The sequence below is a fragment of the Nomascus leucogenys genome, chromosome 10 (genome assembly GCF_006542625.1).
Source record: "Nomascus leucogenys isolate Asia chromosome 10, Asia_NLE_v1, whole genome shotgun sequence".
In the NCBI taxonomy this organism is placed as follows: Eukaryota; Metazoa; Chordata; class Mammalia; order Primates; family Hylobatidae; genus Nomascus; species Nomascus leucogenys.
Window position 1 is genome coordinate 26,970,545 of NC_044390.1, and position 1,153,433 is coordinate 28,123,977.

The 1,153,433-nt window shown below is 36.3% G+C and overlaps 1 protein-coding gene, 1 long non-coding RNA gene and 1 pseudogene across 9 annotated transcripts; 2 read left to right on the forward strand and 1 right to left on the reverse strand.

Annotated features, from left to right (window-relative positions):
- The first annotated feature begins 3,937 nt into the window (after positions 1-3,937).
- LOC100601351 lies at positions 3,938-34,995 on the forward strand. The gene is made up of 2 exons (XR_121278.3): positions 3,938-4,504; positions 34,294-34,995. It is a non-coding gene; the product is annotated as an uncharacterized LOC100601351 (long non-coding RNA).
- A 115,369-nt stretch (positions 34,996-150,364) lies between these two features.
- NAV3 (neuron navigator 3) lies at positions 150,365-807,536 on the reverse strand. Of its 8 annotated transcripts, none has more exons than XM_030819929.1 (39): positions 807,132-807,536; positions 428,913-429,030; positions 428,212-428,264; positions 403,066-403,138; positions 400,672-400,855; positions 374,284-374,352; positions 370,688-370,827; positions 357,360-358,386; positions 343,280-343,395; positions 315,441-315,549; positions 314,399-314,782; positions 306,617-306,736; positions 245,313-245,445; positions 243,929-244,199; positions 242,276-242,984; positions 239,797-240,285; positions 234,963-235,004; positions 233,335-233,495; positions 225,127-225,315; positions 222,164-222,216; positions 216,173-216,196; positions 213,643-213,720; positions 203,077-203,160; positions 194,578-194,689; positions 188,050-188,171; positions 187,019-187,039; positions 186,161-186,333; positions 183,796-183,949; positions 182,418-182,592; positions 177,513-177,610; positions 174,884-174,979; positions 174,450-174,618; positions 172,904-173,139; positions 165,691-165,845; positions 164,423-164,494; positions 163,564-163,760; positions 162,507-162,625; positions 158,234-158,437; positions 150,365-152,973 (listed from the first exon to the last, which is right to left on the reverse strand). In XM_030819929.1, exons 1-39 carry the CDS (start codon positions 807,201-807,203, stop codon positions 152,854-152,856), a joined length of 6,921 nt encoding a protein of 2,306 aa, XP_030675789.1. In that variant the 5' UTR covers positions 807,204-807,536; the 3' UTR covers positions 150,365-152,853. The 8 variants fall into 8 exon arrangements, with proteins under 8 accessions (XP_030675789.1, XP_003259630.2, XP_030675788.1 ...); XM_003259582.3 differs by lacking the exon at positions 807,132-807,536 and adding an exon at positions 546,818-547,818; XM_030819928.1 differs by lacking the exons at positions 374,284-374,352; positions 807,132-807,536 and adding an exon at positions 546,818-547,818.
- Positions 231,073-231,884, forward strand: LOC105738317 (annotated as a pseudogene).
- Positions 807,537-1,153,433: the final 345,897 nt, after the last annotated feature.

Below are 1,153,433 nucleotides of genomic sequence, written 5' to 3' on the forward strand. Positions count from 1 at the left end.
GGTGGCGGGCGCCTGTAGTCCCAGCTACTCGGAGAGGCTGAGGCAGGAGAATGGCGTGAACCCGGGAGGCGGAGCTTGCAGTGAGCCGAGATCGCGCCACTACACTCCAGCCTGGGCGACAGAGCAAGACTCCATCTCAAAAAAAAAAAAAAAAAAAAAAAAAACTGATGACTGCTTGCCATTCCTTAAAGATCCTATTCTAGTTGGTCTTTAATATAGCATATAGCATGTGGCCTAGATATCTAGATTTTTTAAAATCTTTCCACTGATTCTATTGTGCAACCGAGGTTGAGAATCACTGGATTAAGGTAACAGCATTAATGTCAGATGTTAATTAGGTTAATATTAATGCAGAAGAAGGTTGGGAATTCATCTAAAATCTTAAATTTAAAATTAGAGAGGGGTCTGATTGTAAAAATATCTTAAGCCACACAGGGTCAGTGCCTGTTACCCCATCAGTAATGAAGTAGCTTCTAAGATTCTGTAAGGTAAAACTAGCCAACAGAATTTTCTTCAATGATGGAAATGTTCTAATCTGCGTTGTCCAATATAATAACCACTTGCCACATGTGACTATTGAGGATTTGAAATACGGCTAGTGCAACTGAGGCACTAAATTGCTAATAGTATTTACTTAATGAAAAATATTATTTTAAATTAAAAATATGATCAAATTTCATTTATATTTAAGTGTAAATAAACATCAGTGGCAAGTGGCTATCTTATTGGATGTTGCAGTCCCAAAATAAACTCAGAGGACATTAAGTTGGAGCATTACCTGATTCTACAGATTTTCAGTGTTGAAAAGTAGGTAGCCTATTTTAGATAAAAATTCCAGATACAACATATATTTGCAAGATGAACATATATGAATCTTTTACTTACAGAAAGAACTAAAGCTTTAATTACTCTTTGCAAGTCTTGGAACACTGAAAAAATAGGTATATAAACAGACTTTCGAAAAAAAATCTGGTTGTAAATATGAGTTTATCTTCTGTTTTTATTTAGGGGATTTTAATTAAATCAACCACTGAATTTTTTAATATAAAAGTATGGCAGTAAGCTTCATGTCTAAAATAAATTCCTATGAAGAGACACATATAGAGTTATAAATTAGGACTCTGTGCCAACAAAATAAGCACGTGTTTCTTTTTCTATCTTTATACTAATAAATTGGACTTGTGTGCTTGCCTACTAGACAATGGGTTAACAGCTTTTTATGCACATTCTTATCTTCACACAACCATCTTTTGAGGTAGGTACTGTTACACACATTAAACATGCAGGAACTGAAGCTCACAGCAGTTAATTTCTTCAAATTCACCCAGCTTATGAATGTTAAAGCTGAATGCTGCATTCTACCTTTATTAGTAGTAATAACTGGCACACCTCCTTATAACTATGTAGGAATAGTGAGTAGTGTTATTTTTATTGCTAGCCGACATTTCAATGCCACTGCTAAAATAAACGCTCTATCAACAGAAAACAATTGGCCACTGTCTGAACAGGTGTTACTTATTTGTGTACTTGTGAATGTATATTTACTTCATTAATACCACTTATATTTCTATAGATCTAGCTCTCCAACAGTAGTTTGAATAAAGCCAAATTCTAGAAGCCACAGTAACAAAATATTTATTACTATTCAGAGATTAGAACAATTCGTTGCTTTTCATTGTCTCCTGTAGTTTTGCCAAGGTAGCATGAACAAAAATAGGAATGTGATTATTACGCATGCCTTTTAAGAGCTATTTGTTAAGATAATTCAGCCAAAATGCACTTCAAAAAGAACGTGCTATTTGCACATTTCTTCACCAAATGACAATGGCATTGAAAATCTAAATTTATAGTAAAGAGGTATCACAGGAGTTTGAAGCAGCAAAGCCATTTCTAGCTGCTGAAGTGCAAGAATGAAGAGACAGAATAATAAAACCTTGGGGACATGTCTAAAAATGTGACACTATACACCGAACATCCATCTGAAGGTGTCTCCAGAAAACCTTGATGTACATTTAAAATGCAGGATACTGCCACAGCAGGGCCTTTTTCAAAATGTGTCACTTGATTTGTATATTTCACGCTAGATTCCACTAGAAAGATGTAGGACTAGCCAAATTATAGTCATCAGCCAGCGAGTTCTTTCAAGGTTATTTTCTGGATACTTTGGAGATGAGTGTCTGCAAGGCCTCATCTCATAGACCAGAGTTGCTATTTTCAATCAGTGTGATGAGACAACACATTTGAAAATTCATATTAGCTTATGCTTCAATGCTTCCTTTATTTCTGGTTAACATAAATGGTTATAATCCTAATCATATTTCAATCTTCAAAAAATTATGAAATCACGTGAAATAAAATCCAACTTCAATAACTGAAAATAGTTATTAATTGAATTTCACCATATCCCAGCCACTTTGTTTAGCACTTTATCTAATGTAATCCTTTACACTTTATGAAGAAAAAATTATTTTCCATAGTCTGCCTATAAAGAAATAGGCTGAAAGTTAAATGACTTCCCAAAAGTAACATAGCCAGTAGGGAGAGGTGCCTGGTAGCAAAGCCCATGTTCTCGATTTTTCTCTTCTGTGCTAAAGTGAGAAAATACCTGGATGTGGTTAATATTTTCTAGTCTTTTCTTGTCTGAAAGTTAGACTATTATGCCTTTCACAAAAAAAAAAAAAAGGCTACCTTGAAGAAACCAAGGACACTAGTCATATAATCTACTCTTCAAAAAATATTTGTACTTTCTCACAAATTATCCAAAAATTCAACAAGAAATTATCCTTCATTTTCATAACATGTTGAAGCCTTATTTTACCAAAGAAAAAATTGAAAATAATAAATTCATGAACTCAGATGTTTATTATTTTTATTCTACACTATGTATTTACTCTTTTCTCACTGAGATCCCAAATTTATTCAGTACAGGAGTGTCACATTGTTACACACAATAGGACAGGTGGTAATTAAGTTTAAAAGAGAAAACAAGACCATATAAATACTAGAAGAAAATACAAGGTCATATCTTTATAGTGTTGGAGGAGAGAAGGCCTTTCAAATTATGACCTCAAATCCAGAATTCATTAAAAGTTTTATAAATTCAACTTCATCAACAGATATAGACAAGACATACAAAACTTCTATATTATTAAAAACACTGTAATCCAAAGCAAATTACAAAACTCTCAAATCATGTACATCACAGAGAGAATATATGGAAGCTCCTTAAAACTAAGTAGTAGAAAACCGGCACCCAACAGAAAAATGGACAAATATGAACCTGATGTTTATAGGTTAAAAGAAAAAAAACAGATGCCCCTTAAATATATGAAAGCATAGTCAATGTCTCTCAGAATAAATCTGATTTGGGGATCAGAACAAAGGAATAACAAACCCAAAACTACACCAAGATATAATTTTTAACCTATAATATACATGACAACCTAAAATTTACAACTCTGTTGGCAAGTTTGTGGAAAAAAAAAAAAAAAAAAAAAGGAACTTCTCTAGTATGTTGCTATTGGGTATAAAATAGTGAGACCCTGTGAAGGCAACTTGAGAATGACCATTAAAATAAAAATGCCTTCACTGTTGATTTATTAGTCTCTACTTCTGAGAATTTATTCTGCTAATTTACATGCATGTATACAGTATGATATATGTAAATGGTAATTCATTACAATACTTTTTTTTATAATAGCAATAGACTGAGAAAACAACAACAAACATCTAGCATTAGGGGCATATTATATAATTGACTATCTTCCTATTGATAAATTTTTTTTCTGTTGTCACTTTTTTCTCAACATAATATGCCCCAGCCTTGTTCTAGAAGGCAAATGACATAAACTGGCCTGTGAACACATGGAATTCCGGGAGTAATACGCAGATAGAGTCACAAATTGTTGCCTGGAAAATATCAGAACAGAACTCACACAACCTTCCTGCTCTCAGGAGAATCTGGCACAGCACCATCACCAACTCAGAGGGAGGGAAGCAACCTTGAGTCAGCTCCCAGGCAGTAATGAGTGTTCAAGGGAGATATAACTCTAAGGAAAAGGATTGAGGTCATGGAATTAGAAGAAACAGATGGAAGAATCATTTGAACCATATCCAGGTCTTCTGAAAATGATGAGACAGAAGAGAAAGAGAAAATTGCTTCAGACAGTTTTGCTGAGAAATTTATCTCAGATAAATTTTGGAGTAAGGTCAGAGACCTAAGATAAGAAAACCCTGAGGCAGAGGTGGGAAAAAATAGAAAAAAGAAAACGAAAAGAGCAAATACATTCTTCCTTCCTATCTTCGAGTTGCCAGAGTAGCTTCACTAAGATGCTGCCTGATTGTTTCTCTCCAGACGCTTTTGCCAATGATCTTAATACTATAAAGGAGCATTTCTGGACTTGATTCATTAATGATTAGAAAGCTCATAACAGATTAGATGACCAGGCTACAGTCTCACCTGCCAGGCAGTGCAGCTGCAGATCTTGGCTGACCGTCAGGTCAGGTGAGAAAGAGACTAATACAAAATAAATGCTTTTATAAATTGCAAGTTAATCTTCTGCTGATTGATATTCCTGAGTAGAATTACTAACATAGATTTGGGGAAGAAAAAAAGAAGGAAAGACAAAGATAGGCATTAATTATATTTTTGTATGTGTCAGGCAAAATGTCAGCATGTTACCTGTGCTTTCTGTTAATAGTCTCATAAATATTAAAAGTTAGGCATTATCCTCCATTTTGCAGATGAGAAAGTTGGGACATAGAAAAGTTTTTAGACTTATCTATGATCACATAGAGGCAGAGATCAAATGTGAATGTGAAATGGTCCGATTCTAAAGTTTCTGTTCCTTCTAAACACATTCTATTGTCTCTATTTCAAATGTCAAAAACTTGGGTTTTACCCTATTTGCAACCTAACAGGTTAGTCTGCCACGGATGCTGGCAGAACCATGAGACTCCTGGGTCAGGGACAAATCACAGTTTATTACTTACAAAATAGCAATAGCTAGTATGTATCATTTTTCTTATATGAGTTCCTCAGGCCCCAAATACCATAGGTGACATGAAAAGGGGGCGGATGATACCTGCACATGCCATGGGCTCTGTTACAGGAGAAGAACACTGAATTTAAGGAATCTAATTGTTTTATAATGTGCAACGGGCATAACTGCCATTTGCCCTGGAGAAACACATTTTTTCCCTATAAACAGTACAAAAGACCATATCTATCTTCCAAGACTGTTATAAAAATATCCTTGAAAATATATCTAGAACAAAGACCATCACTGTTTCTGTTCACAAGGTGTACAGAAGTAAAACAGACCTGTGGAGAATCGTCTCCCAATACCAATCTAATAATCATATTATAGTATTGCTTAGCACAGACTTTATAACAATTTCTCATACTTTCTAAAGGGTATTTGTGCTCTTCCTTTCCAAAATGGTGGTAGAGAAGCAAGCTTGCTTCACTCCCCAGAACAGAAAATCAAAAACAAATACATATCACCATGATTATTACCAGTAATATCCCACAACTCAAATGTAAGAATGAGTAAGTTCCTGGGGACGCAGAGAGGTGAACAAATTCAAAAATGTAGAAATCATACCCAGTGTCTTTACAGACCACATAAAATAAAACTACTAATCATTAATAAGAGGAACCTTATAAACTAGAAAAACACATGGAAATTAAACAACATGCTCCTGAATAACCTACAGGTCAATGACGAAATTAAGAAGGAAATTTTAAAATATTGAAACAAATCAAAATCAAAACACAACATACCAAAATCTGAAAGATAAAGTAAAATCAGTACTAAGAGTGAATTCTATAGCAATAAATGCCTACATTACAAAGCTTAAATATTTCAAATAAACAACCTAATGATGCAACTTGAGGAACCAGAAAAGCAAAAGCAAACCAAAACCAAATTAGTACAAGGCAAGAAATAAAGATCAGAGCAATAATAAATGAAATCGACATTATAAAATACAGAAGAGAGGTGACACAACAAAAGCTTTTTTTTTTTTTTTTTCGGAGGGGGAAGATAAACAAAACTGAAACTTTTTGTTATACTAAGAAAAAAAAAAAAAAAACTCAGAAGACCCAAATAAAGAAAAGCACAAAAAAAGGAAACATAACCACAGGAATACAAAGAATCATTAGATATTATTTTGGACAACTTTATGACAACAAATTGTAATTGCTTTATTCTATGTTTATGTTTTAGGATTTTAGAACAGGTATAGTTTGAGCTCTTTACATAACATTAACTACTTGTACATGATGTAAATGTTTTCCCATTTTATATTTTATTTTTGTTTAATTATGTATCATTAAAGAGCATAGAATTTTTGGAAACATAGAACACTCTATCACCAGGTTTTCATGATTTCTTCTAGTACTTCAAAACAAGCAAGTTATCACATAGCTTGATAAATATTAAATTGTAATTTCAGCTGTTTTCTCATAAAATTTACATTTATGTTAAATGGATTCTATATCAATCTGGAGTTTCTCATTCCTGTGAGAATAAAGGAATCATTCTTTTCAGCTTCCTCCTCAAATCTTCTCTCCTGTAGCATTAACATACCTGGTGCCTTGAATCTTTCCTTCTGTAAGTCACTGTACCATGTAATTTGCTGTAAGCTTCAACATTTGAAATAAAAACTTCAGTCATAAACTCCCAATGAAAGTAGAGTGTGATCATGTTTCATCTCAGTTTGAGATATTGTACTACCATTAATTTAGAAAATGTTCATTTATATTTTAAAGTCTTTTATTGTCAGTTGTTGGTTCTGAACAATCTCTGAGTTTTTTTTTTCTCTTGCCCAGATTCCTATCTAAGGGGTCTGGCGAGTCATAAATTCTCACAAACCATAAATTCTCATCAGAATGGGTTTTATTTAACCCTGTATATCATGACTTACTTTCCAATCTGGCTCTGGCATAACAAGGAAAAACACATTTCTCTGCCATATCTTGAAATGGCCCTGCAAAGCTGAGCTTTGTGGGGGAACCTGCATCTGTAAAGAATCTCTATTGACATAGCTAGATCTTTTTCTTCCAGGCCCTCCCAATCCTGAAGAGGTTAACTAAGAGATTAAGTCTAGCACCTTTTAAAGATCTAAACTGGAGACCGGGTGTGGTCTCTCAGGCCTGTAATCCGAGCACTTTGGGAGGCTGAGGTGGGTGGGGCTCATAAGATCAGAAGTTTGAGACCAGCCTGGCCAACATGGTGAAACCCCGTCTTTACTAAAAACAGAAAAATTAGCCGGGTGTAGTGGTGCACTCCTGTAATCCCAGCTACTCAGGAGGCTGAGGCAGGAGAATTGACAGAGCAAGACTCTGTCTAAAAAAAAAAAAAAAAAAAAAAAAAAAAAAGTAAGAAACATTTGTCATCTGTTGTCTCTAAGGGCAGCCACAATAAGACTTAAAAAGGACCTTGGTCTCTTGGTCTCCACAATATTTTATCTTTACCTGAACATTTCCTTAAGATAGAGTCTCGCTCTGTTAACCCAGGCTGGAGTGCAGTGGTGCGATCTTGGCTTACTACAGCCTCCGTGTCCCAAATTCAAGCAATTCTTGTCTCACTCTGTCACCCAGGCTGGAGTGCAGTGGTGCGATCTTGGCTCATTACAACTTCCACATCCCGAGTTCAAGCAATTTTCCTGTCTCAGCCTCCCATGTAGCCGGGGCTACAGGTGTATGCCACCAAGCCAGGCTAATTTTTGTATTTTTAGTAGAGATGGGGTTTCACTATGTTGGTCAGGCTGGTCCCGAACTCCCGACCTCAGGTGACCCTCCCGCCTCGGCCTCCCAAAGCGCTGGGATTACAGGCATAAGCCACCGTGCCCAGCCTAGACTGATTATTTTAATAGTCTTGCAATATACTATAAAGTTATTACAATGCTTTATGGAACTTGAACTGTAAGAACTGAACTAAATTCATCCTGATTCAGGCAGTGTTATTAAATCATGTAAGACCTTGCCAGTGCACTGCATACAATGTCAGGATCAGACAGGATATTGTAGAAAAGATTAATTTAAACTAAATACAAAAAATATGTAGATGAAAAATAATTATTATAGGGAGATTTCGATAAAATCTTATGCTGGTGCTTAATTAGATGATAAAAATATGGTGACTCAAGTGCTTTGTCTATGAGAAGAGATGAATAGAATCACAACTTGAACTCTTCAATGGTTAGGGGAAAAGGCTTCCCCAGGACCAGAAGCCTCATAGCAAATGGGTGAAGATAGAGGCCCAAGACCAACTTCCTTCTTAGATTTTATGCTGCACTTACAAAATTTCAGAAGTGTCAGATTGTCTATACATCTGCACAGATAGAAATCCTCAGGGACTAAAAGATTTTAAAAGCGAGTAGTCAGAAATGACTAAAATACAACTCCAATGCTTATATATATACCATAGTGTATGCGAGATCTAGAGAGTTGACTCTTCTCGCCCTTCTGATTTTAGAAAATGTATAACCTAATTATCCAGCGGCATTGTTAGTTGCTCTCCAGATAATTTTTAAGAATTAAAATACTGATATGCTAATATTTCATATCTGTGGAAAACTGTTAGTTGTTTCCCAACATTTTTCTGTCTTTTTTTTTTTGTTTTTGAGATGGAGTCTTCCTCTGTCGCCCAGGCTGGAGTGCAGTGGTGCGATCTCGGCTCACTGCAAGCTCTGCCTCCCGGGTTCACGCCATTCTCCTGCTTCAGCCTCTCGAGTAGCTGGGACTACAGGCACCCGCCACCATGCTCGGCTAATTTTTTTGTATTTTTGGTAGAGACGGGGTTTCACCATTTTAGCCAGGATAGTCTCGATCTCCTGACCTCGTGATCTGCCCACCTCAGCCTCCCAAAGTGCTGGGATTATAGGCATGAGCCATCGTGCCCGGCCTCATTTTTCTGTCTTCCATAATAAAATGATTGTATCTGAACATATGACTGCTCAGCTAGAGGCAATATTTCCCAACCCTCCTTGCAGCTGGGCATGCTAATATGACTAAATTCAGAACAATGCAATGTTGAGCTTAATGGTAACTTACTCCTCACTTACTTAAAATGAAATCGATGCCATCCATTTGGTGTCTTCCTCTTCTTTCATGGGTGAACAGACATACACACTACCTTTCAAGGGTGGAGAAACGTGGAGGGAGGACTGGGCCTTCACACCTTCTACAGCAGGTCTACTTCACCAGCTCTGACTGACTGGACTATTAACTGGAAAAAAAAAAAAAAATCCAGTTTTATAGTACTAAGTTGTAAAAACAACTTAGCCTTTATTCTAAGGAATACAACCATCCTCACCCTGTATCAAGTCTGTGAAATTCTTAAAGGAAAGAACTATGATTTATTTACCTGGTCCAGGGCCTGGTTCATAGTAGCTTTCAAAAACTGCACGTTTGTATTTAATAGGTAAGAGTCCTCTGAAAGATTACTCGGTCGTTTGTTTTTTCAGTCTACCTCAGTATCACATCAAGACAATAAAAGGACTTAACATACAATTTGAGGGTAGTAATCATTTTGTTCCTTTCCAGACTAAATGCCAATTATTTTAACCTTTTTTGTAAGACTTACTTTTCAGCCCTTTAATCATTATGTCACTGTCACTTTCTCTGGATGCTGTCTAATTTCTCAGCATTTCTTTAAAATGTAATGATCAAATATGCACATATGCTAAATAAGAAGTGTTTAAATAATGCAAATGAGGATGGAAGAATTATGTTCCAACTCCTACATGTAATATTAAGGCATATTTAACTTAATAGCCTGGTTAATATGGTTAGCTGTTAAACCCAGAACCACAGTAATAATCATATTTACCTAATGATTTACAAAAATGCTCTACTCTAGTTATTTCTTCGCTACTATAAATTACCAACTTTATTATTAAGACTTATTTGTTGATATTTCTACTCCTTTTGAATCCATTATGTTTGTATGGGACTGTATCATTTTTATTATTTACAAATAAAATTATTGAATTTTGATTCATTTAATTAGGTCATCAGTAAAAATATCAAATAAAATAGACAACAGTTCTGCAAACTATCACCTGAATTGTCACTCAGGTTGACCTAGAATCACTGATAATGACCGATACCTGATCTTGCTGAGTATCAATATGTAAATCACTTCAGGGATTGAATGTAACTTCATATAGTAAAACTTTCTTTAATCAAATTGGGTTTATTTTTTTCACCCAATAAAATGTCTAGGAATGGAATAAGGAAATAAATCACGACTGGAGTATCCCCTTCACAAGGCCAGACTTCTGTCTGTTTTTGTTTTGTTTTTGTCATCCTTATTGTGGGTCTGTCATCCTAATGGTTTTTAGATAGCTGCCATGAACACACAAAAGGGTAAAAGGGACATATCAGTATGACTACCATTTTTAATCAGGATAATGGAGATTTTTCCCATAAGCCCCCTCCCCCCAGTAGATGTCTGCCACTCATGCTACCCATGTCACATTGCTACCCCATCACTAAAAAGGAGTCCCAGAAGGCAAATACTTGAACTGGGCATAGGGCCACCTAGAACAAATTTGGAATACGTTAGTAAAAAAGAGGGAGCCATTAACTGTGAGTGGACAGTTTACCATATCTGCTATGTCTTATGCTGGCAGAATCCAGATTATAATTCCTACATTATGGACAAGTATTTGCCGATGGGTAGAAAAAAATGAAATCAATAATTATCTCTTCTTTCTCATTATTTGGCATATGTTTTCACTAATCACACTATAACACTGATCCAGGTTGTAGTATCATAAATGTTTGCTGATATATTGAATATTTACATAGAGCTAAAAATTCTGAAATTTCTGGTTTTATTCCTTATGAAAAACGACAGTATTTTCCCTTAACCGACCCTCTGGGGATATGAGGAGCCTGATGCCAAGAAACATTGAGAAACACAAATGTTTTTAAACTGTTAAGGTCTCCACTCTAAAAAAATATTTTTTCAAGGTCCCCATCCCTCTCCTCAATGGGAAATTGTTGAGAAGAGGATGGATGTAGATTTGTTTTCAATCAGTTGTGTCTATTTAGATAGGCTAGAAATGCCGATTTTGATGCCGAGCACTTTCAGCATGTGAGACTATTAGAGATTTCATATATATATGAATGAATGAGAAAAGGGGAGAGAGAGAGAAAGAACAGATAGATACCACACAGGAATCTTTGAAGAGAGAACAATACAATTTTATGGTGAATATTTTCTATCTTTTTGTGTTGCTATTCAAACTGCTCTGTAATCTAGTGGTTTAAGAGGCAATTTCAATACCTCCTGCATAGTTTTGATTCAGGAGTCCTTTGACAATTTAATAATACCTAAGAAGCATAAGAAACTTCTGGCCATATGGCAGGTATAGTGGGAAAAAGTCCTTGCTTTGCGATTAGACATGCCTGGAATCGAATTCTGTATTTCCTATTATTAGATGACACTAAGTCATTAAATCACTCAGACCCTGCTTCCTTTTCTGGGAATTGGAGTTTTGATATTCCTTTACAGGTTAGGAATTACAATGGTCCTTCTCCATTATTTTCAAACCTCACACTCTACCAGAATGATTTATCAGAACAAGGATTTAATAGCAATTATTTCCAACTTTAGCAAAACTTTACTGCAAAGAATTTAGTAAAAGACATCCTTGACATGCTTTGCACCCCTGAAAATTGACAATCTTTAGGAATGGTACATAAAAGCTATTATTTTCCATCGTGCTCATCTCTAGAATTATAGATCTGTAGGTACACAGTGGCTTTTGTCATTTTTGAAAGTGTATTGAACATTTTGCTAAATATGGTGTACTAAATGTTGAAACGCTGACAGCTAAGAAGATACAAATTGTAATTTCACCTACTCATTGTACTTTCATTGTAAACTCTTTGCCTCACTGATTTGTTTCTGTCTTCTATTTTGCTGCTTTGTTTACCATGTACTTTCAGCTCTTAACTGCCTCTGGTTTTATTATATAAGCTTGAACACTACATTATTTGCAAAGCTTAATGATTAAGTTATTTCAAAATTCTGCAAAGTTTCTATTGAAAGGATGGCATCCTTTATTCACATTATCTGGTGGATATTTTTTAAGGTTTCAGTTCATATTTCACCACAAAAACGTTGATGTCATCGTTAAAAATACAACTGCCCCATAGTATTCCTCAGTTTGTATGAATCATACATAGTTTTGCACTCAGTTATTTAATATACACCTGTACTGCAACCCTAGGATGTACCTTATATGCCTATTTCTTTCATTTTTTATTGATATATAATTGATGTGTTTTGGGGTGCATGTGATAACTTGATACATTCAAATAGGTGCAAAAATCAAATCAGTGTGATTGGGATATTCATCACCTTAAATCTTTATCTTTTCTTTGTGCTAGGAATATTCAAATTATTCCCTATTTTTAAAATGTAGAATAGACATTATTAACTAAAGTCACCCTACTCATCTATCAAATACTAGGTCTTGTTTCTTTACATAGCCTCGTTAATCAACCTCTATTTATCCCCTCTCATCTACCCTTCCTGTTCTCTGGTAACCAAAATCTAATTTCTATCTTCATGAGATTCACTCTTTTAGCCAACAGATAAAATGAGAACATGCTATGTTTGGCTATGGTCATTTAGCATAAATAACCTCTAGTTCTATCCATGTTGCTATAAATGACATAATTTTATTCTTTTTTAGTGGCCGAGTAATATTCTATTCTCATTCTCTGTGTGTGTGTGCGCGCGCGCGCGTTTGTGTAATATTTGCTTTGTCCATTTATCCATTTGTGGGCATCTAGGTTGATTCCCTAGCTGGCTACTGTGAATAGGGCTGTCATAAACACAGGAGTTCAGCTATCTCTTTGATGTATTGATTTCCTTTCTTTTGGTCGCATACCCTGTAGTGGAATTGCTGGATCATGTGGTAGTCCTATTTTTAGTTTTGTAAGGAAATTCCGTACTGTTTTTCATGGTGACTGTACTTACATTCCCACCAACAATGTAGTGAGGGTTCTCCTTTCTCAACAACCTTGCCAGCATGTGCTATTCCCTTTTTGATAAAAGCCATTCTAAGTGCAGTGAGCTATCACACATTGTGATTTTAATTTGTATTTCTCTGATAATTAGTAATGTTGAGCATCTTATTATATATCTATTAGCCAGTTGTATGTCTTTTGTTAAAAAAATGTCTTTTTACATCTTTTGCTCATTTAAAAATCAGTTTGTTTCTTGGCTATTTAGTTGTTTGTGCTTCTTATACATTCTCATAAATTTATTTGTATATATTTATCTCATAAATTACAACATATACAAATTGTTTTTCTCCCATTCTGTGGGTTGTCTCTTCATCCTGTTAATTGTTTCCTCTTCTGTGCAGAGGGTTTTTTGCTTGATGCAATTCCATTATTTTTTTATTTTTGCATTTGTTGCCTATGCTTTTATGGTCTTACACAAAAAACATCTTTGCCCAGACCAATGTCTTGGAGCATTTCCCCAAAGTTTTCTTCAAGTAGTTATATAGTTTCAGGTGTGAGATTTAAGTCTCTAATCAATTTTGATTTGATTTTTTGCATTTAGCAAGAGTTAAGTGTCTATTTTCATTTTTTCCACAGATGATTAGACATGTTTCTCAGCATCATTTATTGAAGAGACTTTCTCCATTGTTTGTCTTTGGTGCCTTTGTAAAAAATGAATTGAAAAAAAAAAATGTGTGGATTTATATCTGGGTCCTCTATTTTGTTCCATTGATCTATGTGTCTGTTTTAATGTCAATACCATGCTGATTTGGTTACTATAGCTTTGTAAGGTGCTTTGAAGTCAGGTAATGTGATATTTTGTTCTTTTTGCTTAGGGTTGCTTTGACTATTTGAGATCTTCTGTGGTTCCTATTAATTTTTTTAAAAAATTTCTATTTCTGTAAAGAATATCATTGGTATTTTGACAGGAATTGCATTGCATCTATAACTTGCTTTGGATGGTACTGTAATTTTAACAATATTAATTATTCCAATCCATGAGCATGGAATACTTTCCATTTTCCTGTGTCCTCTTCAATTTTTTTCATCTATCTTTTATAGTTTTTCTTATATAGATCTTTCATGTCTTTGGTCAAACTGATTTGAAATATTTTATACTCCTTTTAGCTACTGTAAATGAGATTGCTTTCTTGATTTCTTTTCCAGATTATAAATCTAAAAAAGGTGTAAAAATGCTACTTTTTAATATATTAATTCTGTATCCTGCAGTTTTACTGAATTTGTTCATCAGTTTTACTGGTTTTTGATGGAGCATTTACATTTTTAAAAAATATAATATCATTTCATCTGCATACAAGCCTAATTTGACTTCTCCCTAATTTGTATACCTTTTCTCTTGCCTAATTGCTCTAGCCAGGACTTTCAGTATCACATTGAATAAAAGTGATGAAAATGGCACCCTTGTTTTACAGGAAAGGCGTTCAATTTTACTCACTCAGTAGGATGTTGGCTGTTTCTTTTATACCAAGTTCTTCAAGGTTTTTATCATAAAGAGATGTTAAATTTTATCAGATGCCTTTTCCACATATATTGAAATGATATTTCTTTGTTCTGTTAACGTGATGTATCATAGTCAATGAGTTGCATGTATTGAACCATCCTTGTCTCCCTGAGATTAATTCACTTGATTATGGTGAATTATCTTTTTAATGTGTTGTTGAATTCATTTTGCTAGTATTTTTGTTGAGGATTTTTCATCTATGTTCACCAGTAACATTGGCCTTTAGTTTTCATTTATTGTTGTGTCCTTGTCTGGTTTTGATCTCAGGATGATGTTGGCCTCATAGAGTGAGTTTGAAAGTATTCCCTCCTCTTCAATTTTTGTGAAGAGTTTGATTAATATTGGTAAAATGTTTGATAGAATTCAACAGCAAAGCTATCAGGTCCTGGGCTTGTCTTTGATGGGAGACATTTTATTAAGGCTTAAATGTCATTACTAATTATTGGCTTGTTGAGGTTTTCTATTTCTGCATGATTCAATCTTGATAGGTTGTATGTGTCCAGGAATTTATCCATTTCTGCTAGGTTTTCCCATTTGCTGATATATCCTTATTCATAATAGTCTAATAATTTTTATGTCTTTTTGTCTGATTTTGAGTCTTCTCTTTTTTGTTAGTCTAACTAAAGCTTTGTCAATTTTATCTTTACAAAAAAAAAACTTTTTGTTGTGTTGATCTTATTTTTGATAGCCTCAATTTTATTTATTTTTGATTTATTCTTTATTATTTGATTTCTACTAATTTTGAACAGTTTTCTTTTTGCTTTTGTAGTTTCTTGAGGAGTATCATTCAGTTATTTGAAGTATTTTTTAATTTTTGTAATGTAGGCATTTATTGTTTTAGACTTCCTTCTATTGCTTTTGCTTTATCCCATAGATTTTGGTATGTTGTATTTCAATTTCCATTTGTTTCAATAAATATTTAATATTCCTATTTTCTTCATTGATATATTGGTAATTTGGCAGTATATTATTTCATTTTTATGTGTTTGTATAGTTTGTGAAGTTCAACTTGTTATTGCTTTTTGGTTTTATTCCATTGTGGTCACAAAAGATACTTGATATGATTTCTGCTTTTAAAAAAATTGAGACTGATTTTATGGCCTAATATTCGGTCTGCTCTCGAGAATCTTCCATGTGGTGATACAAAAAAATGTGTTTTCTGCAGTAATTGGGTGAAATGTTCTATAAATGTCAGGTAGGCCTATTTAGCCTAGTATATTGTTTAACTCTGATGTTTCTTTGCTGATTTCCTGACTGAATGACCTGTCCATTACTGAGAGTAGAGTGTTGAAGTTTCCGATTACCTTAGTACAGCCTATCCCTTCCTTAGATCTATTAATGTTTACTTTATATACATGGGAATTCTAGTATTATGTGCATAGATATTTATAATTGTATCTTCCTGCTGAATTGACCCCTTTATCACTATAGAGCAATCTTTCTGTTTGTTTAATAGTCTTTGACTTGTAATCAATTTTATCTTATATAAGTATAGCAACTCCTACTCTTTTCTGGTTTCTACTTGCATCAGGTATCTTTTTGCATCCCTTGAGTTTGTCTATGTGTGTCTTTAAAGTGAGATAGGTTTCTTATAGGCAGCATGTAGCTGAGACTTGTTTATCCATTCAGCCACTCTGTGTTGTTTAGTTGGATATTTGAGCCTGTTTACATTCAGTTTTATCATTGATAGGTAAGGACTTACTACTGCAATTTTGTTGCTTGTTTTCTGATCACTTTGTAAACTCTCTTTCTTCCTTTCTTATCATCTTCCTTTGCGATTAGGTAATTTTTCCTGGTAGTATGTTTTATTTTGTTGCTTTTTACATTTTTAGTCTATTATTAGTTTTTTCATTGTTTTAACCAAAGAGCTTACAAAAGTGATTTTACAGTTATAAAAAGTTATTTTAAAGAGATGACAACTTATCTTAGATCACAAAAACTGGAAACAAAGAAAAAAACTAAAAATAAAACGGTACATTTTAGTTTTATACCCCTTACATTTTTTATCAAGTTACATATTTTTATATTACCTATTTTTAATAGGCTGCTGTAACTAATATTTTTATAGATTTATCTTTTAGGCTTTATACTAGAGTCATGAGTGCCTTGCCTACCACAATTACAGTATTGAAATATTCTCACATTATCTTTTACTTAATTTTACCAGTTTTATACCTGCAAATGTATTCTTTTTGCATATTAATTTTTGTTTTCTCTCAGATTGAAAAAAATACCTTTATCATTTCTTGTAAGACAGGTCTGGTGGTGGTGAATTCACTCAGCATTTCTTTGTCTGGAAAAGACGATCACTGCTTTATATTTTAAATAGCTTTGCTGGATACAGAATTCTTGAATGGTAGTTTTTTTCTTCCAGCACTTTGAAAATATCATCCTACTTTCTCCTGGACTGTATGGTTTCCCTTGAGATGTCTGTTGCCAGATGAATTTGAGCTCATTTTTACGCTATGTAGTTCTTTCTTTTGCTGCGTTCTTAGAATCTTCTCTTTGTTTGACCTTTGAGTTTGATTATTATATACCTTGTGGTAGTCTTATTTGGGTCAAACCTGTTTGGTATTCTCTGACTTTCCTGTACCTGGGTATTTATATCATACTCAAGTTTTGAAAGGTTTTTAATTATTATTTCTTTGAATAAGTTTTCTACCCCTGTTCTTCCTCATCTGTCTCTTAAATGCCAATAATTTTTAGGTTTTGTCTTTTAAGGTAATTTTCTCTTTTTTTTTTTAGGTAGTCTTTGTTATTTTTCATTTTTTTTTCTCTCTTTGACGGTATTTTCGAATAGTCTATTTTCAAGCTCACTTTTTTTCCTCTGTTTGATTCAACTAGCTGATGAGAGACTCCAATAAATTTCTCAGTTCAGCAAATGTATTTATCAGTCTCAAAATTTCTGTTTTATTATTTCAATTTATTTGTTAAATATCTTTGGTAAATTTTTGAATTGCTTTTCTGTGTTATCGTGGATATAGCTTTGTCCCTTAAAACTGTTATTTTGAATTCTTGTACGGGAGCTAACATATCATTGTCTCATTAGAATCAGTCACTGTTTGCTAGTTTTGCCCATTTGGGGAGGCCATGGTTCCCTACTGTTATTTCTTGTAGATATACATCTATGTATTTGTATGAAAGGATTAGTCATTTCCTCCAGTCTTCTCTCTGTGGCTTGTTTTTTTACTGTTATGTTTGCTTAGAGATTCTCTGTAATTTACCTGTTGAATTTCTCCCCCCACCCCCCAACTACTAGGGCACTGCTTCTTTTTTGGCACCAGACAGCATCTAAGCCCAGATTTGCCTCCATTGCTGCCTGTCCTGAATGAAGGTGGTCAAAAAGAGAATAGTCCATCAGTGTGGGAAGGCCGGCTAGGGGATTGTACTCATAGGACTGTAGGACATACCTCTTTTATTGTTCTCCTGCTGAACCAACACTCTGATCTGGTGTCTCCTTTAGCCAAGCTACATAGTAATTTCTAGATCTTGGAATGATAGTCCTACCTCTTCCCTTTGTCTCTGATTGTCTTCAGGAATATGTCTCCCTTTGTGATGCTTCCTATGGATTGAGGCAGAGACAGGTCTTCCGCCTTGTAACCCAAGATGGTGAGCAAGCTGATTCTCCACCTCAATCTCACATTTTCCAGTGTAGAAATCATGAGTCAGGTGTCAATTCTCTATTTGCTTGGTGCTGGACAGATTGGAAGGAGGTACATCGTGGCTATGAAGTCTGATTCTCTTACCATTTGTTCAGAATATTTTCACTTCTTTGCAGCTCCAGGAACTGACTAATCCTCATATGCGAGTTCTAGAATATCACTGGTGATAATCTTGGCATTGTGTATTTTTCTGTTGTCCATGTTGGGGAATGAGGCCAGTTTGCTTCTACACTGCCATTTTGGAATCAGAAATTCTCTATAGCTATTTCATAATTAAAAGCACAGTTTAAAGAATTAACAACCCTTGCAATATTTTCTTCTTAACTCATGTAAAATAACAGAGCCCCAGAGATGAAAACCTATGATCTTTCCAGTGAGAAACAGAAGGATACTCAAATTTTATCTGAAGGCTAAGGAATGAGGTTGCATCCTGAATATTTCTAGCCATATTGGGAAGTCATAATGGCTCACATAATTTGGGAAATGTGGCTCTCTAGAATGTCTCTGAAGACAGCAACAATGCTATACTCCTCTGATATGCCCTCAGGTTTCCTGTATTAGTTTGCTCAGGCTGCCGTAACTGAATACGACAGACTTTGTGGCCTAAATAACATACTTTTCCCCACAGTGAAAAAATTCCAAAATCAAGTTGTTGGCAGATTTGGTGGTATCTTTGAAGCTTCTCTTTTTGGCTTGCATGTGACTGTCTGCTGGCCCATGACCTCTCATGGCTTTTGTTCTATGTACCCACATCTCTAGTGTCTCTTCTTCTTCTTACAGAGACAACAGTTAAATTGAATTAGGGCCTTACCATTATAACCACACTTAACATTAATTATCTCTTTAAAGGTCCCATCTCCAAAAATAGTCATATTGCAGGGTAGGGATTCAATATATGAATTAGGAGCGACACAATTTAGTTCATGATAATGTCTGTGCTAGCCATAGTACACGGAAATATGTCTCCTTTGTAGTTCCCAACTCCAACACCTCAATATAGCTTCACTGATGAAGGATCAAAAGTGTCCATCTCTATGGTGGCTATTAATGCATATTGCATGGAAGGGGATGTACAGTAATGGTGAAACTGGTCCCTTGTATGTGCTTTACTAGAAAAACCTCTTTTCCAGTTAAGGTTTCAACAGATTCTTTCTGAATTATAAATAATTCTACTATTATACTGCTTTATATTATTATTCTATTTTATTACTTTATTTTTGGCCATAGAAAGAAAGATCAGTCAGGCACAGGACGTATATTTGCATGCAGCAAATGTGTTTTGAATGCCATTGCTATGTGCTAGCTACAGCAGACACAGTCATAATTAAATGACATTCAATCCATGTATTCAAGACGCTTACATTCTAATAGCTCTTAAATATCTATTAATATTTTTAAGGAGAAGAGAAAAGGTAATTTTTTTAATTTGAAAAAAAGAGACTAAAGGGAGAGAGGAGGATGGGGGTTGATAAACAATTGGTTCAAGGTTTCGTTGGAGAAGGATGAAAGTTCTGTAATTAAATAGTGGTGATGGTTTCACACTTCTGTGAAATAAAACATTGAATTGCATACTTTGAAGGAGTTAATCTTACCACATCTATATTCTATTTCAATAACTGTTATTGAAACAGAGAGAGACTAAAGAGTCCCCTATCTTGGTCTTCTCTTCAGGGACGGTTTAAGCACTCCAAACCACTACTACAGGAATTTGTTTCCTCTGAATTTCATTACACTGATAGTTGCTGAAGTTTATGAAAATACACTTGAAAGAGTGATGGTGCACTGGGGATTTATTCTATAGCTATTAGGGGGCAATATTGTGTAATGGTTAACTCAAATTTAAGAATTAGGATGTCATGTTCAAATTCTGGCTTTACCATTTGCTGGTTGTATAATACATGACAAGTTATTTAACCTCACACATTTATGCACAAAAATTTTAGGCTAAGTATACTTATTAGCCTCATTTCACATATGAAGAATCAGGCTGATCAAGGTCACATGGCAACCGCCAAAAATGTTGACAATGGAAAGAAATAAAATATAGTCAGTGAGAGAGAATACTCTGCAATGAAATAAAATATGACTTAAAATCTTCAAATTTCGGTTCTATGACCTACTCGGTGACTTTTGGCAGGTTACTTAATGTCTTTAGTCCTCTGCTTTCTTACCTATAAGACGGTGTTTCAGGTACCTGTTGCTACGTAACGAACCATCCCAAAACTTGAAGGCTTAAAATGGGTTATTATTGTCTTTCCTGCCTCTGCAGGATGAGTGGGCACAGCTAGGCAGTTTTCTTTTGGGTTTTTTATTTATTTATTTTGAGATGGAGTCTCGCTGTGTCGCCCAGGGTGGAGTGCAGTTGCTGGGACTACAGGCGCACACTGCCACACCCAGCTAATTTTTTGTATTTTAGTAGAGACGGGGTTTCACAGTGTTGCCCAGGCTGTTCTCGAACTCCTGAACTCAGGCAATCCGCCCGCCTCGGCCTCCCAAAGTGCTAGGATTACAGGTGTGAGCCACTATGCCCGGCCCGGGGTTTCTTATGCTACTGCAAGTAGGTGCTGGCTGGGGCTGCAATCATCTGAAGACTCACCTAGGCTGGATTTCCAAGACAGCTGGCAGCTGCTGGCTGTAGGCAGGAGGGTCAGCTAGAACTATCAACTATGGCCACTATGTATGGCTTAGGTTCTTGAAGCATTATGACTGGGTTCCAAGAGGGAGCTTCTCAAACAGGAGTGCTCCCAGAGGCCCAGATGGAAGCAATAATGTTTCTTATAAACTAACTTTGGAAGTCCCTGAATGTTACTTCTGCTGTATTTTATTACCCAAGCAGGTTACTCAGGGTAATCTAGATTTAATGGAAGGGTACATGGATGTGCTTTGGTCAAGCAAGAGGCTGAGGCAGATATCCAGGCCACATGACTCAGCTAATTTGGCATGCAGATGCACACATCCATTTGTTATATCACCTGTTTGTGTAAGTTCATACTTGGCCCTGAGCCACTATGGTCTGTAAAAGGTATAACTGCCCTGTTGAAGCTGTGCACAAGAGACATGGCTCTTGGGGCTCAGCTCGGCTCAACGTGGCTCTTGTGCAGGTGCTGGTACCCAGAGAGAGCATCAAAGAGAGCCAAAGAGGAGGGGCCCAGGACACAGTTTGTCTTCCTCGTGCCCAGAGAAAGAGTTAAGCTGCTGACCCTGAAGGCAGGGGAGAGCCAGCCATGCAACTGCAGGCCCAGGAGCAGCAGGAGCCGCAGAGCCAGAGCAAATAGCCAAGGTAAAGGTGGACAGTGTAAGAAAAGTTGCTCATAAGAGAGCTAGAGTAAGAAAACTATTAATGAGAGCTGCTGCTGAATACAACTATCTTTCACCTGCCTACCCACCACCCTCACCCTCATCCCCCCGCCCCCCCCCCCCGCCTCCAAGTGTTCTTTCTGATCATCCACCCACCCCACTCCCCTCAGACTTCAGCATGGGCTGGACCTGGACCCCGATATCTGACAGGAATTAAATCCCATTTCTTCAGGTAGTGATTTGCATGCACATACCAATGGAGAAGGACTTAGTAGTTGCCATTTTGCAAATTAATAACCATTATCCTGCCCTTCCACTGGCCGCTGTAATCACATTTTCCCCATGTGCAAAATATACTCACCCTCTTTCCAAGAGCCTCAAAATCTCATCACTTAATGGCATCGGCTTGAAATCCAGAACCTCTCTGCTAAATCAGCCCCTCATACAGATGGGGCTCCTCAGGTGAAATTCCACAGTGCAGTTCCGCAAATGCAGTTTGACCGAATCTGAAGACATACAAACCAAAAAGTTTTCTTTAGTTACCTGCTCCCTACACACCCAATACACAAAGATGAGGTAAGCATAGAGTAATGGCAAAATAACTGACTTCCAAAAAGAGGATGAAAAGAAAACACTGAATCGTCACTGGTCCACAGTAGTTAACACCCTCCAAGGTTGACTTTGGTGACCCACTCACATGCTTACATAGCACCATAGGCTTTTTTTAATCTTAAAAATAATCTAATTACATACAATTGCTTCTTCTCTTATCTAACCTGTCCAACATGTGGCAAGAGTTTGAAGAGCAAAGACTATTTTCTTGATCATTGTTCACCTAGCGCCTAGCACTTAACGGATTCTTAATCAGTACTAGCTGAGTTAATTAAGGCCTGAAATATGAACTTGTATTCTGTTAATGTATGATCTCATTTCTGTCATTTAATTTCTTCATTGTTACATTTCCTCATCTGAAAAGTAAAAAGTTCAGATTAGACTCAAAAGCTCTGGTTTGCTCTTGATTCTTCTGTCACTTCTGCTTTGACATCCTGTGAACTCCAGCACCAAAACTACATTCTTCTCAGATGCCCCAACTAGTCAGCATTTATTCCAAAGAGCTCCACTCCCTGATGGGTGCTGACTGAAGAAAATAGAAACATGTGAACAACATTTTCACAAAGTGATGGGAAATTAGGCTCAGGTGCATGCCGAATTGGGCCTAGTAGCCAAGGGCCAGCAGAAGACAATGACACCCAAGTAATGTTTGCATTGCTCCTCAAGTATCTTACAAATTCATCCTGGGGCTAGAGGAAGGGTCTGAGGAACATAATCCAGATACATCACAGTGTATATCAGCAGATGGCAGAGGTGTATGCTTACACTCACCATTGTCACAGTTCTCTGAAGTATTTGAGATTTCTGTATTTGGTTATCCTGTATTAGGATGGAATATGTGGGCACAGTATCTCCTTTTTCTCTGAGTTTTGATTGTTGATTTATTTATTTATTTTTTGTGAGTCTTGCCTCTGAGTTCCTCTGCAATGGGTTGCTAAAAAGACAAGTGCCCACCTTTGGAGCCCTGATTGTATTTATAATTCATTTCCTTTTTATTTTTTTTTTTTGAGACAGTCTCACTCTGGTATGCAGTGGCACAATCTCTGCTCACTGCAACCTCTGTCTCCTGGGTTCAAGCAATTCTCCTGCCTCAGCCTGTGAGTAACTAGGACTATAGGCATGCCACCATGCCAGCTAATTTTTGTATTTTTAGTAGAAATAGGGTTTCACTATGTTGGCCAGGCTGGTCTGGAACTCCTGACCTCCAGTGATCTGCCTGCCTTGGCCTGCCAAAGTGCTGGGATTACAGGCATGAGCCACTGCACCTGGCCTTCTAACTATATATATTTTTTAATTAGCTTTCTCCATGTTTTATATCACTGTTTCACTTTCTTTCTTGGAACAACTCCCACAATAGAATCTGTAGGCTGTTCCCTCTTTCATTCGTTTTATTTATTCTTTGTCTATAAACTCCAGGGACATGGTTCTCAGATTTCAACTTACATCAGAATCACTTGGAAGGTTTATTAAAGTACAGATTGCTGGGTCGCATCCCCAGAGTTTCCAGTTCTAGAGGTGGGTCTGATAATTTGCATTTCTAAATATTCCCAAGTGATGCTGTTGCTGCTTGCACAGGGACCACACTTTAGCAACCCAGTGCTTTAGGGTATGCACCAAAACCCAAGTTTAAAAGTGTTATTTTTTACTTGTGGAACTGAGTTGTTTTTCTGTTTTTTTTTGTTGTTGTGTTTTTTTTTTTTTTTTTTTTTGAGACAGAGTCTTGCTCTGTGGCCCAGGCTGGAGTGCAGTGGCACGATCTTGGCTCACTACAACCTCCGTGTCCTGAGTTCACACCATTCTCCTGCCTCAGCCTCCCAAGTAGCTGGTACTACAGGCACCCACCACCACGCCCAGCTAATTATTTTTTTATTTCATCTTTGTATTTTTAGTAGAGACAGGGTTTCACCATGTTAGCCAGGATGGTCTTGATCTCCTGACCTCGTGATCTGCCCGTCGTGGCCTCCCAAAGTGCTAGGATTACAGGCGTGAGCCACCGCGCCCCGCCAGAACTGAGTTCTTAACCTGTGGAGTGTGCACTAACCCCTGGTAGCTAATGTCCAACTTTTGAAAAAAACTTATTTTTAATTATTAGGGATATATAATAATTGTGCATATTTGTGAGGTACATGTGGTATTTTGATACAAACATACAATGTGTACTAATAAAATCAGAGTAATTGAGGTATCTATCACTTCAAGCATTTAGATTTCTTTGTGCTAAGAACATTCTAATTTCACCCTTAGTTATTTTGAAATATGCAATCAATTTTTTGTTACCTATATTCACTTCACTGTGCTTCCTAACACTAGATCTTATGCTATATAATTTTATTTTGTACCCATTTACCACTTCCTCTGTATTTCTCCACCCCCACTACCCTCCCATACTTGGATAACTATCATTCTGCCCTCTATCTCCATTAGTTCGATTTTTGGGGGGTCCCACATATTAGTGAGAACAGGTAATATTTATCTTAATGAGCCTGGCTTATTTTACTTAACATTATATTCTCCATTTTCATCTATCTCTTTGTAAATGACAGGATTATGTTCTTTTTTATGGCTGAATAATATTCCATTGTGTATATGTACATTTCCTTTATCCATTCATCCATTGGTGAGCACTTAGGTTGATTACATATTTTGGCTATTGTGAATAGTCCTGCAATAAACAATAAAAATGGGAGTGCAGATATATCTTCAATATACTAATTTCCTTTCTTTTGGATCTATCCCCAGAAGTGGGATTGCTAGTTCATATGTAGCTCCATTTTCAGCTTTTTGAAGAACCTCCATACTGTTCTCCGTTGTGCCTGTACTAATTTACATTCCCACCAACAGTGTACAAGGGTTTGCTTTTCTCCATAACCTTGCCAGCATTTGCTTTTGCCTGTTTTCTGGATGAAAGTCATTTTAATTGGGATGAGATGATATCTCATTGTACTTTAATTTACACTTTTCTGATGATTACTGATGTTGAGCATTTTTTTCATATATCTGTTGACCATTTCTATGTCTTCTTTTGAGAAAAGACTATTCGGATCTTTGGCCCATTTTAAAAATTGGATTATTTGTTTTGTTTAGTTGTCTTTTGTTGAGCTGTATATATTTCGGTTATTAATCACTTGTCTGATGGGTAGCTTGCAAGTATTTTCTCTTTTTCTGTGAGTTTTCTTTTCACTACACGGAAGCTTTTATCACTGTGTGATCCTCCTTTGTCCATTTTTGCTTTGATTGTCTGTGCTTTTGAAATCTTACTCAAGAAATCCTTGCCCAGACCAATGTCCTTGAGTATTTCCTCAATGCTTTCTTCTGGTGGTTTTATAGTTTCAGCCCATAGATTTAAGCTTTTAATCCATTTTTATGTGATTTTTGTATATAATGATATATATCTTTTTAATGGCAAACTATTTTATTGCCTCTCACATATAATTTTTGCTAAGAGCACAGATTTTTTAAAGCCTCTTTTGATTTCTCACTTTTTGTGAAAAGTCAACCTGTTAGCCTAATTGCTGAAATTCTTGAATTATACAAAGTAACAGGATAGCTGAACTAATATCTGAGATTAGCTGTCGTGAAGTAAAGTTCCATCCACTTTGAGTTGTTTCCTAGGAACTTTACTCCAAGGGTGGGAAAATAGTTCCTTCTCATTTTTTTGTCTGCCCGTATAAGCATATACTGTTTTTCTTTCCCATAATACCATCTAGAACATTTATAAACACATTAAGATAACTAAATTTAGGATATGAAAGAAAAAGTTTCGTTCTACCAGCTAAAACTGTTTCCCAGCATTTTTACTCATCGATTATCATCACTTCAATCTTAGACTTTAGTAAACAACCATTTTTTTTTAACCTCTTAAAATTTAAGGATCTTGGACACTTTATTTAACCTCATTGAGCCTCAATTTATTCACTCATTAAGTGAGAGTATTGGTACTTACCTTCTAGTATTTTATGAGAACTTTATATATACTATCTTCATTCCCCCATTGAGACCTGAAATTCTGTTGATTGCCATTTCTTTCTTCCTCCTTTGATCTGATTTTAATATCCTATAAAAATAAAAACAAAAATATGGAAAAAGGTGGTCATGCTTTACTATATTTAATGTTTTGTATTGGAGTAGAGCATAATTTTTATAAATTCGGGGCCTCTGTTGATTCAACACTTTTTCATGCTGTTAGTTTCCTGAGTTGACTTTAACTCATTTTCTACTTTTATTAGCATTTAAATTAGGTGTGACTTCATGGAAAAAAAAAATCCTATTTTCCTTTTTGTCTCAATCAATTCCTTTTTCAGTGTGTGTGGCTTTTCTCGATTGTTGACAAGACCTTGAGAGCAGGGCAGATTATGCTTAACAGATACCAATTTACATGTTCCATTTTGTCTTCTCTTGTCTTGTGCTAAAAAGTATGGTTCAGGATTTCTAAGGCTTTGATATAGAGAAATAGCAATAAAACACATTTATTGAGCACTGTTAAGACAATGATACTCTGCTATACATCACCTCCTTTGGTTTTTCACAACTGTTTGAGGTAAGTATATATTACCATTCCAGTGATGATGTAGAAAGTGAGGCACAAATAAATAAGTTGGATGACACACAGGCATATATTCCAGAGCCAGAATTTTTAATCCTGTCTGATCCCAAAGATCATGAGCTTAGTTATTACAAAGATTGCTCTTGAAACTTAGAAAAGCTTGAGACTATTAATACAATTTCCAACTATTATGTAAGAGAACAGTTCCAGAAGAATTGCATCGTAGATAAGTGGGATTTTTACCAAGTGCTTCAAAAATAGTATTGAAATATCTTATTAATATTTGATATTTTAGCTATTTTATTCTGTCAATTTTTGTCCATTCTTAGCTAATAGGCTCCATGTTCTATATACAGTCAAAACTACTGTTAGAACAACTCCATATTATCACCTACCACATATTAAAGTCTAACTTCTGCCACTACTTTTCTACATATAAGGAGACCAAGAATGAAGCCATGAGAATTTATATCCTTATATACCTTCTTAAAGCATTGCAATTACAGATATATCTATATCCCCTGATGTGAAAGCAAACATGAGTAAGCAATCGATTTCTTCTAATTATTTCATATAATGCTTGAGAAATTATATCTGTTGCTATTAAGACAAACCACAATCTCGCTCCTCTTTTCCATGGCCAGAATTTCTCTTGCCTTTAATCTAAATATTCTAAAAAAAAAAAAAAACCCACCCGTTACTATTCAATCAGACTGCTATGATTTTCAGGAGGATGGCAGGGGCTAGCCATCAAAGGCATTGACAATTACCAGGGGAAAAATACACAGATCACTAAAAACAGAAGCAACAGAAGAGACTGCACTGGGCAGCCACCTCTTTCCTATATATCCTATTTGATTGGCATTCTTCTATGATAAGTAAAATCTAAATTTTTGAGAAAAGGACAAAAGTTGCAAGAGGTTTGATTTTAAAGAGTCAGATTTTAGGAAATACAAATAACATTTTATTGGGAAAAAAACTACATTTTATTGACATAAAACCCTGGGATTGATAGTGAGATCAAAGATAGGGTGGGAGAATGTAAATGCAAAGTGGATGTCACTGATGTTGAAATTTGTGTATTCGGAGCAGGATGATGCATATGAGCCAAAGAAGAGGGTCTTCAAAAGCAAACACAAATAACTCAAAGCCACCCTGATGGCTTCCTCAATGTCCAACCAGTTGCTTCTCCTCTGGGGGAGTTATGCTGGTAAAGCAGCAACCACACATTCGAGTCACGTAGTGTGACTGCCGTAACAAATTATAAACTTCGTTGCACCTAAGGCCCACTTCAAACAACAGAAATTTGCTATCTCAGCTGTGGAGGCCTGAAGTCTGAAATCAAGGTATAGGCAGCACTGTGCTCCCTCCAGAGGCTCTAGATGAGATTCTCTTCCTTGCCTTTTCCAGTTTCTGGTGGCAGTGGGCATTCCTGGACTTGTGGCTGCTTCATCCCAGTGTCTGCATATATGATCATATCACCTTCTACTTTTTGTCTGTCTCAAAGCTCCTTCTTTCTCTTATATAGACACTTGTAATTGGATTTAGAGCTCACCTAGATAATCCAGGGTGATCTCATCTCAAAACTCATAACTTAATCACATCTGCAAAGACCCTTTTTCCAAATAAGATAACATTAATAGGTTCTAGAGATTTGACATGGACATATGTTTTGGGGAACCACCATTCAACCAATGATAACATGATTGCATATTCCTTACAAATAACAGTCTTTGAAGAAGTGAAACTCTCTTTTTCTAGTGATGATTCTATGTCCCTCAAATGAGTCTGAGCTCATTCTTCCCTTAATGCGAGCATGGGGAAGAAAGGGGAGGAGTAGAAAGGAATCCAGCTGTATTTTTAAAAGACTGGACCTTTACTGCACTCCATCTCAAATAAAATACTGGCTCTTTGAAAACAATGGTATAAGGATACATACTTAATACAATGGTAATATCAACAGAAATATATGAAAAAAAATTCCATCACCAAAAGCTATCTCCTTACAAGAAACTGGATATTTAGAGAAACAGTACCCTCTTTCAGGTCATCAGGTATCCACTGAGTGTTTATAATAAATGGTCCCAAGTTTGAGCAACCTAGAAGAAAAATGTATAGTCAAGGACCTTGAGGAAATCATATCCTTGAACATCTGGCTTGATGTGCTATTGAAATGTTATTGTCTATCTTTCTGCAATGGGCATACTGTATCATCAACAGGAATATTAGAAGCTTAGTCAGTTTCCCAACAATAGAACTGAAGAACTAATTTTTGGTGACCAAAGAGTTGCTTCTCTATTCTTATCTAACACAATACTTCTCATTTGCTTTCCTAAACCATATGGCTAATGACTTTACGAGTTACAAATACTAATTACAATTAGACTCACAAATTGAGTTTTTAAAAATCAAATTATAAATTATGAAATAAAAGTTATGTTTCTTGGTAAACTGATAGTAGATAAATAGGCATAAGGACTCTGAGATTTTAACTCTTGTAATTTACATTATACTTAGGAGGAAGTAGAAAAATATCAAATAAAAATAGTGACAAGACAAAAACAGCTAAGGCCCACTTGAAAACCTTACTGAATATCTTGAACCTTATTTTTTTCATCACCCATGTATGTATACACTGAGACAAGTAATCAGCAATAAACAAAAACGCACATGGTAAAATTTTGTTCCAGTTTATTTATTTAGTTTTTTAATCTACAGTTGCCTTTCCTTTTAATTCAGGATTAATATCCAGAGTACCTTCTTTATTTTGTATTCACTCCATAACCTTCATCTGTATGCCTCTTTCAAGACAAAACTAACTTTCAAAAGCAATTTGCTTCACTGGAGGGAATAATATAGTGCATATTGATGTGTAAGATTTCCATCTTTAAGGAGTTAACAATTCAAAGACAACAACAAATACTCATCTCTTTCCTCCTACCTCCTCTCTCCCTTGTCTCCTCTGCTCCCTCTTATCCACCTTCCTTTTCTCCTCATCCTTTGTGGTTCCTACCTCCCTGGCTCTCTGTTCTCTGCTTCCAAATGAGAACCCAGCTGTCAGCACTGTGCTGCAATGCGAGGGATGTCAAGGACGTTCTGCCAGGCAATGCACAGGACCATTGATCATTGTTTTTCTTCACTGTTTACAGAGAATCTCTTGGCAAGAGAAGTGTCTTTGCCATGCAGAAAGAATTCAGAGTGCTGCAAGGTTTTGGCTTTTTGGAACAACACATTAAGGTTATTAAGTTTTGAATATTCAGCAGGTTAAAATTCCTGTTTTTCATTATTGCCTCCATAAAATAATATCTGTATTTACCTCCAAAACAAAAATCCAGAGTCTCACTATAACAAATATAGGAAGAAAAATTGTCTCCTCACAGTTGTATATATAGAATCAACACAGTGACAAAACAAAACACTCAGGCATAACAATCTTAGTTTGATAACTGTACTTTGGGGACCAAAAAAAAAAAGTAAAGAACACTCAAATTACCATTCGTGAAATAGCCATGAATTTTAGCATATGGCATGAACCACAGAAGCAATACAATTTGTTCTTTAAAAGCTCTGGATAAGCTTTTAAACTTATGGATCTGCAACACAAATTTAAACCTAGGAAGACATCCTGTTGCCATGACAATATGGTACACTAGCTCCCTGCCATGATGAGTCCCAGGCTTCAGGAATATGATCACGCCCTTGCACTTCAGGGTTCTTTGATAACAATGTGCTGCTTTTAAATCTTATCAACATGTTACTTAGGTATTTGTTTTTAGCTCTAAGTAATAGATATAATATCATAGTAAATAACCTGACAAAAATAAAAAAGTATTAAATATATTTATTTCAAAATGTTATTATCTGATGTTAGTAATAACTGTGAACTTACAACCAAGATGTTTAGATTGGAGAGATAAAGGCTATTGTTCAAAATGAAAAAAGTATCATTTGTAGGAATCACTCATTTTCAGTGCTTCCGTGGAAAAGTAAAGCGGATACTAATTCAAAAGCTTGGAAAAACTCATTGTGATATATTATTCATTACACGGTGATGCCTGCAAACGTGCTTTAAAAACAAAATAGAGAAGCAGAGGACAGGCCTTAACTTGTCACAAACAACATGAGCTAAAAAGAATCTCTTCTGAGGCACAAAACAAACAGGGTGAGAGGTTTCTTTCTGTCAAGGCAGATGGCAGCTTATTATCACCAGTGTCTCACTTTCTTCCCATTTCCCAAGATTGTTCTTGCTTTCTCCTTTCCTTATTATATTGCAGCCGATAAGTAATGAAAGGCTACACTGAGTTACCATTAATTCATTCTCTCAGTAAACATTTAACAAGCCTTCTCTTAAAAAGGCAAGAGAAGAATAAGCTCAGCCTAGCAAGGAGGGCAAATATGAGAAAAATAGACATAATAAAATTCTTAAAGGCCGTAGTCCTGGAATATAAAGGATTCCTTAAAATCACAGATGAGTATAGGCCTCAAACAGTCCCAAGGCACAATTTATGTTTGAGGTGAGCATTTTCCTAGGTAACAAGGGGTGAAAAGGAGAGGAAATATTTCAAGAGAAGGACATGTACAAAGGCAGAGAATTTTGGAGTTCACTATTTTGGGAAATCCCACCAGGCCTGTATGCCTAGAGTGAGGTGCATATGGGAAAGCAGCATGAAATCAGCTTGCCATAATATGAGGCTTGTACTTCGTCCTGCAAAGTACAGGAACCCATAAAAAATTACAGGCCATAGGAAAAAAAAGTCCAAAAATTGTTGTAGAAGAATCACCCTAACAGAATGGGAGAGGATACATTGGATTGAGCTGAGATTGAACACAGGAAAGTCAAAAAGCTCTTATAATAGTTCAAGTGAGACAGATCTGAACAAGGACTGTTTATGGAGAGATCTGGGGAATATTAGAGTGGTCCATTTAACAAACCTTGATAATCTATTCAATGCAGAAATTAAAGAGGGAATATTTCTGGCATGAGTGATTAGGTGAATGCTGTTATAATTTTCCACAGTGAGGAATATGATTTAGTAGACAGGCATGGTGAAAATAGATTAGTGTATTACAGGAAAATTCCAACAACTAAAACTATGAGGGAAAAAGAAGATTGAAAATCAAATGATAGTAACAGCTACATTGAAAAGATATACATAGAGGATACGAGAAAGGAGAAACAAAATAGATAGTTAGAAATTGGCAGGCTTTCATTCAACAAAAGCATTTCGAGAGAGCCCTCCATATTGAAATGCATTTGAATAATGTTTCTAGTGTGATAAAGGCATCCATTAATATGAAAAAAAACTGTATATATTTAACAGTTCATCCTTGTACCATGTAGAAGCATCATTTTATATTTACCACAAATCTATGTGCCTAGATTAGGTATTATTATCCCTCTTATTATTTATACGAAGAGATTCTCATATCGGAGATCTCATTTCTTATAAATAAGAAGAAGGATAATATTTACCACAAATCTGTGTGCCTAGACTAGGTATTGTTATCCCTCATATTATTTGTGGAAGAGAATGCTGAAGGTCAGAGAGGTTGGCTAACTCCCTCAAGGTTACACAGTTGGTAATCCAGGACTGCTGACTCTATTTTCTCAAGATATTTAAATATATTATCTAGTTATTCCTGAGCCATATACAGGGATTTATTTTGTTGAAAGAAATACAAAATCATTCAGTCAATTAAAGCTATTTCACATCTTCTGTAGCTTAGGGATGATTTAAATATCTAAATAGATATTTTGGGATAACTGTCCTAGATATGACTAGAAGCTCGTTTTTACTCTGAATTGGTGGAACTGAGATATGACAGTCATAAAAGGGCAAAAGGAAGAGTAGAAAAAGGTTTCACAAACATATTGTGAACAAGATACTCTTCAGTCAGAGAATAAATGTAATTTTTCCTCTCAAGTGAGTACTGCCAGACTCAAGGTGATATTACCCATTACCTGTTTCAGATGTATAAACAGGATACTCAATTTTAGACTCACCAAGTAATATAGCAATCTCTTAAATGACCCAAAGAATATGATCAAAAGAAAGGGTAAAATTATTCCAAATATTTCCTTAAAACAATAAAAATTGCACGCATAAATTTCTTGCATAGATCCATAAAGGGTAAATGGTAAAACGCTTGGGAAACCTATCTGTTGCCAAAAAGGTGATATAAAAAATGATAAAAACATCAGATTAAGAACTGAAACCAAAGCCACATTTGCGCAAACGTCTTTTAGAGTTGTGATAAATCCATCCAGAGCCACATAGAAATCAGCAGGTGTCATAAGAATCACTTCCATTTCAGTGTGGTCACGGAGAATATCTCACTCTTACTAATACTTTGCAATAACAAAAATTATTATTTTAGAGCATAACTTGCATTCCATTAATAGGTTCTTTACAATTTAAAATTTTTATTTTTAGTCTATGAAACTTCTTTGTGATAGGTAAATAGATATTGTTTCCACCATTTAAAGACGAAGAATGGTGGCTCAGAAAGATCAATATTTGCTGAGTTTTATCAGAAGGAAAAGGCAGAAAGCCAGAATGTGAATTTATGTGTTTTGACTCAATCTTTTATGTGAGATCACTATAACACTCTATACTCCATTTCATAACTTTCAACTTTAATATTCTCATGATAAGGTCCAGGAAATAATCTTTTACAGGGTAGCAAAAATCAAATCATATTGAGATATTAGTTGTCTCATAGCAATTATGCTTTATTAAGTGATTACTCATCTGATACATAAAAAGCTAATTTATTTTTATTCTCTAAACATAAAGTATGTTCACAAATAGCCAAGAGTGGGTCTGAGGTTGCTTTAAGCCCACTAGCGTGTTACTACAGGACTCAGAGACTCTGCATTTTAATTACACGCCATGATTTCATAACTCAGTCCCATGGCAAATCATTATAATAAACACATCAAAGGAAGCCTCATCTTTTTATGCATAATGCAAGCATCAAATACAATGACCTTTCTCATATTTGCACATAAGTAATTTTATTTTTGCAAGGATAATGAATTCCTTTGCTTCTCAATTTATTCTTTGTTTTTGTGAAATATTAATCATCTGGTATTCAGAGTCCTTCTTTAAAGTCAAATTTTGAAGTTTCTTTGATAAATCCAAAAATATAAACACAAAATTCTCAGATAATAATTATGGATTGCCTAAGCTTCTTAACAGTATCTCGAGTAGTCCCAGCTAGAACATGCCCATGAATAGCAAAGAATATTCACTAAACCTCTATCCCTAGGATATTCTTAAGTAATGAAGCAGTTTTGAAAAGTGTTGGGCCTTTCTGGACAGTCAAATGAATTTGTGCATAGGGTCTTCAATATAAGACTTGCAGAATGAGGTGAATATTTACATCATTGTTTAAATTCGATTTGGAATCTGTGAGGTGTGTATGTGTATGTGCTTCTGCCTTTTGTGAGATGTGTATGTGAATAGGTTTCTGACAGTAAGTCTCCCAGAATTGAAGAGACCTGAGTTTAAACACCATCAACAGGTATATTGCCCAAAAATGGGTACTGATCCACATGCCATGATTATACTTATATAACAATTATAATTACTGTTATTTTTTTTCAACAAATTTTAAGCACCTACTATGTGCCAGTCACTGTGCCAGGAGTTGGAAATATGAGGAAGACCATAACTCTTATAATGAGAATACAAGGAAGACCATCTCTCAAGAAAGGAACATCATAAAACATGTTCACTGTCAAGTCCTTGTCATTATCAAAAATATCTTCAGATTGATGTCATTCTGAGAAAAGTGATTTCATATTGAAAAAAATTCTACAAAAGTAATAAAACTTTTCTTCTCAATTTTCAGAACTTGGGTGGGTTGGGGGGCAGGTGTTTTCATCTATTTTCATCCTTGTCCTGGTAGAAATTATTTGTTTGATTAACATTTTGGTGGGGGAAGGTCAGTCTCTAAGGCTACAGATGAGAAGATCAGTTACTGGATGTGTTCCTAAATTCAATGTCAAATCCAAGAGCCTGAAAATAAAGGATGGAAAGAAAAGGAAACAAAGAAAAATTATCAGACAATGTGAAGCCATTTTATGGAGAGGAAGAAAGAGTGAGTGAGCACAGGAAAAATCACAAAGCAGTATATGCAGAAAAGAAAGAGATAACAACAGTTATCAGTAAGTAAAGAGATAATTAAGAGATAATCTTTTCAGTGGCACTAACACCATAGTTTGTCACATCACTGGTCATTAATGATTTGTGAGAAGCAGTGTCTCAACTATGTTTCTGTTACATTAATTATACCTGAAATAAAATCTTTGCACACCTATTGTTCCACATAGTTATGCCTATATCGTTTCATGAAAAAGTTAATAATGAATACTTATTGAATACTTAGTAGGTCCATTCAACATGCTAAATGCTTTATGTACATTAACTATTTTTAATATGCAAACTCCATAAGATATATACTACTATTAGGCCAATTTATAGATACCAAAATTGTATACCATAGGACTTAATCACATTTCCTTTCGTCTGTCCCCCTTCTCCTCCCTCGACAAAATCTTGACATTAGTCTGCAGTTAAGGTAGAGACAGTTTGCTGTGTAATTTTGAATAATTCTCTAAGCCTTCATTCTTCATCCACAAAATAGATAGGACAAAATAGAGTATATGACAGCATCGTTGTGAGGATTAAATAATTCACATAAAATCATTTTATTTATAGCTAAAACAACATAACACTCAATAAGTGAATTAAAAGAATTGTTATTATTATTTTAGATGGCTGATTAGAAGACAATATTAAGCACTTTTTGTTTTTGAGACAGAGTCTCACTTTGTTGCCCAGGATAGAGTTCACTGGTGCGATCTTGGCTCACTGTAACCTCCTTCTCCAGGGGTTCAAGCGATTCTCCTGCCTCAACCTCCTGAGTAGCTGGGATTACAGGCACACGCCACCATGCCCGGCTAATTTGTTTTTGTATTTTTAGTAGACATGGGGTTTCACCATGTTAGGCTGGTCTCGAACTCCTGACCTTGTGATCTGCCCGCCTCAGCCTCCCAAAGTGCTGGCATTACAGGCATGAGCCACTGCGCCCGGCCTAAACATCAGAATCTTAAGAGTGCCACTCATGGTTAACTGGCAGATATTTTATAATACATCAAGGTAGATGCTGGCTTAAAAATGAAATGCTAGAGTTCCAGATCAGATTATGGATTTCTGAAAAAGCTTCTTTAAAAGCATCTCAAATATTAGCCCAGAGCAAATAGCACAGGATTTAATATAATTAAATAAACACCCATAAATACTGCAATGTTTGGCATCACTGTAAATGCCCATAGGCCTCTCTGCACTGCTGCATATGCTGCTCATGCCTGTGGGTTCTGGGAAGAGTTATAAGTGACACAGCAGCGTCATACCTTCTGCTATAGTATAAGAGGCCAATATAATATTACATATATTAGATATATATAATGGTTTTCATGTATGTATAAGTAATGAATTATTTTTGAAATATTAAACAATTTTCCCCTTGTAAATTTCCATTTTTCCGTCTGCTCAGCTTCTGCTCTTCCCTCACAAACCTCCTCCCCGACTTCATGTCATTGTGGTGTTCAGTACTCAGACAGTGGAAAGGAAAGCAAAATGGAAGCCATTTAGCCTTTGATTTGTAAAAGCACAGAAGCCACTTATAGAAAGGGGGAGAATTTTAGGCATAAAGCAAACATTTGAGAGAGGTAGGTTGAAGAGACTCCGGATGTTCCAGGATTAGGAATCACAGACAAAAAAATAGAGGACTGCTGGATCAGGGATCACGTGGCCAGGTAGATGGGAATAAGGCATGTTTTTTAACAGAGACCTGTGTCGACAAGACAACTAAGTCAACTTAATGATCGCCAGCACACTTAGGCAACATGGAAGATCACATGCCTTCCCTCTATAGGGGTATTATATAAGCTCCCAGAATTTACCCAACAATCTAGTGAAGGTCCAAATTGTTAGTACATTTCTATCACATGAATAGAATGAATGCTCAGATTACAAATTAAATTTGCATATAAAAATACAATGTGATTTTCTCACACACCCATGTCAGGTTCATATCCATACATCCTAACTGACTGTATTATGCATGTGCATATTTGTGTGTGTGTGTGTGTGTGTGTGTGTGTAAAACACATATAAAGACATATCAATGTGGCCATAAAGTTATGCATTTAATTTCTAGGAAATTCTACAGAGTAGATACTGCTTAAAAATTTCCCCTGAGAACATATAAATGTCTCAAAGGCAGGAATTCTGTTTTATTCATTTTTATATTAGCAGAGCCTGGCACAGCTCCTGAATTGAATAAGTATTTATAATATCTGTTAAACTAGTAGTCAGTGTGCATGTGTAAGAAAGCAGCATGATGAGAAAATGTACTTTGAAGGACATTAATTTGGAAACCATGAGTAAGATAACCTGCGTGGCGAGCTAGGAGGCTGTTGAAACGTCAAGGAAAGGGTATAAGGTTCTGAACTAGGCTGGTAGCCTTGGGAACAGGAAGGAGGGCATGAATGAGATCACTAAGTGGTAATTGATGGATTGTGGCAACAGTTTTCTATCATAGAACTAGAGCTCTTGTGGGGTTGAGCCCAGAATGGTTTTTATCCCTTGGCCAAATGCTTAAGAGTATAAAGTAAATATTAGCTATCAGTGACAATAGGAACTTATAGAAACAGCTTTTTAGAAAGAATAGTATTCAAGAAGCTCATCCATTAAAATTGATTGCATTTAAATAGTCTATCTAGTTAAAACACAAAATACAACTACTGAAACTTTGAAAATACCTTTTTTATGTTCAAAATCAGGTCATTAATATTGTTCTAAGTACTCATCTTTAAAACAGCAATAATAGTAAAGTCAGTTATTATCTATGTTCAGTGAACAATATATGAGTAAACACATACATGACACAGCTTGCATTTTAAGAAAGATTATATATATGTTCATTTCAAGCTGGAATTGTAACAGTTGCCAGTTCCACACTTAAAGAAATAGGTCAGTAAGTGCAGACATGCTGAAATGCCTGGGGTCCTTATTATCTTTGAGCTTCAGTGAAACAGAATCTAAAAGGAGAAATAAAGAGATTCATGTCTCCATAGACAGATCAAGATGAAAAGTAAACATTTATCATTAGCTCCCCTTTGCCTTCTGCATTGAGTGGAAGTTTCCTGAGGCCCTCACCAGAAGCAGACTCGGGTGCCATACTTCTGGTACAACCTGAAGAACTGTGAGCTAAATAAACCTCTTTTCTTCACAAATAACCCAGTCTCAGGTATTCCTTCATGGCAACACAAACGGACTAAGACAAGAGACAATGTCACCATCCCTGTAAAAAAAAAAAAAAAAATTGGCAATGCCATTCTAAAAAGGTGATTATATGTATGTGTAAGATTAAACAATCCTGATGAAGGCAAAAAATAATTTCTGATTCCCATTTAAAGCATATGTAATGAGTAGAGGAGGAGTCACCCTCAGAATAAAGATCATTTAAACTATTCAAAATACAAAATGGGTATAACTCCCTGTGTATCAGGGGTTGATAATGTAGATCATTCAACTGTTTTCCCCTTCACTGTTATCATGACTCAACACAAAAATTAAAGAGCTTTACTGATCAAGGTCCTGAACTTGGAAGTTCAAAGTTATTACTTTCTCCAAATTTATGCCAGCTTTTTCAATTCCTAGTATTGATATAGTAGACGATATTTGGTGATACCACATCAGTAAATTAATTTGTTCACTTATCAAGAATGGTACAGATTTCTCACCTTTAATGACCTAAATTTCATACATGAGAATTTGCAGAAGTTTCTACTGAATAGAATCTTAGCACTTTTCCCTCAAAAGGTTTCCAAAAGGAGGAAAAAAAACTTCAGGAAATATGTATTATATGAACCAAAGTATTAAATAAACAAATTATCTTCCTTTCTGAATTAATCTCAGACAAAGCAAAATGGCGTTTGTGTTGTTTAAAGTAAGATCAGACTTCGTAAAATGGAAGACTTTCTACCCTGAGATACAGTTTAGGGAGAATAATTGCTTGTCTGTGGAAACAAAAATTCTACCTGCAAGGAAGTATGAACTACTTGAACTCAACATCAAAAGACTTCATAGAGATTTTAGTGTGGTTCTGAGAGCAGTTAAAAAGAGAAACTGCCTTTTTTATTCCTTTTAGATTTTGGTAATCAGAAACTAACTGCAAGAGATTATTTCATGTGGTCCATGAAATAATCGAGTTCAAAGAAAAGAATACCAATATAGGCTTCTAACATGTAAAAATATGTGCTATGATCTAACAGACTCAGATTAGTTTAAATACAAAGTAATCTGAAAAATTAAACAAAGCATTACAAGCAAAAGGTCCTACATATTGAGATGATAAAAATATGTTCCAAAATTCTATTAACATACTTCAATAAAAGACAATTATGAGTATTCTTTATCTTTAATGTATTTTTAAATAAATTGTATTGTTTTGGGTCATACAACATAACATGCTCCTTACAAAAAATGAAAAAGCACAAAAAGCTTAAAGCAAGCAAAAATGAGAATAAATCTAACCATTCAGTGATAACAGCTAACACTTGGCCCATAGACTTTGAGATGACTCTCCAAGCTTACATACTATTAGAATATTACATAAATTTGATAAAACAATAGACACATTCTCTAATGCATTTGTTAAAAATACATTATGATCAGCTTTTAATATCCATAACTATCAGAATATTTATAATAGTTAAATAATATTGCCCTGTGAGATTGTATCATAATACATTTAATCTTATACTGATAAAAATATATTTCTATTTTTTTTTTTACTATGAAATTCTGAGAACATCCAATGTATAACTTTTGTGTGTCAGTCTGATATTTTTTATGGTAAATTTTTCAAAGTAGAATTGTGGTTTAAATTTATCAATTTGAAATTTGAACATACAAGCTGAATATATAATAAAACTAGGACCGAACTATATTCTGGCTACAGGAGAGTCACTTTGCCTATAAGGACTCACGTAGACTGAACGTAAAGAGATAGAAAATAATATCTCATGCAAATGGAAACCGAAAGAGAGCAGGAGTAATCAATATTTGTGCCAGATAAAACAGACTAACTCAAAAAATGTAAAAAGAGACAAAGATAGTCATTACATAATGAGGAAGGGAGGGGTCAATGCAGCAAGAAGATATATCAATTTCAAATACTTATTCACGCAGTGCCAGAGCACCCAAATATATAAAGCAAATTTTATTATATCTAAAGGAAGAGATAGCTTGCAATACAAAATAGTGGGGGACTTCAGCATCCCACTTTTAGCAATGGACAGATCATCCAAACAGGAAATAAACAAAGGAACATTGGATTTAAACCTGCCCTGTGGATCAAATGGACATATCAAACATTTACAGAACATTCTATCTAATAGATGTGGAATGTAGCTGCACATGAAACTTTCTCCAGGATAGATAATATGTTAGGTCCCAAAATAAGTCTCAACAAATTTTAAAAATTCAAAATCATATCAAGTGTCTTTTCAGACCATAATGGCATGAAACTGGAAATCAATAACAGAAAGAACTTTGGAAACAACACAACTACCTGGAAACTAAACAACACACTCCTGACTAACAAAGGGATCAATGAATACGTTGAAAAGGAAATTAAACGTTTCTTGAGACAAGTGGAAAAGGAAATATAACAGACCAAACCTATGGGATACAATAAAAACAGTTCTTAGAGGGATGTTTACAGCTATATCAAATAATTTTTAAAAATCTCGAATAAACAACCTAATGTTATACCTTAAGATATTAAAAATAAATTCAAAAATAGTAAAAGAAAAAAATTAAAATTAGAGCAGAAATAAAATAGACACTAAAAATACAAAAGATTAATAAAGCAAAGGGCTGTTTTTTTGGCAAGTTAAGCAAAATCAACAAACCTTTAGCTAGACTTAATAAAGGAAAAGATTTGTGTTACTTCATTTTCAAACTGCTGATAAAGACATACCTGAGACTGGGCAATTTACAAAAGAAAGAGGTTTAATTGGACTTACAGTTCCACATGGCTGGGGAAGCCTCACAATCATGGCTGAAAGCAAGGAGGAGCAAGTCCCATCTTACGTGGATGGCAGCAGGCAAAGAGAGAATGAGGAAGATGCAAAAGCAGAAATCCCTGATAAAATCATCAGATACTTTTGAGACTTAATCACTACCATGAGAACAGTATGGGAGAAATCACCCTCATGATTCAATTATCTCCCACTGGGTTCCTCCCACAACACGTGAGAATTATGAGAGTACAATTCAAGATGAGATTTGGGTGGGGACACATAACCAAATCATATCAAGATTCAAATAAATAAATCCAGACCTGGAAAAGAAGACATTTCAACTGATATCACAGAAAAACAAAAGACCATAAGAGATTATTATTATTGTATACACTCATAAATTGACAAACCTAGAAGAAATTAATTCCTGGACATATAAACTTACAAAATTTGATTCAAAAGGAAGTTGAATATCTGAACAGAGCAATGGGTAACAAGATTGCACTGATCTACTACTATACAATGCAACCTCTTAAAATACCAAGATTGAATCAGTAACAAAATGTTTCCCATCAAAGAAAAGCCCAGGACCTGATGGCTTCACTGATAAATTCTACCAAACATTTAAAGGACTAATACCAATTATTTACAAACTATTCCAAAAAAAGTTGATGAACAGTAAATTCTTCCAAAATCATTCTACAAGGCTAGCAGCATCCTGATACAAAAATCAAGCAAGGACACAACAAAAAAAGGAACTACAGGCCAATATCTCTGATAAGCATATACGTAACAATCCTAAACAAAACACTAGCAAACTAAATTCAACAGCACATTCAAAAGGTCATTTACCATGACCAAGTGGGATTCATCTGAGGAATGCTAGGATAGTTTAAAATATGCAAATAAATTCATATGCTACGTCATGTTGACAGAATCAAATATAAAAATCATATGATCTTTTTAGTAGATGCATAGAAAGCATTTGATAAAATTCAATACGCATTTATGATAAAAACTCTCCACAAATTGTGTATAAAAGGAATGTATTGTACCTGAACACAATAAAGACCATGTATGACATATCCAAAGTTAAGATCGTACTGATTGAGAAAAAGTTGAAAGCTTTTCCTGAGACCTGGGACAAGACAAAGATGTTCATTCACTTTTACCATGCTTATTTAATATAGTACCAGAAGCCCTAACCAAAACAATTAGACAAGAGAAGGAAATAAAAGGGATCCAAATTGAAAAGGACTGCACACACACACACAAAAAATTAGAGCTAATAAATGAATTCAGTAAAGTTGTAGGATACAAAATCAACAAACCAACTCAAAAATTAGTAGTATTTCTGTGAACACAATCTGAAAAATCAAGAAAGTATTATTTACAATAGCTACAAAAAGTTAATATACCTAGGAATAAATTTAATCTAAAATGATCTCTAACATTGAAGATCTCTAAAATGAAAATAGAATATTTATGTAAAAAATTGAAGAGAATGTAAATAAATAGAAAGATATTTTATGTTGATGGACTGGAAGAATATTTCTAAAATGTTTGTAGTATTCAAAGTGATCTACAGATGCAAAGCAATCTACAGATTTAAAGTAATCTCTCTTAAAATACCAGTGACATTTCTCAAAGTAGAAAAAAAAATCCTAAAATTTGTATGGAACTACAAAAGACGCAAAATAGCCAAAGCAACCCTAAGCAAAAAGAACAAAGCTGGAGGCAATCATGGTATCTGACTTTAAAATACACTACAAAAATATAGTAACTGAAATAGTATGGTATTGGCATAAAAATAGACCAATGGAACACAATAGATAACACAAAATAAATCCATCCACATGCAGAAGAGTGAAAATAGAAACCTGTCTCTCACCAGACATAAAAATCAAGTCAAAATCAATTAAAGACTTAAATGTAAAACCTGAAACTATAAAACTGCTGGAAGAAAACATCAAAGAAACACTTCAGGACATTGGTCTGGGCCAATATTTTTTGGATAAAGAACTCAATAGAATAAGTCACAAAAAATAAAAATAAGATTATATCAAACAAAACAGCTTCTGCACAACAAAACAATCAACAGAGTAAAGACACAACCCACAGAATGGGAGACAATGTCTGCAAGCTATGTATGTGACAAGGGGTTAATATCCCGAATATATATGAAACTCAACTCAGTAGCAAAAAATTAAAAAATCAAGTTTAAAAATGGGCAAAAAACCTGAATAGACATTTCTCAAAAGATATACAAATGGCCAAAAGGTACATGAAAAAATGCTCACCATCACTAATAATCAGGGAAATGCAAATCAAAACCACAATGAAATATCACCTCCCTCAAATTAGAATGGTTATTATCATCAAAAAGACAAAAAATAACAAATGCAGCCATGGATGTGGAGAAATGGGAATCCTCACACACTACTGGTGGAAATGTAAATTAGTATAGTCATTATGGAAAATAGTATGGAAATTCCTAAAAAAATTAAAAATAGAACTACCATGTGATCCAGCAATCTCACTACTGAATATTTATCCAAAGAAAATTATGTTGAAGAGACATCTGCACACCCTTGTTTACTGTATCAAGGTATCAAATAGCCAACGTATGAATTCAACCTAATGTCCACCAATGGATGAATGGATAAAGAAAATGTGATAAATATACATAATATTTACATACAACACAAACAACACGGAATGCTATTCAGCCATAGGAAAAAAAAATGAAATACTGTCATTTGTGGCAACATGAATGAGCCTACAGGACGTTATGTTAATTGAAATAAGCCAGGCACAGAAAGAGAAATAACCCATGATCTCATGCATTTGTGTCATCTAAAAAAGCTGATCTGATAGAAGCATAGAGTAGAATAGTGGTTACCAGGGGTAGGGCACAGTGCAGGGCAGGGGTATGTGGGGAATGGGGAAAAAATTGTTTAATGAGTGTAAGTTAAATAGGAGGAATACCTTCTGGTGTTTTATCGCACAGGAGGGTGACTCCAGTTAACAATATTGTATGTTTCAAAATAACTAGAAGAGAGAATGTGAAATGTTCTCACCACAAGGAAATGATCTCTATTTGAAGTAATGGATATGCTAAATACCATGACTTGATTATCATACAATGTATACTTACATTGAAACATCACACCATACCCCATAAATATGTACAATTATTATGTCCCAATTAAAAATAAAATACAACAACAACAAAAATAAATGCATAATGCCAAACCACTCAATCGGAAGCCTGGAGGTAAATATTCAGGAAAAGTTCTTAACCATAGACTACAAATTTCCCAAACTCAGGGATTGCTACTCTCTTGGATTTTATTCTCAGTGTCAGAAGCATGACTAGCATACAGTAGACACACAATAAATATTAGTTGAATAAATTAATATTGATTAAATTAGATTTAAAGAGTTTAATTTGCATCTAATTAGTTCTTTATTTGAAACCGAGTGCAACCGTTTTTAGAGCTTTCCCTTTAATATAACCATTGAGAAGCTTTTGACTGGGAAATACAGACGGATTGGATTCTCTCTCCTCACACTCTACATGAATTATGCACCCATAGTGCTCTGCCACCACTCTGCATGACCTTAGGCTAATTGATTATTTTTGAGTCTCCCATTTTCCATCTGTAGGACGAGTATAGTAAAAACCCACTTTGCCTGCCTGTCAGGGTTATTCTGAGATTTAAACAATATAATGGGAGGTAAAAGTACTTTGTACACAATAATATTGTCTACAAATGAAAGAGATTAACAATTAAAGACAGGTTTAATGTTTTGGAATGCATTATACACAACTCTTATTAGCCTGAAAAGATTTCTATAAATATGCTAAAGCTCCAGGCTCAGAGGCTACTGTTTCCAATGTCCAAATGCACATGATGTATTATAATAATGATTTCTTTAAGATTGGAAAATTGCATTTGTTTTCACTTTTATCTGCCATATTTAGCTGAACAATGCTTCCTATTGATTTGTGGCATCAAAGTCACTTCCTTTCTTCAAGCATGACATTTGCTATTATCTCTTTGTAGGCACAGAAATCAAAAAGCAACACCATAAAAAAATACAAACCTCCCAGCTTAAGTATTGATTTAAAACACACTCGGTTCATTAAAAGCACTGCTGGGATTTGAAGCACTTAGAGGTAATCTTTTCTTTTCCTCAGCATTAAAAAATATAGTGATTTATAGATCTTAGTGACTCTCAGGAGGAGTTAGTTGTTATTTAAATGTGCATTGGATTAAAAAAAGAAAAAGATTATGAGTTACAATCCAAATTTCCCCTTACTCTATTTAGTACCAATGTATGGCAAAGATAATTTTTCCCTTAATAATACCGACATATGTTGTTAATGTTTGTATAGACTTTTTAAAAAGAGGTTTTATGTCATGTATCCTGTACCTCTGTCTCATCCTGGAATTTCTTGGTCCTCCTCCAAAAGGGACAAGGTCAGGAATGCAGGAGGGCTGAGGCAGAGCACTCACTAGCTTCTGTCTTTAGGGATCTTCCTAGAGAGGGGAAATCTGTGCTCCTGTCAAAAGGAAATATGTGTCCCAATTGCAACCAACAACGTCGTCCTGTTCCTCCCGCCAGCCAGGTGTCATGGTGGTGGGAGGGAAGAGTCGGGAGTCATAGGGTGACCCAGACCCTCTCCCCTCCTAGAAGGGCATTCAGCTAACACACTACTATAAATAAAGGATAATAAAAGAGCTATCAATTGAAAAGGATTCTTAAACTTGCTTAAAACTCTTTAAAATTATTTCATTCATGTGTTTAGCTCTCTATGATTTAAAAAACTAAGTATTCTACACATCAGTGATGTTAATCTTCAGTATTAACATACATCTATCACAGTTTTGGCCACATGCATGTATCCACTATACTATTATCTTCTTGATTATTTTAATTGACAAATGTATTTACTTAAAATGTATTTTAAAGGAAGTTTCAAATCTAATGTACTTTATCAATATAAAGCGATTAGAAGTAAAAATGGAACAAAAACCAAACAAAAATTCCTACTCCTACTTTGTTATAATTGCCTGTGCTAAAGCCATTTCTCTATTTCCTTTTATAAAGTGCAGTGATAGAAAAGTGTTAAGAGCAATAAACAGTATCAAAAATACTTGATCTTGGTTGATCAGAGGATTGAAAGATAATTTAAAATGGAGCTATGCTTTGTCTTTGATGTGTGACCCCTTGTCCATCTACCACCTTAAATATTTCTCTTATATCCAGTGATATTTTTCTCATCCTCTGGGAAACACAGCAGAGCTATATTTTTTGGTCATGTATCTCTTGAGCTGTATAGCCTCCAATTATGGTGCCCCTACTTGAATGCATGAAGCAGAAGCATGACAAACATTTTTATGGTGCAGGCAAAATATCCAAAGTGAGTTTTTAAATTTTTATCCACATTTATAGATTTAGGTATTAACTGTCCATAACTGAAAAACCACATGTAACAAAGGTTTTATGAACATAAGGCAATTTAGACTTTTAACCCAGAATGAACTCCCCCCCCAAAAAAAAGCCTTGGGTGCAGAAGCAGTGTGCAGTACTTCTCAAATTTTTATGTGCCTGTAAATCACCTGCCAATGTTGTCAAAATTCAGATCTGAGTGAGACCTAATATGTTTGCATTTCCAGGGTGCTCTAAGATAATGCAGTCACACTTATTGTTCATGGGCTGCACTTGAGTGGCAACAACTTACAACACAGGTTCTCAATTCAGGCTCTGGACTTATCCACTGAATCTCAGCTTTGCTGTTGTCTACTTGTATGAATAGAAACAACATATTTCAATGCTTGCAGCCAATTTACTTATCTGTTGAATGGTATAAGAAGTGGTGGAGGCTATTTAACTGGATTCTGGTGGACAACAAATGAGTTCCTATATGTAAAGCACATTGAAGTGTATCTAATACTTATAAAACCCTTAATAAATAAGTATTAGTTCTTATGATGAAGCCACAGATGAGGATAACAAATTTTCAGCAGTATTGCATGGTTCTTGGAACAAAAGCTTTGTTACTACATGGGACAAATTTAATTACCAACAAGTCTCAGAAAACACCTGCAGTATCTCATTGCTATACTTTGGATATTTGATCCTCCAAACCTCATGTTGAAATTTGATCCCCAGTTTTGGAGGTGAGGCCTAACAGGAAGTGTTTGGATGATGGTGATAGATCCCTCATGAATGGCTTGGTGACATCCTCACAGTAATGAATGAGTTCTCCCCCTCTTATCAGTTCCCATGAGAGTTTCCCCAAAAGTTGGCTGTTAAAAAAAGCCTGCCACCTTCCCCCCCTCTCTCACCTCCTCTCTCAGTATGTGATCTCTGGATAGTCTTATCATGTTGCTCTTCCCATTATGCCCTGTATCATATATTTTTAAATGAGATATTTACTCTCTTGATTCTCCAATTATTATGTGTTATACATCTTGAGCTGTATCATCAGTACCGGGGAGAACTGTAATTTAAGTGTTCATCTCACTGCTTCACACAGTGACACTGAATACTTGAATTAATGAAACTCAGAAACTGAAAAGATATATGCATGCTTACAATGTCCTTTTTCATTCCTCTTTCAGAAAAATTTTCACTTATCAGTAATATAGTAACATTTAACTATCCAGCACTCAATATATATTAAAGGACTTCTACTTTGAAGAATTGGTAAAAGGATGCAAAATTTATCCATTACTCACAGTTAGTAATTCTCATACAAAATAACTTTATGTATGTCGTGTTAAAAATTTTGTGTACTCTGTTATGTAATATGTCTGTGTTCACATATTTTTAAATAATTTTATATTATTATAAAATAATTTTTCAAAGTTTCTTATGTCTTCCACTAATTAATGTACTTTTTAATATGCCTGTCAACTGCAGAAATATGACGGGAGAAAAACCCACATTGTATATGAGATTGTTATGACAGGGAAATTTCCTCCTTTGCCAATATTTTGAGATAACAAGTTTAATCTTAAAAAACTGTTTCTTACTATTTGAAATTTTATTTTATGTAGTTTTATACTAATATATTACCATTTTGGAAATCAAGAAGCATTTAAACAATCTTTGTCACCTTACGATTATAATTGACAGTATTTTTTCTTTATATTGTGATATAGAACATAGTATTTCTTAAAATTAATGTCACTTTAGACACAGTATAAATTTAGTATATGGGAAAAAATGGCAAGAGTTTTTTACCAGTTGATGAGCAGAGGTTAATGTGATCACGGAAGAGAAATACTCAGAGTACTGTCAAAAAGGTGGCATAAAACAGATCATCACTAAAGGAAATTTTAATGTGCATCTTCTCGTTAGACAATGAAGCTGCAAAAAGTTGCTAAGAGTGTCTAGGACTCACTGCTTAGTCATTTTGACTATCTCATGTAAATATTCTCTAAAGGATTTTTTCAAATGAAGAGGGAAGACTGCCACTTCTAATTCTGGCTGTAATAAACTAGCTTATATCAGTCCAACCCCTTCACCAATAACAACATAAAAAAATGTTGAATATATATTAAAAACATCAGTTTGAAGGCATGGGAAAGCCACGAAGGTATTCAAACTTATAGCCAAGGTCTTAAAGAAAAAATGCAGAGGGACAATCTGACACTTAGTACATCTTTCGTCCTTGAAGCATTCGTGAGCACATTAGTGATGTACGTGCCACTGAGTAGCTTTTAGCAATTTCAAGGGACTTGGAAGAAAAAAAAAATAGAGACTATCAATGAGGTAAGGGCATGGGAAAATCTCCAGATTTTCAGTTGAGATGCTTGAAAGGTTACACCAGAGAATTAATGGAGAGCCAGGAATAGAGAGTCTTTACAATAACAAACTCAACCTCAAAAAAATTTAATCTATGTTTGGCTTACATAATATTCTCCAAGTCTAACTACTGCCAGAGGAAAGGGAAATTCCCCACTGAAGAAAGATAACATCTTCAAAATATTCAAATTATGTATATAACCTTTTATACATGATACTCGGCACTCAATCAAACATTGTCTGACACATCAGCCGAAAATACCAAATTACCACAAACAGAAGTAAAAAAGAAAGACACCTACAAGAGATTCCAATATTGGAGATACCAAGCATGGACTTCAAAATAGCTATGGTTAATATGTTAAAGAAAATTGAGATATATAAGGTTAAGTCAGCATATACCTGGGATCTATGAAGCAGAATTACTGTGAAAACCTTGGAAAATCCAGAGCTGAAGAATACAAAAAATATCAAAAATAATTCAGATAAATTTGACAGCATATTAGACATAGCTCAAGGAAGGATTCACTGAAAGATGGGTTAGTATGCTAGATCTAAAGCATAAACCACAAAAAGAAATCAAAATACAGAAAATAAATGCACACATGAAACTATAAAACCTTATTGTGATATATAATTCATAAATAAACAGAATTTCATGAATTGGAATGCTCAATAATATTAATTTCTACCAAAGTGGTATATAATTTCAATGAAATTTCAGTTAATAACTCAGAATATATTTTTCTTTGCATTTGACAAACTGATTTTTTAAATGATGTGAAGATGCAGGGAGAAAATAGCCAAACAATATTGAAGAAAAATAGTGTATACAATAACCTTAATGTGGGTTACCATTCACAGTCTTTTTTCATACAAATTTAATCTCTCTTTTTCTCAACAAATGAGCCTTTCGAAGAATCAACAAATTATTATATATCCCATGTTTTTCTTTACCAACTAATATATTCTATCATTCTGTAAATTTTCATGTTTTCACAGATATCATTGTTAAAATATATCAAAAGCAAACGTAATGGACAAATAATTCATATTAATATTGGTCTTAGCCTATTGATACTACTATAACAAAATACCATAAACTATGTAGCTTATAAGCAACTGAAACTTATTTCTCACAGTTCTGGAGACTGGGAAGTCCAAAATAAAGGTTTTGACAAAATCAGTGTTTGTTGAGGGCCCATTTCCTGGTGCATAGAGGGCACCTTCTTGCCTTATGTTCACATGATGGAAGGAGAAAAGCAGCTCTCTGGGGCCTCTTTTATATGGGCACTAATCCTACTCAAAAGGACTCTGTCCTTGTGACTTAATCACCTCCAAAAGACACCACCTCCTAATACCGTCACATTGGTAATTAGGTTTCCACTGTGACTTTTGGGTAGACACAAACCTTCAGACCACAACAATGATATAATCCAACTATAAAATACAGTCAAATTCACCACAGTTTGTCATTTATTTTTACATAAAAGTTTCCCACCACATTCAAATCGTAATTAAATAGTATTATTTAGTAAGAATGTTTTTCAGTTTTGCTGCCTCTTTCTGACCCAAAACAGTCTGATCATTTCTATAATAGTTTCATTATATCTATAGTAATAACAACCTAAGAAAACATGCTCATTTACGAGTCTAGAATGTAACCTCCTTATGTAGTTCTACAGCTAACCTTAAAATAAGGTTCAAGCAATTTTTATTTGCTATTTTTGACTGTTGCTATTGTGGTATTGTGCTCTATAAACAATGCTTTTCTTTTTCTATAAAATCTTCTGGTGAATTTCATTTAATTGTCCATAATTATCATGCACCTACTACAAAAGACACCTGAGTTCTGAGCATCCCCAGTTTGTAGCTCTGGATTACGTTAGATTTATGATTGATAAGCCCTATCAGTTAACTAAGAAAATAACCCTGACATAATCCCTTCTGGAGACACTCCTAAATGAATTGGAATAAACGAGATTTGTTACTGAGGTAATTGAAGTACATAAAGAAGGAATTTATTGTTCAGTTCCCACCTATGAGTGAGAACATGTGGTGTTTGGTTTTTTGTTCTTGAGATCGTTTGGTGAGAATGATGGTTTCCAGCTTCATCCATGTACCTGCACACTGTGTACATGTACCCTAAAACTTAAAGTATAATAAAAAAGATGGAATTTAATATTTTAAAATTTATAATTACAGTTTAAAATATTTAAAGTTAACTAACATTCTAAGTTTATGAAAAGGATCAAATGTCAATCAAAATTCCCCTTAAAAGTGATTGTTCATATTTGCTAAACTTACAATCAAAATAGCAATATTTATAAGCTATGCTTAAAATCTTAAGAAAAAACTAGCCTCTTTATTAAATCAACTATAAATATTTAAGATCAAATTTGATCTCTGAATAATTTTTTTGTGTCTGTGAAAGCCACCTTGAAGGCACCAAAAACTCTTAACAATACAAAACTTAAAAGTTAATGAGGTTTCCTTCATAATCACAATTTGCATTATTGGTAATTCTCCACAAAACTTATCAATTATTGTATGGTCTTTATTGTGCCTCTTTTCGGAAAAGAGGCATGCAGTTGATCACATGCAATTGATTACTTGGTGATCTTCACTAGATACGGTATGAACTATGAAAAGTTATTATGCTGGTAATGATAAAGGAGCACACATTCATCAATATGAATAAAGTCACTCAATCTATCTCATAACTGGGGGTCAGATCTTTTCAATGCTATCTTTGTTATACTTAAATTTCAAACATTACATAATACATATTTAAACTTATGTTTCTCTTTGTCGCAATTAGACTGGCTAGAACCAAATGTCTATAGACTGCCCAACCCTAGAGAATGTCTTTCATAATGCAGTTTATACAAATATTGCCACCCAAGATTAGCAGCATGGCCACTATTATTACTATAGTAACTTTTCCATAAACAGTACAGTTTCAAGAAAACTTTCATAAAGTTACCGAACTAAGTGTTCTTTGCTTCCTGTGGTTCATCTGAAATGTTAGTTTTTCCACCTAGAACATTTTAATTTATGAGCACAATATTTTATTTTTCATCTCTCAGTAGCATGCTGTTGTAACTACACATTTTTTTCACAGCAAAGTGAATTTAGGATTCTCTAACGTTGCTTGGTAATGTTGTGAAAGGAATTATAGTCATTTAGGTAATGCACAGTACTCCCACATCTTTCACCTCACTGTGCAGTCAGCCAAATTATATATTTATTAATTTTGTTAAGCTGGCCTCATGAGTCAATAGATTGAATAAAGTCTCTGTTAATTAAGTTTGCTGATGAAATGACTAGAAACTTGGAGAATAGCTTCAGAATTAAAAATGAGTTTAACCAGCTGGAGGGGATTTAGGCATTGGATAAGGATTGGATCAGATGACCTCTGTGGTCTTTTTCAACTCTGGGATTCTGTGAAAGACTGAGAAATCAATACAGGAATAATTTACATGAAAAAAAGTTCAGTGTAAAAAAAAGGTTGGATTAAATGGATTTATTAAATATGTATTTTAAAAATCAAAATCTTAAATGGTTACACAGAGGCATAATAGTTTTATATGCTAACAGAGAGACGTTCTAAACTTGTGTTACCAGGTAAGGTTGATTCAATTATGACACTGAGATGCCTTGCTTTCAAAAAAAGCCTTTTCTATAAAATGTTTTTTATTGTGTGCTAGATAGCAACTAGGTGGTTCAACAAAACCTGTGTTCTCTACTTCCTGCCCAATCAACAAGATTACTTTTTTTGGTAGCTAAAATTCACATAGCCAAATTAAATTTTAATCAATATAATGTGTATGTAAGTTCTGTAAATCAATTTCAAGCTTTCCCTGTAAATATATCCTCATGAGGCTTTCCATTTTCTTTTTTAGCCCGGCTATCATAGACTGATATGCAAGGCAATGTAAACTTGGATTCTCTGTCTTAAAGATGACATATCTTAAAAAACCACATACACACATGCATTATATATATATATTTTTCTTATTGTAAAATTTAAAATGGCAGAAGTCATGAATAGGTATTTCGGAAGAAGATATCAAAATATCCAATAAGGATATAAAAGGCTAGTAAACTTCATTAGTCATCAAGAAAGTGCAAGTTAGAACCTCAGTGAATACCATTACACCTCTGCCAGAATGGTTACAATTAAAAAAATACCTTAGAATGCCAAGTAGTGGCAAGATTGTGAAGCAACAGAAATTCTTATGCACTGAGAGTAACAAGGTAAACTGAGAGTTTGATGGCACTACTAAAGGAAATCAGACACATAACTCTATAACCTAGCAATTCCACTCCTAGATATTTTCCAAACCAACAGAAATTCTTAAATACATTTGCCAGATGCATCTACAGAAATCCTCAAAACAATAATATTGATAATAGACAAAGCAGAAAAGTCTGTCTACAATAAAATAGGTAAATAGTGATATATTTACAATGGAATTTCATAATAAAAAAGAACAAACTTTTTATTCTGAGCTGAATTATATAATATTGAGCAAAGAAAACCAGAAACAAACACCAACATACATAATTTCATTTATATGAAGTTCAAATATAGGAAAAAATAGTTAAGTATAGTAATAAAAACAGTAGCTATGTTGAGTGTGTATGTACGGTAGATATTCACTTATAGGGAATTGTGGGAGGCGTCTGGAATGCTAGAAATGTTGTTTATTTTGATTTAGGTTGTAATTCCACCGCTGAATTTGTAAAAAATTATAGAGTTTAAACCTAAAATTTGTATACTTTCCTGCAATTAGGAAGAAAAAAGTTTACAGGAAGAGTTACGGTCTGATGAGTCTAGGTTAAATGTCCCAAATATATATCTGAGATATTAAAACAGTAGAAATTCTGTACAGTTTCCTTTCTCAAAGGAGATTCAATGGTTTAAATCATGCCCAGAGGCAGGCTGGGAGATTAGATGACTTTTTGGGGTCTCTTTCAGCCCTATGATTCTATGATATTTCCTATAACATGTTGTTTTTCTTGAAACCCCCTTCAGTCTTTCTGTTTCTCTAGTATGAAGTTGTCCTTGACTGAATTTAGTACTCTAGGGGGTTTCTCACAAGGGCACCATAAGTAGAAAGTCTGTTACCTCCCTAATATGTAATATGATGAAGTTGTATCCAGTGGGAAATCTCAGTGGCATTTTGTCCAGCCCTGCTATAGTTGGATGGATAATGTAAGGTCATATACAATTTTCTCTCTGCTCTTGCCTCTGGATATTTTAACATTATTTCTTCACGAGTTTCCCTTCACATTGCATGCTTTGCACTAGATTATTTTTTCGCCAAGAGGTACTAAATTGACTTCCCTTTTGTCAACTTTAGAAGAATTTTGTAAACATTCTCAGTGTGAATATATGGGATGAATAGTGGTGATTTCAAGAAATTTTGTGGAAAATATCCGTGGATCCTTTGTCATTACATAAGCAATGGGTTACATTGATGAAGTATTTTGCTTTGAAACACATTTTAGTGTTATGTGGACACAGCCAAAAAGATATACGCTAGAAAAGAGATTGAAAAAATATTGTATAAAATGATTTTACCATAACCATAGATATTTGAGATTTCACTCCTTGAATATTTTTCATGGGAATTATAAATCTTACTGTCAATATTACTTTAAAACTCTTGACTCAGTTTTGAATATTTATTAAATGAAGCAATTCACACTGCTACAATATAAATCAAATTATTTCTATTAATGTATTGCAACTTTCAAATAAAATTTAATGTTAATTTCCCTTTAGTTTTGGAAGTGTGCTACATATATTTTGCTTGGGCTTCGTTGAATATATATATATATATATATATATATATATATATATATATATATATATATACATACATATAAAAGCCCACTAATGTGTTAGTTTCCTTTCCACATAGACATTTTAGGAGCACTTTTAGTTGGAGAATCCATAGCCTATTATTTCTGGAAGTTCCTCAAGCAAAATATTTACTCTGGAGAAATAAGCTTACAGATTTGAAGACATCTACGTTAATTGACACTAAAACATTTGTTCCTAGACTCTTAAGGCTCTCCAAAGTCTGTAATTTCAGGACGCCCATTCAAACTTTATGCCACTAAATGCTTTGGGGCAACTACAAAAAGCAGCATTCCATTGGTAATGTGCATCTGTGTGTACAGCAATCTCTAAATGCAGCTAATGGAATCTCAGCATGAAACCAGAAAAGATTTTTCCAAACTCATTATAGTTGCAGGTTACTCTAGTTGAAAAATTGATTTTGCACTGGAAAGTGAAAATCTAACTTCACAAGGTCATCAATCATTGGGAAAACATGCAATAGAATAATTATTTCTATGCATTGAGGCCTGGATGCAAACTTATCCATTCACAATTCAAGGAAAATTTTTTTGTTATTCAAGTGCAACCAAAATGTCAATAAATTTGAAAGATAACTTATAGGAATGCAGATAGAAAAATCTATATTTATTATAAAGAAAAAAAAACCTCAGAGCCAATTACTAGATATTCCAGTCCCTGCAAAATTTGTAAGAGTACATAGCAACTAGAATTAGTTTCAACTCAATAAAAACCTCATTCTTCAGATGACTGATGCCAGAGGTAAGAATTCTAAATGATATCCATCCTATTGGAATGCATAACAGACAAATAATTTTCATTTATTCATTCATCTAGAGATTCATTTAACAGGATTTTTTTGGATGCAACTGTCTAAAAGGCCCATAAAAGAGGAGATTTTATGAATCATAATTTTTCTTACCTGGATATTTCAAATTTTATAATCATATGTATGATCTAATTTCCCAATTCCAGTAGACTATCTAGCCTCGTGTTTCTAAAAGTGAAGAATTTTGCTTCTAGTATTTGATAAAAGTATTTATTTAAAGCCCAGCATTTTATGGATCCTTGATTGAAAAGCACTAAGTTAGTTGACTAATGATAATCATGTACTTATAGAGAGTTTTGTAACTGTAATTCCACAACCAGGCCCAGAGCACTGTTGCATCTGTCAACCATACAGTTCTTTATATAGGTCAGAGGAGAATCTTGCTTCATGCCCATTCCATGAATTTGTAAAACTGGTTTATTAGACGACATCTACTTTAACGTGATTCCTAAACTGTAGAAGGCAGCCTCTGTTGACTGCCAACATCCTGCTTCTTGGTCTTTATACCTTGGTGTCTCTTCCCTTGAGTGCGAACTAGGCTTATTGAATCATTTCTAACAAATAGAATATAGGAAAAGTATTGAGAAGGTCCTTTCTGAGATTAGGTTCTAAAAAAGTCTATAGCCTCCATATTGGGTGCTTGTTTTCTCTTGTTCTTTTACTTCTTCGTTCTGAGGGCAGCCAGTTGCCATGTTGCAAGCTGCACTATGGATAAAGCTAGGTGGCAAGGAAATGAGGAAGGTCTCTGGCCAGAGAATGGTAAGAAACTAAGGAAATGAGAACTGTCTCCTACCAACAGCCATCAAGCAATTGAATACTCTGAGGAACGAATCCTACCAATTGACAGAGAAGGAGCATTGCCATCTTGGACAAGCACCACCATTTTAAAGTTCACCTTGATCAAAAATTGCCTAAATCCAAAGGGCATCAGCCTAATGGCTAAGGTCAGCATGACCATAAGCCACAAATGACATCTCTGACCAGAAACATTCCAACCCTAAGATAAACCCCGCCCCTAACCAGAGACATAAAACAAGAAACTTTTGCATTTTTGTAAACATACAAAAGAACATCATATACCCAATATACCCACAACCCAACTTTAGCCATTATCAATATTTTGAAAACATTTATAAATTCAGAGGCTAATCACAAGATGTAATAAAATGACCTCCTCTGAGGTAACCTCCCCTCCTGCCAGAGAGATGTCAGCCCCAAGATAACCTCCCCTCTGACCAGAGACATTCCAACCCTGCAATCAACTTTTCCCCCACGCAGAAACATTCCAAGTCCATGATCAGCATTCTCACCCTAAAACCAGTAAACACCCTTAGTCTGTAAGAGAGAGCACTCCTGACCAAAATCGGCCAGAAGCCCCTCTCAGGTTTGTTATCCAAAATAAGCCTGTCTAACTGTTGAGCCGCTTTTTATGTTTCTTTCCTCTTTAACTCCTACACCAATAACCATGTTAGTGAGTTTGGAAGTAAATCTTCTCCCACTTGAAACTTCAGGGGAGACCACAACTCTGTCTGGCAGGCTGACCAAAATATCCTGAGAGACCTTGAGGCAGAGGCACTCAGCAAAGTTAAACTTAGATCTTACACCCAGGGAAATTGTGAGATAATAATTGTTTTAGATCACTAAGTTTTGCGGCAATTTGCTCTATAGCAATAGGTAACTTACCTTTTTATAACTTGTGCAATTAACTCATTTTATTACATCTTTTTATTAGCCTCTGAGTTTATAAATGTTTTCAAAATATTGATAATTGCTAAAGTTGGGTTATGGGTATATTGGGTTTATGATGCTCTTTACTTTTGTATGTTTACAAAAATACAAAAGTTTCTTAACTTGTTTTATATAATCAGAAAGAGAATCCACATTTTCCCTTCCCTCTATTTCTTCAAATTAAATGTGATTTCCTTTTACATTTCCTCATATGAAATTTTCATCATTCTTTAGTTTTTTCCACATATTTTAGAGCATATTGGTATAATTAGAAACATTTGTCTCACAACAACCAGAAATTTTTTTTAAAAAAATCCTAAAAGATTTTTTTAAATGTAGGATCTGTAGGAGAAAGATATATCCAACTCCCAGGTCCGCATAACAAGTATAAACCTTATTATTAAGCAAAAATGAGTCCAAAATAATACAAGAATAGTTAATATGATTAATCCTTATTTTGTAAATCTTTAAAAATGATTTAATAAAACTTGCCTTATTGGCCTGTGATAGAGTATTAACGTAATATTTGCTACTAGTTGGTGAGTACTTATTATGTAATTGGCAAATAGTTGCCTTGTTTTATCTCATAGAAACCCTAATAAAAGCCAGTAAGATAGAGTCTATTTTTTCTATTTAATAAAGAGAAACTAGGCATTAAGATATTAAGTAACTTTTCTAAGGGCACATAGATAGTAAGTGATGAAGCTGGGAATTGAACTGAGATTTTAATCACTAAACTATACAATACATATTACATATCTAAAACAGTATCTACCACAGAGAAAGTGCTATTGTAATTTTTTCTCTTCATTTTCCTCATGCAAAGATAGATTTGAGAGGCAGTGAAATAACTACCTGCATAGTCAGGTTTCTACTGACATAGGTCATACAGCTACCCCCAAACCTCCATGGCTTAAAACAACTTTCCATGCTTTCAGGTCTTTAAGTTGGCAAGAAAAAGCCTTGCTTTGGACTGGAGATCATGTCCAAAACCTTGTGTTTCTTATCCTAGCCCACTAATACCCATAGAAAATGCTTTTCATTTCAGATGGAAGAATCTCCAAGAAACTTAAGCAAAAGTATTTAATGCTTCTTGAGGTTTCAACTCAGAACTGGCATGTTCTCACTGTACCTTCATTCTATTGTCAAAGCCCAAAGTCAATGGGGCATGGAAGTAACTGGCCCACAACGAATCATGAAAGGGAGAGGACGAAAGGAAGAATTATAGATAAACAATACAGTTTGAAACAGCATTCATAAAAATTGTTATAAAATAAACATTGAATAAATGAGATATTTGATGTTTAAGTTGTATATACTCTAAAATGTTATAGTTTTAGCATAATAAAAATGTTGCTTCCTAGCAATTTTTCTGATCATTCTCATTCAATTTTACTAGTCATTCTGATTAATACATGCATTAACACAAGTCATTTTGTTTGTTTTTTTCCTTTTTTAAACCATTTTTAAATAAGGAAATACAGGGATCTTTAGTCATTCTCAGGAAACTCTTTCATAATTACTCAAGTTAATGCCTAATGGCTCTAAAGTAATACCTGTAATTACTAAATTACTTTAGAAACTATGTCCTTGGTCACCATAAATCACTGTAAATTTAAATGTATTGTTTTCTAGGTACCTCTAGGTAAAAGCTTTCACAATTATAATCAGATTTCCACAGGTAAATACAAATGACAATTTGTGTTTACTAATGCTCTATGTCTCATCTCTTTTTCACTAGGCAACTTAAGGAACATCAAAGGAATTTGTTTTAATTGCCCTCTATTATTAATTATCCATCTTTGATCATCACAAAAACAGAATTGCCACTTTCTCTTATCTTGCAATAAGATAAGATAAGCACTTCCTTGGTGCTTCCATTTTTTACTCATAGTTTTGTTTGTTGGTTTGTTTTAGAATAAATGGTTTATGTATCTGTCTGCTTCACTACATTGTAACCTCCTTCAACGAACAAATTGGATCTTATTTATCTTGGTACCATTTGTGCGTGCCTATTCCATGCCTGTTCCAATCTATGCCTATTAAGTGAAAGTTGGCTGAACAAATAGATGACATAATTATTCATTAGACAGCTGACACTCAAAGTTATAGAAAAAAGTGCTATTTTTTTTTTTTTTTTTTTTGAGACGGAGTCTTGCTCTGTGCCCCAGGCTGGAGTGCAGTGGCGCGATCTCAGCTCACTGCAAGCTCCGCCTCCCGGGTTCACGCCATTCTCCTGCCTCAGCCTCCCGAGTAGCTGGGACTACAGCGCCCGCCAACACACCCGGCTAATTTTTTGTATTTTTAGTAGAGACGGGTTTTCAGTGTGTTAGCCAGGATGGTCTCCATCTCCTGACCTCGTGATCCGCCCGCCTCGGCCTCCCAAAGTGCTGGGATTACAGGCTTGAGCCACCGCGCCCGGCCGAAAAAAGTGCTATTTTAAAAATAGCTTTTGACTAAGAAATATTCCAATTAATTCACTTTTAAAAGAGTTGAATGTTCATGTAGTAAGATTTTAAAAGGCTATCATTTATCAGTGAATCAGACAAAACATGTTGAGATCAAAATGATAAATTTAGAGAAATCTGTACACAATTAGTGGGACCCCCCACCAGTACACCAGGAGGAGCTATAATTTCAGAGAACAAAGACTGTTACATTATGTATACTATCAAGCACTACAGCTACATCCTGAGTTCACAGTAGGTTTTCCAGCTAAATGCAAAGTGAAATCCTAAGAGGCATTACAAAAATATAATTATTATTGCAGTAAAAGAGCAGTCAGTATCAAAAGCTATCAGGATTTATGCCCTAGGTTCACCTCTAGTACATCAGAATCCAAGTCTTACTGTCAACAAATCTCAAAGAACACTCTACTTTAGCAATGAGAAAAAAGAAAATAACAGGAAAATATAGCATTATAATATACCGGAGTTTTTCTAAGAAAAGAACAGGAAAATAAAGCATTATTATATACCAGATTTTTTCTAAGAATTCCATTAAATGTCTGCACATTCATTCAATACATGTTTATTCAGTGTCTACTTGTGCCATGTACCATTTTATGTGCAAAGAATAAAATGAGGCAGAAGAGAGGAGAGTATCAAGTCCAGTGAAAGAAAAGGAATGTCAAACTATACATAAAATAAGACTTTTTTTTTGAGACAAAGTCTTGCTCTATCACCTAGGCTGGAGTGCAGTGGTGCAATCTCAGCTCACTGCAACCTCTGCCTTCTGGGTTCAAGCAATTCTCCTGCCTCAGCCTCCTGAGTAGCTAGGATTACAGGTGCCTGCCACGACGCCCCGCTAATTTTTGTATTTTTAGTAGAGACGGGGTTTCACCCTGTTGGCCAGGCTGGTCTCGAACTCCTGACCTCAAATGATTCACCCGCCTCAGACTCCCAAAGTGCTGGGATTACAGGCATAAGCCACCACACCTGGCTAATAAGGCATTTTAACTACAGTTTGTTTTATGAGAACATAGAACACCCAACCTGAATACAAGGGATAGGGAAAGCTTACAGTAGAGAAAGTGAATTCTAAGTTCAGAACTGGAAGATGAATGACAGTCAGCTAGAAAAACATTCCAGAAGAAAGAAAAATATGAGTAATTCAATACATTCCTTCTATAAGCCACATCGTGGAGTTTGGACTAGAGAAAATGAGTACCTGTTAATTTTATTTGCCATATTGACAAAGGATTCTTATGTCTAACATGAACAGTAAGCAGATATTCCCTCTCCTAAACCTGAATAGCTAGTGTCCTACAATAGATCAAAACTCAGTCAATCTGGGAAGACTGTGCCTGTGACATAGTCCTGACTCCACCTTGTATTCCTTTCATTCCACACATTTTCTGAGCCTTGACTGTATCAACTGTTTGATATTCTTAAAATGAATTCCATTTCTGCTCAAGTTAGCCAGAGTTGGTTTCTCTTATTTTCAACCCAATTCCCTGACAACTTGGTCTTTAAAAGATTTTAAGCAGAAAAGTAGCTGATACATACATGTACTTCAGAACAATCTGTCTAGCTGCAGCATTGATAATGGAAAGCAGGGTAGCTATCTTGGAGTCAAGGAATTTGTTTCTGTGAGTTTACAATCAATCAAACTAGAGATTGCGAAGTCCTCAAACTAGAAGGGTAAGGAGAATAGCCAGCGGGTTTGAGAGGTATTGAAGTAGAATTTACAAATACGTAGGCATTAAAGAGAGGTAGAAATAATGGTTTTCTTCATTCTCATGAAAAACATTTACTGACCAATTTCTCAGTACACATTTATTATATAGACAATGAACTATGTGGAAACACAACCAAAGAAGTCTGAGGACAAAAATATAAAGTAAACCTAAAGAACATATAAGAAAGGAAATAATACAGATACAACAGTTAGAATTTAGGCAAAAACCTACCACAAAATAGCTCAAACGATAAATAACTTTTTGACCTATCTTAGAGTTCAAAGCTAGATCTTTGATTTAATCTAGTAACCGAAGTTAAATCTCCCTGAATTATCTTATCTTTTAAAAATCTTTTTGGGGTGGCTTTTCTAATTAGGATGATATGAATAAAGTTAGCGTAGGTTGGGGGCACAGATTTGTACTAAAAAATGTGCAGAGAAAAGAGTCCATCTCCTTTTGTGTCTGTCTCTTACAGGAAAGGCCACAATTTCCAGAAGCTCCAGAAAACTTGTCTCCCTTAATCATTGCTGTACATTAGGGCATATGTCCGTTCCTGAAATAATTATTGTAATTAGAAGAATTTCACGTGTAACAATCTGAGACTTGGGTTCCGCTAGTAAGACTAAAATGGTATTAGCAATTTAAAGGGTCAATGCAATGACAGTATATTAGGGATTTTTAAATCATAAAAATGTATTAAAAATAACTTTATGCCAATATAACTGAAAACATTAACAATAGGCAATTTTGTAGAATAAAAATAAGTTACTAAAACTGATTTAGGAAATAGAGAAACTGAATAGACTAGTATTCTCTGAAACATTGTATCAGTTGGAGAATAAAAAACTTCCTCTAACAGGCCACAGACCCAAATCATTTCTTAGGTAAGTTTTACCATATCTTAAAAGGCACAGATAACCCTACTATCACCAAAACAAATTTTTAACATTTTTATAGAGGTATAATTGACATACAAACACCACGCATGCAATGCCTGATGTGTACAATTTAGTGAATTTGGACATATGCAAACTCGTGTGATACCATCGCTACAGTCCAGGTCGTGGATATAACCAATACTTTCTAGAGATTTCTTGTGTCCCTTTGTCTTTGTTTTCATGGTAAAAAACACTTGTGTTTTTTGAATGTTTTGTTCTAAGAACACTTTGACATTCAAAATTAAACTTTGAAGTGTGCTAAAGCACTTCATTGTAAACCAAAGACACTATGTTTTACAGCAGATTTCTAAAACTTATTCGTCTAGCACAACTAAAACTTCAGGTCCATGGAACAACTCCAATACAGTTTAGAGGCAAGAAAATTATGGAAAACTATTTTAATCTTATGAACCTAACATAACATATGTGATAAAATTAGACAGCAACAGTATAAAAATTAAATCATTGTTAAATATCACCTTTAAAAATAGATGAAATAAAAATTTTAAAAACAAAAAGCAAATTCAATACAATATAGTATTAAAAAACCCTCAAAAATACCAAAAAAATCTTTATTCTAAGATTGCAAGAATAGTACATCATTTGTTTAAATTAGCAAAGTCATATAAAACGTTAATCTATTAAACTGAATCAATGTATGATTTTTAAAAATTAAGCAGAGAAAAAAATCATTAGAAAAATCTGACATCCCATCATGAAAAAATTCTTAACAAATTGGGCGTCAAAAGGAACATCTTTATTTGATAAAGTGTTACCAAAAATCCATAGAAATATTATTCTTAAAAGTAAAACATAAGAACTATTCCCACTAATGTCATAAATGAAACAAGTGTTTTATTGTCATTCAATTATTGCACATTGCATTAAATGTCCTGGTCAATATTGTAATTCAAGAAAAATACAAGTTATCCATACAAATTGTAAAAGAATTAACAAAATAATTTTTATTTACATAGAAAATCTAAAATAATTATAGACGGCATTCAACCTAAAAGAGCTTAGTACTTTTGCTGTATAAAAAACCCAACATACTGGCTGGGAGCAGTGGCTCATGCCTTTAATCCCAGCACTTTGGGAGGCCACGGCGGGCGGATCACGAGGTCAGGAGATCAGGACCATCCTGGCCAACACGGTGAAACCCCGTCTGTACTAAAAATACAAAAAAATTAGCCGGGCATGGTGGCAGGCGCCTGTAGTCCCAGCTACCTGGGAGGCTGAGGCAGGAGAATGGCGTGAACCTCGGAGGCGGAGCTTGCAGTGAGCCGAGATTGCGCCACTGCACTCCAGCCTGGGAGACAGAGCCAGACTCCATCTCCAAAAAACAAACGAACAAACAAAAAAACCCAACATATTGAAAATGCTACGCAAAATGCAAACATTCACAATAACAATGAAAATTAGATTTATCCGTAGTACCTTTAGGAATAAAGCTAACAAAAACTGTGAGACCACCAAAGAAAAAAATTGTAAGATGTTATTAAAGGACACAAAATGTAAAAAACTGGGGAAATACGTCAGATTCAGATTCATATTTATACATAAAGCAAAACAATAGCGTGTCAATATTGGCCAATTCTGTGTGGTGGGTACACCGGTGTTTGTCATATTTACTGTACTCTCCTGTATTTTCTTTAACTTTTCAAAACAAAGACAAATCAATACAAAGAACTGTGTTTTTCTGCAGAGAAAAATACATCTTCCTTCATGAATCAATGAAATAAACTTCTTAATGCTTTTTCATAAGTAAAAGTTTGCCACAAGTAGTAATTTTTTCGAACCAAAGCCAAAGTTTTTCATGTAGAGTATCTGACTAAAAACATTTGCTGTTTGACAAGGAAATACTAAAGTCTGTCTAAAGTATACAAGCAGAATCATACAGTGAGATTAAAATCCTTAAAAATTACCAGAATAATTTTCTGCTCTCCTTTTTATTAACATAATTATGTCAACAGATACATATCAAGATAGGTATATAAAATTGGGAGCAATATTTTTTCAGTCATTTGGAAAGCAATTAAATAGAGCCATAAGCTAACATGACTAAAAAATATTTATGAAGCAAAGTGAGGTTAATTTTGAGGAAAATAATATGTTTCAAGTATGTTATTGTATTTTCTTTAGCAGTCACTGTTATATTCTTGAATATTGGATTCATATCGACGACACTGAATCATATATATTTTCTATCTGAATATAGTATTAGCACCTTTCAAAGTATCCATAAGGCAGGATTTTTTTTCCATAATTAGTGAGGGATTATTTTCTCACCCTATTTCCAAATATTATTAGATATTTGCCACTTGTGGATGACTTAAATTATTTTTGATTAGCTCAAGATAAGTTTTATCACACTGCATCCTGAATCGAGAAGAGAAAATCACATATTAGCTTTATGTTCTGCCAAGTCTAGACTAAACTAAAATAGAAATAATAATTTTGTTTGTTTTTTAAATGTGTCTTTTGGGTTCAAAGCCGACATATATGGGAATCTTGACTTTAGTTGTTCCCCTCATAAAATCTGGGGACTTTAGAAAGCATTGGTGGTTAAACATAAAATCCACAGACAGCATCTCAATAAACTGTAAATCCTGAATATTTTTCTGTCTAAATTCTTATCACTATTATCACAACTATTAAAATTCTACACATGATTAAAGTACAATTTAAATTTTGTTTCTAAACTGTCTGATCAAAATGAGATATGAAAAGGCCAGGCGCAGTGGCTCACGCCTATAATCCCAGCACTTTGGGAGGCCAAGGAGGGCGGATCACCTGAGGTCAGGTGTTTGAGACGAGCCTCAACATGGAGAAACCCTGTCTCTACTAAAAATACAAAAAATTAGCCAGGCGTAGTGGTGCATGACTGTAATCCCAGCTACTCGAGAGGCAGAGGCAGGAGAATTGCTTGAACCTGGGAGGCGGAGGTTGCAGAGAGCCACGATCGTGCCATTGCACCCCAGCCTGGGCAACAAGAACGAAACTCAGCCTCAAAAATAAATAAATAAATAAAAATAAAATAAAATAAAATAAAATGAGATATGATCTCTACCTGCAAGCCCAGTTGAGGTTTTGTGTAAACCATGCTTAGAATCACACTCTGCTAGATTTGGAGAGAACATTCAGGTGATTTAGGTCAAGCCTCTTTCCAATGAAGAAATGACTTTCTTAGCTAATAATGCTGGCAAATAGTTGGGGCAGCTTTGCCTTAAACCCTGCTAAGTGCTTACAAATTTTGAGACATTCCGTGTGGACTCTTTAATATCCAATTATGATTCTCCCCTTTCTCCTTACTCTCAAGACCAGAAATTGAAGTGACAAATAAAAGCAAATCCAAACTTAGATGAGTAAAGACTTTATTTGGAAGAGAGACTACTGCAAAATGGAGAACTCCCGGATTCCAGAAATCTGCAAGAATCTCAAAATCACAAAGAAAGTCTCTTCTTTTATAGGGAGGACTGAGTGGTAGGTGAGGGGAAGTGAGGCAAAGGAGAGAGTAAGTACCACATGTTTGGAGGTTTGACTAGAAATACATCTTGTTATGGTCAGTCAACTCCCAGGATACACTGATAAGGGGGCATGTTCTGCATTTTAGGGCTCATTCAGGGTTGGGGGCAAGCTGATGTACAGCGGCTTGTGGGAAAGAGAGAAGCCTGACTAAAGTTTGGTCAAGACAAAGCAGGGGTTAAGAAATGGAAAATTGTGAGCTGTTATTCATAAGTTATGATGTGTGTCAGAAGCATGGCCATGTGATATTGTCTTGGCTAACAACATGCAAGCAGATTACTTCTGTCTTATTTTCCTGATAAAGGTGGCCCACTGAATTGGTAAGCAATTTTTATAGACATGATGCCTGGCAGTAGAGCAGCAATATTATAAATATAAAGAAGAAACCACAAATGAGGAGCCAGATCACTTTTGGCACCATACAGTCAGCAGGAAGATCTAGACTACCTCAGACTTCTTTTTTTGCATTAAAAAATAAACTATCATTGGATTAAGTAACAATAGTTATATTTCTATTACTTATAGCCATCTTAACTTATATGAAAAGTATGTTTAACAGTCTTTCCTAAAATTCTGCCAAAAGTCAATATTAACTTACAATTTTTTAAGATACCTGAAATCAGCTGGGTGCAGTGGTTCACACCTGTCATCCTAGCACTTTGGAAGGCTTAGGCAGATGAACTGCTGGAGCACAGGAATTCGAATCCAGCCTGGCCAACATGCCGAAAACCCACTTCTACGAAAAATATTCGAATCTATCTATCTCTATATATCTCTCTATATATAAATATATATGTATACATATATATATATATATATATATATATTTCTAAGAGGTCAAGTTATTGCATGTGAAAATACATAAAATACTACACAAATGTTAGTTAATGTTGGCATATTGTTTTGTATTCTGTCACTGTTTTTTGGTAGATACTCATGAACAATTTTGCATAATTGCATGAAATATCTAATTCTGACAAATTATAAACATTAAGAGGACTTGGAAAGCTCTCACTTAGTTTTAATGGTATTTCAAAATATCACGACTGTGCTAATATCAACATGAAAAGAATTAACTATAACTATGGATATCTTTCTGAAAGTCTTTTTAAGTTAATTTAATTATTTCAATTGCCTTAGAGAAATATTTAGAGAAATCCTGTAGTGAAACCTTTTACAAATACAACAATTATTCCTTCATTCACCTATAATTTATCTGTTGAGTTTGTTTGTTTTAGGCAGACTTTGTAACATACCAGCACTTGCATTGGTGAGTTATATAAACTTTAACCAGGATGTCCAAAAGCAATTGAAATAGTTGTCAGGGAGACGGGAGAGGCAAAAGTTAACTCTGCAGGGGAAAAAAATATATAAGCTGAAACTCTTCCAGTGAAGAATTCTAGTACAAGGTGGTTTTTACCTGGAAGCCACTTGATCTACTGACAAGCATTGCCTAGGGTCTAGAGGCCACACTGCAATCTAGGTCAGAGGTCCCTATCCTTTTTGGCACCAGGGACCAGTTTCATGGAAGATGATGTTTACATGGATGGGAGTGGCAGGGGATTGTTTCAGAATGACTCAAGCACATTACATTTGTTATGCACTTTATTTCTATTATTATTACACTGTGTTATATAATAAGATAATTATGCAACTCATCATCACATAGAATCAGTAGAAGCCCTGAGCTTGTTTTCCAGCAACTAGACAGTCCCAAAGTGTGGGTGATGGGAGACAATGACAGATTATCAGGCATTAGATTCTCATAGGAAGCATGCAACCCAGACCCCTCACATGCACAGTTCAGAATAGGGTTCACACTCCTATGAGAATCTAATGCCACCACTGATCTGACAGGAGGAAGAGCTTGGGCAGTAATGCAAGTAATGGGAAATGGCTATAAATATAGATGAAGCTTTGCTCACTCAACCACAGCTCACCTCCTACTGTGCAGCCCTAATTCCTAACAGGCCATGGCCCAGGGGTTGGGTACCCATGGTCTACGTAATGCTCATCCCCTACGTAAATCTCTCTCTCTTCTGGTTGTTTATGGTCCTCCTTATATCAATGAAGTTTTGAATTTTAAGAACACAGATTCCATTTTATCAGATCCTGCCTTCATGTGGATTAGAGGGTAGTGAAAGATCTGGCAAACGGAGGATCTGATTCAAGCCTTGATACTGCCTAGAGTCCTCCAGGGTCTGTATGGTGTTACATAAGGACAATTAAAATGCATACCAGACAATATAAACTATCACTGTCATAGTCAAAGAAATTTTCTCAAGGGGAACCAAAACAAACCTAAATTGACAGTTTCTTAGTTTTGGTTTTCATCTGGGCCAAGTCATCCTCACAAAACATCAAAATAAGTTTCAAATTTGGTTCTACATAGACTAATCAGTGGGATGCTCAGTGAGGAAGATTAATCCAAATAGGAGAAATGTCAGAATTTTCACATATATCAAAAAATTATATCTTAAATGAAAGGTTAACATGGTCTATTATAGGTTTTTAGATGTATTTGTGTGAATAGGAAAATGGTTTATAATTAGGAAATAAATTATGTATAAGTACTTGATGCTTCCAAAGTTCATAAGGATCTCCAAAAGCATCTTTATATTTTAATTATTTTAGAATATTTTCTTGTCAATCTACCTTGTGGCATTCATTTTGTGTACCAAACTTGTAATCACAAATTGCAAAATTAAGCTTCCTGTTAAGTGCTATATGAAAGACAATATATTCTAAATTAATAAAATCTCAACTTACATGTGTTAAAATGTAAACACCAAATTTTCTATAAATATATTCTATTCATCTTTACGTAAGGACAAAAAAATAGAAATTGGTGGTAAAATTTTAAAACATTGAAACTATCACCAAAGCCATTAAATAAAACTGTCAAATATCAGAAAATTTTTTCTATTGTCTGAAAGGCATTCAATTCTGGGCACTTTTCTGGTACTTATAAATAATTTCCATCGGAAGAGATATGTTTCTTACAAGGAAAGAAAGCACTAGATTTTTAAAGTTGTTTTTATAAGCAATACTCAACTATTATATGGATCATGGTACAGTACTCTTCTGTCCTGTATTTACAGACAGGATTTGTAACCATAAGAATTCTGAAAACCAAGTTTATATAACATTTATTATTGCCAATGTCTGCAGACTGAGTTCAGGGAGGAATAAGAAAAAGAGAGAAGAATTGGAGGGCAACCAAAAACAGAAAAATATATGTAGTACACTAAATGTGAATGTGTTTAACCTGGAAAAAGTAATATTTTTTCTGTCAAATCTATAATATTTTTGTAGTATTAATTGAAAATTATTTAGGAAGAGGGAACATTACTGTACATTTTGATTTCATTATCTTGTATTCTTCTCACCTTTCATAACTGAAAAATCTAGAAAAATATGTCATTTGCATTGAACAGTTACATCAGAGGACTTAAAAGTTTCAACACTGCTTCCCTTGAAAGCTCAGGGTATGTCAAGCTAAACCCATTATGATGACTAATGATAAGGTTCCCTGTGACTGGGTTGGCCACCCTCAGCTGAAGACCTCTGCCATGCTGTCATAATCATGGGCAGTCTTCTGGCTGGCTGACCCCAGCTTCCTACTCTGCAGCCCGTTAGTACTCAATGATTAATGGACTGTAAAATAAAAACCATTCTTTGAACAAGTCAGGATTCCTTCCCATGAGTCCTGAAAGGGAATACAAAGTTTCTTCCCTGAAGTTGTCAAGATTTTATGGGAAAAACTTTGTCTTTTTTTTCTCTCTCTCTAGCTGTATGACTGTTCTGTTACCAGTGTTGAAACCAGGCATTGAACTAGTTAATCAAAGATCTTTTTTTTTTTTTCCTATCACAACCCTAAAGAGCTGCTATATGTTTTTCATCAATGTATTCCAAGTTATTCCAACCACTATGATTCATGATTAGCTCTTTCAAAATTTCCATCTCAGGGCTGTACTTTGGCATCAAGGGGCCTTGTGAAAGAGAAATAATTCAGTGAAGCAAATGTAATTTTAGAGCTGAGAACAGGCTGACTCCAAAGCTTGTGTAACTGAATCAGGAGTGCGTAATGTACATAGCAATGCTTCTTCTAATAATATTGTTTCCATAAGTAAACAAAAAGTCTAAATAAAATAAGAACCATAACTAAAAAGTTCAGGAAAACAGGAAATAAAACAGAAAAATTTAAGAAAAGAGAGATGAGACCTGGTTTAATGCTAGCATATTGATTTCTAGACTTCTCATCCAAATTGCATTTCCTAGCAAATTCTTCTTAAGAATTCCAATTCCAATTGATTTAAGAGATTATGATGGATATTGAGTATGAACAACTAAAAGCTAACTTTAGCCCTCAGTAAATTTGAATTTAGCAAACATTTTGCAATTAAATTCTTCTATGAATAAAATAAATCTCTTCACTTTAGAAACCATGCCTTCTCTGTAGTCCCAGCTATTCAGGAAGCTGAGGCAGGAGAATGGCATGAACCCGGGAGGCGGAGCTTGCAGTGACGGAGATGACGCCACTGCACTCCAGCTTGGGTGACAGAGCGAGACTCTGTCTCAAAAAAAAAAAAAAAAAAAAAAAAAAGCCAGAAACCATGCCTTCTCATTCTCCTTGTTATAGAAAATTAGTAAATGGTAAAATTACACATAATATCCCATTATTATAAACTCTCATAGTTCCATTACTGCTTTTCGAAATTGCATTGGTCAAAAACATATTTGTCATCTTTTCTTTTGTATTATCTTTCCTGGCTTTTGAAATATTTACGCTTAGATGCATTATTCTTGTTGATTATACTTCAAGAATACATGTATTAGTGTTCTTTGATCTGAAAATCAAATTCAAATCACTACAAGGATTCTAACATGAACATTTCTTTCTATTCCTTCAAATATATATTCTTCCTATCAATCTAGCTCATATATGTATGAGATGATATTTTTCTGAGACATGTGGATTAATATGACACATCAGGATAGTTTAGGATTTTGGTAGAATTTGTTAGAATTTAGCACAAACATCAGTTATTCAACGACCAATCAAAAGACTTGAGAAATAGTGGCAAAAAGAAAAAAAGTTTAAAAACTGCAGGCATCAGAAAATGTTTTTGTAAAGTTGCTACTATGAATGTTTCCTAAAAATATGCTTTGTTAACAGACAATTCTTATATTTTTCACTCAATGTGAAAAGGAATCTTTTTTTCCATGAAAGTTTAGCTTTAGATGCTTTTTACAGTAGCTGTAGTACCACAATCATTATCTTCAATTTCTCAAACAATGTAAAGAACGTGAGACTGACAGTGACTGTGAATTGACCCACTTTGGGGCAGTGTGGGTGTTTGGACCTTTTTACACAAACGCTTTTCATAAAAATCAAATGAGTAAAAGAAAAATAGCTGAAGATGCCAGACATACAGTTTTTTCAAATCTGTGTTTTCCTCACATAGGTATGGCATTAGTGTCAGGGTAGAGATGCTCAAAAATGCATAATACATGTCTAAAAGCTTCATAAAGATACCAGATTTTTAAATAATTCTCTCAAGAGATAGAATATAAGAACAAAATTTTAGAAAGCTCAGCACAGTTTGCTATTGTTTTTCCTTTATTTTTGCATGTTTTCTTATAGTTTTTTCAGAGGAAGATGTTCTCCAACAAGAGCACAAATTAGTAGCAGTACTCTAATGACCGAGGGAATGCGGCCACTATGCGAAAAATTCTGCTCACTGGTTGTGTGGCATCATGTTGAGAAAGCAACTAATTGTTTGGCTTCTTCTCTTACTAGCCAAGTACTCCCTGATATAGCCATCAACTCACCAATTCTACATGTATGATAGGAACTACCTATGCCAAAGCAAAGCAAGGCTCTGACAGACAAAAGCAGAAAAATCACAAAAGAGTGACAACAATAGAAATGTTTGCAGTTTTGTTTTTTGGTTTACTTCACTATTCTTATTTGAAAACAAAATCAAGCACATAAAGTTATATACTCTAGAGATTTGTATTTTCCACAAGGATATGTCAAAGATTGGTTTATTGCTACCCTAAATTGGTCAAGGTTTGGGATATATACCTATAAATTCTTCAAAATAGACAGGATGGCCCTTTAATATGTTCATTCATTCATTTATTCAACAAATGTTGATAACATGTTGATTCTTAAGCATCCCTTCATGTGCCAAAAATACAGTGATACACAGGGATAATAATGGTTCCTAACACCAGAAAATTTCCATTGAAAGGAAGAAGATAAAAAGAAACTCCATCTAGAGGATAAAATAGAAAACACATAACTTGGTAAACATAGATGCATAGATTCCATTAGTGTTCTGAATAAAAATGAAACATGACATAATTCAGTGTCTAAGGAAGAGAAACTAGGATATACAAGGAAGGATTTTCTAAGATAACATCATTTGAATTACGACATGAATTCAGTGATAGAACCTGGACAAGCAAAAGTTCAGGTGAAAGCACCCATGAAGAAGGCAAGGGCTTAAAATGGAAACAAAACTGGGGTATTCAAAAAACTAAACAAATTTAATAAGGTGTTGTCTTCCTTCTTTCTTTCATGCCAAAATTTAAAACTTTGCAAAGGACAGAAGACTTAATATGCTTAGAGCCTTTGAGAGACTAAGACCCTGATGTTCTTCTGCGAGTATAGTAGACTTCTTTACATTTTAAAACTGATACATAAAGACTTTTAAGAATCTTCACTTTCACATCAATCATTATTTTGGAAATGAATTCTGGACTTGGACCCTAGCTAAGTGACCTGAACCCAAGCTCACAGCCCATACAATCAATATTTAAGTAGTTTTACATATATAAGCACACGTAAACCTCAGAATAACCTATGTGATTAACATTCTAAAATTTGTCATGAAATTTTGAGAGTGGTTCTTAAATAGCTGAATTGAGGAATATTAAATTTATAAATACATAGGTTCTAAAATACCACTCTTATTTTTATCTCTTCTCTACTTCTATTGCATAATCTACCTTATTTACTTTTCCTTCAAAATGTCTTGCATTTATCTTTTTTTCTTAATCCAAGTAGTATTATTTTACGATTTTTCATCACCTCATGTTCTTCCCTATGTTTAATGCTTTTCCATCTGTATCTTCCTGGCTAAATCTTACATATCTTTCAAAGCCCAGTTTAACTATTTTCATGTTCTTCCTATGAAGTAGACCAAAAGAAATAATACAGTTTACGTCTCTTTGGCACTTAGCACTTGGAGTATCAGCTCCCCTTCTACCTGTGTATATCTCACAGCATCTAGCAAATTAGCCACCCAGAACAAATACTTCTGGAAACGGTGAGGATGGAGGAAGGTGGAGATAGTACTCTATCCCATACTTTTCATATGGAGGAGAGAAAATGTGGGCATTCTAGAAGAGAAAAGCATGTAGTAAAATGCAGGCCTCTCCTTCCCAAAAAGAAAAAGAGACATCAATTGATTAATTAGGGGAAAGGCCTGAAATTGTAAATTCCTGTTTCTGTATTTCTTCAAAGCAGTTGTGTCTCAAGGTGCATGCTTCCTCTGCTTTTCTGAAAGCAGGCTCTGTATCTGTTAATGCCTGCATTTCTGAGCATATACATTTTATTGTACAGGGAAAATATTAGGAAGCCTGATTATAGCTACATATGTGAAACACATTTTCTCACTTCCTTATTAAAGCTGTAGTACTTTTATTTCCATCTTTATGATTCTCTACCTTAAAAACTTTCAATACATACTTGATGAATGAATAAATGAGTGAATGAACACCAAGTAGAGGATGATAACCCACCCACCCATCTCAGTTTTGTATTTTGGCCTTATTAAAAGGCCAATCTTCCAATTACCTTTGGAAGATTCACAAAATGAGACAAGAGTATAAGTAAGTATTCTCTGCAGCATAATTATTTCACTTGGCCCTTGAGAAAACACATCAGTGTAGCAAAGTTATATTTTGAGGTTTCCTTAAAAATTTCTCCAAAATTTTCAATTTCAATTTTAAAGACTAGAAGACTGAATGCTAAATATCTTATCCACCAACACTGATGAGAAGTTGTATCAAATAGAATGCTTTAGACATACATAAAGAGGCACGTTTCATTCACTACTCATCAGCCAAGCACTCTCATTTATTTCAATACACCACTGTGAACTTAGAGACTGGTATTTAGACACTAGGAAATTTACATTTCCAAGAAATTGAAATAACCCCAAATACTGCATAACTAAATAATTATTACATTGAAAATAGTGTCTGTTTTTCTTTCATAAAACTAGAATAGATGCATAACAAATACAGCCCCATTCCTCATGAGGCTCCTGGGAGAGACCCTGCTGTGCTATACTTTAATTCACTATTTGATCCGGGCTGTGGGTGGGCTGAGGGGGGTAGGGGGGTGGGGAGGGGGAAGAAAAAGAAACATTTAACATTATCAAAATTAAAGTTGAAGAAAGCAGTCATAATCATTCTCAGTATCAATGCAATTGTTACCAACAGCTAGTTTAAGACAATTCTCTGCATTCTATGTTTAAACAGAGTACACTACTAAAATAAAAATTGTGAGTCATACCAAAGAACTAGAATTCTGAATTCATCAGCAAAGAAAAATACAAGTGAAAAGCATATTGTCTTTTTTTAAAAAAAAATTCAAATCTTTTCCATTACTTCTCTGATTTAAATGTTTTCTTGTAGTGTTTTTTTCTACAGTGGCCACAATTTCCTCTGTAAAAAACACCAGTTTCTGGGAAGCACATTGTACCAATATCATTCTGCTAGAATATAGCAATTACCTAACAGCTTAACTGTCACCAAAAATATTTTTAACTAAAATTAAAAATTCACTACACATCACATTCTTGTAGGACTTTAATTTATATTTTAATTTATATATTTCACTATTTAGAACCTTTCCATTTTCCTCTCCATGAATTTGCCATTTAGATTTGAGTTCACTGGAGGAGAACTAAAACTTAAGCTGTTACGGCCATGTGAAATAATAATATTCTCCACCAGTACAGAGGTTCACCTATTAATGATTCCCAACAATGTCTGAAACAGAAATGCCACATCACTGGCGTTATTTCATTGAAACTAGGCCTCATTCAGCTGCGATCTCACCATCTAATCGCATTTTTCTCAAGTTATAAAAAAGATAGTGCTTGTTAGGTGGAAGAAGCATCAAACTTTTCCGAGTCTAATAATGTCACCATCAAAGAAGCAGCAATTTATAATTGTTAGCCACTTGTCATTGCATGAATACCAGTCTGTTTAAAATATTACCTCTGTTTGTGTGCAAACTGCTATCCAGTTCATCCAGAGTCCTATTAGCAGCCATCTACTCTACTGCTAGAGTCCTGGCTTTAGAAGAAAGGGATAGTTAGGCAGCTTTTGATGAGAAATAAAAATTAGCCTAAAATTTATCATATTTAAAGGAATTTTACTAAGGAGAAAATTCAGACCACAGATATCTCTCCAACACTCCTACCATACTATACTCCATATGATCTAGGTTTAGCTTTACCCCCTGAAACCTCCATGTAGGAACCCAGCAGAACCCATGAGCTGGTTCACTTACGGGTTTTCACCCTCCTTCATAATGGAGACATATTAGTCCCAAGGCTATTATGTTTTGGTCCTATTTTCTTTATCTTTCCAAAGTCTACATGGCAAAAGCAATGCGTTATCTTCTTCCGGTAACATTATTATCCTCTTTTCTCTAAACCATTATCTTCTTTTCTTCCTACTGTCTACAAGTAAATTAGGCATGTTTTGAATATTTAAATTAAAAAATGCTTAATACTTTGTTAGACTTAATCTTTCAGGCTGGTCTAAAAAACACTATAATATTTTCTGACAATTACGGATGTCTATAGTACAAGATAGACAATGTCTTTTTTTAAAAAATAATAAGACTAAAAGAGTAAATAAATGTGTTTTATTTTGGGGAAGAGATTGGGAGCGATACTCCAATCTCTTGTTTAGAGGACTCCAGTGTGATTAACAGCCTAGGCTGTCTCACTTTCCCCAAGGGATAAATATTTACTTAACTAACCGATGATTTTGCAGTGAAAAACTGGGGAGAACAGTCACTTCCTCTTCTCTTTCATTGTGGAGACAGGTTATTTGAAGGAAAGATACATTCTGCATTACACATCTATGCTCTTACCCTAAGCATGAAGATCTAGCCCCAAGCCATAGTGGCCTGTGGCTGGGTCTAACTGTCTGGTTCTGTGTTAGATATACCATTTTCCTGTAAATATAAGCCACCATCTGCAGTATGAACATCATCAATAAACAATGTTATCTATCCATCCTCATCTGTTTTAGTCTTTTGTCTCACATTTCAGTTGTTCAGAACAGTGTTAGGGAATTGATAGTTTCAGTTCATAGACTCCCTAACCCAGCACGTTTGAAGAAGTTGTATCTTTTCTTAATTCATCTACCACTTAATAGAAGGGATAATCCGAAGATCATCACTGTATGTTTGGAACCATCAAGTAACTTAATACCCATTTTTTTCTCAGGTTCGTTTTTAACCGGTCAGCCTATCAAACAAGTGTTTTGGTATAACAAAGAAATTACATGAATAACCTGCTTAAATATATAACAGAGCATTAGTATTTGCATAAGTTAATTTATTCCAGAGCAATAAGTTAACGTAAGGTAATAAGAGTTAACATATTAAACAAATGATGGTTAATAGCTAATATTTATTGAACACTATGTGATAATACTACTGAAAACATATTGTCTTATTTAATTTTCAAAGCAGCCCTAGGAGAGGAACTATTATTATCTATACTTTAAAAATGTTAAAATTCAAGCTTTAAAACCCCGTGTGAGGACATAGAACTCCTTCCAGGATTGAAAGACAGGTCTGTTAGACCTCAGAGTCCATGTGCTCTGGAACCACACTTTATCTTGTCTTTGCAAGAATTATCTTGTTAAACTAGAACATCATATGGGAAATTAATTCCGTTTCACTCAGTTTGAATTTGCTGGTCAAATCTTACCAATATGTAAAAATATACACAAATTAATCAAGGACGCAGCACTGTAAAATTCATAGATGTTATTAGGAGCCTATTGTCTTTAAACAAAAGATTCGTCTAAAAGATAAATGTAAAATGAGGATCCTTTATGTTTTGACATTTCCAGGAATAGAGATACAGAGAGATTGTTTCAGTTACTTGGGATCCATCTTAAAGAGTTATGGGAAAGTAAAACAAAGCGGAAGCAGTTCCAACTGCCACATAATCAAATCTTAAGGAGAACTGAGACGCTATGCCATGTGTAACAGAAGATCCAAAGCCCAGTTATCCTGTTACCCTTCTCAGCAGCACCCCAATTAATTCAAACCTCTTCTATCCTGCCATAATGGTGACTCAACAGCTTTATTTTGCTTCTCTCTTCATCTTTTTTTCCTATTCTGCTCCTGCTTGCCTTCACTCTTTTTCTATGAATTCTGCTTTCTTCAGATCTCAATTGCCTTACAACTTTTGCTCTAGATGAGCTCAGCTTAAAACATCATTAGCTTTCCAACTTAGACTCAAGCTGTCATAGGCTGATGGTTTATTGTTTTCATGCTTTTGATTTTATCTTACTCCAGTGGTATATACCAAGCAGTTTTCTTCCCAGAGCAATCAGACTTTCCTTTATTTTGAAACTTCGCTTTTGATGTTTCATGTTTTATTCCAATTATTTCAGAGAAAGACAATGCCTTTGATGATATATTTACTTCATTTTCAGGCATACAGTTTCCTATAGGACACAATATGCCTGTATTTAATTTAAAGTTTTTTTAACTTCAGTTTCAACCCAACAATTTTTTGTTTTGTTATTACTGAAACTGAGTCTCGATCTGTCACCCAGGCTAGAGTGCAGTGGTGTGCTCTTGGCTCACTGCAACCTCCACCTCCCAGGCTCAAGTAATTCTTGTGCCTTGGCCTCCAGAGTAGCTGGGATTAAAGGCCCCTGCCACCATGCCTGGCTAATTTTTGTATTTTTAGTAGAGATGGGTTTCACCATGTTGCCCAGGCTGGTCTCAAACTCCTGACCTCAAATTATCCGCCTGCCTTGGCCTCCCAAAATGCTGGGATTACAGGCACGAGCCACCATGCCTGCCCAGCCTTGTTTTATTTTTAATCATCACTGATGATGTTGGCCAGTTTGCTGGTGTAGCACGTATCAGTGTTAGCATGCAGCACAACCATACTGTTGTAAATATATGTTTTAATCATTACTGAATAACAAAATTGGGAGGTATAATCAAAACTGTGGTTTCTTTTCTCTATAGTCACAATGTTTCCCTCCTACCATACTTCTAGTAATGCTTCCCACCTTCCTATCCATAGAAGTGAATCTTAACCATAGTGACCCTTGCCTCTGACCACGGTGAGTGGTTCAGTAATAGATTCATGATCTAGTCCAGACCAATCATAGCTCTTATACAGATTTTATGTAACTGAGGCTATTAGTTCCTTCTTTAGAAAACTCTCTAATAATGTGATTGCAAAGTTGTTCAGCAATCACAATTCTTAACACATGGGGAAAGTTTGCCTTTCATAGAAGAAAATACTGTAGAGCCAATTAACAATAAGCAAAGAGAGCTGGAGGGACTGAGAGAAACAGTTCTGGCTTTGACCAAGTTCAAGTTCGTGTTCCTTAAGCCCCTAGAACTGTCCAAGTCTGAGCTACAGCAATATTCTTCCAATAAATCTTCTTTATTGCTTAAATTAATTCAAATTGGGTTCCTGTAATTTATAACTGAAAACACAGTAATATAGCATTCTTCATCTATCACACATTTTTACTAGTAAAGAATACCCTGATTGTGACTCTCAGTCTCTATTAATCATAGTGTCTTCATTGAACAGAATTCTTATCCAAGCGTACTTGAAAGTACCTCTACTCCACCATGTGTAACACAAACTCATCCTTTATCCCCCAATTACTTTGACTATGTAACTTTCCAAGTATATCAGTGATACAGTCTTGAATTTTGAGAAACACTGCTCAACTTCAGATAAGATAAAAAAAATCTACACTCTACAAATAAAACCCAAACTTTTTCAACTTGAAATTTGAAGCTATTTTTGTGGCCTATACCTACCATTTCTACCTAAATTCTCATTGTTTTCTATCACAAATCCTACAATTATCTGTATAATATTCCCTAGTCACATATTTGTATTTCTATCTCTGCATCATTCATTTTACCGAGAATGCTTTTATTTTCATCTTATTTTCTAAGCTTTGTCTAGCTCAAACACTATCTTCCCCTTGGAGAATGAATTTGCCTGGAGGCAAGCTAAACTAATCAAGAGGAATTGAAACTAAATGTGATGAGGGAGGAGAAAAACATCCCGATAAATATGTAAATCAATTTACTATGGAAAACAGTAGCTATAACATTCAAAGCGGCAAATATTGTGGGTAGTACCAGTGAGTCATATGAGAAAACAATTGAACCCAAAACCAGTGATAATGCTTATAACACCAAATGCAAATATACATTCTTATACAAATTCTAAGTATTGTGAATCTTAAATTTTAGAGAAAAAGCAATTTTTAAGAATGTAGACTTGCTGGATTTTTGTAAAAGATTACAATGTTAGAAGGACATATAGACCTACTAAGAAATAGAGAAGAGTGATATAGAGTGACAAATACTATGTCCACCTAGAAACCAAAGATTCTGAAAGATAAAGATTACTGGAGACTAGGGGATACTTTTTAAAAAAAAGGTTAATCTGATATATTTTGCTATGGGGTTAGAGCTTGTATCATGGTTAGGGTTATTGTGAGGGTTATTCTGGGGGTGAAGTTTAGGATTAGGGAATACCAAATAGGGAATAAGATATTTGCAGAGGGAAGAGCCAAGATGGTCAATTAGATGGAGTCAGGAAGAGCTTCTCCCCCTGGGAGACTAGACCATTGTGTAGACTAGCACACTCTGAACAGATCTTCAGAAAGAAGGCATTGAGGGTGGATAGAGAAAGAATGCAGATCCCAGGACTAGAAGGAGAGGAAGCTGGAAACCCTGCATAGGATTGCCAAGTACCAGGACTCGTTCCTGGCCCTGGAGTGGCTCTCACTGAAAGGATGAGTGAGATAGGCGTGGAATGGCACACTCCAAGCACAAAACTCCAGGATCCTAGCTGCAGAAGACCCGTGATCCCCACAGACATTTGCAGTGAGAACCACCTGGAGAGTTAGCAGAGTCAGAACTTCAGTCTGCATAGAGCCCAGAGGGTTTGGCAAATTAACAAATGCAGTGGAGCACAACCATGGGTGCCTATCCCCTGAGGCTTACCATACTTCTCTCTAGATGGCTTTTGCCTGTGTTAATTGCCATACCTGAAGAGATCCGGGTTGTTTTGCGCATAGGACAGGGCCAATCTTATCTAAACACTCCAATGTCTGCTGGGCTTTCCCAGGGACCCTGCCTAGCTTCACCCACATGCAGCACAGCCTCAGCTGCCCCATCAAAACTATTCCTAGAGACTACCACCATAGCATTTTGCTGGCAGTCCCTGCCTTCCTGTTAGAGCACTTGTGCAGATGGACCCCCACTAGCATGCCCTTCTCCATGGGTGCACACTCACCTACAGACTCCCCTCATTGCTCTATTGGCGTGCACATATCCATGGCCCCTCTGCCCCACATTGGTGTACACATGCATGCCTGCAGCTACCCTCTAATTCCAACCTCCCCCGACCCCCTGTTGGTGCACACTCACCTGTGGCCTCCCACTGACCCACTGGTATGCACTTACCTGCCCCTGACCCTTCCACTGCAGCACATTCCCTCACAGACCATTGCCATGCTGCCACAGTGCTTTCGCTGAAAGCCCCTTTTAAAGGGTTGTTGCCACAGACTTGAAATACCTTGGCCCCTCCAGTGCACCAGGTGCTTGGCCTGCAGGGGCCAGAGAACAATGCCACAAGCCTGGGCTCAGCCCCCAGAGATAGAGCACACAGCAAAGGAGTGCTGAGCTGAGCCTCGGCCCCATGAAAGCATCCAGAAATGAAGCCAACTGACTAAACCCAATGTATTAGTCCATTTCCATACTTCTATGAAGAAATACCCAAGACTGGGTAATTTATAAAGAAAAAGAGATTTAATGGACTCACAGTTCCACATGTCTGGGGAGGCCTCACATTCATGGAAGATGAAAGAAGAGCAAATACACATCTTACATGGCAGCCAGCAAGAGGACATGGGCAGGAGAACTGCTCTTTACAAAACCATCAGACCTTGTGAGACTTATTTACCATCACAAGAACAGCATGAGAAAAACCTGCCCCCATGATTCAATCACCTCCCACCAAGTCCCTTCGAGGACATGTGGGGATTATGGGAGCTATAATTCAAAATAAATTTTGGGTGGAGACATAGCCAAACCACATCGTTCCACCCCTGGCTTTCCCAAATCTCCTGTCTTCACATTTCAAAACCTATCATGCCTTTCTGACAGCCCCACAAAGTCTTAACTCAGTTCAGCATTAACTTAAAAGTCCAGTTCAAAGTCTCATCTGAGACAAGGCAAGTTCCTTCTGCCTATGAGCCTGTAAAATCCAAAGCAAGTTAGTTACTTCCTAGAAACATGGGAGTACTGGCACTGGATAAATAAACCCATTCCAAGGGGGAGAAATTGGCCAAAATCAAGGGGCCATAGGCCCCATGCAAGTCCAAAATCCAATAAGGCAGTGATTAAATCTTAAAGTTCAAAATGATCTCCTTTGACTCCATGTCTCACATCTAGGTCACACTGATGCAAGAGGTGGGCTCTCACGGTCTTGGGCAGCTCCACCTCTGTGGCTTTGCAGGGTACAGCCCCCCTCCCAGCTGCTTTTACGGGCTGGCATTGAATGTCTGACTTTTCCAGACAAACAGTGCAAGCTGTTGGTGGAGCTATCATTCTGGGGTCTGGAGGACAGTGGACCTCTTCTCACAGCTCTACTAGGCAGTGCCCTACTAGGGACTCTGTGTGGGGAGAGCTCTAACCCCGTATTTCCCTCCTGCATTGCCCTAGCAGAGGTTTTCCATGAGGGCCCTGCCCCTGCAGCAAAGTCTGTCTGTTTCCATACATCCTCTGAAATCTAGGTCAAGGTTCCCAAACCTCAATTCTTGACTTCTATGCATCAGCAGGCTCAACACCACATGGAAGCCACCAAGGCTTGGGACTTGCATCCCTGAAGCCAAGGTCCAAGCTGTACCTTGACCCCTTTTAGCCACATTTGGAGCATTAGAGCACCAAGTCCTAAGGCTGCACATAGCAGGGGGGCCCTGGGCCTGGCCCACAAAACCATTTTTCCCACCTAGGCCTCTGGGCCTGTGATGGGAGGGGTTGCCTTGAAGGTCTCTGACATGCCGTGGAGACATTTTTCCCACTGTCTTGGTGATTAACATTCTGCTCCTTCTTACTTATACAAATGTCTTCAGCCAGCTTGGCTTGAATTTCTCCCCAGAAAATGGGTTTTTCTTTTCTACTGTATCATCAGGCTGCAATTTTTTTTCAAGTTTTATGCTCTGCTTCCTCTTGAAAACTTTGCCATTTAGAAATTTCTTTCATCAAATACTCTAAATCATCTCTCTCAAGTTCAAGGTTTCACAGAACTCTAGGGCCAAGCAAAATGCCACCAGTCTCTTTGCATACCAAGAGTGACCTTTACTCCAGTTCCCAACAAGTTCCTCATCTCCGTCTGACACTACCTCAGTCTGGACTTTATGTCCATATCACTATCAGCATTTTGGTCAAAGCCATTCAACAAGTCTCTAGGAAGTTCCAAACTTTCCCATATTTTCCTGTTTTCTTCTGAGCCCTCCCATCTGTTCCAACCTCTTTCTGTTACCCCATTCCAAAGTCACTTTCACATTTTCAGGTATCTTTACAGCAGTGCCCCACTCCTGGCACCAATTTACTGTATTTGTCCATTTTCATACTGCTATAAAGAAATACATGAGACTGGATAATTTATAAAGTAAAAGAGGTTTAACAGACTCACAATTCCACATGGCTGGGGAGGCATCACAATCATGGTGGAAGGTGAGGAGGAGCAAAGGCACATCTTACATGGCAGCAGGAAAGACAGTATGTGCAGGGGAACTGCCCTTTATAAAACCATCAGATCTCATGAGACTTATTCACTATTATGAGAACAGCATGGGAAGAGCCCACCCCTAGGATTCAATTACCTCTCACTGTGTCCCTCCTACAACATGTGGAGATTATGGGAGCTACAATTCAAGTTGACACTTGGGTAGGGACACTGCCAAAGCATATCACCCAACATATACCACTATCAAACCCTCAGGGACATTAAAGAATATAAGAGCAAAAACACCCATCCAAAGGACAGCAACTTCAAAGAGTAAAGGAACATCAGCCCATACAGATAAGAAAGAACTAGTGCAAGAATTTTGGCAAATCTAAAAACCAGAGTGTCTTCTCACCTCCAAATGATCACATTAGCTCCCTAGCAATGGTTCTCTACCAGATTAAAATAGCTGAAATAACAGCATAGAATTCAGAATATGGATGGAAAGGAAGCTCAATGAGATCCAGGAGAAGTTTGAATACATTTCAAAGAAAACAGTAAAATTATCCAAAAGTTGAAATATGACAAAGCCATTTTAAGCAAGAACCAGAGTGAACTTCTAGGAATGAAAAATTTACTGCAGGAATGTTGAATGCAATTGGAAGCGTTAATAAAAGAATAGACCAAGCTGAAGAAAGAATCTCAGAACTCAAACAATTCCTTCAAATCAATGCACACTAACAAATTTTTTTAAGAAGTATTTTAAAAAATGAATAAAACCTGAGAAATACGGGATTATAGGGAGACCAAACCTATGACTTATTGGCATTCCTGAAAGGGGTGGAGAGAGAGAAGCAACCTGTAAAACATATTTAAGGATATTTTCCACAAAAATTCCCCAATCTCCCTAGAGAGGCTGCCATGCAAATTCAGGAAATTCAAAGAACCCCTGTGAGATACTATACAAATGGTCATCTCCAAGACACATAGTTATCAGATTCACCAAGGTCAACATAAAAGAAAAAATCTTAAAGGCAGCTGGAGAGAAGGGGGTAGGTCACACCCAAAGGGAACTCCATCAACCTAACAGCAGACTTTTCAGCAGAAATCTTACAAGTCAGAAAAGATTTGGGACCTATATACAGTATTTTTAAAGAAAAAAAAAATCCAACCAAGAATTTAATTTCCAGCCAAACTAAGCTTCATAAGTGAAGGAGAAATAAAATCCTTTTCAGGCAATCAAATGCTAAGGAAACTCATTATTACCAGACCTATCTTACAAGAGGTTCTTAAGGGAGTGCTAAACATGGAAACAGAAGGTTGATACATGCTACCATAAAAACACACTTAAGTATGTAACCCACTAACACAATAAAGCAATTATACAATCAAGGCTACATAAGAACCAGCTAACATCATGATGACAGGATCAAATACTCACATATCAATATTGACCTTGAATATAAATGAGCTAAATGCCCCTCTTAAAAGGCACAGTGTGGAAAGTTGGATAAAGCAGTAAGATGCAACTGTATGCTGTCTTCAAGAGGCCCATCTCACATGCAGTGATACCCACAAACTCAGAATACAGGAATGGAGAAGAATCAAACAAATGGAAAACAAAAAAGAGCAGGGGTTGCTGTTCTTATTTTAGAAAAAACACACTTTACACTAACAATGATCAAAAAAGACTAAGGGCATTACATAATGATAAAGGGTTCAATTAACAAGAAGAGTTAACTACCTTAAATATATATACACCCAACATTGGTGTACCCAGATTCATTAAACAAGTTCTTAGAGACCTGCAAAGAGACTTAGATAAACACACAATAATAACAGGAGACTTCAACACCCCATTGACAGTGTTAGACAGATCATCAAGGCAGGAAACTAACAAAGTTATTCAGCACCAAATCTTGACACTTGACCAAATAGACCTAAAAGACATTTACAAAATATTCCACCCAACAACAAGAATATACATTCTTTTCATCTGCACATGGATCATATCTAAGACCGACCATATGCTTGGCCATAAAACAATTCTTAGCAAATTTTAGAAAACTAAAATACTGACCACTTTCTCAGACTGCAGTGCAATAAAAATATAAATAATAAAAAGATCTCTCAAAACCATACTATTACATGGAAATTAAACAACCTGCTCCTGAGTAACCTTAGGGTAAAGAATAAAATTAAGCCAGAAATCAAGAAATTCTTTGAAACTAATAAAAATAAAGATACAACATATCAGAATATCTGGGACACAGCTAAAGCAGTGTTAAGTGGAAAGTTTAGAGTGCTAAATGACTACATCAAGAAGTTGGAAATATCTTCAATTAGCAACCTAACCTCACACCTACAGTAACTAGAAAAATAAGAGCGAACTAATCCCAAGGCTAGCAGCAGAAAAGAAATAACCAAAATAAGAGCTTAATTGAATGAAATAAAGTTGCAAAACTCCACACAAAAGATAACTGAAATCAAAAGTTTGTTCTTCAAAAGAACAAACAATATTGACAGACTACTAGCTAGATTAATAAAGAAAAAAAGATTCAAATAAACACAATCATAAATGACAAAGGTGACATTACCACTCATCCCACAGAAATTAAAAAAAAAAAAACTCAGAGACTGCTACAAACTCCCCTATACACACAAACTAGAATACCTGGAAATAAATGGATAAATTGCTGGAAATAATGTCTCAAGATTCACCACCACCACCACCACCACCACCAACAACAACAACAACAAAAAGAAAGAATGAAATGCTGAACAGACCAATAACAAATAACCATATTTGAATCAGTAATGAAAAACCTACCAACCAGAAAAAGCCCTGGAGGCGGATTTCACAGCCAAATTCTACCAAAGGTACAAAGAAGAGCTGGTACCTATCCTACTGAAATTATTCCAAAAATTCTAGGAGGAGGGATTCCTTCCTAACTCATTCTGTGAGGCCAGCATCATCCTGATACCAAAACCAGGCAGAGATACAATGAAAACCACCACCACCACCAACAACAACAAAAAACTTCAGGCCAATATCCCTGATGAACACAGATGCAAAAATCCTTAACAAAATACTAGCAAACCAAATCCAGTAGCACATCAAAAAGCTAATGCACCAAGATCAAGAAGGCTTCATTACTGGGATGCAAGGTTGGTTCAACAAACAAATTAATAAATGTGTCTCATCACATAAACAGAACTAGAAACAAAAACCACATCATCATCTCAACAGACACAGGAAAGATTGTAATAAAATTCAGCATCCCTTCATGTTAAAAACCCTCAACGATGTAGACATCAAAGGACCATACCTCAAAATAATAAGAGCCATCTATGACAAACCCACAGCCAACAACATAGTGAATGGGCAAAAGCTGGAACTATTTCCTTTGAGAACCAGAACAAGACAAGGACGCCCATTGTCACCACTCCTATTCATCATAGTTCTGGAAATCCTAGCCAGAACAATCAGTCAAGATAAACAAAAAAGACATCCAAAAAGGAAGAGACGAAGTCAAACTATCTGATGATATGATTGTATACCCAGAAAACCCTGTAATGTCTGCACAAAGACTCCTAGAACTGATAAACAACCTCAGTAAAATGTCAAGATACAAAATCAGTGTACAAAAATCAGTAACATTTTTTATACATCAATAACATCCAATCCAAGAGCCAAATCAGGAACAGTTTCACACACAGACCAGTGGAACAAGTTAGAGAGCCAAGAATTAAAACCATACCCCTACAATCATTTCATCTGTGACAAAGTTGACCACAACAACAAACAATGTGGAAAGAACTCCTTATTCAATAAATGGTGCTAAAATAACTGGCTAGCTGTATACAGAGATTATATGTGACTGGACCCCTTCCTTTCAACATATACAAAAATTGACTCAGAATGGATTAAAGACTTAAATGTAAGTCCTAAAACTATAAAAACCCTAGGAAAAAACCTAGGAAGAACAATTCTGGACATAAGCCTTGGCAAAGATTTTATGACAAAGTCTCCAAAATCAATTGCTACAAAAACAAAAATAGACAAGTGGGACCTAATTAAACTAAAATACTTAAACATGGCAAAAAAAAAAAGCCCTACCACTATTAACAGATTAAATAGACAACCTACAGAATGGAAGAAAATATTTGCATGCTATATGTCCAACAAAGTTCTAATACTCAGAATCTATAAGGAAATGAAACAAACAGTCCCATTCAAAAATGGGCAAAGGATATGAATAGACACTTCTCATAAGACATACACGCAGCCAACAACCACATGAAAAAATGCTCAACATCTCTGATCATTAGAGAAATGCACACCAAAACCACAATGATATACCATCTCACACCAGTCAGCATGGCTATTAAAAATTCAAAAAATTATAGTTGCTGTAGAGGTTGAGGAGAAAAGGCAATGCTTATACACTGCTGGTGAGAATGTAAATTAATTCAGCCAGTGTGGAAAGCAGTTGGGAGATTTCTCAAGAACCTTAGAACCAACTGACCCATCAGTCACATTATTAGGTACACACTGAAAGAATATAAATTGTCCAACCATAAAGACACATGCATGTGTATGTCCATCATGGCACCATTTACTATAGCAAAGACATGGAATCAACCTAGATTCCTATCAACAGTAGACTGGATAAGGAAAATATGGGACATATACACCATGGAATACCATGCAGCCATAAAAAAGAACAAGATCATGCCATTTGTAGCAACATTGACAGAGCTGAAGACTATTATCCTAAGTGAATCAATGCAGGAACAGCAAACCAAACACCATGTTTTCACTTATAAGTGGGAGCTAAACACTGAGTACACCTGGACACAAAGATGAGATCCTGGGGCCTAATTGATGGGGGATGGTGGGAAGAGGATGAGAGTTGAAAAAGTACTAATTGACCACTTTGCTCACTACCTGGGTGATGAAATGATTTGTACACCAAACCCCGGCAACGTGCAATTTATACATTTGATAAACATGCATGTATACCCTTGAACCTAAAATAAGGAAAAAAAATGATCTGCACACAAGCAAAGTATAGTATACTTAGAGAATCATTTGACTCAAAACAGTTTATGACAAGTTCTCCACATATTTTTCCTGAAAATTTGAAGTCCCAGAGAAGGGTAGGATTTACCACTGGAAATTATTTAGAACCTGATTTTGACCAATAAGGAGGAATTGGATGAAAAATAAAATAAAATACAAAACCCGACAAATGATGTTGAAGTATCATGAAAATGTTAACCTGAAGAGAGCTGGCATGGTTGTATGAATAGCAAGCATACTATGCTTTAAAGTAAAAAGAACAGTTAGTTAAAACAAAAAAAAAAAAGTGGTCTTTACTTATTAATAAACATAATACTTAGGAAAACACATTTTAAACCAGCATATATGCAAGAACAAATAGCCTATAATTAAAATGATTATTTGGAGAAATTAAAAATGTTACTTTCATAGTGGGAAATTTAAAAATAGTGGCTTACATCCCTTTGAATGTATTCATTTAACAAATAGTAAGAACATAAAAAATATGAACATATCAATTACCAAACTTGCTATGATACTACGTATATAGAATCATGCATGCCAAAATTAAAGATTGCACAATTTTCTCAAGTGCATGTGATTCATTTACAAACAATTCTTCAAGCACCAAGCACTAAAATAATTTCAAAAACCGAAAGACAGTTAACATATAAAGCATAGTCTTGAATAATAAAGCACTTCATTTATGTGTAGTTAATTTTAAAAATAACAAAAGGCGGCCGGGTGCAGTGACTCAACACCTGTAATCCCAGTACGTTGGAAGGCGGAGGTGGGTGGATCACAAGGTCAGGAGTTCGAGACCAGCCTGGCCAAGCGGGTGAAACCCCATCTCTACTAAAAATACAAAAAAAAAAAAAAAATTAGATGGGCATAGTGGTGTGCACCTGTAATCCCAGCTATTCAGGAGGCTGAGGCAGGAGAATCGCTTGAACCCAGAAGGTGGAAGTTGCAGAGAGCCAAGATTGTGCTACTGCACTCTAGCCTGGGGAACTGAGCAAGACTCTGTCTCAAAAAAAATAAAAATAAAATAAAATGAAATATAACAACAAAAGAAGAAACACAATTGAAAAGGTGAGCGGGCATGGTGGCTCACATCTGTAATCCCAGCACTTTGGGAGGCCAAGGCAGCAGGATCACTTGATGTCAGCAGTTCCAGGACAGCCTGGGCAATGCGGTGAAACCCTGTCTCTACTAAAAATACAGAAATCAGCTGGATGTGATGGCAGATGCCTGCAATCCCAGCTGCTAGGGAGGCTGAGGCAGGAGAATCACTTGAACCCAGGAGGTGGAGGTTGCAGTGAGGCGAGATCACACCACTGCACTCCAGCCTGGGTGACAGTGCAAGACTCTGTCTCGAAAAAGTTAAAAGAAAAATTTAAAAAGCATTTCTAAATAGATCATAACTGAAAAAGTAACAAATTAGAATAAACTTAAAATAATCAAATGTGAAAATGCTGTATGTTAAAACAAGTGAAACAAGTAAGCATTACAAGTATCCTTCACTATCCAACTTTCTTGATGTGAATAATCAATACGAAGAATTGCAAATATCCAAATTTGCTATCTGAATCGAAACTTCCTATTACAAATATTCATTTATATACCAGAAAAAATGTTGAATTTGCATATGACCCAGGGCCAGAAAATGCAGTATGACTTTAGTCTATTCTGGATTTCCCCCCTAAATAGTATTTTGATCTCGTCATTTTAAAGGATTCTACGTTATCACTATGTATTCCTACCTATTCCCTGGGACCCAGGGTTTGCTGCTGCTGAGGAAATAAGCATAGTACCAACCTGGGTTTGGGTGAAATTAGTATTTTTACTCTACAATTTAGTTGGTTATTTACGTGATAGACAAGTTCTTTTTATGTACATAATACAAATGTCATTTATATCTGATATTGCAGCATTATTTTATAGTAATAAATCATAGAATGACTTTTAATGCTTTCTATATATGAAACACTGATATTAAGAAAGTTTTACTAATAAGTAGAGAAACTGATTGAGAGCATTAGATGGCCTAAGAATGCCATTTGTACTACTTAAAAAGTGAACTATAATAGGCATGTAATATGCAAAAATTTGCTGTTCAACATATTTTCAGGTAAGCATTAAATGTTGATAATAAAAGATGCATATATTTACAATCATTATATAAAAACAATAAAACCTAATAGAAATATTGATATGAACAATTAAGGAAAGAGAAATACTGCAAGAATTGTATTTGTGATCATAAAGATAATCCTAAATAACATATAGGCAAAGAGAATATGTTATTGTACATAAAATAGCATAAAATTAAGGTTTATCTAGGTATGCAAAGATTGTTTAACATTTTAAAATGAAACTAATCACGCTAATGGATGAAAGAAAAAATTAACATCATTACAACAGATAAGGAAAAAGGACTTGAAAAAAAAAATTAACCATCATCAAATGAAAACTTTAACCTGTGAGACTTTAAAAACAAACTACCAGAAAATCTACAGAAAACATTTAACCATAGAAAACAAAACTACATAAAACCATTATGCTTAAGAGCAAAACATTAGAAGAATTACTTTTAAAGTCAATAAAGATAAGGATCTTGCCATCATCACTGTAACAGTTACCTGTTGCTGTGACACAAACTATCTCAAAACTTCTTAGCATTTTATAAAAACAGTGATTTATTAATTCTCATGAGTCTCTGAATTGTTTGGGCAGGACTCAGATGGGATAACTTGTCCATTCTGTTTAAATCCTTTGGAGCTCGCTCATATGGCTGCAGTTTTGGCTGAGAAATTCAAGATGCCTCTCTCACATGTCTAGTTTCTAAGCTAGGGTAGTTGGGTCCTTTATCTTTCTCTTCTTTAGATGTTTATCCTCTAGGAGTTCTCTCCACTGATATTCTTTCATTTACTCAGCTCTTTCTCTCCATGTGGCCTCTTCAGTAGGACAGCTCGTGTTCCTTTACATCGCATCTCAGGGATCTCAGGAAGCCCAAAGTGGAAATTGCTATGTGTCATAAAGCTTAGGCCTTTAAACTCAGACACCATCACATCTACTTTATTCTTTTCTTTAAATCTAGCTAAATTCTAGGCCAGATTCAGTGTGGGAGATTACACAAGGGCATGAATAAAGCGATGTGTCTTTTACTGGGGGTCATTTTGTAGCAATCTATCATAGCCACTTAATTTCAAGTTTGTATTTAAGATTTAGCCTATCATATTGTGATGAGGAAGGGGATAAGAATGATGATAGTGATATTAAGAATTGAGGGGAAATCTCATTTGGGGATTATATGATTGCATATATAGAAAATCTTATAGAATGAAAAATATTAAAATAATGTATGTCAATGATCTTAATATGAGTAGCATATTAAAAATGAATTATATTGGGACAGCATGGTGAAACTTCATCTCTACAAAAAATATAAAAATGAGCTGGACGTGATAGGGCATGCCTATAGTACCAGCTACTCAGCAGGGTGAGGTGGGAGGATCAATTTAGCCCAGGAGTTTGAGGCTGCAGTAGCTTAGATCACGCCACCACACTCAAGAATGGGTAACAGAGCAAGACTCTGTCTCAAAATAAATAAATAAAAATTATACTTCCATATATCATAAACATAAAAATTTAAGATTTTTAAGATAATATGTACATCAGCAAGAAGTCATCTGAAGTATGTTAGAAATGTCCAGCAAAAATGTTCTAGACCTTTATGAGGACATTGAATACATTATATTGAAAGACATTAAAGAAAATCTATATAAATGAGGAGAAATGCAAATGGATAAGAACTCTCAATATCATTAAGTAAATAATTTTTCTACTAGCAATATATAAATTCAATAAAATTTTAAATCAGAATTACAATAAGATTTTTCCTGGAACGTAAAAAGTTAATTCTATAATGTTAAAGTCCAAAAAGCCAAGAATAACCAATACAAATTTGAAAAAAATAAACAAGGTTTGGGGTCTTGTCCTACCACGTATCAAAACTAAACAGAAGTGTTAATTCAGCAAGAAGCACAGGAATAAAGGAAAAGATTGATTACTATATTAACAATTATAAACTTCTGTACAATCAAAGAAACCAACGAAATAGAAGATACAAGCAACAGTTTAGAAGGCATATGCAATGACTCATCTAATACATCACTATCAAAAATATATTTTAATAAAGCCTTCAAATTAATAAGAAAATGAAAATAAAATAGAGAAATGGACAATTACTATACACAGGAAATTGAAGACAAGGAATACCAAAATGATCGATAAACAAATTAAGGGTTACTCACATTTTCTAATGATGAATGAAAACGAATCAATAATTATTTGGTAAATTGTAAGCCATTTGAAGATTCTACATGTTTTTAAGAAGGTAGAGACCCTAATAGAGTGCTCACAGAAGTGCAAATTAGTACAATTTATTTGAAGAGTGACTTCGCAATGATATCCATTTAAAAGTGCCTAGTGAAACCTTTATACACTTAAACTAGGAAAATATGTACAAGAATGCTTTTTCAGTATTATTTATAATAGCAAAGAAATGAAGTGCAACCTATGAGAAAAGCATAAATATATGTGGAATACCCATACAAAGGAATTGTATAAAGCCATAAAAATTGATAAAAGAGACCCATGCTTATAAACACAGATTAATCTTTCAAATATGTTGAGAGGGAACAAATAAAAGTAAGTTGCTTGGGGTCTGTAAAATTTTATACCAGTTTTATAATTTTTTTAAATTTCAGCCAGTCATAATAATGCTCATATATTTTATAGGTATTTGTGTATGTAGTAAAACTATCTTTAAATGAATGAAAACGTATTCAACACAGTTGTTGGCTCAGTTTCAACTAAGCCAAATAAGTTTTATTTTATATTCTTGATGGTAGGCACATGGATATTCATATTATTTATAATTTTGTGTGCATACCCTTGAATATTACAAATGTAAAAAAAACAGAATTATAGTGATTGGGAGGGATTCTGGGAACATAAAACTTAAAGCAAATTATTTCCTGTTTTTAAAAATAAAAGAATAAATTGTTTTTCATTTTTCAACAAATACTTGTTATAATTCCAGGATATATCAGACACTGTGCTGAGTGCTGAAGCAACAGCCAAGAAAAGACAGACCCAGAAAATCCCGTTACTTTTTTTTTTTTTTTTTTGAGATGGAGTCTCGCTGTGTCGCCCAGGCTGGAGTGCAGTGGCGCAATCTCAGCTCACTGCAAGCTCCGCCTCCTGGGTTCACGCCATTCTCCTGCCTCAGCCTCTCAGAGTAGCTGGGACAACAGGCGCCCGCCACCATGCCCGGCTAATTTTTTTTGTATTTTTAGTAGAGACGGGGTTTCACCGTGGTCTCGATCTCCTGACTTCATGATCCGCCCGCCTTGGCCTCCCAAAGTGCTGGGATTACAAGCGTGAGCCACCGCGCCCGGCCGCAGTTACCACTTTCATGGCATTTATAATCTGATTATCACTTAACCTACAAAAAGTGGTGGTTTGTGACAATATAAGTCACAACAGGCTGCTTATTTGAAAGCCGACTTTATTTCTTTGAGGGGGTCCTTTTTTTATTTAATGGCAAAGAGAAATATCATGGAATTCAGCAAATCCATGACAATGTTTAGATTAACTGGTATCAATCTGAAGGGAGTTTTTTTTTTTTTTTGAATTATTGCACTGCACAGTTTTCATCTATTAAGAGTTTATTTGTGCTTAATGGCTTGAAAACAGGTACAAATGATAAAGTTGAGTTTTATTTTTCTACATAAAACTTTGAGAATAGAGAATGTTAATATGCAATATAGTAGTACCTATATACCACATTTACCTGTAATATACCAAAATTCTATTTTTCTCTTTAACCACACTGCCTGTCATGAATTTACAAATACTGTATGTCATGAATATTTAATTCCTATCTTAAATTGTGATTATCAACTGCAATGGCTTAAGTAGGTTGTCCTAATTGATTCTGAAGTATGTTGAATGTTATATGCCTACAACAACTTAGAGGTCTCAAGTTTTCAAATCGTTTTCTCTTTCTAAGACAGCAAAGAGTGGACTCATGCGTGGGTGTCAGCAGAGACTGTGTTAAAAACTGTTGCTTTAGAATACATGATAAATTGTTGCCACCTTTCATTTTGCTTGACTTTTGATTGCAGCTTCTTTTTAAAAACATTTCTACCAAAGAGAAAATTTACCCTTTCAGTTACCAAAATTTCATCAAAAGTAAAGATACATCAGGGGAGTAAATTTTGTCAATCTATAAAATTTTAGCACACATTGGAACACTTCAGGATTAGTAAGAGTATACCATGTAACAAGTTAGGTTTATCCCAGAAATGCAAGCTTAGTTTAACACTGGGAAATCAATAAGTATAATTTACTATATTTACAGAAGAGAAGGGAAAAATCATAAGATTATTACAATAGTGCAGAAAAATAATTTCACAAAATGTAACCAATTCATGCTGAATAGCCTCCACCAGAAACAAAAGAGAATTCTCTTAATATAAGAGTATCTTTAAAACATTTTAGCCGGGCACGGTGGCTCACGCCTGTAATCCCAGCACTTTGGGAGGCCGAGGCAGGCAGATCACGAGGTCAGGAGATCAAGACCATCCTGGCTAACACGGTGAAACCCTGTCTCTACTAAAAATACAAAAAATTAGCTGGGCGTGGGGAGGGGGGAGGGACAGCATTAGGAGATATACCTAATGCTGGATGACGAGTTAATGGGTGCAGGAAATCAACATGGCACATGGATACATATGTAACAAACCTGCACATTGTGCACATGTACCCTAAAACCTAAAGTATAATTAAAAAAAAAAAAGTAATATTAAAAAAAACAGCCACTTTTAACTTCCTGATCTTACTAGATTATTGTTTTAAATACACAGATATCAAAAGATCACACTATACCCCATAAATATGTACAATTAATGTAATTAATGATGTCAATAAAAAAATTAAAAAAAAAAAATTAGCTGGGTGTGGTGGCGGGCGCCTGTAGTCCCAGCTACTCAGGAGGCTGAGGCAGGGGAATGGTGTGAACCCGGGAGGTGGAGCTTGCTGTGAGCCGAGATCGTGCCACTGCACTCCAGCCTGGGCAACAGAGCCAGACTCCATCTCAAAATAATAATAATAATAAAATAATAAATAAATGAAACATTTTAGACCTAATGTCATGCTCAGTAGTGAGAAAAAAAATTGCCCTAAAGTAAGAATACCAAGGATATCTGTTTGCCATTTCATTGATCATTATACTGAAGGTCCTAGGAAGTGCAGCAAGCCAGAAGAAAATTACATGTTGGAAAGAAAACAAAGTAAAATTATCTTTTCATAGATGGTATTTTTGTCCTTATAGAAAATCCTAAGGAATCTCCAAAAGGCTACCAGCATTAATAAATGAGATTAAGAAGTTAGCAGGATAAACATCTATATATTAAAAAAAACTATATTTGTAAACTAGTAAAACCATCTGAAAATAAAATTTTAAAATTACTATTTTCTAGTGCCCCAAATATTAATTATGAAAAATTTAACAAAATAAGTGAAAGATATATACATTGATAAACACTATACATTGCTGAGAGACTTGCAAAAGACCTAAATAAAGATAATGGCCATGTTTATGGATTAGAAGATAAAGTATTATTAAGATATCAGTTCTTCCCACATTGATCTACAGGTTGAAAGTAAACCCAATCAAATCTCAGTAGACTTTTTTAAAAACGGAATTTAGAAAGCTTATTCTAAAATTTATATAAAAAGATAAAATATATTGAGTAGCTAAAACCATGTTAAAGTAGAGCAAAGTTGGAGGAATTATTCCACTGAATTTCAAGACTTAGCATAAAGCTAAAATAATAAAGATTGAGTGAATTTCATGTAAAGGGGATATATATATAATCAGAACAAAGAGTTCAGGGATTGTGCTGTACTTTAGTCAACTGAGGGTGCAAAGGTGCAAAGTAATTCAGTGGGGAAAGGATACTCTTTTCAGGAAATTATTCTAGAAAAACTACCCTTCTTAAAAAAAATATGAAAAATAATCTATATCTCACCCCATGTACTAAAAATAATTTAAAATGGATTATATATCTAAAAGTAAAGCTGTAGCTATAAAATTATTAGAAGAAAATATCTGCAACCTAGGAGATAAACAAGTATGGACATAAAAGGCACTTCCCATAAAGGAAAACAGTCAATAAAGTCTTACAGCCAATAAATTACAGAACTGGGATCCAAACGCACTCTGATTGCCAAGGCAAAGTCTGTAACATTATACATTATATGTTTTCTCTCATATTTGTCTTTTTCTCCCCAATTCATTTGAACTTCAGAATATGCCAGAAGCAAAGCAATTCTCAATTAGAATAAGTAATGACAAAACATTATTCCTACTTCAAAATCTGGTTTCTTTGGATTTCCAGTAAAGTTTTCGTTTGACTGTGAGTCCTCTAAAATGTTTGTCAACACAAAACTGTTGCAGAGATTTCTATACAATAGAACAAGTTCCTAATAGTAGAGAATAATACATATTTGTGCTTACTATGTACCAAGTCCAATTCTAAATGTTTTATGTTTACTAATTCATTTAATCCCAAAAATAAATCTATGAGTGTGGCACTTTAATACTATTTTTATAGATGAGAATAGTTGAGGCAGAGAGAGAACTCACTCAAGTTCACATAGCTTAGTAAGACTTCCAAACAGGATTTAAACTTGGGCAGTCTGACTCCAGATTTTATACTGTTAACCGTGGACCGTGTGCAACTGCTTCTACTGTATAGCTCAAGGCTCTTCAAACTTCCCAGACATACAAATCACCTGGAAGACTTATTAAAACACACATTCTGGCCTACAACCTGAGATTCTGTTGGTCAGAGAATTTGCATTTCTAAAAATCCCTACTGGTCTCAGAGCATGCACTGGTATAGACCATGTTTTGGGATTTTCTTTCTAATGATCTTTAAAACAATAGACATTTTATCAGCCCAGTGCAGTGAGCTATAATCTCACCTCAGGGCAGCAAGATGAAATAAACCCCTTCAAATCCCATGACTATGTGAAATTCTTCCCTAAGTCAATATGATTTACACCTAGAGACAATCAAAACATGATTTATATAATACTAAAAGTATTGTTTGCCAGTCAAAAGGCAGCAAAAACAAGTGCATACTAAGTAGAGAGCTTTTTAATGAGTTTTCTTATAAATGTTCTACAATGAAAGGAAGGTAATAACAGTTAACTCTGAAATCTGCTGGCCTTAAGGGCTAAACTCTGTCCACCATTAGCTTGCAGGTACAAAACTCAGGATCTGATGTTTCAGCCAGGACAGACTTCAGCTCTATAAACAGGATGGACATTTTATAGTAGAAGGTTTGTACATGCCTTTTTTTTTTTTTTGGAAAGAGGAGGTTTATTTAGGAAAAACATACCAGTCTTAGCTCTAGGAATAAAGCAGGGAGAGGATGCTTTGAAAAAAGCCTGAGCATCACATTGGGCATGTTCTCTGGGGCCCAGGCTATCTGTGGAAAGACAGTTGCTTGAATTTAAGCAAACAAAGATTTTTGCAGGTGTTAGTCAATTTGTTTCACAAGAACAATTAACTCATTTACTCAAAAAGTTAATCAACTCCGTATTCTATTTGAGAGAAAAAAAGGATATACTGAGGGTCCCTAAACATAAACAGCAAATATTGGGGAAAATAATTTTTAAATAAAATGCCAGTAGAGGTTGGGTGTAAAACCTCCACCAAGAGTCAGTTGGATATGTCCTAAAAGTGGCCAGTTTGTCAGCTGTCCTCCAGTACATGAGAACTTAATGGTTCATGACTTAAAAACATGATTTTCTGGTGTGCTTTATCTTCTTCTTACTGCCATGTCTTGGGACATAGTGGTTTCTCAGAATGTAGAAAGCGTTTTCGTAATCATTGCTACTTCTTTTCTAAAAAAGAAAAATCACTGCATTTGAGACTCGCATTTCCTCTATTTGCAGATACAATGAAAAAAATATATTTCTTGACATCTCCATTGGCTAAAAATGAAACAAAAGGCGAGATATGTGAGGGGAAAGGGAGTACAAGCATTAATGCCTGCCAGTTCACACTTCATTTCTAGCATGCTGTTGTTAATATTTTGTTGTGTATAAAAAAAATTAGTTTGGACTTGTAGTCTCCAGAACTGTGCAAGAATAAATTTTTTTTCTGGAGGGAAATTTATAGCACTAAATGCCCACAGGAGAAAGCAGGAAAGATCTAAAATCGACACCCTAACATCACAATTAAAAGAACTAGAGAAGCAAGAGCAAACAAATTCAAAAGCTAGCAGAAGACAAGAAATAACTAAGATCAGAGCAGAACTGAAGGAGATAGACAAAAAACCCTTCAAATAAAAAAAATCAATGAATCCAGGAGCTGGTTTTTTGAAAAGATTAACACAATATTGATAGACTGCTAACCAGACTAATAAAGAAGAAAGAGAGATCAAACAGACACAAGAAAAAATGATAAAGGGGATATCACCAATGATCCCACAGAAATACAAAATACCATCAGAGAATACTATAAACACCTCTATGCAAATAAACTAGAAAATCTAGAATAAATGGAAAAATTCCTGGACACATACACCCTCCCAAGACTAAACTAGGAAGAAGTCAAATCCCTGAATCGACCAATAATAAGTTCTGAAATTGAGGCAATAATTAATAGCCTGCCAACCAAAAAGAGCCCAGGATGAGACGGATTCACTACCAAATTCTACCAGAGGTCCAAAGAGGAGCTGGTACCATTCTTTCTGAAACTTTTCCAAACAATGGAAAAAGAGGGACTCCTCCCTAATTCATTAGAAGAAGCCAGCATCATCCTGATACCAAAACCTGGCAGAGACACAACAAAGCAAGAATAAATTTCTATTGTTGCTGTTGGTCTTTAAATGTTTTTATTAGCTCTTAAACAAGAAGAATGGTCTATTGCTTGGTAACCAAAATGTAGGCATACGAAATGCTTATAAATTATATTAATGTATTTGGTTAATGTACATACATACCTCACTAGAAGCCTGCAGAAAAGTTAATGCTAATGGTTAAAGGAGTTTAATGCAGCTATGTACCTAGAAACTCAGCCAAGATTTTTTTCCATTTGATTCCTTAGATAATCCAGAACATACCCAGATGATTCCTTTCACAGTCCAGAGACAAGCCCAGGAGATGCTATAATTCTACAAGTTAAATCTGTTTTAATTTGTCCCCTGTTCCTAAGCATTGAAGCACTATCAGGAGAGGAAAGAATGCCTATTTGCAAAGCACTTGTGCTTACTACCATATCTTAATTGTCTTCAAACTGCTATAACCAGAAGACTCATTTTGTGCTCTACCAGAAGACTCATTTTGAAATAAACATGACAGTTCAGGTTTGCACCTGTGACCCCACTAAATATGTTTTGAGGAGCCTGTGATATTCAGTGTAAACTCTTATATGGAGTCCATAAGAGCTTTATATCCAAAGTGGAATTTTTTTTTTTTTTTTTTTTGAAACGGAGTCTCACTCTGTCCCCCAGGGTGGAGTGCAGTGGCGCCATCTCGGCTCACTGCAAGCTCCACCTCCCGGGTTCACACCATTCTCCTTCCTCAGCCTCCTGAGTAGCTGGGACTACAGGCGTCTGCCACCACGACTGGCTATTTTTGTGTGTGTGTATTTTTAGTAGAGACGGGGTTTCACCATGTTGGCCAGGATGGTCTCTATCTCCTGACCTCGTGATCCGCCCGCCTCGGCCTCCCGAAGTGCTGGGATTACAGGCGTGAGCCACAGTGCCCGGCCGGAAAAAAAATTTTAAGTGTATTATGAGGGCTTCCCTTTCCCCATGTAGCTGTTTTAGATCACGGCAAAAATGGCCACACTTCTATATCCAGTAAGTTTCAAAAAGTACTTAGATGCATATACCTGGTGTAAGTGCTAGAAAAAAAAGAGTCCTAAGAAGCCCCCAGTAGAATTGAACAGGGGCACCTGGCCTGGCAGGGAGGGAGCTTTTTCTAAGGAACTGACTTTCAGCCTGAAGCTTTCTAAATATAGACCAGCTAAGGCATGGGGCCGGTGGAAAGGGAAAGGAAGGCCATGATTCAGCCATAACAAACATTCGGTATGAAGGCCCTGAGGAAAGATGTGGTACAAAGAACTTGATAAACAAAATGAAGTCACTGTGGCCGAGGTGAAGGGAGAAAGAACAAAGATCATCACATGGGGCTGGTAGGGCCAGATCAAGCAAAGCTTTTTCAGCCACCTTGAGGATTTCAGGGTGACAGAGGGTTTTAAACAGAGAGATGCTGTTACAGACTTACCTCTTTGAGAAAATCTCCCTTGCCACTATAGGGAGAATTGACTGACAGGGGAAGAGTTGAAGCAGAGACACGGTGAAGAGATTTTTCCTTTGCCCAGGAAGATGATGATTTCACAGTGCACCAAAGTAGTGGGAGTGGAGATGGATAAAAGTGTTTACTGACAGAAGAGAAATAGATGAATCTGAGCGTTAAGGAAAGAGATAGGAATATACATTATTCTTAATTTCTGGATTTCTAGCAGGCAAATCCAGCTAACATTTAACATGAAAAAGAAAGAAATCTTTGTGTTTAAGCTGCTGAAATGTTGGAGCTATTTTGCTACTGTAGTTAAGTGATACAAAGATTTAGAAAGATTTTGGCTAAGTTTGAATATTTGTGCATTCCACTTTCAATCCTACCTTTAGAACCTAATCCCACATAAAGTGGAACTCCAGGTACTTCAAGGAATTTTCAAATACCCTTCAACTAGAGGTGGGGTCAAATCTCATAATTGCGGCAATGTAATGGAATATCTGCTGCCAGGACACATTATAAATGTTGTTTCTTGTCCTCCAACAAAAGCGGAATGTTTTAACATGGACTGGTCCTAGACCTCCATTCTGACCACTAGCTCCAGTAACTTGTACTGCTTTCTCCCACCCTTTTCTTTATCCCTTCTTGTAGCCTTAACAGCTTATTATAAAAGCTTCTCTGAAGAAAGGAAATAGCAGCAGTAACAAAATCTGTCTCTCTCTCTCTCTCTCTCTCTCTCGCACACACACACACACACACACACACACACACACACACAATCACACAGAGGCATGCATGTACATGCACATTTTTACTATACTTTTGTTTTTCCTGGTCTTGGTTCACATAATGAAAATTCCATCTCCATTTACAGACAAACAGCTGGCTGCTTGTCATGTTTTTAGAGTGGAAATGTGATTTATGCCTTGCACAGGTGTAATGAATGCTCTCTTCATGGAGTTTATGCCAACCATATACTTCTACAAGGTCCTTGTATAAACTGTCCCTCATTCATATAAGAGGTTCTGAGCTTTGCTGAATTTTTTTGTTAACATCAACTAATGTCAGTGCTTTTTGTCAAATTCTCTCTCTCTCTCTCACACACACACACACACACACACACACACACACACACGTCTTTTCATATATGTGCACACACACATATGAGTGAGCCCACAGGCCATCTCTCACTCAATATTTCTGAATATTCTCTTCTATATTTGATGTCTGGTAACTACCATCATGGCCCACCCAGTCCAGAGTGAAGAAGCTTTGCCATGGTGGATCTGGAGCACAGGTGGGGTCACTCAGATCTAGGCAAGTTGCAAAGGGATAAAGTGGCACCAGTGCAACAGACCTGCAGGCCCTGGGCAACATCAGCATAGCATGAATAGCCTGAGATATAAGAAGGACAGAGAGATGACATCATAGGATATTTCTCCTGATGATGAATAAATTATGAGAATGCTAGTAAAACAATAATCACGACCTAAATGAGGCTTGAACACCAATTGTCTCCTCAGCCCTTGATTTTTCTACCACACATACAGTTACATACAGAAATGGTCATAGACATTTACCCAAGAAAGGAGGAAATATGTGAGTAATATTAGCAGTAATTTGAAATTAAACAGTACATCCTAGGGAAATGAGGACAAATAAAATTATTTTGACTTGAACTCTGACAAGCTGCAAATGAGATTTTGGTTCACTGCTTTCCTGGTCATTAAATGGAAAGAAAATGGTTCTTTTCCTTAGCCTTCTCAGTCTTTCTATGACAATCTTGCTTGTGCACTATGTTTTTCCCTTAAAATTTAAACACCCTTTTCTACCCACCCACAGGATAAGATGCCAAGTGCTATTCTCTGATCAGTTATTGATTTTGTGCCATCTGTCACCTATGAAGCATGATTTCAGGGAAAGTAATGGTGTGGCATCTCTTAGCTTAAATTGTTCTAGGCAACCACCCCTTCCAAAGTGCTAGACAGAAACCTGTTTATTCCCTGACTACCATCCTGATTTGTTTATGGTCTTTATTATTTATATCTTACAACTAAATAAATTCACGAAATACAGGGAAAATATGCATTTGAGTCGACAGGTTAAACAGTAGGTTTAAAAACCATTATTTTTCTCAATCAGGAGGTTCTAATGAATATGCCAGACACCTAAATGAGCTTTTCAATAAAACATTCCTTCCTACAAGTTTTCTTTACTTACTTCTGGCAATGCCAAATCTTATACTTCTCTTTGTATTAAAAACAAATGTCAATGAAAAAAACTATATCATTATTCAATTTGAACTTTCACCATTTATTTAAAAAATTGTTTTGTGTTAAAGGATATTCTAATTGCTGGTCAAAATAGAAAGTTGATGTAAGAATCATAACTGCACTTATTTTAAGAAGATATAGCAATGAATGATTGAATATTTTTTATTATTTTACCTGATCCAATTTCTACTTTTCTAAATTATTGGCCTTTCCCTTCTTTGTTCACCTAACCACTTACTTTCACCACATTCTCCCTAATAATCTTTTCTTCATTTTCAAGAAACAAATGTATTCAAGCAAAACCAAGAAAGAAGTGGTGAGGTTATTATAATTAAAAACATGATCATTTATTGGACACTTAGATATAAAATCCAAAGTACGGTTGTATTTAACTGTGGCCATGTCAAGAACTTGCCTCCAGGATTGAGGTAACTAGCCCTTCTTCTCAAGTCAGAGTTGACTACAAATATATGTTGAATGCTATCTATGTGCCAGGCACTGTCTAAGCAGCATAAAATAAATGAGAAATTGTCTCTGCCCTTTTGGCATTTATAGTTTAGGGAAGAACACAGACATTAACATTAAACCAATTATTTAAAAACTTTTGAAATAGTAAAATTGAACACAGGTGATATATTAAATGCAGAACCCAACTAATTTTTAGAGAATAGTAAAGGCTTCATAGGAGAAGGGATGGTGAGGTTGAAATCTTAAGAACAAAGAGAAAATAATTAGACAAGTGCTGCTATGAGCATTAAATTCTTACAACTGTGTTTAAATTACTTGGTATAACTGCGTCATTCTTCCATCAGTCTCTTTTGGCTACTCATAAGTTTTTTTTTTTTGTTTGTTTGTTTTTACAGACCTAGAATATACATGACTTCAAATCTGGAGATTACATAAACATACACATGTCTCTGTTGTTAAAATGGAGAATCTAATTGACTTAGTCTGGTCTTTGGAGGCTTTGGCTTCTATTAGGTGCCACTAATGGCCTAATCAACTTGAGGCAAGGTTTGTTGGGGAGAGGGAGCAGGGAGTATCTTGAAGCAAATGTCTTTGGCTGTGGTCAGGAAGGATAAGCAAAAAGAAAATGTGAATTATAGCAGGTGAACTGATTGGCATGTCTAGGATACAGATGTTTTTGTGCACACACATATGCAGTCAATCCTGGGCAGTATGCCCTGTCACTTCTCATTGGTCATGAAAAGTTTTACACACACTAATCCAGCTCCCTGTGGGGTTACTGGACCTGTAGCTATATCCGAGAAATGGCCAGAGGCACCATTAGATTGTGGCTATAGAAATAAATATGACTCCCTTGGGAAAGATATTTATGACTTTAGTTTGACTAGCTCTGGTCTCTATAATCCCCTATGACTTACTTTTGCTGCATTGAAAATAATTATGTTGTTCTTCGGTTCCAAGATGGCTAAATAGGAACAGCTCCAGTCTACAGCTCCCAGCGACACAGAAGATGCATGACTTCTGCATTTCCAACTGAGGTACTGGGTCATCTCACTAGGGCTTGTTGGACAGTGGGTGCAGCCCATACAGTGTGAGCCGAAGCAGGGCAGGGCATTGCCTTACCCGGGAAGAGCAAAGGGTCAGGGAGTTCCCTTTCCTAGGCAAGGGAAGCTGTGACAGATGGTACCTGGAAAATCGGGACACTCCCACCCTAATACTGCGCTTTCCCAATGGTCTTAGCAAATGGCACACCAGGAAATTATATCCCATGCCTGGCTCAGAGGGGCCTGTGTCCATGGATCCTTGCTCACTGCTAGGACAGCAGTCCAAGATCAAACTGCAAGGTGGCAGTGAGGCTGGGGGAGGAGCATCGATCATTGCTGAGGTTTGAGTGGGTAAACAAAGTGGCTGCGAAGCTCAAACAGAGTGGAGCCCACCACAGCTCAAGGAGGCCTGCATGCCTCTGTAGACTCCACCTCTAGGGGCAGGGCATAGCTGAACAAAAGGCAGCAGAAACTTTTGCAGACTTAAACATCCCTGTCTGAGAGCTCTGAAGACATCAGTGGTTCACCCAGCACGGTGTTTGAGCTCTGAGAACAGACAGACTGCCTCCTCAAGTGGGTCCCTCACCCCCGAGTAGCCTAACTGGGAGAGACCACCCAGTAAGGGCCAAATGACACCTCATAATCCAGGTGCCCCTCTGAGACGAAGCTTCCAGAGGAAGGATCAGGCAGCAATATTTGCTGTTCTGCAGCCTCCGCTGGTGATACCCAGGAAAACAGGGTCTGGAGTGCGCCTACAGCAAACTCCAACAGACCTGCAGCTGAGGGTCCTGACTGTTAGAAGGAAAACTAATAAACATAAAGGACATCCACACCAAAACCCCATCTCTAGGTCACCATCATCAAAGACCAAAAGGTAGATAAAACCACAAAGATGGGGAGAAACCAGAGCAGAAAAGCTGAAAATTCCAAAAATCAGAGCACCTCTTCTCCTCCAAAGGAACGCAGAGCTCCTCACCAGCAACGGAACAAAGCTGGATGGAGAATGACTTTGATGAGTTGACAGAAGTAGGCCTCAGAAGATCAGTAATAACAAACTTCTCTGAGCTAAAGGAGGATGTTTGAACCCATAGCAAAGAAGCTAAAAACCTTGAGAAAAGATTAGACGAATGGCTAACTAGAGTAAACATCATAGAGAAGACATTAAATGACCCGATGGAGCTAAAAACTATGGCACAAGAACTACGTGACACATGCACAAGCTTCAGTAGCCAATTTGATCAACTGGAAGAAAGGTTATCAGTGATTGAAGATCAAATGAATGAAATGAAGGAAGAAGAGAAGTTTAGGGGAAAAAGAACAAAAAATGAACAAAGCCTCCAAGAAATATGGGACTATGTGAAAAGACCAAATCTATGTTTGATTGGTGTACCTGAAAGTGACGGGGAGAATGAAACCAAGTTGGAAGACACTCTGCAGGATATTATCCATGAGAACTTCCCCAACTAGCAAGGCAGGCCAACATTCAAATTCGGGAAATACAGAGAACGCCACAAAGATATTCCTTGAGAAGAGCAGCTCCAAGGACACATAACTGTCAGATTCACCAAAGTTGAAATGAAGGAAAAAATGTTAAGGGCAGCCAGAGAGAAAGGTCAGCTTACCCACAAAGGGAAGCCTATCAGACTAACAGCTGATCTCTCCGCAGAAACTCTACAAGCTAGAAGAGAGTGGGGTCCAATAGTCAACATTCTTAAAGAATATAACTTTTCGGGAGGCTGAGGCAGGAGAATGTCATGAACCCGGGAGGTGGAGCTAGCAGTGAGCAGAGATCACACCACTGCCCTCTAGCCTGGGTGACAGAGCTAGACTCTTTGTCTCAAAAAAAAAAAAAAAAAAAAAAAAAAAATTTCAAATGAGAATTTCATATCCAACCAAAGTAAGCTTCATAAGTGAAGGAGAAACAAAATTCTTTACAGACAAATGCTGAGAGATTTTGTCACCAACAGGCCTGCCTTACAAGAACTCCCGAAGGAAGCACTAAACATGGAAAGGAAAAACCGGTACCAGCCACTGCAAAAACATGCCAAATTGTAAAGACTATCGAGGCTAGGAAGAAACTACACCAACTAACGAGCAAAATAACCAGCTAACATCATAATGACAGGGTAAAATTCACACATAACAATATTAACGTTAAATGTAAATGGGCTAAATGCTCCAATTAAAAGACACAGACTGGCAAAATGGATAGAGTCAAGACCCATCAGTGTGCTGTATTCAGGAAACCCATCTCACGTGCAGAGACACACATAGGCTCAAAATAAAGGGATGGAGGAAGATCTACCAAGCAAATGGAAAACAAAAAAAGGCAGGGGTTGCAATCCTAGTCTCTGATAAAATAGACTTTAAACCAACAAAGATGGAGAGAGACAAAGAAGACCATTACATAATGGTAAAGGGATCAATTCAACAAGAAGAGCTAACTATCCTAAATATATATGCACCCAATACTGGAGCACCCAGATGCATAAAGCAAGTCCTTAGAGACCTACAAAGAAATTTAGACTCCCACACAATAATAATGGGAGACTTTAACACCCACTGTCAACATTAGACAGATCGATGAGACAGAAAGTCAACAAGGATATCCGGGAATTGAGCTCAGCTCTGCATCAAGCAGACCCAATAGACATCTACAGAACTCTCCACCCCAAATCAACAGAATATACATTCTTTTCAGCACCACACCTGTTCCAAAATTGACCACATAGTTGGAAGTAAAGCACTCCTCAGCCAACATAAAAGAACAGAAATTATAACAAACTGTCTCTCAGACCACAGTGCAATCAAACTAGAACTCAGGACTAAGAAACTCTCTCAAAACCGCTCAACTACATGGAAACTGAACAACCTGCTCCTGAATGACTACTGGGTACATAACAAAATGAAGTCAGAAATAAAGATGTTCTTTGAAACCAACGAGAACAAAGACACAACATACCAGAATCTCTGGGACACATCTAAAGCAGTGTGTAGAGGGAAATTTATAGCACTAAATGCCCACAAGAGAAAGCAGGAAAGATCTAAAATTGACACCCTAACATCACAATTAGAAGAACTAGAGAAGCAAGAGCAAACACATTCAAAAGCTAGCAGAAAGCAAGAAATAACTAAGATCAGAGCAGAACTGAAGGAGTTAGAGATACAAAAAACCCCTCAAAAAAATCAATGAGTCCAGGAGCTGGTTTTTTGAAAAGATCAACAAAATTGATAGACCTCTAGCAAGACTAATAAAGAAGAAGTGAAGAATCAAATAGACGCAATAAAAAATGGTAAAGGGGATATCACCACCAATCCTACAGAAATACAAAATACTATCAGAGAATACTATAAACACCTCTATGCAAATAAACTAGAAAATCTAGAAGAAATGGAAAAATTCCTGGACACATACACCCTCCCAAGACTAAACCAGGACGAAGTTGAATCCCTGAATACAAGAATAACAGGCTCTGAAACTGAGGCAATAATTAATAGCCTACCAACCAAAGAAAGTCCAGGACCAGATGGATTCATAGCCTAATTCTACCAGAGGTCCAAAGAGAAGCTGGTGCCATTCCTTCTGAAACTATTCCAATCAATAGAAAAAGAGAGAATCCTCCTTAACTCATTTTATGAGGCCAGCATAATCCTGATACCAAAGCCTGGCAGAGACACTACAAAAAAAGGGAATTTTAGACCAATATCCCTGATGAACATTGATGCAAAAATCCTCAGTAAAATACTGGCAAACCAAATCCAGCAGGACATCAAAAAGCTTATCTATCACGATCAAGTGGGCTTCATCCCTGGGATGCAAGGCTGGTTCAACATATGCAAATCAGTAAACTTAATCCAGCGTACAAACAGAACCAAAGACAAAAACCACATGAATATCTCAATAGATACAGAAAAGGCCTTTGACAAAATTCAACAGCCCCTCATGCTAAAAACTCTCAATAAATTAGATATTGATGGGACATATCTCAAAATAATAAGAGCTATTTATTACAAACTCACAGCCAATATCATACCGAATGGGCAAAAACTGGAAGCATTCCCTTTGAAAACTGACACAAAACAGGGATGTCTTCTCTCACCACTGCTATTCAACATAGTGTTGGAAGTTCTGGCCAGGGCAATCAGGCAGGAGAAAGAAATAAAGGCTATTCAATTGGGAAAAGAGGAAGTCAAATTGTCCCTGTTTGCAGGTGACATGATTGTATATTTAGAAAACCCCAATGTCTCAGCCCAAATCTCCTTAAGCTGATAAGCAACTTCAGCAGTCTCAGGATACAAAATCAATGTGCAAAAATCACAAGCATTCTTATACATCAATAACAGACAAACAGAGAACCAAATCATGAGGGAAATCCCATTCACAATTGCTTCAAAGAGAATAAAATACCTAGGAATCCAACTTAAAAGGGATGTGAAGGACCTTTTCAAGGAGAACTACAAACCACTGCTCAATGAAATAAAAGTGGACACAAACAAATGGAAGAACATTCCATGCTCATGGATGGGAAGAATCAATATCGTGAAAATGGCCATACTGCCCAAGGTAATTTATAGATTCAATGCCATCCCCATCAAGCTACCAATGACTTTCTTCACAGAATTGGAAAAAACTAAAGTTCATATGAAACCATAAAAGAGCCCAGATTGCCAAGACAATCCTAAGCCACAAGAACAAGGCTGGAGGCATCATGCTACCTGACTTCAAACTATACTACAAGGCTACAGTAACCAAAACAGCATGATATTGGTACCAAAACAGAGATATAGACCAATGGAACAGAACAGAGCCCTCAGAAATAATACTACACATCTACAACCATGTGATTTTTGACAAACCTGACAAAAACAAGAAATGAGGAAAGGATTGCCTATTTAATAAATGGTGCTGGGAACTGTCTAGCCATATGTAGAAAGCTGAAGCTGGATCCCTTCTTTACACCTTATATAAAAATTAATTCAAGATGGATTAAAGACTTAAATATTAGACCTAAAACCATAAAAACCCTGGAAGAAAGAAAACCTAGGCAATACCATTCAGGACATAGGCATAGGCAAGGACTACAAGTCTAAAACACCAAAAGCAATGGAAACAAAAGCCAAAATAGATCAATGGGATCTAATTAAACTAAAGAGCTTCTGCACAGCAAAAGAAAAGAGTGAACAGGCAACCTAGAGAATTGGAGAAATTTTTGCAATCTACCCATCTGACAAAGGGCTAATATCCAGAATCTACAAAGAACTCAAACAAATTTACAAGAAAAAATCAAACGACCCCATCAGAAAGTGGGTGAAGGATATGAACAGACACTTCTCAAAAGAAGACATTTATGCAGCCAACAGACACATGAAAAAAGTGCTCATCATCACTGGCCATCAGAGAAATGCAAATCAAAACCACAATGAGATATCATCTCACACCAGTTAGAATGGTGATCATTAAAAAGTCAGGAAACAACAGGTGCTGGAGAGGATGTGGAGAAATAGGAACACTTTTACACTGTTGGTGGGACTGTAAACTAGTTCAACCATTGTGGAAGTCAGTGTGGCGATTCCTCAAGGATCTAGAACTTGAAATACCATTTGAACCAGCCATCCCATTACTGGGTATATACCCAAAGGATTATAAATCATGCTGCTATAAAGACACATGCACACATATGTTTATTGTGGCACTATTCACAATAGCAAAGACTTGGAACCAACCCAAATGTCCATCAATGATAGACTGGATTAAGAAAATGTGGCACATATACACCATGGAATACTATGCAGCCATAAAAAAGGATGACTTCATGTCCTTTGTAGGGACATGGATGAAGCTGGAAACCATCATTCTAAGCAAACTATCACAAGGACAGAAAACCAAACACTACATGTTCTCACTCATAGGTGGGAATTGAACAATGAGAACACTTGGACACAGGGTGGGGAACATCGCATACTGGGACCTGTCGTGGCATGGGGGGAGGGGGGAGGGATAGCGTTAGGAGATATACCTAATGCTAAATGACGAGTTAATGGGTGCGGCACACCAATATGACACGTGTATACATATGTGACAAACCTGCACATTGTACACATGCACCCTACAACTTAAAGTATAATTAAAAAAAGAAAATAATTATGTTGCATGCCACATAATTTGGATATTCACAAAATTACTATCAATATATTAACCTAAATCTAGTATTATATTACTGCATTCTAGAATCAAACAGATCCCAGTTTGAATCCAAACACTGACAATTACTAGCTGTAATAAAAATTACCTAACATGGTTAAGCTGCAAGATTCTTCATTTGTAAAACAGAGAAAATAACAATACCTGTGTCACAGCTAAGGATTCTGTGGAGTAGCATAGAATAAATTATCCAAAATAACAGTGGCTCAAACACATATGGTTTGGTCTTTCTCATAAACTGAGTACAGATCTAAGAAGTCCAAGCTGGCAGAGTGGCTCCAGGAGATCAACCAGGACCCAGGCTACTTCTGTTTCTGCTTCCCCATGCTCAGCACTGGATTCCATCCTCAAGCCACCATGCTGGCAGCCAAATCATTAGGTGTCATTCCTATGTTTCAGATTGTAAAAAGCAGAAAGTGGGATTGGGGGGTAGGTTCAAAGGAAATAACTCCCAACAACCCAAGTTCCACACAACTGTTCTGTGCACATCTCATTGGCCAGTACTCAAATGGCTGCAAGAAGCTCCAAGATACATGTGCAAATGGAGTCTTTGTCACTTTGCGTAACATTTGGTCATAAGGAAGAAAGGAGAAATAGATTGGTAGGCAGCCAGCTATCTCGGCCACAATATTCTTCACAGGATTATTGTGATGATTAAATTAGTTAATACCTCTTAACATCTTAGCACAGTGTGATACATTGTCAGCACTCGGAGGCTACAATTATTATTGTTAAGACAATTGGCAGAGACATTAGTTTCTATTATTTAAAATACACAATCACATTGTATAAAAAGAAATTATGATTCTGGAAAATGCAAATTTCTTTATTCCACTTGGAACTGATAAAATATTAAAGGAAATGAATCAAAAATGGCATAGAAAAAATACGTAGAAAAAAGTTTAAGACAGTAGTTAAAAACTGTAGATTGGAGAGTTTATAAATGAATAAAAAATTGGTTTATTAAATGAAAGATCCAAAGCCAGGAAACTACAGAAAACTACACTGATAGGAAAGGAAAATAGTTCTCTTGAATTCTAGAATAATTCTCAATACATATATTAGAAGAGATGGTAATAGAATATGAGTACTTACTCAACACTTCAGATTTTTATATAGTTCAGTACAAGTGCCTATGTTGGTAGAGATTGAAGGAGAGAGGTGTTCCTGTCTTTAAAATCTTTGGTCTCTGGTTTCTGATTTGCCTTCCTCTATTTTGACCAGCATTTCCTTTTCTTTCTCTTCCTCTTAGTCTCCCTTTTCTGTCTCTTTCCCTTTGCTGTTTTCTCTTTGCTATGTTTTTGAGGTCTGATGCAAATAATAATCAATGTTTTTTATTCTTTTATGGAGTGCGTGTTATCCTGAATCACTGCTTCCAGGCAGAAAATGATGCCAGATTCTCTTAATGCTAATTCTCTTTTAATGCTCTCTCAAATCTAAAATGGAAATATACTGCTGAAAATATAGGAGAATGGGTTTCAGCAACACACAGACCTAGGTGTGTGTCATCTTAGACAATTATTCTTGGCCTCAGTTTCCTATTTCCTAAAACTAGTGTAATAATGGCATATATTACATAAAGGCTTTTCTTACAGATTCAATCTGATGATATATAAACTCTATAGTTTATATGAGTAAGAACATGAAGCAAGTAAATGTTAGCTCTGTTAATATTATAATAAAACTAGATACAAAAGTTCTACAGTTAAGCTTTTGGTATCTACAAAGTATTGTTAAATAATATTTTTAAAATTGTTAAATAACAAGTACTTTACAATGCTGTTAGATCAGTAAGAATTTTCCACATGAAGTAAAACAAAAACTCAGGAACAAATGTTATATTAGATTCATCTGTTGTATAAAATCCACCGCTTGATAGAGTACTGCAAATTGTCCAAGTCTGTCCTTGTAACTGTAGTCCAACAGCAAATACTGTCATACATTTTCGGTATGAAGGACTCTGATGCCTTCCCTCAACCTTCCATCATTTGGTCTAAGAACATATCACCTAATTAGTTCATTTTCTTGGAGCTAGAAGTTTTATTTCCTCATGATTCATTAGCCTCTAGAAAGAATAATGTAGACTTTATCAGGTATTCTATATATGTTAATTCTCACTGAAAACACCGTTAGTCTAGTTAGTCTGTTTGTGTTTGCTTTTTGCCTAGCCATCTGAAATAAAAGCTCCTACTCATTCACTGCCTTCTAAAGCACATATGGTGTTTTTCTAAGTCTTCTTCCCAAGGCACTGACATATCTTGACAGACTTTTCCTACCTCCATCAACAGCAAAGGTTCTTAAATGGTTTTGGCTAATGGATATTTGTGAGAATCTGGTGAGAAGTGCAGCTGAAAATGAATGTACACGTGTACTTGTTCTGTCTCTGAAAAGCAAGTACACATGTACGTTCATACAAAAATTTTCAAGACATTCACAGATAGACCTCCTGATACTTACCAGTTAAATTTTAGAGTTCATTCAGAAGAAGTATATATTTTATCAGTTAATTTGTATATATACCATGAAAATCTAATTGTTATCATATAGATGAAAGTCATAAAAATGTGAAGAAAATTTAGCTTCTCTACAACCCACAACCCGAGTTGGCAGTTTTATTCAACGGAGGCATGTATTTTTTTCTCCTCACTTCTAGTGTTGACATCATCCTTTATTTTAGGAGACTACTTACAACCCTCAACATCTCAACCTTCACAAATGATTTAAAAATAAATGCAGTAATTATCTTTATACTGTAGAACTAAGTAGAAAAAAGCCTTTATAAAATTCATATGAATGCCCACCTTATTTCAAACTACTATAAAGCCAAATTCATTTTTTATTTCCAATCACATTTTTATACCTGATTCATGAAAATGTCTATTAATTCCCTTATACTACCATAAAATAACTTAGTAAATTGTGAGTAAATCTTCTGATAAGACTCCCAAGAGACAGGTTAAGTATAGTTCATAATTTTTAACATATATGTGACTTACTATCTGCCAGTGTCTGTAATATACTCTTATTTTCACTTTGCAGATACTTAGAGCTTAAGGGACTCAAGAGCCATACAGTTCTTAAGCGATGGGAAACCTGCACTGCAATCCATTTCTTTTCAAATCCAAAGTCTAGGTTTTTCCACTGTGCACTTCTACATAGAATATATATTCATCCTTCTGTTTATCTGCTCCTTCCCCAACTTTTGTTGAATAATTGCCATAGCAGATTATTTAAGCAAATATATATTTGATGACAGCCTATGTACATTGAATATATGCAAATTTTATTATATTCCTTTAGTGAGAAACAAAATAATTTGAATAGTTCAGGTGGTTTTGCTCATCATTCTATTCAATGAGGATGTGCCCAGAGAGAGTCTCAAACAAGAGATATGAATCTGTGGAACCCTCAGTAGCTCTCAGTTCTGGCATGCCTCTCATAGTGAAAGCAACTAAGTATGATTCATCATCAAAAGATGGTATTGCAAATCTATATTTTGTACATATATTCTGTTGTATTTATACTGTACTACTACTACAGTAGTGTTTATATATAAACATATTCAAAATCATTGTACTCTGAGCTCATGTACAAATTTAGGGGGTAATTTTGACTAATAATAATTTGACTAATAATTTTCAAGTCAGGTACTCAGGTGCACTAGGAAGATGGTCTGAAATGCAGCTCTAAAATGGGTGTCCAGAGAGACAGATGTTGAGAGTTGGACTTCAACTGTATCCAGGGAAGAGGACATCCTGGCCCATGATACAAGCATCTAGTTAATTTTGCGGTACTAGAGGTAGATGAATCTGCTTATACCATAGTTTGACAACACAAATCACTGAAATCATCCAATAAATGCTCCCCTTACTCTGGGTTTTTTTTGTTTTGTTTTGTTTTTTTTTGTGGTGGAGTCTTGCTGTCACTCAGTCTGGAGAGCACTGGCACTATCATGGCTTATTGCAACCTCCACCTTCCAGGTTCAAGCTATTCTCCTGCCTCAGCCTCCTGAGTAGCTGGGATTACAGACACCTGCCACCACGCCCGGCTAATGTTTGTATTTTTAGTAGAGACAGAGTTTTGCCATGTTGGCCAGGCTGGTCTTAAACTCCTGACCTCAGGAGGTGATCCACCTGCCTCGGCCTCCCAAAGTGCTGGGATTATAGGTGTGAGCCACTGTGGCCGGCTGGTCTCACCATTTCTGTATACAACTTTGTAACTTGATCTTCATATAGATTAACCTATAAAAATAATACAGTTTGTTATTGCATGCAACCGATGTAATTGCTTGGTATTCTGAGGTTTTCTGATTGTTTTTACTTTGTCCAATAGCGTTTTATGTCCAATAGCGTTTTATGAATTTCAATGAAGAGACTCAATTTACCTATGACTCTAATGGCATCTAATCATATAAAGAGAATCTCAAAATATAACTCTAAGCCTTCCAACTAGGAATAAGCTCCTGGAATGTGGTAATCCCACCAAGGAACTATATTTGAGCAAACCTGAAAAGATTCATGTGCCATGGAAGAGGTAGGAAATAGGTCATGGGGAGTTTCAAATGTCATGCTGAGTGTAGCTGTTAAGATGTAGGCAATTGTGAGTCTGGCTTTTATGCAGGAAAGAAACATGTCTGTTTGGTGAATTTGTTTCCGTAGGGTGGGGAATAGAGTTGTGTGTCCTCTGATGTTTTGGTTCTCTCTTGTCTTATTTTTCTTTTGCTTATTCCCCCTTTACCACCAAATTGCCAGGTGGCACTTTCTCCTTTCCTTCTTTGCCTTTCTTTCCTCCTCAGAGCCTATGCCTCTCAACAAAAGATTCTAAGAGCCCTTTCAAATTCTACCCATGTTTAAATTCCTTCCTGTGGTTCATGTTCTTACCTATCAGACACACTTTTAGTTATTTCTAGACCTGCTACTGTAGCCTGGTCTTTCTGGTGGTAGTTTTAGACCAACCTTAGGCTAATCCTAGGTCCCCTCTTCTTTCTCCGTCAATGGCACATGCCCCCTTTTCTCACTGAAGACCTTTCTGTCAGAGGGGATGGAAGGTAGCGTGAGAGATCCCGGGCCGAGTTTGCAGTTTGTTTTGTCAGGTGTTGTACAGTTTATCTTTCTTTGTCTCTAAATTATGGTGACAGTGTGGTTTGGTATAGTTTTATTTTTCCCTATTTGTTGATCTGTGCCTTTTTTTGAGAAAATATTGGCAGATAGGGACATAGACAGCCACCATTGTCTTCAACTATCTGTAATTGCTCAAAGATAATTATGCTACCAGTATAGAGGATGGATTGGAAGAGAGGCTAAAAAATAGACTAAATAGAAGGCTATTTTAATAGTGTAGGTAAAATATAATGGGTGACACAGTTAACTTCATACATGAAGAGGCGAGTTAAGAATTTGGAAAATGTCAAGCAGCAGAAGGAAGAAAGGGTGACCCCTGGGTTTCTGACTTGAGACACTGAATATCATTATACTATAGTAGAACTATTCTGAGATAAAGAAGACAGGATAAGGACTGACTTTGGGAGATGGGAATGTATATAGAGAGGATTAAATAATTTCAGAAATATAAGTTCAGAATGCCTGAGAAATGTCCAAGAGGTCACAGTCACTGGGAATTTTTATATAAAGAGCACCCCCCAAAAATGTTGTAATTAAAGATAAAAATCTGGGAGTCAACAACAAAAGGCTGATAAGAGCTATGTTTATGTTATGTTTCCTTGTAAAACCAAGGAAAGGGGGTTAACAGAAAAAAGTAGAAAAATACACCAGGATAGAACCCCAAGGGGGTTAACAGAAAAAAGTAGAAAAATACGCCAGGATAAAACCCCAAGGGGTTAACAGAAAAAAAGTAGAAAAATACGCCAGGATAAAACCCCATTGATGGTGTAGGCAGAGAGGAAGAGGAGCAAGTGAAGACCAGGGTAAAGGAAGTCAGCAAGGCAGGAGGCAAGCCAGGAGAGGCCTATCTTGGAAGTTTGAGATTAATTCAGTTTCTTGATGTGAGTATTGCTTCATCTTAGTGAATAGGTTATAAAAGAAGTAGTAAAGGGATGTATGAATACCAAATTTCTTGAAGACTGAACATTTATTAAACTTTTCAGCAGTAGGATGTCATTGGTGATGTTTGCAAAGACCATTTCTACAGGTTGGTGGGGGGTGAATATCAGATGATAGTGAGTTGAATAGTAAGGAGTGAAGAATTAGAGGCAAGAAGTATTGATAAGGCACTCGTCTACAGTGCCTCATCCATTGCAGTTCCTGAGGGACAAAATAAGGACAGTGAAGTAAAGTAACATTTTCACAGCATTTACACTCTCGGCCTATATCACTTTTACTATGTTTGTACATGCCTTTTCACCCATTTAAAATGGAAAGTTCCTTTAGGTGAGAATATGTTCCTAGACCATTTTTGTATCATGCCATAGTTTGCACCTACCATGAATTCAGTAAGAATCTGTTGGCCAAATGAATGAACAAATGAAAGATTCAAAAGAGCCAAAACCACCCATGTTCCAAATTCCAGGCACGATAGTTAGTCCCATTGCTTGTAAAAATGTTTAGCCTCTGATTTGAAACAATGAAGAGATGCTGACTCTTTGCTTATTTTATGATCTCTGAATGACAGTCCTGGCAGGCACAGCAGAGGAGCTATTAGGATGCACAGAAGACTCTGGCACCCAGCTGAAGTATGTAAATGGCCACTCTGACAGCCCTCCTCCAAAAGCAGCTTTCAAACCTTAATATGCTTTACCATTTATCTGTCGTCTTACAAGTAAAGAAACATTTTTTCCTGTGTAACTACTCACAGACACTTATTTAATTTTATTACTGCTCTCTGCAGTGCTGTCAGACAAATCTCCTTTGAGCCCATTTTGATTAATAAGGTTTGCATTTCTTGTTTGATTTCCAAGCCCATCTCAAAGCAAGACTCCAGTACAGAACTCCAGATCTTCTCCACATTGGCTCTGTTTTGAAAGGAAGGTTCTGATTGATAGAGGTGTCAGAGAACGCACTGCCGAGAATAAATACAAAAGCAACAGCATGTGCACAGAGCCTCAGAAAGAAAGAAAACAACCCACAACAATGTGCCAGAGCTTAGTTTTTAAGAAGAAAGGTCCAAAGGAAAACTGTCGACTAAAATATCCAATGCAAGATTTCATAATCCTTCTGACTTTCATGCCAGGTATGTCTTCCTATACAGGCCAGAAATTTTTTGGTGCCAAGGGGACAAAGGGGGAGAGAAAAGGAATACATAAAGAAACGTAATAGAAATGTTTCCTGTTAAATTTATAATCCAAACATTTGCCTCCTAGACAGACTTTAATTTCTCCAGCTGGCTGTGGTGGTAATATATTTAATATTTGCATAAAGTTGGCTTGAATTCTTCAAATCCCTTATGATTATTTGGGTAGAGATAGGGTGGGCAAGCTTGCATTTCTCCAGGTTGCTTGAGCTTTATTCTCCATCTCCATTTCAAGGGACAGTTTTTATGTGTGCAGGCCCCATTGCCCCACTAAATCTTACTCAATGCCTTTACTTCCAAATTTCTCCAACTCAAGGCTATGTTTATTTCAGATTGTCCTTAAGAACTGAGAGAGGAGGGGGCCGGGCGCGGTGGCTCACGCCTGTAATCCCAGCACTTTGGGAGGCTGAGGTGGTTCGGATCAGGAGGTCAGGAGATAGAGACCACCCTGGCTAACACGGTGAAAGCCTGTCTCTACTAAAAATATAAAAAAAATTAGCCGGGCGTGGTGGTGGGCGCCTGTAGTCCCAGCTACTCAGGAGGCTGAGGCAGGAGAATGGCATGAACCCAGGAGGCAGAGGTTGCAGTGAGCCGAGATTGCACCATACCACAGCACTCCACCTTGAGCGACAGAGCGAGACTCCGTCTCAAAAAAAAAAAAAAAAAAAAAAAAAAAATTTAGAGAGGAGGTGAGAGGTAAATTTTTTTAACTACACAGGAGGACAAACAACCTAACATTGACTATTGGACACACCTGGCCTTCAAAGTTACCTACCTAGGGTATTTGCGGTGGTAATTTTCCTACTACAATCATAAACTTGCATCATGTTTCTGTCCCTTTTTCTCCTCAGACCAAGCTCACTTAGCTGTATCTCTCACCCAAAGTTTCAGATAATTCCTGCTGCAGAATAGTTGAGCCAGCCCTTCATTAGAAACCATCTGCTCATGCCCAAAGGGCCATATCCTGATATTTATGACTGAAAAGGGCTCCTCTCTCCCTAGGAGGGATTCTGTTTCAGAACTTAAATACATTTTTCTTCCTCCTTCTGCTACTTCAAAATAAAGCTCGTATGCTTTGGACTCGACATGAAAGTAATTGTGTGTTTTTACTGTCGCGTTCTCATGGAAAAAAAAAAAGTGAAGGTATCAAGGTTTATTTTACTTCTTTTATTTTTGTCCCCAAAGGATTTATCCTAATCTTTCCCACATTGGTCTGTTCTATCCTTCACAAGTCCTTGCAAAATAGGGAAGGAAAAGTAGGAACCCTTAGTTGGAGCACTAGCTCACCTCTCACCAGTTCCATCTTGGTACATTACATCCAAAAGGTTTTTTATAACCTCCTCTAAGCAAGCTCTCTCTCTTATTCCAGGATATTCAAAACATACACATTCTTGAGTTCAGAGTCCATTATATCCTCCATGACTTCCTGTCCTGTATTCCTTTCCTTTTTCACACCCCCTCTGCTAAGAGATATCTATTTGTTCCACCTCATTTGCTGAGTGAATTATTTCCCACAATTACCAAACAAACAAAAAAGTCAACCCCCATGCAACATACTTCACTGGGGGAAAAAGAGAAACAAGATAAAAACAGATATATAATATAATGAAAAAGCTACAGAAAAAATTTAAAACACAGAGAAATAGAGTAGAGTGGGTTGCAATTTTGAGTAAAGTTGTGAGAGAAGGGCTCACTGACAAGTTGATATGTGAGCAAATATTGTTGTATTGGTTTACTATTGCTGTTTTAACAAATTCTCACACACTTAGTGACTTCAAGCAACACACAATTATTCTCTTCTAGTTCTGGATATCAGAAGTCTGGAACCAGTTTCCCCAGGAGAAAATCAAGGTGTAGGCAGGACTGTACTTGGTTCTGGAGGCCCTGGGGGAGAATCCATTTTCTTACCTTTTCCAGTTTCTAGAGCTGCACTCCTTGGCTCAGGACTCTCCTCCATCTCCACCGCCAGCAACGTAGCACAGTGCTTCAGTAGTCACATCACCTTCCTCCACATCATGTCTCCCTCTGCCTTCCTTGAAAAAGCACGCTAATCATTGCAATTAGGGCACACCTGAGTAATCCAGGCTACTTTCTTCATCTTAAAACCCTTAACTTAATCACATCTGAAAAATCCCCTTTGCCTTATAACGTATTATTCACAGGTTCTGGGGATTAGAACCTGGATACCTTTGGAGGCCAAAATGGAGACTACTGCAGATAGTAAAAGAGCAAGCCATGCAACAGTGTGTAAGGGAGATAGTTCCATGCCCATAGAATGGCAACTACAGAAGTTTCGAGGATACATTTCAAAAGCACCCATAGATGGGCACTTGCTCAGAAGGAAAGCCAGTGTGGCCTGAGTAAAGCAAGTAAACAGAAAGTAGATGAGGTCAGAGAGACAAGGAAGAGGGTCTAGGGACAGAGTGCATCAGCCAATCAGCTATAGCTTGGAAATCCATTGTAAAGGTTTTGGCTTTTATTCGGAGGTGAGAGACAGCTAATGTGAAGAATCCATTCAGGTGAATGCATTAGAAATGCTAAAATGCTTGATTTCTTTTCCAGACATTGCTACAATCTTATCACAGTGTTATAATTCTTTTTGACTTTTCTCTTTACTCTGCCCAAAGCACATACACCCAGTGAAAAACTTCTCTATTCTAAATCATCTGAATTTGAAGAGCCAAGGTTTCTAGAATGTCTGTTTTTTCCTTTCCCCCAAATGTAGTTTTAAAAGCCTTCTAACATAGACGTTAAGGGTTACACCACTGCTCCCAGTAATGTACCATTCTTATTACAGCGTTATTAAATCTTTGGATTTTATTGTGCACCACATTCTTTTTTGAGCATTTGATGTACAAATATCCTAGGCAATTAAAAAGGGGAGTGAGAAAAGGAGGGGCTGTCTACATGAGGCTATTCAAATACGTGCCCTCAAAGTCTTCAAGCACAGTGGGTATCACCTGGATAAGTACAGGCAGTTTTTGATGTTTGATGTTCGGATGGAAAACTCACCTGCCACTGACAAGAACTGTTAATGAGGCTCTTCAGCGCTGGGAACACGATGCGCTTGCTCAAATGCATTGATGGCCTGCAAGCCTTGGCTTGTATCCCACGCTGCTCCCTGGCACGGGAGACTGATAGTGTTCAGCAGTCTCCCGGTGATGACTATTGTGTCTGATGTGGGCTTGGAGAGCCAATTTGGAAGTCAAAAACTAAACCTTGTCGTTTCTCTCTGCATTCTTGCCACAACAGTTTAATTCTCCAGGCAATGTGCATGCTTCTGACTACCTAGGGAAAGGATCATACACGAGGAAGTATGGGTTCAGTATTTCAATGTATTATCTCACTGCACCGAGCGTCTACATTTCCAGCTGCATTCATTCCCCAGTAAGCAGTGGACAAGTAAAGTGCCCAAACAAGTGAGAGGAGGCAATTTTAATGACTAGAGAGTTGCTACATAGGTGTGTGTACTTAAGGTGGCCATTAAAACCTCAAGAGGGAGTAAAAATCTGTAGTTTAAATTTCACAATTATTTGGTTACTTCTGCTCCCTTGTCCCAAACCATGTTTCCTGCCCCATTACATGCCCTTTGGAGGTATAGATGAATTAACAAAGAAATGTAGATGAATTTTGCTACAGGGCCTAATCCTCAGGATCTTTTTAAGAGAGTTTCCTCGGTCTAATAAATATTCAAAACAACCAGGTTGAGCAAATCCTAAACCACTTATCTGGTTAGTAATCTTAGCTTAACCCCATGTCTTCAACAAAGCTTTTGTTATCATTTGACAGGAAGGTATTTGTCTTTTGGGGCAAAACGGAGGGCATTGAACAGAAGTGAAAAAAATCTAGGTACAGGGAGAGCAAGAAGCTTTAGAAGTGGTTTGTCCAGGTGGTACAGATATCAACCAGCATATGAGCTACTGGCCTGCAATTTCCGCCTGTTTCTTTTTTTTTTCTTTTTTTTTGAGACGGAGTCTCGCTCTGTCACCCAGGCTGGAGTGCAGTGGCGCGATCTCGGCTCACTGCAAGCTCCGCCTTCCGGGTTCACGCCATTCTCCTGCCTCAGCCTCTCCGAGTAGCTGGGACTACAGGCGCCCGCCACCATGCCCGGCTAATTTTTTGTATTTTTAGTAGAGACGGGGTTTCATCGTGGTCTCGATCTCCTGACCTCGTGATCCGCCCGCCTTGGCCTCCCAAAGTGCTGAGATTACAAGCGTGAGCCACCGCGCCCGGCCCCGCCTGTTTCTTGGTGCCCGGAAGATCAGGTGTTTTGCAGTTATAATGTGTACATGAATCACTCAATACTAATTCAACATTTTTCAGCACCTCCTATGGTGCTAGCCTCTTTTCTAAGTTGAGAACTCACATTCTAGTGTTTATGGACCATGTACAATGACTCTGTTATGCAGATCCTTCTCTTCCTCACTAACGTGGAGGACGGCAGCTTGGTGTGCAAAGAACATTTTTTGCTTAGATTGAACAATTCTAGATTCTATTCTTAAACTTCCCTTTAAGCAAGTCTGTTCAATGCATGGCATCTCAATGTCCTCATGTGCAAAATATGCATGTTAGTTCAGCGATAACTTGCTCATAAATGCATTTTGTATTGACTTCTTGCTCTTCCCTGTTTCATTTCTTTACTGCCCTATTGGCGCTTCTTAAGATCACCCCCCGACTCCAAATAAACTACTTAGACACAAGTTCTTATCTCAGGGTTGTCTTTCTCAAGGAACACAGCCTATGATAGATATCTAACTCTATCCATGATTTATAAAACTCTGCCCACTGACTAAAGGTGAGACTATGAGTTACAAAAACTGGAGGATATTGGGTAATTGGTTCTAATAATTTTAGAGAGTTCAAATAACAAAGTTAACAATAAATAAATGGAAGAGTTAGAAGTAAAACCCAAGATTGGTGAATATGACAATATATAATTTTTATTTTCGTTTGCATACACACAAAAACTCACTAAGTCTAAAGGAATTTAACAAACTGGAAGAATTTATCAAAACATATACCACAAATGACTAAAATCCCTAGCACATATAAAACCCTTAAAATTGAGAGAGAAAAATAAAAACCAAAAGAAAATATCAAAAATATTTGAACAAACCATTCTCATAAAAATGATACAAAAGTTCTTTTCAAACAGGAAAAACTGTTCAAAGTCACTTGTAATTAGAGAATTGCAAATAAGACAATACTAAGGTACCATTTTTCACCGATCAGACTGGAAAAAAAATTAGAAACACAACAGAACATTCTGTCATTGGGGCTCTGGGGGAAAAAATTACTCTCACGCATTACTGGTAGGAATGCAAAGTGGTACAGCCCTTCTAGAGGGATATTTAGCAACACCTAACAAACTACATATGCAATTACCTTTCAACCCAACAATCACAGTTTTTGGAATTCACCCTGAAGACACATCCAATGATGCAGAAATACATATGCAAATATGCATCATTCATTGATACATTACTTGCAAAATTTCAAAGTATTGAAACAAGCTAAATATTTACACATAGGAAAATGGTTGAATAAACTAGCGTTTCCACTCAATGGTGTACTGTGCAGCTATAATAAAAGAATGAAGATGATCTCTATAAACTGATAAGGATTTTTAGGATATACTACTAAATTAAAAAAACAAGTATCTACAGTATGCTACCTTCATGCAAGAAAGGGATGAAAGACAATTCACATGCATCTATTAATAGTATTTCGCCAATGTTAATTTCCAGATTTTGATAGTTGCAACACAGCTAAGGATTATAAATATGGGCTGTATGAAAATTATCTGTGCTATTTTTGTAAATTTTCAGGTCTAAAATTATTTCAAATTTAAAAACCTTTTTAAAAAAGGGTGAAGTCTGATTTATCTCATCAGTAGTGCCCTAAAGAATCTAATTGTTTCTTCTTGCCACCCAAAATTTCAAAACTACACTATGATCTACTTTCGGAACTACACTATGACCTACCCTTTAGAAGGCCCAGTTATTCAGCTTTTTCTTTGAGTGTGTACAGCCATCCCACAGTTATTCAATATATTTTTTTTTTCCAAGGCAAATGAAGTTAGTTTTTATTTGAATGTAATCAAAGAAACATAATTGACACTGGCTAGCTTAAAGGATAGACTTTTCAATTCTATTTCAAGGTTTAATGTTTCCATGTTCAAGTGGAAAATGTATTGTAAGAAAAAAGTTAAAATGGGTCCAATGTGATCTTTTTTCTTTCTTTTAATACAAAATGCTGACATCTTATTGTCTTAAGAATTGAAATATGCTTTGAAATTTAGGGAAATTTTTAATTAAAAATACAAGGATGTAGACAGAAGAAGCGGTAATAGAAGAAAACTTTCCTATTTGGTAATAATTGTTACTGCTCTCAATTTTAATGTGCTATGACTCAACTTCTTGTCTCACTCTGCCTGGAAGTCCCTTTTACACCACTCTATCTGAATCTCAGAATGACATCAAACAGAGTGGGAAGTGTTTACTCACCAGCATGTATCTATTTTCTCATTTTAAATCTTCAATGCCGACTTTCTAATTCATTTCTCTCTTCATTCCTTTCTCTGCAGCTTTTGCCATCTATTGTGGCCCCTCACACGTTTCTATCTTCACCAGGGATTTAACAATATTAATTAAAAAAAAAAAAAAAGAAAAGGAAAAAAAAAGCTAAAGTACCTTCACCTTAAATGAGCCTCCAACAAACATTCCCTGATTCGATACGGGCCAATGTTAGAATGCAAATATGTTTGGTGATAGTTAGGACTAGATTAGGAGCTAGGAAAAACTGTAAAGACCAGAATTTGTCCAGGTTTCTTACCCTCCTGGTCGGTTTTCTTTTCCCCAAGAATCATTTACTTATTCACTTAAAAATAATAAAATTGTAAAAACATGGGTAGGCAAATGTGAATACATTCAGTAGGATCTCATACTTTGAGCAAAAGACAGGCACATAAACAAATACAGTATTATATAAGGGCTATAATGTTTGCATGAACCTTCTTTGATTTAAACAACAAAAAACACAGTAATCCAAATAAAGTATGAGATTTAATTTAAAACATCAGCAACAACAGATATGATTGTATAGATCCAACAACCATTAGTTTATACCCTTCATGAATCCAGTTGCAAGCAATTGATCTCTTCCCACAACACTAATTTTTTACCTCTTTTATGCTAAGTATAGCAGTGCTTTGTCCAAACTTTATCTTCAAATATCTGTTTCCTTTTGTATTTTAGTGTATTTTGTATTTTAGGCTATATAGCATTGCCTTCACTCTCAAAATATATATATATATATCTTGTATCTCTAGTATTTATATATGTGTATATATATATCAAATTCATATATATAAATACTAGAGATACATATCTATATCCCTGTGTATATATATGTATATATCCTTGTGTCTCTAGTATTTTTATATATATATATATGTATATATATATACACCATAATTGCAAGTTTCCTGGGGCCTCCCCAGCAATGCTGAACTGTGAGTCAATTAAACCTCTTCCTTTTATAAATTATCCAGTCTCAGGTATGTCTTTATTAGCAACATGAGAATAGACTAATACAATTGGTTTTGAGGGATTTAATCAAAGAAAAATATTGGGTTTTTATGTTAAATGTCCTGTTTGCTCTGATAACATGTCATTCTGTGGTAAACTACAGAGGAACAAGGGTAGTTATTTATTCATTCATTCATTCATTTTTACTCAGTGACACTCATGGAGTGCTACAAGTTGGGGCTGGAGGTAGAGGTAGTACATGTTAGTCTTGTCCTAATCTTAAAAGTGTAGTAAAAGCTATTGATGGCTAATTGAGGGTATAATGGGAATTAGATTTATATTTCCAAAGGATCAACTTGGAGAGTCAATTTGTAAAGTGGCCACTGATAGAGCAGATATTATTATAGTAGTCTAAGCGGACATAGAGAGAAGTGAGTGAATTCAAGAGAAATCTAAAAGATAAAAATTGGCAGGCCTCACTAATGGACAAGACTTGGAGACAGAAAGAAGCAGGAATGAAAAATGAGTCCCACATTACTATCTTGAGCAACTATATTGCTGGAGGTTTCTTTCACAGAGATATGGAAATGGGAGAAATGCACCAGACTTAGGAAGGCTAATCAGGAAGTTGAGTTACCACTGAAATATGGATGAGAAACTGTCAATAGCATTTAACACTATTCATCACATTTTCCTTAGAATAATTTCTTCTTTTGGCATCTACCTGGTATTCTTTATACCTTTTTATATTCTCTTACTAAATATATTTTGCCTATTTTGAACTCTAAATCTTGGAGTCCCCAGGGCTTTGTCCTTGGACTCCATCTCTTTTCTATCTCACTCATTCTCTATATGAGCTCATCCAGTGGCATGGCTTCACACACCATCTACCCTGTGAAAACTCCCACATTTTGATCTAAATCTTCAATGTTGTGTTATATAGAAGCTGGTATCTATCTCACACAAAAATTTTATGCTTTCTTTGATGCACAAGATCTCTCACTACCTAGCTACTTCCCACACACAAATGCGCCCAGGATTGCTTTATGACTCACAAAAGAGGCTGGGCCTTGAACTCACAGATAAACTTTAAAGAGGCTATTTGAAAGAAAGCATTAGTTTGAAAAGTAGTCAAATATACAACTGAAAATATGGGGGAAAGCACAATATTTTTTCAGATCAAAAAAGGATATGAGATTGAACATTATTTAAATGATCAAGATGACCAAGTGATTAAAACAGAGGATCTTTCTGTTATGTGTGATTGTTTTAATGTGTAAAACTGGTTATATGAAACTCTGTTGAATAAAGAGGGCCCCATTTCATAATCTCCAGATGAGACCACTCTCCAGAACTTCAGACACATACATGTAACCTCCACATCTCCACTTCAATTTCAAGTAAGCATCTTAAAATTAATATGTCAAACTTACACTCCTAATAGTACGCACCAGCCAACTGCTTAGCTGTAGTGTCATCATTTCACATTTCATCTTTACATGGCCAAAACCTTTGGAGTTGTATTAGTCAGGAGTCAGGATTCTCCAGAGAAGGCACACACACATACAGAGAGAGGGAGACACTGTGTGTGTGTGTGTGTGTGTGTGTGTGTGTGTGTGTGTGTGTGTAAATACAAAGGAAAAGAGAGAGGTGGAGATTTTAAGGGCTTATCTCAGCAGCAATTGTGGCAGCTGGTAAGTCTGGATTCTATAGACAAGTTAGCAGAGGCTGGAGATTCAGGTAGGAGTTGATGTTTTAGTCTTGAGTCTGAAAGCTGGAAATTCAGACAGAATTTTTATATTCCAGTCTGTAGTCAGAATTCCTCAGTCTTTGCTCTTAAGATATTCAACTGATTGGATGAAGACCACCCAGATTATGGAGGGTAATTTCCTCTAAGTCAACTGATTGTAAATGTTAATCACATTTTTAAAAATACCTGTACAGTAACATCCGGACTAGTGTTGACCAAATATCTGATCACCATAGTCTAGCCAAGTTGACATAAAATTAACTATTCTGGGATTGATCCTTGACTTTCCTTGACCCAAAATCCAATCACTCCCCAACTCCATCCACTTCACTTACCACTCTGGTCTAATTTATCACCATCTTTCTTCTGGATTATTGCAATCACCTCCTACTAGGTTTCCCTCCTTCTACTTTTGCATCCTCTAGGCATGCTCCCAACCTTAGGGCCTTTGCCCTTGCTCTTCTCTCTGCCAGGAAGACTTTAGCCTTGCCTACCCACATGACTGACCCAGCCACTTCTCTGGTCTTAACTCAAAAGTCCCCACCCAGTTCAACCTTCCCTGGCCCTATCTGTCATCTGTCACAACGCATACTTCACTTCCCATTCCCTGCTTTATTTCTTTTCTAACTCTGTGTAACTTACCTACTTAAGTATTGTCTTTCTCCCAGTAGAATATGAGCTCTGCAGGTAAAACTTGTGTGTGTGTGTGTGTGTGTGTGTGTGTGTGTGTGTGTGTGTATGTGTATTGGAGAAGCGAGGGTGTTTGTCATTGTATCCTAGGACCCAGAATCCCAGAATACTGCTTGGCCTATAGTAAGTACTCAAGAATACCGGTTTAATGATGGAAGTAGCTTATGGAATTTAATCAGAATTAAAGGAAGTTTTAGAATTTGGGGTATCAGCAATGTAAGGTTGTTAGGGATTATTCAAGGCAGAGGAAATAACAAAAATAGAATCTTGGCCTAAAACAGATAACATGTTAAGGGGACAGTAAGAGTTCAGCATGACTGAAAAATGTAAAGTTCAGTGTGGACGCAATTAATGTAGAATGAATTTAGATTAGTCTGCAGGAGTTGATTAGAAAATGCCTCATGGGAACTTTATACTAGATAATGGGGAAATATTGAAAGATTTTAAGAAAAAGAGTGACAAGGTCATATTTTCACTCTAAAATCTAATCAGAGACTGCAATTTAGATAATATATTAGCGAGGGGCTAGGAAGAGGAATAGTTGTTTCCAAAATGATCTTGCCTACAATAAGATAACTCTCAGGGTTACTGTGTCTTAAGGAGAGAGAGAAAAGGGATAACAACGTTATTAAAGATGAGAATCTATCCCCTACAGTAAATGAAAACAAAAGTTAGTAGAAAAAAGGTCATCCCCTTATAGGTTTCTACGTCTGTGTTGCACAAAAATAAAGTCATTTTGAAGCAATAAACAAATATAATTGTAACAATGATTCAGGTACATGTGGGAGCCGAGGAACTAATTATTTTCACCCTCTAAAGTACCTACTGCAGTTTATCAAGTTTGCAAGATAAATGTTTTAATTCACTACATTTACATAAATCCCCTTGCAGCACTTTTTTTTTTATCAGTGCACTTACAAAATGAATTGATTTTCTAACGTTCTCCAACTTTTTTCAATTAGCATACTTACATTCGCAGTTTTCAAAATTCATTTTTTCATTACGTAAATACCTTATCAATTTATCACCAAAAATATGGATTTCCAGAATCAATCAAAATGTGAAAATTTAATTTCCTCCCTTATAATAGAGTCCATCTTGTCTTACCTTCTACATAATACTCACCGCTTTCATTAAATCAAAGCTAGTAACCTTGCTGTTAGGTTTAGATGCTAAGCCTTAGAAAGAATTGAAAAAATTAAATTGTGAGTTGGTACAAAAGCTCAGACCATCATGAAAGACTACTAAGTAAATCTGTATTTTTCAACAAAATAAAACTCTTCAAGCGTGAGTTTTTTTATACGAATTGTTCATCCTCTTCATTGGAACAGAACTTTGTGAGGTGATCTGTAATACTAACTATATTACAATCAGAAAGCAAAATTCTACCTTTTATAATGCTCGCTAAATATATTAGAATAACAAGTATCAATACACATTTCTGTGCTTATTATGTTCTTTAAGTACCTCCTAAAAGAGGTAGCATTTGAGAGATGGGAGGAAGAAGCAGAAGGATGTAATTAAACCTTTAAGCACATTAAAGAAAACATTAGAATAGATCTAAGCCTGATCTATTACACAAATAGCTCTTAGACAACCCCAAATATTAGCCTAGCGGATAGAATGACTGCCTTTTCCTCATTTTTTCTCTCTTGGGTTCACAGTAGCTCAGTTCTGATTCCTCAGATTAATGTTTTTGTCTATATCTGAGTCTTTTGGGTGCAAAACTGGAACCAACCAACTGAGGTCAGACCAAGAAGAATGTAATGTTTCTCTCAGCTTTAGACAGGTTAATCCCTGACTACAGGCCCTTGACCTCCCTTTTCTTATTCACTTTAGGAAACTTGCAATTGCTAATTTTTGCTCTATCGCTTTGAAATGTAAATGTTCTACAACCCAGTCATGGTTTTCTCTAAGACCTGGGAAATAGAAACATTAAGAAAAGTAGAGCCCCAGTCTCCAAGTCTTCGTGAGAGAGTAAGAGCCTAACCTGGGGGAAAATGCCAATTAGCAAACACAGATGGCCTAATCATATTGCCCAGTGCCCCATCCTAGGTCTTCAAGTATTTTCCCAATAGATCACTCCAGTGTTTAACAACTCTTCTGCCTTTTGTTTCAGTGGAATTGAATTCATTCTTTCTCTTTATTCCAACAGTCTTGACTACTGTTGAAACAGAAGAAGACTTGATGAAGTCTTCTCTGCCTGTTTAACTGCATCCAGTGCAATTTTTCTTTGAGAAGTCACAGGCTGATATATTCTCCACTGATGGAGACAGTCACAGCCCTATTTGGGCCATAGTTTTAATAATTAGGCCCCAAGGGTAACAAGAACACAAAACTAGAGGGTGTTTGTGTGTGTTTGCATGAGTGTGTGTATGCGCACGCGTGCAAATGCGTTGGCTGGGCAAATTAGACACAGCTTTTCTTTGGATTTACCTTCCTATATGCAGAAGTTCCTGTAGATAACTGTTCCATCCCTCCTCTTCAGGGGAGGAGTGCATTAGCTACTTGGTAATATTGGGAACAATAGATCTGTCTGGCTGTGTGGCCAGCTCAGTGGGGCAGTATGAGACAGAGTAAGCACTGTAAAACTTTTACATTAATTAATTGTGAAATAAATAACTACATTTCAAATTCAGGCAAGAAGCAAGGAGATCATTTTTTAGGTTCTCAAATGCTAATAGTTTGTCGGGCCAGTACTTTAAAAAGTTGAAGTACTTAAAACACCAAATTTAGAAATTAAGCTTAAAATATTTGAGGGGATTGAATTAACTAATTTATTCAAGGAACTAATTGTTTGAGAGTTTAAACTGTTAAACTTGAGCTAATCAAATGTTAACTAAATGTTAACGGTAGAGGGTGTCTAGGTTCTTGGCATCTTGAACAAAGAATTGGACAAAACTCATAAACAAAGCAAGGAAGGAATGAAGGGATCTATTAAAAATGAAAGTACACTTCACAGTGTGGGAGCGGGCCTGAGCATAGTGGGGCTCAAAGGCCCTGTTACAGAATTTCTGGGAGTTTAAATACCCTCTAGAGGATTCCATTGATTAGCTGGGGTACACCCTACGTAAATGTAGAGAATGAAGTTACAAAGTCATTTACAGCCTACGCCCTATGGAGAGGATATTTCCTGTCCTAGCTGAAGTGTGAATCCACCTTAGCTCCTCACCCTATTTTCCTGCCTCCTCACCCTATTTTCCCTGCCTCTTCACCCTATTTTCCTGCTTCATAAAGAGTAAGTAAAAGAGTATAAGTGACTATTCTTTTTCAAATAAAATTTATTTAGATTTTTGAATGACATAAAATTTATAAAATGTAGCTTGAAAACCTAAGGCAAATGTGGTTATTGAATTTGTAACGCTAATAAATTGAATATCAATTTAACTGCAAATTGTAAGAGTATTCATTGCTAAAAGGCATTGAAATACTTACATTAACTATTAAAATAATAATCTATCCAGACTTTCAGGAATTATTTTGAATAGCTTGAGAACAGATGTGAATGTCACTAAAGGATCCATGAAAGGATTTTGAATATTGGTTATGAGGAAATTATGTATATAAATTTCCTTGGATACTTCTTCAAAAAGAAATCAACAACAAAAAGATAAACCCCTTTAAAATAAACTTTCCATATTTTAAATATCAAGGAAAATATAATCTGATAATTTTATAATTTTATTTATTTATTTTTTTAAGACAGAGTTTAACTCTTGGTGCCCAGACTGGAGTGAATGGTGTAATCTCAGCTCACTGCAACCTCTACCTCCCAGGTTCAAGGGATTCTCTTGCCTCAGCCTCCCAAGTAGCTGGGATTATAGGCATGTGCCACCATGCACAGCTAATTTTTTGTATTTAGTAGAGACAGGGTTTCACCATGTTGGTCAGGCTGGTCTCCTGAGGTCAGGATTTCGAGATCAGTCTGATAATTTTAAATTGATGTTTATTTTAGCTAACATATGAGATTTCAATAGGTCGTTCATTACTTAATGACCCAATTCTATACAAATGGACAGAGTTTTATTTTTTAACATTTTAAGAAATAGGAAAGACGTTTGTACAGAAACAAGTATGATGCAATTGTGGCCACTTAGGGCACTGTCACCTCACTTTACTATTTTAAATTACAATCAAGGTAGAAGTCACTGTGCTAAGCGATTAATCTAGAAACAATCTGAGTGTTTCTATTGCAATCGTGAGTGTCACGACATACATACAAAATAATATTTTAAAAGAACTAGAATGAGATAGTATATAAAGTACAGTAAAATTTCATTTCTTCTTGGGTGTCCCCAAATAATCAGGTGTATTTGCTCTAACTCTTACAAGGTAGGTAAGCACTTGACCAGGGATGTGATGCAAATTTGGTATACCTAACTAAATGTTCATTGTCAGATTATGTGACTTCCCAGTCATAAAATTGTTCCTTTGAGAAATATGTTATGTTTCAATGAGATCTAATTTATTCTGATTTTCAGAAAATAATCTAGTGAGAAAATAGTCACTTCCTTTATTCAGACATATGAAGGCAAGCCCTGTTTCTTCTTTGAATGCATATGTCACGAAGATAACATTACCATTTAAATAAATGTCATCAATGGGAAGTCAGTAGCAGTCAGTAAAAAAGCTAATTGCAACACTTTCAAGATGAAAAACGTGAAGAGAGTCTCAGAGAGCTAAAAAATATTTACAGCTTAGTATAATTAAAGAAAAAAACAAATGAAGCAAGGATAAAGAATGCAGAATGTGGGGAGGTGACAAGACAGAGTGGAAGGAAATGGACCTGAGGGAGAAAAGAAGGAAAAGGGTAAGCAAGATTGGCAGTTACTAAAGGCTGTTGGATTGTTCCCATCAATAACAGGGAGAGGCATTTCTCAAGGCCACTCCATGACACAGGAAAAGAAGAAGCTGGAGAAAACAGCAGGTCTCAAAGCCAAGCTGTTTCACTCACAAAGGGTTGATTTAGCTCTGTGCGCTGTTGGAAAGAATTAACATGTGCATAGCTGAGGGAGAAATTCAGACCTTTCTACTTTTCACCCGATTCAAATAAAAATCAGGACACAATCAACATAACAAAAGATATGCCGATTACTTAATATAATTCTACTGCATTCATCAAAAGCCTTTCTCTGTTTAGAAGCCTGTTCTTCACAATATTTAGGTGTCTCACAGAGATAATGAAATGCATCATCAAAGAAGCACTTATATTCACATGCATTAGCAAAAGTGTAGGTGAGGCCACCTACTGGGTATGCTGTGAAGTGCAAGAAGTTCCTCCATTTTAAAATACCTCTTTTACCCGTGTGTCAATGTGAAAGAAATTTCCAACAGGATGTTTCAGATTTAGGCATTCTTTTCTTTGAAGACCCAGGTTAAAATACAAGTCTGTCAACTGAAGGGAAAACTCGACTTCCTCTGTAGGCCTGATCCTTATCTGTAATGGTTAATTTCACTGCAGATGGCAAATTTGGGGTATTCTCCCCAGGTTTGTTTTTTGTAAAGTTTCCCAATTCATATAAGGTGGCATGAGAGAATTATGTATAGAATTATTATATACTGAAGCATGTATAACCTTAAAAATGTATTTGTATTTATAACCACTATGCATCTATAAGATCAAAGGCAATTACAAATACCAGTAAAATTATAAAATTGAGACAAGTCAAATGAAGAGTATAAATTTAACATAAAGAGAATATTGTCTTGCTTAAAGTGAATCGTTGAATGCTTAATGAGTCATGTGATGAATGAATTTTTCCACTACTGAATTTTCACTCAGAGAGCATGCTTGACACCGTGGACTGAATTCATCATACACATTTTAAGCACCTATTGTTTATGCAATGATTCTGACTCTGTTCTTTTAACAATAGCCCTCAACACTTAAGAGTAGCACAGTCTGACTGGAACTCCATTATAAACATAAAAATTCAAGGTCTAAAATCAAGCACAGAAATCAATTAGCAAAACTTGGTTTTAAGATGGCTGTCCAGGCCGGGCGCAGTGGCTCACGCTTGTAATCCCAGCACTTTGGGAGGCCGAGGTGGGCGGATCACGAGGTCAGGAGATCGAGACCACGGTGAAACCCCGTCTCTACTAAAAATACAAAAAATTAGCTGGGCGTGGTGGTGGGCGCCTGTAGTTCCAGCTACTCAGGAGGCTGAGGCAGGAGAATCACGTGAACCCGGGAGGCGGAGCTTGCAGTGAGCCGAGATTGCGCCACTGCACTCCAGCCTGGGCGACAGAGCGAGACTCCGTCTCAAAAAAAAAAAAAAAAAAAAAAAAGATGGTTGTCCAAATGATCCAGAGTATGTTTATTTTAAAAAAAATCTTAAATACTTAAATTCAAAAATTTACCACATTCAAAAATTATTCATGTTTAGTATTTGCATTTGCAGGCTCCAATTTAAACTACATTGCTACAGAGCAATGTTGTCTAACAGAACTTCCTGTAATCAGCCGGGTACAGTGGCTTATGCCTGTAATTATAGGTATTAAGAAGGTTGAGGAGGAAGAATTACATGAGGCCAGGAGGTCTAGACCAGCCTGAGCAACATAGTAAAATCCTGTCTCTAAAAAAAATATATTTTTTTAATTAGCCAGATATGGTGGCACGTGTGTCAATTACTTGGAGGGCTTAGGAGGGCGGATTGCTTGAGCCCAGGAGTTCAAGGTCGTAGTGAGCTATGTTGTGCCACTCCAGCCTGGATGACAGAGCTCTCCCTGTCTCTAAAAATAGATAAATAAAAATAAAGAAAGAAAAGAAAAGCTTTCTGCACTAATGAAAATGTTCTATATCTGCACTATCCAATACAGTATTAACCACATGTAGCTATAGAGTTCCTTCAAATGCAGCTAATGCAACTGCCAAATTGAATATTAAATTTTATTTAATTTTGACTAAATTTAAATAGCTACATAGGGCTAGTGGCTACTGGAATAGTCAGCACTGTTGTATTTTTATTAAACCCTCATTAAATCCTGGCTTTCCAAAATATTACTAAAACAACATGGTATAATAGAAATTAACACAAGTTAGTAACTTAGAACAACAAGCATTTATTAGCTCACACAGTTTCCATAGGTCATGAATTTGGTAGCAGCTTAGCTGGGTGAGTCTGACTCAGGGTCTCTCATGATGCTGCAGCCAAGATGTTTGTGTGGGCTAACAGTAATCTGATGGCTTGACTGTGGCTGAAGGATTAACTCTAAAATGGCTCACTCACAGGATTGTTGGCAGAAGGCCTCAGTTCATTGCTGGCTGTTGCAGGAGGCCTCCTTTCCTTGCCAGGTGGATTTCTCTATGAGGCTGTTCAGTGTCACCTCACAAAATGGCAGCTAGCTTCCCCTAGAGCATGTAATCCAAGCTTCCTCCAGAGTGTGCCATCCGAGAAAGGAAGTCAACATGCTTTTTAAGATATTGTCTCTAAATTCATATCCTGTCACTTTCTTTACTAGAAACAAGTCACTACATCCAACCTACTCTCAAGAGGAGAGGAATTAGGCTCCATCTCTTGAAGGCAAGAATATTAGAAAATTTGTGTGCATAATTTAAATCCACCATAGACATGTTAACGTATCTAAAGCAATGGAACTAATAAGTGGAAAAGCCTGCATCTGAACTTATTTCAGTCTTAGTCTGGAACCAATGTTTTAATTGCAGCTCTCCAGTGCCTAGGAAAACTATATATTCTAATGCATTATCTCTTGAGAGCACATTTAGAAACCAAATGCAATCTAAATGTGAGTATCTACTTTAATTTTTCTTGATTTTAAAAAGACGTAGCATTTCAAAAATCTATTTATAAGTTCCCAAGTGCAATTTGACATTATAGTCTCATCATTTGAAACTTTTCCTCTTTCCTAAGAAATTGGGTAGATATTAAGCTCACAAAGAAAGTAAAGCAACCAGCAAGTTGTTTGGAATTCCAGTATCTATTTCTAGAAATTCCAGTTAAACTTCTCTTTTTTACGAAACCTCAGAGTGATAGCCATGCCCTAACTCCTCTTTGACAGTCTCTTCTATATTCCTGCTTAAGATGTGCCCCACGTAGTTATACTCACGGAAGTGGTACAATCAGGGAAGCACAGTTTGAATGATGTTTACAATCTTTACCTGATCTCTCAAAAAATAATAAAGGTGATTCAAGTACATAGTTGACATGAATTCTTACTAAAATTCCAAATACCAAGGAAACGCCCCAGAGCCTCTCATTGTTCTGAGGAAAGAATGCTTTGCATTCTCTCCACCATTCCATGCCCCACTTTCTCCACCTCTCCCACTCCACCCACCATGTGTGCCTTCACACATCTTTCTTTGGGGCCTGTGAACTGCTCAGAAGTATATTAGCTATGCTTTTCTCCCCACTCTTGCTGAAGAATTTGGCAGTGGAACTGTTGTCCTTTCTGCTTCTTCATGCACAGACTCTTCGTCACCAGAGCCCAAAGCACCAATGACCATAAGAGCAGTAGAAATAGCAAAATAATCTACTAATCCACAACCTTCCATGGCAATTGGAGAGAAGGGGGATCTATATATATGATTATTTTCTCTGCTACTCCAGACATAGGTGACTGGACCAGGAACTGGTATCTGACATAAAGGCAGCCATCTGCAGGATGAGCAGGAATCTGAGAAGTGGTTTGGCAGAAACACAGTCCAGGCTAAGGGATCCAGAGTAAATGGTGACTGAGAAAATCCCTTGCACTCTTTTTTTTTTTTCTAGGAAATTTAACTGTGAAACACTTAGTAAGGAAATAAATGAGTAGAGAGAGCAGAAGCCTAGAGATGAAGACCTACAAGGCAGTAAGCCTTGTGTGATTAGCCCTGAGTGACAAGGAAGAAAACTAGGTTTAAAACAAAGTCTATCTCATTGTGGTTTTGATTTGCATTTCTCTGATGGCCAGTGATGATGAGCATTTATTCGTGTGTTTTTTGGCTGCATAAATGTCTTCTTTTGAGAAGTGTCTGTTCATGTCCTTCGTCCACTTTTTGATCAAAACCACAATGAGATACCATCTCACACCAGTTAGAATGGCAATCATTAAAAAGTCAGGAAACAACACGTGCTGGAGAGGATGTGGAGAAATAGGAACACTTTTACACTGTTGGTGGGACTGTAAACTAGTTCAACCATTGGGGAAGTCAGTGTGGCGATTCCTCAGGGATCTAGAACTAGAAATACCATTTGACCCAGCCATCCCATTACTGGGTATATACCCAAAGGACTATAAATCATGCTGCTATAAAGACACATGCACACGTATGTTTATTGCGGCACTAGTCACAATAGCAAAGACTTGGAACCAACCCAAATGTCCAACAACGATAGACTGGATTAAGAAAGTGTGGCACATATACACCATGGGATACTATGCAGCCATAAAAAATGATGAGTTCATGTCCTTTGTAGGGACATGGATGAAACTGGAAATCATCATTCTCAGTAAACTATCGCAAGGACAAAAAACCAAACACCACATGTTCTCACTCATAGGTGGGAATTGAACAATGAGAACTCATGGACACAGGAAGGGGAACATCACACTCCGGGGACTGTTGTGGGGTGGGGGGTGGGGGGAGGGACAGCATTAGGAGATATACCTAATACTAAATGACGAGTTAATGGGTGCAGCACACCAACATGGCACATGTATACATATGTAACAAACCTGCACATTGTGCACATGTACCCTAAAACCTAAAGTATAATAATAAAATTAGAAAAAAAAACGTCTAACTGAGACAACTCAAGTGTGACTCTTCCTCGCAATGGAGGAATCTTATGTATCTACTAAAAAGGATATAAATTGTGTTTTCTATCTCTCAACAACTTTTATTTAGGGTTTATCATTTATTTCTATATTTATTTACCTCAATGTCAGCCCTAACCTGGTTTCTACAGTAATAATGATAGCTAACATTTCTTGGATGGTTACTAGGCATCAGCACTGTTCTAAGTGGTGAATTATATTAGCATGTCTCTGTTACATTTCTCACTTTATATGAAGATATGAAGACACAGTATCAAACTAACTGGCTTCCTGTCATACAGCTAGTGAGTGGCAGAGGCAGCATCTTTGTCCATTTGCGCTGCTATGACAAAATACCATAAAGTGGGTAACTTTATTTTAATTTTTTGCTGAAAGAACAGAAATGTATTTCTCACAGTTCTGGAGGCTGGGATGACAAGATCAACATTCTGGCAAGTGCAGAGAGAGCGAGCGAGCTCTGGTCTCTTTTCTTATAGTGACACTAATGCTGTTGGATCAGGACCCCACACTTATTACTTCATTTATGCTTAATTACCTCCATAAAGACCCTACCTCCAAATACAGTTATATTGGGGGTCAGAGATTTAGGAAATAAATTTGCAGAGGACACAAACATTCAGTTCATAGCCACTAATATCGTCCTTTTAATTGGAAAGTCGCTGGTAGATTTATCAACTTTGTCTAGGTCCACAAAGCAAATTGGGGTTAAAGAAAAAATTTATGAACAATAGAAATATATTTCTCATAGTTCTGGAACATGGGAAGTTAAAGATCAAGGTGCCAGCAGGTTTGGTGTCTGGTAAGGACCTGGTCTCTGCTTTCAAGATGGCACCTGGTTGCTGCATCCTCCAAAAGGGATGAAGGCTGTGTCCAGAAAGGCAAAAGAAAATGAACACTAGTCCCCTCCAGACAAATTTATAAATTCACTAATCCCTTTCATGAGAGCTCCACACTGTGACTTAACTAGCTCCAAAGGCCCCACCACTTAATACTACTGCATTGGAGATTAAGATTCGACATAAATTTTGGAGGAACACAAACATCCATACCATAGCAGGTAAGGTTTGAAATCACATAGTCTGGCTCCAAAGGCTGTGCTTCTGACTGTTGTATTCTTCTGCTGCTCTAAATGAAACAGTTGCCTCCTCACTGTGAGATAATTTCCAAATGTCTTACCCTGACATGGAAGGCTCCCAGAGTCTAGCCCACAACAATCTTTATCAAATTCCGTTACTTCAATTTTTATAAACCCCAGCCTCTCCTCTCATAGTTCCCTAAAACATGCAGCCTGCAGGCTTTGTACTGCCTCTCTCTGCACCTTTATGTCTCCTTAAACTGGAAAACCTAACTAAAGGTGCGATCACAGTAAACCGACACATAAAAAGCAGCAGGCCTTCCGACTGCTACAGTCACATACATCTGAATGCTGAGGCTGTAGAATCCAACTTTGACAAACAACGTAATCTTTCCGACTGCTTTATAAGTGTTTATTTAGGTTCTCAGCTGAAGAACAAGAAAAATGAAATTTAGTGCCAAGCTGTGTGGACATGGTCAGACTCTTGGATAATTTATTTTTTATGACAGATTCCATTTTCTGCTGCTGGCATGATTACACGGGAAGACATTTGTCCACTGAGAGTACGTTTGTGTCTTTTGAATGGGCTAACTCAGTGGTAGGATTTAATTTGTGCAATATTATTCACTTATTAGACCAAAAGACTAAGTACATCCTCGTCATTACTAAGTTTATTGAAATGTTATTACAAGAATCCGTCTTGAGAGGCAAAAGGAACATCAGTGCTTAGCCTGAAATTTTCTCATTATCTTCGAAGTGCAGATATCATTGAGATGATTAGTTTCATGGATAAATTTAGATTTGAAGAGGTGTGAATATGTGCTCTGTTAGAAATATTGTGTTGCAGTATCGTTTATGCTGTAAGGCTGTTGCTGAAAACTGAAGTACGTAGAGAGTGAACTGGGTGAGTGTGTGTTAACAGCGAATTGCAAACTATTTGAGAACGCTCCTCCGAAAAAAGGGACTGTCACTTATCAGGTTTAGCCAATTGTTGCAATGGTGGAATGTAGCCCAACATTGACAGATAGCTTCATTTTTAAGAAAACAAAATTTTTGGATATCTATATAAAATACCCTGATGTTTAAATGTTGGTAAGTATGGTAGACAGAATTCTAAAAATGACTTCTCTTGGCTGTCTTCCTTGTGTAACCCCTCCCCTTTGAATGTGAGTGGAATTTGTCAATATAATGAAGGATACCACAGATCTTTGCTGGCTTTGAAGATACAGGGGGCTATATCTTCAGCCTCTAGGATCTGAGCACAGTCTGGGGCTGGTAAGCTAGCCAGAAAATGGGGACCTCAATCTCACATCCACAAGGTACAGAATTCTGCCAACAACCAGAATGAGCTTGGAAGTGAATTCTTCCTGAAAGCCTTCAAATAAGTGTTCATCCCAGCCGACATTTTCTTTTTGATCTTGTGGGATTCTGATCAGAGAATCCAATGGAGCTCAACATAAATAACGACTTACAGATTTGTGAGCCAATAAATGGGTATTGTTCTACATTGATAAGTATATGGTTATTTGTAATTTAGCAATAGAAAATTAATGCAATGTATTAGGCTGCTATGAAGAAATACCCGAGACTGGGTAATTTATAAAGAAAAAGAGGGTTAATTGACTCACAGTTCCACATGTCTGGGAAGGCCTCTGGAAACTTACAATCATGGCATAAAGCACCTCTTCACAGGGCAGCAGGAGAAAGAATGAGTGCAAGGAGGGGAAATGCCAGACGTTTATAAAACCATCAGATCTCGTGAGGCTCACTCATTATCACGAGAACAGCAATGGGAAAAACACTCCCATGATTAAATTACCTCCACCTGGTCCCACTTTTGACACACGGAGATTATTAAAATTCAAGGTGCGATTTGGGTGGGGACACAGAGCCAAACAGTATAATACAGTAAGCATTTAAAATAATTTAAAATCTTTAGTAGGAATATTAACACATACCAGTCAATGAAGGATCAGTTTACAATCTTTGGTATAATTAAGGTAAGGTAAGCGTTCAGATGAAAGGGACAATGAGCATTTTTTCATCTTCTAATGTAACCAACTGTGCCATGTGCTTCTCATGATCATCATTTAAAGTCAGTCTGAAATAAATGTTGATTGAATTCCTTTGATTAAATGGATACATTTTGATTGAAATGAAAATAAAGTTCACAAAGCAATGATGGGTAAAAACATAAAATGGTGAAATGTGTAAGAGCATTAAGAGAGACAATTTGCTTTGGGAATATTTTTTGTATTTGGTTATTTGAGGTAATCTAGGTAAATCAAGTAAAAGGAAAACTTTTTTATCATTTTTTCCTAAAAATAATTCCAGTATAATTGTTTCTTTAAAACTCTTTATATGCCTCCATAAATCTGCTTCATTTATTCTTGAGGATGTTTCCTTAAAATATATGGCAAATATTTGCATTCCCAAAGGTCGCCTAGCTTGAATCACATGTAGTAAAAGTAGTACAAGTTCAGAAATTCCAGAAGATATTCTTTCTGTTTTAGTAAACAAACTTCAAAAGATTATTTCTATGGCACACACTTATTCTCATTTCCTTGCCCCAGTAATATTCTTCAACCAAAGTGGTTCTTAAATATCAAAACAATTAATCAGTAAGTACTGTCTCTTGCAGCTCTCACAAGACTCTCTTCATATATTCAACATCATTAATTGAACATCTATTTTGTTGAGGTCACTGTGTTATAAAGAGAATGCTAAGAACAAAGAAGGCCAAAAAGATAGGATGGCTATCTAGCTTTAAGTAGCTTACTATCTTCTTCTCTTTTAAAACTTGTCTATTATAGTTAAGAAGTGGATATGTATTGGCTTTATTAAAGATGCTACTGAGATTTCCTAGCCACCCTTTCCCTTCCACCAACCACACACACAAACACCAATTCGAAGAAGGCAGTTGAACCCACTCAGTTGCAGGTGAAGCTGAGGGTTGGCAAGTTTTCCATCTCCTCCGTGGCTGGAGAAACCTGCCCAGGGATGCTGACTACATAAAAACTGGTAAGCTGGATTACCATTCTGCCCTCCATGGCAGATACATGTGACCACTTGCATGCCTTATCATTCACATAAGTCATTCCTCTTGCTCTGGGAGAGTTTAAGGAGTAGGGCTTCAAGAGCAGAGTAGGGCCCTAGAGAAAATCTGGGGAAAATATGATTAATGTTCTTTACGTGCAATTTTTAGAAACATAATATTTTTGGGCCCTGCGCCCCTCCTTTCCAGAATCCCAGGCCCTGTAATTTGTACAATCCCCTTGCTTTGGCACTAGAGAGGGACAGACAATCCCTCCATGGTTCTTTCCTGATAAGATTTCTATTTCCTATGGCCCAGAGCCAAAATGTTTCTCTTTCATGAGTGCTTATTTGGTCTTTAAAAATCAACCATTTATCTATTCAATGAAATTTAAAATAATGTATGTTCAGTAAATCAAACAAATACCTTATCTTTAGAGGCTACAGATGATTATTAAAATCTGGAAATCCCAAAGCTTATGTCAAAATATAACTAACCCTGTTTTATTTTTTGGAATTTTTCTATTAACTTCCTATATATACTAAATAATGCATGCATTTAACTTTGATTGCACAGTGTATTTACTCTGGGATTACAGACAACTTTTCTTCTCTTTACATACCGTTCTATTTGAATAATAATATAATGTTATTTAATAGACACTTGTGTGTATTTTCTGGAAATTGGTTACAATATTTAGTAGCTATACCTCTATGGTCTTCTTAACATGATGACATGCTAGAAGTTACAATTGCTTAACCACAGTCTTTCATGTTTTTGTTTTTAAAATTAATACTTGGACTGATTTCCCAAAAAAGGAAATTACTTGTGGCATTTTCCTATGATTATTTTCAAACTTCTTTTCCATTCTTGCCTTACTAATGTTGTTGAGATCTGCAACTTGACCTTTCTTTGAAATTAATAGTCACACAGTAACTAGGTCTGATTCTAACAGTATCAATATTTGCTTGGCTGGAGAAATGTTTTCATCTGTTTGCACATGATCTGTTTTCTAGTTCTCTTGAGGTCTCGCATATATTTTGCAATTCATTGTGAGAGAAGGAAATTTCCAGAGCAGACTGCAAATCCATGGTGTCCTGCAGGATTAATGTGGGAGTCCGCCCTCATGTAGTTAGTACACCAGCTGGTCACCCAGAAACTTTCCTCCACTATTGCTCTATGCTAATGGCATAGAAACATTTTATTTTCAAGTTGGCAATGTAGATAGCATTAGTACCAATTATAATATTATTTGATGAGATAATTATTTTACTTAAATCCTAATGCAACTGTGTATTGGGGATATTAATAATTTCAAATTTCCAAGTGGGCCCCTAGTATAAGAGACATCTCTTCCTCAAGCTAGTTCCTAAAACTCTCAGTTGATGCTGAAAAAAAAAGCAAACAGCTAAAGGGCACACCATAAGAAAAAAAAGTCTAATTACTCTGTTGCATTCACAGAGGGATTACTTACAGCCTGTTCTCTATCCTCAGCCCCAAGGCTTCTGCAGATGAGCAAAATTTCTAGTAGCAGATATTAAAGAAAATGTATATTGTTGAGGAAATATGGTGTTTTTGATTTTGGAAATAAATAGCCACTAAATTTTAATATGTAAGGAAAAGAACTTTAATATATAAGAAAAAGCATTACATTTTAGAAGTATCTTTATAGGTTCAGGGGTTCTTAGGAAATCATATTAGCAATTAGAATGTTGTTTGGTGAACAGGGGATGGGGACAAAAGCAGCTGATAGCCCTGTGTGATATTTTATCCAGATGAGGAAAAGTATTCGTTTAATCTGTCTCTTATTTGTCATATTCAGTCTGCATGTCCATTTTAGTGTATATGTAGATTTTTCTCTCTTATACTGCTTTTTAAAGCATTGTCTCTTTATATTTATTGATAAGTCTGCAGTGGTGATCTGATCTTGTTCTGGGAGTCATTATTGCATTTCAAATTTCTTTGGGTAGTTGTGCTTTATATTGTTCCTTTCATTTTTTAATCTAGAGAAGAGAATCACTTTCTGTCTTAAAAAAGAATATTTGAGAAGGGTCTTTTTAATCCAAATGTAGAATAAGTAGGTGCTATGGACCAACTTTTTGTGTCCGCACAGAATTGATATATTGAAATCCTAACCCCACACTATGATGGTATTGACAGGTGGGGCCTTTGGTAGGTGATTAGGCGTTGAGGGCAGAGTCCTCATGGATGGGACGGGTGCCTTTACAAGACAGATCCCAGCGAGCCCTCTTTTCCCTTCACTCATGTGAGGGTACAGCTAGAAGACAGCTCTCCATGAGGAAACAGGCCCTCAACAGACACTAAATCTGCCAGAGCCTTGGTCATGGACTTCCCAGCCTCCAAAACTGACAGAAATACATTTCTGTTGTTTATAACCCCCACAGTTTATGTTATTTTGTTACAGCAACCCAACTAGACTAAGACAGTAGGAAACTTTCGTCCTGGGATTACAGAGCAAGAATATTACATATATAAAATTTTGAGCTTTTCTGGAGAATGGGTGGACATATTTATTATGGAGTCCATGTGTTTTTACCTAATAATTGAAGTTAAAGGAAAATGTTACAAAAGACAGACCAAGGTGATCTTTACCAAAGCTTGAGAATGAAGACGGGTAACAGAATCCCTGCAATAGTTACAATGAACTACTGAAGCCAGCACTGGGTATGAAGGGAAATGTGTCTGTGTTCGGTAAGTTGAAAAACTTCCAACTCAAAGCCTCAGGTTAGCACTTCCAGCTGGGAAGATGCTCTATAAGTGATCGAGAAAGCTGCTTACCAAGTGTGGCTAGAGCTATGCTATTTAGTAGCAATCACTGGCATATGTGGATAATTAGCATTTGATGAGTATATCAATTTAGGAATACAATTTTCAGCCTTATTTCATAGTAATTACCTAAGTTTACATTTAAGACTGATAATTTATTTTAAGTGTATTTGGAACAACCGAAGCATGCCAATCTATCAACTCTAAATATTTTCAATTCTAAATGCAGATCAAATTGTTCTGATGAAAATTTAGCATATGACTTCACAGTAGGTGTAAGTGTAAAATACATGCTACATTTTGAAGTTTTACCACAAAAAGAGAAAAAGAGAGAGCAGTATGTAAAATATTTAAAGGATCTTATTTAAAAGTATTTTAGCTTGATTTTATGTTGAAATGCTAATTTTTTAATATATTTAAGTAATAAAATATATTATTATAATTAATTTTACCTCCTTTTTACTTTTATCAATGTGGCTACCGGAAAATTTAAAATTGCATTTTAGCCAGGCATGCTGATGCATGCCTTTGGTCTCAGGTACTCCTACTCAGCAAGAGGCTTGCTCGAGCCCAGGAGTTCGAGATTATAGTGAACTCTGACTGGACCACTGCACTCCAGCCTGCAAAACAGAGTGAGACCCTGGCTTTAAAAAATAAAATGAGTTGCATATGTAGCACTCATATTTCTACTGAAAGTGCTGCTCTAGTCTAAAATCATAAAGCCTCATGATTGGGGTATAGTTCAGGTGAATTTCCCTCTCTTGAGAAACCACTAATATTGGAAAAGACTCTTCTCTAGCTTTTATGTGGTAGCCAAATTGGAGACTTTAGCTCCAACCACCATGCACCCGACTCTAGCTCTTCATAGTGCTGGCTTTCAGCCTCAGAAGTTCCACCAAAACCTGGCTTCTGTGTAGCATTGCTTCATCACTGAGTCCCTCGCCCCACCAGTGAGAGGCTGAAGAGAATCTCTAGGCCTACATTCTGCCACAACCGGAGGAAGGGCTGAACCAGGAATGTAAGTAGCTTACCAGGAAAGATTTTTGCCTGGGAAGGGGGGATCCCCTGCCCCCTCAAAGTAGGCAAATGGCCACTCTACCACAAAGAGCCTATAAGGGAGTTTGGTCCAGCTTCTACACAGTGAACGTCACCCTGCGAAACCCGCTTATATACTCAGCTGCCTCTGCACAGCATATCAAGTTAGATCAAACTAGACTAAACACAACTGTACTCAAGTGTTTTTGGTTGGGCTATTACCAGATACCTAGAGTTTTTACTCTCCCCCGGAATATCTGATAGATACACATTATTTATATCACAAACAATGTATAGAACCACTCCAGTGACATTGGGTGAATTTTAATATCTGCATCATATTAGGGTATAAAATCTACAAGAACACAAATAGTGGATCAGGTGATTTTTCTGGGAGAAATCACAAAACTTAACTAGGATACAGATTTTTCTGACTCTTACATCAATGGTTTTCCCCTTATATTATATTCCTTTCTAAATGTTGTGTTCAATGTGCACAAATATATTAGGCAAATTGACAAATAATGACTAAAAGAACTATGAAGATTTTCACCATATTCTTCAAGTTCTATTCTCAGTCTTTACTTGGTCAAGGTCTCTCTTGTGGGGGATAATCCCAAAGTGATATTCACATCCTTACTTCTCATTTCTGTGCCAAAGATTCCTATTTTGATTTTTCCAGCCGCCACCTGTCCTCTAGGCTCTAGCATTACATTTCTACTGCTTGGTGTATTTTCTTTGTTCCCCCAGAAAACCCCACACATTTAAATTGCACCATATATAACTAAGTCATCTTTTAAAAAAAACTTGAAAAGCTGAAAGAAAAAGAAAACTTGATAGAAATTATGGAGCACATTATATCTAAAGGGGAAAAAAATTCCCAAGCATGAGGCAGTGCTTTAAATAACACTAGTCCTCAAGTTATCTGCTTCTTCCCTGGTCATCAGTCAGCATTTGAATTACTAATCTGGCTTCCTAGGAAGCTCCACACCTGTAAAAGTCGTTCGTCTCAAATTTAATGCATTTGCTTAACATATACTAAAGTTCAGTTGCTGTCTCCATGTTCAGAAATATTTTTATTCCACAATATTATATGGGATAATTATATATATCAATAATTAAATGTATCTATATATCTGGAATATAATTCCATGTATATGTGTATATATATGCATGTATGCGTATATGTGTAAATATGTATATATACACACACACACATATATATATATACATACACACACACACATATATATATATATATATATACACATATAATTTTTTTTCTGGAAAAGCAAATAAGATAGATTTTTGACCTTATCTGAGGGATCAGAAAGGTTTGTCTAAGGAAATGACATTTGAGACTGTATAAAGCTCTTGGGGTAAGAGAAAGGAAATGACTGTAAAAGAACTACTGTACTAAAGCTGGTCTGGAAAAAAACATGATTTATCTCTTGATGTAGTTTGTAATCTCCTTCACTGAATAAATTTGAATTGTGATAAAACATTTGGGAATTTTAAATAATTATTTAATTATGAGATGATATTTGTCACAAGGAAGGAATTAGTCACACACTCACCTACCTGGCAGTGAAGAGTTTGGGGATGTTTAAATTTTCTTTTATTTTGTTTAATTTCCTTTTTCCATAGATGTCTCTATTTTAAGAGAAACTTTTAAATTGGCCTCCTAGAGACTTTCTACCATCCTGCAAGATTATAACAAAACTTTGACATATGGTCATAGCTACATTGTCTGGAAAGTTATAAAGTTATTGTTGTTATTGTTTCAACTATTACTTCTAGGTTCTATAATTAGGCTAGTGTACCAAAATGGGAGTGGTGGACATGGTGATGAAGCTGAGGGATAAGCAAGATTCAGTTTAAGTACGGAATTGTTGTCCTTTGGTATTTGAGTCTTATTTTTAAAAGCAAAATACAAAAGAGATGAGAGAGATGATCACATTTATATTTTGTAAAGATCAGTCTTTCTATATCAGCATTAATAGAAATATCAAGCAAGCCACAAATATGAGCAACATATTTAATTTTTAATTTTTCAGTAGTAGCCACATTAAAAAAGTAAAAACCAGGCCAGGTGCAATGGCTTATGCCTGTAATCCTAGTACTTTAGGGAGCCAAGGTGGGAGCATCTGTTGAGCCCAGGAGTTCGACACCAGCCTGGGTAACATAGTGAGACCTTGTGTCTACAAAGAATTTTTTTAAAAATTAGCCAACTGTGGTGGCATGTGCCTGTAGTCCCAACTACTTAGAAGGGCTGAGGTGGGAGGATTGCTTGAGACTGGGAGGTCGAGGATGCAATGAACTGTGATCATGACACTGCACTCTAGCCTGGGTTACAGAGTGAGACTGTGTCTCAAAAAATAAAAATAAAAATAAAAAAAGAATCAGATGAATTAATTTTAATATTATAGTTAATATAGTCTAATATATTGGAAATATTACTATTCTTAACATGTAATCAGTGTAAAAAGTATTTACTCTGTTATCAAGTTCAAATCTACGATGCCATTCTGGAATATTAAGGACAAGTGTTAAACATTTAAATGATGGAGAAAGGTTTATTTAATATTAGTATTTTTTTTTTTTTACAATTTCATGAAAAATACTTGGAGAACTTTCATTTTTCTCTAATAAAATTCTAGTTTAGAATGTGTTCTGTTTAATTTCTATGAATAGGTTTTCTTATTGATGAGTTCCTGGGTAATTGAGAGATAATACATACTTTATTTAGAGAAGAGATCCTCTTAATGATTACTTATCCAAATCATATTCACTGAATTAAAAATAATAGTGAATTCACTAATGCAATATTTTATGTATTAATTGGTGTCCCTTCCAAAAACAGAAAACAAAATAAAAACACAATCCAAGCTTTTTTTGTTTGTTTGAGATGGAGTCTCGCTCTCTCACCCAGGCTGGAGTGCAGTGGCGCGATCTCGGCTCACTGCCACCTCTGCCTCCTGGGTTCAAGCAATTCTCCTGCCTCAGCCTCCTGAGTAGCTGGGATTACAGGCGTGCGCCACCACGCCCGGCTAATTGCTAATTTTTGTACTTTTAGTAGAGACAGGGTTTCACCATGTTGGTCAGGTTGGTCTTGAACTCCTGACCTCGTGACCCGCCCACCTCGGCCTCCCAAAGTACTGAGATTACAGATGTGAGCCACCGTACCTGGCCTGAAGCTTCCTTTTAAACATCTTCACTGATCAAAGAAATAGAAATAGACATTTTTAAGGTGGCCTATTATTTATAAAAATAATATTTTTCTTTTTTTAATGTGAAAAATCCAAAGCCTGAAATAAAGATAGTACTTGAATTTCTCCAAATGTAAACAAAATTCACTGGTATCATTGATTCTCTCAGTATCTGAAAATATATCCTGTACAACTATTCAGTGGACTATTCACAGGGCTTTTTACAGTCAACCTCATTGTAGAGAACTTAGGTGTTCATCAAAGAAAGAAGTGAGAGGAACAAAGACTCAATTTTACTAATTGTTTTTTTGAGACGGAGTCTCACTCTGTTACCAGGCTGGAGTGCAGTGGCGTGGTCTTGGCTCACTGCAACCTCTGCCTCCTAGGTTCAAGTGATTCTCCTGCCTCAGCCTCCCATGTAGCTGGGATTACAGGCACACACCACCATGCCCGGCTAATTTTTATATTTTTAGTAGAGATGGGGTTTCACAATGTTGGCCAGGCTGGTCTTGAACTCCTGATCCACCTGCCTTGGCCTCCCAAAGTGATGGGATTACAGGCCTGAGCCACCGCGCCCAGCCAATTTTACTAACTGTTAAATCCTTTAGGAACATAGCCTGTGTCTCAATGGCTCTGACTCCTAGGAAAATTGCCTGGCACATATTAGGTATAACAGCTAACACTTAGGTAACATTTAAGCCAGGACAGAAACTTTTCTGAGTATTTTACATATTTTAAAATATTCATTATTCAAAACAATCTTATGAGTAGATAGATACTATAATAATCTCATTTTATAGATGAGTAAATTGAATCCTGAGAATATTATATTACTGATATTATTCATGTATAGTAACGGCAGTGTTAATATAGAAGCTAACAGTTATTGAGTTTCTTGAGTGATAGCTGTTATTCTGATTACAGATCTAAACTCAATCCTCTCCACAGCCCTATGAATAAGTACTATTTCTATACCCATTTTATAAATGAGGAAATTGAGTTAAAATATATACTTTCAAAACCTTAAAATAAATTTATTTACACCTTATTCTCAAGAATATTTGAAAATAAAATAATAAATATTTCTTACTATTTTGTCACTTAATTGTTGTTAAAGCGGTTACAATTTATGGAGGGCTAGGCACCGTTTAAGGAATTTCCATGTAATAACCCATTTGATCTTCAGAGCAATCTGTGAGAGGTGGATACTATTATTATCATCACTTTATGGGTGAGGAAAATGAGGCACATAGAGTTTGAGTAAATTGGCCAAGGTCACACAAAGAATGACAATGTTGAGATTTATACTTAGGCAGCCTGAAATTGCATTTAGCAGAACTGAAGTTTTGGCTAAATTCAATGTTTGTCTGAATAAGATAAATTGCGGAAATTTCCTTATCTCCCAACTGAGTGAAGGAACAAATGCACTGATTATAATCCATTATGGATGATTGGTCTATTTAAACTAATACCTTTCTTTTTTGCTCTATAACTATTCTAATTCAGAAGTTTTCCTGCTTTTAGAATTAAAATACTACTTATACCATCACAAATATACATTCCAATTACTGAGGTTAAAGAGATTTCCAAGATACTTAGAAGAAATTATAATTTTAAAACAGGTTCTTTTTTCTTTTTATTATCTTCTCTATTAAAATAAATAAACTACCACCCAAAGAATTAGTTTGCTTTAAAATAATCTTTAGAGCTAAAAGTTCAAAAGAGGATTTAATGGAATAAAAACAAAGAAACATTTATTAAGTTAATTTAACTCAGTGAATCTCAACGTTTTATTTTATATTCTTATTTTATCATCGGCTATTTAGGAAAACTATTCAGAGTTTTCTAAAATATTCACTAAATAACTATCATCGAAAAAGATAAACTGATTACCTTTATTTACTTGAAAGCTGAAACCCTTTTTATGTTTATAAAATAGAAATTTGCATACAGTCCTATTGATGGCATATTAATAGTGCAAGCAACATTTTAAAGCTTGACACTTCTTGATGCAAAATTATTCACTTTTTTCCACACGTAGAAACCACACCACGTTGTCAATAAATAATTCCACTTTAATGGCAAAGTAATAATTTAGACAGATACAGGGTGCACATTTGCAAAAAAATATATGCAAGCTGGTTTACAAGCTAGAGGAACAATAAACCAATAGAAAATACATCATCCAGTTAAGTCCATTGACACCAAGTACTTATTGTTGGGGCTTTACAAAGACTACAAAACTTTTCAGATGATTTATTTCACTGTTTCTGCCTATTTACATGATATGTTACATCAAAATGTACAAAATATAAAATGTATACAGACAAATGTTTCACAAACTAGTTTAAGTTGTAAACTAGGTGGACCTACTGGGATGTATTGCAGGAAATTCTGTTTATGCTCATGTTTGGACTGTGTTTCTCAAAATGGCAGGGAAAGATTAGCAATTTTCTTAGGTCACATATTATACAAGGGCAACTAGTCACTCATCCAGCTACATAGATTGATGTTTCAAAACAGATTTGATCCATGTTTGAGGCTTCAAAGTCAGGGTGACAATTCTATGTGCATAAATTCAGTTCGGATTTCCCTTAGGGCAATAGCACCGTGTAAGGACCTATTGACTTTGTGACACTCTGAAAACTGCACAGATGTTTCGTGGTATTGTTGTTCTATAGCAACTGACCCATTGGTGGTCACAGAGAGTAGCACCAATTACACGTCCTAAAAGTAACACATTTTCACACACTCATAGAAGAAGTCTATACCATGGCCTAGCCCTTGGATTTCATAAACCTAAAACCTGTCCTCTGTGTGTGATGGTAACTTCTCCAATGACTGATCAGTTTTCATGCACTCTCTTTAAAGCCTGCCATGACAGATGTACTTTCAGACAGTTTTACTTATCCAAAAATATATTGGCTTCATGTACAGTTTTGAAGCATGCTCACTCTAGCACTGATAGCTCCTGCATAGTCATAACAACTGTAAATACAGGACAAACACACCAGATAATACAGCTTTGAGGGTTTGCATTCTGTATTTGTTTGCAATGTACAGGAAATCTCAGCAAGTGAAACACCTCTTAACACCAACAGGATAAAATACAATTTTGTTTGTGTTTGTTTCGATTTGTGCAAGTTTTAAAAATTATTATTTACAATACCTACCCAGTAGACTGTGCAAATCTAACCTTCTTTTACAGTATAAACGCTTCCTCTTCCACAGTGACCTTACCGCTTCAGTGTTCTTTAATGCTGAATTTCTCATGTACAACAATAGCAATCAAAACAACATGCGTCAAAACTAATTAAAAAAACAAAAACAATAGGGAAGGAAAGCCGAATAGTTGTGCTCATGCTGCATCTAGTGCTTCCAGCCCTGCTGGATAATAATTCAAAATCTCCTGCCTTCTGAAGCTCTCTCACTTAGAACTGGATGGAATTTCGCCACGTCTTAGGTTTTAAGTGACGGTCAAAGAGCATTTCTGGGTTATTTTAATATTTTGGAGGATAGGCAAAGCGATCTATTCACAAGGCTAAAAATACTGATCTTTCTCCTATCCATTTCTTCAAAAAAAAAAAAAAAAAGAGAAAGATATATAGAGATGAGGCTACTGTGTTAACTGGTGTTGCTTGGTTGTAAATGAAAAGACAGTGGAAATTATCAATGGTTTAGGATTTAAACCAACTGTTAAACTGTCATAGAAATCTGTTTTAAGGCAGTGAGACAGCACCATAGGAAATGTTCCTTCTTTCACTGAAAAGGCCCAAACAAATAAAGCCCTAAAAAAGCCTTTTATCAGTGTTGACTAATAATTGGTATAAAACTCTTGTTAAGGGAGTGGGCAGGTGGTTTAAAAAGACCACTGTGGTAAAAACAACCTTATAAAACCAGTGACTCATATACTAAAAAGTTGGTGGAGCACATCGTGAGAACGTGGCAGTTCGAATTAAATTGGCACTTCTCCAGTCTGCCACAGTAGTGTTCTTCTGGTGGTTGCACAATTCCATTTGTGCTTATGGAGGACTGGCCTCTTGGATTTGTTCTGGAACGGGGTGAGCGCACAACACAAACACTACTGAAGCCCTGTGACCAGCACCGTGTGGCACAAAGGAGGTTGGACAGATCAGAAAGATGGACCCTGCCTGGGGAGAACAGCCCCTCAGAGGAAACAAAAGGGACAAAAAATGGTCTGCATTGTAAACTTTTAAAGAGGAAACAAAGAAAGTCCAGTTTGGCTATCCCATGTGCAATCTATTCAGTTGCCCTGTCATTAGGGTCCTTTCCAGTTGAGTAATGGAGCCTTCTATTACTCCACAGATATAAAAAATGCTTAGAAATAAACTAAAGTTAAGCTTCCATTGCCATTTAGCATCTTGGCGGTTCCGACTTAGTTCTGCTGCCTCCTTGGAGACTACAGCTCTGGGTCAGGGCCCTCGACAGGGTGCTTTTATACTGGCAGTGGTTTAGTGAAAATACCTTTCTTTTGAAACATTTTTTTAAAAGCAAAGTCTTTTCCCCTAACTTTTTTCACCCTCTAGAGGGTAGATTCAAGAGATGAATCCAAAATGTCTTCATGGTGGCTGGTGCTTTCGCTGTCGCAGCTTTGTGTGCTCGAGTAATTGGCTGCTTCTTGGAGTTTCATTAGCATATTCATCTGAAGAAAGAAAAAAGACATCGATGTAGGCAATGATGCATTGAGTAAGCCAGCCCATAAAAAACAAGGCCCTGAGCCACACCGAAGAGCTGTCTTATCCCATCCAAGTGACATGGGAAAATAATTTTAGATTTTTACTCGTTGCCCCTGGCTCCTACGCTGTTTCTCCCAAACAGGACTACAACACCAAACCATAAGGACAAAATAGGGCCTCTAGATAACTCTTTTATTTGGGGTTGTGAATGAATACTGCTCCAGCAGGGAGACTGGACAGGAAACTGAATCACAGCTGGACATCTGGGTTCGTTGCTGGAAAGTACGCCAAGCTTCCCAGCTTTTTGGCTGGGAGAAGCAGAAAGCATTGAATGGCAACTGAAAGTCGTGAATGTTCATACACACACAGACGCACACAGAGGCACACACGCACCGTCCCTTGAGAGAAGGAGGGGATGGAGAGGAATGAAGCCAGCTGCTGCACACAAGCACACCATCTGCTGTTTAGGAGCTGACCTCGGGAGGAGGTGACTGAATGAAGCAGACCATGAGTGTTTGAAGAGGGAGAAGGAAAGAATTACTGTCAAGTTTGTGTTGTTGAATTTCTGGCTAAAATATGATTGATATATCACCGAAAACAAAAACCATCATCTGGAACAATAGCGGCTGTCTCAAGTTTCCCAGCCTTATAGGAGAATGGTAATGTTTGTTCTAGTAAAAGGGACATACGCACCTGGGGAGAAAAGCAGCTAGCATTTCCTTGTATTATAAAATAAAGAGCAGTCACATTGCTTGAATTTTTATAGATCTGGAGCTCCAGTGTTAGAGATGGACTTTTTTTTTTTTTTTTTTTGGAAAAAAAGACTGTTTAAAGGCAAATTGTGAATAAATGGTTCAATGATTTTAGAAAGCAAGGAAAAATTGGCACATGTCTTTATGAGGGTAGTGGACTTTTTTTCATATCAAGGGTTTTTATAAATTGTAAAAATTTTTATATTACATAATGCATACTAATTTTATTATTCTATAATCAAAAGGTTTTTTTTTTCCAACTTACAGAAATAGAAAGGAGAAATCCAAAAAACAATTCCTTGGTCATATGTTAAGCTATGCATGCTTGTGTGCTCAGTACAAAAAGTGTGCTTGATAAATGCTTGTGAAATAAATGATAAACTGGTAATCACCAATTTCAGCAAGAATTCATTTCTGACAGAGACTACAGTTACAGCATAATTTGAAGTCATTTTAATAGTCTCAGGAAAATATGTTTTAACCTAATTTTCAATCTGACTCTCTTAATTTATTAAATAAGCTACATAAGGTTATGAAATAAAAGTAGTTGGTGATAACTTTTTAAACCTAGTAAGCCAAAAAGTCAAATGTCTCCTTCAACATAGTTTCTTTCTCTCCCACTCTCCTCTCTCTTTCTCTCTCACCCACACCCCCACCTTCCTACTTTCATGTCCATTCATATTCCTTCTCCCATTTCTTTTATCAATCTGTCACTCATTAGCAGCTGCCTGTATGTTCAAGCATTTGGGTGAAACTGATCTGTAAAATAAAACTGAGTTTTGAGCACCCTAGTGATTTAGTAAGAGTAGAAATGATAAATGATATCTTTTAAAAAAGATACAATTGTATCTTAGGCACAAATGTTTGAAATCACTTGAATGCTGGATGTTGTAAAAGTTTCACTGTGTAATAGTATTGTTATTAAAGTCTAAATTTTTTAAAATGGTGTCATATAGTAAATATGATCCATTATAATACATTCCACATCTCAGATTCATAATAAATGTATACAGTGGGATTTACTTTGCCTTTGCTTAGTATTATTTTGTGCATTCAAATCAAGGGAGATTGCAAGAGAAGATTATGTATGATTTAGTCGTTATCGTGATACATCACAATTCTCCAAAAAGTATTAATATTTTTCCTCTCTTCCACCCCACTTCTTCCCCACACTCACTGCTATGGTTTGCATGTGATAATGTCACTTCCGAAACTCTTGTCGAAATTTTATCCCCATTGTGGCAGTGTTGGGATGTGAGTCCTAGTGGGAGGTGTTGAATCATGGGGGTGGATTCCTCATGAACAGATTAATGACATTCTGGTTAGGGGTCAGTGAATTCTCACTCTGGAGGGAATGGATTAGTTCATGTGCTAGACCAGGTTATTAAAGATTCGTGCTTCTTCTCTCACCATGTGACCTCTCTGTACACTCCCACTCCTCTTCCACTCTCCACCATAAGTTCATGCAGCATGAGGCTCTCACCAGATGCAGCTGCCCAATCCTAGACTTTCCAACCACCAGAACGATGAGCCAAATGAATCTCTTTTCTTTACAAATTGCCCAGCCTCAAATAGTCTGTTATAGCAACACTAAATGGAATAGGGTATCTATAGTCATAAATTTAATGTTTATCATTTCTAACACCTTGATCAAGTCCTTACCATCATTGGTACTTACAAATCTGCTAAGCTTCCAGATTCCATCCTATCTCCTTCAATCTGTCCTCTCTCTACTCTGTTATTAAAGTGATCTTTAGAAACTGCAGATCTAACTAGGAAAATCATGGCTCAAACACCTTTGATGGTTCTCCACTGTCTCTGTGATAACGTTTTAACTTCCTGCAATGATAAACAAGGCTTAGCATGATCTAGCAATTGTATACTTACATAGTTTTAATTCCTACCACCAACTGGTGTATAGTTCCCTAAATGTGTCCTCCAATGTTTCACATTCTATTTCTTTAATTTTGGATGTTCTCCCTGTAACCATATGGTGAACTCCTATTAATCATTCAAGATCCAGCTCAAGCATCTCCTCTGTAAAGCTTTATTCTAACTGCTTCCTCAATGAACGCACAATTTTACCTAATATGTGCCTCTATTATGTTACTGCAGTTCATACAGGTAGAAGTCTCTCTTCACTACTGGATTTTAAGCTTCTTGAGATCAGAAATGATACTGTAGTTATCACCTGATCACCAGGTCTTAGCATTAAGGACATACTTATTAACATTTTCTTTGTTGTTAATGGTGAATACACATTGTATTTTTAATATAATGTGAGATATACCAAAAACTTGCATCCTCATTCAGATTCAAAAAGTCTCTCTCCTCTCTTCTTCCCTGTTTCTTTGCTATACTCATTGCTCTGGGGATTTCTGACACTAAATAGTGGATATTTCTTGACACTAAATAGTGGATATTTTGTAGGATTTCTGATTTAGAATGGACTGAAAATATATGTTGGCTTCATGCTAGTAATTACAAAAATATATAGAAATAAAAACAGATAGATCGTCACCAGTCTAACCAACATAGAGAAACCCTGTCTCTATCAAAAATACAAAATTAGCCAGGCATGGCGGTGCATGACTGTAATCCCAGCTACTCTGGAGGCTGAGGCAGGAGAATTGCTTGAATTCGGGAGGCGGAGGTTGTGGTGAGCCGAGATCGTGCCATTGCCCTACAGCCTGGGCAACGAGAATGAAACTCCGTCTCAAAAAACAAAAAAAAAAAAAAAAAGAAAGAAAGAGAAGAAAATGAAAGTAAAAAAGAAAGAAAAACAGATACAAATATTTATTTTTTTAAAACCAGAGAAAGCCTGCCAAATATTTAGTTTTAGATGATGTCTTTTACCATTTAGCATGTAAGACCTCATACTCCCTGTTTCTTAAGATGCTTAATAGAGCAGCAGGTTAGGAACCAGGAAATTATTTTACTCCAGTTCTCATGCCAGAATGGAAAACCTTGAATTTGTTTCCTCTACTAGAAGACAAGTGCGTTCAGAACCAGGAAAAAAAGTGCTTTATGGGGTGAGCTGACCTGCGCTATGAGAATTGGGAAAGTTGTGGGCATTTCCTAAGGGTTTCATACTCTACAGACTAAAACTGAGAACAAATCTTATAAACACCTCTCCTCATAAAACAGACATATTATATAAAAACTGCAGAGGTAGGACTGGAATTTTTGAGGAATTCAGATTAAATAATCCATACTCATATTCTAAAGTTTATATTTACTCTGTTAATCATTCTATCAGCAATTATTTAGTACATGCTCACAATTATGCTGGATCCAAACCAATTTCATCACCACTGTTGATTCCTAACTATGAATCATCTAAAAGGCCAGGTACCATGTTATAAAAATATAAGTCTGGGCTCTTAAGGAATATATCGCCTAGATCAGAAATCAGCAGGAAATCCCTGGAATCTAAGTAGGTCTATGTATATCTTCAGTGATTTGATGAAACTCTTAAAATTGTATGCCAAATTTTCAGTGTGTATGCATTTTGCTGGGGAAAGGATCTTGAAAGTTTATCAGATTTTCCACAAGAAACTCCCAAAATGTTCAGCTGAGATGATGATGATGATGTGTGTGTGTCAGGGTTGTTGGTGTAAGGGTATTCCTTAAAATATCAAGTAATTTTATATCCTTAGGCATAGTCATAGGTTACGATTTTTAATTATTTATGTTTTGTGTTTGTTTGATTTAAGCAACATAATGCATTTTTATTTCAGTATCTTTTCTTTCTGTATTGGTTGTCAAAGTCCAATAACCTCTATACTCATAGAATGGTGAGTTAATATCACTTCACATTTGATACCAATATATTGAAAGTAATCTGTAAAAATAAAAATAGGTATCAAAAAAGCGTTTTTTCCTAATAATACTACATACTTAATATTTTCAGAATATTCATACTTTGGAGTTTTACAGACTTTCATTTCAATTATTCCACTATTTTAGAAAGTAAATAAGCCATAACTTCCATTTGACTTCCAAGTCAGTTTATCCTTTGCTACAGTAGGCAAGAGAAGACCCATTCTATAAAATTAGGTTAGTCGACATAGGCAAAATATTTTTTAGTTCTCCATGAACACATTATAGCATAAATTTTTGTTTTTCTATTTAAGAAAAAAATTGAGTTTTCTCTTAAATGCCTATTGAATTGAATCATAATATAGAAAATTATATTTATTTAATTATATACACAATTTAATGCATAATAAGAGACAAATTATAATCTAGGAGTTCATTCTGATTGTAGCATTTCTTGATTTCTTTTTAAGCATAGAAGTTTGGTTTTCACTTTAAGATTTTCATCCATGGAAAGCAGGCCAAAGATAATAGGGTTAAAACTGTTCCAAATATTGCTTAGGATAACAAATGTCTTTGCTGGAAATAACTAAATATTAATGACTATACACTGCAGTCAAGATTACATAGGAAGAAACGAACATGTGATTCTTACCAGGGGATCTCCTTCTGTGTCAGTTTGCGGAATGTGCTTTGAGGTTGTGGCTTCCTTAGTGGATGTGCAGCTTTCATACCCAACATCTTCTGGTCGCAGCTGAAGTAAGGCTGGGCTCTCCTGAGGCAGAGACGCTGAGCTCCATGGATATGTGTCAAGCACCCACTTTGAAGGATCTTCCCATGGTGTGCGTTTCCCATACATCTAAAAGTTGACCACGCGTTTAGCGTATATAAAACGCATTTCTATTCAGCAAAAAAGGGGACTACTAATTGGATATGATTTTTTGACATATTGAGTTCTTAAGGGACTTTCAAGAGAATTAAATATCTGTATACAGTTTTCCAGATTTAAAACATGTATCTGTCTACATAGCTCACTTTAAACTTGAAGGCTAGATAAAATAAAGCTGAATATTTGGAATTGATGTCAACCTTTGGGGGAGAATATACGGGAGGTTTATTATAAATAAACATGGACATGACTGCCCACATTTACTTTTACTAGTAATTTGACAAGCCAAAGGAAAACTAAAGGTTGAAAAATAAAAGCTTCAATTATGGAAGATTTTAAAAAATATGCTTGATGTTAAGTAGAGTTCTCTACTAAAGCGTACCTTGGAAAGATGGAAATAAAATAAAAGTAACTTATTTTTCTTTGCCTAATTCACTCTACTCAAACTGTCTTTTAGAGTAAGAAAACTTTCTCTGATAACAATTTTTCTGTAATCAACTTGCTCTTTAATCCCATTGCTTTCTGTAAAAACTCTTTTTAGATGTTTGTGTTTCAGGCCACTAGTAAAAGAGGATAAAAAATTGGAAACTGAATTATCGACATTGCAAGAACCTTATTGTGCAATTTGCCCAATAAGGAAGAGCTGATATAGCCTGGTTAAAGCACTGGCAGTGGAACAGAAGAATCAGATAAATCCAAGAGATGTTAAACATTTCTAAGCTGCAAGCAAAGCTGAACCCAAACTAGAAAGGGCACCGTGAAGAGAAGAATGAGACATTGTAAAAAAAAAAAAAGAAAATAATAAGTATAATATTATAAGGGCACAGAAAAAAAGTGAAAATTAAGAGAAGGGGGCAGTAACATAGGGACACTTGTTCCTTAAATTACTTTCCCTCCCCATTTGACTTGCTTTACCAAGGACAATCCTGTTTAGCAGGTGCCTATTTTGTCTCAGATGACATACTTTGGTTTGTTGTGAGATGGCTGTTTTGTATAGTTTGTTTTGGTTCAGTAAAGACAAAAGGGAAAATGGTGGACATTAACACCATAAAAACTTCATGGACTGCCTTAGAGTTTTCTTTTGAGTTTCTTCTGGAGAAGTTGGACTTACCTAAAATAAAAGGGAGTCTAGGTACTGATATCTGTGCATTTCCTTAGATGATGATAACAGAGGTAACAATCATTATACTTTTTTTAAAAATAGTTATCTTGTTTTAGAGCAAAAGTTTCTTCTCGGTTAAAAACTTACTTTATAGATGTAAAATATAGCATGCTACACAACTTCAACCAATTGAAGAAAAACGTGTAATTCTTGGAAAGCTTAATTATGTTTGTTTGTTTTAATGTAAGTCTAGAATCAGTAAATTCTAGGTTTTTAAAGAACCATCAAGTATAGCAAAATTGGAAGAGACCAATGAAAAGCTAAATGGGCCAAACACTATATTTCCCAGTGAAACACATATTGTAGAAAAATAATTGAACAAAGAGAAATCTAAATATTCAGAATGAGATGAATTGATAGCTGACTTTTTAAGAAACAATCCACCAGAATAAAAATCAAAATCCATTGTATCACCAACATCTTTTACAACTAGAACATCTGGCAGAATGCATTCCCCATAAGGTTTTTCACCAAAAAAATCAGCCTTCATCTGAAGAGATTATTTTATTACTCTAAACTTAAGAGTGTCATTTTTGCTACCAGGCTTTGTTTCTCCACTTCCTTCTCCAATCCAAGATTCTTTGTTGCCAGTAGATCCATGGGAATGGATCATGACAGATTTGATTCCTTTGCTTCTTGCTCCCCTAGAAATATTTTCAACTGATAGACTTTTCTGGCCCAGCATAGTCTTCAATAGCAATGAAAACTGTCTACCCACAAAAGGATTTTCCAATTTTTCCCTTCCCATGTGCTGGATTCCCCTCCCCCAACAAGCCCTAAATCACGGTTGATTCATCTTTCACACTAACCTACTACTAAACATCCTGAACCATAGCAAGAACTGAGACATTTTTATCCCTCTTCAAAAATAAGTTTGAAATATCTCTGTTTTAGTTTGAGAAACTAATCCTTAAGTGATTATACTTTTGCCCAAATGGAAACTTTATAGAATTATAATTCTCCAAATAATGTTCTATAAATAATATTAATTTAAATATGAAAAAAGAACCCATGCACCTTTTGAAATAAGACCTAAGGATGCTAAGCATTTTAGCTATTATCATTTCAAGGTTTTTACAAAGATTCCTTTGCTTTCTATTAGTAAGCAAATATTAAATGAGGAGAAATTTATTTATAAATAGATAATGGTTTATTAAAACCAAAACCATAGCTAGAGAACAAATAATGTATATGAGTTCTAAAATTTTCATAAAATGATTTTTTTTTGGTACAAATAATCAACATGGAAAGATCCAACTTATATCCTATGGTAGTTTTAGAAGAATTCTGAAACACAATATGTTATACTTGAAAAATAAAGACATTTGTATAAGCTTTTATTTTATTGGAGGCACTTGCTTGGGGTAGATTGGCTCATACCCTTAAAAGTGTTAAATTTGATTATTTAAATCTGGAGTAGAACCAATCAATAGCATTATTTAGGATCTTAGCTTTATCTCTGAGGCTTCAGAGTATCCTCATAAAATTCATCATGTTCACCAGAACTGTCATTTTAGTTCCAAATACTGCCATGCCATTCAATAGATAAAGACAGCATGATAGTAAAAGGGAGTAAAAGAGGGAAAAATAGATGGACAAGTTTTTTAGATAGTAAAATAAAGACAACACAGTATTGTAGATGATCAAATGTGGAAAACATAAACTACATCTTAATTCTAGTAGTAGTTGTAAAAACCAGAAATAGAGACATCTTGGCTGAGTTATTGAAAAGGAGATGAGATTCTTCCTCAATAAATTGGGTGATTATGTTACATAAATTTTAAAGAGTTTTATAATTCTACAATTTCAAATCAAACTTAAGGAAATAGCAATACTTATGGAAAAATGACATGTATTTTGTTGGAGAAATAGGGATTTCTTTTAGTGATACATTTTCATCTTTTAGTTAGGAAGGAACAGAAGGGCCTTGGTTGCAGGGCCTCAAGATAGAAGGCACATGAGAGGAAGAGCAAAGATGCTGTGAAACCAATCTGTCATAGATCAAAAGACCAACTGACTCTCTTAGAATTTAGAGTACTCCCTCCAAAATAGTAAAGGATCCTGCAAGTGACATTAAAGGGCTTCCAACAATGAAGTACACTAAAAACAGGAAACTTACAAGCAAAAGCTACTTGTCAAAAATTATGTGAAAAAAAAGGAAAAAACAATTCCAGCCTGAGCAACCTAGCAAGACCATGTCTCTAAAATAATAATAATAACAATAAAAGTAACTGAGTGTGGTGGTGTGTGCCTATACTCCCACCTACTTGGAAAGCCTCATCACTGGAGCCCAAAAGTTCGAGGCTGCAGTGAGCCATAGTTGTACCACTGCACACTAGCCTGAGTGACAGAGTGAGACCCTGTCACAAAAAAAAAAAAAAAAAGAATAAGAAGAAACAAAGAAAGAAAGAGAGAGAGAAAGAGAGAGAGTGGGGAGGGGAGAGGGAGGGAGGGAGGGTGGGAGGAAGGAAGGGAGGGAGGGAGGGAGGAAGGAAGGAGAAAGAAAATAATTAAAAGATAAAGGAAATTATGTGATAAGAATATAAATGGTCAAGGCTCATGTAAACATGGCTGTGTCATAAGACGTAGAACTGTGCAATTAATTAGCTATCTAATAAAAACAATCTTACACATCCATGACAACCATTTGCACTTAAATGTATAGTTGTTGAAATAACTGTACCTTTTGTTTCTCTTACAAATTTGTTCTCAGAACAGGGAAAATATTACAAACTATTTGCTCTTGAAAACTTTATTGCTCTATTTATATAGTTCATGCCTTTAGTTTTCTGCATAAATACCCAGATTTTTTTTTGCTTTTAAAATATTTTTTTTTTGCTTTTTTTAAAAAATAGCAATGAAAATTGAGTACTATACCTGAAGACCCTCTCTCACTGCCTCCAGAATATAAGGTACTAAAGAATAGTTCCAGAGATCCATGAACCATACTCTAGAACCTTCTACATCCATGGGGCAAGGAAGGAATAGTCGGGGACCTGAGAAGAAACAAATAACAAAATATTTTAAGAGTTATATTTAATGATCTAAACACATATCTAGACACCATTTTGGAATATAATATATTTCTTACAAAATTCCTAGAAAATTGTATTATTGGCCAGCTTGATTATTATTAAAGCATGTTTACTGAAGACCCAATATCCTAGCCACTTCTATCTTTTTACAATAAATATTAATCTAGGGCACAATATACTAGAGTTAGGAGAAATGATAAAAGTCATAATGCAGTTATCCTGTTTCATTTTACAAGCAACAAAGCTGTGCTGAAATGAATTGCCAAATATAAAACATGTCATTCTTTGCAGAATTGGGACCTGGCATGAGTGTTCTGGTCCCAGTGTAGAATTCTTCTTCCTAATCTAAACTGTGTTAACAGTGAGTACATTTTTATGATGCATAACAATGTGAAAGAGACTTCTGTACATGCAATTAAAGAAGGAATAAAAATGTAAATATCTTTATGCAAACTAAAAGAGAAATAACTCAAACAGTTTTGTCTTCATGAAAAACACAAAACACTTAAATTATTTACAAAGCATCTAAATTATCTCTAACTAAAATCTTTCCTCACAACTTTATTTGACATGAGCTATTTAGCCAAATTTGTTTTTAGCATAAAAAGTATCCTAAATCGCTACTATTCATTTCCAGTGGTTATCTGATTTTTAGATATTTGTCCATATTGAACTTATCTGATCTCGGTAATATTTTAGTAAAACATAACTGTCAGACAAAATGGATTTAATTGGAGATACAAAGAAGAAGAAAGCAAACTTTCAGAAGGGAAAAAATAAATCTTTGGAAGCTTGAATAAGCATTAGCTTTGCTTGTTATTTTCTACCATCCAATCTGGCCATCTTTACCAAGCACTGTTAGTTCCTGGAAAATGGCATATTATAATTTTGGAACTCACCAATGGTAACGTCAGAAGAACTGTGTGTTTCCAAAAAACTGTTGAGATGATGCCACGTCTTAGGAATCCAATCTATAATTTTGACTAGGTCATTATTGCGAATGTTCCTTTCAATTTCTATCTCTATGAGTTTTCTTCGAAGATATCTGCCTAAAAAGCCTTTCACTGGTTCTGTATGATTTGCACATAATACCCATCTACAAAAGAAAAAAAATCAGACATTTTTATATAAATTAAATTTTACATTCACAGTGATTCTTTATCATTATTATTTATTTTATTTATGTATTCATTATTACTTTCCAATAGAAAGTAATACGCTCTATTGGAAAGTAATAATGTTCCCATTTCAATTGGTGGCCACCTTTTAATGATCAAAGGTGTTAGGAGGTCTACTAGGATGAGAGCTATAATGTAGCTAACTCTACTTTTTGAGCTAAAAAGAAGCTCATGTGCGTCAGAAGTGAGTGGGAGTCTAAATGCTGATCACTCTTCTGTAGGAGAATCACAAATTCTGAAATAGCAACTCTCTTCACATTTCTCACACTTAGAAGGAATATGCTCTACTTTAACCAGGGACATAGTGAACAGAAAAAACATTTACTTTTCTTTTTTCTTTCCTTTTTTTTTTTTTTTTGTTTAAAGAAACACATCTGATTACAGGTTGAAGATCACGAAATGTTTGCTTGAGAAAGTGCCAGAAGTGAGAATTATTTTCACACCACAGGTCATCTCTGGCAAGATTTGTCAAAGTACAAATGGAAAAACAACCCACAAAAACAAACAGAAAGAAACAATGCCAACCCCCTCACCTGCCCCCCCAACACAAAACAAAAAAAAACCTTCAACTTAACTTTACCTGAAATTGTGATGCAGCTCTAGATTTGGTGATGAAGAAACTCCCTGATTCATTGTTCCAATAATATATGGACTAGAAAAAAATAAATAGAAAATTTTAATTTACTGGAGGTAAAAGTGATTAATTCATTAAAATTATCTTGGAAAACTACTAGGATAGATATGATTATTCCATTTCAATATTTGTCTTTTAAAGGGTAATTCTGTAATGGAAAATGCCGAAGATCACTGGACTAGAAACTGATACTTGAGTTTCTAATTCCAGTTCTGGAATCAAGGCAAGGCATTTTCTCCCTCTGAGCCTGAGTTTATTTGTAATTTACATTATTTGAGTAAAGAGTTTAGTTAGTATAATCATAGGGGTTTTGTCCCACTCTAACATCTTATAATGCTTATGATAAAATGTATTAATTTTTACTATTTTAATATTTCATAGTTATGTTAAAGATTATTAATATTGTGAGACAATTTGTATTCTTTCAATCCTTATTTCATGCTGATCACTTAACTTCCAAAAATCTCTAGCAGAGATAATTGGAATATTTGGCACTATTAAAACCAATTATTTTATGTTGATATTCTTATATGTCCTTTCTTTAGAGGCCATGCCACAGTGAATCTTTAGTGGGTTTTAAGATTTTTTAATACCTTACTTTAACCTTTCCTTTTATTGTAAATAGTTAAAAATCATACTCATTAATAGAGGGAGCTATATCTGAATGTATTAAGTTTATCTCTAGAGAAAGGTTGAATTTAAACTTTGATATGAACTGAGAATGAAACCAGGGCTTTAAAGGCTCCAGTTAGTTTTTAATTTCCCTGATTAAAACTATTCCATCATTGATGTTGGTTTCATGAATGTTCATCATGTCTGCAGAAGCTAACAGCATCAAGGAAGTAATGTTTCCATAAGAGTGCCTGGGATATGGTTGTTGAATGAATACATAGATATTCTAAGGAATACATATGAAGTCTTTAAAATTATGGTATAATATTAAAGAGGGTTTCTCAAATTAATGGCAGCCATTGTAAGTCTAAAAATAATAACTACTGAGGTAGTTCATATGTTAATTAGCTGGAGTTAATCATTCTACAGTGTACATTTACTTCAAAACATCATGGTGTACACAATCAATATGTACAGTTTTGTCAATTTAAAAAATAAAAATTAAATATTAAAGAAATTTTAAAAATGCATACAGGCACAAGAAGGCAAATTTGATGATAATTATTTCATATTTCATTATTCAAAATATTTGATAAGCATACCATTTGTTGTATTTACAATTGAGAAAACCATTGAAGATATCACTCAGAGAGCCCACATGATGAAGATTATCAAGAATTATTACAACTGGGAGCTCCACTCCATTATTATCAGCACTGCACTGTTCAGCCAGGTTAGCTAGATATTGTTGCAATTCCTTTTAAAAAATGAAGAAAACAGATACATCAATGACAAATTTATACTAATAGCAAGCAGTTAATATTTTAGGAATAGCACGCTTTGTCCTCTATTCAGTTTCTTTCATTAAAGTCATAGATTATTCAACTGATGTAAAATCTTTTCCTATGAATCAAAAAGCATATATTGCTGACAGAATAATTTTTTTAAATAAAAGCGAGAAAAAGGAAAGCAATAGAAGATCCAGTACCAAACACCTGCAGCAAATATAAAAGTATAAACATGAAGGCATATTTCTAAGTGGCTTTCTCCCTGAAAGAAAAGCCAAAATGAGTTCTGGATATGAACTCTTATGATAAACCACATATATTGAGATTTTATTCTGAGTTTTGGTATGCAATGATAAAAGTAAATTTTAGCAACCTTAATATTTCAAGTATGAACTAAATTCAAAATGGCATTTCTCAGGCTCCACTAATATTTTTAATGTGTTAATTCTAATTCATGTAGATGGGGTATATCTAAAAGTACAGCCATAGGACCTTGATAAAAGTTTGCTTATTATTTATTTAAAATCTGCATGCAATTGCTGTAATTTTAAACAAAGACAAAATTTAGCATCTCTTGAGTTTATTGGTTCTTTTACAGGTATTACTCCTGTCTAATAGCTTTTAATCTAAATATGATAACCAGTTTGCTGATTGACTGCTCTCACAGATGGGTAGGCCAGGAACATAATTAGGTTTCTTAAAATTATCCTAATCAGTAAGAACATTTCCATAATATTTGTATATTTACAACGACATTTTCAATTTGCAAATCGTGCTCAGGGTTATAAAACAATTCCATGATTCTGGTTTCTGGCAGCCAGGTAAATGTGTGAATTGCTCACTCTAGATGCAACCTCTCTCTGTCTGTAACACCACTGCTGAAATAAAAGTAGGAGATAAAACAACAGGCCAGGATTTTGAGGCGTTTAGTAATTTTTATTTATGTTCAAATATAAAAATGTATTAAAGAAATAAAGTACTATTTGTTTTCTATTGAGCTAATCACATAAAAGAAATCTTGCCTAAGTCAGAGAATGCAGAAAAATATGTTTAAAACTGTTGAATATTCTGAAGAATTCTATTTACTTTAAAAGAAAAAATTAAATTTATGTCACTAATTTAGCTACATTAAGTCATTCATTCATTTACAAAATATTCACTGTCTATCTACTGCATTCATAGCCTTAGACCAAGCCCTGGATATACAAAAATAGTCAAGTCTGATTCCTGCTATCAATGGAGTTTAAGTAGGTTTAGCATTTATTATGAAGTGCATCAAGTACTTCTACGGACATGAGGACTAAAAAAGGTAATCAGGCTGTTTTTCCCTGTAAGCTCTAAGAGTTGTCACATTAGGGACTGGAATTTAAATGTTACAAATGATTTCAATATAATATCATAAATATATTATGAGATCTGAGAAGTCAAGGGAAGAGATTTAGCCTAGCTGCTGGGTGTCAAGAATGGTTTTCTGGAGGAGGTAACACTGGAGCCTGAGTGGGGTGGTAGGCACACATGTAAATAATGATGAATTTACAAAATGCAAGGTAAAACATTCCATGAGAGAGGATAAAGGAGGCATGTGGCCTATAGGTGGGAAAGAGATTAATCCCAACTGGAGCATCCTGCTGGCACCAGGGATTTAGAGATAAAACATAATTTCTGTCTTTCAGAAACTTAGAGTTGATAAGCAGAGAAGCAGGTCAGCAAGTGATTCAAATACAGTGTGCTAAGTGAAATGCACAAAACATTATAGGGAGACATAAGAGAGGCATCTAATCCAGACTTAAGGTTCACAGGAAAACAGAGTACAGTGGTTAAAAGGGGGAAAAAAAGCAAAAAGTAATAATAACAAAAAAAAAAAGGATTGAAATCTAAAGAATAAAAAGTGAAACCCGAAAAGTGTAAGTGTATGATGTGTTTTGGGAAATAAGTGTTCTGTTGTTATAGAAGAATATAGTACATGCTACTGGTGGTGGCAATAAAAAAGAAAAAAGACTTTGAATCCATGCAGAAGAAGTTGCATTTTTATTACATAAACAAGTGTGGAACATTGATATGTTTGTTTGCTTCTTTGTTTTCAGTAGAGGAAAGCAATTTACTTATCCAAGAAAACAGAAATGTGAAAGATACAATAATTAATTAGAAAAGGAAATAGCATTTAAGAAGCTTATTACCTTCCTGGAATAGAAGATCAGGCATATACATATATAACTATAATTCACAGTCAAAATAATACATTACTTCAAAAAAGTATAGATCAAAGATTTTGTTTATAGTATGTAAAGATTGCTTGTAGCGTCTGGAAAAGGCGTTGTGGTGGCAGTATTATTTGCTATTATTCCCTTGTTTTTAAGATTGGGTAATATCTTGATGCTCAAACACAACAGAAGAGCTTTCCAAATAGAGAGGAATAACCAGTCAGAAACATGAAAATATGACATCCATGTAGGAAAAAAGCTAAGAATATGTGTTTGTGAAAGGAAATGGTGGTAATGAAATTGTAAAGGAAACTGCAACCTTAAATGATTAGGAAGATCACTGGACATTTCCTTTTGGCAGTGAAGAAACATTCTTCTGGTGACCTGAGTGAGTAGTCACAATGGTGATTTAACATGTGGTGAGCATATTGAAAGGAAGAAGCAAGACCAGCCAAGAGAATGTTGAAATTATTGAAGCCTAGAGATACTAAGGGACTGAACAAGGAACAATGTGATGTTTTTGATCTAGTACAGAAATCTATAAGAAAACATTGAAAAATTTTAATCTGATCCGATTTTAATTATGAAAAGATATTCTATGTTCCATGAGGTGAATGAATATATCCCAAAAAAAGAAAGGGAAATTTAAAGGAAATCGTGTATCGAGCCGTTAAAAAATAATTGTAGAAATCCAAGAAACAACAGAGGAGGATGTTAATCTGGGGTCGAGGGTGGTTTTGTTGGAAAGGAATGGAAGAGGATAAACTTATAATTTGTGTTTGGGGCTGAAATTGTCAATTCTCAACATATATATTTAGTAGGTGGATAGAAACATATGTGTAGGATGATAGAAAGCTTACACATTTCGGAGAATGGGCATGGCTGATAGTGTTTAATTGAAGTCAACCACACAAGTCAACAAAAGTTGAAGCCACAAGAGTCATCCAAAGGAGAATAAAAGTGAGAGAGAACAGAATAGTTCATTATAAAGAAAAACAGTTTCATTTACTGGGAATTGAAGGAAGAGCAGAGAGTGAAAAAAAACTGAAAAGCAATTTACCAGGGAGCAGGAAACAAGGAGAAAATAACATGAACGTCAGAGACAGAGAGAGAGTGGGGAGGCACAAAGGAATTGAATTTCATAATTAGCAGATCACTGGGTCATTTTTGGACAATCAAAGCCTTTAGATTCTAATTGTAATGTGGCTCTCTTTCATCTCAAGAGGGTAGTGGATCCCTTGGGAATCTGATGGTAGGTATGAACCAATGGATGTAGAAACAGGCAAACACAAATATACTTTTTTCATATAACTTAAGAGTTTTTCACAGATTCCCTTGAAATAACTTCATGATACCCACTCTAGCTTGATGAAAATGAAATCTTAGATTGAGGCACTGATGCACTGGCATTAAAAGTCTTTTTTCCAGATCTAGTCAGGTAGAAGGAAACAGGCATATCTACCAGATGGGAGTTGGCAATGAGATGAATCCCATACTCTGAAACTACAGGTGGAATACCACAGTTACATAAAAATGGTAGATCACTGCTTTCTCAGATGCTGACTCCAGACACACTAAAAAGGAATCTATCAACTCCAGTTTTCTGATCTTTTCCAACCTAACATTCCAAATGGCTTCAGCTGGCCATGTATTCTCTACTAAATCCATCTCTAGCCTTCTGGGCCTACTATATCGAATGTCACAAAGTGTAATTGTTTATGTGTACTGCTCTCAATCAAAATATTCCAGCTGGCAGCTTGAGGAAGGGCTTGAAGTGTGGGAAGAGGAACAGAATGTAAAGTGCAGAGGTACCGAAAACATGAAAAGATGTTTTTCATTTGATGATTTGTTGTTCGAGTTTCTTCTTTTTTTTTTTTTGAATCAGTAAGTGCTTTTCAGATTTGTCTCTTCAGTGCTATCTATGGCACAGCATAAAATGCGTCAGCATTTACACAGCTCCAGGTTTTCAGGAACAGGATTTATTATTTCATGCCTCATTAGCATTTTACTTCAGCAAATCTATGCTGTTGGTATCCCTAACACAATCTCAATTTGTCATTCCCTCTTTTTTTATATTTATCCTCACTTACCCTCACTCCCAACTCCCAAGAAAACAGTGGGTATTCTCTGTCAATTTGGCAAAAATTGTCCAAATTTCCTGGCAATGAGTTTGTATTCGGCATTACTGATAGCTTGTTCATATCTTCAAACCATAAGGAATAACATAAAACATAAACATTTTTTAGTTATACTTTGTGCTTTCTTGGGAATGAATGCTATTGTGATTTGTTCAAGAGTTTCTTCCTGGGCTGAGTGCAGCGGCTCATGCCTGTAATCCCAGCATTTTGGGAGGCCGAGGCAGATGGATCACGAGGTCAGGGGATTGAGACCATCCTGCTAACAAGGTGAAACCCCGTCTCTACTAAAAATAAAAATAAAAATAATTAGCTGGGCATGGCGGTGGGCACATGTAGTCCCAGCTACTCAGGAGGCTGAGGCAGAAGAATCGCTTAAACACAGGAGGCAGAGGTTGCAGTGAGCTGAGATCATGCCACTGCACTCCAGCTTGGGCAACAGGGTGAGACTCTGTCTCAAAAAAAAAAATTAATAAAATAAATAAACAAAGGATAAAAAAATAAAAAGAGTTTCTTCCTATGACTGTTTCCTAGCATCATTAGCTCTGCCAGTGCTTGGCAATGCTTTTCCCCTGCCCATTATTTTGCAATAAAGTACTGAACTGACCTAATAATGGCACAAATACATTGTCCTCTGAAAAATCAAAAAATAAGAGTGTTGGAAATATTTCATCAAAAAAGTTAATAGGACACTAACATGTTCTTAACAGAACATCTCTAAGCAATAAACTTTTTTCCTAAGCTGAAATATATAGATAGATAGATAGACAGATAGATAGATAGATAGATAGATAGATAGATAGATAGATAGACAGACAGATAGATATTTTTTAGGGAAAGCTATGTTTTAAAATTAATGGGAATTATCTATTTTGTTTTAGCATGTCAACTACATTCTAATGAAGCTTCATCTCTTTAATTCAAAACTTGATTTTAAGTGATCCTCAACTTCATCAAAATGTCATGGTCTCCTCCAATAAATCTATTTTGCTCTTATTTTCTAAACACTTTATTGTTCCGTAAAAAAAGTACCTTGTAAAGAGTTTCGTCATACCAACATTGAGGAAAAAACAAACACTGAGGATGACTAAGAGGGCTTTCAAACCTTTCATATTTTTTGGCTGAAAATATTTAAAACTGTGCTAAAAGGCTTTTATATAAAGATATGAGGAGACAGAATTCACAGGAAGCATTAAACATGTCAGCTGAAGTAAACAGACAATTGTGTTCTTCCTACTTTTGCTCAGAGAAGAGTCAAATACTCTACCTCAGGTTCTATGTCTTTCTTTAGATGGTGGTTCAACCACATTTGAATAGGTCTGAGTTCCAAGGAATACTCAGAATTTATGTATTGCATTTATTTAACTTCAAGAGATCCCATTGTGCTTTATGTACATCATTGTTTTTGAAGGACACATATAAAACGGTTTTGAACAAAGATGTGTGTGTGTGTGGTTGTACGTGTATGTGCGCACGCACTGTGCATATGTGTGTGTATATTTGTGAGAGAAACCTTCACTGGGAGCCAAGGGCTATAATTAAAAATTGCAAGCAACTCTTATATTGTGCTTGCTACCTGTGCTGTTCTCTCTGTCTATTACACACACACACAGACACACACATGCATACACACACTCATTTATTTAGTCTTTAGAATAGCCCTACTATTTCTCTCATTTTACAGGTGAGAAAATTAATACTTTTTGTTCGTGAAGCTATATGCCTGGCTTATTTCAAGAATCTAATGGGTTTGGGCTGCTCTTGGGAGTCACATTTATTTCTGAAAATTTGCAGACTTAAGGTTTCTGAGAAACTGGGACAGTTTAGATCATTGAACCAGCTTATCCTTGAAAGAGTAATATGACCTAGTATAATTGGGATTCCCTCAAGGTATTGCTTATAATAGTTGCATTTTCTCAACAGAAACTTTTAGGTTTCATTGATTCAAACTTTAATAAATAATTACAGGTAAAACTAGGTTAGTGTTAAAAATATGTTAGCCATCAACTATTTCCTTTTTAGGATTTTTTATTTTACTCAGAAAATAAGAAAGTATAGGCTACGCTGTATCGGCCCTTATGCCTTTTTAATATCTGAGTGTTCAGGCTGATTACTATGGCACATTAGACCTTAGATGGTGGTGAAACTGAATGTTGTTAAGTTTCCTAAGGTTCCTAAACAAAATTTTTAGGGAGATGTGACATAAGCAAATTGCTGCTCCCAGAATTTCTGCTTGGAATATTCTAATTATTGCCAAATCTCCATTGCTGCAAAACCCATGTTATTTCCTACTTATCTATTAAGATCCAACAAACTATTGCCCCTTTATAAAGCTCTGATTCCTCCAAGAAAAGTTATTCTTCCTTGTTGCTCATGCACAGACCTCTTTCTACTGTAACACTTTCTAGGTGGATGTCTAAGAGAAACCATGCCATAGGGGACCTGTCGTATTATTCTGTATATTCCCAATACCTTGGGGAGTACCTGATAACTGAATGTTACTGAAAATAGTAGTCTTGTTCAAATTGATGAAACAGAGTTTGGTCACTCACCAGGTTATAATTCTAGTAAAAAAAAAGATAGATATTCTTTTCCATGTACAACATGGAAGTCTCACAAAATCTTATGATTTGATTGCTTAAAACACTTATGGATAAATTGCAGCTGTTCTCTTAGAATTCTGCAACATACCTTACTTGACTTGTGGTCCACATTAAAAGTGGCAATTGCATCCTCTGTTTTTTTCCTCCCAGATTTGGTTATTACATATTCAGCAAGTTTGTTTGCCAAATAGGTCTTTCCAGTACCACTCGGTCCTGAGAGTATAATTCTGTGATGCTCCATCAACAAGTTAAAGTACCTTTGGGTAATTGGTTTAGGAATCAGCGTATCAAAAACAAAACTGTCCAAACTATTTTCTTCTACCCCTGAAAGAAGAAACAAAAAAAAGAGCATGATTTATTGTTCTACATAAGCTAGAATTTAAAATATCATGCTAAACAGCAACAGCATTGTTAGTCATAGGAATAGAATCCTTGCAAAATAATTTCCTAGATATTTCTATCCCACAAATATGTGTTGCCATTTCAAGGAGGAAAATATATCAGTAATATGGCAGAGTGAACATCTACACAAAAGCAAGCTGTTTCTTTTTCTTCAGGCTTCACTCCACTGTCTACTTCTTGTTTTCACTTATGTTTCCAGAGAGAAATGGAAGCATTATAAATGCTATCATAACATCTTTTATTGAAGATGATTATCTTTGTTACAAATAAATGTGAAGATTATAAGAACAAATGTGAAGAATAAATGTGAAGATTGAACACACACACACACACACCCATATATATATATATGAACACGAGTTCAGTAGAACATGTGTCTTTCTGATTTCTAAAATATTCATTTAGCTTACAGTCTTCCCTTTGTGTATATATATATACATGGGTGTGTGTGTGTTCTTTCTTTTACTTTCTCTTCTCCTCATCTCCTTATTCTCTTCTATCTCTCATTATGCATCCTAGTTGTACAACCACTCAAGCTTTTGAAGAATACAAATTGTTATGTTTGGCAAGGAATTAAGAAAGGAGCAACAGTATCTCCTTTTACGAACTCAATTACCTTCATCATAAAATCAAATATTGACAAATTCCTCTATTAAGTCACAGTTTATATAGATGTATCCTGATTCTTTAACATAAATAAACAAGGAATTACGAAGACAAAGGTGCTTCAGATATTACATTAGCCTATAATTAATCACATCATCTTAAGCAAAGAAAATTATCAGAACTTTCCATCCTTGATTCTTAACTTCTATTCCCTATTCCTGGGGGGCATTTATTAGGCATACACATTTTAAAATCAAAGATATATCAATGAATATGTAACTTTGGAATACACACTAAATGTTTTGAATCCTCCTGTAATGAAAGATGATAATGAAGAAAATCCAGAAATTTGAAATTCCTAAATCACATTCCTTTTTGTGAGTCTTAAATCTTCAAATCCCAGAACCCAAAGAACTTAATTTCCTTAGATTCTAGTGTTTTTAGGAGGATTGTAGCATTTAATAGTTTTGGTATGCAATGAGTCATATTGATTTTTAAAGTACTACAGAGTTTTCAAATAGAAAAAAATTAAGGGAAACTGGCCAAAAAGGGGCGGGGGAGGGGGGTGCAGAATAAAATGTTGCTAAAAATTATATTTCTGCCTTACTTTTCATTTTCATTTTTACCTTTGAGGTTCACAGTGATGATGTTATTATCTCCAACAAGGTATCCACAAGGCAGCAATTCAGGCACTTCTAGGTTATGGGATCTAATTAAGTCTCCTATACAGTAGCTAGCAATGCAGTCAGAGCTCAGACCAAGGCTAGTGGATGTATCAATTCGGAATACATATTCCTACAATGGCACACACAAAAAATAAAGTCAAAACAGAGGTTCAACTCATCTACAACAAATACATAACTCACAGGGATACAGAGCTAGTTGTCAAGAATATTAGAAATGGGTAATATAAGAACTGTTAATATCAAATAGCTCAAACAGAAAGCTTTCCTTATTTGAGGAGAGGAAAAGAAGATGTGTCTCTGCTATTGAAGTTAAGGAAAACAATTAAAGAGAAACATATTTGAAAAGTACTATTAGGGCGTCTTGCACAACATACCTTAAAGAGACGTCTTATTACACCATCTAAGACATCCCACTTGGTTTTTCCACTAACACCAATGGATCCTATCAAATATGCCTGAGACTTTTGATCCTAAATAAGAACAAAATAAAGTAAGATAAAATCCAATCGTGTATCTTTTTTATTACTATGTTTTCTACTAAAATTAGTTAATGTAGTTGTTGTTAAGACTAAACTATTTATTAAGCCTGTGGCTTCTATAGTAACAGAAACACATGGTGGATTATATAAAATAAAACATATTTCAGCCAACTAACCAACCAACCAAATAAAGTAACAGCAATAGCAACAGCAACAAGAAAGAAAGAGATGAGATAAAGCAGCATGTCAAGGAAAACCTGTTCTACAGAAGGCAAAGGTGAAGGAATCTGAAAGAATACTCTTGCATTATAATACAGTGGATACCTTCTTAAAGAGAAGCAGCTTGGTAGGAGGGAAATGGTGACAGAGACAGAACAGAACCATATTATATGAATTCTAGAACTTTATCTTACTATTTTGTGATCTTATTTTTGATAAGTCCAAAACTCAGTTGTTCTATTAAATTTAATCTAGAATCCAATCTCGCTTTAAAATGTGTTATCTATGATAATATAAGGCATTTGCATACCTATAAAACAGGTTCCATTTTGAATTTATCAGAAATTCTATGTTTAAAAGACCTTGCCAGAGAAACCCACAGGATTTGTTTTATCAAGCAAGTAATTATTTTATAATAAAAATAATGGTTCCAAATCTATCTTTTTTGTAGGATGGGATTTTGAGAAATTTCTACATATATTAGAAAGGTAAATAATTCAAAAGGCTCTAGTCTAGCTAGAGCCTCTATTATGATGACCAGAAATGGTTAATGAAATAGTGATTATGATTCCAGTAGATATAATCAGATAGTTGACATATTATAATCCTGGTTCTAGTCACCAAGTATGTTATCATTAACTGGTGGTAGAGTAATCACTGAGTCATGGGTTAGAAGATATGGATTATATAACACGTAATACCTACCACCTAATTAAGAAATGTGACCTTAGGTAAATCACTTAGCTGGCTCAGACCCTCAATTTCTTAATCTGTAATATTTAGCACCATAAGGGTAAATGGTTATCACCATTATTCAGGTATAAAGAATCCAATACCTTTTGCAGAATAAGTTGAGAAATCCACAGCTGACAATTGTGATTTTTGTTACTATTGTTATGAAATGATATTTGTGTCTCCTCAAAATTCATACATCGAAGCCCTAACTTCCAAACCGATGGTATTAGGAGATGAGGTCTTTGGGAGGTAATTAGGATTAAATGAGATCATAACGGTGGGACTTTCATGATGGGATTACTGGGTAAAGTAAACAATTCAGGATTTGCAGTCTTTCTCTCTTCCTACCTACAGACACTGAGGTAAGACTGTGTGAGGACACAGCATGAATTCCACCACCTGCAATGCAAAAAGACAGCCCTCACCAGGAACCAAATCAGCCAGCACCTTGATCTTGGACTTGCTAGCCTCCAGAACTGTGAGAAAATAAATTTCTGTTGTTTAGGCCACCTAGTCTGTTATTTTGTTATGGAAGTCCAGGTAGAATAAGACAAGTACTTTCATGGAAGCTTTTTTAGAAAAAATGTTCAAAGGTATTGTCTGTTAGAATTACTGTGAACAGGAAATCTTATTTTTTGGTGTGTTTATAACCCAGTTAAAATTACTGCTTATGCAATCCCTTATAAAACGCTGCTTTTAAATTAAAGTTAGTTTATGTTTCACTAAGAGTATTACTGTCTCTCACATAAAGACCCACTTGGGAAAAGTAGGTACACATCTGCAGCTCAAGCAGAAAGTTGATGGCATATTGGAATCCTTGGAACATTGGCCTAAGGTAAGAATTCACAAGTGCTATCTTACTTTTCAAACTTAAGTACTTTATTTTAAAATTCGAAAGAATTTTTATTTGCTTGATGTAAAAAAGTTGGATACAAAAAAAATTTGTATTTTTGGCCACTCAACTAAAATTTTAACTTAAAATTTGTTTTTGTTGTTGTTTTAAGAAAGGGATAGAGTCAGAATGACATTGCCAGTTTGAAGGCAATATTTCATTGCAAAAAAATTAAAATACTTGCCTGGTCATCTAGGACCTTGCTTAAATAGACAAGTAGCATCAATGGAATTTGTCCTACCGAGTTCAGTAGAACATGTGTCTTTCTGATTTCTAAAATATTCATTTAGCTTACAGTCTTCCCTTTGTATAAAGACCATATTGATGGCTCTAGTGACTGCACATCATAAACATTACCTATAACCAATAAGTGAAACCAAAAGAATATGTCAGACAAGATGTTTGCCAAAGAAATAACTATTTTTTAAAGTTTTAGAAATGAGGGGCTGTTAATATTGTTTTCAGTGAATGAATGTGAGGTACATGTAAGACACATTTCTACCTCTGTGATGATGTCATCTCTTTATTGTCCCTTTCATGTTTGTATGACATATTAAGCTAACACCAATCCACAATTGTTGTAGAATATTTACCAGATCAAATATTCACACATAAAATACATTTGACTCATGGTAATTCTCATTGTTAGTAATAAAGAGTTTAAGATTAAAGAAGTACCTTTGCTCGACCATAGCCCTTGCTTATGGAGACTATAATTTTCACACTGCGGCCATCTTTATGTCCAGTTGCATCACCAGCATCATCCAGCAAAATATCTATCAAATTTTAAAAGAAAGACATACGCAACAGAGTAACATTAGCCCAGATTTGTTTACTGTCATTCTTTTCTCCCTCATAGTTTTATATCTTTCAATGGGATTTGCTTCCCATTCTAGCCTAACTGATTTGAAAAGCCTTAGCTTTCAAGAAGATGAATTACTGTGGTTGGGCTAAAGTTTCAATCTAAGAATTTATTTCTGCTTGCAAAGATCTTCACTCAAGTGTTGGGCCACTCACTGCCTTTAGATGAGGAAATAAGAGATTTCTTTTTCTATTGCACATAGGTCTGAGTAATACCTGAGTAATATTTAGTCACCATTATAACCATGACAAACTGACAGCCATCTGGTTTTTCTATCCAATCAAAAATATCCAAGCTCAATATCTATGTAATTTATAAATGTAAAGATGCTGAAATTGACTGTCAACTGAAATTATTTTCAAGCATTTGACATAGCCAGCTATATAACTACTCACCTTATCTTTATAATTATTAGGTACTGTTATTGAATTTCAACTGTGGCATTATACTGGAATTATGATTGCTCTCCTGAATCCTTTATGCTAATAGTTTCAAAATGAAAATAATATTTCTAGTAAACAGCTAAGAGTTACAGAAGCATGATAAAGCTAGCTGCCTTTAAAATATCAGCCTTTAAATGGTGATTAAAGGTTAACTTTCAAAATATATTATACCAGATTAATTTCCAATTTGGAGAATTATTAAGGGAAACTATCCCAAATATATGTTTTCCTTTAATAATAATAATACTATCATAGAACCATGCTTAATATTAAGACAGTGTTCTGTGGATAAATGAAACTCCATTACATCCTAAAGAGCACATGTTCCTGGTAAAAAGAGGACTCAACTGCTCTGACAATAAATTTATAGAAAAAAAGGTTATGACTATAGCATCATAGAAATCAATACTTTAATAAGATGGCCTCTGAAAATAGAATGGTTTCTATTATCTTAATAATTAAGCATATGTAATTTTGAAAGTAAGCAATAAAAATACTCTAAGATCATAACAATTAAAAACAACTTTTAGAGCTTGAGAACTTTCAGAGCTTTGCAATAAATTTTTAAATCATCAAAGATAATCTCCTGCACTGGAGTTTAATTATTTTCCCAAGTTAACATCTTAATAGTCTTTCACCTTTTCACCTACTCCACTCAAAAATAAAACTCTTCCTTCAGTGTCATTTTAATTATCTTGCTCCTTTTTTAGAAGTTTAGAGTGGTTTACCATTGGCTATTCACATCTAGACGTCTGGTAGTTCGTGATCAAATTACTTTAGTACTTGGCTTAATTACCCATAAATGCTCAAAAATATTTGACCAATATTTATTAAGCATAAATGGTATCAGAAATTTTGCTGCATATTGGGAATAAATACCAAGATGAGAAAGAAAGTGAATTCCTTGTTTTTTTGGAGTATGTATTTCAGAATAGGTTAAGCACTCTGCTAATATAAACAGGACAATGAAATAGAAGGTAACTGAAGGGAGCCTGCTCTAGATAGATAGGTCATCCTGGAAGGCTTCCTTGAAGAAGTAGTGTTTGGAGATAAGACCAGAAGGCTGAAGAATGCTAGACAAGTGAAGAACCAGGGGAAAAGATTCAGTCAACAAAAACAAGTGCAAAACCCTGAGATGTGTGACCTGGGTATGTTAAAGGAACAGAGAGATGTTTGGGGTAGCAGGAATGTAGAGACAAGGGGAGGGTGAGGAGTGGTATGAATGATGTGGATGGAAATAAGTATGGACCAAATCACACATGGCCAAGTAGTCCATGGCAAAGGAGGTTGGCCTGATTGTTGATCCACATAAGCTGCTTAAATTTGCCTTGGAATATGTTATTCAGTTCATGTCATATTTACTTCTAAAAACCACACTTACAATATGAAATTTCTCCTGACAATAGTAGGATAAATATTTACCAAAGATGAGTGAATAACTATTCTTTGCTTTTATTATGTGGCTATTTAAAGCAAAATTAACACAGTAGTGAAAAGTCCAGGTCCTGGATTCATCCAAGCCAGGGTTTGATTATTAGTTCTGCTGCTTACTAGTTTCATGATCTTGAACAAATTGTTACAGTCACTTTCCTAAGTCTTGGTTTCCTCAGCTATAAAATGGGGCTTTAACAGCACCTTCCTGGTAGAGTTACTGAGAACATAAAAGATAATACTTTCAAAGCACTTCATCCTCAGTGTTTACGAAGTTTTGCTCTTCCAACCATTATTTCTGTTTATTCTAACTCCTTCTGTTGACTGTGGGCGGGTCACATCATGACTCTGAATCTCCCCAGTTCAGAGTATATTGACGGGATGGTCACCTGATGAAACAACTCCAGGAAAAACAGCAAGTTTAATGTGAGAGGCTTCTGTGTTTTTGTTTTGTTTTGTTTTTTACTAGAAAATAAGTCATGGTCCTCTGTCTATATTTTGAAGGAAGAATTAAAGAGGTCTGCCATTCTGACTATAATTAAGTAAAATTCTGGCTAAAAACTAAAGCCTTCTCAAACGTCTGACTTTACTGGATGCATGGAACACGCAATTAATATTTCAGGAACTAGATACTTGCCAATTATCCTTGCTCCTGCCTACTTTCTTTACCTTAAGATTAATCATGAAACCTAGAAAGTCTCTCTGTTAAAAAGCCCCAGCATAGCGTGGATCACGAGGTCAGGAGATCGAGACCATCCTGGCTAACACAGTGAAACCCCGTCTCTACTAAAAATACAAAAAATTAACCGGGCGTGGTGGAGGGCACCTGTAGTCCCAGCTACTCTGGAGGCTGAGGCGGGAGAATGGCCTGAACCTGGGAGGCGGAGCTTGCAGTGAGCCGAGATGGTGCCACTGCACTCCAGCCTGGGCCACAGAGCATGACTCCGTCTCAAAAACAAACAAACAAACAAAAAAAAAAGCCCCAGCATAAAGGCAGTTTTGATTTCCAAGTGTTGAACCCACTACACAAGAGTGAAAGTAATGAAAACAATATTCTGGTTGTGTGATTTAATTTTTTTAGTTCAGACATAAGTATCACTATTGAAAAATAAGGAAACAAGATATATTAAAAATAACTTAGGGAATGGGTAAAAAAAAAAAAGGTATTAAAAAAACGTAAAACTTGGCTCCTCCTAAAAAATTGCCATAAATTCTTAATCATGGCCATCAATGTGTTAAGACCAATAAACACAGAAATTTGTAAATTTAAACTCTTTGATTTTATATTTATCTTTATGAGTTCTATTTTTCCTAGATTTTTTTTATATGTGTCTGTTTTTTCTAAACCACCTTCAGTATTAAACTTGCCTCCTTCAAACCTTATCATATTTTCATAAAATAAAACAGAATTATATAAAAGGCAGTGAAAGCCTACCATTAGTCTGACCTGTAAGGTACTGGCCCTTGTCTTTCCCTAGGAGCCAAGCCTGAGGATCCAGAAATGCATTGGTTATTATGAGATGTAGATCTTACTTCACTTCTCTGTCAGGTCCATCAGCAACAAGCCAACATAGAGGATGCTGTTCAGAACTGTCAGATTCTATACATTTAAATATTTGTGTTCTTTCTTTTGTAGAATATTTTGTTGAGTGTGGATAATACTTTATGTACAATTTACAAACTCAAATTGCCATCCACTTCCATAGTCTTATTTTACCTAATGATCTACGAGTTCACTTAATTCTGAAATCTCTTGCTTTTTACTTGGCTTCTGACATTACTTGTACTTGATGCTTATTCTCAGAATTTATTTTCTTCCTCTAATCTCCACCAGAGGTTTATAAAAGTTGTTTTCTTAAATTACAGGGAGTGCCCACTTGTCTTTTACATATAAGATGAAGGCCATTATTTTATATTATGAAGAGCAGCCATAATAGCAGAATTTTTAACATTCTGTCTTTTTAGAAGAGATGTGATTCATTGGAAATGTAATCAATATCAGCATGCGATGTCATTTCCCTTCTCCTTCTCCTTCTGTATTTTAATATGATTTAAGGCAAGCAGTGTACTGTCTCCATTCTATGATGGAATCTAACGTTGGCTAGAAACATACATATTATTGGTTTCCAAGCGTCATCTGGTGGCCGTGCTTCACAATTACCACAGATCCTCATGTAAATATTACCTAGACTAAATTCTCTATCCTTGAAATGATTCTCTTGACTGAACTGTTCCACAGAAACAGCTACACTTTATGCTTGAATGGTTCATCAGATATTAAGATGACATTATGTCATATGATTCTATTTGCAATCGAATCAAAACTGTACCCTTGTTCCATCACTAGTACTGTGTTCTTTATCTTTGTTGGAAATTTAATAGAGCTGCAGACTGGGTGACAGAGTGGCATTATTATTCTCTCAGAGCAACATCATGCAGGGTCATCGAGTCGAATTTAGAAAATAAAGCCTGCTACACTTATAAATGGGTTTTACACACTTAAAACAATAAAATTCAATGAGGTTATTATTATTATATCCATAAGTACTAATTATCATCACTGAGAGTATTTCTTCATCATCATAATCATGGAGAAATTACTTCCTAGGGAAAAGTGATTTCTTAAAAATATTATGAAGACCATATCTCTAAGATTGACTTTTGGACGGAGAATGTGCTTTTAAAATTATAACTAAGTAGACTAGATTTATAAGATCAAAATAGGACTATTTCTGAGAATTAGAGTGTAACGTTTTTAAGAGTATGTAAAGTTCTCCAAATTCTAGGCTTCCCACCCGTTAACTCATAGGCATGCTGTGATTCAGGCAAGCATGTGCACTAAATCACCTGAGGTAACAGCCTCTGTGATGTTCAAATTGTTTAGAGAAAGTCCTAATGACTGCCTGGAAGATGAAGAGGAGGTGCTGCTTGAGGATTCTGACGGTGGCCGAGTAGGCTTAGCTGTGTTACCAGTTTCTGCCTTCAACCGGTCATTTTCAGCTTTCAGTATTTCAATTTCATTCTGTTACGAAGATGGAAAACATGAAAAAAATTGAGTTGGTTTGATTGAGAGAAGAGCACCAAGTCTTTTATCAGAGTTAATTAGCTTGTTTGTTAAATAAAACATGTTAATATGTTAAATAAATAAATATAAGATATGAAATAGGATTTCCTTCCCAAGAAGGAAATTTAACCTTTTTCTCTCTCACACATTATACATTGCTGAATTCACAAATACAGACAATCCAACCATTCGACATGTTTATCATTATTTTTTAACTAAATCATGTGTTTGAGAATTTTTCCAGGACTTGGTCTCATTTGAATTAAGAAAAATATGATGGAATCATTCATAACACTTCTCATTTTAAAGGTGATGTTAAAATCTTATAAGCATATAATGCCATTTGTAATATTGTTATAAATCCGTGGACAGTTGAAAGAGCAAAACAAAAATAATGTAAATAAAGTGATTTAAAATTACTCCAAAATCATATCTAACATCTGAAAAAGTTTTTTTTTCCTTCCAATTGGGACACTAAGCTCATAAAAAACAACAAAAGCCTTTAGATGAACATATACAGTGGCAGATGAATCTGCTCAGCAATGAGCTTGTCTTATTGCAGTCATCTGTGGTACCAAGTGATTACTGATATACAATAATAAAATGCAAACTTAGTCTGAGCACAGACTGGTTCTGAATTTAGGCTTTAGATGTTTTTTAAAAAAATACAAAAGCTTTACTTTTACAGATGGCATTCTAAATCACTTTTACTTCCGTATTCAGAAAGCTTGTGTTGAATTTCTACAGTTTCCTCATTACTTTTGTATTTCAGTGGAAAACTGGTGAAAGTATGTGAAAATCAGATTTCAAAAGAACAGGCAAAAAGCCAAAATATAAGTAAATGATGGAAAAGTGAAGAAGCAAGAATTGTAGTAGCTTCTCTAAAAACTTAGCTCTCAACCTCAATCCAATCACTAGTACAGTATCCTGAATGGTTCTTGAATACAGCTTGCCAGTTTGCATCCCACTTCCAAAAATTGGATTTGACAAAATTCTCAATTCAGTACTAAGAAATGAGTTGCAAAGACTGAATAAACAAGTACATTTCTATGGTGGGTTTCCAAGTGGAATTTATTCTGTGTTAACCAAGAGAACAGAATAATCAGCATTTTTTTTTTGTTGTTTCTCCATTTTATTCCTTGAAAGTGCTTCAGCACCAACCTGCATCCGGTTCATGGCTTCCCGGATCTGATCAAGATGATGAGCAGAGCTGAGGGCCTCCAGCCGAATATCCGTTAATTTTAATTCCTTTTCTCTGAGCTCACTCTTCAGCTGCAGAATTATCTCTGCCTCAGCTTCTGTGCATTCACAGATCCTGAAGAAGGAAACAAACAGAATCAGTGGCCTGGGGAAGGCAGAGGATTAAGAAAAGCACTGCCTCTTTTAAAGGCTGAACTGCAATATTATCCAGCAGGTACAGATATGGTGTGCTGCTGGCAAAACCTAGAGAAAAGGAGAGAGTTTTACAAACAGTTATGCATTCACAGGTTCAAAACGGAAGTAGCTTTTTCTTTTAATCTTTTTTCTATTTTTTAAAGTTTAAAAATAGTCTACTATTACTGAGTATAAAGTAATCCTAAAAATTCTTTTATTGGTGATATTTATAGGCAGAAAAGTCATAGATTACTACATTTCATTCCAACATTTTCAAGGGACTTAAACCTCTATTTGCAACATGTGACTATTCATTTATAAAAGCAGTTATTACATTCTTAAAATGTTGATTTCTTCTTTTGTAAAATTGTGCAAAAAAAAGCTTTGCCACAATACTGTCTTTAATTACCATAAAAATCCAATCTAAACACTGTAGAAAATAAATTAGAGAGATTACTTTTGGACATTTAAATAATGGGTGAGTTATACAATCTTCCTATTAGGCTCAGCTGATTTAGGAGATCATGGCTAAATCACAGGTTTCAACCCCTACTAGCAGGCTAGCTGAGGGCTGTTTGAAGGAAACATATTGTATTCTTGGGTTGTTTTATTGTATTGTGGACAGCTTTGCAGGAAATTTGCCAAAAAAAATGTTTTATATTAACTAACATATTTTCCATTTAAAATTTGAGAACTAGTTTACTGGCCACAAATGACAGTGACATGTTCTTCCTTTCTGCATAAATCATAAAATTATGTAGGCAAAGCACAGTGGCCCTGTTCTATATGAGTTCTATGCTAGTTGTTGTCATGGGCATACAAGGAAATTGGATTTAAATAGTAAATAACACAGAGAATTATCTCACCAGAACACTTTCCTATATTTGAAATGTGTTCGTTCTTGTACAGTAGTCCCCCACAATTATAGTTTATCCACAATTTTAGTTTCTGTGTTTTAAGTTACCTACAGTCAAACATGGTCCAAAAATATTACAGTATTTTGGGCTGGGTGCAGTGGCTCACACCTGCAATCCCGGCACTTTGGAAGGCCAAGGCGGATGAATCACTTGAGGTCAGGAGTTTGAGACCAGCCTGGCCAACATGGTGAAACTCCATCTCTACTAAAAATACAAAAAATTAGCCAGGCGTGGTGGTGCATGCCTGTAATCCCAGCTACTCAGGAGGTTGAGACAGGAGAATCGCTTGAACCCGGAAGGCAGAGGTTGCAGTGAGCCGAGATCTTGACATTGCACTCCAGCTTGGGTGACAGAGTGAGACTTTGTTTAAAAAAAAAAACAAAAAACAAAAACAGTATTTTGAGGAAGATACAGACTACAATAATATAACTATTATCACAAAATATTGCAGTAATTGTTCTATTATTGCTGTTAATCACTTATTGTGCCTAATTTTTAAATTAAATTTTATCATATGTATGTATGCATGTATAGAAAACAAAAACATAGTATACATAGGGCTCCGTGCTACCTATGGTTTCAGGCATCCACTGGGGGTCTTGGAAAGTATCCCTGGTGGATAAGGGGGGGCTACTGTACTACCAAAAAGTGGGCTATCATAAAAATGCTAGGTTAGATTAACTAATAGAATCAAAGAAAACTGGATTGCAGGTTGATTTTAGGAAACCAAATTTTAGTTGAAAAAACAGAGACGGTATTTATTGTTGAAATGCATGTGAGTGATTTTAGAAAAAGCAAAAGCAAACACTACTTAGGTTAGAACCTGGATCTTTGCAGTTTTCATGCATCACACTCCACTTTACCGAGATCTATGCTTGTAGATCACAGGGCCATTTTGTCGTTTCTTTGGTGGCCAGACAAGGGGTGACCTGTATGTACACATAGTTAGACAGATACATGGACAAATGCCCGTGAAAATAAGTGAGAATCATGATTTAGAAAACTGGAGAATGACATCAAGAAACACTTGAATTCTAACATACGAAAATGAAAAAGAAAAATGAAAATGAAAGAAACCAATGAAAGAAAAATATGAAAAGAGAAACTAATGCTGTCCATCATTCTCAGAAAAATCTGAAAATAATTGGTACAGATATGGTTAGAACATAAATATGGCCTTCATCTAAAATTGTTTTTAAAATATATTTCTGCATTTTGCAGAAGGAGCAACTCACGCTGAAGCAGATTGTGAGGGCTTCATGGATGCTGAGCCACAGTCACCAGCATTATGGGGCAACTTGGGGGATGCTGGAAGGGATGAATCAGTAAGCTCTTCAATGTCGGAATGTGATGAAGGAGGCTTGGTGGACTTTTTCTTCCCAAAGGCTTGTTTGAAAGAACTTCTCAGCTGAAACAAGGACAGAAATTACCCTTCTTGTCTATTTGCACTTGGAGAGCTTTTGCTTTGGGGCGTTAGTTTGCAGATGCCATCCTAGCCACTGCCTGGGGTCAGTATGTACAAGCAGAGTATTAACAATTGCAGCACAGTATCTCTAAAAAAAAAAAAATGATACCGTGTTTTGTGTGTTCATTTTATTCTTGTATTAATCCAGCGCAGCGCAAACATGGAAGGCTTTTAAATAGTGCAAGGTCAAGGGCATGGCTGTCAGAGCACTCATTTAAAACTAAGTACCTTGAAGGGATCTCCATTCCCAATGCTTCTCTCTTCAAGGCAATTTGTTTTAAATGGCCACTTTAGCGCTACAATCAAGTCATGTCCTGCTGACAGTACAAACTTAAAAAGCAAAATGAAATCAAATTCACCTAACACTTCATTAATTGTGATTTTTCTATTCAAATTTTCCAATCCCAGACTACTCAAAACCAGAATTGGTATTCCCTACAGCTCTATTCAGAAAGTGGTTTTACATCTCTTTAAAATTTGAGATTAAAATGAAAAGACACAAAGAAAAGACATAACAAGGTAATCTGTTTTAAAAGGTATAAAAGCCTACTGCCAAAATGAATAGCATTCATGCCAAGGTAGGGTTTTTTTATAGATGCATGCCAAATTGTCCACGGTTTATATTCACCTCACTTCCTCTAGAGTTCACCTTGCAGAAACATGAAAGAGTGTGGAATTACAAATCAAGGGAATGAAGGCTGATCAGTATTTTAAAATATTACCTGTATAAACATTTTTTAAGACAAAAAGATATTTCTTTCATTATTTGTAGAAAGCACTCCAGTAAAATCCTCTGATAATAATGTCTGGATTTCATCAAGAGTTGTATTTACTCAAAATCTACCTTTTTTTTTTGGTATTAAAAGAAATCATTGACTCAATTGTTTTTAAATTTTTTGCAGTAACAGTATCTTCCCCTCGGCTATTTAGCTATTGATCAATATCATTAATTATATCACTAGCAAACTTAAGGTACGGTTCTGTTAAAGTGCATTTCTATATTTCTGCTATATTCTCTTGGTTAAAAACATCAAGCAGACACTAATGTGGTTGATTTCTTTTAGGGTGAAACTATTCACACGGTAACTGTTGATTCCAAAGGCGGAAGGAGAGTTTCATGGTTTCTTCTTTCCCTTTATTAACTCCCGTTCTCCTCCTTTTCCTCCAAGACCACTATCACCATCATCATCACCATCATCATCATCTTTTCACTTTTCCTTCATCTCTACCCCCACAATAACCCCCTGTTTTAAGCCATTTATTCACAGGTGTTATCTTATTTTTCTTTAGTATAACTCTATAGTTATACTATATAGTTTCTATAGTTATACTATAGAAAAATAAGATAACACCTGTGAATAAATGGTATTCACAAATAAATATAATTGCTATTAACTATCTTTTTATTGGTAAGAAAATTCAGGCCCCTCAAAAGGTCTAGATATAGTGATGATTCAAACCCAAGTTTAGTCCCAACATTAAAATGTATGCTTTTCAGTACATGCCACTCCAATCTGGTGATGAGTGTAGCATTTGAGGTGTCAGTAGCTTGAATGGGACACTTTGTAAACTACTGCAGATCACTAAAGCCCCAAAGAAAAAGACCTAACACATTATGCATTAATAAGCTTCTGAATTAGATGAAGGATGGTGACTTACCCAGTTTTTCTTTTTCTTCTTCTTGGAGTCAGCATCATTACCACTGCCAATACTGGAATGGCTTGTGGCACTGTTGATACTAGAAACACTTTCAGAGGAATGCTGTCTTCTGATGCGAAGATCTAGCAATAGAGGAAGAGTATCACATTGGCTCATGAAGAGTCTCGATCTGAACAAATAAGTCTTTTAGGTCTTTTGAGAGGAAGTTCTCTAAAAGGTCAACAAGCCTTTGTACAGATAATTTCAGTGCAGTTTTGACTTTAGAAGTTTAATAAAGTACAACCACATTTGTTTTAATTAACTGAGTTATCTACATTAAGATTTAATGGGAATCTCATATAAGTCCATAGCCCTGGCAGTTTAATGAGTTCTGAGTTTTGTCTAAAATTAAATGCTGTGCTAGTGATTTCTACTGAATACCTGGATCAAGCAGCTCTTCCAAAATGATTTGTTCTGAATGATTAATTTCAAAGAGTAAATGGAAACTCATAATAGAATGAGAATTAATTGTGCCTTTTTAATATTCATGCTTCAAATACAGTTACTAGAGCCAAATGTATTAACTTTCCATTTCATAGAATCATACCATATTAGAGCCAAAACAAATCTTGAAGTCACATAAGCACATAATCTCACAGATGAGGAAACTGAAGTGAAAAGAAGTTAAGTAATTTGGCCAAAGTCAAACAGCCAATGAAAGACAGATCCTCCAAAGAAAGCCTAGGTAGACTGAGTTTGTGAGTTAAACAGAGGACATATTTAAGACAGTGCAATTCTTCCAATGTACTCCTACTGCCTGCCCATGACTTATTATAGAATAGTAATAGTAATACCAATAACAAATAATAATAAAACTAGGTTTTACAATATGCTCGATATGCCCCCGGAGTACCTAATTTTATTCTTAAAGCAAACCACTGAAATGAGTTTAATTACTAAATATAACTTTCACATGGTCACATAGCTGAAAAATAGTGGAGCCAGGCTCAGCCTTAGGCTGATTCTAATATCCATTGTGTTAACAGCCATGTGCACAGCATATGGTATGGCCTTGCTTAACTTCTAAGAGCAAGCAGTGCTTCTTTAGTTAAGATATTTTAAAGAGAGTAGCATTTGATATTTAATCATGTTTAAAGGTATCCGTTTCTTTTATACAAGCAACTTTTAAGATTTATTTATAGTTATTAAAAATAAAACAAACTGAAAATTTTCCTACCTAAAAGCACTAGTATTAAGTATTACTGAGACAGTAAGAAAATTTACAAAATTGTGCTTGAAGTCACATTTGCTTTTAGTCCATTTCCATTAATATACTTATTGGCATCAAGGCAGATTAGTCAAGCAAAAAAATCTCAGTGGAAGTTGTAAGATGTCAAAATTTACTATAAAGCTGACGAAGTTTCCAAAAAACTAATACCATAAAATCAAGCCTCTTCAATTGACTGATTTACTGAATAGTAAAAATGATCCATGGCAACAAAACTATAACTGGTTGCTTTCAAAACGTATAATAAATGAGTATGTATGTATCGATAGACATGTAATATATGTATTTACATACATATGTGTGTATATGTGTATCCTCACCTTCATATACATATATATCAATAAGTCCCTTAATTTTTCTACTGAGGCAATCATGCTGAAAAATTTTATAGGAAGAAACACATAGAGCTTTTTTTTTTTTACAATCCCTAGAATTTGTCCCTTAACATTGTTTTAAAAAGTAATGATGAGAATATTAACTGGTTTTGCATGCCAAAACATTACCAACTCCTAAACCTAAATCAAGGTTTTCATGTAGGAGGTTTTAATTCAACAATAAAGGAATCCAGTATCCTTTAATCAACTATTATGGAAATCATATAAATAGACAATAGAAGAATATGTGTAGGTATATCTTCGTGCTTTAAATTTTTGCTAGGATTGGCCATTAGCTTTTTGAAAAAGAAGTAGCATTTGCTAGCTCGTTCCTAATAATTAACTTTCACAAATAGAAAAGCACAAAGTATTAAAGTATTTCAGAATTTTTATTATATCCAGAATTAATAAATTGTGTTTGACTTCTTTAATACTAAATTTTTAAAAAGATAGTAATCCTAGGTCAAAAGTAGTCCTTGGAAGTATCAGTTACATTCAATTATGACTGCATTCACCAATAAAGATTAGCAAAGCCATAATATTAATAATATTGTGAAATGAAGGAAATGCATTTTACTGCTCCCTAACAATTTCTTTTTAGTGCTTGTAAGTATTTAATTCAGTATACGGGGCATCATAAAGTTCAGTAAAGAATGGCCAACCAAATGAATATCAGCAATCTGAATTAATGGAGAAGCCTATTTTTAAAGTGAAATTTTCAGGTATGTGTTTGTTCACTCGTCATTTTCCATCTCCCATCCTCTGTGTCACCACAGCCCCAGTTCAAGCTACCAACATAACCTTTACAGCAAGTATAGCTATTGAACTTACTCATCTTCAAACCATTCTGTAAACAATAGCTAGAAAAATCTCTTTTAAAAGGCAAACTTCATCATCACTCTCCACTTAAGACCTTCCAATAACTTCTCACTTTAATAAGAATAGATAAAAAAATTCAACTTCTAAATATGGCCTACAATCCCTCAGTAATCTTGTCAGTTCTTAACTCATCAACCGTGTTCTTCTTATTACATGTTTGCTTAGTATTTTCCTTACATTAGTTCCATAAAGAAACTAATTTATTTCTGCCTCAAAGCTGTTTTGAAATACTCCTCCCTCAGTACTTATAAAGTGATTGACAATTATTCCTTGGATATTCACTTAAATATTATTACCTTGGAATAATCTTCCCTGACTATGTAACCTACAGTAGGTACCTTGGTACCCTCCTTCCCTATGGTACCCATTATTGTCCATCTTGGAACTTATAACTGTTTTGGTATACATGTTTAGCTTCACCAATGATCACATACATTCATTTGCTTTCTGCTCTCCCACTAGACTAAAAGTTCTATGGAGACAAAGACCGTATCTATTTTGTTTACCATTATAAATTCCAAACCTTGTATTGCTATACAAGCATATGGCATGTGGTATCAATCAATACATAGTGTGAAATAAATTTGATTCTAATTTTTCATTCAATATAACTGTGTTTGCCTATCACTATTTCTAAAAAACAAATTAGTGCTGACAGAATTTTAATTCATGTGTTATCCAACTATATTTGGTATATATCAAGGAAAAACAATTCCATATTTACACAGAAGTAGTGACTTAGAAAGCGATGGTACATTTTTAAAAATAAAGGTAAAATTTTCTATTACCTTCAACTTTCAAATTTCTTATCACAAATATTATTTTTGCAGTGGATTGTGGGCTCCGTGACCACAGGGTAATTTTTTAAATCTTTGTATTTTAAGATCTGATAATGCCTATACTTAATAGCAGGTGTTTAAATATGTTTGTAAACAAAAATATTTTATTATAGACTCTAGTCATGTATCAAACTTTGTTAATGAATGTGATGCATTAATTTAGAGGAAATAGAAACACAATCACAAATTGGTGTGTGGTTTTGTGATAGTCAGGCCTGTCTATAAAACTGCTGCCTCATTCCAAATATATCTTTTAAGATCATATGTTAAAAATATATATTCCATAAATATTTTAAGGGCCTCTAAAAGTGAATTTCAGTGTGATTTCCAATATAAATTTATACACCATACAATTACCTTAATAACCCACGGAAAGACACATAATCAGTCCAACTGACTGTTTTTTCCATGTAATGTCAATAGTCAATGTGATAAGAATCACTTTGTGATTAAATCATTAAATTTAATGCTGAGTTTTAATATTACAGAAATACAATCTAACTATCCTGTATACATTCAATCCCTTATAACCAGTGGTTTTTGTTAGTTTTAAAACCTAGCAAATTATTTTTTAATATTTCTTGACCAATTTAGATATTAGCTGTTATTTTTCACCTTAAGCACCACCCCTCCCACATTTCTGAGCAAAGGAATTCCAATTTTTCAGTTTCTGTAGATATATTCAGCTACCTGTTGCCTAAGATAAAAGGAATCCTTTCAGCAAGTTTCACTTCGGTGACTTGTGCTGTGTGAAAGTAAGGATTAAGGCTTTTAAAATCCCTTCTGGACCTATTTACGACATGAAGATTTAGAACATAAGCTGCTTTATTATAGCTCTAAGATAAGCTTTAAATATGCAGTAATTTTCCATGCATCACATAAATCACTCCCCCACATGGAAAGTTTCTAAATTCTTGAAAGAAGTAGCCCCTACAGAACTACTTTGTCCTTCAATTTAAGCATATCTCACTTTATATAATTGTTTTCCTAACATTTAAATTGAAATTCATTTAAAAATTACTTTATTCTTCTTTTAAAAATTCAAATAAACCCCTTTTATGTGCAAGACACCATCGTGGGCATCTTGATGTCTTTCAAAAGGGTGAAAAAACAAGCTCTACTATTGTGCATCAGGAAAGACATACCTTAAACAAAAGCCCCATAGTATAATGTAATTTTAAGAAGGGAAGTATTGCTACTTCCAGAAACATATCACAGGGGATTTCATTCAGTGTAGGGGTCAAGGAAGCATATTTAGTTTCACTGCTGCTGCGGTGTCTCAAAAAGTTTTTAGTTTTTATGCTGATCAAACAAGGTAGAATATTCTAAATGGAATGAACACAATTCATAAAGAACTTATGAAGAATTGAAAAAAAATTCAGGATAGCTGAAATATGGAATATGCAATGCAATAACAGAACAAGAAGTCTATATGTGTATCATCTGGCACACAATTGGTTATGAATAAATATTTGCTGAATAAATGAAGCTGGTGAAGAGAGATGATGTCATGTGGAGGAGTCTGTATTCCATTCTAAAGGCAATGGGATACCTGTAGATGTGTTTCTCCATGACTATTCTGGCTTCAGCGTGAAGACTGGTGTTAAAGCAGGATAAGATTAAGAAGAGGAAGGCTATTTAGGGGTTTGTGGTCATGGTTCAGGAGAGAGGCGATGGATCGCGAGAGTAAAATTACAGAAAAGTTAACAGATCCAAGAGATATTTAAGGAGTGGGATCAACAGATCTTGGTAATTTATTCAATGAGGAGAGGAGGAGTTATGAAGAATACTTAGATTTCTGGCTAAATGGAAGGATGGTGGTGCTATCTACTGAGGCAAAGAGCACTGAAGGAGCAGCAGGTCTGAGACAGAAGACAAGTGCAAGTTTGGAGACGTTAGGTTTAAGATGCAAAACAGACATCCAAAGATATCCACACGGAGTTCTCTCTTGGCAGCTGGATATACAGAGCCTGGCCTGGAGACCTAGATTTGACAGTTATTAGCTATTAGCACATTAATAAAAATTACAGCTAGAGTATGAGATGATTTTCTATATATTTTTAAATAGGACGCATAGAATCATAATGGAAGAGAGCTTAGGATATCAACAATTAACAAATGGATACAGAAGAGTGAATTTACAAAAGAAATATTGAAAAAATATTTCAAAGGAGCAGAAGAAAAATCAAGAATGTATGATGTCATGAACATTAGAAAAACTGAATGTTTCACATAGGAAGAAATGAATATCAGTATCAAATGCTGTTTCCATGTCTGTCTAATACAATAAGAATTTTAAATGTTTTACTGAATTTAGTGTCATATAAGTTTCTACTGATCCTGGAGAGCATCGTTTTGGTGGAGTGGAGGGAAAAGGAGCTACACTCCAGTGGTCTAAAGATGGTTGGTGGCTGAAGACATTGAAAGATTTCATAAAATTTTTCTCAGAATTCTTCTGGAAATGAAAAGAGAGATAATAAGGCATTCATGTTTTAGGACAGGATTTTTTAAGCTGGGAAAGAGTTGAGCTCATTGAATGCCATTGAAAAGTGTCGGGAAATGAGTAAATAGAACCAATGTAAAGGAAAAAAATGACACGATATTAATAATGAACATTTCTTCAGTGGTGAACCCAGGGATAGGGGCAGTGGCAGAAATATTTTCATTGTTTAGAATTGCTTAAGCATAGGAATAATTTAAAACAGACCTACCTTTCACCCGTTGTTTTTATTGTTTTAAAATTATCTACAGGAAATGAACCTTTTTATAGCCTCCATCCAGGAAAAGTTGTTCCCAATGCCCACTGCTTGCTATATCATCATATTGACTATTTCATTTTTAAATACAGATCTAGATTATCATACTCATTAATGAGTTTGTTTTGCCTGAAGTCAGATATGCATGTATTAACCAACCACTCCATCTCCATCTCCACTGAATCAAGTAGAGAGATGTGTACACAACTATAGAACCAAATTTCTTAATATCAGTTTAAAAATTACTTGATAATGATAGTCACTGTTCTAAAATTCTAGGATTCTGACCACATTAATACCAACGTATTCATTATAAAAGGCAGTGACACTGAGTAAATGCAGTTTTACTGTAATTAATAAATAAAATAGATGCCTATTATATTGGGTGGAAATGAAATGATTCCTAAATATACCTTTGGGAGGATGGTCTGGACCATTCAGCGCTCCCTGAATAGCCGCCTGGGCAGCAGAATTCTGAGCCTTCAGCATTTCAATGGTTTCTCTTAGTTCTATAAGTTCAGATTCCTGTGAAATAAACAGAGTTTGGAAGCTTTAGTAACCAGAAAGAAAAATAAAATCTCCTTGCTCATAGTTGAATTAAAAAGGTTTGATTTTATGTAGTAACAACTTCCTGGAAGATTTGGATGCTTAGCTGAACTTGTCAAGTTGTACCTAATAACTTCTTTCTTAGCTAAAGTAAAGGAGGTGGTTTTTGTTTGTTTGTTTTTCTTAGTTATTGTCTTATAAAAGAGATATGAATAGTCTTTATTCCTTTCAAAGGGTGGCATCCAGAACTCACCAGTACAAAGTAAAGCAGAATATCACACCACTCATTTCAGATAACACACTTACTAATATTACCTATGATTACATTAGATATTTAGATATCACTATTGCACCGTTGCATTGTATTGTATTTATTGCCAACTGCAAACCTGAAGTTTTGTCAAATGAATGATTTCAGATTTTGTTTGAAGTATTTTGTGCCTGCAAAATTGATTATTCGTATTTAAGTGTAAAACGTGGAACTTACCCCTAATTCCTATTAAATGCCATCTTATTAAATTCTGATGCCATATCAAAGTCATGTTACATTCTGATCCTTTTTCATTCAGTAACTCCTAATGTGGAGACCTAGTCTCACCAAGCCAAAGCAACACAGGGATAAAGTAAATAAAAATATATGTATTATACAATTTTTAAATAATAGTTAAATTACAAACAAAGCACCTTACAGATCAAATTTTAATAAAGCATATATTTTCTTTTTGAATTTAGAGTAATTTTAAGATATGTCCCAATAAAAATATTTGCACAAATTTGAACTTTCATAGTTATTTAAGTGAATTATTTTATCAGAAATAACTCATTTTTGGAAGATAAAATAACTCAAAAAAAGATAAAAAGAACTGAGTATTGTTTCAGTATAGACCATATTTCCATTAGAAGCTCAGTGACAAGGGATATCTTTCTTGATGGTAATATAATCCTAAAAATCAGATCTTTGTCAGCCTCTTAGAGGGAGAATCCCTTGGTAATGTATTTGTCATTCTTCATTGCCTTTAGCATCTTTGGCAGAAAGCCAAAGAATTGGGCCTCGGTTCTTCATTCTCTGGTAAATAATTTCTCTTTACTCAATGTCTCCCAAAATATACATTTTAAAAAGATCATCCACAGCAGCCTTTGCAGAAAATTGCTTCATACATGGGAATATCTGGTGAGTATTCTAACCTTAGACACTTAAAAAAAAAAAGACAGATGATGCTAATTGAAGTGATATCCAAGTTTGAAATAGATACCTGGCACCTCATATATCTATTTTCATTGGATACCTGACATCTTCCAGATAGAAAACAGTCACATTTAAAACAAACAACCAGACCTTCTTATGCACTTTTAGTAGCTTATGAGTGGAAGAATCTCTCATAATGAAAAATCAACAGTAACCTCCTAAATTTATAGATGGGTCTTCAAATACTTGACTGCAATTCATTTCGACTATATTTATTATAAAAGAAGAATATAATATTTGTGGGAAATTTCCAGTGTCATGACAAAAGTCAGACCAAATGCATCATAATGACTCAGTCTCTCCAATTTTTATATTCTGTCCACTGCCAGATTAGCAACAGATTTTACCAAAACTTAATATATTTTCCATTTAAAAATATCCCCCAAGAAATAAAATATTTACTGAAAATTCAATCTGCTCCTACTGGAAATTTATTCAAAAAGAAATAAATGGTACATAGTGGAATCATGGAATGTAAATATTAATTATACAACATAAATACTAGAACGCATATTAAATTCTAATTAAAATCAGATTTTTATCCTTAAATTTAAGATCAATTATGCTTGTACTATGGATTAAAGTCTGTTAAAACATTTGCCTGTGGCTTTAAAGGAAAAAATTGGAAATGAGACCTCATGCCAACAGTGTCAAACAATTAAGCTTAGCTTTGAGTTAGCTGACTTATTTCAGTGTCAAAATGTTCAGCTGTTCACGAGAAATCTCTTATAAAACCTGTTTTCAAAAAGATAAAATGTAGAACGTTCAGGCAATGTTGCTTTTTCAGAATATCATGTTTAATATGAAACAGAAAAATGATCACTTTCTAATATTAATTATCTTTTAAAAAGCAATAGATATTAGCAGGTTAGTTGTTACTCAATGTGGCACAATATATGTAAAAGGAAGAATAACTAGTTAAGAAAAATATATGCTATATAACTTGAGAGAATCATATCTATGAAAAAAATTAGTTCAACCAAATTCATACTGTTATTTCTTTAAAACTTTATGAGTATAAGCAAACACCTATAAAATATTCCATAGTCTTTGATAAAAAAGATAGCCAAATTCTACATTGATTGACATAATCTGTTCAAACTTGCACTAGTTATCTTTCCATATTTGCAAAATTCCTTCCTTCTCTCTCATTTCAGTTAATGAGATCTGCTCTCACCTTGCACTCAAACCACACCCATCTCTTTTCTCTGAGCTTTCCATATAATTTTTCCCTTTATTTAAATATCCTTCCTCACTGTTAAAAGCCATGGTAAAATATCTCCACGCTTGTGAAACCTGTTTTCCTGTCAGAAAAAAAATGAAAATGTGCTTCGAGACTATTTAATGTAGTTTGTTTAGTTGTTGATGAATATATTTTTTCACTTGATTTATGATCTCCATAAATACTGAGATGATTTTGTTGAAATGGTCTGGTCTGTGTTAAACAGATGTGTCTCCCATTGAAAGAATAACATAAAACTTTAACTTTATTGCATATGCCTTTTTTTTTTTGCAGAAGGGTGTCTGATTACCTAGTGAGTGGGGTACCATATAAAAAACATCAAAAATTGTATTATTTATTACAACCAGGAAGTCTTATTTTGGCTAAATCAGTGGAATCACCTCCTTTGGATGAGAACACAGTCAGGTTTTCCTTTCTCTCTTTCCCAATAGTATTATAGAGATAAACATAAAGAATTTTAAAATAAAAACTAAACTGATACATACAAATTTTTCAATAGTTTATTTCTAGTTTTCATTTTTCTTCTTCATAATTATGGTTAGTTCACATTTATTTTTTAAGATATATTTTCTCAGGTTTCTATAATGCATAGAAATTGTAATGTGGCCTTCAGATGCAACTAATAATTTTTATTTTATTTTTGTCCATAGTGGGGAGTTTGGATGAGGTATATGATTAGAAATGAATTCCCGACATAGCTAACTATAAAATCATTAGATATTTAAAAAATATTTTCATACAATTTCTTTACGTTGAAGGGAAACATAGAAGACGCTCAAGTTTTGAGAATCCTTAATAATCACTCAGAAAAAAACTGAAAAAATGTATATGCCATCAAGATACGGATTTAAAGTCTACTCTTCCAATTCAGTCATTTCCAGTTTCTTATTCTCATTAAATACTAAAGAGAAGATTGAGGCTGGGATAATTGTGCAAAGGATTTTAGGAATAAGATAATCAGATCATATTTTGTTACTTCACACTTTTCAAAAATGATAGACATTTTAAAACCTGAGAACCAAACTAAGATTTCATTTTCCTCCAATGAGTTATTCAAGATAATGATGCCCCAACACCTGCTGAGCTTGTAAAGTTCTAGTTTTCCATGAAAGTTTCTCATGTTAAAGAAGCTGAATGGAGTCAATGTCTCTTTTCACAGTTTTATGCATGTATCTGAGGCTAAACAATTCATTCAGGTCAGGCTTGAAATTCTTCCAAATAAAATGATCAAATTTTCTGTCAGAATACTAGCCTTTCCTGGTGGTCTTTCCAACCCAGTTTCTTAACTATACCCAATCTCTTTCCAAATTTCTCACTAATAAAGACTTTGTTGAGAACCCCAAAGCTTGGGACAATCTCATCAAGTGTCATCAACTAACTTGACCTTCTAGGCAAGCCTGTTTAAATTTTCCACCGCATCTGCTTTTTAGGTCCTCACGTTGGCACTAAGTTAATCTCACACTTCCCAGCTCTAGTTTCCTTAAACAGGTCCTCCCTTCCCCACTCCATCATGCATCTGAAGTCTTGCTAATTGTTCTACTGAAATAACCTGGCCATCCCTATTGCGTCTAGTTTCAAATAAATTACATTGACCAAATACCAGTAGTGTAAGTAATTTGAAAATTTTAAATTCACATTATTCTATGCCCTAAAGATTAAGGGATGCATCATCTGACTCCAGCAATATATATTTTTAAAAACACTTCTAGATGGCAAATATCATAATGTAAATTAGGGAGAGTTAATGTAAAAATCATATTCAACTAAATTTTTAGTTGCAGCATTATCTATTTTCAAATATTTGGTTTCAAATTCCCTTATTTTGAAGGTTTCAATTCCTGTTTTGTAGTCACCCAAAAAAAAGTTTCAGAGAGGTAACGAATGAGCAAACTACTAGGCTTTACGATTAGCATAGGAGTCAATATCTGAGCTTCCACTCATACAAGGGGATATTGCTCTGCCCTGCTCTGACCTTCTAACAAGAAAAACCTATCATACCTTAACATATGTTCTAATTGCCTTGGCATGACAGCTACAGGGAACTAATTTGAAAGTCTTCTCAATTTTAAATTCTGAAATATTTAGCTGTGAATATAGCTTTAGTAAATTTGAACACAAGGATTTAGAAGTAGTTCTGTAAAAATGTTACTTATAAAAATATAGTTTGCTGGATTCCTGGAAGTTGAGCCTTTCTCAACTGGCATTCTGTGAGAAAATTAAGCCCTGCACAATGATTTGAGTAGCAATTTCCTTGATTCTGACAAGAGTGATACATAGCTAGTACCATTCTAGATGGTGAGAAAAGAAGTTATTTCAGCACATATAATGGATGCCTCAGGGCATTAGGTTTAATTTTTTTTCATATAATCCTGGTGAAGAAGTGCTGTTGAAGAGACAACGATCTGAAATCAGGATAAAATTCTTGACCAAACTACGCCAATATCACAGTCTACTGAGTCCTAGGTTAGATACACGGTAATGCCTAGAGATAATTTCACTCCCCAGCAAGCATATTAACAATTCTCTTAATTTTTACCTACTTACAGACTTACTATTATATAACATGTCTTCTTTTAGCAGCTATTGCGAATACTGTTTAACTTTCAGAAAATGCTGCCAGATTGATCACTAACTTTTTTTTTTTTTTTTTTTTTGTAATTTTGATTTTTTTGAGACGGAGTCTCTCTCCGTCACCCAGGCTGGAGGGCAGTGGCGTGATCTCAGCTCAATGCAACCTTCACCTCCAGGGTTCAAGCAATTCTCCTGCTTCTGCAGATGTTTCCTTTGAGAATGCACATGACATTGTACTGAATATAATAGCATGATAATTTTCTGCCTTCTGAGTTATTCATACATGTCTTTTCTTTCTTACTAGGCTATAAGTATATAAAACCAGTGTTCTGCCACACAAATTTGGCAAGAGATTCGGTGTTATTTGGCATCTGGAAATAGGAAAAGTGTTAGGAGTGAATCCCTCTCTATTCAAGGGAGTTATTTTGGTCTATAAATCAAACAACAATTTTGATGTAGTTTCAGGCTATTAATGCCATGTGATTGCTGAAAATCACACTGTGAAGCCCAAATACTAGAATCTGAGTCTTAATCTAGTTTATCCATTTTTAAAGTATGTAATCAAGAACATGTAACCACCTTGGCCTTTGTTACTTCGTGTTTTAGCTTCCAACCCAGCTTCTCAGTATCCTCATTCTCAGCTTTACTTTTTTCGGTAGTGCTTATCATCACCTGAAATCCTATGTTTTAATTATATATTATATATATGTATTTTATATATATATTTGTGTATATATATATGTATATATATATTTTATATATATGTATTTTTTTTCGAGACAGAGTCTTGCTCTGTCGCCCAGGCTGGAATGCAGTGGCATGATCTTGGCTCACTGCAACCTCCACCTCCCAGGTGCAAGTGATTCTCCTGCCTCAACCTCCTGAATAGCTGGGACTACAGGTGCCCACCACCACACCTGGCTAATTTTTGTTTCTAGTAGAGATGGGGTTTCACTATGTTGGCCAGGCTGGTCTTGAACTCCTGATCTCAGGGAATCCACCTGCCTCGGCCTTTCAAAGTGCTGGGATTACACGTGTGAGTCACCACACCTGGCCTGTTTTAATTATATTTTTATTATCATCTGTGACCTCCTAAAATATAAACTCCATGATAAAGAGATACATATATGTGATATATATGAGAAATATCAACTCCATGAGGAATATTACATATATGTACAATATGCTTTTAGAGTTCTGGTAGATATGTATGTCTATAGATATAGACCTATATCTATCATTCTATATCTATATTTTCTGTACTGTTTTGTTGTTAGAAGAGCACAAATTCAATATAAACTTCATGAATGACTAAATAGACAAATGAACCTTATAACTTGGGGAAGGGAGTTTAAGAATCTCTGCTCTATACTTCACAAGCCTTTTCTCAGGATTGTTGAATCACCAGAGAGCAATATACCCTTTTATCTCAGCTCCCTGAAGAAATGCCTTTAGTGAAATATGATTAAATGTTATGCCCTTAGCTTTTAGAGAAATGTCCATTTGAACAGTGATTTTGTCTTTTGTTATTCCATGACCCCAATTTAAAAACCTTGGCAATAAATTCGTCCTTGAATTTAGTGCCAAAGAGTTTGTCTCTTCAGTCTAAATTATGCTCTTCTGGCCAGAAAATGAGAATAAAACACACCTAACAATCTCCCTTTGTACCATAGCTTCCTTGAAATTCAATTCAGTTCAGTGCCTTGCAGTAGTAATTATCTAGGCTGAGGTATATTGTTATATACATTATTCTACTGGTTTTAATTAGATTCTGTCCTTGAATTATACCATTTCATATTGCAAATAATTTTATAGGCTTTTAAATATCACTTTGAGAATAGGCAAGTTATAATCTCAAATTAATAAACTAGTTAACCATGATTGTTGTGTGTATACAGTTTGCAATTCAAAAAAAAGTGATTTTATTTTCAGTTAAAAAAGTGATAAGGACAATATGAGACATTCTGATATCTTCTGAGAAAATTTTATAATTTTGGCAATGTTATTTTAAGGATAATGTAGACACATTATAAAATCTCTTATGTTATAGAAATTATTTTTAAATATTCAGGCTTTAATCATAGGCATTATAAGTTAACATACCTCTACATTTTTTTTGCAGTTTCTATGAGAAAATTCACTTACAGATATAACAGGGTTCAAGAAAATATTGGGTGGAAGACAAAATTCTATTAATTTTGGCTTATTAAAGATATTAAGACTTAAATTCTAACACTTGTTTCCAGCAATATGCTTGGTATATGCCCAGTGAGGAATTTGGTGTTATCTTATAATTTTCAAGGGGAAAAGAGAAATGCAAAGGAAGGTAATATTTTTTGGTAGCCCCTAGCATGTGACATGATAACAGTATCTGACTTACTCCTCATGGTGATCCTACAAGGTGGTTATTATAATCTCCACTTCTAAGAAGGTGAATTTGAAGTTCAAGAAAGGTTAGATAAACTTGCTCAAGATTACCCAGCTTTTAACAGACATAGCCAGAATTCTCATTCAAGAATACTGGGGCCCAGTGTTTTTATTCTTTCCCATCAGCTGCTCTAAAAAGCCTTCTAATTCTATTTGCTGGGTTCTTATATTACACAGTGAAGTGACAAGCTGCAGCGAAAAAGAGAGACGGAGACAGAAAAGAAGGAAGGAAGGGTGTAAAGGAGGAGAAAGGAAGGATGGAAAAGAGACAGGAAGGAAGGAAAGAAAAGGAAAAAGGAAGAAAAGGAAGGAAGGGAGGGAGGGAGGAAGGAAGGGAAAGTTTATGTTTCAAAAGGAGTTTGTTAGCTGTGCTAGAACAGATTTTCCAGGAATGGATAATATTCTCTCTCACAGGCAGGGTATACGGAGAATATGAGAGAGAATACAATGTGCTAGTAATACTTGGCAATTATAAGAATTTTCGATTTTCTCTCTTGATTTCATTGAACTATTCATTCTGTGTTTTAAAAATAAACTTTTGTAAAGTGACAAAATTTGGTAATACGTACTACTTTTGTAAAGCTAATCACAGGCCTTACAGAATCTAAAGACAGAACTGAAGCCATTCCTATGGATAGAGGAACACATTCCTGAAAATACCCAAAACTTTTGATATAATGGGTCTCTTTGAGAATTAGATGATCATTTATGCACATTTACAGTTTTCACCCACCTTGGTCTCCCAAACTGCTGAGATTACAGGCATGAGCCTCTGCACTCAGCCTGGAATATTATTTGTAAGGAGCTTCAGGTATTATTTAAGAATCCTATGCAATTTACTGTCTTCTTTCAGTCTCCAGTGGCAATTTCTGAACATACCTTTTGTTCCGCTGTCATAGTTAGACTTTGCAATCGGCCAGTCATATTCCCTAAGCTCTTTTCAAAAGCTGCTACCAGGTGAGCCTGTGAACAGAATGGAAGAAACATAGTTTAAATGTCAGAATCTTACGTGGATGGATGAAAAGCCTTCATTTTACAAAATGCTTAATTTCATGTGTTCCAACTCTTTAAATACTATGACTATCATAATTAGCTCTGACTGGTGACTCTTCTTCAACACACATTTTCATTCATCTTTTCTAAACTTTGTCTTCTTAAAATCAGTGTTTCAGCCTCCTGACATTTAATGTGAGTTTAACTTCTGAAAGAAGATAGTATTTTGCAAGTAATAACTCCTTCTGACTTGCACATCATGTAGAGATTTGACACTCACAATGCCAAATATAAAGTTCTGATCTGCCAAGTTTTTAGACTTAAAGCCCAAAAAGAGGTCACTGAAATGGACAATGGACAAATGTTCCTCATTTTTATACTTTCATGATGACCTTTGCAGATATTGTTAGCTGCTCTATTGTAATGATACGCTCCGTCAAGTGTCAGACATCTGCTGACAGCTAGAACATTATCTTTACTCTTTTTCTACTTACAAAGAATTGAATTGAAAAGAGTTATCTTTACTTTCCAAACTCTTTTCAATAAAAGGGCTTTTCTACTTCATATCCCCTTCAATGAAGGAAATATAGGTAAGCCAGTTAGAAATAATATTCCGTCATATTTTATTTCACAGTAAGCTTTTGTGGCTTTCGGGTTTTATTTTAAATATCATAGAATTATACATATTGTAGTACATAACTATAACTCTTATGATTAAGAAGTATTTGACAATTTTATTAAAGCTCAAAAATAGGCCAGCTTCCATTTGCATGCCCTTATGCAACAACTTGAACCCAAAATATTAAAATGAAGAGGCACTTCAATCTCTCACCATGGCCTGAGTAGAACTACAGGTACATTATCTCAAACTGATAAAATTTTATTGTGTCCCTAAAAGGATATAAGGACTTAATATTTTGCAAACTAAGTCTATAATAAACTATACCTATATATGGGGCAAAATTTGGAAATCTTTGGCCAAAAATTAATTTCTTTTTGAAAGACATGAATAAGATGACTTAAATAAAATATATCTCCATGTACTTATAGCAGAGTTGAAATGCTGAGGCACCTACTATCAAATGGATCACAAAAATCCAAAGAATTAAGGATTATTACTTAATAATGGAAATATATTCCATTATTGGTAACAGTTAGAATGTACATGTTCCTTCCATTAGCATTATGATATAAAGGTGCATGTTCCTAGCTCTGAATTCATCCTGGGATGCCTTTCTTTACCTGATACTGCAATATGGAGAAAAACAATTTGTAGAGAATACATCTACTAAAGTTTAATCCATCAGAACAACTCTTTATTATCTTTTTCCACTCCTTCCCCCTTCCTTCTTTTTCTCCTGCCCCTCTTCTTTCTCTGTCTCACACACACCCACCCACTCTCCACACACCCTTACCCTTGAGATTTATACACCAAATTTGTTAGCAGATTTAATTGAATAAATACCACTAAAAAAAGTATCATAGTTTAAAAATTTTCAATGACAAGCATGGAAAGTGATGATATCAGACCTAGTAACTGAAAAATTAGCATAAGGCTATGCTCATTTTTTCCTATATTTTAACTTTTAATTATTTATTTTATTCTTTTACTCAGTGTCTTGCTGCCACCCAGGCTGGAGTGCAGTGCCACAAACCCTAGCTCACTGCAGGCTTAAACTCCTGGGCTAAAGTGATACTCTTGCCTCAGCCTCCCAAGTAGCAAGAACTATAGGCATGTACCAACATGCCCAGCTACTTTTTTTTTTTTTTTTTCCATTTTCTGTAGAGATAGTGCCTCACTCTGTTGCCTGGGTTACTCTCCAACTCCTGGCCTCAAGTGATTCTTCCCACCTTGGCCCCGCAAAGTGCTGGCTGGGATTATAGGTGTGAGCCACCATACCCGAATTTTACCTTTTCAACTGTGGAAAAATCCACACATATATAAAAGTGAACAAAATGAAAACAGCCCCCTGACTTATCACATAGTGAACATTCATGTATTCACCAGCCAAGTCAAGAAATAGGACATTTCAAGAACCAAGAAACTCTTCTTTGTCCCTCTCTTATCATTATTCCCTCTTCCTTCCCCAAAGATAACCTCTACATAACTTCTGTGGTAATTATTTTCTTGCTTTTCTTTATAGTTTTTCCTACCCAAGCTTACACTTTTAAGCACTATGTTTAGATATGCCTGTTTTAAAAACTACCCAAGGGTAATCAAATGGCATGATTCTTTTGTGGTTTTCTTTTGCTTTACGTGGGTTTTGAGATTCATCCATGTGGTATGTAGCATAACTTAGTTTTTACCGTATAGTATTCGCATATGTGAATTTATAATATACATGCCCATGACGGTCATTTCAGTTTAACCTGTTAGAAATATTCCCACTATGCCCATAAAATTGGTTACTAAAACCTAAAACTAAAATTGTGTGTTTTCTTTTAAAATAAGGAAAATTATGGCAGAAACGCTTTATTAACACTTACTAAATGAAATGTAAGATTTTACTCAATATTTCAGTTTTCATTCTCCTTATAGTGGAGAAATGTAAGGTTTAATCATTCTACTATGAATCCTTAAATGTGAAACTTGAAGAAAATTACTCTCCTTTACCCTTTGTGCATACTTTATCAGTTTAATATGAATTAAAATTTAACAAAGAAATCGGGATTGTAAAGAGTATGCTGTATAAACTATATTACTTACATTTTGTAGCTATAAGTAACCACAAAATATTTATGATTAGAATGGCAGTTTGTAATTATGCACAAAAAACTTATAACTGGTTACTAAAGAACATTTTGAGTCGTGTTGTTTTCAATGAAATGTATGTTATGATTATGTTAGTGAAAAACACCTACAACCATCTGATCTTCGACAAACCTGACAAAAACAAGCAATGGGGAAACCTGAAAAAACAATTAATAAATGATGCTGGTAGAACTGACTAGCCATATACAGAAAATTGAAACTGGACCACTTCCTTATACCTTATACAAAAATTAACTCAAGATGGATTAAAGACTTACAAGTAAAATCCAAAATCTATAAAAACCCTAGAACAAAATCTGGGCAATATTATTCAAGACATAGGTAAGGGCAAAGATTTTATGATAAAAACTCCAAAATCAATTGCAACAAAAGCAAAAGTTGACAAATAGGATCTAATTAAACTAAAGACCTTCTGCACAGCAAAAGAAACTATCATCAGAGCGAACAGACAATCTGCAGAATGGGAGAACATTTGTGGAATCTATCCATTTGACAAAGGTCTAATATCTAGAGTCTACAAGGAACTTAAACAAATTCACAAGTAAAAAACAAACTACCCCATTAAAAAATGGGCAAGGACATGAATAGACAGGATATGAACAGACACTTAAAAGAAGACAGTCATGCAGCCAACAAACATATATAAAAAAAAAAAGCGTAACATCAAAGCCACAATGAGATACCATCTCACAGCAGTCAGAATGGTGATTATTAAAGTCAAGAAATAACAGGTGCTGCGGAGGTTTCTGAGATAAATGAATGCTATTACACTGTTGGTGGGAGAGTAAATTAGTTCAACCAACGTGGAAGACAGTGTGATGATTCCTCAAAGATCTGGAAGCAGAAATTGATCCAGCAATCCCGTTACTGGGTATATACCCAAAGGAATATAAATAATTCTATTATAAAGATACCTGCATGCATTATGTTCACTGCAGCACTAGTCACAATAGCAAAGACATGAAATCAACCCAAATGCCAATGATAAACTGGATAAAGAAAATGTGGTCATATACACCATGGAATACTATACAGCTATAAAAAGGAATGAGGTCATGTCCTTTGGAGGGACATGGATGGAGCTGGAAGCCATTATCCTCAGCAAACTAACACAGGAAGAGAAAACCAAACACCACTTCTTCTCACTTATAAGTGGGAGTAGAATGATGAGAACACATGGGCACATGGTGGGGAACAACACACACTAGGGCCTGTCAGTGGGAGTTAAGGGAGGGAGAGCATCAGGAAGAATAGCTAATGGATGGTGGGCTTAATATCTAGGCGATGAGTTGATCTGTGTGGCAAACCACTATGGCGTATGTTGACCCATGTAACAAACCTGCATGTCCTGCCCTTGTACGCCAGAACTTAAAAGTTGAAGAAAAAAATATTGTCTTAAGCTTATCTCACCTTGGTTTAGTTTATCAGATTAACATTGTTACTTTAGAAGTTATGAGAGGCTAAATTTCTCACTCAATAGGGTAAATGGAAAAGGAGGCAAATAAGGGAAAATTTTTCTACTAATGATAATCTTTATCACCTTAATGAAGAGAAAATGGAAAGTAAGACTGATTAAACTTATAGGGTATCACATCTTGTCTGAGAGACTTTATAAAACGACTTTTAAAAAATATGGATTTTCAGGGGGGTTGTTAATGACAGTTTACTTGGTTCTGATTTTTCCTTTAGCAGTTGCATAATTTTAAGGTCAGAGTAAAATTGTATTAATATGATGATAAATATCCCCTGACTTGTGTTAGGTGAAGTCTATAAAGGTAATAAAATAGACAAGACTGAGTATTAGTAAAGGGAATATCATTTCAATCCATACTCTCTTTGGTTTTGGAATCATACAATGTATTAGGTTGGTACAAAAGTAATCTGAATAGATATGTAAAGAGAATTACTATGATGCCACACAACAAGATGAAATATCATTATACATAATGTCTACATTTTATTCCTTCATATAGATTAGAGACAGCCCACTGACAAATTAAAAACACTCTAGGCATATATATATACACATATATATATAATATATAGTAATATATATACTATATACTATATAGTAATATATACTATATATTATATATAGTATATATTACTATATAGTATATAGTAATATATAAATATATAGGTGCATATATAGGCATATAGGTATACCTAGAGTATATATATTATATAGTATTTTATATATGTATTTTATGAAGGCATATATATATGTGTGTATATATATATATACACACATACACATATATGCCTAGAGCATTTTATTATTTATATGGGAAAATATTTTGTATATCATGTATAAATATATAGTATATTATGTATAAATACAAAACATATATTATATGTAATATATATTTACCCATATAAACTTTATATATATTTAAGACTTTATGTTTTAAAATTAGTAGTTAGTTGAACCAAGAATGATTCTGCAACATAAAGTTTCACATTTCTTTTACATTATAAAAAATTGTCCAAACACTGAAGTGTTTCTCATTAATAATATGTACACAATTGTTTTCTCTTAGAAGAGATGCAAAAAAGCAAGAGTAACTAGCAAATTTTATGAAAATATTAAATAAGCAAAGAAGTAGAACACAATCTCAAAATACTCAAGAGATTTTTGGTTAAAAACTTATCTGCTGAAAGGCAAAAAGTACCTTTTGTTTTCTTACACATTCATTCAGTAATGTCTTTAAAAATGTTAGTAATAACTAGCCTTGTGTCCATTTCCAAATTATGTAATGGCTGAGATTTGTAAAGAAAATACGTTAAAAGACAAACAAAAGCATCCCACCTGACCCAGCTGCCTGAAGGTGTGGGCGAGAGGCCAGAGGCTACCTGGCTTATTGTTTGCTATAACCATTTATTTATTTTTATTTATTTATTTATTTATTTTTTGAGACGGAGTCTCGCTCTGTCGCCCAGGCTGGAGTGCAGTGGCGCGATCTCGGCTCACTGCAAGCTCCGCCTCCCAGGTTCGAGCCATTCTCCTGCCTCAGCCTCTCCGAGTAGCTGGGACTGCAGGCGCCCGCCACCACGCCCAGCTAGTTTTTTGTATTGTTAGTAGAGACGGGGTTTCACCGTGGTGCTATGACCATTTATTTAGTTGCCTTTCCTTGTGTGGCTTCTGTTTTCTTTCTGTTTGTTGGTGAGTTATTGATCAGAAAGGCCAGGCAATAGCACCTGCCAATATAACCGCTCTCCTTTCTAAGGACATGCTAGTAGAATCAGCTTAACGCTTTACCTGTGGTTTTACGCAGCTCTGTTCAGAACAACTTTACAAAAGGGAGGGAAGGCTTAATACACATTCTGCTGAACAGGGGCTTTACTCTGCCAGTCAAATGAGAGGTGAGCTAACTAGATATTCTTTTGACTTACCATACCCCATTTGGGCAAAGGGAAGGAAATGCATTTTAACAGAGACACAGATGCATTTCAAATTTAAAAATTAAAATACAGGTTATTGTTTAGAGTCCATATAAATGTAATTATGCCAAGTTTAAATATGTGATATACCAATTAATACATAAAAAACACCCCAAATAAAGGAAAAGCATGTAAGCTATGGGAGAATGTTTCATATACAGAGTAAAGATGAATATCTGATACTTAAAAACGTTAAAAACAACTGATTATTTCTTAGAAGCAAACTCATTGAAATTCATCCCTATAAATTATAGCTATTCGATTTCTAATATAACAGTTTCTCACTGTGGGGGCTGCACTCACATTTAACCAAAAGGTAGAAAGTTTACTTGTACTGTGAACAAACTAGTAAACAAAGACTTACTTTTACTTTCAAACGGGAACTGTAGATTTAAAAAATCCTTGATTATACTTAAAATATCCTATAAATAAGTAATTTTACCAAGTCCCTATAATCAATTTAAGTACATGCATGTTAAAAATATATGTGTATATTATATACATTAGCAGACATTAACTCAGATGAAATGAAACATTCTGAATGAAATTTAAACACAGCACTTCTTACAACTGAGGAAAAATCAAATATTAACTAAATTATTTGATGGCTGATTATGATGTATGAAATCTAAAATGACATTATAAAGCAAACACAAAGAAAATGAATGAGTTCAGAATGACTTGTAGTTAATAGGTGATTTGAGAGTAATTCAAATTCCTGGATGTGTAAAAATGATTATTTCCTTAAGAACACAAATGGCCAGATATATACAAAATTTTACCCCCTATAGTTATAACAATATTATTAAAATGTTTAAAATATAACTGACATTAAAATTGTTTAATAGTAATTTATATACATTTCCATTTATATAAATTCCCAGATACTGCATTAGTCTAAAAGAGAATTTTAATAAACTTTTTTTAAAAAGTAGATGATAGTGCATATCTTCATTACCTGTACCTTTTGACTCTCATTCAATTTGTACATTTTTACAATGTAAAATATTTTCCTATTTTTAGTCAGTAAATGTATTTGATGGTAAAAAGCTTCGACAGTCCCTATCACTACCAAATAAAGAAGCACTAAAGAGTGGATTAAGGTTGAAACTCCTGGGAAACTAAAAGCAAGATATTTTTTGAAAAGAACTGTGGTAGATCTTTAGGTGATTTATATTTTAGTTTGAAACTAAAATACCCCAAATAAAGAAAAAGCATGTTACATTATGACAGAACACTTCATATACTGAGTAAAGATCAATATCTGATACTTAAAAATATTATTTATACATTTTAATACATTATATCTTTTGTAATTATATACACAAGAAGTTGCAAAGACAGTACAGGAAGGTCCCTTGTATCCTTCATCCAGTTTCCCCCAATGATTATATATCTTATAGAATTGTATTATATGTCAAAGCCTGGAATTCAATATTGATTTACATTAATAGGTTGACATATGTGGATTCATGTAATGGCCATCTCATTCAAAATACAAAACTAAGGATCTCCCTCTTACTGTAGTCACACTACCTCTCTCTCTCCACCATCCTTAACCCTTAGCAATCACTAATCTGTTCTCTGTTTCTTTAATTTTTGCCATTTCTGGAATGTTATATAAATGGAATTATACAAAATTTGACCTTCTATAACTGTCTTTTTTTCACTCAGCATAATACCCCTGGGATCCACCCAAGTTGATGCATGTGTCAATAGTCATTTCTTTGTATTGCTGAGTAGCAGTCCATGATATAGATGTATCAGAATTTGTTTATTAACTGGCCTATTAAGGGATATTTTTGGTTGTTTCCTTTTTTTTGGCTATTAAAAAATAAAGCTGCTATGTACAGGTTTTTGTGTGGATCTGATGTGATTTGAGAAGGTTTCCAAATTACATTAAAAATTGTTTAAAGGAACATAAAATAGGATATATATCAGTCTCCCATCAGTGTGCAAAAATTAATACTAATGGTAACACATACAGCTGAGTGGAACCTAGAGCAATTTGGGCATTTGTCTCCAAGACTAGCACATTTTAAATTAACACAAAGACTAGCATGAATTATCTATTTGGCACTGCTGCTTCTAGTCTGTGTTCTTTATTTTTATTTTTTTTTTAATTATTGTTCCCCTAGGAAAACATTATAGATTTTTTTCCCTAATTGTGCTCTTCCTTCATTTTTTAAAGCCACAGATATGCTGGATGTTCAGTTATGTATTATCTGCATATCTGTGCTTTTCACATAAAAAGAGTACTTAAAAAGAATACGAGAACCTGTTTTCACCCTTTGTTGGTCATATTAACACCCAGCTGAGAATTCATGCCCTAAAGTCATGAAAACACATCAGTGAAAATAGTGTGACATGCATAATTAGAGCAGACGAGGTGGGTAGCCAACTGCTACCCACTAAATTATTCCTCCATTTTCAAACAGCAGGACAGAGTTGACCCCAAAGATTATTCTCCTATGTTAGAATTTAGTTCCGTATGCGTGTGTATGTGTGTGTGTGTGTGTGTGTGTGTGTGTGTATGTGTGTAAGGAAGCTTTTGCACGTGTGTATTAAGTACATATAGACATTAGCATATAATAGAAAAATGTTGAAATGATACACAAGAAACCAATAATCATGAGTAAGAATGAGATTCTCAGAGCAAAAAAAAACAAAAAAAGTGAAATACCATTTCAGTTTTTTCTTTTGAAGACAATAAGCATCATTACATTTTAAATGGAAAGTATCAGCCCATCTTCCACTATGTCTAGCAGCCATTTATTATTCCAATATCTGAATTATATGATGAGATCAACCAAGAGACATTAAAAATAAAATGAAACCCTGAGTAATCATTCAAGACATCTGCAAGTATCCTGACAATCTAATAAATAAGGTCTGCCATTGAGCCTTCCTCATTGCAGATAAACACAACCCAGGAGGTTCTGGCATTTACATTGTTGTACTTCCTTGGGTACAAATTCAGGAACCTAGACAACAATATTTCATACTTCTATACATGTAGCCTATATTATAAAATTTACAGTTGCCTCCAGACTATCTCTTTAAAAACATAATAAGGTTAAATAATACTGTTATTTTCTCATATTGCTTAAACAATTATCTAAAACCTGCTATTATTTTCAGGAATCTCCTAACAACATCTACAAAAAATAAATAGAATAAATCCAAAAATTAATTCAATTCTCCCAAATTTCAAAAAATAAAATCAATTCAAATACAGCGCTAAAATGAATACATTGTGAATGAAATGATACGTATACTTAGAATTTATATTGCACGATGATAACTTTTAAAAAATTTTAAAATTGCTCTTATTCAAGTCTTATACTGTGGGTCTGCACCTGCTCACTCTTGAAATATCATGCTTTGTCTAGGAGACAGAAAAACTCAGTAGAGGAGCAGAGGGAGGGGTGTGCAGGCACAGAGCAGGCCCAAAGCTATGCAGCAGAACTGAGCAAAGGACTGTTGAGTGAGAGAGGCAAGACATATGGCAAAATAGCAGGCATTTCCTTACCCCTCACTGCTGTTCCTAACACCATTGCTCCTCAGGACTGGGAACAATGCCACATTTCTCCTTTATCATTCTGCATCTACTCTGAGTGCTCCCTGACACAGTGGAAGATATTCAGTAAATGTTTATTTAATTGACGGTCATCATTTCTGCCATCCTGGGCTGCTTTGGTGCCAGTAAAAGTGTACCCTTTTAAATTGCTACGAGAAGGCTGCCAAGGTTTTTTGAGCAAACCATAGCTCATCCACAGTGTAGCTAAGCTATCCCTATTTAGACCTAAGTTCATCTTTTAGAATTAACTGGATGCTTAACTAATTGTTCAATACATTGAGATGAAGGAGGCTGGGCACATGAATATTTTATCTTCCAAAGTCAAACACTAACAACCTCTCTTACATTGTCAGAGAATCTTATGCAAGAGGAGCAATAAAAATAGCAAACAAGAAAAGAAGTAACCCATATGGCTGTTACTATTGTTTCCAATCTTATTAGAAACAACAAGCCATTTTAACCATATTGCTGCCTCTCATCAGTTTGGATTTACATTTTATTACTGAGTAGGCAGAAAATGTTAACTTTTTATGAGTCCTGCTAGTTAATAATTTAAGTCTGTATCAGGCACTGAAAGTCTGTAAGTTTTTTACTAAAATGATTCCATTTTACTGTATAAAAATTTGTTGTAATATATTTTAAAAATGAAGTGACTTACATTTGCTGAAAGCTGAGATGTGAGGGTAGCAACTTTTTCTTGTGATGCAACCAGCTCTCTCCGCAGTTTATGGATTTGCTGAATGCAATTAAAAAAAATCAATGGAATACACAAGTAGATTTTTACTTAAAATCAAGAATTCAAACCAAGAAAGCAAATACTGTATTTAGCTCATTCTAACCCCATTGTATCAGCACCAACTCCTGAAAATAAAGGATATGAACACTGACTCCACAGTAACAACAAATGTCATTCAAAAGGAAGGATTATGTGTCAAACTCAAATCTAAAAATCAAAGTATGCTTACTTGCTCCATTTGCCATCCCTCAAATGGCAAATGACTCAAGAGCAGTTTACCCTCTGTATTGATTCTTCTCCTTCTAGAAAAACTGTGGTAATAAAACTGTAGAAAAATATTTTCTTTATAAAAACTGTATACACACACACACACACACACACACATTTTTCTTGTTCTTTTTTAGTAAAAGATACTCCATGATTTTTTTTTTCCAGAAAATCTTAGGTTTTTTTTTTCTTCTGTACATTTTAATTTCTCATAGTTTGAAAACTTCTCAAAAGCTATGGAATATCCTGCAATCACTGAAACTTGGGCTTAATTCAACATTTAATCAGTTCACATTTGAAATGTTATTGGCAAGAGTTTTAATGACTGCAAAGAAGCCTTCACAAATCTGTATCATGACCTTTATTTAGTGAGTTATTATTAGCTCAGAGACGCTTTATAGCTTATCCACATCTTAAAAATCAGGGGAAAAATGCAATGATAGGTGCAACTAATTAGATGAACCAATATAATATATATTCTAAAGTATCTTTTTAGTTAAGTTCACACTCCAATAAAACTGAAACAGAAAAGGGTAAGGATATATTATATCATGTTTAAAGTTTTAATTCAAGCACTTTCTGCAGTTTATTCTGCGTGTCTCATGCTGTGACTAATAAGCATAGAACATTTATAACAATCTGACACTAGGTTCTATAAGTATATATCTGGTCTCAAGGGATTTCAGTTACTTGGATGTTGAACATTCTACTTTTGATGCTTCTCATTTCTTCAAAAACAAGTCTTCTATAGTTGTAGTTGAACTTTTGGAATGCTGTCTCAGTTTGAAAGAGCATTCTTGACATAGTTTATTAACTGTCTAGTTTTTGCCCCTGGGCATTAGATTTTGTTGAAAATAAATGGTGATCAACTGAAACACTCTAACGAAGTAGAGAACTCTAAGCTGGAAACAGATAGTAGACATTTATATAATTTTACCAAATGTGATTCTACTTCATTCCTGTTTTTGTTTCCAAAACAGATACACCCCAGTCTAAAATAACATTTGCTTTACACTTATAAGATAATGACTATGAATAATTTCAGAAAATACAGCGTCTATTTTACTCATAAATGAATCCAAACTCGAAGAGCATTTCTGAAATTAAATAGTCTCTATCACATGATTCCAGTATCTTTAAAATATAATCCAGGAAACTGTAAAGTGATTGAAATTGTTTTTTTAAACCATAACCCATGACAGAGCATCAATGATAATTGATAACTACTACTAAGGCAAATAGATGTAGCATTTCCATGCTTCAGTAGCTACACTATGATCAATGGTAGAAGCTTTGTCATGTCCATGTGATGTAAATAAAACCACTTTGATTTTAAAAAATCATATCCACTCTTTGGTTCAGAGATTATAAAGACAAATTGGTTTAATCAATACTTTTCAAATATTTTTAAACATAGCACAAATTTTATTTTTAAAGTCTAATAAAATAAGACTTCAAAGAAAGGAATACTTTTGCGAAAGCTGTTGTTAAGGCATTTTTTTTTCTCTGTTGTCTGATTGCCTCAGTGTAAACCAATCAAATAGTCATTACCTCACCTTGAATAAAGTCATAATTAAAGTCCTCCTGCTCTCTTTGACCAGGACAAATGTTTTACCAAGGGAAATTAAAATAGTATTCTCTCCTGATTGCAGTTTGATTTGCTCATGAGTGCAACCAAATATGTATTTGTGAAACACGTGATTAGAACAATAGGTGACACACCACACATAAAATGGCAATTAGGGGCAACAAGATAATGACACAAAACAGATAGTCTGAGATGCTGGTATCCTGTGTTGTGGAGGCTTGGTGCCCAAGTTTCAACCAGTATCCTATGCAGATGGCCTCACAGGGAGTGGGGAAAAGACTGTAATAAAATAGGAAGACCATAGGCCTTCATTTATCAATGATTTAAATGAGTGCTTACTATTATAGACAACTTATTAGGTGTTCAGCTAAGACTCAATCTAGAATGTGAGAGGACAGCTTGCCATACAAACTTCCTTTCATTTTATTTTTAATAGGCAATATCAAAGACCATTTATCAACTAGCTGCCTTACTTCACCAGTCCCGTGGAGTTCTGCTATTGTATCACAGAGCCCTCTAGTGGTCACAACACTAATTTCATCATGAATGCAAACTAAAACAGAAAATATTAAAATATTGCCTGTTTTTTTTTTTTACCTCTGAATGAGCCTTTTCTTCAGCCTGTAAAACAATAAAAAGAAAGACTTTAACTATAAAAACTATTTTCAATTAATTCCACAAGTATAAATGAATAAAATAATCATGATGTATTTTTTATTATCTACTATGAGAAGAATGGAATGAAATACATAAAGTTATTAAATTGAAATAGTACAAGCAAGTTACTTTAGAGTTTAATATAAATGTTTCTTAATACATAAACTATAAGGTATTCTTAAAATATAGGTCATTTGATCCATAATATTCCTTTAAGCAAAAGATAGAATTAAAAGACTCTAAGATGTAAATCATAAGCAACATAAACCAAATAGTTATAAAATTATACTCTAAAAAAGATGGGTGCATGTAAACTTAAAATATTGAAGTATCTTTCATACAGATTGTAGGAAACAGACTCCATAAAATTATAGAGACCTCTAGCCAAGGTTTAGATGTCAGAATTTTATTCTGTGATTTACCGATCACAAACAATGTCAAATAAAGCTAGGGTAACATACAGACCTCTACTGATAACCACAGATAATTAACATTATTTACTTCTATTTTTTCTTTCTTTAATGATTATTAATAATTTTGATTATCACAAGTCAGCAAAACACTTAAACACTGAAAACACTGAAATACCCAGTGATAAAAGTGTCTGGCAAACATTTTTGGCTTATGCAGCTTATGGAAAGGAGGACTGCCATAGGAATTTGCAGGGTGTTTTTGACTTGACTTCCAGAAAACTCCTAGCTCTGTTTTTCTTCTTCATGCTGGGCTGCAAAATGCCAGAAAATGAGTTATGTGCACCATTACATTTGGGAAGCTCCCTTATTCTGGGAAAAGCTGAAGAATGCATAATCTTGTTGAATAGTACAAGTCTGCTTATTGCCATAAGCAGATCCAAAGCTGAAAAACAATCTCTTATCTTCTATGTCTACTTTTGGGATAGTTCTAGATTAATTGATACAAAACTACCTGAACTGTTTTTTTACTGCTTTTCTTTCAGAAAACATAAAGCAAAGTAGTCTAACCATCAGGATATATTTTATTTGCCAGCAACTCTTTTAACCTGAGCTTTGTATTCCCTATATTTTCTCTACCTTTAGAAGCAGGTAAACTTAGTAACACAGTGGCTAAATAATAAAGTGGCTAAGTGGTAGAATCCTAATAGCCTTTATAAGAAAACTGTTTTAAAAAGCAATCTTGAAAAATTTACATCTCAATTTTAGATTTTTAAGGAAAGATTTTATTTTTCAGATCCTAATAATTTTAAGGTTTTATACATAGTTTGGTTTTTGAATAAAAAGTAAGCAAGGAATATTAAGATAAAAGTTTCATTGCCTTAAAACATATGGCACAATTAACTACGTAACTATGTCTATTAGTTTTCCCTAGTACTTTGCTTTTGTTTTTGTTGTTGTTTTCTTTTTCTTTTCTTTTCTTTTTTTTTTTTTTTTGAGACAGGATCTTGATCTATCACTCAGGTGCACTGGCTCATTCATGACTCACTGTAGCCCACCGTGCCCGGCCTACTTTTTATATTTTTTGCCAGTTTATTCTGCCCAATCCTGCTTCTAGGCTTCCTAGAATTATAGAAAGCTGGTAAAGATTCAAGAATCAATAAATAATTCATGTATATTTTAATAATAATTTTAAAAAATTAAGAAATACACTCATCGCATTTTTGTTAATCTATAATAGTCTTGTTACATATACTAGTAGCAAGCATAATCATTAAATATCAATTCTATACATGCTGTATAGCATGACTTTTTCCACTACCAGTTTTTCAAAACTGTTATTTGCTTTAACCTTTGCCTTCTTTCATACTCTGTGGTTATTAATATCAGGTGGGTGTTACCACAAAAATAAAGCAATGAGCCAGAATATTAATATTATATTTTTTTCAGTAGCTTAGGTGTGGGATTAATGATATCATGATGGAATTGGATTATTTGCCATTTTTTTTACAATGGTTTTGAGCAAGCCCTATGTCCTGGAGATGATAAAAAATATGAAACACTTGACTGAATAAAGATGCTTTTATTTATTCTGTAAGCCAATAAGTGGCCATTTATCCATTCAAATTTATTCATTAAAAAGTTATAACTTTAGTATTAGCTATTTGTTAGGCAACATGTCAAAGAATCCACAATGAATCAAAAATGACACTTGCTCTCATGAAAATATACAAATTAGAATTCAAATTCAAAACAGGTTAAATAAAGTTTTTAATATACAGTTAATCAAAAAACATCTATTGCAGGGATCAAAAATTTAAATGCCTAATAGGACAAGGCTTATAAAGAATAAATGGACTTGAAGTATTTAAATAGTCACATGACCTTCCCTGGCTGTCTTTTATTTTCCCATTTGACAGCAGTATAAATAGCAAAGGGTATTTCTTTCTCATGAGGAAAGCAACAGCATAGTGCAAACTAGCCACCCAAATTTAGCTTCAGCATCAGGAAGAAAAGCATTGGTGGAGGGTGTGGCTTCCTGAGAGCCCACGCCAACATCTAAAGGGGTCAATTACAGGTGACTGAAAACCCAGAGGAATTTCATCTTAGTATTGCTAGATATTCCATAGATATTCCAATTATTTTTAAAAGGAATTTAAAATTTTGAATTTTTAGATAAAAGCTCCATATCTCACAATATTTCACAGTGTTGGCTTAGATTCCCTCTCCCTCTCCCTCCCCTCTCCCCTTTTCCTTTTTTTTTTTTTTTTTTTTTTTTTTTTGAGACAGTGTTTGGCTCTGTCGCCCAGGCTGGAGTGCAGTGGCGCTCACTGCAGCAGCCTCAGCCTCCCAGGTTCAGGCGATTCTCCTGCCTCATCCTCCCAAGTAGCTGGGATTACAGACGTATGCCAGTACGCCGGGCTAATTTCTGTATTTTTAGTAGAGTCGGGGTTTTGCCATGTTGGCCAGGCTGGTCTCGAACTCCTGACCTCAAGTGATCCACCTGTCTCAGCCTCCCAAAGTGTTGGGATTACAGGCATGAGCCACCACGCCTGGCCTTAGATTTCAAAACAAACACACAAACTATAAGTTTGCCAAAGGTAACACCTCTGCAGATCAGGTTAGGCTTGTGATTTCCAACCAGTTTGCAGACATCCTGAGACAAACGAGATAGATCTAGCTAACATTTTCAAATTTTATTTTATAGGTATAGTCCAAAGAAATCTGGCAACTTGCCTGATGTCACGCAATAATTTCTTGATTGAACTAGGCAAGAATGCAAACCAACTAAGTCTCTATTGAGAGTTATTAAGAAGGCATGAAAAATAATAATAAGTTGCTTTTTCATTTGATAGTTTAAAAAGCATTTTCATAGTATTTTCTCATTGCCAATTAAATCCTAATGCCTGATCATGGAGGACTGGGGAAAGAATGACTCCTCATCTTTTATGATTTTTCTCTTTAGTAGTTCCCCAAATATTCATTTATTTGAATTATTTTACTACAGTTTACTTGTCAATTCAAATATATCATTTTCATCATCTCAAATACAACTCTTTCAATTTTCTAATAATATCACCTTCTCATCACCTAATATCACCTAATCCATTCTTTACTCACTTAACACTAGGATCTACCTTACCTCCATATATTGGCCTATAAATATATATTATATATATATATGTATATATATACATATTCTATTTTAATCTGTGTTCCCATTTCATATTCTACTCTTAAAACAATATTTCTCATGTATGCTTTCTAATTATCCTCATCATTTTGGCATCCCACTCCTATCTACAAATGTACCCCTTGGGTTCTCTATAAATTTGCACTATCCAATCTAGTAGCTGCTAGGCACACGTGGCTATTTCAACTTAAATTAATTAAAATAAAAAAGTCAATTCATCTCTTTGCCAGATATACTTCAAATAATCAATAGCAACATATGGCTCATAGTTACTATATTAGTGTAGATACAGAACACTTTTATTAACACAGACAGGTCTACTGGATACTGGTAGACTAGTAATCTGTTTTTTCTTAAACTCATGATCCTTTTCTTGAGGAATACATTTTTCAAAAAAATCTTTAATATTAGGATACACAATAGTTATATATATTTATGGGGTGCATGTGGTATTATACAAATATACGATGTGTAATGATCAAATGTGGGTAAGTGGAATATCCCATTCTTCATTTAGGAAGAATATCATTTCTTCCTGTTAGGAACATTCCAAATCTTTTCTAGCTATTTTGAAATGTACAATAAATTATTGTTAACTATAGTCACTCTATTGTGCTACCAATCACTAGACCTTATTTCTTCTATCTAACTGTATTTTTCTTTCTTTCTTGTTTATTTTTTTTTAGTTTTTCTTAGGTTTCATAAAGGTAGTTTTATCCAAATACTAAGTATGGTATGTATTTAGAATAATAATGATGCTACATCTTTTGATGTTACACATAGATTTAAATGGCAATGGTTTAAATCAGAATACAATTCCCCAACAAATGGCAGTGCTGGCCCAACAGGAGAAACACTAAGTCTTAATATATTTCTTTTATGTGTTTTTTTCATGCGTGTTTATACATTCCTCACTTTATCCATTTGCACAAAAAGTACATTTACCTAAACACTAATAGTGATTTCTTAATTTCTAGAAGCTATGGGCAATTTTAATCATTGAAAGGAGAGATAAGAAAAATATTACCTCTGCCAATAACAGTCTGATTTTGAATGACTATGTAAGGCAGTAAATATATGAGATTAATTTATAAACAGAAGGTTCAAACAAACATTTGAACCTAATGATAATGAGTGAAAAAATTACTGCCCATGATGCTCAGTTGATCAGTGACAGCAGAGGCTATGAACTTTTCATGAACCTTACAATACAGGATTAGGGCTTATTCATAGTACTCAAGTCCCATTGAGATTCAGTAGGCTGCTTTTAAATATACCTCACTGTTAACCTAGCTCTAAAACGACTCACTCATAAAATATAACTTCCTGTAGGCTACTTAAAAAAAAAAAGATAGAATTGTATTTAACAAACAGAAAAACTCTCCTTGTCGAAAATGAATTATAATTTCACACATTTGCAAAAGAACTGGAAACGCTGGTATTTTTCTCTTAATAAATAAGTTTCTGCCCAAGTGTGCTGGCTTACACCTGTAATCCCAGCACTTGGGGAGGCTAAAGCAGGAGGAATTGCTTGAGGCCATGGGTATTGATCAGTCTGATCAATATAGCAATGACCTCGTCTCTAAAACAATTTAAAAATTAGCTGGGCATGGTGGTGTGTGCCTGTAGTCTTAGCTGCTTGATAGGCTGACGCAGAAGGATAACTTGAGCTCAGGAATTCAAGGCTGCAGTGAGCTATGATTGCGTCATTGTACTCCAGCCTGGATGACAAAGCAAGACCTCGACCCAAAAATAAATAAATAAATAAGTAAATAAATAAAATAAAATAAAATAAAAAGTTAAAAAAATCATACTCTTTCAAAAGGTATATTTGAAAAAAATCTCTCGTTCTTTTATGCTTTTACCCTTTACCCTTACTGCTTTTACCCTTCAATAATCCTCTCAACAGGATAAACTTAAAAATAAAAAATGAGGAGAAAATACTATAGAACAATTAACAGTCATCACTCAGAGAACAAAACATGGACAACTCGTCATTACTAAAATGATAGTATAGCAGACTAGATGGTTTCAGAGACTCCAAGTCATACCTCAATAGGTTTTATGAAATCGAATTCTACACCCACTCATTGATTATGATGAGTGCACAAAAGCCAAGTGAAAGCACATGTAAGTGACCAAAGAATGGCAGGTGGAGCACCTGGCACTTTATTGGGTATTGGGCAGCTTAGAGTATGCCCTTATTTCACTACACAACTCCTGTGTACAAGTCACAGATGAATGTGATCTCTTCACAGTAAAATGATCTATTTCACCATCTGTGTGCATGGCAAAAGCACAAGCTTTTTCTTAACAGCCATTACTTACTGTAGAGTAAAGAGAAGAAGTGCTGGACACCAGTGATAATGAAGAGCCATGAACTGGAGAAAACAAACAGAACAATAGAGTTAAAATAATAAGGTCTACTCAAAAACCCCAGCCTTTACAGAAAAAGTAAAGAACGGGTGGTTAGGGAAATTAAGTAATAACAACTAACTATAAGATTCTGAGAACCAGCCTGCTATAATTTTTTGCCAGTCAGGACGTTGAGACATGGAAGAGCCCCATCCATACTCCCTAAAGTACCTCAGTTGCCAAGTTATTAGACAGAAGTCTACAAGCATGAGCCCTACCAGCCTGTTTTGTACATATTGAAAGCTGCAGTAAATTCCCATATAATAAATAGAATAGCATGGAAACCCAAACTAAAGTTGCCATACACTTTTAAACCTTGAAAAATGTATGTACCTTATTTATTTCATTTGTATCCAACAAAGGTCCACTTTCAGATTTTTTTCTCGATATAATTTCAGGAAAATAAGCACTTTTATCTAATGTGTTATTACAACATTATCTGTGATGCATTGATCATACACTTATAAATGTGGAATTACTGTTCCTTTACTAATTTTAGTAAGAGAAAAATACTTTTTTTTTTCAAGGTGGTGTCTCAGAGAAATTGAGAACGGAAATGTCGCGCTGGCTTTTATCTATTTCAAAATACCATGGTAAACATTGGACATTCTGCTTTATACTCCTATGCTTCCAATGTACTAAACCCAAAAGGTGGATAAAATGGTGCTGAATAATATTTGCAGAAAAGTTCATCCTCTTTTTACTATGGAATAGTATGGTTATTTCTGCTCATTGTGCATTAAACAAACATTAGTTGAGCATTAACAATGTGACAAGCTGTTGCTAGATCCTGAAACTACAAAAATAAATAAGATAAAATCCCAAAAGCTCAAGAAGAAGTTATAATCGAAAAGATATTTACAATAGAGTACTATGATTGCTACTGAGATCAATTATGGTGGGTACTACAAAGACATATGGGAGGTGCTTAAGACCTGATCAGGAGACGGCTGGAATAGCTGCACTAGGCTTGTCGATGAAAACATGGGGATGGACTTGAAGGAAACCAGGAAGAACCTTTTTAAAACTGAGTATATAGATGTGGTCAAAAGAGGAATAAAGAACAACCCCCAGTCTTCTAACTTGGGCAAAGCTATTACTCTATGTGATGTGCAAAATGTTGGTATTTGAGTCAATTATTAAAAAAAAATTCTTTCAATCTCTAATAATACCCTCGTAAACTAAAGTGTTACCCTGATGTACCATAGGAAAGGTGGACAATTAATCAGACGATCTCATTCTCATTCTTTTTGTTTATGACCTTAGAACATGTGGCTCAGTCTCTTCATCTGTCAGTGTGAGCATTAGGTAGGATATCAATAAAGTCCCTTCAATCTAGTTCAATAAGTCTGGAATCTAGATCACCATTTAAGAACTAGAATAGTTCAGTATTCAATACATGAGCACAAAAAAGCCATCTTGCCCACTTAGGCTAGCTTTCAGAAATTTAGATTATTTAATCCTGATACATTGAAGGCCAGAATTTCCCAGTATATAAAAATCACTTTATTTGTCAATGCGACACTCTAGAAAGCCATCTGTATGCTTAGCAAATTATTTTAAAAGTATTATAAGAAGCCTATCTGTGAAGAGAGCAACAAAACCATTTCAGAAAGCAGTGTCCTTACATTTGAGAATAGTTATATTTTGTCTATCTACATGGCAACAATCAGTGGAGTCATTGGATATAATTCACTGTCTGTCATAGTGAACTTAGTGGTTTGGTTAATATTGCAAAAGGCAATGACAACTCTTCTCTACTGATTTAGTGCCAGTATATTAAATCCATAGTGGTGACCTGAAAAACATGAGTCAATTTTCATTGCTGCCTAACCCCTCAGTCAGAAGATACTTTAAATAAGAAGGTAGGAAGGGAAAAGATAATGGAACAGAGTTGTTCTTTGTTCTCATATTTCATCCTTGTGACAAACCTAAGAAGCTACAGATGCAGAACTTAGGGATAAGAAGGTTAAGAAACTTGCCTAAGTTTATACCACAAATAAATGGATGGCTAAAGACTTAAACTCTGGTATGTCTCAAGATTTGGAGACTTTTCTTTTAAACATAATTATTAGGGTTAATAATTTCATTCTAATCAGTTTGAATTTGTAGGTCTAGTTTTATTTTATCCTTAGCTGACATGCTTTATAATATGTATGCTGTAAGTTTTCTTTATGGATACTAAAAAAATTTATTAAATCAAAAAGTCTCCCAAATTATTGTTAAATTTGACATTTGAGCTTCTACAGTTTACAAAAATATATATATTTGAGCATCAACTCAGCTTCCTGAGGTTTTCAAGCTGATTTATTTAGAGTATTTACATAGAACTATATAACTATAAAGATATTTATTAGGTTAGGTGACAATTTTATTGCCATTGGATGAAGAAATAATGACTTATAGAGCAAAAAAGTAGGTACAATATGAATTCTAAAATGATATAATAAAAAATTAGCACCAGAGGGAATTCCTGGGAATAAAAGTCAGCAACATGTGGTATTTTCATAAAATAATGTTTCTGGTTTGCATGTCTTTATGGCTCTTTAACCAAAATGTCAAACAAAACATTTGCTCTGATATTTGATGCACCTGGCAAAATAGTTGCTATGTATATTTCTGTATTGGAAAAGTAGATTTACTCTAAACTCTTCTACAGCCAAGTATTAATCCAAACAAATTCTGGCATATTTCCAAATACATAAAGAAATAGAAGATAACACAGAATAAAACTTCTTCAAGCTTCTAGTTTCCCAAATGATAATTACACTAGTTTATTTTCCTCTTCAAGAATCTTTGTGATGTGAGTGACGTGATGGTTTCCCTCTCAGGGTTTAAATAAAGTGACTTCATCTTTATTCCCCCACAAAGCTTACCTTCTTCCATGCTGTCTCTGAATGAGCCTGAATGACTGATGGCACGAGGTCTTTCCTCCAGAGAAGTGGCACTCCCACAAAGCTGGGAGTCATCATAGAGATCGAAGGAAGACTCTTGGGCTGGGATGCTGTTTGAGCGCATCATGCTGGGCCCAGGAAGGTTAAATTGAGACAAATTTGTTGGGCTCACTGAAAAACAAAGCACACACAGCCTATTACACTGAAGCTTGAAAGATGAAAATAGCAGGTTGATAGAAAGTAAGAACATGATCCCAATTCTTATGAAAACATGAATGTATAGTGAGTCTCTATTTAAGGTAAGAGTCTGCCTCTGAAATGTTCAATAACAGATCCCATTGCGTCCTTTTCCTCTGGCACTTTTATGGCAAGCCTTACATCAATTTCTAAAGCAACAGTACACAAAACCAACAAGTCACCTCTACTGCTCTTGCTAGAAATGTAATAACATGGTATTTTCTGCTACCTGTTATGAAGAAAAGATGGTCTTTCTAGAGTTTTCGGTTTTCTCTTTAAAAATAGTCACCACTTTAATGGAAAAAGCAAAATCAGAAAGAAAGTAAAATATAAAACATCTAAATTTCCCAAGAAGGGCTTTAAATGCTTCCAGGCAAATACTCTCAGCACTTCAAGCTCTTAATTGATGTAAGTTCATGATTAGGACCATCATTATTATCAAAGTTAGGTTATAAGGAAATAGCGTGTAATAAACATTTTTATAACTAAACACAATGTAACATACATGGTATCTGTAGCCCACCATAAAGTTAATTATATGAAATGATTTTCTACTCTGTTTAAGATCAGCATATCACGATGAGATGGTCAAAAGTCACAAACATGTTATATTTCCAAAGAAGTATCTTAAGTCTGTAATTTTTAATAACAATTTATTTTCTTATTGCTTATTGCCAAAGAGTCCTCATCGGGTAGTCAGCAATTTAAGAAAAGATTTGGTTGGTTGTATGTACAACTGCATTGGAAAACAATACAGTTGTGAAATTTGGAATAAAAGCAAAGCAGAAAAATTGAGAAAGATATTCTAAATGCTCTTATTTAAGAAAAGCAAGTTTGTTACTGGTATATGAGAAAGCAGGCAGGAGCCTCTTAAGATATAAAGGGAACTAATGAGTATTTTCAAAACCCTGGGGAATCCATCGGTGGCTTAGAGTTGTTCTGACATCACTTCAAAATTTACTAAGTTTTTTTTTCTTTGACACAGGCACTAAACTTCTTCTTAATACAAGTATGGGCTCTCAAAACAATGTAAAACAGGAAAAGTATACCCAGAGGTAACCGGAGAGAAGTATCCCACATTTGGAAGGCACTGTGCTTGATAATTCTGGTATTAACCGAATTAACACACAGAACAACCCTCTGTTAGAGCCAGTTATTGATTGGAGTAAATGGAAGCACAGGACTAAGAATCACATATTTAAAATGTAATGCAAAAGGAAGAAAATATGAATCTGCAAAGTGCACAATCTATTGGAAAAAAAGAAGAAAGGATGGAAAGGAGAAAAAAGTAAAAAAGGGAGAGGGAGAGGATCTGCCTATCTTTCAAGCATATTTCTTCAGCCTGCAGTGACCATTAGTACCATTTCGGTCTGATTAGTGACAACAGCCGGTAGGTACACTGTAGGACATTCAAGACTTAAAATGTTTACGTTTAAGGTGGCAAGATTGGGGTAAGTCACCCTATTCTTGGTTCACAGTATGAATTTACTCATTTAAATTAATGAAGTATTAAACAAATTTGCAAGTGCATCATTTTAATATACGTATCTATAGGGTTAGGAGGATATTTTATTTGCTTTTTGGCTTTGTTTAATTCTTACCTAAATGATTGCAGAGATATCCAAGTGAAGTGTACTTCTACAATTTCAATACATAATACTTAGCTCTATCAAGATGAAGCATTAATGAGGATTAGGATAGATTTTAAAGGGGATAGTTTGCATTTACAAACACTTTTGATAGCTTCTGCATTGGAAATTACACCCAACTATGTAAGAGTGTTCAATTAAGTTAATAACTACAACAGATCTGCTCTTAGATGTTGTAGTTGAATAGAAGGAAAAATATGACACAGTCTCTGATTTCAAGAGTAGCCAGTAGGGCAGATGTCTGAAGAAGGAGAAAAGTTAATATGTAAAATAGAACAAGAAAAACTATACAATACAAGACAAATGTAAGACATACAATGATAATTTTTCGAATGGAACACAAATTGGTAAAGAGCTTCTAGTGGTAGTTTTGCTTTCCATATGTTTTGGGCAAATAACCCAATCACCACCCTTCAGTTTTTTTATGAATAAAAAGTGGAAGAATAAAAGGCCTATAAGATCCATTCAAAGCCAAGAGACACATAAGAATTTCTAAACAGAAGAGAAACAGATATGGCAATATATTAGGAAAAAGAGGGCTACCAACTTTGTCTTAAATTGCATTTGCATAGCCAAGCCACTAATCTTTTATTAAGATTATATATTTATTTGTAGTAACTTGAGGAAAACAGGATCCTATATAAATGTGGACTGGGTTTTTATGATATTATTAAATACTATTATTTTGAGACAGGGTCTCACTATGTCTCCCAGGCTGGAGTATGCAGTGCCATGATCATAGCTCACTGTAGCCTCTAACTCCTGGACAAGGGATCCTCTTGCCCCAGCCTCCTGAGTGCTGCTGGTATTACAGGCACAATCCAATGTGTCTGGCTGGACTGGGTTTTTAAATAACCCCAAGTCACTCTCTACTTTTGCATCTACAGCTAGACATTAACTAGTGAGTTTATTATATTGTTTTAAATATGAAGAGCTGTCATATGCAATCTAACTTTGACTTATTTTGTAGAATCTGGATATATATAACTAGGAACAATAGGTGAAGATTCAGGAAAATTTTATTTGATCTCTTAAAGAAAGAATTCCAAAAGTGTTATTTCTAGATTTTAGTAGTTTCTGTCATTGGCGGGTTTAAAGAAGTTAGAGATGTCATAAAATTTTACATAAGAGATGAAGGGTTGAACCAGATGTGGTCTCTTCTGACTATGAGATTCTATGCTTCCAAAAGAATAGAAGACAGGAGGTTATTCTGAGAAGATTGAAGGGTGAACACGAAGATGGGAAAGGATTCAAGGTAGAGGAAGGTTCTTGTGTGTCTCCTGGCTTTGAATGGATCTTAGAGGCCTTTTATTCTTCCATTTTTTTATTCATAAAAAATTGAAGGGTAGAGATTGGGTTATTTTCCCAAATGAAGTTTCATCCAAAGACTTTTTGATTTACATAAGTTATATTTTGTTAGTCTTTCTTGAATGAGAATGGTTTCTACTAAGGCTAGCATGCTGGGAGCGACACACGAACCATAGTTTACTGTGGCAGTAGCTCACAGTAGTCTACTAAATATGACATATTGTAGTGATCTTAATTTTCTAATATATGTTGTGATTTTTTACAGTAAAATTTCTAAAAATTTTATACATTAACACATTTTAAATGGTAGAAAGAATAAAGAAAACATGAATACTGCAACTATTGAATATTAATAATAATCCTGTATCTTACTGATTATTCCGAAAAGACAATGGTCAAATCAAAAATGGCTGATGTTAAAAGACAACAAGAGGACATATTTAAGGTAAGTATATATATATATATATATATATATATATATTTAAAATTTAATAATAAAGTAACTTTATTATTGCATTTTAAGAGTACTCATTTTCTTGCCCAATAAACAGAGGTTCAGGTGAACTGTAAATACAATAAAAACTCTTTAAACATTATGTTTTTGAATCAATCGTTTTTTCCACTCTGAAACCATACAGCATAAAGGTCTCAAAATGCCTGATTTGAAGCCATATGTGTTTCTAAGATCTGGAGAGGTACATGAGATTGTGTTGACATGGATAGGAATATCTTCTTTTATACCTTCCAACGGGTGAAAATGTTGAAACATAAGGGAGTTGACAGAGTAAGATCAATTTCAAATCTGCTGTAATTGTCGATAGTTAAAAAAGCTTCAGCAAGGACAATGTCCCTGAAAATGAGAGACAGATGTAGGAGATATTCTGAAGATAAAATCACAGGTTCCTGTCTATTGAAAATGTACAATATGAGGAGCACAGTTTCAAGTAAGACTATTGATTACACGGATTTTGTACTAGAGTAGAGAGAAGGATGATACGTGAAATTATAAGACAAATAGAAGAAAAGAACTTAAGAAAAGACTTTGATTTGAGGTGGTTATATGGTCTAGCACACTGATGGGATTTTAGTTTTAGAGCTGAAAAAGGTCTCAGACAGAAAGTGAAATGTTGATTTGAGAGATTAGAATTAAAGTCGTGAATGAGAACATAGAAAAAGGGTTTAGGATAAAAAAAAGTCTAAAGGAAAAACAACTTGGCAAACACATAAATATAAGGAGGAGATGGAGGATGAATTGCATTGCCCAGGGTTTGCACCTAATACCTGGAACAATTATTAATATAGTCCCATTCACTCTCAAAAATGACCTTGTGTCTACAATAAATGATACAGTTATGTTAAGATGAGCAACCCCAGGAGAAAGAATTGTAGTTGGAAAAGTACGAAGAGAATCAAGAGGGCAGTGTCACTTAAGTCATGTCCTGTCTCACACAGCTGAGAGATCTCTAATATAAACCACAATAGATTAAGGGGGGAAACCCACATCCTAGAAAGGTAAACTTGACCTTTCAGACTCGCTTTCTATAGCAATGAAACGTAAGGGATGTATTTGATCAGTGGTTTTCTAATTCATCGAACATTAAAGCTCTACAGAGAGCTTTGTTGTCAGTAAAAGTATAATTCACATTTCATTTATTAATTGTGTTCTAGCTCTGAAAACTATGTAATAAAATACATTCCCAAATGTGCTACAGAACCATTCATTTTTTAACACATTGTGACCATGGACATGTTGGCTTCAGTTGCCATGTTAACTTTAATTTATGCAAATCTTAGCATAAACTTATCTTTGCACAAATATTTGACATTTGTGGTAAATGAGTCCTTGATAAAAATGTCATGGTTTTGTACTAGTCTTTCAAAAATACAATCTGTGAATGTCTTTTACATAAAATCCTGTGGTTACTGTCTTGTGAATTACTACTCAATTAAATGTAGACAAAGCTCAGGCATATCTGATGAATGCTACTCTATGATAGTGTGAGACATGCTTTCCAATGAAATTAATGATTTGGCAGAATCTATCAAGTCTTACACACTTCTTCATCTTTACATACACTATATCCATCATTCTTTACAGTATGACCTAGGTATTGTGTATCCATTCAAGAGATAAGAAAATTAAGTTTAAACGACTTCACCAATGTCGGACATAGTAAGTGGTGAGTCTTTTTGTTCCTAAGGAATAATGAAGGTGGATTTAATCAGAATAATAATGGTGAGGAAAAATAGAATAAGGAGTCAACTAATCAAATTAAAGTCAATTATGAAAGAATTGATAGGAGACATAAAGTACTTAGAAAGCTTATAGCACTTTAGGTGATTTGGGTGTGTTTTAGATGTTGTATAAAATTATTTTTTTCATATTCCTATGACCTACACAAACATTTTAAATTCATTTTTTGAAGTTGAAGTGTTAGGATTTTTGCTTTTTTAAAAAATCAACTGCAACTTAAAGTAAATAAAAACTATACACTGTTTGGCATTATAGGCAAAGACTCTTATCACTATACGGGTTAGGAAACAAAAACTTGATGTTTGATATGAAATCATTAGCTTATATGAAACCATGACCAAAATAATTGTTTTCAATTGCTAAAAGTCCTACTCAATATAGTGGGAAGGGTTGCAATAGAAAAGACATAGCCTTGAGTCTTGGCCTGGCTGAAAGCTGGAAAGTCCAACTTACTGAAAAATGTCAATCTTCTGTAGGCGCATGACTAGAATTTTTTTTCCAGTGAAAAAAGAAAAAGTAATGAGGCCCTTGGAACCCTCGGGGCCCAGGAGGGTTTGGCCCCTTAGTGTCCGGGCTTCAGGCTTGGGAGAAGGCAAGAAGAGGGAGGCACTTGAGGACCCAAGGTGCTTCTCTGTGGGGATGTGGTCCATGGGTGCAGGAGCCCTTGGAGGCTGCTGCCTTGGCACTGATGCTGGCCAACACAGATGTATTTTTGTCCAAGCCCTGGAAAGACGGCTGGAGTACCTGGAGAAATATAGACCTGAAAACACTGGAGAAGTAACCAATGACTTTCAAAGCAAAGGAGCTATCAGGGGGAAGAAGGAAGTTGTGATTGTGGCTGTGCCAGGCTGTTTTCTCTGGCAAGATGGGGCTGCAGATCTGTCCCCCCTGCAACCCAAGTTGGATAAGCTAGGTGTCTCCCTCTATGTAGTCATTAATGAGCAGGTCAGAACTGACATAAAGTTTTTCCATCCTTGTTTCAAAAGAGAAATCTTCTTGGATGATAATAAAAAGTTCTATGATCTACAAAGACAGAAGATGATGTCTATGGGATTTAGACCTTTGGGAGTATGGTACAACTACCTCCAGCCTGGAATTGAGGCTTCCCTGGAAACCTGGAAAGCCAAGGCTTCATCCTCAGGGGAGTTTTTGTGGTGGGATCAGGAAAGCAGGGGATTCCCGAGCATGGAGAAAAAGAATATGGAGACAAAGTAAACTCACTTTCTGTTCTGGAAGCTGCTAGGAAGATCAAACCAGAGACTTTGGCCTCAGAGAAAAAAATGATCGCATGAAATTGCCCAACTCAGAGACACTAGGGGCATTCATTCACCTGTGTTCATGGAATGTGTTGTCCCCACTTGTGTCCCTAAGAAGTTAGAAACCTGCATTGATCCTATTCTCAGTATGGCTTATTAACTTATTTTAATATTATACTCTGTTGAGGCCCAGTAAGGCAAAATAGTCCCAAAACTAGACTGGCAAAAAGCTAAGAAAGCAGTGAAGGTTATTCAGCTGAAACCTGGAAAACACAAGGCTCAAAATGGACTGTTGTGCCTCGTTACAAATGTATATGGTGTTTGAGTTCTGTTATTTGAAATTATGTTTATTTTCAGGTCTTCAAAAATCTAACAGAAGTTGATGATTAACTTGAAATTTAGAGAATGTAAGGTTTTGGCTTGTGTGTTTTCCGTTACTAATTTTTTATATAATATCAAAGGAGTACTTTCATGATGGAATTGACGTGCTCTGGGATAGTTTGACAAAGGTAAATCATAAAGTGAAATTTCTTATTTCATTGTCCTCTGTCCTAAAATCAGAGATGTGTTTTTCTAGAAGGAATGATTGTCTCTGGCTCTAATAAGATTATGTATCAAAACTCACCTTTATGTACAAGTTTTTCTGATAAACTAATAATAAAAATATTTACCATAAAAATAATGAGAATACTTTATATGTGACTTTATAGAAGATAAATCTATTTTTACAGTCATTGAATCTATTAAATGGTATCTGGTATGTTTAGTTTTCTTTAACTATTTTGTTACTCAGAGTGCTTTTAATGACATTTTATGCAAATAATTTTATATTTCATACAAATGTTGCTAAATACAAAGTAACCCAATGACTAAGTTTGTAATTTATTTTTCATTGCATTTATTTGAAAATGGTCAGAGTATTGTCTTAACAGAAATTCTTGTATGCATTTTAAGGAGTTTTAACTTTAACCATGTTAAAAGAAGTTAACTTGGAGTCATGGAATTACATATTTTTTTCTTCCTAATTGTTTCTATTTTCTACAAAAGATTACTAATTTTGTTTTAAGGATGTTTTAATATTTCAGACAAATAAGGAGATGCCTTCCTGTTTTTTAAGAGGATTCTAAAACGGAATGGAAAGGCCCCTGGGATTAAAGTCAGATGTTCTGGAACTGATTACTGCCTCGAACCCTTAGTAATGGTAAGACTTTCTCAAGTCAAGTGACCTTTCTGAGCCTCTGGAGCCTAGACTAGAAAAAAACCACAGTATTAACCTATGTTAAGCATTTGTCATGAGCAATAAACAGCATAATGTTTGGAGATTATTCTGTGAAGAGTAAACAATGACGCAAATGAAGGTACTGTTAAAGTGCCTTTATCCCTCCCTTTAAATGAAAACATGTTGTGTTATGGAGAGATTCCAGGGTTTCCGTGAGAGTGGGTGGTGAAAGAAACAAAACAAAATCAATATTTTAGAATATTTTACCCAAGTTAGAAAAGTGGTATTTTCCCGCTGCAGAAGATGACATGGCAGAAGGGGAAACCAGAGGTGACTGGTTGCCAGTGTCCTGAAGCCCTCCAGTAGAATGAGAACGCAACCACTCTTTGCCCTCTTCTTGGTTGGCCTGCCGAGATGATGGGGTGTATCTGCAAAACAGCACAGCTATGACACTTAAGCACATCTACAAGGGCAAGGCAATGCCAGGACAGGAAAACAATTGAGAGGAGGTTACTATTCAGAATGAATAACAATTTCAAACAGATTGAATCTAATTATAATTGCTCAGTTCTTCCAGATGATCTTACACCATCTGTTTGAATCACATAGGAAAAAAATAAAGGGATTTGAGAAGAAAATTATGCTTCTATCAGACATGTGGTTGGAAATCATAAGCAATGAGCAGAGAGCCAAGTTAATTGAGAACTCAAAAGCACAGGGCTAGAAAGGATGTAAAGAGGGTGAAAACATGGACTACAAATGGAGGACAATGGAGGGCCAGGGCCAAGGGAAATGAAGTGACGGTCACAGAAGGCATAGGGAAATGGAATACATATTGGCAGCTTTTGTTTTTTTTTTAAAGGAAAAACAGTTCTTTTGTTAAAACTGCCACTTGACATCATGCCTAGATTACAAAAATAAGGAGGGAGATGTGCTCACTTTACTGGAAAATAAATTTCTGGAACAAAATATTAAAATGGAATAATTGCCAGCTATTTGCTATTGCTGAAAAATTGGAGAGAAAAAAAATGGAGAAAGACCTAGTTTCGCCATTATTCAGTGTTTCACCAAACTAAGTATATTCTTTTTCTTTTTGTAAGTAAATTCTTAGCACCAAAAGTAGCCAACTTTTCATATGCATACAGTGTTATACCTCTATTAGTAGTTCATTCGATATCTCTTCCGCAGATAAAAGTACACAGTAAAAGAGGGACATAAGTAAAATTTTTATTTTATTTTTTATTATGGATGGAATAATTATTTTGAGATTATTAAATGATATTAGATTAATTCAGATTTAAATTGATCTGATAGCAGTACCCCTGCAAAATAGAAATTAAAACAATTTTGAGATTTTATCAAAAGGATTCTATAAAAATCATGCCTTAATTACAGTATTTGTCCTGTGATGATGAAAATATGTTTTCTTTGATTTAGATTGTAGCATCCTTCAACCTATCAACATTAACTGCCCACATCTGTAGATTGTATGGGTTTTGAGGATTTGCATGCATATGCCTCCAATAGGCAAAAGTTAGAAGAGTTAATTTTATTTTAATTTGTTGAAGTGAGTTCTGCATTCTACCAAAAGTTGCTGCCCCCAAAAAAGCAATGCCTGGGACAAGTTTTTTTTTTTTTAGTATTATTTATTCAAAATAGTGATATTCACATTGGAATTTATTTAATTTGAGTGACAGCCTCAATCTCTACTAGTATCTCTACCTAAAGGGCTATCTCACCAACTGTTTGGGCCAGAGACACCATCAAAATTAAAAGTGATTTCATCCTCAATGTCATGTGCTACATTGCAAACAAACAAAGAAGGAAGAGAGACAGCACACAAAGTTTACATAACAACAGAGAGAGGTAGCAATTGTGCTGAGAGAAATATATACCTTAGTCCCTTTTTGGGTAGTGTATTTCTGTCAAGCTGCATGCTGTTAAAACAAAAAAAACCCCTAAGGACATAATGTAAACAAAACTTCCAAATTACACAACCAACAAAAATGGTTCTCTGAACTATAAAAAATAATCTTTTGGTAACACACATATAATGCTTAACTCATTGCAAAAGGCCAACTAAAGGTGACAAGATGTCCATTGCCATCACACATACTGAGTTCCTTTCTAATGCAGTACCATTCAATGATAGTTTAGTGATAGGATTACTAGAAAATAGATTAAATCACATTAGGATAATTTTCCTCTGAATTCTATTGATTAAATACTATCTTAGTTTTTCCTTCCTTATGCAACTGATTAGACTTTTGCTATGACATCACATGCAAAATGAGATAGATCTGCTCTGGCTAAGTTAGAGTGACAACTTCCAATTTACAGAGATGGTATAAAACATTGTTTAATACTTATCCTTTGTCTTCAAATTATTTTTAATAAAAAGGCATGTTTATTTCCCATTTACTCATGTGAAGAAAGATATATGAATGGTTGCTTAAAACTTAACTGATTCTAGTATCATTTATTTAAATATTTTAATGAAATTAAACTATACCATCTTTTAGAAATCATAAATTAGGTATTTAAAAGGCTATAAATTTTATCATCTCGATTTTAAGGAATTCACAATTGGTAACAAGAAGGAATGAAAAGGTATGTCTAGAGAAAATAAGAAATGGCCTCTCTAAAAATACAGGAAGAGGATATCAACAACTAAGTGGGACAAGTCTAGGGATTTCTGTTATAATCTCTGGCATGTGGATAAGCAAAGTGTAAAATTAAATTGCAGAATTATAGCTTTCTTCCTTTAGGACCTCAAATGATCAAAATTAAGTACACAGGATATGTATAATGGGGATGGTATAACATGAATGTAAAAAGGCTGACTTAGAATTTGATCACTCAAACCAAAGCTAAAATGTTTTCTTCTATGTGTACTCCATTAGTTAGCACTGCAATCAAAAGCATCCAAAGGCTTTATACAACTTTAACTTCATTGATAATGTCCATGTGAGGTAATTGCTTATACTATGTAGAGGCCAGTTACAGTATATATGTTGACTATAGAAGTTTTCTTAAGTACTATGGATAAACAAACAAAATAAATTATATTGAACAAATACGAGAAATCTCCAAATATGAACCACATGTGCTAAGGCATTTATGTGGTCATAAGTCATTTTAAGGATTATTTATTTCCATGTGTACAAGTTAAAGTTCAATGCCACAAAGAATATGAAAAGTTGGTATTCTTCTGCCAAACTCATCCAGTTGTATAAAAATTATATATTTATATGATGAAGAGCAATTTAGTGAAAAAAATTAGAATAAATACATTTAAAGTTGCCATAATAATTTAAAGCTTTATTTAGAAATATGTTTGAATCTAGAGATTAATGACTTTATACCACAGACAATTTCTGCAAACCACCAAAGGTTGCAAACTCATATGCCAGCAAGGGCCAGATAGGGCATGAAAATGAATGCGGTGGGGATTTTAGTCAACAATCTGAAGCAGACAGGCACTGTCTGCCTAGAGCCAATAGTTTCTGGGCAGAAATGTCAAGGCAGCATTGCCAGATCTGATATTTAAAGACAAACCCGGAATTTGCAAAGTTGGTTACTACAAATTATTTAAAAATTTAGTTGCGTCAGACACATGAAACAAAACCCAAAACAAATACAGACTAGTTATGGCTCAATGGCCACCAATGACCTAGAGCAGCTGCAGAGAGAAAACTGTTAAAAGGTGTATTTTATTATTTTATTTAACGAAGAGGAATTTAAACAAAAATTAAAATCTACAGGAAAAGCTACCGATTTAAATATGAGTATTAAAGAAATCATCTAAAATTGTAGACAAACAGGTAAATCATGAACTTATATACATCTTTATTATATATCACTTATTAACTTGCCTTAAAATATTTACATTAATCATTTTTCTCTCTGGTGTAGCTCTTTGGTTTTCTTAGCATTTCTGACATTCTACTGATTAATTAATCGTAGTGAAGCCAGTATCACCCACTAGATCTACTTTTCTCTTCAGTAGGTCATAAACTTTCTTAAATGTACTTGAAAGGATTAAAGCAATTTGCTATTGCTTGGAGTTCTGTTGTCAAGAAAACAAAAAGCTCAGTGTCTTATATTAAAATTTGTTTTAATCTAGTAATTTACTGGAAGGCACTAATTAATATTAATAGTAAAATTACTATTAATTTTAATACTTTTAATACTATTAAAATTAATAGTAATTTACTGGAAGGCATTAATTAATATTAATACTATAGCTATGTAGTTAACATGTACTTTTTACAGCTTAATATTCATTAATGCATTTTATTAAGGCTCAAGGGCAAAACATATTTATCCAAAATTAAAGTTGATTTTAGAAAAACTCTTTATTTGGTCATTTTAATGTTAGAATACTCCCATTTTAAAAATTGGCCTAGTTCAGGCTGGGTGCCGTGGCTCACACCTGTAATCCCAGCATTTTGGGAGGCTGAGGTGGGTAGATCACTTGAAGTCAGGAGTTCGAGACCAGCCTGGCCAACATGGTGAAACCTCATCTCTACAAAAATACAAAAATTAGCCCAGCATGGTGGTCTGCTCCTATAATCCCAGCTACTCAGGTGGCTGAGGCATGAGAATTGCTTGAACTCGGGAAGTGGAGGATGCAGTGAGCCGAGACGGCACCACTGCCCTCCAGGCTGGGTGACACAGCGAGGCTCCATTCCAAAATAAATAAATAACAGAACATAAATAAAACTGGCCTATTTCAAAGATTGAACATGTACAGTAAATAAATCTGCTTAAAAAGAATAAGAAATTACATATTTTCTAGTGTATTTCTATAGTGAAAATTTTATTGACTTCAGTGAAAATATAGATCAGAGTAAAATATTAAAACTGCATTTGGTTATAGCTATGCAACTATCCAATTTTATCATCTAATTTTGATTTGAGAGTTACTTGGTTATAAATAGTTACCTGACTGTATTTCTGAATCTGGGATTCATGTCTAAATGCTGAAGAAATAGGCTGATGGCTAAACGGCCAACTTGTTGCAGATTATCTTTATAATTAAAAAATAACCAGTATTGTGGAAGGTGGTTGTGGTTAAGAAATGATAACCTATTTGCAGTATGCTTGGTTTGGTTATCAACTTGATATTTAGAATCCTTACATATAAGCATACAATCTAGGATACATTCATTAAAACTATAGGTTGTTTATATATTTTAATATAATTTACTCATTAGAAGTTTTATAAATGACATGTGAAGAGATGCCCATTTACCTTAGAAGTGCTGAAACTAGAATCAAAGATTTTACAGGAAGCCCAACTTTTTAGATGGAAAAATGAACCCTTACTGGTCTTTACGTGTGCTGTCTATAACAGCACATAACAGCAAAACCATAGGGAAATGGTTACATTTTAGTTGCTATCACTCAGCTGTTTGTCTTGGCCCAGTTTTTTTCTTTATGAGGAAAAATGTACTTTGTAATTAGCAGCCCACCATAGGAAGCACCAATATTTTAGTTAGTGCTAAAATTATTTTATCATTGGAAAGCCCCATTTACGTGGCTGTCTCTGTCTCATTGTTAGGCAAGTAGGAAGTAAAGAGGGATAGAAGCAATGTTTTGCTCTGGGTTTTGTATTTTACAAAGTCAAGAGAAAATGGAGAATTTCAAATTGGGACATCCTAGATTAAGGGGAAACTGGTGTAATGCAGAGAGTGCCTAGTTAAGGGCTTTAATTGATGTTTTAAAATATCATTCCGGGAGTAAGGCTGAAGGGCTAGAAAATAAATGCCACCATCAATATCATTGTTAAAAAAATAAAAATAAAAATAAAAAAATAAAAAAAAATCAGGGGAAGATATAGAAAGATATATCAGGTATTTTCCGTGACCAGTATTTCTTTCCACATGTGGCCAAGACCATGTTTAAAGCTTTATTTGTGTCAAGAAATGAATAGCATTGCATTTATCAGGGAAAAAGAAGTAGTTTTAAGACATTTTCCTGGTGGTAAGAGTCAGTACCAGCATAACCAAGAAAGGATCACTTTGAGGAAAAAATTTAGAGTGATTTTGCTCAAAAGGGATGTTTCACAGTAAGCATGTTAGGTAAGAAATGACTTGTTATGTCCTCTACTTTAAGTTTATATATATATAAAGCCAATGAGAAACACTTTGTAATATGATTACTTTTTTAAGTGGTCTATTAAAAATGGTACTGGCACTATAATTTTCTCCAATAATTCATGGCTGACAACTGATTTTTTTTTTTTTACCAGGCCAACTAGGATTTCCCAGCAATCCATCTGCTATTTTTTCATAGAAGTAAAGTGGAACAAATTTAACATATTGCTCTGAGCATAACTGTAGAATAATTTCAATTTGGTCTTTGAAAATGCTTGAGTCATCATAAGGAGCTAGTGTTGTTCTGAAGCTTAAGCCAAATCATTAAAATGTCTTCAGGAGACCTCATTCAATATCTAAATACATGCCTTGAATTTTATTCACATTGCCTACTGGTTATAAATGTATGCATTCACATTAACAAAAGTATCCACTCACCCTACCTTTAATGATTTTATTCCTCTGTAAATTTGGTAATAAGAGCAAATGAAAGGCCCAGTTTCATCAGTCTTACATTCTTTTGCGCAGGGGCACTCACAGTGAAATCAAGGGAATTTAATGGGGTGGGGGTTAGGCATAGTGCAGGGAAGAGGGGGAAGATGTTATCAATGCCTCCAGGAAAGCTCACCTTTCTGAGAGAGTAGATCTCACACTACCCGTTCTCATGAGCAGGCTCTGGACCTCGTGAGTGCCTGTGGTCAGTCCAGACAAGGAGCCATGATGGCTGAGGGGGAGGTCAATGGACTCAGAGCTCGTGTGGAGGCTAGTCATGGACTGGTAGCTCGGAGTATCCTTGCTGCCTGCAGAGGAACTGCTCATATTGGCAGCCCACACGAGACCACCTGATGTGAAAGAGTGAACCGATGCTGGGCTGGAGGCCAACGAGTGACTTAAGCTTATAACATCTGTAGTTAAGTCTGAGGGTTTACTGAAGAGAGGGCTGCTGCTGCCGCTTAGCCCACCAGCACTGCCCATGCTGCCCGTACCGGACGACGGTGACTCCAGACTGCCTTGCCGCGCTAATGTGGTACTAGGGCTGGGCATTACTGAGGAAGATTTCACACCCTCAGTATTAGGTGCAGAGGCAGATTTGCCACCTGCCTTGGCACCAAACAACCTAAAAGAAAAACAAATAACAACTTCAGTTGTTCCAAGAAGCTAATATCCACATTTAATATTTAGGGTTACAGTACACAGAGCCAAGAGTGCTTTGGTGTACTGAACTACAAAGCACTTCCTGTTTCTATGTTAATGAACTTTTATAAGCTTGGACTTCTTTATCAAGTGCAGAAAATCTCTCATATAAGGGTAGGTCAGTACTGAGCTGCTACTAGGGAAAGAGGGGAAGTGGGTGGAACAAAAGTAAGTCAAACATGAAAACCCCTGGTTTTCATAATTTAAATGATCATGAGACTTTCACTCAAATTCAGTAGTTTGACCATACTTGCTGTTACCTATTTACAGAACCATTATAATGAAACAACTTCTACGCATTCGATAGACAACACTTAAATGAGCTCTTCTTTTTTTTTTTTAAATTTTTAAACAGTTTATTCAAAATCTAGAATGAAAGCTTAAGGCAAGTTTAGGGAGTTGTGTTGAGTATCTGGTGGTCTAAGTGACTGTCAGGGAGCACTTGGTTGGAAACAATATTGACATTGTCAGCAACAAGTCAGTTTGTCTGTATTTTCCCCAGCAGAGGCCAAAGGGTTTTATGTCAGTTGCCAGTGCTATTCAAATACATTTTTTAATAGTGATTTGAAACAGAGCTGGTGCTGTTAGATTTTGGAGTTTAGTTCAGAAAACATTTTAGTTTTGTAAATGAAGCAGATGGTGGAATCAAATTTATGTAAATATGGAAATACAATGATATGAAGTAATGGCATATGATTACTAATTAAGTTGCAATGAAATCCATATTTCCTACAGTGAAATATTTTATGACGAATATGAGAAATTGTTTCATAGCTAATGGGCCACAGGAGGGCACTACTGGCTTTTACTTAAGAAACAAATATTTACTCTCCCTATAAGCCATAATTCATTCTTCCCAATGAGAATCAGTATTTTAAAAAGACAGTTCTGCAGCATTAATATTTCTACTGAGGAATAAAACCTTTAGGTTTTTCAAACAATCAAGTATCTGAAATTGCTTTATTGTAAAATAAATGTTTCAAAATCTGTCATTTCTAAGATATCAAAGTTCTGGGTTTAGTCAACAGAATAAAAACAAACATTAAAAATACTGAACCCATAATGAACTATGAACCACACTCTACCATCTTGCAGATGAGAAAACAGACCCAGAGAGGTTTAGATACTTGTCCCCAATTTTTAACTGCATTTATTTTCCTACCCCTTAAAAACACATGGGTATTTAAAAACAGTGATATCTTAGAGCAGATCTTCACATATTTAATACCAAAAACAATCCAGGAACAGAAACCAAGCCATGATCCTTACCAGAGTCATGTCAAAGAAAGCAGATGAAGAGTTAGAAAGCTTAGCCCACTCTTCAGTTGTGATACTGTACCAAACATTGGAATAGTTTCAAATTCTGTCATATCTTGATTGTCTTTAATGTGTCAAGATATGACACTGTATAAATCTGTCCAATGGAATCTGTTACAAGGAAAACAACTTCATCTACATTTACGATCACCAACTCATTAAGAGCCAGCAAGAAAATGACACTGGAAATGAATGCCAAAAGTCATAAAAACCTATTTAGTTTTAATTTTTAACGTGAAAAGGAGGGATGGAAACTTCTAGAAATTTTACAAGCTATTACTTTGCCTTATCACTACGCTTAGGTATTACCATCAGCTTTTAAGTCTCTTAGGTGTTGTTTGTGTTGCTAATATTACAATAACAGTGAAACTTTGAAGTTTGACTGTTTCTCAAAATGAGAACCAATTTTTTTTGCTAGCTGTTTATATGGTAGGCTTCATAGAGCTCACTGTGTACTTTAAAGAATTCTAAGATATATATATATACCTTATACATATTTAAAATATATATATACACACACATATTTATATGTAATGTATGTGTCTAACACATATTTATCCTTTATATTTTTCCAGCATCATTTTATACATCCTTACCTTCGAAATGTGGGTGAGGCAATATCTGGATACTTGGATCCTGGCTGCCTGAGACCTTGTGCACCACAGGCGCTGGCAGAGGTGGGGCTGGATTTGGGGGAACCTGACAAAGAAACACTTTCTGAATCAGAGACTGCTACTTTTTCCTTTTCCTTGTCTGTTTGGTTGACGGTGACAGGACTCGAGCGCCCTGACCCAATTTTAGTTGGTTCTCTCAGTTTTGAGGTGGTGGCCCCAGCAGACTTGCTGCTGACGTTGGAATCAATACTGCTGGTACTGGATCTGTGGCCACCTCGGCCAGGAATGCCACTGGTGCTGGATTTTGAAGGGCGGGGCAAGCTGCGATATTGTAGGGTAGTCTTTGAGCTAACATGCAGCACAACATCATCCTGATTCTGTGAACCGTCCAAACTGGTTTTTCTCCCCGCATTTGACTTCCCGCCAATGGCAGCAGATTTTGGAATTTTACCCAGTGTCGCAGAGCCACTCGTTATGGTTGCTCCACTGCTAGTGATCATGGCAGGTGACCCTACGCCACTTGCTTTCTTAAAGCCAAAGGAGCTGGTGGCAGTCGATCTTCCAATGCCCGAGGGGGGCTTCTTCCCTTCATCTCCACTGCTTTTTCCTGCATCTGAAGGAGACCTTTGTAGAGATGATCCCTTTAGGGGAGCTTTTCCTTTCTCAGAAGCTTTGGCATCATCGGTTTTCCCTAATTAAGGAGAAATACACAAACATGTGTGCCTGTACCGTTTGACATCACCACACTTTGCGAAGCAAGGTGTCAAATGTGAATGCTTCTTTATATTATTTCCCTTCCTAAATGTATTGTCTTAGATCAAAAATCTAATATATTGAGAGGACTGCGTGCATAGCTACAAAATTTTGGCTGTCAGAAGAAACATTATGAGAGATGGAAGAGATAAAATGAAAACATATGTTTTGCTATTTGTTAATATCTTATATTTTGCAACTCTCTTTAAAAAGATAGCACTTAACCCTATCAAGCTAATTCGTAGAAAAAGAATTCATTTGAATATCTGTGAGATGATTATATTTGGAGTACCCTGTTTAATTAAATTAGTGTTTCAGGTGGCGCTATTTATAATTAGGCATTATTTTAAAAATACAGAGAGTCTTTTTTTTAAAAAGTATGGCACAATTTTGAAGAACTATTTCATTCTCTTCTTTCATGAAGTCTAATACACAGACACTGTTTCAAATCTCCACATTCCAATTGATTAGTGTTATTGCTAGTTCCTCTCAGAGGAAACTAGGAAATTCAGTGGCACATTCAGTGTAAAAATTCCAAACTTTCATTAAGAACTCAGGACAACAACAAAAAAAACTTGACTGTTGCTTTAGCAACCTAATCTTATTTCCCCATAACCTGAAATAACTCTGGCAAGGTAAGGCATCCAGTACCCCTAGTTTATGAGAGGGCTCTCCAGAGAATGCCTAGATATAGGCCCTACTTGGGCTTCTATGACGAGTTTGTGAAATGTAGATAGAAAAACTATTTAACTATTTGACTCCATGTTTAATATGGATAAGAATTTGGTATTTTAGAAATGCTATTGTTAGAGGAAACAAAGATTGAATGGAAACAATAAAGTAAAGCACTTTTGCATAACAGCTGCCAAATGACAAGCCTACCAGGAGTTTTGAGTGCACTTGTTCCAGCTTTCTGCCTAGATGGCGCCCCTCCTTGGGCAGACATGCCTCTTCTCCAGGAACCTGTCTGTGAAACAGACAGGGAAGCTTTCTGCCCTGCCTTCTCGGGGTCTTCAGGAAGTCCAGAGGACACAGTCTTCCACTTGCCACCAGCATCTCCATGGCTGTCAAAATCTTCTTCTGGTTTTTTCAGTTCCTCAGGACTATCCCAGGTCTCGTCTGTGGTGGAGCGTTTCTCTGAATCTGTCCTCAGCTATAAAGACAAACATTACAGAAAAACTTTAGGTAGAAAAATTTATAAAGTGTGAATTAAGGCAATGAAATGTACTTTCAGATAACTGGATAAATCCAAAGATTCTATTTTGATCTAGCTTCACTTACATTTTATTAATTTTAGCCACATAATTTCCACTTGCAGATATTAGAGAATGTCAGAATAAATACGTGCAGAAAACACCAATTAAACGCTGCAGAAAGGTAGAAATTTTCTATATCAAATGTCATAAGAAGTAGTAAGACAAGCTAGAACTTAATGATGTAATGTCCATTTTTCATTTTTCATTTATCGTTCACAACAGATCCAGTGATGTATTTCAGAGATCATATAAAATTAATCAGGAACTATCTAAAATTAGACTATGAAAATAATTGTTGGATTTTTAAACAAATATATCAATATTATAAGGAGAGATATAGCAACATAAATCTTTCTGAATTAGATTGTAATCAATTGACTATATATTATATTAAGTATTGATATGTTACTATTATATTAATATATAATTATACATTATATATTAATATATACATACCATATAGCTTGGTGGTGTAGTTATCTATACAAATATAGTAATTCATTATTAATATATTAAATACATAATATATATTCATATAATATATAAAATATATATCTATATATGTTATATATTTTTATATATTTTATATATAAATATCTATTATATAAATATATATTTATATACTATATATAATATATTAACAATAAATAAATATATTTGTATAGATAACTATACCACCAGGCTATATGGTACATATATTACATATATATAAAAATATATAATGTATATCACATATATATATATACATATATGTAAGCTGCTTCTGTTTATTCAAAATTGGCTGAAGTGCACATTGTTGCTCCTCCTAAGGGTTGTGGCTTTAGGAAAGACTAAGATTAAAGACACTTCAGGGTTCAGGAGTGGCAAAGGGAGTCCTTATTATCTCTGCATTTTCCAGTTTCTGCAATAATTTTGGATTAAGGGCTTGTGGCATACCTTAATCTAATATTAAGTAATTTCGGGGAAAAAACTGGCAGAAACACTGGAAAAAGAAAGGCGGTAATTCTCACCTGAGTATTCTTCCTAGAGGGGACGGTGATGTTGGAGTAAGAGCTGACAGAGGATGTGGTGTTCAGGTCATCAGTGCTGATGTTATCAAGGGTGTCACTGAGACCACTGCTCACTGAACTGCTGTCATCCCAGCTAAAGGCAAGACATTCAAGAGCAGTGAATCAAACACAGGGTGCACAATGCAAGTCACCTACATTTCCATGCAACATTAACAATTTATTATTAAGACATTCTTTTAAAAAAAATCTTATGAAAAGTCACTTAGTTCCCATTTTGGGAAAATCATATTTATATGAACTGAGGGTCTACCTAAGAATAACCTTATCTGATATTTGGAAAGAATTAGTGTCTAGAGCAGTGTCCAGGTTCGAGAAGAATGTGTGTGGAATGAATAAAATCACTGATACAAATACTTCATGGTATCAGGAAAGAATAATATTATAGTTGACTTTTTTATCCCTAAAAATTCAACCAGGAATCATAAAGCGTGCACAAATTTATTCTTTGTTCTAAAAATCAAAAACTTGTGCTGTAGTCAGGAACCAGAAAATCATTCCTCATTCTTCCTCCTAGCTTAGGAACTACTTTCAATCATTCACAGAGTCTTATTGGATGAGTCTCATTATTCTTTGATCACCAAGAATATTGAGATTCATTCAATCATAGCATCTCTCCTGCTATCCCTCACATTTCCATCCATGATAACATCCAGTATCCTCTTATCTGGACTTCATGCTTTTGATCTTTCCCAGTACAAATTTATCTGCTAACATGGAGTCACTGATCAAAAATTCACATCTGGCCATGTCACAACCTTGCTCAACATCCTTCAAAGGCTTCTCCTTTCCCAAACAGTGGTTACTAAAATGAAATGCCCCTGTGCCACACAGTGCATAAGAAAATCCATTTGAAATATAAGAGAAATAGCTAAAATTCTGAATATAGGCATGTATTACATATTGTACTAACTGTATTGTTACCTACTGTATTAATGACAGGGACATGTTTTAAGAAATGCATCATTAGGTGATTTTGTTCATTGTGAGAACATCATAGAGTGTACTTACACAAACCTAGATGGTATAACCTAACTATACACCTAGGCTATATGGTATAGCCTGTTGCTCCTAGGTGTACAGCATGTTACTGTACTGAATACTGCAGGCACTCTAACACAATGGTAAGCATTTATGTATCAAAACATATCTGAACAATGAAAAGGTACAGGAAAAATATGTTATTATAATCTTATGGGACCACAGTAATAGATGTGGTCCTTCAATGACCAAATGACTGAAGTGTCATTCTGTGGCACATGACTACATATATATTTTTAATCTAAAGAAGGATAAATTAAATAGGCTGTATTAATATCATGTAGAGGCTAACACAGGCACCTTCATTTAGTGAATGCATTAGATTATGCAGAAATAGTGTTGAATAAGCAGCATAAGCTGAAGGAAAATGAGAACTCCACAATGAAAAGGTGGACCACAGTTCTCTCATTTACTGGCTGGTTCTCAGTTTATTGTGATATATAGTCTTTATTAGCAGCATGAAAATAAACTAATACAGTAAATTGGTACCAGGAGTGGGGCACTGCTGTAAAGATACCCTTACCTGGGCTCTCTCAAATTAATCCATGCACACTGAATAAACACATTATATACAGACAAAAGCTGAGTCTCATAAAATGGACACCTGGATTTAAAAGGCTCCTGCAAATAATCTGTACATTGAAGAGAATATTCATCATGAAAGCACAAACTACAAAGAAATGGTGAACTGATACTTTATCTGCTCTTCTATATATACTTTAAGAGCTACATCATAAGTCCAAAATAATGGTAATGTATTTAGATCACATATGAAGTCAACTAAAATGTAATTATTAGAAAAAAAAGAAAATTAAATTTATAGAATTATTGTTAAGGCTGATTCCTCTCTAGGTGTATATTTTGCTTGAAGTTTTAGCTGCTGAGAGCATTATGCATCATAATTATTAGTGACATTTATAACTCAGATTATCAATAACAATTATATTTTTAATAAGAGCAAAATGGTATTTTGCACTACTATAGCACATATCTGTCATTTGTGGTTGCTCAAATCTTTTAAAAACCTTCCCTGCATCTTAATTTGATAATTTCTCATATCATGACTGACATGGTTTGGCTGTGTCCCCACCTAAATCTCCTCTTGAATTGTAGTTCCCATAATCTTCGCGTGTCATGGGAGGAACTTATTGGGAGGTAATGGAATCATGGACACGGTTACCCTCATGCTGTTCTCAAGAGAGTGAGTTCTCATGAGATCTGATGATTTTATAAGGGTTTTTTCCCCCCTTTTGCTCATTCTTCTCCCTGCCACCATGTGAAGTAGGATGTGTTTGCTTCCCTTCCACCATGATTCTGTTTCCTGAGGTCTTGCCAGCCATGCTGAACTGTGAGTCAATTAAACCTCTTTTGTTTATAAACTACCCAGCCTTGGGTATGCCTTTAGTATCAGCATGAGAATAAACTAATATGGTAAATTGTTACCAAGAGTGGGGCACTGCTGTAAAGAAACCCAGAAATGTGGAAGTAATTTTGCAACTGGGTAACAGGCAGAAGTTGGAACAGTTTGGAGGCCTCAGAAAAAGATAGGAAGATGTGGCAAAGTTTGAAACTTCCTAGAGACTTGTTGAATGGCTTTGACCAATATGCTGATAGTGATATGGACAATGAAATTCAGGCTAAGGTGGTCTCAGATGGAGATGAGGAACTTGTTGGGAACTGGAGCAAAGGTGACCCTTGTTGTGCTTTAGCAAAGAGACTGGTGGCATTTTGCCCCTGCCCTAGAGATCTGTGGTACTTTGAACTTGAGAGAGATAATTTAGGGTATCTGGTGGAAGACATTTCTGAGCAGCAGTGTTCAAGATATGATTTGAGTGCTGTTAAAAGCATTCAGTTTTATGTATCCAGAAAGATATGGTTTGGAATTGGAACTTAATTTTAAAAGGGAAGCAGAGCATAAAAGTTTTAAAAATTTGGCTGGGCACGGTGGCTCACGCCTGTAATCCCAGCACTTTGGGAGGCCGAGGTGGGCAGATCATGAGGTCAGGAGATCGAGACCATCCTGGCTAACATGGTAAAACCCCGTCTCTACTAAAAATACAAAAAATTAGCCGGGCGAGGTGGCAGGTGCCTGTAGTCCCAGCTACTCGGGAGGCTGAGGCAGGAGAATGGCGTGAACCCCGGGGGGCAGAGCCTGCAGTTAGCCAAGATTGCGCCACTGCACTCCAGCCTGGGGGACAGCGAGACTCTGTCTCAAAAAAAAGTTTTAAAAATTTGCAAACTGATGATGCAATAGAAAAGAAAAACTCATTTTCTGAGGAGAAATTCAAGCCTGCTGCAGGAATTTGCATAAGTAACTATGAGCCAAATATTAATAAGACAATAGGGAAAATGTCTCCAAGGCATGTCAGAGACTTTTGTGGCAACCCTACTCATCGCAGGCCCAGAAGCCTAGGAGGGAAAATTGGTTTTGTGGGCTGGGCCCAGGGCCCCCCTGCTATATGTACCATAGGGACTTGGTGCCCTGCAACCCAGCTGCCCCAGCTTTGACTGACAGGGGCCAAGGCACAGCTAAGGCCATGGCTTCAGAAGGTGAAAGCCCCAAGCTTTGCCAGCTCCCCTGGGGTGTTGAGCCTACATTTGCAGAGAAGTCAACAACTGAAGTCTGGAAACCTCCGCCTAGATTCCAGAGGATGTAAAGAAATGCTTGGCTGTTCAGGCAGAAGTTTGCTGCAGGGTGGAGCCCTCATGGTGAACCTCTGCTAGGGCAGTGTGGAAGGGAAATGTGACGTCAGAGCCCCCACACAGAGTCCCCACTGGGGTACTGCCTAGTGGAGCTGTGAGATGAAGGCCACCATCCTCCAGACCACAGAATGCTAGATCCACCTACAGCTTGCACCCATGTGCCTGGAAAAGCTGCAGGCACTCAACACTAGCTTGTAAAAGCAGCCTGGAGGGGGGCTGTACCCTGCAAAGCCACAGACGCAGAGCTGCCCAAAGCTGCGGGAGCCCACCTCTTGCATCATCATGACCTAGACGTGAGATATGAAGTCAAAGGAGATAATTTTGAAACTTTAAGTTTTAACAGTGACCCTATTGGATTTTGGACCTCCATGAGGCCTGTAGCCCCTTGGTTTTGGCCAATTCCTCCCATTTGGAATGTGTGTATTTACCCAATGACTGTACCCCTATTGTATCTAGGAAGTAGCTAACTTGCTTTCGAATTTACAGGCTCATAGGCAGAAGGGACTTGCCTCGTCTTGGATTAGACTTTGGACCTGGATTTTGTGTTAATACTGAAATGTGTTAAGACTTTGGGGAGACTGTTGGAAGGGCATGATTGTGTTTTGAATTGTGAGAACATGAGATTTGGGAGGGGTCAGAGGTGGAATGAAATGGTGTGGCTGTGTCCCCACCCAAATCTCACCTTGAATTGTAGTTCCCATAAGCCCCATGTGCTGTGGGAGGGACCTGGTGGGAAGTAATTGAGTCATGGGGGCAGTTATTCTAATTGTGTTCTTGTGAGAGTGAGTTCTCATGGGATTTGATAGTTTTATAAGGGGCTTTTCCCCCTTTTACTCATTATCCTTCCTGCTACCATGTGAAGGACATGTGTGCTTCCCCTTCCCCCATGATTATAACTAACCTTAGGCCTCCCCAGTCATGTTGAACTGTGAGTCAATTAAACCTCTTTCTTTCATAAATTACCCAATATGGGGAATGTCATCATTAGCAGTTTAAGAACAGAGTAATACAATGACCTTTACCACCCCAAAATAGGATATAAAAAGCTCACATTCCTAGACTCTCTTATGAACACCTATAGCATGCAGCACAGGGACTATCAATCATTTATAGCCAAGAGGTCACAAATGAGAAAAGCAATCTTCTGGCAAGCAAGGTGGCAGAGTCATTTGATTCTTTCCTATTATCTACCAAATTATTCAATTGTTTTCTATCAGCATGGGCAGATGTCTGGCCTCAAGTTTCAAGTGTCAGAGGTGTCATTGGAGGTAGCAGTGAAGCCCTAGTGCTATGATTCACTAATAGCCTGCAAAAAGGCTGGTTCTAAGCATCCTAATAAATGAGAACCTTCTATTATAGTTTAATTCCTTAAATTAGCCAAGGTAGATTATTTAGTTTGCAATGTGGAACCCCAATAAATACATTTATAAATTTAAAAATACATATTTCTTTACTATATCTTTCTTATATTTGTACATGTTGAACAATGCATACAGTAGCTTTTCACAGGAATATATGTATATAAATTATAAAAACACAAATATACACACTTTGATGACCATTGTCTAAAGTAAAGCTCAGGCTCTTTGAAAAAACATATATTAAGAGAATGAGAAGACAACCCACAGACTGGAAAAATTTTTTTCCAAAAGACATATATTTTGGGTGAATAAAGAAACTGAAAACTTGTTTTTTCAATGTGGTTATATAATTGTACATTCTTACCACAAGGAATGGGAATTTCAGTTGCTCCATATCCTTGTCAATACTTGGTATTGTCAGTCTCTGTAAAAGCCTATCTAGTAGTATCTCATTACCATTTTATTTTGCATTTCTCTGATGACTAACGATGTTGAACATTGTTACATGTATTTATTAGAAATTTGAATATATTTTTTGGTGACATGTATTTTCTAGTCCTTTGACCACATTTTTATTGGGTTGTCTTAATATTACTGTGTTTTAAGAGGTTTTCTAATTTTTTGGATTTTAGTGAATTTTGTTTCATTCTATATGGCATTAACATAAACAAGAAGTGGTTCTTATAGTAGTATTGACTTAATGCCTATCCACCTGAGTTAACATTGTCAGTGAATGATACTGGATTAGTATTTTATTATTTTTATTTGTACAAATTTAAATTTTACACGTATATAGTATATAACTGCATAGTGATCAAGTATTTAGGTGTTCATCACCTGAGTATAATACATTTTGTTAACTGTAGTTACTGTACTCTGTTATCAAGCATTGAATTTATTTCTTTTAACTGTATATTTACACCTTTTAACTTCATCTTCCCTCCTACCCTCCACTCATCCTTTCCAGTCTCTGTTTCCTACCTACCTTTCCATTCTCCACCTCCATGTAATCAAGTTATTTAGCTCCCACATATAAGTGAGAACATGTGATATTTATCTTTTTGTGCCTAGATTATTTCACTTAAGATAATGAACTCCAGTTTCAAGCATGTTGCTGCAAATGACAGGATTTCATTCTTTTTAACGGCAGATAGTCTTCCAATTCTATATAACCTATATACTGAAATGGAATATGTATAATGGAATGGAATATAAATATTAGAACATGTAGAAAACATTATATATACATGTATGTGTGTACACACACACACACACACACAAACATATATATATATATATATATATTTGTGGCTTTATTTCTGAGGTTTCTATTCCATTCCATTTGTCTACAAATACCATGCTGTTTTGGCTACTATAGCCTCCAGCTTTGTTCTTTTTTATATTTTTTTGCTTGTAGAAATTGATAAAATCCATGTGCAATTTTGTTACATGCATAGATTGCATAGCGATTAAGTCAGGACCAGATCTGTTCTTTACGTTCAGAATTGCTTTGGCTATTTGGGCTCTGTTCTCATTCCATACAAATTTTACGATTTTTCTAATTCTATGAAATATGACATTGGTAATTTGGTAGAAATTGCAATGAATATGGAAATTGCTTTGGGAAGTATGGCCATTTTAATGATATTAATTCTTTTGATCCATAAACATGGGATGTTTCTCAATTTGTTTGTTTAATCTTTAATTTCTTTCATCAGTGTTTTGTAGTTTTTTGTGCAGAGATCTTTTAGTTCCTTGATTTATTCCCAGGTATTTTAATTCTTTGTAGCTAATTTAAATGGGATCACTTTCTTGATTTCTTTCTTAGCTATTTTATTATTGGGGCATAGAAATGCTACTGGGTTTTGTATTTTGATTTTGTACCCTGAAACTTTAGTAAATTAATTAATCAAATCTAAGAGGCTTTTGCTGGAGTTTTTAGTATTTTCCAGATATAAAACCATGTCATCAGCAAAGAGGAACAATGTTACTTGCTCTTTCCAATTCAGATACTTTTTATTTCTTTTGCTTGTCTGATTGTTTGGGCTAAGACTTCTAGTACTATGTGGATAGGAGTGGTGATAGTTTGCATCCTTGTCTTGTTCCAGTTCTTAGAGGAAAGTCTTTAAACTTTTCCCCATTCTGTATGATATTAGCTCTGAGTTTGTCACATATGGCCTTTATTATACTGAGGTATGTTTCTTCAATGCCGAGTTTTAGAGCTTTTTTCATGAAGAGATGTTGAAGTTTATCAAAATTTTTTTTCTGCATCTATTGAGATGATCATATATTCATTTGTCTTATATTCTGTGAAGATGCTTATCATGTTTATTGATTTGTTTATGTTGAGTCATATTTGTATCCTTGATACAAACCCTCTGGATTGTGGTATATTATTTTTTTGATGTGCTGTTGGATTCCATTTGCCAGTATTTTGTTGATGATTTTTGCATCTGTGTTCAACATGGTTATTGGCCTGTAGTTTTCTTTTTGTGGTGTCCTTGTCAGGTTTTGGTGTCAAGGTGACACTGGTCATGTAGAATGAGCCAGAGAGAATTCCCTCCTCTGATTTATTGTAATAGCATCAAGAGGACTGGTATTCTTCTTTGCATGATTGGTAGAATTAGGCTGTGATTCTATTTAGTCCAAGGCTTTAAAAAAGTTGGGAGATGTTTTTTATTACTGATTCAATTTTGCTAATCATTATTGATATGTTCAGGTTTTCTATTTCTTCTGGATGCAATACGTCGGTATGCTGTAAGTTTCTAGGAATTTTTCTATTTCTCTATATTTTCCATTTTTCAGCATATAGTTGTTAATAATAGTCTCTGATGATCCTTTTTATTTCTGTGGTATCTGTTGTAATGTCTCCTTTATCGTTTTTGATTGGGTTTATTTGGATATTGTGTTTCCTTGTTTACTCTATCTAGTGGTTTATCAATTTTATTTATCTTGTTGAATAGCCAAATTTTAGTTTTGTTAATCATTTGTATTTTTTTAGCCTCTATTTGATTTAGTTCTTTTCTGATCTTTATTATTGCATTTCTTCTGCTGATTTGGGATTTGATTTGTTCTTGATTTTCTAGTTTCTTCAGGCACATTGTTAGGTTGCTAATTTTAAAAAATTTCTACTTTTTCAATGTAAGCATTTATTGCTATAAACTTCCCTCTTAGCACTGCTTTTGCTGTATCCCACTGGTTTTCATATGTTGTGTTTCAATTTTTATTTGTTAAAGAATTTTTTGATTTTCAGCTTAATTTCCTTATTGTCCCAGTGATCAACTAGGAACATGTTGTTTAATCTGCATGTATTTGTATAGTTTCCAACGTTATTCTTGGTATTGATTTCTAGTATTATTCAACAGTGGTCTGAGAAGATATGTGATATGATTTCAACTTTTAAAAAATTGTTGAGACATGATTTGTGGCCTAATATATGGTGGTCTATCTTGGACAGTGTTTCATGTGCTGATGACAAAAATTTCATTTTGCAGTGTTTGGATGGAATGTTTTGTAGATGTCTGTTAGGTCCATTTGCTCTGAAATCTAGTTTAAATCTAAAATTTATTGGTTGATTTTTTTGGCTAGATTATTTAATACTGAAAGTGGAGTGTTGAAGTGCTCCACTATTATTGTATTGCAGTCTATTTCTCTCTTTAGGTCTAATATTTGCTTTGTGGATCTGAGTTCTCTAGTGTTGAATGCATATACATTTAGAGTTGTTATTTCCTATGGCTGCGTTAATCTCATCATTATATAATAACATCCTTTGTCTTTTTTATTTTACTCTTTTTGACTTAAAGTCTGTTTGATCTAATGTAAGTATAGCTACTCCTGCTCACTATTGCTTTCCATTTGCAAGGAATATCTTTTACCATTCTTTTACTTTCAGCTTATGTATGTCTTGCCTGGCAAGGTAAGTTTCTTGTAATCTGCATATATTTGGATCATATAGTTTTATCCATTCAGGCATTTGATAACGTTTAGGTGGAGAATTCAATTCATTTACATTCAAAGTGATTATTGATATGTGAGGCTTCCTGTTATATTGTTGTTTATTCATTGTCTTTTATATTTTTTTTTCCTTTTTCCCTGATTGTTTGTCACTGTGGTTAGTTAGATTTCTCTGGTGGTAACATTTGATATCTTTCTTTAGTTGCTTACCAGGGAGTTTTATACTTTCACTTATTTCCATGATGATAAATGTCATCCTTTCACTACCAGTTTCCAGACCTCCCTTGAGCATTTATTGTAGGTCCAGTCTAGTAGTAACAAACTACCTCAGCATTTTCGTGTCTGAGAAACCTTTTATTTCTCCTTCATTTATGAAGGATAATTTTGTGGGCTATAGTATTTAAGACTGATAGTTTTTTTTTTTCTTTAAGCACTTTGAATATATTGTCCTATTCTTTCTGGCCTGTAGAGTTTCTGCCAGAAATTTGCTGTCAGTCTGATAAGGTTTACTTCATAGGTTATCATACACTTTCTTTTGCTGTTTTTAGAATTTCTTCCTTATCTTTGACTTTAAACAGTCTGATTATAATGTGCTGTGTATAAGACCTTTTTGCGTTTTATCGGCCTGGGGACCATTGAGCCTCCTGCATCCCAAATATCTAAAACTCTTGCTAGACTTGGGAAGTTTTCATATATTATTTAATTAAGTGGGTTTTCTAATCTTTTCTTTGTCTTTTCACTCTCAGGGATATCATAATTTGTACATTTGGTCACTTTAATGTTATCCCAAATGTCATGAAGGATTTTATTATTCTCTTTGAATTTTGTCTGACTAGATTATTTCAGAAGACCTGTCTTTGCCTTCTGAGATTCTTTCTTCTGGTTGATGTAGGATATTGTTGAAGTTTTCAAATGTATTTTGCGTTTTCTTCAATAAATCCTTCAGTTTCATTAGTTTTTTTCAGTTCCATTTTTATTAGTTTTTTTTTTTTTAAATCTATCTGTTTTGTGAATTTCTCATTTATATTCTCAATTGTTTTTCTGATTTATTTGCATTGTTTTTCGGAATTTCTGGTATCTCAATGGGCTTCTTTAAAATCAATATTCTGAATTCTTAATCTGAAATTTCAAATATTTCCTTTTGATAAGATCTCTTGCTGGGGAATTATTGCGTTCCTTTAAAAGTGTCATTTTCCTTATTTTTTCATGTTTTCTGTGTTCTTATGTTGATATCTGCATATCTGTTGTAACAGTCACTTCTTCCTATATTTGAATTCACTTTCATATGGGAAAAATTTTTCCTTTAGATATACCTGTGATGTTGTTTGGATAGGGTACTGTGGCTTTGATTATGGGTGTGTGCAGTAACGTAGTCTCTCTATGATTTCTTTGGCTACAAACAGTGTCAGTGACATTTGTGATTTCCTTGGTAGGTTAGGGTGTGGTTATTAACGGAAGCTGTGATGAAGCTGTGCTGAGGACTGGAATGTCAGGTGACCCAGTCTTCAGGCCCTAGTGGTGGCAGAGGTGGGCTGACTACATGCCTATCTTTGTTCCCTAGGGTAGTGTACAATGGTACCTCTGTTGGCAGTTACCAGGGGGCTGATGGTGGCTTCCCTGGATGCTGGTAGCTGCAGCAGTGGACCAGGTGTGAGGAGTTTCTCTGGCTTCTGGGCAGCTGTCGTGATGTGGCTGACAGAAGAGGCAGTAGTGAAGTAACCTACTGGAACCCAGACAGTCCATGCTGGTGTTGGCAGTGACTGCCTTTTGCATTTCCATTTGAATTATAGAAATAGCTTGTCAGCTTCAACAGAACATCTTCTTGTGTTTTGTTCAGAATTATATTGAATCTATTGATTAATTTGGGAAATACTGATATTTTAACAATATTGTCTCTCAATCCACAAATAAGTATCTTTTCACATATATTGGTGTTCTTTAATTTATTTCAGCAATGGTCTGCAATTCCTGGTACAGGCGATTTCATTTTACAAATTCCTAAATACTTCATGGTTCAATATTTTGATTTTATTTTAAATGGTATATTTAAATTTTCAAATTTCAAATATTTTTTATTAGTATATAAATAAAATTGAATTTTGAATCTTGGCTTTGTATGCTATGATCTTGCTAAATTCACTAATTAGTTCTAGTTGTTTTATTGATTTTTTTGGCTTTTCTTTATACATGTTCATGTCAACTATGAAAAAAGGCAATTATACTTTTTCTTTTCTAATCTGTATGCTCTCTACAATACATTTAAATATATTAATGCATCAAGAAGATGAAAGTCTTTATTAATAGCTAACAGATATTTTTTCCTCTGTGATAATATTATACTAATATTTAATTCTAGGAAAAATAACTTCAGAAAAAGCATTATAAAGGAAACAGAAGAAACAAAAGAAACCTAGATGAGATTATTAAGTAAATATTTGTTAGAAATTTTGAATATCATAAAATATAAAATTAGGATTTACATCATATTCCATATACAATTCCAATGACTTCAGAATGAGTAAAAGAAGAGAGCTATTTCATTAAATATATATTTTGGTTCTCAGGACAAGAATTTTCAAATCACAAAGCAATAAAAAAGATAAAGATACCAACTTGATGAAGAAACTTTTTTTTTTACATTTTGCAAATATTATCTGAAAGAAAAAAGATAAAATGCAGAAAAAGTTTGCTAAAATGTGATAGAAAATCCTTAAAATTCTTACTAACTGAACCTGCAACAAACCAGTAAGAATAATACTAACTTGTCCATAGAAAAATAGACAAATACTCTGCAAGATATTATCCAGGAGAACTTCCCCAATCTAGCAAGGCAGGCCAACATTCAGATTCAGGAAATATAGAGAACGCCACAAAGATACTCCTCGAGAAGAGCAACTCCAAGACATATAATTGTCAGATTCACCAAAGTTGAAATGAAAGAAAAAATGTTAAGGGCAGCCAGAGAGAAAGGTCGGGTTACCCACAAAGGGAAGCCCATCAGACTAACAGCTGATCTCTCAGCAGAAACTCTACAAGCCAGAAGAGAGTGGGGGCCAATATTCAACATTTTTAAAGAAAAGAATTTTCAACCCAGAATTTCATATCCAGCCAAACTAAGCTTCATAAGTGAAGGAGAAATAAAATACTTTACAGACAAGCAAACGCTGAGTGATTTTGTCACCACCAGGCCTGCCCTAAAAGAGCTCCTGAAGGAAGCACTAAACATGGAAAGGAACAACCAGTACCAGCCACTGCAAAAACATGCCAAATTGTAAAGACCATCGAAGCTAGGAAGAAACTGCATCAACTAACGAGCAAAATAACCAACTAACATCATAAGGACAGGATCAGATTCACACATAACAATATTAACTTTAAATGTAAATGGGCTAAATGCTCCAATTAAAAGACACAGACTGGCAAATTGGATAAGGAGTCAGGACCCATCAGTGTGCTGTATTCAGGAAACCCATCTCACGTGCAGAGACACACATAGACTCAAAATAAAGGGATGGAGGAAGATCTATCAAGGAAATGGAAAACAAAAACAGGCAGGGGATGCAATCCTAGCCTCTGATAAAATAGACTTTAAACCAACAAAGATCAAAACATAATGGTAAAGGGATCAATTCAACAAGAAGAGCTAACTACCCTAAATATATATGCACCCAACACAAGAGCACCCAGATTCATAAAGCAAGTCCTGAGTGACCTACAAAGGGACTTAAACTCCCACACAATAATAGTGGGAGATTTTAACACCCCACTGTCAACATTAGACAGATCAACGAGACAGAAAGTTAACAAGGATATCCAGGAATTGAACTCACCTCTGCACAAAGTGGACCTAATAGACATCTACAGAACTCTCCACCCCAAATCAACAGAATATACATTTTTTCAGCACCACACCACACCTATTCCAAAATTGGCCACATAGTTGGAAGTAAAGCTCTCCTCAGCAAATGTAAAAGAACAGAAATTATAACAAACTGTCTCTCAGACCACAGTGCAATCAAACTAGAACTCAGGATTAAGAAACTCACTCAAAACCACTCAACTACATGCAAACTGAACAACCTGCTCCTGAATGACTATTAGGTACATAATGAAATGAAGGCAGAAATAAAGATGTTCTTTGAAACCAACGAGAACAAAGACACAACATACCAGAATCTCTGGGACACATTCAAAGCAGTGTGTAGAGGGAAATTTATAGCACTAAATGCCCACAAGAGAAAGCAGGAAAGATCCAAAATTGACACCCTAACATCAAAATTAAAAGAACTAGAAAAGCAAGAGCAAACACATTCAAAAGCTAGCAGAAGGCTAGAAATAACTAAAATCAGAGCAGAACTGAAGGAAATAGAGACACAAAAAACCCTTCAAAAAATTAATGAATCCAGGAGCTGGTTTTTTGAAAAGATCAACAAAATTGATAGATCGCTGGCAAGACTAATAAAGAAGAAAAGAGAGAAGAATCAAATAGATGCGATAAAAAATGAAAAAGGGGATATCACCACCGATCCCACAGAAATACAATCTACCATCAGAGAATACTACAAACACCTCTATGCAAATAAACTAGAAAATCTAGAAGAAATGGATAAATTCCTCGACAAATACACCCTCCCAAGACTAAACCAGGAAGAAGTTGAATCTCTGAATAGACCAATAACAGGTTCTGCAATTGTGGCAATAACCAATAGCTTACCAACCAAAAAGAGTCCAGGACCTGATGGATTCACAGCCAAATTCTACCAGAGGTACAAGGAGGAACTGGTACCATTCCTTCTGAAACTATTCCAATCAATAGAAAAAGAGGGAATCCTCCCTAACACATTTTATGAAGCCAGCATCGTCCTGATACCAAAGCCTGGCAGAGACATAACCAAAAAAGAGAATTTCAGACCAATATCCTTGATGAACATTGATGCAAAAATCCTCAATAAAATACTGGCAAACCGAATCCAGCAGCACATCAAAAAGCTTATCCACCATGATCAAGTGGGCTTCATCCCTGGGATGCAAGGCTGGTTCAACATACACAAATCAATAAATGTGATCCAGCATTTAAACAGAACCAAAGACAAAAACCACATGATTATCTGAACAGATGCAGAAAAGGCCTTTGACAAAATTCAACAACCCTCCATGCTAAAAACTCTCAATAAATTAGGTATTGATGGGACGTATCTCAAAATAATAAGAGCTATCTATGACAAACCCACAGCCAATATCACACTGAATGGGCAAAAACTGGAAGCATTCCCTTTGAAAACTGGCACAAGACAGGGATGCCCTCTCTCACCACTCCTATTCAACATAGTGCTCGAGGTTCTGGCCAGAGCAATCAGGCAGGAGAAGGAAATAAAGGGTATTCAATTAGGAAAAGAGGAAGTCAAATTGTCCCTGTTTGCAGATGACATGATTGTATATTTAGAAAACCCCATTGTCTCAGCCCAAAATCTCCTTAAGCTGATTAGCAACTGCAGCAAAGTCTCAGGATACAAAATCAATGTACAAAAATCACAAGCATTCTTGTACACCAATCACAGACAAACAGAGAGCCAAATCATGAGTGAACTCCCATTCACAATTGCTTCAAAGAGAATAAAATACCTAGGAATCCAGCTTACAAGGGATGTGAAGGACCTCTTCAAGGAGAACTACAAACCACTGTTCAATGAAATAAAAGAGGATACAAACAAATGGAAGAACATTCCATGCTCATGGAAAGGAAGAATCAATATCGTGAAAATGGCCATACTGCCCAAGGTAATTTATAGATTCAGTGCCATCCTCATCAAGCTACCAATGACTTTCTTCACAGAATTGGAAAAAAACTACTTTAAAGTTCATATGGAAACCAAAAAAGAGCCCGCATCACCAAGTCAATCCTAAGCCAAAAGAACAAAGCTGGAGGCATCACGCTACCTGACTTCAAACTGTACTACAAGGCTACAGTAACCAAAACAGCATGGTACCGGTACCACAACAGAGACATAGATCAATGGAACAGAACAGAGCCCTTAGAAATGATGCCACATATCTACAACTATCTGATCTTTGACAAACCTGACAAAAACAAGCAATGGGGAAAGGATTCCCTATTTAATAAATGGTGCTGGGAAAACTGGCTAGCCATATGTAGAAAGCTGAAACTGGATCCCTTCCTTACACCTTATACAAAAATTAATTCAAGATGAATTAAAGACTTAAATGTTAGACCTAAAACCATTAAAATCCTACAAGAAAACCTAGGCAATACCATTCAGGACATAGGCGTGGGCAAGGACTTCATGTCTAAAACACCAAAAGCAATGGCAACAAAAGCCAAGATTGACAAATGGGATCTAATTAAACTAAAGAGCTTCTGCACAGCAAAAGAAACTACCATCAGAGTGAACAGGCAACCTATAGAATGGGAGAAAATTTTTGCAACCTACTCATCTGACAAAGAGCTAATACCCAGAATCTACAATGAACTCAAACAAATTTACAAGAAAAAAACAAACAACCCCATCAAAAAGTGAGTGAAGGACATGAACCGACACTTCTCAAAAGAAGACATTTATGCAGCCAAAAAACACATGAAAAAATGCTCATCATCACTGGCCATCAGAGAAATGCAAATCAAAACCACAGTGAGATACCATCTCACACCAGTTAGAATGGCCATCATTAAAAAGTCAGGAAACAACAGGTGCTGGAGAGGATGTGGAGAAATAGGAACACTTTTACACTGTTGGTGGGACTGTAAACTAGTTCAACCATTGTGGAAGTCAGTGTGGCGATTCCTCAGGGATCTAGAATTAGAAATACCATTTGACCCAGCCATCCCATTACTGGGTATATACCCAAAAGACTATAAATCATGCTGCTATAAAGACACATGCACATGTATGTTTATTGAGGCACTATTCACAATAGCAAAGACTTGGAACCAACCCAAATGTCCAACAACGATAGACTGGATTAAGAAAATGTGGCACATATACACCATGGAATACTATGCAGCCATAAAAAATGATGAGTTCATGTCCTTTGTAGGGACATGGATGAAACTGGAAACCATCATTCTCAGTAAACTATCGCAAGGACAAAAAATCAAACACCGCATGTTCTCACTCATAGGTGGGAATTGAACAATGAGAACTCATGGACACAGGAAGGGGAACATCACACTCAGGGGACTGTTGTGGGGTGGGGGAGGGGGGAGGGACAGCATTAGGAGATATACCTAATGCTAAATGACGAGTTAATGGGTGCAGCAATACAGCACAGCACATGGATACATATGTAACAAACCTGCACATTGTGCACATGTACCCTAAAACCTAAAGTATAATAATAAAAAAAAAATTATATAAAACAAAGAAAAATAGAGAAATAATTTTATTGGAAAATTCACTAAGAAAAGTTTCAAATATCCCAAAGCATATAAGGAAACTGAGCTTCATTAATAATTAAAAGTGTTAGATAATAAACAAGTAATATAGAGAGAGTCCTTACTAGTGACTAGATACCATTCTTAGCATTTTCTATAGTAATTCGGTTAATTCTCACAGCAACCCAATATGATTGGTACAATTATCCCCACTTTATAGATTAGGAGACTAAGGCATCAAGAGATTAAATAGCTCACCTAAATTCTCACATATAGTAAATAATGAAGATGGATTTTGAACCAAATATCTCTGGCTGTACAGTACAGTCATTTAACCACGATAATAAAATGCTAATAATGATATAACATTTTTGTCCCATCAAATTAGCAAAGAATATTTTATGTATTATCATTAATGTTGTCAGTTGGTATAAGAAAGATACATTTATCCCATACTGTCATAAATGTATATTGGTAAAAAAAATTTGAGATTATTTGGCAATATGTATCAAATATTTTAAAATTATTTGAATGTTTGACCTAGCAATACCATTTCTAGGAAACTATCCTAAATAAACACTCAGCATTGTGAACAAAAACTCATTTAGAAAGATATTTATCCCAGCATACATTTTTTCTTAACAATTAAAAAGAGTGAGCCATTGATACATGAAACAACATAGATTAATTTCAAGTGCATTAAGTTAAAGATGCCAGATTCAAAAGGCCACATAAGGCATGGTTTTATTTATGCAATATTTAAGAAAAGGAAAAACACTATAGCGATTTAGGACAGATCAGTGATCAGGAAGACTTGTGGTAGCAGTTGCATGGCTTGATGCATATGTCAAAATTCAGAACTGAACAATAATAAAACAAATTTTACATGATATTAAGTAATTAAAAAATGTAGCTAGTGAAAATGTTGGAAGATTATTGTTTGGATACACATAGGTTAATTAATGATTCCAAGAAGGAAATAATTGTTGAGGCATGCCTTTTAGTTTTTAGATTTTTAATGTTCAATAACTCGATGGGGCCAATCTTAGTTAATTTGTAGTTCTGGATTCACTCCTGGATTCACAGTTAGGGGCAGGCTTGTTTGAAAACAAATGTGTTATACATTCAAGGTCTTTTGCCTGCTTTTTATGATGAAGGATTCTGAAATATTAACTAAACAATTATTAAAATGAAATTCTGAATATTTAAAATTGATTTGAGGAAAATGCCATTTGTAAGTAATTTTTCAGCACATACCTCTTTTTTGATGTAATAGAACTTCATATAGCAGGTATTCGAGTCATGCTCTTTGATATTTCATGTTACTGGGGCTCAAAAGTCCTACTTATACATGTACATGTAAAACAGATATTTTGTTTACATAAACAACCAATTCTTATACTTCAGTCATTTAATAGTAACCTCAATCTCAATCAGCTAGGCTATTCAAATTTTCCATTAATCGAAGAAACGTGCTTACTACTGAATCTTCTAGATGTATTCTGCTCTCTAATTCAACTACAATCATAAGAATACTGTTTACTAAGGTGATACTATTTTTGATTTCCGTAAAAACACGTTCTCACTTCTAACCTTTTAATGATGTATTTTTTTGTTTGTGTTATTAAAAGCAAAAGTATAAGAAATCCATGTGATATAGTTTGGCTCTGTGTCCCTACCCAAATCTCATCTTGAATTGTATTCCCATAATTCCCATGTGTTGTGGGAGGCACCTGGTTGGAGATCATTTGAATCATGCGGGCGGTATCACCCATACTGTCCTAGTGGTAGTGAATAAGTCTCACAAGCTCCGATGGTTTTATCAGGGCTTTCTGCTTTTGCATCTTCCTCATTTTCTCTTGCTGCCATCATGTAAGAATTGCCTTTTGCCTCCAGCCATGATTGTGAAGCCTCCCTAGCCACGTGGAACTGTAAGTCCAATTAAACCTTTTTTTCTTTCCAATCTTGGGTATGTCTTTATCAACAGTGTGAAAAAGGACTAACAAAGTAAGTTGGTACCAGTAGAGCAGGGCATTCCTGAAAAGATATCCAAAAATGTGGAAGTAACTTTGGGTCTGGGTATCAGGCAGAGGCTGGAACAATTTGGAGGGCTCAGAAGAAGACAGGAAAATGTGGGAAAGTTTGGAGTACAGACTTGTTGAATGGCTTTGACGAAAATTTTTATGGTGATATAAACAATAAGGACCAGGCTGAGGTTGTCTCGGATGGAGATGAGGAACTTGCTGAGAACTGGAGCAACGGTGACTCTTGTTATGTTTTAGCAAAGAGACTGGCGGCATTTTGCCCCTGCCCTAGAGATTTGTGGAACTCTGAACTTGAGAGAGATGATTTAGAGTATCTGGCAGAAGAAATTTCTAAGCAGCAAAGCATTCAAGAGGTGACTTGGGTGTTGTTAGAGCATTGCATTTTAAAAGGGAAACAGCATAAAAGTTCAGAAAATTTGCAGCCTGATGATGCAGTAGAAAAGAAAAACCCATTTTTTGAGGAGAAATTCAGCTGGCTGCAGAAATCTGCATAAGTAACAAGGAGCCAATGTTAATCCCCAAGACAATGGGGAAAATGTCTCCAGGGCATGTCATAGGTCTTCACGGCAGCCCCGCCCTTCACTGATCCAGAAGCCTAGGAGGAAAAAATGATTTTGAGGGCCGGGCCCAGGGTGCCCATGCTGTGTGCAGCCTAGGGACTTGGTGCCCTGTGTCCCAGTCACTCTAGCCATTGCTAAAAGGGGCCAAGGTATAGCTCAGCCTGTGGTTTCAGAGGGTGCAAGCGCCAAACCTTGGCAGCTTCCACGTGGTATAGAGTCTGCAGGTGCACAGAAGTTAAGAATCGAGGTTTGGGAACCTCCACCTAGATTTCAGATGTATGGAAATGCCTGGATGCCCAGGAAAAAGTTTGCTGCAGGGGCAGGGCCCTCATGAAGAATCTCTGCTAGGGCAGTGCAGGAGGGAAATCTGGGGTCAGAGGCCCCACAGAGTCTCTACTGGAGCATGGCCTAGTGGAGCTGTGAGAAGAGGGCCATCATCCTCCAAACCCCAGAATGGTAGATCCACCAACAGCTTGCACCTTGTTCCTGGGAAAGCCACAGACACTCAACGCCAGCCTGTGAAAGCAGCTGGGAGGGGTGCTATACCCTGCAAAGCCACAGGGGCAGAGCTGCCAAAGATTATGGGAACCTATCTCTTGAATCAGCATGTCCTGGATGTGAGACATGGAGTCAAAAGAGATCATTTTGGAGCTATAAATTTGACTGCCCAACTGGATTTCAGACTTGCGTGCCCTGTAACCCATTTATTTTGGCCAATTTATCCCATTTGAAACAGCTGTGTTTACCCAATACCTGTACTCCCATTGTATCTAGGAAGTAACTAGCTTGCTTGTGATTTTACAGGCTCATAGTGGAAGGGACTTCCCTTGTCTCAGATGAGACTATGGACTGTAACCTTAGATATTCATGAGACCATTTCGTGAAAACTTCTGGGTATGCTTCTTGTTTTCAGAGGAAAACTAGGTAACACTTAAAATCAAGGCACCACTTTTAAAACATCCTATCACATTTCAGTATAACTTTTTCCCACATTTTTATGGTAATTTAAATAATACCAAGAAAGAGATATACTTTTTAAATATTATATAAAATATTTTCATATTATTAGGCACAATAATCTTTGCAATAATAATTTAAAATACCAATAATTAACTGTTAGGCTTTGGGTTTTAGTATCAAAATGTTAAGTCAATTATTTTCTCCCGAAAACTAAATGAGCACAAAACCACTTAGCCCTACATCATACCTCTTATATCAGCAAACACAGTGCACTATCTGTCAAGTTTGAGCATTGCAACCACTGAAGTGTAAATTCTGTATTACTTCAGGGTCATTGATAGAAAGCAATAAAACGTATTTCAAGAAAGATTTATTCAGCACTTCCCGGGAAAATGTTTTATTACCATGAAGAAAAGCACAAGTCATTAAAACGGGTTTTAAATGAGAAAAACCTAAGTCTATATAAACACTGATATACTGAAATGATTTTATGTTAAATATATTACTCTTGACCTATAAAATGCATATGTACATGATTTTTATAGCAGTTTAAAAAAGATTCCTTTTACTTTCTAAGGTATGTCATCCTGCCACTGCTCATTAACTGTGCAACCTTGTGGAGCTTGAATAACTGGTTTAGAATCCCGTTGAAATGTCATTCCCTTTATGAATCCTTCCATGATTTTCAAGGACACTTTACCTCTTCCACATCTGTGTTTACTTCTAGTGTGCTTTCATTCTGTAATTTATGTACATTCTGAGTTGTTTCATTTTGTGGTTTATGGTGGGGCAAGCAGATTCTCTTTCAGAGTCTCACTGCCCAAGATTGGCATTTGGCTAAATGCAGTGCCTCAATGTTTGTGGAACAAATCAATAACGAATCCAATCTTACATAGTCACAAACTATAGTCATTACCTGCAATTCATTCCCTCATTCTAACACTCCGAATTGCAAATTACTACAAATTGTGGCAAAAACCAAGGGAATGAAGTGAGAAGAAAACTCCAGAGAAGGACTAGAAGATTTAGGTGAATAAAGAACTGCTTCTTTGAGTTGATAACTTCAGATAACCATTAAGTAGGCAAATGAAGACTAAACATTAGAGGAAAGAGCAATAAAGAAAAATAAGAAATATTTGTAAATATTGTCAAAAAGTGTATTTCACATTTATTGTAAAAATAAGTGTAAAAACCTGGAAGTAACAAAAATCAAGAAACCAGTGGTACAAGTACAGCAGGCAAAAGCAAATGCATAGTTCTGAGTCTGAAAAGGTGAGCAGGGAAGCCCTTAAAGGATTTTATATAGAGTGCTAAGAAATTAGAGTACCTTAGAAGTGCAATAGAAAATCAAATAGTATTGAGCAGTAAAGTGACATAAGCAGATATATTTTTTAAAAACTTTTCAGTGCTACAAATATATTAAAGGTAGAGTGCAAGTGGGGAGCTTAATGAAGTATTGTGACACTCTTCAGTTTTTGATGGGGAGTTACAAGTAAATCAAAAGAAGGGAGTTTCAAGATATATTTTGCGGTAAAAATGATAGGATTTGCTGTTGATTGGAAAGTGATGAAAGAAAAAAAGACTCTAGGTCTCTTGCATGCTTTCCTACAATATAGGCATAAAACAATTTGGGGGAAAGTGTGGGAAAAAAATCCATCAAGAGGACTCAAAGAATAATTTTAACCTCATCTTCTGTTTGTGCTTAGTACCATTATTTTCATATATCAAGGGAAGTCTATATGAGGTTACGCTATCGTAGCCTAAGACTTGATAGTCTATAGCCTATAAACTTCTTGATAAACTAGAAATTCATATAAACATAAGGTTAAACTCTTTCCATTCTTATTGTTTTCAGTATGCACTTAATGCTCTGATTTTATCCATGAAATATTCATAGAGACTAACATTAATACCATATGGGTTTTGAGTAAAGAGAACAACCAATAAACTTTATACACTGACCTTTTTATTTCTTTTTATTTTCTCTAGAATATAAATAATGAAGATTTACAGCTATTCTGTTGTGGCATCAGAAAGGGCTAGGTAAACAAAAAATGGAAAGCTCTTGTTCTTTATACAAGGAAGCCCTAGGTAGACTTAGTTAAACGTAATAAGTGATATTAGTTTAAAAGGGATTTATGCAGTCAGGCACAAATTTATGTTTTAATGATATCGGAAGGAGAGTATAAACATCCTTTTTTTTAAATGGGCTGAAATCACAAAGGAGATAAAATAATTTTATTAAAATTTCTTTTGTTCAAACACATTACTTGAATAATCCGCATGATGGTTGGTTTTGGTAGTTTAATTCAATGCTCATTTTAAAGATGCTGTTATATAGTTGAAATAGGTACAAGTTGATTTAAAAGTCTTCTATTTGTGATAAGTTTAGAATATAACATATGACATACATGAAAGTTAACTCCAGGATTCATTGAAGACCATTTGGTATCTTTTTCTATCTTATATAAATTTAAAGACCAATATATGCTCACTATGGAAGACTGGGCAGTGCAGAAATACATAAAAGGAACAAAGTAAATCATTTGCAATCCCACCCAGAAGTAACCACTATTAGCATTTTGATGATTTCTGTCAAGTCATTTTTAGGAAATATTATATACACACACATAAAAATTTACCTAGTTAACACTCTGCTGAATATACTATCTGTACATTATTCATTCACTTTACATTACCTTATAATTATTTTAATGCTCTTATTTTCTAATTCATTATTTATAATAATGATATAATTATATCATATGGACTATTATATATTTAACAATTTGTATTTTAAGATGCATAAAGCATTTTACAATTTTCTAACTATTGTAAGTAACACTGCAATGAATACCTTTGTACACATATATTGAGATTATGTTTAGAATTATTGTCTTAGGATAAATATACAAAAAGAGAATTGCTGACTCACAGGTTTTGGATATTTGAAACACTGCAGATGCAACTTAATAACTGAAGAAACAACATCACTTCAATTCCTGCCACCCATATAACAGTGCCAATATTATAAAAAAAAAAAACCCTGGATACTTTCAGGCCATTATGGTTTCCTTTAGTAATTCAAAAATTTTGATATGTAAAAATAGTTACTAATTATATTAATGGTTTTCAGTTACATTTGTCAAATTGTGAGACTGAGTTTTCCTATAACTTACTTAGCTAATTTTATTTCCAGATGTTGTCAATGTCCTTTGTGTATTTTTGCAATGGAGTTTAAATAATCCATTTGTATTACATTTTTAAATGTTAAAAAAGTTTCAAATATTTCCCAAATCTGTTTCTTTGTTTTTCCTTTTAATTAATGATATTTTTATGTATAGGATTCAAAAATGTTTCAGTAAACTCTATAAATCTTTCATATTTTCTTCTGTAATATTTTTTCCCAGAAAATTTTATGATATAATTTGATTTCTCCTCCTCTTCCTTCTTTTATATTCCATTTTTACGGTAAGGTTTGAAAGGTAAGAATCCCTTTTTATACAACTATTTCTTTTCTATTTATTCTTGTGGTTTACTTATCAAGTCTTAATATATGACATGTGAGCATTTTTAGTGATTACCAAATGTTTTCCACTGGCCTATTTGTTGATGTTTTATAGTAATATCATGATGTTTTAAATATTACAGTGTGTGGAGAGGTTATTTTTAAAGGCAGACTACAACTTAAAATGTGTACACTTAACAAGAAATTCAAGCCTTTTAAAATATTTTTATATTTAAATTTTTAATTTTTAAAAAACAAAATTACAAAACTTAGCTGTTTCTAAAGAAACATTACCATGAATAGTTTTATTCATGTATTAGTGCATCGAACACTTACTTAGTGACATTATTATGGCAGAATGAGAAGATAGAAATCAGTAAGATGCTATAGAGATAAAACTTTTACCTTAACTTAGAAAAGGTGTAATCTTCACTTTTGAGAATGTACAGGCTGTTTTTTGGATATCTGAGAATTTAGTTATAGGCGTTCTGCTTAATAAATAGCAATCACAGCTATTAAGTCTAAGCTAAATTGTCTCTCCTTTTAAAAACCTTCTTTCTTCCTTGAAATATCTTTGGCATTAGCTTTCTCTTTCAGAGGAATAGAAGTTCCCAAATTACTGTAATTTCAAGGTTAAGTGAAAAGGGGAACGTTATGTAAAAATAAAAAAGCTTAGATAAAGCTCAGCAACTTAGTTACAGAGCTAACTGTGAACAAGGTTGAAAACAGTCATCTGTTCTGTTTTATCGTACTTGAAACAGCTACATTAAAGTATTAATTCAATAAAATATTTCTTATATTTAAAAGGGAAATATTATTAAAAACAAAATTACAAAAATATTAACCATGAAGAAATTGATTTTTGCTTTGAGATATACAAAATGTATTATAATAAAAACATTCCAGATTCTTCCATTTTAAAACATTCAGAACATTGCCTTGGTGAGGAGCATTGCTTTAAAAAGGCACTTCAGTAAGTGAATATCTCTAGATGGGGGTGAAAGATAGTTCAGAATTAGAGAGATGTTTGCCAAGAGATTCACATCCCAGCACTGAAGAACAACAGATGGCAGCAGTAACATTGAAAACTTGCCGCAGATCCTGTCTGGCATGCTTTCAAAATGGCCATTTATATTTTCTAGCACAAACAGCCAACTGCTGTCTCCTTATATTGCAAGCATGGATATAGAAGAGAAGACAAAATGCAAGAATGACACTTGAATCCTCTTAACAGAGGAAAGGGATTCAACTTGAAAAGGGAAGTGTGCTGGTGATATGACCTTGCCTGACCAGATGTCTTAATTTTCTAGGATTTTCCAGGCAGTCTCCTTAGTGCTGATGACCTAACCTATCTCCAGGTCTAAAACATTGCCAGCTGCTCTCAGGCTACTCCCTTACTTCCCACACCCTGGTCTCTGTTTCTGAGCTTTGTTTAGTAACATCCAATTGAATTTTGCTTCCTCCCTAAAGAGGATTTTAGTCCACAGATTGTTGTTGCTAACCTGGACCATCTCTCACCTCAGGTGGGCAAACTAGAGTGAGCGCATGCACACCAGGGTCAGGACAAAGCAGAAGCAAGGCAGAGAGAGGTCACTGAGTCTTAGCACAGACAGGAGATAGAGGAGTTACAGTAACTGGAAAGGCTCAGAACCTCAACAGAATGGATATGGTACCCCGTAAGAAAGAAAGAACTTGATATGGTTTGGCTGTATCCCCACCCAAATCTCATTTTGAATGGTAGCTCCCATAATCCCCACGTGCCGTGGGAGGGTCCGAGTGGGAGGCAATTGAATCCAGGGGGCGGGTTTTCCCGTCTGTTGTTCTTGTAATAGTGAATAAGTCTCACAAGATCTGATGGTTTTATGGAGAGCAGTTCCCCTGCACATGCTCTCTTGTCTGCAGCCATGTAAGATGTGACTTTGCTCCTTATTAGTCCTTCGCCATGATTGTGAGGCCTCCCCAGCCATGTAGAACTGTGAGTCAATTAAACCTGTTTCCTTTACAAACTACTCAGTCTCAGGTATGTCTTTATTAGCAGCCTGAGAACAGACTAATACAGGTCTGATAAATTGGGCAGCCCTTCATCTCAAACAGAGAGCTTTTACATCACTAGAGGAGAAATAAATTTCCCAGGATTTGGTGAGGACAAACAGAGGCGCCTGCCAGAAAGAATGATATAAAGCCTTGGAGAGAAGTAGCTCCTGCTCAAGCAGTTTGTAGCATAGGTTATGATATTCTTCACTGTTCTTCTCCAGAGAAGAGAACTAGATTTTATTTATAGGGGAAGCCATATAATTGGTTGGGACATATCCTAAGAGGTGTTGATTCATGAGCTTGATCTTAGGACTTGATCCTTTTTATTTGCCAAATAGTGAATCTAATACTACTCTGTCTTACCTTCAGGGATATGAAATACTGAATACTCTTCTTGGGCTAATATGAGTCAAAATAATAGGATCAGGAAATAAAATTTATCAGTAGGGTTTATACAAAAGCCACCTCATTTCCTATATTCCATATAGGTTACTTCCAGATCTACCACTAGCGTATGTAGCAAGTGCCTTTATACAGTTCCATGAAGCATAGCTTAGCATGCAGAGCGTCATCTGGATTTCAGCTAGACAGTCACTCTATTGTGCAAATATGGGTGGGATTCAGCCTGTACAACTATATGATTCATTCTGAGAACTATCATGGAAGCACCTACCCAAGACAAAAACCTAGATTGCTCCATCATGCATATTCTCAACCTATATCCAACTGGCCACCAAGCTCAACTGGATCTTTATTTCCTCCATCTGCATGTCTTCATCTATGTTGCCATTGTCTTCAGGAAACACCTCACCATTTCCCAGTAGAGTATTGCTGTACTCTCCTAACTGGTATCTCTCCCTCTAGCCTGGATTTGCAATGCACCCTCAAAGAGCAGGAATAAATTCTGTAAACTTTAGCATGGTACAAACACTCTTCAAAGTCTGATCTTTGCTTAAGGTTTAGCCTCGTTTCCCATTGTTTACCTACTTATAGTCACATTGAGCTACTCTTTACTTCTTCAAGTGTTCTCTTTCTCATTAAACATGTACAAATATGTTTGCACTTTAATTGTGTTTATATTCATATTCTTTCTCTTTTTCTCTCTCTTGCTCTCTCTTCAAGAGTTGAGCTTGAATTGATTGAGAACATTTATAGAAGTCAATTTCAGAAATTAGGTATCTTATTATGGTGCCTACATAACCTGTAAGACATTCTGGTACAGAGGTTTCATGCACTGTGCTTTGGTAGTATACTGACAAAGTAAATGCATTACATGAAACATAACAAATATGCCATCAAGTCAAGATATATATCTATATCTATATCTATATCTATATCTCTATCTATCTATCTATCTATCTATCTATCTATCTATCTATCTATCTATCATCTATATTTGATACAGAGTCTGTGTCACCAGGCTGGAGTGCAGTAGCATGATCTTGGCTCGCTGCAACCTTTGCCTCCTGAGTTCAAGCGATTCTTCTGCCTCAGCCTCCCAAGTAGCTGGGACTACAGGCACGTGCCACCACACCTAGCTAATTTTTGTATTTTTAGTAGAGACGGGGTTTCACCATGTTGGCCAGGATGGTCTCAATCTCCTGACCTCGTGATCCACCTGCCTCGGCCACCCAAAGTGCTGGGATTATAGGCATGAGCCACCACACCTGGCCAAGCCAAGAAATATTTTTAATATTTTTGATGTACAAGGAACTAATGCTAGATATTATTTGTTTTGGATTTATAACCCGGTAATTAAAAATACCTTCACCGTTTCCTCAATGTTCATCATATTCCTTAGTATTTTAAAGAATAACTAAAGTAAATAAAATAGTACATATTTATAATTGTATATTTACAAAGTCTTATAATTAGGTTAAATGCTTTAGGATATTCTTGATTCATATGACAGTCTTAATATCTTCAAAGTTTAAATACACAATTTGCACATCTTAGTAATTTCTTGCATTTTACAAAGTGCAATTTTTTGGCTTGGGAAATTACTTTCTTCTCGTTAAAATGTTACACCATTATATCCATTGACTTATTTCAGTTAAAAATAAACAGTACACTATTTAACAACCTGGACATAGGTTAAATCTCATGCATTTGAAATAAATATTTTCTAGGTGTCTTTTGGTATAAAAGACAAGCTGATTTCAACTGGCTCAATATTTCACAAGCCATTTTTGGTGCAGTGCTTTCAGATAAACTCTTAAATCAATAGACATATAGCATAAACATCTAATCCTCAGATTGTATTCAAAATTGATATGTTAGAAATTCTCCTTAAAAAACAAAATAGGTCAGACATGGTGGTGCATGCCTGTAATCCCAGCACTTTGGGAAGCTAAAGTGGGACGATTGCTTGAGGCCAGAAGTTTGAGACCAGCCTGGGCCACATGGCGATACTTCATCTCTAAAAAAATTAAAAATTTAGCCAGATGTGATGGTGTGCGCCTATAGTCCCAGATGCTGGAGAAGACTGCTTGAGCCCAAGTGTTTGAGCCCAAGTGTTTGAGGCTGCACTGAACTATGATTGTACCGCTGTACTCTAGTATTCCAGCTTGGGTGACAGAGTGAGACCCTATCTCTAAAAAAGAAAAAAAAGCAAATAAAATTATTATTTTTAAGTCTTATCTCTATAAACAACAGTCCTTTGGGATCAATATGTTTTCTAAATTTAAAATTAAAGATGATTTGGGGTAAGAAACAATTTTACTTGGTAAATAAGTTTGTATAATTCATTTTTGTTTTTTTCTAAGAGTTTGATTTTCTACTTAGTACTGTACTTTTTTTTTTTCCCCAGAGTGTCTTTGTTTTGGCAAACTAAAACAGAGGGTTTATAGTCTCTATTCCCTATAGCTTTCCACTGCTGTACAAATCTTTACACCATAGTGTTATGCGTTTTATTTCCAAAAACAGTATCTGGACTTACTTCCATTACAACGTCATGCCCTGAGATTGAAGGGCACTTTGGATTTCCTAACCAGAGATCGAAATGTTCCCTTTGTTCTTGTACTCCATAATTGACTTATTTAGTACCTGCTATACTTCTGGCTCTGTACTAATTGCTGATTATAGAAAGGTAAGTAAAAATTAGCTTTTGTCCTCAGTGAACATATGAAATGTAGAAAAAGATAGATGAGTAATTATCTGTAACTGAGATTCTTAATTTTAGCCTATTTATAACAAATAAATACAAGTGCATTATATAAAACCTACACCTGAATTTGCTTGCTTACAGTAAAGACTGTCACAAATTTTGTCACCGAAACTTGAAACTGTTAATGATTCATATTTATTGCATATTGATAACTCATTCTTCTTTTATTTATACATTCATACTTCAGGAATTTGCTAGGTGCATACAGGGCTTATAAAGATGAACAGAGCAAAATCTGTACACCAGGATTTGACCAAATGAAAATTATTGCAGGAAGTAGACATGGTTTGGTGTGTTTCCCCAGAGGATTTAACCAACCAACCAGCTAATACCTAATATATGAAAGCCAAGTACATACATTGTTCTGTGCTTTGGAGCAGGGAGAGACAAAGTCTACATTTCCTGACCTAAAATAGCCTTAAAATTTGACTGAAGACCGAAGTGAATATGGATGAAACACTTTAGAAAATAATTAACACAGTCGGGCACGGTGGCTCACGCCTGTAATCCCAGCACTTTGGGAGGCCAAGGCCTGCGGATCACAAGGTCAGGAGATCAAGACCATCCTGGCTAACACGGTGAAACCCCAGTCTCTACTAAAAACACAAAAAGTTAGCTGGGCATGGTGGCGGGCGCCTGTAGTCCCAGCTACTCCGGAGGCTGAGCCAAGAAAATGACGTGAACCCGGGAGGCGGAGATTGCAGTGAGCCGAGATCGCGCCACTGCACTACAGCCTGGGAGACAGAGCGAGACTCCGTCTCAAAAAAAAAAAAAAAAAAGAAAATAAAACAATTAACACTTTCAAAGGGTGAAATGAGTTTCTTTCTGGTATTAGAAAAATATTACCATTCTAAGTGTGAGCAAATGTTTAAAGATCTATTATTTTATACACTATGGCCCTCCCTCAACACCAACAAATTATTTTACCTGAGTCAGGCCTCTTCCCACCCCTCCAACATCTTCTCTGTTTGATAAGAAAAGACAGTAATTGAATTAGTTTGTATTTAAACCTGTTATACTTTGTTTTTAATATGTCATTTATAGATTTATTTTTCTTTGCATGCATTTCTCCCAGTTTGCACAGGTACCTGTTTGCAATGTTGAAGTAACCCTGAATTTGAATGTCAACTTCCCAAGGATTCAAGAAATTTTGCAAAATTCTAGGTTACATGAAATCTGTGTCCTGGTTTATCTTGTGCACAGCTGTGTCCTCAGTGCTATATACCATAGGTGTGGATGTTTGGTGAATGAATAATGAATGAATTCTGGGGTAAGAAATATTAGCAAAATTAAATTACCATTTTCGTTCTTTCCATTATGACAACTCTTTAATTTAGAGTGAGTGAGTGCTTTCTTGGGAATGTACTGTGCAGGACAGTGATTCTGTATATTCTATGTTTAAAAATGAAAATAAGAAAAGGAAAAATTGCACAAGAAATGTAGCCAATTAACAGGTGAATTGTATTGACTCTGATTAATACACTGTTTTCAGTTAACATTTGTTTCAAATTAAATTATTGGTCAATTGAGCATGCTGAGTAGTGAATATTTCTCATAGAATCAATTCCTGAACTTTTAATGCTCTACAAATTAAAATTATCAACATTAATCAAAGAGTTATGCCTTTTAGCAAGATAGGGCTAATAATGCACCTTCAAGGAATCCAACATAATTCTATTCTGAAGTCAACATTAAGGACAAAAGTAAGGTTACTACTAATATTATACTCGACTGGGCTTTTCAATCCCAAAACATCAATAGAAATTACAGATATTATTTCTATGATCTTGAACCCTTAATCACACATTATAAGTAGAGTCTGCATTAATTAGCTAGGTTAGCAATCAGGTCTATTTCAAAAATGCATTTTTAAATGTAAACTACATACTTTGGAATTATATTATGTAATTTCCCAGTATCATAATTGAGTAAAAAGCTAAAAATTATATCTATTTGGACATATTCTCACACACACACACACACACACACACACAAACAGAATACAGCACAGCAGAGAAGTACTTCTGACACCTTGCAAAACACCATTCATCTTTTACTTTTATTGTTAAGAGTTTGAAAGTGAAAAAATAGATCCCATGAAAAGACTGTTATGGAATTTTCACATCTTTTTGACTTTTATCTTTGAAGTCAATGAATTTTAGAAATATGAAAGCAACTATTGTAGTAGCTCTTTGTATCACTTTAAAGATAGGTCATAAAGACAGTGGTATGATGTGTCAACTGTAACGGTTTTTGCTCCTGAAAAACTTAAAATATTTTAAAAAAATATATATGGTGTCAATTTCAACCAGAACCTACAAAGGAAGTGCCCAGGGTTACTCTGTAATGAGGTACACAGTATACTGGCAATCAGGTTCTATTTAGCATTGATGGCACCATGATCATTGAGAAAATATTCCAAAAAGCTCATCGCATACTTTACATTAATCTAAGAACTTGGAATAATTTAAGACAAAGTGTCTGTGGTGACATCAGGCATCTTCAGGCAATATGGTTAATGTTAGTAGAAAAGGTTTTAAATTCAAACAAGCTTAAATTAGAATTTGGATAAACTGCTTAACATGTTTGAATTTTTTATTGCTTAGTATTATACCATCCACAATCATTTGTAGTACTAAAAACAAAGAAATATGTGTATAAGAACACTTTCAATTTAATTCAACTTTAATATATATATATAATGTGATATATATAATTCAACTTTATATATGTATAATTCAACCATATATATATATATATATATATGTATGTATTTGGGCAGGGGGAGGAAGCCATATACAAAGTATAGTAGCAATTGCTTGATGCAGGGCATATTGGAGATAAGAGAGATAGATAAACTTAGATAATGATTCTAATTTTGCAACAAGGCAATAGACGTAAATTAATAAAATATGCAAACAAGATCATATAAATGTCAGGCAGTCCAGAGTAGAAGAGAAAGAGCTTAAATCCAAGTTTGAGAGGTAGGTAATTCTGAGTAGATTCTGAAGGGAGAGCAGAAGCGTAGAGATTTAGGATATTAGCCCATCTGGAGATCAAGATTTAAATTAAAGAGGAGTGGAAGATGAAGTTGGATAGATACACTGGATCCTTTGGGATGACAAATTATTCTTTATGAGTTAGACACAGTGTCTAAGGAAGTACTGTCAACAGGATGGATGTATACTGGCTATCACAAGTATCAACTTACACATGGTGAGGAGGCAGAGGGGAATCAACTAGTATCTCATCATACCTTTAGTTCTAATTTCCATTCTTGATCCTGTAACTAACTGGTACATTCAAACTGAATAAACATTACAAAAATCATTCATAATCGTAAACCTAAAAATCAGCATCCAAACTGATAAAAATAACTTAAGTGAAGTTTATTTCATCTTAAAAATAAAGAAAATAAACTTCTACAAAGTTAAATACAGTATATTTTTGATAATCCTAAGTATTTAGGGGCTTTATAGATTAGTTTTTGATAAATCAGAAATACCAGTATGCCTGTTTAAACAAAGTGCTGTGGTTCTCTTAATATGCTAAAATGGTGGCTTTAAAAAATATGTTAAAATGGTCATCCGAATGCTTTCATAATAATTATAACATTACTTTATGGTTTAGCATGTATTTTTTCCTTGTTTCTTCCACCTGCATTCACTTATTTTCTCTACTTGAATTAAAACCTCAGAAAAAAGAAATCTGAACTTACAAATTGGTTGAATTCCATAAATTGACTTTTCTTTGGGAAAAGGGGAAGGGAATGGTGGTATGGAAAAAAATGGTAAAGTGATTGAGTAAATAACAAATATAAATTACCTGACCTGCCATATTTGCAAAGACAGTGCAACGCACAAACATTCCTATTACATTGATTTCACATGTGGAGAACAGAATCCCTTCATAAACCCAAATGCTAAGAGATCAATGAGCACCTATTAGCAATAAACTGTATAGTTCCTAGTGAAAGGTCCAAAGCTAAAATTACTAATCCAAATGCTGATAAGAGAAGATATTTGGGGTTTTAACAAATGTTTACATGTGTCAGTGTTTTCTTGGGTCCTGTCTTTGCTAGTATGACATGTCTATTTTTGGTCCCATTATACAGTGATGTGGGACACACAGTGATTTTCCAGCTCAGACTCTCAGATTCTGGGTAAGCAGCCCATCTTCAAATTCTCTGAGGACCCCTGTAAAAGTATGTATTTGCTGCCTAAGATAAGCAAGACTTAGAGAATTGTTGTGGTCACAAGAACAGTAGGATTTATATAGAGTTCTGGATTAGAGGTTTGCTTATTTTAGTTGTTTCCTGATCTTCTCTCTTAAGAGGACAAAGAGAGAAGAAACAAGTAGAATGAAGATTTTTTTATTTTTCCTTTCAAATGAGGACACTATTAGCAGCATCTGTGATTTTTTACAATAGTGCATGTCAACCAACTAAGGGAAGGTGAAAGTGAAAGGAAAAATTGCAAGACCAATGTGATCACTGGGTCTTCCCTCTTGTCCACTCAGTTGAGATAACACTGTTTGCAGTGATAATCTATTCACACATTCTATAATAATAGTGTTTTATTCTTTGTTAGAAACACATTTGGAAGGAAAAGACAATAATTGAATGAATTTTATATTTTAACCTGTTATATTTTGTCTATGTCATTTATACACTTATTTTTCTTCACATGCATTTCAGAACAATCAACTAATTAATTTTAATGTATTTTATATATTATGTTAATTGTATACTTAAAACAATAAAGTCTTGCTAACAAAAATTATAAAAACTATTATGTTAAGTGAATAAGAAGTATATAAAATTGAATAACCCTCATAAGTTATATGAGGTCATTCATAACATATATCATATATCTCATATATATATATGAAGAAACACTAGAAAGGAAAAGAAAATGGTAGCATCAATTATGCTTGGAAGAGAGGTGTGTTGTTTTTAATTTAGCAAAAGCTTTCTGTGATATTGTTCTCTGATACTCCTTTTGCAATAAACATAATAGTTCATATTAATTATGTGGATTTATAAGTGAATATTCAAATTAATCTGCTATAATTTGCCACTATTATAATTTATCTGTGAAACTGGGACAAATAAATACATCCCTAGTTAAATCTAAAATATACATAGAACCATAAAAATAATTAGCTGGCCATGTTATTTCTAAAACACTGAAGGAATATGTATAGAAAAAAATTCAAAAGAAGAAAATTCACTTCATAACTTACATTTTATGAACCACTATTTCTAGAGAAAGACAAGAAGGTTAGAGCTTACATTTTATAATTGTCTCCTTGACCATTCCTCGATTGTAACTCACTAACATTGCTGTCATATTTTTTTTAAGTCAAATGACATAAAACCAAGCATTAAATCCCACTCAGGTTACAACCTCATCTCTGAAATACTCATTTCTTGCTGTACATTGCAATTTCCAGGGTGGTTACTTTGGTAACATCTAGATGCTTTGGGGTTCCTTCTGAATGTGTCCAGTGATTTTCCCTACTCCTCTGTACTATACAGGACAAAATATACATGTGGATACCAACATAATCTTTAATCCTCCTTTAGGCTGTTGATTTTCAGCTAGAAGTTTGTTTTCTAGAATTAGATCATACATGTCAAGGTCTGTTACAAAATCAGTTCTCATAGATTTATGTATCTTGGCAGCTCAGCAAAGAAATCCTTGATTTCAGTGAGATCAATGGAACCATTTTTAGAAAATCACTGCCAGACCTGAAGCTAATTTTCTCTAATTCTACAACATCTGTAAATCTCATATGGAAGTCTGGATTTTAATCAGCCCTGCAGCATAACAAATGACTAGTGGTGCTTAAAGAAAATAAACACCAAAAACTATTTGACAGGAAAACCACAAAAACAGCATAAAAGGGCAATATGGGCTATAGGCTCTAGAAAACCTATTGTTTCATTGACAGTTTTAAAGACTTCATAGGCAGTTAATTCAAAAATAGCAAAAAGTGTTGGTGTCATATAGGGTGTCTTCTTCACGAAAGATTATTTTTTACTACTATGAAAGAAATCCAGTGAAACCACTGGGATTCCAACACATAGATGAGGACATGCAACGATTGAAAGAAGTGATCATAGAGGAAATAATAAAATGCAAAGTGAATCTGTACCACAGGGGGTGCTGCAGAAATATCGGCAGTAAAATAGCTGTATCTTTCCAAGTCTTTAATTCTAGCCAACTTCCAGGGTTGGCAAAGTGAAAAGATCCCTCAGCAATGATTACTTCCCTTAAATAATGTTTATTACCATATGACTTCTCATTAGGCATACAAATTTAAGAGGTTGCAGGTAAATAGTATCCACATTGTCCAACAAGACTCTCATAAATTCACTGTGATAAAAATATTGGTAGCAATAAGTATGTGTACTGTGCAGCCATACTCTTGCAAGGAACAAGACTTGAGCATTTTGGCATAATGAATCAAAAAATAAATATGTTATTACTTAAAATGCTGCATATGTTTTATAATTGAAATTAATCTTATTTGCATTTTTCACATAATTGCCTAATAATACATATCCTAGACATTCTTTTTGTCAATAAAATTTTCAAAACTAGTAAATAGAGAACATATACTTGAAGAAGAGACTCCTATTAAAACAAATGTAAACAAAGCCAGATTTAGTGTTTTCTTTTATGCAATTTTGGTAGTAATATTACTTATACCAATTCATTACTTAAAATGAACCAGGAACTATCTGAACATTTTATAGGCATAATCTTTACCCTCTCAACAATCCTGCAAGGGTAAACACCATTGTTAATTATTTTGTAGAAAAGGATACAAGCTTGGAGAAATGAAGGAACTTACCTAATCTTCACTAAGATTTACAAAATGGCGGAGCAGGAAGGGAAACCCAGCGTTTGCATTCCTGAGTCTGTACTTTTAATTTCTATGCCACATTGTCTCTGACAAATTTACAGAACTCAAAACCCACTGCTGAATGAGTCTGGATGACTTAGTTGTAGATCATCAATTGGCATTATTATCAAGATGCATTTTACTCAACATTTGAGTTCACGAACCAGCTACTCGCTTTCTTGTAGTTATATCTCCTCATCTTCCTTTGCCAAAATGCTGTGTTCCCAAATAATCTGTTCTTGGCTGTACTCAAAATTTTTAGCTGTCCTTTTTCCTAAGTGCCAGTTTTCCATTTCAAACTGCCTGCCTGACATCTCCTCCTGAATGTTCAGCCCACACGCAATATGTTTCTTACTGAATTCATCTTCTCCCTTCCCAAATCCATCCCTTCTACTACATCTTCTATTTCTGCTCATCATTTTCACAATCACTTTAGAAGGAAAGAAACTAGTGTGAATTGCCACTATAGTAAGTTGTATGATTATTTACAAATATTCTATCTACTTTCCCTTTTTGTGGATTATACATTTTCTATCTCATTGACTTTTGGCCTTGGGCATGTGATGTGTTTTGATCAATGGAATATGAACATACATGGGATATGCCAGAACCTTTAAGGGTTGGTGTAAGTTTCTGCTGCCTCTTTTGCTCTTCCCCTGTCTCAAGAAAAGACATCCCAAACAGGGGTTGCTTCTTCAGTCTGAGTCTAGTAATAAGAAAACAAGTAAAGTCAAGCCACAGCAGGTAATTCACAGCTGTGCCATGTATTGTGAATAAGGAATAGATGCTTTTTACTGTAAGCCACTGACATTAGAGGGTTACTTGTTATTGCAAATACAGGTTTTTGTTTACCCTCACTTTAATATCAAATTAGCTGCAATTTGCATTAGTTCTATATTTAAAATATATCTTCTATACTTTATTTTTATAGGAACACAATCTAATTATGTTGATTATTACCCATCCCTTTGATGATGGCAATTCTTTTTATATGTCTTTTTCTCTTTTTTTATTTTATCAAGATGACTCTTCTTGAAGTGAAATTGTATCATTTTACTCTTCTATTCAAACATCATAAATAATTTTACAAGCGGAAAAAAAAGATCTCACAGAAGACTAAGTAATCAATCATATCAAAGAGTGCTGATAGATAGGCCAAGTCAGGAGAGACATGAAAATTAAACAATGAATTTAGCAACATCGATTTTATATCAATGAAAGCCATTGCTAACCTTAATAGGAAAGTCGTTAATTAGTTTAGTAAAAACAGTTTTAGAAGAGTGATGGGATAAAACAGCGAATGGAGTGGATTCAGAAGACAACAGAGAGAAATTGATGATAGCAAGGTAACTTTAAAAAATATTTCAAGGGATTTATTGCAAAGGAGAGCAGAGAGAGAGAGAAAGAGAAAGAGAGAGTGGTGGCTCAAGGGCAATATGGAATGGGGGGGTGTTTGGGGTTTATTTTGTCTACTTTGTTTATAGTGAAAGATACACTTCAAAATGTTGATGTGCTGATGGGAATGATACAGTAAAGACCACAAAAAAAATTGGTGATGCAGGACAGTTTAGAAATAACTAGAGCTATAACTTTGATCACAGAGAGGCAATGGGATCCAGTGCCTAACTGCAGGGTTTAGCTTTGGATATTTAACTGAGACAGTTCATACATAGTAACAGGAGGTAAGGCTGATATAAGTGTAAACCATCAGTAGGGAGGTAGCTGGGATGATGAGACTGATACTTGGATTTCTTCCATTTTCTCAGGGAAACTGTAAACATGCTAACCGAGAAAGAGAAAGAAAGACTGGAAATTTGAGGAGAAAGAATAGTTGCGAATTATTTGTTAAGAGAATGAAAGAGTGGCGCAGGGAAATGTAGGATTTCTGTGCACACCACTAGTCCACTTGAGATTACTAGTCACGAACATACTATGAAATCAGTCTGCATGATATTTATAGTTTTATCCAATCACATTCAGCTGGACAGGAGCAGAGTAGATAAAATCTTGGTTTTAACTGAAGTTAAGATTTTTCTAGTCAAATAAGCAAAAGAGAAAGGGATAGTGGAGTAGAAAACATATCCAAGCAAGGTTTTTTGTTTGGCTGGTTATTTTCGATAGATCATGGAACCTAATTTGTACAAAGAAATATATGACAACTCGGCAAGTATTTAGGATTCTGATGATTTAAGTATCAATGAATTGCAGGTACTGGTCAGATTATATTATTCTTGGAGCCAGAATAAGAAAGGAAGTGAACTGGAAAAATAGGGGTAGTTGTTAGCATAGTACTCAACCCTGTTTGAATGGAGAAGGTGAAGTTTTCACAAAGGACAAGTTCCAGGGTGTGACAGTGGGAGTGTGTGACTAAAGTACGAGTAGAATGGAAGGCAAGATCATTAAAGGATAAGGTGTCAAGCTTCTGAGAAGCGAGGCTATGGGTCAGTGGATGTGGATATCACAATAAATTAAAATAACGGTAGTGTTAGAAAGTCACAAAATATTAGAGTTAAAATCTTGAATAACCCAGGGACAGAAACATAAGTTTCTTGAAACGATAACTAGGAGGGATAGCAGGTGGTCTATATTGATGGTAGGAACTTTGTTATGGTTTGAATGTTTGCTCCCTCCAAACTCACATTAAAATTTAACCCCCAATGCAGCTGTATTGACAGGTGAGACCTTTATGAGATCACTGGCTTATGAGGGCAGAGCCCTCATGAATGTATTAACCCACTCATAGATTAGTGGGTTAATGGACTAGTGGGTTAGTGTGTGAGTAGGTCTGTTATAAAAGCCAGTTTGGCTCTCTCTCAGCTGCCCCTCACCATGTGATGCCCTGCACTGCCTTGGGACTCTACAGAGCATCCCCACTAGCAAGAAGGCTCTTACCAGATGTAGTGCTGAACCTTGAACTTCTCAGCCTCCATAACTCTAAGAAGTGAATTTCTTTCCCTTATAAATTATTCAGTTTCAAATATTCTGTTATAAGTCATAGGAAATAGACTAAGACAGGCTTCAACATAGGTATTTCCTTCAGAGGGGAGGTGATGATGAAAGTGGACATTTAACCCACCCCCAGGCCCAGGAGGAAAAGAATGTGTACAAGGACTACAGGGAGTCTTCAGGGAAGAGGCAGATTTCAGTGAAAAGAACAAAGGGAAGGGCATGTTTCAAGAAGAAATTACTAATAGAGGCAATTCAGCCAACAGTGGATTATGAATTCTAAGCAGCATAGTAAAAGGGTTTCAGCTATTGGGAAGAAATTAAAAACATGGTTTAAAAGTAGAGAATTTAGAGGGTTTTAAGTTTGTGGGGTTATGGGTATCAGGGATAATCTTTTCTCCTAAAAAGTTGATATATGTCAAAACATACCTTTTCACTTAATTATGTTCTATTGAAATGCTAATGGTAGGACAGCTATATCACACAGTGATTTTGTTTAACAATAGACTAACAGAAATCATACACAGTGTGCTTAAAACCAAATACCAAAATATTCAACACTGACTACCTTCAAGTGAAAACTTGTGAGAAAAATCAGTTTTTAACTGATCTGAAACAACAAGATTTTCTAAAAATACATGCACAGATATTTTCAAAACTAGTCATAAATTGACAAAATAACACAAAATAATTCATCAGCCAATATTTATATTTGAAAATATAATGCATATGCCTGTGTATTAATATGTGCCCTTAAGCCATGTATTAGTCTGTTCTCATGCTGCTAATAAAGACACACCTGAGACTGGGTAATTTATAAAGGAAAGAAGTTTAATTGACTCACAGTTCCACATGGCTGGGGAGGTCTCACAATCATGGAAGAAAGCAAGGAGGAGCAAAGCCACATCTTACATGGTGGCAGGCAAGAGGGCTTTTGTAGGGGAACTCCGCTTTATAAAACCATCAGATCTCATGAGACTTATTCGCTAACACAAGAACAGCATGAGAAAGACCTGTCCCCATGATTCAATTATCTCCCACTGGGTCCCTCCCATGACAGGTGGGAATTATGGGAACTACAAGATGAGATTTGGGTGGGGAGACAGCTAAACCATATTAGCCAGGGAATGAGATCAATGAAAGAACATCCAGGAAAAGATCTACTTAAAAGTCTTGTTTTGGGAATGTTTAGCATTCATATTGAAAGTTTATCTTTGTGGTGTGGGTAGATTCAGAAATACACAGTGTGAGCTGCAGAGGGAAAGGGGCAGTTGAGTGTGGAAGGCTCAGCACTGAGGATCCTTAACTCCAGGGAAGATAATCAAAGCCTTAGGCCCTTAACTTTGAAAAGGGAGAAACTTCATTTCCACAGAGAGAGAACAGCATAACACCTCAGATGAGCCTCTCTCCACCTTCCAGATTTGCCCCTGCCTATGTACATGGGTAAACAGATCTAGGTCAGAATTTTAGGAGAAAAAGCAGCAAAAAAGAAAGTGAGAGGAAATGGTGACAGCCTGCAAGAGACTGCCAGCAAGATGGACAACTGACTCAAGCTGGGAGGAGCATCCACAGCACAGCACACCTCCCCTACTCATCTCTTGACATTCACGTGCTGTAAAGGGTTGCAATCCGCGGCCCTCAAGCCATGCGGAGCACCAAGACCTTCATCTATACTCAGCCTTCACTGGGCTCTCCATGAGCTTTACAGTACCAAACTACAGGTTCATTAGTTGTACCTACACGTGGAGAATCACAAAAGGCGTAAGAGTGCCTGTTGACTCTGACCAATAGAGATTCTTTCAAGAAAAGAACATTCCTGGTAGTCAGAATAATCAACCTCTCTCTCTCTTAACGTATTATCACGCTATAGTTCATAAGATGCTAGAGGTGTTATAACAATAGACCTAACTGAATATTTAATATACACATTACAGAAAGACTCAAAAGACTTATATAGCCTGATAGGCTTTTCTCCTAAAAACTTAATAAATCAAATTCTGACTTCTCTATTTCCTGTCTTATGCCTTTCCTGTTCATACCTGCTAGCTTGTCAAATGGATACAATCTCTAAAACACACTGGACTTCATTTATGATAACTAAATTGCCTGTGGTTGACAGGATTTTGAATTATCCTACTTGTTATTATCAAATGCATGTGCTCAGCTAAATAAAGTCATAAGACAAGCAAGTTTGAGGTAATTAGATGGTGCTGATTGTACCTGCAGTATGCAGTTCACTTTCATGATTAATTCTGCATTGAAGGCTACACATACTATTGTATTCCACAAAACAGAGCATCAAATAAGAGAAAAGAGTCTAGGGTACCTCGTGACTACCAGTGTCAATTTGAACACTATTATCTCACCATGAGTAAATGGTCCAATATCTTAGAAAAACTCCAAAGCAGCAGCAGATCAAGAATTATGATCTATTTTAGACAGAAATTAAACTATAATGGGAAAAAGTAAAGTCTAAAAGTCATAATCAATACTGATACCCACTGTGTTAATGAGTTTCTGTCATTACAACAACAATGGAATCAAAAGGGTAGGAAAAGTATCTCTCGAAATTGTGGTGATTAAGTCTTTAATCCAAAGAGAACATTTATGCAGGTGAAAATTTATTTTAAAAGTATATTTCAAGATAGAAAACTTTTAAAAGTTAATTTAAGGCTCACTCTGAATCTCACCTAGATAACTTAATGTTACAAAAGGGTTTTTAATGATCTTTGGAAAATGAGAGAATGCTTGACCTAGCCTTTCTGTTCTCTTGCCAAAGGGACATGATACTTTCATTTCCCACTTTCTACTAGCCCTTGGTACTTTTATACTTTGTGTCTCAATCAGACCATATGAGTACCTACTATGCAAGAGATAAAACTTTTAAGTTAGAAACAGTGTAAACTATACCCTATCCCCAAATTATTTTTGTCTAAAATGCCAGGTTTAAGAATGTCTAGATGGCAATAATTTAAGATTTTATTGTCAACAGAATGGGTGGGGAAGAGGGTAACAGGTTCATAACATATTAAAATATAGACAAAATACATTTTTATGGTTAATATATTAACTCTCCATGCTTCAGTGGCCTCATTTACACAATGTAGGATACAGTATCTTCGATTATGAACACAAGGCTTAACACAGTATCTGTCATATCATTACTTAAACACATATAAGTGACCTTCACTTTCTTTACTGTCCTGTGCAGGCAAGAGAGTAGCCATTATTTATTTATCATGCATAGAATTGGTAGAAACTCCATTTAGAGGGTAGGCCTAATTATTTGTACAGTGTTCTCTTTGGAGATGGTTCCATTCCAGATATAAGCCCAGGGCACTGGGGTATCCAGCCATTCTCTAAATAAAGAAGCCTCCTGTTTGTTGTCTTACTTGTAAAGAAGTGAGAGTTTTCAAAAATTAACTGATTTCTGATGTCTGCTAATAATTTTTTCTATGAAGAGAAGAAAAAGGATTGTGACTGACACTGTATAATATACTTATGGTGTGCTATCTTATTTAATCTTTATAATCATCCTTTTAAAGTAGGTTTGGGATTGTGAAACAGGTATCAAATACCAAATAAAAATATCAAAAAAATACAGCCTTTTTACTGATAAAAATGTGATCAGCCATGAAAATAATGAATGCATCAATGGCAGGCTAATAAAACTTCAGAGATAAGAAATAATCATGCTTTGTTTTAAAGCACATTTCTTTCAAAATTTATGATTCTAGACTATTTTATTCCAAGGCATTTCCAACTAGCTAAGCTATAAATCTAAGTCTTTATATCTAAAAATCTCACACTGTCTTTTCATTTAAAAATAAAAAAAGACATCTTTAGAATTCTTGTGCTAGCCCATCCTTGCACAGGATGTAGGACTCAATGGCACATCAGTTCTTCATGCTGTGACAGTTCTAGCTACAAAAGGTGTGACACTTTCTGACACCAAGGCACATTCACAGCTGGGGTTTTCAAATAACAGTTTTATTTTGGAGTCAATTCTGAGTGCTGCTAGGACATAGGAGGATGTTATTTGTGTATAAGCCTTTTGATCTATTTAAGGAATCACCAAGTTAAGTGGTTAAAAACCAGCAACATATTTGCTAGAAATATGATCAAAATTAATATTTTTCTTTATAATTTGATTTTTCTAAATACTTCTCTCTTGCTAAAGTGGTTAAGTATTCAGATGGTTTCACTATGCCACATTATCTTCTGGGTGTTTGGAAGGGAGGTGAAACCAAATCTCAGAGAGTCATCTTTGCATGGAGAATTGTCTCAATGCAGTTCTAGTTGTCTATTATTGTGCTGTGAGGTTACTGAGAGAGAAGCTATGGCTTTCAATTTAAAAGAGTGGAAAGAGTGAAAGGCAACTCTCATACTTGTTACTTGACCTCATAGAAATTAGGCCTGATGTAGAGCAAAGAGAATGAGAATGTTATCAGTTGAATTGTGTACCTTCCAAAATTTGGTTGTTGAAACCCTAACCCTAGGCCGGGCGCGGTGGCTCACGCTTGTAATCCCAGCACTTTGGGAAGCCAAGGCGGGTGGATCACGAGGTCAGCAGATCGAGACCACGGTGAAACCCCGTCTCTACTAAAAAAAATACAAACAAATTAGCCAGGCGTGGTGGTGGGCGCCTGTAGTTCCAGCTACTCGGAGAGGCTGAGGCAGGAGAATGGCGTGAATCCGGGAGCCGGAGCTTGCAGTGAGCCGAGATTGCGCCACTGCACTCCAGCCTAGGCGACAGAGCGAGACTCTGTCTCAAAAAAAAAAAGAAACCCTAACCCTAGAACCTCAGAATATGACCTTACTTGGAACTTGGAGATAGGGTCTTTACAGAGGTAATCAAGTTAAAGAGAGCTCATTGGAGTGGGACCTAATCTAACATGACTGATGTTCTTACTGAAAGGAGAAATTTGGACACAGACACACACAGGGGAGACAATGTGAAGACACAGAAAAGTCAGCTAACTACAAGACAAGGAGACAGGACCCCTCACTCGTGGCCCTCAAGAGAAAACAAGCCTACCAAAGCATGGATTTCTAATGTCTAGCCTCCAGAAGGGTGAGACAATATGTTTCTGTTTTTTGTTTTTGAGACAGAGTTTTGCTCTTGTTGCCCAGGATGGGAGTGCAAAGGCATGATCTTGGCTCACTGCAGCCTCTGCCTGCAAGGTTCAAGTGATTCTCCCTGCCTCAGCCCCCCAAGTAGCTGGGATTACAGGCACCCACTAACATGCCCAGATAATTTTTAGTAGAGACGGGGTTTCACCACGTTGGTCAGGCTGGTCTCAAACTCCTGATCTCAGGTGATCCACCCGCCTCAGTCTCCCAAAGTGCTGGGATTACAGGCATGAGCCACCGGGCCTGGCCAATATGTTTCTGTTGCTTAAGCCACCCAATCTGTAGTACTTTGTTATAAAGTCCTAGCAAACTAATACAGAGAATCAATGTTAAACTTCAGAGTCTAACAGTTACGATTTGGATTTGTTTCACCACCATGGGAGTCAGCAAACTATGGCCATGGAAAAAATCCAAATTGTACACTGTTATTTAAGAATGTTTTTTACATTTCTAAATAGTTAGAAAAATTGGGGGCAATTTGTTTTCTTTCATTGTGTAAACAGATACACAATATCTTGATTTTGCCTCTTGGCCCGTAAAGCCTAAAATATTTATTGTCTGATCCTTTATGAAAAAAGTTTGTAAACTCTGGCCCAGGTAGGAATCAAGCTGAGTTGAAATCCAACTTCATTTAGTTATTGAAATTTGGGTTAATTTTATTGTGCTTTCATATTTTTATTTGTAGAACAGAGCTTTCTAACAATTTTCCTTATTTTACAGAATTAGTATCAAGGAGTAAAAAAAAAATGAAGAAATATGAAAAAACTGGAAATATCCATACATATAATTGTATTTTTTTCAGAAAATATTTCTATAAATTACACATAAAACAAATATTAGAAGTCTATCATTTCACTCAACACATTTTCTAAACTCAGAGATGAGTTCTTTGATGTTTTAGACACAATCCAAAGATACTTTCAGCAGAATTTCTAACGTAAATTACCATCAGATATCCTAGCATTATACTTTGCTATTTAAATGTATTAATATCTTGGTCAAAATATTTTAAAATTACCACAATCTAGAAAGCCTTGAATTTCTTACGCAAGCAAAAACAGGTAGCAATATTTTGGATTACATGGCATCTATAGACTTTCATACTTAATAAATTTTCCTCCATAATGATTTCAAATGTTAATACCCTAGCTACATGCTTTCTATACCTGTGTTTTTTTTAAAAAAAGCTCTCAAAAGAAAGCATGTCATTCATTCATTCATTTACATAAACATTTATTGAATACTAATAGTGAATCAGGTCCTGTGCTAGATGCGAAGACTATGAAGTCAGAAAAGACATGAAATAAATACTTTCGAAATAATATGGGAAACATTAAGATGCATATGACGGCATAGGGTTTTGGGACGTCACATGTATATCTTGTTATGAGAACTGCATTTGATTCTGGGAGTCCCTATCTTTGGGTATGTCATAGGTTTCTGGAAAAGACAGACACAGTGCCCTCAATAAAATACGGCGAATTATAAGATTGACACACAACTAGTGCACAGAGAAGAAGCACTGAGTCTATGAGGTTTTGAGGAGAGTTCACAGAGAAGGCAACACCTGAAGTGAGTCTTGGAGGATAAGTAAGAGATACGAAGGAAGCCAGAATTGATATTCCAGGTTGAGTATGGGATTTCAGGCATAAGCAATGCCATGGAATAGCAGGTTTTAGGATGGTGGTGGACATCAACAAATAGTTACACATTTTCATATTGTAAACTGTGGCACCAGGCAAACCAAGAGATAAGGTAAGCCTGTGTGCCAGATGCCAGGATGCTCGGATTGGGAAAACAAGAAGGGAGAGAGCAGAGAAAAAGTGCATTGGGAATTCCATAGAGTAAGCATGTTAGGATGTAAGTAAAGACTTAGGCTGTGAAGATGCTTCTTTGGCTTCCATGATTGTTTCAGGATGTCCTAACCTGTTCAATCCACTTGACTCTTGGGAACCTTGCAGAAGCTTGTTTCTCTCCCATTGGATTTGAAGCTTGAATTATATAGGACTGAGAGTGCATTGTTTTAATCAGAGGAGGGCCTCACATTTCATGTTAGTAGTCATGAAAATAATTAATAAATCAATGGCAGGTTAATAAAACTTTGGAGGTAGGCAATAATTATGCTTTGTCTTAAAGCACATTTCTTTCAAAACTGATGACTGTGGACTAGATTTCCCCAAACCGTTTCAGGTAATTAAGCTATAAATCTAAGTCTTCATATCTAAAAATCTCACAATGTCTTTTCACTTAAAAATTAAAAAAAACCTATTTAGAATTCTTGTACTAGTCCATGTTTGCATTGGATGCAAGACTCCATAACCCCCAAATCCTATCTAGGAAGAATACCACAGCCAGGCCAAGAGATAAAGGTAACCAAATACTGTTCTATTCAGCCACATCCAAATTCATAGTAACTATGGACTTCTCAGTTCTGGAAACAATATGTACTTTTTTTTTCTTAAGTCAGTTTTCATACGATTTTCTGTCACAATCTAAAGAGAACTATTCTTGTAACTGTTAGTTTCATTCATTTTATAAATATAGAAATGAGGCCAGGACAGCTAACTTTCCAGACTCACACAACCAACCAATGGCTTAGATGGGATCATAAACCAGGAATCAAAACTCTAAATCCCCTTTTTATGATTAATTATGTTAAATTATTTCTCACAACACTATGTTTTCTTCATATCTGTATTGCTTACAATGATGTATGGATTTGCAGTCAGTAAGCACGTGACAGATATACGGGGAAAGTAAAGGATCAGTGATAGTCCTCATCAGGTAGACTCACACCAGATTGCCAGGATTACAGGATCCAAGGAGGAAAAAAAGTTCTCTTCAATATTTAATTAACCTGTGTTCAGCCCTCAACTGTGCAGTGTGTCCCATCAGATTACCTTTCTTTTTTCTTTTCCCAAAGGAAACTCTCTAGGCTTTTGCTAAGATAGAAAAGAGATAGTTATCTACTATTTCAAGAGTTGGGTTGGAGACCTGCAGGTCTGACCACTTCTTAAAAAGCTTCTGATCCAGTTCCTCCTGTTTTTACCTCATATTGATCCCTACATCTCAAATCAGAATTAGTAGAATACCGAATGCCAATTGGCATTAGAATACTAATTCTGTCTTGTATCATATCTTCGTTTGTTTGTTTGTTTTCAGACAGAGTTTTGCTCTTGTTGCCCAGGCTGGAATATAGTGACGTGATCTCTGCTCACTGCAACCTCCACCTCCCAGGCTTAAGTGATTCTCCTGCCCCAGCCTCCCGAGTTGCTAAGATTACAGGCACGAGCCACCACGCCTGGCTAATTTTTGTATTTTTAGTAGAGATGGGGGTTTCACCATCTTGGCCAGGCTGGTCTCGAACTCCTGACCCTCAAGTGATCCACCTGCCTTGGCCTCCCAAAGTGCTGGGATTACAGGCATGAGACACCGCGCCTGGCTACATCATGTCTTTTACTTATCCTCCAAGACTCACTTCAGGTGTTGTCTTTTCTGTAAATTCTCCTCAAAACTTCACAGGCTCAGTGACCCTCCTCTATGCCCTAGTTGTATGTCAGTCTTATAATCTGCGATATTATTTTTGAAGACTCTGCGTCTGTCTTTTCCAGAAGTCTATAAAATATCCAAGAATAGGCACCGTGTTCTACTATTTGATCCTAAAATTCCCAAGCCTTTTTGGGGTTCCTGTAGTATAAATTGCCTCCTTCTTGACTTTTCCCACAGAGTTCTCAGTGCTTTTGTGGGCCTGCTAAATCAGTTACAATCCTTCTTCATGTTGCCACTTTCATAGCTTTATTGCTATTATTTCCTTTTGTATTCTGGACTTTACACATTTCTACATTTAAGACTTTTTTTAATAATATATTTGTACAGTTTCAGAAGCAGCGAAGCTAGTATAATATTTGAGTATGAACATATCACTGCTATAAAATCGTCAACTGTTCCAACATATTCCACAAATTTAGTATTAAATTGACATTTAAACAGCATATCTATTAGTTTTCACTAAGATTAACCTGTTCTAGTCACTAGCTTCTGATCAAGAGTGAAGCTGGAAACAATTTCAAAATAATTAAAATATTATTGACGCCATTATTTTTATGCACTTTAAAAAAAAAACTTCACCTGGGTATAAATCCCAGCATCTGGCATTTACTAGTGGTGTAACCTTGAGAAAGTTTTTCAGTCTCTTGTGCATTGCATGCCTCATTTGCAAAAAGGTGTTGATTATAGTACCAAACCTAGAAGGTTGTTATGGGAATTAAATTAATTCGCACATGTGAAGTACTTAGCAATATGTGTGGCACCAACCAACCATTCAATAAGGGAACTATTACTATAAATAATTTTATTTTTACCTAGCAAATATTTGAACAGTCAGGTAGATGTGGCTAGTCCAAGGTGTCTGATGTCAGAGTAAAATACACTCTTAGAGAAACAAATGACAGAGTTTTGTTCTGTAAAAAGTAAGGAACTCCTGGATATTTAATTAAGCTTCATAAAGAAGCATAGTTTCAGTAAAAAGTTTTTATCATCTATCTTGTCAGCAGGAAAACCTAACTGACAAAATATTTCAAAATTACAACAAACTATAATTCCTGATAGTTCACAAATATATACTTGAAATTAAAAATCTAAAATTAAATTGTAAATCTTTATCTCATCAAATGAGTACAGAAAAATTAAATACCAAATGCATATGTATATGTATACATACACATACACCCACACAAACATGCACACACAGATATGTGAGGCATCTCCTTCTAGTAAGTTCAAAATTTGATCTTTTTAGAAAATAAATTCATGAATATAGTCATACAATCAGATCAGAAAAGATTCTGCTAATTGTTCTGCAAATAAATCAGAAATATGATGAATGTCTTAAATTTAATGGTTTATTGCACTAGCTCTTTAGATATGTAATTTATTCCACATAATAGAAGGATATGCAATCATTAAAAATCATATTCAAAAACAATATCTAATACTACACAGTATTATTATATAAATACAGTGAGGAAAGCAGGGTACTATACTATACATATGATGTAACCAAACTGTGTAAATAGAAAGGGTAAAGAAGCCTAGGAGGAAATATCTTAATGCAATATTCTTAGTTGTCTTTGGGATGAGAGGATTATAGATTCTTTTTAGATTCTTCTTCACACTTTTGTATATTCTGTGAATTTTCATTAATAAGCCTAGGAAAGTTTTATAATAAAAAAGATTTAGTTTAGAAAATAAGCACTCATTTATAATGAAAACACTGTCATTTACAACTTATCCTAAAAAAAAATATGGGAGCTCTGTTAGGGCTTTAAAAAAAACCAAGCTTATTGCAAATAACTTTAACTATTTCAAATGCAAATTAAGTCAAGCAAGAAAAAAGTATAAATGAAACCCATATGCCTCTAATAAATAAGTCCATGCCACCCACTCTATGCAGCCGGAGTGAGGAAGATGCAGAATTTATCAGCTGCCAGCCAAACACCCTCAATTTAATGATCCCAAGTTGAAAATCTGAACCCATTAGTTAGCCTATTAAAAAAAAACGAATTCATGCCTAGTTCTGGAAGGGGAAATAACCAAGTGTTTCATGTATAGGTGTAACTTCTTAAATCAAATTAACCATTTAATTAGCTAGGATATCTCTCATCATGAAAAGTAATATCATGTAATATAAAAGGACCAAAATTCCTTTTTCCCTCATATAAGTGCTCTTTTAGTATTTTTCATTTTATAAGCCATATTTCTCCCTCTTCCATTTTTCTATTTCCTGAGCCTGTTAGAAATAGATATTTCAATAGAATTAGATTTCAAGACAATGACAGATTTATATATATATTACATACATTTTATATAAAATATATGTATTTTATACAATTATATGTATTATAAATAATATATATGTAATTATATATAATTATATGTTATATATTATATATAAAAGAACAAAACAATGCTAAATTGCTTTATTGATATTAGCAAGCTAACTAGCTTTTTAGAAGCTCTCACACATGTGAAATGATTGTTCTATTATCTGTGTTTTAAGATCTATTGACAATCTGCAATAGAAATAGATACCATTATACACTGAATTAATTTACCAACTTTTTTGAAGCTAGATTTAAAAAAAACTGTTTATAGTGTAGATACGTTTAGGTCAAGATGGAAAAATTAAATAATTTATGAAGTCAAAATATTTCATCCAGGCATGATAAAAACCTTTATCTGAATTAATAATTTTATGAATAATGCTTAAAACATAAGCTCTAAATTCAAATTCTGCAATTATTATTTATTAAGAAAGTATCTATGGGTAAGCTACTTGATGTGAGAATTTTTTGCCTCAATGGTGGTAATAAAACCTACTTTATAGGGCTATTGTAAAGATAAAGTAAAATAATGTATTTAAGTAATATGGTAATGTTAGCCACACACACTAGGTCCTCAATACTTATGTCTATTATAGCTATTTTTAATATGACAAATTTGACTACTCTTCCTCCTCTTTGTTCTCCTCCTTTTCCTCCTCCTGTTCCTCCTCTTCTTCCTCCTCTATTCTCCTTCTTTCCTCCTCTTCTTCTTCCTCTTTTCTTCTTCTCAATATCTTTACCATCCTCCTAAGATTCATTAGTAAATTAGTAAATAAGCAGATAAGATAAAAAATATACATAAATAAGAGTCCTGGGAACCATCTCTTGTATTGGGAGAATCATTCTATAATGGTAAAGTTAAAAATTGATCAAGTTTAATGTCAAGATGAGTCTTATAAAAAAATAGCATTTAGAGCTACAGTCTACAACTTGGGCTAGTTGTAGTGTCGAAGCATCTTTTGAATTTCAATGGCAATTGAGGTTTAACAATCCCTATTCTAATGCTCTTCTAATATAAGACTCTTGAGTAAAAAGCCCAGCATTGAGCACAGTGATTGGCAGAGAGTAGGTTCTCAACATGTGGATGTGGCATGAATTAATTCCCTAAGGGGCATTATAAAAAAGTACTGGAAGCCTCTGAGGTTATTCACAATGGGCACAGTTAATTTTAAGATTTGAAGAGAAGTCCAGAACCTGTTCATATTCTTGCAATCATGAGCAGATGATTGCAAAGGGAATTTGAGAGGGCATCAATAACAGTTTTTCCAAATCCCTATTATTTTGCATTGGTCTCTCCCTACTTAGAGTAAAGAAATGTGGGCAAAAAAGGCAAGCCATCTGATTATAAGATGAAGTAATTATATTTACTTTGTCTCTTTCCATCTCAGCCTGTTAATCTTTACTGTGTTTGCTTTTAATTACTATGGAGAGCCAGTAAGCTAATGAAGGAAATAGTTAAGACATGGGAATATACTAATTCTGTGATTGTACTGGAACAAATCAACATGGAGAAAATGAATTATTTACACACACTAGTGACAAGCATCATGAATCTGATCCCGGAGATATTTGCTTGGTGGCTTAGAAAAAATCTCTGTTGCCTTTACTTTTCCTAGTTGGAAAAGGCTTGGAAATCATAAAGGTCTCCCACCCTTATAACTGATGCCCCCATGATTTCATGAGAACTGGCATGATGCCCTTTGTCATGGCAATGTAATTTTCTGCACATTGCTAACAATTGCAGACTTAGATATTTAGTACTAACTATGTATTTAGATTTGAACTTAGGCTTGCTTCAATATATGATGAGTTACAATGGCAACCTCAGAGTCATATAAAATCAGGACAATCTTTAATGCCTTTTGGAAACTGTGATTTCAGCATCTGGATTATAGTTTCACAAATCAAAACAATCCATCAAGTAGTACAATATAAAAATAATTTCTATGATGTATTATGCTTTTATACTTTCAATAAAAGCATGATTATATATGAAAATAGTATAAATGTGAAGCTATATTTATTAGTTTATAATTAAAATTAGCAATTACTATATTTAGGAATATAGTTTAGATAACAATGTGACAGACAACCCAAAATATAGGTCGGAAAGGTATCTTTGTTACTACAAGTTGTAGAATTTTGTTCATATTCAATATAATATATGGTATGTGGAGCTTTGCCTTTCTCTCCTTTAAGATTCATTTTGCCATCATATTGACTGAATAGCTACCTGGATGAATCATCTACGTAACCTAATTTTGACTTCTATTATCATTCTACTTCAGTAACCCAGGTTATAGCTTGCAATTTGTTCAACCAGTCAGTAAATCTCTACCTCTCAAATGTGAAATTTATTATTATTTTATTTTATTTTGTGGTAAAAACCTTCTAATCAACCTCTTTGATCCCCCTCCTTTCATTAAACATGCTCAGGGACTTCAAGGTAATGTTTTCAGAAGCCTTTATCAAGGTGCCAGCAGATTTGTGTCTGAAGAGGGCCTGACTGCTGGCTCATAGGCAGCTGACTTTTTGATGTAACCTCATATGGCAGAAGAGGCTAAGGGGCACTTGATAGTGGTTTCTTTTCTAAGGGCACTAATAGCATTCATGAGAGCTCCACTCTTGTGACCCAATCACTTCCCAAAGACCTTACCTCCAAATATCATCACAAGGGGGACTAGGTTTTAACATATGAATTGTGGAAAGGAGATAAATGTTAAGTCTATAGCAGTTCTATAATCTTTTTCCAGATTCTTCTATCTTCCTTAAGACTTATCACCTTATTTTGTCTAGGAATTCACTCTCTGTACCAGATCAAATTCCTTTCTCCCCAAAACAAAACAGAGCAAATCAACAATAATCTTCATCGTGTCCCATTTGTTGACTTCTATCTGATCTCTCTCCTTACCTTCACTGCAACTTTCCTGAAGATCTCCCTTCATTGTTTCAACCTCCTAACTTCTTCACCTTTTCATAACCTAGCATGCTCCTTCAGTATTTCATTGAAAATAACTTTGATGAAGCCACTGATAAGAAACTAGTTGCCAGTTACCAAACATCACTTATCCATGGAATTGGACAGTATTGCATATTTCCTCTTCTCTCCATTTCAAAAAATATCAGTTAACCCTGGTTGTCCTTTGATCTTTGTGTTAAAGCTGATTTCTCTGTTTCTCCAATGGTTGTTCTTCCTTTATTCACTCTTCCAATGCTAAGAATTAATTCTCAGGGCTTGTTTTCTTACTGTACGTCTGAGATACAAATGTTCCTAGCTTGCATAGTGCAGAGTCACAGAGTGGTTTAAACAAAATTTAATTCATTACTGTCATAATCGGCCTCAGGCAGGCAAGAGGCCAGCTCTACTGAGTGATGCTATGGCTGGGAAGCTGACCTTAGATTTGTGCTGTCTTGCATTAAAATCTCCAAAAAGAGCTCAGATAGTTTTGCCACAGTTACCTCAGCTGCTGGGCAGGCTTCTCATGACTGGTGGAATTTTCACTCTGCACAGGTGGTATCATCACCAGCTCTATCTCGGTGAGAAACTTCAAGGAACTAGGACAGTTGCAGGACCATGAGTGCAGTCTTCCCTCTCTCCTGCTTTATATAACTATGTCTGTGAATTTCTAGATTTTTCTCCCACTGAAGAAAGATTTTGTCTTTAACTGTATCTATTGATCTTACGTATCTGTTAGGAGAGTTCTAATGTTTAAAAATTGGGAAACTTCTCATAAGAGTCCAGACTCTTGGCTTCACTTGAAAAAATAATCGTGGGACATCTCTCAAAATAATAAGAGCGATCTATGACAAACCCACGCCAATATCATACTGAATGAGCAAAAACTGGAAGCATTCCCTTTGAAAACTGGCACAAGACAGGGATGCCTTCTCTCACCACTCCTATTCAACATAGTGCTGGAAGTTCTGGCCACAGCAATCAGGCAGGAGAAGGAAATAAAGGGTATTCAATTAGGAAAAGAGGAAGTCAAATTGTCCCTGTTTGCAGATGACATGATTTTATATCTAGAAAACCCCACTGTCTCAGCCCAAAATCTCCTTAAGCTGATTAGCAACTTCAGCAAAGTCTCAGGATACAAAATCAATGTACAAAAATCACAAGCATTCTTGTACACCAATCACAGACAAACAGAGAGCCAAATCATGAGTGAACTCCCATTCACAATTGCTTCAAAGAGAATAAAACACCTAGGAATCCAACTTACAAGGGATGTGAAGGACCTCTTCAAGGAGAACTACAAACCACTGCTCAATGAAATAAAAGAGGATACAAACAAATGGAAGAACATTCCATGCTCATGGGTTGGAAGAATCAATATCGTGAAAATGGCCATACTGCCCAAGGTAATTTATAGATTCAATGCCATCCTCATCAAGCTACCAATGACTTTTTTCACAGAATTGGAAATAACTACTTTAAAGTTCATATGGACCCAAAAAAGAGCCCACATCGCCAAGTCAATCCTAAGCCAAAAGAACAAAGCTGGAGGCATCAGACTACCTGACTTCAAACTATACTACAAGGCTACAGTAACCAAAACAGCATGGTACTGGTACCACAACAGAGACATAGATCAATGGAACAGAACAGAGCCCTCAGAAATAATGCCGCATATCTACAACTATCTGATCTTTGACAAACCTGACAAAAACAAGAAATGGGGAAAGGATTCCCTATTTAATAAATGGTACTGGGAAAACTGGCTAGCCATATGTAGAAAGCTGAAACTGGATCCCTTCCTTACACCTTATACAAAAATTAATTCAAGATGGATTAAAGACTTACATGTTAGACCTCAAACCATAAAAACCCTAGAAGAAAACCTAGGCAATACCATTCAAGACATAGGCGTGGGCAAGGACTTCATGTCTAAAACACCAAAAGCAATGGCAACAAAAGACAAAATTGACAAATGGGATCTAATTGAACTAAAGAGCTTCTGCACAACAAAAGAAACTACCATCAGAGTGAACAGGCAACCTACAGAATGGGAGAAAATTTTTGCAACCTACTCATCTGACAAAGGGCTAATATCCAGAATCTACAATGAACTCAAACAAATTTACAAGAAAAAAACAAACAACCCCATCAAAAAGTGGGCAGAGGACATGAACAGACACTTCTCAAAAGAAGACATTTATGCAGCCAAAAAACACATGGAAAAATGCTCATCATCACTGGCCATCAGAGAAATGCAAATCAAAACCACAGTGAGACATCATCTCACACCAGTTAGAATGGCCATCATTAAAAAGTCAGGAAACAACAGGTGCTGGAGAGGATGTGGAGAAATAGGAACACTTTTACACTGTTGGTGGGACTGTAAACTAGTTCAACCATTGTGGAAGTCAGTGTGGCGATTCCTCAGGGATCTAGAACTAGAAATACCATTTGACCCAGCCATCCCATTACTGGGTATATACCCAAATGACTATAAATCATGCTGCTATAAAGACACATGCACACGTATGCTTATGGCGGCACTATTCACAATAGCAAAGACTTGGAACCAACCCAAATGTCCAACAACGATAGACTGGATTAAGAAAATGTTGCACATATACACCATGGACTACTATGCAGCCATAAAAAATGATGAGTTCATGTCCTTTGTAGGGACATGGATGAAACTGGAAAACATCATTCTCAGTAAACTATCGCAAGGACAAAAAACCAAACACGGCATGTTCTCACTCATAGGTGGGAATTGAACAATGAGAACGCATGGACACAGGAAGGGGAACGTCACACTCTGGGGACTGTTGTGTGGTGGGGGGAGGGGGGAAGGACAGCATTAGGAGATATACCTAATGCTAAATGATGAGTTAATGGGTGCAGCAAACCAACATGGCACATGGATACATATGTAACAAATCTGCACATTGTGCACATGTACCCTAAAACCTAAAGTATAATAATAAAATGAAAAAAAAGTCAAGTGATTTGGCAATCCTTGGCTCTCTTTTCCACACTTATGCATTTCCAAAGGCGGCAATTTACAATATAAATATGCATATATACAATCTAGAGCTTGTATACAAGCTAATTTTGTATACACTCGTATATACGATCTAGATTATATATATAATTATTATACATACTAATACTTTAATCCAGCACATATATAGTGACTGACCTTATATCCCCAAGGACATATCACCTGGGAGTTACACAGGGTTACGAATTGAATTATGTCTCCACCCCCTAATTTATATGAATTGTTAACCTGCAATGTGACTGTATTTGGAAACAGGACTTTTACAGAGGTAATTCAGGTTAAATTAATACATAAGGGTGGAATCCTAATCTAATAGCACTGGTGCCCTTATAAGAAGATAGAGGGACACCAGAGACCTCTCTTTATACAGACAGACAGGCAGAGAGACAGACAGACAGACAGACAGACAGATCTCTCCAGGAGCACAGAGGAAAGGCCATGTGAGAATACAGCATGAAACCCACTCTCTGGAAATCAGGAAGAGTTCTCATCAAAAAACAAATTTGCTGACACCTTGATCATAAACTTCTAGTCTCCAAAACTGTGAAAAACTAAATGTCTATTGTTTAAGCCACTCAGTCTGTGGTATTTAGTTATGACAGCCAAGGATTATCATACACATAGACAAAACCCAAGTTCCTCTAGAAATAGATGGTGTCCCCAGCCCCTTTCCCCACTGCCATTCTTTAGTTAGGTGTTCATCTAATTTACTTTAGTCACTTTCTAAGCACTCTACCTGTCTTTATCTCATCCCTCTTCAATATTCTTACATTGCTGTGAGAGTTCCTTTTAAAATACAATGATTATAGCATGTGCTCTTGCCTTGAAATGAAATAAAACTAATTAAACTTAGTAAAATAGCTCCTTATCACCTATAGGTCCAAACACCCTAGTAAGGCCCCCAGGTCCTTTGTCTCTTGTCTCCCTGTCCACATTCCCAGTGCACTTCAGAATCCCATTACTGGTTCCTCACACCAAACTCCTCTATGCCTTTATGCTCTCACTCCCCACATTCCTTCTGATTTCTCCCAGGCTGGATGTCAAAAAGTTGTATGCTTTCTTTAAGACCCTGCTTAAATGCTACTGCATTTTGAAGTCTTTCCTTTATACTCCCAGGTAGGAGTAACTCTTTCTCTTTGGTGCTTCTAAGGCACATTGTACAGACATCTATTATGAGTGGCCTTTGTTTACATTACTCTCTCTTACCATTAAACTGAGGAACTTTCACCCATATTGTTTTGTTTTATTTTTACCCAAGGTGCTATTATGATGACAGGCACTTAGGAAGTAATCATATATTTGTTTATAAAATATTTGTGATTGTTAGCATAGAAGCTAGAGTAAGAACTATAATAGGAGTTAATAAAGGTCAAAACCACAATCATCCTGCAGTCCCCCAAAATGTACCTTTTAAACGTAGCCCAACACAATGTATAAAACCCACATATTTAACTGCCTGCTATAAATGTATCTGTGAAGTTGCTGGAGAGTCTCCAACATATCTACAAGGATTATACCCATTCTGTAATCTTTTCTTAGTCAAGTAAATACAGAAATGGGGTTGGTGTTGGATTGATATGGAAAGTAAATGAACTGCAATATCTTTAAGCAATAAAATACTTAAAATACACTACAGATGGCTGCTGAAAGTCCTCATTTTTCCTTTGGGGCCTTTTTAATGTGCTGGTAAGAGGAATTCAGTTGTTCTCTATTGTCCATCACATTTTAACCAGAAGTCGATCAAAGGGAAACTATAGCCTTCACTATAACAATACAAACAATTCAAGTCCATTGCTATCCTAGCTAGCTGGCTGGCTGCCATTGTGCTATGACTCTCTGCTTTTGCACTTACACAACTTTTAGAAAGAATAACTAAGAAAAAAAATGCTGTGGATTTTTTTTTCTTTTGGCTTTTAAGCTTTCTTTTCAGTGAATTATTGCAAGCCTTATCATTTACCCATTTACTATAATGAATCAATCACTAATATGTTTCATATTATTTAAAAGACCTTTGGCAAAAGTAGTTGGGAACCACAAAATAGGAAGTAAAAGACCTGAATCCTTATACTATTAGCTGCACGATTCTGGGTAAATAAATATTTCTGAGTTTCTGTTATTATATTGGTGAAGTGAAGGCATTCAACTAAATCAACATTTCTTAAAATGCTACAGGAACAAGTTAATTATTATCATAAGAGAAAAAAGTGAGGGAATCAGTGATGAAAAAGCTCCACTGAATTAAATACAATTAAGCAGATTTTACTTTGAACCTCAAGACTTCTCTGTACCTTTGATATGTTAATATCCATCATTATTCTCTAAGAACAGATACAATATTCAGTTTTTTCAAATGTACACAACCCCAGAAAACTATTTTTGACTTACAATATCTACTATTGTCTCATGATACAAGAAACACTGGAAAAGTCCAAACTGTACAACATCTGAAAGGTCTTTAAAAAAATGGTATAAAAATTTTTTGATATGTATAATTGTATTCTTTTTAAACTCACATTTCTGTATGTTATAAGATGATATGATTATTTCCACAATTTATCTGATATATTTATTGAGTTCCTACATTATGCTAGCTACTGGTGATAAAAAGATGGATTAGATATTATTCTACATATAACTGTTTCATGTTCTATAAGTGAAATAGACATGTAAACATGTAATTACTTATGTGACTGCATAACAGAAAAGTCAACGGCATGCTGCAGGAGCAGAGAGAAGATATGCTTTGAAAATAATCTGAAAAATTGCTATGAAAGACTTTTTGGCCTTTAAAATCTGATTTGCTATGTCGTATGAATATAGCTTTTAGTAGAATAAAATTTCCCCGGTTGACATTTTCTGCAATTGTCTTCTAATTCCTACTATGTCAAATTTAAGGTGCCAGAATTAAAAGGTTGAGACAAACAGACAGGAAACATGTTTTTATATGATCTCAATTACAGTAATTTTTTTTGGGTAAACATGAACAAAAAAGTAATACATCTGTTCTTGCCTATCATACTTGAAATGGATAACAGAATTTAGAAAATTTTTTGAAACAATTTTTCATAGAAGGAAGTATTTTAAATTAACTGAAAGAGTCATACAACTACAACATTTAAGACCATGTATTTTAAAATGATATACATCCCGAGTCACTTCCTGAATATAAGATTTTAAAAGACCATCAGACTTATCTGTAATTTTTTTAAAAACCTTCTATCTCTGCTAATAGGAGGATTTATACTATGACCTTATTGCAATTTAATTTATACAAGCAGCTCAAGTTAAAATTATTCTTTTAAAAACCATTTATACAATCCTCAAAAACTGCATCTACCAAGCTTAACCAATTTATTTCAGGTGTAACAAGTCATTATTTGATCTAATTTAAAAATTAGTGTCATCAGTGTATTCTAACGTCAATATTCTCATTATCTTGACAGAACACAGCTAATAGGGTAAATAATAACTCTGAAATGTCATTTTTAATGTTTAAATATTTATGCTAGGCGTACATGTATTTGTAGGCCTGGCATCTATTTGTTCAACTTAATATAATGATGCTTGAACTTAAGAATCACCTTGAGGGCTAGTTAAAGCTCAGATCAGCAGGCCTTACCTTGAGATATTCTAATTCAGTAAGTCTTGGATGAAGCTGAGAATCTATCTTTCTATGAAGTTTCAATGGCTGCTGCTGCTGCTGCTGGTCCAGGTACCACACTTTAAGAGGCACTGTTTTCACAGGTCCCAATTTATTAGATAGCGATCTAGGTCTTTATGTTGTTCTGAGTTCCTCCGCCAGAGCCCAATCTGGGGCCCTGATGGAGCAAGGAGAGTTGATTATCCCACTGTCTCCAAACCAAAGTCAACTTGTGTTCATTTCTTGGTTCTGCCATCACAACCTCCTTTACCAAATACTAGCAGATATTCCCTCCCATGACGTTTTCTACTTTCAGCTAACAATAATAGAATAATAGGTCATTAGTTTCAAAATGTGGCCCACACTTTGGGATTCTTTCCCTCTTATCACTGTCTCCTATTTTTCACATAACCCATTTTTCTCTTTCATAACATCCTCGTAGTACCTTGGTTCTTTCCGGAGCTCATTTGCCACTCTATTTAATCAGATGTGATTGCCAGCCTATGTGACTATATAGCCTAATTAATAAATAGCCTATATTCATTAATTTGTTCATTCACTCCACAAACATTTGTTAAAACTCCACACGTAAACAATATGATAAAAATTCTGCACTCATGGACTTACATTACAGGTGGGGAGATGCTTCACACACACACATGCTTCACACCCACACCCACACCCACACTCACACACACGAGTATATAGGCTAGGAGAGTAGGATACAGACAGGGTGGGAGCTGAGACTGTTCTAACCATTATGAGTCAGGATATCAACAGCCTGTGGGTAAGGAGAAACTGAAGACTAACATTAGAACTCCCTGGGTATCTAGCCTTTGGAGTTGACTGTACAAAAATGCACAATGAATTGTATACAGTTCCTATTTCAGAATGTGAGTACATTGCACCTTAACCTTTTGTCTTTCTCATAAATGCTGAATTAAACAACCACTCTAGGTATTTAGATATAATAATTCTGAAAATATGCAATCTCTTCCTGCTCAACAAAGTCAAAATTCTGAGTGAAGAGAGAGCAAAATCAGGCCAGAAATGTATATTACAACATTATCTTACCAAAACAATGTTCTTAAAGCAGTGATGATTCTGATAAATCAGCAGACCAATTTCCAGAAAAATAATTAGTTCATAACACACACACACACACACACACACACATCTTTAAGAAATTTGAGGCAATAAAGAAGCAAAAATAAGCCTAAAGTTAGAGTTTTTCTATGTTTACAACACCTTCAAGAAAAGCATCAAGCTTATTATACTAGATGATTTGAAATACGTTTTAATCTTTATATCATTAGCTTCCAGGTAAATCTGAGGATATCTGAATTGAATGAAATTTATTAACCAGAGTTTCTTTCTAACAAGGAAAGTAAGTCTATGTTTATAATTTTGCTTTTACAGATATTAACATTTGCAACTATGTTACCTGAAATTAAAAAAAAAAAATCTCCCCAGCCACACATTTATTTTCGGTATTACAGAGCTAAAATGGCCTTGTAAAGAAAATCATCCTAGTTTTAAAAATATCCCCAAATAGGCCAGGCGCAGTGGCTCATGCCTGTAATCCCAGCACTTTGGCAGGCCGAGGCGGGTGTATCACAAGGTCAAGAGATGGAGACCATCCTGACCAACATGGTAAAACCCCATCTCTACTAAAAATACAACAATTAGCTGGGCATGGTGGTGCGTGCCTGGAGTCCCAGCTACTCAGGAGGCTGAGGCAGGAGAATCACTTGAACCCGGGAGGCAGAGGTTGCAGTGAGCTGAGAGTGCGCCATTGCACTCCAGCCTGGTGACAGAGCAAGACTCTGTCTCACACACACACAAAAAACAAAAACAAACAAAAAACCTTAAATAATTATTTATCAAAATAAAAAGTCCTTTGATTTACACTGTTTAATAGGAGTTTTCTCTTATTTTCTTATTTATAAAATTGCTTCATGCATGCCTCACCATCATATATGCTGATAGCATTACCTGTCTGCATCTACTGTCACATCGTGGACCCCTCTCTGGATGATGTCCCGGGAAGTTGCTGTGTCTGGTATTCGGTTCAGACTTCTAGTATATAGGTTAAGTCCTCCATCTGTCATGTACCTGAAAAGAAATGTCTAATTAATCCACAGAAAATTAAATCAACTCAACTGTACAATTTAACTTAATAAACAAATGGTGTCCACAATTTGCAATAATTACTAAAAAATATTCTATTATCTTGTTTTTTTCTGTATAAACATTCTACTCACCAGGGATAATTAAAATATTTTTTCAAGTTTACCAGGAAATCAATATTTCCTAGTATTTGTATCAATATTTCCTAGTAGTAGTTACTGCAACAAGTAACTAGCCTATCATAGAACCTATTTTTCTCCTTTGTTATTAATATTATGAATAGGCTTGCAGATAATATAACTCTTAAGAAATTAAAAGGAAGAAAATTTCATTTTTGAAATACTGTTTTTGAAGAGGTCATAGGAGTAATGGATCAAAACCTAAACTTCTACCATATCTGCCATCTTCCTAGAATTCTGTTTTTATGTTTAATATCTCTTATCAGCTGCTGTCACTGCACTGTCACAATTAGCTGTGTCCCCACCCAAATCTCACCCTGAATTGTAATAATCCCCATGTGTCAAGGGAGGGGCCAAATAGAGATAACTGAATAATGGGGGTGGTTTTCCCCATATTGTTCTCATGGTAGTAAGTCTCACGAGATCTGATGGTTTTATAAATGGGAGTTCCCTTGCACAAGCTCTCTTGCCTGCGGCGTGCCATGTAATATGTCCCTTGCTTTTCCACTATGATTGTGAGGCCTCCCCAGCCATGTGAAACTGTGAGTCAATTAAACCTCTTTCCTTTATAAATCACCCAGTCTCAAGCATGTCTTTATTAGCAGAGTGAGAACACACTAATATAGCCATCTTCCTAGAATTCTATGTTTTTATATTTAATATCTCATATCAGCTGCTGTCTGTCACAATTAGCTAATTTGTAATTGCATGCACACACAGAGAATCTAAAGTGATCCTCACCACTCCCTTAAAGAAACTCCAGTTCAGCATCTTCCTTTAACGTGGCATAGATAACATTAAAAAATGCCCCTTATATTAAATATGCTAGCTACAAAATCCAGGCTGATAACAAATGATGGCTGTGAACCTTGTTCAAATGATTGTTTGGAAAAAAATCAGGCACCTAGGAGAGAAACCCTTACATGTAGACATGCAGACAGTTTCCTAAGGTCAGTGTGTAAGGATGGTTGAGTGTAGACCAGAGCCAGACCGCTTAGGTTCAACTACAGTGCTGCTACTTACTAGCTGTGTGGGCTCAGGTAAGTCACTTAAACAAGCTATGTTTAAATTGCTTTATCTGTAAAATGGAGACAGCAACAATATGCTCACTTCTTGCAGTGATGGTGAGCTACCAATGAGTATATATATATATATAACATGCATACAGCATTGTCTAGCACATTGTAAGTAACATATAAATACTGACTATCTTTAAAAATACTAGCTATTTTATGCATTAGAATTTCTAGAGTCACTAAAATAGCTCATATCTTGAATATGAAATTAGAGGAAGTATTAAGATTAGGAATCTCTGGTGCAAAAGATGGATCTTTTTAACACAGCTCAAGTAACTGACCTTTCGCACAGTTATGCATACTTCAGTCATCACACAGTTTACTAAATGAGAATTGAGGGAGATCAAGGCAGAAGCAGGATTAAAGTATATCTGCCCCTCACTCCTGTGCCTTATTTTTAATTTTTACTCCACAGAATTCTTAGATTAGTTTGTGTTTGGTTATGCGACTTGAAGTAGAATTTTAGATTATATTCTTGGCCCAACTATTTATTACTGTGACACCTGAAGATAACTTCAATTTCCATAAAAATATGGAAGTTTTATCCCAATTTTCCAGGGTGTTTTTAACTTCATAAATAGAGACTTTCCAAAGAGGTTCATTATGAGTAAAAGGCCTTTCTCTGACTAATTCCTAATTACTGGCAGATTCATATCCCCCAGTATTTAAAGTAAATTCAAAAAGAGGAGAAAGAGATAAGCCTTCGCATGTTTCAATAAATTTTGAATTCTCAGAATGCTTATTAACTAACTTTCTGAGTTACACCTAGAGTACATGGAAAAAATGAAACTTTATTCCCATTTAAATGACTTCATGACATTCTTCGTGGTTACATGAGAAAATCTTAATTTAAACATCGTCATTCATTACTACCTTATTGAGCCTTTTGTTCCTTTAATCTTTAAAACATATTTTTAAACATTTTGAAAAGAGAGTTAACTTTATGATTCAACTTTTTCATGACTCGTAGCATAAATACTTTTTTTTGAGATAGAGTCTCGCTCTGTTACCCAGGCTGGGGTGCAGTGGTAAGATCTCGGCTCACTGCAACCGCCGCTTCCTGAGTTCAAGCAATTCTCCTGCCTCAGCCTCCCAAGTAGCTGGGATTACTGGTGTGCACCACCATGCCCAGCTAATTTTTGTGTTTTTAGTAGAGATGAAGTTTCACCATGTTGGCCAAGCTGGTCTCAAACTCCTGACTTCAGGTGATCCATCTGCCTCAGCCTCCCAAAGTGCTGGGATTACAGGCATGAGCCACCATACCCGGCCAGCATAAACACTTCTAAGCCCCCTTTTCTTAAAGAAACACCATCAAATTAAACTTTTCCTGGGATATCTCCAGCCCTCTTGTCTTTTCACGTTTTAATTCTAGGCTGAGATTTTGGGGCTGCCTCCTACGTAAGCCAACAAGGGCACGCTGCATAAGCTGATGAGCAATAAGTCCAGAACATCCTGGGTATCCTCGCACAATCACCCTTGAGCTGAGACCAGCCCCATCATCTGCTGATCAGATCTTAGCATCTTCCGCACAGGTAAGAGAACTGAGTCATGACTTAAATTTCGGTGTCCTGTACTCTAACACAGGAAAGAACAAATGTATGTGAGTAAACAGGGGAAGTTTCATGTAGGATTTGGGGTATTTTTACTTGTCAACATAAGACATGTAGATCATCGATGCATATTTAAATGGACTCATTTGTGAGACTATCCAAGACTTTTTTGAAAGATGTTAGGGAACAAAAATAGAGGAAACAAGAAGTCTGAATCATGTTTTAAATGAAGCAGAAACAAATGAGAAGGACAAAATCCATAACAGCATTTTTAAAAAACTTAGTGAGTTCAGCAGAGACTAGCCAGATGTCATCAAACCAGTTTCCCTCTCCTCCTGGGCACACAGCTGAACCACATAACCTAGTCTCTTTTACAGTCAGATGTGGTCATGCAGCTGTTCTAGACAAATGAATGTAGGCGGAACTCATATGCATGACTTCCAGGCCTGATACATACAAAATCTTCTCACATCCCGGTTCTTCCCCTCTTTTGCCATTTGCCTGTTGAATATCAATGCCTAGGGTAACACTGGAAATCTGGCTGGGTAACAACAGAATTACCATCCATCTTATTCTCTGAGTGACTACATGGAGTGCACTCCCCAAGTGAAGATCAGAAACACCAGTGAGGGTTTTATGTGAAGAACAAATTAGCTTCTTTGTGTTAAGTTACTGAGATTTTGAGATTTCTCTGTTTTAGAAATTAATGTTAACTAACATAGTTAACATATTATGCATGTATTCTTGCATATATTGCATGTATTCTTGCAAAATATAAAATGCTTCTGAGTACAATATGCCTGTAACATATATTATTATATGCAGAATTCAGTTGCTAAAAAACATTTAAAACAACTACTTATTTAAGAATACTTCTCTGTGTGTATATATATGTATATATACACATATGTGTGCACATTACAATTAATTTACTGAATAACTGGACGGCTACAAAAATATGAAAACACCATCATGTGAGTCACATGTGGGCACATACTATGTCTATATTATTCACTACTGAATGCACAGTGCCTGAAATGTTGCTTGACACATAGGATGAACTCGATAAATATTTTTAATAGACATATACATGTATACATACATATATATATAATTCAGTTTATGATCCCTGTTCTTTCCATATTCTTTTCCCAGGAGCCTTAATGCCTCCCACAATTCCCGCTCTGTTTTATTGAGATGAAATACAATAGATCTCTATCCTGGACAAACAATCTTCATATCCCACCGTCTCCAGCTCTACATCTCTAACTCTAATTTCATCATCTCTCTCTCTACTTTCTCATTAAAAAGTCCTTTCTCTCTCGCTCTCTCTCTTTCTCTCTCTGCCGATTTTCTCTAATGGTATAATTTTCCATCTCCTGTGCTTATGATGTAGGTATCTTAATTCTTGTCTGCCTTATGCTCTCGTGGGTAGTCCATCTCTGGTTCTATAAACTTTTCCTTTGCAGTGCTTCCCCTATTAATTATTTTCCTAATTTTATCCCTACAAATGCCACTACCATATTTCTAATCTTATGAGCTTGAGCGAGAGCTCTTGCACCAGTTCCTGAAATTGAACCCCCGAGCTTCTCCCCTGAATTCGCTTTGCATATTTCCCATAAAGTGGTCTTCAAAAGCCATCACCATCCTCATGCCATGTTCTATGACTATTTAGTAATCTCTAAGATAGAGTATTTTACATAGCTTATAATGTAGTTTAAACTTCTTAGCATAATGATGTTAAGGTCTGTCAAAATAGTGCCTATCTCTAAAACATTATCTTTAAATATTCATGTTCCATGACTCTCAGTTAAGAGAAAAATCATCAATATCATCTAATCCACTGTCCCTTTGATTCTGAAAATTACATTTTATGCAAGTTTACTGAATAATTTATACCTTCTATGTTTGCACTTTTCTTATATATGTATTTTAAATATATTTCCTTTGTCTATAGCTTTTAAATCAGAAAAAAGACCTAAAATGTTTCTTTTTCTTATTCACTCCTTTCTATTTCATGTGATGGTTTAGTACTTTCTCCTCATTCTGAACTCTTAGCTCAATTTTCATCCCTATAAGCCTTTTGAAATTCCCAACATATTGCATTGTAGATGTCCCTTGATTTCTTATTCAAACTGCTCCCAAGATATGCTGTCACTCTCCAGATAAACATTCTACATGAGTGTGAGTATATATAGTCCATCATCATTATTCACAAATTCTATATTCGTGAAGTTGCCTACTTGCTAAAATTTATATGTAGCCACAAAATCTAAACTCATAGCACTTTCACAGTCATTCATGGATATGAACAGAACAGTGAAAAAAAATGAGTCTCAGACGTTTCCAGTTAAGGCTAAATAAAGTGATACTCTGCCTTCTTCTATCAGCTCTAATATCACAACAAATGTTCTTCTATGACCTATTTAGTGCCACGTTTCCCACATTTTTGGGGTTTTTATGCTGAGAATTGTGCTGTTTAAATAAGGTGTCGTTAAAGAGAGACACACGTAAAGCAAGTTTATGTATTGATCAGTTGACAAAAATATTGTGGCGAAATGCTCACAGGAACCAAAACCTGTATCTCTACTAGGGGCAATAGTTCAGTATTCACTAATGCAGTGTTTGTGGTGACTTCATAGAAGAGAAGTACCATGAATAATGACATTGAGTGCACATAGTTATATATACACACATACACATACATATACATATATACATACACACACGTATACATACACACATACATACATATTTATATAATATATATATATTTTTTAGATGGAGTCTCACTCTGCAACCCAGGCTGGAGTGGTACAGTAGTGCAGTCTCAGCTCACTGCAACTTCTGCCTCCCAGTTTCAGGTGGTTCTCTTGCCTCAGCCTCCCAAGTAGCTGGGAAGACAGGCACACGCCACCATGCCTGACTAACTTTTTTAGTAGAGATGGGTTTTTGCCATGTTGGACAGGCTGGTCTTGAACTCCTGACCTCAGGTGATCCATCTGCCTTGGCTTCCCAAAGTGCTGGGATTACAGGCATGAGCCACCGTGCCCAGCCTTTGTATATATATCTTTATATATACTATATAGGTATATTTATGTATATAATTAGCCATACAAATATATTTGAATAGTGAATATAAAATTGAATTCACACATATGTCCATATTTAAGGAGATTAAGAAAAAAAAGAGAAGAGGGGATAGAGTAGAAAGAATGGAGAAGAAAGAAGAGAGAGATGGGAGAAAGAGTGTGCCTTAGACACTCTTGCTTTGCCATTATGTTTTCTGAACTGGGCATTGCCTCCTAGGCCATGTTAAATACATACAAAAATGATAATTATAACTAACAACAATCAAAAATTGGTACAGTTATTAATGATAGTAAATGTAATAGTGATGATAAAGAGGAAGATGATAAATTTATTGAGTCCTTATATCATGCCAAGCACTGTGCAAACTAAAATTTGTGGATGATCCTAACAACTTCATGAAGATGGTACAATTTTATCCTTATTCTAGATGACAAAAACTAATTTGGATACGTTAGGTACCCAAGGGGTCCACAGATAGTGAATGAGAGAGATTCAAACTAGGCACTCTGAATCCAGTGGCAACTGAACAACAACCTATCTTAATTAATCATAATTAGTCTCTATAATTCTAAATTTTTAGGAAGTCAGGTAGGGTGGATACCAGGAATGGACTAGCAGGTATCAGGATATCAGAGCAAAGCTATATCTAATCAAAAGCTATTTTGTACTCTTTTTTAGGTCGTGTCACCATTCAAACATAAGCTTTTCATGAATGAAGGCAGGAAGGGTCATTTATATAGAAGAATTATTTTCTACATGGGTCCTCTCAGATGCATAAAGACAAAGAGTAGGTCAAAATCCAGACTCACACAAAGTTTATAGACAAGGTTAATTGGGAAGCTTTTCCACATATTACTGAGCCTGTGTTTGAAGTCAGACATAGCTGAGTTCTAATGCAGGTCTACGGTTTCCCTAGCGTTAGGTCCCAGCTGGGGCCAATTAGACTCAGTTTCCTTATCCATAGTACATGTATAAAAACATCTACCTCATAAGCATTGCTGGTGGTGGGAAGGAAAAGTAAAATAATATCTTGAAAGCACTTAACAAGAGCATCGTACGTAACAGGAAATGCTAAAAATGCCAATTACAATTATTAATAGAATATCCTATTGCCTCCCTTTGGGCCTATTCTGTGATTATGCCAAATATCCCAAATTGTTAACATACTCTAAGAGTTTTACAATCACAACACGTTTTGGAATGTAATAGGACACAGAAGAAAAACAGGGTCTGAGATGTATTGAAATCTGATATCATCAAAAGAAAATGAACAGAGTGAAACTTTCAACTCCAAAGTGATTTTTCCCTCAAGTTAAATTGGGGATGCATAATTGAAGACAGTAAGAAAATATTTGTTTCTCAAAGCAGTTACAGGCAGCTTCTAACAAGCTAAAAAAGAAAAAAAATCAAGCAAATCAGCAAAACTCCTCCTGTCTCCTTCCCACGTCCTTCACTACAAAATCTGTTACTTAAGAAGCATGTGAAAATCACTCTGAAAAACAGAAGCCACATGTGTTTCTCTCAGCAACAGAAAAACTTAGTGGCTTATAATGAATTTATAGAAATCTTGGATTCTTTACTCTCCATGAATGAGCAGAGGAAGGGCCCTTCAACATTCTGAATAACCTCAGATGTCTCATATTTTCTCATGACTTTCTGGGCAAACTTACACATTTGTTTATAGTGAACGCATTCTAGTAGACCACCTCCCCTCTTCACACAATGCTGATGGAGAACAGGGCCACTTACCCACTGTTGATGTCATCAGTCCTGAGACTTTTCCCAAGGATATCACCATCACTCATATATCCACCCACATCGACTTCAGAAGACATGTCCAGGTCACTGCTTGCTTTCTCACTCATGTCAATCTGTGACATGTTTCCCAGCCTAGAGACAGCAGCTCGACGGAGAGGCGTGGTATACATGAACCTCGAGGGGTCTGTGTGGATGAATCGACTAGTACCACTGCGAGGATAGCCAGCACCCAAGGAGGGAGCATCTCCCGCCTGAAGTCGCGGACATGCCTGGCCCAACCTCCAGGTCATGGGGGTGGGTCGACTTGTCAAGTTGGGTATGGTCCTTCCATTCACTTCTGTTGTCACAGTGCTATCAAATGTTGTCTCCAGGGTGCTGTCAAATAAAATGGAGAAATAACTATACTCTGGTTCACTTAGGGCCATAACCTGGAATGCATGAAGATAGAAAAGGCTAGAGTTGAGGGTCTTCTCTTATAAACACATCATCTTCCTGAAAGTTAAACTCTATGTTCATTTTGAGGTCAAACTGTGGAAAGGGGCATACATTTTATAGCTTTTTGTTTGTTTTCAAAAGAAAGGCCATCAGTACACTTTGGGTAAAACAACATATTGTTTTACATTTTCAACAAATCCTTAACTCACTGTAACCTTCCCAGACCTATTCTGAAAGTTAACTACAATTATGTTTGAATGTCTCCCTACCACCCTGCCCAGATGCATTTCAAGTGCAACTTGTGCCACTGTTTTCTAGGACAGGTATTACAAATCCACTTAACAGTGATGGTGGTAGTTGCAGTACCGGAAATTATACTGAAAAAGACATAGATAGCAGATAGAGATAGAGATAAAAGATAAATAGGTATATACTGTGAATTCTCAGTTTAAGGATAATTACCAATCAATTTGATATAAAACAAGGGAGAAAATAATAAGGGGAAACTGAAATCCCATCTCTGTCATTATAAGAAAAGGTAAATGTTTGTAATTATTTTTTCTTTATTGGCTCAAATATATGCAAAATTGAAAAAAACCTGTGGCTTATCTGAGTCCCACGAAGACTGGACATAGTCTCTTCTAAATTCTGCCTCAAATCTGCTATGTTTTTAACTGTTCTCATTCTTCTTGTTTCAGGGTCTTCACCTAGGAAAGCAACATGATAAATTTGATATTCATGACATTTACTATCCTCAAAATAATTGTATACCTAGATAAGTAAGTCACCTCTTCTTAAAAGTAAAAGGATATGTAATACATTTGAAATAACTATTATTATCTACAAATTATAATTCTTTCTACAAATAAAATGTGAATAGAGACAAACATAGTATCACAAGTAATAATTTTAAGTGGTGATAACACTATAATATTTTGTAGGTTTGACCTTAAAATAAAAAAAAAATCACTTGGAAATGTGCTGTTTACTAATCCATGTTGCTGGGATTAATTAAAAATCTATGATTATGACCTGAGAAACATGGCTGAATAGGAACAGCTCCAGTCTGCAGCTCCCAGTGAGATCAACACAGAAGGCAGGTGATTTCTGCATTTCCAACTGAGATACCAGGCTCATCTCATAGGGACTGATTAGACAGTGGGTGCAGCCCATAGAGGGTGAGCAGAAGCAGGGTGGGGTGTTGCCTCACCTGGGAAGTGCAAAGTGTTGGGGAACTCCCTCCCCTAGCCAAGGGAAGTTGTGAGGGACTGTGCCTTGAGGGATGGAGCTATCCAGCCCAGATACTATGCTTTTCCCACGGTCCTCACAACCTGCACACCAGGAGATTCCATTGGTTGTCTACACCACCAAGGGCCTGAGTTTCAAGCACAAAACTGGGCAGCCATTTGGGCAGACAGCAAGCTAGCTGCAGAAGTTTTCTTTCATACCCCAGTAGCACCTGGAATGCCAGCGAGACAGAACCATCCACTCCCCTGGAAAGGGGGCTGAAGCCAGGGAGCTAAGTGGTCTAGCTCAGTGGATCCCACCCCCAGGGAGCCCAGCAAGCTAAGATTCACTGGCTTGAAATTCTCATTGCCAGCACAGGAGTCTGAAGGACACCTGGGACCCTGGAGCTTGGTGGGGGGAGGGGCAACTGTCATAACTGAGGCTTGAGTAGGTACTTTTCCCCTCACAATGTAAACAAACCCGCTGGGAATTTTGGACTGGGCAGAGCCCCCTGCAGCTTGGCAAAGCTGCTGTAGCCAGACTCCCTCTCTAGATTCCTCCTCTCTGGGCGGGGAATATCTGAAAGAAAGGTAGCAGCCCCAGTCAGGGGCTTACAGATAAAACTCTCATCTCCCTGGGACAGAGCACCTGGGGGAAGGGGTGGCTGTGGGTGTAGGTTCAGTAGACTAAAACGTTCTTGCCTGCCAGCTCTGAAGAGAGCAGCGGATCTCCCAGCACAGTGTTCTAGCTCTGCTAAGGGACAGACAGCCTCCTCAAGTGGGTCCCTGACCCCCATGCCTCCTGACGAGGAAACACCTCCCAGGAGGTGTTGACAGACTCCTCATACAGGAGAGCTCTAGCAGGCATCTGGCAAGTGCCCCTCTGAGATAAAGCTTCCAGAGGAAGGAAGAGGCAGCAATCTTTGCTGTTCTGCAGCCTCTGCTGGTGACACCCAGGCAAACAGGATCTGGAGTGGACCTCCAGCAAACTCCAGAAGACCTGCAGCAGAGGGGCCTGACTGTTAGAAGGAAAACTAACAAACAGAAAGGAATAGCATCAATGTCCACAAAAATACATCCACACAAAAACCCCATTTGAAGGTCACAAACATCAGAGGCCAAAGGTAGATAAGTCCAGAAAGATGAGAAAAAAACAGTGCAAAAAGGCTGAAAATTCCAAAAACCAGAATGCCTCTTCTCCTCCAAAGGATCACAACTCTTCACCAGCAAGGGAACAGAACTGGACAGAGTATGAGTCTGACGAATTTACAGAAGTACGCTTTAGAAGATGGGTAATAACAAACTCCTCCAAGCTAAAGGAGAATGTTCTAACCCAATGAAAGGAAGCTAAGAACCTTGAAAAAGGTTAGAGGAATTACTAACTAGAATAACCAGTTTAGTAGAGAAGAACACAAATGACCTGATGGAGCTGAAAAACATAGCACGAAATCTTCGTGAAGCATACATAAGTAGAAATAGCCGAATAGATCGAGGGGAAGAAAGAGTATCCGAGATTGAAGATGAACTTACTGAAATAAAGCATGAAGACAAGATTAGCGAAAAAAGAATGAAAAGGAACAAACAAAGCCTCCAAGAAAAATGGGACTATGTGGAAAGACCAAACCTAGGTTTGATTGGTATACCTGAAAGTGACAGAAAGAATGGAACCAAGTTGGAAAACACTCTTTAGGATATTATCCAGGATAACTTGCCCAGCCTAGCAAGACAGGCCAACATTCAAATTCAGGAAATACAGGGAACAACACAAAGATACTCTTTGAGAACAGCACAAGACACGTAATTGTCAGATTCACCAAAGTTGAAATGCAGGAAAAAATGTTAAGGGCAGCCAGAGAGAAAGGTTGATTACCCACAAAGGGAAGCCCATCAGACTAACAGTGGATCTCTCTGCAGAAACCCTACAAGCCAGAGGGAGTGGGGGCCAACATCCAACATTCATTTTTTTTTTTTTTTTTTTTTTTTATGAGATGGAGTCTCGCTCTGTCACCTAGGCTGGAGTGCAGTGGCACAATCTTGGCTCACTGCAAGCTCTGCCTCCCGGGTTCACACCATTCTCCTGCCTCAGCCTCCTGAGTAGCTGGGACTACAGGCGCCCGTCGCCAGGCCCGGCTAATTTTTTGTATTTTTAGTGGAGATGGGGTTTCACCATGTCAGCCAGGATGGTCTCGATCTCCTGACCTCATGATCCACCTGCCTTGGCCTCTCAAAGTGCTGGGATTACAAGCGTGAGCCACCACACCCGGCCTCAACATTCTTAAAGAAGAGAATTTTCAACCCAGAATTTCATATCCAGCCAAACTAAGCTTCATAAGCTTCACGTGCAAATACTCACATAGGCTCAAACTAAAGGGATGGAGGAATATTTACCAAGCAAATGGAAAGCAAATAAAAGCAGGGGTTACACTTCTAGACTGATAAAACAGACGTTAAACCAACAAATATAAAACAAGACAAAGAAGGGCATTGCATAATGGTAAAGGGATCAATGCAACAAGAAAACCTAACTATCCTAAATATATATGCACCCAAAACAGAAGCACCCAGATTCATAAAGCAAGTTCTTAGAGACCTACAAAGAGATTTGGACTCCCACACAATAATAGTGGGAGACTTTAACACCCCACTGTCAGTATGAGACAGAAAATTAACAAAGATATTCAGGACTTGAACTCAGCTCTGGACCAAGCGGACTTAACAGACATCTACAGAACTCTCCACCTCAAATAAACAGAATATACATTCTTCTCAGCACCACATCGCACTTATTCTAAAACTGATCACATAATTGGAAGTAAAACACTCCTCAGCAACTGCAAAAGAATGGAAATCCTAACAAATAGTCTCTCAGACTACAGTGCAATCAAATTAGAACTCAGCGTTAAGAAACTGACTTAAAACTGCACAACTACATAGAAACTGAACAACCTGCTCCTGAATGACCACTGGGTAAATAAGGAAATTAAGGCAGAATTCAATAAGTTATTTGAAACCAATGAGAATAAAGAAACTACATACCAGAATGTCTGGGACACAGCTAAAGTTGTGTTTAGAGGGAAATTTATAGCACTAAATGCCCACAGGAGAAAGCAGGAAATATCTAAAGATCAACACTCTAACATCACAATTAAAAGAACTAGAGAAGCAAGAGCAAACAAATTCAAAAGCTAGCAGAAGGCAAGAAATAACTAAGATCAGAGCAGAACTGAAGGAGACAGAGACACAAAAACCCTTCAAAAAATCAATAAATCCAGAGCTGGTTTTTGAAAAGACTAACAAAATAGATAGACAGCTAGCCAGACTAATAAAGAAAAAAATAGAGAAGAATCAAATAGATGTAATAAAAAATGATAAAGGGATATCACCACTGATCCCACAGAAATACAAACTACCATCAAAAAATACTATAAACACTACTATGCAAATAAACTAGAAAATCTAGAAGAAATGGATAAATTCCTGGACACATACACCCTCCCAAGACTAAACCAGGAAGAAGCCAAATCCCTGAATAGACCAATAAGAAGTTCTGAAATTGATGCAGTAATTAATAGCCTACCAACCAAAAAAAACCCCAGGACCAGACGGATTCACAGTCGAATTTTAACAGAGCTACAAAGAGGAGCTGGTACCATTCCTTCTGAAACTATTCCAATCAATAGAAAAAGAGGGACACCTCCCTAACTTATTTTATAAGGCCAGCATCATCCTGATTCCAAAACCTGGCAGAGACACAACAGAAAAAGAAAATTTCAGGCCAATACCCCCGATGAACGTCGATGCAAAAATCCACAATCACACACTGGCAAACTGAATCCAGCAGCACATCAAAAAGTTTATCCACTGGCCAGGTGCAGTGGCTCACGCCTGTAATCCCAGCACTTTGGGAGGTTGAGGTGGGCGAATCACAAGGTCAGGACTCAAGACAATCCTGGACAACATGGTGAAACCCCATCTCTACTAAAAATACAAAATTAGCCAGGTATGGGGGCACACACCTGCAGTCCCAGCTACTCGGGAGTCTGAGGCAGGAGAATCGCTTGTACCTAGGAGGCGGAGGTTGCAGTGAGCCGAGATCGTGCCACTGCACTCCAGCCGGTGTGATGGAGGAACACTCCGCCTCAAAAAAAAAAAAAAAAAAAAAGCTTATCCACCACGATCAAGTTGGGTTCATCACTGGGATGCAAGGCTGGTTCGACATATGCAAATCAATAAACATAATCCATCACATAAACAGAACCAATTGCAAAAACCACATGATTATCTCAATAGATGCAGAAAAGGCCTTTGATAAAATTCAACACCCCTTCATGCTAAGAACTCTCAATTACTAGATATTGATGGAATATATCTCAAAATAATAAGGGCTATTTATGACAGACACACAGCCAATATCATACTGAACGGGCAAAAGCTGGAAGCATTCCCTTTGAAAACCTGCACAAGACAAGGATGCCCTCCCTCACCACTCCTATTCAACATAGTATTGGAAGTTCTGGCAAGGGTAATCAGGCAAGAGAAAGAAATAAAGGGTATTCAGATAGGAAGAGAGGAAGTCAAATTGTCTGTTTGCAGATGACATGATTTTATATTTAGAAAACTCCATCTTCTCAGCCAAAAACTTCTTAAGCTGATAAGCGAATTTAGCAAAGTCTCAGGATACAAAATCAACATGAGAAAATCACAAGCATTCCTATACACCAATAACAGACAAACAGAGAGCCAAATCATGAATAAACTCCCATTCACAATTGCTACAAATAGAATAAAATACTTAGGAATGCAACTGAAAGGTATGTAAAGGACCTCTTCAAAAAGAACTACAAACCACTGCTGAAGGAAATAAGAGAGGACACAAAGAAATGAAAAAACATTCCATGCTCATGGATAGGAAGAATCAATATCATGAAAATGGTCATACTGTCCAAAGTAATTTAGAGATTCAATGCTATCCCCATAAAGCTACCACTGACTTTATTCATAGAGTTAGAAACAAACTACTTTAAATTTCATATGGAACCAAAAAAGAGCCCCTATAGCCAAGATAATCCTAAAGAAAAAGAACAAAGCTGGAAGCGTCATGCTGCCTGACTTCAAAGTATACTCCAGGGCCACAGTTACCAAAACAGCATGGTACTGGTACCAAAACAGATGTATAAACCAATGAAACAGAATAGAGCCCTCAGAAACAATGCCACACATCTACATCCATCTATCTTTGACAAACCTGACACACACAAGCAATGGGGAAAGGATTCCCTACTTAATAAATGGTGCTGGGAAAACTGGCTAGCCATATGCAGATAACTGAAACTGGATCTCTTCCTTACACTTTATACAAAAATTAACTCAAGATGGATTAAAGACTTAAACCTAAGACCTAAAACCATAAAAACCCTAGAAGAAAACCTAGGCAATACCATTCAGGACATAGGCATGGGCAAAGACTTCATGACTAAAACACCAAAAGCAATGGCAACAAAAGCCAAAATTGACAAATGGGATCTAATTAAACTAAGGAAATTCTGCACATCAAAAGAAACGATCATCAGAGTGAACAGGCAACCTACAGAATGGGAGACAATTTTTGCAATCTATCCATCTGACAAAGGGCTAATATTCAGAATCTACAAGGAACTTAAACAAATTTACAAGAAAAAAACAACCCCATCAAAAAGTGGGTGAAGTATATGAACAGAGACCTCTGAAAAGAAGACATTTATGCAGCCAACAAACATATGAAAGAAAGCTCATCATCCACTGGTCATTAGAGAAATGCAAATCAAAACCACAATGAGATACCATCTCACGCCGGTTAGAATGGCGATCATTAAAAAGTCAAGAAACAACAGATGCTAGAGAGGATGTGGAGAAATAGGAATGCCTTTACACTGTTGGTGGGAGTATATATTAGTTCAACCACTGTGGAAGACAGTGTGCGATTCCTCAAGGATCTAGAACCAGAAATACCATTTGATCTAGCAATCCCATTAATGAGTATATAACCAAAGGATTATAAATCATTCTATTATAAAGACACATGCACACGTATGTTTATTGCAGCACTGTTCACAATAGCAAAGACTTGAAACAAACCCAAATGCCCATCAATGATAGACTGCATAAAGAAAATGTGGCACATATACACCATGGAATACTATGCAGCCATAAAAATGGATGAGTTCATGTCCTTCGCAGGGACGTGGATGAAACTAGAAACCATTCTCTGCAAACTAACACAGGAGCAGAAAACTGAACACCACACGTTCTCACTCACGAGTGGGAGTTGAACAATGAGAACACATGGACACAGGGAGGGGAACATCACACACCGGGGCCTGTTGGTGGGTGGGGGGGGTCAAGGGGAGGGATAGCATTAGGAGAAATACCTAATGTAGATGACGGGTTGATGGGTGCAGCAAACCACCATGGCATGTATATATCTATGTAAAAAACCTGCACATTCTGCACATGTATCCCAGAACTTAAAGTAAAATAAAAAAAATCTATGATCATTAGGATCCTAATTATTTCAAGGTGTTCTAGGTGTACTCAGAATACTTGAGGTAAATTTGCCTTATGTAAAAAGTACATATTTGGAATCTGGGGAATAAATTAGAGGCCTTTTATTTTTTTATTTTATTTTTATTTTTAGACAGAGTCTCACTCTTTTGCACAGGCTGGAGTGCAGTGGCGTCATCTTGGATCACTGCAACCTCCACCTCTGGAATTCAAGCGATTCCCCTGCTTCAGCCTCTCAAGTAGCTGATATCAGGCCCTTGCCACCATGCCCGGCTAATTTTTGTATTGAGTAGAGATGGGGTTTCACCATGTTGGTCGTAATGCTCTCAAACTGCTGACCTCAAATGATCCACCCGCCTTGGCCTCCCAAAGTGCTGGGATTTCAGGCGTGAGCCACTATGCCCGGCTGAGGTCTTTTCTTATGGAAGCAATAGCTTTTGAAGTCTTTTATTAGACTCATGGACAAAGACTGACAATATTGAATGGTTTTATTTTTAATTACTTCTCCAGTTTCTACAGTTCTATCAATGATACTAGAGTTCAAGTAAATTCCTAGGCATCTAAACTCAAAATGTTTGTATCTAATGAGCATGAAACAAATAGCTCTGCAAGTATGACTAACGCTGGCCTGATACAATCACCACCTATCAACTGCGGGCAGAAGTGTCCTTAAGCCATTTTGTTTATAGTCATACAATACTTCCCCAAGCTAGTCACCTTCTAAAGCCAGTGAGTCTAGATAATAGGAAGAACATGAAAAGAGAGTAGTGGAAGCACAGTTTTTATTGTGTTCAATTTGGACTGAAGAGGATGTCTAGTGATGGGCACTTTCAATAAAAGTGAAAACAGTAAGGAAGGAGGGAATTGGAATGGATAGATTAAGAGAGGGACAGGGAAGGAGAGGAGACAGAGAAAAAGGAAGTAGATGGGATGGCTGGGAAGGGAATGGAATGGAAAGAGGATGGAAGAAAAAGAAAGGGAACAAAATGAAAAGCAAAAAATAGTATGTATTAAATTACACTATGAAAATTGTCACATAGAGGAGTCAAGATGTGCATCTATAATCTGTTTTAGGAATATAGCTAACTATTTAACCTGTTAATTTACTTCCTTAATACTCAGGTCAGATTTTTAAAAATCTATAACAAATGTGCCCCTTTAACACTTATCATCACAATCATGCAGTTGGTGGGGATTTCAGAGATCGTCTTGCCTTAGCTCTTGGCCACAGCATTCATCTGTCCCACATGGGACAAGGCCATCTGCCTATGCCTGAAAACACCAACATTGGAAAGGCCTCCACCTCACCAGTAAGAGATGGCTCCTTCTAGTAGCAGGTCAAAATATAAAACATTTATGGGGGATAAGCAAAAATTTGTCTCCCTTAAACTTTCACCCCGTGGTTCCAGTGGATCTGAAACCAAATGAACAAATTTACACTGTCTTTACCAAGGCAGCCACTCAAATATTGCAAGACAACCGCTAATTCCTTTACTATATTTTTCAGGCAAACATTACTACTTTGTTCATTATTCCTCACCTTGGGTGGTTGACAAAACAGCCACCATTGTGCTGCCAGCCTGTAAATTTCTTCCCTTGAATTTACAAATCATTTGAACAATTAAAGTATACTTAATAATAACATCATTATTTCAAACATAAAGTACTAAGAAACTTTCCTGAGGTAAATATTTTTAAAGAATAATAAAACACATGTTGGGATTTCATGCACATGACAAACTTTCTCTACACTAATTAAATTCAAACAATCACTAATCCTATAGATTAACGTTATTCTTTTAGAACTCAGAACTGTTAATAACCCTTGAGACTGATCACATTCTTCCTGGAAATTCTTCCCATACTTCTCCTCATACATATAACACAGGGTATTTCAGAGATGGCTATAAAGAAGTCTACCTTTCACTTCCAAATAATCTGAGAGAACTATGAAGAAAAAGAAGTTTTGTAGAGAAAATCTTACAGACTGGAAATAAAATTATTATAGTCAAGGAAGAGACATACAAAGAAGAAACTTATTCAAACTGGGTCAAAATAAGTAGTGAAGGGGACAAAATTGGAGAAGCACTAAACTTAAGATTCAATACGAAAGATTTCATACAGTTATTGGCATCTTAGATTGCAGGTGAAAGATAAAAAGTCATGAAAGAAGGAGTATGTTGAGATGACCTTTTTTTTTATTTTGGTGGGGGGAGGTACAAGTAATTGACCTCACACAGATTCCTAGAACACATCATTACATGTTCCTATCCCTTTCCTCCTTCCCCCAGGAAAACTTTTCAGTTGTAATCCAGCTGCATCTCAATCACTTGCTAACTGGAATATTAAAATTAATATCTCAATTATGTTCCATCTTTTTATATTAATTTTAAGAACGTTGTATTTTCAGACATGCTGTTTCACTAAATATATTTTCACATCTACTTCATTTCCTTTTCAATTTCTTTTTTCCAATCCAACAGGTATCTTAGATCCTTGGATTCTTCTAACTGAATTCATTGTTTATCTGGTTTCTCTCATGTGTTAGAACCAAAGCCTCCCTCATTCCTTAGGTTTTTTTCATCATGACATTCACTTACGACACTGCCCTCCTCATGACAGACAAATGGACCTGAAATTCCCAACACTTATTGAGCAAAACATAACTGCTGCCTTGTTCATGTCATGAAAGATAATAACCAAAGCAAAATTTATTGCAGTAAATGTTTTCAATGACCTACAAAAGGCAAGATAAAACTAAATGTACTTACAAACTCCCTAAGGACTGATGGCATAGTCTTAAATATCCTATAAATTTGTGTCTGAGTGAGGTCCAGAGGCTTTGGGGGAAAAACACAATTGCAAAGCCCAAATATAAAAGCAAAAATAAAATTAAATGTTTAGCAACAATAAAAGTTACCAGAAAAATGCACATGAGAAATGCATTTAATCATAGTAATGTTGTGTCTCCTCCTACTTGCATAGTCTTGAAGTCAACCATTATTCCTGAAAGAGGCTTCCTATATGTCAAACACAATGGAACGGCTTCCACACATTTTCCAGAACGGTATATTCTGAAATCTACTTGAGTTTTTAACATTGGTGCAAAGTGCTTTCTCACTGCTCATAAGGTGTTCTTTAGTAGAGAAAAAAAATAACAGCGTCAATTTGATACTCCTACGTTACTATCTGGTGGCAGACAGACCATTTAATCTGTGATGTTGCTCTTAATTTTTAGGCTTTAATTATACACACACATTGCAATTAACACTGCCAGCATTGCCATCTTTTAATAGGAAATCAAATCTATATGAATAAACCTTATTCTCAGAGAATTATGCCCTCTACCCCATCCATATTACAAATGTTATATAGAGTACAGCTTCCTGATTTATTGTGTGAAATAACTCTAGTTTTGTGGGTGGCCCTACTAGTGATTTGGATGAACATTTTTAAACTCCTCTGGTTAATCTTGACACTTTGGAGAAAAATAGCAAAATATGGCCAAAAGCTTTATAGTTACTTTTAAAATGTGCTCCTCTATGGTTATAGGATAAACCTTAATCTGTCTGATTTAGGGGCATATCTAAGAGTAAAGAATTAACCTCAAGGAACCCCACCTAAAAACTAACTTGGAAGAGGCCATTTTGAGTCGTAAGCAGAACCTACTGAAGCACGTGTTAGAAATTCTGGAATTCCTGTGTGCTGTGGGCGTAGATATATTCAACAACTTAACATGGATCATTATTTAGGGAATTGCATCAGAATGCTTCATTATCTGGAGATATGATTATTCATATCACAGCTATTTGAATAAACTTCCCCTTACTTTTTCACTTGCATTTTTGAATACTGGCATAAGTAAGAAAAAATACTTAAACAGAATAATCACATAAATACAATAAGCAGATGCTCTTGAAAAACCAAGGCATACCAGCTTCTTTTGAGAGGTTACCTTCTGACAAAAATGCTTCAAGTTATTTATGCACAAAAAGGCACATGTCATATATACACCCACCCACAGCATGCTATAATTTAACTGAGTAAGCATCAAATGCTGTCAGGGGACTGCACTCAGTTCATATCTTTGTAAATACTTAAGAGATACTGAGAACAAGATAAATAATACCACTTCAAAAGCAAAAGAGGAATATTATCTGATTCTACAGTTCCAGAGGATCCAAAAAAGAAAAAGCTTCATAAAGATTAAGACTTTCTCTCGCCTTTGTGCTGCACATAGCCCTTTATGAGAAGCAGTTCATCACAGAAATCATACAATGGTGCAAAACTAAATCTTCAGTGATGGAGCACCTGGTGTATTCAGATTCAGAAATCGCTATTCTGACAACTGTGGAAACATTACTCTTTTAAAACCAAACTGACATGAAAAATTGAACAATATTTGCCTCTGCTGTCTCTATAAGCTTTCTTCTTCTAAAACTGGTTCACTAAAAGAATCCAGAAAACCTCATAAAACATCTTGTAACAGGAGGGTCTACATTAAGAGTAAAAACAAGCCTGCATTTAGCATTAGTTTCATGAATCAGAAACAAAGAGATCATTGCCCAGGTTTAATTCCTTTCAATTTCAGGAGCCCAATATGAAGTCTTTTGTGGAAATACACATTGACATAAAATATGATACGGCCAGTAATTTAATACTTATGGAAGAAGGGACTGTATGATGTAAATATATTTTGGTACAACACTGAATTCAGAAATAATAATTAAAATGTTCACATGTTAGCTGTTTAGGTAGGTGGCACAGTTGACATTTAAAGTTTAGTCACAAACTATAGAATCACTTGACCTCTTCTTAGTTAAAGATTATGCCAGAAGTTACTACTGAAACTCATGTTATCAAAAAGGCCTAGTTTCTAAAGTATGAAAACAGTTCATAGTCATCTACATAGTAGCTTAAATACTTATAATATGCACATGCAGAACTAGTTTTAGTCAAACACTGAAACAAAAGAGAAAAGAAAAAAGGTATTTTTGCATTTCTGAAACTGTTACTGCAATAAACAGGGCTTGTCACTGAGGTATAGAAGAAGCCTTCTATTCAGGTAGCAGGAAGGCAGCAGAAGAAACTTAACTCTACAGAAAATTTACCCAGGAGGCCATTCATTATTCATCCCTTATCTGTGATGAGGTCACCTTGAGGGAAGTTGAACAAATAGGCCCCTTTAATGAGTAGGTGAAAAACATGTTTGGAGTTTTAAAATGTTAACCTATTTATGGATGTCTAAAAGGTACTGGACACTAGGCGAGGCTAATAATGCCCATGGCAGATTTCTGGAATTTACTTTCTCCAAATGAACCTTACCAGTGGTGCTCATAGCTCAGTTTTACCAAAAAATTTTAAAAAAATCATTTCGAGAAACAGGAATTTAAAATGTAACCATATATTTTTAAAAATCAGTCTAAAAACATGAAAGCTATTTGGCAAATGCAAATAATTTCATAAGAGACTATGAAATTTCTTAAAATCCCATACATGTTTTTAGGAACAAATTGGACTTACCTAATAAGTCAGTGTAAAGTGCCTGTTCCAGATCACCCAGCATGGTAAGGATCACCTCCTCATCCAGATGAGCTGTCCCTTCCCGCAAACAGCTTTCTCCCTCCTCTTCAGCCCAGCTTCTGCTGATGCTGCTTGGCTTGGAGGACACGTTTTCATCTTCAGACCTACTATCTTCATCACTCTCACCTTCCAAGCCTCTTCTTGCAGACAATTCCTCTAAGTCTTCACTGTCTGACTGGCTGCCCCCAGCAGGCAGGAGGTTCCAGGCTGAGCTGCTGGTGTGATATAGGGACTGCACAGACCGCGAGAGAAACCTGGACAGTGAGCGCCGCTCTGCATAGCTGGCTTCTCTCTGGCTGGCCTTGGCAGCATTTCCAAACCAGTTGGAAATGCGCACCGTGGGTCTCCTCTCCCCATCACTGGTGAGGGAAAGATTGGTCAGAGACTTTTGTTTCTGAAGGCAAGCTCCCTTTCTCCTTACTTCTTTGCTCCGGAACACAGAGAGTTCAGCAGGCCGCTGCATGATTCTTCAGTGGCTCCTTCCTTTCAATTGGACTTCATATTGCCTTTTTACACTGTGATTGTAACTGATCCATTTGATTTTGATTATCACATGCACTTCAATAAAAGCTCAAGCTCACACATTCACAGAAGATTCTAGAGATATAGTATATATAATTATTTGCCCCCAATTTAGCTTGACACATCATTTTACTAATCAGCAGTACTTACAAATATTTTGCTCGAATATATCTGAAGCAGAAAAGAGTTCACCAAAGACCCTCCTCCAGCTGAAAAGTAGTCCAGGAAGCCAACTACGTTTGCCCGTCTTCATCCAATCACATGTCTCAGCAGGAGGATGGGTACACATTTCCCTCTATTGCTTCTGTGTCCCGAAACGCCAGGAGGTGAAGCACGAGCTGAGGTCTCTTGCTTTTTGCTTTTTTTTTTTTTTCTTCCCCTGCCTTTCACCAGCCCTTAACTGACCTAGGTCTGTAACCCTTTACTCTAACGAGCTGACACAGTGCAGCAAGTACAGCCTTCCCATAGGAGCCCAGGAAGAGCAGGAATTAAGCACTGAAGCCCAGCCCTGCACGAGCCTCTTACATTTTAGTATTCCACCTGCATTCTCAGATCTATGGCTCTTCCTTGCTGCTGCAGTGGATGCTGCTGGCTGCCATGGCAGCAAACATCCTGCCAAATTAAAACAGAGGCACGGGAACGGCTGTCCAGCGTAGAATGCCACAGGTTTCAGAGCCAAGCCTGTATGAGATCTTCCACTATTAACCTTATGCACATTTAAATGACTCTCAGCCACCCAATCTCAAACACGGACACACACACTCACACCCTCACATACACAACACACACTCCCCGATGCCGAGAATGACAGACTAATTCTCTGTAGCTGCAGGCAGCTGAAGCAGGCAGATCTCCCTTCTGAATGTTGGGATTTGTGCTGTAAAAGCACAAATCAAATTCAAGAGTGTAAAGGACCTAAAAAATGAAGCATGACACTCTCCACCCGCTAGGAGATAATGCTTTAAAGGGAAAGACTTCCCTCATCTTTTAAAGAACAAAGTCAAAGGCTTTTTATTTTGAATCCTAAAATCCTAATGTGATGATAAAGATTTCTTACAGCCTTTTTGTAGAAACAAAAAGGAAAGAGAAAGAAAAAAAATTACTCAAAAGGGGTTTCCCTTCATATTTTGACTCAAAGCATAAAATTGAAAGTTTATGGTCAAGTGTGTGGAACATAATAATGTCACAGATAACACAAAATGCACATTGTGCCTTTTGATATTGCATTTTTCCGGGTCTATTTCATAAGCCTATCACAGCATAATCAGCTCTTATTTTTTAATGTTTTCATAAAAACAGAAAACCTAAAGATAATTTTCTTGTATTTACCTTGTACTGGTATGTACACTACACCACCATAAAATTCTGATTTTAAGACACCTTTAAAAAACAAATATATAGTATAGCAGAAATCATGGGTACCATTGACAGTTAAGAAGAAGACTATCGACTTTTTAGTATTTAACTTCTGAAGATTTTCTGCTCACAAACAGAAAAATAGGGATTTCTCCTTTATCAATGAGGGAAAGTGGAGAAATATGCAGAAATATTATCTTCATCATTTTCAGAGCTAATGTGGCAAAATTAATTGTGATTTTCTACCTCCTATTGCCAATCTCAACTAGAGGAAATACCCAATCTCATAACTATATATATTAGCATTATAATACGCATTGCCTATAACTTTACACATAATAACCACTTACTTTGCAAAGTTAATTATTCCTTATGCCCCACCTTTCAAGGTAAATCAGACTTAGATCCATTTTATAGATATGAAAAGGAAATTAGATGGAAAGAACAGCAATTACTTGTGACAAAATTCTGCAATAAAGAAATCTGTGAATTATTGATACTCATTCTCAATTCTATACTTTTTAAATACTACTCGTTTATATAAAATGTGCTAAATAAAATTAGAGTACAAATATCAGATAATTGAAACTGACAGTTATGCTCCTAAAAACATAATTTTGTAAAGTATTTTTTGGAAGACCAAAATGACACTCCCCTTAGAATTCCTAAGTAGAAAAGTTTTTTCCTTCATTCTGAGTTATTGTGACTCAGTGAATTTCCAAGTCCTGAGACCATAGTGAAATTTGTTCAAATTATGAAATTTCAACGTATTTAACATTTGTTACACTAGTATATATGCTAATATACCCTAAAGCCTTACAGATTCACAAAAACTGCAATTCTAATGCTTTATATATCAAAAGAGTTGACCTTATTCATCTGTAAATAAAAGCAATATTTATGCCCTTTCCTTATTCAAGACTGCTTATATATATATACCAATCAGTTTAAACCTGTGGTTCTCAAGCTTCGTATGTTCAGAACCACTTGGAGGGCTTATTAAAACACAGTTTGCTGTGCCCCAGCCATATAACTGCTCATTCAGTTGTACTCGGAGGGTCCTGGGACTTTGTATTTCTAACATATTTCCAGATACTGCTGGCTCTGAAAACCCCCTTTGAGAACTACTATGCTGAGATTAGTGGTTTTCAACTGGGGATGGTTTTTCCCCCAAGGGATATTTGGCAATATCTGGAAACATTTTTCATTATCACAACTGTGGGTGTGGTGGTGATATCTAAAGGGAAGTGGCCAATGATGTTGCTAAACATCCTACAATGATAAACCACCCCCAAGCAAAAAAGAATTATGAATTTTACAACGTCCATAGTGCCAAAGTTGAGAAATCCTGACTTAGATTGTTATATTGCATTTACAAATGGTTTAGAAACTTCAGTGGCATTCAATACAAAGATGTACTTTTGCTGACATTAATGTCCACTCTGTGTTTGTTACAGCTCTCTCTCAGGTATTCTTTATTCTAACAACCGTGCTGCAAGAGCAATCCTAGTCTGGGACATGTTGATTTTATGACCAAAAGAAAAGAGAGGTGAGAGATCCAAGCAATGGCTCTTAAGTTTCTGCTCAGGAACATCCCATGTCATTTTTCCATTTGTATTTCATTTGTCAGATTAAATCACATGGTTCTTTCTGATTCAATGAGACAGGAAATTTAATCCCTCTGGGGGGGGTGAACCCTGGAAAGGATGAGCTGAGTCCAATGGAGCCAGCAAGGAGGGGATTGTAGAAAGGGCTTATCAAAAGGGGGTTTCTGTCTGTTTCTTTGTTCAAAGATATTGTTATTAACTTGTGGTTACAGTAGGTTTGTCCCAGAACTACATCAGTCCACATTTACCCTGAGCGACAGTGGGGAACCCACTTATTCCTTCTCTGGAGACAGCCATCCTGCTTGCTTTGGGTGTACATTCATATACAGATGTTTTTATATTTGTTTGTATTCACACATATAGATGTATGTTATACAAGGAAGAGGAGGAAGTCGCACTGCAAAGGAGACAAATACGCCCAGTCAGTAGGAAAAATGTGAATCATTCTAACTACGCCAAGACCTAAAATAAGTTATAGCCATTATAATATGCTGGAAAGGAATGCTTTTCAGCTCTTTAGTAAACATAATTATAATGTGGCGATTTAAGTAAAAGACTTAAACTGATTTGAATTATCTGAGCTTGATCTTCTTGATCTTTATAAACATTAAAAAAAGGCAATTTCAGTGATCATTTACAGAGATTGTAAATGTCAGATATTTCCCACTTTTAATACAAAGTCTGGTAGTCAGTAAAAGCACATGTAACCATTCGCTTATCCTTCTGTTTAACCTAAATTCTTCTTTTTCTAAAATGGTTTCCTGAATTCATCCAATAATTTTAATATTTTTTTTTTACAAATGACACGCCAGCTTTATTGATATTGAGCCAGCTTGGCACCTATGAACATTTTTTGGTTGAATATAAATTCCAGATAAAGGTTAAGAAGTGAATTAAACAAATGTTAAACATGTTGGTGGATAGTCTCATGCAAAAAAAAAAAAAGGCAAGTGTGAACCTATAGAAGAAAAATTGAAAAACTTCCTTGAGTACCAGTGGGATGAAAATTTGGGCTCGCTTTACATTTGGCAGAATCACTTGGCAGATGATGAAAGGGATGTCCTCTGAGGACAAATTCTTTCCGTCAATGAATGTGAGAATAAAACTCAAGCCAAAGCAGTAAAATCTGTACCATTAATTCAGCCAGCTTTGTAATATTGAGGCCATGATATGAATCTTAGAGGAAAGGCAGGAAGCATTAAGCTACTTCTTCAATGGCACAAATTATATAATACACTTCACCTGACTATAATAATTATTGGAGCTACCATCATCAGATTGGGTAAATACAACTAGGTTTCTTCACAAAGAACATAATAAGCAAAAGCAAATTTAACTTATATACTTAAACATTTTGGAGAGGTACACTGAAGACTTATGAAGAATATTCAAATTGAAAAAGTCATTTATCCAGTATTCTACTTTATTGAGTGCCACGCATTTCTGATGTTTATCTTCAAACCATAATTTATCACCTTTTTAAACTTTCATTACCATTTAATGTCAAAGACAATGTTTTTATAACGTCAAGTGAGTTACTGCATTGGTGAAAATTTAAACAGCTAAGCTCTCCAACTAACTTAGCAAATCCTTCTAACACATCTTCATTGCAGTGTGAACCATTTAAGTTTGCTCCTTAATAGTATGGCAAATCTTTACATGTCATACATCTTGTGGGTCACGCAATAGGGATGATTTTCACATTTGTGTAAGCACAAAAAGATTTTTTTCAGGGTTACATAACTCAAAAGTAGAGGAGAAATGGTTTCAGACATGGATTTTTCAAGGGCGCAGTCATTTCCGACAATGACCCTGAATTTGGTCTCTCCTGATTTAGGTTCTGTTTCCTCTATGTTTGTTTCATTTGAGAGTGGAGGTCACTGTAAGCAGGTCTAAGCTTTTCTTTTATTAGTTTTAGGTGTAGTGGAAAAAGAGACCACTTCTCTTATAACAACCTCAGGAAAAGTCTTGAGATTGAGTCTTTTTTGTTCTGATCAAACTTGATTGGGTCACACATCCAGTCCTCAAACAGTCACTGCAGTCAGTGAATAGATTGTTCTCACTGGCTCCAGTTATATCAATTTCAGTTAGATCACATGAGCAGAAAATGCTCCCCAAAGAAAATCAAGGTGCTGTTATCAGAAGATGGGGCAATGGATACCAGACATACAAAACGACACCAGTACTTGCAGGTAGGCTTAATATACAGTAATAGAGCTTAAGCTATAGAACTCCTAACTCACCTAAACCCCTCTCTAGACACTATACATTTTATTTTCTGTATTATTTTCAGGCCTCTGAACATTATATATACTTCATAAATTTATAAAACCTGCATCTTACCCTGCCAAGACTAACTTCCTCAGAATTCTGTATCATGAAGGCCACTTCACTTGGGAAGAAGAATTATCCCTCATTGAGGCCCCTACAGCAACCATGAGCAATAAAAGTTCAACAACAACAATAGTCTTGAAGCTTGGGGTTACAGAAAATCACAGAACTATGGAAACCTCAGTGAGTTTAGGAGAAATGCCCAATTTTACAAAAAGAAACTAATGAAAAGAATAAGTTAAAAAGAATTTGTTTCCCATTATTTTCATGAGGTTGTTTCTACCTAGAATGTTATTCCACAATTTCATCGTTCATTAGAATTCCACAATATGCATGTCTGATCTTCTTTTAGGTTCTGCATGACTCTTTACAGCTAAGTTAGTTGTTTCCATGTGCCTATTTATTCATTTATTTGTGGTGTTAAATTTTACCTATTTGTTTCTTACTTTTTCAAAGGAGAGCTCACTTCTTAGTCACATTTGTTTTCCCAAATTTTGAGATGCCTGGCATGTGTAAGATGCCAGGTGATAATTACTGAAAAGACTGATGGAAGAATAATACCATATCTCACAACAATCTTCTGAGTTTATTAAGTATCATCATAGTCACCACACAGAAAAGAGAATGAGGGAGCAATTCGCAGTGCAGAGGCCAAATACTCGCTAAATAATCGCAGTGCTGAAGCCAAAATTTATTTTTTCCAATTCCTAGAACATTTCTCTTTCCACATGTCAAACAGTCTTGGAAGGGGTATTCTGTGGGCCAGTCTGAGCTAGGACCTGGCAATAAATTCAAGTGCTTATGTGCTTTGTGGTTTCACTAGCATCCAGAACTCAGAAAGAGGAAAGCCAACAAAGGGATGGAGATTCTGAGAAAGAGAGGCATCATTAATATAGAAAACATCTCATGAGCTTTAGAATTCTGACAGATTAATTCTTTTATAGGGTTATTCTATTACAGGCTTAATATCCCTTATCAGAAATGCTTGGGACCAGAAGTGTTTTGCACGTTGAATTTTTTCAGATTTTGGAATATTTGCCTATACATAATGAGATATCTTGGGGATGGGACCCAAGTCAAAATTCACCCGTGTTTCATATGCATCTTATACACATAGCCTGAAGGTAATTCTATACATTTTAAAAAAATTTTTGCATGAAACAAAGTTTATGTGCACTGAACCATCAGAAATCAAAGGTGTCTCCATCTCAGTCACCTAACTGGATTGGACAATCTGTGGTTTTGTGGCATCACCATCATTCCTGACTGAATTTATATGCTACTAATAGGCAATTATTTTATTGCAGTTATTTATACATAAGTACTTACCAGTAAAAAATGTGACATAGCATTAATGCAGTGAAAAAATAATGTGTTCAAGGTCACTAAGCAGCACAGTAGCATTGCCAGAATACCTGTATCAGCTATGAAACAACAGCAACCACAAACAACCACAAGCTTTGCATCTCTACATTCAATGCTGTGTTTGGATTAAAAGGTTACTGTACACAGTCTTTTTTTTTTTAGGTGAGAAGAAACATCAGAAGCAGCTGAGGGACCGAGAAGTGGGCCCCCTAGGGATGAGGCGGCATTCTGCTGTGTAGCTTTTTAAAATGTTTCCCCCAGAGTCATCTGCCTCCTTAACAACAGTTTTTGTCTTAGAAATCTCTCTGACTTTTATCAACTGACATAATTTATTGTTCTGTAATGAATGTACACGGCTCTAGTTCTTCACTAAGATCATCATGCATTTCCATCATATTGTCTCTAGGCACTGTCTCTGCAGTGTTAACATTGTTATCTTCATCATTACTATTATCACAGTCACCTGAATTCAGCACCATTTCGGCTATGCCATCAATGTTCAATGAATGAACAACTGGAGCCTCATTATCAATGTTAAAAATTTCTTTGATATCCACTTTTTCCAGCCTACTTATGGACTCTGAAAGTATTTATTTATTTATTTATTTTTGGAATAGGTAGGGTCAGACATCATTGTTTTTCTCATTTGACATATGGAATCCTTCAAAGTCACCACCCGGTTCATCATCATCACTGAACATAGATTCAGACCAGAGGCTGTGCCAGGCAGATACAACCATGTCTTTAGTCACTGCGTTCCAAGGCTTGACAACAGCATATATGACATCCTTCATGTTAAACTCCTTTTGAAAATCTTCCACACATATACCTCTGTTCACTGCTGCTGGCATGCTATTTAAGGAAGTGTTTTTATATTTATTCTTTATCGACTGAAGGATCACCTGGTCACTTGGCTAAATTAACAAGTCACATTTTGGGGAAAGCACATGGCATAAACATTGTTTTTGATAATAATTTCAGCTAGACAATGAGTAGAATAAATATAATCAAACAAATTCTTGCAGTCATTCAGTCCAGCTTCCTGGCAGTGAGCAAGAATTGCTGATACAAAATGTTTGCAAAACCAACAGAAAATATGTCCCTGGTGATCCAAGCCTTTTTGTTAGCATAATAATAAACTGGTAAGAAATTCACTCCCTGAAAATAGCAGGGATGCAAGCTTTTGGTTATCACAGCAAGTTTTCATTTATGGGTTCCTGCTGTATAAGTACATCCAATCTCAGTTACTCTGTCCTTGGCATCCTTACTTCCTGTAGGGGCTGTCTTATCTTCTGTGTCAGTATCTTTCTGAGGCATCAAAACTTGTGTTGTTTCAGCATCAAAGATTTGTTCCAGAGTCAGATTTTCATTGGCAATGATCTTGGCAAACTAGTCAATGTATGTCTTCACTATTTATCACCACAAATCTTTAAAAATTTAATGCCATTTATTTTCTTAAATTTCCACAACCAGCCTATTGAATATTTTGTTTCCTTCAATTGCCAGTTCATTGCGAAAGATCTTTGCTTATTTAACCATCATCATACCAAGAAGTGACATGTGTACAACGTGACACTGATGGATCCACTCTTTCAATACACAATTGAGATCTTCATTTTTAGCTTTATGCAGTATTTTTCTGTTTTTCATTAATTCTGTTCATCACTTTCAATGGAGACCTTCAACAATTTATCCTTTGGTTTCTTCAGGTCATATATGGTGGTCATTCCAACACCATTCTCTTCCGGAAGATGTTTCCCACTTACACCATGGTCTAGTCTCTCCAACAGCTTGACTTCCTGTGCTATAAATAAAAAAAAATGCTTCCTTTTTTTTTCTTATCACTGTTACCCATAGGGGTATCTTCAGGCCTTTTTGACATTTTCAACAATATCTTTATGCCACAGAATGAAAAATAAGCAAACAAACAAAAACAAAAACAAAACAAAAACCACAGTGTAATGCATATAGGTCTTGACCCAATGTGGGGCACTGTGGGGAACCTGCCATTGGCATGTCCATTCTGCACACATGCCATTATATCACCCTTTGTGGGTGTGCTTGCATGGGGGAATCTGGGTGTGCATGGAAAAGATACATAGCAGCTAAAGGGGCTGACAGACTATTTTTTCCCCTGAGAATGCTGAATAAACTATGCTGTGCACCTGCATTTTGACTGCAATTTGTCACAGGAGGTCAGGTTTGGAATTTTCCACTCATGGCATTATGTCACCACACAAAAATTTATGAGTTTGGGACCTTCTGAAAATTTTGGATTTTTAAATTATGGATGTTCAACCTGTGTTACAAATTTATTCTTCTTCTCCCCCTGTCCCCCCAACTCCCCGCCTTTTTTTTTGGAGACAAAGTCTTGCTCTGTCACCCAGGCTTGAGTGCAGTGGCATGATCATGGCTCCTGCAGCATTGAACTTCTGAGCTTAAGCAGTCTTCTCTCTTCAGCCTCCTGAGTAGATTGGACTACATGTGTGCTATACAGCACCATGCCTGGATAATTTGAATTTTTTTTGTAGTGACAGGGTCTCACTATGTTGTCCAGGCTGGTCTTGAACTCCTGGCTTCAAGCAGTCGTCCTGCCTTGGCCTCCTAAAGTGCTACTATTCCAGGTATGAGCCACAATTCCTGGCTTTCTTCCATTTTATAATGTGCTGTTTTAAAATCCCAGCTCAACAGGGAGAGCTTCTGAACTGTAACATTACTTCTGTAGAATGCCTAAACATTTTCTTATTCATATTCTTTGATTATTCAGTGATGGCATAATGAAAAGTAAATTTTTATTTTCCATTTATATCAACCCCTTCAGTTGAGTATAATTGGTCTTAAGTTCACTGTGATTATTTCCTGAGTGCCTTCCAAAGCCAAAGATATAAGTCCTATCTTTTCTGTTTATTGTTTTCCTCTGAAAATTATTAGGTTCCTTTTTTAGTGTAGTTCTTATTTTAATGCTATATCCATTATATTAATTTCATTTTACATGCATTTATTGAGTGCTATCTATATACTAACCATCCATTGGCGATGCCACTGAATAGACAAAAGTAGAAAAAAGAAGAAGTGGCAAATTCTGGATATATTTTTAAAATGCAATTATTCTAGGGTATCTTAGTACCTTATTTCTTATAGTTAGTTCAATGTTGTGTCATCTAAATTTTTTCAGTTTCTGAATTTCTGAGAAAATAACAAGAGTTCAAGTACTGAGAAATATCCCAAAAAGCTGATTCATATACACCATTTGTTTCTGAGTACAAATAGAAAACAATACTGCTGGAGCCAACAAGATACTATAATGAATAGAATATCAGGACATCAGGTGTGAGGCATTAAAAAGGAGCCATGAATAAGTCTAAGGTTTCAGGCTTGGGCAACTGGAAGGATGAAATTCTTATTAATCAAAATGGAGAAGACTTGGGTAAAGAGTTTTCGAGGGGTACAACTTTTTAGGTTAATATCAGAGGTTCAGTTTGGGATATATTATGTTTGAAATGTCTATGAGATATTCAAGTGAAAAGATTGTGTTGGCAATTGGATATTTGAGTCCAGAGTTCCAGGGAGAGAACTAGAGCAGAGAGAGACATTGGTAAGCCATTAGAATATAGATGAAATTTAAAGCCATGAGATAATATCGATATTAAATCACATTTATAGGTAGAGAAACCTAGAAGCAGAGACCTGGATCATTTAAATCATAAGAAATCGTCAAGAAAAAAGTATAACTAGAAAAGGAAACCAAGAAGGAACAGTAAGGTTTGAGGAAAACAGAGGGGATATATGAAAATCAAGTATCTTAGTCCATTTGTGATGCTATAAAGGACTATCTGGGTAATTTACGAAGAAAAGAGGTTTATTTGACTCATTGTTCTTTAGGCTGTACAAGAAGCTGCTTCCAGCATCTGCTTCTGGTGAGGACTTCAGACGGCTTCCACTCACAGTGAAAGGCAAAGGGGAGCTGTTGTGCAGAGATCATATGGTGAGAGTATAAACAAGAGAAAGTGAAGGTGCCAGGTTACTTTTAACAGCCAGTTTGTGTGGGACCTAACAGTGAAAATTCACTCACTCCCAGGAGAATGGCACCAAGCCATTCATGAGGAACCTGCCCCTGGGATCCAAACACCTCCCATGAGGCCCCACCTACAACATTGGAGATCAAATTTCTTTTTTTTTTTTTTTTTTTGAGATGGAGTCTAGCTCTGTCACCCAGGCTGCAATCTCCGCCTCCCAGGTTCAAGCGATTCTCCTGCCTCAATCTCCCAAGTATCTGGGACTACAGGTGTCTGCCACCACAACCAGCTATATTTTTGTATTTTTAGTAAAGACGAGGTTTCACTGTGTTGGCCAGGCTGGTTTCAAACTCCCGATTTCATTACCTGCCCCCCTCGGCCTCCCAAAGTGCTAGAATTACAAGCGTGAGCCACCATGCCCGACCAAGGGGATCAAATTTCAACATGAGAATTGGTGAGACCAAACAAACTGTATCCAAACTATAGCACCAAGGAAGAAACCTTCTTAGAAGAGGACAAATAGTTGCTGCGAGGTGAAATAAGATAAGGCCTGAGCCTTGAGCCTTGGATTTGGCCATGTTGACATTAGTGGTGACTTCAATAAGAGCAGTTCCAGTGGAGAAGTGGGGCTAAAAGCCTAAGAGACTGTGATTGAACCCTGCTCTTTTTACAGCATGCCGTAAGAGGAGATAAATCACAACAGCACTTGAGGACAAATTTGGGGTCAAGGGAAGTTGTGTGTTTTTTTTTTTTTTTTTTTTTTGAGATGGAGTCTTGCTCTGTCTCCCAGTCTGGAGTGCAGTGGCGCGATCTCGGCTCACTGCAAGCTCTGCCTCCCAGGTTCATGCCATTCTCCAGCCTCAAACTCCCGAGTAGCTGGGACTACAGGCACCTGCCACCACGCCTGGTTAATTTTTTGTATTTTTAGTAGAGACAGCATTTCACCATGTTAGCCAGGATGGTCTCGATCTCGTGACCTCGTGATCTGCCCGCCTTGGCCTCCCAAAGCGCTGGGATTACAGGCGTGAGCCACTGCGCCCGGCCAGGAAGTCGTTTTTTTTAAAATTAAGGTTGGAGAAATGATAGTATGCTATGGCCTAAAATAAGTGATTTGGTTGGGAGGGAGCCATTAAAGAGAAGAGAGAGTAATCTAAGTAAAAGCAGAGTAAATAGGTATTAAGTGGGTATATATGTTTTACTTGGGTAGATGTGATGACAGGGGTTCATGAACTTTTCTTTGTGCTTCACTTTTTTAAGTGAAGTATACATCAAGGTCATCAGTTAAGAGAAAGGATGGGACCAGTGATGTCGGACATTTGAGAAAAAAAGGTATACAAAATAGACTGACTGCCAGGAGCATTACATAGTCACTTGAGGTTGGAGGTCATGAATGTGAAGTGAGCTGCATTGACATGCGATGTGTTTTCTCCTGGTTCATTCATTGTTGGTATAGAATAGGTGGAGATTTAAATGTAACCAGGTCATGATTTCATCAAATGAGTACAATTAAGTGAGAGAGAGGCAATGGAGTTAGGGTATATAAAAATAAAAATACATTCACTCATTACAGGAATTTAGCTGACTAAGGAGAGAAGAAAAATATGCAGAGGTTGGTGAAGAACAGTAAAAAGTGGTAGGATCAATGAATTGGAAATCCTAGTGGAATCATTGCTGGAGTCAGAGAACAAAGGAAGAATACTGAAATGATAGGAGAATGTGACCAGTGAGAGTGCAGTGCATGAAAGTGAGGTCATAGAGAAGTAGCAGTTTCTGATGGTGCCTAGATCTAGGGTATGATGATGAGAATAAGTAGCTCAGGAGGGACTGCAAGACAAAATTATGGGAGGAGAGGCCAAGGTGTTACAAAGAACACCCATGTAGATACTAAAATCACTAAAAATTAAGGCAGAAATGGTTAAGAGAGTAATAGTGACCCATAAACCAAAATCTTAAAATGATGAAGATATGTAATCTAATTTCTCTGTGATAGTCATCTTGTCACTGGCCTGCTCATATTTCCTCATCTAAATTTCTTCAATTATATACTCAATTTATAACTTACTAACTGCAAATAATATCACAATTTTTCCAGGAAGTCTCAAGTTAGCAATGAGAGACATTTTCACTATCCCACTACAGGCTGCATTTAAACAGATGACAGTGAGATTGACATAATTAGATAAGTCTCATTATACCATTTATTTTCTGTTTTCTTTCTTTTACTGAATTCCTATCAAAATCCTAGACTGAAAACTATGATTTTATGTAAATAATTGATTATTGCTGCAAAATGATATTATGCTCTCTGATAAACCCATTAAATTATTACATTAATTGCTAGTTTATATTCACTTTCAGGTATTCTATTAAAAATCAGAATGTTAAAAGGAAATATCAACTGGAAAAATGAAAAAGTGATCAAAGGGTAGACAATAAGAAAGTGGAGAAAAACATCAAATATAGACTATTTATTCAATCAGATATACTGTGATATATTAGTTTCTGAAAACAGTGTTCCTTTGTGAAACTAACATAAAATTGCAATTCAAACTCTACTAAATTCATTTATCCTACAGATTTGAGCTCTAGTGCTTAACATGCATATCGAAGACATTTATGTATAAATATATGAGGCATACACATCTTCATGCCATGCTAATTTTACAAAACATCTGGTCATAGTAGACACATAGCATTATTTTGACCATGGTACTACCCAGAGTTAATGGAAAGTCAACACATCCCCTATGTATTTGAAAAATCTACAATTACTAGCCCTATATCTATGTCTTGGCATTACCATTTCTACCCCTACCTAGTACTGGCCTTTGTTGTCATCTGCATATGAAACCTCTGACACCTAATGTTATCAACTAATGCTGATTCCAAAATGTACCCTTGGGATGTTGTTCTGTAATTGTTGTCAATATCCACTGCAGGATGCTGTAGTCACGTCTAATGCTTGCCAAATGTTTTTCAGGTCTGCTGAAGTGGGGAAGTTTGTTAACCCCCAAATTTGTGATAATGTCACTTGAGCTTCATAGCAATACTTATACTTTGAGTCTTTGGAGTACACAGTAATTTTTTAAAATTAAATAATTTTAATTTTAAAGTTTTCTTCATTTGAACTTAGCTGTGAATACACAAGGCTTGGGCCAGAGATTTCCTAGAACAACAGACATACCACTACTTTCATGCATTATTATACTTAGGAGCAGATAAAGTACTCTTTACTCTCTCACCCTTTAGGGGCAATATATTTTGCTAGGAGGTTACTTGGTTCCTCACGAATATAGATCTATATGTAATGAAATTAAACTAAATGCCTTCCATATATGCTTAGGCTTACCTGGACCCTAGAGAAAACACTGTGCTCAAGCTGAGCATCCCGTTTTATACACACCAAAAACATGATAGCTGTGTCTGGGATATGTATTATTTTTTTCTTACATCATCTATATATAATAAATACTTTCCTTTTCAGAGGTTTTTAGAATGGTCATTTGAAACCGCCCTGTAGAAATGTTTTAAATCGTACAGAATTGATGACAGAGCAGGCTGCATTAGCCATGGAGAATATACATGGCCAATCATTAGTTTATTTTCAATCTCCAAATGTATTATCCAGATTTTCTCTGATTTTATTCAACTTGACTGAGGGCAAAATGACTTAAAGTCTTCACTTCTGAAAGGACTACCATTACTTTTACAGTAATAAAGAGATCATCCTAAGCAGAATAGCCAAATAGCTAACAATCTTTGAAGCATGAGATGTATATAGTCCATTTTTGCATTAAAAACAGTATACCACATATATGATTTAATAAAAAGTCTTATGGAGAGAATACAGAAATTCCTAGGTTTGACCTATGCATCGATGAGGTCACTTACCAGATATCTCCTCCAGGCACTGCTTAGCAGTCTTACTATATGATAAGTCCATCTTTGTAGGACTGGTACAGGAGTCAGCTGATGGTAAAGTGGTACCTTCATTTTCTGAATGTGCCCTGAAATCAACCATGAAAATAGAAAGAAATAGCAATTATAGTCACTAGTCACTCATCAAAGTAGAAGTTCTACAAGAAATATTAATTACAAATTTTCCATCAAGGTAAGTATTTCTTCATGACTGGAATGTTCCAGAGCTGTCTATGTATAGGAGAACTGTGTTATTTTTCATATACAACTTAAGTGGGAATGAGATGTGGAATTAGATTTCTTAGGCTTGTCTAAATTTGGAAGCTTATAACTACCAATAGTTTATTATAATTTGGGGGCAAAATATTTTAAAAGATCCAATTTCTTTTGCTATTTTAGAGGAAATATGGCCAAACTACATTTTTTGTGAGAATAGTGAAAGTATTAAAATCACACCTAAAATTCTTTTTTAAAACAAAACTTCTATAAAATATATTCTAAAATAATGTGTAAAAATAAAAAATAATCTTGTTCTAGGCTATATACATCATGATAATGACTTAATTACCAAAGATTTCAGAGGAATTAAAGTCAACCAGAAACAAATTCTCATTCTTACAATTACCTTTCACATCATCTGTTTCACATTTGTCTATGTATGTACATGGGTATGTATTTTTGTGTGTGGTTAACTTGTAAAGAGTCTCTAATTAAATGAAGCACTCAACAAAGGTCCTGAATACTTTTGATATTCTAATGATACTTCAAGCACGTTTCTTCCCTTTATGCACAGGTAAATATTTTAAGATGTGCTTTCTATTTGATGCAGCTTCAAAATCGATGTATATTTGACACAAACTAGCACAGATTTTAAATGTTCACAGCATGAACTACTAAGACACAGAAGGAGGCAAGCCAATACAGGATTGCACACTGGACTGTGTTCTTTAGAGACATCTCATTTGCCTTACTTCTACCCTTTTATTTCTGGTAGTAGGTGTGGGCCATGACAAGTGATCTTTCAATATTTACTACTTTAAGAATATTTACAAATAATGTTCATATGTGAATAAAAATGTATTATATTTTTGAATCAATGCTTAATTAACATTTTGCTTTTCATCTAAATTTGAGTTTCAAGAGAAAAAATGTAATCATTGATATTAGAAATAGTCAATATTTAACTGACAGGCCTAGAAACTTAAAAGTTCACTTAGGTTTTAAGAAAGTATGGAAAACTACAAGTTGTCTGTATTGATATATGTGTTATATATGTGAATTAATATATGAAAGAAAGAACTGTGCAAGAAAGAAACTTTCCTATACAAAGTTGTGCCTTGGCCTCCAATAATTTCTGACAGACTGTTCCTATTTTATTCTAGCTTAAAACTGAATATAAAGAGCATAAACAAATTAAGAAAGAAAATGTACTATTTAAGTGACAGGATATATACCATTGAGGCCAGAAAAAAAACCTCAAAGTAGCTAAATTTAAAAGATATTTTAGTCTTCCAATCATTTGGTATCTTGGCAGCATTTAGAACAGCAGCCCATTCCTTCCTTTATCAAACTGTCCTACCTTGGCTTCTATGGCAAAAATTCTCCAGTGTGTTTCCCATTTTCTCTGGATTCTACTTTATTCTATTGTTTTCCTTTACCTAATCATTAAATGTTTTGGTTCTTGGTAGTAGAAAAAGAAGTGGGGATACAAAGAGCAGAAATGGGAGTTCAGCAAAGGAATATTCTATTCTTCTTCCAGTTTTTGTCTATAGTCTCTCTAGATGATCTCAATCATATTCATTGTATTGGTTATTATTATTTATGCCTGAATTCTAAAACTCTAACTCTAACCCAGCACTTTACTCTGAATTCCCGATGTATATAAAGACTGTTTAATTGACATTTCTTCTTGGTTGTCACACAAATACGTCAAACCCATCATTTATAGAACTGAAGTCATCATATTTCATTAACAAACCTGGTCCTGATTCATGGAGCCCTCTGGTGAAAACTTTATGGAACTTACAAGGTCTTGCATGGCTGGGTCCCATGCAACCCATGGGATGATGGTCTCCAGCATCATCTCACACAAGACTCCTCCCTCCTCTCTCTACCGTGGTCACAAGAGTCTTCTACGCACTTTCCATAGCTTCCTACCCAAACAGGGTCTTTACACTTGATTATTTTCCTCCCCACTTCATCCAGTTGATTCCTTCCCTCCAAGTCTTAGCTCAAGTGACTATTTCTTAAAAATTCCTCCCTAATTTCACTGATCAGGCAAAGTCTCCAATTATAAGCACTTAGTATTCCCTGGACCTATCTTTTCAGCACTTCATACTCTTGTGATATGAGATTAATGTAATTAATTGATTAACGTTTAACTCCCAGACTAGACCCTATTCTCCATGTTTGAACTCACCATTGTATCCCCAGTGTCCAGTCTTGTATCAGAATATGTTTCAGTCAACAAATCTTTTATAAATATATGAATAAATAATATTGGCCATAATAGTAAAACAAAATTATTGGTGGGTAAAACATATGCAAGAAAGAGTAGCATATGTGTAAATATACTGGGTTTGAGTGTAAAACTTGGCCCCATCACTAATCAGTTATTAACTCATGTGATGTTGGCAAGTTACTTCACCTCTCTGAACTTGTTTGTTCATCTGTAAAAATAAGAAAAAATGCCTGCCTTGCAAAATAATTGTGAAATCAACTGTTATTACAAAAGGACTGGAAATACATTCTCTCTCATGAAATTCTGGTCAATATTAAAAGAGCAAATATATCTGCTCTTTGTGTAGCCTGTTTCTTTCTCTTCTGGACCCCAATTTCTCGCATATCCCCCATTGACTGACAGTCCCTCCCCATTCGTTTCTAAAGTCTACTAAAGTCTGTTCTTCCACCTGGCTTCACCTATTGTGGGCCACTCTACCCCTTGCTGACCTCTCCCTTAACCTATTGTCTCTGAACAAAGGGAAAAACAATCCTCTGAAGTGTTCTAAGGATTTTTATTACTTGCTGAAGAAGTTTAAATGGAGAGTATGTAGTGAAACTGTGGACCTCAGGGAAAGCTGACTGCTGCCTGCGAAGTGTCACAGAGACACAGTACCTTGTTGAACTGGCTGGGAGCCAGGGTTGACCTCTAGTCCTGCAGGCTTTGTATTCACAGATTCATCTTTTAGAAACTGAGTCACATTAAGCATTTCACTGAAATATTTGTCTAAGGCCCTCTGCTAATTGGTTCTTATGAGAACAAGACCAACAACTGTCACAGGAGCAAGAATGTTTGTGGCCATGTTAGTTAGAAAAGATTCTATCTCCGTCTAAGAAAGTCTGGAGGAAAAGAAAACTTGGAATGTATTTTAGCAGTATAGTTTTTGCTCTACTAAAAGCAAACAGCTCTTAAAAAGAATTCTTCAGAAGCTGACTTACAGCTATCTTCCTCAACATGTAAGACTTAATTCCATTGGTTAAGTTCCCACTCCCCCTGTCTGAGAAATGCTTTTCAAAAAAGTGTATTCCCACTTGTGACAGCTCAGTCTTGTCTTGGAAGCCTTTTTAAAATTTTTGTTAATGTGGCAGTGCATATTTTTGGCAGACTCACTTTTTTATGTCTTTTAGTTTAAGTCACAAGAGACTCTTATTTACCTTAAGTTTTCTGGTGTATTTCTCATCAAATTCCCTACATGAGTGATCTACATTAGCATTAATAAGGAAACAGATTGATCAATGAAAGAAAGGAGCATGATGAAGGTAAACTTCAAATCACTGTAAAAAGGACTTAGAAGTCATCCTTGGTTTATATTCACATGTAAATGGGACCAGAAATGTCTACTGATGTTACAAGCCATCCGTTTCTCCAGTATTTCCACCTCACAATTTGTTACGGCAAAATTAGATTTTAACTCCAGTCTATAGAGGATCAATCAATGCCAACTGGTAAAGATGTACCCTTTATGCAAATGATCAAAGAAGTTAAGTTAAATCTCTGAAGACTCACAACATACCCTCTATTTTTATGCATGATTCATACCAGTTAAATAAAAATATTTGAGTTGATTCATGAAATAATTTATAAAGACTTTAGAATCAAGAGTGTTTTCTAATCAGAAAGTACATTTTGACAGATATAGTGAATATTGCAGTGGCACATTCACTGTTTCCCCATAAATTGATAATGCATTCTCTTCCTATTAACTGGAAAAAGGAAAAATATGTATCATAATATTCCTTCAAAATATTCAGCAACATGGTCCTATGTAGACAATCTTACTGTGCATTTACAACATGGTCATCATGTTATGAGTAACTATTGAAACTATAAGATATAGCATTGCAAAAACAGTTTATTTGGATTTCTCTTATTTATTTACTTTCTGAGATAGGGTCTCACTCTGTCACCCTGGCTGGAGCGCACCAGAGCAACCATAGCTTACTTCCGCTTTGACCTTCCTGGCTCAAGAGAGGCTCTCACCTCAGCCTCCAGAGTATAATTTATTTAGAATTCTAATAAGCCAGGTCCTTCATCTGTTACTGAGAGTTGTAGTAATTAAAAATCATGATACCAGTGATTACCATGAGAGCTATTACCTGTTTTTGTGCACTTAATATGTGCCAAGTGTGGTGCTTAGTATTTTCCTAGAGCCTATCACTCAAAATTCACAACGATCTTGCAATGTAGGGGCTGCAGATAAAGAAATTAAGACATCTAGAGGTCAAATAAGTTGCCCTAGGTAACAATTTAGTAGATGCTTAACCAGTACTTGAATCTGGCTACCTGTAAATGTTGATCTATTAACTACTACCTTACAGTTTAACTCCATCAAAATGCCTCTGAACTAAGTATTTTATTGCATTTGAGGTTCCCTTAGCTAACAGACAGCTCAGTCACTCAGTCGTTAAATGTGACATATCCACTGGTCTAACCTAAATGTTATTCTTTATGTACTGATCATTAAAAGGAACTCAGTAATAAATCCTAGATGCTATCAAACCTCTAATCTTTAATGTCATAAACATGAACGTTTGCATATTGATTTATATTCAAGAAATATTTCCCCCTGTGGATCCATCTTGATATAGATATGGTCACAAATGTAGACACAAGTAGAACTGATGTGAGTCAGAAACATTAACTAACGGTATTGTAATTCCCATTTATAACCCCAACAAAAAAGAAAGAAAAGCACATATCTTTCAAAAACCAGTAATGTGCTTGCTTTCCTATTTTCTTCATTCTGGAAAGGCAGACAGGTGACAGCCAGGGCCAAGGCCAGGAAACTGTTGGGGTGAACATAAGTCTAGTGTGGATGGAAGATTTACTCGATTCAGGGGAGTTGAGCAAATAAGAAAACATGTTGAGAATAATGAGAGCCAAGTTTCTCATGGTTGACAAAAGGAGGCACAAGTATGGAAAGAAAAATAAACTCTGTGGTGTTGAGCTGGAATTGGAGGTATTATGAATGTATGTATATGTGAATAATCACATTGAATTATAATAAGTCATATATATATAATATCAAAATAAATGATTCAACGTATGTGTATGTATGTGTGTATATACATACATATATTTCTTGGTTTTGACCACCAAGAAAACCTAGGAGCAATGAGATCTTGGTTTCTAAAATCACTCTATACAAAAAGACATACAAGTTCCTTAAAGAAAAGAATAGGATCTAAAGCCAAGTTAGGGAATGTGCAAGATGAGCTTAGATCACCTTGAGCCATAAAGAAAGAAAATTCACAAAGAGAGATAGGGCATTTGGAAAGGAGCCACAGCCAGCTTGAAGGGGCTCCCAGTGGCCAAATCTTGGAAAATTAAGCATCAAAGTAAGTTGTGATAGTAATGAATTATAAGAAATACAGTAGAAATCTATTTGTCCATATAATTTAAATAGATAGAAAGATCATGGGGAGAAAATATATCTCTTTCTTAAAGTAGAATGCCAGAGAGCAAACGCAGAAGACAGGATGGAATTAGAAAACCAGTTGTCATTTACAATAGCACATTATTAATTCAGGCAACAAAGCTCAATGGATGCTAAAACTTGTGGGTGAAAGTAGATAAAAAATTGCATTTTTACACACAGTCTCAAAATATCTTCCCACAAAAATACCTATTACATACAACTGGAGACAAATTCACTTAGAATATAAAACTGTGGCAGATATTATCTTAATCAAGCAATCAAATTCAACACAACCAAAATGGAAGATATTGATATTCATATCATGAAACACCCAATGAAATGCAACGGGAAAAACACAGTATCATTTCGATGACATTCCAGATAAAAAATACATTTAATATGTATCAAATAACGAGGAACTATATGACAAACCCAAATTAGAAACATTATGTAAAATGCCTAGCCATCAATTTATCAATATCACGAAAGTCAGGGAAAGGTTAAAAGATTGTTCCAGATTGAGGGATATTCGGAAGATGTGACAACTACTAGGTGCAATATTTATCCTGAATTACTAAAAGTGACCATTTTTGGTGAAACTTGGTGAAATATGAATAAGTTCTCTGAGTGCTCTGGGAGAGGTGTAATGAGAGTCACTTGCACAATTCTTGCAAATTTTCTGTAAGATTAAAATTGTTTCCAAAAACATAACATAAAATATGAAGAGAAGGAACAACAATGGCTTGGTTAGGCAATCTTGCCATGAACCTTGTAATCAAGCACAGAAAAGGTAGTTTGTGAATCTTTCTGCTGGGAAAATGGCGGCTCGTGGTAGTATTCTACACAAAAGTGCCTCTTCTAGCAGTGTGTCCATATTCCATCCTAAAAGTACTGCTGTGAGAGGAAATGTAAATCACTACCTGACGTGCGGATACATATCAAACCTAGCAAAAGACAAGCTGGCAAGCCAAGCAATCAATAAGCTTTAGTTTTTACTGAGAGCCAATTATGCCCAGTTCACATAAAACCATTACTGTGGTATATTATGTAGAAGTAGCTTCAGGGCTTACAAAAGCATTACCTGAATGATGGTTAAAGGCTTCACATTTCAATCTTTGTAAACTCACAGTTCCTCCTCCTCCTCACTGTACTGGCTCGACAAATAAGCCAAACTTAAAACCTTGTGAGTAAGCATTTTCAAAACTAATGTTTTGCATTCTTTGCCTTTTGGAAAATAGCATATTAAAATGTCAATTTCCCTGTCACATCCTAGGCAAATCTATAGTCCCACAGAAATATTTTATAATAAAAATCTCTTCTGAGAATCCATGGTGTGGTTGTATAAAGTACAGCATATTATATCAAAAGAAGGAAAAACTCTAAATTCAGATTTTCTTGGCCTAATTTTACAAGTCAAGTGTTAATAGAGGGTCTCTGCTTACATTTAATTAATGGGCTTAAGAAGCATGATACTTTTCTCCTTATGAATAGTGCCTTGCCTTATCTAAGGGTTAGGTATTTTTCTTTTTTGAGAACTGCTCAAAACCCTGGTTCTGCTCTCTTTGCCTCTACATGTTTGCTTTATGTCCAATGCATTGTTTCCTTGGCATTTACTACAAATGGTCAGAAAAGAAACAATGTAGACTTCAAAAAAGCATGTTATAAATCTGGGTAAGCGTTATTTTAAAACTTTGTTGGAGGCTTCTAAAGAGACAGGTTTAGGGAAAACACACAGGTCTCCCTTTTCTCCATAATTAACCAATTACTATATTATTTTGTTTAACATGTCCTTGACAGCATGTAGAATATAGTTGTGATGTAATTAACACAAAAGCAATGGAAGAAAAATGACATATGGGAAAAAGGGAGGTATTTTTTGAAAATCTGAAGGATGTAAGGTAACAATTTTTGAACTCCAGGCAAGAAAAACAGGTTCAAATAATATAGCTCAGGATGGACACCAAGAAAGAGAAGGAACAATAAAAAAGGAGTTTTAAAAAAACAGAATGAAAAAACTATATGGTTCTCCTTTCTCTTCTTTTCTTCCAATAACTGGAGCCTCCTTTGAGATTTAACAAACCTACCTAAGAAATTCAGTAAATTGCTCCTTCATCTATACATTTAACCTGGTTCATCCTACTCTGACCTCTCCCACAAACAATCCATTTTACATACTGAAGAAAGAATAACTTTTCTGATCATGCTTTCCACACACATGCTCATGTGCATGCATGCACACATGTATGCACACACACATATACATACATAAAGTCCAAGTTTCTGACATTCAAGAACTTCTACTACAACCAGGCTCCAATCAATCTTCAATGTTCAAGAGAAACTGACCTACTTGCCGACCACCCTACGTATCTTGTATTGACTTCGTTTGTGTGGTTCCTTCAGCCTTATGTTTCCCTCCCTGTCCCCCTCATCTCTGCATTACCAAATCCTACTTATCTTGCTGGACTCAGTTCAAGTGCCACTTTCCCTGATTCCAATAGCTAAAAGTAACTTTTCACTTTTTTGAAGCCTCAGTATAACAAATCTAGTTCACTCCTGGGGAGCTTTACACTTCCAGCTGCATTTTGTTGTTCTCTTTGAGCTTGCCCCTTGTCTACCACATTGTGGATGATAAAAAGCAAATGACATAGGACGTATGATTTTTCACTCAATTCTTGATGTCTCATGCATAAGAGATATTTAGTAGGTAGTTGTTGAAAGAAGATAAAAAATAAGTGAATGAATGTGCTGAAGAGAAGGTATGGTTTAATTCTTTAAATATTTTAAAGCTGTTTGTATTTCAGTTAAACTCTCCCATTTACAGGAAGTGAGAGACTTCAGAATTTTTTTTTTGTTCCAGTGTACATTTTTGGCAGGTTTGAAAATTCTTCTATAGCAAGTGATTCTAACACAGGATGACAGTGTTTCATTCAACAATTTTTATTTGGTATCTACTGCAGGTAGCCTCTGTACTGGGCAATTATGCTACTAAATAAGAAACACAAGACTCTTAATTTCAATGAACTCACATTACATTAGGAGGTGGCTGAAATCACACCAGTTAATAAGTAAACAAGAAAAGAACAGATAGTAATAAACTGTATGAAGAAAATACAAGAGGATGATTAAACAGAATTCTGAGAAGGCACATAATATATATTCCCCTGGAGTAGGTGGTTGGAGATAGCTGGAGATTAGCAGAGCTCTAATAACAAGACAGGCCTGCAGTGATCTAGAAGACTGTTGTTACAGTCATAAATGAACATATAAGCCAAAGATATGTTCTAAAGCAACATAGGTTGGTTTGTTGAGAAGGAGGATGAAGGCTGAGATACAATGTGCTGGGGGAAGGGGGGACTGCATGTGGCTGTGGGGATCAATTGTGAACAGGGTACTAGATTACTTAGAACCTGGAGGGTCACGGTGCAATGTTTGAGTTTTTTTTTTAATGTAATGGAAATCTAATAGATGGCTTCATTAATTAGAATAAGATATATGATTTACGCTTTTAGAAGGTCAAAATGCCAGCTGTGTGAAGGATGTTACTGCAAAAAGCCCAGAGTGGAAGCTGGGAGACTCACTGGAAACTAGATGAGAATTGGTGGTGATATGGCTTAGATCAGGAGACAAGGGCTGGAAACGGAAAGAAAGTCTGATTGAGGGTATGTTTCAGAAGAAGGGTTGGGAAGACTAGCTGAAAATTTGATGTATGGAGAAGGGGTCATTGAAAGAGAAAAACAAAATTCAAATTATTTCCATTTCTTTTCTTCTTTAGTCTCATATGGTTTGGCTCTGTGTCCCTACACAAATCTCACCTCAAATTGTAATCTGAATTGTAATCCCCATGTGTAGAGGGAGGGACCTGGTGGGAGGTGATGGGACCAAGGGAGCAGTTTCCCCCATGCTGTTCTCCTGATAGTGAGTGAGTTCTCATGAGATCTGATGCTTTAAAAGTGTATGGCAGTTTCCCATGTCCTCTCTTTCTCGCCTGCTTCCATGTAAGACGTGCCTTGCTTCCTCTTCGTCTTCCACCTTAATTGTTAGTTTCCTGAGGCCTCCGCAGCCATGCGGAACTGTGAGCCAATTAAAGCTCTTTTCTTTATAAATTATCCAGTCTCAGGAATTTCTTTATAGCAGTGTGAAAACTGACTAATACAGTCTCTCATTCGTATAATTACAAATCCTAACCATTAGTGCCTATAGCAGTTCCAGTTACTAGCATTTGCATAGCAGCTCACAATTTATCTATTATTTTTCCCATCATGCCTGGATTATAAAATTGTAGGATATCAAATTTGGATGATAGCACAACATTCTTCCCTCCTTGTGACAAACTCTAACTCATCTTTTATGTCTTACCCTTATCTTAACTCCTTGATGATGCATTAGTTGACTCCATTTTGTCAGATTTGTAAAAAACCCTCTTTTTTTCTACATTAATTGTGTATGTTACATACACTTCCATAACAGTAATGGTTTAATATTTTTGATGATATTATTCTTACTACCCTTAGTAGACTGAGCTCCCAGAAGGCAGAGATTTTTTTAAAAAAATCTTTGTATCTTCTATTACACAGTATTTGTAGAATGAGGGATGAGTACATAAATGAAAAAGTATGCAGCAATTTCCCTTTGCCTAAACTGTAATAACTGGTCACTTTGCCACTTTTTAAATAATTCAGATGGTCATCTTAACACTATAAAAAGCAGCCTATTCCAATTTCAGGTAGCTCTAGTTATCAGGAACTTCTTAAACCAAAATAAAATATTTTCTTTAATTCTTGACATTTTGTCTTAGTTATATCTATTTGATAAATGAATAAGAATAACAGCAAATTTGAAACTAATTTATCACTCTGTAGAGATAATTGAATTACTGAAACTATGTACAGAATAATTTATATTAGATAGGAAGTTAGGCTAATAGGAAATCTATTAACTTCCAGAATCCACATTATATTTATAGAACTTTGAACATCCAGTTTGTGACAAAGAGTATTATGAAGCATATAGCAGAGTCTCAGAAGGAGTAAGTACTAACCTAGGATTGAGCTGAGAAAAAAAGTCACCATCAGCCATCAATCTTCCCATTATATAAAAGTTATTTAATTATCTTTACATATCATATATGTGTATCTGTATACATTTATATAATTTATACTAATTAACAGCAATTACCATTTTCAATTGTAAATGAGTTCTGATCGAGAATTTTGCAAGTGTACTATTGGCATTTTCCTAACCAGAATTTTCTCAGTAACAATACCTCTTATTTCTGTCACGTAGATAGAACTGATAAGCAAAGCAAATTTCTACTAGCTTTATGGTCTTAAGAGATTATTACTATTCTGACTTAATATCTCTGCTTCTTCATTTCTGGAAAATGGGGGGTAACATTCTTTCTCATGAGTTCATGATGAAGTTTAAATGAGAAAATTCACATATATTTTGTGACACAAAGATTTTCACTAAGCAAGCACTCAATAAATGATAATACCAACATAAAAGAGTAAATTATTAGTATTATTTCATCAAATGATTAGCAACTCCAAAAATAATTGTCAGGGATTTTATAGGAGGGATTCTTACACGGGGATAGAACAGTGAAAGTCAGAAAGAACATAAAAGGTTACATAATCCAAATGTCATGACTCTATAAACAAGCTTTTACTGAAAGTTGAAAAGAATGAATGTTAACCACTCTGCCTTTTGAGGATTTACTATTATTTGTAAAATTGTTCTGCATTGATTTAAAAACTTTGAATGAATATTACTTTATATATAGACTTCAATGTGAAATCTTATGAGACAGTTTTAATTTATTTATTTATTGTAGAAACAGGGTCTTGCTCTGGTGTACAGGCTGGTCTCAAAGTCCTGGCCTCAAGTCATCCTCCCACCTTGGCCTCCCAAAATGCTGGGATTACAGGCATGAGCCACCATGCTAGCCATGGTTTTATTTATTTTTAACTATCTTATATTGTTGATAATAATAAAAATAATTACTGATATTCATGTAATTTACTCAAAATCTGGCTGTGTGCTGTTTCTGAACAATGGCAACCACCACCACAAGATGCTGTTTCTGAACAATGGTAGAGTAAGACATGTTCTATCGCCCCCTCTTTTTTTTTTTTTTTTTTTTTGAGTTTCCCTCTTGTTGCCCAGGCTGCGGTGCAATTGCACGATCTCAGCTCACTGCAACCTCTGCCTCCTGGGTTCAAGCGATTCTCCTCCTGCCTCAGCCTCTCTAATGCCTTTTTTCTTAGCTACTTGGCTATATTGCCTCACTTTTATAGTCTTGTTGTTAAAGAGGTCAAACAGAAACTCAAAGAGTTTCTCAAAGAACTCATCAGGGTCACACAGCGGATCTACACTGTAACTTCTAAGCTGTGCTGCTGTGCTGCTTCCTGTTTTTGATATTTAAAAGTTACATTTTCAAATGGAAACCACTAAATTTGTTTCCACTGGATATTTTATTGCAAACAATTTTTTTAAAAGCTTGTTGCTACTTATAGAAAGAAGCCTACTAAATTAGCAGTTCTAGATTTACAATTTCCTATGAAATTCACTTGTGATTTTTTGAAAGGATTGATGTTTTTACAGAATATATTTGTAATCCACAAGGGTGCTGAGTATGACATATTTAAAACTTCATGATTTTTTTTTCTCACATTTTTGAAATGTGGATCATGATTTTGACATCTTAAATTCTGCTTTGTCAAATAGGGACCCTGGAGTCAGAAGGAGCTGCAGACTCTCACCTGATCCAAATACAAGTATTTTAAATGAGTTAGTACTACTGAAGTCAGAATAGCAACATTCAATTGTAATGTCCCAAGAGCTTAAATGTAATAATTATAATAATTTTGTTTTGCTGAGTGTATAAAACCTCAGAAAAAAAACACTTAGGTTCCTCATTGAGAAAAAAATAAATCAGTATAAACTGCTTTATTTTAAAAACTTTTATATTAAAAAAACTTAATAAAATTTTAAACTATATAGTTTTGACCCTTTCTTAATTATAGTGGGTCCTGCTTCCTATTCATAAAATTTTCTTTCTGTAGTTAAATTGCCAACCTGCCCGAAGGAGGGACAAAGCAGACATTATTGCTCCTCAGGCCGTCTCCTTACCAACCAAGCAGTGAATAAACTGGGGACACAGCAGTTACTGACATATCTCTAATCGATTAAAACAAATCACAGAACAACAGGCAAAGTGTTGTCTTTACCATTTGGGTGGTAGGATGCATATTTTAAAATGCATAATAATGCATTTAAAAATTTTATATTGTGTATTTCAATGCCTACAAAATAAGAATGCAAAGTAAAATAAATAATAAATAAAAGGTAAAAAAAAACAAATAAGTAATACAGCCCAAATAAGTAATACAAATTATATATGTAACCCCTTTTACCTAGAAACCTATGCCTTGCTGTGGGAAATTAATAAAAATTTACATTGAGAAAGTAATACCTTATAAATAACATTTGAAGAACATTTGCAACACATCAGGATATACAGTAAACATGTTATATGCATGACTGCTGTTAATAGTCTCAACTCTACAAAGTAGTGCATGGTTCCTATTTGACAGCTGAAGAAAATGAGACTAAAGAATGTTAAATAACTTGCCCAATGTCTTATAGCTGAAAAGTGGCAGAACTAGGAATGAAATCCGCAACTTTATCATTTCAGAGGCTGCCTCTTTAACCATTATGGTATACTTTCTCCCAAAGATGACAACAAAAATAACCGTAAACTATGTAAAAGTGAGAATTATTTTAAAAGTCTGCTGCTAGTAATAGAAACAGTATAGTAGTAGCGATAATATGAATAACCACAAGAGAAAGTTGTGGCATCTGGTTTCTAGCTGGCTTTTGATAACAAGTAGTTTAATTTTTGAAGGTCTCAATTTCTGAGAGGGAATGAGAGAGGGAATAAAACTAGATCCTACTGGAAGTTTTTTTCCAGACTAAGATTCCGCACTAAATTCTAGGCCTCTGTCTTTAGCATGAAACATTACTCCAAAATGACGACATAAAGCACCACTTTATCAGCCTTCCCTATTACACTCTGAGTATGTAGGCCTGTAAATATATTTACAACTGTGGATAAGCGGAGCCCACCTTACCTGTAAATGAATGGTGCCACTGTCGCAGTATTCGGGTGGCTATGTTGCTGCTGTTGAGGGAGTTGGACAGCACCATTTCCTGTGCTCTGCCCACTGCTTTGTGCCACTGTCATGGTACAGGAACCAGAAGGAGGAGCTTGGCCAGCTTCCCTTCCTTCCAAAGGGGCAGGACAACTAGATGCACTTGCTTTCTCCATAGTTATAGGCTTAGATAAGGACTGGGAAGGGCTCCCCTTGGTAGTCCTGAATTTCTCAGACTCTTTGCTTGCTGTGCTGCCAGGTGAAATGGTTTGCTTTGCTGTTGGAACTTTAGAGCCCGGTTTTGGAATACCACTGGAAGATGGAATTAAGCTTTCCTTCTTAGCTGCTGTTGTCTTGCTGCCCTTAGGGATCAAGCTTGCAATTTTGGAGGTCTTTTTTGGAGCCATCTCTGTCACCTGATCCTTCTCTTCCTTGATTGTTTTTTCAGTGCAAACTTTATTTTTGTCCCTGTTCTTTTCTTCTTTTTCCTTTGGCTGTAGCAAAGACTTTTTATTGCTGAGATTTTTGCTTCCAGCTTTTGGAGGGGCCAACTTAGGTGACACTTTGGGACTGCTATTTGTTGAGCCACCACTATTCAGACCACTGTTAAAACCTTCCATTTCACCAGATTCAGAAAAGGCATCATCATCCTTGCCACCATCACTAGTTCCTGAACTGGAAGGCTGCGGGGGGCGTAAAGCAGTCCGGGCATTGACTAGCTTGAATTTCTCAAGCATGGATTTCTGTCCTGAGGGAGCAGTTTTGACCCCTTCTGAGACAGGTGGCTTCATTCTGTCTGAAGATGGTGTGGGTGAGGTGGCTGGACTTGACTGCTTTACAGTCAACATGGTGGAGGTGGCACTGTGTTTGACATTCATGGACTTGCTGCGCCAGGGCTTGCTGGCACTTGGAGAAGGGATGGCAGAGGCAGGAGGCTGCCCAGAAGTACTGGGAGGCTGCACATTACCATTTACACCTGAAGACGATTGAGGTCCTTTGGAGGAATCTGGACATTGTTTAGAAGAAAAATAAAGAAAAGGCGATTAATCTTGATCATTTATATTACATAATTGAGAACTTCCAAACTATCGATGGATAGAAGTCTCTCTCCTCTGAACTGAAAAGAGACCGTGGCATCAATCACTTCTCTGAGGTGATTTTTTTTTTTTTTTTTTTACCATATTTCAAAAATGTAGAGTGTTTGAGAGGCATTGATTCTGGGGCGGGGGCGGTGGGGGTCCCTATCTGAGGGACTCCTCAGATAGGGGTCCCTTGTTCACCATCCTCCGTGAAATCAATATCCCGCACAAGAGTGCTACTCTCCTCGCTCCGGGCCTACAACACTTGGGGGTAGCTACAGTGAGCTGTATCCAGCATCTGGTTCTTACCTCACGGCCATGGCCCCTAAAATCACCCACACGTTCCCCTTAAATATGACATTACGATGGATCACGGGCCTATCACCCTATTAACCAGTCATGGGAGCTCTCCATGCATTTGGTATTGTGGGGTGGGGGAGGGGGGAGGGATAGCATTAGGAGATACACCTAATGCTAAATGACGAGTTAATGGGTGCAGCACACCAACATGTCACATGTATACATATGTAACTAACCTGCACGTTGTGCACATGTACCCTAAAACTTAAAGTATAATAAAAAATAATAATAATAAATGTGCTTTATTTTCCCCTCTGAAATTACTCTTACCCAAATAAATTTGCTAGTCACAGATATCCAAAGATGAATAAAACACTATCCCTCCTCTAAGCAATTCTCCGTGTTCTTTTTCAACCACCACTGTAGCCCATACTAGTAAATGGATATTCCACCTTGCCCTATAAAAATATGTTGTATAACGAATGTTGAAAATTGGCTTAAGCTACTAGGAGTTTAGCTAATTGTTTAGTTCATTTTTACCGGATTAAATATGCTTATAACTTATAATTTAGCTTTTTGTTAATTTTAATTTGTATATTATTGAAATTTATGCTTCTACAGATCAGATAATCTATTAAGCAATATACATCTATTTATCTTTATAATAATCCTACAAGGTTTGTATTCATATTATCAACTCTATTTTACAGATAAAGCAACTGAGGCAAGGAGAGGATAACTTCCTCACGGTCAGACAGTCTGTATTTGAATTGATTTCAGAGACTCTGCTCTTAACCAGCACACCTACAGCTTCCCATAATGATCAGAATAAATCAAGCTACTTTTTAAGAGTTATAGGAAAAGAAATCCATTTGTCATATAAGTATTTGATAATGCACTAGTGTTTGTTTACATTCCACTTGGAAGGCACATTATGATGTGAATCTTTAGATGACTGCTCTAATATAATTAATGCTTGATTACAGTCTTATTTTTAAGAAGACCAAACTAAATTAAAGGAAGGATTTTACAATACTGTATAGAATAAAGAAAAAGAACTGAGCTTAGAGTTAAAAGACCTCCATCCAAGTGTTCATATTTGGAAACTGTGTAATTCTGGTCAAGTCATTTATCTTAAGTTTAATCAACCATGAATGCCTCCCTCTTTCTTCCTTGGTTTTTGGGGATAAGGGGATGATTGAATTACACATTTAAGTGGTACTGTAAACATATAGATATTGAAAAATAAATGCAAATCTTTTTTTGATGAAATGCTTAATGAAATGTTATATAAAGATATTATTTTAATACTATTCAGGAATTGGAGCTCATTCCATTTTATTAAATACCTATAAATAAAAAACTACAATGCTTTTATTTTTAAATGTCTTCTTTAAAAAAAAGTCAGAACACATGATAAACCACATGTAATCAAGCCAATTGGTACAGAATACTAGTCTTAACTCATTTTTCGCAAAAAGAAATTGACATACAACAGAAGGAAAGAACAAAGAAGTTAGAGATGGAAAAGAAGTCAAATGGTTACATGAATTTTTGTGTTAGGTTTTATTTTCTAAAAAATGAAGTGTGCCTAAAATAACATAGTTGATATTTGAAATTGATATTAACAATAAAATATTGTACACAAACACATTTATATTAAATTTTCATAAACAAATTGGTAGACTAACAATAACTTCTAATTCTTACTACCCCTCTGCAGTTCCTCATTTCAATTAGCAAAGACTAATACTAATAGTATAATACAAGACTGAGCCTATATATTCTATATTTCAATCTTGCCATTCACTGAAAAGTCGAAATGCTTATAAATTTTAAAGCATATAATGAGAAATTGATCTTTTAAAAATATTCATGTAAAGTCTACTTGTGCTCATGTTTGGAATATTTATGAAAATTCATTAGATTCATACACAAACACTAAGGTGTTCTAAAAAACAGTGGATATATTCAAGTGGATATATAATCAGTGGACTGATTCAAGACCAATCCAACAAGCTTCAAAACATTCAATTACTCAAATACATTCACTTTCTGTGAATGGATTCCAATATTTTGCTTATTATCTATGTTATAAGTACAAATAATTTCAAGATTATTTCACCAACATATCCCTTTCGGAGACTAATAATATTTCCTCATAATTTAAATGATTCTTAGTAGCAGATAGAGTACACTGACTATCGACAGGTAGAAGCACCTTATTCATCAGGTGTCAGCTGCGACCTTACTTCCTCAGGGGGAAAAAAATTACTCCCACACCCACCTTTGACCCCCACAGCATCGAGTCTGAATTAGATGGCTCTTCTACTTTCTCCCATAGCTTACCATTCCCTGCATTATAGTCATTATCACTCTACTGTAACTGCCTATTGCCTCCACAATGCTGTGCATTCCATGAAAGCAAAGACCATGCCTGTATTAATGTTTTATACCATGTATATAGCACCCACTACATGGCAGGCACTGAAGTAAGTGTCTAACATGTATTAACTCAATTAATCCTCCCAACAACAGCATGAAGTTTCCATTATTTCCCCTATTTTAGGTGTGAAAAAAATGAGGCACAAAGAGGTTAAGTAATCTGACCAAGGTTATACAATTGAGCACTGAACTTTGCTTGAATTCTAAGTTAATCCTATCAACCACCATTTTTTTATTATTATTTTTTATATTATACTTTAAGTTTTATGGTACATGTGCACAACGTGCAGGTTAGTTACATATGTATACATGTGACATGTTGGTGTGCTGCACCCATTAACTCGTCATTTAGCATTAGGTATATCTCCTAATGCTGTCCCTCCCCCCTCCCCCCACCCCTCAACAGGCCCCGGTGTGTGATGTTCCCCTTCCTGTGTCCATGTGTTCTCATTGTTCAATTCCCACCTATGGGTGAGAACATGTGGTGTTTGGTTTTTTGTCCTTGTGATAGTTTGCTGAGAATGATGGTTTCCAGCTTCATCCATGTCCCTACAAAGGACATGAACTGATCCTTTTTTATGGCTGCATAGAATTCCATGGTGTATATGTGCCATATTTTCTTAATCCAGTCTATTGTTGTTGGACGTTTGGCTTGGTTCCAAGTCTTTGCTATTGTGAATAGTGCCACAATAAACATACGTGTGCATGTGTCTTTATAGCAGCATGATTTATAATCCTTTGGGTATATATCCAGTAATGGGATTGCTGGGTCAAATGGTATTTCTAGTTCTAGATCCCTGAGGAATCGCCACACTGACAATCTACTCATCTGACAAAGGGCTAATATCCAGAATCTACAATGAACTCAAACAAATTTACAAGAAAAAAAACAAACAAACAACCCCATCAAAAAGTGGGCAAAGGATATGAACAGACACTTCTCAAAAGAAGACATTTATGCAGCCAAAAGACACATGAAAAAATGCTCATCATCACTGGCCATCAGAGAAATGCAAATCAAAACCACAGTGAGATACCACCTCACGCCAGTTAGAATGGCGATCATTAAAAAGTCAGGAAACAACAGGTGCTGGAGAGGATATGGAGACATAGGAACACTTTTACACTGTTGGTGGGACTGTAAACTAGTTCAACCACCATATTATACTGTTCCTCAAATGCAGATGGGTAAGTTCAATGGTTTACCAATTACAACATTCCCTTGAATATAGAAACATAGAAAATAGTAACTATCCAATTAATGCCCTGAATAGAATTATATTAAATGAACTTTGTTTCTCAGGTACCCAGATTCAATTAGAATCTAAGAATTTTTCCTCCAAACAAAATGAATTTTCTCAGGTTCAATGAACTGTGTACATGCCTGTCCACTTCCTACAGTGAGCATGTTTTCCTGATTTTTGTTGAACATATATGGATATTTTTCTACTATTTCCAGGAAAATTAATGTTATTCAGTTCCTACTGTTTATGGAACATGAATCTAGGCACATCATCTGTTAATATTTAGAGTGACTACTCTATTTAAGACATTCCAAGACACATTATAATCTTGTAGGAGGGAAATAAATAGAGTCATAAAAGATAAATGCCACTGTATATATTAAATGTCAGGTGAGTGTCATGTGGGAAAGAAAATGGTAGAGAAGATCAGAGTTGCAAGGGCTCATAGAGAGCTGCAGAATAAGATTAAAACAGATGTTATAAGAGAGGTGTATAGGCTTTTGAGCCAGAAGAACATTTACACATATTTTTGGGGAGCTATATAAAAATTTATTCTATTTTTTAACATTTAAAAATTACATATATATAGACAAAGAGTTGGAGAGAAACATAGTCCCCAAAATCAAAGCCTATTCTGCTGGATGTATTGTTAAGCAGAACATGATGACATCCTATTGAAATCATCCTTACTCACATTGATCTTAAAAGCCATTTGTGGCTGAGCACAGTAGCTCCTGCCTATAATCCCAGCACTTTGGGAGGCCAAGTCGGGTGGATCACTTGAGGCCAGGAGTTTGAGACAAGCCTGGCCAACATGACGAAACCCTATCTCTACTAAAAATACAAAATTAGCTAGGCATAGTGGTGCACACCTGTAATCCTAGCTACTCAGGAGGCTGAGGCATCAGAATTGCTTGAACTCGGGAAGCAGAGGTTGCAGTGAGCTGAGATCTCACTGCTGCTCTCCAGCCTGGATGACAGAGCAAGACTCTGTCTCAAAAAAAAAGTTACTTATGATATTTCATATTCTATAATGAATATAATATGAATAATTATTACAAATATAATTATGCTAACTGACATTTTATTGAAGGTTCTTTAACTGCATTATTTCACAACAGCGCATTGAAGTGGGAAGGGCTCATATTCCTAATTCACATTTGTAGAAACCAGAGCTTGGTAAGCTTCATTCAATGATTTAGGTACCTAATGAGGAGTGTATGGTGGAGCTAGGCTTCGACCCCACATCTTGTCACTCTACAGCCCAAGCTCTATAATTTTCTTGGAATGTCAAACATTCTAAGTGTTTATCACAGTCGTTCTCAAAACTTTAATGACATGACACTTGGGGATCCTGTTAAATGCACATTGTGATTCAGCAGGTCTGCAGTGGGCCCTGAGGCTCTGCATTGCCAACAATCTTCTGGATGATGCCAGTGCTGCTCACACACAAATCATACTTTGAGTAGCAAGGGTTGAGCAGACTCACAAATTCTGAAAACTGTTGGCCTTTTCAGTTTTAAAGGACTGTTTCTTAACACAGTCCCTCAAACTGCTAAATTCATTAAATGTTTCATAGCTATGCAATATTAACATTTTTTTTTTTCTTTGATCGGGAGTCTCGCTCTTTCACCCAGGCTGGAGTGCAGTGGCGCGATCTCGGCTCACTGTGGGCTCTGCCCCCCGGGATTCACGCCATTCTCCTGCCTCAGCCTCCCGCCTAGCTGGGGCTACAGGCGCCCGCCACCTCGCTCAGCTATTTTTTTGTATTTTTAGTAGAGACGGGGTTTCACCGTGTTAGCCAGGATGGTCTCGATCTCCTGACCTCGTGATCCGCCCGCCTCGGCCTCCCAAAGTGCTGGGATTACAGGCGTGAGCCACCGCGCCCGGCCAATATTAACATTTTTACTGAACTTTCAGAACCTTGGCTAGCTCTGAGTTCACTTGGATATTTAGCAGTTTGCTTCAAATAATCTCTAAAACCAAAACAAACTCTTCAGGTTTTCCTAATGTCATTTTTTCTCATCTCTTTGGCCACATACTTGGTATGTATCTTCTGTGCATCTACAACTAGATTAAGAAGTAAGAGTGTGCCTGGGAGCTTTGGTGGGGTTGATCGGAGATGGTAGAAAAGAACCAGTCAGGATGCTTTTTTAAGTGGCTGATGAACAAGGGAAATAAGAGAGGATGCTCTTTCCTTAGAAAAGAGAAACAAGTGGGCCGGGCGCGGTGGCTCACGCTTGAAATCCCAGCACTTTGGGAGGCCGAGGCGAGCGGATCACGAGATCAGGAGATCGAGACCACGGTGAAACCCCGTCTCTACTAAAAATACAAAAAAAAAAAAATTAGCCAGGCGTGCTGGCGGGCGCCTGTAGTCCCAGCTACTCGGAGAGGCTGAGGCAGGAGAATGGCGTGAACCTGGGAGGCGGAGCTTGCAGTGAGCCGAGACTGCGCCACTGCACTCCAGCCTGGGTGACAGAGTGAGACTCCGTCTCAAAAAAAAAAAGAAAAGAGAAACAAGTTGAAGACATTAGCTAGAAAGACTGCTATAGAAGTTCAAGTACAGAAGAGGAATTTCAACATCACTGCACCCAAAAATGAAACAAGAGGGACTCTGAATTATGACATCCACATCCAACCCACAGTAATGGTCATAACAACAGCTGTAAAATCATTCTCAGGTGAGTACACACATATAAGACATTTCCCGAAGCTCTGCTCTAAATCTGTCCACAGCCTGCCCCTATACAGAGGCAATGAGGTGTTTCAGATTTCATTAAGAGGGCAAATCATAGGTTGTTGTGCATCAGGAAGGCACTGGAATAATAAGAGTCTCTCTGGACTCCTCACAGTAGAGACTGCACAACAGCAGCTGAAATGGCAGCACCTGTAGTGTCTACAGAATGAATGTAGTCACAAATTATAATCATTGCCATTTATATATTCAGGAATAAGTAGCCTGGTCTCAATGACATATTTCTGAATGTTGATTACTCAACTTCTGACTATGAATGAATCTCAGCATGGGGAAAATAACAGATTTCTAATGCACATATTTAAAGGCATTCCCAAAATAGATTTGTATCTTGCATTTTTATGGGCTACCTCTGCTTACAGCCTTACCTCTTGTCTACGGTCCCCAAATAGCAATTTGCTTCCACTCTCTCTCTTCTGCTTCCTCTTCTTTTACCTCATCTACATTCAGCATTGCCAACTCCACCATAACCAAATAATATTATTCATCTACTGCTTACTTTATTCCAAGTACTTAATAAGTACTTCATACATGGTATCTCATTTAAGCCCATAATAATCTACAACATACTTATGATCTCTCTTGTTAAAAATGAGAAAATGAAAACTTAGAAAGATAAAGTAATTTGTTTTCAATCATACATATGGCAAAACTTAGAAAAAACAAAATCTAAATTGGAACTCATTTTTATCTGACTCAAACATTTGGAAGATTTTCACTGTCTCTTCTTTCCACATGTTTACTGCATGCCAGAAATTCTGCTGAAATGGCTCTCCAGCAAGCCACATTTATCGCACAGTCAAGTTAATTGGGTAACTCCTTGTTTTCCTTCTTCCTCGGTGAGCAGGATATAAATGGGGAGAACATCACACAAGACACTTTATTCATGTACTATATACCCTCTTCTTTAGCATCTTACTTGCACCTGTTCATGTGAGTTGATGTGAGAATAGATATTAGTTCACACTTGCGAAACATCTAAATTCACAGAACTAATGTCTAGTTATCTCATCTTGTAAATAAACAATATTGATGACTTGGGAACAATGCCAACCAAGGTCTAAAATTAATACATTGATGTAAATGTGGCAGTCACAACAGGCATATGGAAAGTTTATAGTGGGACATTTCTCTCTGGAACCTCAGTTAGCTGTAGAGTTAGCACCACGTTACCAAGAGTGGTATCAGTCTGAGAAAGGACATAGAGACGATTCTTAATGGCTTATCTCTTTTTCCTCACTGAATAGTATGTTGCTTTGATAAAAAAAATTAGGTACCAACTCTGAAATATAAGAAGTGACAACAAAAATGATGACAAAAGCACCATTCATTTCTGAAGTATTTCCTGCATGGCAGGCATTGTGCTCAGTGATATAGATGGTCCCTGCTGAATACAGGATACTTTTAAGCATCACAGATCATGGTGGAAAGAGGAAAATGATTAAACAATATGGCTATGCCACTTATTTTGATAAATAATTAGGACTTTAATTTCACAACAACATACCAAATGCTTTAAAAAAATTAAGTTGAAGAAAAGTGGCATTCAAATCTAAATATGTCTTGGTATTAAGTGGCTCCTCATGCACCTCCCCATACTGCTTTGCATAAATAATTGCTTGTGTATTGCCTCAGTCATCAATTTTATAGTGACTCAACAGAAACATGGGGTGGAGTTTTATAGTGATCCTAGAAGAGCTGTTCATTCTGTACATGCTTGTATTGTACCTTTGCAATCTTAGAGTGCCACTCTGTGGAGAGTTGTACAATTTAGAGAAGCTTACATTCACTCACCAGCCAGTATGTAATTTATGTACAGACATATATACTTTGTGGACACCTCAATATTTGTGCATGTATGCATAAACCAGCAACACATATGCCCAAGTCTATTTAGTCTTATAAATTGATATATACATAGATATAAATATATAGATATAGATATATACATATATTTACATATATGCACCTAGTTATGGTAACTCATGGAAAGAATTCTAAAATCCCTGAAATTATGATGTTAATGTATTTTAGCCTTATATAAGTATTAAGTAATAAAGCTGTAAAATGCATAATTAAATCACCAGTAAAGTAATATAATAACTAAAGCACATTTGCATTGGCTTCAAAAGAAAACAGTTCAGTTCTTTGGCTTTATTGTAATTTCAGAGTAATTAAAAAAAACAAAGTGTTTAAGAGCTAGACATCTATGTTGTAGCTGAATAAGCTGCCCAAATTTAAACACTAATGCGTAATTCTCATTAACTCTGATAGCTGTATAATGTTGAATTAAAATGTTGCTAAATCCTTGGCATCTATCTTATTAATTCTGTGTTGTGTGTAAATAAAAGCCAAAGCTTCCACACCAGAAGATACCTGATTAGAATCTAGACAAAGAGAAAGAAGCCCTGTTCAGTGAGTAAACAGGTACAATGTAAGTCTCACAGGTGAGAAATGGCAAAAAGATGGTAGGTAGTATCCCCTCTGGTGCCGGGGCATGTTTCTTAGCAACATGGAAAAACACCTCTCCACTAAGGAAATCCATCAAATGATTCATGTTTATAGATCATAATAAAGAAACTGGATTCCAAATAAAGCTATGGATAAATCCCTAATAATACTAAGCTTTTTGCATTTTTAGATTTTTTAATACAAATTTTGTAAAACAAGAATGATTTCTTAAGGTAACTTGCTTCAGGCATGCAAAGTATATGTCGAAATGAACCATGGCATGGTTTCTACAAGATTTGATTTACAGTTAACAGGTATTTGATTTTCTTCGGAACATATATCTGTCTAGAGTACTCTCATACAGTTCTGGGCAAATTGACAAATGCTGGTGTCAGAGTGTATTATTCATTGTCAGTTTCTGAATGGCAGGTCATCAGGAGAAGAAACTGAAGGAGTCTCAAAAGAAATGCTTTACAAATGATGCTGTTTTCATTTTACCACTTGTTCTGAGAAATTTGTTTCCACGTTCCACTTCAACATAATGTTCAGATAGCAGTGCATCGCATTGTAACGTTTCTATTTCAGCCTTCTCTGCCAATGATAACCTACTATACTGTGCGCCGATATTTTAATTCATTTAATGAGACTGTAAAATGAGCACAATATTTTTTCAAATTTCATTATTAAAATGATATTAGATGTATCTTTTGAAGTGCAGTTTGTAATTCTCTACTGATTTCTTCTCATTAAGCGTCACATCACTTTAAAAAAGCTAATTTGTTTTACAAATCATACATATGAGAAGCCACTGTACTTTCAACAATTTTTTTTTTTTTTTTTTTTTTGAGACGGAGTCTCGCTCTGTCGCCCAGGCTGGAGTGCAGTGGCACAATCTCGGCTCACTGCAAGCTCCGCCTCCCGGGTTCACGCCATTCTCCTGCCTCAGCCTCTTGAGTAGCTGGGACTACAGGCGCCCGCCACCATGCCAGGCTAATTTTTTGTATTTTTATAAATTGTTTTATGTGTAATATATTATTATGTCGTTTGCTCTTATAATTTAAGATAATATTTTGGAAATATAGCATGACATAATGATTAATCTACGAACACTGTTATTGAATCTATTGACATAAAGTTTTAACTCCACGTTTAATAGCAAATTTCATATTGTATACAAGACAAATTCCAGATGTCTTTATTATATCATATGAAAACTTGTCTAAGGAAATGTGCTTTAGATGAGCAGACTGCATATTACATGACATCTATCTCCACCTTGTGGTTATTATCAATATTGCTACTATCTAATTTTGCACTACCTTCTAAGCATAGGTAGGGAAGGTATGTATGAATTGAGTGGCCATGGAAAAATATTAATGCCTGTATATCATCGGAATTTTACTTTTAGATCCCAGAAATAAGTTAAATAAAATATTTTCACATTACAGAAAAATTCAGATAGATTAAGATATAAAAATGTTAATTCATCAAATGCATTTCTAAGTCTATTTACAAACATTGCTAGTAATTTCTTGCTAGAATATTAATAACGGTGGTATTGTGTTGCTTAATTGGACACTTTGGTAGTCTATTTAACACATCTTTATTTCTAGGCCTGTTAGCTTCCCCCAGAAATTTCCCACATATACAGGAATTATTAGCCTGAACTTGTATAATATTTTTTAGAAAAGTTAGGAAATGAGGGCATTTTTTTTTCTGATGAGGGACTGTCATCTCCCTTAGCCCCAGGAAGAGTATAAGTCTTCAGTAATATTTCTTGTGATCTTAAATCTAAAATTTTATTTTATATTTTAAATAAAACATTCCTAACTTCCAAATATACACTTTTGTTTTTCATTTTCCAGTTAACTCAAGAGCTTAGGATATTGCAATGTTAACACACACTGACCCGCTCTCACGTGTTTAAAGTCTGTCCGCTTTTGCTTTAGGCGGAAGGGACTATTCACACAAAAGAGTGTCTTGCTTCTAGATCACATCTGTCCGTTCACATTTGAGTAAGAGGGAGTTGTCTAATCATTTGCCTATATGAAACAATTCACAATTATCTATTTTGAGCAAAAATGTTCCCACTTGATTGAATTATTCGATCCCAATTTGCCAGATGTTCTACTAACTAAACATTTGTGCCACTTTTTAATTTCATGTGTTTTTCCATGTAGAGCCCAACGCTCTGAAGAAAAGTTTGAAGTTCTATTGATTTGAAAATACTTCCTCAAAATCCAGCAGAACACCCTAGTTCCTCACACAGCCATACGACTTATAACAGCACAAGTCCTTCATTTCCTCATGATTGAGGTGTAAACTGCACATGCTCATCCCCATTCTCTCTGCTACTCAGTGACAAGCATCAAATCAACACCTCTTTAAATGCCCACTTCATACATCACAGAGAACTGTGTGGCATACGATTCATTTATAATATGCCTTTAACAGACACTCTCATTTAATGTCCTTGATTTTGTGATTTGATATTTATATTATGCACTATTTCAAGAAAACAAAACAAATATGAATAATTTGTCTTTTGGGGAAAACTGAGGTCATAATATCTCTGGGATCTGCTGCTTGCAAAGATTAAAAACCTACTGTAATTATGTTTCAAATTTTGATGCTCCAACCTTAACTGCCAAAAACACTTATGGCTCTTACCTTAACTGAAGTTAAGGATTCAGATAAATTCAATATGGCTTTATGATTTCAGGATACATTTTCAAAAAATATAAAAAGACATAAGAAAATGTGACTTCCATGCATTTGTAAGGACTTGTTTTTGAGAAACAGTATTTATACTTGCATATATAACTAACTAATTTAAAATAAATGAGTTTATTTGTTTAAAATGTTCTTCAGATAAGAAAGCTGGCAGTCAGGAGGGGACTGTTAGGAAACAAAGAAACTCCACTGATAACATCTCTAGGCCCAAAGTTGTTACGCTGCTCAAATATTAGATTTAGCATGTAATTCACAAGACTCATGTTAGACTTGTGTCATAATGATGTAACAAACACTTACCTTTTTCGTTTCCATTTGCATAATTTGGAGGCTTGTTTTTGTCAATGCTGTTAAAGCTCTGACTTCTCCTGTTTAAATTAGAGGCTCCCTGGACCTTGCTGCTGCTGCCTGCAGCAGGCACCCTAGAGGGCCCCGGAAGCCTGAAATAGTATAAGAAAAATTACATCATTATTGTACATTACAAAAAGGTAAGAAGCAGGAGGTGCTGAAAGTCAGAAATTTACAACCTATGATGTTCTAAAATCTATTTAGCAGAAAATGGCGATAGATGTGACAAATAAATAGCTAAGCACAATGTTGGAGATCTTCAGAAAAATCTTGTTTCACTTTTCAATGAACATGTCCCTCCAAAATTGTAATAATATAGAGCAATTAAAATAAACCTTAACTTAAAAAGTCATACTCACCCCATCCCTGACGAATAAAACTTTGCCTTAAAAGTACTGTAACAATGATGTGAAAAGTAAAGGAAACAATAACACTTAACTTTATGTTCTCAGCATATTCATCAGCTATTTCAGTTATTAAGCTGTTCTTTTCAATGTATAAGGCATTTGTTTTTATTGTAGGTAGTTATATAGTAAGTTTGCTTGGATATTAACCACAAGAAAGTTACTGAACAAGAAGGAATAGCTAATGCTCACTGAGTATCTAAGTTACTTAGCTACACTAATGAAAACACGGTACCAAGACCCAGGTCATGAGTTAAATTATATTTCACTGGTCTGCCCCACAAAAAACCTTTTTCATTTTCTTACCAAAAATAAGCATCCAGACTTAGCTGGTGATCTCATAAGTTTGGCCAACTGATCACAGAGGAGACATGACAAGAAAGGATGCAGATCTCAGAAGAAAATCACTGTTAGCCGGATGACAATTTAAAATATGCTTACATGTAGTGACAATAGCTTTAGCTACTCTTTGTGTATGAAGGATAGGATATGAGGAAATATGAACAGACTATCTTACAATTAGAGGTGGTTTGACTGGAGGTAGTAACTTACTGCTGCTTTATTTGAACTAAAAATATCAGTTTGGATCATTCATTTCACTCTTAAGCAATTTCCACTTTAAAATTTCAATGACCGATTATGTAATGAATTGTGCCTAAAATGTGCAATTACTAGATTTTGATTTTATACTTCTGACATATATTCTATAGGTATATTTAATCTATAAGTTAAAAACTAGAAATGAAGAACTAATATTGACATTCTTTTTTTTTTTTTTTTTTTTTTGAGACAGGGTGTCTGTCGCCCAGGCTGGAGTGCAGTGGCACGATCTCAGCCCACTGTAACCTTTGCCTCCAGGGTTCAAGCGATTTTCCTGTCTCAGCCTCTGAGTAGCTAGGATTACAGGCACTTGCTACTATGCCTGGCTCATCTTTGTATTTTGATAGAGACGGGGTTTCCCCATGTTGGCTAGTCTGGTCTTGAACTCCTGACCTCAAGTGATCCCATCTCAGCCTCCCAAAGTGTTGGGATTACAGGCATGAGCCACCGTGTCTGGCCAAGAACTAATACTGACATTCTAAGATCTATTTAGAAAATACGATATTGAAAGTTTTGTTTAGTATTTGCTGCCACCATGTGAATGTCACTGTGTACTACTCTGAAATTTTTTATTTGAAAGGAAAACAAGAATTCAAAATCTACAAATATAGCACTATTTTTTATAATCATCTTATAAAATTTTAAAGCAAAGATTATTAATGTCTCTCATATTGGTATCCGATATACCAAAATTTCACAATCCAGTTGTTACATGTTCAACATTTAACTCACCTTTTAATACTACTTGACTATATCATTTTCATAGAATATTAGAAAATCAAACCACCTTCAGGAAATATAAGTGCTTTTATAATAGTAACAGTCATTACAAAATAGAGTGAATATCAGGAAAAAAACAAATACCAACTTAAAAACAAAACTGTTGATTTCTTAGAATGGTTAATAGCTTCAAAATGTGAATTATATTTTAGTGTTTAAATATATATGGCTGATAAATGGTCCCTTTAGCTATTTTGCTAATTGGACACTGTGCCATACAAAATATTAGAATATTTTCCAAATGATTCCAGCATTTAACTTTTGCTCAAGAGAATCTACAAGGGTTTGTAAGTACAGCATAATAACCACAGATGCTAGGAATTTACAGGACCAGTGATTGCACTCTGTTGAAGGAATCCAACTAATGAATTTGGCCAAGTGTCCTAATCATAATAAATCTGAGAACTATTTCTGTAGACATAGGCATAGATTTAGAAAGTTCATTCCAAACTCACACATACAAACAAATTTTGTCACAAAACTTGCCCTGCTTGTAATGCAAATTGACCCATTTCCAGAAAATAATTAAAATATATTTTAATCTTTACTGCAACCCATGAAGTCAAATGATCTTCAGTCCTTAGAAGAACAAATTAAAACAAATTTAAAAATAATTTGCTCTTCTCATTACCCTAATTTGACAGGCAGCCAGAGCAGGCCTTCGGATTATTCATCGAAGTAATAAAAAGGGAAATGAGATGAAGCAGAGAGGAGAGAGAGAGAGAGGGAGAGAGATCTATCAAAACACAGTACTTAAAAATATTTTACATGCCTAAGTCTTGGAGTAATAAAAATGCTCATTGTGCATGGCAGGTCGCTGTTCCTTACCCATCATAATTTATATCATTTATTCTAGTTTTTAATTAAATACCTTTTAAAATTTGTCTTTCCAGAATTATGCTGGCTACTCTGGAAATGAATATAACTTAGAAAGCCAAGGCAAGGGGAAAGACACCTACCTCAAGTCAAAGCATCAGACGCATTCCTTGTGGTCAAACACTACATAATATGATTCATCAGTGGAACAGTAATGAATAAACCACTGCTGGATACTTCCCCAGTGAGTGAGATGACACAAAGGATCACATACTAATCAGAGGTATAAAACTCTTTTGCTGTGGTTTTATTCAGCTGTTCCATGCTACCATCATGCCTTCAGCAACTTAACACTTTTAAAAAATCAAACTCTTTCAAAACATTTTTATAGGTCATTATTTTCCAAACAGTATATAACGCACTGTCATTTACTATAACAGGCTGTCTTTATTATACCTGTGTCATAAAGAAGCAAAAAATTAAACTATTATAGATAGAAGAACAGTTCAGACTGACCTGGTACTAACATCCCCACTAAAATCTGCCAATGTTTTTCAAATCTCCATTAAAATGTGCAATAATTAATGCATGCCCATCTCAAAAAGCAATTACAATTTTGTTGTATAACTTCCAGATTATGTGACTTGGAAGGAATTGGGCATTCAGAGTAATGGTTTTCTTGATTGATTCTAAGCCTAGAACCTAGACTTAGGCCCAGTTATAGCACGACATATAACTAAACTAAAAAAGGTGCCAAAACCCATTTAATTATCTAATACAAACATGCTCATCCCTGAGGCTATGTGTGAAAATCTTCCTGGAAAAATTTAGTGCTCTAAACTTCTCATTCAGAAGTGCATCATTAAAAAAAAAAAGATAGGACAAAATATCACTGGGTATTTACTTGCATATCACTAATAAGCAATAAATTAGAGAATATTAACTGACCTAGTAGGCTTTTTTTGACTGGTTGCAATTCCACTGTGATTAGACTGAGTTGCATATCTGGCTGCCAGACTGTATGAGGAGAAACAGAGAAATTGAATTAAAGAGATTCTTTGAACATGGAAGGAAATCACAAACTTACAAGAAAACTATGAATTAATGAAATGCAATTGGAACACATATAAACATGTATAAAGAACAAATTAATTAGAAAATTATGGTAATGTTGTATGTCCAACATGACCTTTGATTGTGAATGTACTATGAAATAATGCAGTGCACACCTTGTCATAAAATGTGTTATCACTGACTTTACAATTATGGCCGTGTAATATTATTAATATTTAAAAAATACTATTATTTCATCATATAAAAAAATTCAACCTTGTAAATGACTGTGACACTTCAGGGAAACTAGTTTCACTGACATGATGAAAGATCACTTTCTTAAAAAGTTTAAAATGAAAAAGAAGAGTATGAGATGACAGTCATTAGTCCCTTTAGTAAACTCTTCTAATTTGCTTTTTTCAATCTAAATATTATTTTGAAAGCCAAGTGATTAAATAATCTGGTTTCTGTCTAATAAGTTATTGCTGACCTCTAGTACTAAATTGTTTTCAAGGAAGTAAACAATAAAAGATGTTTTGTCTTGGGGAAGATCGATATAAAAACAGAAATTAAAGTGGGCTTAAGTTCTTCATAAACAAACTTAACAAATACTAATGACAACTTCTGGGCATTCTTTTTTTTTTTTTTTTTTTTTTGAGACGGAGTCTCGCTCTGTCGCCCAGGCTGGAGTGCAGTGGCGCAGTCTCGGCTCACTGCAAGCTCCGCCTCCCGGGTTCACGCCATTCTCCTGCCTCAGCCTCTCCGAGTAGCTGGGACTACAGGCGCCCGCCACCACGCCCGACTAATTTTTTGTGTTTTTAGTAGAGACGGGGTTTCACTGTGGTCTCGATCTCCTGACCTCGTGATCCACCCGCCTCGGCCTCCCAAAGTGCTGGGATTACAGGCGTGAGCCACCGCGCCCAGCCTCTGGGCATTCTTGAATTACATTTCTCAATGATTTTTTAAATCAAAATCTTTGTTCAAAGGCACACAGGAAAGCATGATTTAAGCCAAATTTTGAAGAGTAATACTTTACACATAAAATGCACATTTATACATTAAGTTCAACTGATCTCTGCGTTACGTAAGAGTTCTGGAATCAGTGTTCTGAAAGATATAGTTAGACCTGATAAACCCAGGACACGTTCACACATCCTGTGATGGTCATGGGTTGATGCCTAAGTGGAGAATCACTTCTCAGATGAATTGGAATGGCTCGACATGAACCCAGTTGCTGTGCATGCACAGTTTTCAAGGCCTCCAAGGAAACAAGAACAACATGGTGGTGTTGGAATCAGGGTGGGATCACTTGGAGCCTTGCTGCAGTTGATCCAATTGCTTCTCTGCCAAGCAGAGGGTATTTTAGTCAAGGAAAGGATTACTTAGGATGATGATGTGTTTATTCAGTTAACTTTTACTACACTGAGCTAGTCAGTGGTGGGAGCTTGCAGGTCCTTAAAATTGCCTGGCTTGAGGGAAATATATCCTCATATAGAGGGAGCTTTTCAGATTCACAGAGCATATTTGGCATGTGATAAATTGTTATTTGTGTATAACACAATCTGTATTCTAACTACACTGAGCACCAAAACAACTGGCCACAACTGGCTAAACTACCTCAGTAATAATAATGTCAGAAAGTAATTCAGAAATAAAAAACAAACTGTCTCAATTCAGTGAAATAGCATTTTGAAAATAGTAAAGAATAAAAACATGCAAAGTGAGGAAAAACCTTTTGTGAACTTCTCAGTCTACTTGTCAGTTCCAGAGTAAGAGAACTATCTGCTTACCACTATGTCTACCCCACTTTCTCTAAATTGGACACAAATATTAGCAAAATAGATGACAATGAAACAATATATTTTCCTTCAGTGAGTTGAAGCCACCTTATTGGTCCCCCGCCTCATTATTTTAAAGAAGTGCCATAATATAATTCTTAGCAAAGAACTGGAGAAACAACAACAAAGTCCATAAAGTTTGAATGATTTGGCCAAAATCAATTTCATTTTATGGTCCATGTGTGTTTTCCAATTTATTATATAAGAATACTCTACTTTGAACCTGCATTCTTACACCAAACCTTCTCACTGTAATCCCTTGAAAGGTAGCTTCTGTTCTGCTTTCTTGCACTGGTGAAGCTGTTATCTTGAAGGACACAGTGTTTTCTTCAATGCTCACTGTGTTCTAAAGTCTTTGTATTTGACCATGTTGGTCCCTGCCTCTTTTTGAGCCTCTCCTATTCATTGACTAGGCATTATGGCATTCCAGTAAGCTGACCCAATTAGTTCACCATCATTTTTGTCCCATTTTCTCTTTCCTTTTTGGGGTCCTTGTTTCCCCATCTCTTAAAGGCATGATATTTTTCCCTCAAGAGTATGTCCTCTTTCCTCAAATATTTTATGCATTGTTTACTTAGACTTTCTACTAAGATTTAAACTAAAATTCTACTCCTAAAATTAACCTCTGTTCATATTCCCATCCATCGGCACCAACTCAATGAAAGACTTGTCCATTTACGTGAGCTTCAAACTCACCACATCAAACTCTCCATTTTCCTTCTCCTATTCTCCAGCTCTCAATAAACTCCTTCCTTAAATTTCTTTTATTTCTATCCACAGGACCACAATTTTCTTAATAATGTAGGCTGAAAATCTCAACAGTTGACTCTTTCCATTTCCCTTTCAATTATTACAGAGGAGAAATCACCACCTAGTCATACTAATTTAATATCTACAATTCCATCTGTACCTATGTTTTCCATCAATTCCAATGTTTATCACTCTAACTCAAGCCTTGAATACTTCCCACAATACCTCAGACCTAGAGAAATTCAAATGTTATATTGCTTATCTAATTCATACTTCAGAATCAAATATTCGAATTGAAATGAATGTATCTAGGCTTGTGTCTGGATATTACTGTTTGTCTCAAATAGAGAAGTGAAATTATAGGTGAAGGAAGCAAAGGTCAAAGACAGACAATAAATTTTCTAAAACATGTAGCTAATTAGTGAAGATTCAAAGTAAATTTTGATATTCAAGATCCTCTATAAAATATTCATTTCTTTTTTTGAGATGGAGTCTTGCTGTCACCCAGGCTGGAGTGCAGTGGCGTAATCTCAGCTCACTGCAACCTCCACCTCCTGGGTACAAGCAATTCTCCTGCCTCAGCCTCCCAAGTAGCTGGGATTACAGGCACCCGCCATCACACCTGGCTACTTTTTGTATTTTTAGTAGAGGCAGTGTTTCGCCATGTTGGCCAAGATGGTCTCAAACTCCCGACCTCTTGATCTGCTCACCTCAGCCTCCCAAAGTACTGGGATTAAAAGTGTGAGACACTGCGCCCAGCCTTATAAAATATTCTTATGTTTCTATGTTTACGTTCTAGTATCTTTGTCACAGGATAAAAGACAAGAGAGGTTTTTATCTCACTTGTACTTTTCTATTTTTCTGTGCCTTTACTTATGCTATAACTCCTATGGGAATACACCCTACCTGTGTCTATTATACCAAATTCTAACCATTTTTCAAGTATCACCTTAAATTACACCAAGTCTATGCAACATTTTATCACCTTCTAGACACATATTAAATCTCTAAGCTTTCATAACTATGCTTTGTACCCTTTTATGAAATGAAAAAAAATTAATTTAACTTTAGTTATTTAAATTTATAAAAATAATAAGATTTCTTCAAGGCAATCTCTTCATCAAATGTACCAATACTATCATAGATATTGGAAATTTGCCTACTCTTGTCTCTTAAAAAAAAAAAACTAGGCTGGACGCAGTGGCTCACATTGGTGATCCCAGCACTTTGGGAGTCCGAGGCAGGTGGATCACGAGGTCAGCAGTGTGAGACCAGCCTGGCCAACACGGTGAAGCACCGTCTCTCCTAAAAATACAAAAATTAACTGGGCCTGGTGGCGTGTGCCTGTAATCCCAGCTACTTTGGAGGCTGAGGCAGGAGAATAGCTTGAACCCAGGAGGCAGAGGTTGCAGTGAGCCAAGATAGCACCACTGCACTCCAGCCTGGGTGACAGAGTGAGACTCTGTCTCAGAAAAAATAAAAAGTTAAATAAATAAATAAATAATAAAACTAATACATTTTGAAAACATAATATATCATATGTCACCAAACCAGCACCATAAGTGTTGTAACAGGAAGTATATTATTAACACAATTAATAGAGACAATTTTTCAAAGATCTATATTACAGAAATACAATAATAAAAACACAGACAATGGAGCACTCAATAGGACAAATGACCCAATTTCTTCAACAAATAAATTGCAAGAAAAATTATGAAGGGAAAACCTATAGAGTCTTATAAGAACTTAAAACCAATTGTAATGTACAGATGCTTATTTGAATTCGGACTCAAATAAACAACTGTTAAACTTTATGAGAAAATTGAGAAAATTTTAACACTAGGATGTTAAATGAAACTAAGTAATTTATATTAATTTTTTAAGTGTGATAATTATTTTGAATTGTTGAAACTGGCCTACATGTCCCATAAAAATGGTGTTATAGTTTCTTTTGAATAAACATAGAAATTGATCCTCACAGTTTTAAAATTTGAGAAACTTACATTTCTTTTATCTGAGTTCCTTTTCTCAGGAAACTGACCATCAGGCCTCTTAGACAGTATCAAGGAACTGAAACTTACCAAATCACCATATCTAGACAATTAGATGCCAGGCCCCTCATTTGCCATGATTACTTTCTTACTCATTGCTAATCCCTGTTTTCCTAACAGATGACCTATTTCCTGTTGACCAACTTTTCTTCCTTACCGTTCCCTAATTCCTGCTTTTCCGCGTGTAGCCACATTCCTTCACCACTACATAAACCCCCAGTTTTAGTTGATTGGGGAGGTGAATTTGAGACTGATCTCCCATTCTTATCAGCTGCAGCAACTGAGTAAAGCCTTCTCCCTGGGCAATTCTTGTTATTTTAGTGATTGGCTTTCCGTGCAACAGAGAGCAGGACTAGACTAAACCCCTGGTGTTTGAATAACACTGGAAGCATATTAAAAATAAACTCTATCTTTCACAGATATATATTTAATTTGTTTTAAATAAATTGAGGTGAATAGCTGATTTGAAATAGTCAATAGTGGAATTAAGAGCTTGGAAAGGTTGGATATTAATTTTAAAAAAGGTAAATTGTGAGGTGATAATGGTTAAGTCAGATTGATGGGTCCGTGAGAAATTTAAATGGAATTTAGTATGTTTTAAAAAAGCAGAATAAGAACTATTCTTATTTATTATTATCCTCTAAAAAGTAATTTATCTGCCAAGTATAACTGCCGCAAATGCTTAGTATGTCAAAAAGAATATTCTTTATGTTTTATTTATTTATAAAGCAACTTCACCATTCCATGGATCTATTTTCCAGTATAGAGAATAAATATTATTTCACCAATTAGCCCATTGGTCTTATCAATTTCATGATTTTTGTCCTTTATTTTTCATGATCTCAGCTACTAACAGACTACATTGCACCAGCTGCATTTCTTAGAGGCACCTAGTCAAAAGTCACTGGCCTGTTGCTACTTAAGTGTCTACCACTCTCAGATGTTTATAGATCAAGAAGCTTGGACTCCTTGGAAGACCAGTTTATTTTTGTTTGTTTGGTTGGTTGGTTGGTTGGCTGGTTGGTTTTAGCTAGCTCTTTAGCTTCCATAGGAAGCCCAATGGGCAAACAGTTTGGTTGGGCCTAATACCTAATGTTTATGAAATATCCTGTAAAGGTAAAGCACTGTACACACGTATGTATGTGTAAGTTAGTGAGACATTTGTTAATTGCTGGTTCTAATTATAGTATTACTGCCATCCCGTTTTTATGTCCGTAGTAACTACACTTAAATATCTGTTGCCTCTCCTTGTTTTTGTCTTTTAAACCTGAAAAGAAGTCTAAAAGAGAGCAAGCAAGGCTTAGTTGAACGTTTGCAATGTTATATAAAAAATAAGCTATTACTGTAATCTTAAAAATCACTGGTAATCTAGGGAGGACGGAAATATCAAATCTTCTGTTTCAATATGCTTCTACTTTTCTCTCATTATTTTTCTTTCAAATTTTCACATAATCAATCTCTCCCCATTTCTCTCATTACTTGTTTGATCTAACTCAAAATCTTTCTCAATAGTTCCTTTATTTTTCTTAACATTATTGTCTATGCCTCCCTGGACAGCAGAAGAACATTTTATCCTCCACAGTGGTTGTAATACCATTTCCCAGGTTTCAAGTTTATAACATGTTAGTAACAAACCAGGTGAGTAAGCACAGCCAACTTGCCGAGTCCTAGTAAAACAGACACAGGTGACATGTAGACACAGCTCTCAGGCAATGGGGGAAAATAAACTGAGTCAGAAAAGCAGTAAAATAAGGGTTTTTAGATGTCTGAATTGAAGAGGGCATTTTTTTCTGAAATCCTGTATGATCAGACTCCTACTGTTTATGGTGGGCAACAGATGTCAGAAACAGAAGCACAAAAGAAGTAAACATTTTGAGGCTCATTGTGGATCCCACTAAAAGAAGTATGTGATCATCTTTCTAGTAAACTGGAAGATCAAGGGGCTGCTTTTTATTTTTCTCAAACATGGAAGGGAAGAAGAGAAAACTATACACAGTCAACTATTTTTAAAGTATGGAATTCATCGGTGATCAAAACACAGCAGGATCCAAACTGCCAGAGCTTCCTATTTCAGCTTCAGTGTAAATCCTCATGTGGAATTATAAAATCCATTTATTATAAGGAAAGAAAGCTTTTTAAGGTAAACAGGGCCGAATCTGTGGTTACCCATTTTTACTAATCACTAGAGCCTCACTACTCAAAATGTGGTCTATAGACCAACAACACTGACATCACCTGGGGCTTGTTAGAAATATAGAGCCTCAGATCCCATCTCAGACTCACTGAATTTGAATCTTCATTTAAACAGAATCCGCAGGTGATTCCTATGCATAATAACATCGGAGATACTGTGTGCTACAGAGTATCCACAGAATACTCATAGTTTCTAAAGTCAAACAGCATATTCCAAAATCTCAAGCCATGACTGTTCTCTAGATGTCAGCAGCCTCCTTCTTACAGACTTCATCATTTTAGCGTTCCTGACACAACAGCCACATCTCCAGCTGTTACTCTTGCTTCCCAAATACAGGTTCATTCACTGTCACCACCCACAAAATTTCATGCTGTTACCATAAATATTCTAAAAATTATAATCCCAGATATAACCAACTCCTTCGTTCTTTTATAGCAAATGTATATTTCAAACCCTAATCTCAACCCTAAACTTCAGAATCCCCTTTCTGAATATCTCCTTGATATGTCGTGAATATTGTATCTTGATGGTGCAGTAATTAATCAGGTTAAGTATCTGTCTCCTAAACAGACTGTGTTGTTCTCCAGGGCAGGAATTATGTTATGTTAATTTTTTTTCATTCTTAGTTCCTGCCATGGGGCTGGTATATGTTCAATAACTAAATAATTGATTGACAGTTACTGGGTGGCATTTTCAAACGATGGCATGTTATGTCTCTACCTTCTAAGCAAGGGAAATTGTTCCAAGAATAGAATTATCAGAAGTATGTTAAAGGGGGGAACAGAAAGATACTAATCATTATTACATCCTTATTAACTGGCAGCAGTTTGTGTTTATCTTGCTCAATCCTCACAACAGTCCTGCAAAGGTTATGCTATACAACCGACAAATATGAAAAATTAAGTCTTTTAATGTTAACTCATGTGCATTTTACACATTTTGTAAATTAAAGTGCTGAAATTTGAACTTAAATTTGTTAACATTGTATAAGCTGTACTCTGTTCTCTTGTACCATATTGTCTTCATAAATTATCAATTGAAGTATTTTTATTGCTCCATAGATTTGTGAAGATTTCCAAGATATTATAGAATCTGTATACAGAATATGATCTCTGCAAGTATCAAACAAATCTAATTTCAAAATATACCATTTGACAGAAAAATAATATTAAACAACTGCAATCTACTTTACATAGAAATCAAGAGTAAACAATTTTAAAGGTTAAAATAATTATAGTATTTAAGCAACTATTCTCATAGTCTTACAAGCAAGTATTATCATTTAAAATCTTTAGCAATGTTTTATTCAGGGCTAATAAATATGGAACATAATTTATAATTAGCCACACCCACATCCATTACAGACATCACTAATCAATCATGGAACTTTTTTTCCTACTAATTCCTATGGTAGCCTCATAATCCTTGCAAAGGATTCAAACAGCCCTTATTGTTCAACAAGAATTACAATGAGAGTTAAAATGTATTTGTATCTCCTCTCTATGCCTTCATCAATACACAGTTAAGAAAATTTTAATAATTTCATGTAAGATGTTTGTAGACTATTCTATTTACGTTATAGTTATTTTAACAGCAGACTTCCATGCAAAATGTGGTCATATATATGTATATATGACCTCATTCCTTAGTTTTAGTTTTCAACCTCAAGAATCAAATTTGCTTCAGCATAATGCACATACAGAATTCTATAAATCACCAAAACATAATACCTGAACCTCATATAATGTATCAATTTTATCTCTTTGGAGTCTATCAAGCTTCTTCCAAAAAATCTCAGCTGAGGAAGTTGGTATTTGAATTGTTTCAACTTATGCTTATTTATTGTGGTAATTATAAATATTTTAAATTCTCTTATTCATTCTACAAATATTATTATTATTATTATTACTATTATTTGAGACGGAGTTTTGCTCTGTCGCCCAGGCAGGAGTGCAGTGACACAATCTCGGCTCACTGCAACCTCCACCTCTCAGGTTCAAGCGATTCTCCTGCCTCAGCCTCCCAAGTAGCTTAGATTATGGGTGCGTGCCACCACACCTGGCTGACTTTTGTATTTTTAGTAGAGACGGGGTTTTACCATGTTGGCCAGACTGGTCTCAAACTCCTGACCTCAAGTGATCCACCTGCCTTGGCCTCCCAAAGTGCTGGGATTACAGGCATGAGCCACCGTGTCCAGCCCTACAAAAAATATTTTAACACTTAGTTTTTTTTCCAAGTAAGAACCTAGAAAGCCATATCAATTTGCTAAGGAATTTGGTCTTTACTCTGATTGCAGTGGGAGACTACAAAAAAAATTTAATTTCAAAAGAAATACTAAATTCTCAGATAAGATAGATCCTTTCCTTAGATATGTAAGAGTGAGGAAGAAATGAGGTTGGGAGATGTTAACAAGGCTGAAAACAGATCAAATAGGAAATCACGGCTAAAATTCAGGCAGGATTTTATATAGGCCTGAATGAAGACAGAGGCACAGGAAATAGAAGTAAATGATTAAAGTAAGTTAAAATAGTGGACGCAAGAACTGAAAGAAAGGGAAGAATCTAAGACAAATCCTGGGCCTCTAATTTGAGTTGTTCTATGTACAATAAAGTTACATAGAAAAGAGTGTGGGAAAATGAGGTTGAACATCCCTTGTATAGTGTATGAAAAGAAAATTCCAATTCAATTATGTCCACATACAAAAAAAAAAGTAGAGAAAGAAATAGAAAACACTGGGAAAATGGATATTCAGGAGTGACTAATCCCACCTTTAGAGTATTGACAGAGTGAAGAGCCCTCACTCACTGATCTTATTCTAACAATTCACTTATAAAGTATATAAATACTTTTGGATATTGAATTAATGAATAAATAAGAAAGCAGCTTCACATTCCTAAGGTTTTCAAAGTGGCACATAGACATAGATATTGAAAAACTAAACTTAGTTCAGTGTTCCCCTTATTCTGACAAACATGAAGATTCATTTATTCAATTGTCCGATTAATCATTGAAAAGACTTTTATTGACCACCTCCGATGTACTGGCACTGTGTTAGAAAGATTTAATTTGGAAAAATTTGGTTAAAGCATACAGAGATTACTGTTTCATTCTGAGAATTATAACCCCTAAAGCCATGTATACTAATATTCTTCATAAAAAAGTATAGTATGGGTGTGGTGGCTCAGGCCTGTAATCCCAGCACTTTGTGAGGCCTAGGTGGCTGGATCACGAGGTCAGGAGATTAAGACCATCCTGGCTAACACATTGAAACCCTGTCTCTACTAAAAATACAAAAAATTAGCCGAACGTGGTGGCATGCGCCAGTAATCCCAGCTACTCAGGAGGCTGAGGCAGGAGAATCGCTTGAACCCAGGAGGTGGAAGTTGCAGTGAGCTGAGATCACATCACTGCACTCCAGCATGGGTGACAGAGCGAGACTCCGTCTCAAAAAAAAAAAACATAACAAAAAACACACACAAAAAACTATAATTTTATAGTTAATGGAAATCAAATTCAAGTTTGGAAAGAGAATCAAAAGCATTTTGCAGATGTGAAGAAATGATATATGACATTATCTTCTGTGAATTAATATGTTGAAATGCCAGTAGTAAACATCTAATACATTGGTTAATAGCAAAGAATCTACAGTCAGCTGCCCTACCCAGATCTCAGATCAACTGCTTTCTGTGCCTAGTTTCTCATCTGTTAAATGAGGATGACAGCTACCTAAAGGTTTTTATGAGGACCAAATTGCAGATCACTTAGATGGGTGTCTGGTAAAGATAAGTGCTATAAAAGCTAAAAAAAAAAAAAAAATGGATACTTGACAGTCTATGGAGGCACTGTAAATATTCTAATGAATCCTGTGTTAATTTTAGCCACTATTACCCTGAACACCTGCACACCTGCACTTGGAAGTCTTCCTAATACCACATCCCTTGGTTCTCACTTATCACTTTTGATGTTACGTTATTCTTACTTGAAAGCACATAAGCATGGCTCTTTCAGGACAATGGCTGAGCTTTTAACTGTGGCTCTTGGTCTCTCAGTTTAAAATTACTTTGGGAATGTGATTCCTTGAAATCAAATACAATTAGGTCTTATTCTCCTTCAAAATTTTATGGATATTATTCATTATTCTTGTTTCCCAAAGTCAACAACATAAGTCCCACAGGACTTAGCCCAGTAAGAAATCATTAGAAACTGTCCCAATAAGACACCAAAGAACCAGCATTCCCAAAACAACACACACAGGGTGAGCCTTTCAAAACATGAGTCTCAACACTGCACAGAATCCAAAAATGTCTTAAATTCAGGACTTAGTGTTTTGTGATGCAGTGATTAGACGAATATATGTTCAATATAGTTTATTTAATATTTCAACCAGAGTTTTATATTTCATTTGTAATCTAGATTTCAGGAATAATTTGAAAGACAAGAACAAAATGTCTCAGAAGACGAAGTACTTCTCAATAGAAAAACAATTTACACGTAAGAATTTAGCAAAAAGTTACCATAACTCAGTACATTGCAAAACAAAAAGAACATTCTCTCATTCTCCTTGTTTCCTCACTTCACCTGTAGTTGTTTGTGGTCCCCAGAGTTTTGTATTGAGCTCTCCTTTCTTTCCCCTACCTTTATACTCTTTTCCTGAGATATTTCTTCCATTTCTATTGTTTCACTCAATAAAACATAGCTAAGCTAATGTTCCCAGGTCCGTACCTCTGGCTCTAGCTTCTCTCCTAGGATCTGGAGCCACATACTAGTCACCAAAATTCCATTAAAATCTTAAACCTAGGAAGGCCAAAGCTATTTTTTTTTTCTCTCCACCTCCTTCCTCTCATCTGTTTCCACTATCGTATTATATTTTCTGTCTTACTGAAATACATGATATTTCAATTCATCAATGAAAGTAGACATGTGATGATTGTCTTTTACCCTTACTTCCAATCAGTAACCAAATTCATTGTTCCAGTCCGACTTTCACATCTGCAAACATTAAACTGTTCATTCTCTTGCCACCAGGGCAGGGTCCATCCCTATTCCCCTGCCCAAAGCACATCTTTTCTCTACCCTGTCACCAGGGCAATATTTCTAAGTTATAAATAGTCTCATTTTTCCTCTGGTAAAAGTTTCTCAAAGCAATTTTACTTTACATTTAGCAAATAAGTCCCAGCTCCTAGGTATAGAGTTCACAACTTCCACAAACTGACCTCTGCCTATTTCTCCAGTCTTCTCTCTCATTATATGCTATGACAGTTTTAACAAAGGAATACAATGAATTCATTGATGATCCTTCCATTGAGAGGCGAGATCTTTGTGCTATCCACCCATCTCTTAGAGTCTGAGTGGGCTTGAGGCTGCTTTAACCCCTAGAGCTACCATGTGAGAAGTATGATACCACTAAGGCTGCCATGCTGGAGTGGCCACGTGAATTTCAGTTAAGCTGCTAGAACTGTGAGTGAAGAAGTCATCTTGGAAGTGGATTCTCTAACCACAGATATTCTGTCTCTCACCAGTTTGTGACATCCCCGCCATTCCATCCTTCTCCATTGCATGCCCTGGACATAGTGGAGCAAAGACAAGCCATCCTCTTTATGCCTCGTCTGATTCCTTGGCTTACAAAATCCATGAGCATCGTAAAATGGTTACTGTTTGGTGCCATTAGATTGTGGGATGCTTTTGTAAAGCAGCAATAGATACCGAGAACCCATTTCTACTTTAACTTTCTCCTCAGCCAAATAACTATCGTTTCCTGAATGTGAAATGGCATTTCCTTTGTCAGTCCCTTCATATGTGCCCTTTCCTCTAACTTTGATCACTGAGCAACTTGTGCTTTGTTGCATTAATTAACATGTGTATTAAGTGATCTGCTTAAATATTTAGGTGTCTATAAGATTGTGGGTGATTTGAAGACGAACATCACTTTATCTTAGCCACATATCTGATGTATCTCTTGGCTCATGGTGAGGGCCAATTTATTTGTGGAAAGGTCACATATGATCTTTCAAATCACCAGTGGAAAAGAACACAAGGCTCTAATGTAACACATAAAGGATCAATAGCAACAAATCATCTTTCATTAAGCCATATGTTATGCATTGACTCTGCCCAAGTAGACAGGGGCTGGTTCATCAAAACATAAAAATCAAGTAGAAAACAGTAATCTTTAAATAGATGTATTTAATACAAAGGTAGTTGAATAAACTATATCAGAGCAAAATAGAATGTAAAGGCAATCTTTCACATTACATAGGTTTTTATAACTCTTCATCTATATTAAGAAATTTTATAGAAAATCATTTTAGAATCATCCTTTTTTCTGGCCCTATCTATTTACCCTCAGTCTTGGAGTCACATAAACATATCGCAAAAGAAGAAATCTTTATTCGGAATCCCTATAGAGTGAGACATGTAGTACTCTTGATTCCCGAAGAAAGAGAAAAGCATGCTTAATTATGATATCACATTTGTTTTTTCTAAAAGCATCATTCACAAGCAAACAAAGAGGAATATAAAGAAACAAATCTCAAAGTATAAAATAAGGCATTTCTTGGGTTTGAGTTTTAGTGGACAATTTTTACATCCCAATTTTCTCTTCTATAATATAGTATTATGTTAAAAAGACAGAAATTATTTCCTTTCATATTCCACTGAAAATGGCTTGAGAAAAAAATCGAGAATAAAGTACCCAAGATATACTATAATTAAATATATTTTTTTAAAGTTTTATTCTAAGTAATTTTAGACAAAAGAATAAACATTAAAGACAGTTAAATACATTCACTAAGGGTTTTTAAGACTGAGATAGATGGAAATAAATTTCTTTATGTGTCCTATGATTGCTTGGGATAGAAATGAAACCATATATTCAGAATTAAGATTTAAAGAGCTCCTTAAACCAAATTCTTTCTTTAGTATAAAGACTTCTGCAGGATCCTTGTGAACTGCTATAAAATGATAACTAACATGCTATTAGCACTAAGAAAGAGAGAGATATTTAGCCACTTCTGCAAATATAGCTTTGGTACCTCAAAACTATATGTGGTCCTTAAAAAACATTTAAGGCATTTTGCAAAAACTGTCCTCACTGCAGAGTATATCATAAAATACGTTCTCCTTTTGCTAAAAGTTCACTGAAAACAGTTATTGCCTAATCCATAAATAAGTCAGAAACAGCTTTTATCCACATGTGTTTCTTTTTAGTAACCGGGTGGCTGAAATATCATCGGAATTGCATTTGGGACAGGTTACTGTGATAACTTATCCTATTAGTGAAATACGGTATGAAAATATGTTATAACCTCTGTCTTATCTTAAATTTCCACAGACAGTTAATAAGGCCACCTGCATGGTCTACTTTTGTGAGATCTCAAAACAGTAACTAAAGAGGGAGAGGCCTGTGGAAGATATTACAGCATCAAAGTCTCTTGCTCTTTTAGGAATGTCAAACTTCAAGATAAAGGAGAATTCAGGAAATGAGGCTCATATTTCTTTTACAGTATCACCATAAATTAGATTTTCCACAATGCTGCTACTTACACATAGTTCAAAGTACTACGCTACAATGCTGTTCTGTGGATGTTTTCCATTTTCAATTTTTAGTATGGAGTATAATTACATCTCAATACATTCAGAGCTTCATTCCAAAAGTTCATTTGAATGCAACCACCTTAAAAAAATTGGAACTTGAATACTGGTAGAAAACGTTATTTTGTCAAACTAAAAATTTAAACTAACTTAGGCAAAGACCACACAGATCAGTGAAAAATCAGATTATTTAATACTTCTAAATACTTAAAAAGCATTGTAGTCATCATAAAATATGTTGTTATTTCTTAATACATATGTTCAGGAAAATGACTTTTATTACATTTAAAACATGAATACCTATAAAGTATGTGAAGATTTGTGAGAAAATCTAGTCTATCGAGTCCTTATAATTGGGCTGCTCTCCATTTAATGCAAAGCAAATATAATCATCAATACAATCATAATCAAACCAGCCCAATTGTCTCATAGAACTGATGTTTATGGTTTCTTTTGAATAAACATAGAAATTGACCCCTCCAGTCTTAAAACTTGAGAAACTTACGGTTGTCTTATCTGGGTTTTTTTCTTGGGAAACCAACCATCAGGCGTCCCAAATAGTGTCAAGGAACTGAAACTTATCAGATAATTATATCTGGACAATAAGATGCCAGGCCCCTCATCTGTCATGATTGCTTAACTGACCACCTGCTTCCTGTTGACCAACTCCGCTTCCTTATCCCTCCCTCGTTCCTGTTTTCCCACACATAGTTACATTTCTTCCTTGCCATATAAACCCCTAATTTTAGTTGGATTTGAGCCTGGTATCCCTTCTCCTCAGCTGCAGCACCCAGTTAAAGCCTTCTTCTCTGGCAATACTTGATCTCTCAGTAATTGGCTTTCTGTGTAGTGCACAGCAGGACCTACACCAAATCTTTGGCATTTCAGTAACAATATTAGTAAGCAGTGAGTGGGGTCACAAAACATCTCTGATGGGTGAGCATTGGTCTAGAGCCTGCCACGCAGCAGAAAGAGAAGGCTTTTTTTTTTTTCTTTTCACATCTTATGAGACTGAGAGATCAATCAGAAAGAGGGAGGCACTTGGGATGGTCAGAAGTAGAAGCATAGAAAAGGGACTATAAAGAGGTGTATGTTGAAAGTGTGCCTTTGACTAATGGTTAAAGTCTCCTAAGCAAGACTAAATTGCTGAAACATGCAAATCCCCTAAATCTAATTCCATGCTCACCAAGTTATCTCCTGATTTTCCATGTAGACTTGGCTACAGAAAAATAATCTAATGATCATACTGACATAATTATTATAGCTTTTTTATTTTTAGTGTATTTTTTTCTTTCTCTCTCTCTCTCTCTATATATATATATATATGAAATTTGAAAAATTATAAGTAATTTGAAAAATTACTGACTTATAATGGAAAAAAGGTCCATAATTATTAATATGTTTTCTAGTGAAAACTAACCTCAACTTTTTGAGGCTGAAGCTCTGAATGTATTGAGATGTAATTTTACTCCATATTGAAAATTATAATTAATAAAGTCAATAGTTATTTTGTTTAATATCTTATTAGACTGAGAGATCAATCAGGGGCATTTGGGATGGTCAGAAGTAGAAGCATAGAAAAGGGATTATGAAAAATTAATAGTTACTGACTATTAATTATAATTTTAAAAATTTATTCAAAATTATAAATATTGACTTTATTCTGCTTTTTTTAAAGACTAACCTCAAAAAATTGAGATGAGGTTAGTCTTTAGTAGAAAACAGATGAAATTCAATAGCTATTGACTTTATTAAGCTTTGAAAATTTTTAATAAATTTTATCTTTTTGATGTTAGTCTTTAGTAGAAAAGATTAATAAATAATTTCATATAGTATAAAATTGCAAATGAAATAATTACATATATAATCAGTGCTCTATTTGAGAAGAAAGTGGCTCATACATGCCAAATATGTAGTACCTGTGGTTAGAATAAAATTTCTAGTGTTTGATAGAAAATATCTAACTAGGCCATCAAAATGTCCCGTTATAAAATTTTAAATAAATTAATCACAAATTAGTTATCATGAATCACAGCTCTATTATAATAATATTTCACATCTTAAAAAATATTTCATAGGACAAATAATGGCTCACCATTGTTTTTATCTACATATTTATGGCAAAAATTATGTCTTAAGTTCTTAAATTAAGAGTTAGTCTCATACTTTCAAATGTATTTATATTCTCACAATTCTTTTGGAAAGATAAAATACAATTATGATGTTTTTATTTTATACCTAGAAAATTAAGTTTAATTGATTCTGAGTTAAGAAAAGTAAAACTAAGAATAATTTTTTTACAAACAAAACTAAACCAAAACCAACGATCTGAACATAAAAAGCATTTTAAACTATAATAACTGGATAATTCCGGAAAAAAGGCACTGGCACACAGTGATCCCTTGTTTACTTGGACTGATCTCCCCAAACTATTATAAAATGAGCTCTGGCCCTAATTCAAATTATCTACTATTTTATGCATCAATTCAAACAAGTATCAACTTTTACTAGACTTTCAGATAGGCCTTAACTAGGGAAGAATCAGAGTATATTACTTGATTCTGAAAAAAATATATATATATATATATAAAATAGCTCCTATCTAAACACTCTATTGATTTTCAACTTTTAGAATCAACCTATACTAAAAGCATGGACGAATCAGGTACGTGTACAAAATAGATTAATCCTATGAACATTGGTAACAAAAAAATAAAAGTGCCGATAACAGAGATTGGAAATTGTTAGTGGATGGAGGTGAACCAAACCGTAGTTTTAATATCCAGGTTTTACAAAATCGAGCACCAAAAGATACTCCACAAGTGATTGAAAAAGAAATAAAGATGTTATTCCATTATATAAAGGTACAAAGTTAACCAATAAAAGAACTAAAGATACTGGAGTATAACTATGTTAGTAACACTCCTAGAAAGACCTGCCTATATTTGCTATCTCTTTTTTTTAATTGACACATAGAAATTGTATATCTCTCTCTGTAATTCCTCCCTCTCATTCTCTTTTGTACAGATTCCAATCAAGTTATCATAGCAACTACTTCACTAAAAGAGCTCTCATCAAAGTCTCCAGTGCAAAAGTGGTGAGTCAGTTCTCAGTCCTCATCCTACTTACATGCAATATTTCATGTAGTTGACATTCTGTAAATAATGGATAGAAACACAAACTCTGTACTAGATTGCCTTGATTCAATATACAGCCTAGTCTCTGTGAAACTGTGCAATTTAATTGATCTTTCCATTTTCCGTTTCCTTACGTCAAAATTAATATGAAGAATGCAGTACAGGCCGGGTGCGGTGGCTCACGCCTGTAATCCCAGTACTTTGGGAAGCCGAGGTGGGCAGATCATGAGGTCAAGATTGAGACCATCCTGGCCAACATGGTGAAACCCCGTCTCTACTGAAAATAGAAAAATTAGTCAAGTGTGGTGGCGTGTGCCTGTAGTCCCAGCTACTCGGGAGGCTGAGGCAGGAGAATCACTTGAATCCGGGTGGCAGAGGTTGCAGAGAGCCGAGCTGAGATCACGCCTCTGTGTACTCCAGCCTGGTGACAGAGTAAGACTCTGTCGAGAGAGAGAGAGAGAGAGGAAAGAAAGGAAAGAAAGGAAAGAAAGAAAAGAAAAGAAAAGAAAGAAAGAAAGAAAGAAAGAAAGAAAGAAAGAAAGAAAGAAAGAAAGAAAGGAAGAGAAAGAAAGAAAGAAAGAAAGAAAGAAAGAAAGAAAGAAAGAAAGAAAGAAAGAAAGAAAGAAAGAATACAGTATATACATCATAGGATTGTCGTGAGGATTGAGACAGTAAATGTATGTATAAACTATTTAGAATGGTTCAGAAGGGGCTCCATATAAGTTATGACTATTGATCAGTCTCCCCATTGAACACTTTCTGCACCTGCTTTCCAGGACATCAAGTTCTACTTTTCTTCCTACGTGTTACAGGCTAACTCTTTTTGGTCTCCTCTATCAGGTCTTGCCATCTCCTTGATCTCTAAATATTGGTAAGCTCCTGATCCAAGGCCCCAGTTCTCTTCTTCATCTATGTACAGATTTTGGTGACTTAATCATGTGTAACCTCATAGCTTTTTATTGTTGCTATATGCTTATTTTTCCATGATTTTTATCTATAGACTTCATCTGTCCCTTAAACCCCAGTCTTGCAATTCCAATGGCCTCCTCAGTATTTTGGATATATCTCATATATATTTCAAAGCTCACATGGCAATAAGTGAATATCTGACCTTCTCCCTACCAAACATTTCCTCATATTTTTTTCTTCATTTCAGCAAATGGAAACACCATCTTTCCAACAGCTAATACTACATCGATAACGTAGTCTCACCTTTATAGCCTCCTTACCCATGCTAGAGTTTCCTTTCTGTTTACCAATTTCATTACAAGTCTATCAGTTTCTTCTGACACTACCTTCAAAACACGTTTGGCATTTAACTTCCTCTCTGCACTTTCAACATGATAGCCCAAGCTTTTTCCACGACTTCTTGCTACCACCTTTTCCCTACTACACTCTATTTTCAACACAGCAGCCAATGTGACCACTTCATTTATATGCTGTTTATGTTCCTCATGGCACATAGTATCTTCCCCTCGCTCCAGGAATAAAAACCAGTCTTTACAATGGCAACAGGGCCATACTAATTCTTATGTTTCTTTGAATTATATCCTACTCTTCTTCTGCCTCTTTCCCTCTGATCCAGCGCAACTGGGATAGATGTTTTCTCTTCTTGAAGAAAACCAGACAGGCTCTTAATTCAAGGTCTAAGGGCATTTCTTCTCTCAGCCTGAAACTCTCTGCCCTGAGATATTCACCGACAACATTCTCTCATTTTCTTTGCTTAGTGTCATCATCTGAATGAGGACTTTCCTCGGTCCTCATTAAATTTAAATTAGCAAAAAATGGTTCCCACACATCTGATTGGCCCTTTTCTGATTTATTTTTCTCCATCATCAGCTGTCAAATTACTGGTAAATATTTTAATTAATTTTGTATTATCTCCAATCACTAGAATGAAAGCTTCAAGAGAGCAAAGATTTTTTAATCTCTTGTCTTCTGCGTATCTCCAGTGACTAGAAGATTGCCTAGAACATACTACGTGCTTAATAAAAGTTTGTAGAATCAATTAATGAGGGTGGAGAGAAATAGAGAAGTGTGAATCCAATGAAAATGGTCAAATTGATGAATAGAAACTGGTGGTAGGTGCATTCTATTTAGCTATATGGAAGTAACTAATAAAAAATATCTAAACTAATTAAAGGGGTTATTCTGCTTATTTAGACTGGGCATACAAAGAACTGAGCATTATTAAGCTATTTTAGTGGAAATATTATTACTTTAAATTATTTTCATATATTTAATTAAACTTAGAAGTGGAATGGGCAGACTTGATTAGAGAAAGAGAGAAAAGGGGGAACAGTAATGAGGTTGACTTAAGGTTTTTACTTTTTATTTTTTAATTTTTTTTCTGCAAATCCCCCTTTTATTTGTTTTACCTTTTTGTGTTGTTTCTTTTCCATGTACATTGGTTCAGAATTAACTTTTGCATATATTACACTGATTGGTTGTTAAGAAGATAAATTCTCTCTAACAGAATTCTCTGTGCACAGTGTGATATATTTGTATTTTTTTACATCTTTTTTAATGTGAGTCAACGTATTTTATTACACATGTGATACGATCTTCAAGTGAAAGAAGGGAAGATGGAAATAGCTGGTTTGAGTGTCTATTATATGCTGTGTCATGCTAAGTAAGCATTTTATACATAAACCATTTCATCTGGTCTCCTCAACACCCTTATGAGAAAGTTGCCACCATTCCAATATTAGAGGAAGAACACTAGGATTTCAGCAGGTTAAAATCACTTGACCATGCCACTCCGCTGGGAATTGGCAAGCAGGACTCCAACCCATACTTGCTTGACTCTGAAATAACCAATACAGCAAGATGTTTAATCTTTACCCACATAAAATGCATCCAAGAATACTGACATAGCATCCGGGAATGATGGCTCACGCCTATAATCCCAGCACTTTGGGAGGCTGAGGCGGACAGATCATCTGAGGCTAGGAGTTCGAGACCGCCATGGCCCCACAAAAAATACAATAAATAAATAAATAAATAAATAAATAGCTGGCTGTGGTGGTGGGCACCTGTAATCCCAGCTACTAGGGAGGCTGAGGCAGGAGAATGGCTTGAACTCGGGAAGCAGAGGTTGCAGTGAGCTGAGATTGGGCCACTGCACTCCAGCCTGGGTGACAGAGCGAGATTCTATCTCAAAACAAAACAAAACAACAAAAATACTGATATAGATAAAATCTAATTTTATATTAAATATATTTAAGTTTTAAAAAATTGATTACTTGGTTAATCAAGTCTTTATCACTCCAAATATAGCCAAATATTTTCTTGTAATGAATTTAAGAAACTTAAAATCTGAGTCCCACCTTTACTATAATATAATCTTCATCTATAACAACCAAAACACCAGTGTTAGAACATAACAAAAGTGTGTGCATGTGCACACACAAACTTTCTCTTAATATTACATACTGTTGGTTTCCAAATGCAGTCAGTTAAGAATAATTTCTTTCTCTTCAATTATTTCTCTCTAGAGATAAAAAAATCCTGCTTTAAATAATGATTTTATAAATATCCCTCTTCTTTTATGTTTTTGTTTTGTTTAAAGTTTAATCGATTAACTTACTTTTTTTAAAGAGCACACTATAGGCCACAACACAGAACTGAGTTAGGCAACTAATTGAAGCCAGGTTCACAAGGGCTTAAATTACTAGAGCCTTCCTGTCATCTTAAATTAAACTTCCTTATATACTTCTCAAGATTTATAACCTTTGGCCAAAAAGCTGTAAACCATCCCAGTTTCAGAGTGAATCTCCCAGAAGGAAATAATGTTTCCTGGAACATACACGCTGGAAGGCAAATGTCCTCTATGGTAAGAGGGTTCCAAAAGCAATATGTGTGGTAGGGGTCACGGGAACCTTGGAAAGGGGCTGCAAGGGAACAGACAAGCCGTTCAGAAAACATGTACCCAGGGATTTCACAGTTTTACTTGTGAGTCCTGTAGGAGCACATTCATCTTAACTGAAAGTGGACACATTCTTGATTTGCTCCTACAAAATCAAAAGCAGAAGGACATATGATCATCTGCAGAGATCATAAACTTTCAAGTTCCTAAAATAATTTTTTTTAATTCAGAAAGATTTATCACCACTGGTTTTGCCACCTCTATCATCTATCTGCGTAATCTCTTACCTCTACTTTCACATTCAATTTTCTTCTTTTACATGTTTTAATTGTATACTACATAAACTATTCATGTGATTTAATAACCACTATCTGTGAGTTGGTAAAATTCGTCAACTATTTGATAACAGGAAGGAAAATCATTTAATAATCTGGTCAAAAATTAAGATAAAAGTATGTATTTTAAGAAAAATCACGTCTTTTAGAAAAGGTTTTAGCAAATAAAAAAATTTATCTTTTACACGTACTATCATCCTAACATCTTGTATATAACCAGGTCAGTACATAAGAAAAATTAAATTTCACTTTTTTTTTCACTGTAATGTTTTTACCAGATATTCTTAGGAAAATCATGCATTCATTTACTGAGTGTTGTTGGCTGGTATGTGCTAGGTACTGCTTAGGGTTGAAATAGAATTTTCTTTTAGCTTTCCTGCCAACTAGAACTCTACTTGTCAAAATGCAACATGTGAAAAAGTAAGGTTCACAGAAATAGCCTAGGATGAAAATGAATTTTATGAATTTTAAAATTATAGGATTTATTTTTACATTGTTTCCTAGAATAAGAAATAGGATTTCCTTCATCTCCCAATTAATACCTGTGGAAAATAACTATGATACCAACCTTTACATATGATTTTTTTGGCATTTTATATTAAAACACTTCTCATATTTCCCCTCTTGGTTGGAGAGAAGAATTTTTATCTACCTTTTTCAAAATAAAAAGAAAATGAAGAAATATAGAATGAACTAGTTTTATTTCATATATTAAATAAATGCAAATAAGATGCTTAATATTTTGGAATATAGCAAGATATTGAATCTTTACCCACATAAAGTCCATCAAAAAACACTGACATAGATAAAATCTAATTTTTATATCAAATATATTTAAATTTTAAAGAATTGATTACTTGGTTAATCAAGTCTTTATCACTCCAAATAAGCCAAATAATTCCTTGTAATGAATTTAAGAAACTTAAAATCTGAATCCCACCTTTACTTTAATACAGATCCAAGTCCTGGCAGTCTGATTCCAGAGGTAAACTCTTAATAATTAGAGCTCTAGGTGCCACTTGAGCAGGACACACATGCATGCACACTTGTGCACACACATACACTCAAGTTCACATATAGCACATGACCCATGCACCTATAGATACATACACTCAAAGGTGGAGAGGGAGTTGAGAGAGCAGGAGAGCAGAATTTGTTACTCTATTCTTTCCTCTTGGTCCATGTTTTATTTTTTCTCCTGTATATTTCACTTGTTAACCTTTAAATCCAAATTTCTGTTTAAATGAAAGCTATTCAACTTGAGGAAAATCTGGAGTTTTTTTCAAAATAGCAAAATCAAATTAAAAATGATTAATGTATAAAATAAGTGTTGTGGAAATATGTAGAATTATGCCAATTTACTTTAAACAAAGAGAATAAAACAGAAACACTTTCACTGAACTGAAACAATGTGCCCTAAGAAATGTTTATTAGTCTACAGAGAAAAATATAAGAACATTTTCTGGCCAAATATCCAGAAAAGTATAGCAAGTTGACATTTAAACTATTTACTTGGAAAGAACTTTGAAATCAATAGAAACGCATCATAAATCATGATTTATGACTCACACCTCCAGCAAATGAAGATAAATTTGTCACTAGGAATTTTTCTGCATTAATTATCTTAGTTCTAACACATAGATACTACATTATGTTCCTATGTATATTATCATTATGGCCTTTTGAAAAATGTTTTAAAATATTGATTGCTACATGTAAGTCCACATAAATTCTAATTTATATATTAATGTGATACACTAAATCTATATGAATAAAAATAAGTATTAATGTCTTAAATATCATATCCTTTAAAACATGTAAAAATTCTCTAAAAGTAAGACTATTGAAAGTAAGACTTGAACTCTTCTATATTAGGGTCCTGAATACTACTTTTAGTAAAGCTGTTACTCTACAAACATTTATTAAATTATATATCAATTCAAAAAGTAATTAAATCCAATTTAGCAGAGAAAATTTTGCTAAAAGTCTACCACAGCCTTAAAGGACACTGCTGAAAAGAATACTTTTCATAAACTTGTAATGAAAAATTGAGACATCCTTCCACAAAAGAGTATAAAAACCATGAGTATTATACATGGCTTTATATTTTAAACTACCCCATAGTTTCACAACAGCCATGTATATCCAGCAAGAAGAATAGGAAAAGAAACAATTTCCTAAAAGGGTCATAACTACCAAGAAATTCTGGGCAAGAAATTCTAGACAATAAATTTCACATGGAAGATACAGAAAGAGTGAGGTAAAGCAATGTCAAATGATATTCCATATCACTTCCAGAGTCAACATGCTTTACATAAAATAATTTTATTTCCTTTATTTTTTCAGCTACTATTCTTGTGTCTTCTTTATTTAAATTGCTTAAACCAAACTCTAGTAAATATTATTTCTGGCACTTTTCATAATCTATCTCTGTTCCAACCATCCACACACACAAAAAAATAATACATACAACACGATGTCATCCACTTTCTTCTTCTCTATGCTTACGAAAATCCAAGAAACTTATCCTATAGAGATTTATTTTCTACTAAGAGTCTTGTACAGTCTCACTTGATATAACCAAAAGCCAAGATGAGCTTAAAGAGCAGTCAAATATCTGCATTACTTTATAATAAAAATATCCCCCATCACTTCATAAGCTTTATATTATATGCTATGTTTTTAGTAAAACTATAGCTTTTTTAAAATTCATTTAAAAATTCACTGATGAGTGAAAATCTTCCAAAGGGAACAGAATTTACATGGTTGTATAGAGAAATAAATATTGTTTATTATGGAGTAGCAAACAAGGTCCATATGAGGGTTAGTTGATAGATGAAAGAGAGGTGATTTCTGAACAGTTGAACAACTGACCGTAAGTGGGAGGTGGTTCATAAATGTATTTTGGAACATTATTTTAATTGTTTGAGTCATTTATAATTACCAAACTCAAGGTTAACTGAATGTTAGCAGATTTCAAGCTTGACTTCTAAGGTGGACAAAGTTAAATATTTACATTTGTTGACAAGTGTTTATATTTTCAAAGACGATGAAAGGGATTTTCATATCCTCTGTCCTCAAGAAAAATAATCATAACTATTTATGTAATAGAGCTAACTAACCAATACCCCAGTCATTGTTCAGGAACAAATATGGTAGTTTGCATGAAAGTTGTTAAGTGAAACTTCATTCTGTGATCATTTATTTTGATACATAAACTATGTTAGACTATAGTCTAAGTTATTCCTTCAAATACTAATCTAGTTGTTGCTATGTAGATATTTTAAGGATGTAATAAAAGTCTATAATCAATTGCCTTTCAGTAAAGTTTATTTTAGATAATTTGGGTGATCTTGATTCAACTAGTTGAAAGAAAGTTCTTTTGTTTGCTTGTTTGTTTGTTTTAGATGGAGTCTCCCTCTGTCACCCAGGCTGGATCTTGCCTCACTGCAACCTCTGCCTCCTGGATTCAAGCAATTCTCTGCCTCAGCCTCCAGAGTAGCTGGGATTACAGGCGCCTGTCACCATGCCTGGCAACTTTTTATATTTCTCATAGAGACAGGGTTTCACCATCTTGGCCAGGATGGTCTTGAACTCCTGACCTTGTGATACATCCACCTTGGCCTCCCAAAGTGCTGGGAATATAGGCATGAGCCATCGTGCCTGGCTAAAAGTTTTGCTTTTCAAAAGCAGAACTGAGGCTTCCTTGAGAGAAGAAGTTCTGCCTGTGTACTACAATTTCAGTTCATGACAAGAGTTCTATCCTGCCCTTCCAGCTGGGCTGCCCTTCAGATTTCATATTTGCCTAACCAGTATGCGCAATCATGCTAAACCAATTCTTCACTATAAGTCTCTTGTTATATATCGTTTACTTGCTTGACTCCTCTAGTTGAACACTGACTGATGCAATTCTAAATTGGAAAAAAAAAAAAACAACTAATAATGGAAGAGAAAAGGAAGTTGCCATGATTTGGGAGCACTCCACCCAGGTTGTGTCTACATATGCCAAAAGACTCAAGCCAGACAAATAATACATGTATGTGCACACACACACACACATGCACACACACACACACATCAAAAACACTATGTTCCCAAACCTCAAACTCCTACGTTTAACAGACCTGAAATTTCTGACAGACTTAATTAATCAAAAGTATCAATGAAAGATAACTACACGACAGGAGACTAGGACTCAATTGCACATTCTAAATACTAAAGACATTTGTAGAAGAAAGTAGCCATGCCACATTACTTACACCAAAGACATTTCACACTGTGATACAGAACAACAATCTTTAGAAAGCAAACAAAATATGTCACCCAAAAGATGATAGATGTTGCTTGTCCAAGCAAAAGAAGAGTGGTTTTAGTTTGTATTACACAAGTCAAATAATCTCATCACATTGATACAAGTACATGAGTACATTTTTCAAACTCGTGGACAATAATTTGTTAAAAACAAGTTGTATCTACACAAACTAGTTGGAAACACATTCCCTACTTCCTTTCCTTACCTGGACTGCATATCTTGTTGGGTTTTGGCCTGGCTGGCTTCCGATGGAGGGGAAGCGTGGGTAACTCGCTGCTGAAGTTCCACCAAGGACTGGTAGTACTGTTGTTGATGGTGTTGTTGTTGCTTGTAGCGAGATAAACTGAAAAACAGCCCTAGAATGGCTTTTAAGTTTCCATTTCTTATTTCTGTATGAAATGAAAAACACGAAAAAAGCATCATATGTATTCAATGTCCTTTTTAACAAATTCTAGATGCAATCCTCTTGAAATAAATCTATGAAGATACACAACTTAATTCTCTCAGTCACAGTTGAATCACAAACCTGAATTTCTGAAACATGTTAACATTTCCAAATAACTTGGAATTTCAGGGAGAGAATAAAAGGATAGAGGGTAAAAAGAACAAAGCACACTCAGAAGTGATATTCTTTGCTGACCTTGAACTACAATTTTTCTCGAGTTAGCTGCTTCTTAGAAATAAATGAGATCTCTCTTGTGCTAACCATTTGATTTAGCATGTTGTTTCCCTCACAAATATACACAGCCATTGCCAGCATTGCAGTGGCTACGAACTGGAGAAAGAAAGCCACTTAAATGTTGGTTGTCCTGCATTTATAAATATTGATGATGTGGGTGCACCTCATAATACCAACTGGATTTGTTGCAATCAACTTTCTTTCTAAATCACCCACTGACCAACTCATTTATACATATTTATGTATGTATATAGCCTCCAAATATATATCCATATATATCAAAACATATATGTGTGTATGTATATCTTCCAAAAGCAGACATAATATCAATTTTTAATGTTCCAATTCTTTTATTTTTAATTTATGCTATATATTAATAAATAATGAGGATTAGCTTACGACAGATAACATAATTGAATAAGTAGAAATCCTTGTTCTAACAGATGAAATTCCTGTGTAAGATTTTCAAATATTGAATAAAAAAATTCAGTTCACAATGTAGGCTACACATAAGCCTACATTTTTCTCCTGTAGTTATAACTTAAGAAAATAGGAAAAGAGAAGGAAGTAAAGCTTGAAAATAAGCTACACAACCTGCAATCATATTTTAAATAAAACTTGCTGTTGGCAATAAAATACATCCTCCTCTGAGATCAAGGTTTTATGTCCCCTTTTGGAGTTTAGGAAAATTAACGAACTCTTTGGATTTCTTGCTCTCTGATGGTTTATCATATAACTCAAACTATGCAGTAAAATAATTAATATAAAATGACCCTCTGAGTTGTTCTATTTTCCTCCCAAACATTTCTCATAGTTTTCGTCACATTGAAGAGTTGGCTTCATCAATCTGAGGCTACAGTGAGACAGTGTTAATTTTCTCCTATAAACCTGAAAGATTTTGTTTAAAGAGTTTTTAAAAAGTTAGTTTTATTATTTTGCATGTTTAATTTAGAGAGTAAATTTTGAGCATTCATATATTTTTTAAAGATGAATGAAAATCAATGGGCTTATATTAATAAAGGTTTTCATAAGGAAGAGACACAAAAAGTGAATAAATGGCAGCATTTCTAGCCTGCCTTTAACTACTTAGCAACATATTATCCTGGGGAATTTTATTCAAATGTTATTCTAAGTTACAGAACTACCAGTTAGGTTTGAACCTAAGATTCTTGGTCATTAAATGCATAATTTAATTATATATCATAACATGCAAATATAAAAGAAATTTAAATATCAGTGTTCTCAAGTATGGCAAATTTTATCTTATGTGTGGCAAGCTTTTGCAAACTTTTGCCACCTTTATATGAACAAGTAAAATAAACTAAGAAAAAGATCAATGTCAAAATTTGTTCGTTTTCCCCGTTTTGCTCTTTCAATTTTAGTGATGATCTTTTGAATCTTTAATGATTTAAAACGTTTATATATAACAGTGATTAACGCTGTTAGTTCTAATTATTTAAGACTTCATAGTGACTTATTTAAACTTACCAACTATTTTGACTATTTCTACCAACTTGAATATATTACAGAAATGTTATTGACAAAATAATATTTAAGACATAATTAAAATATTTTACCTGTGTTTATGTCATCCAACATTTATCTAATTATCTATTAATCTACTTAAGAAGACTAATTATACTATAAACAAGTAATAACATAAAGATGTTTTGTTGATTCACTCCTCTCCCATACAGTTGGTTATGAAAAGAACAGTTCGGCAAAATCCGGAAAACATTAAAATACTTAAAGCACTTACTAATAACCATTATGTTTATGTTTCAGTTGTCCTGAAGACTTCACCAATTTCCTTTATCATATAAAGGAGCCGTATACTCCAATGTTACATTTCTTACATTATAAAAAATAATTTGAAAATATTGATGCCATTTGTGACAATTCAGTCATTCTTTTTCTTACCTTCAGCAGATAGACCTTGAACATTTACCCCTCTGGCTGCTAGAAAACTAAGGCAGATATCAACATTTTCAATCTGCAACATGAAAAGCAGTGAAAAAGCAACTTAGAGGATTATATTTTAACAAATACATGTGCCAAAATGAAACCAGAAAGAACGATAAAGAATGGTTTACATTCATTTCATACTAGAAGTCTTAACCAGAGTTTAACTAGAATTATTTTGGCTAATTGCAGAATGAATATAAAGCTTTCATTGTCCAGCTGGTACTTACAAACAATTCATAAAGGCCTGATAAAGAATGGCATTCTTGCAGATTAGCAATCCACCTACTTAACATAAAACTGGATCTTGTATTTTGCAAATAAGTCCCAGTGAAAGCATCCATACAGACTGAGATTGTTGCATGTGTGAGTCTTAGAATGTTAGGATGTGGGTAATTTAGATTCAACCAGCAGTATTTGTTAAGTATGTCAAAAGATAGATACATGGAGACAAGTTTGATACAATATGAAAATCAAGCATATTTTCATCCTAAACCTAGCATATCCTTATTTTAAAAATTATATTTGTATTTCTAGAGGTGAATAATCTGCTGATTAAATAAAGGTATTGTCTTTGCTATTTTAAAAGGGTGATTCTCATGGCACTTTTTGTTTGTTTGTTTTTGTTTTTGATTTTGAGACAGAACATTGCTCCGTTACACAGGCTGGAGTGCAGTGGCGCGATTTTGGCTCACTGCAACCTCCCTCTCTCGGGTTCAAGCGATTCTCCGGCCTCATTCTCCCAAGTAGCTGGGACTACAGGCTCCCGCCACCACGCCCAGCTAATTTTTTATATTTTTATAGAGAGGGATTTTGCCATGTTGGCCAGACTGGTCTCGAACTACTGACCTCAAGTGATCTACCCGCCTTGGCCTCCCAAAGTTTCAGGATTACAGGCGTGAGCCACCATGTCAGGGCCCATGGCTTTTAAATGATTGGTTTCAATATGATTACCAGTTTATAATCATTTAGGGTGAGAAGCAAAAAAATATAAAAAATAAAAAATTGAACATGACATTATATAGCAGTGACACAGCTAAGATTCGTAAGAGCATAGAAAGCTAAAAAGTTCCAATTCTTTGTGATCCATCTCCCTGGATTTGGGGGTATTCTATAAATCTTTAGATTCTACAATAAGGAAGAGATTTAAAATTAATAACTTGGCAAGGTCCTATTGTCTGTCTTACTAAATTCTCATTGAAAGCTATGCATGAGGACGCACAGAGTTCTGCCAATGTCCTCCCTAGCTTAGCTTCATAGCAAGGTCAAAATGTCTCTTAAAGAAAATAAAAAGAAAAAAATAGATTCAAGAATCTATCCTTATAAAATAGAGAAACTATTTACGTTCCTTTAAAATAGTAATTTTGTACAAAATTGATAATATACAATGATATGCTTTTTGCTTAAAAATGACCACAGCCAAGATATACTCATTTATTTTGGGGAAAAAAATCTTTATATTAATTAACTTCAAAGTAAGTTTTACTGAAATTATTCTACTGAATAAATAATAGAGTTGAACATGCTGAATACAACATAATATAATAAATCTTATTGTTCTGCCGATCAGCATCTGAATATCCAATGAGGCAATACTGCTGAAACGTCTATTAATTCTTTCCTTTCTTTATATTTCATTCTGCTGCTAGCTATAAGATTATATAAGGAAGGAAAGGAGGAGGAACAATAACAAGAAATGAGGCAAATTCAATGTTCCCTATCCATCCACAGTATTCTTTTAAATGTATTTCTTTCAGACTCATTAAAATTAGTAAAAGAAAGATACCAAATAATTATTGTGGCCTAATATTAAGAAAGATAATGTGATGGAATGTTTTTAAACGTTTGCAAGAGCAGTCCTAAAGTTCTTGATTTCAATGCAATAATATGCCTTTTATAGAAAGAAGGAAGATTTCTGACCCAAATGTGATTTGCTACAAAATGTTAATAGGATATTATTACCTAAAGTTTAGTTACTCATATTATACATGAACAGGTTAGCTCACTGAAAATCCAGAAAAGGCTCATCGAGTTTGTAAGTTTGTAAGATAATTTTTTGTCTACCATTTAACCAGCATATAAAATAAACTGATTCCTAAATTGGGTGTTAGACACAATTCTCTCTCTCAACTTGCACCACAATCAGAAGGGGAATGTAAAAGAGAAGAAGAAGAAAAGGAGAAGGAGAAGGAAAGAAAGAAGAAGGAGAAAGAGGAGGAGGAGGGAAGAGGAGGGAGGAGGAGGAAGGGGGAGAAGGAGGAGGAAGGAGGAGGAGGAGCAGGAGGAGGAGAAGGAAGGAAGGAAGGAAGGAAAAAAGGAAGGAGGGAAGGAAGGAAGGGGAAGGAGAACAACAACAACAAATGATCCATAATACATTCTTTTTTATTTTCAGATCTGTTTATCAGGAGCATTCAACCATTTTTACTATTCTCTTATAGTCATTCATTATGAGGACCAGCAATTTAAGATAGTTAGTTATGTTCCTCATTATTGCCTGAGTAGCTAAGTAGCAGCAACAGAATAAGTACTTGAATACAGTTTCCAATATGACTATTAAAGGCTAGTTCATTAAAGCTCATTTATTTATTCAACAACATTTATTGTTAAAATTAACAATTTACCAAAATTTATTTTCTCACAATGTATCAGCATAATAAGCATGACTTTCAAGAAAATAATACCTTTTCCCCACTTAATTCTAGTCTTTCTATAAATTCAATCACATTTGTTATTACATACTAGGCTATATGTTTAATAGTAAAAAGAAGTGGTTTTAAGATATCTTGTTAAATGCCATTTATATGGTCACTTTCTCACCAGAGGCATACTTTAAGATAATTTGAGTGGATTTTTTAATGATAAAATAAAATTCTCTGGTTAATAATTTTATTTCAAGAAATTATGAAGATTTTATCATTCCTGTTTATAATATAGATTTCCCTTAAACATCTCTCAGTTATTATAAATAGACCTAGTACAAACACAGTTTTATTTGTTTTTTCCATATTTAATGTCAATTTTTTTAAAACTAGAAACCTCTCTAAAACTTTTTGGTAACTTACAAACAGATAAAAGTTATTTTACCATCAAATTGAGCCAAATAATTGTAATCTGTTTTATTTTCCTTCATTATTGTTTGAATCGGATATCAAACAAACTAACAAAATTCAAATCATATTTTAACACCAAAAATTTGGGTGAAATTTTAATTAGAATAATTTTATGTACCTTAATATTTTCTAAAATATCGACTGTGACTCACAGCAAGAAATAAATTGAATAACACAACCCAATATGCATATACATAATTATAATGGAGTCAAAGTTTCACGGAATAATACTTCACCTTACTAAATTCAGGTTACTGTGATGCTTCCTAGTGCACTGTACTGTCTTCTGTTTAATCTATTTAGATGTTGCTTAAAATCTACCAGATGGATTTCAGGGTCCATTAATGGATGGTAATCCACAATATGTAAAACACTGCCCTAAGAAGACCAGAGCATTGCCATGCCTACATTGCCTCTTTTCTGGTGGGGTTTGTGGCAGGTGGTATGCAGTAGGGGGCATATTCAAGTGTAGCAACAAGGTTAGTGAAGGGACAGTGAAGGTGATGAGAAATGGTCAGATTCCAGATGTTTTCTGAGAGAAATTGGTGGGAAGATATGGCTTTTGAGACAAAGAGAAGAGTCAAGAATAACTCCAAGTTTTTGGGCTTTAATCACAAGAAGGATGAAGTCTGTATCCACTGAGATGGAAAAGATCATGAATGGAAGTCGAAGTTTCTTTTTCGACATGTTGGCTGGTCCATCAAACATTCAAAAGGAGAGGGTTAGTAGGCGGTAGGACACACAATCTGGAGTTCAATTGAGAGGTTGGAGTGGAGATCTAAATTCAAAATTTTGGTGATGTGAATGAAGTCTTGAGGGTGGATTATCAACAAAAGTGTGTAAACATAAAAGAAGAGGAACAAACATTGAGCCTTAGGAGATTATCACTGGAAAGAAGAGGAGGAACCAACAGAGAAGAGTGAATAAAGCCACCGGGAAGTATGAGGAAAATCAGGAGAGGATGAGGCACAGAAAACCACCTGAAGAAAGCATTTTAAGCACAAGGGAAAGATGAGCTCTATCAAAAGCTGCTAACAAGTAATGTACGACAAGAGCTAAGAGTTGACTATTAGAATTAAATAAAATTCATGAAAGGTGCTCATAATAGTGCTTATCAAATAGCAAATGCTCAAATATCTAAATTAAATATTAAAGTATATGTCATAACATTATACACACATGAATTAAATATTAAAGTATACGTTACATATTACATGTGTGTGTGTGTTTGTATGGGTGTAATGTATACATAGAGGACCAGCCACAATGTAACCTTCATGATAGTTCTTTTTTATTTTGTCTACACTCTCTCTCCAGTCTACTTTAATCATATATATTACATATATGTAATATACATTGTTTATATTATATAACATATATTACATATATCATATTGCATGTATGTAATATATAATTTAATAATACATTGCATAATATATATTACATATATAGTAATATATATTCAAACATATATATTACAGATACATAATATATAATTTAAAAATATATATTACATATACAGTTATATATTATTAAAGTATATATTATTTATTTAATGTATTCCATATATGTCTTATACATGTAATATATACATATGTTATGTATATATACATCTATTACATGTATAAGACATATGTATACATGTAATATATTAAACATATTTATATTACATATATAATGTATTTATATTAATATATTTAATATATTACATATATGTATATGTGTAATATATACATATGTGTATATTTCATATATCATAGATATGTAATATATGACATACACTTTAATACTTTAATATATTATTACATATATAGTAATACATGTTATTAAAATATATATTATACATATTACATATGTGTCTTATACATGTAATATATACATATGTATATAGTAATGTATATTATTAAAGTATATATATTTAATATATTACATATATGTCTTGTACATGTAATAGATACATATATACATATATGTATATACATGTAACATATATATATATACATATATTACATGCATAAGACATAGGCATGTATACACATAATATATTAAGCATATTTATATTGAATATATAATATGTTCATATTAAATATTAATATCATATTTAATATATTACATATATGTGTGTGATATATACATATGTGTATATTACAAATACCATACATGTATGCATTTTTATTACATATATGTATTGTATATGTATATACTACATATGTATATATCATACATATGCATATATTACATACATGATACATATATGTATGATATATGTGATATATAGCATATACTTTATACATTACTATATAGGTAATAGTATAATCATATATGTAATGCTAATATGTATAAACATTGTTAAAGTATATATAATAGTATTTTACATACATTACATATGTGTTATATATTATAAGTAATATATGTTATGTGTTATTAAAGTCTATATCATATGTGTTACATATATATTACAGTATACATCATGATATATACTTTAATGTGTTATATGTGTATATATGTATTTATGTATATGTGTGTGTGTATATATATACACACACACACACACATACACACACACACACACACACACACACACACACACATATATATATATATATATGACTGGCCAGAATGTATAGTCTCTATTGATTCTTTTTAATTTTGGCTACTGCTCTCTCCCCAGTCTAAATGTATGACTTAGGTGATCTACAAACAATTGCTGAGGAAATAAATGAACTACAGGAAGGATAAAATAGTGTGTTCATGCTTGAAGCAGTCAAATAAAAAAGAGAAATAATTAAACTCTAATTGGAAATAATATTAGTAGTCAAATTCATTATGTCTCCTGAACACTGACCCTGATGAGATGACTTACTTCTATGGCATCCTAAGCCTCTCCTCTGATATATATAAACTCATCTCTGCTGGTGGGAGCTGACATCTCTCTTCTCACATTTACCCTCCTACCCCCGGGACCTCACACCATGGCCAGGCACAATCAATGCTTAATGCATTATTGTTGACTATCTGAATGAATTAATAAATTTAGACATAGCATCAGTTATAATCTGTAATAGCATTTGGCCTGCTATATGTCCAAAACTTAGGTTTTGGTCTTTTTTTTTTTTTTTTGTCGGGTCAGGGAGGAAAATACTACTCTGGGGTAGAAAAGATGTTGATGAGAATAGAAAACCAAAACCTGATCATAACAGGAAAATGAGTGGGAAATGGAAGTGCCAAGGGGTTAGTCAAGTTTTGAGCTTTCAGTTAACATTTAGAAAAGTCAATAGTCCATAAAAACTGAAATGATGTGTGGGGAAAACTTGTTACCATTATATTTTGAGACTAATAGAAATAAATGATTTCAAAAACATTCCATGATGGTGGGGCCCATAATAATCATTTTAGCTGATTTTTTCAATTTAAGAAATAAAAATTAAAAGCAGATAATATGCATAATTACTTAGAAGAGTCAGTTAAATTTTACATGTAAAACACTTAGCACAATACAATGTACATAGTAGGGATTCAATAACTCAAAACAACAAAAAATACCTATTGTTATTATAACAGTTTTTAATATTAATGGAGGGTAACAATGCTATAATGGTATAAATGATGCCATTTCACATCATAGCCTCTTTCACTTTTGGTATTACACAGAGTTTCCTGAGAATTATCTGTATCCCAGTAAACTCAGTTCCCAAATTTTTAATCTAGTATTTCTTAAACTCTACTACACTTAAGAATTAACTGAGGATCTTTTAAAACCATAGATGCCCAATTTACATTTACAAACTCATAAGTTTAATCAGAATGTAAGCAGATAGGAGCCAGTTTTCAGTATACATTACAAATCTGCAGGTGATTCCAATTTGTAGCAAAACTTGTAAATTACAACTTCCAACTATGTTCTTCAAAGAAAGTAACTGCAGATAATTTCAGTTTAATACCATGTCGTTGCAGGAATTGCACTGTTCACACTAGAGTAATACATTATGTTTTTCTTATTTGGACCATAATACTATATAATTCATGTGTTATTCCTGTGATATTAAAACATATATTCCTTTATAGCAGTAATACAAAGAAATTCATTATGCTTTCAACGGACACCACATTTCTCATTTGGCTCAGGTAACAGTCAAATCTCAGGACATTTGTAGCTTATGGACAGTCACTCTCAGGACATTTACTTGCCTATTATTATGTCAGGCACAATTGAATGTCAAGCACAATTTCCTGGGCCCTTCTTTTCTACTTGTGGTTTATCTTTTATTGGCATGGAACACCTACTTTCTCTTTTTCATGTTAAATTTAAGCATGGCTTGATAACTATAAAAATGTTGGCTGTGTAATGAAAATAAAATGAAAAGTTTCTGAGAGCTAGATCTAGTCATTATTTTCAGAAGTATCCAAATGCATGGATACATTGAGCCTTGAGGTTTTGGGATTTCATCAGAATACTTAATCTTATCATAATGCTCTAAAGAAAAACAGTTTTGTTACAGTAATTCTTCAAATGGACTGTTATTTCCTTTATTATAGAAACTAAACAAATGTAATAGAAATTGGTCCATATTTTTAGAATTGAGTAGTTTCGACCTGTATACTTAATATTAGCATCCTGTAACACTACCGTTGTTTCATGTTCTATCAAACAAACCATTTATTCACTCATCACACATTTATTAAACTTATTTTATGCCTGAAAATGTGCTCTGTGCTACAGAGATCAATTTCGAGGCACAGCTACTATTTTCATGTATTTTAAAGAGCACTGAATTATTTCAACTACTCACATAAAAAATGGAACAGAAATTTTTCAAGGCAGAATTTTTCTGATTGTCTATTTTCATAGTTGTATATTTATACTGACCCTTACATACTTGCTAAATATGAGCATGTCTGATTGCTAAATTATAAATTGGGTTTCAGATGAGAAAAGGAAGAATTTTCATCACCTTCATATATGAAAACTCAAGACACTTACCAGTGTATTTTTAACTACAATTATTTTTTTAAACCTGAGAGTTAACATGTGTTCTTGACATATCAACCATAGAGTGTGTATTAGAAACACTGATATTGGCAGGGCACGGTGGCTCACGCCTGTAATCCCAGCACTTAGGGAGGCCAAGGCGGGCAGACAACCTGAGGTAAGGAGTTCGAAACCAGCCTGGCCAACATGGCAAAGTCCGTCTCTACTTAAAATACAAAAATTAGCCAGACATGGTGGCAGGCTTCTATAATCCCAGCTACTCCAGGGAGGCTAAGGCATGAGAATCACTTGAACCTGTGAGGCAGAGGTTGCAGCAAGCCGAGATCACCCCACTACACTCCAGCCAGGGGGACAGAGCGAGACTCTGTCTCAAAAAAAAAAAAACAAAACTGATATTTATTCATTTCAGTGATGAATAAACTATTCTAAAAATGTAGTGCTTTTAATTAGCACAGCTCTTTATTGAATTCATACATTTTAAGCTGTGTTTTATTATGGCCAGCATTTTAGCATTTTTTAATGCAAATATAACCTGTTTCAGGACATGTAATTGGAAGCATCTATCACAATATCAACAAAGTAATATCTTATCTATTCATATTTTTTTACACTTACTTATAGATAATGAACATTACAGTTTGGTACTACATATCAAGACATGATTAATAACCTCCTTATAGTTTGTGATTAAATCTAAACCATGGCACAACACTTAACACTGAGTGATTAATTCATTCAGCAACTACGGACTGTTTATTATGGTCAAAGAGCTCTGCTCAATGGTGAAGGGATATAAAAATGAATGATAAGATCTTTGCCTTTGTGAGCTTGTAAAATAGCTGAGGAGACAGAAAAGATTCATAAATTGTCATAATGAAAGGCATAACATGATAAATTTCAAAGAGAATTATGAACAACTCTGTAGAGCAGCGAGGAGAATGGAATTATCAATTTCCACTACAGATACGGAGAAAGCTTCATAGAAGTGTCATTTAGACTTAAAAGCTAAGTTGGGCCTGGGTGTGGTGGCTCACGCCTGTAATCCCAGCAGTTTGGGAGGCTGAGGTGGGTGGATCACCTGCGGTCAGGAGTCTGAGACCAGCCTGGCCAACATGGTGAAAACCCGTCTCTACTAAAAATACAAAAATCAGCTGGGTGTGGTCGCATGTGCCTGTAATCCCAGCTATCCTGGAGGCTGAGGCAGGAGATTTGGCTTGAACCTGGGAGGAGGGGGTTGCAGTGAGCCGAGATCACGCAACTGCACTCCAGCCTGGGTGACAGAGTGAGACTCTGTCTCAAATAAATAAATAAATAAATAAAAAGCTAAATTGGATTTTATATAAGGTTAGACAAGCATCAGAAGGAGGAACAGGGCATACCAACCAGAGTAACTATAAGGAAAACTGTTCACAAGGATGCTTGAGAACTGATTGCTCCAGTCCTTACCTTGTGCAATTATGCTTATAGAGCTGACTTTGACCTTGGATTTAAAACACTGTGTTGCCCATTGGACTCAAACCCTGCTACAATGGAAAAAGTCAAATAATCATAAACCAGATGGCAGGTATAATACCTCAAAGATTTATTTCTCTCTCCATAAGAAATGTTTCCAAGTTAGGAAATGGCTAAAGTGCTAGATATTGCTGTTGCCAATCATACATAGAGAATGTCTAGACAAACATAAACCAATCCTAACTTTGGATATTTCGGGAAGGTAGATTCTTTTGTGACTTGTGCTATTTTTCATGAACTATGCTTCTCATTTTTCACATTAAACATGTAATACTAGCATCGTTACATAAATTAAATTAATAAATTTTCAATTAAAAAATAGATAAGATGTTTTAGTTTGAGCAAATGCCAATCCTAACATTGAATTCAAGTAATTACATAGAATTTATCCTAAGATTTTAACTAGACATAAATTTTTTCTGGAGAGTTAAAGTAAAATACAGTAATATTTTTGCTTTGGTTAAAATTCGTAGGATGCTTGTTTTCCTTCGTTCATTTAACAATTACTGGTTCATCGAGACATTTCCAAGCCCTAAATATATGTGGTTTTATAGGCAAGGGAGGTAAGTCAAATTTAATGCAGTAAATATTATGATCACGGAAACACAGACTCCTAGAAAAGAATGCAGAAGAGTCTATTTCTTTTTTCTTTCTTTTCTTTTCTTTTTTCGAGACAGGGTTTTACTCCCATTGCCCAGGCTGGCGTGCAGTAGCACAATCTCGGCTCACTACAACCTCCACCTCCTGGGCTCAAACGATCCTCCTGCCTCAGCCTTCTGGGTAACTAGGACTACAGGTGTGCACCACCATGCCAGGTTAATTTGTATTTTTAGTAGAGATGTGGTTTCACCATATTGGCCAGGCTGGTCTTGGACTCCTGACCTCAAGTGATCTACCATTCTCGGCCTCTCAAAGTGCTGGGATTACAGGCGTGAGCCACTGCGGCTGTCCAGAAGGGTCTGTTTCTGACCAGAGGCCAAAAACACTAGGAAAGGAGAAAGTTATTAGTAACTAAGACCTACCTAACCTAGTAACAAAGATGTTATTTTCAAGTTGTCATTACTATACCAATTTATTATAAAAGTGTTGATCAGAGAACTGAATTGATATGCCTAAGGTCACTCAGAGCCCATGTTCCTAACCACATATTTTGCTCCTTTAAGGGAAGCCTGAGTTAGTCCCTGAGAGGTTAGGAAGAGTTTGCTGAAGGAAGGGATGTGGTACGAGGTGAACGCAGGAAGGAGCTATATGTGAACTGGTCATGGTTGAGAAACAGCATAGGTTGAGGGATCTTTAAGAGATCAGAATAGCCAGGAATGTTGAATTGACTCTCATTTAAATCTTTCTCCACAACTTCCCATTGTTTATCATTGTGAAACTGCTCAACAGGTTAGTAGCCTTCAAATCAGTTTGAAGAACATGGATAGAAGGCATCAGGCAGAAGGGGCTCCAGAGCACAAATCCTGAAATCTGGAGAAAGACAGTGGCGGGAGACAAGGCCACAGAAATAAGTAAGGGCTCAATGAGGAACATCCTCCATGCCTTGCTAAGGGTCAGGCTTGATCTTAAAGATCAGAGATCTAAACGTGTGCTTTAATCAAAAAAGGGAAATGATCAGTATTGCAATGAATACATCAATTTAAATGACCACACAGTACATACATAGATTTATTAACACATAGTAATAAAAATTTCACAAATCAATTTTTACTCATATCTGAAATACACTCCGATTTTTTAAAAATCCTATTTTAGTATATTTCATTTTTTAATTCAGTTGTAATACACTAACTCATAAGATACTATGTGAGCAATTTGCAGTTTTAAAAATCCTATCGTGCATGTAAAGAATGGAAGCAGGGAAAATGATTTGGAGCTTCTCTATGTTCTCCTCCACCACTCAACAACCAAGCACAGGAAGGAAGTTTACAGAGTCATAAGCAAGTATGCTATTTACTCCACATACAAAACCCTTTTCATCTTCACTGTAAGTTTTAGTAAAGTCGGTATTATTTTTCTTATTCACTAGAGGCTCAGAGAGAGAGCATAGTTTATATAAGCTTATACAATTAATGAGGAGCAGAGCCAGAACTAAAACTTAAACCTGTCTTTCTGCAATGAGCTTGCTCTTCTGCCTCATTATGCTTACTACCACTATAATTTAAACATTCTCACTAAGCTATTCTCAGCCTCTGACTCAGGCTTACTACACAACTGGCAGATGGCTAGGAAATAGTGCCAGGTACAAACGAAGTAGGGGCTCAATAAATATTTGGTTGAATGTAAGAATGAAAACTGTGTAGTGTAAAGGTAAAGACAGAAATGGGTATGCAAAAATCCACTTGTTCCACACATTTCATAAGTTTACAAGTTTAACTACTCGTATATTACTTCTCAAATATCCAATGCATTTTATATGCTGGTAGATTAACATACAGAATGGTTGATGTGGCCTCAAGCAAAAGAAAGAATGCAGGCATCCACCATAAGCAAGAAAAGGAAAGGAATGGATATCCCCTACAGCCTCTGGAAGACGTACAGTACTGCTGACATCTTGATTCCAGCCCAGTGATAGAGATTTCTGCCCTCCAGTACTGTGAGAAGTTAAATTTCTATTGTTTTAAGCCACCAAATTTGTGGTAATTTGTTACAGAAGCCACAGGAAACTAATACAAGGATCTACTCAGTAAAGCAGTAGAAATCTAAACTTCGGCAAGTCCAAAGCCGAGCAGGGATCATTGTGAGCATGCATAATTCCAGGCCTTTTCCTCTGGAATTGTGATTTGTTGAGTCTTAGTGCTGGGGGCAGAGAGGATGAGAGGTACAGTTTAATTAGTTACTCCAGTGTCATTGCAAAGCAACGCCTTGCAGGCTTTCCTTTCCCATCTCAAATGTGTTTGTGTTGCAGAATAGGGAGAGGAATAGGGGACAGTAATTGGGTTTTGCTCTTTGGTTTTTGTTTATTTGTTCAGTTGATCTGTGATTAGATACAAGGAGTACGTTTATTAATTAGGTCCTATGGTGTAATTAAAAATTTTGCAGTTAAATAAAACTGGATTTGCATCATGGTATTACAATTTACACATTGTAAGAAACTGAGAAGTTTCTAGGCATGTGTGGGTGTGTGTGTATGTATACACACACATATATCCACACCAGAAATGGAGAAGGGTATATTCAATTATTTATACGTATAGATACTCTTCCTGATATGGAGCTAAGCTGTATAAACACATGTATGCTAGAACAGAATTGTGTGTGTGTCTGTGACTAGCTGTATAGACATAGATATGGAAAGTTCCTGAGGATATAATCAGATAAAATCTTTTCTTCAAAACCCTACTATTCTTCTTTAACTTACTTGATAATTGGAGAATTATGAGCATCATTTAATATTTTGTATCAGTTATAGATGATATGAAATCTTCATTATAAGCTATAATTGGCAATAGTGTTATAAATATAATTTATTAAAAATTACATCAGTATTCATTGACCTGAAGATATAGTCTTTTGTTTTTTAATAAATTTCTGCTTTTAAGTTTGTTCCAGAAAACAAAACCAAACAAGGGAATTTATTGTTTTATTATAAAGTTATTAAACTCTTCTAAACCTAAAAACATGTATGTATATAAAGAGCTCAAGTTACATATAACAACTTATTATTTGCCAAATTCATAATTTTACCATAAAATTTATAAATCATTATTTGTCTCACAAGACCACTCCCTCTCCCAGTTTCATGAGAGTTTATATCCCTGCCACAGATAGAAGAAACAAGTGTAATATTGAAGAACAATTCTTATTTATATCGCAAGTTTGGGCATAGGGGAGGGAGAAGGAGAGGAGCCAAATAATTTTTTTTAGAAAGAGCAATCTCAATAAAAATCCAGGAAGTTATTTTGTGGATATCAACATACTAATTTTAAACTTTATATGAAGAGTCAAAAGACCTAAATTGCCAACAGAATATTGAAGAAGTACAAAATTGGAGGACTAACACAGCATAGCTTTATGACCTACATGAAGTAAGTCATGTAACCAAAACAGAAATCAAGACAGTGTGAGGTTGCTGAAAAAATGGGAAAATAATCAGTGGAACAGAATAGAGAGCCCAGAAGTAGACCCAGATTAATATAGTCAATTGATATCTGTCGAAGAAGCAAAGGCAATAAAATGAAGCAAAGATCACCTTTTCAACAAATAGTGCGAGATGAGCTGGGCATCTACATGCAACAAATATATAAATAAAAATAGACACAACACTAAAGACATGATGTATAAAATAAATAATTGATAAGCTGGACTTCATAAAAATTAAAAACTTCTGCCCTGTAAAGCACAGTGTCAAAAGAATGAGAAGACAAACCACAGACTAGCAGAAATATTTGCAGAAGACACAATCATCATCCAAAGTTTACAAAGAACTCTTAAAACTCAACAAGAAAACAACCTGTTTTTTTTTTTTTTAATTACACTTTAAGTTCTAGGGTACCTGTGCACAACGTGCAGGTCTGTTACATATGTATACATGTGCCATGTTGGTGTGCTGCACCCATTAACTCAACATTTACATGAGGTGTACCTCCTGATGCTATCCCGTCCCCCACCCTCTGCCCCATGACAGGCCCTGGTGTGTGATGTTCCCCTTCCTGTGTCCAAGTGTTCTCATTGTTCAATTCCCAACTACGAGTCAGAATATGTGGAGTTTGGTTTTTTGTCCTTGTGATAGTTTGCTCAGAATGATGGTTTCCAGCTTCATCCATGTCCCTACAAAGGACATGAACTCACCCTTTATTATGGCTGCATAGTATTCCATGGTGTATAGGTGCCACATTTTCTTAATCCAGTCTATCACTGATGGACATTTGAGTTGGTTCAAAGTCTTTGCTATTGTGAATAGTGCCGCAATGAACATACGTGTGCATGTGTCTTTATAGCAGCATGATTTATAATCCTTTGGGTATATACCAAGTAATAGGATGGCTGGGTCAAATGGTATTTCTAGTTCTAGATCTTTGAGCAACCGCCACACTGTCTTCCACAATGGTTGAACTAGTTTACAGTCCCACCAACAGTGTAAAACTGTTCCCATTTCTCCACATCCTCTCCAGCACCTTCTGTTTCCTGACTTTTTAATGCTCACCATTCTAATTGATGTGAGATGGTATCTCATTGTGTTTTTGATTTTCAATTCTCTGATGGACAGTGAGGATGAACATTTTTTCATGTGTCTGTTGGCTGCATAAATATCTTCTTTTGAGAAGTGTCTGCTCATATCCTTCGCCCACTTTTTGATGGGGTTGTTTTTTTCTTATAAATTTGCTTGAGTTCTTTGTAGATTCTGGATATTAGCCCTTTGTCAGATGAGTAGATTGGAAAAATTTTCTCCCATTCTGTAGGTTGCCTGTTCACTCTGATGGTAGTTTCTTTTGCTGTGCAGAAGCTCTTTAGTTTAATTAGATCCCATTTGCCAATTTTGGCTTTTGTTGCCATTGCTTTTGGTGTTTTAGACATGAAGTCCTTGCCCACGCCTATGTCCTGAATGGTATTGCCTAGGTTTTCTTCTAGGGTTTTTATGGTTTGAGGTCTAACATGTAAGTCTTTAATCCATCTTGAATTAATTTTTATATAAGGTGTAAGGAAGGGATCCAGTTTCAGCTTTCTACATATGGCTAGCCAGTTTTCCCAGCACAATTTATTAAATAGGGAATCCTTTCCCCATTTCTTGTTTTTGTCAGGTTTGTCAAAGATCACATGGCTGTAGATGTGTGGTATTATTTCTGAGGGCTCTGTTCTGTTCCATTGGTCTATATCTCTGTTTTGGTACCAGTACCATGCTGTTTTGGTTACTGTAGCCTTGTAGTATAGTTTGTAATCAGGTAGCGTGATGCCTCCAGCTTTGTTCTTTTGGCTTAGGATTGTCTTGGCAATGCAGGCCCTTTTTTGGTTCCATATGAACTTTAAAGTAGTTATTTCCAATTCTGTGAAGAAAGTCATTGGTAGCTTGATAGGGATGGCATTGAATCTGGTTTTTAAAACTGGGGTCAAAGACCTTAACAGACACCTCACCAAAACAGATATACTGAAGACATATAAGCGTATGAAAAGATGCATATTTCCACATCATATGTCATCAGGGGAATTCAAATTATAGTTACAATGAGATGCCACTACAAACTATTAGGATGGCCAAAATCCAGAACATTGACAAAACCAAATGCTAGTGAGGATGTGGAGCAGCAGGAATTCTCACGCATTTCTGGTGGGAATGCAAAATAAAACACTTTGGAAGACAGTTTGGTGGTTTCTTACAAAACTAAACAAATGTCATATGATCCATCAATTACACTTATTAGTATTTACCCAAAAGAGTTGAAAACTTAAGTTCACACAAGAATCTACCCACGGAATTGTATAGCAGTTTTCTTCATAACTGCCAAAACTTGGAAGCAACTAAGATGTTCTTCAGTAGCTGAATGGATAAACTGTGGTACATTCAGACAATGGAATACTATTCAGCACTTAAAAGAAATGAGCCATCAAGCCATGAAAAGACATGTAGGAACCTTAAATCCACATTACTAAGTGAAAGAAACCAACCTGAAAAGTCTACATGCTGTATGACTCCAACAATATAACATTATAGAAAAGGCAAAACCACAGGGACAGTAAAACAATCACTGGTTCCCAGGGGTTGGAGCACAGAGGATGTGTAGGGCAGTAAAACTTCTCTGTATAATACTATAATGGTAACACAAGTCATTATATATTTGTCCAATGTACAATACCAAGAGTAAACTTTAATGTGAATCATGGATTCTGGGTGATGCTAATGTTTCAATATATGTTTATTAATTATAACAAATATACTACTCTGTTGCGTGATGATGATATTGGGGGAGGCTATGCATGTGTGAGGGAAAGGGGTAGATAGGAAATCTGTACTTTTCTCTCAATTTTGCTGTGAACTTAAATTTGCTATAAAAAAGTAGTTTAAAAAAAATAAAAAAGGGGAGGAAGTGGAGGAGGAGGAGAAGGAAAAAAACAGCTGAAGATCCAAAGACCTGAATTCCAGACCTTATTTTGTTAAATTTATTTGTTAATAAATCTAAAGATAATTTGGCCTAGACTAAATAAACATGAGTCCAAATCGTAATTTTTCCACTTTACTAAATAAAGGACACAGATCGCCTCAGTGAGACACAGTTCCATTATAGGTTTGCCGTGATGGCTAAATGAAAAGTATAAGCAAAACATCTAGCACAGCACTAGGTATATACCATTGATGTTCAATAAGTAAGTGATAACGACATCATTGAACTATCAGATCTTTCTCTAAAGTTGTATGTTTCTATGTAATGATTTCCCAGTATTTCTTGTTATGTTTGAAACATGGCTAATACAAGTCAGGTGTGAAATATGATTTTTCAGAGTGTAACAAGGAATGTCAATATATTTTCTGTGTCTATCCACACAACTCAGTTTTTAACTGAATTCGTATTAAAATAATTTAAATATAATTTCATGAAGCAACTAGCTTTGGCATATCTACTACATTTCAAAATACTTATCTGATCAAAGATAAATTTTGCATATGATTGCACTGAGGTTAAGTGAACAAGATTTTCCCTATTTTATTTACTCTTTTTTTCTTATTATTGAAATAATTGTAAATATATAAACTATCACAGATTTTTTCAGATAGGAGTATTACAATTCATATTGAAAATGGCCACATATCTTAATATTTTGTTTCCTAAACTAAGATTGTTAAAATTGTCCTACTGTTAAATGTTTTTCCACTGATTCTTGTAAGTGATAATTTTATTAATTTTGGCAGTGGTGGGGGGCAATTGAAAAAGAAGGAGCAATAAGTTCCTTAACAACACCAACTATTAAATGTAAAAAGCTAAAATTAAAAAAAAAAAAAAAAAAAAAAAAAAAAAAATAGGGGGGGGGGGGGGGGGGGGGGGGGGGGGGGGGGGGGGGGAGCTAAAAAAAAAAAAAAAAAAAAAAAAAATTATAAAAGGATTCTTATGAACTATGTCTTCAAATACAATGATTGTATTTTGTGTTTACAGTAATACTGGGCTGCCAATAAAAAACAATTTGTAGCATTTTAAGTACAAAAAAATCAGGATAAAAATATGCCGATTATTTATTAAAGTGGGCAATATTCAAAGATATAGTAGAAATATCAACTACATTTTGCAATAGTTACATATGCATATATAAATTTTAATGTCCTTAAAAATTGTTTCTTCTCTTCAAAAACAAAGAAAAAATCTGTAATTCAAACCGTTACTTTATTCCAATTTCTATTTATCATATTGATTACACAAACAAGTATAAATATTGACAACAATAAGAACAACATTTAAGCTATTTATTCTTTAAAGTTAATGCAACAAGGAGTTCTTGTATTTTTAACTTTTATTTAATTTCTAAATGGCAGACCAAAGAATTCCCACAACGAAATGATTTCACGTTGCTGTTTTTCTTTGTAAATTAGACTTACTAAAACTGAAGAGAAATCATCATCTTTGGCATTTTTTTTTAAATCAAGGTAGCAAATCAGAGTTCCAATTGACTTTAGAGTTTATCTGTCCAATTTCCTCATTGCAGAAATCAGCAGAGGCCTTGAGAATTTACTGAATGCCTTTTCCTGGGTCATATACACAAAATTAGAATTCCAGTTACCTTTGTCCTTTCAACAAAACACACTGCCTCTTAATGCCTCCATGTTATGTCAATTACTTCATTTGAACTTGACTAGTGTGTGGAGCAACCTCTAGAGATAGACAGATTTAAAAATCATTTAAGTGATATTCTAATAACTTAAATATAAATTCCCTGATACTAGTAGTTTATACATATTTTTGCAAAGTTTGAATCTGTATAAAAATAATGAAATCATTAAGAAAAATACAAAGTAAAGATTTTCATTTAGTATTTCTTTATAGATCAGAACTCTATTTGTAGTAAAGCATTTGTCTTCATTAAGCTATCTTTTTCTAGCCATTCCAGAAGATGAATATTTTCAAAGTCAAGGGATCATGTGACTGGACTAACTTAGCAATATTCCACTCCTCTGAGTCATAGTGCTACAATTTTGCAGTGTGCCATATATAAGATTTTATTAAACCTTTAAGAGCATTCCAGTATTTTATCTCTTCCCTATTTGGTTAAGAACCTCATCTTCTTATCTTACCTAAAAAAAAAAAAAAAAAAAAAAAAAAAGAAATCCTTTAAAGGAAGAGTGATTACAAGCAGTAGCTGAAAAAAATAAAACTTTAAAGGACAGGCTACTGATAAAAGCATGGGCTTTTCTTTACTATTAAGAACAGTTTCACTTTCCAGATAAATATAAACAATAGAAATAGGATCAAGAAGTTTCTATCCCAAATGGGATAAAGATGTGAATTCCATAACAGTAATGATGCTGGGAGCCATAACCCTATGGGACATGGAATCAGATAGGCAGGAAAGACTTAAATCTAATGTTCCAGCTACTAGGAGTTAAAAAGGAATAAGAAGCCAAAAATATTCATATCAGCAAACTGTAAACAACATATATGTTATACTAAAAACTTAGGTTGAAGGTTGTGGCTGGAAAACAATTGAGCTATTACAACAAAATAGAGCCAAGAAAGAGGAAGGACAAGCTGTGAAACACATTTGCCAGATCCTTAGCTGTCTTACATAGTCTAATACTTGGTTTGTAACTATTTCACATAATCAGATGTCCTCATTCTTCTGTGCATTTTTGAAGATCCTTAAATATAATGGTCTATTTAAAAAAATTTTTTAAATGTCTTTGAAACAACTTTTACCCTACGTGTCTAACATTTTTGTCTAAGAAACTTGCACTTGTGTCTCTGCATTCTAAGTAAATGTTGGACATATTTTTGCTATTTTTAATTTGCTGGGCATTTGGGACATTCCTGGTATTTATAGTTTACTAATTTATTTCCTCATGTAAGCTCACCAAAGTTGGGACATGCAGTATATATTTTGAATCCTGATGCCGCCCACCTAGGAATTACTCAACAGGTGCCATCCACATTAGTAACTTCATCTTTGGATAAGGTTAAATTTAGTGTTGACTAAGCTCCAACAAACTAAGTTCTGTTTTCCAGGACCAGTTTAGTCTCAAGCTCATCAAAGAAAAATAGTCATGACTTTGAAACTCAAGATAAATATGAACCACAATATCTCAGTAATTATACTAATAAAGTGCTAAAAGGACAAATTCATATTTTTCTTAAATATGTGCTCTTTGACTATGCTATTCAAAAGAATTATTGTTGGGATTATATATACCTGTATTATATACATACACACACATACACATATTATATAGAGAGAGTTAAATTTTCTTCATAAGGTGCACATGCACGCGCGCACACACACACATATATATACACACACATACATGTATATATATAGCAATATTCCACTCCTCTGAGTCATAGTGCTATAATTATATATATGTATATATATGTACATATATGTGAATATATACACCATATATATATATATATATGGTGAATTTTTCTTTATTATAAGGTATCCATGGCCAGGTGTGGTGGCTCATGCCTGTAATCCTGGTACTTTGGGAGGCCGAGATGGGTGGATCACCTGAGGTCAGGAGTTTGAGACCAGCCTGGCCAACATGGCAAAACCCGTCTCTACTAAAAATTTAAAAAATTAAAAAAAATTAGCCAGGCGTGCTGGTGGGCACCTGTAATCCCAGCTACTCGGGAGGCTGAGGCAGGGAGAATTGCTTGAATCAGGGAGGCAGAGGTTGCAGTGAGTCAAGATCACACCATTGTACTCCAGCTTGGGCGACAGAATGAGACTCCGTCTCAAAAAATAATAATAATAATAAATAAATAAAGTAACCATTAAACCATTAGAAAATCACATGAAAAGAAAGCACATTAATATTATCTAAAATTCTGAAGTTGTTATATTAATTTAAATTCCTGTAGTTTCTATTTAATATACTTTCTTTTCTACTTTGAAATTATTGAGTATACTTGATGTACACAAAATAATACATATAACACTTATGTAAGTTGTAAAAGCAGAATAATATAGTGCATTATACCCCACAGAACTAGAAACCTTCAAATAACTTGCCTCTATTTATGTGTTTCTTCCCTGTTCCGGCCACAATCCCTTCAGTGGTAGCTACTATGTAGAGATTTGTGTTTATACAAATATGTTACATACATACTTTTTTCAGTTATCAGTATCTTCACCCCATCATAACCTTTTATGACATGATACAGAAACAAATGTATCCCTATTGTTTTCCAATATCAAATCTTCCACACAGACTAAAATTTCCTCCTCTTCTACTTCCTTTAGGACTTGGTATAGTTACTTAACACTTCATTCCTCTGAACCCTTTCCTTTCCCTCTACTGCTTCCTCCTTCTCTGCTTTCTCCCCCCCTTGCAAAAACTCCCCTCAACTCTATCTTCTTAAGCTATTTATTTTTTTTCTTCTCTAACAGTGTCTTAACAGGACACTCTTAGAAAAACTATTCATGACTCAATGGATATCGGCACTTCTTAGTTACTTCTTAACACGTTATCACTCTACAGAAGATGTTCACATACAGGTAATCAATGCCTATCCAATTACCAAAAATAAATACCACATTCCAGTATACCAGCTATTTAGCTGCATAACATTTGACAGCATGTTACACATTCTGCTCATCTTACTTTGCCCTGACTTGCTGGGGTAGTCCACATATTAGAGCTTCAGCTACTGCATCTTCCCTAAGGATTAGCAGTCCACATCTGTGATTCTGTTCCTCAACGATAGTCTCACTCTGTCAACATTCTTTCCCTTTCCCGACTCCTATACCTCTATCACATAAATATTTATATTTCCTAGAGTGAAAAACCTCAGGTTTCTTCTCCTGTGGCTTTATGCAGACCTCCTGTAAGATTCCATTCTTGTCCATGGTTTCAAATAGTACCTCTTTTTTCAGTATATTCTAACCAATATTATTTTCTGACCTTCAGAAACACATGTTTAATAGCCTTAAGTTTCCTCCAAATTGATGTTTTAATAGATACATCAAGTTCTACATGTTAAAATATGAATTCATCACCTTCCCCCCCACACACCTTTTTAAGAAATTTTTTTCTGCTTCTATAATAATCATCTTGTTTAATGGTAATTACTTACCCATTCAGGCTAAAAAATTGGGGCCATTTTAAGCTCCCTGCACTCTCCATTGCCCACATTCAACTGGACACCAACACTTACTTACTTTATAATCCCCATAAAGCATCTAGGGTGATCTTTAAAAATATTTATATTGGATCATACCACAGCCCAGCTTTAAAAGTCTTCCAAAGTCTCCCTGAGTTAGAATACCATACCAACTCCTTACTTTGGCCCTACGCTTTCAGGCTTCCTTGTTCCCTTCAAACAACTCTCCTTGTGCCTAATCCACAGTGCTCTTCTATTTGTTTGTGGAATGCACCAAACTTACTCCATTCTCAGTCCTTTTTGTTCTCACCTATGTAACTGTTGCTGTTATTTATCTAAACATTTGCTCCTCCAATTCTCAAGTGTAGTTCATTCAAATGTTGTTATACCTTGTACTCAGTGCTCAGTAAATATTGATTACACGTGAATTACCTGGCTACTATGGAAATTTATCAATACATTGTAGATTCATACAACAAAAGGGATCTTCTATTCTTAAAGGCTTAAAATGATTCAATAAAGGGTAGCAAGTTTAACATTTAAATAAAAACAATTTGTGATTAAAAATAGTAGCAGACCTAATTTTACTTTATCTTTTGTTATTAAGCACCAACAGCAACCAAAGGCCACAAGAGACCAGGTATACAAAAAGAGGTGGCCAAAGTAGTCCTGTGAGCAAGTATACCACTCACTCTTACTAATGTAGCACCTCCCAGTGTTATGCAATCAAGGAACAGGCAGCATCCTGTTTGGAGTAGATACATGAAATTCATAAGCCTAGTCATGCTATCATAATTATATTTCCTTTTCATTCTTGTCTCAATTAAAGTCTGGAATTTGTATTCACTAATAGTTCTTACACAAATTCTTAAGAACACAGGCAAAAATAATTCAACCAAAAACAGTTACATTTATTTCATATGTATTTTTCTGAATCAAGATATTGAAGGCATGCCAACTTCAGATTCAAAATTCAACCACATCTTAAAGAAATGAGGATCTAAGTCATTCTTAGTCAATATTTGATATGATTCCAACTAATGCTTTTTGGCTGAATAAACTACCTTTTTGATGGCATTTGCATTTCTCAGACTTTGGCCTTTCTATTTTGTTTTAATCAGAAGTGGAAATATCAACATAACTTGCATAATATCTGTAACATGATATTTTGCAGTTAACAGGAATAAGAAGTAATAAAAAAATTAACAGAGTCTGAAACTCAAGAAAATCTTTTCACAGATCTGTAGACTCTCTAGGAACAGCTGTTTCAGATAAATAGGTAAAAACAGCACCTCTATTAACCATTGTTATGAGCTTTGGAAATTTTTTTTCCATCACTGAGTATAAGCTTCCCTGTTTATTGAATTCTCTGTAATACCAGAATCAAATTGGAATGGTAGCCAAGTAGGTGAGAGTTTCTAGACTTAAAATGTTTAATATTATTCAACACCTCTTCATTGGTAAAAATAATGAAATCAAAAGCAACCATGTTGGGTTTAAGAAACATAATTATGGTTTCAGGGGACTGTTGAGCTTTTTAATTGAAAGCCTTAAAAATCTTTTAACAGGTGTTAATCCATGCATGTGTCCTTTACAAAGTTTGTAGCAATACTATTCTGCATTGCATAATAACATACGTATCTCATTGTCACATTCTAATTAAGATTCATTTTACAGATGAGAAAGCTGAGGCTCAAAGAAGTTACATATTTTTCTCAACATCACACAGCTTATTACTGTATCAGGGTCTAAATGTCTTCTGATTTGGCTTGTTCACAGTAAAACCTCAGAAAACAACTGTAATTAATTCCCACAGAGTCACTTAGAGTAATCAGATCAGGAAGTTTCCTTAAAACCGAAGGATTGTATAGAAATCCTTTCTTTTACAGTGATTTTTTTCACAACCATATACACAGAGTTCATGACATTATAATAGGTCCTGGAAGTAATTATTTTTTATTTATTTATTTTATTGTTTCATTTGATTATTTTATTTATTTATTTATTTATTTGAGACGGAGTTTTGCTCTTATTGCCCAGGCTGGAGTGCAATGGCATGATCCTGGCTCACCATAACCTAGGCCTCCCTGGTTCAAGCGATTCTCCCGCCTCAGCCTCCCGAGTAGCTGGGATTATAGGCATGCGCCACCACACCTGGCTAATTTTGTAATTTTAGTAGAGACAGGGTTTCTCCATGTTGGTCAGGCTGGTCTCGAACTCCCGACCTCAGGTCATCCACCCACCTTGGCATCCCAAAATGCTGGGATTACAGGTGTGAGCCACCACATCTGACCAATTATTTTAAAAATAGACATGACAGTTAATCACTTTTAAAAATAAATTATGTTTATTATTTTGGATTTCAGTTTTCTGACATTAAGTAAAGTAGGTCAGTAGATTTTAAAAGTTTATAGATTTTTTTATTCTTCCAAGTTTCTGACAACTAAGAACTCATTAAATTCATTTAAAATGCCTATTCTGTGCTGAAGAGTTTTGGAGAAAGCTTCATCTTGTGGATTTTGGCTGTCATTCCTGATTATATCTGCTTGATGTAACTTTAGTTAAGGCATTTTATATTTCAGGTTTTCCTATAAAACTAAGTTGTGGCTTTTTAATTAAGAAACATATTTTTATCTCTGTAGTTTATTACTCTTTGACTTTATTATAAAACTTTAAGTTTTTACTGGTCGATAAAGATAAGAGATAGCTAGGAAAGAGGCAGATATCCAGGCTGAAGGCTTTCTGGAAGAGACTACGAATCATATCTCAAAATCATTCACTGCTCACCAAACTTACAGCAGCATGCCTTGAGAACTATTTCCAGAAGTGTTGAAGAGTCCATGTGTTTACATTGGACTTTGTTATGAACAAAGAAAATACTATTTATATATTTTAAAATGCACATGGCAAGGCCTGTTCTTTAAGCCAGTTGTTCAGACAGAAATAATCCACTTAAAAGTAGAAATGAAATTTACTACCATTAAGACCAGTGTTAAATTAAATTATACAGCACGGCAGAACAAAAAAAAAGTCAAGGATCTAATAAGACATCTGGAAATATGTCATGTGTATATAGGAGTCACTTAATGATGTTGATGTGCCTAAATTGAACCCACAAAAATACATATGAGAGAATGGGATCAAATGGTTTCTTAAGCAGGAAGACATGCAGAAAAAAAAATCCATTTACAAATGCAATTAATTCTGGAAGTGAAGATCAGCATTATATATTGAGAATAAATATGATTCTTACCATCTGAGACTGACTTCTAGGACATCCATTGATATCTTCAACTTTTTCATTTGCTAAAGCCAAGAGATAAAATAAAAGAGAGAAAAAAAGAACGACATGCTTAAGCAATGAAGTGAAACACACTCACGAAAACAGGAAAAAAAAATACCAAGCAAAAATGCTCCTGCTACATATATTCTGTCTTCCAAGCAGTGTACAAGAAGACACACTTATTAACAGCCGCCAATTCTATATGCACAAATCAGGCAAAAAAAAAAAAAAAATGAGTGAGAAGGAAGTTGCTGCTAATTCTTTAGCCTGTGCCAAATGATTGCTGACATGAAACCTTTCACAATTGTCCCTGCTGGATCAGGATACAGTTTCAAGGCATCTCAGAGTGTACGAGTTGCTCCAGCTAACGAACTACACACATGGGAGACATATGGTTTAATAAAGCATTCATTTCGGACAGTTCAATTCAAATGATTCAATAAAGGTTAGCAAGTTTATGTATATAAAGATACAGTTCTAGTTATTTAAAAGTATGGCCAAACTGCCTTTTTCAAACATCCTCATATAAACATTTTAATTAAATCAGGGGAGAGCTACATGAATCTCAGAGACACATGGACCAGTTCGGTAAGGTGCTTAACTTAAGTTGTGCTTTACCAAAGAGATGGGAGCAGAGACTTTCATGCTTTCTTTCAGAAGGAAGGGCTTACCAATAATCTGGATGATTTCTGCTAGGAGTACTCCATCTGCAATGTCTTGTTGCAAGTCCTTGATCAGCCGCTTATGGCCCGATTTTGCTAGGTAGTGGTTGGCCCAGTCAGTGTAAATCTGTTGAACAGAGAGAAGGAAAAAGTGAGATGGGGTGAGGGAAAAGAGAGACAATAAAATGCTGAAGACAAATGTGGGATTCAAAGGGAAGCTATTCTGGATCACATTCCAGTTTAAGAAGTCATAGCTCTAAAGGAAATAGTTGTAAAGTAATTTTTAAACAGCTCTTTCCCTGACTTATCTCTCATTTCAAAGGGGATGATTCACTCTCAAAATTAAGGGCTAGTCACTTGTGACAAAGCAAAACTTCCCTCCGGGATGACTACTGAGGAAACTCCCGTTGCAAATCAGTTTGGGTTTTCTCTCTCTTTATTGTTTCTATCATTTTGAAAACAATCTTGCCTGTTCATGTAAAAGAAACCCACCTGGACTGATTTACATAGAAACATTACTATAAAAAATTGTGTTTCTCTGAGAAGACTATTGAATTTGTCATGTGAGATACTGTATGTGACAAGATTTTGGCATCATTTTATGAGATAATTACAAATACCTTCCTAAGATATTTTATTTGGATTATCATCTTCCATTTAAGCCTCTTGAAATGTGTTTATATGAGAGAATAGAGGCAGCAAATGGAGTTATTACACAGAAATTACAATGTAGAATTCAGAAGTGGATTGTAAGGCACAAAATTGACAATTTAACATAGAACACAGGTGTCTCTTCAACAGCAGATCATGATATACAGAAAAGCTGAAACTCTACAAAAAGTTTACAAAAATAAAACTGTTAATTTTTTCAATTGAACAGAATACTTACTAATTGTAAGGGAAAAATAAGCATGAAGATTTCAGCTTCATGGGTGGTACATATGCATATATTAGTGGATTTATTACAAGGCAGACTATGATGTGATGTAACAGAAAAATGAAATATTTGAAATGAGAATAGAAGAAAGAAAATAAGAAATATGCTTGTTAAAATTATTCTTAGAAGCACTGGAATTAGAACTGGAAATAACACAGAACCTAAGCATGAGAAGTGAGGAGAAGGACCTTCCTTGCAGTGGGTATGACACACAGAAAAGCCGACAGGCAAAGAAATCTAGGACACAGCCGCAAAATCTGTAATTGAGGCAGAATGTCTAAAATTAGGGAAAATTAGGCTGAAAAGGTAAGTTGCATTTTATAGTCACGAACACTAAATGCCAAGCATGTTAAAAACTTTTTAAACATTTCCAACAAAGCAAATTCACATTTAAAAAAGTAAAAATAATAAATCAGAAGTATAGAAACTAAAAAGTGAAAGTCTCCCCACAACTTTCAACCCTGTCCATTTTTGAATAATTTGGTATGAAGAGTTCTAGAATTGTGTGTACACCCCACTTCACACTACACCACAGAACACACACACACACACACACACACGAGATGACATTTTTAACCAAATTTGGTTCAAATTTTACATATTATTTTGCAGTTTCAAATTTATATGTAACAATATTTTAACAGCTTTTTTAACAGCCATTTCATGTATGTTCATCTATTTTTAATATTGCATTATATATATCAATCCCCCAGTTGATAGATATTTGACTTGTTTAAATGTGTTTCTATTATATCTAAAGTCGCAAGAGACAGTCTGATATATGTACCTTTCTGAACTCATGTGCTAGTGTTGTTATATGGCAAAAACCTAGAAATGGGGCTGCTAAGTGTTCTGAATGAATCTTGGGTCTAAATATCACAAGATTACAACACAGAAGAAAAAGTGTTCCTTTCTATTAGAAAATACAAATTAGTCCTACTGGCATCAGAAGACTAATACATATCTGGTGGTGATTAAGTTTCTTGAAAGACATAAACAATTGGAGGCATCCCATTGCGTAAGAAAAATATATGTGAGAGCAAAATTGCATCTCCTTTTATTAATATCCATGATCTCTATGTTGAAGATATTGAAGGGTAAGAAAAATTACTTGCATAACTGTCTCCTGAATTGGCACACAAATACATGATTTTTAGGTAGATGCTTTTATTTGGTAATAATTTTTCTCAGTTAAGATTTGATTATATTCGTATGATCATATATTTTTTGGAAGGATTTTATACTGTTTAGAATTTAAAACATTGAGCACTCTCCCCTTCTTAACACATCATTTAAATGATAGAATTGTTTTGGCCTTCTAGTAGAAACTTCAGGTTCAGTCAGACTTGAGTTGTGCTGATCTGTCGATATGCAAAGAGTGGGGCCATGGAATGAAAAAGGATTCACAAGGGTGAGGAGAATGAGTTCTGGAGTCAGACAGATCTGACTCGAGACCACTTACTACCAGTGGAACCCTGGACAAGTTACTTAACCTTCAGATTCCTCTTGTAAAAAAAAGTCTTGTTGTAAAACAAGGAGAAAGATAATACTTACATTATAGGATTGTGCCAGGACTAAATAAGACAGCACTTGTAAAGCATCTGTCACAAAGCTAGTCATGAAAAAACATGCTTGCTATTATTATCATCACATGGCATCTAGTTTTATTTTGCTGTGATAGCTTTCCAACAAATACTTGTTAAAGTTATAATTTCACAAAGGTTAAGAAAATTGAGAAGGCTGGCATCAGAAAACTAAAGAAATTGTAGTAATTGCTTCTGACACTACTCCTATCACTAACTCTGCCTGCCTTGAAATTCACAGGTGTTGTGAATCTGTTTGCCATCTGAACTCAGGGAAATCTAAATAAAAGATTAAGGCTGTCATATTCTCATCCAGGCCTGTAATGTCTCTACTGTGACACCACTTCCATCAAACTGTATTGCATTGGTTTTGTTTTATGATGACATTAATTATACACAAATATTTGTTTAAATAAAAAACAAAATGATATGAACTGAAAGTGAAAATAAGAATACTTTCATTCTCCAAATGCATGTCAATGGTTCCTTAGCCTTTATCCAAATTCATCCTGGGACTTAGGTGAGAAAACAAATGGGAGGCCAGCTAGTTGGCTTCAAGGTACCTTGTTGGTAATACCTGTGTTTTAGCTCACAAATCATTTTTTGTTTGATCCAGAATTTCTTCCAGAGGAATCCCAAGCTTAAGGGCTTTGATATGTCCAGCATCTCTAATATCTGAAACTTTGCTCAGGCCACAGTTCTAACTTCAGCTGCAATCAGTGAGAGCAATGACTATATAAAGAAATTTAATGCAAATTTAAAAATAATTGCTGTACACTTTATTTGTTCCTTCTAATAAACAGCTGTGTCTTCCATACGTAAAAGATACTTGAGACCCTCCAAGGAAATGACAAGAGAGGGAAAACCAGTGCCTTCCAAAAGGATATTATAACCTAGATGGTGAAATATTTCAAAAATTACAAAGTAACATGTAAATATATTGTAAAATATTATATACAAACGTACTTCTCTCTTTCAAAATTGTATATGTGTAAGCTGAATAAAAAGGTGGAAAAATGAGTTGTGTCTTTAAGGAGACTTCAAGCAAAGGACACATGGTATATAAATGTATTTAAAACTCATCAATAAATTTACTGTAATGCTGTGATGAGAGAGAATACAAACAATCTTGTCAACTGTCATTAGAATGTGATCTTTAAATAGATACAACAGGATGGTTAAATCAGGTCCTGAAATTGTATTTGAACTCCAAAATCGCCCTCGGTTCATTATCACAAAAATAATAATCACAGTATTTAACCTTTTAGTTTCAGCTGAATGAGTTACAAAATGTGCAGTAACGTATTTTGCAGGCTTATGCTATGAATTAATTATAGTTTTTTTAGTGAAGAAATTGGTATAATTGGGAACAATATCAAACTACTCATAATTCAGTATTTGGTAATTTTTGTAAAAGGGTCATTGAGGATTTTAATCGTGAATGTTCTGGCTAAAGCTTCCAATATGATTTATCACTAGACATCTGAAGCCAGTCTTCTTCAACAGTTTCGATGAACTTCAACGTGATGAATATAAATATCATCCCATCTAATAATTTTATCTCAAGAAATTCAGAAGAATTAGTGAGATTGCATTTACAAGAGGGCTACTTAGAAATTCTAGTACAATTGCACGCATAATCATTCATTTACCATAATTAAAAGTGATAAAAATCAAAGGTATCATGGTATATTTTACATTTATCAGTATGAATTTTTGGGCCTATTATGCAATAGCATGTATTCTTTGAGGAACAATTCACATTGTTGGAATGTCTGCTCTGCCACTTAATATTCGTGCAGACTTGGATTGAACATTTATTTTCTCTAAATTCCACAGTATTCTCATCTGTAAAATGGCAATAATATTATAACCTACTGATACAGTTTGGCTCTGTGTCCCCACCCAAGTCTCATGTCGAATTGTAATTCCCAGTATTGGAGGAGGGGCCTGGCGGGAGGTGACTGAATCTTGGGGGCAGACTTCTCCCCTTGCTGTTCTGATAGAGTTCTCATGAGATCTGGTTTTTTTGAAAGTGCATAGCACATCCCCCTTGGCTCTCTCTCTTCCTCTGGATCCCACCACGTAAAATGAGCTTGCTTCTCCTTCACCTTCCACTGTGACTGTAAGTTTCCTGAGGCCTCCCGAGCCATGCTACCTTTGGAGCCTGCAGAACTGTGAGTCTATTAAACCTCTTTTCCTTATAAATTACCCAGTCTCAGATACGTCTTTATAGCAGTGTGAAAACAGACTAATACCTCAACCGATGGAATTATTGTGAGGATTTAATGAATTTATACTTTGGAATATGGACTTTCACTTAAAATATGTATTTGCTACATGTTAAATATTATTATTAGTAGCTCACTGCTTTAATATGAAATACATTTCCATTAACCATGAGAATTTTATTAATATTGTAAACCATTATTATTGTTAAACTCTTAAATCGTAGATATTCATCCAAATATAGTTTACCTAACTAATTAAGGAAAATTGCAGGAAGTTGTAATGACCTTGTAGCTGCATCATTTGCCTCTATGATATTTCTCTCACAGTGCTCATTTTTCACTATAAATATGAGGATGAAATAGAAGGCAACATATATGATACCATATTTCTTTTGAGCAGTGAACCTGCTATGAAGAAACAACATCAGAAAAAGATCTACTCTGATTTTCCTTTAAGTCCTAAACATTCGTGATTTTTTTTTTTACTACTGACAGTATTACATACTATCTTTGTCTGTCACAGCAAGCTGCTCCTACATTTTAAAAAATTATTTATTTTAGCATTTGGTTAATATTGTATAAGTAACCTACCACTCAGTTATATAAAAATAATTATAACTATTTTTGTTATTCCATACACTACACAGAGGTAGATGTGTTTCAATGGGATAAAGTAACTTATTTTTAAGGAATCCTAAATAATCGAAGAAGTAGGGAGAAGTGACAGGGGAAAGACTGCCTCTTCATTGAAGTTAAAAGTCTGTTTGAATAAAAACACACTAATCTGTAACCTGATTAGAAAATATTATGAATATAATCAGAGGTTTTAAAAATATTAGCTGAGCTAATTTTAACCCTGTACTTATTTAAAACATTACTGTTTGCCTTCAACATTCAAGCAGTAGCATTACATTTCTATAAGCACTGCTCCCTGGTATATTCAAATTACTGGCTTTGTAAAGTTAAATAGGTTCTTCTAAGCCATAACAGGAATTGTGTTGAAGACCAAGGGTTTCTATGATAATAACTGGACTTCTACATCTTAAAAAGCAGCAAAAGACTAAGCATATAAAGTGCAACCAGAAATCATATCTTAGGGAAGGGTGATCAGTGAGGTAAGTGTTTTTCCCACAAAAAGAAAAACTAGTATAGGGAAGCGAACTGGAAGGAAAAGGAACCCTAGAACAGACTGAAGAGGTTACCTCTCTGGACTGAGTTTCAAAGTAGCATTCGGACCTGCGAATGGAATCACAAAGGACAACATTGACCACAACAGTAAAGGAAAGCATACATTTTTTTTCTAATCCCCCAAGAGCCATATGGAATTTTCTGGAAGAAAGAAGTGATCCTAGAGAGCACTTGAAATCAGGACAGGAAGGATGCATAGAGCTGGTACAGAAAAGCAAGAAGGGCACAGAAGATGTGAGGATAGGTTAAAATAACTAAAGTTATGAGTGACAAGCATCCTACCTTTGGGCACACATCAGACAGCAGCCTTGGTGGGTAGCAATGGCAGTGAGCAAGCTGTGTCACCCCTGGTGCCATGATAATAAGTAACCACAATCAACAACCCTCCCCAGGCTATCACTGCAGAAAGAAAAGGAAGAATCTGGAACTGAATGAGCCTGGTCCTCAAACACTGAGTTTTAAACCGAAAGTGATTATGTTACTTTGAATTGAGAGAAATACATTTTCTCCTACTATACAGAGAAAGAGGCTTAAAAGGTGAAGTTATATATTTTTTCAAAGATATAATTTTGTACACCACAGTTTTAAGACTCAAAAATTCAAAACTGGTAGGCAACATTGGACAAAGAAGGTTGCAAAATGACAGTGTGGGATTAAGACACAGTACATACTACTTTTAGACGTTTTGAAAAGTTGATCACACACTGGATCTGCAGTTGTTGTTACAGAAGGGATATGACCAAAAGATTTGTGAATGAGTCCAATCTCATGACTCTTGCAGGCCTTCTAGAAATCTCAATAGCTCGTGTGGTACAATTATGAACTGAATCCATTAAAAGTTTTGGGTAACATCATATCATCACAATATATGTAATACATTCGCCATCTAGCTAGTTCACCGCAGTCTGTATAGATAGTTCACCTCAATATTCATACCAAGGTTAAAGCTGACACTGTATGAAGTTTTTCAAAAATCTCAACTTTGGAGTTTGATTTAAAAGTGAATATTAATGAGTTGACTACCCCATAAGATCAGTGGATGGTCTATGAAGGCAAGTAAATTATAAAGTAAACATAAAGTGAAGTCTGATAATTTCCTTTTACATTTTTCTTTCATTCTCATTCAATCTCTGACCCCGTGCTGTTAATTTTATCTCCTTAACATCTCTTGACCCTTCCACTCCTTCATTGCTACTATCATTGCCCTGGGTCACTACTCATCATCTCTCACCCAATTGCTCTAACAGTCCTATAAACAGTTTCTGAGTGCAGGCAGGCTAAGTATTATACTATTCTATACACTACAGCTAGTGATTGCTTTAAAATGCAAATCTGATCAAGTAATTTAACATCTTAGTAAAAATCACAAAATAGCTCCCACTTAAATTCAGAAAAAAAGGTCCCTTATGAAGTCAATTTATTCCATTTTTAAGAGAAAATTAGTTTAAACAAAAATAGCAAAAAAAGTAAAACATAACTATGAAGGTTACAGAAGAATGATGATTGAGAAATGACACATAAAAGGATGAGCTTCGACAACCAGAAAGAAGGGGAAAGCACATTCCATGCAGAATATGCAGAAATAATTACATCTACAAAGGAACAGAGCTATGAAATAGCCTCATGATTTCAGATAATTTTGAATAATTCTATTTGGCCAGAGCATGGGGAAGGAGTACATGGAAAGACTAGAGGAAGAGGCCAGGAATCAGGTAAGGTTTGGACAAAAAGCAATAGTATCTAAAGCTAAGAAGGCTTTATTAAGATTTTTAGGTGAAAGTTTATTTTCATGTAGGGAACATGAAAATGACAGCCATGCTGCTGTTACTAAACTTGAACTTGAGTGCAGCTATGGAGTTTAGAGTCAAGTTTAGAGTCAAGAAAGTAAAGAGAGATTACTTACAAGACTTCTGTATTCTAGATGATAAAATAGTTTTCTGCTCTGTATTTACTAAGAAATTGCCCACAGGACAGCAAGAACAAAAAATCTTAACTCAAATTCCATCTTCCATGACCACAGTATATGAGTACGGAAGGCAGATGAAAGAATGATACACAGGTAGCAGAGTAGTAAAGGAAGATAGACCCAGAGAAGCCTGCAGAGGGAGACAGAGTAATGCAAACAGATTTTCCCACAGAACCCCACAATGGCTCAGAAAGTATGAGCATCAGATCCAATGGAAGGTAGGATGAACCAAATTCAAGAGTTATATTACAGCCGGCCTATCCATTCTCGCATCAAAAGCCAGGACATATTTTAGGGAAAATCTGGACTTAGGGTTATCAGAAAGACAAAAGGTAAAGGCATGGAAATGTAAACAAAAGGATTAAATAAAATTATGTATACTTATGTTGAGACCCCAGCAACTGACTTCACTTCCCAGGCACCCTCTCCTTCAGGAATATAGGATTTCATATCCTCCACCCTCACTCCAGTCAGATTTAAAGAATCTGTCTTTGACAAAAATGATCATCCCTAAGATCAACAGATACTGACATTCATGGTACCCAGTGAACTAATCAGCTGGCCATCATTATAGGATGGCCTATAATGAATCACAAAAGACATTAACAATTATGTGCATGCACACACACACACACACAAATAGCTTCCAAGTAGATTATCATTATTATTTATTATTATTATTTGAGATGGAGTCTCACTCTGTCGCCCAGGCTGGAGTGCAGTGGCACGATCTCAGCTCACTGCAACCTCCGCCTCCCAGGTTCATGTCATTCTCCTGCCTCAGCCTCCTGAGTAGCTGGGACTACAGGCCCCTGCCACCAGGCCCGGCTAATTTTTTGTATTTTTAGTAGAGATGGGGTTTCATCGTGTTAGCCAGGATGGTCTCGATCTCCTGACCTTGTGATCCACCCTCCTGGACCTCCCAAAGTGCTGGGATTACAGGTGTGAACCACTACGCCTGGCCACTTCCAAGTAGATTTTTATTATCTCATGCTTGATACAAAGAATTGAGGTTTACCAGGGATTTCATAGAATTATCTGAAATAGAATGGAGATACCAAAATAGACAGATAAAAAGAAGCCAGGATAAAGTACAGACAAAGCCGAAGCATAAGTGAACTTCACGGAAATTAAAATTAATACCCTGGGCTAGAAATGAAAAGTTGCATTCCTCAGAGGATGCAGAAGAAAATGAATGATACATACACACACATGCACGCATGCACACTTACACCCACACACACACAAATACACACACATATATTTGAAGATCTAGGGATTAAGTAGAAGTATGGTAAACTAAAACTATGATTGACTTTTTAAAGTTAAAAGGCTGGAAGGATAAATTGAGAAGGTTTATTGGAAGGAGATCAAAATTGAAAAGGATGAGCAATAATAGAAAAATACAGTCATATTAGAGGATTCAGTAAGTCAAATGTCAAAAAATACCAGTTCCAAAAAATAAGATGAGAAAAAAATTATAGGAAAGAATTTTCAAAGTGTTCATCACAATTAAGAAGATAAAAATTGATAACAATATCAGGGATAAAAAGAATATTCTAAAAGCTTCAGGAGGGTGGGGTACAAATAAACAAATTTTAAAAGTTCAAGTTACCTTCAAAGGATCAGAAATTATAATGACATCACAAGTCTCTACAGTGACATTGCAACTAGAAGATATAGAGAAATTCCTATGAAATTCTGGAGGAAATTGATTTTCAATCTCAAATTCTAAGCCTAGACAAACTTTCCAACAGTTGGGATAATAAAATAAGGATATAGGGGGTGGAGCCAAGATGACCAAATAGGAACAGCTCCGGTCTACAGCTCCCAGCATGAGCGACACAGAAGACAGGTGATTTCTGCATTTCCATTTGAGGTACCGGGTTCATCTCACTAGGGAGTGCCAAACGGTGCAGGACAGTCGGTGCAGCACACTGTGCGCGAGCCGAAGCAGGGCGAGGCATTGCCTCGCTCGGGAAGCGCAAGGGATCAGGGAGTTCCCTTTCCTAGTCAAAGAAAGGGGTAACAGACAGCACCTGGAAAATCGGGTCAGTCCCACCCTAATACTGCGCCTTTCCAACGGGCTTGGAAAACGGCACACCAGGAGATTGTGTCCCGCACCTGGCTCGGAGGGTCCTATGCCCACGGAGTCTCGCCAATTGCTAGGACAGCAGTCTGAGATCAAACTGCAAGGCAGCAGCCAGGCTGGGGGAGGGGTGCTCACCATTGCCCAGGCTTGCTTAGGTAAACAAAGCAGCCAGGAAGCTCGAACTGGGTGGAGCCCACCACAGCTCAAGGAGGCCTGCCTGCCTCTGTAGGCTCCACCTCTGGGGGCAGAGCACAGACAAACAAAAATTCAGCAGGAACCTCTGCAGACTTAAATGTCCCTGTCTGACAGCTTTGAAGAGAGTGGTGGTTCTCCCAGCATGCAGCTGGAGATCTGAGAACGGACAGACTGCCTCTTAAAGTGGGTCCCTTACCCCCGAACAGCCTAACGGGGAGGCACCCCCCAGTAGGGACAGACTGACACCTCACTCGGCCAGGTACTCCTCTGAGACAAAACTTCCAGAGGAACGATCAGACAGCTGAATTTGCGGTCTCACGAAAACCCGCTGTTCAGTATACCCAGCCAAACAGGGTCTGGAGTGGACCTCTAGCAAACTCCAACAGACCTGCAGCTGAGGGTCCTGTCTGGTAGAAGGAAAACTAACAAACAGAAAGGACATCCACACCAAAAACCCATCTGTACATCACCATCATCAAAGACAAAAGTAGATAAAACCACAGAGATGGGGAAAAAACAGAGCAGAAAAACTGGAAACTCTAAAAAGCAGAGCACCTCTCCTCCTCCAAAGGAACACAGTTCCTCACCAGCAACGGAACAAAGCTGGATGGAGAATCACTGACAAGTTGAGAGAAGAAGGCTTCAGATGATCAAACTACTCTGAGCTACGGGAGGAAATTCAAAACAATAGCAAAGAAGTTAAAAACTTTGAAAAAAAATTAGACGAATGGATAACTAGAATAACCAATGAAGAGAAGGGCTTAAAGGAGCTGATGGAGCTGAAAGCCAAGTTCTGAGAACTACATGAAGATTGCAGAAGCCTCAGTAGCTGATGTGATCAACTGGAAGAAAGGGTATCAGTGATGGAAGATGAAATGAATGAAATGAAGTGAGAAGGGAAGTTTAGAGAAAAAAGAATAAAAAGAAACGAACAAAGCCTCCAAGAAATTTGGGACTATGTGAAAAGACCAAACCTACGTCTGATTGGTGTACCTAAAAATGACGGGGAGAATGGAACCAAGTTGGAAAACACTCTGCAATATATTATCCAGGAGAATTTCCCCAATCTAGCAAGGCAGGCCAACATTCAGATTCAGGAAATACAGAGAACACCACAAAGATACTCCTTGAGAAGAGCAACTCCAAGACACATAATTGTCAGATTCACCAAAGTTGAAATGAAGGAAAAAATGTTAAGGGCAGCCAGAGAGAAAGGTCGGGTTACCCACAAAGGGAAGCCCATCAGACTAACAGCTGATCTCTCAGCAGAAATTCTACAAGCCAGAAGAGATTGGGGGCCGATATTCAACATTCTTAAAGAAAATAATTTTCAACCCAGAATTTCATATCCAGCCAAACTAAGCTTCATAAGTGAAGGAGAAACAAAATACTTTACAGACAAGCAAATGCTGAGTGATTTTGTCAACACCAGGCCTGCCCTAAAAGAGCTCCTGAAGGAACCACTAAACATGGAAAGGAACAACCAGTACCAGCCACTGCAAAAACATGCCAAATTGTAAAGACCATCGAGGCTAAGAAGAAACTGCATCAACTAACGAGCAAAATAACCAACTAACATCATAATGACAGGATCACATTCACACATAACAATATTAACTTTAAATGTGAATGGGCTAAATGCTCCAATTAAAAGACACAGACTGGCAAACTGGATAAGGAGTCAAGACCCATCAGTGTGCTGTATTCAGGAAACCCATCTCACGTGCAGAGACAAATATAGACTCAAAATAAAGGGATGGAGGAAGATCTATCAAGCAAATGGAAAACAAAAAAAGGCAGGGGTTGCAATCCTAGTCTCTGATAAAACAGACTTTAAACCAACAAAGATAAAAAGAGACAAAGAAGGCCATTACATAATGGTAAAGGGATCAATTCAACAAGAAGAGCTAACTATCCTAAATATATATGCATCCAACACAGGAGCACCCAAGATTCATAAACCAAGTCCTGAGTGACCTACAAAAGGACTTAAACTCCCACACAATAATAATGGGAGATTTTAACACCCCACTGTCAACATTAGACAGATCAATGAGACAGAAAGTTAACAAGGATATCCAGGAATTGAACTCAGCTCTGCACAAAGTGGACCTAACAGACATCTACAGAACTCTCCACCCCAAATCAACAGAATATGCATTTTTTTCAGCACCACGCCACACCTATTCCAAAATTGACCACATAGTTGGAAGTAAAGCTCTCCTCAGCAAATGTAAAAGAACAGAAATTATAACAAACTGTGTCTCAGACCACAGTGCAATCAAACTAGAACTCAGGATTAAGAAACTCACTCAAAACCGCTCAACTACATGGAAACTGAACAACTTGCTCCTGAATGACTATTGGGTACATAACGAACTGAAGGCAGAAATAAAGATGTTCTTTGAAACCAACGAGAACAAAGACACAACATACCAGAATCTCTGGGACACGTTCAAAGTAGTGTGTAGAGGGAAATTTATAGCACTAAATGCCCACAAGAGAAAGCAGGAAAGATCCAAAATTGACACCCTAACATCACAATTAAAAGAACTAGAAAAGCAAGAGCAAACACATTCAAAAGCTAGCAGAAGGCTAGAAATAACTAAAATCAGAGCAGAACTGAAGGAAATAGAGACAAAAAACCCTTCAAAAATTAATGAATCCAGGAGCTGGTTTTTTGAAAAGATCAACAAAATTGATAGACTGCTAGCAAGACTAATAAAGAAGAAAAGACAGAAGAATCAAATAGACGCAATAAAAAGTGAAAAAGGGGATATCATCACTGATCCCACAGAAATACAGTCTACCATCAGAGAATTCTACAAACACCTCTACGCAAATAAACTAGAAAATGTAGAAGAAATGGATAAATTCCTCGACAAATACACCCTCCCAAGACTAAACCAGGAAGAAGTTGAATCTCTGAATAGACCAATAACAGGCTCTGAAATTGTGGCAATAATCAATAGCTTACCAACCAAAAAGAGTCCAGGACCTGATGGATTCACAGCCGAATTCTACCAGAGGTACAAGGAGGAACTGGTACCATTCCTTCTGAAACTATTCCAATCAATAGAAAAAGAGGGAATCCTCCCTAACACATTTTATGAAGCCAGCATCGTCCTGATACCAAAGCCTGGCAGAAACATAACCAAAAAAGAGAATTTCAGACCAATATCCTTGATGAACATTGATGCAAAAATCCTCAATAAAATACTGGCAAACCGAATCCAGCAGCACATCAAAAAGCTTATCCACCATAATCAAGTGGGCTTCATCCCTGGGATGCAAGGCTGGTTCAACATATGCAAATCAATAAATGTAATCCAGCATCTAAACAGAACCAAAGACAAAAACCACATGATTATCTCAATAGATGCAGAAAAGGCCTTTGACAAAATTCAACAACCCTTCATGCTAAAAACTCTCAATAAATTAGGTATTGATGGGATGTATCTCAAAATAATAAGAGCTATCTATGACAAACCCACAGCCAATATCATACTGAATAGGCAAAAACTGGAAGCATTCCCTTTGAAAACTGGCACAAGACAGGGATGCCCTCTCTCACCACTCCTATTCAACATAGTGCTGGAAGTTCTGGCCAGGGCAATCAGGCAGGAGAAGGAAATAAAGGGTATTCAATTAGGAAAAGAGGAAGTCAAATTGTCCCTGTTTGCAGATGACATGATTCTATATCTAGAAAACTCCATTGTCTCAGCCCAAAATCTCCTTAAGCTGATTAGCAACTTCAGCAGTCTCAGGATACAAAATCAATGTACAAAAATCGCAAGCATTCTTGTACACCAATCACAGACAAACAGACAGCCAAATCATGAGTGAACTCTCATTCACAATTGCTTCAAAGAGAATAAAATACCTAGGAATCCAACTTACAGGGGATGTGAAGGACCTCTTCAAGGAGAACTACAAACCACTGCTCAGTGAAATAAAAAAGGATACAAACAAATGGAAGAACATTCCATGCTCATGGATAGGAAGAATCAATATCATGAAAATGGTCATACTGCCCAAGGTAATTTATAGATTCAATGCTATCCCCATCAAGCTACCAATGACTTTCTTCACAGAATTGGAAAAAACTACTTAAAAGTTCATATGGAACCAAAAAAAGAGCCCGCATCACCAAGTCAATCCTAAGCCAAAAGAACAAAGCTGGAGGCTTACGCTACCTGACTTCAAACTATACTACAAGGCTACAGTAACCAAAACAGCATGGTACTGGTACCACAACAGAGACATAGATCAATGGAACAGAACAGAGCCCTCAGAAATGATGCCGCATATCTACAACTATCTGATCTTTGACAAACCTGACAAAAAAAAGCAATGGGAAAAGGATTCCCTATTTAATAAACGATGCTGGGAAAACTGGCTAGCCACATGTAGAAAGCTGAAACTGGATCCCTTCCTTACGCCTTATACAAAAATTAATTCAAGATGGATTAAAGACTTACATGTTAGACCTAAAACCATAAAAATCCTACAAGAAAACCTAGGCAATACCATTCAGGACATCGGCGTGGGCAAGGACTTCATGTCTAAAACACCAAAAGCAATGGCAACAAAAGCCAAAATGGACAAATGGGATCTAATTAAAGAGCTTCTGCACAGCAAAAGAAACTACCATCAGAGTGAACAGGCAACCTACGGAATGGGAGAAAATTTTTGCAACCTACTCATCTGACAAAGGGCTAATATCCAGAATCTACAATGAACTCAAACAAATTTACAAGAAAAAAACAAACAACCCCATTAAAAAGTGGGTGAAGGACATGAACAGACACTTCTCAAAAGAAGACATTTATGCAGCCAAAAAACACATGAAAAAATGCTCATCATCACTGGCTATCAGAGAAATGCAAATCAAAACCACAATGAGACATCATCTCACACCAGTTAGAATGGCCATCATTAAAAAGTCAGGAAACAACAGGTGCTGGAGAGGATGTGGAGAAATAGGAACACTTTTACACTGTTGGTGGGACTGTAAACTAGTTCAACCATTGTGGAAGTCAGTGTGGCGATTCCTCAGGGATCTAGAACTAGCAAAGACTTGGAACCAACCCAAATGTCCAACAACGATAGACTGGATTAAGAAAATGTTGCACATGTACACCATGGAATACTATGCAGCCATAAAAAATGATGAGTTCATGTCCTTTGTAGGGACATGGATGAAACTGGAAACCATCATTCTCAGTAAACTATCACAAGGACAAAAAACCAAACACCGCATGTTCTCACTCATAGGTGGGAATTGAACAATGAGAACTCATAGACACAGGAAGGGGAACATCACATTCTGGGGACTGTTGTGGGGTGGGGGGAGGGGGGAGGGATAGCATTAGGCGATATACCTAATGCTAAAGGATGAGTTACTTGGTGCAGCAAACCAGCATGGCACATGGATACATATGTAAGAAACCTGCACATTGTGCACATGTACCCTAAAACCTAAAGTATAATAATAAAATAAAATAAATAAAATAAAATAAGGATATATTATACAAAAACATTCTAAAAGAAAAAATTATTTTCATACATCCCTTGTAAGGCGGTTATCAGAAGTGAAAATAATGGAATCCAACAAACAGGTGACCAAATGTAAGAGAGAGGGAAAGACATTTTCAGGTGATGATAAGGAAAGTTCAGTCTAACTGCTATGGAACAGATCTAGAGAGCAATCATTTTACATGGAACAAAGAGACATGATTCTAGGATTGTTGACACTAGGGAAATAATAAAACTGATATACTTTATGAGAATTGGATTATAAGAAAAATTGTATAGGGACAGATTTTACAGATCTGTTGGAAACTGTTAAAAAAATGTAAATGTAGCTATAAAGTCAACATAAATTATACAATAAAAAAGTGAGGCAATTATTAGCTCTATGGAAAAAAACAACAAACTCTGTTTAAGAAAGAGACTTTAATCATAGGATAGTCTTGGTCTGGTAGTGAATAATATTTACATGGGAATAATGAAAACAATATAGATTTCACTGAAAATTATAATGTAGGTATATTGGGCGTAGTACAGAGAAGAAGGGGGTTATAAAGAAGCAAAGTCCTTATATATCATCCTAAAAAGTCAATAGATAGCCTCTAAATTTCATGAAGTAGGATATTAAAGCAAATTACTTGGAAATACAAAAATAATCACCATAAGAAACTGCTAAATGGGTAGAAATTCATTCCTTTTGTTGAAGAGGAGCTAGGGATAGGACTGCTCTTGTTTGTTTACCTGTAGAACTTTACATGTTATTTTATTTTAATAGTCTGATAACAATGAAATCATTCATTTAAAAATAAAGTTTATAGACCAGGCATGGTGGCTCACGCCTGTAATCCCAGCACTTTGGGAGGCCAAGGCAGGCATGTAACTTGAGGTCAGGAGTTCAAGACCAGCCTGGCCAAAATGGTGAAACACCATTGCTACTAAAAATACAAAAAAAAAAAAAAATAGCTGGCTGTGGTGGCGGATGCCTGTAATCTTAGCTACTTGGGAGGCTGCAGCAGGAGAATCGCTTGAATCAGGGAGGCAGAGGTTGGTTGCAATGAGCTGAGATCACGCCACTGCACCCCAGCCTGAGTGAAAGAATAAGACTCCATCTTAAAAGAAAATAAAAATAAATAAGTAAATAAATAAAAAAAAATAAGGTTATAAAAAGAGTCTGAGCGAAAGATGATGAGGTAGGCATACAGAAAACCAAAGGTATGGGGATATAGAAAAGCCATATTTGCAGAGTAGAATCAGCAAGACTTGAAAGTGAAACAGATTTAACTCAGGGCGGATAAATTCAAATTTCTGGCTTGGATTAGCTAGATACTGGTGTCTCCCACTTAGCAGACACTCAGTAAAGACTGGCTGATAGCTTATAGGGTCAATGACATGTCCCTGTCCATGATGCAGCCAGAGCTATGCAATGTGGTGGCTTTGATAGGCTAATGGAATGCAACTCTAAAAATGGAACTCTAAAAATTTGTTTTTAGGTTTTAAGAAAATATACATATCTCCTAATTATTTTTTAAAAAGGTTTGATTTTAGTTGCAAAGAATACAAGTCCTTAATATATTAAAATCCAGGTATATCTAACATATTACTAATGATATATTTCATATGAAGAGATTGGCTATCTTCAGACAAAATGAATAAACTACATTGATATGCATAAATATCATTATTACTGCATTTAACTTTTCAAGTACTCTGAGAGTTATTTCCTACCCAAACAGAGAATTTGCCACAACAGGCTACTGTACTTTTGACCATAAAGCCAGATGAGACAAATAATCAACATCGACCTCCTGAACTCTCTGGCACCTACCCCTACCCATCCCAGTGACACTTTGTTATGCAGATATCAAGTGCACCCTTTAACTCAATTTCAGATTTTATCAGAGCTGAAATTACATTAATATTTTCATTTGCAACTGCATTTATCTGTTTAAAATTGTAGCCACAATTCACTAGCTTAGAATCTAGTTACATATCTCTATTATTAGACTGGAAAAAGGAAATTTTTAGGTCAACAGAAATACAGGTAAGTTGATAGGAAAAGAAAGGGTAGGATTTACTATGCTAACTATAGTATGTTCTGATTTTTCTTTACATGCAGTTTTTTAATAGAGAAAAAAGCTGAGGCCATAACACAAACCATGTCATTCATAGTCAGATCAAACCTGCCAACATTTATTGAGCACTACTGTGCTTGGCACCATGGGCAGTACCAACAAGGATAAGGCATATAGGTTTTCCTTAATGAGGAAGGGAAGGAGGGGGTCAGGAACAGGTCAGACAATTTTGAAATCCTAGTAGGGGTTCTCTGCAATGATGACTGCCTCATCTTTCCTCCATCTTCCTTATCCTTTGGCATTCTAGCTACCTAGTTCGTGTCCAGATCATCATTGTGAGAATCCCTCAGCATTCATTTAAAGTCATATGTGTTGTTCTCTAATCTTTCTTGCTGTTGCAAATGTACTGAATACTTTGGAAACTGAGTCAGCATTTTCCTTCCTCCCGCCCTTTCTCTCTCCTTTTTTTTTTTTTTTTTTTTTTTTGAGGCAGAGCCTAGCCCTGTCACCCAAGCTGGAGTGCAGTGGCACAGTCTCGGCTCACTACAACCTCTGCCTCCCTGATTCAAGCAATTCCCTCCCCTCAGTCTCCCGGGTAGCTGGGATTTACAGGCACACACCACCACGTCTGGCTAATTTTTGTGTATTTTTAGTAGAGATGGGGTTTCACCATGTTGGCCAGGCTGATCTTGAACTCCTGACCTCAGGCAATACGCTCACCTCAGCCTCCCAAAGTGCTGGGATTACAGGTATGAGTCACCGTGCCCGTCCAGCATTTTCCTTCTCTAACCTTTAGTGATGCAGTCATACTGGGCAACCTCATGGTCAATATAGATAGTCAATCAAACACTCTAGCAGAAATAAAATATATAATGAAGAACCAGCTACCCGGTCTTAAATGCATGGGGCCTGACTAACGATCTTTTCTTCTACAAAAAATGATATTATATACATTTTTGAAAAAGGAGTTGGCTATTATAAGGCACAATCTGGTGGTAACTTAACTTTTATTTCACTTTAATTGCATTTCCACTGCTACCAGCAGTATGACAAGAAAGGGCCACATAACATTCTTTCTTCAAGATGTAGTGTCTACTAATAACAGTGTTGAGAGTAAGCACTATTTTAAATACTTCAAATAGTTTAACTCATTCAATCCTTAAAGCTCCCTAAGAGGAAGGTACCACTATTTCATTTTTAAAGATGAAGATTCTAAAACAGAGGGGTGAAGTATTTTCCCAAGGTGGCAACAGTAAGTGCTACATAGAACCCACACTTTCTGTCTCAAGATTTATACTCTCAGCTTATACAAAAGGAAATGTTTTATTTATGAGCCTTTCTTAACTCCAGCCTTCCACCTTATTTCTGTTACATCTTATGTGCATCTCAAAATACGGAGAAAAGTCTCCTTTATTTGACTGCTGCAATATCTAGCATTAACAGAGAGCTCCATGGGGAATTCATCTTAACAGTTTGTGAAGTCTAATAATGCTGGTGACAATATGAGCTAAAATATAAATATTAATACCACAGAGTATGTTTTAAAAAAGTTATGAAAACTGTCCATCTCCACCCTTTTCTAAGAAAACAAGTGAGAATACTTGAGATTCTTTTATCTTCTTCTTGTGTCAGTCTGATAAATTGATGTAAATTGTGCAAGTACATTCAAAGTAAAATCAGCTACCATCCTCCAAAGACAAAGTAACATGCTATAAATATGCATAAGAAAATACTGTTAATAAAACACAAAGTTAAAAGAGAATAAATCTGTTTAAGCCTTAGCAGTTCAGTTTCCAGGCTTCTGACCTGAGTATTTCTCCTCTCTTTCCAACAATTAACAGAGAAAAACTGACTGATGGAAAGATTGGTTTAACGTAGACTGTAGTTCTCAAAATGCAGTGTCTTGACCAGCGCATCAAAATCATCTAGGAACTTGTTACAAATGCAACTTACCAGCTCTACTGAATCCGAGACTGGTAGTGGGGCCCAACAAATGAGTTTTAAAAAGTCTGCCAGGTGATTCTGAACTGTGCTAATGTTTGAGAACCTCTGGCATGGATGGAATACTGTTCACAAATTACAAGAGACTTAATTCTAATACCTTAAACTGTCTTTCAATGTAAAGAATATGGTATTTTAATGTAAGTGAAAAGTAATAAAACAGCCATGGCATATCTCTATCTGTATCTATCTATGTACCTATGTATGTATGTATGTATCTATCTATCTATCTATCTATCTATCTATTATCTATATCTTCCCTTACCTCCCAAGCCTCTCTTGCTAGGAAGAAATGCTTTGTGAAGAGAGGCTTGCGAGGTAAAGGAAGGTAAGAGGCATAAGGTAAGGTAAGCATTGCCTACAACAATGCTCCCTGCAAAGCATTCATTCCTATGTTTTCAATACTTTAAATTGTTAGTGACAAAGATAGATATCTACCTCAAAGTTGTTTCAAGATAGGATATAATTAATTAATTAATTAATTTGGAAAGAAGTGGCAAAGGGATGGTTTACTTTCACTTAGGCTAAAAACATAGAACTTGGAAGCTGAGAGAGAACACACTGCCTGCTGTGTTTAAAAGCCTCTGTGAAAAGTAATTGAAATAAAAATGCAGCGCACAGAGAGTACTAATCCAGCCATCAGTTGACAGGGAGCAGTAGAGAAATTTCCAGGAAAAAGTAAGCAACTTTCAAAAAATATTTGCTTTTTCAACAACTTTCTTTCCTTCCTCTTACACCAACTCTAAGCAAATATTAGACTACTTGGAAGATTCTGTTGATCCCCACTAGAGGGCATCCGATTTTCATAAATACCAGGAAATTTTAAAACTACAATAAATTATAGAAAAACATATTGGTGAGATCTGTCATCTAGTTTGCTATTTGCTAAGGACACTTTGATGGTTTCATTTTGTATTCCAATCATACACAATTACGTATCAGCTTTCTGCAGTTGGTCTCTCTCCAGTGACATGCTGTAGCTCCACATCACCACGGGTAGGAGCTAGATCCACATACCTACAAGACCATCAGCTAACAGTGGCTGCTGCTGCGTAGCCTTGTCAAACCGCAAAGCGATACTGCTCAAATAATGAGCCAACCACATGAGCACTAAGAGAGCATGGAGACTAAGAAGTCATCGCATTAACAGCCACCCTAAACCCCCTCCAATTTCATCCTAAAATCCTTTCATTTGTAATGCACCACAATTGCTGGAATGCACAATTGTTAAAATGCTAAGGATTCCATTTGAATCTCTTACAAATTATTGGAATAATATTAGCTAAAGGAAAATAAAAATAAAAACAGAAAACATACAGACTGCTCACTATATGAACTGATACGGTTTATATACAAATATAAGATAATGAATAAAAGTCAAAGATTTTAAATCAGACCCAAATTTCAAGTTCAAGCCTCTAAACCAAATTTTAGAGAATTTCCCGTCTTATAAATGATTCCTACGATTAAAGTTGACCTTCAAAAGATATGTGAAATATGGTTTAAAACATTCATTCAACATGCAAGACACAAGAAGTAAAAATTCTCACTAGTTAGAGAAGCAGACGTAAGTCAATCTTGTTTTTTGTTCCAACCTTTCACCCTCCCCATCATTCCCCCACCCTTCAAAAAAGTAAAGTTAAATTTTTGAAGGGTTTCAGAAGTGGAAAGTATGGAGCCGGGAGTCAGAAATTCTGGGCTTCCTTCCAAGTTCCACCACTAACTACTGGATCTTGAGTCTTCTCTTTCATGCTAGGATCATATCCTTATCTACCCTGCCTATCTCATAGGATTATTGTGAGGATTAACTGTAATAGAAAACATGTGCAAAAGCAAAATGAGCTATACAATAAAAGTCATCATTATTATAATCAATGGGATATGCTTACTCATGATTTACATTTAAAAACATATTCCCCCAAAACAAATGTGTAGTAATTTCAAATAACCATTGCGCATGTCAATATTTAGATCGACCACTTTCTTTTTAATTGCATTGAGACACAGAAACTACTTTACTTTCATAGAATATCCTTATCTTGAATTTCTTCTTTGTCCATATCTGATGTATTACCTGATATATTACAAGGAACATTATACTTTAGATATCTATGTTGAAAATTAATGACTGTGCAAAAACTACTTTTTGCGAAGAATTGACCCAAGCAGGGATACACTTCCAGCTGCCTCATGCCTGGAAGTCCCCTTACTGCCACCCCCTATCAGAAAACCTATTACATTCTCACTGTTCACCGAAATTTCTGCTCCACCTTCCATAGCATAAAATATTCTCTAGAAATCAGCTTCTCACCAAGGACTTCATTTCCAGCTCTCCTCTCCTTGCATTTAGGTGGATAAATATGGACTAGATATCACCAATGAAATAAGAGCTAAAGTATTATGCACCTCTTCCTACTCTAGCCCATAAAAATATACTCTAACCTATTCTTTGTCTTGCCCACAGACAACCTGGGAGTATATATCCAGGTAAAACAATGAGGCCACACAATGGAAATGTGTGTTTTCATTAGTCTGAGTTCTTGAGTGACTGTACGTAACAAACCATCCCAACTCCGTACCCAACCCCCAGGAAACACTGTGGACTGCTGAAAGTCTACTGGGTACAGAGCCATTGAAATTCAGGCGTTTGTTAGAGCAGCTGGTTTTAATTTAAATTACAGAGATTCTCCTTGCAGCCAGACCCTTAGGAGAACAACTCCCTTATGTACAAGAATTCAATTACAACTCCTATAGAGAGCTAAAAATCCACTCCGCAAATCCCTATTTCCCTTGCAGAGATCATTGTGTTGCACCTACAGTTTTCTGGTTATCTTTTTATTAACTAATTTAATAGCATCTTCTGAGCACATATTGTGGACTCTTCATCACTAGTAACTCTTCTCTTCCTTTTGAAGCTCTGAGCTTGATTTCCCAGCAGTTCCATTCATTTTTTACTGCTGATTCTGGGGTGGTAGTGTGAGCATTTGTTGGTCAAGTTTCCACTGCTGGGGCCCTTGGAACTTCATATAACCTTTTTTTTTTTTTATTAAAATGAACTAGGTACTGAATGTATCTAATATTCTAATTTTGCTTTATAATTTACAAATAGGTCATTTTGTTTGTTATACTCATTTGAGGTATATACAGTAGGTGTTACAGTCCTACTTTACAAATCTACAGAAGAGGTGATACAGATTTAGGTGGGCTGTTCAAGAAAACTAACCATCATTTATGACATTATTTCTACATTAATGATGTTTCCAAATTTCAGTAAAATAGATTTTTAAAAAATTTGGAAGATGATCACTTTCTAAATCTAGCTCGCTCCTATTTTAGCTCTGATGTGTGTGTGTGTGTGTGTGTGTGTGTGTGTGTGTGTGTGAAGTTAAATTCGATAGCTTAAAATGTATTTAAAAACATAAGCAATGACTTTTAAATTCAAAGTTCTTCGCTATCATAATTAAGCTGGTAGAATACTGGAGCGATAGAAAATGTGCTTTTTATTTCTTAAATTGACTTTAGACTTACCACATACTACTATGACATTCCTTTATTCTCTTTTTATGTGAACTGATAGTCCAAAAATGTAATTTATATTAATTATAATATTTATAAATTGGAACTAAAACACCTAATGATAGGGAAATTGTTATTATCGAATTATGGTTTATTCACTCTTCAAAATGTTAAGTAGCCATCAAAAATAAGAGTAAAATGAAAAATATGATGCAAAAAAAGTAGAATAGAAAACCATCTTGAGATGCACTTATAAAAATACTAGAAGCAAATTCAGGGTATAATAGTATTTACAATAAGGGTGATCTGATTTCAGATATTGTTCTTTATAATTAAAAATGTTCTGGATTAATATATTCCTCATAAAATTAAAATTGATTTCAAAGCATTACCTCATTGGTATTCTAAGGAAGTTAATGAGAACAGTTTAAGAGTATTTTTTGGTCTTCTAGAAAAACAAAGGTACAGGGAGACTTAGGATTCAAGTCAATAATAAAAACACATTATTATTCTCAAAGAGAGAACCATAAGTAAGAAGAAGTTTCTGGTTAAGGAACACAAGCCGAGGGGACAAGAGTAAAGTCAATGCGGGACAAAGGTGGGATCCTAAGCTGGAACAGTGGTCTGAAAGGGCAAGGCACTTTGGAGTGGCCTGTTCAGGTCCAGAACATACGAGCAACACCTCTGTAGGATAGCAATGGAGTAAGGCACACAGGAATTGCAAAAGTCTGAATAAATGCTGATGAGGGATTTTCCCAAAAGCAGAGTAGTGGAGGTCAGAGAATAACTAAAAAATAAAGAGATCAGTCAAAAACCAAAACATTCACAAGAGCCCGAATGACCAGAAAAGCTGTTAGGAGATGGAAAAGAAGCACTGGCCCTCCAAAAGGTCAAAAATTAAACAAACAAACAAATAAACCAAACCAAAACAAACAAACAAAAAAAAACCTCTCTGGTTCACAGCTCAAAGATTTCAAAACACAGAGGCAGGGAACCATACCAAGGTAGCTATTCTGGCATCTTCTGGGCTAATATTTTTAATTGGAACTGGTGGCTAAATTGAAGTATTTTCAGGGCTGACCAAGGAGGTAGCTTCTGCTATGCATATGACCAGGTCTTGCACTTCAAGTTCATTGACACAAAGATTCAGAGATACAGCTTTGATATAATTGCCACTGTTTCCACTAAGTCATAAAGGTCACCCTATACAGCATTCTCTGCCCATGTGCTGGGCACTTTACAGATCTTATTTCATTTATCCTCCAAAGGACCTTATGAGATGGGCATTGTTATATTACATGTGAGACAACTGAGGCTCAGATTCATTGACTAATTTGACCCAAGTCATTAAGTAGCAAGTCACAGAGCTAAGTTTAAAATTGCTTCTCTCTCTCTCTACAATACCCATACCTTTTCAGTGGCACCACACTATCTTCTTTGTTGGTATAAACAAAAAAAAGAGAAACACTAACATTTTTCAAGGTGTGTGGCCAAGTACTGCCTTGTATCCTCATAAAAAATATCATTTTAACTCTATTATTTCCACTAGATTTTTCATCTTTCACGTTAGAAATTGTAACTCTCATTTTAACTCCATGGAAAAGGAATTTAGCTATGAGAAAACTTATCATAAGACAATCTTTCCCAAGTCAGTTCCAAACTGCAGTTCTTAACAATGGAATGATTTTCCTGCTCTAATATATTCATTTAATAATAGTCACAATTTGTTGGTTATTCCAGGCTACCAACGTTTATGTAAGTATGGCTACTTCTGGGTTTCAGGATTATTAAGTGAATGGTTCCTACATGGCTAATCCTTGTTCTTGAACATTTCTATCAATAATGAAAATAGAATTTTGAACTGCATCTCTATGACTTCATGAACTATTTCGCAGTTGGTATTACCTAACCTGAAGAACATTTATTAGTCTCAAAAATTCCAAGTTAAAATTTGAGTAAATATTAACATTTTTAGAATTCCATATCTTGAATATGCATATCCTCAGGCACTAGATTTATGAGGACCAAAAGATGTTTCTCATTTTTTCTCAAAATAGTTACCCTAGCTTTAAAGTTAAGCCTTTGACAAAGTCTGTTGAATATTTCACATAGCACTAGACTTAAATTTCAGCTTCTCCACTGGCAGATGAGCCTTAAGAATAGGTATCCTTTTCATTTTCTTATGATGAGCTTGTTAGAAATCCAAATCTTCAAACACAGGTTCAAAATTCTCTACTTGAAAGTACCCACAGCCATTCTATTCCCTTTTGTGACAAGGATATGAACAAATAACTCATATGAATCCAAATGGTGACCTTTGAAGGTCTACTACTATCCACATTCACAGGACGAATCAGTCATCAATCTGACATTATTTTCTGATAATATTTTCTTTCTCAAGACAAGAGGCATCTGCAGAGTAATTTTTTTTCGGATAACTTCCTTTTTTGTAACAAACATTGCTGGTTAACATTTGGACTCACACATGTGAATCAAGTGGAAAGAGATGACAAATATTCACCTACATTAACCAGAAGGTGTTTGAGTATTGTACCTAAAAGTAAATTCAAAGGCTTGTACCTGTTTTTCTGACAATTCTAATTTTCATAATATATATTTACCTAAAAATGTATTTTAATGTTTCACAATAGCAAGTTAATTGTATTTCCAGAAAATTGTCAATGAAGGTTTTTTTTGGTACTATAAAAGTTATATGTAAAAAGGTCAGATAGGACTTAATTCATCTTACAGTTTTGGGGCTTTTTGTTGTGTGTTTTTTAAATCTGACTTTTCCATTTTCTTCATGTCCAATTTTAAGCCACTGTTAAAACAAAATCCATTTTTTCAAACAAAATAAAACTGGTTAATTTTGATAAAGCAACTGAGAAAATTAAGTACAATATATAGCATGATATCCTTTATTCAAATATTAATTATGGGATTTAGAGTACTAATGTTAATTATGGGGTTTAGAACACTAATGTGACTCCTAAAACAACACATTAAAGACAGTTTTATTGTTACTCTTATTTTACAAATGAGGAAACTACAATTTAAAGATACTAAGCAATTTGCTAAATGTCACACAGTACAGAGTGCCAGAACCCGGATTATTAACCAAACCTAACAATCTATAGAGTTCTTAACACCATGCTATATTTCACGTGCAGTTGGTAAATATTGCTTCAATTAGTGGTAAGTTATAAACCTGCCAAATTACAGCATCACTTTCGAAACCAAAATATAAGTGATAATTCAGTCTTCTGGGGAAATCATGAGAAATCACTTCAAACTCCAATTTCAGAGCTCCCACAGTGAAAAAAGGTCACCAAACAATCCAAGCTTGATTAAATTTTCAATAGGGTCAAATAAATAGTGTCCCTTTAAGAGCTCGAATTCTGTTAATCTGATCAACTATTAAGCAAAGGGAGTATAATTGCCACTGAGAGCAGTGTACATGCAGACTGTCTCAATGAAAGCATGCCTATTCTTATAAGAAAACAGATGTTTGCTAAATTAATATGAAGTATTTCGCCTTGAAAGATATAAAGATGTCCTTCAATGGTTGCTAGGTAACATATTTGAGGTTAAGAAATAAGCTAAATTACAGACTTCGGAATACTTTTCTTACTTATGTATTTTAGTAAAACGGGGGATTAAAAAGCAGATAAATACCAAAGAAAATACCTTAATGTGACATGGTATCTTCCTTTCTAGCCCCATGCCCACAGATACGGAGTTGCAATGGTTACTGTGTGAGCATTTTCAGAAGTTAAGCTGGATACCCAACTCTTATATTCCAGTGTAAGAATATAGTAACATACAATTGAGCTTTCTGGCAAGGAAGTTCTAAATACATCAGTTCACGTAGGTTTCCTTCATTTAGTGGGACTAATGTGGAAATTCATGTGGATACCACGTCAAGATTTAACAAAGCAAAGAAATACTTGACCACACTTTGACCTTCACTTTAGATTAATTCATGATTAAGTGCCTGTTCTCAAAGCATCCATTTCTCTGCCCATAGACATAAAATATTTGTTGTTTGTTCACTTTCTGTGATATCCATACCCACTCCAATCCTAAGATAAAGTTTCTAATTCTTCCTCTATCTTGTTTTCTTTGAAAGTATTTTTTTCTCATATTGTCCCTTCAAATCAGCTCTCTGGTTCATTCTTTTCCCTTGTTTGAATGAAATACCTTGCCCATTGTTTATATTCATCACAAGGTCTACTCTTCCTATAATGGTATAGACTATTTCTTCCCATATGATATGGAGTCTATTTCTCCAATCTTGAATTTGGGTTGGTCATTTAGCCGGCTTTGCCCAATGTAACCTTAGCAAACATGATACAAGCAGACCCTGGAAAATCAGTTGTGCAATGGCTTCAGCTTATTCGCTGCTCTAGGAACTCTGAGCTGACATAGGAACAAACCTGAGATATCCTACTGGATGACGACCATATGGAGGGAAGCTCCAGTCATTCCAGCTGTACCAAATAAGACTATCATAAACCAGCTTGCTGAGAGCCATATGACCCCCCAGGAACTATCACCTAGTTGATGGGCAGCCAGCCACAAACTTGAGTGAGCCCGTAGAGCAGCAATGAACTTCCCTGATGAACTAAGCCCAAATAGATAACCCACAAAATTGTGAATAAATGGTTGTTGTCTTAAGACATGGAGTTTTGGGTTTGCATTCTAGAAAAAACTACCTGATACATTTTCCAATAACTATACTAGGTGTGGATGTGCTAAGAAAATCAGTAGCTAACAGTTCTAGACTGGCTGACTTAAAAAGATCCCTCTAATATGAGCTATAATGATACTCAGCCAAGTGGATTTTCTTTATGGATCTAACAGAATGTACTTGCAATTATGCAAGCTAATACAGTTTCTAAAACAAAATAGCCCTGACCATGGAAACTTGCCCAAATGGAGGATCACGAAGCAGTGTTAAATGTATTTTATTTAGGAAGAGCTTTAGTAATGACAGCCAGAAGAATCCTCAGCGTCCAGAGGGAAGAGCGTAATGTCACGGTTAACCATTCCATATGGAAGGAGAGATGTCAAAATATTGTTCTTTAGGTATAAACTCAAGTCTTGACAATTTATTTTGATTAATTCAATTTGGACTTTATTTAATTTGTTGACACTACTGCTGGAAAACAATGCTGCTGACTGTCTGCAGGTGAATTCAAGTTTTTAAAAATGCCATTCCATTTTTCTACCTTTAAGAATAGAAGTTATCAATTGTAAGGATCCTTTTGGTCACTGCCTTTGAATGCAAAAAGTCACTGTTATGAGTCAGGGTCTAGTCAAGAATATAGAAACCTTTCTAGGTATTTTAAATAGAAAGTATTTAATTTGGGGCTATGGGCTGAAACATTTGTCTTCAAACAAACAGTTAATGTTTAAATAATCCAGATTTTAGCAAGAATAAGAAGCCACCATCACCTGAAAAAGAAACACTCTGGCCTTTCTCTGCTTCCTGCCCTTTAACTTTCCCTCAGTTCCATTCATAGCTACACACATTGGCAAATTAAAATATAGCTTTCAAGAGAAGGTCGGTGAATGCAAGGAGGGCAAACAGGCAATACCCAGGCACTTCAAGTAAGACAATAGGAGAAAATAGGACCAATACACATGCAAAACCTTAGACATATTGCTATATAATCTTAAGCAGAGAAATAACCCTCGATACATAAATAATTGAACAAAACTGATGATATAAAAGATGTGTATTTCACCCATTTCTTGTTTTTTTTTTTTTTTTCTTTTTTTTTTGAGACGGAGTCTCGCTCTGTCACCCAGGCTGGAGTGCAGTGGCGCAATCTCGGCTCACTGCAAGCTCCGCCTCCCGAGTTCACGCCATTCTCCTGCCTCAGCCTCTCCGAGTAGCTGGGACTACAGGCGCCCGCCACCACGCCCGGCTAATTTTTTGTATTTTTTAGTAGAGACGGGGTTTCACCGTGGTCTCGATCTCCTGACCTCGTGATCCGCCCGCCTCGGCCTCCTAAAGTGCTGGGATTACAAGCGTGAGCCACCGCGCCCGGCCATTTCTTGCTTTTTTACATGGTGTTTTTTAAAACGTTCTGAAAAGGTTAGCAATAGTAGTTTAAAATTAATACTTAAAATAATGATGAAGAGAATGGGCTCTGGAGTCAGCTTACCTAGGCTGCAATCCTGGTTCTGGTAATTCATACCTTTATAATCTTGGGTAAATTTGATAATTAAGTCACAAATAATAATACTATATGTGCCACTTAGTTATAATGAAGGTTAAAGTACTAATGCAGGCAAACCTCTTCCACAGCATCTGGTTTGGAATAGACCAACAATAGATTTTAGTTATATTATTAGCTTTTATGTGTTGAAATACAAGTTACATAAACTTTATGTCAGATTTTTAAATTGCTAGTTTTATTCTTCATTATGATTTTTATATAATAATGCTCTGTTTATAAGACTAGTTTATAAGACTAGTTAATTTAACACTAAATTAACAGTAAATATTCTATTGATGTGATATTGCCAGAGAAGAGACTGAATTCTGTTTTTTATCTCTCCTGGTATTGAATTCTATCTTCTATGTATTTGGTATTTTTCTAATATTTCATATTAAAAACTTCATCAGTCTGAAAAGATATTTTTTAACACTAACTGTAATCATAAAACAGTGGTGTCCTGAGCATTGCAATGAGATCAACATTTGTATTTTGATTTTCGGTAATTTCTATTGTCTGATCATAATGAAAATCAGCACCTCTTCTAAGTCAACTCAAAAGTCTGATGAAAAACATGCATTTAATCAAATGTGTCTTTGCAAATGCCTTTTCTTTGAGTACTGTATGTAGAATTCCATTCATAGGTTAAAATACCTTTTACTACAGGAAAAAAAAGAAGACATTAGTTAGATCTTGTACTTTAGAGCTTTGTTGAAAATGTACAATAAAATCAATGAAAAACGTGCCATTCCCCTCCCCACATTGCAATACATGCCTAATAGCCTTTCCTCTGCCTCTTTACATCTTTTCTTCTCTTGGTAGGATTAATCATTCCTTCCTCTTTGTTTCTGTTCCTTTTACTTGAAGGGTATAGATGAAGTACAACCAAAAACAGACTTATGTTTAGTCTTTCCTTTCAAAACGGTCCCGGGATTTATTCTTTCCTCCTCTCTGAAATAAATATTGGAGCAGTTGTCCATATTTTCCAATGTCTTTCAAACAATAAATAGTTCCTTTTGTTTTGTTATTTGAAACATTCTGGTGCAATCTAAATCCTAAATAACTCCAGTCCAACTTCAGGGCTTTGCTTTCTCTGTTCCCTTTACTCATAATGCTCTTTCACCAATATCCAAACAGCTTACTTACTCATTTAAGTCATGTCTCTGATCAAATATCACCATCTCAGAGTGGCCTGTCTTAAATTTCTTGATAAAACAACCTCTTCCTACTGCAATTCCATCACTGTCTAACCCATTACATTGCTTTATTTTCTTCAAGTGCTTATCATCACCTAAAACACCATAACTTTGTCTCCTGATTACTTTCACTCATCTCATTGGAAGGTAAGCTTCATGTCATTCAGCACTCTGTCTTGCTCACTGCTCTATGGCCAGTGGTAGGTCACAGGAAATGATCAATAAACATTGATGGGACTAAATGAATGAATGAGGAATTCATGAAGCCACAAAATACACATATCAAAGACCTTACCAATTTTGCAACTTTTTTGTCTTTACAGCTCTACTAGAGACCATAATAACGCAGTGAATTTAATTATTTTGTAGAGATAAAATAACTATCTTCAGGGATATAGAAAATGTACCCTCCTCATCCTGACAAAATTTTGCAGGTATAACATAGCAAAATTACATTAAAATATGCAAATAATATACTATCTAGATGAATTACTTGATTCTGGCTAGAAAATCTTTTTTTTTTTTCTTTTAACATGAAGAGATCCAGTGGGAAATCCCTGGCTTGCCTGTCTGTTTTTGTCAAACATTCAACAATAATTGATAATCTCTACATCTGTTATTTATTTGACAGATCTCTGGAGGGCCATACAAGAAGAAATTTCAGAGAAACCCTAAACAAACTCGATAGCTCTTTGCAAAGCCAGGAAGAATTTTTTCCCATTATATAAATGTTAGGTTTAATTTAATCATTCACACAATGACTACTGATGCATTCTCTTGCATAGCATGTAAAGTGAAATTTGTGATTTGTCCACTATTGTATTAAAAAACAAGAATGAATCACACACTAAAATTAAGCCATTTGAATTTGGGAGGAGGCAAAAGCCAAAGAAAATATGCAGCTGGTCAGGAAGTAAATCCAGGGTGGAGAAATTTTTGCAGAGAAGGAAGAGAAGAAGATCCTAAGGCATGAAGGAAGACATTCAGATTTTGTTAGCATGTTTTCAAGGATCTGACAACTAGAATCTAAAAGATGCAACATATCACTTAAATATATATTTTGTAACTAAACAAAAAGATCTTCAGAAATTAATGGAGCTGCATTTGGCTTGGATTTTTTAAAGCCATTTAAATGACTAATTTTGTAAATAATATGCATACCGAAACACAGGCATTAGGCATAAAGCTGAAAACATCAGATCATTTAAAAAAAAAAAAAAGACAAAGAATCTCTGCATTTCTTAACCTGGTAAAAGGTTTGTGTTTATTGTTTTGAGCTTAAGATATCTGTTTACTGAATCAAAACAGAAATCTGAACATTGATTTTTACAAGCTATTCAATATTAACTTTACTCCACAATAGACTAGACAAAACCAATAGACTAGACAAAACCACATGTATTGTCACTCCATAATCATGCAAGGGGGTGAAAAAGCAAGAAGTAAAGGTTATCCCAAAGAGCACTAGCAAACCCTTTGAGGGAATTTATTCCATGCCTCTGACCATAATTTATTTTAATGGAATCCCCAAAACAAAATGTTGCCCTTCAAATGTGATTTTTAGATAAAAGCAAAATCATTTATCTTGCCATTTCATGACATCGAAACATCTGTAGGAAAACACTAGAAAGCATACCTCACTAAGATATCAAAGTAACTGCTAAACTCAGAGGACAGCTGAAGCACAAGCCATATAAATCATCTGGGTACCTCCAAAAAACATCTTGCACATTCTCAAATGATTGACTGATGGACTGCTTGATGTGTGAATAAATGAATGAAGCCTTCGACAGTTAATCAAAGGCATGATCACTTTAAGTGCCAGTAAGACCAATAGTACTAGTCTGCAAAAGAGATTGTGAGATGATTCTCTCTTAAGGCAGTTTAAAAATTGGCACTGGTACAAAATATAAATTTATGGGAAGCATTAACCAGCTAAACATCTGCTGAAATTTTCATTCAATTAAAAGCAGAGCGTCTCATAAAACCTACACTTGGCTTCCTTAAAATGTCATGGCTCAGAGGTGAGGGGGAACTTCTGCTGTGGATATGATTAAGATCCACAAAGAATAAAGAAAAAAAAGGACAGTCAACATTCAATGAATCTATATTTTACACTCATCACACTGCTTTTAAAAACTTACATGACAAATTCTGAATCCAGATCAGACTGAAAAAGTATCAAGTACAATCATCAGAAAGAAGGGAAACATAACTAAGGAAACATACTTTTAAAATTCTCTGTCTGAAGCTTAGCATAAGCTAAGAATTATGTAAACATTTTAATTAGTTATATTGTGAAGATAGAGCTTAAATGAGAGACTGTAAAAACACTCAACTCCTATTTTGCTTCCAGCCTCTCAACCAAGGATAGTATAGCAGAGTTTTTATCATTCACAGACACACTCTCTGAATTTTGGGTCCAATCTTCCAAGAAACCATAACTTCTCTAGGTCAAAATTTCCTGAATGAATTAAAAAAATAAAACTATGTTAATATAGTATGTAATACAACTCTTAGAGTAATGCCTAGTACGGGAGGTTGCAGTGAGTCCAGAATGCGCCACTGCACTCCAGCTTTTGGGTGACAGAGTGAGACTCTGTGTCAAATAAAAAAAAGAATAATGCCTAGTATATGGTTAAATATTAGATAAATGTTAGCTATGATGATTGGATTATGGAGTAGAAAATTCTAAACAGTTCTAACATTTACTCTTTTTCATAAACTACAAGTTTAATATATTTTTATAATAAGAATAAAGGTATTATATGATCATAGCTAACATTTATCTAATATTTAACCATGCACTAGGCATTATTCCTTCTTTTAGTCTAGCTAAGTGACTTTCCTCTTAGCAAAAGAATTGCTGTGTACATGAGATATGGAGTAAAAGTACGTGTATATTTAACACAAAACCATATAGACCATGTTTTGGGGCCAAGTATGCTAATGTTAAGAATTTTTTCACCATGCATTTTTTTCATGTCACAAGCTGACTTTGGAAGCTACTCAAGCAAAACTGTGTCTCAAATATAAACTGAAAATTATTAACGGTCATTGAAAGAGCTGAACATAAAAGACAATAAAGATAATTATGAAAACACTTAAATGTACATATTACTTATTTCTCAGTTCTTGAAAAATGCATGTAAAACGTCATGGCTCACATCTGTAATCCCAGCACTTTGGGAGGCCGAGGCAGGTGGATCACTTGAGGTCAAGAGTTTGAGATCAGCCTGACCAATATGGTGAAACCCCATCTCTAGTAAAAATACAAAATTAATTTTGTAGCCCCAGCTACTTGGGAGGCTGAGGCAGGAGAAATGCTTGAACCCGGGAGGTGGAATTTGCAGTCAGCTGAGATTGCGCCATTGCACTCCAGCCTGGGCCACAAGAGTGAAACTCTGTCTCAAAAAACAAAAACAAACAAACAAAAAACCCCACAAAACTACAAAGATAATAATACTACTGTAATAATAGTATGTTTTTAAAGTAGAGATTGTTACAATTTTTAAAACTGGGACAAATGTGTATATGTAGATCACTATCTTGAGGTTAATTTATGGAAATATTCTAGTATAAATTACTGAGTAATTCATCTGTGAGCATTTTCAAATTAAAAGATAATTTTAGCAGCTAGACCTTGTTCACTGGGAACAAGTCAACTCAAAGGAATACCATATTTTGTTGTCAGATTATTAGGCCTTTCTTGGCTTGTAGACACATGGCTTCATTCTCTGCCTCAATAGTTACATGTCATTTTCTCTGTGTGTGTATGTCTAAACTTCTCTCTTCTCATAAGGACACTAGTCATTGTATTATAGCCCATTCTAATTCTGTATGATCTCTGAATACACCTGCAAAGACCCATTTCCAAGTAAGGTCACATTCACAGGTGGTGATGGGGTTAGAACTTCAACACAGCTTTTTTAGTAGGCACAATTCCACCCCAAACAGTATTATATTCCAGGAAATTTACATTACCTTGTCTCAAGGAATGCTTGCCATGAACTCAATGGAGTAGGTATCATTCCTTTTTAACTTGGTGAAAAAGAAATCTTGCTAAGGTTAAGCTACTTTTCCAGAATGACACAGCAAATGTGAGGTAAAGGCTTGATTTAAACATAGAACTGTTTGATAATAAAGACTGTGTTTCTGAAACTGGGGTCTGAACGCCCTGGAGTTAAAAATATGTGATCATGTGGTATAAGAATCTTTATAATTAGCATGGCTCAACTTGCTTGAAAATTACTTTAATGACAATGATTTAAAACATTAATTTTATATTAAAATAAACACATTTGGTCATAAAATGCAAAATTCACATAGGGTACTGTAAATAATTGATGCTTCAAATACATTTTTTCAAGTTCAGAAGACTGAGTTTTGGTAAACTCTTACGAGTAATTTTTCAGTCCATCCATCCGTAGGTATTTTTAAGTTAAAAAATTAAAGAAGCATTGCCAGAATAATTGGTGTTTTTGCATATAGAATAGATGATCATTTACCAAGATATTGTGGGAAAAGTCCAACATAGGATGCGATTCTGATTCTTGCATTGACAATAAACCAAAATACTCCATTATGTGCACTTACTAGTTGATCTTTTAACAGAAGCACAGACATAAGATTGAGATTGAAAACCTTGAACATTTCTGGCATGGTGGATCAAGTGCATTATAAATTTACTTGGTGGAAAAATTTTATGCTGGCCAACAGGTTAGATTAATTTTATTAATGACAGATTCTAATCCAGTTCTTTAAGGGAATTCTGGAATTTCCAAAGACTAGGACAGATCATCTGTTTCTGGCCTTCTTTTATCAAAGAGTCCAGAAGCATTTGATCACTTTTTACCTGGAGTTGGCTCTTTACTCCCTCCCCAAACACACTGTGACTTAGTTATTCTAAAGCTAATGTTGGGTTGAAATGGCACAGCACTGCCTTAAGGGTATTCATTCTTCCATTCATACACGATCTCTATAGTACACACAGTACTTCCTAGGTAGAGTACCGTCCTGGCTGGTTGAGGTATAAAAAGATAGCCATTTTCTCTCCCAAATACAAAAGTTTAAAAAGTTTTCCCTCTGCATGCCCATTGTTGTTTGTCTCTACTGATAAGTGTCTGTACTACTTCAGTATCTCACAATATCTTCATGTTTTAGGTTATTGTTTCACCTCTTTTCTTTCATGCTTCAGCTTTCAAGCAAAATGACTTTGGTGGCACACCACCAACCTATTAGAATGTACCTTATTTCTCTGTCTCTAGGGGAATCTCCTGAACATAGAATATAAGGTGCAGCCTGTGTGCTTTCAGCCCTATTTTTCCGCAAGGGCTGACTTGTTCGGATGCCTGGGCTTTCTTTGTCACCAATCTTAGGTACAGAGTAAGTTGTTGGAACTGTAGCTCCTCAGAGATAAGGAATGCTTCTGGTGGCCGGACACTAGTCAATTGCTGAAGTTCAGATCAAACTTAAACTTAGACATAGGCAAAAGATCATTTTTAAATAATGATACCTTTTCAGCAATCTATTACACATAAGTGTTTGTCCCCTCCAAATCTCATGTTGAAATGTGATCTCCAGTACTGGAAGTAGGGCCTAATGGGAAGTGTTTGGGTCACAGGGGCATATCCCTACTGAACGGCTTGGTGGCCTCCCTATGGTAATCGGTGAATTCTAACTCTGTTAGTTCAAGGAAGAATTGGTTGTTTAAACAGTCTGACACCTCCTCCCCTCCCTCTCTTGCTCCCTCTTTCATCATGTGACCTGCCTGCTCCCCCTTCACCTTCCACCGTGATTGGAAGCTTCCTGAGGTGCTCAACAGAAGCAGATGCTGGCACTGTGCTTCCTGTACAGTCTACAGAACTGTGAGCCAAAATAAACCTCTTTTCTTTATAAATTACCCAGCCTCAAATAACTCTTTATAACCATGTAAAATGAAATAATAGACATAATAATACCCCAATTTCCTGTCTAATTAAACTCCCTATGAGACATATTTTAAGTATGCCTTGAGAGTAAAATAGTGCTATTCTGTTAAGACCCTTAACATCAAAATATTAGGAACATTGTAAAGATGTCTCAAACATGACAACAACAAAGACATTTAAGTGATTGCATATATATAATGACATATCTTAGTTCTCTAATATCTATCTCACCATGAAAAATTTATATGAAACCCATTTTTAGACATTCATTTTGTGTGTCTGAAGTAAATTGTGGTACCATTAAGATTTTATGTTCTAACTATAGACTCTGATGCTGGTCTAATTATTTTAATAAAATCTTTAATAGTCATAAAAATTGATATTATTATACTTTATATAAAGCCTCCATGAAGAAGCATTTATACAAGAAAGTCATAAAATAAATTCTCCATTTCCATTGGATCTTATAAGATAATGGGCAATGTATTCGAAAGGTGGCTGAACTTCATCCAGTAGCTTATTTTAAAAGTCAAAAGTATGTTGCATCAGCTAATATTTTAGTAAAGAACTTGTTCTACCTGAAAGATAAATAAGAAGCTAATCTGCCTTTTTTCCATGTGGTACCAGCATGCAGTGCCACAACTGCCTAATAACATATTGTTTCTTTTCTTTTCTTCCTTCCTTCCTTATTTTTTTGGAATTAAAGATTTTAAGTTGGTATTTCTTATGCTTCTTCTTCCTATCAGCATTCACTATGATCACCCTTGATCAGGGTAGAACAGTTGTTACCAGGATAGACGAAGCTCTCCCCAAACTGAACTGATGTTTTAGTAAGATCAAAGAAGAAAAATGTTCCTGAAAGGTTCTTTACTGCATATGTTAAGATACAGATAGTAACTTTTATTTCTTGTTTAAAAAATTATCATCTTTAATTATCAAACTATTATAAAATCCCATACCCAAAAATGTAAATCTAGCAATAACAGTAGCCACATTTTGAGTACTTGTAACATCTAGGACATATATAAGGGGCTTTATATTCAGTATCTAATTTAATCCTTCCACAAAACTATCAGCAAATATTATTATCCCCATTGTACAGATGAAGAAACTGAGGCTGAGAGAAATTCAGTAGCATGAGCAGGGTGAAACGACAAACGAAAGGGTCATGATTTGGATCCAGTCAGCCCATTTCCACATCTATGTTATTTTTACTGAACTATGAAATGTATAGCTTGATTTTAATTACACTACTTAGACTTTTAACTTCTTTAAATACAAACTATACAATCTATTTTCATAGGCAAAAATTAAGTGCCATTATTATAGAGAAGGATCAATCTGATCTATAAATTATGCAAAGCAGAAAAATTTCTTAGAAGGGTTGAATGTTTCTCTGACATATTGAAAATAGTAAAGTAGTGAAAAAAATCTACTCATTAATCAGATATTTTAATGATCTCTAAGCCAGTTATCAAAGAAAGCAATGTGCTTTTTAGATGAGTAATATTTTTGGGAAAAAAAGTACAAAATTCAAACATTACTATAAAACAAAATCAATACAATCATAAAAAACTAGACACCGGAAGCTAAAGAGTAATAGGGATATATTCTTTTTAAATTGCTTTATCTTATCTTAAAAATATCTGTATCATTGTTTTTTCTCCTTCTAGAAAGCACATTTATGTGCATTTTGGTAAGTGATGCCCATTTGGAAACCATTTTATATTCCTTAAATAAGTGAATAAAAGACTTCCAAGCTTTTCAGTGAAAGACAATATATTTAGCCCATAAGAAGTTATAAACCATATGTCAGCTCCAATATTTTCTTGAGGCATATGTTTTTGGCTTCATATTATATTTACAATACAGTTAGTTTAATATTTATGTTTATTTTCCAATATGTAATTAGTAGTCTATGTGACAATAAGCAATTTTGAATATAAGTTGTTTTGGAAAATCATGCTGACAAATAAACATATAATTTGTGATTGCTACTTACATACAATAGCTCATTATGTTTTAAAGTAATAAAATATAGTACATATGCTAAAAACCACTGTAAACCACAACTCTATAGTTTCTACATGGGAGTGGTTTAGTTCCAGCTTTCAAAAATATTATGGAAGAAAATTCTGTGGCAATCACTTTGTGTTTAATATGCATGTCATCAGTTTTATTCAGCCATTTACGCTGAAAAGGAAAAGTTGATAAACATCTACACATCCTTACAAGTATGTGATACACATGTAATGTTATGTAGGCAAGAAATAGTGCAGTGAGTTAACACTTACTGAGCCTGTTCACTGGCTCAGTATCATACATGTGTGGAATATATTGACAAATTAGCTTGCTCTTAGGTGTTTAGTCTTAGGAAATGGTACTGGAGTCTTAGCTTTCTTAACTAAAAATCAGGTGTAATGATACCTCTTCTATAGGGTTGTTAGGAGGGCTCCTACATATAAAACAGATAAATACAATATTGAAGATTGTATAAAAGTCTTTTCTCCTTCCACAAACACATTGCTACTTAGTTATTCTAAAGTTAATGTTTGGTTGAAATGGCACATCACTGCCCTAAAAGTATTCATGCATTCTTCCATTCATATGATAGAGACAGCTAGTGACTCCTGTTACTAATTATTACAAGGAAATAATCAGGAAGTCTGAAGTGGGTAAGTTTTATAAAAGAGATGAAATTGAGCTCAATCTTGAGACATGAGAAGTTTACTAAAAACTCTCACATGGAGGCAACTAAAACTACTTCAGCCAAAGTTCAACCTGTAGAAAGACAAAGAGGAACGGCTTTCCATATAGATGAATAAAACTGGCAAAGACACAGACTTGGGAATACATACATGTTACCCGAATGAGCTCTCATCTCTCCTGATGCCAGGCCCTTGTGCACGCTGTTCCTTCACACCTGGCTTTCGCCACCACCCTGGAACTCCATTATGTAAGAGACTTTGATTTACCTTTGTTTACTGAGTAGCTAGCATGAGCCTGTCACACAGGAAATTCAAGCTGGACAGAGGGTGTCAGATTTGAAATCAGATTTTAGAGTTTTTGATGGATGAGTGACAATCAGGATAGCTTCTTAGAAAGTAGAGATAATAGAGTCTGGGAGGGCTGCTTGAAGGGCACTGAAGCCATATAGATAGACCAGGATGGTGGCAAATAAGTGAAAAAGAAAAAAAAAAGATGTAACTATTAAGTAATGACAGAAGTTGGCAACTGAAATATTTCATATAGGTAAAATATTTATTTTCTTCAAAATTATATAGGGTTAGCAGTTTTACTCCTAGTCAATATAAATGTTAGTAGTTCAACAGTTAACACTTATACAGATTTATTATGTGCCAGACATTCATCCAAACCCTTATATGAATTAAATCATTAAGTTATCACAACATCCCTGTAATGTGGATACTATTATTATTTCCATTTACTAAGGAAAGGAGATCAAGAAACATGTCCAAATCACATAACTAGTGTCTGATGCCACTGAGATTTGAACTCAGACTGTGTGGTTCAGTTGGAGTTTTAATAGTCAGCTAAAATACCTGGAGATTATTTCCTAATCCCTCAAACCTAGTCCATTCCCACCAATATTTTTTTTTCTTTACTGGCAGTATTAATGATTGTCTTAATGTATCATTCAAATATAAAATACAGTGTGTTTTCTATACTGATTGCAATAAACATAAACTCATGCAAATAAAATTTAGGTGAAAATGGAATTTATTATAAAGATTCAGAGGTTCGTCTTTCCTAAGGGCGATCTGCTGGCTCTTTCCAATAAGCTGTTAATTGGAAATTAATTGGCAAGCATTGGGGAACAAAAGCTTGTTTGCTTTCTCTCATTTTTCTTTGTCTCTCTGTCTCTGTCTACCTTTCTGTGTGTGGAAGTGTATGTCTGTCTGTCTGTGTTTATCTCTAATGTATTTCAATCCTGCTTTTCCCTGCTTTATTCTTCTCTCATTGTACATAAATTGGTTTTCTTTGCAAGTTTGTGGCAAATTCAGCTCCTATATATCTGAGTTAATCCATCCAGTACCTGTAGCTCTCTACCTTTCCTGCATGCTCCACAATTTTCAGGGAGAAGAAATGGAATTGATGTAGCTTGGATCAGAAGTTCACCTTTTGTCTAATCAGAAGTGACCAGAGGGAACAAGGTCTAGTGACAGTTAACTACTCAGTAGATCATGGGAACGGTACTCAGGGAAGTGATGGGAGCTGGCAGGCCATCATGCCATGTCCAGTAGTTAACAGCAATCTAAATGTTTTAGTTACCTCAAAATGTTTCCAGTGTACTCAACATACAAAAGTAAATTACTTTAGTAATTTTTGTGCTCATATTGTTATGGGTCTGGTCAGCCATATTTAATATAGATTTTAGCAAACAATAAGATAATTACTATTATCCAACTTACAAGGGATGTGAAAGACCTCTTCAAGGAGAACTACAAACCACTGCTCAATGAAATAAAAAAGGATACAAACAAATGGAAGAACATTCCATGCTCATGGGTTGGAAGAATCAATATCGTGAAAATGGCCATACTGCCCAAGGTAATTTATAGATTCAATGCCATCCCCATCAAGCTTCCAATGACTTTCTTCACAGAATTGGAAAAAACTACTTTAAAGTTCATATGGAACCAAAACAGAGCCCGCATTGCCAAGTCAATCCTAAGCCAAAAGAACAAAGCTGGAGGCATCATGCTACCTGACTTCAACCTACACTACAAGGCTACAGTAACCAAAACAGCATGGTACTGGTACCACAACAGAGACATAGATCAATGGAACAGAACAGAGCCCTCAGAAATGATGCCACATATCTACAACTATCTGATCTTTGACAAACCTGACAAAAACAAGCAATGGGGAAAGGATTCCCTATTTAATAAATGGTGCTGGGAAAACTGGCTAACCATATGTAGAAAGCTGAAACTGGATCCCTTCCTTACACCTTATACAAAAATTAATTCAAGATGGACTAAAGACTTACATGTTAGACCTCAAACCATAAAAACCCTAGAAGAAAACCTAGGCAATACCATTCAGGACATAGGCGTGGGCAAGGACTTCATGTCTAAAACACCAAAAGCAATGGCAACAAAAGCCAAAATTGACAAATGGGATCTAATTAAACTAAAGAGCTTCTGCACAGCAAAAGAAACTACCATCAGAGTGAACAGGCAACCTACAGAATGGGAGAAAATTTTTGCAACCTACTCATCTGACGAAGGGCTAATATCCAGAATCTACAATGAACTCAAACAAATTTACAAGAAAAAAACAAACAACCCCATCAAAAAGTGGGTGAAGGACATGAACAGACACTTCTCAAAAGAAGACATTTATGCAGCCAAAAAACACATGAAAAAATGCTCATCATCACTGGCCATCAGAAAAATGCAAATCTAAACCACAGTGAGATACCATCTCACACCAGTTAGAATGGCCATCATTAAAAAGTCAGGAAACAACAGGTGCTGGAGAGGATGTGGAGAAATAGGAACACTTTTACACTGTTGGTGGGACCGTAAACTAGTTCAACCATTGTGGAAGTCAGTGTGGCGATTCCTCAGGGATCTCGAACTAGAAATACCATTTGACCCAGCCATCCCATTACTGGGTATATACCCAAAGGACTATAAATCATGCTGCTATAAAGACACATGCACACGTATGTTTATGGTGGCACTATTCACAATAGCAAAGATTTGGAACCAACCCAAATGTCCAACAATGATAGACTGGATTAAGAAAATGTGGCACATATACACCGTGGGATACTATGCAGCCATAAAAAATGATGAGTTCATGTCCTTTGTAGGGACATGGATGAAACTGGAAACCATCATTCTCAGTAAACTATCGCAAGGACAAAAAACCAAACACCGCATGTTCTCACTCATAGGTGGGAATTGAACAATGAGAACTCATGGACACAGGAAGGGGAACATCACACTCCAGGGACTGTTGTGGGGTTGGGGGAGGGGGAAGGGACAGCATTAGGAGATATACCTAATGCTAAATGACGAGTTAATGGGTGCAGCAAACCAACATGGCACATGGATACATGTGTAACAAACCTGCACATTGTGCACATGTACCCTAAAACCTAAAGTATAATAATAAAATAAAAAATAAAAATAAATAAATAAATAAATAAAAGCTAAACACACTAATTCTGGATTGCGGGTTGTATTGTCATTTATTCCAAAAACTTCCAAGAGTGAGAAATGCATTAAATTTAGACATAAAATACAGAAGATATAAATATGTAACTTAATATGTAGAAAGAAAATATAAACAGAATATATTTTAAAGTAAATGTGAAAAAGGAAAAAAATACAGTAAGTTATGGCACCAAAGATTCATACTCATAGACAAATCACACTAGGTCTCTGGGTTCTCAACAGTCCTATAAGTGAGGGTCACTGGACTCATGTATTTTGAAGGTCTTCTCTATTTTTAAAATTTATACTAATTTTTTCCCTATATAAAGAAGTTAAGGTAATGATCTAAAATCTAAAGAGAATTCCTTTCAAACAAAATGAATCACTGATGATATAAAGAATGCATAGGAAAGAAAAAACATTTTTCCCACTTAAATACTGCTAGTAATAAATACAGAGGCAATATATTTTGTGTTTCCCCCAAAGCAATTCTATAAATTTTAATACATCTATTCATCTTGAATCTCAAAATCCAAGATTTTGATATTAGAAAAGCCCCAGAACCCTGAAGACATCCTTACCATTTTTGTATGACAAAAGGTGAGTTTTCAATGAAATAATTTGAGATGAATTCAAAGGCATTTGGAGACTACGGGAGAATATACTGACACAAAGCAGTAAATATGAGAGTAACTGAATTCTGCATTGAATACATACCATTTCAAATCGCTTTCTTAATTTTTTTTAAATAAGATACTTCCTCAAATTAAAGCAGCCATATGGCACAACCAGCACTTCAGAAAACAAACACCAACTCTTACACAGATAAAGCATAGAAGAAAAATTAGAGTAGACATAAGTGTAATGAAAAAGTCATGAAAACAACTTTTGGTCTTGAGTCCAAAATAAGATAGGATAGAATTAAAGTGAATCTGGCAGTAGTTCTGAAGTAAATTTAATAAATACTGCTGTGTCCTTCTGTTCCCTGTTAGCTTGGTTTTCACGACCACCTACCTTTTGGAATAATCTTTACTGCATTTTTCACAGGCTCAGCTTCAAAATCGTGGTCTGTCTACACAACATTAAAAAACAAAATAGTTCTTTCTATGAAATGGCTGGTCAGCCAGTCAAACCCCTGCTTTGATCTAAGTGAACAATTCACAGAGTGAAAACAATGAGTCTAGAAACCAATTTCAGGCAAAGCAGCATCCTGATTATAGATGATTAAGAGAGATAATTAAGAGATGTTCCACTACCAATAAAATAACTTGACAACTAAAGTTTCAGGAGATAATTTTTGCAAACAACATATTACAATTAAAATTTAATGTCAGATATGAAAATTATGTATATATATATATCACTGGTTTCAGAGGGAAAGGTAGAGATAATTTTGAGGAAATCATTTATTAAATTCCTATATCTTCTTCCCCGAGTACTATTCAGCATATACATATGGTGGACAACTATTGTTACATCCAAAGGACACCCCTAACATGTTACCCAGAAAAACAGTACTGGGGCATCTCAGAGCTGCACATCCAAGCAAACTTGGGGACTCCAAACAGAAACGAATGAGGAAGAGATGCCTCCTCTTTGAGGAGCCAAAGTAGCTCAGCTGAGACTGGTATCAACAGGCAGCCACAGGTCATACGAAGAAGAATGAAACTGGACCCTTACCTTTCTTTTCTTTTTTTCTTTTTTGAGACAGAGTCTCACCTTGTTGCCCAGGCTGGCGGTGGTGCGATCTCAGTTCACTGCAATCTCAGCCTCCTGGGTTCAAGTGATTCTCGTGCCTCAGCCTCCCAAATGGCTGGGATCACAGGCACCTGTCCCCACGCCTGGTTAATTTTTGTATTTTTAGTAGAGATGGGGTTTCACCATGTTGGCCAGGCTGGTCTCAAACTCCTAACCTCAGGTGATCCACCCGCCTCAGCCTCTCAAAGTGCTGGGATTCCAGGTGTGAGCCACTGTGCCTGGTCTGGAACCTGCACCTACCTTTCACCATATACAAAAGTCAAATCAAGGTGGATTAAAGATATCCATGTAAGAACTCAAACTATAAGAATCCTAGAAGAAAATTTAGGAAATACAGTTTTTTATATTGGCCTTGGGATATAATTTATGACTAAGTCCTCAAAAGCAATTGCAACAAAAACAAAAATTGACAACTGGGACCTATTTAAACTAAAGTGCTTCTGCAGAGCAGAAGAAACTATCAACAGAGTAAATACGCAATCTATAAAATGGGAGAAAATATTCTCAAACTGTGCATCCAACAAAGGCCTAATATCCAGAATCTATAAGGAACTTAATCAAAGCAAACAACAAATAACCTCATTAAAAAGTGGGCAAAGGACATGAACAGATACTTTGCAAAAGAGGACATACAAGGGGCCAACAAACATGAAAAAATGTTCCACATCACTAATCATCAGAGAAATGCAAATCAAGGCCACTGTAAGATACCATCTCAAACCAGCCAGAATGGCTATTATGAAAAAGTCAACAAACGACAGATGCTAGCAAGGCTGCAGAGAAAAGGGAATGCTTTTACACTCTTGGTGAGAATATAAATGCTTATACACTCTTGGTGGGTGCCACTGTGGAAAGCAGTTTGGAGATTTCTCAAAGAACTTAAAACAGAACCACCACTTATTTGACCCAGCAATCTCATTACTGGTTATATAACCAAAGGAGCGTAAATTACTCAACCAAAAGACATATGCTCTTGTATGTTAATCACAGCACTATTCACAGTAACAGACATGGGATCAACTTAGAGGACCATAAATGGTAGACTGGATAAAGAAAATGTAATACACACACACGCATATGCATGTGCACATGCACATGCCATGGAATACTATGCAGCCATAAAAAATAATGAAATAATCACTTAGTTGTAACATGGATGCATCTGGAGGCCATTATCCTAAATGAATTAATGCAGGAACAGAAAAAGAATGCATGTCCTGGCTTATAAGTGGGAGCTAAGCACTGAGTACACATGGATATAAAGATGAGAACAGGCCGTGCGTGGTGGCTCACGCTTGTAATCCCAGCACTTTGGGAGGCCAAGGCGGGCGGATCACGAGGTCAGGAGATTGAGACCATCCTGGCTAACATAGTGAAACCCCGTCTCTACTAAAAATACAAAACAAACAAACAAAAAATTAGCCGGGCGTGGTGGCGGGCGCCTGTAGTCCCAGCTACTCAGGAGGCTGAGGCAGAAGAATGGCGTGAACCCGGAAAGCGGAGGTTGCAGTGAGCCGAGATGGCGCCACTGCACTCCAGCCTGGGCGACAGAGTGAGACTCCGTCTCAAAAGGAAAAAAAAAAAAAATAAAGGATGAGAACAATGACACTGAGGACCACTAGAGAGAGGAGAGAAGGACGGGGGCAAGAGCTGAAAAATTTCCTGTTGGATACTATTCTCACTGTCTGGGTAACAGGATCATTGGTGCCCCAAACCTCAGCCTCACACAATACACCATTGTAACAAGTGTGCACATGTACCTCCTGAATCTAAAATTAAAACGATTAATAAATAAAGTGCTAGCACATTAAGGAAAAAAGAAATATGTATTACTAATAGATATTAAGTTGGTTAAATGATGGGTTTCTCATAGCTAGTGAATTAACAGTTTATTTTTTGAAAAAGGCATACAAACTTTTAAACTCTGGACATGTAAAATATGCCTCATTTTATGATTTAGATACAGGAACACCTTGGAGATATTACACATTCCATTCCAGAACACTACATTAAACCAAATAGTGCAATAAAGCAAGTCACACAATTTTTAGTTTTCCACTGCATGTAAAAGTTATGTTTGTACTATACTGTAGTCTATTAAGTGTGCATCAGCATTACGTCTAAAAATGTAATGGGCATACCTTAATTATAAATACCTTATTGCTAAAAAGTGCTAACAATCATCTGAGGCTTCAGGGAGTTGTAATCTTCTTGCTGGTTGAAAGTCTTTTCTCAAAGTCGACAGCTGCTGATTGATCAGGGTGGTGGTTGCTGAAATTGGGGTGACTGTGGCAATTTAAGTAAGATGACAGTGAAGTTTGCTGCATCGATTGACTTTCATGAAAGAGTTCTCTGTAGCATGCAATGCTATTTGATAGCATTTTACCCACAATAGAACTTCTTTGAAAATTAGACCCAATCCTTTCAAATTCTGCTGCTGCTTTATCAACTAAGTTATGTAATATTGTAAATCCTTTTTGTCATTTCAACAATGTTTACAGCATCTTTACCAAGAGTAGATTCTATCTCGAGAATAGAAACCACCTACTTTGTTCCTCCATAAGAAGCAACTCCTCATCTGTTCAAGTTTTATCATGAGGTTGCAGCAGGTCAGTCACATCTTCAGGCTCCACTTCTGATTTCAGTTCTCCTGCTCTTTTGTTGTTCCTACCACATCTGCAGTTACTTCCCATGGTGAGTCGTGAGCCCCTCCAAGTCATCCATAAGAGTTGGAAACAACTTCTTCCAAACTCCTGTTAATATTAACATTTTGACGTCCTTCCATGAATCACGAATGCCCTTTGACATCTATAATGGTGAATCCTTTCCAGAAGGTTTTCAATTTACTCTGCTCAGATCCATCAGAGGAATCACTATGGCAGCTCTAGCCTTACGAAATGTATTTCTTAGAAAGTAAGAGTTGAAAGTCTTGAAAGCTATAGTAAGCTCATCTATATTTGTCCATGTTTTAGAAAATTATAGTGATTTTTACTGGTAGAATGGACAGCCATTTTGACAGGAAATTAAGTTGATTTTGTCTGTGTTCCTCAACCCATGATGTCAGGAGGCCTATGTTTGTCATCTTCCACTGATCACATCCTGTGCCTAAGACAGTGAATAATACTGAAGGGACACAATCAATAGTTGCTGAATGAATAAGTACACTTTTTAATTCTTTCAATTATTTACTTAAAGTGGCCTATATCTTCATCAAGTTTATTTTTTTCTGAAAAATGTTCAATACCTTATTTCAATTTGTTTGCATCTATATATTTGCTCCAAAATTTATTCATTTTCTCTTATTGTAAACATAGTAGGATCATGTATTATATACTACATTTTTGCCAATTTGAAATATGTTTTAAATATACTTAAGTCTGTGATAAAAACTTATAATGTTTGACAAGTTTGATGGTATTTAAAACAAAATGAAATGCAGATGTATTATTTGAGGCTTTCTCATGCTTGGGACAGAAATCATGATATAATATAAAAAATACCAAATGCCAAAAATCTAGTGTTTGTTCAAGTGTGTGTGATATTAATTTAGGTAGTTAATTTCCATAATCATCCCATTTTTTTCTATAAAATGTGAATAAAAATACCCAAACTGTAATGGTTATAACAAACAAATGAAGTGAAAATAAAAAGCAGCAAATCATCAAACAAATATAGGTGCTTAGAAGGAAAACTCCTTGTGACCCAAAGCCATCCAGCGTGAGTTTAGCTGGGAGGCCAACCACTCGGAGGCAGAGCTGTGAAGAAACAAAAGAATATGAGATTGGAAGTTGCGTTTAACAAGAGTAGAATCCACAGTAAATACAAAGATACACACTCTTGAGGCTTCTTTAGCGTGGTAGCAATTCTCACAATGCTTTGGGTAGCAAGCATGCCAATGAATAAAGGCATATTACAGGTATATACCCCCACAGACAGCTGCAACAATCCCCACCCCTAAAAGAAAAAAAAAAGAAGGACAAAATGGAATTCTAGGATTGGCCAATAGAGACTATAGGTACAACTCATGGAGAAAAAAGTCAAAGAGGGAGCCACAGGAGCCAGATGAGTATGAAGCCTAGGATAGCTTACCAGCTTGCAATTCAAACTGCTGTGAAGTAACTTGAAACTGAAGCCAACAGAAGTATAACCAAGGCCTGGCAAGGAAAAGGCCTCTTTGTTCATGGATATAGGAAATATCAAAAAGCAGAGATGAAGTGAAAGGGCAAAAGAGAATGGGGTCAGAGTTCTAGGATTACATAGAAAATGCCAGTCAATATTCAAAGCTATCGCATGAAAGGAGCCATGTGATATGTGTGCTAGTGTGCACTAATCATTTACTGAAACTGCTGGTAGCAGGTACCAAAGATTTACTTCCATGAGAATTAAGATTTGCTGATTTCTAAAACAGACCAAGTATTCACGATATAGTCAACAGTGGACATGGGAAATCACAATAGAAAATCACCAGGGAAGATTAAAAGTCATGGTCTTTGGAGAAAAATCAACTTCTTCTTCCAGATGTCTTCCTAGACTGGTGCTTGTCAAATGTATTATGAGACTACAAATCATGTGTAGGCTTGTTCAAATGCAGGTTGTGTTTCACCAGGTCTGGAGCAGGATCTGAGATTTGATATTTTTAACAAGCTCTCAGGTGATGCCCATGCCTCTGGTCAACAGACCACACTTTGATCAGGGAGGTACAGAAGGGTGAGGAATTGAAGAGTCTGATGTAGATCTTTTGTGGCTGTTCATTTGCCTCCCACAGGCCACGACCTAAAGCTTTGCTCTGTTTGGCCCAGACAGTTTAAATTCTACATGAGAAAAGCCAGGGTTTCACATCAAAATTGGATTTCCTGGCTCTCTTAAAATACTTAGGACAGCTGGCATTGAGCAGCTTGAAGTTCTACCTGGCAACCATCAACTGGAGCTGAGTGAGAGTTACCCCTTTAGAGGAAGCATTTTCCCTCCACTTCTCCATAGCCACCTTCACTACCAAGTAAATCCCTGACAGAGGCAGAGACCATTTGCTATTCATCATGCGATTGTTATGTTCATTTGTTTAGTACAGAAATATTTTTCCATATTCCCCCAGGTCTTTGTCAAAATTAAGAAGAAACAAATATAGACCAAGTTGGATCATATTCTATATTTTCCACATCAATTATCTATATTTACCTGCCAATCCTCTTTACATTTTTGACTTTGTAACACCCAGTCTTATCCATCTCTCTTTGTCTTTTCCTAAGACAAAGTCTGACATATAGTACTGTGAATTTGAATCTCTAATGTAAAACACATCTAAGGAAAACAGAGACTCAGAATTAAGAGTCCTAGTTTGGGATCCTTTTGTGGTATCCTCTTTGTTACATTAATATTTTCACTATGAAACTGGTTATGATGTGCAGGCAGACCCATGTGCTATCTTACTATATCTACTTACAGTGAACTACAGAGTTCACTGTTAATCTTTAGATTAATTTTGTGGCCTGACAATTAAACCAGAGGATAAGGTAGTAGTGATCTGTCTCTTGAAAATGATTGTGGTAAGTGGTATTAGAAATGATAAAATTAAAAATACATCCTTACTATATTGTTTAATTCATTAATTTTCTAACATTGGCACTTTCTCATTTTTGTAAAAGATTTTCACTGTCTTAAAAATAGCATAAAAGAGTTCTTCCTTTTTTTTTAACTGGAAATTGAGATCAAAAGGCCATAAAAGGCTAGAATATAATTAGATCCCCCTGTCAGTGGTTATAAATTATAATTTATACTTTTATATGAGTTCTTTGAAAAGGACTGGGAAACATGACTCCTTTTATCAGATCTGTGTATTTTGTATAAAAAGGAACATTTGGGTAAATGTTTCCAGACAGGATTAAAAAAAACAAAAAAAACAAGAGGGTACATATATGTGGTAGTAGAGGATGGGGTAGCATGGAAGGAAAACAGATTTGAAACAGTCATGATAACTATTTAATGCAGACACTTTTAAATATTTAAGAAAATAACAAAACTTAGCATGTTTTATACATAACTCAGGAGTAAAAGTTTCCAATTAGAGGAGAACTATTGAGAATATTAACATAGAATCAAAGCAAAAATAATAAAAAGGCAGGTTCTAATCATCATTCTTAGCTTTTATTTAGAGAGTAGATTCTAAGTTTTATATCTTGCTGCATGCCCAAAACTCCAATAATGTTTCCTTTCTTGTTTACCATGAGATGGCTGACCAGCAAGTTTTACAGATTATATCACCCACAATCTACTATTCCCCACCTTCCTCCTCCCCACAAAATAAACACACACACACACACATACACACAAACACACACACACACCATCATGTCATTCTAAACCTATTTTAAAATTGAAATGTCCTTAGACAGACCAGCAATAAATTTTCTGTTGACTTTCTATCTTCCTTTGTTGATTACTCTATTCATATTGAATATCCGCATTTCTGTCAGTAGGGTTATAGGAATGCAAACTCTATATTAGTTGAATCTGTGAGAATATGTTTTTTTTGTTTTCAAGAAACACTCCTGTCCTTTTTCTAGCTCTCTTTCTTCTTTCAGATCTCATCATCACACATCTCTTTTGAATGTGCTTTAAGTTACTAATATTTTAATGAGTTACTCCTCTGCAGATGGGGGTATTTGAAGTCAAGAAAATAGGGATATGGGAGGAATATCTGCTACAGCATGGCAGTGAACTGGATGAAGCTCTCCAAAGATGCTGTATTTGGCAAGCACAGTGTTTCAAAAAGATTTTAGCCAGTTTTTTAAACTTGAAACTTTTACATAAAATTCCAGGCTTCTGGCTTATTTTGAGAAATGAGAAGATCTGTCTACACTGAGTCCACATTCTTGCATGTCAGCAATGAGCGGGAGCTTTCCCTTTCATACAGAGCCTGTACTCTTCAGTTACCCAACTCTCCTCACCACATTCTGTTGCTTCTACTCAGCGCTTTTCACTCGTTTACTCTTCTTCAAGATAGGGATCTTGTCTTATCTTCATAGACATTTATTTGAGTTTGCAACTTCTGTGGTAGCTACTGGCTAGTTCTTTCTAATTTTCCTGGTGGTAGCTAGTGAGGGTTGGTTAAAGTAATCAAATCTCTATAATTTGGTTCTTTCTATTATCAAGTTTCTCTCTTATGTTGTTATTATGGGTAGCTTATTGTTGTTTTTTAAACTCGAAACTTTTACATAAAATTCCAGGTTTCTGGCTTATTTTGCAAATCTAAATTATTAAAATGTTTATATTAACATGAAATATCACTGACCAAGATTTAAAGACTATAATAACAGATGTGCATTTTCTCCAACCTTTATCTTGGGTTATAAACTTTATTTGTAATCTTATTTTGGGGATAGAAATCCCTGTAGGTTATGTTCATAATTGTCATGCTGGGGTGGGAGGTGGTGACAACACCACCATCTTGTTAGTCAATTGGAAAAAGATCTGGGCAAGTGCTGGGCAAAGTTCCAACATCAACAAACGAAAGTCCATCTGCTGTAGTTTCTGGAAGTCAGGAGGTAAAGAGGAAGCTGAAGTTCTGGAATTCAGTAGATGAAATCATGCATTTGAAAGAGGAAACCAGGTAAGGGTCAAGGAGTAAACTAGAGGAAGGTAACTTCACCGATAGGCAAAAATAACTTGTCCTGTGTCATCCTTGGTATTTTCTGCTGAAAATGAATAGACTTTGGTCTTTAGTTTTCTTGGAATACATTAGTGTAACTCGATAGGGGAGAGCAATATATAAGTAGTACACTTGTAGTTTTAACATCAACAGTTAAACAAAAATTCTTAGAGCAACTTGAAGATATTTCGCTGGCTCTTGTCTTCCTTTGATTTAACCACCACTGGAAAAATTCTATATGGAAGTTGCTATAGTCGCTGTTCCAAAGCCTTATTTGAGCAAGTTATTATTCTTGCCAGCTAACTCTACTTATTATTCTTGATTTTTGTCTTTGAGTAAAACTCATCCTTGAAAGTCAGAATAAGCTTGCATACAATTACAATCCCCCCACCTTTTTTTTTTTTTTTTTTTTTAGTTTGGCTGAGTTTTCTCATTAATAAACTTTCTTTTTAATCAATTCGTTTTTAATAAGATGCCATGTATCAAAGTACACATATGACAATGTCAATATAAGTATTCTATGCATTTCAACTCTAATATCAACACATTAGTATTATAAGCTTCAACTGTGTCCTTTTTATTTAACAATCTCAATCTCTTCTCTCAGTTTTATGCTTGAGAAAAAACTTCATATTAGTCAGCATAGCATATTGGTCAGTTACTGTTACTGACTTACCAGTAAACTCCAAAGAAACAGTTTGCTTTGATAGAATGTGCCCTCTATAAACTTTGTGATTAGAAAATTTACAGCATAATGTAACTGTAGTTGGTTATCTACCTCATTCCTGAGGTTCTTAAAAATTCCAATTTTCCTTCTTTGATCCCTTTTTGTTTCTTTGCTTCCTATTTTATATTTATAAAGATCCTTTAAACGCTATGCAAGTAAAAATCCTACAATTAGAGATAGAGGAAATTCTTATAACTAATTCAGTGCATCCAAACTCATGTTCTTCAGAAACCTAACATCCAGTGAGATGTTTAACAGGTGTCACTCAATGGCACAGAAGGAATCTCATGAAACTCATAATTTATAGTAATGCTACTTCACTTAACTAATATCAAAATTAGTTACCTACCAAATAATCATGACTTCTATTTTCTTTTCCCTTTTAATAGCCAACATAAATTTATCACTTTTTACCAGGTACCATACTAAGCACTTTGCATATATTGTATCATCATCATTATACTTTTGAGATCAAGAAAATGAGGTTTAATAGGTTCAAATAATTTTCTCAGAATCTACAGCCAGTAAATGGAAATACTGAAATAAAATTCAGATAGTCTGGCCGGGCGCAGTGTCTCAAGCCTGTAATCCCAGCACGTTGGGAGGCCAAGGTGGGTGGATCACAAGGTCAGGAGATTGAGACCATCCTGCCTAACACTGTGAAACCCCATCTCGACTAAAAATACAAAAAATTAGCCAGGTGTGGTGCCATGCACCTGTAGTCCCAGCTACTCGGGAGGCTGAGGCAGGAGAATTGCTTGAACCCAGGAGGTGGAGGTTGCAGTGAGCTGAGATCATGCCACTGCACTCCAGCATGGGTGACAGAGCGAGATTCTGTCTAAAACAAAACAAAACAAAACAATAATTCAAATAGTCTAATTTTAGGGCTTGCCCCCTCTATGAATTTGAGGAAACCCTTGGTGATCACCTAATGCACAAAGAAATAATTTTCCATCAGCAAGAAAATATAGACAACATTTGCCAACTCACTTTTGCATTGAATGTTTCTACTCAATGATTACAACTATGTCATGGACCCTGTCTTATAACTTCAACATCTTTATTGCACAATAAACATAAGTCAATCTTTGATCATTTATTTCAGCAATTAATAAATTTATGAGTGCATTTGCTTTCTATTTTAATGTCAGTTTGAATTATTTCCACCTGTGAGTATCTTTTCGATATGAGAATCTGACAAAAATAATTATAAAAAGTGTTTCATGTCAAATAAGTTTGAGAAATTTCTGTGTAGGTCGATTTCTCTAAACCCATGAAACTGATAAAGACTATAGAAATGACTTCCCTCCTCCAAAGGCTAGACCAGTGGATGAGGAACCACACCTGCAAGGCTGTTGGTCCTGGAGCAAAGAGGGGAGAGAATGAAGGGTTCAATGACACATTCGAGGTAGAATAAAATGAATGGACAAGGAAGCCAGCACTTAAGATGAGTGGCTCTTCTCTGGAAGGCATCAGAGTATAACACAGAAAAGCATTACATTGGAAAGCAAGACTTTAAAACCATCTCTGCAGCTGTTGGCTTTGGGGTCATGTACAAGTCCTTGAACTCTCTAAGCTTCAGTTTCACTAAACAAGTGCTTGTTAAATTATTAGCCCTGTCTGTGATTTCTATGACTGAGTACATTTTTTAAAGTCACTTTAACTTAGGTTGTTGCTGTTCAAAAAAATGAGTCAAGTCATAAATAGTAGGACTGGAAAGTTATTTAAAAGTATTGAAAAAAAATCTGGATTTGAGAGTAAGAGAAGTGAAATGGCCACTTGTCCAAAAAGACTACATACATTTATCTGCAGAAGATATAAACAAAGAGATATAAAGACAAGGCACTTTTGAGGATATTTTGGGTTCAACATAATATGAAAAAGATGCTCACCATAGAAACATTTACTGAGTTAGTATCGAAGTAATCTTTATAAATTTATATTAAATTATATTATCTTTATAAATTTATCTTTATAAATGTATTTATCTTTATAAATTTATATTAAATCACAGCATAGATACAAAAGGCCCTATCTAAATTACTGGGAAAATTATATTTAATTTAAATTTTTCTTATTTGAGTTTGTTTAATTTGTCAACACTTACAGCAGGAATACCAAGAAAAAGTCCTAATATTTCATCATGAATGCTAAACTAACAGGGAGTCCTACTTATGAAATGGGATAATCTTATTTAAAAAAAAAAGGATGGAAAATATTTGACTAATCGCAGTTTGCTATGGAGAATTACCTTGTATCTAAATTATTATATCATTTACCATACCACAACACTGTGTATGATTCCTCTCTTTGAACTAGTTTCTGCAACATTATAGGCATTTCGGATGTTGCTGTAACTTGAATTTACTTTCAGGAGAACTTGTGCAGCTTTCCTGCAGAGTTTACAGATAGCTGTGTGAGATGTTTAGACATATTCAATGAATACTTATTGTGAAGTACCTACTTTATGTAAGAAGCCATCTACATTCTTTAAATTCTAATTTTATAGTTGTTATATTGCAATTTCTAGATATTTTTCTGAGTCAACATAGAGCAGGCATTTACTCGATGAAGTATTGTAAAAATATCAAAGTAAAAACATGTTCTCACTACATTTTTAAAGAAAGGTGAGAAATAGACATGGAAACAACTATGGATAACCATATGGGAAGCAAATACAAGCTAACATAGAAATATTGTATTTATCATATTTATTTCATAATTCATTTACAATTAAAGAAATGGAAATATGTTGCTAATAGCAGAGTTCTCAGCAAATGCATTCATCAAAAAATTCAACTGAGGCTAGTGCAGTGGCTCATGCCTGTAATCCCAGCACTTCAGGAGGCAGAGGTGAGGGGATTGCTTGCGCTAAGGAGTTTGAGACCAGCCTGGGCAACACGGTGAAACCCCATCTCTACTAAAAATACAAAAAAATAAATAAAAATAAAAAGCCAGGCATAGTGACAGGCAGGCACCTGTGGTCTCAGCTACTTGGGAGGCTGAGGTGGAAAGAGTGCTTGAGCTGCGGAGTGGAGTTTGCAGTGATCAACTGAGAACTAAGATTTGATTCAATTTGAATTATAATTTGTTTAGAAGAATAATTTATAAAATAAAGCTTTATGAGAATAACATAAGATATAATTCGAGAATTCAGTTCAGCTTCTTAGGTTTCCCTCACCTACTGGTTTTGGTGTCAGTTTTGACTGGTTATTCCAGTTGGACTTCAGACAGCTATAGGCCAAGAATGATAACTACTGTCTGTACTTACACAGTGTTCAAACTTATAATGGCTGATCTATGCATACCCTGAAAAATATACCAGATGCATAAGAACATCATAACCATTGGACATATTTTCTTATGCTAATGTGAAGACTAGTATCTTCTTTCACACTATACATATAAATTGTACTTCAGAGTGATATTGAGAAAAACCTAAAGTTATTAATTAATTTACATCTCTAATAACGACTGTTTCAACTATTGAATAGCCATTAATCCTAAACAGAAAAGTCATGAATATGAATGATAAAGTACTTTATGTTCAAAATAACAACTTACAGACTTCAGTATAACATGAATCATTGCAGAGTAAAAGAATATTTACTGAGTTATTATTGAATTAACTTAGAGTAGTTAAAATAGTCACATTTCCATTAATTGTCCAGTATTTCAGCCACAGATATGTCTACCTATATTACTTATGGTTTGTGAGAGAAACAGAACTAATTATGAAGGCTGAAAAGGCCCAAGATCTGTAGCCAGCAAGCTAGAGACTCAGGAAAGATGGTGGTGTAGTTCCAGTCCAAGTCTGAGAGCATGAGAAGCAGAAGAGCTGATGGTGCAAACTGCAGTCCCAGGACAGAAGACTGTCTCAGCTCAAGTAGTCAGGCAGGTAAAGTTCCCTCTTAATCAGCATTTTTGTTTTACTTGGATCTTCAATTGATTGGATGAGGCCCACCAATAATAGGGAGGGCAATCTGCTTTATTCAGTCTACTGATATAAATGTTAATCTCATCCAGATACCTTCATATACACACCCAAAATAATGTTTGACCAAAAGTCTTGGCACTCCATTGTCCAGTCAAGTTGACACATAAAATAAACCATTGCACCACACAAAAGGTGGATGTTAACCATCATGCTGGGCCCAGCAGATGCAGGTTTGGAGGGCATTGAGGTTATTCTGAGATTAAAACACTCAATTGACCAAATCTGCTCTAAAATTTTTTTCAAGAAATCACTTGTCCATATTATATAGATCAAGATGGAGTTCCCCCTGAGTATTTATGTTACTGAGCAGAAGAACCTCGGTCCTATCCACAGTCACACACATATGACTCACCTCTCTGAGAAAACAAAGATAAAAACATTTGAATGCTTAGAACATTCAGTGACTCATGCCAATTCCACATCCCACATACACAATGCTTAATACATACAGGTCATTCTTAATCAGCATAAACTATAGCATCTTCGGATACATATTAGATAATTCAACCAGGAATTGACTCCAACCCAAAGACTTACTTGGGACATAACGTTTGAGGGCAAAACTTAATGAGGCTATTAATTTATGCTTCTCTTCATTACTTTATCTTACTGTATTAAGATAAAGTATTTCAAAAACAAAATCAGCCATTAAGCTCGCTGCAGAAATTATTTAATTATTTAATTGGTTAATTTTTAAAACAGGGTCTTGCTGTGCTGTCCAGGCTGGAGTGCAGTGGCATGATCATGGCTCACTGCAGTCTTGACCTCCTAGGCCAAAACAATCCTCCTGCTTCAACCTCCCCAGCAGCTGGGACTATAGTCACATGCTATTATGTCAGGCTAATTTTTATTTATTTCTTTGTAGAGATGGGGGTCTCAGTTGAGTCTCAAACTCCTGGTCTCAAGTAATCCCCCTGCCTCTACCTCCTTTGGATTACAGGCATAAGCCACCATGCTCGGCCTATTTGGATAATTATATACAATGATAAACACTTAGAGAATGGGTTTAAAATGTACATTTAAATAACTTTCCTAAATCTTTCGCAAAGCCATGGTTAAAACCATCATATTTTACCCCATATTCCTCATTTAAGGAACCATGACCAGAAAGCACCTAAGGAATTCATTCCAGAAAAAAAAAAAAAAAACTCAACAACTTTTGTGTCTTTAGATATGCTTTATTGTTTGCCACTGTAACATTCAATGTATTCCCATTATCTATTTTTTCCCTCTTAGATATCTAAAAACTGAAATAATTAAATGGATAATTATAATAACATGATTTAAAAATTTCTGATAACATCAATTTTATTGCTTTGTTGGATAATGTTTCATATCTTAAAAAGCCTTGTTATAAGCTTCACTGAATTTTGTGGATGAAATGAGGTTTATTTATTTTATAGTTTACTACTTACTTTTAAATTAATTTTTATATATTGAATTATTTCAAAACTCTAAAAAGATTTCACAAAAATATTAGCACTCTCTAAATAAGTCTCTCAAAGTGGAAAAGGGAGATTAACATGGAATAACTCCACTCATCCTTCCAACAAATATTTATTTTCTATTAAATCTTGGGGCTTTTGCAAAATGCTAATCACATAAGAATAAACAAAGTAGATATTGCCTTTGTTATCATGTAGTTTATAATCTAGTGGAGAAAAACAAGTGTCACATAATCCCAAAAATAAACATGAATTTCAATAAAACTTAACCCCAGCCCTAATCATATTGTCACAATCTTTCCCTGGATACTGGTTTTGAAGTTACCACATAAGGCAAAAAGTACTCATACTTGAATTTTCCCTTGAAAATTCTAAGTTCCCATTGAAGCAGAAGATACGTAGTTTTAAGGATTCAACCCTATATAGTTGTGTAGAAATTGAAGCCAACTAAGGGATCCAAGTCTTCCATCTCATGATTACCAAAGAGCAAAACTAAATGGAATGGCGGGCAGAATTTTTTCATAGCATTTATATTATTTTCTCTTTAAGTCTACCCTCATTCTCTCCCTTTCTTATCAGCTCCTATCACTGAATTTCCTAATTAAATGCACCTATGCTGAAAACCCACTGTGAGAGGTTCCTCTGTTTCTCCAGAATGGGTTCTTCTCTAACGCAAGGTCAATATTTGTATCATTAGCTACTAACATTATACCTGGAACCTAATTCATGTTTGTTTAGTGAATATGAGAAACTGTTGTCAAAGTCCCATTTACCTAGGAAAGAATGTTCCATTCCCATATAGCTTGGAATCCACACTACATTAAATGAAAACAATTGAAAAATCTCATACAAAGGCATTTTAAGTTGACTATGATGATTAAAATCAAGGAGTAGAAACCAACCCGATTAGAACCACAATATTATAGCTTATTTCAGCCCAATGATTATTTATTGATAGGCACTGTTCTAGATATTTATGTAAGAAAAAAAGAATTTTTCTAAAAAGCATATCCAAGTCTAGAAAGATTAAGAAAATGACGTTAAACATGGACCAAATTCACCTGCTTTTATTCAGTAAGCTATGGTAGTTAAATGCAAGAATATCAGAAAAAAAATGGGGGCTCTATCTACATCCTTGAGAAAGATGAGTTCAGCAATGAGTTGTCCAGGGGTGGAAACAACAAGATGCTTAAGTGACATTCAAGACCAATTTGCTATAATTTTAAATTGAAATAATCTACAACTATTGAACATATATGAAGATAAGATAGCCCCATCCTTGAGGGATTTATATTCCAACATGTTAGACCCATATGTACGTTCTGTTTAGCATGTTAAGTTTAGCATACAGACTGACACATACATTGTGGTGATAGTGGGGAATGTATGGGAGTTCAAATGAGCTGGAGGGAAATAATTTAACCACTAAACAGCAGGCTGTGTGAGGAGAAGCCATTGAATGTTACGAGAGCGGAGAAATGAGGCTGTAATTGAATGCAGGACTAGGTCATGGCAATTTTATATGCCATGCAGCGCTTTACCCTGTGGCGATAGAGAGCATTCATATGCGTGAAGAATGGTAAGATTTACATTTCTCAGGCAGCAGTTGAAAGATTGGTTAGGAGGCAGTAAGACTGGATTGAGACTATCGACTACCAACAAGGTGCCTTCAGAGAGAGATGATAATAATTGACACTAGGGCAGTGGTAATAGAGGTAGACAAGGGGGGAACTGCAGATTTGATGTTTGGCTTAAATAACTAGATAAATTATGTTTCTTTTAATGGAGAGGAGGAATTGCCTAAAAAGATTGTATTTAATTAAATAAAATTATTCTTATTAGAAAGATTTAGTCACTACCATTATCAAGAAAGGTGAGAAGAATGGTAGAACTGAACATATGTCTCTGGTTGGATTTAAATTCATCTTAAGCAACAAGACAGCGAATAATTCAAATTTCAAATGGGTTATTTTGCTCTAGCAATGTTCTTTTAAGAATGTGAACACGCTAATGTATTCAAGTGCATGTTAACAGATCATTAACTACTCAACAGAGAAACTAAGAGAAGGAAATTGACATACGTAAAGAAATTTAGAAGAATCCTGGAAGTCACTTCCAATTTAAGATCAGAACATTTTCTTAAAATTTTTGATTCATAAAAACACTCCTCTAGGGCAGATACAACCTGTAAAAAGCAAGGAAACTCCATATATGACCAATACAACTTTTATTTTTATGTGGGTGTTTATTGCAACAAACCAACATGCATTTATTGAGTACTTATTCTGCATAAGGTACTACTGGAAACTGCTATGGTTATCTTTTTCTGAAAATAAGAGACATATATACAACACTAGTGGCAGAAAAAAAAGTAGCAGTACAACCTTTGGCAAGCTACTTTGCTTCCTTAGACTTCAGATTAATAATTGATATAATTAGACCATTACATTTTAAGAGTGTTTCCATCTCTGTGACTTTGTGACATAAATAGAGACACTCAAATCACATTTCAGTGTACTAAAATACTTATTAACTCCTAAAAAGCTTAAATTAACATTTTAATTGTCTCACCCATATAGGAATAATTTCACTTTCAAGATAAATGATAAGAAAATGATGAGACTGATTAACCTTAAAGAAATAACATAAAGTTTGACACTATATAGTAGCCCTGATAGATGTTGTGTTCCATGAATGTAGACTCTTCCAACAATAAAGATGAGATTCCAGAAATGCTCCATCCATCATTGATATCATGAACAAAAATTACTCTAAGACATATTTTCATATTTCTGAAAATGGGGGAAATTCATTAATAATTTGGAGTTGTCAATCTTTCTTTTCCTTCCTCTTAAGTGTTACTAAATTAATGGTGAACATTAGAATTGCTGAAACAATGAAATAATCAGGAGTACCTGGGATGGAATTTTAGGTGTCAAGTTGAGTGGATTAAGGAATACCTAGAGAGCTGGTAAAAGCATTCTTTCTGGGTATGTCTGAGAAGATGTCTCTGGAGAGACTGGTTTTTGAATTAAGGGACTGAATAAGGAAGATCCACCATCAATGTAAGTGGACATCATCCCAAGAGCTGAGATCCTGTTTGGATGAGAGAACACAAACGGCAAAGGAAAAGTAAATTTCCTCTCTCTGTCCTGTAGCTGGGACACCCTTTTTCTGCCATTGGGCACCAGAACTCCAGGTTCTCCAGCTTTTGACTCCAGGGAATTACAACAGGGCATCCCAGATTCTCAGGCCTTTAGTTTCAGACTGAAGTTATACCATCGGCTTCCCTGGTTCTGGAGCCTTTGGACTTGGACTGAGCCACACTACCAGCATCTTTGAGCCTCCAGCTTGTAGACATCCTATTGTGGGACTTAGACTCCATAATTTGCATGAGAGAATCCCCAGGATATATCCCCTCTTTATCTATCTATCAATCTATCTATCTATTAATCAATCATCATCTAATCTGTCCATCCATCCAACCATCCATCATTCCCTCCCTCCCTCCCTCCATCCATCAATTCTACTGGTTCTATATTTTTGGAGAATCTCGACTAAAACACGACCATTTTTCAAGAATTGACACTGCTTCTAGGCACCATTCTAAATATCATCCAGTTATTAAATAAACTAACAGGATTTAGGAGCCAGGTTTTCTTCCTTTACTTAAATGAATGAAACATATCAAAGCTATAGTTGGGTGCTGTACCTCCCAAAGAGGTTATTGTTGGCTTTATTTTAAATTATAAGAGGATAATATAAACAAATATTTCATGTGGCCAAATACAGTTCATTTCGTGCATTGCTAATAAAATAATGTCAGGAAAATACAATCACTTTTTTTCTAGGAAAGATTTCCATCTGGACACCTGAATTCCAATTTCCCTGTGGCAAACTGAAAGATAAAAGAGAAACAGAAAAACCAATAGAGTAACAACTGGTGATAGCAAAAACCCAATGGAACAAGACCATCTTCAAGATAAAAGAGGAAAGAACTCTCTTTATCATGAAATAACTAGTTAGTATGCATGTTCTCACCTCACTCTGTCTCTCTCACTCTCACACTCTTTCTCTCTCTCATTTAGTAAATATGTTAGAAGAAAATGGCTTTTTTTCCAAAAAAATTAACTTTTATTTTAGATACAGAGAGTACACGTGCAGGTTTGTTACATGTGTATATTGCATAATGCTGAGGTTTGTGTATGGACCCCGTCACTCATGTAGTGAGCATAGTACCCAATATGTGGTTTTTCAGCCCTTGCCCTCCTCTTTGTCTAACCTATCTAGTGGTCTAGCAGGGTCTATTGTTCCCATGGTTATGTCCATGTGTGCTCAATATTTAGCTCCCAGTTAGTGAGAACATGCGGTATTTGGTTTTCCGTTCTTGTGTTAATTTGCTTGGGTTAATGGCCTTCAGTTGCATACATGTTGCTGCAAAGGACATGATTTTGTTCTTTTTATAGCAGCATAGCATTTCACAGTGTATATGTGTACTTTCTTTAACCAATCCACTGTTTATGGACATTCTGTGTTCTTAGGTTCCTTCCATGTCTTCGCTATTGTGAACAGCATGGGGATGAACTTATGAGCTCATGTGTCTTTTTGGTAGAATAATTTATTTTCCTTTGCGTGTATAACTAGCAATAGAATTGCTGGGTCGAAATGGTTGATCTGTTTTAAGTTCTTTGAGAAATCTCCAAAGTGCTTTCCACAGAGGCTGACCTAATTTACATTCCTACCAACAGTGTATAAGCATTTCCTTTTCTCTGCTGCCTGACTAGCCTAGCACCCGTGGTTTTTTGACTTTTTAATAATAGCCATTCTGACTGATGTGAAAGATCTCATAGGGTTTTTGATTTGCATTTCTCTGATGATAAGCGATGATGAGCATTTTTTCATATGTTCATTGGTTGCGTGTATGTCTTCTTTTGCGAAGTATCTGTTCACATCCTTTGCTCATTTTTAATGGAGTTACTTGTTTTTGTTTGTTGAATTGTTTAAATCCCTTAGAGATTCTAAATATTAGAACTTCATTGAATGCATAGTTTGGGAATATTTTCTCCTATGCTCTAAGGTTGTCTCTTTACTCTGTTGATAGTTTCTTTTAATGTGCAGAAAGTCTTTAGTTTAATTAGGTCCAACTTGTCAATTTTTGTTTTTGTTGCGATTGCTTTTGGGGACTTAGCCAGAAATTCTTATAAAGCCCGATGTCAAGAACGGTATTTCCTAGGTTTTCTTGTAGGGTTTCTATAGTTTAAGGCCTTACATTTAAGTCGTTAATCCATTTTGAGTTAATTTTTGTATATGGTGAAAGGTAAAGGTCCAGTTTCATTCTTCTGCATATGGCTAGCCAGTTATCCCAGCACCATTTATTGAAATAGAGAGTCCTTTCCCCACTGCTTGTTTTTGTCAGCCTTGTGAATGTTCAGATGGTTCTAAGTATGCAGTTTTATTTCTGAGTTTTCTATTATGTTGCATTGCTCTATGTGTCAGCTGGTATTGTACAAGTACCATGCTGTTTTGGTTACTGTATCCGTAGAGTGTAGTTTGAAGTCATGTAGTGCGATGCCTTCTGCTTTGTTCTTTTCGTGTGAGATCGCTTTGGCTGTCTGGACACTTTTTTTTTCCATGTGAATTTTAGAATAGTTTGTTTTCTAATTCTATGAAAAATTCCATTCGTAGTTTGATAGGAATAGCATTGCATCTTTAAATTGCTTCAGGCAATATGGCCAGCTTAACATTATTGATTCTTCCAATCCATGAGCATGTAATCTTTTCCTAATTATTTGTCTCATATCTGATTTCTTTCAGCAGTGTTTTGTAGTTATCCTTGTAGGAGTCATTCACCTCCTTGGTTAGCTGTATTCTTAGGTATTTCATTTTCTTTGTGGCTATTGTAAGTGGCATTTTGTGCTTGATTTGACTCTCTGCCTGGATGCTATTGGTGTATAGAAATGCTACTGATATTTGTACATTGACTTTCTATCCTGAAACTTTACTAAAGTCACTTACCAGTTCTAGGAGTCTTTTGGAATAGTCTTAGGGTTTTCTAGGTAGAAAATCTTATCGTCAGGGAAGAAAGACAGTTTGACTTATTTTCCTATTTGAATGCCTGTTATTTCTTTCTGTTCACTAATTGCTCTGACTAGAACTTCCAATAATATGCTGAATAGGAGTGGTGAGAGTGGGCATCCTTGTCTTGTTCCAGTTTTCAGGAAGAATAATAGCTTTTTAACCAAGTATAATTTAAAATAATTTTGGTGACACAGTGGGAAAGCTGTAAAAGGTTCACTGTTTTTTCTATGAATGCTGAGATATTATCAAATCTGATTCTCATATACAGTTCAAGGGAAAGTTCAGCTGAGCTACTGGCCATTTGCAAACACTATAGTGACCTAGGATTTCCCCTCTAAATACAGAAAGTCAAGTATTAGAGTGGGCTAGAGAGAGAGAGACCAATCTTAAAACAGTTCCTAAGGTCGAAATCATTATGGTAAAAATTCCATTAAAAAGTGTTATATCCATAATAAATTCTTATATTATGCACACTCAAGTTTCAGATCCACTAAGTAAAGGAAAGATGACAGGAAAGAAGAAAGTACACATATCTAGGCATTCTGCCTTACAGACACAGTCATGCTGGGCTAGCTACTCAGGAGGCTGAGGAATTTGAGGCTGTAATGCACTAAGATGGTTCTTGTGAATAGCTGTGCCTTCTAGCCTGGGCAATGTAGCAATAGCAAGACCTCAATTCAAAAATAAATAAATAAATGAAATAAAATAAAGATAAAGTAATGTGTCACTTCATGATGGGGCTATCTTCTAAGAAACGCCTTCTTAGGTGATTTCATCATTTTGTGAACATCATAGAGTGTAGTTACACAAACCTAGATGGAACAGCCCATAACTCAACGAGGCTCTGAGACATGTGCTATTGTTCTTATGCTAGAAACCTGTACAGCATGTGACTAAATATCGTAGGCAATTGTTATACACAGGAAGCTTTGTGTATCAAAACATATCTGAACATAGAAAAGACATAATAAAAATACAGTATTATAATCTTATGGTACCACAATCATATATGCAGCATATCTTTGATGGAAATATCACTGTGCAGTACCTTACTGCAATTATAATATCTCTGGTCACAATTGGCAGAGTAGGTGGAAATAGTGTCAATGAACCACATAACTACAGAAGGCGTCAGTCACTTTTCATTGTCTCCTGATGGCGTCCAGTGGTTAGTCTGAGCAATACAACATTGAGGCGCTGGATGGAGTAGTTCAAAGGATTTCTGCTTACTTGCAAGTTTTATAGGGCCTCTATGAAGTTACTGCATGCTAACAAAATTGTCCATTTTCCTGAAAATCACATTTTACATGACGTGATTTCACTAAAAGACAGCTATTTGCCAAAGAGAGGTTTTCTTCCTCAGGCTTCCTGCTGGTATCTTCCCCAAATGAGAAATAAAATAAGAGAAACAGAATTGTGCCACTCATGACTTCTTTATTACTTGAAAATTGAGGTTCAGATATATTTTTATCACATACCATTTGGAAGCTGGGAAGGCTTGGGCTCCTATTCATTGTCACCTCTTGTTGAAGCATGAAAGGTAAAGTCATTAATCATCACTACTGCCAATTCTTAAATACCTAAGCCAGGTACATTTTTACAAATATGATCACACTAGCTACATTCCCGTAAGGCAGGGATTATGCATGAATAAGGAAAATGAGAGTAGAGAATTTAAGTCATTTATCCAATGTCCTGGAAGCACAAGCATTTGAACTCACATCTGTAGGACATCATTATCACCTGCTGTGTACTACAAAATTATAGAAAACATGACTTTGGCTTAACATGAGAAAGCACTTTTTGAAAAGTTATAGCTAGCCAACATTAAAATAGATTAATTTGGTGGTAGTGAACTCTAATAACAACAAATAGTACTTGTAGATAGTTTTATAGCTGTGAAATAATTTTCTTTTTTTTTTTTTGAGATGGAGTTTCACTTCGCTCTTTCACCAAGGCTATAGTGAATTGGCTCGATCTTGACTCACTGCAACCTCCACCCCCCTCAAGCAATTCTCTTGCCTCAGCCTCCTGAGTAGCTGGGATTTTAGGTGTCCACCACCACACCCGGCTGATTTTTGTATTTTTAGTAGAGGCAGGGTTTCTCCATGTTGGCCATGTGCCAGGCTGGTCTCGAACTCCTGAGCTCAGGTGATCCACCTGCCTCAGCCTCCCAAAGTGTTAGGATTACAGGCGTGAGCCACTGCACCCAGCCTGAAATAATTTTCATATACATGATATCATTCAGCCTATATAGCCCTGTTGATCAAATATTATTTTAATTCCAATTTAATATAAATTCTGTGGACATAAATCTTGTAGTGTGTAAAGAGTTTATTTATATATCTATTAACCAACTTGCTACTCTAAAATCACATGGTTTGGCACAGATGTACAGGAGACATTTTTGAGCCTGGGGAATTTGCAGGGTAGCTATCCCAGCGGGTTCGCAACTCTCCCTTACTCATAAATAGTTCTTGCAGCAGCAGCTGTATTTGGTGGCATAGGGCTACAAACCTCCACTGTGGGTTCCCTATATTTAGAGCTGCTTCTTCTCTGCAAGGGTCAGTAAAAATAAAGAAATGACTGTCTGAGACAAAGTGTGTATAGGCAGCAGACACAAATATGCTCAACTGGGAACTAAAACTTTGCAAATTTGGTTCTCCTTCCTATAAACATCTTACTGGAATGTAATGAGGTTGGTACGAAGGTTAGTTTATTTCAGCTATTCTGAGAAAATAATTCAAGTCCAAATTTGACTGCCAAAGACTATTTCAAGAGGAAAGAGTAAATACGATGGGACTGCTAAAAAAAAAATGATAGAATTAAAACAGAGCAAATGTAATCAACATGTCTAAGCTCACCTGGCACCAGAGACTTCACAATCAGATCACATTAACTTTTTTTAAAAAATAGATCTTTTTTTTTTTTAGAAGTTTAAGCATTACAAAAGATTGAGATGATAATACCGTTTCCATATGCTCAGTACCCAGTGTCTTCTATTATTACATATCTATCTTACATAACTATGGTGTGTATATTATAGTTAATACTGATGTTAATACATTACTGGCTGGGTGTGGTGTTTCACGCCTGTAACCCCAGCACTTTGGGAGGCTGAGGTGGGCAGATCAGTTGAGGTCAGGAGTTTGAAACAAGGCTGGCCAACATGGTGAAACCCTGTCTCTACTAAAAATACCCCCAAAATTAGCCAGTCATGGTGGCACATGGCTGTAATCCTAGCTACTTGGAAGGCTGAGGATGTAGAATTGCTTGAACCAGGGAGGTGGAGGTTGCAGTGAACTGAGATCCCACCAGTGCATCCCAGCCTGGGCAAATGAGCAAGACACCATCTCAAAAAACAAAACAAAACAAAAACAAAATCACTAACTAATTCCATATCTCATTCAGATTTCCTGAGATTTTACCTTATGTCCTTTCTCTTCCCATGTCTCATTCAGGTACCACATTACATTTAGTTGGCATATCCCCTTAGGCTCTTTTTCCTACCGGTTTCTTAGACTCCCCTTGTTTTTGATGACCTTGACAGCTTTGGGGAGCACTGGTTAGGTACTTTGTAGAATGCTCATTTATTGGAATTTGCCTCATACTTTCCTCACGATTTCACTGGGGTTATAAGCTTTTGGGAAAAAGACCAGAGATAAAGTTTCTTTCCTCACATCATATCAGAGGTATATACTATCCATATGATGATATTGATCTTGCTTACCTGCCTGACACAGTGTTTGTCAGGTTTCTCCACTGTGAAGTTATTTTTCGCCTCTCCCTCCTCCTTCCCACCCCCACACCACAGTCACTTCCAATATGATACTGCACGCTTCGGAAGACAGTCACTATGTATAGCCCACACTTAAGGAGTAAGGAGTTATGCTCCCCTCCTTCAGGTGGAGAATTTTCATCACTTATTTGGAATTCTTATGCATGGGGGATTGGTCTATTATCCCCATTTATTTATTTCCTAATGGGAAACTTGACACCAGCCAGTTTCTTGCTTCTATTTAGATAGTCCACTTTTTTGCTCCAGAAGTGTTGCCAACAAAGCTCTGAGAAAAAATATCTATAAACCTACTCTTTAATATCCAGTCAAGCTATGTTACCTATAAATGTAATATAAAATGAATTTTAGACATGAAAGATGTCAAAATATACTGACAGAAAAGCATATTAGAAATAATAGGTAAATAATTGATCTTAGATTTTAAAAATAAATCTATTAAAATAGTTGAAATACTGGTAAGCAAAGCCCATTGAAATTATTAATATAAAACTTTTATTATTTTAATAATAAAATAACTGGGACTAAAATCTTAAATTGTATTGATGTAGAGATGGAATCAGCTAGGTAGGGAAGAAACAAAAAATAAATGTTCTCTTTTTTTTTGTTTTTATGCAAGTTTTGAACTTTTTGTAGCCTAATGTATTTTGACATTTTTTTTTTTATTATACTTTAAGTTTTAGGGCACTTCATGATAAGGCCCAATGGTACTTGAGAAGAATCTTTTTTATTATTATTATTATACTTTAGGTTTTAGGGTACATGTGCAAATGTGCAGGTTTGTTACATATGTACACATGTGCCATGTTGGTGTGCTGCACCCATTAACTCGTCATTTAGCATTAGGTATATCTCCTAATGCTATCCCTCCCCGCTCCCCCCACCCCACAACAGGCCCCGGTGTGTGATGTTCCCCTTCCTGCGTCCATGTGTTCTCATTGTTCAGTTCCCACCTGTGAGTGAGAACATGCAGTGTTTGTTTTTTTTTTTTGTCCTTGCGATAGTTTGCTGAGAATGATGGTTTCCAGCTTCATCCATATCCCTACAAAGGACATGAACTCATCATTTTTTATGGCTACATAGTATTCCATGGTGTATATGTGCCACATTTTCTTAATCCAGTCTATCATTGTTGGCCATTTGGGTTGGTTCCAAGTCTTTGCTATGGTGAATAGTGCCACAATAAACCTACGTGTGCATGTGTCTTTATAACAGCATGCCGCATATCTGCAGCTATTTGATCTTTGACAAACCTGACAAAAACAAGAAATGGGGAAACGATTCCCTATTTAATAAATGATGCTGGGAAAACTGGCTAGCCATATGTAGAAAGCTGAAACTGGATCCCTTCCTTACACCTTATACAAAAATTAATTCAAGATGGATTAAAGACTTCAATGTTAGACCTAAAACCATAAAAGCCTGAGAACAAAACCTAGGCAATACCATTCAGGACATAGGCATGGGCAAGGACTTCATGTCTAAAACACCAAAAGCAATGGCAACAAAAGCCAAAATGGACAAATGGGATCTAATTAAACTAAAGAGCTTCTGCACAGCAAAAGAAACTACCATCAGAGTGAACAGGCAACCTACAGAATGGGAGAAAATGTTTGCAATCTACTCATCTGACAAAGGGCTACTATCCAGAATCTACAAAGAACTCCAACAAATTTACATCAAAAAAACAAACAACCCCATCAAAAAGTGGGCGAAGGATATGAACAGACACTTTGCAAAAGAAGACATTTATGCAGCCAAAAGACACATGAAAAAATGCTCATCATCACTGGCCATCAGAGAAATGCAAATCAAATCAAAACCACAATGAGATACCATCTCACACCAGTTAGAATGGCCATCATTAAAAAGTCAGGAAACAACAGGTTCTGGAGAGGATGTAGAGAAATACAAACACTTTTACACTGTTGGTGGGACTGTAAACTAGTTCAACCATTGTGGAAACCAGTGTGGTGATTCCTCAAGGATCTAGAACTAGAATTACCATTTGACCCAGCCATCCCATTACTGATTATATACCCAAAGGATTATAAATCATGCTGCTATAAAGACATATTTTGACATTTCTTGTAAAACTTAAAATGTAGCAAAACAAGTTTTTTACAATGAGTAACTTTAAAATATTACCTAAAAATTGTTAGTGAATTTTCTGCATAGCTTTAATGGATGTAAATGTTTAAGGAACATATAAAATGTTTTGTGGTATGATTCTTACACTTAAAATCAAGACAATTCTTTAGTACTGTAATTAACAGCACAAAGGTGTCTAGTCTCATAACTTTCAAATATATACTGAGAACTCATGCTCATTCTGACAGAGAGCTAAGGAAGGAAAAATAACTTTTCATTAGAAACATAAAAAGTAGAAAAAAATTTAAGTAAGCAGCCCAGTCTTAAGCCAAATTTTATTCCCAAATCCTAATAAAAAGCCTTGACTGAGCTTGATTAGCAAATTTTACTTTCACAGTAAACTGAAAGACTCAAAAAGTGGCTTATACATCATAAATATTTCTTATATTTTATCATAGGAAATATGAATGAAGCATTTGTTTCAAAATATAGGAGTTTGGTTTTTCTACTGTCTATAGATTCCACTAATTGCAAAAGCACCTTCCTCTTTACATCTAAATGATGTTACAAATACAATTCATCATACTTAGTGACAGAGTCCTGTCAACTAAATTAAATGCATATGTGTATGCAGTATTGACTACCATGATAAACTATTTTTGAATCAGTTAGGAAACTAGCAAAATGAACTGATTCATGAAGAAACAGCCTCTTCATCTATTTAATGAACAATCTCAAATTATTATCCTTGTTCCTCCTACTTCCCATATTCCTGCTCAAGTGCCTTGAGTGCATTAAATGCCGTCAAAAGTTAGAGCTATATAGAAGTCTTATTGCACATTAGCTTTCTCTCATGTTTTCAGTGTTGGAGAAGTGGGAGGACAATGAACGCCCAGTTCATATAATCATAAAATATGGAGGGAATGTTCACTTCAACTTTGGTGATCAGGTGTAAATTTCATATCCAAAACGATTGACTATAAAATCATTTATGATACAATATAATGATATAATACACAAAATCATGGCTATAAAATATTGAGAGAAGCATAAATTAATTATATTTTCAACTCTATTTTCATATTTACACTAATTATTTTGGTATTTAGATGGAAATAAGAACAATAACAAATTTCAGTGTCATTCTCTCTATCCTATGCCTTGGAAAAGGGCTGAGGACCTGAGCCACAAAGTTACTCCCTGAAAATGCTGTTATTTTCTTCAGAAGACTATAAGAGCAAGTAGAAAATATTATAGATCCACTTAAGTATTGCCTATTGATAGATGAACACATGAATAGCACGTATAGACTACTTATTAATAACGTATTTAAACAAGAACATGAGTGGAGACATAAAAGCACATTACAGACTAATTATTGTTAATATATTTGAAATGTATAACCTAGCATTCTATTTACACATAGGCTAAATAGAGTCAACTAAATATGTAAATCATATGAGCAGGAATGTAATAAAAATGCTGTCTATTTAGATAATCAAATTATAATTGTTTTCCTCATTATTTGACTCAATGTATTCATAAATTCATTAATTTAACAAATATTTATTGTTTGTGTTCTATATGCCGGGCAGTATCTCAGGAACCAAGAACACAGTAGTGAATGAAACAATGTCCTTGTTCTCACAGAACTAATATTCTAATTGATAAATTAATTGATAATTATAAAGCATTAAATACAATAAAGAACATTGAAGCAAGATAATGAGAAAGAAGTGATGAGGTGCTCTTTTGAGAAGTGTGGTAAAAGAAGGTCTTTTGGAACATCTGTCATTAGACAGAAGGCAGTATAAAATACAGGGATGACCCTTGTGGATACCTAGGAATAAGGAATGTTAGGTAGAAAAACAGTAAGTGCAAAGGCCCTGAGGCCACTACATATGAGATATTCAAGAATAACAATTTAAACATTTATAACCTGCTGGAAGTTTGAAGGTAAAGAACTTTCTCAAAAATATTTTCTATTAAAAATATTTTCTTTTGCATAAAAGCAAATAAATGTTCAGAAAGACCTCCATTTGGCTTCTACTCATAGCAGCTAATGTCTTGCCACACAAAACTTTAATCTTGTTAATTGGATTGTACTCATAAGCTCAAATAAATGCATTCTTCCTACAATGAAATATAGATTAGTTGTGCCACTTTACTTCATTTCCTCTAAAGTATACTTCTGTACACATTTTATGAAAGATGTAAACTTCAGAGTAACAAATCTATAAAAAAATACAGAATAAAATAATATTTTATTGATCCAGGTGTCTCTGATGCTTAATTCATTGATTCATTATAATAACATATTAAGGATGGTATTATTAACCTCATTTGAAAGATGGTAATCTAGTGCATCACAGACCTGTGAAATTTGGTGCACAAAAGCTCCCTAGTGGTAATTATAATATATAAACACATTCTGAGCTGTTCTTACACTTTACATACATTCAATAATAAGACAATATAGAGTGAAATTAGATTTTTTTTTACTATCCACAAGAAATTGTTTACTAGTAATAAAGCAATGCAAGTAAGTTTAGATATTTTTTAAAATCTATGAATCTCATTTGCAAAGACTAAAAAGAATGCTGGCTGAGCATACTGACTCATGCCTGTAATCCCAGTACTTTGAGAGGCTGAGGCAGGAAGGACTGCTTGAGCCCAGAAGTTCAAGACCAGTCTGGGCAACACAGTGAGACGCCATCTCTACAAAAAATTCAAAAAAAATTAGCTGAGGATGGTGGTGTGTGCCTATAGTCCTGGCTACTTGGGAGGCTGAGGCTGGAGGATTGCTTGAGCCTGCGAGGTTGAGGCTACAGTGATCTGTGATTACAGCACTGCACTCCAACCTGGGCAAGACAGTGAGACCCTCATCTCAAAATAAACAAATAAATAAAAATAAATGGAAAGAATACCAACACTTAGTGTTGGCTAGGTCAGCAGTCCCCAACCTTTTTTGGCACCAGGGACTAGTTTCACTGAAGACAAATTTTTCACAGACTAGGGTGGGTGGGGGTTTGAGAAGAAACTGTTCTGCCTTAGATTCTCATAAGGGGTGCACAACCTAGATCCCTCACATCACAGTTCACAATAGGGTTCATTCTCCTGTGACAATCTAATGCCACTGCTGAACTGAAAGGAGCTAGAACTCACCAGCCTGCTGCTCACCTCCGGTTGTGCAACCTGGTTCCTAAACAGGCCACAGACTGGTACTGGTCCATGGCCCAGGGGTTGAGGACCCCTGGGCTAGGTTATGGAGAAATGCACATTCTTACATGTTATTCTTGAAAAAACAAATTGACACAATATATCTAGAGAGAAATTTCACATAGTGCATATGCTGTTTTATATATATATACATATTTAGATAAGCAAATCATGTATATGTATATATATGCAAATCATGTATATGTGTATATATATACATGTATATATATACACATATACATGATTTGCATATATATACACAAATATACATGATTTGCTTATCTAAATATATATATATATATTTACATATACATGATTTGCTAATCTAAATATTTCCCCTAAGGAAAAGAAATAGTAAAGTCCTTTGCTAAGACATTATAAAAACTGCAGAAAAAGTTACATATAACAGAAATGCTAAATATTAGAAATGTATTGAAATAGTCAAATTATGATTTATAATTTCAATCATTAAAAATTAAGTTCATCAAAATATATGTGGACATAGAAAAATATTTAAGAAATATCATTTCATTACAAAGTAACAATTTGTCACATTTGTTACATCATTTGTTATAAAGTAACAATAAGATCGGTATCAATTGTGTATCTTCACATATATTAAAACTGGACATACATATACTAATATACTAAAAAGTAAATCTGAGAAATGGGTATTGTATTAATCCATTTTCATACTGCTATGAAGAAATACCCAAGACTGGGTAATTTATTTAGAAAAAGAAGTATAAGGGACTCAAGTTCCACATGGCTGGAGAGGCCTCACAATCATGGTAGAAGGTGAAGAAGGAATAAAGGGTATAAATATAAATAAAGGAATATAATGGTGGCAGCCAAGAGCATGTGTGTTGGGAACTGCCCTTTATAAAACCATCAGATCTCGTGAGACTTACTAACTATCATGAGAACAGCATGGGAAAATCCCCACCCCATGATCAATTACCTCCTGCTGGGTCCCGCCCATGACATGTAGGGATTATGGGAGCTACAATCAAGATGAGATTTGGGTGGGGACACAGCAAAACCATATCAGGGATAAAGGTTTGTAAAAACTTTTTTCTATATTTTTCAAATTCTCTAAAGAGTATCCACTGCATTTATTCAACACAATAGAATATGAAAAAAATGACATAAACAGCTCCTCATTGGTTAAAAGCAAAGCAACAGTCATATAGAGTTCTGAAATGTAAAAGTTCACAGAGGAGGAATATTAAAATCTTGGTAAACATGATGTAAATAAAATAATGCGATGCCAAAAGCCTTAATCCATTTTTCTCAGTACTTGCGCCTCTCTTAGACATTTCCCTGACTCCCTGGGATTGCCATGAACTAGTGGTTCTGTCCTAAACCTAGACCTTGGATCCTGGACTCTCCAACCAGAACTTCCCCAAGCATAAAGTCTCCTGCCCAAGACCATGGCCTTCCCCAAACACCAACCCTTCAAGGCTCACTTTCAGTTCTAACTCTTGCATTTCCACCAACTACTGCCTACACCGGTCTCTTCTTTCTCTGAATGCTTTTGTTTTTCAGAAGCATAGCACTTCAAGTGGAGTTAGATGACATTAATGTTTTCTTTTTTCCATATTAGCTGGTCTTACACACAAGCCTACTTTATTTCAGTGTTCAGTTAGAGAAATGGCAACCTGTTCCCATGCTAGAGAAGAAACTTGACCAATAAGTTGCAAGTTAATATAGTATACAAGAATATCATGTGTGTGGTTCTTAAGAAAATTTCAAAAAACCAGCTCCTGGATTCATTAATTTTTTGAAGGGTTTTTTGTGTCTCTATTTCCTTCAGTTCTGCTCTGATTTTAGTTATTTCTAGCCTTCTGCTGGCTTTTGAATGTGTTTGCTCTTGCTTTTCTAGTTCTTTTAATTGTGATGTTAGGGAGTCAATTTTGGATCTTTCCTGCTTTCTCTTGTGGGCATTTAGTGCTATAAATTTCCCTCTACACACTGCTTTGAATGTGTCCCAGAGATTCTGGTATGTTGTGTCTTTGTTCTCGTTGGTTTCAAAGAACATCTTTATTTCTGCCTTCATTTCATTATGTACCCAATAGTCATTCAGGAGCAGGTTGTTCAGTTTCCATGTAGTAGAGCGGTTTTGAGTGAGTTTCTTAATCCTGAGTTCTAGTTTGATTGCACTGTGGTCTGAGAGACAGTTTGTTATAATTTCTGTTCTTTTACATTTGCTGAGGAGAGCTTTACTTCCAACTATGTGGACCGCTAGCAAGACTAATAAAGAAGAAAAGAGAGAAGAATCAAATAGATGCAATAAAAAACGAAAAAGGGGATATCACCACCGATCCCACAGAAATACAATCTACCATCAGAGAATACTACAAACACCTCTATGCAAATAAACTAGAAAATCTAGAAGAAATGGATAAATTCCTCGACAAATACACCCTCCCAAGACTAAACCAGGAAGAAATTGAATCTCTGAATAGACCAATAACAGGTTCTGAAATTGTGGCAATAATCAATAGCTTACCAACCAAAAAGAGTCCAGGACCTGATGGATTCACAGCCGAATTCTACCAGAGGTACAAGGAGGAACTGGTACCATTCCTTCTGAAACTATTCCAATCAATAGAAAAAGAGGGAATCCTCCCTAACACATTTTATGAAGCCAGCATCGTCCTGATACCAAAGCCTGGCAGAGACATAACCAAAAAAGAGAATTTCAGACCAATATCCTTGATGAACATTGATGCAAAAATCCTCAATAAAATACTGGCAAACCGAATCCAGCAGCACATCAAAAGCTTATCCACCATGATCAAGTGGGCTTCATCCCTGGGATGCAAGGCTGGTTCAACATACGCAAATCAATAAATGTAATCCAACATATAAACAGAACCAAAGACAAAAACCACATGATTATCTCAATAGATGCAGAAAAGGCCTTTGACAAAATTCAACAACCCTTCATGCTAAAAACTCTCAATAAATTAGGTATTGATGGGACGTATCTCAAAATAATAAGAGCTATCTACGACAAACCCACAGCCAATATCATACTGAATGGGCAAAAACTGGAAGCATTCCCTCTGAAAACTGGCACAAGACAGGGATGCCCTCTCTCACCGCTCCTGTTCAACATAGTGCTGGAAGTTCTGGCCAGAGCAATCAGGCAGGAGAAGGAAATAAAAGGTATTCAATTAGGAAAAGAGGAAGTCAAATTGTCCCTGTTTGCAGATGACATGATTGTATATCTAGAAAACCCCATTGTCTCAGCCCAAAATCTCCTTAAGCTGATTAGCAACTTCAGCGAAGTCTCAGGATACAAAATTAATGTACAAAAATCACAAGCATTCTTGTACACCAATCACAGACAAACAGAGAGCCAAATCATGAGTGAACTCCCATTCACAATTGCTTCAAAGAGAATAAAATACCTAGGAATCCAACTTACAAGGGATGTGAAGGACCTCTTCAAGGAGAACTACAAACCACTGCTCAATGAAATAAAAGAGGATACAAACAAATGGAAGAACATTCCATGCTCATGGGTTGGAAGAATCAATATCATGAAAATGGCCATACTGCCCAAGGTAATTTATAGATTCAATGCCATCCCCATCAAGCTACCAATGACTTTCTTCACAGAATTGGAAAAAACTACTTTAAAGTTCATATGGAACCAAAACAGAGCCCGCATCGCCAAGTCAATCCTAAGCCAAAAGAACAAAGCTGGAGGCATCACGCTACCTGACTTCAACCTACACTACAAGGCTACAGTAACCAAAACAGCATGGTACTGGTACCACAACAGAGACATAGATCAATGGAACAGAACAGAGCCCTCAGAAATGATGCTGCATATCTACAACTATCTGATCTTTGACAAACCTGACAAAAACAAGAAATGGGGAAAGGATTCCCTATTTAATAAATGGTGCTGGGAAAACTGGCTAGCCATATGTAGAAAGCTGCAACTGGATCCCTTCCTTACACCTTATACAAAAATTAATTCAAGATGGATTAAAGACTTATATGTTAGACCTAAAACCATTAAAATCCTACAAGAAAACCTAGGCAATACCATTCAGGACATAGGCGTGGGCAAGGACTTCATGTCTAAAACACCAAAAGCAATGGCAACAAAAGCCAAAATCGACAAATGGGATCTCATTAAACTAAAGAGCTTCTGCACAGCAAAAGAAACTATCATCAGAATTAACAGGCAACCTACAGAATGGGAGAAAATTTTTGCAACCTACTCATCTGACAAAGGGCTAATATCCAGAATCTATAATGAACTCAAACAAATTTACAAGAAAAAAACAAACAACCCCATCAAAAAGTGGGCAGAGGACATGAACAGACACTTCTCAAAAGAAGACATTTATGCAGCCAGAAAACACATGAAGAAATGCTCATCATCACTGGCCATCAGAGAAATGCAAATCAAAACCACAGTGAGATACCATCTCACACCAGTTAGAATGGCCATCATTAAAAAATCAGGAAACAACAGGTGCTGGAGAGGATGTGGAGAAATAGGAACACTTTTACACTGTTGGTGGGACTGTAAACTAGTTCAACCATTGTGGAAGTCAGTGTGGCGATTCCTCAGGGATCTCGAACTAGAAATACCATTTGACCCAGCCATCCCATTACTGGGTATATACCCAAAGGACTATAAATCATGCTGCTATAAAGACACATGCACACGTATGTTTATTGCGGCACTATTCACAATAGCAAAGAGTTGGAACCAACCCAAATGTCCAACAACGATAGACTGGATTAAGAAAATGTGGCACATATACACCATGGAATACTATGCAGCCATAAAAAATGATGAGTTCGTGTCCTTTGTAGGGACATGGATGAAACTGGAAAACATCATTCTCAGTAAACTATCGCAAGGACAAAAAACCAAACACCGCATGTTCTCACTCATAGGTGGGAATTGAACAATGAGAACTCATGGACACAGGAAGGTGAACATCACACTCCGGGGACTGTTGTGGGGTGGGGGGAGGGGGGAGGGACAGCATTAGGAGATACACCTAATGCTAAATGACGAGTTAATGGGTGCAGGAAATCAACATGGCACATGGATACATATGTAACAAACCTGCACATTGTGCACATGTACCCTAAAACCCTAAAGTATAATAAAAAAAAAAAAGAAAATTTCAAGTAAATTTGTTATAAAGAACTTAAACAAATTTACAAGAAAAAAAACACAACCCCATCAAAAAGTGGGTGAAGTATATAAACAGATACCTCTCAAAAGAAGACATTTGTGCAGCCAACAAACATATGAAGAAAAGCTCATCATCACCGGTCATTAGAGAAATGCAAATCAAAACCACAATGAGATACCATCTCATGCCAGTTAGAATGGCAGTCATTAAAAAGTCAAGAAAGTACAGATGCTGGAGAGGATGTGGAGAAATAGGAACGGTTTTACACTGTTGGTGGGAATGTAAATTATTTCAACCATTGTGGAAGACAGTGGGGCAATACCTCAAGGATCTAGAACCAGAAATACCATTTGACCCAGCAATGTCATTACTGGGCATGTACCCAGTGGATTATCAATCAATCTACTATAAAGACACATGCACATGTATGTTTACTGCAGCACTGTTCACAATAGCAAAGACTTGGAACCAACCCAAATGCCCATCAGTGATAGATTGGACAAAGAAAATGTGGCACAAACACACCATGGAATACTATGCAGCCATAAAAAAGGATGAGTTCATGTCCTTTGCAGGGACATGGATAAAGCTAGAAACTATCATTCTCAGCAAACTAACACAGGAACAAAAAACCAAACACTGCATGTTCTCACTCATAAGTGAGAGTTGAACAATGAGAACAAATGGACAAAGGGAGGGGAACATTACACACCTGGGCCTGTTGGTGGATGGGGATTAGGGGAGGGATAACATCAAGAGAAATACCTAATGTAGATGATGGATTGATGGGTGCAACAAACAATTATGGCACATGTCTACCTATGGAACAAACCTGCACATTCTGCACATGTATCCCAGAACTTAAAGTATAATAAATAAAATTTTAAAAATAGAAAATTTCAAAAGCAATCTTTTACTAAATTTTTTCTTCTTCTTATATGCTGACTTAGCTTTTAGATCTGTATTGGAATGTATTTCATGTAAATTTTGCTTTCTTAAATTAAGTATAAACTACTAGGGAGTAAAGTTAAGCACAGACGTGTTCCCTTGTAAATGCTTAGATTCAAGAGCTGAAATAAGTGGGCCTCCTATGATGGGCCAGTTACTTTCATGTGCTTATTTCGTTCTTCATGTATCTCTGTCTTACGTGTGAGTGTGTACATGCTTGTGCATGCATGTGTGCATTTTTAAATCTCTTTGCCTCCCTGTTGTCTCCAGGAAAACTTTAAGGATAGAACAAATCCTTGGTGTTAAAATGAACAAACGTTTACTTAGGCTTTCACTTTGCTTCTACGTTATAGATGATGACTGCTCTTGGATTTCATGAAAATAACCTGTGCTTTTCACAATTCAATTTAAACCGCCCCCCACCCCCTTCTCAGTTTATAAGATCCTCATGGATTAGATTCTTCTTGTCAGATTTCCCAGTGTCTTTCTTCCTCTTCCCAATTCTCCTTAAACATGTCTCTTTTTCCCACTCTGCTCACTTCCTTTTCTTTCCCCAGTGTGTGGTAGATTCTCATCCACACGTTCTCCAGCATCCATAACAGAAGTAGCAAGACTAATTGATTTTCTGAGTTGTTAAAATCTCATTTTAACCCCAGTATTTCTCTTTTATCCCGATTCCTAAATGTCTAACTAATAAAAAGCAAAATGTTCCAATTTTCTAGGCTTTATTCTGGATACTTCAATCTCTTAAAGCACACCAAATTGTCCCCTATATATTCTTGCTTGAAATTTTAGAGATGTAGCAATTATTAGAAACTTTTTTTTTTGAGATGGAGTCTCGCTCTGTCACCAAGCTGGAGTGCAGTGGCATGATCTCAGCTCACTGCAACCTCTGCCTCCTGGTTGCAAGCAATACTCTTGCCTCAGCCTCCCAAGTAGCTGGCACTACAGGCATGTGCCAACATACCGAGGTAATTTTTGTATTTTTAGTTGAGACGGGGTTTCACCATGTTGCCCAGGATGGTCTCGATCTCTTGATTGAGGCATTGAATGCCTAGTTTTGTAAAAATTATTACTTCCATAACACATTTTTCAATTCAAAATTGTTTTTACTTAATATTTATTAATGATTCAAAAACCTTGCCCCCAATAGAATATTTACTTATTATCTCTTGAGAACTTTATATTATTATTTGATCGAACCCTCATAATAGTTGGGGAATCAAGGGGGTTTCACTGTGTTGCCCAGGCTGTTCTCGAACTCCTGAGCTCAGGCAATCCACTCGCCTTGGCCTCCTAAAGTACTAGGATTAAAGGTGTGAGCCACCATGCCCAGCCTCTAACTTTTTTTTTCTTTTTTTTTTTGAGATGGAGTCTCTCTGTCACCCAGGCTGGAGTGCAGTGGCCCAATCTCTGCTCACTGCAACCTCCATTTCCCAGGTTCAAGGGATCCTCCCGCCTCAGCCATCTGAGGAGCTGGGACTACAGGTGTGTGCCATCAAGCCCTGCTAATTTTTGTACTTTTAGTAGAGATGGGGTTTCACCATGTTGGCCAGGCTGGTCTGCAACTCCTGACCTCAGGTGATCCACCTGCTTCAGACTCCCAAAGTGCTGGGATTACAGGTGTGAGCCATAATACATTTGGCTTGCACTGATCTGCAATGACAGTTTTCAAATCTATTAAAGGGAATCATCTATTTTTCTTTCTTCTTCAAGAGAAACTTTTCACGTATCAGTTTTTTCCTTTTAGCTCAAAGTAAAATAAAATAAGATAAAATAGAATAACATACGTTATTATATTAACAATATTAATATATATTAAGTAACATTTAAGGCACTCATACAATTATTTAACTAGGTTTCATGCAAGGGTTTTTATTGTTGTTGTTGTTGTTGTTTTAGGAGGGCCCATTTTTATATACAGGAACATATGCCCTGATTATTTGTCTTCACACTTGAATCCTAGTAAGCTGCTCCTGTATTCTCAACTTCTTCTTAATTTTAATAGCTGAAGCATTAAAAAAAAAAAAAAAAAAAAAAAAAAGAACAAACAGCAAGGCTTGACTGGAAAAAAATGATTCAAACTTGGCTAAAATCACTTCCACTTTGGTTTACAATAGAACCACCAAATCTACAATTCAGAGCATGTGCCTGAGATGTGGGACGGTATCTGGTGTAAGTCCACTTCCCTTTCTAATCCTCCCTAGTGATTTACTTAGATTCGTCCACACTTGAGGGGCCCTCGCCCAACAATCTACTAGGTCAGTGCAGTCCAGAACTGCAGGTTTCTTACTTTGTACACGGTTTGGAGCCTGAGGCATAGGGTCACATTATTACTCTCTGGTCTACTCTAACACAATGAAAGTGATTTTTTGCTATACTACTGTATTAGTGTGTTCTCACGCTGCTGATAAAGACATACCTGAGGCCAGGCGCGGTGGCTCTCGCCTGTAATCCCAGCACTTTGGGAGGCTGAGGCAGGTGGATCACGAGGTCAGGAGATCGAGACCATCCTGGCTAACATGGTGAAACCCCGTCTCTAGTAAAAATGCAAAAAAATTAGCCGGGCGTGGTGGCGGGCGCTTGTAGTCCCAGCTACTTGGGAGGCTGAGGCAGGAGAATGGCGTGAACCTGGGAGGCGGAGCTGACAGTGAACCGAGATCGCGCCACTGCACTCCAGCCTGGGCTACAGAGCGAGACTCCGTCTCAAAAACAAACAAACAAACAACAACAACAACAACAAAAGACATACCTGAGACTGGGTAATTTATAAAGAAAAAGAGGCTTAATGGACTCACAGTTCCACGTGGCTGGGGAGGCCTCACAATCATGGCAGAAGGCGAAAGGCACGACTTAGATGGTGACGGGAAAGAGAGAATGAGAGCAAGCGAAAATGGAATTCCCTTATAAAACCATCAGATCTCATGAGACTTATTAACGACCACAAGAACACTATGGTGGAAACTGCCTCCATCATTCAATTATCTCCCACCGGGTCCCTCCCACAACACATGGGAATTATGAGAGCTACAATTCAAGATGAGATGTGGGTGAGGACACAGCCAAACACATCAACTACAGTAACTCAAACTAGTTACTTCAGTGTTTTAGCTTTTATTTACCATTGTGTCTACCAAAGTGTTTAGTGTCACAACTCTAGAGATGGCCTCCTTATCATGCTTGGAGCCTCTCACAGTTCATTCTAATACTCTAGAATATTCTACAAGCCTGAATGTGATTACATTAAAGATGAAAGTAAGTATATGTGAGAGGTTTCAAAAATTTATTTTCATTAGGGTTGGATGTTTCATGTTATTTCATGGAAGAATTTGACTATAGATCAAAGCTTTGATTGGATGATAAGAGGATTTATTTCCATTTTAATGTTATTCAAGTTATTCATGAAGTTAAACAAGAACAATATACAGTTACGATATACCATTCATGCTTCAAACATATGAGGTTTTAAGTCCTAATCAAAGGGCATACTTCTTGTAACATTAGCACGGTAAATTTGTTGCAAGTCACTTCTTAAAATTCATGTGTGATTGTAATTAAACTATAAAATCTTATTTATTAGTCTTGATGTGGGATAGGAGGAAATGTTTGGTTTAGCCTTCTGTGGTGGCTGGATCATGTGAGTTTTCTGATTCGAATCAAAGTTACCTCTGTGGCTGCATAGACCAGGGGGCCTCTGGAGTCTACATGAGCCAGCAGGCACTTAAGTTAACACGTTCATGTTGTAGTAAGTTCTTTTTAAAAACTGCATTCTTGTATCCACTAACATTGTATGAACTTTCAAACCCATTCAAATTAAACCTGAAGACTAATGTATTCACTTTCAATTCTTCAACAAAATGTAAAAAGAAAATATTCGAACACCCACTCAATTCCTCTACCACTATTTATATTTTATCAATTTTGAATAATCATTTAAAAATAGTATAGATGCATTCAACAATTATTTTTCTGTTGTAGATTGGGATTTTTGCTTTTTATGAAGTTATTTTCTGCTTTTGAACTATGTGCTTAGAAATTTTATCAATTACTCTTTGCAAAGTATATTTGATAAACTAATATTGGAAAAATGCCATCTCATATTGTTTTGGTGGCTGGTTGAAAAAAAAACGTATCATGTGAGGTCAATGGGTAACATTATCAGAGCAGCAGGCTGTTTTGTCATGTATTTTTTTAAAAGTATGTTGATTACCCACTATGTTCAAAATAAAGAATCACAAATCTTAGGAAAAGCAGGAAATGGCAAAGTTTGTTTCACAGTAGCCACTAAAAAAATTAGAACGACCATACACACACACACACACACACACACACACGTGCATATATATGTGTGTATATGTATATGTAGAGAGAGAGAGAAGCAACCAATTGTTTTATATTATAGGGAGTTATATAGAAACTTTGTTCATTTGTTTGTTGTTAAATACATTATCTTAGAATGTCTAAATACCCTAAATATTATTCGTAACAATATTGTCTTAAATTCTAATAAGTAGAAAACTCAAACAAAATTAATTTTTTAATTACTGCAAACAGCAGTAACCACATAGATTTCAAAGTGGTCAAACATTAATTAATGAGGATATTTTCTTATATTTCGAAGACAGCTATAGTTTAAAAGAAACTCAAATTCTCCCTTTGAAAATATATGTGTAATAACAGATGACTAGACAATAAAAACAAGTTCCATTATGTGTGTTAGAAAAGGGCTTGAAATATGTGGTACCTTATAGACATTATGAGGGTAAAGGAAATCATCTATTTTTCTTTGTTATTCAATAGAAGCCTTTCACATATCAGTCTTTTCTCTTGCTTTAAAGTAAAATAAAACAAAAGTATAATAACATAGAGACACATCTACATAAACTACAAGAGTTCTGAAATGTAGAATGAATAAATTTTAGTAAAATCATCTATTTTTACAGATGAAGCTAATGTAATAAACATACCTTAGATTCCCTCAGCCACTATTTATATTTTACCTGAATTCCTCATTTATTGCCAATACAAATGCTTTTCTCATAGATCTTACAATGTTACATTTAATGCCCATAAGTGATTAGAATAAAACATAAAATATGCCCAATTCCAGGAGGCTAATCCTAGAGAAGAGTAAATGCTCTGTACCTTTGTGGAGATACTTCTGGGTCAGCTCACTCATTAATTCATTATTTGAATAGATATTTACTGACCATTAACTTTGTGCAAGACACTACTCCAAACATTCTAGTGTCAAGAATCAAAAAGAACAAGGCAGGTAACACTTCTTCCCTCATCAAGCATACATTCTTTAAAGAAAAAAAAAACAACAAGGATAACAAAAACAACAAATAAATTAATAGGAGAACTACAGATTGATGTACCTACAATGAGGAAATTATAACTGGGCAACATGATGCATGGTAGATGGACAGGGGGACTTCAAATAGGAAAAGTTTGCTTAAAAATTGAGCAGAGACTTTATTGGAATATATTCCTGAGAGAAGTCTATTTCTAGTCAAGTTAGCCTTAAGAATTTGCATAATCTTTGCTTCTCAGTCATCTCAGAAACTACGCCTCCTTGCGTCAAAGCTCCATAAATATGTATTTACTATGTAGGGTGACATTGGGAAGGCAAGGCCCTACATCCTGTTGCACCAGGGAAATTATTGCAGTGGATATATGCTAGTGTACATGTGATACTTTTAAAGGGGGTTTAAATCAGAATTATTTGACATGAAATGCACCCAAAGCCATATCATAACAAGGTATGTTTTAACAAATTTTACTATCATAGTTAAATGCATTTGTGAATCATTGGGCCCTACTGCTGTGAAGATGAGGGACTTACAGGTTAGGAAAAATATAAGTTGGCAGAATGCAGGAAAGGACTGAAAATGGAAAGAAAAAGAAAGAAAATATAAATAAGGGGTGAAGGAAGAAGCTATAGAACAGTGAAAGTACAAACCAAATTGGGGGTGCCCTGATCACAGGATTTAAATGAATCTTCATGTTTAGGAATTTTTTTTGTGATGTACCAAAACTGTGCACCAGTCTTTCCCCATTTATATTACAATCTCTGCCGTAAAAGTTGTATTTTTACAGTTGCAAAACTGACATAAAATATAGTGTTTGAGAAATTGGAGATCTCTTACTATTAACTTGATTGCCCTGTATGACTCCCTCAAATAACTTTCGTTTTCTGATTTTATAACCCTATTATAAAGACAAAGAATGAAAATAATTTGAGTAAACTGTCTTTAAGTAGCTATTTTTGTCTTAACTCTAGATTTCCCCACCTTTCAAAGGATTATCTTATCCTCAGAGTAGCCTTAAAACATGCCTCTTTGTGGTTATATAGATTTCCATTTTTTTTTTCATTGTAAGAAATTCAAACTTCTTCACTTAAAAGGACTTAGAGATTACAGAAATATTGCTAACTGGATGAATTCCATGAACATTTCTGTCAATGAATCAAGAAATCATAGCAAAGAGAAAATTGCAGTTAGATGTGTCAAGACCCAGTCCAATAAATTTTAAAATTATCTTGCAAAAATGTCCTGTGGAATGACTTATGGTACAAGAAAATATAGGAGGATTTTATTTGTTTTTTTTATTTATATTATAGGAAATAATAGTTGAAATAATTATGAAGACTTCAAAAAGTTGTCCATCAAATAGTGACTATAAAGATGGAAATACTAAGTGGTCAAAAATATCTGGTGGTCTGTAAAAGTTAAACTAGTAGTCAGAAAATATTTGCCTAACATCTGCTGAAGGGACTTGAACTTCTATAATTTCAAAAATAGATGGTTTATTGTAACAATCCTGAGACAAGTTAAAAATCAACCTTTTCATTCAAATATGTATTCTGACCTGCATATCTATGGCAGAATTGTTTATTTACACTTTGCGTTTCCTTTCTGTAATATTTGGACAGTTGGCATCCCCAGCCCTTTCATTTTAAATATAAACTTGTTGGACTGGTCTGAGCAGCTGCAAATAATTTAACAAAGATTTTTAAAACATCAAAATTCCTTAAATATACGCATACTGTTCATCAAGTCATGGACAAAAAGTTTTCATTAACCAAGAAGAATGGGAACTCAGAATGTAACTTGTAGTGTTTAATAGTATAGAAATAATGAAATGGAATACTTAATTCCGTTTTTTTTTTGCAAGATGAGTGAAAAAAGAAGATGAAGCTTACATGACCTTCTAAAATTGAATATGACAGTATCCTCCTTCATCCTTTCCCTATTCAGGTCCTAAAATAAACAGTTGCTTCATCCAAGAAACTTCTGCCTGATTAATATGGAAACATTAGATAAGCTATTGTTTAATCAAAATAATGTTTTAAGAAGAAGGTCACATATCACCACCGATGAAATGATACTTTCCCTTCAGGCTTTCATTTATTGATAAATTCAAACAGAAAGAGAACAATGATGCTCCCTTTTTTATAATTTTTTGTTATCATTTGCTTGGCACACCCATTAGACCCTGCTGAGAAGGATTACAGAAAGGGTTATTAACTTAATAAACGTTTTCTCCTTTCATTCCATCTCAGAACAAAACATCAAGCCAAAGTAAACACTCTCAAATTATTCAACTGATTCTGCAGCCTGGCCGCAGTGGATTCAGCATCAGTTACAGATGATCCTCCAACTTTCCCTTCACCTCCCCCAGAACTCTTCTGGCATTACAAAACTCAAAACAAATTCATCTTGTTGACAAGCAGAACTGATTCAAGAAAGGCAAGATAGCTCATCATCTTTGTCATTAAACTTTAGATAATTAAAACGTCACACCGAACTTCCCTTGAAATAGCTGATTAACTGCTCTTTTCTATATATTTAACTTAAAAACATTAAAAACCATTATTTTAATGATATAGAACATGAAATTAGAGGACTATTACATTATTCAGCACTCTTTGAAGACCCATGACCAAAAAAAAATTCATTTTAATGTGTGTCCCACATCTGTAGAAATCTCAGAACTGCATTTGCCTGTGATTTAAAGTAACTATCACAATATTACCTATTGGAAAAATTAGAAAACATGACAGAAATGAGAAAGTAGAAAAGTATATTTGTGTGTGTGTGGAATACCTTCTTGACTTTTGATAGTATTTATTTTAAAGGTATTTTAGACAAAAAAATCTATATCAATTGACAAAAATGGTTGAAATCCTACCTAATATGTATTCACATTGATTTTAGCCTTGGGGAGTAGGGACTATTCTTCTAGTTGCTCAAAAGAATAACTTAATTTTTATAATTGTGGACTCTAAACATAGGAAATGATAAAATATAGAATAGTAAACCTTCATGAAAATTACTTAAGATTTCAGGAAGTTTCTTTATAGCCTCCTCTAAGATTTCTGTTTTTTCAATAATCTACCCCCTTCCCAGCCCCAACAATTTAAAACCAAATAGGCTTTCATGAATATCTGGACAGAAGGTAACAGCAACTCTAAATTATGCATCCTATTTCTTATGTAGCAGATTGTAAATGTCCAGGGAATTCAGAAGAGGTCATATTTCATTTGTTATTTAACTGTCTCTGCTTCGTTTTTTCACAATACAACGTGACACTCTACTTGCAATGTTGAAACATTGCCTAAATAATGTGCTCTTAAGAGAGATGTATAAGCTGGTTTTATTCGTTCAACCATTCCAGATTTCTTAGCATCTGACCCGAATATAAATGGCATTAATTTAAATCATAACATAGTGTCTTCATGACAGATGCCATATGATAATAGAGAAGAATAGACAAAAACTCACAAAACTTCTGGTCAAGTTTGGCTAAGCAAGAGAGGGTCATGTAGACGGGTGCATATAATCATCTGTACAAATAGAAAAAAAAAGAAGAAAGATACACAGTTCCTCTTTTTAATCTGGTGAAAGATTTTAATCAATTATGACCATGTAAATACCACAGAGCTATATGATTTTGTAGCCACGTGCTAATTTTATCTTTACTACATAGGAGACAATCATGGTTATGGCTTCAAGCTGAACTCTCAGCTGAAGCAAATGAATGCTTGGGACAAATTTCTCTGTGATAAAGAAAGGAATTAATGGAATTTTCCAATGTTATGCTTTTAAGTGACTCTTCTACATGTTTTCACAGACAGACATACACCAAATGAATACTGCAGGGTAAAGCCAAGTAATTCAGGCTAAATTGATCAAGTCTGCCCACTCTATGAAGGATAGTTTTGATCCTCAAGTCCTTTATTTCCCTTTTAGGACAATTAAAAGAGCTTGATTAAGAATTACTGGAATGCTATGTTCATTGCCACTCAAAATCATATGAGAAACTGCCAGCAACCCTGCCCATTTGGCTTTAAAATCATGTAGAGCTCTATTTAAAATTTTAAAACCAACTTTAGGCATTCACTTCTGCATCTATACCCAGAAAACATTAAACAAAAAGGAAATATTATCTAGCAATCTTGTTTAGCAAAAATAAAAAAAATATATAAGCATTAATTGTTTGGATACTTATGATTATCTGCTTTGGTGTAGCACTACTTTAGAGATGGCTATTTCTAAATCAAATATGAAAAGGGTATAACAGTTATTATTTGAACCTCAGCAACATTTTAATAGAGGGTTGCTAATTTTTAATAATATACATGATAAAAAGCCTAAACAATATAAAACAATACAGTGAATATATATGTGTTGTATATTTATATATATATTTCACTTTTGTATACATAATGTATATATGTGCATATAGCATATAAAATTATAAATAAAATATAAACATAAAATGTATGTATATGTATATATTATATATAAAAGTAAAGGAAGCCCATCTCTACCCTTGATCCTTAAGTTTCTTAGTTGTCCTTTGTTTCCTGGAGACAATCACTGTTATCATTTTCTTATATATCCTACCAAAGATGATTTATGCATAAATAGTGCATATGTGTACACATACATACGAATATATATTTTATGTGTTTGGCTACAAAAGTAGAAGCATGCTACTTACAATGTTCTGCCCTTTGCTTTTTCCACTTAATAAATCTTGAGGCTAATTCATTATCATTTCATATATAGCTATCACATTCTTTTTAACATACAGGGAAATATTTTAATTGTGCTTTACTTACTACCAGAAGTTGATGCAACTTGTGATGGAACTAAGGAACAAAAGATAATCAAAATTGTGATGGTGTGATAAGGAGAAAATAAAAAAATAAGAATTATGAGGCATGTCAGGGTTCAAATTCAGGGCAAAATTATCATTTTAAATAATTTCTTGAAAATTAGAAAGACACAGCAAAAAGATTATCAACTTAGTCCTTTCATCACCCAAAAAACTGTTGTTCTTGGAAAGCCACCTCTGATTTCCTTAAGCCTGAAAAATTACTGTCATAAAACCTTTGCCCTGGAGGCCGAAAGCCATATCTCAAAGGACTATATATTTCTCTTAGACAAAACTGAAAAACTTTAAAGTAGGAGTTATGTGTTAGATTGTTTCTGAAACACGTTCACAATAGTAGTTTCCAGGGCCTTACAATATAGTATCTAAGGTGGCAACTTAGGAATTAACTGAATCCTAAGGAAAGTTTATGAATGTGATAAAATATGCTAAGATTTGCATGAATTAAAGGAAATTACAACTGCACTGAAATTTTATTCTCCCCTTTCTAAAAGACTGAAAAGAGATCTCAATTACTTGTGAAACTGACTTCTCATTCTTTGCTGGGCTGACTGAAATTATTTTATTGTGAATGACATACTCTTGTTCACTTAAAAATAAGAGTGAGGATCTTTACTTTTAATAACTGCAGTGAAAGTAAATTAGAAGAAATATCCTGCCAACCCGCAATGCCAGTCAGTCAACACAAAAGGTTTATGAACTTAGGTCAGGGTAAAGAACTTTGCATCTCCCTCAGTAGGAAATCATAGCAGAATTATTTAAGGCAACTTCTCTGCTAAGCACTGCATATCCAGTTGAATAGTTAATGAGACTTTGTTCGATTTTGTTTGGCTTGGGCTTTTGGTAGAACAGTTATTGTTATAGGGATAAGGATGCTTATGTAGCAAGATTTTCTTTTTAAATCTCTTCCTGGGGTTTAACATGAACAAACTTGATTTGTGAACCTTTGCCTTCCCTGAAGAAAAGTGGTCAGACTAAAATGAAAGTGGAGAGACTCCCCTAGTTCTGGAAGTCGAATTCCCACAGTGTGAAAAACCACAATGAGATAGTGTAATAAAATATGGCTGTGAGTTCCCAATCTATCTTCAACAGAACTGTTTTCCCACCAATTCTTCTGGTAAATCTCTATTAAACTATTGTATGTAAATAGCTGGTCTTAGATATTAACTTTAAGTTGGTGGCTATATGCATTCTACCTCCTGAGAACCTGAGGCATTGTTGAAATGCTGGAAATCTCAATTAACTACACAGTCCTCACCAAACATTTCCTGGAACATTTGTATTTTAAGTCAAATTCCTTATCCACATGGAACCCAATTCCGCTTAAACCCCCTGTTTCCCATTTTCATTTTCTTTTCATGTTTTCCACCTCCCATGAACAGTGAATTTTTCAAGCCATACTCCGGAGCTTTAAATATTGTACTTTACATTGTGGATGATGGATAACTTTTTGAAATATTATAAGCGATTGTGTTTTATTGCAGAAGCCACTGCCAAAAGTAAAAATCACAGGCCAGATTCCTAACTCCCTTGGAACTCTCCTATAGAAGTGACCCCTTAAAATTCCTAAGCTCATGAAATAAATATGGATTGTATTTTGTCTCAAATGCAAAAAGTATATTTTTTTCTTGGCAAATTGCATGGATAGCATTTGGTACTCGAAATGAATTTCCTTCTTATCCATGTAATGTGTGCCCTTACAAACATACCAGTAACAAATATGCAAACAAAACAATAAAACTCATCAACTCTGTGTCATAAAAACATAACAAATTCCATGGCATTGTAAATATAAATGTGTTTGGGGGGGTTCACTTTTCACTCATTTTAATCTATATAATGCATATTTTTACTATCCCTAGTTTTCAGACATTATTTTATACATGGATTTCTAGTTTTTTACAAGAACATTAAAATATCATTAATTCTTTTGAGGAAAAGATTACCCAAGGCAGACTTTTTCTAAAATCTTGTTTTCACATTAAAGTAATGTCATATATATATAATTACAGATAATGGTTTAAAATTCAGACAAAAGGAACTGTTAGCAACCAAAATGATAATATTTTAATATTTATCAATATAAATGTTGCTGAATACTTGAAAGAAACGGAATTCATTACATTTTTATTTTAGTTAGGAAAAGCCCTACTTTTCCTAAGTTAATGAGATTTTTTAATAATTTAAACGATTCAAACTTCTTATTCCATGCAACCATCAACACTAAACAACAAAGAAAAATTACAATTATCACATAGTTTCAAAAAAATTAAAACCAAAGTCTTGGAATATATGATAGCTATCATTTATTAAAGATGCATGCTATTCCAGGCACCGAAAAGCCATGTCTTACTCTTATAAAAACTCTAGGAAGTTCATATTATGATCTTCATTTTAGAGACAAAGAAGCTGGAGCTCAAAGAGATTAAGTAACATATTCAAGTGTACTCCCTCATTAAAAGAGAGGGCTAGAATTTGCATGTAAAACAGTTGGATTCCAACTTTCATGCTTGAATTCCCCTCCAAATTTATCAGAAATATGTAGGTTTGAATTTCCCTTGACTAGCGTCTCATTTTTCAGATCAGCTAAATAAATGCATTTGATGTTAAAAGTAACAGATTTATTCAATGCAAAGCCATAAAATAGTTTTAGATATTTGATACTGCTAAATGAAATCTAAAAAATTAGCATTTTATCATTCCTAGCCTTCTGTTGTCCGAAGTAAGTCTAAAAATTTAGATCCACTCAAGATCTGGAAAGTTTATTTTCAGAAAGTATAACTGCTTATTTTGAATTGAAACCATTCAAATTTTAAAGTGCATAATTCTAAATGTCTTGGTAAAAATGTTTTTAAAAAGCCATTTCATAATACTCAAACATTGTTTAGAAATGTGGATAATTAACTGTATTATTTCTCCTTTCAAGTCAACATTTTAATGTTATGCATTCACAATCATTGTAAAATAATTTAATATTAAGAATGTTATTTTATTGTTTTACTTTTTAATTACATCATTTCAAAACTCTGTGGCATTGTTTCCACTGGAAAATTTTCTGAAATATAATATTTTAAAAATTATTTCTGGAGGTAAGATTTTAAATTCAAAGATTGTGTTAAACCAAATATAGTCTTATTCAAATAAATACATATTTCTCATGTATGTTTTTACACATTTGAACATAGGAAACAAATCTTGGGTGTACCTCCTGTGTAAGAAAACACCTCTTGGGGCCCAACAGCCAATGTGCACAATTTGTGAGCAAGTTATCAGTATTTCCTCCTAATTTTTACCTTGTCATTATCATTTCATAAAGCATCATTTACTCTAAGACTTAGATAGCTACATGTCACAAGAACAAATAATAATAATACTCTACTTCCTAGACAGCCAAGAGCTGCAAGTCCTACTTCTCCTGAAACAGAACAAACAGCAGGGAACGAAAGCTCTTATATATATCCATTGGTTAAAAGAATTACCAGTTATATAGTGCTCATCTTCACTCCACAACATATGTACAATTTCTCACATATTGTTCTTAAGAAAGTTTCTTAAAATTATATTGAAGTGAAGATAATAATACTCTACAACCTATATAAACAGTAAATTCTAATAATAGACTTACATAGAAATAAACATTATAGCATTTATTATGAAAGTGCTGTACGAATCTGTATCAGTTAGCGCTTGCTATATAAAATACACCACCAAAAATTTAAGGAATTAAAACAACAATGACTTTTTAGCTCATGATACTGTAGGGTGACAATTTGGGCTAAGGTCAGCTAGCAGGTCCTTCTTCTGAGTTTCGCTGGTCTCAATCACGAATCTGCAATGTGCTGGCAGTCAACGACTCACTCATACATCTGGCATTAGCTAGCTGTTGGTTAGGGCCCTGCATCGTGTGTCATTCAATATCCAGCGGACTAGCTCATGCTTATTTATAGAGAGTGCCCAGGAGCAGCAAGTGGGAAAGCTCTGGGCCTCTTTAGTCTGGGCTCGGAATTCTTACAGTGTCTCTTCAACTGCATTCTATTGCTCAAAGTAAATTTCGAGGCCAGCCCAAATTCAAGATGGATGTGAATACACTTCTCTACCCCACCTTGATGGGAGGAGCTGCAAAGTATTATATAATTCTTATAATATATCACAATGTCATTGAACAGAGACCTTTTGAGAAAATAGAAAAATATTGTGATACCCTTTAGAGATATCACAGATTCACTAAGAATAGATTCTGTCAAACTGACCTTCTTTCATTTTGTAACAATGTTAAGTTGGAAGCCAAAAAAATAACAAAAGCTTAGAATTTTGATTTCAGACAATATTTGATGATTATTTTACTATTTTTGGCAAAAATATATTGAAATTTAGGCTATACCGAACAGTTGGATAACTGTATAAATATTTAGACAATTATAATTTTTAAATGTTGATTAAAAGATCATTCTCCACCTGAATTCTTTAGGACACATGCAAAAGGATGTTAGTCAGCATTTTTGTTTGTTTGTTTGTTTGTTTTTTGTTTTTGAGATGGAGTCTCGCTCTGTCGCCCAGGCTGGAGTGCAGTGGTGCGATCTCAGCTCACTGCAAGCTCCGCCGCCTGGATTCAGGCCATTCTCCTGCCTCAGCCTCCCGAGTAGTACAGGCGCCAGCCACCACACCCAGCTAATTTTTTGTATTTTTAGTAGAGACAGGGTTTCATCCTATTAGCCAGGATGGTCTCGACCTCCTGACCTCGTGATCCGCCCACCTCCGCCCACCTCGGCCTTCCAAAGTGCTGGGATTACAGGCGTGAGCCACCGCGCCCGGCCAGATGTTAGTCAGCATTTCTAAGTAACAAATGCTTACACTTAAAATATTTAGATGGTATACGATCTCATTTAAAGATTTAGAAAAGATAGTAGAAAGAGGCGGCATGATTGATAAGGAAATGAACTTGAAATTAGCATAAATGATTTGAAATTACATGTTGTTTTCTAGGATAAGTGCCACAAATATTCTGGTACATTTATTTCCAATCATTTTAACACACACACACACACACACATACACACAATTGGCTTATCATGATTACATAGCTTTATTTCCTACCTTCTTCAGTTACCTTTTCATCAAAAAGAAAACATAGTCCTATATCATAAAATGTTCTCGGAAAAGAAGGTTTCTAATGATCAGCAAGTTTTGTACATTCGTAAATTAACTGAAAAAGTTGGAGGACACTTGTTTGATAATAATCATAAAAGTACAATTTAGGGGATTTATGCAGATTTATTCAAATTCAAGTTTAGTATGTGAACATGGTATGAGGCACTGCCAAAAATATGATAGAGCTGCTCTAAGCTGAATCAACAGAAACAGGCTGCCTTCCAGTTCTGGAAACTAATGGAGCCATATTGCTGATGAAACATCATGTGGGCTATTGCTTTCTATTAATTTTTAATTTTAATGTTAAATATATCAGTACCTAATTAGGCTATGTCTGAAAATGAATAACCATGATGATAAGGCATCTGAAATTCATATTGTGTGTGGAATAGCTGAAAGCCTTTACTCAAAGAAGAGGACAAAAACGTGAGGCTTTTTCATTTTCCTACCAACCAGTATGACTATGAGCTCTAAAAATGTACACCTGTTAACAGACTGCTTCCCAAAGTCAATTCTGAGTTCCTCAATTATCCCTGGAACTTTTCCAAGACTTAGAAGTCATAGGATTCATATAATATGTGTTGAATAGATAAGCGAACAAAAGACTATATTCGTAAACTAGAACCAATAAGTGGAACTAACAGAGAGAATTTTCACCTCAGTATAAGAAAAATTTATACCTTATGAAATACTAACTCCTGACTTTTAGAAGTCTGTCAAACATTAAGAGTTTTACTGGATTCAGAAATCATCTGACACAAAATGTGACATTAATTTTTTTTAATGGAGATAAGATTATCTCTATTCTGTACAATGACCGATTCTGCCTGTTTTATTGTGTATATTGAAATGTTGCTATCAGAAGTATTGCACGTATTCAATTTTCACCTTGAATAGTGCTTTTTGCATAGAATAGTTTTGTCATTTTTGAACAGTAGAGTTTCTTAAACAAGATAAAAATTGATACACTGGATTACATTAAAATTAAGAATTTATGTTTCCCAAAAGACATTATTAAGGGAGGGAAAACACGACCCATGGAGTGGGAAAAGATATTCACAATATGCATATCTGACAAAGGACTCGTGTGCAGAAAATGTTTAAAAAATTTCTATCAACCATTAAGTAAAGAGGCTCACTACTTATTAGAAAAGTGGGCAGAAAACCTGAATGAACACTTCACAACAGAAGATATCCAAATGGCCAGTTAAATACAGAAAAGATAATCAATTCCATCAGTCATAAGTGTATTGAAGCTTAAAACTACAACAAAATCACACCATATAGAAAATGCTAAGGATCTGTGGCCTCATAACAATGGGGATACCAGAGGGCAGAGATGTAGGGCAACTGAAGATGCATTCAGGTTAGTAAGAAAGCAATCTGGTACAACCACTTTAGAAATGGTGGCAGTAATCATACTCATGAAAGCTGAGTATATGTCTTGCCTATTACCGAGAAGTTTCATCCCTAGGGATCTACCCAACAGATATTGTTTCTTATGTTCGCAAAAAGACATGAGAAGGAATGTTCACAGTGGCATTATTCATAAATCACAAAGCTTATACACTATCCAAATGCCCACATTAAAAGCAGAATAAAAAATAAATTGTGGGAGAATTCATATGCTGGAATAATATATATCTATGAGAATAAGGAATCTAAATTGTAACTGTAAATGTCAGACAGCAATTGTAAATGTCTGTTTCCTATTCTCTACTAGCTGTAAAAATGTGTTCATTTTCTACGAATTCATGAAACATGTTTATGATATATGTACTTTACTGGTATGTGTGTATTATACATCAATAACAATTTTTAAATATTTTACTAGGCCGTTTTCACAAACTTATAATGCATATGTTTTGTTATTCCTCATAAGTATAACATTATTTATTTATTTATTATTTATTTATTTATTTATTTATGAAAGAGAGTCTTGTTCTGTTGCCCAGGCTGGAGTGCAGTGGTGCGATCTCAGCTCGCTACAACCTCCACCTCCTGGGTTCAAGTAATTCTACCACCTCAGCCTCCCTCCCAAGTAGCTGGGATTACAGACATGTGCCAATATGCTCGGTTAAGTTTTGTATTTTTAGTAGAGATGGGGTTTCACCATGTTAGCCAGGCTGGTCTCAAATTCCTGACCTCAGGTGATCCACCTGCCTTAGCCTCCCAAAGTGTTGGGATTACAGGCATGAGCCACTACACACAGTCGGAATAACAGAATTTTCAGAGTTTAAACTGTTATTTTGAAAATCAGTTATCCATTACCACACATGAACTTTATAATGAGCAGGCCACATCTATCCCTACTCTCAAAAACTGCTTTTTATTTCCTAAGGGTCATCATTTTATTTATACTTTTGCTCTGATTCCCTAACTGAAGCTGTTGTTCAATTTCTGCTATTGTAGTAATAGTTCTTACTCCTCCAAGCTTAGTCCATGGGAATTACAAAATAGGCAGTAGCTCGGTCGTCTTTCTCATGTTTCTTAGCTCTAGTTATACTTTAGTTTCCTTATCTAAAAAGTGAAGTCAATGGTAGTACACACGAAGACTAAATGAGAATGCATTTAAAGCACCTCTAACAGCGTCTGGCAAGTACTACTTAATATTAATAAATGATAGCCAGTATTGTTGGTAGTCTTTCATGAAGTTACAGTAATATAGACATTGAAGCTGGTATTAGAGAATGCTTTAAACATTCTAGGAAAAAAATACAATTAGTTGTGAATTTTACCGTATCATAATACATATAAATTTATTATTCTTAAGTAGGAGGGAGTATGCATTTTTCAGATAATAGCATAGCATTTTTTTGGTCCTGTCTCTTAGTTGATCTAAAGTTTCCCTAATGATTAAAATAATGACAATCATTATTACAAGAAGACAGAATTCAGTCTATAAGAAATAATTGATTGCTTAATATTATTGAAAATATTTTTTAAGTTCATTGTGACAAAATAGTCTCAAAAGTTAGATTTCATGGAGCACAAAAGTGTTTTCCAAATTCAAAAACTTTTCTTTATCTATCAAATACAAAATCTTGGTTACCACAGCATACAGTGGCACTATTAACCACAATGCATAGGGTGCAAGATATATTTCAGAGAACCTGTGACAGTGAGGGTAAATAAAGGCTCAAATAGCAGTAAGGAAGCAAGGGGATTCAGAAGGGGTATGTCTAAAGATAAGATACAATTTGAATCCCTGAGAAAGAATCTGGTGCCTCCGTACCCTTGGGACTAGGCACAAGATTAACAGTTACATAAAAAAAATTCAAGATAGGTCAAAGAGCAGGGTGAAAGCTGAAAGAATTTGTGCCCCACTTCTCATTTGATAGCTGGGGGGATCAGAATGCAGGGGTGCTCCTTGCCAACATGGAATAGCCACAGCAGAGGAAAAATGATAAGACACAGTTAGGTAGATATGGCTTGAGACAGCGTATCTGATGTGTATGAATCCAGAAGTTCTTATGTGTCCCAGTGGTGCTATGCAGGAATGCTCTGAGGACTAGTATTCCAAGAGAGCTGGCATCAGGACAGGTGCAGAATATGAGCAATAGTTGCCAACAGAGGGTGTCCACATAGTACTCAAGGCCCAAGTCTCACAGCACATGTCCAGTGACCAGGCTGGATGGGGCCAACTCTGCAGAGACTAGCAAGGACCCAAAGAGTAGCAAGAAAACCAGAGACTTTTTCTCCCTCCGTCTGCCATTATCCTGAGGACACAAAAGCTTCCCTACACACATGTATCCATCCATCTGAAGAAGCCATTTTAAAAATGAGAAAGAGAGAGACTTCATAGAAAAGGAAAAAAGGTTCTGAAAAGAAATTTGACCTTGAAATTTACTAATCTTTTACTCTAATGAGGGTTTCTCAAACCAAAAGAAAATAGCTTAATATAGGTTTCCCCCATCATCACCAACCTCCTTTGCAACCACCACCAGCAGGAAAGAAGATTTGAAAGAAAGCAAGAAGAATATGTTACAGAAAATACTGAGTTACATTTTCTTGTACATTTGATAAGTATCCTGTCTGAAATCCCTGTAAGTAAAACATAGATTACAATGCACTTGGCTGATTTACTATACTACAACGGACTTATGATTACTTAGAAGATCCATATCATACATCACCCTCGACAAGGAAAACTCTATTAACATCCATAAACCTACCCTGGCAATAGAGTATGGATATTGTTACTGAACAGAGGAATTTCACTAGTTATGTTCTGACAAGGAAATCAAAGAATGCCAAAAAACACTTGTAAGTGCTGGAGGATGACTCAAACATGTTCCACCTCCTTACTGATTTTCTAGCACAAGGCTATGGCTGGCTTTCCATAATATTACGAGTCTTGAATTTTATGTTAAAGACATATTTATTTTTCTAAGCAGGTTTGTTAGAGCAACCTAAGCCATAATTATTAACAAATGGGACGCTTAAGACATGGGCATAGAATTTTATAGCCACTTTTTAAAATACAATGGCTTTGAGATAACCCACTTCAATTTGCTGAGTCTTAATTTTAATAATGTACAAAAAGGAGACACTTGTGTTGGAAGATCCTCCACTCTTTCTTCCACATTCAAAAGTCTATATTTGATGAGATAGGTTTGGAGACACACGTGGCCACCATTGGATTGGGGTAGCATCGCTCAAGGTAGACTTAGTATACTCTGCTAAGGCCAAAATTGTTAAGGTTTGGACTTTGGATCACTCATATATAGATTGAGTATTTCTTATCTAAAATTCTTGGGACCAGAAGTGCTTCTAATTTTGAGTTTTCTTTTCAGATTTTAGAATCTTTGCATATACATAATGAGGTATCTTGGGGATGGAAACTAAGTCTAAACAAGAAATTTATGTTTCATATACACTCTGTACATTTAGCCTGAAGGTAATTTTTTCAATAAATAATTTAGTGCATGAAACAAAGTTTTGACTGTGTTTTGACTACAACCCATCACCTGAAATCAGGTATGGAATTTTCCATGTGTGGTGTCATGTTGGCACACAAAAAGTTTCAGATTTTGGAGAATTTCAGATTTTGAATGTTTGGATTATAAATACTCAACCTGTATAGAAATAGCAGAGCTGGCATTTCTATCCAATAAATCATGAACAGTCTCTAGGATGGCTCTTTTTGCAATATAGACATGAGGTAAATCATGAGTCAAAGTAATACAATCATAAAAATAATTATTTTTTATTCAACACATATGTTTAAATCACTATTACATACAACACATTGTGTTTGGGAAGCTCAAGAGATATAAACACGAATCAAATCGGTTTCTCATTAAAGAAAGTTTAAAGAAATTTAATTAAAGAGTTTAAATAAATTTAATTTTAATTACATTGGGGAAACCTTCAATGATTGCCAAGATTATGGCTATGCTCAGGAAGATTAGTTTGCCAACAATGTCTATGAAGGATTAGCTACCAAAATAAAAGAAAACAGCACTATTATGCAGTAATTCCCAAAAGACTCAAAAGCTATGAATTATAAATTTTGATTGACTGGTAAACACAGCACATATCTCTTTCAAGTATATATGAAATTACATGGAATCATGTTGAAAATATTGATTGTTTTTGATCCTCATTAAGGAGATTTCTCTGCTTTCACCTGGGTTTCTTCCTCCAAAAATAAAGAGCAATCATGAAATTTAAATCACTTAGTGTTCCAGATCCTATGGCAAACGTAGCATATATCTTGTTCAACAGATAATAAGGCAGTTACCTCTTTATCCTGCATGCCACTGCCAGGATGGATAAACTGTTCCAAAGTTTAGTAAACTATGTGCTGTATTAAAAATGATATGAGCACATTATTCAATATTTGTAGTGGAGGACAAAGTTCCTGTGTGTCTCCAACTTGACTATATCCAGCAGAGAAAAGGTTTTGATTTATTTGGAGTAAAACACTTGGAATACAATAGAAGGGAGCAAGGACTTCTCATGGATTTTTCCCATTAAGCATTTTTGGGCAAACCTTAGAAGTTACTCTGCAGGATGGATCTTATATTCACTCAGTGGCCTAGCTTTACAGCTAGTAGCAAAATTCATTGCCTTAACCCAGAGCAGTCTTGTTATTTTAACATGGCTGTTTCTATTTATAAAGTTACACAATCCAGTTGGTTCATTCTTCCTCCCTGTCTGAGACACAGTTTACAAAAAGAAACCACAGTCATTACAAAAATACATTGCCAGGAAATCCAAGTGTTGTTTTCTAGTGGAAACTGAAAGATCCACACCTTGACTTATGTCTTACTCATCCTAAATCACATATTTGCAGCACTTTCTCCTGGCTAAAGAATGTGCTCTGAAGTTTTACTACGTTCATTAGAAGGCCATCTTTTATATTCTGACTATTCTTGTTGTGGTTTTATAGGTGTTCTGTAAATAAAAGTCTGCTGTACAACAGGAAGCACCTTCTGCCAAGTCTTTTGGAGAGAGTAGCAACACATCCCCAAGAGAATCCAGGTGGCAAGACATTTGAACAAAAGGTTTACACAACAGCATTCAAAAGAAGAAAGTAAAATACAAGACAGACACGGGAACTCATTCTAACTCTCCTTTCAGCCTCATGGCAGCTGCACCAGCTGGATGTTCATACAGGTCAACATTGTGATAGAGTGCTATATATGGGAACTTTCCTCTGAAAGCTAAAACAAGCTACAGGTGCAGAGAACAAACACGGGGCTAAGACATCAGAGATTTTCTTGCAAGTCCTTGAAATATGAAATTTAATTAAAATTTAACTACCATTTGATCAAGGCTACAGTAGAGAAAGAAAAATAGTGGTGTTTGTAATACTTATACTCTGTAGCATCTTTGCTCATGCAGAATGAATGAGAAAATATTATACAGAATTAATTGTAGATAAAGTCAGCACCTGGGGCACTCTCGATTTATTCTTCCTAGAAGGACTTCTTGCCTGTTGGATCTTCTGCACTGTTGCTTTCAGCTGGATTTCATCTTCCCACCCTTTTCATTTTCTCAGCTTGATTCACATAGATCATACATAAGAGCTAAAGAAAATGTGTTTAGTGCCTGAGGGAATTCATTTTCTGCCTGGGATAACTAGACAAAATGTGATGCAATTCCTCCCCTGAATTTAAAATGTTTTGTTATCTTGAAAGCAATTTTCCTCATCCAATAAAAACAGAGAAGGAAAACGGGTGACCTTAAAAAACATATTTTTGAAATCGAAGATTCTCACACACAGAAATGCCTCTGATAATTTTGGGTGTAGACAGATGCTCTCTTCCTCTTTGTACTCCCCAAACATTCTGTCAATGGCCTATTGTTAAAGTGTGGACTTTCTCCTAGACCACATCCTGTCTGTCTCATAGAAGAGAAGCATACTGTTGAAGTGAAATGAAAGTCTTGATCTCTGTGTGTAGTCTCTGAAGGTACAGAAAAAACAAATTCACTGCAGTACCTCAAGATATCATTATATTCAACTCAAGGCCCATAAGATTTAGGTTGGAAATTTCTTGATGATGAACTCATGGAACTAAGACATGTTTGTTTTATTGACAAATCAAAGCTTTTTTCATAAAAGGGAAGTATATTATTTTCATTGTCAACACTGGTTAAAAATGGTAGGAAAAAGGAATGAAGAGCAAATGTATACATTTGAACCTCATTGAAAAAAGTCATTCTCCTTTGAATAACTAAAATCTACGAAGAAGCTACTTCTAATTTGAAAAATTCCTGTTAAAGAAAGGACATTTTCCATTAAATCTGAAATAGATAATTGACAGCATCTAACAAAGATAATGAATCCTTAATTAAACAAGGCAATAATATATCTAAAAATTGATAAATATGAAATCTCCAACTACTATAAAATTAGAACTAATAATTAGACTATTATAGAAAACTAGAATGAAATCAAGGAGAACTCAAGGAAATTTGACTCATAACTCGAGTAACCAACCATCCCAGTTTGCCTGGGACTGAAGAATCTCCAAAACAAGAGACTGAGCACTAAAATCAGCACAGTCTGAAGATAACCAGTACAGTGGGTCAGCCTATGTGATAACTCATTTCTTCCTCCAACGTTTTCTTATCTATCCTTCAAGAGATTTTTCTATTAGAATTATCTTCCTGTATATATTATCCTCACTATTTCTAAATACCTTGCGTTCATTCATTATGCAAACACAAAATGAATTAACTTTTAGAGAACAAACTCCTGACAGTGGATTCTCAGTTCATACCTAAAGCAATAAATACAAAATCTGAATCTCTATCACTAGATTTTAATGGAGGAGGATCTGACATTACAGAAACTCTGTCATTTAGTACTGGATGTGTTTTTGGTGCTTATCACCTCTTGAGTGAATTCATTTCTCAGCTACATAAGCCTATCCCTTTCTTCTCCAATCTTCATTCAACCAGAATTGGAGATATGACTCAGAGATCAGTAATCTCTATGTGCTTTTTGGAGTGAACTGCATTGTAAAGCTAGTATTTTGGTACAATTAATGTTTAAAGAATCTAATCAGCCAGGCGTGGTGGCTCACGCCTGTAATCCCAGCACTTTGGGAGGCTGAGGCAGACAGATCACCTGAGGTCAGGGGTTCGAGACCAGCCTGAGTAACATGGAGACACCCCATCTCTACTAAAACTACAAAATTAGCCAGGCATGGTGGCATGTGCCTGTAATCCCCGCTACTTGGGAGGCTGAGGCAGGAGAATCACTTGAACCCAGGAGGCGGAGGTTGTGGTGAGCCAAGATCGTGACATTGCACTCCAGCCTGGGCAACAAGAGTGAAACTCCATCTCAAAAAAAAAACCAAAAAGGATTAGCCTAATCAAACTTAATGAAAACATGAAAAAATAGAAAACCTCTAAAAGATATCACTAACATCTAAAACTTCAATGGATGAGAAAATTTCTATCTATTCCACATTGTTTTTGTAATTAACTTAAACATAGGAGGAGAAAACATTCAACAATGGTGAAGTAAAGCGTGATGATTTGTAGATATGCTTCTTTCTGCAATAAAATAAATAAAGTACTTGGGTTCTTTTAAGTGTTGTAGCAAAAATCTGAAATAAAGTCATTCAATATTAGGATGTTATAGGTTCTTAGTCAAAGTCCAAGAGCATGTGGTCCTCTCTTCTAAAGGCAGTGCCAGACTGCACTGATCCCCAATCTAAGCACAAACCCATCTGAGCTCTATCCCATAAATCACTACTAAGATTGTTTTTCTTCAAAACAAGACTGCCTGAATTTGGGAAGTGTATTTGTATTCCACAAGATTCATTTTATTAAAATAGATGGATCCAGGAGCTATTGAATATCATCTATATATATATACACACATACATATTTATATAAAACTGTGTGTAAATTTTTCTCCTTAGTTCTATGCTTATTGATATTCTAAAAATAAGAATAGCCTGTGCTAAAAATTACGTGTTTGTAGGTCTCATCGGCTTCCAAAAATGATAGGTAATGTCTTAACGTTATTATGATGCTATAACAGTACGCTTTTATTTCTGGCTACAATTAGGTGAGGTTGCTATTCTTGTCCTAATCCCAAAGTCGAGAAAATTAAGTAAAAACATGCAAGATTACACAGTTGGAGTAAAGGACTCCAATTCAGGCCACCTGACTAGAAGTTTAGTGATTTCATGTTAACTACTGCTGCTGTAATGCTGTATGCAACATATACTCTACATATTTAGACTACAGGATGAATAAGTATGCTCATGTATCATATGTAGGTATATGTATACGGCTATATTCTTTCTGCCCAATGAAAAAATATTTAATAGAACCATTAAAATACAAATTTAAAACAAGTCCATATAGAATGGAGGGATAAGGAGAGAAAATAATAACTAAAATCTGGAATGAAAATGTTAGTGAGAAAATTTTTATTTAAACTACATTGTATCATCCCTATAAACGCACCTCAAAAAAAATTATTGCACACCTAGAAGCAAGTAAAGTTGTGAATCTCCTGACCAAATATTAGCTCATGCTTTGGGCATTGCTATGGTCTGAATGTGACCTTCAAATTCATATGTTGAAACTTAATCACCAATGTGATAGCTTTAGAGGTTGGGCCTTTAAATGATGATTAAGTCATGAGGATAGAGCCCTCATAGATGGGAATAAGGCCCCTATAAAAGTGCTTGAAAGAGTGGGTTCACTCTCTTTTGGCCTTCTGCTGTGTGAAGACATGGCATTCCTCCCCTGTGGACGATGCAGAAACAATGTGCCATTTTGGAAGCAGAGTTAGCCATTACCAGACACCAAACCTGCCATCACCTTGATCTTAGACATCCCAGCCTCCAGAACTGTAAGAAATAAATTTCCATTGTTCATAAATTACCCAGTCTGTAGTATTTTGTCATAGCAACACAAATGCACTGATTAAAGCAACATCACTCACTTAATCTTCATGTATCAGCAGCTCAACAGCTCAGATAGAAATGTGTAGGCGACCCCTAGCCACTGTACCGAATTGCACAGCAAAAATTTTATGTATCGGCCTTTCCTCTAGCTTTATCCTTTTCTAGTGTTCTTTTCTGCGTATAATCCCATTTAATTTGCATATGTTTTAAAATTTTATATATTTTGTATGTTTCTAATTCTACTAAATCTTTTTTTTTTTTTTCAAACAAGACAGGGTCTAAATTGGTTGTAAACTGGGGCAATGCCCCCTGCCCTTTATGAGATGTTTGGCATTGGCATTGTCTGGATATATTTTTGATTGTCACAATTAGAGAGAGCAAACCTGTTCTAAATTAAACAATTACATCCAGACCTATAATAAAGCTATGATTGTTTAAAATCTGCATTATAATCATTTCTGTGGCTTCTAGGTAATATTAAATAGGAATTTAATATTGAAAAAAATGGATATAAATTCCTAAAAAGAACCTAAAAAGATTCCTAAAATGAATATAGATTCCTAAAAAGAAGAATAGGAATTTAATAATGAAAGAACCCCAGGTTCTTTTTAGGCATCTATATTCAATCTGTTTTTCTAAGTATATTTTCTATAATGCCTATAAGATACACACACACACACACACACACACACACACACACACACACACACACACACACACACACACAATGATTAACAAAGACAAGGAAAGTTACCTAGGGTCTACAGTGCAGACCTGGAAGTGGTAACTGAAAGGGTTTACATTTACTGAAATAGCAGTCTTTTTTTGTAATACAATAGGTCTAGCTGGAATCAGAAGACAATAGCTGAGAGGACATATGTTGGAGATAATAGTAAACCTTGTATTCAGTGGAGGAAGGCAACACACAAGTGTGGATATCAAAAAGCCAGCCAAAGGAAGGAAGAAACAGTATAAAAAGCAGATGCTTTGAAGACAAAAGAAGTGTGAAACAGAATCCAAATAATATACGAGTCAAAATAATAATATAAAAAGTTCTGGCAAAAATATCACCCTGTAGAAATTCAATAAATTGTCCGAAAAAAGGCACAGCAAGTTTATATGAAAGATGTGAGCACTCACAGACAATAAAGAGAAATATATAATTTGTACATTTTTTAAGCCTAAAAAGTGAGAAATTTAACTTGATCCAAGCTGAAATTAAACAGTGAACACTGTTGAAGAGAAGGAGAAACCTGGATACAGATAGTCTTATACCACAGCTAAATCTACAGACAAATTACCTTAGAAATTCACCTTGCATTTAAAAAGACATTGTTCTGTGTAATATTCTTTATATGTGCTTATCATGGTCTGAAAGGATTGTAATATGAGCTTCTTCTTTTGATGCTGAGTTTTCCAGTGATCTGTTCACACATTCCCACTCGGTGCCCCTTGGAATCAATCTGCAATGAGCTGACAGAAGTTTCACAATACCTCCAAGCCAAGAGAGAGGATACCTCCTTACACAACTATGCGGTCACCTATTTGGCATCAGCTAGAATCCTGCGAATGCCTCCTTCTGGCTGGACACTTGACTTCACCCAATTTGTTAAACTTCTAGAATTCAGATTGTACACGGTCTTGGCCTTACTGTTTCCCAGCTCTGACGGAGAGTTTCCAGGTCCAGCAAGAATATAATTCTAATAACAGGGTACTGAAGAAAGTAGAAGCAAGGGTGCAGGACCAAGAGAGACCTGCTTTCAGGATGTGAGACTGGATGAGCAGGTTGGAACAGAAGAAATTAAAAATAGCTAGAAAGATCCTAAGGTGGGAAACAGACCACAGTGAGCTTTTTATACGGTATTTGCGCATATATGGACCTGGTATACTTTTAAAAGCTGGGTTAACTGCAAGATCTTTATTTAGTAACTTGAGTGTCCTTATGGTTCTTCTCTTATTCAGTGTTTTGCTTGAAAAGATATATCCCTGTAATTCTGGACAACTTATTGACAATCTGAGCACCTTAGACTATTTTTTTAAATGGTGAATTTTTGCTTAATCTTGAACATCTGACTAAATAGCCAGTTTCTAGCTAACTATATGCTGGCTAATAGTTTAACACAGTAGAAATTTATTCTTCACTTTTTTAACGCTCTCATATAGTTAGGGGTTAACAAACTATGACCCATAGGACAAATTTGGCCAGGTGCCCAATTTCCTATTTCCCTTAATTTCTGGGTACACAGATACATGATATTTCCTAGTCTGTCTTGAAATTAGGTATTATCATCTGATTGAGTTCTGATCAATGAAATAGAGTGGAAGTGATATGTGGAATTCCCAGCCTCTTATGCAATCCTCCATTTTCTCTCTTTCACTGATGGCTGGCTAGAGGTGAGATGATGAAACCATATGCTGGAGGGAACCTGGTTTCTTTGTTACCATATATATGTGTCAGCAACCATTTTCTATAAATGGCCAGTTAGTATATATATTAGTCTTTGCAGGCCACATAGTCTCTATTGTGACTACTCATCTCTGCCATTATAGGATAAAAGCAGCCACAGGAAATGCAAAAACCAGCGTCAGGGCTGTGTTCCAACAAGATTTGACTTTAGGAAATTGGGCACCTGGCCAAATTTGTCCTATGGGTCATAGTTTGTTAACCCCTAACTATATGAGAGCGTTAAAAAAGTGAAGAATAAATTTCTACTGTGTTAAGCCACTGAGACCTAGGTTTTATCTGTTATAGAAGTTAGCATTACCTTAACTAGTGCAATGCCATTTTGATTGCATATAAAATTTGCTTGGTCACATTTCATCACGAAAAATTTTGAACCTGCCCACCCCATGTTTCCAGTTTTACAAAAAAGTTCTTTACAATATCAAAATACAGCAAAAAGAAGAGATAGCCTGTAGTTTTTATTTATTTGTTTTTCTTTTTCATTTATAGAGGTGGCATCATGTTGTTACACTGGGAAAATGTTACATTTTTACATGACTCTTTCATCTGGTGACTTTTTTTCCAGGCGGAATTGCAACACATTTTAACAAATAATTCTATGATTTGCAGTGGGGAGGTCCTGCATGTAACCAATTAATGAACTCTACCACAGATATCAAATTTCTCTATTGGTCCCAGTTACTAGTAATCCAAAGTAAAACACTTCTTACAGAAAAATGAAGTAACAGTGGGATTTGCAGAGACAGAAGAGTTCAAAGTGAAATTTGTCAAAGATTAATTCAGTGCTCCTGGTAAGAATTTATTATTTTCTTTGTTTTCTTATTATGTGACTCAGTATCCACAAAGACAGTAAAGAATAACACTGATTTTGACTGCTGGTTGTCTATACGTTGTTGTGAGGAAACATCAGGGAAGGGAGACTCAGAGAATAAGGACAGGAGAGTCAAATAGACCTAGGTTGGAATTCCAGCTCTGCCCTACCATCTCTCTGAGATCAGTTGCTACAGCTGTTTGACTGGAGTTATAGCTTGGGTATAACTTCCAGCATGTGGTAGGCACTCAAAAAACGTTAGTAATAATTCTTAATTTTAACTACTACTTGCTACCTGTTTCACACAAATTATCACTTCCAACTAAACTGTACATTTTTGAGTGAAGAAAATGCATTCATCCTCCAAGATACAGAATTTTTGGATTGCTGATGATTAATAGCTTAATCCAAACATCTATAGCCTCTTTTACTAGACTCATCCCTCTTCCGTTGCTCTTGAGCTTGTTACTTTAGTCAAAACCTTGCTCCATCACACTCTCCTCATCTGTATTTTGGAAATGTTCTCCACCCATTTACTGGCTCTTTATATAACTTATTTTGTTGTCAGTTTTCAAAATATGAACTAAATCCTGTCACTTTGATATTTAGCATACTTCTTCCATTCTGTACAGAGTAAGTCCAAACTCTTTACAATGGCATTTAATGCCCATCTTCCCACTGACCTGAATAAGCCTCATCTCTCTTGGTTGCATCCTACATCCTAAGATTGGTGAGTAATCTGTAGGTTTATAAACACAACACACTATTTCATAGCCTGGTAAATGCTATTCCATATAAAATGCTCTTTTTTCCCATATTTACTTGACTAAATCAAATTTATTCTTTTATTACTTTTTTTTATTTTTTAGACAGATTCTTAGTCTATCCCCCAGGCTGGAATACAGTGGCGCGATCTCGGCTCACTACAACCTCCACCTCCTGGGTTCAAGTGATTCTCATACCTCAGCCTCCGGAGTAGCTGGGATGGCAGGTACTTGCTACCACGCCTGGCTAATTTTTATATTTTTAGTAGAGATAGGTTTTCACCATGTTGGCCAGGCTGGTCTAGATGAACTCCTGACCTCAGGTGATCCAAAGTGCTGGGATTACAGCATGAGCCACCATGCCTGACCTTTGAGACCTGGCTGAAATGTTACTTTTCCCATCTATAGAGGATTAATCACTCCTTCCTCTATTCCACTACCAATTATTAATTTTATCCACTTTTATATGAAAGTATCAGATACTTTTATAATATTATAATACTAGTAGGTAATAAGTGTTGACCACCAACTATGTATTAGGCCCTCTGTTGACATATAGTTAATATGCAATATCTCTTTTAATCTTCACAAAAATTCTATGTGCTCATTTACATTATTATCCTCATTTTAAAGATGAAGAAATTGAGACTTAAGTATTAACTGCCTTGCCAAAGTCATTTTGCTAGTAAATATTGGAGTATTCCAAAAGTCAGAGTTTTCCAAAAGTCAGAGATCAAGAAAAGTGAAGCAAATGCAAAGCTTGACAGTGACCATGAACATAAACTGTGCTTTCAAGAAATGTCTCTGTGAAATAGGAAATATGGAGCAATTGATATATGGTGAAGAAAATTATTATTGTTGTTGTTGTTATTACTATGATTTAAGTTAGTAAAGACGAAAGCATTATTGGAAGCTGATTCTAAAGCAGCATTTCTCAGCTGTATTTGATTTTGCCTTTCTCTCAGACTGAAGGATGCCACTGCTACGTAACAGTTTAACTGTGAAACCTGGAGGGTACATGGTGGTTAGAGATAGGCATGCTGCCAAATATCCTATACTGCTCATAACAGACTCCATCCCTATGCCTAATACAGCATTATCAGTTCTAAATGTCGCTGGTGCCAAGGCTGAAATATCCTGGTCCAATGATGCGTTGGGGATGAAGACTTTGACAATATGAGAAATCGCATCACTGATGCAACAAAATCAGGAAGAAAGAGAAAGGGAGGAGATAAAAATGTTACTCTTAGAAAAGTTTTATAAGAAACTATTATCCTCATTTCATTTCATTTTTTAAAAGTACAGAGATCGAAGTCCAGAGAGTTTAAATGATTTACACTTTTAGGAGCTAGCATAAGTTTAATTCAAAATTTGAGCTCCTAATAAAATATTATTTTAACTATACCACTTAATCTTTCAAGTTCAAAATTGGATATGGATAATTGTTGGTGATTTGATAGCATAAATACCAAACATGTAGCAATTATTTTGCCTGAAAATTAACGACATATCTATTGGCTTTTTGTATCTATAAACAATATATTTAGAGTCTTAGTTTTTATTGAAGGAAAGAAAGATGTCTGATACAAGAAAAAAGAAACTAAGAAGAATGTGTTCAGCAAATTGGCATCAAAAATACACAAAATATTCAAACTTCCAAAAAATTAAACAGTTCTATGAAATTTTCAGTAACAGTTAATCATGTAATTAGCATCAACAATTTTAATAATTTCTAGTTCAAAGCATGAAATATAACCCTTTAAAGACACTGTAACGCATGAACTAAAATAACAGACAATAATGTTGATGGTCACGTTTCTACCAATTGTTACTCAAGAGCAATAAATGTACAATAATGAAAAGCTGAGCCTTCTGCCAGTAGAGAAAACGTTAAAATTCCAACATTATTTCAACATTCTCCAACCATTGTTACCACAAAAGCAAAAACAATTAAAATGACCATCACAGTTTAACTGTGAAACCGGTAGAGTTATAACTAGAAAAAGAAATAATCATGTTTCTTTAAATACAAATAACTACATGTGCAAGCACAGCAGAAACAGGCAAGAAAAGCAGAATCGTCTGGGGACCCAAGAGCTGACCTATGCAGCTGTAGGCCTGGCCAGCTCTGGAAATGCTACCATGTGAGCAAGCCAATAGGAGCATTGACAGTCCTCAGCAATCAGGCAACTTCTCCAAGAAGGAAACAGCTGGAGGCCGGAACCAGTGATCTACTCTATTGACATCTGCTGCTATATTTCTATCATGGGGTTCCTTTTATTTGTTTCTGTTACTCAAACAATTCAGTAGAGACCATGTGTCAACTTAATTGTCTTCTCCTGATAATTCTAGGCACTTCACACAACAACTGATTGATTTACAATTCACCAACAATGCTAACTTAATACCTAAAACAAACCCTACTATTAATTAAGTCAAATCAGTAGTCCTCCTTCCCTTTCCCTAACCCCAGGAGAAGTATTTATTGCTGCAGTGTAGTTTATTGGTTAAGAATAATGTCTTCTGTAACCATACAGCCTTAGTTTGAATCTCTATTCTACCGCATTCTAGCACTGGGATATTGGCAAGTAATTTAACCTCTCTAAGCTGCAGTTTCTCCATCTGTAAAATGGGAAAAATAATAATTTCTATGCCATAAGGCTATTGTGAGGACTGAATAGAATACTGTATGAAGTGTTTGGCCCAGTACCTGACATACAGCCAGTCTCTAAACATTAGTTAATATTAGACCTCTCTGCAATGATTTCTCCTAAATATCATTACCAGTGTCATTTGGTCTCATTCTTACATAAGATATTTCTCCATTGTCTACCTGCTGTTTTCCATACATATTATGCTTCATTTATAGTGGTTTACTTCACTTTTGAGGAAAAGTTATGTAAACTTTTAAAGTTTAAACTTTAAAAGTTTACATAACTTTTCCTCAAAAGAATGTTTTTACTCTATATATCTGAGTCCTATCTGCTCATTAAATTTCAAACATTCGGTCTTTTCTGAATGCTCCATTCATATACAATTTCTCTCAGACCTAACATTGTAAAAAGAATTGTCCACATTAGCAATACTATTTATACAATATATTTTCATGACAATATTATTATTTATGCTTATTTTAAATATTTAACTACTGTTTTTGTGTATCTTCTGTTTTCAAAGTGTTAGTGCCAGCCCTGTGTGAACACAACAGCAAGAAATAATTCTTACCCTGGTTGCCCTTAACTAGCAGAGTGAACAGGAATTAAATAAGCATACATTCTACCAGGAACATAAATGCCTCTACTCTTTCAATAAATTTCTTTGGATTGCCCCAAGCAGACGTAATCTCTCCTTCCTTATAGCATCCACACCAATTTGCCTGCACTTTTATTTGACCTTTGAAATAATCTTAAATAGTGGGTAAGATTTGGGTGATAGGGTAAACCTAGAAAAAATATTGCTGTTACATCATTAAGAGAATGTATAAATAAAATAACATAGAAAAAAGTCTTCCTTTGAACAAATTTTAATTCAAATTTTGGATTTTGTTACTAGTTAACTGTGTGATTCTGTGCATGACTCCTACTCTCTCTGTTTATTTCTCTGTAAACGTAGATTATAATACTTTCTTTGAAATGTTTTAAGAATAAAGGAAAAAATTTTCTATAAAATACAAGGCTTGTCCTCAAAAAAGAATTGCTTTCCATAATAATGTAAAACAGAATCTTGAGTTTGCACAAGTAATCTGAGAGGGAAGGAATGAGTGAGCCCAAGACTGGAAAGAAGTTGGAAATGAAAATAGGAGTAAAAGAAAGGTGGCAGACCAAGTTCGAAGGAGACTAGGGATTGAGACGTAAAAGCCAGGAAGTGCTCCACAGTAAGTATGGCCAAGAAACTTTCATGAACAGGGATGTCTAATGCTTAATTGGATGTTGTTTGCTGAGCTATGACAAAATAGAACACTCTTTCTTAACCTTAACCTCCAGAATGTTAAGTAAAGGTTCCAAGGCAAAGTGACTCTGTTCTTCATTTGGGTGTATGCCCAGGAAGAATGGAAAAACAAATCCATATGAGAGAGATTAGAAAATTTGAGATAAGAAAGAAATCAGAACAAGATATAGCTAAGGAAAACATAAGCCCTTGAAATATTGTGGAGGATTTTCCAACTGCATATGACATAGAGTCTGGAACTAGTATTATTTATTTGTTAAAGGACAGTGGGACTAAACATTCTGAAGAAATTGGGACACCCAGGAAGAAGACATCTGGGATGTAGTAGCTAGAAGGAGCTATGGAAATAGAGAAAGTGACAATTGGGAAACAAGAATGCCTGAATGAAGACATTATAAAATATGAGAAGAAAATAAAGTTTTCTTCTTAAGCAGGATGGTGAATATGCTGCATGGATGAGGGTAGAGAGACACAGGAGGAGAGGATACCAATTTGGAATCACTGAAATAATTGATAGAAAACTTTAAAAGGCCACCAAAGGATGGGCAAGTGCAGAAGAAGATAAACCCAAGCTATAATACCGAAGTAAAATTCTCAATTTCTGGCAAGTTATAGGATGTGAAATGGTGATGTACTTTACCAGATATTAGTCTAGGAATTTGGGATTAGATGACTGGAATGATGGCATTTGCACTAACTGAAACAACAGGTGAAGGGAGTGACAACTGAACACACATTTCTGACACTGTCATATGTAAATTTGTTCTCTCAAACCAGATCATAAAACTGTTTGGTACAAGGACTAGCAGAGTACCCCACATAAATGTTTCCTAATGACAGTCATCTACTGTGGGTACTATCAATGGTATCTTTTCCTGGAAATTGAACCCATAATTCTTAGCTGAGCACATGGCTGCCTAGAACAAACACTACATTTTCCAGTCTCCACTGCAGCAAGGTAAGGCCTTGGAACTATAACTAGGCCAGTGTGGAAGAATATTTAATAAAACAGGGTGTGTCTTTTTAATTAAGTGGAGCGCAGTTATCTACTCAAGACTGTGAGGTGTGAGCCACAAATGGATGATGGCAACCAAAATAGAGCCTGGTTCCCTGACAACTTCCTGAAGTCTCCCTACCAGCCATACATGGACTGCTCAACTCCGGATTTCCTTTATGTGAAAATGAAATAAACGTCTATCTTCTTTATGCTATTGTTATGTTGACTTTTCTGCTTTTGCAGCCAAGTCTAATTCTCTCTAATATAACTACCTTGTTCGATTTTGCTATTTACTTCAGTTCTGTTTTTTTTCCCCAAAAGCTAAAATAACTCTACATATACTTCTTTTTAACATTTAGAAATATTCTGAACTGCTGACCAGGCATTCTTTACATTTGTTTGAAAACATTTTTAATCTGATAAGTGGCATGGTGAAAACATCCCTATAAATACAACTTTGCTTACCACAGAGGCTTATTGGGATATCAGATGTTTGATTAATATGTTTGCTAACCAAAGAGATCAACCAAAATTATATTGAAAACAGTGCTTATAGTGCTCAAATCCTAGGCCAAGGTCATTTAGCAAAGTGGAAGTTTCACTAAACCTGCAGAAAAGATAGCCACGGTCAGCAGAGACAATGTGTCTCTCCATTCTTCCCATTGAATCCATACAGACTTGTGGATAGAAGATTAGAATAGAATTTTATGGCATTTCTTTTAACTATGTGCAAAAAGATAAATATTTTTAGTCTTTTGTTGATAATTTACGTTTCCCTGCTTTTTACTCTGAATTGTTCACTTTGAACTGAGAACTATAAACTCATAAAAAATATTTTATTTTAACTGATTTTTCTCACATGGACAATGCTTTGTTAGACATAGAACTCCACAAATCATCCATTCTCAACCTCTTGTTTTATACATAAAATTGATATGGGAAGGGGGCAGGGAAGCGCTGGGTAGAGAAAGATGGGGTCCTTGGCTAGGGCTCCACCCCTGGGCCTGTGCCCATGGACCTAGTGAGGACAGGCATTTCTGTTTTCATGCCCAAATGTTGCATTGTCTAAGACCACCCTGGCCCACGACATCCCCATTCTGTGCCTGTAAAAACCCCGAAACCCTAGCAGGCAGAGACAAAAGTGGCTGGACGTCGAGAGGAACACACTGGCGGAAGAACACACAAGTGGCTGGACGTCGAAAGGAACACACCAGCAGAAGAGCACACCGACAGGCACCTGCAGACACCGGCAGGCCATCGATCGCAGAACGACATGGACCCGAGGGGAATCTAGCCAGGGATGTCAGAGGAGAGTCTGGCTGCTGGGCGGCCCAACTCCAGGGGAAAACCACCTTTCCACTTCATCCTCCTTATGGCTCCCCATCCATCTGCTGAGAGGTACTTCCAACATTCAAAAGAACCTTGCGCTCATCCTCCAAGCCCACGTGTGACTCGATTTTTCCGGTACACCAAGGCAAGAACCCAGAATACAGAAAGCCCTCTGCCCTTGCAATAAGGCAGAGGGTCTAACTGAGCTGATTAACACAAGCCACCTTCATACTGCAAAACTAAAAGAACACACTGTAACACACGCCCACTGGAGCTTCAGGAGCTGTAAATACTCAACCCTAGATGCTGCTGTGGGGTCGAAGCTCCACAACCTGCCCGTCTTCATGATCCCTCTAGAGGTTTCAGCTGCGGGGCATTGAAGAAGCAAGCCACTCCTGCTGTCACATGCCCTGTGAGGGGGACAATGAAACATTTCCTGTTTCGAAATGATTCCAAAAGATGAACAAACTTAACTGACTCCTTCTCAGAATAACTGTTTATTCATTCATTGATTCATTAATTCCTGTATTCATTCATCCAACTACTATTTAATTCCTATCATGCATAAAGCATTGTACAGGGAGCGAGATGGAACACAGGATGATACGAGACCTGCCTTCTATACGTTTCCAACTTAGTGGAGATACAAATAAATTATCCAGATAATTAAAAGAAATTATCCAGATAATTAAAATACACAAGCATTTCTACAAAGAATTGGGAAAGAGGAATGGTGGGGAAGGGATAGCTAGCAAAGACTTTACGAATAAAGTTGCATCTGGGATGAAGCTTAAAGAATCTGAACAGGTGAAGGTGGGATGGGCATTGTAGAAAAAGGAGTGGCTTTCTTTTTCACTTCTAGAGTTGATTTTTATATAAAGGTTTTTTCCTTAAATTATTTTAAACTAACATTTGGATAGCAGAGTAAAACCAAAATATTTCCTAAGAAGCCAGAGATGAGGCTGTGATTTTGGAAAGCTTGACATCATAGTTAATGCTTCATTAAAAACTGATACTTAGTAGAATGATGGTTACCAGAGGCTGGAAAGGGTATTGGCCAGGGGTGGGGGGAGTGTGGGTGGTTAATGAGTACAAAAGTACATTTGGATGGAATGAATAGGATCTAGTATTTGATAGCACAACATGATGATTACTGTCAACAATAATTTATTCTATATTTTAAAATAACTAAAAGAATATAAAATTAGAATGTTTGCAACACAAAGACATGATAAATGCTTAAGGTGACAGATACTCCATTTACCCTGATAAGATTATTACACATTGTATGCCTGTATCAGAATCTCTCATGAACCACATAAATATATACACCTAATATGTACCCATAAATACATGCACCTAATATGCACCAATAAAAGTAAAAATGCACAAAACAAAAGTCATGCTTATCAAGGTACAAATGAATCCCCACGAAGTTCAGCAGCTTCAAGGCCATGCTAGCATTCGTGACTGGAGAAAACGGTTGTAGTATGCATTAGCAACCAAGGGCTATGAGCAACCACTCACAAAATATCATAAATTAAATGACTGAAAAAGATGTCAGTAATAAGTAAAAGAGTAGGGTTTCAGTTTACAAGGGAAAATCCAGATAAATGTGCAGTATCAAGGAAAATAGTATGTCATTTTCCTTCATACTGCAATGAATTAAGCAGCCTAGGATATAAATTTTCAAACATAAATTCTTTGAAATGCAAATGACATTTAGAAAAAAGTGATGGTGTCTATATGAATTATTACAAATAAATGTCTTTTTGAAAGTCCCTATTTTCATACATCGCAGTATGGATGACAAAAGGTTCTCTTTTTCTCACATTTGTGATTGATTGTGGTTATTAGTAATAGAGCAATATCTAGAACTAACTAGGCATTCATCAATAAGTAGTACTAAATGATTACAATAGATGCATATTCAGAAAATTTTGATCATGACTTTTACAACTCTAAACTAAGAATACAGTTTTTACATAAGCTAAATATTCAGCTTTTCAGCCATTATAACTACTTACATCCTTACACTGGTATTCCTCTACTACTCCCCATTTCATAACACGTTTTATAGTGCACTTAAAGAGAAATGTGCATTTTAGCTATGTAAGTCTGCAGGTAACTTCAGCAACTAACCTTGCTGTCTTCTTTCTCCTTGGCTTTTCCTTGGAGGGGTTTCTTCTCTCCAAATTCACAGGTCGATTTTAATGCAAGCTGACAAGAAAGCATGGAGCTCTCTGTTTCAGCAAGTTCCAAAGGTCTTGAAGAACAGTGCTGTGACCCAGTAGTGCCAAGATTTGGTATCGGAAGAGCAGTATGCACAGGCTTTGACCCAACAGCTGGCTGCCTCAGTTTTGAGGCAACCCCAAGAACAGGCATGGCTTCTATAAAATTATCTTCTTGCTGCCAAAGAAAATGCTTCTAACCTCAGTCTGGTAGACTCCAACTTTAGTATTTCCAGAACAAATAGTTTAAACAAAACTAGCAGTCATCCTGATTTTTAAAAAGCTAATAATATAATTTTCAGGAAGAAGCAAAACTTCCCTGCATCTTTAGTTCAGTATCTTTTCTTTCTTGCTGGCTGGAATTCATATTCATTCTCATTCTCATTCTCTCTCTCTCTCTCTCTCTCTCTCTCTCTGTTCAGTGACTCAGTGTCTAAGTAATACTAAATACTCCTTTGGGGAGTAAACTTTTCTTCAAGGTAACTGCTACAAAGCTCCCTCTTAGGATTAAAGAGCTCTTAGTTTTGCTTTTTTTTTCTCACTAAAGCAGTCTGAGTCTGAACTTTGAGAGTGAAAAAGAGGAAAAAAACAAAAGGAAAAGCCCTTCAGTCCAACTGTCAGAGCAGCCAAAAGACCACAACAGTGGAAGGACAGGGGTTCTTCCTGATTTCAGAAATAGCCAGCCTGCATTCTCTTTTTAAAGAAAATTGTATTTCCCCCAGCTCAGAAAAAATAAAAAGAATGGACATGTTAATGGCCAAAACAAACAGCTGTTGGAAGAACTTTTAGCCCGGAAACAATCTCAGCAATAAAGTTGTTTGTCTGATTTCCAGCTATTTTTCACTACTGACAGCCATGAGCCACGATGTTCATTCTGTTGCATCCCATGAAATCAGGCTAAAATCATGCAACAGTGCAACTAGCTAAAGCAGTGAAATCATTCATCCGACCATAGCTGCCTAGGTTATGAAAAGAGAGTAAACACAGGGAGCAGGGCACTAAATATATAGTAATCATTGTTCCCAAATTTAATAAGTCATGATTAGAAAAACATTCAAAGCTAATACTTATGTGGAATGTATTACAGAGCAGTTATTGAGCTTAGCATTTTATGCATTATCACATTTGATCATCAGAATGACTCGAAGTATAGGCATATTTATTTTCTTCACTTTATAGAAAGAACAGCTATGACTTGGAGACACTGAAAAAAATTGACTAAAATGATGAAGCTAGAAAGGGGGAAAGAATGTACGATTTTAGTTTGTAAACCTATCTTTTAAAACGGTTGAAAATAACACTGTTATTCAAGCTTATTAAGTCCAACTTAAAATCCCAAGCTTCTAAAAACTGTCCAAACAGATACTCAGTGAGAATGAATGATGATGCTTCCATCCATAGAATTATTTTATTATAATCATAGCATGTTCTACTTCTGGTTAAAGCATGTCAGGAACTTCAAATAAACAAGGGGTTCAGAACAATAATGCATGGTACATTGGAGAAAACATCCAAGGTACCATGCATTATTGTTCTGAAACTGATTGCACTCAGAAAATGGATACAGAGAGCAATTATATTCACCAAATATAAAAATTAGTAATAATGCAACCAAAGATCTTAGAAAAATGAGTGGTGGACACTTAGTACAGATACAATGAATTATGGAAATTATTAAATCATAACCATTTTTTATAGAAAATGTCTTTCTTTAGTGAAGAAATGGTCATCTTTGGTCTACTGTTTCCAGGTCTTTAAATCACTACATACTTTTATCTAAGAAGCAGTAATTTATAGATGAAAGAGCCAATAACTAAAATAAAGTGTATATGTTCTGCTGATGCAGCATAGAAGACAGGAAATGCAAGTTAAAAGTCTTGCAGGCTTTAAAAATAGTAACCCAAGTGGGCTTTACACAATGGGATAATACAAATACAACACTAGTGGTATCAAAGAAATGAAATAATCTCTCTGAGGAAGTAAGTTATTTTGCAATTTGCAAACCATTCAACACATTATAACTTTCAGAAACTATAAGATAATACAGGGCTGGAGAGGTTCATGTTCGTAAAATGAGGCTTAGTTCATAATAAGACATATGCAACTTGTAATCCTCACAATGCAAAACAAAACAGCACCTAAATGATAGAACTTGTGGGAAAAATTGATTCTAGGAAGATCACTCAAAACATATGCAACTTTGGGAGTATACTGGTAGCAGAAATAATATTGGCACCTCAGAAAATAATTTGGACCACCCAAGGAAGTGACTCAGAATTACATAAAAAAAAAAAAAATGGGTATAAATGCTGGCAACACTTTAACCAGAATTGGCGGAAGAAATCTGGTTGGAAGGCAAACTCCAAGCCAGTAGGCTTGCCATTGAAATGGGTACAGGGTCAGGGCAACTGCAAATATTTAAGAGCTGCACAAGGCCAGGGGCATGCCCTTTTGAAGAGGAAGCCCCAGATGCAGGCATTTATTTTTGTTTTTGTTTTAAGTTTTCTTAAAACTGAGCCAAAAGGGCTCCTGCTGACTATACAACATTCAAACTGAGGGATTCTTTGCCCACCCAAGGTTATAATTCTACTCTGACTATTCTGCCTCCCTTTGCCTAGAATAAATTGTATATAAAGCTATACAACTTCTACATTATACTAGTATAAAATTCCTATTTGCCAATTACAAATGAGCTAATTGGTATTTTAGAAACACACGTTGGAGGAGAATGTATTGTAATTCCTGGAACAATTAGATTGAAAAAAAAAAGGGTTCACATTCAATAAGATGTCTTTTCACTTTGAAATACCTTTTGCATATTAGGCAATATCTTTCACTCTGACTGAAATATAAGATAGTATTAGTAGCCACTGTCAACTAATTTTCTGCAGTAATAGCTACCACCAAAAGCAACAAAACCGAACTAACTTACTATAAAAAATGTGCTTTGTGCCAGGAGTTGTCATCTCAATTTATCTTAAAAGAACCACACCATTTTGAGACCTAGGAGACAAAGGCACTGAGAAAGTAAAAAATTAGCTTATGGTCACTGATACTTTGTAGATGAAGTTCAAAATGAGGTTTTACAAACTGAGTTCAACAAACCAGATGTGATGGTCACCTGAGTGCTTACTAAAATATAGATGATTGTATTCATCTCGAACCCACTGTGTTAGTCCATTTGTGCTACTATAACAGAATATCTAAAACTGGGTAATTTATAAATAACAAGAGATTTGCTTCTTACAGTTCTGGAGGCTGGGAAGTGTAAGACTGAGGGGCCCATATGTGGTGAGGGTCTTCTTGCTGCATCTCCCCATGGTCGAAGGCAGAAGAGCAAGAGAGCACTCATATAAGAGAGACAGAAAGGGCCAAGCTCACTTTTATAACAGCCTACTCTCATGATAATCCCACTACCACAATAACATTAATCCATGTATGAAGTTAGTGTTCTCATGGCCTAATCACCTTTTAATGTCTCCATCTCTTAATATCACTCACAATGCCAACTAAATTTCAACATGAGTTTTTGGAGGGGTTGCAAAAGTCATGTTGAAACCTCACGAGGGAGAGGGAAAGGTCTGAGAGTCATATTTAAGTGAATTGATTCTTCTAAAAACTAGAATTTAAGATCTGTAAATTATAGGATTTGTAGTTTGATAGTTCAGACAATGGGCTGTAAAGTGGGAGTGCTTAAAAGCAAATCTCTGCTTCCTTACTTCCTAGTTATATGAATTTGGAAGTTGCTGTGTCTCAGTTTCATCATCTATAAAATGGAGTAAAAAATAATTATTCTGCCGTCACAGGGGTGCTGTGAGAATTAAAGGAAGTAAATGTATGACGTTGTTAGGATAGTTTTCCACATAGTAAGTGTTCAATAAATGTTAGCTCTAAATGTTACAGGAAATATAGTCATGAGAATTAGAAAGATAAAGTCATGAAGCCTAACATGGTCATGATCATAAGGATTAATAGGACTGAACTCAGGAAAAAATCCTGAAAATTAAAATGAAATAAATTGGTTGTCATTTTATTCCTATCAAATTTAAAAGGAAAAGTGGCAATGACCCTTGAAATACCTTCTAAAGCTAAGCTGGAGTTTTAGGCAATAAGAGAATTCCAACCTGGCTAAATTTTAATATCAGTAATTTAAAAAATAAGTAATAAAATCTCACAAAATGGCAACTTGCAAACCACGATTTTTAAGAAAGAGTAAGAGAAAAAATATTCAACTGTCAACACAAAATCATGCTTGCTGAAAGGAAAAATATGATTTGATAGTCAACTCTGATATTTGCTAAAATTGTAGAAAAGCCACATTACTTTTTTTTTTTTTTTTTTTTTTTGGAGACAGAGTCTCACTCTACCCCCCAGGCTGGAGTAACTATATTCCATGATCTCGGTTCACTGCAACCTCTGCCTCCTGGGTTCAAGCGATTTTCATACCTCAGCCTCTCAAGTAGCTGGGATTACAGGTGCCTGCCACTACACCTGGCTAATTTTTGTATTTTTAGTAGCGACAGGTTTTTGCCAGGGTTTCGCCATGTTGGCCAGGCTAGTCTCGAACTCCTGATCTCAGGGGATCTGCCCGCCTTGGCCTCCCAAAGTGATGGGATTACAAGCGTGAACCACTGTGCCTGGTCTCACATTCCTATTTTTAACAGCTTGATTGAAGTGGAATTTACACATAAGTAAAATTCAACAAATATAAGGAAATAATTCAGTATGGCCAGTATCACTATCAAGATGTAGAATATTCCCTTCATTCAAAATATTCTCTCATGCCTACCATAGAATGTCTCACTGTCAACACAGGCAATGTCTGAAGTGACTTCTAACGCTAGTCTTGCCTTTTCTAGAATTTCATAGAAACGAAATCATTCAGTATTTTTGTTTTTGGCTGTTTTCACTTAGCATAATGCTTTTGAGATTTATCCATGTGTTATATGTATCATTAGTTCTTTCTTTTGTGTGGCTAAAATGCATTCCATTGTTTGAATATGGCACAATTTGTTTCTGCATTTATCTGGTAAAGGACCCTTGATTTGTTTCCAGTTTGGGAAAGTTCTATAATAATTTTTTGGGGGTAGGGAGACAGAGTCACGCTCTGTCACCCAGGCTGGAGTGCAGTGGTGTGATATCGGCTCACTACAACTTCAGCTTCCTGGGTTCTAGCAATTCTCGTGCCTCAGCCTCCTGTGTAGCTTGGACTACAGATGTGCACCATCTGTATTTTTAGTAGAGACAGGGTTTCACCATATTGGCCAGGCTGGTCTCAAACTCCTGACTTCAAGTGATCCACCTGCCTCGGCCTCCCAACGTGCTGGGATTACAGACTTAAGCTACATTGCCTACCTCTATAAATATTTATATCTGTCTTATGTTGATATTTATTTTATTTTCTCATGGATAAACAACTCAAAGGGAATTTCTGAGTCATTTGATAACTAGATATTTAATTGTGTAAGCATGTGCCACACTATTTTCCAAGACATACCATTCTGAACTCCCACTAGCAATGTATGAGGGGTCCAGTTGCTCCACATACTCTGTACTTCATATCTTCAGTCTTTCATTTTAGCCATTCTACTCGGGAGTAGGGGTGTATCATTGCAGTTTTAATTTGAATTTTTCTAAAAATTTATTGATGTTGATTATCTTTTCATGTGTGTGCTTGTCATTCATATATCATCTTTGGTGAAATATCTGTCAAAAACTCTTGCCCACTTTTTGTTCATCTCATTATTACTGAGTTTTCTCAACAATTCTTTATATATTTCGGTATAGGTCCTATCTTAGATATATTTTTGAATAGATTTTCTCCTAGTCTTCAGCTTGCTTTTTGTTAGAAGATAATTCCCCATATATCTCTCAAACTTTTGCAGTCTTGTGAGTGGGGGTCCTAAATGTCCCTTTGTGCTAAACTACTTTTTCAAGGATTTTGATTAGTGTTTAGTGTCGTCTTTTCATTCTTTCAACTTTATCTGTATCTTTATAAAGTGGATTCTTAGTAGGTGACACATATTTCATTTTATTCTTCTGTTTCCTCTAGGATTTATTATATAAACCATTAACTTATTAGAATATGCCTTCAAATTACATTATGCCACTTTAGATATAATTTACAAACCTCACCGTATTTAATTTTACATTCCTGTTCACATTCTTGTGCTAGTGTTAGCATACGTTTTCTTCTACGTATATTAACATAGCACATTATTTTGTTCTATTATCAATTCTGTTTTAAAAATTAAAAACTGAATAATCTTTATATTTATCCACATAATTTCCGTTTCTGGTGCTCTTCTTTCCTTTGCATAGATGCAAATTTTTATCTGGTATCATTTTCCTTTTATAAACAACCTCTTATAACATATTTCAAATTGTATATTTGCTGGCGATTAACTGTCTCAGCTTTTGTTTGGCTAAAAAAGAGTTTGCTTTGCCTCCATTTTTGAAAGAATTATTTTCTGGGTACAAAATTCTAAGTTAACAATTTTTCTTCTTCAGTAAAGATGCCACACCATTGTATTTTCCTTTGCATAGTTTCTAAGGAGAAGTCCATCACATGTCTGATCTTTGTTCCTTTCTATGTATCCTGACTGTATTATCCAACTTCTGATAAGATATTCTTTATCAGTAATTTTTAGCAATTTGATTCTTTTTTGCTTTTTTTTTTTTTTTTTTTTTTTTTGAGACGGAGTCTTGTTCTCTCACTGGGCTGGAGTGCAGTGATGCAATCTTGGTTCACTGGAATCCCTGCCTCCTGGGTTCAAGCCATTCTGCTGCCTCAGCCTCCCAAGTAGCTTGGACTACAGGCACACACCACCACACCCAGCTAATTTTTTGTATTTTTAGTAGATACAGGATTTTACCATATTGGCCAGGCTGGTCTCAAACTCCTGACTTAAGGTAATCCATCTTCCTCGGCCTCCCAAAGTGCTGGGATTACAGGTGTGAGCCACTGCGCCTGGCCAGCAATTTTATTTTTTTAATGTTTTGTTCAGGTTGTGTTATGTTCATTGGCCTTTTTATAGTTTATATCAAATTTTGGAAACTTTTAAGTTTTTTCTAAACTTATTTCCCGCCTCCCTGTTCCTTCTAGGACTCCAATTATGTATGTTGGACCACCCGCTTTCATGCCACGGTTACTAATGCAATTAATTATTCAAGGCTTTAAAAATCTCACTCTCGGCCGGGCGCAGTGGTTCACACCTGTAATCCCAGCATTTTGAGAGGCCAAGGCGGATGGATTGCCTGAGCTCAAGAGTTCGAGACCAGCCTGGGCAACATGGTGAAACCCTGTCTCTACTAAAAAAATACAAAAAAAAAAAAAATTAGTTGGGCGTGGTGGCATGCGCCTGCAGTCCCAGCTACTCGGGAGGCTGAGGCAGGAGAATCACTTGAACCCGGGAGGCGGAGGTTGCAGTCAGCCGAGATTATGCCACTACACTCCAGCCTGGTGACAGAGTGAGACTCCATCTAAAAAAAAAAAAAATTTAGTCTCTGTGCTTCATTTCGCATTCACGTAACTTCTATTACTGTTTCCAAGTTCATTAATCTTTACCTCTATATTATTTAATCTGTTGTAATCCTATCTCATGTATTTTTAATTCACACACTATACTTTTTCATCTCTAGGAGTTCCATTTGGGTGTCTTTTCTTTCTTCCATGTCTCTCCTTATCACATTTGTTTTTCTACCTTCTTGAACATATAGAGCATATTTATAATAGTTGTTTTAACAACAACTTGTCTGCTAATTCCATCATCTCTGCCATTTCTTAAGTATGTTTCCATTAATGGATTTTTTTCCCTCCTGGATATGAGTCATGCCATATTGCTTTTTAACATGCCTGGTAATATTTTACTAGATGGTAGACATTTTGAATTGTACACTGGTATACTGGATTTCAAGTAGTGTTTGATTTTGTAATGGCACATAGTTAAGTAGCTTTTGAGCATTTTAAATAAACTGTTAAAGAAGGTACAGATCTGATTGCTTAGAGCTAATTTTGCACCACTTGTAAAGAAATACAGTTTTGTGAATCTAACACACGCCTCGTGGTCTTTTCACTCTGGCTGGGGAAAATGTCAACTATTCCCAACCTTGTGTGAGTGCTAGCAATTATTTCTCATACTTATTTCTGCTGGTCCTTTCTTTGGCATTTGCTTGTTTCCTCTATAAGTCCTCTGTCAAAGATTAGAAGAAACATCTCTGTAAGTCTCTAGTGTTCATCCTCATTCTCTCCCATCTGTTTGCATCTCTCTCTGTGTCTCTCTGGCTGTTTATCTCATTTTATCTTTCTCTCTCTCTCTCTGTAGTTCCTTCTTTTCTGGTACTTTGGCTCCAAAATTTTAGCCCTTGAGGCTTTCCTAAGCTTTGATCTCTATTTCTAAGAGTCAGCAAAACTTCCGAACTCTATTTGGGTTCTCCATCTCTACTCTGTGGTCTGGATATTGCCTCCAGGAAGTCAACTAGCGCAATCGTAAGCCTTCCCCTTTGATTACCCTTCTTTCAGGAACCATTGTCCTGTATTGTCTGTTGTCCAATGGCTGAATAATATTGTTTTATATACTTTTGTTCAGTTTATACTTAAGGTGGAGGGAAGTAAATATGATCCCTATTAGTCTATAATAGAAGCAGAAGTACAGAGTCAAATTATTAACTGTTCTTTTTTTCCAATCCATTCTGAAATTGAATTGTGCATTATCACTTTCACATTCCACCTTAAGAACCTTCATTTTTTTAAATTATCCTTCATCCAGGTAAGAACTTCCCTTAAACCCCAGAGAATAAATGACTTGTACTAACAAGTTGCAAAATGTTTGAATGATTTGAATAGATTGTCTTCAGGACTAATGAGGAAATTTAAATAATAAAAAATAAGATATGATATACTGAACATGAAGTTAAAACTATTATCCAGGCCTGGCTTCACTGAGGAAATTTAAAGGATAAAAAATAAGATAAGATATACTGAGCATGAAGTTAAAACTATTCTCCAGACCTGGCTTCTAACACATAAGACACTAAGATCTGTTTTAGAATTTTTCTTACCAGTATTCCCACTGAAATCATTTTTTCAGATATCTCAGAAAAAAATGGATGCATAGAGAAGTATTAGGTATACTCTGCTCATACAGTGTATTTGTGGGGGGCAAGGGGCAATATGCCAAGATGTGTCTTTATTGTGGTATTGAATCAGGCAAAAGAAAGGTAAACTAGCTGGCTAAAACATAAAAGCTGGTGATGAGTACAAGGGATTAAATAGTAAGACAGCTAATGGATTTTTAAAGAATGCACACAATGTCCACTTAAAATGAGGAACTTCTCAGGAGAGGTGGAAATTGTTTGTATATGCTATATGACATGCATTTACTACCCCACAGGCTTCTTTACAATATGCTACTGATAGAGTTAGTTGAGCAAATAAAATTTATCAAATTCAGAGGCTCTCTTAACCATAAAGTATAATGAAAAGCAAATGTAGTCAGCTTTGGAATGGCATTGCATGTTAATACCCTTGCTTCAAGGATATCAGCTCCCTGAGTGAAAAAAAATACACATCTGGAAAAAGGACAACTATCCCATTAAAACAAAATCGTTGGATATTCTTGCCAGATAAATTTCAGTGTTCCAGTAAGACAGTAGACCCTTAAAAATCCAAATGAATGCTAAAAAAAAATGCAACTTAAAAAAACAGTTATGCTTGAAAGAACTATTCTTGTTGGAATATGGGTACACAAATATACTGTGTTATAAAAAGATAAAGGAAGACATCTCAAACAAGTTTTAACAGTTTGGTCCTGGGAAATGCGGCCAAAAATGTTGAGATGTAACAATGTATAATAACAGTGTTTTATAAAGGTATCATTTTCACTACTGCTTCTTTGCCAATTTTCTTATTTTCACATATTTTTGAAGGTTATGTACAAATAAAATTGGCTAAAACATAAAAGAGTGGCACACCAAAGCCAAGCCATTCAAAAGGTATAATAAAAATGTCATTTGCAATGGTTGTAACTTGTAATTGTGAAAGATTTATAGGACCACTTAGAACAGTGCACATTTTCACATCCCAAGCACCATGCCATGGACTCAACATGTAACCATTGCTCTTACCCCTTCAGAGTCCACATGTTAACCATCTCCTGCTTTATTGCAGATATTCTGAGGGTGCATTATGTTTCGTTCAGGGATTGAGAGTAAATCTTTTCTTAAACATTTAAACTTTATTCTTATATTTTAACACAGGGTAACACTATAATTAGCCTATGATTTTAATCTAAGTAATGAGTTAAAGTAATTGCTGCCTGTAATCAGTTCCAGTTCCCAGTTCCAGCACAGGTTCTAAACTTCAGATCTAACTAACATCCAGATCCTTTCTAGGAACCACCCAGAAAAGCTACCCCATCAACAGCTTCAAAAGTTTGTCTTTTTCAGATCATGTAGCATTTTACTAGGAACTCTGAGGATATTTCAAAACAGCTGTGTGTGTGTGTGTGTGTGTGTGTTTGTGCGAACATGTGTGTGTGTACGTGTGTGTGACAGGCAGAGACAGATAATAAGAAAGAGAGAGAGGAATATTGAGAGGTTCAGCTAGATACCTCTTTTTCAATCTACCTGAAGTCATAAAAAAGAATAGGAAATTAGAAAGTATGATAATGAAAACATAAGATCTGATTATGACTCTTCTATTATTTTGAGTATTTCAGTCAGTGCTGGGTCTATATTTAGTAAGTATAAATAAAATATAGATAAGTCATTTTAAGGAAATCTTATGGCACCATTTAAGAAGGCAGCAACATAAAATTACATATACATTATTAATATCTACTTATTCCACTGAACAAAAGCAGTGACTCAGAGTCAACAACTACTTGAGGTTGTAGTGCCTTTCACATACACAGTGGCAGAGTGTGCGATCTTCCCAGCTATGCGCAATGGTCATGTGTTTAATAGCCCAGAAATAAAATGAGACCATTAACTGGAAAACCACATCTCTCTGTCAGACATTGCAATGGTTTGAATGTTTTTGTCCCCTTCAAATTTCATGTTGAAACTTAATCCTCAATGCAACAATATTGGCGGTTGTGGCCTTTGGAAAGTGATTGAATCGTGAGGGCTCTGCCCTCATGAATGGGATTAGGTGCCTTTATAAAAAGACTTGATGGAGGGAGGTCGCCCCTCTCTTGCCTTTCCACCTTCTAACATGTGAAGATGCAGCCAGAAGACCCTCACCAGATGTCAGTGCCTTGATCTAGGATTTCCTAGGCTCTAGAACTATGAGATATAAATTCCTGTTCTTATAAAAATTACCAGTCTGTGGTATTCTGTTATAACAGCACTAATGGACTAAGACAGGCATCTAATACATTAGATTCAGAAATATATAGAAACCTACTACAAAAGATGCAAAGTGATCAAAAAGTCTACATAAACCCTTCAAAGTTTTCCTTTCCTTTTTTATCTGCTTCTTATCAGAATAGTGCGCACATACACACACACTTCAATTTATTGACATTTTATTCTCTACTGACCTCACCATCCATTTTCTTTAGCCAATCATTTTTCTTAAAAAATGTTAATTTCCATGTATTCATTCCCCTTTACTTCCATACTATCATAGTCTCAAGGGTTCCTTTTCATGAAATTTCACAATGATTTCTGACAGCAACAGAAGTAGTTGCCGAGCTCTTTCTTGCATATACCCTGCTTATTGGTTTTACGAACCACACATATGTTGCCCTAAATATCTTTCTCGTTCCTGTTTTAAATGTGTGGACCATGAGAACTGGTGAGTGAAAAAGCATAATGTTGAAAAAGCAGAATAGATTTCTGTAAATATGATTTTTCATGTAAAATTTTGTATCATTATCAACATAAGATATATATGAGGAACTTCTTCACTTTTCCTGTGTCCATATTGTCTTGCTAAATATTTCATAAAACATTTCATTTTTAATCCCCTCCTCAATGCTTTCCCAATGTATTTGTAAGATTTAGGGTATAGAGCAAGGGTGAGAGTAGAAAAAAATGGACAACTAAATTTGGCATCTAAAACTTAACTCTTATTTTACTTTATTCACTAGCTACATTTTAGTGAATTGAAGTTTCACAAACTTCAGAGAAATGAGAATAAAGGAAAATTTATAGATAACCTTTAAGTAACTAGTGACATACTAGATTTTCACCTAAAGAAGTTTGAACCCTGAGGGACCTCAGTTTAAAATCCTCATTATTAGTCAATGCTTGTACTTTCACAATGAGTAGCATACTTATATTTTAGTTATGTTAATATTCAGTTGAGATGTGAAGAAAAAGGGGATGAGTGAAGGGTAAACGTGAAAAATCTTATAAAGTTCCTATTGTTCTCATAAAACATTCCCAGTAACACCTATTGCACGCATGAGTCCTCTTTTTCTTAATTTCTACAATAGCTACAAGAAGATTTAAAATCCAACAGTTTCCTTCTCACTGATAGATATATTTTTAGTCATTGGAAGTGTATGTAATGCATTTTAATATTATTAAAGAAAGAAGTTTGCATAGCCAAAATTAAAAGGAATAAAGTTCATCAGATTTGCTGAAAATGGGATGGGCTGAAATCTATCAACAACTAGTATAATTAGTATTACACATAAATGTGTAATATATACAATCTGGGAAATGAGCTATTTGTTTACTTTTAAAAGAATCTGACTTGGTCATTAATTAAAATTGGAATACTAATTAATACATTTATTTTCATATTCTTTATCATAAGTAAAAGAAAATCTCTCACATACATTTCTGGAATAGAAAGAACAAAAATTGCTTTCCTCAAATGCAGAATAGATGCAATATTACATGTGAACGATGAGGGGTAATTTGTTATTCGTTTCCTCCCCTCTAAACACTTTTCTAATGGAGACCATCAGATACTAACCTGGATTATTGTAAATGCATTGATTTCCTCCAGACTTTCCTAACATTTACATGAGGTCATTGAAAGCAAAGTGTGTTAGCAATCACATACCCCTCATCCCTGCAAAGACACTGCCAACTTTCCACACTTCCTGTCAAAAACAGGCAAACCAAACCAAACAAAACAAAAAACTTTGAACAAACATAAATGGAAAGTTTTGTAATTCTAATGTGATGGAATGGATTCTTCTCCCATAAAAACAATTTCCCTGTTTCCTACTAAACATTAAAATTGCTCATTAGAGACTATATCATTTTCATAGGACAGTTTTAAAAATCATGACTTAATGCATGTACATTCTAGGAATTTTATTTCTGCAAACTCTTTCTATAATAATGGTATATTTGCACTATCTATGGTACAGACCTCAGATTCTTATGAAATAAAATATTTGTGATTTATAGGATAATAACTTTAGGGAAAATAAGTTCAATTGCATGGCTTACTAAGTATTGGTTAAATTATTAAATTTGCATTTTCCTTAAATTGTTTTTGTTTATATTCATCAGGAAGAAATCCCTTCCCTCCTCTCTTCCACCTATCCCACCTATCCCTCCAAAAAGCTAGTTTATACATATATTTATATCATCACACTTTAGCTTCTACTTTATTGGCTTATTGTATCTTTTATCTCAAAAGCACTATCTCAATAGCACAAAGTAACTAGGGGCAAAATCAAGTTCTACAGAGGCAGACATTTTCCTTCGTGTTGTTACAGGAACTACATACAAATATTTTCTGACAGGTGAAAGATGCTTAGGAACACATTTATCCAGCTGAATTTACCTTTGAGGATTAAAATTAGATAAATAGGAGACCAGTGGTGATTTTTCCCCAACAGCTTGCATCTATCAGCTGAGTGTTAAGAGCTATCTTACATAACAAGCATATGGTGACCATAAATGCTACAGTGTACATAAACAAGAAAAATAATCAAAAAAACATGCCATAAAAATTATAATAAAGGTGAAATGACCATTTAATTACACATCTGGCAATGTTAAGAGCTTCTGAAAAGAAGAAACTGCTTTGCTAGAGAAACCTCAGGTGAAGTTAACATTTGCATCTGCAGTTTTTTAAAAAAGCAGAGTTTGGTCTTGACAGAGTCACTAGAAGAACTTCGCACAGCATTTTAATCAACAAACGACTCTGTTAAGGAAACTTTAAATTAAAAAAAACTTTTTATATTAAGTAAACTCAGCTATTTCTTTTGAGATTTTTCTCCAGAGGATTTGATTTAAACAAAGCGTCTCTGGCAAAGAGCAGGGCTTATTATTCTGCAGAATATTCAATAGAAGTATAAAATTACAAGTGAATCTTACAGAGGGTGTAGCAATTCCAAACCTAAAATTGTCTGCTCCATTTAGATAAGCCTTGAAGCTTGCTTGCTCTCATTTTCTCTTTCCCATTTATATTTTATTGATGCCATTTCTTCCTCAGCATCTGAGCCCCAGCAAGGATCCTTCCATAAAGTGATCACCAAAGTGTATGCAGTAAGTAAGGATTAAAGGTCAACAAATATCCACCAGAAGATAGAAAGAGGATAATAGATTGGAAAAGAGAATAAAAAGTCAAAATGAAAAAGAACTACCAGAGTTTGATAGCTGCAGATAAAATACCAGCCGTGCAGCCACATCTTTGCCGAATTCAATTTGTCAATAAGGAAGAATTCTTAGAGTTAACATATACATGGCACTTTGCTGCTCTCTCTGAACTGCAAGCTTCAAATGTTCCCTGGAAAGCTTATCCTACCATAGTTTAGGAATCATAAGGATGTTTAGAATTGAGCTAAGACATAAAGTCCTAAACCCACATTATTTATTTCAAGTAACTTTTTGCATTTCTGCATATTGATATACGATTTTTTTTCTCTCTGGTTTAGGGAAGCAGAGGTAAAGGAGTCACAGATGATAAAAAAGAGTAAACATGGAGGTAAATGGCACAAGACATTGCATCCATAAGTGATGTTCAAAGCCTACTAGCTGCAGAGAGGTGGCGGCAGATGATAGCCGAGCACAGGTGGAGTTCACAACCAGGCACCATGCAAGAAGGCTGCAGATAACAATGCTTTTCAGAAGCTACCTGGTGGCTTTACCTGTGCTTTGTCTAGTAATTTGTGCTTGCATTGGATAAAGAACTTCTGGATAGTACTTAATAATTAACTCAAAGGAAAGAGAGTCAAATGACATCATCTCAGAGACTATCTGACACTACGGTCCCAATATCAATCCTATTCAAACTGAAAGCAGTGACTTCCCATTTTCACTTTACTGGAGGCTGTCAAGTGTTCCTCTCTCTAAAAATGCACCTTCTGCTATTACTGAGTTAAAACACTTATTTACACATTGATCATATATGCAGGGTGTTGAACAAGTCTGAAACTATGGATTAATCCATCATAAAATCATGGTCTATGTTTCCAGACCTTCTGTTTCTAGTATTTGCAATAGTCTTCATTCTTAACCCCTTCCAATGAATATAAAGTTTATCTCCCTTTAGCATTCCTTGCAATTATCCATGAATTTCCACCAATCCACCCTTAATTTTTTTCCCATCGGGCTTCTTCCTGCCTTTGAAATTCTATCTTGTATTTCCCAGTACTCCTGTTCTTAGCTCCCTGTCCCCTAAAATCATTTGATATATGATACCAACTTGACATATAATAATGCATTTCAACTTCTAACCCTCCTCTGGTGCATACTCATATGAGGTTCCAAAAATACCATAAAATATTAATATAAAATTACCCAGTTTTCTTTAGGCATTAGATTGTTGTTTTATTGGTATATCTAAAAGTTGCTAAGTACCACACACAAGTTCTCATTTTGATAGATCATACTTGGCAATCTAAAAATTACAGTGTACTGTTCTGGAAGGATGTGGAGATGCAATGTCGGGAAAAAAAAAGATTTGATGAATTATGACATCTCAGTAAGCCATGACCACATTTTATATTACAACTATGATGGTCTAATATAAAGTGGTCATTATAAGAGACTACGATGTAATTTTAAAAGCTTCAACTTATTGGAGATGATACACATGATAATTTGGAAAGGCATTCATCAGGAGCTATATCAGGATTCTTAAATGCATTATATTTAACTTGTTTAATCATAGTAGAGACCCTTAGCCTGCACAAATATTTAGAAAAAAAGTCAATATTTACTGCGTACTCCTGAAAATCTATATGCTGTAATTCTAGTAATGAGAGAAAATAGTAGCATAATATCATAACAGTATCTTCACAGGGCAAGATATTCAAATTTCACCAAGAGGATTTCGAAAGTAATCGCATCACTGCTCACTCCAGTGTCCTTCTGATCAAGACAAACTCTCATTTGCTTCAATATAAACAATATAAGTGACTGTAATCCCATCATTAAGACTATACTAAGTTAAATAGTTTGTCATGACTGAAATTACTATCTGCAAGTTATTTGCTCTTTGCTTTACCTATTTATTCAGCCTAAAAACTTTACTTGGGAATAATGAAGAATGTCTGACTGGTAGTGAATAGAGCCAGAACTAAAATTCAAGGACTGTGTAACCCTTCTGCCACTGGGGCTCACTCGCTGTCTATCAGACTTCTTTACTCTGATGATCAAGATAGTTTCATTTCCTGACAGTTTTCCAAGACTCTTCCATGAACAGTGCCAATGTAAGTGATGGTAAAGTCAGCACGTCTAGCAGCATATATTTCCACTCTTAGGAAAAAGAAAAAAATATCTCTCCCTTTCCTGAAACTGGGGCTGCACGCTCAAGAAGATCTTGAAGTCCCCAACCTCACTGATTAACAGCAGTGTATTAATTAGTGTCTTAAAACCATGGACGAGGTGAAAAGCTTAGATACAGTCTGAACTTGGTTTAAAGTTGGCACATCCAGTATTTTACTTTTTGCTTGTTGTTGGTTTTTAATCGCAGGTGAATGCCACTGATGGGCAATTTCAGTCTAATTAAGGACAAAGGTAGGCCCATGCTATTAAGGGTCACTTTCTCAGTTTACAAACTGCTTCTCCACTGTCCCTCCCAAGGGATGTTTATTTTGCCCTTCTTTAACTGCCTCTGCTTACCACACATCAGCTGTTTTAACTGGCTCTAACCCAGCCATTCCCTTTGAATTCAACCTCCTCTCCTTATTGTTGTTTTCTTGGTGTAACATTTCAAATGAAGATCTCCATGGCTTTATTTATTTCTCTTTTAATTTGCATGGTATAGAGTTTGGTAGAATTACAGTTCAATGTCAAACCACGGCAGAAAAGCAGAATATTTGATTTGAGGCCACATCTTGCCGAATGATTCTTGTGAAATTTGTCATAGGGCAGAAAATGTCAGGAGATGTTGGGATGTTGTATCGACATTGGAGTTTTCTTTTCTCAACATATGAAGGGACATGTGTCTTCCTGGGCAATGATACATTTCCTCCTTTAGGAAATTAGGCTTGTGAGTACCTGAGGAACTCTGGCAGAATATTCGATCAGTAGTCCTTTACTCTTAGTGAATCTCAGAATCACCTGGAGGGCTTGCCAAAACACAGATGCTGGGCTCCACACCCCAGAGCCTCTGAAACAGTAGATGTGGGGTGCAGCCTGAGGATCTGCTTTTCTAACAAGTTCCTAAATGCTGCTACTAATGATGACACGGGGACACTACTCTGTGTATCAGTTTTCTAGTGAGCTACAAGGACAAGAGCAAGAAAGAGGTTTACTTTTTTTTTTTAAGAGTCTTGTATTTTTATTTCATCTGACAAATGTATTTGTCTCTAAATCTAACATTGATAACTGTGCATTTCTGTATATTAGCATATATAGTTTTCTTTAAATTTTAGTTCAGTGTCCTTACATCTAGAAAGCCTTTTCTACCTTTCCAGAAAGGAGTGACCATTCCCTCTTGCAATCTCCCTTGTAATCTGTTTATATTTATGTCATTTGTTGAACTAATTCACAAATATCTCCCTCCTGAAGCTCTGAGCTCTTCGTTTGTTTGTTTTCTTTGTTTGTTTTGTTTGTTTGTTGTTGTTGTTGTTGTTGTTTTATTTTATTATTATACTTTAGGTTTTAGGGTACATGTGCACAATGTGCAGGTTTGTTACATATGTATCCATGTGCCATGTTGGTGTGCTGCACCCATTAACTCGTCATTTAGCATTAGGTATATCTCCTAATGCTGTCCCTTCCCCCTCCCCCCACCTCACAACAGTCCCCAGAGTGTGATGTTCCCCTTCCTGTGTCCATGAGTTCTCATTGTTCAATTCCCACCTATGAGTGAGAACATGCGGTGTTTGGTTTTTTGTCCTTGCGATAGTTTACTGAGAATGATGGTTTCCAGTTTCATCCATGTCCCTACAAAGGACATGAACTCATCATTTTTATGGCTGCATAGTATTCCATGGTGTATATGTGCCACATTTTCTTTAGTCTATCGTTGTTGGACATTTGGGTTGGTTCCAAGTCTTTGCTATTGTGAATAGTGCCGCCATAAACATACGTGTGCATGTGTCTTTATAGCAGCATGATTTATAGTCCTTTGGGTATATACCCAGTAATGGGATGGCTGGGTCAAATGGTATTTCTAGTTCTAGATCCCTGAGGAATCACCACACTGACTTCCACAATGGTTGAACTAGTTTACAGTCCCACCAACAGTGTAAAAGTGTTCCTATTTCTCCACATCCTCTCCAGCACCTGTTGTTTCCTGACTTTTTAATGATGGCCATTCTAACTGGTGTGAGATGGTATCTCATTGTGGTTTAGATTTGCATTTCTCTGATGGCCAGTGATGATGAGCATTTTTTCATGTGTTTTTTTGGCTGCATAAATGTCTTCTTTTGAGAAGTGTCTGTTCATGTCCTTTGCCCACTTTTTGATGGGGTTGTTTTTTTCTTGTAAATTTGTTTGAGTTCATTGTAGATTCTGGATATTAGCCCTTTGTCAGAGGAGTAGGTTGCAAAAATTTTCTCCCATTCTGTAGGTTGCCTGTTCACTCTGATGGTAGTTTCTTTTGCTGTGCAGAAGCTCTTTAGTTTAATTAGATCCCATTTGTCCATTTTGGCTTTTGTTGCCATTGCTTTTGGTGTTTTAGACATGAAGTCCTTACCCACGCCTATGTCCTGAATGGTATTGCCTAGGTTTTCTCCTAGGGTTTTTATGGTTTTAGGTCTAACATGTAAGTCTTTAACCCATCTTGAATTAATTTTTGTATAAGGTGTAAGGAAGGGATCCAGTTTCAGCTTTCTACATATGGCTAGCCAGTTTTCCCAGCACCATTTATTAAATAGGGAATCCTTTCCCCATTTCTTGTTTTTGTCAGGTTTGTCAAAGATCAGATAGTTGCAGATAGGCAGCATTATTTCTGAGGGCTCTGTTCTGTTCCATTGATCTATGTCTCTGTTGTGGTACCAGTACCATGCTGTTTTGGTTACTGTAGCCTTGTAGTATAGTTTGAAGTCAGGTAGCGTGATGCCTCCAGCTTTGTTCTTTTGGCTTAGGATTGACTTGGTGATGCGGGAAAATCATTGAGATGTATTTACACTAGATGCAAGAAAAAAATACTGAAATAAATGAGGGCATTAAAGTATTAGAGTGTGCCACTCTTCACTAAAATATTTTGGATCAGTGACAGTCTCTAATCTTTTGAGTACGTGCTATTAGTCACATGAAGCAATCTAATGCTGACCGTGTAGTTTCTGATCCGTCCTATCCTTTTGCTTCCTTACGAACAACTTTTTCTTAGATACACATTTATTCTGTTTGCCGTAAGCCCTTTTATTTTGATGGGTTTTTCTTTCTCTCAGGTTATTATCAGTGAGATAGCTTTAGGATTTGGGATAGGCCCTCCAGGTGTAAATATAGCTACTGGGAGGTGATGCAGAATTGCACAGAGAACTGCAGGATAAGTTAAATCAATGATATCTGGTGATCTGAATGACAGGAACTAATGGGCAGTTTCTGCAGGGTCTTCTAAGATCAATTCCAGATTTGTTACTCTTCTCAAACTTAACATTCCTGGAAAAGCAATTTGACTCATGAAACTCGGTTCACATCCCTACCCAACAACCTGGAAAGGCAGAGAACCCTGATATATAATTCCACCAAGACAGTAATCAATTGCAGAATGGCTGGTTCTCCAAAGTAAAATGAGTGTGCAATCAGCAAATGAATGAGTAATCAATGTTGGGCTGAGAAAATCACATCGTGTCCCCTACACATAGGCTCCTTGCTTGTATGTAAACTCTAACTAGGCACTGATGGGCTAAGAGTAATCCTATTACCTATAAGAATTTGGTGTCTTTTAGGCCAGGCATGATGGCTTACACCTGTAATCTCCGCACTTTGGGAGGCTGAGGCAGGTGGATCACTTGAGGCCAGGAGTTCAAAACCAGCCTGGCCAACATAATAAAACCCCGTGTCTACTAAAAACATAAAAATTAGGCATGGTGGTGCATGCCTGTAATCTCAGCTACTTGGGAGGCTGAGGCATGAGAATCATTTGAACCTGGGAGGCAGAGGTTGCAGTGAGCCAAGATCATGCCACTGCACTCCAGCCTGGGTGACAGAGTAAGACTCTGTCTCTAAATTAATTTATTAATTTGGTGACTTTTATTTACAAACAATATCTCTGTCAATCCCTGAGATTTGCTCAATGATGAAGTGTGACTGTTATCACATTAGAAATTAAATTCCTGACCAGGCGCAGTGGCTCTCACTTGTAATCCTAGCACTTTGGGAGGTCAGGCAGCAGCACCTTAGGTGAGCGGATCACCTGAGGTCAGGAGTTCGAGACTAGCCTGGCCAACGTGGTGAAACCTCATCTCTACTAATGATACAAAAATTAGCCGGGCATAGTGGTAGGCGCCTGTAATCCCAGCTACTTGGAAGGCTGAGACAGGAGAATCGCTTGAACCCAGGAGGTAGAGGCCGCAGTGAGCCCAGAGATAGTGCCACACTGCACTCCAGCCTGGGCGACAGAGTGAGGCTGTCTCAAAAAAACAAAAGTTAAAAAAAAAAAAGAAAGAAATGAAATTCCTCAGCTTTTCATTGGGATTAAATCTTTGATCTCCGAAATGATAATGAAAGTTTAGAGGAGGGAAATGAAAGTCATTTAATAAACACTATTTTTTAAGTTATTTATTTGTGTTTCACTCATTAATTGGGTTTCCATCAGAGAGGGTTTCCTAAATGCTTTCAGTCCGAGGAGGGCATAAGGTCAATTGAAGGAATAGAAGCTAAAGTTTGTCTCAATTAAATAATCTGAACAGCATGGAGTTTAGCAATAGGATATGGACTGTTGTTTCAAAGTAGAGGCAAGTAAAGGAACACAGTAAAAAATAGAGCACATCTCACTGAGTAAAGAAATCCAAGAAGAATAGAATAAAATTATCTATGCTTATATTTATTCATTTGCTGAATATGGTGAAGAAGTGTCAAGGGTGAAGGTAAATAAAAATATAGTGATGATGGAATCATGGCTGCCAACAGCAGGTTACCTTTTAAGGTGATAAAAATGGGAACTAGTGGCTGGGCACGGTGGCTCACGCTTGTAATCCCAGCACTTTGGGAGGCCGAGGCAGGCGGATCACGAGGTCAGGAGATCGAGACCACAGTGAAACCCCGTCTCTACTAAAAATACAAAAAATTAGCCGGGCGTGGTGGCAGGCGCCTGTAGTCCCAGCTACTCGGAGAGGCTGAGGCAGGAGAATGGCGTGAACCCGGGAGGCGGAGCTTGCAGTGAGCCGAGATTGTGCCACTGCACTCCAGTCTGGGCGACAGAGCGAGACTCCGTCTCAAAAAAAAAAAAAAAAAAAAAAAAAAAAAAATGGGAACTAGTTTGAGTTGGCGAATTCATAATATTGTGAATGTATTAATGTCACTGAATTGTTCACTTTAAAATGCTTAGTTTTGTGTTATGCTGTCTTATTTTACCCTACTCTCAGCAAATGCTTCTCTTCCTTCTTTCCACCTATCCACTTCTTTCCCTTTGTTTAGTGTCAATTTAATGCCATTCTCTTAAGACCTTCCTTGACAATTCCAACCCCAAGTTAACTTCTTTGAATACTTATGTTGTATTTTGTATTCATTCAGTCATCCAGTCAACAAGTGGTTATTAAACACTCACTGTGTGTTGGGCACTATATTCGGTGATGGGAAAGCTTAGGTGAGCCCCTTCTGACAAATGTGGAATATTAAATAAATTAGGTATACAATCAAACTAACAAGGCCTAGTATCAAACTTAAAAAAGTGCTTTGATAAAAAGAAATATTCCTTGAAAACGTACAACCAAATAATCTGATGGAGACTTGATGGTGGTGGAGGTGAAGAAAGGCTTCCCTTAATACCTGCTTTATAATATACTCTCTTAACTATTAAGTCCTATAATTAGTCATTCCAACTCGATTTTAGGGTTCTGGAGGGCAGGGGCTTTTGTATGCTACAAAACCTGGTCAGAAACTATGTAAATTATCATGCTCTTAAGTGATACTGAAACAATGAAAGTATGGTTGAATAATGGGTAGATATTCACATACAATAGGAGTAGATGGTGAAGAATTGAATATAGAGAAAGTGACACTACGACCTATAACTATAATACAACTAAGTTTTAGAATTTGTATTTTAGTATTAACTTTTATTCTTATAGTTTTAACGATCCTTCTGTGTGTTTATTTTGTCATTGAGGAAATGTTTTAAATTTTAAAAGTTAAATTTCTTTATTTCAGAAATCAAATTGCCTTGTATATTTATTACCAGCAGTCACATCAGGGGGATCTGATTACAGGGCTTCTTGTTTTGTTTTCATTACCCTACAAGTTTTGAAATAAGCAAGTATTTTTGAATTTAAATAAGCAAACAGTAAAACTGATTGGACAAAAAGGAAACCTTTAAGTGGTAACTTAAAAAAACAAATTAATTTGTATATTTGCTTTCTTTTATTCAAAGTGGCTAGGCAGAAATATTTGTTAAAGATTGAAAAAAACTAGTATTGAATGAAGAGGCTTAATAAGGAATACATTTGCTAGCATTTTAACTAAAATATCTTAGTTCTATTTTAATTAACATTTTCAAAAACTACCTAATACCAAATCCTAGAAAGAAAATTCTGTTCAATCCTTGGTCTGCAAACTACTGAGTTTTAAAATATTTTTCGATTCTAAAAGTTATCAGTCTACAAATGGAATCATGTGTCAATTTAAACCATTCAATTATTCACTAAGTAATAAAAAATCAGATTATTGATATAAAAACATGTAATGGGGGCCAGGTGCTGTGGCTCACACTTGTAATCCCAGCACTTTGGGAGGCCGAGGCGGGTGGATCATGAGGTCGGGAGATCAAGACCATCCTGGCTAACACAGTGAAACCCCATCTCTACTAAAAATACAAAAAATTAGCCAGGCATGGTGGCGGGCGCCTGTAGTCCCAGCTACTCAGGAGGCTGAGGCAGGAGAATGGCGTGAACCCGGGAGGCAGAGCTTGCAGTGAGTGGAGATCACACCACTGCACTCCAGCCTGGGCAACAGAGCGAGACTCCATCTCAAAAACAAACAAACAAACAAACAAACATATAATGGGTCTTGTACAAAAAAAGTATAAACTAAGTAAATTTCTAAACTTACTTAGAAGATTAGAAGTTTACCAATAGAATTTGAAATTAAACTGAAAACAAAAGGCAAAGCCTAGATCAATCCTGGGGAAAATAGTTTGAATAGTCAGGTGTTTGAGAATCTGGTTGTAATATATACTTAATTTATTATTTTTACAACATCAAAGGTGACAAACCAATAAAAATATTTTACAATTCAATTTTTTTCTGTACTGGAACAACTACGAACCCAACCAAAGGCAGATTTGATACATTAACCAAGTATGTATTTGACAAACACTAAGATCAAACTGATTTGTAATTTGCCAAGAAAAAAGCCATACAACAGTGGTTTTGCTGTAAAGTGGAAATGAGCAATTTAACGCCATTTAAAGGGCAGAATTCAAATGTAACAAATAAATAACATACAATGACGTATGTTTTATTTTGAATTATTTTCATAAGTGAGAAAACAGAAAAGATAGTAACTCATCCTCAGGTTCACTGGGTAAAATGTTAAAAATACAGATCAAGTAGCTGGCAAGATGGCCGAATAGGAACAGCTCTGGTCTGCAGCTCCGAGCGAGATCAGTGCAGAAGGCAGGTGATTACTGCATTTAAAACTGAGGTACCTGACTCATCTCACTGGGACTGGATGCACAGTGGGTACAGCCCATGGAGGGCGAGCCAAAGCTGGGTGGGGCGTCACCTCACCCAGGAAGCACAAGGGATTGAGGAACTCCCTCCCATAGCCAAGGGAAGCCATGAGGGACTGTGCTGTGAGGAACAGGGCATTCCAACCCAGATACTACGCTTTTCCCACGGTCTTTGCAACCCACAGACCAGGAGATTTCCTCAGGTGCCTACACCACCAGGACCCTGGGTTTTAAGTAAAAAACTGGGTGGCCGTTTGGGCAGACACCGAGCTAGTTGCAATTTCTTTTTCATAACCCAGTGGCACCTGGAAAGCCAGAAAGACAGAACAGTTCAATCCCCTGGAAAGGGGGCTGAAGCCAGGGAGCAAAGTGGTCTAGCTCAGCAGATCCAACCCCGCACAGAGCCCAGCAAGGTAAGATCCACTGGCTTGAAATTCTCACTGCCAGCACAGCATTCTGAAGTCGACCTGGGATGCTTGATCGTGGCGGAAGGGAGGTCTGCCATTACTGAGGCTTGAGTCGGTGGTTTTCCCCTCACAGTGTAAAAAAAGCCACCAGGAAATTTGAACTGGGCGGAGCCCACTGCAGCTCCGCAAGGCCAATGTAGCCAGATTGCCTCTCTAGATTCCTCCTCTCTGGGAGGGCATATCTGAAAGAAAGGCAGCAGCCCCAGTCAGGAGCTTATAGGTAAAACTCCCATCTCCCTGGGAAAGAGCACCTTGTGGAAGCGGCGGCTATGGGCACAACTTCAGCAGACTTAAACATTCCTGCTTGCTGTCTCTGAAGAGTGCAGCAGATGTCCCCGCACAGTGCTGCAGCTCTGCTAAGGAATACACTGCCTCCTCAAGTGGGTCCCGGATCCCTGTGCCTCCTGACTGGGAGACACCTCCCAGCAGGGGTCGACAGACACCTCATACAGGAGAGCTCTGGCTGGCATCTGGCAGGTGCCCCTCTGGGACAAAGCTTCCAGAGGAAGGAACAGGCAGCAATCTTTACTGTACCGCATCCTCCGCTGGTGATACCCAGACAAACAGGGTCTGCAGTGGACCTCCAGCAAACTACAGCAGACAGGCAGCAGAGGGGCCTGTTAGCAGGAAAACAAACAAACAGAAAGGAATAGCAACAAAACCAACAAAAAGGATGTCCACACAAAAACCTCATCCGAAGGTCACCAACATCAAAGAGTGAAGGTAGATAAATCCAGGAAAATCAGGAAAAATCAGCACAAAAAGGCAGAAAATTCCAAAAACCAGAATGCCTCTTCTCCTCCAAAGAATCACAACTCTTCACCAGCAAGGGAACAAAACTGGACAGAGAATGAGTTTGAAGAATTGACAGAACTAGGCTTCAGAAGGTGGGTAATAACAACTCCTCCAAGCTAAAGGGCATGTTCTAGCCCAACGCAAGGAAGCTAAGAACCTTGAAAAAGGTTAGAGGAATTGCTAACTAGAATAACCAGTTGAGAGACGAACATAAATGACCCGATGGAACTGAAAAACACAGCGTGAGAACTTCCTGAAGCATACACACATATCAATAGCTGAATCAATCAAGCAGAAGAAAGGATATCAGAGATTGAAGATCAACTGAGTGAAATAAAACATGAAGACAAGATTAGAGAAAAAGGAATGAAAAGAAATCAACAAAGCCTCCAAGAAATATGGGACTATGTGAACAGACCAAACGTACATTTGACTGGTGTACCTGAAAGTGACGGGAAAAATGGAACCAATTTGGAAACTCTTCAGGATATTATCCAGGAGAACTTCCCCAACCTAGCAAGACAGGCCAACATTCAAATTCAATCAGGAAATACAGAGAACACCACAAAGATACTCCTCAGGAAGAGCAACACTAAGGCACATAATCGTCAGATTCACCAAGGTTGAAATGAAGGAAAAAAATGTTATGGGCAGCCAGAGAGAAAGGTCGGGTTACCCACAAAGGGAAGCCCTTCAGACTAACAGCAGACCTCTCAGCAGAAACCCTTCAAGCCAGAACAGAGTAGGGGTCAATATTCAATATTCTTATAGAAAAGAATTTTCAACCCAGTATTTCATATCCAGCCAAACTAAGCTTCATAAGCAAAGGAGAAATGAAATCCTTTATAGACAAGCAAATGCTGAAAGATTTTGTCACCACCAGGCCTGTCTTACAACAGCTCCTGAAGGAAGCACTAAATATAGAAAGGAAAAACCAGTACCAGCCACTGCAAAAACATACCAAATTATAGAGACAATTGACACTATGAAGAAACTGCATCAACTAATGGGCAAAATAACCAGTTAGCATCATAACGACAGGATCAAATTCACACATGACAATATTAACCTTAAATGTAAATGGGTTAAATGCCCCAATTAACAGACACAGACTGGCAAATTGGATAAAGAGTCAAGACCCATCGGCATGCTGTATTCAGCAGACCCACCTCACGTGCAAAGACACACATAGGCTCAAAACAAATGGATGGAGGAATGTTTACCAAGCAAATAGAAAGCAAAAAAAAAAAAGCAGGGGTTGCAATACTAGACTCTGATAAAACAGACTTTTTATCAGAGACCAACAAAGATCAAAAAAGACAAAGAAGGGCATTACATATTGGTAAAGGGATCAATGCAACAAGAAAAGCTAACTTTCCTGAATATATATGCATCCAATACAGGAGCACCGAGATTCATAAAGTAAGTTCTTAGAGATGAACAAAGAGACTTAGACTCTCACACAATAATAGGGAGAATTTAACACCCCACTGTCAAGATGAGACAGATCAACAAGACAGAAAATTAACAAGGATTATTCAGGACTTGAACTCAGCTCTGGACCAAGAAGACCTAATAGACACCTACAGAACTCTCCACCCCAAATCAACAGAATAAACATTCTTCTCAGCACCACCTAGCAATTATTCTAAAATCGACCACATAATGGGAAGCAAAACACTCCTCAGCAAATGAAAAATAACGGAAATCAAAACAGTCTCTCAGACCACAGTGCAATCAAATTAGAACTCAGGATTAAGAAACTCACTCAAAACTGCACAACTACGTGGAAACTGAACAACCTGCTCCTGAATGACTACTAGGTAAATAACGAAATGAAGGCAGAAATAAAGATGTTCTTTGAAACCAATGAGAACAAAGACACAATGTACTAGAATCTCTGGGACATAGCTAAAGCAGTGTTTAGAGGGAAGTTTATAGCACTAAATGCACCCAGGAGAAAGCAGGAAAGATCTAAAATCAACACCCTAACATCACAATTAAAAGAACTAGAGAAGCAAGAGCAAACAAATTCAAAAGCTAGCAGAAGGCAAGAAATAACTAAGATCAGAGCAGAACTGAAGGAGATAGAGATACAAAAACCCTTCAAAATATCAATGAACCCAGGAGCTGGCTTTTTGAAAAAATCAACAAAATAGATAGACAGCTTGCCAGACTAATAAATAAGAAAAGAGAGAAGAATCAAATAGACACAATAAAAAATGATAAAGGGGATACCACCACTGATCCCACAGAAATACAAACTACCATCAGAGAATACTATAAAAACCTCTATGCAAACAAACTAGAAAATCTAGAAGAAATGGATAAATTCCTCGACACATACACCCTGCCAAGACTAAACCAGGAAGAAGTCAAATCCCTGAATAGACCAATAACAAGTTCTGAAATTGAGGCAGTAATTAATAACCTACCAACCAAAAAAACCCCAGGACCAGAAGGATTCACAGCCAAATTCTACTAGAGGTACAAAGAGGAGCTGGTACCATTCCTTATGAAAGTATTCCAATCAATAGAAAAAGAGGGAATCCTCCCTAACTCATCTTATGAGGCCAACATCATCCTGATACTAAAACCCGGCAGAAACACAACAAAAAAGAAAATTTCAGCCCAATATCCCTGAAGAACCTTGATGCAAAAATACTCAATAAAATACTGGCAAACCCAATCCAGCAGCACATCAAAAAGCTTATTCACCACGATCAAGTCAGTTTCATCCCTGGGATGCAAGGCTGGTTCAACATATGCAAATCAATAAATGTAATCCATCAGATAAACAGAACCAATGACAAAACCACATGATTATCTCAATAGACGCAGAAAAGGCCTTTGATAAAATTCAACACTCCTTCACGCTAAAAACTCTCAATAAACTAGGTACTGATGGAACATATCTCAAACTAATAAAAGCTGTTTATGACAAACCCACAGCCAATACCATACTGAAACGGCAAAAGCTGGAAGCCTTCCCTTTGAAAACCTGCACAAGAAAAGGATGCCCTCTCTCACCACTTCTATTCAAAATAGTATTGGAAGTTCTGGCCAGGACAATCAGGCAAGAGAAAGAAATAAAGGGTATCCAAGTAGGAAGACAGGAAGTCAAATTGTCACTGTTTGCAGATGACATGATTGTATATGTAGAAAACCCCATCATCTCAGCCCAAAATCTCCTTAAGTTAATAAGCAACTTCAGTAGTCTCAAGATACATAACCAATGTACAAAAATCACAAGCATTTCTACACACAATACTGGAGAAACAGAGAGCCAAATCATGAGTGAATCCCATTCACAATTGCTACAACGAGAATAAAATACCTAGGAATACAACTTACAAGGGATGTGAAGGACCTCTTCAAGGAGAACAACAAACCACTGTTCATGGAAATAAGAGAGAACACAAACAAATGGAAAAACGTTCCACGCTCATGGATAGGAAGAATCAGTATCGTGAAAATGGCCATACTGCCCAAAGTAATTTAGAGATTAAATGCTATCCCCATCAAGCTACCATTGACTTTATTCACAGAATAAAAAAAAAACAACACTTTAAATTTCATATGGAACCAAAAAAGTGCCCATATATCCAAGACAATCCTAAGGAAAAAGAACAAAGCTGGAGGCATCATACTATGTGACTTCAAACTATATTACAAGGCTACAGTAACCAAAACTGCATGGTACTGGTACCAAAACAGATATACAGACCAATGGAACAGAACAGAGGTCTCAGAAATAATGCAACCCATCTACAACCATCTGATCTTTGATAAACCTGACAAAAACAAGCAATGGGAAAATGATTCCTTATTTAATAAATGGTTTTGGGAAAACTGGCTAGCCATATGCAGAAAACTGAAACTGTACCCCTTCCTCACACCTTATACAAAAATTAACTCAAGATGGATTAAAGACTTAAATGTAAGACCTAAAACCATAAAAACCCTAGAAGAAAACCTAGGCAATACCATTCAGAACATAGGCATGGACAAAGACTTCATGACTAAAACACCAAAAGCAATGGCAGTAAAAGCCAAAATTGACAAATGGGACCCAATTAAAGAGCTTCTGCACAGCAAAACAAACAAACAAACAAAACAAAACAAAAAACTATCATTAGAGTGAACAGGCAACCTACAGAATGGAAGAAAATTTCTGCAATCTATCTATCTGACAAAGGGCTAATATCCAGAATCTACAAGGAATTTAAACAAATTTACAAGAAAAAAAAAAAAACCCATCAAAATGTGGGTTAAGGATATGAACAAGCACTTCTCCAAAGAAGACATTTATGTGGCCAAAAAACATGAAAAGAAGCTCATCATCACTGGTCATTAGAGAAATGCAAATCAAAACCACAATGAAATACCATCTCACGCCAGTTAGGATGGCGATCATGAAAAAGTCAGGAAACAACAGATGCTGGAGAGGATGTCTAGAAATAGAAATGCTTTTACACAGTTGGTGGGAGTGTAAATTAGTTCAACCATTGTGGAAAACAGAGTGGTGACTCCTTAAGTGTCTAGAACCAGAAATACCATTTGACCCAGCAATCCCATTACTGGGCATATACCCAAAGGATTTTAAATCATTCTACTACAAAGACACAGGCACATGTATGTTTATTACAGCACTATTCACAGTAGTGAAGACTTGGAACCAACCCAAATACCCGTCAATGACAACTGGATAAAGAAAATGTGGCCCATATACATCATGGAATACTATGCAGCCATAAAAAAGGATGAGCTCATGTCCCATGCAGGGACATGGATGAAGCTGGAAACCATTATTCTCAGCAAGCTAATACAGGAACAGGAAACCAAACACCACATGTTCTCACTCATATGTGGGAGTTGAATAATGAGAACACATGGACACAGGGAGGGGAACATCATACACCAGGGCCTATTGGGGGATGGGGGGCTAGGAGAGGGATAGCATTAGGAGAAATACCTAATGTAGATGATGGGTTGATGGGTGCAGCAAACCACCATAGCATGTGAATACCTATGTAACAAATATGCACGTTCTGCACATGTATCCCAGAACATAAAGTCTAATAAAAAATGTTAAAAATACAGCAAAGGGGAAAGCTGTGTGATGTGTCGTTATTGAAATGTCATTGAATATAGAATGTCATATAATAGATGTTCCCTTTTAAACTATCCTAAGGTGTCTTCAAAATACTAGGTGCAAGGCCAGGTGTGGTGGCTCACACCTGTAATCCCCGCACTTTGGGAGGCTGAGGCAGGTAGATCACAAGATCAGGAGATCGAGACCATCCTGGCTAACATGGTGAAACCCCATCTCTACTAATAATACAAAAAAAAAAAAAAATTAGCCGGGCGTGGTGGCGGGCACCTGTAGTTCCAGCTACTTGGGAGCTGAGGCAGGAGAATGGTGTGAAACCAGGAGGCGGGGCTTGCAGTGAGCCGAGATCAAGCCACTGCACTCCAGCCTGGGCAACCAGCCTGGGCAACAGAGACTCTGTCTCAAAAAAAAAAAAAAAAAAAAAACTAGGTGCAAAAGAAGAGTGTTGTTTTTAAAGCTGTTTTTGGCTTTGTGTATATAGTTTACTTGAAACACGCTTACATTACTCTAGAATTTATTGCTAGAGAATAATTACTCAAATCTCTCTGGAAGGACTTCTGCTTTTCTTAACTATTTAGGAGTAACAGCAAACATATTTCTTCATTGTCTGTCTTTCCTTCCTAAAAGTCACAGATGACCTTGATTAAGCTACAAATGTAAACCACACAAATAACCTAATATGAAATTCATGATACATCTAAATTCTCAAATAACTTCATGCTTGTGTCTCCTAGAATCAACTATAGTTGAAAGACAAATTGTATTGTTTTAGAAAGTTATTCGTGTCTCTTTTGCCAGTTCCCGTCCAGTAACACCTGAACATCTAAGCTAAGTTGTAAAAGGAGAGAATGGCAGAAAAAGGTGATATATAAAATATATACCAAAATATAAACCGAAATATATACCAAATTTTCTGGGCTATAATTATTTCTTATATTCTTGTATTTATGTAAATACTTTAGGCCAAAGTCTCCTTCTAGAAGATAGCTTCTTTTAAATCATGATTTAATCCATTTTTGTATCTATATGTATAATCCAAAGATGTTCAAAATGGGGCCCCTAAGAGACTACATGATCATTCATTTATTCATTCATCCATCAAATATTTAGTCAGCAGCAACTATAAGCAAAAATGCTATGAAGAGTAGAGAGATGTAATACATGGTGTTTCTCACTCATCAGCTTAGTAACTGAAAGGGAGGCTAAGACAAGAACCATTTTGTTTAGAAATCATTAAAAAATAAAGATGAATATCTCTGATGTACCAAGTCAGTTACAGGCAGAGAGTTAGGGAATGGGGTAGCTAGGACATCAGGAATAGATCTTAATTTTTCCAGGCAATAAACTGGGCATTGCAGGTCGAGTTACAGAAAAAAATTCAGGGTTCTGTATTGGAACAAAACTCAAGAAAAATATTTTAAGTTTTATATACCAAGTTTTCCAATTTGGATGGGGCACACTACTTCTTTAGGGTCGTAGTGTAATAAAATATATTCCAAGTTCCATTTTTATTCACCAGAGAAAGAATGAAAAAGCATATTATTGCTTTGCACATCTCTGAAAATTTGTACTGTAATAACATACTATCTAAACAGAAATTTCCAGAAATCCTGAAATAATGGAAAAAAACAAACGCTCCCCTCTTTCTCAGCATGTATAGTGTGAGAGAGAGATGCGAATAAATGTTAAAAGTATGAATTTTAAAAACAGAAGAGGAAATCAAAATTCATGTAATAATTATTTTTTTAAACGCAGAATGTACCTAAAACTACTGTCAGTTAAGGTTTAATTTTGCTATAAAAGACAGTATATTTAATATATGCTGTGGAATAATGTAAATAGAAAAAGAAACTAATATTAATTGAGCAATTTCTGTGAGATACTCACTCTGCCAGGTTGCTGTCCTATATTTATTTCATTGAACCCTCACCACAACACTTTGAGATAGCTTATCATTATCATATAAGGTTTTTGTTGTGGGAACTGTGAGATTAAGTATTATACCTAAGGTCTATCTGGATTAGAATCTGAATTAGAAAATAATTTTTTAGACTCTCACTCTCAGGTACACAAACCGAAGAAATAGGTATCAGTTCTAGTGAGAAAATATGGTTGTGATATTTTTCCCTAATTACTTCCTTAATAAAATCTTAGAATCTTCTCTGAATAGTTCTAATGTTCTTCAAGGTGATAAAGAGTGTTCTAGATGAATAAAGGACTTGAAAGTAAAGAAAAATCTAATAACTGCTAGCATCCATCTTTCAAAAAAAACATAGAAAGAAATGAGGAGTTTTCTATTTGTGTGTTGTATCTTACAAAACTACATCTCCTAAAGAGCAGATCTTAAAAATATTCCCCCCTACTAAATCATCACAACTGATTCTGGTATAAGCTTACATATATGGGCCAATTCTACAGATGCCAGTGTGTTGTAAAGATGCAGTTACACAATCAATTCTAAGTAGAACAGTAAACTTTAAACAGTAAACTTGTAAACTATAGTAGCTTCTATTGTACTTAAATCCGTAAGAACAAAATGTCTATTTTCTTTCTTTTGTTTGTAAGTATTAAAAAACTAAGACTAAAATGAAGTTATAAATATTTAGTAACTATCAAAAAAATCCACATTCCCCAGGAAGAATGTGAGCACCAAGAACACTGAACCATTGTACAATCGCTAGGATCCATTAACTTTACACTATAGGAAAAAACACTTTCCTACAACGACAGCCTGACTGAAGTTGATGTGATTTGTAGGTTCGAAAGCCCTCAGATCTTTAGCTTTGGAAAATGAGTTTTATGTTCCATTTCTGCATTAGGAACACTTTCATTTCTAAAGCCCACCCATAAACACAAAGTCCCTTCCTGCTCTCCCCTTTTCCCTTTTGGCCTTTACTATGCTTAGCAAGCCAAATGGAATCTTAAAAGTGGCTGCCAAGTTCAAGGCTCAAGAGCGACTTCTTAATACTACCATTGATGTTCCATGACAGGATGAGGCTATTATTATTAAACTATTATTCACTGATAATTTGAATGTTTTCACTAAGTTATATCTTTATGAAAGCAAGTAGATGCTATGGTGAAAATGATACATTTTAGGACATTGATCTAATTGTATAAGTTTTTGTGACATCATCTCCCAGTATTCGCTGGAATTACTGTTGAGATTCTGGGGAATCAAAAACTACAGTAGCATTATAACTAATAAGATAATATAAAAGATTATAACTACATATCTTTATTGAATATTTTATATATATATACATATGTAAAGATATATACATTCACATCCACATATGTAACATTTGTGATATGGTACAGTATAGTGGTCAAAAGTATGTGTTCTGGCATCAAAACAACAGATATCAAGTATCACCACCATCTGCTAGTACATGACCCAGGGAAGTTCATTTGCCTTTTGGTATTTCATTTTCCAATTTGAATTTAAAAAATAAAAGGGCTATGGCAGGAACAAAATAAGATAGTATGTAAAGAATTCAGCACAGTGTGTAACACACATTGGGGGCTCCTTTAATGTTAGGTGTAATCACCATCATTAGCATCATCATCATTGTCAGGGGAGGAATAAAGCCTCTTAATATTTATCACCAATCATAGCTACTAGTATTTGGCTCAGTCACATTCTGACATAAAAGTTAAAATTGGGCAATAATTCTAAATAAGAAAGTACGTTGATTAAAGCTTTAAAATCAGGTACCATTATATGCCCATTTCATGAGCATGAATATTAATGAAAGCATTTCACATAAATTAAAAATTCACTGAAGCGAGGGAGGCTCAAAAGTTATATTTGTGGTAGATTATTGCAATAAAGAACTCCAATAAGTATTTTTTCCTATTATCTACATCTCTGTGTTGTCTCTTCTCACAGTGGCTTCTTCCACACTTGCTTTGGCCAATAGAAAATCAGCAAATACTATACAAAGAGACACCTTCGTGGTGCTTGAACTTTGGGGTATTCCCTCTCTCTTGCTGCTCAGGTTCAAGATAGGCTGCTATAGACATGTGGCCCAACAGAGAGCTAGTACCAACTGCCATACATGTAAGCAAGGTTATCAGAGACCAGCGGCTGACTGCAAATGCATAAGTGCAATCAAAATACATGGAGCAGAGAAAAACCATCCCAGCCAAGCCACAGAAGTATTTCCTAATAAATGGTTTGGGGGTGTTTTGTTCTGCAGCAAAGCTAACACAGTATTTCTCCTCCAAATACACAATTTCTAAATTACTCATTCGGGCGAAACAGTAGTTCCATTTTATTAATGCCTTCACTGGTACATATTTATGTCACATCAACAGTGGTAATAAACGCAGTAACAAACTAAGCCTAATCCTATGTGAATTTTGGCCTCAAGAACCTCCTCATAGTAATGTGAGGTCAGACAACAGGAAGTTTCCTCCAACAATAATTATAGCATTTGTTATAATTTAAATAAAAATAATTTAAAAACTAATGTTTATATATTCAGGCACCGTACATTATTTCATTTAGTCCTCACAACAGCCCATAAAAGAAGTTTTACTCTTATTCTCTTTCCTCACATGAGCAAAGTGAGGCTCAAGGATTAAATAATTTGTCTAACATTATACAGCTATTAAATCAAATATTCTTCATAATTGCTATAAACAGTTTTACAACTTTATACTTTCTATTTATGCATTCCAGCAAGTTTATAAGTGTAAAATTTTATTAAATTATACTTAGTAAATTTATTTATATATCTTCATAACAATGATTTCAAAAACACTAGTGGAAATGCTTCATTTCAGCTTGCCTTTACTCAAATAAATTTAGTTAAATATCCAGTTGGTGTTACCTACTCTGAATCAAGCTTCTTTCTCACTCATCAAACAAAGTCATTTGTTTTTGGGGTTTTTTTTTGTTGTTGTTGTTGTTGCTGTTTGTTTGTTTTTGAGATACAATCTCACTCTGTGGCCCAGGAGGGAGTACAGTGGCATAATCTCGGTGAGCTACAACCTCCACATACCCGGTTCAAGCAATTCTCCTGCCTCAGCCTCCCTAGTAGCTGGGATTACAGGTGTGTGCCACCACTAATTTTTGTAATTTTAGTAGAGACAGGGTTTCACCATGTTACCCAGGCTGGTCTCAAACTCCTGGCCTCAAGGGATCCGCTTGCCTTGGCCTCCCAAAGTACTGGGATTACAGGCATGAGCCACTGTACCGGGTAAAACAAAGCTATTTTTTTTTTTTTTTTTGAGACAGAGCCTCGATTTGTCACCCAGGCCGGAGTGCAGTGGCACAATCTTTGCTCACTGCAACCTCTGCCTCCCGTTCAAGCAATTCTCCTGTCTCAGTCTCTTGAGTGGCTGGGATTACAGGCACACGCCACCACCCCTGGCTAATTGTTGTATTTGCAGTAGAGATGGGGTTTCACCATATTGGCCAGGCTGGTCTCAAAACTGCTGACCTTGTGATCCGCCCACCTTGGCCTCCCAAAGTGCTGGGATTACAGGCGTGAGCCACCACACCCGGCCTAAGCTACTTTAAAAAAATAGAAAAAAAACTTTTAAAGATTCTATGTTTAAGACTTAGGTAAAGAAGAGTAAATAAGGAAACTAATGTGTTTACCAATTTGCCCAAAATATATAATAAAATCTATAATAACAAACTTTTATTAAGTTTAATATATACATACATGAATATATTGAAAGTCACAAATGGGCTCTTTTATATAAAACCATATGTAGAAAGTAAATTATAGGAAAAACAAATGAGAGCCTAAGAACTTGAGTAATACTCTTACTATTTCTGCTACTGGGTAGCTGGGCAATTTGAGCTCTTTGCTTCAGTTTACTAATTAGTAAAATGGAGACAATAATGCATATTCAGTGACAATTTTGTGAGGAGCAAATGAATAAAAAACAATAAGATATACTGTTTATCTACCATTTAGTTCATTTGTGGTAGGCACTGTACACCCATTATCTCCATTCTCACAAATAGCATGAAAGTGGACTATAATTTTTACCAAGGCTACACATCTTAGACAAAAGCAAGACACTGCTCAAATCCAGATATAGGCATACCTCAGAGATTTTGAGAATTCATTTCAAGTCCACCACAATAAATATTATGAAAAAGTGAGTCACACAAACTTGTTGGTTTCCCAGTACATGTAAAAGTCATTTTTACACTGTAGTCTATTAAGTGTTCAGTAGCATTATATCTAAAAAAAAAATCTTAATTAAAAATACTTTATTGCTAAAAGTCTTAACAGTCATATGAGCCTTCAGCAAGTTCTAATCCTTTTGCTGGTGTGAAGTCGTGCCTCAGTATTGACTGCTACTGACTGATCAGCAAAGGTGGGCTGTGGTAATCTCTTAATATAAGATACCAATAAAGTTTGCTGCATTGATTAACTCTTCCTTTCATGAAAATTTCTCTGTAGCATGCAATGCTAATTGATAGCATTTTATCCACAGTAGAATTTCAAAATGGGACTCAGTCCTCTTGAACCCAGCCACTGCCTTATCATCTAAGTTTTTGTAATATTCTGAATCCTTTGTTGTCATTTCAAGAACGTTCACATCTTCACCCAGAGTAGACTGTGTTTCAAGAAACAAATTTCTTTGCTCATTTGTAAGTAGCAACTCCTTATCTGTTCATGTTTTATCATGAGATTGCAGCAATTCAGTCACATCTTCAGGCTCTAGTTCTAATTCTAGTTCTTGTGCTTTTTCTACTACATCTACAGTTATTTACTCTGCTGAAGTCTTGAAACCCCCAAAGTCATCTATAAGGATTGAAATAAACATTTTTCAAACTATCACTAATGTTGATACTTTAACCTCCTCCCATGAATCATAAATGTTCTCAATGGCATCTAGGATGGCAATTTTTTTCCAGAAGGTTTTTGATTTACTTTTTGATTTACTTTGCTTAGATCCATCAGAGGAATCTCTAGCCATAGCAGCTATATCCTTATGAAATGTATTTCTTAAATAATAAAACTTGAAAGTCAAAATGACTACTTGATCTTGACAGGATTATGTGTTAGCATGCATGGAAACAAAATGAATTTTCTTGTACATCTCTTTCAGAGCTGTGGAATTACTGAGTGGATTGTCAATGAGTCGTAATATTTTGAAAAGGTTCTTTTCTTTCTGAGCAGTAGGTCCCCAAAGTAGGCTTAAAATATTCAGTAAACCAAGCTGTAAACAGACGTGCTGCCATCCAGGCTTTATTGTTCTATTTACAGAGCACAGGCAGAGTAGATTTAGCATAATTCTAAAGGGAGTTAGGATCTTCAGAATGGTCAATGAGCATTGACTTCAACTTAAAGTCATCAGCTACATTAGCCCTTAACGTTAGAGTCAGCCCACCCTTTGAAGATTTGAAGCCAAGCATTGACTTTTTCTGTTATGAAAGCCTTAGATGACATATACTTCCATATAAGACTATTTCAATGTACTTATATGCAGTATACTGCATATACATATAATTATACTGCATATACATGTACATAATAATGTACAGTAAATTTCATTTACTGTACATTGAAAGTCTGTTGTTTAGTGTAGCCATCTTCATCAGATCTTCTGGATAACTTGCTGCAGATTGCACATCATCGCTTGCTGCTTCACCTTGCACTTTTACGTGCTGGAGTTTGCTTCATTCCTTACACCTCATGAACCAATCTCTGCTAGCTTCAAAATTCATCTACAGCTTCCTCACCTTTTTCAGCCTTGTTACAATGGAAGACAGTTAGGGCTTTGCTTTGGATTAGGCTTTGGGTTAACGGAATGTTATGGCTGTTTTGATCTATCTAGACCAGTTAAGTTTTCTTCAAATCAGTAATAAGGCAGTTTTGCTTTCTTATCATGCATATATTCATGGAGTAGCACTTTTAATTGCTACTTAATTACTTTAATTTTCCTTTGCATTTGCAACTTTGCTAACTGGCTCAGTAAGCCTAGCTTTCAGTCTATCTTGGCTTTCATTGTGCCTTCTTCAATAAGCTTAATCTTTTCCAGCTTTTGATTTCAAGTGAGAGGCATGTGACTTGTCCTTTCACTTGAATACTTAGAGGCCACTGTAAAGTTATCAATTGACCTAGTTTCAATACGATTGTGTCTCAGAGAATAGTAAGGCCCAAGGAGAGGGACAGAGATGGGGAAATGGCCAATTGGTGGAGCTGTCAGAAACACACAGCATCTATCAATTAAGTTTGCCATTTTTTATGAGCATGATTTGTGCTGCCCCAAAACAATTACAATATAACACCAAAAGATACTGATCACAGGTCACCATACCAGATACAATAATAATAAAAAAGTTGGAAATATCGTGAGTATCACCAACATCTGACATAGAGACAAAAGTGAGCACATGCTGTTGAAAAATGGCACCCATAGATTTGCTGGATGCAGGGTTGCCACAAACCTTCAATTTGTTTTTTTACAAAATGCAATGTTTGTGAAGCACAATAAAGCAAAGCACAGTACAATGAAGTATGCCTGTATCTCTGGCTCTGCTGCATTGTGCTTTGAAAAATATTAAAGTTGATGTTAAAATAACATGAATTTAGACACATAACTGGCTAGATTAGTCTTCTAGATCAACCGCCAGTTGACTGGGATCTTGACTAGGGACCGATAAGGGTGTAGGGATCTTGAAAATGATTTAGTATAAGTGCAATAAGCAAAAGAAGACCCTAAAAAGTTTACTTATTTGATCAAAATGTTACTGACAAATAGAAGACAAGATGGCTATGAACAGATTTCTGACCTCAAATTCAGTGCTTTTCTTCCCTAATATAATACATTGGAAACTATAACATATCTATACCTTAAATAGATGATATAATCTACAAAGAACTTTAAAAAATTTACAAGAAAAGAAACAAACAACCCCAGCAAAAAGTGGGTGAAGGATATGAACAGACACTTCTCAAAAGAAGACATTTACATGGCCAAGAAACATATGAAAAAAAGCTCATCATCACTAGTCATGGGAGAAATGTAAATCAAAACCACAATGAGATCCATCTCATGCCAGTTGGAAAGGTGATCATTAAAAAGACAGGAAACAACAGATGCTGGTGAGGCTGCGGGGAAATAGGAATGCTTTACACTGTTGGTGGGAGTATAAATCAGTTCAACCATTATGGAAGACATTGTGGTGATTTCTCAAAGATCTAGAACCAGAAATACCATTTGACCCAGCAATCTCATTACTGGGTATATACTAAAAGGATTATAAATCATTCTACTATAAAGACATATGCACATGTATATTTATTGCAGCATTATTCACAATAGCAAATACTTGGAACCAACCCAAATGTCCAGCAATGATAGACTGGATAAAGAAAATTTGGCACATATACACCATGGAATACTATGCAGCCATAAAAAAGAATGAGTACATATCCTTTGCAGGGACATGGATGAAGCTGGAAGCCATCATTCTCAGAAAACTAACACAGCAACAGAAAACCAAACACCGCAGGATCTCACTCATAAGTGGGAGCTGCACAGTGAGAACACATGGACACAGGGAGGGGAACATCACAAACCAGGGCCTGTCAGGGTGCGGGGGGCAAGTGGAGGGAGAGCATTAGGACAAATACCTAATGCATGTGGGGCTTAAAACCTAGATGACAGGTTGATGGGTGCAGCAAACCACCATGGCACATGTACTTGTCACCTATGTAACAAAACTGCAAGTTCTGCACATGTATCCCAAAACATAAAGTAAAATTAAAAAAATAAGAGAAATTCTTACCATTTCTTTTTCAAATCTTAAGCAAAATACCACCTTTTCAATGAAATCTTCCTGATCTCAATGTAACATTGCCCAATTTTTTGTAACTATACTGCTTTTTTCTTAAGATTACTAGCTGGAATATTTTTTTATTTACTCATTCACTCATGCCATTATTGTTCATATTTTTTCAACTACAGTGCATGCTCTGTATGTATTTTTATTTGCTGTGTGGGTGGGAGAAGTTTGGTATTTGCAAGGCCTAAGAAAGCTTTTAGCTTCCTGGGATAACTAAGCACGTGGGACCATGGGAAGCCTCTCAGAAGATCCCGTACTGAAATCATGGAATGAAGTAGCCATGACCCAGCAGACTTGAAGGGCCATAGTTAACATGTCCACTGAGAGACATGCTTTTCAGTAGTAATTGTGGGATCAGATTATTTGCTGGCCAAATCTCCCATCTATTAGCGTGGGCTTCTTAGAGACAGACATCAAGATAAGACTAAGTGTACACAGATTTTAAGGCAAACACTCATAAGAGAAAATACAGAGAGTGTCTTCAGATTGTAATACAAGTCTAATCCCAAAGGAACGGAGCAGGAAAGAAGGCTGAAATGAATGTGTCTCAGGCTACTATGTAATCTAAGGAAAGTTCTGCAAAATTTTCAGGGAGTACTTGAACCAAAATTGCCCATCAAAGGAATCCTGTGTCTTCCAGAAACAGACTTGCCGTAGTATCCCTTAGCCATGCTCTATATGGCTGGGAGCAGCCCCTGGAAAGCATGTGTAAATGTGGCAATGGATTTCAGAGCAGGGCAGCAGGTTCCTTGGATGATGCTCCCTGTAGCTTGTGATCTGAGTGACACATACTCATGGCCACCATGACTAACATCCAATGCCTTAGAACTACATGATATTTGGGCACCATGGTAGGTGGGCATATAAGGGAGCCTTTAAAAAGGCTTAGGAATAATTTTCCACCAGCCTGACAGAATGTTGGTTAAAACAGAAAATAAAATGACTTATAAAGCAAAGGTTGTTTTATTTCTTGCCCACTTGAGTTTGTGAACTAAGCTTTATACTTCCTGCATGTAGGAGGATACAGCATTCCAAACAGAGTGAAATGCTTTTTAAAAAATCCAGAGATTTTTTTTTAAAAAAAGACAATTTGGAGGAATTGGAAGAAAATAAGTCCAGTTGCAGCATACAGAGTGAGGAAGGGAATAATCACAGATAATGATGAAAGATTTTAAGACGCCTTGTATTTAACAGGCTTTTAGAATAGTAGTACAGTTGTCACTCAATATCCAGAGGGGATTGGTTCTGGAACCCCCCCAAATACCAAATCCATGGATACTCAAGTCTCTGATATAAAATGATGTAGTATTAACATATAACCTATGTATATCCTTACAGGCATACTTTAAATCATCTCTAGATTACTTATAATAAGTCACAGAATGAGAGTGCTATGCAAATAGTTGCTATATTGTATTGTTTGGGGAATGAACAAGAAATAGTCTGTGAATGTTCAGTACAGATGCAGCCATCATAGGCCTAACTATATTTTTTATCCATGATTGTTTGAATCTACGAATGGGGAGTCCTTGGATATGGAGGGCTCACTATATATACAGATGTGAGGAGTGTTAGGCCCTGCCACATGCCTGAAGTCAACAATGGGATAGTGATTACCCTTTGCGGAGCCTCAGTTCCTCTTCTGTAAAATAGGAAAAAAGATAGCACCTATGCCACAGGGGAGTTAATATAGCTTAAATGAGACAATATGCTCAAACCACCAATATACATTTCTAAGAGCTAAGTCTGTTGGATCTTATCACAGGTCTTGTTTAATAAAGCCACGAAAATGCCCTATTTTATCATTAGGACCTATCCATAAGATTGAGTGAAGAAGAAAATAATAACGAAATAAAAGGGAATTTTTTTTTTTTTTTTTTTGAGACTGAGTTTTGCTCTTGTCACCCACGCTGGAGTGCAATGGTGCGATCTTGGCTCACTGCAACCTCCACCTCCCGGGTTCAAGCAATTCTCCTGCCTAAGCCTCCTGAGTAGCTGGGATTACAGGCACTGATCACCACGCCCGGCTAATTTTTGTATTTTTAGTAGAGACGGGGTTTCGCCATATTGGCCAGGCAGGTCTCAAACTCCTGACCTCGTGATCCACCCACCTTGGCCTCCCAAAGTGCTGGGACTACAGACATGAGCCACCGCGCCCGGCCAAATGGAAAATATTTTTATTGTCCTACAGGAACAAAGAAAGCACCAACTTGAGATCAAGCTTCCTGCTTTGTTGTTGTTGTTGTTTCCTTTTCTTTCTCCTTTGAGGGAAAACACTAAAAGGGTATATGTGGAGTAGGGAGGAGAGAGTAGTAAGAGAGATGCCCTTAAAACCATAAGAGAGGAAAGCGTGAAGGTACATAGACCTCAGTCAGCACAGGTCGCCCTGAATGAAGTGGTCAGGTGAGAGGAGAGGCTCTGGTTTGCACTCCTGAATGTTCTTATATTACCTAGACATTGAGTTGAGAGTCACTGGGACTGCTGACGTGCCCTCTTGATTATGAATCCCAGAGGTTTAGGTAAATGGCCAGGTTCTCAGAGCCAGATAGATGTTGCAGAGTCTGAAAGTCTAGCAAGCCTCCAACATAAGCAAGAGCTAAGAGAAGTCCTAGTAAACCAAGGTACAAAGGTGGGCCCTGATCAAACCATGAAGCCAGATTGCAAATTACACAGGCCATTGATCTCACCTGCAAAGATCAGCAACAAGCGGGACAAGGATCTTCATCCCGGAGATCAGAGGAAACAGGTGCTTCTGTATCCAAAACTAATTCTTTCATGACAAGATTATGAAAATTACTCATTCCATGACACCTTATATCCAGAACAATCTAGGAAAGAAGCCTAAAATGAGGGCAGATGACCTCAAAACCAGAGATTGAATGTCTTCTCTTAGACATGCTGAGTACCACCTAAAGAGCCAGTTGAACATATCATAACTATCTTTTTCTGGTGAGTCAAAAGATGTGAAGTTTTGTGAAGAAAACCAGTTTAGTTTAATATGGCATATGCCCATTGTGCATCTCAGTTGTGGTATGAATAAATTTGTTGCTTTTTAAAATTGTTATTTGTATTAGAAATGACAGTAGGGGCACTGAGAGGCTTATCACTGGTAGTGTAAGCTGCTGTGGTGGTAAGAGAAGTTTCACAGGGGTGGAATCTGCTTAAACAGACTTGCCACGTCTCAAAAGGTTACTGGGTACTCCCCAGGTAGTCACTAGGTAGATGAGGAAAATATATTCTAGACAAGGGTTTTCCAACCTGCATCCCACATTCGGCCCAGGACAGCTTTGAATGTGGCACAACACAAATTTGTAAGTTCTCTTAAAACATTATGAGATTTTTTTTGTGACTTTTTTTTTCTTTTCTCTTTTCTTCTTTTCCTTTTTTTTTTTCTTTTCGAGACGAAGTTTTGCTCTTGTTGCCCAGGCTGCAGTGCAATGGCACGATCTCAGCTCACTGCAACCTCTGCCTCCCAGGTTCAAGTGATTCTCCTGCCTCAGCCTCCCAAGTAGCTGAGATTACAGACACCCACCACCACACCTGGCTAATTTTTTTTTGTATTTTAGTAGAGACGGGGCTTCGTCATGTTGGCCAGGCTGGTCTTGAACTCCTGACCTCAGGTGATCCACCCACCTCCGCCTCCCAAAGTTGCTGGGATTACGGGCATGAGCCACTGCGCCCAGCTGACTTTATTTATTTTTTTTAGCTCATCAGTGATCATTAGTGTTAGTGTATTTTTTACCATCATTCTTCCAATGTGGCCAGGAAAGTAAAAAAAAATGGACACCCCTGTTCTAGACAGTGGAAACAGGAGGATAAAGCCAGGCAGCAGGTAACAGCAAGGAGCTCTGGGGAAAAGAAAGTTCAGCAGTAGGTGGAGTGTCATTGGTAAGGGGAAGGAAAGGCTAACGATTAATAAAGCAAGTGATGCGGGCAGGAGGCAGCTGTTAAGAGGTTGGGAAGAACTTGGATAAAACAATCGGACATACATTCAAGGAAATCTCACTCTGGCAAAGAAGTGGAGAATTTATTGGAGGGATTTTGGATCTGGATAAGGGAAATTGTTTAGTTGGAATAATCCAAGCAAAATAATGATGAAAGCCTGAACTAAGGCAGAAGCAATTGAATGGAAAGTAGAGGATGAAGGATTAGATATGTTAGGTACGTAAAAGAGTCTTTGTTAACTAAGTAGGCTGATTTTGTTAATGAATTACTATGAGTAGGGTAGGAGATAAGAGGAAAGCATCCTGTCGGTTTTCAGAGCTCTTGCTGGGGGAGATGGAGGAGAGGAGAAACTGGTCATGAAGAAATAAGTTAGGGAATGGAAAAGATAGTTGTTAGGAGGCAGAATTAAACTTCCTTTCTGTTTTTATTTTGTCTTGTTTTAACCTAGTACAAGAACTTAATCTTTTGGAATCTCAATTACTGTGTCTTAGAAATGGAAATCCTATTATTTATCCAACATGACAGCAGTACTCATGCCTGGAATCTCTACAAATTCTACATAATAGAAGGAAGAAGGAAGAAAAGGGGGGTGGGAAGGAGGAGGAGGAAACACCTGAAAAAGTCTTTTTTTAGAAAAAAAAAAAGCACCAAATGCTTTTAAGAGTATTCCATGTGTAAAACTCATTAAGTCAAAGTATACTGACAGATTCACAGACTTCCAGAGCTGAAAGACACCGTAGAGATCATGTAATCCAAGCTAGCATTTTTATGGATGAGGCCGCAGGAGTGCGGAGAGGTTACGAAACTTGGCCAAGATCACACAAGGGAGCCCATCAGAGGATTGTTGTCCCAGTGGGCTTTGCTGCTGCATCTACTGGCCACACTTAGCACTGACTTAAGGCAAACACCGCCACAGACGAGAACTAAACGCCGCATTTAAACCTGTTGCACTGCATTCAGGGTCTCTAATTTTACTATAAACATCTCAACATCATTCTAAATAATCTCTCACAAAGGAAAGAAAAATTTAGGTATACATGTTATATACTTCAAGTCCACCATAAAGATGTTATTTGGGTCTATTGATATTCCATCGTCAATTCCATGATGATGATTTATATTTCATAGATGAAGACACCAAGGCACAGAGATGATAAATGTCTTACTCGTGGTGACGGAACTAATAACTTGTGCAGTCAAGACCCAAACACTGGTAATCCAGCACCAGAGACTGTATTTTTTACCACTATACTACACTGTCTCTTAATCACCTTTTTTGTTTGTTTCCAAATAACAGGACTAATAAAACATTGTAATAATAGTGAAAATATTTTTAAATATGCTGCCATTTAAATCTAGACCTAATAATTGTCATAAGTCTGTGAATAATTTTGAAATGTACATATTTACAGATTTATCAGACTTTATACCCATGTTAACTTTTTGATGATCTGCAAAGCAAACTAGGTAAGTCACATTTACACAAAATAAACAGTTTTCCCCATGATATGGTTTGGCTGTGTCCCCACCCAAATGTCATCTTGAATTGTAGTTCCCATAATCTTAGTGGCATGGGAGGGACCAGGTGGAGATAACTGAATCACGGGGGCAGCTTCCCCCTCGCTGCTGTTCTCATGATAGTGAGTTCTCATGAAATCTGACGGTTTTCTAAGGGGCGTCCCTCTTTATCCAGCACTCACTTCTTTTCCTGCCACCATGTGAAGAAGGACGTGTTTGCTTCTCTTTCCACCATGATTATAAGTTTCCTTAGGTCACCCCAGCCATGCTGAACTGAGAGTCAACTAAACCTCTTCCCTTTATAAATTACCCAGTTTCGGATATGTCTTTATTAGCAGCACGAGAACAGACTAATACACCCCACAATTTCTAAATAATAAAGAAGGCTGCTTTTAAAAACTATTTAACTTTGCTCAAGGAATTGTTAGTAGGTGGAAGCTTATGAAATCAGAATCATTCAAAAATGAATAGATCATGAAGTATGCAATGCCAGTAAAATATGTTGGTCACATCAGTGTTTTTACAAAATGACTCTCTAGACATCTAAGCAATAGCTGCTGGTCTTAAAGGACAAGTGGGACAGGTGAGCCACATAAGAACTTCTCTGCTTCTTCCCAGCTGTCATGGCATTTATCCTCTCTTCAACCTTGGGATATCAGATCAGAGGTTCAAGCAGATAGGGGGTTAAAGGGAGTACTTTTCAACGAACTTATAGTAATTAATAATTATTAAACAACAAGGCTCTTTTTCTTGGATAGTGTTAAGTAATGGGGAACAATGGGTGGAATCCGAGCAGAGGAAAGGCATGACAGCACTGGCGATGAGGTACAGCGAGACTAAAGGTCAGGACATCCTGTTGAAGAACAATGTGGGCTTCCAGGCCTTAATTCTCATGGTGGTGGGACGGGGAAAGAGAGATTCCAAGTAGTCAGAAATGAAAAAAGCTGGTGACTACCTGGATATAGGAGTAGAAAAGAGGGTGATTTAAAAATTCAGGGATTCCTTCCACATAATCCTTCTGTCACTCCCACTCTCAACATCAATTTTAAGAATACCTTTTTCAAGTGTCCACCTCATGTCTACCTCCATCTGAACTGCTTCAAAATGTTAAAAGAAATTATGCTTATTGCTTGAGTTACATGGCTGTTGACATGCTGCCCAAATGAACAAAAATATTTTATTTGGCTCACTTTACCATGAAATAGAATGATGTTTAAAAAACATTCCCTTTAAATTATCCTAGTGTTACAAAGACAAAAAAAGTCACTTCAGTTTTAACATATGAACAATATTAAAATGACACATGAAGAATATTAAAATACATGTGTAACAGTCACCATTTGGAAATGATAGCAAGCAAAGGGGTGTATGATGAACAATTCAAAAACATCGAGCTTTAGGAAAAAAAAACAAAATAATATCAGTGTTCTCTTATTTCACTGTAATCAGAATTATCTTATTCTCTGCCATACTTCTCTAAAAGAAATAAATAGTACCACATAGCAGTTAGGGGCATAATAAAATAGACACTTTCAATTACTCTGGAGAAATGACTTAAATAGGGATTTTTTTAAGAGGCACTATTTGGCAAAAATCTTAACTGCAGTGATTTTTACTGGAAAGACTTCATGGGCTCCCCACAGCTTAGGTGAGAGAATTTGATCCCAAACCCCAAGCCAAAATTCTTATAAATCTACACTCATCAAATAAGATCACTCAGCTCCTGCTAAGCCATAACTTGTTTAAGGTTGAATATAACAAACATCTCCTCATCTCACATACATAGGCTGTGTTACTAAGAAATTTGTAACAAGAAGTAAAATTGGAGGAGGGATGACCATAGGTTTCTTGGGTTTCCAAAGCATGTCATTTGCAAATTGTTTCTCATAAAAGCCATCTTGAAATTAATACGGTAGCTCACATTATTCCTTTCATGAGAAAGACCATGAAGTAGGCAGCCCATGCCTACCACCACTCCGAGAATATTAATGCTTACGAACAAGGTAGCAATTATCATAAGACTTTGTGCTTCTACTCATACTTGTCCTGATATCTGCAATGTTCTCTTGTTTGTTCTCTCTTGACCCTCGAAAATCAGTTCAGTTTCTGCTTTCTCCTTGAACCTATTCCTAATACAGAAATTTGTTATCAGTACTGGAATTAATCTCCTGGAAGCTTACTTTTTTGTTTGTCCCTTTACCTTCTTTTGTCCCCTCTCTCCTCCTACTTCTTCATCTTAATGCCTCTTAGGAAGACATCTGGCTGCCTAACATCCAAGCTCTTTCACAATTAGGATCCCAATCTCTGTTTAGGAGACCTCCTGGCACTGTACATTGTCACGGGAAATAGTGTCTCCCAGGAAGGAAGCCAAAGGGGTAATATCTTAATTACCCTGTTCAGGACAGACAGAAGAAACACATGGGCAGAGTCCAGAGTCTCAGAGGCTCTCTGAGAGTCTTTTCAAATGCTGAACAAGTGATGTCATGCTTAATATTTGGAGCACAGCATGGAGGCATAAGGACTACAAGACATTCGCTGTAGTTGCCCTGTTGTGTGCCTGTGGTTCCTGTCTATTTTCCAAGTCTGAACCTCTAGCTTTCCACGGATTCACTGACCTGCATTATTCCTATTAATTTTCATTTTGCTTTTGTGAGTCAGCTTCTGTGGCTTAATGCTAAGATCCCTGACTGATACTTCCCCCAATGTCAACTGTACCCAAATTCATCCTTCCAATTTATTGCTTATCCAGACATACAAGAACCTTAGAAAACACAAAATTCTAATTCACAGAACTGCTTCAGTGACCAAAGGGCTGAATCTGGTGTGGACTGAGTTCTACTGCTGACTCTTACCTATACCTATATCCTTGTCATGCCCTTAGCAGATAACTACCTGCTTTCTATGACAAAATATTAGTTATATTGTCCTTCCTTTAGATGTATTGTCCTGGTTTTGTGTTCCCTGGATGGCCTCACTTCTAATACTTACATATGATCAGCGACCATATTTTCAGATCCTGGCTTTAATGAGGGTATAATCTGATCCTCCAATCATGATGTGCTGTTATTCAGAATGACAATCACAGATTTATAGGAGAGGTGAAGAACTATCCTTCCCCTCTCTCCAAGCCAGTGAAGTGTCCTAATAGATTTTTCCCTGCCCTACCCAAAGCAACAGACTTCTAAAATATCTCTCCCAGATTTGCCACTTCAATGAACTTATTCCAGGCTCAATTTCACAGTCTTTCAATCTCCTTTAGTTTCCCTTTGGCTTTTGGTTGCCTTCTTTCCAGATTCTTCCTCTCTTCATTGATAATTCTATTGTACATTCTACATGACTTTGACGTGAGTTTTTCTTAAAGATATCATTGAAGTCTGTTCTGAGTCCAGTGTTCTAATCCATCTGGCAACCAGCTAGGTCCAGCAGGATCAGTTTGCCTTATCTAGGGGAGAGGGGACATCATATCTGCAGCTAAAGAGAGTGCCTGTGTTGGGATTAGTGGAATTGCTGTCCTCTATAGCATGATCAGAGCTACTGGGTGTTGTTACTGAGTGGCAGGTCCTAACCTAAGCCCTTTGGGTACATAGTCTTATTTGTTCCTCAGAAAGTCTCTATTAAATTAGCATTATTGCTTATCATTTATTGACGAAAAAACTGAAGGTCAGAGTCATTACATATTCATACAAGTTGATATCACTAGGGGGAGGCAGAGTCATGATGGAAACCCATTACTTTGATCCCAAAGTCTGTGCTTTTACCCACTATAATTTTACCCTCTTCCCTGACACACACAGCCATGAAAAAGTCACCAACTTTTATCCTTAATATTTTCGCTCTTATAAACTCCATTTCCAGTCCTATTCATTCCATGTGACCCAGATTAAACATTCCCTTCTCCATGAAGCCTGCCCCATTTCCCCATTTGGAAATAACTGGCCCCTTACTTTAATTCTCATATCGCTTTATTTACTCTCTACGTAGCCAAATCACCCCTCATCCCCAGCTAGATGTTAGTTCCTTGGAAGTTCCCACTGTGGTCTTCTCTTCTCCACATGCCCTCTGTGCACCACACCCTTCCATGGTAGGTTTAACTGTTGGATTCACTTAAGTGAACTTCTGCCTGGTCATATTTCCAGCACATCTTGTGGGAAGAGAATGTGGCTGCCAGATACTGGCAATCAGAGGCCACCAAATCTGCACTTGATCCTCATCTTTCACAGTCACAGTCTCCATGTACTCCATCTGGGAGGCTCCTTGCTGGATCTGGAAAGGTCATATGCTTACATTTTACAAATACAAAGGAGAGTGCTCGCAGTTCTAATAAGCAAAACATCAAACAGCAACTGGAATCTATAGCCAGTACTGGTGTTAATCAGCACCTTTTAAATGGCATTCTTAATACTACAAATTGAAAAAAAAAAGCAATCATATATACAGTTGATGATACAAATGAATTTAAAAAACATGTTCCAAGATGCTTGTGATGAGATGCCAAACAACATAATGAGAAAAACAATTGCTAAGAAACTGTTTCTTCCCATGCTCCCTCCCACCTTCACCTCACCCCCCAGAGAGCCTGTAAACACAGCCTGCGACATTGCATCAGCATATGTTCAATTTTCACACTAAGAGGAAGGGAAAGATAACTTTGCAAAGGAAAAGAGAAAAAAAAATTGTTCTTTCAAATGTGGAAATCCCACATAAGTAGTAAATATTCTAGTATAATAGCAACATGATATTTTTTTCCCATTGCATATGGATACTACTTTAAGCTCACTAGGATTTTCTTAGACTTTCCCATTACAAGTGTGATGATCCCTTTGGAAAAGATATAGCTGTGAAAGACTCAAGGGTATACAGAAGATAAAAACTGCGTAAAAAGGTTTGAATTGTTGTCTATGTGCCTCTGTGCAAAGTAAGCTACCAGCACACAGGCTGTTTGCTCAAATAGGGAATCTAAGTTCTCCCTAGGACAAGTCGCATCATGACTATAACTGGTCAAATTCATGAAGTTAAGCATTAACTCATGAAGCAAGTTTTTAATTTTAAATTTTTATTTGAATCATAAGCTTTTCTAACTAATGTGATCATGATTATTATGTGGTCTAATCCGTTTTTAACTTTTTAAAAGAAATGGAAGACCTACATCAAAAGAAAGAAAGGAAGGAAGAAATGGAGGGAGGGAGGGAAGAAGAAAAGAAGGAAGGAAAGGGAAAGGAAGGGGAGGGGAGGGGAGGGGAAGGGAGGCAAGGGGGAGCAGGAGCGGAGGAGAGGGGAAGAATTTCATGAGGAATCTCAATGTGCTTCTTAGGTTGAAGTTGAGATAGGGACCCAGAGCTCTATAACATGAGAATGCCTACTTCAATCAACAAACTGCTCCAGACGTGACTCTTGTCAGGAGATTCTTAGGAATCTAAGAAAATTATTACTAAAAATATTGTTTTAGTTTGGCAAATGAAGAATGTGGCACATATATTTTTAGAGTGGCTTCAAGTGATCTTCTCCTCCTGCTATTTATATCTTCATGCAAATGCTCCCATTCAGTGTGCATGGGACATGGGACTTGTTTCTAATCAATAGACTATGGCAAAAGTGATGCAGTGTCACTCTCATGATTATTTTATATTACAGGAAACTTGTTCTTGCTAGCCAAACACTTGCCCTAGTCATTCTCTCTTCTCTTTCTCTCTTTGAAGAAGCAGATGCCATGAATTCACTAAATATTGCCAAGAACCATGCTTGTGGGCACAAAGTTGCTTCCCTAATTGAACTTCCAGATTGTAAACCAAAAGTGTCTGGGACAGGCCTCAATCAATTTAGGAAGTGTATTTTGCTAAGGTTAAGGACATGCCCATGACACAGCCTCAGGAGGTCCTGATGATATGTGCCCGAGGTAGGCAGGTACATCTTGGTTTTATACATTTTAGGGAGACGTGAGACATTTGTCAATACATGTAAGTGTATATTGATTCTGACTGGAAAGGCAGGACAACTCAAAGCAGGGGGTGAGGAGGTTCCAGGTCATAGGTAGATTTAAAGACTTTCTGTTTGGCAATTGGTTGAAAGAGTTATTGTCTATAGAAAGGAATGTCTGGGTTCTGATATAGGGTTATAGATACCAAGGTTTTATCATGCAGATGAAGCATGTAGGTAGCAGGCTTCAGGGAGAATAGATTGTAAATGTTTCTTATCAGACTTAAAGAGTGTTTTATCCAGAATTTCGAAAGGGAGGAGGGTATAAAGAGGCATGTTCCATCCCCTATTCTCATTACGGCCTGAATTACTTTTTTCAGGCTAACTTTAGAATGCCCTTGGCTGAGAAAAGAGGTCCATTCAGAATCTTATTTTGGGTTTACAAAATGAAAACCTGGTCCTGGTCAACACATTAACCGCAGCCTTGTGAGATCCGTAGCAGACTTCTAACCCACAGAAACCATGAAACAAATAAACCTGTGTTGTTTTAAGCCAATAAATGTGTGGTCATTGTTATGAAGCACAGAAAACTAATAATAGGGAACCAACACCTAGGAAGTATACTTAAGCCAGAGCCAAGGATACAACCGCTCCTCATGGATACAATTCTCAATTTCCATGCTGCCTCCCAGGAAAAGAATTGTAACCGAAACAGCCTTAAACCTTACCTCAGCTAGGTTAAATTTTAGACAGGTTTCTTCCCTATAGGCCTCTGACCTCCCTTTTCTTAGAGAACTTACTTAAGAAAACTTACTCCTTTGCGATGTAAAGCTTTTTCTGATCACTTGCCAATTTTACAACCCAGGAACCTTTGTGAAGGGCCTGGGAACCATCTTTTTGTAACGCAATCATCAGGAAAGATAAGGCCCCTATCACAGTCTCTGTTGGGGGTTGGGGACCCAGGAGCCTAACTTCAATAACTTGCCTGGTAGCAAACACACTGACCAACATTCTCACCAACTTGCTTCAGGACTTTTTCCACTAGGTCACCTGAGCTTAAAACCTCTCCTGCCTTTTGTTTCAGTGGGGTTGAAACAATCTATTCTGTTGTATAATCTTGACCTTTATTGCAATAAATCTTGACCCTTATTGCGATCATTTTGAATAAAATCTATCTTTCTTGTTGAATATTTTGACATTTGAAATAGTCAAAATAATGAGAAGTTGATTTATAAGAAGATTTTAACATATTGAGGTTCTTAAAAAGAGGGTTCAATAGGGGGAAATATAATGGCTCTTGCCTAACCTGTGAGGGCTCTGGATAAAGGGGTACAAAAGTGCTCCACTTATCCTCGGGATTACTGGCTTTGATTGAGACCAGGGAGAGTGCCACAGAAAATCTCAATGACTAGGTAGTGTCTACGGCACAATAATATTCTGTTCACCGTGCGCCTTGCTCCACTTCCTCTGCAACTTTGTCTGACAAATCCCATATGGCTGAAATCTAGAAATTCAGTAAGTAGAAAATGAAATAAGATAAAAAAATAAAAAGAAAATAAAAAGTAAAAAGATACACAAAATAAAAAAACAAAACACTGCATTCCAAAGAAACTATCCAACAGGAGAAGCAAGCAGGCATGTCGTAATGGGACATGTACCAATAATAGGCACTGTGCCTTCCACAAGCATTGCTTCTTGCAGCTATTCAACTTTTTAAGATGAAAAGAGGCTGGATCAAGTTTAAACGACCACGCTGCCCCTTTCATATCAAATAATTGAAAACCACTGACAACGCAGGCCTCCCCTGCTTCTCCTATCTGCTTATTTGGCTGACAGAGAAAGAAAAGAACTTGCATGTTTATGAAAGAAGAAGCTGGGTGGGATGACAGTAAAATCTAGAATTACAGCCGAGCTGGCCCAAGGTGCCCTGAAGGATATAAAAATACGATTTAATCAGAGCGCCATTTTTTGGTGTTTAACTTATTTCAATTATTGTAATGTACAATTTTTAAATTATATAAATAAGTTTTAAAACCTGAAAAAAAGAAAAAGGAAAACTATGATGCATAGCCCCATGTGTTTGCTCAGTTCCATGAGGGAACCATTCATACTTTACTCACATTGAACTTCATGGAGTTGTACAACATGGTGGCCTACCTGTACATATTAGTTCTTACTAACAGTTTAAAGGAGTTGCAATTTCTCTTCTTCAGCAGTCCTAGATGACCTGAATATATGTAAGCTATATAGAACTCGGTTTTGGAATATGTCCATTTTACTGGAATAGTTGGTTTTATACCCTTTGAGATGTTATTTTAGTGCTGGTTTCATCCAACTGATGTGCAGAAGCCAAAAATTTGATTTATACCCTTTGGGTGAGATTTTTGAGTGTTGTGACGAAATTTCAAATCCAAACCACAAATCTCAGTGGTTTCATAATATCTGTCCCAAACCAATATTTGTAGCAGAAACAAGAAATATGACAGATTGCCACAAAAGTGTCATTACAAAACAAAATTTAAGTATGGATGCCAATAATTTGTTTTCACATTTACAGAGTGGCACAAGGCTTGCAAGTAAAACTTTTTTAAATTTACATTTTCAAATTCCATTGATGTGTTTTCCTTAATAACTTGAGAAAATTACAAATTCCAATACACACATTACATACCACAACTTAGTCATTTGAGACATTCAATCTCAATAATCACTAAACAAATGGATTCAGTTTCTTTTTGTCCCAAAGACAATACTTATCCTCTGACTTTTCAAATTGCATAAATATTCTGCCTTTTACCAAGGAGAATACTTGATGTTTTATAATTATGTGAACATTTATTAGAGAGGATTGACAACTCTTCCCTTAAAGACAATTTTTCATTTGACTAATAGATAAAATTTGTTCTCCAGCAAAGCTCTTGCTGTATTAAAAAAATAAAGTCTCTTTCCCATTGTTAATATAAATGCATTTTCTTTCTTTTTTTTTTTTTTTTTTCCTGAGACAGAGTCTTGCTCTGTCGCCCAGGCTGTAGTGCAGTGGCGCGATCTCAGCTCACTGCAAGCTCTGCCTCCTGGGTTCACGCCATTCTCCTGCCTCAGCCTCCCAAGTAGCTGGGAATACAGGTGCCCGCCACCACACCCAGCTAATTTTTTGTATTTTTAGTAGAGACGGAGTTTCACCATGTTAGCCAGGATGGTCTCGATCTCCTGACCTCGTGATCCACCTGCCTTGACCTCCCAAAGTGCTGGGATTACAGGCGTGAGCCACCGCGCCCGACCTATAAATGCATTCTCATTATGAAATTTGGAAAACAAAACAGGGGAAAGAAAAGAAAGACGAAAGGTAGCAAGGATGGGAGGGAGGGAGGGAGGGGGAAGGAAAGAAGAAAGGAGAGGAGAGGAGAGGGGAGAGGAGGGGAGGGGAAGGGAGGAGAGGGAGGAGAGGGGAGGGGAGGGGAGGGGAGGGGAGGGGGAAGGAAGGGAGGAAAGAAGGAAGGGAAGGAGGAAACTTATAATTTTGCCAAAGAAAATTACTAATATTTCTTTAGGAGGCCGAGGTGGATGGATCACCTAAGGTCGGGAGTTTGAAACCAGCCTGACCAACAAGGTGAAACCCCGTCTCTACTAAAATACAAAAAATTAGCTGGTCATGGTGGTGCGTACCTGTAGTCCCAGCTACTTGGGAGGCTGAGGCAGGAGAATTGCTTGAACCTGGGAGGCAGAGGTTGCAGTGAGCTGACATTGTGCCACTGCACTCCAGCCTGGCGACAGAGCAAGACTCCGTCTCAAAAAGAAAGAAAAAAGAAAAAAAAAGAAAAGAAAATTACTAACATTTTTGGTGAGGTACCTTCTAGTCTTTTCTCCCCTCTCTGTGTAGTATTTGTTTAAGTTGAAGCTATACTGATGGAACTATTTTGTAGTCCACTTTATTATCCTAGCGATATAGTAGTACCCTTTATCCACTGTTTCAGTTTCTGTGGTACAGTTATCCATGGTCAATCTCAGCTCAAAAATCTTAAACAGAAAATTACAAAAATAAACAATTCATGAGTTTTAAATTACACTCCATTCTGAGTAGCATGATAAAGACTTGGCCCGTCCTGCTGTGTCTCACTCAGGATGTTAGTCATCCTTTTGTCCAGTGTATCCACACTGTAGATGCTACACACCTGATAGGTCAATAGTAGCCTAACATGTCACAATGCCTACTCCATTCACTTCATCTCATGATGTAGGCATTCTATTTCACGTCATCACAAGGAAGGGTGAGCATAGTATAAGATATTTTGACAGAGAATGATCACATTCACATGACTTTCGTTATGTTGTATACATATTTCATTATATTGGTATAATTGTTCTATTTTGTTATTATTGTTAATCTCCTAGTGTGCCTGTGTTATAAATTAAACTTTATCAAAGGTATGTATGTGTAGGAAAACAAAAAACAAATATATAGGGTTTGGTGCTATCTGCAGTTTTATATTTCCACTAGTGGTCTTGGAACAAGTCCCCCACAGATAAAGGGAGACTAGTTTATAAGCAAGCATTTTTTTCTAGGTGATTACTAATTTTTTGAAACATCATTTTAAGTTACTATACAATATTTCACTGAATAAATGTATAACAGTTTACTTAACTCTTGCTTTCCTATTAAACTTATGCTTAAGCATCAGAATATACTAAGCAAAATCTCAACTACTGGGCTGGATAGATAAAGATGTTGCAGCCTCCCAAGTAGCTAGGATTACAGTCATACGCCACCAGACCTGGCTAATTTTTGTATTTTTAGTAGAGACAGGGTTTCTCCATGTTGGTCAGGCTAGTCTCAAATTCCCAACCTCAGGTGATCCGCCCACCTCGGCCTCCCTGCATATTCGTTCCTATTAATCACGGTTTGAGTAGTGTAAAACTCTCTAATTTGTTTAGATTTGGTCAGAAACCATGTTTGTCAGTGGTACAATGACAGAGCATGCTTTTCGTGAGCCTAGATGGTAGTGTGTTTTGAGGTACAGGGCAAGAGAGTGCAGATCTTCATAAGATCGTCCTTCTACTGAACAAAAAGTTGAATGAATAAATGAGCTCTCTACAGTTAACAGCTGGAATTTGTTACCTAAAATTGGATAACTTGGCAGAAACTCTATAAAAAAGGATTTGCTTATGGCTTTATGTGTTTTCCTATAGAGGGATCACAGCCTTCGTTAGGTTCTCAATTGGTCTGTGACCAATTAAAATGTATAGAGCTGTTAAATACAGAAAGACTTCAACTGTATCCAAAAAATTTAAGAAGTTTTCATGTGGGATATATCTATCTTATATGGTCTTGTATTCCTTTTATGTAAAATTAAAGCTGATTATTTTTATTTACCTGTTTTTAAAATGTTTTACATTTTTCAAATGTAAAATCAGGTAAATAAACACCTAGAATTTATTCCATTGGCTCTCCATGTTGTTTTTCTTGGTCAGGCATATGTGACAGATGAATTTTATAAATAACACATTAATTGGGCTTCTATGAATGGTCCAGCAGGTTGTGTCTTCCCCAATACTTAATAATTCTTGGCCTGAGGGAGATGGGGGCTAGAATCCTTGCCATGCTCTGAAGACAAAGGCATGAACACTGATCTTGGACTATATCCCTTGGGAAGATAAAACGTTCTTTCTTAATTCATGAAAAGATACTGCCTTAAAGGCTCATGCCAATCATGCATGTGCACAAAGGATAAACTTCTATTTACATGCTACTCCCAGCTTCAGATGTAAATTTACCTTTATCACACTCAAGAACGTGAACAATGGTCCCATTTAGATCTCATAAGAATCGTGCTTTATTATATTTAGTGACAAAAAAGATTGTCATTTGTGACTTACCTCATAGTACACTAATGTGCAACGTCATTGTGAGAAGAAAAATTTTGATCACTACAGATTTTGGAAGTTGTTTTTCTATTTATTTTTAATCTCACCTGTTCCCAAAAGTTCTAACGTGGTATACATACTTATATATAATAAAACAAGATAAAGTAACAGGCTACTATAAGATTTAAAACAAATGAATGAGGAAACGATAAGATAACATCAGAAATGAAATTGAAAACAGAATATATATTGTAAGATGAGCTCCATTGGCTAGATCTTGGTCATAAATTGAGATTAAGTTTTGCAAGATACAGCTTAAAGAGCCAAAAAATGACACACTTTTTTTTTTTTTTTTTTTTTCAAGATGGAGTTTTACTCCTGTTGCCCAGGCTGGAGTACAATGGTGCAGTCTCCACTCACTGCAACCTCCGCCACCAGGTTCAAGCAATTTTTGTGCCTCAGCCTCCCGAGTAGCTGGAAATACAGGCATGAACCACCATGCCTGGCTAATTTCTGTATTTTTAGTGGAGACGGGGTTTCTCCATGTTAGTCAGGCTGGTCTCAAACTCCCAAACTCAGGTGATCCACCCACTTTGGCCTCCCAAAGTGCTGGGATTACAGGTACAAGCCACCGCACCCAGCCAAAATGACACACTTTTAAGTGGAATATCCATGTCTAAAGCAACTAGCTCCTGATATAAAATGGTAACGTCCATGTCTACTGATTTTATCCTTAATACAAGTCAGCCATTTGTTCACAGTGGAAGCACAACCTCCTCATACTATGACCAGACAGAAATTCATCCACTGGGTCCTCATGGGACGACACTATGATACAGAAATATACTAAATGGAACCCTTGGCTTTATAAATCTTTGTCTCCTAATTTCTTCTACACAGACTGTTGAATTCACAGTACAATTACAATTCAAAAAACTGTATTTTAAGAGAGATTAGAATAACACGTTTTGGGTATATAGTCTTTCGCCAGCCCATATTAATCAGAGGGAGATTATAGTGTATTTAAACGTGGGGTGGCAAAGTGCTCATCTGCTTTCAGGAACTGACCTGCTGGAGTATTTTGCAGAGCTGAGGGATGACAGTCCCCTACATAAGTACTTGCTCTCCAGTATGCCACAGGCCACATAATTGCCTTAATTCAATTTTCTTATTTTCTTGGACTCTCTAGTCCTTTAAGATTATAATTCCCAATCTAGAGGGGTGTGTACCCTGCCTCTCTTTCAAGGAATCCTCCATGTATACCCTGTCTCATTTCAGCTTTTTGTAAACATTTTGGAGAAATGACTTCAAAATAATGTCCTCGAGAAGTGCCTTGAATGTAGCTATTGTATATTGCTGACTGAGTAGTGATTATACAGAAAAGTAGGCAGGGATATGATCAGCATCAACTTGTGAAGGCTAAAATGGTCCATCCTACTGCTTCATGGAAGCGGATCAAAGGAAGGCAAGGATTGGATAATGGAAGGCACTTTACTTCCTATTGAGCCTTTCCTAATTTGGGAGAGTATAACCAACTGAGTATCTGAAGATGGCATGTTTATTCTTTCTAGTCTCAACAGCTGGGCAACTTACACATGCTGTTTATATGGGCATAAAATTCACAACTATAAACTGATACTTAATCCTCAAAGGAAACCATTTCATTCATATTACCTCAGTAGTATTAATGTAAAAATATGTAAACACAATCATTTTTAGCTCAGGTGTAATTTCTGATTATGAGTTCATCAGGCAAGGTCAGTATAAAAAACATAATTTTTTGGCACATAATAAAAAGTATAATAGTGATTAACACTAAAATAATCACACTAATGTCCAGCAGCCTCTGTTACAGAAGAGTAGCCTATGAATGCAAGAAATCCTACTGCTTTTTTATCCATTAAATGAACACAGGGATTAGCTGACCTAAAAAAGCAGGAAATAGTGTAATTACACAATTAAGTGGATGAATACATCAAAACTATATATTATGTATGCTGGGAAAATTGCATATAAAGTTGTCAAAATACATATTTGAGGGTTACTCAATGAGATGTACATTATTAAAATTGTAATCCCCATACTCCTCGATAGCATTCTTTTTCTTGCCTTTCCTGCTTTATATTTATTCATAGGTCCTATCATTATCTAATATACTAAGTATCTTCCTTATTTCTCTTAGTTTTTACTGAGTCCATCACTAAATCTTAAATTCCATCAGGACAAGAATTCTTTTTCTACTATGTTGAGCCAGAGGTTGTATATCTCCAGCATGTATAAATGTTCCTACCATTTAGTAAGTACTCGGTAAATACCGGCAAATCATCTGCAGTTGATTTTCCTTAAAATGTATAACAGTCACAAATAATAGGGACATTAGAGTTTTTCCAATGGAAGATGTTACTGTTGATATTGCTTTTCTTTTGAGATTTTAGTACCAACAATCCTAGCCCTTTTGCTTTCGTCTACAATCATTTCAATACATTTTTTATCTGTGACAATTATCACTAGACCAACCAAAAAAAAAACAAAAAAAAAAAACGCAATGCTTTGAGCAAAGGGAGTTCTGAAAAGATGATTCAGTAATGATCAACACTTTTGGGGAAAAACAAAATGTCTGATTGTTTATTACTGAAGGGCATGCCAACCAAATAAATCTCACAGAATGATGTCATGTGTATGTTACTGGATGTCCTTGTAGTCAATGAGAGCACCCATCTGTTTCTGTCATTCAGGATGATTAAAAAATTGGGATGACAGAATCTCAGAACCTAAGCTACTTTTTCACTATGACGATTTATTCACATAATATATATGCTATTGAAATGTCCAGATTTATCTGTTATTCATGACAAGTCATAATGCCAACAATGAAAGGAGAGAGGAACAGCTGGTAGGAAAGACTAGCAATCTGTTTAGTGCGTTAAGTCAGGTCTGAGTGATATCATGTAACATACATGTCCCAAAAGCACATTTTGGCCGTTGACGGTCATCCTAAACCACAACAAAAATTCAACACAGATTCCAACTGCTCGAGCCATCAAGGAATTTCTTTTTAAAACAGGTTCTCGTGTGACCATGAGTTTACCCATAGAAATAGAACCTCTCAAATCAACCAAGGAGAATTTGAAATTTAAAGTAAAAGGATAACCAAACTACAAATTAAGTTTGGCTTCAAAACAAGATAAAAATATAAAAATCTTTACCTGCTAACTAGCATCTCCTTGCTAGTTTTGCTCAGTGAAGTCAGTGTCAGTGGTAGCGCTATTTATCATAAGTCTTAGCGTGAATTTAATTCTGAGCATGAATTTTTTATCCTTATAAAAAGATATATATTCATAGTAGAGTTGAAGTTTATTAATAAAATATTTAATTTGATGGCAAGTCATTGCTTTTTCCTAATTAACTAAAATATTTCAAATTTAATTTTCCTTTATTATTTGAAATAATCTTTATGTTTTATTATTTGTTGCTCAGAGCATACAAAGCATACAAAGTTCTTGATATGCCTTGACAGAATCAGTGTGCCATAGAAATCAGACAGGTCTAAGTTTGAATACTAGCTTTGTCCCTCATTAGCACTGTCACCTGGAACAAGCTACACAACCCTTCTAAGCCCCAGTACCCTCATCTATAAATGGAGTTAAAAATGTTATCAAATTTGGAGCTGACGTAAAGTCTAACTGAAATCCTTTGCACCATGTTTAGTACATTATAAAAGGATGATAAATATTAGCTGTTATTGGTAGATACTAATATCAAATATTATTAATTTTTCATACTTGGTCATATTTTGAAATAACCTAAATCCAAATGGTTACATTTTAGACTTCATATAAAAGCAGGGAACAGCTGGATAAGCTCTAAAAGCTGTGGTGTAGGTGTGCGATTGCTAGTCTATCATAAACTATTCAGAGCTGATGTTCTTGGCAACCACTGGGGCAAGCTGCCTCTAAGGCACATTCAGCTTTCTGGGTCTATTTCTTAAGAGCTCTAAAGAAGTTTAGGCAAAAATCCCTACTTCATAATATTCTTCTGGCTGCCTGGAAGGCCAGCTTTTTTACTGACCTGGTTTCATGACATGCCCAAACTCAATGACATCCATCTCCAAGGCTACTTCAGCAGCAAACCTCTGGGAGGTCTCTAACTCAGCCGTGGAGGTCTCTAACTCAGCCGTCTGTTCATCCAGAAGTGCTATATCTCTAAGATTGCAAGTTCACAATCTACTATCCTGCCACAGGTACCCTAGCTTCCTCATTTGGGATTTCATCCATCACTCCTACAAATATTCTCCTCAGTGTCATTATTCCTTCTCATAAAGTAAAGAACAACACCCCCTAGGTTTTTAACACCACTGGGGGAAAAAAAATGGATCTCTAGCCCCAAGCACTCTGTTGAGCTCTAGCCTTACATTTTCATATGCCTACTGGTATCTCAAATACAACATACCCAAATACAAAGCTACCATTTTTCCTAAAAAGATACTCCTTTCATCTTACTTATTTCTCTAACTCTGTAAACAGAAATGTCTGACCTATAAATTTAACATACCTTTGTGTATTTGAAAAAGAAAAAAAATCCTAGTTATCAAACATTCATTTCACTAAACATACTTATGTATAATAAGTCACTTTCTTATAATAGAAAGTGATGAATTTTTAAAATTAATAATATTCACTGCCTAGTTTACTAAAAGATATCAATACAGGATCTGCTCAAGTACTGTCTAATAATAAAGACCATAACTCTTCACTTCCTTGTTGACAAATCTGACTTTCCACAATGGCAGTTTATTTCATACCTTGGCATCAAAGACATTAATTAAATTACAAAAGTAATCCACTTGAGATAATTACTGAATTATTTTAATGATTCGTTTACTAATTTATAAGTCTGTAACAACTTGTGTTATACAGAATTGTATCTTCAAAAATTCCTATGACTTTGTTTGATACTATTTACTCTTTTAGGATAAAAAAATGTATACAGAAAGCTTACAATGAATGTCTAAGTATTTATTGGGCCAACTTTACAAAACAGATCAACATTCCTCTTTTCAAATACAGTCGCTATTGTGCTATCAGAAAATGCTTCTGACAGATTGCATGACCATTCTGGGAGCTGTACTGTTCTGTTAGCTATTACTGACAAAATGGGCATTTTACATATGTCTAAGGTTATACTAGAAATTGTATTTGAAAGGTTGAAGTCATATTTGGCTGAGCTTTATATCAAATGTAATTTACATCAAACACAGTCTTGACTAAGAATTATTTCATAAACATGCAGCAATTATATTGTAGTACTTAAAAACACACCCTGGAAATGACCTGCCTTGATTTAAATTTGGACTCAGCTATTTACCATAGAAGTTACCTTGAGCAAATTACTGAACCTTTCCACGCCGCAGTTTTCCCAGTTTTAAAATGGCAATGAAAAAATACCTGCCTCCTTGATTTTTTACAAGGATTAAATATATATCAATTCATGTAAAGGATTAATGTATGACTCACTGTAAAGATTTACTAAGTGCTGACTATTATTTTTTGAGGAAGGGTAATGTTGATGAGTAAAATTAATTTAGGGAAGAAGAGAGTAATAAATAGTCATTGATGGCTGCGGTGGCTCATCTGGAGCAGCCGCTGAAAAGACACTGGCTGCAGTAGGGAAGGTGCTGCCAGGGTTGCACACTCTACAGAGCTGGCAGGAACCAGGAACAGGCAGGAGCCCTGCCTGCCTCATTCTGAGATTGCTGGGCAGGAGGCCCGCCCTCCCAGGTGTAGCTGCAGCTCTCCAGCTGTAGCTATGGATCTGGGCACCTGCACTCCTGGCCCAGAAGCCCCCCTACCCCCACAGGCTCAGAAGTGCCTGCTCCCTCTGCCTGGCAGCTCCCCACTCTCAGCACCTCTTCTGATTTCAGAGCAAAGTTGAGGCCAAGCCTAGGTGCTGTTGCGTTCATCCCAGCTGGATGTGCATGTGCTTGGGGCACTGCTGACTCACCAACCCCCTGCTGCCTCAGCCCCCTTCAGTCTTTGGGTGGCGCTAAGCACAGGAGGGAGGCCAAGGGGGCACTAAGGGCAAGTCAGTGCAGGCCTGAAGGCATCCTCTGGCACAAACAGCCTGGGCACCCTGGATGACATGTAAATGGTGGCAGGAGGCAGGCAGGCTCCTGGGCAGAAAGGGTCAGGTGCCTGGTGAAACCCCACCTTCAAGCCAGGGACAGCCTGAAGCCTGGTAGCCTGGCACTCAGTTCCAGATGGAGTCCAGGGCCTGGAGTGAGAACTTATGGTGCTTTTTCCAGGCTGCCCCATGGCCACCCATGAACAAATCAGCATGTACTTCCTTCCCTCTGAAGCCCATGAAAACCCCAGACTCAGCCAGACTCAGGCAGATGATGGGATGACCTACCTGTGGATAGGTGCTACTGGACTCCTCTCCACTGAGGGCTGCACACTTGTCAGAACAACCTGCAAGTCAAAAGGAGCTACCCACTTCAGGTCTCCTGAGAGCTGTACTGTCACTCAATAAAGCACTTCTTCACCTTGCTCACCCTCCAGTTGTCTGCATACCTTGTTCTTCCTGGATGTGAGACAAAACTTGGGACCTGCCAAATGGTGGAACCGAAAGAGCTGTAACACAAACAGGGCTGTCACACACCTCCTTTGCTCACCGCATTGCAGGCAATGAGAAGGAAAAAAGAGCTACAGCCCTTTGGGGATCTCAGAACTAGGTGCTCCCCAAGCCAGGGCTATGACCCCCTCTTTGGGGCTCTGCAGTTTCTGGTGTCTCCAAGCTCCTGGGCGCCACTGTGTTCCCCTCCTCTAGAGGCAGGTGCCCACAGCTGAAGCCACTTGCCATGCATTGATTTAGCTGCAGGCTTACATGGAGCCGGTGTCTGTGCTGGCACCTGGAGCTGCCCGCCCCACCACAGTGGCTAGTGTGCTTGGCTGTATGCAGTGGCCGGACCCCACACTCACCTACTCACACATCCCTTGCCACTCCACCCCTGGCTGCAGTGTCTTCAGAGGCATGGGATCTGGGCTGGTAGTGCTAGCCAAGTGCAGACTACCAGGCCAAGTGGGTAGAACAAGCCCTGTGGGCCCTAGCAAAACTCAGGCTAAGGCGCCACTGGCCACAGAGGTTTCCAGCCGGAAAAGCGACACCCTAAGGATCCTATGACATCATTAGGAATCCATCATACATCACATTTGAACTGCCTGTTTTACAAATATTATCTGACATGATTTTCACAACAATCCTTTAGGAAATCCTAAGTCTATCCATTATGAAAGATCAAAGTTGAGACTTAGTGAGTTTGAGTAACTTAAATAAGGATACAAAACTATCATACAAGTAGACAAGGTTTGGGCCTACCTCTCTGACTCTCTGACTTTCCGTCGCACTTCTTAATAGTCATTTTTCCCTTGTAAAAAAATTATTGGCTGGGCACAGTGGCTCATGTCTGTAATCTTAGCACTGGGAGGCCAAGGCGGGCTGATCACCTGAGGTCAGGAGTTCGAGACTAGCCTGGCCAACACTGCGAAACCCCATCTCTACTAAAAATATAAAAATTAGCCGAGTGTGGTGGTGGGTGCCTGTAATCCCAGCTACTTAGGAGGATGAAGCAGGAAGAATTGCTGGAACCCAGGAGGTAGAGGTTTCAGTGAGCTGAGATCACGCCACTATACACCAGCCTGGGTGACAGAACGAGACCCCATCTCAAAAAAAAAAAAAAAAAAAAAAAACACTTAATTGCCGTTTTTTAGAATCCTAGAATTTTTAAGTTGGACTAAACCCTAGATATGATCTGGTCAAGATCACCATTTTAAAAAATAGAGACTGAAGTTGAGAATTATAAGTGACTTGTCAGATGCCCTGTAACTATCCTTTTATTTTTCTTCAATACAAATCTATCAATACATTTTAAATGCTAAAATTATCTTCTCCTAATATTAAAAACATTCCCTTGGCCATTATCCCCATTAGAGAGCAAGTTGATGAATGTGTATTTAGGCCAAGATGATTGGGAAATAAAATTGGCCAGCCACTACAGAAAGTGTGAGCCAAGTTCTGAGACTTCAGATAAAAAGAATAGCTTTGTTGGTGACTTAGAGTTGCACCAAAGTGGGAGTTAAGTTTTGCTTTGAGAGGAAATGAAGAGAGAGAAAAAGGCGGTGTTCATGTGTGAAAGGAACTGAAAGATTTTTCACACCTTCTTTTAAAGTAATTATAATCTCTTATATCTCCTGTCTCTTCGCTGTCTTCCTTTTCCTTCAGCTCCTTCTTTTCCCTAGTGTGATAAACGTGAGCTAAGTTTATTTTTATTAGCTGGGAGGGGAAAAAATAGACAGCCTGGCTAAGTCTATTTGCCACTTCCTTTCTCTGCTGCATCAAGAAATTTGACCATTCAATATCTCCTCTTGCTCATATCCATTAAATTTCTTAACCGATGGCAATTTCTGCCTCTTTCCCATCCCCATCAGCTGAGACAGATCTTGCTCTGAAATTCAACAATAATTTCACATTTCTCACTCGGTTTCATGTCCCTCATGCAAATTTCACCACTGACCCCCTCCTCTTTTATTATATATATTTTCTTTTTGTTTTTGTGTTATAATTTTATCTTGCTTGTCCCTCTTCTCTCATTTTTAATCTCAGTATTCTTTTTATATCTAGTTGGATTCTTCAAGGCTTCTTTTTCTGACTTCTACTCCCAGTCTGCATGCCTAACTTGAGTGATCTTTCATTTCCTTTTCTTCAACTTTTTACCTTCACTACTTTTCCATTCTCAGTTCTCACCATCCCCCATGTGAACTCTAGGCTCTAGCCATAGTTGTTCTCCAATACCTCCTGTTCCTTCAGGACTGCAGGTCTTTGTTCATGTTCTTTCTTTCATTTGGATGGCCCCTTTCATCTTTGGCTTCCTGATAAGTAGCTTAAAAATCACCTTAACTGAGTGGCTCAGATAGTCATCTGCTGCTGCTTTTGTGCTCTTGTGAGTCTCTGCATCACCTACCATATTCTTTTGTAATGGACTTCTCTTCCAGTAGCATGTGTGCTTCAGTGGCACCTCCTTGAAACTGATCATTCATCTCCATAGCATATGTAACTGGCATGGTACCTAGATTTCAGGGGATCCTTTCATGGTTAGGTTTTGATCAGTGAACAAATTTGGAGTTACGTAGCAAACAGCAGACAATGATATTTTGAGAGGCAATAGAGAACAGAACTGAGGCCAAAGTGGCTGGCAAAGGGTCTCAAAGAGATCAGAGAACCTTGAAGCATGAGGAATTCAGACCTGGTAGCAAAACTAAGTCAGAAGTCTCCTTCAGCCCAGGTTATGAAAACATTATGTTCTTTCAAAAAGATTTTAGTAGAGAAGGAAGTTGAAAAGATCAGGATTTCTGGGGACTTCCCCTTTCCAAATACTATTTTAAAAATTTAATAGCCTTCATAATGTTTTATGATTCATGAAACCTTTTAAGCAGGTTTCTATAACACAACTGATAACACACCATTAAGGGATTTTTACAAGTGGGTATGGAGAGGGCTGCCATGCAGCTACATACCCAGATGCTTCCTGAATGGGATGGGTATATGTTACACGAACTGGGATAGTTTCCAAAACAATGACCTAGACTTGCTGTCGCAAATGTCACTATACACTGACACAAATATACATAAAAATTTATGTAATTAGCTACTCCAGATCTCTTAGCTAATTCACGAGCATAGATCTCCTACAAGAGAGTAAAATAGTTAAGGAATAATAAAATTCAGTGAGGCTAACAATAATGAAACATTCTATTGGCTTTAAAAACACTGCAGAACCAATTTATTAAACAAAGTTCTCTTTTGAAAAATCCTATGAAATAATATAGAAAATTAATTTCCTGTTCAAATCAATGATATATCAATTTAAATGTAGTTGAATTCTATTTTGGAATTTGATTAAAGTGATCTTGAAAGGTTTCTAAATTAAATTTGTCTTTAAATCCCTAAATCAAAATTGTTCAAACCTAGTTTATTTTCATATTCCTTTCAAAATCACCAATGACTGGTACCAATTACAAGATGGCCAGGGTCCTATAAATGAACCTTAAAACATGCAACAAAATGACTATGATTGCCTATGTGGTAACATTTGCATTTGACAAGTGGCAAGCAGGGTGATTTTATTGATTTTGAACAGATTCTATTACTCAGTATATGAATACAAAATAAATACATAAACAATGCAGATGATACAATGTACAGCATAATTAGAAAAGACACTGCCTGTGCACAGATGGTAACACATATAAGAGAACTGCGTCTAAAAATGTTGCTGTACTTCAGAAGGCATTCATCCACTTGTGGCAATAAAGAAGTTGAGAAGGACAAATTTAGTGAAAAGAAAAGACGACTTAGGGCAGACAAGAAAACTGTTTCCACATAATTGAACATCTGTAGCAGGAGTGTCCCCTTCACAACCAGGAAAGTGAGGCCCCTATCCTGGATCTCAGGCCTCAGGGTATTCCATGCTTTGAGCGCCTTACTTGATATATTCACTGTCCCTCTCTGATAGCTGGACCAGCCAAAATCTGTAGTACTATCTGGGTGGGGTGCTTCAAACTCAGACTGGAACTGTGTGGGACCCATTCCTAATTATGTCTAGAGCCCTCTCCAATACTTTATCCCAAGTATGAGGTCAACCAGATGCTCCAAGGAGCTTAATAACACACTTATCTCAAGATTTGGTGACCTTGTCCTAGTTCCAAGAGAGCATCCTGACAAGGGGTCCCTCCGACAGGGCAGTGTAATATTTCCTTCAGAGAACTACACAAAATTAGGCTGCAAAAATGAAGCATACATAATTAGTTTTGACTGATGTTCATTCAGGTTGGACAGAGGATGAGTTCAGACCTCTGCACGACCAATGGTTCATTACTCATATTAGGGTTTGAGCCTCGTGAGTTCACACCTCAGCTCTCACCTGCCCATGTTCTAACCATGATGATGATGCTAGTCTATAGAAGTTGAGGGTAACAAGGGTTGCAGCAGGCATTTTTATTCTGTGAGCCCCTGACCCACAAAAACCAAAGCTGAAACCTCTCCTGTTTTGCAGGTTCTGTGTTAACAGTGAGGAAGTTCTCTGGTGATGACCACATTTACCTACTCCTCAGAGGCCTTTAAAAATCATTTTTTCTTTAACGCTAATGGCCCTTTTGATCAATGCCCTCTCCTACCTTCTGTAATCTGTATGGTTAAGGGACCAATATTCCTTGGATAAATGAGACCACTCTTCTCTCTCCACCCAAGGACCAGTCACCTCTTCTCTCCTGAAGGCAGTATGTAGAAGGCAAGGGTACAGTCTATATTTACAGACATCACATTCCATGAAGGCAGACATTATAGCACAAAAAAGTTCAAGATATGGTTGGAAAATGTGTTATTCTATGTTCATGCTCTAAAATTCTGAATGGGAAACATAACATGACTAGAAACAAATTAAGGTTCACATTTCCCTCCATACTCTGAATAAGTTATCCACGTGTGATTACAATCGTGTGTAGGAACAACCTCTCAGAGAGCCACTGGAAGCCTTTACTGGAGAGGTAAAGTCCATATTGCTTTAATATAAATAGGCTCTGAAGAGTAGTATTGTCGAGAGTAGTAATAACATTACTACCTTTTTCTCACGATTGAAAACCATCAGCCAGAAACTACACATTTAACAACAACAACAACAACAACAAAAAACACATGAAGCCTGGGTGGAAATTTGAGAAGGAGTTCAATGGACGAAATACAACTTTATAACAACGACCCCTGTTTGAAAGTGGAATAGTCATCTTTTTAATTTTTTTTTTGAGGTGGAGTCTCACTCTGTTGCCAGGCTGGAGTGCAATGGCACAATCTCAGCTCACTACAACCTCCAACTCCCGGGTTCAAGCGATTCCCCTGCCTCAGCCTCCTGAGTAGCTGGGACTACAGGTGCACACCACCATGCCCGGCTAATTTTTTTTTAAATTTTTTTTATTTTTTATTGTACTTTAAGTTCTGGGATACATGTGCAGAATATGCAGGTTTGTTACATAGGTAGACAAGTGCCACAATTGTTTGCTGCACCCATCCACCTGTCATCTATATTAGGTATTTCTCCTAATGCTATCCCTCCCCTAGCCCCCCACTCACCGACAGGCCCCAATGTGTGATGTTCCCCTCCCTGTGTCCATGTGTTCTCATTGTTCAACTCATACTTATGAGTGAGAACATGTGCTGTTTCGTTTTCTGTTCCTGTGTTAGTTTGTTGAGAATGATGGTTTCCAGCTTCATCCATGTCTCTGCGAAGGACATGAAATCATCCTTTTTTACGGCTGCATAGTCTGCTATGGTGTATATGGGCCACGCATTTTCTTTATCCAGTTTATCACTGATGGGCATTTGGGTGGGTTCCAAGTCTTTGCTATTGTGAATAGTGCTGTGATAAACAAATGTGCACATGTGTCTCTATAGTAGAATGATTTGTGATCCTTTGGGTATATACTCAGTAATGGGATGGCTGGGTCAAATGGTATTTCTGGTTCTAGATCTTGAGGAATCGCCATACTGTCTTTCACAATGGTTAAACTAATTTACACTCCTACCAACAGTGTAAAAGCATTCCTATTTCTCCATATCCTCTCCAGCATCTGTTGTTTTCTGACTTTTTAATGATTGCCATTCTAACTGGTGTGAGATGGTATCTCCTTGTGGTTTTGATTTGCATTTCTCTAATGACCAGTGATGATGAGCTTTTTTTCATAGGTTTGTTGGCCGCATAAGTGTCTTCTTTTGAGAAGTGTCTGTTCATATCCTTCACTCACTTTTTGATGGGGTTGTTTGTTTTTTTCTTGTAAATTTGTTTAAGTTCCTTGTAGATTCTGGATATTATCCTTTGTCAGATGGATAGATTGCAAAAATTTTCTCCCATTCTGTATGTTGCCTGTTCACTTGGAATAGTCATGTTTTAAACATTTTTCCATGATAAGAGAATTTAAGCAGTGCTGATTAAATATAAACAATGTTGGGAGATAACAGCTGAACTGTGTGGCAGTTTGACATAGATGATCTTTAAAACACTGGCTGGGCACGATGGCTCACACTTGTAATCCAAGCGCTTTAGGAGGCTGAAGTGGGTGGATCACTTGAGGCCACCAGTCTGGCCAACATGGTGAAACACCATCTCTACTAAAAATATTTTAAAAATTAGCCAGACATGGTGGTGAGCACCTGGAATCCCAGCTACTCGGGAGGCTGAGGCAGGAGAATCGCTTGAACCTGGGAGGCGGAGGTTGTTGCAGTGAGCCGAAATAGCACCACCACACTCCAGCCTGGGTGACGGAGTGAGACTCCATCTCAAAAAATAAAAATTAATAAATAAATTAATAAAATAAAATAAGATGCTGCTGAATGGTCTTAAATCTCTTCTCTTTCAGTGAGAGACAGTGGAATTCCTGAAGTGGAGAGACAGCAGAAATAGGGTGGGGTTTCTTTTGCTTTTAAAGTGGTCAGGGATTACTTCACATTAATTTTATTTTCTAGAAATTCAGTTCTCTGTGCAAAATGCTATCACCCAAAACTTATGATGGCCCTGCCTCCTAGTACTCATAGTTGCCTGACTCACACTTGAGCTTGATAAAAGTTTTGAAACATTGTGGCTGAGAGCTTTGATTTTCTACCTTCTTCCCCCTCTTTGTATGCTGTGTGTTGTCCCAGACAGACACTAAAGCCTACCCCGTAAGTCAACACTGAAAAAAGTCACATATGAAGCCTCATATGACTGATAATGTTTCTTTAATTTATACCACGAATTTCATCTAAAATGGAGTTCATTTTCAATGCAACTTCTTCACAATGATGGCTTTGACGTTCTACTTACTGACAGCTAGACTAATATTAAAAACAAGGCTACAGATGCCTTTTCAAACTCTCCAACTGCTACTAGTACAAGTGACACTAAACAATAGCCAAAATCAACAGTGAAGGCTTAGAGATGCTAATGCAGCTTAGCATTCTACTTCGAAATTCACATGTATGGCAAGAAACTCTGTCTCCAAAACAAACTTGCATGCTGCTCTGTGGTTCTCCAGAACTCAATCTTCCCAATCCTACTCCACTTAGGACAGTGGTACCAAGGCCAAGATATTGCCTCAGCATAAAAATGATCTCCACCTGGATGTGGAACTAAAATCCTGACAATTGAAAAATTATTTGGAAGTTTTTACATGGCTACTCAGTGACTGTAAAAACACTACTTGCTTTATACACATGGATATTTCCTGTCATATCTGGATTTAATATTGGTTCAAAATGAGATTCAAAATATCAAGCATATTCTACACCAGAGATATTCTGGTGCTCACAATGTTCAAAAGTCTCGAATAGTCAAATCACCATTGAAAAGATTCCAATTCCCTCAGATTTATAACTGATCCTAGAAAGAAAACACTTATGTATTAACATACAAAGAGGATACTTTAATTCCACTCTTTGGGTATCTGCTGCAAGCAGAAACCCAGTGCATATTGAATCATAACTTCAACCAAAGTTATGATACAGATCTTCAGAATCCAGAAAATGCAATAAGGGGCAGATCAACTACTTTACTAGGAAAAAGTCATTAGTTCTTTTGGAATCAAACTGGGATATGATCCAGAAATGTTAAAAAAAAAAAAAAAAAAAAGAAATCAGACTGTCTTCGCCAATGAGCAACTTTATTTAACACTTGCACATTTGTTAGTAGAGTGCTGAATACCCACACCATGGTGGTCAATATTTGTTCCACCGAACTAACATAACAGGTAATTATATTAATGAAATTTAATCCATTTAGAGCACACTTCTCAGGTTAACTTCAGCTACCTTTGGTGGTGACAATTATTTGATAAGTTATCTAGGCACTGGAGGACAATATTTAAAGCTTTACATGTATTTCGATTAACATAGTTTCATTATCAGATAAAGTTCAATTTATAGTTTCCTGGAATCTCAGGCCTACTGGCCCTACACATATTCCTAAATCAGTCAAAAAGAAAGACCTGAGACTGAATACCAGCTCCACCTTTTAAGCCATGTGAATTTAAGCAAGTTTTGTAACACTTCTGTACCCCATTTTCCCTTTTACATCTTTTTGTTTTTTATGAAGAGCTAAATAATATTTGTAAGGCCACTACTGCAGTTCTAACATACAGGTGACTCTCAAAAAATAACAGTTAAGAAAAATCTTTGTAATGATCAAAAATGTAAATTAAAAACAATGAAACATTGTTTTGTGTATTAAACTTAGAAAAAAATCAATAACCAATATAGGGATTAAGGATGTCATGAGGAAGCATTCATATAGACTGGAGTGGCAGGGTGCAGTGGGACTGTGCTGTCTAGTGTGGCAGCTACTAGCCACAAGCAGCAACTGGGCACTCGGAATGGGGCCAGCCCAAATTGAGACCACATCAGCTTTGAAAGAATAATTATGAAAAAATGTAAATGATTTCATTAACAATTTTGAGATTAAGAACATATTGAAATGATGCTTTGGCTTCAATGAAAAATCCTAGCCTCTTAAATAAAAAATATTAAATTCTCAAACTTTTCAAATATTGCAAAATTATTTAACTTCTTTACTATTGAGTTTATTGCTCTTACTTCAGTTTGGTATTTTCTCTCATTTATTTCCAAAAAAAGAGGTAATTTCTCCCCTATCTCTAGCTCATTTGCCTAAGTGTATTTTATATTTTAGATAGAATAATTTCTGCCTATAACAAAGAACATTTCAAAGACTTTTTTGAAGACATATTTTATGCAGCTCTTTGTGTTATCAGCAATTTCTAGCTATTTAGACTGCATATAACTGGTTACTTGGGTAATAAATGTTTACATGCAAAAATTATGTATTAAGGAACTTTCCTATGATAAATTTGGTGTATGCAGTGATAAAAAGAAGATATGGGGTCCCTGTGCTTGTTTTCTCTGGCCAAACATGTTGTTGATTTTCTTGAGTGACAGATTATATATTTCATTTATTTACTTATCATTTATTAACCACCCACTTAAGGGCCAACTAACATTGTAGGTACAGGCTGTAGAATGAACAAAATAGTCTTTTTTTTTTTTCTTGGAGTTTAAATTCTAGAGGGAAGACAATGCATAAACCAGTAAACAAACAAATATGCATGTCAGGTGATAAGAAATCAAAACAGAAAAAAATATATCCAGGTAAAAGGATAGAGAGTGATGAAAAGATTGATATCTTAAGTAGAATGGTCACAGGCATCTCTGATGAAATGCCATTTATTCAGAATAAAATGATAAAGCAAGACTCATAGATACTTAAGAAAAAATATTCTACTGGGAACAGCAGTGGCCAAGACACCAAGCCTGGACTGTGCTTTGTGCATTTTGGATCATGAAGAAGTCCAAGGTAGTTGGAGCAAAGTAAGCAAGGAAAAGAGTCATGGGGTCAGATCACTTTGAAGTTTGTAGGACACAAAGAGAACTTCTACTTAATTCTGAGTGAAATGGGGTCTCAGAGGGTTTTGATGAAAGTGAGACAAGATACGACTTGCATAAGGCTTTATAATGCATCAAGCACTGCGCCAGGTCGTTCACATATTCTCTGCAATTTAGTGTCTGAGGTTATAATAGTTCCACATTCCTTTGAGGAAACTAAACATCCAAGAAAATTAATAATTTGACCAAGATCACATAGCTAATAAATCAAAGAGTTAGAATTCCAATCATATCTCTCTTATTTAAAAAGTCCAAATCATCTCTGAAATTTGGAATCATAAAAGGGGAGTGAGGTGAAACTTTCAGGGAAAACATAAAAATTATTCAGTATGGGTAGACATACCGCGAGAAGAGTTAAGAATGTCAGTAGATATTTCTTTCAGGTTACAACCCTTGATATTAAAGTTTGTACAATTACTAATTATGTGGCACCTGTAATAGATACTCAATATATGTTTAAGGAATGAACAGGTGATATTGTAGAATTAGAGAGAAGAAGGCACGTTTCAACATGCAAAGACAGCAATATGACGGTAGTGTGGTAAACTAGTTTTGTCTAAATATCGTAGTGCCACCCCTCCCACAGGCCCATTGCTACAGGAAAATTATACTTTCCCATAAAGTTATCTTCAGGCTTGACTATGTGACTAACTTTGGCTAATGAATTGTGAGTAGGAGAGACATGAAACATGTGCCTCCCCTGAGCAGAAGGTGTAAGAACCGATATGCAGTCTCACAAGTTCTCTCTTTCCATCTGCCATTATCTTGGCAAGCCCCAGTTAAGGATTATTCCTCAATTTGAGTCTCAGGATGAAAAAGACTTTAAGAGGATCCTCAAATAATATTTAACATGAGCAAGAAATAAAACTTTGCTTTGATGGGGTTGTTACTGTTATACTTAGCAAATGCCACCTAATAGAGATAAAAGGTGAAAACTGAATAAATTGAAAATGGCAAGGTTTTCTTCTTATGGAAGTAGTAACTAAAATCTTATGCTATGGGTGAGATTAGGGGATTCTAGCAAGTTGAATGACTAAGAAGAATCTGTTTAGCATAAAGGTAAAATCTACTATATATAATTTTTTAATGGCAAGGAATAGTTCAATAAATAACCCAGCTGAAATATACGAACTAAATATAGGTGGATATGGATATTGCATATCTCAGACTTACAAAGTACATTAATATTTTAATTATTAGAAACTACTTTCAAATAAGAAAATTAAAAATAATTTAGAATCTCATTTTTAAACCATGACTAAAATACTCAATCTCAAAAGAAAGTCAACTAATAATCTTTATATAACCTTTAGCCAGAAAATATAGAGTTAGGAATATTTCTTTTGTATATGACATTCCAGGCTCATAAACCACACAGTTCCTGAAGGAGCACGTCTTACTGACATTATTGAATATAACAAGAGAATGGCCAAGATAATCTAGACATTTCCAAGCACCCCTTGATTCCTCTGTTCAGAATAATGAGTAGGACAACAAACTGAGTAGAAAAATAAAAATACATCTCACTGAAAATAGGAGAAGGAATTAAAATTTTAAAAAAATGTATCAGTTAAATCAGCATAGTATGCATAAACTGCAAAAGCCATCTGAGCCATAGGCTAAAGCTTATTTATGCCTATGATTTTCAAATTTTCATAACTCCTATTTCTATAAGGGCTTGCTTTTAATAACAATAATGATAACATTAATAATGATACTAAAAAAAGGCACAGACATTAAGAAATTACCTGGTGGTGGTCTTTGTATATATTATATCATATAGTCCTCACTCACCTCTAGGACGATGATATTTTATTATCTTTATTTTTTAAAGAGAACAAAATGAATACAAAAAGATAAGTGTAATTTGTGCCTAATAAGTTAAGTGTGGGGATTCAAAAGTTGATCTATTTCAAAGACCATGCTAAGTTGGTATTTTAGAACTTTTTCTGTGCTTTCCTACAGGATATTAAGATATTTAAAGTGACATCTTATCTTCAAATATTTCTTAAAATTATTTTGAATTCGACATTATTTTAACCATAGTCTCAGCTACTTGGAAGGTTGAGGTGGTAGGATCACTTGTGCCTGTCAGGTTGAGGTTGCAGTGAGCTGTGTTCACGCCACTGCACTCCAGCCTGGGTGACAAGGCAAGACCCTGACGAAGAAAAGAAAAAGGAAAAGAAAGAAAGAGAGAAAGAAAATAAAGAAAGAGGAAAGAAAATAAAAGAAGAAAGAGAGAGAGAAAGGAAGGGAGGAAGGAAAGGAGGAAGGAAGGAAGGGAGGGAGAAAGGGAGGGAGGGAGGGAGGAAGGAAAGAAGGAAGGAAGGAAGGAAGGAAGGAGAGACACAGGGAGGGAGGGAAGGAGGAAGGGAGAAAGGGAGGAAGGAAGGAAAAGAAAAAAGAAAAGAAAAGAAAAGAAGTTCCCATCAACGTAAGCAGAGGGCTCTGTGCTCCCTGGTATCCCCAGCACACCGTTGGTACAGAGTAGGTATGAGTGATCAAAGAGATCAAAATATATGTGGCCTCCATTAAATTAAAGTCATGTATTTCATTCATATCTCACAAGAGCCATATTAGAAAGCTATAAACTAGAAATTATTAATTGTGATTTAAGAGATCTGTGATCTGTATAAATTTCAGAAATAGTCTTTTTTGAGATTTAAAAAAACAGTAAGCATAAGTGGTTTCAGGAACAAATGAAAAGACTAGAAACATGAAGATGGTGAGATTCATATGTGTATGAAAATGTCCACCTGTAGGCTGAGCTTCATAACTGAGAAAAGAAGGAAAATTAAATTATTCGGGTTTTGGATTTTTTTTAATTCAGCAAAAAAACTTTCCCCGATATTGATAAAAAATATTCAGAATATCATATTTAAATCTTCTGATAAAAGATTTTCTATTCTTGCCAGCAATTATAAGTTTATTTTCTTCTTTCACCAATCATTACCTGACTATGCCCTTGGTTTTAGTATAAGACTGGAGCAAAATAACAGTAGTATAAGGACTATGACTCTGGCAACACTTCTATCCCAAGGCAGAGGAAAACAAAACCTGATAGAATCACTGGTCTCGTGAGAAATCCAGGCAAAGTTTCGCATAAACAGCTAAGCCGTTGGAAGCACAGCCGAAAGGAACATTAACATCTTCGTAAGATTTTCACAAAGTTTCACTAACACTAGTCAATGGGGCTGCCATTCTTCCTGCTTTAGTAGCAGCAAGAAACACAAAATTGTATTAAGAAACATGTTTTCTGCAGCTGTCCAAGTTTTAATGGGTAAGAATGAGAAATTCAACTAAACTCAAATTCTGGGCTATACAGAAATAGAGAACTATAATTCTATGCTATGAACTGATAACATGAAAAGAGAAGACTAAGTAAAGTAGTCCTTCAGGAGCAATGAAGGTCACCATAATAAGCCAATGTGGGGAAATGGTAATAGCCATAGCTTGTATTGGAGTGTAGCTTGAACAGGACTTTGGACTTTCACATATATTGTTATCCCTTTCCCACGTTAGCATACAAGGCGAATTAAGCCAATGAGTAATCTAATTAGTCTCTTCAACACTGGCTCCATGTGAATGGGGCATTGGTATTCCCTAATATCATGCCAATATCAGCTTGAGGAGAGTGGAGCACCTGAGAGTAAATGGCCAAAATCAGAGCTCTAAATGGATGAAGCTGGAAGAAAGGTTTGCTCATTATTCTATGAAATTATGAGATGCCTGCGATTTCTTTGGAGAAGCTATTCAGAAATATGTATAAAAGAACATCAGTGACATGCCTAGTTAATAATTTAAAAGTATTAACTGTTCCCGAAACAAACTTGGGCGTACCTAGATGACCTTTTTCTATATGACAAGACTCAAAATAACAGTCATTTATGTGACATTTAATTGCACTAAAGGTGGCAGTCTGATTAATGTGAAGAAATTTAAATCTTTCTTAGTAAACCATGAGTAGAATGACAAAACATCTTTCATTCAATATTTTTGAACATATTTCAACTTATTCTTTCCTCAATAAGTACCAATAATCTTCATCTGTAAAACAATTTTGCATTAGACAGGAATTTTTCTTACAGAGACATAAATAGTACCACTTGATAAATGGTACCACTTCTGTGCCATTTCTTAAAAACAATGATTTCAGTGCTGTGGAACAATAGTGATGGGCTTCCCTACTTCCCCCTCCTTTTTCTACTGACTGTGGCAAGGGATAACAGAGAATACAACACCTCATTTTTATTGCTATCATCATTCTCAATATGACCTAACCAGTAAAAACTGCAAAATCAGCAGTAGATGTAGACCTAGGGATTGTCTTTAAATAGAGAGATGGAGATGGAACACACATGTGCTGCATCCAAGAAGCTGTCATTAGATTTCAGGATGAAGTTTGCTTTTGGCTACTGCTAAGTTCAACAGTTGCTACTGCCCCACTTTTGACTGGTTATCTACTTTAAAAGAAGTGATTTAGAGAATATTTTAAAGGGAACATTTACTGTGAAAAACATTGTCATAAACTTCAATTGAAAAAAATTTATTAGGTGCCTACAATGTACAAGACAGGGTGCTCATGAGAATGGTAAGTAGTTTTCTTCGCTGCATAGATTCTAGACACTCAATAAATATGAATACATGGATTGATTTGGCAAGTAAAGTTGTAGGAATTCTTTTTTACTTTCTATGTGTTGTCAAGTTTCTTGCTGCACAATTTTTACAGAAGACGGTCTGAAAAACTTCCAAAATATGGATGAACTGAGCTTACAAAACCTAAATTATTCATAAAATATGACTGAAGTTTCACAGCTTAGAGGTTTAGTAGCACCTTCAGGTCATGGAGTTCTTGTTCAGTTTGCCTTATAAAAAGTCTAAGACTGTATCTTTGGCTTAGTGAGTTAGAACTATATGGTAACGAACCCAGAATGCCCAAAGCCTGCTCTTTAAGGGACCCTAACCTGACAGTCTCACCAAAAAGGGATGTAACTTGTGCATTCAATTTTATTGTCACATAGTTGTATATTTTGTGCATTCAATTTTGAGAGATGAGGAAGAGGAAGAGGAGCATGACACTGTCAGTCACTGTATTAAGTCGCTTGCCTTGTTTAATTATTATAAGAGCTCTATAGAGACGATTAATATCTCATTTTACAGTTGAGGAAAAAAAGGCTCAGTGAGGCTAAGTAACCTGCCTAGACATATAAGTGGTAGGGCCAGGATTCAGCCGCAGGTGGTCTGGATGTAAATCCTATACAGTAAGGAGTCAGTTCTGTAGAATTGCAGCAGTGAAAAGCCACTGGACTTGAGACTAGTATCTGTCCTGATTGCTCTGCATTCCAGCATTCCATTAAACTGAGTGATTTTGATGTGTCTTTATCTGTTTTTACCTATAAACTAAGAAAAATTGACTCTTGGCTACTTTTATTTGTCAATAGCCATGCCAACCCTGAACTCGTGGGCATTAGTACATTCAGGTAGTAGTTATGTCCCTATAAAAGCGACACAAACATCCTGTCTATAGATCCCTTTAGAAAATGTCAAACAAATAGTTTCCTTCCCAGCTTCCATGTCAAAACGGAATATGTTTTATGTTTTACACCAAAGACAGGATCTGTGCCAAGTTTAAATTAAGAACAAAAGTCAAAGTAATGGTGCATCAGTTGTGGGTTTGGCAATGGCGAGAAAAGATAGCCTCAAAGAAAACCCTTACCTTTTATGGAAACCAAATATTGACCACAATTGGCACACAGAAAAGTGCACAGACAAACAAAACTGCTGGATAAACAAATCAAAATTACATAGGAAGCTGACACCCATTCTTTACAGTGGAAAACCAAAGATAAAAATGAGTCACCAATTTTATATTCTTGGAAAGGAAAAATATTCACCCATCTGGTAATATGTTTTAAAAAATATCTCCCTGAAGATATCTAATATTTCCAATATTTTCTTAAATAACAAACCAAGAATAACTTCAATGTGTTAATGTCACAGAACAACTGAGTATAAGCTCAGTTATGAAAGAAAAAAAACTTCAATTGCACAATGTGTAAATTGTATTGTGTGATTTAAGAATACAAAATGTATGCTCACATCGATATAATGCTTCTAGATTATAAAGGAACAATGTATGTATTAGTCCATTCTCACGCTGCTAATAAAGACATACCCGAGACTGGTTAATTTATAAAGGAAGGAGGTTTAATTGACTCCCAGTTAGGCATGGCTGGGGGGGCCTCAGGAAATTTACCATCATGATGGAAAGGGAAGCAAACACATCCTTCTTCACATGGTGAGAGGAAGGAAAGCGAGTGAGTAAAAGGGGGAAAGTCTCTTATAAAAACATCAGATCGTGTGAGAACTCACTATCCTGAGAACAGCATGAGGGTAACCGCCCCCATTATTCAATTACCTCCCACCAGATCTCTCCCAAATGTAGTTATGAGAACTATAATTCAAATGAGATTTGGGTGGGGACACAGCCAAACCATATCAATGTGTATAGGTGGATATGCCTAGGCAGGGGTAGATATTGGATTTGAGGAGAAAAAAAGTCCTTTCAAAGATAGCTCTAAGCAAGGCTAGTATTTTTGAAGTAGAAAAGCTCATAAGAGTATAACCCATTAGTCAACTTTTTTGTGCCTTTTGTTATCCAGTGCAGTTACGTTTACCTTGTCCTGACCAACTCCAAACTCAACTTTCACATGCCTAAAGGATTCTAAAGAAATAGGACCCGTTCATTCAAACTAAGATCTATATGTTTGTGAAACTATACGTAACAAAACCCTTTAGCCCAACTCTTTAATAAATAAAACAAAAAGAGAAAAAAAAATTCTCACAGTTAGTTGTGAGACTGCAGGAATCTACAGCAAATAAGAATAAGCCATGCAGCCAGAGGCACCCTCATTTTCAATTCTAAGCAAACTATAGTTTTAAAAACTGCCATTCTGTTAGTTCCTAAAAACTTTGAAAACTGATTATCACTTCTTGTGAGTGCTATGTTCTGCCTTTCTTAAATCATTTTTTGCCAGATTTGGAATGAAATCAATATGAAAGTATTTATCTTTCCCTTTTTAATGCTAACAGCATGCCTTCCCATATGCTATTGTATCACTTGTCACTGTATATCACAATTATTAAAATCCACTTCAGACTTTAAATGGAGCCCCAAGATCCACCCAATTTGCTTTACAAGGCCCAGAAAGCCAAATAAGACAGTCATGTCCTATATCCCTCCCACCTCTGTATTTACCCAGGGTTATCTTTCATATTTCTTTCTTTTTACTTTTTTTTTTAGAGACAGGGTCTCACTGTATTGCTCAGGTTGGAGTGCAATGGCTATTCCCAGGCGTGATTAGAGCGCACTGCAGACTCAAACTCCTGGCCTCAAACAATCCTCCTACCTCAGCCTTCCAAGCAGCTAGGACTACAAGTGCAAGCCAACGGAGGTTATCTTTTTTTTTTTTTTTTTTTTTTTTTTGAGATGGAGTCTTGCTCTGTCACCCAGGCTGGAGTGCAGTGGCGTGATCTCAGCTCACTGCAACCTCTGCCTCCAGGGTTCAAAAGATTCTCCTGCATCAGCCTCCTGAGTAGCTGGGACTACAGGCGCCCGCCACCATGCCTGGCTAATTTTTTGTATTTTTAGTAGAGATGGGGTTTCACCATGTTAGCCAGGACGGTCTTGATCTCCTGACCTCGTGATCCGCCTGCCTCAGCCTCCCAAAGTGCTGGGATTACAGGCGTGAGCCACAGCGCCTGGCCAACAGAGGATATCTTTACTCCTTCCCATAATTTTCATTTATACTGTATTAAAATAATGTGTCATCTTTGACTTTATTGAACAGCAGAATCATCTGAACTATACCTCTCTAGCAGCAGCTGCCCATGACTTCCCAGGGGACTCACTTGAAAGAAAAGAACTCTAGCATCTGTTCCATTGGCAATTCAAATATTTGAGAAAACACCTGGTCAGCCTCTTTTGGACCCACTCTGATATATAGAGAGAGCACTCTCTTAAAATATGGCCCAAAGACAGCAGCACAACCCTCTGGATGTGGTCTAAATATCACAGAATGCTAAAAGTGCATGACTTCTTTTGATCTTTACTGCATTGCTATTATGCCTAAGGCTTTTATTTTTATTTTTAGCAGGCACTTCATATGTCTGGCTCATATTAAACTTATAGACATTTAAAAAAAGCCCACCTGAACCTTTTCAAAAACTATTTGTTATCAAGCTATATCTTCACTATCTTGTCTAAATAGATTTTTAAAAATATTTACATTTAAATTCAGTCTCATAATTTTGATGCAACCCATCAACTTAGCAGATTAACTTGGTGTATGGCCTTTCCCATCCATCGTATTAATACTCACTCTCATCTTTTCATCATCTGTAACATCTTTTATAACTTCATCTACGTTTTAATATTTTTAAACTGTTCTAAATGTTAAGCCCCATTACAGGGCTGAACCCTTCTAGTTTTAATCCCTGAATATCTCTCAACGTAACAGAATTGTTAGAAATGTGACATTGTCCTTCCATATATAATGATATTTCTTTTTCTGTTCACTGGACTCTGTTCTTGTTAGAAATGTGGTTCATATGAAGTAGTCCTTTATCGTGTCTGTCATTGTTGAACAATAACACATCTTTCCAGTTGTTCTGGGTAAAACTAAGGTGGGAGAATCTTCCCTACTTCACTTGGTGGCATGGATAGCTCATTTCCAACAATGTGGATGGTTTCTAGTATGAGTTTGTACATCACACTTTCCTTTTTTTCTCCCGCTTTACTGAGGTATAATTGACAAATAAAATTGTGTACATTTAACATGTGTAATGTAATGATTTAATTCACATATATATTGTGAAATGATTATACAGTTAGACATCATCTCATCTAGTTATCAATTTTATGTTTATTTTGTGGTGAGAACATTTAAGCTCTTTTCTCTTAGCAAGTTTCAAAAACACAATACAATATCATTGACTAGAGTCACCATGCTGTACAGTAGATCTCTAGGACTTATTTATAACTGAAAGTGTGTACCCTTTGAGCAACATCTCCCCATCTCCCCCAGGCCCTAGGCCCTGGCAACCACCATCCTACTCTTTAAGTTGGACTCTTGTAGACTCCACATCTAAGTGAGATTATTCAGTGTTTGTCTTTTTCTGCCTGATTTATTTCACTTAGCATCATGCCCTCAGTTTCATTTATGCTGTCACAAATGCAGGATTTTCTTCTTCATAGCTGAATAATATTCCATTGTATATATGTCCACCATATTTTCTTTATCCATTCATCCATCAACAGACACTGAGGTTGTTTTCATGTCTTGACAGCATTTATCTTAACTTAAAAGTATAATTTAATTTAGAGGGGCAATTTGAATCTTATCCACAATCTTGAAAGCTTGATGTATACATTTATTTTTGTCATATAGAATAATGTAAATCTTGGATTTGACAGCAAGTAAATCAAACCACAAATGGAACATGCACAATGAATGTGGCAACCAAATTGCTCAAGCAGCTTTATAGAGGAACCACTATGACACTGAATGACTGATATAATTTTCCATCTAAAATCACAGATTGTATTTTATTACAAAATCACCAGTAGCAGGAGATAGCACTGGACCCTTCCAGAATACTTTTCTATGATATCAAAATGAATCAAATATATACCATTGTTATATTCACATGCTACTTTCTGATTACTTTTGAAATATAATTTTTAAAACTTAAAATCAATGTTTTAATCTGGCAAACAGTAAAATTTATCTTCTACACTATTTTTTAGATAAACTTCACAAAACATAAACAACAGACTCAAGAATCTATTGTTATGTACATGTATGTTGTAATTCAATAAAATGTTTACTTAAAATTAAGAAGAAAAAGAGTCCATATCAAATGTAGCAAGATACTATTTTCAAGGCCTAAAACATTTTAGGAGACCAAAATCATACCTGTCAAAGTGCAATTGAGTTTGACAAGTGTCCGTCTAATTTTTCATTTTTTTTCCATTTTAATAACTATTCAGACTATACGACATTCAGCAGAACTAAGAAGTAGAAATAGTAATACAGGAAAAATAAGTCATTGTTTCATCTCTCCAAAGAGAGATAGTAGCTGAAATGGCATATGTAAGAAAAGAGTTCCCAGTTGGCTACTTCTTTGAATCACCTCAACTTCAAGGGCAGAGAAATATTCCTTCCTAATGTACTAGCTTTCTATATTCAAAGTCATTGTGTCACTTTTTATCAGTAAATCCACTGTTCAACCATATCAAATTTTACAATTACTTCCATTCCCTCAATCTTCCTTTCTCCACCTCTTCCTCCAAATAGGATGACATTTCCCAGAAGACAGAGATTATTTAATTTCTACATAATTCTCATAGGGCCCAACACAGTATTAGTTATGTAATATAGTATACACATACGTATACGCACACATATAGATGTACTTGTAGGTAGATTGAAAACAGCTCCTTAACCTCCCAGTAGGCCAGGAAACCCAATTTTACAATGCCCTCATCACTGTTTATACCAAACAGGTGCAGCTTGTCTGTGTTGACTTCTGATGGGGATTTCCCACTAGTGTTTCTAGGCAACCACCTGTGGTTTTCACGTTAATACATTTGTGTGTTGTCTAAAGCTTTTTTCATAGAGTACTGTTGAGTAATTGTGACAGAGACCATACGGTTTGCTAAGCCAAATATATTTACTATCTATCCCTGTAAGAAAATGTTTGCCAACTCCTGATGTAGGTAAAGTACACAGCTCAGAGTAGCCATCAGCCAATGGTAGAAACCATACCAGAGAACTTTTTTTTCTTTTGACTGCTATTTTAATACAGTTATTATTATCAGCTTGCTGACTGCATTCAGGTTACCATAATTTACTACTGGATTATAGGATAGACATGTTCCTTTTTTTTTTTTTTACCTTAAGTCTTTAACCAATTTTGTGGGTCTGCCTGGATTTCTAGTCTAAGTTTTTTGTTTGTTTGTTTTGTTTTGTTTTTTTGAGACAGAGTCTCGCTCTGTCGCCCAGGCTGGAGTGCAGTGGCACGATCTCGGCTCACTGCAAGCTCCGCCTCCCGGGTTCACACCATTCTCCTGCCTCAGCCTCTCTGAGTAGCTGGGACTACAGGCGCCCCCCACCACGCCCGGCTAATTTTTTGTTGTATTTTTAGTAGAGACGGGGTTTCACCGTGGTCTCGATCTCCTGACCTCGTGATCCACCCGCCTCGGCCTCCCAAAGTGCTGGGATTACAAGCGTGAGCCACCGCGCCTGGCCTAGTCTAAGTTTTTATAGCTGAGCCTTCTTGACCCCTGTGCCATTTACCCAGATAAATCCCTGGTCTCCTATGCACTTAAGAGTTCACTGTTACTCCATTTATTTTGGAAGTGTATTCTTCTTTGTCCCTCTCTGTCAAGGACTACCAGAGGGTTACAAAGTCATGCTGATTGATTCAGAAACACATGTAACCTCACCGAGGCCTCACCATTGCTCACAAGCCTTTGATTCAGTCCTAATTGACTCCTTATTGCATTCTTCACCACAATTGACCCCAAGCTCTCTTACTGTCATAAAATGTCCTCAGTTTTCCTTCCCTCCCAAGATGCCTTCAACTCATCAAGGAGTATTTACAAAGCAGATGGTCCTGCTTCTTAATTTCCAGAGATTATGGTCCCGGGCATGATATCTTACCATCTCCTTTCTCTCCACCTGAATATCTGGTTATCTTCATATCCATGCGTCTTTACATTCAACCACATTTTCTAAGGCAATATGTTTTATCTGTGTTCATGGCTTACCCTCAATCTTCCCCTAGGCAATCTGTCCTATCAATTGGTCATTGCTCCTTCATCATTGTCTCTTTCAGTCACCAAACTGACTCAAATATTCCCAGTTTTTACAAGAACCAATGAATGCCACCTGGCTAAGTGGTCCAAACTGCTATGTATAAGATGACAAGAGAAAACCTCAGTTGCATGCAGAAAGAATGATACAATACTTACCATTAACAAAGTATTGGTTTTAATGACTAATTTGATACTCAGATATTAAAACCAGCAAAAATTACTGCAACCCTTACGTTTAAACCAAAAGACCACACTTCCATTCTAGATCATTAATTTTTAAGATAACATAAGGCTATATTAGTGTTCCTTATCTCACCTATGTAGCAGCACCTCACTGTCCAAAATGAGACACACAGATAAGGTGATGGCTTACCCTTTGAAATGCAAATATTTCACAGAAAGATAGAGTTATCTAGTATCAAATGATACTCTTATGATGTATTTTAGGACCACTGTACTCATTTAAGTTTACATCTTCAAAAAAAGTTCACTATGACTTCTGATTTTTAAATAAAACACATAAATATACTAAACAGTATTGTTATTAGTTTTCTGACACATCTTCCCCTAGCTTTTTATTAACATATCATTTAAATCAATGAAAATTTAAAAAATGAAACCACAATAAAAAAACTATGGCAAAGAGTCTATCTAGAACATTACAGGAGGTTTGATACTCTCAATCTCCTTAAAATTCGGTTGCAAAAAAGCATTCAGTGTTCTATATACGCGTCCACTGATTAAACAGAAGTAGTTTCCTTGAAAGAAGTTTGTAAAACATGAGTTTTCCAGCTTACCCCTCTACTTCCTGTTCAGAAAATCAAAACCTTGAAAAACTAGAACTACACAACAATTTTCCATCATGTAGATACCTGTAATGTCTTCCTTTACCAGTCTTTCATATTCCATTTGTAGTCAAAGTCCAAGCAGAAAAAAAAGATGGGAAACAAATGTGTATGCATTCTGGGAGCAATAGTCTCTATTAAAAAATAAATAAAAGCTTTTCAATTGTTAGAGAACCATTTGTTGAAAAGTCTTTCCTTGTCTCATAGAGTTGCCTTGGCATCTTTGTCAAAAATCAATGTACCACATCTGTGTGGGTTTACTTCTTCATTCTCTGCTCTCTTTCATTGATCTACATATCTATCCTTTCATCATATCAAACTTTTTTAATAACTGTAGCTTTATGGTAACTCATAATCAGATAATGTATGGAAATAGCTTTCTTTCTTATTTTGAAAAATAAAATGATTTGGTTATCCTAAGTGGTTTGAATTTCCAAATAATTTTTGTCAATTTTTACAAAAAGAAAATAACTTAGAATGTTTATTGGTATTGTTTTAGCTCTAGAGATCATTTCAGTTAAAAATGACAACTTAATAATATTAAGTCTGACAGTCCATGAACATGTGACATTAAGTAATACCATCCTTTTATCTCTACTGATGTCTCCTTACAGTTTCTACCTCTTCTTCTCATATTATACTGATGATGCCAAACAGTGTTTTAGAAATATACTTCTTGTTTCCACAGCAAATGATTACAGAGATATGGTCATTATTTTAATTTTTATTGCATCATTTTCTTATTTATAAGATATGAAAGATTATTAACAACCTTTATTATAATATCTTATAAATATGGAATCATATAGATGTACTTTTTGGTGTCTTGTTTCTTTCATTCAGTATATTTCTCAGGTCTATTTATTTTGCTATGGATATCAGCAGTTTATTCCTTTTTTGTGAGTAGTATTTCATTTTATGAATAAATCACAAATTGTTCATCCACTCACTTATGAATGAACATTCATTTATGCTCTTTCTAGTTTCTGAAAATTCTGAATGATGTATCTACGAATATTTGAGTACAACTCTTTGTGTGGACATATGTTTTTATATCTCCTTGGGTGAATACCAAGGAGTAAATTGCTGTGTCATATGTAGGTATATGTTTAACTTGTACAGTTGACTCGAACAACATGGAGTTTAGGGACACCAACCCCTAGTCGAAAAAATCCTCGTATAACTTTTGACTTCTCAAAAAATTAACTAGTATTAGCCTACTGTCGATTAGAAACTTACCAATAATATAAACAGTCATTCAACACATATTTCATATGTTATATGCATTACATATTGTGCTCTTATGCTAAGGTAAGCAAGAGAAAAGAAAATAATATAAATCGCAAGGAAGGGAAAATACATTTACAGTACTATACTTATTGATACTGTAAGTTTATATTGCCTGTTTACAAAATGAATCATCCGTCTGAAATGGCAAGCAACCCGAACTGCGAAAATCTCAATCTATGGTAAGTATCAAGCAATTCAACATTTTCTTGTGTAACTTTTCCCTGCTTCTTGGGAGCACTTCCAGCATCACTAGTGGCACTTTGGATCCCACGGTATTATTCAGGCTTACAGTATTGTGCTAAACATGTTGATAAATACATGAGAACCATGAGAGATCACTTTTTACTTTTTTTTATTTGCAACTGACTGGAGAGATGAATGGCTCAGGGTCACATGACGTTTTAAGCAAATACTTGCAACATTTGAGCCAATCCCAATAGCAACGGAAGGTAACTACAAAATTATTATAGAAATACAGTATGTACTACAGTTAATTTTATGCAGTTTTAATTTAATACTGCATCTTTATATTTGTTTATTTTTCTCTGGACTCCTAATAGTGCCATGTACAATTTGTATTTGTGTGCACAAGTTTTGATACATTTTAACTGTTTATAATAAATTTGTTTGTGTTTTATGGTAGTAAATGATAAAATAGAGTAGTATCTCCATATATTTTATACATTTATGACATCCCTAACCCTTTCTTACTTTTTTTTGATATTTCTAATCTATGTGGTTCATCTGCAATTTTTTCAAATTGTCACAAATCTCCAAAACATTTCCAATGTATTTATCAAAACAATCTGCATATAAGTGGACCTGCACAGTTCAAAGCTGTGTTGTTCAAGGATCAACTCTAAAGATGTTGCACCATTTTACATTGCCACCAGCAAAGACAATATGCTGAGAGAAATTCAGTGAGGAAGGACTGCAAGGAAACTAAAATTGTACCAGATGAAAAAGGAGCACAACTTATCCTGTGGATAAAACCCCAACATATACATCAAACTTGAAAAACTCTCCCAAAGTTAACAGAAAAAAAAAGCAAAGACCTAAGAATTATGCAATAAGACAACTTGTACAGAGGATGAAGAATGGATCACTAATCAGAGATTTTTAGGTATACTAGTGAAGAAACCATAAAAAATAACCAATAAGACATTATGAACATTAATTGAGTGAATGGTAATAATTAAAGAAAATGCTAATAATCAAAGAAAACTTTGTGAAGCTGTATATGAAGGTCAAAAGAGATTGTTGTCATGTTAAAGGAATACAAATTAAATAAATAAGATTCTAATTACATAAGATTCTCATTAAATGAGATTATATACCCGTAGACATCTTAGATTTTCTTTTGTATAAGCATCAATTAATGCCAAAAAGCATTAAGACAGGAAAAGGAATTAGTGAGCAGTGATAAAACAACATGAATTTGTCATCATACTCATTTGTAAAACTACATTCCTAAGAAAATATTGAGCAGTGTCTACAATTTTAAGGGGAAAATAATTGGACAAACAATAATTGTTTATATTGTGTCACATTTTTATTCAAATATAAAGGTAAGAAAAAGACATTTTCAATAATGCAAATCTTCTATTTATCAAACAAACTATTTGAAAATACACTCCATGTGGTTGAGTAATGAATCAAAATTGACGAGTCTTGAATAAGGAAGTAGGGGCATAGAATACTGGCAGTGAGACTAAAAACTAGTTAAATGAATTGGTCTAAATGTTGTCAATATATCAAATACAAAAACAGAAAACTGAAAGCAAAACACACACACAAAAATGAATGTGTGTGTGACCAGGATACATGTGTGTGTGTGTGTAAAATGTATGGAAAAATTAATAACTTAGTAACAATCTAAATACCAATCCTCAGACTATCATATATATAATAATAAAATGTAGTGGATAAATTGATGAGAATAAGTTCTTTTAAAACCTGTAAGGGGATTAATACTTTATAAGGATTCTCTTTTTTCTCTGTTTCTCCTTCCCCCCTTCTCTGTCTTTGACAATTGGATTTTCTTTTTCTTTCTCTGTCTTTTCTTGTTTTTTTATCTTTTTTTTTTTTTTTTTTTTATTATTTCTAAAATCAACAAATAGCGGCTGCAATTCTTTATACCTGGTTAGAAAGAATATATCAAGGAATACTTTCCCCACAAATTATCCATCAGAAAGTTGCTCAAGAGTCTTCTACTCTTTTCTCCCAAGCAGGAATCCTTAGTCCGTGGCGTGGAGCCACCCAGCCTCTGCTAGAGTACTCATGGCGTTTGGGAGCTCACTTCTTTGCAGGGCAACTTAAACCATACTTGGTGTAAGAGGCTTCCCTTCTAGGAGTTGTCTTTGCCTCTCATTTTTTTTCCACTTCTAATTCGTCACCCAAGTAGAAGAGAGGCATCTGCCTGTGTAATCATCACCCAAGTAGAACAATTTCATTGTTATTCTTTTTGTGACCTATAATGTTTACAATATTGTCTCAAAAATAACTTGTACTGCAGTAACTGGTCCACCAACACCACACAAACACCACACATTTTTTCCTATAGATTTTTTTTTTTCAAAATCAGGTTTCCTTCAATCAATAGTCAAGAAAAAGCTTTTTGATGTCTAAAATTGCCCTTTTGTCTGTTGCATATCATCTTATCACTTTCTAGATGGCTGTTTCTATAGCATTCTGATACTCCATACCAGTTTACCCCACATTAGAAATGTCAAATTAAAGAAGAAAATTTCCACACATTCCAAATATAGGAACTGAGAAGTAGTTGGTATACATAAGAAATAGTAATGGCATGCAATAAATAGTAAGGGTATAATGGTCATGCTCAGTTCTCAGTCCCAAAACTGGAAGTAAAGTGGCATTCTTTTACCCTTTATTTTACAGCTAATATTAATATTGAAAGAATTGCCAACATTGTTATTTGATAACTTAATTGAATAATCTCAAGGCTTGTATATTTTCTTTTAAAGCACTGAAGAAATTATTCTAATTCACATAAATAACTTAAATCCACATTTGCACTTTGTATTAAAATTCAATTTAAATAATTTAAATTTATAGTGAAAAAAATTACTGTGTGAGTCATTATAAAACACTGGGACATTTGTCTTTTAGATTTGAATATTTAAAGCTCCAGAATCATAGCCACTCTCTACTTAGCAGACAACTATCCATGTGGATCTGAATTTTCCATCATCTGACATTATTCCAATTTAGTATTACTGTAATTTTCTGGGATCTGAAGAGCTGAGTAGAATAGCTGAGGTTAAAATAAAATCTGTTTACTTCTCACAAACTTATTTTCATAAAATTTTGAAACTTGCTGCTAAAGGAATAGTTATGCTTTGGGTGGATGTGATTTAAATCTGTAAGACACAATTTTCACTACTAGTTGTGAATACTCAATTTAATCAGTTTTTCTAATAAAAACTGTTTTCTTGTTATCTGATATGACCTTAATGTTCAGTCAGTCAATGAATGTTAATTTTGCCCTTATTAAATGTGGCATCAGATTAAATGCTAGAGATACACAGAATTAACAAAAAGGTATAAATCTTATTCTCTTCATGAAGAAACATACTAACTAAGTGTAGATATAGGATATACACAGAAAAGGATACATAGCCCAGAAATGTATAATGCCTTTATTTTAAGAAAATATATACTATCTTTTTTAAAGCATTGATACCTTTGTCAAACTAATGTTGCAGTTTATCAGGATACAGAATGATAAAAACAACAGCTGACAATTATATACGATATAAGATGTAGTAGGCAGTATTTTAAATCATTATCTTTTAATCTTCACAACAGCTCTTTGAGATACATACTTTTATTCAGATTTAACTACTGCAGAAATTGGGATAACGAAGGCTACTTCCTTGCCTCAAATCACACAACTAGTTAGGGCTAGAGCCAGGATTTGAACAGAAGTCTAGTTCCAGAACCTGTAGTCTTTTTTTTTTTTTTTTTTTTTTTTTTTTTTTTTTTTTTGAGGCGGAGTCTCGCTCTGTCGCCCAGGCTGGAGTGCAGTGGCGCGATCTCGGCTCACTGTAAGCTCCACCTCCTGGGTTCACGCCATTCTCCTGCCTCAGCCTCCCGAGTACCTGGGACTACAGGCGCCCGCCACCGTGCCCGGCTAATTTTTTGTATTTTTTAGTAGAGACGGGGTTTCACCGCGTTAGCCAGGATGGTCTGGATCTCCTGACCTCGTGATCCGCCCGCCTCAGCCTCCCAAAGTGTTGGGATTACAGGCGTGAGCCACCGCACCCGGCCCAGAACCTGTAGTCTTAACCACTCTCCTATTCTGCCTCTAATTACATTTTTTCCCAAGTAACTTATTGAAGTATGATTTCCATATAGAAAACATAAATTGTGAGTATACAAAATGCATATGCCTGTGTAATCATCATTCAAATCAACGTGTGAGTATATGTGAGAGTGTGTATGCACTTGCACACTTCCTTCTGTTAATTATACACTGGTCAATTTATTTAGAAAAGTGAATTAAACTTTAGAAGAAGGTGAGTTATACTTAAGAAGTCATGATAATAACTAATATTTATTGAGCACTCACTAACTGGCTGCTATTGTTCTATGTGCTTTACAACTACTGTCTCCTATAACCCTGTGAAGAAGATGCTGAAATTGTCTCCATTTTACAGATGAAGAACTGAAGCACAGAGAGGTTAAGGAGAAATCCATAGGATTTGGCATTTTCAACTCCACTAACTGATTAAATTTGTGAAGTACAAAGAGATGATAAGATGGATGGCTATTAGGAGCAATCTTAAAAACCCAAGAAAGAATTCTGCGATTATCCTTTTAAATTTAACTTGCCATCCAGAATCCAATTAGACCTGGACTGGATGCATATGGTAAGTGATTCACTATTAAACAAACAGAAAGAAGTTAAAGTTAAAGTAGACATCTAGAAACCCGAGGAGGAAAATGACTTGAAGACAGGAAACATTCTTGAAGGATGCACAAATTCAGAAGGATAGGGTGGGATGTCAAAGGAGGAAAAGATAAAGGAGCAAGAACAGGAAATGCTGCATGATTGAAACATGGTAAATTTGTCACCAAAAAGGAAACTACAGAAGCACAAAAAAGCATGTTTGAACCATTCTAGGATATGATCATATTCCATCACTAGACCAATGTGAAATACTGAAAACACACATATCTCTAGAACAACAGTGGCTGTTGAATTCTTACATGGTGGAAGGTAGATCAATTGTTGAAAAGCCCAATAAATGGCTATGAGACCTTACTAGAAATTATTTATACAAAATTTTTCCTTTAATCTGTGACAGGTTTTTGTTTTTTGTTTTTTTTTTAAATAGTTGTAGTTGCCATCTAAATATTACATTATCAGGTTTGGCCTTGCTTTTTTGACTTTTGTTGCCCTGGATGAAATGCTCACCCTTACTCCCCCCTCACTTTCCTTTACTGATTTCTTAATCCTCAGCGTACAGCAGAATCTCCTGCGGAGCTTTTAAAATTGTGTCAACACCTATATCCCCTGGAAGAAAAAAGTAAAGCAGCACCTAGGAGTTTGTTCCAAGTATGCTTGCCTCCTACCCTACACTTAATGTTGGGGGCCTGAGAGAGTATTAGAACATAGAGTTGGCAATTTTCCCTACTGGACCCTGATACATGCCATGATCCTTTTTAAGAAACACTGTTCTATGCATTTTTTTGGTGAGCGCAGCATTTCCAAAGCCTTCAAAGACTAATGACCCCTCAGTCTTCATCTGCATCTAGGGATCCTTCTCTTGATCCAAACCCACATAACCATCTGACTCCTACATAGTTCTACCTGAACACCAATAGAAACATCAACTTTAATATTTTTTAAAAAATGTTTCCCCTCTGCCTCCCTCATCTGAGTGAATAGTGTTACTAGCCAAAGAAGTATGCTAACTTTTTCTTTTCCCCTATATCCTTATTTCTCTATCCTCTTCGAGTTAGAAGGAGGCCAAAGGAAAGTTTGGGGACAAAATAGTAACCTAGATGTAGGCTCAAATCATTTCTCGTCTCAATTAATTACGGCACTATTGTTGAATGGATCTCATTGACTCTAGTCTTGTTCTGAAGTCCATTCTCCACAGTGCTGCCCAAGAGACCTACCTGACCATTTCACTCACTTATCTGAATTCATTCAATGGGTTCATCCACCTTGTTGGGCACAACCAACATTCCAGTGGTGACATATAGTGCCCCCTAAGGGCAGTGAGAATACACACTGTATTTTGAACTTGGTTTCTTTGGCATCCTCCAGTGAAATCACAGCTTCAGTATTCATGGCCTTGTGTAGTTCTTTCCCCATGAATCTGCACTTCACTTTAACCATAACCAGTGCCAAGTCTAAATTTTTGCACTCCTGTGAGCCCTAAATTACCATGTTAAGAAATATATCTATCCCCCTTTGGAGTGGCCACATGGAAAGAAGAGGCTTTGGGATTACATTGCAGGGCAAGGAGAGAAGCCATGCTGTCTCAAGGGCCAGTTGATCCCAGACCCCTAGTTAATATTTCAACTGGTACAACCACATAAGTTACCACCAGCCAGACTGACATAAGAACCGTTCAGTTGAGCCCAGCCAAAGTTGCAGAACATAAGCAAATAAAATGATTGCGTTTTGAAAATCCTCTATTGAGGTTTTTTGTTAAGAAATAATAGAAAACTGAAACAGTTTGCTCCTGGCTCTGGAAAGGGTTTTTGTATCTATTCCCCATATAGGTGTGTGTATACATTGACCTTCACTGGAATAAAATTGGTTTAATAGAACTTGACTGAGTGTTTCATAAGACAGAACAAATAAAGTTGTTTTTTAAAGAAATAACTCCTAATGCATATGGCCTAAAATATGTTTACTTGTCTATATCTCACAAAGTGTGTAATAGTGGTCAACGATTACAGATATTTTTACAAGGTTTTACAAAGTGTAGTAAAGATACACTGAAAGAAAATATAAGTTAGCTGAAGTGTTAGCAAGTTTGGTAAATGCAGTTTAGAATCTGTTTTCAGATAGCGGAGGGGAAATGCAGACATCATAAAGATGCAGGTAGACTAAACCCATGAATGGTAGCGTTAAAAATGTTCTATTGTAATTTTAATAACTTTTTCTAAATATATGTTTTATTTGTAAGCTCATGGTGTGTTGTGCATTTATGTATTGCACACGGCATTCCATTCATTCTGTTAAGGGAAGTGTTTGGAGATATAACAGTAGATAGATTCAAGCGATGGGCATTTCTATGCTCCATGAAAAATCCAATTTTAAAGTAATATCCCATGTAAGGAAGTGAATTTTTACAACATGTCTTTCCAAAATCATTTTTTTTCTGATCATAGTGATAAAATAGTATCTAATAATGCAGAAAGAATAGTGATATTCTTTACACGTAGCCATTTGTATTGCAATTCAAATTCTAATTAAGAATTATTAAACCAAATGTTTATACTCAGAGGCAAATATTTTCTAGTACTCTCATTACTAAAATGATATATAAATAAATGATCAGTGGATTCATTTTTAATATGTATCTTAGAAGACTTTAAAATATCATGTCAACATTTTCATACTTTCCTATATTTTTAAATATCCTCTTCATTCTACTGCACATAAATACTTGCAATTATGTGAAGAAATATTGAAAAATTTAAGGAAGGAAAAACAACTACCCCAAAGCCTAGGAAGATCTTTTAATCAAACTAAAAGGAAGAATGGGCTCCTGTCAGGGCGTGTCTTTTGTTTATAGGAGGGCTTAAAACCTTTTTCTTCTTACCTTTAAGTTGTTCAAATCTAGCTAACCATTTCTGAGCTCCTACTGTGAATAGTGACCTACACTCCTCTTTATGTTAACTGATTCATTAGTGATATTCTTTACACGTAGCCATTTGTATTGCAATTCAAATTCTAATTAAGAATTATTAAACCAAATGTTTATACTCAGAGGCAAATATTTTCTAGTACTCTCATTACTAAAATGATATATAAATAAATGATCAGTGGACTCATTTTTAATATGTATCTTAGACTTTAAAATATCATGTCAAAATTTTCATACTTTCCTATATTTTTAAATATCCTCTTCATTCTACTGTACATAAATACTTGCAATTATGTGAACAATATCATGTCCTTGATATCTGTACAAACACACTACTATGTAGGTGCCTATACACAGTATATTCACTGACATTTATATATCAATTTGCATATTATTAGGCTTTTTTAGAGAGAAAATTGATTCAACTTCATCTTATCCTTGGTAAAATGAATTATATCTGACTCTTCTCGTAAAACATCAAGGCTATTAAAACAAACAGATTTTCAAAAGCAAATGAAGGAAATAACCTTGCTCCTGCCCTTCAGTAGTAATTCCGTTGTTTTTGCTTTCTAATATTTACTTTTACTTAAAAGAAACTGGTCAAGGTTAACACATTAGGCAGTCCTGCCTAGCAGAAAATATTTTTAATAGTAATTTGCTGGAAGCGATGGCTTGGGGTTGTTCAGTGTCCCTGGAACTGGCAGTTTAAAATCTCAGATAGGCTGACTCATCCCTTCCACATTTGGAGGTTTAAAAAAATAAATAAATAAATAATGCCCATTTTGCAATTTATTGCATGCAGATCTTTGAGGCCAGGTTGTAGATCATCTGCTCAGGCTGTAAAATTATAAGAAAATACGCACATTTAAAACCTCAAACTCAGTTGTGATTTGTCTGACTTCTATAAGGGTCATCAGCCAATGCTTCAAAATTTAGTTTCATTCTAGACCAGGTATTAATCATGTATAGTTTGAGCTATCTGCAAAATTTTCTTGAGAGCTTTTCATATGGCTAACATACACACAGAACCTGGAAATTAGAAAGACAAACAGGCAAGGCCTGTGATTTCAACTTCACAGTTGTCATAAAGATTTAAAAGTGTGCAAATGAAAAAGACCATGAATACAACAAGAATTTAGAGAAAAAAAGAAATGACTGGTTCATCGAAAATAGAATGTAACAAAAGTACTGTCCATAAAGTTGATGGATTGCTGGATTTTCGGCACCAACCTATACTTTTATCCTCATAGCATAAGTGAACAATGATATTCTCACTTCAAATGGCTCAGTCTGTACTCTGGATGCTACGTCATTGAAATGTTCCTCCACTATTTCTTTTTTATTTAGGGTCTTCTCTTTTTGTCTCTCTTTTCTAATTCTTTCCCTTAAGTCTCTCTGATCCTGAAACAAACAAACAAAAATCTTGGCTTACCTTTCCTGGCTTTGTCTCCTAACATCTTAAATATCTAGTTTCTCCACAAATTGAGTTTACTCCCTCACCTCTCATTTCTTTAGAAAACTTAAGCTCTTAAATTAACCTCTTCCAAAAAAAAAAAAAAAAAAATCTAAATCAAGTCAATTAGGGCTTGCTAATTATCAAACAGTTGAGTGGCCTGTTAGTGAAATTTGATCACTTTCTCCTTGAAACTACTCACAGTATCCTTTGCTTTCATGAAGCCATGGTTTGTTGGTTTCCCTCAGAAATCTGGCCCCTCTTCAATCTTCTCTGTGGTCTTTGTTTCTAGCCGCCATTTAAGTGTAACTTTTTCCCCGAAATCATAACCACATTCTGCTTCAACATTTAGCTTACATTTGTCAAGTGATCACAGATGATGTTCTGGAACTTTGCTGTATCTCTCTGAGATGGTTGCAACCATGTCCAATTTATACAGGTGATTTATATGGTGAAACCCAAAGCCAGATCAATAAAGGTCACATATATTCTCTCTCTCTCTCTTTCTCTGACTTTAAACCAAGTACCTACTTACATTTTTATTTCTCCAGATCGCACAAATGAAATCGATCTCAAAGTATATTCATATTTGTCTTATCTCCCAAATGCTCTTCTTCCTGTTTTTCTCATATTGATAAATGGTTTTTCATCTAATTATCCAAGCCACAAATACTCTTCATGACCTATTCCAATCTTTCACTAAATCTTATTAAACATACCTCCTTAATGCCTCTCATATTTGTTCCCTCCTCTCTGTGCTTACTGGCATACTTTGCCTCAACCAGTGCCAGTCTCATAAATGTTCTCATTGCTATATCCCCTCCTCTGATATTTCCAATTAATTTTCTATAATATTGCAAGAAGGTGCTTTCTGGAAAAAAATCGATCGTATGATTTTCCCAGTTAAAATCCTTCCATGGCTTCTTCTAGCTATCAGGCTAAAGCCCAGAGGTTTTCACTATGACAAGCCTCTTCATGAACCAGTTTCTCTTATGTCTTCACACCTTCCTCCACCAATTCCCCACATGTACCCTCTAAATGTGCATCATACATCTATGCTCCAGCCTTACTTAGCTAATCTCAATTCCTCTGCTTCTTCAACAAATGTCATGTGCATTAGCTATTCCTTCATCTACAGTGTAGTTACTGCAGACATAGGATAATGACTAATCTACATAGGCTTAGTAGTCAGGCTACTTAGGTGCAAATATCAGCTTCACTGCTCACTTGCTCAGTGACCTTTGTCAATTAAACTATATGTGCCTCATTGTTACCACTTGCAAAATGGGAATGAAAACAATTTGTGCCACACAGCGCTGTAGTGAGGCTCAGATTAGACAATCCATATTTCACAATTAAATTAGGGTCAGCAATAACCTCTCAGTAAATTTTAGCAATGATTACCAAAACTATATGTAATAAATATTTATAGGAAGTACTTAATTCTACCTATTTTGGGGAGTGTTTCACAAAAAAATTAAGCAGCTCACATGTACTGCTGAGGTCCTATAGATTGGAATCACCTACCCATGGAAGCACCTTATAAAGCAGTGAGAAGCGCCATTCTTCAAATCTCCCTCTGTATAGGAATTTTCCCTGTGTGTATCAAATTCTTCTAAGTTCAGTAATGTCCACCTCCCTTCTTAAGTCCCTCCTCATCTGTTCTTATTCATTCCATGTCAGCAACCCAGCACCATGATCTTTCTCTGAAAACCCTCACCAAAAGATAAACAGCCCCACTTCATAACTTCTGCACATGGGTTGCTGAGTAGGCCATTAAATTTGAGGAGGAAAAGGCACTAGGAATCCTTGATGAAGAAAAAGAACATAAATTAGCAGCAACCTCAGTCTTTTCCAGTGATTCCAATACATGCTTTATCTTGTAAGTTTGTTTTGTTTTGTTTTGTTTTGCCTTGTTTTCAAACTCTTCCTTTCTACCGACTCGTGCTCTGTAGCCTATAAACCTATTCAAGCTCCTCCCATATGAAAACTGTCCTTCCCCTCAATGCTAAATGTAGTAACAGTTCCTCAATTGTCTTTCCTCTGCCCCGGTAACTTAAGTCTTGCTGCAATTGTGCTACATTTGCAATCTCCACTTCTTTAGCACTTAACCACTATTTTTTTAATTAAAATATAATTTTATATTAAAAATTCTACACATAAACATTTTAAAAGTTGAATAATTTTGGAAAGATTTTTAATAAGAACAGCACTACTCTGTGTCACCATCAGGTTTCATTCCTGAAAGGCCACCATTTTAACTCTTTTAGCTCCGTCTTCTTGAATTTTTCTCAAGTTGATAAATGATATCCATGCTGTTTCCCACTAAAAGTTCAACAATCTCTTGAATTCCTATATGGAAAATGAAGATTCTTCTCTCTCTTACTCTTAGTTTTTATACCCTGGCTAGAATTTGCCAATCACAATTTGGATAGTAATTAACATTCAGTGTTTATGTTATACTAACTAGGTAAATATGTTTCCTGCTGGGTTATATATCATATCATAAAATCATTTACATTCGTGAGCAACTTTTTCTTTTTGTATAATTGAGCACCTCTTCAAGAAAACTGCACAATTTTCTATGTTCTTGTCATTAATTCTTCTATACGTCTCTACAATAGAACAGATAGGATAATCCATTATTGCAACTTATCATTTTTCTCTGAAAGACCTTCCCCTGGAATCCTCCCTCCGCCTCCAAAACTCAGGACTGGCTGCTGTATGGGACTGGTATTCAGGTGTTATCCTTTTCTTCAACTTCATTATTCTGGGATAACCTTTGCCTCTCTTCTGCAATGAATCCTCCAATTTCTGAATCTCATGCTATCTTCATTCTTGATTTATTCCTTAGTTTGATGAACCACAAGTTATATAAGTGGAAGAATTTTGAAGCCATGTGTTTTCTGAAATACTTTCATTTTTCTTTGTTTTTTAATCCTTATGTCATTCAGAAATTAGCTGAATACAAATTCTAGGTTGGCAATCATTTTCCTTTTGAGTATTTGAAGCATTGTTCTGTTTTTATTCTAGCTTCTAGTACTTCTATGAAGAATATTCAGCTTCAAATGTGCCCTTTACTTGTGAAAGCTGTTAAGATTTTCTCTTTATCCCAAGTATTTAAAAATGTCATGATTATGTGCCTTTTTGTCTTCTTTAAAATATAAAAAAAAGCACTATGCCATCCCATTCAATGGGCGCTTTTAATCTGGAAACTTAGTCATTCAGAGAGGCTTGTTTTATCTTTTGGCATTATTTCACTCCTAATTATTTCACTTACATTTTCTCAATTCTGTATTATTGGAACTCCTGATCATAGGATTTTATTTTATTCTACTCTGATATCCTCAGCACCTAGAACAATGCAAGACACATAACAATGCTCAATAAACATTTATTGAATATATAAATTAGAATACTAGACTACTTGGTTTATTTTCCTCAATTTTCTTGCCTATTATGATTCTCCTTTGTTTTCTTTTTAGCTGCTTCTAAGTTTTTCTCACTTTTAATTTCCAATCCTTACATTATTTTTTTTTAATTTCCAGAATCACATGTTTTCATTTCTAAAAATCTTTTTGTTCACTAAATGTTCTTTTTAAATTTCATCCTATTCATCTTTCCTGTGTCTTTTATTTTTCCTCTGAGCATATCAGTTTTTGCTTTTTAAAAATTTTTCTTTTGCTAACTGTATTGGGAATGTTTCAATTTCTTCTGAGTTATTAATCCTGATTTTCCCATTTTCCTTGGTCTTACATTAAAGGAATTTCTCAAATTCCCTGGGACACTTAGCAATCTGTATGTTAAAGGGAGGCTTAAAAAGTAAAGAGTGAGGTTTGTGTTACTGGGTAGAGTTTACTTGTTCACAGGTCTTAGAATAATTGGGTAGGGCCTGAATGTTTTCAACAAGCTTCAAATGTCAATATCTAGAAATTAATTCTATACCCCTCATTCCCATATACACACCTCTTCCTTGAAATGGGAATCTATTATGCTCCTGCCTAGAGAGCTAAATCTTGGATATAGCATCCTGGGTAAAGAAGGAGTTGATGGCTTCTCTATTTGGTATCTAGATTTTTCATCAGTTACCTTGTTTTCAGGCCCTCTATTTTGTCTGATATCCTGAAGTCTAGAATATTTCTGATTTAATTTTACCAATAGGTAAGTCTCCTGCCTTATATTAGGATTTAAGAGGAGTTGTCATTTGGCTGTGGTGGAAATCTGAAAGATGAATTGCTGCTGCAGAATTTCAGCCTTCTCTCCTCTTCCTTGTTTCAGTGATTCTTCTTGCCTCCAATTCCAGGGCCCAGAGGTAAAACATTGTTTATTTCTTGCAGGACCTTCCTTCTTCAGTTAGTTATAAGCTTCCTATGCCCTGATCACCATGTTTCTCTTACATTTCACTTTCCAAATGTCATAGACCTTACTTTTTTCCTCCTTTCCCCATCCCTTTTTCTTGTAGGTTTTAATTCTTCGCTAATATTTTAGTGGGGTTTGAGAGGAAGTAAACACACATATATGAACTCAATCTTCTAAGTAGAAGATTTTCCTTCACTCTTCAAGTATGAAATCAGGCTTCTATGCCTTCCTTGCCATTAAAACTACTTTAGGAAGGATCAATAATGACATTCCACATTCTAAGACCAACACATTGATGATTGCCAAACCTGTATATACCAAGCCTAGGTATCTCTTCACATCAATATACACTTGATCCTTGAACAACACAGGGATTGGGGTGCCGACACCCTACACAGTCAAAAATCCACATATAACTTTTCACTCCCCCCAGAACTTACCAACTAATAACCTACTGTTGACTGGAAGCCTTACTGATAACATAGCCAATTAACATATATTTTGCATGTTATATGTATTATATACTGTATTCTTACAATACAAATAAAAAGTCAAGAAAGTCAGAAGAAACAGAAAAATATATTTACTATTGGTTAAGTGGAAGCAGATTATCATAAAGGTCTTCATCCCCATTGTCTTCATGCTGAGTAGGCTGAGGAGGAGGATGAGTAGGGGTTAGTCTTGCTGTCTCAGGGGTAGCAGAGGCAGAAGAAGTGAAGCGGGTAGAGGGGGAGCCAGGAGAAGAGGCAGGTACACTTGGTATAACTTTTGTTGAAAAAAGATCCATGTATAAGTGGACCCGTGTAGTTCAAACCCATGCTATTCCAGGGTCAACTGTATGTAAGCGTGTTCTGGACATCACTTACAAAACTGGATTCATCATTTCCTCTACCACCCGCAAACTATTACTGCCTAAATGATACTCTATCTACCGTACTTCTCCAGCAGTAAACCTGTGCATTTCCTCCCTCACTCTTACCCTTTCCATCCAATAACAAAATTCAATCGGTATTACCATATTGATGTGTTTTATATCATTTTCTCCACTGAGGAAGTGGAGAAAATGAAAAAGTGGACTAAATATTGAAGAAGTAAACTAAAGCATCCTCAGTGCTGATGCTTTAGCCCACTTCTTCAGTAGTCACTGGAGTTATAGAAATAGTCCAATTATTCTTTCTGTCTCCAGTCTTGCACTTTTCACACTCTTGCAAGTGTGACCTTTCTTAAACACAAGTCTACCCATGCCATTTGCTGTTTGAACTGTAATAAATCAGCCATATATTACTCAAAACACTTTTGACTACAAATCATCATAACCAACTCAGACAAGCTTAGGCCTTTTGTGATTCACATGACCAAATTGCTGAAAAGGAAGTCTTGCCCCAACAGGACTGGAGTGAGCTGGGGATTTAACTACCACCAGGAGGCTCACTGGATCTCATCTCTTTATAAACTCACCATGGCTATGTCTACTAGGATGGAATCATAGCCATTTGCAGTTTGGACTACACATTTCACTAGCTTTGCTATCAGAGGAGCAGAAATGTTTTGTTCTTTATTTCCAATTTTAAAACATCTAAAAAAATACTGATGAGGCCAACTTGGGTGTTTTTCCCACTCCTATAGCCAGTGGGGATGGATAATATTGGCAGACTTCATTAGGATGAAAAGCGAAATAGCCACCCCTAAATGAGAGTAATTAGAAGAGTACTTGGCAATAGCAGTTGTCCATTATGTAATACAGACTGCCTGGGCTTGAATTCTAGCACAATTTCCTAACAGTATAACTGGGAAAAGTTACTTATCTTCTTAGTGCCTAAGTTGTCTCATACATAAAATGAGGTAATGATAGTAATTACCTCACAGACTCGTTGATTTAATAAGTGTAAAATTTTTAGAACAGAATTTTTAGAACCTGGGCCCTGTCATATCACACTCCTGAACTCTTCTGAACAATGTGCATCTCCATGCCTCTTGGCCATTGCCCATGTTATTCTGTCTCCCTGGAATACCCTTCCTTAAATCTGTCTGCCTGCTTGTCATTTAAGTTTCATTTCAACATTAAAATATTTATACCCTCGACTTGGTAATATTCTAAATGATACAAAAAGGGGTCAATGATTCATGCAATTTTAAAAAAATTGTTCTTCTTAAGAGCTGAAATAAGAAGCAATCTTTTCCCTTTTTCCTGTTTACTTTTCTCCCATGCCTATAGTTGCCATCTACAAAGCTTCCACAGATAAAGCTCCAGCCCACAACAAACTATCAGGCCTTGACTACACTTATAAACTTCTCACTGGAACCTCCATTTTTATGACCCAAAAACCTCTCAAATATAATGCGTCCAAAATTGAATTCAGTCCTCCCACTACAACAGCTTTCTCTCAGCCTATACCAGTCCTAGTAAGTGGAATCATGGCATCACCAACCTTTCAGTGGCTCCTACCATCCTGACCATCTCCTCTATCGACAAATCTGTGGATATTCATCAATATGGTCCCCACCTCCTCATCTCTCCTTCTGCTATCTTCATTCATGATGAGTGCTGTAGCCAGAGGGATCATTTTGAATACTATCATATTGTGTTTCTCCTGTGATTAAAATGCTTCTATAGCTTTCCTTGTTTTTAACATGAAATACAATATTATTACCTCGGCATACAAAGTCTTATATGAAATGGCTTTTCTCACCTCTCTGTCTTCATCCCGAGCCATTTTTCTTATCACCAAACACCTGCGAGTTTGTCTCACTTCACACTCATCCACTGTGCCAAGCAGCTTCCTGACTTGGGGTCTTTACTCGTGTTCTTTTTGTTGCTATCGTTGTTTTTTGTTGTTTTGTCTCAAACACTCTTTCCCTAGCTTCTAAAGTGGATAAATCTCTCCACCCTCCAGACCGAGCAAACATGTCACTTTATTAGGGAAACCATGCCTGACTCTCTACTGAAAAAATATCTTTCCATTTTTATGGTACCCTGTTCTCCATTGTCATGCCCACATCAGAATTTTAATAAATTCATACTCTGACTAATCCCTTACTTTCTTTCCTCCTCTCTTTCCCATTAGTTCCCTTAAAGGCAGAAACTTTGTCTTATAAATGACTACAATCCCATTTATTTGCAGGGCACCTGTCACACAACTGATATACAATAAATATTTTTAAATAAGTTAAGTGGCCAATGTTAGGTGAATGGGTAGGAAAATGTTGGTAAATTCTTTCCATGTAGTGTTCTGTGGCTGTGAAAAAGATATTCACCAAAAAGCACTAACCTGAGAAAATCCAAACCACAAGTGTAGGTGAAAAATGCTAAACAAATTACATACATAGTATTTCAACTCTGGAAAAATGCACAGAAGGTAGATGTGGAAGGCAGAAAAATAATCCCCTCTCTACAGATGTCCACATTCTAATCCTTGAAACTTGTGAATATATGAGATGGAAAGGGAAAATTAAGATTGTTAATCAGTTGACCTCAAAGTAAGGAGTTTGTCCTGGATTATCCGGTTAGGCCCAATGTAATTAAAAGTGTTCTTTCTGTGTGGAGGATGAGGCAGAAGGGTCAGATTCTGAGTGATGCAGCATGAAAAAAATTCAGTCAGCCATTGAAGGCTTTGAAGATGGAAAGGAAACACAGCCAAGAGACAGGGGAGAGTTTAGGGCTAGAAACAGCAATGAAATGGATTCACCCACCGATCTTCCAGAAGGAATGCAGCCCTGTAGACACCTAAACGTAACCCAGTGAGGCCCATTTTGGACTTCTGAATTCCAGAACAGTCAGATAAACATTTCTGTGGTCGTAAGCCATCCAGTTTGTGGTATTTTGTTACAGCAACAACAGGAAACTAATACAATAGTTTACATGAGTATAGAAGAGTTCGCTTTTTTTTCTTTCCAAATTTTGTATGGTTTGCAGGCAAGCTCTCTACAACTACCACTTTCTCTGATTTCCACCCTATTTTACCAGTATAGTTTGCAGCATTGGGCTTAAGACTGCCACATTTTTACTGAGCACATGAAATTAAAAGAAAAAAAAATCTGGGGAAACTATTTAACTTGCAAAGGCATGTTAAATGAAAATGTAGATGGCAAATATCCAGTAAAATATCCAGAGAGAGAAATTTTATACTTTTTCCTGCTGAAATGATAAATGAACACATTTTCGTCAGTTATATTAATATTACAAAAGAACTTTTAAAAATGTCTATATATTTTGATGGCTTTTAGCACTGAGATACAGAAATAGCTCCCAGGATAATATTATTACCCTTTTACTATTTTATCCTCTTCTTATCCTTTTATAGTAGTCATAAAAATAAGCAGTGAAATTTGGAATCTGGGAAGCATGTTGTATTTCCCAAATGGAAAAGAAAAGGGAAATCCTCAATGGAAAAAAGTTTAATACCAGTATCGCCTAGATGCTTAAATTATCTTGAAATAAACTATGTGAAGAAAATACACACAGACACCTGGTAATATTTTATACTTAGGAAAGCTTAAAGACAATAAACCTTTTAAGATTAGTGAATTTACTGACAAGATTATAAAATGTACTCACTCTAGAATTATGCATTCCACAATATCATTCTCAGTTCTACCATATTTTAAAGGGAGTGTAAATTCACTTTTGAAAGATTTGACATCTGAGTTGGCATAGAACATAAACTTTCTTTATAAAGTTGACTTTAAGAGAAATTGTAAAGCTTAAAATTTATATAGTATCTTCAATTACATGAATATTATGTTCTCCAATATTTCATATAATGTTATTTCTAAAGACTTCTCTATTTCCTGCTTTTTTTGCCCATGGTCAGCTCCTTGAAATTTCATAGACTGGATATTGACACCATATGAAAACCTATCACTGAATGGAGCAAATGATCTAGAGAGGACACCACCAAGAGCAAATGGAAAAATACTAGCATAAAGCATTCAAACAGGCTGGTTTTATTTCCCTTTAGCACCTTCTAGTGGCAAACATAGTGTATTGCTGAATCCTCTAGCACTGAAAGGAAGGATACTGCAAATATCATTTAGCACTTGAGATATTATTTAATAAACTGAATCCTCCCAAAGTGGCCGAAATACATTTTTTATTTTTTTGTTCCTCCAGTTATATATTCATAATATGAGCATATCAGGCAAGATAATTTGTAAGTTTCCTTCTAGAATTGAACATCTTTGAGTTAATTTATTTGCAGGTACTGAATGAAAGATTTTTTAAAAATTTCTATTCTCAGAAAAAAATACAGAAAAAGTATAATCAACTGATAGGTCTGTAAACTAATACATAAGTGCCCACATATGCGGTCACAGCCAAAATTTTATATGAAAAGTGCAATTTTAATAGAAATTTGTAATAGATAGATAATGTGGTATTTAGTATTAGTAATATCTAACATGTCTTGATACTTTACATGTGCATCTAGAATATGTTATATACTTTATCTCATTTAGTTACACAGTAAACTAATGAGATAAGAGTTATTATCCCCATTTAATGGGTGTAGAAAAGTAATAATTTATTTGGCATTTAAAAGTAATGAATAGAAAAATACAAAAACTCAAAATGTACTTTCATATTTTCAAGAATAAACGAATGAACATGCATATTCATCACTTTAAATCTCATATGTATGAAGCAATTCAACATGAAAAAGGCTTTTCACTATGCTGCAAGGACTTACTGTTTAAGTTGCAGAAGGTTGAAATAGAACAATTCTAACTAATGGGACCTATTATAATAGAGGTATATGTAAAAAAAAAAAAAAAAAGTCAAGACTGCCAAGAAGAAACTCCTCTAAATCTGTGTGGAGACTCAGAAAGGGCATCAACTAACTATGGATCAGGATCTTCCAATTGACCCTCCTTTATTTTCATGACCAGTAAGCAAACAAGGTTGGCTGTGCACCCGGATTTCTGGCACGGAGAAGGTGTGTGAAGCAGAAGATTCAAGCCTTTCACAGCATCTGTCATAACTTGAAATGTATTTGTATAACTGGGCAGAGATCATATCTATTTTGTTTATCATTGGCTTCTTAATAGCCAGCAGAGTGCTGTTCACATAGCTTGACTAAGTATCTGCTCGGTGGCTCCGTGTAGTCTAAGCAGCATGCCAGCCTCTTTAAGGAGGCTCATCATAATCCCTCCATAAATCAAATTTAAATAAAAACTTTTCAATAACATTATTGTAAGAATTAATTATTATAGTTTTGCAAAACTAAAAAGTTGTTAAGGCATACAGAGATCTTCTCCTTGGTTTACTTAATTGGCAGTCACTTCTGTAAAATGTAGGGCTTAGTAAAGGAAAGAGGACTGAGGAAATGTTTGGTATATCACACCATCTCCCAGTACCACTGTCATTTCCACATGGGGAGAGCATGTGCTCTCTCTCTGGCTCTGTCTCTCTGAATAGAGACACTATAAATATATTTTACAGAAAATTAATAACATAGTAGAAAAACATTTAGTAAAAACCCAAAAGGAAATAAAACCTTGTAAAAATTACTGTAGCTGATCACACAAAAACTACAATCATGCCCCTCAAAAAATCATATTCAGAATGATAATCTGTATACATTCACCTGAGCCTAACTTTACTGAGGTTTGTGCCAAGTATGCATTCATGAAGAAAAAGAAAAAATCATTTCTAAAGTTGGAGAGCTGAACTTCATGAGTGAGATTTTGGCTAGAAAACTGCTATCCTCATAAACACTGCATGATATCCAAGTAACAAGACAAAATTTCTATCAATAATGCCATAATATAAACATTTGGATTAATTCAAGAATAGTTCAGTTCATGCTTTTATTCCAATCATTTCCCTATATAAACAAAGCATGGAAACAGCCAGGACACTCTTCAAAAGACTCCAAAGAACTTAACAACCCATATAATAACATGATTTAACAAAATTTCTCCCAGACTATAGCAGAATATTTTTTATTTTTTTCTATCACTGCAATTTATATGCAATCTGAATACTGCCCATTTTTAAAAATTACAACTAGGCCCATAATAATCAAAAGTTATTGCTAAACAGCTATACCAGCATAATGCTTTGTAGAAGCAAAGGCTTAAGTATCAAAAAGCTGAAAACTATCACACACAATATCAACAAAATTTTTATAGTACCTGTTGCTTTAACATATAAATACACAGCATGTATTTAAATGTAAGCTTCTCAGCTGACAGTGGGTCCACTGGGTCCAGATATGGACTACAGTCCTCTCACTAAATAGCACATGCTCCTCCCATTACCAGAAACAAAAATAAGCACACAAATAAAAAACACAAACCATTCTAGAGCAGACTCAGACGACACTGCTGAGCTTATATCTATGGCCCTGAAGAATAAAAACTGATGTGCAAAATATCTCTCTTAATTAACATCTTAAGAATCATAGACAGAAGTGATATTATCAAGATGACGGAAGGGAAAGTCCCAGACTCTCCTTCCCTCCATGGACAATAGTACATGGAGAAACTCCCTTTGTGAGAAATCCAGAAACCAGTTAAGAGGCTCCTACACCTCAGTGAGCATGAAACCACTGCATCGAGGCTGGCAGAAAAACGTGTTGCACTCCCTGGACGTAGTTGCTTACTGGCTCCACATGGAACAAGTGGGAAAAACTCTCAGCTTCTTCCTAGAGAGGGAAAGAATTGGAGCTTGCATCTAACATTCTGGTTTTTGAGGATGCTGCCCAAGGGTCTGGTTATTCTATTTTGGAGTGCTGATGGGACTGGCATACTCTAGAAGCCAGGGAGCTGCTGAAAAGAATGCAGAGCTGAGCAGCATATGGCAGCTGCGGAGAACCTGTAGTACTTCGAACAGACACAAGAGGAAGAAAGAGTACAGTTTCCTGCAAAAAGAAGCCAGTAAATCCTTATAATTGGAAATTTATGTGCACGTTTCCTGAGAAGACATCCACAGAAAAGGCTTGAGTGGCCCCCAGAATCTCTAGCCAGCTGATGGGTAAAGGCCTTCCTCTGTGAACAGCCTGGGAAAAGTAACTGTTTTTTCAAATGTGTAGATCGTAATAGAAAGTTACAAGGCACATAAAGAAACAGGAAAACATAACTCAACCAAAGAAAAAAATTGATAAACCATTAACCAGGTTAAAGAGAGAGAGAGAAACTCAAGTAAAATAAGGAACTGATGCCAGAAATACAAAAGATAACAAGAGGCTCCTATGAACAATTATGTGCCAATAAATTGGATAACTTAGGAGAAATGGATGAACTCATAGAAACACACAACCTATGAATACTGAACCAGAAAGAAATAGAAAATCCGAACATCTGTAACTAGTTAAGGCATTGAATCAGTAATAAAAGAAAATAAATTAAAAAAAAAACTCAGCAAAGAAAAGCCAAGAACAAGATGGCTTCACTGAAGAATTCTACCAAACATTAAAAAAATGCAAATTCTTCCTGAATTCTTTCAAAAACTTTAAAAGCAGGAAGCACTTCCAAACTCATTTTAGGAAGCCAGTATTACCCTGATACCAAGGCTAGACAAAGACATTACAAGACAAGAGTACTACAGGTCATTATCACTGAATAATATCAATCCAAAAATCCTCAACAAAATGCCAGCAAACTTAATTTAACAACATATTAAAAAGATCATACACCATGGCCAAGGGAAATTTATCTGCAGGATACAAGGGGGGTTCAACATACGTAACTCAATCAATGTTATTTAACAGAACAAAAAATAAGTCACATGATTATGTCAACAGGGGCAGAAAAATCATTGACAAAATTCAACACCCTTTCATAAGAACACTCAGTGTACTAGGTGTATAAGATAATTACCTCAAAATAATAAAGAGCAATATAAAAACCCACAGCTAAAATCATACTCAATTGTTAAAAAAAACTCTGAAAGATTTGTCTTAGAAAAAGGGCAAAGATTCCCACTCTCACAATTTCTATTCAACATAGTACAGGAAGTTTTCATAAAGCAATTAGGCAAGAAGGAGAGAAAAGGCATCCAAGTCATAAAGGAAAACTATCTGTTTTTGCAGATGATATAATCATAAATGTAGAAAGCCCTAAAGATTTCAAAAAATGTTAGAAAAAACAAATTTAGTAAAGTTGCAAACTACAAAGTCAGCATGCAAAAATTAGTTGCGTTTCCATACACTAACAATGAATAATCCAAAATGGAAACTAAGAAAGCAACATCATTTACAATAGTACCAAAAAGAATAAAATACTTAGGAATAAACTAACAAAGACTTGTACGTGAAAACTACAAAACATTGCTGAAAGAAATCAGTGAAGGAATAAATAAGTGGAAAGACATCCTGATCAGGTGCAGTGGCTCGTGCCTGTAATCCCAGCACTTTGGGAGGCTGAGGTGGGCAGATCACCTGAGGTCGGGAGTTTGAGACCACCTGACCAACATGGTGGAACCCTATCTCTACTAAAAATACAAAATGTTTAGGCATGGTGGCGCATGCCTGTAATCCCAGCTACTTGGGAGGCTGAGGCAGGAGAATCGCTCAAACCTGGGAGGTGGAGGTTGCAGTGAGCCGAGATCGTGCTATCGCACTTCTGTGCAAACTCTGTCTCAAAAAGCAAAACTCTGTCACACACACACAAAAAAGACATCCTATATACATGAATTGGATATTCAAATACATCTCTATCAAAATCCAAATGGCATTTTTGTAGAAATAGAAATAATGTTTATGGAACCACAAAGGACCCCAAATAGCCAAAACAATACAGAGCAAGAAGAACAAAACTAAAGGCTTCATACTGCCTAACCTCCAAACATGTTACACAGTTACAGTAATCAAAATGATGTGGCACTGACATAAGGACAGGCATATAAACCAATGGAGCAGAATAGAGAGGCCAGAAATAAATCCATGCATAAATTGGTCAAATGATCTTTGACAAGGGTCTCAAGGCTACATAATGGTGAAACAACAGTCTCTTAAACAAATGGTGATGGGAAAAGTGGAAAATCCACATGCCAAAAAATAAAATTTGAGCCTTATTGTACACCGTACAAAAAATTAACTCAAAATGGATTAAAGACGTGAACATAGAACTGAAACCACAAAATCTCTCGAAGAAAATGGAGGAAATCTTCCTAAATTTGGTCTTGGTACTGATTTCATGGATTATGACACAAAAAGCATAAGATACAAAAGCAAAAGAAAATAATTGTCACTATATCAAACCCATAAGCTTTTGCATAGCAAGGAAAACAATCAACAGAGTAAAAAGGGAAACTGTAGAATGGGAGGGAATGTTTGCAATTCACATATCTGATACAGGGTTAATATCCAAAATATATAAAGAACTCCTACGACTCAGTGATGAAATACCTAATAATTCAATGTAAAAATAGGCAAAGGGTTTCAAAAGACAAAAGGATCAACAGGTATATGAAAGTTATTCAACATCACTAGAAATCAAGGACATGCAAATCAAAACCAACTGAGACAGTGCCTCACACTTGTTTGGGTAGGTGTTACCAAAAGGTTGAAAGATAACACGTGTTGGTAAGGATGTAGAAAATTGAGATTCTTGTGTGCTGTTGGTGGGAATGTAAAATAATATAGCCAGTATGGAGAACAGTATGAAAGTTCCTTTAAAAATAAAAATAAAAAAACCATATGATCCAGCAATCCCACTGCTGGATATTTATTCAAAATCATTGTGAATATTTTGCAGCATTGCAACATTAGTCATACTAGCCAAGATATGTAAACAATATAAATGTCCACTGATGAATGAGTGGATACAGAAAATGTAGTATATGCACACAATGGAATATTACTGAACTTTAATAAAGAAGGAAATTCTATAATATGATATAACATGGATGAAACATCATGCTAAGTGAAATAAGCCAGTTGCTGAAGGACAAATACTGCATGATCCCACTTATATAAGGTATTTAAAGTAGTCAAACTCAGAAGGAGAAAGTAGAATACTGATTTCTAGCAGCTGAGGAGAGGGGAAAATAGGGAGTTGTTCAATGGGTATAGTTTTGGTCATGCGAGATGAAAAAGTTCTAGATTTCTGCGGTACAATAATATGCATATAGTGAATGGTACTGCATCATACACTTAAACACTGGTCAACAGGGTAGATTTTATGTTATATGGCTTTTACCCCAATAGAAAAATAAGTATAAAAAGTCACAGATGCTCGATAATTCTCCACATACACCTACACACACACTCACAAGCCCAGGCACAGACATATGTTTAATTTTTAGCAAGCTGCAAAGCATGACTGGTTTACTTTTTTTTACCATGATGCTCTCCTATAAAAAACATTACAGGAAATTTCCTGAAAGCTTTGTTCTATCGGATTTCTGCTCTCAACAGAAGTTGTCTAATTTGCTTCCCAGACAGCGTTTGCTTCATGCATATCACATATAATATTCATGATAGCTTAGTATGGTGGGACTTGCAGGACCCTTTTTATAGGTAAGAAAATTAGGCATAAAAATATTAAGAGAGAATAAATGGTATGATTTAGGCTGAAATTAGATATGTCAAACTCTAACATCTAGAATACTATCCAGAATTATAATCCAAGAGAATAATTGGGAATTTTGATCATTTATAATCTGAGTTATTACTAGGAGATCCTGGGCAAGAAAATAACTTCATTTATACTTCTGTATGTATAGTTCAAAAAATTTAAGTAAAAAATATAAAGTCAAGGAGTTATATAAGGATAAAAATATAAAAATATGTTTATTACAATTAATCCTTTAGAAAAATTATAAAAACATAAAATTATTGAATATGATTTTTGCACAATATACTCTGAACAATATTATGCCACTTGTACTGTTTATTTTTAATAATTTTTCTCTTACAACTCTGTGAGTTTCTTGAGAACATGGTACATTCCTTATTCATTCTTTTTATAGCTAGCACAAGTACAGTGTAACAAATAATTTCCAAAAATACCAAAGAAAAAAAAAACTTGCTATTACTTTTCTGGAAATGTAATTAGATTTCTTGAAGTCCAAAACTTATAAAACATAAACACTTAGATATCATGACATTTAATTTAAACTCTTATTTAGAAAAAATATTTATGACCTTAAGACTTACATAGATAGGAAAGAAACTTGAAAATGAGACAGTTTAAATTTCTTCTTAGGAGTATGACAAATTCTAAGAGATTCAAAGTTACAGTTACAGATTTTGCACAACTGTAAATATAACACATAGATACATGTTACAAGAGAAGTAAATGACTTTCCTTCTGCCTTTAAATCTTGATAATGTCCCAACTCTATACAGCTCTGAAAATTTAGTTCTAGGTATGAAACAGTACCTGTAATGTACCTGAGGGATAATTTTATAAAGACCCCATGCTCTCATGATGTACATAAATGGCATTCTGCATCAATGATTGAAGGGTACAATAACTTTTCTTTACTCTGAGCAAAACAGCACAGTGTGCAGAAAAATACATAACATGAATAAAAAAATGACTAAATCAGCAGAGGTCTGATACTCAGCCTGTATGTGCCTGTTTCATAATGAGACACCCTGTGGCACAGCTACAAAAGACATTGAAAAAAGAACGCTGCTTCAAAACTTATAAATGGTTTAGTTTAATATATCTAAAAATAGTGTCCTCAGTAATTATATATTTCATTTCACTGATAATATCTTCATCATAGTAATTTCATAACCCTGTTCATTTTTTGGTAAAAATTATATTTTATCCACTATGAATTTTGAAAATTATATTGTAATAATTTATTAATGTATGTAAATGCATATGTATATATACATAAATATTTGTTGTTTTAGATATGTTTAAAAATATGAGACATTCATGTTGAAAAAGCAATACAAATAAGAGATATAATACAAAAAAGACATAGAAAGCATAGTTTTAAGGATAATTTTAATACCTAAAATGTGTACAGTTTTACTTAAGATTTGATTCCACTGTATACCAACAATATATTAACTAACTAAAGGTGTCATTTTCAATGTTATACTAAAGATTGGGTCCATTTTATTCAAATTTCATTGTCAAATCATGCTTTCTATTAAATATTTCTTCTTTGCTTTATGGATTTAATATCACAATTTCTGGATTACCAAGATAAATATATGGACACAAAGTATTATAACTAAGTTTTTATAGTTCTTGCTTTTACAACTTCAATGGGAGAACCAAATCAATACCAAATGTAACCTACCATTTATCTACACTTAGAGGGTACCTAATACCCTAACTTTAAGATAAATTAAATATTTTTGAGTTACATAAATCGTGAAAAGTAAATATCATATTTTTAAGTAAAGGTACTTTGTCAATCTAAAAATTATGTTATGTATTTTTAAATGTTTAACTCTTTATGCCAAGTGCAACTTTTAATAATACTTATGTGCTTTTTTCTGTAATCTATTTGAAACGGCAAAGGTTCCCAAATTGTTAGAGATACTGTATAAAAGGAATAGATTAAATGTCTTTGCAAATTTCCTTCCAGGAAAGACACAAGATTAGAAACAAAACCTTTTAATCTCAAAATTAAAAATGAAATTCAAAGATGTTCAGTAGACATTTAATTATAAGCAAAACTGTAGGTAAATCATATGAAGTCTAATACATTTTAACAATTTTTCAATATTTAATGGGCATATGTCTTTTACAAGAGGTCCTATTACAGAAATCTCTAAAGGAATTAATTACTAGTGGAGTAAGACAAGAAAGAAACCAAACCTCAAGCAAGGCTGTACCTTCAATCCTAAAAGGATTTGATGGGCTGTAGGACACAAAGTTGGATAAAGTCAGACAGATCAGGAACCAGATCTATTAATCTATGATTCTGTACAGGGCTCAGCACAGTTCCACATATAATTAGCAAGCTAGCGACAACAACAACAAAATAGCCTGAACTGAGAAATTTTGTAGGGTAAATTTTTGTATAGGACAGAGTTGCTTTGAATTCTCTTCCTTACCCATTCATGCAGACATTTTAGATATTTCTTCGCAGCTTCACTTCCCAAATTTCTAAGTTACTGAGATCTGACATCTCTGTGCCTTATATCCCCAGCCTCTGAGGAAGATTTTGAGAAACAGAGCCTATAACATTAATTTCTTTACAATTTCTCCAAAATGCTAGTCACAAGTCATGCCCTCTAGGTATAATATTCTTCTATATTCCCAGAAGAAGCTAAGAAAATATAAAGATCTGCAAAAAAAAGTATATTTTCTACCATGCAGAAAATGTATCTTCAATGTAATAATATTATACAAAGTGATGATGACAATAATATTAGCAACTAATGTTTATTGGGCACATAATTTTGCCAGGAAATACTATCTTCGTAATTTTAGAAATGATAAAAATAAATCTAAATAATTAATTACCTAGCCCACAATAACCAAGAAACTGGTAAGTGTAGAGGGAGGATTCAGATCCACAGTGTTGATGACCTTAGCCACTACAAGATATTATACATGTTTGTTTTATTTTCAATTCTTGCTGGTACATTTTTATAACTGATCTTAAACTGGAGAGAGATAAAATGCAAGGGTGCAATAGGGAAAATAAAGACATCAAAGATCACACAGAAAAGGTTTAAGGAAGATCATAAAAGGAAGCTTGAAAACATAAACAGAATAAGCAGTAGTACTTCTGCTCAACATTTAACAAGCTTCATATATTCTACAGATTTCACTAGACACCATTTCTACTTCTGAATTCATTCACTTTCACTTAAATGTATAATTAAGAATGGATACATTACCAAAATCAAGTTTCATTATAAGAAAAGTATTCACTATGCAAGTCACAAAGAGTATATAAAACTGAATATACAGTATAAAACCAAATTTGAGAACTATATTAATAAGGCAATATGTAGGTACAGTTGCATAGCATAGTCAGATAATTTCTGCTTACACCATACTTTAGCCACTGAAGAAAATGGTATTTTATAAATGGAGATAAACACAAATACTGAAAAAATCAGAAGCCAGTACACATATACATCAACCTCTCTGTATAATAAGATAAATTACTTGTTGATATTTTTCACACCTAAATAAGTGTGCAAAAGCACAGAGCAGGCATGCATAGGTGTGACCCTTAAGTGAAATGTGATCAATTGAAAAAGCCATTTCTTAGGCCTGGCAATCTCTCAGTTGGTAGAAACTGAGTTATGCTAGCTGCAGAGGTCTGGACCTAAGCTAGCTTTTGTGGTGACCCTAGTATCAGAGTGTGTCAACATCAGACAGTGGCTGTGAGTGCTGCAGCCATCACAGACACCCACAAAGAACTGAGTCACTTGCTCATCTTGCTGAGAAAACCAGCTATTAGCCTTGGAGTGTGATCTGTAAAATGTGAGCATATGTAATCTTAAGTGATTTCCACTAACTTGCTTGCCTATATGTCAATAAGAGTCATTTGTTTGTATGAATTTCTTTTGTTTCTATACAAAATCTGGTTTACAGAACTCTGAAGCAATGATTGCTATCTCTGAGAGAAGTCAATTTGTTGGCATTTTATATTCATTAAAATAAACCCCATTTGTAAAGAAAAATCAATAGTTGGGGACTTACTACAATTATCAGTTACTAAGAATCCAACAGGCAAAACAAGAGACTATAAGCACCATTGGGTCACTATGGTCACTATAAACATGTTCTGGTTAGGATATCACGCTAACATTTATCTTATTGAAGTCTCATTTCTAATGATAATGATTCCACTTTTTGACCCCAAATACTTTGGTCCCTAACTCATTAAAGACTGGCCTCTTTTTGTTTCACAAGCTTTGATTTAAGGATAGGGTCTCCAGTAGATTTCACCATAGAGAGAGGCCATGTGCATTAAACTGGTGCTTTCTGGAAACAGTGTATATTCTCACAAGGAGAATAAATTTATTAAGGAAAAATAATATATGATAAATATAGAATGATATCCTCCATCTTTGTAAATGGTAGAGTCTTTCATTGGTCCAGTGATTTTGTTTTTGCTCTCCCTCTCTGCTTCCCCTTAGTTTTCTGTTGATTATGTTCACAAAAATATATCCTTTTCCCTCTGAAAGGGAGATTGTGGTTTAAGGGGTGGACCAAAGTTAGACAATATAATATGCAATAATGAAAAATCATACAAAACAGCTAAAACTCCTGTTTGCTCTTAACATGCTCAAGTTGCAGGTGGTTTAAATGACCTGGGGTTTAAAGGACAGATACGCACAGACTTAATTCAAAAGAGCTAAGTTTTTTTATGAAGTTGTGGGTTTTGAGAAAAAGAAAAGAGAAAGCAGAGTGAGTTCATTGGAAGTAGAGGGCTATAAAGACAGCCCACCAGAGAAATGATAAAACCAAATACAGGAGACACAAATAGGATGCAGGAAGATCAAGACAAATGGGAAACAACCTCAACTCTATGGGTCATGATGGCGGCTTGGTAGCCAAACACAAAGCAGAAAATTTCCTAAAAGCAGACTTAATGGCTGCTTAGTTCCTAGTGGGATAGCAGTAAAAGCTTCCAGTCAAAATCTTTCAGTCTGTGGGTGCCCACCTCCCTCAGAGATCCCCTGTTCCACAGACACCCTGCCTAATCTTGCTCAGGGCAGCTGAATAGGACTGACAGGACATCAGGGTCCCCGCCCTTTAGCTGCTCCTGACACCACATTCCATACCATGGCCAAAAAAGGACCAGATCCTGTTTGTAATTGCTTCCAGTTTGTAAGTGATAATTTTGAGATCAGTTCACAGTTCTTGACTCTTCTCCCATTTTCAGCAATAAAGAGATTAAAAAGAAAATTAGCACAACATTCTCTCAGCTTTGACCAATTCCCCTGAAGTCAGGGAAAGGACATCATAACAGGAATAACAAAGACTGGGAATTTCCTATGGGACTAGAGATGCACAGACAGCAAAAGGCAGGGCAGAGGCTATAAGCAGAAAAAGCCTCCACTTCAATCCACAAGTGTGGGGTTAGGCCACATTAACAAGACTGAAGACCACATGAGTCTCTGAGGATCACCCTGGTAATTCTGACGCAAAGTAAGAAAAATACTACAGATCATTGGGAAAATCTAAGTGGGTCTGATATTTCACAAAATTCAAAGCATTCAAATAATTTTGTTGTGTACTGAGTCGATTCAATTGGCAATTATTTCCAACATACATAATTTCCAGTTACTTCATTTATTTGAGAAGTGCAAAGTGACATAATACTTAAAGAGTGTTTTAATTCAGCTTGTTTTATAAGGACATCGATTTGTGATGAGATCAAGAAATATCATGGTACAAAAGTTCTGACCAACAAAAATTAAATAACTTTAAAATTTGTAGAATAATTTTTTTAAATTATGTTTAAACATAGCTGCCAAAAAAAGCTCAAATAGATTTTGCCAAATAGATTAGTTCATTTAATCTATTGCCAAGAGCTAGATCAAAAAGCGGACTTAAATTTTTTTCTAGACATACAAATAATATAAAGTGGCATTTTTCTATTATGTCAGAATTATATAAAAATTCAAGACAGCAGAAACAAAGTACTCAAGTCCATTTCTGTGTGCATGTCTGAGATACTCTTCCATGACTTAGTTCTCAAAAAGTCACATCATTTCTACTGATATGCTAATTAAGTAATGATTATGCCATATATTATATCTCTAAGCACTTTCAAGTAATTTCTACTGACATCTTTGGGGAGAAGGTGCATAAAATCAAATTAACATTCATTTTCCCAATTAAAAAACTGGTATAAAAAATACAAGTGAGTTTCAACATCACAAGAACATTGGTACATTCAAATTTGAACCCAGTTTTTTTATTTTTATCTTAATCTGCTGAGTCAGCAATCTGTAGAGCATCCATAATAATAGTTATCTGGAAGAGCTCCACACAGGTAACAGTTGCCTAGAGTCAAGTCCAGGAAAACTCAACAGTTTTAGATTAACAAGCTAAACCTACATTAGGATTCGTAATTTTGCTTCATAATTGAGAGAATCCATGCAAAAGCCTTTCGTTTCTGAAATAATTTTAAGTGATCTGGAAAGACCAGAACCTTTTAATGATTTGAAGTTTGTTATGTTTGGAATACATGTGGATATTTAAAAGAAAAAAGTGCACGCCCTAATAAGGATAATCATTGGCTTTTTTATTAGAATCTATTAAATACTGGCTTTCAAAATGTGGATTTCTAAGACACAGATTATTATACTTTTAAAACTAATGCAAGCTGACATTTTTCTCTGCTGATGCTCATATTAGACCCACATTAGAAGAGTTTATGCTTCCATAATAGCTCATTTGGGTTCATGTTGTATAACTGGGTCTGCAGGGTTTGGCTCAGTCTTCAATGCTGGCGGACTGCACAGAGATAGCTTAAAAGATAGTTTGAAAATACATATGGAAGGGAAAATAAACCTTTTAATTAAGTATCTACTCTATGCCAGGCACAATGTTAATTGCTGGAAATACAAATCAATATTGCAAAGGTTGCAATTTGGTGAGGGAGATAGACGACAGCAAATAAGGAGTGCTTGTATCCAAAAGCTGTTTGCCAGACTATGATGATGGGCATGTTATGTAATTTCTCAATACTTTAGTTTTTAAGTTGTCAAATGGGAATACACTTAACTCATCACTTTGTAAGCAAAGATTTTATACTCAGGGACATTTTATAATTTAAAACACTGTTTGATATGATTCCTTCCTATATCTAGAAAGTATCTTCATGGCACCCATAATAGTTTATTAAATTTATTTACATAATGCTTTCCTTTTACTCTACTACAAGTCTGTTAAAGAAAAAGGTAGCACTTCCAACACTATGTTGAATAGGAGTGGTGAAAGAGGGCATCCGTGTCTTGTGCCAGTTTTCAAAGGGAAGGCTCCCAGTTTTTGACCATTCAGTATGATATTGGCTGTGGGTTTGTCATAGATAGCTCTTATTATTTTGAGATATGTCCCATCAATACCTAATTTATTGAGAATTTTTAGCATGAAGGACTGCTGAATTTTATCAAAGGTCTTTTCTGCATCTAGTGAGATAATCATGTGGTTTTTGTCTTTGGTTCTGTTTATATGCTGGATTACGTTTATTGATTTGCATATGTTGAACCAGCCTTGCATCCCAGGGGTGAAGCCCAGTTGATCATGGTGGATAATTTTTTTGATGTTCTGGCCAGGGCAATCAGGCAGAAGAAAGAAACAAAGGTATTCAATTAGGAAAAGAGGAAGTCAAATTGTCCCTGTTTGCAGATGACATGATTGTATATCTAGAAAACCCCATCGTCTCAGCCCAAAATCTCCTTAAGCTGATAAGCAACTTCAGCAAAGTCTCAGGATACAAAATCAATGTGCAAAAATCACAAGCATTCTTATACACCAATCACAGACAGAGAGCCGAATCATGATTGAACTCCCATTCACAATTGCTTCAAAGAGAATAAAATACCTAGGAATCCAGCTTACAAGGGATGTGAAGGACCTCTTCAAGGAGAACTACAAACCACTGCTCAACGAAATAAAAGAGGACACAAACAAATGGAAGAACATTCCATGCTCATGGATAGGAAGAAGCAATATTGTGAAAATGGCCATGCTGCCCAAGGTAATTTATAGATTCAATGCCATCCCCATCAAGCTACCAATGTCTTTCTTCACAGAATTGGAAAAAACTACCTTAAAGTTCATATGGAACCAAAAAAGAGCCCGCATTGCCAAGACAATCCTAAGGAAAAAGAGCAAACCTGGAGGCATCATACTACCTGACTTCAAACTATACTACAAGGCTACAGAAAGCAAAACAGCATGGTATTGGTACCAAAACAGAGATATAGACCAATGGAACAGAACAGAGCCCTCAGAAATAATACTACACATCTACAACCATCTGATCTTTGACAAACCTGACAAAAACAAGAAATGGGGAAAGGATTCCCTATTTAATAAATGGTGCTGGGAAAACTGGCTAGCCATATGTAGAAAGCTGAAACTGGATCCCTTCCTTACACCTTATACAAAAATTAATTCAAGATGGATTAAAGATTTAAATGTTAGACCTAAACCATAAAAACCCTAGAGGAAAACTTAGGCAATACCATTCAAGACATAGGCATGGGCAAGGACTTCATGTCTAAAACACCAAAAGCAATGGCAACAAAAGTCAAAATGGACAAATGGGATCTAATTAAACTAAAGAGCTTCTGCACAGCAAGAGAAACTACCATCAGAGTGAACAGGCAACCTACAGAATGGGAGAAAATTTTTGCAATCTACTCATCTGACAAAGGGCCAATATCCAAAATCTACAAAGAACTCAAACAAATTTACAAGAAAAAAACAACCCCATCAAAAAGTGGGTGAAGGATATGAACAGACACTTCTCAAAAGAAGACATTTATGCAGCCAACAGACACATGAAAAAAAGCTCATCATCACTGGCCATCAGAGAAATGCAAATCAAAACCACAATGAGATACCATCTCACACCAGTTAGAATGGCCATCATTAAAAAGTCAGGAAACAACAGGTGCTGGAGAGGATGTGGAGAAATAGGAACACTTTTACACTGTTGGTGGGACTGTAAACTAGTTCAACCATTGTGGAAGACAGTGTGGCGATTCCTCAAGGATCTAGAACTAGAAATCCCATTTGACCCAGCCATCCCATTACTGGGTATATACCCAAAGGATTATAAATCATGCTGCTATAAAGACACATGCACACATATGTTCATTGCGGCACTATTCACAATAGCAAAGACTTGGAACCAACCCAAATGTCCATCAATGATAGACTGGATTAAGAAAATGTGGCACATATACACCATGGAATACTATGCAGCCATAAAAACAGATGAGTTCATGTCCTTTGTAGGGACATGGATGAAGCTGGAAACCATCCTTCTCAGCAAACTATCGCAAGGACAAAAAACCAAACACCTCATGTTCTCACTCATAGGTGGGAATTGAACAATGAGAACACTTGGATACAGGAAGGGGAACATCACACACCAGGGCCTGTTGTGGGGTGGGGGGAGGGGGAAGGGATAGCATTAGGAGATGTACCTAATGTTAAATGACGAGTTAATGGGTGCAGCACACCAACATGGCACATGTATACATATGTAACAAACCTGCAGTACCCTAGAACGTAAAGTATAATTAAAAAAAAGAAAGAAAGAAAGAAAAAGGTAGCAATTCACGCTGGGTCTTGAAGAGGAAGTAGGAATTTCATAGGTAGACAAGAGAAAGGAAAACACCCCAAGCAGGTGAAATACGCACGGACTTGTTTAATATCAGTATGTCAAGAGGGCATGCTTTTTTTCCTAGTTTTTTTTTTTTTTTTTTTTTTTTTTTTGAGAGAGTCTCACTCTGTTGCCCAGGCTGGAGTGCAGTGGCGTGATTTCGGCTTACTGCAAGCTCCGCCTCCCAGGCTCATGCCATTCTTCTGCCTCAGCCTCCCAAGTAGCTGGGACTACAGGCGCCCGCCACCACACCCTGCTAATTTTTTTGTATTTTTAGTAGAGACAGGGATTCACCGTGTTAGCCAGGATGGTCTCGATCTCCTGACCTCGTGATCCGCCCGCCTCGGCCTCCCAAAGTGCTGGGATTACAAGCGTGAGCCACCGTGCCCGGCCTTTCCCAGATATTTTAATTATGGGTCTCTCATATCTTTTGAATTTCACCATGGGATTATTGATCATGATCAGCCAAGATAATCATAAGTTACCAACTGGCAGACATTAGAGTATACACATGAAAAGTAGAGTTTCAAAGGAGGTCTCAACAGTGGATTGAAGGCATAGAGCAATGTATTGAATCGATCCCTAATTTGAAGAAAGTTGTTTTATGTGGAAAAGAGACAAGTATCTCATACTCTTTGAATAACTATTGAGAAATATAGTATGTACTCCTAGAAGTTTAATTTACTCACTAACATTATAGCATTATTTTTTCAGCATTCATAAGAGAGATCTATTAATGTTAATTTAGTTGCCCCAAATGATTAACTAGGCTCTTTGGAGTAGTTTGCATGGTGATAAGTATACCTGAATTTCATTAACTTTTTATTAATTCATATCTCCTAGCTACCGAAAATCTTTTTTTAATTTGAAGTATGCATCATAAAAGTTAGAGTTTGTTTAATAACTTTCCTCTCTTTACAAAAGAACTGTATTTCCTCAACTTTAGATATCATGGACTATATGATCACCATCTATTACAATAGCTGTGAAGGGAAAAGCATAACTACAATGGATGAACACATCAAATGTTTATTCTAATTTAAGAAAGAAATACAGTTAAAAATATGCAATTTGCAATCAGAAATAAGATACTTATTATAAAATATCTCAAAACATAAGACAAAGAAAAAAATCACCTGTAATCCAGCTATAATAACTTTTCATTAACAATAACAGAGACTGATACCTCAATCTGTGGTCAGGACAAAACCCCCTTGATGGCATAAACTTGTACTATATAATTACCAGCCCTTAGAAGGCTCATGTGACTTTGGAGGGGCTGAATTCATCTTTGACCCCCGGGGGAACAAACAATCCAGGCGAAATCAACTAATATGCCACATCTGGCTAGAGCTGCTGATGGTCATATTTATCTTGTCCTTTTCTCAAAAGTGTGCCTGATGTAGCCATGCACTGGAAGGCAATGCCAAAAAAATGGAGAGACAGTATCCTAAGAGTACAACTTTGGGGACAGGGTCGAAAGCCATTTCATAATTTTAAGTTCCCCTATTTTTTTAGCCCATAAAAATCCCCTTTTAATTTCAGGGTAGTCTGAGATAGTTTTGTTCGTTTGTTTTTTTGAGACAGAGTCTCGTGCTGTCACCCTGAAGTGTAGTGGTGCAATCTCCGCCTCCTGGGTTCAAGGGATTCTTGTGCCTCAGCCTCCCAAATAGTTAGAATTACAAGTGCCCACTACCACACCCAGCTAATTTTTTGTATTTTTAGTAGAGACAGGGTTTCGCTATGTTGGCCATGCTGGTCTGGAACTCCTGACCTCAGGTGATCCACCTACCTTGGCCTCCCAAAGTGCTGGGATTACAGGCATGAGCCACTGCGCCCAACTTGAGATTTTTTTTTTTTTTATACTTTAAGTTTTAGGGTACATGTGCACAATGTGCAGGTTTGTTACATATGTATCCATGTGCCATGTTGGTTTGCGGCACCCATTAACTCGTCATTTAGCATTAGGTATATCTCCTAATGCTGTCCCTCTCCCCTCCCGCCACCCCACAACAGTCCCTGGAGTGTGATGTTCCCCTTCCTGTGTCCTTGTGTTCTCATTGTTCAATTCCCACCTATGAGTGAGAACATGCGGTGTTTGGTTTTTTGAGATTGTTTTTTGTTTTGTTTCGTTTTACTCTTAAAAGAGGGTCTTGATTAATACACGAATGTTTACAAAGACACATTCTCTCAGAGCAGAAATGAGACTACTCCATCCTGCTTCTCTGTCTCTTGCATCTTAAAAAATGACTTACTATTTCCTATAACACAAAGTTTCTAAAATAGTATCATAAAATCTTTTATTTCACAAGTATAAACTAGATTTGAAATTCCAATATCCTAGGGAAAACCCACAGTGAAGTGGGAAGCTAGCACATATGCTAAGGGCCTTTGAAGTAATTGGACAAGACAGAGAGAAGAGAAATATGAATAAATATTTGAAATGTGAGAAGTAAACCATTTATATACCTTCTCTGATCTACTTAGATTATTTTTTGTAACATACCTTTTAACCACTCGAATTTACTAATGCCCAGTCTCTTAAAGTGGAGTCCATTTCACTCCACTTTAGCAATGATTGAATGTTGGCTTTTTAAATTATTATTTCCCTTAGCAATTAAGGACTATGGAAAATCTGAAGACTCATTAATATGAACATTTTCACCAGAAAAAAAGATTATGTGTTTTGCTTTATATGAGGTAATTTTTATAGAATAGCATAAAATTGTTAAACGATTTAACTGCAACAATTGCTGGATTGTCCTAAGATTTCCAGACCATATGTACACAATACTGTTTTGGATATCAAGCAAGTAGGAATCAGGGCTGCTTGACTGAGTATCATTTGGGATATGGCAGCTTTCATTTGTTCTTCAAAATGTAATCGCTGTTAATAATATCTCAAAAACTTCAGATAGGCACTTCTGCTACAAATGTGATCTATGTAAATCACTTGCCAATTATTTATAAATGCCATACACACATGCACGCACTCACACACCCATACACACACACAAACATATTTGTAATACTAAAGCATTTTAATAACTTTATTATTAAAACTAATAGAGTAGAAAGCTTTTTATCTAATTTAGAAATGGCAGTAAACAAAAAGCATTAAAATAGAATAGAAAAGGCCTTAGGCTCCGCAGCCTTTTAAATGTGTTTACTCAATATATGTTGAATTAATATTCTATGGCTCAGATTAATCACAGAAGCTCAAGATGGCAGTGACCTCAACAAGATCATCCATTTCCTTGCGCTAGTGTTACAAGTGAGAACAATGTTATATTGAGAAGTCAAACGCAGTATAGAAGGTCATGAAATGATTATTGGCAAGCCAGGAGTCATATTAAAAACACAATCCATGGTCCAACCAACTTCTCACTTCTGTAGCATTTTAACTAACTTAAGTTGCAAAAGATATCTCTGTTTTTGTCTGCTCCACAGTCATTCTTCTACTGACAAGATCTTATTTTCATTTTGAAAATGACTACCTTCTCACAGAATTTAATTTTGTGGAATTGTCAAAAAGAAATTTTACTTTCTCCTGACCAAGGTGTGCACATATGGCCAGGCCAATTGGACTGGTTCCCTTGGGAGGGAATTTGAACCCTCAAAGTTTGCTTGTGAAAATGGAAAATGTTATAACTATTTTGTAAAATTTTGGCAGTTTCTTAGAAGGTTACATATAACTTGTCATATTACTCAGTAAGCATATTCCTAGACATTTATCAGGATAATGTAAACATCTATCAACAAAATAATCTGTATGCAAATGTTCATAATAGCTTTATTCAGAATAGCCAAAAGCCAGGAACAACTTGAATGCCTCACAGCTGAAGAACGGATAAATGAATTGTGGTTAATCTATACGATGGAATACTACTCAATATAATAAATGAACTGCTAATACATGTAATAACACGGATGAATCTCACAAATATTATGCTATGTGAAAAGAGACAGACACATGATCAATACTATATGATCCCATTTACATCAAATTGTGGAATAAGAGAAACTTTAGGGACAGAAAACAGATCAGCTTTTGCCAGGAGTAGAAAGGGAAAAGGCGTCTGGCTTTAAAGATGCCTGAGAAAACTCTGAGATAAAGAAATGTTCTATATCCAGATCGTTGTGGTGGAGCAGGACAGATTTATAAAACTTATCAAACCACGTGATAAAATAAGTGACTTTTATGAAATGTACATTAAGCCTCAATAAACCTGCATTAAAAATTATTTAAAAAAAATAAAGACATTAACCAAATAAAGAAAAATGGAGGAAATTGGTCAGCAGCAGACCATCACACTACAAGAAATACTAAAGGTAGTTCTTCAGACTAAAGGGAATTGATACTAGAGGAAAAATCAGATTTACAGAAGGAATAGAGAGAAATGAAAATATTTTATATAGAGGCAAATACAAAATACTATCTATTTTTCTTCTATTAACTTATTTGAAAGGCTCTTGTCTATTTAAAAGTAATGATAATAATATTGTATAGTAGAATCTCTAATGTCTATAAAACTAAAATATAACAATAGCACAAAGAACGGGGTAAGTAGAAAAATACTTTTGTTTCTTACATTTCATGTGAAGTGATGTAATATGAACCATAAGTAGATTGTGAGAGCTTAGAATGAATATTATAATACCTAGAGCAAAAAACAAAAAGTAAACTCAAAGGAATAATAAAAAATTCAAATCTGTTTATTACGAAAGAAATCAGGAAAAGAAAAGATGCACAAAAAAATACACAAGACAAATACAAAACTAATAGCAAGATGGTAAACTTATTATTTCCAGAGTAAGAATAAATACAATGTAAATATTTTAATATACTCCAAATAAAAAGGCAGAAATTGTCAGATACGATAAAGAACAACACCCAACTATATCCTCTGCAAGAGATAGCCTTAAAAAGAAAAGCACAGAAAGGTAGAGAATAAAAAGATAACAAGATATACCATGCAGCCAGCAAGCATAAGAATGCAGGTGTGGCTACACTGATGTCAAAATAAACTTCAAGACAGAAAGTACAACAAGAGATAAGGAAGGACCTTTTGTACTAATGATAGAGTCAATTCATCAGGAAGACAGAAAAATCCCACGTGTGTATGCACTTAATGACAGAATTTCAAAATACACAAAGCAAAATCTGATAAATAAAGGGAAACATTAATAACTTCACAATTATCATTGGAGATATTAATATCCTTCTCTTGGTTATTTATAACACAACTAAAAAAATCAATAAAGCTGTAAGAAAGAATGAACCAATTTGACAACTGATGCTTTAGAACACTATGCCCAATAGCAATAGAGTGCATATCTTGCTCCTGGTACACATGGTGCATTCATTAAGGTAAACCATAGGCTGGGCCATAAAATAGGTCTTACTAAATTTCAAAAAAATTAACTCCTACAAAACGTGTTCTCTGGCCACTAAAATAATGAAATTTTAGAAATAAAGAAAATATAAAGAAAGCCACCCAGATTTGGAATGAACACACTACTAAAACAACCTATGAGTCAAAGACGAAATTACAATGGATACTGGAAAATATTTTGAACTCAAGGATAATGAAAACACAACATATCAAAATTAGTGAAGTGCAGTTCAAATAGTGTTTAAGGAAAATTTATACATTCAAATGCTTATATTAGAAAAATTAACTAAGATAATTCTAACTTAAGTTTCTAACTTAAGAATCTAAAAGAATGAGCAATTTAAAGTGAAGAGCATGAAAAAATAATAAAAATGAAAACAGTCAAAAGTTGTTTCCTTGAAAACATTAATATAACTGATAAACCTCTAGCAAGACTGATGAAGAAAAAAGAGAAAATACATATCACAAGTATCAGGAATGAAAGAAGCAACACTGCCAAATATCTTCATCGGAGCCTACAGAGAATAGTATGGCTAACATTCTGCTAATAAATTTGACAACTTTGATTACATCATCAAATTCTCTGAAAATACAACTACCAAAATGATAATACAGTACAAAGATAAAAACTAAATAGCTTTGTATCATTAAAGAAATTAAATTTGTACTCAAATATTCTACAAAGAAAACTCCATTTCCAAATGTTTTCAGTGGTGAATTCCATCAAGACATAGAAAGAAACAGTATCAGTCTTACACAAACTTTCAGAAACAGAGAAGCGGGAAATACTCCCAACTCATTTAACAGGCCAATATAATCCTGATACCAAACCTCACATGTAAAAAATAATTACAAGAAAATATTTTGGACAATAAACCTCATCATTATTAATATAAAATTGTTTAATGAAATATTAGAAAGTTAAATATAAAGAGTTTATAATATATAATATAAAAGAGTTCATAGTATATAATGACTAAATTGGGTTTATTACAGGAATATAAGGTTGTATTTGAAAACCAATCAATGCAATTAACTATATTAATAGAATAAAAAGGCATATGGTCATTTCCATATACATATGAAGGCATGTGACACAATTAAATATCCATTCATAATAAATAATAAAAACCCTCAATAAGAACAGAAAGGAATTTCCTCAATCTGATAAAGAACATTCATTAAAAACCTATAGGTACAAATCATACTCAATAGTAGAAGAGTACAAATCATACTTAGTGGTAAAAGACTAAGTGTTTTTTCCTAATATAACAAAGATAACAAGAATATCTGTTCTCACTATTTCTATTCAACATTGTAATAGATATCTTCACCACAGGAAAAATAAACCTTAAAATCAAGAAGACTAGACAGAAAGAATTTAAAATGTCTGTATTCTCAAATAACATGATTGTTTTTTATGGAAAATTTTAGGGTGAAACACATACACAACTTTAAACTAATTTTAATTTATTTTCTATCAAATTGCTTATTTGTCTCTCCCAACTGCTCACAAACTCTCCTTCATGCTCCCATTTCTGCTTAGCATTGATATCCTCTATTTTGTGAATACAGCACATGGTGCAGATTCCTTCCAACTCCAGGGTCATTTCAAGGATGAGATTTTTGTATGTTAATCCTACACTATCTAAAAGCCAGAGTTTGCCCACCACTCACTCTTTCTTCAGAGATGACTGTGAGTGTTAATCAATCATTTCAATACAAATTAGCTATAACACAAGAGTTAAGGTCTTGATATCATTAGGTTTCTATCAAAGTACAGAAATCAAGTCCCAGAATTTCAGAAAGAAAAGAATGAGGCATCTGAGTAATGCGGCAGTTTACATCCACAGATTAGACTGTAGGCCTGTGCCAAAACAAAACTGGGTGAGTCAGAATTTCATGAGCTCTCATACCATCTGATTTTAAAACATAGCTGCAAATTCTTCAACACTTTTTCCATCTACAAGTGGGTTCTATATCCCTCCTCCCTGAATTTGGGTAGACTTCTTCCATCTATGGAGTGCTGTAGAGATGACTGATTTCAGAGGTTTGTTCATTTAAAAAAAAAAAAAAAAAAAGGCCATGCAGACATGGCCTTGCTCACTGGGACATTCATTCTTGGTGACTTGAGCCACTAGGGAAGTTCAACTACCCTGAAGCCACTTAGCTGTGATAAAGCCCAGGTCACATATAGAAGCCACATGTAAGTGCACTGGTTGAGTTCCAGATGAGCCCAGCCTGAAAGTCATACCAGACCTGTACCAGACTTAGAATCAAAGAAGCTTGAAGCTCTAGATGATTCCATCCCCCAGCCATTCAAGTAAACTCCTGCCTTTCAAGTCTTTTTAGCTTAGGCCCCAGACATCATAGAGACAAGACATCATCACTACCATGCTGTGTCCAAATTCCTGATTACAGAATCCAAGGACGTAATAAAATAGTTAGTGTTTTACTCTGTTACATTTCAGGTGGTTTGTTTTGCAGCAAATGATATTAGAATATTTGACAACTACAAGATTTCACTGGGGAATAATATTAGAATACTGCAGTAGGAATAGGCACTTGTGAGAACCAGGGCATTGAGAATAATGCACAAACATCTGCTCCTCATTCAGGCAAAAAAGACCCAGGATAGAATATGAGTTCAAGGCCAGACAATCCTGTTAATTATCTCCCTAGACAGCCAGCATGCCTTCTATTGCTTCATGTCCTGCAAGATTCTTAGGCATGGAATAAATAATTCTATGTTCCATGCCAGTCAAATATATCAAATAAAAGTGGATAAAACACTAAATCAAAAATACAACCTCTAAGAACTAACAGGGTATCCCGAATCTAGAGTATATATGAATGCTACATAGTTAGGTTTATGATTTAATTTAGAATATTCTGACTATGTGGAGATGGAACATTCTAACATGAAGCACTTGGAAGAAATTGTGCACAAGTATTCTAGGACAAACAGTAAACAATAAAAAACCAAACCCCTGCTATTCCAACCTCACCTGATAGGCTGATGGATAGGTGAATCATTTTAAAATTATTTACTAGCATATGTAAATTCCAGCTGTTAGGGCTTGAACACCAATGGCCATGCCACTTATGTAGAGAGTTTTACCAGCCTTCAGGAGGATACCTAAACTGTGTTCTCATCCATTAAATATTAATTATCTTGAGGGTTGTGTCTCTATTCCTTCTATGGTCTCACTTTCTACATACTCGGGGTGACCATACCCATTCTCACAGCTTCAACTAATAGCAGTCGCACTTTGAATCTACTTAATCTGCAAATCATCTCAGGCATTTCTCATCAACTCTTGGCTTTGATCTCCAGTTGCTTGGTTGACACATTTGGTTAGAGATCCACTGGACCCCTATACTCAAATTCAACATAATCATAGCTTGTTTTCTATCTACACTCTTCCTCAGCCGACAATCTGTTCCACCTGTATGCTCTATTTGCATTGACACTATCAGTCATTCTTCTTCCAGTGATAGGTGATATAATTGGAATAATAGTTGAGCCCTAAAAATAAATGGAGAAATGATTTGCAGGCAAGCCAGCTGACGGAAAGATATACTCAACTAGGCCTCCCAAAGCCAAAAAAGCTATCCAAGATATTAACACTGTGGTTGATTTCATAGAAGAATGGAACAGGATGAGATGGAGTAACATGCAGCTCAATGACAGGCAGGTCAATCAAGAAACCAGCTGCCAGTTGTTTAAGCTAAAAACTTTAGTCATCCTCCACTTCTCTGTCACCTTTAGATACCACATCCTGGATCATTTTCAATCTGATAACAGTTTATTTTGTCATCCCTTTATCCTCTTCCTGCATGAAAAAAAAATTCTCTTCTCAACTCTTCACCTAACATTCTAACTTGGCATGTTCTTGCATAATGCTGTGCCTCTTACAGATTCTGTTTTCTCTACACTATCGTCTCCACTGCTTTTTAACTTATAAATTCCTACTCATATTTCAAGTTCCAGTTCAAGTGTCACTTCTTCTGGGAATACCGGGATTCCAAGCTAATTGTTCACACATCTATTTTCTCAAGCTCTTGGTACATATTTTATTTCTTAACTAATGGCATTGTTTATAATTGTATTCCTTCCATTCTAGCTATAAGCACTTTGAGGTCAGGAATAAAATTTCATTTTTCTTTTAATTCAGGGTGTTTGTTATACAATCTGCTATATACAACCACTTACTAAAATCTTAATGCATGAGTGATTAATAAAATGAGCCAGAGTGAAATTCAGAGCCATGAGTCTATACAATTCTGAAATGATGAAAATGTAAAATGAAAAAGATATTTCTGGAAGTTTAATACGAGAAATAAAGATTGGGGCAAAAAAGCTCACACAAACAGAGCATTAACATACTCATTTTATAGATTTAAAAATTGAGAAAGAGATTAAGCAACTTGCTTATGGTTATAGCTCATCATGAATCAGGAATTACATCTAGGACTGTCTTACTCTAACATCTGTGCTTTCAGCCACTGTGCTTAGTCAGTTAGTTGAAGCCATTTTGACCTGCCCATCACTGTTGGCAGATGCCCCACTACAAGCCTGAGGATAGTTGCAGAGAGAAGGAAGATGGGGTGGATGATTACATGGTGATAGGGCATCTGCAGGCCCAGGTAGGGCTGGGAAAGAAATGGACTCAGGGAAACCTGAAGAGAAAGGTGACTGCAAGGTAACAGGGCTGAAGGAGTTAGTTAAGATATCCCAGGCTTCTCCAGGCCAGGAGAATTTACACAGGATACCAAGATGTGCTGACTTCTCTGGGAGAAGGAAACTGGGTCAGAAACAGAGAAACACAGCTCTATAATAAGGTGAAGCATCCAGCTGCCAGAGGGAACATGCCGGCAAGAGAAGGTTTTCAAGTATATCACCAAAGATGAAGCTAATGAACTAAATAGGTACTGCTATAGAAGCATACAATTTTGAACTGGCAGTAGATGGAAATAATTAGTAAATGTACACGAGTCAAACTCTTTAGCCAAGTAGAAGTTATTGAGGAAGCACAATCACTTCTAGTATGTTTATATTCAAGCATTAGATTATAAACAGGTGAACAATGAGTGTAGGAAGCCTATGCATGTAAGAAGCCTTGTCATTACTGACTTATTCAGCAAATGCAACTCTGTTCTATTTATTTAACCTCCCAATTTTCCCAAGGGCTAGTCTGGTATATTAGTTATATGTGGCAGCTTAACAAATTGCCATAAGCTTAGTAACTTAAAGTAACGCATGTTTATTATCTCATAATTCCCATAGAACAAGAGACCAGGCCCAAACGAACCTCATCCTCTGCTTCAGGGTCTCTCCAAGGTGCTAGACAGGGCTTTGGTCTTATCTGAGGAATTAACTAGGGAGAAATCTGCTTCTGAATGCATATGGTTATTGGCAAAATTCAGTTCTTTGTAGGCTGCTAGACTTAGGGCCTTGTTCCTTCCTGGCTGTTGTCCAGAGGCCTCTTTTACTTTCTCACCACATGAGTCTCTCCAACACAGCAGCTTGTTTCATCAAAGCCAATGAGGAAGAGGCTCTGCTAGCAAGATGGAAGTCACAGTCTTATGTCACCCAATCATAGAAATAGCATCCTGTCCCCTTTGCCATATTCTATTGGTTATAAGCAAGTCACTAGGACAGCATACACTCAAGGAAAGGGGATTACACAAGGGCATAGGTACCAAGACAAAAAATTATTGGGATCCTTTTAGAGACTGCTTGCCATATGTAGTTTGGTGCATCTCAGTATGATTGAATTAGGTAAGATTTAGTAGCTAATCTTTTTTTTTTTTTTTTTTTTTTTTGAGATGGAGTCTCGCTCTGTCACCCAGGCTGGAGTGCAGTGGCATGATCTCGGCTCACTGCAAGCTCCGCCTCCTGGGTTCACGCCATTCTCCTGCCTCAGCCTCCCAAGTAGCTGGGACTACAGGTGCCCACCACCACGCCCGGTTAATTTTTGTATTTTTGGTAGAGACAGGGTTTCATCGTGTTAGCCAGGATGGCCTTGATCTCCTGACCTTGTGATCCGCCTGCCTCGGCCTCCCAAAGTGCTGGGATTACAGGCTTGAGCCACCACGCCCGGCCGTAGCTAATCTTTCTACTGTACTTTTTATTCTCTCTTCTTGGACTGATGCAGTGTTATTCCTACTTCTAAAGATAAGGATGGACACAAAAGGATTTTTGCATACCTTGAACCAAGGACACGACAAATTATAGCTTCAAAATAAGGAGAAAGTACTTTCATAATCTTCTCTGTGGTAGAAAATATGGGCCATGATGACATCTGATCACAAAATTCTCACCTTTCTTTATTTGAGGCACTGAGGGTAGGATTTTTTAAAAGTTCTCCCATTAATATATTAAAAGGGAGTATGTGTATAATTTCTGGTCAGAGACAAAGTCGCATAAAAACTTTACAGAGCTTTATACTTCCCTTCAACATCTTGCAATATATATAGGATGGGGAGTGGAGGAGAGGGGCATTTAGAGTTTTGTACATGATAAATTAGGAACCATACTCAGTAATTATTCATCATATTTTGTACCATACAGGTGAACAAAGAATAGTCATCCGGCCAAGTTTTAAACAAGTCCTGGCCTAAAGAGCTACAGTAACCAAAACAGCATGGTAGTGGCATAAAAACAGACACACAGACCCGTGGAACAGAATGGAAAACCCAGAAACAAATTCACACACCTAAAGTGAACTCATTTTTGACAAAGGTGCCAAGAATATACACTGGGGAAAAGACAGTCTCTTCAATAAATGGTGCTGGAAAAACTGGATATTCACATGCAGAAGAATGAAACTAGACCACTGTCTCTTGCCATATACAAAAATCAAATCAAAATTGATTAAAGATTTAAATCTAAGACCTCAAACCATGAAACTACTACAGAAAACACTGGGGAAACCTCCATGACATTGGTCTGGGAAAAAAATTGCTTGAGCCATACCCCACAAGCACAGGCAACCAAAGAAAAATGGACAAATGGGATCATATTAGTTGAAAAGCTTCTGCACAGCTAAGGATATAATCAAAAAAGTGAAAAGACAACCCACAGAATGAGATTAACAACAGATTTTTTGAGAATGTTATAGCATGGCTTATAAAGTTCTTAGAGCAGCTTCTGGCACTTATGTACTCAGTGAAGGCCAGCCATTGTTGTCAGTGTAAGAATTATCCTCCACCCAGTGGGGTAACACAACTTCCATTGGAAAGAACCTTGCTGTGTCCCTGAGTTCCTATATCTTAGTCTCTTTCCAAGTGCAGGCAACATGTTATCTCGTGGATTTGACACTCAGAACATCTCCAAAATGTCTTAGCATAATTATGGACAAAGCCAAGAAAGGTAGATTTGCCTGATATCCTTGTTGTGTTCACAAGTCACCCAATCTCTCTTCTCTATTGCGATAGTCTTGACACTGATCACAATAGGTCCGAACAAAGCCTTCCTTACTATGTTAACAAATGTCAGAATACTTTTTTGACAATATTAAGTATCTAGAAGGGCCACAAAGACTGGAGATAACTCAAGGAGATACTAGTCATGTTAAGTGTAGATTGGTAGTAGGCTATCATCTGTTATACACGGTCTGGACACTAAACTTGGTTGTTAAGGTTTGTGTGCATTAAATGTTATAGCTTCAAAGGAAGAAGAGTACTGCCTTTTTTTTTTTTTTTTTTGAGACGGAGTCTTGCTCTGTCACCCAGGCTGGAGTGCAGTGGCATGATCTCAGCTCACTGCAACCTCCGCCTCCTGGGTTCAAGTGATTCTCCTGCCTCAGCCTCCCAAGTAGCCTGGACTACAGGTGCGTGTCACCATGCCTGGCTAATTTTTTGTATTTTTTTTTTTTTTTAGTACAGACAGGGTTTCACCGAGTTAGCCAGGATGGTCTCAATCTCCTGACCTCATGATCCATCTGCCTTGGCCTCCCAAAGTGCTGGGATTACAGACGTGAGCCACCAGGCCCGGCCGAAGAGACTTCTTTTCTAATCACCGTAGGATACAAATTATTGGCCATGATGATGTACAACCATCACGAACTCTAGGATTATAGAAGAGAAAATAGAGATATATAGGAATAGAGATCACAGGTATCATAAAGATTGCTATTAAGGATGGAAAAGGGGATTGCATTACTGTAGCAAAACCCCCAGGAATATGCAAGGTGTCCCAGTGATTCTGTTAATAAGGGACATAAGATCATAAGTATTTATTGTATATCCTATCAGATCATCGTGTCAGTTGGGATTAAAGATTGTAAACACAGGCAGATGTCTTTGTATATGAAGAACATTAAAAACAGCACACAGAAAAAAGAAAATAAACTGACTTTGGTGGTCCAGAAAGTTATGCGGCACGATGACTTGAGAGAAGAGTGAAAAGTCCAGAGCAGAGGAAAAAGGGGGTCTTTTGTGAGTATTAACTACCAGCACAAGCAGGCAGTGAACTTGGCACCCTCAAGGCCAATCAGGCATAGCAAATGGTAATAGGGGTTGCCTCATGTCAGAAGAACTGGTGGAATAATTTGTTCAGCCCCAAGATTTCACCAAAACAATATGAAAGTCTAACTGTAATAAAGTTCTCAGAGTCCTTTGCAAGTAAGAAGAAGCTATAATGAGTAGCAAGTTGTCAATAAAATAAACCTCAATCTAGAAGCAATTCCATGGTTGGCATGAATGGAGCTTCACAAAGTAGTCATTCAACTGATGCTAGATAGGGATGTTGGAGCAAATGATTTCTAGGTTACAGACTGGAATATAAAGTGCAGAACATGGTACATAGCAAGGACTATGAGGTTTTATCATGACCTAGTGTTGGGTTACTGGGTTGAGATATTGATATGGTGGTATTTGGTCATGGGCTACAGGTATCTAGAAGTTGCACACTATTATTTCTTTTGTAAAATAACAGCACTCAAGAACAAAAAATAAATGACTGAATGAACAATGAAACATAATTACTATAACTTTATTTAAATAGCTAAACATACTTCTTTACTTAGATATTCATGCAGAAGTCAGAATTCTGCATGGAGTGGCACTGACTACCCCTTTTCTCTCCTTTCTCTGTGCTCTGGACACTTTGGCTTTCTTTCTACCTTTTGGAGGGTTTTTATACACGCTGCTTCCCTAATAGGAATGTTCCCACCTTTATCTGCCACGTTTGCTTGGTTAACTCCTATTCTTCAGATTTTAACTCAGACATAACTTGTTTAGGGAAGCTTTCACTGATCTCCCATATTGGGTCAGGTCTCCCTGATGTTATGTTTCTAGTATTATATTATTCTATCCCACAGCTTTATCGTAGTTATAATTTCTGTGCTTCTTTGGTGTGCATCTTTTTCTCTCAATGGACTATTAAGCTTTATAAGGGCAGAAACATATTATCTTTTTTTAAAATGTATTTTTGCACACTATTATTTCTTTTGTAAAATAACAGCACTCAAGAACAAAAAATAAGTGACTGAACAATGAAACATAATTACTCTACCTTTATTTAAATAGCTAAACATGCTTCTTTAAGCATTGGTAGCAGCTCAGCACCTTTACTAAGTAATGGTGCTAGATGGTAAAGACAAGGAGCTTTTATATTCATCATGATTAGTGCATAGTGCAAGGTTTAGTGTATCATACCCCATGCTCAGTAAAGCACTTTGACAAATTAAATTAGTCATTAGTACAGCCTATTGGTGACATCATTGCCATCTTACAGATTGACAGACTGAGGGCTAGAAAGGAAATGATTTCCTTAATGAAATAAAGCTATTAAATGGTAGAACAGTGCCTTTGACCCAAGGTGTTTGGGTCCTGATCTATTTCCCCTTCAAAATGCTATTATAAAATAAATTCTTATATAGTGAAACCATAAATGTAAAATATTTTATTATGGATTTCTCATGGAACATTAAAATATAATCATTGTATTCCTATATAAAATAATATATTCACCGTATAAACAGATATATTTCATGCTTAGTACTCCCAGTACTTCTTCTTTTTGTCTCCCATTTATATATATCAATGTTTATTGAGAAACGATTGTAAGCATAGGAATTTCCCAGCTTGTTTGTACACTGGAATCACTAAAGAAACTTTTATACAAATACAGGGTATCATCTGGCATCCATGGATAAACATATAACGTCATTGCTAATGGTCATGCCATAGGGTTAAAAGTATAGTCTCTACCTTTAAACATTCTCTCCTTTTATTAAGGAGGAATATCTATATAATTCCTATATAACATAGGAAAGTGATGTGGGTAACAAACTAAGTGCTTTGATTTCTGACAGATCTGAGTTCAAATCCCAAATCCTCCATTTACTAGCTGTGTAACGTTGGACAAGTTAACTTCTGAGCCTCAATATGTAAATAGTATATCATTACATATAAATTATGATATGAGGAAATCAACTTTAAAGCATATCTAATACAAAGCCATAACCCAAAAATGAAAACAATAAGATACACCTTAATAAAGGTACACCATTTGTGAAAATTCAAGGAAGAAAAAACATTTGTTATAAAGGATCATTGTCATTAATGCCTGGTCATTCATATCAAGTGTTTTTTAATCTGTCTATACTATGATGTTCATGTCATTCTTTCGTTATGGAGATAAAGCATAATATTGAATAACTATAATAAGGATTACTTGCAAGAAATTTCAAGGAAAAAAGTCATCTTTTATGATAGAGAAGATTGGCCAGAACACTGAGACTTAATACTTAGTAAATAATAATTTCTGGTTAAAGAAATAAAATTTATGTTTGAGCAGAAAAAGTACAAGAATGGATATATATATATATATATATATATACACATATTTATATATGACTACATATATTCCTCTACCACAACTTTTCTAAATCATTAATTCATTATAAAAATTTGATAACAGAAAATTCCCAGAACCGTATGTAAAAAAATCCAAACCATAGGCTCACAAGATTTTTCAATTATATTTATGAGATGGAATTACTTAGTTTTTTTTGTGAAACAACATCCCATCTTATAATTTTCGTAGTTACCTCCGCTTGTAAAACATCAATATTCAACCTTCCATATAGTGATGTCAGATCCTGTCATCAGAACTGCCATTTGACACCTAAACTGTTAAAGACACAGTTTCAAATAAATCAAGCAGAAATAAAAGATGCCATAAAAATATATAGAAGAAAAATTAAGAGTACAATTTATTGCTAATCTTGAGGCATTTTGAAGACTTTGGTTTTAACTTTAGCAGTCAAAACTAATGAATCAGAAACTCAGAAAATTGTTAACACTGAATAAGTGCTCCTTTTTATATTAGGAAGAGAGAGAAAAGAGGCAATTTTTGAGTGAATATTATTCTAGGCACTATATATATATAATATATACTTATATATTAAAGTGGGGATTATTCTAAACTACAACCATGGTTGATTGTAAATGATTATATATATATATTATATATATGAATATATATCATATATAATCATATATATGATTATATATATCATATATAATCATATATATAATATATATATCATATATAATCATATATATAATATATATATATATAATCATTTACAATCAACCATGGTTGTAGTTTAGAATAATCCCCACTTTAATGGAGGAGAAAACTGAGGCTCTAGAAAATCATTAATAACTTCCTATGATCTTATTATATGACAAAGTTGAGCTTAGAATGCACAGATTTCTGGCTGCAAAAACCTAATTCTTTTCATTTCATTATATTGCTCCATTTACAGCACAGATGAGATAAAAATGCCTTTGACAGTAAGAAGAAATAAAAATATTAAGTTTTAGAAATTTAAAATCTATTTTAATGATGCTGCCAAAACATTTTCAATGATTAATACCACTTTAATTACTTTGTTAGTAAGGACATTATCCTTTCTAAACAATGAATTTTCTAGAAAATGTTAGTAGCCTTTTAATGTTCCAAACTCACACAATCACTACTAAATTTATCTGTATCCTTTGGAGTCTCTCATTTGTCAAAGTGACCCAAGACTTCCCTGGTGTATCAAGCTGAGACAGTTTGTTTCTTCAGTGCTTTGTAGGAACCGTAGGCATCAGAACAACTTGTAAAACTGAAAATATTCAACCCCAATTAATCAGGATGTTTGAGAACATGAACTGAAAACCTGCATTTTATCAGGCACCGTAAATTACTCTGATACAGATGACCTGATGAACCTGTTAAAGCTGAATGTTATTGTACACTAAAGTACAAGAACCACCTACCTATGAGAGGGAAAAAATAGCTTAATGTTGGTAATTATTCCATTTCATTCCAGAATGAAAAATGGAAAAAACTCCTTGTGATTATACTTATTTTTCATATGATCATTATTTTTAGAGATGGGTACTGTAACAAATATTTAACATGCTATCATTAATTGCTGACTTTGCATTAATTAGTTCTAGTATGATTTCTAGAAATATTAAAAGATTCAAGTTTATGAAATTCTAGTAGTACAAAATATATGCATTATGTAAAATGTTTACTTCCCATTTTAATTACTGCCTTAAATAAAAATACCTAAAAATGAAACTTCAATTTAGTAATGGTGATTTGATGATGTCACCTTTATGATAAACCTTTCCCTCAGCTTAGGTTCCTTCTAATTTTTTCTTTTCACTACATCTGAACACTAGAATAGTATTTCTACAATCAGCTTTCAGAGAAAAACATCTAAGTATAGTGCACTGCAACAGTTGCTAAGGTAACCACCATCTGCTACTCCTTTAAAAGTTTGGAGTTCACAGAGATCTTAACACACCTTCCTGAAACATCCAACATAAAAGCCACTGCCTAGAGAAATTTGGGTTCTCTTGTATTGGTTTTACATCTCAGACTGGATGGTAGTATATGGCATCAAAAGAGGCTGATATTTTTAGTTACAATTTTCATTGCACTTCAACCATCGGTAGAAGACTAGATATGTTCTAAAATGGAATCTTGGATGAGCTCATCTTGATTCATTCAGTGATTTTAGTGCTACTTTGACTTGAACACTGGCATATAATGTTGAGCTTTCTGAGACTTTTCTTTCCCCTAGCAGCAGATGTTCAAGACATGAGAATAACATATTTTGCTTCGGAAAAGAGGCAATTTCAGCAGGAAATGTTATCGTTTTTAGACTTGTTAATGCTTGGAAATATCTGCTGAGTGTGTTGAGATCTTTCATATTTGTTCCTATTGATAAGGTCTTTAATAGTGCTCTCAACCCCATCACTTCCTTAACCCTTCTGCTTATGCAGTCCTAAATCCTGGACTGCCTCCATTACCCACTTCCTATTATCCTGGTTTCAGCTGATTTGTTTCAGAGAAAGTTATAAAACTATGTAAATTTGGCCATCTGAAAATTCAGGTTTTCCAATTTCAGTTGGCTTATCACTTCTTAGTAATCCTTTTATTTACCCCTTATTAATCATGTGGCAAACTGTTCAGAGAACTTAGACATAACCTTCCTTTTCCCTACACCTGTATATCTCTAATCCATTGAATTTCTCATTTTTTACAGCCTCTCCTTCATTATCTGTCAGTCTTTAAGATACTCTACAATCTCTCATTTACACTATTCTATTAAAACTTTATTCTCAAAAGTCATAAATAGCCTGCTCATCACCAATGCAACTGCAATAAATTATTTCTAATACCTGTACTTTGATCACTGGTATTTGAACTATTCCACCCTCTTAGTCATATTTCTGTCACCTCATACTCTGTCTCCTTCACTTACTGATTCCTCAATCAAAATCAGTTGAACACATATTCATTGTGCACCTACTATTATTTTGTCCCTAGACTAGCCCTTGGAAATGAAACAATAAGATAACAAGATCCTTATCCTCATCCTCATGGTACCTACAGCCTAGTGAGGAAAGCAGACAATAATAAAGCAATCAAAATATTAAGAAAGAAGTGGCATAGGGTAGAATGTGTACATATAGTAAGCATGTCTAACCTAATCTAGGGGGTCAGGGATAGTCTTTTTGAAGTGTCTGTGTCCCCCTTATCAACCACCATTTGAGCCATCTCTTTATCTTATTAAGAATTATGTTTCAGATAAACTCTTAGCAATGATACAAATTTTAAATAAATTATTTTTTTAACTTTTGGGTACTAATATTAATGGGGGGTAATGAACTGAAATGAAAGATTCAAAAAGCAAACAGAATAATTTAACATTTCCATGTGTTAAAATTGAGCTTGTACTTACACTATTTAAAAGGAAATCTGTGGGTCTTAATTGGCAATGATGTTTATATTCTATTGGATACAGTAAAAAGTGTGATATAATGTTTTTACATACAACTAACATATGCAGAATGCAGACAATTTTATCTTTATGATACACATTGAAAACAAGACATGGATTAAGTTGTTTATAAAAGTATTTTGAAGGACTATTCTGTCAGAAAGGTTGAAATCCCTATATGATATATTGATTTAAAATTTGCTATTAAGCCGTAAGACAATGTGTAAGATTCTGTCCTGATCCTCAAATGGCTTATATTCAAGAGAGGCATTACCGTTTCTTTGGTAGAGAGAGGCTTATGGAACCGATCTAAGTTTATATTACTTGTGAACTTAGTCTAATAGTCCAGTTTTTTCTCATGAGTTTCTCTTTTTATTAGGCTAGAATGCTTCCATATGCTGCTCTTTTTGCTCAAATTTGATCTGTTATTGAGCAACCCAATAGTCCGTTTAAAACTCTGGCAGATATAAGCTTGATTAATTAAGTTTCTTGCATTATCTCCAGGCATTTCTTGGGTTCATCGCCAACCTCTGGATTGTCCACAGATTCAGGCATTTTAGATCTTGGATTCTCAGAAATGAGTTTGGGATGGACCCAGAGGAGAAAAAATCAAGTGTATACTGAAGGACTCACTGATGAATATGGGCTCTAACACGGCTTTCTTATGCCCCCTTACCACCCCACGACAAGCATTCTTACACATGCACACATAGTGTGTCGAAATAATGAAATAATACCCCTAATAAAAACAAGGTATCAGATCTCAGGCAATAAAATGTGCCAGGCTACTTTCTGTTTTATAAATGGTTGTCTGTTATACAAAAGGAGAGAATGCTGCACATCAGCCACTCACAGTTTTCCAGTCTGATAGTATAAAAGAAGTAGTAAAATAGATAGACCAGGGATAAGACATTAGAAAATGTTAGTAAGAAAAATCAAACCTTATAAACAGGGAGAAATATGTACATGGTAATACTTGCAGGAAATTACAGATTTAGTTAATATAACTTGCCTAGAAGCTAATGGGATAGTGAAGATGTAAAGATTGTTATGGAAAAAAGACCCCACCAAGAGGCAGCATTGAGTCATGGACATGCACACATGTTTAGGCTTGTTTTGTTTTTTTAAAAAATTCTTCTACAACTCTGTTTGCATATTACAACACAAATCTTAATTAGAAAAAAGAAACTATTAACTGAAAGCTTCCTCAGAGCTTTTATTTGGAAAGGTGTTAAAACAGAGAAACAGGCAGTGGTGTATATTGAGACCTCATACTGTAAAGTCAGATGAACCTAGGTAAACTTGTGGCTTCACTCACCATATGCTTATGATAAGTTACTTCAGCCATCTGTGCTCAGTGTCCTCACCTATAAATGGGCATAATAACGAAATGAAATAATACATGAAAAGTACTGAGCACCTATGGATGCTGTGTGTCATTGATGCATCATTGATTGAGGCTTAAAATATCCTGACAAATCAAAGTCTGATAAGTCAAATATTACATATATAGGAAAAGTATAAAACAATTTTTTAAACAGAGCCAAACTACAAAACCAACTTTAGAACAAAGCCTCTGATTAAAAAAAAAAAAAAGAAAGAAAGAAAGAAAAGAAAAGAAAAAAATCCGGTGGGCACGGTAGCTCATGTCTGTAATCCTAGCACTCTGAGAGGCTGATGCAAGCAGGTCACCTGAGGTCAGGAGTTCAAGACCAGCCTGGTCAACATGGTGAAACCCCGTCTCTACTAAAAATATGAAAACTAGCCAGGCATGGTGGCCTATGCCTGTAATCCCAGCTACTCGAGAGGCTGAGGCAGAAGAATTGCTTAAACCCAGGAGGCAGTGGTTGCAGCGAGCTGACATTGCAAAATACATACATACATACATACAGAAATCCATCCCTTAATAATCACTATATCTAGGCTCTGAATATATCAGGACAGTTAAAATCAGGCATGATGGGGGAGGAGGAATTCCACAACTAGACAGTTAAATCCATCCATTTCATTCCAGTAAAATATCAGCTTTCAAAAACTAGACACTTCTGTTGACAACGTTAAAGAGACACTACTATACTGGCTAAGAATATCTCTGTGCCTACAGCATATGTATTCAATGCTTTGTCAAAATTTCTAAACACTCTAAATGGCAACAGCATAGTGAGGATAGTGAGGCAAAATGTATTCATTGTGTTTAAATTTTTCTATTTATAAATTATCATATGTAAACACAACTTTGAAAGCTGTTAATGGACCCCATTAGGCTTAGACACTACACAGGGTAGTTTAATAAACACTAAAACTAATTATTTTTAATGAGGTTTGAAATGGGTTGGCAATGACCTGACAAACAGCCATTCTTACAGTTCTCTGAGGCTTGCTGGGTGGAGATGCGAATCTTCCGGGCTATTCATTTCAAAAAGCTCTTGAAAATGGGAAAATTGGTAATTAGGTATGAAGGATAAAAGTGGATAGGAAGCAAAAAGATATAAATGGAATATAAAACCAATGGGGTGTGTGTGTGTGTGTGCATGTGTGTGTGCGTGCGTATGTGTGTATGTGTTGGGAGTATCTTAAAGATTTGAGCTGGAGAATCTGTCATTGAAGACAGTGAATGAACAAAGAGAGAAATGAAGTTAAGAGTTCTTCACCATGATATGATGCCACTGGAAATGTCGATCAGCAGATGGCGCACGTGTCAGGAAACTTGTTTCACTGCACAAAAGAATTGTTCCAAGGCGCTTAGCAAATTTCGTGGCATGTTACACACTGCTTATAGGTAGCATGGTTAAAAGATTTATGCATATTTATCTGTTTGATTTTTTTCAATAACCCATTCATAAAAATATTTTTCTATGAGTACATAGGAACAATAGTAGGTTTCATATAAGTACTCAAAGCAACTCATTAAAAATTTCAGCTTCAGAATCTTAAAAAGGAATAATGAAATTAGAGGAGCAATCTGACATTAAGACATAGTATAAACGTAAAATAATCACGACAGTGTGACATTGGTATTAGGATACATGAATAGATCAATGCAACAGGTTACAGAGTCTGTAATGATTCTGACGAAGGTGTCAGCAACAGGGAATTCAATAGTGAAAGGAAAATTCTTTCAAAATATTTTGCTGGGTTAAATATATATCTGTATGGAAAAAAACGGAACCGTGATTTATACCTCAGGCCATATGCAAAAATTTAACTCAGGGTAGATTACATACCTTGGCCAAAATATAAAGTTCAGTGAAGAAACCATAAAAAGAATATCTTGGCAATGAGTTATATAAGATTTTTAGAACAACAAAAAAGGAATCATCAGAAAAAAATTATAATAAATCTGACTTCTTCAAATATAGTAATTCTGCTCATTAAAACACATCATTAAGAAAATTAAAAGTCGGCTGGGCATAGTGGCTTATGCCTGTAATCCTAGCAATTTGGGGAGCTGAGGCATGAGAATCTCTTGAGGCCAGGAGTTCAAGAACAGCCTGGGCAACATAGTAAGACCCTGTCTCTACAAAAAAAAAAAAAAAAACTTAGGAGGTTCACTTGAGCCCAGGATTTGGACACTGCTTGCTACTGGACTCTAGCCTGGACAAGAGAGTAAAACATTGTCAAAAAATAAGAAGAAGAAACAAAGAGAGAAAGAGAGAAATGAAGAAAGAGGCAAGCCCCACAAAATGAGAAAATATTTATAATACATAAATCATACTTGTATCTATATTATCTAAATAACAACAATAAATAATAATAATAGTTAAAAATGGGCCACAGACTTGGGCAAACCCTTCAGAAGAGTATATGTGAATTCCAATAAACACATAAAAACATGCTTAACATAGTCATCAGGAAAATGCAAATTAAATCCACAACAAGATTATCACCTCACACTCATTAGAATGGCTAAAATTAAACAGTAATAATGCCTAATGTAGGTCTGAATGCAGATCACTGGTATCACTCAGATACTGCTGGTGGGAGTGTAAAATTGTTCAACATCTGTAGAAAATCATTAAGCAGTTTCTTTTAAAATTATACTTACCTTATGACCCAGCAATTCTACTCCTACATATTTACTGAAAAGAAATAATAAAACGTATGTCCCCCAAAATATTATACACAAATGTATGGAGTAACTTTACTCATAATAATCTAAAACTGAAAGAAACTCAAATGTCCATCAGCAGGAGGGAGATATACAACTGTAACATACGCATACAATGGAACAATATTCAAGAAATAAAAAGAAATGAATTTCTGATGCACAGTAAATAAAAGAATCTCAAAAACGTTATGCTTAGCAGACAAAGCCAAACATAAAAGCACACCTACTGTCTAATTCATTGTTGCAATGTTTAAGATCAAATAATTAAAAATATTGTTTAAAATAATATTGTTAAAATGCCCATATTACCCAAAGCAATCTACAGATTCAGTGCAACCTCTATCAAAATTCCAATGACATTTTTCACAGAAATATAAAAACCAATCCTAAAATTCACATGGAATCACAAAAGATCCCAAATAACTGAAGCAATCCTAAGCAAAAAGAACAAAGCTAGAGCCATCATATTACCTGACTACCAGTTTTCAAAATCTACTACAGAGCTTGAGTAATCAAAACAGCATGGTACTGGCATAAAAAGAGACACAAAGACCAATGGAACAAAATACAGTATCCAGAGATACAACTATGCATTTATGATCAATTAATTTTTGACAAAGATGCCAAGAATACCCAATGGAAAAAGACAGTATCTTTAATAAATGGTGCTTGGAAAACTAGAAAACCACATGCAAAAGAATGAAATTAGATCCTCACCTTACACCACATAAAAATGTCAACTCAAAGTGGATTAAAGAACTCAAATATAAGATCTGAAACTATAAAATTATTGGAAGAAAACATAGGAGAAAAGCTCCTTGACATTGGTCTTGACAATATTTTTTTGGATATCACCCCAAAAGCACAGGCAACAAAAGCACAATTACACAAATGGGATTACATCAAACTAAAAGCCTCAGTACAGCAATTGAAACAATCAGCGAAGTAAAGAGACAATCTGCAAAATGGAAGAATATATTTGCAGGTCATACACTTGATAACGGATTAATATCCAAAATATATTATTAATAGAAACTCAAACACCTCAACAGCAACAAAACAAATAATACAATTAAAAAAAGTGTGAAGGACCTGAGTACACAGTTTTCCAAATAAGACATACAAATGACCAACAGACATTTGAAAAAAATACTCAGTATCACTAATGATTAGGAAACTGCAAATCCAAACTACAGTGAAGTATCACCTCACTACTATTAGAATGACTATTAACAAAAAAGGCAAATGATAACAAGCGTTAGCGAGAATGTGGAGAAAAGAGAACCTCTGCACACGGTTGGTGTGAATGTAAATTAGTACAGCCTCTATGGAAACAGTATATAGGTTCCTCAAAAAAACTAAAAATAGAACTACTATATGATCCAGGATTTCTATTACTGGGTATATACCCAAAGGAAATGAAATCAGTATGTGGGAAGAGATAGCTGTCCTCCCATGTCCATTGCAGCATTATTCCTAAAAACCAAGATACAGAATCAACCTAAGTATCCATCAACATACACACAAATAAAGAAAATGTAATACCTATACACAACGGGATACTATTTAGCCTTTGAAAAGAAGGAAATTCTGTCATTTGTGACAAAGTAGGTGAATCTGGAGGATATTATATTAAGCGGAATAAGCCAGCCACAGAAAGATAAATACCACATGATCTCATTCGTATGTAGAATCTGAAAGAGTTGAGCTTATAGAAACAGAGGGTAAAATGGTGGCTACCAGAGGCTGGGGATTCCGGTGGCCGGGGGCGAGGTGGGGGGTGGCAGGGGACGAGGGTGTGGGTTGGTCAAAGGACACAAAATTTTGGTTAGGAGGAATAAGCTCAAGGGATCTATTATATTATACATCATGGTGACTGTAGTTAATAACAACGAATCGCATAGTTGAAAATTGCTACGAGAGCAGATTTTAAGTGTTCTCACCACAAAAAGTTAATATGCAAGATAATGCATGTGTAAATAGCTTGACGATGCCATTCCACAATAGGCACATATATCAAAACATCATTTTGTACCATAAATGTATACCATATTTACTTGTCAATTTAAAAAAGGAACAAATGATAACATTCTATAAAGCTAGAAATTAAAGGAATAATTGCCTCTGGGAGAGAGAGGTATAAATTGGAAAGAGAAATCCTGATTGATGTTAGTTACATGAGTTTAATACTTTTATAAAAACTCATCAAAGCATACACTTAAGATTTGTGAGTCTTGCTTTTGGAAATTATACCTGAAAAACAGAGGGAAAATCAGTATCACAGAACACCTTGTGCCAGAAATTTATTGGAGAAAAAAAGTTGATTATTAACACTACACTGTTTGTGATTCCTTTCTCCCAAACTTCAAATGTTGCTGACATGGAGATGTTTCAACTAGGTGTGATTATCTTTTAAATTAAATCTGAAAACAGTCATTTTTGTAATAAAGTAACCTTCACCTTACTGAAAATACCCAGTGACTACTGTCCTTCGGCTTTGATGCTCTTTTATCATGAACTCACAGGAAACAAAAGGAATATTTAAAAAGACTTCCTGGGAATATTAGAGAATTACTATACACAAAAGATTTGGCATATTTAATATCACCAATATAATTACCTATTACTTGTTTGCCTTTCGTCAAGTAGGTATCCAAATCATGTTTTCTGAATTGAATGTTCTTAACAAGACTTTTAATTTTATTGCTCACAAGGGAGATGGAGTAAGTTGGAGAACTTACTGAAATTCTGGACCGAAATCTTTTCAAAATTAAAAGATGTAATAGGGTAAAGAGCTTATCAGAGAAGTGATCAAGCTATCTTCGAGCTGCTAACCATGAAGATCAAAAAATCCTAGGCAAATTTAAGTATGTACCAATGACTTCAGAAAAAGTTAAAGATAAAATCCCAGGGCCAGAAATCTAACAAAGAATAAGACTTCCGCCCCTCCCCCCAAAATTGGATCTCATCATCACAGTCAACCTTACTGAGGAATAAAAGGGAAAAGTATTTTAATAGATTCTCATCTCCACTGGATAAAAAATGCTATTCAGTACTCTTTCTTGGTGTCCATATTTGACTCCTTCTTCAGCTTCTACTCCACTTTCGACTCCTGGCATTTGTTCTTGTCTCCTATATGAAACCAAGACTCTCTTAACTTTCCATTCTCATGTGTATAGAGATATTTTTCTTATATTGTCACCTACTTTGCACATACTGTAGAAGAAAAGTCTCCTGAAAATCAATAAAGGGCACAAAGAAGACAGCATTCTTCTTCCTTGCTTGAATTCTGGGCCAACAGAGAAACGGGATAAAAGAATTTGGCAATGAAGTACAAAATACCATCTTTCTTATTGTTGATGCTAACATTGGTGACTGGGCTTAAGTGTGAAAGCTGAATAAGTCTCCTAATATTGAAAACAAAAGCTAGACAGTCTTACTAACCCATTCACAACTCTAACAGAAATAGAGAATTCCTGATAGGAAGGAAGGAGAAAAGGTAGGCCATGAATCCACAGTTAAGTAAATGATGCCTCCCTCTTCCCCAAGGTGAAGTGTAGGTGAGGTGGAAAGATGCAAACAGCGTTATCCTAATAGATATTCTTTCTTCAAGGAAGGAAAAAAATCAGCATTAGGTTGGGAAAAAAGTACACCTCAATTCCCAGTCCCTTACCCTCCTGCCCATGCCCACATCATTCCCCACAGGCATAAAAGTATCTGTTCTGAAATTTTATCAGAAGCGAATTCAGACACTGGAACTCTGGATCCTATTCTTCTGTCTGTCCCTCCATCAGTCAATACCCCCTTTCCCTGTGTCTTCTAACTTTCTTCCTCCCTCAGTATAACACCATGCAATCTCTATTGTTCAAAAGTTTCCCTTTCACTTGTGCATCCTCTTATTTCTATAAATCCTCTCTTTTCATTCTCAGTCAGTTCAGCTTATGAAAGGCAAGGACATGATGCGTACCTCCACACTGCCCATTACTTCTGGTTTGATGATAAGCTGGGTTCTTCCTACCCACTGATCCACTGACAATACTCTATCTAAAGTCAGCAATTGCCTCTGAGTCATCCAAGATTATGGGCATACAGCACTCCTAATCCAACTTGATTTTTCTGGGTCACTTGACACTGTTGATCGCTCTTCCTTCTCAAATGCATCTTGTCTTTTGTGACACTGTCTTTTTCCGCTACTTCTCGCCTCTCAGGCTGCTGTTTCTCAATTTTCTCAGAGTTCATTCTATTCTTCCACTAGTTGGTGCTCCCCAGTCCCATCTCCAGCCTTCCCTTTTCATACTCTGCATCCTTGCTAAGTAGGCCCTTTCAGCACCCTGGAGTAAATTATCACTTAATAAGCAACTCATTGATTTTTTTAACTGTCCTCTGGGCCTCTCTTTTGAGATCCAGACTTATGTATGTACCCCTGCTACAAGGGAAGCAAACTCAACATGACAAGAAGGGAACAACTTATCCTCCCTTTCATCCCTTTCTATGTGTTCCATTTCCGTGAATGGCATCAAACTCTACCCATTCATTTGTAAGTTATCTTAAGGATTTAATCTCTCATCCATCTCCCTCCATCCAGTCAACACCACATCCTTTTAAAACTTCTCATAATGTCTTCCTATCCTTCGTATTGTTTCCCTCATAACCTGTTAATGCCCTAGTAGAGGCCTTCAGTGCTCTTGGACTATTATGATATTCAAATGTATATTATATGACCCCAGTTATATTGCAATTTAACAGAGCTTAATATAAAGTCCTGAACTGGGGTTAAAAAAAATCCAGAGTTAGTAACCTGCAAATTCAAAATGAGTTAACATTGAATAGTAACTAATGTAGACTACGCCTAAAGTAGACATAGTCATACTTAAGATGCTTTTGTTCACAAGTAAAATAACACAAATTCAAACTACATTTTTGAAAGTTTTGGAGTTACTTAAAAGATAATGGAATACTTAAAGACTCTCAAAGGATAATGAGATACTTAATCATAAATGTTCTAGATAAACAGAAGCCATAAAGCTTTCAGGAAATGGGCATGCTCCCTTAATTTCTCCTCTCTTTCCTCTCTGTCCTTCTGTCTCCTTCTGATCGCTCTGGGATTAGATTTCTCTACTTCTTAGGGTACCATATGGTATAAGATGGCTGAGATAATGCTCTTGAGTTTTTACAGATCTATTAATTCTAACCACATAAAGAGACTGACAAGAATCAAAAATATTTTAAAAATCCTGAGAAAGGAGTAAACAGCAGAAACAGCCTTCCTACAATTGAGCTGGTCATTAGAAATTTGAAGCTGTGCCAGCAAATGGAACAAGTAAGCACCAGCTAGCATTCCGCAGAAAGTTGAGGAAATTCCTGTAAAGGAAGTAGGGAATTCCTATGATCCTTTCAAGTCCCCAAAGAGAAAACACTATAAAGATATGATAGAACGATGACCTTGAGTCATTAATAAAAAAACAATGCTTAATACATTCTGTTTTTGGAATCAGATGCCTGCAATATCTAAGATTTCCATAGGAACAATAATTTCCATTAAAATATGTTAGTAAACATTTAAAGTTTAAATGCTTAAATTTCAGTTATTTAAAAAAAAAAAAAAACAGTCAATCCATTCCTCTGGTGAGGCTTTATAGGTGAAATACTCTGCTCCAATCCTTTCTCAGATAAGATTGGTTATACATTTTTACAATATAACATTACTGTATTATATCTATCGCTTCCTCCTAATTTGCCACTTCCATTTGTCCATGTGCTTCATCTGGTTTTACTTAGTGGAATTTGTGTGTACTTCATTTATAAATCTATATTAAATATTAATGCCTTAAAATAGAAGCCAAATTGTCAAACTACTAACAGCAAATCAGTGCTAACAAGGCATAACATCAGAGCCTGCTATCTGTCCTTTAGAAAATCATACTATTTAAGAGTCTTAAAGTTGTAAGAAAAAAATTATTTCAATTTTAATAAATTTGTGAAAAAGAATCTATTTACTATAAGAAAACTAACCAGTGACTAGAAAAATAAAGCTGGCAGTCTCGGCAATATCTTGACTTTTTAAAAATGACTTTATGTAGTTTTTATTTTTGAACAGCAAAATGTATTTGTTACATTAGTAGGTTGTTTAGACCTAAAAAAAATGGTTTGGTTCCAAAACACATTTATTTATGTAGTAGTAACAGCAGCAGCAGCTGCCAGCATTTACTGCACACTTGCTAATTACAAAGCAATGCACTAATTACTCCATTCACACATCTCATTTTATCTTCTCAGCAATCCCTTGCAGGCACTGGTACACGCCCATTTTACAGATAAGACAGTGAAGTTTAGAGTAGTTAAGTAACTTGCTTAAGAGCTAGTAAGTGAAGTGAGGATTAGAAGTCAAATTATTCTGTTGAGGACAAGATACATAATTTGCTGGGCTGGCACAAAATGAATATGTGTGGGGACGCTACGTTAAAAATTAAGAATGTTAAGATGGCAACAGCAGGGCATTAAACCAAGTGCAGGGCCCTTTTAAGCATATCCATGGAGCCAACCCTACCTTCAGGGCACAGAATGTGTGACATCCCATTTTTTCATCAATTTAAATTATCTTTTTAAAAGAGTAAGTTTTTGTAATGGATAAATAGCCAATTATAAACTGAGACTATTTCATATTATTCATGCATTCATTCAGTATTTCATATTATAAATCAATATTTGTTTCATAAGTGAATTACTTCTTAGCCTCAAACTGAAACTATCTCTTCAATACTTCATGTTGAAAATACCTCTGGTTAAATGTGGGGATGGGTTAAGAAGAGATAAATGGATCATGAGGAATCAATCCCCACTACTGGTAGATATACTTTATGTTCCTTTGTGCTGGTTTAGGAGTTTTTAATGACTGTGAGAACCGTTTTAAAATCTAATTATCATGTCTATCTAGAGCCAACATTTCCATTCTGGGGATCTAAGCAAAGCTTAATGTTGTACTCACTTCCCCTTCCTCCTCATACGCCTCACCCTTATGCTAACCCTAGGTCCTTAACTTTCCCTCATAAATAGGTTTTTTTTTTGGAGAGGAGGGGGCCTTTTCTCCTCAATCCATGCCTGGTGAAGGACGACATGATTGATAGTTAAACTGTGCTTTTCAAAAGACTTTAAAGGTTTTAAGCCCCACATGCATTAGGTATTTGTCCTAATGCTCTCCCTCCCTTTGCCTAGATGACAGGTTGATAGGTGCAGCAAACCACCATGGCACATATATGCCTATGTAAAAAACCTACACATCCTGCACATGTATCCAGAACTTAAAGTAAAACTTTTTTAAAAAGTAAAAAAAAAAAAAAAAAAAAGGTTTTAAAGGGGTAGGCTTGCCAGCCACACAGAACAAGTTCTGCAAAAAGAAAAGAAAGCCCACTTGTTTCTAACCCTGGGAGATTGGTGGAAGGAAAATTAAAGATAAAAACCGACGTAAGACATGCTTGTCAGCTATGCCAGGGGTGCTGAGGACAGCCCATCATCCGCCTGGAAGAGACCATGGAGCACACCATCTTGTAAGCCGCCCTCTGGATCTAGGGAGCCGCAATATCAAGGTGGAGCCCTCCTTTCAGGAAGAGAGAGTAGCCTTAAAGCTAGCACACTGGGGCCTGTTGGGGGTGGGGGGCAAGGGAAGGGAGAGCATTAGGACAAATACCCAATGCATGCGGAGCTTAAAACCTAAATGACGGGTTGATAGGTGCAGCAAACCACTATAGCACATGTATACCTATTTAACAAACCTGCACGTTCAGCACATGTATCCCAGAACTTAAAGTAAAAAAAAAAAAGCTAGCACTCCAAAGCTGCTTGCTTCCCATGTGAAGTGGATGATGTGATGACAGCCCTTCTGGTGGGTGAGGAACTGTGGAAATTCCCAGGCAGGGCCAAATACAGTAGAGAGCAGAAGTCCAGAGGTCAACATCATTGACCATTGAGGGGAGACTGGCAGTACTGGCTAGGATCAAAGTCCAGGACAGAAGGCCATGTGTCAACCAGGTAGATCAGGGCCAGAAACCTGTAGTCCACAAACACACAAGGACCAGCACAGGAGGAAGCCTGAGGCCCTCCCAGGACCTCAGATCCCACAAGGCACAACCTTCCCAGAACACTCACCCACTGACAACTGGACACCATCACAGCAGGGGAAGGTGGTTGAGAGGAAAGTGGTCTGAGGAGCACATTTGCAGTGTATTAAGACTCTAAAGGCTAACCAAATACTTGTTCTTTTGGTTTAAAAACAAGTTGAATCTAAATATCAATAACCACTTTAAAAAGCAAGAGTTCTTGTGTGTTGATCACAACATAGTAAAAGAAAAATAGATACGCAATAGAACTTATAATTATTATAGGTATTTCACAGTTTATAAGATGAAATATTTTCTATAGAAAATTCTTCCCATAAGAGAAGGGTATGTAACTTCCTCCTCACCTATTTCTTTTTTAAATGGGTAAGTCTTAGGAAAGGTTGACATCAAACACCGTACAAAAGTTCAGGAATAGGTATTTGCTTTCAAATGAACTTGATGTCATTGTGCATCAGATTACTTGGATGAGTGCTCAAAAAATTATTGCATCTTTCATATTTATCAACATAAATGTCTTCAATGGCTCAAGAAAGATTTGTTGCTTTAAAATAAATGTAGGAAGTTGAAAATGTAAGTTATACCTTAGGTATAATATTAAAAGAAAACCTTAACAGTTTTTACTAGTGTCTATTAATGTTTCTCCTTTCAGTGAATAATAATTACTACTATATATACTATAATAAGAAATCACTATTATGTTCATTAAGCTCTGTTGAATCATTCATATGAGACCCTGAGTATGAGTCTTTTGCAATGCAATCTGATCATAAAAGAGGAAATTTTAAATGTAATATATGTATGAATAGTAAAGCCAAATTCATTGTTAATGGAGTTTTGAGAGAAATACTCAACAAAAAAAGATGAGAAAAAAGGCTTATATTTCCACAAGTTTATATCCCTGGTGTAATGTTTAGGTGTGAACATTTTTAAAAAGTAAAAATGTATAGAGCAAAATACACTTGACTACTTCTAAACATGAACAGACATACAAGTAATAACTACTAATTTCTACAACACTGAATTGTGAATGTACAAATACATATCAAGAAAAAAGTGGAGAAAAATAACAAAAAGAACAAAAGGCAAACATTTCCTTTGAAAGCCCTTAGTTGTTATTTTCCTCATCTCTTACTATCCTTCAAAATAGTCATACAGTTTTAAAGTCAATTTTACACTAAAACTAGTAGCTCCTTTCCCACAATTTTTTTCTTTTTTAAAATTTCTTTTTTATTTCAACAGGTTTTTAGGGAATAGGTTCTTTAGTCGTGATTTCTAGATTTTGGTGCACCTGTCACCTGAACAGTGTACACTATACCCAATGTGTAGTCATTTATCCCTCACCCCACTCCCACCCTTTCCCCTGAGTCCTCAAAGTCCAATGTATCATTCTTATGCTTTTGCGTCCTCATAGCTTATACATATACATACATATTACATGTGTATGCACCATGGAATACTAATCAGCCATACATACACACACACACACACACAGACACACACACTTATCACCTTTTCTTTATCCACTCATTGATTGATGGGCATTTGGGTTGGTTTCACATTCTTGTATTTGCAGTTGTGCTGCTGTAAGCATGCATGTGCAAGTATCCTTTTCATATAGTGACTTATTTTCCTCTGGGTAGATACCTAGTAGTGGGATTGTTGGACCAAACGGTAAATCTACTTTTAGTTATTTAAGGAATCTCCACACTATTTTCCATAATGGTTTTACTAGTTCCCGTTCCCACCAACAGTGTAAAAGTGTTCTCTTTTCACCACATCCATGCAAACATCTTTTTTTTTTTTTTTCTATTTTTTGGTTATGAACCATGCTTGCAGGCCGCATTGTGGTTTTGATTTGCATTTCCCTCATCATTAGTGATGTTGAGCATTTTTCATATGCTTGTTGGCCATTTGTATATCTTCTTTTAAGAATTGTCTATTCATGTCATTAGCCCGTTTTTTGATGGGATTGCTTGATTGTTTCTTGCTGATTTGTTTGAGTTCTTTGTAGCTTCTGGATATTGGTCTTTTGTCGGATGTATACATTGTGAAGATTTTCTCCCACTCTGTGTGTTGTCTGTTAACTCTACTGATTGTTTATTTTGCTGTGCAGAAGCTTTTTAGTTTAATTAAGTTCTATCTATTTATCTTTGTTTTTGTTGCATTTGCTTTTGGGTTCTTGGTCATTAAGTCTTTGCCTAAGCCAGTATCTAGAAGGGTTTTTCTGATGTTATCTTCTAGAATTTTTATGATTTCATGCCTTATGTTTAAGTCTGATCCATCTTGAGTCAATTTTTGTATAAGCTGAGAGATAAAAATCCAGTTTCATTCTTCTACATGTGGCTTGCCAATTATCCCACCATAATTTGTCAAATAGGGTGTCCTTTCCCCACTCTGTGTTTTTGTTTGCTTTATCAAAGATCAGTTGGCTGTAAGTTTTGGGTTTTATTTCTGGAATCTCTACTCTGTTCCATTAGTCTAGGTGCCTATTTTTATACCAGTATCATGCTGTTTTGGTGACCATGGCCTTATAGTATCGTTTGAAGTCAGGTAATATGATGCCTCCAGATTTATTATTTTTGTTTAGTCTTGCTTTGGCTATATAAACTCCTTTTCGGTTCCATATGAATTTTAGGATCATTTTTTTCTAGTTTCTTGAAGAATGATGGTGGTATTTTGATGGGAATTGCATTGAATCTGTAGATTGCTTTTGGCAATACGGCCATTTTCAATTTGTTTTTATTGTCTATGATTTCTTTCAGCAGGGTTTTCCTTGTAGAGGTCTTTCACCTCCTTTGTTAGGTATAATCCGAAGTATTTTTGTTTTTGTTTTTTGTTTTTTGTTTGTTTGCAGCCCTTATAAATGGGGTTGAGTTCTTTATTTGATTCTCAGCTTGGTGACTGTTGGTGTATAGCAGAGCTGATTTGTATACATGAATTTTGTATCCTGAAACTTTGCTGAATTCATTTACCAGTTATAGGAGCTTTTTGGATGAGTCTTTAGAGTTTTCCAGGCATATGATCATATCATCAGCAAATGGCAACAGTTTGACTTCCTCTTTACTGATCTGGATGTCCTTTATTTCTTTCTCTTATCTGATTGCTCTGGCTAGGGCTTCCAGTACTGTGTTGAATACAAGTGGTGAAAGTACCCATCCTTGTCTTGTTCCACTTCTTAGGGAGAATGCCTTCAACTTTTTCCCATTCAATATAATGTTATCTGTGGGTTTGTCATGGATGGCATTTATTACCCTAAGGTTTGCACCTTCTATGCCAATTTTGCTGATGGTTTTAATCATAATGAGATGCTGGATTTTGTCAAATGCTTTTTCTGCATCTATTGAGAAGATCGTCTGATTTTTGTTTTTAATTCTGCTTATGTGGTGTATCACATTTATTGACTTATGTATGTCAAACCATCCCTGCATCCCTGGTATGGATTATCTTTTTGATATGCTGTTGGATTCGGTTTGCTAGTATTTTGTTGAGGATTTTTGCATCTAAGTTCATAGGGAATATTGGTCTGCAGTTTTCTTTTTTTGTTATGTCTTTCCCTAGTTTTGGTACTAGAGTGATACTGGCTTCATAGAACGATGTAGGGAGGATTCCCTCTTTATCTTGTGGAATAGTGTCAATAGGATTGAAACCAGTTCTTTCTTGAATGTCTGGATAGAATTCAGCTGTAAATCCATCTAGTCCTGGGCTTTGGTTGGTAATTTTTTAATTACCATTTCAATCTTGGTGCTTGTTATTGGTCTGTTCAGAGTTTCTATATCTTCCTGGTTTAACCTTGGAGGGTGGTATACATCCTGGAATTTATTCATCTCCTCCAGGTTTTCTAGTTTATGCATGTAAAGGTGTTCACCATAGCCTTGAATAATCTTTTGTATTTCTGTGGTATCAACTGTAATATCTCCCGTTTCGTTTCCAATTGAGCTTTTTTGGATCTTCTCTCTTCCTGGTTAACCTCGAGAATGGTCTATCAATTTTGTTTATCTTTTAAAAGGAACCAGCTTTTTGTTTCATTTATCTTTCGTATTTTTTTGTTTGTTTCAGTTTCATTTAGTTCTGCTCTGATCTTCGTTCTTTTCTTCTGCTGGGTTTGGGTTTGGATTGTTCTTGAATAGAATGTATATTCTGCAGTTGTTGGGTAGAATGTTCGTTAAATATTTGTTAAGTCCATTTGTTGTAGGGTATAGTTTAAGTCCACTGTTTCTTTGTTGACTTTCTGTCTGGGTGACCTGTCTAGTTCTATCAATAGAGTATTAAAGTCCCGTACTATTATTGTTTGCCATTTATCTTATTTCTTAGGTCTAGTAGTAATTGTTTTATACATTTGGGAGCTCCAGTGTTTGGTGCATATATATTTAGGATTGTGATATTTTCCTGTTGTACTAGTCTTTTATCATTATAAAACATCCCTCTTTGTCTTTTTTAACTGCTGTTGCTTTAAAATTTTTTTGTCTGATATAAGAATAGCTACTCCTGCTTGCTTTTGGTGTCCATTTGCATGGAATATCTTTTTCTGCCCCTTTACCTTAAGTTTATGTGAGTCCTGATGTGTCAGGTGAGTCTCCTGAAGACAGCAGAAACCTGGTTGGTGAATTCTTATCCATTCTGTCTTTCTGTATCATTTAAGTGGAACATTTAAGCCACTTACATTCGATGTTAGTATTGAGATGTGAGGTACTATTCTATTCATCATGCTATTTGTTGCCTGAATACCTTGTTTTTTTCTTCACTGTGTTGTTATTTAGACCCTGTGAGATTTATGCTTTAAGGAGGTCCTATTTTGGTGTATTTTGAGGATTTGTTTCAAGATTTAGAGCTCCTTTTAGCAGTTCTTGTAGTGCTGGCTTGGTAATGGTGAATTCTTTCAGCATTTGTTTTGGAAAAGACTACCTTTTCCTTCATTTGGAAAAGACTGTATCTTTCATTCATTTGGGAAAGACAGTATCTTTCCTTCATTTATGAAACTTAGATTTGCTGGATACAAAATTCTTGGCTGATAATTGTTTCATTTAAGGAGGATAAAAATAGGACCCCAATCCCTTCTAGCTTGTAGGGTTTCTGCTGAGAAATCTGCTGTTAATCTGATGGGTTTTCCTTTATAGGTTACCTGATACTTTTGCCTCACACCTCTTAAGATTCTTTCCTTCATCTTGACTTTAAATAACCTGATGACTATGTGTGTAGGCAATGATCTTTTTGTGATGAATTTCCCAGGTGGTTCTTTGAGCTTATTGTACTGGACGTCTAGATCTCTAGCAAGTTCAAGGATGTTTTCCTCCATTATTCTCTAAAATATGTTTTCCAAACTTTTAGATTTCTCTTTTTCTTCAAGAACATCAATTATTCTTAGGTTTGGACAATAACATAGTCCCATACTTTTTGGAGGCTTTATTCATTTTTTATTATTATTATTTACTCTTTTTTCTTTATCTTTGATGGATTGGGTTAATTCAAAAGCCTTGTCTTTGAGCTCCGAAGTTCTTTCTTCTGGTTGTTCAGTTCTATTGCTGAGACTTTCCAGTGCATTTTGCATTTCTCTAAGTGTGTCCTTGATTTCTAGAAGTTGTGAACATTTTTTATTTATGCTATTTATTTCACTGAAGATTTTTCCTTTCATACCCTGTATTATGCTTTTATTTTTTTTTAAGCTGGACTTCATGTTTCTCTGGTGCCTCCTTGATTAGCTTAATAGTCGACCTTCTGAATTCTTCTTCTTGCAATTCAGAGATTTCGTCTTGGTTTGGATCCATTGCTGATAAGCTGGTGTGATCTTTTGGGGGTAATCAAGAACTTTGTTTGGTCATATTACTAGAATGATTTTCTGGTTCCATCTCATTCGGGTAGACTAGGTCAGATCCAGAACTCAAGGGCTGCTGTTCAGATTCTTTTGTCCCATGGGATGCTCCCTTGATGTGGTGGTCTCCCCTTTCCCCTAGAAATAGGGCTTCCTGAGAGCCAAACTGCAGCAACTGTTTTTGCTGTTCTGGGTCTAGCCACCCAGTGGAGCTACCAGGTGGTACTGGGGAGTGTCTGCAAAGAGCACTGTGATGTGATCTGTCTTCAGGTCTTTCAGCCATGGATACCAGCACCTGCTCTGGTGGAGGTAGCAGGGGAGTGAAGAAGATTCTGTGGGTCTTGGTTGTATTTCTGTTTAGTGCACCAGTTTTGTGTTGGTTGGCCTCCAGACAGAAGGTGGTGCTTTCAAGAGCACATCAGCTGTGGTCGTACAGGGAGGATGCAGATTTGCCCTAGGGGTGCCTGGTTTAGTATTCAGGTTTCTCAAGTGGTGCACAGGGCCGTAGAGCTACCAAGAGATTATGTCCTTTGTCTTCAGCTACCAGAGTGGGTAGAGAAAGACTACCAGGTTGGGGCAGGGATAGGTATGTCTGAGCTCAGAGTTTCCCTGGGTGAGGCTTGCTGTGTGACTGCTGTGGGGGATGGGATTGTGGTTCCCAAGCCAATGGACTTATGTTCCCAGTGGTATTATGGCTGCCTCTGCTGAGCCATACAGGTCCCCAGGGAAGTGGGGGGAAGCCAGCAGTCACAGGCCTCACCCCACTTACATACAGCCAGCAGTCCTAAAGGCTGGTCTTACTCCCACCATGCCCCACCAACAGCATGGAGTCTATTTCCAGGCAGCCTGTGACCAGGGCTGAGAACTTGCCCTAGACCACCACCTGAGAAAGCAAGCTGACTCAGTTTTTTGGCATCTCAGGGAGACTGCAGCAGCAATCCAGTTCCTTCAAAGGGTCTGTGGATTCTCTCGCCTTTCCTGGTATGTTCCTGTGGTATTTCTTGGAGCAAAAGTTCATGATGTGAGTCTTCACATGCTGCTCTGTCTGTCTGAGCAGGAGCTGCAAGCTAGTGCTGCCTCCTACTCACCATCTTAATCTCTATAACACCATCTCCTGCAAAAATTTTTGCATTCAGACTTTACCTTCTGCACAATTAGGAATGTACAATTAGAAATGTATTCTTACGATCTGAACATGGGACTGATAAATCTAAAAAAAAGTATACACATACACACACTCCATTTTAGTTCATACAATTTGTAACAAATGTTTCATTTATAAGATAGCCTTATTTTAAGGTAGCCATTAGATGTTTTGACTTATATATGAAATTAAATATGAAACATCCATAAAATCTACTTCCAAAAGAAAGCCATTGTTACCCAACATGATAAGTAGCAGATAGAAAATACTCAATAGAAGTTTGATTAATCAAATCAACCTTAAAAGAATAACTTTGAAACAAATTTTCTCCTCGTATCTGATGTGAATATCAAAGAAAAATTCTAGATTAAATAAAATGCTAATCTGGATATCGTAAACCTCAAAGAAGCACAATACATCCCTTTAAATAAGAGGATTTAATTCCTAATTCAATTTAATACCTTAAGCAGAATATTTAGACTTACTTAGCACAAGCCAATTGCTTTACAATCTTTGAATTTATTCTTAGAATGCATTAAATTAAATCTGCCATTTTCTTGTGGAGTATTCTTTTTTTTTCTAATAGATAAACTTTGCAACATTTGGCTTTTTATTTAACAGACATTAGATTAAATAGTGTCTCTCTTCATATAATTCAAGTAATCTGATTTTTGTTTGTAGTCTAGCCATTATAAATTCATTCATTCATTCTATGAGTATTTGTTGCATGTCTACTATGTACAAGGCATTTGGTTTCAAAATGAGAAGTTACTGAAACACAAGTTAATGAAATCAAGATCTACTATTTGGCCAATAATTAGAAGAGATATTGTTAATGAGTGATTTGAAAGACTCAGTAGACAGACCCCTGACTAGATTAAAAAACAAAACAAAAAAACTGTAAACATGTTGCTATTGGAAGCATTTAGGGTGTGTCTACACGAGTATACCTGAAAGAGTGGAAGATGGAATTTTATAAAAACAGAAGAGATTAGAAGAAATTTTACATATAAATTATAATTAACAGATAATTAATGTCATAATTACATAGGTTTCTCATTTTTGCAATCTGTCAAATAAAAAGAGTTTATCCTAGGCACTAGATAATTTTGAGTAAATGAATTAAAGCGAAATGTGTAAAGATTTTGAGATGTCACACAATGTGTACTTTTTCCTCATTTGAAAAATTATCAACATAACATTTCTTTTGTGATTCCAGGCAAACTATATTAACTTGAAGTGGAATGGTTAGGATCAGCAGCTATAAATTCAGAGAGACTGACAGGGATCACAGTGTGCCCTCTTTGAGTAATTACTGACTGAGCCTCAGTTGCTTCAACTGTAAATAGGAATTAGAAATAATCATGTATACTTCTAGTGCTTTTATGAGAATGAATGAAATGATGCTTTAAGCCTGGTATAAAGTAGATGTTTAATAGCTTATATTTATAACTCAAAAACTTCATATCAGATTTTAAAGATATTATGAGATCTCCTCAGTCCTTATCTTCCCAAGATACAGGAATTTTTTACTGATAAAAGAAACTTTCTCACAACCTTCTAACAAAAGAGAATAACTATTATCATCTTCATATAAAAATGTTTTTCAGAAAGCATAACTTTTTAAAAAGTATTAATTCTCATACAAAAATTAACATGAAATAAAACCATAAGGCCCTCATGTGAAAGAGAAAAGGAAATAAGATTTCTGTGACGCTGGCTAAATATAATTATGGAGTTTTGATAATTTTCCTTGGTTTACATGGAAGTATTAGAATTGGGTTTCCTAAAGAAGTGAATTTAATAATATAGATATGTCCTTGACTGAGCTTAGGGGATCAAGTAATTCAGTCAAACTGTAAACACAATTTTATTTGCATATGCACCTACATGCTTTTTTCAGATGAAAAGTTCCAGGGGTTTATAAACTACAAAAGGTCAAGTATCCCCACTCCAAAAGTGTTGGTATAAATTACAACTCTTTAGTGAAGAACAATGAAGTAGTGCAAACTTGTTTACATAACTTTCATCCATATTTATTTTTAGCCAGGCAAGGTGGTGTGCACCTGTAGTCCCAGCTACTCGGGAGGCTGAGGCAGGAATAGCCACTGCAACTCCAGCCTGGACAACATCACAAGACCTTGTCTCTTAGAAAATAAATAAACAAATAAGTAAAATAAAAATCTGTGTTTACTGTACAAAAATAATGTGTTGTCACAGAAGAAGCTATTATATGCAGATTAAGATTTTAGAGTGTTTTCTCTTTTTTGTTTTTTAATCTGAACAAATATGAATAAATTGAAGGTCAGGTTTACTTGGTTTCTTTCATTTTTTAATCTGAACAAATATAAATAAATCAAAGGGGGGGTTAAGAGACTACATCTTAACTGACAAGTTTGAACAAAGATTTATTGACTAATACAGCACTTAACTTTTGAAGTTCAACAAAATTCATGACTTAGGAGTTATAATGGAACTGTAAGTGTAAACCTTATCATCTGTGACTTTAGCAGAGTCTATTAAAATAATATATTTTCCCTAGAACATGTTTGTCATTATTAATGATACTGTCAAATTATTGACTACTTTAACATAATTACGAGTGCACATTAAAAGTGTCAAAAAGAAAAAGTATTTAAATATCCTTAAGCATTGTGAGGCAGCACTGGATACCAACCTATTGAATATTTAGCCAACTCTTCCAGGAAATAAAATTAATAATACATTAAGCAGCACCTCATTCTTCATTGAATATCACAATTATTTGGTGCAGGACTAGAAAACTGTTCTGATACATAAGTAGGAAGATTTTCATGGATACTTAAAGGAATTATTTTCAGTTCCTATTGTATTGCTAAAATAATTTAGATCCAAACATCTCCATTAAATATTAATAATATTATTAGCTATTTCATGTAAGTATTTCACCGTTGGCACATGCCAAAACCTGAATAATTTCATAATTTTTAATTTTGGTTAATGTCATGTTTACCAGCATGTTATGGTCATCAAACTGTACCATGCTAAAGGGTTAATATGTAGAAATGTTTCACATGTCATTGACTATGACAAAGACTACACGAGGACTTTTCAATCAGGTTTAATAATAATGGTAAAAATATATTGATTGCTTATTATATACCAGGCACTATTGTTCAAAACAATATGTACACATATATATCTACATATACCTATATACATAGATATATAGACACATATATTGGCTCACTCATGCTCACTTAAAAGAAATACTGCTGGCCAGGAGTGGTGGCTCACGCTTGTAATCCCAGCACTTTGAAAGGCCAAGGTGGGCAAATTACCTGAGATCAAGAGTTCGAGACCAGCCTGACCAACATGGAGAAAGCTTGTCTCTACTAAAAATACAAAATTAGCTGGGCGTGGTGGTGCAGGCCTGTAATTCCAGCTACTTGGGAGGCTGAGGCAGAAGAATCACTTGAACTTGAGGGGCCAAGGCTGCAGTGAGCCAAGATCACGCCATTGTGCTCCAACCTGGGCAACAAGGGCAAAACTCTGTCTCAAAAAAAAAAAAAAAAAAAAGAAGAAGAAGAAAGAAATACTGCTTTATATGTAGTATAATCCTCACTCACTGTCGAAAATGTTAGCTTTGCAGGTTACATCTTTTTGTTTGTATGTTTGTTTTGTGAATATTTTTTTCTTTGTGTCCTTAGTTTCCAACTGAGGCACTCAGTGTCAGAACTGACAAATTGAAAACTCCATAAACCTGTTTTTGACTTAAAAAGTGAGGGCTGTTTTCATATACCTCACATAGTAGTCAGAATATGATGTATGTTTATCATTATATCAGTTATTACTGTGGGGGAAACAGGCATTTGTGTTTTATGTAGTTAAAAAATCTTAATTCAAAAATTATTTAAGAAAAAATATTCTCCTAGTTAAGTGTGAGATGTCTAAAATGACTCTGATTGTTAGTTTAACAAAAAACTTAATAAAAAAGATTTGTGCTTAATGTATTCTTAAAGACTGTAATTTACAACATTTAAGTGAAAATTAAATAGATGTATTATTGTTGTAAATTAAAAATTATGCAATAAACATGATAAGGCATAAGCATTTTTCTTTAATGAAATCAAAGCCTGACGGTAAGAAATGCATCCTTAATGCACTTAGCATTGATCACATATTCACTTAAATACTCATCCTCTGGGGAAAAAACGGAAAAGGTGAATTTTATCATCAACATGCTCTTGGATAAAATAAATCTATTAATATTTAATTGTCAATTTCTGTTTTCTTTTTTTTCTGCATATTGTCTAAGTAGCCTAGGAATGGTATTTAAAGGGTGAAACACTTACAATTTTAGTCCTCAGGAAATGTAAATATATAATCATCAAACCTATGTGTAAAGTCTCATTTTTATAAAGTTAAAATACATATTGATCATAGTTAGGAAAAGCATAATACTCTGGAGAAATTTACGCAAAAATCCATTCTCTCACCCAACAAGTATTTATTAAACAAGTACTAGGCACAGGTATCTGTTTCCCAGTAGCATATAGTCTGTTTCTGGGAGAATTTCAGAATTAGACTTTTTTTTTAGTCCTAAGGGCTTTACAAAAAAGTTACTAATAAATACAGCAAGTTTACAAGATCAATATAAAAAAATCAATTGTATTTGTATATACTTTGAACAATCTGAAAATGTAAATAAGAAACAACTTATAATTTAAAAGGATAAAGTATTTCAGAATAAATTTAACAGAAGTATAAGACCCATAAACCGAAAATTATAAAGCACTGCTGAGAGAAAGTAAAGATCTAAAATAAGGTGAGATAGAGATAGATAGATAGATAGATAGGAAGATGTATAACAAGGTGAGATATGCCATTTTCATGGATTTTAATCGATTCAAGACTCAATACCGTTAAGATGTCATTCTCTTCAGGTTGATCTACAAGTTCAATATAATCTCTGTCAAAATCCCAGCAAAAATTATTGTAAAAATTAACAAGCTAATTCTAAATTTTATATGGAATGACAAAAACCTAGAATAGTTAAAATAATTTTGAAAAAGAAAGTCAAAGGGGGAGGATTTCAAAATTTAATATAAAGTTACAGTAATCAAGTAACAATGTGCAATTTTTATAAAGACAATGTGCAATTTTTATAATTTTGTTGTATGCACATGTACAACAAAATACAAAATCTAGAAATATACTCACATTTTATAAAGTGTTTTTTTATAAAGGTGCAAGGCAACTCAATGAGAACAAGGAATGCCTTTTCAATAAATAATATGGGATGATTGGATAGTTGTATGAAAAAAGCACTTAGAATGCAGTCTCACACCATGTACCAAAAAAGAACTTCAAAATGGATTATATTTCTAAAGGTACAAGCTAAGATTATAAACATCCAGAAGAAATAGGAGAAAATTCGGGGGGCCTGGCATTAAACAAAGATTTCTTAGATATTATACCAAAGGCATGATCCATCAAAGAAGCAAATGGTTAAACTGAGCTTCAGCAAAATTATAAACCTATGTCTCCAAAAAATGCCATTAAGAAAGTGAAAAGACAAGCCACAGAGTGAGCGAAAACATTGGCAACTCATATATCTAATAAAGCTCTTCTGTCTACAATTATCAATAACTCTTTCAACTCAATTCAAAATGGCAAAATATCTGAGCACATATCTTATTGAAGACAATATATAAATGACTAGTGCAAAAAAATTTTCAACATCATTAGTCATTATGAAATATAAATTAAACCCCAAATTAAGATACCACTACACACAGTAGAATGACTAAAATAAAGAGACTGACAAACTGAAGTTGTTGAGGGTATGCAAAATTAGAACTCTCAGACATGGCTGGCGGGAATGTAAAATGGTATGTCCACATTGAAAAACAGTTTTCCAGTTATTCAAAAAGTTAAATATAAACTTAGCATACTAGTCAACAATCTCTCTCCAGAAAAAATTAAAGCATATATTTTAGACACATTTAAAGACTTGAAGGTGAGTATTTATGGCAGCATTATTCATAAGAGCTGTAAACTGGAAACATTTCAAATGACCATCAACTGGTGAATGGAAAAACAAAATGGTATATCCAGACAATGGAATACTATTCAGCAATAAAAATAAATGAACTACGGTTCATGCAACAACATGGATGAGCCTTTATAGTATTACACTGAGAGTAAGAAGTCATGCAAAAAACTGTGTATTGTATGATTTCATTTTACAATATTTATAGGAAAGGCAAAACTATAGAGACAAAGCTAGTTCCATAGTTGATTGGGATAGAAACAATAAATGACTCTCAAACAGGCACAGAGAAACTTGGTGAAGTTGGATACATTCTAAAATTAGACTGAAGTAATGGTATACATACATGTATACATACTTATACATAAACATGTCTGCATATACGCATGTATATAATATACATACATATATATGCATACAATCATATCTGTTTCCTCAAAATTATTAACTTGTAAACTAATAATAGCGAATTTTGTGGTTTGTAAACTATAATAAAACTATTTAAAATAAAATGGATACCTTTAGATAATTTGTGTAGAAACACTTGGAGTATAAAAATGAAGTATGTCTAATCCACTGGAAGACACAAAATTGGTTCATAAAAGTGAATCTCTCTGATTTGTTTTCCAAATTCCCAGCTCTAATAATTTAGTTTATGATACTACAATATTTGACTTAAATTCTGAGATAAAACAAATTTGATTCAAAATGGGAAAATAGGAACAAGATCTGCTTGGTAAAATTTTTCTGTTCCATTTAACAAACCATATATTTAAACTGATGGTAGTAGACGAATTAAAGAACTTCAGTTAAACTTTTCTCCACCCACTATAAGTAATTTCTGATACATTAATTTTATATATGTAATCACCATAAAATAAGATGACTACCTCATATTCTTTACTTCAGGGGATATCTGCATGCTTTTTCTTGGTTAAAAAAAGCTAGAATTTTTTTCATTACTTGTCCCACATATATGCATATATATGTGTTCAGACTTAAATATGCGTGTATGTATGTGTACAGAGCTGTAATGCATTTGTGTATATTATATGTGTTTATATATAAGAATATATTTCCATTGATGTGTAAATATAAAGACAGAGCATTATTTTGTATTCACCCAAAAGTACTGCACTACACATTGGCAATATAGCACCTTCTGGAAACTCTTCCCAGTATAACACAAATCAATAGTGTTATATGGCTATAAATAATGTGTTCTGTAAAATTTTTCCAACACACGATAATATCAAGGAATTCATTAATTCTCAGTTAATTTAAATTTGATTTTCAAATCCAATTAGAACTGTGAACTTCCCTTTCTGAAATCAAAAAGAACAATTAAAATATATGCATAATTTTAAGTCAGATTTGAGACAGCCTCCTCTTTTCAAATACATGTATGATCATGTAATCAAGATATTAGTCTATCATTTTCTTTAGGGTTCTACTGAATATTTATTTATCCATTCAGTCAGTGAACAAATACTCAATTAGCACCTGTCAGTATCAGGCGCTCTGCTAGGTACCAGTGATAGAAAGGGGAACAGGGACAGGTTGTGCTCTTGAGCAGCCAAAGCAGGTGCTTACATAAGTCTACCTGAGCATTTTGCCAGCTTAGAACATAAGATTCTCAAGATTCATCATAGAATCAGCTTTTGCTATGTTGCATTCTATAACCCTTCTTGAAAATCAGCAATATTAAAGGCTCTGACCCGTCCTATAGTAAAGAAATCTGTTTTATCTTCTGTATTTCAGTTTCTTAAATTTATTTGACTAGGTAATATTTTTCAGCCACATAACCCTATTAACATCCATTGAACACACTTTGAAAAATACTGAAAGCTTTGTAAATTCCCTGTATAAAATCAATAACTCTTTTATAAAAGAAAAACAGACATATCTAGCATTGCTTTCACTTCACAGACACATGCTGATTACAGTATTTGTAAACTGACTAACACTGATGGCTTGATAATAGGCTCTACTATTTTTCCAGGCAGTGCTGAAGCATGGGAGTTATCTTGAACAGTCTATAATTTTAAAAATCATTCTTTTATTAAAGATGGATCTATTTAGTTTTTACTATCCCTTAGGTCTATCCTTTGTCCTTTTTCCAAAATCAAGGATTATGATACTTTTGTCTCAGGTATTTAGTTAAGTCTTTAATGGCAATGCCTCTGGACATATGAATTTGGGTACATTTTGATAAATGTATATTTTTTTCTTGGTATTACAGGCATACATCTTTTTAGTATTCTAGTTTGGCTTTCGATTGTTCCTGTCAGTTGTTTACATCTTTATTGCTTTGAAAAGAGAGAATATTCGAGATTGTAAAAAGTGAAGGAGTAGAATTAAAATGTTTCTTTAAAATGACAGCTATTAGGTACTAGGAAGACAGAAGTAGTACAATAAAGAGAAAGGTGAACTTTAGGGAGTAGGCTCTATGGACTTTGAAGCAACACGGCATAGTGTTTTAGAATGAATCTATAATGAGAGTGTCTGACTGCCAGCTTAACCAATCCCTATCAGTGTGACCTTGGGCAGGGTATTTAAACCTCTCAGAACCACAATTTCTCATCTGTAAAATGGAGATAATTATGATATTGGGAATTTGCTATTTGTTAAATACTGTTCTGAGTACTTCCAGTTTCACTGCCGTTAGCAACTTATGAAATAGGTGGTAGTAGTGTTACAATTTTATAGGTAAGGACAGTAGAGAGATGTTAAATCCCAAAAAGCAGAGTAGAAAGCTGCTATTTTTTGCCTTCCCTGCATTTTTCTACTTTTTTCTGGTCATCACACCCCCACCACTACTACTTTGAAAGCTCCACTTTTCCCACTAGTACCCTTCCTTTCCCTAGACACAGTTGGAGAATTGACCAAACGCAAGCTGACCAGATTTTCTCTGAAATTAGATTCCCAAGCCCAGGACACCAATTGTTGCTACACATAGCCCAGCACCTCTGACTCTTTCTTTTCTAAAGCCTGGACCTTCAGCTGTTCTTTATTACATGAGTTGCCAATTTAATGACACGAGTTAGTAAATTTAATTTTTCCATGAATGGTCACATTTTACTCTGTTGTATACAACTGACGTAGACTAAAAAATAATAACCACCAGCTTGGCTAAAATTCCAATTCTAGCCCATGAAACCTTAAAATATGGAAAGATCATTGGCTTTCTGATGAAGCAGTCTCACAAACATGGTCTCAGGAAGTTAAGGGCAGAGGCAAGCACTGTACCAATAACATACAAGTTTTAAGAGGTTTTGTTTTGTTTTGACTTAAAGTATTTCAAAATCCCTGTGGCTATTAAACGATCTATTCCAATCATCATTCATATAAGCAGTAAAAGTTGTTGAAGAAAAAAAAAGGCATGGGAAAATATTTGGGGAGTAACAAGCTAAATCACCAACAGAATGGATAAAACACAAGAATGGATCGCTCAGAATAAGTCTGAAAGGATTAAGGGCTCACAGAGAAAAAGCATTTGAAATGTTACTTCAGTCTTTTTAAAGTCAGTATAAACATGGTAAGATGTTCTCTTGGGTTTTAAAGGCCAAAATTTTCTAAGGAATTGATAAAGTAATGTTTGCCAAAAAAGTAATTATGTAAGCAGCTAGACTGAAAAGTAGAAATTTTTCTTTATAATTAACTTGAGTCAAAAGGAATGTATAGTCTCACATTTTTCAGGATGATGTATCAGCAATGTGCGATATAGTTGTACTTTGATGAGTTTAAAATACTGACCAGCCAGTTTTAATAACTGAGTCATTATAAGGATTAATTTACCTACATTTAAAATAGTTGCTATATATTTATGAAAAATAGAATTTTTATCCTCCGTGCTCAATCAGATCAATGTCTTAAAAGCAAGGTAGAGAGCTTTGAAGCTGCTCCTATCATTATCAGTATCTTCATTTTTATTAAGTCTGTCACTGAACTAATAATAGATATTAATAAGACTTTCTCTATGATCTTCATAAGTCTGTTATTAGACAATACCATAAAAAGGAAATTTAAGTCATTAACTAATGTTTATGTGCAACTGACATCAGGCTCCAAGAACACTTTCAGGTTTATAACATCCATGAAACAAAAATCTATTTACAAAAGTGAATTTTATAATACACATAGTTTTTAAATTGAAGTAATAAACCACACTAAATAACTAAAGTCAAGCACATATAGAAATAGTATAATGGTTCATAGTACATGTAAAATATTCTTTTCTCCATCCAATTTTTACATTTAAATCTTTTAAAATTCTGCATTGGGTTAATTAAATATATTTAAAATCAAAGCTTCCAACTGTACCTCCTTGAAACTCAACATCAAATGAAACCACCTCATGACAGCAGAGAAGTGGCAATCAGGGATTTTTCTCAGGTTGGTTGTTGGTCTCTCCAACTATTTATCAAGATTCGGCTTAAATACTGATCTTTAGGGAAGACTTTCTTAATTCACCCTCTCCTCCACAGCAGAGGGTTAACTTCCCCTATTGCGCCTCTCAAAAGCATCCCATGCTTCTTCTTTAAAGATATTAAAACAAGAAATTAAACTACTCTGTGTGTGATTATTTGCGTAAAGAACATTTTTATTACAAGTTTCATAGGGATCCAACTGACTGCTTTATGGCTACATCTGAAGAAGCCAGCACAAAGCCTGGCACCTGGGAGGCACTTAGGAAGTACTAATCTAAAACAGGGAGGGAGCAATAGAAGGTATGACATGGGTCAAATCTAGGGAAGGCAAACTTAGAAGACAAAATGAACACAGGGAGAAAGGACACCGGGGCCATACCACTGAAATGAGACAACATATCTCACTGTATGTGAACACAAAGATTGCTGTTTCAGCTTATTCTGGCTAAATGATTCATGAAGGAAACCTAACCAAAATAAAATAGCAACTCAAGGTCTTCTTGGTAAAGAAAATAAAACTATTGCAAAGTATAAACAAAAGTAGAGATTGTCACTTAAAAAATAGATTAAATCATTTACTTTCAAAGGCATATTTCAAAATCTTTGGTCATAAAAAAAATAGCAGAAAAGAAGTGATACAGGCAAAATGATCTTATATTTGTCACAGTACAGTAGATTAACTGCTCAAATTTAGTCTATTATTACAAAATCATTTTTAAATAAGATTAAAATATGAAGGTCACAATAATATATTGTTACAGTAAACATGAATTTCATTCTTTTATTTTAAAATTTAAAGACTATCTTTCTATTTCTGATTTACTCTTCTTATTAGTATGTTGAGTTGTACTTTTTGAATCAAAGATAATCCAAGAACTCAGCTGTATAATTAGATGCAAACAGCACGATGTGCTAATTTATGCCTTTTAATTAAACAAGATAAATTAAGACTTGAAATACCAATGGAACGAATGGAATAAAAAATAATATAGTGTTTGATCTATTACTATACAGGGTTTATATTTAACCAATTATCTCTCTTATTACTAAAAATCTATACAGAAATAGAAATACACAAATACTATAAGACTGTGAACAGCCGCAGATCAAATGACCACCTATGTATTACTCAGTAAGTTATCCCTAACCCTTAGCGGTATGTCTACCATATAGTAGAAGCTCAAGAAATATTCATTGGTTGAATAAGTGAATGAATACTTCATTTCTAATCTGGGTCCATCTGTGAGCAGTGGTCTCTGTGTAAAGCTGTTGGCTTAAACAAAGTCCAAGAATATAGTTTATATTCGAACTATATTATAATATTTTATTTAGGAAATTAAAAATAGATCACTGAAGAAGCCCAGCTACTGAGAATAATCTATGATTACAGCAGATCTCCTGAGACTGATTCTATCTGGACCACCTTCCTCATACTGTCCTATTTCCCAATGACTCACTCTATGACTTGCGAGAAGAATGAATTATGTCAGAAACAATATATGTTACAATCAGAGAATTTCTAATCAGCTCCAGAAGAAATCCCATATTTACTCAATAGGCACCCTGACCAGTGAAATCTTCTGAGAGCAAAAGTAGAAAATTCAGGATGCTGAAATCATAGAAATTACCATTAAAAACAATCTTAAAAGACCTCATCAGCTCTACTTTTTCACGCGAGGCAAAAGTGAGATAGTTATGGCAAGCAAATAAAATAAATTGTCACCAACTTTTTACAATGGCAGATATTAGGGGACCCACTGGTTACAGATATCTTCGTAGTTTCCTTCATAACTGAATGAGCAATATGGAGTTCAGGATAGCTCTTCCACTGAGTGTTGTGCTCATAAGCAGGAAGCAGAAATACTTGAATAATCAGTTTGGCCATGATTCAACTAGTACCATTTAATAATCAGTCAGTAATTTATTCTAAGGCTCTGTAATTTGAGAGATATAAATACTGCTATTAAACTACTGGTGTGCAATCTTCACTACCTTTGATATTTTTGACGTAAAACACCATACATGACTTAAAGTCTCCAACCAAGAGCCCAATTAATTAAGCGAAATTAGGAGTGTCTCTGTGTGTGTGTATGAGTATGTGTGCTTCTGAAAAGATAATAAAGATCAGGTCTCTAACTATAGCAGAATTATAGCACAATTCAGGATCAGACTCTGACAATAAATTCCAGCAGGTTCTTGGCTGTTATACTCCCCTAAAGAAATTTCTTTGAAACCAGGCCTTTACTTTTACTGGACAAAGTTGAAATATTCAATTTTATTTTGCATGACTTTCCAAATAGGCATGATTTTTCAAATAGACCAAAATCTTTTTGGCCATTGATAGGGAGTCCAACATCAGGGAAGTATCAGAACCTGTTTTCTTCTCTTTGTTATGTCATTATTTTTGAACTGCTGTCAGGTTCTTCCTTGGTCTGAAGGGCCCAAAATGTAATATTATTGCATTTTCCCATCTGTTTTAGGAGAAGTTGAGATGTACACTGCAAATTAAAGTACAGAAAACCACATTTTTATTTTTTATGTTATAGGAATGGTAGATCTGTGCTTTAAAATCAAGTAATTTCCTGAGTGGCAGGCTTTATTTTTCTGAGGTAACACAGTAAAACATAATATAGGAGTAGTGTCAATGGGAAGAAATGGTACATCTATAATACATTGTTCCATACATTAGAGAGAGTTGATATAGCATAACAACAGTACTAACTGTAAAATGTTAATAAATCACTTTATTTAATATGAAGTACAATATGATCAAAACAGCACTAAACAGTGACTTGATTTTGTTCACTGGTCTTTTCAAGTGTTTCTAGAATGATACAAGGAGGCTAAAATAGACATAATATCTCAAGTCCTAATCTCAAATTTCTGAGATTAAAAAAAATTCATCTAGTTTGGGCAAAAAAAAAAAAACAAAAACAAAAAAAAGCATGCTACAAATCTGCAGCTGGTTGTAGCACAGAGCTGTTTCAGAAGATGAATTACTTGAGATGATTGGGATTTTAGCTGATGCAGAAACAAGATAAAATGTAATTTGGTGTACCAGCTAAGGCGTTTAAAGCCTTTCTATTACATGGGGAATTGCTCTCCTTTTACCAAGAAATGTTACTCTTCTATGTTTTTCTAACTGTAAATAAGTTACATGCTTAGCTTTTTAACTATTTTCGTTGCATAAATATGTCATAACTTATTCATCCATTCTCTTATTAATGGCACTGCGATTATTTCCAAAGTTTTGCTGCTACAGTCATTATTTTTTGTACACGTCGACAAATCTAAGGTACATAGGCATGTGTGTGTGTATGTGTGTGTGTGTATATATATATATGTTCAAACATACACCATGTATATATGTGTGTGTGTATGTCCATGTATATATATTTTAAACCTTATGAAACTGCCATTTTTATAGGTCAAAAACGAAAACTGTAAAAGTCAAGTATCAGCAAGCTCGGATGCTTCAAACTAGTACTTAGAAGTGGAATTGATGGGCCACTTCAAGATTACTGGGTTTTTCCAAATTTATCTCCAAAATGATTTTGCCATTTACATACACATTTTAAATTTATTTTTCTTGTATTTATGTAAGGTATAAAACATGATCTTTTGATATACATAGTGAAATGATTACTACAGTTGAGCAGGCTTCAAAGCGACTCTCCTACCCTGCACACCCCCAACCCCAACATCTTGCACTCCTCCCAGACTTGCACCTGGAAAACCAAACCCTCGGTGTTCTGCCACCTCTGAGAGTACTGTCGAGTGTAAGGGGAGAGTCTACCTGAATCTGGACCTTTCTACTTTTTGGTAAGGCCTAGATTTTGTTCAAGCTGTTCTTTCCAATCCTCCCTATATAGAACAGAGGTGTCTGTCTCTGTCTACCTGCAGGAGATTTGGGTTTAAGGGAAAGAAAGAGAGAGAGAAGAATGCCTTCTTCACCTCTGCTTCAGGACAGGAGGTTTGGGTCACAGTCACACAAAGGGCTCAACAGAAAACTTCCACTTTCTCTGCCTCCTGTCTCACAGCAGGAAGGCTGGGTTACAGTGCTGGCAGTAAAGCACCACAGGTTTCACTCCTTTTCACCTAAAATTATATAGCGTGCTTTAAAAATTGCAGCTGCTTCCTATTGCTTTTAATTTGGACTTGTCTTTTAACTGGTGACCAATTCTTGTTAGTTTCAAACAGAAAGATGAATGAGAGTGAGTTCTCTCATTCTGAAATTAAGAGGCATTTGCTCCCTCTGGCCCATTCAGATGCTCTAAGTGACTAGAGACTATCCAGAAATGCCAAGACGTTTGTCCATGATGCTCATATCAAAACATCATGTTGTATACCTTAAGTAAATATAAAATAAATTTAAATACATATAGGGCAAAACCATTTTGGAGATTAGTTTGATAAAATCCAGTAATCCTAAGGTCACCCCTCAATTCCACTCCTAAAATCTTACTCCAAGATGCCCACAAAGCATCACTTTGCCTGATACAGTGTCCTAGCCTTGGTCACTTTTTGAAAAGGAAATTCTCCTCCTCAAAACTGAGATTTCCCTTAAGGTACAATCCCCTCTTGGAAACACTAGCTGTTTTTATGTATAACACCTATGGAGCTTCCGTCTTGCAAATAACCTAGGTAAATGAGACATTACTTGATATGACCACAAAATGCAATAACCAAGAATAACAGTCTTTTGAAATTCCAAAATTAATATATTTGCATACACAAATAGAAAAAGCAGGTTTTAGAACATAATGGGATGGGAGGACTACTTTCTGTTTGTCCCGGCTAAAACCTGAAAATAAGTGATTTGAAACTTTTTTTTTTTAGAGAGAGAGTTCTCCATGAATTCCCCAAGAAAGCCCTTAAATGCTCAAACTACCTACTTGACTGAAAGGCTTCCCCAGGTCTTTTTCTGTCCCTTAGAGATGTAAATCTCACCCTCTTACCCTGTCTTTGAAGTATTAACATCCAGGGAATTAACTAAGCAGAATTCCAGCTGAGGTATAATTTGAAACAGTTAAAGTTATTTGGACCTACCACAAAATTCCATTTCTCAATGGATACCTTTAGCTCAGAAGAAAAAAAAACATAAGATTTAAATTATTCATTTTGAATTACTTGTGTGACTCTCAACATTTTGTAATCCTTTCTACCCCCATCAGCAGCTTTTATTTTCCTGTTTTACCGTCTCTTTTTATCTTCCATCTGGCCTTTGTGGGTAGATGGCCAGCTGAGAAGCTGAGATCCCAGAAAACATGGCCTGACAGATGTGGGTTTCACCCAACTTGTAGTGAACAAAACTTTCCTTTTTTTTTTAAGCTGTTTTTGGGAGGGGTCAGGATCTTGGAAGCGCTGCAAATTTTTGCTCCCTTTTTAGAGAACTTGGGTAAAGCCGTAACGAACTTAATCGTTTTGGTACTACATACACTTACTTGTGTTGGTTTTTAGTCATTTATTCAGGTATGCCTTTGACTTAAAATTTTGGTTTATATTTAGAATGTAATAGAAACTTTTTTGTTGCTTTGTTTAGCCTACTCTTCTAAGCTAAATAAATCCATATACTCAGAAAGAAAGGACCCAGTTTATTAAAAGAAAAATTTTAGAGACAAATGGCTTTTAAACAATGATTACCCTAGACCTCTAATCAACCAACATGCCCCACCTCAAAAATTCCTTCTTGGTGTAAATTTCAGAAAGGAAAAGCCAAGACACAGTAATGCTTGTTATTTGCCCAGTTAAAACCTGATAAAAAATATTTTTTAAGAGCTTTATTGTCAAAAGTCGACTTAATTAAAAGCTGACATTTAGGCTGTATATGTACATATATATTTTTGAGGCCTCTGTTTTATGGAAGCTTCTCAGTCTATTAGGAATTCGTTTCTTCTTAAGCCCCTGATAATTCTGTGCACTCCTTCTGTTTGTTTCTCCTCTGGATATGATTTTTGCCAAGAATAACATAAAACTTCATTGGTTTTTCAGAAGACAAAATCTCAAACAGGCTTCTCCAAGACTTGTTTCATTTACTTGTATCTGTCCCTCCTTCCTCTTGCCACCTTAGATACCACATGAGGGGACATAAAGAAATCTAACATCCCGGGGACCTCTTAAAGAAAACAGAAAAGGTGCCACAGACTTTCCTCTTTTTTGGGGGACTTCTGTTTGACCTCATGGAGCCCCAAGAATTGTGGGTAGACAGGTGCCTCTCAGGTCTAAAGTTCTACTTTCTTTTACACTGAACCCCTTGATCCCTTCAGCTTTCAGATGAATACATGCCTACATGTGTATATGTTGTCTCCATATGTATGCACATGTCTATACATGTGTTTATATGTTGTCTACATGGTACCAAATTAACTTAAAGATAAATTAGTGCTCATAAAAGTAATAAGTAAGCTCAAATATTTTTCAAGTTCATGTGACTTGAACAAATCTTTTGGCAAGTAAGACTAGTTTAATATTGTCAATTTAATAAAAACAACTATGTCTCTGAGTTATTAGCAAAATACACATGTATTTAACTTTAAGGTTCTTGCTTTTGTGATACTTGCCTAACATACAATAACATAAAAATGATTAACAGGAAATGTAACTTGAGACAATGGTTAGGTTTATCTAATAACTCATGAAATTTTCCAAATATAATTTTTAAGAATGAATAAATTAAGTAAATGTAAGTAGGATAAAAATTTATAAATGAACTTTTAATAATTAGATTTTATAATATGTCTACTATAAAGGTTTCTCAAATCTTTTTTGGCAAATAAGGTTTCACAAATCTTTTTGGTAACTATACCATTAGAATTTTGCTAAAGTAATTTAAATGAATGATATTCATTGAATATCTAAATCATTTCCAAATAAGATACGACGCTGACAGTAATTACTAAATATGAGTTTAAGTTTAAATACTTTTAGTTTCTTATTTCAGAGAAACAAAATATATTTAGATCTGTTAGTAAATATGTCCTGCTCCACACTGAAAAATTGTTCCATTAGCTTTCATTTCTAAAATTTATAAAATATGTATTTATAAACTCATAAAGTATGTGACTAAGAGTTAAAAACTGCTTGCTTCTTAGGTTTTCTATATGAATTTAGGTTATTAAAAGTTACATTTCTAACTAATATGTGAAACTAAAGCTAGACATAAGAACTAAAACAATTCTGTATACAGAACATACGAGGAATTTAAGACATGTTTTATCAAGGAGGTTATAGAGTATGAGAATATGTTTTTGTTGAGAAAAAGAGTGATTTTGTCTAGATTACAGATTATTTGAAGATTGTCCAGAACAAATGAAAGAAGAGAAAAAAGTGACAAAACTTAATGGATATAGAAAGTTGGGAAAAGAAAGATAATAGGAAAAATTACAAGAGGTTATAAAAGATTTACGAAAATCCTATCCTGTTGGGTCAAAGCTGATTGTGATTACATGGATATGTTTATAAGATTTTATTAAAATTAGCTTTCATACTAATAATAAACTATTATAAGAGTAAAACTTGGTTTTCTTTTTGAAGTAAGATTTTCATGAAGTATTAATAAGAGATAACCAAAGATATTTTTTCACTTTTTGAGTAAATTACAAAAGAAAAAAAAAGATCAAATTTCTTTGTCAACTGCATCTTTAGTCATTGCCATTTTATGTCTTGTCCTATTCCTTCTAGAGGAGTTCCTTTTAAACTGCACAGCAACCAAGGAACCCATTTCCAGGTCATGTAATTCAATCTATTTGTAATATGTGACTGATTTTTAACCATTCCCATAGTGCATACTACCCTCAGTCTTCTAGACTGTGGGAACACATAAAAGGGGTAATGAAAAGTCAATTAACAAGCTTATAGAAAGTTTTAACCTTCCCTGGCTGAGGTTTCTTCCATTAGAATTGCATAATTTACCTTCTATCCCATTTGGGAAACATCTGCATTCTCCCTTTAAAATAATAACAGGAAAGCCCATGTGGCTGATTGAAGGAGCCTACAAACCAACGCTCCTGAAAGGCAATATTCTTCATTATTGCCAAGGCCATATCAAGCTGTTAACAAAAAAAAAATAATTAAAGATTTTTAAAACCCTGAGCTCTTGGGAGACAAAGACATCAAAGATCATGGCTTCCAACCTAGAGATTTTGTTTATTGGAAACACTATAAAATAAAAGATTCCTTCCAACCCCATTGGGAATCTATTTAAGACTGAGATTCTATTTGGGAGATACCTGCTAAGTATCTGCCTGCCTGTAATTCTTCCTAACAAGATAGCTCCATGCATTTCATTGGGAGAATGCTTTTGCCTTGGTGGGGTGTTGCTTTCCCCGAGCATATACTTGGAAATACTCCTATAAATGTAAGATATATTGCTAATAAAACAGCTTGCCTCAATTGCAGCTCAACAAATAGCTATGGATTCCCTAGTTAAGGTTGTACTAGACAATTGCATTGCTATAGATTATATATGTGTTGAAGAAGGAGGTGTATGTATAATGGAAAATACTTCTTGTTATGTATTCATAAATATTTACCATGAAGTAGAAACTCATCTAGGAAAAATTAGAAAAGAAGCCACTTCGTTACAAGCCTCTAAAGAAGAACTGGGATATAATTTTCTTCATAATGTTTTAGTTGGCTCCCTAACGGAATAGGTTATTTTTTGTTCTAGCATACAAATTCCTTTTTATTATAATTTTTTGTACATTTTATTTCTACTATTTCCATTATTAAAACTGTATAACTCTTGTTGTTTTACTTCTTCTGAGAAAACTAAAATCACAGCATTCTGAAAACTAGAGATCATTCAACAAGTAACAGTAGCCTTGTAAATTAATGTCTTGACTGAGGTCTCATTTCTGCCACTCTGATGTCATCCCACCTCAGCTTTGGGGCACTCTTAAAATTTCTCACTGAGATGTCTCCTCCTCCCCACCAACATAGGACAAGACCATCCAAGAATGAGCCTTCCCAGAGATGACAGCAACTTGACACTAGGACTTTGCTTATCAATGCATTTGATAAAAAAGATTTTGATCAAAAAGGGGAAATGAGAAAGAAAAAAAAAAACTTTTGATCTGAGGAATGTAAACTTCCTCTAAATTATCAGGCCCAGAGAGGCATAGGAATGAGACAGCAATCACATCCTACTTCCCCTCCTTGAGATAAGTAATCCTCTCTAGAAGCTGCTTGCTATGTAAAGTTTTGTACAGCCAATCACTAGTCAATGTCATTTCTGCAAACCAATGAGAATTTCTGACGAATAACTTTGTATCAGCCCGTTTCTCATACCTCTCTTTGCCTTTAAAAACCTGCTTATAACACAAGTTGAATGGAGCTCATATCCAAGGTTACTTGGGTGTGAGTCTTAAGAGTAGCTGTCATCATTTCGGCTCCAGTAAACTCTTTTAAATTATATTTTGGGTCTCAGCTTCTTCCTTTAGGTTGAGGCATTTAAATAAATTAACATATCTATCACCTTTCATAGCTACATTTTGTGTGTGTGTGATAAGAACACATAAAATCTACTTTCTCATGAAATTTTCAGTGTATAATATTATTAACTTTAGTATTCATGCGGTATTTCAGATTCTAGACTTACTCATTTTATTGAACTGCCATTTGGGACAACATGGATTAAACTGGCAGATATTATGCTAAATAAACAAAAACGCAGAGAGAAAAATACTGTATGATATCACTTACATGCATAATCCTTTAAAAATGTCAAATAAATAGGAACAGAGAGTAGCATAATGGTTACCAGGGATGGGGAAGGGATGGAAATGGAGAGAAGTAGGTAAAAAAATATCAATTTATGTTTTATCTAAATGAGTATTTAAAGAAAGTTTTGCTTTATTCAGTTCTTCTCTGCAAAATGATTACTCTTCCTTAATTCACCAAGAAATTGCTTCTTCCTGTGTGTTGCACCACAACTCACACACGCTCTCTCTCTCTCCCTCTCTCTCTCTGCTGTACGTCTCTGTGATTAGATTTCTAAATGCATCATTTCTTTTTTACAGTACACTTGGCAATTGCAATCTTCTACTTTTCTATAAGTTTACTACCATAATTTTGTTAAAGGGAACAAACAAACTACATCTGTATAACGAGGAGATGTCTGATATAAGAATCATCAACAAGTCTTAATCTCTAAGATATGGATCTAAGAATTTGGATGATGGTTAGAAAGGCTACATAGAAGTATCTTTGTCATACAAGTATCTGGGGTCATTCCCTATGCCACGGAGATGGCTCTAAACTCTTCTCTAAAACTAGTGCCCCCCTTTTGACAGCTCAGGCTGAACATTTCTCCTTGTCAAAATCTTTCTAGGCCCCTAGTCAGACTTGAGTCTGCCTCTTCTGTGCCATAAGAGCAACTGTGCATGTGCCACATTTCTGTATAAGCAACTTTATTCCTCACATTTGAAGCACAAGGTTATTATTTCTCCTTTGTGCTTCTCCAGGCACCTAATGTCTGTCTCTGCCATTGCCTGTAACCACCTCTCAGTAGATTGTATGTTCTTACACCAGCTTCCCTTTTCCCTATGGTTACTTTGTCTTTCTATAGCCAACACTGAGCACCCTCATACTTAAAAGACAAATAATAAATGTGTGTACCTTAATTATTCTCCTTCACATCAACTTTGCAGCATGAGCCAACCACTGTTCTAACATGGGAGTGGTGTCATTTTAACAAACAAAGTAGAAAAATCTCTGCTCTCATACAATTTACATTCTGGTTAGAGGAGATGGCAGATAAATAAACCAGTGAATATATCATGTCTCAGATCATAATGAGTGCTACAGAGAAAAATAAAATGTGCTGAATAAATTAATGAAGTTTCTGCTTCATTGTTCCACTATAGATTATGAATTACACAAGAGCAGAGAGTGGGTCTATTTTGTTCATTTCTGAATCACTAGCACCTAGACAAGTACACCTGACTAAATTGTTGGCTAAGTTAATGAATGAAGGACATTCATGTAGTCCTTTAAACATATAAGATGAGGATAAAAAAATTTTTTAAATCTGTTTACAGATTCTAGATTTACTGGGAATCCAAATCCAAATGGAGATAGTCCAGTTACCCCAAACATAATCTCAGAAGGCATTTTGCCTGCATCTAACTCTGTAGTTCAAAATGACTATGTTCTGTGCCCATCTCTAATTGTCAATGTGTAAAATATTTTGGCCACATATACATAACATTACCCCTATGTTTTTAAATAGAACCTTGACCATGCTCTGCAGAATAGACTGGAGGTAAAAAATATACCATAGTTCCAAATAAATACTGCATCCTTCCTAGAGAATGTTTAAACATTGTCTCCTAAGTGCATTAGAAAGCACATTTAAGGCAAATAGTTCTACTCTAATAGTGACTTGATGTAAAGAATTAACAAATTCATATGATATCTATGACCTGGCCATTGCAGACAATGCAATATCACTATATTGTGATGACACTATAAGTATTACTGATTTTATTGTTTGGAGAATTTTAATCTATTCAAGTACAATGACAAAACAATTATTATATAAACTGTCACAAATTCAAAAATAGTATATGAATCTTCTTAAGTTGCTCCATTCTCCAATCACCCCAATATTCAGATTAGGTGCTTAGTAGATGAGAGAATTGCACTTTGTGCAGTAAGTCTGTAGGTTTTTCTGAAAGACTATGCATGCTTACTATGTACATGAGACTATGGCTTCTCATAGAAAGCAGATGGAGCACTACTTTGCTGGATGGGGCAGCAAAGGAGATGAGATGCAAAGAATAGAAGAGGTATGAGAAAGTAGTAAACTGACAATAAGCACACCCATGAATTTCTAGTCTTCAACAAAAATAATGATGAAGTAAAGCAAAGCCTATCTTCCTTGAGGGTGGTAAGATCTATGAAGAGAAATCACAATATTTTGTCCTTTGTTTTCAAAGCAGGCGGGAACCATTCCCTCATAATTCCCAGAATGAGACTGCATTATGAAGTGAAGTTTGACAATTCAAAAACATTATTCAAAGATTCTAGTTTTTAATTAATGCATCTAATTGGAACAAGACATTAATTTTCCTCATAAGACTTAGCTACACTATGTTTCTCAATTAATGATCAATTGCTAAAGAAATCCCTATAGACAAGAAACATTATGTTCTATGCTCTAGTGCACAAATAAGATGGCAAATGCCATTAAAGCACATCACAAAGGTTGCTTTATGATGCATCAAATAGTGTCTGTTGAGAACCTTTGACTTGTTAATTAAAATGTCAATTAATTCAGAGATTTTCTATGACACTAGTCAAATAAGGAAACACTATTTAAAAGCATGACTGCCATATCACAGTACCATTTACGAAGTAATTACCTTCTTTGGAATTATGGCTAGCATACATCAGTTTCTTAATAGAACACATAACATTGTGAAACATAACACATTTAAAATAAGAATACTGACTGAACTATCAAATTAGGTATTTAGAAGATATTTGTGAGAGGCAGCATTTAGCACAGACTCTGGAATTAGCTTAGATGTAAATTCAAAAGCTGTACTTGCTAGCTATTTAAATAGGAGCCAATTTTTATGCCTCATTTCCACTTCTGTAAAATGGGGATAATAATAATGCCTACTCCATGGGGTGAATATGAGGATTAAATAAGCTATTATTTATAAAGTGTTTAAGACAATTACTTGCACATAGTAGCTGCTTATATATCTATATGATAAAAATAACTTCAAAAATATGTATCTTTGAAACATTTATATTATGTTTCAATATTAGAAATTATGTTCAGTTTGGCCCTGAAGACAAAAAAGTGTAGAATTTCTGCAATTTTCCTGATCATGGGGATATTTTTCCCCTAATACTATAATAAACACTTAATCTTTAAAATTGCAAGTAAAGTTTCAAAAATAATTTTCACACCTCAGTGATGGTTTGCAAATGCTATGGTCAATTTTTTGCTATGGACCATAGCAAATTGCTATGGTCATTTTTTTTTTTTGTCAAAAGCATTAATAATCTCCCAAAGTCAAACATTTATTAAATTTATTTATTTATTTTTCCTTTTTTTATTATACTTTAAGTTCTGGGATACATGCGTAGAATGTGCAGGTTTGTTACACAGGTATACATGTGCCATGGTGGTTTGCTGCAACCATCAACCCATCATCTATATTAGGTATTTCTCCTAATGCTATCCCTCCCCTAAGCCCCCACCCTCCAACAGGCCCCAGTGTGTGATGTTCCCCTCCCTGTGTCCATGTGTTCTCATGGTTCAACTGCCACCTATGAGTGAGCACATGCGGTGTTTGGTTTTCTGTTCCTGTGTTAGTTTGCTGAGAATGATGGTTTTCAGCCTCATCCATGTCCCTGCAAAGGACAGGAACTCATTCCTTTTCATGGCTGCATAGTATTCTATGGTGTATATGTGCCACATTTTCTTTATCCAGTCTATCATTAATGGGCATTTGGGTTGGTTCCAAGTCTTTGCTATTGTGAATAATGCTGCAAAAAACATACGTGTCCATGTGTCTTTATAGTAGAATGATTTATAATCCTTTGGGTATATACCCAGTAATAGGATTGCTGGGTCAAATGGTATTTCTAGTTCTAGATCCTTGAGGAATTGCCCCACTGTCTTCCACAATGGTTGAACTAATTTACACTCCCACCAACAGTGTAAAAGCGTTCCTATTTCTCCACATCCTCTTCAGTATGTGTTGTTTCCTGACTTTTTTTTTTTTTTGAGACGGAGTCTGGCACTGCTGCCCAGGCCAGAGTGCAGTGGTGCAATCTCGGCTCACTGCAACCTCTGCCTCCCAGGTAGACGCCATTCTCCTGCCTCAGCCTCCTGAATAGCTGGGACTACAGGCACTCGCCACCACGCCTGGCTGTTTTGTATTTTTGGTAGAGCCAGGGTTTCGCTGTGTTAGCCAGGATGGTCTCGATCTCCTGACCTCATGATCTGCTCACCTCGGCCTCCTAAAGTGCTGTGATTACAGGCGTGAGCCACCGTGCCTGGCCTGTTTCCTGACTTTTTAATGATTGCCATTCCAACTGGTGAGAGAATGTATCTCATTATGGTTTTGATTTGCATTTCTCTAATTACCAGTGATGATGAGCTTTTTATAATATGTTTGCTGGTCACATAAATGTCTTCTTTTGGATTTATTTTACATATTAAAGCAATTAAGTCATTCCTGTATGCTTATAAACTGGTTGAATATTTTTAAAGAAAAATTAATTATGCTAATTTTTTATAATATGGAGAGTAAGAGGCTGACTTTGGAATTCAACTAAGATTCAAGTCTTGTACTTGCTTTATATTAACTCTGTTACTTTGAGAAGTTTATTTTGTTTCACAGAGCTTTAATTTTCTCATCTTCAAAACAGGAATTCTAATTGTTCCTACTTCACAGCGGTTTTTTTTAGAAGATTAAATGAAGCAATTTAAGGATAATATTTATAGCGGAGTCCAGATCATAGTAAGTGCTCAATAAATGTTAGCTGTTATTATTAGTTTTTACAGTAAAGTGCTCTTTAATTAATTTTTAAGGTGACCCTTCAGTAAGCCAGATAAATTAATCAGTCCCAATTTATCAGGAAGTTCCAAGTAAAGCTCATTGTTATGAAGACTTAAGATATCTGAAAACATCCTCCATATTTTATATTTTACGCATATATTGCTGTTGACACAAAACATAGAATATACCTTTAAAAACATATAAAGATTTCAGGAGAAAATTTTATCTACATGTATTTACCCAATTTATTACATTTTTCATCTTACATAAAACATTCCCTTCTTTTAGAAGGCAAATTTGTCCTTGAAATAATATTTGCTAGAAGCTGGGTACTGTGGCACATGTTTGTAGTCCCAGCTACTCAGGAGACTGAGATAGGGAGATTGCTTGAGCACAGGAGTATGAGGCCAACCTAGGCGATATAGCAAGACCCCATTTCTCGCTCTCTTTTTTTTTTTTTTTTTTTTTTTGAGACAGAATCTTGCTCTTTCACCAAGGCTGGAGCACAGTGGTGTGATCTTGGCTCACTGCAGCCTCTGCCCCCCAGGTTCCAGCAATTCTCCTGCCTTAGCCTCCCAAGTAGCTGGTTCTACAGGCACACATCACTACGCCTGGCTAGTTTTTGTGTTCTTAGTATAGACAGGGTTTCACCATGTTGGCCAGGCTGGTCTTGAACTCCTGACCTCAGGTGACCTGCCCGCCTCGGCGTCCCAAAATGCCAGGATTATGGGCATGAGCAACCGTGCCCAGCCACAAGACCCTATTTCTTAAAAAAAAAAAACTTGCTAGAGTTACAATATGAAGCTCACTATTCATAAATCCTTAAATATAAATGATATATTTTCTCATTGTTTTCCTTTTGGACTTTCATCTTATTAAATTTATCAGTCATATAGATAATACATTTTTCAAAAATTACTGTTAAAAATAAGAACTAAAAAAATTACCACTAAAATTTTTTAATACATAAGACTAGAACATCGAATTCCCATCATTAATATGCACAGATAATATTTTTAAGGAAATTTCAAAATGGAAATAGGCGACACCTGTTCTAAAATTTTACACTATGAAGTTTCATGTTTTATATATTAAAATATAAATGTTCTTGCAAGATGCTACAAAAGGAAGAACATCTCTTTTTCAACATTTTTTATAACCATCTTGCTTACAACTGACTGCAGTCCCAAACTAAGATTAACCTGCAGTTGGTCCCTTAGTAATGTTTATGATATGACACCATTTAAAACAAAGAAATTATTACATAGGCTACTTCAAAATATTATCAAAAATTACCTTCTATGTAAAATCAACTAATACAATTGCAGAAAAATTAAGATGAACTGCTTAAATCATAAAATAGCAAAGCCTGCAATGAATGCTGGTGAGGATGATCCATAGATAAGGACAATGCAGTCTGAAAGTACAATCAGAAGTTATTAAAAGATACACTGTTTACTGAGCACCTGCTTAATGTCAGGGACCAGTTAAGCTATTTAACAGTGTCTTCATTTTAATGTTCTCAAAATCCCAAATGACTCTGGTAAAAAAAAAAAAAATGAGAGATTTGCCAAGGTGGTTGGAAACAAGATTAAAATACACACAAAAACATAAAAAATGGAAATAGAAATATTCCATTTACTTTAGCAATAAATTTATTAAACACTTACTGATAAATTTAATGAGAGAAGGTAGGATTCAAGAAATAAAACATCAAAATATTTTGAAGAATATAAAATAAGATCTGAACAATTAGGAACACATTTTATATTCTAATATGGGAAAATTTAACATGAAAATGTTACATTGTCCAAAATAAATACATGAATTCAATGCAATTTTAATTAGCATTCTAATAATACGTTTTCCGAATAAAGTGAGTATATTTTAACACTCTTCCCAAACTCGATCAGTAATATTATAGGGTATGGTTGAAATGTCTCGACTTTGAACTTCATATTTACAAGAAGAATTATCTAATACTTTAAAAATAACTCATTGCTAACAATTATTTACTATTACCAACTTCACTGCTAACATAAAATAGTATTTTTTTGAATTTAAGTTGGTTTTGTTTCTCCTTTAAATATTTTAAGTGAACTATTTAATATTTTGAAACTGTCTGAGATCTTTTAGATTGTGTTTCTGGCATAAGTGTCAATACAATATACAGTTCTTTAATAAATAACTTCATTAATCTCATCGGAATGTTCATTTTAAGGGAAAAATGCCCGTTTTAGCTATTCATTTAATGTATCCATCAAGAATAACACTTGATATACAATTATAGATTAGCTTCAGAAAAATAATGTTATTTTACATTAGGTATATATTTGCTTTAACAATGAGTATTATGAAAACACTAAGTGTTTAAGAGTCTAATTATGGTAATGATGATTAATCTTTGAAACTATTCTGCTTAAATGAAAAATACAGTCAAATATTTACAGATTTACAGGAGTATTATAGTTGCAATCTAACTTAAGTTACTAAATGGAGATAATAGAACAGACAACTGTTAGGAATATTGTGAGAATATAATTAGATAATACTTGTAAAGTATTCAATGTTCTACCTAGCATATTATCTAAAAAATCGTTAAAATTCACCTAATAACTGAGTATACTCTAATAGAAACACTTTTTTATTTATCTCTGAATATGAACCCCTAAATCAAAATTGCAAATATCTTGAAAAATAATTTTGTTCAAATTAGTGTTATATGAAAGAGAAGACCAGTTGCAATAATAGTTAACATTTCTAGGTACCTATCAGGCACAAGGCTAAACATTAGTAAAGATTTTAAATTATGAGATATCTCTGTATTTCCTACATCCACTATATAATTATCTAAAAACACTTATACTTGCCTTATTTAAGAATCAATATACATATACATTTATAGAATAAGAAAAAAGACAAAAATTTAAAAGGCTCATTACTATTATAGTAGTATAAGAGACAGATTTCAGAACTGTGTCCTTGACTTACCCAGTAAAGATAGTAGCAATAATAAACATTTGACAGTGATATGGTTTGGCCGTGTCCCCTCTCAAATCTCATCTTGAATTGTAGCTCCCATAATTCCCATGTGTCGTGGGAGGGACCCAGTGGGAGGTAAATGAATCATGGGGGTGGGTCTTTGCCCTGATGTTCTTGTGACAGTGATAAGTCTCACAAGATCTGATGGTTTTACAAAGAGGAGCTCCCCCTGCACAAGCTATCTATCTTTGCCTGCCGCCATCCATGTATGATGTCACTTGTTCCTCCTTGCCATCTGCCATGATTGTGAGGCCTCCCCAGCCGTGTGGAACTCTGAGTCCATTAAACCTCTTTTTCTTCCCAGTCTTGGGTATGTGTTTACCACCAGCATGAAAACGGGCTAATACAGATCAGTGATATATATATTAATATTAAACGTTTTTACAAAGAACATCAAAAGCATACTTCATTTTTTCTCACAATCCCTTGGGAAAAACAGGCAAACATCACCATTCTGATTGTAGCTAGATAAGCAGAAGAATAGCATGATTAAGCATCCAGGTTATGTCTCTCAATGGAATGAGTAGGATATAAAACAATTCTCTTGATTTCCCACCTCAAATCAATCCTTTCATGAATCTCTGAATTGAGAAAGCAATACCAGGCCAGCTGCCCCTAACTCTGTTCACCTGTATATTCTACCACTACCCAGTCGATGACTGGAAAAGGAAAAGGTACTAATGATTTCCGGGTGCCTGCAATGTGCCAGGCAACATGGGTTATTTAGGCAAACAGTACATTTTGGTGGTTTAGGAAAGTGGAATAGGCCCTGGTATACCACTGATGGATCCTGTGACATTAGATCTCTTGCTTGACCTCTCTGTGCCCCAGTGTCTCTCCCTTCTATGGAGCTGAATTATATGAAATTACTATTTTTAAGGTTAAAAATAGTTGAATGCTGACAATTTAATAAGGTTTTTTGCCTCTGACATAATCCATGTGAAGGGGTGGCACAGAGTAAGAATGTCAATGTCAATATTATTATCATTCCCACAGAAGGGGAAACTGGTGTTTTCAGTCCCAGCTTCTTTGTGGAGTGGCTTTGATTTGAACTTGGATCTCTGACTCCAAAGGCATTGCTGTCTCCTCTATAGCATGTTGTCAGCCACAGTTTCTGAGACTCTGCTAATGAGATCTAAGTTTTTTTTTTTTTTCCAAAAGATTAACGTAATGCCAATTTTGCTTTCCAGGGACATTTTACGAATTAAAGCAACACTGATTTAATCACTATAAAATGGCCTTTGTTTCTTTTCTTTCTTTTTTTCTTTTTCCATGATGGATTTGTTCCCTGGAGTAGCTGCTTGCCAAATGGTACCCTGGTGTCCTGAAAGAGTTAAGGCAGCTTGTACATTTGCATAATTTACAACCAGGGAGTAGCTGAGGAACTGGGAGAATCTGGTTCAGTAGGCCATTTAGAAATTCATTAAAATTTATTCAGCTTCACTAATAGTTATGTCCAGAACGTAAAAACATCAAAAATGTATTTCCAAAAGTAAAGTAGAAAATAAGGTAAACTTGACATGCTTACATCTGTAACTGCAAACTCTTAAATCACCCTGTTGTTTGGGGGTTTCTCCTTAAACACAGAAACTTATTCATATATTCACATTAGGCAGTTAATTGAACAGAATAGAAGTTGCTATGGAAACAGTATGGTATGCCCTAGTACTTAGTGAGGAAATGAACACTACTAATTATCACCAAACGTATATTTCTGCTTTTGTACTCTATAGTTTTTAATGTACAATCTGTTTAATGAGCAGCAAGTTGTTCACCCAGCATTCGGAGGGTGAGAGAAGCCTAAAAATAGAAGAGTAAATCCTCAGGTGTGAATCTGCAAATTTTATCGAAATAAAGCAATAAAAGACTTGTCTTTCTCCCATCTATCTTAGCAAGGATGGAAGACATACTGGACCGTAAAGCCTTAAATATAAGCCATTAAGGTAATAGGAAAATACCGCCAAGAAAAAAAGAAAACTACCCTATTCTTCCTTCACGTCTTTAATATATTTCACACACCCAGTTATACTTAAAAGACATGTATGGCATACTAAGGGCAAGGTACTGGGGAGGAGGAGAAGCTGATCTGAAGGCACATGATTTATTCTGTTACAAAGCTAACCATATCAGGTGACATGAAAGAGTTACAGCAATACATTCTACGGAGAGTAAAGAAGATAAGCAGATTAAACCCAGGAAACTAAAGGAAATAGTTTTCAGTTGAAATCCTTGAAGGATGGTGCAACTCCTGACAGACAGGTGCTCATAGTGGTTAGAAGTAATAATTTGCTAATCTACAGGAATAGTCCGTAAAAAGTTGCTAATCTACAGGCACAGTCTCCCCCGAACTCAACCAGCAAGACGGTATGGACACTGAATTAGGAGGTTCCTCACCACCAACGAGAGGAATTTGAAAATGATGTGGCCTTCTGTTCACACTCCTACTCCCCAGAATTTCTGGAAGAGAATCTAGCTGTAGCTTCCCTGTCTTACTTTAACCCTAGTCAGTTGACTCCTGGAGTCCATTGTCCAGATCCTAACCGTTTTCTGTGATGTTGCTTTCATTAGCCTCCTAAGTTAAATCCATGGGGCTGCTTTCAAAAACTACTTCTGTCACAGTTGTTGCCATTCATTGACCCCAACACAGACTCCTCTGAAAAGACCTTGGTTATGCCATAATAGAAATTTTGAGGATGCTGGTGTTGGTAGTAGTGTTTGTTTGCAGTACCCTATCATTTTATGGATTCGTCCGACCTATCTTCTCCCAAGCCTGCTTTGTGCCTATTTTCAACGTGGTAGGCACTCTGAGGTTATCCAAAAGGCAGAAGTAGGAAGCAGAATGTCATTTTCAGCAGAGGGGAGAGTTTTTAACTAATGTACAAAAGTTTACATGGCATATATTTAAGAAATATAGTACATCATGAGAGTAATATAGGATATTACTACATAAAACATTATTCTTAGTCAGGTAGGTTGGTGCCACATTGAAGAAAACATTTAATGTTTTGGACTTTATTTTAGGGAAAAATTAGAGTGAAAAGTTATTGCAATAGTCTAGTCTAAGCAAGAGATAAAGAGAACCAGATAGAAAAGAGCTATATTACCCAAAACTTCACAAGTGAAATTTTTAAGCTCCGATCACAATGCAGATAAAATAATGGGCACTGAACAAACATATGTGGATGATCTCAGCATTGCCAGGTCAGCTTAAAAATGTCAAATGAAAGGCCAGTTATCACAATTACACTTTAAAAGCCACATTATTTTCTGCTCTGTTTGTATAATTAATTCAGCATTCTCAAAATTTCTATTTCACTTCATTAAGCACATAAAATTTATAATTAGAGATAAATCATGCTGTAAATATTTATTGAATACTTATGTCCAAGCCAGTTGGGGTCTTGTTACTACACTGTAAAGAAAGACAATATTTGTGGGCTTAAAAATAAATCAACTCTCATTTTTTACAACTTTATTGCTTTCATGCCAGGATAAATTGTTTTGAAGTATTACAGATATTAGACAACATTTGAAAAACTGTTCTAGACATTAACATTTTGCAACATAAAATTATTTTAATTGTAGGAGCAATTAAGGTTTACCTACTAAGCACATTAAATTTAGTATCTCCAATGGATTTGAGAATGCATTAAGAAATTTGTAGTTCTGTAAAATGCAGAGGATACATTTTGATTTTTGATTCATTTTTTTTTTTTTTTTTTTTTTTTTTTTGAGACAGGGTCTCACTCCCATTGCCCAGGCTGGACTGCAGTGGTGATGAGATCATGGCTCACTGCTGCCTTGACTTCCTGGGCTCAGGTGATTCTCCTATCTCAGCCTCCCCAGTAGCTGGGACCACAAGCATGCTCCACCATGCCTGGCTGAATTTTTTTGTATTTTTTTTTCAGTAGAGATAGGGTTTCACCATGTTGCCCAGGCTGATATCCAACTCCCGGGCAAAAACAATTTGCCTGCCTTGACCTCCCAAAGTGCTGGGATTACAGGCAGGAGCCACCACACCTGGACAGATTTTGGATTCTTGAAAAGCAATTTGCAAATAGGAAAAAAAAAGAAAATAGATAACATAATTAATAGTTTAATCATACAAATTACTATTGAAAAATTCACATATTTTACGGATAATTGTGTTTCTTCTCTCAGGTTACAAATCTAAATCATGTTGTTAAGCAACAATAATCTATTTTTAACTTTTTAATCATTAGTTTTAAGTATAGCTTATTTCCAGTTACTCATTTTGGCTTCTTTAGTTCATGGGGTATTGAAGCCTCTTGCTTCTGAAACCATCTCTTTTCTCATATTTTGGGGTGTTAAAATATTTTTTATTGATACATAATAATTGTACACATTTATGGAGCACGTGATATTTTAATGCCCGCATACAATGTGTAATGATCACATCAGAGGATTTAAGATATCCGTCACCTCAAACATTTTTCATTTATTTGTGTTGGGAACACTGTAAGTCTTCTAGCTATTTTGAAATATATGACAAAATACTGTTAACTATAGTCACGCTACTGTGGTATCAAACACTAGAACTCACTCCTCCTGTTTGTTTGTACCCAATAACTAATCACTCTTCACCACCTCCTACCTTTCCCAGCCTCTGGTAGCCATTATTCCACTTTCTACCTCTGTGACATCAACTTTCTAAGCTCCTTCATATGAGTGAGAACATGTGATATTTTCGTTTCTGCTCTTGGCTTATTTCACTTAACAAAATAACCTTCAATTTCCACCACGTTGCTGCAAAAGGCTTTTAATGGCTTAATGGTTTACCATTGTGTGTGTGTGTATATATATACCACATTTTCTTTATCCCTTCATCCATTAATGTATACTTAGGTTGATTCCATATTTTGGCTATTGTTAATAGTGCTGCAATAGGCATGGGGGTGCAGGTATCCCTTCGATATGCTTTGGATAAATACCCAGTAGTGGAATTGCTGGATCATATTTTATTTTAATTTGAGAGTTCGGAGAAACCTTCACATTGTTTTCTATAAAGGTTTACTAATTTACATTCCCATTAACAGTTTATAGGAGTTTCCTTTTCTCCACATCCTTGCCAACAATTGTTACTTTTTGATAGTAGTCATTCTAACTGGGGTGATATAGTAACTCATTAGGGCTTTGATTTGCATTTCCCTGGTGATTAGTAATGTTGTGCATTTTTTCACATACCTGTTGGCCATTTGTTTGTCTTCTTCTGAGAAATGTTTGTTCGTGTCCTTTGTCCACTTTTTAATGGGATTATTATTACTATTAAGTTGTTTGAATTCCTTTGTTGTGTCTTCACCCTGTTGACTGTTTCCTTCGCTGTGCAGAAGCTCAGACGTTTTTTAGCTTGATGGAATCCCATTTGTCTGTATTTGTTTTTGTTACCTCTGCTTTAGAGGTTTGAGACATAAAATCTTTGCCTACATCAATGTCCTGAGCATTTTCCAGATATTTTCTTCTCATAGTTTTATAGTTTTGGGTCTTACATTTTAGTCTTTGATCTACTTTAAATTGATTTTTTTAATATGGTGAGATATAGTGGTCTAGTTTCATTCCACTAAATATAGATACCCAGTTTTACCAGCCCTATTTACTGAGAGGGTGTTCTTTCCCCAACGCATGTTCTTGGCACCTTTGTTGCAAATTAGTTCACCCTAAATATGTGGATTTATTTCTGGGTTATCTATTCTGATCCATATATCTCTGTGTCTGTTTTTATATCAATACCATGCTATTTGTTTACTATAGCTCTGTAGTATATTTTGAAGTCAGATAGTGTGATGCCTACAGCTTTGTTATTTGTGTTCATACTTGCTTTGGCTATTCAGGCTCTTTTGTGTTTTCATAAAAATTTTAGAATTGTTTTTCTATTTCTGTGGAAAATGTTATTGGTATTTTGATAGGTATTGCATTGAATCTGTAGATTCCTTTGGGTAGTATGATGATTTTAACAATATTAACTATTTCAATCCATGAGAATGGTAAGTCATTCCATTTGTTTGTATTTATTTCAATTTCTTTCATCAATATTTTATAGATTTTTGTCATAGAAGTCTTTCACCTTCTTAAATTTATTCCTAGGTATTTTCTGTAATTATTAGAAATGGGATTGATGTCTTGATTTTTCTGCTAGTTCATTATTAATCTATAGAAACAGTACTGATTTTTATATGTTGATTTTTTTATCCTGTAACTTTTATAAATCTGGTTATCAGCTCTAAGAGGGTTTTTTTTGGTAGAGTCTTTAGGGTATAAAATACTGTTATTTGCAATAAGGGACAATTTGATTTCTTTTATCCTAATTTGGGTGTCTTTTATTTCTTTCTCTTGCCTGATTGCTCTGGTTAGGACTTCCAGGAATATGTTTAATAAGAGTGGTAAAACTAGGAATCTTGGTCTTGTTCCAGTTCTTAGAGAAAAGGCTTTCATCTTTTCCTATTCAGTGCCATGTTAGCTGTGGTTTGTCATATATGACCTTTGCAATGTTAAGGTATTTTTCTTTGATGTCTAAATTATTGAGAGTTTTTATCACTAAGAGATGTTGAATATTATCAAATGCTTTTTCTGGATCTATGAAAATGATCTAGTTTTTTGTCTTTTATTTTGTTGATGTGATATATCACATTTATTGATTTGCATATGTTGAACCATACTTGCATCCCTCAAATAAATCCCACCTGACCATTGTGTGTTATCTTTTCGATGGATTTGTTGGATTTGATTTGCTAATATTTTGCTGAGGATTTTTGGATCTATGCTCATGAGTGATACTGGTCTGTAATTTTCTTTTCTGTTGTTGTATATTTGCCTAGTTTTGGTAATAGGGAAATGCTGGCATTATGGAAGAATGGCCTTCTTCTTATGGAAGAATACTTTGGGGAGAATTGGTGTTAGTTCTTCTTTATACGCTTAATAGAAAACCATCCAGTCCTGAGCTTTTCTTTGTTGGAAGTCTTTTTACTACTAATTCATCCTCATTACCTAGTATTGGTCTGTTTAATTTTTATATTTCTTCCTGGTCTAGCCTTGGAAGGTTGTATGTGTCCAGGAATGTATCCATTTGCTCTTTTTCCAACTTGTTAGGGTATAGTTGCCTGTAATAGTCTCCAGTGATCTTTGTATTTCTGTACTATCAGTTGTAATATGTCCTTTTACATTTTCTACTTTGAGTCTTCTTTTTCATGGTTAGTATAGCTAGTAGTTTATCAATTTCATCTTTATGAAAAGTGTTTTGTTTAATGATTGTGTTGATTTTTGTCACCATTTCATATAGTGGAACATATGTATTCATATATTTTTTACTTAAAGTCTATTTAGTCTGATGTAACTATAGTTGTTCCTGCACACTTTTTTTTTCCATTTGTGTGAAACTTTTTATTTCATCCCTTCACTTTCACTCTATGTGTATCTTTGCAGAGGAAGTGTATTTCTTATAGGCAGCATATAGTTGTTGTTGTTGTTGTTGTTGTTTTATAAATCCATTCAGCCAGTCCATATCTTTTAATTGAGAAATTTCAACCATTTACATTCTAGGATGTTACTGATAGGTGAGGACTATTTCTGTCATTTTGCTAATTGTTTTGTTTTGTATATCCTTTGTCCCTTTTTCTTTTATTGTTTGGCTTTACAATTTGGTGTGTTTATGTAGTGATATCTTTTGACTCCCTTCTCTTTTTCATTTGTGTATCAGTTCTACTAGTGAGTTCTATACTTTTGTGTGTTTTCATTATATTAGATGTCACGTTTTTATGTCCAGAAGAAGGACTCCCTTAAGCATTTTTATTAGGACTGGTCTAGTGGAGATGAGTTCCCTGTTTTTGGTTGTCTGGGGAAGACTTTATTTATTTATATAGTTTTCATTTTGGAAGGATAGCATTGCTGGGAATAGTATTATTGGCTAGCAGGTTTTTTTTCTTCTTTATGCAGCACTTTGAATATATCATACTATTCACTCCTGGCCTGTGTGGTTTCTGTTGAAAAATCCATTGTTGGTCTGATGGGGATGCCCTTATATGTGACTGGATGCTTTTCTTCTTGCTGTTTTTAGAATTCTTTCTGACTTTTGACAGTTTGACTATATTGTGCTATGAAGACCTTTTTGGATTGAGACTATTTGGGAATCTTTGAACTTCTTGTATTTGGGTGTTTATATCTCTTGCAAAACTTAAAGATTTGTCAGCTATTATTTTGTAAATAGGTTTTCTATGCCCTTCTCTTTTCTTTCTGCAATTCCCAAAATTCACATAATTGGTCACTTTATCGTGTCCCATAGGCCCATATGTCATATATCATGTCCTGTTTTTTCATACTCTTTTATCTTTTTTTTTTTTCTGGTCTGACTAGATTATTTCAAAACACCTGTCTTCAAGTTCAGAAATTTTTCTCTTCTACTTAATCTCATCTTTCCTGAAGCTCTCAATTGTATTTGTTACTTTTACCATTGAATTCTTCAGTTCTAGGATTTCTGTTTGCTTATTTTTATGATATCTATCTCTCTGTTGATTTCTCATTTAGATCATGAGTTGTTTGTCTGATTTCTTTGCATTATTTCTCTGTGTTCTCCTGTATCTCATGAGTTAATTTATTTTCATTATTTTGAATTATTTTTCAGGCATTTTATAGATTTTTGTGTGTGTTTACCCATTATCGGAAAATAATTCTGTTTCTTTGGAGGTCTCATGTTTCATTGCTTTTTCATGTTTCTTGTGTCCTTATGTTGATATATAAGCACTTGCTGTAACAGTTGCATCTTTCAATTTTAAGGATTGGATTTCACAGGGAAAAACTCTTTCCTACAGATTTATCTATAGTGTTGGTTGAGTAGGATACTTTGGCTTTGATTAGGGATGGGTGCAATAGTGTATTCTCCATATGATTTCTTCTGCTGTAATCAGCACCAGTGGTGTCTGTTTGTTTATCAGTAGCTTAAGCTGCAGTAGTTAGTGAAGGCTGTGACGAGGCTTTGCTGGGAACTGGGAAATGAGGTGGGTCATTCCTTGGGCATTAGTGGTAATGGCAGTGGGCCAGATGTGGATGAGTTAAGACACAAAATTTCTTCCTATAATCATTTCACAAGTATAATAAGAAACAAGTCGACTTTTTTATAATCTTATTTTCTTTAAGGAGATTGAGCCTTAAATTCACGCCCTGAGGTTTTTCACAGATACTTTCAACTATAATTCTTTCTTCCACAAAGTATTTTCATGCGTATTTTAAAAACTAAAAACAATTAGTTATTAAATACATAGGGTTCATATTCAGGGTTCATAAAGTACTCCTAGAAATGCATAAAAATAATTAAAAACTCAGTGGAATAATAAACATGTAACATGTTATTCTCTGAAGAGAAAATAAAAGTGACCATTAAACATATGAAGAGATACTGAACCTCATTTATTTTATACAAATATATATTAGTTTTATTGAAGACTTAAGTAATTACTTTTATTGAAGATATTAATGCAAATATTTTTACCATTTTAAAAGTTTTAAATTTCTTCAAAAAATTTTTTTCCACCTTTGAAGTTCTGGGTACATGTGCATGATGTGTGCTTTGTTACACAGGTAAACGTGTGCCACAGTTGTTTGCTGCACAGATTATTTTATCACCCAGGTATTAAGCCCAGTATCCATTAGCTAAATACATATTTTTAAACCTCACTGTATGTGTTGACTTTTTTACTAAATGGAAGGCAAAATCAAAGGCTGGAAAAATATACAATCTAAATAAGCCACTAAAATACTAAGAATTAGGGATGGCTGCCTTGAATTATACTACAGTATTTGAAAGGGCTTGAAGAGGTTAAATCTGATGGTTAATGTCAATTTTAATTTTGGGATAAATGTTACTTTCTCAAATGAACATCCCACAAATTGAAGAAAATGTATAAACCTTGGAGTCATTCTTCTCTCTCTCTCTCTCTCTCAGCCTGCATTTCATCCAGCAGCATATCCTGTAAAGTCCACCTTCAACAGCCACTTCATACCTTCTGCATGTCCACCACTTGGTCCAAGTCCAACCTCATCATTCATAGACTACGGTACTAGCCTACCTGCTTTCACTCTTCCCAGACCATAGGCTTTTTAATATAGAGTGCAGAGTGTTCCTTTTGAAACATTTGTCAGACTGGATCCTTTTTATACTTAGGATCTTCCAGTGGCTTCTGAGGTGACTCTGAGTAAAAGCTTCTTCTATGGGTTACCACAGAGTTCCCACGTATTTGGCACTCGGGCTACCTCTCCACCTTTATTTCTTGCAACTTTCTGCTAGTTCGCTCATCTCCTACTGTTCCTCACATGAACGATTATGCTTACAGTTTTGCACTGAGTGATTGCTCTACTGAATTGATTTCCTCCCAGATATTCACATGTTTGTATCTGCCCTTTATTTCATTTCTACTTTTCAAAACGTCACCTCTTCAGACAATCCTTTCCTGGCTAGCCCTTCTAAAATAACATACTCTGTCATTTTCAACCCACTTATCCTGCTTTTGTGGTGCTTACTGAGCTATCTGACATTCCCCGCCCCCCACCTCCGTCTTCCTTTTATTATGTAGGTTCCCTTGACATTATTGTATGCCTGATTCCTAGAGCAGTGCATGACACACAATGGATACTTAAAAAGCATTTGTTGAAAGAATGGATGAGTTTAGATACAGAATTACTTCCTATAATCATTTTACTAGTGTGGTAAGAAATGAATCTAGCTCTTTGTAATCTTATTTTCTTTAAGGAGATTGATTCTTAAATTCATCCTCTGAAGTTTTTTACAGATTCTTTCATCTATAATTCTCCCCTGGGAAATGCTGTCAATTTAAAGGTTGAAATGTTTGTCTTTATGATACTGATAAGGCTTATCTCCCTCATTGTTTTCAAGAGAAAACTCGAGGAAAATCCTGGCATTTTAGTATTCTTTGAGACAACAAGTGTATAAAGATACCTTTCCTTCAGAGAACAGGCTAGACCTAAATAATGCTGAGCAGGGGTAAAATAGATTTCTGTGAATTTTTTTTATCTCTAATTATGCTGCCTCTTAGATAATATGCATCTAAACTCTTACTGATTTTGTTACACAATTTGTGCAAGAGCTGTGTGGGTACTTTGGATAGGAAATTCTCTGTCGCACAGGAGATCTGTCACAGTGCAGGAGGCTTCATTATCCTGACTTCTACCAATTCGAAACCAAAGGTATTCTACAAAATCAAAACCAATTCAAAACCAGAGTTACCAATTCAAAATCAGAGGTAGATCTCTAATCAAGATGCTCCCACGGCTCTCTGGTGCCTTAAGAAACACTGGGTAAAAACAGGCCTTTCTTATTTTTAAACTAATTTCGTTATTTTATTTTTGATCTTATCTAATTTTAATATAAAAAAATCAATTTTTTTCAGTTACAGAAAAATACTATATTTTAATTTGCAAAGGACATATTCATGCTCTTACAAATGTGTTCTAGTCTCAAAGTCCAGCCTATACCAAGACAACCAAAACAGACACTGACGATTCACTTCTATCACTTGATGTTTAGCAAGTCACACTTCTGTCAACATGGTTTGGTATCCATCACTTTCTAATGTGACATTGTCTAACAAAAAATTGTATTACAGGTACTACTCACTGAAAGTCACTGTGAAACCCACCTTCTCTGGACACATACAAATATGCATTTTATGCACCAATCTAGATGGCAATAGAATTGGTACCTCTGCATCTAATCTCAATAGTGTTTTAGACACCAGATAATGTGTTTACGGAAAGCTTTTAAACTATATAAGTTATAGACATACATTTATATGTGTCATCCAACTTTATGTTTCATAAATTCTCCATATCAAAATTAATAAATGGAACACAATTTTACTCAGAGGTAACAGTGGTTCACAGTGATTAATATAATGTGTCAAAACCAGGAATTATGATATGAGGATTTTATTGCTTTTCTACATATTTTGGAGCAAGTACAACTAGCTTAATTCTCCTGTCTTCTGGATACTTACATAATCATTCTCTTCCAACTTTCAGTAAAAAAAAAAAATCCATATGGATGAACACGCTGCAGAGCGCTATGGACCTTGATCAATGTGGTGGTGTAGAAAAACAGACAGCTTGGGGGCTGGGTGCGGTGGCTCACGCCTGTAATCCCAACACTTTGGGAGGCTGAGGCGGGCAGATCACAAGGTCAGGAGATCGAGACCATCCCGGCTAACACAGTGAAACCCTGTCTCTACTAAAAATACAAAAAATTAGCCAGGCGTGGTGGCGGGCGCCTGTAGTCCCAGCTACTCGGGAGGCTGAGGCAGGAGAATGGCGTGAACCCAGGAGGCGGAGCTTGCAGTGAGCCGAGATTGCGCCACTGCACTCCAGCCTGGGAGACAGAGTGAGACTCTGTTTCAAAAAAAAAGAAAAAGAAAAAAAGAAAAACAGACAGCTTGGAATCAGAGGCTATGAGTTTCCTGCCTTTTCTACTCAATTTTCCCATCAGTATAATGAAATAATACAAATAACTGGGGCAAGTACTTTGCTAGAAAGATAAGAAAGGCAGAACATTCTCCTCAGAAAACCATAAAACATAAATTTAAATATGTCTACCATCCCCAATCCTCATCATAGATGCCCATATACTATATTAACCCGAAACTTGTTATTCCTCTGATTCTAAGATATCAAATGATAAAATATTGGGTAATGAAATATTAATTATATGATTGTCATTGTAGTATCATTTTGCTTTGCTAGGACTTCTTGAGATCAAGGAGGGTATGTAATCAATCTATGTGGTTAAGAGATAGAATTCAGGCCGGGTGCAGTGGCTCATGCCTGTAATCCCAGCACTTTGGGAGGCCGAGGTGGGAGGATCACGAGGTCAAGAGATCAAGACCATTCTGGCCAACATGGTGAAACCCTGTCTCTAATAAAAATACAAAAATTAGCTGGAAGTGGTGGCTTGTGCCTGTTGTCACAGCTACTTGGGAGGCTGAGGCAGGAGAATCATTTGACACGAGAGGTGGAGGTTGCAGTGAGCCGAGATCGCACCACTGTACTCCAGCCTGGGCAACAGAGTGAGACTCCATCTCAAAAAAAAATAAAATAAAAAAAGAAAAGAAAAAAAAAGAGGTAGAGTTCACCGGCTATTATCGTATTAGCTTCTAGATTCTTCTTCAGAAGTTCAGCAAAGTGAGTGTCAGATTTTACACAGAGGTAACAGTGGTTCATTTCTCAGAGCTGATGGATGTTGAGAACTTTGACGGGTATGAGGGCATTGCTTCTACATATGTTAGAGTCTGTAATCACAGCAACAAAATGGGCCTAGCAGCTAGAAGAGAGCTTCTAGTGTTAATTATCCCATGGTATTTAACAGTGCTTGATCTAGAAAACATAGGAGAAGTAATTTTATAAATGGTAAACCTGTAGAAGATAAACACATTTGTTTATCATTTTAATGCATATCACAGAAATATTGAGCCTCAGGATGAACTCAAACAAATCACAAACTCAAACCTTCTTCAAGAATATCTTATCTGATGCATTAAACATTTGAGCTACTTGTTTCATCCCTTCTCAGTTTGTCCACCTTCTTTAACACTTGTGCCACCACATCTGCTCATTGTTTCAAACTTTACCACAATGTCACCGATGTTTCTGAGATCTTTTAATTAATTCCAAATACTTTATGTCTATTAGTTTTTGTAACTTGCCAAATTTTCAACTTCACATTCAACTTTTTTGTATAAATGCCAAAATATTTTCTTTTTGTACTCTTTCAGCAGCCAGCTATCTTGGTTCCTTTTTCCTAGCAGCACAAGAATAGCCAGACACAATGGCTCATGCCTATAATCCCAGCACTTTGGGAGGCTGAGGGGGGTGGATCACCTGAGGTCAGGCATTCAAAACCAGCCTGGCCAACATGGTGAAACCCCATCTCTACTAAAAATACAAAAATTAACCAGGCATGTTGGCATGCTCCTGTAATCCCAGCTACTCAGGAAGCTGAGGCAGGAGAATCACTTGAATACGGAGGTGGAGGTTGCAGTGAGACGAGATCACGCCACTGCACTCCAGCCTAGGCAACAGAGTGAGACAGTCTCAAAAAAAAAAAAAAAAGTTCAAATCATAAATCAAAAGCGTTAATTTGAAGACTTGACACAAGCATAAGTAATGAGTTTTTACGTGAATGAATTCCACTGGGATATCTGCATTTTTTCCTCAGCAACACTGTCCAGCATCGTCGTGATTAACAAAAACTATTACATTTATTGAGCAACTACTATATATGAAGTAGCATGTGATAAGCAGTTTTCATCATTTTATAATGTTCATAAAACCCTATGATAAAGATCAGGAAACTGAGGCTCGAGGAGACAAGTTGCCCAAGGTTTCATAGCTAGTTAATCAGTGGCAAAGTTAGGGACAGGAGGAGGTGAAAGCTGAATCTCAGAAGTATGACTACGTCATTTGTAGTCTTTCCAAAAATTATACTTACTTTTATTACTTGTTCTAAAAAGTCCTCTCCAAATGAAAAGACTCCTTAACTTTACAATGAAGAAAATCTGTTTGTTTGCAATTTGGGCAATAGAAGTAAATTCATAATTATCTACCTTTCACATCCTTTAATATCTCCTTTACTAAAATAGAACATTTAAACATTTGAAAATTTCCAAAGAGTGTGTGTTTGTGTGTGTGCGTGAGAGAGAGAGAGAGAGAGAGAGACTTTTTGTCACATTAACGTGCAATTTCCCTCTCCCTAAAATAATTACTTTCACTCCAAAGTCATTTTGAGAATGGAATATCTCATGTTGCTTTTAAAAAAAAAAAGAGAGACACACGTGAAGATAAATGGTGATTTACAGAAAGTAATTCACACCATGACAACTCTACTTATTCATTTTTCTTTCCCACGTGTCCCCTGTGATAGCAAAGGCATTTATCCCTTCAACAGTCCAAAAACAATTAATGCCATACATCATGTGTGAATCAGACTGACAGGACACACCATCTGCAGCACCCATGCAATGCCGGCTTAGAAGGCCAAGCACACCTGCAATCAAAGCTCAAAGACAAGAGAGTGTGCTGAGAGTCACAGCTAGATTTTTAACACATATGTTTTATTTACTTTACCAATAGAGAAAGTTGTCAAAGCAAATGGAAAAATGAAATGTAATTGTTCTGGTCAGAACAAAGGGACAGTAGAAAAGATTTAGTCTGATTTCTCGATCTGCCTGACGTCATTCATGGCCTTAATCAGCAGAAGCTAAAGGAAGCTAAAAAATACTATTGATGGACATAAATTATTTTTTAAATATTTCAGGAAGCTTCATGGCTTCCGATAGCATTAATAAACCTAAGGGGGGTTGACGAGAGAGCTCTATTTTCTGAAGAAGCACAAAGAATCATGGTTGGCAGTGATAATATGCCAATGTAAGAAACCACTTTTCAAAATATGACAAGGTATAATAAATGCTTTTATGAAAGAAGAATATTATGCTAAGTGTCCAATATAGTACTAACCTGGGTTATAAAAAATATATTCTTTTCAATGATTATGACAAGAAAATTCTTATTTTGGGAGTAAATCTCCTAAGGCAATTCTTATGTCCTTTAGATTTCAAAGCTATATTTTCTGGTTGCATAACACAAAGCTTATCCTGACAATGAAACTGAAAGAAACATAAGCCCCTTGGATATTAGAAGAAAGCTCAAGTAGGCTACTGACAATCCATTTGTTTAGATTTTGTGTGCTTTTAATTCTTAATTTGTAGATGGTGAGTGCTAATAATATTTACAGCCTTGTCTTCCTTCCTATCTTCTGCCTTCTTTCTCTATTTCTCTGGAGCATTACAAAAATCAATGAACACATTCTATAAAATACTGACATAAAAGTAATATTCAAGGATTACTACCATTTTTATTAAAGTAGAATCTATTCAAGCTATTTTGTTGATATATGAGAAATTATATGTATACATGTTAAACACACTGCAAAATTTTAGAAATAAATTTAATTAGACAGTATTTAGTTGTATAACATTTTAATTTGATACTTTCCACATATCTCATTTATTTTAAACTTAAAATACTAACAATAGTATCAACTAATATAATTATTTTTCAATCCAATATTGAGTGTCCATGAACAAAAAATGTATGCCATTTCTAGTAGACAAAACATTATGAAGAGTAATTAATATTTTGCTTGTGTTTTAGTAGTGCCTATCTATAAATTTAAAATCATTCCAAGGAAGTACTGTATAGTTGACTATTGCTCAGGGTAACTTGTTATTCCAAAACTTAATGGCTTAAAGTAGTAAACATTTATTATTTTGTAGTTTCTATGGGTCATGAATTTGTTAGTAGCTTAGGTAAATGATTCTGGCCTAGTATCTCTAATGAGGCTGCAGTTAAGATGTCAGCTGAGGTTACAGTCATCTGAAGGCTCAACTGGGGCTGGGGAATCCGTTGCCTAGATGGTTTAATCACCTGGTCTAGATAGGAGTGAAACCATCTCTAAAAATTCTATACAATTAATCAGGGAAGAAGGGGAGAGACAAAACCAAACCAAATTTGTTGCACACTCAGCATCAATCATTAGGTCAGCTTGCTTCTGGCCTGCTTTCTCATAGTTGTTTGCTGACTATTGCCTCAGAATCACATAGACACTGTCACAAGATTATAGTTTCCCTTAACTGCTCTGTAGACAATGAGTTGAAAATTGTAAAATTTAAGTTTTCCATTTGAGATATTATTTCAGGTCTTGCATACTGGTGAAACTACTGAGGTAAGATTACTGACACCAGCTGGTCTGAAGGAACCCACTAGGAGCTGAACAAAGAATGCAGTTTTCACATCTGTTAACTTCATCCATCTTACCCAGACCAATCAATAGATCCAATTTCCAACCCCTCACTCTCCACGATACCCTTAAAAGCCCCAGCCCAGAATTCCTCAGGGAAGTGGATTTGAGGATCCCTCCTGTCTCCTTGCTTGGCCACCCTGAAATCATTAGACTGCTTCTCTGCTGCAAACCCTGCTGTCTCAGTATATTGGTATGTTACTGCAAAGTGGGCATACAAACCTGGTGGTTCTATACAAGGAAGTCTCAGTTTTTTATCATATGCATCTCTCCATAGTGCTGTTTAAGTCACCTCATAAGATGGCAGCAGGAATCTTCCCAGGACAAGTAATCCAAAGGAACAAGACAGGGCCCTCAGTGAGTTTTACAACCTATCCCTGAAGTCACATTCCATCTTTCTGGCAACTTCCCATTCATTACACAAGTCAGCTGTACTCTGTTTAGGAAGGCATGTCAAAGGCATGAACACCAGATGGTGGGGATCACTGGGGAACATCTTGGGACTGGCTACTACAGTTATCAAAATTTTAAAAATATCAAAATTCACATTTCAATAATTCACCAAAATTTCAAAATTTAAGAATTGTCCAGTATACCCTAGCAAAACAATATTCAGCTGTCCAAAGAGCTTCCAATACATGTGAAACTTAATGAGAAAAACTGTGAAATGTATTAAAGAGAAAGTCACAGAAGATGTGCTCGGGAAACTCACAAGAATAGAAAAGATAAATGACTATTTAGTATCATGTAAATGCTATAGCGAATTCTATTATATTCTTTTAGAGCTGCAAAAAATTATGAAACCAGTGACAAGTTAAAATAATCAGTAATTCAAGTCTATTAGCAGTCTCTTAGGATTATAAAATATAAAAGAAATGTAGAAAAGTTGTTGAGATTTTCTGCAGAATATCATTCCACCTACACAGCTAGCAAGAGGTTTTTAAAGAGGAGGTGACTAATTGCATGGAGCATATTTTAATACAAAATCGCGTGTGTGTGTGTGTGTGTGTGTGCCTGTGTGTAGTACAAATAGCAGGTTTTGTGTGTGCCTGTAGTACAAATAGCAAGCTTTGGAGGTAGGAAGATCTAATCTCCCAGCACAGTTCTGGTATTTACTGAGTCAACTTAGGCAAGTAACTTAACATTTCTGAGCCCAATTTCCTCACCTGTAAACTGGTCACCCCTACCCCATTGGTTATTCTGTGAGTCACAGAAGCCTATGTATATATTGGTGATTGTACCACATTATGTATACAAAGCATCTTCAAAAAGTTCAAGAAAAATGCATATTATGAAAGAACTATGCAGGGATTTAAAATTTTTGCACCAAAATACCCATACTAACTTATTTTATTGCCCAGGCTGGAGTACAGTGATGTGATCTCGGCTCACTGCAACCTCTGCCTCCCTATTCAAGTGATTCTTCTGCCTCAGCCTCCTGAGTAGCTGGGATTACAGGTGCCCACCACCATGCCTGGCTAATTTTTGTATTTTTAGTAGAGATGGGGTTTCACCATGTTGACCAGTCTAGTCTCAAACTCCTGACCTCAGGTAATCTACCCACCTTGGCCTCCCAAAGTGCTGGGATTACAGGAGCAAGCCACCATGCCCGGCCTCATACTAACTTCTTATGTCTGAATATGATATAGTTTAAGGCACTAAGAAAGATAAAACATCAGTTAGAAAAAACACCCCAACATGAATTCTGCTGAAATGGAAGAACTCATATGAATTTTATGGTGAAGCTTGGGTGAAAGAATAGTGAAATCACTGATGCTGTATACAAAGTTTATGAGGATAATGTCCCCCTCTTCCCCGCAAATAAGTGAATGTACAAATGGATAACTCATTTAAAGAAGGGAAGAGATGATGTTGAAATGAAAAGCCATAGCAGTAGAGAGAAGAAACTATACCCATTGGAGAAGAAAAAATTAAATTTGTCTGTGCCCTAGTTGAAGAAGACTGACAATTAACAGCACAAACAAGAGTCCACACTATAAACCTCTCAACTGGTTCAATTAGTATATACCCAAAGGAAAATAAATCATTCTACTAAAAAGCCACATGAATTCATATGTTCATCACAGCAGCATTCACAATAGCAAATAATGGAATCAATAAAGATGCCCATCAATGGTGGACTTTATCAGGAGAATGTGGTACATATACACAATGGGATACTATGCAACCATAAAAAGAATGAAATCATGCCCCCTACAGGAGCAAGGATGCAGCTGGAGATCATTATCCTATGCAAACTAACACAGGAACAGAAAAACAAATGCTGCATGCTCACACTTGTAAGTGGGAGCTAAACGCTGAATACACAGGGACACAAAGATGGGAACAATAGACACTGTAAACACTGACCCATAGATTAGGTAGTATCATGATCACTATCTTGGTAATGAGGTCATTTTTACACCAAGCTTCAGTGACACACAGTTTACCCATGTAACAAACCTGTACGTGTACTCCCGAACCCAAAAAAAAAATAAATAAAATACATACTTTATTAAAATGGTATAAATAATCCTTCATGAAATTTTTCTAATTACAAAATAAACTTTTATAAATTATAGAGTTGTGGCTTCAGAAATACAAGTTGAAGAAAATTGATTGCATTTTAAAATATTTCAAAAAACCCAAGAAATATTTACTTGCTCCTATATCTCAAATTATACATACAAAGAAAAAGCAACATTTGCATGTGATGTCCTTGCCCTACTTCATCACCTAGCTATCTTTTGGCTGACCTTCTCATCCAGGGCTCAGCTTAGAGCTCATATTTTCCAATAAGTCTCCAGATGTTGCTACCACCTCTCCATTCAGGATTAGTAGCTGCTCTCCTGAAGGAGCACATCCTTGATGATAATACTATTGATAAAGATAATGATGACATCTACTATAACGCAATGAACATTCTTTAAGTACTTACTATGCACCAATCACTGGGCTAAGTACTTTATATCTATGATTGTGTTCAATCCTAACAAGTACGTGAAAGCACGTAGTTTTACTACTACCATTTACATAGGTTAAAACTGAGTCACTCACTGTGGAAGGTCACACAGCCAGAAGGGCAAGAACCAGGCTTTGAACTCAGGCAGTCTGACTCTACAACTCGTGGTCTTAAATGCTAAGTGAATACTGCCTCATATGATTTGTTTTTGAATACTGATTGCATAGGACAGTGCCTGCTCAACATAGGAACTTAATTCCATTTTTCAAAGAATAAATGATTTAAAATATATTACATACTAGTGATAAATATTTAAAATATTTTTTTAAATGTCTTTTTGCAAGGATAGTCAGGCTGAGGACAAAAGGGGCCTAGAAGATACAGGGCTACTAACATCCACACTGAAAGGGTGACACTTTCATTACAAAAAGCTTTCTGTTGAAGAGGTTATCTGTGCCCAGGCTTCCTTTCCTTAAAGAGCAGTGATTATCAACCAAGGACAATTTCACTCCCCAGAGGACATTTGGCAATGTCTGGGTCCATTTTTGGTTGTCACTACCAGGAGGGTTGTGCTACTGACATCTGGTGGGTAGTGGGGCCAGGGATGCTGCTAAGAGTAAGTATCCCACATAATGCATTGAATAGCGCCACTGCACCCCAGCCTGGGTGAAGGAGGGAGACCCTATATTAAAAAAAAAGAGAGAAAGAAAAGAAAGGCAAAGTCAAAGAGGCGTTGCTAGAATCACAGGTCCAGTAGCAAGGCCCACATCCATATGTGTTGAAAGACAATTCCCCCACATCCATATGTGTTGAAAGACAATTGCCACTTTTACATAATCATACACTTCATGTTATGGGGGGAAGCCCAGCAGGCAGAAGAGAAAACTAGAATCACAGGTTCATCATCACATGGATCAAATCAAACAAGGGCCATCAGGTAAACTTGGTTTGTGGTTAAATAAATAGTGTTTCAGAGAAAAACTTGGAAGTTCCTAATGGACAAAACAGTAACCCCAAAGGGAAGTTACAAAACTTCAGTAAATTGCCAAAGGAAACAGAAAAACAAATGGCAGTGTGTGGGGGTTTATACTATGAAAAGGCCATTTTTCTTCACACACTACTCTTCCAGCCTCACCCACAAACACTGAGAACAATACGCTTTTCTAACTTATGAGCAGGAGTGCTGGAAGAATACTGGCTGCCTTGAATACCAAGAATTTCCGTTCGCTGTACTCTGTAAAGCAAACATCAAATAATGACAAGAAAGAATATTAGGAAACAAGAAGGCAGACTTCAAGGACAGAGGACACCCTGAGTCTTTCAAACATGATTTTCATGTAAAAAGTCTGTTTACCCCTCACTGACACTGGCCCTGCTGCTAACTCTTCATTTCCCATACCACTTTCTTCACTGCAATGCTCCCAGTGCCCTCAAACTATGCACCACTGTGTTCAACTGATTTAGACACCAGCAACACTGGTCAAGTGAAATGAAAGCTGTTGAGTTCTGTTTTAAAAAAAAGAACACATTTGAAAAGTAGAAGAATCATATGTGCATAAAATGCACTCATTTTACTGTTTAGAGTTCTATTCTGAGCAAACTCTGCCAACAACTATCCAATAAACATGTCTATAGGTTAATGAGATTGATAATCGCTGCTAAGGCAGACTATTTTTGTTTTATTTCATTCTCATGCTGCTAATAAAGACAAACCTGAGACTGGGTAATTTATAAAGGAAAGAGATTTAATTGACTCACAGTTCAGCATGGTTGGGGAGGCTCAGGAAACTTACAATCATGGCGGAAGGGGAAGTAAACACATCCTTCTTCACGTGGAGGCAGCAAGAGGAAGTGCTGAGCAAAAGGGGGAAAAGCCCCTTATAAAACCATCAGATCTCATGAGAACACACTCACTGTCATGAGAACAGCATGGAGGAACCATCCCCATGATTCAATTATCTCCCACCAGGTGCCTCCTACAACACATGGGAATTATGGTAACTACAATTCAAGATGAGCCAAATCATATCACTTTTCATACTGAAGGGGTTGGCATTTTAAAATTGAGAAGAAATAACAGTTTATGAGAATATTTCTGGAAAATTGTAATTCTATAAAATAAAGCAATGCTAGGGAAAAATATCTTCTTGTTCTAAAATCTGTTGTGGTGCCTTATGAATCTACAAGGTGTAGTGTTAAGTTTAGATAAAGGCACACACCCATTAAGCCAAATTATATGGGGAAAGCAATGCAGATACTACCAAAGGGAAACCTGGTCTCTCCTGCTGCCTCTCACCTCCAGGGTGTGTAAGGAAATACTAATTCTGAGGACAAGAGACTGAAAAGTGCAAAGCAAGTTGACAAATCCTCTTTCTGTGAGAACACATCATTTGCCTTCACATAAGTACCTCTGCCTGGAAATTACAGATTTATCCAGAAATGGATCAAATATTTAATCTCCACTTTATAAAAATTCAAAATTGTGTATTATCTACAAGTGCATGTAATGATTGGAGACATCTATGAGAACTGATTCTTCCACAAGTAGGGTCAAATAATGGCTGTATTTCCATGAAAGTCACATTGTATAGTGTATTTAAAATAATATTATAATATAATTTATCCAACAATTATGCCATACTTTAAAAAGTCTGTTCACACTTTCTACTCTAGGATAATGAACTCATGCAGTCTAGTCTTTTCTAAAAAATAACCTGAAAGCATTTTTTCTAACAGTTCATTAAGCAATGAAACTAGACATGTACAATGAAATCATATGAATAAATACTTCCCCAGATATGTGGCACAATATTTCCAGGATCATTATCTGTTGAGCTCAGAATTATACAGGACAACAAAAAGCAATGAATAGTAGCAAACATCTTTGAATAAATGAATACTAGCTTATTCAATCAATATATTAAAGCATGAAGAGAAGCTTGGTCCCTTTTCTCCCAATGGGCAGAGCACTGTTAATTTGTTTAAGCAAAAAAAAATTATACATAATAACCCATACTCAATTATTTATTTTTATTAAAGCACTTTTTGCTCATCATTGTAAAGTATGCACTTTTAAAATACTTTGGGAAAAATTAAGACTGTGCAATATATATATATATAGCATGATTCAATTTCTGATATATGTAAATAGATTATAATTATTTAAGGATACACAAGGGCCTGTTAACTATAGTTGCTTCTAGGGAGTAGAACTGGTGATTGAGAAGAAATTTCTGAAAGACTTCATTTTATATTTTTTATGCATTTGAATTTTCTATGTGCTCATATTTCTTTTAAAATAAAAATTAGTTTTAAAATATTTTAAGAAAATATTTTATAGGAGAAAAAATAGCTAGTATTTACATTTAATGTTTCAATATTTTGCCTGTCCTCATGAAACTCACTTGAAATTATAATTTCTTTTTTTCCAGAAAGTGGAGGCATAAAAATCTAGGCCTTGCAACTAATTTTTTCCAACTCCAGGAAAAGCTTTCTGACGAGAAGAAAAGATAAACAAAATGGTCCAGTAAAATAAATAGAAAATTAGAAAACAAAATTGCTTGTCAAGATGGAGATATTGCTAGGAAGCACTGACTTACAGAGTGCCCTAGTTAACATAATTTTGTTTTTACTCTCTGATGTGGCTTATTAGATATAAAACTAAACTCTTCTTTTTTCACATTGGCATTTCAAATGAAGAAAATATATATTATTAAACACTCAAAATTAGCAAACATAAATGTAACTACTAAGCAGAGCTAAACGGTTTTTTTTTCTAATAGGTTTTCTTTTTTCTAATGGAGGTTTTCAATATCATCCGAAGATTGGACATCCTGTATTCTCAAAGGTTTAGTTTTTACTTCTCTCTTACTCTATTTTCTTGTCTATTTTATTTCTCAAAGTTTATCGATCACATGCATCTTCATCAAATATACACAGACTCTTAAAAGATCTCACTTTGCAAATAAAAAGGCAAAAAAAGAGCTGCTTTGCTTCTCTCTGCACATAGAGACCAGGCTCACTTTCATTCGCAGCCTACTCAGCAGAACTTTGCTTCTTTCAGTGCTGTGGGGACACAGAAAGCCTCATAGTTCAGTCACATATGAAATGTTCTTTGAAATTCTGAGTGTCAATAAATGGAGTCCAACTGATTCCAGGTCTCTAGAATTAGATCTTAACCACAGAATTACAGCTCTGTGACCACATCTATCTGTGTGCAACCAGCACAAGTCTGATTGTACATGGCTTGTCTATTTATCTATAAATGAGAAATGGGATGAATTCCACAAACTGACACATCTCTTTCAACATTACAATTCTGGTTCTGAGTGAACCAGAGTAGCTACTTTCTATTTATTTGCCCATTAGCAAACAAATTGAACAAAATGCCATATAATACCAAAGGCATTTATCCACACAGATACCTGACAAGGAGGACATCGAGATTAAGTAAAAGGTGTGCTTAAATGTATATATATCAGAGACATGGCAGGAAGATAACTTCAGACAAATGTTTTCTACGTGACAGCACTTGAGGTTAATTAAGTGACTAAGAAAAGAGCATTTTTCAAAGAAGGTAGGCAAGTGTTAGCATATCTCAGAAACCGATAGTTCAATAGCATCATTTATCCTCCTGAAAATAGTATTCGACAGCCTTCTAAAATTTTAAACGATGACTATTCAAGAACGCCTTGTGACTTTAAACAAAAATACATTGAAAAAGGAAATATAAGGCCACGAGTAAAATATCAAAAAGACTAGGAAATAATAAATTTTCTTGTGGTTGACATTCATTCAAAAATGTATATTGAACTTCCCTGTCTTGTACTAATCACTGGCCCACAGAAGTGAGGATATGATATTGTATGGGAAATGAAATAAGGGCTCAAAGAGCTTACAAATCTAACTTTGTTTAAAGTATGTGACAATATGATAAGAAAGGCCTAAATAAAGCGTCAAGCAGCATCCTGAGCAGAGAGCTCCTGAGACCTTCAGGATTGCCTTGTGAAGGCAGTATCTGAATGATGGTTCACATGTTGGTAGGTAAAGATGATTACAACATGTCACTCAGGGAAAGATACTGGCATAAACCAGTGGTTCCCAAAGTGTGTTCTGCAGACCAACAGCATCAACATCACCTGGGAAGTTGTTCAAAATGCAAATTCTCAGACCCCATCTCTAACTTATTAAATCAGGAACTCAGGGATCGGGCCCTATAAGCTAACTTTTAATAATCCTTCTGGGTCATTATCATGTGGACTGAAGTTTAAGCATCACTGTCATAAAGACATACTGAGGTAGATACAATGCTCTTCAAACATTCAACAATGGATTAGCAGCATCAGAATCAACCAGAAGGAATAAAAGAAACTTTCAGTTCCACATTTGATGTCTCTTAATCCATAGAAAATAATTCTCCAGGTAATATTGCTTTGTAGCCAGGCTCTGGAACTACTGGAGTTGTAGGAGCTTACATGCGAATTTAAAGTGACGCCAGGTTGTTGACGGGGGCCTTAAATGCAAGTTTGATGAATCAGATTTCAGCGGGAGGCCACTGAAAGCATGTAAGAGTTTTTCGGTTTTGGTTTTGACTCTTTAATTGAAATATGACAGCCATGCATAGAATTGTGCACAAATCATCTGTGTGAAACTCAAAGGATTACCAGAACATAAATAGTATTGCAAGATTTGGAAGCAGATAAAGCAATGTTTCCAAAATATTTATATGCCAGTAGTCAGAGGTCCTGTATTACGAGGCAGAGAATCAGGTAGAGACACCAAATAAAAATGTGATTACCACTTCTATGTATGTATATTAAAAAGATGTTTTCAGGAAAAATCACAGAATGTGATCTGGAAGGACCTTGAAAATGGGGAAACTGAGGCCAATAAATGTTAGGTGACTTGATGGAGGTCATACAAATGCCTGGAGAAAAAGCTAAACTAAAGCCAGACTCTCTGACTCCCAGTCTAGGGGTAGTTCTCCTGTGTCACACTACATGCCAGAAAAAAATATTGCCAAGATTTTCCAAGGGAGGATTGACAGGACTTGACAAATGACCAGATGAAGAGACTAAAATAGAGAACTCCAAGTTCATTCTAGAATCCTTGGATCTATGCAACTGAGGAAATATTGCTACCAGCTTGGACAAATTAGGCTATAGACCTAGAAAATATTTTTACCGCATATAAGAAGGTGTGACCTCAGCTGCTTAGCATTTTGAGCCTCAGCAAGACCAGAAGATTCTCATTCTCTCATTAGCATCTTGTTATAGACCAACTCCATATCTAAAACAAAGCAATTATTTTGCACATAGGATATAACAGTCTGCTTAAATTACATGGAAAGGATAATACTGTCTCGACTGACACTTGTGATTAATTCTAATAAGGACTTGCTTTAGAAGGTTTTTGGCAGAACATTCTAAGCTGACAGTTCACGAAAGACAAGGACTTCATTGTTTACAACAACAAATATGGGAACAATAATGAGATTGCACATCTTTCCTCATTTTCCTGGATCTGTTTAAGAAGAAGAATGTTTGAATAACATTACAGTATGCCCATATCTTGACAATTTTATGGATTTTATGGAAGTAATATAAATGCAGTGACATATCCATAAAGTTTCTTCCCTATTATCTATTTGGAAATCATTAGAAATCTGGCATTAGAAAAGCAGTGAAAACATTTCAAATGGTTCTATTCCCTTTGAAAGTCTTTCAACAGTCTCATTTCTTATTGGATCTTTTACTTTGCCTGTCAATATTTAAGTTTTAATATGTTTCTCAGCAAAAAGAAGTTACACTTTCACATCATTATAGTTCAACCACCTTTGTACAAATCACTGTGAAATAATAGATCATTTGATTTAATCCCCATAAGCATTTATTCAGCACCAATTATTTACAGGGCAACTTTACAAAATGCTGGGGCTAATTCCAAAGGAAGATAAGACACAGTTCTTGCTCTCAAAATGTTTACATTCTGTGTAAGGAGACAAGACATGCAAATGAAAACAGTTAAATGATTTTGCAAGGCAGTCTGGGATTAAGAGGAGAATGGATCAGACAATAGAAATGGTACGGGGTTGAGACAGAAGAAAATAAGGCTGCAATTAGGGTTGAATGCTTGATAATTAGACATTCTACAAGAAGATAACTTGAGTTTTATACACAATCAGCACCACCTCCACCATACTGGTTTTGGCTACCTGGCTGCAATCCCCTCTCTTAGGCAATTTAAGAAACATCCATCTCCTTTCAAAATGTAAATGCACACACAAAAAATCAAGTTTTAAAGATGTCAAAAACATCAAGGATAGCTCTAGGCAAAAATTGTGGATCTGAAAATTTTGATTCCCTTTATTTTCTCTTTTCCATGTTTGCTTTTCCTTATCCAGTTGTTCAGTCATCTTCCCGTTATCAAAAGAAAGTGCATCCCTTGTTGAGACTAAAATTCCTCATTGAGTTAAGGGGATAGCCCAGTAGGGTCTAGCTTGGTAGAAGATTCTTCCTAAATTATAGCGTAGAGAAAACTGCCCACTATAACTTTTCCATGGTGACTCTTGAAATTTAGCTAATTGTACACAGCCAGTGTTATTACCAACAGATTTGAAAATGCTTACATAAATGTGTGAGAGTATTTTTGAACTATAAAAGAGCAGTATTTTTCAGATGTCTTTAAGAAAACTTTGAAAGAATGTAGTCTCATTTCTACACATACACTTTATTAAAATGTACTAGAGGCTCAGAATTCCATTCATTAATTACAGTGAATGTTTTTCATTGCTTCCTCACATTTATTTGTCTCCTGAATCCAATCAGTTTTCAGGAGTAGAACACATAATCTCAGCAAAGTCAATCAATATATTCTATACCTGACCACAGTTATTAGTTCAAGAAGGGCTTATGACCTAAAGGAATGCAATCGAAGTGGGTTTCAAGACTGTTCCTAGAAGTTTGGGACATAGATTCTCTCGCTCTAATGGATTACAGCCATTTTGTTCCCTTAAGGGAAGCCAGCATAAGGGTGAAGTTTTGACATGTGATGTAAAGAACTAAATGCACTGTAGAAAATATGATGGGAGTCTTCATCAAAGCAAGCCTAAATTATTGCATCAAATTCTTTTATTGTTGAAGACATTTTCCATGGGGTTTTCCTCTACCTGAAAACATATAACAAATGAACTCAGTAAATGTTTATTGAGCTCATACTATGTGCAAGGTTCCAGGACTGCAGCAGAGTGAGACATAATTTCTGTCCTCAAGTTACTCACATTCTGGCAGAAAAGTTAAAAAAGCTAAAAGACTAAATCAATATAGTGTGATAATTAACTAAGAAGGATAAACAGAGGATAATGAGACATGATGAAATAGTGGCACCTAAATCAGCACAACAAAAACAAGTTTAAAAAACAATAAAAAGTGAGGCTAAGCTACACCATTATTTTATATATAACCATCGGCCAGTTAATAGCATGGTTTGTTCCTTCGCATTCAGCATAAAATGACTGGGGCTTAAATGGCAAATACTAATATTCTCACCCAGCATTGAGTCCCTTGATTGAAATAACCAACTTATTCTTGAAACAGATTGTCATTTCTTGTGTGTCATGATAAAGACTTTCCATTAGACAAAATACAAAATATTAACTCTTAAGCCATTACCAAGTACTCATTTTTACCTATGAGGTTTTTCAGATGGTATCTCTAGAGACCTGAAACTCAACAAATTCTGGGAGGGAAAAATTAACTGCTGTCTTAAAAAAACAAGGTAGTAAAATAGTGGTTGCATGTTAAAATATATTCCTGTATATGCAAAATATTCCCTGTGGAATCGTATGCAATAAAGAATATGAAAGCAAGGCAAGGCAAAGATTATAAAGAACTTAAGACAAATGCCAGTTAATGCCATTATTCTAGGGTGTGCTTTTTTTTTTTCTTGAGACGGAGTTTCCCTCTTGTTGCCCAGGCTGGAGTACAATACCCCAATCTCAGCTCACTGCAACCTCTGCCTCTGGGTTCAAGCGATTCTCCTGCCTCAGCCTCTAGAGTAGCTGGGATTACAGGCATGTGCCGCCACATAGGATATACTCTTTTACTACAATCAGAGAGCCAAGAAGTATGATTATTTTGCGCACTTCCCTCTAAGAAAAGATTATATCTTTAATCTTACAGGACAAAATGAACACACTAAAGAATTCTCAATACAAGTTATCTTTAATCTTAAAGAGCAAAATAACAGGTTAAAGAAGTTCCAATACACATTAATGTGTTGAAATAAAGAACTATTATATTTCTTCTTACTTGGGTTTGAACAAATACAACTAAATGGCCTAGAGCTTTGTTCCCCAACTTTTAGTCGTTGAGAAAAAAAATATAACGATAACAAATTGGTTCAACCTTCTCATATAAAGAAAAGTGGGCAAAGGACCTTATATTTATAGGTAGTTAGAGGAGATTATGATCGGGCAAGTGCTATTGATTCTCATAATTATAATACCTATAATACCTTGTGGGGATGATTTTTCCATTTTACAGAAGAGTAAACTGAGAGTATAGAAGCTTTATTGAGATGATTGAATGAATGATTGCAGGGCATTTTGCAAGGCATGAATTTATTTTATCTTACATTATTTAGAATTGCTGTAGCTAAGGGACATTTCTACAGCATAGACAATTCAAGTGCCTTTGGAAATGACTCATCATTAGCCAAGATATAGCCCCTTTTCTCCTGTCCCCTTGGTATTGAATCCTCAGTCCATCCTTCATAATTTAAGCTTGATTTAAATACTAGACCCTCAGTAAGTGTTGAATGAAGAATGGCAACATGAAGTCTAAAGCAAACCATTTCGTGGTGTTCCATTTGTTTTTGTTTAGAGTTTAATGGAAGAAAGTTTAGTTTTTTCAAACAATGTAGTGTTAACACAAAAGTACAGTTCTATGCAGACAGTGATTAAATCTTAAGCTACCTAAATGTCCCCAAGCTAATTGGAACTTTACCAAAAAGCATCATTTAAACTTGGCTATCTAAATAAGGGCACAAGTAACAGAAATTAACTGAGCATTATATCAGCACCAGCTGACATAAACAGCTTTCTAGACACTCAAAGGAAGGAAAGTCATCACAAAAAAGAAACCTACAATCCAATGCTCAATTTGAATCTCAACTGCATTCTAAAGAACTATTTTTTCCCAAATGCACTCCCCCTCAAAAAAACTACATAAGATTTAATTTATGGGTCCTAGAAGGAAAATAATAATTACTTATATATAAAATATTTATGGCTGCTCTGTGCCAGGCCCTGGTCTAGGTTCTGTATCATAGTTTTATTAAGGTATCTCTATGCATGATTTTAAATGTTCTTCATCTTTCTGAGAATGTTAATCCTTTTTTTGTTCCTATTACTTTTTCATTTTCATTACAACTACACTTACTTTCCTAGATCAATTCTTCCAACATTCTTGATTCAATTTTCTTTTGTCTTTCTGCTACACTCACTGATCCCTTTACCCTAGAAAAAAAAGTATCCAGTCTGTCCTCAATGCTTGAAACTGCAATTGTTGAAGAAAATTGTCTATGCAGATTGGTGGTATGATTGATGGTTTCTGACTCCATCTGGGCCTTGGCACTGCTCTGCTCTCATCATATTTATCCTTACTGAGTTTCTTTTCATGTTTCTCTTTGCAGCCTATCATTCTTAAGTCCTTCACTCCACTGATCACATTATTCTCAGTTGATAAATCAGCTTTCTGATTCAGAAGAAAAAATAAAATATCAACCAAGAACTCTCCAAACCTGTCTCCGCAAACTCCATCTCTAAATTTATCCAATACGGACTCTTTACTTATACCCTTTGCTTCTAGCTTTTGTATGAGGGACTTCATCAATACATTACATATCTCCCTCCTATAACTTAAGCATCTCCCTTTGTACTGGCTTCTTTCCCTCAGCCTATAAGCACATTTAAAGGAAGGAAAGGAGAGAGGAGGGAAGGAAGAATGAGAGAGTGAGGAAGAATGTAATTCATTATAGATCCACCCACAATTCAAGGTTCAATCCTGCCTCTCCATCATGACGATCCATCCAGCTTCTGCTCATCAAAGTATCTGAAAGCAGATCTACATTTTTTGACTTCACTTACTCAATTTTTATTAATCCACAGATCAAAGTGCATTATTCCACAAGTTATGATCCTCTGGCTTCTACTTATACCAGTGTACTAAAATGTCTTTTGATGAGATCACCAAAGAGTTCATTCGTGTCATACTGCAGGCCCTAATCTTAGTTATTACCTTATTTGCTCTCTCTTTATTACTTATTACTTCTGAACAGTCACTTCTTAGTTTCCACATACCAAAGGGCATGAATTGTTGTGCTTATGGGTAAACCTAAGGGCACATCTCTGAGTCAATTCTAAAGTCTCCATCCTTGAAAGCCAACATGGACATCATCAGAAGGTTCAGGGTGCACACAACATTGTTTTTACCATTCCCTTAATAAGAACAACTAGAGAGAAGAATAATAAAAAGTAATGTCAAGATAGCATGCTTATACTCCCTGCCAGGGTTGGCTGTGTTTAGAGATGATAAGTGGTGAATTACTGCAAGAAACTGAGGGAGAGTATATCATTCAATTCTCTGAATTGAGGGCAAGAGTTTCACAATTTCTTGGAATTCCCTGTTGCATGGGTCTTTGATTCCCATGAATAAAGTGAGCTGTAGGTCAAAGATATATTTGAAGGTTATTGTGATTAAACCCTTGGGGAATTGGGAAGTTGTCATTTGACAGGTAGGAGGCTGAGAGTGGACTCACTTTTATGGGCATGGTAATTTATGCCATGAAGTTATAGACTGCTAGTATGGGAGTAGTGAAATGGGGTCCAAAACTTAGAAGGAGAATCCTAACACATTTTCCCCTATCTGTCTGCCCATCTCCCCCTCTGCTCTCTTTACAACATTTTTTATTGGCTTTCTGCACCTATTTCCTACAGTTCTTCCCAACGTTATCTTTTAGATCTCTGCTATTAATCTCCTCTTTAGTTCATTGGACATAGCTTCAAATTGCTGATGGCTGTCAAATCTATTTCTCTATCACAACCAAAATCCTTTTTCAAACAACCTATTTGACATAGCTATCAAATGATCTGACAAAAACTTCAAACTTAATATATCTAAAATGGAGCTCATTATATCACCATGTCTCTCTAAATCTGTTCTACCTCCTCCATCTCAGATCTCTGTTAGTGTGGTCATCAGACACTCTGTAGCTGAACTGCTACCTCGATACTCATTTGCCCTCTCTTTAATAATTCAATTTCCAAGTTTTAGCTGGGTACATTGCCATCCAGACTAGAGACTATAATTCCCAGACTGTCCTATTCCTAGAAATGGCTATGTGACTAAATTGTAGCCAATGGAATGTGAGCAAAAACTACCAGATAATTTTTCTTCTCACATTTGATCCTTCCTCATTGATTGGCTATGTAACTGACAATCTTGGGGATAAAACCTCATGCAACCAGATGCATGAGAGTATCACCCTAATGGAAGGTAGAGCAAAAAGAAAAATATAAGGGTCTCTGCAACACTGCAGAACTCCCTATTATCCATAGTTTGCTAAACCTGCAGTGTTTGGCTGACAGAGAAATAAACTTCTGCCTTGTTTAAACTAGACTATTTAAAATATGACAGTCAAATTGGATCTTTGGTACAGCAGCTAAACAAGCCAGAATTTCAAACGCATTATACCTCACAAAACTTCAACCCTTACCTTCAATCACTTGTCAAATCTTGTCAATTCTACCTGAGAAAAAGCTCTCAAATCCATTTCTTTTGTCCAATTGCATGGATACTGCTTGAGCCCTAGCTCTCAAAATCCCTGGCTTAAAATTTTCTATGTCTCATAAGAAATGCCCCTCAAAATACAGTCTATTCTTCAGCAGCCTAAGGTATGATCTTCTATAAAACATGTCTTTTGACTCCTCTGCATCAAAACTTCTGAAAGTTTCCTACTATCTACCAAGTACAATACAAATCCCTCAGCTTGACATAGGTACATGTTTGAAATCCTTCTTACTTCTTACCACTCCTTACTATGCACCACACGCTCCTATTACATAGAAGTCCCATTACTTCTGAAATGATCTCAGCCTTTATGATATGATGCCTTTGCTCACAGAGTCTCTTCAAAAGTTCAAGGAGGCCTACAAGGTTTGCTTTAACGCGTGTAAGAAAGCGTCCTGCCAGTGTGAAAATATAAAATGGTTATAACCTTCCCTTATATTCAGTCTGGATTTCCCCCATCATATATACCTTCTTTTGGTTATAAAAGGGAGAAGCATTAGTTCAGACTGTAGCTTAGCAATTGTAAAGTACATAAGCTTTGAAACCACAGTACCTAGTTTCAAATCCTAACTCTGCCACTCATCAGCTGATGATCCTGGACATGTCACTTCCCTGTCTAAGCTTCAGTTATCTCACCTGAAATGCATATAATTATCCCTACATCCCTACATCAGAGGGTATTTGTGAGGATAAAATGAGTTAATACATATAAAGCACTTAAATCAAGCACTGCCATACTAAGCACTAAATAAGCATTAGCTATTATTACAATTTCAGTAAGGAAATGGTACAAGAAAGGCTCAGGAGGGTCCTGGAAGATTTGAGTGACCAGTAGAGATAGCTGATAATTTGTATCTTCTTTCATCATTATCTGATAGAGATACATTTCTAAAACCAACTAGTTATTATGTAGATTATGTACTAGGTTTTAAGCAGAAGCCTGCCACTTTAAGGCTCAGAATGTGTAAAAACACCCGTAAATTTGCCTGAAAAGATACTAGGAGCCAGAGCCCAGTGTGTGCTAGATTGGTCTTGAATTGGACCCTTCATCCCTATCTAAAGGTCATCCATAATCATTTGTCCTGGGATGAATCTGCTGTACCCTCTTTGACCATGTTTCAATTCATTTCTCTCTAGCTCTGCCATCCAAACCACATGCTTTTCCTTTGGATCCGTGTGAGACACACTCATTCCCTGATTTATGGCATGCACTTTTCCCCTTCTGAAATAATGCACTTGCCAATTGTGTTTCTGATGAGTTCTCTTCTTTCCTGGTCTGATCTCAAGACCATATATACAATGTGGCTTTTCCCCATGGTGAGAACAGCCTATATGCAATTGTCTTACCTACTTCCTGCATCAGAGGAACTAAAGCTTGGGGAAGACTTGAAGGTGACAAATGATGGGTTGGAGAGAAGATACAGTCAAGGAAGACAAAAGGTCCTGGGTTAGAAACTTTAGTAAGAGAGAGAGTTGAGATGTCCTGGGCCAGTCAGTAGTCAGTATAAGATCACAGACCTAAGCCTAGCACATCAGTGGTTCTATACAGAAAGGAGCTAAAATAAGATGAGAATGCCAAAGATATGCTGTACCAATTCTGCCTAGAGCTGGTCCAGGTACTAAATATTTAAGCATAAACATCAAAACTCTAGTTTTGCATTCCCTGAGGTAAACTTACATTTATGCTGCATTACTTTGACCACATGTTTTACACATTTGCTTAAGCATCAATGTTTCTAAATATATTCTGACAGCAAGCACAGCTACAAAGGAGAAGAAAATCTATGATGTTGTGCAGTTCTTCAAAGATCTGACAGGCTTTGTTAATAATTAAAAAGCTGCTATACTGGCCTAATGGCAAAATATTTCTGCAAATTGACTTTCTATTCACAGTGTGAGAGGATTGGACTAAAAACTGGGTAATCATTAACAGGCCTTCCTGTACAATATTTCTTAGTATTTGTTTGTGTTTGACTTCCTATAAACTGAAAACTAAGCTTGATTTAAAAATTTACAGTGTCTCAAATATATCTCGCAGCATTTTATAATAGAAGAAAACCTGATTTTAATAATAGTAATGCATTTTTAAAAAATAAGATTACTTAATTATTGAAACCTTATAAATTATCATTGTTAAGGAGCCTGTGATAACTGATGATAAAAACAAGGGTTTGAAAATACTTGAACACATATATATCACACATATATATATCTCTACTAACCCCAAATTTAAAAATCTATCTCGGAATGGTTTTCAGCCTACAAAATTTTGTTTCATCTTAAACCAGTGAGATCATGGTATTAAAATTAGATTTTAACCAACAGAATCAGCATTATTCTCAGAAGTCACTGTACTGGTAAGTATACCAGATAAAAGGTCACAAAGTACAATATTCAAAAGTGATACTTTTGAAAAGAATAATTTTTATGGTTATATCCCCTGCACCCAGGACAATGCCCAACACCCAATATTTCTTCAATGAATTTTGAATAAAAGTCTACTAAAATTCCTCCTTGAAGGACAGCTGAATAATTCAAGATCATCTGAATTGTAATCACATACATAGTAAATATGATATAGATAGTATCAATGGAATATTGAATATTGTTCAGCATTAAAAATAAAGAAAATCCTGCCACATGTGATGACATGGATAAATCTGGTGGATATAATGCTGAAGGAAACAAGCCAGTTATGGAAGGACAGATATTACTTGATTCCACTCACATGAGGTACCTAAATTGCACTCATAGAAGCAGAGAGTAGAATGTTGGTTGCCAGGGCTTAGTAGGGTAGGTGGGATATGGGGACTTGGAGGGATGGCATGGAGAGCTGCTAATCAATGGATACAAACATTCAGTTATGCAAGGTGAATATGTTCTAGAGATCTGTTGTACAATGTAGTACCTATAATTAACAATACCATATTGTGCAGTTTTAAACAACTGTTAAGAAGATATATCTTACGTTAAATACTCTTATCACAAAATAAACAAAAACCCAAAGGGACATGGGTAAACTTTTAGAGGTGATGGAGAATTATATGGTGTGCAAATTATATTTTTATAAATAAAATCAAAATGAGCACTACTCTTGTAAGTGACTTTACAGGTATGTACACCAGACAAAATGTGTACTTTTATTACCTTGATTCTGGTAATGGTTTCCCGGGTGTATCCATATGACCAAATTCTCCAAATTATACACATTAAAGATATGCAGATTTTTGCATATCAATTATACTTCAATAAAGCTAGGTGAAAACAAATAAAGTCAATCAAGCTAAAATTGTTACAGGATTTCTGAAGGACAATCAGACCCTACTACAAAAAGCTTCAAATGTATGAGTGTACTGTCATCTAACAATTTTACTTCTGCATATGTATCCTAAAAAGTTAAGGATATATAGAAGGATTTAGCAACTGTTGAGTTATTAAGATTGTCAATGGTATGATACATTACTGGACCAAATAAAAATAGAAACAATTTAATTCTCAACAATAATGAAATGGTCAATAGATTGGGATACATCCATACAAAGATTATTCAGCCATTTCAAATGATCTTGTAAACTAATGTTTATTTTAAATATGGATACTTTCTCAAGAAATGAGAATTTCCAGTGACAAAATAGCACTTAGGATCACAAATTTGCTGAAAATGTAAATATAAATTTATTCAAAGATAACATTCTCAAAACAATGTTCTAGCTACAATAAATGTATATGGGTATCTATTTTTAAAATTTTAAACTATTCATAGGATAGTGGCATAAACTGTTATACAATTGAAATAGAGTGATTACTAGAGATGTATTTTTTTCAGTGTTCAGAGCCTTTTTCACAAATGTATTTCATCTGCACCCGTCTTGTTTCTTCCATTCCCTGTTTTACTTCTTCCACCTGGTCAGAGATACAGGGAGGCTTGCTTTCTCCTTTCTAAGACTGTCTCCACCATAAAACTGTATGCTTACCTGAAAATGAGTATCTTGCTCCAGGTAAAATGTTACTTCCTTTGTTGGTTTTTTAATCATCTCAAGTTGACTTGGGTGCTGCTTTATCTTATTGCACTTTGTACATCCTTCTGTTTCTTTATTCCATTTCAATTGTTTGCATATACTAGAGAGCAAAAACTGGAAGCTATTTAATATCAGAAAGCATGCATTTTCATGGTTATATCTCCTGCACCCAGGAAAATGCCAAACACCCAATATTTGGTCAATGAATTTTGAATAAAAGTCTATTAAAATTCCTCCTTGAAAATACATTAACTCAAGATCTTCTGAATTATAAACACCTACATACTTAATATGCTAGCCAAAATGTTATTCAATTGATAAAATTGTGATATTTTTCTTAGTGTCACTGAAAATTACTAAGCCTCGTCTATGCCCTAGAAGATAAAGAGTTTGAACATTTATTGAGTACCTGCCCTCTGCATTGGGGATATCAAGGCTCCACGGCTTACTGGAAGAGACAGGCCTAGAAGCAAGTCATTTCACATCATATGAGTAATACTGATTAGAGGCCACTGCAATGTGATACTGGAATACAGAGAAGTGAGCAACAACATACGGTATCTTGGTGGTGGTGCCAAGCTTACAGCAATAAAGAGAAAACAGGCTGAAGAAAGGGACTGTTACTTTAGTTCAGGACTCCCACCTCCAATGAGGTCTTCAACATTGCATGTCAGACATCACTGTATACCTAAAACCCAGCAAACGTGCATTAATTTTGAGTAATAACGTACTTGGATCTCTATCAGAATATTGTTCTTTGAGTTAAAGAAAGTGATCATTATTCCATTCTCTTGGCTTGGCAAAGGATGGACTCAACGGACGCACATAGAAGTACTCAAGCCTTGACTATAAGACTTTTCATGTTTTCACTATTACCAACAACTTTTATTGTACCCCTCTCTACCCCACCCATTTACTTTACTTTCTGACAAAGCCATACTGCACATGGATGCCTCAAAATGCCAACCCAGTTCAGTTTTCTGCATCTTTAAACACAACCGTGACTTTTTTCCCGCAAAAAGTCACCCAAGCCTGCCCCTTCAATAGTTAATGACTACTTCCTCTATGTTATCTCTGTACATTATAGAAACTTCTTTCATTTAATCAATTACTCTGTATTGAAACCATTAAAATGTTTTTCTCTCTTGTTCTTTGAGTGCCTTGGAAGCTGAGAAAGTGTCATTATTATTTCATGAATGGATTTGTGCTAACCTTTAATTTTAAAATAAAAACATATGCTAGGTGGTGGAGCCAAGATGGCTGAATAGGAACAGCTCTGGTCTACAGTTCCCAGCGTGAGCAACACAGAAGATGGGTGATTTCTGCATTTCCATCTGAGGTACCGGGTTCACCTCACTAGGGAGTGCCAAACAGTGGGTGCAGGACAGTCGGTGCAGCGCACCGTGCGCTAGCCGAAGCAGGGCGAGGCATTGCCTTACTTCGGAAGTGCAAGGGGTCAGGGAGTTCCCTTTCCTAGTGAACAAAAGGGGTAACAGACGGCACCTGGAAAATCGGGTCAGTCCACCCTAATACTGCGCTTTTCCAACAGGCTTGGAAAACAGCAAACCAGGAGATTGTGTCCCGCACCTGGATCGGAGGGTCCTACGCCCACGGAGTCTCGCTGATTGCTAGCACAGCAGTCTGAGATCAAACTGCAAGGTGGCAGCGAGACTGGGGGAGGGGAGCCCACCATTGCCCAGGTTTGCTTAGGTAAACAAAGCAGCCAGGAAGCTCGAACTGGGTGGAGCCCACCACAGCTCAAGGAGGCCTGCCTGCCTCTGTAGACTCCACCTCTGGGGGCAGGGCACAGACAAACAAAAAGTCAGCAGGAACCTCCGCAGACTTAAATGTCCCTGTCTGATAGCTTTGAAGAGAGTAGTGGTTCTCCCAGCACGCAGCTGGAGATCTGAGAACGGGCAGACTGCCTCCTAAAGTGGGTCCCTGACCCACAAGCAGCCTAACTGGGAGGCACCCCTGAGTAGGGACAGACTGACACCTCACTCGGCCAGGTACTCCTCTGAGACAAAACTTCCAGAGGAACAATCAGACAGCTGAATTTGCAGTCTCACGAAAATCCACTGTTCTGCAGCCACTGCTGCTGACACCCAGCCAAACAGGGTCTAGAGTGGACCTCTAGCAAACTCCAACAGACCTGCAGCTGAGGGTCCTGTCTGGTAGAAGGAAAACTAACAAACAGAAAGGACACCCATACCAAAAACCCATCTGTACATCACCATCATCAAAGACCAAAAGTAGAAAAACCTACAAAGATTGGGAGAAAACAGAGCAGAAAAACTGGAAACTCTAAAAAGAAGAGCACCTCTCCTCCTCCAAAGGAATGCAGTTCCTCACCAGCAACAGAACAAGGCTGGATGGAGAATGACTTTGGCGAGTTGAGAGAAGAAGGCTTCAGACGATCAAACTACTCCGAGCTATGGGAGGAAATTCAAACCAATGGCAAAGAAGTTAAAAACTTTGGAAAAAAAAATAGATCAATGTATGACTAAGATAACCAATGCAGAGAAGGGCTTAAAGGAGCTGATGGAGCCGAAAGCCAAGTTTCGAGAACTATGTGAAGATTGCAGAAGCCTCGGTAGCCGATGCGATCAACTGGAAGAAAGGATATCAGTGATGGAAGATGAAATGAATGAAATGAAGCGAGAAGGGAAGTTTAGAGAAAAAAGAATAAAAAGAAACGAACAAAGCCTCCAAGAAATATGGGACCATGTGAAAAGACCAAACCTACATCTGATTGGTGTACCTGAAAGTGACGGGGAGAATGGAACCAAGTTGGAAAACACTCTGCAAGATATTATCCAGGAAAACTTCCCCAATCTAGCAAGGCAGGCCAACATTCAGATTCAGGAAATACAGAGAACACCACAAAGATACTCCTAGAGAAGAGCAACTCCAAGACACATAATCGTCAGATTCACCAAAGTTGAAATGAAAGAAAAAATGTTAAGGGCGGCCAGAGAGAAAGGTCGGGTTACCCACAAAGGGAAGCCCGTCAGACTAACAGCTGATCTCTTGGCAGAAACTCTACAAGCCAGAAGAGATTGGGGGCCGATATTCAACATTCTTAAAGAAAATAATTTTCAACCCAAAATTTCATATCCAGCCAAACTAAGCTTCATAAGTGAAGGAGAAATAAAATACTATACAGACAAGCAAATGCTGAGTGATTTTGTCAACACCAGGCCTGCCCTAAAAGAGCTCCTGAAGGAAGCACTAAACATGGAAAGGAACAACTGGTACCAGCCACTGCAAAAACATGCCAAATTGTAAAGATCATCAAGGATAGGAAGAAACTGCATCAAATAATGAGCAAAATAACCAGCTAACATCATAATGACAGGATCAAATTCATATATAACAATATTAACTTTAAATGTAAATGGGCTAAATGCTCCAATTAAAAGACACAGACTGGCAAATTGGATAAGGAGTCAAGACCCATCAGTGTGCTGTATTCAGGAAACCCACCTCACGTGCAGAGACACACATAGACTCAAAATGAAGGGATGGAGGAAGATCTACCAAGCAAATGGGAAAAAAAAAAAGGCAGGGGTTGCAATCCTAGTCTCTGATAAAATAGACTATAAACCAACAAAGATCAAAAGAGACAAAGAAGGCCATTACATAATGGTAAAGGGATCAATTCAACAAGAAGAGCTAACTACCCTAAATATATATGCACCCAACACAGGAGCACCCAGATTCATGAAGCGAGTCCTGAGTGACCTACAAAGAGACTTAAACTCCCAAACAATAATAATGGGAGATTTAAACATCCCACTGTCAACATTAGAGAGATCAACGAGACAGAAAGTTAACAAGGATATCCAGGAATTGAACTCAGCTCTACAGAAAGTGGACCTAATAGACATCTACAGAACTCTCCACCCCAAATCAACAGCATATACATTTTTTTTCAGCAGCACACCACACCTATTCCAAAATTGACCACATAGTTGGAAGTAAAGCTCTCCTCAGCAAATGTAAAAGAACAGAAATTATAACAAACTGTCTCTCAGACCACAGTGCAATCAAACTAGAACTCAGGATTAAGAAACTCACTCAAAACCGCTCAACTACATGGAAACTGAACAACCGGCTCCTGAATGACTACTGGGTACATAACGAAATGAAGGCCGAAGTAAAGATGTTCTTTGAAACCAACGAGAACAAATACACAACATACCAGAATCTCTGGGACACATTCAAAGCAGTGTGTGGAGGGAAATTTATAGCACTAAATGCCCACAAGAGAAAGCAGGAAAGATCCAAAACTGACACCCTAACATCACAATTAAAAGAACTAGAAAAGCCAGACCAAACACATTCAAAAGCTAGCAGAAGGCAAGAAATAACTAAAATCAGAGCAGAACTGGAGGAAATAGAGACACAAAAAACCCTTCAAAAAATTGATGAATCCAGGAGCCGGTTTTTTGAAAAGATCAACAAAATTGATAGACTGCTAGCAAGACTAATAAAGAAGAAAAGAGAGAAGAATCAAATAGACGCAATAAAAAATGAAAAAGGGGATATCACCACTGATCCCACAGAAATACAATCTACCATCAGAGAATACTACAAACACCTCTATGCAAATAAACTAGAAAATCTAGAAGAAATGGATAAATTCCTCGACAAATACACCCTCCCAAGACTAAACCAAGAAGAAGTTGAATCTCTGAATAGACCAATAACAGGCTCTGAAATTGTGGCAATAATCAATAGCTTACCAACCAAAAAGAGTCCAGGACCTGATGGATTCACAGCCAAATTCTACCAGAGGTACAAGGAGGAACTGGTACCATTCCTTCTGAAACTATTCCAATCGATAGAAAAAGAGGGAATCCTCCCTAACACATTTTATGAGGCCAGCATCATCCTGATACCAAAGCCTTGCAGAGACACAACCAAAAAAGAGAATTTCAGACCAATATCCTTGATGAACATTGATGCAAAAATCCTCAATAAAATACTGGCAAACCGAATCCAGCAGCACATCAAAAAGCTTATCCACCATGATCAAGTGGGCTTCATCCCTGGGATGCAAGTCTGGTTCAACATACGCAAATCAATAAATGTAATCCAGCATATAAACAGAACCAAAGACAAAAACCACATTATCTCAATAGATGCAGAAAAAGCCTTTGACAAAATTCAACAACCTTCATGCTGAAAACTCTCAATAAATTAGGTATTGATGGGATGTATCTCAAAATAATAAGAGCTATCTATGACAAACCCACAGCCAATATCGTACTGAATGGGCAAAAACTGGAAGCATTCCCTTTGAAAAGTGGCACAAGACAGGGATGCCCTCTCTCACCACTCCTATTCAACATAGTGCTGGAAGTTCTGGCCAGGGCAATCAGGCAGGAGAAGGAAACAAAGGGTATTCAATTAGGAAAAGAGGAAGTCAAATTGTCCCTGTTTGCAGATGACATGATTGTATACCTAGAAAACCCCATTGTCTCAGCCCAAAATCTCCTTAAGCTGATAAGCAACTTCAGCAAAGTCTCAGGATACAAAATCAATGTACAAAAATCACAAGCATTCTTGTACACCAGTAACAGACAGATCCAACTCATGAGTGAACTCCCATTCACAATTGCTTCAAAGAGAAGAAAATACCTAGGAATCCAGCTTACAAGGGATGTGAAGGACCTCTACAAGGAGAACTACAAACCACTGCTCAAGGAAATAAAAGAGGATACAAACAAATGGAAGAACATTCCATACTCATGGGTTGGAAGAATCAATATCGTGAAAAATGGCCATACTGCCCAAGGTAATTTATAGATTCAGTGCCATCCCCATCAAGCTACCAATAACTTTCTTCACAGAATTGGAAAAAACTACTTTAAAGTTCATATGGAACCAAAAAAGAGCCTACATCACCAAGTCAATCCTAAGCCAAAAGAACAAAGCTGGAGGCATCACGCTACCTGACTTCAAACTATACTACAAGGCTACAGTAACCAAAACAGCATGGTACTGGTACCACAACAGAGACATAGATCAATGGAACAGAACAGAGCCCTCAGAAATAATGCCGCATATCTACAACTATCTGATCTTTGACAAACCTGACAAAAAACAAGAAATGGGGAAAGGATTCCCTATTTAATAAATGGTGCTGGGAAAACTGGCTAGCCATATGTAGAAAGCTGAAACTGGATCCCTTCCTTACACCTTATACAAAAATTAATTCAAGATGGATTAAAGACTTACATGTTAAACCTGAAACCATAAAAACCCTAGAAGAAAGCCTAGGCAATACCATTCAGGACATAGGCGTGGGCAAGGACTTCATGTCTAAAACACCAAAAGCAATGGCAACAAAAGCCAAAATTGACAAATGGGATCTAATTAAACTAAAGAGCTTCTGCACAGCAAAAGAAACTACCATCAGAGTGAACAGGCAACCTACAGAATGGGAGAAAATTTTTGCAACCTACTCATCTGACAAAGGGCTAATATCCAGAATCTACAATGAACTCAAACAAATTTACAAGAAAAAAACAAACAACCCCATCAAAAAGTGGGCGAAGGACATGAACAGACACTTCTCAAAAGAAGACATGTATGCAGCCAAAAAACACATGCAAAAATGTTATCACTGGCCATCAGAGAAATGCAAATCAAAACCAAAATGAGATACCGTCTCACACCAGTTAGAATGGCCATCATTAAAAAATCAGGAAACAACAGGTGCTGGAGAGGATGTGGAGAAATAGGAACACTTTTACACTGTTGGTGGGACTGTAAACTAGTTCAACCATTGTGGAAGTCAGTGTGGCGATTCCTCAGGGATCTAGAACTAGAAATACCATTTGACCCAGCTATCCCATTACTGGGTATATACCCAAAGGACTATAAATCATGCTGCTATAAAGACACACGCACGCGTATGTTTATTGCAGCACTATTCACAATAGCAAAGACTTGGAACCAACCCAAATGTCCACCAATGATAGACTGGATTAAGAAAATGTGGCACATATACACCGTGGAATACTACGCAGCCATATACAAGGATGAGTTCATGTCCTTTGTAGGGACATGGATGAAACTGGAAACCATCATTCTCAGTAAACTATCGCAAGGACAAAAAACCAAACACCGCATCTTCTGACTCATAGGTGGGAATTGAACAATGAGAACACATGGACACAGGAAGGGGAACATCACACTCTGGTGACTGTTGTGGGGTGGGGGAGGGGGGAGGGACAGCATTAGGAGATATACCTAATGCTAAATGACGAGTTAATGGGTGCAGCACACCAACATGGCACATGGATACATATGTAACAAACCTGCACATTGTGCACATGTACCCTAAAACTTAAAGTATAATAAAAAAAATGCTAAAATATTCTGAGATACGCTGTATTAAACTATTTCAACATGTGATTATCAAAAATCTGAGAATAAAATTTTATGTAATTTTACTCGATATTTTAGAAATGTGAACCATGATTTATATACCTTAAGTATTTGTGCCACTGTTAATGAGCAAAATATTTATGTTCTAACATATCTAGCAATAAATGTTAAGATGGATTCGATAAAACGCTAAACTTTGATTAAACAGGTATCTGTAAAAAAACAAAAGCAGTTAATGTGCTCTCAAATAATCAAAAACTACCATTTTTGAATTCTTACCAAAAATGTCATACATTGCCTCATTTATCTTCCCAGCAACTGGTATAATTGTTATCCTCATTGAATACAAGAGACCCAGAGAGATCAAGCCTCTTATGCAAGGTCAAACAGCCAGGAAAGTGCCAGAGCTGTGATATGGGCCCAGATTTGCTTGGTCCCAGAGCCCAACCTCATTGTCACTACTAGTTATCTGGCTAAAATGACACATTGCTCACAGAATGCTAGAATGGACCAGATAATTGAATGAAAAGTATAAGTCCCGTCAATCCACAATGTTCTTAATTTAAGGTAATCGTCTTCCTACTTAACACATACAATTTAAAATTATTCTTTCATAATATTTATGTCTAGGCAAATGCATCTGTCATAGATTTAATTAGAACAATGTGAACAGAACAAATATTCAAGTTAAACATATACATGGCGAAGCAAATATACTTCATATTTTTATATTCTGGTTTATTTCTTCATAAACTTTTGCATGACACTATAAACTATGTGGCAAAATAAGTATAAATTATGAAGGTATTTGCTCAATAGTCATTTAAAATCTACTATATTTAAGTAACTGGACTAGAAGATAAAAATTGGTAAGATATGTTCTTTTTTGTAATGAAAATTACATATATTTAGGGCTTATGACATGATGTTTTGATATTCATATACATAGTAAAATGATTACTACAGTCAAGCTAGTTAATATATCCATCTTCTCCCAGTTATTTTTTATACGTGTGATGAGAAGAACTGAAATCTACTCTCTTGGCAAATCTTGAGTATACAATACAATATTATTATTTATAGTCATTATGCTTACATTAAGTCTCTAGGCTTACTCATTCTAGATAACTTCAACTTTGTACCCTTTTATCAACGTCTCCCCATTTCTCCCACCTTCCCAACCATGGTAATCAATTTTCCGCTGTCTGCCTCTATGTATTTTATTTTTTAAGATTCCACATATACGTGAGATCATGCAGTATTTGTCTCTCTCTGTTTGGTTCATTGCACTTAGCACAATGTTCATCCAGGTTGTCCCAAATGGCAAGATCTTCTTTCTATTTTTTAAAGCTGAACAATATTTCATAATATACACGTACTACAATGTCTTTATCCATTAACCCATCAATGAACACTTGGGTTATTTCCATATCTTGGCTATTGTGAATAATTCTGCAATCAACACGGGAGTGCAGATATCTCTTTGAGGTACTGATTTCATTTTCCTTAGGCATACACCTAGAAGAGGGATTGCTAGATCATATGATAATTCTATTTTTAATTTTTTGAGAAACCTCCATACTTGTTTTCCATAATGGCCACCAATTCATATGCTCACCAACAATGGAAGAACATTATCCCTTTTCTCAGTACTGCACTCCAATTGACAGGATCTTCTACCACAGAAGCAATTTAAAAGTATTATAGCTATTTGTAATGAATTATTTTATTCTCATAATGGAGATTTACCTACTGAAATTTATTAAAGCAAAACTCCATTTAAGAAAAAGAATGGCTATTTACAAATTATATGAAGAAAAATGATTATTCTACTGTATATTGCTTGGTTTCCATTTTGAACTCTAGTAAGGAGATCCTGGGGGAAAAAAAATGGTCTTCTAACTACGGTGCATATGTGAAAAGTGTCTCATCTCTTTTTCATTTTCTTTTATGACTCACTCGCCTGTTGTCATCTATGTATTTTATGCCCAGAGAACCCTAATCTGGCATGTTAATGCCCTAAAACCCAATAGCAAACTTAGTCCAGTTGGGGAACATTCCTTCCAAGTAAATATCCAGGCTGTTCTGCCAGATGTTCAACTAACAAAATCAATTACTATACCGTATTTCTGTCCAGTCTTGCTGCTGGCAGGCCATCATTATACACAAGGATTTTTGACAGGTCAGTGGAAACTGGTTGAAATAATTGGGCACATTTACTTAAGCCCTGGAAGAAAGGCTAAACTGATTTTTTTTTCTTTTTTCCTAGCACAGATAGATAACTATGAAAATTTGAGTGGGTCTTCTTTTCTCTGTGATAGTACTTTCAGTACAGAAGACCAGATACTTCCTCCCCACCTCCACATCCCCCATGGGTAATAGGAATAATTAAATAAAGTGCCTACAATTGTAAATATGTGAGATAATATCCATAATTCCTCTGCTAAAAGATGTGATATTAGAGTTTTTTGTTGTTGTTACAAGAAGCATGAGGACTTAGATTTTCATTTTATAAATTTTTTTTTTTTTGAGACGGAGTCTCGCTCTGTCGCCCAGGCTGGAGTGCAGTGGCGCAATCTCGGCTCACTGCAAGCTCTGCCTCCCGGGTTCACGCCATTCTCCTGCCTCAGCCTCTCTGAGTAGCTGGGACTACAGGCGCCCGCCACCACGCCCGGCTAATTTTTTGTATTTTTAGTAGAGACGGGGTTTCACCGTGGTCTCGATCTCCTGACCTCGTGATCCGCCCACCTCGGCCTCCCAAAGTGCTGGGATTACAAGCGTGAGCCACCGCGCCCGGCCTTATAAATTTTTTAGTCATTGACATTAAGTAGACCTGTGAAAATGAGAACAAATATATATTATGTAAAATTTGTTCAAAAATTAGTAGTAAACACCATGTGACAGAAGCTGGGCCAGTATATACGTAAGTTTCACGTGTTTAGGATGACAAAGGTAGAAGAATCATGTGACTTTAGAGAAAAATATTGAGAAATGAACATGAAGACATTTGACAAACTAATAAGCTCTACACAGTTAATTTATCTTCCTTTCATCTAAAATAAATCTCTCCTCCTCTAAAAATCACAAAGGAGAGGCTGGGCACGGTGACTCATGCCTCTAATCCCAGCACTTTGGGAGGCCGAGGCAGGCGGATCACAAGGTCAGGAGATCTAGACCATCCTGGCCAACACGGTGAAACCGCGTCTCTAATAAAAATACAAAAAAAAAAAAAAAAGTAGCTGGGAATACAGGTGCTGGGCATGGTGGCACACACCTGTAATCCCAGCTACTGGGGAGGCCAAGGCAGGAGAATCGCTTGAACCCGGGAGGTGGAGATTGCAGTGAGCCAAGATCACGCCACTGCACTCTAGCCTGGCGACAGAGTGAGTCTTTGTCTAAAAAATAAATAAAATAAATAATAATAATAATAAAAACACAAGAGAGAACAACACTTTGGCTGTTTGGAAGAGAGAAAGACAGGGAGAGAACAAGGGGAGAGAGAAGAGGCAAATGTGTTAAAAATAAGTTGTAATCAGCTTTATACTGTTTAAACCCTAAGGGACACACACACACACACACACACACCATAGAATTAATGTGTTAATAGTCTTGGTGTAACAGTAGAATTCCTTTTAAGCAGATGCATTATTTTTTAAACTATAATTATTTCTAGACACCCATGGGTTGATTTAGGTTTCTCTTCTCTGAGAGGCCCACTCTTCCCTGAAGGCTGGCTTGTATGCTCGTTACAGGCTGGAAAAAAGCAGGGCTGTTTGCGTGGCACAGCACCAAGCCCTTTAACTTAGAGACTCATGCCATTTAGAAGCTCAGTTTTCACCACCTCCATCTGCTGCACAAGAAGAATTAGATCCCAATTGTCTAGGCCACTGAGAAAAGATATTTGTAGAATTCCTCTGGTATTTTCTACAGCCTCTGGCCTTTCCATTTAAATGTCAGCCTTTTCTTTTTATTCAATAGGCTTTGCTAAACAAAAATATGCCACTGTATGAAATGATCTGATAAATGTAGGACAAATTCAGAATGCCCAATATACAGACAACCTGGGTAATCGACTGCCAGAAGAAATCATCCAGCCAAAACATTTGGAGGAATTTAGGAGAATTTAGCAATTTAGCGTATGTGAACAAGTACAACACACGCAGGAGCACTGACCAAGATATCACACCAAATGACTAGTAACAACTGCTAGGCTGCAGGACATAATATGATTATCTCCATTAAGGGAGGCTAAAAAATAAATCACCCCTTGAGGCTTTACAATATTATAAAAAGGATTGTGTGAGCACGATTGGACGTCTGTAGGAAAAGTAAAGGGCAGGGAGCTACTTTGATTACAGCTTCAGAGTGACACAAAAAGAGCCCCTCGCTTCAGCCATAAAAAGGCTTAGGTGAAACCAAAGAATGACCATTCTCCTATTCTGAACTTTGTTCCAAATGTCCCCAGCTTTGACTTGTATCAAAAAATATATAACATCCTGAAACTGATATTTCTTCTCTGCTTTAGATTAGGAACACATGGACCTAGTCCTAGCCAGCCTTAGCAAAGCCCTCTCTAGGTGGCTCTTTAGCCAGAGTGCAGACAGTGCACCATCAGCCCCAGCCAGCCAGTCTCCAGCCCCATGTTGACTTTCACTAAGCTTCCTAATGACAGGCAGCAGCTGGCCTTCAATTCTCTGATCTGGAAACCTGGGAGGGAAGCCGAATGAGCTAGGCAGAATCCAAAGCTGGTTTTGGAGACAGACACTGTGCGAAGCTCCTGCGGTGCCTGCCCATCAAGTGGCCCAGAATTTCTAGTTTCTAACAACAATGAAGCAACCTACCATTGAATTCTATTTCAGATGCTTTGCTTCATCAGAATGAAAAATATAGTTTACAATTTACAAATCATCTCAGAAATCTGTAACATTTAGTTTTACCAAAAATCAGGTAGACTTTCTAATTAATCAGCAGTAAAGTTAATATGACATATGGACTTAAACATATATGTATACATTAGGAAATAGATACACATACATATATAAGTATACAAACATACACACACATAAATTCAATCTTAATATAAATACATGTGCATACATCTTTATATTTACATGGGATTGCCTCTTGGATACACATATTTTTAAACATGCACATCTAGAATAACATGTTATATGTTTAAATGGTTTTGAAATCAATTGACACACTTGAATATGGCTAATCAAATTGTTATGGATAATGTTTCCAGGTTCCTCAATTTATCTGTATTGGTTGGTTCTATAGACTCAAGAAATCAGTTATTCTCCAACTACAAGCTTCTTCCTTCTGTGTAGAGATAACACTATGAACTGCATATTTTATACACTTTCTAGAAAAGTCTCCAACTTTGGAGTTTGTGTAAAACAATTAAATAATGAACATCACAAACCTTTCTCATACTATAAATTTTCCCATAGGAAATAATCCTAAAAACCTGAAGAGCAACTATGGTGGTGAAGATTCATCCTATCAATCATAGAAGTGAATAAAACAGATGAATATGTTAACATATTTGAGACAGATAGAAGTAACAGATTTTTCCAGCAAATCACTACCTTTTTTTAGAAATAAGGTTTCAAATGGAAAATGATTCATTGAGGGAATTTATTAAGAAGACAAATTTTAATGAGCAGTAAGCTTATGCAAAATACACAAAAGGAAACAGTTTTTATCTCATATACTTTGTTTTCTCCCAACATTTTCCAGTTGAATGACTATTAGCAGCATTCAGGGAAACCAATGTGGTGAGAAGACAGGTTGTCTGTCTGAAAACTGTATTTCCTCCTTCTCTATTTCCTGAGCCATTCTTACGCAGCAGGTACTATACAAGAGTCTTCACATTGTTTATCACCTTTGTTATCACAACCACCTAATGATGTCGAGTATTATTATTATTCCCATCTTTCAAATGAATAAACTGCAGCTAAAAGAACTACAACCACAAGAAAAAGGAGTAATCTTTGCACTCATACCCAGAACTGTAGGACGCTACAACCTACTTTCTTAATAACTATAAAAACCTGTGTCTACACACAAATTATTTTTAAGCTTTTATGTATAAACTCTTGATTATAATCTCCATGAATGAGCATATTTATGTGAATAATAACCACCACAAGTGTGGGGGGCTTTAAGTTTAGAGGTACAAGTGCAGGTTTGTTACACAGGTAAACTTATGTCATGGGGATTTGTTGTACGGATTACTTCATCACTCAGGTATTAAGCCTAGAACCCATTAGTTATTTTTCCCGATCCCCTCCCTCCTCCTACCCTCCACCCTCTGATAACCCCAGTGTGTGTTGTTCCCCTCTGTGTGTTCAAGTGTTCTCATCATTCAGCTCCACTTACAAGTGAGAACATGTGGTATTTGGTTTTATGTTCCTGTGTTAGTTTGCTAAGGGTAATGGCCTCCAACTTTGGTGTGGGGGTCTCAACTTCATTCCTTCTGCTGGAGAATTTGCTGTTGAGCCATCTCACTTTATCGGGCTTTTGTTGAAGCAAAAGGCAGGCCAGGAGCTTAGTCCATCATTGATGAATCATCCATAGCTCTGTCCTCCACCCATCCAAGTTCTGCCATCCTAAATCCTGACCAAAAGTGCAGAGTGTAAATTTAAGTCTACAGCCTCTACTGGGGTTCCTTTGCCATTTATGATATAGGAAGATGACTCTAATTTATACATAGACAACTTTTTCTTCCTTTTAGAGGTTTAAGGTTATATTTTAGTTGTATCATGCAGGAGTTATAGTAGCCAATAAAACTAATCTTTAATGGAGGCTTACTCTGTTCCAAGCTTACATAAGTTATCTCTCTTAATGTTCTTAAAAAACCCTATGAGAAAAGACTGTTACTGTCTGAATTTTACAGAGAAATGTGATTAAGCAAATTGATGAAGGTGATACAGCTAGGGAAGAGCGGAAATGGTGTCCAAATCCAGGCTAACTCCAAAGCCGATGCTCTTCGCCTCTACTCTTTGGAAAATATACTTGGTGGACAATCAAATTCAGAGTCAATTTAAGATGTCTGATATGGTTTGGCTGTGTCCCCACACAGAACTCATCTTGAATTGTAGCTCCCATAATCCCCACATGTGGTGGGAGGGACCTGGTGGAGGGTGATTGAATCATGGGGGCGGTTCCCCCATGCTATTCTCACAATAGTGAGTAAATTCTCATGAGATCTGATGGTTTTATAAGGGGACTCCCCCTTCACTCACTCTCATTCTTCTCCTTCCTGCCTCCATGTGAAGAAGAATGTGTTTGCTTCCCCTTCTGCCATGATCGTAAGTTTCCTGAGGCCTCCTCAGCCCTGTTGAATCGTGGGTCAAATTAAACCTCTTTCCTTCATAAATTATCCAGTCTCAGGTATGTCCTTATAGCAGAGGGAGAACAGACTACTAATACAGTAAATTGGTACCACGGAGAGGAGGCTGCTACTATAAAGATACTTGAAAATGTGGAAGTGACTTTGGAACTGGGTAACAGACAGAGGATGGAACAGTTTGGAGGGCTCAGAAGAAGACAGGAGGTCTGAAGTTGAGGTTCAATGTGATTAATTCACTGAACAAAATTCACAGAGCTATTAAGTGATGGAGCCAGGATTTGAACTATTGTCTCCCTCTTCCCAAAGTGTTTTTCCTATTATTTCATGCTGCCAAGGTCTTCCTACAGGAGAAAAAACATAAAGTGTTTCCTTCCTGCAGTAATTTTTGTTTTAGTACCTAGAGCCTTTATCTGTATCCTCTGTGAATCCGGGCTGCTTTGGCTTTGATGGAGATTGAAGCTTCTATAACACTTTGAAAGCTCAGTCCAGGGTACAGGACTCTTAGTACTCATTCCCAGGTATAGCTTTGCTGTGTCCAGTCCTAACATTCAGACCACTGTCTTCATTCCCTAGTGCTCAGTATGCAGAGAGCCCACTAAAACTCTAGTCCAAAAGGGATTTAACATTTTACAAACAGAATCAAAGTTATAGAATTTTGTACTTCTCAAATAAAAATATTTTGTTAAAATTATAATTTTTTCCTTAAAAATGTATTTTTACAATTCATACCCGTACTTTTCATGTGAATTACTTTCTTTATAAGCACTTGCCAAATTAAGGTCCCTATTGTAAAGGAAATTATAATCACTCATTCTTTCAACACACAGTGGATAGTCTGCACTAGGCCCTAGGCTAGGTACTGGGGATACAGGGATGCTTAGGGCCTGGGACTTAAGGTGCCTGAAACCTTGTGATTAGAAACAAAAAGTATCTACGAAAGATGCAATATCAGGTGTGGTGTGAACACTAGTATGAGAAAGCGCCAAGGAGAAGGCAAAAGAAGCTCAATTTAAGTGCCCCATGGGGTTGCTCCTACCCTATTACTGGTCAAATATAACAGTAAATCCTTATTGGTTGGGTGTGGTTGCTCACACCTGTAATCCCAGCACTTTAGGAGGCCAAGGCAGGGTGATCACTTGAGCTCAGGAGTTCAAGATGAGCCTGGGCAACGTAGTGGGACCCTTTCTCTACCAAAAAAAAAAAATTAGCTGGATATGGTGGTGTGCACCTGTAGTCCCAGCTACTCGGGAGACTGAGGCAGATTACTTGAGCCCATGAAGTCAAGGCTGCAATGAATTGTGATCACACCACTGCACTTCAGCCTAGGTGACAGAGTGAGACCTCATCTCAACAAAATAGATATATTTACTGACCCATGACATTATGGCTAGCTTTTGTAAGTATGTTAAATTTGGGAATGATGGGTGTGCACAAATTAATGTTTAAAATACATATGGAAATTGTAAGATGTTAAACATTATATTAGCCTGATTTAAAAATAACAGAATCTACTTGATGGACTGGAAACTATTATATATGTGTGTTTGATCACAACTCTAACATTATCCAGCAGTTAACCTCAGGAAAGTTACATAGCCACTCTGGGCCCCAGATTCCTCATTTTCAGAGTGAGGTTTTCATTGGCTTTAAAATTCTATAACTATTACATGGAACGCTTCTACTTCAGTCTACCAAATCTTAACATTCCTGGCAAATTAACTATTCATGCATCTTATTTGTATCATTAAACTGCATGCTAATCTTTCATTCTTAACAAATGTAATAGTTTCACCAAGCTTTTCTGTGACTCCTTTAATTTTACATTTTGTAACTAAAGTTGTCTAACTCAATGAAAATGAACTTCTATAATATATATTTTTGAAGAACACTGCTTGGAATATAAATGTAACTAATGATTCCTTTGCTGATTAACATTTTACTTGTTCTAGCTTTAGCAAAATTTCTGTCCAAAAAGAGCTTACGAAACATATGGCTCTGTGGATCTTATCATTTGGCAAGAAGACAATAAGTATATGTGACAGATGAATTGCACTATCATATAAATGGATATAATCACAATTTTAAATCATTTGCTAAAATGATGGAAAATATTATGCATGTATTTTTGTAAGTGTTTTATGGTTTCTTTTTACCTCAATACTTTTGCCCTGATACTAATTTGTTGGCTGATCTTATTGTATTCAAAAATTTGAAACAGCATTTCATCCCCCATGAGATCATGGAAAGCATTTTTGGAAAGTCTGCACATTGGTTCAACAGTGAAAATTTATTATCAAATAATTTATTATAGATAATAATTTATAATAATATAATTTTTTACATAGATGATGCAAAACTGATTATCTCATTCATTGCTTGTGTATATACTTCTTAAGGTTGGGAGCTTCTGGTTACTTTCACATAAGCAAAAATAAGCAATATAAATAATTCATTTACTAATTTAGTAATGGGTCTAACTCACGTCTAAAATCCTTTCAAACACTCCATAACTGTTCTTGTTCCTCTGACTTTCATTGATCAAACCCTGAATCTGATTCTCCTAACTTCCCATTCTACATTGTATTCTCACCAGAACATTTCAGCAGCCTATCGAATTTTCCGCACAGAGGAAAATGTTCTATATGTGTGCTGTCCAACATAACAGCCACTAGTCACATATGATGACTGAACACTTGAAACAGCTAGTGCAACTGAAGAACTGAATTTTTAATTTATTTTGATTAATTTAAACCTAAATAGCCACATGTGGCGAGTGGATACTGTATCAGTCAGCACGAAAAGACCTTTCAAATCTTTGCCAAGCTCCTGTTTCAATTTTGCAATAGTTAGTTGCTCTAGATTTACTTTCTCTTAGGAAAAAATCCTAAACGTCTAGTAGATGCTCTCTAAGACTTTAAGAAAAAAGACAAATAACACTTCAGTTAATCAACATTCTATTAGAATTGAATTCCTCTCTACAAAAGCCCATTTTTAATTATGTTTGTAAACAAGTGTATGAAAAGCCCATTATCTTTGAGTAAAAATAAAACAACTGTGTGTGCTAATGAAACCCTAGTCTTTCTGAATTTTGGAAAGAATCTTACCACGTAAAAAAGCATATAAAAAGCTGATTATAATATTCAATTTCTTATCTGGAAAAGTGCTTTCCCAAGCATCAAAAATAAAGTTTCTCTTCCAGGGAAAAAATCTTAATACTCTTGGCCAATTGGTATTGTAAGAAGATACAGAATAGAGTACCAGGAGCCAGTTATCAGTGTAAATTATAATCTTACAGCAAATTTTTTTTTTTTTTTTTTTTTTGAGACAGAGTCTTGCTCCGTCGCCCAGGCTGGAGTGCAGCGGCGTGATCTCGGCTCACTGCAAGCTCCGCCTCCCAGGTTCACGCCATTCTCCTGCCTCAGCCTCCCGAGTAGCTGGGACTACAGGCGCCCGCCACCATGCCCGGCTAATTTTTTGTATTTTCAGTAGAGACGGGGTCTCACCACGTTCGCCAGGATGGTCTCCATCTCCTGACCTCGTGATCTGCCCGCCTCCGACTCCCAAAGTCCTGGGATTACAGGTATGAGCCACCACGCCCAGCCAGCAAATTTTTAAGAATAGACATTTAAATATTTCAGAGGTAAAGAGATAAAAAAGCCTATTCACATCATATACTTTATATCAACGGTTCCCAACCCCCAGGCTGGACCAGTACCGGCTTGTGGCCTGTTAGGAACTGGGCTGCACAGCAGGAGCTGAGTGACAGGAGAGGAGCATTACTCTCTGAGCACCTCCCTTAGGATCAGCCGAGGCATTAGATTCTCATAGGAGTGAGTACAAACCCTACTGGATGCATGAACTACACATGCAAGGGATCTACGTTGCGAGCTCCTTATGAGAATCTAATGTCTGATGATCTGAGGTCGAACAGTTTCATCCCCAAACCATCCATACCCCTCCCCCATCCTATCAGAGAATAATGTGTTTTCATCTTTGTCTTTTTCCTTTCTTAACAAGAGATTTTCTGGGAATTTATCTTGGAGTTATTGAAACCAACTCTGTCTAGGGTCGTAAGAAATTTTCCTAGAAGCCCGCTACCCAGGTAAAAGAAATAGAATCAAACACGCCGTGTTTGGAAGTAGAAAAGAAAAATGGTGGCTGACATTTAGGAGTGAAGACCCTGGAAACAGGTCTGATGCAGGGTCTCAGGTGCCAGCTGATACCTTGGAGGTGGTTATATGACCTGAAGAGGATGAACGCTGAGCACTGCAGCTACAGTTGCTGAAGTACTGCCCAGCTTAGCCCTAGGAAGCAGGATCATCTCTCTGAGACCATCCTGGACCAGAAATAGACAGGCATCACCAGTCAGGCAATGCAGAAACACCTGCCAGCACCATCTGCCAGCAAAAAACAACGGCACAGACATGTGAGAATGGGGTTTATCTTGTCTTGGATGTGTAGCAGGACTGAGGCTTCCCCTCCCTACTTTCAGTTGTATCATCCCTCAGGGATCTTGAGTGCCACTCAAGAATTAGATACCAGACTCTGTGCTAACATGGTAGCTGGAGGCATGCATAATTATTACAAAACCTAAACAAAATTTGACCATCCTTTTACCCTACATTTTTTTTGAGGGGGGAAAATCAAATACTAAATGTTAAATAACTTTAGCCTTTAATTTTTTATACAACGCATATATAGATTGAGAGTCCAAGTAGCACATACTGTCTGTATCCAAAATTGTAAATCCTAAGTATGCCATCACTTCTGCCTATAAAATATCATGGATGAATTTATAATTAAACAGCTAGGTAATTTGTAATGGAAATTGTAAAACATTTAAACCTGTCATTTTTCTCACTTGTAAGAGATGGAAGGATATGGAGAGTCAATGGAAAATGCAGGAGGCTGTTTTGATAGACTTGCTTTGAAAGTTCTGCCCTTCCTCATAGGAAGAAATAAAGGTACATGGGTATGTAGAGGCAGCATACCCATATGCATGTAATCTAACCAAAGAGACTCTGCTTTAAGATTTTCATTAAAAAAATTTTTTTTTGGTATACTATGTGAGAGCTGCTTTGGAGCAAGCTCAGTGTTTAGCTTATCTTTTTTGTTTACCTTTTATAAAAAAATCACAACCCAATTTGATAAGTCCTCATAAGACATTTGCTGAATAAATAAATGGTATTTTATGTACCCCCATAGGCTTTTCTTCTTTGTGCCATAGCAACAGTTCCTGAGTACGTATCATACGCAAGGCATCAATACGAGGATGAATGAGACAAGCAGTGTCCCTGACCTGGTAGAGGCTGACTGTAAACAAGCAATACATGAGTAAAAATACAAACTGAATCATTCTTAAGAAAGCAGACAACAGGGTGCTATTATAGAACATAATGATGGAGTGGTGGGAAAGCACTTTCTTGAGGAAATTACAGTAAAGCTGGATGCATGAATGATGAAGCAATAGCCACCCATGCAAAAAATAGAGCAATGAGTATTCCCAGCAGAAGGGGTAGTCGGTACAAAGGCCTTAAGGTAAGAAGATAGGTAGTACTGTACTTTCATTGTTCAAGGAACTTAGAGATGTGTTGTCAATATGTCTGGAAAAGAATGAATTGAAGAAAGGGTGGCAAGAGACGAGGTTGGAGGAGGAATGGGATGAGATTATGCCGGGTCCCATGGGCCATGTTAAAGAGCTCAGATTGTGCTAAAAAGTCATCAGAGTTTTAGGAAAGTGAGTGATAAATATGGATGTGCCATGCATTTAAAAGGTCATTGCTATATCCACATATACTCTTAGTATATTTAGTCAAACCACTAATTTAGAACCTGATGACGGATATGGAAGAAATTCATAAAATGGTAAGTGCTTCGGAAATGTCTGGGTACATCTTTATTTATCCTCACTTTGTAGTTTTCCCCCAAAACAACATGGTACACTATTAATTCATAATTACCTAAAAATATTTTACAGAGCAAAGCAGATTAACACATTAATTATGAAGTTCTCATTGTTTTTAAAGTTTAACCCTAGATCATTTTCCAATGTTAATTAGAAAATAACATGTACACACAAGGTGTTATTTATCTGTTATTTACAAACATTATAATTTGCCAATACCAGCAACTGTTAAAAGATGGAGCCTTACTTACTGAGATAGTATGAGGTAAAACTGCTACATCATACCTAACAATACTGTCTAATCAAGCAGCTGTTAAGAGTTTAAAGGAGAACATCTAATTTTCATGAAAAATATTAAGTAGGAATTAGATACCAGCAGCAAAATTTGAAAAGCAGGCAGAAGTATTGATGTGGTTTGGTGACATTCTTAAGAGGTAGCCTTATCTTGGAACTGAATGTATACATTTTGGGGAGTACTCTACAACTATAAGCATTTGCAAAAACACAAATGTTAGGAAAGTATAATGCTTGTAAATGAAGCTCTTTTTAAGAATATTTATCAGAGTGGAAAAATAAAGGAACCATTTATACAGAACACTATTCTTATCTTCATTGTGTGTCAGACAAATCAAGTGCCGTAAATTAGGCACTTAAATGGTCACATATGTGTTTTATTTAATATTTCCTCAAAAATGATGTGGATATGCCTTGAAGTGGCTGGCAGTCTCACCTCTGTGACAGGCCCCAGTTCCCATTCATTTCCACCATGGTGAACAAATACCAAATGTGAACGTGGTCCAATAGAACATCCTGCTTCACTACAGGAGAGCAAGGTGGCTCACATACATGCGTGTACTCACATGTGTCATTGGCACCACTAAGAGACCAGGGAGCCAAGCCTTGTGGGTTATCTGGTGGCTGATGGGCTGGCAAAAACTCATGGCCCTACCTGTGTGGACTGTTGATGAATTTTGTTTGTGTAGCTTATCAAATTTAAATGTAGCCTGTGTTTCTACAATGCATTTTCCTAACAATTAATAAAACTTCCTAATATAATTTTCCAAAATCTGTCACCTCTAATAAGATAGAAGGAGAAACTTAAACCTAAATTCTCAGGTATCACAAGTGTAATATGATCAAACCGGTTTAATGTCAACAAAGAACTGTGGTTTCCCAAATGTGGACTATTTTTCACATCTTTTCAAAGTCATTTGGGGAGTAGCTCTTGAAAAACACTTGTGCATGTGTCTTTATAGCAGCATGATTTATAGTCCTTTGGGTATATACCCAGTAATGGGATGGCTGGGTCAAATGGTATTTCTAGTTCTAGATCCCTGAGGAATCGCCACACTGACTTCCACAATGGTTGAACTAGTTTACAGTCCCACCAACAGTGTAAAAGTGTTCCTATTTCTCCACATCCTCTCCAGCACCTATTGTTTCCTGACTTTTTAATGATGGCCATTCTAACTGGTGTGAGATGGTATCTCACTGTGGTTTTGATTTGCATTTCTCTGATGGCCAGTGATGATGAGCATGCACACGTATGTTTATTGCAGCACTATTCACAATAGCAAAGAATTGGAACCAACCCAAATGTCCAACAACGATAGACTGGATTAAGAAAATGAGGCACATATACACCATGGAATACTATGCAGCCATAAAAAATGATGAGTTCATATCTTTTTTAGGGACATGGATGAAACTGGAAAACATCATTCTTAGTAAACTATCGCAAGGACAAAAAACCAAACACCGCATGTTCTCACTCATAGGTGGGAATTGAACAATGAGAACTCATGGACACAGGAAGGGGAACATCACACTCTGGGGATTGTTGTGGGGTGGGGGGAGGGGGAGGGACAGCATTAGGAGATATACCTAATGCTAAATGACGAGTTAATGGGTGCAGCAAAACAACATGGCACATGGATACATATGTAACAAACCTGCACATTGTGCACATGTACCCTAAAACCTAAAGTATGATAATAATAAAAAAAAAAAGAAAAACACTTGCGCAAAGAAAGTATACTATATGCCAACTCATGTGGCATAAAAGTTTAATAGAAAAGCTAGAAAGGCTTTGGAGATTAATGTCCTTTAAACATACTCTTAACAACACATTAGTAAATTAGATGTTATTAAGGAAGAAATAATTTGATACATAATTTCCATGCACATAGAAAGTGTGCTAAATATAGTGGATTTGAATAAACCACTAAGCAAAATAAAAAGATGGAATCTGGTGAGTTGTATGATCTTGGGAAAGTCCCTGTCCCTCATTTGGACATAAAGAATGGAAGAAACTGCAAGGAAAGTGCTTTGTAATTTTATGTTGCTATTCACATATTAACTAGAAGCCTAACCCACACTGTTATGCAAAGGAGAGGTGATGAGTATAAATGAATAAACCCATTACTCATGCAGTTAACATAGTAGTTTTACTATTACCTACCGCAGAGCATAAGTAGGTACCCCATAAATGCACAAAATACATTGAGTTCAGCCAAAATATTGTATCATTTAAATCTGTGTGCAATTATTTTGATTTCCTTCTTCAAACAAAATATTATGTTAAAATCCAATATATAAAACACACTATAAGAGCAGAATTACTAATTTGAGTGGATCAAAACTATCTCAAGTTCTGAAACAATTACTTAACAAAACCTGGCGAGTTTACTGGAAACTAACAAGTTAATATGTAGAAATGTCTGAATATACTGGAGAACATTCTTAGCAAAGAGCTACACCTACTGTGCACTAAAGAACTACTTTACCATTATACAAAAATACACATAAGAAATTGATTCTAAATAAGCAATATAACATCACATTTTGAATTGATTTTTAACCAACTACACTATTCAGTGTAATATGTGGCAGGAAACATTTATAAAGGATAGTTTATCCCATGAAAGATGAAAAATTGATCATGAAGAATTACTAGCTATAAAAAGTCATTTATTTTTATTTGTTTAATGCTTGGAACTGACATTCCCAGATTTAAATCAGAGCACAATAAAAGTATTCTATGGAATGTACAAATGATTGAATATATAAAATACTTAAGGAAAAAAATCAGTAGATGTGGGATGGAGTCCTAAAATTGGTTTCTAAGTTGTTGGAAATTCATGGTAAATTTTCCATATAGATCATGCAACAAATGCTGGTTAACATTCCAGTACAACTGAAAAGACTACATAGTACAGCTCAAAGGCAAGTAATAGCAGTCCTGAGCCAGCCTCCCTTAACTTCTCAAAAATCCTGTAAGCCCTCTTGATCCCCAAGTTACATTGTTAGGGAGAATCAAGTTTGGAGAAGTATGGCAGGGGAACTATAGCTACGCTACTAAACACCTTGAAAACAAGCATTACATCTTACTAACATATTCCCCATGTGGATTTATAAATATTATTAAATATACAGAAAAGTTGAAAGAATTTTACAGTGAACATCTCCATGACTGCCACTAGAGTCTATAATTAACATTTTATTATGATTGCTTTATCACATAGTTTTTACATTCTTTACCTCACTTTGGAAATGGTAAAGATAAAACATGAGTCAGTTCATGTATTGAGAAATTTTCCCATGTTCAATGTTCTTTTTCTCCTCTTGAAAATAGAAACGAAACTCTAATATTTAGGGTTTAGAGAGTAAACACTATTTAAATGTGCCATGAATTAAGGGTAACCTTGCTCTTGTCAATATGCCATGGCCATAAAGTATTTTGATTTATCAAATGTGTCATCCTAAGGGAAATAAAGTCTTTGAACACAGACTTCTCTTCTGACTAGCTCTAGGGTTGAGTTCTTACAGGTGATTGATGTTGTATGCATATATTAGGATGAAGTATCATGAGCACTAATTCTCCTCTGACCCTCTCCAGGGAACCAGCAGAGGGCATCATGGCCTTAATGAACCACTAAGATGCAGCTCAGTGGAAGCCAGGAAGAATGACCAGACCCACAGGGAAATTCTGTCCTGGGACTAGGGTGGAGAATCAAGGATTGATTTATTAGTTACACTTCCCTCTTTTCGTGTGTGTGTGTGTGTGTGTGTGTGTGTGTGTTCCCACCCCACCCCCAAATAAAGAAACCCTTCACTTTTAGGGGAGCCTGGTATTAAAAGTGCTTAAATCATTTGTTATATGCAGTTTGGAGAGGGAAATCTAAAATGGGGTGCCATGATTTGAGCAAACTAGGAAGCCATTCAACACTAGCACTGCTGGGGCCCCATAGGAAGTCAGTGATGAGAAAGGAGTAATGATTCTGCCCCCAGAAGACAGAACACAACCAACTCCTTAGCCCACCTCCAATAGCTACCAGTTATTGTTTTTCACATGTGAAGCACTGTTTCAACTGCTGTAACTATCATTTTAAGAAGTAACACAAATGAGAAAACTGGAGGAAGACAGAAGTTGAGTAATCTGACAAAGTGTCAGATTCAAGAACCAAACTCAAGTGGTCTTATTGTAGATTCTGTGCTTTTAACTCTTTGCTATACCATGTTTTACTGGATCTTCCCAAAGACATTGCTAGTTTCATCAGGTCTTGAGTGAAATAGTAATCCATGTTGTATTAGGAGGCAGTGGTTGTTTCTGCTAAAGGTAGTACTATGGTTTGTATGTTAGCCTCCTCCAAAACTCATGTTGAAATTTAATTGCAATTATTACAGTATTAAGAGGTGGGACTTTTAAGAGGTAATTATGTACTGAGGGCTCCACCCTCATGGTTGGGTTGGTGCTGTTGTAAAAGAGTGATTTCAGCCACCATTTGCTCTTTCTAGCTCTCTCTTGCTTCTTCTGTGATGATGCAGCAAGAGGCCCTCACCAGGTGCCAGCACCTCAACACTGGACTTGCCAGCATCCAGAACTGTGAGCCAAGGAATTTCTATTTCTTATAGATTACGCAGTCTGTTATTGCAGCACAAAACGAAGTAAAGTAGAGTCATGGGCACCACCACTTCTTTTCAATGTATTGCTCATTTGCGATAAGCTCAACTAACAGGGTCCCCGTCTTTGGGCAAGCTCTGTCCATCTTCAGCCACACAACTAATTTGGTTAGTATTTGGTTTGCTCAGTGAAGTGGTGATTCCAGCTTTGAGGGACTCAAAAACCCAGATTTGGCTTTTGGACCTAAAGTACTAAAGCTTTTTAGAAATGATCCACTTTTAGGAGAGTAGAGACATTCATACACATACTCTTTTTATAACGCCAGTCATTTTTTCCCATTTAGTCACTGCTTCATGTATATATAGCTTCCTCACAGGGAACTCTAAGAAGGAGAGAGGAATGAATAGAAAAATTTTGCCTAAAAACCCACTCCAGATTCCAAGCACCAAATATCTGATTCAATAAATGTCTCCTAATTGTGTCTTGTTTGTTTTTTAATGAATAGAATAAAGGTAGGATGTGGAAAGAGGTACTGGCAGCTCCGTCAGCAGCTGCTTGGGACAATGTCAGTTGCAGAGGCCATCAACAATGGAGAGGGCGGGAGTGATGGCAGCAGCTGTTCTTTGTGTGGGTCACCCATAAATTGCCTGTTTATTTTTAAAAATGACCAACAATACTGAACAAGTGTTGATGTTATCATTAGTCTGGGTATGCACTTAGGATATCCAAGAATAAAATAGGAATGAATAATAAGGATGAAAGAATTCTTGAAAAGTTTAAATTCCAAACAGCTGTGCTAACAGAGTCCAACATTAGCTGACTGAAACAAATATGAATACCAGAACTGTAGATATAGAATGTCATAGTTTAGGTTTCCTGAGAGCAGATCCCGAAACAATGATCCAAGTGCAAGTAATTTATTTGGCTGATGATTCCAGGAAATACTGGGAAGAGAGTTAGGGAGACAGAAACCAGAAGATAGAAAATAAAGGCCACCTCATTGAACACATCACAATGGTGAGTAACTAAAACTTAATCCTCCTGGGGTGCACAGTCTGTAGGGCAAGGGTTCTCAAATATTGCTGTGCATTAGAGTCACCTGGGGATCTTAAAATGCACATTCCCATTCAATAGGTTTAGTGTAGGTCCTGAGACTTTGTGTTTCTTATAAGCTCCCAGATGACAGTGATGCTGTTGGTCATCAGAATATACTCAGAAAATAAAATATATTGATTTTTTTAACTTTGCAGTCATACTGTAAAATATTATATGCAAAATAGGCAGAATTCCTTATGTCTACCACTTTTGTAACATATCATTAAATCGGCTTTGTTTCATTTAATTCTTATCCCAGGCATTGCATATTCCTGAACTAGAATCAATCTTGGAGACAATTAGTCAGTCCCTCTGTAAGAAAACCACAAAAATTTTTATCCACCCTGTCTTATTGCTATTAAATCAGATGGCCCGGCTCACCAGCAGGCAGCCTGCTATCCAGAGAAACAAATGGGACATATTTTAGAAGAAAAATGTTAGTCTTAGTATATTCATTCCTTTATGAAATGATAAAAGCCAGAACTCACATGTTAGTATCAAGACAGAGGAAGGGACTTAAGAAAAATCAGAATTAAAACTGAGAAAACTTTGTATGTTAATAATAATTAGTATCATTATAATTACAGTCATAATTAATGGCAACTAATACTCAGAGATTTTCATATAGTTCTGCCTTCAAAATGTTCAAAATATATTGAGTGTTATATATTTTGGGACTGTATATTTTATCTATTCATTTATATGAAGATATAGGCTCACTATATCTATTGACGTCTTAAATCCACCAATCAGGAGAAAGCACATAGTCTAGTCTAGAACAAAATGGTGGAACCATAAAGTATGCATATGTCCCATTCACTTTTATCCATTTCCAGTTTTTTCTGTTATACCAAGTCCATATACTTCAAAAATGTGTGCTGCCAGGTGCAAAAAGGCCGCCACATGAATTTTTAGATTTGGATGATATGGTGGAGAAAAAATGAAAGGAGGTTCTATCCAAGCTCAAATCTGAGAAAGAAGTTTCTAGAATCTCTTCTGAATGGAAAAAGAGTCACTTTATCTAATTCATCCTTAGAGGATGCCAGATAAAATAACTGGGAGACAGCTGTTTGTGGAATCATCTTACAGAAGAATGAAGCAGAGGTAGAAATTAGGGATAGTCTTAATCTGCATCTGAGTATGCTACAATCACAGCACGAGTTTCTTGGGGAGCTTGATGTTCATATGTATGTCTACACATTAATTCCAGATTTATATAGTAACATTATAAAATGGCTATGTTTCAAAAATGAAAAGTTTAGATAATCAACAATTGAATGACTAACCACTTTTGTTGAAACCAACACTATAATTCATTCTTACTAGAGCCGTGCTTCAGGATTGGCTGATAATAAACGTTTTGATGTTGTTTCAGAAACCTCATCATCCCTCATGGTCCCTATAACTTATGTAATATACACTAAAAGAGGAAGTCAGGTAGATTTATAAAAAGAATTAAATGGTCTCATTTAATGAGGCCATTCTTTAAGAAAATCAACAAATATAAGGGCTAGACCTATCCTCGCTAAACTTTCTTTTTTAATTGACTTATGCTCATATTTTCTTTAAAGAAAACAGATTTTTAATTAGTTTCCAACATAAACAATCTTAAGTAGTCTACATCTGCAAGAATAATCTGAAGAACACTTTTTGACTTTTATACAATGTTATTTTATCATCACTGCAAGAAAATGCAAAAATAAAGTGAAAAGAATCAGCACACTATATGAAATAAATAGCAAAATAAGAACTAGGCTAGCTTTAAATTGCTAAAGTACTTCTACTCCGTACAGCTCTGGCAATCATAAGTGGGTGATGTTTCCAGGAAAATTATTAAAGTAACCTAACACAGTCATATGCAGACCCGCATGCCCGGACCACGCTTCTGTTTGATGTCAGTTGAAAGAGAAAGAACAAAACAGGTCTATGTGAATTAACATTGATGAAGCACTCATTGTTACTTGAAGATGATGCTTTCTCTAACCCTTCACTTAAACTTGATTTTAAGTCCAAAAAAAAAAAAAAATCACAGGAGCAGCCCTTAAAATAATAGTCTTTTTCTATATCAGTATTATTCCTTTCTATCAATTAATACAATAATTTCTCTCATTTTACATAATTCTTCACATCTCAATCACTATACCCAGAATATATCACTTCTGAAGTAATCTGAGGTCTCATAGAAGGACAGATGTGATGTGTTGGAATTTATCATGAGCTTTCTCATGGCAAGGTGAAAATAACTCTGGCAAACTGAATATGTAAAATACGTGATTTGGGGAAATGAAAAACTGAGATCGTACTAATCTTAAAACATTTCCATAAAAGAAGAATACCTCTACATATACACAATTATATTGCTCATCTCTTTCTGGTTTACAGAATACAGCAACAAAGTACATCCAACAGATCACCAAATACTTATTGCACATTTTTGCCATGATTCTGAAGTGTGTATCCTGCTACCTTTTTATCACTACCTAGTAAAATATTGACTATGACAAATGCTTTGGTTTAATACACAAAATATTCATGGAGCAATAAAACAGTGTTCCAGGGTTGTCTGAATTGAAAACTGCTGTAATTAGACTGACAGTAAAATCTACCATGCTCTGCTTTTCAGTTCAAGTTCACGATTAATTACATAGCAGCATCATTTGTACCTATTGAGCTTTCACTGTTCTTGGTTTGTTTTGCAGAAATAATCCCACAAAGCAATAAAATTAGTGGACAGCAGTATGCAAACCTGACTGGATTTGATTGTGCAAACAAAGGTCAAAAAGTCATGTTATCAAAAATAAAACACTTCATTATGGGCATTCAGGTGGTTTGAGATGCCACGATAATTTTCCCATCTGGGACATTCCAGAACCTGAATGCCAAGAGCTGGGTTATGGCCCAATACCAACTGAAAGTTCTACTGAAAAAAAAAAAATCACAAGAATAAAAAAAATCCGTTAAATATCACCCAGTCCTACACTAATCCAAGTTGACTTGAGATCCTTAAAAGTATTTTCTTCAACTTCTATAAGATTATTAGAAGTATTCTCTTTAAGTCCTACAAGATACACATCTGTAGTTTATCTATAATGAAGAGCACTTCAGATAGAATTTGTGGATACGATACCTTGTACCTTTCAAGTATGTGCTCCTCTGTTCAGATTTAGTAAGGTGATGAGGCATTATTTAAAAGAAACCAATAAAAAACACTTCTGAATGCTTTAATTTTGAATAATAGTATATACATTTTAAATACATATTTATACATAAATATTTATATATTATATATAAATATAATATATAAAATATATAAATATAATATATAAAATATATAAATATAACATATAAATATATATAATATTTATAAATATTTATAAATATAATATTTATAAATATTATATATAAATATAATATTTAATATAAATATAATATAAATATATAAATATATATTATATTTATAAAAATTATATATAAATATATATTATATTTATAAACATTATATATAAATATATATTATATTTATAAATATTATATATAAATATATATTATATTTATAAATATTATATATAAATATATATAAAATTATATATAAATATATATAAAATTATATATAAATATATATAAATATTATATATAAATATATATAATATTATATATAAATATATAATATTATATATAAATTATATATATAAATATATATAATATTATATATAAACATAATATATAACTATATAAATATAATATATAACTATATAAATATAATACATAAATATATAAAAATATAATATAAAATATATAAATATGATATATAAATATTAAATATATAAATATATAAAATATTTATATATAAACATTACATAAATATATAAATATTATATAAAATATTATATTAAATATATAAATATTATATTTAATATATAATAAAATATATAATAAAATATATAAATATATAATATTTATAAATATATATAATATTTATAAATATTATATATAAATATATAATATTATATGTAAATATATAAATATTATATATAAATATATAAATAGTATATATAAATATATAAATATTATATATAAATATATAAAAATTATATATATATATTTAAGTCATAGATAATTATTTTTACAAGACCCAAACTCTTAAGGAGATAAAAGCAGCTTTTATTGTTGTAGGAAGATACTATCTTAATAAACCAAAAGGTACCATGCATGTTCCTGACATATGATAAGCACCCTATGAATGACCAACCTCGTCCCTGACATTCACCTCCTCATTAGTAGAATACATACTCACAGACTCATATAAGCAGCATCCTAAGAGTTTGTACTTAGAAGTAGAACATAAGTACAAATCTACACATCTTAAATTAACAAAAGCTAGTGATTTATTGTAGGCTGAATAAGAGATCGGTTGTGTAGTGCTTAGAATAGGTGCTTATTCAATCCATTTCAATGTACCTTGCTTTGAATGTGTACAATATGCCAAACATCACGAAAAGATGACACTTTTTCAGTAATATTAAAAAGATGCTTCACCTCTCAATGAAGCAGGAGTCAGGCTAAATGCGTTCTGTTTCACCAATGTGGAACACTATGCCTGCTAAATTAATTCATCATGAAGGACTATAAACACTTGAAGTAATTAAATAAATGACCTTCTAATCTCTACTAGTGACTACATGGTGGCAGGGCCATGGCCAGCGCTTCATCTACAAAGATTTATGATGTTACCTTTCAATTTTTCTTTAACTTAAACTCATTGTGACTCATTGTGTCATTGAGACTAGGTGTTCCTGCTGACATTTCAGATTCAAAAATTTTGAATCTTAAATCTTTATCTACACATATCAAGTTTCTGGTTTATTTACAGATCTTACATATCAAGCCTACTTTTTAGGTGCCCACACCAGTGAGGGAGCCTAGAGGCCATTAGAACTCCATTTTCCACTCTTGATACTGCTCATTGAAAACATTCATTCCTCTTCCATTCCTTTACCGATGAGAAGGTGAGGCTATAGTGAGATGGGGGTCTTCCCGTGCAACATCACCAAAGTAGTATTTTTACATTTCTTACAGAACTATGGTTCTCCATGGTTTGTCTAAATTCTGTTACTATTAGTACATTATGTATGAGCTGAGCAGTTTTGTGTGAGTTGGCCTAGTAAACGAAGTGTCATTACAAAACATTTTTTAAAGGTCCACACAAAGAACTCAGAGAATGACTTTAAGAATTCATTCCATTCTTCAACTTTAATTCCTTTCGTGTTTGCAGAAAATCTCCCTTAGCCAGGGAATGAAAAGACAGCACCTGCAGAGGTACTCATCTTTTTTGTCATAAAAGCAGCATCTCCATCAGAAATTATAACCCTGTAATTAATCACTTACCTATTACCTCCCTCCCTCTTTACCCACCCAATATAGTAACCAAATTACCATCAGAGTTAAGGACGTTATAAAAATGTATATAGAAAAAGATGATTAAATGGCTTCTTAGTAGTTAAATTGCAGAGAACGCTTTAGATTGAAATTTACTGTGACATCTCTTCTGGGTAAATACTCCAGTGCCAGAAGGAAAAGAAGCAGACTGAACATTTGGTAACACCAACAAACTTATTTGTAACACAAGTATTTGTGTAGAAATTTATATCCACATTAAAGGGAAAATTGATTTCAGGCACCTTGAATTTTATATTATTTAGTATTTTCTGAGATTTACTTATACTGCACAAAAAATGAACCAAACTGGGAATAAAAAATCTACGCATTTCTGCCTCTATTAATGACAAAAGGATTACTGTAGCCCCATGCTAGTTGCATTAATCATATTGGCAAAACAACATTAATAAGCCACCGACTCAGCACAGCCTCTTCTAAACTTAACCTCCACCACCGTGAAAGACCTAACTAGTTGTTTTTCAGGATATGAGAAGTGAACAGTAAACAAAATTTCTAAGACAGATGTAAAAACAAAGCTTCATTACGGCCCTTAGATCCACATCTAACTAAAAATTTCCTTCCTTTTCTCCCATTTCTTGCCAGCGCCGTCACTACTGGGTCCCCACACACCTATCCTGTACTAACAGAGTCCATAAGAGCACTGCAAAAGATGATACATTTCAGTATGAGTGGGGCTCTCTCTCCTGGGCGCCATCTCTAACCCTTCTGATAAGCATTCTTTAGGTGGTTCTCACTCCAGTGGAGCAATTCAGCAGGTAAGAGTTTCTAAAAAGCTAGAAAAATGAAGTTGAAGTACATCCCTTAGTATTCAATTCCCACTTCTTACTAAAAAGCTCGCTAAACCCTTTCTTTTAAAATAAAGTTAGCACAGTTCTTTATTCCATCAGTTCTTTTGACATCATGTAGAATCAAAAAAAAAGCTCGCAGTTGCCTCACAACTTTCTTTCCAGGCCAGCTGTATAATTCAGAAGGCCTAAGTTGATGTGTCCCAAGGATATGAAATTGGAGAATTTAAAATGCCACTTGTGCTTTCTAATGGCAGTAAGGCAGGTGTTCTCTTTAAGGAGAGCTCTAGCCTGCTCCATTACTCCAGAGGCGCCTGTGACCTATGCCTCACTCTGGGTCTCAGAGAACTGTTCCTACGAGGTCAGTTCAACAGGTCACTAGTATGAAGTCAAGAGTGGGAGAACACAGTAGAATCCTTGCCAACCCACTACTGGATGGATAAATTCAGAGGACTTTAGAAACAAAATCACCAACTGGTAATGAAATCCAGACCCACAGAAACACATTGCTATACAGCAGGGTTGATTTCCGTGAAATAGTATGTTATTTTATATCAAAATGTGCATTCATTTTCAATTTCAAAAATTCTCTTTAAACATAAACAAAAAGGACTAAGCAAAGATAAATTTCTTTTACCTTCTTCTGATCTTCTAGCTTGTGACTCACTGGATTCTTCCCATGTCTGTTCATTTCTGAAGATAAATCCATCACATTAGGTTCTTGCCCTTCAAAATGGAGTATCTTCAAAAAAGCAGCAAACTAATCCAAAATGCAATTTCTAGGAACACACTGGCCTGCCACGTTCCCCATCACACACCGTTTCCAAACTTCATCGACTCCAAGGAATGATTAAAAAATCCATTGATTGAATGGAAAAAATAAAGTTTGCAGTTTACTCCCAGGACCTTCCAAATCAGCATATCGTTTTTAAATGCTGAATCCTCAATAGCAAAATAGTCATCTGAGAATTTTAGCTTCAATTGCTATCTTTTTCTTTCTTCACAGTTTTCCATTTTAATAAAAAATGACAGATTTCCTGTAAACCTGTGATTTAAAAAAAAAGCACACAGTTAATTCTCTTACACCATTTTTTGTAACAATTAGTAAAATAAATTATTATTTGAAAATTTCAAAATACTTTAGGCATAAACAATATTTGACTTAAAAATAATGGCATTATTCTTCACCCTTGTGGCCTTTAAAATACCAAGCTAAAAAGTGACAAAGACGACACAACTACTCATCAAACATGTATGTATGCTTTACTGTTCCACTCTTCAATTTCTGCATTTATAGAACCACAGAATTTTAGAAGAGAGACCAATATGGCCAGATATTATGTTGTAGTTTGATAACTTTCACAGATAATTTTATTTAGACTTCAAAAAGATCGGTAAAATGGTTATTATGATTCCATTTTAAGATGACATAATTAAGATTGAGAGGGTAAATTTTTATAAGTCTCATAAGTAACAGAACTAGAATTAGAATTCAGATTGCTTTGTTGTCAAAACCCATTATTTCTCCTAGCTGTACTCTTCTTGACTCATATTACATATTTTGTCCCACAAGGATAACATAAACAAATTTGTCAAGTGCCTTACTGGGTTATAGACATACTATGCACAGTACTTCTTCTTAAAGGGATCATATACTCCAGTGGTTTCCAAGGCCAGCTAGACAATAGAATCACCGAATTACCTCAGAATAATCATAAACATATAGATTCCTGGGGAACACCCTTATCTCTGCTAATTTAGAAGCTACAGAGAAGTGCTTGGACATCTGTATTATTTTCATCTCTTTTAGATACTTGTGATATAGAAAAACTACTGTTGAAACCTCCCCTTAATGCAGGACTTTCTCAACTTGTCTGCACATTAGACTCACATTGGAGGCTTCCAAAACTACTAGAAGTCCCAGATACTGTGCTTTGGCACCACTGCCTCAATATATAAATTCCCTTTATAACTGACCAACTACTTCCTGAAGAAACCTATCGTCTCAGGAGGCAGCCCTTTTCCTATTGAGGCAGTTTTAATCTTTAGATAGTTCTTGTTAATTTGGAGACAAAATCTGTATTTCTATACTTCTGTCCATTTGTAATTATTCATAATCTTCATAGTCATCAATGTGCACAAAATATGTTTGTTTTATATGACAGTTCTTCAATGTCTCCTTAGCCAGGTTAACCATCCCTAGCACCCTGAAAAATTCCTTACCACCATGATTGCTTCCTTCAGAAGAGGTTGCACTTTGTACAAGGCCCATAAACTGTGCTGTCCAGCACTGAGCACAGAGGTCAAGCACAACTTGCTCCCTTTAAGAATTCACCTCCAGGTCCCTCAACACATGCCATGACAAGCATAAAACAACTGATAAACATACTTTAAGTCAACAGTAAGTTAAATGTTAGTAAGTATGAAAAATCAGCTTCTAAATTGCCCTTTGCACTTCTCTATGCATTTTTTGTTTTCTTATCTGGCATCATTTTGCCAATCCCTGTTCTGTCTTCAACACCTCTGCTCTGTCATGCAGAAATTTTAGTTTGTGCACCACTGTGAAAGTTTTCAGCTCAGTAAATAACATGGACAAGGGCTTTGGCATAAGAGAACACGATCAATTTGAGGAGCTGAAAGAAATCCAATGAGGAGTCACTGCAAAATTGTAAGAAGGCATGCACTATAATAGGGTTTGTGATTTTAACAGTTCACCTGAACTGTCATACAGAAAATAGGAGAGAGCCAAACTTGCGCCAGAAAAACCTTATAGGCATTGTTAGAGCAATCCGAGAAATATACAATAGCATCCTGAACTAGTGTAGGAGCCGAAGAGGTGGGAAGGATGACAAAACTGAGCGATATATCATGTAAGAGGCAGAGTTGACAGAAATGGTAATTGACTGAAAATGAGTTTTAGTATGTGGTTTAAGGGTGCAGGAACATTACCTAATACAGCAAACTCATGAGAGACACACTTTGAACAGAAGAAGAAGAAAGATATGGTAAAACAAAAAATGCTTGCTAAAATCCAGGACATTATAAGATAATCTCACTGATGTTCATAGATGCAAAAATCCTAAACATTAGCAAACTGAATCCAGGAATGTATTAAATGAATTATACATCAATTCCAAGTTGATACTATCCCAGGAATAAAGGTTGGTTTAAGATTTAAAAATAAATCAGTGTAACTCACCACATTTACAAAACAAGAAAAATTATATGCTCATCTCTATGGGTGTAGACATAGAATTTAATAAATTAAACATTGACTCATGACCTAAAATTTATCTTGGCAAATGAGGAATAGAAGGGGACTTTTATAATCTTCCTTTATCTCATAAAGTGTATTCACCAAAAAACAACTACTGCAAACATTAAACATACTGGTGAAAAGTTAAAAACTTTTCATATGATCAAGAACAACACACAGGTGGCTACTAATATGACTTCTATTTAACACTGTACTTAAAGTCTAGCCATGCAGTAGGACAAGAAAATATGAGACAAGGGAGGGAGAGGAGGGAGATGGGGAGAGCGAACAAGCAGTATAAACACTAAAAAGAAAGAAATAAAATTGTTATTTGGAAATGTTATGGTAATATATACAGAATATATTAAAGAATCAAGAGATAAATTACTAGGATCAGTAAGTGAGTTTAGTTAAGTTTCTGTATACAAAGTCAATACATAAAAATCCTTTCTATTTCTTTATAATATCAACAAACATTTAGAAAATGAAACATTGAAAATATACTATTTACAATAGCATTAAAAATATCAAATGCCCTGGAATAAATCTCACAAGAGACTGTAAAAACTTTATGATAAAGCAATAAAAAAGCATCAAAAGAAAATAGAGATTTAAATAAATAGAGGGCTGTACCATATTCAGAAATTCAGAAATAAGACTCAATAATGTAGAAATAACTCATACCTAAAATATTTATTGCATTGAATGCAATACCTATCAAAATCCCCAGTTTTTCTTTATAACTTTAGAAGATGCTTCTAAAAGGTCTAAAAGGTATATGGAAATGCAAACAATCAAGAAAATCCAAGACACTGATGAAGAAGAACAAGTTGAAACTATTTGCTCTACTGGATGTTAAGGCATATTTTAAATCAATAGTAAATAAAATGATAATAACAAGGGTAGAAAAATCAACCAATGGAACATAGAAATCCCTAAACCAGGCTTTAACAGATATGGCCACTTTATTTGATATAAAGGTTGAACTGCAAAACCATGGAGAAAAAGTATTTTCAAAAAAGAATGCCAGGTCAGCTGGATAGCCATATAGAAAAAAGTTAAACCTGACTTTTACTTCATACTAACAATTTCAGGTGGACTGCTGATATAAATCTGACAAAAAATAAAGCTTCTTGGAAAATGCCTTCATTAACTGAGGGTAGGGGAAAATTTCTCAAGAGTTCAAAAGCACCGAACATGAAGAAAAATAATAATTATATCAATATCAAAAACTTTTATTAATCATAAAATATCAATAAGAAAATATAATTCAACTCATGGACTAGGAAAAGTTACTTGTTATATATATAATTACACGTAAAAACATCTAAAAGTCAATAATAAAAATACAATAGACAAAAATATCTGAATAGATGTTTCCAAAAATAATAATATAGATGAAGAACAGATTAATGGTTGCCATGCCTTAGGGATGAGGGTGAGATGTGTCCAAAAGAGGCAGGAAATAGGAGCCTTATGGTACGGAACAGCATCATATCTTGATCATAAGGGTGGTTACATGAATCTACTTAGGTGATTAAATTGCATAGACAATACACGTATACAATTCAGTGTCTATAAAACTGGTGAAATATGAATCTGCTCACTCTGTGGACTGTACCAATGCCAACTTCCTAGTTTTTATCTTATACTATAGTTATGCAAGATGCTAAGGCTGTAGTAAACTAAGTAATGGGTACACAGAACTTCCCTGTCCTTTTTTTGCTTATCTTGACACTTCCTGTGACTCTAAAATGATTTAAATAATTTAAACATGAAAAGTTAAAAAAGGATGGACAAATGGCCCACAGATCCATGTAAAAATGAATACTCTTGGCTGGGCACGGTGGGCTCACGCCTGTAATCCCAGCACTTTGGGAGGCCAAGGCAGGCGGATCACTAGGTCAGGAGATCGAGACCATCCTGGCTAACACGGTGAAACCCCGTCTCTCCTAAAAATACAAAAACTTAGCCGGGCGTGGTGGCGGGCGCCTGTAGTCCCAGCTACTCTGGAGGCTGAGGCAGGAGAATGGAATGAACCCGGGAGGCGGAGCTTGCAGTGAGCCGAGATCGCGCCACTGCACTCCAGCCTGGGCTACAGAGCGAGACTCCGCCTCAAAAAAAAAAAAAAAAAAAACTCTTATAAGAAATCAGTACAATGCTAATCAAAACTACATGAGATATAACATCTCATCTACCTAAGTTAATAAAAAGAATGACACTATCAACTGTTAGCAAAGACATAAAACAACAAGAACACTGCTGGTCAAAATGTAAATTAGTATAACTATTTTGGGAAAATGTTTAGTATTATCTACTAAGTTTAAAGATACACATACTTTATGACCCAGCAATAATATTCCTAGGTATGTACTCTTCAGAAATATATGCATATGTGCATCAAGAGACACAACAGGAAAGTACTTTCAACATAACCATAACAAAAACTCAAAACAATCTGGAAACAAAGTTCACCAACATTAGAATAGATGAATAACTTATGGTATGCTTATGCAACAGACAATTGTACATTAATTAATATTAACAAACTATGGACACTCATCAATATGTATGAATCTTGAAAATATTAAGGAAGCTAAAACCAAAGCAAAAGAAATATATATACTACATGATTCCATTTATACGAAGTTCCAAAAACTGGCAAAACTAACCCATGGTGTTAGAAGTCAGGATACTGGTGACCTTCAGTGAGTGGGAGAGAATGATGTTTTAATTGCAATTTGATTACAGTGTTATCCATATTCATTTTTTTGACTTGGGTGGGTAATACATTAATATTAGCTTTGTAACAGTTCACTGAGCTGTAAATTAAAATTTCGTATGGTTTTCTCTATGTAAATTATGCTTCATGATTAGAAAAAAAGCTAAGAAAAAACTTAGATACGTCTATGTGTTTAGTGTTCCGATAAATGGTCTCTCCAACAAGCAACAATAATAAAAAAAAAAGTTAGACTGATTAAACTTGTTATTATTGGGTGTCATTCTTTTTTTTTTTTTTTTTTTTTTGAGACAGAGTCTCGCTCTGTCTCCCAGGCTGGAGTGCAGTGGCGCAATCTCGGCTCACTGCAAGCTCCGCCTCCTGGGTTCATGCCATTCTCCTGCCTCAGCCTCCGGAGTAGCTGGGACTACAAGCGCCCGCCACCACGCCCGGCTAATTTTTTTTGGATTTTTAGTAGAGACAGGTTTTCACCGTGTTAGCCAGGATGGCCTTGATCTCCTGACCTCGTGATCCGCCCGCCTCGGCCTCCCAAAGTGCTGGGATTACAGGCGTGAGCCACGTCATTCTTATTTTTTAAGGTTATGGACCAGCTGTTTCATTACAGCATAGAATTTTGCCAGAGCACAATGTCAAGCTTACCAATAGCATTTTTTATCAAATGTCAGAAAATGTATTTATCTCCTAACTTTCAAAATATCTCCCCCTCTCTTTAGAGTAGTAAGGCATTACAGTCTGTCAACAATATTTTCCATACACATTATTTTATACGAGCATGAAATAACTTTTCCAAAAGCATTACTAATGTTCTAAATTATTCAAATGTGTCTACGTTACCTAATACCTTCCTCATAGTAGAAAAATACATATGGAAGACACAAAGCACATGTGTGCCTAATGTGTGCGCAGCACAGTGCAGGCCCCAAATCACCAGATTTTAAATACTCATCCTTGTCTTTATACAGTTTACAGTCCAGCAGGGAGTCAGATTAATGAAAACAAAGGAGCATAAGCATATTCTTTTCAACTGTGTCAAATATCAAAACCTTAGAATACCAATGAGTTCACACCAATGATAAAAGCCAATTTCATGTGGACAGAATAAATTATGGGCAATTATGCACATAAAAATTAATTTGAATATGATTTCAGTTCATTTTAAATTAATAATTTAAGATGACTTATCCTTACTTTTGCAGAATAAAAATGATTTATGATAAAACTACAAAGCTGCTGGAATGTACATGAAGATATTGAAAAGTTGTTTGCTCATACGAAGGTAATTGTCAATACGTGATATTAATTCTCTACCACTTTTATTCAATGTAATACAGTAGTTGGGTTTGGTAGTGAAATCCAATGACTTTATCTGTAAGTATAAATATATGTTTTTATAGCTTAAAAGAATGTTTCCATACTGCTCAGACTCACCCAGGGGTCTCTCATCAGATAAAGGATAAATGTTTTCAGTGAGATTTTGAAAGGATTTGTGAAGATTACTTATGAGTGATTGGAATATGTGCTACTCCTACTTCAGCCTCTGACAGGGATTTTACAGGGACCACTCAGACAGACTGATGGATATTTTCTGCAGTTGAGGGGACACAGAAACCTAGTACCCAGGCAAGGTGAAGTGGCCTGTGGCCGCAGGGCAATGACACATCTGAGAAGTAACGCAGTTTTCTCTGATCGTGAATCTAGATGTGCATATCTTAGGGACCTGATAAAGAATGTGTGGTAAAAATGTTTTCCTGAACTCATTTAGTAAAAGCGATCCTGCTAAAAAGGATAATTAGCCAGGGTAAGGGAACTCCTGAGGGAGGAAGCTGTGGGAACTACAGCTGGAAAGAGGAGCTGAGGAGACATCCAGGATATTTGGCTCAAAGAGAGGCTACTATCGAGTTCAAGGGAGATGTGGTGAGGGAGGTCTAGCAGTACAGTTTTCAAAATTCTCAGACAAATAACCAGGAAAGTCAGTTTTAAACATCCCCCTGGCCTACAGTCAATGAGCCATCTTACAACATTAAGACTTTCTTACCTCTCCTCTTTTCCTCACCTACCCTGCAAACTCCCTAGTGAGTGGGGAGGAGATGAAAGGAGAAAGACCTTTCCAAATAGCAGAAGTGTGGTAGCAAAGGGCATTAGTCTCTGGTCTTGGTTTGGGTAAAGAGGAAGAAGTTTTTGAATAAAGATGTGTTTACAGATACAATGAAAAAAATATTCAAATTCTGAACTGAAACCTGTTTTGTGACCCACAGTGAGACAGTAATCATAAATCTTTTTTTTTTTTTTTTTTTTTGAGATAGAGTCTCGCTGTCTCCCAGGTTAGAGTGCAGTGGTGCGATATCAGCTAACTGCAAGCTCTGCCTCCCGGGTTCACGCCATTCTCCTGCCTCAGCCTCCTGAATAGCTGGGACTACAGGTGCCCGCCACCACGCCCGGCTAATTTTTTGTATTTTTAGTAGACACAGGGTTTCGCCGTGCTAGCCAGATGGTCTCGATCTCCTGACCTCGTGATCTGCCTACCTTGGCCTCCCAAAGTGCTGGGATTACAGACATGAGCCACCACACTTGGCCAATCATAAATCTTACACTATGTAAAGTGAACGAAACACAATTTTATGATCCAAATTTACATCCATAGATAGAGAAGCAATTAATTCTATGAAGAAGTTTAAAGAAACAGGAAAGTAGTTTGGAATAGAGATTTAGATTTGTGAGTCATCAGTCTCAACAGGAGATCATGCATAGAAGTTACATGGGTTGAGAAAAGTACCAAAGACTGGCCTCTTGAAAAGACTCAAATTGCCTTAGGTACTATTTTCAAAATTAACTCTTAATCCTATCCACTCAGCAAACTTAATCATACCACTTAATTAAAATTAATCAATGGTTATCTAATACCTGGAGCCCAAAACAAAACAAAAATCAAAATTTCTTAGCATGATATTCAACACTCTACCCATTCTATTTTTTTAACTTCCCAGCTCCTATTTTATTGTAGCTATATAAAACAAGTTATAATACCTAAATATAACTTGTCATTTCACATCTTGGACATTTATAGATCCATGTATGCCACACAATCCACTTGGAAAGTTCCTACTTCATGCTTAAAAAGTCTCCTCAACTCATTTCTTTTCTGAAGGCTTCACGTTGTATCCTCACTCAACCAGACAAGTTAGGCCTTTTTATCCCCATGTTCTCCAAGCATACACACACACACACACACACACACACACACGCACACACACACACCATTCATTGCCTGTAAGGCTGAAAAGGTTATGCCGAAATTGTCTCATTCTAGCAAAAATACATTTATAGTTTAGAAAGGCCATAGGTTGGGTGCGTTGGCTCACGCCTGTAATCTCAGCACCTTGGGAGGCCGAGAGGGGCAGATCACAAGGTCAGGAGATCAAGCCCATCCTGGCTAACACAGTGAAGCCCCATCTCTACTAAAAATACAAAAAATTAGTTGGGTGTGCTGGTGCACACCTGTACTTGGGAGGCTGAAGCAGGAGAATTGCTTGAACCCAGGAGGCGGAGGTTGCAGCAAGCCAACATCGCACCACTGCACTCCAGCCTGGATAACAAAGTGAGACTCCATCTCAAAAAAAAAAAAGAAGGAAGGGAAGGAAGGAAGAAAGGAAGGAAGGAAGGAAGGAAGGAAGGAAGGAAGGAAGGAAGGAAGGAAAGAAGGAAAGAAAGAAAAAAAAGAAAGAAAGAAAGGCCATAGGCCCTTCTGAACTTATTATTTTAGCCATATTCTCTTTAAGATAGTACATGCATACAACAAAGTACAAAAATCTTTAGTACACAGTCTATGACACATTCATCTACTGAGTTAACAATCATGCATATCAAGATATAGAACATTTCCCAAATTCCAGAAGGCTCCCTTATTTACTCTTTCACACAATAGCCCTAAAGGTATCCACTACTCTGAGTTTTATCAGCATATTTTCCCTGTTCCTGAAACTTCAATATAACAAATACCACAGTGCCTACAGTATGTACTGATTTGTTTCTCCTCTTCTCTTTTCTCAACATTAAATCTGGAAGTTGTGTCTGTGTTGTTACAAGTAGCAGTAGCTCATTCTTTTTTACTCCTTTATGGAGGAGAAGGTTGTGCTCATATGTCCCAATTCATGTAATTGACCAAAGTAATGCTCAATTAAACCGGAATTTTTAATCATCCTGAATTCTGTATCCTAATTCAGCTTTCTGGACTCTTCATGTTTACACATGAAGAAAATAAAGAAGTTCCTTTGACTTAACCTATTTTTTCCCAAGCTCTGTGACCTCTATCCAAGAGAATACAAGAAATTAACAGTTCCTGTGACCAGACTGTTAACAGAGTAACAAATCTCAAATCCAGAAACCATTAAAAAAATGACTGAAAATTGATTTAGGAATTTTAACCATTAGTCAGAGGTGATATGGTCATTATTTACTCTTTAAACTGTCATATTGAGTTGTTGCTTCATCTTTATGTGGCTAAATCAGCATGTCTAAAGTGCAAAGAAAGGATCCAAGCCCAAATGGGAAGAGTTAAGAAGCTGTTCTAGCAGACCCAGGGCCTTGGGTCAGAGGTTCCACTTGGCCTCCTACCATGCCCCAGATCCAAGACTCATTGTTACACATAACAAAGTACTCTACCCACAGTAAAAATATTAGAAGCCTAATGGAATAATATGACTGTTCCAAAATATATTTTTTAAAAAATACTTAAAAATATTTTAAAGGGATTATTTTAAAAGGTTATTTAAACATCAACATCTATTTATGATTTAAATATTTCAAAAAGCAAAAAACATAGAAACAGGAATAAAAGAAAGTCAAATAGCTACAGCAGAAAATATTGTAGTTACTAGTAAGCTACCAAAAGAATATGCAGAGTATGATACCATTTATATAAAAGTTAAAAATCATTACTAAATATTGCATGTAAATACATACATAGTAAAAGTAGAAAAACATGTATGCAATGATAAATTCTTTAAAAGCCAAAAATAAATAAAAGATGCTTAACACTACCATTTAAATAAACCATCATTAGTCCCAGTGTCTCTGTGAGCCTGGCTGAGTCCAGGGTTTTTTGTGGGCTTCAGAAGGGAGGAAGTGCATGCTGATTGGTCCATGGTGACCATGGGTGGGCCCTGAAAAGCACCATAAGTTCTCACTCTTGGCACAGATTCCACCTGCAACTGACAGCCTGGGCCCCATGCTTCAGGCCATCCCTGGCTTGAAGATGCGGCTTCACTCACCCCTTTCTGCCCAGGAGACTGTCTGCTTCCTGCTGCCATCAATCATGTCATCCACAGCACCCACCCAGGCTGTTCAAGCAGAGGGCACGTCAAGCCACCCTCAACCCACCCTGTGCCGGCCCCCCATGCTCCTCAGCGCCCAAAGTCCAGAGGGGGCTGAGGAGGCAGGGGCCTGATGTGTCAGCACTGCCCTGAGCAAGCGTACACCCAGCCAGGTTGTGACGGTGCCTGCCTGGGCTCAGCCTCAACTTTGCCCCAAAATCAGAGCAGGCACTGGGAGTGAGGAGAGGCCAGGCCACGGGAGCAGACACTTCTGAGCCTGTAGGGGAAGAGGGGCTTCCTGGCCTGAGAGTACAGGGATGCCTGGGTCTGGAACTGCAAAAGGGCAGCTGCAGCTGTGCCTGGTGAGCAGAGGGACCCTGACCCGCCAACTTAGAAGGGGATGGATCCCACCCTCCTGCCCCCCATCCCCCTCCCCATGGGGCACGCAGCCTCAGACACCCCTTCCCAGCTGCAGTCCAAGTCTTCACAGTGGCCGTTCTAGACGGGCTGCCACTGCCATCATATATATGTGTGTACGCACTAAAAATAGAATTCTTACAAAGTAACTAAAAACAAAGAAGACAAGTGACCCAGTAGAAAAAGAAGCGGAGTATATATACATATGTGATGAAGCAATTCACACAAGAACAAACATGGAGGGTGATATAGTTTGGCTCTGTGTCCCCATCCACATTTTATCTTGAATCGTAACCTCCACATGTTGGAGGAGTGGCCTGGTGGAAGGTGATTGGATCATGGGGGCATATTTCCCCCTCACTATTCTCCTGATAGTGGATAAGTTCTCATGAGACCTGATGGTTTACAAGTATGTGGCACTTCTTCTTCTCTCTCTTCTGCTCCACAATGTGAAAATGAACTTGCTTCCCCTTCACCTTCTGCCGTGACTATAAATTTCCTGAGGCCTCCCAAGCCATGCTTCCTGTTAAGTCTGCAGAACTGTGAGTCAATTAAACCTTTTTTTCATAAATTAGCCAGTCTCAGGTGTTTCTTTATAACAGTGTGAGAACGGATTAATACAGATGGCCAATAAGCACATGAAAAGTAGTAATTGACAAATTATACATCTTTTTTTAAAAAAAGATACTAGCAGAGTCCCATCTAAAAGAGTATTTAAAAAGTTTAAATGTTACCAATATCAACTGTTGGCAAACATGGGCTAATACTAAAACTTCCATGAACTGCCAGTGAGTATGTAACTGATGCAAATACTTTTAGTGAGGTATGTAGCAAAATCCAATAAAATTTAATGTCAACACACCTTATCATGTATCCACTGAATTTCTTGGGAGAAATACATACACTAAAAGACATGAATGAGAATGTTCATTGTAGCCTCTTTGGCATTGGTAAAACACTTGAAATATTCTAAATATTCATTATCAGGTATCTAGATCAGTAAATTATGACATGTATCTGCATAATGGCATGTTTTATAATATTTAAAATTTATGTATTAAACTTCGACCTACTCACACAAACAAATCTTAATATAATCATGTACCAAACAAGTTGCACAAGAATAGAGAATGATGTCACTTATAAATTTAGAAACATGTAAAACAGTAATAAATACCATTTGGATAAAAATACAGATATGGTAAAAGCATTAAAAATGTGTTAGAAATGACAAATCCTAAATCAGGATTGCAGTTCTTTTCTGGAATGAGAACATGGAAATAAAAAAAGAGTTACAACAGGAGCATTTAGTAACTCCAGTATTCCATTTAGGAATTGCATTATTTTATATCTTTAAAAAAATTCTGAAGCAAAATGTTAAAATATGGCAAAGCTAGATGTTGAGTACATGCAAGTTAATCATTATTATTCACTCTGCTTTTCTTAACACCTAAAATAGTTCCCCATAAGAAATATTAAAAAAGTTATAGAATGCAAAATTATTTTTAATAAATAAGTCAATCAACCAACCAACCATTAGACTACAACATGTGGTTTTCAACAGAGAGAAGATCTCTTCATGTTGCATTTGGCAGTGTGCTGGAGGACTCTCTTTTTCATTGTACTGGAGAGTATTGTTGGCATTTACTGGGGGAGGGAGATGATAAATGTCTTGCAATGCATTGGTACAATCCAGGACCAATAAAAATTGCCCACAGATCTCCCGTTGACAGACACAGCCACCACATCAATCTGCCTCAGAACATACTTGACCCGACGACAGACTTATCTCAAGCCCCTCACCATGAGAAGATGGCTTATTTCTCGGGATCCTTTCCCTAATAACATTATTTTCCCCAGAGTCTCCTATGTGTCAGAGGTTGTTCTTGGATCAGGAAGAGAAAGATGCATAAGGCTCTGCCCCAATACCCACCCCGTAAGCTGAATTCCTACCTCACCCTCTCAGCTGAAGTGTTGGGCTCCGTGAAGTCAACCCCAGGAAATCTTTATTGCCACCTGATTCCGATGCACACAATCAAAGTTTCAGTGCCATTGGTTGCCCTGTAAATGCCCCTCCACACAAATGTATTCCTTTTTTTGGTATCATGAAGAATCAGACAATCAGAAAGTAAACACCAATGCAATATAATTTTGTGGGTGAGTTTTCAGAAAACTGTAACTGTAATATAAGACAAAACAAGCTTTTCTCTTGTATACTAAGTATTCATTAAAGGTATTTTTTAAAATTGCCTTGCATCATGCTTTATAAACTAAGTTCTTGCAAAATTCCATCTTTCCCACTTGTGATACACAGGAAAAATAAAAACAGCAGGGGAAAACATTATGTTCCTTGCAACATGGCTGCTCTGCCTCATTTCTGTAGCCTGCAAATGGTAGGCTATTTGCCTTTATCAGATAAATTGGCTCTGCAGCCACATTTAAAAGAACATACACTGGTTTTCAGCACGAAGTTTGGACGTCATTACTTCAAGATAAAGGGACGCAAGGAAGGCTGAATATCATTTTGAGACAATAATTGTCTGTGTAATGGAGATTGAACAGTATAATGCATCTATATTCTTAGGTACTAATGATAAGTAGAAAAAAAGCTTGCATCTTTCAGCTAAATTTGTTTATTTCCTGAAAAGTCAATGTAGTAATTCAAGGCCAAGTGACAGGAAATTACAGTTTCCTGGCTGACATCAATTCGATCTTCAGTAATAGTTCTTAAATGGAGTTTCTATGCTCAGAAGAGAAGGAAACACACACACACACACAATATTTCCAATAACTCAGGTCACAACCCAGGTGATATGGCACACATTATGTGGGTAATACTATGATGTATGCCTACAAACATGCATTGCCTTATTATGTAATTTTAATCAAACCTATTGTTTGATCAGGTTCTTACATTTAGTCTTGTATATGAACTTGGTTATTTAGAGAATACAGCCTCTCATAAGCCAGATTTGAAACACATGGCTGTTTCTTATTGCAATATTAAATAGACAATCATTTTATCTAGGTAGTCATAAAAGTAAATACACTAAGTAAAGTTTTTAAAAATTAAAAACAAAAACTGATTTCCAGTCTCCTTGCTCCAGTGTTATCAATAATACATAGTTCTCTCTTGGGAGAAGGGTGCCTTTCTCACCTTTTCTACCCATGCTCAGGACCTCACCCTATACATCATCTGTTTAAACTCTCCTGATAGAAGAGACTACTAATTTTCACCCAATATCCGTTCTCCATTTATCCTCAAGGTTTGAGCTGCACATAGGGTCTCAAAATGGGAGACTATTTTCCCAGTTTCCCTCTTTGCAAGATCTGGCCATTTGATCATGCTGTAGCCAATAGAATGCACATGCCACTTTCAGATGACATAATTTCAAAAGGAAATTACAATCTTCTCTTTTTCCCCCAAACACGTGGCTGTTTCTTATTGCAATAGCAACAAAATAGGTGATCAAGCCAGGTTAGGTAACATTATTGAAGCAAACCTAATAAATACTGAAGAAAAAAGACCTCATGACATATCAAAAGAAACAATTTGGACTTCATAAATTTTGAATTAGAAGTTTTAAAAACTTCTATGTGTGACTCATCACGGTTTCAATTCAATTTATTAATTTTCCAGTAAAAGGGTTACACAATTTTTGAGAATCCTTACAGTTTTAATATTCTAAGATTTTATACATTGCTTCCTAATTTCTGCCACTTTCTTAGCCAAAGCCTTTCATTACCTTGAGTAGTGCACTGCAACCTACAGATACTCTGAGGAGAAGCGCACTCCCCTTGTTAAGAGATGTTCTCATCCTTCCTTGATTTCAGATAATCATAAGCCATGATTTGCTACCACTTATAACCCAGTGGTCTACACTTTACTTCCTATTATATCCAACCTTTCGGCACTAGTCCAACACCAATAAAGAAGCAAATGCTATTTATCCAATATCAAAAATTCCAAATTAAGTAGAGAATAAGAAACCTAGCCAGAATATAAAACTGCAGAAATTTTCTACTAGAGAAACTAATGGTATATTTTGGAGAGGGAGATCAAAGAGAAACCAGCCCTCAGTAGAGTCATTCCTTTATGTAATACAATTTGTAAAAGGATGGGGAGGGGAGAAGGCCTTTAGAAAACAGTGAGTAGTATTTTATGTCCCATACAAATCCTGCCTTGTGTATCTTTTCTTCTTGATACAGCAGAGTATTTTTATATTTTACTATTCACAGTTTTAGAAGAGACTGTGCTGCATATTCTGCACATCATTTTTTCCTCCTGTGCGTATGGAGAGACCACATTTTAGCATGTGGTAAATAATATTACTCAGGCCCAATGAGTATGAGACCCAGAAGCTTGGGCTTATCCAATGCATTTTTTGGGTCAGTGTACCTGATATCTCTGACAGACACCACTGGTTTTTTCATGAATATACACCATCCATCATCCCCTTCTTCCTTTAGTTGTGGATACCCCAAATTAAAAGTTGCAAATTAAAAAGACAAAGAACTGTCTTGCTAGAGACTCTTCCCAGTGTCCCTTGCAACTAAGGATGACCATATGACACATTTTTCATTAGTGGGATCTAGGCAGAATTCATTTGTGCCACCGCTTGTAGATGAAACGGATATATGCTCACCTGATCTTTCCCTTCACCTTTCCTTTCCCTTCCCTTTCACCTGTAGCTAGAGTATAAATGCTACAGGAGGAACAGAGCAGCCATTGTGGACCATGACATGAAAGCTGCATGTTAAGAAGGACATACCAATGAGACTGAGCGAGTCTGAGTCCCTGGGTGGCTATGTGAGTGGTAATACACTACCAGCCCTGGACTGTCTCTGGACTACGACATAAGAATGAAACACACAAACCAAAACACTTATCTCTTTGGGAGTTGGGCAAGATTACTTATAACAGCAACTTGGACTGTACCTTAACTGATACTCATCCTTACTCCATGTGACATTACCCTAAGAGTATTCCAGTGACTGTCCTGTCCTATTTTGGATTAGAGTTCATTCTACGCCCATTACCCCCCACTTCCAGAAAGTTTAACCACATTTCTCTTTCCTAGTTTTTCTTGGATAAACCTGTTTTCATGCCTCAGTTTAGAATCCTGATTTGGCCTTATATTCTGTCTCACTATCCTCAATCCATCTTGGGTCATGCTGGCTGGATGTGTACTTGCTCTCAGCAATGTCCCAGCTTGAATATGGCTGTGATGCTCTCACAGTCTTCCTCAAAAAAGAAGTTTGCCTCATTTTTCTAGGCCTTAGGATCTCACATTTTCCCTAGTCCTTCTTCCACTGAACCTTTCTCTAGTGCATATATAAATACATTACAACCACAGAAGAAAATTGCTACAGTAAGAGAAGTAAGGTAGACTCTTGGCAGTTTCATTTTCATGTTTGTAGTTTCAGCATTTGTCAGCTCTTTGCAGTAAGTTTAAGTGGCCATGGCATTTAATGATCTACAGTTTTGCTTTGACTTTGCTAGTCATTGTTGTCATGGTATTGCACTTTCTAGTACAGAGGGGAAAGAAAGAGATAAAGCGGAAGGAGATGGAGGAAATGCAAGATGGCCAGAGAGAGGAGGGAGAGAAAGAAAAGTGGAAAGAGAAAACAGAGCAAGGATTTGGAGAGACCAGGGGAGACAGGCAGATGGGGTGGAGGACAGGGTAGAGAAGAAAAGGAGAAATGAGAACTCTCAGTCAAGGCTCTTCATAGGTTTGAAGCCTACAAAACAAATATAACTAGAAGATATGTTGAGAGGGCAGATAAATAGTTAAATGGATCTGCCCTTCTGTTGCCACAGCCAGAGAGGGAATAACTAAAATACTCCACAAATTCCTCCATTTCCAAGGAAACTGAAGGCAATTTTAAGAAAAAATGGTATGCCTTTTGCATCCCAGAAAAGATCTCTTACCAGTACCTGGCCTGAGAAAGTTAAAAAGGAGTGACTCCTCAGTAAGTGAGAATGTTCCACTTTCTATGAAAGCAAAAAAATACCTATTGACCCAAAGATTGGAAAATAGGGGCATTTTCTTGGCCATGTTGGAGGAATAGAAATATTTATTCCTTTATCGTTCTGGTTTCCAGAATAACCTTTAATGCTAGAAAGAAATGTGTTTCCCCTTATAAAGAAAAATCAAATTCAGAAAGGAGAAATATTTTTAAAGGAACTGGGTCTGAGAAATCTAACCTATGGAAATGAAGTACAGAATCCTCCAAAGGTGTTTTAGAATCTGACTTTGAATAAAAATCCACTCCTTCGAAATAATAGAAATTCCTATTTTCCAATGAGAATTTCAAGGAGGCCGAGGCGGGTGGATCACGAGGTCAGGAGATCGAGACCACGGTGAAACCCCGTCTCTACTAAAAATACAAAAAATTAGCCGGGCGTAGTGGCGGGCGCCTGTAGTCCCAGCTACTCGGAGAGGCTGAGGCAGGAGAATGGCGTGAACCCGGGAGGCGGAGCTTGCGGTGAGCCGAGATCGCGCCACTGCACTCCAGCCTGGGTGAGAGAGCGAGACTCCATCTCAAAAAAAAAAAAAAAAAAAAAGAAAGCTACCAACTTAATGTTGAGAGTAATCCAGGTCTGTTGACCTAATAGGAGCTGGCTAATGAGTGTTTTACTTTGATTTGGCAGTACTTTTTAAATTATTAACAGTTTAGAAATGAGTCCAGTAATCAGTAAAAATTTTCAACAGAAATTTACTTATTGTATAGCAAATAAAAACTTAAAGTGCACGATGGTTTACTAATTTCTTACAGGCTTTAAGGTGGATAATTAAAATGTAATTAGACAAAACACTGATAACATCAAACAATTGGAGGAAACATTAAGATTTTTAATAAATGTTGGGATATATCGTATTGGAAAAATATTTCTGGAATTATAGCTAAAGTCAGCATAGAACATGACACAATATAAAAATACTAAGAACTAAACACCACTTAGTTGTAGACAATCAAGTACCAGTTTTAAAGTAGGCATTAATGAAAATATCATTAGTCACCTACCATGTTTGCCCAGTGATATCATTCAACATTTCTATCCAAACAAAACCAAACTGGCAACTAACCTGATAGTATAATTCGTGATAAACCTAAATTTTAAAATGCCTGGCTTTCTGAAAACCAGGTTAGATTTTAAAATATTCTATTAAGATATTCTAAGTTCCCGCCCCTATATCAGTGAACCAACATAGGTCACCGAGTTTAAGAACATGCACAAATGTGTTTGCTCCAAGCTTCTGCAACAGAACTCACTGACACTTTTGCAGAGTAAAATGTTTTTGCTTAGTATCATAATTCCCTTCTTTTGTGTGTCTTGCTCAGAACTGCTTTACAGGTGTTGTATCAAGTTTTATTATTATCACAGGGTAGGAAAAATAAAAAAGACACTCAAATGTTAACAGAGAATAAATGTTTAAAATAAATGGGCAGTAAGAGAATGCAGAGTTATGTGGAAAAGTATACTATGAGTGTTGAGAACTTTGTATCTCCCTATTGTCCTGAAAGAAATAATCAAGAATGACTGTGCAAAGGAGGTCAGCACTCAGGGACATGGATTATACTGAGAAAAATACTTTAAAATTACACAGGTAATTGATTCATAAATCTAAATGTATTTTGCATAATCAATGTGATTGTTGTTTTCCATGCCTAAACCTGTATCTTCCTCTAGTTTTCTGAAGGTCAGTGTAGAAGTGATAAGGGCCAATTGACCAAGAATGCTTCTCACACACTTGTAGGAAATAAATTCATTCCTACAAAGTTGGAATCATGTGTATTTCTCTCAAGGACCTAAGTTAAAAGAATTTTAGATATTTGTAATAAATGTCTGTATAGGAATTATCTTTTAGAAAGTTTATTAGCACCTGGAGGATCCCTTAAACCACGTCACCAAAGGATCTGTCCTGGAAGTTTTATTTTTAGAAAAAAAAAATGTTGCTATCAGCCTGGGAAATGGAAAGAAACACGTACATATGAAATTGACATATGCTTGAGCTTGGGGTGGTGACAGTACATGGAGGAGGCTAGGGAAAAGAGAAGCAAAAGGCAGTCCAGTTCTTTTGCCTCATTCTCTGAATGAAACCACTCTAAGTTCTGCTCAGTTTTCTCTCCATTTCTACTGTCAGGGAGAGTAAGGAAGGGAGGATAAATGAAGGGAGAATAAATAGTACAAAGTACGTATAAGAATGAGATAGCTTCTTTTATCTTTTCTAGTTTTCCTCCACATCTCTTCCTATAGAAGATACTCAAGCTGTGTCTAAACATAGCACAAAAAACAAGTGTATCCTAAATGTTTGTCATAGTTTAGTATCAGTATACAGATCAGTTGTGTTTTGAAACCCAATAATTGAGTACACAGTAGCTTTATTTACTCACCAAACCTAAACATCTAATAAAGAGTCAATAATCTCCAATGGACGCTCTGTACATGAGCCTATCCAGGGCATTTTAGAGAGCAACTTAGGCCTCTATAACAACTGTGGGATAGCTCAACTGTCTTTAAATTAAAAAGTGTATGTTTGTGTATTTCTCTGCATATGTATATTAGAGAAGAATTAGTTGTCTCTGAGAAGTATGACTACAAGTGTTTTTTTTTCCTTTTTCTAACAGAAAATTTCAGAAGTATGTAGAAGTAAAGAGAACAGCATAATGAACCTCTGTTCTTCACCCAGTTTCAATCCTTATCATGGTCAATATAGTTTCATCTAGACCCCACCTCCTCTCCCATTAGAAACTATTTGAATCAAATCCTATCATATTTCATTACAAATGCATTTTATTAATTTTTTACTTTATATATTTTCCAATGTTTTCCATATGAATACTTACTTTACATTAGAAAAATATGAATGCTATCAAACAAAATTATGAAATCCAAGGAAGGACCAAGAGTCTATTAAAGGCTAAATAAAAATTATAAATTAATAAAGAATATGGCTCATTATTATAATACTTATTGCCTTGACATTGGAGACTTTTTATTAAAATTTTCTATTTCGATTATCTTTATACCTCTTTATATGTTCACAATTTGGAAAGATGTGCAGAGCTTTGAATTGTGCTAAAGAACACAGGAAATATAGATACTTATGAAATACTTCTTCCTTTATACATGGATGTATATTTTCCTTCTGCCCTCTCTGCTTCACATTAGCAGTGTCTGCATGTTTTAGGATCTGTTTATACCTCCTTTGTGCAATCCAAAAAAAAAAAAAATTCAAATGTTGAGGCAGCCATGATCTAAGGTATTCATTTATTTAAAACCTACTGAGAATTATCTGCAATTTACTATGTAGTTTCAAAATATATGTTCTGTTCAAAAGTGCTATTTGGGGGTTGAAATAAATATTTTTTCAAAAGATATAATACCATGCCCCTTTAAGCCTTACGTTAATTTTGAGACATGAAATATAGAGTAAAATGAGCTTTTATCTAAAGCTACTATCTGAATCCAACCGTGGCTACTTGTTGGGAGACAAAGGGTAATCTGTGATAAGTAGACTGTCAGAGAGGCCCCTCATTACAAATGCATCATTAAAAGAATGTACGCTCACTTTCATTCACATATCATTCACTTACATTCACACATACTCAATCACATTCTTCTGGCTTGGGCCAAGGTGTGTTAGGGATCAAATACAGAGTACAGTAAATGGTGTTGTTGGTAAGGAAAGACCAAGTGTGATACAAAGAATATAAATGAATACATTCTCCCCAAAATGTTGTTAGCTGACAGCAAAAATATAACCTCTAGTTTGATGCAGTCAGTGCAATGCCAATCACATCCTCTTCTCCATAATCAACATTCTTTACCTGAAGGCAGGCTTGATATGGGGGGACTGTGAGAGCCAACAGGAGAAAGTAGTGACGCTTCTCATTTCAACTTATTTCCATCCAGGCAGTTCCACTATAGAGGACAGCAGTTTAAGAGAGGAATGAGCTTCAGGAAATAAGCAAAGATGCTTTCTGATTTAATCCCGAGTTTAATTAAATACCCACAGAAATCCTATTACGTGCCACTTTAAAATTGTGCACACTGCCTTATTAGGCCCACTAGAACAATCTAAAAGTGATGTTGCTAGTATTTCTAATTAAAACCAAAAGAACCCGTGATTAAAGCTATAAATAAACCCTGTCTGGAAGACTTTTTTCTTGTCATTTGTCTTCCTGATTATGAAAATAAGGACTGTATCACAAACATACTCCCTGCTGAATCTGTCCATGAACTGAGTATCTAACTTGCAGTGTTGCTATTGCATTTGGCTGTTGTCAGCCTCACTGGCCTGACTGCTGATCATCATTCACAGGTGGATTTGATCAATTAGTTACTAAGCACACAAAAAAGGCAGAGGTCAGACACCATCATCAACTGGGGACAAAATGAGGCACAGATGTCCATAACATGGCAACAGGGTAACAGGCAATCAGCTGGTAACCACATACCATTGTTGATAATACAACCTGAATTCACATCACATAAAACAATTAGGAAGACCAATCCTTACAGCTGTTATGCAAAACAACAGAGAAGCCAAACAGTGTGCTGTGGAAGCACCTGGCTTATTTTTGAACCAAACAATTTCTTAGGTGGCAACATGTAGAAGAGAGAATGTATTATTTATTGAACATTCATACTACAAGAGAGTAAGAGGGCAAAATCATGTCTCAAATGAAATAACGAATCAATAAAAACTCACTCCATTCTATTTCAAAAAAGAATCTCAGAGGATTATTCCCTGATTCTGTAATAAAAAAGGTGCATCACTCTATGCTAGCACTGCAATAATAGTTCATCTCCTCTACTTGCTATTTCAGTGGAAGGCAAGGGATTCTTAACACTTTAAAATGAAAATGATTCATGTGATGCTGCAGCTAGCAATGTAAATAGAATGCTCACATTTCAGTTCATACATTTTCATGTCTTAATATTACTTTATAGAGGAAATTAGTCAGATCTTGCTATTCCTTTGCAGATCTCATTACTCTTCAAATATTAAGTCTAATTATTTAAAAACCCTACATTCAAACAGCATTACAACATAAAATTTCTAGCATATTCTAATAGTCATAAATATAGAACATTCAGAATAGTATGTGTGACTGCTTGCACACACTAATTTGTTTTTAATAAATTGCTATGTTTGGCTAAAAACATTCACAACCTACAAGTTTATTTTTGCCAAAGATGAGTCTTTGTAAAGACTTTCAGAGTTGAGCTTTTCTGTGAAGAACAATGCTTTGGGGACAGAGGCTAGGTGGCTTTTCCTGATGGGGGTTGGATACTGGTTCCGTGACAAGAATTTTAATGTTTCTTCAAGAATACCAAAAGTTTTCATCCTAGATGACCTCACACATCACATCAGGTACACTGACAGGTCATCCACCCTGAAGGTCAACACTAGAAAAAATGATTCTACCTACATTCACATACGATGTATTTTTCCGCTGTGAACAACTGATTTTTTATATAGTATTCTCAAAAACCTCACATTTCTATTGTGTTCTGGAATTCTATTTTTAATTTATTTTGTATTTTAAAAACATGAATACAAAGCTTAGTACATATCAGGCATTGTACCCAGAGCATTACAAATATTATCTCACATTCATAGCAACCTGATAAAGTAGCTTCCATTACTATCCTTATTTTACAGATGAGGGACTTGAGACACAATTGACAGCCTAGTAGTTTCCTAAGGTCACGCCACTATTAAGTAGCAAAGTTGAAACTGGAAGCTAGGTATTTGTCTTCACGAATAATAATTCTAAGAGTTTCTACTAATATGCAAAATACTGATAAGGTGAAGCCACTTTATACATCTTTTCACAAATCTTAATTTAGGCCAATAAAATGATTCTAAAATTTACTTGAAGGCTAAACATATATGAATAATAAGGAAAATACACAAAAAGGTAGTAATTTGTTCTACCAGCTTCCTAAAAGACACCAGAATTTAGTATACAAAGATGATAATTCAAATAAGTTATGAGAAGTATTCAATAAGTGGTATAGGGGCAACTGGTTAATGTTCAATCTGGGGAAAACAATTTAAGATGTCAGTCAATGTTTTGTATGGTATAAATCTTATTTTAGTATAATACATTGATTACAATTAAAGCATAATATCTTGATGTTCTGAATTCTAGATTCTGCAAAGGAAGTGAACAATCGTACCTCTAAAAATGTTTTGCCACTGTAGAAAGAATCTGCTTTATACACTCAAAATCATTTTAAAATATAGCTATTGACTTCATAAACACTCTAGTAGAAATTTCTAGCGCTTACCCATGTCTGGTTCTCCTCTGCTTTCAGGCACATACATTTGGTGGGCAAAGTGAATGCCTGTAGCCAATCAGCAGAAGTATGAAGTCGCAATGCTATGACTAAATATGTGACATATCACAGACGATGTGGTTAAAAGGATGTGGGGCTCCATTAGCCTGGATCACCAAGTGGTTATATGGAGCAGTGTACTCTATCAGCTCAAGCTGAATATGTAGCATGAAAATAAATACACTTCTGTTTCATTGAGCTAAAGATTTCAGGGTTAGTAGTTGCAACATAATATAAACTGTATATTTGGTTTCTGCTCCCAGTCCCTTGTCCAGAGCTGCTAAAACCCTTGTAATTTCTTGGGAGACAGAAGTGTTTTTCTGATGAGGCAGTTCCTGGTGGCCTCCTGGATAGCTTTAGGATGGGGGCTGGTGGTTACCAGAAAGACCAAGCCATAATTAGAAGTGTGGGACTTTCAGCCCCTCCCCCATCCTCCAGGGAAGAGAGGGACTGGAAATTAAGTTAGTAATCTATCAAGCTTATGTTGTGAAGCCTCCATAAAAATCCTTGAGTATGGGTGATCAGAGAGCTTCTGGACTGGCGAACACATCCACGTGCTCAGAGTGTGGTATACCCCAACTCCATGGGAACAGAAGCTTCTGTGCTTGGGACCTTCTGAACCTCACCCTATGTACCTCTCCATCTGGCTGTCCATCTGTATCCTTTGTAACATCATTTATAATAAATGGGTATATGTACTTTCCTGAGTTCTGTGAGCCATTCTAGCAAATGATCTTACCTCAGAATCGTGTTGTGGAAATATCTAATTTGTCACTAAGTTAGACAGAAGTTGTAGGTAATCTGGGCATGCACTAGTTGCAATTGGCACTGGAAGTGGGGCCAGTCTTGTGGGACAGATCCCTTAACGTGTGGGGTCTGTGCAAACACCAGATAGGTATTATCAGAACTGAATCGAATTGTAGGACACCTAGTTGATGTCTGCAAAGGATTAAAGAATTGGTTGATATAGGGGAAATCCCCATACACCTGGTGTCAGAAGTATTGTGAGTATGGGAGAAAAAAATAAACAATTTATTTTTCCTGCACAATTATTTATTCCTGCAGCGTAGGCTACTCCGTTCTGATTAGTACAAATAGTGGTGTGTCAAAATAACATACCAAGGGGCTATATAAAAGAATGACAGATCATTTATAAAGGTATGGTGAAATTTAAAAGATTAGAGATGGTAAATAATAAGTATAAAATTCGAAGTGGAAATTACAGATCAACTTTGATGGGCTTTCCAAAAATAGAAAGGAAAATTACGAAGTTGACTAGAATAAGAGTTGATGATAAAAATTAGAAATTATTGATTTTTCAATATGAATGAGAAGTATTTCCTTGATGAGACTAAGACAAATAAATATGACCTCATATATTTAAAGATCAGAGTTAAATAATGACCTGCATGAAAAGACTCAGCACATGCAAGTCAAAATTAATAGAAAGATTATAATTGGGCTGAATAGGGTTAAAGAATCCCAGTAACAATACAGGCAAAAAAAAAAAGGACAAGAAAAACAATAAGAAAGTCAGGACATAGACATTTATTTTAAGCTAATACATTATAAAATATAAGAAATAAATAGGATGTCAAGTATTACCTTATAGTTCAAAATTTTAAATACTGAGCCAGTCTGTGTCCATAAAGCAAGTTTTTCTAAAAATTAAATATCAACTGAATGTATAGGAAAGCAAGAAATTTTTCCTATTGATTAATTTTATAAAATACCTTAGACTATAAATTAAAGTGGAATCCCAGGTACTCTGTACAAATACGAAAAAAGAGACCCTTTAAGGAAAAGTGATTGTAAAACTTGAGAGCATAAAACTACTCGAGTGTTTGACTAAATCAGACATGTTTGCATGTAAGAGTTTGTGTATATGAGACTGTCAGCTCTGTCAACATTTATGCCCAACTAAGAAAACTGAAGAAATTATCATACATTTCATTTTAATATAGTTTTCTTCATGCTACAGCAAAATATTTGTGCAGCTGGCAAGAAATTTCAAGCTCACCATCAGCAATAGGAAACAGTTGAATGAGAGGAATCTGATTGGTATGGATTTATTGATAGAGACTTGATTATGTTTTATTTCAGAAAGTTCTATCTGTTGCTGTAATGAGAAAATAATTACCATGCAAAAGCTTTTAATCAACAAATACTCTCTTCATGTATTGGTCCTCTGCATATAGTTGACATATAACAAAAATTACAACTATAGTAATTTCATGATTACTTCTTTACAAATTAATGATGAGAATAGAAATAGCTTCCAGCATATTTAACCTTCTAGGCCTGGACTATATGTTTGCTGTTTTAACTTTATATAATGTTCATCCTTGCTATCATCCACATTTGCATTTTATGTTACACACATATATATTAAATTTTAGATTCAGGGGGTACATGTACAGGTTTATTACATGGATATATTGTATAATGGTGAGGTTAGGGCTTATAGCGTACCTATTACTCAAATAGTGAACGTTGTACCCAATAGGTAACTTTTTAATCCTCACCCCCTACCCTCCCCCCTCAAGCAGCCCCCAGTACCTATTATTTCCATCTTTATGTCCATGCATACCCATCATTGAGCTCCCACTTATATGTGAGAACAGGCCATATTTATTTTGTTTCTGATGAATTTCACTTAGGATAATGGCCTCCAGTTCCATCCATGCTGCTGCAAAGGATGTATTGTCCTTTTTCATAACTGCATAGTATTCCATGGTGTATATATTCCATGCTTTCTTTATCCACTTGATCACTGATAGACACTTAGGTTGACTCCATAAAGTCACAGTTTTGAACAGTGCTGCACAAACATATAAACGCAGGTTTATTTCTTCCATAATGCCTTCCCTTGGGTAGATGCTCAGGAGTGGGATTTTTGGGTTGAATAGTATTTCTATTTTTAGTCCCTTGAGAAATCTCCATACTGTTTTTCATAAAGGTACTAATTTACATTCCCACCAACGGTGTGTAACAATGTCCATTTCTCCACATCCATGCTAACATCTGCTGTTTTTGACTTTATAGTAATAGTTGTTCTGACTGGTGTAAGAGTATCTCATTGTAGTTTTAATTTGCATTTCTCAGATGATTAGTGATGTTGAATAATTTTTCATGTTTGTTGGTCGCTTGTGTGTCTTCTTCTAAAAACTGTTCAACCACGTCCTTTGTTCATTTTTTAATGGGGGTTGTTATTTCCTTTTTGAATTCTTTGAGTTCCTCATAGATTCTGGTAATTAGTTCTCTGTTGGAAGCATAATTTGCAAATATTTTCTTCCATTCTGTAGATTATGTATTTACTCTGTTAATAGTTTCTTTTGCTGTTCTGAAGCTTTTTCATTTAATTAAGTCTCATTTGCCTATTTTTGTCTTTGTTGCATTTGCTTTTGGGGCCTTAGTCTTAAATTCTTTGCCTAGGTCAATGTCCAGAGGAGGTTTTCCTAGGTTTTCTTCTAGGACTTTTATAGTTTCAGGTCTTACATTTAAGTCTTTAATCTACCTTGAGTTGATTTTTGAATATGGTAAGAGATACAGTTCCAGTTTCATACTTTTGCATATGGCTAGCCAGTTTTCCCAACACCATTTATTGAATAGCATGTCCTATCCTCATCATTTATTTTTGTCAGCTTTGTCAAAGATTAGTTGGTCATAGGTATGTGGCTTTATTTCTGAGTTCTCTATTCCAATAGAGAGAGTCTTCCAATCCATGAGCACAGGATATCTTTCCATTTGTTTGTGTCACTATGATTTTTTTCATTAGCATTTGGTAGTTCTTCTTGTAGAAATATTTCACCTCCTGGGTTAAATTTATTTGTAGGTAGTTTTTTTATTTTTGTGGCTATTGTAAATGAGATTGAGTGCTTAACTTGATTCTCAGCTTGAATGTTACTGTGTAGAAATTCTACTAATTTTTTACATTGATTTTTGTATTGTGAAACTTTACTGAAGTTATTTATCAAGTCAAGAAGTCTTTTGGAGAAGTCTTCAGGCAAGCTCATGATCAGGCTCTCTGAAGCTGGCGCAAGCATTGCCCTTAGTGGGAAGTCTAGAGACAGCTCTCAAGCTACAGGGACAACTCCCCAGGTAGGGGTGGAAGTGTCTTTCCTTTACCACAAAGCCCACTCAAGGGAAGAGGGGCAGCCCAGGGTTTTCAGCCCAGCAAGCTGCCATGGGGCCCACCCAGCTCCCATAGTCCCGACCAGGCAAGTCTCCTTCAAGTGTCTGGCCTGGCGACAGGCCCAACCAGCCAACCCAGATCACCAAGCCAATCCAGGTGTTCTGGACCACAAGACTGCCTGAGGCAGAAACCATGGCTACCAGGCCATACCCTTCCTGATCTAGTCTCATGAAGGGAGAGGTACCCAGCTCCTGCACCACCATGCAAACTTACACACCACTCATGTCTGTTCTGACAAAGAGGTCCCCTCCTTTTCTTGAAATCAGGCCACAAATCTCATCTCCATAGCCCTGAGCAGTGTGCTCAAGTCCTGGGGAACTGGGACCAGACCAGTAGATTTGTCCTCTGGCCCCTCAGGGTAAAGTACCCCCTATGACATGGGAGTAAACTGCTCCCAGGTCATCAACAAAACACTTAGGAAGGGCAATAAAAGCTGTGCTGTGGACCCCCTACTTTGGAAATGGCCAGGCATGCAGTCTTGGGAGGGACTAGTAGGTGTGGGGGTGCATGGCTCAGATGTAACTCAAACCCACAGCAATGGTGAGGATGCCTGACTTGGTCACATGACCATGCCCAGGTGCCGTTCTCTTCTGGCCGGGCAAACCACTGGATCTGTAGCTGCCAGATGCAGGACACAGAGCCTTGGGGAGTAGGCACCCAGAGTGGTGTTTTGCTGCAGCTGCCCAGGACACTGAAGCCTTTTGGGCTCCACATAGGTTTAAGCAGTGTCTCTATGTGTTCTCCAGGCAGCTCCCCCTGCCAGCCTAAAGGTCCGTGAGGGTTGTGGGAACTCCTATAGCTATGATCTCAGAGGTCTGTGGTGGTAATGTGGCACACTGGGCTTCCTTCACTCATCATATCTTTAGATCCAGTCTGGGAACCAGTCCTGGCACCCAGTGACACTGAGCAGGCAGCCCTACTTCCTCCCTCTTTAACTACGGTATTTTTTTTTTAAATACTTCTCTATCAAATTTCAGTGTTTTCTCTTGAAATATCTGTTCAAAGTGTAAAGATTTACTTGACATTTTGGTTCCTCTCCATAGAAGAGGCGTATCCCAGCTGCATCTAGTGAGCCATCTTTTGACTATATTACATATATTTTAATCAAATTATATTAAATCAACACACTCAGATATATTAATAAATACAGAAATAATAGATGGTAAGGCATTCTCATGTCTATAATCACAGTAATAAAGAAAAACAAAAACGAAAGACACATGAAAATATAAGCAAAACCCCTATGCAATTCAAAAATGATATAACTATGCTAATCTGTGTTTAAGTGTCAAAGTGATAGTCAATAATTTAAATAGTAATGGAGTCAGGTGGGCTTCAAGAGAAAGTTGACAAGATATGAACACTTTTTAAAAATGTTTAAATACATTAGCAGCATTGACAAAACATAAAACTTAGGAGTAAAAGAGTTGACAATGTAAAATGTCTCACTTTGTCAGACTCACATATGTTTATCTTTATGTCGCAGAGGTGCTATTTGATTGAGAAGGGTTCATAGGCATCATTCAATTTATGGCCTTCCCAGTGGCTGGCACCACCAACTGGTCAGTTTCTCAAGCCAGAAACTTATGCATTAACCCTAAAGGTCTCCCTCTTCTTAACCTACCACATTCACTTAATTACAAATCCCTGCTGATTCAATCTCCTAAATTCCTCTTCAACCTGACTTCTTTATAGCTCTGCTACCTTCAGCCTAACTTCAGGCTGCCTTCATTCCTAACCTGGATCACCAAGAACTTTTCAAATGGTTTTACCTTCCTTGTCTTACATTTCTATAATATACTATTTACAGAGGAGAGTCACCCTTTGAAAATATAGATTCCATAAGGTCACTTCTCTCCTCAAAGAGCATTCACTTCCAACTCTTTAGTATAATTTAAAAAGTCCCTTAAAAGTCTGAATCAGGCATCCACCTACCACATGTGCTCCAAGCACACTGAAATGCCGAATGCTAAGTTCCCAAACCAAGCAACAGAAAGTAAGGCACTCCCGAGGGTTTAATAAAGGTAATGTTACTGCTTCATTTTTTTGGAAACTTTCTTTTCCATCCTTTTAACCTAATTTCTGCTCCAAGTTCAGGCCTCAGCTTAAATATTACTTCCTCCAGGTTCTTCACACTGTCCTTCCAGTCTTGGTTAGGTATTCCTTCTAACTCAGTTTCCACTGTATCTTTCTGGCATTCCTATCACAGCACTGACCACACTATAATTGCTATGGACTGTGTGTTTATGAGTCCCACTCCCCAATTCATGTTAAACCCTAACCCATAATGTGATAGTATTAGAAGGACAAGCTTTGGGGAGTAATTAGGTTTCGATAAGGTCATAAAGATGGAGCCCCATGATGGGACTAATGCCCTTACAGAAAAAAAAAAAAAAAAAGGACAAGACACAAGATCTCTTTCTGCTTGCATGCACCAAAGGCTGGCCATGTGAGGACATAACCAGGAAGAGAGCCATCACTAAGAACTCTATCATGCTGGTACCCTAATCTTGGACTTCCAGCCTCCAGAGCAGAAATGTGTTATTTAAGCCATGTAGTCTATGGCATTTGTCATAGCAGCCCAAACTGACTAAAGCAATATTGTAATTACCAGCATACATGTCAAAATCGACAACTGGAAATACTTCACAGGCACGATGACTTGTCTATGTGGGTTCAACACCATTTTCTTAGCACTGATATGGTCTCTGACATAAGCAGTGTGTAATCAATAATGAACCTTGCTGAAAATAGCAAGTTGAGTGTGCATGAATGTGACACAGTTAATTAAATGTCCTGATAGAAACTTCATTAAATAATATTAAAGCTTCCTTGTTTGTGCTTTCTTATGTATTAAACATGTTTTTAAGTCTAGAATTTACAGTGTTATTCTAGAATAAGATTACTAAGCATAATGTTTGGAAAAGGAATGAAAAATGATACCAAAAAGGGTTTGCAGAAGAGACAACTTCTATGTGCATACTTTCATTCAAAAATTTAATTCAACATAATTCTTCCTTTTTTAAAATGAGGCATTGTGGCTTTCAAATTCCACATTTATTCCACCTTAAGTAGCAAGGCAAATCATAGATTTAACCTCAGCTCCAAGAATAAGAAAGAATTAGTCTGTATCAATCATGGCCATTCTATTTTCTCTGCCAGTAATTACTTTAGAGATGCATCTGTGACTCAGCTCTGGCCAATGAGTTGAGAAGCTTCAGGAAGGGTTAAGAGAGTCATAGGAAGTGGCTGCTGAATATGAACGAGGAGCAGGCAATTCCAATGGGCATTGCAACCATTTTGCTACTGCATGAAAGCAATCACGTGACATGCCAAACAAAGAGAAGGAAAGAGCCCAGTGACCAAAAAGAGTTAGAGCTGGGCCCAAACTGAATCACACCTGTAGCCCACCTTGCCGCTGGATTTTCTCCTGTGTGAGCCAGTAAAATTTATTATCCCGCACAGTATGAGCTGTATCTTTGTTACCTGCAGCCTCCCTGATAGTCATTTACTTTGCCTGGTCCACAGTTCACTCATCTATTAAATAAGTGCTTGAACCAGACTAATTTCTAATGTGGTCCAACAACCATATGCACCAAAATAACCTGGGGCATGGTTTAAAATACAAATTTAATAGACTCACATCCAGACTACTAAACCGGACTCTTCAGGGATGAGTAAGAACCTCCATTTGAAGCAGCATCTTCAGGTATACAATAGAACTTGAGACTTCACTTAATACATACTGATATATGAGTGCTCTCAACAGTTCTAAGACCTTTTGACTTAACGCAGCAAAATCGTTTTATTTAAAATGATTATTAAGGATGTAGGAATATACATTCAATAATAATTGATGTGTTAAATTGTAAACTGAATAATTCTGATGAGGCAACAATCAAGCATTCAAAAGGGACTTGTGAAATTGCTGATATGAGACAATCAACATAAATATGTGAAATTAGCACTGCATGTTGCCTAACAGCTATGAGAAGAGATCATCTTACTCCTTCAGTCTTGTCACTAGCAGGACAAATGTCAGCCTAGGGTGGTTCCAGCGAGCTTACAGATTCACTGCACCTGACTCATTTTTAGTCTTTTGGTTTGTTCTTTTCCACTAGTTGAGTAAATAAACAAATAAATGCTAATGGGAAAGATGTATTAAGTACTTGATATGTACCAGAGCTTTGCAAAAAAATGTTTCTATGTATATGTGAGTGTGAGATAGAAGGTAATATAAAGAAGCAAACTGCTGTGTTATGGTGGAAGAACAATGAAACCTTTTAAAACAACTTTTTATTGATATTATCACATTTCAATTAAAAATGTAAAAAGTAAAAAGATCTATATATTGAAGTATATATATTCTAGTTGCACTTCTTGATGATTTGTATTGATATCCTTCTTCTCTCTGGCATGTAATGGATAGAATCAAGGCTAACATCTCCGAGAATGAGAGAAGCAAGGAGAAATGTAACAACAAAGCTCTAACAGCTTCATTTTGTATGTTACATGTTGAAAATATTTACTCGATGTCAAATGCCAGCATTGCAAGATCCTTGGATGGTTCCTTCTTATTTCCTGTTCTCCCTGTGTCCCCTGTGTCACCCCTCAACCAACACCCACACACCAACAAAAGAAAAAGTGTTGGAAATAAATGACATTGTATTATTCTGGAAACTGGTAACCATTTTTTTAACTCTCAAAATGTCAGATTCAGCTAGGTTCAATGTGCTCTTGATTTAATGCTGTTATTAGATTCCTTCTTTTTGGTACATGCCTAGACAATCTCTGTGAAACACACAAAAAGAATTTGTTCTCACTTTTTTTTCTTTTAGGAAAACAGGACTGAGTGCCATTATATGTTTTTTGGATAAACATATACATTATCAGCTAAAAATTTAAAATAGTTTTTAAAATTTCATACCCAATGCAATTTTTTCTATGGAATTTATTCTAGAATTATGCTGCTGTACTCCAAAAATTGTATCTGGGTTTCTGAATACAAGCAGGGTTCCTTGGCCCTCTATTGATCACTAATCAGTACTTCTTAGAATGTCTCGAAATACAGAAGAAACAAGATTCTTTTCAAACCAAATTTATTGGCACTCATACTAAGACCATACATACTAAGATTATCACTTGCGTAATCCAGAGGATTTAATGACTATCATTGAAAATGGATTTTTACAGGTAATTTGACCTCAACAACAGTCCTATTCAATTTACATATGTAGGCATTCGAAGCTTGTGATAGGCTGATTGCAACATCTTTTAAAAGGTATGACAATTTTATCCGCTTTCAATCAGTTGTTCATACCACTTTTAGGAAACGACATTCGATAATATTTTCGTATTTTCACAGTCAGGACTTTTTAGGCAAAAGTTACTGGCAACTGGAGTTAGACCAGGAGTGTCCAATTTTTTGGCTTCCCTGAGTCACACTGGAAGAATTGCTTTGGGCCATATATAAAATACACTAACACTAATGATAGCTGATGAGCCAAAAAAAAAAAAAAAAAGTTTACAAATTTGTGTTGGGCCACATTCAAACCTGTCCTAGGCTGCAGGTGGCCCATGAACCATGAGTTGGACAAGTTTGGGTCAGTGGATGATTGAGGGATAATCAAACATTCAAAGTTAGAGATAAGGAATTTTTCCAGATATTTAAATTCTTATTCAGAAGTATTTGCTTACATTATAAGGGTAATAAAAATCTAGGGACCTTCCCTCCCTTTCCTCAAACAGGATTTGTCTCTCATGGAGGGGGGGACATGCAGACAGCCATGCTGCCCTACATAAGCTCTCAGTTTCATAATTTTGGAGGCCCTCTCCTTTGTTGCAACCCCAGTATGCATAAACATATCTGGCCCTCAACGCACTGTCTCATAGGGAATGGAACATGGGGAACTAGTGCTGCAAAGATGCTCTGTGAATAAACTTTCTGTCCTCTGATCCAGAAGTATTGTGTTTCTAGTAGTGTATATACATACCTGACTGTGGCTTGTTAGTTTCCAACAAGACTGATATCTTAGATCCATACAGTTTCAGATTCAACAACTTCCCACTAATGCTTTTTACTCAGACTCATGATTTTCCACCTGTATTATTGCTGTAATCTACCTTATGTCTAGGATCTTCTACCATATTATCACTATCATGCCTTCCCGAAAACACATCTCATATCAATTTATATTTGCCCTCTTTGAATAATGCCATAAAGGCCAACAAAGTCCTATATCGTTTAAGAGCAGAAGCTTTGGAATCTGACAGTGTCTGGTTCCAAATCTAGCTCAAGTCATTTGCTATGTGACCTTAGTTAAGTTATTATATTTAACCTCTGTTAGCCTCAGTTTTCATGTTTACCAAATGAGAATAAAATAATATATGCAAATAAGCAATTATTTCCTCATGGTTAGTCCCCAATAAGTGGTTGCTATTATTATATCACTGTTAGTACAACTGCTCAACACCTTAAAAATAAGGTCCAAAAGGCATCAGATTTCCCATCAAAGGGAACCATAATTTGGCTCCTAATATTCTCACCTATGCACCCTGAACTCCAGACATGCTGTGCCTTTCACCATCCTCAAGGTATGCTCCACGTTCACAAGTCTAGGACTCTACTTGCGCTTTTATTTTTTTAACCTAGAAGCATTTATTCTTCTCCACTTTGGAAGCAACTGCTCATCCTTTAAATCCTTGCTCCTCCATAAAGTCTCCTTCGCAAGCCTTGGGCAGAGTCAGTCACTCCTTCCCCTGAGCTCCAGCAGTACATCTCTAGCTAAGCTCTCCCTGCAGTAGCTGCAATCACCAGGATTCATTTAGACATCTGTCTTCCACTCCCTGTGTTATGCAAGATGAGGTCAGGGAATTCTTCCTATCTGTCGATATCTGATAATTTTTTAAATAAAGATATTATTTATTCATCAGATTTTGATCATAGAAAATTTTCCTGGAGAAATAAAACTGCATAACAACTTCTGCTTTTTGGTCATTACTCTGTCAAATAAAAATTTTCCAGTTCAAAATTTGCAGTTCTAAATTGTTATAATAAAGTTTGATTCACACATTGTTTTTACTGCTGACCTCTAAAATACCCAATTTTACCAAAGTTTCTGAAGAAAATTTCTCTAGCATCCACCTCTATCCATCTCTGGGATAATGGCTGGATCTAAATACTATGTCACACTCTTTCTGTATGCCGCAGGCATATGTGTGGATTTGTGTATGTATATTTGGAGTGCTGGGGTGGGAGGAGTTTGTCATAAAAGTATGTAACAAAATTTACAATCTTAGTCATTTTTAAATGTATAGTACATTATTGTTAACTATATGCATATTATCGTACAACAGATCTCTAGAAATTTTTTATCTTTCAAAACTAAAACTCTGTGCATAGTGATAATTCCCTAGCCCCTGGCAACCACATTCTATTTTCTGTTTCTTTGAGTTTGCTACTCCAGATATATAAGTAGAATCATCCAGCATCATGAAGAAGTTTTTTTTCTGATTGGCTTATTTCACTTATTTCACCATGTGACAAACTTCCTTTTTAGTGCTGAATAATATTCAGTCGTGCGTATATACCACCTTTTCTTTATCTCTTGATGGACATTTAGGTTGCTTCTATATCTTGCCTATTGTGGATAATGCTGCACCAAACATAGGTAAACAAACATCTCAAAATTCTGTTTGCAGTTCTTTTGCATATTTAATACATCTTGAGTGTGTAAGTGGCAATTTAGTAATATACTGTTGAGTGATCAGAAATTTTACAATACTGATGTTTCTAGCTGAAATTATCATGCAAATTTGTGGCAGAGACATACACTGAGTCATAGTATAATAATATTTTTCTTTATATCATGCAGTAAAACAGGTCACATTGTGCCTTCCTTTCTCTATCAAAAATCTCCCAATTTATTAATAAAGTAAGAATATGACTATACTAGCATCCCCATTTTTTAAAAATGGCATCACTGAACATATATATTCCAGAATATAGCTGGTTAGACTAAATTTTGCAGGGCTTATACTAACCATTATATAAAAAATAATATTTTTTAAGATACATCAAGCGTTATAGCCTCAGGTTGAATAACCATGTATTAAACTCTAAAACTCAGAGTAGTAAAATCTCTCTCCTCCTCTTTTCTCTTTTTCCCTCTCCTTCTTTGTCTCTGTCTCTTCTTCCCATCAAATCATATTCATGTAATGTTGAAAAACATGAAATATACTTCTGATCCTATTTTCTATAAAATATTTTGTGATATTTTATTGCCATGATCAGAATCCAAGAAATTATTTAACACATCAATTAAAAATACAGAATGACATTTGCATCCTTCTCAAAATGTTCACATATATCTGCCTTTAAACCATCCTTGAATAGACTTTTAAGTTTGGGGACTCTATTACTGGTTAAATTCACCTTTTATCATTAAGAAGTGTGCCAAGGAAATGCCACAATATAAAAAACAGAACAAAATTTTCAAGAATATTTTTGCCTATGTAATAAATATGTGATAATTGCCAAATTATCTAGAACTGGACATCTGTTATATATGTGATTTATAACATTTGCTTTAAATTATGGAGTTGTAGACACTCAACGTATTTTTAAAAATCACATCACATGGATGGTGAAACAATACTGAGGTCTTCTTTTTACTCTTGACAAATAACTTCTAAGGGATCTTATGCCTCATAATAAAGATGAAAATGTAATCCATTGTTATACTAATATAAGCCAGATTAGGATAACCATAGAGAAGAAGTAAATTTGGCATCTTTGGGCATGTTTATATTTTTAGTCAATCAAATTATTATGATAAATAAAACAGTCTAGCCACCTGGAAGAATCATTTATCTGTAATAAGTGATCAACTTTTTCCTTTTTGCCAATAGAATTAGACATGTGGTTATATTAAACAATGGAATTATTCTGGGGTTTTCATATATTTTTAAATAAAACTATCTATGACAAGAGTAATATGTATATACTTATACAGTTTTCATGAAAACACATTAAAGAGAGCATATTTCATTTTTCAACCTTTACCAGAAACCTTATTGAGTAGCACAGATCCATACAATTCAAAGTTACAAAATTTCATCAGCAGAAATAGTGACTGAAAGGAACCAAGGACATGGAAATATATCAAAGGGCCCCCAAAATCTGTTCTTTTCATTTATCTTAACTCGCTCTTCCTATTTGTCCTGAACTCATTTACACTGCTTGCTTTTACTCCCCTCCTTGACAACCGTATTTTATATACTGAATACATGTGTTGAAATAAACTACTCTTATCTCGTTCTTTTAATATCTTGTTATATTGAGAACAGTGCATACATTTTTTCCCAAAAGGGGAATATGACAATGGGAAGGAACCATCCACACAAAATAGATTTTTTGCCTTTAGCTGAATTAAGTTACAATGCACGATGATGTTAATTACTCCAAAGTAAAATATCACAGAATGTTATTTTATTGCAAATGCAGAATTACTTTTGAAATATTTTGAGCATATCTGTTGAAAACAGATCATAACTTTTAACATTTTGATATCTAGAGGTAGATTATTTCTACTATTAGCAAATATAATATACAAAATACAGTAGGCCAAAAATGCTCATTTATTAGTGTCAGTCAAATTTCTCTAAATAGCAAATTAGCTATCAGAGAATTAAAAACTATAGCATTAAATAATCAAATTAAATGAATAAAGGTCCTTGTATTATTTTTGTTCTTTAGAGACCGGGACAAGGTCTCATTCTGTCACCCAGGCTGGAGTGTAGTGACATGATCACAGCTCAAATAATCCTCCCAGCCTCCCAAATAGCTGGGAGTAAAGGTATGCAGCACAGTGCCTAGCTAATTTTTTTTTAAATTTTTTTGAAGAAATGAAGTCTCACTATGTTGCCCAGGCTGGTCTCAAACTCTTGTCCTCAAGTAATCCTCCCACCTCAGCCTCTAAAAGTGCTGGGATCACAGACATGAGCCAACACCCAGGCTAAAGTTATTCTTAATATAGAAATTAATAGCTTCCTATTAATTTTTATATAATATAGTATCTACATTAAAATTCAGAATAGAGAGAATCCCTCCTGTTCTCTATCCTTTAGCAATTTTGTCAGCACAGCGATAACTAAGACTATAAGCAAATGAGTTTTTTGAATAACGAAAACGCCTCACAGCCATCTTTGTATTTTTGTGTAGCACACAAGCCATCACACTAGCAGGTACTCAATAAATGCTGTTGACTTGAAGCATGGCAGCTGTTTTGTTTTGTTTTGTTTTGTTTTGTTTTGTTTTGTTTTGTTTTTGAGACTGAGTCTCACTCTGTAACTCAGGCTGGAGTGCAGTGTTCCGATCTCAGCTCACTGCAACCTCCGCCTCCCAGGTTCAAGTGATTCTCCTGCCTCCTCCCTCAGCCTCCTGAGTAGCTAGGATTACAGAAACCCACCACCATAGCAGATACTTATTACATAATATTTTGTACTACCTTTTGTCATGACTCTAGAATGAGAAGGAAGGCCTAGATCTTCCATACACAGCAGCCAGAGCCAGCACAAGGCAGAAATCACTCTAGGTACTGCCGCATTCACTTCTAAAAATCAAAGCCAGCCAGGCATCTTGTAATCCCACACCTGTAATCCCAGCACTCTGAGGCAGGAATTTTTTTTTTCTCGCTCTGTCACCTAGGCTGGAGTGCAGTGGTGCACTCTCAGCTCACTGCAGCCTCTGCCTCCTGGGTTCAAGCGATTCTCCTGCCTCAGCCTCCTGAGATTGGGGCCTACAGATATGTGCCGCCACGCCTGGCTAATTTTTGTATTTTTAGTACAGATGGGGTTTCACCATGTTAATTAGGCTGGTCTCAAACTCCTGACCTCAGGTGATCCACCCACCTCGGCCTCCCAAAGTGTTCAGATTACAGGCATGAGCCACCATGCCCAGCCAAGAGAATCTGGTGACCCCAGGAGTTTGAGACCAGCCTGGGCAACACAGTGAGACCTCAGTTCTACCAAAAAAAAATTAAAAAACCAAATAGCTGGACATGGTGGCACACACCTGTAAGTTCAGCTACTCAGGAGGCTGATGTGAAAGGATGGCTTGAGCCTGAGCGGTCAAGGCTGCAGTGAGCTGAGGTTGTACCAGTGCACATCAGCCTAGGCAACAGAGTGAGACCCTGTCTCTAAAGAAGAAAAAAAAAAAAAAGCAAGGCCAAAGGTGTCTAATCCAAGATTACTTATGATTAAGTAATCACATATTCTGTGATCTTTTGTCACTAGTTTCTTTCACTTACCGTGTTTTCTGGGTTCATCCATATTGTAAAATTTATCAGTATTTCATTTTTAATTGTCAAATAATCTTCTATTGTATGGATATATCACATTTTGTTATCCATTTATCAGCTGATAGATAATTGGGTTTTTTTTTTACTTTTTGGCTACTTGAATAAAACTACTATAAACATTCACATACAGATTTTTGTGTTGACATAGGTTTTCATTTCTCTTGGGCATTTATCTTAGGAATGGAATTTCTTTGTCATATGGTAAGTCTATGTTTAACATTTTGAAAAAACTACCAATCTGTTTCCCAAAATGACTGTACCATTCCACAATCCCACCAGTGATGTATGAGTGTTCTAACATTTCTACCTCCTCACAACACTTGTTATTGTCCTTATTTTAGCCATCCTGGGAGATGTGCAGTAGTATCTCATTATTGTTGTGATCTGCTTTTCTCTAATTACTAATATTGCTCTCAGGTGGTTGCTGGACATTTGTATACCTTCTTTACAGAAACATCTATTGAAATATTGTGACTTTTAAAATTATATATGTGTGTATATACTTTTATTATATTTTAAGTTCTAGGGTACATGTACAGAATGTGCAGTTTTGTTATATAAGTATACACATGCCATGGTGGTTTGCTGCATCCATGAACCTGTCACCTAAATGAGGTATTTCTCCTAATGTTATTCCCTCCCCTGGCCCCCCAGACCCCAACAGGCCCCAGTGTGTGATGTTCCCCTCCTTATGTCCATGTGTTCTCATAAGTGGGACTCAACTCCCACTTATGAGTGAGAACATGAGGTGTTTGGTTTTCTGTTCTTGTGATAGTTTGCTGAGAATGATGGTTTCCAGCTTCATCCACGTCCCTGCAAAGGACATGAACTCATCCTTTTTTATGGCTGCATAACATTCCATAGTGTATATGTGCCACATTTTCTTTATCCAGTCTATTCTTGATGGATATTTGGGTTGGTTCCAAGTCTTTGCTCTTATGAATAGTGCCGCAATGAATGTATGTGTGCATGCATCTTTACAGTAGAATGATCTATAATCTTTGTGTATATACCCAGTAATGGGATTTCTGGGTCAAATGGTATTTCTAGTTCCAGATCCTTGAAGAATCATCACACTCTCTTTCACAATGGTTGAATTAATTTACATTCCTGCCAATAGTGTAAAAGCATTGCTATTTCTCTATATCTTCTCCAGCATCTGTTGTTTCCTGACTTTTTAATGATCGCCGTTCTAACTGGTGTGAGATGGTATATCATTTTGGTTTTGATTTGCATTTCTCTGATGACCAGTGATGAAGCATTTTTTCTTATGTCTGTTGGCTGCATAAATGTCTTCTTTTGAGAAGTGTCTGTTCGTGTCCTTTGCCCACTTATTGATGGGGTTGTTTTTTTCTTGTAAATTTGTTTAAGTTCTTTGCAGATTCTGGATATTAGCCCTTTGTCAGATGGATAGATTGCGAAAATTTTCTCCCATTCTGTAGGTTGCCTGTTCACTCTGATGATACTTTCTTTTGCTGTGCAGAAACTCTTTAGTTTAATTAGATCCCATTTGTCTATTTTGGCTTTTGTTGCCATTTCCTTTGGTGTTTTAGACATGAAGTCTTTGCTCATGCCTATGTCCTGAATGGTATTGCCCAGGTTTTCTTCTAGGATTTTTATGGTCCTAGGTCTTACGTTTAAGTCTTTGATCCACCTTGAGTTGATTTTTGTATAAGGTGTAAGGAAGGGGTCCAGTTTCAGTTTTCTGCATATGGCTACCCAGTTTTCCCAACAACATTTATTAAATAGTGAATCTTTTCCCCATTGCTTGTGTGTGTTAGGTTTGTTGAAGATCAGATGGTTGTAGATGTGTGGTGTTATTTCTGAGGCCTCTGCTCTGTTCCATTGATCTATATCTCTGTTTTGGTACCAGTACCATGCTATTTTGGTTACTGTAGCCTTGTAGTATAGTTTGAAGTCAGGTAGTGTGATGCCTCTAGCTTTGTTCTTTTGACTTGGGATTGACTTGGCAATGTGTGCTCTTTTTTGGTTCCATATGAACTTTAAAGTAGTTTTTTCCAATTCTGTGAAAAAAGTCATTGGTAGCTTGATGGGGATGGCATTGAATCTGTAAATTACCTTGGGCAGTATGGCCATTTTCACGATATTGATTCTTCCTATCCATGAGCATGGAATGTTCTTCCATTTGTTTGCATCCTCTTTTATTTCATTGAGCAGTGGTTTGTAGTTCTCCTTGAAGAGGTCCATCACATCCCTTGTAAGTTGGATTCCTAGGTATTTTATTCTCTCTGAAGCAATTGTGAATGGAAGTTCACTCATGATTTGGCTCTCTGTCTGTTACTGTGTATAAGAATGCTTGTGATTTTTGCACATAGATTTTGTATCCTGAGACTTTGCTGAAGTTCCTTATCAGGTTAAGGAGGGCAGAGATGATAGGGTTTTCTAAATATACAATCATGTCATCTGCAAACAGGAACAATTTGACTTCCTCTCTTCCTAGTTGAATACCCTTTATTTCTTTCTCTTGCCTGATTGCCCTGGCCAGAACTTCCAATATTATTTCCAATAGGAATGGTGAGGGGGGGCATCTTTGTCTTGTGCTGGTTTTCAAAGGGAATGCTTCCAGTTTTTGCCCATTCAGTATGATATTGCCTTTGGGTTTTTCATAAATAACTTATTATTTTGGGATACATTCCATTGATACCCAGTTTATTGAGAGTTTTTAGCATAAAGGGGTGTTGAATTTTGTTGAAGGCCTTTTCTGCATCTACTGAGATAATCATGTGGTTTTTGTCATTGGTTCTGTTTACGTGATGAATTACATTTATTGATTTGCTTATGTTGAAGCAGTCTTACATCCCAGGGATGAAGCCAACTTGATTGTAGTGGATAAGCTTTTTGATATTCTGCTATATTCGGTTTGCAAGTATTTTACTGAGGATTTTTACATCAATGTTCAACAGGGATATTGGCCAGAAATTGCCTTTTTTTGTGTGTCTCTGCCAGGTTTTGGTATCAGGATGATGCTGGCCTCATAAAATGAGTTAGGGAGGATTCCCTCTTTTTCTATTGATTGGAATAGTTTCAGAAGGAATGGTACCAGCTCCTCTTTGTACCTCCAGTGGAATTCAGCTGTGAATCCATGTGGTCCTGGACTTTTTTGGTGGGTAGGCTATTAATTAATGCCTCAATTTCAGAACTTGTTATTGGTTTATTCAGGCATTTGACTTCTTCCTGGTTTAGACTTAGGAGGGTGTATATGTCTAGGAATTTATCCATTTCTTCTAGATTTTCTAGTTTATTTGCATAGAGGTGCTTATAGTATTCTCTGATGGTAGTTTGTATTTCTATGGGATCAGTGGTGATATCCCCATAACAGTTTTTATTGCATCTATTTGATTCTTCTCTCTTTTCTTCTTTATTATTCTGGCTAGCAGTCAATTTTGTTGATCTTTTCAAAAAACCAGCTCCTGCATTCACTGATTTTTTGAAGGGTTTTTTGCGTCTCTATCTCCTTCAGTTCTGCTCTGATCTTAGTTATTTCTTGCCTTCTGCTAGCTTTTGAATTTGTTTGCTCTAGCTTCTCTAGTTCTTTTAATGTTGATGTTAGAGCATCAATTTTAGATCTTTTCTGCTTTCTCTTGTGGTTATTTAGTGCTATAAATTTCCCTCTACACATTGCTTTAAATGTGTCCCAGAGATTCTGGTATGTTGTGTCTTCATTCTCATTGGTTTCAAAGAACATATTTATTTCTGCCTTCATTTCGTTATTTACCCAGCAGTCATTTAGGAGCAGGTTGTTCAGTTTCCATGTAGTTGTGGGGTTTTGAGTGAGTTTCTTAATCCTGAGTTCTAGTTTGATTGCACTGTGGTCTGAGAGACTGTTTGTTATGATTTCCGTTCTTTTGCATTTGCTGAGGTGTGTTTTACTTCCAATTATGTGGTTAATTTTAGAATAAGTGTGATGAGGTGCTGAGAAGAATGTACATTCTGTTGATTTGGGGTGGAGATTTCTTTAGATGTCTATTAGATCCGCTTGGTCCAGAGCTGAGTTCAAGTCCTGAATATCCTTGTTAATTTTGTCTCATTGATCTGTCAAATATTGACAGTGAGGTGTTAAAGTTTCCCACTATTATTATATGGGAATCTAAGTCTCTTTGTAGGTCTCTAAGAACTTGCTTATGAATCTGGGTTCTCCTGTATTGGGTGCATGTATATTTAGTATAGTTAGCTCCTTTTACTGCATTGATCCCTTTACCATTATGTAATGCCTTTTTTGTCTCTTTTGATCTTTGTTGGTTTAAAGTCTGTTTTATCAGAGATTAGGATTGTAACTCCTGCTTTTTTTTGCTTTCCATTTGCTTGGTAAATTGTCTGCCATTCCTTTATTTTAGCCTACGTGTGTCTTTGCACATGAGATGGGTCTCCTGAATGAATACAGCAACTTATGAGTGTTGACTCTTTATTCAGTTTGCCAGTCTGTGTCTTTTACTTAGGTTATTTAGCTCATTTACATTTAAGGTTAATATTTTTATGTGTGAATTTGATCCTGTCATTATGATGCTAGCTGGTTATGTTGCCCGTTAGTTGATGCAGTTTCTTCATAGTGTCAATGTTTTTGCAGTGGCTGGTACCGATTGCTCCTTTCCATGTTTAGTGCTTCCTTCAGGAGCTCTTGTAAGGCAAGCCTGGTGGTGACAAAATCCCTCAGCATTTGCTTGTCTGTAAATGATTTTATTTCTCCTTCACTTATGAAGCTTAGTTTGGCTGGGTATGAAATTCTGGGTTTCTTTATGAATATTGAATATTGGCCCCCACTCTCTTCTTGCTTGTAGGGTTTCTGCAGAGAGATACACTGTTAGGCTGATGGGCCTCCTTTTGTGGGTAACCCAACTTTTCTCTCTGGCTCTCCTTAACATCTTTTCTTTCATTTCAACCTTGGTGAATCTGAAGATTGTGTGTCTTGGGGTTGCTCTTCTTGAGGAGTATCTTTGTGGTGTTCTCTATATTTCCTGAATTTGAATGTTGGCCTGTCTTGCTAGGTTGGGGGAGTTCTCCTGGATAATATCCTGCAGAGTGTTTTCCAACTTGGTTCCATTCTCCTTGTCACTTTCAGGTACACCAATCAAATGTAGATTTGGTCTTTTCACATAGTCCTATATTTCTTGGAGGCTTTGTTCATTCCTTTTTATTCTTTTTTCTCTAATCTTGTCCTGTCTTTATTTCATTAAGTTGATATTCAATCACTGATATCCTTTCTTCTGCTTGATCAGTTCAGCTATTGAAACTTGTGTACGCTTCACGAAGTTCTTGTGTTGTGTTTTTCAGTTCCATCAGGTCATTTATGTTCTTCTCTATGCTGGTTATCCTAGTTAGCAATTTGTCTAATCTTTTTTTAATGTGCTTAGCTTCCTTGCATTGGGCTAGAACATGCTCCTTTGGCTCAGATGAGTTTGCTATTATCCAACTTCTGAAGCCTACTTCTGTCAATTCATCAAACTCATTCTCCGTCCAGTGTTTTTCCCCTGCTGGCAAGGAGTTGTGATCCTTTGGAGAAGAAGGCATTCTGGTTTTTGGAATTTTCAGCCTTTATGTGCTGATTTCTCCCCATCTTTGTGGATGTGTCAATCTTTGGTCTTTGATGTTGATGACCTTCTAACAGGGTCTTCGAGTGGGCGTGCTATTTCTGTTTGTTAGTTTTCCTTTTGACAGTCAGGCCCTTCTGCTGCCAGTCTGCTGGAGTTTGCTGAAAGTCCACTCCTAACCCTGTTTGCCTGGGTATCACCAGCGGAGGCTGCAGAATAGCAAGGATTGCTGCCTGATCTTTCCTCTGGAAGCTTTTTCCCAGAGGAGCATCTGCCAAATGTCAGCCAGAGCTCTCCTGTATGTGGTGTCTGTTGGCCCCTACTGGGAGGTGTCTCCCAGTCAAGATACACCGGGGTCAGGGACCCACTTGAGGAGGCAGTCTGACCCTAAGCAGAACTCGAACGCAGTGCTGGTAGGTCCCCTGCGCTCTTCAGAGTCGTCGGGCAGGGACATTTAAGTTTGCTGAAGCTGTGCCCACAGCTGCCCCTTTCCCCAGGTGCTCTGTCCCAGGGAGATGAGGGTTTTATCTATAAGTCCCTGACTGGGGCTGCTGCCTTTTTTTCAGAGATGCCCTGCCCAGAGAAGGGAAATCTGGCAGTCTGGCCACAGCAGCCTTGCTGAGCTGCAGTGGGCTCTGCCCAGTTAGAAGTTCCCAGTAGCTTTGTTTACCCTGTAATTTAAAACCACCTACTTAAGCCTCAGCAATGGCAGACGCCCCACCCGCGGCCAAGTTTGAGAGTCCCAGGTCAATCTCAGACTGCTGCTGTGCTGGCAGTGAGAATTTCAAGCCAGTAGATCTTAGCTTTCTGGGCTCTGTGGGGATGGGATCTGCCGAGCCAGACCACTTGGCTCCCTGGCTTCAGCACCCCTTTCCAGGGGAGTGAACGGTTCTGTCTCACCGGCATTCCAAGTGCCACTGGGGTATGGAAAAAAAGAACTCCTGCAGCTAGTTCAGTGTCTGCCCAAATGGCCGCCCAGTTTTGTGCTTGAAACCAGGTCCCAGGTGGGGTAGGCAATGGAGGGAATCTCTTTGTTTGCAGGTTGCGAAAGCCATGGGACAAGCTCAGTATCTGTGCCAGAGTTCTTCAGGCTCAGTTGTGTCATGGCTTCCCTTGGGTAGTGGAGAAAATTCCCCAATCCCAACAGCTTCCCAGGTGAGGTGATGCCCCACCCTGCTTTGGCTTGTTCTCCATGGGCTGCACCCACTGTCCAACCAGTCCCAGTGAGATGAACTGGGACCCTATTTGAAAACGTAGAAATCACCCACCTTCTGCGTTGATCTCGCTGGGAGCTGCGGACCAGAGCTGTTTCTATTCGGCCATCTTGCCAGCCTCATGTCTATTCTTTAATTGGGTAACTTATCCTTTCATTGAGTTATAAGAGTTCTTTTCTTTATTTAATCTGTACAAGTCCCTTATGAGATGCATAAACTACAAATATTTTCTCTCATTCTGTGGTTTGTTGACTCACTTTCTTGACAGTATCCTTTGGAACACCACAGTTTTTAATTTTGATAAAGTCCAAGTTCTCTCTTTCCCCTTTTGTTGTTTGTGCTTGTGGTGTCATAAGAAACTATTGTCTAATCAAAGATTGTGAAAATCTACTCCTGTTTTCTTCTAAGCATTTAGTAGTTTTAACTTTTACATTTAGATCTATATTTTGAGTTAACTTCTGTATATTTCATAATTTCTGCATGATGTAGGTTCTAAATTCATTCTCTTGCATGTGACTATCTAGTTGTCCCAGCCCACTTGTTGAATAGTATTTTTTCACCACTAAATTAGCTTACTATCCTTTTTGAACACTCTATGTCTTCTTAAAGGCAAACATAGTATCTGTTGAGATTGCAACGAAATTTTCTAATTTTTCTATTACTAAATATTTTTTAATGTAGTTTATAAAAGTTTCTTGTAGTTCTCACTCTAAATTCTGTTAAACTGGTACCAACTCCAAAATAATTTTCATTTCAAAGATAATGATTTTTTAAGATCTAATCTTTATTTGCTAGGTATTTTGCTAAGCATAACACTATGAAGGCAGTTTTAATGCACACATTCATTTTGTTACAAGCTTTACTTACAGTTGTTCACTCATTGGAAGATAATCTGTGAGCAATAACTGGACTAATTATGCAAAATTAGACTGCTTTTAAGCCCTTAAATTCATGAAGATAAAACAATGAGTGTAGTAGATAGGTCTTGCTTTGGAGCTGCCTGATAGGCATTTGATTTGCTAATAACATGCAGTTTCATTTTAGGAAATCACTTTCCCTCCCTATGTAATATCTTGGTGGAACAGTAAATCAAGATACTCTACCCTCCCACTACCCAAGGGGTTCCTGAAGATTTCCTCTAGGTTCTTTTCTCTTGCCATTCATACACAGGTAATATGCAGGGGCAACTTGAAATATTGGCTCTTAGAAATTCAAGCAGGGTGATGCAAGGGCAGAATAAACCATTTCAGTTCATTTATCTCCATGAAGTTGCCAGGAAAGAGATGATTAAAATGATTTTGCTCCCAAGAGCGACATAGATATTCCTGGTTCCTGTCTATTGGAAGCTTGGTTTATAGAATTCATTTCATCCTGGGAACTACACCATAAGCTTCAAATTCATGTATTTGCTTAAAGTATCCACAGTATTTCATGCTTAAAAAAAAATCCTCACTTATATCATCAATTCCAAAGATATTACTAAAGATTTTGATCTTGTTTTCTAGTATGATTTCTCCTTGAATGAAAAATAAACAGCTTTCTCAGTCTGTTAAATAGTTGGATCAATACAAATTATACAATTGCTTGATTTAATGGGCTTGTTTTAGCAGGTGGATTTTAACATCATTAATATTATCATAACTTGTCTTCTTGCCTGGAAAATACCACCCCACTACTTCCATAGATCTCTGTCCATGAATACATTCCTTACATGCTTTTGACTGAAGTTAGCCAAGCTGTTTTCCAAGCACTTCTCAAGTTAATATTAATTAGTAGAAGATGCCAAAACCAGAAAAAGAACTGGATTTTCACATGAGTTTTTAATTCAAAAGTAAGAAAAGCAATGAGTTATGAGATTTTTTTTCCTGCCCCAACACATGGGAACTACCACATTAACTGGATGAAGTGACCTGTTGCTGGGTGACTAATCAGTGGCATTCATGATGCAAAGTTCCTCACTTCTGAGGCCCATATTTCCCATGTACTCCCAAAAACAAGAAACAAGCGCTGTCATATAGGAAACTGTGTGTATGATCATCAGTTAATGAAGTCCTCGACATTGACTAATACTATGGAAAGTTTAACTAAAACCATTCATCTACTTTTTAAGCACACTGTATTAGTCTGCTCAGGCTGCCATAACAAAATATCACAGATGGGGCAGCTTAAACAACAGAAATTTACTTTCTAATAGTACTGGAGGCTAGGCATTGATGTTCAAGATGACATCAGGGCAGGTTTCTGATGAGGCCACTCTTCCTGGCCTGTAGATGACTGCCTTCTCACTGTGTCCTCACATGGCCTTTACTCTGTACACACTTAAAAATCCATCTCTGGTATATCTTTTTCTTGTCATGAGGATGTCAGTACAATCTGCTTAGGGTCCCACCCTTAAGGCCTCACTTAACCTTAATTATTTTCCTAAAAGCATTAACTCCAAATATAGTCACATTGAGAAGTTACAGCTTCAATATATGTATTTCAGGGACACAATTCGCTCCATAACGCATACTTATTTTGAAACCTTCATTGTGTTTATTGCCACTCTGGTTCCTCTCTCTTTTTATCATTTGTTATATTCATTAACATTCCCTTCTACTTCTTATTTTCTTCAGCTTTTTATAGCCCAGAGATATCACAACATATACATAAGTATGCCTCCCTGGGGTGTTCACAATACTAATATTGACACATCACTGCTTCTCATTAGCAATCACTGAGTATACTTGTTTAAATAAAGAGCTAGCAACCAAAAAAAATCTAGAATTCTTAAGATGTACACACTTCATTTTAGTATCTCTTATACTGTTAGTTTTCACATTATTTTTTTCTGGTTTTCCTCTAGAATATTTAGCATTATTCAATTCTATCATTACACAGATATTAAGTGCATTAAATTCATGAATTTTCTATTTGTCAATGTGCCAGAAATGTACAGTAATGTGAGCAAAATATAGATGATGCTTTTAATATATGTTTGCAAATTATGTGACCCTCTTCCCGTCAAGAAGTTGGGTTTATATCCCCTTGCCTTGTTCAGTGGAGAAAGGATCCAGTCTGGAGCTCTGGTCTCTTCATGGTGGTCATTTTTTCTCTGTATGAGCAAGGAGTTTGTGTCCTTGCATGTGAGGGTCTTCTGTGCAATACCAAGTCTCAGAATCTAATCCCTGTTCCTAAGAGTCACCTTCAATCTGGATGAGATTGACCTCAATGGTCCCCAAAGATGTTCAAGTTCTAATAACTGAAACCTGTGAATATGTTTTGTTACATGGCAAGAGGGAATTAAGAATGTAGGTGGTTAAGGTTGTTAATCAACTGATCTTGAAATAGGTGCATTATCCCGGATTAACTATGTGGGCCATGTAATCAGAAGGGTCCCTAAACTGAAACAGGCAGGCAGGGAAGTCAAAGATTTGGAGATGCTATGATGCTGGCTTTGAAGATGGAAGAAGGGGCCATGAGCCAAAGAATACAGGTGATCTTTAGAAGCTATAAAAGACAAGGAAAAAGATTATCTGCTAGACCCTCCAAAAGGAACACAGCCTTGCTTATATCTTGATTTGAGCTCCTTGAGACCTATTTGGATTTCTGGCCTCTAGAACTGTAAGAAAATAAATTTGTGTTTTGTTAAGCCACTAAGTTTCTGCTAATTTGTAATGACAATGATGGAAAACTAATGCAACTACTTTGACCAATAGAGTACAGTAGAAGTGATGCTAGGTGACTTCCTATACTGGGCCATAAAAAGCTGTTTAGCTTCTACTTTCTTCTGACTTGCTCTTGGAGTCCTGAGATAGCCAAGTACAAAATCTAAACATTCCAATTCTACCACACTCTGGATAACTGCAGACCCCAGAGAGAGGCCATGTGTAGGCACTCTGGTTGGAAGCCCCAGCTAAGTCTTCAAGTTATCCCAGCCTAGGCATTAGACATGTGCATAAAGAAGCCTTCAGAGGATATCATCCCCTAGCCATTAAAATAGCCCTCTCCCCTTCTAGGTTTCTGGGTAATGCCTTAGATACCATGGAACAGAGGCAATGTATGCCTACATTTGGACTATGCCCTGTCCAAATTCCTAACACATGTAATCCATGAGCATACAAAATAATGGTAGTTTTATACCACTACGTTTTGAGGTATTTTTTTGAAAAACAGCAATTGGAACAGACTTTGGTTTCTGGTAGTGGGGTGTTGCCATAACAAACCCAAAATACATAGCAATAGATTATCAGAAGAGATGTGGTCTCATGCCTAATGAAATTTACAGTCTATAGGGAGGTATAGATGAGTAAATACGCAATAGCAATAAATAATTAAAAGAGCCACAATATGGCTGAAGTGGCCACAATGGGTAGGAGCATCTAACATTATGTGCGGTGCTGAGAGACGTTTTCCTCTGAACAATAACATCTCAGTTGAAGGCTAACAGGAAGGGAGAGGATGTTCTAAACCAAAGGAAGGTCATGTAGGAAGGCTTGGGGGTCACACATTCCTGTAATATTTGAGAGCATAAACTAAGTTTCTATATGCCTAGAGCCTAGAATGCAAGGAAAGGAAGATTCTTAAATCTTTAGATTCCTAAATAAATAGGAAATCAGGACTTGAAACCATTTATATAACATACCAAGTAATTTTTTTTTATCCTGGGGGCAAGACCAAGATGTTTTAAGCAGGGAAGTAGCATTATATGTTAAGCTTAGCAATATTACATTGACAAAATAGGAAGAATGGGTTAAGAGGTAGTAGAGACAAAGCAGAAAGCCATTATTAGAACAATCTAGGGCAGAGAGTTAGTGGGCTTAGTAGTGGCTATAGAGATGAAGAGTACTAAACAGATTTTAGAACACATTAAACAGTAAGAAACAGTGGATATCAAAAAGGAAGCCCAGTTTCGCTCTTGGGCAAGTGACGGATTGGTGGCATCAGCTTTTGACAAAGAGAACCAAAAAGACCAGCTAGTGAGAGAATATGGTAAATCACAATAAAATGTTTGGCTCCCTATAAATATAAAATTTTAAAAAATTATATTATAAGCATGAGAAACTAATTTCTCATATGAGAATATCTCTTCAGGGATGTTTTAAAAAATAGGTGCTTAAAGAAAAACATTAATAAAAATCAAGCATATTTGTACATTAAAGATGAAAGCATTAAGAATTCACCTTGCAGGAAAGCAGTAAGGCCAAAAATAATCAATTGTTGCTATTTCTAGCTTTTATATTCAATATATAAATACTCCCATCAGAAGGAAGAACCTATCCTTTAAGAGACTGCCTCTTCAAAAGAAAAGACACCAAGACTCAGCTGTTTAGTCTTTAAGGAAATGGAAATCAATGGGAATCTTCAGGCTAGTGAGTTTGAAATTACTTGGCAAGCCATCATGTGGCCAGCCAGCCAAATTATCCCTCATATCACAATATAACACACCTACATTGAGAAGCCAGATTTGCTATACTCATCAACTAAAAATAAACACTTCCTTCCTTGCCACAATTTCCCACTTAGCTGAAACAACACAATATTCATTTTGATTGACAAAATATTTTCAGATCTAATTACAATTTCCAACAGTGTCTGAACATGTTGTGTTTTCATTATGAATTCCATCACAATTGGATAATTCACATATCAATACAAGTCTAGGGCACTGGTGATATCAAACATCTGTATTGTTGCCCATGCAGTTGATAAATTGGTAGGATCAGAGTTAGCTTATTTTGTTACAGAGTATCATTAATAAGGCCAAGATCAAGAGCTTAGTTCCTTTCTAGGGAAGGTAAAATTGCTTTCTTCAGCCTAACAGAGGCCAATACATTTATAAATGTGTATCGCTGATTATGAGGACGTCCTTGCATCAAGGCTGCATTATGAAAAGTCCATTGACATTTCTAGAAAATCAAATTAGTGTTTATACTCGGGCAACTGTATCAGTAGCTCTCATGTCGGCCCACAGACTATTCAGTCAGCACTGCATATAAATGGTATTCTAACACCCTGGCATTTTTCAGTCTTACTGTTGAAGCATTTACCTTAATTTTGCCATACTTTATAATCTCCTAATTCTGTACACTTGTAATTTTCTAATTTTGCACTAAGAGCTCCACCTTGACACTTGCCCCTGACAATCAGCACCATTTCTCCAGCTATATCACTCTACTTCCTTACCCAAGCGTAACTCAGACCTTCCCTCTCACCACATGGCCTTCAATCCCCAGGACTCCATGTTCTACAAACTCCAGCTGGGCACCTGGACCACCCTCCTCTTGATTCAAGCCCTCATCACATTCCAGCTTGTCAGGCAAAGCCTAGCTAAGACCACTCCAAGTTTCAGGGCAACAGGGTCAATGGCCCACTTAACATTGCCACTTGAATGTCTTCCAGGCATCTTAAACTTAAAATTACATTCGGATCCCATCCCCATCTTCCCACCCATCTTGATCAATGATTCCTTCTTCTCATAGTTGCTTATCCTTGGGATTCTCCCCTTCCTCACCCCACCCCACATCAAGCTCTGTCAATCCTACCTCCAAGAACTAGTAAAAGCATTCTCCAGTTACCTAACTGCTACATTAACCAATACTTTCCATTTCCTCTAGAAGAGCACATTGAGTCAGGACCATGGCACTCTGAGTGCTTGCAGCTAATATGAACTTAATTTCTAGTATTATCCTACCTACATTTTCACTTCTTCCAGTCAAATGATATCCTTATCAGAAGTCAGTTGTATCTGTTTCCAAACCTGCTTATACCAGTTGTACTTATTATTGAAATTATGTATTTCCATGAACCATTACATAAACTGGTATAATTTGCACTTTAAAAAGTTTGGTTCTAGAAAAACTAGGTAGAATATTTTGGAAAACCACAGAGAAAAATTACTAAATGAGTTATCTTTAAATCACATATGTGCAAAATTGGAAAAAAAATATTTAAATAGAAATTTCTGGGCTCTCAACCTCATCCTTGTGTCATAAAAACCTTTACAGATATCTTTTAAATTCTCGCTTCTCTTCAACAGAATTAAAACTAAAAATCATAGAGGTTATAACTATGGGTATGGTTCATACAAAATGAAACCAAACAAAATCAATACAGAACTTCAACTCATATATTCATGTTCAACAAATGGTCCCAACTCTGCATCAAAAGATTGACAATAAATATTTATATGCTTTAAGTAAAAATGAAATATTTAAGATAAGTGTATATTATTCAGTATTTCCCTTCTTTAACAAGCTTTTTCAATTAACCAACCAAGTAGTACAAATGTCATTAGGTAACATAAATAATCATAGCTAACATTTACTGCTATCAACCCTATATCAAACACGGCAATGATCCCCAGTTTACAGATAATGAAACTGAAGGATTGGTCAAGATGTCTCGAATCTGTCCACTTCTATCCATTGCCTCCTAGTCACTCTTAGCTGTATTTCTTCGATAGCCTCATAGCCCATCTCTACACGTCCACCTGACTCCTTCTCTAGCTTTCATTAATCAATAAATGGCAGAGAAAATAATATCTTTACAATCTCAGCTGTGATTATACCCATCTCCTACTTAAAACTCTGAATGTTTTTACACTGGAAAAAAAATACCCCAAATCCTCACAATGGCTTCCAAGGTCCTTCATGACTTACATGCACTTACATCTCTCTTCATTTTTATCTTACAACACACTCTACCTTGCTCAATGCAATTCAGTTACCCTGGTTGTCTTCTGGTTTTGGCAATATGCCAAGCTTTTCCCTGTCTCCAAAAATTTTCCTGAACTGTTTACTCTGATAGAGCGGATTCTTTTATTCCAGCTTATCTTCATTCTTTAGATTTCAACTTGGCTATCAATTCCTCTCTGAATTATCAATTTAAATCACCTCCTCTTGTTAATAACTGCTCACAGCACCCAGTGCTTTTCTTTCATAAGATATCATAATCGATGAATACATATTTATTTGTGTGATTATTTTATTCCTGTCTTTCCAGGGGAACAAGGCCAATGTCTATTTTGTTCACCTCCCCAGAACCTCTCACAGTGCCTCTGACTTAGTAGACAAATTCACAAATAATTGCTGAATGACTCAATCTATCGATGTTTATATCTGAAGTACAGAACAGAAGCAGATCCCAGAGAGTTTTCAAATGGTCACCTGGCCCATGAAATCTTCACTACCAAAAAGTTGACAGTCATTTTCTCAGTTTTGTTGTGAAGTATCTCCAGGGATAGGGACTCCGCCATGACCTGCTTTATATCCTGTTCCTATGATAATCATCGTTATATTTAAGATGTCTAATTTATAAATTCAGAATTCTATTCCTCCTTTTTAAGGATTTAGCAGACCTACCCAGTAATATCTGTGTAACATTTACATTTGCACTCAAGTCCTTCACTTAGGCATACATTAAAAATATTAAATATATAAGTCCTTTGACTGTATATTAGAATAGTGTACCAAAAGTCAAAAATAGTTCCTACAGCCAGTAGCCCAACTATATACAACAACACCTCCCTCATCTCATGAACTGCACTTGGGAAAATATCAAGTCCTCACTCAAGCACTATCCTAGTGTTATTTAGACACAATTCTGGCAAGCATGGCTTACTGTCAGAATCAGTAAATAAAGGCTGGCTTTCTAGAAGTAGGCACATTGCCAGCAGTAAGGAATAAGAGTAGAAATGAGAATTCAAAAAAGGACAGCTGTCTGGATCCATTTAGTACATAGTAGAGTGGGGCTACATATTCTAATATACCATGAGGACAGTGTTGTGTCACTCACTGGGCAGTAATACATATCTTAATGGTGGCCTTTTATCATAAGGAGTTTATATTATATTTACTATGCACTTCTTCAGAACACAAAGATGGGAGAGACCGACTACAGGAAAAAAAATCACCCAAAAATTATGTTTATTGGAATGCATCATTTTCTGACAACATGTCAGAAAAACCAAGATATTACCATATCTCTGAGTTTTGTGCTTCATGTCTTATTAGAATAAAACAAAAAATAGGCTCTATAAAGTTTGGAACATTATCCTAAATGCTAGACACAAATATGAAAACACAAATTACCATAATGAAAGATTCGAGGTTCTAATTCAGTGATTTTATAATTGTGAAGTGTCCACCTATTGAGAGCATGACTTAGATAAACAAGGAATATAAGAAAATAGAACAGCATAGAGTTTTAACACAATTTTCCAAAATAGCAGAGCACTTTAACCTAACAATCTCCCAAACAGGAAATAGGTTGAAACACTCCAACATTTCAAATACAAAAATGCTAAGTGCTAACACACACACACACACACACACGCACACGCACACATATGATTCACATGTACAATACCTTTAGATTCTTTGAAACCATATTCTTTACAAATTGCTAATAAGAGCCCAAAATAAACACAGTAAATGGAAACCTGCCTCATCAAGAATTAGACTAATTCAAATACTCTTATTACTAGAAATGTAGTTACCAATCAAAACTATACAGAAATTATCAAACATCAAGGACAGAAATTATAATAAAAATCAAGTGTACTATGTCCCAAATACTGTTTTAACTATGAACTTCATCAGAGGGATCTAATTTAATCTTCAGAATAAGGCTAGCAGGTAGATATTACTATAATCTCCATTTAAAGTTGAAAATGTAAGGCACAAAACTGTTTACAAGTTGCTTAAAATTATACAGCTAGTAAATGGTAAAGGTAAGATGGGAATCCTGGAAGTCAATCTTCAGGACCCACTTTTAACTACTACCAAAACATCATTAATGAAGTATTAACTGTACCCATAAAATAAATAGCTTTATTTCATTTATATGAAGTTAAGCTGAATAGACATAAAGTGATGTAAAACAAAATTCGGGAAAATACTTTTTACTTAAGTGTGATTGTATATGAAGAAAGACATAAAAACACCAATGAGGCTGGGTACAGTGGCTCATGCCTGTAATCCCAGCACTTTCGGAGGCTGAGGCAGGTGGATCACTTGAGGTCAGGAGTTTGAGACCAGCCTGGGCAACATGGTAAAACCTCATCTCTACTAAAAATACAAGAGTTAGCTGGGCATGGTGGTGCATGTCTATAATCCCAGCTACTTGGGAGGCTGAGGCAGGAGAATCACTTGAACCCGGGAGGCGGAGGTTGAACCTGGGAGGCAGTGAGCCGAGATCATGCCACTGTACTCCAGCCTGAGTGACAGGGTAAGACTCTGTCTCAAAAACAAAACAAAACAAAAACAAAACACCAATGATTTAACACAAAATAAGGTATATTCAATCATCTTGAAAAAGTCCTACTACCTCAGCAATCTAAAAATATTTTACTGTTTTGAACAAGAATTTATGGAAAGTGTAGCAGTATCGTTGTCTTCAAACTGCCCCACATGGCAGCTGAGCCAATTGTGTATAAACAAGTGTGCTACTGTATAAATTAACAATATAACACAGTCATAACCAATGTTTTAGAATCAGCGCAGTCAAAAGGAAAGCATTATAGATGTAAATGAGGATCAGCTGAATTTCTCAAAATCTCAGACAAATTTATGTAAAAGAATTATTGCTTATGATAGACATCTTTTGCCTGGCAACTAAAGTACTAGATTTCCAGCTAAACAATGACAACTGTCTAAAAAAACAGGTAGTAATATACCTTGTTAGCACCAGAATTCTCTTTGGCTGGAAATCTGCAACACTCCGGAAAATACAAAAGCCTGCTTTTTGCTAAATAACTCAAAAGCACTCTGAGGGTTTTGTTGGGTCCTTTAGTTTGTTTCCATATTGTAAACCATCTCTCCAGTATCTCAAGAAAATTTGCAAACTTCAATATAAATTATTAAATGTAGATCATTTATGACATTTTCTCTTCTCCATACTTTCTGGTCAATTTCTTTAGCAATTTCTAGAAGAAAAGTAGAAAGGGAAAGTACAAGGGTCAAAAACTGAAGTCACCCAGGTGTGTTAGTAAACTTATTATTTTCTTTGCCTGAAATGCCTTCCCCCTTGTGCCTGCCCATCTCAGTCTTTTGCTCTGAGTTGCCCCATTACGGACCTCCCTCTGATTTCAGCATCTTCCTGGAATTGAATTTAGATGGGCCACTCTTCTTGGAAATTGTTTTGATTTTTGCACTCCCCAAGTTTGAATAGCTAACCAGATTTCTGGTCCAGATGAAGCACAGAGCAAAATTAAATGAGTACAATGTATTTAGAATCTGAACTCATTCATGAGGTCCAAAGAATGAGGTGACCGCCTGACAGAATGATCATTCACTATGTTCCCCTGTCCTTGGTGACAAAATACACCTAAGCACCTTTGGACACGCTCTCATGCCTCACAAAGAGGAAAGCTTGTGACCTGCAGCTACCCAAGCAGTCTGGCCTCCACAATGTGAAAACATCTGGGAACCTAGAATCCAAAGGTATCATGGGATTTTCATGACCTTCACAGATGCTTTGCATCTTGAGAAGGGGACAACAGAATTCAAAATCATCAGAATCCTAATTTTTCTGGTGGCAAGTGCAATCCTATTCTTCTATCTAAAGGAACAATGTCATAAGCAAAGTAGACTAGAAATGGCTGGTAATAAATAAAAGTAGATAGGGCTAGAGCAATTCATTCATCCACTCATTCTTTTATTAATTTACCCATCTACCTACTCACCATCATGATACAGTGGGAACATTTCTGACTGTCAAGCTGAAAGGCTCGAGTATATAGTGAAGCTCAAATCTGAACATACAACTCAACTCAAATTTGACTCTACCAAGTACCAATTGAACGACCTTGTACTAATTAGTTAATTATAAACATCAGTTTCAATAGAAGAGAAATAATAATTGATCTGTTTAGGATTGTTCTGAAGATTAGAACAACGCATTCACTTAATAAACACTTCTTAACTGCCTTCTATGTGGCAGTGACTCTGCCAAGGACAGGGTATACAGCAGTGAATAAGAGAAACATGGCTCCTGACTTCAAAAGGTTTGCAAAATGCCTTCGTGGCTTCAGAAGCACATGGGAAGGGCTAAAAAAATGGTCACTGATCCTGTCACTGTTACTATTAATTAATATTATTAATACTATTAATATTATTTGGGACACAGCCAAATGATGACAATACTGAGCTGAGAGCTAGGCGCCTCTCTCCATTGAGGGACATACTATACCACTGCTCTCTACAATGTGCCCAGAAATAAAATGAGTTTAAGTGAAGATATAATTATGAGAGAAGAAAGGAAGATAACCACTGAGCAGACCCTCTGGAACCCACAAACATGGCTTGAACTCCATTGGGAAAACACCTTAGCCTGATATAAAGATGCAGAAGTCTTCTCTGTGGGTCTGGATTCAGGGCTGGGAAAAGATTTCTCAAGTTAAAGGTTGACCAGCAAGAGATTTATATTGCTTCAAAACCTTCAGCCATTATGGCTGGTTACTTTTTCTGACTTTGTGACCTTTCTTTAACTTCATTAGATGACCAGCGAGTAGCACTACTCCCTCGTTTTTTAAGTTCTGGAGCCCAACTGATCTTTCTCAGAAAAGAGGACAAGTAGACAATGCCTCTTCATCGAATTATCTATTGCCTGGACCAGGTGCAAATTTGCTTTTGGGGACCCAAAGGGTACAGTGGAAAGAGGCACTGTAGTTGAAGAAAAGAGGGTCACAGCCTGAACAAACAGGCTATAAGCTAGTCACTAAAATTAATAATGTAAAACTAATTAAAATCAGATAGTAGTCAGATATGCATTGAAAAAGCTATTCCATTGTGTAACAATACCAGACATTCCTGCTCCATTCAGATGCATGAGTAGGTAGTACAGAAAGGAAAACATCATTAGTTACAACAAATGAAACAAATTAAGAAAGTACGTGCTGTGAAAGGTGTTTTTATATATCTAATTTTTAACTGAGTATTCAGAGTTCCTTCAACATTTAATTAACTAATATTTATTAAAGGTGTATTGTACATTAGCTACTGCCAAACTCCAACAGGAGAAAGAGTACGTTTGATTTGAAAATTAGAGTTCACTGCTGACATAAACAGTTTCAGTAGAGAGACAATGACAGAAGTCAGAGTAAAACTGATTAAGGGAAAATGGCAGATGGAAACAGAAGAAGTAAACATTGCCTCTTCTTTTAAGAGATTCAGGAGAAGAATGAAAGACAGGCATGGAGAGAGAGAGAGAGAGAGACACCATGTGTTCCCTTCCCCTTTCCAAGTGAAATTCTTATGTTGTCAAGTTACTCTACAAAACAATTAAACAAATTTTTAATAAGACAAAGTATACTAAAAGCTATACAGCCTACATTGTACTAAATCTATAATCTATTTTAATCTTATTTTCAAAGTGTTTTATTCATTCCCCTCTGACCTAATTACTACACTTTCTTTCCTTATTATTACTTTAATATGAGTATTCATAATATAAACTCCCACTAAAGTAATTACTGGAAATTAATGGGACATGCATTTATACGTGATGAGAACAAAATTATTAATCTAGCCATATTAACATACTTCCCTCTTTTTCCAATGCATCATAGAAAGTTGTATAATTCAGAGTTTCTTATTGCTACCCATGACCCATTAATGGATAATAAAATCAACTGGATGAGTCATAACCAAAATTTTTTTAAGTGCAAGAGGATATAGTGAAAATGTTACAGTCCACTGCAATATTTTTTCATCTCTTTTCACTTCCATGTATATTTCTCTGAATTGAAAAGTATAATGTGTTTCTTTCTATAAGTGATGGTTCAAGGAAGTTTGAAAGCCATACTAAAACTACAAATTTGATTTTCCTTTACTTCCTTCCTAAATGGGAAGAATTCTTTCCTAAATTTAAGGAACTGAAAAAGGGAGAAACTTATATTTTTAAAAGGCAGATTGTTGAGAAGGAATTAAGGGAATGAATTTGAAACAAGAAGAGCTGTGAATTAAAGAGAAAAGGAAACTTTAATAAATGGTGATTGTGAGGTACATATTTAAGTTCTTTTAATGTCTGTTGAAGATCAGACTAAGTTAATAATAGAATATATTTTTAACTATTTGGGCGTATAAACTTTGCTTCTTGCATACTCCTCTGATTCACACGAATGGGTTTCTAGGTTATTAAAAGCACATATGTGCATATTTACAAATATATGCTCACTTATATAAATAAACATTTATCGTGATTAGAAAATATTACTTAACAGCTCCTTATGGAAAAAGAATTTGTGTGTGTGTGTGCACGTGTTTTTAAGAGATTAACTGTAGTTTATAGTTAAGAGCATAATCTTTGGAGTCAGGCAGAGTTCAGTTAGTCCCAACTTTACTTCTCATGATATACACCAGGCTAATTATTCAACCTCTATAAAACCCAATTTTCTTCTCGATGCCCATTAGGATGTTTTAAAAATCAAATAAGATATTAAATAACTTAGTAGAGTGTCCTAGAACCCAGAACATAGCAAGTAATCAATACATGAAAGTGTTATAGTATTAAAATGATTTTATACATTGTAAAAATGTTCTAAAGAAGATAACCCAAATATATAGTTAATCACAAGCAATAAGAAATTAAAAGATACAAAAGAGAATTTTGCTGGGATAAGTGATTAGACAAGGACTAGCACCATTCAGAAATTCCATCATTACTGCCAGTTCATGTAACTACTGTCTTCATAATAATGTTTAAAATTGACATGTGATAATTAAAAAGGCTAGATTTTTCCTTGTGATCCAATTTCCAATAGTAAATGATAATTTAAGCTGTAATAAACTACATAACCATCCACTGACAGCACAGGAAAGCTCTAAGTGTGCATCAGCCAGGTTAAGTTACAAGGCAGCAGGACATACACAGGAATAGGATACTGAAGATTCCGATTTAACTTATGCATTCTGTATGACACTCATTAACCTACACCGTACCTTGGAAAAGGAAAACAGACTGGCATACACATTATTTGTTAAATGTGGAGTAACTGGGAAAATTGAAGGTTGAAAAATCTGATCAAGAAAGTCTAAGAAATTAATTGCAAAACAAAAAGTTGAAATAACTGTTAATATTTCAAGCTCACAGTCCTGTTGTAACTTGCCTAAGTCCTTTCTAATTGGCGTGTCTAGAAAATGCCTCTGTTCAAGAACTTTTTACACATGTTTACACAAGGGTCTGTCTACATGTTAGAGAGACTTCTTGGTGACCCATGATTCTACCCAGGTGTCCTGTAAAAGGTGAGGTTTCTGAGACATCTCTGAGTTATCCAATAAGTTCCAAGATCAAATGGTATCTGATTCTAGACAACTCATAGATATTATGAGCAAAAGGAAGTCTGTGAGAAAGACACTGTCTAGCCTGGTACATGACACACAATAGGTGCTCAACAAGTGTCTGTTGGAGGGAGGCAGGAAAACAGGTACAATAAGACCCATAGTCTTACACAACACCTACTCCGTTGCGTTCTGTAATAGACTTTCCCCCAAATTCTAAAACACAGATCTGTTTTAATAATTAGAAAATAAACTACAAACATTTATTGCTTGTATAAAAAGGTCCACACTAAATACTAGAGCCTCTTGCACTTGAAAGAGTGAGTAGGCATAAAAGGGCCATTAGTTTTTAATAATACAGGGAGAGGGGAGCTAAAAAAGAAAGATAAAGGAAAAAAAGTAAAACTAATTGGATACCATTGGAGAGTGGTATGAACATTGGAGAGTGTTAAAGCATCAACTTATTTTACTGAAAATTGATTATTAAAGAGAAAAAATGAGATTTATGCTTCTGTTCCAATTTGAACTGTATTTCACAGCAATCATGAGACGAGTCCTATATAGAAGAACTCATCTAGTAAAGAGAGACAGAATGAAAGAATTAGACCACTACTATTTTCCGACATCTAATAAAATAACTAATTCAAGCAGTCATCAATGAGTGGCAAAACCACTATGTGCAAAGTTGTTAGAAAAGTTTACAATTAAGAGACCAGGCTGTCACCTGTCACCATCTAAACTTCACCTCCGCAATTCTAAGTCAAAGATATTGTTTGCCACCAATGTTGTGAAATGTGAAATATATAACATCACTCAGGAATTAGTCTTGCAAAAAAAATACACATACATCTAATTAACATTTTCTATCTAACTTCTAGTCTAAATGGGGAAATAGGGGAATTAATTAAATACCTCAAAGGAATGATCAGAAAACTCTAAACTCTGAAATATGGGATTATCTACAGGACAATTACCTATTGTTTCTACAAGGCAATGGAATGGGAGACAGGAAGAAGGGGTGGAAGAAAAAAAGAGGAATGGGGGAAATAAAGAAAGGATGTAGGAGGGTTGGAGGGGAAAGGAGGGAAGGAGGTGGCTCTTAGATTAAAAAGAACCCAAGAGGCAAGAGGTAACCAAATACTAGGAATGGATCTTGTTTGGAAGCTGATTTGAAGAAACCAAATGTTTAGAACAGGATTTTTTTTTTTTTTTTGAAAATCAAGTAAAGGTGAATTTGAATATGAACTGAGAATGACCTGAAGTATTCCTCATTTTCAAAACTGGCTAGCCATATGTAGAAAGCTGAAACTGGATCCCTTCCTTACACCTTATACAAAAATTAATTCAAGATGGATTAAAGACTTACATGTTAGACCTAAAACCATAAAAACCCTAGGAGAAAGCCTAGGCAATACCATTCAGGACATAGGCATGGGCAAGGACTTCATGTCTAAAACACCAAAAGCAATGGCAATAAAAGCCAAAATAGACAAATAGGATCTAATAAAACTAAAGAGCATCTGCACAGCAAAGGAAACTACCATCAGAGTGAACAGGCAACCTACAGAATGGGAGAAAATTTTTGCAACCTACTAATATCCAGAATCTACAATGAACTCAAACAAATTTACAAGAAAAAAACAACCCCATCAAAAAGTGGGCGAAGGACATGAACAGACACTTCTCAAAAGAAGACATTTATGCAGCCAAAAAACACATGAAAAAATGCTCATCATCACTGGCCATCAGAGAAATGCAAATCAAAACCACAATGAGATAACATATCACACCAGTTAGAATGGCAATCATTAAAAAATCAGGAAACAACAGATGCCGGAAAGGATGTGGAGAAATAGGAACACTTTTACACTGTTAGTGGGACTGCAAACTAGTTCAACCATTGTGGAAGTCAGTGTGGCGATTCCTCAGGGATCTAGAACTAGAAATACCATTTGACCCAGCCATCCCATTACTGGGTATATACCCAAAGGATTATAAATCATGCTGCTATAAAGACACACGCACACGTATGTTTATTGCGGCACTATTCACAATAGCAAAGACTTGGAACCAACCCAAATGTCCAACAACGATAGACTGGATTAAGAAAATGTGGCACATATACACCATGGAATACTATGCAGCCATGAAAGGATGAGTTCATGTCCTTTGTAGGGACATGGATGAAGCTGGAAACCATCATTCTCAGTAAACTATCGCAAGGACAAAAAACCAAACACCGCATGTTCTCACTCATAGGTGGGAGTTGAACAATGAGAACACATGGACACAGGAAGGGGAACATTACACACCAGGGACTGTTGTGGGGTGGGGGGAGGAGGGAGGGATAGCATTAGGAGATATACCTAATGCTAAATGACGAGTTAATGGGTGCAGCACACCAACATGGCACATGGATACATATGTAACAAACCTGCACACTGTGCACATGTACCCTAAAACTTAAAGTATAATAATAATAAAATAAAATAAAGTATTCCTCATTTTCTTTGAAGTGATAATTGAATTGCGATTATGTATTTGGTGGCCTAATAATGACAAAGTGATAGCTCCACACGTTCTAAAGGGGGAAGATCTAACTACAGTACATGAAGATAGGAAGCTCCAAGAAAGGAAGGACCATGTTTATTTTATTTCCTGCTGTATCCTCAGGACCTAACGCAGCACCCACAAATAAAACGGGCTCAGTAAGTATATATTGAATGACTCTATCTAGGATGGTCTGAGAGGACAGCTCAGAAGATTGTGTAAGAGTTTAAACAAGTGAACAATGGGACATAACAAGACTTTTGAGTACATGCAAATCGCTCAAAATGTCTGAAATTTCATAAACACTTGAAAGGAGGAGGAGATTTAGCTAAAATGGTAAGGAGGAGGCAAGTTATTATGTATTCCACATGTTATACTATGACCTTTGTATTTTACACTATTGGCAGAGGGCAGCCCTGGGAGGGTTTGACTACATGTAAAATAGAATGAGATTATAGGAAGCTTTCTCTAGAACAGTGTTTTTCAACATCAGCACTACTGAAATTTTGACCAGGTAATTCTTTGTTGCTGGGGGTCACCCTATGCATTTTGGATGTTTAACAGCATCCCTAGCTTCCCCCAACAGGATGCCAGTAGTAATGTTCACGTGTGCTAACCAAAAATATCTCCTTCGGACATTGGTAAATTTCACCTGGCAGACACTGCACTAGAAGTTTTGTGAATCAGAGGAGAGTAAAACTCAAAGCAGGTAGATGGATTAGAATGCTACTGCAAAAAAAGTGAAGTTAACAATGCCTGGACTAATGCAGGAGCCCAGGAAATAGAAGAAAAAATGGATCTGAGTGATATTTGAGAGGTAAACACAACATGATCAATTATGGGTGGTGAGTGAGGTTGAACCATGAATCAAAGATAATATCCAGTATCTCAAATGAGCAATTGGATGGTGAGCTAATCATTCAAACAAGGACTAGCCTTGAATGAATAAATGAGCCCATAGGACTGGGCACCTTGAATGAATACATGAACCCATAAGAGTGGGCTCATGTATTCATTCATCTAATAATTACTTACCATGTTCCTAACCATTCTCTAAGTGCTAATGTTAGAGAACAACCACGTGAACAAATGTGAACAATGTGAACAAAACGAACGCCCCTCATCTCATGGAATTTATATTCTAATAGAGAGAGGCAGGAAAGTAAAAAATTCAGGAATAATACAACTTCTCAAAGTGATAACTGCTAGTCATGACTAGCATGTTTAAGGAACCCGAAGCTAGAGACATAGAAAGAGGTATATAATATCATATAATGGTTTTATCATGAAGGCTTGCAATTGGAAGACCTAATGTTTTATGCCAATCCTGCTATTAATTGGTTGTGCCACTTTGGAAATGTTACTTCACCTCTCTAAGCCTCAGTTTCTGCAATTGCACATGAGGATAGTAGTACTTGCTTAATAAAACTTATATTTTAAACAGAAAAGAATATGTTTGTATTTATGTGTGCATGTGCATGTGCATGTGACTGTGTGTATGCAATCTTAGAGCAATGTCTGACACATAAGTAAGCACTCTATAAACTCTTATAATCTTTCAGTTGTGTGAGGAAGGAGAGCACATTGGTATTTAAAAGCCTTTTCCAAGCCATTCAGCACTTACGTTTTTCATGCTTTATGCCTTCATTCAACAAGTTTTCATCATGTGCCCACTCTGTGGTTGATACTATTCTAGGAGCCAGGGATCCAGCAGTGAACACGGCAGACAAGGTTCCACACTTCAGCACCAAAGCTGTTCCTGGCAGCCTTATCATTCTCAGCAGCTGGGTCTCTTTACTTCACAGCCTATCTGGGAGGCTCCTTGATGTAAAATCAGCAAAATTCCCAACATGACCTCGTATTGGTCCATTTCAAGGGCTATATATAAAATAGCTAAAAGCTTCACCAGAGTCTGAGGGTATAGAGAAAAATCAGACAGCTGGTTCACCCTTGCCAGTCTATGATGACATTAAGTTCAAAGTTGTTTGAGAGAAAAATGGCTTGGCTCTATAGAAAACAATTCTAGTCGACAGTGGCAGCCAAGCTGGAATCTTGCTAAAACTGCATCCCGGAGCCAGTTGTGCTCTAAATAATGATACTTATATCTCCTATGTGGGCACAATGGGAAGAAAAGCTAAGAGTGGAGAAGAGAATACTGCTGCCTACATATTTGAACCAATGGGTTTCAGGAGATGAAGGAATGCGAATTGCCATCCCATGTCCACCTTTGAGTGACCGCTATGTGAGGATCTGAGCTGGTGCTTTTCAACCTTGGCCATATGTTAGAGTCATTTGGCATGCTTTAAACCTAGGCAGGCCTGAGCCCTCTACTGCAGAGATGCTGATTTAATTGAAGTCAGATTGAGCCTGAGTATCAGTACTTTTACAAAGTACTCTAGGTGATTCTAAACCTTATAAAATTCTTTTGTGAACCATTAACAAGAGTGAACAGAAATCAAGGTGCAATTTTAACTACAAGGTTTGGGGCCAGAGAAAGATATAAGAAAGTAGAATTAATCAGAAGAAAAACTAAAGGTTGAAATTTATCCACTCCTCCCTGGATCTTCAAATTATCGTTACTTCTTTTAATTCCAAGTCGTGATTGAAAAATACAGATTACTGAATAACAATCTAAATTAATGAACAATCGTTTATATTAAGCTAGTAGCTATCTTTAAGAAACTGACCTTTTTAAGTACACATGAACAAGTAAAAAATGGAAATCTATTTTTAATTCCTAAAAATACACTTAGATTTCAAAATGTTATTTTCTTGATCTCTACCATTTCTTCAGCGAATTTTCTGCTAAACTGATCTCAGCCTCTAATGCACAATGGGTACAGTGTGCTATAGGATAGTTGATACCAAAAAGCAGCCAATTAAAATGGGACTGTACAAAGAATCTCTCCTGCTGAAGTTGCCAAGAGAAAACAATGTAATCCTGGAATTGCTGGCAATTATTATTCCAATAGAAGAGGAGATTTTGCCTGGAAATGTGGCAATCACAGAAGAAAACACAGCTGAGCTATGGAAAGGGCAAGACTGAGTCTTTGAAATCTGGCTTAAGCCTCAACATCCAGCATGCCCAGTGCTCATTCTGCTCTTGGACTTCTAATTTATGTAGGTTAATAAATTTCACATTTTGCTTAAAACACAAATACATAAAATGAAACTGTAATCTCATAATAAATGATTGAGAAAAGTTGGATTAATAGCATTCCTTGAAAACAAAAACTACAAATAAAGAAAATGTTATTTTGTCATCATTTTTAAATGAACCTAAAAAGGGGTCAAATATAAATTTGACACATTATTTTTCTGATAAAATTTCATGAAAACATTGTAAGACATTTTTCATTTCACTTCTGATTCACTCAAAATGAGATCATGTCATTTTCCAATGGTTTACACTGTATTTGTATTATATTTCAGCAAGCAAATGCCCATTGTGGACACTAATACCACATCTAGGAGAAGATGACATCATTAAGCATAAGAAATATTTGAATGGAGACTACTTTCTCAGGTGACCATCAGTAAATAGCTTCATGGTACAAAAATTTTTGCTCCCTACACAACTTTATAAGTGGGTAACAAGGATTCTCTATGTATTAATATTATTCTAAAATTGTTATCATGGAGCAGAATAACCTGGTTAGTCATTAAAATCATAAATGATCAAAGTAGTAAATTACTCAAAGTACCACATAAAAGATACATATACAAAATAGCCACCAGTCCAAATAAAAACTGATCTCAAGGACCAATATTATTTTGAAATCAAGTATTGATCTAAATTGGATATATATGAGAAACAAAGGCTTTTGTCTAAGGTGGAAGCATAAGATTCTACAATCCTAATTTATTCCAAATACTATTAAATTATAATTGCAAGGTAAAATTATAATGCTTTCTGTAGTGTCTTACAGTTGATGTATCAAGAAGAGGTCACTTCCTTAACATTACAGATGTAGAAGTTAAGGATTAGAAGTATGAATAACTCAATCAGTGATGAGTGGTTAAAGGGTGGAAATGAAATTCAAAGTCAGATCTTACTCCAAATATAAAGGTTTTTTTTTTTTTTTTTTTTTTTTTTTTGAGACGGAGTCTTGATCTGTTGCCCAGACTGGAGTGCAGTGGCGCCATCTCGGCTCACTGCAAGCTCTACCTCCCGGGCTCACACCATTCTCCTGCCTCAGCCTCCCGAGTAGCTGGGACTACAGGCACCTGCCACCACGCCTGGCTGATTTTTTGTATTTTTAGTAGAGATGGGGTTTCACCATGTTAGCCAGGATGGTCTCCATCGCCTGACCTTGTGATCTGCCCGCCTCGGCCTCCCAAAGTGCTGGGATTACAGGTGTGAGCCACTGCTCCCGGCCAGGTTTTGGTTTTCTAAACTGCACCACAGTGATTTTTTTTTTTAAATTATTATTATACTTTAAGTTCTAGGGTACATGTGCGCAATGTGCAGGTTAGTTACATATGTATACATGTGCCATGTTGGTGTGCTGCACCCATTAACTCATCATTTACATTAGGTATATCTTTTAATGCTATCCCTCCCCCCTACCCTCACCCCATAACAGGCCCTGATGTGTGACGTTCCCCACCCTGTGTCCAAGTGTTCTCATTGTTCAATTCCCACCTATGAGTGAGAACATGCGGTGTTTGGTTTTTTGTCCTTGCGATAGTTTGCTGAGAATGATGGTTTCCAGCTTCATCCATGTCCCTACAAAGGACACGAACTCATCTGTTTTTATGGCTGCATAGTATTCCATGGTGTATATGTGCCACATTTTCTTAATCCAGTCTATCATTGATGGCCATTTGGGTTGGTTCCAAGTCTTTGCTATTGTGAATAGTGCCGCAATAAACATACGTGTGCATGTGTCTTTATAGCAGCATGATTTATAATCCTTTGGGTATATACCCAGTAATGGGATGGCTGGGTCAAATGGGATTTCTAGTTCTAGATCCTTGAGGAATCGCCACACTGACTTCCACAATGGTTGAACTAGTTTACAGTCCCACTAACAGTGTAAAAGTGTTCCTATTTCTCCACATCCTCTCCAGCACCTGTTGTTTCCTGACTTTTTAATGATCGCCATTCTAACTGGTGTGAGATGGTACCTCATTGTGGTTTTGATTTGCATTTCTCTGATGGCCAGTGATGATGAGCATTTTTTTCATGTGTCTTTTGGCTGCATAAATGTCTTCAAGTGACTTTTGGGGAATATTCGTAAGTATTTTTAGCAAAAAGATTAAATAAGTGTCTTTTCTTATTACTTTTATGGGATGGGAACATTCCTCTCTAACTTATGAAACCAGAAGGACAACTTTATGTTTATTTTATTCTCTAGGAGGAGAAAGTGGGCTGTTTTGTCAGAAAAAAAAAAGTCAGAATTTTCTAAGAATTACTATTTTTAAGCAATTTCAATAATTCATCCATTACATCTGTCCATTCAAATTAAAACCACAAGGAGCAAACTCTTCAAAACTAGTTGAAGAAAATTCATCATCATCAGATCTGTATTTCAGCTTCTTTTTACTTAGCCAGATGCTTACGATTATTCAGGTCACTCCAAAATTCCCAAACCACTCACATAATAATGATATTTACACATCACCCATAGTGGGAACTATTATCTATGGATTTAAATCACCCCATGCCTGGCACAAAGTAGGTACTTGTATATCTTTGTTCAACTAAGATGTTGTTCTCCCCATTACACGTTTTTTATCCAAAGTTTAATTTCATATATGTGTGATTATTTGATTAATGGCTAATCCCTCCTTTATACTAGAAATTATTGAGGGTAACACTATTAGTATTTACATCCCCAGAACATATTATAGCATACTATCTGGCAAAAAGCTGGCCCTTGTTCTGTTATGAAGATTTAACATATAGTTCTTTAGAATAGTGGAATAGTTTTAGGTACATGCTAAGTACCCTAAGCGTTACTGTCATTACTGTTGTTGTTTGTTGCATAAATGAATGATTCACTGGCAATCTTACACCAACCTAATGTAGCAGATAAGGCAGCTTTTATAGTCTATATTTTTAGACTTTTTTAAACTGAGGCTTGGAGAAATAAGATAAGTTGACCAAAACTACTTGGCAATGATGTATTATGTAATGCTATCTCATAGAAATTAAATGAATAAGAGTAAGGTCTGATTAAGAGAAGGAAGATATATCTAATCTTGGCAGCTCTTAAAATATGAACCAAATCAGAAGCTTGAGACATAAGGAAGATGAACTAGTCTTCCTGAGTGTATCTGAATCCTGACTAACATCCAATTCCTTTATTCAGCATAGCAGAGGTGTTTGCCAAAGATGAAGTCTGATTCTCTTCCTCTTGTATTTGGGCTGACTTCGATATTTTTTTGACAAATAGAATATGGCAGAAGTGAAATTCTCAGGTTTACAAGACTAGATTATAAAAATCCTTGCTTCTATTTGGCCTCTTGGAACCAACCAGCTGAGCCTAGTCAACTCATAGAACCATGAGAAATAATAAGTTGACGATTTGTCAGTAACAGTGGGGATAGTTTGTTACACAGCAAAAGATAACTTGAAGATTCAGGAAAAACACATGGGGTCATATAGATATAATATATACATATATATATACTGTGCTAACTTTGTGCTACGTGTTACAAAACTGCTTTGGGTAAGGCGGGGATTCAGAGTTACCACAGTATTGACTGAAAGTGTCTGATGGCCCCAGGTAATCATCGTCCCCTGCTCACTTCTCCTGTACCCAACCTATGTGTTGCCTATTTTCCCATGATTATTCTACAACCTATCTGGACCCTCTGTCTGGAATGTTTGGTGCATCCCATCCCCTTCATTTAGCTCACCACTCCTCACCCTCGGACCGGTTAGTTCTCCTTTTTCAAACACTCATAATACTCTGTACTTCTCTATTGAAGTATGTAATAGAATTTTAATGAACAAATGAATTGTGTGATTAGCTAACTATAGAGTAAACAGTGAACTCCATGAAAAATGAGACTGTGTGCTTCTTATTTATAGTGCAGTATCCCTAGGATGACACAGTACTCTACACATAGTAAGATTTGTTTTTTGGTCAAATGAATGAATAAATGAGATGTTACAGCTATAGGCCATTGGACGCAGAAAAGGGCCTTCTCTCAAATCTGAGGCATCCAAACTTTGTTTTTGTCAAAGATGACAACTGTTGTTCCCAATGAACTCTGAACATTCTAAAAAGATGACTCTGGTAGGGAAATTTTTGTACAGCAAGGTATAGCTTGGTGATAACAGATTGATAATACAATAGCCAACATTATGATCTTCCAAGTGCCTTTCTTGTAAGTTCCCCAAAGACCTTTGGTATCCAATTCAAGATGGTGAAGCAAAAGGGCATAACCTTTAGAATCAGACAGATCTACAGTCATATCCCGATTCTGCAAATTACTAGTGTCCTACTGAGAAATTTACTTCTCTAAGCCTCGTTTTCCTGATATATTCTTTAAAATAGGGAAAATAAATATTGTTTCACAAAGCTATTATTCAAATAAAATAAAATAATGTGTGGGCAATTCTTGACATTTAGTAGGCTACTCAATAAAAATTGTTCACCCCTTTTTGGTTTGTGTAACTGCCATTCCACAGCATTTCCTAATGGGTATCACATGGCAATTCATCATGAAAAATAATAAAAATATAGAGCACTGATTCCAGAATTTTGATCTATTTAACTACAAATCATTCAGTAAATGAAAGAAAGCATTCATAAAGCTGTGTTTAAGATGCAGGTAGGTGAGGTAACACAAGCTTATTGGTGGCTCTCTTCTGTAGTATTCCAAAGACATGTCAATTTTTGCCCAAACATCTCCAGGCTGCACTCAGGATTACTTTTCATGTTTGAAATTACAACTTTGAGAAGCAGCTTATATTCCAGAGAAAAGAAATAATACTCCATACTTCTCACTGACTACAAATCTGAGGGAAAAAAAATGACAGCCTCATTGTCAAAGTCACAGAACCTAGAATTGGCATGTCCATCAAGAAATTAAGTCATCCTCATCTTGGTTCTATTACTACAAATTGGCATGGTCATATGAGAAAAATACAAATGAGGCAGATATACAAGGTATCAAGGGGAAAAAGTGCATAACTTTGATTTGAGTATTACCACTTTCAGGTGATAAAACTCTACAAGCTGATCAAAACGTTTTTCTACACATACAGGTCTTGTCACTCAGTATCTAACATTTTTGACTATTCACAAAATGTAGTCAACCTACTACTTAAAAAAAGAATAGATGTGAAAAGTTTTACAATAAGAATATTTAAAACAGTAAAAGCAGTTAAAATACAAATTTTCTAAGAAACATCAGAAGGCATTTAGAGGAAGGGAAGAGAGATCCTAGGAAAATGGTGTAAAACAATTCTGCAATTGAAGATCAAATTTAGCACTCAGCTACATTTTGTGATGTATTTTACAGTTCTCTTTGTCTGCAAGCAAGCTCATCTGAGAGGCAGATTTTGCTGGCATCAAATCCTACGAATAATGTATCTTGTAGGTCCTTTTATGTTAGAAGAATGTTGAAAATGGGATGAAAAGTATCCTTTGAATATGAGACAGCAAAAGTATCTTTGTATGACCATTTCTTATAACAGTCTTTGATAAACACAAAGGACACAATAAATAATTTCATAAAGCTTAAACATTCCCCTGAAGATACAACTTGAGAAAGAAATCAATGAAACAGATTCTCATCATGTATCTTAGACCTGTGGTTCCAATATATCAAGAATTTCTAATGAGTAAAACTGAAGGTAGGAGAGAGAAGACAACACAAGGACAAGGGGTGGCCAAGTGTCACTTTTGTCAAATAAGGCTATTTTTAACATCTATCATCATGATCCCTTCAAAAGGAAAGACTATCTTGATTAGTAAAAAAGGTGGAAATAGGCCAGGTGCGGTGGCTCGTGTCTGTAATCCCAGCACTTTGGGAGGCTGAGGCGGATGGATCACTTGAGGTCAGGAGTTTGAGACTGCCTGACCAACATGGTAAAACCCCATCTCTACTAAAAATACAAAATTAGCCAGGCATGGTGGTGCATGCCTGTTATCCCAGCTACTTGGGAGTCTGAGGCAAGAGAATCACATCGCACCATTGCACTTCAGCCTGGGCAACAAGAGCAAAACTCCATCTAAAAAAAAAAAAAAAAAAAAAAAATAGCACATTAACTTAAAGCATTAGTTCTTTAGTACATTTAGTGAAATATATGTTGAAAACATTACATTTTTTCCCTATTTGCTATAAATGATGAAAGATTTGCCACAGAATAGCACTAAAATACAACTATTTGAAAATCACCACCTTTGACAATTTTGCTAAAGTCAGCATCAGATTCATGGCTGAGTGACCTGTGCAGTCTCACAGGGCCCTGCACTCAGAAGGCCGCTCGCTTGGGGTTTAACACTCTGTGGTCATCATCTTGAATGGTTAATACATTTTCAACAAAATGCTCAGGGTCTTCATTTTGCAGTGGGCCCTGCAAATTATATAGTCAGTCCTGCCTCAAGTCCTGTGGACTTCATATTTATTCCATAGGAACTTACCTAGCAGTCAATTCAGGATTTCATTTAGAGTGAGTGCCCAAAGTACAAGCATGATACTGTCCATTGAGAGGAGAGTGAAGCCTTCAGAAACGAGAGAAGGAAGTGGCAAATAGATGTTTCACAGCAAAACTGTGAGGCTTGATCCATCCCCCAGTGGAAGGTTCCATAACCAGATAGAAGGTTATTTCAGCCTTCAAAAGGTAGCAGAGATACCTTGGGAGAAAAGGCCAAAATTTTTCTAAGGAAATAAAAGTTTGAATCACTCCAGTGATGGGACTAGTACTTAACCCCAACACGGCATAGTTGTCTGTCAGAGAACACAAGAAAACATTTTGTTGGCCTGTAAAATGTTAATATCCTTTATTATCACTCCTCTAGCATGCAATACCACCTCTTGAAGAGACTGCCAGAATAAATTAACCCTAAAAGCTACACTCAAGTTGTTTTCCCAGCTGCACTGTTGAAAATAATTATTTAATCCTGTACATGTGAAATTTGGACAATTTATGCCAGAAACAATAACCTACACTTGGCATAACTGAAACAACAAGCATTTTCCCTGACAATAATTAGCCAAAGTAAGCTATGGCGTTGGAGCAAAACCAATACAGAATTAAGCCCAGCTGGCTCTAACACTTCAGAACTGCACCACCCTGAGCAAGCTACTTAATATCTCTAAAAGTCATTTTCTGTAAAATGGGTCCAGGATTTCTCTGGTGACTAAATGGACACTTTAATAGAATGGTTAATTATATCACAGTGGTTCTGGCCCTTACTGGTTGTGTAATCTCTGGCAAGTCACTTCATCTCTGTGTCAGAGGGGTGTCTATTAGTTTTGAATCCAAAATCACCTGACAGGTAGATAATCCATTACAACCCTGACTCCCACTGCATTAGGAATGTGTCCCAAGTTTGTCATTGTTCCACATCTACTGAGCACCCACCTGGCTGACCCAGACCACATCATTGGACCTTTTGTAGGTGCCAAATAATGAATGAACCTGCACTTGTTCCCACCAGTTTCTCATTGTCCAGAATCCAAACAGCAGAATATCCCTTGAGACATTGATTTTGCACAAGTTATTTAGTCCCATACACATCTATTCTGTTGAAATAGATTGTGCCTGACTAAGCTTGATTGAGAGCCAGGTGTGTTTTGCATGTGATCTTCGCTTTATATATCTATAGGTATGTGCTATGGTCTGAATATGTGTATCCCAACAAAATTCTTATGTTGAAAACCTGATCACTAAGGTGATGGTATTAGAAGGTGGGGCCTTTGGGAGGTGATTAGATCAAGAGGGCAGAGCCCTCATTAATGGAATTAGTGCCCTTATAAAAGAGACCCCCCAGAGCTTCTCTGTCCTTTTTACCACGTGAGGACACAGGGAGAAGGCACCATCTATGAACCATGAAATGGGCCCTCACCAGACACCAACTCTGCCAGTGCCTTGACCTTGGACTTTCCAGCCTCCACAACTGTAAAATTTGTTGTTCAAAATCTATCCAGTTTATGGTATTTTGTTATAGCAGCCTGAAAAGACTAAGACAGCCTGGACTAATATTCTTGTGGGATTTAGATCATGTTATAATTTTCCTTGTCCACTCCCCACTACAGTTGTTAATTCTTCGAGGACAAGGGCAGTGGCTTGGTCATCATCTTTGTTCCACCAGAGCTCATCATACAGCACACTTACCTCCCACGGTCTGCACATTCAACAGTGTCTAAAAATTAAGTAAAGATCTCAGCCCAAAGTAGACCCTCAATAACTATTAGTGCCCCTCAGATAATACCGTCCTTTTCTTCTTTTACCAAGTAAGGCTGGGCAAAGCTCTTAGCATTTGTTTTTAAGGTTAAGTATTTTACGTGAGTCTTACTCTTTCGACATAGGTAAATCATGTATGATATAGATGGGGATAATTCAGTTTTGCAATACTAGCCCGAAGGTTACCACTAGGACTATGCTTTCCAAATACTCGCTGCTTGATCAATATTTGACAGATAAATGAATAAATCACTGAAGAATTTTCAATCTGCTTTAATATCTCCTCTCCCCTTCATTGTAGATATGGCTAAGAATTTATAGTAAACCAGCACTTTTAAATTCAGAAAGACCAGAACACACAGGCTGATCAATGTAAGAGGCATGCTTAACTCCAACACTTCTTCATACACCCTCCCTTCGGAGGCAAGTGCCCTTTGTTTTGCAAGACCAGAGAGTAGCCAGCCTAGAGAATCCTCCCAATGTTTTATGCAAATTAAAAGATGTGTCATCTAAGCTTTAATTCAAGAGGGAAATTATAGACTGCAACACGGAAAATTTTAAAAATCTCTGGCACTCCATTATCTTCATTTAAAAGCTCAAGTAAACACATCTGATTTGATATATTTCAACTATGGTAAGTTACTAAGCTTTTATAAAGTTTTATAAATGATAAAATCATATTCACATAAGTATCACAAAGGAGCCATACAAAAGTACACAAATGATTGTTCATTGCTTCTAACTATGTTTGCTTTCTACTGTTTATTAGTTTTTTTTTCCCTGAGCTTCCAAAACAGTTGGAAGTCCCTCAAGAGGAAGCTGTGGTAAAATAGTAGAGTATTGCATAGGGCAGCAGGTCTCAAACTTCTCAATTTTCAAAGGCTCCAATATCACCTGGAAGGCTTGTTAAAGATTGTTGGATTTCACCCTCAGACTTTCTAATTCAGTAGATCTGGGATAGTGGCCAAGAATTTGCATTTCTGTAAGTTTTCAAGTGGTGCTGATGCTGCTGGTCCAAGAACCACACTTTCAGAAGCACTGGCTTAAAGCAGAGGCAGTATTGAGGATGCACAGCATCCTGGTTAATAGTAAAAGCTTTGGATTAGACACATAGGTTAGAATTATAGTTCCCCAACTGCATTAAATACTTGGCATGTTTGTGATCATCCACCTTCCTCTGAATAACTTTTCCACATTTGGAGGAACTCCCATGTAATCAGTTCCATGGCCCCAGTGATGAAGCCGAACTCAAATTGCAGCCAGATACATGTGACCTGTGCTTCAGTCATCAGATTCACCCACTGAGCCATCAATTCTAAAGTGAGCAATGTGTGGAAACAGGCCCTGTGGGCAGCTTCCATTTTGCTGCCTTTGGGAATGGCAGTTACCCAGATTCCTGAGGCTCCAGTGATTACAAGGTCAAGCTCCTGACATCCAAGAGGCATCAGTCCAATGAGGTCACGTTTCTGGCATGTAGTGCTTGGTGCAGCAGCTTCCTTAACAGACCAATGAAGCAGCCTGACTTCAATCACTGTTCTAGAATGTTCAGCCTTGAGTTCTGTCTCCGGCTGCTCAAATGTTCTATGGGCCACCTAATATCCTATAACAAATGCCTTTCCACCAGAATGGTAGTACCTGAGAACCCTGTCTAATAATAACCACATTCTAATATCACAACCAATAAGTATCGTTAGAACCTCAATTTCCTTCTTTGCAAATGCAAATATTACATAATAGACAGTGGTTCAAAAAATCTGTTATATATTATAGATTAACACACACACATTATTGATTCTTAAAAGATATTTTGATTCTTCAAAAGATATTTTTAACCACAAATGTATTTTGTTATATCACCAGGCTCCAATTCATAAACCATAATAACCTTATACAATAATGGAGTTCATTTTTCACAAACAAAAATTTTTTTTTTAACACCAAGTGGCAAGAAAAATAAATTTATATTGAAGTATTTTTTCTTTCTTACCTTTTCTCCTGTTAGAGTTTTGGATATTTTTAAATAAAATATTTAATATTTCAAAATGAAAAGTAGCTACTAGTAAATTTCCTAGAAGAAACCAAACAGTATTGGAGGTGATGTTTCCAAAGTAGAAGCTTTCCCTAGGCTATGTCTAACAGAGCAGGAGAGAAACTAAAATTTATTTTTCTGCTTCTACTTTATCCACAGCCCCAAGAAGCCCTGCTGGCAAAGTTGTCACATCTAATTTTGGCTTACATTCCTGGATGCAGTTTACTAACCTCATTTGTTTTGCAGCTCACAAGCTAGAGAGTCCAATGCAGTTGTGGGTTTTGATTGCAATTTTCTTTTAACGTCCAGTCCTCAGTACAGATTCTGTTGTCATTCTCCTTACTTGAACACCTTGCGTGCAGGCACCAAACTGGACCACACGTTCGCCCCTCACTCCCAGCCCTTTGTTCTCTACTTTCATTAACACCCTCCATTCCTGGAGGCCATGGCAATAGTCAGTCAAGAACCAGGGATGCAGAGTCAAATAGTTATAGGCCTATATTTTTTTTTCTTTTTTTTTTTATTATACTTTAGGTTTTAGGGTACATGTGCACAATGTGCAGGTTTGTTACATATGTATCCATGTGCCATGTTGATTTCCTGCACCCATTAACTCGTCATTTAGCATTAGGTATATCTCCTAATGCTGTTCCTCCCCCCTCCCCCCACCCCACAACTATTCCAATCGATAGAAAAAGAGGGAATCCTCCCTAACAGATTTTATGAAGCCAGCATCGTCCTGATACCAAAGCCAGGCAAAGACACAACGAAAAAAGAGAATTTTAGACCAATATCCTTGATGAACATTGATGCAAAAATCCTCAATAAAATACTGGCAAACCGAATCCAGCAGCACATCAAAAAGCTTATACACCATGATCAAGTGGGCTTCATCCCTGGGATGCAAGGCTGGTTCAACATACGCAAATCAATAAATGTAATCCAGCATATAAACAGAACCAAAGACAAAAACCACATGATTATCTCAATAGATGCAGAAAAGGCCTTTGACAAAATTCAACAACCCATCATGCTAAAAACTCTCAATAAATTAGGTATTGATGGGACGTATCTCAAAATCATAAGAGCTATATACGACAAACCCACAGCCAATATCATACTGAATGGGCAAAAACTGGAAGCATTCCCTCTGAAAACTGGCACAAGACAGGGATGCCCTCTCTCACCGCTCCTATTCAACATAGTGCTGGAAGTTCTGGCCAGAGCAATCAGGCAGGAGAAGGAAATAAAGGGTATTCAATTAGGAAAAGAGGAAGTCAAACTGTCTCTGTTTGCAGATGACATGATTGTATATCTAGAAAATGCCATTATCTCAGCCCAAAATCTCCTTAAGCTGATTAGCAACTTCAGCAAAGTCTCAGGATACAAAATCAATGTACAAAAATCACAAGCATTCTTGTACACCAATCACAGACAGAGAGCCAAATCATGAGTGAACTCCCATTCACAATTGCTTCAAAGAGAATAAAATACCTAGGAATCCAACTTACAAGGGATGTGAAGGACCTCTTCAAGGAGAACTACAAACCACTGCTCAATGAAATAAAAGAGGATACAAACAAATGGAAGAACATTCCATGCTCATGGGTTGGAAGAATCAATATCGTGAAAATGGCCATACTGCCCAAAGTAATTTATAGATTCAATGCCATCCCCATCAAGCTACCAATGACTTTCTTCACAGAATTGGAAAAAACTACTTTAAAGTTCATATGGAACCAAAAAAGAGCCCGCATCACCAAGTCAATCCTAAGCCAAAAGAACAAAGCTGGAGGCATCACGCTACCTGACTTCAAACTATACTACAAGGCTACAGTAACCAAAACAGCATGGTACTGGTGCCACAACAGAGATATAGATCAATGGAACAGAACAGAGCCCTCAGAAATAATGCCGCATATCTACAACTATCTGATCTTTGACAAACCTGACAAAAACAAGAAATGGGGAAAGGATTCCCTATTTAATAAATGGTGCTGGGAAAACTGGCTAGCCATATGTAGAAAGCTGAAACTGGATCCCTTCCTTACACCTTATACAAAAATTAATTCAAGATGGCTTAAAGACTTAAATGTTAGACCTAAAACCATTATAGGCCTATATTTTAAGAAAACTGACGCTGGGAGAGATTTTGCACATTTGCCCATGATCTCACACCTAGCAAGTTTGAAAAGAGGATTTGATCTGAGGTCTCCCTGATTCCAATAGTCCCTACCCACTTTACAATACTGCCTCCATCTTTAAATGCATGTAAAATAGGAATTACACTTATTCTGTTTACCTTTTGAGAGCCTGACTTAATAACTGTGTTTTAAATACAGTAAAGATTTACTCAAGTGGAAGTCACCTGACCTTCTACTAGAATTCCTGTTTTGATGTGAGACTGGTATCTTAGTCTTGAGTCCTTAAAAAATCCAAGTCTGAGGCAAATCGTACATGCTAAGTCATCAGTAGAAGTTGCAATTTCCAAGGCAGCAAGAACAAGGAATAAAAGGGTTAAGAACAAGGAAAGAAGAAAAAATATGAGATAGGGATATTGTGGCACTTCACAAGGAAGTCAGTTGTTCAGGCACGTGTGATGTCTCCAGATAGGCCATGTGAAACCACCTTGGAACAATCAGTCAGGAGAGAAATCTACACCCTTCTTTCAGTCACCTCCTAGTCATTGGTCAGAGTCTGCCCGATGACAGGGCAACCCTCTAATATTTACTGTTTGCATTACCCTATCTTCTGCATATCTGCTGGGACAGAAGCCAGACCTTGTGTCCTGTGCAAGCAGCATTCTTTCTAAGCCTTGGAACAGTAAGAGGGTCCTCTGTGGGTCTTGCCAATTTGGATCTAGAGTTTGGACCCGGGCGTTGAGCCACTGCGGCCAACCTTCACCCCAGCAAATGATGTGTTATGAGACAAAGTGATGGCAATGGTGGCAAAGCCTCTTATTACATAAGTTACCAAGGCCCAGGCAGGCACAATGCTGGGTCCAGTATACTGGTTAGAAAGAGATCCTTCTGATCCATCTAATTCTAACAACCTATGATTTAAAGATTCCAAGTGGGGTTAATGACCTATTTAAGATCAGACAGCAATTTAGCAGCACAGGACTGAAACTCAAAACTCTGGAGAACTAGTTTGGTATTCTTTTCACTACAGAAAAGCTTCCTTAAGATTTCCCTCAAGTTCTATTGTATCCACAGTCCTTTAAGCCAGCAGTCTCCAACCTTTTTGGCAGCAGGGACAAGTTCCATGGAAAACAACTTTTCCATGGACTAGGGATGGTGGGTGGTTTCAAGATGAAACTGTTCTACCGCAGATCATCAGGCATTAGATTCGCATAAGAAGCATGCAACTCAGATCCCTCTCATGCACAGTTCACGGTAGGGTTCGTGCTCCTATGAGAATCTAATGCTGCCACCAATCTGACAAGAGTGGAGCTCAGTTGGTAATGCTGGTTCTTCTGCCATTCACCTCCTGCTATGTGGCCCAGTTTCTAACAGGCCCGCGGACCAGCACCAGTCCACGTCCTGAGGGCTGGGGACCCCTGCTTTAAGCCACAGGTAGCAAACAAATATCTATATGGGCCTAAATAAGTATTCCAAACCAGTAAATTGTGAATTGTGCCAGTTATTTATATATTAGACCACAACAGAACAACTTCCCCTTTTTCTTGAAACATGTGGTCATTTGATTTGTCCTTCATACTTCCAATTCTGATGCAGCAAAGAAAGGTGAAATATTTAGCATAAAAAGCAGTATGTGTGATAATAAATGAAAGCTGCCAGTGGTGTGCTAGATCCAGCTCATACCAGATTGTATGAGTGTCCTCCATACTCCTTTATGTTAATTTGCAATTAGCCACTGTGAAAAATCATCAAATGCTACATATCAGGGTTTTTATTTTCTGGGGAGCCAGGTCATCAAAAATATCAATGAGCACACAACTGCATATGGCCTCAGAACATGATGAGGTGTAGCAAATCACGGAGAACATGTTCCCTTTAAAGGTGACAGTGACACTGAGCCTTAAAAAGTATTGCCACGTCAGAATACACATTCATCATAGTTGATCTTCCAAGTCTTCTAGGAAGTTAGAAATACAAGTTCTTAAGCTAAAACCTCTCACTTAAAAATATGAACTTATTTTTTTTCTAAACATCTCCCTGAGACAAACTGGAACTCTCGGCCTCAAGTTCGCAAATCCCAGCTTACGCCAAGTATGATCCCAAAGGGTAGCATCCTATACATCTTCAACTAAACATCAGTATGAAAGATTTGGCCTGATTTTTCTTCAGAAAAAGCTAATAAAAGATGTTCCTTGGACTTCATCCCATATGAGACAGTCCTTTATTTAACATCACAGCAGCATCATTCAGTATATATCTGGCTACCAGAAATACACTGACCTATATAGGAGGGTTGTAGGATGTAAAGTTTTAATTCACTTTTCCAAATTTTCTCATTGAACTAACTTTTTTCATATCACTTTACAAAGTTCCAGATGATTTCCAGGCTGCCGATTTTAATATTAAGCTCTATCTGAGCAGGGCCCCAGTGGGATAATTAGCAATACAAGAAAATATTTTTTATTCTACCCAAGTAAATATCTTTATTATCTAAAAATGACAATAGATGATGGAAAATACATGGGGGAGAAAACCTTGATTCCAAATTCTAAATTATGATCTGTCGGAAACGATGCTAGTATTTGCAATAATGTAGTGAAATCCAAGAATCTCCTGTCTTACCAACAGATGCATCCACAAGAAACACATCTGAGGGTGGCCTCTTGCCTTGTGAGCAGAATTGCAATTTGCATAGTTTGCCATTGTTTGTAACTTTGCTTCACTGACTCCTAGTGAACTTGAAGCTTTGGCACAAAATGACCCTAGCCCTTGAATTTATATTCACTCATCTTGTTTCTTGAATTTCTCGGTATATTCTTTTTCTGAATTCTCTCCAGCTCCACAAAAGCTGCCTGGCTGGATGTCTTGCTGTCAGGTGTTCTATGTAAATATCTGATCTAGAGTTTCATTAGTAAGCACAGCTGGGGGAATGTGGAAACCTCCTATTATGAGGAGTTGCATAGTGCTGAGCAGAGCATGTAGGAAACACAGATGTAACTATATGAGCAGTTGGATGCAGAAGAAACATTCCCCTAGATTGTATCTCAATCTTACAAAATTTTTGTCTAAACCTTAATTCACTTCTACGCCACATTCTGTCTGCCAGCCCAGAACATCTTTGGAGCTAATTTTTCAAATTTATAGTTACCATTTACATGCTATCTAAATAGAACTTATTCCTATGTTTCAATTTTGCAGCATCAAGCAACGTAGTTGTATTTAAGAATGGGGTGTCTGAAAGTCAGAAAACATAGGAAAAACTTACATTTAAATAGTTTGTTAGTTATAACATGCTTAATGCATTTTACTTCCATTAGAAATCATTTTGGGTAAAGTATCTCTAAGTTTAAAACAGTGAGTACAACTGTCAATATACTATACAGTGTCCCGAAAAATCTGGAAACACAAAGGGAACTGCGAATTTATATTACTTTTTTTTCCGATCAACAATTGTTCAGACCTTGAGTACATTCAATGTCTTTCCTTGTTCAGTGAAAGAAAACTTGTGTGAGTGATCACAGTTTTTGTCTCAGAAGGAAAATTATACTATCCAAATTTAAAATTCAGCCAGATGCAGTGGCTCATGCCTGTAATCCCAGCACTTTGGGAGGCTGAGGTAAGCTGATCACTTGAGCACAGGAGTTTGAGACCAGCCTGGGCAACATGGCAAAACCTCATCTCTACAAAGAAAAAAAAGAAAAAAGAAAAGAAAAGAAAACCACAAAAATTAGCCAGGCAATGTGGCATGTGCCTGTAGTCCCAGCGACTTGGTAGGCTTGAGAGGTGGGAAGATTGCTTGAACCCAGGAGGTTGAGGCTACAGTTAGCCAGGATCACGCCACTGCACTCCAGCCTGGATGACAGAGTGAGAAGTAAGATCCTGTTCTCCCCCGCCACACAAAAAAATTCTTTTCATTCCTTTCTCTACAATTGGACATGCAAAAGAAAAATATGTCTAAAGAACTGCAAATAGCCACAAATCCAACCAGCTTGAATACACTACATCCAAGACTTCAGCATCATTACTTTCTTCCCCCTGAGCTTGTAACCAGACAGGAAGAAATAGGAGACAATAAATAAAACAAATGGGCTATTTCTCAAATGCAAATATTTTGGCTCAAGTTGAAAGATTATATTGTTTATAGACATATGATATTTTAAAATTGCAAAAGCAATATTCTCTTAAAATCTACCACATGCTGAGCAGAAAACATGTAATCTATTGCAGTATTGAGCAGAAAATATTTTCCCATGGCACATAACCATGGGCATGAGGAAGACTGATAAATACTGTTTTGACAAGGTTACTGGAAAGAAAATTTTCAATTAGTAAACTTCACAATCTAGCGTAGGATGCCCTGATTACTAACTTTCACTGATCTTATTTATTAAGACTACTTTATATTCCACTCAGGTTCTATTTACCAAGTAAAAAGGAAGGAAATTCCTATTTCATTGAGTAACTCATTATCTTTGACATGAAAGATAGTATGGACAGGCTTTGCATTTTATGGCTTAAACCACTATTTAAAGATGACACACATTACCTGGTCACATCAGTCTTTGTGACCACAGGAAAAACAAAATAGCTTTTCTGCTGCTCTGTCAGAGGCCAGTCTATTTCTGTGTACCAGAAAATCTGAACTTGTTTGGTTTTGTTGTTATTAACAGAAGCTTACTTTGTTAAGCGTTATTAAAATGTATAGACTTCATCTGCACGTTTTCTTTCTTGAAATTCTACATAGTAGCTAAAAATAAAACACTTTCACTACCCATCCCTGGGTATATTTAACCAAATATATAAATAGTGGAGAGGATTATTGACATGTTCACATATTAGGCAATTTAACAAGACTTTACCTTCCAGAAAATGCTAAGAATCTATATCTCAAAAACTTTGCAGGTAGAAAAAATATGAAAACAAACGACCAAAGAAATAATCCAAAATTTACTGACATCCTGTTATCAAATTCAGTGCATATAAATACCTCTGGAAAGTTCTGGATATACAGCAGCTGGGTCGATTAATGCTTAAGAGAGTTGTAACAGATTATCCACATATCCTGTCTCTCAGGACCTTGTTGTTGGAGTCTTAAAGGTGCCATGAGCTTCAGACAAATCTCATGCTTATCATGGGAGAGTTAACCAAGGTTTTGCTGAGAACCTCTAGGACAGCACTGCAAAAGAATCTATTCAGGTTCCTGTTGGATTCTCATATCAAAATGAAGCAAACCCAGCATTTGAGGGGTAAAGACAATGTTAGCACAATGCTATTATAGCTATTACTAGCAGACTTCCCTTCTCTCTGCCTTGAAGTAACAGCACCAATTCTGACTGCTCCTGCAGGAACTACCTGAATTCCGACTTCTCTGGCTGTAATTCTAATAGATCAATATTTGCTGTAAAAAATATTAGTGCCTGGCCTATTAAACCCCTCCTAATAAATCAGTACACAAACTGTCGATCTATCTAACTGATGGTTTATTTCACAGGTAGCTACTCATTCTTCTTTCCAAGCCATTATTTACACAACCACACAGCAATAGTCAGCAGAAGAGAGACTGTGAGGGTGTTAACAATGTCTAAATTATCAAGCAAGCCCATATCTGTGTATATAATTCTAACCACCTTATAGCTAAATTTCTATCCATAGCCCATATTCCATGAGTCAATTTGCATGCATTCCAGGACAGGCCCTGCCACATTGGCTGTTGGACTCTGTCAATGTCCATCAGATTCAGGCATGACAGCATGGCTGAGGGGTGTGCCTTTCAAACCCACTCAACCCCAGAAAATCTCAGCACTTGTGCACATAAGGATGTTTGTGTCACTGTTTTCAACATGATTTTCAAAGTTAACCCCTCAAGTAGAATTACAGGGGGAAAAGTAGCAAACATTACTGTAAAACCACTTGTCATCACAGCTATGACTTCAGCCTCTGTCTGTCGTAGAAAGCTGGAAGACACAGGCCACTTGAAGAGCCCTCTCCCTTGTGACAAAGTCCTGCTTTAGCACAGCCAGCCTGGCCAGGCTGTGCTTCTTAGCTCCAATGTCTTAAATTTTCTCTTCTTTTATTCTGCTAATTTTCTTTCTTCTGTATGACAGTTATCTTTGCTGCATTCTAATCCTTTCCAAATGGCTTTGTATTAGACTTGACTTCTCACCCTTTGATCCACTAACTGGGTTTTCACTTTCCCCTATCTGCTTTGCGGCCTGTTCTTACAACCTGGCCCTCTCTCCTCCTTCCACTCATTCTTCACAGGCACATTACCAATCCTCTACACTTTACTATTCATCTTTCTTTGCCTGTGAGATTATCTACTTGTATTCGCTCTAAAACCTTTGTTCTCATTTTGTATTTTCCAGAGGAAATGTCACCTGTAATCTTATTTTCAGCTCTTCACACATCTTATTTTCCCTCATGATTAATTTATGTTAATGCTGGGAGTTATTACGGTTGTCTCCAGCCAAGTCTCTAGGGAGTTTGTATCATCTAATCAATTAACAATCACAAATTGTTAAAAAAAAAAAAATGTGTTCCTAGTCTCTGCAATTCAAATGCAGAGATGTATTTAGAAAAGGAAAATAAGGCTTCATCACCTAATACTTCTTATACACAAATAATGGAATACAGGTTCTTGTCACCCCATAATACTTCAAGGTGGGACTATTGTGTAGTTCCAGCCTCTTTAAAGAAATAAAATATTTTCTTGAAAACCAAAGAATGGATTTTAGAGCATAAACTAGAACTAGAAAATTGCTTTTTTCCCCTCTTCCCCAAAAAACTTAAAACAAAAATCATGTAGTGTAAGCTAAACCAGACATGAAACATCCTAGATGAACTGAAGTTATTTTCATTACAGTTTTTGATTAGGTAGCCTTGGCCAAAAATATGTTATCAAAGAACAAAACCGTGGAGCATTCAGAAAAGTTATAATAGTGTGTCATTTGTAAGTTATGTAAATACCTCATTTAAAATTGTAAGGGATTAAACAGTTACCTGTGATATTTTCGTAATTAATACAATATTGTAGAATCTCAGTTCACTTTGTGCATCAGAAACACAGATTCTAATTACGTATTTGCTATAACATGTACTTAAGTCATCATGGCAGGCTTTCCAGTCAATTTTTAACGACAGTCCTGATTTTCATTTCACCAACATTATTTTAATATTTGGACTCTTTACATAAAGAAAAGCACTGAAAAGAGCTTAACTTTTTTTTGGGTGGGGGGAGGCATGACCTCTTTAAGAATTGGATAAGACTTAACTCTCTCCCCGGAAAATCATATGAGAACCTATGCAAGTACACATCGTACATCACACAAGCACAGAATTTTACCTGTGACTTTAGATATTTCCCAGAGTTAATTGTTCATGGCTGGGGTAAGATCCCAAGGACCACAGTGTAGCCTTAATAACACTTGGACTATTTTGTTAAAATTTCTAAATGCCCTTTTACATTACACATTAAGAATCTTTTCTAAAATTATAAATGGCAACAGACAAATGTGAGAAATGCTCAGAAACTTTATGTGCTTCCATTTTTAAGAGATAGACAAGAATACATTTAAAAAATCCAAACCTTTACTGTCCAATACAGTCATCACTAGCTACTTGGAGATAGTGGGCACTTTGTAGTGTCACTCCTCTAAATTGAGATATGAATTAAGTGTTAATTAACCAGATTTCTTAGTTCTAAACATTATAGAGTATCTCATTAATAATTTTCATTTGATTATATGTTGAAATAACATTTTGGAAGTAATGTATAAAATTACATGACAAATTAGTTTCCTGTTTCTATGTTTCAGATGTAGCTACTAGAATATTTAAAATTGCCTATGTGGCTTGTGATATGTTTCCATTGAAAAGTGCTGGTCTAGACAATATAAATCAACAGTTATTCACTATGTACATAATCCTGTAGTGAGACTTGAAAATCTTCTACCTACAGGGAATAATTACATACCAGACTTATAATGCATTTCTTATCTAGGTTTTTCTTCTTGGGGGGCTGGGGGACAGCTTCTCACTATGTTGCCCAAACTCCTGTGCTCGAACTCTTGTGCTCAAGTGATCCTCCCACCTCCCAGCTTCCAGATAGCTGGGACTACAGGCATGCACCACGACGCCCTGCTAACACTTCTGATCTACAGACCTAAAATAACTGCAGTTGCTCCTTGCCTTGTCTCCTTCTTCCTCCATTACTTCTACTATCACTGCCCACTCAGCCTTCTTTTTCTCGTCAACTTTGCATCTTCCATCACTATCTGCTCCTGACCATGTTTCCCATCAGTCACTGCCATGACTGTCCAGTACCCGAAGACTAGAAGATTCCCTGCCCACGAGATCACTTTGCATCAAGCCATGTGGCCTCCTAACACTGTTGGACTTAATGTTGTTTCATTTTCTTTCTTATTTTTTTCTCACGATGGCCTGATTTGTATTATGGAGCTTTGGCCTCAGAAAAGCAGATAATTCTGGTGACTTTTTGTACTCCTTTCCTTTAAGAAGTTTATGTTCATGTATTAGTCAAGACATTCAAACATAAAATGACAGAATTAAAAAGAAAAATGCAACTGAGTGATGAACTGTGTGGGGAGAATTATTAATAACTACAGCTTGTTAAAAAATTTAAAGCATAAATTACTGCCTAACAAGTTTTCTCTCTTAAATGTCACCAATAGAAACAGAGTCAACAAGGTTATATCTACACAGTGCCAAAGTAATTGACTGTAATGTCAATTTCAGTCAATTGGGGAAATGTTGATTTATAAGAAAACAGAAATATATATTTAAGTTCAACATTTTGATGACTGTAAGCAATAGCTTGGATATTATCTCAGATGTCATATACTCATATACAAGTTCAATTTTTTGAATTGCTTGCAAGCAATTGGTATATTTACATATCAAAAATTCAAGTCCTTGGCCGGGCACGGTGGCTCACGCTTGTAATCCCAGCACTTTGGGAGGCCGAGGCGGGTGGATCACGAGGTCAGGAGATCGAGACCATCTTGGCTAACATGGTGAAACCCCGTCTCTACTAAAAATACAAAAAAATTAGCTGGGCATGGTGGCGGACACCTGTAGTCCCAGCTGCTTGGGAGGCTGAGGTAGGAGAATGGCGTGAACCCAGGAGGCGGAGCTTGCAGTGAGCCAAGATCGCACCACTGCACTCCAGCCTGAGTGACAGAGCAAGACTTCATCTCAAAAAAAAAAAAAAAAAAAAAAAAAAAAAAAAAAAAAATTGAAGTCTTTGAGAACTGTAAGAAAACAATTCAGAGGAAACTTCAAAGCAGAGGAAACATTTAGAAGCATATAAGCCAGAGTTTCAATTGCTACTGATCTAAGTGGATGAAATATTTTTCCAGTGTTTGGTATGGTATATCTTAAAAATCGATCAACTGGTGTAGCTTCACAAACTTCTGTCAATAATGTATATTAATGAACGCCTATGTGACTTTCTTTCTTAAGTAATGATTTTTCAACCACCTTGTTTACAATTCAAAAGATAGCATTTGACAAGGAGGTATGTCTGCCTCATAGAAAATATTTTTAAACTTGGTCAAACAAATGTGTGCCACATAACAGGGCAAAGCTCACCATGTCCCCAGGTCTTAAATCTTCATCCTTTCTGGAAAATCCATGTCATATAACATTCTGAATGCAATTTACCTTCCAGCTTAACCATGGCCTTTGCCCATAATTATTAAAAGACCTGGATAACAGCAGTAATTTGGTTTGTTTCTGTTCATGTGGCAGGGCAATCAATACTGCTGCAGCATTTCACACATCATCTCCTATTTTCACTATTTTCATTTTGAAGTATCTGCAAGAGTCTGCATAGAATCTATATCCATGAACTCGGGAATATAACAGTAGTTGTCAAGATATAGATACTCATATAAAAGGAATTCCAATAAAAGCAACAAACTACAAACACTTCAAGATAAGTAAATAAAAACCTAACAGGGAAAAAAGTTCAAGATAAATTATTTCCAGTTTTTGGAAACTATAAATGTGACAATTTTATATCAATCATAACAATATCCTATGAGTACATATTGAAAAATTATTTAATAAGAAAATGTAAGAGTACATTACCTGTTACTGGACACATGAAGTCTGCACTTTTCTATGTTCTGTATTTCCATTTTCTGTATTAGAATTTCTATATATTTTTCTACATTAGAATATACTTGAATGCATGTGTTTTTTGTAAATTAAATCTAGAATGGGCATACTGAAATGATTTTCAAGCAAATTGTTAAGTAGCCATATTTTATAAATATGATTTTACCTACATGATGCTTGGACACACAGGTATTCAATAATTGTTTGTTGAATGAATGAATAAATATCAAAGTACAGAATCCTGGATTTTTCTTCAACCACTTCATAGTAAAAACTAGTAATCCATTATGCAATTCAGGCACAATGTAGATTCTCACATATTCCTTTCACTTTAGACAATGTGGTGCAGAAATTTTTCAAGACATACTGTTAATTGAAGATCAATGAGTATGAAGAGGGGTGCAGGCTAGAAGGATGAATGATTCATCAAGTCAATTTTATAACATCTGTTCCCTGCAGCAATGATTGCCTCACCAGCAAATCAGCTTTAGGTCTGTTGTTTTATATTTTAAATGGAATGATTAGGTAAAAAAACAAATTTTGTACATGACACCTTCTAGCCATACCACTACAAACACTAGTGAGGATCACAAAAATGAGAGGCATAGAGTCAAATATCAATAGGAAACAGAGATACATAAATCTACCTCAATTGAATTGTGGTTGAGGAGAAGAATCGAAGGTGATAAAGATAACACAAATACACACACACACACACACACACAGAGAGAGAGAGAGAGGGAGTATTAGTCTGTTCTCGCACTGTTATAAAGAAATACCTGAGACTGGGTAATTTACGAAGAAAAGAGGTTTAATTGGCTCACGGTTGTACAGGAAGCATAGCGGCTTCTGCTTCTGGGGAGGTCTCAGGAAACTTACAACGATAGCAGAAGGCATGAAGGGTAAGCAACTATGTCTTAAATGGCCAGAGGAGGAGCAAGAAGTGGTGGAGGTGCTACACACTTTTAAAACAACCAGATTTCATGATAACTCACTCACTCCCTATCACAAGAACAGAACTGAGGGGATGGTGCTAAACCACTCATAAGAACTCCATGCCCGTGATCCAATCACCTCCCACCAGGACCTATCTCCAACACTGGGGATTACAATTCAACATCAGATTTGGTGAGACACAGATCCAAACCATATCTCTCTCGCACACATACACACACACGTGCACTCTCTCTCTCTCCCTCTTTCAAATAGGAAAGGTAAAATTGGAAATAAATTTACGTATAGTCATGTAATAAATATTTTTCCTAATAGTGAGTATGGCTTACTGAGGTATTCTCTATAATTTCATTTCATGCACTGGTATTACAAAATTAAGAACAATATTTCTGAAGAGTTTATGAATCCATAATTCACCACATTTACTTTCTTTCCAAAGCATAGCTAATGACATACGTGACAATCCTTTGCAAGCTTTTTTTCTTCAAATATCCATAACAAAATCAAAGTTATTTCCCAAAGCTTCTTAGATTCTCTAAACTAGTAAAAGAAATGCCATCCCCATCAAGCTACCAATGACTTTCTTCACAGAATTGGAAAAAACTACTTTAAAGTTCATATGGAACCAAAAAAGAGCCCACATCGCCAAATCAATCCTAAGCCAAAAGAACAAAGCTGGAGGCATCACACTACCCGACTTCAAACTATACTACAAGGCTACAGTAACCAAAACAGCATGGTACTGGTACCACAACAGAGACATAGATCAATGGAACAGAACAGAGCCCTCAGAAATGATGCCGCATATCTACAACTATCTGATCTTTGACAAACCTGACAAAAACAAGAAATGGGGAAAGGATTCCCTATTTAATAAATGGTGCTGGGAAAACTGGCTAGCCATATGTAGAAAGCTAAAACTGGATCCCTTCCTTACACCTTATACAAAAATTAATTCAAGATGGATTAAAGACTTACATGTTAGACCTAAAACCATTAAAATCCTACAAGAAAACCTAGGCAATACCATTCAGGACATAGGCGTGGGCAAGGACTTCATGTCTAAAGCACCAAAAGCAATGGCAACAAAAGCCAAAATTGACAAATGAGATCTAATTAAACTAAAGAGCTTCTGCATAGCAAAAGAAACTACCATCAGAGTGAACAGGCAACCTACAGAATGGGAGAAAATTTTTGCAACCTACTCATCTGACAAAGGGCTAATATCCAGAATCTACAATGAACTCAAACAAATTTACAAGAAAAAAACAAACAACCCCATCAAAAAGTGGGCGAAGGACATGAACAGACACTTCTCAAAAGAAGATATTTATGCAGCCAAAAAACACATGAAGAAATGCTCATCATCACTGGCCACCAGAGAAATACAAATCAAAACCACAGTGAGATACCATCTCGCACCAGTTAGAATGGCCATCATTAAAAAGTCAGGAAACAACAGGTGCTGGAGAGGATGTGGAGAAATAGGAACACTTTTACACTGTTGGTGGGACTGTAAACTAGTTCAACCATTGTGGAAGTCAGTGTGGCGATTCCTCAAGGATCTAGAACTAGAAATACCATTTGACCCAGCCATCCCATTACTGGGTATATACCCAAAGGACTATAAATCATGCTGCTATAAAGACACACGCACACGTATGTTTATTGCGGCACTATTCACAATAGCAAAGAGTTGGAACCAACCCAAATGTCCAACAACGATAGACTGGATTAAGAAAATGTGGCACATATACACCATGGAGTACTATACAGCCATAAAAAATGATGAGCTCATGTCCTTTGTAGGGACATGGATGAAACTGGAAAACATCATTCTCAGTAAACTATCGCAAGGACAAAAAACCAAACACTGCATGTTCTCACTCATAGGTGGGAATTGAACAATGAGAACTCATGGACACAGGAAGGGGAACATCACACTCCGGGGACTGTTGTGGGGTTGGGGGAGGGGGGAGGGACAGCATTAGGAGATACACCTAATGCTAAATGATGAGTTAATGGGTGCAGGAAATCAACATGGCATATGGATACATATGTAACAAACCTGCACATTGTGCACATGTACCCTAAAACCTAAAGTATAATAAAAAAAAAAGAAAATTAAAGTACCATTGCTGTTTATTATAACACTGTGGCCTCAAATGATTTCTCTAGTGCTTACTCATCCAGGGAAAATTGTCTTGTGACCCATGCTTTAGAAAATTAAAATGAATAATTAGAAAGTTTATTATATAATTGAAAGCTCGTTATTATGTATTGACAGCTTAATACCAGATAATTTCACATTTTATCAATATCTCGCAAACTCTCTAATGAACACTATCATCAAATAAACCAAATAACAATGATACAGGGTTTCATAAGATGTTCAATAATGGCATTAAACACTTTCCAGTATAGAAAACAAAATTCACAAGGGAATAATCTGATTACAGTGAGTTAATGGCTGAATTTCTGGTTTTGCACTTACCCTAGCAAAAACTGTGTACAGAAAAAAAGGCCCCAAATTCTTCACGGTTATGTAGTCATCAGCAGGTACAATGGGCAGCAGAACACTGTGAATGTTTTCATCATGATGGCTCTACCATTTAATTCAATATTAATCAAGAACAGGGATTGGAGAGCATCTGCTTTTCTGCTCTTTGTTATGGAACAAGTAAGATTACTGGCAACCAGATAACATGATTGCCTTTTACAACTTCATTTATAATTGCTCTTCATATTTTTCTTTCTTGAGTTATTTTATATAAAATATGTCCTTTTCTGAAGAAATCAAAGGTTGAGCATTGGCTAACCAAAACCAATGCTTATGCAGGCAACGAAGTTGGACAGATTAACAAATTAATTTTCATCATTGGGTATAAAGAAAGCAGAAGAAGGCAGGACAGTTCTTAGCCCTGTGAGGTGACAGGCTAGAAAGAGGCAGCTGCTGATGGTGTGGCCCATGGAATGGGCACTTCTCCCACTTCAGTCTGGGGCTAGCCTTGGTGCGTTCCCCACATGTGGCTCTAATGCCACTTCACCAAGCGCTACAGTCATAAGTAGAGCTCTAGCCTGAAAAACATGTCAGAATCTTGCCAAATATCTACCATAAAGAATATTTCTGAGTTAACAGTGACAACTAATTAGGATCATATAATAAGTTATTAGGATCATATCATAAACTGGGCACATTAAATTCACTGAATTTAAAAATTTTAGTAATTTTGTAAGGTAGATACCCTTTTTATCTTTATTTTATAGATTTAAAAACAGCCTTAGAGGTTAAGTAACTTGATTAAAATCACACAACTTGTAAGGGTCATGAGCAACCGAAGAGATCTCCTATTCTTTTGAAACTTGAAAGACCATCAAAAGCTAAAATTGTACCAGTAAAATAATAGTTGAGATGACTTAGGAAGGCAGCCTCAGCAGTGAGACTCTCTTTTGTCCTTTCTATATACTTCCAACATGTCCAGTAGAAGAATCGGCTATAGAGGTAGACGTGGTCCTTGCTCAAGTAAGAGAGTCTTCCCACTCAAAAAGTGAATAAAATGCATGTTCTGACATTACCCACACCTCCTCTTAAATTGGTGGATAGATAAAAGATAAACAATCCTGTTGGCAAGGATATGGAGAAAAGGGAACCCATTCAATGTTGGTGTAAATTAGTACAACGTAAATTAGTACAACCACTATGGAGAAGTTTGGAGGTTCCATGAAAAACTAAAAATAGAGCTACCATACAATCCAGCAATCCCACTGCTGGGTATATACCCAAAAGAAAGGAAATCGATATATTGAAGAAATATCTGCACTCCCATATTGTGTGTCTCTTCACAGTAGCCAAAATTTGGAAGCAATCTAAATGTCCATCAACAGATGAATGGATAAAGAAAATGTGGCACATGTACACAATGGAGTACTATTCAGCCATAAAAAAGAATAAGATTCAATCATTTGCAACAACATAGATGGAACTGGAGGTCATTAGGTTAAGCAAAAAAGTCAAGCATGAAAAGACAAACATTGCATGTTCTTACTTATTTTTGGGATCTAAAAATCAAAACAATTAAAACCATGGAGATAGAAGGATGGTTACCAGAGGCTAGAAGGTTAGTAGGCAGGCGGGGTGGGGTGGGGGAGATAGTTAATAGGTACAAAAAATAGTTAGGATGAAGAAATATGTCCTAGTATTTGATAGCACAATAGGGTAATAATTTAATTGTTCATTATAAAATGACTAAGAGTGTTATTGGATTGTTTGTAACACAAAGGATAAATACTTGAGGGGATGGATATCCGATCTTCCATGACATAATTATTACACATTGCATGCCTGTATCAAAACATCTCATGTACCTCATAAATATACACACCTACTATGTACCCACAAAAATTAAAAACTAAAACAACCAAAAAGAATTTGGTGGATAGTGGCTCCAAAATCAAATTTCCCAGGAAGGAATGAAAAGAAATTAGTTGCAGCATGGTGTTGCAGCAGGAATGCAAAAGAAAGGAAAGAGATTCAGCTAGAATGAATGACAATGGAGGCTATGTCAGTATGGAGCAACAACCTGCTTTAAAAGGCCACTCTTGGGAAAGTGGGTACCAGGATTGTGCAATAATAACAACAATGAATGTTAGCATTTATGGGATGCATACTATGTGCCAGGTCTTGCTCCAAGAGACTGAAATAAATTAACTCAAATAATCCTCATAATGACTCTAGGGATAGGTAAAAATATTAGCCCATTTCTTAAATGAGAAAACCAAGACACGAGGTGAAATAGCAAGCAAGTGTTTGGAGCAGGAATTAAAACCCAGGCAACCTGGATTCTAACCATGGGCTACAAATTCCAAAGACATGCCCATATGGCAGCCCCTCAGCCATATGTGATGTTTTCAGGTGTAGAACACGGAGGCCTAATCCTTAATATTGTCTACTTCCACCATGCATTGTAAGTTGTCTGAAGAAACCACATGAACCTCTTGATTTCCTGTGAGTCCAGTTTCTATGTGTTCTTGAAGGTTACTGATGATCATCGCTTGAATTATTTCTTGTACAGGGCCATCAAGAAGCACAGTATCTGTAAGTGTGCAAATCAAGCAGAAGGGGCATACTTGAAAAAGAAGGGAAAACTGGATTGAGAAATACAAAGGGGAAATTACAAATATTACTACTGTTTGCCTTGTATTTTAAGAGGCCCTTCCCTCCAAATAACTCCAAGCACTTTTTTGTAAAATATCATCTTTTCTTTCAGGTATTTAAGGCCAGAAATAAAGCAGTATATTCAACTACAGTGTAGTCGTCTTAATGACAGAGCAGTTTTACAATGTTTAAATTGAATCCAATTTAATTTAAACAAATAGTGCATGGGTAGAATGCCTTTTGAATATTTTGAGCTGTGTCCTTAACCTCTAATTTGAATCATTTGTTAGAAAGCTAAAATGAGAATTAATTCTATGTGTAGCTAACATCTAGGAAAACAGAATAAAACCAATAAAATCCCTCAGAGTTTAGAACTCATCACATGAAACCACCATCTGAAAAGCATAATGAAGCATTCACATTTCTCCCAAAAGGCTTTAATTGCTCCAGCTTCATTATATTTATCATTTTTCTAACTCAGATCACAGCTATGAATCTTGCTACTGATCCTGGCTCAATATTCTCACAGTAGATCATTGCCAGTCAGGTTTGCACCTGCTTTCTGATTGCCTGCACCCATTTCCAAGTCGAAATCAATGAAACCTATTAGCGTGTTCTCTACTCTGCACTTTAATTTTGGATAGCAATGTATTATTAATGTAATCATCCCGACAAGCCTTGTTCAGCATCAGAAGTAAAATTGAAGGGTTTGCAATGGAGAACTTTAATAAGAACACTTATTAAATTGTATTGAAATCTAAATAATTGAATGCATATTTGATATAAAATTTAAATGGAAATGAATCACGCCAAAGTAGAGAGCCATCAATGGAGAATAGAGATCCTTTATACCTTTGAAAGACAAAACATGATTCCAGCCATGTATCACTGGACTCATGACACAAGCAAGATCATTTATTTCTACATTTGAAGATGACGGCTCCTTTTTCTCTTTGTTTTATGCTATGCTGGGCATTTTCTATGAAAAAAATTTCCTTCTTTAAATAAGCTAAATGGTATAGTATCTCTAGTGTGTCTGCCTCAAAGTTTGAATCACTAAATGCCAGATACTAACTTCGTATAATATGTACAAACCCTAAAGAGAAAAAAATAGTAAAGGTGCTGATGAACTCATGCATTGCCAAAGAAGACAGGAATTTTAATGTAGCAGAATTAGCGATTAAAAGAAAACATTTGGTTAATTTGTTATTTAATTTGTCTCACCACTAACCTTCTGCTATTGGAAGATTAATATTCACTTTCCTTAGAACTTACCTTCATAAATATTAATATGGGAACATAATCATTATAATTAAAAATAAATTTATTAATTTCCAACATGCACCAGGTTGTTTAAGCAAATTCACTTTCTACACTCTTGAGTATTGGCAATCTAAAATAGTCACCAAAACAGACATAGAAGAGTAAGCAGCAAAGGGATGTTAAGGCGTAAGGTTGTCCTATACACAAGCAGCTGCCTATTTACTGTGAGTTTATCAAAGAGAATAGTAAAGGGAAAAACTTAAAAATCTGTAAGATCATTGTGACTTCACCCACATTCTTAGAGAATTCAGAGTCACTTTACTAGGCAGTGAAAATTGAGAATCCTGCATATCTTCTGATGGAGTTGGCAGTTTGGGGGTAGGGATTGATAATGTGATATAGCAATCAACTCCATATATATAAGGTGTTTGCTGTACACCTAAAATAGTGTACTTCTCCCCTCCTAAAATTATAGCAACCTCTCCAGAGAAGCTACCTGTTTTGGGTGGGTTTTTTTTTTTTTAGAAGTCTGCTTACATTTTCTGTCATATATAAACCATCAGCAACAGAAAATATGTTTTAGGGGTATTGAATGGGGAAAAAAATACTTGGAAGTTTCTTGCAGTAGTTCAAACAAGAAATTATAAGAGCCCAAACCGGGTTAAATGCAGTGAGGATGAGAAGAATGTACCTAAAATATAATTATGAGATCAAATTGATTAAGATTTGTGATTGCTTAGATATGTGCATGAGCAAAAGGGTGGAATCAAGCAAGTATGATATGCCAGTTTCTAGTTTTGGTGAATTGAAAGATCGTGGATTCCTCCAACCAAGATAAGCAGAAATAACAATTCACTAAGGAAGTGACGGGTTCAGTCCAAGACCTCATGAGATGCCCAGGGGGAGATATCCAGTAGGATTTTCATGCTTGAAATCCCAGTGAGGCATCTAGACTAGAGACAGAGATTTGCAGCTATCAGCAGCTTTTAGTGCTGTTGAACAGAAATATAATGCAAATCACATAAGAAATTCTATATTTTCTAACAGTAACATTTTAAAAAGTAAAAAGGAACAAAAGGAGTTATATTTGATTGTACACGATATCTATAAAGTTTCTTTCTAGCACATGGCACTAGCCACATTTCAAGTGCTAAGTAGCCATATGTGGCTACTGGCTACAAAATTATACAGTGCAGACTTGTGAATATTTTGTAAGGCTTGAGTAGGGATGTATTACATAGAGAATTCAAGTATACGAAGAGATGGGACTAAGAATAGGCCCTTGGATAATGCCAGTAGAAATGACAGAAAAACAGCTTACAATGGAGATGAGAAGAAATTGTCAAGAAAACACAAAAATGGGGGAAAAACAGAAACCAAAGAAAAGACATTTTCGTGGAAAAGAGATTAACAAATAGTGTTTGTACAAGGAATTCCAATTAGGCAGAACTGACAACCTTATACACTGATAATTTTGAACTTTCAGTAGTCTACAGCAACAGAAGTTAGGGCGGGTCCAAGTTTTGTGGGGGTCTAAAAATCAACCAATTTTGGAGTCCCCATTTAAAAAACAAAACGATGAATACAAAATCCAATAGGCCCCATGAAGGCCTAGGAAAGGATCTGTGCAACGACGAGCCCTGAATTTTAAGCTTCAGTAGCTTCATGGAGATCCATCTCCAAATGGGTGCAAGATTTCAGTGGAAAATATAAATGGGGAAACTTTCTCAGACAAGTTAAAAAGAGGTGGACGATTTCATGGTATCCATAGGCATATTCAGGATGAAATGAAGGTTCACATAAAGTACCAAGCAACATAAAATGCAGCATAAATTAAAAGGGAGTGAGGATGCCACAGAGTCAAGAATCGAGGTGACGGTGTAGCTTAATATCACTGAAAAATAGTCCATGCAGAACATCTGCAGACTGGACTTCCTACTGGATATTGTAAGTACAAAAAAACTCGAGAAGTGCTAGGATCCTCTTTTCAGATAACTCAGACTATACAAAAAATATCTTCAAGTAATTTTTTTTCTTTTTGATTTTAACTACTGACAAATAATTGTATATATTATATATTTATTTGATATAATGTGATGTTTTGATATAAATTTACATTATGGAATGAATAAATGAAGCTAATTAACAAACCTGTCAGCTCACATACTTCTTATTTTGGTGGGTTAAAACATTTAAAATCTACTATTTTAGTAACTTTGAAATATGTAATGCATTTTTATTATAGTCACCTTTCTGTACAATAGATCACTAAAGCGTATTCTTCTTGTCTAACTAAAACTGTATATTCTTTGATCAACATCTTCTCTCCCTCAGCCATCCACTTCCCCCACCCTTTGGTAACCACCAATATACTCTCTACCTCTATGGGTTTGACTTTGAGATTCCACATAAGTGAGATCATGTGCTATCTGGCTTTCTGTTCCTGGCTTATTTCACTCAGCATAATTTCTTCCAGGTTTATCCATGTGATTACAAATGACAGAATTTCCACCTTTTAAAAAGCTGAATAATATTCCGTTGTGTATATACACATACAGCATTTTCTTTATCCATTCATTTGATAATGGGCATCTAGGTTGCTTCCATATCTTGGCTACTATGATTAATGCTGCAATGAATACGGGAGTGCAGATATCTTTTTGGCATACTAATTTCAATTTCTCTGGATATATACCCAGAAGTGCAATTGCTGGATCACATGGTCATTTTGATTTTGGTTTTCTGAGGAACCTTCATACTGTTTTCCACAGTGGCTGTATTAATTTACATTCTCACCAATAGTGCACAAAGACTGCCTTTTCTCCACATGCTTGCCATTTACCTTTCATCTTTTTGATAACAGTCATTCTAACAGGTGTGTAATATTTCATTATGCATTTTATTTGTATTTCCCTGGTAATTAGTTATGTTGAACATTTTTTCCATGTATATATTGGCCATTTGTATGTGTTTTATTTTGAACAATATATATTCAGGTCCTTTGCCCATTTTTTAATTGGGTTCCTTGTTTTTTCACGAAGTTGCTTATACACTTTGGATATTAACTCTTTATCAGATGTATGGTTTGCAAATATTTTCTACCAATCCAAAGGTTGTCTCTTCCCTTTATTGTAGCCTTTGCTGTCCAGGAGCTTTTAAGTTTGATGCAATCCCATTTGTTTAGTTTTGCTTTTGTTGCCTGTATTTTGGGCGGGGTGGGGGGGCGGTCATATACAAAAAATCTTTGCCCAGACCAAGGTCATGGAGCATTTCCCCTATGTTTTCTGATAGTAGTTTTATAGTTTCAGGTCTTATGTTTAAATCTAATCCATTTTTGATTTTTGTATATGGTATGAGATAAGGGACTAATTTTATTCTTCTATATGCAGATATCCTGTTTTCCCAGCACCATTTATGCAAGAGGCTGTCCTTTCTCCATTGTGTGTTTCTAGCACCTTTGTCAAAAATCAATTGACCATAAATGCATGGGTTCATTTCTAGGCTATTCTGTTCCATGGGTCAGTGTGTGTTTTCATGCTAGTACCATTTTGATTACTATAGTTTTATAATAAAATTTGAAGTCGGGTGGTGCTGTGCCTCTAGCTTTGTTCTTTTTCTCAAGATGGCTTTGGCTATTTGGAGTCTTTCACGGTTCCATACAAATCTTACAATTGTTTTCTCTATTTCTGTGAAAAATAACGTTGGTATTTTGATAGGGATTGCACTGAATCCATAGATCACCTTCGGCTGTATGGACATTTTAACAATATTAATTCTTCTAATTCATGAACACGAATAATTTTCCATTTATTTTTATTGTCTGCTATTTATTATCAATGTTTTATAGCTTTCAGTATATAATTTTTTTTACCTCCTTGGTTAAATTTTATTCCTAAGTATTGTTTTTGATGCTATTGTGAATGGGATTGATTTCTTAATTTCTTTTTCACATAGTTGGTTGTTAAAGAAACACTGATTTTTGTATGTCGCTTTTGTATCTTGCCAACTTACTGTATTTGTTTATTAGTTCTGGTTTTTTTTTTTAGTAAAGTTTTTAGGGTTGTTGACATATAAAGATCAGGTTATCAAAAAACAGCCAATTTCACTTTCTCCTTTCTATTTGGATGCCAAGTGATTTCCTTAAATGAGACATTAAACCACTGACATAAAAGATATTATCAGCCTTTTTCCCATGTTCCTCCTAAATACTTCTAGCGCGTGTAACTTTTCTATTATCCTTTTGCTTTTACTTAATTTTCAGAGTTCATAAAAATGAATTTTTACAAAACCTTCAGTGCTCCTGCTACTGTAAATACAGGCTTATATCATATAACCCATTTGCCATATTTATTCTCAGAATGAAGCTATATATTTAATTCTGTATAATTTAGAAACATAGCCAAGCATAGGCATCTACAAATTTTTGAGTAATGCTTCTGGGGACTCATATGATAAAATGAATGAAAGATTAAAATAAAGATTCTTTGCAATTTCAAAAAATAAAGCTTTCATTTAGTGTGGTCTTCTGCCATATGGGACCACCTGGCTGCTTAGAGCAAAATCCTATCACCATGACAACTGAGCTCAAACTTTCCATAATGTCTTTAGGATTCTTATGATATACTCTTTTTTCAGCCTATTTTTTTCTCTCCAAAAATAGGTTATTAAAGCTGCTCTTCACAATAAACTATTCCAATATCAAAATGGAAAAAGCAATTATGAGACTGTCCTTCAATGACCTTGAGAAGTAATCAAACACACAGAACAAAATCTCTATAAAACTCCTTCAATTGAATTAGAATGGCTGTGGACTGCTGGGAAATTGCAACAGTCTCAAACGGAAAGATAGAATGCCAATACTGTGGAGCACTTTAGAATGTAGACAGCAGATAGATAGATAGATAGATAGATAGATAGATAGATAGATAGATAGATACAGATATAGATATAAAATCAACCTATTTGGACCCCAAACTACTAAGAGGTAAGAATAATTTTCCTTATTTTATAAATGAGGAAATAGTGATTCAGAGAAGAAAATGACTTGCCCTAGTTTTGAACAAGAGATTTTGAGATTTCTGACATCACTGCTCATGATCTTCCCTAGAATCACAGGTTTCAATCAGTCAAAGAGTGAATCAGAACCACAGAACGAAAAATAACTTACTGGCTCATTGATTCATTCATCCACCAATTACTATGCACTGAATTCCAATGAGCCGGCTAGGTCTGTTTTTGCCGAAAAAGCTGTATCAATGCACATGACTTGAGCCACACACACAAATGATACTGATTAATAGCAAGAGTGTTCTTTACTCCTAAAAGAGAGCTGTTATTCTTTTTTTTTTTTTTTTTTTTTTTTGAGACTGAGTCTGGCTCTGTTGCCCAGGCTGGAGTACAGTGGCATAATCTCGGCTCACTGCAACCTCTGCCTCCCAGGTTCAAGCAGTTCTGTGCCTCAGCCTCCCGAGTAGCTGGAATTACAGGTGCCCACCACCACGCCCGGCTAATTTTTGTATTTTTAGCAGAGATGGGGTTTCACCATCTTGGCCAGGCTGGTCTCGAATTCCTGACCTCATGATCCACCAGCTTCAGCCTCCCAAAGTGCTGGAATTAGAGGCATGAGCCACCATGCCTGGCCTATTCTGTTATTCTTTATTTGAATTTCCTAGTTTGTAGGTTCTCTCATTCTCCCTTTTAAAACATTCCAGGCATTTGGTCTTCAGAATGTTTCAGCTCATTAACACAAAATTTTAGGAATCCCATGAGAATAATTAACTGGGATAGGATCCTTAACTATCTCATATGCATTTTTTAATTTGACATTCAGTCAACTATAAAATTATTATAGCCCACCAGTTGTGACATGCAATACCTATGTAAGCTTAATCAAGAAAAACATATCAAAATCAGTACATTGGGCAAATTATAGTATTCAGTCATCAGAGAAAGCCTCAGATCAAAGCAAAATTAATGCCATTATTATGTGCTTTTCAAAGTGAAATTGGAAATAAGTCTTCAATAACAGTTGCAGCAAGATAAGAGAATTGCCACAAGTAACCAATGAGAATGACACTTATTCTTATCCAAATGCCAAATATCTAAGCATATTCACAATGATAGTAACAAGAAAAAAGGTGAAAAAAAAGATACTTTTCTAACAAATTATACATGAACACAAGTAGAAAGCTCTCTTTCTAGGTCTATTTTATATTTATCTATGGCCAGCTGGTGTTTGTGGTACTATAATGGTCAGATATATGTAAGCCTTTACTTTTTACTATCCAAATGGAGAAAACTGCTCCTCTAAGGAATGCTATTTCTGAGGAGGCCTGAGGGTACATTGGGAGGCTCTCCTCCCACCTCACCAACCCTGCTGCTCTGATATGTGTCCATGAGTGCTATGATTCAGTATCAGTGAGGAATGTTAGCCACTTTGAATTCCTTAATTGTCTGCTATTTTGCAGAAATAAGGATGGGCCAAAATAGTATGGGAGCTATAAGTGTCCCCCACTCACCCCTGCACAAACCAGATAAAAGACCTGTGCTTATTTCGTTTCTTTGCTTTTTAGTGCTACCCAACTAATCACTTTTCTCACGATGAGAATCAGGCTCTGATGACAACAGCACTTTTCAAGAGAATCTCCTGAAACCTGCTCCAAACAATTTTGGATAGAGTCCAACCTACATATCACTTTAGATGATGACATCATCTTAGAACAGGCCTTCAAAATGGCTAGTTACATAAGATGAATGGACATAAGTCAGGCTGTTTCCTAAAATTCATTTTCTAAGTGGCACTCTACTGTGACAAAAATTTGTTGAAATATTGTTTTCCCTTGCAATTTCTTATTTTGGAGATTTGGACTGACTCCTTGAAAGTCATTCTGAGAAGCCCTGAGGTGGGGGAAGGAAGAATGCCTGTTTAGGAAGAGGACAGAGATCTAGGGACTGGCATCCGCTCTGCATTAGGGAGGTGGTCAGAGCCTAGTGGGGGACTGCTTCAAGATACACAAAGGTAGAGAAGATCCGAGCTACTGAGGCTCCTGGATTCTCAACTTTGCTTAAGATTCCTGAGCCCAAATTGTGGCATGGGATTAATGGAATAAGAACCCAAAGAAAATGTTTGGCTTGAAAATGGTGGCATCCCTCAGTGTCACCACCGCACAATGATGAAGGAAGATATGAGGATGCACCATTGTGTTTCTGGGTATGGATAAGCCTGAGACCTCGGCACAGCTCTGAAGGAAGGAGAGCCCACAACGTTTGTAAATGAGCTTGAATTTCCCACTGTACCACTGGGATCTGCAAATTGGAATTCAGTTACTGACAAAATATGAATAAATGCAGTATTTTCAGTACACTTAAGTTTATAGACTGTGATTCAGACCAGCTACCTGGTTTGATATTTTTCTGGGGGCCTGTCAAAATCAAATACTTGCCATGTGAAGACCCCTCACAACCTCAGCCTCACGGAAAGTTGAGGCATCATTTTGTGGGTCAACTGAAGGTGTGTGTGTGAGTATGTGTGTGTATATATACATATACACACATATATATACACACATACACACACACACACACACACACACATATATATATATATATATATTTTTTTTTTGAGACAGAGTCTCGCTGTCGCCCAGGCCGGAGTGCAGTGGTGCGATCTCGGCTCACTGCAAGCTCCGCCTCCTGGGTTCACGCCATTCTTATGCCTCAGCCTCTCGAGTGGCTGGGACTACAGGCAACCACCACCAACCACCACGCCTGGCTAATTATTTTTTGTATTTTTAGTAGAGACGGGGTTTCACCATGTTAGCCAGGATGGTCTCGATCTCGTGACCTCGTGATCTGCCTGCACTGACCTCCCAAAGTGCTGGGACTACAGGCATGAGCCACTGCACCGCCTGAAAGTATACTTTTTATTTTGCATTGTCATTCAAATGGAGTCACCACTCTAGGGCACTACTGTGTATATATGACACAAACATGGCAAATGTCTCAACATTGAGAACTGAGAGACTTCTAAGAGAATGTTACCTTTGATTTGGTTATATGTGGAGATCACAGGTAAATGCTTTTGAAAGCCCTTGACTGAACCAAATTTGACAGTTACAACAACTAAAAAGAAACTGCTAGCCAATGAAACAACACTACCACATGTATCAAAAAGTAAAGAAGCACCTTGTATAAATAATTAATCCATTTAAGCTTAAAAACTTTGCCAATAGACAAGATTTATAATCCTTCGGGTATATATCCAGTAACGGGATGGCTGGGTCAAATGGTATTTCTAGCTCTAGATCCCTGAGGAATCGCCACACCGACTTCCACAATGGTTGAACTAGTTTTTCAGTCCCACCAACAGTGTAAAAGTGTTCCTATTTCTCCACATCCTTTCCAACACCTGTTGTTTCCTGACTTTTTAAAGGATTATAAATCATGCTGCTATAAAGACACATGCACACGTATGTTTATTGTGGCACTATTCACAATAGCAAAGACTTGGAACCAACCCAAATGTCCAACAACGATAGACTGGATTAAGAAAATGTGGCACATATACACCATGGAATACTATGCAGCCATAAAAAATGATGAGTTCATGTCCTTTGTAGGGACATGGATGAAGCTGGAAACCATCATTCTCAGCAAACTATCGCAAGGACAAAAAACCAAACACCGCATGTTCTCACTCATAGGTAGGAATTGAACAATGAGAACACATGGACACAGGAAGGGGAACATCACACACCAGGGCCTGTTGCAGGGAGGGGGGAGGGGGGAGGGGGGAGGGGGAGGGGGGAGGGGGGAGGGGGGAGGGATAGCATTAGGAGATATACCTAATGCTAAATGACAAGTTAATGGGTGCAGCACACCAACATGGCACATGTATACATATGTAACAAATCTGCATGTTGTGCACATGTACCCTAAAACTTAAAGTATAATAATAATAATAAAAAACTTTGCCAGCAGACGATAGAAAACAAGAAATATTTCATATGACTTGAACAATAAAAATTACCATTTGTACAGTCTGCCAAATGTTAAGAATATGGAATGCAGCCTGTATGGGAAAAAGAGCCACCTTTAGAGATTTGGTCATTCAATGTAAGTGGAATTCCTAAACTATCATAACAGATCACACTGTCAACCATCAGATATTCTTAATTACTCACATGAAAGAAAGTTCTGAAAGAAATGCTCAGAAACTGCAGCATGTTCCAGAGAAAAATGCCTCAGGGCCTGGAGTACATAGCTGCGAAGGCTTTATAATCAGGCTGTCTGCATTTTAATCCCAGCTTTGCCACTTACCAGCTATGAAAGCTTTTGCCAAGTGGTAGGAACCTTTCAGAACCTCAGTTTCTGCATCTACAGAATGGGGATAATGAGAGCATCTGCATTTTAAGATTCTTTTGAAGTTCACATGAGAAAATGTAGATAAAGCACTATGCTGAGGTGTAGTGCTGGCATAGAGCCCTCAAAAGATTTTAGAGTGTTGTTATTATTACTATTATTACTTATAAATAGCTATAAATGAAAACCTCAAGTTGGCTGTTATCTGCATGTAGAAAGATTTATTCAATACTTATTTTTTAAGCACCTACTATCTACGTAGGGAACACAGCACCAAACAGAAAGGCAAGATCTCTCCTTCTCCATGGATCTTTCATTCTAGTGGCAAGACGGAAAAACAGACAACAGGTACACAAACAAATCAACAGAGTGACAGGAGTACTGCTTTATTTTAATATCAGGAAAGGAAGAACCTCGGAAAAAACAGACATTTAGGCAGGTCTCCAAACAATGGAAAGGTTCCTGTCTAGAGAAGATCTGGGTCAAGAGCTTCTGGGGAAGAGAATATTAAATTCAGAGGCCTTAAGGTAGAAAGGAGCCTCAGGGGCCTCCAGAATAGTTTCTCTCTCAAAATTGTCATAATAGGAGGGCAGGTAACAATAAAAACTGCTTTGCTGATATGCAACATGGATCTTCAGGGAGGTTTCTGCTTCTTGTAGCTATACGCAGAGCCCAAAGCCTTGATCAAGAACCTACATCAATTAGCATAATCATTCTTCATTATAGTGGAGTGTACAAAATGGGTCAATGTATTTATTCTATCTCAAACCTCTATAGCAATCTCACCTCACCAATAGTCGTTACTGTTTTTTCTCATCATGGACATACACCTACCACATTTGAGTTTAGGAAACTGGTGCACTGGGACTTTATCCAAACAAACACATAATGGGGAAGAGACTATTAAGATTTTCCCAAAGTTCATTGTTAGAGATGGCTGTCAAGAAGACTTCTGAGGTCAGCAGCAGAAGTCAACCTTGTTCAGTTGTTTGTGGGGTAATTCTCTATCCAGACATTTTTTAAAAAGCAGGACTAATAAAAATGGATTCTGCTCTACCTACCCTTTGCTTGGTTTCAACCCTTGGATTAGTTTTTACTCAGGACTATGAACTTGAACATCAGAGGGTCCACATCATTAAGGACTCACAGTGAGCCAGTGATTGATTGTAAAAACATTCCTTCCAGAGTGACTGCCAAGGAGTAGAACTATTAGATGCATCACCCCAAGGCACATCAAGCATTGTGTCTGTAATCTGCATCTCACCACAGTCTCAAAAGAACTCAATATTCTTTTTGGCCAACTACAAAGTGAAATCAACTGGGATTCCTGACACGTGAATTACATCAACATAGAGAAAGTCACAGAAGGGCGCCATATTGCTTCTGAGAGAAAGAAATTAGGCATTATATATTTGAGAGAGAATTTTTATGTAGTGTCAGTGTCTTTTTGTCTTTTCTCTTCCTGTAATTACTTATGGAAATATTTAAGGAGCGTTAGTCAGATTCATTTGACATAAAATAGGAAATGAGAGAATTCCTGAATTACTGGTCTTTTGTTTTGCTTTTGTAAGATTTTCATTCTTTTTTCCTGTTTCTCTTTATATATTATTATTATTATTATTATTATTATTATACATTAAGTTCTAGGGTACATGTGCACAATGTGCAGCTCTGTTACATATGTATACATGTGACATGTTGGTGTGCTGCACCCATTAACCCATCATTTACATTAGGTATATCTCCTAATGCTATCCCTCCACCTTCTGCACACCCCATGACAGGCCCCAGTGTGTGACGTTCCCCATCCTGTGTCCAAGTGTTCTCATTGTTCAATTCCCACCTATGAGTGAGAATATGTGGTGTTTGGTTTTCTGTCCTTGTGATAGTTTGCTCAGAATGATGGTTTCCAGCTTCATCCATGTCCCTACAAAGGACATGAACTCATCTGTTTTTATGGCTGCATAGTATTCCATGGTGTATATGTGCCACATTTTCTTAATCCAGTCTATCATTGATGGACATTTGGGTTGGTTCCAAGTCTTTGCTATTGTGAATAGTGCCACAATAAACATACGTGTGCATGTGTCTTTATAGCAGCATGATTTATAATCCTTTGGGTATATACCCAGTAATGGGATAGATGGCTCAAATGGTATTTCTAGTTCTAGATCCTTGAGGAATCGCCACACTGTCTTCCACAATGGTTGAACTAGTTTACAGTCCCACCAACACTGTAAAAGCATTCCTATTTCTCCACATCCTCTCCAGCACCTGTTGTTTCCTGACTTTTTAACGACCGCAATTCTAACTGGTGTGAGATGGTATCTCATTGTGGTTTTGATTTGCATTTCTCTGGTGGCCAGTGATGATGAGCATTTCTTCATGTGCCTGTTGGCTACATAAATGTCTTCTTTTGAGAAGTGTCTGTTCATATCCTTCACCCACTTGTTGATGGGGTTGTCTGATGTTTTCTTGTAAATTTAAATTCTTTGTAGATTCTGGATATTAGCCCTTTGTCAGATGGGTAGATTGTAAAAATTTTACCTCATTCTGTAGGTTGCCTGTTCACTCTGATGGTAGCTTTTTTTTTTTTTTTTGCTGTGCAGAAGCTCTTTAGTTTAATTAGATCCCATTTGTCAATTTTGGCTTTTGTTGTCATTGCTTTTGGTGTTTTAGTCATGAAGTCCTTGCCCATGCCTATGTCCTGAATGGTATTGCCTAGGTTTTTTTCTAGGGTTTTTATGGTTTTAGGTCTAACATGTAAGTCTTTAATCCATCTCAAATTAATTTTTGTATAAGGTGTAAGGAAGGGGTCCAGTTTCAACTTTCTATGTATGGCTAGCCAGTTTTTCCAGCACCATTTATTAAATAGGGAATCATTTCCCCATTTCTTGTTTTTGTCAGGTTTGTCAAAGATCAGAAGGTTGTAGATGTGTGGTATTATTTCTGAGGGCTCTGTTCTGTCCATTGGTCTGTATGTCTGTTTTGGTAACAGTACCATGCTGTTTTGGTTACTGTAGCTTTGTAGTATAGTTTGAAGTCAGGTAGCATGATGCCTCCAGCTTTGCTCTCTTTCCTTAGGATTGTCTTGGCAATGCGGGCTCTTTTTTGGTTCCATATGAACTTTAAAGTAGTTTTTTCCAACTCTTTGAAGAAAGTCATTGGTAGCTTAATGGGGATGGCATTGAATCTTTAAATTACCATGGGCAGTATGGCCATTTTCACGATATTGATTCTTCCTATCCATGAGCATGGAATGTTCTTCCATTTGTTTGTGTCCTCTTTCATTTTCTTGAGCAGTGGTTTGTGGTTCTCCTTGAAGAGGTCCTTCACATCCCTTGTAAGTTGGATTCCTAGGTATTTTATTCTCTTTGAAGCAATTGTGAATGGGAGTTCACTCATGATTTGGCTGTTTGTCTGTTATTGGTGTACAAGAATGCTTGTGATTTTTGTACATTGATTTTGTATCCTGAGACTTTGCTGAAGTTGCTTATCAGATTAAGGAGATATTGGGCTGAGACAATGGGGTTTTCTAGATAGACAATCATGTCATCTGCAAACAGGGACAATTTGACTTCATCTTTTCCTAATTGAATACCCTTTATTTCTTTCTCCTGCCTGATTGCCCTGGCCAGAACTTCCAGCACTATGTTGAATAGGAGTGGTGAGAGAGGGCATCCCTGTCTTGTGGCAGTTTTCAAAGGGAATGTTTCCAGTGTTTGCCTATTCAGTAGGATATTGGCTGTGGGTCTGTTGTAAATAGCTCTAATTATTTTGAGATATGTCCCATTAATACCTAGTTTATTGAGAGTTTTTAGCATGAAGGGCGGTTGAATTTTGTCATAGGACTTTTCTGCATCTATTGAGATAATCATGTGGTTTTTGTCTTTGGTTCTGTTTACATGCTGGATAACGTTTACTGATTTGCGTATGTTGAACCAGCCTTGCATCCCAGGGATGAAGCCCACTTGATCATGGTGGATAAGCTTTTTGATGTGCTGCTGGATTCAGTTTGCCAGTATTTCATTGAGGATTTTTGCATCAATGTTCATCAGGGATATTGGTCTAAAATTCTCTTTTTTTGTTGTGTATCTGCCAGGCTTTGGTATCAGGATGATGCTGGCCTCAAAAAATGAATTAGGGAGGATTCCCTCTTTTTCTGTTGATTGGAATAGTTTCAGAAGGAATGGTACCAGCTCCTCTTTGTACCTCTGGTAGAATTTGGCTGTGAATCCGTCTGGTCCTGGACTTTTTTTGGTTGGTAGGCTATTAATTATTGCCTCAATTTCAGAGCCTGTTATTGGGCTACTCAGGGATTCAACTTCTTCCTGGTTTACTCTTGGGAGGGTGTATGTGTCCAGGAATTTATCCATTTCTTCCAGATTTTCTAGTTTATTTGCATAGAGGTGTTTATAGTATTCTCTGATGGTAGTTTGTATTTCTGTGGGATCGGTGGTGATATCTGCTTTATCATTTTTTTATTGCGTCTATTTGATTCTTCTCTTTTCTTCTTTATTAGTCTTGCTAGCGGTCTATCAATTTTGTTGATCTTTTCAAAAAACCAACCCCTGGATTCATTGATTTTTTGAAGGGTTTTTTGTATCTCTAACTCCTTCGGTTCTGCTCTGATCTTAGTTATTTCTTGCCTTCTCCTAGCTTTTGAATGTGTTTGCTCTTGCTTCTCTAGTTCTTTTGTGATGTTAGCGTGTCGATTTTAGATCTTTCCTGCTTTCTCTTGTGGGCATTTAGTGCTATAGATTTCCCTCTACACACTGCTTTAAATGTGTCCCAGAGATTCTGGTATGTTGTGTCTTTGTTCTCACTGGTTTCAAAGAACATCTTTATTTCTGCCTTCATTTCATTATGTACCCAGTAGTCATTCAGGAGCAGGTTGTTCAGTTTCCATGTAGTTCAGCGGTTTTGAGTGAGTTTCTTAATCCTGAGTTCTAGTTTGATTGCACTGTGGTCTGAGAGACAGTTTGTGATAATTTCTGTTCTTTTACATTTCCTGAGGAGCGCTTTACTACCCACTATGTGGTCAATTTTGGAATAGGTGTGATGTGGTGCTGAGAAGAATGTATACTCTGTTGATTTGGGGTGGAGAGTTCTGTAGATGTCTATTAGGTACACTTGGTGCAGAGCTGAGTTCAATTCCTGGGTATCCTTGTTAACTTTCTGTCTCATCGATCTGTCTAATGTTGACAGTGGGGTGTTAAAGTCTCCTGTTATTATTGTGTGGGAGTCTAAGTCTCTTTGTAGGTCTCTAAGGATGTGCTTTATGAATCTGGGTGCTCCTGTGTTGGGTGCATGTATATTTAAGATAGTTAGGTCTTCTTGTTGAATTGATTCCCTTTACCATTATGTAATGGCCTTCTTTGTCTCTTTTGATCTCTGTTGGTTTAAAGTCTGTTTTATCAGAGAGTAGGATTGCAACCCCTGCTTTTTATTTGTTTTCCATTTGCTTGGTAGATATTCCTCCATTCCTTTATTTTGAGCCTATGTGTGTCTCTGCACGTGAGATGGGTCTCCTGAATACAGCACACTGATGGGTCTTGACTCTTTATCCAATTTGCCAGTCTGTGTCTTTTAATTGGAGCATTTAGCCAATTTACATTTATGGTTAATATTATTATGTGTTAATTCGATCCTGTCATTATGATGTTAGCTGGTTATTTTGCTCGTTAGTTGATGCAGTTTCTTCCTAGCATCGATGGTCTTTACAATTTGGCATGTTTTTGCAGTTGCTGGTACCGGTTGTTCCTTTCCATGTTTAGGGCTTCCTTCAGGAGCTCTTGTAAAGCTGGTCTGGTGGTGACAAAATCTCTCAGCATTTGCTTGTCTGTAAAGTATTTTATTTCTCCTTCACTTATGAAGCTTAGTTTGGCTGGATATGAAATTCTGGGTTGAAAATTCTTTTCTTTAAGAATGTTGAATATTGGCCCCCACTCTCTTCTGGCTTGTAGAGTTTCTGTAGAGAGATCCACTGTTAGCCTGATAGGTTTCCCTTTGTGGGTAACCCGGCCTTTCTCTCTGGCTGTCCTTAACATTTTTTCCTTCATTTCAACTTTTGGTGAATCTGACAATTACGTGTCTTGGAGTTGCTCTTCTCCAGGAGTATCTTTGTGGCATTCTCTGTATTTCCTGAATTTGAATGTTGGCCTGCCTTGCTAAGTTGGGGAAGTTCTGGATAATATCCCAAAGAGTGTTTTCCAACTTGGTTCCATTCTCCCCATCACTTTCAGGTACACCAATCAGACATAGATTTGGTCTTTTCACATAGTCCCATATTTATTGGAAGGTTTGCTCATTTCTTTTTACTCTTTTTTCTCTAAACTTCTCTTCTCACTTCATTTCATTCTTTTGATCTTCAATCACTGATACCCTTTCTTCCACTTGATCAAATTGGCTACTGAAGCTTGTGCATGGGTCACGTAGTTCTCATGCCATGGTTTTCAGCTCCATCAGGTCATTTAAGGTCTTCTCTAGACTGGTTATTCTAGTTAACCATTCATCTAATCTTTTCTCAAGGTTTTTAACTTCTTGGTGATGGGTTCAAACATCCTCCTTTTGCTCAGAGAAGTTTGTTATTACCAAACGTCTGAAGCCATCTTCTCTCAACTCATCAAAGTCATTCTCCGTCCGGCTTTGTTCCATTGCTGGCAAGGAGCTGCATTCCTTTGGAGGAGAAGAGGCACTCTGATTTTTTGAATTTTCAGCTTTTCTGCTCTGGTTTCTCCCCATCTTTGTGGTTTTATCTACCTTTGGTTTTTGATGATGGTGACATACAGATGGGGTCTTGGTGTGGATGTCCTTTCTGTTTGTTAGTTTTCCTTCTTACAGTCAGGACCCTCAGCTGCATGTCCGTTGGAGTTTGCTGGAGGTCCACTCCAGACCCTGTTTGCCTGGGTATCACCAGCAGAGGCTGCAGAACAGCAAATATTGCAGGATGGCAAATATTACTGCCCGATTCTTCCTCTGGAAGCTTCATCTCGGGGGGCATCTGGCTGTGTAAGGTGTCAGTCGGCCCCTACTGGGAGATGCCTCCCAGTTAGTCTCCTCAGGTGTCAGGGACCCCCTTGAGGAGGCAATCTGTCCATTCTCAAATCTCAAACTCCGTGCTGGGAGAACCACTACTCTCTTCAAAGCTGTCAGACAGGAACGTTTAAGTCTGCAGAGGTTTCTGCTGCCTTTTGTTTGGCTATGCCGTGCCCCCAGAGGTGGGGTCTACAGACGCAGGTAGGCCTCCTTGAGCTGTGGTGGGCTCCACCCAGTTCGAGCTTCCCGGCCACTTTGTTTACCTACTCAAGCCTCAGCAATAGCGGACACCCCTCCCCCAGCCTCGCCGTGGCCTTGCAGTTCAATCTCAGACTGCAGTGCTAGCAGTGAGCGAGGCTCTGTGGGTGTGGGACCCTCCAAGCCAGGCACGGGATATAATCTCCTGGTGTGCCATTTGCTAAGACTGTTGGAAAAGCGCAGTATTAGGGTGGGAGTGTCCCAATTTTCCTGGTACCATCTGTCATGGCTTCCCTGGGCTAGGAAAGGGAATTCTCTGATCCCTGACCCCTTGCACTTCCCTGGTGAGGTGATTCCTGGCCCTGCTTCGGCTCACACTCCATGGGCTGCACCCACTGTCCAACAAGCCCCAGTGAGATGAAGCCGGTACCTCAGTTGGAAATGCAGAAATCACCCGTCTTCTGCATTGCTCATGCTGGGAGCTGTAGACTGGAGCTGTTCCTATTCAGCCATCTTCCCTTTATATTTTTTCTACCCTGGCCACCCCAATCTATGATAGGGACCTCCCCATTTTTTTACTCTACAGTGTATTGGTTTTCTCAATAAAGTGGGTCAATCTGCTATAGGGAGTCCAATTTTCAATATTTTATCCTTCCTTCTGATTTTTCTCTTACTATCAACAATCTAACTATTATCATGGATCTGTGGGTCCACAAACAACTTGGAGAAAATAGTTAATAATTATCACATAAGAGGTTACATTTAAGAGCAGCTTTAGCATTGAAAATGTGCAACTAAACAATGAACCAAACAAAGTTAAAATGAATGTTTGGGTGCTTTAATTTTTGCAAACAAGTTGGGGCAGAAAATTCAGATATGGGAAATGATTATCAGATTTCTTTTGATTAGGTGGTGTTTTCTTTCTAAGTACTTTAATCACATACAAAGACATCACGTGATCTTAGAAAACCAGATAAAACATTGATTTCATTATAGTTGCTGAATGTTTATACACAAAGCCAGTTAAATGACTGCTTCTATGGTCCATTTCCAAAACGTGAAATAACTGGACAATATTATAATGACAAGGGCATTGTAAAACATGAAGAGTTTTCCAAAGAGCAAGTATTTTTCCTCTCCTTTTTTAAACAACTAAAATAGAAGAATTGAAGTACAGTAGATTATTAAATGCATGTGTTTCATCTGAGCTCTTCCAAATATTAAATATACTTTCCACAAAAAGTGCACTATTAGGTCTCAGCCATAGAACACATTCGTGCAATGGACATCTTCATCTGATGGTTGTCATATGTAGGGCAAAATAGAATCACTGCTCAAAAACCCTCACAGGGCTGGGCGCGGTGGCTCACGCTTGTAATCCCAGCACTTTGGGAGGCTGAGGCGGGCGGATCACGAGGTCAGGAGATTGAGACCACGATGAAACCCCGCCTCTACTAAAAATACAAAAAATTAGCCGAGTGTGGTGACGGGCGCCTGTAGTCCCAGCTACTCGGAGAGGCTGAGGCAGGAGAATGGCGTGAACCTGGGAGGCGGAGCTTGCAGTGAGCCGAGATTGCACCACTGCACTCCAGCCTGAGTGACAGAGCGAGACTCCATCTCAAAAAAAAAAAAAAAAAAACAAAACCCTCACAGATACCAAAATTCCCATGAATCTGGGAGTTAACAATGACTCTCCTCTCAAATAAGCAAAAAAAAAAAAAAGTAATTTCCTTGTCCACATGAATGAAATGGACGGTTTTAGATTAAAAACAAGATACAAAACATACATCCATACACCTACTTTTATATTATCTCAAGTGATAATAGAACACCCAAAATATCAATTCAAAATAAATCAGACTTGGTCACTTTTCAAAGAAGATTTAAAAACTTTTATAATATATAAAAATTATATATTATATATATTTATACATACATATTTAGTGGGAAAATATATATTTACTGTAACATTTATACCAGATAACTATAACATTAATAGCTAATATTGAGTACATGTTTAATAAAAGGCAGCATATTTTTAAAATCTCATTTAATTCTTATCACATAATTGTTATTTATTTTACTTTAAGTTCTGGGATACAAGTGCAGAATGTGCAGGTTTATTACATAGGTATAAATGTGTCATGGTGGTTTACCATACCTATCAACCTGTCATCTAAGTTTTAAGCCCCACATGCCTTAGGCATTTGTCCTCATGCTCTCCCTCCCCTTGTCCCTACCCCTCAACAGACCCCAGTATGTGATGTTCCCTTCCCTATGTCCATGTGTTCTCATTGTTCAACTCCCACTTATGAGTGAGAACATGAGGTGTTTAGTTTTCTGTTCCTGTTATCACATTATTATTAAGTTAGTACTAGTACTTTTGTTATTCTCACTTTCCAGTTAAAGAATCTGAGAATCAGAGTTTCAGTGATTTTTCTTGGTTTTATCATCTATAAAATGGAGATAATAATAACAATTCCTGTGAGATAGGGTTAGGAGTAATAACTGAAAAAATTAATGTTTGTCAAAAGGTAGAACAGTATCTGACACACAGTAGTGTATGTGTTTGCTATTATAGTTAACAGTAGCAGTAACTGTAATAAGTTGACCAATATCTCACAACTGTTACCGCATAATAGTTGAAACTGAAGTTGGAACCCCAGCATCACAAAGTCCAGCTCATAACCACTACTCTACACTGCCTCTCATTACAAACAAGTGGAGCATTGTTGTACAAAGAGCTCATCGAATGAGGTACTGCAGAACATCCCCATATACTGCATGAGAATGATGGGCCATGATTAATTGTGGTGATGGTATAAAAAGAGAGCTAATTATTGGGGTGAACAAGGCCCAGATTATTTAGGGCTTGATAGACCATAACCAGCTTCCTGAATTGCACTTGTAAGCAAATTGGCAGCCAGAGCCCATGGAGTGAAGCGCCTCAGTACAATGTGCTCCCTGTGGCTCACTCCCTTAGCACTTTATCCCAGAGTTTGTTCTATTTGCTTAGTTTAGAAGTCAATAAAACTGCACACAGAGCTGCTAAGCACACATAAAACACAAAAATACAACATGTTGAGAAAAAAATAAATAAAAGAAAAACAACACTGCCATTCTTTCTGAACCCTCGGGTTCTAGCCACAGTTCAGGAAGGTCCTATTGACAAAAATATGCCCATGACATCTTACTGGATGGTAAGTTTCCTGCTGATAAACAACCTCCTTTAAGATTATCTTAGTTACATGTTGTAACTCCTAGACGTGGTCACTAAATACAACTGAATAAAGAGATACTTGGCAACCATGAGTAGAAAACTTAGAAATCTTCAACTTCAACTTCAGCCCTTTTTCAGGAGTTCTTGCTCTTATAACATTACACAAAAATCAACTCAAAATGGATACAGGACCTAATTTTAAGACCTGAAACCATGAAACTCCTTGAAGAAAAACAGGGGAGAAGCCTCTTGACATTGGTCTCGGCAATGATTTTTTGAATAGCACAGCAAAAGCTCAGGCTACAAAAGCAAAAATAAATAAATGGGACTCCATCAAACTAAAAAGCTTCTGTGCAACAAAGGAAACAATTAACAAAATGAAAAGACAGCCTACAGATTGGGAGAAAATATTTGCAAATCATATATCTGATAAAGTGTTAATAACCAAAATATATAATGAGTTCACACTGCTCAATAGCATAAAAACAAATAAGCCAAAGGATCTGAATAGACATCTCTCTAAAGAAGATACAAAAATAGCCAACAGTCACATGCAAAGATGCTCAACATCACTAAACATCAGGGAAATGCAAGTCAAAACTGCAATGAGATACCACTTCACACCAGTAAGGACAGCTATTATCAAAAAGACAAGGCATAAAAAGTATTGGCACAAATGTGGAGAAAAGGATGCCCTTGTACATTGTTGGGGAGAATGTAGATTGGTGAAGCCATTATGGAAGGCAGTATGGAAGTTCCTAAAGAAATTAAAGCTAGAACTACCGTAAGACTCACCAATTCCTCCTCTGGATATATACTCAAAAGAAATGAAAATCATCCTGTAAAGATATCTGCACTCCCATGTTCATTGAAGCACTATTCACAATAACCAAGATACGGAAACAACCAAAGTATCCATCAGCAGGTGAATAAATAAGGAAACTTTGAGATATAGTCACACAAACATGCGCACACTAAAATATTATTCAGCCTTTAAAAAGGAAATTCTGCATTTGCCAGAACATAGATGAACCTGGAGGATATTATGCTAAGTGAAGTAAGCCAGACATAGAAAGCAAAATGCTGCATTATCACACAGTGGTTACCAAGGGCATGGGGTAGATGTAAGTCAAAGAAAGGGACTTCTTGGGACAAATAATAAGAATATGGCTTAGAGGGAAATATATACAATAATGTGAGTCTTTAATCCTAATTTCACAAACCTTAACACAAGAACACCCACCAGGCATATTGCAATTTTATCATATAGATTTTGAGTTCACCAAAATCAAGGAGATTAAAACTTAAGGCTTACACCAAACTCTTGTGCCACTTGATCCCAGAGCAGAAATTCCTCAACCAGGAGTTAGTATTAACAAATATGTATGCCCCTAAGAGAGGGATATACTAACATAACCTTATAAATCAGATCTAATTCTCCCACATATAACTCTAACTATCCGGGCATCACATATATTTAAAAAAATTGTAAGTACACAGTAGGTATATATATTAATGGGGTATATGAGATATTTGATATATATATATGCATGCAATGCATATAATCACATCATGTAAAATAAGATATTCGTCAACTAGAGCATTTATCCTTTGTGTTACAAACAATCCAATAATACACTTTCAGTTATTTTTAAATGTACAATTAAATTATTATTGACCAAAGTCTCTCTATTGTCCTATCAAATACTAGATCTTATTCATTCTATATTTTTCTATCCATAAACCAGCGGTCCCCAATCCCCAGGGGCCAGGGACCGGTACTGGTCCGTGGCCCGTTAGGAATTGGGCCACAAAGCAGAAAGTGAGCAGCGGGTCAATGAGCATTACAGTCTGAGCGCTGCCTCCTGTCAGATCAGCAGCGGCATTAGATTCTCATAGGATGGCAAACCCTATTGTGAACTGCACATGTGAGGGATCTAGGTTGTGCGTTCCCTATGAGAATCTAATACCTGATGATATGAGGTATCTGAAGTGAAACAGTTTCATCGCAAAACCATCCCCTCTCGTCCCCCCTCTCCAATCGGTAGAAAATTTACCTTCCATAAAACTGGTCCCTGGTGCCAAAAACGTTGGGGCCCATTGCCATTAACCATCCTCCCATCCCCCACCTTCTCATTACCCTTCCCAGCCTCTGGTAACCATCATTCAGTATACTCTCTATCTCCATGAGCTCAACTGTCTTCATTTTTAGCCCCTACAAATAAGTGAGAGCATGCAGAATTTCTCTTTCTATGTCTGGCTTATTTCACATAACATAATTGAACTCCAGTTCCATCCAGGTTGTTGCAAATCACAAGGTCTTATTCCTTTTTGTGGATGAATAGTACTCTATTGTCTATAAGTGCCACATTCTCTTCATCCATTTATCTGTTGATGGACACAGGTTTCTTCCACAACTTGGCTATTATGAATAGCTGCAATAAACACAGTAGTGTAGCTAGCTCTTGGGTACACTCATTTCCTTTCTTTTGTATATATAACTAGCAGTGGGACTGCTGGATCATATGGTACCTCTATTTTTAGATTTTTTGAGGAACCTCCAAACTGTTCTTCATAGTGGTTGTACTAATTTACATTCCCACTAACATTGTCCAAGGGTTCCCTTTTCTCTACATCCTTTCTAGCATTTGTTATTGCCTGTCTTTTGGATAAAAATCATTTTAACTTGGATGAGATAGTATCTAATTGTAGTTTTTACTTGCATTTCTCTGATTTAATGCACCTTTTCATATACCTGTTTGCCATTTTCATGTCTTCTTTTGAGAAACGTCTATTCAGATCTTTTGCCCCTTATTTGATCAGATTATTAGACTTTTTTCATATAGAGTTGTTTAAGCTCCTTGTATGTTCTGATTATTAGACCCTTGTCAGATGGATAGTTTACAAATATTTTCTCCTATTCTGTGGGTTGTCTCTTTACTATGTTGATTATTTCCTTTACTGTGCAGAAGCTTTTTAACTTGATATGATGCCACTTGTCCATTTTTGCTTTGGTTGGCTGTGCTTGAGAGGTATTACTCAAGAAATCTTTACCAAGTTCAATGTCCTGGAGAGTTTCTACAATGTTTTCTTTTAATAGTTTCTTAGTTTGAGGTTTTAGATTCAAGTCTTCAATCCATTTTTATTTGATTCTTGTATGTGGCAAGAGACAGCAATCTAGTTTCATTCTTCTGCATACGGATATCCAGTTCTCCCCGCACCATTAATTGAAGAGACTGTCCTTTCTCCAGTGTATGTTCTTTAGTACCTTTGTTGAAAATGAGTTCACTGTAGATGTATGGGTTTGTTTCTGGGTTCTCTATTTTGTTCCATTGGTCTATGTGTGTGCTTTCATGCCAGTACCATGCTGTTTTGTTTACTGTGGGTCTATAGTATAATTTGAAGTCAGATAATGTGATTCTTCCAGTTTTGTTCCTTTTTCTCAGGACAGCTTTGGATATTCTGGGTCTTTTCTGGTTCCATATACATTTTAAAATTGGTTTTTCTATTTCTGTGAAGAATGTAATTGGAATTTTGATGGAGATTGCATTGAATCTGTAGATTGCTTTGGTTAATATGGCCATTTTAACAATATTGATTCTTCCAATCCATTAACATGGAATATTTTTGCTTTTTTTATGTCTTCTTGAACTTCTTTCAATGTTTTATCATTTTTATTGTAGAGATATTTCACTTCTTTGGTTAATTACTACATATTTAATTTTATGTAGCTATTGTAGATGGGATTACTTTCTTGATTTCTAAGATTGTTCACTGTTGGGATATAATAATGTTACTGATTTCTGTATGCTGATTTTATATTCTGCAACTATACTAAATTTGTTTATCAGTTCTAATAGTTTTTTGCTGGAGTCTTCAGGTTTTTGCAAATATAAGATCATATTATCTGCAAACAAAGATAATTTGACTTCTTCCACTCAAATTTAGATGGCCTGTATTTCTTTCTCTTATCTGACTGCTCTACCCAGGACTTCCAGTACTATGTTGAATAAAAGTGTTGAAAGTGGACATCCTTGTCATGGTCCAGATCTTAGAGGAAAGGCTTGGAAGTCCCCATTCAGTTTGATACTAGCTGTGGGTCTGTCATACATGGCTTTTATTGTGTTATGTTCCTTCAATCCTGTTTTTGAGGCATTTTATCATGAATTGACGTTGAAATTTATCAAATGCTTTTTCAGCACAATTGAAATAATCGTATATGGTCATTGCCCCTCATTCTCTTCATATGATGTATCACATCAATTGATTTGCATATGTTGAACCATCCTTGCATCTCTGGAATAAATCCCACTTGGTCATGATGAATGATCTTTGTAATGTGTGGTTGAATTTGGTTTGCTAATATTTTGTTGAGGATTTTTACATCAATTTTCATCAGGGATATTGGCCTGTAGTTGTTTTCATTTGTGTGTGTGTGTGTGTGTGTGTGTGTGTGTTTTGTTTGTTTGTTTTGGGTGTGTCTTTGACTGGTTTTGGTATCAGGGTAATATTGGCTTCATATAATGCATTTGAATGTATTCCCTCTTCCCCTGCATTTCAGAATAGTGTGAATAGGATTTGGTATTAGTTCTTTAAAGTTTGGTAAAATTCAGCAGTGAAGCCATTGTGTCCCGGGATTTTCTTTGCTGGGAGACCTCTTCTTATGGCTTCACTCTCGTTACTCATTATTGGTTCATTCAAGTTGTGGATTTCTTCATGGTTCAACCTTGGTAGGTTGCAGGTGTCTAGGAATTAATCCATTTCTTCTAGGTTTTCCAATTTTTTGGCATATAGTTGCTCATAGTAGCCTCCAATTATCCTGTTAATTTCAGTTGTAACATCTCCTTTTTCATCTCTGATTTATTTGAGATTTCTCTTTTATCTTAGTCTGGCTAAAGGTTTTTTGGTTTTATCTTTTCAAAAAACGAACTTTTCATATTGTTGGTTTTTTGTATTGTTTTCTTTGTTTCAATTTTACTGATTTCTGCTCTGATCTTTAGTATTTTTTTCTTCTACTAATTTTACATTTGGTTTGCTCTTGCTTTTCCAGTTCTTTAAGATGCATCACTAGGTTGTTTATTTCAAGTTTTTCTACTTTTTTGATGTAGGAACTTATAGCAATAAACTTTCCTCTTAGTACTGCTTTTGCTGTATCCTATAGGGTTTAGTATATTTTGTTTCCATTGTCATTTCTTTTGAGAAACTTTTAAATTTCCTTCTTAATTTCTTCATTGACTCCCTGGTCATTCAGGAGCATATTGTTTAATTTCCATATGTTTAAATAGTTTCCAAAATTCCTCTGTTGATGTCTAGTTTTATTCCATTGTGATCAGAGAAGATGCTTGATATTATTCCATTTTTTAACTTTTATTTTAAGCACTATTCACAATAGCAGAGATGTGGAATCAATCCAGGCTTTTTTATTTTTTAAGATATGTTTTGTGCCCTAACATATGGTCTATCCTTGAGAATGATGCATGTGCTGAAGAGAAGGTATATTCTGCAGCTGTTGGATAACATGTTCTGTAAATATCTATTAGGACCACTTGGTCTATAGTGCAAATTAAGTCCAATGTTTCTTTATTGATTTTCTGTCTATATGATCTGTCCAATGCTGAAGGTGGGGTGTTGAAGTCTCCAGCTATTATTGCACTGGGGTGTCTCTCTTTAGATGCAGTAATATTTGCTTTATATATCTAGGTGCTCCAGTGTTGGGTGTATATATATTTAAAATTGTTACATCCTCTTGCTGACTTGACCCCTTTATCATTCTTTAAAGACCTTCTTTGTCTCATTTTATAGTTTTTGTCTTGAAATGTATTTTATGTGACATAAGTATAGCTATTCCTGCTCTGCTTACTTTCCATTTGCATGAAATATCTCTTTCCATCCCGTTATTTTCAGTCTATATGTGTCTTTATAGGTGAAGTGTGATTCTTGTGAGGAACAGATTGTTGGGTCTTGTGTTTTGAATCCATTTATCTACTCTCTGTCCTTTGACTGGAGAGTTTGGTACATTTACATTCAATGTTATTATTGATAAGTAAGAACTTAACAAGTCCTTATCAATAATAAGAACTTAATAATAATAAATCCTTGCCATTTTATTGTTTTCTGTTCGTTTTTTCTTATCTTTCTTTTAGTAAAGGTGATTTTGCGGTTTTCTCTTTCTTCTTTCCTTTCTTCTTGTCTTCCTTTTAATAAAGGTGATTTTCTCTGATAGTATGCTTTAATTTCTTGTGTGTCTATTGTACATTTTTTTAAATTTGAGGTTACCATAAGGCTTGCAAGTAGTATCTTATAATCCATTATTTTAAACTGATGACACCTTAACACTGATTGCATAAACAAAAAAGCAAAGAGAAAACTAACAAAAACTCTGCACTTTAATATCATCCCCCCCTCACTTTTTAACTTTTTATTGTTTCTATTTACATCATATAGTACCGGCTATGTCTTTAAAAGTTACCATTTTTGTTCAGTTCATTGGTTCATCTTTCTACTCAAGATATGAGTAGTTTACAAACCACAATTATGGTGTTATAATATTGTATGCTTTTCTATGTATTTACATTACCAGTGAGTTTTGTGCCTCCAGATGATTTATTGCTTATTAACATTCTTTACTTTTGGATTGAAGGACTCCCTTTAGCATTTCTTGTGGGACAGGTCTAGTGTTGAAATCCCTCAGCTTTTGTTTGTCTGGAAAAGTCTTTATTTCTTCTTTGTTTTTGAAGGATATTTTCACTGAATACACTATTCTGGGAGAAAAGTGTTTTGCCTTCAGCATTTTAAATACATCATACCACCCTTTCCTGGCCTATAAAGTTTCCACTGAGAAGTCTACTGCCAGACATTATGGAGCTCCAATTTATGTTATTTCTTTTCTCTTGTTGCTTTTAGAATGTTTCCATAATCAAACTCCCAAAGATCAAGGATAATTAACTGTCTTGAGGTAGTTTTATTTGGGTTAAATCTGCGTGGTGTTCTATGACCTCCTTACACTTGAATACTGATATCTTATTCTCGGTTTGAGAGGTTCTCTGTTACTATCACTTTAAATAAACTTTCTACCCCTGCTTTCTCACTACCTCCCCTTTAAGGCCAATGATTCTTAGATTTGCTTTTTGAAGCTGTTTTCTAGATTGTTCAGGCATGCTTCATTCTTTTTCATTTTTTTTATTTTGTCACCTCTGACTGTCTTTTCAAAAAGCCTGTTTTCAAGCTTACTAATTCTTTCTTCTGCTGGGTCACCTCTCCTATTAGGAGATTCTGGTGCATTCTTCAGCATGTCAATTGCATTTTTCAACTCCAGAATTTATGCCTGATTCTTTTTTAGTCATTTCAATTTCTTTGTTAAATTTACCTGATAGGATTCTGAATTCCTTCTCTGTATTACCTTGAATTTTATTGGTTTCCTTCCTCAAAACAGACATTTTGAATTCTCTGTCTGAAAGATCACATATCTCTGTCTCTCCAGGGCTGGTCACTGGTGCCTTATTTAGTTCAATTGGTGAGGTCATGTTTTCCTGGGTGGCTTTCATGCTTAAGGATATTTGTTAGTGTCTGGGCATTGAAGATTTAGGTATTTATTATAGTCTTTGCAGTTTGGTCTTATTTGTACCTGTCCTTCTTAGGGAGGCTTTCCAAGTATTCAAAGGGACTTGGGTATTTGATGTAAGTTTTTGATCACTGCCACACATTTGCATGAGCTGTCACCCCAAGCCCAGTAATACTGTGGCTCTTGCAGACTCATAGAAGTACTGCCTTGGTGGACTTGGATAAAATCTGGAAAAATTATCTGAATTACCAGACAGACTCTTACTCTCTTCCCTTACTTTCTCCCAAACAAATAGAGTTTCACCCTCTCTGTGCTGAGCTGCCTGGAGCTGGGGCGGGGCAACACAGCACCCCTGTGGTCACCACCACTGGAACTGTACTGGGTCATACCTGAAGTCAGCACAGCACTGGGTCTCATTCAGGCCCATGGTAATCACTGCCTGGCTACCACCTTTGTTCACTCAGGGCCATAGGGCTCTATAATCAGCAAGTGGTGAAGCCAGTCTGGCTTGCCTTCTTCCTTTCAGGGCAACAATTTCATCTGGGAGCCCAGGCCTAGAGCCGGAAACTGGGAATCTACCTACTGCTGTATTCTACTGCAGCTAAGCTCACACCCAAGCCACAAGACAAAGTACTTCCCACTCTTCTCTCTCTTTTCCACAAGCAGAGAAGTGTCTTCCCATGGCCACCACCACCCCAGGCCCACAGTGAGCATTTCCTGGCTATCACTGATGTTCATTCAATGCCCAAGAGCTCCTCAGTCAGCTTGTGATGAATGTTGTCAGGCCTGAAACACTCCCTTCAGGGCAGTGGGCTCCCCTCTGGCCCAGGGCAGGTCCAGAAATGCCATCCAAGAGCCCACTTAATGGTCTACCCCACTGTGGCCAAGCTGGTACTTAAGCTACAAGACAAAATGTCCCCTTTACTCTTCCCTCTCCTTTTTTTCAAGTGGAAGGATTCCCTCCCCATAGGTACCACAGCTAGAAATACGCTTGGTCACACTTGAAGCTGACACATCTCAGAGTCTCACTCAAGGCTCATGGTGAATGCAGCCTGGATACCACTGCTGATAATTCAGGGCCCAAGGGCTCTTTAGTCAGCAGGTGATGAATCCTACTAGGACTGGGTTCTTCTCTTCAAGGCAGCAGGTTCCCTTCTAGCCCAGGGTATGTCTAGAGAGGTTTAGGAGCTAGAGCTTGGAATAGGGACCCAAGGACTCTGCCTGATACCCTATATACTGTGGCTAAGCAGGTATACAAGTTGCAAGCCAAAGTTGTCTTTACTTTTCCCTCTCTTCTCTTCAAACAGAAGGAAGGATTCCCTCCTGAAGCTGTGAGCTGTGCTGCCTGAGGTTGGGGAAAAGGTGATGCAAGCCACCCTGGCTGGTGCCTCGTTAGGTCACATGGCCCCCAAATCCACAGGTTCCAAGCCCAGCATGGCTCTAGGACTTGCCCAGGAATTGCAGTCTTTGTGGCCTAGACTGCTTTTCAGGTTTATTTTGGACCCCAGAGCCCTTTAGCCCACAGTGGTAGGGCTTGCTGGAACTCAGGTTCCAACCTCTGAGATAAATGTTGCCCCCCTAGCTAGGGCTAGTATAAATGCTCCTCCATGGGCTCTGGCTGAGTTCTGCTCGGTGCTGCTTTCCATTGTGACAGCACTAAGTTCCAATGCAAAGTCCTGCAATTGCTTTGTTCTCCCTCCCTCAAGAGCAGTTTCTCTGCGCCATGCAGCCACTGCTGGGGGATGAAGGAGGGGTGGTGTCAACAATTCAATACTGTCTTTTCTACCCTCTTCAGTGTCGCTTTCAGTAATATGAAGTTAAAACCAGGTACTCTGATCCTTCACCTGATTCTTGGTTCTCATGCTTTTTTGTGTAGACACCTGTTAAGTCTCGTGTTCCTGCAGGGAAGACGATCAGTGGTGGCTTCTATCTGGTCATCTTGTTCTGCCTCCCCTCCTCCAATACACACATATCATATATACTTTTGATGATATGCCAGAAAACACTTGATAAGACTCAAAGGTAAATGAACCAATCACTACAAATAGTTTCACAGAGTCTTAAGCAATTACAAGGGTAAGGCATAGAGTAGAGTCTTAGTTCTATTTTAACTCAGTCTAATGTGGCTACTTTTGAATATTTAGAAAGGAAATGTCCTACTTAAACTGTTACTGTCCTAGTTGTTTTATATGTTCTTATAATTTGGAGTATGCAAATTATTAAATTGCCTTTAGCTTAACAGAGTTGTAAAGCATCTGATAATCCCTGAGGTTTAAAAGCAATAAGGAGGACACTCAGGCACTTTTTTCCCCTTAGCTTAGGGAATCCAAAACCTTGTTCATCAAATGAATTAAGAATATAAAGAATAAAGAATGACTAAAAATAATGTCAAAGAAGTAGCGGATGTCAAAAAAACACAGTCAACTGCCTTACTGTAAGAATTAAATACCTCTACTTGGTGGAATATAGATAAATTCTGACCTATGGAGCAGGAGTCTCTTGAGAAATAACTGCCAAGAGCTTATCGTTTAGCTAACAAATAAGATGTACTATATATATTCTTACTAGAAAAAGCTTTAGGTTAACTAGAATCTCAAAGTCAAATATGAAGCTTCTGAAGCTTATTAATGCCTAAAATGGGATCTATTTAAACCTACAATTAAATCAAAGGGGAGTTTAAAGAAAATCAATAGAGTTCATAATGAAATATATCTGCAGTTCTTATGGTTTCCAAGACAAAAACAGCTTCAGCAATTCCATGGTGTGTGTTTGGAAGCAGGTCTTTAGTTTTTATCATCTTTCCCACTGTTCTTCAACTGTCAGATTGAATCTATCCATAGGCAGGATATATCCATACCAGTCAATTTGTGAAACACAGGTAATAAAAAAAATTATTAATAAAACTATATTAAGTGCAATGAACATGATATTATTATAAGTGAATCTTAGATGATATTTAGTAATTATTGATGAAATCTATTATAATAGAAACAATTCCTCATACTATTTTCTGGGCACATAAGACTAGTTATTTAGTATTCTTGTACCTGTTTCTATATGGGGTAATGTGACTGAATGTTGGCTAATAGAACATGGGGAGCTGGGAATTACATGGGAATTATATTACTCCTATACTTGACCCCTAGGATATAGTTACGAATTCCAAGGAGACTCTAGGACATGGATCCACAAGATAGAATTCTGGATTCCTGAGTCACCACATAGAAGGAAAAATATCCAGGTGAGTCTTCTGACTTTCTATTACATGTAGCTATTAATGTTCCAACTGGTTTTTACAATTCTCAATCTCTAACAAAAATGAGGAGAGAATGTGCTATTAGGACCCTAAAGATAAAATTTAACGTTCATTGAGCACTAAATATATGTCAGGCACTTCCTAAGTGCTCCTAAACATTATCTCATATATTTCTCATAAGATCTTGAGCTTTATAATCTCAATGAGGAAGCTGAAGCTAGGAGAAATTCAATAAAGTTCCAAGGTTATACAGCAAGAAGAGGCAGAGCTTGATTGAAACTTAGCAGTTTCTCTACAGAGCTCATATGACAACAGTGCATGGGATTCCTGTTCAGTACATCCTAGGAACTATGCTAGCCAATTTGGATCAAGAGAATAAACAGAGTGTCCGACTTTGAGCAGCTTACAGCCAAGTGGGAAAATGATTGATATTTCAAGGACTCAACAAACTACCCTAATGAAAAACTAAAACAATACAAATGGAATAAAAAGAACTTCCAGGCAAATCTGGTACTTCATGGGGACATTGTCACTATTCTTCAATTGACTGAATGGAACCAACTCATAGGCATCATCCTGAGACCTTCCCCAACCTGAAACCCTTGAGGAACTGAAAAATTGAATCCTCTAACACCATTTCCCATACTGTGGCTCCTTGAAGGATTATTAAACCTTCTAAGCAGGCTGGAGTTTAGTTATACGTTAAATCACTTTTTTTTTTTTTTTAAGAAAAACGTAGGATTCTGTAATTGTTTACAACATATAATAAATGACAGTAGTAATTGACATTTCTTAAGCGCTTATGTTCCAAAGTTCTAATCTTTTTATAGATATTCTTTCATTTAATCCTTATAATAATGCCATAAGACAGGTATTATTATTATCTGGCTTTCCAGATGAGGAGACAAAACATTGAGAGACAAGAAGGTTAAATAACTTTCTAAGGTCATATAGCTCACAAGTAGTAGAGCCAGTACATACAAACTTAGCTTTATATTAAAATAGTTGCTTAGTCGGAAAATATTTTCTAAAATTTTTGTTCAAGCAAAACATACATAACATAAAATTTACCATCCTAACCATTTTTAAGTGTACATTTCAGTGGCATTAAATATTAATACATTCACATTGTTAGGCAACCATTACCACCACCCGTCTCCAGAACTTTTTCATCTTCCCAAATTGAAACTCGGAATTCATTAAGCAACAATTCCCTATTTTCCCTTTTCCGTAGCCCACCACCATTATGCCTTGTCTTTATAACTTTGACCACTCTAGGTAAGTCACTTTTCGATTGATTGATGCCTGCCCATTGAGTGGACTGCTGCTCATTTCAGGTAAGCAAATGCTATCTTTGTTAGCCTCAAGCTGTGTTTTTCCCAGTGCTTCTGGGTTTTTTTTCCCCCACCTTATTTGCTGCTTCTTTTGCTAAGCACACCATTCTGTACTTTTACTTGGTGCCTTACTACTGGATCTTCTTTCCTAGTCAATTAAGCCACAGCCAATTTTGGTGAGGTACCTTTGAAGCATGAAGGATAACTGCCCAAGGGCTTGACACTAATATCCTGTTCAAACAGTATTAAATAAACCAAAAAATTAATCCATTTAATAAATATTTACTGAACGCTGACTACTTCCCAGGCATTGTGCTAGACAGCTGCAGGAATATAAAGGGGAGCAAAAACAAATGCACTCCCAGCCACCATAAAGCATACAGTTTAGCACTAGACAGGCACTAATCAATTAACTCTAATAGATGTAAACCAAAATTGTGGAAAGTGCTATGAAGCAGTAAAAGATACCTCAAAAGCACAAGATATATGGTACAATAGGATACTAAGGATAGGACAGAAATGACAAAGGGTGAGTGGATGTTTCTTAGGCAGAGATTGGTAGGGAAAAGCGTTTTATACTAAGAGCCCAACTTGTGCAATGGCTATGTGGCTAGATGGAGCATTGTAAACATAAGGGACTTAAAGAACATAAATAGTAAGGGAAAGCCTGGGTCAATATAAAGCTAGAAAGATAAGCAAAGGTCATATCATCTAGAGTCATAGTTCTGTTGAAGTCACAGGGAGTTTTGAGACAAGTAATTACAGAAATACCACCAATAAGATCATGTGACCCTCAAATAACTACAGAAATCTACCTAAAGTGAGGTTACCATTATTACTTGGGGGATCTTCCCAGAAGCACAACTGACTTGTTATTTATGCACAACCTGTGGGCAGTTTTCTCTACAAGAACCATCTAATGAGAAAGGTGGTCTGAAATTTGTTCCTGACTTTAGTTGAATTCATCAATGACACAACCTAGGTAGGTCCTGGAAAGTATTCAGCTCTGCCTCAGCTCACTATCCAAGGTTGCTATGGATGATAGCAGTGTCCTAGACTTACTCATTTCAGTATTAATGCATCCTGATGTGGCTGAATTAATGCCTTAAATCAAATGGAAAGGTTCATGCAGAAACTCAAGAAGAAAGCCATTAAGTTTTCTAAGATAAACCCTGATATTCTGTGGAATTTGTTTGATTAGCTAGGCCTGGGGTCCTGGAGGGTATGGTAGGGACCCTGGAAATCCTATTTCAAGTGGGAACCACTTGAAATCCTATTAATATTCACCTTAAATACTGTATGAGACAAATGACACAGATTTGGGCCAGCTTCTGCCAGCCAAATTAAATAGAATGGCCAAGGGAATGGCATACTCACGCGAAAATTCAAAAAACTAAGATAGTATAGAAATAAGGGGTGGATATAATTGGGAGGCAATTTTCCACTGGTCCTTCACATTTATGCCTGTCTTACAAGCAGAAGCACTAACAGCCTTTGTTCTGGACCATCTTTTCAAGAATGTTCGGTAGAAAATAGCCTTGGAAGATAGAAAGAGTACTCCCTCTCTCTGAAGCAAAGGGCAGATTTGTTTACTGTCCAGTATAATAAAGATAATGTTTCTGTCCAAGGCAAAGGTCAGGCAGGTTTGCTTAGAGTACATCATAAGAGATTCCCTTTCCTTAATTTGGCTGAGGCTCCTTTTCTATAATGCAAGCCACTGCACGCACAGGTATCATTTGGCCTTCTTTGCATTGTGTGTAGGAATAGGGGTTCAGAAAACTAGTGAGGATGCTAAACTGCTACTGCTATTGTTTTGAGTGGAAAAAAAAACCTTTGTATCTGAATCAGAAGTCCGTCTTTTGCCAAATATGTGATGGGCTAACTGACTAGCTTGCAAGTAGGGTAAAATATCAGACTTGTCACATCTCTTGGCATTCATCATCCTCTAGGGTAGATATTACAATGCCTACTTTTCAGATGAAGTAACTGAGGTTTTGTCACATAAAGTATGGTATCAAATTATTCATTTACCTCTTTGGTAAATCAAGTTATGTCTAAATGTTAGGAGTCCAGGTATGAATGATATATGGAGAATCTATGCCCCTGGCTTGATCTTAAATACTCTTGTCCAGAAAGTCATCTTTAAATGTGCTATACTTATTTTTTTCTTAAAGATAATTGGACTGGGCATGGTAGCTCACACCTGTAATCCCAGCACTTTGGGAGGCTGAGGCAGGTAGATCTCCTTAGGTCAGGAGTTCAAGACCAGCCTGGCCAACATGGTATAACCCCATCTCTACTAAAAATACCAAAATTAGCCAGGTGTGGTGGCACACACCTGTAATCCCAGCTACTTGGGAGGCTAAGGCAGGAGAATCACCTGAACCCAGGAGGTAGAGGTTGCAGTGAGCCAAGTGCCATTGCACTCCAGCCTGGGCAGCAACAGTGAAACTCAGTCTCAAAATAAAAGGTGCTGGAACCCAGATCAAACCATACCTAAAGGGAACATACAGCTGGACTTTTGGTTGCATAATTTTAAAAATACTCTTAAGTAAGCCAACTAGCAGTGCATCTTCTGAACCTTGCAACTGACAAGTTGCTGATTAACACAGTCCATCTAACTCTAGAGTCCATCTTCATAACCCCTAACACTATACTATACTGTACTGTACTGTACTGTACTATACTACACTTTGTAACCCCTAACACTTTTAGATGTTAAAAAGCTAAAAAGCTCTAATTTGTGAAATACTTAATCAAGAAATGGGATTTTTAAATACTGGCAAATAACTGTCCCAAAGTTTTTACATGTTACAGAAGAAATAGTCTTCCCTTGTCCAGAGCTGTTGGCATGAAAGTGCTTCAAAGCTCATACACATAAATAACTACTAAGGGCAAAGAAAGAGAAACTAAAATCATTGAAAGCTAAGTAAAGCATTTGGCAAAGACATAAACAATATTTTACCTACTAATATGCTTATCAGACATCAAGAAATAGATGACAGAATCCTGTAGTCAGAATCTCAGAGTTAACTTCGACGGAGAAGAGCATAGTATGTTTGAAGAATTTCAAGTAGTGGAATGTTTATACAGAATATAGTAGTGGGAAATTAATCTGGAGAAGCAGGTACATAGGGGTCAGAGCATAAAGGGCACAGTGATTTGATGTGTAGGCTAATCTGTTTCATTATTATCCAGCAAGTCAGATGTTTAAATTTGTGAAACAGACCACATATGTGGAATACGAAGATTCGGAGACTATGATTACATTGCATGTGTGTTTGCAGGGTAATACACACTGGGAAAGGATTTTCATAAACATCTGTAAATTCTTAAAAATGTTCATGAATGAAGAAAGGTTATGAAATCTATTGGGAGCATGTATAAGAGAATTTCCCTCAAGGGATGCTTGAAAGAGATGAGTCTGTCTCCTGGACTGTATATGGATTAGTCAGACAGTACATGATACTGAAGAAAAGAAAATCAGGTAAGAGACTATGAAAAGTGCCACAAAAATGATGCAAACAGCACTTCCATCAAATGGAGAAACTCAACAAAAGGGTCCCTACTGGGTAAATCCAATGGGCAACAATATCCTTACTATAATTATGTATAACCATAATAGGCCTAAGAATATGTATGAATTTTAATAACCAGGGATACACTTAAGAATAGCATTACATACACAGCTAGTTTGCTGATAAATCTCTGAATTAACTTCAATTAGTATTAAATCTATGATTGGTTTTATTTTACATTTTAATAAATGTCTTTCAGTTTGCAGATGATACCAGGTATTTCTGGCTAGTATAATATCAATCTCAGAAATAAACTGTACAAAGATCACACAAAACTATGTGAGTGGGCAGAAATATGAGCAAATATTCTTAGCTGGAATAATCCAAACTATATTTGTATGATAGCAATTTAGAATGTAAGAAGAAAAATATTATGCAAAAGAGCAATATACCAATGAAAAGACATTCAACATTACTAACAATAAGAAAAACATAAAACCTTTTACACCTAAAAAGAGTAAAAAGATTAAAGTCTTCGAATACCAAATGTTGACAAGGATGTTGACCAATTCTTGCATTGCTAGTGGAGAAAATCTTGGTAAACAACTTTGCAGAACAACATGTTAATATCCAGTGAAGGTGAAGATATTTAGACCCATGATAGGCAGAATAAATGCCTCTCAAAGCTGTCCATGTCCTGGTCCCTGAAACTTATGTGTAAATTGCATTAGCTGGCAAAAGGGATTTTGCAGATTTGATTAAGAATCTGAGATGAAAAGAATATCTAGGTGGGCCCAACATAATCACAAGGGTCCTCATTAGAGCCAGAAGGTACAAAGGCCAGAGTCAAAGAGAAATTTGAGACATGATGCAGTTGGCTTTGAAAATGGAGGAGGGACTGCAAGCCAAGGAATGCCTCTAGAAGCTGAAAGCGGCAAAGGATCAATTCTTTACAGACTCCAAAAGGAACACAGCCCTTCCCATACCTTGATTTTAGCCCAGTGACACCAATTTTAGACTTCTGACCTTCAAAATTGTAAGACAGCAAACCTGTGCTCTTCTAAGCCACTGAGTTTGTGGTCATTTATTATAGCAGCAATAGAAAACTAATACACTACACTTTACCTGGAAATTTCATTCTTAGATATATGGGGCTGGAGAAAAATCTTGCACATATACACAAGAAAACTTATTCAGAAATGCTTAGTGAAGCATTTTTATAAAAGATAAAATTAGGAACTTCCTAAATGTCCATCGTCAGGAAAAAGCACACTGAGATATGATCATATAAGAGAGCAGTCTGCAACAGGGAAAATGGGTAGAGCTACATGTAATAACGTGGATATAGCTCTAAAACATAACATTTAGCAAAAAAAATTAGTTTAGCTTTTAAATTAGAATTAAAAACATTAATTATATATATTGCATGTCTGCATAATATATTTATATACAGAAAGAAAATAATATATGCATAAGAATGATTAAAAAACCAAATTCAGCATATGATTATTTCTGAGAACAAGAGGGCATCCTGGTGTGAAGAAAATATGAAGCAAATATCACAAAATAATGAGATTTGATAAAGTTAGGTGATTAAGTATGTAGTTGTTTACCATTCTACTTCCTTTAATCATTGATGATTCCAGTACTTTCAGATCCAATATTCTGCATCAATCTCTCCGTCAGAACTGCCACCCCTTAAGCTAGTTAAACGTTGCTGGAAATATATTCAGACACAATGCTCTGTTTTCTCATATAAGTATCAGAATCTACATACAAAATGCTTATAAAGCCCCCAATACTCAGGTGCTATAGCGCAAAGAAAATAGTTGACATGAAAGTTAAAGAGATCTTATAAAAAGGGTATAAGGCAGGTCTTCTCAGATTTTTGGTCTTAGAATTCCTGCGAACCCTCAAAAACTGAGGACCACAGTGATCTATATATGTCATATCTATCAACACCTATTAAGACTTAAAACAGACACATTTTTAAATATTTGATAGTTCATTTAAAATAACATTACCATAGCCATTATATCTTAGAACATAAGTACATATGTTCTAACATGTAACATTTAAACATTTTTAAAACCATAAATAATTAGTGAGAAGAGTGGCATTGTTCTGCATCTTTGTAAATTTCTTTACTGTCTGGCTTCATAAAAGCCAGCTGGATTCTGCTGAAATGTATTGTTTTGGTTGAAGAATAATAAAGATAATCTGGCCTCACATAGATTCATAGACCTTACAGACCTGAGAAAGATTGTGGAGATCTCCAAGGATCCTCAGACCAAATGGTGAGAACTGCTGATATAGGCAATATTCTTTGTTCTCAAAACCTGAGGAAGAATCTGATCAAAAGTAAAATCTATTACATGAAAACAGGCTAAAATTATTTGGTAATTTCAAGATTAATGAAATTATGGAATGCCAGAATCATAATTTTCACCCACCCCAAACACACTCATCTTGCAGCTTAAAAGATATGGTTTTTTTGGACAAAAACATGTGACAAACATAAAAAAGGTAAATAAATAAACATTTTAAAAGAAATTAGATAATTTTGAGTCCAATAACTTTTAAATATTAGTTGGTAATAAAATCATGATGGCTAAAGAATATAATGAAATTTCCATTCTTAGAAGTTTTCCCCTCCCAAAGAAGTGAAGATGTACTGCATAAGTAGAAAGAAATTTATATCTCCTTTTACTATTTACCACCTCTGAAAGAGAAAAATTGAGAGAAGGAAAATCATGAAGTTCTACAACTGAATTGCAAATGATTTGGTATTCTGATCAAATTGAATTGGACATATTTTAGGCAAGAAGCATTTACCGCAGTATGAATATCTTAATTCATATGTGTGCTTGGTATCTAAATAAAAGTATTTCAGACCAGAAATCAATCAATACGAATATATAAAAAACATAACACCACCACGGCACCACCACTACCACCACCCCTTTACTCCCAGGGGAGTAAAGGAAGAATCATAACAATAATCATGGTGAACCACAAATAAGGAACAGCTACAAGTTCATAGCTCATCTTCATCCTCTGAGCATACACCTCTGGGTGGGAAAGCAACATTCTCTGGGCCAGATCTGTATAACTTCTTATAGAAATGTAAGTGCCTGAATTATGTTATGCTAACATAACTAACCTGGAGTTTATCTGACAAAGCTCCAGAAGGGATAGGAATGGGAGCAGGGAATTTTCTCAACAGCCCCTTATTCTGGGAGATAGTTAACTCAATGTCAATACGCTCATAGTTCCTCCAACATATGAGATTTTTGGTTTAAATATTAATAGCATAATATTGCCATAAAATAAATGCTGTTACTTTTGTTCAAATTAACCACTTTTAAGTCAACTATAGGTATATTTTTTAAGTATTTTCTTTATCCTTCTAAAAACCAAATGAAATTAACCAGATGAAGTGTTAACAGTAGCTAAATACAAGATAAAACAATAAGTTAAAGAAAAGCTTAAGGAGATTTTGGGCTGAGACAATGGGGTTTTCTAGATATACAATCATGTCATCTGCAAACAGGGACAATTTGACTTCCTCTTTTCCTAATTGAATACCTTTTATTTCCTTCTCCTGCCTGATTGCTCTGGCCAGAACTTCCAGCACTATGTTGAACAGGAGCGGTGAGAGAGGGCATCCCTGTCTTGTGCCAGTTTTCAGAGGGAATGCTTCCAGTTTTTGCCCATTCAGTATGATATTGGCTGTGGGTTTGTCGTAGATAGCTCTTATTATTTTGAGATACGTCCCATCAATACCTAATTTATTGAGAGTTTTTAGCATGAAGGGTTGTTGAATTTTGTCAAAGGCCTTTTCTGCATCTATTGAGATAATCATGTGGTTTTTGTCTTTGGTTCTGTTTATATGTTGGATTACATTTATTGATTTGCGTATGTTGAACCAGCCTTGCATCCCAGGGATGAAGCCCACTTGATCATGGTGGATAAGCTTTTTGATGTGCTGCTGGATTCGGTTTGCCAGTATTTTATTGAGGATTTTTCCATCAATGTTCATCAAGGATATTGGTCTGAAATTCTCTTTTTTGGTTATGTCTCTGCCAGGTTTTGGTATCAGGACGATGCTGGCTTCATAAAATGTGTTAGGGAGGATTCCCTCTTTTTCTATCGATTGGAATAGTTTCAGAAGGAATGGTACCAGTTCCTCCTTGTACCTCTGGTAGAATTCGGCTGTGAATCCATCAGGTCCTGGACTCTTTTTGGTTGGTAAGCTATTGATTATTGCCACAATTTCAGAGCCTGTTATTGGTCTATTCAGAGATTCAACTTCTTCCTGGTTTAGTCTTGGGAGGGTGTATTTGTTGAGGAATTTATCCATTTCTTCTAGATTTTCTCGTTTATTTGCATAGAGGTGTTTGTAGTATTCTCTGATGGTAGATTGTATTTCTGTGGGATCGGTGGTGATATCCCCTTTTTCGTTTTTTATTGCATCTATTTGATTCTTCTCTCTTTTCTTCTTTATTAGTCTTGCTAGCGGTCCATCAATTTTGTTGATCTTTTCAAAAACCAGCTCCTGGATTCATTAATTTTTTGAAGGGTTTTTTGTGTCTCTATTTCCTTCAGTTCTGCTCTGATTTTAGTTATTTCTAGCCTTCTGCTAGCTTTTGAATGTGTTTGCTCTTGCTTTTCTAGTTCTTTTAATTGTGATGTTAGGGAGTCAATTTTGGATCTTTCCTGCTTTCTCTTGTGGGCATTTAGTGCTATAAATTTCCCTCTACACACTGCTTTGAATGTGTCCCAGAGATTCTGGTATGTTGTGTCTTTGTTCTCGTTGGTTTCAAAGAACATCTTTATTTCTGCCTTCATTTCATTATGTACCCAATAGTCATTCAGGAGCAGGTTGTTCAGTTTCCATGTAGTAGAGCGGTTTTGAGTGAGTTTCTTAATCCTGAGTTCTAGTTTGATTGCACTGTGGTCTGAGAGACAGTTTGTTATAATTTCTGTTCTTTTACATTTGCTGAGGAGAGCTTTACTTCCAACTATGTGGTCAATTTTGGAATAGGTGTGGTGTGGTGCTGAAAAAAATGTATATTCTATTGACTTGGGGTGGAGAGTTCTGTAGATGTCTATTAGGTCCACTTTATGTAGAGCTGAGTTCAATTCCTGGATATCCTTTCATAGGTGGGAATTGAACAATGAGAACTCATGGACACAGGAAGGGGAACATCACACTCCGGGGACTGTTGTGGGGTGGGGGGAGGGGGAGGGACAGCATTAGGAGATACACCTAATGCTAAATGACGAGTTAATGGGTGCAGGAAATCAACATGGCACATGGATACATATGTAACAAACCTGCACATTGTGCACATGTACCCTAAAACCCTAAAGTATAATAAATAAAAAAAAAAAAAAAAAAAAAAAAAAAAAAGAAAAGCATTATTTTTACTCTCACCAAATTAAACAAATTAGTAAATTAGCAAGGCTGCTAGATATACACAGTAAATTTTCCCATTACAATTTGTATCTTACATGGGAGAAGTCCAGTGTATCTTATGGAAATTCACCACAATTAGCATAATCTTCCAACTTTCAGATTTGTGTGTTGTTAATGCCTCTGTAAATTTAAACTCTGGAACACTGCCCAGAATTTTTTGTTAACTGAAAACCAGGCACATCCCTGAAAGATATCTCCCTCTTCCATAGTTAATGCACGTTTTGCTTCTCAATAGTTTTGGCAACAAATTTCAGAGTTTGCAATTCTATGTTTGGGCTCTGTGACATCGGTTCTCAAAGTGATGTGTGTTATTAGCATAACGGGTGGGCAATTTTCACAAGTACTTTGAACAAAACACAGTCAAATATGATTCATTTAAATTTCAAATAATTATTTGATACCTAGCACCTTAAAGAGGGAAAGAAGATTATAAAACCATACACTACATCTTGGAATGCAGGATGCTAGCACTTGGGAAGCTGTCATTATCCAAGACAACTGAAATCAGATCATTTCAGAACTAAAACTTATTCACCCTGGGTTTGATGGCTCACACCTGTAATCTCAACACTTTCGCTGGTCAAGGCAGATGGATCCCTTAAGGTCAGGAGTTCGAAACCCGCCTGGCCAACATGGCAAAACCTCATCTCTACTGAAAATACAACAAAATTAGCTGGTCATGGTGGTGGGTACCTGTAATCCCAGCTACTCAGGAGGGTGAAGCAGGAGAATCACTTGAACCTGGGAGGCAGAGGTTGCAGTGAGTTGAGATCATGCCACTGCACTCCAGCCTGGGTGACAGAGCAAGATTGTCTAAAAAACAACAACAACAACAACAAAAACCTAAAACTTTTTCAGATCTTAAAAAGGTAGTAGGATACAAATACCACATATTACACAACTCTGAGGAGTTAGCACATCATGCTATAATTAGACACTTCATACTCCTCAGGTGAAACACACAACGCTCATTAACCGAAGTAAGGACTATAAATCACCTCATGTCAGTTTGGCTTTAGTATTATAACTAAATGAGATACAAAAACATTTCTGCTACCAGTCACCAATCACTTGAGTTGCATGTGAGCACTGCAGGAATCAAAAGCAAAGTGAGTAGACATAGAAAATGAAAAGGTTTGAGGAAAAATAAAATGATATAAGGAAGGGAAGATGAAAGGATAGAGACAGAGAAGGAAAGAAAGTAGAGATAGGTTCAAGCTTTCATAGTGTAAACATCCAGAAGACCTGTAGGATTTCATGGTCCAACATATCCAATGAGCAAATAAAGATCAGTGACAAACAAATGGCTATTGCAGGAGACTAAAGAGAATTTATGCTAGTTTTTTAGTTTGTTTTTATTGCCATTCTAAGAGATGGAATGATAATTGAGAGATGCATATGCCCTAATCCTTGGAAACTATGAATATGTTACATGGCCAAGGGAACTTTCAAGTTAAAACCCTTAAAATAGGGACATAATTCCAGATTACCCAAATGGACCAAATCTACTCACAGAAGCCCTTGAAAGCAGAGAACTTTCTCAGGCGGAATCAGAGAGTTGTGGCAAAACAAACAAACAAACACAGGTGGAGAGATTGGCATGTGAGAGGGACTTACCCCAGTGTTGCTGCGGGTAGAGGGTGAAGACACACGGAAAGCCTGTGAAAGAAGGCAGACAGCAGAATGACTGGCCTAAACTGACAGCCAGCAAAGAAAGAGCAACCTCAGACAGCAAGCAACTGAATTCAGCTGACAGCCAAGAACGAGCTTGGAAACGGACTCATCCCCAGAGTCTCTAGAAAAGAACATAGCCCACCTGACATCCTGATTTCAGCCTCTGGAGATTCTAAGCAAATAACCCAGCTGAGCCATGCTAGACCTTGATATCTATCTACAGAACTTTGAGGTAATTAAAGCATGCTGTTTTAAGTCACCAAATTTGTCATAATTTGTTATGTCATCAACAGAAAACAAATACAGCCGTCCCTGTGAAAAGTGATGTTGGCCCACTCCAGTTGCTGACTGGCCATAGAGAAAGACATTACAAATATGAGCTCAGACTGATATTACCATCAATAGTAATTAAACCGATAACTGTTTTACACAAACTGGTTTATAAAACTGAATACATGGGAAGAAAATAGTATCTTCTCCCAGTGAAAAACACTGAGAGGTTGTGTCAAAGATAAATCAAGCTAGTCTAAGGGCAAAGTGATTCATTCAAACTGACTTATACTTTGGCAAACATTCAAACATGATTTAGCAAGAGATTAGATAGTGAAGTCTATTATTTATGAAAGATAGGATGTTAAATATGAGATATTGACAATTTGGACTTTATTGTATAACTAAGTTATCATGTCTCTACAGGTACAAATTGCCTAAAATTTTGTTTTCATTTAATGACTCTTACAAGACACATAAAGGTCTATGTAAACAGAAGTGTTACCTAATAGGTTTGGATCATCTTATCATAGTTTAAACCAAATAGACCAACATAGTTTAAGTATATTGATCCCTCACAAGATTCCAGATTTTAGAACCCCAAACCAAAGTCAATACAAAAATACATAGTATACACTCTTTTGGCTAGTTGCTTTTCTAAAGAAGGGCCTATAATCATAAATTAAGCAAGATGAAGATAATTCGATGATTGGAAACTGCATTCAAGTTCAAGGTTCAAATACCTCACTTTTCATAGAAATTACCATAAATACTGTATTTAACCATTTTCAGTGCTATGTAGCACCAAAGTTTCCAAAGTTTATAGAAGCCAAGGACTTTAGTAACCAAGCACATTAAATATGATTTAATATGATCTGAGTGCTATATAAAGTTCTTCTGTTATTTTTCTCTTCAGAAAGAACTCTTCAGCAATATTTTGAAAAATACCAAAATTACTCCAGTTCTCTTAATAATTTTTAAGACTTCTCCTAGGCAAGTTTACTTTCTTTTTGGACAAATTTCCTTATAGCAAACTTATATTTTCCAGATCAAGGTGTAGCCTTTTTCAATCCTATTCAAGGTAGAAATAATCTTCTCAAAATTGGCTATGCAATGTATATAACTTTCATCTTAAGTTTTCCAAGTAATTGTGGGCCTATAAATTTCTAACTGGTTACATTTGGGTTTTATCTAAACCATTAACTTAAATTTATTGAACTAGAAAATTAGAAAGTAAAAGTAGCAAATAAAATAAAATGTAAACCTAACCATAAAATTCCAGGTATATGTATTGATATGTATATGTTCAGAATATGAGGGACATGTCATGGCCATACTATTAAGAAAAACATCCAACCAGTGGTGTACATTTACATTTAAAGGATATTTTGTAATGACAGATATGTATTCAATAAGAAAGGAAAGTAACTGAAATTCAGAAGTATTCTCATTCTAATAGCTACGTTTAGGTTTAACTCTGCATTATCTCATATTTAATGTTTGGTATTTACAACATATTTCTTCTGAGTTGATGCAGCAAATCAATAAAATGAGGTCACCCACCATACTCCATGCTTTTCTAAGTCATCTTCCAACTGCATTTGTGGTTTTCTTCAGTAATGCTTCAACTAAAAAGGTTTAAAATAGCTTCCTGAATAATAGTCACATTCTTTTCCCTTAAAGACTCTGAGTCCATGCAACAAACTAAAAATAGGTTTACACTCCCTGCCCCCCTCCCCGTTGCAAATGGGCATTGGTCCAGAAGATGAATCTGGCCAGGCTTGAAAGAAAACCACAGAAAACCAAAAATATTAATAAAAGATGATGATCCCCTGGCCCTGGAGCTAATATGAATATGCCTCAAGACATAGTCTCTGCCACATGATTTTGAAAAATTAATTTTTTTTGCAGACTGACCTTTTTCCAGGATTGAGTTAGTTTGAAACAATCTATCAGGTTTGATATTTCCTGGCCCTCAAGACAGTTTACAGCTATAGCAAATGTGTGTCTTTGCTTAGAGCAAATGGTAGCCTGTTCCAGATAACTTAAAACCTACAGGTTTTAGATTGGGGGAAGTTTGCATCATGTTAATCATATTCTTCCCAGACAGCACACCCAAATAGGTATTGCATAAGCACAGTAATGTATTAATTAATCCTGGGATAGAGTACACCATCAAATAACAATCTGACATTTATCTTCCATTTCTCAATACTCTATTAAAGCAACAGACACCTTACATTGTTAATGTATAATCTTTCCCATATGAGAGTGTCTTACAGAGAAATACGCAAAACAGCAAAAAAGAGAGGGACCAGCTTTTTATTACATGAAATTCAATGGGAGAATGAAACAAGCATTGCACAGGTGAAAAGTAAAAAGCTGCAAAAGCAATTAGAAGGAGAGCATTACAAAAGTAGCAGATGGTCCCCTCTAAATTGCATCATGTGTAGCTCATAGACTTGAAATCTCGTGCATCTGAAGGTTAAAAATGGGGCTGGGGGTGTGAAAACTCACTTGTTGAAGCTATTCAGAATTGAAAATAGTCTGATAAATCCAGGATTCTCATGACCCCTGGCAGCATTCACATCTCATCACAGTGATAAATGTCCCATTGATGCTTTGGAGAGCATCGATCACATCAGCACAGACTGCCCTTGCTGTAAACCATCTTGGTGATTTATAGGCTTGGGTGGCCTGACTGTGCCCTTTCAGCTCTGCTGCACGCAACAGGAGGCCTCCCAAGTCATCTAGGTGGAAGAAACTTTCATTTGCTGTTCAATTCCATCTTCCTGGCAGCTGAATTCTCATTATCTCACACACCTAGCAAGGATTTGCCCGTAAGATTTGTGTGTGTGTGTGTGTGTGTGTGTGTGTGTGTGTGTGTGAGAGAGAGAGAGAGAGAGAGAGAGAGAGAGAATCTCGCTCTGTCGCCTAGGCTGGAGTGCAGTAGCACGTTCTCAGCTCACTGCAACCTCTGCCTCTTGGGTTCAAGCGATTCTCCTGCCTCAGCCTTCTGAGTAGCTGGGACTACAGGCGTGTGCCACTATGCCCAGCTAATTTTCGTATTTTTAGTAGAGATGGAGTTTCACCATGCTGGCCAGGCTGGTTTCGAACTCCTGACCTCAGGTGATTCACCCACCTTGGCCTACCAAAGTGCTGGGATTACAGGCGTGAGCCACAGTGCCCAGTCATATTTGCCTACAAGGTTTCATTCAGTATCTTCCAAATGCCTCACCTCTTCTCTTAGAGATGCTCCTGAAAAACTTAAACTGATTTTGTAGTTTCCTACATGTACAAGGTAACATTTTCGAGTTTTATTTTTGTGAAGGAATTTATAAAATCAAATTTATTTTATAGATAGACATCTCTGGCCTACTTCTACTGTGCACAGCCACTCCCTCCTTAACAAAACAAAAAGCTTCAATGGCTTCCTGAATGCGTATACAATTAAAGTTCTAATTTCTTGGATCTACATTTTTGGCCCTCCTTAACCTAGACCAGGGTTTCTCAACCTCAGCACTATTGACACTTTGGGCCAGATAATCCTTTGCTGTGCAGGACTGACCTGTGTATCACACAATGTTTGTGAACATCGTGGTTTCTACCAATTAGATGCCAGCAGCACCACTTCACACCTTCCAGTTGTGACAACCAAAAATGTCTTCTAGACATTGCCAAATGTCACCTGAAGGGCAAAATCACCCCCAGGTGAAAAATCACTGATCTAGCGCCAAACAATCTTTCCAGGAATCTTCTATCAACACACCCCCACAGCTTCTGATCCAGGGAAAACCAATTGCTCAGTTACAGTCTAGACTATTGCCTGATGGTTCTCATTTTCATACTTTTCCAGATTATCCTACCCGTATCTTTCTTCTTCAGGATTCACCTTCTATTTCAAAACCTAAAATTTTCTTCTGGACAATGTCAGTTTTAATCCTAGGTTTTATTTTTTTCTAGAAATATCTTGATTTTGACCCAGTACTACATTTAGTAATTCTCACTTCACATGAGTCTCCTAATCTGTAGCCTGTTTCTCATTGTTTAATTAGCATAATATCTAGTCCATGTACCTGGTTTTTGTGAAAGGCAAATAAGATGATGCACATGGACATGCTTTAACAGTTGCAGAATACAAAACAAATATAGAAATTATCAATAAATCATAAATGCCTTCTGATATTTCTGTTATAGTTATTGCTATTTATCTCTTGCACTGTGATTTACATGTTTGCATCTCCATCAGATCTTCAAGTTTATCATATGAAGACAGATTCCCAGATTGTGAGTTTTCAACAAGAACCAGAACAATTTGGCATTAATATTTGTTTAGTTATTTCATTTAACTGTTAAATCACACAGTCATCACAAGAAAAAATAACCTTATACTCCATCTCTTCCTACAGTCATCAATTCCTCACACCTAAGAGTTCCATATGATACAAAGGCTTACTTTGACTACCTCATTACCACCCCAAAGCTGGTATTTCATTAGGAAACCTGAAACCAATTGCGAGAATTTAGGAAATAGCATTAATACATATTTGGAAGAAGGAAAGTGAAAACAATCAGGACTGGGGTAAGAGAATAAGTACCAACGCAATCTCTCCTTCTCCCACCCTATCTAGCAAACAGCAAACCTCTGCTTTTCTTTTTGATGTCTGCTCATCTGGCAGTGGCAAAGATGTTTATGTTTATAAAAGCCTCCAAAGTCAGCAATAAGTATGGCTCCAAAGCAGAACTACCTGTAGGCTCTGACTCACTGTTACATGAATTAGTTTCATTATTTAGAGATGGATTTAATTTGGCGACATAGGTAAATCATTCAGGTAGTTGGTGAATGTGGCTGGTAATCAATTTGGGGAATACTGCACTTAGTAAAAACTTAATTCTACAAAGCTAACTTGCATGACTCAAAATCTGTATGCAATTGAAAAACAGTCAGGACAACAATGTCTAGAATACTAGCAACATTTATTGAATAAGTTTGTAACCTCTAATGCAGTGATTATCTTAAAGCAATATTAACTTGTATAGTTTAGTTTTGACAGTTCATTATAAAAATAGTCATTACATAAAACCAGAGCTCACCTGGGAAAAAGCACCACTTTTGGAATGGAAATAGAACATATGGAATCAAGCCAATGGTTCTGCATTTTGTGTAGTAAGTTTGTTCCTGGGCAAATTCTATTTTAAATACTTACAAATCTGATTAGATTGTTCATGCTTTTGAAGGAGTTTTTAAGCAAATACTATCACAGAGCATAGGAGCTTTTCTCTAATTTGGATTATATGTAACCTAAAATTCTCACTGAGGTGATTTACTCAAGATACACTATAAGCAAATTAGCCAAGAGTGGTGGCACATGTCTGTGTTTCTAGCTACTCAGGAGACTGAGGTGGAAGGATCGCTTTGAGCCCAGGAGTTCAAAGCTACAATGAGCTGCGATAGAGCCACTGCACTCCTCCGGCCTATGTGACAGAGTGAGAGCCTATCTCAAAAATCAAAAACAAAAAAATTGACAAAACAGCAGATTATTGTAAGTAAGCAAAGCAGATTTATTTAAAACCCTTTGCAGTCTCTAATATTGAAATGAATCTTTTAAAAAAAATGCACACTCTAAATATGGTGTTTGTATTTTCTGCTTGCATTAAGCAATGAATACTCATGGAAGCCCATTTTTTAAAATGGACTACAGTTCACTGCAAATTGTATTCCAACATCACACTGGCAAAAGTTGGGAGGGGGACCATCTGAGTTACAGATCAAGTCTGTATATAAATATACAGAGATACTCTTGTGGTTTAATAAGTTCTATCTAGAACAAAAGCCTTTTTTAAAAAAATCAATGTTCCCTAATTGATCTACTAGAAGTTTCATTTTGACAGTGAGGAGAAGAGTCAGAAATAGTATCTGGTTGATTTAATTCAGCACTTTACAACAGTGGACCATGATTCAGATGTGGTTAGAAGGAAATCTACTGAGATTTAGAGTTGGATTTTAGAGGCTATTTGATGTCCAAAGCAGCAAACTCGGCAGCTAATTGATAACTTGGAATTGTTGATGAGTTGTAAAGTTAGGCCAATCTCCCTGGAATTAAAGAGAAAGACCTTACAAACCCTTATCCTCATAATGGATTTGAATAAATATATTTCAAAAAACATCAGGGTATGAGAACCAAGTTATTTAAATCTGTGTAGACCCAATGGGGAAAAAAGTTACTTTTTTTAACCTATGAGATCAAATTTTTAATATTTAGCTAGTGGTTTGTAGACTCTTAAAATGTAATGTTTAATATCTTTCCACAGTGCTTGCTTGAATGTTATCAAATTTGCTAAAGTCTCAAGAATTCTTTTATAATATCTTAGTATCGAAAATTAAGAAAGATATATAATAGTCTAAAAGTGCTTAACAAAGTCAAATACTGCCCATTCTCACTTGTCATTGGGAACTAAATAATGTGTATACATGTGAATCGAGAGTGAAATAACAGACACTGGAGACTTGGAAAGGTGGGAGGGGGTGAATGATGAGAAATTACCTGCCGGGTATGATGTTCCCTGTTCAGGTGATAGCTACACTAAAAGCCCAGACTTGACCATTACACAATATATCCATGTAATAGACTGCCTTTCCCCCTAAATCTATAAATACAAGACATAGGAAAATGAAAAAGGACTTAAAGAGCAAGTTACTGTTCTTCATATGTAAAATAGTTTTAGCTAAAAAGAAATACCCCGAACTCCCTTTTCATGAAAAAACATCATCTTAAAGTCTAATTGGTTACATACTAGTATTATCAAGGGTCATATCAAACCTTTAGACACTGATTAGACCCATTAATACGCCCATTACGAATATTCAATATAGTGCTGACAAAACCTCATGAAAATAAGCAGTATTTGTCTGTAATTTTGCCTGTCTCCTCTAGACATAAAGATTGTCTTTTTTGAGTAAAATCTCTAAGGAAAAAGGCTTATGATGAAGAAAGGAGTCCAAGGTCAGAAAATAAACCCAGTGCAAACAGCTACAAACTTCTCCAAGTAAAATAAGCAGTTCCATCTCCAGATAGCTTGTCAAATTCCACATATTTCGATAGTTCGGAAAGTACTGTCAGAAACTCACAATTTTAAAGCTATTAATAAAAGCTGTCACTAACAGGGCCCTTATACTATGTTAGGCCCTTTTCTAAGTTATTTACATCTTTTTAACTTTCCCAGTAACAGGTAGGTAATATTACAACCTCCAAGGTTACATAGCTACTAAGTGGCAGAAACAGAATTAGCCCATGCTCTTAGCCACTACTGAATACTGCCTCTGCTGAGACAAGCTACCACATAACTGTAATGAGAGAACATGGTCCAAGTCTTTGTAATTTATTAATAGAAAAGACTAAAACCACAAGCAAAGGTTTACACCCAACAACAGATGCAGAAGTGAAATCCATTTGTCATGAGAACCTTAGGGAACAATCAGTTCAAAAGCAGGGGTCACAATCCTAGTTTCTGATAAAACAGACTTTAAACCAACAAAGATTGGAAAATATGAAGAAAGGAACTACCTAATGGTAAAGGGATCAATGCAACAAGAAGAGCTAACTATACTAAATATATATGCACCCAATACAAGAACACCCAGATTCAGAAAACAAATTCTTAGAGACCTACAAAGAGACTTAGACTCCCACACAATAATAGTGGGAGACTGTAATACCCCACTTTCAATATTAGATCAACGAGACAGGAAATTAACAAAGATATTCAGGACTTGAATTCAGCTCTGGACCAAGTGGACTTAACAGACATCTACAGAACTCTCCCTCCCAAATCAACAGAATATACATTATTCTCAGCAACACATAGCACTTCTAAAATCGACCACATAATTGGAAGTAAAACACTCCTCAGCAAGTGCAAAAGAACATAAATCATAACAAATATTTACTCAGACCACAGTGCAATCAAATTAGAACTCAGGATTAAGAAACTCGCTCAAAACCGCACAACTACAGGGAAACTGAACAACCTGCTTCTGAATGGCTACTGGGTAAATAACGAAATTAAGGCAGAAATAACAAAGTTCTTAGAAACCAATGAGAACAAAGACACAATGTACCAGAATCTCTGGGACACAGCTAAAACAGTGTTTAAAGGGAAATTCATAGCACTAAATGCCCACAAGAGAAAGTGAGAAAGATCTAAAATCAACACCCTAACATCACAATTAAAAGAACTAGAGAAGAAGAGCAAATTCAAAAGCTAGCGGAAAACAAGAAATAATAAAGATCAGAGCAGAACTAAAGGAGATAGAGACCCAAAAAGCCCTACAAAAAATCAATGAATCCAGGAGTTTTTTTTTTTTTGAAAAGATTAACAAAATTGATAGACCGCTTGCCGGACTAATAAAGAAAAGAGAGAAGAATCAAATAGACGCAATAAAAAATGATAAAGGGGATATCACCACTGATCCCACAGAAATACAAACTACCATCAGAGAATACTATAAACTATGCAAATAAACTAGAAAATCTAGAAGAAATGGATAAATTTCTGGCACATACACCCTCCCCAAGACTAAACAAGAAAGAAATCGAATCTCTGAATAGATCAGTAACAAGTTCTGAAATTGAGGCAGTAAGTAATAGCCTACTAACCAAAAAAAGCCCAGGACCAGATGGATTCAGAGCCAAATTCAACCAGAGGTACAAAGAGGAGCTGGTACCGTTCCTTCTGGAACTGTTCCAAACAATAGAAAAAGAGGGGCTCCTCCCTAACTGATTTTATGAGGCCAGCATCATCCTGATCCCAAAACCTGGCAGAGACACTAAACAAACACACACACACAAAATTCAGGCGAATACCCTGATGAACATTAATGCAAAAATCCTCAATAAAATACTGGCAAACTGAAGCCAGCAGCACATCAAAAAGCTTATCCACCATGATCAAGTCAGCTTCATCCCTGGGATGCAAGGCTGGTTCAACATACACAAATCAACAAATATAATCCAGCATATAAACAGAACCAAGGACAAAAATCACATGATTATCTCAATAGATGCAGAAAAGGCCTTTGATAAAATTTAACACCACTTCATGCTGAAAACACTCAATAAACTAGGTGTTGACGGAACATATCTCAAAATAATAAGAGCTATCTATGACAAACCCAGAGCCAGTATCACACCGAATGGGCAAAAGCTGGAAGCATTCCTTATGAAAACCAGCACAAGACAAGGATGCCCTCTCTCACCACTCCTATTCAATATAGTATTGGAAGTTCTTGCCAGGGCAATCAGGGAAGAGAAAGAAATAAAGGGTATTCAAACAGGAAGAGAGGAAGTCAAAATGTCTCTGTTTGCACAGGATATGACTGTATATTTAGAAAACCCCATCGTCTCAGTGCAAAATCTCCTTAAGCTGATAAGCAACTTCAGTAAAGTCTCAGGATACAAAACCAATGTGAAAAAATCACAAGCATTCCTGTACACCAACAATAGACAAACAAAGAGCCAAATCATGAGTGAACCTCCCATTCACAATTGCTACAAAAAGAATAAAATACCTAGGAATACAACTTACAAGGAATGTGAAGGACCTCTTCAAGGAGAACTACAAATCACTGCTCTGCTCAAGGAAATAAGAGAGAACACAAATGGAAAATCATTCCTTGCTCATGGATAGGAAGAATCAATATCATGAAAGTGGTCATACTGCCCAAAGTAATTTATAGATTCAATGCTATTCCCATCAAGCTACCACTGAGTTTCTTCACAGAACTAGAAAAAACTACTTTAAATTTCACATGGAACCAAGAAAAAGCCCGTATAGACAAGACAATCCTAAGCAAAAAGAATAAAGCTGGAGGCATCATGCTACCTGACTTCAAACTATACTACAAGGCTGCAGTAACCAAAACAGCACAGTACTGGTACCAAAACAGATATATAGACCAATGGAACAGAACGGAGGCCTCAGAAATAACACCACATATCTACAACCATCTGATCTTTGACAAACTTGACAAAAAAAAAAAAAAAGCAATGGGATATGATTCCCTATTTGATAAATGGTGCTGGGAAAACTGGCTAGCCATATGCAGAAATGAGAAACTGGACCCCCTTCCTTACACATTAAAGAAAAATTAACTCAAGATGGATTAAAGATTTGAAACCTAAAACCATAAAAACCCTAGAAGAAAACCTAGGCAATATCATTCAGGACTTAGGTATGGACAAAGACTTCATGACTAAAACATGAAAAGCAATGGCAACAAAAGCCAAAATTGACAAATGGGACCTACTTAAACTGAAGAGCTTCTGCACAGCAAAAGAAAGTATCATCAGAGTGAACAGGCAACCTACAGAATGGGAGAAAATTTTTGCAATCCTTTCATCTGACAAAGGTCTAATATCCAGAATTGACAAGAACTTAAACAAATTTACAAGAAAAAAAAACCCATCAAAAAGTGGGCAAAGGATATGAACAGACACTTCTCAAAAGAAGACATTTTTGCGGCCAATAGACATATTGAAAAAAGCTCATCATCACTGGTCATTAGAGAAATGCAAATCAAAACCACAATGAGATACCATCTCAAGCCAGTTAGGATGGTGATCATGAAAAAGTCAGGAAGGATTGCTGGCAAGATGGTCAAATAGGAAAAGCTCCCGTCTGCAGCTCCCAGTGAAATCGAAGCAGCAGGAGAGTGATTTATATATTTCCAACTGAGGTACCCAGCTCATCTCATTGGCACTGGTTGGACAGTGGATGCAGCCCACGGAGGGCGAGCCGAAGCAGGGTGGGGCACCGCCTCACCTGGGAAGCACAAGGGGTAAGGGAATTCTCTCACCTACCCAAGGGAAGGCATGAGGGACTGACCCTGAGGAACCATGCACTGTGGCTCAGATACTTGACTTTTCCCACTGTCTTTGCAACCCACAGATCAGGAGATTCCCTCCTGTGCATACACCACCAGGGCCCTTAGTTTCAAGCACAAAACTGGGTGGCCATTTGGGCAGACACCGAACTAGCTGCAGGAGTTTGCTTTTTTGTTGTTTTTTGTTTTGTTTTGTTGTTTTTTCCATACCCCAGTGGCGCCTGGAACACCAGCAAAACAGAACAGTTCACTCCCCTGGAAATGGGCTGAACCCAGGGAGCCAAAATAGACAAATGGAATCCAATTAAACTGAAGAGCTTCTGCAGAGCAAAAGAACTATCATCAAAGTGAACAGGCAACCTACAGAATGGGAGAAAATTTTTGCAATCTATCCATCTGACAAAGGGCTAATATCCAGAATCTACAAAGAACTTAAACAAATTTACAAGATAAAAACAAACAACCCCATCAAAAAGTGGGCAAAGGATATGAACAGACACTTCTCAAAAGAAGACATGTATGCAGCCAACAAACATGAAAAAAAGCTCATCATCACTGGTCATTAGAGAAATGCAAATCAAAACTACAATGAGATACCAGCTCACGCCAGTTAGAATGGCAATCATTAAAAAGTCAGGAAACAACAGATGCTGGAGAGGATATGGAGAAATAGGAACGCTTTTACACTGTTGGTGGGAGTGTAAATTAGTTCAACCATTGTGGAAGACAGTGTGGTGATTCCTCAAGGATCTACAACTAGAAATACCATTTGACCCAGCAATCCCATTACTGGGTATATACCCAAAGGATTATAAATCATTCTACTCTAAAGACACATGCACACGTATGTTTATTGCAGTACTATTCACAATAGCAAAGACTTGGAACCAACCCAAATGTCCCTCAGTGATAGACTAGATAAAGAAAATGTGGCACATAAACACCATGGAATACTATGCAGCCATAAAAATGGATGAGTTCATGTCCTTTGTAGGGACATGGATGGAGCTGGAAACCATCATTCTCAGCAAACTAACACAAGAACAGAAAACCAAACACCACATGTTCTCACTTATAAGCGGGAGTTGAACAATGAGAACACATGGACACAGCGAGGGGAACATCACACATTGGGGCCTGTCGGGAGATGGGGGGGCTAGAGGAAGGATAGTGTTAGGAGAAATACCTAATGTAGGTGAAGTGTTGATGGGTGCTGCAAACCAGCATAGCATGTGTATACCTATGTAACAAACCTGCCTGTTCTGCACATGTATCCCAGAACTTAAAGTATAATAATTTTTTTAAAAAGTCAGGAATCAACAGATGCTAGAGACGATGTGAAGAAATAGGAACACTTTTACACTGTTGATGGGAGTGCAAATTAGTTCAACCATTGTGCAAGACAGTGTGGCATTTCCTAAGGGATCTAGAACCAGAAATACCATTTGACCCAGCAGTCCCATTACTGAGTATACACCCAAAGGATTATAAATCATTCTACTATAAAGACACATGCACACGTGTGTTTATTGCAGCAGTGTTCACAATAGCAAAGACTTGGAACCAACCCAAATGCTTATTAATGACAGACTGGATAAAGAAAATGTGGCACATATACACCATGGAATACTATGCAGCCATAAAAAGAATGAGTTCATGTCCTTTGCAGGGACATGGATGAAGCTGGAAACTATCATTCTCAGTAAGCTAACACAGGAACAGAAAACCAAACACCACATGTTCTCAGTCATAAATGGGAGTTGAACAATGAGAACACATGGACACAAGGATGGGAACATTACACACCAGGGCCTGTCAGGGGGTGGGGAAAAAGGGCAGGGAGAGCATTAGGACAAATACCTAATGCATGCAGGGCTTAAAAACTAGATGACAGGTTGATTGGTACAGCAAACCACCATGGCACTTGTATACCTATGTAACAAACCTGCACTTTCAGTATATGTATCCCAGAACTTAAAGTAAAATTTTTAAAAAAAGGAAATAATCAGTTCTTTGGGATACGATTTTAGGCAACAGTCATCCCTATTCCCGTATTTTAAAAAACTAGGAAAGTATAATTGATTAATCAGCAAGTATTTACTGAATACCTACTAAATTCCCAGTACTGCTATGTGTTTTAAGGAATGAAATTGTAGTCAAAGGTTATTTGTTATTTGTCCTACAGGACACTAACAAGTTTCTTCCAAATATCTTGCTGAATGCAAGAAAAAACAAGACCAGAAACAAGTTACTAAGGAATAACTTTATAAGTAATGATGTGCAAATAAATGCAGCACAAACAGTAACTATTCTAAAAATTCTAACTTCCATTTTGGGCAGGCATTGCAAAGTTGTCATAGTTTACACTGACCTAACCACAATTAACAAGGTTTCACACAAACTCAATTAAGATATCAAAAACTTTACTTGAAAAGAATATCCATAGCCTGTCATCAATCCAACTGTAGGAATGAATAGGTGAACATTCTAAGTTTATTATAAATATGTATTAATGCAAGATTTGAACTAATAGCGGTTGTTTTCATGGCATTGCTGGGTGTCCCTCAACTCCTCTACCTAAGGGTGCAGATGGAGAGTGAAAAGCATAATACATATAATTTTAATGAGCTCCTTTTCCATGTATCCTTGTTTCTATAAGGAGCCTACAAGGAGCTGGAGGTAAAAATAGAGCTCCTATTTTTTTCTACCGTGCAGGCCTCTTAGATTTTTGCTACAAAGAGAGAGAGCGAGAGAGAAAGAAATCGACTTTGGCCTGAAATGTTTTACTTCTCCCATTTAATACACAAGCCAGGGCCCAAAGGAAAACAGACTTAGAGATCCCTCTCATAGTGAGCTTCAATGCATTCCTGTGGCCAAGGTCAATTATAGTGACACAGGAAGTTGGGGAGTTTGCAGAAACATGTAATGACAATTGTCAGTCTTCAGGAGGTAAGAGTGTTCTTGTCTTACCATTTATCTAAAATCTATAGTAAGAAAATGCAATCACCAACTCCAGCTGTATTGATTGTATCACAGGCCTGCTATAAACTTGAGGTAATCCTTATCAATTACAAAGGGAGCACCTGCAAAATTTTATAATGGTTAACTCTTTTCAGATCTACCCTCAGCTCTTAGTAATGACACCAACTCTGTGTTAGTGTGGAACAATTAATGTACCAATGTCCAGGATGTGCCTGGAGTGAAAGTCTTTCCCTTCATACTTCATTCATTTAACAAATAGAGTATTTTGCCATCAAATGTTGCTTCTGAAAAAGCTAATTGATAGGAAAAAAAATAAAAAGACTCAATTCATTTCTACAGCATACAGAGTACTTCAAGAGTTGAACATTGTGTGAATGTGATGAATGGGAACACTCCCGCAGTCAAAAACCTTGACCTTAATGTGGAGAGCCTCAAACTTCATCAATAACTGGGACTGGCTAAATGCAAGCTCCTTCTCAAGCACTGTGCAGAGGTTGTTTCCCTAAAGACTCTTCAATATGAAAAGTTTGAAAAGGAAGTATTGGCCGGCATGGCGGCTCAAGCCTGTAGCCAATACTTTCTTTGTGTTTTTGGAGTCTGAGGCAGGCTGATTGCCTGGGCTCAGGAGTTTGAGACTATCCTGCGCAACCTGGCGAAACCCCATCTCTACTAAAAATACAAAAACTTAGCTGGGCCTGGTGGCATGTGCCTGTAGTCTCAGCTACTTGGGAGGCTGAAGCACGAGAATTGCTTGAACCCGGGAGGCAGAGGTTGCAGCAAACGAGATCCCACCACTTTACTCCAACCTGGGCGACAGAGCGAGACTGTCTCCAAAAAAAATAAATAAATAAAGTATTTTCAGTTGCATGGCTACTTGCTTTGTTTAAATTTTTTTCTGGCATTGAAGAATCAAGGACGTTCTCAATGAGAATCATGTTAGTGATAAAGACCCACACTCAGATCTGCTTAACACGTTAGAGCCTGGCATTGTTTTAAGCATATTCCACAGATAAAGTCATTTTAATTCACCACAACTACATGTGGAGAGATGCTGTTATTATCCCCATTTTGCAGTTGAAGAAACTGAGGTACAGAGATTAACATCAAGGCAGTGGCCAAGCCAGAATTCAATCTCAGACAACATGAGTCCAGAGTCTGTGCCCTTAATTCCACACCTACACCTCTCAACAGCACCCTAAATGCCATCCCTATGCCACCAAATGTAGTACATTGAAGAATCACATGAGAGCATGCTATAGGTCAAAGTTTCTTTATAACTACAATCATTAAGTATTTACCCCAACACCTTTCCTGAAAACACATCTTCTACAAAACTATTTAGTAACATTTCTATAATAAAGTCAAAGCTTAAACATGGTGCCACAAGAAGCTATCATCTTATAGCATGATCAAATAATTTTTCAACAATTGCTTTATATATCAGACTTATGGCAGTGAAACATACATTTCATGTTAACATCTATAGTTTTACCTACTCATTGTATTAATATGTTTAATGGGCACTGATATTCAAAATGCTTGGTGATAAAAAAAAGTTTCCTTTTACATAAAAATTTTGTTTTAATGAATTTTAAGACTGTATTTACATTCTACTAAACTAGTTTGGTGATGAACAAGGCACAGAAGGAGCATTTCCTTGAAATATGTAAGAATTCATTATCCAGCTTCAACTGTTAGAATCATAACACCCTTTTATAGGCTAACTTTTTACAGAACCCAAGATCAACTACTATTGAATGGATTAGCTGGTCATGATAATAATTGGTTCATCACATTGAATGCAGAAGAGATGGTGAATACAACTTCCTAACCTCAATAACCAGATACCATACACAGTATTTAAAGCTATATTGTTGGAAGAAAGTGCAGTAAACAGAAAATAGGACAAAAGAAAACCTGGATTTTGAATGAAATACTAACAGCAACAAAGACTTCAGGAAACTAATTTGGAGCTTCTCTTTAAGCCAGGGGTGACACACTCAATGAGGAGGAAGTAAGGTAGATGGAAACTGAAATGGGCTAGCCACTGCACATCTTGACCAAAGATATCCAACTTTCAAGTTTTTTTTGTTGTTGTTATTTTGTTTAACCATGTTATATGTAAGCTAACACCTCAATAAACTGGATTCAGCTTATATCGGTTTCAATTCCTAGGTTCTGCTTTAAATATTAGTTTTATCTCAGTTCCCCACCAAAGATCTCAAATTTGTTATTTCCCTCTCAGACCTTTATTTTAAAAAATTTGTTGTCCTTTCAGTCCAAAGAAAAGGACATTTTAAATAGTTTATGCAGCGATGATAATGATGAATATGTTACTTAAGGTTTTTGAAAGATTAAAAATAATTTATGTACTCAGAGAATGGTTAAACATGGACTCTGAAGCCTGAACAATCTTGGTATTAATCCATTTCAGCCACAATCACATATCAGATATATGATCATGGACAATATGATCACGTATCTCGGTTTCTTTATATGTAAAATGAGAGTATTAGCAGCACCTACCTTGTAGGACTGCTGGGAAGATGAAATGAGTAAACACTTGATCAATCCAGCAGCTATGAAGTCCTCCATAAAGGTGAGCTACTACAACTACTATTTTGAACAGACACTACTCAAGGTTCTCTAGGCTGACCACAGGTAAAACCACTATGTTTATGTCTTATTTCAAAAAGAGTTCTCAAACAAAAGATTACATTAAGATACCTTTGTCAGTTTATTATGAAACAAAGTGCTTTGGTGGAATAGCACACTAACGATCAGTAATTGCTTGCAGATGAGGGTTCTCTTATGATAAATGGGCTAATCAGAGTTGTACTACAATCTGGACAGATGTGTCTTATGTTGACTTGAGTTTTAATCCTCCATTTGCAGTTTTCACTGTTCCTTCTTCATTATTTCACTGTGGCAACATATATTTTCAAAGTGTTATACTATATCATATACCACTTTTATTACTTTACACCTCCATTTGGAGGAGAGTGAGTATCATCTCCTGTGATGTGACATGGGCAGATTTTCCTCTCAACTTTCACAGCTCCACCTGTACAACTAAGGCCTAAGTCACTGCTATTTCACTTCTCAAGACTAGTATGATCTACCAGATGGAAAGAATTGACATGTTTGGGTTTGAGTGATATTTAACATCTTGTATATTCAGCAATTAATATGCACTAGGCCCAGTGATAAACACTTCATATGCATTAACTCTTATAAAACCCCTATAAGATAGGCATGATTATTACCTACATTATACCAAGAGGAAAACTAAGAGTTACATAACCAAGGCCACATAGCTAGAAAGTGGCAAGGCTTGGATTCAAACACAGGCTGCTTGTTCTAGAGCCTGCACTCTTCCCTAGCAGATATAGAACCTCCTGCTGGTACCATGTAACTTTGGTTGGAAGTCATGCTTAAGCTCTAGATCTTAAATTTCTCATCTTGTATGAGTTTACTAATACCTAACTCAGTCTGTTACAAGGCCTAATATATATGAACTATGTAGCATAATGACTAATACAGAGTTGCCATTCAATTAAAGACAGCTGTTAAATGTGTATCTGTGTGTGTACATATGTACATATGATATATATACATATACATGCATATGTATATACATACACACAGATGTCCCTTGGCATCCATGGGGGATTTGTTCCAGGGCTCTTCACAGGTACCAAAGTCTGAGGATGCTCAAATCCTTTATAATGGCATGGTATTTGCATACAACCTATGCACGTCCTCCTCTCATACACCTTAAGTCATCTCTAGGTCGCCTGTAATACTTAAAACAATGTAAGTGCTATATAAATAGTTATTACTATTTAGGGAATGACAAGAACAAGTTTGTACATGTTCAATACAGATTTTTCTTAAAATCCTGAGCCTTTATTAGTTGAATCAATGGATGCAAAACCCACAGTTACAGAGGGCTGACTCTGTGTGTGTGTCTGTGACAGACACATTTTGACTAATTAATGTAACACAAAAATACAGGTCACCTTCCCTCTGGTGATTCCGGGAGACAAGTGAAGAGGTTAGAAGGAGGTTGTGATGGGTTAGATTTCTGTTCACTCATATTCTATGGCACCCTCTATGGTGCCCCTTTTCTGCAGGAATATTTTACATCTCACCTAATTTAATTGAGCTATAGCTATGTGATTTGATGTGGCCAATGAAATGCGGGCAGAAGTGACGTATGGTATTTCTGGTCTTAAGAACCAATGCATTGCACATCATCTCTTTTCTTTCTGCCACAAAAGCAACAATATTCTACTACCTATCAGCCTGAGAACCAATTGAAGAAAATTTCGTTCTAGATCCAGATTTAGAAAATGTGGATTTTGGGGTGGCTATTGCAGCATACTTTAGCCTATGCTAACTGATATAGGAGTCCTTCCATCAAACTAGGTTAATAAGTATATATTCATTGCATAACCCTGCTATTGTCTTTAACTTACACACATGCTCCACAACCACAGCCACAATCACTGTGACAAAGAAATATGACTCCTTGACTCTTTTCTCTGCCCTTTTAATTTCACTTTCTTAAGTTTTATTAATGTCATTTATGGGAAAAAAATAAAGTCAAAGAAGATATAAACCACTTTTAAACTTTCACACTTAAAATCTTGAAAGTCAGCCGGGCACAGTGGCTCACGCCTGTAATCCCAGACCTTTAGGAGGCTGAGGCGGGTGGATCATGAGGTCAGGAGATCGAGACCATCCTGGCTAACGTGGTGAAACCCCATCTCTACTAAAAATATAAAAAATTAGCCGGGCATGGTGGCAGGCACCTGTAGTCCCAGCTACTAGGGAGGCTGAGGCAGGAGAATGGCGTGAACCTGGGAGGTGGAGCTTTCAGTGAGCTGAGATCACGCCACCGCACCCCAGCCTGGGCAACAGAGCGAGACTCCATCTTAAAAAAAAAAAAAAAATTCTTGGAAGCCTCCAAATGTTGAGGTCCTATATTTGCTTTAAAAGGATGATCAAAACTTAAAATTATAGGATGAACTCATTCCAACTATCTAAAATTATTAAGTAATCACTTAAATTTTACCATACATACAGTGGAAAGAGGCCTTGGCTTGGAATCAAAAGACCTGCATATGCATTTTGGTCCTGCCCTCTAGCAGCTACATTTTGAGATGTCAGTACCATCCAGTTATTTGTTTGTAAGTGACTCCATCTTACCTTCCCTGCTCAAGCGCTGCCATGTTTGTACAAGTGAATGGTCAATCTTTATACCAAATATTGTCAGACCACCAGCTCCCAGTCTGCAAGGCCTGGCACCACACAGCACAAACAGACTCCATTTCCAAGCCTTCAATGTCTATGAGGTTGCATTATAATGAATATCTCTTTACTTATGCTAGATTGAGAGGTCTTTTTTAAAAAAAAATTGCAATAAAAATATATTAAAACATGTGAACCTTAAGTGAATTTCTCTCTGACCCTGAGTCAAAGCTGCAGAATGGATTAAATCATCTTTACTTGGTTGTTGTGAGATTCCAATAGTGTGAATATGTGCAAGTACATGAGAATAATCAATTTCGAAAGAAATTTCAGAGGAGCAATTCAAATCATTCCTAAAGAAAACATTCTTCTAAATTATCTGGCAAGGAAAGTATTAATAACCAAATGTTTATCATAACAACCATACTCGCCATATTTATTTTAAGCATGTCAAATTTTGAGAGTGGAATATTTAAGTTCTAATGTATTAAAACTCTCTATAGAACTAAGAGATACAATATTTTTATTCAGTATACAGGCTGAGAAGAATATTATTTTAGAGGATGAGAGTGAATTTTAGCTGAACCTCAGTGTTATTTATACCTTTCCGCTTGTTACAATTATGTACTCTTCTTTAGAAATGCAATGCATTTCAAAAGCATTGTTTCTTTGGAAAAGTATAATGTGTTTTAAGACATGGTTTCTTGAAAGTGCTTATAGCAAAACTCTAGAACTAATAGGAGACCCACATCTGGGGAAAGAAAAAGCAGATAAATTGGGTTTAAGCATGCCTTTTAGGTGCTTAAGGGACTTTTGTTTACATTCTTTCTGTACATAGCCCAGAGAACAAAGTTTACTGGAGGAAACTTCTTTCCGGTTACCTACTTAATCTTGCGAACACGATTTTAATAAGCACCATCCCTATGCAGATGGTTATTTTCTTTGCAGGAAAACATTGACATTTTCCTCCAAAATGACAAAGAAATTTAGGCAATATTGCTGGAGAATATATTTTAAACCACTGGATAAATTCTAAGCAATTTATGGCTCTGCTTCCAAAGCAAGACAGGAGTATTAACTGCTCAGTAAACTGCAAACCTCATTTTTTATGCAATTCTGTTAATCCTATAATACTCATTTTCGGGACAAAGGTTGTACTCATCTGTCTAAAACATTGACTCGCTTTGCCAGAAATAATTTAACATAGGAAATTATTTTAACTCTTCTATATCATCTTTTTTAGATCCAAATTTATAGAATTATGGTATGCTCCATAATGGCCTTTTTAATAAAATACCTTACTCTTGAAAATATTATCAAGTTATCTCTTTCTTCCATGTGCCTGCAAATTGCTTGATAGTGTAAACTTGCTAAAATGTCTCTTCTTGAAAGGATGCTTCATATAGTGACATCACATATTAAAGCTTAATGGTTAAAGTAACAGTGATTCTAGACTCAATTTGATCTAGCTCAATCTCAACTACACAGCAACAAATAGAAAACACAGCCATTCCTGGCACCATTTTATGTCTTCCATGTTATTCATTGCATGGTGTCCTCAGTTTCATTTTCATGTTATAATGTTTACAGTGTTTTCTCAGGAGTCAACTTAAGAAAGCTTACCAACACAGTACTGACCAAATGGAGTAAATTAAATATATAGGATTGTTCAGAAGAAACTAGAAAGTTTTTTAGCTCAGATCAAAAAAATAAATATATCAGAGTGGCAAAATTTAACATTAAACATGCAATATGAATGGCTTCATAATTCCTGTGAGCAGCCCAGAAATCAATTCAACTTGCAAATATGGCAGGCAGTTATATAACCAATTAGAATATTAATAGATAGATAGATAGATAGATCGACAGACAGACAGACAGACAGACAGATAGATTTTTTTTTAAGACAAGGTCTGGCTGTACCTCCCAGGCTGGAGTGCAGTGGTGCAATCTCAGCTGACTGCAACTTCTGCCTCCTGGGCTAAAGCCATCCTCCTGCCTTAGCCTTCTGAGTAGCTGAGGCCACAAGTGCACACCACCATATCTGGCTAACTTTTAAATTTTTTGTAGAGACAGTGTCTCTACAAAATGAGACATGTTTCCCAGGCTGGTCTTGAACTCCTGAGCTCAAGCGATCCGCCCACCTCAGCCTCCCAAAGTGCTGGGATTACAGGCATGAGCCACTGCGCCCAGCTTCGTTAGAATATTTTTAAACCTAAATAAAATTGGGCTATTTCTGAGGTATTTGATGTTCTGAAGCAGTGATTATCAAAATATGTTCAACGGACATTGGTGATCTGTTGACATCCACCAGGTGGTGTTGAAACAGACATGTTATACAATTCATGTTTTGTGTATATTAATTTATTATAATTGTTGCTGCTAAGGCATTTTAAAAAATTGTCCATCATCCACTTACAATAGCAAATTTCATTTCTCCTATCTTTGTCTCAATTACAAGCAAAAGTATATAATACGACACCTAGGTCTTTTTTCTGAAGTGCTACACATTAAGAATATTATTTTTAAAAATCAAAGATCAGAAGTATTCTTCAATGGAAAGATCTCTTGTTGGGGATACAGGAAATAAACAAAGATTAGATTCTTCTGGCCAGTGGGGGAGATTTGGCCAGGCTATATGGCACATCAGGCTATATGGCAGCAATCACATTGCATAGAGAAGAATGAAGAACCTTAATTTCCACAATTCCACAGAGCAGTGCAGTAATTTCCACAATTCCACAGAGCAGTGCAGTAATTTCCACCATTCCACAGAGCAGTGCAGTAAATACATAGAGCAGCAGGCAAGACAATAAAACAGCAGTTAATGAGGACCAGTGTCTAAAATGTGATCGATTTCGGAAAGTAAAAATCTAAAAATATTCTGCAGCTAGTGTCTTAGCTCTAACATACAGACACAATTGGCCTAGAGAAGCACTGCCCGGTAGAAATTCTTATAATGATGAAAAGGCTCTATTTTGCCCTGTCTGATATGGTAGACACTAGCTCCACATGGCTGTTGAGAAATTTAAATGTGGCTAGTGCGTCTGAGGATTTAAATTTTTAATTTTATTTAATTTTAACCTAATTCTAGTAGCCACACAGGGCCGGTGGCTGCCATATCAGAGAGTGAAAATCTAGGAAACCTCATCCTGGAATGAAACATCATATAGTACAGAGACAGCCAGGGAGAAACAGGTGAAGGCAGGTGAATAAGGAAAGAAAAGCATCAAGACTAGATGAACCCAAGTGAGGCTGAGGCTCACCCATTTCTTAGACAAAGGATCTGAATATAAATCAAATCATATTATATTTTCATTTTAATTTTCTAAATATGGTTTTACATTTAAGCTATCTAGCATACTTCTTTACCATTCCATATCTAATGTAGGTGTAATAATTTTAGTCATTTTTATCAATAAGAGAAAAATACCACAATTCTCCCATCCATTGTATATTGTGGCTAGTCAATATATGTTGGCCCCATTCTTTTCAATATTAAGGTAACTCTTTTAGGTATCCTTAAGGAAAGCCACCTGAGCCAAGTGGAGATGGAGCCAAGTGGAAATCACTATTCAGATTCTGTGCCTGGAGTATGCAGACCAAGTAAGCAACACCTGCAACCCTTCTGTAGAGTGGCACCTGTACAAGGCCTGCTCCTGCTTGGGTGCAACACGTGTTACATTAACTAATTTTAATATTTAAGACTGCCTACGCATTAAGTTCAAATTGGGAATTTTTAACCACATAAAGTGGCTTAGTTGTCAAGATATCTTTGCAGTATTTTTAATGGTAGACATAAGAACTAATTAAATGCCTTATAATATTTAATACGAGGCAGTAGTTCAGCTACAGGGGAGATTCCTATTTCTATTAGTGTGGATGAATCTGTACTTGAGCTCAGAAATTTCGATGTGTAATTATAGGGGAAAAATAGATGTTGGAGAGAAATGAAGAATTTTAAGCATGAGAACACACAGAACAGAGTCATTTTATCTTATAGTTTTCTATATTTTCAGTAAAATTAATCTGAAAGACACAGAAAAACCAATCCTTTAAGTAGCTGTTATTAAATTACCGGCTTTAATAATGAATGATAAATAGATATCAAGAGAAATTTTTCACTTCATGTCTAGGATACCTAATGATGTTTGAACTTTGACTATTACAATATGATTTTAACTAGATTTTATGTTAAAGCTACAAAATCTTAGCACCGTTTGATAATAAATAGAGATAAAATTTCATGTTTAGGCTTTAAAATGCTACATATTCGATGTCAGAAATGAAGTGATATTTCAAAAAAAGCAAACATCTCAGTCTTGGCTCTTCTGACTGGAATTTTTTAGAGTCCTTCAGTAGAAAAAAATAACACAAATATGGGAATTCTGCAGACCTCAGAACACCTTACAGCTTTTACAGAAGACTCAAATTGCTCAATTTATAGGCCACATTCATACTAGGGTCTTTTTGTCTTCAACTAAACTTTTTCATTTCTATTCTGATTTTATAAGAAAAATATATATTACAAGAAAGGGCATGAATTAATTGGTCATTAGGGAAAAATAAAGCTTTTTGCAAATTAAAGTTTCATTGTCATGCTTAGCCTGTTTGTTCCAGCTACAATGTGATTATTCTTCCTCTTATTTCTATATGTAAGAGTTCTATGGATCATAAAGAATCTAGGAAATAACATTAACAATAATAATAACAGCAGAAATCCCCATAAAGTACCTAACATATGCTAAGCACGATGTTAGGCAATTTATGCATATTTTCTCTCCTTCCTGAAACAACCCAGTACTGATAAGTATCAGTATCACATTTCGCCGACAATAAAATGACAGGCTTAAGAAGACTGAATAGCCTGTCCAAAGTCATTCAGCTAGTAACTAGAAGAGCTAGAAATCAAATCAAAGTTAGCTCAGCGCCCTCACCCAAAGACCAAGGAGTCAGACCAGTTGTGACATGGGCATACGAAGGATAAGGGAGAAGATGCAATGAGAGGATATATTTTCTCTTCTCTGTAGCAGCCTCCTTCCTGACCTCTCTAGCATGGCATAAGTCAATGCTGGGATTAATACCAGGGTGCTTGTTAAGAGAAAAAAAAAAAATCTACAGTCTTGTGTAAGACACACAGGAGGTGAAGTTAAATCAAATCATAGAATACCTTACTTTAGAAAAGAAAGCTTCAAATATCTTTAATATGTTTCTTTCTTATTTAATATCTATGCAAACAATACAAAGCTTGATGATTTTTAGACTTCTTGCCAATACATTCTAATTGAATGACCTATGCAAGGTGTTAAGCTCAGTATTTTGCTCTGTATAAAAGTAACCTCATATGTATTAGACCTAGATAGAACAGAACATAAGAGTGTTAATGAGTTAATTCGAGTGACTTCATGTGGTGGAATTTTTTTCCCACAAAAGTTTTATCATTTTTCTCAGGTAAGCCAATGTTAATAAAAAGACTTATTCCTTATAAGAAACCAGCATGGTGCTAAGGCACCACCATGTTCCCAGGTGCCCACTGATCCCAGGTGATAACGGAGTTCACAATCATTCACTTGAACTAATAGTTTGGGCTTCTTTCTCTTAATATTTTCTAGAAAGAAAGTTTCTCCCGGAACATCTTTCATATCTCACTTTATTAAGTTTCATTTTTCAGTTGTCACAACAGAAGTTAGTAGGAATGAACTAAACAAATACAGTAATAAAAACACTTAATAATGCCTTGACACCAAAAATCACAAATCATGAAATTTAAAAACTGATAAACTGGACTTGAAGCTAAAAAACTTTTCAATTCAGAAGATTCCAATTATAAAATGAAAAGACAAACAGTGGACAGTAAGATACTATTTTGTAAATCATATCTGATGAAGGACTTATATTTGGAATATATAAAGAACTCTTACAACTAAATAATAAGTAGAAAAATAAATTCAAAAAAATGGAAAATAATTTAATAGATATTTTACCAAAGAAGCAGTAAGAATGGCCAATAAGCCCTTGTAATCATTTTTCATTAGGGAATGTGAAGTAGAACCACAATGAGATAGCATTACACATTCACTAAAATGACTAAAATAAAAAGACAATATCAAATGCTAATGAGGATGTGGAGAAACCAGATCACATACATTTCTGTTGAAAATTGGTATAGCCACCTTGGGTAACAAATTGGCGGTTTATTAAAAATTATGCATAAACATGATGTAAGACCCAGCAATTCCACTTCTAGAAATCGAAGAGAAATAAAAACAAACGTTCACAAAAGACTTGCACACTAATAGTCATAGCAATATTATTCGTAATAGCCAAATAATGGAAAGAACCCAAATGTCCATAAACAGTTAAATGTGGCATGTCCACACAATGGAATATTCAGCAATAAAATGGAATGAACTACTGACAGGTGCTACAGTGTGGATGAACTTCAAAAACGTTATGTTAGGTGAAAGAATCTATAAACAAAGGACAACATATTATGTGATTACATTCATATGAAGTATCCAGAAAATGCAAGACAGCCTATCAGTGATTGTTCAGACTGAAGCTTACTACCAAAATGCTTGGAGAAATTTGGGAGTTGGTAGAAATTTTCCAAAACTGAATTATAGTGTTTGTGGCACAACTCTATACATTTTTTCAAAATCATTCCATTATATACTATAGTCAGTGAATTTTAGTGCATGTACAATATACCCAAGTAAAATTAACATAATAATGCCTTATATTGCTATACTTTTTATTTTTCAGCTGTAAAAGAAAATGTTTAAATCCAAACAACATATTGAGGCTAATACATGTGACATCACTGTGTCAGCTACTCAGAAATAAGAAATGTTGACATGCTTTATATTTCTCCAGCTGCTTCCATATGCATTATACCTAATCTACTCCAATTCTGCAAGGGAAGTAGAATTGTTATCAGCCAAATCTTTGGTAAGTAGAAGCAGGCAGAAATAGCAAAATAATGAACTTCAAATATAATTGAAAGTCAATATATTAAAATTAGAACTTTATAAAATTCTAATTTGGCATCATTCTACTTGTCTAAATTTTAGCAAGTTTAAGATTGACAAGCCTATCAGAATTCATTTCTTCCCATAATTCACAGGTAATTCCAAAGACTTAAAGGCAATTTAAGTTTATTCTTTTTGACAAAGTGTCTGATGGCAGTCAGAATCTTAGATTCCTCCTTTTATAAGTAATCTTAGTGGCAGCTTTAATAATATCATGTACCCTTCCTGTTTCTGTTTCCTTCCTCTTATAAAAAAAATTTAAAAAAAGAGGAAAACATGTCTTTCCTTCTTCACAAGGTTGTGACAGGCATACAGCCAAATTATACTCATATCCTATAAATCTGTAACTAAAGTTTTAAAGTTGTAATAAATCATATGTAAAACTTCACTTCATGGTTATTGAAAAAGCCCCTCAAAACTGCTGAGAATGTTATTCAAGCTGAACTACATGAGCCATTACCAGCTGATAACTGGCATCCCTGTCCTCAAAGAACTCATGACCCAGAGGTGAAAACAAATCATTTAAATGTAATATGATCAGCTCCCCTTTTTTCTTCACTTAATACATTCAAAGGTTACATTAGGACACATTCTTTCTGGTAAAAGTTTCTACACATATAAATGGTTTTAGCTCTGCCAAACAAAAGTGCTTTATCCCAATTTGGTATGACTTAGAGTATCACTCTCTCCCAGGAAAGTGATCTTGCAATGCTTTAAGACATTCTGGTTTAGGCAGAAGACACACCAAGTTGTTTGCAATAAGCACCTTAATTAGCTGCCCAAAGAAACATTCAGTTGTCTGATGACAACTACCTTGGGTGACAACGGGTTACATCTATAAAACAAAATCTGCTTCACTTAAACACCAAAAGCAATGGCAACAAAAGCCAAAATCGACAAATGGGATCTAATTAAACTAAAGAGCTTCTGCACAGCAAAAGAAACTATCATCAGAATGAACAGGCAACCTACAGAATGGGAGAAAATTTTTGCAACCTACTCATCTGACAAAGGGCTAATATCCAGAATCTACAATGAACTCAAACAAATTTACAAGAAAAAAACAAACAACCCCATCAAAAAGTGGGCAGAGGACATGAACAAACACTTCTCAAAAGAAGACATTTATGCAGCCAGAAAACACATGAAGAAATGCTCATCATCACTGGCCATCAGAGAAATGCAAATCAAAACCACAGTGAGATACCATCTCACACCAGTTAGAATGGCCATCATTAAAAAAACAGGAAACAACAGGTGCTGGAGAGGATGTGGAGAAATAGGAACACTTTTACACTGTTGGTGGGACTGTAAACTAGTTCAACCATTGTGGAAGTCAGTGTGGCGATTCCTCAGGGATCTCGAACTAGAAATACCATTTGACCCAGCCATCCCATTACTGGGTATATACCCAAAGGACTATAAATCATGCTGCTATAAAGACACATGCACACGTATGTTTATTGCGGCACTATTCACAATAGCAAAGAGTTGGAACCAACCCAAATGTCCAACAACGATAGACTGGATTAAGAAAATGTGGCACATATACACCATGGAATACTATGCAGCCATAAAAAATGATGAGTTCGTGTCCTTTGTAGGGACATGGATGAAACTGGAAAACATCATTCTCAGTAAACTATCACAAGGACAAAAAACCAAACACCGCATGTTCTCTCTCATAGGTGGGAATTGAACAATGAGAACTCATGGACACAGGAAGGGGAACATCACACTCCGGGGACTGTTGTGGGGTTGGGGGAGGGGGGAGGGACAGCATTAGGAGATACACCTAATGCTAAATGACGAGTTAATGGGTGCAGGAAATCAACACGGCACATGGATACATATGTAACAAACCTGCACATTGTGCACATGTACCCTAAAACCCTAAAGTATAATAAAAAAAAAAAAAAAAAAAAAAAACAAAATCTGCAGCTTTGAAAGTCACCGTTCACTTACTTATATGTAAAATTGGAAGCCTTGATTCAAGAGAAAAACAGCAACTCTAGTCCTCAATGAAATTTTCTAATGAAAATTTTGCTCCAAGCTTGGATGGGTGAACCAAATACATTTCACAGCTGCTCCAATTAAATAAGGATAACTTAAGTAAACAACAGCTCTTACATATAATCTCAATAAAAACAACAGTGTCTTGTGGATTCATGCTTGGGACTGACTTAACTACAAGGTTATTCTTCCAAGAAACTGAGCATATACCACGATGGTATTCCTTAAAATACGCTCAAATCTGCCTTCTTTCTCACCTCTGAAATATCAGGAAATGCCTGTAATCTGTAAAAAAAAAAAAAAAATGTTCCACCCAGACACTATTGCTTGAACACTGGTCAACAATGTGCAGTTTTTAAATGATAAACTGCATTTCCTTTTACCAGCCAAATACTAAGAACATCTGTTGGCTGAGCTTAGTGGATTGGAAGAGAACATGGGCTCACCACTGCAGAGGCAAATTTGCATCCATCCCTGAGATCCACCCACTGCCCAACACTGCTTGTTCCTAATAGACTTTTGAATAGAAAGTGCTGGGCTTTCTCTCTGAACAGGGAGTAACCCCGAGTAAGGTTATAATCAATGACAATAATGGAATAACGGCTATTCTGTATGGCTGTTAATCTGAAAAGAATGTAAAACCTTTAAGAAATACAGGAGTCTCTACATTCATTTTTGAAACTGAGCCATTACTGAGGCAGAACAGAGGAACTCATCAAACCCTATAGATGTACTCTGCAAACAAATAATACCACAGTCTGGAGGACTCAATGGAGGCCCCCAAAAGGCAACTGAGAACCACTGTCTACAGGTGTGGCTTTCAATTTCTGAAATTGTAACCTTTCAAACTGTCTCCTGGCTCCACAGAGTCCCATTAGCTTTCCTATGAACCTATACATTAGGAAAATTTTCATTCAGCAAGCACTGTGGCAGGCATGCAGAATGTATTGGGCACTAGTGGTGTCAACTGCAGAGCAAATATCAATGACAGCAGATCCTCTTTTCTTGTTTTATAGCAATAATATTCCCCAAACTCAAAACAGACCTTTAATGAGATATTTGAGTCTGGAAGCTTAGAGAAAACATTATTTTGGGACTTAGAAGTGAAAAGAACTAATGTTTAGTCCTGCACGGTTATTTGACCCACAGTTACAGAGAACATGTGTCATCTCCTCTTTCATGGAACCATTGAGGTGGAGGGGCATCACTAAGCTCTATTTGTTGAGTATGGAACGCTGCAGGTAAAGGAATTAGGAGAGGGGCCCAATAATTAAGAACATATATGCAAGGAAATATAGTGATTCTCAGGACAGTCTGTTACTGGAAAGCTGCAGAAAAATTTAACTTTCATTCCCCTATTTTGAGAAAGTAAACAGATTTGAGAGTTTCTAAAAGGCCTCAGTTTAGCTATAACTTCATCACTCTAAATGGGTTTCCAAAAGGTGAACAAATAACCATAATAAAACTACTATTCGGCTGGGCATGGAGTAGGTTAGGCCCGTGCACATAATTCCAACACTTTGGGAGGTTGAAACAGGAGGATTGCTTGAGACCAGGAATTTGAGATCAGCCTGGGCAACATAGCAAGATCTCACCTCTACAAAAAAAAAAATTAGCCAGGTGCCGTGGCACATGCCTATAGTCCTAGCTACTCAGAAGGCTGAGGTGGTATGATTCCTTGCGCCCAGGAATTCAAGGTTAGAGTGAGTTATGATGGTGCTACTGCACTCTAGCCTGGACACCACAGTGAGACTCTGTCTCAAAAATAAATAAATAATCTACTCTTCTTTGCAGGATCTAGAACTTCCCCAGTCCTGTTAATCCATCAGAGCCAGGTGGGGCCAGGCTATTCACGTAGGTATCTCTTGGCTTATCTGTGGCTCTTAATGCTATTAAGACCACCACTCTACCACCACATTTTCCAGTATTCTCATAGTGAAGAGGCCTTCAGATATCATTCAAACTGTAAATTACTGATACAAGTGATTTATTCACTGTAAGATTTTCCTACGAGAATTTGATGCATAGCTTCAAGTTTCCTCAAGTTGATACATAATCACTAACGTGGTAGTGTCTCAAAAGTATACAGGACATACACGCTTTCAAGGCCCAGAATAAATTCTGTGTATCACACTTTCTAACCACAGCAGGATGGGGTATAAAACTTCCCAAGGGCATTTCAGGCAGTTTAACACTGGCTGTTCGAATGCTTATTGTCTCAAACATGGCAATGAATACTGCATTCATAGAAGTGACGCAAACATGCTACTTTGCTTTAAGAACAGGTCACTTGCTTTTAACCAGATTCCACAGTCACTAAATTTGCTGGATGAAACACAGAATTCAATCCACTGATCAGTATTTTCTTGCAACCATTATGAAAGAAACACACTTTCTTGAGAAGGATTGGCTATATCGGCATAAGAGGTCTATGAATTTCTGAAAACCTTTGCTCCCATCCTCAGGGTGATGAATAATCTTAGCAACCATTATATTACGCTAGCTCTGTGGTGGTTTTTGAAATAAGATCACATGGTTCAACACTAGTTTCCAGTGTTTTCCTAGGAACATAATTACTTGAAATGATCCATTAAGAAGAATCATGTGGTCAACTATGTGTGGGAAACACCATAGTCACCAGCTCTATATTCACAAAGCACAATAGCATATTCAAGTCTCTGGGAAGACTTGCAGTAAAGAACCCTGTTTATCCATCTAACCTAGCATTTTGCATATTTAGTAGCCATAGAAGCCTTTTCTCATATCTCTTTCATAAGATTATAGCCTATAGCCCAGGTGTCCCTAAAACACATACTTCCCCAACTGCTGCTGCTTTAATCCGTGAGATTTCTCTATTATTTAAATAATTGAATAGATTATGAATAATAATAGAGATTATTCAGAGGTTTGTTTGTAACTAGCTGGCTTATTTGTCTCCCATACCTTGAATGCCAGCTCCTTGTGGAGGAGGATTACAACTTCCTCACTTTTTATTTTTTTTTGAGATGGAATCTTGCTCTGTCACCAGGCTGGAGTGCAATGGCATGATCTCAGCTCACTGCAACTCTGCCTCTCGGGTTCAAGCGATTCTCCTGCATCAGCCTTCTGAGTAGCTGGAACTATAGGCGCCTGCCACCATGCCTGGCTAATTTTTGTATTTTTAGTAGAGAGGAGGTTTCACCATGTTGGCCAAGCTGGTCTCGAACTCCTGACCTCAGGTGATCTGCCCACCTCGGCCTCCCAAAGTGCTGGGATACAGGTAGGAGCCACCACACCCTGCCTACGTCTTCCTCAATTTTGCATTCCGATGACCTAGGAGATGTTCAGTAAATGTGTAATAACTGAATAAGTATCTTCTATATTCCCAACATCAGAAGTGTTATGTGCTGAATGGTATCCTCCCATAATTATATGTTGAATCCTAAGCACCAATACCTCAGAAAGTGACTTTATTTGTAATTAACATTAAAACGGAGTCACTAGGATATAGTCTAATCTGCTTATAAACAGGAAATCTGGACACAGATACACACAGCGGGACAATGATGCAAAGACACAGCGGGAGAAGATGGTCATGTGATTGACACCAAAGAACCAAGAATTGCAGCAAACACCAGCAGCTAAACAAGGCAAGGAAGGATTCTCGCCTGTCACAGAGAACATGACTCTGCCAACACCCAGATTTCAGACTTCCAGCCTCCAGGACATAGGTTTCTGTTGTCTTAAGCCACCTAGTTGTACGCACTTTGTTATAACAGGCCTAGGAAACGTTTACAAATAGTACATCTGCACATGCTTTATATCCGTTTTTATATGCTGGCTTAATATAACGAAATGGGTTAGCAGTAAGTTATTTTTTTTCTGAAACAAGGTCGTGCTCTGTCTCCCAGGCTGTAGTACAGTGGCACTATTACAGCTGACTGCAGCCTCAAACTCCTGCTGCACAGGCTGATCGCCAACTCCTGAGCTGAAGCGATCCTCCTACCTCAGCCTCCCAAAGTGTTGGGATTATAGGTGTAAGCCACTGCACCCAGCCAATAAGTTATTTTCTTTAATGGCATCTTTCATAATGGGGTCATCTATGTATTGTTTTACAAGTTGAATTTTGAGTTTCATTCAGCAAATCCATATCCTTTGGATAAAATCTAGACTCAAAATGATAATCAAAGGAAAAATAGATCAATGTCTAATGAGCATTACTCTGAAATGAAAAATCTCTACAGAGATGATCTCATGGCACTTTAATTGAATATACTATACCTGATACTCTCATTTGGAAAATTTATCTACAAGAATTATTTTTCTTTTTACGTATTGCAATGGACATTTCAGAAAATATAGCTATGCAGAAGGCTGATAGAATTGTCTCTTTCTGAAGTTCTAGGTCAAGATCAGCTCATGTTAAACCAACCTGAATATGGACATGAAAGTAATACAATTATATATTTGCAACTAAAACTGTCCATATGTTTTTTAAGGAGATATGACTTCATATCAATTGTGTTCCTTTCACTTTAATGCACACAATGAGATTCCTCACAGGAGGAACTAAGGGCTAAAGCCATTCAGGAGCCAGAATATATACTACAGCTGATGAGTCCATGCATCCAGGTAAAAAAGGTAAGTCGAAAATTCAGAAATAAAAAAGCTTATAAGGAAAAATACTTCCTGAATTTGTTACCTTTCCATGTATTTGCGTATGGCCAACAAGTGCATCACTCGTCATACCTCAGAAATGGTGATCTCCAATCTTAGGGAAGACACCAGTAAATAGGGGCTCTGCTAGTTATGGCTTAGAACCCAGATGACTTAGAGCTCAAACCGTGGTGGCCAGGGAAGGGTCAGAAGCCTTGGAGAAAGCACACATCTGGGTGAAAAATGTAGAGGGCAGTTTTCTTCTGTTCTCAAAGATACATTGTACAAACATCTAAGTCCACTATTCACTGTCCAAAGAGATTTTTTTTTTCTTCCAGTAATTCAATAAAACCAATTTCAACTAATATTCATGCCCTGGCATCTTTAAATTATAACTTCTAATACACCAATTTAATAATACTTAATAAAAAATAATATTGGTATATTTCTAATATAGCAATTTAATATTAATACCATACCAACATATTAACAAAATAAATTTTAGTAATATTGTGTGAAGGTACTATATATGCACACATCCTGATATATCATTTTATCTTATTAAAATCTACTATCAAACCATGCAATCCTTGTTGATTGCCCAAAATTCTTCATGTGATAGGAAAAAAAATTTTTTAACATGAACCATTTTTTAACATAAACCAGTTATTAAACATTTATCCATAAGAAATAACAGTGAAGAATTATTTATTACATGGCAAACTGGTTAAGACTGTCTTAGTATTTACTCCATATCTTCACATTGAATGACTAGGAGATGAGTGGAGTTGTTCTACAGTGTCTGTTCCAAGAAGAATATGTATTTTAGGGTCCCATTTGTATTCATGTTTATATATCAAAAGAATTCCTATTATCAAGGGGTCTGATCAGTCTAAACCCATAGGGCCTATCAAATAGTTTAACCATATTAAGATAGAAACTGATTACTTTGTAAGTGTTTGGAAGTCATCAACTGTGTGTATATACAGCCAATCCTGATGCGCTATGGCTGAGCACAACCTGTATTGGAAAATATTACATTGAAGAATAAAATTCCAGTACTCTAGATTCAACATCTCATTATTCATTAATTAGGGATTCATATCTAATGTCTAGGCACCACACTAAAAATGCACTAGTGATAATCAAACACTATGGCTTGTAAGTGGTAGGTATTTAAAACCTAGTTCTAAAAAGCAATCGAGTTTACACACCAGCATTGCAATTACCTTATAACCTTGGGCTCAAAAACTAGATTTTGTAATAACTAATTTTGCTTAAAAGCCAAGAAATCTCAATCTACTTCTCTAATATAAACTACATTTGAAAATACTATAAGAAGAAGTGCCAAAATACTTTAAATTCCATGCAACTATTGGCTCTTCAGGATATTACCACTTCAGACAAAATGAGGAATGTCTGAGTACTGAGAAATCCTAGCAATCTTTGATGTTCCATATCAGACTGGGAAATGCTAGACTGTCTCCTCTGCAAACATCAAGCTGCATGCCCTGGAACAATGCCAAAGAGAAACAGGCATTAATGAGTTATTTTCTATTGTTACTCATTCTATAGCAGTGCCTTATAATTATGCAAACTACTGAAGGGACAATTTAAAATCTAATCAGGATTAGAAAAAAATCCTTACATTATCACATTTTTTATAAGCTACTTTTGTTTTAGTATGTACTTAGCTAAGCTCATTCAGAATATGCCCCTCCTATAATAAATCAATTTGAATTTATTTTATCTTTCGTGTTCTTTAACGCAGTGCAAAAAAATGAATAACAAACTGACCTCCCCCAAGAAGATTAAGTCAGACTTAATCTACAATATAACAATTTATATTATGTTGGGGGATGGGGAGAAACTGAGTCAATATGACTTTTTTAAGGCTGCATTTTTCATATACACTATAACCATTTGAATCCTTGCAAAATAGTAAACTAACTTGTTATGAATCCTAACATAGAACGCTGGGTTGTGCAATATAAAAGTGCCAGAACAATCAATTCTAGACCAAACTGACACACTGAGTCAAATTCAGAATTCACGGGCTTTTAAATTGATTTTATATTATGTGCCTGGCAAAACTCCAAAACTACCACACTATAAGATATTGAGCCCCTTCCACCAAATTGGTTTTTGTATCCCAGAATTAGAGTACTGAGCCACAAGGCAATACATTCCCTATCATAAATACTGACATAAATGCTTTGGAAAAGCAATATCTGCTCATAATAAAAATTTCAGACTACAGAGAAGGAGAAAAAAGGAAAGTTCTCTCAGATCTCATTTCTACTTCTCGGGTTGATCCATTTAATAATTTATTGCATATTCTTTTTTACATTGTACAAAGAAGAGCATCCTGCATTTTTTCCCCACTTAATGGGTCTTGGACATCTTCCCAAGGATAGCTATGTCGTCCTTTGTAATGTCTACACATTTCATTATATGGATTCATGATAATTTAATCAGCTCCTAATTTATGAGCATTTCAGTTGTCTGCAGTTTTGGATTTTATGAAATAATTTTATCTGAGCACCCTTGTTCCTATTCCTTAGGAATTTATCCTTTGGCTGCACAAGTATACAATTGGTAGTACTGCTATGTCAAGACTGCCAAATTGTCCTCCATAAAACTTGTTCTGATTAATGCTTCTACCAACGACTGGAATGTGAAATTCCTATTCCCCCACACCCTTATCACCCAGGGGAAAGAGTGGATAACTAATATATGTAGGCCCAAAACTCCGTGTAAACATCTTAAAACATGTTGTTTTATTTACTCCTCTCAATACAATCCTAGGGCTTTCCTGTTGTCCTCATTTTAACAGGTGAAGAAACTGAAGTTTGGAAAAGTTGAGGAAAAAACAAGATTAAAAACTGGGGTGTCCAGTTCCTACATTCATGTTCTTCTCAGTTTACTAGTTCCCATATGAGTTAACATAATTAAATGAATTCTTAATTAAAATTCTGAAACTTGCCCCACCAGCTATGTTGGGAGGTTTCACTGAACAAGTCACACAGTAGATGACTAAAACAATAGTAGTTTCAGAATTTCTATTTAGATTCAGGAAGGGGTGGCTCATGCTTGTAATCCCAGCACTTTGGGGGGCTGAGGCAGGTGAATTACTTGAGGCCAGGAATTCGAGACCAGCCTGGCCAACATGATGAAACCCCTTTTCTACTAAAAATATGAAAATTAGCCAGGCAGCACCTATAATTCCTGCTACTCAGGAGACTGAGGCACAAGAATCAGTTGAACCCAGGAGGTGGAGGTTGCAGTGATCCAAGATCGCACCACTGCACTCCAGCCTTGGGGACAGAGCAAGACTCCAACTCAAAAAAATAAATAAATAAAATAAAAAGTATTTCTATTTATAAGGTACCTAGCACCAATATTCTGATTTCATTAGTCTTAAAAATGGTAGTAGAAACAGTGGAGACCAAGTTAGGAGACAGTACAAGAAAAAATTTTGTGTTTTGTCTTCTTTCAAAAAATCTAGTCACCACAATTAGGGGCAAATGACTCCTAAGCACTTGCCCTTTGCACTCCTGTACCAGGAGACCTCAACTCCTACCCTCCCCAACCTATGATAATGAAACTGTTAGGTACAGCGTTACCTCAGCATCTCGTGATTGTTCTGTTGTCCAAGGACTGCAAGATTCTAGATCTCCTGGACACCAGGAATCAATAGTTATTTTAAGGTCCCATATTACATAGACAAGTGCTATAATTTGAAATTTGTTTTTGACCAATTGCTCTCAATCTTCTACTCCTTCTCTCATCAAATTTCAATCAAATTTCAATTTTCTAATCCTTCTCTCATCAAAAAAGAATTTTTAGGATATCTTAATACATATCTAAGCAACTTTCTAAAAGTAGATTTAAATAATAAAATGAAATGAATAAAAGGGAAAAATGGTCAAGAAATTAGTAGAGGAGAAAACAAAAAACAAATAACCCAGAATCTCAGTCTTGATTATTTATCTACTTACAGTTGAACTTTTTCCAGAAAGGAGTTGAGGCAGATATATGAGTATTTAGGAAACTGGCTTTTAAATAGCTAACTAAAAAATTCTACTTAATGCACTTAAAGAGATTCACAAAAAAATAAAAAGCCGTAAATAAGTAAAAAGAAAATGGACCAAGGAGTCAGACACCTGGTTTTAAATGTTTTTCCACCCAAACACCTTCAAGTTTTAAAGAGGCAATGTAGCTTATACTTAGCTTGCCTTCAGTAAATGCTCTTCCTCAACTACTTTAATACTATAAGTATTTGCTAAGCACTTGCTATGTGCCAGATAACATTCTAGGTTCTGAGGGGTACAATGTAATGGCCAATGGCTACATGCAGCTACTAAATACTTGAAATGTAGCCAGTGAGAAATGAGATCTGTTATAAGTATAAAAACATTAAATTTCAAAGTCTTAAAAAATGCAAAATGTCTTATGATTATTTTATATCAATTGTATGTTGAAATTATATAGAGAGTTAAATAAAATACATTAAAATTAGTTCCACTTTTACATGTCTACAAGAAAATTTAAAATTACATATTTGGCTTGCATTCTACTTCTGCTGGACAGCATGGTTGTGGATTCATGTTTCCCAAAATTTTCTGTGCACAGAAGTCACATGGGATCTTGCTAAAATAAAGATTTGTAATTCCACATGTCTCGGGAAGGACTGCAGTACCTCATTTCTAACAACTTCTCAGGTGATCCTGATACAGCGGGTCTGCAGACCTCACTGTGAGTAAGTGAGGCTCTGGACTTCTCCTATTCGAAGTAGCTACTCCTGCCAGTGCTGGCCCAAAGGGAGAGAGGTAAGAATGGAGGAAACAGGATAAGCATTTAGAAACTAGTACGGTACGTTAACATTGTTACAACATCCAACTACATGACCACTGGACACACGTTGAACAGGATACAGGCCAGTGTGAATGTTGTCAGACTTAACGTGGTACAAGCTGCAATTAGTCATCACTACTAAGTGGCCTGTTTTGACAGATTAGAATTTTAAAATTCAATCTTTGACCACAGTAGTTTCAGAAGCACTGCTCTAGAGTGTAGACAATCCTGGTCAAGGAAGGTTCATAGAATACCAGAGTATGTCATATTAGGAAATATGAAAATTTCCTAATGTAAACATTTTAAAAACACTAGATGAAACAAATTTAAATTGGCTTCTTTACTGCAGTACTGGTCAGAGCCTTCAATATGCTCATGTGCCTTTGTAGATCCAAGAGAAAACAGTATACAGCATTTCCCAAGTGTTTTTGGTATCAAACCCTTCACCGTATACCACCACCATTACCACATCTCAGGGAATGGTGTTTGTGACATACCAGTGTATGAAATTGCTCTCTTAAATGATTTCAGGTATCTTGCTTTTTCAGCTATTTGAGAAACATTGATCAATAACTAATTGAAATTAACCTGTGCTACGTTAATTGCCATGACCCTGAATAGTTCAAGAAATTTTAATTTGCAAAATGTTATTTATGCTCTAAGATGAGATTTATTAAAAGCAGAATGGTTTTGTGCATTTAAATATATCACTATGAAACATAATTGTTAAAAACAGACACACACCAACATGATACTACAGTATTATAGGGTCTTAGCATATTATCATTTATTATTTTATTATAAGGCTAATTTAGAATTTAATTTAGATAACACATTTGCAATGGCAGAATCTCTCCTTCTCACCCACAAATGAAATCCATAATGAAATACTACCACCCCAATTGGTGTACAAGTTTTTAATTAGCCTAAGTTCTCTTTTTATAAAATCAAACTTTCTTACTTTGTGAACAATTAGAGACTAATATATAAGTTGTGCCTAAATCAGTAGGATGTGATATATCTGTTCAATTTCTTATCAAATTTTACCTCCATGTCTTAAGGACTCTGAGAACATAGAATGAAGCTGAAGACCACAGATAAAACATTGAAAGCATAGGCCGAGCGGGGTGGCTCACGCCTGTAATCCCAGCACTTTGGGAGGCCGAGGCGGGCGGATCACAGGGTCAGGAGATCGAGACCATCCTGGCTAACACAGTGAAACCCCGTCTCTACTAAAAATACAAAAAATTAGCCGGACGAGGTGGCGGGCGCCTGTAGTCCCAGCTACGCGGGAGGCTAAGGCAGGAGAATGGCGTGAACCCCGCGGGGCGGAGCCTGCAGTGAGCCGAGATCGCGCCACTGCACTCCAGCCTGGGTGAAAGAGCGAGACTCCTTCTCAAAAAAAAAAAAAAAAAAATAAATAAATAAATAAATAAATAAAACATTGAAAGCGTAATGGATATTATGTATACTATTTATGTGATGGCTACACTAAAAGCCCAGATTTAACCACTATGCAATATATACGTAACAAAACTGCACTTGTACCCATTAAATTTATACAAAAAAAAGAAGCATGCTCTAACAATAATAAACAAAAGATAGTCTTCAACATCTTTTAACTACCACTGGCAGCAGGACCATCTTTGGCCAAATAAATAAATAAATAAATTGTGTTAATTTTGCTAAATTAACATTAAAATATTCACGTTCATTTTGCTAGGTCAATAAAAGTAATAGTCTTGTTTGTTTTTCCTGGTGCTTTAGGATATGACTGATAATAGCTGCAGCAAGTTCACTATAGTTATGAAGTTTACAAGAAGATAGGATATTATTTCACCAATACTGTACATGCTTAGGATCTAGGACAGTACTTGGCAAATAGTAAGTCTTCAACAAAACATGTTTTGATAAATATGCAGGGCTCTTATATGAACGTCAACACTGTAATATGAATTGAGCATCTATTTGTTGTAGAAAGATTAGAAAAGACACAAAATATAAAGACAAAAACAAAAATACTCATAATCCTCACAGGTTACCTTTAACATCCATTTGCACCTTGGTACATATAAAAGACACATTTTTTTCAGTAAATGTGAAACCATACTCCATAATGCATTTTTGCTAAGGTTCTGAGTAATAAATAAAAATACACAGCTTCATTATAAATGACTACATAGTCACTTGCAAGTATATAAAACTTAAGAAATTGTTCTACTATTGAAAACTTAAGTAATATACTCCTCCCCTCTTCTATTCCCTTTTGTCTGGAAAGAAATATTCCTTTGGTCAAACCTTCGTGCATATCCCTAATAGTTTTTTGTTTTCCTTTTTGTTTGTTGGTTGGTTTTAGGTAATATTCCTGAAAGGACAAAATTTCAGTCTTTGTTATGAATTTCCAAACTATTTTTCAAAAAAGCTATAACTGAAACTCAGAGGCTATGACTCAAGAATTCCACTTTCATCACCTTCTACCTCAACCTCAACAAATGGCATCCATCAAATGATAACACGGCTGTGACAACCACTACAAGAGACTTAAAAACCTAACCTTTCTTTCAGGAAACCAACCATATAACACTACTATAAAACAAAGATGTGTCCTTAAGCACACAGGAGGTGAAAAATCCCAGAGCTCATATAGTGTGAAAAACTTGAGTAGAGGAAAGGATTATATTGGGTAAAATGTGGGTTTTAAAATTTGTTGTGCCAATGAGAGTATTAAGATAATAATACAGTGAAACACTATGCATTTATCTCACGTGGAGTCTGGTTCTGCATGACGTTTGAAGGAGTAGAGGTCAGGTGCTTAGGAGTAAAGGGCAGTATTTTCTGAGATGGAGGGAGTCCACATGACCACATGTGGCTAATATTCTCAGCATGGAATATTAGAAGATATTCTCCAGAAAATTTTAAAATTAGAATGCTGATAAATTTAAAAAACAGTCATATCATATTAAGTTAATGGGCAACATCAATCTTAACACCTTAAACAAAAGGGTGCAAGCATCTAGAAAGTTCAGGAGGAAAAGGATCTTCAAAATTTTAAATCATAAATGTATGCAATAGATGTTGAGCTAATTCATGTCAGTGGACAAGATAGCTCTTTAGAGCATGATACACAAATTTCCATCTATTCATATGTTTATTTCATGGTCTCTACCATACTTCATGTAAGTCATCTCCTAGTAACAGTAGCATTAGCTTCTCTCTCACCTTCCACCCCAACTAAATTACTAGCAAGCAGTTACTTCTGATTTATCAGATCTTTTTAATGGTCCCAAGAGCGTAGGTCACACTTGTTAAGGATACCACCATTAGCTGATTTGAAGGCCACCAAGGTCTTAAAGGGTCTAAGAGAAATGAGATAAGTTTAGGAAATGGGATTCAACGAGAGGTTGGTGGTATTATCCGGCTTGAGCCCAAATGAAGGCAGGAAAAGGGGGCAGTTGGCAGGGTTTTTTGTTTTTGTTGATTTTTTTTAAGCCTAATAATCTTTTCTGTAACAGCCATGGCCTCTACCCATAAGAGAATGCATCAGGCCTTATGAGAACACTGCCAAGGGCTTCCAGCGGCTCAGTCTTTGAAATACCCACTTACATGAGGACCCTTGTATTGCTGACATCTGCAGGAGGTACAAAGGGGCCAATACCAAAAATTTGGGGAAAATTATAGAGGAATAAGAATGGCAGGAAAATAATCTGATAATGTCCTCTTTTACATAAATATTTAAATCACCACCAGATTCAAATACTGAGTTTTCATTTAAAAATGTCCATGATTACAAATTCTTCAAGCATTTTTAAAAACACATAACATGTTTATTTTCCTTTCACTATAATTGGGCTTTCATAAAAAACTGTTGGACCTCTTCTCTGTCTTAATAAAAATTCCCAGCCACATGGTTATAATCAACAGTCAAATTGCTAATAAGAACAAAATCAATGAAATTAGAGGGCGGGGTCCATTTGATACCCATACCTACCTCAATCCATTTTTCGAGTTTAAACAAACAAACAAAAAATACTTTAAGCACTCTTGTTCCTGGACTGATTTATTTAGGACAGCTATCCATGTTTTCATTTTCCTTCAAATCCCCCTCCCCTTCCCCACCACCAACACACACAGAACTGGAAAAAAAAAAAAACAACAACTTAACTATCTTCTGGTCTCATAATCTGGAAGTGAGATATAAATTGTTATGTTTGTCATAAAAACTGTGCCAATTTCCATACAGCTCACACTCACTGTATAACTTTAATGAGTCTTTTCTTAACTTTGTTTTTCTAAAAAACAAATTTTAAAAAGAAAGGAATATATGTTGTGTTGCCTTTAATAGAGATTAATTTGGCTCTTACATCATTATGAAATTTTTATAATCTTTCCTGACATTTAATAAAACAAGTTCTTATGAGAAAAATGTAAAGAGTTTAAATCCAAAATGTTGACAGTGAGTATAAGGAAAGAGACTAAATTCCAGTCTGTTTGTTGAGTAGAGTTTAAAGTCTTATTTTGGATACTTGAGCTTCAACCTAGATACACTGTTCTTGATAATAAAAACATATTTTATTTTGTTATTCTACTACAGCTTCCTTTTTGCTTTCGACCATACTCAATAGCATAAAGAAGTTAGGTTAAAAACCCTTGTTTTAACAGTAATCTTTTCCTCCACATTCCAAGCTGAATTAATGAATCAGTAAATACTTACTGAGCACTTCCTCTGTACCAAGCACTAGTCTGAGAACTACAGGTACTGTACAGACCAGAAGTGACAAGTTATCTCTGTTCATACAGGATGTTCATTCTTTGTACTAAATGTTGCTTGAAAACTACTATATGTTGATTGCAACTGAACACCACATTGAACTAAACAAGTATATAACAACGAATAAAACACAATCCACACTCAAAAAGTTGAAATGTACTTGTTTTTTCCTGTTTATTTTTATTGTTGTTTTTCTTGATTTTACTTTTCTAGAAAGTGATTTACTCGTATAGAAAGTGAATCCTAGGATTCCTAGACCCTAATTAGGCTGTCTAAAATAATAATATCATACCAAGTAATAATTTAAGTACCAAATATCAAGAATTTCCATTCATTTGTTTTTTTTTATTTTTACGTGTTCCTACCTCAAAATTATACAAGATTTGCAACTTACCAGTGATAACGTTAAATAACTTTGACTCAATTTAGAGCTGTTAATTTCTAGAGGACTCACCTGAATCTTTGATCAATTTTGTCAATACCTCCTCCCATCGATCCCTTTAACACTCCTTCCCACATTCTCCATCTATAGGCTGGACCATTTTCTCACATCTGCATTTCAATTTAATGATACCTTGCTTTGAATTGCCTTCTCTACTAAGTCCCAAAGTATATTTTCTTTGACTCCTACTTAGAAGGCACATTAAAAGATAAGCTTCAATTCGATTACAGATTCAAAATTATCCAAAAAGGGATTTCATTTAATTACATTTTTTGAGCGTAAAAAAATGGTTTCTCTAGCAAGATGAAATGAAAGAAAGGCTCTAAGCAAAGTTGCACATAATAGTGTTAGAAAGATTTTAGTATGTAAGTGATAATTAAGTCATCTCTACTTGTACTATCACAGAATTTGAACATCCAAAAGGATTGCATATGCAAAATACAACAATGAAAACAATTATAAAATTTGAATGCATTATTTACATACAGAAAAATAAACAAGATAGAGGCATGCTGGTATTAAGCAGGTATTATTTTTAGCCAGGCCTGGTGGCTCACCCCTGTAATCCCAACACTTTGGGAGGCTGAAGTGAGTGGATCACCTGAGGTCAGGAGTTTGAGACCAGCCTGGCCAACATAGAGAAACCCCATCTCTACTAAAAATACAAAAATTAGCCAGGCATGGTGGCACTTGCTTGTAATCCCAGCTACTTGGGAAGCTGGGGCAGGAGAATCGCTTGAACCCGGGAGGCGGAGGTTGCAGTGGGCTGAGATTGCCCAGCTGCACTCCAGCTTGGGTGACAAAGCAAGACTCTGTTTTTTAAAAAATGCTATTATTTTTATGTTAATATCATAACACTTCAAAATAGCTGAAGAAAGTAGGAGAGTTTTTCTCCGAAATTTTGACTAACCAAGAGTATGATTATACAGAAGCCCACTGTATTTTATGCTGGTACATGGGAGATAATTAACTCTCACTCACAGTGAGAGTCAAAATACATCATTAATTTTATTATAAAAGCAAATTACATATATATAAATGCATGTGTATTTTTAATCACAAATATGTACCTTTACATCATGGAATTGTGAGAGTTTGAGATTCTGGGTCTGAATGCACAAAGAAAAATTCTGCAAATAGACTATCTAGACTACTGCAAATAGACTCTCCTAGAAGTCCAAACAATACGCAATCATGACACAATGGTCTTAGTTTGCAGATGTGAACATGTCTTTATTAAAAGGGTTATTCCTCAAGACGGGTGCAACAACACCAATTACTCTCTATTCCTGAACCTCCATATGCACAATGAGGGGATCAGGACTTGAAACAGTGCCATAGTATAAAAGGGAAATGAGAGAGGAGAAGAAATGGGCTTTGGATTAATGAGCTGGCATACACACCACGGCCTTAATGGGCAGCACTGACAGGGTTCAATTATAGCAGAGTGTGCAGCCTCATTACTGCCAGGGGCTGTCACTTAGGGTGCTGGTGCAGAGGAGAATCCAACTGGCTGCAGACAAAGGGAAAGGGAAACATATGAAAACAAAAGATATTTACAGAGTATCTTCAGGAGCAAAGATCCTATTCTCCCACCCCAAAAAATATATGCGCGTGCGCATGCGCACACAGGCTCTTTGTATTTACGTAAGGTGAAGTTTTCCTGGGCTTGGCTTGCTATTTATTACACCTAGAGCTTTTAGGCACAAACATAAATGAATTAATAACTCGTGTCAAGCCCTTTAAAAAATAGAACCGTAAATATTACCCCTCCTAAAAAATCCACATTGAAATTGTTCCTCTTACAGTACCATTACTCTGCATTGTCGTGCTAACAATTAGTCTTTTACCACATAATTTTTATTAGAATCCAAATTAACAGTTTAAAAGAAAGTATTCTGATCCTATGAATAGCTATATATAAATTTCCCAGGCCATTTAAATTATCTTCATGTCCTGGTGTTTAAATGGAGGGGGAAATACGCTAAGTGGAAATTTGATAAGACCTGATTAATAAAAGTTTCAACAATGTTTGGGATAAAGTCTTGCCGCAGAAAATCCATTTGTAAAATGCCTTCCATGAATTCACTTACAAAAGACAAAAGGCTACCTCTTTTTCTCATAAAAAGTCCCTTTCTGTGAACAACTGATTTAAACATTGTGACTGGCGTGAGTAACAAAAATAATCAGAGGTATTAACGTGAAATAATTGGACATTTACTACGCAAATGTAGTCTGAATTTTTAACACTATATATATATGTATTATTTGCTGTGCAGTGTAATCCTATGATAGCTACTCGAAGAGCAAATCATAATGCTTGCTTTTCCTAGAAAAATATCTCCAGGTGAATATTAACGATGTCTTTTTAAATATTAACTGTATTACTTTTCAATTATATATGACCATCAGAGAAAAAACAATTCAATCTTAGTGGAGATCATTCAGGAAATGCTTTAGTGGCTTTAAAAAAGAAAGAAAGAAAGAAAGAAAGAAAGAAAGAAAGAAAGAAAGAAAGAAAGAAAGAAAGAAAGAAAAGAAAATTCTGATTACTCAGAAGATGGTTTCCGGCTCCCCTTCCTGAACCCATAATAAATGTGCACAGTTGAGATTGATTTAAGCCTAGGAGTACATGCCCCAAATCAAAAGGAATAATCCATAAATTTGCAAAGCACATATCACTGGGTCAAATGAAGCTAAAATAATAAGAAACATATGAGAGGAAAATATCTCAAATGGAAAGATGTTTTTCCAGACCAACCGAACTATCCCTTGGGAAAGACCAATGTGCATTCAGATTTTAAAAAGGATTACAAGTGGCCATTTTTCTTAAAAATTCAAATTAAGACTTTTTAATATGGAATAATTATGGTTCTGAATGGAAAACACAATGGAAGCAACAAAAAAAGAACCATTCCATTCATTTTTATATTATCACATATGACCTTATTCTAACACTTATAGGTAATTAAAATACAAGCAAAATTAACTTATTTCAACAAAGCACCCTTTTACTAGGGGTAGTTACACTCTGGTGGTGATTTCCAATTTGAAGTGTGAATTTAAACCAAAGGTCTTCTAGTCATCCTGGTTGTTCACAGTCCAGGAGCTCCTGCTGTCATGTCCCATGCCCTGCATTTGATGGCATCACAAGGAGTGAGGATCAGGGAGGTTGAGCCATCACCTGACTGGTCACAAAAGGCTGGTATAGGTGCTGTCCTCCCAAGTCTAGCTGCAGTCTACTCACACTGCCTCCTCACTTCATCACATCTACCTCTCACCCCAGACTCACCACACTCCAGTTAACAGAATCACTTCAGCAGCCAAGGTAAAGTGTCAAGAAGTTCTAACCATGGGTACTGTAGGGGCCATGGGTACTGTAGGAAGTCCTCCCTTCCCTCTCTGAGGGTTTGCTGAAAAAAAAAAATCAACTCATAAAGGCAGATTAAAAGAAAAAATCATATAAATTTATTGATGTGCATGAGGGAAGATCACAGAGTGATTACCCCACTATGCAATGGAGTACAGGTTATATACCCTTCTTAGGGGAAAAGGGAGATGAGGAAGTCTGGATGATTTTAGGGGCATAGTAAATGATTTTTAGGGGAAGTCAATGGGCTTGAAAAACATACAAAGGCCTCGGACAAAATCTGTTGGGCCCACAGAACCGACAATGGTTTGTGACATGTCTATCCAGGTGTGTTTACTGACTTCAGTGTTTCCTCCTGTCATGTGAGTTCAGTTATTGAAAACTCAGGGAAGGGACCAGCAGTAATTGTTTTCTTTTTGGCAGGTCCAGTCTTTAGGCAGTTAAGGAAACTTCAAAGAACAACTTCATCCTGTTTTGGGGGCGTGGGGGAACAGAAGATTGAGAGATGGGAATGGGGAATCAAAAAGACCTTGAGGCTTCTTCAGTTCGCATGTCAATGCACCATAGTTTGGAGCATCTGTTTCTGAGCCCCAGTAGCACCTAACAAGATAACCATGAACGAAGAGCTCTATCATTTAACACCCACTGTGTATGGAGAAGAGCCAGGGATACTTGCTTTGCTAGATGGCACTGAATAGCCCTGTGGCATAAATAAAGGCAAGTCACTTAGTCCTGTAAGTTTATAGGTAAAGAAATTAAGGCAATCTTTACATAGTTTAAGTAGCTATAAATACAGAAATAATAAAATGTATGTGCAGCATCTATGTGCAAAGAGCTTGGCTATTGGAAAATGTTGGGGTTTCTTCCCCTTCCCCACCCTTTACCGTAATGTATGACTTCATTATGTCCTAAGACCCATAGCACTTTGTGGCTTATGTCCCATCTCAGATCTGCCAAGCTAAGCCACGAGAGTGTAGGATGAGGATTGCCACAGCTTAAGTGCTGGTAACCACTAAAAATACATTGTATATATACCTCTGATCTCACTGACATAATTGGCAGGGACTAAAATACACTGCAGCCCATTTCCTGCCTACAGTGCTAGTAAGTTCAAAGAAAGATCTTGTCTTTTGGTCCTTATTATAGTCTTTAAAAGCCCTATACAATTTTATTCAAAAGATTTGTTGGTAATAAAACAAATTTTCTTCTCTTCCAAAATTTCAGATGCTATCATGACTAAAAAATCCTTTTTTCATCCTAAGATATGGAATACAACATGCTAAGCCATAAGTACAGTTACCAATCGGGAGGAAAGGGGAATGAAGTTGGGGAGAGGGTATACATAAAACACTACAACCTATTAAATACGTGTATATTATATACTGTAGATTGATTTTAATCATTGTTCTATATTCTTTTAACTTTTTATGAGTGTATTTCTGTTTTTTAAAGGAAAATAAGTAAAATCAATAAAAATTAATGTTAAAATATTTAGTGTTAGTAAAAAAGTTAATTTAAATTTTAGAAATAAGAACATAATTACTGACATTTCTTCAGTTGTGAGATGGTTGGGCTTCCCAGTGATTTCCAACAGAATGAGTCTAACTGCTCCTCAAATCTCAACTTAGCAAAATCTCATTCTTTTTACTAGTGTTTCCATCTTTAGGCCTGCCTGCATAATCTGTCACTGCCATCTGGAGAGAACACTCGCATGTAATACTCACCTGACTTCAGAAATGAATACAGCTAAGCCCAACTTTATAATTATCCCATCAATACAATGCCTTTTCTCTTAGAGAAAAGTTTGATTGGTTTTGCACCCCCAGGAGACTGATTCACCTTCAGAGAACAACAATCACTTCCCCAGACTTGACTCAGCTCAAGTCTTCCACCTTACCAGGCTTCCAAGTTTGTGATCTATTTTGATGTTTAATAGCTGCCAGATTCCACAGTACCCAGTGTCTGTTCCACCCATAATCATAAATGAGGTAATCTCATGCACACTTCATAAAACTCGAAGAATCAATGGTGGTTCTAACTATGGCCATCACTCAAGATACCAACCATCCATTCTCTTACCCGACCCTCCTATCATTAAAACAAACCAAAACTCATACCTTCCTTTGATCCTGATCCCTTTGATTTATTTCAGCACCCCAGGCTCATGATCCCTCACTCTTTGTACTCTATTTTTCAATTTCAATTACTGGCTCCATTCCATTTGAGACTCTTGACCAGCATTCCTCAAATGTTAGCGTGCACACCAACAACCTCACGAGCTGACCAAACTGTAGATTCGGCAGGTCCATGGCACTGCCTCAGATTCTGCATTGCTAACAAGCTTCTAGGTGATGCCTATGCTGAAGGTCTTGCTAATTTGAATACCACATCTCTATAATAACCCTATAGTTTCCTGGACCTTAACATTCCTTTTAGACTTCACTTGTTTTTCCAGTGTAAATATTGCTCTTGCTAAGGGTGAGGTGCCCAAACCACTTCCCTCACAGTTATCAATAACATCCTGGTACAAACATAAAGCTATGATTACTTAATACCAAGGCATCCATTCTCCATGGAAAAAATTATTTAAGGTCATAATTCCCCATTTAAAAAACTTATCCTAATCATTATGTATACTTGGGATATTAAAAAAAATACTGATTTTCCCAGTTATTTAAATCAAAATAATGTGTGTTAGATATATAAACTAAGATATACAATCCAGATCTGATTGTCATACTATGATGCCACTTATGCCAAACACTGGTCATACATTTTTATTACTGAAATCTATAGGCATGATTGAAGTTTCCTCTAAATTTCCTAGGCCGTAGAACACCTGTTCTTCACACTACAGGAAACGGATCCATATTACTTTACCCCACAAATGATTCTTCCTCTAACAATTGCACAGGTTATATAATATGATAATCTCATGTATGAGCAGACCACATTCCACCTTCACTATCCTCTGAGGACTCTTTTGCATGAACATAAAAAATCAGCTCTTTTCAAAGGATTTAAAGAAGGAGCGTGTCAACCAATGTTTAACACCACAGTTAGCAGCTCTGACTGCTCTGAACCCTCTAAGCACACATAAATAAAGCCAGATTTCATTATGGACCTGACAGCCTTGGATAGCCCTACATGTTTTATTTTATTTCAATCCCAGACAAAAGCATAGAGGAAGAAAGGGGATACTTATGAAGTAAAAGAATGCAGCATAAAATATAGTTCTAAGAAATAAACAGAAAAATACCACTGAATCAAGAAATACCTTCACTGTATTTCTTAATACTTTCTCAAAAATATATGAAAACTGTGTCCAACGTATTGCTCTTGCTCTGTACGTTTTAATTTGAGCCCCTAATTTGGGCCGTATTTTCAGCATTGGCAGTCTGATGACAAATAAACAATTCACATTTTCCAATAAGATGTTTTAAAATGGGTTCTCTTTGCCTGCGACTCTTCTACATCAAATCATGCCTCCCTCATCACATTTTTTTCATGTCTCATGACGCTGGTGACTCCTTGTAGTTATAAACAGCTTATTGTAGTTTGCTTCTTGCCAGAATACTTCCACATACTCAGAACCCAGAATAGTCTCTGATTACTGGAATTTGCATTCTAAAACAATCAATTCTATGTATCCCAAATTTGCTTCCAAGAAAACCCGTAGCTCATTACACCTTAGCAGAATAATGGATACAAGGATTACAAATGTAAATAATATATATATATATTTACCACTTCATTGGTAAGTGAAAAAAAAAGCTTGCAACAAACATGGGGACAATTTTGTCCTGGGCTCAAAATTCTGACACTTCATAGACATTTAGCTATTTATCTTTTTTCTTTTGCACTATAGAATTTACCTTCTCTCTGGGCAACTTCTACAAACCTGGATCATTATTCCTAACACAAATTTCTCCTGCTATTATATATGATCTTCTTTAATATTCCAAAGATTGAATAACATGTAATTGCCCTTCTTCCAACTGCTTCTCATGAACTTACATTTTGTATTTAAAATCACATTTATCTACATAAAAAATCATTTTCAATTATTATTACCTTTTACTAACATAACCTATTTTCCAAACTATTAATCATTTTCCAGATGTTTCCAGTAAAGAATATTGGAGAAGGATTACCTCGTGATGACCATGTGCTAGATTCCTGTTTAAACATCCCTATTTCCAGGTTAGTAGTCTGAGAAAGGTGGAAGTCACACCAACGTCATTTTTACTTGAGTAACATAAGGAGGTAGAAGTAAAACTGAGTTTAATCAGGGGATAAGAGATGTGTCTCTCAGGAATGGAATCAACTACATTAAGTCAGGGATAACTACCATTTTAAATACCAATAAATGTTCAGAATTCTAATTGCAAGTAAAGAAGAAGAAAAGAAGAATCAAAACCCTAACACATAAAGTTTATACTGCCATGAAGAGAGGAGAATAAATGTAAATCTTCTAATTTTAATTCATTCCTGTGAGTTGTATAATTGTAACTTTTTAAAGAGTGTTTTTTAGCCCAAAAGGAAAATCCCGTATTTCTAATCTGGAATTTTAAAACATTTTTAATCGCTGTTCTGGAAATTCTCATACTTAATATAAATAGACCATTCACGACCGTCTCTAAATACAATAAACTCTGGTCTTTTCCTTCTAAAAATGATAGCATTGCATTCATTTTTCTAAATAAGAAATAAGGGAAAAAGAAGTTATGAAATTGGATGTAACGCAACAAAATGACAGATTAGGTGGGGCAGCACTTATATTTCCTTGATAATTTTGTTCTTGCTTTATAAATCATAAACTGGGATATAAATGCCAACCATATATGTTCCACCTGGGATCTGAAAATACTGCTATATTCTTCCTGCTTATAATACTGCCACAATAATAGAACTTCTGCAATCATGATTTACATCACTGACAGATTTGAAGATAATGCAAGAAAAAGATTCCAGCTCTGTCTTTAGAGTTGCATTGCTTCTTTGATGCTAGCAGCAATGTGTACTTATCTTTTATTTTTCCTGTAAAAGAGGTAGGTATGAATCAAACACTGTGGCTGATGACAAATTCAGTCAGGACGTGCCATTTATGCATAATCATCTTTCAGGACATTATAATGTTTTAATTTTATACCAGTCTTGCATTTTCTGAAAATGGATATCATCCCTCATTTTTACTTTTTCATTTCTACACAGAAATACTATTTGCTGGAAGTGACCCATTGTATCTCTAACCTGGGAGTATATCTCCTCTTGGCTGCATTTTCCTTAAAGTTGTTGTAAGAATGATTAGATAGCAATCAATGGCATCCAGCAACTCCAAGGCCCTATTTCTGTATGGGCTCAAGCAGCAATAATCAATCCATTCTCTCCCATTTTATCATTGCCATTTTCCTACGATGCTGTAGGTAAACTGAAAAAAAAAAAATCCATCTTGTTCTTTGCAGTAGGACTAATTAGGGTATCTCATTTGCAAGAAGGATTGTGGGTATTCATTTTCGTCCTGAAAGGCTACCCTCTTTAAGGCAAAGACACAATTTTATAAGCAAAATTCAGTTAATTAGGTTCTTATGAGATGGCTTTATTCTTTTTTTTAAAGGAACTTATAAATAGCAAGAAGAGATATAATTAGGAACCATTTCTGCTTTGATTAACTTAGAAACCTAGATCAACTTTGATCGACTTAGAACTTTAGAAATTATCTAGTCCATTCCCTCAGTTTATGGATGGAGAAACAAAGCCCCAGACAGGAAATGTGACTCACCCAAAGTCACAGAGAGAGATTCAAGCCAGAGGTAGAACTAAGTCTCTTTATCCGCTAGGCATTTTAGCTGGATAAAAATGGATTTCATTAAACCATCCTTAACAGCCTACCCCAGCCCTCCTTTCCTGTACCTGTCTCCCAAGCTTGAGCCATTTATAATCCCCAGAACATCCCTAAAGAAGATTGAAGGGGGTGAGTGAGGTTCAGCCTGAAGAACTCACAAAAGCAAAAGCATGCAGGTGAACCGGTTGTAGGTTGGAGAGCCCTCCATGAAAATAGAGCCTGCCCTGGAATTTCAATCTGTTTTGTGTCGAATCCCAAACTACACAGAAGATCCAAGAACTGTACCACCTCCAGAGGAGTTTTCTGTACACCCCAGATGTTTCCAGAATCCAATGCCAATCTTCCAGAAAAACTTAAGTGGAGCAGAATATTTCAAAAATCTTTCCTAACAGAAAATGAATCCAGAGGCTTTCTGGGTCACTCCTCTACATGGAAGTACTATTTCTAAAAGCTGGAGGAAGTCTGCTTCTCAGTACTAGCCGCCACCCCACTAACTCTCTCTGCAGCTGACCCCGTGTGGAGATATGTCCAGAGCAAAGGGCTCTCACATGTCATTTGTATTCCAAACCTGTGGGCCTCTCGTATTGTGTACTGGCTCCATTCTAATCACCATGCTTTTGCAAACAGAGAAAAACTATAATTTGGAAATGGCTGCTGTTGCGCTTGGGTGTCTGTTTCCTCTTTTTCTTCTTAACAGCCCCAGCACATAGCAAGTGTATAGGAATTATAATCACAAGCAGAATGTAACACACACAAAAAATTCTCCAACAATCCTTTATTAAGTGCCTACAATAAAGTGCCTCACATATTGCAGGCACTTAATAAAGGATTGTTGGAGAATTTTTTGTGTGTAACATTCTATTTGTGATTATAGTCCCCATACACTGTTTTGACTGCATCTGTACTGGCTCTGTTGACATGTTCCTAAAGATGATCCCGTACAATCTCTAAAAATATTGAAAGGAATGTTGATCCCCTGAACTCCTGAGAAGCTGAGAATGCAGCACTGTTTGCTATTTAGAAAGAACAGAAGGACTCTTCTGTCTGTACCACATTACAGTGAACATTGTGTAACAGAAACAACCGCAGAGAGTATGAGAGTTACTTTAGACAAAGACATGGACATATGACCTCCTCCTCTTTCATGTTTGAGTATATTCTATGTCCATAGATTTATGACTTACTAATATCTGAATTGGATTCAAAAGTGTATTTATCATTTAAAATATTTCCATATAATTGATCAAATATCTTAGAATTTGGTTTTATTTTCTGGATGTTATATAAACAAGTATTCTCAAGAATGTCATATTAAGAATATTAGCCTTGAAAGGGATTGAGCCAACACTCTCGTTTTTACAGATTATAAATCAATCTACATAGCTTTCTTCTTATATGAAAGGCTTCCAATGTTTTCCTACAGCCTCTCTAATCTTTCCCCAATTCTTCCTCTTTATAATGTCCTCATCACTCCCACGTGAAATGTTTCTCTAGCTGTCTTTTCTCTTATAAAGTTATTTCAATCTTCACAATAAATTAACTGTCTCCCACAACCAGAATTATACCACTACCCTCTCCAAAGCCTCTCACATAAATTACACACACAATTTTGAAACTTAGTTCCATCTTCCAGCAGCTTGCATCAATGCACAATTTGTCACTTTGCTTAACTTCCTTATTTGCTCACAGACTATTTCATATGGAAAAACCACATCATCAAGAAAATTAGTTTCCTTAGAAGAGAGGGTTACATCCAACAGGAGACAATGCCAAAAAACTACAAAGATGATAAGAAGGTAGGGCAATCTCCATTTTGAAACTCTTGAAATGTATGTTGGTCATCACTATATAGAGAAAGTAGTTGTCTGGGAGACATGAGTTAAGAGGTAAAGGAAGACTCATGTCTAAAACTATCTTTCCCATCTGCTGAAAATTCGTTTCACTTCAGTACAGTCCATGAGACTCATTCCTTTAAGTTACAAAGTTTTGTCTTAGCCGGGCGCGGTGGCTCACGCTTGTAATCCCAGCATTTTGGGAGGCCGAGGCGGGCGGATCACGAGGTCAGGAGATGGAGACCACCGTGAAACCCCGTCTCTACTAAAAATACAAAAAAAATTAGCCGGGCGTGGTGGCGGGCGCCTGTAGTCCCAGCTACTGGGAGAGGCTGAGGCAGGAGAATGGCATGAACCTGGGAGGCAGAGCTTGCAGTGAGCTGAGATTGCGCCACTACACTCCAGCCTGGGCGACAGAGCAAGGCTCCGTCTCAAAAAAAAAAAAAAAAAAAAAAAAAAAAGTTTTGTCTTAAAACACAACTGCAAAGAGAAGCAATATAGTAAATCCTAGGAATTATTTCCAATTTTAAATAAATTAGATTGATCACCTGTTTCTCCTAATAATGAGCCAAAATCCAATACATGTGGGACTCATGAGATAAGGACTAAAAGAAAAATGTGCATACAGAGGATAAATGATAAATAAATTTGAAGTTTTAGAAAGGAAGCATCACAAGACAAGAGGAAGTAAAGAAAAAGTAAAGGTGGTATTTGTCTTAAATATCACTTGCCTCACAATTTTGACAACATCTAATCATTCCCTCAACAAGCTAAAGAAGAGCAAAAATACTTACTACTTTGACTTTCTGAGGATTGTTATGGCCCTTGAGACTTTTAGAATCATTGAGTACTTTTAAAATAGCTTTTATTCTAGATCTTTGCACTCACAGAGAGCACTTTAGTAATTACTTCAGCCTGAGCAAATGGTTGTTCTCAGTACAAGAGGGAAAAGGAGGGAGCCGAGAGAATGAATGGCAATAAGAAAGAACAAATAAATGAGAAAAGTCCATTGTTACCTGAAAGGGGGCAGTATCCATCAGAGAAACAAAAGACTGAGGTTTACACCAGTGGTTCTGAACCAGAAGTAATTGTGTCCTCCAGGGAACATTTGGCAAATCTGGAGATGTTTTTGGTTGCTGGGAGCAGGAGAATGCTTCTGATGTCTAGTGGATGGGACCAGCGATACTGCTAAACATCCTGCAATGCACAGGACAGCCTTCCAGAATAAAGCATTATCCAGCCCAGAATGTCAGCAGTGCTGAGGTTGGGAAACCCTGGCCTAGACTTACATAAAAGATGACAAATAGTTGTAGGAGCAATTAAGCAACGATCTTTTCCCTGGTACAAAAACATTTTCCAGAGAGCTAATTTTGCTTATTCCAATCTGCATAGCCCAGAATCAGGCCTATGTTTTCTCCAAAAATTTGGTAAGACAAATGTAGATACTAGTGTGGAAGTGCTTAAATGATATCCAAGACTTCAGCCCAAATTAACCAAAGAATATGAGAAAAGATAGTGCATTAGCACCCAAATGTGCAAAGAGATGTGGTAAGATAAAGAGTTCTGGGTTAGAGAGGTAATAAAATCTTAAGAACTGCATCCTGATTTAGAGATGAAACAGAAGCAGATATTATAACCTTAGGATTATCAGCCCATCCTATGAAAAGTGTGGAGGTCCAAGTGAATCCTGAAAATGGTGATAGCAGCCGGCATTGATTCAAAACGTCCTACGTGCTAAATACCGCGTGATATGGTTTGGCTGTGTCCGCACCCAAATCTCACCTTGAATTGTAATAATCTCCACGTGTCAAGGGCAGAGCCAGGTGGAAATAATTAAACCATGGGGGCAGTTTCCTCCACACTTTTCTCATGGTAGTGAATAAATCTTACAAGATCTTGTAAGATGTAAGATGTCCACGTAAGATGTCCCTTTGGGCTGGGCGCAGTGGCTCACGCCTGTAATCCCAGCACTTTGGGAGCTCAAGGCAGGAGGATCACGAGGTCAGGAGTTCAAGACCAGCCTGGCCAACATGGTGAAACCCCGTCTCTACTAAAAATACAAAAATTAGCCAGTGTGATGGCAGGCGCCTGTAATCCCAGCTACTCAGGAGGCTGAGGCAGAATTGTTTGAACCGGGAAGGTGGAGGTTGCAGTGAGCTGAGATCACGCCACTGCACTCCAGCCTGGGCAACAGAGCAAGACTCCGTCCAAAAAAAAAAAAAAAGATGTTCCTTTGCTCTTCCTTCATCTTCCACAATTGTGAAGCCTCCCCAGCTATGTGGAATGGTGAGTCTATTAAATCTCTTTCCTTTATAAATTACTCAATCTCAGATATTTGGATATGTCCTTTATGTCCTTTTTTTTTTTTTTCTTTTTTTGAGACAGAGTCTTGCTGTGTGACTCAGGCTGAACTGCAGTGGCGTGATCTCAGCTCAGTGCAACCTCCGCCTCCCAGGTTCAAGTGATTCTCCCACCTCAGCCTCCTAGGTAGCTGGGATTACAGGTGTATGCTACCATGCCCAGCTAATTTTTTTTTTTTTTTGTATTTTTAGTAGAGATGGGGTTTCACCACGTTGACCAGGCTTGTTTCGAACTCCTGCCTCAGGTGATCTACCCACCTCAGCCTCCCAAAGTGCTGGGATTACAGGCATGAGCCACCGTGCCTGGCCTCAGTTATGTCTATTAGCAGCGTGAGATCAGATGAATATACTGCAGTAAGTTCTTTACATGCAGAATAGCATGTGGTCATTGTAAACTATCAATTTTACAGTTAAGAAAACTGAGACTCAAAAGGGTAAGGTAATAATTAGAGCCAAATTCAGGAGCCAAGCCAAGTTACATCTGACTCCAAAGTCTTGCTTTAAGCACCTTCCCATACTAACCTAATGATTCAGGGTATTGACACAAAAGAAATAAAGTCAACATTCTTTTATTTATCCTTCAATTACGTGAGTGCCTTCTAAGAGCTGAGGGCACAACAATGAAGAAAACAGGCAGGTGCCTTGGTCTCAGAGAACTAACAAACCACTGGGGATAGAGAATCTCCAGAATGAGAATCCTTCAGACTCCAATCAGTCCCTAAATTCCACAAAGGCAGAACTAGGAGCTTTTTATTTATTCAAGTAATTTTGTTTCTTTTACTAAGCCCAAAACATAGTTTAATCACGTGCTGAGTCCTCTGCTCTGTTAAAAGCCAAAATTAAACCTCTCTCTCCCTTTCAAACAGAGAGCTCTCTCCCCACTAAAAATCATTTGACGGAAAATTTCAAACAAAGATTCTGCATAAGAATTTGCCATTCTCTACCCATTCAGTTCTAGAGGAAATAGGTTTAGGACATCCTTGAAAGGAAATTTGAAGTTCTCATATCCCAGACCTCCAGTCACACAGAGAATGATGAGAGGCATCAAAATCCTACAAAATAATAAAGAGGCTGCAGAAACAGTTGTCTGATGAAACAGCTGCCACCTGTACATGAAACTGTCTCATACATTATGAAGAACATAGGAGAGTAAGAAAATCCCCTGGATTAGGACATAAAAGATAGTATTTCAAAAGTCACAGCTTTATCACTTAGTGGTTGTGACCCTGGGCAAGTCAATTAACCCTCTCACAATCTCCATTTCTTCACCTATTAAATGAGAATAATAGCTTCCCTGCCTACCCCACAGAATTGCAATAAATAAAATAATACACCTGGAAAGGCATTGTAAACTGTCAAGATTACCCATTAAGCTTGGTATCCAATTTCACCCATGTCTAGCTGTTAGAGGTCAAACCTTTGGTTAGAAATATAGGTACTTAGTAGACAGCACATCACAACATCCCCATCCATGTCATAATGCCCCGTTACCAAATGCCACCAGTAGAAGCATAGACACTGAAGGCGCAAAACCTGATCCCTGTGATCGCTCCAAGAGATGGCGCTGGAGCTTTCTCTTTTTCAATTTCCATCTTTATTATTTTGCTTCTTAGCCACAGAACCAAGTAACTAACTTATTTATTTATAGTCACACATTTCATTTTTGAGCACATTTCTCATAGTTATATTGCACAAATGCCCCCCATCCTCACCCTAGCAGGAGTAGTGTGACTTTATACTCTGATGTATGGAAGGACTCTAAACCGGTAACAGGGAAGGGGCCAGGCTTCTCTCCTCCTTATCTATGCTGCTACTACCAGTGAGAGTTTAGCTAACAAAAATGCCTAGCAAAAGTACGAAGAGAAAATTTAGCTGATAGCAATTCAAATACTATTGAAATATTCTGAATGAATGCTCAATCATATAATGTGATGAATGCTACATTTATGTAGCTAAGTATAGAGACTGAGTTGCTAGTAGATCTGATTTGAAAATTATCCAAACATCATGGCCCTTCATATTGATGTGTGCCCACTTCCCAATACAAGCTCAAGATGCCTATAATGTCTGAAGCACACTATTTCAATCATGCAGCAATAGGTAAAAGCCTGGGTTCTCTGGATCAAACTATGCATGTTCTTACGGATGCTCCAGCATGTGACCTTGAACAGGTATCTATGCGACCTTCAGCAAGTCACTTAACTTTCTGAGTCTCAGCTGCCTCATGTAAAATGAAGATAACAGTACCTACTTCTTAAGGCCATTATGAGGAAGAAATGAGATAATCCAGGTAAAGTATGTAACTCTGTACCTGACATTATGCTACATGTTCAGGAAATACTAACAGTTATCTATTACAATTGAATGAACATCAACTAAGATATGCAAGGTCTTAGTTTTCTAAATGGATAAGTGGATCTAAAAGAACTTCTAATTCCTCTCAGGTCCACTTAATTTTACTTGCTAAACATAGATTCAAACAGGGAGTACTGAAGGATAAATTTTCTAAAAGTATGACCTCTTCCATCTAAACGTACCAGCAGCAACATGAAGTATGAGTGACCAATTTGCTTAGAAACCATTCGACAGCAAAGTAACCACTCAAGGTAAATTAGGATTTGGGTAGCAGTTGTAGCACAGAACTGAATTCTTAGCAGCCCCCACATTAATGCAGAAAATACCTGACAGGAAATGACGAAAAAGCAAAGGAAGACCAGGCTACAGACAACAGAGGGCAACTCTCAGGAGTAACAAGGGTCAGAAACAGATATTAGGATCATGGTAAAAACTCCCATTGCAGTACATGTGATAAGGCTGAAAAGAAGAGAACAGTCTTCTCTTCTCTTCAGGAAAACCAGTATGGTCATGAAAGATCAAATGGACTTGCTAGAGGTTTAATGCAATCCTAATAACCATTTTATTTTTACTTATTTTATTTTATTTTATTTTTATTTTATTTATTTTTGAGACAGAGTCTCACTCTGTTGCCCAGGCTGGAGTGCAGTGGTGCAATCTCAGCTTACTGCAACCTTTGTCTCCCAGGTTCAAGTGATTCTCCTGCCTCAGTATCAAGAGTAGCTGGGACTACAGGCACGTGCCACCAGGCCTGGCTAATTTTTTTCATATATTTAGTAGAGACAGGGTTTCACCTTGTTAGCCAGGATGGTCTCGATCTCCTGATCTCGTGATCCCCCCGCCTCGGCTTCCCAAAGTGCTGGGATTACAGGCGTCAGCCACCGCGCCCATCCCTAATGTCCTTTTTAAATGACAAAGTATTAAAAAGATGTTGGAGATGTGAATGGAAGCCCTAGCCTGGAACTCCGCCCTAACTCATTTCCTGCCACTCCCTATCTCTCTTGTTACCTTGCAACAATACAAGATGCAGACACTTCTGCTATAGCAGTTGTTTTGAAAACATGAATTTGTTCCAATGCAATTGTTATATTAGGCAACAATTGAAGCATAACCAAATTTCACACTTGCTCATATGCAATTTCATCTTTGGAAAATACCTAGGTGAACAAAGAAAACTGTGCCTGCAGAAGCAAACCATGTAGGAATATGAAAAAAAAAAGAAAAAAAAAAAAGCACACACACGTGCAAAACTGTGCTATCATGTTTATTATGTTTTCTCATGTCAATGACCAACTTTTTAACGTTTTTGCCCTTGACTCCCTTTTCCTCATATGCCACGTGGGTTTTTTTTTACCTTGTACAATTTTGCAATAGTGATTTTTAGGAACATTATAGCAAAACTAACCACATCCTGTAGTGACCCATCTGTACTCTTTTATCTTACCATGTACTACTGTTCCCATTGGCTAACATTCCAACAGGCCTTAGGCTCATCTCACTCCTCTCGTTCCAGCTCTCCCTTAAGACTTAACTCCTTCCAAGAGGCTTTCCTGACTGGCTAGCCTGACCACCTTTGAGACCTTGCTGTGAGCTCTCACAGCATACTCCACGCATGCCTCCAACGTTACACTTACCACCATGCACAGAAATGATACCTTAACAGATATCTGAACCACTGTTTTGAATCTCAAAAGCAGGGACCCATCTTATATTTTTGTGCATTTTCATCATGGCACAGAATAACATTTAGTAAATGTTGAGGTAAACAAAACAGCAAAACAAAACACTGTCAACTTTAACCCATTTAGTAGAATAAAAACTCAGCAACAATATCTATCTAACAATATACTCTATAGGAAGGAAAGAAAAACTGGAGAAACCAAGGATCATTCATACATAAGCTGAGTGTGTTCAAAGCTGCGAGGTGCAAAACAGGTGGAAAATTTAGGGGACTCAATAGAAATTAAGACCATATTAAAGAAGACACAGAAGAATATATTTAAATTTAGGTAAAAAGTATCTAAAAACATTGGGAAGATGCATGTATAAATACTGAATTTCATATATGCATAAAGAATGAGATTGTACTGCAACTACAGTGACCCCTTGCCGAAAATTTCAGAATAACTGCTGTGTAATGTTGTCTCTCTACTAAGCATCCTTTGATCTTTTAAGTGAGATTTACCATATATGTTGTGGGAAGGGCATTACAGGGATGGCTTATTAACTCTGACATAAGATGTATTAAAGTGAATCAAAGGCATATTTCCTGGGCTTTCCTGAATGGACACTAAAATGAGACATAATGAAAAGTTCCTTTTAGTTTGAACAGTTTATACAATGAGACAGACTGACGCAAAAAGCTTTATCATAGATTCACTACCCACATATATAACAATGCACTCAGAAAAGAAGCTAATCTAGTGACTTTAAAGAATTATTATAGAGGTAAAAATCAGCCAAATTTCACCAAATGAAAATTAGTCTTACATTGCTTTTAAAGCTGCTCACTGTATGCAATGCACCAATTGCCCTTGGACCTAAGATTTACTTCCTGCTCATACGTGAATGCAAGATAAGACCATGTAGAAACCACATTAAACTTGCTTAAAGCCTTTAGTTTTATTATCAAGAAAAATTATCCTCTCCAATTGGTAAGACATGAAACACAGAAAAAAAGGAAAGGGCAAAAAGCATCACAAAGCAATGTTTATAAACAAAGGCAGAGCCTCAATTCACAAAATGGTAATTTCGAGCAAAAAGAAAAAGGCACTCCGAAGAAATAAAGTGCACATAAACCAAGACTCTGCTAAGCAAGTTTTATTTGTAAAACATGTTTAAGATGAGACTTTTTCAAAAAACTGCCACAGACAACCATTGGAGTACTTCAACGGTGATCTTAACTGACCTATGTAATTATTCACTGTGATAAATGAATGTGAGATTTCAGAGTGGGGAGAAATGCTCCCCTCGAAATGGAGCAGGGACAGTGTAGATGAAAGTCTGGAGGAAAATGGGCAAAAATTGCAATCAGAATCACATTTTTCTCAATTTTATATATACAATGTCTCCAGCCAAACAATTCTCAATAGCCATGCAGACTTTTATCAAAAAAAAAAAACTCTAATCATACCTATGTCTGTTATTCTCTTTGATGCCAGGTAATTCAAGTTCAGTTAATTTTTGATGACTTCTAATAGTCCTTGAGCACTTTTTCATGTTGGGTACTGTTTTATGTATTTTGTGAATGTCAACTTATTTAATTCTTACAGTTAGTGATTATTCCCACTTCATCAAGAAAATGAGGCACAGAGAGGTTAAGTTACTTAACAAGGTTATACAGAGCCAGAATTGGAACCCAACATTCTGAATTTAAAGTCTACACTACTCCTGACTACACCAAAGAATAAATAGGCTATATGGCTTAAATGTATCCCCACAACAAAGAAAAAAAAATAATCTGTATCTTAAGAACCTGTCTTAGAAGTGATCCATAAAACCAGACTCATGTTTGAGATGTGATTCCTACTACAGATGGGTGGTTCAAGGGGAGAATGTGGAACCCACACGGCATTTGCAGTTATTCAGTGTTAACCACGGGACTGGATCCAAGAGACTCACCCCAGTTTCCTGGAGTGCTACAGAGTGTCATTCACCCGGCTAGGAGAGAAACAAAATGTACACAGCTACAAGGATCAGTTCTAAAATGGAAAAGCAGCATGCTTTAAATTCTAATTTATCTAGAGACAACACTTTTCCCCTATTCAAAACTGCTGGCAAAAGTTCCCTCTTTTACTCCTGAGTAATTTAAACTACAATTTGTCAATAGCCAGAGTTAGCTGGGCTGCATGTAACCGCACCTTAATAACATGACTCCTATAATACTCCTTCTGGCAATTGCTCTCAGCAAACACGGATGGCAATACTGTTCCCTCTTGGCCTGAGAATATAGAGAGAGAGGGGAACCAAGCTATCTGGCCTGGATAAATATGCCTTATGCATTTCATCAAAGATTCCAAGAAGAGTTATTTGGATGCTCTATAATGTTGAAGATGCAGTGCCAGAAAGAGAGGACAGATTTCAGATTAGCAAGGTATACAGTAGCAAGAACATACTTGGAAACCCAGTGCCAAGAACTGAATACCCATATCCAAAAGCATAGGATTTTTAATATCCCAAATTATGTGTCAGTAACATCAACAGCTGAAGTTCTCACCACTGAAATCATCCCTGATCCATTAAGTTTTCTCTATGTGCCCTCGAAAAAGCCTTTCATTCACCCTTGTAGCACAGTTTACATGATAGTGTGATTTGCAACTGCATGTTGGCTTGGTCATGTCCTCACTGGGCTGCTTCCCATGTGAGTTTTGAAAGAGCATATACTGTCTTCTCACCTGTATCTTCCAGGCCTGTACTATATCTGTCATATTATAGGTATTGAATAATTTCTGGATGGATACTACAGTCCAAATCACCTAGCAGATTCTAAACCCAAACTTAAATTGACATCTGATACAGTTTGGCTCTGTGTCCCCACCCAAATCTCATGTCAAACTGAGATGTAATACCCACACGTCAGTGGGGGGGGGCCTGGTGGGAGGTGACTGGATCATAGGGGTGGATTTCCCCCTTGCTGTTCTCGTGATAGTGAGTTCTTATGAGATCTGATGGTTTAAAAGTTTGGGCACTTCCCACTTTTCACTTACTCTCTCACTCCTGCTCTGCCATGGTAAGACATGTTTGCTTCCCCATCACCTTCCTCCATGATTGCAAGTTTTCTGAGGCCTCCCAGCCATGCTTTCTGTACAGCCTGCAGGACTGTGAGTCTATTAAACCTCTTTTCTTCATAAACAACCCAGGCTCAGGTAGTTCTTTATAGCCATGTGAGAACAGACTACTACAAAATCCAAAAGTAGCATGAGCTGGAATCAGATGCTTAGCAACCTGTGACCATCTAAAAACAATTCAAAGCTACTACAACTATTTTAGGAATTAGGAGAAGAAAAAGGTAGATGTCTGCCCTAAGATATGGTACTTCTGGAAGGATGATTATGGAAAAGGATGCTGGAAGAAAAATGCGTAAAGAATGAAGATCACAATGCTGACTAATAACTTTTAGTCCACATTAATGAGTTAAGATCTGGAGAGAAAACACACAGCTGGAAAATCTGGTGAGATTTTGTCCTACTTTACTTCTCCTTTATGTATTCATCTGCATTTTATTTCATGACTTGTTTACCTTAAATTGAATTCCTCTTTGAAAATTATTAAAATATGTATTTAACTGAGTTTGGATGTGCCTTGTTTTTCCCCTAGTGGATTGGAGCTGGAGAAAAAAAAATAAGCAATATTTTGATAGCTGAACAATTACATTGCCTCAAATGCCCTTTTCCAAATGGCCACTCACGTATTTTACATTTTTAATCTGTTTTTTGCTTTATAAGAGTAAGGCCAAATCATTTTTAGAATTTTCAACTGGCCAATTATAAGATAACCTCAATCATAAATATTGCTGTTTTCATAGGCACAAAATGTAGAACTTCAAAGGGCAGAAGACTAGTAAGTATGGAATAAAGAGAAAGACAAAAATCATTGACTCTGCAGCATAGAAAATCAGTTAACATAAAATATGCAAAAATTTATGTTCTGTTGTCATATTCCAGAGCCAGAAATAACTGTTCAAGCCACATGAATCTGTATCCATTTTAACCCTGTAGATCAAGAACTGTGGTTTATAATAAAGCAGAGCAGAGAGAACTGTCTCTACATATCTGACCACCATCACCAGTGACAGACATTCGCACTTGGGAAAACAATAAAAAATAGAATGTTCCCATAAGGCACTACTGCACATTAAGAATGATCTGAAACAAGGACATTTCAGAGGTATTCATTCATGTATGCGTATATGCATTCATTCAACTAACCAATCTTAAATTTCTGGCATGTACCAGGCATTGTTTTGTTCTCTGAGGCTATAAAATAAAACATTTCTAGTTTACAGATTCATAATCCATTGAAGGTGGGTGGAACCCATATGCAGATTATTTGAATACAGCTAAAACAAACATATACACTACTGCGGTAAGAGGAGTAGTACAAAGGGTTTGTTAAGGAAAAGAACACCCTGAAGGAAGCATGATAATGAGGAGTTTGCAAGTGTGTGTCTGTGCCTCTGTCTGGGTTGCAGATTGTGTGGCATGGGTTGGGGGGATGAAGGAGATGGGAGGACGTGGGGAAAAAGGGCATAATAAAGATATGAAGGTGAAAAACAGCATGATATGAACAGTTGTAGTATGACTAAAGCACAAATCACGGGAGCAAGACTAGCAACAGAATATCACAAATGGATAAGGCTGATGGTGAAGCATCTTCGTGGCATGTTAAGACACTTGGACTTTGTCCCATAGGGAATGGAGGGCTAACAAGAGGTTTTAAAGAGGGAAGTGAGGTGGTCCTAATTGTGCTTGCCAGGTAACTGGCTCAAATAGTACAACTCTTGCACAAGTCATTACTGCACCAGGTCAATGAGTAACCTAATCTGAGAAAGAAGGTGAGAACAGTATATAGCTTACAAGGTGCAGCAATGTGAGTGTTCTGGGTAATAAGTAGAATCCTGATTAAGTCCATGGGGTTCTGGGTATGAACAGAGCCCTGATTAAGATATGGATTACTGAAAGATGTGTGAAGCAACCTCAATCACCAGGATTAGGCACTCTTACACATTGCTAGTAGAATAGTATTTTGGTAAGACGGTGGTATTATATAATTTAGAATTATGCAACAGATCCCTTAACATTCATACCCTCTGGCTTAATAACTATACATCTATAAAAATATCCTCAAAAGTAAACTTATGGAAATGTTTATACACAAAGATGTTAATCACAGTTATTTTATGGTAGAAAATATTTTTAATCCAACAATAGAGAAATAATTGAATAAACTATAATGAATTTATGCAGTGAACTATTACATACTCATTATAAACTCATTTTACATAAAATTTTAATAACAGCAAAAAAGCTTCCATTTTTGCAGTAAAAAAGCAATATACGAAATTGTATATATATGGTCACCTCTGTAAAAGTAACTTGTACATTAAAAAGTGAACTAGATATACATTAAAGGGCTAAGAGTATTAAGTTTTAAGTTGTAAGAATACAGATAGTTTTCTTCTTCTAATTTTATATTTCCAAAATTTTGTATAACATGTATTTTGTTATTGGCAAAATAATCTTTAATTTTAAATACATTATTTTGGTTTTCTCACACTGGCCAAAGTGGAGTAAGCCCGCACCCTCTCTCTCTTCCCATTGGTAACTAAAAACTCTGGAAAAACACAAAATGAAACTGCTTGCAAACTGACAAAAATAATAGCAGGTGATTTATAAAGACAAGTCAAAACTTGGGGACAGCTAGTACAGTGGTGGTTTTCTGTATTTCCCCCCCTCCTTTATATTCCTGCTTTCACTTAGGGGTGTGCCTGAGTCCCAGAAATGCATTTTGTGTACATATGGCAAAAAACTTCAAGAGAAAGCCCCTCTCTTGCTGCCCAGAAGACTTGGAAAATGAACTTCAACAAACAGGACAGTGTGAAGCGGATTCCTTTTTCTCTCTCTCTCTTTTCTCTACCAGTCCTGCTCAGAAGCCACCTGCAGTCACAAAGTTGCACTGTAGCCACAGCTATGATACAGCATTGAAAATCTGGAGAGAAAACCCATCTCCTAATTCAAAGGAACTGGGAAAATGAACCCAAATGGCCTTAAGAATGTGAGGGTATCAGCATTTCACTTTCCCACCCCACCCTGTTCTCTGTCTGGTTGTTTCATCTCAAGGGCAGTCCCAGATGGGCAGAACTCTACAATAGCACAGGGTGCTAAATTGAGAGAAACACTCATTCTTTTAGACAGAGAAACAGTGAAACAGACCCCTATGAATCAGAAAGTACTGGGGAAAATCCAATAAGGAAATTCCTGGAAAAGGGGATCCTCTAATGCTTAGAAGACCTAAGTCAGAGCATCCCAGGCTCACTCCAGTCAACCTGCATTTGCACAAACAAACCTAGCAAAGACTGAGAACAGAGCCACCATGAGAATAAAAGCCACCATCTAAGTGTCACATAAATCCCAGAGTGATGAATGTGTAAAGTAGACCCAAAACAGCACAGCAAAGTCTTTAAAAACAGAACTGACAATGGGCAAACTGCCCATGGAGTGGGGAAACCTGAGCTGATTGCTTGCTGAAAAAAAAAAAAAAAAAATCTCCCATCTGATGATAGTTTCTTTCGCTGTGCAGAAGCTCTTTAGTTTAGTTAGATCCCATTTGTCAATTTTGGCTTCTTTTGCCATTGCTTTTGGTGTTTTGGACATGAAGTCTTTGCCCATGCCTATGTCCTGAATGGTATTGCCTAGGTTTTCTTCTAGGGTTTGTATGGTTTTAGGTCTTACGTTTAAGTCTTTAAGCCACCTTGAGTTAATTTCTGCATAAGGTGTAAGGAAGGGGTCCAGTTTCAGATGCATACCTATGTTTATTGCTGCACTGTTCACAATAGCAAAGACTTGGAACCAACCCAAATGTCCATCAGCGATAGACTGGATAAATAAAATGTGGCACATATATACCATGGAATGCTATGCAGCCATAAAAAAGGATGAGTTCATGATCTTTGCAGAGACATGGATGAAGCTGGAAACCATCATTCTCAGCAAACTAACACAAGAACAGAAAACCAAACACCACATGTTCTCACTCATAAGTGGGAGCTGAACAATGAGGACACATGGACACAGGAAGGAACATCACACACCGGGGCCTTTCGGTGGGTGGGGACCTAGGGGAGCGATAGCATTAGGAGAAATACCTAATGTAGGTGATGGGTTAATGGATGCAGCAAACCACCATGGCATGTGTATACGTATGTAACAAAACTGCATATTCTGCACATGTATCCCAGAACTTAAAGCATAAAAAAAGTATTTTTTAAGAAAAGAAATCAACATTCTGAAGAGGATTTTAATAAGACTCAGAGTCTCATAAACTAATATTCAAAAAGTCAAGGATATAATCTAAACTCACCCAACATACAAAGAATTAAAAATATCTAACCATTTCATAAGGAAATCAACAAACAATAGGCGTTAGTCCCAAGATGATCGTGATGTTAAAATTAACAAAGATTTTAGAGCAACAATTGTAACAATGATAAAAAATACAAAATAAGTAAGTATACAAGTTTTGTTTTCTTCCTCATCTCTTTATTTGGGTCCAAGAGCAAAAAACAATAAACAAAAAAAAATCCAACATCTGAAATTTATGAATTTAATGAATTGTCTCAATAGAACAATTGAAATGAAAAAAGAAATCACCAGTGAACTTTAAAATAAATCAATGGATATTATCTAGTCTGAAGAAGAGACAGAATAATGACTGTTTGAAAACATGAATAGAATCTCAGAGATATGTGGGACAATATCTAAAGTTCAAACTACTATGTTAATCGGTTCTCAGAAGGAAAGTGATATTGATGCAGAAAAAAAGATTTAAAGATTAAAAAAAAATAATGACTGAAAGCATCCCAAATTTGCTGAAACATTGATTAATAGATTCAATAAGCCCAATGAACCCTAAACAAGATAAATTCATAGAAAACCATACACAGACATATTACAATCAAATTGGTGAAAGCAGCAGAAAAAAAGGGAACATTACAGATAAAGGAGAATCCAAAATATTATAGATTTCTCATAAGAAACCATGGAGGCCAGAAGAAAATGAAACAACATTTGTAAAGCACTGAAGGAAAAGAACTCTCAAACCAGGATTATATTCAGTGAAAATACACTGTAGGAATAAACTCAAAATAAAAACATTCTCAGACAAAGGAAAGGAAATAGAATTTGTCACCAGCAGCCCTGTGATAAGAAAAATGCTTAAAGAAGTTCTTCACGTTAAAGGAAAATAAGGAATGAAGGAAGAGCAAAGAAATAATAAATAGTAGAATAGATTTTTTTTCCTCAAAGGATTTAAAAATATACATGACACTTGAAAGCAAAGATTCTAACACTGTTTAGGTAGAAAGGAAAAAGAACAATATGGTTGTAAGGGTTCTAAGTTGATTGCCAAAGTCAGCTGTACATACAGTAACTAAAAAAAGAAAAAAATACAGTCATGCATTGCTTAATGACAGGGATACGTTCTGAGAAATAGATTGTTAGGTGATTTCATTTTTGTGTGAACATCATAAAGCATACTTACACAAACCTAGATGGTGTAACCACTCCTAGGTTACAAACCTTTATCGCATGTTACTGTACTAAGCACTGCAGGCAATTGTAACACAATGGTAAGTATTTGTGTATCTAAACATGAAAAGGTACAGTAAAAATATAATCTTATGGGACCACTGTCATATATGCATCTATCACTAACTAAAATGTTGTTATGCAGTGCATGACTGTAAAGAGATAATGCCAAAAAGACAGTTGGTAAATAAAATACTAAAAGATTCAAATAATACAGAAGAAGGCAAGAAGGACCATCAGAGAAAGGAAAATACAGAAGGCACAAACAGGAATAAAATGTTAGACCTAAATTCAACCATACCAGTAATTATACTAAATGTAAATGGTTTAAACATATGAAGTAAAAGATACAGTATAAGACTGAACAACAACAAAAAAGATCCAATTATATGCTATCTACAAAAACCCACATTCAATATAATTATATAAGTGGTTTAAAAGTGAAAAGGAAAAATATATACCATGCAAACTCTAATCAAAAGAAAGCTGGAGTAGCTATACTACTGTTAGACAAAATAGATATCAAAACAAACAAAACTGAAGATAAAAAGGATCATTTCATGATGATGAAAGTATCAGTTCAACAAAGAGACAAAAATCTAATTGTATTTTTATCTAACAACTGAACACCAAAATACATAAAGCATATTCTGATAGAACAGAAAATGTTTATAATTATATTTGAAAATATCAACACTCCTCTCAAAAACTAACAGAAAAAAGTAAAATCAGGAAAGATATAGAAAAACTAAACAATACTACCAATTAACCTTACCTAACTGACATTTATAGTACACTATACCAACAGCAGCAGACTGGGTACTCTTGTCAAGTGAAGACAGAACATTCACAAAGATACCATATCCTGGGCCGTAAAACAAACAAACAAAAAGGCTGGGCATGATGGCTCAGCCTATAATCCCAGCATTTTGGAAGGCCAAGGCAGGAGGATTGCTTGAAGTCAGGAGTCCTACACAACTCGGGCAACAAATTGAGGCCCCCACGTGTAAAAAAAAAAAAAAAAAAAAAAAAAAATTTGCCAGGTACAGTCTCAAGTGCCTGCAGTCCCAGCTACTTGGGAGCCTGAAGTGGGAGGATCACTTGATCCCGGGAAGTTGAGGTTGCAGTGAGCTATGATTGAGCCACTGCACTCCAGCCAGGACAACAGAGTGAGACCCCATCTCTTAAAAGAAATAAAAATTTAAAAATTAAACATTTTTACAAATAAAAAATTAAACTTTACAAAGTATTTTCTCCTACCATAACAGAAGTAGACTAAAAATTTTAACAAAAAGATATCTGGAAAATAACCAAATATTTAGAAACTAAACACATTTCTAAATAATCCACAGGTCAAACAGGAAGCATCAAGGAAAATTAGGATATACTTTGAACTCAACAAAAACAAAATGAAATTACCACACAAAAAACTGTGGGATTCAGCTAAAGAAGTGTGCAAAGTTAATACCATTGAATGCTTATAGAGAAAGGTCACAAATCATTAATATGAGCTTCTGCCTTATGAAACTAGAAAACACACACACCCCAACCACTTCATCGCATAATTCCCCAATTCATCAATGGTGCATTTTTTTTTTCATTTCAACTTCTGGGAAGGCAGTGAAGCAAAATATAATGTGCTAGTATGACGAAGACATCAAGATTCCTAAACATAAAGCCTTACTTTAATCTTAGTCTGGCTCTGAAAACAGTAATGCTTATTTGTTTACTATTGGAAACACAAAGCCAGGATAAGTAAAATATCTCAGTACAAGGGTGAGTTTTCATCTAATAGAAACAAGAATTTCAAGCCGCTGCTGGTTGTTCATAATTAAATAAGGACGATAAAGGAAAAGTCAATGTCATCAGAATTTCTACTAAAACATGCTTTACCATGACAATTCTGTTTAAGCATTACCTGAAATAACAAAACCTACAGAACTGTACCTGCTTTCTACACACATCCATAAGCCTTTGAAATTAAAAGCACACACACCAAAACCCCAAAACACAGGCAATCACAGAAAATTGACAGCATTGGACATAACTTTTATTAAAGTTTTTATAAAATTGAAGCCTTTCTAATATTTTTTAAACTAACCCTTGATTATGAGAAAGATCTTTCAGTTAATTACCATCATTTCAAAAGAATGTTAATCACTCTAGCAATAACATGAAGCCATAACTGAAATGCCTCAGTATGGTGGCCTTTGGCAGCAGGCCACCTGCCTCTCTCCTTATCAGTATAGAGCTGAGCCTTTATTACACACTACCTGGAGTTGCCCAGGTGTTGAGGCTGCAGAATCAGAAGCCTACCATTTGAAAAGCCAACATAATAACAAACCCAGTGAAATGAAACAATTGCCCACCCTTGAGAGGCGAGGTTGACACTGCGCTGTAATGGCAGGTGAAATGTATAAATCTGCTCTGAAAAGTCAGAGGAACAGGAAAACAAAAGCAGGCAGATCAACAGAAACAGACAGGGAGGTGTGACCTGACTCCTGGAGAAATGCTAGGGATTAACACATTAGCATATGCTTTCCTGATTCATCAACAGGACTCTTCTGCACAGACTCTAGGGTGGAGGGTGGAAGGCCCTCAGGGCTTAATGGCAGATTTAGGTTTGGGGAGAATAGCACTTCTCATTTGCTCTTCCACTTTTGCCTTCAGTGTTCAAGATAATTGCTTAGTTTCAAATGTATAAACTCAGAGAAATGAATCTCTAATGAGAAATAAGATATCAATACACTACTGTTAGTATGAATATCACATACATAATCAATGAATGTATACAGTAGAGTTACATGAAGATGAATACTGACCTAAAATTTTTTTGCATACTACAACCTAAACCTCTAGTTGTTTTCTAACCAGAAGTGTCAGCAATAAAAATGAAGATGAGCAGTACCCACTCCACACCAGGTCTGCTGCATCCATTACCTTACTCAATCCTCATGACTACACTGTGAAGCAGGTGTTATCACCTCTCCTGAACAAATGAGGGAATTAGTTCAAAGAGTTAAACTGTTGACTCAAAATTGAAGAGTTAATACAGAGTGGGACCTGAAATCAAACCCCAAATATGATGCCAGACTGTGTTGCTTACCCCAATCTGCCTCCACTAGAGCAAAGGGTACTTGCCTGTCTTTAGTTATCTTAATAGTGACAGCAAATAGAATTCCAAAGGCCTAAATTTTGATAGATTTTTCTAGCACCAGGCAGTGTCTGGCACATAGCCAGCACCAAAGAATTTACTAAACTGAGTGCAATTCTAAGAAGTGACAAACTACACAATAGACACCCAAAAATACACCAATGAAACTGGAAGAAATTATGCCTTCTTGAACATTCATACAAACAACACAGAAAAAAATGGAAGCAGCATAGGCTTTGGTGTCAGGGGATGTTGAGTGGAAAATCCGTCTCTGCCACTTTGAAGGTATTTAAATCTTTCTTAGGCTCAGCCTCCTAATCAGTAAAATGGGAGTTATAACACTGCCTGGCAATGCTCTCAGCATTAAAGCAAGAACGTATGCAAACACCTACCAGAATACCTAGCACACGGAAAATGAGCAGTGTTACTCCCCTTCCTTCACAATGTAGTTTCCCCAAACTTATTTTTATGAAGTATATGATTGCTAGAGCAAGTGCCTCTGAATAGGAATTTAATCTAATAAGAATAATGGAAACAGACAAGGAAAGGTGAGCTGAGTGAAAATAACAAGTAACACACAACTGCAGCCTTTATAAATACCCTTTCAGAAGGAGCCTCCAAAGCTAGCTGACTGGCCCAAGTTTTTCCCCTCCAGCCTGCTGCTTTAACTCTAGCCCATAAGTGGTGCAAAGTAGTTCCCTATCATCTGACAGCTGCTTAGCATCCCACATGAAATAGCACTCACAACCCAGTTCAGACTCTGCTGTGCTGGCCATATCACCAACTTCCACTACATTTCAGTAGCAGCAGGCCCCTGTGGCAGGCTTACCATTCAAATAAAAAGAAATATGGCAGGGAGAAGTCTTTTTTATAAACTGCTAAGTATTGCTGTGCCTCTTCCTCTTCTAGGCACTAAATGCATTAATTCAGAACTCAAGCAGTGTGCAGGCAAAGAGATAGGAAATGCTCAAACACTCATCCGTCCTTCCCTCTGTCCCCTCTTCTTTTCTGCCTCCTTTCCTGCCTTCCAACACTTTTACAGTGGATCATTCCTGCCTATAGTTGGATATGATGTTGTGAAGAATATAATGACAAATACATGCACATTAATGTTGGGTCATTCTTTCAAAAAGAGGGAAAGGAAGGTAAAAAATTTCAGATCTTTATGAGGAATATGTAGAAGTGACTGCCTTATGATGATCTTAATGATTTTTTTCTCTGTCTCACAAGGAGATTACCATAGTTACTGCCAGTAGCATTTTGTAATGCCCTTTCAGTCAGTTGGAGGAAAGAGGTAAAAATTCAGTAATGATTATGAAAATACTAATAAGTTCGTCACAGTAAACATGGGGTTTTCCTCCCCTTACTTTTGAATATATGTGATTTAATAAAATACTAAACAATTGTATTATTAAAAGTTTTGAGAAACTACCTTTTATTATAAGTAAATGTAATTGAAAATGCTCATTACTTTTGTCAAAAGTGTACTGGATACGTGAATGTCACTCTTAGGAAATATATGCTTTTACTTACCTAAAGTTGTGATTACAAATCTGAGAATACACAATTAGTTCTTATAATAGAAAATACTACCTTTAATAATCTTGGCCTTATATTTAATTATATTTATAATTGCTTCACATTAAATTCAGCAACAATTTTACCAAGATGCTCCCTATATCTAAATCTAAATGTCAAGTTACCAAATTTTCAAAACACAATTATGTACACACACTTAAAAACAGAGGAGGCTGAAAGCATTATCCCAAAATGCCATATTTCTATTTCTGAAAATTATGCATACCGAAATTGTGTCAAATAGAAGTGTTGAATGCTAAGTGTTACAATAGTTAAAATATAATTTAATTTTTAAAATCAATGCGGGTACCTAATTACATATGTCTACATGTACGACTCAACATAAAATGTCTCACTAGAAAAGACGTTCAGTTTCAATGCTGAAATACTAGGTTTCATCTTTAAAAAGAAAAAGAACACACTATTGTATTATGCCAATTGACATTGACAACAAGTTCAAGTCTACAATAATAAAATGAAACTGTCCCTTAAATATGGTACTGTTTCCCCCAAAAATGGGGTCTGATAGCAGTACCTCTCAATTCACAAAAACAATAAAATGGTCATATCAAATCTATAATGTCAACAGGTTTATGATCACAAACACTTGATGAGCTGAACGTTGCACCTACCCTTCAATAATGCTTGCAGTGTGACAGGGTCTGACGGTTACCATAGTGATCATGTGGCAGCTTCTGATTTATTACCTTGTTCCCCAGGACTGTGATGGCTCTTTGGCTATACCTTCAGCAGCTATTTCAGATTTGAGAGCTACACTATGATAAATGTCTACTATCTAAAAGATATACTCAACAGAATGTAACCTTGGAGAGCAGTGCTTTAAATGCAAATTGCCAGCTTTGCCTTCCTTTTAGAATATGAAAGAGTAATTCCAAAGCCATGAAAACGGGAGGTCTCTGGCCTCTGACACAGGGATTCTTTTCCTTGGGGACTGTCATTTTCAGGGATACCACCCAGTGAATATTAAAGCAGTCTGAAACAGAAAATGAGGCAATGAATTCTGCTGAGGCTTGCCCAAGTAGCATATTGATTACAAAAGCAGGCGTGAGTCTAAGCACTTAGTTATATGGCGCGAAATGTGCAATGTATTTAGAAAAGTTATCACCACCGGTCAATAAATTATGTCATTTCATCTCAACTAATTGACACAGCTAACGCTTCCACACAGAAACCTGAAAAGAACATGGCAGAAAATAAATCTCACAGTCGGGTGTCCATTTGCCAATGCTTCCTACTTACATGCCAAAGGAAATGAGTTCTTATAAAAAAAAAAAAAAAAAAAACTACCCGGTTTTATCTGATTTTTGCCTTAGGAAACACCACACACAACACCAGATATTTGTCACAGAAGTTTGTCACACAACTAGGTAGCACATAGATGCCAGCAGTCACCAGTGCACGTGTGAATTAACATCCTAGAAAGAAGATGACATATATCATTTGATACCATTACCTTGTTTCTCTCTATTCTTTCATTTGACTGCATGGCAATGAAATACTGCCTTGCAAGCTTATCATGCTCATAAGCACCGTGCACTAATTTGTGTATTAGCAAGTCCCACATGGCTACCAAGCTATTGATTCTGCCATCTAATTCCCTGGCCTTGACAGGAAGGATATTGCTTTTAGGATAAATATAACAATCTCCACAATCATTTACGTACAGTTCTTAGAGCTTTGTTTGCAGAAATCTTTTCGAAGGAAGAAAACACAGACAGTATTTTTACAGCATAGATCAGTACAAATGAAGACCAGTTTACTCTCTTTTTTGCAAATATTAAAGCATAACCATAGCTAGGGATGTGTTCTTCCTGACTCACAAAACCCAGAGGTTGAAATATATTTTCCATTTTCTGCTTTGTTAATTCATCAAATCTGTGCAATTTCTGTCTGTATAGTACGTTAATGGGCTCTTCATAAATCGCTGCTGACTTAACCAAAGACTTACTTGATACTAACTCTTACTTTGTTTTACTGGTAAATGGGGTAGTGGAAAAGTCAAATAAGTCAAAAGACCTCTCATTTTCAAACAACTGGAATACAGACATATTTGCCAAATAGTTTCAGGAACTACTTTCAAATTACAAATCATATTTTGGGGGATGAGGGAAGGCAGAAATTGACTGCTTTGAATTAGCTATTTGATTCTGTACTGGGAAAAGAAAACCCAATAGAATACAGACAACTCTTCACCTCCTCCTCCACCCATAATGCCCCCCAGCTCCTTATCACAAGTGGTTACACATCTGTAAGCATTGCAAGCTATTTAATTGAATCTGACCTGTCTGTTCTCACTAATTCTCACTAGGAATTCACTGGTACTGTACACACATGAGACCAGTATGGGACTAATATCTTTTTATTTCAGACCAGATACACAAGAAGGAGAATTCAGACAATCAGATCAAGTATTGAGAGGTCACAAGATATCAGCATCTATGAGAGAATATTATTTTTAAAAACTATATCCATGTATTTGGTATTAAGAAGTCCCAAAGTTAAAAAGCAATTTATGTACCTCATAGCATTTCTACCTTGCACAGGAGCAAAATTAGGCAAATACATAACTTGCAAATCTGGCTTGGCCTTAATTGTGCAAACAGTGAACTAGCATTTTTACATAGGTCTCCATTTCACTACTGTCCTTGAAGCTATGGCATCAGGCCTAACATTCCCAGAACCTGGTACTCCAAACCCACTTTACAGGTCCCAATCCTTATCACTAATACAGTGGCTTCACATCTGCACCTCCAACTAGAACAATTTGTGAACAGAACAAGAAAAACACTGGTTTTTATAAGCTCTCTGATCCCATTCTATTTCCTCCTTACCCCCACTAAGCCACCAGGTATAGTATAGACAGGTGATGAAAACCAAAGTGGTAAAAACCAGGATAGCCAACACAATATTAAAAATGAAGAACAAAGTTGCAAGAGTGACACTACTCATGTTCAAGACTTACTATAAATCTACAGTAATCAAGATAGTGTGGGTTGATGAAAGAAAAGGCAAATAGATCAATGGAACAGAATAGAGACCCCAGAAATAGATCCATATAAATACAGTCAGCTGATCTTTGACAAAGGAAAAAAGACAATGTAATGGAACAAAAATAGCGTTTTCAACAAATAGTGCTGAAACAACTGGACATCCACATGCAATAAAAAAAAGATTAATCTAGACACAGACCGTACACTTTTCACAAAAATTTAGTCAAAATGAATCATAGACTTCAGTGTAAAACACAAACCTATAAAACTCCTACAAGATAACATAAGAGAAAATTTAGATAACCTAGGGTTTAGCAATGACTTTTTAGATATGATACCGAAGGCACAATCCATGAAAAAGAATGGATAAATTTGTCTTCATTATAATAAAAATTTTCTGCTCTCCAGAAGATATTAAGAGAATGAAAAGACAAACCATAGACTGGGAGAAAATATGTGCAAATGATTAAAGGCCCATTATCCAAACTATACAAAGAACTCTTCAAAACACAATAAGAAAACAACCTGATTTAAAAATGGGCCGAATACCTTAACAGACACCTCACTAAAGAGGCTGTATAGATGGGGAAAAAGCATATGAAAAGATGCTCCACCAGAAAAATGCAAATTAAAACACCAATTCAATACCACAACACACCTATTAGAATGGCAAAATCCAGAACACCAACAACACTAAATGCTGTCAAGAATGTGCACAACAGGAACTCTCATTCATGCTGGCAGGAATGCAAAATGGTACAGCCATTTTGGAAAACAGTTCAGCGGTTTCTTGGAACGTTGAACATACTTTTAACATATGATACAGCCCCTTGGTATTTACCCCAAAGAGCTGAAATCTTATGTCTAGACAAAAACATGCCTACAGATAGCGACAGCAGCTTTACTCATAATTGTCTGAACCAGGAAGCAACCAAGATGTCCTGCAGTAGATGAATAGAAAAACTGTGGTACATCCAGACAATGAAATATTATTCGTCCCTAAAAAGTAATGGGTATCAAGCCATGAAAAGACATGAAAGAAACTGAAATGTATATTACTAAGCAAAAGAAACCAATCTGCATACTACACAGGCTACATACTATATAATTCCAACTCTGACATTTTGGAAAAGGTGAAACTATGGAGACAGTAAAGAGATTTGACAGGGTTAGCAGGGAGGAAAGAATGAATAGGCAGAACACAGAGAATTTTTCGGGCGATGAAACTACTCTGCATGATACCATAATGTTGGGTACACGTCAATATACATTTGTCCAAAACCACAGAATTTGTGACACCAAAAGTGAATCCCAATGTAAACAATGGACTTTAGATAAAAGTGATGTGTGGATGTAAGTTCAATTATTATAATGAATGTACCACTCTGGTGAAGGATGTTGATGATGAGGCAGGCTATGCATCTGTTAGGGCAGAGGGTATATGAAAAATCTCGGTACCTTCCACTCAGTTTTTCTGTGAACCTAAAACTACCCTAAAAAAAAGTGTGTATATAAATACAGAGTTTTTGTAATAAAATTTATCTATACTTATGGTTTGGTTTCATTTTTGTTTAAGGAAAACTGGGCCAGGCATGGTGACTGACATTTGTAATCCCATTTGGGATGCTGAGGCAGAAGGCTCACTTGAGCCCAGGAGTTCAAAACCAAACTGGGCAAGATGGTGAGACTCTGTCTCTACAAATAAATAAATAAATGTATAAGAATAAACTTTAGGGCCAGACATGGTGGCTCATACTTGTAATCCCAGCACTTTGGGAGGCTGAGGCGGCTGGATCACGAGGTTAGAAGTTCAAGACCAGCCAGGCCAACACGGTAAAACCCCATCCCTGCTAAAAATACAAAAATGAGCCGGGCATGGTGGCACAAGTCTGTAATTGCTTGAACTGGGACTGGGAGGCAGAGGTTGCAGTGAGCCGAGATCACGCCACTTCACTCCAGGCTGGGCTACAGAGCGAGACTCCATCTCGAAAAAAAAAAAAAAAGAATAAATTTTAAAGGAAAATAGAGTGTAAATCTACCAATTCCTTCCTGTCATTTAATTGTAAACCAACTAGCACCCACCCATCCAAACCCAGTGCTAGAAAAGAAAAAAAAAAAGGTGTTGACAGAGAGGTCTGCAGTCTTCAACACCTTCTGTTTCAGCAGCTCCTGCAAATCCTGTCCCTTCACTTTTCTTACCTATGTAGCCCACTAGGAGTTAACAACTGTCAGGCAGGCAAGAGTCACTGTGGCCCAGAGGTCACCAATCTTATTAAATCTCTATGCTGCCACTGGGACTAAGTAATGCCCACACTGCTCAGAGCAAGGTGGGGGGTGGGGGGGGAAATGATTGAAGAGACAGTTAGAAAAGCCAGAGCAGAAATGAAAAATGAATAAGAACTCAGTAAGTGGTAGAAAAACCAAATACTTCCACACACGGACTCTCCCTACCTTTCATCCAAGAATACAACAATCAGCCGGGCACGGCAGCTCACACGTGTAATCCCAGCACTTTGGGAGGCCAAGGCGGGCGGATCACAAGGTAAAGAGATCGAGACCATCCTGGCCAAGATGGTGAAACCCCCGTCTCTACTAAAAATATAAAAATTAGTTGGGCATGGTGGCACGTGCCTGCAGTCCCAACTACTTGGGAGGCTGAGGCAGGAGAATCGCTTGAACCTGGGAGGTGGAGGTTGCAGTGAGCCGAGATCGCACCACTGCACTCTAGCCTGGTGACAGAGCGAGACTCCATCTAACAAAAAAAAAAAAAAAAAAAAAAAAAAAGAATACAACGATCAAGAAGGCATTTGGTGTAATGGACCATTGCAACTGGGAAACTCCCCTAAAACAGAGCACAATCTTACATTTTTGTGATAGATGTCATTCTACTGTGAATATACTGCCCACACCCAGAAGTACTGGTGTAGTCATCCTTTGGCATTTTGTAGACAAGTGTGAAAATTCTGCAAGTATGAAACATATTGACATTTATTTTTATAATGGCAATGTTCCAAGATAGAATACACTATCTTTCATTTTAATGAACAAGAATTGGACTGGAACAAATACACATGATATAGCTTCTCACTTTTTAATCTCATTTACATATGCTAAATACATTATTAAACAATCTTTCTAGTGTTGTCTTAGCTATACAATTACAGGTTTATGTCTTGTTTGTAAATGTTTACCGTTGAGGGAGAAGCAATGATCATTGAGACTTTATAAAGATCATAATATTAGGTACAGAGACCTAGTGATCATTTTCAAACACTATAAATTGAACAGAAGTGGTTGGCTTTATTTGTTAAGAAAAAAATTTTACTTCATAATGCATAAAATTTCACTTATTTCAAAAAAAATCCTCCATAAGTACATCCAAGATTATAATCATATTATATTCTTCTAAACTTTTAAAAATAGCATGTGACAAAAGAGATACAGCTAATCTAAAGATATCAGGATGGTAAGGCCACGGCATGTGAAAACCCAATGAAGGTGACTATCTAGCCTGGGGAGGTCAGCACAACTCAAGAAGAGATAGGTATGTGTGAGGGGAATTAGACGTGCTCTTGATGGCACCAGATATCAAAGTAGTAACAATGGTTAGGAGGTTTAGGGAAATAGATATCGACTTAAAATGAAAATTTTTATTTTGAAAAATTACCATGACTTAAAGATAGGAAAAGCTTCATAAATTAGTGTGTAAGGATTGTCTAGAAAGAATGCCTAGAAGGATGGTTATAGTCTGACTTTAGACTCCATAATACTTCAGGGCCTTTTGGACCAGATAGACTATGACATGAGATCACTGGAAATGTTAACCACATATAGAATAATGACATGCACTACTCGGAAACACTCTAAGGACTAATTAGCAACTGAGTTGCTTGCTGCCAATGCCAAATGGTCATCCAAAATTTAAGTTACTAACGTTTGTTTCCTTTTTCTCAAAATATGGTTTTAATCAAAACAGGACTAAGCAAATGAACCAAGAAAATACTCAAAACCTTCAATATGGCACCAACACAGCTCAAATACTTTATTCCTCTTTCCTTCTAATCCCTAGGCCATTTTCCACTGGCAGAGAAGATAGAACAGATCAAATAAACACAATAGAAAAATAGGTTTTGATCTCTCAAATCAACAAGCCACTTCTGTGCCCTTTCAGCTGACATCACAAATCACTTTAATATAATTTTCTGTAGTTCCTTTATAAACAATGCCTTAAGTGGTGGGCTAAGTGGGGGGAAGTGCTTAAGGAATCAGCCTTTTCCCAGTGGTGTTTCACAGCCATGTGACTGGTCGTTTCTACTTACTGATGTGTATATGATACCTATTCACTAGCTGTTCTGTTGTAGGGAAGCTGGACTAGAGAGCTTTAAGCTCTCTTTCAAACCTAAGAGCTGATAAACTTATGCAACTTGGAAATCAAAGCTGAATCAAACTGCAAACAATATACCAAATCTAAAGATTTTGGAAATACTGATATTTTTCCTCTCCCCAAGAAGACAGAGTGTGTTACAATTTCTAATTCATTCAATACCTGAATACCTACTATGTGCTAAACACTGTTCTAGGAACTAGGCATACAGCAACAAAATAAAGAAATCCACAGCAATAAACTAAAGAAATAGTGACACATTTGAACACTCTAAAATACTGGAACTATAAAAAACCCAAGCTATTATAAACATTCATTCATAAAGATTATATAATGTATATATGTATATATACTTAATGTATAAGTCATATAGTAAAATATGATCTAAGAATTTTCAGAGACAGCACAATTCTATGAAAACTTAATAGATTAAGCACTAGATGGATCAGAAAGCTATGTAATAACTATTCAAAAGCTGAAGAGTACTATTCCAATGCCTAGATGCATGGACTCATCATCAGGCACAGATGATGTGATCAGAAACTACTTCCTGTAAGTGATTTTCTATTTATTATGAGCCTTTAATCAACAAGCAAGCATTGGGTGTCTAATAGCTGTAAATTCTACCATTCATTCTACCTTTAAGTGCTTACTATATGCAAGTTCCATGGTGGAATATAAAGATAAAAGACATAGTCCCATGTTTCAAGTGGTTCAGAGTATACTAGCCAAAATTAGACAACATAGAAATATAGAAATCATAATATAATATGGTTTAAAAACTAGCATAAGTCAAGAATTTTGAGTGTAATGTACACTACTATATTAATTGAATATTCATTGCCACCAATTGTAAAATACACTATCATGTTATAACAAGAAAATAGGAAACAATAGATTTGAAAAATGATAAAGAAATAACATATTACACTAGGGAGGAAAAGAGAAGAGTGCCAATTAACTAAGATGCATTATTAATTGTAAAGATTTGAGAGATTTTAAAATGTGGAAAAATTTGTTTATTAGCATCAAAGAGAAATGATACTAACTAAAAGTAATTAAATTAACAGCTTCCTATAAATAAAGGACTATACCTGAAGGAAAATTATCTATGCTTGCAATGAAGATTAACTCAGTCACCAGACAGAAATACACCATGATGCAATGTCAATTTCAGCAGCACATAAAATACCATACTGACCTTGAAAGTGATCTTGGAAAGCATCCTTACTCAGATGCTTATTTTGTACCATCCCCAATTTTGCCATCCCCTAAGAGACAATTACTCCCACAAAAATCTGTACATGCATTTGTTTTTCCTTTCACTTTGGAAACCACAGTTGTGCTTTATAAGTTTTAAGGGCAAAAAATATCTTATTGACTTCTGAATCCTAGCTCAGTGCTTGTTTAATGAATCAGCAATGACTCTTCGACATAACTGAAACAACAGACACTACCAGCATAAGACAATCAAGACTGGTCTATAAATGGTAGAGTATAAGGCAGGGCATGAAACCAACAGACTCACAAACTTCTTAGCCCCAGTTTTACTATCCTATCAAGGAACTGTTTGCTGGTATTACTGGAGAGTTATGAATAGCTTCATTTCATAACTTACTAAATTGGAAGAAATACTGTGTCTGAAACAAGGATTAAAATACAGCTCTAAAGACACAAAGAGAAAGGAAATACTTGCAGAGTAATACCCTGGGCAAATAATCAAATTTGAATTGGAGGCTGGGACTTTCTCTCTTAATGATAGCATAGAGGTAAACAGATGTGGTCCACATCTGAGTGCATTTTTAAAATGTAGCAGGTCACTGGGCAAGGGCATGTAAAAATTAAGATATTAGCACTATAAAGTACTTCAATATTATTGTCAGGCCATCATATAAAGAAAAGTCTCCACAGAGAGAAAAATGCAAGAGTATGAAATCTGTAAGGTAGCATATGTATTTGGAGATGGGGCTACACAGAGGTGAAGTCCTGAGTTACTGTTATTACAGACAGGAATCTCCAAGATGTTTCTTACTGCCATTATGGGTAACAACAGAATTACATGTTCCATTTCTTTTGTGCTTACTATGTGCCAGGTGCCGTATACTGTGTTAAGCACTTAAGATCTAATATCTCACTTAATTCTCATTACCATCCTTCACTCCTCATTTCGAATGTTACCAACTCTTGGTAATTATAGCACCTAAATTTCTCTCCAGCTATCTGCACCTCTCCATCGCCAATACCACTACACTAAACTGGGCCCTCCTCCCCTTTAACATAAACCGATGAATGCATTTCCTTACTAAACTCCTATTCTCAAGTCTCAGCCCTCTTCCAGCTCTTCCCCCATATTGCTGGTGGACTTACCTTTATAAATGCAAGCTATCATTCTTTCCAGTGCCACTGGTTCTAAACCCTTAGCAGAGCATGTGAGTTCTGCATAATATAGATCCTATCTGCCCTTCAAGACTTTACTGCCCCTTCCAACCTTTAGTTCTAGGCTCCAGCCAGGCAGCACTTTCATCATATTTTTGGTATCCTACACAGGCCATGCCACTTTACCTCTCCATGCCTCCTGCAAACTGTTATAGACCCTACAAGACTCAACTCAAACATCACTTCTGTGAAGATTTCCATGACATAAACCCTCACCTCCTAGCAATCACCACTGTCAAGAAATGGCAGCCTAAAAGTAGACATGTATTCTTCACACTTCCAAAGCACATGGCTCATTCTGTGGAAGTCAGCTGGTGACAGCATGGGGCAATGAACAGAAAAGGCTGGACACTCACCCCAAGGGCATGCTTTAAACTCAGTTAATTTCACCACAGTCTAGTGTAGCTCAATTCCATCAGTGATAGAGTTGACCAGAATGGAGAAGCCAACTCATACTCACTAACCAAGTAGTAAGTGACATACATAGTCTTTAGCTCATCAGCTAATCGGGGCAGCAAAAAAAGCATGTGAAACGACAGTGTCAACACATTTCTTTTTGTCTTTATTATATCTGATTCTCATTAGGTTCCTATTTATGCCTGAAGCATGCCTTATTTTTATAGCTTTATTGAGGTAAGATAGATCATTTCTTTCTTTGTCTGCCCTGCCTTGGGAGATTATTTTCAAAAAGCCAAATCCTTATATCTCTTTTCATTTTAATCTTCATAAAGACATGCTTTCACCACATCATGCCAGAAAATGAGTAATCGTGCTAACAGCACCTAAGAAAATATGCAAACTACTAACATTTCTGAAGCCAAGAAGTATTTAACACATTGTCTTTATCTGATTTCCTTCCTAAAAATAAAAACTGAGTTAGTGTATACCAGGAAGTATATTTGCAGTAGGTAAATATGTCTTATGTATGCTCCACTTTACTCCAACTCTTTCTAATTTCTTCCTAGAAATTATGTACTCACATGAAACTAGTTATTATGTTTATACAAAATAAACATAAAGTCAGCATTTCAGCAGTAATACACATGAGCAGCTATTTCTTTTGCCTGCAGTGTGTATAAGACCAAAATATTTTAAAACATGTTATACCACTTTGAGGTATTATCTGTTGTTGATGGCCACTAACTCTAATTTTATATCAGCAGGAAAGAATATTGCTTGAAAATATTAAATGAACCTATACATTTGGGTTCTCCATCGTCAAGTTTACCTAGCATACAATTCCTTTGGGTAATAATGTAGACAGTGCTGGATGAATCCAAATCCCTTGCTTAGGACATACATTTTTCTAATCTAAACATAAATGCAAAAATCAGTTACGTCAAAATTTCATACAATGTTTTTGTAGAATTTTTTTTTTTTTTTTTTTTTAGACAGAGTCTCACTCTGTTGCCAGGCTGGAGTACAGTGGAGAGATCTCGGCTCAGTGCAACCTCCGACTCCCTGGTTCAAGCGATTCTCCTACCTCAGCCTCCCAAGTAGCTGGGATTACAGGCAGGCGCCACCACCCCCAGCTAATTTTTGTATTTTTAGTAGAGATGGGGTTTCACCATGTTGGCCGGAATGGTCTCCAACTCCTGACCTCGTGATCCACCCACCTCAGCCTCCCAAAGTACTGGGATTACAGGCATGAGCCACTGCACCCAGCCAAAATTGTTTAAAGAAAAGAGAAGAGAAAAAAGAGAAAGACATCAAAATTCTAACAAATGGGACCTGAGGAAGCTTCCAACAGAGATTAACAATCGCCTCAAAATCATCAAGTGGCATTGTTATTTGAATAATATTAACCATGGACAGACACCACAGTACACAAAGGCTGTTCAGAATTAGAAAAGCTACTGACTCTGCTAAATCACACACAATATACTGGCCACTAGCACACTCCACTGCTGACCTTTTCATAGCCCTGTAGTACAAATATAGATCTGTATCTCCCAAGGAGGAATTCGTAAGGCATCAATACCCTACCTTTACCTCCCCACAGCCGAAATACGTATCAACCCTTCCTGAAACAGAACAGAACACTCTTCTACCTACTAGAATTTTTTTTTTTTAAAGCTGATCTAAGTTTTCCCTCAAATTCCCACCAGCCCCCTCACTATTTTCCCATATACAAAATTTAAACTCTACTTCAGGTTACTTATCAAGGAAGTTTCACATTTAAATAGTTTAGTGAATAACAAAATGCTTGAATGAAAGAAAGGAATCCCCTCTTCAATTGTATTGCCCACAACTTTTTCAGAGTATGTCAAATTCACTGTTTAAAGAACGAGATTAAATTACTGTTATTTCAAAAGGTTTTTTTTTCTTTTGCAGATGACAGAAATACACTACTATGATACTCTGCTCCACAAACATGAATTCATTCATCTGCCTATTTCCCTCCTCACTACCCCTTTCTCTCAACACACACACAGGCATACAATTTCATGATAAAATATCTCAGGAACAGAAAAGCAGCACAATCACAGCATTACTCCTGCAGTTTCTCCTTATACAACCTGCAGCTTAAGGGAAGGTCAGTAGCATAAAAAAAGGTGATGACTTTGAAATGTGTGTCATGAATCTGAGCTATTTATCAATAAGCCTGACAAGAATAAGGTGAGAGTCCATTTCAGCTGGCCAGAATGACTGCTGTACATCACACTCAGAGGCAGCAAGCCAAGACAGAATGAGGGTTACCAAGTTGTTATGGTAACTAAATTGTAGCTGATTCCATAAAACATTAGCTTTTCTATCCCAGGGCCCATGTTTAAAATTCAATGCAAGTCAAGGTCTTTAGTTCAAATGAGGCAGCTAGTGGTCCCCTCAACCTACAATAAACCATGCCAAGAAACGAACTCCATTTGTGCAGAGCACAGCAGCAGCCACAAACCAGCAAGCTCAGCTGCTCTAAGCCAAAGGGCTTCTCCCATTAACCCTCAGCCTGTGACATCATGACCAAAGCGGCAACATACTCCAGCTGACTTCACCGATAGACCAGCACTATCCACAGAGGGAAACAAAACAAACATGCAAAACAAAGGTCAGAGAAACCACAGCTGAAAGCAAAATCAGAGGTGGAACAATCCTCTGATACCCTCAGCACACGTAGATCAGTGTTTAAGGCAGAGGGTTCAGAGTCCAAGAGATTCAACTTGAATATCAACTCCCTTACTGAGTGCCTGTGTGATCTGGAGAAAGAGCCTTCTTTTCACTTCAGCCTATCTGTATACAGAAGTAATAATTGTAGGGTTGCATAGCAGTGACAAGTATGAGCATTGGCATCAAACAGCTTGGATTTGAATCCTTTTTCTGCAGCTGACTAGCTGCGTGACTTTAGGCAACTTACTTAACCTCTCCCAAGTTACTTGCCTCTCAGTACCTTCAACTGTAAAATAAGGATACTGCCACCTATTCCTTACAGTTGTTGTGAAGGTTACAACAAGACAATGCTTTGCCTGTATAACATGAACACAATACATGTTGGCTATTGCTATCATTCTGGTGGTGACAGTTATTACCATCGATGGTAGACAGAATGGCCCCCATCCCCAAAGAGGCCCATATCATAATCTCTGGAACCTATGACTGTTACTCTATGTGTCAAGAGACTTTGCAGATGTCATTAAGTATCTCGTGATAGGATTATTATCCTGGATTATTCCAGATGGACTTAATGTAATTGCAAGGGTCCTCATAAGGTAAAGAATGAGAAGAGGATGCAATGACAAATGCAGAGGTCAGACAGAGAGATCTGAAGATGGCACACTGCTGGTTTTAAAGATGGAAGAAGGAGCCACAAGCCAAAGAGTGCAGGTAGCCTCTAGAACCTGGGACCTTTGGAAAGAATGCATCCCTGCTTACACCTCACCTTGACTTTAGAACTTTTGACTTCCAGAACTGTAAGATAATAAATTTGTCTTGTTCTAAGCTACTACATTGGTAGGATTTGTTACAGCAGCAATAGGATACTAACATACTACCTTATTAATATAGAAAATAGGCAGGTGTGGGGAAAACACATGACACATAGAAGGCACTGAATAAATGATGGCTGGTGAGCTATATTTGAGGGATGGCAGTAACTCAGAGAGACTCCAAGCCTCTCCAAGGAACCATAGGTGATAAGGTTTGGATCTGTGTCCCTGCCCAAACCTCAAGTCGAATTGTAATCTACCTAGTGTTGGAGGTGGGGCCTGGAGGGAGGTGATTGGATCATGGAGGTGGATCCTTCATGAATGATTTAGCACCATCCCCTTGGTGCTGTTCTCGTGATAGTGAGTAAGTTCTCACGAGATCTGGTTGTCTGAAAGTGTGTAGCACCTCCTCCTCCCCCTTCCCTCTGCTCCAGCCATGTGAAGTACTGGCTCTCCCTTTGCCTTCCGCCAGGATGTAAGTTTCCTGAGGCCTCCCCAGAAGCCAAGCAGATGCCAGAAACATGCTTTCTGCACAGCCTGCAGAATCGTGAGCCAATTAAATCTCTTTCTTCATAAATTACCCAGCCTCAGGTATTTCTTTATAGCAGTGCCAGAATGGACTAATACAGCAGCCCTCTAGTATGCCATGGCAGCTAATGCTTGTTACCTGCTGCAACCTGTAGGCTTCCTACTGCATATCAAACAGCTGGAGATAGATACTGTCTTCCAACCACTCATTCTTAGGTAATTGTGCCTGAAATAGTCCAGGTAACTAAATGAACCAGAAGGGGAAGTACCATCAGCAAAGAAGCAGCTGAATTCTGAAGATGTGCAGATCTACACAGGAATGTCATTAGGCCCAAGGCTGTCTCGTAACTAAACAGAAGAAAGCCACAGAACATAACTTCCATAGCCCTTGTTACAGTCTTTTGTTATAATGGTGGATGTGTTAAGCCTCAGGGGCAGCCTCAGGAAACAGAGCCGCTCTGACTTTCTCCTGCCTTCCTTTCACCTGTCCCAAGGCAGGGCTCTAATCTTCCTTACCTTTCTGATTGTGGGTCATAAGACCCTCATTCCAGAGAGGATCTGGCTCCATACCCTAGAGGAAGGAATGCTGAGTCATGAAGCTTCCATAAAACCCAAGAGAATGGGGTTCAGGGAGCTTCCAGATAGCTGAGCACATGGTGGTTCCTGGATGGTGGCACACCCATGGAGGGCATGGAAGTTTCCCCTATGCCTTGTCCTATGCATTTCTTCTATATCCTTCATAATATCCCTTATAGTAAACCAGTAAATGTTATTTTAAAAAAAAAAGAAGCATTTCTATGTGGCTTGGGTCAGGTCTAAGACCACCAACCCTACAAATTTGATAGCATCCATAATAAGGGGCCTCCAGATAATCCCCAGTGAGGTGCGAGACACAAAATTTCAAGAACCTGCACCAGCCAATATCGAGGAAAAGCACTAACATAGGAGCTATCATAAAAGCTGTTTCCCCTCCCTCCTGTTCCAGCTGATGTCCAGTGTGGACGGAATATTACAATCTGTCTTGGCAGCGTGTCTGCAAGTACCTCAGTGACATGGGAAGGGGCGGCATTCCACTCCCTCTGCAAGGGACTTGGCTTCCTGCTGCCTCAATGTTATATGTGTAGCGGAGAGGCAGCTTAATTGAGAGTACTATATAGACACAGTGGTTAGAGTGGTGTTAGGAGCAACACCCCAAAATCAGGTGCAGGCAGATGGATGAGATATCTGCAATAAAGAGACTAGGAAGGGGAAAGAATACAGCAGAGAAACAAGGGGACAGAATAAATGGCAGAATCAACTGATTATTCACACTGGAGAAATGCCAGTCAGGGCTGCTTCTTGAGGACCTGCATATGCTCTCTTGAATATAGCCTCATTTTTACACTGCATATGGCTTAAGGTCTCAGCCCTGGAATAGTCACCTTGGTGACTATGGAGGGTAAGGTAACAACACAGTTGCTTTCTTGGGCACCCAGAAGAATGTCTGATGTGATATTTGTCTTGAAATGCTCTCTCTATATGGGCCCACCCCTAAAATTATATTCTTCAAGTTCAAGTCTTTCAAATAAAAGGCATTAAAAAGGATATAAGAAATGAAGTCTGACTCAAACTCATCCTCCAAATAGACAAAATATGTATTAAGAAAGGAAAGGCATAAACAAGCAAAGCTGAATAAGAAGATGCTTTTATCTTAGATGAGATTGCATCCTTCTTTCTTCTGTTAGGATTTGCATTTACCTAAACATCATCTGTACATGAAGATGTGGCATGTGATTCCAACTGAAGGCTAATAATGGGTGGAATAAACCAGGGAATGTCATAATTTTCAAACTGCATGCCAAGGATCCCTCAGAGTCCTTGGGTGGGGTGTGCGTGGAAGAGAGGGTGGGGAACTGGAATCCTGCCCCCTTCCATGCTTCAAACTGAACTTTAATTTTGAGTTTGCTGACAAAAGAATGCTTAAAAGCATCTAACCTAATGTAACCTTCTCATTCGCCAACAAATAAAAAGAACGGAAGACAGGGTGCCCAATTTGCCCAGGACACCAGGACACTCCAGATTTGAATAGCACCTCCACAAAGAGACAATAAATTACGTAGTCACCAAGCTAGAGACATTACAGGTCGGCCTAGGGTCCCACGTTCATATGAAGCTCAGCCAGTACCAGAACGTCCCTCCTAAGATTCTTTCGACTACACAGTATTTTTCTCTTGTCAACAGAAAATGTTTCACTTATTTGCTTTTTGTTTTTATTTGTTTCACCAGCAAGGGAAAAATTCCATTAAAACCTAATAGCAGGCTTGGAAAACATTTAAATTGTCGCTGGATATTTTTCCTGTTTTATACCACACTGATTCTTTGCCTTGGATATGAACCAAACACTGTAGAGCTTGTTTGTATGATCCTTTTGAAAAGTTAGATTTAGGGTTTTTTTCTTCTTCAGTAGAGTTATGACTAAAACTAAGATGTGAAAACTCTCTGGAAGTGATCCAGAGAGGTATACCAGAGAACACAAGAATAATATCCCAGTATAAATAAGGTCCTGGTTTCTAGATGTTTTTGTTTTGTTTTATTTATGTTTGGATAATATAGCAAAAATTATGGAGTACAGAATCTACATTCATTTCTAGTATGAAATCTGAGATTTCAGAGCAATTTCCTACTTGTGTCTGTAGACTGCCACGTGAACCTTAGGGCATGTATTTATAGTCTTATTCCATTTTTAGGAGCACTGCAAGTTGATAAGCTTTACAGTGGTGTTCCATGTTAACACTTTAGGATTTGTGGCTGACATCCCTGACCTGCCATGGTAATCACTATCATTGCTTTTCAGAACGAGATCTTGTCTGTGCCTCCCTGAAATGAGCTCTGCCTTTTCCCCTGACTCTTAGGGCCAAGCCCCATTTGGGCTATCAACATCCAAACAGGCTTCTTGCTAGCTAGTGGAAAAAGACTTCTGAAACTCACTGAAGTCCCACAAATGCTGACCCAGCCACATTAACTTCAGCATAGCCATGTGGCCTCCACATCCAGAGGCCTGCCTACAAAATGCAAATGCAGAGAGAAAGGAACAAGCATTATACCAAGCCCCTTATCAATATATCATGTGTCCAAATATTGTATGTTGCCAGGTTCCCAGCAATATGCTAGGTTGTTGACATGAGAAAATCTTATCAACCTCTGCTATTTTCCTAATGCTCAGATGAAAACTACTGGTGTCAGAAAAAAAAAAAAAAAAACTAAGTAGTAGAAGTAGGCAATAAACAATGGAAAGTGATGGAAAAAAGCTATAGCATATCTTCCAGTAGTCCCTGGATTGGAACAGTATGTTATTTTCTCAACTCTTGAAGCTTTAAAAATATTTATTGTGTGTGCTCAGCATAATAGATGCCTAACTGAGATATGACTTCCTATTGTAACTGAGACTGCACTGTAAGTAGGAAGATGAATAGATTATTTCACCTTGGCAACTGCATTACTTTTGAATTTCCTAGTTTAAATCCAAAGATCTGGCAGGAAAAAAGACCTGCATTCCTGTCTCTGCATTCCAACACTAACCTGCTTGTGCAAATCTTTTTGCCTCCCTGGGCCTCCATGAGATAAACATATGTACTATTAACTTTGTAGGATTACAAGTTAAGATCTTTTAGAAATATCTAAAGCCATATACAAGTAGTATATGGCTTTAGAAAAAGACCACAGGAAAGTTGAACTCTCTTATCTAAGAAGGCCAGGAAATTATCCCTATGACGAACTGATGATGTCCAATAGGAGACTGTTCTTGGCTTTCTGAGCCTCAGTATATCTGGATGATGGAGAGAAAAGGTTAACGCAGAATGAGAAACATGAAGATTCATGAATTTATTGGCAGGGACAGGGGAGGTAATGAGGAACTAATTTTCTTTCCCAAACACACTCAGATGTTCCTATATTCTTCCTAAAATAATGATTAACCATTTCAAAATTAAAACAAAACCAACAAGCCTGTGCCTACAAGATGTATTTCCAACTGAAGTTTAAGAGCAAACCTAGAAACTAGCCAAAGCATATATCACTTTAACCTTGTGAGCATGGTTTCCTGACAGGACTATTTTGTTGGGGAAAAAAATATTCAAGGATATGCACTTAGAGAATTATTCCTTCCCAGTCATTTGTTTGGCAGGAAAACCTGTTCTGCTTCATGTAATTAGCTGATTAAAAAGTGGTATTTGATTGAACCCTGGCTATAGAAAACGATCTTGAGTTGATTGAAGGACACTTTCAAACCCTTCGATTGGGAATGTTTGTGTTTGGAATAATAAATCTTCACTCAAGGAGAGGATGAACATTCATATTTATACAGTTTCAACATCTACAATAAGGTATTTATTCATTCCAGAGGTAGGTTTTATTAGTCCATTTTGAGAATGAAAAAACATGATGACACTTTAAATCATACACTCCTGAGAAAAATGGGCAGATTAATCACAGTGATCATTTCTAATAAGAATGGAAACAAAAATCATCATACTTGACCAATTTATGATACATAGAAAACACTGCATCATGTAACTACTAATTTGCCATCACTATTGACTTTGCAGAAGCCCGTTTCAAAGATGAGACACAGTATCCCCAAAACAAGTGGGATAGATGTGCTTTCCGTAAAAATAATTCCTTCCATTCATGCCTCCCTAAGAAAACAAGTAGATTATGTTTTTTCCCTTGAACTGCTGTTATTGCTTTTTAAATATGTATCTCTCCTCCCAACATTGTAGAGGTACGACTAAAGTCCTATCATAGTTGAGAATGCCCTAGAAGTAATGAGTAATACAATCCCTGTCCCATTGCCTAAGCAACTACATGCCTTTCTGAATCACAGATGGCAATTCAAAAGTATAGAAGTTAGGGCTGGCTTCTAATTCCATTCTACCACTAATCATTTTTGGGAACCCAAACTTCTGAAGTTTACTACAAGCCTCAGTTTAGTTACATGTAAACTGATAACAAATACATGTACTATGTTCCTTCCAAAATTGAAGCTATCATATGCTAAAGGCTTTCCAACAAATATCAAAAGAATTATATAAATGTAACAACACAATATATACCAAATAAGTATTTCCTATTAATATTAAACTGCCATAGAAACAGTAAAATATCCTTTCGTAGTCCTAGAGATTTTCCCTAAACCAATTTGTAGAAAGAGGAAATGATTTGTTGCTTCTCATGTACTTTAAATGCTACCTTTTTATAGATTGTTCTTAACCAGAGTACAAAATAGAATTTGAGCACTTTCATTCACCAGGCCTTAGGGACTCTTCTATTATCTCTCAGAGATGGTCTGACTCTGGCCATAGGCTATTTTAATTTACCCCCTATTGTCACAGCTGGCTGTCATGGCCTAGGTCTTTGGTCAAATGAATCAGGCCCTTGTACAGAAGTGGGGGTGGGGTGGCGGGGGCGGATATTTTGAACAGACAGGGAATTAATCTAGTTTAAAAGTCAGACAAACTTTACAAAGAGAGTTGGCTGGAATAGCACATAACTGCACCTCCTTATACATAAAGCTAATCAATTAGCAGTAAACTGTTAGAACTTTACCATTTGGCTGGATCATTTTGAGGCTTCCAAAGCCTTCCTCTCTGGCATACAGCAGCAGTGGGCTGTATTTCCACCAGAAACAGAAACTGACAGTTAAATTCTTTCATCCCCCCACTATTTTATCTTCTCTCAGTCTAACAAAGCTTTAATACCTGCACAAAATACCGGACTTTACACTAGTTGGCTACATATACAAGAAATAAAAATCCACATAACTAGGATTCTGACCATAAAACTATGTGCCCACGTGGTATTTCCATCATCCCAAAGATGCAAGCATGTTTTGGAGGCTGAAGTGTAAGTGGGATTATTTATTTGCTGAGCATGACAGGAGGGAAAATAAAATGTAGTGCTATAATCCTCACAATTAGAACTCAGCCAATTTATTGTCTGCTGTCTGGATGCTACATTTCAATCTTTTTTTAAATATAACTCATGCAAAAAGAAAAAAGAAAGGTCTGAACATCAGGCATACAACACAAATTCTATTACAATGATAGCAAGGAAAACATATAATGAAATCTTTTCCTGTCTACAAGGTCATCCTTCTAGTTCATGGAATTCATTTAATCCTTAAGTACAATTCAGTGTGTGCTACTCTACAAATAAATCCACGCAGGTTTCTAACAAGCACCCTAAAAGAGGGTTCACAATGCAAATGAAGAAAACAGCACAACGTGGCCATTGATAAATTGATCCTTTGGGATAAGCAACACAAAAATTTTTTTTTCTAACTTAAGTATCTTTTAGAGGGCAATAAACTGCTTTATCAAAAAATTAAACTGTAACTCTAAGCAAAAAAAAAAAGAAAGAAACTAATAATGTGTGCTGGAGGTTAATTTTCAAGGGCTTGGATACATAATTTACTACCCACTTCTTTTTTTATTAACAGCACCAACTCATTAAAAACTTCCACTGTTCCTTCCTTTGTTACTAGTGATTCACATGACTGGGAGAGTAGCAATTATTCATCTTTTAATCTTTAAGTAAATGCTCAGCAAAAAGGGCCAAGGTCTGACTGCTGCTTTGTATAACATTGGAGAGATTAGATGAGAAGGTGCAAACATTTAAAAGTCCTCCAACGTGGGTGGATCACTTGAGGTCAGGAGTTTGAGACCAGCCTGACCAATGTGGCAAAACCCTATCTCTACTAAAAATACAAAAATTAGCTAGGCACAGTGGCACGCACCTGTAGTCCCATCTACTCAGGAGGCTGAGGCAGGAGAATTGCTTGAATCAGGAGACAGAGGTTGCAGTGAGCCAAGATCTCGCCACTGCACTCCAGCCTGGGCAACTGAGCGAAACTCCGTCTCAAAAAAACAAAACACAAAAATAAAAGTCCTGACCTGCTGTTTAGATTATCTATCCAATAAAATAGAATGTTTCAATATTCACTGGAAATCCCGTGAAATAAAATCACTCTCTTGCCAAAAATTATAATAATGGTTACTATCTTAAAATTTGCTGAAGTGTTAGGGAGATGAATCAAAACATCTTTTTAAATAGCAAAGAAAACATAGTTATAATTAACAAAACCATAGATATGTTATGAAGTATCAGTCTATCTTTCCTTCTTAAAAATGAGATTTTGCTTTTTAGTAACAGAAAGACCTATGATATATAGATATAGATGTAATATATATAATACAAATATATATATTTAACATATAGGTATTATCATATAGTTAGAATGTGCATGGCAGTTTGTGAACTACTTTGCACACACTAATATGCTTTTACCAGCTGAAGCACTAAATCTGTGCCTCATTCTTTTCCGAAATTTTCTCATTAAATATATGTTTAAGTTACTAAGTATAGTATATGAGAGATTTTTAAGTGAGTATTCAAACATACAATTTTATGGTTATCCACATTTTACTGATTATTATTCATCCCTAAAAGGCCAGCAAAAGTCATGGGAAACCTTTGCACCATTTTGGTGCCCCAGACTTCAGGCCACATTGACCTGGGCCAATTGAGTCATGGTGGTAAAGCTCTTCCAACCTCAGCATTCCCTATGTTTTGTAAATTTCCTTGTGATGATTCTACCTTTGCCAGCATGGGGACACAATAATATTAACTGTGCAGTGGAGTTTCAATAACCTCACCTGAATCAGGCTAATATCAGTCAGGGTCCCAGATGCTGTTTGTTTGCCACACTAGCAATGCATTTTTAATTTCTACCGTTTCTCATTTTCCAGTTGTCTTTGCTCAGTCCAGTAAACAAAACAAGCTCAGATTAAGAAATGTTTAAAATTCAGCTTATAGCTTCTGGCCTTCATTAGTAAGTTAAAATGCAGACTCCAATTGACTTTCAAGGACGCTTTCAGTTCTCACTCTACCAACTTCTCGTTGGACACTTAGTCACTATTCTTAATAAAATTAGAATGCATAGTAAATGCACATGATTATTGCACTTACTATAATAGTTGGATTCTTTGGCAGCAATAGCTCATCTAATTCTCATACCAATTCAGAGACAGCTGCTATTATTAGCCCCACTTTGCAGATAAAGAAACTGAGATATGGAGAAGTTCATCTGACCCTATTCATACTGCCTATAAGAAATGTTATATTGTGAAGCCTCAGCTCTTAGCTGACACCTAGTATTGCTTCTGCATTGAACAATTTTATATTAAGATGTTATCATCCTGACACCTGTTCTCAAAGGGAATATATATATGGCATCCCTGTTTAACATCCTTCAATGATCACTTCTACCTCCAGAATAAAGCATAAACCCCTTGATCTAGAATTTATACACTACATGGGCTGCCTACCCTTCCAGCTTCGTCATGCTCTACATGCCCCATGCACACAGTTCTGTTCCTGAGGACCAACTGTCCCCAAACTTTTCATGTTCCCTTCCCTTTGTACACTTGCAGTCATATCCTGAAACATCTCCCTCCACTGTGTCCATCTGGCAGGTTCCCACTCATGTTTCATGACTCAGCTCAAGCATCTCCTCTCTGGGCTTTCTTCCCTGATGCCTAGCCACCAGGCAGAATTGTTACACCCACCTCTGTTTCCATACACCTTCTTCATACATTTAGTACAACTATGATTGTTTTACATTTTCAAAAAAGTAAAAAAAAAAAAAGTATCTCATCAGCTGTGAGCTCAAAACCAACTATTTTGTCTTTCATCCATGTCTTTTGAGCACTGAACAGAATAGACCTGCTTTGAGAAAAGCAGAGAAATGAATGTACAAGTGGCATTAGTGGAGTCAGGCAATACACATCCCTTAAATACAAGCTCTGGAAAGCTAGGACTTTGTGGTTGGCCAGACTAAACAACTATGAAGAAGTCATTTACAAACAGCAATTTCCACACCTTAATATGGGTTGTCTTAAAAACTCCACGTGAAAGTCTCATTGTACAGACATTCTATCTGTTCACACAGTTTTGAAGTGGAGTTTGACACCTGCAGGACACTCCCTATAGCTCAACACAGCTGGAAGGTGTGGTGAAGACAACTGGATGCAAGGCAGGGCAGGGTGAGGGTGACTCCTAAAGGCCCATTTGCCATGGAGTAAACAGAATTTTGCCTGAATAATTCACTACCCCATTTCCCAGTTAGAATATCTTTCCTTCTATCTCTGCACATCCAAATGGCACCCCTCATAATTCATATGCCACTTTTTCCATTAAGCATTCAGCATTTCCTACCCAGATTTCTCCTCCTTAATCTGCTCCTCTCTACAGAAACTCATACTTTTCTACAGCACTACACCTTTGCACAAGTCTTACTTCACATACTAGAAATAAACTTAGTAAGGTCTACATCCTTTTTCCCTCCAAACTCACCCCCAGCAGCTAGCCTGAGCCTAATACATTGTAGTGTGAAGAATAAGGCACTCTCCAGGTTCTGCAACTTTTTAAACAAATACTTCAACTAGAATTCAGTGGAATCAATAAGCATTGAAACAAAATCATAATTATGTATGATAGCAATTCCGGGATAGATTTCAGGTGAGAAAATTTCTCTACAGCATTCCCAATATGCTAAATTTTTTACTTGAGCCCATGATCTAGATAAAGTTATTTAAAACTTTGACATAAATAGCCATATTTGTTTTTTGTCATTGTTTTTAAAACACGGTCTCACTTTATCACCCAGGCTGGAGTACAAGGGTGCTATCACAGCTCACTGCAGCCTCGACCTCCTGGCCTCAAGTGATCCTCCCACCTCAGCCTCCCAAGTAGCAGGGACTACAGTTGTGCACCACCATACCCAGCAAACGTATTTTTATTTTTTGTAGAGATGGAGTCTCACTATGTTTCCCAAGCTGGTCTCGAACTCCTGGGCTCAAGCAATACTTTTTCCTTGGCCTTCCAACGTACAGGCATGATCCCCTGCACCTGGCCAACTATCTTGTTATTGATTACAAAGACATGACTAGTCTAGAGAAAGTTGTCAAGTTGTATTTGAATTGCAATCACTTTCATCAAAAACAAAGAAAAGATTTCAAATGTATCATAAAAATGTTGGAAAGACAAAGCACTGTGTTGGGGGCAGGGACAATGAGAATATTAAGGCAAAGAGAAGATACATGTCTTTAACAAGGAAAAAAGTTTGGACTTATTTGATTGTAAACTATAGCTCAAAACCTATCAGTTTTCTAAAAAAAAAAAAAATGAAGGAAAAACAATAATGCAACCACACGCATAATTTTCAGGCACAGTAAGACATTCCTCCAGTGATTGGACATCAAAAGGATCCATAGGACAACTGACGTTCCTGAAGATTCAGCTACAGATTAAGGACAGTACAAGAGTTGGCAGTTTAATTTGAATCAAAGGTAATTTCATTGTTCTGAAATATATCACTGAAAACATAAACTTCAAACATGAATCAGACAGCCACAATCATTTCACTACAATGGCACAGCATTACAAGAAAAACAAATACTGCATTTGTCATGTGAACAGCTGCCCTGTATGGTAAAATATGCTTTATACTTTATGGTATATTTTCTCAGCAAGTTTCAGTATGTAGACTTTGCCCTGGATTCTGCCAAGAGAAGTACCAGAACGTCGATAATCTCTCTTCCTCACTTAAAATGTTCATGCAATTAGGTGGCTAACAATGAGGAACATGGGCGAGCCCAAGGGTATCCAGTCTTTCTGTGGTGAGGCATTCATTCCAGTCGCCACCTCCGTTAGAGCCACACACACTGTAAAGACTGAGTACAGGAAGGGATTTCTGGCAGCCAGAGAAAAGGGCGGTACCGTTGCCACACTCACAAAATCACCCTGCAGTATTTCCTCCCCTCCAACCCCCAACCATCCTGGAAGGAAGGAGGGACAGAAAGCAGGTGCTCAATAATAAAAATAATCAACAAGGACCAATGTACATTTGCACAGTACTTTAGTGTGTGAGGCCCTTCATATATATTACTTAATCTGATTTACAGTGAACCAAGGCCCATGATCAGCCAAGCTGGTCAGATAAATCATCATCCAGCATGAGATCCATAAAGGCAATGGAAGTTAATACAAATTAAAAAAAAAAATCAGCAAAGGCTGAAGTATTGGGAAGGTAACAACCAAAATACATTTTTATAAGGAACTCTTTCTGCTAGAATTAAAAATTCACACCCAATAAGATCATTCAGTTAAAATACCAAGATTCCCAGTTCCTTCTACAGGTCTACAATCCCTAAGTGCAATTCATAACCCCAAAGCTCTAAAAATCCAAAGGTTTTTCATAACCTCACCTGAAATAAAATAAGATTACAGATCTTTATCCCACTTTATTAGTTTTCTATTGCTTCTGTAATAAATTACCTCAAACTTAGTGACTGAAAACACAAATGTGTTATCTGACAGTCCTGGAGGTCAGAAGTTCAACAGGGTTCTCACTGGGCTAAAATTCCAGGCGCCAGAAAAACTGCTTTCTGTGCCGGAGCCTCTAGGTGAGAATATGTCTCCTTACCTTTCTCACCTGCTAGAGGCCACCTGCATTTGTTTTACCAGAGCTCCCTTCTTCCATTTTCAAAGTCAGGAAGGTAACATTTCTCTGACCATTTTTCCATCATCATATCCTCTGACCACAGCTGGGAAAGATTCTCTGCTTTCAAGGACCCATGTAATCAAATTGGGTCCACTCAAATAATCCAGGATAATATCACCATCTTCAAGGCATTAAACCTAAATCACATCTGCAAAGTCTCTTTTACTGTGTGATCTGGTGTGACTGTGTCCCCACACAAATCTCATCTTGAATTCTAGCTCCCATAATTCCCATGTGTCGGGGAAGGGACCCGGTGGGAGGTAACTGAATCATGAGGGCAGGGCTTGCCCATACTGTTCTCATGGTAATAAATAAGTCTCATGAGATCTGATGGTTTTATAAATAGGAGTTCCCCTGCACATGCTCTCTCTTACTTGCTGCTATGTAAGATGTGTCTTGCTTCCCTTTCACTTTCCACCGTAATTGTGAGGACTCCCCAGCCATGTGGAACTGTAAGTCCATTAAACCTCTTTCCTTTATAAATTACCCAGTATTGGGTATGTCTTTATTAGCAATGTGAAAACAGACTAATACACCATGAAAAGTGACATATTCACGGGTTCTAGGGATTGAGATGTGGACATGGGGTAGGAGGCAATATTCCACTACAGCCACTTATTCTGCATTTTCATGTATTTTCTTAAGGAAACAGTAATATTTTTAATCAAGGAGTGCTTCCCACACTGAGGTTGATATATTAAGTACAGTGTATATGTGTGTATATGTGTACATATGACTGTAGACATACGTGTGTATATGTTTACATATAATTGTATATAGGCATAAAAACATAAACATACACCTTATTGTTTTCCTAAAATATGAAGAAGTCCAAACTGTGAAACATTTCTTACTCCAAGGGTTTCAGGTTGACCTGTACCATGATTTATCCATCCTACCAGACCTGTCTCTCCTCTTCAGGTCAACCTCTGTCCATCCTCTTCAAAGGAGCAGCTGCTCTTTTCATATGTCAGATCCAAAAACACTGACTGGACCTTAAATATTAGCAGACAATGTCACTATACATTGAAGAGCAGAAAACTAAAGTCTACTCCCTCTTGCCTTCTTTTAACTTCTTAGTTGAAGATGCCTAATAAGTTGAAATTAGAACCCCTCTTGGGCCATGACCATTTCTTTCTCTTTTTGACTTCTTTGCTGAACTGTAGCTAGGCTAGAGGGAATCCATACTGAAATTGTACATATAGAGACACAAGCCAAAAATATGTGCTCCAAATGGCCTTTTACCAAAGAGCCCTGCATTATGGGTAATTGGCACCATCTCAAGCTACTAATAAAGTGGTATTCTGATTATCATTTGGCTGCTATTGCCTGCATGCATCTTCCCTGGGGACTCTGTACAGGGACAGAGGTAATTGGCAGGGCAGGTTCAGGTATTTCTGAGACTTTAACCATACTACTATCAAAACTCCACCTCAATTTTTAATATACAATTAATAAGCACTAATATCAGGAAACTTACTCAAAAGTGCATGAAATGCTTTTACCACTCTGACCAAAAAAAAAAAAATCTGAGGTATAATACAGACATTTACCCTATGGGAATATCCCAAATGAACATTTTTAGTTAGCTGGCAAAAAGGGGAAAAGCTATAGGTAATGGCATAATTTCTCATGCAACTTCCTGTGACATTATTCAGAGTTTATCTGCTATAGGCAGAAAAGCCTTTGTGGTTATTGAGGCCATAAATAGGAGACCTTCAAAAGAGCATTAGCATTCATTAACAGTGTAGAACTCAGGATAATGCTCAATTATGGTTACATGATCCAACCCAATCTTGTGTTGAGCACAGCCTGGCCATAATAAATTGTAAAGTCTAGCTATAAATAACAAACACTCTGAAAAATAAGTTTTAAATTTTTTAATTAAAAATTAAATATACTACAACTTTCTGAAGGGCAAGCATGTTTTATTCATTCTTATACACCTGTTATCTTCATTATAGTATATATGACCATTACTATATATCTACAAACTTCATTTTTGCTTAAACATCATGTTTACTTCATGGAGTAAATGGATGCAATGCCCCATGTGCGATGCACGTAAAACAAGCACACAAGATGGGACCCATTATCTAACTAACAAACAAAAGCATGCTTATCAAAAGACACCTAAGAAAATACTCCCAGGCTCTATGTACATCTGCCATCTATCCTTTTCTCCAACAACTAGGAGTGTTTTAATTTCTACGTATTTCATGAGGACCAGAAAAATCAGATCTATGTTGTTTATTCTCAATTCTAAAGGCAGTTCTTATTGCACACTGTGTGCTCAAACATAAAAATACCAGGAAGAACTAGTGACTTCATTAGCTTTATCCTGAGGCTTGTGATGCAACTAATTTGTGATGTCCTGAAAACCAATTTCTGAATGACTACTTATTGGTTTTCCTGAGTCCTTTTGCATCATGCTTGTTCAAAGGGTACATAAATGTGTATGCCAAGGACCAAAAAAATAAAGCAAACAAATCAATTTCAATTCCCAGAGAGCGTGAGATTGGCATAGATCAGTGCACACCATCACTGTTTTATACCAAGATAACCTTGGAACTGAAAAAATTCTTGGAGGCAAGGTTCTAATTAGTTACCCTACCTAACAAATTAAACAGCAAACATACAAAAACCTCATGCTATAAATCAAAAGACAAGTGGTGGCACATTGATGAAAATGACCTAGTAATCTCACTAATCTAAAGGCTAAAAAACTTTAATTCTATTATCAAAGGTTCCTGGTGCTTATATATATTAAAGATTCAGCTACCATTTAAATTTTTATGGGATAGATAATTTATTTATATAAAATTAAACAGATCCATGAAGTAAAAAGTGAGGTCGTTGTCTTTTTTGGTTCTCCAGTCCACACCATTTTACCTGCAAGGATGTATCAGAACTTTGTACGTATACAGAATCTGTCTCAGCCCACAGTGATACCCAATTTTTAGGTTTTATTAGCCTTGTAATACAACAACGAGAGAAACGGATTGATACATACTGTCCAGAACCAGGCTTAAGAAGGAAAACCTAGCAATACACACAAAAGAACAAAGTACAAATTGATGAAGAATGGATATAACATAATATCTCACCAGAGCCTTATTTAGGTCATATAATATTTGGGGCACTTTAATCTTACATAGTTCATGAGAAAACAGAAGAAAAGCTTCTACGACAATAAAAGCCCATGCTGCAAAGGCCTTCTTGTGTGTATGTTGGGGACAGGGGTGATTTTGGGGATAACCTGAAGGTAAACTATAATACCATTTCAAAAGTTTACCCAAGTTTCTGCCAAAATATGTCCCAGTCCTCAACTCTCCAGGACTGCTTTCTTTCAAAGTTCCAAAAGAGTTGAATTTTTAACAGATATATTGCCAAAAGGAAGAATCAAGACTAAGATCCAGGTTAGCAACTAATGAAAGAACAGATATTGTATCTTCTGCACTCGTTATAGATAATGTCTACAGAGTATTCATTCCCAGGAGTTAAAAATATAAGACAAGGTAGAATGTTAGCTATTCACTGTGGCAAATACAGATTTAAATAGCATTCTGTCAACTAGAACTCTATTAACTGGCACTTCTACATATCTATAAAACGGTGATAACTAATACAAAAACCTTAAACTGCCTCAGGGATGTAATTATAAATACTAGTTATCTATTGCTGCTGCATAACAAATTACTCCAAAATTTAGCAGTTTCTAACAATAAACATTTAATAATTCACACAGCTTCTGTGGATAAGGATTTCAGAAATATCTCAACTGGTTGGTTCTGGCTCAGGGGCTCCCAAGAGGATGTAAAATGTTACCCAGGACTGCGGTCATCTGTGAGTTCCAGGGCTGAAGGACCCTCTACCAAGGTGGCTCTTTCATACAACTGGTAAATTGGAGCTGTTGGCAGAGGGCCTCACTTTCTTGCCACATGAATGTCCATGGACTGCTTGAGTGTTCCCAAGACACAGCAGCTGGCTCTCCCCAGAGTGTGTGATCCAACAGAGGAAGGTGGAAATGGCAATATCTTTTATGACAGCCTTAGAAGTCATACTTCCTCAGAAGTCATACACCATCACTTCCGTCATCTTCTATTGATCACACAGAATATATAACGTGGGAGGGGACTTCACAAAGCATGAATAGCAATAGGCAAAGGTCACTGGGGACTATCTCCGAGGCTGGCAGTTACAATCTTGAGATGAGCTTCCTAATGAAAGATTAATGCTCAACATACTTTTAGAACTATTTATTGTACAATTTCCTGAAAAGTATTCTTACATATGATAATATATTAATCATGACATCTTATGAGCCCTTTCAAGGAGATGCTTAAATGTTGAATCAAACTAATCTTGTGTTTTCTAACCTTGACTTCTTATATTTGCTCAGTTCTAACACATTTTTCACTCATCATTTTGTGTATATTAGTTTACTGACTTGCCATTAAATGTTTGGTGTTAATATCTATATCATTTTAGCATCAATATTATCAATAGTAGATCAATATTATTTAAAAAGCAGATATTCTAGATCCTCAAAACCAGAGTGAATTAAAATTTCTATAGTCAGAGAATCACAGGAAAGGATCTGAAGAGGTTACCTAACTTGTTGAAACTGAATGACAGATCCATTGAAAGCCATCATGTCATCATTTCTACTTTCACGTCCATTCAAAACTTTCCATAATAAAAATGTTTAAATAGGTATAATTCAATAATTCATTTTTCAGATAAGGCCATCTCAATATGAAAGAAAATTACTTATGCAACGAAGCCTAGAATATTGGAGCACACAAAGAAAAATAAATTAAGAATGAAATATTACATCTTTTACCAAATGATATCTTCTCATAAATAAGACTTCAAATGACTTCACAGAAAAATTATTCCACAACCTTCCTTAGCAAACCTGTCGTTTTGGGATTACACTGGGGTTTTAGTATGCAGTCAAGCCAGAAATTTATGTTTGTCACATATTTGTTGTTTTTATAACATATTATACTATAGCTAATCCTGATTTCAACTTTTGAGAAAAATTCATGAATAACTTTTTTTTTTTTTTTTTTTTTTTTTTTGAGACGGAGTCTCGCTCTGTCTCCAGGCTGGAGTGCAGTGGTGCCATCTCGGCTCACAGCAAGCTCCGCCTCCCGGGTTCACGCCATTCTCCTGCCTCAGCCTCTCCGAGTAGCTGGGACTACAGGCGCCCGCCACCGCGCCCGGCTAATTTTTTTGTATTTTTAGTAGAGACGGGGTTTCACCGTGTTAGCCAGGATGGCCTCGGTCTCCTGACCTTGTGATCCACCCACCTCGGCCTCCAAAAGTGCTGGGATTAAAGGCGTGAGCCACCGCGCCCGGCCATTCATGGATAACTTTCATACTATATATATAAAAAATAGGTTAAGATAAGCTTTTCTAGAAACTCAAAAATGGGGTCCCCTCTTACCCTTTACCTGCCCCCTGCAAAAAAGAGTTTTCTTTTTTTTTTAATTTTTTTATATCCATAGGTTACTGGGGAACAGGTGGTGTTTGGTTACATGAGTAAGTTCTTTGGTGGTGATTTGTGAGATTTTGGCGCACCCATCACCCAAGCAGTATACACTGCACCCTATTTGTGGTCTTTTATCCCTCACCCCCTTCCCACCCTTTCCCCGAGTCCCCAAAGTCCGTTGTGTCATTCTTATGCCTTTGTATCCTCATAGCTTAGCTCCCACTTATAAGTAAGAACATACAATGTTTGGTTTTCCATTCCTGAGCTACTTCACTTAGAATAATAGCCTCCAAACTCATCCAGGTCACTGCTAATGCCAGAGTTCAAAAGAAAGAGTATTCTTATCTCCTAGGCACCTGGTCATCGTTTTCAGCTTGAGACTAAGGAAAAACTAAGGTAGAGAGGGTGAGATGGGAAAACGAGGAGACGAGATCACAGTTCCTATATAAATAAGCACAATATTACAGCTTATGTTCAGATTTTAGAAGAAAAATCGATCTGAACAGAAAATAACTGTGGCCTTCCTGTGCATTTCAACATCAGCAGTATGAACATCAATAATGATAGCAATTGATATGTAATGAATATATGCTACATGCTGGTTGCTCTCCTAAATATTATATTAATATATTCTCTCATTTAATCATCACAAAAATTCTTCTCTACAACTATTTTACAGATACGGATACTGAGACTCACGAAGTTTACCCAAGATCACCTATATAGTAAGTGGAAGAGTAGGAATTCAAACACAGAAAGACTCCTCCAGAAGCTACGTCTTTAATTGCTGGGCAATACTGCCTTAAAATTGACCGAGGTGCTTTTGATCAATCAGGGTGTTTGATACATCTTAATAAGGTAGCATAAGACTGTGTTCAATAACAAATGCTTCTTTTGATTGGGGGAATAAATTCCCAAGAAATATGATTTTATGGTCATATTGGCAGTATTAATAAGGCAGTATAAAAGGCATACTAAAGTATAATTGGCAAGTACAATTGGCAGTATAAGAGGTACCATTGATTCTTCAATGTTATGTCTACAAACCTACCAAAAGCCACCAAGGAAGGATGGGGACTTAGATCTTTTCCAATAGAGAAAAATGAAAGCTGGCTATAAGACCCAAAAACCTATTAATATGCATAAATAGATCAAATATAAATATATACTAATCAAGATAAAAGAAATAATACTTAAGGTTTGCTTCAAACCTTCCTGGCTATACCTGAACTGTTATAAATCACTTGTCAAAACACTGACTTTCTAGTCTCAAGAAAGTTTTTGCTCTATGTCACCAGCAACGCTTCCAGATCTTGAAGTCTCTAGGTCCTGATTATCTGAAGTAGTTAAAATGTGCACACTTGTTACAAAAATGTTGCATAGATTAGCAAAAAGTGTCATCGTACAAGCATTGTACAATCTAATGATGTGAACAAGCAGCTTTTAAAGTCTTTGCAGGGACCGGGCTTATTTCTTGTGAACATTGTGAGATCATTCTAAAATAAGAGAATAGTAAATACACATAATTTTAAAAATCTGGAGTTTAACAAGGCCATTGGGTTACATAATCAACTTTAATGATGCATTAAATTCAGAATCTGTGCTATTGCAATGTTTGACCTGAGACTTCATCTGGGACACCGAAGGGTGATGACCTATGGAAACATCAGCACCAGAGCCTCGTATCAGATACTATAGTTGACAGTCAGACTTGGGAGAAAAAATGAAGTCTGTGCAGAAACATAGCTCTGGGGATTTTTCGCATCCTGAGGTCCATTTAACCTTTCAGAAATTTACTTTTGCTTATAAAATGGGAGAAGGGAAAGAAATCTTACATGGTTAGAGTGGGGGAAATGTATTCCTACTTGCAGTCACATAACTAAAAGGGTAATGCCTGCTGGATTTATTATGCATATTATGTGATTCATCCTTGAGCATCTACTGCCTTTATCCATAGAACATAGAGAGAAATATATTAGCCTTCTGAATGGAAGAAAAAAATGCATCATTGCCCATTCATCAATGGTCCAAGGAAATATCTCCAGTCTCTATTCAGAAGTCTTTTCTGTTTCCTCCGAGTGTGTCATTTACTATCCATTACTGCTACATATGTGCACCTCTGTGTCTGTGGTTATGTCATGTGTGTTTAAGAATTCATAACAGGAAAGATTATGCTCATTTTTCTTCTTGAGAAAACAAAGCTAGGTGACATCTGTGAATAAACAGGCCATCACTGCAATAACTGAAACAGTAAGAAGTAGGAACCTAACCCTGGCCTTCTGGCTTCTACTTCCATCCACAGCTCCCTGAGTCTCAACATTCCTCATGTTGGCACCACCTTTTATGTCTGATTCACATCCTAATGATTCCTGCTACACACAAAGTCACATGTGCACACTTCTCTATAAGTTATTTTCTCTTAAAAAGATAGCATTAAACCTCTGTCTTCTGAGAATTTTATAACACCCCTCAAGTACAGCGGGTCGTGGAACGACATCATTTCATTCAACTTCGTTTCATTATAATGTTGCCCAAATGTTGATTCCTGGCTGGGTCCACTGTCTGGGTGGAGTTTGTACATTCTCGCCATATCTGTATGGATTTTCTCCAGGTACTCTTGCTTCCTGCCACATCTCAAAGATGTGCCTGGTAGGTGAATTGGCACATGGAAACGGTCCCAGCCTGCATGTGGGCATGTGTGAACGTGCCCTGAAATAGGATGGTGTCCTGTCTAGGGCTGGTTCCCACCTTGTGCCCTGAGCTACTCAGATAGGCTCCAGCCACCTAAGACCCTAACTTAAATAACTGGGTAAATATTGATCTGGTTTATAGTAACCTTTCTTACATGTATACATAGTTTACATGTATTTGAATGCTTAATATTAAAGTGTTTTGAGAAGTTTGGAGGTGTTTTTGTGACCAGAAATATGCCATGGGAACTTAAGTCTTGTTTCTACCAATTAGCCTGTGATAAAAGTGTTTCATTATACTTCATTTCGCTTAAAGTTGCAGTTTCCAAGAACCTATCAAGTAAGTTAAGTAAGGACTTACTGTAAATGAAGAGCAAAGGGACAGACACTGCAAAACAAGGCTTGGGAGATATAGTTCTGACTAATGTCAAAAAGTTAACATTCATCTATACAAAAAAGCCAGTACATTAATTCTTTTCATATCAAGTCCCCGAGAGCTAACAAAGTATGGGTCCATGTCCATACTTCAGCTTGCACCCAGAACAACCACTTCCTGTTGCCATGAGTTACACGTTGAGTCACTTAGAGTCCTCCAGACAACTTGAGAGGTACAGCAATTTCAGAATTAAGAAAATATATTCTTGGTAATTAGCAGTGGTCAGCAATTCAGTCCATTAAAATATTAGATCAGAAACATTTGCTAATCCCTCTGTATAAAAATATGACTTGGTAAGTAAACTTGAGAAATTTTTTTCTTACTATAAAAAAATAGTTCATCATTGCCAACCTTTCGTTAAATGATCCATGCACAGACGAAATCACAAGGGAAAAAATGGTTTCAGGATCAATGTACTATAAATAAGAGAAATTTATGGCTTGTCACTAACATACCTTTTAACTTCAAATCACATGACAATTAGAACAGACTTTGTTAAATCCTTCACACAAACACACACACACACACACACATACAGTCACACCAAAATATAAGTGACCAAAAGCGCATGACATCTCAAACCAAGAACAAGAGAAAATGAATATTTTATTGCACCTACAATTAAACGTGCCTTCGAATTCCAGCCAACCTGCCAAAAGCGTCTTGTAAATGTGTCAGGAAAACCCACCCACCCAGGGAACACCAAAATTGGAAGTCAGATAAAAACAATAATGCAGCACCATTACTACTATCACTGTTCACTAGAAAAAAAAAAATATTAGAAGAAAAACATGCTATTTGGATTTCAGTGGCAAGGGAATTTTAAGTCTTTCGTAAATATTCAACTGAACTGGATAAATATGATCTTGGGTATGAACAGCATTAGGTGCAGAATTCAGAAAATAACACATTTTCAGTGTACAGCCTTTAAATTGGCTAAAAACAAAGACAACCAGCGTGCGGAGTGGCATGCCAATAATTACTTCTCTTGGTTTACGTACATATCTTCTATTATATCAGTAGTTGCCCCTCTGCCTGATCTATTCTCTGCTCTAAGACCCTTTATCCTATATTAATAGTTGAATTTAAAAGACCAATGTGCAGACAAAGGAAAAGAGGCAAATAGACCTCTCTCAAGCTGAGACTTTTTTTCTATATAAACTATATGCACCTCTAAAACAGAGTGGAGGAACATCATTGATTTGAATCATTTTTCCACGTGAAATATTTTGACCTCAGGAAAACTTGAGCAAAACAACTAGATTTTTTAAAATCAAAAAACCAGAAATAAAATTTTTATGGACAAATAAAAGTCCTCCTGTTTTTTGCCTTTGTTTTCACATGATACAGACATCTTATGTTTCAAAGAAAAAAATATATAACCATAGTAAGGAAGTGCCTTAACATAAACAAGGCAGAATAGGTTCTAAACTAGAGTGGATCATTTTTAAGAAGTACTAATTTATACCTACCTAGTTGTACCCATGCTAAGAACCAAAAACAAACTAAAAGCCTGGTTTCATTGTATTTTCATGTTTTCAGTACTAAAGTCTGAATCTCGATATTTCACAAAAGAGTTGCCATGCCTTTATTCTTTGGCAAGGTCTGCCTGGCTCTCCAGTTTTCTTAGCACCCTGTACCAGAGGTTGCCACTCCAGCCAGCTTGGATGTTGGAAGCTAGCATCTGAACCTTAATTATGACCCACTCGTTCCACTGATTGGGTAGTACAAACGTGAGTGATGTTCAAAGACCAGAAAATTAAGATAATAGAAGTTGCCTGTTCCTTAAAAACTGGAGGACAAGAACCTGTCTCCCAACTTTCCTAAAATTAAATGTCAAAGAGGGAGAAGAGTATATCAGTAATTTAAGAGGGAAGTTTATCTAGAATAAGGCCAGATTTTTTTTTCAAAGCTACATTTATTTATACCCATGGCTTATGTGGGTTTAAAACATATGTAGCCCTTACAATACATGTTATACTTGGAGCACGGAAGCTAGCTGCAGAACTGATTCTGACATATAGGCGCCTAGCTTAGAATGCATTTCTGTAGAATTCAGGGAGATCAATAGACTCGGGAAACAAATATGTTGATGGATAAGGACGGGTCTGAAAACGACCAGGTTGAGGTGACCACGCTGCAGGTTTCACAGCTATTCCATGTTGGTAGAACGAAAGGGTTACAAACGATTCCCCTTTCTTTAAAAGGGGAAGGAAAAAAAGGAAATGAGAGGAGAAAAAAAGAGGAAATGGAAGGAAGAGAATGAAGCGAGTGGTGAGTAAAGGAATAAAGAAATGAGGACAGGGAAAGAGAAAGAGAGAATCCCGAAGAGGGGCGGGGGAGTGGGAAGGAGAGCTATGATGTATGGACGCTCACCAGCCACCAGCCAAGCGCTCCATCACCCCCAAGCCTGCATCCCTCCCTCACTCGTCTGGAGACCGCGGGTTCCGCCGCCCTGGCGCTGACAGCCCTCCCCGTGACCCCGGCGCAGGCCACGCCGAGATGTCCAAAGTGGCCCACCGCAGCCAGCCCATCCGAACCCGCCACTCCCAGGACCGCGCTGGCCACCCCCGCCCCCGACGTCCCCCCGCACCCCCATCAGTAGTGTCAGGGGAAAAGCCGAGAAGAGCGCAGTGAAGAGGAAAAAAAATAAAGAAGGGGAGGGGGCGGGGGAGACGACCAAAAACAATTTTTAAAAATAATCTGATCATGGGTCCTGGAGAAGCAGCAGGGAGGAGACCCGTGACAGGCACCTGGAAACGAACACGCTGTTGCAAATACCCCGGGCTCCGTTGGGCTGGGCGATTTTCCACAAAAGGAACTTTGCAAGGAGCGCAGCGGTTTGCAATGAAAGAGGAGGAGATCGCAGCGTTACCTGGCCGAGGTCTTGCCGGCGGGCCGCGGAAATCCTCAGGTTTGCGATTTTGAGCCACTTGATCAGGTTACTATGGAAATCGTCTTAAGGAGGTGGAGAAAAAAAAGAAAAACCAACCGAGGCACATCCTTGTCACCCAGAAAGAAACTGCTCGGGCCGCTGAGAGCGGGTGCGGGACCGGGCGCGGCGCCTCTCCCGGCCCGCCTCGCTCTTTCTTCCCTCCTCGGCCGGGCCGCGCCTCCCCGCCCCGCGCCGCCGCCACCAAGCAGCCCGCGGGCCGAGCCGAGCTCTCCGCGGCGCGCAGCCGGGAGCGAAAGCGCGAGCTCGCTCTCAGCCTCCAGCCGGCCTGGGCGGCGAGTGGCGCTGTTTCCCAGCCGCGCAGCTGGAATTTAAAGAGACAGGCGCGTCGCGGGGTCTGGGCCCTTGCCCAGGAGAGGAGCCCACAGGAGGCCCACCGTCTTGGAACCGCGCCGGATGGACGGAGCGGGCCCTGCGAGAAAAGTTTCCTGCGGGAACGGCGGGAGGAGCGCCTGAGGACCAGCCACAGCTTCCTCTCCCGAATGCAGAACACAGGCTGCAAGGAGAGTAAGAGGGATTTTTTTTTCCTCCCTTGGAGACTAAGGGGGAAATGATTTGTATGCTCAACAAGTCTTTCACCTATTTTCAGCTGCACTAGTTTCCGTCCTTGTACACCGACTTATTTCATTGAAAGCACACCTACAAACGGGGGATGGGCTGGGGGGGGGGGGGTCACTCTTCATTTTATGTCCCACTAAGCAGAGAGGCATGGGTTTAGAGGAAGGTGGTGATGGGAAGATATAGCTGTCAAATATCTGGGATTTTTTTTTTTCTCTTCCTCTCTCAGCCCAAGAAGCGTCTCCTTTTCTCTCCCCCCACTCCGAATCCTGGAGGATAGACTTGAAGGTCTATTCCAACCTTTACTCCAGGATTATCCACAGGCTCACCTGCCCACCTACCGGCACCTTTTCTCTACAGCTAGGAAGGCAGGTCTACTTCTGTTGCCGAGAAGCAAGATCCAGCAGAAAGAAGAGTCTAGCCTGGCCCTTTTCTATTCCTAGTTGAAAAACAGCTTTCAGTGGGCAGGTCTCTCACTGTTTCACTGTTACAAATAAGGCTCAGATCTCAACAGCTGACACGCAACCCAAACAGGATGTGCAGACCAATTCACATGGTTTGAGACCACCACATATTTGGAGAAACTGAGAAATTTATTTTTTAATTTATTTATTTTTCTGTCCTAACCATCACCTTTCATGCATTATATTACTAAACAGTCTCTGAAGTACTAGTTCAACTCGAATCCCTCCCCTGGAGGAGAGGTAGTAAGGGGACTTTCCTTATGGTCTTGTCTAGATCAACCAAACTGATTCCAGAGTCACCCTGGCATACAGTAGTAGACGCTCCATACATATGGATGACATTATCCGAAAAAAAGTGAATCTAGATTACCAACACCTTGTGGGCAGGATTCATAGAGTGTTCTGTGTTCTATCTTAGACTATACATTTTTATGAGCCCTACACATAGGAAGGATGCTACATTCTAACTCAAGTGTCTTAAGCTTCTTTCCTGTATCTCCCTACCAACTTAACCTCCAGTCCTCTCACCTCCACCACGCTTCCTTCATATTGCTCTTCCACCTTGCTTGCAGAGCAAGCCTTCCAAATAAATATTATGAGTCTTATATAAAATCTTTCTATATATCCCCATTTCCTTCAGGAAAATGACCACATTTCTTGTTAGGGCACAGAACAGTTTCTTAGCCTCTTTGTGCTGCCATTACAAAATACCTGAGACTGGTTAACTTATAAACAACAGGAACTTATTTCTCACAATTCCAGAGGCTGAGAAGTCCAAGAGCAAGAGGCTGGCAGGTTCTGTTTCTGGTGAGAACCCAGTCCCTGCTTCCAACACTGTGTCCTCACATGGACAAAGGGCAAAAGGGCCAAATGCTGTCTGAAGCCTCTTTGGTAAGGCTTTTAATCCCATTTATAAGAAAGGAGACTTCATGATCTGATCAGCTCCCAAGGGCCCCTCCTCTTAATACTATAACATTGGAGATTGTTTCTACATGAATTTTGGAAGGACACAAATATTCAAACCACAGCAAAGAGTGTTTCTTAAACTTTAGCATGCATTGCAATCACCTGTATGACTTTTATAAAAATTTGTAGGCCTCATGCCCAACTTTTCTTATTCAGGTGGTCCAGTCCAGGGTGATGTATAAGAATTTGTATTTCTAACAAGATCCCAAGTGATATCATGCTACTGGGCTGGGAATCACACTGTGAGAAACGCTGGCATAGATCTTTTGTGATCTAGCCCCTACCTACTCTTGCTTCATCCCTCACACCTGCCCCTCAGTTCCCAAGCAGGTCAAACTTAATAACCTATTCCATGCCTTCTCATACAGCACCAGCTCACCCCCACCTGTACATATGCTGTTCTCACCCCATCTGTACATGTGCTGTTCTCCACCAGGAATTCTCTCACGTTCCCAACCCAACTCTTCTCCACATCCCACACCACCACATCTGGGTAACACTTGCTCAACCCCTGAGACTAAACTCCTTTGGAATGCCTCCCCAAACACTCCCAGATCCTACAACAAAGTTTAGATGCCATTTCTCTGTGCTGCCTCTATACCCACTTTTCACACAGTAGGCATAATAATTGTACATTTATTTGTCTGCTTCCTCACTAGACTGTATGTACTAGGGGAAAGGATGGCAACTTATTTATATCCCCATATTCCCAAGGGTCTATCACATTGGCTGAGACTTTGTAGCAGCTCAATAAATGTTCAGGTAGGTAGGGGAGAGAGAGAATGAGAGAGGGAGAAGAGAAACAAGGTTTTTGGTTGTTGATGATTGTGATGATGATCAAAGACACAGTTCGTGATAGTATTAGAAAGGACAGAGATAGAAAGGGGAATTAATGTTTTTGAACTCCTTGTACCGTATGTATCAGGTACTGGGTTAAATGCTTTGCATGTTACCTCATCTATTCCTTAAAACACCCTTGCAAGACAAATATTATATTACATATGAGAAATCTAAGACTTGGAAAAATGAAGTTGCTTGCTCAAATCACACAGCTGTTTGGTGGCTGTTGCAGAACTGAGGGAGGGATGATTTGTTTGATTTACTATAAGCAGCACAAAAGCAGTTTTCCACAGGTATAAATAAGTTTCATGTGTATTGTAAATATTCATGAGCATTTTGTTACTTTGGTTAATATTACTTGAGCTCTCACCACCCCTCTCCCAGAAGGGGTCTCCCTCACAGCCTAGGGTAGGAACCTCTAAAGCTTTATTGTGGCTTCCCTGACTCAGTAGTCCACTGAAGTGCCGTCTCCTCAGCTGATGTAAGGGGCTCCTCCGGCCTCTGTCATTTCTGTGCAGTCTTGCTCTACCCTTGTACCATATCCTTAGTGCTGTGTAAATTTGTAAAACAGTCAAGCAAAGCAGACAAGTAGAGTAATCCATTATGGTGATGGGGCCAGAGTCCTTTGCTTGTCTCTATTTCTGCTCTAGTACATCTTACTATAACAGAGATAACCACTAACTGGCAAGAAAATGTGTGAATAAATTAAAGTATGGTTGATGAAATTATTTGGATATCTTTCCAAACAAAAAATATATTGTGAACAGAAAATGAGTCTGTTGGAAAGTAAATGGATTTTATGGCCATTTAGGATAAGGCTTTAATTCAAAACTTAGCTAATTTGCTATAAATATACCAACTTTTATAGTTAATGAAATCAGCTCAAGATAAACTTAGAACCTGTATAATGTCTATAGATTAAATCAGTATAGGAATGTTTGTTTTCTTTGAATGTTGTGTCTTTTACATAGGATTATACTAAAACATGAAATTCTTATAGCTGGAAGGTATATTTAGGGTAAGGGTGCTTAACTTTAGCTGCATATTGCAATCACCTGAGGAGTTCTCAAAACTCTCAATGCCCGAGTTGCACCTCAAACCAATTATATCAGAATCTCTAGGATTTGAGATCTAGGCAACAAGGTTTTTAAAGCCTTCCAGGTGGTTCTAATGAGAAACCAGGATTGAGGACCACTTGCTTTGAGATGAACATCAGTGGAATTCAGACCTGGCTGCTGATTAGAATCATCTGAACAAATTTTAAAAGTTCTCATGCCTACACCCCCCTACAGAGAATCTGATTTATTTGGTCTGGGGTGGGGCCAAGTCCTCAATACATTTAAAATCAACCCCAGGTGATTCTAATTTGAGGTAAGATTGAAAATCACTGTTGTCAAACAATGGTCCTCAAAGTGGAGGCCCCAGAACTGTAACATTAACATCACCTGGGAACTCGTTAGAACTGCACTCCAGAGGCCCTGCAGTGGCTCAGGCCTGTAATCCCAGCACTGTAAGAGGACAAGGTGGGTAGATCCCTTGAGCCCAGGAGTTTGACACCAGCCTGGGCAACATGGTGAAACCCCGTCTCTACTAAAAATACAAAAAATTAGCTGAGCATGGTAGCACGCACCTTAGTCCCAGCTACTTGGGAGGCTGGGATGGAAGGATTGCTTGAGTCCAGGAGGCAGAGGTTACAGTGAGCTGAGATCATGCCTGGACAATAGCTTGAGATCCTGTCTCAAAAATAAAAGAAGGAAATGCACTCCAGATCTACTGAATGAGAAACACTGCGGGTAGCATTCAGCAATCTACATTTCAACAAGTCTTCTTGATGATTCTGATGCACGTGAAACTTTGGGAGTCGCTGCCTTGCCACGTGGTATTAGTGATATTAGTCTCCTTTACAGTTGAGAACCCCACATTATCTTCAGCAAACATCTGTTGAGCTCCTACTATGGAAGTTCTAACAATTATTTCTAACAGGTTTCCAGATGGTGCTGCTGCAGGCCCAGAAATCACAGTTTGAGGACCACTGTCCTGTTATGTGCCAGGCCCCTGCAATTAAATATTAAGAATCTTGAGAATTACTTTGTTTTCAAAAGGAGCCTATTACAACATACCAATGTGGTGTGGCTCCATCAAGAAAACAACTTAGAAAATTGTTGAATTTTTAGAAAATCCTTTTCCCTAAAAAATTATGGAAAAATCGCGGGTAGTTTGCTTTTTATTTTTATTTTTTTACCTATTCCTACTTACTTGATCAGAAAAAAGAAAACTATCGGCCGGGCAGGGTGGCTCACACCTGTAATCTCAGCACTTTGGGAGGCGGAGGCGGGCGGATCACGAGGTCAGGAGACCGAGACCATCCTGGCTAACACGGTGAAACCCCGTCTCTGCTAAAAATATAAAAGAAATTAGCCGGGCATGGTGGCAGGCGCCTGTAGTCCCAGCTACTCCAGGGGAGACTGAGGCAGGATAATGGCGTGAACCCGGGAGGCGGAGCTTGCAGTGAGCCAAGATCGTGCCACTGCACTCCAGCCTGGGCGACAGAGCGAGACTCCGTCTCAAAAAAAAAACAAAAACAAAAACAAAACAAAACAAACAAAAAAACTATCATTCAGAACTAAAAGCTAAGGGCACCTTAGTTATGAATAGGGTTGTGGAGAGTTCCTTTACTATATTAGATTGCAGGAAAATCTCAGGGTGGGCGAGAAAGATGTTTGCCTTTTTTCTCAAACCAAACCACCAGATCCAAGGCCTAAGAAAAAAACTAATCAAAACTTTGTTTTTTTCCGGCTACCCAAATGAGCCCAATTTGCCTTCCAAAGAGGCTATTCTTCTTCCTGTCACTGCTTTAAGAAGAAAGAAGAGCCTGGTTATTCTTAAAAAGGCAAGTGCTCTTCTTAATGACTTGGTGTGAATGTAACTATGAAAGTCCTGCCCATCCTAACCTAGACATTAACAGGACCCCTAGATTCCACAGCCTCAGCTTCGTTCCACAGGCATAGAAGCCTAGATGACTGAAAGCCAGCATTGTGTCACTAATCTCTGCCTCTAGTCAAGCGGCCAAAGGAAACCCCAACCAGAGCACTCAAAAGAAGACACCCCTAGACCATGAAATCTCCTTTCATCCTTTCAGCTGCTTGAATTGATTTCAGGCTACTAACTTGGACCCTTGAGGGAGGATCTTTCAGGGATAAGCTCTTTTTATAGTATGAGACCCTGCCTCTACTTGGCAATTGCTTTTGAAAAGTTCTGCAAAAGACTACTAAATTGCATTTCTTTTCTCTGAGACTTGCTTGGGATCAGTGGAATTTCTCTACTTAACAGAGGAGGGCTTCAGGGAGAAGATCCTAAAAGAGTTCAGAGTTGCCAGCCAAAGCATCAGGTGCTAAGTTACTGACAAGAGAAAGCCTTTCTAAGAGTAAATTATCAGTATTTGTTTTGCCTGTGCTTTTTCACATAACCGTGATGTTAATAACTACATCAGCTACTGAACTAACTCTAGAAAGATCTTAAAGTTTGAAATCTCCTACCAAGGCTGGAGGAAATAATAGTCATCACCAAACTACAAAATGTCACCTAGATTGCTTTTTTTCAGGCATATATACTTAAAAATGCCAAGCAACTCCCAGAAATGTAATTAAGTTGTTTAGGTGAACAGAGAACGGCAGTAAGTGGCCTTTTAAAATATCAATTGTGAAGGGAAAATGTAAAGAGAACAAAAAGTAAAGAAAGATGATGAAAAGAAAGGGCATGTAAGAGTAATGGGAATGGAGGTTGCTGTGAGTAACAAGGAGGCCTTTATTTGGAGAGTGTCCATTATAGACCGACATCTGAGGCTGTTTCATTATGGAGTTGATCTCCTTGGAAAAAAATAATGAAAAGGTAAATTTTCCAATCAGAAAAATCTCTAGATTACTACCTGTCTTTGAAAGGGCCCTGGCGTGGTGGCTCACGCATGTAATCCCAGCACTTTGAGAGGCTGAGGCGGGCAGATCACAAGGTCAGGAGTTCGAGACCAGCCTGGCCAGCCTTGTGAAACGCTGTCTTTACTAAAAATACAAAAAATTAGCCAGGCATGGTGGCACATGCCTGTGGTCCCAGGTGCTTGGGAGGTTGAGGCAGGAGAATTGCTTGAACCCAGCAGGCAGAGGTTGCAGTGAGCTGAGATCGTGCCACTGAAAAAAAGTAGCAGTGAAGTTATTTAAGAGAATATACCTGTTGTTAGGAGGTTTCAGCTAAACTTACACTGACATGGGTAAAAAATAAATTTTTATATAAGAGGCCAGGCCCAATGGGTCACACCTGTAATCCCAGTGCTTTAAAAGGCTGATTGCTTGAGGCTAGGAGTTTGAGATCAGCCTGGGCAACATAGTGAGATTCCATCTCTACAAGAAGGTTTTTAAAAGTTTTAAATTTATTTATTTATTTTTTCTGAGACAGAGTCTTGCTCTGTCAGCCAAGCTGGAGTGCAGTGGCACAATCTCTGCTCACTGCAACCTCTGCCTCCTGGGTTCAAGCTATTCTTGTGCCTCAGCCTCCCAAGTAGCTAGGATATAGGCATGTGCCACCACGCCCAGCTAATTTTTGTATTTTTAGTAGAGATGGGGTTTTGCCATGTTGGCCAGGCTGGTCTCAAACTCCTGGCCTCATGTGATCTGCCTGCCTTGACCTCCCAAAGTTCTGGGATTACAGGTGTGAGCTACCGCGCCCGGCTAAATTAAAAATATTTTTTAAAAAGAATGAGTGTGTCTACATATGTATGTCTGTGAACATGTATACATTTATAAATATATATGAGGAGAGAGGATACAAATGTGACTAAGTGTTAGTGAGAGGTGAATATAGGTGAATTGTAATAGACTTGTAACTTTCCCACAGGTTTAAAACTTTTACAAAATAAAAAGTTTAAAGAAGAATAAATAAATAAAATCGCTACAAAATAAGTTACCCAAAAACATGATATAAGGTGAGCTTAAATTAGAGTCCTGAAAATATGTTTCAGTCTGTTCTAAAACCATTAGCAGGAGACGGGCACTGTGTTCCTCTCTTGTATCACAATTGTTGTCATTAGAGATATGGCATACACGTTTGTGCACATCATACATTCCAAGTAATGCAGCACACTACTCTGGACCACGGTGACCTTTTAAATATTCTGCAAATTGATTTCCAGGCCATTCCCACTCTCCCTTGTTTATAGCCTTGGTAACCCAGAAGAAAATGAGACTGGCCAGCTGTGATTCCTGCATTTCTGTTCTCATCCGTGCTCAGAATTACATTTCTTTCTCTCCCAAAGGCTTCATGACAACGCTCACTGTTGATCTAGAGAGCAGCAGCACCAAGAACCTTCAGTAAGGACAAGTTTAAGAGCTATAAGCAGTTGTGTGGACTCCTTAGAGGTACTTGATTGAATGAACACCAGTAGCAGCAGATTTATACTTTTCTGTATTGTAAACTATGACAGTAGAATTACAAACCGCTACAAAACATAGAGTGCACACAATACAGACAGACAATATATCTAGTGTTTGAAACCACAATATATCCAGATTATTATCTTTTTTAGCATTAAATCACTTTTACCTATTTTCATGATTTTTTAATCTATCAAAATGCCCTTTCTTATACTAAATTTATATGGATGTTGATCACAGTAATCCATGCTATGGTCTAAAAATTCTACAACAATCCCTACCTCTGACATCAAACTGAGGTAATGAATTAAGATGAGGTTGGCACCTGCCTTAAGCTTTATGACTTGGAATTCCCTGGCAGACATATATTCCCATAAATAACCAATAAATATAGAATCAAAACAAGCTGAGTATATCCAGTTTCTTCAGACTAGCTGCCTTGTTTCTGTTAGGACAATCCTGATTTTCTAGTTGTAGAGAGAAAAAAAAAGTTAGTGGTTGGTCAACCCTTACACAGATTTCTTATCTATTGGGAAAAACCAGCACAAATAGGAGAATTAGCATAAAAATAAAATGGAATGGAGAATAATTTTTTTTCACGGGCTTGATGATACAGAGAAAAGATAAAGTTAGAAAAAGGGAAGCATTTCTTGCCACACAGAGACAGTACAAATAAAAATTCAAGAGGGACTTGCTAGGTAGAGACACCAAGAAAAGACTGTTGTTCCACTTTCTTTCAGGAATCCAGAATTAGGTAGGGGAATTTCTACTTGAGTAGCTCAATATATAGGAAGAGGAATTATTCATTGAATTATCCTTGTCACTGAATACAGAGCCACTCAATAAGTATAAAATATTATAAATGGAAAGCTGGTATCACCCCTCATTCATCCCTGTAGGGAGTCTAATTGAATACGTGAAAAGTTCATAAACATGAGAATGTTGTGCCTCAAATCAACAGTTCTTCATAAAATTTCTCCTCTGAAGAAAATTCTATTTATTTCCATGCATTCAAAGTTCCTAGTTTTAAATGGGAAGTTATATGGAATAAAAAGAGAGAAGGAACAGTCCAGAACTCTCATAGTAACCAGTGGTGGATAAAGAGCAGAATTTTACTTTTCATTCCATCAAGCATAGTAAGAGCGTACCTTTTTCTCATACTAAGGAATTGGAAAGGGCCAGCTGGGGAGAGATTTCATTAGCTTCCAACTATTGGTTATAGACATCCATTAATGCTTTTGGCAAGGTACCTTTAGGAACTAAAAAGCTAACACAGGCCGGCTTATTGATTTGTTTACTCCACTCGTAGAATTCCCCCTTTTTGTAGATGTTGGAAGTTCAAACATAGCAAAGTCAACATATTACAAATAATGTGGATAATGGGCAAATCGGTACTAAGTGCTAAAATAACTCATTAAAAATAGCATGAAGACAGCTTTTCTCCATAATCTCATCTAACCTAAAGCTACTTGTCAATGAATATAATCCCCAAATACTCAAAACATATTATGTTTTATGTAATATATACGTGTTATGTGTATCAAATTATATACACACATACATATATAAAGGTATTTTAATCTATATTCTAACTCTGAGTTACTGAGTAAAAACTTAAACCTCCGAGCTCCTAATATATTAAAATGTACATGTAAGTGTTCACTCTACATGTTTGATAAGAATGAGCTATCATATTTCTGATCTGCATATGTTTCATTAAAATCATTAAAAAGCATTATTTAAATGCTTCCTTATTGGCACCTAAATAGTATCAAAAGTATGTATATGTGTGTATGAGAGACAGTATGTGTGTGCAGAGGTTTAGTTTGATTTTCTACTCTCAAAAATTATTTTCTGTTTACTAAAAAGAGTCTATAATTTAGCTCAGTTAGGACCCCAACTCTGTGACAAATTGTGGCACTTCATTTTGGACCCCCTGACATTTTGTTCACTGTGTAACTCTTCTGCATAAACACTGACTCAAGCCACAATCCACAATCCAAGACACTGCAAGAATGGATGGAAACAGAATCATGTGATGTGAAATGCAGAATCATATCTCAGCTCCTATAATAATTGTCAGAGAAGAGCAGATGTGAAATGCTAATGTCTGTCTCCTTGATGTTTTGCAGACTAGGAGGTTTTCCTGGTAATTTATAAACTCGTTGAAGTTGTAAGCACTTACAAAGCCAGTTTCATTATCAGCTCTATCAAGAGTCTTACCTAAAAAGGGGGTACTTACTACTGTGTTTGTCCTATGTTAATACCAATTATCATTAATCAACCTAAGAATCAAAGCTTATTTAAGTCCCCACCCTTAATTGTACCCAGTATCCAATTACAATGTCAGCTACTGGGGCTGGTAAAGATAAATAATTATATCCTTTATAAGAAAATTGCACTAATAGCTTGCTATGGTTTAAATATGTCTCCCAAAGTTCTTCTGTTGGAAACTTAATCTCTAATGCAACATTGTTGAAAGGGGAGAACTTTAAGAGGGGATTCAGTCATGAAGACAAAGCTATTATTGTGGGAGTGGGTTAGTTATTACAGGAGTGGGTTCTTGATAAGAGAATCAATTTAGATCCTTTTCTCTCTCTCACACTTGTGCTCCCTTGCGCTTCTGCCTTCTGCCATGAGATGATACAGCAAGAAGGCCCTCACATGATGCTGATACCTTGATAGTGGACTTCTCAACCTCCAATAACTGACATAAATTTCTGTTTTTTATAAATCACCTAGTCTGTGGTATTTAGTTATAGCAACACAACATGAACTAAGACAGAAAATTGGTACTGAGAAGTGAGGCTGTTGCTATGATAAATATTTGAATATGTGGAACTGGGTAATGGGTACAGACTGAAAGAACTTGGAGGAGCAGGCTAGAAAAAAGCCTAGGTTTCTGTAAATGGAGTGTTAATGGCAATTCTGGTGAGGGATCAGAATAGGAGAGCTGTAAGGAAATTCCGAAATTTATTAGAGATTAATTAAGTGGTCATGACTAGAATGCCAATAGAAACATGGGGAGCAAAAGCCATTCAGATGAAATCTTAGAAATAAATGAGGAATGACATATTGGAAACTGGAGGAAAGGCCATCCTCATAATATAGTTGTAAAGAATTTGGCAGAATTGTGTCTGTGTCCTAGGACTTTGTAGAAGGCAGAGCTTAAGAGCAATGAACTGGGATATTTGTCTGAAGAAATGTCTAAACAGCAGAGTGTTCTAGGTGCTGTGTGGCTTCTTGTAGCCGTGCACAGTAAAATGAGGAAAGAGAGAAATTGAAATATGGAATTTATAATTAAAATGGAAGCAGAACAGGAAGATTTGGAAAACAATCAGGCGGGCCTTGTAAAGAATGAAAAAGAATGTTTGGGAGGAAATGCTAAGACCATGACCAAGCTACCTTTTGTTAAAGAGATTAATATGAATAGAAGAAACCTAGGTTCTATTCATCAAGACAATGGGAGAATGACCCTGAAGGCATTTCAGAGATCTTCGAGACAAGTTAGGAGGGCAAGGTTTCCAGAGAGGTGTCTTGGGACCTCAGTATTTGCTACCCTACGCTGCTTTGGGACTCTGCTCCCTGAATTCTGGCACAACTCCTTTTGGCTACCCCAGCTGTGGTCCAAGCAGGCCAAGTGTGGCTCATGCTGCAGCTCCAGAGGGCACAAGCAGTAAGCGTTGGCAGTGTCCACCTGATGCTGACTCTGCAAACATGCCAACTATGCATGCTGTGGCACCAAAGTGACCTCCACCTAGGTTTCAAAGGATGTATTAGACAATCTGAGGGTCTTGGTAGAAACTTGTCACAGAGGAAAAGCCACTGCGGAAAGCCCCCACTAGGGCAAGGCCTTGTGGAGCTGTGGGAGAAAGACCACTTCAGAGACCCCAGAACTATAGAGCTGCCAATCTGTAACTCCAGACTGGGAGAGCTGCATGCATGAGACTCCAGCCCATGAGGGTTGCTGCATTAACTGAGCCCAGCTAAGCCATAGGGGCAGGACTGCCTGAGGTCTTGGGGTACAAACCCTGCCCTAGTGTGTCAGGATGCAGGACATGGGGTCAAAGGAGACTGTTATCCATCTTTGAGACAATAATATTTTCCCCAATAGGTTTTAGATATACTTGGGACTAGTTACCCCTTTCTTTGTGCCTATTTTTCCCTTTTGGAATGTAAATGTCTATCCTATGCCTGCTTCACCATTGTATTTTGGAAGCATATGTAATGTTAGTTTCACAGGTTCACAGCTGGAGAGAAATTTGCCTCAGGATGAATCCTGCCTTTAGTCTCACACGTATCTGACTCAGATGAGACTCCAGACTATTGGTTTTTGAGTTAGTGCTGGAATGAATGAAGGTTTTGGGGCTGCTGAGGTGGAATAAGTGTATTTTGCATGTGAGAAGGAAATGAATTTTGGAGGCCAGGGAGGGAATGCTATTATTCCAATGTGTCCCCCAAAGTTTATGTGTTAGAAACTTAATCCCCAGTGCAATAGTGTCAACAGGTGGGACCTTTAAGAGGTGATTAGATCAAGAGGGCTCTGCCCTTCTCAATGAACTAATGCCATTATTGAGGGAATATGTTCGTTATTATTGGAGGGGATTTCTGATAAAAGGATGAGTTTGGCCCCTTTCCTCTCTCTCACACGTGTGTTCTCTTGCCCCTCAGCCTTCTGCCTGAGATGATGCAGCCAGAGGGCCCTTGCCAGATATTGCCACCTTGATATTAGACTTCCCATCCTCCAAAACTGTGAGAATTTAATTTCTATTTTTTATAAATGGCCCAGTTTGTGGTATTCTGTTATAACAACACAAAACAGAGTAAGACACATCTTAAGAATGTTTATATAAGAACCATTTCTTTCTTAACAATGCTACCAAAAAGAATATAAGTGGGGAATGCCCAAATAATAATTCATTAATTTGAAAATGAAGCAAAATTGAATAAAAAGCCCATAGAAAATGAGGTAGAGGTAAGAAAATATTTGGTCCTTTCAATTTCTTTCCTGAAACATGAAATCCTAAAGAAGTGATGAGATGTTCATGAGGAAAAGGTTAAAGTTATTGCAGACATATATTTGCTCCACTGAAGGCAAGTGCAAACCCTTGGCAAAGCACATATTTTGAAACATCTATATCCATAAAATTTACTCGGGAACATATGACTTCCTTTGAGAATTTTAAGAGATGACTCAATCAATATATTCATTTGAAAACTGAGATTCAAAGTCTTTAGTCAAGATTTATGACCATTTTATTCCTTTATTTTCCTAAAATTTCCACCAGCCTTTCTACAGGCTGTTACATCCTGATGTCTGTGGGAGGTTTCCAACTCTGTTTTAAAGTTCTGAAGAGTGTTTACAGCATGTTATTTCTGTAGACCGTCTATCTTTTGAAATGCTTCAAAACTCTTTAATAGGAATTCACTGTGAGGATGTACTCTACCCATAACAGTTTATTATACTTGTGGCCAATAAATCAATATTACATAAATGAGTTTAGAAATAATTTTCAGAATGATAACAAATAATTTTGTGATTTGTGTGTTTTCCAGAACTAGTATAATCAAACCAATAATACATATTCTTCCCTAACCTACTTCTTGAAATCTATTGAGATTTATAACACCTTTAATATGCAAAGAAGTTTACTTCTTGCTTTGTCATTGTAACTTCCTAATTTAAATAAGTATTTTCTTCAAATGGGTCAGATTTTCTAACTTCAATATATTTTATAATTTGCTTAAAATATTTGCTTGTTGCCAAACTATACACTTAAATGTATCTCAGGATCTCATGTGATAGAACACTTAGAAGTCATCTCTCAAGAATAATCAGAATATTTATTGTTGACCTACCATGTGCAAGGCAATGTAACCCCACTACAGGAGACTGCAAAAGTTATAGAAAACCATGCCTGCACTAAAAGAATTTCCATCTACATGGGATGACAGCATATGATAATGAAACACTTAAATAGGATTCCTAGAGATTATATGTTTCAAAATGAGTAGTCTGTCATTAAGAACAATCAAAGACAATTTTGCAACTCTTAATTTGGACGTCCTGAAGAAAAAGGTTTAAACTGAGCTTGAGACTTTTAACTAGGCCTTACAGAGTATTGATACTAAAAATGTGGCCCAGAGGAGCAGCAATACATGCATCACCTGGAAGCTGGTTAGAAATGCAGAATCTTGGACCCAACCCAGACCCATGGATCAGAATCTTCATTTTCAGTGCATCCCAGGATCATTCATATTGCCCATTACATTTGAGATTGCTCTGTAATGAAGGAACTTAATACTTGACCTGGACATGAAAGAACAAAGAAGATGAGGTTAAATTCAGAATCAGAGTCCAGATAGTAATGGGCCTTGAAAGTTCAATCTGAATTCATGTTTGTGTTTTGCAGTGATCAAGTGTAAAATGTACTAAAGAAGAGATATGTGGGGAACAAAGACACCAATTAGAAAACCATAGCCTGAAGAAGTCACACCATTCATTTTGGGAGTTGTCCATGTAAGAGTTTTCTCTCCTATAAAAAAAAAACAAAAAACAACAACAACAACAAAAAAAGAGTTAAAAGCAACATTCTTGCATGCACCCAAAAGAGAGAAGCTATTCCAATTGATCAGTGTCTGAGATTCACTGAGCTTTGTCTTGCAAGTGAGCCTGAATTCTATTCCTTCACTAAAGAACTATCCTGTCCCTCTTGTTTCTGTGGAATAGGCACAGCAGAGCAGACGTTGCACATCCTGCCCACTGAGGGGAAGGTGAAGGGGTAGAAGAAGCCTACAACCCCCTTCTCTAGTTTATATAAAAATGGACATACTAGGCAGCCTTGTGGTCTTTGTGGGAAAGCTGATTGGTCAAGTATTTCAAAAAATGCATAGTTTTTGTGTGTGTCTGAGGACCAAAGTCCTAATATTAATTCATATGGGAGGTAAGAGGCCCCTCCTCAAACCTCAGAATTTTGGATTTATAGGAAGGGAAACCACATAATACATCACCCAAACGAGGACACCATTGAAGATAAAGAGAAAACTATTCAAAATTACACCAGGATAACAGGTTTAAACTGAGATTATCCTGAGTAAACCTGTGATATCCTATAAATTATAGTATGCTCGCATATGAAATTAGTATAAAATGCCTTGGCCGGGTGTGGTGGCTCATGCCTGTAATCCCAGCACTTTGGGAGGCCGAAGGGGGGAGTGGATCACCTGAAGTCAGGAGTTCAAGACCAGCCTTGGCAACATGGTGAAACCTCATCTCTACTAGAAGTCCAAAAATTAGCCAGGTGTGGTGGCACATGCCTGTAGTCCCAGCTACTCAGGAGGCTGAAGCACGAAAATTGCTTGAACCCAGGTAGTGGAGGTTGCAGTGAGGCGAGATCCTGCCACTGTGCTCCAGCCTGGGCAACAGAGTGAGACTTGGTCTCAAAAATAATAATAATAAATACATAAAGAAATAAATAATAAAAAAATTCACCTTCCCCATAATATCTTGAGTCCCTAGTATCTTTATTAGTAGATAGTCACATATATTCTTCTTGAGAACCCTCCTTTCATCAACTAAAACCTTCAGCATCCACGAGGCCCAATTTGCACATCCAATAAGGGTGAACACTGGACTCTAGTACACTGTGGTTCTTGTTACTGTGTGGTTGGAACTATGGAAGTTGGGTTCTATAAAACTCAAAAGTCAATGCCAACCCATTTCTGAAATAATGACCTGATAACCCAGCTCCAGGCTATGGTGGTTCAGCATGGAAGCAGGAGCCCGTTCCCTCAGTGCTAACACAAGGGCAAGGGTACCCCTTACTTGAGTTTCCAGTGCTGTAGCTCTTGGCTCTCAGTTTTTTGGGGTCTGGATTGGTTCAGTGTCAGCCACTCAGACACCACTTTCCCTTTCCCTCCCCAGGTTGTTGGGGAGCTTTTCATTTAATATTCTCCAAACACAAGGTTGTTACTCTTCTGAGGAATGTAGGCCTCTGTCAACCAAAGGTGGTTTTACCCTACTATGAAAGAACCCCTATATCTTTGGGGGATGATGAAGGTTGAGGATACCTTTTTTGATTCCAAAGCAAGTTTCTGGCACGTCTCTTGAGAGAAACTTTTTTTAAAAAAAGCTAAACTCTAGTGGGATACTCTTCTATGCACAGATTAATAAAATTGAAATGTGTCTCCTATTTGCCAAGTGAGAATCATTGTGATCCATAAAGACATGGGAAAAGATTGTAATATTTGTGTTGGCTATAGAAATTATGAAAATGATGGAATAGCAACTAGAGACATTTTCTAAGAAAAGCCTTACTGAATCTAGAGATTGATTAGGCTTCTTAATAAACCAAAAAATAAAAAAGGGAAAAAAATCAAGTAAAAAACAAGAGTTTTGACTTTAAGTGATGAGAATAATACTGTTGCCAAGAGGAAGTGGGAGTTAATGCAGCTGGTTTAGCATCAAATATAATTAATAGAATTTGAAAAATATTGGTTTTGTACTAACAGTAGGACATCTGAGTGGAAATATCTAACAAACAATTTGACTTTGTTTGGTAAGGAGATTAGAGTTGGGAGTCTTTCGCATTTTAGAGCATGAGTTGTAGCCTTGTGGATGAGATCATCAAGGGGAAAGAGTGGGAAGAAAAAGATAAGTCATCAAAGAAGTCAAGGCAAGTGTGGTCAAAGAGAGAACAGTGTGGTGTGTGACTTACAAATGGAGACAAATGCCAGTGTAACACAGAAATCTGAACAGAGAGAAAACATGGAAAACCTGAAGGGGGGAAATTCAACTGGAAGTAAAGAGTATTAACTATTATGGAGAGATCAAAGGAGCCAAAGACTCTGAAAATAAACCCTTGGAATTTATACAAGGAAAAAAGGTACAAATATTTGAGTACCAGCTATATGCTCAGTGCTTTTCCTTATGTTAAATATTTTAAGAACGAAGAGTGTGGCAGTGACTTTGGAAAGAGAATTTTGGCAGGAAAGGAGTGAACAATAAATACAAAGTGGTGCCTTAGGGGAATAGCGAGGCCTAGCTAGAAATTTTTTTGTTTTGTTCTCTTGTGTCAAGATAGAGCAAACTGCTTGTTTGAAGGCAGGGAGAAAGAAACCTCTCGAGAGAGAGATTAGAGGGAGTATTATAGAAGTTAAGTGATTGTAATGGCAAATGTTGAAAAGTTGAAGTTTTAGTATTAATTAGCAATCTTGAATCGTCACGAAAGAGTTAGTTTTGTTTAATTATGCATGGAATGAGTCCATTTTTCTACATCACCTCTCCTTGTCTCTTTGCCCTTTACTTTTATGGCTTTGAATTCTTAGAAACAAAGTCTTTTTCATTATATTATATTCTTGTGAACAGTTAATTAGTTTTAGAAAGAAATATGTATTTTGACTAATCAGCCTAATTGTTCACCCAATCTTACATTTATGAATTATTTTTTTAACCCAACCAGAGAATTTCAAATCATAAAAAAAAACTGCATGTTGTTCACATAATATAGTAAAAACAATTTTAAGTTTGATCTCATAGAAGTGATACTTCTATACCCTCAAATTATCTTTCCTCCTAACACATTGTCTGAAAATTCTGTAAATGTGTCTGTGAAGTGGAATAACTACCAGAAAGCAATTTTCTCATTTCTTACATTACTATCTTTCAAATATACCAAGTTATTATAATGCATTATTCTAAACTGCCAGTTTATTTCCTGTATTCAGAGTAAAATATTGTCTTATCTAAACCAAAAGACAAGTACCCTGTAGTCCTCTTCACTCCTCTAAGCACCAGCAGCCCAATTCTCCAGGACTGAGATCCAGTCTCAGCTGCATCAGCTGCTCTCTTGATATCTCTTGGCTAACCTCCCATGCCTAAATGTCCCTTGGGCAAGATAAAATTTCACTGTGATAGGATATCATCTTCTCTCCCAATTAAATCCTACCTTAGACATGCAGATATGATAGCAACTTCATCTCTGCCCAACAGCAAGACACTTTTGGGTGATGATAACTAAGTAGAGTTACTTCCTCGGAAACAAAAAGCAGAGACTGTCAAATGAATCACACATGGCCATTTCCCTGTTGCACTCAGAAAGGAGGCAAGTGGGCTGCCAAGGAAAGAAGCAATAGTGCTTGATTTCTTTGCCACAAAAAATATAAATAAGAGGAAAACTCAGTCAACAACAAAATCTAGTCTTGCTTGAGCAATAGGAGTGGTACTAATAATAATTGAAAATAATAAAATTGAGCCAGTATCAAAAAATATATTTATTAAACTTAAATTTAAACTGGCTTTTCTGACTTGAAAAAGGTAAAATATGAGAAAAGTAATAATTATAAAAGTGTTTCAGAAGAAATGTCCTATAGCTATCTCACAAGCTTATCGAAAGAATCTTGTAGGCTATTGATGTATGTGAACTTTATTTGAAAATTCTAAAGTGCTATATTAATGTTATTCTTTGCATGAGAAAATTCAAGATTTTACTATTACTATTAGCCACAGTGTATCACAGGCCAGTTGTGCAATCCACTCTTAATCAATGTTAAAATGTTTGAAGATGTTCACAGTGGTATCTACAAGGTTTATTTGTAATGTTAATTATAAAAATCTGCTTATCATTGCTACAGAATAACCAGATGTCAATTGTAGTATATTATTATTTGGAAATCGGTAAACCTTAAAATTTTCCAGGAATATAAATTTCAAAGGTAATTTTTTTCCTCTTGTCATTCCAAAATTATTCATCAAATGTTATGCAAAATTCTAAAAAAAAAAAAAAAACCTTTGTTACAATCTCCCTATTGTGCCTCCCTTGAAGTATTAATGTCAAATAATTATAAGGTTCTTTTGTACTCTAGTAACACAAATTATAGGCAAAGACTTCAAAATAGTCTAAAGAAGTACTTCTCAAATGTAATGGGCATACAAGTCACCTGGGGATCTTGTCAAAATGCAGATTCTGATTCAGTAGGTCTTGGGTGGGGCCTGAGATTTTGCATTTCTAATAGCTCTCAGGTGAGGTCAATGCTGCTGGTCCAGGGTCACACTTTGAGTAGTGAGAGGCTAAAAAGAATGATCAAGGTTGGCCTGTAATCCCAGCACTTCAGGAGGCTGAGGTAGGAGGATCACTTGAGCCCAGGAGTTTGAGACCAGCCTGGGCAACATAGTGAGACTCCATCTCTACAAACAATAATTTTAAAAATTAGCCAGGCATGGTGGTGCCCACTTATAGTCCCAGCTACTTGGGAAGCTGAGGTGGGAGGATCACTGGAGCCCAGAAGGTTGAGGCTATAGTCAGCTGTGAACACACCATTGCACTACAGCCTGGGTGAGAGTGAGCCCCTGTCTCCAAAATAAAAAAGAAAAGAAAAGAATTATCAAGGTTGGGTGTAGAGTTCTCCAGAGAACCATAGGTTGTATATTTATATATGCATGGCTCACATGATTATGGAAGCTGAGCCGTTCCAAGATCTGCAGTCAGCAAACTGGGAACCTTGGAGAGCTGATGGTCTAAAAGCTGGCAGGCTGGAGCCCCAAGCAGAGTGTGTTTCAGTTCAAGGTCAAGGCAGGAAAAGCCAATGTTCCATCTCAAGCAGCCAGGGAGGAGGAGTTCCCTCCACATTTTTGTTGGATCAGGCCTTCAACTGATTGGATGAGGGCCACACACATCAGGAGGGACAATCTGCTTCACTCAGTTTACCAACTCTAATGCTAACCTAATTCAGTAACATCCTCACAAACACACCCAGAATAATGTTTGACCAAATATCTGGGTACCCTATGACCCAGTCAAGTTGACACACAAAACTAACCATCCTAAGTGCTATTGCTACTCTAACACATATGTTGTTTATTTCAGTCAAGTGGTAATCTAATTAAAATAATTTTAATTAAATTATTTAATCTTTGAAATCTAATTTCAAAGAATTTCTTTCAAATGCCTAATTTATTATGAACTGACCTATAGTAAGTTCAGGACACAAATACTGTTGGTTGATTAGAGTACCTCCCTTTGAAAATAATTAAAATAGCCTGCCTGCCTGCCTTCCTTCCTCTTTCTTTCTCTCTCTCTCTTTCTTTCTTTTCTTTCTTTCCTTTCTTTCTTTCTTTTCCCTCTGTGGCCCAGGCTGCAATCTACTCGGCTCGCTGCTGCCCCGCACCGCGGACTGCCTGGCACTGCCGGCACGCGCCACACTGCTGCCTGCTTTTTCTCCTTTGGCTGCAGGCGTGGTTTCGCCATGTTCGCCACGCTGCTCTCCAGCTCCTGACGCCGAGTGCTCTGCCCGCCTCAGCCTCCCGAGGTACTGGGACTGCAGACGGAGTCTCGTTCACCCGGTGCTCGGTGTTGCCCGGGCTGGAGTGCGGTGGCGTGGTCTTGGCTCGCGGCAGCCTCCACCTCCCAGCCACCTGCCTTGGCCTACCAGGGTGCTGGGATTGCAGCCCCTGCCCAGCCGCCGCCCCATCTGGGAGGTGGGGAGCGTTTCTGCTCGGCCGCCCCTCTGCCCGGCCTCCCCATCTGGGAAGTGAGGAGCACCTCTGCCCGGCCACCCATCGTCTGGGAAGTGAGGAGCGCCTCTGCCCGGCCGCCCCGTCTGGGAAGTGAGGAGCGCCTCTGCCCGGCCGCCCCGTCTGGGAAGTGAGGAGCGCCTCTGCCCGGCCACCCACCGTCTGGGAAGTGAGGAGCGCCTCTGCCCGGCCACCCACCGTCTGGGAAGTGAGGAGCGCCTCTGTCCGGCCACCCACCGTCTGGGAAGTGAGGAGCGCCTCTGCCCGGCCGCCCCGTCCGGGAAGAAGTGAGGAGCGCCTCTGCCCAGCCGCCCCGTCCGGGAAGAAGTGAGGAGCGCCTCTGCCCGGCCGCCCCATCTGGGAGGTGAGGAGCGCCTCTGCCCGGCCACCCCGTCCGGGAAGAAGTGAGGAGCGCCTCTGCCCGGCCACCCATTGTCTGGGAAGTGAGGAGCGCCTCTGCCCGGCCGCCCCGTCTGGGAAGTGAGGAGCGCCTCTGCCCGGCCACCCACCGTCTGGGAAGTGAGGAGCGCCTCTGCCCGGCCACCCACCGTCTGGGAAGTGAGGAGCGCCTCTGCCCGGCCCCCACCGTCTGGGAAGTGAGGAGCGCCTCTGCCCGGCCGCCCCATCCGGGAAGAAGTGAGGAGCGCCTCTGCCCGGCCGCCCCGTCCGGGAAGAAGTGAGGAGCGCCTCTGCCCGGCCGCCCCGTCTAGGAAGTGAGGAGCGCCTCTGCCCGGCCACCCCGTCCAGGAAGAAGTGAGGAGCGCCTCTGCCCGGCCACCCATCGTCTGGGAAGTGAGGAGCGCCTCTGCCCGGCCGCCCCGTCTGGGAAGAAGTGAGGAGCGCCTCTGCCCGGCCGCCCCGTCTGGGAAGAAGTGAGGAGCCTCTCTGCCCGGCCGCCCCGTCTGGGAAGAAATGAGCAGCGCGTCTACCCGGTCGCCCCGTCTGGGAAGAAGTGAGGAGCACCTCTGCCCGGCCGCCCCATCTGGGAAGAAGCGAGGAGCTTCTCTGACCGGCCGCCCCGTCTGGGAAGTGAGGAGCGCCTCTGCCCGGCCGCCCCGTCTGGGAAGTGAGGAGCTTCTCTGCCCGGCGGCCCCGTCTGGGAAGTGAGGAGCTTCTCTGCCTGGCCGCCCATCGTCTGGGAAGTGAGGAGCGCCTCTGCCTGGCCGCCCCGTCTGGGATGTGGGGAGCGCCTCTGCCTGGCCGCCCCGTCTGGGAAGAAGTGAGGAGCATCTCTGCCCGGCCGCCCCATCGGGGAAGAAGTGAGGAGCGCCTCTGCCCGGCCGCCCCGTCTGGGATGTGGGGAGCGCCTCTGCCCGGCCGCCCCGTCTGGGAAGAAGTGAGGAGCATCTCTGCCCGGCTGCCCCATCTGGGAAGAAGTGAGGAGCGCCTCTGCCCCACCGCCCGGTCTGGGAGGTCTACCACGGAGGCCAGAAGCAATGTGGGGGCTGGACGTGGTGGCTCACGCCTGTGGTCCCGGCACTCTGGGGGGCCGAGGAGGGTTGATCACTTCAGGCTAGGAGTTCGAGACCGGTCTGGCCAACATGGCGAAACATATGAAAAATACAACAGACAAACCATCCAACCAACTCAGTGACAACAAAACAGGTCTACCCTGGAGTCATACTCTAATTTTTTCTATTTTCCTCCCTTTCTGATCCTTTATCCCACTTTCTTTTTCTTCCTCTTCCTTCTCCTTCTTCTTTATCAAATAGAGGATTGAGTTATTATAACTGATCCATATAAAGTCCCTCTCTCATTTATTTTAATTCCCACCCCCCATTTCTATTCCCCGACTTCCCATGTGCAACCTTCCTAATATGTTTGATACGCATCTTTTTGTTTCTATGTATTTTTAGAAAATGTTTATTGTTTTCATGTGCAAAAAAAAATTTAAAAAAAAAAGAAAATAATTAAAATAATCTTTCTTATTTAAAGAAAGTAAATATTTATCTCAAAAACAGTTTTAGAAGTTAACATAGTTCTAATGTAGGCATATATTGCATGTCTTTATCAAAGTTGTATTATGAACTGATATTAGAAATATAAAATTAAGTCATACAAGACATACATTTTATCGTACAAGGATTATCATAAAATGTACATAAAAATTAATCCACTGTAAAACTTAGGGCCTCTAATGTCATAATTATTAGCATTTCTATATGCTGATATGTAGAGGTATATATCCTTCCATGCATTACAAGAGGTAAATATATTCATTGAATTTAAATTGCCATAGAATATTATTAAGATATATCATTTTGAGTATTGTTAAGAAATAATAATACCAAATATGACATGATGTTTTATTAGTCATTTATAATTTTTAAAATACTGACAGTGCCTGCAAACTTATAGGTAGAGTTTAGTTGTGTATCAGCCACTTGCATATATAAAAAGGAAAAGGTAATTGATTATAGTATTAACAAAATTTCACATTTTGAATCTGAATCTCTGAATAACTTTTCAAACTAAGATTCACTATCATTTTTTATACAATATTTTTTGGTGTCATCAGCAGCACTGCTGACACAATATTTAAGAGTGTTTTACTATGGTCCCTAGAATATCATCTCAAGCTACTTGTATCTATGATGGAAGTTTTGATATTGGCACTTTCTCGACTAGAAGATATCAAAGAAGTTTCCAGAGATCAGGCAAGGACTCAAATTGTCTGTAAAGTGACTGAAGCATCCAGAAGTTTTCATTATTCTAAGAATAATAACTATGTTCATTGATATGTAGACAAGTACAGCTATGTCACACCTGCTGCTTATACACACACACACACACACACACACACACACATACACACACACACCATTTTAGAATCAGTGGATACAACGTCTTCTCCATACTTGTTTCACCAAAAAAGAACCCCTCACTTTTTAAAGAACTATCTCAATGGACTAGTATTGAATGAATCTTATTTTTGGTAAATGGTCTGTTTAATGCAGCACTCCCCAACCTTTTTGGCACCAGGGACCAGTTTCATGGAAGACTATTTTCCCACAGACATGTGAGGCATGGTGGCAGAAGGGCTGTTTTGGGGTGAAACTGTTTCACTTCAGATCATGAGGCATTAGATTCTCATAAGCGGTATGCATACTAGATCCCTCACATGCACAGTTCACAATAGGATTCGTGCTCCTGTGAGGAGCTAATGCCACCACTCCTCTGACAGGAGGCAGAGCTCAGGTGGTAATGTGAGTGATGGGGAGCAACTGGAAATACAGATGAAGCTTCACTCTCTCTCTCTTGCTGCTCACCTGCGGAGCGGCCCAGTTCCTAACAGACCACAAACCAATACCGGTCTGCGGCCTGAGGGTTGGGGACCCCTGCTTTAATGTATTCCTTGTTTGCCACTAATCAATAATCAATATATGCCATTACATTTTGGCATAAATTGATTTAAAAGATTTGTTTTTTTCTTAGTATACAACCCTTCTGAATTAGACATCATGTTTATTTCTTCTCCCTCTGCCCTTCCTATAGCATTTAGAACACCATTTTCTATACTTTAGGTGTGCAATAAAAATTCTTAGATGAAGGCCTGGGATTGAGCATCATAGGAATTTTCCCAGCCTGCTTCTGAAACAAGTTTAATTCTCACGTTCTGTATTATAACTAAAATTTTCTTCCTAGAAATGCCTATCAAAGAATTTTTGCCTTTGAGTTTCAAATAAATATTCACTTTTCGTGACATACTCCAGTGATCATTACTAAAACCCTATTTCAATGTGCTGGTGTTTGCAGACACCTCATAGCGGAACAAGGAGAACATCTGAGTTCTAATCAAAGCCCTGCCATTTGCTGTCTAAGCCCATTTGCTGCTCTGAGCTTCAGTTTGCCCCTAAGTCAAATGAAGACAGCACTTGTCAACTAGCTTCATGGGGTTGTTGTAATAACCACTAGGAAAAAAAATACCAAAATCACTGTAAAGGCTACATAGTGCTAGCCCTGCTTTTACCATGCATATTACTTTAAAATTTCAACTCTCCATTTGGCTTCGATTTTGTTATTTATCTGACATAAACTATAAGCTCCCCAGAGAAACTTTATGAGTACCTCCAGAGTATCCTTGCCACTGAAAAACATCATTAAACAATAATACTCATGAAATTTCTGAGAACTATTCTATTGGAGATAATAACCATAAAAGTATAAAAGTGGCTCCCCTGTGGCTCAGTGAACTTCGCTACTGTGGACTTCCTACGATATTAAATAAAAATCAAAGATTTGCTTTTGTTTGCATTAAAGACATAGTAATAGTAATAATGAAAGCATGTTGTTACTATTAAAGAATTCTTAAAGTATAAAATTCCTTGACCGACATTATCCTTTTGAAACTTTAAAAAGGCCTGGCAGGTATCAACGTGTTTTACAGATGAGAAAACTAAAGCTTCAAAACGTTTACTTCCCAGGATAAATTGTCTTGCTCACAAATTCATGGCAGAGCTAAGGTTTTAATCACACAGTGCTATAGGCTTTCTCGTGCACAAGGATTTCTCGACCTCACACTATTTACATTATAGACTGGATAATTCTTTGTTTTAGGGGAACTTCCCTATGCATTGTGGGATGTTTAGAGCATCCCTGGCTTTAGCCACCAGATGCTAATAGCACATCCCCCTACATTGTGACAAGAAAAATGCCTCTAGATATTGCCAAATGTCTCTTGGGGGACAAAATTGCCCCCAGCTGAGAATCTGTCATAAATCACACGACTTTGGGAGGCCAAGGCGGGCGGATCACTTGAGGTCAGGAGATCGAGACCAACCTGGCCAACATGGTGAAACCCCGTCTCTACTAAAAATACAAAAACTAACCGGGTGTGGTGGTGCGTGCCTGTAATCCCAGCTACTCGGGAGGCTGAGGCAGGAGAATAGCTTGAACCCAGGAAGCAGAGTTGCAGTGAGCCGAGATCGCGCCACTGCACTCCAGCCTGGGCGAGAGAGCGAGACTCTGTCTCAAAAAAAAAATAAATAAATAAATCACATGACTTTTTCTTTTTTCTTTTTTTTTTTTTTTTTGAGACAGGATCTCATTCCTGTTGCCCAGGCTGGAGTGCAGTAGCTCAATCATAGCTCACTGCAGCCTCAACTTCCTGGGCTCAAGTGATCCTCCCACCTCAGCCTCCTGAGTAGCTGGGACTACAGGTGCATGCCACCATGCCCAGCTAATTTTTGTATTTTTTATGGAGACAGGGTTTTGCCATGTTACCCAGACTGGTTGTGAACTCTTGGTCTCAAGCATTCCTCCTGCCTCAGCCTCCCAAAGTGCTAGGATTACAAGCATGAGCCACCGTGCCTGGCTCACTGCCCCCCTTATATACTATATATACTAGTACCTATATAACTTTTCATAAATAACTTTCCTGTGCTTAATCATATGATTTAAGGTCAGATAACAATGAGTACTTCGAATCAAAGTGTATTAGTTTTCTGTGCTTGCTGTAACAAATTACCACAAACTTGGTGGCTTAAAACAAGAGATGTTTTTTCTTCACAGTTTTGGAGGACAGAGTGAAATCAAGGTGTCAGCAGGGCCACATTCCCTCCAAAAGCTCCAGAGGAGAACCTTCCTTGCCTCTCCCAGCTTCCGGTGACTCCAGGGGTTCCTTGGCTTGTGGCTGGATAACTCGAATCTCTGACTCCATTTTTACATGGCCTTCTCTTCTGTGTCCCTCCCTCTTCTGTCTCTTATAAGGATACTTGTCATTGAGTGTAGGACCCACCAAAGAATCCAGCATGATCTCATCTTACAAAGAAAGTCTCATCACAGGTTCTAGGTGGTCCAGTTAGAGGTGTTTTTTGGGGAGCCACCATTCAACTCACTACATAGATCATACTGTTTTTCCTAAGAAGTCAAAACACTTTCTGGATAATCTATCATCACACTAAGTTCATAAATGTTCTAGAAAATAGGAGGATACAAGTCAGAATATGAGACACAGAGATTAAGGGCAAATTTGCTAAAGTCAGTGAGTTACAGATTTACTAATATAATCTTTGAGTCTATGTCCAGGACCTTCCTCCATTGGGTCTGTTGCCGAATGGTGAAAAGAACCACCTGACTTGCCCCCTGCTGTATGAACCATAAAATTTACAGTGAATTCTGGTGGGAAATTGAAAAGCAAAAGAGAACATAGCTGGATTTTCAAATCCTTGTGTTGATTTTTTTAAAACTCAGCTGTAGGCTTCTAATATCAACAAGATTTTCTGGAACCCGGTGAAAGAAAACAAACATAGAACTCCATAAAGCCATATAATAAAGTTGCTTCTCAATGTGTAAGTGTCCTTTAAAATTCCTCCCTGTATGTGTTGCATGTTAATTTTAAAGAAATCTGTGGTTATAGAGCCATGAACAAAAATATAGAGCATTAGCTTTCATAGTGCACAATATTAATCACACTCTCATACACCAAGACTGATTCTGCAAAAACACCATGAAATAATGCTCACTTAACAGAGCTTGGTCACAGAGTAATGGTCTGCTGATTTCCCCCAAAATATTACACTGATTTTTTGATACCTCTGCATTTTCATTCTAAGCGATGTTGACATTTTAACCAGAATATCCAGTAAGTTATGAATCACCAGCAGACACCAAATGACTCAGTTATAGAATTACAACCATGATGTGTATAAAAAGCCTTTTTAAATATATCATAACTGAACAATCTCCTTCTTGATTTCTCTTGCAGTAGTCATACTCTGCCTTCCAAAGGCTCACATGAAGACGGCCAGTCATTTGCTTATTTTTCTTATATTCATTTATAACCGTAAGCTGTATTCTCCAAATTATATCCTTATTATATCTTTTGTCACATGTCCTAGATTTTATCTGAACATTTTTTATTTATTAAAAGGTAACATAGTCACATGGTTTAAAATTTGTTTAAACAGCATGTAGGGGCATAAGATGCAAACAGTAAGTTTCCTACCAAGCCCAAGTCTCTGTCCCAGTCCTGAGAAGTGATCTGTGTTAATAGCTTTAAGTGGATCTTTTTGGAAATATTTTATGTATACTGAAGTCTCCCTTTAAAGAAAGCCCTTTTCACCAAAGCACAAATCATTCTTACTTAATCATAGAGTTCTCACATTTTTGTATTAGACCATAGTCTCTGACAAGATTAACCCTAACCTATGCCAAATCTTCTGAGTAGCTTTTATCATTTTTTAGACCCAGTAGGCAACACCTCACTACATGGTAAAAGAAGCCTATTTTTAAAAATATATTGCTAATGAATAATATTCAGCAAATCTTGCCCTTAATGTCCTGTGTATCATAGTCAGCTCAATCAAACTTTGTAAATGCCTTTTAAATTTTATTCTCAGAGCAAAATAATGTATCTTGTTAAAATCAGATTCCAAATGATATATCTCTTCCTTCAAAGATAAAATATTCGCAGCATTCTCTATGATATATTTTGAGAGATCACTCAACTCTTACCATTACTTTGATTTTTAAGGGTAAGGTTGTTAATGGTCTTCTCTATTAAAGAAAAAAATCTAAAGATATTCGTAGGTCAGATTCAGATTTATACTAGATCATAATAAAGCTGCACATTATAACTTTAGGAACTAACACAGGGCCTGAAAGAAATTAGGCAAGATTCAAAGCAGTGAAGGTTTAGTTCTAATAGTATCATGATATGTAATAGTATCACAAGTATTAATATTACGAATGGCACTAGAACTGTTCCTGGGCTACAGCTGCTTTGTGCTTTTTGCTACAGATTTATTATGAAAAGGAGCATGAGAAGGCCTAGCAAATGTTTTGTAATCTTGCCAAGGTGCCTGAATGCTATGGCTGCTGCACGCCCATGAGTGTCCAGCAAAGATGGACAAGATGGTTGGGTGTGGTTAGAAAATGTGGCCTGATTCTGATTCCCTCGCTCCACCCACACACGCACATTGCACACACATGTTCTCAGTCAGATCCTTCAAGAAGCAAATACCAAAACAGAATGATATATGTAAGACATGCACTAGGGATCTACCCGCAAGAGAAAAGGGGCAGAAGCTGGGAGGACAGTCAGATCTTGATGCAGGTCTGACCACAAGTGAAGGAGAGAGAGCGGAAGATTGGATGGATGTATCTTAGTGTGTAGTACATTCTAAGAACGTTTGGTGAGGCTGTGGGGATAGAGATAGTGGAAGGGGAGGAGTCCTCAAGCCAAAGTTGCCTCTCAAAGGAAGCCCTCATCTCTGATTGGACAGGCCTGCCTCAGTAACCCAGCTGTGCCCAATCATTGGCAGGGGCATGCTGTGGGAAATGTGGCCTCAGCACAAACTGGGTGATGAATTTCAGAGTCCAGTAACTGGGGTCCTTAGTCAATGATGCTCCCTGCAATTGGCAATACGAGAAGCTCATTCTCCTGGCGAACACACACACTTCTCAGATGAGACCCACTGCTGCAAATATGTCTTAGGCTGATCTCTAGATCTATATATGTATATATTGAAACTATTTGTTTTTAGAGTTTCAGCATAATTCTCCAACTCTCAGGTTGCTGTAAATAGATTTCTCTTTGTCAAGACAGCAATTGATTAAGCTAATCCACACAAAAGATGAGAATGATTTCTATGCTTTCTGCTTATACTTCCAGAAGCTTTAACTTGCCAAGCTGAATGGGTCTTTCATTGCTGGACATATTTTTATTGAAGTAAACTTGACATACAAGAAAACGCACAAATCTTAAGTATAAAATTTGATGATGTGATATCCATTCATACAACCACCCCAAAAAGCTCCCTCATGCCCGCTTCCAGTCCATTCTAAACTTCCCAGAAACAACCACTGTTCTGATTTCTATCAGCAGAAATCAGTTTTTCCTGTTCTGGAAGTTCACGTAGATGGCATCATACAGTACTTTTTTGTGTCTATTTTTCTCACTTAATACCATATTTCTAAGATTCATCTATATTGTTGCAAATGCAGTCAGTATTTTACTTTTTACTGTCTAATAGTATACCATTGTATGGATATACCATTTGTTTATCCATTCTATCCTGTTGATAGGCAGGTGAATTTGGGTTGTTTCCAGTTTAAGGATATTGCAAATAAAGCTCCTCTGAACATTCATGTGAAGTTTTTGTGTGAACATACTTTAATTTGGGGGGGATCAATCTGGGTCATAAGGGAGTGTGTATTTATTTCATAAGAGAAGAATTTCCCAATGTTTGTGTCATTTTATACTCCATAGCTGGTGGAAATTTAAGAAGTATCAGATCATATTTTAGGCCTTCTCTCAAATCGACCCCAGCTAAATAAAAGACAGTTCCTGGCAGGGCTAAGATAAATAATTCATATATCCAGCTCTTCTAGCCAAAGCATGCAGATGCTCCAATACCCCATTCTACTGATAGCAAACAGATTTCAGGAAATATTAAATATTGCCCAAAGTCAAACAGCTGATAAGTGCGACGAGAATTCAAACCCAGCTCCATTCCCTCTACAGCAAAACCAATGGTCTTCCTCCTAAAGAAACTTCCAAAGCACTGAAGTAACCCCAGCTCTAACCATTGGCAAGAGACAAGAGGCAAAAAACGCAAGAGATTCACAACACAGTGGCAATCTCTTCTCTATTCACTGTGGAAGGGGAGGGTGAAAGACCACCAGCTTTTCCCTAGAGACCTTTCCCAAGTATGTATTTCAGATCCACCCCTTGTTTCGGGGGAAAAAATAAAAAAGACTTTGTTAAGCACATGCTTCTTAGTTACCTATCTGGGACACCCAAAAGGAGCTTTCTGTCAACCTCATTTTTTTCTCCCACCTCCTCAGTTTGACCCTAGGAGATTGTTATTGTTACTATTACTGTTACTGCCAATTAAAAGACAAGGAAACAGAATCTCTCTGTTTCCCTTATTTGTCTAGGATCACCCAGATTAGTGTGTCTTTCTCATCCCTTAGTTTTTGGCTTCTGGAAAAGAGAGACTATTACTGTCTTGCTTTAATACCCTCACTGCCAAGCATCCTGCAGCCTAAAATCCAGGCAGACGGTGGATGGTGAATGAATGAATGAATGAATGAATGGGTGGGTGGATCCAAGCCAAGTCTTTTGGCTTCAAGATCAGAGGTCTTTTCATTAGGCAGTATATACCAAAACCTTATTTTCCTCATTTTTAAAACCAGAAGACTAGACAAGATAACCTCTAAGATTTTGTTCAATTCAGAAAGGCTAGGATTCCATGGGTCAATGCTCAATACAAACCTTTAAAGGAAAAGAACAGAAATTTTCTCTGACAACACCTTATATTACCAAAGAGAGAGTTCTGAGTCCTTGAATGCAGAAGAGAACCTACTGTGACTAATGAGTAAAAGGTCCCTTGGGATAAAGTCTGTCAAGAAACTAAAAGCTAATCCAAAGGTGACTTTGAACACATTCCCCTTCTCAAATAGCACAGGCTTGAAAACCAGATTTTCACTCTTTGTGGGGTAATGGATAGAAGTTCTGAAAAATCATTTACATGAAAAATATAAGCACCTTATTTGCATATATGATAACAGCACTTGAGGAAAAACAGAATGTAGACATATAAATTAGTTTAGGGAATAAGAAGAAAAAAAAACAAACTATGCACCACACACATAAACAAACGCTCAAAAAATAAGTAAGGGAAGATCAATCACCTCTTGTTTATGTACATAATTCCAGACAGTCCCTAATAGTGTCAGGCTCTTCTCTTTGGTTCTTTGTTAATCTTATTGCTGTGGTGTTCCCAAGCATTGCCACCTGCTTTGTATGGTTTTAGGCATTAGATTTGAAGACATTCATTTTGCCAGGTCACTGTCCCTGATATCAACCAAAGGTCCTTCGCTAAGGCTGAAACTCTCAAATAAATGAAGCCCTCTACTTTCTCTTCCTACGTAGAAATCATGCATCATGAGATTCCAATCCCTGCTTACATTTTCATTCCATTTAGGCAACTGATAAATTAAAAGTGTGTTTTCTTGTGTGTGAAATATCAACAATTCATGATTCAATCCCTTTTCTCTACTGCACATGTGCAGATTTTAAAAATTTAATCTGTGGGTATAGATCACTGTGAACAGTAGGCTTCTCTGATATGTCATTTTACATAATTTAATGGAAACTGCAGCTTGCAATCCACTGGGAATATAATATTACCATCTTCAAAGTGTTTTTTAGATACAACACTCAGTCTCTCATCAAGCTGAATGATCTTATGCAAAATAATAATAAAAAGACCTCAAAGGTCCTTCACGTAAGCAATTAATACCTTTAGAATAGGCTGATTTCTCTCTGTTTGGGAGAAGGTTTCATTACGTGCAAACTGTGCATTCATCTTTCAATTCAGAATCCTATTGTTTCTGAAAAGAGAATACTCTTGTTCCTGTGGAGAGTAAAATTGACCCTATTTTTGATGTCTTGCTCAGCTCCTATTTGGATACGTTAATGTGTTTCCCTGTATGTAATGACAGGAAATACCATAATTAATTTTCTGATAAGTATTAACTTGAACTGAAAAAAAAATAAGCCAAAGACAAATTATATCATTCTAAATGGATCTTCCAACTTCAAATCCCTTCTTAATTATGTCGACGGCTTTTCATTATTATTGGGGGAAAAAAACAAACCTGTGTCTCTACACCTTGGTACCACGTGCTCTCACAATCTCCTTCCCTGCAAGGACATCTTGCTGTTCCTTCCCCAATTCTCTGTGATCCACCATATCCCATACCTGCCTTCCTCTGATTTCTCCACGGTCTTTGCTTCCACCTACCATAGGTATTTCTAATATGCTGAAAATCTATCCCCACTTCTTACCCCCAGAGGTACACTACTCTTTAATTAGTTAAGGATACTCTTCCATTAAATTCCAGCTCCATGATCATGTTCCTCAGGAAAGCTCTTACCAGGCGATATGGTTCGGCTCTGTCCCCACCCACATCTCACCTTGAATTGTAATAATCCCCATGTGTCAAGGGCAGGGCCAGGTGGAGATAATTAAATCGTGAAAGCAGTTTTCCCCATACTGTTCTCCTGGTAGTGAATAAGTATCATGAGATCTGATGGTTTTAGAAATGAGAGTTCCCCTGTACAAGCTCTCTGGCCTGCCACTATGTAAGATGTGACTTTGCTCTTCCTTCATCTTCTGCCATGATTGTGAGGCCTCCCCAGCCATATGGAACTGTGAGTCTATTAAACCTCTTTCCTTTATAAATTACCTGGTCTCAGGTATGTCTTTATTAGCCACATGAGAACGGACTAATATACCAGGTCTTACCAGGTCTCATTTTGTCATTTGTTTCTCCTTAACTATATAGTAATTTTACTATATTCATGTGATTCTTTGATGAATATCATCTTCCCCATTCCATAAGGCAAAAACCATAACTTTTTTGTGGTCATCAGCACATCCTCTGTCACATAGTGTTCAATACACATATTCATTCAAGAAACTAAAAGTTTTAAAGTTTTTATGTTCTTTAACCTACATAAAGAACAAACTTCAGTGTGCAAATCCTATGCAAGGAAAATTACAAGATATAGAGAAATGTTTCTTTCCAGTAAAGACATTGGAGATGAACACTATTAGAAGTCAAAGGGAAATCTAATTAATATTGGCTTTAAAGAAGAAAAATTATGCAATTTTGTTGGAGAGCAAAGTAGTCAGGTACAAGTTGATTTGATGACTCTATATCAAGATCCCTGGTGTTTTGCTAGGTCATTTGTTTAAAATGACTCATTCTTCCTTTCAAGCAGCAAAACTCACATTCAAAAACGCCTGTAGCACAAAGGTTGCTTCAACATTTGGACTTGAAGGAAAATATTTATAAACCTGTGTATGAAAACATATTTTCCTCTGACTTGCCTTTGTGCTCAGGACCAATAAATATCCTGTTTGTACACCCTAAAGCCTCTCTTGAGATAGGTATGGGCCAAGACCTGCAAGTGGCCTGTGTCTCTTTTCCCACATTCCATTGGCCAGAACTCAGTCACAGGCAAGGGGGGTTAGGACGTTTAGAAAAGCAAAATGCCAAAAAAAAAAAAAAAAAAGAAAATTTGAAATAGCTAGCCAGTTTCGGCCATAGTGTCCACATCTCCTGGCCCCACATTCCTCTGAGATGTTATCTCTTTGCATCAAAGATATTATTTTCAATCTCTATTTATGGACTTGCTGAAAGTTGATTTGGCTTATAATTAATGCATTTGTTTTTTATTCCTAAGAATATTTTCTCCAACCATTGTGCTTTGTAAAATGCCTGCCACAAATTAGTTATTAACCAGGAATGGCTTTTCTCTAAGTCTGACATCCTCTGCTGTGAGTCGGCTTCATGTGCTTTCCTGCCCTGTAGTAAGTAGAGGGTGCTTGAAACATTCTCTTAGGCAGGAGAAAGGAAGCTAAATATGAACTTTATCTCCCATTGAGTAGAAAAATCCATTAAAATGTCCCCCAGTGGCAACAACCACAAAGTATGTCTTTCTAATTATCTTATCCCCCCATCTTACAAACTATGACCAATATTTACATGTTTGTTTGCTTGCTTTTATCTGGGACCTCTAAGAAACCTTAGTCCTAAAGTATGACTCTTCCTTCCCCAATATACTGCTTCTTTAGATCCAAAAAGTACTAATACAGAATGGCCTTAGATGAATCTGAGTCTTGGATAAATTGCCCTAGCATCTTCAAAAGCTTCACTTGTATTTGTGTGTATTCAGCTCGGTAGATCAGTTAACTCAAACCTTTGCACTTTTTTCCAGCCAGAGAAATGAGAAAAGAATTGCACTTTAATTTTATTTCAATGATAAGGAAATTAAAGTTATTTCTATTAAAAACCTCAATATGGTCTGAAAAGTCAAAACAAAATTTTTTATCGTCTGAAATGACTTTAATGGATTTTCTCTAGTATGCCATTAATACAAAACCATTTTGTTTTATTGAGGTCAAACTACATTCCCTTGTCTTGCTTCCCAGGAGAAGGAAATTAGGTAAAAATTAGCTCACTGTGGTTGTATTCTCTTTATATTGCTGCATAAAGGAGACAGCCAACTAAAGGGCAAGCTGCTAACTTGCAAGGATCAAGCACTTTATACTAGGCCAGAGTTTCTATGTTGTAAGGGGAAAAATAAAGTGCAAAAGACAACCTATAAATAAACGAGCCTAAGAATCATAGAAGATAGAGGTTATTGACTTTGAAAATTTTTCTTAAAAATATATATATTTTATGTATAACTACATAATTATTAAGCTACACAGAAAGTCAACTTAAGTAAATAAATAACACCAGAAGTAAATACATGTAAATAAACACCACACATATACAGTGGATGTTGGAGGTTAGCATTCTTTTTTTTTTTTTTGGAAAGAAAAAGTAAAACTTTTTTTTTATACTTTAAGTTCTGAAATACTTGCGTAGAACATGCAGGTTTATGACATAGGTATACATGTGCCATGGTGGTTTGCTGCACCCATTAACCCATCATCTACATTAGGTATTTCTCCTAATGCTATCCCTTCCCTTGCTCTCCACCCCGACAGGCTCCGGTGTGTGATGTTTCCCTTCCCGTGCCCATGTGTTCTCATTGTTCAGCTCCCACTTACAAGTGAGAACATGCAGTGTTTGGTTTTCTGTTCCTGTGTCAGTTTGCTGAGAATGATGGTTTCCAGCTTCATTCATGTCCCTGCAAAGGACATGAATTCATTCATTTTTATGGCTGCATAGTTTTCTGTGGTGTATATGTGCCACATTTTCTTTATCCAGTCTAACACTGATGGGCATTTGGGTTGGTTCCAAGTCTTTGCTATTGTGGATAGTGCTACAATAAACATACGTGTGCATGTGTAGAATGATTTATAATCTGTTGGGCATATACCCAGTAATGGGATTGCTGGGTCAAATGGTATTTCTGGTTCTAGATCCTTGAGGAATCGCCACACTGTCTTACACAATGGTTGAACGAATTTACACTCCCACCAACAGTGTAAAAGTGTTCCTGTTTCTCCACATCCTCCCCAGCATCTGTTGTTTCCTCACATTTTAATGATCACCATTCTAACTGGTGTGAGATGGCATCTCACTGTGGTTTCGATTTGCATTTCTCTAATGACCAGAGATGATGAGCATTTTTTTATGTGTCTGTTGGCTGCATAAATGTCTTCTTTTGAGAAGTGTCTGTTCATATCCTTTGCCCACTTTTTGATAGGGTTGTTTGTTTTTTTCTTGTAAATTTGTTTAAGTTCCTTGTAGATTCTGGATATTAGTCGCTTGTCAGATGGATAGATTGCAAAAAATGTCTCCAATTCTGTAGGTTGCCTGTTCACTCCGATGATAGTTTCTTTTGCTCTGCAGAAGCTCTTTAGTTTAATTAGATCCCATTTCTCAATTTTGGCTTTTGTTGCAATTGCTTTTTGTGTTTTAGTCATAAAGTCTTTGCCCATGCCTATGTCCTGAATGGTATTGCCTAGGTTTTCTTCTAGGGTTTTTATGGTTTTAGATCTTACATTTAAATCTTTAATCCATCTTGAGTTAATTTCTGTATGAGGTGTAAGGAAGAGGTCCAGTGTCAGTTTTTTGCATTATGGCTAGCTGGTTTTCCCAACACTATTTATTAAATATGGAATCCTTTTCCCATTGCTTGTTTTTGTCAGGTTTGTCAAAGATCAGATGGTTGTAGATGTGTGGTGTTATTTCTGAGGCCTCTGTTCTGTTCCATTGGTCTATGTATCTGTTTTGGTACCAGTACTATGCTGTTTCGGTACCAGTACTATGCTGTTTTGGTTACTGTAGCCTTGTAGTATAGTTTGAAGTCAGGTAGCATGATGCCTCCAGCTTTGTTCTTTCTGCTTAGGATTGTCTTGGCTATATGGGCTCCTTTTTGGTTCCACATGAAATTTAAAGTAGTTTTTTCTAATTCTGTGAAGAAAGTCAATGCTAGCTTAAGGGATGTCGTACTGAATCTATCAATTACTTTGGGCAGTATGGCCATTTTCATGATATTGGTTCTTCCTATCCATGAGCATGGGATGTTTTTCCATTTGTTTGTGTCCTCTCTTATTTCCTTCAGCAGTGGTTTGTAGTTCTCCTCGAAGAGGTCCTTCACATCCCTTGCAAGTTGTATTCCAAGGTATTTTATTCTCTTTGTAGCAATTGTGGAAGGGAGTTTGCTCACGATTTGGCTCTCTATTTTTGGTGTATAGGAATGCCTGTGATTTTTGCACATAGATTTTGTATCCTGAGACTTTGCTGAAGTTGCTTATCAGCTTAAGGAGTTTTTGGGCTGAGACGATGGTGTTTTCTAAATATACAATCATGTCATCTACAAACAGATAATTTGACTTCCTCTCTTCCTATTTGAATATCTTTATTTCTTTCTCTTGCCTGATTGCCCTGGCCAGAACTTCCAGTACTATGTTGAATAGGAGTGGTGAGGGAGGGCATCCTTGTCTTGTGCCGGTTTTCAAAGGGAATGCTTCCAGCTTTTGCCCATTCAGTATGATATTGGCTATGGGTTTGTCATAAATAGCTCTTATTATTTTGAGATATGTTCCATCAATACCTAGTTTATTGAGTGTTTTTAGCATAAAGGGGTGTTGAATTTTATCGAAGGCCTTTTCTGCATCTATTGCGATAATCATGTGTTTTTTGTCATTGGTTCTGTTTATGTGATGGATTATGTTTATTGATTTGCATATGTTGAACCAGACTTACATCCCAGGGATGAAGCCAACTTGATCGTGGTGGATAAGCTTTTTAATGTGCTGCTGGTTTCGGTTTGCCGGTATTTTATTGAGGATTTTCACATCGATGTTCATCAGGGATACTGGCCTGAAATTTTGTTTTTTTTCTGTTGTTGTTGTTGTTGTTGTGTCTCTGCCAGGTTTTGGTACCAGGATGATGCTGGCCTCATAAAATGAGTTAGGGAGGAGTCCCTCTTTTTCTGTTGTTTGGAATAGTTTCAGAAGCAATGATACCAACCCCTCTTTGTACCTCTGGTAGAATTTGGCTGTGAATCCATCTGGTCCTGGGCTTTTTGGTTGGTAGGCTATTAATTACTGCCTCAATTTCAGAACTTGTTATTGGTCTCTTCAGGGATTCGACTTCTTCCTGGTTTAGTCTTGGGAGGGTGTGTGTGTCCAGGAATTTATCCACTTCTTCTAGATTTTCTAGTTTATTTGCATAGAGGTGTTTATAGTATTCTCTGATGGTAGTTTGTATTTCTGTGGGATCAGTGGTGATATCCCCTTTATCATTTTTTATTGTTCCTATTTGATTCTTCTCTCTTTTCTTCTTTATTAGTCTGGCTAGTGGTCTATTTTGATAATCTTTTCAAAAAACCAGCTCCTGGATTCATTTATTTTTTTGAAGGGTTTTTCATGTCTCTATCTCCTTCAGTTCTGCTCTGATCTTAGTTATTTCTTATCTTCTGCTAGCTTTTGAATTTGTTTGCTCTTGCTTCTCTAGTTCTTTTTTTTTTTTTTTTTTTTTAGTTGGAGTCTCGCTCTGTCACCCAGGCTGGAGTGCAGTGGCATGACCTTGGCTCACTGCAAGCTCCGCCTCCCAGGTTCACGCCATTCTCCTGCCTCAGCCTCCCGAGTAACTGGAACTACAGGCGCCTGCCCACACGCCCAGCTAATTTTTTGTATTTTTAGTAGAGATGGGGTTTCACCATGTTAGCCAGGATGGTCTCAATCTCCTGACCTTATGATCCGCCCACCTCGGCCTCCCAAAGTGCTGGGATTACAGGCCTGAGCCACCGAGCCCGGCCGCTTCTCTAGTTCTTTTCATTGTGATGTTAGGGTGTCGATTTTAGATCTTTCCTGCTTTCTTCTGTGGGCATTTAGTGCTACAAATTTGCCTCTTAACACTGCTTCAGCTGTGTCCCAGAGATTCTGGTACATTGTGTCTTTGTTCTCATTGGTTTCAAAGAACTTTGCTATTTCTCCCTTAATTTCATTATTTACGGAGTAGTCATTCAGGAGCAGATTGTTCAGTCTCCATGTAGTTGTGTGGTTTTGAGTGAGTTTCCTAATCTTGAGTTCTAATTTGATTGCACTGTGGTCTGAGAGACTGTTACAATTTCTGTTATTTTGAATTTGCTGAGGAGTGTTTTACTTCCAATTCTGTGGTCGATTTTAGAATAAGTGCTATGTGGTGCTCAGAAGAATGTATATTCTGTTGATTTGGCATAGAGAGTTCTGTAGATGTCTATTAGGTCTGCTTGGTCCAGAGCTAAGTTCAAGTCCTTGTTAAGTTTATGTCTTGTTGATCTGTCTAATATTGACAGTGTCTAATATAGACAGTGGGGTGCTAAGATCTCCCACTATTACTGTGTGGGAGTCTAAGTCTCTTTGAAGGTCTCTAAGAACTTGCTTTATGAATCTGGGTGCTCCTGTATTGGGTGCATATATATTTAAGATAATTAGCTCTTCTTAGTGCATTAATCCCTTTACCATTATGTAATGCCCTTCTTTGTCTTTTTTTTTGATCTTTGTTGGCTTAAAGTCTGTTTATTCAGAGACTAGGATTGCAATCCTTGTTTCTTGTTGTTGTTGTTTTTGTTTTTGTTTTGTTTTCCATTTGTTTGGTAGATCTTCCTCCATCCCTGTATTTTGAGCCTATGTGTGTCTTTGAGCCTATATAGTGCCCTTCTTTGTCTTTTTTTGATCTTTGTTGGCTGAAAGTCTGTTTATTCAGAGACTAGAATTGCAATCCCTGTTTTTTTGTTGTTGTTTTGGTTTTGGTTTTTTGCTTTCCGTTTGTTTGGTAAATATTCCTCCATCCCTGTATTTTGAGCCTGTATGTGTCTTTGCACATGAGATGGGTCTCCTGAATACAGCACACTGATGGGTCTTGGACTCTTTATCCAATTTGCCAGTCTGTGCCTTTTAATTGGGGCATTTAGCCCATTTATATTTAAGGTTAATATCGTTATGTGTGAATTTGCTCCTGTCATTATGATGCGAGCTATTTATTTTGCCCTTTAGTTGATGCAGTTTCTTCATAGTGTCAATGGTCTTTACATTTTGGATTTTTTTTGTAGTGGCTGGTACCGGTTTTTCCTTTCCGTGTTTAGTGTTTCCTTCAGGAACTTTTGTAGGCAGGCTTGGTGCTGATAGAATCTCTCAGCATTTGCTTGTCTGTAAAGGATTTTATTTCTCCTTCACTTATGAAGCTTAGTTTGGCTGGATATGAAATTCTGGTATGAAAATTCTTTTCTTTCAGAATGTTGAATATTGGTCCCCACTCTCTTCTGGCTTGTAGGGTTTCTGCAGAGATCTGTTGTTAGTCTGATGGGCTTCTCTTTGTGGGTAACCAGACTTTTCTCTCTGGCTGCCCTTAACATTTTTCCCTTCATTTCAACCTTGGTGAATCTGACAATTAAAGTGTTTTGGCGTTGCTCTTCTCGAAGAGTATCTTGGTGGTGTTCTCTGTATTTTCTGAATTTGAATGTTGGCTTGTCTTGGTATGTTGGGGAAGTTCTCCTGGACAATATCCTGAAGTGTGTTTTCCCACTTGGTTCCATTCTCCCCATCACTTTCAGGTACACCAATCAAACATAGGTTTGGTCTTTTCACACAGTCCCACATTTCTTGGAGGCTTTGCTTGTTCCTTTCATTCTTTTTTCTCTAATATTGTCTTCTCACTTTATTTCATTAAGTTAATCTTCAATCTCTGATATCCTTTCTTCTGCTTGATCGATTCAGCTATTGATACTTGTGTATGCTTCACGAAGTTCTCATGCTGTGTTTTTCAGCTCCATCAAGTCATTTATGTTCTTTACTAAACTGGTTATTCTAGTTAGCAATTCATCTAACCTTTTTTCAAGGTTCTTAGCTTCCTTGCATTGGGTTAGAATATGCTCCCTTAGCTCGTAGGAATTTATTATTACCCACCTTCTGAAGCCTTCTGTCAATTCATCAAACTCATTCTCTGTCCAGTTTTGTTCCCTTGCTGGCGAGGAGTTGTGATCCTTTGGAGAAGAGGCATTCTGGTTTTTGGAATTTTCAGCCTTTTTGCCCGATTTTTCCTCATCTTTGTGGATTTATCTACCTTTGGTCATTGCTGTTGGTGACCTTCAGATGAAGTTTTTGCGTGGTTATCCTTTTTGTTGATGTTGATGCTATTGCTTTCTGTTTGTTGCTTTTCCTTCTAACAGGCCCCTCTTCTGCAGGTCTGCTACAGTTTGCTGGGGGTCCACTCCAGACCCTGTTTGGGTATCGCCAGTGGAGGCTGCAAAACAGCAAAAATTGCTGGCCGCTCCTTCCTCTGGAAGCTTCGTCCCAGAGGGGCATCTGCCAGATGCCAGCTGGAGCTCTCTTGTATGAGGTGTCTGTGGACCCCTGCTGAGAGGTGTCTCCCTGTCAGGAGGCACGGGGATCAGGGACCCACTTGAGGAGGCAGTCTGTCCCTTAGCAGAACTCGAGCACTGTGTTGGGAGATCCACTGCTCTTTTCAGAGCCAGCAGATAGGAACGTTTACGTCTGCTGAAGCTGCACCCACAGCCGCCCCTTCCCCCCAGGTGCTCGGTAAGTTTAGCATTCTTAAGCTCCATTCTATCTTCCTTATAGTTGGGGGGACTCGAAAGCTTAAAACTAAACGTTTAGATTCCCTTGTATCTAAGATTCTTGATGCAAATTAGATTATGCCAATTGATGCACCTATGCACAATTTGGGAAAAAAACATCAAGGTGAAAAATTTGTCCTGTTTCTTTTTCGTTTTTCCTTGTCGGCATACAGTGCCATGGAAATGGGAGCTGGTATCAGCAATAATCGGCAGTGATCCAGGATTTGTTTGTCAGCTGTCTAGGTGCTAAGAGATGATCGCATCAGTTTCTTACTTCTGACTTTCTAATCTTTGGGTCACAGCTGTGGGTCCATTCTCCAGATTCCTGGGTAGGGTAATGGGAGGAATTTGTCTGCTTCAGCTGCTTTATTACAGATTTGCTTTATTATAGATCATTGGGATGTATGCCTGAACTCATAGCACCCCTTATGATGTGACAGGTGGTAGGATCTTGAAATAAATTATGAACTCTTCTGGAAGTCTTTCCTGGAGGTCCACCTTAGAACCTACTTCTTTCCCTGTAATAATTTATAAGCATCAAATTTCATGTACTAGATCCCTAATTAAAAGACATGGAGTATTTTTGTTTCTTGCACTAAACACTGCCCAATGCAACATATGACATTTATGCAGCTTTTCAGTGTATTAAACTGTTCTTCATGTAGTTCTTTTGCCTGTGTCTGTGCTGGCTGTTTCAGCTAAGCCCTCATAGGTAAAGACACCTGATATGACTTCGTAAGAGTCAGTTCACATTTTCCCTCAGAATAATTTATTTCCCTCCAAAGCTTCTACTGACAATATTCTATCGCTGTCCAAGATATTCTAGGGATGTGTTTATCAAAGGTCTTTCTCCTCCAAATCTTTTAAATTTCAGTTTAGTCTCTCATGTTATTTACTATACATTCCTACATATACTACTTTGTCTCAACCCTAATACCATGTTTATGTTCAAGATGTTTAATGATACATAATTTCTGTAACTTTGATGAAGCTATGTCTTCTTTCTTTTATCTTGGGTATATATAAATTTTACAGTAAAGCCCTCTGCTTTGGGTTTCTGGAATGAGAGTAAAAATAACAACAAAGTAGTTTTTCAATCTCATCTCTAATTCCTTTTGTGGGGGAGCTTAACCAAAAAGGTGAATCAATGATTCTGAACTACATTCAGGAAAAACATCTTTCTTTGAAAAACAAACAAAAGCCTACGATTCTTGTTTTTCTCTTCTCCACTTGGAATGTCATCAGGGATTTTTCTATATCCTTGTCCACCTCTTCTACTCCTGAAAAGCCTCACAGAGATAGAGCCTCTCGACACTGTAAGCTAAGACTCCCATGACAGACCAGAGGGTGGAAAAGCCCCTACCACCTCAAGCCACCATGCCATGAGTAGAGTTCCAAGACTAGCAGGCTACCTCCACAGCAGAGTAAGAAAACATCTCCAAGGAGCAGTGGTGGAGCACGAATACATTATGGCTGCCCCAAACCTTTGTAATAGACACCTCTTTTCCTCTTGTGGGGAAAGGTATCCCTTTCTTTGGGGAACTGCCTATCACCCACTCCATGCTACCTTGTTGGAGGTATCACTGACAATATTCTACCATATCGTAACTACAAGGTGGTCTTTAATTCAAACTAGGGCAGTCCCTCTCTCTCTCCCCAAGGTGTTTGAAACTGAATGGAGGCCCACAGGGACTGAAGACATTGGAACAGGGCATCCATTGTGAGTGCTTGCCAAGCTCTCCTGTGCTCCTTTGTTTCCTTTTCATCCTCAGACCCAGTTGTTTTGTGAGCATTTCTTTAATTTGGAGCACCCTAGTATGTGTTTAATAAGCCCTCTTTTGTTTAAGTTTTTGAGACTGAATTTTGTTTCTTTAAATAAGAGGACCCTAACCAATCTTTCCCTCCTCTACCCCTTCACTCCCTGCCTGCCTCCTTTTCCTCTCTGAGTCTGACAGACTCTTGACAGGCAGTAAAATCCAGCTGGATAATGATGGGTAGGCATCCTATCATTTATTCATTCAACAAACATAGATTGAGATTTTACTACTGCACTTAGCAGCTTCTATCCCAGCATGAGATAATACAATACAAATTTAAATTTAGGGAAAGAATTTTCAAGAAGCAACATGTGAATGTGAACTCTCTTGGAAAGAGTGTAGGCATTTTACCAGATAGAAAGAAGCAGGGAGTGTACTCCAAGCAAAGAAAGGAACTTTGGCAAAAGCAAGAAGTCCTCTTGCCTTTGGGAACTACTAGACATGTTAAACTAGAACCCAGATTCAAATTGAGAAGTGATGGAAAATCGGATGGGAATGGTTAAAGATGTTAGATTAGTAAAGCCAGATTATTCTCTCAGAATGCTAAAGAGAGATAAGAACAGATATTGCTACATGTCCCTGCCTCCATATTCTTTCTTTCTTTTTATGTGTTAGCATTTGCAATTTCAAGTTGGATACATCAATGCACAGAATAAAGAATACATTTCCCAGGGTCTCTCAATAGCTAGATATGGCCTTGTGACCACATTCTGGCCCCTAGGAAGTGAGCAAAATTAATACATGCAAGCTGTGGCTGTACTCCTAAACGGAAGGTGCTTGCCCTCTCCTTGCCTTCTTCCCCTTCTGCTGGGAATGTAAACACAGTGATGGGGAGACAATTTGGATCATGCAAATGAGTGCAGAGCCTTGAGGATGCGACCAACTAGATTGAAGATCCTGGATCCCCAGTTCCATGTTCCACACATAAGTTACTCTTGGACAGTTACACAAAAATAAACATCAACTTTTATCTAGCACATCTTCCCCAAACCTTTGTAACAGATATCTGGTTTTCTTTTCTTGTGTGGAAAGGTATCCCCTTCTTTGGGAACTGCCACTTCATGCTACCTTGTTGGATGTATCATTGACAATATGCCACCATATCCTATCTACAAGGTGGTCTTCATTCAACCTAGGCCACTGTATTTCCAAGGTGTTTAAAACTGAATGGAGACCCACAGGAACTGAAGACGTTGGAACAGGGCATCCATTGTGAGTGCCATCTACTTTAAGCCAGTGTATAGTGGCCACTTGTCACAGCAGGTGAATCAGTATCCTAAGTGTGTCAAGAGAAAGTCACAGTCACATTTAAGACTATGGCCCGGCCGGACACGGTGGCTCATGTCTGTAATCCCAGCACTTGGGGAGGCCGAAGCAGGCAAATCACGATGTCAGAAATTCGAGACCAGCCTGGCCAACATGGTGAAACCCCATCTCTACTAAAAATACAAAAAATTATCTGGTTGTGCTGGCAGGTGCCTGTAATACCAGCTACTTGGGAGGCTGAGGCAGGAGAATCCCTTGAACCCGGGAAGCAGAAGTTGCAGTGAGCCAAAATCATGCCATTGCACTCCAGCCCACACAACGGTGCGAGACTCCATCTCAAAAAAAAAAAAAAAAAAAAAAAAAAAAAAAAAGACTATGGCCCTTAAGCCAAAGTTGGCCCACCTCTTCTTTCTGTATAGGCCATAGGCAAGATGATAATTACTTCCTTAAATGGCTGGAAAAAAATCAAAAGAAGAATAATTTATGATATGTGAACATTATGTGAAATTCAATCCCCATAAAAAGGTTTAATTTGAACACAGCCATATTCATTCATTTATGTATTGTCTATAGCTGCATGTACAATACTGCAGCTAGTTGAATAGTTACAACATAGATCATATGGATCACGAGTCTAAAATATTTAATATTTTGCCCTTTACAGAAAGAGATTTCCAATCCCTGCTTCAATTGGATGCAGTGAATTTACTAAGAATGAAAAGACTAGAATCAAGTAACAGCCCATGTGAGGGATGCCCAGCAATATTAGGTTAGTGCAAAATTATTTGTGGTTTTTGTGATTATTTAATACTTTTAATCGCAAAACCATACTTACTTTTGCACCAACCTAATAGGTTAAAAACATAGAGGAAAGCAATTCAAATTAGTTGCAGTAGGTAGGAAGAAACAAAGTGGGGTGTGTATTAAAGAGATATTTAGACAGTGGAATTAACACAATTGAGAAATTTCCTCCCAAAAGAGGTGCTGAGGACATAGTAGAATTTGAAAATGGTCCTTTCTCCCAAATTCTATGTGTATGACAAACTATTAAAATAAAAACCGGCCAGGCACGGTGGCTCACGCCTGTAATCCCAACAGTTTGGGAGGCCGAGGTGGGCGGATCACGAGGTCAGGAGATCGAGACCATCCTGGCTAACATGGTGAAACCCCGTCTCTACTAAAAATACAAAAAATTAGCTGGGCGTGGTGGCAGGTGCCTGTAGTCCCAGCTACTCAGGAGGCTGAGGCAGGAAAATGGTGTGAACCCGGGAGGCAGAGCTTGCAGTGAGCCAAGATCACACCACTGCACTCCAGCCTGAGTGACAGAGCGAGACTCCGTCTCAAAAAAAATAAATAAATAAAAAATAAAAATAAAAATAAAAACCTTTGCCCCACTCACAGTTGATACTGTCAAATCTCTGTTAGGAATTTCCCAGGGAAGCTCAAATTCATTATAATTAGCCTCTTTGGAGTTTTACCAAAGTTTATTTTCACCCATCATATTTAAGTTTAAACTTGACCCTCAGCAGAAATTTTCCTTGTGTTGTCTTAAGTGATAACATTTCTAGAATGTGTCTTCCCACCTACTCTCACACAAAAGCAGTAAGACAGCTACCATACCATCCTCAAATGGCTTTGTAGGCATGCTATTTATTTCAGACTTTAAAAAAAAGTTTGCCATTTCAAATTTATACTCACTGCCATAAATAATACTTGTGGAAGCTGCATAAACATTATACCATCATGCATGTACATTCTACTATTTTATAAATAATAAAGTCATTACATAGATATTGATATTTTAATCAATTAACCGAGCACAATCTTTTAAGACTTATTTTAAGGCCTCCTAATTAACGGTTAGACCAAAAACAAAACACATGTACTTCCCTCTGCCATTGCAGTTCTGATGTTTCATTGACACAGATGTGACGGTGACATTAGAACAGAACTGTAGTTCCAATCCACTGGAGATGGGATGCATGTTGTTGCAGTTCATTCATCACTCATTCATCCATTTAACAAGTATTTGTCACATCACTATTATGTTCCAGGAGGTCTGGCAGACACAGGAAATATCGGACAGCTAGGGTGTCCTTCCTTAGAGAACATCTGGATTACAGAAGGACCCAGGCACTAGGCTATTATAAAACTGTGGGATGAATGCTGAGCTACAGAATGAGGCTGTGGACATAGAAAAGAAGCACCTAGCCCAGACTGGGGGAGATGGAGGAAAGCTTCCTGTTGAAAGTAATGTCTAAGCTGAGGGCTGGAGTATGAGTAACAGTCATCCAAGAGAAAAGAGAAGATCAGGGAAAGGAACTGCATGTAGACAGATTGGGGAGAGAGAGAATGAGTACATGAGTGGCCTCTTGAATCGTAAGTGTAGTCAGGGTCTGCCCCCAGGTGATATGGGGCCTGTCTTCAACCTCCTTCCCCACCTCTCATTCTGAAAGAGCACTGCTTTTGAAGCATGTTTTCGTGCACAGTGTGTCTCCCCTTGTCCCACCACATTCTTTCTGCTTCTAGATACTCTACTGTTCTAGTAAATGAAGGAAGCTCCATGTGGCTGAAAATCAAAGTGTGAGGAGGGTGTAGCGAGTGAGGTAAGCCATGACAAGGACTGCAGAGTGCCAGACATTATTTGTGATTTCTGTTTCTTGGCCTTTGCCCTGCCTTGACACTAACCCCTTTGACTGGTGAGTCCTTGAAACATCCATCCCTGTTCATTGCCTGGTCAGGAGTCCCCACCTGTGACTGACACTAAAGAACATGTTGGCATACCCAGGTCCCCATGCTAGTGCCACTCAAGGGTAGAAAGGAAATGAGTTTCCCGGTCTCTGTAATCAAAGGTGCACCATAACAAGGGGAGGAAAAAACGTAGAGGATTTGGAGTTATTTTGTGATCATTGATCATATTGCAAAAATGAGAGGTTTCTCCTCATTTCTTGGCAAAAATTAAGTTTTGACTTTTTCCTTGAAAGACAGTGTGTGTAGAATGTTTTCTTTGTGAGCCACATGGCCCAGGTTTGACTTTTATGATCTTCCAGAAGATGGAAAAACATAAAAGAATTCAAATCATTGTGTTGGTTTTTTTTAATCAGGAGGCAACATTAATCAGAAACTTAGTTTGCTTAATTACATTTCTTCCTGTGTATCCAACTTGAAGGGAAAAAAACTTGCATCATTGTTACAAATATTATATTTGACCTGTTTCCCCTTTATTACATGCAACTTGCAAATATTCTACTACCCTTCCTCCTACCTATGGTACAATGATTTGTATTGTTCCTGAGTGATGTTTTCCATAACAAGTGAAGGAAAAAACATAAATTAAGAATTTCCTTTCAAGAATTGTAAAATAACAAAAGATTTACTGAAAATGTGTGCATATTTGCTGGTGCCCTGGCAAATTAAATTCAGAAACCATCCACAGCATGGGAAATAGTATTGGTGACTTTTTGTTAAACATTCTCAGCAGCCACCAATTAAATACCATTTTCACTCGATAGACAGGTGAGCCTGGACTTCAGTGAGTTGAGATGGGAAAATAAAGAACCTAGCTTCCTTCTCTTAATAGTTTGAGACAACCTAGATGTAAGCAATCAAAATAAATATTCATAGAATTTTCAAGTGGTGTCTTCATTAGGCAGTGCCTAGACACACACTAGAGAGAGAATACAGTCATAATTTTTCATCCACAGGAGTAGTTAGATTCCCATTGAGCAACCAGGTAAAAAGCATGGGAGGGGTTGACTATAGGTATCGCCAAATCAGTAAGTAGAAGATTTGCAGATATGGTCATTGTTCGTATTGGGTTTTGTTTTTTGTTTGTTTGTTGGTTGGTTGTTTCTTTTTGAGAGAGGATCTGACTCTGTCATCCAGGCTGCAGTGCAGTGGTGTGATTACAGCGCACTACAACCTCCAACTCTCACGTTTAAGCCATCCTCCCACTTCAGCCTCCCAAGTGGCTGAGGCTACAGGTGTGCAACACCATGACCACTATTTTTGTATTTTTTTAAATTGTAGAGACAGGGTTTTGCCATTGATATGGTTTGGATCTGTGTCCCTGCCCAAATCTCACATCAAATTGTAATTCCCCAATATTAGAGGTGGGGCCTGGGAGAGGTGATTGGATCATGGGGGCAGAGTTCTTATAAATGGTTTCTCACACCCTTGGTGCTGTTCTCTTGATAATGAGGTCTCATCAGATCTGGCTGTTTAAATGTGTGTGGCACCTCCTCTTCTCTCTGTGTCCTGCTCCTGCCATGTAAGGCACCTGCTCCCACTTTGCTTTCCACCATGAATAAAAGCTCCCTAAGGCCTCCCCAAAAGCAGATGCTGCCATGCTTCATGTACAGCCTGCAAAACTGTGAGCCAATTACACCTCTTTTCTTTCTAAATTACTGAGTCTCAGGTATTTCTTTATAGCAATATGAGAACAGACTAATACAGCCATGTTTCCCAGGCTGGTCTCCAACTCTTGGGCTCAAGCAATCCACCCACTTCAGCCTCCCAAAGTGTGAGGATTACAGGCATGAGCGACCACGTCTGGCCTCATTGATCATATTGTAAAAATGATGTTTGTCCCCATTTCTTGATACAAATAAATAAGTTACCTCTTTCATCTGTCTCTTTCCGCTCATAACATCAAATACTAGGTTGAGCCACTACATGTCTCCTCAAATAAAAATACCACAAATCTATAATAAAATACAGTATGTGATTTTAACAGACAAATTGTACTGATCAATTTAATTATTGGTATAAGAAACTGATGCTTCCACAATTGAACTAGTTGCGATCCAGATGAAAATAATAATTATGGGTGTGTACTTTGCTCTAAAAAGAAAAAAGTTATAGAAGTTACAGGTATGCTACACACACACACACACACACACACACAGAGTCATGGTCCTAGAATTGCTATACTTTAAAATAACAAAACAAATGTATACTCTGGGAACAGGAAAATTGGGATTCTAAACTAATTTCAATAAATGTGTTTTTATTAATTTTATATACAGTTGGCAAATAGGCCAGTTCTTTTTGGTCTACTTTAATATGTAATTAAGAATGATCGTAATTTGATATATTATTTGTAATAATACTTTAAAAATTACTTGTAAAAAAGCATTTTATTGGCTGCTTATTAAAAATTATTATAATATGAATTTCCTTAACACATATATTTTTGTAGGTATAAGGCCTTCGTTTTGAATGAGGATTAATAGTTTTCAAACCCTTTCACCTACATGTTCTCATTTAATCTTCACAATAATGCTGTCAGACATTCAATTTTCTCTTTTTTACAGATGCAAAAACAGAGACTTAGTAAATAAGCTAGCCTGAAGCCATACACATAGATAAAAGTGACAGAATCAATATACAAATACGTTTCTTCTTACTCTATGACCCTTTCGCTAATGAAACAAAGTATCAGTCTAGCTGGTAACCAAATTATCACTAATTCTTAATTAGTGTAATGAAGTAATAAGCTTTCATTGTATCATTCATAATTCAGAGATGCAATTCTAGGGCCTGCACAAAAATGACATGCTACCATTATGATTACACCAACTAATTACACTCACAGTTTGGGATTTGGAAGCTAATTATTATCTGTTCTTATTTTTAGTTAAGTATTATGACTTGAAATTTCTGGTTGGATTATGAAATATTTCAGGACCTGAAAACACTTTAGAAGTGAAAAACCCAATTCACTGATTTTCATTTCTGGATGGACTTCTTCCATCTCCACCTCAGCCACACATTCCTCCTTGGTATCATGGAAGTGAGTCTTATAACATCTCCAACTCAGGCATCTCACTCTCTGATTACAACTTTCCCAACTTTGATGTTGTTTGTTCAACTATTCCTTTAAACTCATCAGGCCCTGAAGTCTAGGACACCAATAACATGCCTGCCAGTACTCCAAAGTCTCCTGGGCTTCCTGAGTTTTTGTTACGCCACCTAGAAAAATACCAACACTAATGCATCCAATTGTCATTTTTCCCATGTCTTCATCCACTTATCTGAGTATCACTGGGAAAGTCACTCCGCAGAACAATTTGTACCAGTCAAATTTCAAGCTTATCATCCTCAAATTGACTGTTAATAGTGCCTGGGATTTTTTCTGGATTTCTGTGGTATACTCACCCCACCACGTTCCGAACTAGTTAAAACCTTCTCCACTCATCAACAAACTTCTAACATCCCCATTTCCCCTAACTTTGGTCTCAGAAGATGATCTCCCTTTTATTCCTCGGAGAGAAAATAGAATCCAGCCAAAGAAAGCTCTTCTACCTCCCGTATCAAATGTACAGATGTATCTAAACTCATTCTTTTATTTTTTCCTTCAACAAATGTTTGCTTATAGATTGCTTACCACCTATACTCCAGATACCATCCTAAAAACTAGAGCTGTACCCACGAACAGGACAAAGCTCTCTCCCTTCAAGTTACCTACCAGTGAACAAATAATATAATTTCAGAGAGGGAAAAGTGCTATAAGGAATGCAAGATAGGATAACAGAGTAGGCAGTGATTAGGGATGGTTATAGGGAGTGAGACATAAGATACGGTGCTCAGGGAAAGCCTCTCTGAGAAGCTAGCATTTAAATTATGGCTCAAAGGACTAAAGTCAGCCATGGGAAGATCAAGAGGGAAAAGGAGGACCAAGGTCCCAAAGGAGGACACATTTGTTACAGGTTCAAGGAGCCCAAAAAAGGAAGAAGAAAAATAAAAGGTCCATGTGGCTGGAGCATAAGCGGAGAAAATGGTATGAAACAGTGTGCTCTGTTCACTCATGCCTGAAGCTACAAGAGAGAATTAGATCTAGATGCATCTTTCTATCTGAGTTTGGACCATGCCCTTTATTTTCCCAAGAACTCTCGCCACAAATGGACTACATCTGCCTCCTCTATATTCCTCTCAATCTTACATCTCTTTTCCATCAGCATTTAAACATGCTCATGACATTAATATCATAAAATGCATCCCCTTTTCTCCTCCAGATTCCTAGCCTATTCAAATTTCAAAGAATTGTTTATATTCATTATTCCCTTTCTTCCTATCCCACTCACTCCAGTTTGTTTTCATTCCAAGCGTTGACCGAAACAGCTTTCTCTAAAGTCAAAAGTGGTCTCAATTTCACTTGATCTCCCACCACCATTTGACCCTGCTGACTTTGACCTTCTCCTTGAACTATTCTCTTCCCTTACCCTAATGACCCCATACATTTCTGGTTTTCTTTTTACCATCTAGCAGGTGGCTCAGCCACAGTAATCTTCACAAACATGTCCTCCTTTATTCTCCCGGATACCAGTGGCATTAGAAACATCAGGAAGCCTGTTGCTGAGCATGTTTGCTGAGCCTCATCCCTGGGTTTCTAATGCTGTAGGTCTATTTGCAATCCCAATAGATTCTCAGGGAATTCTCATGCTGCTGGACAGGGAACCATACTTTGAGAATCAATGTGTTAAATATTATAGTTCCTCCAGGGTTTGTCCTATCTACCCTCTCTTTCCACTTTCTACTCTTTCCATTGATGATCTCATGTATACTCATAGCTTCAGTTACCACATTTTAATGACACAAAAATTTATATATTCATCCCAGACTTCTTGGCTTAGATCTAGATCTAATGGGAGTCAAAAACCTCCATTCATTTGCACCGAAGTTAGCCCAAACTCAATGTATGTCCCCACATGAACTTGTAATAAACCAGTTACTTTTCCAGGTTTCTCTATCCATCTTCTTATAGAAGTCAGAATCAAGGAGTCATCCTTAACATCTCCTTCTTATTTATTCCCTCCTCCATATCTAAAACTGTATTAATACCTGTGTATTTTACTTCCTAAATATCTCTCCATGAATTGTTCATGGATCTCCAAGTATTTCATTACCATCCTTGTCCAAGCTGCCGTCCTCTTTTCCTGGGCCACTGGCTATAACAATCTTCTTGCCTTCTTCAAATCCATTCTTCATATTAATATTTTGTTAATAATATTTTAATATTAATATTTTACCCAAAGTGATGGCATCAATAGGCTCATGACACCCCTCTGCCTAAATTTCAGTGGTTTCCTATTGTTTGTAGGATAAAAAGTTCTTGTGGCCTCCACGGGTTTGGTGTCTGCCTATGTGTATTCATCTCCATCTTTATCTCATTTCATACCACACTCCTTGCTCTATGATCTTCAACAGTTTTCGAAAGCACTATGCTTCTTTGGGACCTTTTGCACATTTTCTACTAAAAAGAGTTACCTTGCATTCTCCTTCTAGAATTCCTAGTCACTCCTCATATTCTCTGATTACCCTCCCCAGTTAAGGTCAGTTTCTTCTGTTACATGCTTTTGTAGTACTGGATATGGTTACTTCAAAGCAATTATCACAGTTTGCAAATATATACTTATTTATGTGGATGTTTCATTAAAATCTGTTTCCCTCTAGTCGTTAAACTCTATGGGTTAAGGGATAGACTCTGTATTTTCTCACTAGGACATCTCCAGGGTCTATCCAAAATTGACAGAGGAAAGGCCCTCAATAAATTTATGTTGAATAAATAAATACATGAGATTGACTGTTTACTTTCTAAACAGGGAGTCTATCCTTGTTTTCCTAGAGAGCTTTGTTCTAAGCCTTGGGGGCCCTTTTCAGCATTAGAGTTTCATTAGCTGGCATCAGCATCTTAGTTATTGTTATGCAAAAACTACTAAGTGTGTATCCCCGAAGGCTGTATTTTGCTTAGACTCTCCTAGGAAATGTGACGGTGCACACAGGCTATGGATATTTAATATTAACTGACCTCCTACTGTGTTGCTCAGAAAGCAACTTACGATTTGCCACCACTCTAATTTTCTTACTAATGTTGTATCATGACTTCCAAACCCTCAATGGGTTTCAGCAGCTGTTAGAGAATATAAGAAGTAAAATTTGATTGTGCATAGAAAATTGGCCTGCATATGAGACAAACAGCTTTGGTTTCTTTCCTCCATTTACTGTACTACAATTAGCTGAAATCCCAATCTCATTGGATTGCAAGAAACTGCAGCACCTTTAATTAATGCTTTTGCCACTGTTCCTATAGATTATTGCAAGTGTCTGTATGTCTCTCCTAACGTTGCATCTGAGGGTTCTGGATATTTCAGAGTACCTCCACCATTGCTGCTGCAAGAGAGCTCATTAAAGCTTGTGTAATAAATGACCTCTCTGCTCTTCTTTCTCCAAGTTTAACATCAACAGGACCCATGCCGATTTCAGATCACATCCTGCCCCTTGTTTGGGAAATCTGTGCTTTTCTACAATTTATTTTTTGTGTTTCTAATGATCAATTTAAATTTCTTCTGCAACTACATCGTTTAGGTAATACATGCTGTAAGCTTCTTGCATGCACTATGCCCAGAATACCATTTTAAGATTTGCTAAGCCAGTTCATCAATTACAAATAAAACTTCAGCTATATATTTTGAAAAACCAAACCTGATACTGCTTTGAGAAATCTTTCTTTTTCCTAGTTCGTGCTGACTTGTTTAGGAAAAATATATGAAAACTATAAAATGCATTATTTAAATTTTCAAGTCTTTTGTAGCAACCCTTTTTCAGTACAATTAGGACCAATAGGTTGTGAAATGCCTAAAGCAAATCCATTACCACTTAACTACTTCTCTTCTGGATCTATATTGCACTGACTGACAGAAGATTCAATCACCACATATTTGATGGGGACAAATGATTTGATAATGCATTCACGTGTCAGATGTCAGGTATACAGTATGACTGTGAGAACTGCAAAGAAGAAAAGAAGAAATGTTTGCAAATGTCTTCCTCCCTCCTCTCCCCAGGGTAGTGTCACTAGCAGAGCAATCTCCAGTTCATATGGGTGGTGACAGAAGAGGGATCCTGCAGCATCAAGGGCTCCTTTGCAATGATTTCTGTCTAGATGGCAATCATGAGGGGCCTTGTTTGCTTTGTGTGTGAGTGGGAACATGTGTCAGCATCAACTTTGCATTTATCAACAACATCCTCATTTTTGTTTGGCGAGGTGGTGAGGGATCCATGCAGGAGGAAATGAAGTGACTGCATTTATCTCAATGTTCCCAAGGGTCAGGTAAGGTGCTCTCATGCCATGGTATATGACAAGGTGGGTGACATTTAATGAATAAATAGAAAACCTTTTAGAGGAATCAGTGCTGCTTCTCACATGAATCAATGACCGAGTCAATTGTTATAAGAGCCAAGATAGATTACATTAAAGTAGGAGGTAGGAAGGTAGAACTGGCGGCTGCTCAGGTAGAAATAAAGGTCTCTCATTTTTTCTGTCTCTCTATCACTTTCTCCGTCACACACACACATATACACACACAAATATATGAACAAACACAAATATACACCCTTCCCTTTTCTCTGAATTATTATACCTTAGTTATACTACTTAATCTTGTCATCTTTAAGTTAGAAAGTACAAAGCAATAGCAGTTTTGAGCTATAACCACAAAGTAATACGGCTGAATTTTTAACAACCATAATGAATGTTTACATTATATACACAAGTTTTGCCTTCTTTAAGAAAGGGAGCCACACGTTTATTTCAAGGACTCTATTGGCTAGTCTTTTGCAAATTCTTACTTTGGAATGACCTTCAGAACCTGTGGCATATTTTTTTTTGGAATATTGTCCAGAGTGGCATTTCTTCAGGGTAGATCTCATTTGTAAAAATAGACAAAAGTCATTCAGAGCTGAGTTCAAGGACTAAAAGTAGATGACCAAACTGGGTGATCAAATCTGGGCTCCACACTGAGGTGCACTTCTAAGATAAGGTGCCTGATTTTCCCATGTGGGCTTTTTGCCTATACTCTTGCCCACCCACCCGCCCACCTAGGGGAGCAATGGACACCTACCAGTGGTCATAGCTCTTCTCTAATCATACTCCTCTGCCCTCAGCTTGTTTAACAGTATTTCTCAACTCCATCTCATCTTCATTCTACTCCAGACTCATAGATCTTGAATCCAGCACTTGATTTTACCACGGAGTCTTTGAACCAGGTGTAGCAATGATTTTCCCAATGTTTGAACTACCACTTTTCCAAATAAACTCTGACTTTAAATTTTTCTCTTGTCTTGAATGCACTGTGTTTACTAACAAAGACTACACTACCTTGCTCCTTCTGAAACCCAGATACCAACATAAGCCATGTGGCTCAAATCCTGAGAATTCCACTGTTATGAGCACAATTCCGAAAGATGTGTTTCAGAGCTACTTTAACACTGTTACTATTGGAATAGTACATAATAAGCATAAACCCTTCCAAGGTGACTACTCTTAAGGATAATACTCCCTTGAATGAATATACTCTGATACAAATACTTTACTTTTTTCAACTTTTTTATTATGAAAGATTTTATACATTTTTGTTCAGCTTTGACAATCAACTTTCTGCTGTTCTTGTTTTACCAACCCCCTTCAAGTTTATTCCTGGAGTATTTTAAAGAAAATTCTATATTATTTGAAATCCATATTATTTCTCCTAGAAATACTCTGGCAATTATCTCTAACAGCTAAAAAAAAATTAAAGAAAAACTAAACACAATTCTATTATTGAGACAGCCAGGTAGGAGGGGGTCCCCAGAAAAACTCCAACTGGCCAGTGCCTTGGGAATGCGCACTGCGATGGAGCCTAAAGAAGTTTGCGCCCTTTGCCGTGGGGAGGAGCGTGGCCCCCCCTCCTCTTCCTGTGTGAAACCTGGAATTCAAGCCGTGGGCAGGAAGCGCTCTACCAGGGACTCTGGCTTTGCGGAGGATCCCTGTTTCGCCTTTCTTTTCCATTTTCACCCAATAAAACCCTGTCTTACCCTTCAACCCATCTGCAAGCCTAAATTTTCGTGGTCGTGGGACGGACAAGGACCTCGTCTTTAGCTGAACTAAGGAAAAGTCCTGCAACATTATTATGCCCAACAAACCTTCAAAAATCTTTTTAATATTGTCAACATTTTAATCCACATTTAGCTTCCCTAGTTATCTCAGAACTGACCTTTCAGATGTGGTTGTTAGGATCCAAACAAAGTCCACACATCACACTTGTCACTGAAGATTCTTTTAATCTTAACCAATAGGTATTTTTGCTTTAAATAATAAAATATGTACAATTGTATACATTGCTGTCATAAATTTAAGTTTCATAGCTAAACTATAAAGAGAAGTTTTGCTTTGTGTATATATATATATATATATATATGTAAGAATTTCATGGTTGCATTGAGCATTAAATTCCTCTATAAAGCACTGAATTTCCTTCATCAGAGGCTAAAGAAAGGAATCAAGTTCCTCGGTCTTACTAAACAGAGTGGGCATAGGAAGTAGTGTCCCAATTCAAACTTCCCCTCCTTGACGTCAAATTCAAGATTAGATTTTTAATTTCATAAAAATGATAATGTATAATTTCTATAATAAATTTCGTATTTATAGAAAATGTTTGCATCACTGTCTCATATTTTCCACTATAAGCTTTCAAAAGGAGAGTTTTTTCAATGATAGCTGGCTCTTCATTGCATTATTTTTCTGTTTCTCTATTGCCACATAAATCTGCTAACTCTTAATGTTTTGTAGAAAAAAAGAACATTTCAAAATAAGGTCGTGTTTTCCAAAGCACTATCCAAATAATAATGTCCTTTAATTTATAAAATAAAAGCACAATAAAATTCAAATTCCTTGCCACTGCCTTTATGAGAAAAGATATACATTTCTGCCATCTTCTTATATCTCTAATTAGCATAGTCCTACTCCTGGGTCTTATTTGAAATCCATTTTTGTTTCTATTTAGTGTGGTTTCTCAGTAGTAGTAAGGGAGGAGACCACCCCTCATATTGTCTTATGTCCAATTTCTGCCTCCAAAGAAATAAGAAGTGAAAACTAAAAGGCAGAAATGAAATCCACAAGCAGACAGCCCAGTGCCACACCCTGGCCCTGGTAGTTAAAGATTGATCCCTGACCTAATCAGTTACGTTATCTATAGATTATAGACATTGTATAGGAAAGCACTGGGAAAATCCCTGTCCTGTTCTATTCCATTCTAATTACCGGTGCATGCAGCCCCCAGTCACATACCCCTGCTTGCTCAATCGATCACGACCATCTCACGTGGACCCCGAGTTGTAAGCCCTTAAAAGGGACAGGAATTGCTCACTCAGGGAGCTTGGTTGTTGGCGACGTGAGTCTCGCCGAAGCTCCCGGCCCAATAAAGCCCTTCCTTCTTTAACTCGGTGTCTGAGGGGTTTTGTCTGTGGCTTGCCCTGCTACAGTAGCATAAACTATGAAAATAGACTCAGAAAAAAGTGCTATAAAAAATTGATAGCAAGGAAAATCTTAATTGGAAACCATTATAATGTAATACTGGCTTAAAAATTGGCACTCATTCAACCACATATCTCAGTGCATTAATAGAATTACTTTGTCATGATTTGAAAATTCATTATTGAATCATTTTAAAGCTAGTATATAAAATACACAAATGCAGCCCAGAAATAACAGATTAATATAGTCTTGCTTTAGATGGAACTAATTCTATGTTCAAGTTATTCTCTATAAGAAAGAAAAAAACTGAAGAATTTAATTGAGCATTTGGAATAGCAAAAGAGCAAGTTAAGGTATTTAGGAGTAGACTGCCACAAATAACATTCCACAGCATTAGTATTTATTTGTGCAGCAAACAGTCTCCCATTGAGCTTGACTGACTTAGCTTCTTAAGGCAATCATCTTCCTTTGCTTTAAAAGAGATTTAAACCTGGCTATAGAAAGCATTCCAATCAGGTAACTGCTAATAAAAGACCCAATTCTATAGCTCACATTCCCATGTGTGTACCCCATTGACATCAATATTAAGGTTTTAGATATGAAAATCCCCTACCTTCTTAAGTAACATTTATAAGAATAGCTACCCAATATTTTCATATTATAAACCAGTAAAGCATTCCACTAAAAAGCTGTAACGATCACTTTCCAGGAGAAAAATCCATCCTTTGTTGGTAATGGAAGCAACTCAACAGAGAAATGCATATTAATATTTAATATCTGGACTTTAAACTCCTGCCCAAGATCTGAATGACAGAAAAACTTATGAGAAATAACAATTTTGAGGATTTCTTCAATTACAATCAAAATTCCCTTCTAAAAATCCCTAGAAAGAATTCAGTGTACTTACTTTCTCAATGACTCTTCCTGAAAATTGTGTCAAAATAAATTGTGGTAGTCAATTTGTGTTTTAGTGCACATGGATATTGATTTTTGCAGAGATCTCAGGGTAATTCCTTTTGTAAATAAAAAAAAAAGTTCTCTATTGCGTGAATAATGATCTGTGAGATTGCCTTGTGAGTTTCAGTCTTTGTAGCACAGGTTTTTCTAAAAGAAGGCTATACTTATAGTCTTCAACATTGTTCACAGATAGATAATGAATTCTGCAGATTATTTAGAACAGCTGGCCAACTGTTGCTTCCCCACCTGAGACCTCAGCAGGTTACTAGGCCATGACAGCCAGGAAAAGCACCAACAGCGTCTCAGAATGAAGAATAACAGAAATAAATGGCCTTGTTTTTCTAAGCATTTACCTCAATACTTCCCAAAGGTAAATACAATTTATTCTTATAGTTTCTGTTATTTTGAAAAATCTGGTCTAATTTGACCATTCCCACAACCCTTCCAATTAATATTGACAACAGAATAAGCCACACTGTGTCCAATGGCACATGCTTTTTTTCTTTTTCTTTTTTTTTTTTTTTTTTTTTTGAGACGGAGTCTCGCTCTGTCACCCAGGCACCCAGGCTGGAGTGCAGTGGCGCGATCTCGGCTCACTGCAAGCTCTGCCTCCCGGGTTCACGCCATTCTCCTGCCTCAGCCTCTCCTAGTAGCTGGGACTACAGGCGCCCGCCACCACGCCCGGCTAATTTTTTGTATTTTTAGTAGAGACGGGGTTTCACTGTGGTCTCGATCTCCTGACCTCGTGATCCACCCGCCTCGGCCTCCCAAAGTGCTGGGATTACAAGCGTGAGCCACCGCGCCCAGCGGCACATGCTTTTTTTCTTAGTCGAGTTATTTATTAGGTTTTAAATATTTAAAGTATAATATTGAAATTAAATAACTTCTTAATATATTAAATATTACAGAAGTTAAAAGACATTTGTGGAAGATTATTTATAGTACACAATAAAGAGAAAAGGAATTTATAGATTTTTTAACACTAGCTCTTAAGTTTTTGGCGTTTTTTAAAGAAAATTAATCACATTCCACAGAAAGACTATAAAATATTAGCTCTCCCCAATCCCCACCAACAAAATAGAATAATCTCTTTAGCAACTAGACAGGAATGACAAGACAAATTGATTCTGATTGTTTTCTACCATGGTTTGGACAGAACATGTCATTTCCCCTACTATATTAAAATTTGTTTCTTTCTTTTAATTTCTTGCAATACAGAGAAGAGGCCCTTTATTAGTCCATTTGCATTGCTATAAAGGAATACCTGAGGCTGGGTAATCTATAAAGAAAGGCATTTAATTGGCTGATGGTTCTGCAGGCTGTACAGGGAGCATGACGTCAACATCTGTTCAGCATCTGGTAAGGCCTCAGGGAGCTTTTACTAATAACAGAAGGTAAGGCAGGAACAGGCATGTCACATTATCAGAGGCATTTGAACCAGAGCGACTCCATCTTGAAGAAGGGCTGGGTAAAATAAGGCTGAGACCTGCTGGGCTGCATTCCCAGTAGATTAAGCATTTTTAGTCACAAGATGAGACAGGAGATCAGCACAAGATGCAGGTCACAAAGACCTTGCTGATAAAACAGGATGCAGTAAAGAAGTCAGCCAAGCCCACCAAAACCAAGAAGGCGATGAAGGTGACCTCTGTTCATCCTCACTGCTCATTATACACTAATTACTATGCATTACCATGCTAAAAGACACTCCAACCAGCACGACTGTTTACCAATGCCGTGGCAACGTCCAGAAGTTACCCCATATGGCCCTTCCTGGAGAAGAACAAAGAAATAACAGTAAGTTGTCTTCACCACTTTCTCTATTTCTGCCATGGACTATTTATTCTTTCCATAAGATATTAAGATATTTTATCAAAGTTATCTGGGAATAACAATGCTAGGTATACATCTGCAAACTCCATAACGCTATTAAGTTTAAATTATATTAAAATATCATTCAGTAGAATATTGATAACCCACCATCACGCATTAAAAAAATTCTTCATTGTAGAATTCTGAAGCCATGATTAAGCAGGACATAACATATAAAACAGCTTTTGTTTTTATTGTTCAATGAAGCAAAACTCACAAATGATGACTAGAATATCCTAAGGAAAACTCCCTTCAGTGCAAGGCCATTTCTCTTCAGTTGGTAACACTTCTTTCCTTCTGTTAACAGATGGCTAGGCTTTAGGCCTTCCTGATGGGCTGGCACTAGCCTTGTCCAACATTTAAAAAGAGACAATATTATTTTGCCTATAAGGACTTATACCAGAATACATACACATATATATATATACACACACACATATACATAGATATGTTATATATATACACACATACATATATATGTTATATATATATATACACATACATATATATGTTTGCTATATATACACATACATATATGCTATATATAATATATATTTTATATTTTATATATAATATATATTTTATATATATTTTATATATAATATATAATATATTTTATATATAATGTATATTTTATATATAATATATAATATATTTTATATACATAATATTATATATTTTCTATATATAATATAGAAAAAATACATACAAAAATATATAGGCATTGGCCGTTCCTATATATACTATAAAAGCTGCATTCTTAGAGCTGCTATTCTAGGAAGTTCACAGAGACAATACATCTCGGTGTTCCACTGAAGTGCACATGAACACAGATACCAGAGTTTCCACAAATATACCTCAACATGACAATGCACAAAGCAACCAAGGCAGAGCAAGGCACTACCCAAAACCACATCATCACAGTTCGAATGTTGCATCCTACATTTCTAGATAAGCTTCTTTACTTTCTGCTCCAGATGAAAACAATATTCTTCCATTAGGATTCAAAATGTAGTCTTGAATATATGCGAGGGATTTTGTTTTAAAATTCTACTCAAGAGAAACACAAATTGAATGTCTATTTGAGAGAAAAGAGTGGGATGTTACATATGATGTCGTACAAGACATCACTTTTCACAAATGCTCCATGTGATAATTCTATGTGAGGGCAATGGTGCCATTTTATAATGTTATTAAAAGTCAGAACCCTGCTGATCCAACGAAATACATTCCCTTTGTATGTTAACTTATTCTCAGTTGATGTCTTCTCCAACTAAGGCAGCTTGTTAAATCTAGTAATGGTAAATTTAAAGGCACTGTATGCTGCTTAAAATAATGCCTAACAAATTATCCCTGACGCATACATTGCATGAGTGCCCCCCTAAAATACATGAAGGTTTAGAGCAAGAGAAAAATAAAAAGAAACACTGAAAACAAGACCAAATAATCACTCTGCTTCCAGAATCAGAGAAACATATTTTCCACAAAGTCAATGGAACTAGATTGAAAGACCAAATCAGTGGCCTACCCAAGTTGCACCCCTAGAAAAGGGCAGACCTGCCTTCCTGTAAGTAGGTATACAACACTTTTCCATCTTCTATCTTTCCCCTGGTTCAGAAATACAAAGTTTTTCTGCATGCAGAAAACTAAGTAGTCATTCTGTCATACCCATTCTCTATTATATGTGTAGATATTGGGGTAAAAAAAAGGCATTGTTCTTGCTTGTGTTGCCTACACATCATATCCCACATTGAAATGGAAATTGCAAATATGAAACTACAGAGTAGAAAGCTGTGGGCAGAGGTCGGATGTGCTAATAGTCCTGTGAATCAAAAGATAGTTCAAAACACGAACCCAAGAATAGTAATAAAGCAGATGAGAACTAAACCAGTTAAACTGTGATGTGTAAACATAATAATAGATTTGGTTACAAAACTGAGTCTAAATATCAATGATAATACCTTTAAAAAAATACATGTTATCAACAACTTTTATAAGGACCATCTGGGTTTTAAACTATAGCTATATAAACAAAGAAACAGAGGAGTGAGAACAATTGCTTAGGCCCCCAACCTTGGAAACATCCTTGGCTTTTTTTCCACGTACTCACCATATGTAATTCATTAGCAAACACTGTTGGTCCTACACACCTTCAAAATCTATCTAGACTCTGAGCACCCCTTTGAAAATGTAAGTCAGATGTTGTCAGGTGCCTTTTCCACATCTTAAAATTGTTTCCCTTCTCAGAGGAGAAGTCAAAAGTCCTACAGTGGTCATATGACTCTGTAAAGTTGACCCTTACTTAATTCTCCAGCCTCATTTACTACTCTCCCTCACACTTACTCTGTGCTTGGACATGCCAGGGTGCGCTTCAGACTCAACACCCTTGTATATAATGTAGTTTTGCCTAGAATGCCCTTCTTCATATCTACATAGCTCTGTCTCATAGCCACTGAGTGCAGTTGTGAGGCTTTTCACATAATCTGCATGAATGGCAGCCTTTAAAGTTAAGCAGAGTATATATGACTTGCACAATTGAATGTGGTGATTGATATGGTTTGGCCGTGTCCCCACCCAAATCTCATCTTGAATTCCCATGTGCTCTGAGAGGGACCCAGTGGGAGGTAATTGAATCATGGGGCAGGTCTTTGTCATGCTGCTCTCATGACAGTGAATAAGTCTCACGAGATCTGATGATTTTATAAGGGAGAGTTTCCTTGCACAAGCTCTCTCTCTTTGCCTGCTGCCATCCATATAAGATGTGACTTGCTCCTCCTTAAGGAGTCATAATTGTGAGTCTTCCCCAGCCACACGGAACTGTAAGTCCTCTTTCTTTTGTAAATTGCCTAATCTCAGGTATGTCTCTATTGGCAGTGTGAAAATGGGTTAATAGTGTAAATTGGTACCAAGAGTGGGTGCTATTGGAAAGATACCCAGTGATTTCAAGATGGCCAAATAGGAACAGCTCCAGTCTACAGCTCCCAGCATGAGTGACGCAGAAGACAGGTGATTTCTGCATTTCCAGCTGAGCTTTGAAGAGAGTAGTGGTTCTCCCAGCTCGGAGTTTGAGATCTGAGAACGGACAGACTGCCTCCTCAAGTGAGCCCCGGACTCCTGAGTAGCCTATCTGGGAGGCGCTCCCCAGTAGGGGCAGACTGACACCTCACACAGCCGGGTACCCCTCTGGGATGAAACCTCCAGAGGAACGATCAGACAGCAACATTTGCTGTTCAGCAATATTCGCTGTTGTGCAGCCTCTACTACTGATACCCAGGCAAACAGGGTCTGGAGTGGACCTCCAGCAAATTCCAACAGACTTGCAGCTGAAGGTCCTGACTGTTAGAAGGAAAACTAACAAACAGAAAGGACATCCACACCAAAACCCCATCTGTATGTCACCATCATCAAAGACCAAAGGTAGATAAAACCACAAAGATGAGGAAAAAACAGAAAAGAAAAACTCAAAATTCTAAAAATCAGAGCACCTCTCCTCCTCCAAAGGAACGCAGCTCCTTGCTAGCAACGGAACAAAGCTGGATGGAGAATGACTTTGACAAGTTGAGAGAAGAAGGCTTCAGGCGGTCAAATTTCTCCGAGCTAAAGGAGGAAGTTCCAACTCATTGCAAAGAAGTTAAAAACCTTGAAAAAAGATTAGACGAATGGCCAGCTAGAATAAGCAATGCAGAGAAGTCCTTAAAGGACCTAATGGAGCTGAAAAACATGGCACGAGAACTACGTGATGAATGCACAAGCTTTAGTAGCCGATTTGATCAACTGGAAGAAAGGGTATCAGTGATTGAAGATCAAATGAATGAAATGAAGCAAAAACAGAAGTTTAGAGAAAAAAGAATAAAAAGAAATGAACAAAACCTCCAAGAAATATGGGACTATGTGAAAAGACCAAATCTACATCTATTGGTGTGCCTGAAAGTAATGGGGAGAATGGAACCAAGTTGGAAAACACTCTGCAGGATATTATCCAGGAGAACTTCCCCAATCTAGCAAGGCCGGCCAACATTCAAATTCAGGAAATATAGAGAACGCCACAAAGATACTCCTCGAGAAGAACAACTCCAAGACACATAATTGTCAGATTCACCAAAGTTGAAATGAAGGAAAAAATGTTAAGGACAGCCAGAGAGAAAGGATGCGTTACCCACAAAGGGAAGCCCATCAGACTAACAGCTAATCTCTCGGCAGAAACTCTACAAGCCAGAAGAGAGTGGGGGCCAATATTCAACATTCTTAAAGAAAAGAATTTTCAACCCAGAATTTCATATCCAGCCAAACTAAGCTTCATAAGTGAAGGAGAAATAAAATACTTTACAGACAAGCAAATGCTGAGAGATTTTGCCACCACCAGGCCTGCCCTACAAGAGCTCCTGAAGGAAGCGCTAAACATGGAAAGGAACAACCAGTACCAGCACTGCAAAAACATGCCAAATTGTAAAGACCATTGAGGCTAGGAAGAAACTGCATCAACTAACAAGCAAAATAACCAGCTAACATCATAATGACAGGATCAAATTCTCACATAACAATATTAACCTTAAATGTAAATTGGCTAAATGCTCCAATTAAAAGACACAGACTGGCAAATTGGATAAAGAGTCAAGACGCATCAGTGTGCTGTATTCAGGAAACCCATCTCACGTGCAGAGACACACATAGGCTCAAAATAAAGGGATGGAGGAAGATCTATCAAGCAAATGGAAAACAAAAAAAGGCAGGGGTTGCAATCCTAGTCTCTGATAAAACAGACTTTAAACCAACAAAGATCAAAAGAGACAAAGAAGGCCATTACATAATGGTAAAGGGATCAATTCAACAAGAAGAGCTAACTATCCTAAATATATATGCACCCAATACAGGAGTACACAGATTCATAAAGCAAGTCCTTAGAGACCTACAAAGAGACTTAGACTCCCACTCAATAATGATGGGAGACTTTAACACCCCACTGTCAACATTAGACAGATCAATGAGACAGAAAGTTAACAAGGATATCCAGGAATTGAATTCAGCTCTGCACCAAGCAGACCTAATAAACATCTACAGAATTCTCCACCCTAAATCAACAGAATATACATTCTTCTCAACACCACACCACACCTATTCCAAAACTGACCACATAGTTGGAAGTAAAGCACTCCTCAGCAAACATAAAAGAACAGAAATTATAACAAACTGTCTCTCAGACCACAGTGCAATCAAACTAGAACTCAGGATTAAGAAACTCACACAAAGCCGCTCAACTACATGGAAACTGAACAACCTGCTGCTGAATGACTATTGGGTACGTAATGAAATGAAGGCAGAAATAAAGATGTCCTTTGAAACCAGTGAGAACAAAGACACAACATACCAGAATCTCTGGGACACATTCAAAGCAGTGTGTACAGGGAAATTTATAGCACTAAATGCCCACAAGAGAAAGCAGAAAAGATCTAAAATGGACACCCTAACATCACAATTAAAAGAACTAGAGAAGCAAGAGCAAACACATTCAAAAGCTAGCAGAAGGCAAGAAATAATTAAGATTAGAGCAGAACTGAAGGAAATAGAGACACAAAAACCCTTCAAAAAATCTATGAATCCAGGAGCTGGTTTTTTGAAAAGATCAGCAAAATTGATAGACCGCTAGCAAGATTAATAAAGAAGAAAAGAGAGAAGAATCAAATAGATGCAATAAAAAATGATAAAGGGGATATCACCACCAATCCCACAGAAATACAAACTACCATCAGAGAATACTATAAACACCTCTACACAAATAAACTAGAAAATCTAGAAGAAATGGATAAATTCCTTGACACATACACCCTCCCAAGACTAAACCAGGAAGAAGTTGAATCCCTGAATAGACCAATAACGGGCTCTGAAATTGAGGCAATAATTAACAGCTTACCAACCAAAAAAAGTCCAGGACCAGATGGATTCACAGCCGAATTCTACCAGAGGTACAAGGAGGAACTGGTACCATTCCTTCTGAAACTATTTCAATCAATAGAAAAAGAGGGAATCCTCCCTAACTCATTTTATGAGGCCAGCATCATCCTGATACCAAAGCCTGGCAGAGACACAACCAAAAAAGAGAATTTTAGGCCAATATCCCTGATGAACATCGATGCAAAAATCCTCAATAAAATACTGGCAAACCAAATCCAGCAGCACATCAAAAACCTTATACACCATGATCAAGTGGGCTTCATCCCTGGGATGCAAGGCTGGTTCAACATATGCAAATCAATAAACGTAATCCAGCATATAAACAGAACCAAAGACAAAAACCACATGATTATCTCAATAGATGCAGAAAAGGCCTTTGACAAAATTCAACAGCCCTTCATGCTAAAAACTCTCAATAAGTCAGGTATTGATGGGATGTATCTCAAAATAATAAGAGCTATTTATGACAAACCCACAGCCAATATCATACTGAATGGGCAAAAACTGGAAGCATTCCCTTTGAAAACGGGCACAAGACAGGGATGCCCTCTCTCACCACTCCTATTCAAGGTAGTGTTGGAAGTTCTGGCCAGGGCAATCAGGCAGGAGAAAGAAATAAAGGTTATTCAACTAGGAAAAGAGGAAGTCAAATTGTCCCTGTTTGCAGATGACATGATTGTATATCTAGAAAACTCCATCGTCTCAGCCCAAAATCTCCTTAAGCTGATAAGCAACTTCAGCAAAGTCTCAGGATACAAAATCAATGTACAAAAATCACAAGCATTCTTATACACCAATAACAGACAAACAGAGAGCCAAATCATGAGTGAACTCCCATTCACAATTGCTTCAAAGAGAATAAAATACCTAGGAATCCAACTTACAAGGGATGTGAAGGACCTCTTCACAAACTACAAACCGCTGCTCAACAAAATAAAAGAAGACACAAACAAATGGAAGAACATTCCATGCTTATGGGTAGGAAGAATCAATATCGTGAAAATAGCCATACTGCCCAAGGTAATTGATAGATTCAATGCCATCCCCATCAAGCTACCAATGACTTTCTTCACAGAATTGGAAAAAACTGCTTTAAAGTTCATATGGAACCAAAAAAGAGCCCGGGCCAGGCCCAGGGTCCCCATGCTGTGTGCAGCATAGAGACTTGATGCCCTGTGTCACAGGCATGGCTGAGGGGGAACGACATAGAGCTCAGGCCACAGCTTCAGAGAGTGCAAGCCTCAAGCCTTGGCAGCTTCCATGTGGTGTTGCGCCTGCAAGTGCACAGAAGTCAAGAATTGAGGTTTGGGAACCTCTGCTTAGATTTCAGAAGATGTATGGAAATACCTGGATGCCCAGGCAGAAGTTTGCTGTAGGGGTAGGGTGCTCGTGGAGAACCTCTGCTAGGACAGTGCATAAGGGAAATGTGGGGTGGGAGCCTCCATGCAGAGTCCCTACTGGGGCACTGCCTAGTGGATCTGTGAGAAAAGGGCCGCCATCACCCAGACCCCAGAATGGTGGATCCATTGACAGCCTACAAAAGCCACAGACACTCAATGCCAGCCTGTGACGGCAGCCAGGAGCGGGGCTATACCCTACAAAGCCACAGGAGCAGAGCTGCCCAAGGCCTGGGAGCCCACCTCTTGCATCAGCGTTACCTGGATGTGAGGTATAGAGTCAAAGGATATCATTTTGGGGCTTTAAGATTTGACTGCCTCACTGGATTTTGGACTTGCATGGGGCCTGTAGCCCCTTTTTTGTGGCAAAGTTCTCCCATTTGGAATGGCTGTATTTACCCAATGCCTGTATCCCCATCGTATCTAGGAAGTAACTAATTTGCTTTTGATTTTACAGGCACATAGGCGGAAGGAACTTGCCTTGTCTCAGATGAGACTTTGGACTGTGAACTTTTGAGTTAATTCTGAAATGAGTTAAGACTTTGGGGGACTGATGGGAAGGCATGATTGGTTTTGAAATGTGAGGACATAAGATTTGGGAGGGGCAGGGGCAGAATAATATGGTTTGGCTGTGTCCCCACCCAAATCTCTTCTTGAATTCCCATGTGTCATGGGAGGCACCTGGTGGCAGGCAATTGAATCATGGGAGCAGGTCTTTCCCATGCTGTTCTCATGTTGGTGAATAAGTCTCACAAGATCTGATGGTTTTATAAGGGGGAGTTTCCCTGCACAAGCTTTCTCTCTTTGCCTGCTGCCATCCATGTAAGACCTGACTTGCTTTCCAACATGATTATGAGTCTTCTCTAGTCACATGGAACTGTAAGTCCCTTAAGCCGCTTTCTTTTGTAAATTGCCCAGTCTCGGGTATGTCTTTATCAGCAGCATGAAAATGGACTAATACTATGACCCTACTCAGTCTCTCATCTCCAGGTCTTTGTTCAAAGCTACCTTCTCAGGAAAACATCCCTTGACCATCCTATTAAAAATGAAATATTTATGATAAATGTTCAAGGTAATGGATAGCCCAGCTAACCTGACACAATCATTATACATTGCATGCAGTTATCAAAATATCACATGTACCCCTAAAATATGTACAAATATTATAGATCAATCAAAATATTTTTAATGCAAAACTTATCCAGAAATTCCCATCCCCCTTATCTGCCCCATTTTCCCCATAACATTTATTTGACATACTACAATATTTAATTTAAGATGTTGTCAATTATGTCTTATCATTTTAAAAATATTATACCAAAGAAGACATGTCCAACTAAACTATGATATATTATCAGTTATTAAGTGGCATCCTTATCTCAAAGATGATAAGTTGTGGCCAAAAAAAAAATGTATTTCTTTAAATCCATGAAAGTTTGTTTTATTTACCTGTTTTATTACTTTGTTTTATTACCTGTTTCCCACATTAGAATTAAGCTCCAAGAAGGTAAGGACTTTTATCTTTATTTTTTACAACTTTAACAGTGCCTAGAGAAATATGATAGGCATCAACAATTATTTTTTGATTAAATGAATGAAAGTAAGTAAAAGTGGTTTGAAGTCCTCATTTTTCATAGGGAAAAATTAAAAGATTTACTTCATTTATAATTGTCTATAAATAGGAGTTGAATAATTGATTTAGGTAACATACTATGTAATTCAAGATTTAGACAATTAAAAGGCACAATACTCCATAAAGATTTGAAAATAATGAACCTTAACAGACTGCATAGTATGGCCCCATACACACACACACACACACACACACACAGACACACACACACACACAAAACTAGTTGAAATACAAGAAAAAAAGACAAAAATACAGTTGTTGAGGGAGACTTTTAATACACTTCTTTCTACCTTTGACATATTAAAAAAGATAGAAAATAAACAATACAGTTAATTGGCTCGAACAAATAGTTATAGAGTTAACCATGTAAAAATATTTTCAAATGTCCAGGGAATATATTTTTTTAATGTTCATATTCTTGTCAGTCACAAAATATAGTCTAAATAGTTAAACTACATAGCAAAAGTCTGAAAACAAAATAAATAAGGCAACAAAAAGAATGACAAACAGAAAGGAAGAAATATATCATATATATATATAAATAGTTTAAATTTCTTGAATATTATATCTACTATTTGTAGATAATGAATCTTTTTTCCTCCTTAAATGAGAGTAGGTTTTATGATTTGTCCCTTTTTATCTTTTATTTTTTTTTACTGTCACTTATTTTTTATTGCTTATTATGTTTTCATCTTTTATTATTATAACATACATTTATTATTGAATTAACTTAGAAATATATAATATATGCTAACTAAAAATGTCCAGTACGTGCTAACAAAAGACATGCAAAAGAGAAAGACACAGAAAACTTGCAAATGAAAACCTGAAGAAAATAAATAAGAAAAACAAAGAATAACAACAAAGATAACAATAAAACAAACCAGTGGAGAGCCGAATTTTTAAAAAGTAAAGCTAAAAGCAGAAATAAATTATTCAAAATACAGCAGAACAATAGAATAAAAATTAGAGTCTAAGAGCTGATACTCGGATGAAAGGAATTGAACAGATAAATCTGTTCATTCTAAAATTTAAAAGGGAAAAGAAATAAACAAGGAGAACTTGAAGGGAAATAGAAAGCTAAACGGACTAGATTGCTGGAAAGGAGGGTGGCAAGCGGACTGATGCTAAAGCCATGGCTGATCTTGGAGCCTTTTCTGATCTTGAAACCAAGAGGTTCAGGTGTTAGTGGCCACTGGAGTGACAGGAAACAAGAAAGGCCTTGTGACCTAGCAAGGCGGGAGTTGCAACTGGGACCACATCACAGACCTGGGAAGGCTATTTGATTTTATGCAACATGTGTCATCCCAGAAACCCCAAACCAACACATTAGCTTAAAGTGGTCCCAGAATGAAAAAAGGCTGAGCTTCCTGACAAAGGCAAGTCTTAATCTTCCATGCAGGATGGCTTCCTCCCAAGATTCTCACATACAAAATCCCAGTAACCATGACTTCACAATCCAAACTTGCAAAATACATGAAAAAACAAGACTCACCCAGACAAGGGTCAACAGAAACAATAGCACCATACAGAATTAGACTGCCAAGAATTTCAGATATCAGAATTACTGGATATAAACTATGAAATAACTATGTTTGAAATAGGTAAGGAATAAAAGATAGAACTGCAAACAAAACAAAGGAACAAAAGATCACTTTATTTTTTAACATTATGGCAGATTCCATACCCTAAATGATCCACTGATTGAAACAACTAAAATGCTGGATACAATATAAAGAAAATATTTGAGCACATTCTCGCACTAGCACAAAAGCAAAGAATCTGCAGGTCTTCAAAACTCATTGAACATTGAAACCCTACAAGGAGAGTGACACCAAAACCAGCAGCTATTGCCCTGAAGATTTCTGCTGTTGCTCTAGACAAGCTGTGATTTCACTTCAATTCTGCGTGAGATTCTCTGAGAACACAAGTTAGAGTCTTGGGCCTCTCGGAGTTAGGAACCTAGTAAATGATCCTAGGAAAACTTCTATTCCACAGGCTGTGCTTCAGTGTCGTAATGAATTAGAAATAAACCCTTAATTCCAACTCAATTGCATGTCTTATCTTTACATTTTTCTTTATAGATTTTGTTCTTATATTTTACTTCATCTTTAAAATTTTCCAAATGAGAATACCTTTATTTTATAATTTAGAAAAATATTTAACGTAATAAAGTTGTATGAAAGTTCTGATGAAAAAGATAGTAGAGTAGACATTTATAGTCGTTGCCTGTCACTTTTCTCCCTTCTCTGGGTTACAGCCACTGGTTTTCCTTCAGGAGCTCTCCTCCTCCATTTCTAGTTTAACAGTTTGGGTGGAGATGACTGCCATCCCCAGTGCTTACAACAATCACAGCCAGTTTAAAGTCTGTCCAAGGCACTGGCCGAGGCAACCAATAGAGAGACACTCACTTTTGCCAAGGAAAGAGGATGTAAATTCATTCGGAGCCACTGTAAGTCGCCTTGTACCACAGGCAGAGAGAGGCCTCCTGAAAATGGAGTCAGTGCAGACAAAAGAAGAACTAAGAGGTGGAGAAAGACGTAATGTCATTTGCACCCCTGGTTCCTGTTGTGTCTAAATAAGGACATATCTGGACAGCTCAGCTATGTATGTCAAAAAATCCTTCTGAATTCCCAAAACAGTGTGAGTTGGGTTTTCTGTCACAGCACTGATCTGCAGCTGATACACACCCATACGGCCACGCCCTTTGCTTGTGGGACATCCTGATGAAGCAGTGCCTGATCCAGCAACCATTCAGATTGGTTGCTACCCATATTATTCTGATTGTTAAAATATTTTAAACATAAGCTTTTCTTTTTATCAAAAGAGTTTGAATAATTAATTAGTATTCAGAAACATAACTACATCAAGAGCAAGGCTAATGTTTCAGTGGACAAGAAGAGATTACACAAGGACAAAAATTAAATCCATCTACAAAGATGTAGTTCGACAAACAGGTATTTTACCATCAAGCTATGAAAAGACACCAAGCCACCATCTCAGCCTGAGCAAATCATTTTGCCTCTTGGAGTATGTTTCCTCTTCTGTATTGAATGGGCATAAAAAATGACTGCCTTGCTCATCTTATAACACCATAAGCATTAAATCAGTTACGACCTATAAAAACACAGTCTGCGTAAACTATTCAATGTGAGGAAACAAATGCAAGTGAATGCTTCATAAATGTAAAGTATTATTATTCTGTTTAATTCTTCCATCTGATGGTTAGGTTATTTGTACTCCCTGTGTGTTGAAAGTTCAGTATCAACTCAGTTGCCACATTAAAAAAGAGGTACCTTATCATTATAGATGACAATAGCATTTGAATGCTTATTATCCTTAAAATCATTTCTATTGTACTTTTTGTTTATGTATTTTCTTACTTGTTATCTCTTCTCATTATTCTCTGTAACACCAATCAGGAAAGTATAAAAGTTTACTTCTACCACCATCCTCCTTTTAAAAACATCCAAATCCTCTAAGCCACAATATGTTTTAACTTTGTTACATTGAATAAGGAGACTTCTTTTTTACGCTTTAATTTTTACAGTTACTTGGCTATTCTTTCAGTAAAAAGAATATTTGTATTTTTCTTAAAATGTGACTCATTTTTGTAGACATTTTGAAATATACACATAAAATATATGAAAAGGTTTATGATCACAATATCCAGAAATAATGATGGATAAATTTTTGAATTTTTAATTAAAGGGATATTGAGTGGGCTATCCATGTTGTAAAACATTTTCCATATTTAAAACATCCTTCTATATTAAGTGCCACTACAAGGGAGTCTCTGAGTCATGTCTTAATATAGCATTGATTACCATCACTGTTTTCACTTTATGTAGCCCACAGGATACCTCATTCTAGGAAATAAACTAGGTTTTATATCAAAGGGTCAGTCACACTAGACTGTCTCTAAGTATCCACCAGAGCCAAACAGGTGATATAAAAGTATGAACAGGGACAGATATAAGGTAAAAGGCATTAAGTGGTTGTATTTTGACCAGCCATTACACTCACCAAATTATAAAGCTTTATTACAACTTCAGGAGGTTCAAAAAAACAAAGCAAATATAGCAGGGCTCCTAGCAGTTTTCAGCCCCAAAATTGGCAATTTGAGACTTTAATAATCCTTACTAATTGGGAATTTACCCCATAAAAAATGCAGAAGAATAAAGAGACCAATAATTCTTTAACCTACTTCGCCTAAGAAACAATTTATTACTTTTGCTTCACTAATGATAAAATGAGAGAATCTGAATACCAGTAACTTTATGCTGTGCTTCCTTTTGAATAAGAAGCATAAGTATACTGTCAGTGAAATTCACTAATAGAGAAATTTCCAGCGGGATGAATCTATAGTTCTGCAAGCCTAGATTTTTCAAACATCTTTGAATATTGTATGGCCACCATGTCTTTCTAACGCAGTATTCATTATTTTTTATTTTTTTAGAAATGACAAATAATAATAGTACATATTCATGGAGTACGTAGTGATGTGTCAATACATATAATATATACTGATCAGACCAGGATAATTAGCATATCTATCATCTCAAACTTTTATCATTTCTTTGTGCTGGGACTATTCAATATCCTCCTTCTAGCCATTTGAAGCTATAGAATATATTATTTTTAACTATACTCATCCTACAGCACTATAGAACACCAGAACTTATTCCTCCTATCTAGCTGTAATTTTGTACCCTTCAAAGAAATATCTCCCTATTCCTCCCTTCCCCCTACCCTTACCAGCCTCTAGTATCCTCTGTTCTACTTTTTACTTCTATGCAATGAACTTTTTTTAACTATCACAGATGAGTGAGAACATGTGGTGTTTAACTTTCTGTTCCTGGCTTATTTCACTTAACATAATGTACCCCAGTTCCATCCATGTTGCAACAAATGACAGAATTTCATTCTTTCATATGGCTGAATAGTATTCCCTTGTGATTATATATCACATTTTCTTTATCTATTCATCTGCTGTTGGGCACCTAGGTTGAATCCATATCTTGGCTATTGTGAATAGTGCTGCAATAAACACAGGGGTGCAGATGTTTCTTCAATATAATGATTTACTTTCCTTTGGATGAATTCCCAGTAGTGGAATTACTGGATCATATGGTTAGTTCTATTTTTCATTTTTTGGGCAACCTCCATACTGCTCTCTATAGTGGCTGTACTAGTTTACGTTAACAATGACAGTTTATAAGAGTTCCCTTTCTCCACATTCTTGTCAGCATTTGTTACTTTTTGTCTTTTTGATAATAGCTATCTTAACTAGGATGAGATGATACCTCGTTGTGGTTTTGATTTGCATTTCCCCGATGATTAGTGATATTGAGCATTCGTTCATATATTTGTTAACCATTTGTATGTCTTCTTTTGAGAAATGTCTGTTCAGATCATTTGCCCATTTTTTAATCACCTTGCTTGTTTGCTGTTGAACATATTAGATATGTAGACATGTATAGTCTCTACATACTAATTATGTCAGTTTAGTAGTTTACGAATATGTTCTCCCCTTCTGTAGGTTGTCTTTTCACTCTGTTGATTGTTTCCTTTGCTGTGCAGAGATTTTTAGCTTGATATAATCTCATTTGTTTATTGTTGCTTTTGTTGCCTGTGCTTTTGAGGTCTTATTCATAAAATATTCTCCCAGGCCAATGTCCTGAACAATTTCCCTTACGTTTTCTTTTAGGAGTTTCATTGTTTCAGGTCTTACATTTAGGTCTAGAAATTTACTATGTAAATTTACTATGTAATGGTATTTACTATGTAGACTTGGGCCCTGCCATTTACTATGTAGACTTGGGCCACTTATTTAGCTTATTTATGCCTCAGTTTCCCCACTTGTCAACTGAGAGAGTTGGATAAGATGATCCCTTTCTACTCTAAAATGAACACAATTCTATGACACTGAGTGTCATTAAATAGATATGGTTGACACTACTAAATATTCATACTATGCAATTTCAACTGAGCCCTCATTGCTACTCAGTAATCCTTGTATGCACGTGTTGGTATATTTCTTCACAGTAATAAAGCCTCATCAATCTCCTCAATTTCCCATCCCATCCTACTACCCACATTGGGCAAATGTGGATCCAAACTAATGAATACTTCAAGTAGACACAGACCAGCCATTAACAAATGGTTTGCAAGGAGCAAGTGGTATCATGATGATACCTTTTAAGATCGTTTTGGTAGAGCCACTTCATGCACACTGATGATGAACATTGCCATTTGGAATGCAATGCCATTTCTGTATTTTGATTCATCTGTTATTTATTTCACATGCATCTGTTTGAAGACCAAAAGTTGGAAATATACATAAATGCCACAAATACCCAAAAAAGTCAATAGTGTACCCATTGTGTTAATTAAATTCTACCCCCTTATTTGGCTCTTCTAAGAAATTGCTAAATGACCTAAGTGTTAAAATTAAATGGTTGGTCCTGACAGTAGGGCCATTTCACAGTAACAGTGAAATAGAATATGTTAAAATTAGAATAAGCTTAAAAATAATTATACACTCTGACCAAGGTGGGAAAATTCACTGAAATATCTGCCAAAGGAAAATGGAAAGTTCTAAGATACCAGATGTCTCTGTGGGTTCCAAATTTGGAATTCTCTGTCGCCTTTAAAATCTTCCTTCAGAAGTATCCAGCCTTACAATGCATGTGGTTTGGCATATGGGCTGTTATTTTGCATTTCTAGACTCTGAGTCTGCCTTTTCAATCAGTATCTAAGCTATTTTATTCAGTTCTATGGTATCTTGGGGTATATGGCTTTTAAGAAAATGAAGCAAAGTAAAAAAAAGAAATGACTTGTTATCTCTGCCTTCATTTCATTATAAAGATCCGCCAGACAAGACTTCAGGCCCAAGGAAGCATAACTGTTATCTTTCTTTCCTTTCTGGAGGTATTTTTGAGTGCTTCTTTTGTGGAGTAACAGGGGATACAGATGGGCCCTCTCCATATTACAAGAGCTTTAATTTTAAAAAGTATTAAATTAAATTTTTATAGCGGGCAATTTGGGCCCTTCCTCTATAGTCGTATTTCTCTCTTCAACACCAGCCACTTTCTGAACCTCCCTATTGAGAACCAATTGACACCTGTATTGGATTTTAGGTGATCAAGACAATGGGGCAATTTATTGTGACAGACAATTACTCATTTAGCAATTATTGCTAAATTGAAGATGACTAAAAATGGGAGAAGAAAGAACAATTAAACTCCAAATAGAAAGACCTCTAATATTAAAAAAAAAAAACTAAAAGAAGCAACTGTTTCAAAACTGAGACATTAATTTCATTTAGACTTCCTTTTTCTTCGTCTTGGATTGCAGGAATATTCAATATTGTTCAATATCTGTAACAACAATATTATTGTGAGGGTAAATTTCTGATTTGTAAATATCACCTACTATGCTCAAACATGAACATAAATAACACCAGTTTATCTGCATTTTCAATTGTTTTCAAATCAGTTGTTAAGTGTAAATAAAGTCTAAATTAATAGTTGCATACCTTCCAACATATAAATTATGTGAAATGTCTAAAAACTACCCCTTTCTTCTGTGAAGAAAGTAGTACAAAAATTGAGTTTAAAACATACTAAAATACTATTCTACAAATAGTGACACACCTTTGGTGAAAAATAACTTCCATAATGAAAAACCCATTCTGAAAGAACCATTATATACATTAGTTAAAATTTATGGGAGAGGTAGAGCAGCCAGGAGCGTATTTAATAGCAGAAATAAGGGAACATAGACGCCATACATCACAAGCTATCCTCTGGCAGAGGCTTATGGGTCCAGAAATTAGAGAATATAAGACTTATATCTCCTTTTATTTTGTACCCAGATAAAAGTATCCATAGTGGAGGGGAAAAAAAAGGATAAAGGCATTTTTTTTCTTTTTTCTTTTTTTTTTCTTAAGATCGAATCTCACTCTGTTGCCCAGATTGGAGTGCAATGGTGTTATCTTGGCTCACTGCAACCTTTGCCTTCCGGGTTCAAGTGATTCTCCTACCTCAGCCTCCCAAGTAGCTGGGACTACAGGCACCCACCACCACGCCAGGCTAATTTTGGTATTTTTAGTAGAGATGGGGTTTTGCCATGTTGGCCAGGCTGGTCTCGAACTCCTGACCTCAGGTGATCCACCCACCTTGGCCTCCCAAAATGCTGGGATTACACGCATGAGCCATGGCACTCGGCCCAATAAAGGCATATTTTGAAGCTGGAACCTCTTAGTTTAAAATTTAAAAATAGCTGGAAAAGCACAGAAATATGAAGCTGTGAATTATATGTGACAAACCTTGGAATGGTAAGTTAGACCTAGTCACAAGAAACAACCTGCCTTTCTCTATGAATCAATGATTGGGAGGTTTTTTGCTTGGAGGGCTAGAACCCAAGGTGAAGCAAGAGTCACATCCTGAGGATGCCCACTGCAGAGTCACAGGAGACTGAGGGAGATGTCATGGAAGTCACAGCCTGGGAAATTGGAAAACTTAATTGCACAACAGCCTTTCCCCCTTTCCCTGCCAATGTTGTAGCGTGGAAAGGAGTTGATGTGCCCAGCCTGTAAAGACGACTCCTGCTTTTTCTAAGCAAATCATAGCAGCCCTATCCTTTGCTAGTTAATCATTTTTTTGCCAGTATTCCAGGCAGTTATGGGAGTAGGGGAACATGTGACCCAATTCTTGCCTATGAGCCACAGAAGGAAGTCTAATAAGGATCTTCTGGGACAGACTTGTTTTCCTAACACACACACACACAAAAGCCCTTTTCCTCCAGCCTATTCTCTGAATCAAATATGGTGGCCAGAGGCCATAATGCTTCCTCAGCGCCACTTTGTAACTTGAAGACTAACACATAAAAAAACTGAAGATGAGAGAGCAGAAAGATAGAAAAGTGCTGGTTCCTTGACATGAACTTTGGGTTTCTGTACCAAATCTAGAACCACCTACTCTAAGATTTCTCACTCTGTGAGAAGTGAGGCCTTTATTTTAAAATTAAAGATCTTTATTTTAGAAGTCTCCGTTAGTTGAGAATTGTATTACTTGCGGCTGAATGAGTCTTACCTGATACAGACTTTGATTGTAAAACTACAATCATCCCATGATTTATGGAGAGTTATAGCCCACTTTGTCAGGGCTACCACGGAAAAGAGACAAACCAAGAGATAAGTTCTGCTGGTCAACAGAGAAGAGGGAAGCCATGCTCAGAGGTACATCTCTATGCTCTTTCTACCTCTAGTAATAAAGTTTCCCACAATCAAGTGCGAGAGGACACATGTTCTTCATTAATAGCAGTAATACTGGAGATGAAAAAACCACTGGTAAACAGTCAACCAACTCCTCAATCAGTTCTTTGTCTTGCCTATGACATTTTGTTTCATTTGGCATTCATATCAATAAGTTTATTAGAAACAGACATTTTGCTTCCAAGAGACAACAGGGAATTCAGTGATGCATAGAAATTCACCAAATTTTGCTTCATGTGTATTTAACCTCAGATATGTTTATGGTTTTATTTAAATATGTGTTTATGTATATATATACAAACACACAGATTATATTTAAAAATAGGAGTTAAATTTTAAATTCCCCTAAGATTCTAAATTTCTCAAACTCAGCAAGAGTCCACAGTGCAACACACTTACTGGGGAACTAATATCACTTGACAAAAAGATAACTTTAAAAATTCAATAAATACTTGTTTCATACAGCAGACACATTGTATTAGCTAGATCTTACATAACTTCTTACTCCTAAGCTCAGAATAACTTTTTATGTTTCCCTTAATATCTGAAGCAAATAAAAGGGTAATGTTAATAAAAATGTAATTATAAATGCAATAAAGATGTAATTATTTGCCTAACTTGAAGCTTCATTTTTATCATCCATCCTCTATTCCTAGCTTTGATTGTGCTATTGATTTGGTATATAAATTTTCTTAGCTCTTCCTATCTCTGCAAAGTCTACACCAATCCCCAATGCTGGTCTTTATCTTTTGCTTTTATTATGAGCACAAAAAAATAGGCTGGAGCATCTTTTTTTAGAATGAAAAAAAGTCATCACACTTGCATAACTCATGCAGTTGAAATGGCCTGAAATCAACAGTCCCCAGAAAAGCATCTTTGAAAAGACACTGAGCCTGAAAATCAGTAAATGCAAGAAGTGCTTTGAAAAGAATAGTAAGGAAACGCTCCTGCGAAACTGTACTGGAGAGATAAAAATACCTAGAATGAGAAGACATTCACTTTGCAAACTTACTTTATGGTTTTTAAAATTGTGTATGTCTTGAGTTTGGGGGTTTAAAAAAAATCCCTAAAATTTTCTTAGGATTACAGATGTTTGAAGCTCCCAAATTGGTTATGCAACTCTTGGAAGGAAAATTAGATTTCCAGAATAGCTTTCTTACTGAACAAAATACTAGGATAATTATTTAGTTTGCAAAAGAAATAAGAAGGATTGTGTATATCTATTCCCCCCCAAAAAAGGATAAAGGAAAGGTCTGGAGACAGGATCAAAATGTACAGTTAAAGAAGCGCCCATTACACTGGGTTTGGAGGAGCAGGGAGAGTAAACATGTAGATAATAGGAGGGGCCGAGCGGAAGAGGAGATTTAGGGAGACTGAATAAGACACTCCAAAGAGGGTTTTCTCTCTAAGAAGATGTCCTGACAAAGTTAGAACTTAGTTGTGTGTGTGTCTCTCTCTCTTACACACTTACAACACACACACACACACACACATACACAGAGGCATGGATGACCCTGTCCTATAAACCCTCTAGGATCTGGCCTGGTACAAAGATGGCCTTCCAGCATGTGTGTGGGCAGATAAGTGGAGCCAAGATTTGTGGACATGAATGTTCCTGAGAAAGCACGGTTAGTATCATGGGTTCCCCTGGGATAAGGCCTGGAGCATGTCACTGAATGTTGGCAGTTATCTCCTTTACATTCCCACACAACCCTCTCAAGCCTTGTGGGAATTTCATTTTCCCGTTTTCTCTCTTTCTCATCTGGAAAATATTGTGATCTGTGTTCACTTCCTATGGCCTCTCTCATCCTGGGGCTGCTCTAGGTTTTGCTGCTCTTTCCTTTGGCCCAGGCCTGTAAGGTATATCCTTATCTCTCCCTCCTTCCCTCTGCTGGTAGTTGTTTATGACACAGAGCTCCTTTTTATCTTCTTTGCTGAAAATAAGTAATGGCCTGAATTTTCATATGATGTCAATGAAATAGCATGTAAAGCTCTGAGCTCTCATCACCCAGAGTCTAGGACAATTTGGGTGGGCTCATATATGAATACAAACCAGGTGATCTTCAATAGTTTCAGCTAATCTAAACAATGCCTGGTCCTTGGAGCTTTTGGGATGCTGGGATGGTCACTAACTGTGGGCCAAGGTGCATCACTGAGTGCCCTTGGCCGAAACAAATTCTGCCTAACTTAAACACAGGAAATGTATTAGAAGAATATGGGAGCGGAATTAATATATTTATAGAACTGACAGAAAGTCAGAGGTACAGGCTCTGTTCTGGACAGGAAAGAGAGTATTGAGGGGCGAGAAAGAAACTTTAGCAGTGGCTTCATATTACGGACATTCATGTCATCATACCAATGCTGCAATGAATGAGCGCCAAGGTCACTCCTGTGTTTGGTTCAATTACTGAAGATTCAAAAGACCAGTAAAGACCTTGCAACTGGTTGAACAGAGGTTGTATGCCTTCTTCAGAGTCTCTAGTCCCATTGAGTTCTCTGGTAAGAGGCACCAACCTAGACTCTTCTGCCCTGCAAAGCTACACATATGAGAGAGCGATGGTGCCCCCAAAACATTACGATGCTATTGAGAGTTGTAAAGGGATACTGGGCAGCCAAAAATTATACAGGCACACTACAGAAAGGTTCCTGTTTCCTAAAGTGGCACAGTGTCTGATACATGGTAGGTGTTTAATAGATACTGTTGAATGTTGAAGAAATAGAATAAGCCAGCCTCTGAGAGGTGCTGATGAAAAATGATCCTGAACCAGATCATCCAAGCAATTATTAATTCTCAGAATCAATCCTGCCTGCAGCTCAGTCTGAAGGGATGACAAATTGATCCCTGATGGCAGGAAGGTGTTGGGCAGAATGTGGATTAAAGGAAAAACTGGAGACAAATTCCCTTCTCTCTGTGTGTGTCTCTTTCCTCCTTTCTCTGTCTCTCTCTCTTTCTGTCTCACTCTGTCATATCCTACTTTAATTACCTGTTCTAAGATAGAAAACAGTGTGAGTGTGATTTACTACAGATCATTACAATATCACAGGTATTAAAAAAAAGATCAGAGCACAATTAGTGCAGAAGAGCTGAGAAGAATTATTCACATACTTAAAACATCCATTTGGGGGATTGCCTTTTCAATAAGTATTTCTATATATGTTGAAACAAATGGTTGAATGAAATTTTGTCAGCAAGAATCAATACTAGTCATCTTTGATTCCTAAGCAATGCTATAATCACCACTAATAATGGGTGAAGAAAACAAAAGTGAAAAATGCAATTATAATTATTGCATTTTAATTATCTTTAATGGTAATGTTTAATTCTAACATAATTTAGAGAATTATTTTGACGCTTATTATGATCAAAATTGACCCATCTATAAGCAACTGATGAAAATGAAGAATATAAATTGGAAACTCGAATCCAAATTTCTTAAAACTTCAGAATATACAATGTCACCATATGGCTATATGTATCTTCTGTCTCCTTCAGAACTAAACTCACCTGTTCACTCAGCTTTTATAGTCCTTATTTCAATTCCATTCAACAAAATTTATTGAATGACATTTGGAGCAGGGTGCTATGTTAGGCAGAACAAGACACACCAGGGAGAATAAGAGAATCCTCTGTCCTCTAAGAGCTTATGATCTGATAGGGCAGATGAGGCAAGCACAATGATACAAGGCAAATGAGTGAGATACAAAGTTGTCTTCAACTGTATAAAGGACAACTCTGTATAAAAGGAGAGAATATGTTTTCAAAATTGGCCAGTCTGCCATGATATATACAAACCCATCCAATGGCCAGTTGGCTGGGAAATACCTGTAATTAGAAGCAATTTGGTCATTGTCCCTGAGAAAATTCTGGTTTTATATCTCTGTAAAGTTGAAGAAAATAATACTACAGTCTCTCTGTTGCACAGGCTGATTCTCTGGATGAGTTGTGTAATATTTTAAAAGGCTCAACTTTCAGGGGGGACGTTATTAAAATGAAATTTGATTAGCCAATCTAACCCTTTAGGGTAATTAAAAATGTTATGAGTGTTTGTATTAAAAAATCATCATTGGATTAGGACTACTACCCTATATTCTCCATAAACTTTGTAAAGTACACTGTAGCCATAAATAAACAGAGTTTTCTCCCAGATGCAGAATCAAAATGAGCAGAATTGGTAGTACACATAAAGGCTGGCCCATGCCCTGAGTGACCTCTGGGCTCCTTCAGATGCAGAAAAGGAATATTAAACTGAAGAATTACTAAATGTCTTGGAAATGAAGACTACTACATCTTAGTATATCAATGTTGATTAAAAGAGTTGGTTTGGGGTCGATGACAAGAATTCGATAGTTAAATAGAAGTTGATTGAAAGAAATTGGAAGGAAAAAAATCAAAGAAAAACAATCAAAGGAGTTATGAGGACAGGAGGGTAGTGTAGGGGATGTGACAGCCTCTTCAAAGGTATAAAAGGCAGTTATGATCCTAGAAGGCAGAACTTGGACAAAAGAATATCTGGAGATAAGAAGATGTAATTTTGGATGGCTAGGAGAAAACACTTCTAGCCATTATAATTTCACAAATTAGAGTGTGCTATCTTAGATAGTAATAGTTGTCCATCACTATCAGTGCTCAAATTGAGTCTGAGCAACATCATCTTTATTATTTTCATCATTATCATCGTCATTGCCATTGTCATCATCAACCATTTATTGAATTTCTCACCATTTGTTGGGCCCCATACTAAGTGCTTTACATGCATTATCTCATGTGATCCTCACCACAACCTTATGTGGCATATTATTATTTATATTTTAGAGGGAAGAACCTGGGGCATAGAGAAGATAAATAATTTTCCCAAGGTCACGCAGGTAGTAAGTAGCTAAACAGGGATTTAAGTTCAATTCTGACTCCCAAGTCTATTTTATTATACGTTCTTTCATTGGAGATGGTGTTTAAAAGATTTAAGTAGATCTTTATTTTTTTAAGGGACAGATAAAATCAACTGTCTTATATTGTTGATGTTTATCTTTTCAAACCTGGAGCTTCTACAACTCTACGAATATAAAGCAAAGATAAATTAAATGATGTGTAACTGCTACTGAGCTAGTTACTGATCGAACTGTGTCCAGAACCTACTTCAAGGATCTCAACCAGTCCAGTGCTCTTTTCACAATATCATTCTGCCTTCCAAGTACAGGTCTAAGTGTAGAGAGAAGAAAAGAGTAAACATAGGAAATTCTCTCCAGCCAATGCTGACAACAAACAGAATAACAGAAAGGGCATTTTCTGCCAATGGTAGAAAAGCAAATGTAGCCAAGAGCTTTGTGTTTCACAAGTTTATAAGAAAACTCCTTAAAGCTTGAGAAGAGTTGAGATGCTGAAAGCAAAAGACATATATGCTAGCTCCGACACACATTCAGTTCCTCTTTGAACAATAAGAAAGCTTTTATGGTAAGGGTTATATAATAATTCTTCTCTGGACTTGTAAAACTCTTCATTATATCATCTGGCTTATGCCAAATATCCTTATAGAAATAAGGATTGTTTCTATAAGAAATTCTTTAAATGTTCCATATTCTTTTTGAAGTTGAAGTATTTTTATACGGTTCTTCTAGCTCATTCTTCATAATAACTATTTCAGTAAACTAGAAATATGCTATTAGCCTATGCTTATTTTATTTTTATTTATTTATTGAGATGGAGTCGTGCTCTCTCACCCAGGCTGGAGTGCAATGGCGTAATCTTGGCTCAGTGCAACCTCTGCCTCTTGGGTTCAGGCGATTCTCCTGCCTCAGCCTCTCAAGTAGCTGGGATTACAGGTGCATGCCACTATGACCAGATAATTTTTCTATTTTTAATAGAGAGAGGGTTTCACTCTGTAGGTCAGGCTGGTCTCGAACTCCTGACTGCAAGTGATCCGCCCACCTCAGCCTCCCAAAGTGCTGGGATTACAGGCGTGAGCCACCACATCCAGCCGGCCTATGCTCATTTTATTAGTGAGGACACTGAGGCCTATGAAGGTGACTGGAATGGCTCAGGGTCACATAGCTGGTGCATGGCCCAGCTGGGATACTGTAGATATGCTGACTCACAGAGCAATGCTCTTTCTCTGATTCTACATTGACTCTCTTCTCTAGATTACAGGACACGATAATACAGAAAACTTCAAAAGCAATTTTATACCTAGCCATGTGTATGCCTTATACTTCCTATTTATGTACTAATTAATTTTTCAAAACAAAAAAATCTGGCTTAGAGTATAAGAAATATCACATTTAATCCAACCAAGTAGCAATGTTATGCTTCAAATTTATATACATTTAAAGTAACCAAATGGTAAAAAAATATATATATACACATATTTGGAGACCGTTATGTCTGTAGTTTAATTTACATGTTCATTTAGGAAAAGGAAAGATCACTAGAAAAAAACCACTGAGTAGACTACATTTACAAGGAAATGAGAATAGATATATTAATAATGTTAACATAATTCAAAGGTATATCCCAGTGGAACATTGTTTTCAACTTGATTTTTTGTTTTGTTTAATGTCCACTTTTCATTATACCATTAACTATGAGTGAAGAAAGTGATTTTCTCAAGAGCAATGAGATAGAGATCATGTACACCAGTAGATCACCTACCTTTGTAGAGCTTAGGATAAGAGCAAACAAACAGATTTAGTAATGACATCAGGAAAGCTAATATTGAGGGTCTGAAAGGCTATCATCATCACTTAACTGAGATCAGGTAATCCAGACTCCCTAAGAAGGCAGAGTAGTAAGAAGAAGAAAAACCTGGCTTATGTCAATTGGAGAGGGCAGGTTAAAATCCTCTTTTTTCAATCTATTTATTGCTTGAGCACAGCAGCAACTCCAGAGGGACAATCTCTCTACCCATCTTAAACTGTTAAAGCAAGCATACTGAAAGGAAGGAAGCAACTTTGGATTCTTTCTTTTATCAACAGGAAATATACTTCTCGATCATAAAACTATAGACCACAAACACTTGTATTCAGAGCAAAACTGGGGGGGGGGGGGAATCTGCTTCCATGCAAAAGAAGTATATTTAACAATTTAGGAATAAAAAACCCATAACAAATTTTAAAATGTGGGTAACAGATTGTTAAGGGCTAAAGGCTAATTCTAATATAGTGGACATTTGCTTTCTTGAGGGTAAGAAAGGAGATGGAATATAATGGACAACCTCGGGACATTCTAACCAATGGAGTGAAGGCTGGGTTACCAAGGTAATATCACAATACATGTTCTAGCAAGCTGGATCAAACCAGTAGGGAAGAGGTAATTTAAAATGAAATATTGGAAAAATACCACTCAACATTGCCATAATTGTATATGTGGAGCCCTTTCCCCTTTAAAATAAAATACTCCAAGAAGAAAATGTATAAAATCTAACAAAGAACAAGAACATATGTACATCCCAGAATCATACATTAGGCTACGAGACAACAAATTCTTAAAAGTATACACTATCTCTATCTTAAAGATGGGGAAATGAAGTCTGCTTGGAGTTAACTTTCTCAAGTTTATGCAACTAAAAAGCAGTAGAAATCATTTGACCCAGCTCTCTGATCCAGTGTCTGTACTCTTCCCACTGAGATGATTGCACCTAGACCTGGGTCTGGAAAATGGTTGAGGCCAAGTGGACACCTGTGTGACTGGAAACCCCCTATTCGTTTCAATGGCTGCTGCTCAGTCCCAACAATTGTGTTTTTAAGCCATCTTTGCTGATGCTGCCATGGTTGGGTATACAGACCGAGTAGCTCAAGAGAAGGATCTGAGCTCCAATAACAGACTTCTGCCTACAAACGGTGGGTTATGCTATGGGTTTGCAGTATACTAGACAGCATTAGATCTCTAAAGATCGGATATGATCTTGGGAAATATGGATACTTAAGAGGTTTAAAGATGGAGAAATGCCAAGGGAAAAAAATCTTAGTTTCCAAAAAGAAAACCAAGAAGGAAACATCTGAATGGCTGGAGGAAAACCAGGAGAAGTTGGTTTTATAGCAGTCCAGGGAAAAGACAACTTCAAGAAAAAGGGAGCTGTCAACTCTGTAAAATATTACAGAAAGGTCAAATATAGCTGTATAATATTTATAGGATAAAGCCCAAGCTTAGAAACAGTTCTAAACCTTATATAAAGGACTCCAGATTATATAACTTTAATAAATCCAGAGGTGGAAAGAAGCTCAAGAAAAGACTTTCTCATCCTAATTCTTATAAACTACCATATCCCAGAGTCAGGCCCCAATTTCTGCAAACAGGAAATGAGACCACACAGGTCTTTTGAGCTTCCATATATTATATAGTCGAAGAATTCCAGCCCTCCTCAAACCTTTCCTCAATTGGTTTACGAAGCCCCTACAAGGTGTCTCACCTGAGCTGTCCAAAACTGTCCTTCATCTGTGATGGCATGTCATTTTCCCCCTCCCTTCACCCACATTTCTATGGGAATATCTGATATTGAGCACTTACTGTGTGCCAACTACTTCACATGCCTTTTTTTTTTTTTTTTTTTTTTTTTGAGACGGAGTCTCTCTCTGTCACCCAGGCTGGAGTGCAGTGGTGCAATCTTGGCTCACTGCAAGCTCAGCCTCCCGGGTTCACGCCATTCTCCTGCCTCAGCCTCCCGAGTACCTGGGACTACAGGCGCCCACCACCACACCCGACTAATTTTGTAGAGACGGGGTTTCACCGTGTTAGCCAGCATAGTCTCAATCTCGTGACCTGGTGATCCACCTGCCTTGGCCTCCCAAAGTGCTGGGATTACAGGCGTGACACATGCCTTATTTTTAATCCTCAGAACAACTGAGGTTCAGAGAGGCAAAGGAAGTTGCCCCATGGCCTCTACATGAGAAAGCAGATCCAGAATTCCAGCCCAGCCTGAGCTCTTCACCACTGCACTGCCACCTCTATTCCCAGTGAAGGGATGGCACAAATACTAGAAACATTGTGTGTGGCCTCCCTGCTCTAGTGCCGGGAGATACTACTGTATTCTTCTTCTCAGTGTAGATGTAGGCCAATAACCATCCATTGTAAAGATACTGCTTCATTCATGAGTCATAACTGTAAGAGGCACTCTCACTACCCATTAATGGCATTAATGCAGGTACAATTTTCAAAGACTCTCCTATCATTTGATGAAATATGGCCCTGGCGAGTGAGTCAGCCCCACTGGGCCCATGGGCTTGTCTAGACTTATCTGAATTCAAAAGAGAACACAGCTTAGACCCAAACTAAAAATCTCTAAACATGTAAATCTGCTTGAAACTAGTTTGATGGTTTGAAAATGCGAGTTGCAAAGAAACCTGAACTTTAAGAAAGAGAAACAACTGTTAGTCAAACAGGAGGACTAGGAACTACTACAGAGAATACAGGTCCTCAGCTTCAGACAGTCAGGCTGGGAAAAATGGAAAAACTTCTTTCTTTCAGAGAGAGGTTTGACAGCATTAAATACTCAAAGGACATTTTCCACAGGGAATTGGCTAAACGGCTAATTTCAGGTGACCTTTAAGTAAAAGGAAAAGATAAGAAAAGCTTTCTCAGCATAAAGCTTCAGCTAATCAGAATTTTCAACTTAGGTTACGAAGATTCCCTTGTTTTCTCTAATAAGAAGAGTTAGGTAACTGACCTAGTCTTACTTTTACTTTAGCTGCTCAAAAGTTTGGTGCCAAATTTAAAGTTTAATTATGGCAACAATAACTAACAATTTGGGTCTTAATTATTTACATATTTCTTTTTCCCCTTCTAGAAAATGTATGTTTACCCTATTCTGAAATTTTTATTTGTGTTAACATTTAACCATCTTACTATATGTAAACTTTTAGGGAATTTTCTTTGTAGACAAATAATGGTGGAAGACAGATGGATAGATGATAGATAGATAGATAGATAGATAGATAGATAGATAGATAGATAGATAGTTGAGAGATGATAGATGATAGATAGATAGATGACTGACAGGTCATTGACAGATACGGAAGGAGAAGAAGAAATTTGTTGGGATTTAATGATTCATAAATATGTGATTTTAAAAAGTTAAAGGAACCAAAGGTGAGGTTCTCTAGCTTTGGAGGCTGGATTGAGATTTAAAATATAGTACATCTTGAAAAGCAGGGAAGAATGATGAGTTCAGTTTGTATATGTTGAGTCTGAGAGGCCTGGAGCTATCCAGGAAGTAGTTCAATATTGAGTCTAAAGCTTGGAGAAAAGTTTTGAGCTGGAGATACACATATTTTTTTTGCAGCAGCCATATAAAGAAAGTGTTTTAACATGACAATAAAAGCAGTCACTCAGGGAGAATATCCTCTCTTCCTGGATTTGGCCGTAATAAGAATAGAAACAATTCAAGGACGGAGTTTCCATAAACACCAGCACTGAAAGGAAAACAATATAGGAAACAGGCAAAAGGTTCTGAGTGGAACCAGGAAAGTGCAGCATTTAAAAAATAAAGGGACCAGGATGTTGAATGAAGCAGAGAGGCACAGTAAGAAAATACGGAAAAGCCTGAGCAGTTAGAAGAATTCCTTGTGGCCTTATGAGGAGCAGTTTCAGTACCATGTTGGGAGCAGCAGCCTCTGTTTTGAGAAGTACAGATGAGAAGAAAGGAAGATGCAGAAGGCAGAAAGCTGCATGGAAATCTTAGGGGATTTGAAGGGAAAGTTAAAAATAGAAAAGGCTTGTGTTTTACTTTCTGGTTAGAAGTATGAGTGGAGATCTTGTTGACAAGGGATTAGAGGGGTCTGAGGAAGGTAACTAGCTGTTCAAGTCAAGGGTAGTTCACACAGCACCATATACTCCGTTATGGCACAGAGTAACCCAGAGCACCGCGTACTCCAGCATGGTGTACAGTAACTCGCTGAGGGTTCCCTATCTCTGAACCCCCAATGGGTACATAGAAGTGCTAAGAGAACCAGTGAACCAGAAGTGGGTTTTAGGTAGGGATGAGAAGGCCACAGCATGCAAGGAATTTGTGGTGGGTGCCTCTAACTTATGTGAATACCAGGACACACTCCCCAAAGCATCAAGCAGGATTAGCTACACCCAAGCCAACACCAATGCCCGGGGTAAGATGAGCTTAGCCCATGCCCACTGCATTCAAAACCAGCAATGGTCCAGGTAGATTCAGACCAGGAGCCTCTGCCTCAGTGCTAAGAGGTCTATTAGCATCTCTTGTACTTTGATTCTCTTGAGAAAGAGGATAAAAGAGAACTACTTTTAAGAAAGGGGAGAAATTACCCTGATAAAGAATACAACATTGACTTAAATGATTATCCAAATGATAAACCTGAAACAACCTCAAAGACACGTTTTAAAGTTCAAAAAGACTGCATACTTCAAAAGGATAGGCTTAAGCTTTGTGTTTTTTAGTTTTGGGGTTTTTTTGGTGTTATCTTTCCCACTATGAGGAAAATGGAGACTAAAGTGCAAGATAAGATGAATTATTTTTTAAACAGCGTCCTACTTTTTGCACAGATGAAGTATAATATGCAAATTTCCACCCTTCTCTACTCACAAACAAAATATAGCTAATATAGCAAGAATAATGGTAGAATTTGTGTTGGACATGATGATGGTGAAACAGTTGCCCACATTTATAATTCACATAAGGAACTAACCAAGGGAAGTAGATGCTGGGGATGAGAGAGAAAGGACATCATCCTAGATGACAGAATCTTCAGAATGTCAGAATGTTTTCTCATGAAGATGGAAGAATAATGAAATTACATTTTGTACAGAAGGCAGAAGGTTGACACCATCTTTTGACTTTATGGTCCTTGAATTTGAGGAGATCCAGTGGAAATGACATAATTCATGACGAAGTCATATTTTAGTTCTGGTAAAGAAGTAATGAGCATTCTGTAAACAAAGTGAGAATACAGAAAAGCTGGTTTATCGTGGAATGAAATTTGGTTCGGGGACCAGTGAATTTTGGGTCTTCTTTTAGATGGGAGGCACAACTCATGATGTCAAGCAAGAGATACCCATAGAAATGAATACGCCTGGCCCATAAAGGATGAGCTAACCCTGATGTTTCAAAAAGAATGCTGACGTGACTTCAGTACAAATACTAGTGGAGGTCCCAGCTGTAGTTGGAGACCTTGGGAAACCAGCAATATTTGACCTAATTCAAAACTACTAATGTCAGAGCAAGGCAATTCCTTTCAGGGATGGAGCCTGGTCTGTGGTTTGCAGGTTGATTCTGGTAAAGACCCCAGCTAGGCATTGCTATGTACCCTGAACAGAAATTGCAGGCCAGGGAGCTGTCTCTGCTACCCTGAACAGTGAGCCCAAGATACCTTCGACTTTCACCACGTGGTGATTAAAATCTCCATCATTGACCCAAGCACAGACATTTTCTAAATCACCCACTCTTTCACCAAAGTCTCTTTTATCCTCTTTCACCGTAAGACTCAGTTTTATAAGATACGATCTACTATTGACAGGCAAATATTGACCAGAGAGGGGAAATCAAGTATTTAAAAGATGGGAAGGACATCAAAGCATTAAATATCAAATTCTGGAGAAATTTCATAGATCAGCCAGAACTACTTCTAGAGAGAGAGAGACAGAGAGCCAAACCATGTGGAGAGAGAAGAATAAAACAAAAGCAAACTGGCAGAAATGTGAAGTGGCTTGCATTCTTTTAACCTCAAGAGTGGGAGCAGCCAAGAACACAGAGTTTCACCAAGTAGAGGCAAAAGTTTAGTCAAACTCAGTTGTACCTATTCTATTCCTGGCTGCCCCCACCTGATCATAATGACATTATGCTAGGGAAAAAATGCAAATTAACAATGAGATGATAATAAGAGGCAGAGTTACTCTTGATCTTGTTAGCTGGAACCTGGGAGAAGACCTGTTGCAGGGGTGGTTATCTTCAGAGGGACATTGGAATTACCTGGGAGCTTTAAAAAAAAATGCTGAGTTTTGGCAGGGCATGCTGGCTCATGCCTGTAATCCCAGCATTTTGGGAGGCTGAGGTGGGTAGATCACTTGAGGCCAGAGTTCAAGACCAGTCTGGCCAACATGGTGAAACCATGTCTCTACTGAAAATACAAAAATTAGCCAAGCGTGGTGGCGTACACCTGTAATCCCACCTACTCCGGAGGCTGAGGCAGGAGAATCACTTGAACCCAGGAGACGGAGGTTGCAATGAGCCAAAATCGTGCCACTGCACTCCAGCCTGGGTGACAAAGAGAAACTCTGTCTCAAAAAAAAAGAAAAAAAAAAAAAAAACCTGAGTTTTATAAACTCTTCAGGTGATTCTAATAGATATCTAATATTTTTAATTACTGGTTTGGGGGCCTTCTGAGAGAAGCTTCTACCAGAGACAAAGAGCATTGTCCTGAAGGGGAAGAAGATGACATAAGTAAAAGGTTAAGCTTGTGCACCTCAAGAGTTTCTTTTTCTGCTACTGGTCCTAGTCAAGTAATAATCATGCTCTTGCCTATGACACTGATCCATCTGATGTACACAGCAGCGTCCCTGACAGGAAGGGATCAGGAGAACCCTGGAATGGGACACAGTAGAGGCTCAGTCTCCTAACATCTGGGGATGGGAAAGCTTGGCTGCTCTCCTGCCCATCCTGCCTCTCCAGAAGAACAGATCAACTGCAAATGGAAAACATGACAGGGAGTCCATACCATTTAGTGGGCAACCAATTTATTCATGTGTGTTGGTTTGAAGATATATTAATAGAATCTGTTCATGATAAAGTAACCAGCATCCCATTGGAAAGGGGATGAAGAACTGAGACTAGATGAACACATTGAAGTTTCTGGGTCTGACAAGGTTGTCAGAAATGATATGATGGTACAGTTGGAAAATGAAGGTAAGGACAAAGATACAAAGTTTTACTGAGCTGTTGTAGCTTTGTCCCAGATGAGTAAGTGTAAAATGTTCTTTAAGTTCTTAAAATTTTGAAAATGAATCCCATTAATTCACTTGAGGGTCTTAAGAACCCAGAAAACCCAGGAAAAACAAAATCTGGTCTCAGAAAAGACAATGACCTGGGTAACACAGCCAAAGGTCCACTTGGCCTAATTTAATGCCAGATTCAGACTTCTCCACAATAACAGTATTTGGCCACATTTTTAAAGCACTTTCATTTTATGACTTCGTTTCTTATTTGTTGGTTTATAGCTTGCTGTTTATTCCTACTCTGGCAATGTGACTTGTTATATTATGTCAGATGTGTCCTTCTCTGCATGGGAGAAGAAAATTAACTGTGAAGACTTCCCCTGACACCATATTTAAATCATACAGGACTAAATTTTCAAATATTCCAGATGAGACAAACTATTAAGTGAATATGGCACACAAGAGGATTTAGGAAATTTACACATGGCTTCTAAACTATGGCAGTGTAAGCTATTAAAATGAACTTCTGCCTTTTCTGAGATGACAATTTAATCCCTAAAAATAAACCAGTGTTTGTGCAGTTGACCAGCCTGGAGCCTGGTGGATAGCTGACACTCAGTCATGTTGATTAAATCTGAGTGATACTCTTCAAAGGAAGCATTGGGCATGATTCTAATCATTAGAATTGAAAATGAGGAGAACATTTGGGAGAAATTGTGCATTTCAAAATTAGAAATGCCAAAAAAAAAGTAGGGGGAGGGAGGGTAGCTTTTGTCTGATGTGGTTTGGCTGTTTCAGGCACAGCTTAAAAAGAATATGCTAGAAAGTGTTTAGGTGATTGGTTCTTGAACTGGCTTCAAACTACCAGCCTCATCTCAAACAGCCTTATTCTGACCTACTAGTTTTACCTTTGTTTATCTTGCTTCCTCCCAATTTTACCTTCACTTTTCTGAGATCCCCAGTTCTAGACACTCCTATCTTATTCCCCAACTGCATTTTACATTTTCCCCGTGACAGGTACTGACACCTTTGTAGTTCTGATATTTGATAACGTACCTTATTTGACTCAGCCTTGGAAAGCCCCATTAAGTAAGAATTGGCCTTGCAACTAATACTCCTAATACTAACATGATCACCTTCACAGTCCTGGGCCAAACAACTTCCATCAGACATTTTAGAATAAAAACAGCAATTTTTTTAAAGTTCTCAAAAGAGATAACTATGCATTATGTGAACTCTAAAATAAATAACAGGTCATCAGGGATGAGTGACTCTTTAAGATAAAATTGCATTAACACATTTAAATATTATTTTACCCCTTTCTCTACCTGAACTTGAAATGTTAGAATGCCTTGAGTTTTGTCTTTGGCCGTTTCTTTTCTTTACTTGCACTCACTCTTTAAGCGATTTTATTGAATCTTGTGGCTATAAACATATTAATTCACTGTTGATTTTCAAATGTCTAATTATAGCTTAACCCCCTCCTCTGGGCTCCTATCTCATATACCCTGTACCCTGACATCCTCACTTGGACATTTGCTAACATTTCAAATATAACATGTTTATGTCTGCACTTGAACTCTTGATTCCCCCTCTTTCTCTCAGTCTTACCAATCTTAGTAAATAGCTCCACCACCCCCCATGGGTGGATGAGTGGATGGATGGATGGATAGAAGGAAGGAAGGGGGCTTTCCAAGGCTGAGTCAAGTAAGGTACATGATCAAATATCAGGGATAGAAGGAGGGAGGGAAGGAGGGAGGGAAGGAAGGAAGGGAGGGAGGGAGGGAGGGAAGGAAGGAAGGAAAGAAGGAAGGAAGGAAAGGTGGGTCAAGTAAGGTACATTATCAAATATCAGGGAGGGAGGGAAGGAAAGAAAGAAGGAAAGGAAGGAATGAAAGAAGGAAGGAAGGAAAGGAAAGAGGAAGGAAGGAAGGAAGGAAGGAAAGAAAAAGGGTGGGAGGGAAGGAGGGAGGGAGGGGAAAGGAAAGAAGGAAGGAAGGAAGGAAGGAAAGAAAGAAAAAGGAAAGGAGAAAAGGAGGTAGAAAATTAGGGAAGACAACTGGTTAATAGGATAATATGATACTGGAGAATATATAAACAGACATGAACATTTTAAAATAGAATTCTGGCGGACAAAATACTTTTAAAAACTGTCTCAGGGGTTGTTTAGGCTTTATTTGTTGATCCAAATTTTAAACTATTAATACATTTTAAGAATTGGAGACAAGCATCACAGAGGGTCAAAATTTATAAAACAAATTGGATTATATGGTCAGCAAATGCCATGTAAAATGTCTCTGACTTCATGTGCAATCAAGCTCACCAATGTTCTCCTGAGGTCAAAAAATTCTACAGAAAACCATACCAGCTATTTTTGAAACACAATTGTTGAGATTTGAGAATGAGGTCCAGAACAATGGCATATGTTAAGGAAAGTAGGTTTAGGTTGCAACCATTTGTAAAATGTTGTCTAAATGCATGTTGAGTGCTGTTTGTTTATTCTAAGGAGGGATTTGAAACCAAATCTGATGAGTCAGAGCTCCAACTTTGGATAAAGATGTGCTAAAAAAGAAGAGCCAACTAGGAAGAAGCTCCAACACCTTTTATCTCTCCCTTCATGTGTGTGTAATCATCTCCAAGTGCCTATTCCCACCCACAAACTTAGCTTCTTGGATGATCCCCAACATGTGGCTGTGGTTAGCACTTCTACTCCTGCTATGTCAAGACTACAACAGAAAAGCCTCTAAATCCACTCATGAAGCATCAGTCAAGTCCACAAATGTTTATTGGGTACCCTCTGGTGTAAGAGTTTATGCTATACCCTGCTAAACACTTCTTTCACTTCATCCTTTCCTGGAAGTTGAAACTCTGTATTGCTTTTTATTAGTATTGGTTATTAACTTTTAACTAAAAATCTACACAGCACGAGCATTACCAAAACATACATTTTTGAAGGAGAGTAAATGATTTTAGAGCATAAGTAAGACTCTAAAGTGGTGCTTCACTCACTTCC

Coding starts and splice junctions, on each gene's coding strand:
- NAV3 (XM_003259582.3), bottom strand. CDS start 547,060: ATGCCTGTTCTTGGGGTTGCCTCAAAACTGAGGCAGCCAGCTGTTGGG. Junction 400,856..403,065: donor TCAAGGTCTATCTGCTGAAG/GTAAGAAAAAGA, acceptor CATTTCATACAG/AAATAAGAAATGGAAACTTA. Junction 194,690..203,076: donor CTATGACAGCGGAACAAAAG/GTATGTTCAGAA, acceptor TTTATTTCACAG/GAATCTGAACTTATAGAACT.